The following is a 1,153,433-nucleotide window of genomic DNA, read 5'->3' as shown; positions in this document are numbered from 1 at the left end:
AATCCTATAGAGGTTACATACTTTTCTTTACAGGGTGATTCCGTGATAATGTTACAAACTTTATGGGATGATGGAGAAAGGCTAATGTCTCAATCTGAGGTAAGACGCCCTGGCCGGGAGACGACCGAATCAAAAGTTATAAGCGAAAACCGTTCTGATACCTCTGGAGGAGGAATATATGTTTCGGTACTGTTGTTGCTAAGACTATAAGGTGGGCAACTTTCGGAGGTGCTAGTGCGGACAAAAACAAGACAAAAATGATGTAGTAAACTTGGGCTCTGAAATACATACCGTAAGAGCTATGAGCACTTGTGCATCTTCGATACCGTGAAACTCATCTCTTCCACTATAAGATCTTTGGCTTCAGTGTTTTCGGAGGAGTAAATATAGGCTGTAAAATGTATGCATGATAATCTATGAGCACTTTTTGTCTTCGCCGCTATGAAACAGATCTTCTTTTGAACAAGTACGCATAGCTGTTAGGGTACGCATTTTAGCCCATATTTACTAGACTTTCTTCTTGTTTTTGCCCATACTACCACCCACTACGTGTTGCCTACCCTACAATCTTAGCAAAAACAGTGCCGGCACATGTATTCCTCTGTGAGAGGTATCAGAATGTTTTTCTCTTACAACTTTTGACCCGGTCTTTTCCAGAACAGGGTCATTTACCCCAAATTCATACATTTACCCTTCGCCATCCCCCCTGAAAGTCTGAAAATTTCTTGATGCCTTATGATGTATCGTATCAACCTATCCTTTCAGTTAGTCAAGTTGTGCCAGAATTATTTTTTTTTTCTAATTCGGTTTAGTAGCTCCTCACTCGCCATTCGATCTACCCATCTAATCTTCAGAATTCTTCGACAGGACCACACTTCAAAATCTTCTGTTCTCTTATTGTCTACACTCTTTATGGTTCACCGTTTAAGGCTCACATCAGGTAGATGCCTTCAGAAAGAATCCTTCAGTTGTATCGCATGTCAACTAATGTCTCTCTTTCAGAAATGCTTTTCTTGTTATTGCCAATCTGCATGTTATATCTTCTCTACTTTGGCACACATCATTTATATTTTCTGCCCAAATAGCTAAAATGATCAACTACTTTCAGTTTCTCATCTTCTAACTTAATTCACTTAGCAAAGCCCGGTACGATTCGATTAAATTCAGGTAGCATTGTTTTGCTTTCGTTAATGTTGATCTTATACAACCTCTTTTGTAGACACTATCCATTCCTATACTACCTCCGACAAAGTCATCGGCAAACTGCAAAGTTTTTCTTTCTTCTCCCTGAACTTTAATTCCCTTTACAAATTTATCCTTGGTTTCCTGCATAGCTTACTCAATGTACAGGTTGAATAATACCAGGCTGAGGCTACAACTTTGGGTTTCTCTTGTCTCAGTTGTTGCTTCCTTTTTATGTCTTTCGAATTTTGTAACTGCAGTCTGTTTTCTGTACATGTAAATAACATTTCGGTACCTGTATTTTAGCTCAGCTACCTTAAAAATTTCATTGAACGTAATCAAGTCAACATGGTCACAAGTTTTCTCTAAATCTGGTGATAAACGTAGCTTGCCTTTCTTCAACCTGTCCTCTAAGAAAAGATGAAGGGTCAGTATTGCCTCGCATGTTATTACATTTCACCGGAATCCAAACTTATCTTCCCCGTGGTTGGCTTCTACTAGTGTTTCCATTCTTCTGTAAATAATTGCAGTCGTTATTTCTCAACCATGACTTAGAAACTGTTGGTTCTATAGTGTTTCTGTCCGTACTTGTCTTCTTTGGAACTAGAATTATTACGTTCTTCTGGATATCTTGAGCATATTTCACCTGTCTCACATACAGAGCACACCAGGTTGAATACGTGTTATGGCTGGCTTTTTCAAGGATCTCAGCAGTTCTGAGGGAATGTCGTCTGCTCCCTGGACCTTATTTCATGTCTCCCATCTCATCTTCACCTATTTCCTCTTCTCTTTCTGTAATATTGTCCTCAAGTTTGTTTCCCTTACATGGCCCTCTATATATTCCTTTCACCTTTCAACTTTGCCTTCTTTGTTAAATACTGGCTTGCCAACTGAGGTCTTTATGTTCTTGCAGCTGCTTCTCTTCTCTCCAAGGGACCCTTTGATATTCCTGTAGGCGACATCTATCTTTCGTCTAGTTATACCTTGCATTTCACCTCTAGCCATTCAATCTTAGCCACTTTACACTTCCTGCCAGTGTCACCTGTAGACCTCTGTATTCCCTTTGGCCTGCTTCATTTGTCCTTTTTTATATTTTCTCCTTTCTTATTGAAATTCAGCACCTCCTATACTATTCAAGAATTTGTACTTGGCCTTCCAGTATAACGTACTGGATTCTAATGAAGAAAAACTGTTCAAGCCAGTCACGTTCTTGTGAAGATACTCCAAATGATTGCAAGAACTATATGGGTGGTTCGTACAAGACGCTTACGGATGACCAAGTCCTCTATACTAAGATTCAGAGAGGAAATTCCAGGGCACCAAGCGGAATAAAAGGCTGTTACGCCATTGTTTGCAGACGACACGGTGTGCTGTTAACTAAGGGAGGCCTTAAATTGTTTAACACTAGAGCGCTATCTTAGTGTTATTCACGGAACCATTTAGCAGTGCTATAGCGAACGATAATAACGTACCGCGCTGGGACAATCACACAGTTGTTTCCTGCTTCTTTATGAAGGTTGGTGTTTCTCATTTAACTCACATTCATAATGAGTTCTCGATAAAAAACTGAAATTATGCTTTTTTTCTTTTGGTAAACTGAAAGGAACGCGTCTAATGCAATCGTTATCAGTGGCTTTGTCGTTTATCTTTGATCTAACTTAACGGCGGCAATTTGATGATTTGCCGTCCTTTTGAGGCATGAATTCGTGTTTATATACTTATCGGCAGAGCTTGCAACACCAGGCTTTCATAAAAAAATAATTAATGCTCACGGATTTGCATACACTATATGAGGGCCTGTAATTCTCTGAAACGTAACAATATACATTCAGTTTACTTCAGCCTACTGTCGTCTTCTCTTAGTCCTTCCATTACTGTAACTTCTTACAGCTGTGTTAATTCCTGCATGATTTATTTGCTGTGTTAAGTTTGAACTGTAATCGCAAAGACTTCATCGCCTGCTGTTGCGTATACACAAAAATCGTGCGCCATGAGTTGGAGTAGGAAGAAACCCAGCTAAGGAAACAAAGCATTACAACAGGACGAATGCTGTAGACAAGCGAACCCTCCCAGGAAAAATGCTTTTTTTCCCAAAAGTTAGAGTGTAATGGGAAAATGTCTCCCCATAAATTCCACAGTAGGTTTTTCTCCGACTATTCATTAGCTGTCAGATTGACCAGCGCAATGTCTAGTTTTGCAAAAGAAGTTTATTTGCTTCAAATTAATCAAGGTAATTAGGAAAAACTTAGTTATTTGAAAAAAAAATTGACTGCGCTGTCATTGCCAAATGAAGAGTTGGAAATGGTCAAATTGAGGTATCAAATTGACCAGCTAAAGGTCTAGTTATTTAATTGTTGTTGTTGTGGTCTTCAGTCCAGAGACTGGTTTGATGCAGCTCTCCATGCTACTCTATCCTGTGCAAGCTTCTTCATCTCAAAGTACTTACTGCAACCTACATCATTCTGAATCTGCTTAGTGTATTCATCTCTTGGTCTCCCTCTACGATTTTTACCCTCCACGCTGCCCTCCAATGCTAAATTTGTGATCCCTTGATGCCTCAAAACATGTCCTACCAACCGGTCCCTTCTTTTTGTCAAGTTGTGCCACAAACTCCTCTTCTCCCCAATTCTATTCAACACCTCCTCATTAGTTATGTGATCTACCCATCTAATCTTCAGTATTCTTCTCTAGCACCACATTTCGAAAGCTTCTATTCTCTTCTTGTCTAAACTATTTATCGTCCATGTTTCACTTCCATACATGGCTACACTCCATACAAATACTTTCAGAAACGACTTCCTGACACTGAAATCTATACTCGATGTTAACAAATTTTTCTTCTTCAGAAACGCTTTCCTTCCCATTGCCAGTCTACATTTTATATCCTCTCTACTTATACCATCATCAGTTATTTTACTTCCTAAATAGCAAAACTCCTTTACTACTTTAAGTGTCTCATTTCCTAATCTAATTCCCTCAGCATCACCCGATTTAATTTGACTACATTCCATTATACTCGTTTTGCTTTTGTTGATGTTCATCTTATATCCTCCTTTCAAGACACTGTCCATTCCGTTCAACTGCTCTTCCAAGTCCTTTGCTGTCTCTGACAGAATTACAATGTCATCGGCGAACCTCAAAGTTTTTATTTCTTCTCCATGAATTTTAATACCTACTCCGAATTTTCCTTTTGTTTCCTTTACTGCTTGCTCAATATACAGATTGAATAACATCGGGGAGAGGCTACAACCCTGTCTCACTCCCTTCCCAACCACTGCTTCCCTTTCATGCCCCTCGACTCTTATAACTGCCATCTGGTTTCTGTACAAATTGTAAATAGCCTGCCGCTCCCTGTAATTTACCCCTGCCACCTTCAGAATTTGAAAGAGAGTATTCCACTCAACACTGTCAAAAGCTTTCTCTAAGTCTACAAATGCTAGAAACGTAGGTTTGCCTTTTCTTAATCTTTCTTCTAAGATAAGTCGTAAGGTCAGTATTGCCTCACGTGTTCCAACATTTCTACGGAATCCAAACTGATCTTCCCCGAGGTCCGCTTCTACCAGTTTTTCCATTCGTCTCTAAAGAATTCGCGTTAGTATTTTGCAGCTGTGACTTATTAAACTGATAGTTCGGTAATTTTCACATCTGTCAACACTTGCTTTCTTTGGGATTGGAATTATTACATTCTTCTTGAAGTCTGAGGGTATTTCGCCTTTCTCATACATCTTGCTCACCAAATGGTAGAGTTTTGTCAGGACTGGCTCTCCCAAGGCTGTCAGTAGTTCTAATGGAATGTTGTCTACTCCCGGGGCCTTGTTTCAACTCAGGTCTTTCAGTGCTCTGTCAAACTCTTCACGCAGTATCCTATCTCCCATTTCGTCTTCATCTACATCCTCTTCCATTTCCATAATATTGTCCTCAAGTACATCGCCCTTGTATAAACCCTCTATATACTCCTTCCACCTTTCTGCCTTCCCTTCTTTGCTTAGAACTGGGTTGCCATCTGAGCCCTTGATATTCATACAAGTGGTTCTCTTCTCTCCAAAGGTCTCTTTAATTTTTCTGTAGGCTGTATCTATCTTACCCCTCGTGCGATAAGCCTCTACATCCTTACATTTGTCTTCTAGCCATCCCTGCTTAGCCATTTTGCACTTCCTGTCGATCTCATTTTTGAGACGTTTGTATTCATTTTTGCCTGCTTCATTTACTGCATTTTTATATTTTCTCCTTTCATCAATTAAATTCAATATTTCTTCTGTTACCCAAGGATTTCTATTAGCCCTCGTCTTTTTACCTACTTGATCGTCTGCTGCCTTCACTACTTCATCCCTCAGAGCTACCCATTCTTGTTCTACTGTATTTCTTTCCCCCATTCCTGTCAATTGTTCCCTTATGCTCTCCCTCAAACTCTGTACAACCTCTGGTTTAGTCAGTTTATCCAGGTCCCATCTCCTTAAATTAGCACCTTTTTGTAGTTTCTTCAGTTTTAATCTACAGTTCATAACCAATAGATTGTGGTCAGAGTCCACATCTGCCCCTGGAAATGTCTTACAATTTAAAACCTGGTTCCTAAATCTCTGTCTTACCATTATATAATCTATCTGATACCTTTTAGTATCTCCAGGATTCTTCCATGTATACAACCTTCTTTTATGATTCTTGAACCAAGTGTTAGCTATGATTAAGATATGCTCTGCCCAAAATTCTACCAGACGGCTTCCTCTTTCATTTCTTCCCCCCAATCCATATTCACCTATTATGTTTCCTTCTCTCCCTTTTCCTACTGATGAATTCCAGTCACCCATGACTATTAAATTTTCGTCTCCCTTCACTACCTGAATAATTTCTTTTATCTCATCATACATTTCATCTATTTCTTCATCATCTGCAGAGCTAGTTGGCATATAAACTTGTACTACTGTAGTAGGCGTGGGCTTTGTGTCTATCTTGGCCACAATAATGCGTTCACTATGCTGTTTGTAGTAGCTTACCCGCACTCCTATTTTTTTTATTCATTATTAAAGCTACTGCATTACCCCTATTTGATTTTGTATTTATAACCCTGTATTCACCTGACCACAAGTCTTGTTCCTCCTGCCACCGAACTTCACTAATTCCCACTATATCTAACTTTAACCTATCCATTTCCCATTTTAAATTTTCTGACCTACCTGCCCGATTAAGGGATCTGACATTCCACGCTCCGATCCATAGAACGTCAGTTTTTTTTCTCCTGATAACGACGTCCTCTTGAGTAGTCCCCGCCCGGAGATCCGAATGGGGGACTATTTTACCTCCGGAATATTTTACCCAAGAGGACGTCATCATCATTTAATCCTACAGTAAAGCTGCATGCCCTCGGGAAAAATTACGGCTGTAGTTTCCCCTTGCTTTCAGCCGTTCGCAGTACCAGCACAGCAAGGCCGTTTTGGTTAATGTTACAAGTCAATCATCCAGACTGTTGCCCCTGCAACTACTGAAAAGGCTGCTGCCCCTCTTCAGGAACCACACGTTTGTCTGGCCTCTCAACAGATACCCCTCCGTTGTGGTTGTACCTACGGTACGGCCATCTGTATCGTTGAGGCACGCAAGCTCCCCACCAACGGCAAGGTCCTTGGTTCATGGGGGGAAGAGTTTTTTAATTGCTTGGAAATAATTCCGTCAACTTGAAACGTCCCCTTTTTTGAACAATTATACAGGACTGTGCTTAAACTGACGCACAATATTTTTAGCGGAACGCAATCTGACTTTCAATAATCTCTACAAGAGAATGGCCCTGACTAACATTAACCTGTACTTTTCACAAATCACTTACCTCACAAAAATCTTGGTTACTCCCACTACTGCAATACAGCCAGCGCCACTACTGCCAGCTAAATAAAAGATTCAAACTATGGAAGGCACTAACTACTGATAGGGATAGGTAGCAAATGAAAGATATTAATAGAGAACAAACACTGTATTTACCTTAATAGTCATAATATATATAGCAGTTCATGACAAATTACAAAACTCCGCCATCTCTCTCCCCACATTCACCACTGCTGGCGGCTCACCTCCAACTGAGCAACGCTACACGCTGTTCACAGCCAGCTGCCTAACACTACAATGGCGAGTATTACAACAATGCAAAGCAGCCACAGACTGCACACAGCACAGCCAGTGATTTTCATACAGAGGTGGCGTTACCAATAAAAAAACCTAAACAGCCTACTTACATAGCCCCCATGCTCCACACAAAAAATTTTACAAATTGTGTTGGACAGTGGCCAATACAGATTTGAAGAAATTTTTCATAATTACAATAACAAAGAAATCAAATGCACACACTTATTGATACAATGTTGGTCAAAAGCTAAAATTTTATCACAGTCCATAAAGACAGTCCAGATTGCTGAATTGCAGTGGTTTTTCTCAAAGACTGAGCAGTAAAAGAAAATGTACACAGAAGTAGTGGATTTCCATACAGTCTTGAAGAAGTAGTGTTGTCCTTCCAACGGAAAGACAGTGCTGATTCTCGACATGCAGACAGGTCATGGGCCACAACAGAGCAAACCCACAGCGGAGTCAATCGAAGTTTTGAAGAATATCGTTTGGTAGGTCATCACCGAGCAGACCCACTGTAGTCCTGGTAGAGATTACGGTATTGGTGGGCCACCAGAGGCGCAGACCCACTGCAGTCCTTGCAGAAATAATGGTACTTGTGAGTCATCAAAGATGCAGACCCACTGTAGTCCTTGTAGAGATAATGGTACTGGTGGGCCACCAGAGGTGCAGACCCACTGCTGTCCTTGTAGAGATGGCCAGCAGCCATCTGTTGTGACTGTGCAGGTGCACAATCACCATTGAAGAGTCTTGCGGATAATAGAGGAAGTCCATAACCACCACTTGTGCACTCACAAAGTTTTTGAATTGTCCTGAGAACCAGCAATGCTGTTATCCAGTCCCTTGCTGAATTATTAACACACGTGCAAACACTAACAGTCCCTACTTCTCACATATTGTCCATATACTATGACCAATAGAAATGTGTGCAGTGAAATGAATGCTTACAAGTTACTTAGTTTGATAAACTGGTGTCAATTACAATTTTATAACATGAGAATACAATTACATAGGTACAAAATACATCATTAAAAACCTAATAATACAGATAACATTTGTAGTACAGGCTTTACAAAAGAATCAAAATAACATATACATCAGTGTTACAGGAATTATGACATAAGTAAACACATAAAGATCAGAAGAACTTTTGAAACATCACTTTCACATGTGAGAAACAAACCAGAATAAATAATGTCTATAAACATTTTTACAAAGAAAATAACATATTATTAATGCAAATTATATTTGAGGATAACAGTATTCCTCATCATAGTGAATGTAGCTTAGTACTAGAACAGAAAAAAATTTCTATGAAACAGTACACAGAGACAGGAAGAAAAGAAATACACAAGGGTACACAAATACATAGCATAATAACACAGGGGGAAAGGACAGGGTTTGTTTTCAATATAACATTTGGTACTGCAGTATTTGGCGAACAAAACCTTTTTTGTTCTTGGAGATCTCCCTTCATTCATCATTATTCCCAAAAAGTCCTATCTATACCTCCTTTTTGTATTCCAACCATATTTCTTTCAAAATAATTATGGCTCATTGTACAATACTCATTTTGGCCCAAAACGTTTTCATATACCTTGTCAATGCATTGCTTCCAATACATCATAGTTAGTTTCTTATATAGTCTACCCCCTCTTAAGCTAACTTAAATCTACTGAGCTCAGATGCTAAACTAAGGGACGAGGCAATGCAGCAGCACAAAACAATTAACACAAACAGCAATGATCAAAAATGGAAATTTGCAAAGCAACCTACAGTAAATCTAAATTACCAAGCAATTCAACATTACAACTAATATGAGCCAATGTGCAGCAACAAGAAAAATAAATCAGTAGTAAAACTGGCTTAAAAGAATAAGACAAAGTGAAATTTAGTAGCACTATGCATGGCAAACAGCAGCAGCAAAAAAAAAAAAAACTTATCTCTAAACATGACATAGCTCAAGCAGAAAAAATATTACACTAAAAATGGCCATGTCTAATACCTATGTCACATCTTAACACTAGAGTGATGCATCACAATTTATTCTACAGAAGAAATTAACAAGTACTTGAAAAGAAAACTATGATTGCAGTTCCTGTGAAGGTAAATGTGTTTTTGTGCTCCCTCATTTTTTTTTGAAAAAATTATTATTTACTCGATCTGTAGACGGAAAATATTTATATTAGTACATCTATAAAATTTTATTTTAACCAATGCTGCAGTGCAGCTAGAAACTAGATATCAAATGAAATAAGCAATTACGCAAACCAAAGCATAAAAATATCATTCAATAGTCATGTGACATTTCATAAGTTAGTAGACATTCTCTTAACTATCGTAGAAAGACGCTTGTCATAATCAGGTGTGCAGATGTAAAAATATTTCTCGTCATTTCATTAGGCATTTCTGTTAATATCATAAATTAAGAGCTCCACAGTGTCAACATATGTTTTCAAGTTCGACCGTGTCGTTTTTGCGATGCTCTCTACAAAGGAACGTCAATAGCGAGGATAATGGCCTCCCTCTTTTTTTTTTCTACCTGTGCCGCTGAAAAGGGCTCGCAATAAGGCTTTTTCTCCAGGCGCCTGACACACCTGGCCGCTCACAACGAATTACTTCACGGTCACTTACCTTTCTTAACGAAATATTTACGACAGCAGTTTTCGCTACAGCGACAGTCTCATATAAAAAGGTCAAGAATTTGCGTTACAAATCTGTAGAAACAAAATCGTATGAATATAACAGTGTCCAAAAAATTTTTTGCCGGCATTATGATAAATTCACGCATTTACACACATTTCATAACTCTTAAAGTACGATTCTTGGTTTCCAACATCCTTTTCCACAAGTCAAGAGTCCCTAACCGCTACTCATTACTCCTTACCTTATTACACATATATATACTCGTCGACACTTCTTTAATATTTCATCATATGAAATACGTAGCATAATCAAATTCCTCATATAGCATCAGCTTCTTGACCATAAACATACCTCAGCAGCATAATACACATCGTCATCGTAAAAATAACATCATAACACCTCAGTCAACTCTCAAAATCGTCGTAGCTTCCTCCAATAGTTTCAAAACCTAAAAAAATTCTCTGCTCATTTCAATAGTGTCATCAACATCAAACGTACTTTAAAAATCATGATCCCATACCAAATACATCATTCAAAGCTCTCATAATATCACAATGGTTCTGAAAAAATATGAAGAGTTCACAAAGTACATACAAAATACAATTTCATAAGTGTGAAGTTATCCAACTGTGTAATTACATAAACATCTGTCACTGATGTAGTAAAAAAATGTTTCTTTCTCTGTTAAATAATCAGATAGCTGTGTAATTTATGTGTTAGAGAAATATGGTACCGATGTGTAAAGTTGTATAAGCAAATACCAAATTAGCTAGGGCTCCTTGTGCTTGCTAAACACATGGTACACAAAGTAAGCGTGTACCCCCCTTAGGATTAATGTAATTATACCCTCAGGTGTTATAGATTATTGCAATGGATTGAAATGTATCACGGAAAACCTCCTTTGCAATTCAAAAATCTTGAAAAATAAATGGCTTAAGTACAAAATTAATCTCTCAAATGCGTGTCCTGTAGCGCTAAATGTGCGTCTTGCTGTAAGATAATTCTGTGGAAGTGTCATAGTTATCGTCCTCCGAAAGCTAAGTTCTGCAGAAGTCAATGTACTTACCTCATGATAAACAAAAGTGAAATGCTTTGTGTATAGATATCGTAGTTATTACGCTTATTGGCGTGATGAGAGGAAAGTACTGTGCTGTAACGTATTGTTGTGCCACGAAAAAGGCTGTCTCATTGTTGCTATACCACAAAAGTTACTACTAAAACATGTTTTTCTTTCCAGAAGAATTCAGAAAACTGTGCAGACATAAAACAGATACACCGCAAAAGCAACATTGTAAATTGTCACTCATTAGTAGCGTCGTGATAAAAATCGTGTAGCTGTCACATAAACTAACCTCTGTGTCATCTGGTATCTCTCAGAAAGCACTTTAAATTCAGAATGTATTTTCAAATAAACCAAAATGTTGCATTAAAATCTCATTAGCAGTACTGGTAAATGTTCTAAGTATGTGAGCCTTATAGTCGTTACGTAATCGTGCAACTAACAAGCAAGAATGTACAAATACAACACTGTGTCGTCTGTTCACTATAACAATGCATTCGTAATTTCTGTTTAAAAATGTTCCCTAGGTTCTAGACTGGATATTTAACTTCAAACATTGTTGCATGTTAACAGTTTCTTAAGTCTGACAAAGCATACTAGAAATGTGAAGTGAAAAGTTTTATGGCAAAGACAAAGTTAAAAAGCAGATTATCTTTCAATAAACGGTTTTACATGTGAAATGTGGTGTAAACCTTTACTCTTCCTAGTGCACAGAGTTTCAACTTCAAAGCAATTGTCACGTTTTATACGTCGGTAAGGAATGCTAAATCTTTTCTCAAGGTTAGCGTCTTATGTTATTTTTCTCGGAGCCAGCGGGCGCACGCGGCTGCCTGCTGTGCGAGTCATTGTCTGTCTCTTTGTTGGCGCGCACCGTTATTGGGATTAGGAGACCTAACTTCTACAAATTCACGTTGTCGAGAAGGCCCTGCCCTGTTTAAATCCCGCCAGTTCTGATGCAATTCAGGTCTGTCGTTACGATCATATCGTCTGTCGTCATGTCGGTAGATGCCATAGTTTCTTTCTTGTCGGTCACGTGGTGGAGAATTTCTTCCTGAATCGTAACTGCGCGCTGAACTGTTGCGTCTGAAGTTATTCTGTCTCCCTTGGTAATAATTATCTTGGTTCCCATATTGTCTGTTTCTATGGTTATCTCTGTCATATTCGTTACTACGGAAATGCGATCTTTCTCTGTAACTACTATTCTGCCAACGGTTGGCGTACGGGTGATGTCTGTTTTGGTCACGATTTGCGTTGTAAGAATAGACTTGTCGTGTCCAGTTATTGTTTCTGTCGTCACGGAATTGTGACGGATGTGACCTGTAGTGATTGTTTTCCTGTTTTCGCATCCGGCGACTGTCTGTGTCAATTTCTAATTCTTGTAGGAGTCCCTGAAAAGCTTCAATGTCGTCTTTGCAACGTCCTGCTAAAATAATATGTCGTAAATGTTCAGGTAATTTGATTAAGCAAATGCGGATGAGTTCTGAGGGGCTGTATGGGTTTGGCAGGTACTGATTCTTGTGCAACATGTCTTCAAAATATTTCACAAGACTGGAGAATTCAGATTGTTCGAAATGTTTCATCATTATGATGCCATGTTTTACTCGGTCTTGTGTGGCTTGAGACCAATATGCTGAGAGGAAGGCATGATAAAATTCTCCTTCACTGTGACAATCGTGAATGACCGATCGCATTCTTACAGCTGGTTCATTCTCTAAGTAGCCACACATAAATTCTAATCTGTGTTCTAACGACCAGTTGGGAGGAAAACAATGAAAGAATTGATGGAGCCATGCTTGTGGATGAATGTCGTTGCCGGAATTCTTAAATGTTTTGAATTTACGTGTAGTAATGAACAGCTTATAGTCAAAATCATGTCGGCGAGTCGCATGTCGGTCATTGTTACGTCGTTTCAGCGGTTCCATCTCAATCGGTGTACCTTGCCAATTTCTTTCATAATTTCCGAAGTGCCCTGTGTTGTTATTTTGTGTCTGTTCCGTATTTCTATGTCCCTCTTCCCGTACTGGAGCGCGAGTGTCCTCTGAAATACACTCCTGGAAACTGAAATAAGAACACCGTGAATTCATTGTCCCAGGAAGGGGAAACTTTATTGACACATTCCTGGGGTCAGATACATCACATGATCACACTGACAGAACCACAGGCACATAGACACAGGCAACAGAGCATGCACAATGTCGGCACTAGTACAGTGTATATCCACCTTTCGCAGCAATGCAGGCAGCTATTCTCCCATGGAGACGATCGTAGAGATGCTGGATGTAGTCCTGTGGAACGGCTTGCCATGCCATTTCCACCTGGCGCCTCAGTTGGACCAGCGTTCGTGCTGGACGTGCAGACCGCGTGAGACGACGCTTCATCCAGTCCCAAACATGCTCAATGGGGGACAGATCCGGAGATCTTGCTGGCCAGGGTAGTTGACTTACACCTTCTAGAGCACGTTGGGTGGCACGGGATACATGCGGACGTGCATTGTCCTGTTGGAACAGCAAGTTCCCTTGCCGGTCTAGGAATGGTAGAACGATGGGTTCGATGACGGTTTGGATGTACCGTGCACTATTCAGTGTCCCCTCGACGATCACCAGTGGTGTACGGCCAGTGTAGGAGATCGCTCCCCACACCATGATGCCGGGTGTTGGCCCTGTGTGCCTCGGTCGTATGCAGTCCTGATTGTGGCGCTCACCTGCACGGCGCCAAACACGCATACGACCATCATTGGCACCAAGGCAGAAGCGACTCTCATCGCTGAAGACGACACGTCTCCATTCGTCCCTCCATTCACGCCTGTCGCGACACCACTGGAGGCGGGCTGCACGATGTTGGGGCGTGAGCGGAAGACGGCCTAACGGTGTGCGGGACCGTAGCCCAGCTTCATGGAGACGGTTGCGAATGGTCCTCGCCGATACCCCAGGAGCAACAGTGTCCCTAATTTGCTGGGAAGTGGCGGTGCGGTCCCCTACGGCACTGCGTAGGATCCTACGGTCTTGGCGTGCATCCGTGCGTCGCTGCGGTCCGGTCCCAGGTCGACGGGCACGTGCACCTTCCGCCGACCACTGGCGACAACATCGATGTACTGTGGAGACCTTACGCCCCACGTGTTGAGCAATTCGGCGGTACGTCCACCCGGCCTCCCGCATGCCCACTATACGCCCTCGCTCAAAGTCCGTCGACTGCACATACGGTTCACGTCCACGCTGTCGCGGCATGCTACCAGTGTTAAAGACTGCGATGGAGCTCCGTATGCCACGGCAAACTGGCTGACACTGACGGCGGCGGTGCACAAATGCTGCGCAGCTAGCGCCATTCGATGGCCACCACCGCGGTTCCTGGTGTGTCCGCTGTGCCGTGCGTGTGATCATTGCTTGTACAGCCCTCTCGCAGTGTCCGGAGCAAGTATGGTGGGTCTGACACACCGGTGTCAATGTGTTCTTTTTTCCATTTCCAGGAGTGTATGTAATTCTTGTATTACTTGTGCCAAATGATCTTGTACTTCCCGGATTTCTCTTTTGTACTGTATATTGATTTGATTTTGATTTTGTTTGAATTTTCTAATTTGTTCATACTCTTCTGTGTCAGTGAAGGCTACAGGTCTTGTGTCATTCAGATCATCATCTACCTTTGTAGATAAGTTAGTGACCTGATCCGAAAGTTCGGCTACTTTCTCCGATAGTGAACACATTTCCTCAGCGTGTTTTTCTGAACCAAGTTTCAGAGTGTCCATTTGTGTTAAAATCGAATCTACTGTGTCCTTTAAGTTTTCCTGAGTTTTTGCAAGTTGCGTAACCGAATCGGTAGATGCAGGAGTCAATTTTAGCCCACAAGGTCTCATGATGTTCATGAACAATGGTTTGCAGTTCTTTTATGGCTGCTTCGTGATTCTGTAATGCATTTTCATGCCGCGAAAAAATAGGTTGAAAATGCTCACAAATTTGTGTTTTTACGTCATTACAGACTTTTTGACATTTCGATTCAATGTTATGTAACTCAGTAGTTAAATCTTCACGTGTTTGTTCAAGCGTGGTGTGAAGATTTTGTTCCATTGCGTCTAACTGTTGCTGTGTTTGTCTCTGGTATTGTTCCATTGAATCTAACTGTTGCTGTGTTTGTCTCTGGTATTGTTCCATTGTGTCTAACTTTTGAAGATTTTGTTCCACTGTGTCTAACTTTTTAAGATTTTGTTCCACTGTGTCTAACTTTTTAAGATTTTGTCCCATTTGTCTCTGATTTTGTTCCATTTGTTGCATTAATTGCAATAATAATGTATTAGTGTCTGGAATCTGTTTCTCTATGCTTTTTGGCAGTGCATTTTCACCGGCAACATTCACATTTTGACAAGCAGAAAATGTGTCTTGACTCATTTGAAAAAACGGTGATGACCCAGAACCTGAATCTACAGTATTTGCGAAATTGTGTCCTGTCATTTCGGATTCCTGAGGCGAGCTGTTGCCGACCGACCGATCGATAATGCTTCCCTGCTCACTAATTGTTTCACTGTCTACGCCATTGTTTGCCGCCCGCTCCATTTCCCTATGCACAATTACCAAATTATTACTTTGAACATCAGTTAATTCATTACACAGCGGTGCTGATAAGCTACGCTCGTCGTCACTATTATTTCTCAGTTTACTTTGGAGCCTAGTGTTACGTTTTTCACACGCCATTATTGTCACAGTATTTCACACGACAACACAGAAAAACACAATGTGAAGAGCAAAAATAGGGGAACACATTAACATAGCACTGAAAATAATATCTAGTTAATTGCAGCTGCGAAATACTTGGTGCAAATCTACATGCGTGCCACACCTGTTTTACTGTACAACAATGAAAGACTGCAACTACAAAGGAGATTCTCTCTACAATTACGCGCTAGCAATAAACAAAATCTACACTAATTACACAAACTACAAGAAAAAATCAGAAGATTCCAGTGAGGTATCCTAGGCTAAGGGTCGACATATGAAACGTCCCCTTTTTTGAACAATTATACAGGACTGTGCTTAAACTGACGCACAATATTTTTAGCGCAACGCAATCTGACTTTCAATAATCTCTACAAGAGAATGGCCCTGACTAACATTAACCTGTACTTTTCACAAATCACTTACCTCACAAAAATCTTGGTTACTCCCACTACTGCAATACAGCCAGCGCCACTACTGCCAGCTAAATAAAAGATTCAAACTATGGAAGGCACTAACTACTGATAGGGATAGTTAGCAAATGAAAGATGTTAATAGAGAACAAACACTGTATTTACCTTAATAGTCATAATATATATAGCAGTTCATGACAAATTACAAAACTCCGCCATCTCTCTCCCCACATCCACCACTGCTGGCGGCTCACCTCCAACTGAGCAACGCTACGCGCTGTTCACAGCCAGCTGCCTAACACTACAATGGCGAGTATTACAACAATGCAAAGCAGCCACAGACTGCACACAGCACAGCCAGTGATTTTCATACAGAGGTGGCGTTACCAATAAAAAAACCTAAACAGCCTACTTACAAACTTAACGAGAGATTTGAGAAATAATTACACTCTGGATTAGCGCCCAAATTTTCATAGCCAATCCTAGAATGGGAAAGCATCAAATGGGGGTATCAACTTGAGCAGCAGGGTAATTAAGGGAAACTTAGAGATTTGGGGGAAAACTGAACTATTTCACGAATAGCTGCTGCTACGCAAGTAAATGAAGTGTCAAAAAGTTCGTCTCTTTAGGGCTAGCTGTTTCGCGTTTAAAAATCTGCTTTGGTGTGACTGTCAAATGGGTTCCTTTGAACTCAGTATTAAGTTAGGGATATTTCTAGAACAAAAGACACTAAGAAAGCGTTTTTGTAAACGTGTCTGTGGAAACGGCTCAGTGTTGTCACAGTTCTGAAAATAACTATTGCTTCTGTTGCAGTCGTAAGTGGTCAAAATAACCATAACTTCGTTGTTTGCATGGTTATAAGTGTACTACATGTTCATGGTGGTTACAGATATAAATTGGTAACACAGCCAGTCACTTCTTGGGAGCAAGTGCATAGCAGCTAGCGTCAGACTAGTCTGTGTGCTTAGAACAGGCGTTTTGTTCTTGTTCTGCTTGAGATGTATGGGTACAGTGTGGTAGGCTTCGTGACTATAACGTATTGTTTTCAATTGCTGACATCCGTAGTGGCCTTAGTTATATTACAAAATATTTTATTTAATCATATTCCTTCAAAAAATGGTTCAAATGGCTCTGAGCACTATGGGACTTAACTTCTGATGTCATCAGTCCCCTAGAACTTAGAACTACTTAAACCTAACTAACCTAAGGACATCACACACATCCATGCCCGAGGCAGGATTCGAACCTGCGACCGTAGCGGTCGCGCGGTTCCAAACTGTAGCGCCTAGTACCGCTCGGCCACCCCGGCCGGCAATCATATTCCTTACTACTCATAAGTACCATATATGAAAATAAACGTTGCTGTAACGTACTTTCGAAAAACGTTAAATCCGTGTCTCATTTGTACCGTAGAAGGTGATCGGTTATTTTGGGTAGGCGTTGGGAGCTGTGTACGCAGCGTCCGTCCGAAGGTCGATTTCTGACCGAAGCCGAAGGTTTAATAGCCCCAAGAAATTCTGTTCAAGATTGGCAAAATGTGGATAAAATAATGAATTTTTAAAAATATAATCAATTTAATCAGATGTTTAAAATTATCTTGCAATCTGTCAGAAATGACAACAATTTGAAATAAAGTAAATTATAATATTTATTTACTTAAAAAAGTACTTGAACAGTTACAATTGGAAAAACACATAATGAAAGCGTAATCAATCTTAAATTTCCATTAGCGTTTTGATATCTGTCAATGAAAAAGCATTAATAATAAAAATTAAACAGTCTTATGTTGTAAGCTAAAAATAATAATTTGTCCACATTTTCGCCAGTGAAGTTACAGCACCTGTTCGCATATATCTGTCCCACTCCGCCGAACAGTTGTTCACTAGGAATACTAGTAGGAGGAGCAGGTCAATGTTTAAGTGCAGTTGAGCATATATAAGTATGTGGACTAGAGGCACAGTATTCATAAATGTCAGCATGACACAGAAGCGCAGGTTCTTTTAAAAACACGTTAGATGTCTTCAAAAGGAGGATAGTGATGTTCCAAATCCAACTCGTTACCACTTCTGAAAGGTAATGCAAGTTTCTCGTGTGAATCACATAAATCATTATGGTTTTTTGAGGATACATTTGCGATACCTGCATCTGATGTTGAACAGAAAGGTCCAAACAAGCTGTTTGACTTGTCCGAGACTCATTCAATCGTAAAAATTATAATGTTTCAATCTTCGTGTATTCCGTTTTATCGCTAGTCAAATGCTTCGTTTTAAAATGGGGACCTATTAGAGTTGCAATCAATAAATGCGGAGTATTTCTTGCGTAGGAAAATCTGTTTACAGGTTCGCCGGCCGGGGTGGCCGAGCGGTTCTAGGCGCTACAGTCTGGAACCGCGCGACCGCTACGGTCGCAGCTACGGGCGCAGGTTCGAATCCTGTCTCGGGCATGGATGTGTGTGATGTCCTTAGGTTAGTTAGGTTTAAGTAGTTCTAAGTTCTAGGGGGCTGATAACCTCTGAAGCTAAGTCCCATAGTGCTCAGAGCCATTCAACCATTTGTTCACAGGTTCGCACGACTGGGTCGTGAGCAGTTTTACATTTTCAGGCTTCACCTTTTGAGGTCAAGTTTTAATTAAGTTTGACGATCAATGGTATTATTGAGGATACTGATTAAATGTTGCTTGGTGAAAGCACCTTAAGTACTGATGTACTGTAACTTATTTCTACCCATTCTTCTGTGCTTGGGATTATTATCCCACCGCGTTCTGCCGTGTGTAAATTGATAGCGGTTTTTTTTTCAACGAGTCTTTCCAACGTCACGTAACTGCTGTTTCAGTGAGTTTGGACATCAAGAATTGCAAACTTTTTGGGTGAGTCACATGTTTCTTGAAACTTGTTTAAATATGGAGAAGCTTGTTCACTTCTTTTTATTATATCCATTACAGAAGCGTCTTTGAATATGACATCATCAATAAGTAGCCGCAGCGTATGAATTACGCATTCAATATAAGAAAAGTTACGACAACACATGGCTGCTTGCATATTAAAAGCATTGTCGCAGATACCCATGTTGATTTTATTTGTAAAATTAAATTCGGCAATAATTTGGTTAGGTTTCTCTGAAATATGATGCCCTGTGTGATCTTCTTCCAAGACAGTGGCTGCCAGTATAACTTTTTCCCTTTTTGGGCCTTTTTTGAAGTGGGTTGTGCAACTTATCAATGATTATGTCTTTGCTGGAAGACCGCTACGGTCGCAGGTTCGAATCCTGCCTCGGGCATGGATGTTTGTGATGTCCTTAGGTTAGTTAGGTTTAACTAGTTCTAAGTTATAGGGGACTAATGACCTCAGCAGTTGAGTCCCATAGTGCTCAGAGCCATTTGAACCATTTTTTTCTTTGCTGGATTATTCCATATACCAGTAGTAAAGCTGTCCCATTCAGCCTTTTCTAAAAGAAGTACGACTTTTTCTTTTACATTTTCGTACGTCGTTTGCATTAAAGTCGTTCTAAATTATTTGTCAGACTTTTTCCTGTATCCGGATGGAGAGTCATGGTCAGTCAAATTGAGCCTGCGAAATGCATCTCATTCAACAACGTTGTATAGGAGCATGCGGATAATAATGAGATCCATAATACTTTTATCGATTCGCAACGATATAGGATGATTATCAGGACACAGCGAGCTACTGTTTTCTTAGTTACATCCGGTAAAATACATTTTTTGACTGCCGTATTCTCCTGCAACGAGTTAAATGTCTGTGGCTCGTCTGGTGTTTTTTATTTGTCTTACAATAAGCTGCCCATTCCCTTTTATGAAGTTTTGACAAATTATTTTTAATATTTATAATGGTCTATGTTTTTGTTAAGGTACTACCAATAGACAATTATTTAGTAAACACTTTACAAGTTGCTTTATCATTGTTCTTCCAGAAATATTCCCAAATTGGATTTAGTCTCACAGAAGCCATTATGTACCTGAAAGAAAAGATAACAAACAAATAAATCTTTCAACAATCACACAAACCATCTCTAGCCCTAAACTAAGCCGAAGCTTGTACTATGGCGACCAGACAGTGTAATAAACATAAATACATAGAAAAATCCATGCTTTTTGTATAAATGGTCTTGCTCATCACACCCTCATTTACCCACGGGATTCGAACCCTCAGCTCCTCGGCTTAGTTGTTCGGAATGCGAACCACTAGACTAGAGAGACCGCGAATATGAACTTCTGATTAATTAAAAAAATAATCCATGCACGTATAAGGGTTATAGGGTACGGTCACAGTGCAACCGACATCGGCCGTCAAATTATTTTCGACGACATCTATCCATATCGTCGGCTGATTGGGTGGTCACAGTGCTTCCGCCCTATTGGTCGATTACACGGGTTTCCGTATGTTCGCTTCGCATCGGTGAATTGGTTGGTTGATTTGTGGGGAGGTCCATATCAGTGAGTGGCCCAAGAAATGAATATTCCACAACTTTTTTATGAAGTTTTACACTAAAATACAGAGTAATAAAGGCAAGGCAATTCGCAACGATCAAGTTGTTCGTACTAGAACAAAAAGCAGGAAATCTTGTGCTCTCTTTCGACTTCTCTAAAATTACAAATTTCTTGGGGATTTGAAAAGTTAATTTATTGTTATTACTAATATCATTTTTTGTTATTATTACTTTTTAGGACTGCCCATTGTGCCACGAGGTGCCTGCACGTCTTGCGAATTTATTGTTATCTTAAAATTCTCACATATAGCAGCCAACGATGTTGAAACAAAATGCAAGACTTTTTTTTTTCAAAAGGAAAATATGTGAGGCGAACGAATATAAAAGTATGTAAAGATGATATAAAACAGAATTTCGTATTTGGCTTCTTTAAGGATGTAGAGCAATAAAATAGGCAACACGACACGTATTTGTCAGATCCAAGCCCTCTGCTAATCAAATACATGCTCTTTGGTTTAAAATTAACAATTTTTTTTCGTTAGTTTGCGGAGGACTTGTCGTATTATGACTTAAAACTCTTCATTCCTAAAGAGAACAGTGACTGAAGATCCCAACGTTCCAATACATAAAATGTAAAGGGTCACAAGAAGACTATTTTGAACAGCCTGCACATAAAAACGTATTTATTTTCAGAAATTAAGTAAAATATAATGCCTACTGATGAATGTAGAACAGTGATGAACGTATGGCGCAGTAAATTGAATATTATAGTTCCAAAAAGATAGCCAACAGCAAGACATAGAAAGACAACTAACTAAGGAATTGGAAATGAAAATATGTATTTGTGGAATTCCTGTGCGTCAGTGCCCCTCTGTGTGCAATCTATACCGAAGACATGAGAATATCGAATTCGAACAACGAGAGCCGGCCACGCGAAAAGTCGTAGTATTTAGAATACTGATCAGTATTCTTCCTGGTAGAGATTAGACATAGTCCTTTTTGAGATCAGTTTCATTGAAAAGTTAAAAAAAAAGTCGCAATCTAAACTTATCCCGGCGCGAGTAATGAGCTCCGGCCATGTGAAAAATCGGAATAGTATAAATACTAATATGTATTTTTTCTGGTAAACTGTTTGAGATTTGTTTTTAAAAAATTCCGAAAAGAAGGCGCACACAGTCTTTCAAAAATTGTTCTTTCTTTGCCACTGTTGTCGGCGGTAAGAAGCGAATATGATGCGAGTTCAAATGGCTCTGAGCACTATGGGACTCAACTGCTGTGGTTATCAGTCCCCTAGAACTTAGAACTACTTAAACCTAACTAACCTAAGGACATCACACACATCCATGCCCGAAGCAGGATTCGAACCTGCGACCGTAGCAGTCGCAAGGTTCCGGACTGCGCGCCTAGAACCGCGAGACCACCGCGGCCGGCTGATGCGAGTTGAAACAATCGAAATGCACATGTCCAACTCCGAGATATATCGCATGCATATAAAGCTAACGAATATTCTTCGTAAAGTTTTCCCTGAACTGAGGGGAATGCGCGTCCAGGGATAGCGAAAAGAAAAAAGACCGCTGCGTAACAAGAGAATGGCTTCCTCCCCGTATTGACAACACGCGCGCCGTTTGCGATTCGAAGTCCTCGCTTGCTGTGTTGTACACAACACGAAAGCACTTTTTTTTAAAAAAGGTTCGCGTAAGCGTTAACCATATATTTATATCAATGAATATGAAATATACACTCCTGGAAATGGAAAAAAGAACACATTGACACCGGTGTATCAGACCCACCATACTTGCTCCGGACACTGCGAGAGAGCTGTACAAGCAATGATCACACGCACGGCACAGCGGACACACCAGGAACCGCGGTGTTGGGCGTCGAATGGCGCTAGCTGCGCAGCATTTGTGCACCGCCGCCGTCAGTGTCAGCCAGTTTGCCGTGGCATACGGAGCTCCATCGCAGTCTTTAACACTGGTAGCATGCCGCGACAGCGTGGACGTGAACCGTATGTGCAGTTGACGGACTTTGAGCGAGGGCGTATAGTGGGCATGCGGGAGGCCGGGTGGACGTACCGCCGAATTGCTCAACACGTGGGGCGTGAGGTCTCCACAGTACATCGATGTTGTCGCCAGTGGTCGGCGGAAGGTGCACGTGCCCGTCGACCTGGGACCGGACCGCAGCGACGCACGGATGCACGCCAAGACCGTAGGATCCTACGCAGTGCCGTAGGGGACCGCACCGCCACTTCCCAGCAAATTAGGGACACTGTTGCTCCTGGGGTATCGGCGAGGACCATTCGCAACCGTCTCCATGAAGCTGGGCTACGGTCCCGCACACCGTTAGGCCGTCTTCCGCTCACGCCCCAACATCGTGCAGCCCGCCTCCAGTGGTGTCGCGACAGGCGTGAATGGAGGGACGAATGGAGACGTGTCGTCTTCAGCGATGAGAGTCGCTTCTGCCTTGGTGCCATTGATGGTCGTATGCGTGTTTGGCGCCGTGCAGGTGAGCGCCACAATCAGGACTGCATACGACCGAGGCACACAGGGCCAACACCCGGCATCATGGTGTGGGGAGCGATCTCCTACACTGGCCGTACACCACTGGTGATCGTCGAGGGGACACTGAATAGTGCACGGTACATCCAAACCGTCATCGAACCCATCGTTCTACCATTCCTAGACCGGCAAGGGAACTTGCTGTTCCAACAGGACAATGCACGTCCGCATGTATCCCGTGCCACCCAACGTGCTCTAGAAGGTGTAAGTCAACTACCCTGGCCAGCAAGATCTCCGGATCTGTCCCCCATTGAGCATGTTTGGGACTGGATGAAGCGTCGTCTCACGCGGTCTGCACGTCCAGCACGAACGCTGGTCCAACTGAGGCGCCAGGTGGAAATGGCATGGCAAGCCGTTCCACAGGACTACATCCAGCATCTCTACGATCGTCTGCATGGGAGAATAGCAGCCTGCATTGCTGCGAAAGGTGGATATACACTGTACTAGTGCCGACATTGTGCATGCTCTGTTGCCTGTGTCTATGTCTATGTGCCTGTGGTTCTGTCAGTGTGATCATGTGATGTATCTGACTCCAGGAATCTGTCAATAAAGTTTCCCCTTCCTGGGACAATGAATTCACGGTGTTCTTATTTCAATTTCCAGGAGTGTAGATAAAAATAAATCCTGCTGAGATACAATTATTCACTGGGTGAGACACTGAAAACCATGTAAAGAATTATTTTAATGCTCAGAACGGACATAAACATCAAGTCAATCACAATCATTACTTGTCCACTGCGCACTGATCATCTGTTCGTTATAGTGTGGCACATAGCAAATGCGCGTTCGTTGGCGGCAGTGCCTAGAGCTACGGAACATTCCGGATTCCGAGAAGAACTAAGGGATCTCAGGGAAACAGAGAAACTTCTCAAGGTATAGTGACACTTGTCTCTAAAACCTCAACATTAATAAGAACAGGTGTTAAATAAAGCCAAGGCTTGAAGTACTATTGAGAACTAAATGACTTAATAAATATTGTAAAAACAATACACACGTTTTTCGGTTTTTAATGTGCTTTTCACAAACTCAATTTTCTCTTCTTCTCGGTCAGATAAAAATTTTCGCAGTCGTATGATAAAACACGAAAGAAGATAATCAAATTCGCGTACGAACTTGTATTTACTGGCGATGGCGGCCGACTGACGCAACACCCTGTACTACAGTCCGCGCCAAGTATGTGAAAGCTTCGCGACTGTTGCAGTTTAATTGTTGGATGTCCGCGGCCCATGCGCAATTCTAACAGCTGAATTTCGGTGCTTGGTAGAAAGCTTCGGCTTCGGTCAAAATATGGGGAAGTGTTGACCGAAGCCGAATGTTCGGTCGGACAGATTGTAGGAGCCACAAACCATTGTTGCGTAGCCTGTTATGATTATCAAGCGTTATTGTCAGTATTACCAGTTTCTGTTCACCTGTAGACAGAATGAAAAACATTTGCGGTTCACTGATTTTCTTGCGATACCAATTGATAAGTACTCAGTCTCGTATTTCCACCATCAATATTAATAAAGGCAATTTATGTCCCAGTGTGGAAAAATGGCTGTTTTAATTAGTTTTAGAATGAGTGAACTTGGAATTGAAGATTCGCAGAAGACTCCCCAAGACAAAAAACCGAAATCTGAACACACTCAAGTGTATCTGAAGATTTGGGAAAATATATTCTGTTGGACAAAACCGGGACCGAACGAATATAGGGCGTTTTGTGTTTTATGCAGAAAGGATTTTAGTATTTCGTACGGCAGACAAAACGACTTGCTCAACACTAGAAGGTAAGGCACACGCATTGAAACAAAAAGTTGTTTTGAAACCGCGGAACTATTTTGTTCGTAAAGAGAATACAACGGAACACCATAATGTCGCTTCAAGTGAACTGGACTTAGTGTATCGTGCAGTGAAACACAGTCACCGTTCCTCCAGTTTGGACTGCGGAAATACGCTCGTTTCACACGCGTCCGAAGATTCTGCTACAGCTTCTAAGCTTTCTTGTGGACGAACAAAAGCGGAAATATTGTGAAGAACGTGCTGGTTCCTTAAAGTGTGAACAACTTTTTAGACGTTTTAAGAGGCACGGAAATACCTCAGTTTCTTTTCATTGGCAATACACGCAACAAATACGGGCAACAGAAAGTTGTTCCCTGTTTGCATTGACTATTTTGACCCACTGAAAGGAGTATAAAACAAATGGTGATGAAACCCCTTCCGGAGTGACTTATTTGCTGTTGCGAAGTTTAGATATCCACAATTTGAATGTAAATAAGGTTTCTTCAAACAGTGCTGATAATGCAAACGTTAATTTTGACACGAATAAATCAGTTTTGCAGTCAGTACTCAATAAGAATAAAAACATTGTAAAGGCAAATTACACTAATCATATACTTCACAATGCAATTAAGAATGCGATTGATAAATCAGATATCGACGGGGAAAGCATATTCTAAAAATTTATAATCATTTCACGGTTTGCCGGCCGGCGTGGCCGAGCGGTTCTAGGCGCTACAGTCTGGAACCGAGCGACCGCTACGGTCGCAGGTTCGAATCCTGCCTCGGGCATGTATGTGTGTGATGTCCTTAGGTTAGGTTTAAGTAGTTCTAAGTTCTAGGGGACTGATGACCTCAGAAGTTAAGTCCGATAGTGCTCAGAGCCATTTGAACCATTTCACGGTTTCTGCAGAAAGACGATATGAACTGAAACCTCTTTCCAGTTCGCGGAACTCGAATGGACAGAGATACTGAGACATATTTCCACAAGACGGCTTTCTTTGACTAGAGCTGTAAACAGAATTCTTTTGAACTGGGATGCCATACAGAGGTATTTCAAAGTACAGGTGAGTGTCCAAAATGTCTGAGATAAGTTTTTCTGATTGAAAACCCTGAGCAGCAAATCATGCCAGAAATATAGCTCCATTTTGTGAGCAATGTCGGAAACCCTGTTGGATAGCCGGCCGAAGTGGCCGTGCGGTTAAAGGCGCTGCAGTCTGGAACCGCAAGACCGCTACGGTCGCAGGTTCGAATCCTGCCTCGGGCATGGATGTTTGTGATGTCCTTAGGTTAGTTAGGTTTAACTAGTTCTAAGTTCTAGGGGACTAATAACCTCAGCAGTTGAGTCCCATAGTGCTCAGAGCCATTTGAACCATTTGAACCTGTTGGATACAATTAACAGAACTTTCGAAGGCTGTGATTTTATCGTCTTGGAGACCCATAAACATATGCGTCTTCCATCTGATAAGCTTAAACAGAGGCAGAAGGATGGTTTTTATGGCTGCAAGCCAAAAGAACTCTTGGTGGCTTATCTCCGTACTTACAAAAAAAGTTTCAGAAGATTTCAATGGCTCTTACTGTATTTCACTCAGTACCTGGAAAAAAGACACGATATTACCGCCAGTAACCGATATAAGTGGATAGCTGGTTTTCCCTTAGAGAATGAAATTGAATTTAGAGACTTTAAACTGCAATGGAAATTCTTAACCTGAGAGATCACGTTTTATTGTTAGCTGGTGTGAACAATTCTCTGAATTCAAGACTAACGTACGTGAAAGTGTGATGTATCGAAGTGGTTACGTTTCTTTTTCAGCAGTACCAGAACGTAGTGTGCCAAATATTTATAAGATGGAGGGATTCTTGTTCAGTACATCGGGGTCTAATGGTTTTGTGGAAAGAGTGTTCTCATTAACGATTAACAAATGTAATGAGACAAGAAAAACATGTAGTATAGAACTGATCGTGACAGAGCTCCAGAAAAGTTGTGATGAATTTAATCAGTCATGTACAGAATTTTTTGAATATGTAAAAAAATATCTTACGTTATTGAAAAATGCTTAAACATCCTCACAATATCAGTAAAAGTTAGATGAATTTGTGAAAATGTTTTTTTCTATTTGTAAATAAATCTCATTATTATAATGAGTGGAAACATTAATACGTACTCATTTTTATCTCTAAAAAAATCTAGAAAATTCGAAAGCACTCCGGTTTTTTTCTACAGAAACGGAGTAGCTTCGAAAGTGCTTCATTTTCCCATTAAAAAATCTGACCCGTCGCCTCAAGAAGTTAATTGGCTGGAAAGGTTATGGTCATCTTGTTCTTTGATTACTGGGATCCATTGGTTATTGATTTCAATGAACCTGGTGTCTCCATCACTGACGAACGGTACCCATGCGATTATCAAGCCTTTGGTCCCTTAAAAACGGCCTTGAGGGTTCGACAATTCCTGTCCGATGAGTATATGCAGAATGCGCTTACATACTTCTTCAAGCAGTAGGACACAGTGTTTACCAAATCGGTGTCTGAAATCTGGTGCGTCGGTGGAATGGCTCTGAGCACTATGGGACTTAACATCTGTGGTCAGCAGTCGTCGGTGGAATGATTGCCTCAATGCTCACGGCGATTTTGCCTGATTGGCGTACTGATTCTAGACTGCATGGCCTTCGAACGTAGACTCTTGGATCGTCCCTTATGTTTATAAAAGTTTACACATTAATAACTTACGAAAGTAACTAGCTTATAACAAACGACCATGGCAGCTAAGGATAATTATAGGTTCACCTACTTCTGGCTGATGTTCCAAACAGTTTAAGGAGAGTCAGATTAACCAATACTAACAACTATGACAGAAATGTTAAGAAAAGGAAAGGATAATTAGAGAATATTGGAAAAGTGTGCATGTATCTGTCTTCAGATTTAAGAAGAACTGTCGTGCAATCGTAGGCGTTAGCAGTATGTGGTCATATGTGCAAGCTTCCATCTTGATGTGCTATAGCGGTGGGGATTGTAAGCTAAGAATTTAATATGACATTGTACCCACCAGGAAAGTTGCAAGAACAGTTGACCGTTTAAGTTACAACAGAACTGTTCGTACTTCCTGAAAGAGCTGCCTTTCAAAAGTAGAGAAGATCGTTCTGAAGACACTTTCTCGTCCAGTAAAGCTGCAGTTGACGCTCACTTTTGAGAAAAATTGTAAACATAAGTGCTCATGTAAATTGTTTATTTATTAAACCAGCACCACAGATTAGTCTTTATCAAAAACGGTTCAAATGGCTCTGAGCACTATGGGACTTAACTTCTGAGGTCATCAGTCCTCTAGAACGTAGAACTACTTAAACCTAACTAACCGAAGTACATTACATGCATCCATGCCCGAGGCAGGATTCGAACCTGCGACCGTAGTGGTCGCGCGGTTTCATTCTGTAGCGCCTAGAACCGCTCGGCCACTCCGGCCGGCTAGTCACTATCAGTAGTCCATAATGCTGTTTGGCCGATGCCTGTGTGACAACAAGCTTGTAATCATCATTTCCATGGTGCTCCTACAAGAGGTTTCTAGTCAGAGTCTCATGGACGAGATGTCATCAGTATGCTCTGATGCAGCTATCGCACAGAAATATTAAGGGAACAGTGTGAATCACACACCAACCAGTTGCACGTCAAAAGTTTATTCAGATGATTACCTAAGTGTCGACAGATATAAAGCCGTCTTCTTCAAAAGAAGTAATAACACCTGTTTTTAAAATTTTAAAAGAAACGTCCATGTACTTGGAAGCAGCCTTAGGTACCTGGACTTTAAAATCTGGAACGCGGCGGCAGTCGACAACTGTAGAATTGTGGACTGCTGCCGCGATTAAAGATTTTAAAGTTTGTACGTACCTAGGTATACAAGGCTGCTGCCAAGTACATGGGCATTTCTTTCAAAATTTTAAAAACAGTTGTTATTACTTCTTCTGAGGAAGACAGGGATATATCTGTCGAAGCCTAGGTCTTTTGACATGCAACTGGGTGGATGTATGACTCTCTTCCTATCCGCAATTGTACAATTGCTGACTGCTGCCATGTTCCATATTTTGAAGTATTAAGGGCTAGTGCTAATAGCTAGTGAGTCAGTATTGGTTTATCCATTAAGTAGTTTATGTGAATAGTAATTGGAATAAACTTCGTAGTTGAAAGTAAAGTGTTTACTTTTGCTTTGTGCTAGTAACTCGGCAAATTTGAACATACTTCCTAAGCAGATATTTACGGCTTAATACTAAGTATCAAAGGGCAATGTTAAGAATAGATGTAAAATATTTATTGAACACTAGTTTTATGGCACGCGTCTCGCATTGGGTTGTATCCGAGGCGGTCGCTTCGCAGCGTCGTTCCACCGTAGCATCCTGCGGCACTGGCATTCGCGCACGCACACACGCACCCTGACGGAGTCCCTCATTTACAGTCGTGACATATTGATCGCGGGCTGTCGCGGCATAAGAAACAAGCACGGAACTGGGACGCGGCGTCGCCGTCCGAACCTAGTTACGGGGGCCGCTCCAGCTAACGCGGTTACGGAGTTCTCACAGCGGGGCCTCGCCGCCGGAAATTGCTCGTTCTCTGTTGTTCACCAAAGCAGTTCCGGTTACCGTTCGCCGGCTGGCAAAAATTCCCCACCGCACACTAGGCAACTAGAGACTCTAGGACTCGAAGGACGGAGGCAGAAGCCCTCCACGCTCGCCGTGGAGCAGTCGGAGGGGAACCGGCGTCCAGGAGTGAGCGCTTAGTCCCACTTCGCTCTTACCTTCTTCAATTTATTTCTAGTGTTATAATGTTTTGGCAGTGCTGGCCAATTCCTCTCGGTCCTGGCAGCAGAAATCGCAGATATTAAAAGCTGACACTTCTTCATTTTTCTTTTGTGTTTCTATCTTTCGGAGTCACATCTTATGAAGACAAGATTTGGGAAAACAGTCGACATGTAACTCATCCTCTATGTTTGTTCTTCCTAGCCGCCCGTTGTGGTCGAGCGGTTCTGGGCGCTTCAGTACGGAACCGCGCTGTTGCTACGGTCGCAGGTTCGAATCCTTCCTCGGGCATGGATGTGTGTGATGTCCTTAGTTAGGTTTAAGTAGTTCTAAGTCTAGGGGACTGATTACCTCAGATGTTAAGTCCCATAGTGCTCAGAGCCATTTGAACCATTTTCTAAAGCAACAAATGGTTCAAATGGCGCTGAGCACTATGGAACTTAACATCTGTGGTCAACTTAAACCTAACTAACCTAAGGACATCACACACATCCATTCCCGAGGCAGGATTCGAACCTGCGAACGTAGCGGTCACGCGGTTCCAGACTGAAGCGCATAGAACCGCACGGCCACAGCGGCCGGCACTAAAGCAACCATATATAAGTTTCAGTGGAGTAATAGCCCTGCCAACCGGTTGCATATAATTGTTTAACACATTTACCTAGGTTTCGACACATTTAAGGATGTCTGCATCAGAATGGAAATGTAATAAAAGTCCTCTAAAATAACACACAGACAAACAATTTTGAGAGGAACGTTAACGAAGATGAAAAATGTCATAACATAGAGTGTTTATTTACCGAAGGTTACATGGCGAGAATGCAATAGTCAAAATCTGTAGCTCACATGCTCAAGTCAAACCTTAAAAATTAAAAACGTTTCCGCCTGTGGTACGTAGTACGTACACCTTGCAAGGAACATCACCAGACTGAGCGGCCCAATGGCTTACATTGCTGCTACGAAAACAAGACACAAGTTGCGTCGCCTATCGGACGCGGACGCTGACAGATGTCCATTTGAGACATGATAACAGAATTAATCGGATCAAACATCAGTTAATTATTAAAAAAAGGAAAATCAAAGGGTGAGAGCTTTTATTTTTAAAAATACAAAGTAGTCAAGTAAATGAAGTACATCTGAGAGCTATCTGTTAGGCTTTACTGAAGTACCTATTACGTAAAGTACAGAACATTCTAGAGGATTTACACAAACAGGTGCACAGTCGAAAAACATCTGCATGAAAGAAACTTTAATAGTACACATCTATATAGGATTTGAAGAAAAAGATGTTTCGGAACAAGAGGCAGGGAAACATAGTACAAAATAAAGGAATCAAAAATACGCAGTTACTGGATTAAAGCCATTGAAAAAATTTTTGTTACTTAATTGTAACTGTTCGTTGAGGATGAGGCCATCGTTCTTAGAAATATGCTTGAAAATCTACAGCTCTTCGAATACGTGGAGCATTTGGCCTTTCTTTCCCCTGGGTAAAATAGAAATTTCTACAACACTTTCCGATTTGTGACTGGAAATTAACAGATGATAAGCAAAAGTGGAATTGTTCAGACGAGAGCGTTAAGATCGAGGAGAGATATGAGGAGCAGTGTTCATTCATAAGATGTTAGAGAAACAAGAGATATGGAAATCTCTGCGCTCGTCTGCACCCAGTGAGGATAGCTGTGCATATGATGGTAAGACTTGGTCAAAGAGTCGAACATCACAGATACAACGAACACGGGCATTCATGACCAGTTCCAGGCGCCATGAGCTTTCCTTGCAAGCATTATAATGTCAGTCAAAACATGTCTCAAGCATCTCTTGCACTCATGTTTTTCTTCTGATGACCATCATCATGATGTTGGGCTGACGGTCAGCCTGGCCTCTGTGCCTGGCAGGTACTTATGTCACCGAGCCACACGCTTAATCGATGTACAGCCATTATTCATACCTCCAATCAAAACCGAGCAGTGCCTGCACTCGTATCGATACCTACCGATCACTAAATGTCTCAGGTCTTCGTTCCTTTGCGACAGGTTTCCTGGCGATCCGCGAGGGGGCGCCCTTACAGTTCTCTGAAGGGATTGAATCGCAAGTCAGTTTCCCTGCAAAGTATTGTCGTGCTGGCTATTCGTGATAGCAACTGGGATCGCCTGCCGAGGAGGGACGCCTGGTCTCCATGTTGTGGCAGGCGATCGTACACCGTAAAGAGCTTGGCTACGCCATTTGAAGAATTCCTTCCCTCTGCCTTCATGATCGCGGGTTTGCATCTTCGGAGTCGGTACGTTTCTCATTTCTGGTGTCTTGGTTGTGGAATAAATATTATTAAAAGTTTCTTTAAAAATTTGGCTCTGTATCTTACCACTCCCAGATTCAAGCTCAAGTTCTTTTTTCTTTCCATCAGTCCTCTGACTGCTTTGATGCGGCCCACCACTAATTCCTCTCCTGTGCCTACCTCTTCATCTCAGAGTAGCATTTACAACCCACGTCCTCGGTTATTTGCTGCATATATTCCAATCTCTGTCTTCCTCCACAGTTATAACTCTCTACAGCTCCCACCAGTACCATGGATGTCGTTCCCTGATGTCTTAACAGATGTCCTATTATCCTCTCCTTTCTCCTTATCAGTGTCTTCCAAATATTCCTTTCCTCTCCAATTCTGCCAGAACATCCTCATTCCTTACCTTATCTATCCATTTAATTTTCAACGGTAGTCTGTAGTAGCACGTCTCAAATGCTTCGATTCGCTTCTGTTCCGGTTTTCCCAAAGTCTATGTTTGACTACCACACAATGCTGTGCTCCAAAGGTACATTCTCAGAAGTTTCTTTCTCAAATAAAGGCGTATGTTTGATACTAGTAGACCATATTTCTCGCTGTTCTCATTTCTGCTACTTCTTATTATTTTCGTCTTTCTTCGATTTACTCTCAATCCATAATCAGTATTGTTTATTACCCGCCTCTCCCAATAGCTTACCCCCATTTTTCTCAGAATTTCGAACATTTTGCACCATTTTACATTGTCGAACGCTTTTTCCAGGTCGACATATCCTATGAACTTGTCTCGATTTTTATTTACTCTTACTTCCGGTATCAACCACTACGTCAGAATTGCCTCTCTCGTGCCCTTACCTTTACTAAAGTCAAACGGATCGTCGCCTAACACATCTTCAGTTTTCCTTTCCTTTCTCCTCTATATTATTCTTGTCAAAAACTTGGATGCATGAGCTGTTACGCCGATATTACGATAATTCTCGCACTTGTAGGCTCTTGCAGTTCTCGGAATTGTGTGGATGATATTTTTCCGAAAGTTAGATAGTTTGTCGCCAGACTCATACACTATACACAGCAACGTGAATAGTCGTTTTGTTGCCACTTTCCCCCAATGATTTAAAAAATTCTGATGGAATGTTATCTATCCCTTCTGCCTTCTTTCAGACAAATCTTTCCCCTCATAGAGGCCTTCAGTGTAGTCCTTCCACCTACCTGCTCTCTCCTCTGCATTTAACAGTGCAATTCCCGTTGCTTTTAATGCTACCCAAGGTTGTTTTGACTTTCCTGTATGCTGCTGAGTCAGTCCTTCCGACAGTGATTTCTTTTTTGATTTCTTCACATTTTTCATACAGCAATTTCGTCTTAGCTTCCCTGCACTTCCTGTTTATTTATTTCCTCAGTAACCTGTATTTCAGTATTGCTGAATTTCCCAGAACATTTTTGTATTTCCTTCTTTCATCGATCAGCTGAAGTATTTATTCTGTTACTGATGGTCTCTTCGCAGTTACCTTCACTGTACCCATGTTTTTCTGTCCAGCTTCTATGATTGCCCATTACTCTTCAACTGTACTGCGTACTGAGCTATTCCTTATTGCTATATATATAACCTTAGAGAACTTCCAAGCGCAGCTCGTCTTGTCATTCCTTAGTATTTCTCTATCCCACCTCTAATGCGTATTGATTTTTTCTGACTAATCTCCTAAACTTCAGGCTACTCTTCATCACCACTACTCTGTGATCTGAGTCCATATCTGCTCCTGGGTACACTTTACAAATCAGTATCTGATTTTGAAATCTCTGTCTGACCATGATGTAATCTAACTGAAATCTTCCCGTATCATCCGGCCTTTTCCAAGTATACCTCTTCCTCTTGTGATTCTTGAACAGGATATTCGCTATTACTAGCTGAAATTTATTTCTGAACTCAAGTAGTCTTTCTCCTCTCTCATTTCTTGTCCCAAGCCCATATTTCTTATATAACCATTTCTTCTGCTCCTTCCCCTGCATCTGTATTGCATTCCCCCCTGACTATTAGATTTTCATCTTCCTTTGCGTACTGCATTATCCTTTCAGTATCCACATATACTTTCACCATCTCTTCATCTTCAGCTTGCGACGTCGGCCTGTATACCTGAATTATCGTCGTCGATGTTGGTTTGATGTCGATTCTGATAAGAACAGACCTGCCACTGAATTGTTCACAGTAACACATTCTCTGCCCTACCTTCCTATTCATAACGAATCCTACTCCCTTTATACCATTTTCTGCTGCTGTTTACTCATCTGACCCATGAAGAGATCATCATGACACTTTTTCAATCACAAGCCACATGTCCTGTGGATACACGTTATGCGTCTTTAATGCAATGATTTCCATTGCCTTCTGCATCCTCATGCCGTTGATCATTGCTGATTCTTCCGCCTTTAGGGACAGTTTCCCACCCAAGGACAAGAGATTGCCCTGAATCTCTCTCCGCTTTGACAAGGCCGTTGGCAGAATGAGGGTGACTTCTTATGCCGGAAATCTTCGGGCTGCTAATGCTGATTATTAATCATAGTTTAAGCGGTGGCGGGTTTCGAACCCGGTGCCGAGGACATATTGATTACTAATCGGAGACTCTACCTCTAACCTCCAAGCTCCCTACCACCTCATAAAGGATTCTAAGTATTCACTACTTTATTCATGCGAAGATGTACTCCGTGATCAATTGGAGACCGGGAACCTGTGCCAGAAGATTCGTACAACAGCATGAGTACCATTAATCCACCAGAATATATGAGCAAAGACTTCCATGGCCAAGGAGAGTTTCAATCAAAATCTTCTGGTTTTGTGGCTGCGTCCATAGTATGAAGTACTGCAATGTTCAAGTCACTAATGCAGATACAAAGAACTGGTTCATCCGATAGCACATTCAGAAGGAATTTTAGTAAAGAAAATGTGCCTTGCAGCCGAATTTAATTTCCTTTCCTCACAGACTACGCTGTACTGGCTATGACCGCGAATTTTCTCTCTCGTCACGTAGAGGGAAGGTATCTTATCACTGACTACCAAACGTAGCCTAGACGAAACCTGGTGATACTTGTCCTTGGCCGAGAACTATAATCTGCGAGTAACCTTTCGGCAAGACGACAAATCTCCATGCCAGTATCCACAATCCGGTAGCCACCCAGACGAAGGGTACATAGAGTACCAGTTGACTTCCCATACCCCTCCCCGTGCCTTCGCTTCCCTCACCCCCGCTCCGTCCCCACTCTATCCCACCCCACCCGTTCCTAATGGCAATTACGAATGGTACATGGGAAGAAAGATTCCCAGTACGCCTCTGATAACGCGAGCTATTCGTTGGAGGAAGTAATAAGTTATTCGACTCATTTTGGATTGCGAGCCCTCTGCATATAGCACACAGTCTCTCTTGTAACGTCACCCGTGTGAAGTTGTTGAGCCTTCCCGTGACACTCTCGTGCTGATAAACGAACCCGTGATGAAGCGTGTAGCTTCTTTTTTTTTTTTTTTGACATCATCCGATAATCAAACGTGGCAAAGGGCCCATAACAATGTAAAATAGCGAAGAAGTGCTCGAAAAAAGTTTCTATAAGCGATCTCTTTCGCCCGTGAATTTCAGTTCGTTATAATTCAGTCAGTAAATCTTAGTCTGTCGTCATCCTTTACCACGGCTAGATATTTGTGGCCGTATCACCTAGAATCATCCTGGACAGGACTGCTATATTCTTGAAGCTGTCACTGATTCCAGTGACTGGTTCCCGATCATGTTGTCAAATGATATACGGTCCTTTCGCCAATTTACAGGCATTACATATATTTATGTTACGCATCAGCTGCCAGTCGTCGTACAATTTAACATAACTACTCGAAATGGGTGCACTTCAGCACGCGTTTCTTTTACGTGTTTGCTGTATCAGTTTGAAGTTCCATACGAGTTCACTTTGGGCCAGCTTTTCAACAGTCGCAGGACGTCTTCGGTTACGCCAACAATGGAGAACGAGGTCACCTGTACGAACATGGAGCCTATGGCTTTCAGGCAAACCGTGTCTCAGTGCACATTTCCATTTGGGATGGTAACTCACTTTCTGGACCTTAACGAGTCTCGGTGTTTCTCCCTCCTGCCGGTTACTGCCGCTGCTTCGCTTCCGCGCCAGACGAGGTTACCGGCCCGGCGGCTATCTTTCATACCACGTCCCTCATAATCCTCGCTTAAGGGCTGTTTCCATCTATCTCGATCAGCACCGACAATAATAGGACGTGCCGGCGAACGGGCTGAAATATGTGAGTTTCGAACTAAATAACCGAAGCGAGGTCCACGCTGGAAAAATCGCACATAATTTCGTTTGCGTCGTGGACGGCGCGCCCCAGGACCTGCCCCCCACCCCCCCCTCTCCCCCCCGGTATCGGCCACTGCTCCCCCAAAACCCCATCTCGCCGCTGTCACTGTTTTATTAAAGAACGCGCCGGTCACGCTTCGGTCTCGCTGCGGAATTATTTTATATTTCTAGTTTTCCTATAGGTCCTCCTCCCCTCCCCCCTTTTTTTGCACTCCCTCCGGTGCTACGCACACTCGCTCTCTGCGCAGTGTTTCCCCATTACTTCATCGGAGGCTGTCGGGGTGGCACGGGAGAATACTGTGATGACGCTCTCTCGCCAGAGGTATAGGGGGTGAGCGGTAGAAGGCTTTTCCACGCGGCAAATGGCAACGGCTGCCCTCACGTGCGCGTAACTTTCAGTAATAAAATATGCGCAAAGGTTTTGTGCGCGTCCGCGCGAGAGCGAGGGAGGGGGAGGGGGGGGGGGCCGTGGCGCTGGTGGGTTCCGAGGCCCGGCGCAAGCCGCGCTCGTAAATCAAACTTCGTTCGGTCTTTTGAAGGCGAGTCGCGGGCAGTAATTGCGAAGCGTCGTATTATTTATACGTCTCGAGCAGTCCTAATAATACTTTTTTAATGTTATCCCGCGGTGGTTAGATCCGATGCTATCTGCGAAGCCTCCCCTGCCCATAAAGTGATGGCGGCCGTCCAGAAGTAATAATAACAACAACAGTGGCGGCAGCGGCGGCGACGACGTAGGCACGGAGCAGGCGGCAGGCAGCCAGCGAGTGGGACTGGAGCGGAGTCGGGGCTCGCCCGCTCGCGCGCCTAATTCCATTTTGTTGCGGCCGACCAGGTCGCCAGTCGGCGCGTAATTATAGTTATCAGTCGCGCTATAATTTCGGAAAAAAATATATAATGTAAATATTATTTAGCCGGCGGTATTACGTTGAAAATTGCGTTCTTTTGTTGCTCCTTAATAATGTGAAATTACTCTTTGTAATAATATGTGCGAGTATACATTTACGGTCGGTACTGCATTACGAGGCGGCGCGAGTGATTATGGCCGCGTAACGAGTTTTCCGCAGATGCCCGCCCCGGCCGCTGTCTCTGTCTCTGTCCGTCTCTGCGGCACTCGAGCGCCAGCGCTGCGCTGCGCTTCACACGCCCCGCTCTGCCCTTCTCTTCTGCCCCTCTCCTCTCCACTCCTCTCCTGTGTGCGATTGGGCAGCGTCCGCCCTACGTTACTACGCTCACGTTCAGCTACGTTTTAATTCGAGATGTCGTGGTAGTTCAAACACCGTCTTCCGGGCGGCATTCATATCTTATTTCGTAACGCACTTCTGCAACGCTGCTTCAGAGGAAGCATTAGAATTTCATTGCTGCCTCATACCTTGCTAACAAGCCCTTAACGAGAGTTATAATACGAAAAAGAGTCGCAACGTTCACTACGAGGGGCGTTCAATAAGCAAGACAACATATTTTTTTCTCGGCCATTTCGGTTGAAAAGATACGGATTTTTTCTGTGGGACATGGTGGAATGTAGCCCATATACTTTCATAAGTTCCGGTTGGTGCTGACGTTATACGTAACCTTGAAAATGGCGTCTTAAAGGACGTGCGTTCCAGGCAGAGAGCTGCCATTGAGGTTCTTATGGCGGAAAACCAGAGCATTGCAGATATTCATAGGCGCTTGCAGGATGTCCACTGGGACCTGGCAGCGAACAAAAGCGTGTCGAGTCGTTGGACGAGACGTCCCTCATCATTTCATCGAGGTCGCGCAAACCTGAGAAATATCGTGCGTGCCGGCCAGCCGTACACGGCTGACACTCCATTGGTGTTTGTGTTGTCCTCGTCATTTCACCATCATTCCAGAAAGTGGCGAGTTTGGACTGAGCAAAGGTTGGGAATTTGTACGGGCGCTCATAACCGCGCAGTTGAGCGCCCCACAAACCAATCATCATCATCATCCTTTAGTGTTGCAACGTGCGGACACTCTCATTCGAGGTGATCGACAGATCACAAACACGTCGCTGGTCATTTGTACATCTCAGCTGGTAGCGCTGACACACTCGTCCACCAGTTGGGGTACTAAAAAGTGTGTGCACCTCAGCTCCTCGCCGTCTGACAGAAGACCACAAAGAACAACGAAGGACCATCTGTACGGAATTTCTTTCGCGTTGCGAGGCTGATGGAGACAATTTTTTATTGAACATCGTCGTCGGCGATGGAGTGGCGTCACACCACCTCTCTTTCGAGGGAAAAGTTCAAAGCCGCATACTCAGCCTGTAAAGTCATGGCGACGGTCTCCTAGGACTCAGAAGGAGATATTCTGTTTCATGTACTCCGTCATGGTGCAACGGTCAACTCGGAAATGTATTTTGCTAGCCTCAGGAGACTGGACGAACGGCTTCAACGTGTCCGTCGTCACAAAAATTTAAACGAACTCCTCCATGACAACGCAAGGCCTCACACAAGTCTGCGCACCCGAGAGGAGCTCACAGAACTTCATTGGACAGTTCTCCTCGTCCACCGTACAGCTCGGATCTCGCACTTTCTGACTTCCATCTGTTTGGCCCAAGGAAGGGCACACTCTGCTGGAAGCAGTACTTGCATGATGGCGAGATTATTGATGCAACAAGACGTTGGCCTCGACATGGATCAGAGGAGTGGTGTCATGCGGGCATGCAGGCGCAAGGCATTCACATTGAACGGAGATTATGTTTAAAAACAAGGCTTTGTAGCCAAAAGAGTGGGGAATAATACGGTGTTTTCGAATCCTCAATAAAAGCATCTTGCTTTCAGAATAGAAGTGTTGCTTTATTTATTGAGCGTCTCCCGTACGTATAGGATGTCCATTTATATTGACCATACCAAACAGCGTTTTCTCCGAGAGAAAGATAAAAAAAGTAAGTGTCGTTTAGCTGCCAGAGAGGGACATTAACCAGCATGACTGCCTTTCTTATAACGCTTTGATTGAAGATACGAACAGTAGTATGTCTCTTTTAAATAGCACCCTATATATTCTTTCGGTAATTTCATCCCTCTCCGTAAGACCTGTTCGAAAACGTATCACAGTGTACCATTTTCGTCAACTATACGCTATTAAAAAAGTGACATAATTGACTGTGACTCCCCTGTATTAGCGCAAGTAGTAACGTTTCTCGTCCACTCTCCGCAGTTAGCAGTAAACTAGTGGAAATACGGGGGAATGGGAGCCTTCCGTATGTATGTTTTCTATGATTTTCTGAATCAGCTAAGAACACCACAAAGTTTCTTTCTTTCGCGTCCTGGCCTGTCGGAGCTTTTGTTCCGTCTCTGCTCACCACATCGTCGATGTAATGCCAGTGATACAAATTAAGGTGGATTACACACTAGGACAACGAAAGTCAAAGAACGACAACCAACTGTTTCGTTGGCGGATTTTTCCTTCCTGGGTATGGGCAGCAAATCGTAACCAACGAAACGGTTGGCCTTGGTTTGCGATTCGGACTGCCAGCGGTAACATTAAAGCGTTTGCAGTGCATTGGCCTTGGGATGCTTCTCCTAATGTGGACGCCGGAGCGAATGTTCGTTGGTTCAGTAGCGATTTGCTGTGTCTGTTGAACGGGTGTGTATTTCTTGCGTTTATAAACACTGGACTCTGGAACGGAATACGGAGACAGCGTTAAAGCTGATGGCGACAAGTCGCCCTAGCCAACAGTGATCCCAAGTGGACGGATCCCTTGGCACCAACCCCTTGGATTGGTGAGAATGAGAGTGCTATGGCGACCAACTTTCAGCTGAATTATTCACTGGCTGTCGTTCGTTGGCCTAGTGAGTACGTGCCTTTAGGAGAGATAATTAGGTGAGGAAGTGGATTACCGAATGAAAAAAATGGGTTGATGTTTAAACAAGATGCGCTGCTGTTCGCATCTTCTTAACGAACAAAGTTACAAGAAAGCCAATCACGCTCGTTAACATTCGCCAGATAAAGTGTTTTTTTTTTTTTTCAATAAAAGTGATCTTCCACGGTCAAGATAAATGAGACATTCTGTATACGGAATGAGGCGTAACTCCTCTTCGGTTCGAGGTTTTCGGCAAGTGATAGGCATAGGGGCACGTTAATTTCCTTGTACGGGTAATAATCTTAACTGTTGTATCACTCGAGATATTGAACTGAGTACATTTTTAATTCAGCAGTGTACTTCGTAACGGCGTTCGAAGGACATGCGAAACACGAGTACAGTGCTATAATGTTGGCGTTGAAACGATTCGCAAAAGTAGGTAAGACATGTGCTGAAGTTTGCGATTCGAAACGGCTACTACGGTCCAAACTTCGTCAATTGAGGTTTTCGTGCCAAGTTCAGTAATACGTGCAGCAAGAAGGTAGGCCTACGCTGCCAGTATAAAACTATTTCCTGTTGCCCTTCCTTTATATGACATGGATACAGGATCAGTTACCAATGTTGTAAATGGAACTGTATGCCAACTTCTAGTGTATCAGAAGGGGCTTAGGAAAATTATTTCAGATGAGCGCACGTGTTCTTGTTTAACTGCACCGCTTTTGTGGAAGCGACTAAACACTCGAAAAGCTCAATAGAACGTTAGAGCCTGACATCCTGTGAGAGGAAAATTACGCAAATTTTTAAAAGATTCTTCAGTGTAATAGTACTCGGGCGATGGGTATTTATCACAGTCACTTAGTACGTGAACAGTGACTTTTTCAGTGAGGCAGGACTCGCAGTTTAATTTTAACGATTGCGTTTACCTATTTCTCTCTTTTTCTCTCCCTTCTCTTTCCATCTTCTCTCTGCTTGGTGACACTCCGTGCCGCAAACGACCTATGACAAATCGGTTGAGGCGTTCGCTTGTGCTTTAATGGTGGTCTCAGTCCTGTTCCTCCTGTGTTCATTAGTTCATAACATTTCTTTCTTCCCTATCGTCCTACATGTCTGATCGCTTATCCCTCCCATCAGTCTTTTCATGTCCGTACTTTTCACTGTACTTATAAGTATCTCCTTTTTCACCGCATTTCGCGGCGTTCTTTGCTACCTGTCTTTCTTCGCCCATGAAACTCATAATGAGCAGCTTTAATGGATATTCCATATATATTTCCTTCTGTAACGCAACAGCACGGGCTGCAGACTTGATCTCGTGTTCCGAAGTAAAAATAAGTTGTCGTCATACTAGTTTTTTTCATCTCGAATGTAACTAGTTGAATTGCGTGCTGGATTTCTACTTCGAATAATATAGGATCTGAATGATGGCATTCTGTCACTTTATGACGCCGTGTGGTAATGTACGATTAATAACAATAAAGTAATATAAGGTATGTTACGACATACAGCGGTCTTAAAGTAAGCCCAGAATGGGACCATTAAAGTAATGAGCAATCCACGGAATATCACCAAAGAAACAAACAGACTACGTCACTGCATTCTCTCCTGCCCTCCCCTTCCACTCCTTAATCCTCCCCTCCGTCCTCACAAAATTCCTCTCCCGTTCCCTACAATATAATCCGTGTGTTATGATATGCGACGATGGCTGCAGAAATTCCAGAAACCCCTACACCGTTAATTTATATCGACCTTCCGGTTACTAGAGTTTTGTGTTGGTGACCTGTAGTTTTAATGACGGATGACTATAGTCTGTGCGTAATTCGCAGTTTACCGTTGTACCGAACTTCAGCAACTGCCCCCAATTGCTCTCAGCCGTTGGGAGAGCTCTCGCACAATTCAACACTCACGGAACGAGAAACCCGCGCTCCATTTTCCGTTATTAGACTGGGCGCGCCAAATACGACATAATCTTTCCGGCAGATCTTCAGCGGTGTTAATGCATTTAAAGCTATGATAAAATATGCGCTGCGTCCACCCCCTCTCCACCCCCATTCCCGCAGCCCCGCCCTCCGCGCCTCGCGCTCGGTTCGTTAGCTGTAAGTGTTCATTTACTTTGTAATAACCTTGTACGTAACGATGATCGATAGTTACGACCTCTGTGCATCTACCCTAATGAGGACGATGACGATAATAGTATCCGACGTCGGAATGGCGTTCACACCCAGCAACCTGCGTCGGCCATCGCTCTCAGTCTGCCGCACGCACTGCTGTTGCACGATGCTGTCTTCCGATGTTTTAGACAGCTCTGTAGTGTACTGTACCGTCCAGAGTAGAGAGCTAACGGAGCTGGCGGAACGGGAACCGAAATCGCAGTCGGAGGCTGCGCGGTTGTTTTGTCAGAATCGAAGACGATCTAGGAGGCAGACATTATTTTTAAGTTATTCCCATTTCTGAATAAAAACAATAATGTGTTAAATGGTCAGTTTATTTATTAACTGAACAACAGAAATTTTACCGTAAATTACTTACGGTTTCGACTATTATAAGATAAATATGTATTTGTGGTTGTTGTTCATGTTGTTGTTGTTAGCTTAAGTCCGAAGACTGATTTGATGCAGCTCGCTATGCTGCTCTATCCTGTGCAAGTCTCTTCATCTCTGCATAACTGCCGAAACGTACGTTCATTTGAATCTTCTTACTGTACTCAAGCCTCGGTCTTCCTCAGCAATTTACTCCACAAAATTCTCCCCCCCCCCCCCCCCAATTAATTAACTGGCGATTTCTTGATACCTCTCTATGTGTCCTGTCAACTGATCCTTTCTTCTAGTCAAGTATGACGTAAATACATTTTTTCTCCATTTGGATTCAGTAACAATTGTTCTACAGAAGAATGCTGAAGATTAGATGGATAGATCACATAACTAATGAGGAAGTATTGAATAGGATTGGAGAGAAGTTTAAGGCACAACTTGACTAGAAGAAGCGATCGGTTGGTAGGACATGTTCTGAGGCATCAAGGGATCATCAATTTACTTTGGAGGGCAGCGTGGAGGGTAAAAATCGTAGAGGGAGACCAAGAGATGAATACACTAAGCAGATTCAGAAGGATGTAGGTTGCAGTAGGTACTGGGAGATGAAGAACCTTGCACAGGATAGAGTAGCATGCAGAGTTGCATCAAACCAGTCTCACGACTGAAGATTCTGCAATTTTTGCTCTCGGGTACGAGTTGGAACCACTAAGGACCGTTCAAAACCATTCAACAAAATTTGAACGTGATCCGATGCAACAAAGGGTACTTACGCTTTTTCAGCCCTCCTCTTTCCCGCCCTCCAATGGAGTGATCACGCACGAGTGAAACATTTACACGTGCGTGAATGAAAGTACAGAGGGTCCCTGCAAGACCCACCGTCGTTACCACCCACGGTACTTTGTTGAGCTCGTTACAAATGTACCTGGTCAAAAACTTCGACACCAAATCAACCTGGCGGCTCCTCTAGCGCCTGAGGCTTAGGCAACCTCTTCGACACCCCTTACTTCCCGTGAGACGCTAGAGCAGCCGTCAGGTTGATTTGGTGTCGAAGTTTTTGACTAGGTACATTTGTAACGAACTCAACAAAGTAGCGTGGGTGGCATTGAGGCTGTTGCCAAAGTGTGTTATTCACGCATAGGTTAATGCTGCACTCCCACGTGCTCACTCCGAAGTAGGACGGAAAACAGTATGGCTGAAAAAGTATAAGCACCCTTCGCTGCTTCGGATCAAGTTCAAATTTCATCGAATAATTTTAAACGGCCCGCCGTGGTGGCCGAGCGGTTCTAGGCGCTTCAGTCCGGAACCGCCGACTGCTGCGGTCGCAGGTTCGAATCCTGCCTCGGGCATGTATGTGTGTGATGTCCTTAGGTTAGTTAGGTTTAAGTAGTTCTAAGTTCTAGGGGACTGATGACCACATATGTTAAGTCCCATAGTGCTCAGAGCCATTTCAACCATTTTGAATTTTAAACGGTCCGTGTTGTACACGAGAGCAAGAACTGCAGCACACTTCTCTCCAAAGGAGGGCGATATCTTTCAATGGGGATTCAGCTACATAGTGTCCTTAGTAAACGGTTGAAACGACCGCGGAGTCAGCATTGTCAAAGGTTGTCAAGAACGTCGTCCTGTTGCTGATCACACTGCGAACTGCCCTTTTCAACCGCGAAGTGGGTGGCACTCTACAGCCCAGGAAAACGGCAGGTTCATTGACTCCTTTATGCCACTCCACAAGGCTTTTTCCTGTCGACTCTGAGCAGCGTTGTGTCTGAAACGTTTTCCTCAGCCACCCATAAGAAAACTGCGTTATTTCAATGCTGGTTGTCACGGTTCTGACATCCATCGCAGATACATCAAAAGATGTGAAATGTGGGTTCTTGTCATCGTGTGACACATCCACTGAGCTGTTGGGCAGACCTGTGGTGAAATTTGCTGTCACTGGCACTCTTATAAAAAACTTTTGTTGCTAAATATGTGTAATAACGATAACAAGGACTTCAAAATCGACCTATAGTATCATTGTTCCCATGTGTGCAGGGCGCTAGATAATATTCAGCCAAATAAGAATACTGTTGATCTGGCGTCTTCAACGCTTTAGTAGGTGGCGTGCTCAAACTTCGTGCTCGCATCTTTGCTCAAAAAAGCACATTCTACATGACACTTTAGAACTACATGTACATTAAATCTTGATTGCTGGATGCTGCTAGATGATGATCTAGTCTCATGAAGACTGTTTGCTGGACAAATGTTTGAAACTACTGTTTTGTAACGTGTTGACGTTCGATACAGCATTTTTCATCTGGAGGTAATGTGAATAAAAACTGCTTTTTTGAACATTCTTAAACGGACAGTGGGTAAATAAATTAGTGAACTTCCAGTTTTGCTGAGATAATTTTGGTATGATGAATTTTATGTAGTTACCATTAAGCTTTAATTACTGAAGTAGTAACGGATAGAGGGGGATGTGGTGTCCACTAAGCGTGTCTTTGTGATGTGATGTTGAAGTGTTATCCAATTTTTCTGGTTTAAAACTCCCAGTGCAACGGTTAAGGAAAGTGATGACAATGTTTGGTTTGTCGGGCGCTCAACTGCGCGGTCGTCAGCGCCCGTACAAAGTCCCAATTTTGACACAGTCCAATTTTGACACAGTCCAGTTTTGACACAGTCCAGTTTTGACACAGTCCAATCTAGCCACTGTAACGAATGATGATGATAATGATAAGGATGATGATGAAATGATGAGGACAACACAAACACCGAGTCCCCGGGCAGAGAAAATCCCCATCCCGACCGGGAATCGAACCCGGGACCCCTGAACCAGAGGCAGCAACTGTAGCCACTAGACCACGCGCTGAGGACGGTAAGGAAAGTGACTCCGACAAGGTGGAGCTAAAATCCACAAGAGAAGGGCTGCTTTCAAAGTGGCTGTAAAACTGGTTTCTCTAAGAGTAAATGCACTTGTGGCTATTTTGCTTGACCCCTGTAACCATCAAATTTGTCTTTTTATGATTGCTCTGTGCTGTGTTGGATCAGCCTTTGTTGTGGCCGCCCCATGAAAATCTGATCGGATGTAACCAAAGCGCACAGTGTCTCTTTGGTAACATGTTTCACTCTTTTAATAAACATTGGTCCAAATCAGTTTTCGCACCATTATTGTTTTGCTCAATGACTGAACTTTGTAAATCACCAACCGATAACAGTGTATATTTCGCACGGCTCACATATGGCTGTGGCAAGTGTGACAAGTTGTTAGAGCTCTGCATCACCTAACTAGCTTGTTCGGTACGGTTCTCTGCAGCATTCTTTTTTCAATGTTTGATGACCTCGGTCGTTAAAGATAAGTTTTTCACCCATAGTGCGTTGTTCCTTTCGACAAACTAAACACATTGATGTCGTCCAGTGAAGTGGTCGTATTAACTCTGCTCCGGCAATGTAGTTATCTTGAGAATCATACATGTGTGTAAGTTTGCGTCACCTTTACCAGTTTCAATACACAGATGAGAAAACAGTACAGCGCGTAGCACGCTGGAAAGTGTCGTCATTGAATGCAATTAAAAAAGCAGTGCCAGCGCACTTATTGGGTTAAAACTTCACAAAGATAACGTAACATGTTTTCTTTTTTCAATATTTTGTTACCTGTGTTTCAGTACCGAACGCATAATACAACACATCCATGCTGTTTGATTGCTTAGCAGCTTAAATATTACAATAAATTCATTGTTGTGTTGATTCAGAGAGGTGTAATACGAGAAATTAGCGTCGTTTGCAACAGTGAGCCTTTACAAGTAGCAAATGTTTTCTTTATTTGATACGGTGCGTGGAGTGATATCCTTGTCGTTCATTCAAACATTAAGGAATGCATTGAGAATTACTAACTACTTGAAACCATTTCTGTAGCCATGAGCTTACTTATTCTCTCAGCTGCTCCACTGTCTGCTTGTTATTACTAGCGCTTGATTGCATCCCACGAATGCGAAGAACTCTCTTACCGGGATGTCGTCATTTTTATGTATTCTGATGTTTGTTCATAGAGCATTAGTTGTGTCTTCTATTTGTTACCTGCACGACCCAGTGGAGGGATCTCTGTGAATCCTAAAGGCGTGTACCGTCGAACTGTAAGCTAAAGTTGTAATGAAGTGTTGTTAGTGGAATGAATATTTCAGGCTGCGGCAGTTTGTACGTTGTTGTGGAACTGCCTGACGGATTAAAAACTGTTTGTCCGTCCGGAACCAGACCGCGGTCATTGACTTTCATGCGCAAAGCTCTTACCTAATGAGCTATTTACGCGTGACCAACGATCCGCCTCACAGCTTCAATCTGCAGTATCTCTCTCCTATTTTCCAAACTCATTTCAGACCGTTATTACGTTGTGTCAAAGTGTACAGGCGATTTTAATGTCCAAATCTTGACGCAAGTTGATTGTGAGAATTCGAAATATCTCGGTCGCTCCTGGGATTCTTAGTACATCGTCTCAGATAGAAGCTTCAACTAAAAAAGATGATATTCAGAGATAGAGAGAGAAAAGAGGGATCACATCTTTATAGCTCGTTTATCGGTGTGAAATAAATTCTGTAATAAAGAAACGAGGTCCTTATACTAAAGATAACTGTAAGAAGAATTTGAGAAGTAATGTTGACGTCTTTCTGAACTGTTGATACCTTCGTTGTAGCAACTCTTCTTCTCAAGTTTGTAGGCTTTCGCGATCAGAGTTAATTTCCATGAAATTTTCTGTGTTGTAGACTGCGTCACGTTATAAAATAATGCTTCATCGCCCCGGCGATTATACTAAGTGGACTTGCTCATTGTCGGTACATCACTTTACTACATGACACAGTCTACAACACAGAAAAATTTTGTGAAATAAAACTCTTAGTCTGTTCGTACAGAATGACTGTAAACAGATTTCGCTGTTCTTTGAGCTAAAGGATGGTAGTCCAGTTTCGGCATTTTGTGAGGAGACACTTACAGTCTTCTGCTTGTAGGTTTTTTATGTTTGTATATAGTAACCCAAATGAAAAAAAACCTTCCTCGTTAAAATACTCAGAACAGGCGTATCGGCTTTTGCTAAAGTAAAGTTTTTCCTGTTCACCGTAAGACAGCCATACTCTCTCATTTTTTACCTGTGTCTATCCTTGTATCTTCCCGAAGAAGAGCAATTTTTTATGTGTCCTTTATTAGGGCGTTGAGTTGCAAATTAGTTGTTCCGGACCCGACGTCCCTTTCACAGGTAATGCACTTTATGTGGAGCCTTCGACCTACGGGCTGAATGAAAGTTTCAACATACTACTTGTTTTTCCTCGTTCCTTCCAGACGAGGATCTCCTGTCACGAATGATCACTCTGCTACAGAAACGACACTGAGATGAGGTGGTAAAGTCGTCCTACGTATTCTTCCTCACTAGCTTGCTATTTGCGCAGCATCATACTTGCAATCTTTGTGAAGCTAAGGAGCAATAGGAAGCGATGTAGTCGCTAGTTTAAGCACTGTAACAGTTCATAAGACGTTTAAGGGTACCCAAAGGAAAGAGAGCTTCTCGCGAGATATGTACGTGCGTAATATAAGCTTTTGGCAAATATTCGGAGAGCTATCGTGAACGTTCAGACAACTCTGCTATAGATATTATTTCGTGCTTGGAGTATACATTCGCACAACCCATCTGGAACGTACGATGCTTGAGTTGCTATACTGTACAGATTTTCCTAGGTTATCAGTGTGGGGGATGGTGGGTATGGAAGGTCTATCTTCCCCTGATGGTCTGTTCCGGAGGGACAGCCTTCCATGTTCTCCTATACAATTACACATTATAGACGTCCTCTAAAAGAATGGTAACATGTGTCTACATCGACGAGACAACGCCGCAAATATCAGCACAGTAGGATTGTTAGTGAAGAATGACGTTATTCGTTTCACTTAATGAGTACATTCATATTCCACAGGGGCTCTCATAAATCGTTATAATCATCATGAGCACATCATGACCACCATCACCGTTCATACACAGGGTGTTTTGTCAGCAACTTCGTCAATATTTTCTGTTTTATAAATTATAGTTTGTACTACTTACATCCTCGTTGCATGTAGATATCATTGATTTGTCGTGCATGTGTGCACTTTAGAAAAGATAAATAATTGAAATCTATAGGAAATTACTTTCACATGAATTCCTAACTACAGACAGTTACAGGTACTGGATGGTTATAATGAAATTGCAGCTACTCACGGTGTGCTGTAATCATCCTATGGCAGCGAAACTTGGTACGTTTGCTACGCGTTCGTGCGGAATCGATTTTGCGCCGGGAGAAAAATCAGTTGCAAGTTTGGCCGCCAGCTGCAAATCTGGCGCTGAACAGCATCTCATCGACGCCCCCGATGCTAATACTGAGCATATCGTATAAGCTGTGGTTAACAATGAAATCAATATCATGCATATGTGTCGTGTTTGACCTTTTCTTCCCACGTCCCATCCCTAATCCATCACGTATGGAAATGTTTCTATACGTCTTTCTTACATTCACAGCCAGTAGTTTGCACAGTCTTCCGAAATGACTTCGCAAAAGAAGACAAAGTAAATATTCCAGAATTCGAATCGAGAACAGCTGGCAACATGAGTAGCGTAGAAGTAAATATCCTCGGAGTAGTGAAGCAACTTAACTCACTTAATAAAAGCAAGTCTTCTGGTCCAGACTGTATACCAATTAGGCTCCTATCGGAGTATGCTGATGCATTAGCTCCATACTTAACAATCATATACAACCGTTCGCTCGACGAAAGATCCGTACCCAAAGACTGGGAAGTTGCACATGTCACACCAATATTCAAGAAAGGTAATAGGAGTAATCCACTAAATTACAGGCCCATATAGTTAACGTCGATATGCAGCAGGATTTTAGAACATATATTGTGTTCGAACATTATGAATTACCTCGAAGGAAACGGTCTATTGACACACAGTCAACATGGGTTTAGAAAACATCGTTCCTGTGAAACACAACTAGATCTTTATTCACATGAAGTGCTGAGTGCTATTGACAAGGGATTTCAGATCGATTCCGTATTTCTGGATTTCCGGAAGGCTTTTGACTCTGTACCACAGAAGCGGCTCGTAGTAAAATTGCGTGCTTATGGAATATCGTCTCAGTTATGTGACTGGATCTGTGATTTCCTGTCAGAGAGGTCACAGTTCGTAGTAATTGACGGAAAGTCGCTGAGTAAAACAGAAGTGATTTCTGGCGTTCCCCAAGGTAGTGTTATAGGCCCTTTGCTGTTCCTTATCGATATAAACGATTTGGGAGACAATCTGAGCAGCCGTCTTCGGTTGTTTGCAGATGACGCCGTCGTTTATCGACTAATAAAGTCATCAGAAGATCAAAACAAACTGCAAAACAATTTAGAAAAAGTATCTGAATGGTGCGAAAAGTGGTATTTGACCCTAAATAACGCCGGCCGCGGTGGTCTCGCGGTTCTAGGCGCGCAGTCCGGAACCGTGGGACTGCTACGGTCGCAGGTTCGAATCCTGCTTCGGGCATGGATGTGTGTGATGCCCTTAGGTTAGTTAGGTTTAAGTAGTTCTAAGTTCTAGGGGACTGATAACCACAGCAGTTGAGTCCCATCGTGCTCAGAGCCATTTGAACCATTTTTGAACCCTAAATAACGAAAAGTGGGAGGTCATCCACATGAGTGCTAAAAGGAACTCGTTAAACTTCGGTTACACGATGAATCAGTCTATTCTAAAAGCCGTAAATTCAACTAAATACCTAGGTATTACAATTACGAACAATCTAAATTGGAAGGAACACATAGAAAATGTTTTGGGGAAGGCTAACTAAAGAGTGCGTTTTATTGGCGGGACACTCAGAAAATGTAACAGACCTACTAAGGAGACTGCCTACACTACGCTTGTCCGTCCTCTTTTAGAATACTGCTGCGTGGTGTGGGACCCTTACCAGGTAGGACTGACGAAAAAGTTCAAAGAAAGGCAGCACGTTTTGTATTATCGGGAAATATGGGAGAGAGTGTCACTGAAATGATACAGGATTTGGGCTGGACATCATTAAAAGGAATGCGTTTTTCGTTGCGACGGAATTTTCTCACAAAATTCAAATCACTAACTTTCTCCTCCGAAAGCGAAAACGTTTTGTTGACACCGACCAACATAGGGAGGAACGATCAGCACAATAAAATAAGGGAAATCAGAGCTCGTACTGAAAGATAATAGGTGTTCATTCTTTGCGCGCGTTATACGAGATTGGAATAATAGAAAATAGTGAAGGTGGTTCGATGAACCCTCTGCCAGGTACTTAAATGTGATTTGCAGAGTATCCATGTAGATTTAGAATTGGCACTAATTTTTTCAGCGTAATTCGGTTACGCATTAACGCATTAGAATATCTACCAAGTTTCGCTACCATACAATAATTAAAATGTGCTCTCGACGTCCGAGAGGGTCTGCACTTTAATTATAACCACCTGATACTTATTCTGTTTTCATAAACTGTGCTTGCTTCCTTGGTATACAGGAATATCTCTGACCTGCCCTTTACATTTTGCAGCGCCCCTCTCATTTCTGTGAGTCTTTCTTAGTAATATCTTTATTTTGGTCGATATCGAGAGAAAACATTCTTACTGTTGCAGTTTATTTCGTCAAGTGCTTAGTTTATTCTGAAATTGAAAATATTTTTACCGAGCGAGGTGGCGCAGTGGTGTAGCACACTGGACTCGCATTCGGGAGGACGATGGTTCAAGTCCGCGTCCAGCCGTCCTGATTTAGGTTTTCCGCGGTTTCCCTAAACCACTTCAGGCAAATACCGGGATGGTTCCTTTGAAAGGGCACGGCCAACTTCCTTCCCCATCCTTCCCTAATCCGATGGGACCGATGACCTCGCTGTTTGGTCCCCTCCCTCGAATCAACTTACCAACCTGAAAATGTTTTGCAGTTTTAGGTAATAATTGCCATTTAGACAATGAATATGTCGTCTCAAATGAAAAACTTGTACCACACCAGGGTTCAGACACTGATCTGCTGGTCGTCTTGACTTTGTAGCTGTCTGAGCACGCCTCCAGACGTGACTCATATTATCATTGTCACTCGTGTTTTCTCCTCTTTCTTCCGAGTGTTGCAACCTGATGTGGTCGTTCTGAGAGTCTGGAAATGGCGCCACTGCAGGAACGTATTTGTGGATTTAATTGTATTGAAAATCATGCAGTACAATATAATTTTGTCGAAACTGTCTTTAACGGTTTGCTTGACACAATTATGAGGACGATTCTTAATAATTTTTTTAGTGTCACGTGAGTTTGATTTGCGGTACAACTCTTGTGACGTCGACAGTACTTGGTCAGACAGCGAGATGTGAGAAGACGGCGATGTGATGTGGTGCTGGGGCGCGGCGGATTTCGGCTCCCGGCTATACGCGCCGCGGACGGCCCCGCCGGCTGCGCTTCCTCCGCTGAAGGTTTGCATATTTGTAACAGCCGCGCCACCGTACGACCGGAGCGAATTTCTAAACAAAATACGAAGGAAAACAAACGGACGACCAGAAACTCTGCCATAATATTTTTACATATTAAACAGGAAAAATAATACTAAGCCGGGGAAGCGAAAAACCGATCCCGAGCCACGTGTGTTAGTTCATCTCTCTAGCGGGCCACCGAACAGATTTTATTTACAGATTTCGTTAGAAAACTGAAACGCTCCGGCGTTGCTCCCCTGTCATAGCTTTTGCTTCAGTCATCGTTAGAACCGTCAGAATTTTTAAAACTAGTAAAAAGAAGCGCTTAATCAAACATTTTAACTATGCTGATTCTTGTACGTGGCATCTCCTCCTGCCTTCGCCCTCCCCCTCATCCTTGCCATATACGACCTCGTAAACAATTCATCTACTTTTCTGTTTCGTCAGGTTTGATTTTCCGTTTGTTAGCAGTGAGGATCATATAATTTGGTTGAAATGGTTCAAATGGCTCTGAGCACTATCCGACTTAACTTCTCAGGTCATCAGTCGCCTAGAACTTAGAACTAATTAAACCTAACTAACCTAAGGACATAACACACATCCACGCCCGAGGCAGGATTCGAACCTGCGATCGTAGCGGTCGCTCGGTTCCAGACTGTAGCGCCTAGAACCGCACGGCCACTCCGGCCGGCTCTTATAATTTCATAAAACTAAAACGATGTTAATATTCTCGTCGTTTGGATCACTCGCGTATACACAGGGTGCGGCGCTTAAATAAGAACCAGTTTCAATTTGAATTTCCCGTCAGTTATTAAATCTGTATGTTGAGCAAGCAATAAAAAAAACAAAAGAAAAATTCGGAGTAGGTGTTAAAGTCCATAGAGAAGAAATAAAAACTTTGAAGGTCCGCCGATGACATTGTAATTCTGTCAGAGACAGCAAAGGACTTGGAAGAGCAGCTGAACGGAATGGACAGTGTCTTGAAGGAGGATATAAGATGAACATCAACCAAAGCAAAACGAGGATAATGGAATGTAGTCGAGTTAACTCGGGTGATGCTGAGGTAATTAGATTAGGGAATGAGGCACTTAAAGTAGTGAAGGAGTTTTGCTATTTGGGGAGCAAAATAACTGATGATGGTCGAAGTAGAAGGATATTAAATGTAGACTGGCAATGGCAAGGAAAGCGTTTCTGAAGAAGAGAAATTTGTTAACATCGAGTATAGATTTAAGTGTCAGGAAGTCGTTTCTGAAAGTATTTGTATAAAGTGTAGCCATGTATGGAAGTCAAACATGGACGATAAATAGTTTGGACAAGAAAAGAATAGAAGCTTTCGAAATGTGGTGCTACAGAAGAATGCTGAAGATAAGATGGGTAGATCACATAACTAATGAGGAGGTATTGAATAGAATTGGGGAGAAGAGGAGCTTGTGGCACAACTTGACTAGAAGAAGGGATCGGTTGGTAGGACATATTCTGAGGCACGAAGGGATCACCAATTTAGTATTGGAGGGCAGTGTGGAGGGTCAAAATAGTAGAGGGAGACCAAGAGATGAATACACTAAGCAGATTCAGAAGGATGTAGGTTGCAGTAGGTACTGGGAGATGAAGAGGCTTGCACAGGATAGAGTAGCATGGAGAGCTGCATCAAACCAGTCTCAGGACTGAAGACCACAACAACGACAACATCGTAGTTCCACCGGAGATCGCGATTGAAAGCCATAGGCATGCAGTAAACAATCAGAACCCCAAAATGGCCGAGATGTTACGGGCAAGTGCGGAGTTCAACCGAAGAGCGGTGAGTATCGAAAGTCTTCGCGCTGAGCGTTCGCTCACTGGAATAGTTCGATTCTTCGGGTGCCCGAGATCAACTGTTTATGATATTTTGACCTAGTGTAACGCTCAGGAGAAGTTTGGGGAATGCTCCCCTAATCCGGTGAGGAAACCTCATTCGAGGAAACGCGCTTCACGAACTGAGGCAATCATCGAAAAGTCTCAGACGCTGATTTCTCTCGGATAACGGTGACATGTTCTGGTCAAAGGAGTTCTGGCGGGCAAAGAGCCCGGATTTGAACCCCCTCGACTACTATCTTTGAAGCGCAGTCGAAAAGGTTACCAGTAGGACGAGGCACTCTAATGTCGCATCTCTACGCACCGCTAACGAAGCAGCATTCGCGAATACGGACAGCGCTGTTTTAAAGAGTGCGTGCGATCGCTTTAGGACACGATTGGAGGCGGTCATTGCAGCTGAATAGGGTTACATCTAGTAATGTTACTCTTGGAAGATACCACTACGTATATGGAAAAGGATTTTCATTTGTATTTTGCTGTGATAAACTTGCTTTTAAAAAAGTTTCATTTTTCCGGATCTAAGCGCTGCACCCTGTACATTACGCAGATAAACGTCTCAAACGGCTTTTGAATCACCGATACCCGAATCTTACTCCGGGAATGTAAACAGAAAGACGGAGCTGTCGCCCTGTATAGCAGACACTTCTATTAAATAGAGCTGATGTATGTCCTGCTCCTTCTGCTCGATGCAAGACTTCGTTTCGGTTTTCCTCTAATTAACGTATTCGAAGAAAATTGTGTTTTCGTGTAACTAATATCTCGTGCCGTCGCTCGCTGACATTAAGCCCACTCAAGCTGATTTCTCCGAAAAATGACAATTAAAGAAAGAACTGTTACAGTCATTACTTTCCGATTTCCTATGCTACTCCTCCATTTCTGACAAACTGAGTGGGTTGTCTCTGCTTTTATGTCCTCAGTTTTAAAATGGAAACATACATCTTTCTCAGTTCTGATGATGCAGCTTGTTGCGCTAGTTAAAATGCAGTTAACTCTGTCCTCAGAGATTGTATCAGATACCCCCTGCTGCGCCTCTGATTAAAGACGCGTTGGTCGGAAGCAGTTGATGTGCAACTGCGCTGATCAGCTGAAGTGGACGTTAATGTATGGCAGCCTCTGCGTAACGTTTAGCCTTCTTATTTAAGAATTTGTTTCGCAATAACTAGTCACCGTGTGTCTAGTGTATTATCGTGTATTGTCTTGTACGTTTTCTGTTGTGTCTATGGGAGCAAGATTTCCATTTTTTTCAGCGAGGATTTTCTTTGTGACTATAAAGTAAGTTCTTTTGTTGAATATGATGAGCTCACGTGTCGGATTGGATTGAGTTGATGTACATTTTACCGAACCTACACGTAAACACGACTTGGAAACGAATACTTTTTTTGTGATGAATGACGATACTATTTTCATGCCGAAGATTGTTGGACATTCCACCGATCAGTTCCCAACAGTTGACTCTTTTTTTAAGTATTCAGTCAGTAATGTACCCTACAAGATCATTCGAGCAGAAGAATAGTGTTTGTTAAGGATCCGTTTTTAATTTCACCGTTTGAAACATCATGTATTATTATTACTATTATTATTATTATTTATTACCAAATTATAGATATGTTAATCTGATGTTTTAAAACAGGTGTACATCTTGCAGTGTGTAATACGCATTGGTATAATTGAAAAAGATTTAGGAAGGTTTCCAATATTTCCTTTTTTAACTTATCTTCGGGCTTTATTTTTCGTTAATGGATTTCAAGGCCACAAAATTCAGGGAATGAAATTGCGGAAAATGTCTTCGCGGAAGGTCATGGAGAGTAGAATGAACACTGTTGGCCTATCTGTTTGTCCAAGAACGGTTTACGGAATCCTGGGGTGATTATGGTTCTTAATGTGTGATTCACATCTTTAAATGACAGATGCTACAGATCGTGAGAGTATTACGCTACCAAATAGTACTTCATAAATTAGTTCTCTACCTGTTCTTGTTAATGAGCCTGGGGATATAACACTAACCACCTAGCAGCTATTATTGTCACCAGCATTGCACGCCGTTCTCACCCCCCTCTCTCTCTCTCTCTCTCTCTCTCTCTCTCTCTCTCTCTTTATCCAGTGGAACATATTTTTTTCATGAAACGTTCGTGAGTAGGAAAAACATTTGGAATTCAAAGTAAGAGATAAAGTGTATTGCTTAAGACTAAAACACGTTCCTTAATCGTGATGGAGTCCTTCATCTCGGTTGCTGTTAATGATGTCCAAAAGTAGTTTAAAAACTTAATGACACGACATGACCTAGTTTCATCGTGACGAGATTATGCGGGTTCGTGCCACGATATTCATCTGCTATACCGCTCTCAATATACCAGAAAAGTTACACAGATATGTACTTTGATTGAGAAAGTGTGAATATATCAATGATCCAAGCCTTGTACAGTCAACGAGACGGCTATCAACCTACGTGGGAAATCAGCAAAATTAACTGACAGATCCATAGTTTTGAATCCAAGCGGACCCGGAAAACCTGTATTGTGAAGGGCATTTATTTATTCGTGTGTTCGTGGCCTAGTGTAAACCTATTCTGTTTGACATCACCTGGGCAGTTTGCATGTAGGGTGTCTTACGAGACGATGACTATGATTAGTGCGTAATGTACAGTCGTATTTGTTGAGTTGTTAATGATGGAAAAGAGGGTAGATGGGATGAAGGCGTTGCACACACAAGGCCTATTCACTTCAGAAAGAAAGAATTATCAACAGTCTCGCATGCGAAGAGGTTTAGAACTTAATCCTGGACACTAGTCCAAAGTCTGATGATCAGAAATTTTGTGGGCACCACCAGGGGATACACTGTGACATAATCCCGCTATGAGAACAAATATCTCGTGGCCTTGGAACGATAAAAAGTTTGAGTGACGGATAACGAGCTGTGGCTGTTTGAAACTCACGTAGTTATACTATATCTCTAAATGTTCTCTTACTGGACGAAGTAATATTTGCGTCATCTGTGAGCCATCGATCCATCTGCTAATAGTGCTCAAGGACGCGCAGCGCATATGATCTGTAACCATTTACCTTAACATGTTTTGGAGTTCAGAGGAGCTGGCGGATACTGCCTGATCAAACGTCCATTTTAGAGGAGTACCATCAGAGTTCCGAAACTTTTTGCAGCAACAAGTGGCTCAGTGAGCAAGTGACAAGCTGTGAATTAAAAGGTCCAGGCTTCAGTCCTATAGTTAACTACGGTTTTTTTTTTTTTTTGTAAGAGTTGCCGCTTCTTTCAGCTTTGATAATGATTTGCGGTCTGAAAACTTGCTAGCTGCACCGTGGTTCGGAGAAACTAAAGGTCGCCCCCCTCCCCAAGTTACTGGCTGGCAAGTAAGTTCAGAGGTTGGAGGAAGGCAAGAACATACCATCCTACAGTAGGACTATACCTGTATAGCACTGCTGCGTTCATACCAACCTTGGGCTTCATAACAGCTTTATCTTTACCTTCCGAATTTTTTCATAGTAGTCGTCGCGTATTTTTTTTTATCTCAACACATTTACTGAACAAATTGATATCTTTTCTCTCATTGCCATGGTTTATTAAAAACGTATTTTAAAATAATATTATGCAAATTTTAGCGTAGCGCAGCTTTACGATAATTAGATTTTTGTTGAGAGAGAACGGTTTCTACTTCAGCGTACTGTTTGTTTACTCAGTGTTGTACGTTTACGTAGTTTAACTTAATTTGTTTTCAGAATTTTATGTTTATATATTTTTATATTTGTTGTAAACATTGAATGAGCAATAATTCTGAAAAATGAATAATTAAAAAACAGTAAGATCATGGCAAAGCGATTTCAATTGGTGTGACACACGTGGAAAAACATGATGTGGAAGATTTAATTGGACGCGATTCAACACAGCAAGAGTATTAATACACGATTTCTGTGAGCCTGGGGAACTAGTGATAAAACTCGTTCCTGGAAACCGTAAAGTCACGGGATCCAGTCCCTATCGGATCACGGACACTTCCAGTCCGCCTTTGATGTAGCCTTCAGATTTAAACGATGTAAGGGTCACCAGGAAAGACACGTAGTTCGAATTACACGTTAAACTGTCTGTCTGTTGCCCTTGGTTGGGTAACTGGCCTAGATTAGGGGACACACAAGTCACCGAATTGGCGTCCAATACAAAAACTAGCACCCAGCTACTGAGCCACACAGACATGTTTGATTATAGTTGAATGCGATACTACAAAACCAGCAAAACTCATTATTGAACTTCACGAAAAAGGATATAATAGATAATTTCTTTTAACTGTTTTTATGTTAATGTCATTGTATGGTAGATAGAATTGTATCATTAACCTAGAATTGTGTTAGCAAATCGCAATATAGGTAGGAAACGAATTCTGTTACCTATTTAGTGACTAACAAGAAACGCATCTCAGGCAACCGACGCACAGTTTCATACACTCTTACTTCCAGAAACTTCCCTAATTAAAGCGTTCTTAAGTAAAGGAGCCGAAAATTTCTAGTTTTCTGCAGGTAGCAAGTTATTTGCATGTTTCGTGGTTCGTATGTGCAAATTTGCATGATATGGAACATGTCATTAGGTTAACAAATAAGATAAATTTCCTCTGTGGAAACATAGCTACATGCTATGTTTTCAGTAACTGAATTTTTACTTTAATTTTACTTTGCAGTGAAATATGATAAACATGACCTAAATAAATGCTAATGTCGATTGAGAATTTCATTTATGGGGTAGGAGAAGTTGTTGAGAATATAAATGATTTCAGTTTCATTTTAAAATTTTCGTTTCGTGCCAGCATTTTTAATTCAGGAAGGAGGTCGTCAAATAATTTATAGCTGCGTATTTGGCGTTTTTCTGCAAGAGGTAGGTAGAGTTGTGAGTAATGGAGGTCTTTTTTTTTCCTGGTACAGTATTTGCGAGTGTCAATATTAATTTCCAGCTATGTCTTGTTCTTCAGATTTAACTTGTATTATAACTTGCTATGTCTGTTCTTTAAAAGGTTTGTTGGGTGTAATTTGAGGCTGAACATCAGATGCTATTCTTACAAAACGTTTCTTCAATTAATAGTTCATGTATGGCATTGGTACAGGATATTGCTGAATTTCATATAATGTTAATGAACACCAGTATTTAATGTAACTAAATTTTTGGTTATTTCGTCACAAAAAATCAGTCATTACACATAGGGCAAATGTCGCCAATCTCAAGCGTTTGTGATGGTCTAGAAAATGTCTTTGCCAGTCAAGTTAATTAATGAAGCACTTACATAATTAGCAACTTAATTTCGGGGGTGATTAACTGATAAACCTGTTAGGCGTGATTGCGACTTAAAATAGTGGGCTTCATGTGTACACAAGTAAACATTGACAGTATAAATAAAAATTTAGAAACATCCAGCAAAATTAACGAAAAGAAATTTCAAACATGAATGTCCAGGTTTCGCAGCCATTCAGTTACTTTGCAAGCAGCCTGTTATAGTTCTTTCAGGGACCTAGTGAAAGCGGGAAGGGGATAGTCCAGTACTACATGTAGCACAGTCTTTGGTGACATCGTAAAGTGTCTCAGCATCCACAGCTGTGGGAGAGTAGTGGCTGTGTTTCCTGTCGTACATCTGATGTGGTCGGGTTTGCATTAAGTTGCGCACAGGAGGGTGAAACTCCGATTTTTGTCTCACAGACTGGCTTTTAATCTGTGTGAGATTACCACACTAAGGCGCCCATAGGATTTGAAGCAGTGGCTAACAGGCTCACGGTGGTGCTGCAGGTTGGTTGAGGTGATTTTAGTCGAATTACAGAACTTTGCTGAATTACATCGTGTGTGGTGAGAGAGACCGGTTCTCTTGCATTCTCTTCCATTACGCAGCTAGAGATTGCTGTCTTCTTACGCAAGATAGAGCGGTGGTGATCAACATATAAAAGTAGCTTCGACTGTACCCCAGGACATTGTTATACGACTATTATTGTTCGCAGTATGTGTAAAGGACATAGTAGAGAACTTCGGAAGCGTCAGGAGGAAAGCAGGAAGACTCTCCGAATATCGACGCTTGGTGCGGAGTATGCCTACATAAACATATATAACATGGTGCGAATAAATAAAGACCTATTAGTGTTTGAATACACGACAGCAGAACAATCCATGAAACAGCCACAGCCATTACACATCTTCGAATATGCGCGTACGGAATGATTTAAAGTAAAACCACCATAACAAACTGATCGTAGGAAAGACATATACAAGACTTAAAATTCATTGGAAAAGTCCTCTGGAAGTGTAGACCACCCACAAAGGGGGTAGCTTACGAACACCTCGTTTGACCGATACGTGAACAATGCCCATCAGTATCGTCAGTATGGGACCTTTACCGAATAGGACTGAAAGAGGAAATAGAGTAGATCCAAACAAGAGCAGGGCATTTCAACACAGATTCGTCCAGTTAGTGCACAAACGTCGCAGTGACGCTCATCGAAGTCACTGCCAGACGCTGCAAGAGAGGCGTTGTGCATCTCTGCCTTTTTTTATTGTTATAGTTCTGAGGGCGTACGTTCCTAGAAAAGTCACCCGATACATTGCTTCCTCCTACGTAATCTCACAAAAAGATCATGAAAGTGAGATTAGAGAGATTCAAGCTGACATGCTGGGTTACCAAGAATCGATCTTGCCACGCTTCGTTCTTAAATGGAACCGGAAAGGGGGAGGGGGTGACAGTGGGGAGATATGTAACTTCCATTGCACATCGCAACGCGGCTTGCGGATTGTAGAGGAAGACGTAGAACACAGGGAGTCGCTGAATAGGAGTAGATAGAAGCGTCAAAACTAAAGGAGCAGCCTCTACATGATGATCCTCTACTGCTGAAATCTATAGCTGAACAGTACTCCGCTGATGAACAAACCCAGGCTAATGCTGTCATTCCCAGTGTGTTCGCGTCGCCTCCCGGCGAAGTTCCAGTTAGCTGTTGCAATAAATTATCGCCTTGTTGTTTAAATAGTTCCCTGAATAAGGTATTAAACTATAGTCCGATTAAAATTGATGGTTGACACTTCACGCATTTTAGCTGGTTTCCTGCAGTCAGAGTGCTCAACATCACTCTCGAACCGTTCGCCGTTGTCAATCTGCCCCAACAATTAGTTGAATTCCAATTCTTTGTGCATCTTTGTTTCTTGATGTGTTTGGATCGCAAGTCGTGGGTCTGGCCGTTTTATTTCGTATTTCATCACACTTGATAACTACACGAATAACAACACATACGACGATGCTAACGGAATACACACGTTTCACACAGTGCACTTACCAAACACTACTGGATTGTTCGGAGTCATTTATACAGTTATTATAAGTATAGATCGTCTTACATTGGATAAGCTTCACACGGCAGTGCGTGAAGCCGAATTTTTGAAGGCTGTGAGTTAGTCTTGACGACTTAGCTATCAAAGTAATAAATACAACAGCCTGTTGTAGTGGCAGGGTATAGCGTAATGGTTAGCGCATAAGCTTGACGTTTACAAAGCCAATGGTTCGAATCTCGCCAAATGTAGCGAATTTTTTATTATTCAAAAGTTAATCAAAAGACTATCATTTTTATTCAGTTAATTGCTTTAAATGTAAGTTTTTTGTTTCTAATAATTTGCCGCAACATTTTCATCATCAGGACCTTTTTAGTTGCTTTTTTTTTCTTCCTGTCATTCATTCTTCGTCTGGAATCTACTTGGGTCGCCTGTAATCTGCAACCAAGTACCAAACAGGACTACTGATCGATTAGAACGCGATATTCTATGTAGCCAGTGTGAGGATAGTTTCAGGTAATCAGTGACAACGAGACATCGCAGTTTTACGTTTACCACTAAAACTGAAATTTGGCTGCGGAAGATGACTATACAAACAAAAAATGGCTCTGAGCACTATGGGACTTAACTTCTGAGGTCATCAGTCCCCTAGAACTTAGAAATACTTAAACCTAACTAATCTAAGGACGTCACACACATCCATGCCCGAGGCAGGATTCGAACCTGCGACCGTAGCGATCGCGCAGTTCCAGACTGCAGCGCCTAGAACCGCTCGGTCACTTCGGCCGGCGATGCAAACACACATACCGGGTGATCAAAAAGTCAGTATAAATTTGAAAACTGAATAAATCACGGAATAATGTAGATAGAGTGGTACAAATTGACACACATGCTTGGAATGACATGGGGTTTTATTAGAACCAAAAAAATACAAACGTTCAAAAAATGTCCGACAGATGGCGCTTCATCTGATCAGAATAGCAATAATTAGCATTACAAAGTAAGACAAAGGAAAGATGATGTTCTTTACAGGAAATGCTCAATATGTCCACCATCATTCCTCAACAATAGCTGTAGTCGAGGAATAATGTTGTGAACAGCACTGTAAAGCATGTCCGGAGTTATGGTGAGGCATTGGCGTCGGATGTTGTCTTTCAGATTCCCTAGAGATGTCGGTCGATCACGATACACTTGCAACTTCAGGTAACCCCAAAGCCACTAATCGCACGGACTGAGGTCTGGGGACCTTGGAGGCCAAGCATGACGAAAGTGGCGGCTGAGCACACGATCATCACCAAACGACGCGCGCAAGAGATCTTTCACGCGTCTAGCTATATATATTTTTTTTGGTTCTAATAAAACCCCATGTCATTCCAAGTATGTGTGTAAATTTTTACCTCTCTATCTACATTACTCCGTGGTTTATTAAGTTTTCAAATTTATACTGACTTTTTGATCACCCGGTATTATGAAATTTTTCTGACTTGCATTTGCTCGTAGAGGTTAGCCTTAAACGCCACAGGTATCGTGGTTCTAGTTCTGCTGCAGATTGCTGATCGCCGTTTTCTCAGATACATTGCACATCACGAGATCGTAGTTAGGTTAGGACGTGAGTGTAAATTGAGGGCTAGAAAATCCGTCGTCTTCCACACTTCGGTCATTGGTCAGTTACAATCAGCTGTCAACAGAGCCGCTTCCAGCATTGCTCCGAGTTACAGCATTTGTGAAATGACCCGCCGTGTTTGTGTGTCGCCCGTAACCGAGCGGCAGCCGGCAGCGGCAAGTGACGGCCGTCAACTGTCAAGTAGTGGTGAACGGACTGTAGTGATGTGGCGCTCGTGCAGTGCGAACGTCCCTTCTGCATAGAGAACCTTGCCGTTGGCCCAGCTGTAGGCCCGCGGACAGCTCTGAGGAGTAAGTGCTGTGGACAGCGAACTGCAGCCTGATGGATGGCTGCCGTCAACTGAGCAGCGCGCCAAGTAGACGCGACGACCGGGCGGGACGCGCGGCGCGGCGAAACACGAGACGGCCCGGCCAGGCCCGCCTCGCCAGCCATCGGCTGGCGTCGCATGCCGCGTCGTGACGCGACGCGACGCGACGTGCCGTGCCGTGCCGCGCGGCCATTCGTCGCGTTAATAAGTTGGCTTACTTAAAGAAATTGTTTGCCGCGATAATGCGCCTGTTGACACGCCCAGCGCAAACAGCCCGCCCGCGCGCTCGCTCTGTATCGCGGCTGTGCCATCAATAACGACCTCCCGCTATTTATTCTGCGTGTGCACGCGCCGCCGGAAGTCGCACCTTGCTGAGCCGCGTCGCCGTTGCGAGATGGAAGTGACACGTCAGGACGACACGGGGTCGTTGTCGGTGAGTAGCCAGTTGCGAGCATTGTCACACCGCGACAGAAGCACGCAAGAGCTACGACTCGCAAAAAGTGAGAATGGAAGGGTGGCATCACTCTCCAGAGGAGCCTACATATTCTGTGAACAGGAGTCCGTCAACTGTCTCTAATTTTTCTGTTTCCCGTAAAAGTTTTTCGAAGCAAAAACTTAATCTTCTCAGGACTTACAATTTGCAATCGAGGCTTCTCTTGCAACTGACGGATGTTTGAAGAAATTGTAAAGCGGCGTGAAAAACAAATTACAGCGCTAAAAAACGGCTGAATGTTGGTAAAATGTACTTTATTGTTATTCGGTGGTGAAATTTCTATACGTCTTCTGTTGTCACCACATACACATATCGCTACAACACACCCACTACGAAACATTGCTCTAGAGCAGTGACGCACAGAACGTGGCCTACGGGTCGCATGCGGTCCGTCATTGCTCTCATGGCGTCCCGCTGCTCGCCGTTCGTTCTTGTAATTTATTTTATTTTCTTTGTTTTTTGTACTAGCGCCTCAGTGGACTGCACATTAGTGTGACCAACTATCGAGAGCATGAATAACCACTTTTTGCAGTATGACACATCCACGAGGGAGGATACTGACAGGGACGTGGATCCACGCCGACTCTCGTGCCGGGGGCAGCTGCGACAGGTTTCTCGGTTGAGGATCCGTGGCGCGAATAGCGCGATTGAGGTGAGCCCATGGATTCTAGACTGGGGCTAAATCCGGGAAGTTTGATGGCCAAGGGAGCGTAGTAGATTCATTCTGGTGCTGTTCTAGGCACGCGTATACACTGCCAGCTGTGTCACACGTTCCATTGTCCTGTTGGTAGACGCTGTCGTGCCGTGCAAAACAAACTGCATCTATGAGTGGACATGGTCACCAAGGAGAAAAGCATACTTGTGTTGATCCACTCTGCCTTCCAAAATGACGAGATGATCCAGGGAATGCCGCGAAGACATTACCCCCGTACCATAACGCTCCCTCGTGGTTGGACGGTGTTCGTTTTCAGGCGTTTCACGCCGTACAAGTCAACGGCCACATGTGCGATGGAGCATAAAGGAATATCGGAACGGATAACATTCAACTGAGCTGTTATTATGCAGTCCGTGCCTCGTATCTTGTCTCTGTTTTTTACTCTCGTTGCGTCCTAGACGGAGAATGTCCCTTGCCGCCATCTCTGATGTGTGATTTCTTGCAAGTACAGTTTAGTGTGTAAAATGAAAGACACTGAAAGATACATACTTGGGAGGGAATTAGTCGGGACGGTGCGTTGAGGAGAGAAAGAAGAAACATTTCACACATTTATATTTTACTGATTCAAAACTGTTTCTGTTTTGCACCACACATTCGTGGTGTTTTGCTGTGGAAGGATTTTGTTGATGCAAATCATCGTAACCAAAGGATATTGCTTGATTTCTATCGGAAAGTGGCGGCGCCGGAAGTCGGTATCTGTTGTTATGCAAAACAGTGACGCTGCTAGATGACGATAAGAGAGAGAGTAACGGCACAGTTCTTTTGTTTGGAAAATTTACCGGGAAATTGGGAAGTTTATCTAGATGTCGCCTGTCAGTTTCGTTCCGGCTGCAGTAGATGCTGAAGCATTCCCTCACGCTCCACAACAGCTCATCCATTCTCAACGTCTTTCGTATTTGTCATATTCACTTTAGCCCCTTTTTACCAAAACCGGCCGTTGCAATCGCTTCTGACGGCGCTCATCGTGCCTTCCGTTCTCCGCAGTCACAGATTCTGCCTTATTATTGGACACTGGAAATTGAAGAAATCCATTAGATCTAGTGTGCTCCACAGCGCAATTATTCTCAACCGGATGATGATTTGTAGGAGCAGAACTATGCCACTGTGGTGACGATACGTAGTGATCATGTGTAGAGGCTTCTGGAAAAGACTGGGAAAATGATAATGCGTAGTATTTACGTATATAATACTGGAATAAAGATGGTGCAAAAATTTTGTAATTTAGAGTATTACTGTCTGTTGGTAACTTTAGACACAACAAATGATTATTCTTCCCGGAAATAGCGAAATGCGACGATGATCACAAAACGTAGAACAAATTTCAGGAAGTGTGGTCGATCGTAGGTGCTTTCCTCTACGTGTGGCTAATTTTCTGTAATATCAGTGCTGTGAAATGTGGTATTCTTGGTACGCAATCACTTGTTAACGTACATGTAAAAAAGTGACGAAAGAAATTATATTTCGTCAGAAATGGTCTTTTCATCTTTCGTCGCTTGTGAGAAGAGCTTTATAGAAGAATCTTAGACTGTGAATAAAGTTTGACTATGGGGAGTGATTGAACTACGCGAAATAGTTGTACAACACGCTATTCTCTCCATTTCAAAGGGAATGTTCGCATTATAAGAAAAGTAAAGCAGATTAAATCGAACATTTCGTCCACTATTCGACCACAGAGCACACCATTAGAAATGATGTCTTAATTTCATTTCTCTAGCCAGTTGTGTTATATTTCAACATGATAGTGTGCTGTGCTCCATTGCGTAGCATACTCGACACAGATTGAAATCTCCGACGTTGATTGTGGTTTGTCTGGTTTTTTGAGTTCACCCGCACATATTCTGTTTTTTGTAATTCGATTCTTAAAATGGTGAGTTCCAGTAAATAACGTAAAGAATGTTTTTATTTGCTTTCTCGTATTGCTTTCAAAGTTTTGTAAAAGTACAAAAGTACACTGTTCCAGAACGGAGTTTAGCAAAAATATCTCTTGCCGGGCTAACGGGCTTTTCATAGGTACAGCAGAGAGCAACCATGTATTGCGTAATGATAATTCAAACATAAGCTCTTAAGTTCAAGTCTGCCAGTGGGCTTCTGTGTGGATTTCATTCTCGTCATTGCGTAAAAAAGCAGCTTGTACAAGTAAGTCTAACCTTCGACGTGATCGTAGCTGCAGACTTGTAAAGCCGTGAAAATATATATTAAAGAAACTGAACTCTTCGACTCTAATTTTGCTATGAATGTAATCCCGCAAAAGACTCACAGTAGGTTTAAACGTTCTAGCTGTAGCCGAGTTTCCACACTGTCAACATAACCCGAAAATCGGAGAAACTGCGCAACCTTTTCCGAGCTGAAAAGCAGTATGGTAACTGGATCTACCTGCAGATTGATTCGTTGAGTGCTCCTCCTGAAAACAAAAATGTATTTTCATAATGAAAATTATTGAGACGTTTATTTCTGTGCTACCATGTGATGAATACTTTCTTCAGTCATATCGGGCTGCTCGCTGCTCGTCTTCCAAGCTGGCATAATCCTTTGCGTAGAGTCTATTGTAATGTTTCTGTAAACTGAACTTTTTCGCTGCCTTCAAAGTTCTGAAGCTCATTTATAAAACAAGACACCAATGCAGACAGTAAACCTATAGACTAGCAATCTTGCACTGATACGTTGATGTTGATGTGTCTGACCGCTTTGAAGTTCGTAACCCAAGCATCGTGCTTCATCCTCTTAAAAATAGCTACCCTCCATTTTAAGGGGAGACTCTACCCGTAAACTGCCTTTTTCTTTTTTTTCCAAATTTGGCAAAAACTCAAATTAGGAAAAACAAGTTACAAGATTTCCAGGAAAACTAAAGCGAAACAGTTAACAGTCAGTCGTTCTTTGACTGTTGATTGTGTAAATACATATTTAGAGAATACACTGAACTTCTGTTCAGCACAATCAGCAAGCTCCAAGGAAGTTGGCGTTGGCTTACAATGAGATATCCCTACCACTGCGCCTCCTCAAGAAGACTGTGAGTAGATTTTCAATCAGAAATTTCAAGAAAAAGGATACTCTGATCTTGCAGTTACCAAGAGGAGGCATCATTTAAGCAGGAAGGGAAAACATCATGTCGCCGGTGAATTTTAATAGGTATGTGTCTTGTAGTAACATACATTGTTTTGGTATCATGGTAAAATCCATTTTACCATAAGTTTGCTTTTATAAGCTTAGTGCCAAGATTTTTATCATAAATATTAACGAATCTGAAGTAAATTTTTGCTAGAAGTAGTCTTGATGTTTTCGCATACTTCTATGCTTTAATATTATCTAAAATATTTTTTATTTTATCATTACGTTTATGTACTGGTAATTAATGAAAATTTAAGCCTAAATTTGAAATAAAAACTGAAACAAATTATTAATTTCTCATAAAATGAATGCGCAGAACCGTTGAACTGCCTCTTGTGAATTTACCCACAACATCTGGTATGTGAAAATTGTAGTGCGAATACCAAAATTTGTTTTTCGAGAATGCCATTAAAATCATATTAAAAATTCAGAACTCGAAAACCAGTGAAGTTATGGACTTCAAGATTTGGCTTTACATAATAGACACAATTTTAAAATTCTGTTGCCATCGACAAAGTAGAAGAACAGTTACATTTTTGGGTGGAGTCTCCCTGTAAGGACTGCTGCCGCACACTGACGAGCCAAAACATTACGATTGCCTGCTCAATAGCTTGTTTGCCAGTCTCTGAAACGAAATACTTCACTGATTGTGCGTATCAGGGATCAGATAGTTTGTTGGTAGGTTTATAGAGGTATGCGGCATTGAATGTGCACGCACAGGTCATGTAATTCCCGTAAATAACGGGACTCTGATTTGCTATTATTAATTATATTAAACTACATTTCAGTATTTACAAATCTTTCAGTGATTCTGACTTTTCTTCGTGATTGTAACTTCTGGGCATAGGCCACACAAGTCAGGAATGCTTTTAAGTTCCCATCAGTTTCTTTAAAGCCTTTGCAATCATTTCGTCAGTCTTCATTGCTGACTTTTTCTTCTTTTCCCATCAAAGTTCAAAATTGGTCGGTCTGACTGGTGGCCGTGGTACTCTGTGTCTTCGCGAAGATTTTTCTCTGATGAGTAAACATTCGGATGCACTTTCGATGTTAACGCATTTATTCTTCGATTCCATCCTCCTTATTTGTGCGATGACGTCTTCCACTGCAATTCCACAATTCTCCATGTGTCTTCGCGTATGTTCGTTATCGTGCCACTGGTCCACAAAATAGTCAAAAGTCCTGGCCGGCCGCTGTGACCGAGCAGTTCTTGGCGCTTCAGTCCGGAACCGCGCTGATGCTACGGTCGCAGGTTCGAATCCTGCCTCGGGCATGGATGTGTGTGATGTCCTTAGGTTAGTTTTGCATCTGCATCTACGTCTACATCATACTCCGCAAACCACCTAATGGTGCGTGGCGGAGGGTGCTTTCGGTACCACTATCTAATCCCTCCAACCCTGTTCCACTCGCGAATAGTGTGTGGGAAGAATGACTGTAGGTAAGCCTCTGTATTGGCTCTAATTTCTCGAATTTTCTACTCGTGGTCAGTACGCGAGATGTATGTGGGGGGAAGTACTATGTTGCCTGACTTCTCCTGAAAAGCGCTGTGCCGAAATTTCAATAGTAAATCTCTCTGTGATGCATAACGCCTCTCTTGTAACGTCTGCAGTGAAGTTTGTTTAGCTTCTCCGTAACGCTCTCTCGCCAGCTAAACGATCCCGTGACGAAACACGCCACTCTTCGTTGGATCTTCTCTATCTTCTCTATTAGCCCTACCTGATAGGGATCCCAGATAGATGAACAATACTCAAGAATCGGGCGAACAAGAGCCTTATAAGCCACTTCTTTCGTGGGCGAGTTACATTTCCTTAAGATTCTTCCAATGAATCTGAGTCTGGTGTCTGCTTCTCCCACTATCTGTTTTATGTGGTCATTCTATTTTAGGTCGCTCTGGATAGTTACGCCTAGATATTTTACAGCAACGCTGTCTCCAAGTATTTGTCATCAATAGTGTAGATTTACAGCAGTGGATTTCTTTTCCTATGTATGCGCAATATATTACATGTATTTACGTTCAGGGTCAACTGCCTGAGTCTGCACCATTCATCATTTCTCTGCGGGTTGTTCTGCAAATTCTTACTATCTTCTGGCGTTGAAATTCTTACTATCTTCTGGCGTTGCTACTTTGGTATAGACAACTGCATCACCTGCGAATAGCCTTAAAGAGCTTCCGACGCTTTCTACTAAATCATTTATATATACTGAAAACAGTAACGGTCCTGTCACACTTTCCTGTGGCACTACGGATATTATCTTTACATCTGTCGATTTAGTTCAGTTTAAATTGTGGTCTTGCGGTTCGATTCGCGGCGGGGTCAGAGATTTTTCTTGCCTCGAGATGACTGGGTGTTGTGTCGTCATCATCATCATCATCATCATCATCATCATCATCATCATTCATCCCCATTACGATCGGAGGGAGGCAATAGCAAACCACCTCCACTAGGGCCTTGCCTAGTACAGCGGTGCGGGTCTCCCGCATCGTCCCCTACGCTCCTCGGAGTATGGGACCTCATCTCAAGATCGTGTTGTTGAGTTCTGCAAGAAAGTCTTGAATCCAATCGCAGGTCTCCTCTAATAAGCTCGTATTTTTCATTAAACGGCAGTCTAGGACAGTGTCAAATGCCTTACTGAAATCAAGGAACACGGCATCAACCTGAGCGCCGTTGTCTACTTCGAGATGGACCTCATGGATCATTTCGTAGGATCTCTGCAGAATTCACGTTGATTTTCATAGAGAAGATGTACATTTTCCAAAGAGGTCATAATTCTTGAGCGTATAAAATGTTCCATAACTGTACAACAGAGGGATGTAAACTCTGCAAGCCACCTTACGGCGTCTGGCAGAGGATACGTTGTGTACCACTGTCACAACCCTCAAACCCCCACCCCCACACCCCACCCCCATTTCTTGTTCTCGTCGCGAATAGTTCGCAGGAAGAACGATTGCTGGTATGCCTCACTGTAAGCTCGAATCTCAGATCTTACGTTCATGGTCTTTTCGTGGAATACACATAAGTGGAAACACTATATCATCCTGGGATGTACGCTGTCTAAATTTTAACAGTAAACCACACTATGATGGACAACGCCTCAGAAGTAGCATCTGCTGCTGGTGTTGGATGAGCACCTCCCAGACGCTTTCAAGCTATTTACTAAATATATATTTTTTAAAATCTGTATCGCGCCCCAAAAAGTGAGAATCTGTTTTTCATCATGTGACTTGTAAGTAAGTGATTCTGACCTCGCAAGAACCCTGAGGTGAGACGCTACCAGAAGCGTGTTTTATTCCGATAGTAGTATGTACAGATTTTTGATCGTGCATAACAGTATGTACATGTTGATCTGAACACACCGTATTTGAAAATGGATGTTCGCATGTGTGACGGAAGAAAGGACATTTGTTGAGAAATTTCACGACTGTTGTTGGAAGATGAACCGGTAGAAATCATAATGAAATAAGTTATCGTTTGTTCCGAATTGGCGACGATCGCTGAAAGTCTGCAGAGAAATCCTGTCGAGCAAGAGGCGCGCCGAACGAATATGGCGAGTGTGAGTGCGCCGGGAGGAAGGGGGCGGGTGACGCTGCGCGGCAAACATTTGGCAACATATTTCTAATTAATTAAGCATCGAACCGGCTCATACCGAGCGGCGCCGTTCAGAATGGACCGACATATGTTAATATTTCCAATTTATCGTGAATTAAGTTTGTAACACACTCAATTAGAACGGTCGCGATTGTCAAAATTATTTTAGTCAGAACAGGAAATTGCTTTTCATGTCACAGTAATTGTGCGTCGCACCCATGGGAGGTTACGTGGACAATGGCCGAACAGATGCATTTTTACGGGTTTTATTCTAGGAGAGACGGGGCGCTCTGCTGCCGGGCCTCGTCTGTATCCAGCGATGACGCGAAGAGTGGCACGCCCACAGGCTTCAACAAGGGTCATCCGATCGACTGTCTCCAAGTGACGACTGTAATGACAGAGCGTATCAATAAGGATTTTTAGTTTAACCTCTTTAATTCATTTTCGTGAGTCTTTGTACTCCCCCCCCCCCCCCCCCCCCCCGTGTCTATTGTAGTGAGGGATGTTTGAGTACAGTTTCACTCCACAGTCACATTTAGTGAATCACTCTACTCACTGGTTTCAGACCTAGTTAAGGTGTTAAGATTGTCGTATATTGTCTAAGTTGACTACGGAATTTTTTCTTGGTGTTACTTTTATCGTTGGTTCCGAAAGTGATATTGTGAATAAAGAAGGTTCATTGAAAGTGGCTGTGGAAAGAAAGTTCAATCGAATTTCCTATTAAAAAATATTGAGGCTTGTTACATTTCCTGTATACAGAAATATCTCCCCCCCCCCCCTCCGCCTCCACACGCCCCCACCCATAAATTTGAAATACCGACCGTGTTGCTGGCTAATCGCATAATGAAAGATTCTGATTTTATGTAGGTTTACACAGTGGCGAGAATTTATTTTAAAATACACACATTATGCAACTTCTTAAATACGCTATGTGAACACAAGTATCCGGACACCCCCAAAAACATACGGTTTTCATATTAGGTGCATTGTGCTGCCACCTACTGCCATCTACTCCATATCAGTGACCTCAGTAGTCATTAGCCATCGTGAGAGAGCAGAATGGGGCGCTCCGCGGAACTTACGGACTTCGAATGTGGTCAGGCGATTGGGTGTCACTTGTATCATAGGTCTGTACGCGAGATTTCCACACTCCTAAACATCCCTAGGTCCACTGTTTGTGATGTGATAGTGAAGCGTACAAGCCGACCTCGTCTGTTCACTGACAGAGACCGCCGACAGTTGAAGAGGGTCGTAATGTGCAATAAGCAGACCATCACACAGGAATTCCAAATGCATCAGGATCCACTGCAAGTACTACGAGAGTTAGGCGGGTGGCGAGAAAACTTGGATTTCATGGTCGAGTGGCTGCTCATAAGCCACACATCACGCCGGTAAATGCCAAACGACACATCTTGGTCTAAGGAGCGTAAACATTGGACAATTGAACAGTGGAAAAACGTCGTGGGGCGGTGGTGTCATGGTGTGGTCGTGTTTTTCATGGAAGGGGCTTGCACCACTTGTTCTTTTACGTGGCACTACCGCAGCACAGCCCTATATTGATGTTTTAAGCACCTTGTTGCTTCCCACTGTTGAACAATTCGGATAAGGCATTTGTATCTTTCAACACGATCGAGCACCTGTTAATAATGCACGGCCTGTGGCGGAGTGGTTACACGACAATAAAATCCCTGTAACGGATTGGCCTGCACGGAGTCCTGAGCTGAATCCTATAGAACATCTTTGGTATGTTTTGGAACGGCGACTTCGTGCCAGTCCTCACCCTCCGACATCGATACCTCTCCTCAGTTGTGCACTCCGTGAAGAATGGGCTGCCATTCCCCAGGAAACCTTCGAGCACCTGATTGAAAGTATGCCTGCGAGAGTGGAAGCTGTCATCAAGGCCAACACCATATTGAATTCCAGCATTATCGATGGAGGGCGCCACGAACTTGTAAGTCATTTTCAGTCAGGTGTCCGGATAGTTTTTATAACAGTTTAATTCAGTTCAGAAACTTATGCATTTTTTGTCACCAGCCTTCTGACTCGTTTGATACAATCTGCCATGACTTCATCTCCTATGATAACACTTTATCTCATATTAACTCCTGCGCTCAACCTTCTTGATTATTTGTTGTACGTATTCCAGTATCTGTCTTCCGCTATAATTTTTGCCCTTTGCGGCTCCTTCTAGTATTAGTAGACCACAGTATTACCGCACCTGGGAGTGAGGGCGCGTCGAGAGTTTTTATCACTGTATTTCATGGGAACTCTCTGGAGCACTTGTAGGTATATGCACGATGAGTTTTCCTCGGTCACCACTGTACTTGTTTACTGGAACGTCACCGCGTGCCTCCGATAACAGCCACGCGAGGCCGAGTCCAGTAATATCGTGGTCAAGCAGTACCGTGTAAATTGTTTCCTGTTGTCTTAACATGTGTCCATTCCGTTACTTGGGATTCTGTGGAGATTCTCCTCATTTCTTATCGTTCGGGAGCAGTTAATTTCGAGTATCCGTTCGCAACCCTACATCGATTCCTTTCCCTGCTGTTGTTTTATGTTATTATATTCTTATATTCTGCGATAGCTCGTCTTGTGGAAGGAAAATTTCGTTCCACCAAAGTGTGCGGTGGGTTGGTATGCGGAACTCGTCCACAATAATCTTCAAGCAATCGTAAAGTGTAATGTAGTCTACCCATTGTACCAAACTGCATAATCTTGGGATATTTGCAGTAAGTGGTCACAGTTCAGAGGGAATAATTGTGCACCTACGTAAAATACCAAAAAAAGAAACTTCAGTTACTCCTTCACAGCTGTCTTTAGATCAGAGGGAAATGAATGCTGCAGCCATCAAAATTTTTGCCCTGATCCGGTGGTATACGGTTCCTTAATATGAGAAAGCTTAGTTCGAAAACATGGTAAAAAGAAATATCTTTGAGCCACTCCTTCTCTTGTACTTACAAAAGAATTGCATTCTTAACACTGTTGCTAGGCAAAATATGTTTACCTACTTAATATCACGTGTATAATCATATGTGAACCAGCAGATACAGTGTTTAAATACGCACTGTGCTAAGCAGTCTGCAAACTAACTCGTTCCAAGTCATTGCAATATATAAAACAAACAAACAAACAACTGCACGCATAACCAGCCAAACGAGTCTAACCTGTTTGTTCTCCAGTTAGAGTTATCTGTTGCCAAGGCATGTGAATTTATAGGAGTTATATACGGTCTAAGTCATTCATTATCGTCAAGGTCAAACCTCTCTTCCTGCATCCAGACTTTTATATGCGTTATAGCTTCATTTTGTATCAAGGTACATGCAGATAAGAAAGCCTGATCGCCTTAGTAATCGATAAGGCAAATACTTTCGTGTACTATTTGTCATATGTGGAAATGCCATGTTTTTGCTGATTCTGGTTTTATTTGAGTCTCACAAAACATTGGGCTCTAGCTGTCGTTTCGTCTGTTTTATAGATCTGTTTACTATATTTTCACGTCCTGTTGCGTAATCTTTCCCCTTTCAGTTCGTTGTGTGCGACATCTAGCTTCATGATTTTGCCTGCGACTTCTGTTGTTGGGATTTCTTTGCCTGTTAGTTTCAGGTTTTTTTTATATTTATTTTTTTCGATACGACTGATGAGTATTAATTGTTTGTATTGTTATGTTCTGTCGTGCAAGTAGCGGTTACAGTAATAGGCTCTCATTTTGAACATCATTTGAAAAATCTTGACTTCCTAACTGAGTTTTTAGTTTTCCTGCATTTTGTTTCCGCCTGTGGAGTGGTGTTAAGCGTGTAACCTACCAACAAACTATCTGATCCCTGGAGCTTGCTTCTTTGCCCCCTTACTCCATACCGACAACCCAACTTAACTGTGTATGCTTGCATTTGTGGGTTGAGCTATATCGCCGTTCGATCTTCTAACATCTATCGGTACTTTGATACGTTTTGTTAGTTTACACACATTTTTTTGTGTCAGTATTTCTGTCGGGTTGAAGAGAACGTGTAACTGAGGAAAGGAGATGTTTTACTTCTTCTTCTTTCTACTGGTAATAATATTAAAAATTTTGTGTGGCTCAGTGGCCTGTAGCAGATCTTTCTATTGGTCGCCACTTCGGCAACTCGCGTGTCCCTGACCTATCCCGGTTATCCAGACAGGGAAAGGGGACGTACTGTTCAAAGTGGAATCGAACCACGTGTCGTTTCTGGTGAATCTGATCCTATTGAGAGGTTAATGTTAGGTTGAAAATCCGTGGTCCTACTGGGATTCGATCCCACGATCTTTCTGTTTCCGGGCACACACTTTACCGCTAGACCACCAGGCGCGACCTTTCAGCTGCAGCAGTGACATTCTGTTATCCTTCCACTATAGTTAATTTTCGTAATAGCCCCGAGGTGCGGCTACAAGTTCAGTTGAGAAAATATGCTGGCGGGGTACTTGACTTTGTCCGTTCAGTGTACAGTTCATCTTCAATCTTGTCTTAACAGAAGTCTGCTGTGGGTGATGCACTCATGTTTTTTTTCTCGTTTGTTATATGCACAGCAGGCTACTCAACATTTCACATTAGAAAGTGTTAATAAGGAAGACCAGTCGTCTTTATTGCAATCTCAACTTTTTTTATTATAGTATGTGAATGTGGAGCATTAAAAGTAATACTGTTAGCTTTGTATTGCATATATGTGGATATGCAAATCAACCCTTAAATAGCAGTCTAATAAAACGCTTCAACCTGCATATGTGCAACTGTCTCGTACTCTATGTCTATTGAACTGTTCCAATGGCGAATAATTTACGGATATGAGGGAAGCAGGTCCTTGTAAAGTAGTTACAGAACAGCTGTCGCGTGCGGGAGGGTACTTTTCATTTAAAAGCTTCGACAGTATTCCAGTATATTAATTATTACATCGTTAGCGATCATCGGGAGTTTTTTACGTGCTGCTATTTTTGGGCTTACACCAGTACAGTAAGTAGGACTATTGTATTAAATAAACGAAACTCCTTTGTAGACTTATTTCACAAACTTATTATTACTGTACGGCCCAGTTTCGGGGTTGTAAGCCCAACTTCTAGTGCGTAACTGACTCCAAAGATGAGAAATAAGGAAAGATAAACATGTCAGCTTTGTAATCTATCGATTGACTTAAACTGTAAAAGTTATCGCTGTTGACGGTTTTGACAAAATTACCTATGGATTTGCAAAATTCGTTAGGACAGCATTTACAATAACTATGACTAATCATACACTGGACTAGACCTGTGCAGAGGAATGAAATTTTTTTGTTATGTGAATGTAGGCACCAATGTTCTTCTATATAGGGGTCGCAAAATTGTCTAAAAGAGGCCAATAATTGAATTGAGTTTTTTTATTCAGTAATAAATGTTGGGATATAGACGCCTGTTTCTTAATTTCTAAAATTTCTCACTGAGTCAGCTTTGCACCCTTTCCCTCTACTTGTAGGACTTATATGCGAAGGATTAATATGGCTTCTTTAATCTTCAACTTCCATGGTGTTCTGTGAGCCTTTTGCAGATTGACCTCCCAGTCTGTGCAACAAAGCAACGCGAACACTCTTGGCAGATTATCTTACAAATCCGACTTTTCGTGACTTCTGGTTTTTATCTTATGAACTGAACAGACATGTACATACTGTTTAGGGACATTAAAAAGCACAGAAGAACTCTTTTGCTTATAAAGTGTTGATAATAAATGAAAAGCACCAGTTTGCTTTTGTTCTACAATATTATTTTTATTGCTAACCGGTTTTCGGCTTACAAGGCCATCTTCAGACATTTACTGAGTATTATCACCAAAGAAGTTAAATGTTAGCAGGCAACATTGGAAGAGAAGTAACACATCTAGAGTGAAGTAGAAACATACAGTGAGTAACATCTTTGCAATGAAATAGTAAAAACTGAACAGTACATAAATAACAATGGAGTTTACAGGAAAACCTTTAGCACAAAATAGGAATAGCATGCCTACATAAGTTTCTATTAATAAACAAAACTAATGTTTCATACCTCTTGATGCAGCCTTGTCTAGTACTAATTTTATCTTATTTCATTAGTTTTGTTTATTAATAGAAACTTATGTAGGCATGCTATTCCTATTTTGTGCTAAGGTTTTCCTGTCAACTCCATTGTTATTTATGTACTGTTCAGTTTTTACTATTTCATTGCAAAGATGTTACTCACTGTATGTTTCTACTTCACTCTAGATGTGTTACTTCTCTTCCAATGTTGTCTGCTAACATTTAACTTCTTTGGTGATAATACTCAGTAAATGTCTGAAGATGGCCTTTTAAGCCGAAAACCGGTTAGCAATAAAAATAATATTGTAGAACAAAAGCAAACTGGTGCTTTTCATTTATTATTATAATGTTGTTCTACCAAGAACCGACGGAAGATTCTGTTAAGATTATAAAGTGTTACTTATCCTATTTGAATTTTTTCCTATAAAAGGTAAACTGCACCGTTTCCTTCTCGGTCTGTGCATGGTATTCCCAGGGGGGATCTGGCTTACTACTTTAGTTTTTTATTGAAAATTGTGTCAATGTTGGAATCAAATTCGTTATTTATGGCTATCTTTTATAGTACTGAGATCCTGGTCATTATCTTCTGTAGACATGGTGATAGAAAGGATGTGGTGGATTATGTGGAGGTATTCTGCATGTTTGTAGGATTTTTAAAGGAAGGAGTCTTTTCGGTACATTTATGGTTGCAATTTTGTATCTATAAGCTGATGTTTAGGAAACAAATGTTGGAACCCCGTAACTTCAAACTGACCTTTGTGCTAGTTTGCTGTTGATTCATATTTTCTATGAACTTGTGGAGTTACATAGTGAAACCTTTCTACACGCAGAGAATATGATCGACATACCTGTACCAATACGCTTGTGTTGTCAGTGGTTCAATCTTGAGAAAATCAGTCTCTCACTTCCTTATGAACATTTTTGCTAGCAGTTTTAGAAATTAAGAATCAGATTTGTTTGTCCCTACATTTATTACTGAACGAAAAAACTATATACCTATTGTCGACAATATTGCAACCCGTACGCCTTCATTCACATAACAAACGAATACTATTCCAGTGCGTAGCCCTACTCTAGTGTATGTTTCGTCATAGTTATTTTAAATGCTGTAATGCTGTTCTAATAAATTTTTTAAATTCTTACCTAATTTTATTAAAATTGTCAACAGAGATAAAGTATACAGTTTAAGTCAATACTCGGTTGATTAAAAAGTTAGCATGTATATCTTCGCTTGGTTCTGATCTTTGGGACCAGTTGTGTGCTAGAAATGTAGGTCGTACAGTAATAATAAAGTTCGTGAAACAAGGCTAAAAAAGTATTTCGTTTAGTTAGTACAATATACGATGTTTCACCAAGAACCGACGACGATTGAATCATTTAAAATGGGCTATGTTTGGCGAATGAATCACGTAGACGATTACGCTATAAATTCTTTTGTGAGCAGCTGTTGTCTCGAAATATGTCATCAGTCTGCAATTATACACTTAAGTGTCGGTTGTTTTGAAAGTACGTGCCCACACTTGTGTGCACAGGGCTGCTTTCATTGCGCTAGCGCACGTGGCTCGGCCGCGGGCTGTGTCGCTGGTGTGTGCCGCTGGGCGCTCGTTTTCCGCGGAATCAGGCTATTTGCTGTAAACATTTACACGGACAATTGTTTAAAATGCCGCGGTACGTCACCTGTGCAGTATCGGATGTCGCTGATTTATCGAGACCGGTGACTCGATGGCGGCATTTTAATTCATAACAGCAGCCACAAATAATGTGACCGGAGTACGGAAACGGCGCTAGGCGAGCGGCTGCCCTTGTGTAGTATACGCCGGCCAGCGTCGAGGTAACGCGCCATTCCGCTCGTTTGTGATTTTTTATGCCGCGCGTGGCTGTATGTGCAGTGTTTTTAAGAGGTATAGTCCACTGGCGTTGCCTGTTTCTCGGGGGAGGCACTGCGAGATTTTTTTCTGTTGTCGTAATTTGAACTTTCATTTCATGGCAAGAGATGTTTTTTCTTCTGTTTGCTGTCGTCACACACACACACACACACACACACACACACACATATATATATCGTGACCGGGCCAAATATCTCACGAAATAAGCGTCAAACAAAAAAAAAAAAAACTACTAAGAACGAAACTTGCCTAGCTTGAAGGGGGAAACCAGATGGTGCTATGGTTGGCCCGCTAGATGGCGCTGCCATAGGTCAAACGGATTGAACCGTGGATTTACTTTCAAAACCTTTTAAGAATTTACTTTATTTACTAGCGATATATATATATATATATATATATATATTTGCAGTATGAGCTTTCGGGCTGAGAACCTTGCCGCTCCCTTTTAACGCGGCCGTAGTCACGACCGCTCACAACAGCCTCTGAAAGACTACACTGGTGCAAATCTGCAACACACCAGATTACTTTAAACTAAAAATTTTAACAACTCACACAAACTATGCACCTCGTAGGAGGGATGGAAATGGTACGAAACACTCACATTAAAAATTATTTGCCACTGGAAGTGGAACTTGTTTTTAAAAAGAAAACTCTTACGTTGGTAGGGTGTCAACTTTATATACTAAAATGACCATTTAAATAAAAACCCATGAAATGCAGTCTTACATAAAATGTACAAACATGCTCGACATCACACATATACCGCCTCTCAAGATGATAGGCAAGATAAAAACATATTTCAGGAATTCGGCCTTTACACCTTAAGCAATAAATTCGTTAACACCGAATCCGACAAACATGACAGAGGCAGCTATTAACGTATGGCAGACCGACCGACCGACAGACAGACACTAACTGCCTAGCAAATGCGGACGAGAGACAGACGAGCAAGCTGGGGGACGAGAGACTGACCAAGAAAACAAGTAGAATTTAACAAGTAAATGAAACAACATATCTCCAATCACTTAACTTCTAATAAACTGCGATTTCTGGCGAAGACCTGGGGCAGCACCCCCAAAACGCTCTCCCGAACCGTCCGCTGCCAGCCGCTTCAACGGACGCAAGAAGGCGCGCCGATCTCCCGTCTCACGGCGTCGCAGCTCGCCCCGGCCAGACAGATGTCGTGGGTTGACTCCTGATGCTCTCGTGTCGGCCCCAAAGCCACTACCCCTCTCTATACGGTGCGGCCCACTGGACTGACGTGGCGACCTCACATGCCTCGACGCTCAAGACGAACAAGTCATCTTGTGTCCCACTGCGCGACCGACCAACCGATCCTCGATTCAACCGCCAATGACCGTTGGCTGAACAAACTCGAGCAGACTGGCAGACTCAGATGCAGGAACTCAGCCCCGACCGGGCGACCACTAGCTGAGTTCTGTTACTGGCGGAGTGGCAAGACTCTCATTTTGCCGGCTTTAAAGTTTGATCCAAACGAAAGACATACTAGGACTCAGGACGACAGACAGACACTCTGCCCCACACTGACCCGGCTGACCAACTGAGTAGACTCGCTCCGTCTGACCAGCTGCCCCTGGCGAACTTATAGCGCCCCTTAAATGCACGTGAACAGGCAACCTTTCCCCTTTTCCACCAGAGGGAGACTCCAAAGCTGCGATTGCCACAGCAGCGCCACCGCCAGAAACGGAGGGCGACTGCTTCACACTACGCGCTGCGGCGCGCTCTTCAAACAGCAAATTTTACCACGGCTCACGGATATCAACTGCGTTTTTTTAAATAGAAACCCCAATTTTTTATTACATATTCGTGTAGTACTTAAAGAAATATAAATGTTTTAGTTGGACCACTTTTTTCGCTTTGTGATAGATGGTGCTCTAATAGTCACAAACATATGGCTCACAAATTTGGATGAACAGTTGGTAACAGGTAGGTTTTGTTAAATTAAAATACTGAACGTAGGTACGTTTGAACATTTTATTTCGGTTGTTCCAATGTGATACATGTACGTTTGTGAACTTGAGAACGCATGCTACTACAGCGTGATTACCTGTATATACCACATTGATGCAATAAATGCTCAAAATGATGTCTGTCAACCTCATTCCTCTCAACAGCGAGTAGTTCGCCTTCCGTAATGTTCGCACATGCATGACAATGCGCTGACGCATGTTGTCAGGCGTTGTCGGTGGATGACGATAGCAAATATCCTTCAACTTTCCCCACAGAAAGAAACCCGGGGACGTCATATCTGGTGAACGTGCTGGCCTTGGTATGGTGCTTCGACGACCAGTCCACCTGTCATAAAACATACTATTCAATACCGCTTCAACCGCACGCGAGCTATGTGCTGGACATCCATCATGTTGGAAGTACATCGCCATTCTGTCATGCAGTGAAACATCTTATAGTATCATCGGTAGAACATTACGTAGGAAATTAGCACACATTGCACCATTTAGATTGCCATCGATAAAATGGGAGCCAATTATCCTTCCTCCCATAATGCCGCACCATACATTAACCCGCCGAGATCGCTGATGTTCCACTTGTCGCAGTCATCGTGGATTTTACGTTGCCCAATAGTGCATATTATGCCGGTTTACGTTACCGCTGTTGGTGAATGACGCTTCGTCGCTCAATAGAACGCGTGCAAAAAAACTGTCATCGTACCTTAATTTCTCTTGTGTCCAGTGGCAGAACTGTACGCGACGTTCGAAGTCGTCGCCATGCAGTTCCTGGTGCATAGAAATATGGTACGGGTGCAATCGATGTTGATATAGCATTATCAACACCGACGTTTTTGAGATTCCCGATCCTCGCGCAATTTGTCTGCTACTGATGTGCGGATTAGCGGCGACAGCAGCTAAAACACCTACTAAGGCATCATCATTTGTTGCAGGTCGTGGTTGACGTTTCACATGTGATTTTACACTTCCTGTTTCCTTAAGTATCAGGCGAACGGTCCGGACACTTGGATGATGTCGTCCAGGATACCGAGCAGCATACATAGCACACGTCCGTTGGGCATTTTGATCACAATAGCCTTCATCAACACGATATCGACCTTTTCCGCAATTGGTAAACGGTCCATTTTAACACGGGTAATGTATCACGAAGCAAATACCGTCCGCACTGGCGGAATGTTACGTGATGCCACGTACTTACACGTTTGTGACTATTACAGCGCCATCTATCTCAAAGCGAAAAAAGTGGCCCAACTAACATATTCTTATTTCTTTACGTACTACACGAATATGTAATAAAAAATGGGGGTTCCTATTTTTAAAAAAACGCAGTTGATATCCGTTTGACCTATGGCAGCGACATGTAGCGGGCCAACCATAGCGCCACCTGGTTTCCCCCTTTAAGCTAGACGAGTTTCGTTCGGGTCAACAGAAACATCCGATCTCACGCGTCGGCTTTGACCCGTGACGTAAGGGTGTTGTGTGTGACGTCATTACGGCGCGGAGTTTGGTTTGTGAGTGTGGCGTGTTTGTAGATGTTGCCTCGTTGACGTTACCTTAGTAGGAGTTTTAGGGCCTGTAATATATAGTTTACCTTTTTACTGTACTTTTTGTTTTAACGTCGTCTATGAGGCTTTTATCAGTTTGCCATTAGATTGTTCAATCTTTATGGTCTATATGTTTTGTCGCTACTCGTTATGTCTAATGAATCAATATTGTTTTATTCTTTTTTTTTGTTTCTTTTTTTTATCTTTTGATTGACCTACACATTGATCTGTAGCGTAGCCCTGAATACGAGGTTAGGTTGGGAGTTTTTTTTGGCGGGGGGGGGGGTCATGGGGGGGGGCGCAGCCCCCCCCTGCCTGGCCTTGAGTACCACTTGTTTATTATTATCTTTGTTTGCTATCAATGTTAGCAGATTGTTCTTGTGAAACCTTTGTGTGTGTTGTTTTTCTATGTGTTTTCGTCTTTGTGATACATATGCAACGTTTCTATATCCGCCATATTGGAATTGTCGTTTCCGCTATATTTGTGACGTCATGGGTCAAAGCCGACGGGTTAGATCGGACGCTTCCGTATTTCCTTTCGTTCTATGTAGTTTTTTCGTTTGATGCTTATTTCGTGAGATATTTGGCCCTGTCACTATCAATGGACCACCCTGTGATATATATATACTGTCTTGTGCAGGTAAGGGAAGCAAGTTATTGGCATCCTCATGAGTGAAATTAATGTTTAATAGGAGGAGACTGTACTCAAAGATTTGTTGGATATTCGGCTGGATGAGTCCAGTAGCACCCAGCAGGTATAACCGTGCTTATCGGCACAGCTGCTTTGTTCCTTCGCTTCCGGAAACGATTTTATACAGTTCCGCACTGTTGTTTAGCGAACAAATACTAGATTATCAAGTGTTAGGCCAGACTTCTAAATGGATTCAGGCATTACTAGTAGACAGAACTCGACACGTCGTTCTTAGGTGAAAGAAATAGGCAGATATATAAGTAATTTCTGGAGTACTTCGGGTATGTGTTACACGGTAGTTACTATTTACAATCTGTAAAAGTGACCAAGTGGATAAGTTCCGAAACTCCATGAGGCTGTTCACGGTGTTGCCGTTGCCTATGGGAACGTCATATTACCGGAAGACTGTAGCGAAATGCAAAAGGACGTGCAGAGGATCGAGATTGGCGCATGGACTAGCGATTGTAAATAAATTTTACGCATTACAAAAAATGGTTCAAATGGCTCTGAGCACTATGGGACTTAACATCTGTGGTCATCAGTCCCCTAGAACTTAGAACTACTTAAACCTAACTAACCTAAGGACATCACACACATCCATGCCCGAGGCAGGATTCGAACCTGCGACCGTAGCAGTCGCGCGGTTCCGGACTGCGCGCCTAGAACCGCTAGATCACCGCGGCCGGCTTACGCATTACACATAAAGAGGCGAAGAGATTCGCTATTGTTCGATTATGCTGTTGGTGATGAGTCACTGTAAACAACAACTGTAAAACACGTAGGAGTTACCTCTGGAGTGATCTAAAGTGGTACTATTTGTAGGAAAAGCAGATACCAAGCTGAGACGCATTGGAACAATCTGAAGGAAATGTAATTCATCCACGAAAGACCCGGCTTACAACGCACTTCTTCGGCCGATTCTTGAATATCGATAATCAGTCTGTGACGCATATCAGTTTGGATTAATAGGAGAGAGAGAGAGAGAGAGAGAGAGAGAGAGAGAGAGAGAGAGAGTGAGGGGGGGGGGTTATAGCGAAGAGCGGCGCGTTTCGTCACGGGACCTTTTACTAGATCCGATAGCGTTGCGGTGATCTTCGAGAAATTCCAGTGGCAGACGCTGCAGGAGAGGCGTTTAGCAGCGTCTGGAAGAATAGGGTAATATATTACTTCTTCTCACACATGTCTTGCGAAATGACAATGAGAAAGTCGAAGAAATTGCACCTCATACTGAGTCTTATTATTCACTGTCGATCTTCCCAGGTACCATTCGCGAATAGGAATGCAAAGAGAGGGAAATGACAGTGGTACAGGAGGTACTCTTCAAAATGCATCTATATAGTATAGATGGAGATGCTGAATATAAGCATCTGCAACTAACAGGCGCGGACATTCCTGCTCAGTTTCTGGCTTTATAACACATGCGTATTCCTTCCAAACTGTAAGAGCCGACCTCATTCTTACGTAAGTTACATCTTAATTTTTTATACTTCCTCCAACGTCATGTTGAAGTTGGTAATAGCTGTATATCTGACATAATTTTGATATCTAGATTAATTTACAGTTTCGAATATAGCGTTTCCATCACACTGCACCAACATACAGATTGTACCATAATTAATAAGTAAACGGTTGCGTAAAAAGTGCACGATAGTAGACGCAAAAAAGCCCTTAGTGAACTTCGGCTCTAAAACGCATACCTTACGAGCTATCAGTAGTTGTTTTGTGCAAGAGATGTGTTTCACAATAACGAAGATGAACAAGTCCTCATAGGTCTTAAGGTATGCACTTTGGAGCCCATGTTGACTGGACTTTTTCTCTTTGTTTTAATCCATACTATTGCTTCTCAAAATATGGAAAGCAGAGATAGTGCAGTGGAAGAGATTAATTTCACTGTATCAAAGATGAAGAAGTGATCATAGCTCTAAGCTATGCATTTTTGATCCCACGTTTACAGAGACTTCTTTGCTTTTAGTATCATGTACTTCCAACTGTGTGCGGTTACGTCATCAATTATAATACACACTGTAAACGTCTAGCTGAAATGACTACACGTTACATAATTTTATAGTCGTAGAAATTTATCTAAAGTCTGTCATTGGCGGGGGGGGGGGGGGCTAGTTGTTGTTGTTGTGTTGTTGTGGTCTTCAGTCCTGAGACTGGTTTGATGCAGCTCTCCATGCTACTCTATCCTGTGCAAGCTTCTTCTTCTTCTTCCAGTACCTACTGCAGCCTACATCCTTCTGAATCTGCTTAGTGTATTCATCTCTTGGTCTCCCTCTACGATTTTTACCTTCCACGCTGCCCTCTAATACTAAATTGGTGATCCCTCGATGTCTCAGAACATGTCCTACCAACCGATCCCTTCTTCTAGTCAAGTTGTGCCACAAGCTCCTCTTCTCCCCAATTCTATTCAATACCTCCTCATTAGTTATGTGATCTACCCATCTAATCTTCAGCATTCTTCTGTAGCACCACATTTCGAAAGCTTCTATTCTCTTCTTGTCTAAACTATTTATCGTCCACGTTTCACTTCCATACATGGCTACACTCCGCAGAAATACTTTCAGAAACGACTTCCTGACACTTAAATCTATACTCGATGTTAACAAATTTCTCTTCTTCAGAAACGCTTTCCCTGCCATTGCCAGTCTACATTTTATATCCTCTCTACTTCGACCATCATCAGTAATTTTGCTCCCCAAATAGCAAAACTCATTTACTACTTTAAGCATCTCATTTCCTAATCTAATTCCCGCGCAGCATCACCCGATTTAATTCGACTGCATTCCATTATCCTCGTTTTGCTTTTGTTGATGTTCATCTTGTACCCTCCTTTCAAGACACTGTCCATTCCGTTCAGCTGCTCTTCCAAGTCCTTTGCTGTCTCTGACAGAATTACAATGTCATCAGCGAACCTCAAGTTTTTATTTCTTCTCCATGGATTTTAATACCTACTCCGAACTTTTCTTTTATTCCTTGCTCAATATACAGATTGAATAACATTGGGGATAGGCTACAACCCTGTCTCACTCCCTTCCCAACCACTGCTTCCCTTTCATACCCCTCGACTCTTATAACTGCCATCTGCTTTCTGTACAAATTGTAAATAGCCTTTCGCTCCCTGTATTTTACCCTTGCCACCTTCAGAATTTGAAAGAGAGTATTCCAATCAACAATTTCAAAAGCTTTCTCTAAGTCTACAAATGCTAGAAACGTAGGTTTGCCTTTCCTTAATCTTTCTTCTAATATAAGTCGTAGGGTCAGTATTGCCTCACGTGTTCCAGTGTTTCTACGGAATCCAAACTGATCTTCCCCGAGGTCGGCTTCTATCAGTTTTTCCATTCGTCTGTAAAGAATTCCCGTTAATATTTTGCAGCTGTGACTTATTAAACTGATAGTTCGGTAGTTTTCACACCTGTCAATACATGTTTTTTTTTTTTTTTTTTGGATTGCAATTATTATATTCTTCTTGAAGTCTGAGGGTATTTCGCCTGTCTCATACATCTTGCTCACCAGATGGTAGAGTTTTGTTAGGACTGGCTCTCCCAAGCCTGTCAGTAGTTCTAATGGAATGTTGTCTACTCCTGGGGCCTTGTTTCGACTCAGGTCTTTCAGTGCTCTGTCAAACTCTTTACGCAGTATCATATCTCCCATTTCATCTTCATCTACATCCTCTTCCATTTCCATAATATTGTCCTCCAGCACGTCGCCCTTGTATAGACCCTCTATATACTCCATCCACCTTTCCCTTCTTTGCTTAGAACTGGGTTTCCATCAAAGCTCTTGATATTCATGCAAGTGGTTCTCCTTTCTCTAAAGCTCTCTTTAATTTTCGTGTAAGCAGTGTCTATCTCACCCCTAGTGAGACAATCCTCTACATCCTTACATTTGTCCTCTAGCCATCCCTGCTTACCCATTTTGCGCTTCCTGTCGATCTCATTTTTGAGACCTTTGTATTCCTTTTTGCCTGCTTCATTTACTGCAGTTTTATATTTTCTCCTTTCATCAATTAAATTCAATATTTCTTCTGTTATCCAAGGGTTTCTACTAGCCCTCGTCTTTTTACCTACTTGCTCCTCTGCTGCCTTCACTACTTCATCCCTCAGAGCTACCCATTCGTCTTCTACTGTATTTCTGTCCCCCATTCCTGTCAATTGTTCCCTTATGCTGTCCCTGAAATTCTGTACAACCTCTGGTTTAGTCAGTTTATCCAGGTCCCATCTCTTTAAATTGCCACCCTTTTGCAATTTCTTCAGTTTTAATCTACAGTTCATAACCAATAGATTGTGGTCAGAGTCCACATCTGCCCCTGGAAATGTCCTACAATTTAAAACCTGGTTCCTAAATCTCTGTCTTACCGTTATATAATCTATCTGATATCTTTTAGTATCTCCAGGATTCTTCTAGGTATACAACCTTCTTTTATGATTGTTGAACCAAGTGTTAGCTATGATTAAGTTATGCTCTGTCCAAAATTCTAACAGACGGCTTCCTCTTTCATTTCTAACCCCAATCCATATTCACCTACTATGTTTCCTTCTCTCCCATTTCCTACTGTCGAATTCCAGTCACCCATGACTATTAAATTTTCGTCTCCCTTCACTACCTGAATAATTTCTTTTATCTCATCATACATTTCTTCAATTTCTTCGTCATCTGCAGAGCTAGTTGGCATATAAACTTGTACTACTGTAGTAGGCGTGGGACTCTTGTCTATCTTGGCCACTATAATACGTTCACTATGCTGTTTGTAGTCGCTTACCCGCACTCTTATTTTTTTTATTCATTATTAAACCTACTCCTGCATTACCCCTATTTGATTTTGTATTTATAACCCTGTATTCACCTGACCAAAAGTCTTGTTCCTCCTGCCACCGAACTTCACTAATTCCCACTATATCTAACTTTAATCTATCCATTTCCCTTTTTAAATTTTCTAACCTACCTGCCCGATTAAGGGATCTGACATTCCACGCTCCGATCCGTAGAATGCCAGTTTTCTTTCTCCTGATAACGGCGTCCTCTTGAGTAGTCCCCGCCCGGAGATCCGAATGGGGGACTATTTTACCTCCGGAATATTTTACCCAAGAGGACGTCATCATCATTTAACCATACAGTAAAGTTACATGCCCTCGGGAAAAATTACGGCTGTAGTTTCCCCTTGCTTTCAGCCGTTCGCAGTACCAGAACAGCAAGGCCATTTTGGTTAGTGTTACAAGGCCAGATCAGTCAATCATCCAGACTGTTGCCCCTGCAACTACTGAAAAGGCTGCTGCCCCTCTTCAGGAACCACACGTTTGTCTGGCCTCTCAACAGATACCCCTCCGTTGTGGTTGCACCGACGGTACGGCTATCTGTATCGTTGAGGCACGCAAGCCTCCCCACCAACGGCAAGGTCCATGGTTCATGGGCGGGGGGGGGTACCTAGTAAATGTCCGAATAAAATGTTCGGGATCGATCTTCGGTACCTCCTAAGATTTTTCTGCCAGTTAGTGGCCTGAAGAGCTCTGGCGATGTTTGTGTGTGTGAAAACAGCTTTTCTTGCGATTTCCTGTAACTGCTCGAATGCACCGCTTCTCAGGTCGGAGGAAAACAGTTGCTTACCGCCTCCAATTTGGCCATGTGTGTTAAAGCATCGTATAGTTGCATCCAACCTCTTGGTTGATGACAGGTTCACACGACATCAGGAATCACTATCATCGCTCATAAGATACTGCAAGCATTTTTTGTCACAAAATACTGTTTTTGGTTATTTGTTTTGAATATATTGCATACTTTGCCGTCAAGAGACCAGTGTACGTTCATTTCCGATGAAGAACATAACTGTCGTGTCCTTTCCTCCCCACCCCTTGTTTTTTCAATCATCTCTCTAATGACCATGTAGTCACAACTCCAGTGAATTTCCGTCAGGTCATTTTACACGTCCTTGATGAAGACATCGCCCAGTGCGGACTATTGAAGAACAATCTCTTAACACATTTTTTCTTTATATCTTTATTTCTGTCCTTACTTCTTCATCCACTCTCCTACTCCCTATTTGCCTTTCAGCATCTTCTCTTTGGAGATAAGAGAATTTTCTTCAGGACAACAATTTAAAATATTTATTCAGTCGTATTCAACTTTTCCCGGCACCTAGAAATGAAACCTTCTTTGTTTCTTTTTAAATAACGCACAGTATCTCACCTGGACAATCTCTTCGATTTAGTTGTATCCATGCCTTAAATCTTCACCAACCCATACACGGAAATACTGGTCTGCTTTGTACCTGATCACTAACGAGGAGAACGCGGCAAGTGGCAAAACCCGGTTTCTCAGAAACTTCGCTTAGTGGTAGAGGGGTCAAGTGAACACATGTCTCGGCTTATCCGGAGATACTTAACTACACTCCTGGAAATTGAAATAAGAACACCGTGAATTCATTGTCCCAGGAAGGGGAAACTTTATTGACACATTCCTGGGGTCAGATACATCACATGATCACACTGACAGAACCACAGGCACATAGACACAGGCAACAGAGCATGCACAATGTCGGCACTAGTACAGTGTATATCCACCTTTCGCAGCAATGCAGGCTGCTATTCTCCCATGCAGACGATCGTAGAGATGCTGGATGTAGTCCTGTGGAACGGCTTGCCATGCCATTTCCACCTGGCGCCTCAGTTGGACCAGCGTTCGTGCTGGACGTGCAGACCGCGTGAGACGACGCTTCATCCAGTCCCAAACATGCTCAATGGGGGACAGATCCGGAGATCTTGCTGGCCAGGGTAGTTGACTTACACCTTCTAGAGCACGTTGGGTGGCACGGGATACATGCGGACGTGCATTGTCCTGTTGGAACAGCAAGTTCCCTTGCCGGTCTAGGAATGGTAGAACGATGGGTTCGATGACGGTTTGGATGTACCGTGCACTATTCAGTGTCCCCTCGACGATCACCAGTGGTGTACGGCCAGTGTAGGAGATCGCTCCCCACACCATGATGCCGGGTGTTGGCCCTGTGTGCCTCGGTCGTATGCAGTCCTGATTGTGGCGCTCACCAGCACGGCGCCAAACACGCATACGACCATCATTGGCACCAAGGCAGAAGCGACTCTCATCGCTGAAGACGACACGTCTCCATTCGTCCCTCCATTCACGCCTGTCGCGACACCACTGGAGGCGGGCTGCACGATGTTGGGGCGTGCGCGGAAGACGGCCTAACGGTGTGCGGGACCGTAGCCCAGCTTCATGGAGACGGTTGCGAATGGTCCTCGCCGATACCCCAGGAGCAACAGTGTCCCTAATTTGCTGGGAAGTGGCGGTGCGGTCCCCTACGGCACTGCGTAGGATCCTACGGTCTTGGCGTGCATCCGTGCGTCGCTGCGGTCCGGTCCCAGGTCGACGGGCACGTGCACCTTCCGCCGACCACTGGCGACAACATCGATGTACTGTGGAGACCTCACGCCCCACGTGTTGAGCAATTCGGCGGTACGTCCACCCGGCCTCCGCATGCCCACTATACGCCCTCGCTCAAAGTCCGTCAACTGCACATACGGTTCACGTCCACGCTGTCGCGGCATGCTACCAGTGTTAAAGACTGCGATGGAGCTCCGTATGCCACGGCAAACTGGCTGACACTGACGGCGGCGGTGCACAAATGCTGCGCAGCTAGCGCCATTCGACGGCCAACACCGCGGTTCCTGGTGTGTCCGCTGTGCCGTGCGTGTGATCATTGCTTGTACAGCCCTCTCGCAGTGTCCGGAGCAAGTATGGTAGGTCTGATACACCGGTGTCAATGTGTTCTTTTTTCCATTTCCAGGAGTGTATTTCCGAGAAAACTGCGGTCAAAATTTTCGCGGTACCTAATGTACCTTTTAGCGAGTAGGTAGTTCAACTGAAGCGGTGCCAAGCTGGCTAGCGTGGCGTCTTTTGACACTTCTGCGCTCGCATGTTCGACACCCAATTATAATTTTTATTTTTGTTTTTCATTTATCTGCCGATGTCCGTAGAAGATCAATACACAAATGTTTTCCAATTTATACTGAAATAATGGTGGACTTATTCATCTACTAATTGTATGTCTGGTGAATAAAATTAAAAAATAAATGAATGACAAAATTATTTGAAATTGTTTACGGTGAAATTCTTACAGTGTATCTTGATTCATGATCAGTTGCAAGCGCCAGTTGTCGCTGAAGTGATCGGTTATGGGTATTTTGTCGCGAAATTATTGCCAACACGCTAAATCTTCATTGGTGTTGTGTATGTGTGTGTGTGTGTGTGTGAAATCTTATGGGACTTAACTGCTAAGGTCATCAGTCCCTAAGCTTACACACCACTTAACCTAAATTATCCTAAGGACAAACACACACACCCATGCCCGAGGGAGGACTCGAACCTCCGCCGGGACCAGCCGCACAGTCCATGACTGCAGCGCCTGAGACCGCTCGGCTAATCCCGCGCGACTCAGTGGTGTTAACGACGTTTTTTACTCCGAGTGAGATTCATACGAAGAAATGTCACTGTGGCCAGCCGGTTTTCGCGCAATGCTCGTGGTGTTCGGAATTTCCATGTTTCGAATGTTCCTACGATCGGTATCACCCAAGGGAATGCACCAACTCTTTCTCTACCATAAACATCAGAATAAAATATAACAATTACTGTAAGGTTTGATATAAGAATGAAGTATAAGAACATTTGAAAAGATTGTAACACATGAAAAAATCATACACACATTTATTATGTAAGAAATGTGCGACACTTATTGTGAAACGCAATTGTAATTTTGCAGTTAAAATGACGCCTTTATATCCGCTAACGTGATAAGAAACATTCGTGTAGTAACCTTCTTCGAACATGGGTAGATGAATGAATAAAATAAAACAAAAACAATCTAACATGTGGCGCAAAAAAATGAGAGGTTATGACGCTAGCCACTCCGCCACCACTTCGGCAGAGAGTAACGTGTACTAAAAGGCATCCAAATTGCGTCGAAAACTTTGACCGTCGTTTTCTCAGAAACTTTCAATTATGTACGGATAAGCCATGACACGTGTTCGTTTATTTTGACTCCTGTTCCACTGATCGAAGTTCGTGGGAAATCGAGTTATGGCGCTTGCTGTGTTTTTCTCGTAAGTAAATGATCAACATCTAGCACGACGGCTTTTACGACGAAAATTGAACAATTTTAATTTATTTATTTATTTCTTCTCTAGACTCCGCATGTGTGTCCAAGTCATGAAAACAGACAGATGGATTACGTGAAAGAGATAGCGCATGAGTTTCCCAGCCTCGGTGACTAAATGCACATATCAAAAAAAATTTGCATCACCTCGGTTCCGAGAGTTCCGGAACCTGTACAGAAAATTGGAATAGAGATCAACATAAACATCATTTCCGCCCTTTTTATTGCTCATGAAAACCTCACATTTCATGTTGTACCACGATACAGAAAGACCTTCAGAGGTGGTGGTCCAGATTGCTGTACACACCGGTACCTCTAATAACCAGTATCACGTCCTCTTGAACTGATGCATGCCTGTCTTCATCGTGGCATACTATCCACAAGTTCATCAAGACACTCTTGGTCCAGATTGTCCCATTTCTCAATGGATATTCGGCGTAGAGCCCTCAGAGTGGTTGGTGGGTCACGTCGTCCATAAACGACCCTTTTCAATCTATCCCAGGCATGTTCGATATTGTTCATGTCTGGAGAATATGCTGGCCACTCTAGTCGTTATCCTGAAGGAAGTCATTCACAAGTTGTGCACGATGAGGGCGCGAATTGTCGTCGGTGAAGACGAATGCCTCGCCAACATGCTGCCGATATGGTTGCACTATCGGTCGGAGGATGGCATTCACGTATCGTACAGCCTTTACGGGGCCTTCCATGGCCACCAGCGGCCCCACATAATGCCATCTCAAAACAGCAGGGAGCCTCCACCTTGCTGCACTCGTTGGACAATGTGTTTAAGGCGTTCAGCCTGACCAGGTTGCCTCCAAAGACGTTTCCGACGATTGTCTGGTTGAAGGCATACGAGGCACTCATCGGTGCAGAGAACGTGACGCCAATCCTGAGCGGTCCATTCGGCATATTGTTGGGCCCATCTGTACCGCGCTGCATGGTGTCGTGGTTGCAAAGATGGACTTTGCCATAGACGTCGGGAGTGAAGTTGCGCATCGTGCAGCCTATTGCGTACAGTTTGAGTCGTAACACGACGTCCTGTGGCTGCACGAAAAGCATTTTCAACATGGTGGGGTTGCTGTCGGGGCTCCTCCGAGCCATAATCCGTAGGTAGAGGTCATCCACTGCAGTAGTAGTCTTTGGGCGGCCTGAGCGAGGCATGTCATCGACAGTTCCTGTCTCTCTGTATCTCCAGTATATCCGAACAACATCGCTTTGGTTCAATCCGAGATGCCTGGACACTTCCCTTGTTGAGAGTCCTTCCTGGCTCAACGTAATGGTGCGGATGCGATGGAACCGCGGTATTGACCGTCTAGGCATGATTGAACTACTGACAACACGAGCCGTTTACCTTCTTTCTGGTGGAATGACTTTAGCTGATCGGCTGTCGGGCCCCCTCCGTCTAATAGGCACTGCTCACGCGTGGTTGTCTACATCTCTGGGCCAGTCAAAGAGACTGTGTCTGTGATACAGTATCCACAGTCAGTGTGTATCTTCAGGAGTTCTGGGAACCGGGGTGATGTAAAACTTTTTTTTATGTGTGTAGCTTGATGTTTTTTTTTGTTGCTCGATGTGAGCGTACTGGGCCACGAAAACCGAGGACTCGTGACTCTTCAGTAAGAATACAACGTTCCCCTCAACTTGAACAGGTCACTTTGATTGTTCAGAGGCGCCATGTCACTGATTGTGCGGCCCCTCCCGCCGGAGGTTCGCGTGCTCCCTTGGGCATGGGTGTGTTTGTGTGTGTTGTCCTTAGCATAAGTTAGTTTAATTAGTGTGTAAGTCTAGGGACCGATGACCTCAGAATTCTGGTCCCTTAGTAGTTCACACACATTTGAACATTGTTTGATTGTTCAGAGCCTATTTCCAAGCCCTTGAAGCATGAAAAATTAAAAAAAAAAGACGATGAGTGCATGAGTAACGACAGAATTTTTCGAAGACAACACAGCAAATACCCCATTTTACGGACTATATGACGCACCTTAGTTTTTAAGATTTTTTTAAATAACGTTTTTACCATTTTTATTATTAGATTGCAAAGCCAGACTAAAAAATATTCTTAATTTATGAAACCGAACTGACTTTTAAAATCCCTGAAAATCATCATCTGAACTTTCTTCTTCCTCCTCTTCTTCGTCATCGTCGTCCTCTTCATAAATAAGATGGTCTTCACTGCCATCGACAGCATTACGTACGACGCACTTCTGGAAAGATTTAACAATAATCTCTTCTCTCACTCTAGACCACGACTGTTTTTAAAGCTCGCTTCGGCGTGAATTCGTGTTGGGCTTCATCCATCATTTGTTCCATTCCCCTCTCATATACACTTTAAATAGCTTATTTATTGAGAGATCAAGAGGTTGCTATGATGAAGCAATTCCTCCCGAAATAACAGCAAGCTCTCTGTTTCCTTGTCTCAATTTCTCTTTCACAGAATTTTTCAGATGACTGCTAGACTTATCTAGCACAAGAAGAGAATTCTTCTTCAATAAAGCACCTTTCCTTCCATCCCACGCTCTGTTAGTCCATAATTTCATACCAGCCTCTTTCATCCAACCCTTGTCTACGTGGACAATAACAGCTGGCGGAATTTCAGGTTTTGTCTTTGTTTTGCGCTAGAAAAGGATAATTGGATTAAGTGTAGTACCGACAGCACGACATGAAAGGACAACATTGTAGCGCATTTTGTCGTGTCCACTTGTTTTTATAGTTACAGTTTTAGCACATTTCATGGCAACAGTTCTGTTACTCGGCACATCAAATGTCAGAGGAGTTTCATCCATATTCGCCATTGGCTTGGTTCCACGCTGATTTTCTTTCGGTGTTGACTAATAAAGCGGTGGAAAGACAATGTTTTCTCTTTATACTCTTGTGACATTGTCTCAGATATTGAGCTTTTGGTTCGCATGCGAAGCCCATGACGGTTCATAAACCTGTAGCACCAACGAACTCCACCCTTAAAGTCTGTTAAGTTCCACTGTAGCGCTAGCTTACGAGTGTGTATTTCAATCATTTTTGTTTTTATTCGAAATGCCATTTTGACGGTGTCCTTGAATCCATTTCAATACGTCAGCTTCTAGTTTTGGCCGTTTTGCGTTCAGTTCTCTATTTGCACATCTAATCTTCCTCATATTTTTTTTTTCAATTCTTCTTTACTAGCCTGCTAGTCGGGAATGGATTTTTCTGTTGATGGAGGGGCGAAATGCCTCTCAGCTGCTCTGTTTCCCTGTTCTTTTGAATATGCCATTACTTTCAATTTATAGCCCGCATCGCATGAATACCCTTTATTTTTTCCATACGAAAGCAGTTACTAAAAAAATATGGTACTGTTACGTGTAGCACAAATCACTTTCAATTCAAGTTCACTGGCACCGTAAACTTCAATGAGAAACGTAGGCTAGAAAGTGTTGGTTTGCGATGGTGAGGCGAGAGGGAGAAATTGTTATGAAGTTCGTGACTCCTGTCAATTTATGTTTGTCGCATCGGTGCACTACTGCTGCCAGTTGAATCCATTGTTGCCAGATAGAGATAGGTTTTCCGCGGCATTGAATGTATGGCCATTTTTAAGACTGGCGGGGATTTAAATCAAACACTGATCATTTTTATATTAATTTCGAGTATAAGACGCACCAGAATTTTCGAGGCAATTTTTCGAAGAAAAAAGAGCGTCTTGTAGGCCGTATAATACGATATAATAAGGTATAAACGTCTTCCCAGCTCAACTCAGATACTACTGCATCAACTTTCAACGTTTTGCAGATAGTACCATCTAGCACAGCCTCTGTGAAAGTAGTACACGAATTAAAACTGGCACGCGGTCCACCTATAGTATCAAGGAAATTGTTTCAGGTGGCTTCTCGGTAACCCTGTTGTTGGTTCAATGTGACGCTCATGTTTGAACGGTGGTGATATGATTTTATGCAACAGCCAATGAATAGTACATCGGCCGGCAGCCCAAATGCAGCTGCTATTAAACCGTGTATAAATAAACGCAAAACGGAATTTTAGAGCAGTTGTTAAAGGTTTTATGCACCGAGGCACTATTTTTTTCCAAAATAATGTAGTTCGTTTGTCAGCTGAAATTCGCGTATTCCCGCGTGCGCTGACATGCAAATTCATAATGCGTGGACGCTGCACATTACGAAGGTAACCTGCCGACACACGTCTGTGTTGCGCAAGAGACGCCGCATCCCCTAATAAAATTACACGAAATTTACGTTTTCCTACGTCGGCGAAATAATTTCAGACTTTGGCAGAATGATTTGCGATCTTCGATTAACGACTGTTTTACGGCATATTTTTCGATTAAAAGCTGCCTGTAAAATTATTCCTCCAGTCTGCGATATACGAGTAATTGAAAGTTCCCGCGAAAGTTGGGCGTTGATTATTCGAGGTAACGAACAGCAGATTGTTCGAGAGACAACGGAATCCGAAATTATATTAAAAATCCATCCCGCGGAAAATTTTTGAATTGCGCTGACTTTTAATACACGGCCAGGTAAATGATTTGTGCGTGCGTGTCACGGCTTAATGGAACTCTGGATCTGCAATTTTGTAGCGCTCGGATTACTTTTTCACTGGGGATCACGAAGATACGCGACGCGATTTTCTCTCAATTACCAGTAATTCGTTTTTACTCGTCCGCGCGGCATTAAAGCTTTGCGTTCCTGCCACCCTTTCCCCGCACCGGACCTCGTTCGTTAACACCTTACTTGCTCGCAGGAGAGGGGGCGAGGTAGTGGTCTGCTCAGGAGCAACGTACTCCAGGAAAAAAGCACAGCGCACGCAAAGTCTCCAGTGGTCTGTGCTGCTTCTGTGGCTGCCGCCAAGTAAGCACTTGTTAAACGATTGACAGGAGACCATTCCTTTCCGTAAATTACTCGCGGGGATGTCGAGACATTCTTTTCGCGGTTTCGTGTAAGTGTTGGGGAAGCGGCTGGGGCGGGAGGGAGGGAGGAATCTCGTGAAAGTTTCAGACAGTGCGAAAGTCCTTCATTTTTCAAAATGCCCTGAATGCTCACATAGAGACCATTTCTGATGAACAGTCCAATTATTGTTTTTAGTTTTGAGTTTTGGCGGTGGGGGAGGGTAGAGGGTGGCTTCATCAATCTGCCGCCTTGCCGCCATGATTTCCGCTCCTGTGCCAACTCGTTCATCTCACAAGGAGAACACGGCAGATGTCATAATCAATTTCCCAGAAACTTCACTCAGTGGAAGAGGAGCCAAAATAAGCGGGCACGTGTATCGACTTGTCCGTAGACACTTGACCGTTCTTCAGTGTCACGTTCACACAACACACACTTTATGTCTGTGTTATTACCTAGCGGATGAGGTTTTTCGGCTTTCCCTGTGTGTGGTATAAATCTTCGAAACGGTGCCTCTTGAAAGACCAATCACTTCGCCTGACCTGGTTACGGAAGCACCCACCATATGAGCACCAACAGGTTGCCCACGTTCGAATTCACTTGGCTCTTACCTAATGCATTCACAACTACACAGAACACTGCTCTGACTACGGCTGACACTTGCGCAACGTACTGAGGACGTACCATTCTTACTCAGATGCAACAGCGAAACCTGCAGGCTCGGCTAGCATCTGTTAAAACCACGATTGGGCGACAAGCAGTTGGACGTCCTTACCTCAACACAGAACACAGGGAACGGAGGCTTACCCGCTCTCTAAGGCTAGATAGGCGGCGATCTGCGCCAGAGCTGACGATAGAGTACAGTGCTGGCGCAAGCACAAGTGTTTTGGAGCACACCGTTCAGCGCACGGTGTTGAACATGACGTTCAGCAGCAAAGGACCCCTACGTGTTCCCAAGTTGACTCAGCGACATCGTCAGTTATGATTACAGTGGACACGGGACCATCGAGATTGGACCCCACATCAGTGGAATCGTGTCGCCTGGTCGGATGAATCCCGTTTATTGTTAAACCAGGTCGTCGGTCGTGCCCAGGTACGCCGTCATCCAGGCTAATGGATGCTTGAACTATGCAGCGCGCCACGGGGCGAGGCCGGTGGAAGCAGTTTTATGTTATGGGGGTCATCACCCTGGGCGTCCATGGGACCTGCGGTTGTAATCGCAGGCGCCACGACAGCTGTGAATTACGTGAACATAGTTAGGAACCACTCTTAACCCCTCGTCGTTGATGTCTTCCTCAACAGCGATGGCTTCTTCCAGTAGGATAACGTCCGTGTCACAAGGACAGAATTGTGGTACAGTGGTTTGAGGAGAATGGTAGTGAGTTCACGTTGATGTCTTGACCATGAAATTCGGCTTATCTGAATCCTATGCAACCCGATCGGGACGTTATGGCGCGCCAGCTCCGCACCCACAAACCAGCCGTCCTCGAGTGAATCTTTGTAGAGTATGAAGATTTGCCGAGAAGATGATAATCTATGCAGTTGGGTGCAGTCGGAACTTGAGTTATTACGGCATAAACAGTTGCCGTTCACATTCTAAATTCAGAATCCTGAGATTTTTGGATAGGGTGAAGCATCTTAGTTACAGAAGTTCCTGCTGCACCTCGGTGTTGGAGAGCCGTTCTTTTGTTTACATGAGACCCCCGTCATTAAAACGTGTGCAGCACGACAGTGCATCACGACAGTCACAATTAATCTGTCTTAATTAAAATTTATTAGGAAACCTATTAAGAGCAATTGTGGAGTTCACAAGGAATTTTTATTTGAATTATGATAGTAGCTATCTGGAATTGAGTCTCATGGTCAACGAGTTAGCTGCTCTGTCGGGTGGCAGTGTATTTTCTGTCGTATTAAAGTTCCCTGCGATCTGTGGCCTCTTTCCGGTGCTTTTCTATTATTTAGTAGTAAAAGTTACGTGTTCTGCAAACTCAGTAACAAACTTGCTGTAATGCGTTTGTTTCTATGTCCTACTGTTTACGACGTCATGTTAAGCGGCAATAATTATCGACGCAAACTTGCAAGGAAAGTAGAACAGTCCCGCCGTATTAAAAAATCGCAATTTCAAGTATATGTCCTCTAAGTAATGTGCTCGGCATTTGTGTATCAAAGGAAACATATGTTACGATTTAACTTAGCTTTTGAGCTCCTAATAAATGTTTACCTCAGTCATAAGGCACGGTAGAAATATTGAATACCCACTTTTCGGTTCCGCACATTGCGACGAATGGCTTTAGCGTCCGTTAGAACACGTATGTTACAGAGTGTAGTTACTCTTTGGCCAAATTTCACTTTTCGTCTTCGAATCGAAATGAAAATCGTAATCTGTATCCGTAGCGTCGAATCATAACAGTGAAGAATTGCGTCATCTAAATATGAACCACGCGATGCTCGAGTAATACTGCACAATCTGAGAGGTAGTTCATCTTCTGCGATTAATCCACTCTTTAATTTACCACCAACAAAGCAATCTGATATTGGCTTCTGTCTCTCGCCCGTGCGACATCAGACGGAGGGAGTTTACAGCGTGGAATTATGTTGCACGGATTTGCTCCCCTTTAAAATAAGATAATAAGTAAGGTAGAACTCACAAACATACGAAGAATGCTAATCACTTTAAGGTGTTCCTGTCATGGTATTTTTCCATGACAGTTTCACATAATTTAAAACAGGATTTCATCCATTATTTTAGTTGCAGTGGGCTCCGCAAAGCGTGTGAATGGTAACATTCTGCCGTACTGGCTGCCATTAGATGGAGTAAAATATCCCTTTAGTAATAAAGAGCTATTTTAATGCATCCAGTGGTAGCTAGCGTGGCATAATGTAATAATGTACAGTTTTCTCTTTGCTCGTTTTTGGACGCTCTTATGCTTGACGTTTTTCACTCACAGAATCGTCATGTTTGCGATTTCGGCCCTCAAATTGACGCGTCTTTCCACCAAACTTTAGTACCGGTAACCACATTTGTATAACTCACATGACGCAGCATGCTTGCGCTCAGTAATGATGCTGTTTCCTTCTGATAAGGTTCAGTTTCCAAGCATAAATCATCTGTATTAAATTCCGATGCCCATGCATGTGTTACTGTTTATGCATGATTGAGAACAGATAACAACGACTGCTGCTCTCTCGTTATTCATATGATGGCTCTAGCTTTGTAACGCCGATGTATCACAAGAAAGCAACACTTCGTGTGACGAAACTTACAGAGGTTATTAGCCTATATAGTGTCGCCTTGAAGCAATATTCACTTCTGTTCACTTCTCCTCAGTATTAGAGTACAAACTTGCCGACACGTTGTTTCAAGGCGTTGCAACTATTCGGCTGATAATCGGAGAAGATTCAGCCAGTTTATACCAGTGATACCGCAATATGGAGTGTTGTGCATGTCAAATGCCTGTTGGATGTTTACCATATATAATTTATTAAGTCTGAGGTAAAACACCACAAACGGCTATAAATAAAATACTTTAAGTTAGTACTACGCGAGAAGATGCGTAACAGATTACTTTTTGCACGTTACATTGCCAATAAATTTCAAGAAAAACCTTAAATTCTATCTAATGTCAAGTCAGTATGTACTTACGTGAAAACTGTCAGATGTTTCGTAATTGAGACTAATCAGTTTCTAGCATAAACAAGAGTAATATACAAATTACTGAAGGAAACTTATAAAAAAAAAGTGACAGAGGAGTAATAAAAAAGCCACCGTTCTGACCGTTGTGCTATTTTTTTAAGCGTGCACTGCATAGCTTTTCTGTTGTGCTCGGAGTGAGTTATCTGAAGTACTGTAATACCGTTCTGCGAGAATCGCCACATTTCTTCAGGAGTTCTCTATCAATGAAGAATAGATAAACGCAGTGATAAAGGTACTGGACTCGTATTCGGCAGACCGGAGTTCATGTCCCTGTCTGCACACCTCTTTCCTCTTCCTGTAAATGTCGGTGTGGTTCGCCAACTACCAGCCCTTCGTTTTGTCGCCATTCTTCTCCAGTTGTGCTGCTGATCCGTCTCTAATGATACCGACGAGACTCTTAAGGGGCTCCGGAAAGGCTCAAAATCATGAAAAGTTCAATTTTTACTTTTTTGCGTTTTCTGAATCTGCAAACTATTACCTTTTAATAGATATATAATTTATTCAATTCCGAAGACTACAACTATTTTTAAATTTTTTTTGAAATGTGTTCTACATGGGCGTGACCCACTGTGGCGCTGTTAAACTGCTGTCAAATGGTGTTATTATTAACGTCCGTGTTCATCGGGTACATTTTAGTGATGTGAGATAAAGTATGTGTTGTGGCTAACCTGTGATGGTTCAATATATATCGCTGGTGTGATTGTCGATTGTTTCATGTTTATTTACTCTGTCGTTATCTCGAAAATATTCGTAATTAATTCTGTTTCTTGAGTCTCTGTTTTGTTGAAGTATAATAATGAGTAAAAGTAAAGTTATTAGAAATCCTCTGAAGGCTTTTAAGAAAAGGAGAAATGTTGGAAAGCCAAAGGTATGTGTTATTACTGTAAACAATAAAGACGATGAAAATCCCCAACATAGCTTGTGTCCCAAAGAAGAAGACAGTTGGTGTAAATATAACAAAGGATTGCTAACTGGTGAAGTGTACACTCATAAGCATAGTCTGCCTCATGCAATAATGGAGGTGATAAAACCTATTTTCAGAGACTTAGCAGCACCTGAACTGTTGAAAAAGTGTATTCACGGAAAAACTCAAAACCCCAATGAAAGTGTAAATAGTGTTATATGGTCGAGAATCCCCAAGACTGTATTTGTTGGAATAGAAACACTTCACTTTTGTGTGTATGATGCTGTTGCGACTTTCAATGATGGCAACATTGTAAGGTGCAAGGTATTTAGAAATATGGGAATGAAGATAGGTTCTAACATGGTACGAGCGATGCTTGCTTTAGACAAGGAACGCCTTCGGGCTGCAGACAGGGCTGTAAAGAGTCTAGAAATACAAGCAAGAGTAAACAGGAGGTGGAACAAGAGGAAGCTGGAGGAGGAGTTTGCAGAGGATGAAGATAATCCATCCTATGGACCTGGAATGCACTAAAAAGTTAATCCAATCTTTGTCGCTCGATTCCCAAAACTTTTATTTTCTCATACTAATTACATGTTTTCTAAGGATCTTCCAAACATATTTGTTTCAAACTTTCAGTAAATGTTACACAGTACCTTCTGCATAATTTAACACAGCCTTTTTCCAAAAAACTATATATTTTTGAATATATAAATAAAAAATTGCAAAAAAATGTTGTGAATTTTCATTACAATTGAAAAAAATCATCTTTAATAACTGAACTAAAATTTTGTAAAATCCCTGTGTTAAGTTGTAGCCCATATTCCAATGAATAATCTGTAAAAAGTTCAACTTCCTACCTCAAATACTTTTGTGAGGAAAGATGTAATTTATAAGCGTTATTTTAACATTGCAAGTATAGGGCGTTCCGGAGCCCCTTAATACAACCATCCCTACTCTTCATCTCTGGCGACAGACTTCTTAAAGAGTATGGTGATGATGGGATCTGATTCTACCATTTGTGTAATAACGGATGGCTTTGCCTTGGCGGGCACATCTAGTTGTTGCATCAAGATGGGGTTGACCTTTCGTAAGTCTGTGCGCCGCAGAAAGCCATTCGATATGATGGTCAGGAGACGTGAAGCAATATTCTTAACAGAATCTGTTCGTGAAGGTGCTTCGCGTCTTTGTCGCTTACTGACAAGAATAAAATTTGTGTGTGAAAGGTTCCAGGTACCGCAGACACAGGACGCCGTCGTTTACGGAAGGAGGCGATATCTGACGATCGCCGCCTTTCACCGGCTGACTAAGAATTACACAGTTGGCTGACCTGTAAGGGTTCCCACCTCCGCCGTGAAGGACGCCACTCTTCTTCGCCGTCGATGCCAGCCAAGCGGCCGGCGGCAAGAGTTATTACAGCGAGCGCGGAGGTTGGGCGGTAGCCACTTTGGCGCGGTCATCGCTATTTACACAGTGCGGCCGCAGAGTCGACCGCCTCCTTCGATCGATACATCGATAGCCACGTGCAAAAAGTGAAAAGAGCAGGAATAAACGAGGTAGGAATAACAGCTACCGACGGTAGTAGCGGTGAAAGGTGATGGCGGAGGGAAAGGAAATCGAGCTCAAACATGCGCTACTCCCCCTTCTCCTCTCCCTCACCTCCCCGTTTTTTGTTATATAGCTTCCTTGTTTTACAAGTTCGGGGGGAGACGGCCGGAGAGGAGGGCGTTCAACATTAATCGAGTAACGAACGGACGAGAAAGCGACTTGTTAATACTAACTGCGCCGAAAAGGAAAGAAAACAACAGCGGGGCGGAATTTAGTAAAAACGCAATCCTGTTCGGCGTTATTGTTCGAAGGGGCAGGAGGGATAAACCGGCGACGGCGGGGCGCTGGCCACGATCGCCTACAGATTGAAAGACACTTGGCGCGCGCGAGTCAGGGCACACCACAAAAGCGGCCGGCCCATTGGGGGCCAGAATAAATCACCTGTTTTTGTCGCGGAATTTGCGAGAGCGGCCTTGAGAATCTTGCCGCCGGCTGTCGGTATTTATAAAAACGGGTCGGCTCTCCATATAATAAAGTGCATTTATTTTTCAATTAAGGAGTGCAGCAGTGAGGAACTGCGAGCGGCATTCCAGGAAGATGTGCCGCTTTCAAAAGGGGGTAATCACTTTGGCAGTTGGCGGCCGCCGGTGCGATTGTTTCTTTTTTTTATTTTGCCTTAATATGGAAAAATATCTCGTATTTAATCGAAGCTTACAGATTACTCGCAGTTTAGCTTAATATTTTGCTTTTTCTCGCAAATTAAAATCTGATATCAAGTATGCAAGAGGAATCAAAGGAGTATATTTAATTTGTTGGAACTGGATTCCATTGAAAACTCTACTTGTGGGGATGTATCATTACGAGTGCAGTCTACGTTGTTACCAGATTTCCACTGACATCACTGATCAAATCATGCGTTGTTGGCACATTCCCCAACTCCATTCAAATAACTGCAGGAAAATCAAGATAGTCAACCTGTCCTAAGTATTGAATTCAAGGTGACGGACCTGAGCGCATCTCTCTTATGTGACAGTACAGTTGTACTAAGTGTAAAATTGCGAAAATACAAAAATCCAAGAAAGGCAGTTCTCCTACTTGTGGGAAATTAAAAAGTCGCAGATAGCGAACATGGGCAGAGGCTGCATGGTTGCCAGGCCTCTTGTGCTGTTTACAGAATCCAAGATGATGGACCTGGACGTATTACCGTGAGTCGCACATAGCATTTGAGGCAGAGACCTGAGGTCGGTAGACAGGCTAGCATTACAGAGCAATCTATTGAAGGTTCCTTGAGAGACTCTGATAGATGGAATGTAGCAGTGGTCACCGTAAAGACTAAAGAATTCGTCCACGGAGAGATCAGTGTGAACTGGCATTCCATCGTTGTCACCAGCCATAAATGCGGTCATGGCACACAGATTTGCTGCGACCTGCTTGCCGGCAGGTGACACGCAGATGTGAAATAGTGCCTACAATAGCAGTGCTGTGGGCGTGAATGCGCGTGCGGCTGTCGGAAAGATTTGCGCCTCCCTGTTCGGTTGCTGTCCAGGATATGTACTAACACACAAGTCAGGGCTGGTCGGTGATGAACTTGTCAGCATGTGAGCTGGCTGCAGAGGATGACTTCTGATGCTTAGCCACCTGCAGGACATGGATACGTGACTGATTGCTCTTTTGTAGGCACACGGCTGGAAACACAGCACTCCTTCCCTCTAGGGAAGAGATGGCGGAGCCACCTTGGTGTAGAGTGATGGTCCAGCCTCTTTCCTCACCCTGTAAAACGATGGGGGCGCCACTGGGAGCGGTCGTAGTGACTGTGTCCATAGGCTGTGATCTGGGACCCATCCTGAGACTAGCATTGGGAGAAACAAACATACCAGTAGATGTGCTGCCTCCGGAGGCCTGATAGTGGTGTGAGAGCACCTGAGAAGTACTCGTAGAATGCCTGAAGGGTGGAAAATGGTGCGAGAGCACACTGCAAAGAACATGGTACTAAAATTGCACCCAGTGGGCATATATGTGTGTGAGAGAGCAATGGAACAGAAAGGGTGTTGGGCCCGAAGGCTTATAGGAGTGCGGGAGCACTTTAGAAACAGTATCTTTCAGCCAGAGGGTATATATGAGTCCGAGATCACCTGGAAAGCAGTAACATTTCGCCCAGGGGGTGTATTTGAGTGTGGGAGGGCTTAAGAAGTAGGAATGTTGCGCCCGGAGTGCAAAGACGCGTGCAAGAGCACCTTATAACTATTTGGGTGTGCAGACGCCGCGTGGGTGTGCAAAAGCGCCTGGGATAGGGAATGTGAAAAGTAGGAAGAAGTAGCAAGCAGTGGTGGCTCTTCGGTAGAAATGCCTCAAGTGACTGAATGTGGGGCTGAGTCAGTGAAAGTGCAAAAAAGAGGCATGGGTTTGAACCGTGGGAAAATGAAGTTTTGACTGCTGAGTTCATTCGACGACGTAACGTCGTGCAGCATCGATGACAGCAGTCCGTTGGTAGGTGTCACTGTAAGGTCCACGCAAGCTGAAGTGTAGGTCCAGGCTCAGAGATGAAGAGTTTCTACGAAGATTGTACTGAACCAGAAGAGACAGTTCCATGAACTGTGGAGGCACATCGGGGAAGGCGCCTGCTTCTCTTGAAGCTGCAGTGACGTCGAAAATCATCTCTAACCACCTTGCTTGTTGAACTGTGACACTGAGTCTGCAGCATGTTGTGGAGCAGCGGTAGAACATGAGGAGTCACGCCGGAGTCAATAATGAACATTCTGCAAAGAAATCAGAAAGTCAATACCTAAAATTGAGAGAGAAGTAGCTGACAGGTCAAGTTCAGAAGAAGTTCACAGAAATCCTCGTCACCAGTTGAAGTGAGACGAGACACTTGGAAACGATCGCCGAAGAAAGGAGCGAAGCAATGAAATACATGAAGGTGTAGGCAGTTGTGGGATGAAACTGAAAGTCCTTGAAGCTATCTCCAACGGTGGTATAAAACTTGAAAGCCGTCGCTAATTGATATGAGATGAAAAATGTTAAAGCTGACATCAGAAACTGCGTCGAAAGTGGAAGCCGTTGCCAGTGGAGGGACGTAAAAAGTTGTAGCCGTCTCCAGGAACTGGAATAAAACTGGAAAACATCATGCGCTGGAGTCAGTGGTGGAGCTGTAGCCGATGAAAATTGATTATGCTTGTAGCCAGTTGTTGCAGTCCGATGTCGGGTTCGGCGAGGGCAATAGATGTCTATGTAGACTGTGAATGAAAAGTTCATTGATGAAAACATAAATTCCTCTCTTCTCCTCGTTTGCAGCTTATTTAACAAACGCAAGAAGTAGTGCTGAATCAGCTCTTTGTGTTGAAGTGGATGATAGTCTGGCGGACTGTCAGCCAAGGAAGAGTGAATCACAATTATTGGAGTTACAGTTAATGTCTTACACGGTGCACTAATTATCTCCGATGGCATGAACAGTAGAAAGGGCCATAATACCAAAGTCCTGCAGGTCCACTGTGGTAGAGGCCACTGAAGGTTTCAGGAGAGAGTCTGAGAGATGGATCATGGCAGTGGTCGGCGTAAAGCCCAGAGAACTCGCCCGTGAAGAGGTCTATGTGAACTGGTGTGGGGAGCACAGTCATAAATACGAGGAGCATTCAATAAATAATGCAACATATCTGCTCCTCGGACAGTTTCATCTGAAAAAAATGCAGAATTTGTTGTGAGACATCATGTAATATTCTCGCTTCAGTTCCTATAGTTTCATGGAGCTCCGAAAAAATGGCGGTGCTATACGTAGCCTTCAAAATGGCGTCTGTAACGGAGGTACATTCCAAGCAGAGAACTGTCATTGAGTCTAGTTTGGCGGAAAACTAGAGCGTCTCAGATATTTATACACCTTGCAGAATGTCACGGAGACCTGGCATTGAACAAAAGCACGGTGAGTCGTTGGGCGAGGCGTATCTCATCATCGCAACAAGGTCGTGCAGACAATCTCCCGCGTGCCAGCCGGCCGCAGACAGCTGTGAGTCCTGCAGTGTTGGAACGCGCGGACATTCCCGTTCGAGGTAGTCGACGAATCACAATCAGTCACCTCGCTGCAGCCTGGACCTCTCTGTTGGTAGTGCTGACACGCCCGTCCACCAGTTGGGGTACTCAAAGGTGTGTGCCCGCTGGTTTCCTCGCCGCTCAGCAGAAGATAGTAAAGAACAGCTTCCATATGTTTGGTTCAACGAAAAATGCACTCCACAGGAAGCAGTACATGGATGATGGGGAGGTTATTGGCGCAACAAAACACTGGCCCGACGTCGACCAGTAGAGTAGTGCCATGAGGGCGTACAGGCCCTCCCAGTAACGTGGTGTAAGGCTGTCACATTGAACGGAAATGATGTTGAAAAATATGGTTTTTTGGCCAAAAGAGTGGAGAATAACATGGTGTATTTGAATCCTTAGTTATTGAACATCCCTCGTATGATCGTGGCGCACGGATACGGTGCGTTCTATTTGCAGCACGTGAAACGCAGAGGAGAAATAGTGCCCGCCACAGCAGCGCTGTGGTCGTAGATGAACGTGTTACCGTCGTCAAGCCCGGCGCCTCTCATCGCGGCTGCTGAAGATTCTGTGAAGAACAGACCAATCTCTTTAGCTGCTGTCGGAGATTTTTACTAAGACGCAGGTCAAGCCCTAGTTTTTGATGCGCTTGCTTCCGTGTAAACTGGTTGCAGAGGACGACGCCCCACGCCTTGCCACCCGCGGGATGTGAGTTTGCGACCCATAAACACAGGCACAGCAGTCCATACTTCAGGAATGAACATATAAAACTGTTCGTCTCACTGGCCCGCGTGTAAAAGCTATAGTAATTTCCTTCAACTCTGCTTATTGTTGCACAGCTACTGTGTTGACAGATACACCCAATTTTGAACACACAGCAAGTACCACAATCTTGGGTAGTAGCTGCCTCACATGCAAATAATCCTGCCTAGAATCCAAGATTTCCTAATAGAGCAGTATCCAATTTCCGGAATGGTACTGGTTAGCACTGGGTGCATTAATTGACACATCATAACTTTAGAACAGGTAACCAGTTTGAACACGGAACGACAGACGGAGCTAGACTCAAAGCACATATACTTTCTAAAAGTTGTTTGGAACTTCTTCATTCTTTGGTCTACTGCGGTACGTACGTGACAGTGGAGCATCAACTCCACCGCTCATTATAGTATTGGCGTTTTCCATAATAGCAGTGACCCTTCTTATATGTAGCTGAGATCACACTCAACTTTTCTGGGGCGCATATCGCACAGTTTCAATGGGTAGTTTTGTGACCTAGAGATCCCCAGACAAGAACTCAGTCGAACGTTTTTTGAATACGATGGAACAAACTGAGATAATATATCCTGCTTCTAACGTCAGTGCCTATACAATACGTGCCAGCGCTTCATGATCATTAAAATGAGTGAGTAATGTCGTATGAGCTTTTAGACCCTCTGTCTCTCTCGACTGAACAATGTGAAAAGAACAAACACAGGAGACTTGGAACCGAACGTCGGTAACACTGCTGTCTGAAAGTAACTCGCGGGACGTTCAGAATCAGATGGTGGCGAATAGGGAAGAGGCGCGCCTGTCGTTTCCTTCTTGCGTATCACCACGTGGCATCGCTATCGAGCGGACAGAAGGCAGAAATACAACAAAGATAACGCACGTGACGTATGTCCGAGGTGTCCAGTAGCACCCGCCCATGTCGTTAGGCAGTATCGATCGGTGGACTGCCGACTCCCGTGATCTATGACTCACTCCTATTCATTATTTACGGGCCAACGTCCGCGAACATATTAATATAAGCGACCTGCCAACACGTCCGTAGAGCGCACCATGCGTCTTTTCTTACTGCCACTGCTTCTATATTGCTTTTCTTTTTTCCTTTTATGTCTTGTGTTGTGGTTCTCTTGTGTTTGTCCCTCCCCACTCGGCCTTTCGTGCTGCTCAGCTGAAGCAACCCCCGCGTGTTATTGTTGCGTGAATATCATCTTAGTTAGGACCTCACTTTGGCGTACAATTTTTCACTTGTTTTCGGCGTAAGACGATCTCAAGTAAAGATGAACTACAGTTTTTGTAGTTAGTGGGTCTGCGACGTATAAGGCAGCTGCCTGATAACGGCGAGTTAGTGGACTAACGATTACAGTCTTCTCGGCGAGTTAATACGAGTCATTTTTCAGCATAAGATGTGTGCAGAATCGTGTGGCCCAGCAGCGTAATGCTTGGTATTATTAACAAAACCCCTACTTTCCTTTGATGAAAAAGATACATGCATCAGTAAATACTGCATATCGCGAGGACATCACAAAAACACTGTGGTTCTTCGTCGTCCATCAGAGACTGAACGACTGCTCCTTCAGTTTTTGTGTATTCAAGAAATGGTTCATATTTGTGAAGTAGAAGTTGGAAAAACTCATTAATTATCAAAAGCAAAAAGAACGCAACGGCTGTTTATCGTAGTTCTTCGTTATTAACGTTGTCGCAAGCAGTCTCATGCCGTGAACTACTTTCCCTTTCATCTGTTATGTCTTGACGCCGGGCAACGGCAGTCTGCGTATGCCTTTGAGCTGTACCAAATACATTACATCACTCTCATTCTGCGTGTTCTGAGCTCCTCTATTCGCGATGTTACGGTGAACTGGAAAAGCCTGGGGATTGTTAAACTCAATAATTCTCGGGTATTCAATATTCAGGGACGGGGAAGGAAGTCGGCCGTGCCCTTTCGAAGGAACCATCCCGGCATTTGCCTGGAGCGATTTAGGGAAATCACGGAAAACCTAAATCAGGATTGAATAAAAGAACTTAAAATAAATGTAGCATCTATGTAATATTACGATGTATCACAGCATCATAGCGAAATCGTGTGATGCTCTTGAGCAGTCCACGTGAATGTTTTTTTTTCCTTCTTCTTCTTCTGCCGAAGTGATCCTGTGCTTCTGGCAGAACTGCCAAAGACCTCTTCTCCACCCCCCACCCCCTAAAACTACGATTCTGCGATCTTTTCTACACAGATTTAGCAATTTTTTTAAATTTTTTAAATAGGTAGAATGAACCCGTAACACCGCGACAGGCATAACCTAAACCTTGCTTGTCCTGAGTAGACATGGCCTTAACGGAACACTGACCATTGTTAGGCGTCATACTAGAAAATAATTAGTAACTTTCTTTCGGATCATCTTCGAGACGTGTCATATACACACATGAAAAAAAGTTTTGCATCACACCTGTTCCCTAAACTCCTGAAGATAGACGTTGACTGTGGATATTGTATCACAGACACAGTCCCTTTGACTGTTCAGAGATGTCACTAAACCCTCCCAAATATGCAAAAACCATGCATGAGCAGCGCCTATTGGACAGAGGGGGTCCTACAGCCGACCCGTTCCAGGCATTCCACCAGGAAGGAGGTACAGGGCTCGTGTTGTCTTTAGTTCAACCATGCCTAGACGGTCAATACCACGGTTCGATCGCGTCCGCATTATTACTTTGTGCCAGGTAGGGCTCTCAACAAGGGAAGTGTCCAGGCGTCTCGGAGTGAACCAAAGCGATGTTGTTCGGACATGGAGAAGATACAGAGAGACAGGAACTGTCGATGACATGTACTAGCGTAAAAGGTGTTTCGGTTGCATAAGTGAATATATGATCTTTTTCCAAACATGTAGCATCTATGTAATATTACGATGTATCATAGCATCTTTGACACACATATGTTTGTAAACACTATGTATCGATCGAAACATGCGGTTCATGTTAGAAGTCAGTTCTGTGACTAAGCTGAAGTGCTCAGTGATGCAAATTTACATATTGAACTATAGAAATATGGTGTAAATACAATCAGTGACAAATCTGAAGCGCTCAATTATGCAAGTTTACGTGTGCAATTATGTCAATGCGGCGAAAACTACAGACGTTGTCTGCTGGACGAAAACTATGAAAACAAGTACTACAAACCGACATTTCACATGAGTCACATCCCAATGCAAATCTGTAGCTCAACCATTTATTATTATTTATATTTTAGGATAACTAATCAGTAACAAAAACGCATCTCATGTTGTAATGAAAGCTTGAAAGCCATCTAACGATTAATCGTAATGATTCGAAACCGGTAACGGTACCTTTTGAATAAAGGAACTTAAAATAAATTTCTGGCTGGTTGCTGTCTCAACACCACCATTTGTCTTCAAATAACAGCCACGGCCTCCAACCATGTCAGCATATGACAAAATCGCCTTTTCTTCTGTTACGGCAGAATTTCTGTGTATGCCCGACTCGTCGCTCATATAACATCAAAGTGATACTGGAGTTCTATCCATGTATGGTCAGCGTTGCCGCATAAACAATTCTCATAGCTTCATTAATTCGATGACAGTGCCATGGAATGGTGCTGTGTACACAGGTTCCTTGACTTGACTCGATCAATGCATCTCTCAGGAAATGTCATTCAGCACATCCCGCAGCTTCAAACTCTAGTGTGGTGGATGATCCATCATGCTGGAAGGTGGTAGACTATTGCAGCTCTTCGATCTGTGGTAGCAGCAACGGTTGGAGCATGTCCAAGTAAATATTTCCCAGTACAGTTTTCTCTGTAAGCAAAAATGCGCTTATCAGCCTATCGTATATTAGACATAAATTTTCGGGCTATCAAATATGTCTGCACGCGTGTTGTGTGGCTTTTCGGCAGCACACATCCTAATGTTGTGGCGATTCACATGCCCATATACTCTGAGATGACAAAAGCCTTGAGATAGCGATATGCACACACACAGATGGCGGTAGTGTCGCATATAAAAGGTACAAAGGGGCAGTGCATTGGCAGAGCTGTCATTTGTGCTCGGGTGATCCATGTGAAAAGATTTCCGACGTGATTATGGCAGCACAATGGGAATTAACAGACTTCGAACGCGGAATGGTAGTTGGAACTAGCATGGGACTCAATATTGCTAAATCCACAGTGTCAAAAGTGTGTGCCGAGAATGCTATACCCCTCACCACGGACGACACAGTGGCCGACGGCATTCACTTAACGACCGAGAGCAGCGGCGTTTGCGTAAAGTTGTCAGTGCTAACAGACAAGCATCACTGCGTGAAATAAGACGAACGTATCCGTTAGAACAATGCGGCCGGCTGGTGTGGCCGAGCGGTTCTAGGCGCTTCAGTCTGGAACTGCGCGACCGCTACGGTCGCAGATTCGAATCCTGCCTTCGGCATGGATGTGTGTGATGTCCTTAGGTTAGTTAGGCTTAAGTAGTTGTAAGTTCTAGGGGACTGAAGACCTCAGATGTTAAGTCCCATAGTGCTCAGCGCCATTTGAACCATTTTTGGAACAGTGCGGCGAAATGTGGCGTTAATGGGCTATGGCAGCAGACGACCGACACGAGTGCCGTTGCTAATAGCATGACATAGCCTGTAGCACCTCTCCTGGGCTCGTACCATATCGATTGCACCTAGAGGACTGAAAAACTGTGGCCTGGTCAGATGAGTTCCGATTTCTGTGGTAAGAACTGATGTTAGGGTTCTAGTGTGGTGCGGACACCACGCAGCCGTGGACTCAAGTTGTCAGCAAGGTACAGTACAAGCTGGTGATAGCTTCATAATGGTGTGAGCTGTGATAACATGGAATCGACTGGATCCTCTGCTCCAACTGAACCGAACGTTGACTGAAAATGGTTGTCTTCGGCCATTTGGAGACCATTTGCAGCCATTCATGAACTTCATCTTCCCAAAGTACAATGGAATTTTTGTGGATTACAATGCACCTTGCCACTGGGCTACATTTGTTCACGACTGGTTTGAAGAACATTCTGGTCAGTTCGAGCGAATGAGTTGGCCACCCAGATCGCCCGACATGGATCCCATCGAACTTTTGTGAGGCATAATCGAAAGGGCAGCTCGTGCACAGTATCCTGCACCGGCAACACTTTTCGCAATTACGGATGGCTATAGGAGCAGAATGGCTCAGTATTTCTGCAGGGAACTTCCAGCGATTTCTCTGCTCAATGCCACACTACAGTGCATGTGGAACATAGCTTCATCTGAGAACAATTATTTCTTCAGTTAATCATTGTCAGCATCTGTGGGGGCGTCTCCGTGGAAAACGCGAATGTGTACCACAGAGGACGATAATTTGGCTGCAGTGGTTGGACCCGTTGCACTTCGTACACAAAATGGCGTAACCGCTTATGTAGCACTGTATGGGGAGTTGATCTTGCTTCCTGAAATTCGTGTGATACAAGACGAATTGACATGTGGGGGCTGTGTTGAAATGCAGCTTGCTGTCTGTCAACACGTTCTTGAAACACAGGGGGACATTCAGTTCGAGGAAGAGATTTTGAACCACCTCATTATGGCTGTTTTTGTCTACGTTAGCCATCCGTATTGGCGTCGTTAATTCCTCAGTGCCGTCGTTACAGATTTGGATTCTGCATACCAGGTGACACATTCCGAATTCCCTTGGTCTCTTGCCATATTGATTCACTCGAAGTCAAATTTGCGACAAAGGACGAAGGGGGAAAAACTTGGAAAACTGCTAAACGTTTTACAACAAACCACTATTCTCTATTTCTAATAGTTTCCAAGTTTTTTTTTAATTGTAGCGTAACTTTTATGGACACCATTTAAACGAAGAGAGTATAAATGTCGATAGCCAAGACGGTGACTAATTTTCGCAATATTATTAATTATCTACAGAAGGCTTATTCTTGTTTTTTTTATTATTATTTATTTTTTTATTTACACAGCAGATCGTACCAAGTGAAATTTGAGAGCTGTGAAAGTACTAGTTCCAATCTTCATTCAACAGAAAGAAGTAAAAAATCGGAAGCTTTCGGTCAGAAAACATGTTTAATACAGCACCCTCGTTCGCTGACCTTTGAGATTCTAAAACACCATAGCGAAGCAGCAGCATGAACTCCGTTGTTGAGTATGAGCGAGCTGTGTAGGCGGCAGTTGTGTGGGTCAACATAAACCGTGTTAGTGGTAGGCGTCTGTTCTGAGGTAGTGGTTCCCTTATTATGCTACTGGAAGGAAAGACTGCAGAAATCACTCAGTGACTACAGCGTGCTTTTGTAGCCGTGGGCCAAAGGAGCAGTTTCATCTCGTAGATAGAAAAGAGCAACACCAGAGAAGGAGAACTCATTTATTTTTCCCGGTTAATTCTTAAACGTCTGTCTTACTTCCTTCCGTCTGTTTCTGCGCTACCTCTGTCTCTGCGCCCTTGACGGGGGCCTTTGTCGCCACTGCTCGGTACGGCCCTGGGTGGGGGCATCTGACCATTAGTCTTGGTCAATGGAAAATTGAATAAAAATGCTTAGGAAAAAGTTTTTTCCAATTTCATAATATCCACTCTGCGTCTAGCAGCAATTAGAAACAGGACTCTGCTGTATCAGCATGACAGTCCTGCCCACAAAGCGAATACCATTGCGTCGTTATATGAAGAAAGATTGGTGGATCCGCTGACGTGCTTGCTCAAAGCTCTTTCCTGTACTCCGTCAAACAAGTCTGGGATGAGTTAGGGCTTTGGTTGTATGCCAAATCAATTCTCCTTTCTAAACCGTTATCATCACCTCACCATGATTAAGGAGGATGGTCAAAGATACATAGTTAAATTGGAAGTGTGAAACAGTTTATCCGTTGCAGTCCCGAAGATCAGGATTAGGATTCGTTATAGTTGAAAAGGAGGTTGGTTCTACATGCCGTCAGTCGTCTATCTGGGTGGCATTTTTGGCTGGACGGGTTTCTACTGTCTGCCAACCGAGTACAGAATCATGTTAAGAGTTTCGATAGTCATTATAGAGTCATGCTGCTGATGTGACCAATCGTCTCCTCTACGTATGCCACAAGTTATTCGGGACAACTGAAACGAAAGAAACCTTCTCTCTTGCAGCAGCGCACAGGAAAATCTAGTGCAGCCCCAGATAACCTGCTGTCTCATTTTACCTTCGCATCTATTTTTATGTGACTTTTGGATCTTGACAAGCAACATCTGATTCACTTGGTTTACATTTCAGTCACATTGCTGATTTGAGCAACCGGCTCCTCGGCTATGCCGCAAATTGTTCGGAACAACTGGAACGAAAGAAACCTTTTCCCTTGTAGCAGCCAACAGGAACATCTAGTGCAGCCCCAGATAACCTGTTGTAACATTTTGTCTTTCCATCTATTTTTAAATGATTTTTGGATCTTGTCACGTAACATGTGATTCACTTCGTTTACATTTCAGTATTTTTGCCACACTCATTATTCTCGGTAGAAAATACTCATATATTGGTATAATACGACGAGCGCTTATCGATGGACGGTGTTTACGTGGTTTCAGTGTAGCGGGCGATATTTGAGCGCGTATTTTCACGGATTTATAGTTTTTGAAATGGCAGAAATCTTTTTCATGTTTGCGTCTATCCGCGATTTGTAGGTATTGCTGTTAACCGTGTCAGTGAGAATTAGCGCCGTTCCGAATTCCTGAATAATGTTACGACCGCCTGTTTTCCATCACGCGATCAAACTATCGATTTCCGTCAGCAACGTCCTGCAGCTTTTGGTACACTGAATCACGGTGACAGAGAAAGCGCCTGTATTCGAGAAATGTGAAACAGAAAAGGCTACGCTTCACGATGAATGCTGTAGACTAACAAAAGCCACAACTAATGTAGCCACTGGCATGCCGTTATTTGTCGTTTTATAAAATGCTTGTGGGTATTCATGTGTTCGCTGTTCGCATCCCCAATTTCAGGTTATTAATCTTTTCGTATAGCTACTTGATATGAACAGCTGTTAATCAGCTTTCAGCTAATTGTTCGTATGAAGAATTTATTATTATAACCTGCGTGACTATTCTACATACTAATGCATTGCAGCAGTTTCTCTCTCTCTCTGTCTGTCTCTCTCTCTCTCTCTCTTAATTTCCGTAGGAGGCAATCAGTAGCACGTCGAACATTACTGTAGATATAATGTAGCTGGATCTTCGACGAAACACAACTTGTAAGGACCTACAATATTAGTGACGAATATGCATATTGTTAATATTGTTCGAAACGCCAATTAAAAATATATGTACACTAGTGCAAACAGTTAACAGGGCTAGTTAAACTACAAATAGATGCCACTTCGTTACTAGTGAAGTTTTAGATATGTTGGTTTTGGGGGAAAGTGTAGCATGTTCAGGCGTTTGCAGTACGGTAGGTGGTCAATCACAGCCTGAGGTATTACGATGGCGTTTAATTTCACGATTGCGAACTCGCTATCAGCAGATACTAGGAATCCCAAAATATCCAGGACAGGGTCTCCACGCGTCGCTATCACCAAAGACGGCAGCTGCATCTTCCTCTCAGCTGTTTGAAACAGGTAGCAGAAAACAAATCAAAAAGCTTCAGAACATCAGTAAGAGTCCAAGCAGCGAATACGTATAACAGCACTGCTCGCAGCGTGTGAAGAAGGCGGCCACGTGAGATCGGTCGTCCAAATATTGTACGGAGAAGTGGAATCAAGAACTCTGCTGAACCCGTGAGAGCAGGCCGTGAATCTTCACATCGAGAAAAACTGAGAGGTTACAACATGCAGAATATCGACAGAGATTACCGAAAGTCGTCTTTGTGAGGGTGACCACAAAGAACATAGGCACATGACACATCTCCTTTCAACAAGCGAACATTTAATAGATGTTGGTCAAATGCTGGCCAACTTAGATTTCCCACATTTATGACCCGCTATTTAAGAAACCATTGATGTCAACTTTGAAATCATCAGTTACATTGAAATTTCTATTTCTAAATATATTTGTTCTTGTGCTGATTTTAGATTTGATTTATGAGCAACATGCGAAAGTACGTATGAGATATGATTGACATTTAATCTGCCTTCAGGCGAACACTCATCAGAAAGAAAATATTTCACATCATTGTAGACTACGCGGTTCCGGAGATATGACTCCAGCTGTTTGGAAGTAAAAACAATTTCTGGTCATGACTTGGTGAAACGGTTCTAAAAGTGTATGTTTCTTTCTTTCTTTTTTTTTTTAATGAACGATGACATCGAAAAGATGAGAATAAGAAGCATTATATGGAATAGAAAACAAAGAAGTCAGTTTTCTTTGAGTTTTACTTACGATCTTCCCTTCACCAGAAACCGTTAGTCACAACAAGACTAATAGAATCATTTTTCCTGTTCGGTTAATCTCGATTGAGAATCGACTTAACAACAGACACGTTGCCATCGGAGAAAGTTGAACGCGGCAACAGACCTTTATTATTGGACGTTAATCCGGTTATTGTGGTGTCCGAATAGTATTGCCGACAATAATGAGCTTTACTCGGCGTGCGACCTATGCGTCGTCTGAAAGAATTATCTAATGATCGTAGGCAATGGAGAAATAATGTCTTAACCTTTAGTTCTATATGTTTGCTTGTCTGCAAAGTGATCAGTTCCACGTCGTTAGGAAGTCACTCTTTTTTAATATCTGTCCTGCTTTTTGAAGTTAAGTGAGAAATGATCATACATTACCTAGAGTCCAAATTTTAGCTCTGCTTTATGTCCTTTAATTAAATCGAAAGTGAGGTTGGTGGTAGAATGTGTTTGGCCGATTTCCTTTCACGTTCTCTCGTGCTGGGACTGATGATGCATCTTTAATAACACCTAGGGATGGGAGAAAGCCACAGCTTAAACCGACACCTGTATTTTAGTTCTTAATGACGGGTATCTTTCTGTATTGGGTTGATCTCGATTGTAACAGTTTTTTGTCATATTTTACTGAAAACCCGGTAAAAAAATCCGGCATATAAATTTGCCATTTGCGGTAGTGATAAAATTTTTGGTTTTAAATGAAACTTCTTTTTTTTAAAAAAGAAACGTTGTGTTTATTCGTAAAAGTTTCATCACTTATTACAGTATATGGGAAAATCGATCAGAGCTATTTCAATAACAATGCCCACAGTTGGAAAATAGCAACAAACACATGACATAAGAATAGTACGGCATAGCAGAGACGAGAGCAGGTACGTTATAGCGCCTGTTGCTGTGTGATGTTGGCATATTTGTCTGTGCATGAGAGTTGGTCCCACCTGGTTTTATGCAGTAGTTTCTCGCTGCCTTCTTCAGACGTTATTTCTATTCCATAGTAGTGCAGTACCTAACGTAGAAGTATTTTACAAATTGCGATAGCAGTGAAGTACGATGCGGGGCACAACAGACTCACGACATCATATATGTAGAAAACATCCCCAAAGTTCCTTGGAAGAGAAGGTAAATTTGATGGATATACCTATAAGTGTATTGATGAGCTATATAAACTTGGGACAATAACTGAACGCTTGATTTTTTGCTTGTCTTAGGGCGAAAAATGAATACCATCCCAAAGTGAAGATGCAGGGAAGCCATCAGCTGGCGACCTTACGCTCTCACTGTCGCCACACCCGTCTCCTTCACCTTCGCAGTCTTTGCTGGAGACAGTGATCCCGATTTATGCCGCAGCCACAACCCCCTACCGTTCGTGATCTGCTACTCCTTAGGCTTCATTAGGATCTTTCAGCCTTCGCTCGAAATCTACATTTATTACTGGAAGTAATTGCAATAAAAAACCTAAAATCGGTTATTTATGAAACCGATTATTCTGAGTGGTTTTAATATAACCGGAAACCGGTTGGTTCAGTCATAACCGACATCCCTGATAATACTCTTGCTGACGGGAGGTGACACGCTAACCATCCTTCAGTGTTCATTATTAGTCTGACAGAAAACTTATCTAGCTTCTTTGGTTCCTCTATTTCCACATTTTCGTTAAGATCTCAAAGACACTTTCTACGTTATTTTCGATAGTGCTCTTATTTTTCATTGACACTGCAGTGTAGATTGTGGTTCATATTTTTCGGTCACCTCATGATTAACTTATTGTTATTTATGTAGAGTCTATAATTCCACATCATCAGAAATATGTAAAATTGCAACAAGACCGCCATATTTGTCATTTTACTTTTATGAGTTGTTAAGCCAAAGGATTTTGCGAACACGGATGTTACAGCAAAAGTTCATGACAAGATACAATTAAAGTAATTGTTGTCGATATATTCTGCGTAACAGTTTCCTTTCTTGTTCATAATACTGCGTAGAATTATCATATTAATATTCATGCAACTAGTATGCTAATTTGTCTAGTTAGAAAACTTTATAACAGCGGGCTTACATAAAGAATTCATTCTAGTTCCTTTGGAGACACTGTTTTCCGCGATTTTCGGTTTTAATTCTGTGTGGAGCAGTTGCGGCCAGGTGCACACCAGACCGACAGGAGAATACAGAAAACAAATAAACTCGGTGAAGGAATCGAACGACAACTGAATTACTTTCAGGTTAGTTTATACAAACATTTGTTCTTATAATTTTTGTTTTGCGTAGAAATATTAAGCGTAAATGAATACAGAATCCAATTTACAGACGTCACCTCAAGAACGAGATACAGGTGCTTCACGTTTATATCGTTTGTTACTGTGTGGCTATCTGAAAAAGAACCCTTTTTACTCAGTTGTCACATTTTGTGATGCTCGTTGTGAAAAAGTATCTCAGTGCTCGGTAATGAAGCGGAGGAAACACTATCGGACCTAGAGACAGGAATTATAGTTGGAAGGGCCTGCTGCATTTAGACGTTTAACATCTAGAGGAATGTTCATTATTTTAAATGCTCGCAAGACAATGTGTTCAGGAACTTTTAATTTTTTTTCCACATTGGCTGTTATTAAACAGATGAAAATTTCTTGCACTTTTATTTCCCTTTCCGGGGTTGAACTGTTCCGGGCCCGGAGCTACCTTCAGATGTGGACCTAGAAATACAGCGTAACACGATAAAAACATGAGCAAGCTCTACTTGTATTCTCAAAAACAGTTAGAGAGGCGTCACTGCGTTTAAATATACGTGAAAGAACGCCATTAATTGATTGTATATGACAAGTTTCAGCCGTGTGCAGCTTCTGTATTCGAACTAGGATCCGTATTAACGGACAGCGTACTTCCCATTAAGGCAACCAAGCATGAACGATGGACTTAATGCGTCCAAATGCTTCTAGCTCTATATTTTCCAAATGTTCTCCACCAAAGACAACCACAGTCTCTGGCGCGTTATTGAGATGAGTCTAAGTCGACTCGGTACATCTTCTCCCTCGTAGGTGCTCCTCAAACAGTGTTAAGGAAGGGAACGAGAGAAGTCAGCGAAAAGTTGAAGGTTTGACGGAGAGGTACACTATTTGATCAAATGTATCGGGACGCCCCTATGTATTGCGAAATTGGCCTCTAGATGTCACGAGTGGAGGACATGTTAGTATAAAAGGATTGTGCTGCCAGTAGATACAGTAGATAAGCAGCAACAGCAGAATGGGTCCGTCAGGAGAGCTCACTGACTTCGAACGTGGACTAGTCGTTGGACGTCACCTGAGTAACAGATCCATCAGGGACACTTCAGCCGTTCCAAAGCTGAGCAAGTCGACTGTTGACGATATAACTGAGAAGTGGAAACGCGAAGGAACAGCGATCGATAATCCAAGGCCAGGCAGACTCGTGCACTGACGGACGAGCATTGCGGAGGGTGGTTGTAAAAGATCAGCGGAAGGAATCACGTGTGAGTTCCAGAGTGCTATCAGCAGTCCAGCTAGCACAGTGACTGCGCGTAGGGAACTTAAAAAAAAAGTAGGGCACGATGGTCGAGCAGCTCCTCATAAGGCACACATTTGTGTTGCCAGTGCTAAGGGGCTCTTGAGGTGGTGTAAAGGGCGACGTCGCTGGACGCTGAATGGATCGAAACTGTCTGTGGAAATCCTATGGAAGGGAGATTGTTACCAGCCATGTCTAGTTGCGACACTGAAGTACGGCGCAATGGTGCAATGGTATGGGGGTGTTTCTCGCGTGCTTAGGGTGTTGTCCCCAAATTGCGTTTAAGAAATTGCCAAATGCGAAAGGATCTGAACACGTTTCACAGGATTGTGTACTGCGTACAGTAGAAGTATAGTTCGGAGACGATGATTAATTCTATCAACATGACAAGACACCCTGTCATAAAAGAGCATCTGCCAGGAAAAAGTTTGTGGGCTGTAACATTCTTGAAATGGAATTGCCTGCCCGAGTCCGAATCTGAACCAAATGGAACGTCTTCGGGTCATGTCGATAGCACTCCAAACCCCGGCGTCCAACACCACGCCACAGATATTTAGATACCTCACTCAAAGTTTCTCCAGTGGAATTCAAGCCTTCATGAAGGTCAATGGTGGAGAGACAGCATTTTAAAGTGTAATAATTGGCACTGTGTTGCTTTTGAGCACATAGTGAATGCGCGGATGGAAGTCCAACCTTATGCGAATATCCGCGATAATTATTACATTTTCGAATTGAAGGTATAGTGCAGGTTTTAAGATTTATCTCCAATTTGGGTAGCGTAGAATCGACGATGAACATAATAATTTCTGTAGTTTTAAGTCCCTATTATCACTGTTCGGGACAGAGTGCTACCATGTTAATTGGAACGCACAGTGTTTCGGAGATACTAGATGCGTTAAAAGGGCCAAAGGTGCGTCATGTTCTTCTGCTGGAGTTCTGAAACTACGGTAATGTAAGACTATCATAAGTGAGCGGAAGCCACAGTAGTTTTTGTCAGTTATGGTCTTATCCTGTTACCTGGACGTTAGGTGTGTTATGTACGTATCGAGGCTTACTTCATAACGATCGCTTTCTTTACATATGCGATCAGCGTCTTATTAGATTCCCTAAAACCTGGAAGCGTCTAAAAATTGACTGAAGATATATAAAGGGCTGAGTAACCCACGGAACACTTTCCTTCTGCACAGTTAGCCTCTTGTCCGTTATTTAAAAATAGACAATATTTATTGCAAAGTGGAACTTGTCAATGATTAATTCAGATTTTATTCGTGAACTATTGATTTGTAACGTGAAACGGAGGGATGTTGTAGTAAAAATAAAGACAACAATATAGATTTATCATATAGCGCTAGAAAACGCAATTTCCGCAACAAAAAGATAAAATAAAAAACTGCAAAACGAAACTATATCAAACGTCGCTTCAGTACTTCATTGAAATTATGTACAATATGTTTCTATTATAAACAGCTTCCGCGTTTGTAAATAATAAGAAGAAACTCTTGCCTATGATCATGATAAGAACGTTCTGTTGAGTTCAAAATAACAATAGTTATTTATGTTTTTTTACGGTTTTGTATTTAAACTGTACTTGCATCAAAAAGAATTGCTTTGGTTGGATGTAAACGAAGAAGTTAAACGCGATCAACCTATTTTATTACTTATAAAATGCAATTATATTCTGTAAGGATATAAAATATACAATAGATTAACACTCAGTGGTATGAGGTTCTAATTATGTGTCGAGAGAGAGAGAGGAGAGAGAGAGAGAGAGAGATGGTTCAAATGGCTCTGAGCACTATGGGACTTAACATCTGAGGTCATCAGTCCCCTAGAACTTAGAACTACTTAAACCAAACTAAACTAAGGACAACACACACATCCATGCCCGAGGCAGGATTCGAACCTGCGACCGTAGCAGCAGCGTGGTTCCGGACTGAAGCGCCTAGAACCGCTTGGCAAAGGCAGCCGGCTGAGAGAGAGAGAGAGAGAGAGAGAGAGAGAGAGAGAGAGAGAGAGAAGTTGTCGGATCAGAGTTTCTCTCTTGTATCATTCATGTTTCTTTCCCTATAAATGCTGCCAATACTACTGGTAATACTACGTCATTTATGCAGTGTACGTTGCGATAGTTTTAGCAGAGCGCAACCCTAGTTTCTTCACTATTACACGTATGTCCCATTTTTGTCGTACCAGTAGCTGCCGTATGCCTGAGTCATTGCTTTTTCGTTTACGTTAACAGGTGGCACTTCTGCGATTACCAAAAGCAGCCCCAAAGCGACATGAAGACTGTACACTAGGTCACTTCTTTGTCAGGAACCTTCATCCACGTTCTGATTCATGTTTGTGTTTCAAATGCAAATGTAAATAATGAATCATGTAAAATATATTTACATCTTCAAATTACAATTTTCATTGCTTATAGAACATAACATGTTAATAAGATTTAATATTACAATGAATTAACGTATTTCTGATAAACTACATTACAAACATTTTACAGTATGCAGTATGTGACAACTGGTAACGACTTCATTTACTTCCCAGTGTTGTGGATATAATTGTAAAAAAAAAAAATCACCAAATCAGTTTCAACAGTTATAACAGAAAACTGTTCTTCTATGACGGGCTATCTAGAATGTTATTTACGACGTCCTACCTCAGCAAATGAAAGCTTAGACTTCGGACGTACCGAACAGGTTAGAGCGGCTTACAAAATTTTAATGCACCGAAGTGTGGATAAAAGACTTGCGGGTGGAGATATGGGACTTTAGGATGCGGATAGCATTTCTCTTATCCGAAAAAACCTCAACACTGAGAGCCGGCCGCAGTGGCCGAGCGGTTCTAGGCGCTTCAGTCTGGATCGGGCTACCGCTACGGTCGCAGGTTCGAATTCTGCCTCGGGCATGCACGTGTGTGCTGTCTTTAGGTTACGTTGGTTTAAGTAGTTCTAAGTTCTAGGGGACTGATGACCTCAGATATTCAAGTCTCATAGTGCTCAGAGCCATTTGAAGCCATCAACACTGAGGCGTGAAGGGCACTTCTTTTTCTTTCGGGCCGTCCCGATTCAGCTGTCTCACTAGTGTTATGTCAGTTATGAAGATACGACCGTAAGGACAACACAAAACCTAGTCCCCGAGCGGGGAAAATCTCCGGAATCGAATGCGGGCCATTTTGCGTAGCAGTCCGCCGCGCTAACCGCGCAGATACCAAGGCGACCTTTGTGGAGGGTACTTCGATGGCGTAGTGGAGAGACAATCGTCCGAGCGAGTCCCGCAGCGGCACACAGTTTAAAATTGTCTGATATTGTCGACGCTGCGTATGCCCTCATAAAATAACAGAATTCGCTCGCAGTGAGATTAATTGATGAAATACCTATAGTTTAGATAAGTTACATGCTAGTTAGGACACTGTCTTAAACGTATGTAATTGTCTCCTCAAGCACTACAGTAGCAATTTCTTGTCTGTTGACTTGTGATAAGGCCTCTCTTTGAATGAGGAGTAACTGTTTACTGAGAAAGAATAGGTTGTGCAGTGCGGCAGGAGAAGGCGGCTCGGGGTGCGCTCCAGTGGGCGGAGGAAGCGTGCCGACGACAGAGCGCCATCATCTGTCTGCGGCGGCCGGGACGCCCGCAGCGGTCGTGAAATACGCGCGCCCAATAAAAACTATTGGGATAAAAATTGCCTCGCACTCGTAAATAAATAAGCGAGGGGGAGCTTTCGACGTTGTGTCCTTCGTATGTAAATATCGGTGTCATCGGAGCCGGCAAACCCACTAAAGCTTTTCGTTCAGATTTGTTTATTGCTTCGTGGGCAAATAAATGATAAACCTGGCCTGAAATATGCGGCGCCGCCATCGCCGCCGCTGCGGCACGCGGCATAAGCAAACACGTTTAATACTGAAATGATTGCAATGAACGAAATAAGCTTATTAATAAACAATTAAGGTATCTCAGATTTACAAATACACGGCCATTCAGAGCTGTGTACAGAGAGCGAGTACAAAGCTCTCGGTCGCTGAATGTGTCCAATAATTGGCTTATTTGTATACAGTGCGGTTTGTTTTCAAACAAGAACTTTGTACAACTCGGCTCGATTGCAGAATTTACGCTGCAAAATATATTCGTTTAATATTTAGTTTATCGTGGCAAATTGACAAACACGCGCGCCGTGTTGTGCACACAAGTGACAATGTTCGGCGCTGCGCAAAAAGCTAATGATGGCACTTGTTCGCGATCGTCGGCATTATCCCGGCCGGGATAAACAAACAGCAGGCTAGGTGCGCCGCGATAAACTGGTTATGTCTTTCTGGCTTAGCGGAACCTTACCCCCCGGATTGTAGCCTCCGAAAGGCACAACGGCGCCAATTACGCGAACGCTGCTTACGGTTCTGTATTAGCACCGAGTAGACGAAACACGGGTAGAAACTGCGAGGTGAGTAATGCTAATTTCGGCTTCCGTTGCACCTCACCGCGTAGTTTTTTGTTACTCGACAAAATGCACCCGAATAACCTTCATCGTCCCAATATTCGCTGGCTGTCGTGCAAATGTGAGTCCCATGGGGGAATTTTTGTATTGTTATCATAATTGCGAGGGACAGTTAACTAAATTTTAACTATCAACTTGAAAAAAATTAGTCTGCGACCAGTAAACGTAGTGATGATATTAGTCCATCCGTACATAATCACCCTTCATTTTCTTCCCAACGATGGATGATTTGGGGAAGACAGTGGTTGAAGAAGTGCTTATCTTTTGGTGCTCAGGAGATTTTCCACTTCGAAAATCACCTTCTCGGCATTTCAGAAACGTCTGCCTCGCAATCGTTGCCTCATCCGAGGGCAGAGGAAGAAGTCATTGGTTGCCATGTGGGATAATGTGGACGTGTGGAAAATTTTGACAGCCGAGAGAAAGAGCATTTCTGTATCCTGTGTAGAAGAATTTGGGCTCCCATGATATCGCCAGGAGAATGAGGTAGGATTCTGCTGTGGCGCTTTGTTCCTTACGAACATTGTGTGTTTAGCAACGCACCGTGGCAGTCTCAAAAGTCACTCCGCATCGCCTTGCTCTAAGATTGTTGGGTCATCGCCTTTTTCGACCTTGGTGAAGCCATATAATTAATTTCACTTCTTGCTTTTGTGCTTTGTCTAGTGGTCATACTAAAAACAAAACTTTCGTCTACGGCTGTTAGACGTTTAATGAAGTCATCTGGACTGGCCTGATGCTGGTTAACATTTCCCTGCCCCCGCGCGTCGGTGGGCTTTTTAACGGGGTGTGAGGAGTCGAAGCCGATGATGTTTGTGATATTCGAAATGTCGGGAAAGATGTGGAAATCAGATCCACATCTCGTCTGGCCTATCTCATTTTTAATGGTTTTACAATAAACAGTGGTCAGATACTAAATTTTATCGTAACTCTAAATTATTCTGAGAGAATCCATTGCGCACGAAAAAAGGAGAACTGTAGTTCCAAGTCCGATTTTTAACTTTTTTATTTGTACATCAGCAATGCCTTACTCGTCCTCTGTGCCAAATAGACGAGTAGTTAAACTCGTTCAACTTGCGCTCTCTCTCTCTCTCTCTCTCTCTCTCTCTCTCTCTCTCTCTCTCTCTCTCTCTCTGTCTTCTTGAAGAAATGAGGTGTCGTCCGAGCAAACAAGTAACGACATTATGTTGTAAGGGCGTAAAGATGAAACAGGAAAATACAGACCATCGTTTTGTGCCTTAATTTCATCCGAGTTTGGCAATAACCGAAATTTTTTTTGACGTAATATAAGACTTAGTTCCTCGGTTCTGTGATATGCTTTTGACTTCATTTCTCACCGAGCGAAATGTTGCTGCGGTTGAAGACACTGCACTCCAATTTGGAATGACGGTGGGTCAGAACCTTGGACCGCCGACTAGGCGGAGATTTTCCATGGTACCGTAAAATGATTAAGGCGAATGCGGAATTGGTTCTTTGAAAGGACATCGCCGATTTTCTTCGTCATACTTCCCCATGTAGTGATACTGCTGTATCACTGATGACGTTGTCGTCAACGGGACTTTACACGCCAGTCTTTCTTCTCACTTCACGGCACTTAGAAATAGAACAGCACTGGGAGGCAAAACCTGGCTGTGATTCAGATCCGGTAAACTTCGAAAACTGTCTCGGTGTTTTGGTTATCAAAGTTACAGCTTTTTTCGAGATACAGGAGGATATGCACAGTAGGTCCACTGATCCGTTCACAATCTTTGTATTTGATCCAACAGTTAAAGGTGGCGACGACAATGGTGACAGTAATACCATACCAAAGTGAGCGTCGGATCTGGTTACAGACGCTTACAAACCATCGTCAGTTTTCCTAAGACAAAAATCAGTATTATCATATGTGATTGCGTACTTTACTTTCTTTGGACGCTCGTGCATTTGGATTTCTATACAGGGAATTGAACATCGCCGATATTTTATAAATTGTGTAACATCTCTCCTCTCGCTAATCACAGCATCACACTATCAAAGGTTACGTGCTAGTAGATCATACATGCTGCTAATAAAGGTTTATGACCGTGCGCCTATACGCATCCACGTGATGTGTACACTGTCTTTACTATCACCTGGAGCTAAAAGTAGGAATAGTGACAGAAAATGTCGCTGAATGAAGACGTTCATCGGTAATATCACTCTTATTTCCTCTAAACACATACGTGCACTTCCTTTCAGGTGTGTTGTCACTCATACTACAGTTCCATTGCACTCATCACTGCACACTGTGAAGCCAGCCATTGCATTTGGCACGAACTCGTGTAAGTGAGAGAATAATAAATTAATCACACTCGCCTATGTAGAAATGTTGATAGTAAATTGCACTTGCAAAACGGCGTCCATACCGCGTGGCACACCGGAATACCCGTTTGTGGCGTTGCTCACTGCAGACCCGGCTGCAAGCGTTTCCCGCCCTGACTTAACACACTAGACACTATCAGCTGCCCACGGTTCTCTCGGCCAGCCGAGTTCATACACTGAAGAGCCAAAGAAACTGGTACACGTGCCTAATATCGTACAGAGTCCCCGCGAGCACGCAGTAACTAGGAAACAGCGCTCCAAACCAGTGTCCCGCACTCAGAAAAAGAGATCCCACTCAGTGGGCAGCATAATAGCTCCTGTGGCACACGTCTCTCTCTGTTATTATTTTTGAAAAACCAAATTTCTGGGCAAACTTTTGAACACATGTCTCCAGGAGAAGCTATATGAGGCTAAAAACGAAACGTTCAGCAGTGGGTCTGAAAAATAGGTAAACGAAATCTGTCGTGAAAGAATTACAGGAGCGGAAGAATCAGCGTGCTTCAGAAGTTGATGACGATGAAAAAAGCAGTAGAAAAAACTGTCAGAGTTGTTTATTTTTAAGGTGCCGCACCCAAAAATTGTAGGTATAGAAATAAGTTCACTGTCAGTAAGGACGACGTCGTGCCACATGGGAAACAAACGGTGTGCTAGCTGATGCAAGGGGCTATCGACTCTCCTTTCCTGTGCAGTCAGCGACTGTAGAATAGGTCCATTTCCTTGTGCAGCGCTCCGTGCAGGCAGGTCACGCCAATTTTGTGACACTCGGCGGGTAGTGACACTTGTGCGAAAATGGTACGTTGGCATTTATGCGGAGCCAAGGATGCTTTAGGTAGTGGGCCTCGGAACAGGCTGTCGCAGAAGTACGATGCAGCGGCCTGTCCGCCGCAACCTGCGACGTGCTTCTGGGAAAGGTGACCTTCTGAACTAAGAATCGTCTTCGCGCATCAGTTCATTGTCAGACAGCTGTGGTATGTGGCTTTCTCCCAGAATTAAGTACTGCAGCTGGTCTCTGACTGGCAAGTAGTGTTCGTTATTCTAACTACTAAGAAAACTACCTAGACCACCAAAGCGAAGCCTTTATTGATTTACAACGGGCATCAATATATAGGTGACTGTAGCAACAAAGATGTAACTTACTGGCGTTGTGAAACCGTTATAAAGAATAGATGCAAAGGAAGACCATCCACTAAAAACAACACAATTTTAGGCAATGGCAGGTATGTTTGTATTCCAGATGATGCAGCAAATGAACTGTGGAAACGTTTTGTGCTGTGTACGTCTTCGTACACAACGGTAAGTAAACAAGGAAAAGGCTCTCGGAACTAAAGCACGAACGCTGGTGTCGGAGTCACGACTAGGCGGCGTCTGCGTAGCATCATGCAACGAAGTGGCGCCGAGCGCAAATGGGCTGTGTGGTTGAGTTGCCGGCCGTCCTGTGTCGCGGCGACGACAAAGGGCGCTCAACGGGCGCGCACCATCGAGACCGCCAGTTTCCGCGCAACCGCTGTCGGTGTCTGACGAAAACTTGAGTTGCCGTTGCCAACTTACTGACGCCCATGGGGAAGGGGGGGGGGGGGGGGGATCGACAAATATCACATTTTGTTATGTGCAAAAAAGCGTGCAAAAGAAACTAGTAATACAATTTCGTCAGTTTATGTTGAAGAAGTAAGACAGCTCTTCAGTCGATGCTACGAATTACCATCACATAGAAGTGCAAAACAATCGCGTCGCTTTAGATGAAAATGTGGAAACTACACAAAACCCGATCGATTCTGGAGGAATTTGCTGCTAAATGATGAGAGCAGTTTTTATACATGTAGATGTCAGCAATATTGGTGTTTGTCAGCGAAAACGGAAAATTATGTTTATCAAGCTGTGGCTTTGTGGACAGAATATTCAAGAGTTGCAGTAAGCGGTTCGGACAGTTGTTTATATTTCACGATGATCTTATCATTTCTTGGGAGGAAAGAAGCAATATTCATGCTGTATAAGCCTTCCTACCTAGTAAAAAAGCGAGGACATGTGATCGTTTTTGTAAAGTTTTTTTAAGACCAACTAGTCTGGACTGAATACTGAATGTTTTAAGATAGGCTTCGAAATTACGATCGTCCAGTCAGCTGGAAGTTTATTTCCTGACACAGAGAATATGAGTTGCAATTATGATTTTAATCAGTATTTGAGGAGAAAAGTTCTTTTGCGACCCAGTTTCTGCCTGTAACGAAAACGAAGAAACACGCTGTCACGTAAGAATGGGTTCAGCTTTGGCACTTCTTCCCCTGGTAATGTTGGATGATGTTTGGCTGCTTATTCAGGAGAGCACGCTTAAAAACCAAAAGCTTCAGGACTTCTGCTACTATAAGTATTTCGTGGACCGGTAGCTCGATAACGAGAAGGAGATACGTGGAATTGCGTTGGAAGCCGCCATCGCACTGACAAAGTCGCTAAAGGATGGAACCAATGGAGAAATACATTAATATCAGAAATTCATCCAAATGTTTGCTGATTAGTATCAACTCTTCGATAAAACGCGGAGTATGACGGCCACCAGTTCGACAAATTCATTTTAAATTTTGATGGGAAAAGAAGGAATAAGTCTGCAATTAAGACTAGGGCGACTATTGCAGAGTCTTTGAAGAGACTCGAGACTGCAGTAGCTTCCAATCATTTTTAACTTGTGTGGGCCCGCGTAGAAATTATAGTCAATCCATTAGTAATTTGTAAATACTGAAATGTGGTTTATTGCCAGTCGTTCTTACTGCCATTCATGTAAATATCGTAAACAAGTTGAATGGGGTATCTGCAAAAAGCGATAATCTCCTCATGGCGATCTGTGGAAACGACGCAAAGTCTCTTGCTATTTTTAAAATACACTGATCAGCCAGAACATTATGACCACCGCCCTACTATCGATATATACCCGTCCAGACAACAGCAGCGTCACACGGAGAGGGGACACACGTACGGTGCTTGTAGTACGAGTGAGCGTGCTGCCCATTTGTAGAATGGGGAAGGCGCGCGATCTATCTGAGTTTGACCTAGGGCAGATTGTGACTCGGCACGAGCAGTTCGGAAACTGCACGACTTGTCGGGTGTTCGAGGAGAGCTGAGACGAGTGTATTCAAGACATAGCGAAACAAAGGTGAACCCACGTCCAGACGTCGTGGGATTTGGGCGTCATAGGCTGGGCAGACTGTTAAAAGAGGACACGCAGCGAACTGTGACAAAAATAACATCAAACTTTAATGCTGGGCAGAGTGTAAGTGTGTCTGAACACACAGTGCACCGAACAGCCCTAACGATAGGGCCTCGCCACCGACGATCCATGCATGTGTTAACCCCTCGACATCAGCAACTACTGAGATGGGCACCTGACGATCAGCGCCGGCCGCGGTGGTCTCGCGGTTAAGGCGCTCAGTCCGGAACCGCGCGACTGCTACGGTCGCAGGTTCGAATCCTGCCTTGGGCATGGATGTGTGTGATGTCCTTAGGTTAGTTAGGTTTAACTAGTTCTAAGTTCTAGGGGACTGATGACCACAGATGTTAAGTCCCATGGTCCTCAGAGCCATTTGAACCATTTGACGATCAGCACTGGACGTTGGCGCAGTAACAGAGCGTTTGCATGATCTGGTGAATCCCGGTACCTTTTTCATTATGCCGATAGGAAGGCGCGATTCCGTCGTCTTTCGAGGGAACAGCTCCTTGACACCTGTATGCGGGACGGAGACAAGCTGGCGGCGGCTCCTTTATGCTCTGGAGAACAATCACGTGGGTATCGATGGGTCCATTGGACCTCGTATAAGGCACCATGACCACCAAGGAGTATCGTACACTGATTGCAGACCATGTACACCATGACGATCATGTTACCTGACGGCAGTGGCATTTTCCACCTAGATAATGCGCCATTTCACAAGGCCAGGAGTGTAATGGAATGGTTGGAGGAACACAGTGGCGAGATCCAGTTGATGTTCTGGCTTTCCAACTCGCCAGATGTGAACCCGATCGAACACATCTGGGATGTGATTGAACGTAGCGTCAGAGTTCATCGCCCCCCTCCCCGGAATTTACAGGTGACCTGTGTGTGCAAATGTGGTGCCAGCGACCTACCAAGAGGCCCACTGCTTCCATGTCACGACGCGTCGCCGCGTTTATCCGCGGCAACGTTGGACACACCGGATATTAGGCAGGTTGTTCTGGCGTAACAGTGTATAAGGCCATGCCTCTTCTAGGAAGTCCTGACTGTATTTCCCTTAAGAGATGCTTAAAAATCAGAATCTGTATAGGTGGACACGGAATACAAAATCGTTGCAGGGGTAACGAATTTAAGTGACATGCAGCTACATCCATTCTTTCTCTCTCCGTCTGAAGACGGGCGCACTAGCGTGAAACTGGTAAAGGAAAATAAATTATCATAAAAAGTGGCTGGTCGCAGTTTTCTCAACCTTTCAACACATGTTAAATCTAATACGTAGTAACACGTGTCGGAGAGGGCAGCACGCTGTGCTACAGTGATGCTTCTTAGTGTGCCCGTACCTTCAAACACCTGCTTATCCCAGCAAGAGCGGCAGCCTCCACAGAAATGTCCCTCCGCATACGTGCCACTTCGCACAGGTGTTCCTACCGCGTTCGCGCCGCTTCACCACCAACCGGCCGACCTTTCTGCCGGTAGATCCGTAATTACTGGCGACTGCTCCGCCCTCAGATGGACGTGCCCCAGTGTTCCACCCGCCCCGCGCCGCGTTTCCACTCTTTGTCTCTCGCTAAATGCGCACACAACGAGCCACCGAAACTCGATTTCACGCGAGCTGGCGCTCTAATATTAGAAATTACATTTCCCGTCCGTCGTCGCGTAATCTGTATTTCAATTCATCAATGGCTCGTCCCAAATTAAATTTTCGCCGGTGCGAGCGGGCGCCCCGCGTCGGCGGAAGCGTCCCGGGCCTTGCCAGCGCGTCTCGTTGTCGCCGTCGCCGTCGACGACGCCGACATCTCCGCCGTCCCGCGAACCGTGATAAGTCATCGCCGACCGTAAAGTACGGTCGTTCCGCTTATCTCGCGGCTACCCAATACTTCCGAAATTAAAAACTCTGAGAGGAATAAACGTTTCTCATCCGCGTAATTAACATTATGGGGCCTAAGGCGCCGGAAGAGAGCTGGGGCGAGGCTGTTAATTAGCGCTATCGATCGATAGATAGCGTCTATCGATAGACGTTTACGAGCCGCGAGGGTGCCGGTGTCCGGTATCTTGACCCGGCCGCCATCTGCAGTCACCATCGCGGCGCAACGTAATCCGTCCGTCCATCGTTACACGTAAACGCACTCGGCTAACGAAGCGGCCGGCAGGCACTTATCGCGATCTGCGAGGCTGCAGTAGCTACCGGCATGATGCCGCTGGCGTGGCGGCTTGCGTCCATCCTCCACTTGTCCCATCCCTTCGTTCCAGCGTCGCCCTGGTTTCAGTGCTTCCTGTTGTAAACGGGAAGGGTCATAGAAGGAAAGCGAGGGATCCTTTCGTTCGACGACTTTATTCCTTTTTGTACTGTCAAATGCACGAAACTAAAACATAAACCCACATGAGGGTGGGCGTTGACGATACATTTTGGTTCCCTGTAGGCGTGCTCGTTCTGGTCAGACAAGGGGAGAAACATCTAAAAATAAAAATTAATGCTCCTGCAAGAATCTAGCAACCCAGTATTTCTCGGCCTCTGCTCTCGGAAGAAAATGATTTCGTATTGGTTTGAGCCTAGGCTGTTATATATATTTAATGCTCAGCTAGCTGCAAAGGCGGTCCAATTTCAAACATTTTTTAAGAGGAATTATTATGTTACGGAGTTTCACACTGCGACTGTTAGTGAGTTCATGTACATGTTACCAGTGTTAGCTTCTTAAAAGCCACCTTATGACCTATGAACAATACAAAAAAGCCAAAGTAACCTGCTGTTTTACTGTTATACACATTTGTTTGGGATATTTAAAATTGTATCTATACAGATTGGTTACAAATAACATGTCACAAGAGTCTACGCTTCATCTTTAAAATACGGTACGTGTAAGTGTTCAGCAGACTACGTGTATAGGATCAATCTAAAAGGTGAAGAGTAGGAAGCGGAGGGGTGGGGCGAGGAGGGGAGTTGGTAGTCACCTAACAGTTCACGGTAGGCCAGAATACATTACGTCAAAAGCAAGATATGTACGTGTAGAATGGACACAATGTAAAGTTAGAATCAATAAGAAAAAAAAGGAAGTTCACAGAAGTAGAAGCTGAAGCCAAAGCGAGAAGTTGTGGGAAGTGTTGTGGTCAAGCCGCCGGCAGGAAGACGGGTCGTACTAGCTACATATTAATGATTGATAAATGCTGACAGTAGATTACTAGTAAATACTTGCAGTTGCAGCTGATAATAAAACAAGTGTGGTCCTATCGTCGTGGGAATCCACCACGTCTGCTCAATATCACATGTAGTAATACTCACCTACCGGCTCAGTAACAGGTCCTAGAAAATTAACGCCCCCTTTGAAATCATCGAGCTAGGTGGCACACAGGTAAGACTCTGGACTCGTATTCCCGAGGACAGCTGTTCAAATTAACGTATGGCCAACTAGATGTAGATTTTCCGTGCGCTTTTGGTTCAAATGGCTCTGAGCACTATGTGACTCAACTTCTGAGGTCATTAGTCCCATAAAACTTAGAACTAGTTAAACCTAACTAACCTAAGGACATCACACACATCCATGCCCGAGGCAGGATTCGAACCTGCGACCGTAGCGGTCTCGCGGTTCCAGACTGCAACGCCTAGAACCGCACGACCACTTCGGCCGGCCCGTGCGCTTTTCCTAAATGGCTTAAGGCAAGTGCCGAGGTGGTACCTATAAAATAGACATGACCGATTTCCTTCGCCAAACTAAGCCGAGCTTTTGCTCCGTCTGTGATGTTCTTGTTTCCTACGGGGCGAAAATCTTAATCCTACTTCCTACCTTTTCCATCGAAATTCTTGCAGGGACTCCTTGAACAACAAAATGAAGCCGATATTCTTAGATTACACATCATTAGTTGTAAACGTTTGGAATTTTCTAGATTATTTAAATACCCGGAAACGATGTACGAAATGATGTGAAGAAACGATGTACGTTATCAAATGAACGAAAAGATGTACAATCAGGTGTGGAGACGGTGAGTGGAAAACATAAATATGTTACTGTGTGGGGGAGTCGGAGGAGGCGGGGATGAATAGTAAGAAAATGGAGGAAATGCAGTACAAATGTTAAAGAAAAGGCATACAGGACCTTAGCGTGATCTACAGCAGGAGCTCTTATTATATGGAGTCGAATGAAATCATAAAGGAAGGAAGACTAGTGGTTAACTTCCCATTGACGCAGCACAAGCTTGAAAGACACAAGAATAGCATAGGAATTCACCTTTATTCTTTCCGTAGGAACCCTCCTGGAATTCGCCTTAATTGAGTCGGAGAAATAACAGAAACCTCTCAATTGCCACTACTCTCGGTAAGGAATTCACCCACTGCAAGTGTAGCAACAGGTCGATATAACCATACGAAAGTCTGCGGTAAGTGTTCAGGGAAATGAAATGAGAACCAGAGAAAAGACGTCATTAGACTCCAATGTGGCCAGCGGCGGCGATCTCGTGGTGGTTGTGGTTGTGGCGTGTGACCACTCGCCGTCCGGCAGTCTCTAAGCGGGCTGCAGAATTCTGATGCGGCTCATTCTGTGACGGCAGTGGACTGTTCGTGCACTTCAGTACGCTGTTCTGGAGGCGGGCGTCGGGCGACGGTGCAGAATGATGCCGTCCTAACAGCCGCGAGTGTCTCGTGTGAAGAGCAAGTCTGGCTTTGGTGTCAGTTGTTTCACAATACTGGGTTCTGGAGCCTGCTGATTTCGTGAATGTGCTCGAGGCTACTGGTTGTCGGTCCATCGACATCACAGCAGGTTTTGGTGTCTGGGAACAGCATCGGCTAGTAACGTTAAAACAAGATTGCCTGACGAACGCATGCATCGGGAGTACCGTCGCCTGGGGTCAAGCCCAGCGGACGCCAAATTAGGGCGTCACGGATGTACCAGCTCTGTCTGGTGTATATGTGAAATTTCGCAGAGCAGACATAGTAGAGTCCGGGACAGCAGGACGTGAGGATGTACTGCAGGTCTCATTTAGTTAATGACATGTTACCCTCAGAAAACATAGTCACAACAACGTTATTTATTATTAATTTTGTTTTAATAGCATGATTAACAGCTCTCCTGTGCCGTTTCATTGCTGTTGTATCGACGGTTCCGTTGAAGTTTTATTTTGTTTCGATTGCGAAACTTAGTAAGTCTCACAGAAGTGAATTGTAACCTATTATTATCACTTGCATTTTCAGAGGAGGGGCCTTCGTGGACAAACGCTGCGACCAGATATTATCCTCCTTCTTCCAAATACGTGTCCATCGCCTTAAATGTGACACTGCATCGTTAGATTCATTGTTTTATTCCTGTCGTCGTCATTGGGACGTTAAATCCTAATCTTCCTTCTCTCCCTCTTAACTTCAGTGTGCGGTTTATTTAGGTTTATTCTTACGTCCCGACGACAGCTGCAAATTTCTAGAGTAGTTTTGTTCTTCGGTGCCCAGATTTATTCTTCATAATCGCCGACTGCTGCGCCATTTTGTTAGCTGATAATTTTCGTTCTCTAAATTTGGAATCAAAAATTCCCCGAATGATATTTCCACTGTGCAGCGAAGTCTCTGCTGATATGAAACTTTCTGGCAGATTAAAACTGTGTGCCAGGCCGAGACTCGAACATCCACTATCTGAAACCTATAATGCGGAAACACGATGCCGGGTAATTTATAGCTCATAATCTCTACATAATTTCAGTTGGAACAGCAAGCAACACAACCAAGAAAAAAAGTATTTGCTTTAGTCTGTAGGTATACATTTATATTATACAACTACTCGGGAAGCAGACTCGACGACTGCGCAACAGATGATGAACTGATGATGGTACTTGGCAGTCATTAACTCATTCGTCGCCGTATTGTAAGCCACCACAGTATGAAAAGTAGCGTCTGTGAATTTGTAAAGAAGGTGAGAGCTACTGGTGTGTATATTTTTTTACTGCTTCCTGAAGTATTCATGGATACCTAAACGGCTTACAACGTTGTCCAGGTATGGCAAAGATGCGGCAGGGACTCTCAGTTTGGCACAATTTCAGTTCGTCAAGGAATATCAGCCCTGCTTATGTTGTGCAGCTAATTACGCATTGTGGAAAGAGCAAATGTTCGGTCGTGATGTTGGAAGAATTTTTAAGCGTCTCACTGACTTCAACTAGACCTTCTCGGGGTGCCACTTCCTTGAGGCTTTTTTGGAAGTTGAGTACCATTGATTTCCATACCCACATAACGCAACTAAAACATTCACCATTCTAACTTTGTCAGGCTGGGGTATTCAGTTGCATTCATCCATTTCTCATTTCGCGTTCCCTTGCTTCACGGGAGCGATGTGCCCATGAGCATCTAGGATTGAGTAAAGACTATTTCACTGTCGGCTATCGCAACAAAATCCTGGAAAAGTTCTTAGTGAACTTAGTTAATTTCCCGCGAAAGGAAAAGGTCCTGAGTTCGAGTCTCAGTCCGGTACACAGTTTTAATCTGCCAGGAAGTTCCATTTATGTAAATCTTCGTGACAACTAATTTCTTTTTGTCTATTCTGAACACTGAATGAAGTTAAGTGTCTATCACACTATTTTTCCAAATCTTTATTTCCTTCTGCTGTTATTGCTCTAACGTTTAGTTGGCTGCATATACTTCAATCTACATGTAGCGTTTCATGTGGCCTCCTTTTTTTTCCACTCTCGGTTGAGTGATTTGTGACTGTGACAAAAAAGGTAAGATTTCTTTATTTGAAACTATTTTCTCTAATTCTACGTTTATCTTTATTGCCTAGTGTTATTATTAGCGTTGCAGCACCGAGTATCATTACTGCAATAACAAGCGATACAACTATTAGGAGTATAAAGAGTCTCTGTTAGTACCACCACCACCACCTTGACTTTTCTACAGCAGCCAATACTACTACTACTACTACTACTACTACTGAAAATTGTATTAGTAATACTTCTACTATGACTACTTGTGATAATGTAGGGTTCACTGACACTCAGAGAATAGTTAGATAGTATATTGTCTAATTTCGCTAGGGCCGTATACAGGCCTTAAGCCACAGGAGTCTGCCGTCTATAACTGCACCTTGGTTTTTGTCAGACAGCATTAGTCGGAAGGTTTAGGGTATCAAAATCCCGTTTCACTCTGTATCGTAAACAGTTTTTCATCATAAAGTCCTCGCTGTATAGGATGTGATCCGGTGCACCCATTTCGCCACAATCACAGGTAGTCGTTGTCCTGTTACCATTTCTATTCAGACATGTACGATGTTGGGCAAGGGTGCATCAGTCCCTTACGGGGTTCGAAATTGGTTATCTGAAGCCTTTGTGGCACAGCTAACATCCAAAACTGACACGGATGAAAGATTGCCGGGAGTGGAAGCAAAAGCGTTCCAGTAAACATGGATCTGAAAACTAGCTGTTTGTGAGATAATTGCAAATATTTGGTTACGTGCCACCATTTAGTTCGGCATGAATTATTTTCTAGTTAGCAAAAACATATTTTAACTGGGCTCAAATTTCATCCGTGGTTATCTTGCCAAGAAATACATTACTTCAGCACATTACACGCTACAGTTTACTTGTACACTAGTAACTGTTAAAGGAGTTGTTTCTCGTGTCGTGTCGCATTTGGTGATAACACAGCACCTATCCTTGCAAATGAGCTAGTGTTTCTTTCATACAACGACGGATCATCTCGTAAAGTTTGACGAGACTGTACAGTTCGCTGCTTCAGAATTTCAACCTTATCAACTGGAGTACCGTACAATTCACTTTTGAGATGATCCCTATCAGAAAAAAAAATCCAGTGGCTTGAGGTCAGGTGAGATTAGAGGCCAAGGTACAGACCTTGATCGCCCTGTTCATCCATGACGTAACTGGTGAGTTAGATGTCGTCTTACAGCAGGAGCACAGTGCGCTGGTGCCCCGTAGTGCATGAACCGTATGTTGCGCAAGGAGAACATTCTCAAGAAATCTGGGAATTATGTGGAATTTGAGACCAATTAGGTGGGGACTTAGTGAATAAAGTTTACATGCCAAGGATTGGGGCGGGGGGAGGGTGGGTGATAAATTCTTGGCGCTTTTCCGTAAGTTTAATAAAGACAATAGATGCAAAAAACAGAGACCTTAGTCTTCAGTAATACATTCTCCTTCACTGTTTATAACAGTCTGTCAACAGTGGGGTAACTTTTCAGTTCCGAGACTAGAAATCACGTGGTTTTGAGGCGAATGACTCCTCGAGCCATATATGGAGCGCATTTTCATACGGAAAGAAAGTTTCTTAATGTTCGATAGAGAGCAGAAAATGTTAAAATCTGAGGGTGCAAGATCAGGTGAATAAGGTGGTTGCGGAATGACCTCCCAACCCTATCTCTGTATAGTCTTTTTCCTCAGTCTTACTGAATGCGGGCGGGCGCTATCGTGGAATAGCATCGCTTGACGCAGTCTTCCTCGTTGTTCTTGGACTGCGTCGGCAAGACGTCTCAGTTGTTGACAATAAATGTCAGCAGTGACGGTTACACTCCCGGGTGGGGGGGGGTGGGGGGGGGAGGGGGGAGGGCTGATTCGTATAACACCACACCATCGCTGCTTAACATTATTTTTATTGAAGTGTGCAGGCCTTTGTGTGGGGGGTTACTGCTTTGTTTGGACTCAACCATTCCTTTCTTTTCCTTATGTTAGCATAAAGACACAATTTCTCGTCACCAGCAACGATAAAGGATATGAATGGTCGGTGTTGTTCACGAGCCAATTGATGACGAGCAAGCAGAGATACATATATGCTCACCCGCTGATTTTTGTGATTTTGGCTTTAGCATGCGGTTTTGAACCTTCCCATTTGCTTGCAAATGTCGCACCATTGTGGAATGATCACAGTTACATTTGCCAGTTCTCGAGTACACGGACGTGGATCATTTTGGATTAATGTGTTTAAACGACTTGCATCAAAACCCGAAAGTCTCCCTGAACGTGGAGAACCACTAACGTCAAAACGATCCTTCTTAAAACGAAAAACCAATTTCTTGCTGTGGTCTGTCCCATACATGGTGCAAATGTTTCTGACTGCCTCGGCTGCTTTCAACCCTCCATTTAATTCAAACACAAGGTTACGTCGGAAATGTTCGAATTTCTCCACTCGGCACTCCATTTTCTAGCGTCCGCAAGTCTTCTCACTATCTCCAAATGGCAAAGCTCGACTCACTATCTCCAGATGACTAAATGTCACTATGTAAACTCAGATAGCAACCGTGAACTAGAAATAAATAAATGACAGTCGATAAATAAACCCACAGTAATCGGAGTAACTGCATGCAAAACAAAAACGCTACGAACTTATGCAACAACCCAACGGTATTGTACTAACGAGGACAGTGTTTCATTCTGAATTCAGTGACAGCCCGTAATAACAAGTTCTAAGGGATTATGCCAAGTGTTCGTTTGCAGACCTATGTTTCCTGGACTGTTTTTGCTTCCATTATCATATGCTTTCATCGATGTCGCTTTCGCTATTAATTACGGTACACCCCGTAGAAACGAAGTAAATAATGTCGGTATTGTGTTGTATCTCTCTTAGCGCACGAATGTCGTCGAACGCCATATCGTTATCTCACAGGCCAAAGCTGTCATCCGCTATCGGTATGTCCAGCCCTCCCCTAAAGCGTATGACTTACACACCTTGCATGGTTTCAGCTTTTAGTAAAAGAGTGTATGTCTGAAACAGTCAGCGTCGGCAGAATTCAGTGAGTAGTTCGTAATTAACGACTAACTGAACTGTCACAGTATGGCTCGTTGTATTTTCCGTGACGACGCTCATCGTAAGGCGAGACGAACGCTCTCAAAGACAGCAAGGGAAGAAATTTGCTGAGGGGATAGTTGCTGCTGCACTAAAGTGGCCTTTCTTCAGTACCATCCAGAGTCTTGGAAGCCCGTGGGAGCAGAGAGTGGCGCGACAGCGCGCATCGGGGCAGCGGGTGTTCGCTACCTGCTGGCGGCTGCTGCGGAACGCACGTCACGTGGTGCACCTAGAATGAGATTTTATTGGTGTTGGCAGCATAGATCACGGAGCTTGTTAACCGGATCCACGGCGGCGGAAAATGCGCGGCTGCCCTGATCAAACAATTGGAAGCGATTGTCGGTGTTGTCGTGCGGCGCGCCCGCCGAGTTAATCTCGTGAATGGGCGGTTGGATTACATAATCTCATTTTTGAAATTCTGTTAAAGCCGTTGTAAATTGTATATTTCACTTGTTGGGCTTATTGATCCGGCGCGCCGCGGGTGCAGAAAATAAAGTATGCACCGGGCGCGCACTAAAAAATGGAACGTGCGCGCTGTGGTCCTTACGTGCGTGCGTGCCCCCGTCCAAGGTAGCCGCCGCCTCCTGACCGCCGCCAAACTGCCGCCCCCGCCCCCGCCCTCGCCTCCTCCCCCACGAATACGAAGAATTAGTATTTAATGGCCAGCGCCGCGGCGCCGGCTCTGATGGCGCATAAATAAAATTCGCTTCAGAATAGGAAATGTTGCCTATAAAAAAACACGGCTCCTCTGCGCGCGCGATACCGCCGCCCGCCGGCCGTAGGATCTGATCGAAGGAAGCGGTTTTATATGGCCGGTCATTAAAACACATACATATGCATGCCAGTAAAAACTCGAGCTCAGGAAATATGAAAGTAATTTGGGAATGTATTCAGAGTGTGCTTTGGCCGGAACGGCGTACTCGGTAAAGACAGCCTCGAAGGAACTGCGACGTTGGACTTCTTTCGTCTTTCCTTTGCTGTATCGTGATTTACACTCAGCGCGGCCGTTAGGTTGATGCGTAATACGTAGCTTTTTTTTGTAGCGTGTTATGAGATGGTCGGCACAGCAGTGTCCTGCTTGTTGCTGGTTTCCCTATGTACCGGGACAGTCATGAAATAACTGGTATTATATTAGTATTTTTGTAATAGTTTCTAGAGCAATTGAAAAAAGATAGTTGATGTAGCTCGTAAAAATCATCACGGATCTTCCACGACTTTCTTAGCATTTGTAAACGTCGACACTGCAAATTTTGTTTCAAAGGTTAGTGAAAATTGGGTTCGTAGAAGGAAAGATGAAAGGAAGAAACAAAGATCAGGCTTTAACATCCCCTTGATGATGATGTCATTTGGAGCGGTGCACAAGTTGAATATTTCGGGAAGACTGGAGAAGGAACTCCACGTGTCATTTTCAAAGAAACCATTACTGCATTTGCCTTCCACAGCTTACAGAAAGCATGGAAATCGTAAGTCTGGATGGGTTCCGAAGGGAATTTGATTTGCCTTTTGCCGCATGTGAGTCCAGTGTGCCAACTGCGTCAAATCACTCGGTTACTTAGTAAATGACTCAACACCGTTAACATCCTGTAGTTGAAGTCATCTAGCTTATTCTTAGTACGTGCTGCTATATGAGAGCATGCTTCGTTGTAGAGTAGCTTCTCTGTTTTGTGAAAGAAGGCCTCGTGTATTATTTCCCTCATTTTTGTGTGTAACCACAACAAAGCTGCCAAAGTCGTCATAGTTGTGCAGCTGGTTTTGAGAGTATTTTAAAATTCTAGCAGATGATGGCAGACGTTAGAATTTTAAAACGCTGTACATCACATACCTATAAGTTTGAAATATGTTTTATACCGTATCTGTTTTATGCTGTGAAGGTAGGCACTGAGTATCTACCCTAGAACAAAACTCAAATCATAGATAGCGGGCTAGACGCAGTCGCACCGTACTCAAGACCCACTAAAGTGATATATAAAACATTTTTGAGGTTATTAACACATGATGTACACCATTTTTTAAATTCTAACGTCTGCCTGATGATGACATACTGTCGAAACTAGTGCAGAGTAATAACGATTTTGGCAGATTGTGATTATACTTAAAACTAAATTTCTAAAAACTTTGGAGCACAACGTGCTGAACTTCTTATCAAGCTTAATATGATTACAAACATGTCACTGTAGCGGGCAGTGGCCCTGCCTCCTGGGAATATCTCACAAAAGAGCCCTTGGCACCGCGAAAGATCGTCAGTCAGACTTTCCCTGTACATTATTATTATTATTATTATTATTATTATTACCATTGCGCGTGGCTCAATGACCAAGTGCAAGTTTTCTAAGACTTCGGTGACAATTATCCAACCGAAGAGAGGTGACGTACAGTTTAACGTGGAACCCGAACCACGCGTCATTCCTGGTGACTCCTTACATCATTGAAAGACGAACCCTAGATTAAAGACAGATTGAAAATTTCAGAGGTCTAACCAGTATTCGAGCTCATGACCTTACAGTTTCGAGGCACGCACTTTACTAGTAGACACCTAGTCCAAATTCCTGTAGATGCTAGTGCCCCGATTTTATTTTGTATTTGTTGAAGATGATTTCTGTTTCGATTGCATCTATCGTCTCTTTCTTAATAATGTATAGATGACTCTTCGCCTCCCACCGTTTCATCCAGAAAAGCGTCTGCTCCACACTCATACCTAAATACTCGTTCAAACATTGTCTGTCAATCATTGTCTGTCACTTTTACTTCTGGTAAACGGATTGTCGGCATGGCATCCATCTGGTACACCCCTTCCTGTAGTCAAGCTTATTATGGATTTTACTCTATGTAGATCCGTGACTCTCACTGAATACAGTTGTGATTTCGTCAGCATTGACCAGCTTCTTGTCACAGACTCGCTGTTGGATCTGCCGTTTCACGGTCTCATTACACATGCACACACGTCTCAGTCTAGACTGTTCGCCGCTCATTGTGTTTCTCCTGTTTCTGAATCTTTCCTTCCTTTTGACCTTTTATACTAGATTCCTGACTGTTTCACTCCCACCGATCACAAAAATAACTATTTTTCGTTAAGCAAAGTCGCTGAAATCTCACAAATCATTGTTGCCATCCCTGTTCACGCGCCTACGGAGAGCGTTCGCATAGTATACTGCCCATCATGAATTAAAAAATTAACGTGCGTAGCTCACAAAATTAGCATTTAAATTATTCAAATGTTGTGATAGATATAAAGAAATAAAAAACTTAAGTCACTTAATAAAGGTAAGTCTTCCGATCCGGATTGTATATCAGTTTTTCACACGGTGGTGATGAAATACCTGCATTTCTATAAATCATATACAACCAATCGCTCGACAGAAAACCCTTACCTATATTGGAAAGTTGCACAAATGATACGAAGGCACAATAAAGGAAATCGGAGGAAATCGCTGAATTGTAGACCCTTTTTACTGACATCGATTTCTAACAGGATTTTTGAACATATGTTCTGCTCCAAAATTATGAAATACTGTACCTCGAAGAAAGCGATCTGTTGAAACATAACCAGCACGGATTCGTAAAATGTCGCGCTCTGGGGATCTCAAGTTGATTCCATATTTATAGATATCCAGAAGGCTTTAGACACTGCTCCTCGCAAGCGACTTCTGATCAAATTGCGCCTGTCTGAATTGTGTCAGTTGTGCTATTGAATTCGTGATTTCCTGTGACAAAGATCACATTTCATAATGATTGCCAGGTTTTAGATGCAGCAAAATACCAAGGAACTACAATTACAAACGCCATAAATTGGAACCATCGCATAGAAAATATCGTGGAGAAAGCAAACCCGAGACTGCGTTTTATTGACAGAATGCTTAGCAGATGCAGCAAATCTATTGAAGAGACCGCTTACACGGCGCTTGTCGTCCTCTTCTGAAGCAGTACTGAGTGGTTGGGTTCCTTACCTGATTTGATAGTCGTAGGTCATCGAAAAAATTACCAGAAAAAGGGAAGCTCTTCGGTGTTATGTGAAATAGGGGAGAAAATATGACATATATGGTAAGCGAGCTGGGATTGCAATAATTAAAACAAAGGACTTCTCCGTTGCAGTGTAATCATTACGCGAAATTTCAGTCACTAGCTCTCCCCTCCAAGTGCAAAAACTTCCATCGACCTAACGGGAAATGACGATCGTAATAAATGAAGAGAAATCAGAGGTCGCACAGAAAGATTCAGGTATTCATTTTTATAACGTGCTATTTGTGTGTAGACTAGTAGAGAAATAGTTCGAAAGTTGTTCTGTGAACCCTCTACCAAACACTTAAGTGTAAATTGCAGAGTAATCATGTATATGTAATGCTCAAAATGTGACTGACATTCTACTTATACACAATTATTTGGTAAGGCTCTCACCAGAATGTTCTACTGTAAAGTAGCATTGTGTTCTTTTGTGTAAGTATAGGATGACTAAAATCTTTATTTTTACCTCTATATGCGGGCTGAATATGATGCAGAGTGGTTACAAGAAAAATAAAAGCTTTGTACTCCTTGCTTCTTCAGACTGTTCCTTAGATGAGTTATTTTGTGGCAGCTATATTTGTAATGGATGTATTTTTTAGTTCTATTTCTTCAAGTCTCTTGAATGGAAATGTAAAAGTATAAGTGACTGCTTCTTATGTAGCAAAATAGCTCTTGCAGCTTTAGTTTACCCTACACCCTTGGTAGATTTGAGTCTTCAAGATATGGGCGAGAAGAGCGCTGTGGACGTAGCTCACGGAATGAGTGTTGTCTGGTCGCGGCTCGGGCGAAATAGCGAGCGGCCGGTCTCCGTCTGTGGCGGACTAGACAGGGCATTTCTCTGGCTGCATTAAATAGTGTGATCACGCCAAACCGCAAGTCTAGCCTCTCAGTACAGATGGCTGTATCATAAAAGTGTGAAAATTCCGGAAAGTTATCTATATTCATTATATCTGGAGAGCAATTTCCATCCCTTGTATGAATTCTGTCGTGATAAAAACGATACCAACCAGCTCTCGATTGAGGGCACAGTATTCTGGTGCATTTGCCTTCCTGAACACTGCTTTCTACCGATATTGTGCTCCTCTAGTTATTAGTTACTTGTTAGAGGACCTCTTTTTGGTGGGGATTAACGTCTTTGATCATTTTTACCTACTCCTTGTTCAGCAAACCATGAAACATTAGTAGCAACAGTTTCATTCTAGAAACTGAGAGCAGTGATACATATTGTAGAACTGTGCGCCTCCAACAAGCAAAGTACCTCTCCAGACAATCTCTGTTGCATCTCACCATTGATCAGTTTGAGTGATGTTTGGTGGATGGCAACAGGTCTTTGCTTTCGTTTGGATTACTACAAATTTCGTTTTCTTTGTAGACGTAGTAGTGACCCATCTGTCAAGATCCTGAGTGTCATATCAGTATGACTCGTTTCGGAGCGAATACTGAGCTAAGTGGCGTTTTGGGTAAGAGCCTGGACGAGCGACATTTTAAGGCCTTGTGTATGTCGAGATTAAGATTCTCTTGGGTTTCTCAGGATGACTTGAAAGAGTGTTGAAATGATTCCTTTCGAATGGCCTTGGTCTATTCCCTGCTCCTGTCCGTGTCCTTTCATGAAATTTCAGTCACGAACTTTCTCATCTGAATACGAAAATATTTTATTTTCGCCAACATACGAGGGCTATCCACAAAGTACATTACGTTTTGGAATTAAAAATAAATAAAGTATTTGAATTTTTTAAAATTATATACAGATGAAAGCCACACTTAAATACTACTTTTCTACATAGTTGCCATTTACATTAAGGCACTTATCGTAGCGATGGACGAGCCTGGAAATTCCTTCGTCGTAAAATTCGGCCGCCTGCGCCTTCAACCATGTGGTTACCTCTTTTGGGACAGAAAAGGTGTGATTTTTGTGGATTTCCTGGAAAGAGGCACTACAATAAACTCTCAAAGGTATTGCCAAACCCTGCACAACCTCAGAAGAGCAATACAAAACAAGCGCAGGGGAAAGTTGGGCTTGATCTTGCTGATTCACGACAACGCCCAGGCCCACACGGCAAATGCCACTCGTGAAGTTCTCGAATCTTTTAAGTGGGAGTTGTTTCCTCATCCGTCGTACAGTCCCGACCTGGCACCGAGCGACTTCCATTTATTCCCAGCAATGAAGAAGAGGTTGGCTATGCAGCATTTTGATGACGACGCACAGCTTCAAGAAGAGGTAACCACGTGGTTGAAGGCGCAGGAGGCCGAATTTTACCACGAAGGAATTTCCAAGCTCGTCCATCGCTACGATAAGTGCCTTAATTTAAATGGCAACTATGTATAAAAGTAGTATTTAAGTGTGGCTTTCATCTGTATATAATAAAAAAAAATTCCAATACTTTATTTATTTTTAATTCCAAAAATGGTTCAAATGGCTCTGAGCACTATGGGACTCAACTGCTGTGGTCATAAGTCCCCTAGAACTTAGAACTACCTAAACCGAACTAACCTAAGGACAGCACACAACACCCAGCCATCACGAGGCTATTTTTAATTCCAAAACGTAATGTACTTTGTGGATAGCCCTCGTACATGGGGAAAATGATCTTCGAAATCAAATAAGATAAATGAGAGCTCGTATGGAATTATTTAAGTATTCATTTTTCTCACAATCTGTTAGAGTGTGCAACGATGTAGTGATTCGATGAAGCCTCTGAAAGGCACGTAAGTGTGAATTGCTGAGTACTCACCTAGATGTAGATCGATCTCTGATTAATTCATCATCTATGGAATGTTAAATCGTATTCCTCCTTACTCCATTCTACAGCATACAGACTAGCGAACTGGTGGACTTAGATCGATGTCTGACAACCACACCATTGTCACGCAGTCCGTTTCGTTCCTCCAACACTCAATCAGAATTACCAGATTGAGAAAGCAGTTCGAAACGTCACTGTTAATTATTTTTCGGTTTCGTCAAAACAGGGTTTGCAAGTTAAGTGGGGTACCTCAAAAGAGATCCACGTTGAAGACCTTATGATCAATGCTGTATCATTGTTTCTCCTATTCCCGTTTTTAAGAATTACTGCGTAAGTGCTGGATGACTACAGATAAAGAACTTGTTGCTTTTCACGTATGCCCTAACACAGATAAAAGACATAAGCAGTGACTGTTGGGCATTCTAAACCAATAGTTACTGGCAAAATTTCACAAACATATTCATAAAAAGTGTGTATATGTATTCCAAAATGTTGATTCTTCTATTTTGTTACTGAGCTCAAGGCAAACATTTTTCCTATCGACCTTCCATTAGGAAGTGGTATAGATCTACATCTAGATCATACTCCGCAAGCCACCCAATGGTGCTTAAGGGAGGATACTTCTGGTACCTCTAACTCATCCCTCTTCCCTGTTCCACTCGCGGATGGCGCGTGGGAAGAATGACTGTCGATAATCTCCTGTATTAGTTGTAATTTCTCCAATTTTCCCGTCGAGTTAATTTCACGAGATGTATATGGAAGGAGCTACTATGTTGTCCAACTCTTCCGGAAGTGATCTCTCCAAATTTTAATAGTAAACCTCTATTATTGACAACGCCTGTCTTACGGCGTCTGCCAGTGGAGTTTGTTGAGCATCTGTGTATCGCTCTCGCAATGACAAAACGATCCCGTGATGAGATGCTGCTTACAACAAGAAATCTATTAAATAATTTCCTTTGGCCACTTTCCGACATTTTGTTATATTCACATTCAAAATTCGTACGTGGATACCTTATCTCCCGTCTCTTCTTACTCTTATTCCTGTTCGTTCTCGCTATATCCAACACGAGTCATTCCATTGTCAGTTACACAACTAAATTTTTCGGATGGTTTGCACAGTTAAAATATTATTGAAATGATAAACGTGGGAGGGGGGGGAAAAGAAAGACATAAATAATTTGAAGCAAGCCCGACGGCACGCAGAAGTTATTACTACCTTTGAGTTACAGGTATTACATTAATTGTGAGTGTGTTTAAATTACGTTATAGACAGTCGGGGACGGTAAGAGTTTGGCTATATGTGGTACAGGAGTTGGAAATGGAACTGGTGGCGTGTGTTTTGCTTAGTCTTTTTCCAGGCTGGAAAGGCCGCTTACTGAAGTAGTACGATTACTTTATGTTGGGGGCTATTATTATGATTCACCGTTACTCAATTAGGCTTCCTCAAGCACCGCGTGTCATTACCAGAGCAGTTTTGTTCTGCATCAGTTGGCAGATACCACGCTAATGTACGGCGACACAATGTATGAGGCACGTTGATTATTATTTAAACACAGCTGGAATTACACTTAATGTCTGTAGTTGTGTGTCAGTAAATAAGTAGAAAATCATGCCGGTTTATTATGTGAAAGCTAAGCAGGGAAGCAGCGGCCGCGACGAGGCCGACAGCGACTTGCACGGAACACAAGTGGGGCTGTGATTAAGCAGCGAGACTGCACAGAGTTCGCCTCTGAACACGCCTTGTGCGCTGTGTGAAGAGGAGCTGGCAACAGCGGCGTTTGCTGCACTGAGAGATGTCACAAGAACTCAACATCGCCTACAGCGTGAGTTACCGAGTGTCCCAAACAGATGATAGAGCATCCTAACCTGAATAATTAGAGGTAAGGAACTAATTGGTCGAAAGAGAATATTTCAAAGGATACGAGATCTTGAATGAGTGACGCATCTTCAGGCTCGCATTTGTAAAATGCTTATGCTTCACTTTAAAGTACTGCCTGGCACTTGCGCTACCTTGAAAACTGTTCTGAGTCGCCTGTGATGAGCCGTAGGCGTGGTTTGGAGTTCATGACTGGTTGTCGAAGATCTGGAACTGGAAGTGGATCAGAAAGTCGAACGAATGTACAGAGATAAGTTTCGAATCAGGCACCACCCTGACTGCTGACTGTATTATCACTCTTGGATAATAAGATGCGAGTAACTGGTTCGTTCAAACCACAGAAAGCCGGCCAAGGTTTTCTATAAAGAATTGTTCGTAAACTGGAATGGGCGTGTGAGATCTTGTTGGAAAAGAATCCGTCAACTTTCCAGAGAAATCCACATTTCGAAGTGTAGTGTGGACAGTACTGATTCAGTACAGATAAAGTGCATAAGCAGAGTGCAAACGATTTTGAACCCAAAGTTCAATTCTGTCAATGAATTATGTCCAAATGCTCGTCTCTTAGAATAGTTTTCATGTACACGCGACTGTTAACCTTCAACACTTGAGCTACTTAAACCCGAACATAACTCCCTTAATGACTTTTTACTGCTTCCTTTACCTCTGAATAATTTATTGTCATATTTTCATCAAATTTCCATTTCTTGGCTGTTGTAGACACTTAATTCACTTTTGATATTGAATATGAAGTGTCTCACTCCAGATTCTGTCCATCTCCGTTTGCGACGCGACTTACTGGTTCACTCATCGACACTCGACTACTGCTGAATACACATGCGCTCAAATCGTAAAGCTCACATTGTCAGCACGACAGCGTTCAAAGAATGTTCTTCTCACAACGAATTCGGCCCCCCTCGGTATATATGCTACGTTTACCCTGTGGGATTAAGAGCACCATAGAACTTCAGTTTTGATAGGGAAGGTGTTTAGTGAAATTATACCAAATCCTTTGTTTGGGTCGCACGAAACAACCGACACCTAGTTCTCAGTCGCGATTAGTTATGTAAACAATAGTTTCAGAGATCTTTCTGTTCCCTGGAAAAGTTCTGGTCCTCATACACGCCATTTTGTTGAAACTAGCTGTACGTTAGTTATGGATCCATGACGTTACCTTTTCAAAGTAATTGTAAGACTGGCGGTTAGGCCGCATCGTATGCCTCTTTTAACATTCTGAAATACCCGATCGTTACATTCCTGCGCTGAGTCTTCTACATGATTGCTCGGATTTCCGCCGGTGGGGACAGTCCTGAAGAAGGGATCGAAACATCGAGTATTTTGACTCAGCGGAGCTCGGTAGCGCAGTAGTTAGCACACTGGACACCAAACTCGCACTGTGGACAGCGGTTCAAGCCAGCGTCCGGCCATTCAGATTTAGATTTTCTATGATTTCCATAAATCGCTCTAGACAAATGCTGGGATGGCTCCTTTGAAAAGGCACGACCGTATTCCTTCTCTTTCGTTGAAACATGCTCCATTACTAATGATTCCGGTATCGACGGAATGTTAAACCGTAATCTTCCTTCTTGCTTTCGCCCTACCCCTCCCTCTCTTCGCATCCGGTCACGTACAAACGTTATCGAAATCAGGACGAATCTCAGCAAGAGTGACGTGAGCACATAGTTCAATGTGCCGCTCGCAGAACCAGGGACAGAATCACACAATTTATGCTGTTTTTTCCTATTAGTCATTCTAAATATACCGGGTGATCAAAAAGTCAGTATAAATTTGAAAACTGAATAAATCACGGAATAATGTAGACAGAGAGGTACAAATTGACACACATGCTTGGAATGACATGAGTTTTTATTAGAACCAAAAAAATACAAACGTTCAAAAAATGTCCGACAGATGGCGCTTCATCTGATAAGAATAGCAATAATTAGCATTACAAAGTAAGACAAAGGAAAGATGATGTTCTTTACAGGAAATGCCCAATATGTCCACCATCATTCCTCAACAATAGCTGTAGTCGAGGAATAATGTTGTGAACAGCACTGTAAAGCATGTCCGGAGTTATGGTGAGGCACTGGGGTCGGATGTTGTCTTTCAGCATCCCTAGAGATGTCGGTCGATCACGATACACTTGCAACTTCAGGTAACCCCAAAGCCAATAATCGCACGGACTGAGATCTGGCGACCTGGGAGGCCAAGCATGACGAAAGTGGCGGCTGAGGACACGATCATCACCAAACGACTCGCGCAAGAGATCTTTCACGGGCCTAGCAATATGGGGTGTTTTTTTTTGTTCTAATAAAACCCCATGTCATTCCAAGCATGTGTGTCAATTTTTACCTATCTATCTACATTATTCCGTTGTTTATTAAGTTTTCAAATTTATACAGACTTTTTGATCACTCGGTATATTCCACAAGCCACCTTATGGTGTTTGGCGGAGGGTACTTTGTGGAAGACTGTTACTTCCCCCGCTTTCCTGTTGCACCAGCGAATGAGCCGCGGGAAGAAAGACTGTTAGTAAGCTTCAGTGTCAGATCGAATCTATCTAATGTTACCCTCAGCATCTTTTTGCGAGATGTATATGGGCGGTAGCAATATGTTGGTTGGCTCTTCAAGGAACATACGCTCTCGGAACTCTTATTAGAAAACTGCGTAGTGAGGTATACGACGCCTCTGTTGTGACGTCTGCCGCTGGAGTTGGGTGAACATCACCATGACGATTTCTCGCACACTAAATGAAATTATAACTCGTTGCTCTTCTTCGGATTTTCTCTTTTTCCTCTGCCAGTCGTACGTGGTACGGATCCCAGACTGAGAATCTAAGTATTTATGGAACGGGAGTTTTTTGACTTTTCTGCAGACTAGAAATCTACTCTGTAGGAATCAGCATGAGTTTCGAAAAAGACGGTCGTGTGAAACCCAGCTCGCGCTATTCGTCCACGAGACTCAGAGGGCCATAGACACGGGTTCACAGGTAGATGCCGCGTTTCTTGACTTCCGCAAGGCGTTCGATACAGTTCCCCACAGTCGTTTAATGAACAAAGTAAGAGTATATGGACTATCAGACCAATTGTGTGATTGGATTGAGGAGTTCCTAGATAACAGAACGCAGCATGTCATTCTCAATGGAGAGAAGTCTTCCGAAGTAAGAGTGATTTCAGGTGTGCTGCAGGAGAGTGTAGTACGACCGTTGCTACTCACAATATATATAAGTGACCTTATGGATAACATCGGAAGTTCACTGACGGTTTTTGCGGATGATGCTGTAGTATATCGAGAGGTTGTAACAATGGAAAATTGTACTGAAACGCAGGAGGATCTGCAGCGAATTGACGCATGGTGCAGGGAATGGCAATTGAATCTCAATGTAGACAAGTGAAATGTGCTGCGAATACATAGAAAGATAGATCCCTTATCATTTAGCTACAAAATAGCAGGTCAGCAACTGGAAGCCGTTAATTCCATAAATTATCTGGGAGTACGCATTAGGAGTGATTTAAAATGGAATGATCGTATAAAGTTGATCGTCGGTAAAGCAGATGCCATACTGAGATTCATTGGAAGAATCCTAAGGAAATGCAATCCGAAAACAAAGGAAGTAGGTTACAGTACGCTTGTTCGCCCACTGCTTGAATACTGCTCAGCAGTGTGGGATCCGTACCAGATAGGGTTGATAGAAGAGATAGAGAAGATCCAACGGAGAGCAGCGCGCTTCGTTACAGGATCATTTAGTAATCGCGAAAGCGTTACGGAGATTGATAGATAAACTCCAGCGGAAGACTCTGCAGGAGAGACGCTTAGTAGCTCGGTACGGGCTTTTGTTAAAGTTTCGAGAACATACTTTCACCCAAGAGTCAAGCAGTATATTGCTCCCTCCTACGTATATCTCGCGAAGAGACCATGAGGATAAAATCAGAGAGATTAGAGCCCACACAGAAGCATACCGACAATCCTTCTTTCCACGAACAATAGGAGACTGGAATAGAAGGGAGAACCGATAGAGGTACTCAGGGTACCCTCCGCCACACACCGTCAGGTGGCTTGCGCAGTATGGATGTAGATGTAGATGTAGATTACAGTTCCTTCTCACAGAAGGTTGAGCGAAACGGAAACAGTTTTTTCGTTCTGAATGCCCATTATGATGCCGTATGCTGTGGTGTATCTGGGACGCGTCTACCCAGCAACAGATCCGTGACGGTCTTTCCTTCAGATTTCATCGCGTGCCCTATTACGTCCCAGTAGTGTGGCACCGTCCAAGAACCGTGTGTCGTGTGACGCTGGTGCTTGTATGCAGAGCACGTTGCGTAGACGTCATTGTTCCCCGATCGCGTATCGGCTCGGTAACAATATAGTTTAGCGGGCGGCTGCGGCGCCTACTGTACTCCCGGGCGGGCCCGCGTGTTGGCTCTTATTGATTAGAAATTCTAATGTAGTTACGAGGCGGCGTTGTTGCCGGCTCCTGGGCGCGCGGGTGCAAATAGCAATCGCAAACTTAGTTTGGCGCGCTGCGTATTAGCGGGCAGAGAGGAGCGGAGAGGTGCGGCGCGCGCAGCCCGACCGAGCCGCGCCGGCCCTCTGTGTGCAGCGCCGCGATTTCCAGCGATGCTAATTCGCTGTTTGCGCCCGGGCCGCGATGCATTATTGTCTGCGAATTGCAGCGCAGTGTCATCAGCAGCATCGGCGCCGCCGTGTGATTCCACCCCGCCCCCTATCGGCCCGCGCTGTTTGCGCCTGTCTGTCCGTTTCACTCAGCTCCCGCCTACGTCATCGCGGCCGGTCTTGGCAGATGCGCTTCCAGTCGGACACGCCCCTGGACGGCACACAGGCAAGCGGCCGGGCGCTCGTCCGTGTGCTGCAGCTGATTTTGAGCCAGCATCCGTTTTTGTGCTCAACGCGTAGGCCGTATCGAGTTTTAACTTCCGAGAGTTTTCCAGTCGCCTCAGCTCATTCACTGTATACCTGTACTGGACTGGTCTCTAATCACACTACCGGAGCGTCACTGTTCAAAGAATTCGTTCTCTGGATGGCCATAAAACCGCCGATGGATTTATTTTTATTTTTGTGTAGTCGTTCCTGAACGCACTGAAACTTAATCCACGTAATTTACACACATAGGAAAGCAACGTCGATTAATTTCGATACGTGAAATGTAATCGCAGTTGCGAATACGAAGAACCATCAGTTTTATAAGGGAATGACGACAGTGAAGAAAGTTTGTGCCGCACCGGGACTCGAACCTAGATTTCTCCTTATACGCGAGCAGTCGCCCTAACCACCTTGCCTATCCGTCCACGACTCACCGCCAGACGCGAACTTCCATATGTTGTTCCTGCGTCGCAACCTGTACTCGACACACATTATGTAATTCCCGTACAGGGGAGAACATTTTAATTGAATGTTGCTGTCTGGTATCGGCACATAAATACGCTGTTGCAGTACCTGTGTTAAGAAGAACTGTGCCGTGTTTCTTCGGACATCGATTTTCACTGTCGACATTCGATTGGACAGCTGATGGTTGTCCGTATTCGCGAATTCGAATCCATTCCATGTATTTCATAATAATTTCATAATAACAGCTGTAGTCGCCACAGTGCCTGTTCCTTCGGACATGCGTACACGTCCGTAGGAACATTGCATCGTTTTTCGTAACAACGCAGGCAATGCAATATCGATAATTTTTAATGTTGTGTGGCTGTCGGCTCCACTCTTCTTCCTGCACCAGAGTTTGTCATAATGACTTCTCCTTTCTTTCGCGGAAGTGTTACCATAAATTTATTTTTCCCGACCGTATTCAGTACCTCTTCATTTCTGCGTAACTACTGCATTCTCCACCGATATGGAACTACGTTTTATCTTGATCTTCAATGTTTTTCTCTCTCCTTCCCCCCACAAGTACTTCCTTGCGTTACCAAACTGACGATCCAGTGGTGTCTCAGGATGTGCGCTATCAACAAATTCCCTCTTTTAATCAGTTTGTTCAATAAATTTCTTTTATTCTCCATTTGATTCATTGCCTTCTCATTAGTCATTCGATCTTTCCATTTAATTTTCACCACTATTCTGTAGCACAACATTTCACATGCTTCTACTCAATTCTGTTCATGTCTGTATTTTTATTGTCCACATTTTTTGAGAAGAACTGATTTACAACCTTCAGGTATTTAGCAGTTTCTGTCGAGCGATTTAAGGTGTGTCGATCACTTATATCTAACCCTGGGGAACACGTACGGCGGACTCACGTTTACGATATTTCAGTGACTGTGTTGTTAAAAAACAATGCAATGTTCCTTCGGACATGCATGCATGCCCAAAAGAATAGGCACTGTGGTGAGTACAGACGTTATTAAATGCATGAAATGTATTCGCAGTTGCGAATGTGGACAACCATCTGTTGTATAATGGAATGATGACGATGAAAGTCGGTGTTCGAAGAAACACTGCACTTCTTTTCAACACAGCTACTGCAATAACGTGTTTATCCGTCGAGACCAGACAGCGACTTTCATTTAAAATGTTCTGCCCTGTACGGGTATTACATTTAAAGGCAAGTTCATCGAAATGTAAATCTTATCTAATGGTACGAAAACTGAAAGTAGTTCTACATCCTGGATTATAAAATAGTAGTCAATCAAAAACTATCATAACAGCACATGACTCATCGACAGTGAAATAAAATGATTGTATCTCCAACTAGACTAACTTAACTTTCCACAGCCACTGTCAAAACGTAACAGGAGTTATTGGTTTGCAAGCTACATGCTGAATTTAAATCATATAAAAACCTTTATTTGGAAAGTACTGCAGTGTGATGAATAAGGGTTAATGTAGAAAAAAAGAATGATAATGTGTTTATGATAATGATTTATTTTCCACAGTTCATAAAGTAACAGTGTATAAAAGTTGTATCAGGATATGAATATAATATTTTTACAAATTGCAATAGGTTTTATTCCATCATACATATATCCCATGAGACTTCACAATTCTTCCTTTTGAGACAGTCTTTGTAGTTCATACATTTACAATGTCAGGAAGGCTTTGCAGTCCAGTTATTGCTATGTCGAAAAGACTTAGCAGATTTTACATGAGATGAAAGTTAACAGACAAAATGGCTCTGAGCACTGTGGGACTTAACATCTGAGGTCATCAGTCCCTTAGAACTTACAACTACTTAAACCTAACTAACCTAAGGACATCACACACATCCATGCTCGAGGCAGGATTCGAACCTGCGACCGTAGCGGTTGCGCGGTTCCAGACTGAAGCGCCTAGAACCGCTTGGCCACATCAGCCGGCTAACAGTCCAACTGTTGTAATGTTGGAAAGAGATTTAACAGTTCATACATTTTCAGTCGTTGTTGTTAGAAACCCAGCAGTTCCTGCATTTTAAGCTGTTGTTGGACTTAGCGGTTTATTATTCGAAGAGGCAAAGTGTCTGCAGAAAGTGGTTACCCTAAAACTGAAGTATATACAGATGAAATATGCAGAATGTGATGTTTAAAGCTTTCCCGGGGTACTGATTGTTCCATAAAAACACGGGAGTACTGCCGTGTTTTTATGGAACAACATGCAGAATGTTTGTCAAAGGGAGGGACGGCACCCCTTTGCGAGTACCAACGTTACGGTAGATAGTACCACCCAATACCCACGTAGAATAGCATGATTTGGTGCTGTCCACAGACATAATGCCGAGACTAATGTACATGGTAGTATGACAAGGTATCCAGTGCACTACTCAGATTATACAATGTGCTGTGCTGTACTCCAGATAAAATATCAAGTCTATATAGCATGCTGCACAAAGTAGTAGTCACAGTACCCGAACTATTCAACGCACGGTGTCGTACCTGTATGCGACACCCGTATGGTTTGGAAAAGGTCGACACTCACGAGAGGAGGTGGCTCCTGTCCTCTCACAATCATCTTGCATTGTTCACCTGTGCAGACTTTAATTTTTATTTATTTATTTAACCTGATCAGATTAGGGCCATCAGGCCCTCTCTTACGTCGGACCAGTGTTTCACACATGCGGCATTTCACGCATTAGTTACATCATGGCAATAGTTTAAATAAGAAAATTAGATTACTCTAGTCACAATATGAATAAAGAGTAAGGACTAACACCTAATAAAGTAAGTACTGACAGTATTTTTACAACAGGTGCTATACATACAAATTATGATAAAAGCAATAATAGTAACAGTAAAAAAATCAAATAATAATGATAAACATGAGAAAAATTGGCAATAGTAATGAAGATTTGTGCAGATGTACATTAATATCTTGGTGTGTAAAGTAGATGACTACTAGTATAACGCCGGCCTGAGTGGCCGTGCGGTTCTGGGCGCTACAGTCTGGAACCGACTAGGCGACTCATGACCTCAGAAGTTAAGTCGCATAGTGCTCAGAGCCATTTGAACCATTTTTTTGAACTAGTGTAGCGAGTTTTGGGGAAGGGAGATTTAAGGAGGGAAATAGAGGGAAGTAATGAGGTGAAGTGCATTCATGTACAGAGGAAGGCATTACTGTTGCTTAAGTAGATACGTCATTAACTGTTTTTTGAAGCCGGACATGTTTTTAAGTTCTCTAACATAACGAGGGAGGTTATTCCAGAGTCTGGTCCCCGCTACTGTAAAGGACTTGGAGAAGGTGACTGAGCGATGCATTGCAGAGAGGATTTTATTATGATGGGAACGTGTGTTTCTGTCATGTTCTTCCAACATAAGCGTTAAGGACGAGGAGAGATATGAGGGCCAGTGTACATTTATAAGGCAGTAGATGAGACAGAGTGTATGGAAATCTCTGCGTTTGTCTGCACGCAGCCAGGACAATTTTGCATATGCTGGTGAAATGTGATCAAAAAGTCGAACGTCACAGATATATCGGACGCAGGCAGTCATGACCAGTTCCAGACGTTGCGAGTTTTCCTGAGAGAGGCCTTGTAGGATAATATCGCTGTAGTCAATGATTGGGAGTGTAAGCATTTGTACTAATTTCTTTTTCAGATCGAAAGGGAAGAGCTTTTTATATTTTTGTAGGACATGAAGGGATGCTGATGCTTTTTTGCACACTGCAGTTACGTGCTCTCTCCAATTTAGACTTTCATCTATTATTACTCCCAAACTCTTTGCTGAGGGAGAGAAGTTAATATTTGTTCCATTTAGGATAAAAGATGTTTTGGGCTAATGAGGTTAGAGTGACCAATAAGTACCGCTTGGTTTTTAGATGGGTTTAGTTTTAGCCCTATGTCCTGTGCCCATTTTGATAGTGCATCGAGATCAGTATTGAAATTTTCAATAGCTTTCTTAAGATTGCTTGGTTTCGCACTTAGATACAACTGAAGGTCATCAGCATACATATGATATTTGCAATAAGTCAGAACCGATGACACATCATGACATACAGAGAGAAGAGTATGGGACCTAGTACTGAGACTTGGGGAACGCCTGACACTACCTGCCGCCATTGTGATTTTATATTCCCGGACAGGACGCGTTGCTGACGAGACGTCATGTATGAGCGAAACCATTGCACTGCACTTGGTGAGAAATTTAGATCGCTAAGTTTGGCTAGTAAGATGTCGAAGTCGACAGTATCAAATGCTTTGCTGAAATCTAAGAAGCAAATGATAGTCGCTTCTTGTCTGTCCATGGCAAGTTTCAGGTCATATGGCACCTTTATCAGTGCGGATGTTGTGCTTCGATGTTTACGGAAACCTGATTGGTCTTCGTCTAGTAGGTTGTTAGTAGTTAGGTAGTTGGTGAGCTGGTCATGGAGTATATATTCTGAGGCCTTTGATAGTGCAGGAAGAAGGCAGATGGAGCGGTAGTCAGAGGGTGCTGTGGCGATGTCCTTTTTAGGCAGTGGCTTAATTTGTCCCAGTTTCCAGGCCTCAGGGAAAACACTTGTGATTAATGAATCGTTGAAAATGTCTGTTATAGAGGGCAGTAGTTGATCAATAATAAGTTTTATCATCTGGATAGTGATGCCATCATGTCCAGTAGATGCTGATCTAATCCGCGTTATGGCTTTGATAGTATTGCAAGTGACGTGCCGTAGATAGAATTTTTCTTTGCTACAGTCGTTCATCCCCATGAAGTAATCAATGATTCTCTGTTTTTTTCTTTGCGGTTCAATTGTGGTTGCAGGTAATGTGAAGAATCGGTTTAGTTCTTCAGCTGGGACCATGGGATTTTCTGCAACTTTTATATTGCCTAAACCGAAACTACGGAGATTTTTCCACAGGATAGCTGGTCTACATCTATTGTCAGCTAATGTACGGGCATGCCTGAGCTTAGCGTTTCTCACCGCTTGACTGACTTTGTTTCGCTTCATCTTGTATACAGTGTGATTTTCAGGTGTAGGGTGTATCTTGTATGCTCGATGTGCAGCGTCTCTGAGATTCATGAGCTGTCAGCCAAGGTGCAGGTTTCCTTTTTACTTTTATGGTCTTTATTGGAGCGTATTTGTCATATAGTTGAGTAATTTTGTTAGTGAAATCTTGGAGTTTGTCCATGAGGGGAGTAGATTATATTACGTGTATATCAGTAGTCTGAAATATATATTTGAACTCGTCTAAGTGAGCTGGCAGAGATTGGACATTTGCATGTGCAATATGCAGCTTGGTGCGTTCGGGTGTTGATTGCCCGAGGAGACTGCCGACAGATGTTTGCGGGTCGTGGTTAGCGGTGACAAGAGGGTCTGGCATGAGGAATGCTGAAGGTGCGTGAAGGAGAGGGGGTGAGGGAATGTCCTCCAGTTCTGTGCAGTGAAAGCGGCCGGTAGGGGGAGGGGGTGGGTCCCCGGGGAGGCAACGGGATCTGCAGCCAAGGTCAGCGAGGTCTGCAACGCTTCTGGAAGTAGCCGTTGGCTGGCAGGGGAAGGCATTTCGCTAAACACAACGGGAGTAATCTGCACGTAACGGTAGAGCGTGATATTAATTGCACTTATGAGGATAACAACTAAAGTATGATGGTGGGTTGCTAATTAAAGATGGAAGTGAAACTACCTTATATAATAATTAACAAAATTGCATGAGAAAACAATTGTTGTTGTTGTTGTGGTCTTCAGTCCTGAAGCTGGTTTGATGCAGCTCTCCATGCTAATCTATCCTGTGCAAGCTCCTTCATCTCCCAGTTCCTACTGCAACCTACATCCTTGTGAATCTGCTTAGTGTATTCATCTCTTGGCCTCCCTCTACGATTTTTACCCTCCACGCTGCCCTCCAATGCTAAATTTGTGATGCCTTGATGCCTCAGGACATGTCCTACCAACCGATCCCTTCTTCTAGTCAAGTTGTGCCACAAACTTCTCCCCAATCCTATTCAATAACTCCTCATTAGTTATGTGATCTACCCACCTAATCTTCAGCATTCTTCTGTAGCACCACATTTCGAAAGCTTCTATTCTCTTCTTGTCCAAACTATTTATTGTCCATGTTTCACTTCCATACATGGCTACACTCCATACAAATACTTTCAGAAACGACTTCCTGGCACTTAAATCTATACTCGATGTTAACAAATTTCTCTTCTTCAGAAACGCTTTCCTTGCCATTGCCAGTCTACATTTTATATCCTCTCTGCTTCGACCATCATCAGTTATTTTGCTCCCCAAATAGCAAAACTCCTTTACTACTTTAAGTCTCTCATTTCCTAATCTAATACACTCAGCATCTCCCGACTTAGTTCGACTACATTCCATTTATCCTCGTTTTGCTTTTGTTGCTGTTCATCTTATATCCTCCTTTCAAGACACTGTCCATTCCGTTCAACTCCTCTTCCAAGTCCTTTGCTGTCTCTGACACAATTACAATGTCATCGGCGAACCTCAAAGTTTTTATTTCTTCTCCCTGGCACCCTCCATTGCCGGTGGTGAACTGGAGCCGAGCTCGCGGGCGCAGGCTATATGTACCTGGCGCGCCAACGTCCGAGGGCTTCTCCGCGGTCATTTCCGGTGCGGTTCACATCTGTCAACACTTGCTTTCTTTGGGATTGGAATTATTACATTCTTCTTGAAGTCTGAGGGTATTTCGCCTGTCTCGTACATCTTGCTCACCAGATGGTAGTTTTGTCATGACTGGCTCTCCCAAGGCCGTCAGTAGTTCTAATGGAATGTTGTCTACTCCCGGGGCCTTGTTTCGACTCAGGTCTTTCAGTGCTCTGTCAAACTCTTCACGCAGTATCGTATCTCCCATTTCATCTTCATCTACATCCTCTTCCATTTCCATAATACACTCCTGGAAATTGAAATAAGAACACCGTGAATTCATTGTCCCAGGAAGGGGAAACTTTATTGACACATTCCTGGGGTCAGATACATCAAATGATCACACTGACAGAACCACAGGCACATAGACACAGGCAACAGAGCATGCACAATGTCGGCACTAGTACAGTGTATATCCACCTTTCGCAGCAATGCAGGCTACTATTCTCCCATGGAGACGATCGTAGAGATGCTGGATGTAGTCCTGTGGAACGGCTTGCCATGCCATTTCCACCTGGCGCCTCAGTTGGACCAGCGTTCGTGCTGGACGTGCAGACCGCGTGAGACGACGCTTCATCCAGTCCCAAACATGCTCAATGGGGGACAGATCCGGAGATCTTGCTGGCCAGGGTAGTTGACTTACACCTTCTAGAGCACGTTGGGTGGCACGGGATACATGCGGACGTGCATTGTCCTGTTGGAACAGCAAGTTCCCTTGCCGGTCTAGGAATGGTAGAACGATGGGTTCGATGACGGTTTGGATGTACCGTGCACTATTCAGTGTCCCCTCGACGATCACCAGTGGTGTACGGCCAGTGTAGGAGATCGCTCCCCACACCATGATGCCGGGTGTTGGCCCTGTGTGCCTTGGTCGTATGCAGTCCTGATTGTGGCGCTCACCTGCACGGCGCCAAACACGCATACGACCATCATTGGCACCAAGGCAGAAGCGACTCTCATCGCTGAAGACGACACGTCTCCATTCGTCCCTCCATTCACGCCTGTCGCGACACCACTGGAGGCGGGCTGCACGATGTTGGGGCGAGAGCGGAAGACGGCCTAACGGTGTGCGGGACCGTAGCCCAGCTTCATGGAGACGGTTGCGAATGGTCCTCGCCGATACCCCAGGAGCAACAGTGTCCCTAATTTGCTGGGAAGTGGCGGTGCGGTCCCCTACGGCACTGCGTAGGATCCTACGGTCTTGGCGTGCATCCGTGCGTCGCTGCGGTCCGGTCCCAGGTCGACGGGCACGTGCACCTTCCGCCGACCACTGGCGACAACATCGATGTACTGTGGAGACCTCACGCCCCACGTGTTGAGCAATTCGGCGGTACGTCCACCCGGCCTCCCGCATGCCCACTATACGCCCTCGCTCAAAGTCCGTCAACTGCACATACGGTTCACGTCCACGCTGTCGCGGCATGCTACCAGTGTTAAAGACTGCGATGGAGCTCCGTATGCCACGGCAAACTGGCTGACACTGACGGCGGCGGTGCACAAATGCTGCGCAGCTAGCGCCATTCGACGGCCAACACCGCGGTTCCTGGTGTGTCCGCTGTGCCGTGCGTGTGATCATTGCTTGTACAGCCCTCTCGCAGTGTCCGGAGCAAGTATGGTGGGTCTGACACACCGGTGTCAATGTGTTCTTTTTTCCATTTCCAGGAGTGTATTGTCCTCAAGTACATCGCCCTTGTATAGACCCTCTATATACTCCTTCCACATTTCTGTTTTCCCCTCTTTGCTTAGAACTGGGTTTCCATCTGAGCTCTTGATATTCATACAAGTGGCTCTCTTTTCTCCAAAGGTCTCTTTAATTTTCCTGTAGGCTGTATCTATCTTACCCCTAGTGAGATAAGCCTCTACATCCTTACATTTGTCCCCTAGCCATGCCTCCTTAGCCATTTTGCACTTCCTGTCGATCTCATTTTTGAGATGTTTGTATTCCATTTTGCCCGCTCCATTTACTGCATTTTTATATTTTCTCCTTTCATCAATTAAATTCAATATTTCGACTGTTACCCAAGGATTTCTACTAGCCCTCGTCTTTTTACCTACTTGCTCCTCTGCTGCCTTCACTACTTCATCCCTCAAAGCTACCCATTCTTCTTCTACTGTATTTCTTTCCCCCATCCTGTCAATTGTTCCCTTATGCTCTCCCTGAAACTCTGTACAACCTCTGGTTTACTCAGTTTATCCTGGTCCCATCTCTTTAAATTGCCACCCTTTTGCAATTTCTTCAGTTTTAATCTGCAGTTCATAACCAATAGATTGTGGTCAGAGTCCACATCTGCCCCTGGAAATGTCCTACAATTTAAAACCTGGTTCCTAAATCTCTGTCTTACCGTTATATAATCTATCTGATATCTTTTAGTATCTCCAGGATTCTTCTAGGTATACAACCTTCTTTTATGATTGTTGAACCAAGTGTTAGCTATGATTAAGTTATGCTCTGTCCAAAATTCTAACAGACGGCTTCCTCTTTCATTTCTTAGCCCCAATCCATATTCACTTACTATGTTTCCTTCTCTCCCATTTGCTACTGTCGAATTCCAGTCACCCATGACTATTAAATTTTCGTCTCCCTTCACTACCTGAATAATTTCTTTTATCTCATCATACATTTCTTCAATTTCTTCGTCATCTGCAGAGCTAGTTGGCATATAAACTTGTACTACTGTAGTATGCGTGGGACTCTTGTCTATCTTGGCCACTATAATACGTTCACTATGCTGTTTGTAGTAGCTTACCCGCACTCTTATTTTTTTATTCATTATTAAACCTACTCCTGCATTACCCCTATTTGATTTTGTATTTATAACCCTGTATTCACCTGACCAGAAGTCTTGTTCCTCCTGCCACCGAACTTCACTAATTCCCACTATATCTAACTTTAATCTATCCATTTCCCTTTTTAAATTTTCTAACCTACCTGCCCGATTAAGGGATCTGACATTCCACGCTCCGATCCGTAGAATGCCAGTTTTCTTTCTCCTGATAACGACGTCCTCTTGAGTAGTCCCCGCCCGGAGATCCGAATGGGGGACTATTTTACCTCCGGAATATTTTACCCAAGAGGACGTCATCATCATTTAACCATACAGTAAAGCTACATGCCCTCGGGAAAAATTACGGCTGTAGTTTCCCCTTGTTTTCAGCCGTTCGCAGTACCAAAAACAGCAAGGCCGTTTTGGTTAATGTTACAAGGCCAGATCAGTCAATCATCCAGACTGTCGCCCCTGCATCTACTGAAAAGGCTGCTGCCCCTCTTCAGGAACCACACGTTTGTCTGGCCTCTCAACAGATACCCCTCCGTTGTGGTTGCACCGACGGTACGGCTATCTGTATCGTTAAGGCACGCAAGCCTCCCCACCAACGGCAAGGTCCATGGTTCATGGGGGGGAGGAGAAAACAATTACATATGAAAATATTTATGTGGAGAAACGAAAACTTGAAAATACATATAATAACAAAATTACATTAGAAAACAATTAGAGATAAAAAATTATGTGGAGGAACGAAAAATTTGATAATGCATTAGTTACGTTATGGTTGACAGTGTAAACAATATAAACATACAGGTTAGTGGGAGCAAGATTAGACACTATTTAGCTTCTAAAGCACAGGCTTTCGAGTTCATTAACACTGCAAACTGTTCTCTTTTTTCGTTTTCGGTGTTAACCATTGTCCTGCCGCCATTTGTCCATACGTTCTGTAGCCCAAATTTCGAAATTGCTCTTTTCAAAATGTTTAGTCTTTCAGATGTCAGATCCTCGCGTACTGTCAGACCCGACTTCGCGAGATTCTTCTTTGCTCTGAAGATTTCAGATCTTTTCCTATAGGACACAAATTTCACTATTATAGGTCTTGGTTTTGTAGAACCTGGCGACCTACGACCCGCTCTATGACTCTATGTCACTCAGAGTCACCTGCACGCCTAGCTTTTCTTGGACAAGGTTTATCACAAGTTCATCTGTGTTCTGTCTGCTGCTCTCTGGAATTCCGAACAGTCTGAGATTATTGCGTCTCTGATATTGTTCGAGTTCGTCCGTCTTCTCGATCAATATCTGTTCGAGCAGTCGTGCTTTCTCCTCACTTGCTTTTAACGATGTGTCCAGTGCACGGATCTCGCTCGCATTCGCCTCCAGAGTTTTCTGTATTTTATCCGTCACTGCTGCAGTGACAGCATCAGTGATGGTTTGAACAACGAGCCCGAGCGTCTCCTTAGCCCGCAGCGCGGCACTCACCTCAGCCTTCACGAGTGCGGCGATGTCAGCGATGCCGGGCGGAGCGGCCGCAGCTCCCGGTGTAGACTCCACGCCTGCGCTGCCTCCGGCCTGGCCGTTGGCTGCACTGCGCGTTGTTCGGCGATTTTCCAGTTTAAGTGCGATTCCGTGTAATTGGTGCTCAGTATGTGATGTAAAATACGACACTTGGCAGTAGAAGATATACGGCTTTAGTATATGTAGACTAGCCTAACTGCTTAAAACACCTCCAGATTTCACGTAAACTTGCGAGCTAAGCTAACGCACGTCACTCACTCGCCGCCATGTTTTGATCCAGAAGTGGGAGAAAACGCAAGTAGTTTTGAATTTTCCACCATTTTATGCGTAGAACAATTGGCCATTTGACGTGTGTCAGAGGGGTTGGGGAGGGTGGAGGATCTCGCAACAGTGCATGGTGTTGCTAATGACAACAATGTAGAGTATACCAGAACTGTTACGGTCATACTGGTGGAGTTTACATAATCCTCAGCTTTGGCAGCTTCTAGCTCTCTGAATCAAATGACTTTTGGTTTGTCCTATGCTGCCCATGTTGTTATTGAGACGAGTCTGTTAATATCACGACATGCAAATGAATAACATCTAGAGGTTACTTTAGTTGTTCACTGTATTTGTTAGTTGACATGTTTATAGTTTCAGATATTACGTTATATAGTGCTAATATGGCAATATGTTAGAGGCAAGTATTATAATAATCGTAACTAGCAAAGTAGATTGAATATCACAAGAAAAGTGATCCGACCCCTAATAATGCTATATGTTCGTGATAAAACACTGGCACACGCACTGATACATCACGAATATGTAAGAGTTAGAGTTCAGATAAAACTAAAGACGAAATACACGTAAATACTTTAGCACTTACAGAAATCGCATCCAGCTTGAAAGTCGACACGTGGGTCGATATGAATTTCAATTTAAGTCTGGTAAACTAACATTTTCGTATGATCATTGATGGAAATCTGTCGGCGCAAGATGTGATGATGGGCATAGCAGCATACAAGATCATTATGATCAGTCCATACTTAAGCAACGTGCTCTTCAAGCTGCATATGATGTTTGGCGGTCACTTGTGCTAAAAAAAATACTTGTCTTCTGTTTTCGTGGAAAGTTTGTCGGGCAGTTTTGGTAGAACATTTTATACGCGGTTATTTGTAGTATTCGTTACTTTTGTCGAAACTCTCAGCTAACATCCTTCAACATCCTTGTAGTTAAATTTATTTCATCCTAGATATTGTCGTTTACAGTGATGTTTGAATCCCTAGCGTATTGTCATGTTCATATATCGCTGTGTGTGCAAACATATTTCTTTAGCCTACCAAACTGAAGTGGAAAAACGTAAAAAATGTATTGCTTGATAGATGTAATTAAGTTCTCGTTCCTCAGTTTCAATTTTCCGTTTAAATACAGCAGAGTGACAAAGACCAACACGCACGTCTCTTATACCCTGTTCATTCCGAAGTTCCTCTGCTGTAAACGCAACCAACCGAATTTACGTGCTAAGAAAGCGAAATGGGGTCGGCAGTCACGTTTCTTAGTTTAATCAGATTTTATAAACCGCTCCACATGAATAAATCAGTGTTGCTAAAAATTGGTCACCGTTGTGGTAATGTGGATACTGAACTTAATGATGCATGCATCCATCGATTGTTTGTCTCATGCCAACAAAATCGGACCAGCAAGTTTTGTTTTGGATTTGAAAAGAGTCTGGAGCAGATGAGTTACTCTGTTAATTCGCTGATAGGAATCTATATGTCTTGGCAGGATTTAATAGTTAGTTCCCAATCTTTTCGCAGGTTCTGTGTCCACAGGCGCATAAAGCCAATTTGCGTTTCAACTTTATTTATTTCGTTTCGGGATATTTTCTCGCCAGTTGCCCCTGAAATTTGTGTGGAAACGATAGGAGGCTTAATTGCACTTCTAAGACGTTTCCAACGGAGCGAGGTGACGCAGTGGTTAGCACACTGGACTCGCATCCGGGAGGACGCGGCCCAGTCCCGCGTCCGGCCATCCTGATTTAGGTTTTTTGTGATTTCCCTAAATCGCTCCAGGCAAATGCCGGTATGGTTCCTTTGAAAGGGCACGGCCGACTTCCTTCCCCATTCTACCCGAATCCGATGAGACCGATGACCTCGCAGTTTGGTCTCCCCCCCAACCATAACACGTTTCCGGTGTGTACGGCTAATAAAACAATGGCTCTGAGCCCTATGGGACTTAACTTCTGAGGTCATCAGTCCCCTAGAATTTAGAACTACTTAAACATAACTAACCTAAGGACATGACACACATCCATGCCCGAGGCAGGATTCGAACCTGCGACCGTAGCGGTCGCGCGGTTCCAGACTGTAGCGCCTAGAACCGCTCGGCCACTGCGGCCGGCGTACGGCTAACACAGCAAGAGTACTCTCATACAGCGGCGGAGGTATGTGCAGTAGATGTATTGCAATAAATATAGACGAATAGATTCCTGGTATATAAATTCATGCTAGGGAAGCATAACATGGATAATTAAATTTCGTAACACATTTAACTCTGCGCCGCTCCGAGACTAAATCCCAGAACCTTGCCATTCACGGTTCAAATACCCGTCAGGATATCTACATTTAGGTTGTACCTGTTTTTCGTCAATAGCTGTGTCATCCGCTAGCAAGGATAAAATTCGTCAGACTAAAACGAAGTACAAAGCTCTCGATTGTGTAGTATAAAAGATTGATTTCCGACGACCTAGTAGCAAATTTGAGTTCTTCCATGAACATGTGTGTGGATTTTAAATGATTCTTTATGATGTGTCTGTCCTCATAAATTATTTTAAAAAATTATGTACTTTTAATGAATTCGTCTTTATACAAGGAAATTTGCCGGCTGAGTTAAGAAAGAGAATGAGGTAGAAAAATAAACGAGAGAAAACCGGGAAAGGATTTTTCCTCAATAGCAGCTTATCTCGTATTAAAAACTGGTGCATTTTCTAATAGATTGTAGTAGAAACCACAACCCATCTTTGTGCCAGTAACAACGGTGTAGCTTAGACTAATTTTGTAAGCAAAATATAAGACATATCAGCCAGAAACGCTCCTAGTACTACCCACAATTTCATGATAACATGTATTTGTTGCTGGGTATAGCATTAATTTATTCCTTTCGTTTTCCTTCCTTCATTTACGTGCTACGTTATTACTGACAACGTTGTTCGTGTCCGCTGTTGACTCAAACCGCTTTCCACGGTATTAATTTGTAACCACAACTCATAGTTACTTGTGTGTGAAAGGAACTCATCGCCGGGTGCCCACATGTAGATGTGGATTATTTGTAAGGGTATCACGATATGTTACGAAATACGTACCGAAGCGTTGCACCTGCACGATCCCATCTTCTTCACTGGAGTTCGTGTGTCGTCTTAGGCTGACTCTTCCGACCAGTCTTTAAATTTACTCTGTATCTTCCGTAATCCTGCAACAAACATTACATATCTTATTAAATTGTAGCTCCCATATTTTCCCTCCTTCAGTGAAAAAGGATTTAATCATGAAATGCCATTGGTTTCTAGCTGAAACAGAATAAAATGCCGATAAAAAATCGTGAAAATAAAATTGGGTCGTTCCAAACATCATGAAAACTAAGCGGCATAAGAGTTTTCTAATGTAGGAGACTTTACTTGAGTGGCTTGCTGTTATGTGGTAGATGGGTCTCGAAATTCTCACATGTATCTACTCTGTTCGAAAAGGCTCGTGATGAGAGTTAGTGTATTTTACGTCCAACAAAAACTGATATAGATCCAGGATGTGATTACAGGAGAACTTGGTTACTTAAAGGGATGCAATTTGGGTATTCCATGACATGAACTTGAGAGAAGACTTAAATACTTCTTTGATGGAATTGGGCTCTGGTCAAGCTGGTGGGAGTTTCATCATTGTTACAATATGTAAACTGAGTGAAGAGGTTTATCGGTAAAACTGTGATTGAATGAACCAAAGCTGTACGTAACATACCACCATTGTTTAGACTGCCTCCACCTTACTAAATTGTTGAAAGAATTGATGTGCTGCCAGACTGAAAAGGACTTTGTGTTAATGTTGATAGAATTCTAATCGAGTGTGCGGATTTATAAGTTTCTGTAGATGTTAAGATAAGGAGGTAATGGAACACACTCTCTCGGGGCTAATGAAGCAGCCGTGACTGAACATTTGTTAGTGATCGACCAGAGGTTGAGTAATAGGCTACATGCCCACTGAACCGTGAAGGGCCATCGACCAGAGTCAAAAAGATTTGCGAAGCTAGGAATTACACTCAGTATTTTTTTTTCTGAAACTGCCTGTCAGTAATGTACGAATCATGGGAAAGAAGGAAGAGAGTAGCGTTTAACGTCCCGTTAAGACGAGGTCGTTGGAGTCGACGCAGAAACCCGAACTAAAGAAGCATTAGGGAAGGTAATCGGCCGTGTCTTTCTTAAAGGAACCGTCCCAGCGACTGCCTTTTGCGATTTTCCCAGAAGTACCACCCGTTTCCCCCCGAGTGCGGCTTCAGTGTCTTGCCATTGCGCCACCCTGCTGGCATGAGAGTCCACTTGGCGGAGTATACGCCGCAACAGCCGATTCCGGCCGCCTTGCCTTTCAATTTAAGCACTTTTAGGGTTCCGTACCTCAATCTGTAAATACGGAACCTTTATATATACTAAGATGGTATCTGTTCTTTCGGACATGTCCGAAAGGACAGATACCATCTTCATATAGTTAAGGCTAACCGGCCATTGACCTCCTCCTTCTGTGCGGATGCACAAACAGTGCCCGAACTCTTACGGGAATCGGCAACGCGCCGCGAGTAATGAGTATAATGGGCGGGGGCACTACGAATGTAGTGCGGGACAATACGTTGAGAATGTGGGTTTCGCGGGAGGCGTGCCAGACATAAATCCCCGCAGTCGCGCTATCCTCTGTGTCCTCGGTGGCTCATATGGATGGAGCGTCTGCCATGTAAGCAGAAGATCCCGGGTTCGAGTCCCGGTCGGGGCACACATTTTCATCTGTCCCCGTTGACGTATGTCAACGCCTGTAAGCAGCTAAGGGTGTTCATTTCATTGTAATTTCACGGAACCTTTATAGGATTGATTGTTTGTCCGTGTGTGTGTGTGTGTGTCTGTCTGACTGACTAATTGACTGTTAAGAACCCTTTTTATCAGGAACGGGTTGAAGTATCAAGTTCAAATTCATGTCACGTCTTAAGATGTATTGTTCCTCGTCAAAACCCGTAGTGTACGTCCCGTCGACGTAGAAACCTGAAATTTGGCAAGAAGCAGGGTTTCACAGTACAAGTAAATGCAACTAACCGAAAATTATTAACTTGTGGTTATATAATAAAAAAATATTTATCACTTTTTATCCCTCTGTCTATTAGTCTGCCCGTCTGTTAAGACACTTTTTCTCTTGAACAGTGTAGAGTATAAAATTCTAATTTGTGTAAAGTACTAAGGTCTATGGTCCGTTGGCGGTGTAAAACTTGTAGGCTTCCAAGTCAGTTCAATCAAAAGATACGGCCATTTATGGTATATATTTTGGTATTTGAAAACTCATTCATCAAAACCTATTAAGGTACTTCCCATTGACGTAGAGTCATGAGACATAGATTCTTGAAATTTGGCAAGAAGCTAGGTTTCACAGTACAAGTAAAGTTAAAAATAGTCCGAAAGTTATTAAATTCAAATTATATCACATAATTTTTTGTCATTAGAACCTGCATTGCATTCATCATCTGTCGATAGCATAGTAGACAAACAGATCTGCATGCAAACAGAAAAATGTAAGTTGTCGTCGTGTTTTAACAAGTAAATAAAAGTGTTTTGTTAAAGCTTCTCTCTCTGCGTCAGGACCGGCCACAGAGTGCCAAACTTCACGCATGCAGCTTACGCGTGCTTGTCAGTCGGCTTCGGTCGGTCCTTCTCGAAAGCACCCGGAAAAAGCGTGACATTTTTTTTACCATTGCGGTGCGGCATTTTGCGGTTGGCACAACTCTCCGAGTTTGGCAGAATCGTAGTGTCAGCGCTGTTTACCCCTGGCTATTTGTTCGTGGTATGAGGGATGTGCACAGGCCCAGTGGCTGATTGCACAAAAAGACGCAATCTGGCGATCCACCGTCACATTCCTGTAAATTGAATGATTGAGAAGTCTCAATTCGTGTAAGCCACTGGTACTGCTTATTTGCTACGGAACGACATTATAGTATCATGTAGAAAGAATTTGAACGTTTAGATGATAGTGAAAGAACAAAACATTACAACGATCGACAGACGGGATTCATTGTTCTGTACATCAGAAAGCACTTTGTGCTGAATTTGCAGGCATGGAGCACTTGAAGAAATTGATGGTACGAATAGTAAAATTTCTGAAGTCGCACCCATTATTCCATTTTCAGTTGCAGCCGCTTTTAGTAGAAATGAATGAAGAGTATGGAGACATCATATATTATTGCAAAGTGTGCTGGTTAAGTCAAGGAGCGTGCCTGCAATGATTTTTCGATTTAAAAGTCGCTATTGTGGAATTTATAAAGAAGAAAGGAGTGCAGGAACGAAAATTAGAACATCCGGAATGGATTACAGACTTAACATTTTAATTGGACTTGATTGCACTCTGCCCACAGTAAGACATTGCAAGGTAACTTCTTTCTGATTTGATGAGGATGCATTTAAAAAGAAAATCGCGTCGTAGAAGGGACACGTTGTGACAAAGACAACCCAGTTCCCTGAGGTAACTGGCATTAAAGAAGGCGCGAGGTTTGAAGAATTAATTGTGGCCTTGCAAGAATTACAACGATAGTTTTATAAAGGCTTTTAGGACACTACCAATCGTACATCTCTTTTCGAACTGTTTTTGAGACCGTTTGCCGTTTCAATTGAAAGCGCCCCCCTGTACATCTGCAGACGTAATTGAGTGACGTGCAAGGTAATTTCAGTGTTAATTACAAATCTGTTTACGTTAAAACTGTCCAATACGTCTACATTTGCTTTCCTCAGGTATGTTTTTCCAAGTCTCCTTAATGAGGTTGCTACTATATTTCGATCGATGTATTTGTGTGAAAGACCTTTTTTCGACTATGAAACTAAATAAGTCATGATTACGTGGTAACTTGAGGGCGAAACTCTATGAAATTATCCGTGTCAGTCTGATGCCGCCAGTTTGTACCAGATAAAAATTATGTCTTCAGCGAACCAAAAATAATTAATTAATGCCGAAAACTTGTATTGTTTGTGATCTGTGTTGAGAAACGTGAAATATAAAACCAAGTCATATGCAGTACGACTGTACTGCCATTTAAATGCGGCGCGTCCGCTGTATTCCCCTCTATCCCCTCCCCGCACTCAGCGCAGCGTGGCGATAGGGAAACGTGAAGCGAGTCTGAGCACTTCGGCACTCGGGCCCGGGCATGACCCGCTAACCGAAATCTTGGCTACCCCTCCTTGCTTCTTTTTGTATTTCCGGGCCAGTTTGACGAAATAGTTTAGAGATTTTGATACCGTCTTCGAATTCCTAGGACCGATATCTTATCAATATCTACATCGAAAACAGGCTCGTTCGGAACCCTCTGTGCGCGATTCTCACTCACAATTGACAAATATCAATATTTTTTTATGTATTTTTGCGGAAGGTTTCAGCGCCATTATTAACAAGCGTTACATCACTACACTCGTCTTTTCAAGAGCTTTCATTTGCCTTTACGGATGTCTGTCTTTCCGTTAAAAAATATTCTTGCGTCAATATTTAGGTTGATACAAAACTGAAATGGATTGCATGCGTAACAAAATTACGTGATTCTACCATTTACTGAACACCAGGCGGATGTTTCGTCGTACGCTACTGTCCCTGTATGAATCAGCGTAACAATCATGCACTCTGTGATCGAGGATCGGGTAGGAACACAGGTGTGTAAGCGATTGACTTGCTTCGTTGTCTGACGATGGTTTTAATTAGGCTGTTGTAGTTATGGACGTTCCTCTTGGCACCACGATGGTGTAACGGGGCCTAAGTGGGGAAGGAATCTGACAGACGCGGTCGCGCCGCCGGAATTCGGGAGCGCCGCCGGTGTCACCGAAAAAGCCGTCTGGCGGCACCAGCCCCAGCTGTGGGGTGGGGTGGGGTGGGGTGGGGTGGTTGTGTCAACAGGTGGCGGGGGTGTCGCCCGGGCTGCCGGCGCGCCGCGGCTCGGCGCGATAACCTCCCCTCACCCCGCCCTTATCTGCCGGGTCTCGCCCGGCCATGCCCTGCCCTGCTCTCCTCTCCTCTCGCCTCGCCGCGCTTGCACTGCCCTTCCAGACTGCAGGCAGCGTGGGCCGCGTGCTTGTGTTTTGCCGCGTCTCGCAGCCTTTTAATATCGGAGGAGAAGGATCAGTGGCAGCGGTCCGGTCACGATTCATACGGGACGTACGAAACGAGGTAGCGCAATGGCTAAGACGTTGGACACTCATTCGGGAGGAATGGGATTAGAACTCCTTGCTGCCGCCCATGTACAGGTCTTCTGTGAGATCCGTATGTCAATCAATACGAATGATGGGTTGTTTCTTTTTAAAACGACATGATCTGTTTCCTTTTCGACTCTTATCGTATCCACGCTAGTGGTCCATGTCCAATGACCTCGGCGTCTACGGGACGTTAAACGAAAAAACACTTTCCATCCGTCAATTGTACATCAGCACATAAAGTTCCGTGAGAAGGTCAAGGTGAAATGGTGCTACGAAATTCACTCACCATTTGGCTCTGCAGACGTGATTCGGCTGCTCGCCGTGTGTAGAATGGGGACGGCGCGCGAACTATCTGAGTTAGACCGAGGGAAGAGAGTGATAGTCCGGAGGGTCAGCACCAGCATTTCGGAACTGCACGACTTACCGGGTATTCGAGGAGTGCTTTGGTGAGCATCTTCAAGAGGTGGTGAAGCCACATCCAGACGTCGTGGGATTGGACGGCCATCCGTCATTACAGGTGTCGGACGTCGTAGGAGGGGCAGGCTGGTGAAGCAGGACAAGAGGCCAACTGTGGCGGAACTAAAGTCAGGCTTTAATGCTAGGCAGAGTAAAAGTGTGTCTGAACACACAGTGAACCGAACACTCCTAACGATGGGCCTCCGCAATTGACAAACCATGCATGTGTCAATGTTAACACCACGACACCGGCAATTACGACTGAAATGGGCACGTGACTGTCTGCACTGAACCTCGGCACAGTGTCAGAGCGCTGCATACTCCGATAAATCCCGATACCTTCTTCATCTTGGCGATGGGAGAGCGTGAATCCGTCGTCTTCCATGGGAACAGCTCCTAGACACCTGTCCTGCGGGACGAAGACAAGCTGGCGCAGGCTCCTTTATGCTCTGGGGAACATTCGCGTGGGCATCCGTGGGTCCAGTGGAGCTCGTGCAAGGCACGCGACAGTCAAGGAGTATCGTACTTTGGCTGCGGACTACGTTCACCCATTCGTGACGATCATGTTTCCCGACGACAGTGGCATTTTTCAGCAAGATAATGTGCCATGCCACAAGGCCGGGAGTGTGATGGAATGGTTCGAGGAACACAGTGGCGAGTTCCAATTGATGTGCTGACCCCTCCCGCACCCCCACGACCCCAGCTCGTCAGATATGAACCCGATCGAACGCATCTGAGACGTGATTGAAAGTGGCGTGGCGTCAGAGCTGATCTTCTCCCCCCCTCCGGAATTTCCTGGAATTAGGTGACTTGTGTGTGCAGATGTTGTTCCATGGCCCTCCAACGACTTACGAAGGCCTCATTGCTTCCAAACCATGCCATGTCACCGCTGTTATCCGTGCCAGAAGTGGACATACCGTCTATAAGGTAGGTGGTCATAATGTTCTGGCTGATCAGTGTATGTGCATACCGCTAACCCATGACTTTTCTCATATCAGTGTACTGAGTAAAAGTGTGATCGAAAGTACGACTGCGTGAGAGACCGAAGGAAGAAGGCTGCTAGAACGGCGCCGGCGTCTCGTTGCGGGAAAACTGCAGTCGATGACCATTTGCTGATTCGCTGTTGAGGATTCGGAACGCAGTTACGCGTATGATGCCTTCGAGTATTACTGTGAGCAAGCAAGATGTAAAGAAACATTCAAAAGAGAGAAAGGACACACACACACACACACACACACACACACACACACACACACACACAGAGAGAGAGAGACAAAACCGCACATATTCTGCCAGTGTTCAGAAATAAAAGTCAATGGGAGTCAATAGGTAACGACTGTCCGTAATAAAAATGCAACTATTATTTAAAAAAATTCATTTGTGTGGCCATATTCTCTGTGGTCGCGTTGTGATTCGTGAGGGTATTCAAAATCCGTCTGTAGAACTAGCCTACAAGAAAGTGCGCCTTATTGTCGCCAACCGCGTTTCTTTTTGTTGACATAAAAAATAGATTCTGTAATGAAACATATTTACAATTTGGCTTGATTCGTAGACGTAAAAACAGTTCGTTACAAAAAAAAAGTTGATTTCACTACTTTTTACTGTTCGTTCTGAATTCCGAAAATTGGTTGTAATCAGCTCACCACGTTAGTCTATATTGTGCAAGTCTCTTCATCTCCGGAAAACTGCTGCAACCTACATCCATTTGAACCTGCTTATTGTATTCGTTCCAAAATTTCCCTGTAGAAGTCTTGCCATTTAGACTTCCCTCCAGCACCGTGTACTGACACTTCTTCGTTGTCAAAGAATGTGCTGTATCAGCCAATCCCTTGTTTTACTCAGGTTTTGCCATTAATTTCTTTTTTCCTCATTTAGATTCAGTACCTCCACATTTATTACTGTACACAAAACACTTTTTTTGCTCTCTGCATGAAAATAGGTGGTTATGACTAGTTTTCGTTTGCTGAATGCAGATTTAATTTTAACTTTTCTCCATACTCGAGTTTCTCTGGATATCCATTTTTTCTCTGTTACAGAATATTCTTTAATTTCACTGAAGTAAGTTTCATTTCACTTGCAACAGAAAAATATCTTTTCTGTGTGAATTTTGATGTCCGAGCTAACTAATAATAGATAGACAAATAGTAACAGAACTTAACGATTCTACCTTGTGCTGGCACCTGCTGAATTTTCATGCAATTTCGAAGAAAGAGAGCGGATGCTACACTGCAACGGCAGTTTCATACTAGTGTACCGTGTGTTGAGATTATGTAAAGTTTTTGATATACGATTGTATTCTCTCAGAAACATCTTTACAAAGTTTCTAGACATGGTGTAAATAACACCCATATGTTTTGTTTCATGTGTGGGGCAAGTACAGTGAAAAACCAATAACATAATCTGACACCTGTATTTAAGAAGGCATACGAGTTGTATTTTGGTTCCAGAGCTGGGAAACGAACTAAGCCCTTTGCTCAATACCTTTGTTGTGGCAAAAAAAAAAAAAAAAAAAAAAAACTTGCGTAAATGACTTCTAGGTCTCGAGCATCAGTGCCATTTACGGTACCAATAATGGGACACGAAAACAAAAACAAAATTCGAGCCACTGTCTTCAATTTTTGCTTGACCAAAGTGAAAGGGCATCCTGCAAAATCAAAACATGCTGTCCAGTATCCAAACTTTCCATGAGCCGTGCGGTCAGTTCCTCATGATGATGATTCTCCACCTCCTAACACACCATGTGATTGGACCGTTGTTCAACAACGTGTAGAGATGCTATCCGACAGCAGTGGGAACGGAACAGCAGCAGCAATCAGCACAGCACGTGTTGGTCCGGATCCGGAGTATTTGCCACCGCAATCAACATCACCTTATTGCATTAAGCAGGGAGACCTTAACGACCTCTGTAGGGACTTGAATCAGTCACATGCACAATCTGAGTTACTGGCTTCGCGACTGCAAGGATGGAATTTGCTCGCTCAGGATGTTGAAGTAACTTCATGTAGGAGGCGCCAGAGCGAATTTGAAGCCTTTCTCTCTTCTTGCAACGAGGTTATGTAGTGTAGTGACATTAATGGTTTGTTTGGATCACTGCATCGTGTTCACGATGCCGAGGAACGGAGACTCTTTATTGATTCCTCGAAATCAGGTTTAAAGATAGTCCTCCCTCATAATGGTTTTATATGAGCGGATGAGCGGTTCTAGGCGCTACAGTCTGGAACCGCGCGACCGCTACGGTCGCAAGTTCGAATCCTGCTTCGGGCATGGATGTGTGTGATGTCCTTAGGTTAGTTAGGTTTAAGTAGTTCTAAGTTCTAGGGGAGTGATGACCTCAGAAGTTAAGTCCCATAGTGCTCAGAGCCATTTGAACCTTTTTTTTGTGCAGATCTGAAAGTTAAGGGGCTGTGCTATTGGCCCTTATGCAATCAGGTTATACGAAGTACTGCTGCTTTCTGTGTGAGTATTACAGTCATAAGAAAAGGAAGAACATTGTGTACGTAAAGAGTGGCCTAAGCAAAACGCCTACATTTCAGGTAAAATGAATGTGTCGTATGAGTTACTAACCCGTGAGGATATATCCACTCCCTGCGTATTACAATGGGGTTACTGAAGATATCGTTAAAAGGGCTGGTCAGAGAAGGGAACGCTTTTGCCCACTTCTAAGCAAAGATCCTCAATATCAGCGGTGCAAATATTGAAGAGGTAGTGTTTATTGGCCCCAAATACGACAGATTATGCGAGATACAGATTTCATCAACTCGTTAAGTGAAATTGAAAAAGATGCGTGGAATGCCTTCAAGTCAGTGTGTACCAAAAAAAATGGTTCAAATGGCTCTGAGCACTATGGGACTCAACTGCTGTGGTCATAAGTCCCCTAGAACTTAGAACTACTTAAACCTAACTAACCTAAGGACAGCACGCACATCCATGCCCGAGGCAGGATTCGAACCTGCGACCGTAGCAGGCGCACGGTTCCGGACTGCGCGCCTAGAACCGCGAGACCACCGCGGCCGGCTCAGTGTGTACCCACTCTGTTGGTTATAATATATCTGATTACTATAAAGAGACTGTGAATAATGTAACGTGCTTCTAACGTACAAAGTGTTATATGTAACTAAAGTTACATTTCCTTGATTGGCCACCATGACTTGTTCCCTCAGAACCTTGGAGATTCAAGTGGTGAACACTTGGAACGTTTTCACTAAGACACTCTGGTAATGGAGGAGCGGTTTGTGTTGTGGTGGAACTGCAGCATTTTAGCAGAATATAGTTGATCGTTGGTTACATGCACTGCAGAAGGCTCTGAGCACTATGGGACTTAACATCTATGGTCATCAGTCCCCTAAAACTTAGAACTACTTAAACCTAACTAACCTAAGGACAGCACACAACACCCAGCCATCACGAGGCAGAGAAAATCCCTGACCCCGCCGGGAATCGAACCCGGGAACCCGACTGCAGAAGGAAGTGTTATCACCCCATCTAACTTGGACTGAAGTGAGAACTACTGTTCCGTCGGACATGCTAACCACACAAGTTGTAGTTGGTGGAAGGTTGTATGTAGAGGAATATGTCGAACAATTTGTGAGGGAGAGTTCTAGCAGTTTTCATCTTATGCTTCCCTAGATCGTCAGTAGGAGGACAGCTTACCTCATTTCTTCTAAAGCTGTCTCGATGTCCAGAAAGGATGTCTTTTCCATTGGGTGCACCGCGTAATATGCGATCAGTATATAGTAAATTTTGGAGTGGCTTTTGGGATTACTACTGTGACGTTACAATGAACTTTCAGAATAAGGGAGGCCACTTCCTTTTCTAATTCAAACTAAAATGAGGAAAACCCGCTTTCATAATCGGCGCTGTCTGAAAGCCAGTCTGAAAGCGTTGACTCAAGAAGTATCACCGCATCTAATGTAGCTTATCAAGTACCGTGATACAATACACTACAGAACATCTGTTTTCAGACAATCTTGACGGAAGCATGAGACTGCACTTCCGACGACAAAATTAAACATTACCTCACTTTAATTAAGCGAAATAACCGCTCACAGAACGCACGTGTTGCCTGCCTGAAGACAATTCATAGACGGAGTACTAACGTTTCACGAGGCAAAGTTAAACTTCAGCTCACTTTTGATTAAACAAGACAAGGATTTGTAGATCACACATGGCGCTGCTTGAAAGCTAGTCGGAGGCTGCTGCTGGGCTGTTCTCATTCTTTCGCACCTGCTCGCTCTAGCGATTTCGTGATTGGTCGGTTACGCCATTGAATCATTTATAACGTTAACCTAATTCTTTAATTTATTAATCTTCGCAAGTGAATTCTATATAATTGAAATTGTAATTAGGTATTTGTCATTGTGGATGAGGTCTTCAGTATTTAGAATAGCGCATAAAAATTTAAAAATAAATATCAATGCCGAATACCAAATCGGACACAGGATTCTATACTTTCTGATGGAAATGTAGCAAAATACGATATATTCTGATACCATTCCCAGTCTTCCTGGCCACGTATTATTTGAGAATAAGCATTTAGATGCAGTATAATAAATCATGACCCGAAATTTGGTATAAACGACACATATCCCTTAACCAAACAGTTTTTTAACGTTTTCTGTTTTATAAAAGATTGAAAATTTAAAACTGAGGTAATCTTCAACTCTACTTGGGCTGTCACACCGTTACGGTGGAAGTGCATGTACTATTTTGATTCAGAAAATTTCAAATTTAAATTTGTTATTAAAAATACAAAGATGCTTGCCCCTACCGTTAGGAAAGCATTTACAAATAACATGTATTATTAGTATTGATCGTATGTCTCTTCTGTATTTTTGTTCGATGATTGCAATCGAAAATGATTTAACAATTATAATATTACTTCATAGTTACATTATACGTATGGCTTCATATAGATAGACATGGTGTCGATTCTGTGTGATTTCGCTCACAAAATTGCCACTTCTGTGATCCACAGTATAATTTCCATGTATCTGTGCTTTTGTTGCATATGCAGAATCAACCAGTTATCCACAGGCCCGTCATCACATTCAGATGTGGCATCCCCTATTTGTTCCTCCCAGATACAGTAATAAATGAGCCTTTTTTTTAAATTGACACACATTAGGTATCTCTTATAACATTACCTTCTTGAAAATAAAGTTTTCAGATCAATATTATTTACAGTAATATTTCAATCATCGAAGCAGACATATTCCAGTATGTTATAATATTACTAACTTTCTTAATCTGTGAGCGAATAGTCGTCTTCCGTAGAGATAACCCAAACATGAAACCACATGCCAGAAGGTGACGTGCTGCCTGTTCTTGTTGTAGCGGCCACTAATGCGTTCTTGAGTGCAATAGCTGATCGCTCCAAGTGCCACTAGCCATTAACACATACCACAGTCCCCGACTGTGCGCTCAGCTGTTTGGACAGTTCTCGCTCTAAGTCGTGGCACAACACCTTCTGTTTTTCCTGTTATTAAGCCTAAATAAAAAAAAAAAAACAAGTGCCGTACAACATTCGCATAGCATTTTAATACATGAATTAATTTTACCACAAATACAGTTCATATATTTACGTATCCAATAGTGCGAACAAGTACTTAATGTTATTATTTATGGCTTCCCGTGCTACTAAAACCGTGACATAATGCTACATTACAAAGGGCTATCCTCTTTTTGCCTCGTATTGGTAAACACAGTCCTTCTGAACAAGTCATTAACAAAAATGTTTCTGATAAGTTTCCTCAATACTTTTTTTTCATCATGTCTGTTTTCTGACATTTTATCATTAATTACTTCATCAATATTCATATTTGACGCAAACAAGTTATACTGTAGTTCTCAAATTTTAAGTTCAGCATTCTGGTTTGTGTTGTCACAAAAAGTATTATTTTTCTCACAGATTGGTTCATTTAAGTGTTCCTTGTCTACTTTATCTGTACTTTCCATTATTCCGTTCGCAATCCCATCTATATAGCAATTAAATTTTTCCTCCCATACTACAGTGTTAACATTACTGTGTTTACTTCTTATAACCACTTTTTCTACATTCACAACTATTTCGCTTTCATTCGTCTTTATTCCTGTACTTCCATCTACACCTCTTTATGTGAATTTAATTCGTAACTCCGAACGTCATCTTCTCCAGTTTATCATCTTAGTCCTGTAATTTATTTTTATAACAAATAATCTTGCCTAACGTCTCATTTTCATTATTTTCTATCACTTTACTGATATGGTGATTTTCAGTATGTTTTTTTTATTTATTATACTTTTCATTCCTGTACATTAATGGTTTATTTCGACTAATTCATACATAATTTCCTTATGTGAGTTTCAAACGATTTGATTTACGTATCAAATCGCTTATTAGTTGCATTGCTTTTTGTTCCGTCTTCCTACTCAAATCTTTTCATAGGTCGTCTTAAAGTTGTGTATTAGTTTGTTGGTCTAATCGGTAATCTGTTTATTGGTTTGTTTCAACTCCCTCTGAAATTATTTTGATAAATCTTCCGTAAGTTGTTTACTAGTTTGTTAAACAGTTTGTTTTAAACTACATGACATTAGCGTCAGCTCACGTAATATTTCTCTGTATTCAGACTCCATCAATGTACTAACATTACGTTTCTTCTTATTATTACCTACTAATAGTGTTTTACTCAATTCAATATTACATTCTGTTTCCTAGTCACCCTAACTTTAACATCATCCTTCTACTTCTGAGATTCACCAACTTCAAACATATCATACAGTTATTATTAACTGAAACGTTAATATTGTTCTCATTATTACCATCATTTTCTTGATTGGTATTCTCTTTACACGTATTCCATTATTAGATCTCCTCTTGCCTTATTTACTGTAACAACTACTCACTATGTACATAAATCACAAATCGAAAATTGCAACGTGGATTCTCATAAAACTACAACAAAAATCCTTTTCTTAAACAATGTTGTGTTACAGTAACCGTTGCAAAGCCGTGTACCGCCCCAATGCTGCGACCACACCGAAATTTTTACGTCAAGGGGTTCAACTGGCCAGATGTCAGCCAACTGTCGGTATCATGTCTCCGATGACCGTTGCACCCAGAGGCGGTTGTGCCATCTAATGTGTACGCCGCTGTACTATTAGCTGACTCGAAGCCACAAGCGCCAAGTCAATGTGCTGGCCAGACCACTGCCGACTGTCAGTACATCATCTCCAGTCACTGCACTCAGTTCTGTTTGTTTGCTTCCCAGTGTATATGACACTCACTGTTTTCCAATTCCATATATATCCCTTTACCACATCACCAACATGATAATTTGACATGCATGCACATTTAGCAATAAGTCCTGGTGTTTCATAAATACTGCTTGAAGACGTTTGTTGTCTATAAGACTGAGATGTCAACTCACATAACGTGCATATGATATCGCACTAAAGTCCGTGCACTGCTTTCCAAAGTAGTATATATATTTATCATTCATAGTAATTTTCACAGTCACTGTTCTACATGCAGTACTTACTGTTCAAAATGATTTCTACCATACCAAATAATCACTGGCTAAAGACAGTCTCCTCACAAGGGTGCCAAGTATAGCTGTCGCCCATTCTAACATGAACTGAAGCAAGAACTACTGTTCCTGCTGAGAATTCACCGCGCTGGACTTGATAACCGTGCAAGTTGTAGTCTATATAAGCTTACATGTAGTGGGTGTGTTGAACAGTGTAGGAGGAGCTCAGATGGTAGAGCACTTGCCCGCGAAAGGCAAAGGTCCCGAGTTCGTGTCTCGGTCGGGCAAACAGTTTTAATCTGCCAGGAAGTTTCAATGTAGGAGATTTCTAGCAATTTCAATCTGATGCTTCCCTAGGTAATCAGGAGGAGGACTGCTTGTTTCATCTCTTCTACAGCTGTCACGATGTCCCCAATGCTAATATAAGATCAATAGACTGTGGATTTTGGAGTTATTTTGGACTGCTGTATTACTACAGTAAAGTTTAAAAATATGGGATGCGTCTTCATTTGTTAATTCAAATCAAAGTGAGGAAATTGTTCTTTCACAATCGATCATACTTAACAGACAGTCTGAAAGCGTTCACTCCTGAAACAATCACAGCGTCTAGTACAGCCTGTCAAGTACTACCATATTCACAATACAGTACCCAATATCTACCTCCAGATAATGTTGATGGTAGTATGACACTACATATAAAAACTTTCAAAAGCAAAGCTAAACATTAACTCAGTTTAATTAAACGAAATAAACACGTGCAGAACACATGTGTTGCCTGCCTGAAAACTAGTCATAGACTGAGTACTAACGTTTCCCGAGGCAAAGTTAAATTTCAGTTCACTTTTAATTAAACAAAACAAGGGCTTTCAAACCACACATACTACCTACATGAAAGCTAATCGGAGGCTGCTACTGGTCTCTTCCGCACCCGCTTGTTCAGGGCACTTTTATGATTGCTCAGCAGTTCAGCAGTCATCTGTAACACTAAGTCTTTAATTAATCTTTACAAGTAAATTTTGTATTATCGAACTTATAAATAGAACAAATAGTGCAAAATACAGGATAGAATGTAACAATATAATGAAAAGGATAGTTGTTGCTCGCCATAGAGCGTAGATGCTGAGTCGCAGAGAGACACAACAAAAATACTATCGAAAGTTGGCCGAAAGCTAACGTTCCAACAGTCTTTTTGATGTGCCTTTCTGCGACTGAGCATCTCCGCTGTGGGTAGCAACGTTTCGTTATATTGTCGAATTTATATATATATCAGCAGTGACCCACCACGAACAGGACCACAGCAATTTGGTAGAAACATCGGCAATTTAGTTGTTTCAGTAATTAACAATGACGTGGCCCAATACCCAACCTTATTTTACTCAAGATATATATGAAAGGCTTATTTCAATAGTGGTACAAGCCTATTTTTGTTCATTCTGAGATACAGAGTCTTAAAGTTAAATGAGCGCTGAAATATCTGCAGTTGAGATACCAGAAATATTCAAGAATATGGGTTCTTGCTAGGGATGAACCTTTGTTTCTGTTTGTTTGGCTCATTAGTTTCAGAAGCATGATAGGCAGAAAAGTGGAGGTAATGGACTTGTACCACTATTGAAGTAAGCCCCTCATATATCGGTGTGGACGTGATCTTATGTATTGATAGTTTCGAAACATTTAAGCACGAATTATTAATATTAAAAATTATTCATCTTTGCGGCAAATCAAACATAGAAGCTCGTGCTCACTTTAAATGCTTCAGCACAACATGACATATTCTCTTACCTTACGCACGCTCCTTGGCCACCTCTTACTTATTGAGTGGGTAATGTCCGCTTCTACCTGTTTTCAAAGTTATAGCACTGTAAGCACCAACACGCATGGTAATAACACATAGCCTGAAATGTGGCATAAAATTCACTAAAGGAGAGCTAAAATGCAGAAATTGAAAGTGAGTGAGAGAGAGAGAGAGAGAGAGAGAGAGAGGGAGAGAGAGAGAGAGAGGGGGGGACAGGGGGAGGGAGTTTTTTGTGTGATTTGTTTAATAGTCTTGTCTAGTGTCCGGTTTCCAACTTTTGTCTGGTTGTTAAGTACCTTTTCATTGTGTTGGTTATTTGTGTTGTAGGTTTTTTACGTATTTTTATAGTGCTCATATCTTTTGTTTTCGTTCTCTCTCTCTCTCTCTCTCTCTCTCTCTCTCTCTCTCTCTCACACACACACACACACACACACACACACACACACCTATCTATCGCTCCTTCCCACATTTTCTCCAGCTCATAAACAACTCACTCTCCCTTCCTCTACTTTACATTCACTTTTCACTACGTTTGCTCATCTTTGCCTCAAATCCCCCCCCCCCTCCCTCCCCTCGTCACAGTGACTCACCATTTAAATCTTCAACAACTTCATCACTATTTTTTAATTGACTTACGCAATAAATACACGCAGGGTAACATAATTAAACGGCATAATACGCACACAGCAATCTTAGGTTTAAGGGGACATTTTTAGATCAAGGAAAAAATCAAAACTAGCGGTTAAGTTGACAAAAACAGTCCGTTCAGCCAAAAGTCTGCAAACAAACAGTAGTTGAACCGTCGTGATCCACATCAAGACGTGTGTAGTGCTAAACAGCAGTTTGTGAGTAGCCAGATAACAACAATGCCAACGAGGGAATATCTCAAAAATGTGTGAGCAAGCTACTCTTCCTGATGTGAGTGAAAATCAGACATTAAATGCCCTAAGAAAGGTCAACATGTTTCATATGGAACTGTGCTTAGATCTAGAAATAAAGCGAAATTGTAAATACGTTTCATTACAGAACAACGATGGTGATATATGCTAGTAAAACGATACACATTTGGTGCTAAAAATACACACTTTCTTAAGGTTGCACAGACGAATTTAAAATATCAAAAAATTGTAATTAACGATCGAGGTAAGTTGCTAAGCGTAAAGGATGCGCTAACGTAACACACCTTGTGTTCTTAGTGTGCTGCTGTATAGCGTATTTGTATTATCTCTCTTCGATGTATAGAGTGCGTTATGTGTGTCCCAAATCTTCTTTCTACAACATTAATCTCTTAGTCGACGGAGGTTTAGGAGAGTGGAATACTTCCTTCTCCTGGTACTGTCTCATTGACTAGAAGGCGTCTCTCGGTGCCTACAGTGTCGTCCTTTTTCTTATACTGTTGCCGCTGGCGCGTTGTTTTTTTTTTTTTCGCGAGACAATAGTCTTTTATCGCCCCATGTGATGGAATAACATTTAAGTGTGATAGTTATTTTAAAGAAGTCAGTTTATCTTAGATAAATGTAAAATGAAAACCGTATACCTAATGTGTTCAGTGATAGGCACTCCTCTTGTCCATCGAAAGTGAAGTAAATGAAGACAAAACACTACGTTTGCTTTGGGGAAAAAAAATTGGTTTCAGCATTTAGAAGGAAACATCCCATCATAGTGCTACAGAAAATTGATAGGCTGAGCTTCGAACCACGCCGTTCGCTAATTTGGAAACGCCATTTTCTTGCCTAACGTCGTAGTGTTATGCTCCAACCTTTCACCGCTGAGCATAGCGTAGGACAGGCTTTCTCAAACGGTGTGGCGTTGTGTGATGGTGTGATTCGCAAAATGTTGCGCTATTCAGACGTCTAAACTGTTGGAATTTTAAACTTTATATTAAAACATTTTACTTTTTATCGTGAGTTGTAATCTATGCTCATCGTCGACTCAACGGCAATAACCAGCCATTTCTGCTTGCCGGTGTTCAAAGCGATGGTGGAAACGCGGAACATCGGTTCCCTCATCCCCGCCAATCAGTGAAAAGAAGAGAAAGAACATCCTTGTGACTTTTAGTATCTATACAGACAGCCTAAGAAGGCAGTGGTTCACAATTGTTATTTTAATTTTATGGTGTAAAGGCTTACTATGGGCGTGCGTACATTAGTGAATGAAATAAAATTTCGTTAGACATTATCTTCATATTTGGTAAGGAATTAAAATAATACATCAGTACATAATACTGAATAGCGGCCCGCCTAATTCTTCAGGGCTACGGGACCCGCTAAACCTTAAACCCTCCCTGCCAGACACAGCAGAAACATTTTAGATTTCGCCACTGAAATCGGTCAAGATATGTATCGGTCACGATATGTATGACGCAGCTCTCCTCCACTTCCAGGCCAAAGACGGGTAATAGAAACTGCTTATACCGTCAGTATTCGGACCGGTTGGTTTCGGATTGAGCGCAACCTCTCTGGCTTAAGTTAAGAGATCTCGGGTGTGTAGCCAAATTCGAAGCACAGCTTTGAAGGAAAAAAAAAATCGTTTCTCAGCACTAAATGAATGTTCTTGGTACCTGTGTCGACAACCAGAGCCGTATCTGTAATTTATTCTTAGGAGTTGGTTACTCACAAGACTGACAGCGCAGAGTGACTGTTTACTAAACAATTGACTGAAGCTTTTTATCCGTGAATTGACTCTGGTGAGAAGACGGCGACTGCTCACACTAATGCAGAGTAAGCACTGTTAGTTCAGCCGCTTTGACTACGAGCAGGTGACGTACAGCTGCGGGACGCTTGACGAGCATGCCAGCGGCCGGCGGAGCGTACGCCGTGTGCCTCCCGCCCCGTCCCACGCACGGCCGCTCCTGAATGCATCCTCTCTTCCCGCGGAGCCGGCTGCAGTTGGCTGCATTGCCGCTGCGCCGCGCCGCGCCGCGCCGCGCCGCTTTGTCTCGTTCCGCTGCCAGCCAGGCCCGCAAACCGCATCTTCGTCTCGCCTCGTCTCTCTTGTCCTTTCGGCTGCACTCTCGTGCTGCCACGGCGGGGGCCACTAGCGATGGAAACTATTTTTTTATATATCAGTCCTGTGTCCTGTGTCACATAACCAACCACTGAGTGAACGATCAGCTAGACAGCATCTCGTTTGTTTACCTGCTCTATATACTAGCCACTAAAAGTACACTCTTCCTCTTTTTTCTTCTCCTTCAACTCCGCGTGGCTTTTCGCCAATTTGCAGGACAGATGTAGTACGTAAACTGGACCAAATTGTCGTTCATTCGTCGTGTATCGCTAGAGAACTATCGGAATTCCGGTGTATGTAAACGTTCAAAAACTGTGCAAAAAGTTTCTGTTTGTTTGCACGTATAAGATGTAAATTGTAGCTTATTTTCATGTTTCCCTTTATTTGATTTCATGAAACGCTTAAGAAAAGGCTATTCTCCATTTCGAATACAAGACCGAACGCTCAGCAGTTCATCTGTACATGCAACGTTTGTCTTCTTTACGGCCTAATCGACAGTGTAGAAACTGCAACGATAATCTACAGATTCGAACCCTTCGTTATAGGGCAATACTGGAAATACATTGTGACCTATCTGTTCAAGTATCGTACATAAATCTAACCGTATTACAGACTTCGAAAAATTTTAAAGAATATTTAAAATCGTACAAGGCGGCAGTGTGGTTCCGATTATGGACTCGCATGCTGAAGGAGCGAGGTTCAGTTCCCCATTCGACCATTCAGACTCAAGTGTTTCTTCGTTTTATATAATCGCGTAAGGCGATTGATTGCTTTGATAACGTCATCTCCGATGTGCTTCCCCAGTCGGAGCTTGTACTCGGACAACGATTTCGTCGTCGGTGGGAAGTTAGATCCTAATGTCATGCAAATCTCAGCCCTTCTTTTGACGCCCCTACGATGGAGGTCACACCGCGATTCCCACCATTGAAATCACGTGGTTTTCTTATGGGTGAGTTGGGTTTGCCCACTCGTCACATGTAGGGTGCCTAAAGGATGCTACGTTCTCGGAATGCTATACAACAATTCAAGCAAATAACATTAATGGTTTAATTTTTATAAAGCAGATTTGACAATGCTTAACATGAATGTACAAAATGTTGTCGCTAACGATGGGCGACATGCAATATAATTCGGAGTCCTTGGTTTTATGCAATGTTCTTGCAAGTTTGACACACATCACTAATAACTGATCCGCGAGTGCCGGTCTACAGCTGTGCCTATACTGTCCCCTAAAGTCCGCCGAGGCTGGCAGGAGCGGCGCTTATATTTACTTGTTGCAGAGGTCGCTCCTGGCGCGGAGCGGTCCTAATCTGCGTACCATTGGCCAAAGTCGTTTCACAGCCTTCTCTGGTCTTGCGTTCTTCGTCTTCGTTCCGGCGCTTGTCGTTACGCCAGATCAGGATGGCCGAGGAAAACATCCCAGGCACACCGCCGCTCAGAATCGAAACCAAACGGCCTGAAGAGATGGCATAAAAAGCGGCAGTGAAAGTGGTCGAAAACGACTGTCTGCAGTGTGATGTGCACCAGAACGACTTTCTCGACAGTCATTGACACTGCTGACACCCCCGGACGATTCACATCTCTCCTAAGGACAAAGGGCATTGTGGAGGTGCAACCGCGTTAAACGTGATCTGAGTGTTATAGTGTGCAGCGTGATCGCAATTTTTGCCCGGGTATATAGGTTGGAACCACTAGTGTCCATTCAAAACAACTGGACAAAATTCGATCGTGGTCCAAAGCAGCAAAGGGTGTGCATGCTTTTTCAGCCCTGCTGTGGCATGATCACGGAATGGGAGGATGGCTGGGGGGTGGGGGGAGGGGGGCTCGGAGTTTCTAAATTGAAACAAGTGTGAATGAAAGAGCAAAGGGTCTGTCGAAGACCCTCCAGTTCGGCAAAATCCTCCATGCCACCGGTGCATCTTTGTTGAGCACTGTAACTATGTACCTCTACAGAGATAGTCTTTGACCGATTCCTAGGTGCCGGCAGGAAAGCAGTCCCGTCGAATGCTACAGATGAGTGACGCTACACTGCTATTCTTGCGCCTGATCGCGCGTGCGCGCGCACACACACACACACACACACACACACACACACACACACTCACACACACACACACACACAATCGCGCGCGCGAGCGCGCGGCAAAAATGTGAGGTACTCCTTATCGTGGAAGCTCTCATTTGGCAGAGTGGGGATTTTATTTTCAGACCCTAATAATGCCGTGGTTTTAAACTGGGCATCTACTTCCAACTATAGTACATACACCGAGCGAGGTGGCGTAGTTGTTAGCACACTGGAGTCGCATTCGGGAGGACGACGGTTCAAACCCGCGTCAGGCGATCCTGATTTCGTTTTTCCGTGATTTCTCGAAATGGATTCAGGCAGCTGCCGGGATGGTTTCTTTGAAAGGGCACGGCCGACTTCCTTCCCCATCCTTCCCTAATCTGATGGGACCGATGACCTCACTGTTTTGTCCCCCCCCCCCCCCCCCCCCAAATCTACCAAAATCTACCAAACAACTACAGCACATAATCAATGAACTCTCAAGGACTTAGTTAGCCTTCCCGTTATGTAGTTTCGTTTCTGTAATACAATGAGTTCAGGAATATGATTTAGGGACTTTTCTCCTTAATAATGTTTTCGTTAAAACGATCATGTTCGTCCTGTAGTTTTGTTAAGGTGGATCAGTCGTCGGAAAGGAAAAGTAAAATAAAAAACGAAATCGTGTTATAAATTTCGTACGGCTAATACGTCGGTGAGTGGAAAGATAATGAAATTTTATCGACTTGTATGTGGTAGTTTGTATTAGATTTACCGTTCGTCCTGAATTGTGTGAGTGTAGGAAGAGCACGTGTGCTTTTGTTTCGCGTTAGATGGCCTGTTGTATTGCTTGTGACCTGCGGAAGGCAGGAAGCTGTAAATCAGTGGGTGTTTCAGAGAAGTCAAAATCGCGTCCCTGGTGATGCAGCGGATAACAGCCTTGGCGTCAGACCCCAGGGAGATAACAGCCGGCAGGCTGCAATTGAAAATAGGAACCAGTCTGACTGTACTCTTCCGTTGTCGCCGTCGGTAAATCAGTCAACTCAGAGCCTAGCGGTTCTCGTATTCCGTATATGCCTAATGGCAATCTCACTTTCCTTTATAGCTAAGCAAAGGCTGCTTGTGAAGCGACTTTTTACAGTTCTGTTGTATCTATTTGTAAGATTTTCTAAACAACCAGTTTTAAAAATTCATATTCCGCGAAATGACGAGGCGTAATCTTTTAAAAATTCATATTCCGCGAAATGACGAGGCGTAATCTTCTGCAACTACTTATTCGTGTGTGTAATTACTGAAAAGATGAGACACAACTTGCGAATTTGAATCGCGTGTTCTTTCCTTGTGAAACATTTACCCGGCAGATATCTGCAGTCGAGATGACGATCATATTTGATAGCAGATTGTTTGCAGTATGCACCTGACTATTTTTTTCTCTAAGAGTTCTTGATACGTTACAGAAAAGATATTCATCTCGAAATATCACGAAAGATAACACTAGTGCAAAGGCACAGTACACCAAGTCTTCAGTATGAGGGCGGCTGCGGCTGCTGTAGTCTGTCTTTAAACTGAAGAGCCAGCAGCGCTCGTGGTAATGAAAGCGACCTTTTCCGCAAAAGCGCTGTTAACTGCCGTACAGAGATACCAAGAACCAGTTTCCCGTCGAGCAATATAGTGCAGTGTGCGGTAGTTTACGTTGATCCTGTGCGTGCTGTGTTTCTTGTGTTAGTTATATTACTTAATGATTTCTTTATTCCGTTCAGTATTCACGCATTTAGTGCAAAAATAAACACCAACCGTGCGAGTTCGAGTGCTGCACCGTCACTGGTATAAAAGGCGCGCTGCGTGCGGAGTAGCCGGTACATCTGTGACGAGAATGGGCAGAAACAGTGATTACTCGCCTGCTCGCTATTCACTTCCCGGACAAACTGTACGTCTGCTCTAAGATGTTCACTTTTCATTTGCCACTTGAGGGAAGGAGGGAGAGGGTGCTTGATCTGGCACAGTGCGCTGTCTCTCGTATCCTTCGCTGGCACTTTTGTACCAACGATTAAGTGTAGCGACACTCTAGGAGATTAAATGATGAACACCACTGACTTTCTGGAAATGTGGATCCGGTATGCAGCACGAGAACCTCGCGTGACTGCGCCCCAGTACCCGTGCTCCAGTCATACGTAAACTACCTTCCCGTTGCATTTCAGGTCATTATGTACAAGCCAAGATAATTTGAAAACCATGATGAGTAACAAACTTAATGTAATGTTAAACTAAAACGAAGCAGCCGTTTGGCGCCTTGATAGATTGGAGTTTTCATTGATTTGTTGAAGGGCGTTAAGCCTTGCCTCGACTTGTGCTGGTACCTTCTTGATAATGTTTACGGTTTGACGTGTATCTTTGGTTCCCACGTAGTTGTTTTAAACTGATCTGTAATATTCCGAATTATTATTTCCAGCAGTATGCTCTTTGCTTCATATTTTAGTTTTTTTTTCGGAGACGCGAATGATGGAGTGAAGTACATAATTCCCGCTTCTATAAGCATCACACTACAAAAGTGTCACAAGGGACAGACTGTTTTCCAACTCCTCTCGCCTTATCTATTATAACATCAAGCAAAGTTAAGCTTTCGTCTGGGTTAAAACCTGAGTACTTCATAAGTTACACTCCAAATATGGAAAGTGACAGGTAAAGTAGACGAAGTTTTCTTCTTGCACTTAGAAGCAGCCATTACGCCACCACGGCTGTTCCTCACGGTCTCTCCTCAGATGTGTCACCTAATTAATCTTCCTACTAGTAATGACAGTGTTCGTGCAGCAATGTAACACTTCAGTTGTTCTGTTGAAAAAAAGTTAAATTTGGCGAATAGCGTTAAAGAAAGGGGAAGAAACCGGTTTCCTCCAAAATGACTCGAGTACAAAATCTGTCGTACGTGATGCTAGAATAACTTAAACAAAATTTGTAATTTCAGACTGTTCCCAGAATTTATCGACCAGTGCTCTGACCTGTACTAGAATAATCATTAACAGAGGCAGACAAGTTCCCACCATGGCTCTGGGATACTGTATTATGACAAGTTTTTAGATGTAAACAGACTATTCACCACGCCACTGCCATATGTAAATCTTTCCCGTCGTCTGAACGCTCTACCAATGAAAAGCCACATGTTCTGCTCTGATTGGTTGAAGCTAACTGGCTTAATGGCGGACACTTTACGGCGGGCGTATTTTACTAACATTTCCCTTAAATATTGTGTAACCCACTGCAGAATGTTTCCAAACATACAAAAGAAAGGGCAACATTCACGTGCTGTTAATACCAATTTACATATAATAAGACAAAAAGTAGTATATTTTATATTGCTGTACGAAGTAAGAGGTCTGTAATGCATGCAATTAAGATTTACATTATTACTTTGCTGTAAACACATTACCCAGTGGATTCAATTTTAGTGCAGTCCTTGCAATTACTTAAATAATTATTTAAATGAATTCGCTACTAAGTTATGTGAAATGGACAGCAATTGAGAAGCCATCCATATGAATTCAGCAAAGCAAAGCTGGTCCACATGAATTCAGCAAGGTAAAGTTGATTTTTAGCAAAGCAGATTTGCTTTTATTTGACAAATCATTTCAAAAACCATCGAGAGCCATTAGTTCCGTAACAGTTACTGTGTTCGACGAAAGAAACTTATGTGTGAGAAACGTCCAGTCGTTGTCCCCCGCCCGCGGTTCACAATAATTGTGACCCATGTTATGTAATGCCGCTTTACGTTTCTTCTTGGACGTCATCGTTGGTATGAAGTATCGACAAAAGATGAGAACAATGCGTACGTCTCATTGATATTTAAAGCCTACGTGGTAAACGATGAAGAACAGATGTAATATACATTAAACGACATAATATTTTTGCACACCACTGTTTTTGTATATGGTACACAGTTGGGCGTATGAGCTCAATATTGAAATCTGTTCACTGGGTAAACCTGTCTTTTTCCAGTCACTGCTTTCATATTCCTCCACGATAAAGGCACATCGACGCTGGTACACAGTTCGGAGTACGTCCTCAATATTAAAGTCAGTTCACTTGGTAAACCTTTCTTTCTGCAGTACTGTTGTACTGTTATTCCACGATACATGGGTTTACGGTATGAGGCACTGCGGAATTTTAACCTGGCAGTCCGCGTAGTTTCGAAGAGAATCGCTTTGACAGACGTATCTCTACGCTATTCGAATGTAGCAGTTTTTTTAATATTGCGTGCAACATTAATTTAAATAAACTTTGTTCATTATTTCTACGGCCCACAATACACCTAAAACAGTATATGTCCGCAGTTATCACATCGTAATCCCTGCTCCTCCTTCGGCCAACAATCGATCTTCCGTAATTGCCATCTTCCCATTGTTACAACAAAACTCGCTACTTACCGGAACACATCTAAACTCTAACTCTCTCTGAGAACTATCACAACTAAATTTCTTTATAGGTTTTCAGTTTAGAAATGTACAAATTTTTTAAAATTAACAAAAAATATTAAATAAAAATAGTAAATGCAGCAAAATGAGATCCATTTAGCCTGTGACGGTCATAGAGGATAGCCAATGTTTGATGTATTAAATTATAGAGAAATGTTAGTATACGAATCAAACATAGACATAATGATACAGATTCATAGTGTTATCACTTGATGGAACGTTATCATGCGTAGCTACGTAGAAAATCACAGATCACTAATAATGGCTGCAAACTCTTTTTGATTCGATTGGTACACACTTTGGCTTGTCGCCTTCGATAATTCTATGCGGCCTCAGAGCTCTTTCCTTTAAATTTGCTGGATATCCGTGAAGCTTGTTCTTGATATGCTTTGCAGATCATTTTTGTACTTAAAAATTGACAGAGACTGCTCCTGAACCAATATGCAACAAAAACAAATTCTGACATCGGTTACGGAAAATACATATTTCAGGATTTAACTCTGTGTGAATAGTTTTGTTTCGTTTTATACCACAAGGTGCCTCGTGAATATAGTCTTTCAAGTTTTAATTCACACTCTTTATGGAAATCATATACTCGACTTCGTGTTCTTCTCTGCCTGGGCAATTATTGAGAAAGAATTTATGCATGGCGCCATTGTAGCTATCCGATCAATAGTTTCGTCTTACAACATTCTCTCCCTTCTCCTCGATGTGCTCGTGCCCTAGGAAGTATTTCACATAACACGAGCCATAAACGAACTCCAGGACTTCTTATGACTGACACTGTGTACCTGTCGTTAACTTGATTTCCTTAACTGAAGAGTCACTATTTTGTACTGTATCCCATCGTCACAATCAGTGACAGTGATAAGAAAAGAGTGCAAATGGGAATATTATCTCGTTTCTCTGAGAGTAAGCCAGTATGTGTATTCCATGGGACGCATCCCGCACAATATTTCTTAGAGGAACACGGAGTGAAGGTAGGAAAGTGTGCGCTTCTTCAAGACGGAGCTTCTTCATGGCTGAAGTTAATCTGATTCTAGATTTTTCTCTGCCTCGTGATGACTGGGTGTTGTGTGATGTCCTTAGGTTGGTTAGGTTTAAGTAGTTCTAAGTTCTAGGGGACTGATGACCATAGATGTTAAGTCCCATAGTTCTCAGAGCCATTTGAACCATTTGATTCTAGATTTGCACTCCGCTAGCTATTGCAGTATTCCATGAGGGTACGGAACAAATGAAAAATGATTGTTTTTCTGCTTTCGTACGCACTATGCAGTAGTCTAATCGTCTGTATGTCAGATGTTCCGTAGTAATAGTAGTAGGATTGTTGTACGGTCTTAATCAAATGCCGATTCGCTATGTTTACTTTTCACGAGAATCATGTTGGCCTTCTGTTGTAGCGCTTGAATTGGGTTTGGACTGGGGGTTCTACGAGCATGAGGTTTATTTCAAATAGCTCATTATTTGCAATTATGTATTACAACATGAAAGCGCATACAGAAATAACCATTGCTCTTGATCATAAAAATATCTTCATACTGGTAATATCAGTAGTAAACAGTATTCCGCCCAGACACAGGTACAGCAAAATTGCCGGCCGGTGTGGCCAAGCGGTTCTAGGCGCTTCAGTCTGGAACCGCGCGACCGCTACGGTCGCAGGTTCGAATCCTGCCTCGGGCATGGTTGTGTGTCATGTCCTTAGGTTAGTTAGGTTTAAGTAGTTCTAAGTTCTAGGGCACTGATGACCTCAGAAGTTAAGTCCCATAGTGCTCAGAGCCATTTGAACAGCAAAATTCTTACTTAAAATTGGCACTAATGTAGTAGTAAAAACCCCTATTCTAAAAAGAAAAAAAATCCGAATATTTCTGTGACAGTGATCTAACTCAGGTCAGGTAACTTTAAAACTGGGCACCAACAAAATAGAATCAGAACCAGTCCGTAATAACATTACGAACTCTCACAGAGAATCGTACTGAATAACAGACAAGTAACTGTCACTGAAAGATCTATCCTGTACTACCATCGACCTTCACCGTCTGCCAAAAAAAAGAAAGAAATGCTCACGGATAGCACATTAACAGACAGCTAACTTACAAATAAACAAAGCAATGTAGCACAATACAAAATAATTTATAGCTCTTATACAGTGTTGAAATGTCAGTATCTCCGTAAGCATTATGACCATAACACAATAAAATGTAACATTCTTATGCACTGGAACCCCACCGTGCGATACCGTAATTCACTTGACACAGTTCGTAACAGCTTCCTTCCAGGCTCAAAACCACGCCAACATCAACTCTTGGCGCACATTGTATCACTCTAGTTTGCCAACAAGTATCAATTTCAGACTAACGGAGTAGGCGACAAAAGCACAACACTTGGTGCTCCGCACGATTCTGTAGTAACTAAGCTCTCCATCGTTCGTTGTCTCTGGTTGTGAGCTGCCGTCCTCTTCTGGACACTGCCCGCTCTGCAAGTAGACGATGCCCCCTACATCTGACCGCGCGCTACGTTGAGATGCGATCCTGCGTACCGTTCTGCCCCGCTCCACGGCGCCGTTCCTTCCAGTGTCTCTTGCTTGCTGGCCGTCAACGAACTCTCACTCGCCCCGGCACGTCTCCAAATGTCGGCCAGAGAGGCACCAACGTCGATACCCCACGTACAGCAGGTGACCTGTCGAAGACTGTATCACCAGAAACCGCAAGAAAATTTGGCACGGACGGCGGAAGTACAAATGTGCGCAATACACGGCACACTATCAAAGATCTCCAATTAAGTTTATAGTGCATCTCAGCTAGAGTTTCGTATTGTTTGTGTGTCCATGTTACAATCCAAGTGGCGTGTCTCCTAACTTCTGATATTTATCTTTTCAGATATATTTGCTGAGATCTCGAAATACTGAAACGGTACTCTACAGATGCCCGCACAAATAATTAGTTTCAAGTATCCCCTCTACATGTTCTTACTTTTCCCAGAATCTAATGAACGAATCTTAATCATCCAGTCGCCTTTTCTTTCTCTTCATTGTGGGTAACACATGGCATTTATCCACACTTTAGGAGAAAAGGGCGTGCTGAAAAGTAATACCTCCGAATTTATTATGCGAAAACTTCTTTAAAGATTTTTAAATAAAACAAACGTTATTAATATTCTGCGTATATTTGTTGCCCTCTGCAGCTAGACGGCTCGGAATTGTAGCGTGTAACATGGCGGTGTGTAACCTGATTAAGTCGGTGCGTGAGAAACGGTGTGCTGTAATCGATTTTCGAGTTCAGTGAGTTCACCCAGACATGGAGAACCCTCCCGTCAGTATGACAATATCGGACCACACATAAGCGCTGCGACATCTGCAACAATCCTATGCCTTGGGTTCACTGTCATCGACCATCCTCCATACAGTCCCGACTTGGCCCCATCCGATTTTCATCTGTCCCCAAAAATTAAAAAAACGCCTTCGAGGACTTCACTTTGATAGCGACGAAGCAGTACAAGCAGAGGTGAGTTTGTGGCACCATCAACGAAGTCAGACATTCTAGAGTAACGGTATCAACAAATCCGTCTCTCGTTGGGGGAAATTTTTTCGTCGTCAGGGTGACTATGTTGAGCAATAAATATATAGGAGTGAAGAATAAAGATGTAGGATGTTGATAAAGTTTGTTTTGTATAAAAAGCTTCAAAAGTTTTCACATTAAAAAAATTTGGGGCATTACTTTTCAGCACGCCCTCGTAGTTACCAAACAATACGGCAAGTCGTTCAGATTTCGTTATAATTACTCAGTGACGAGAGACAAAATCTTCGTCAGCTTTGAACGTATTTGATAAATCATTTATGCGTATTGAGGGCATAAGCGGCCCTACTACTTTTTGTTGGGCCGCACGCATTGCTTACATTCGCCCTCCAGTGTAACTTGCTACTTTGTACCGGTAGCGTAAGGCCTATGCATTTCCCGTTAAGAAGAAACGTAGGAAAAGAAAAGGTACTGTGAAATGGAGTAGAAGGTAATTGGAGAAAGAGAACTAGTAGGTGGATACTTCTCAGGCATGAAGTCCAGAAACAAGTCGGAGCAACCCACACGCACAAACAATTCTCTTACGCTATCTCGGTATGAGATCAGAACGGAAAAACGGTCCACAACACGCGCACTCGCAAGTTACCACAACTGTTGTCAGAGTTTCAGGTCTCCAAGGGCTTGGCTCGTCTCTGAAAGCCGCGTGAGAGACGAGTTAGTTGGCGCAGATATTTTTCTTGCGTTACCGTGGGGATCTCCCGTATGTGTTTGTGGTGGCGGCGAGGCGGCAGCAGCTTCTTCCAGCAGTTAGCGCGCGCGCCAAGACGCACAACGCCGCGTGGCGCCTCTGCCCCTACCTCCCACCACTGCCGCCGCCCCCGCGTGGACCATCAGCCCCGCTCGCTGTCGCTCTCCTTCGGTCTCTCCTTTCTGCTGCCGCCTCCCGCCCCGCGGCCGGCTTCCCCCCTCGTGGTAACCCCTTCTTTTCTCTCTCTTCTTCGTCGGTCGTCGCCCCTCCTCTCAAACTTCACCGTACGGGCTTTTATAAATATTACAATAATTAAATATACAGCAGAACTCGTTAAAATTGCATGGGCCGGTTCCATTCTCCGGCAAGGGCGGGTCGAGCGCGGCATAGCGCGGGGCTCGCAAATGAAATTTCCAGCACGATTTCGTCCCGAGCCCCCCTATCCCTTTACGACTGCGTACTTTCGAGCGCGTAATTTCACCATACGTTATTACCGCTGCTTTATGGTCATGTTGTCATTTTTATTTTTAAAAAAGTAAAATAAAGTAAGTTTGCACAGCTGGAATAATTAATGCCCGGCAACTACTTTAATGGCCTAGTTTGCTGTTAATGAAGCTGCTGATTTTCTCTCTCTCTCTCTCTCTCTCTCTCTTTCTCTCTTACCAGTGGGCCGTCTGCGACGACATTCAACGGGTTTATTGGTTTTCTTTTTCATTCTAGTTAGCACATACCTGCCTGTTTGTCTCACTCCGGCATAGAACGGTATGGAAAATCTAGTGAGAAAAAATGACTCTTATTCGGGAGTATCTTGTTTGAAATTTCCATCAAGCCATCGTGACGTCCTTGGCCATCAGGGACACGTTTTTTTGCGAATTATATTTGACAAACGCTGCAAGTCCAGAAATATCCACCTGGACATTAATCAAAATAAATAGTGAAACTTCCTGGCAGATTAAAACCGTATGCCGGACCGAGACTCGAACTCGGGGTTCTTTGCCTTTCGCGGGCAAGTGCTCTACTGGCAGAAGTAAAGCTGTGAGAACGGGGCGTGAGTCGTGCTTGGGTAGCTCAGTTGGTAGAGCACTTGCCCGCGAAAGGCAAAGGTCCCGAGTTCGAGTCTCGGTCCAGCACACGGTTTTAATCTGTCAGGAAGTTTCATATTAGCGCACACTCCGCTGCAGAGTGAAAATCTCATTCGGGAAAATAAAGTGTTTCATAAGGATTATACGTATTATAAACTGTTATCTTATCAAAACTATTGTTCGCGTCGGCACGGTCGGTTATTGGTAGAACAAATACATTGTCAAGTTTATAACCATTGCCGCTAAATGTCGGTTGTCTTCTGTTTGGTCGGTTACTGTCACATGTTGCAAAATGGCTACTTCGCAGCAGAAATCGTTTTACGTTCTCGGGTCTGCGAAGCGTAATTGCGGGTTTACATGCAGAGACGTTTCAGGTTGAGAAACCAAGCTGATCGTCCGAATTGGTGGAACATTCGCAGATGCTATCAACCGGTAGCCTACACAGGATGTGTCCGTAGAGCAACAAAATCATCTCGTCGTGCCAGTCGGCATTTAAACAACAATTTGCAGTGTTTTGAGAAGTTGGTTGGTTACAGAGCCGTACAAGTTACAACAGTTCCACATCGTGACGACAAACGCAAACGTGTGGCATTTCCTGACGAGCTTCACAATGCTATTGACAGTGATAACACTTTGGCACAGCCCATCGTGTTCAGTAATGAAGCGACTTTCCACCTTAGTGGGAAAGAAAACAGACACAGTGTTCGAATTTGGCGCCTACATAACCCACATGCACACATTAAATATGTACGAGACTCACCCAAAATCAAGGTGTATTATGCGATATCTCACTCATCTGTTTACTACCCATTCTTCTTTGTTGCAAACACGGTTAACGGTCAGCAGTATCTTGCTTCGTTACAAAACCGCTTGTTTCCGTGACTGAACGAGGACAAGTTCACTTTTGAAAAAGACAGGGGCATCCCCCTCCCTGGAGTCGCAAGTTCACGAATATGTGAATGAAACTCTACCGAGCGGCTGCATTGGTCGTCAAACAGCTGGCGACTTAGCACTTCTCAACGGTCACCGTATTGGACGTCCTGTGACTTCTTCTCGTGTGGTTTCATTACGGACAAAGTTTATGCACCAGCAATACCACAGGACACAGAAGAATTGAAGAACCGGATCCGTACAGGCATCAATGACGACATGCTTACCAGATTATTGGAAGAATTCTGATATCGATGCGATACTGTTCGTGTCGCTGGTGGAGGACATACTCAACACGTGTAATGTAAACTTAACGAGATCCGTAAATGTGTGTCCCAAGTTTCATAGTTGTATGTTTTACAGTTTAATAAATATATGCTTTCGAAATATATATATTCTTTTTTAAACGCCCTGTACTTGTCATGCTGTCAATAGTATGACTCATTGTTAAAAGTCCTCATAGCTATTGTTGGTGAATTACTTGTTAGTTTAATGCTAAATCTCTTTACAGATACATTGTCAACTTCTTTCATGTTTATTTCGTGAGAAAACCAATAAACAATGCACTAGCAGTAGAAGACAGCATGGCTAACATTTCGACAACCTAAGTTACTAAGAAGAACCATCTAGCAGACGGCTTTTGGTGACTTATGTCTGGTTTATTCGAGGGCTCAGCAACAACTTTCTTCTGGAGCTGGTCGGTTCGAAGAAAGCGCCATCTACGTGGTCAGTCATGAATAAAAGTCATTTAACTCCCATTATTGTTGACAGACACATACCGTTTTGATCCAGCAGCCACTATGAATTAAGACACAAACGAATTACAGACATTGGCTGCTTGTGGGCATTGATCAATGGGGAAAGTTGAAAATAGCGCCAGGCTGGGATTCGAACCAGGATCTCTTGCTTACTAGGCAGTTGCTCTGACCACTAAGCCTTCCGGACACAGTGGGCATCGCAACTGCACAGGCTACCCTAGCACGCATCCCGTCAGACCCAAATTGTCACCTTATCCACACACTACTAATACAGTGCACCTTGCCCATTATCGTAATTACTCGCGGCATTCTCCGATTTCCGTAAAAGAGTTCGAGCCTGGTGTCCATCCACACTGAAGATATCATTGGCCGTACTCACCTTAATTACGTATATGTCGTTGCTGTTCTGTCCGAAAGAACATATTACTCCACAGCCTACTAGTTCACGAGAAGTCACATCGACACATTGGAATCTCAATCTGGCCGTCGCATTGCGCCTTGAAGACGGTCCCTTTAATAAACTTGTTTCTGCGTTAGTCCAGTGTTGCAGCTTTCGTAATATTGCGTAGAAAATTAATCTAGCACGAGCGACATTGAAATGCACTTTTTATATTATTGTCACAGTTCACAACACCGCAAACAACTGTCTACATGTGTGCAATTACAAATTTGCCTTCCATACTTGATCACTGGCCAACAACCATCCAACCCATAACAATCGTCCTCCCGTTGTTATCCCAAAAACTCGCTACTTATCGATACACAGCTAAGCTCTCACAATCGCATAATATTATCACAAATTAAATGAAACGATCGTATGACATTGATGGCTGGGAGTCCCCACCTGGGGAAGTTGCCGAGAAGGTCGACGCCACACTGGACGACTTGTGTCTCGATGATGATGAAATAACGATGAGGACAAGACAATACCTTGTCCCCGAGCGGAGGAAATCTCCGACCCGGTCGGGAATCGAACCCCGGACCACTGTATATAAGTCAGACGTTCTGGCCACTCAGCTAAAGGAATGGACATATTATCACAATTAAATGTAGTTAAACGTTTCCAGTTTACACATGTGAAAATGATTTTAAGAGTAACAAGAGATATTAAATAAAAACAGTGAATGCAGCATGTTTAAAAAATCCCTTCAGTCTCCATTGGTCACAGAGGATAGACAAGCTGTGATGTATTACATTTCAGACAAACATTAACACGCTGGTTATATGTACAAGTTTTTCGAAGTCTTTCAAAAAAATGGTTCAAATGGCTCTGAGCACTATGGGACTCAACTGCTGAGGTCATTAGTCCCCTAGAACTTAGAACTAGTTAAACCTAACTAACCGAAGGACATCACAAACATCCATGCCCGAGGCAGGATTCGAACCTGCGACCGTAGTGGTCTTGCGGTTCCAGACTGCAGCGCCTTTAACCGCACGGCCACTTCGGCCGGCGAAGTCTTTCAATCAAAACTCTTGGAGTGATAGACCATTTCACGGGGAACGACTTTCGTTATTGACAAAATGTTCGCTGATGCTTCTTGGTATCAGCGACATTCGTATGCGGTATGTATTGCCTATAATACAGTCATATGCTCTGCATGAAAGGAGGTAGGCTGAACTTACGAAATATCTTTCTCCGCTTGTAGGAACTCGTTGTCAAGGTTTCCTTGTTGAAAATCACTCTGTCAGTTTATTGTTGTAGGTAGTATACAGATGCAGCACACCTGGTTAGCAGAGCCTGCTACTTCCGTGAAATCTCGTCGTCCCAAGGCCAGGGATTTCACTAAAAAGATGCCTACCGTCGCTGGCACGCGCCAGGGAACATTTTGTCTCCATTAAAAAGCTGTTCTCCATAACGTGACCTACCAGACCTAGACATCAGATGCAAAGATTTTGAAACACTGAGTTTATATAGCTCTATCTTCGCAAGATGAAGCTGAGAGCAACTTTTTCATGTGACTGTGTCCTGATTATGACACCCATTTGTGCAGTCATTTATCACGAATAAGAAAAGTCATTGTAGGCTGAAACTCAGTAAATGATATTATTTGCCAGGCGAACTGATCTGCAGTCATACCATCTTAAATGTCAACTCAACTGACCCACTGATGAGGGGGTTGGGGTTGGGTTGTTTGGGGAAGGAGACCAGACAGCGAGGTCATCGGTCTCATCGGATTAGGGAAGGACGGGGAAGGAAGTCGGCCGTGCCCTTTGAAAGGAACCATCCCGGCATTTGCCTGGAGCGATTTAGCGAAATCACGGAAAACCTAAATCAGGATGGCCAGACGCGGGATTGAACCGTCGTCCTCCCGAATGCGAGTCCAGTGTCTAACCGCTGCGCCAACTCGCTGGGTACCCACTGATGAGGTAGAGTGCTGAAGACACTGGGCTTTTACCTGGGTGTAGCAGAACTGCAGTCTTGGTCCAGCGAACATGATTTAGGGTTGCATAAATCAGTACAGGAATAATTTTTTTTTTCTTTTCCGTTTTTATTCTTCTTTTTGCTGAATCTCTGTGTCAGTGCTGTGTGATCAAAGAATATGTCGCGACATATCATCAGCATTTTTAAAATAAAAACTCGTAAATATGAAAGTGTCGAAATATCAAATAAAGAAATTGAAATAACAAAAATAATAACAAGGAATTTACTTAATTTTACCCTGAATTTCACGCAGTATACACTAATTTCGGTGTCGTCTTTAGGCTATACCACGTTTTTGACCTAGGCTAGGTTACTATTCTTCTGATTCTGAAGCCCTTTTTTGCCTACCCTCACTCACCAATAAATAAAGTGCGATTGTCAAAAAGAGTAGAGTTATATCATTTTCAGAGATAATCGACACCACCACAGCCAAATATTTATAACATTACAAGTAAGAACAGTTGTACAGTGCATCACTTGTGTCTGACATTAGCAGGATTTCGCATTTGTCGTTTCGAAATTAGTGAAATCTTCCAGTTTAGAGGTTAGTGCACTGTGTGATATCTGTGTGATTCATTAACCATGAAAGTCAAAATTTTCTATCTTCTATCACTGTCTAATTATGGTTATCATTATGCCACCTTATTATTCCCACCTTCCCATGGCATCTCGATCTTCTGGCACTCCTATACCTCCCCATACCTTTGTCTCCTTCTCAACTCTCCTCACAGTCTGCTTCACATATGTCCTTTGATGCGTGCCTCTCTTCGCCTCCCTCCTAATTGTTTATCATCCATTCCACTGCTGTCCATCTACTAGCTATAATCTGTTCCCCCCATTTTCTCCCTATCTCCTCCCTTGTCTCCTCTTTTGCCACTATCCCCCTTGCAACTCCTACCCTCCTGCATCTCCAACTCCTTCCCTCCTATCTCCCCCAACTCCCCCCCTCCCCATCTCTGCTTAACTCCCTCCTTCCTATTTCCCTGATTGCTTTCCCCCAACTCCATAATTTCTCCTCACAATTCCCTCTCTTATCTCTCCACCCAATTGCCTCCCTTCGCCCCCCCCCCCCAAACAGCCTCTTCCCTATATTCACCCCCAACTCCCTCCTTCCAATCTCCTCCGCAGTTTTTCCTGTCCTGTGTCACCTGTCTCCTTCCCATCTCCAACCACAACAGTCTATTTCCCACTATCTCCCTTCCATATCCCTCTCACTATCTCTTTGCCATCTTCCCTTCACTAACTTGCTCCTCTACATCCTTCTCTCTCTCTCTCTCTCTCTCTCTCTCTCTCTCTCTCTCCCCTTTCATTCTCTCCAGTTCCCCTCATCTGTCTCATTCTCCCCACCTGTGAATATCTGGTGGCAGCATGGCTACTATGGGAGAATGGATGAAGATGTTTACATATTCCTGCAGGTAATTTCTCTTACATACTTCAGTGTTGGGGTTTGAGCTCATGATGAACAAGTATCATATGACTTTAATCTCTTCTGTTTTTCGATACAATTTTTTGTGTCACATAAGAAGACCTATCAAGAAAATTACAACCATAGCACGGTATATTTGCAGTAACTAGATGCACGTTCCTTGAAACCGTACGTAATCGTTGCTGATGTCCACGTATTTCCGAATTCAGTTACGCAGTCTTTTTTTCATTTAATTTAACTTTATAGAAGTGCTTGCTTTGCTTTCTCAGAAGTGTTTCCACACAGTTATTCCATCGGCTTTGGAAACGAGAAACAACTATTTAATGTGTGATCTCAAACTATACGTCAGACATGCAGAACTTTGTCATCTGAAAAACTTGTTCACTGCCCAGATATCACCTGTATTGAGCTATGGGGAAATGAGTGTCTGTGTGCCACTAGATAACGTCTCCTAGTCACACCTTTTTACCTAGGCCCACTCAGTCAAAAGTCTGATGACAGTTAACGTAATTCGTTATCAGGGATACAAAAATATGACGAGAATTATTCCTTTTTTTGTGTGAAGAACTATTGTCATGCTTCTTATTAGCAGCATTTGAACTCAGTTTTTGGAGCACAGTCGTGTCGCAGCATAGAAACAACTCGGGACGAAGGCAGTGTCTGTCTTCGCAGCATTGCCTGTCCACTTCTGTGATCAGTACCGCAACAGCAGTGACATCCAGGAAGCTTTTACGCGTTTCTATGGTGCACATATACTCAAAGTCTGGGAAATACTGACTATATTGAACAAAGTGTTCATTAACTAGACATTTTGATTCCGGTGAAGCTGACCATCATAGACGAAATTTACAGAACGTTCAGTAATATGTTAATGCCATAAATATTGGTTAACTTGTTGTTGTACTTCATCCAGTATTACTGTTACTGTTGCTTTTAACATTGTCTTCTCTGTACAGGTGTAGTCTGACATCTCCATGTTATTGTTTTCCACAGGAAGGGGTTGTTGGTAGCAAACAACATGAGACACTAGCTGACCTGGGCAGCGGTTATCGTTACCCGTAGCCGCTAGGGGACACGTCGACAAGATGTTCGCGGGTGAATATCAAGTGCTGTTATGTTTATCGATTCACTGTACTAAATGCCTGCCAAGTAATACGCTACGCTACTGTGCTATAATTGACTTTGCCTTATCCCTTAAACTTACATCCATCGGAACTAAAATCAATTTAATTTAATTTTCCAAATAATTGAGAATGAGTGTTCATAAGCAGCCACCTGTTTTCCGTAACAGAGAATTAGAAAGTGCCGATAAAACTCCTCCTTTGTCTCTTTGTTACTTTTTACTACAAGTAGATGATTAGTGGTGACATTTTCTAAACCTTGTGACGTACATTCTACCTGTTAGTTTCTTTCTCACGGGCAGTTGAGCACATTTGCGTGATATAATGCTAGTATTGTTTTGTTTTCAGGTATTTGAAATAACAAAACAAGGCTTGTTAATTTGATCTCATATAGGTAGCATTTCTATTAGATTTTTTGCTGCATTTCTGTTTCTCTTTCGATTCAATAGAAGTTGATGGGCCACTTCGATGGGTGTCACCTCAGCAGGCTGTCTGGAGCCTTTCGGATCACTTCTGAACTTCTTGATAAGACTCCCGGCTATTTTGCTGCTGTGTGTCATGTCCATCCTCTACAACGTCTCGAACCATGTATTTTGCCTCGCTTCACCAAGCATTTCCATCGGTGCTGTACCGCATGTTTTAAGTTATTCACTGTTATGGTTTTAGCTCAAGCAAGGAGAGGTCCCCAGCGGTGTGATCGATTTTTTGAAACCAAGTATACGGCGATGTAAATTAAGATCCCAGGTATCACACCCTGCAGCCATTCACCCTGGTGGGCTCTAGTTTACGAGTAACTGACGAAAAAAATTTCGGAATTTTGCGTTCCTCTCAGTAGCGTTAAAAAACATGTAACACGTAGAGTGGTTGTTTGGTGTAACGGAAGGGTGAGGGCATCACATGCAAAAGATTGTAGATTCGAATTTTCGTCAAGTAAATTAATTTTTTTATTTTTACAGTATTTATCGGAATGACTTTGATCATCATTTTTATTCAATTAATTGGTTTAAATTTAATTTTTATTTGTATTCCTTTGGCACATAATTTTAATCACCGTATGATCTTTTTCATTTTTTGAATGTTAATTTAATTATATTTACCTATTATGATATTCAGTTATTTGAAAATTCCGATCTATCAGTTAAAAACAAAAGAAGAAATAATCTATTTATATTGACTGTGCAATGGTGTGAAAATGTATTTTTCGTTACAAGATGTGCAGAGTTTTTTTTGCATGATAAATATTTGAAACATAGCTTAAATTACTTTTGCACTATGGACAAAATAACGCAGATTAAGATTTAAATTAAAGGAAGATTTATAAGTAAAACTAAATTCGAGCAAAATGAAGAATAGATATAAAGAATTCAGTAACTTGAACGAAAAAATACGACAATAAAACAAAATAAATTAAAGCGGAATTGGTACATAAATTCAATTAAAAACACACGATCAAAGATATCATATGGAAAATGGCTGCTAGAAAAAATGAGAACATATGAAGTAGTTGGTATTATAATTAAAATTGTGTGACTAAGGAATGGAAATAAAAAAATTGCATTTAAATCGATTAACTGTTTAAACATGATGATCAAAATCCTTTCGATAAAGAATACAAAATAAAAAGTTGCATACACCTGACGAGATCCGAATCCACGACCTACTGCATGTGATGCCCTGACCCTATCCATTACACCACACAATCAGTTCATGTTAACTTTTTTTTAAGACTATTCAGTCTCACGTAAAATTCTGAAGTTTCTTTTCGTCAATTACTCTTAAATGAGGGACCACCAGTGTGAATGGCTGCAGAGTGTGATACCTGGGATCTTAACCTACATAACCATTTACACGGTTTCACAAAGTCGATCCCACTGCAGGGAACATTTGCTTGTAAGATGATGATCTTCACCAAAGGCCATAACTTTTGATTTATTTGTGCATTTTGTTCTATTATATTGTTTACCATTATATGTGACAGCCATACAGCACGTTGAAGATTGTCTTACATATCTGCGTTTATAACCTTGTCATCTGCAAAAAGTAGTGAGCTAAATACTGTACATCTTGGTGCGTAGGAATTATCAGTTTTCTTTTACCATTTATTGAAAGTATCATTCATATATATGTTAAATAGTGTGGGCGATAAACGACAACCGTGTCTTACTCCTTGTGTGATTCTTCTCCCTGCTATACTATAGGTTGATTCGAAGTATATCTTGACACTGTTCTCAGCATACAAACTCTGAATTGACATTATTAACTGCTGATGGTTGCCTTACTCTCCCAAACTTTCCCATAACTTAGGTCCCACCTTCCAATCGAAAACCTTTTCATCATCCACAAAAGCTATATGCACCATAAAGCAACAGCAAAACGACGCACCACGAAGGAATTGTCCCAATGGAACAGAAATCGTTAGATGTGATGTAGATGTACTTACACACAAATTATTACAGTTTCAAAAAAACTGGATGATTTATTCAAGAGAAAGGGCTTCACAATTTGGGCAAGTCAGGAACGCGTTGTTGGTCCACCTTTGGCTCATATGCAAGCAGTTACTCGCTTGGACAGTGATTGACGGAGGAGTTGCATATCGTCCTGAGGCGTATCGTGCCAAATTATGTCCAGTTGGGGCGTTAGATTGTCAAAATCCCGAGCTGGTTGTGGAGAACCCAGCCCGTAATGCTCCAAGCCTTCTCAATTGGGGAGATATCTAGCGACTTGGTGGCCAAGATACGGTTTGGCAAGCACGAAGACAAGCTGCAGAAACTCTCGCATTATCTTGCTGAAATGTAAGCCGTCGGACCGTTTGGTGACAGACAGTCAGGTTTGTATCCCACTGCTGTATGATGCTCCGTAGACACGTCTTCGCTGCTCATCGCAGCTCAGTTCAAAGCAGGACTCGTCACTGAAGATAATTCTGCTCCAGTAAATGAGATTCCAGGCCGAAGACTGTGTCTGAAGACATCCCGGACAGTGGGAGGATACCAGCCTGCCTATCGCCCACCATATGGCCCGACAACCAGGAGTGATCGTATGGGTGCCTGTTATATATTGTCATCCGCGGCACCATTACAGCACAAGTGTTTGTCGACGATATTCGACGCCCCGTTTTGTTGCCCTTCATGGCAAGGCATCCCGGGCTTACATTTCAGCAAGGTAATGCCAAACCGCACACGGCTACAGTTTCTGCTGCTTGTATTAATGCTTGCCAAGCAATACCTTGCCAGCGAGGTTTCCAAATCTCTCTCCCCATTAGGAACGTTTGGAGCATTACGGGCAGGGCCATCCAACTAGCTCTTGATTTTGACGATCTAACGCGGCAGCTAGACAGAATTTGGCACGGTATCTTTCAGGAGGACATCCATCAACACTGTCAATCAATGCAAAGCAGAATATCTGCTTGAATAAGGGCCAGAGGTGGGCCAACGTGTTACTGACTTGCTCTGTTTGTGAATCTCTTTTTTCCTAAATAAATTAGCCAATGTTTCTGAAATTGTAATCATTTCTTTGTATGTGAATTGTGAATGTTCATCACATCTACCGATTTCAGTCGTGGTGCGTCCCCCCTTTTTTTTGTTTCTTCGTGTGTGTGTGTGTGTGTGTGTGTGTGTGTGTGTGTGTTTGTGTGTGCGTGCGCGCGCGCGTTTGTGCGTGTGTTAGGATATTAAATTCTCAAAGCTGTCCTGTTATCTGTATCATCCCGGCCTAGAACCGTCTTGTTCTTTTATCAGAAAAGTCCCTGTTACAGCATTAAATGTTTTGGAAAGTACCTTGGCATATATGTGATACTTATAGCTCAGTAGGTTTATACACCTGTGGTTATTACAGATATTACGGATGAGAGGGCGGCAGTGGGGAGGGGGGATGAGAGGAAAGCACTGTGGGTAGTGAAGATGGAAGGGAGAAAGTGGTGAGTGGTGGCGATCTGAATTTATTTTGTCTTCTCCTAGTCACTTTCTATTTCTCGTGAATCCTTTTGCATCTTCCAGTTCTTCTATCTAGTTTCCTGTCTGACAGAACTGTTACAATATTTTCTTCTTTCCCTGTCCATAGGTTTTGTAAGTGGTCTAGGCATGTTCCATCGAAGATATTCTTCCACTATAAGGTATCCGTCTCCTTTTTGTGGAAAGCTTTTATTATTTTATAAGCTCTTTTCTGTTTTCCATGGATATGGTACACTGAATTTCCGAGGAATGCCTCCCAGCTCTTATCTTTTCACTCTCCTCGTTGCCCTTTTAACTAACGATATTAGTTTTTTTATATTCATTGTGATCTTGTACACATTTGTGTTGAGATATTTTAAATGAACATCTTCTTTCTTCTAATAATCTATGCTAGGTATTCATTCCAGGCAGGGAGCCTTCTTTTGTTCGTATCTTTCTTCCTCTTTCCTATAGCCTTTTCAAGTTATTTATTATTATATCACAGATAGATTTCCATTTTTCATTTATTTATTGATTTACTATTGAATCTTTTAACTCTTCATCCATTCTCCGTCGATACAAATGTGCCACAGTGGAATCTTACAAAAGAAGTATTTTGAAGAGTTCCTCTCCCGTGAATAATTTTTAAAATCAACACTATGTCGTGGTATTTATAATTTTAGAACCACCAGGAAGTGGTCCGAATGTACGTTGTATCCTCGTATTCTAGTATCTTGTAATAAGGTGTGGTTTTGTAATTTGTGAGGCTATAATCAGTGATTGACCTGCTTCCCCTTGCATACCAGGTGAATGTATGTATATTTTTATGTCGGTGAAAGTAACTTGTTATCCACAGATTTTTCGAAGTCTCTTAAACGTTTCTCATTCCAATTCTTACTGTCTTCTCCATTAGACCCAGCTATCCGTTTTGAGGTCTTATTTCCTACTGTTCCGTTAAATTATGTTATGCTCATGACATACTCTTTCCAGTCAGTGGATCCTCTTTGTTTCTTTTTTGTTTCGGTTATTACGGCTACATCAATTTTAGCTGTCAGTAGTTCCTGATAAAGTTCTTGTTCTTTGCTGTATAGGCCCCTTACATTCGATGTGGCTATCTTCAGTAATATATTGCTCCTTTCGATATTCCTGGTCGTCATCTTATCATTAGTCCTGTTTTTATTTGTTTAGTTTTGAAGAGTAAATGATTAATTAAACGTTACCAATCTGTAGCCAGTGTAGCTAGTTGGTGAAATTTCACACTGCTTTGAATCTAGTAAGAATGAACATTTTAGTCTTTTGGTACTACTTGTGCAGGTAGTGATTCACTTAGCTTTAGCATTCCTTCAGTATTATTTTTTAGCTACTTTTGCTACCAGTCGTTAATTAGAAATTTGCCGCTCGAACAAGAGTAGCTGTCGAGAGCAAATGATAGTAAGCTAAATTTAAAAATTGCTTTGCTATCTGTCAGACATTTTCTGTTATTGGAGATATGATCAAATACTTTTGTGGCTGCGGAGAACTCGTTTATGAGGCTCTGATAGGTTTCGTAATTGGAAAATAAAGGCCCGTTTTTCTTGTGCTGTTGCTGTGGACATCAATATTCTTCTCAGATCGTTGTATATTATTTATGACGAACTTATTAGCGAAAACAAGTATTTGTGAATAGGCGATTAAAATTCATCGAACAGGTGACTACAAGATGATGTTCGCTTTTGTACCTTCTTTCTAAGTGATGAGTTACCCAAGAAATTTGAGCCATTAAATAATAATTCCCCCCTGCGCATGCTTTCATCAATTTGTCAACACAAAACTTTAGAACATATTTCCTAACTCATTTTCGTTTGCTACACAAATTGTTGGCGTTATTCAATTTTTTGCTTGGTGGAGAACGAAATACACTTTGTCTCAGTGTTAAAGGAAAGTCTGTTACAGATTCATAATAATTTGAAAACATTTTGATTAATTTCTCTGTTTGCTGCCTCTAGTAATATCATTACTTATAAGGCTAGAGTCGTTTACAGAAGTACTAACTCAGCAAGATGTATGTTATATTGTAGTTAATTCACTTATATATGCCAGTGTAATAGGGCGCTTTGGGATTAAAGTGATTTCTTCACATTCGCTAACATTCTTTCCATTCAGCAATATCGGAGTTATTCAGCGCAGCATTAAAATTTACGTTCAAGATATCCAAATATATAGTTCATTCTGCAGCATCAAAATTTACCTCTTTGTAGAATTTTCGATCGTTCGTGCTAACATTATATCAATAATTTTTTGTATGTCAGGGAGAATTCTGCCCATCTTTTCCATTTTTTCCTTATCTAAATAATGCAATGCAAAGATGAATCTGTGTAGATCATATACGAGGGACATTTCAAAAATAATACGGAAGTTGGTATTACTGTGAACTGTTTGATGCAAGAACAATGAAAATTATGTCAGAAGTGGTCGGGAGCTTGAGGAAGAACCACTTTTGTTTGTTTGTTCGCTGTGTGCTGTAACATAAAATTAGCGACAGGTAGGAATGGACCCTGCGAGGGTCTCGGGTATTGTGACTGTTGAAGACCAGAGGTCGTACATCAAGATCCAAACTTTGCACGGCAAAAACCCGACAGAATTCCATAGTGCGTTAAGTGAAATTTGTTACAATGAACCGTAGTACAGTTTCACGCTGGGTTAATCGTTTCCGTGGTGGTCGTATGAGCATAGACGAAAATCAAAGGTCCGGGAGGCCAAAATCGTCAACAGGTGAACGAAATGTGAAACTTGTGCCAGATGCTCTTGAAGAAGATAGCACTGAGACTTGTGAGGAATTCTCTGAAGCCACGGGAATTCCCCCAACATCAGTATTCCGTATTCTGATAAACAATTTGAAAATAGAGAAATTCCTACGAGATGGTTCCCACGCTGTTTGACTGCTGAAGAGCAGCGGAAACGACTGGACATTGCAACCTTGCTCAAAGGTTACAGGTTCTTGTGTCGAGTTGTCGCTGTTGATGAAACGTGTTTTAGAGACTCGGAACCTTAGTTGAAATCACAGTCCAGTGATTGGAGAACTTCAGATTCTCCACGTCGAAAAAACTTCTGTCGCGCTCAATCAAAGCTCAAGCAAATGATGATTTTTGCTTATGATCACCAAGAAATCGTCATGACACACGAAGCCCGATGTGGAACAAGTCTCACAGCACTGAATCATCGTAACTTCACGCAAAACCTGCGAAGAAAAATGCACTAAACCCGACCTCAGTTGGGCTACTCTATCTCCACGACAGTACTCGCTCTCATATCGGCAACGTTGTAACCCAAAAACTGCGCGAATACGGATGGGAAATGTTGCTGCATCCTCGCTACGTCCAGGACATGAATCCACCAGACTTCAACTTGTTCCAGAAGTTGAAAAAACCAACGGGTGGACGTTGTTATCTTTCTCTGGAAGAGCTTTCTACCACCGTTACAAGAGTCTCTCGATAGGAGAACAGACGTTGTGTCCTGGATGGAATAATAGAGATCCCGAGGCGTTGGAATTCAGTCATAGAGAAGCAGGGAGATAACATTGAAGGACTTTAAAGAGATGTTAAGAAAATTAGCGTGCAAGTAAAAAAAAATAGTATGCATTATTTATGAAGTGTCCCTCGTACTTGGCTTCTAACAAGTTGTAAAATATTTCGGTGTACTGTATCTTGATACTGTTTAGAACTTAAAGTAATATCGTACATGTGCTATTCCATGACTAATTTTTCGTACGTCCTTCTTATTGTCACGAAGCCAGAACTTGGCGTAACAAATATTTTTTAATAAAAGAAGAAACTTTATACATATGTTGCTGATCCACCTATGCATACTTATTTAATACTCCTTCCTTCAGGGACAGTGTTTGTTGCCAGAGAGCATGCTTCATTTACTTTACTCGGCGAGATTAAGGCATTCAGATCTTGTGTTACTTCTAACCAGACATAGCACACCCGCCACACTGGACTGGTGCTAAAAAGAATGGCAAAATTTCAGAAAGAGAGGGCATCGAGATACCAAATGGACAAGCCATCCAGTGCCACCAGCCAGAGGTCTCTACAAATACCAGGCATTTTGCCGCGACATGTAAACAGTATGGTGTGCAAAGAGTACACACAAAGTACCAGAAAAATTTTTGAAAGCAAACTGAATGGCGGCAGTACCATCAAAGGCATTCAGTGTCCTTGCCATACCTGTCATCAGATATAATGCCGGCGTTTTGAACTGAACAAAAGAAGAGCTATATAATCGGGACAGAAAAGCAAAAAACGGACGACAATTCACCACGCGCTTCATCGTGTGAGCGTTGTTCGACAAACCGTAATGGGCCAATAAAGAAGGCGTGAAGGACAATGAAACTGGTGCTGGATTGTGTGGTCTTATCTGGACTGTAGATATTTTAATATGTGGTTCTCTAGGGCTGTGACGTAGTCGTGTGTGCAGATGTCTACGTAAATCGTGCGCAGTGTGCAGGAGTATGCTAGCTCTTATATTGTTTTATTTGCATAAAACGGCGACGAAGCTTCAATTCAGCTATTATACTCTGGCCAAGTATGAGAACACAGATTACGAACCAACACCGCGCTTCATGAAAACACAGCTCGTTTAAATTTAGTTTAAATAGTTTATAGTAATGGCGTGCGATACTAATGGACTGCTTATTACACAGGCTACAGAACTGGCTGTGTCCCGTAATTATCAGGCCTGCGCTACTGATTCTGTTTTTTAATTATTGTTGTCTTTCCTGTTTTCGTTTTTCTTTAGGTAGGCCAAAACATATTCATTAACAAGATATCAAAAACTTCTAGCTATCGCAAGCTTTACGTCCGATCAGAGATTCTAACAGTCTGCAGTACTGAAATTTATACTAACACTTGAGGATCGATATCGATACTATTAACTTCTGCAAATGTTCACTATAAAACGCAGTTAATTTCGTCTCTTACTTTTCACTTAATTCCATTTAACGTAAAATATCACAAACCATCAGCTCTAAGCAGCAAAGAATCTGTCTTTCTTTATCTTCAAATAAAGTCGAGTCTCTGAAACTCTATATTTGGATGATGAAAATTACGCCGACTTGACGCGGGTAATACTTTTGTAAAATGATCGGTGCGCTTTTTAAAATAACTTCGTATATTTTCAGTACTTCACTTTACACAACACGCAATATTAGCAATCGCAACAACAGTAATTACAGCAGTCACAGGACAGGAGTCGGAACTGGGATCGGTATAGTAATCGAAACATAATGAACTGACAATGATGGTTACGTGCATATGTAGGCCAAAACAAACGGTATTACAGGTTTGTTGCCGTATAACTCCATGTTCTTAGTCATTTTATTTCCAGTTTATTAAAATTTTTACTTAAATATTTCAAATAATGCTAATTAAAAATTACTATGAAAGAAATAAACATTGAAATATTTTCCTAGCACTGATGGAAATACAGGAGTGATTACATGAGACACACAGTGGAAGAAGAAAAGCATGCGTTGGCAGACTGTGTGAAAGGTGGCCAAGAATCAGCTCTGATTCAAGTCCACAACCGAAAGCTTCTGAAAGTAGAGCAAACCAAGAATCAACACCGGAAAACGGTGCTCCAATGCAAGGCTTAACAGCCTGCGCAATAAAGCATTGCAGGGACATGTTTTTGACGATATTAAAAGCAAACTAGATAAAGAAACGATCTGGTCTTGCCTGACCAACGGAAGCTTAAAGAAGGAAACTGAAGAACTGATTTTTGCTGCACGGTAACAAGGTAACAGAACCAACGCTATCCAAGCCACAATCGAGAAATCAACAGAAGACCCTATGTGCATATTCTACAAAGAAGCTGAGAAAACAATTGACCTATCTTGCAAAAATATTGCAAAAATTTCGCTCAGACTGATGACAGACAGGGGCATAATGATACGACACAAACTATTCTTTGGAATTTATGCCAAAATTACTATCTGCCGGTGTCAAGCAACTGATGAGACAACAAGCCAGAAAAAATTGTAGAATACGAGCTTGTGACTGCCGTGGGAATTCAGAAAGATCGAATACTGGAATATAATGAACAAGACATCACAATTGTGGAGAAAAATAAAGTGTGTGTCATTGACGTTGCTATCCCAGATGACAGCAGAGTCGACGAGAAACAACTTGGAAACTTGCCAGACTTAAAAATCGAACTACTGTGGCTCTGGCGTAAACCAGCGAAAGTGGTTCTCGTCACATTGGGAGCAATACCAAATGATCTCGTGGACACTTGAAAGCCTTTGCCATTGACAAAAGATCCGTCTGCTAACTACATAAAGCCTTTTTAGTGAGATTTGCGCGAAATATACACTGTGCTTGCGCTTGAGAAGCGCCAACTAGTGATAAAACGAAATCCAGCATAGTGAACTCATTGGCTTTAATAATAAACATAAGTATCACTATAATGTCCGTTATTAAAATTGTGTTAAATAATTTTCTCAAAAGAATAATTATCATGTTGAATGGGAGTAACGAACTAACATGACATGTTTATTACTACCTTCTGTATTCCCGAAGTTGGCAGTTATTTCTATGGCAAAAAAAAGTAGCCGAACGTAAACGTTTTAAGAGATCTACTACATGGTTTTTCTAGTTTATGTTTTCATCAGTAGGCAGAACTAAGACTGTTGGACTTTCTACACTTTTTATTATTTCTTATTGGTGTACTAGGTTAATAGGAGGTGGGATATTTTTGGCGTCCAAAACTGCATAAGCTGTGCTTTTTCAAAGATTAAAAATAGCCCACTCGTAAAGACCCAAAACAGGAACTTTCACACAAACATCGTCTATTATTTTCTCTGGTAATGCTGCTTTGCTGGGCATCACGAGAATGCTTGTATCATCTGCAAACAGGACTATTTCTGCTTTCAGATTCAAATAATCTTTTACATCATAAACACAAAGCAAAACAGTAGTTAGCAAATGACTGAACTCTGTGCCTCCCCGCTGCTCCGCATTCTAATTTCTGCCCATGCAGATGCTGTTTAGATTAGATTAGATTAGTACTTGTTCCATAGATCATGAATACGACACTTCGTAATGATGTGGAACGTGTCAGGTACCTCGCGCCTTTCTATTTTGTATTACTCGTACAGCCTGCACCTGTTTCTTGAATAACAACTGAACCAGACATGTGCTGAACTACGAGTATGTATCTACAAAAAGTTAAATTCTCTAATAAGAGTGACTGACACAATCAGATGCCTTCGATGAATCACAAAAGATCCCATCTGTTGATAATTAGATTTTGTTATGTGCTCAGTAAATGTATGAATAGCTGCCTCAGTAAAGGAGTGCTTTTGAAATAGAAACCGTGACTCGCACAGTACCGCATCCGACGACAGTCCTAGAGTACGTCATCTTCTTAAAACTCTTTGAAGCTATAGAAATATATGGGACACGTACTAAATAACTGACTAAATGTAAGGCAGCACTACAGGAGGAATGAAATCTGTAGGAGGAGTTGGCTAGTAGGAAGGAGAGAGAAAAATGATAGGGCTGAGTTTACTAGGCAGGAGGAGGACAACAGGCCGTGCTGAGGGTTGAATTACGCCAGTGATAGTTAAAGGTTTAATCTCCTGTTTTTGGATAACACACAGGTTACTGGATACTTCGTTCTAGAACAGTATGAATGAATGGCGAAGGAGACGGAAATTTTCCGTATTATGCTCGGGTACAGTCAAAAGTCTGGGCGTATATTGCATTGCCGTTTATGAAATGACGATGGGTATCTGACGTGCTAGCAGAGCTTCAGAGGGCACCAGTGGGTAAGAAACGATGAACAAAACGAACTTCGAAATTCACGTCACCAATCCCATCGCTTCTACTGAGTCTACTTAAGTATTATTCGTCGGTATGGGATCCGCACCAGACAGAATTGATAGAGGAAATAGAGAAGATCCAAATAATAGTGCGTCCATTGTAGTTTTATTTAGTAAGCGCGAAAGCGACATGGATACGATCAACCAACTGCAGTTTCAAACGCTGCAAGAGAGGCGTTCCGCAACACGTGCGGTTTACTGTTAAAGCTTCGAGAGCATACGTTCCTAGAGGAGTCAACAAATGTATTGTCTCCTCCTACGTATATCTCGCGAAAAGACAATGCAAGTAAAATTAGAGAGATTCCTGTCCAAGCCGTACAGAGAGAGTATAAAACTTGAGTTGCGCTGTACAGAAACAAAATCCACATGATAAAAATTGTGGCTCACAACAAGAAACTGACTAATTTTCGGATGCCTTTAGTGAAATAATAATAAAATTACCTTCAAAATCCAACTGCACAAGGGTAATATTATTAATTTCTTAGAGTTTTCCTTTACTTTGAATAATCATACCGTACATCTTTCGCCGACATCACTGTTCCTGAAGCACCATACCATCCACCTCAATACAGAAAGGCCTTCTGTCGTTCTGCAATAAATAATGAAGTAGAAGTGGAACTTAACTGGTTAGTAACTACAGCTCGGAATAACGATTATCACAGCATGATTGTTGATGAAACATATAATTTCACGAAGTCTAAAAGGAATCAATTGACACAAATCGAGATAATGTATAAAAGCAATTTTTATCACTTCCTTTATGTGCCGGTATGTCGTACAGACCCTGTAACCTTTTACTTGGGAAAAAGCTTTCACTATCCAAAATCACATAAATTAGTCTTTGTTGTTGACAACTGGTTTCGACGGTTGTAGCTGTCATCTTCAGGTCTTCAAAAAAAGTTTGTTGGAACACGTGATGGTTGAAATACGGCACCTGCGTATAATGTGTTGCAACTCAGTATAACTGGCAGCAAACAACAGAAGAATATGTTTATGAAGAAAATTACTCATTTTCAGTAATGTTAGTTAAGTCATTTACAAAACTCAGTTTTTGCTGGAGACGTAATTTGTTTGTAAAAGTTCGCTTTCTGCGTAAGTTGTGGACAACTTCATCTTATTGTGTCACTAGATTTTGTAATAAGGACAATTCACTGAAGATATCAGGAGCACTGAAGTACAAGATAAATTTGTAATCACTTGGCTGTGCCTATGACATCATTAAATCTTTCTTCAGCTCCTTCACCTTATTCGTGAACAAACTACCCAGCAATGGTCGTTTTATCCAAATCAATCCCGCATAGAAGAGGAAAATAAAGCTTCAACTTTTACCGTAGTTATTCCCTCGGCACACCCGAGCTGTTTTTCTTCTGTTCAACAGTTAACTGATATCTCAGCCACATCGTTAACACTATCCATGCTTTGCTCGTGGCCCTGTTTTATCTTTTTTTTCTTTTATCCTCTTGCATTTCATACGCTGACTTTGACATATTATATCTTATTCTTGCCCGGATCAGACAAGTTTTTTCCCAACCCTTGGTTTCTTGTGTACTGCTGCCAGGTGTTTGCATTAGGAGGACATTACTCCTGTTACTGGAGACGGTGTTATTAAACGTGACATTATTATACATTTATTCTTGACAATTATTATACCTGTTATTATAATTGTAGTTATTATTTATAGCTTTCTTACTATGCAAATTGTAGCATTAACTCTCTAATGAAGTGCGCTGCTATTATTTCTTTCATGTCTTAAACTTTGACTGCACCGCTGAGTATTATAGTTTGATGGGCTCTCCGAATGTTAATATAGTACGTTATTGGAGCTGTGCCAAACATTCTCTTTTTAAATCTGTCGTTAGATAACGAATATCAATTCATCCATATCAGAGACTTAATTTCCCTTGTCCTGTAATGCAGTTTCTGCATGTGTTCAAGAGCTGGTGAGTCTCTTAACGCATACGACAAAGTCACGAATACATATAATTTGTCTCTTATTGTTCTCCGGATTTACGCAGACTAGGCGACTGCCTAAGGAGAACCACTCTACCACTTTGTAAGGAAGTCATTTATTGCATTTTACAGGCTCACGTTGCATCTATAATTTCAATACCGATTTCGCGTTATTACCAAGTCAGCAGACAATTTTAATACATCGCGTAATAACTCGTCAAATCATCTGAAGACTTGCTAAGAGGTCGAAACCGCTAGAAATTGTTTGTGTACCCCGATGGGGGCTGTAAAATGCAATAAAATGATTTTATTTTACGAATTCCTTTAGCTTTTCGTATGTCGATAGAGAAAATAATTTGGGAAGCGAGGCACTATTTAAACATTAGATTGGGTACTGATTGGGCACAGATCTTAAAACTTTTCCTCAAAAGCTAACGCAGAGCCACAAAGACAGAGAGTAAATTAGTGGGAGCAATATTTTGTAAGACGAGCAAAAGTTGAGTTTGCACGCGCACTCCAGTTCGCACTCGGTAGCCGTGCCCTGCTTGACACCACCGCTGCCGCCGCTAGTCCTGCCTTTGCCTCGGTTTCCTTCCTTCATCAATAAATCAATAGGCCCAGAGCATCATCATGCATTATGTATGACAGACATCCTCTCATTTCACACCCCCGTATTACATGTACATTTTATATAAATAAATGATGACGGTGGGGGCGGGAGGCGGTGGCGTCGGCGTAGAGGGGTGGTCGGTAGGGGGCGTGCTGGTCGGTGGCGCCAGGGAAGGGGGGGCTGCCCCGCGCGCCAACGTGGGGCCGGGGGGAGGGGAAGGGGAGCCTCGGGGAGGGGCAAGGAGCGCGGAGCGCGCGAGAATCGACCATGTGTCCGGCCGTGGTGGGGGGCGCGCCACGCAGCGCCGGCAGGCGCGACGCCGCCGCCAGTCCGTACCGCGCGCGCGAACTCGGCGGAGGTGGAGTGGCACGCTCGCCGGCCTGGACTCTTTGGCTCTCGATAAACAGACTCTGCATCGGACTCTGCTCGCACAGCGCATAGTTGTAGCACCAGACTCTGTTCGTGAGCGGCTCGACCGCATCACTGTTGCGCGTGTGCTTGTGTTTTTTTGCCGGTCGGGTGCGGACTGCGCTCGTCGTCGTCATCGTCCCACGCACGCAACCGTCTGACAGAAGCCACGACGATGCAGCAGCCGCCGCAGCAGTTCTGCTTGCGCTGGAATAATTACCAGAGCAACTTGACCAACGTCTTCGACCAGTTGCTGCAAAGCGAATCCTTCGTGGACGTGACGCTGGCCTGCGAGGGACACAGCGTCAAGGCGCACAAGATGGTGTTGTCGGCTTGCAGCCCGTACTTCCAGGCGCTCTTCTTCGACAACCCCTGTCAGCACCCCATCGTCATCCTGAAGGACATCAAGTGGCCCGAACTGAAAGCCGCCGTCGAATTTATGTACAAGGGCGAGATCAACGTGTCGCAAGAGCAGATAGGCCCACTGCTCAAAGTGGCAGAGTCGCTCAAGATCCGCGGCCTGGCGGACGTGGGCAGCGGCGGGGGCGGTGGCGGCGGAGGCGGCGGCGGGGGCGGAGGCAGCTCTGGAAGCTGCGAACCGGAGGCGAACGGCGCGTCGACGCCACCGCATCACCACCACCATCACGGTGGCGGCGGAGGCGGCGACGCGCCGGGCGGCGCCGGTTCGGTATCTCCGTCCTCGACGCCGCAGCCGCCGGCGACGCCGTCGTCGCTGGCGCACGCGGCCGGCTGCAAGAAGCCGTGGGACCTGTCCGCCGAAGGCTGCCTGGCGTCCTCGCCGGGGCAGCGCGGCGCGCACCCGCACCCGACGCAGGCCAAGAAGCGGCGGCGGACGTCGGCCGGCGAGCGCAGCTCCGTGTCCAGCCCCGAGGACAGCCCGTCGACGCCGGCGGTGGTGGCGGCCGCCGAACTTCTAGACGACGTGCCACTCCCCCCGCAGGCGCAGCCGCAGCCGCAGGCACCGGCCCAGCAGCCGCTGGCGCCGCAGCAGCCGCCCCCGCAGCCGCCGCAGCAGCAGCCGCCGCCCCCCGGCCCCACGCTGGGGCCAGAGCCGGGGCTGCCGCTGCCGCCCCCGCCGCCGCCGCCGCAGGCGCAGACCGCTCCGCACCCCGAGGACCTCGAGATCAAGCCCGGCATCGCTGAGATGATACGCGAGGAGGAGCGGGTGAGTCCACGCTTTCTTCACTATCTCTGTTGTCTAACCTGTGTTCACTTCTGTCCGGTCCCTACCGTGCTCACTACATAGACAACTGCGTCGCCATCTTACCAGCGAAGGAGTTTTAGACGCTGCCGTCGACTAGCACTTACCAAACAACACTGTCCTGCACGACACTTCCCTTCCTCTAACGCTTAAACGGCAGAATACTTACGGCATGCGTTGTGAATGTAGAACCGAACCAAACTGCCTAATCCTATGATGACACACTATTATTTGGCACGTTCCTTCAGTAAGGCGTCATTCAAATTTAGCTTCCTGCTCGATTTTTAAATAACTGGACGGTTCGTTTTGTGTCCACCTCATCGGACAGAGTGAAGAGTCCGCGAAAAAGCAATTAATAGTTTGTTAATGATTATCAGTGATTATTTAGTGTTTTTTAATTATTTTATTTAATAATTGAATAATTAATTGAATACGAAGAAGGCTCAGTTGTGTTAGTTACTTCTTTATAAAGGAGCAATAACTGGAAAACGGTTAGCAAATGAAACATCAGAAAAGCTGTTGCGTGTCTGGTGATGTTATGTACGCTCTGGATTTCAAATTCTATGTTGGAATTCGATAATGCGAGAAACAACAGTGTGTACCGATGTAAAATCCTTTTATAGCTGACTGTTGTGAGGCTGTCGTACGTTATCTCCCTCTTCAGTGTCTCCTAACAATATGCAGAATATACCGCTCTTATCAGATCCGTTATCTAATACCGCAACCTCCGTTACGTCGGATATTTATTTTCCTTATGTTCCACTGACAGCCATTACCTCCAAACAATATCCCAATTTAAAAATGGTGCGTATAGTACAATTATTTGAGGGCCAATATTTGTTTAAAGTTTGTAACTATGGACGCTACGTTACGGAAACTCTTCCTTAAGAAGGTCCAGACCTTGTTAGAGTAGTAACAAATGTTTATGCCCTTTTCATCTGCTCCAACAACAGGTAAGACGAAAACGTACACCAGAATCCCGCAAAAATTCGTTGCTTAGTAACAAGGAAAACACTGCAGAGGAATAGATATGACTACTTGTGTGACTGAAGTTAATTGCATCTCTGTTCAAATTCCCACAATAGATATATAATATATGGTAAGGTTTTTTTGCAATTTTACTACGCGTATACCAACGGGTTGATAGTCCCAGTCAATTTTCGTGTACAGCGGTATGGAAAACGAGATGTAAACAATTTTCTAATACTACTGTGGCTAATCATTTGATTAATATTGCCGCAGATACAGTGTATATAACACAATCTCCGCCTAAGATGGGGCTACCTAACATTGGAAAGTGGCACAAAGTTGCAATGGTTTTCGTTAAACTACGAACATTTGTCAGACGCCGTTCATTAATGCCTATTTCTCGTTGGCCATTTCCTTTTTGTTGTAATTAAGCTTTTTCTATTCTCCAGCCATTATAATAAGGGAGGTGTGCTCGTAAGATACTGGAAATCATTGACTGTTAACGTACAACTTAATTGCAGTTTATCGTTTTAGGCATGATAATTCCTAAGAGACTAGAAGTCATTTGAAAACTAATTTTGTTGAATCATAGGAAGTAGAGTGTTTGCTGATTTTCGTACGATATTTTTTCAGTCTCCTCCGTCTTCCAGTTGTTTTCACAGTGGCAGACATTTTCGTTGATCTTCAAGGACAAGGAAGAGTGAGCTATCAATCGCATGTTAATGGTGATCAGTCCCATCGTCTCGTTACATCTCTCTCACCGTTTCTTCCAACGCATGCAGAGCGTTTTCGTATGTCGTATATTTTTCTACGAGAGGCGAAACACGCGTAAACATTGTTTTAAAGTTATCCGTATTCTCATAGATCGCAAAATGTATTTCCCAAATGCAAGATTACATTTCAGATCTGTATCGTGACCATCCTCCAATCGAATCGCTTACCGTTATGAGCGTGCAGACAGAAGGAGGGAATTGAGTGGTGACAGTTCTTCAGATCGTTTCAGTGACTAAGGTATAAGGACGTCTACCAAGTAGCGTGCTACGTGAGTGGAACTGTGAACAGTCCCCGGCGCCGGGGACTCGGCCCCCGCGGCCACGTGTGCGGGGCTTCAAGGCGTCGGCGCGGGGTGCCGCGGCGCGGTGCGGCACGTGTTTTTCGGAGCACGTGTCGGCCGCGGCCAGCCCACCCACCGCCCCGCCACCTGCCGCCTCTGAGCCGCGCGTTTTAAAAAAGCTGCCGCCTCTCCACCGGCGCTCGCTCACCCTACTGCCTTGCCGCTCACAATACATCGCACCACTACAGTCTTCTTATAATCGCAATTTCTTCCCGCTCATTTCGTAATTCTGTTTCCTCTGTGTCGTAACACAGTAACGGCGCCTGTATCATAGTACGCCTTGTTTTTAGTGCTCGTAGTCTTACAGTTGTTATTTATTAATTCCGCATTAAGAAGGCTAAAAGACATTCAGGAGAAATTTGGTGAGGTGTTAAGGTTCGGAGAAGAAATAAGGACTTCAGAGATTTGCCGATGAATTTGTAATTACGTAAATCGACTTGAAGATCGTTAAACCAGAACAAATAGGTTCTTGGCGTGGTTCAAATGGCTCTGAGCACTATGGGACTTAACATCTATGATCATCAGTCCCCTAGAACTTAGAACTACTTAAACCTAACTAACCTAAGGACAGCACACGACACCCAGCCATCACGAGGCAGAGAAAATCCCTGACCCCGCCGGGAATCGAACCCGGGAACCCGGGCGTGGGAAGCGAGAACGCTACCGCACGACCACGAGATGCGGGCAAATAGGTTCTTGAAAAGAGTTTGTAAGACGACAGTCAACAAAAGTAAAACGAGGGTAATCGATTGTAGTCGATTTAAATCAGGTAGTAGTGAAGGAATTAGATTAGGAAATAAGACACGAAGAATAGTCTGGTTAGCCTTTTGCTATTTGGACAGTGGGCATAGCAACGAGAACGTTTGTGAAAAGAGAGAAATTTATTAACATCAATTATTATTTGAAATTCAAGGAAGTCTTCTCTGAGGTAGTGGTCTGGCGTTCATCCCCGTATCGAAGTGAAATTTGAACGGTAAACACCTCAGATTGGAAGAGAATAGAAGCTTTGAAAAATGGTGCAGGTTAATTAGGTTGATCGAATAATTAATGCGAAGGTGCGAAAAAAACATGGCGGTGGCAAGAAATTTATGGCACAACATGACCAAAAGGAGGGATCAGTTGACAAGACACATCCTGACGCATCAAGGAATCGTCAGTGTCGTAATTGAAAAAAATTTGGCGGGGTAAGAATCGTGTAGGAGGGACCGTGGATTCACTGTAGTAAGCAGATTCAAAGGGATATAGATTTAACTAAGCGTCGATGAACGGGCTTGCACGTGATAAGAGTAGCATGGACTGCTGTAACAGACCAGTCTTCGGACTGAAGACCACATCAGCATTTCTACCGAAGATGTAAAAATTTAACTTGTTCGTTCGTCTGACCTCGCTGGACTTGTTGGCCTCGTTACGAATACTACCGTCGTCACCCTAATTTAATAAACATGAAATCTAGTTCTCTTTTCAGCGTCCTTTCTGCTGTCGTTCGAGAGCTTCTTGAAAGTTAGTCCTTCCGCTAATCTCTTGACGTAGCGGGACTCGGAACCTCGAGCCTCCAGGAACTAAACAAATACTCTCCCACAACCTGCTAACGGCAGTTGTATTACTTTGGAACACCCACTCTGCGCCATAAATTGAGGCTTTCTTTTCCTTTCTTCCTCAGGAAAGCGGGTATGAAGTGTCCACCTCGTAGCTGCGCACAAGCGTCGTCTCCTCTAGTATCAGAAATTAACGTGCGTCACACACATTAATATAAAGTGAAAAAAAAGCTACATAAACTAATGGGTTCATTCCACATCAGCAAAGCAGCAGCCCTCTCCTTTTTAGTGACCAATAACTTTATAGAACTTCCTGTAACTATTAATGACAGGAACGATTCTGTCCATCTGCAAGCCTCTCTTTGAGTTTCCGCAACAACCTTCGTGCTACATAGAATAGCTCACATTTCTGTGCCGCATTATCTATCTCCTCTTCCTTGCACGGAGTGAACTAATCAAACCATTCTGAAGCCTCGCGAATAGTGGTGCAGATATTTATTTTGGTATGTGCTCAATATTAATATGAAAGACTGTAACTCTGGAATGCAGAGAGCAATCGTTCATATAAGCATACAACGGTCTGGTTGGATTTCAGGCGCTGTGAGGATGTTAGAAAATTTTGATTATCTGAAATTAGATCTCAATTGTACCAGGACAGGACACAATTTTTCAAACTTTATAAGCGTTTCGAATGTTCCTCTTCTCGAGCAATCCATCGTTTCTTCCTTCTGTAATTTTTGTCCGGGAATATATGCCGCGAAGCTAGTGAACCATAACCTGCTTCCTCTCCCTTTCTTTTAGTCAGCACAAGGCCCTTGCTTTTTATTTCTGCCTAGCGCCATTAGGCCAATCTTGTATTCTCGAAAATCGGTAAGAAGTGAATACGAGGCTGAGAAAGCAAAAACGGAAAGTGGTGCCAAACTGATTGAGAAGCAGTTGAAGAAATATCCGGAAAGAATTGAATGTTTGATGGTGTTAGACGTGAGAGGGAACCACAAGTATGACTATAATTTTAGTAGCACAGATTTTCAGTTTTTGGTCAATATTGATGGATAATTCATCCAGTATTTTACGAATCAGTACATTATAATTCTTCGTAGGTTAATGATTTTATTATTGAACATCGCAGAGTATGGTGAACGACTTTTACGTACAAAACATTCGTGACGTTGCCGCAAAGCAAGGCTTTAGGGCTCCATTGACAAGGAATGTTACTTCTCATTTTTTAATTTTTTTACAATTTTCTTGTACGTTTTTACGTCTTCTGTTGAGAAAATAAATATTTTGTCATCACAAAAATGTACAGCTGCGTTCTCACTTAATTTATATACTCTGAAGTAAGTACGTTGACGTTAGTGTGTGTGTCGCTATCTCAGGATTCATACTGCGGTTGAGCCTTTTCTATTTACTTTTTGCACTGCATTTGTAATCTTGTGAACGTGAAAATTACAGAACAGTACCTTAATTGTGTACCGACTAACACTGAAGAATTCCGTTTCTTGGTGTGTGCTATTCTTTCTTAGATAGCCTACGAGGAGACCAAGAGTAAATCATCTCCAGTAGCATTAACCCTGATTAAGCATTCTGGTTTTGTACTATGTTCTAAATTCCTTCTACAGTTTGTTCCAATGACGTGTGAAGCTCTTAAAAGTATGTAGTACCGTTTATTAATAGCGAACGCCATTGGGAGCGTCACAGGATGCTGTCTTAGAAACACAATTATCTGGATTATTTTAGAGTTAATTGCTCAGATAACATTTTCACCGAAAATTCTTCTGTTGTAGCATTTTAACATCCACTACAATTTCTGCAAGGTAGCGTACATGGGCATCGCACTTCACACTACCAACAAGATGTTCATTGGTTTCGTGTATACACATAAACTCTGGTGTAGACCTTAGGGAAGATGTCTACTAACTGCTGTCTTGGAGTTTGTGATAAACTGGATTTTTTTTTCTGTTAGATACACGAGCAGTTATTCTTTCTTATAAAAGTGTTATTCGTAATCTTCAGTTAAAGTTTCGGAAAAGTTAAAAATGTAGCTTCCCGGGACAATCCGCTGAGCAGGGCATAGCCACTGTAATGCAAGCGAATGGCAAAATAATAAGACCGAGCTTTGTTCATAAATTACAGGTGGCGCTTACAGTCGCGAATAAAACGAGCTGTTAGTTGAGAATGCATTTTGGGACTCAGGCCTCTGTCTCTGTGATACGTGTTACCAGCAGAAAACATTTAATCTAAACAAGGAGTTTCATTTATTATATTTCTGTACTGTTTACGTATGTGTAACGAAACATGTGCACCTTGAGCTGGTAGAATATTTATTCGTAAAATAAATTGTATATTTCGTTTTGGATTATTTTCAGAAATGCAGCAAACCATTTCTGGAACCCTGTTTGGTAAGTTCTGTTAATCAGTTTCCCTCTCTTGTTTGTACACATCTAAAGATTCAGCATTTCGAAACTGGATTGCACAAACCTCTAGTTTCAAGTAAAAAAACACACAAAAAACACAATTAAATGTACGTTGTATGAGGTGCAGCATGAGCTCCAAAATAGACGAAGGAAAGATATTTATGCGTTGTCACTGCAGACGATTGTATCGTAACTACTGTTAGTGTACCTAGCGTTTACATAAAATAAGGTGCAGCATAGTTCCAAAATACACAAAATATTTATGCAGTGTCGTCATTGCAGACTCTTTTATCGTATACTGTTAGTATACCTAGTATATTCAGTGTTTTGCACCAAAAAACCGAAAAATCACATTTGTTACGTACTGAGTGCATGGAGATTAATATTACTGTAATTGTTTTCGTTCGCTTTTAGCGTAAAGTGCACCCAACTGCAGGGCGTACGCTTTTGGTTCAGTTGGACAAAAAATGGTGATTTACTTGGTCCATGTCCGTCGCTAGAAATAGTCTTAAGGAACGTCTTCTTATGTTATATTTTATTAAATACAGATGATATTTTTTATGACGTCATTATTTCCATATTTGCCTGTTTCGGAAGTTTCACACACCGTTACTAGTATTTTTATGAGTTTAGCATACCTCGGAAAATACTTTTAGTGTGCTAACAACGCGATTGCAGTGTTGACATTATGTATTCTGAGAAACAGAGGCTTAAAAATTTAACTTACTGACGACTCACCATGTATAATGTCTTCAAAAATTTTTTTAATGCTGTAAGTCTTAATTACGTATAATATATGGCTTTCTGTCCATCTAGAGTTGTTCAAAAAATGGTTCAAATGGCTCTAAGCACTATGGGACTTAACATCTGAGGTTATCAGTCCCCTAGACTTAGAACTACTTAAACCTACCTAACCTAATGACATCACACACATCCATGCCCGAGGCAGGATTCGAACCTGCGACCGTAGCAGCAGCGCGGTTCTAGAGCTGTTATAAGATCTCGTTGTCGGTATTGTTATGTATCTAACTCATCATACTGAACTCGTACTCTGGGGGAACTTAACAAATCTCGTCCGTTCACCTATATTTAGGTTTCATGCGATATCCGTAAGTCGCTTAAGGCATGTCGAAAGGGCAAGGCCAATTTCCTTCCCCACCCGCCTCCTCCTCTAAGATTATAGACCGACCCTAGTGACATTGCCGTCAACAGGACGCTAATCTCAAATCTTTCTTTCTTTGTAACTCATCATATATGCAGGTATCTGAAGCAAAGTGCTTATAATTTGCATCATTAAGAACACTCTGCAAAGTATTAGGTAGAGTTCTGTATGTGCAACTATGAGGTGCGTACAGTTTGCTCTGAATGATGCACATATTAAGCTACTTACGTGGCCAGTTAAGAGAGATGATGCGACAGAGCTATTGTACATGCATAAGAATGTCAGCGAGATGTAATGAAAAATTCGGACCGATTGTTAATATTTCGTGCGATGAGGGCTTTTATTCACTCTCGTGTCAGAACGTACATAGGTGCACAGTTAATGTCATATAGTTTTTGACCAAAATTTTGCCACATCCAGTCCATTTTCTGTCGCGACAGCGATGAGCGCTGTTACATGCGAAAGATAATTTATATCGGTGCAAGTCTCTCTGTGTAAGGTATCTTTTATCGAATTTGTTGCGTTTACATTAAATTTAACGTTTTGTCGATTCATTTATGTTGATGTGATCACCTTCAGTCTTTGAGTTTTGTTGTTGTATTCAGTCGTGGTATTTACAATGGGGTAATCACGAAAATTTTAAATAGTCACCTCTAGAAAAAATCAAGCTGCGACCACGAAACATGGAGGTCGTACTAGTCTTTCTTTACGTGTTCACCATTCAGTGTGTCACATTTTTCCCAGCGGCGGTTCTAGAAGTCCGCGTTTTGGCTCGTAAAACACCTCCTCTTCATTCAAGAACGTCTTCCACAACCGACAATTGTTAAAGTCAGAATATGGCAGTCCACACGAACGGCATGTGTGACTGTGTCTTGCGCAGAAGCGAAAAGTGAACCCTCGGACAGTTTCCCGCAACGCCTGCTCTTCACAGCCCCCTTAAGTTCGTCAAGAGATTCCGGTAGCGGAGCCCTGCGACAGTTAGTCCCTTATGATGGATAGGCGGCGATGGATCAACATGTTTTCACGTTCCAATGTGATACACCCAGCGCTAGTCTGTTCTCTTTAGGCAGCGAAGGAAATCATCTGGATCAGCATAACACAGCTGCGACGTTTCCGCTCCCGCCGAAAACAATTTCCGACCGGTATTCTACTTTATTAATGCGCTGTTTTATTTTGTTTCACTCTTGCCGTACTGGAGCGCTGTGCTTTTAGTATTTACCGGGATTACAGACAGGTATATGCAAAGAAATAAAGGATTAATTAGGTAAATATATTTTTTGGGGGCAGCAGAGAGATGCGAGCAGATGCTTTGGTGCTGTGGTGCACACGAAGGTGCCGGCAGCTGTTAAGTCTTTTTGTGGCCGGCGCCAGGAAGAGTGTGCCGGAAGCGTCGTGGCGCGCCGTCGGCCGCGGACGGGCGTGGCCCGCGACGCAGACCGCTCTTTGATCGGCCGGGATGGAACATGGCTAATTAGATTAGCCCGCAAACAAAATAGCCCACTGCCGTCGCCGCCGCCGCCGTCGCTGCTAACTCGATTACGACGCAGCCCCTCGGTGCAGCGCGCGCCGCGGCGACTCGCCGGCGCCTCCGCCTTCTCCGCCCCCGCGTCTTTGTCCCTCCGCCCCCGCGTCTTTGTCGTTCCACCCCCGCGACGCGGCCCGGTCGCCTGTTGCGCCTGCTTCCTGCCGCCGGCCCTCTCTGGCTTTCTGCTTCCGGCTGCTCCCAGACCCAGCTGTGTGCGCCGCCGATAACGCGCCGCCAGCCTCTCCGGGACACGCCGGCACATCTGGAAACGACAAAGAGGACGTTTGGGTGGGCCGCGCAGCATGCGTTGCGCCCTAGAGTTTCCTCGGAGAGCTACCTCGGCGAACGATTGATTGCATACTTAGGCCCGTACTAGTTTTTATGTGGTTCGCAAACTGTTGCGACATGTGTCATTGAAGGTCGTATCTTCTAGGCTATTTGGTGGCATCATATTCCTCATCAAATTCCTCCAAACTCGATGTTTTAACACCTCTGTTAGGATCTCTCTTAGTGGTCATCCTAGACTCATGTGTCCACCGATGTTTTTATCGGATAACAAAACTTCTCGCAACGATACCCTTGTACGAGGTGTGATTAAAAAGTAACGTGATTTTTTCAATTTTTTAGGCTTTATACAACCGATTTTCAAATTTTTTTAATCTTGTTGGTTCACATGTTTCTTTCGCACGATTGCATTTTGAGCTGTTTCGAATATTTATATTATTGTTATTGTGTGTGTTTTCGAGTGCGCGGAGCATCTGTACTTTCGAAGAAGATGGCCGGCCGGAGTGGCCGAGCGGTTTTAGGCGCTTCAGTCTGGAACCGGTCGACCGCTACGGTCGCAGGTTCGAATCCTGCCACGGGAAAGGATGTGTGTGATGTCCTTAGGTCAGTTAGGTTTAAGTAGTTCTAAGTTCTAGGGGACTGATCACCTCCGCTGTTAAGTCCCATAGTGCTCAGAGCCATTTGAACCATTTTTGAAGAAGGTGGATCAGACAATTTGTACTAAATTTTACTTGAGAAATGGAATAAAGTGCAGCACTGCATTCGAAATGCTGACCGAAGATTTTGGCGAATCTGCAACGATTGAGACAAGAGCTTAGGAGTGGTATAAACGATCCAAAGAGAGTCGAGAAGACATTGAAATCAATCACTGACGACAATGTGGAAGAAGTAAAGAAAATGGTTCTGGAAGATCGCCGAATCACCATCAGAGCGGTTGCTGATGATGTCAAGTATACTTTGACTTATGCGAAAAAAAATTTTTCGGGTGTTTTGGGCATGAAACGTAACAGCCAAGTTTGTTTCGAAATTTTTAAATTTCGACCGAGAAGACCTCGCGTATACATCGCTCAGGAATTGCTGAATGAAGTCGACTACGATCCAGAACGTGTAAAGAAGATTATAAAAGGTGATGAAACATGATTAAACGTGTATGACATCGAAACTAAGGCTCAATCGCCCCAATGGAAACTGCCTGAAGAAAAATCTGCAAGTTCCATCATATACGAGAGTTGTTCTCACTGTTTTCTTCGAGTACAATCGTATAGTGCATCGTTAGTTCCTATTTTATGGTCGTACGGTCAGTAAGGAATACTATCTCGAAGTTATCCACAGTTTGCGTGAAGCAAACCGAAGAAAGCGGCCAGAATTGTGGTAAAACCACTCGTGGAAATTGCGTCACGGTAGTGCTCCCGCTCACATCATAATGCTTGTTCGTGATTTTTGGACAGAAAACTAAACCGTTATTTTGCCTTAGCCATCGTATTCGCCGGACGTGTTCCCCTGCGACGTCTTTCTATTCTCGAGGCTGAAGAGAACCACGAAAGGGCTCTTTTTTTTTACCACCGTTGATGAGATGAAAACAGAGTCTCTGAAGGAAAACTGAGTTCCAAAAGTGATTCCAAGATTGGAAAAAGCGCTGGCACTAGTGTATTATGTCTCAGGGGGATTACGGTGAAGGGGACAAATTTAATGTTGATCAATAATTAAATGAATATTATTTTAGAAAAACATTTCCGTTACTTTTTGATAACATGTCGTATAAACTGTTCTCGTGAGCTCGGGACGAAGTCCATGGAGGTAACTACTGAAACCTCCAGATTTTCTCGAATTTCACGCGATAAGAGGACAATATTTTATACAAAAATGTCATATCAGTCTTCTTTCCTACGAACCCACATACGCATAATTTCTCTGCAGGCCCTATACACTGTTTCACGATATCTACCTTCTTTTAACTTCTCCATTTGATCGCAGAGTGCGCAAATAAACGTTTTCTATTTGCGTCCATGCGCACTTTAATTTCTCATCACTTTTTCTTATCATCCTTCTACAAGGTATGTGGTGGGTTCAGCGGAATAGTTTTATATTCTGTCTAGGGTCTTGGTTCCTTAAAGTTTTCAAATTGCGTTTCGCGGAAAATAATAAAATGGTTATGAGGAATGTCGCGTAGAATGCCAGAGTATCTTGGTAGCAGTCTGCTACAGACTGAACCCACCAAATACAAATACACCAGCATACTCTAAGTTCCTTCGATCATTTCATGTAAGCAGACGTGGCGAGGGTCAAAAAAATTCAAAGTTATTCTCAAGGTGTTGATGCGCAGTCTCCGTTTGAACCGCGCTAAACTTTGCCAAATTTCTCCCAATAAATGGATGTCTCCCATTGATTGCCTCCTCAGTTGATTGTATGTGTTCTTTCTACTACGTATTGCTAGTTAACGTTATTTCAACGTATTTAATTTTAATGACCGAGCCCAGTGACGCATCTCTAAAACTGTACTCATGTTACCTGGATCTTCTTCCTCGTCATGCGCCTTGTTTTATTACATTTATTTCCATTTAAGACAAACTGCCACTCATGACAGCTATTGGATGTCTTTCAGAAGTTCCTCTGCACTGCCACACTGAGGCCGACCCATCGTTGGTGCTTGTGATATGGAGGTGAAATCCCTCATGGCGTGACTGATAATACGACACTGCTCTTAGCGATATTGGTTGAACCAGTCGGCACAAATTTGTTCTTCTGTGACACCTTGGCAATTCTGCCATGTGTAACTGAACATTAAGTTGTCTCTTATCAAAAAAACAACGACCTAATAGAAGGAAAATCAGATTTTAGCCACAGGATACTTTCGTCATGCCCAAACATTCTCATTCTGGTGTTAGAAAAAAAGAAAGGACAGGACGTAGTAAGTTATTTATTCATAGTTTGCGCTTTGCTACTTTTTTATAAATGATTTTTTTTTCATGAATAAGAGTACATGTGAAACTTTCGAAGCCGTACGCGACTGCATATGAATCTGTTAGAGCCTCAGTTGGAACCACCACCTTAAAATTATTGAAGCATTTGTCCAGGGATGTGCGTATTATGTCTTACTGGTAACAGCAGTGAATTCTCAGAATGGGTGAAATAGTTTTATATCATTTAATATTAAAGAGTTCTGAGGTATTTTTTCCTTAAAAATTCCGGCCCAGTCTGTGATAAATCTGCATTCCTTAGGCTCGACAGTACCGAAACGATGTTTGTTAATTATAGGGGAAAGTTTTATAAGTATACTGTTCTTCCAGGCGATAGTCAAGGTTCTAATTACTTTTAAGAAAAGACTACTTAATCGATAAATGTCTCCAGCTAATCTAATTCAACACCATGAATGTTGCCAAACAAAGTTAACTGAAAATCATCTCGTAGCGATAGTGAAAAAAATATAGATTCACTTTAATAGGTGATAAGAAAGGTTCACGATTTGTTACGAAGTTACTGTTTAAGAATACTGCTATACATCTACTTCTATACTCCACAGGCCATCTTAAGGTGTGTGGCGGAGGGTTCTTGTTGTACCAGCCTCACTTCTGCCTTTTCGTGTACCAGTCGCGAGTAGTTCGCGGAAAGAAAGATTGCTGGTAGCTCTTGAGTGAGCTTTAATAACTACAATTTTACCTTCACCGCCTTTCCGCGAGATATGCTTAACTGGAAGCAATATATTGGCTGACTGTTCTAGGAAAGTACGCTTCGGAATTTTATCAGTGAAACGCATCATGATGCGGAACACTTCTCTTATAGCTTGTGTTCCAATCCATAATAAAGGTTTGGAAAATTTCGTAGCCAATAGCAAAAACACATTTTCAGTGTGAATTGTTGTTTGCTTCTGACAGAAATATTTTCAGTTACTTGTTGTAAATCAAAATTGAGTGAATGCTGCTTTGAATCATAGTGTTTCCTTAATCCAATATAGGCTACCTGTAGCATTCCATAGTGCCAGTTCGTATTAATTTTCAGTGCAGGAGATAAATTTATTACATATTTATGTAGAATAAATTGTATTAGGGAAGAAATTCAGCCTATTATACGCCTGATTGCCCTCCGTAAACTTCGCTTATAATAACCTGCGATTTCAATAAGCCTCCGAAGATATAAAAATATATAGGTATGGTACGAATGGTGGTAGCCGTTTTACGACATAATTGGCACTTACATTTTATATTATTTTTTCCTTGTCGATAAGTCAAAGATGTAGTTTGTAGAGATGTGGGCGTTCTCTGGTGCGAGCCACAAGAAGTTCAGCGCATTTGTCTTCGCGTCACCACCATATCGCAAAGTGCGATTGACATCCGTGGCCAGACTTCGATGTGCACCGAATACCACTTTGCATTACGAACAGGTGGCTTCAGTGACGGGTGATGAAACGATAAAACGTTTATTATCGTAAAACTTTATGGGGCGTCCCTCCCGTCGCCCGCGTTCCCATATAAGTGTCCCGTGACACTCTTACAGCCCACGAGAATCACTAAACGCCACGTCTGGGCTGCGAGTTTTGTGTGCTTTCGGCGACAATAATGACGGATAATGACAGGTGTTTGGAAGTTATTAAAAAACTTGGCTCCCGCCGCCGCCGGCTACTTGGTGAATTTCTGGGCGCCGTAATTTTTGTTTTCGCTTCTAGCCGGCCGGAGTCGCGTCTCATTGTGACCCTGCGTGCGGCTACCGGCGCGGCGGCGGTCGCGGTGCACCAGGGCAGGGCCGGCCGGCCGGCCGGCCGGGGATTCCAAGCGGTGACAAGTGGAGAGTTTTGTCGCGAGTAATTACCGGGCTCGCGCCTAATTTGAAATTAATTATCCAAGTTGTTCCTTGGAAGCTGTCCAATTAGGGGTCCGGCGGAGGTTTCGGCAACTTCTTGCACGGCCGGCCGGCCGGCCGCTACGCGCCACGCGCCCTCGCCGCGTTTTTGTGTGCGGTCCGCGCGCGTGGCAGCCGCTCCCCAACTTTACACGCACCCATCTCTCTGCTTGCACTCTGCTGGCTCCTCCCCACCCCCCCACCCCCACCCCCAATTCCTTCACCGCCGGCTTGTGATGCGTGCCTCAGTACTTCTTTCGGCGTGCAGGTTTTCGGAGGTGATGCATCAGCATCACAAATTGTTACGTTGTCCGCTTTATTCCAGTGTAACAAAAAGCATTTGTCATTTCGTAGCGCGATGCGTGGCTACAGCACATCCTCTCAAAGAATTTGCTTTTCTCAATTATATGTACTTCATAAATCACTATCAGCGGTTCCAGTAATTTTGGAACTGCATTTCATGCTCCTCAGAAATACGGTAGTAAAGCGAACATCTCTCAGACACAACAGGAATTATGTGCCGGACGCGTAGCACAGACTCAGCTGATGTGAATAGTGTGGAGCGGAGATCCGCCGTCTTTTCTCGACCCTCTTCGACCAAATATTGCGACAACTTTTCGAGTCTCTCAACTCAACTTCATTGCTTAAATTTCTGCTTTATGCAAATGTTGAAGACGTGAAAAAACTACGAATGTATCATTATTGGCGGTCTCAGTTACGTTGACAACGTTTATCATTACTCCTCAATACAGGCTGTTAACTTTGTACAGTGTTGCCCTGCTAATAATGCTGTAATTACCAATAATGAGAAAAACTACAGTTTGTGGTGGTCACTTTTGTAGTGTTGGCAGAAGAGCCAACACCGTGTTACTAGAGGAGGCCGAAATGCACGCGTTTTAGCTCACGCAGGCTAGCGTGAGGAGGGAAGAACTATACTGACTTGAGGTCTGGAACATAACAAGGAATTAGAATTCAGAAAGCGGACGTAGCTAGTGTGATACTTAACTTTAATCCATTAATGATGAACGTCGCTCTTGACGGTACATGATTCACAATATTGTCTGTTCAGAATTCATTCTAATTACCGAATATGGCGCCTTGCTAGGTCGTAGCAAACGACGTAGCTGAAGGCTATGCTAAACTGTCGTCTCTGCAAATGAGAGCGTATGTAGTCAGTGAACCATCGCTAGCAAAGTCGGCTGTACAACTGGGACGAGTGCTAGGGAGTGTCTCTAGACTAGACCTGCCGTGTGGCGGCGCTCGGTCTGCAATCACTGATAGTGGCGACACGCGGGTCCGACGTATACTAACAGACCGCGGCCGATTTAAAGGCTACCACCTACCAAGTGTGGTGTCTGGCGGTGACACCGCAACCTTCGTTATGGTTTCTATAAAACACGATTTTTTCTGGTAATAATGCAACTATTTGGATTGTCAGTTACAAATTTTGCTGCCCAGAACTAGGAAAACGTCACTATAAAAACTTCTGAACACTAAAAGAAGCCAGTTCTTGCATCTGGAGATTTCTGTATTCTGCTAATCCATTATTCACGACTCTAATCAACAAAAATACTATCGCCTCTTATGCTGTCATGAATTATTGTCTTTTTTTCCAAAAAAAAAAGAACTGGTTTTATGTGACCAACAATAACTGACAAGATATATGTACATGATACATAATTACTGTAGCATTATTCCATTCGTAAAGCATTTCAGATGCAACACATATCGTGGAGCTGGCTATCTGCCAAATGTCGTCCTTCTCATTCTTTCCTTAAATAATGCGGAGCGCCGTTTGAAATTATCATTTCCAGTGTTTAAGTTAACTACTTAAAAAAAAAAAAAAAAAGAATCCGCGAGAGCCCTGGCGTAAGTAGCTGCCTCTTCTGCTTGCGGCCGGATATGCTGTACTTTTAAATACTCGCCCTATTTGATCGTTTTACAGTACTGTTTTGAGAAGCTATTTAAGTCATCCCTCATGTATCCCTATATTTTATTCCAAGTGAAGTTTTGTTGCAAGAAATGTTTACTATTCCAACACGTTAACGAAGTAGTTTTACGTGTACGAACAATTCTGCAGATACTGAAGTGAAAATTAACACTTCCAGAATGTTCTAGTTCTGAGTAGCGAACTTGTTTTTCGATAATATCCATCTAGTTTCATTTTGCGAAGCTGTAAATAGTGTACGCTAAATCGACTGCACAATAGAGAGCAACTGAATTTCATTAAAACTACCGAAATTGGCGCAAAATATATTTGTTGTGATATAGGGTGGTTTATCTTCCTGTGATCAGTGAAAACAGTTAAATATTGGCTATAGTTAGCGCTGCAGCGATATGGGACCTTACTTTTTGGATTTGACTCCACAAGATGTTTTCTTTCAGTCATCACAAAACCCACAGACACACTGCAGGAGATGAATAAAAAAATTACAGTCGAGTCCTTATTATTTCTTCCCAGGAAATTGTTTTATGCTGTATACGCGTCAGTATCAGACGATAGTGCTACAAAATAAAATTCTGCATCCTCTAGATAGCGTAAGACTTCGTAGAACTGAAGTTCTCACTTAAAGCACCCAGGCCATTAATGGCGACTTTGCTCGGACGTTTTGTAATATTTTTACTGGCACATTGCGTGTTCTTATTTTGGATATCGGTAGTGCAGTGTCACGTGAGTCCTTTAATTCTTTCCCCACACTGCTCCGTTATGAGAAATGCTAAGAAACTTTTAGCTTTATTTTGCAGCAAATAACACGCTGTATAACTGAACTAAGAAATTATGTTACAGCTATTTCCGTATAGTTTACTGTATTTTGAAATAAACATTCTGGGCATATCAGTTTCCTGGCTACATATGAGTCTAAGCTGCTAGTGGCGTTCCAGAAGGAATTTCAGTCAACTACCTGTAAAATCGTTTTTGTTCTCTATTGGAAGTCTTTCAGGGGCGTGAGGGACTCAACAACAACGTCAATACGGGGGACATTACGTAAGGCCATGATGATGATTATTGATGATAAAATTTCAGACGGAATTTGCGACGTGTTTCCCATTTTATTACGCAACGAAATCTGGTGGGCTATCTTCCCGGCAGTGGTTTACGCCGAACTGTTCATAGACCCTTTTTTCTGGAAAACTATTCTCTCGGCTAACACTGTTTTGAAAAACTGTTCCAACCATGTTGAGCCAGTTTTGTAGACGCGAGTACGTTCCATGTTAATTGATGGTTGAAGTTAGCGGTAAATCTGTTGTGCAAATATGTAGAAAGACTGTGACCGTCCTTCCGTAATTTTCTTCAGAGAAATCCCTTTGCTGAATTTGAGTGGATTTATCGACCAGTTGCTACTCGTATTTCTGAAAACGGTTATTTTGTTTGTGTCACTGAAATGACAAAATCCAGTCGTTGCTTTCAGTAGTCTAAATTGTACTTAATACCTCAGTTGAAAATCAGTTACTATAACATGTACATAAAAAGTTGGACAAAACTGAAACGTTTCACAAAAAATATTGCTGAGATATGTTTTCTTATCCAACAACAATATCTGATACATGTCTAGCATTCAGACTGATGGTACTGCTACTAGTGTTTTTTCTTTTAATTGCACTAATATTGATGTGTAAACACAATAGAACTGCAAAGAATTATTGGTGACGATTTTATTATACCACCTTCATCCCTCTAAAGTTGCGAAGTGCATCCCTAGTAAGTGTAATAAGATGATGCGAAACGTATTGTAAAGAAACTAAACGAACATCAGCGCGTTGAACCGAGAGGCCGTCCCGACCTGTTTCATTTTTTTTTTTTTCGAGTCGCATTTGGAATGAAAACCCAGTGATAATAACGCTGAGGAAGTATCTGGTTGCAGCATGCAATAGGTCGTACGGAATAGGGCCACTACAGCGACAAGCATGTTAGTTAGACAAACGTATGTTTCATGAAAAGAGATGTGGTGGGCGACTAGCAGAAATCGTATAGTAAACTGAAAAATCCTGCTGTTAACAGTATTTGGCACTGCGTTCCGCTCGGAACGATACTGTTTTAAGAAAACAGTTGTGAGGCTCTTGCGAATAACCAAAATAATGACATATTTTGATGTTAAGTTTGCGGGGAAGGATTCGAGCAATAGTACGGGTCATAATCCGTGTTCCCCAGGTTTGAAATGACGAATATTGTGAAACTGATCTTAATTTAGAATGTGTACGGCATCCGTACTTCCTATTTACTTTCTGTCTTCAGATTTAGCACAGCATAATCATATCATTCGGTCTGCAGCACTTTTCAAAGAGCTGCTACGAATTAAAAAGTAAAATTAACTTGGTCGATTTGGCTTTTCCGCTCCTGCTGTGAGGTGTCGACTGCGCTTGCTGCGATCTGTCGCAACAAGTATCGCCATTTGATTATGCTGGGATTATTTTGCTGTGCTCAGGTGTCTGTGGGCACCTAAAAGAAGAATTTCGTGAAGTTATAAACAAACGCATCCGTTGCCTTTATTCCTGGTAGTAGTGCAGCGTGACTTGCCGCTGCTTAGTTGCCGTTTCACTGCATCTGTTGTCCTGGCTGCCTATTCGCATCGTCATCAGACGTGTCCAGTTTACAGCACCAAGCGTGGGCCTTGAGTGGACTTCGTATACCTGCAACTTTTTGTTTCTGGATGTTTCGTTTAAGTTATTTTGCAACGTACGTACGAAGTGACTTGACTGTGGCGTAGCATTGCACAACAGTGCAACATTGCCCTCCGTTGTTAATAGACACGCGTAAAAAATAATTGATTGTGGATCCTATTAGACGGCATTCATTCGCAGAGATTTGGATACGCACCGTGCGAACAGAAAAATGATTAGTTCACATTTTCTTTTTCGCAGGCATCAACGTTGTAGTTCTCGCTAAGTACACCGTAAGAATTCTTTCGTCTTCATTTTCCCATACTCTGCTATTTTTGATCCATTATCTATAAAGCGGTAAAATCGCTAGGTAGACACATGATGTCAGCGTCGAACAAGATTGCAAAAATTCATAATTAACTTCAGATTTTTTTAGAACAGGGGTGAGTAATAAGTATTAATTCTGCTTCATAGTGTTTCTGATGATGCTCTATTTGTGAAGCGAAATTTAATAGCTGGCTGAAAACTTCGATCAAACTAGTATTTCTACATCTACATCCATACTCCGCAAGCCACCTGACGGTGTGTGGCGGAGGGTACCCTGAGTACCTCTATCGGTTCTCCCTTCTATTCCAGTCTCCTATTGTTCGTGGAAAGAAGGATTGTCGGTATGCTTCTGTGTGGGCTCTAATCTCTCTGATTTTATCCTCATGGTCTCTTCGCGAGATATGCGTAGTAGGGAGCAATATACTGCTTGACTCTTGGGTGAAGGTATGTTCTCGAAACTTTAACAAAAGCCCGTACCGAGCTACTGAGCGTCTCTCCCGCAGAGTCTTCCACTGGAGTTTATCTATCATCTCCGTAACGCTTTCGCGATTACTAAATGATCCTGTAACGAAGCGCGCTGCTCTCCGTTGGATCTTCTCTATCTCTTCTATCAACCCTATCTGGTACGGATCCCACACTGCTGAGCAGTATTCAAGCAGTGGGCGAACAAGCGTACTGTAACCTACTTCCTTTGTTTTCGGATTGCATTTCCTTAGGATTCTTCCAATGAATCTCAGTCTGGCATCTGCTTTACCGACGATCAACTTTATATGATCATTCCATTTTAAATCACTCCTAATGCGTACTCCCAGATAATTTATGGAATTAACTGCTTCCAGTTGCTGACGTGCTATTTTGTAGCTAAATGGTAAGGGATCTATCTTTCTATGTATTCGCAGCACATTACACTTGTCTACATTGAGATTCAATTGCCATTCCCTGCACCATGCGTCAATTCGCTGCAGATCCTCCTGCATTTCAGTACAATTTTCCATTGTTACAACCTCTCGATACACCACAGCATCATCTGCAAAAAGCCTCAGTGAACTTCCGATGTCATCCACAAGGTCATTTATGTATATTGTGAATAGCAACGGTCCTATGACACTATCCTGCGGCACACGTGAAATCACTCTTACTTCGGAAGACTTCTCTCCATTGAGAATGACATGCTGCGTTCTGTTATCTAGGAACTCTTCAATCCAATCACACAATTGGTCTGATAGTCCATATGCTCTTACTTTGTTCATTAAACGACTGTGGGGAACTGTATCGAACGCCTTGCGGAAGTCAAGAAACGCGGCATCTACCTGTGAACCCGTGTCTATGGCCCTCTGAGTCTCGTGGACGAATAGCGCGAGCTGGGTTTCGCACGACCGTCTTTTTCGAAACTCATGCTGATTCCTACAGAGTAGATTTCTAGTCTCCAGAAAAGTCATTATACTCGAACATAATACGTGTTCCAAAATTCTACAACTGATCGACGTTAGAGATACAGGTCTATAGTTCTGCACATCTGTTCGACGTCCCTTCTTGGAAACGGGATGACCTGTGCCCTTTTCCAATCCTTTGGAACGCTACGCTCTTCTAGAGACCTACGGTACACCGCTGCAAGAAGGGGGGCAAGTTCCTTCGCGTACTCTGTGTAAAATCGAACTGGTATCCCATCAGGTCCAGCGGCTTTTCCTCTTTTGAGCGATTTTAATTGTTTCTCTATCCCTCTTCGTCTATTTCGATATCTACCATTTTGTCATCTGTGCGACAATCTAGAGAAGGAACTACAGTGCACTCTTCCTCTGTGAAACAGCTTTGGAAAAAGACATTTAGTATTTCGGCCTTTAGTCTGTCATCCTCTGTTTCAGTACCATTTTGGTCACAGAGTGTCTGGACATTTTGTTTTGATCCACCTACCGCTTTGACGTAAGACCAAAATTTCTTAGGATTTTCTGCCAAGTCAGTACATAGAACTTTACTTTCGAAGTCATTGAACGCCTCTCGCATAGCCCTTCTCACACTACATTTCGCTTTGCGTAATTTTTGTTTGTCTGCAAGGCTTAGGCTACGTTTATGTTTGCTGTGAAGTTCCCTTTGCTTCCGCAGCAGTTTTCTAACTCGGTTGTTGTACCACGGTGGCTCTTTTCCATCTCTTACGATCTTGCTTGGCACATACTCATCTAAAGCATATTGTACGATGGTTTTGAACTTTGTCCACTGATCCTCAACACTATCTATACTTGAGAAAAAACTTTTGTGTTAAGCCGTCAGGTACTCTGTAACCTGCTTTTTGTCACTTTTGCTAAACAGAAAAATCTTCCTACCTTTTTTAATATTTCTGTTTACGGCTGAAATCATCGATGCCGTAACCGCTTTATGATCGCTGATTCCCTGTTCTGCGTTAACTGTTTCAAATAGTTCGGGTCTGTTTGTCACCAGAAGGTCTAATATGTTATCGCCACGAGTCGGTTCTCTGTTTAACTGCTCAAGGTAGTTTTGAGATAAAGCACTTAAAAAAATTTCACTGGATCCTTTGTCCCTGCCACCCGTTATGAACGTTTGAGCCTCCCAGTCTATATCTGGCAAATTAAAATCTCCACCCAGAACTATAACATGGTGGGGAAATCTACTCGAAATATTTTCCAAATTATCCTTCAGGTGCTCAGCCACAACAGCTGCTGAGCCAGGGGGCCTATAGAGACATCCAATTACCATGTCTGAGCCTGCTTTAACCGTGACCTTCGCCCAACTCATTTCACATTTTGGATCTCCGTCAATTTCCTTCGATACTATTGCACTTCTTATCGCTATTAACACGCCTCCCCCTTCACTGTCCAGCCTGTCTCTGCGGTATACATTCCAATCTGAGTTCAGGATTTCATTACTGTTTACATCTGGTTTCAGCCAACTTTCTGTCCCTAGTACTATATGGACGTTGTGACCGTTTATTAATGAGAGCAGTTCTGGGACCTTTCTATAGACGCTCCTGCAGTTTACTATTAGCACATTAATATTGTTATTCCCTGTTGCATTTTGCCTACTCCTACCTTGCCGCGTCTTAGGAGGCGTCTTGTCGGGCCTAGGGAGGGAATTCTCTAACCTAAAAAACCCCCATGTGCACTCCACACGTACTCCGCTACCCTTGTAGCCGCTTCCGGCGTGTAGTGCACGCCTGATCTATTCAGGGGGAATCTACATTTCTCTTCCGATAGCGGAAACTGATTTCACCAGAAACGATGATAAGAGTGTTGCCAGCTGCAGGCACAATACGTTAAATAAATTTGGTACAAAATCATCATGATTCTCTCTCTCTCTCTCTCTCTCTCTCTCTCTCTCTCTCTCTCTCTCTCTCTCGGTCATTCTTCCGCAGTTGCCATTTGAATGGTGTATATTTTGCCAATAAGAGTAACTATTACTGGCTTTTTGCAGCCAAACGTTACTAGCATAAAATTCAGTTACAAAAAGCCTAATAGCTATTGTTCTTATTTGCGAGACAGAGTTCTGCGTTGAGCGAATTACGTAAGAAATATTCAGTTTCTGTAACGACAACGTACTTCTGACAAAGGCTTAAATATGTCACAGAGTAATTTAGAATTAAGCTAAACTGGAGGCTCCTATCATATTACCTTAATAAATAACAAAAATTATTTATTTTTGTCTATTTGATATGTTAATGTATGAATGTTTAAGAACAGGGTTTCAGAATTATGTAATTTCTGGCAAACAAAATTAAATGTAATATCAAAATTAACTACAACTGCACAAGAGAATAAAGTTTTGCATAAGACATTATAGAGCTGTTAAAGCCTACATGTCGTATTTAGAGAAATTTGCACATCTACTCTTGAGCCTGCTTCCCTAATTCACAATTCGTCCGCAAAAAAGACAGGAGACGAACAAGGTGCCAGCTTAACATTCTTCTGGTTGTAAAGTGCATCAGCGTTTATTGGTATTAGAAGGCGAAGGCATGATGTTACTTTCTGCAAACTGTTTAGGTGTAATAGATAACGCGGAATATGTAATTTCCTAAACGGGGTGCTTTGTTAGTGGTGGAGTACTACGGTTACAACTGAATTTCTGTAGCCGAGAAGTGCCCAAAGTGTATCATTATTTACGCGAACAGTAGCTAGCAAAACTTGATGCATTCATTCACACTGTGGAAAATGTAACATATTTCGACAATCGACATGCTTGATCATCGTCATTAACTGGTTGGAGTCCAAGCAGAATGTACAGATTAGACCATCGGTTGCAGTACTTGTTGAAGACGAGCAGTTTATTCGAAAAACTGTGCACGAAAATTTGAGGTTGATTCCGATTGACACTCGAAAACACACCTTCGGTAAATCGTATACATCTTTCCGAGAACTTAGAATACGGTGTTGGACGCATAGGAATAAGCACAGGATTCATTTTTTGTGATTCCGCTGCACCTGAAATGTAACATTACTTTTATTATAAGTGTATCAGTAAAGTTTTAAATGCGGGCAAAGGTTTGACCATCTATACAAAAATATATTTACAAGTGCAACGTATGCAAGTGGTATCTGGAATGCATAGCCCATTGCCGCCGAAACAGAAGTGAAATATTCTCCACTGCCTTTGCTTTGTAACGAAAAATGTGGTATCTAATTCTCTTTGAAAGTCACCCTGACAGAAATCTGAACATTAAAAATTCATGAATGCTGTATAGAGGCTCTTGCCTTCAACTATTCTTTATTCGTAATGTATGACAAAGAAACAGGAAGCATCTGCCATGATATCCTTCGGTGTTAACCCACGTTCTTTTATCATCAGTAGCCTTTTGTGCGTTGAAGATCAACATCAGATACATTCATGTGACACGATGTATACGGGTAAAGATGGTTGGAAGACTGCTCTGCGCGGCTACATTTTCATGGTACTAAAATAGTTAATGACATTTTGATTCCTCGAGTATTTTATTTATTCCGACAAATACTAGTCAAGGTTAAAAGTGTAGTGCGGTTGTTGTATCGATGTACTGGCAACCAGCAGGATATATGCCACGAAGTAAAGGGTTTCAGTTTTTCTGTCTGTGCCCATCGCTTGAACCACATGAAGTGCACTATCTTATAGTTTATATATTTACTTATTTTTGTCTCTTTGTTTTTACTTTTACAAAATAACGTGGCAGTGCGATAATTGAGAGAGAGAGAGAGAGATACGTATGTCGAGAGCCGTTGCTGTCATTGTTGTGAACTGTCCTAGAGTGCTTTCGGAAAGTAAGACAGTTCTTACGTTTATTACTGCTTCCGCCAACTTTCCAGCCATTCTAGAACAACTTGCTATGGGTCGCATTGAATTGATTGATTTTCCACACCGTATTTCTTTCACAGCACACACAAATCCACCAGGGGAAGAAGAAAATTTCTCGGTCTGACAGTGAATGCCCGTTACGTTGAGACTTGGGTCATTCTTACGTTAATGCAGTTTGACCGGCATTTTTCAAATAAACAGACTCCCATCTCACAGAAGTTCAAATCTTGAATGTCTACAAAATACTCCTATACGGCTGCCATAACTAGTTAATAGAATTCAGAACTTTTTCTTTAGAGTGCGTGGAAGTCAGAATATTCGCAGTTTTGATGTTCAATTATTCGTAGCTAAAATCCCTCAAATTTCTAAGCTTTATGGACAGGTGTATTGTTACGAAGGAAGGTAATAGGAGTCCAGGCTTCCTCTCACGTGTTTTTTTTTTTCATAAAAATTGTCCAGAAGACTTGCTTAGTCTTCTGAAGCTATTGTTTTAAGTTTTGCAGAGTAATAAACATGAAATGTTTCTTAATGCCTTTCCTTACGTAACTACTCTGGTCCTTGTCTATCGGACGGGGTAGAGGAAACGAAGTTGAAACCTGTATTTTGGTTCAGGACCACCAGCTTTCATCTTTCAATTTGCGTATTATTTCGTTTTTGGCGTGAAACGGTGAACCCACTCCTCATCCACTTTGAGCAAGCGGCGCATTAATACGGTCCAAACATTGCTGAAAAATACTTTTCATATTTTCTTTTCGTCAACATCCAAAAAATGCGGCATCCTTCCTGCTAAAACTTCTGCGAGTAAAATACGCGCTACTATTTGTTCTGGTAGACCTGTGGCCTAAGTCCCTGTTTTGTTGTTGCCCTCGTCTTCAGTGCTGGAAGACTGGCATGATGCAGCTCTCCATGCTAGAGAAAGTCTCTTCATATCTGCACAACTGTTGTAATCTACACGCACTTAAATCTGTCTTGTTGTTTTTCTACAATTCTTGCTTCTTCTCCTCTCCCCCTCTTCCCGCTCCCGTATTTCCCTCCATTATCAATTGAGAGTTCCTTGATGCTTCAAGACGTGTCTCGTCAGTCGTCATTCACTCGATATGTGCCACAAATGTTTAGTATACTCGATAGCTTTCCAACAAAGATTTTTTTTGGTACTTCAGTCAGCATTTTCTATTTTTTACTTCTGCCGTTGTCTGTTACATTGCTGTTCATGTAGCAAAACTCGTGTGCCACTTTTAGTGTTTCATTTTCTATTTTAATTCCCTCAGTATCACCAAATTTAATTAGATTGCGTTCAGTTAACATTATTTTACTTCTGTTGATGTTCGTCTTATGACATTATGTGAAGACAATATCCGTTCCGTTCATATTTTATACATACTTAACCGCCGATCGTCCAGCACCACGTCGCCCATTTTCTCAATACAGTACTTTAATTTTGAAATTGGTGCGTACTTCTTGCGACTCATCTTCAACAGAAGTATAGCTAAGTTGGAATCTGACAGTTGCCTTTCCCCCAAACTATTGAATATGCAGCCTATAGCTTTTAAATCTTCGTCAACCTGGGATGAATTTCTGTTCTCGGTATACCCACCAGAATAACGGTTTGAGCTGTGTATTATTTCCGTTCGCCCATTTGAACAAAAGAGGACAACTTCAAAAGGCTGTATATATGAAACTAATCTACAGATGAAGTGGACATTTACTTGTGTACAAACATAACTAAAACTAAGTTTCATTTTGAACAACTTCATCTCTGTATGGCGACGAGAGTTTTCTTCTTACTCCTGGAAGTGTAGAAATATGTCCGCTACTAACTTGGGTCGCGACACCGTGCTACTGCAGCGACAGACGTAAAAAATAGGGCTCGAGGTAAGGCTGGTGCGGGATTGCTGGGAGGCTACGTCACCGCGGGCACCCGCTTCCGCGCTGCCGTGACATTCTGCGTCACGTGCTTGACATTACAGCGGCTACTGTACTGGTTTGAGGCGAGGCGCCCGGCCGCCTGTCGACGCAGATAGGCGCAGCGGGCGGCCACACCACACACACCACACACACCGGGCCGCGGGCAGGTGTTGGCCGTCTCGGCCACATGCGGGCCACGCGCCTCTGGCCGCAGCTGTCGTTCCGCTCCGCTCCGCTCCTTTCCTTTCCGTCGCGCCATTTTCTACCAGCGGGGGTTATCTTCTTTCTCCCCGAGCGCTGGTTCACGCTAGACCACTGGTCCGCCAGCAAGTGACTCAGTAATTGAAAACATGGGCTCTCTATATAAAAGGCAGTGACTCGACTGACCGCTTCACTCATCGCCCAGCCCAAACCACTAACGATAGAAACTTGAAATTTGCCGAGGAGTCGATCTCGAACTGTAGGTGCCGTTTAAGAAGAGATTTCGCGATATTCCTTCCCTAAGTGGGTGAAGTAGGGGACCAAATGCTTTTTGAAAATACATCGCTATTGATGCTATTTTGAAGCCAGAACTACAAAAACTGGTTCTGGCTCCTCGGTCAGAGATGAAGACATACGTGTTTCAGCATTTATGGATATTTAAACCCAATTGGGGTGAAACTGTGAGTAAAAGTTTTTTTTTTTTTGGGGGGGGGGGGGGAAACATTATTAAAGAACTGCTAAAGTCTTTTTAGCGCTACGTCCATTAAAATTTGTATTTGACTTCGCTGTTGGAAACAAAATTACCTGTTTCACTGTTTTTGGAACATTCAACCCCTGAGCGGGTGAAATAGGGGATGCAAAGCTTATTGAAAATATTTCGCTATTAAGACACTTTTGAAGCTGGAACTACGAAAATTGATATTTCATTTCTGTCAGAAAAAAATACGTTTTTCAGCATTTTTGGAAATTCAACCACTAAAGGGGTAAAATACAGAATGGAAATTTTAATGAAAATATTTCGTTATATTAAAAAAATTTAAGGTGAATCTATGAAAATTGGGATTTAGGTTATATATACAGAAATACGTGTTGGGGGTGAAGCTTATACGCAGATACCACCACAAGAACGCCAAAGGCATGATTAAGAAAAACCTCGACTCCAGCAATCAGAATCGCTTTTCGGTCAGAAGGACATTCGGGAAGGACCGTGCGTCTATGCCCTTATTTACCGTGAAAAGTTTAGAAGGTGCTGCAGTTCGTTGAACAACATAGAAATTCGATTAAAGAAAAACAAAAAAATCTGTGCAGACCATGCAGTCTACGTGACCGAAGCAGCGGACGCTAACGTAGTCTGAGGAGATACACTATATTGAAAAGACCAGATCAACATTTGATCTCTAAACTCGGCAAAATCTCCCGAGTAGACAAATTCAAGCTGGCTGTGTTGGAAAAATTACTGAATCGGCGGGGCTAAGACGAGAAGCAAACAAAGAAATGTGATACTATGAAGAACAGATAAACAACAGATAAAACAAACAAAAAATCTACATCCCAAAACTGAAAATTACGACTTCATAATGCGGTTGTTACAACAGAAGCTCTTTAGGCATCCAAAGACGTAGTCACTGTGGCCAATCTCAAATGAAAATAATTGAATAACGAGAAAGGAAGATTATCAAATGAATCTTAGGACCAAAAAGCGAAACTGGAATTTGAATGAAAAAGAGGTCACAGGAGATGCATCAGATTACAGAAAATATCACAGATATCAGAAATCGGTGATTACAGTTTTACGGGTACCGATGTAAAATGGAAACAACAGGCTTACCGATATAATTCTAATTAGCCTTTTCGCTGAAGAACCGCTAACTGACCAACAGAAGTTTACGAAGACCTGAAAGAGACTGGTATTCATGAAGAAATAATACAAGAAGAAATAGTGGAAGGAGAATATGAAAACAAAGTGCAAAATAAGTTCGAACGTGCTGTTTAACTGACCAGTACAAGGAGGGGAAATAATTGCAGCCAATACTGTCACAGTGATTAGTTGGAGAATGCAATGAGAATATCGATATTTTGAGAAGAGGAGATCAAACAAAATACAATCATTTGATTTCGGTAGTCAAAAGATGTATACGATGACAATCCAAGAACATAAAAGGGGAGAAAATGTTACATTGTTACTAAACCATCGTAAATTTACTGGCCCATAATTTGTAGTTTATGCACTAGTTAATTACAATTCTAGGGTTCAGTAATCTAGGGTTAAACTGCATCCATTTGCGGGAAAGTACAACACTGCCACTACTTTTGTTCTACAGATACTGTGCGTCGCTTAGACGACTGTCAGTACGTTGAGTTTTAGGCTGTACTTTTTATAATAGAAACTAGGAGCCTCTTTCCGACGGTCATCGTGTGAAAAAGTGTTGTTTTAGGGCTTCATCTGTGAATCTGTAGGAGGGCGTTGGAAACTCTAAGCAGAGATTTCTCAGAATTTAGTCCCGTACCCCTCTTCTTTCTGTTTCTAAACTCTTCTTCCACTTAGTAAAGATTCGCTCGCTACCACTGTCATACGAAAATTCTTCTAGTGTAATTCTTTAAGTCCCTTCAGGCTTGCGAAGAACAACAAATAAAAGAACGCGAATCGGCAGAATTCTCATTTGATACCAGAAGCGTAAACTAAACTTTAAGCCAACTGACACAGTGTTTTGCTTCATGAAGTTGTAGCGAAATTCAGTGAATGAAACAAAAAGAAAAGGACACAATGGCGCGACACCTACATTTTTCATGACGACTTCTGTTGAACAAATAACTGAAGTCGCATAAAGACGTTTTGGTACTTGCTTATGATTTTCTTCTCCCATCGAAAAGTGACAAAAATGCTTAATAAAGCGAATCTTGCAAATACATTGGTTCCGCAAGTGCCCCATAGGGCATGTTGTACAGATTTATTCATAGAATTTCAGCGTGGAGCTTCGCTTTTAAAACTGTAAATTCAAGTTGTTTGGTCAGTCCAGGCCGCTCCAGTCGTAATTTTTCAAAGGTGGACATCCATACTTCCAAAGTCAACATTTTCATGTCTTCATCTACGGTATCGGTCTTGCTTTGTGTTCCCACCAGCATGTAGACGCCCAAGTGAAACACGATGATCATGAGACGATATGCAGTGTAGGAGACCAGATAGCAGTTCTTTTTTTTTTTTTTTTTACCGGGATAAAGAGGGAAAGAAAAAACTGTAGGTGGTACATCACTTGCTGAATGATGTCTGATCAATTTAGGCATTCAAGACTATAACTTAGCCACTTTGTATCACGTGCTGATGGATCCTGTAAAAGTGTGCATTCGGTATCATATCCCTTTTCCTAAGAGTTCAATGAGTTGAAATTCCACTAGCAGACGCTATTGTTTTTTGAGATCTCTAATTCGGTATCGTCTGTACTTTTTTCCCCTTAACCTGTTCTGTATGACGCATACATTTACTGCTTCTGTTTCACGTGCTTTCTGGAAGTGGTTGTCTCGTCCTGCTTTTTTGAGATCAAACCTAAACTTGCTAAGTAAGTCCAGGCGTATGTGATGTTCGTCTTGTGTCCACACGGCGAATTTTTACGGTATACCTCGGAGGATTTCTTGATGTCGTGCTGGCTTGTTCTGGCTAGAGTTCTTTAAGTAGACAAGCGTTTGGCTACGTCCATTTTATATCTCTTCCAAATCCCATAATTTGTGTTGTGTAGCGACCTAAAAATACCAACATTTTTGTCAGGAGACAAGTTACGGCAATGATTGATTTTAGTCTTCTGTGTCTGTTTTCGTAAGTCCCTGTCGGAAATTAACAGAAGAAAAAAAACTAGCTGTGGAGGATAGAAAGAGAGCTAGTAGGCTAATGCAGTTACCACAACTTGCATTAAGGAATATTGTCACGTTAGTTGCAGAGTGAAGTAAGGAGCATTAGCATTTCAACGTCTCTTCAGTGACGTCTTGGGAGATGGAGCACGAGCTCATATTCCAGAAGTGTCGGACAGGAAACCGCCGCTGCCCTTTTTTGAAGCAATTACCTTGTGGTTTGGCCAAGAGGTTCAGGGAAACCGCGGGGAATCTAACGCCGGATAACTGGACGAGGTTTCCAATTCCGGGTCCTCCCGAATGCAATGCCAGTACCTTAACCATGGTGCCAATTTATTGGCGCTTGTTCCTCTGTTCCCATTGGTGAAGGGACAGAAATAAACAGAAGTTATATGTGTTGGATCTTTTCCTGCAATTTGTTGCAAAAGTGCGTACAAACTTCTGACCGTAAGGTGTGTGTGTGTTTTATATATATATATCTTTCGGCTCTTATAATCTTTTCAATAATCATTGCTTTGCATATTGCTCCAGGTTATAAGTGGTTCACTTTTAGATATCGGAGAATACATTAGCGAAATTAATAATTGAACCCGTCGGAAGAAAATAATGTACCTACTTCTAAATCCTAACAATGTTTCACTTTTTTTAATTCTGAGATTCCGTAGCGCCCCCCCCCCCCCTCCTCTTTTTACCTGGCAGTACGCAGTGGTATCACTGTAGCATCTGGTATACGCGGCCACGAATGTTGCATCTGAATTACCAGATGTAGACTAATTATAATTGACTAATAATATCGCATTTATGCCCATACTAATCAGCCGTCGATTACAATATGAATGCAGCGTTACTGGTTGATTGGTGCTTATTTTAAGTGTTGAATATTTAGATACGACGTGTGCTATTTGCTGGCTGAATAAATATCAGAAAAAAGCTTCGAGTAATTTAATAATGTTTCGCCTAATAATGCAGTGTCCTCTTCTCTACTGTTAGCCATAAGTATCGAATACGTCAGTGTGCATCTTTATAGTCTGGGAGGTGTTTAGTATTTTGTAGTAGACGTTGAGATCTCCTTGTCTGGCTACGAGTAATTGCATCGTAACGTACGGGGCTTCTTGAGCAACCATCTTTTAGTTACAGTTTTAGAGGTAAGTGTATGTGGTACGCTGCCATGCTACGGTTTTGTTGAAGATTCAGATGCCACCATTATCCACAGGACTGGATGAGAGGGGGAAAACAAAACAGAATTTACTTTATAATAATTCTCGCTTCCAATACTACAAATATGAAAGTCATTGTAACAAAATTTAAATGAGAGTTGCTTTCTGAAATTAAGCTCAGTCTTCGCGCCATGATATGAAGTTAATTGTCTGTTACCGGAGAAATAGTTGCGTAATATTATTTACACTTAAGAATTAAGAGGGAATGCCCTTTTAGTTGGGCCGAAGCGATACATCTCTCGCTGTAGAACTGCTGGGCATCTTATTTGAAAGGGCATCGGTTCTACACACACACACACACACACACACACACACCATTTGTGAAGAACCGAGCATAATTAAGTGATGAAGTGATGATAGCATAATTACATACGACCGTGGGAAAGCAGATGTGTTTCGCAATGCTAGCAAAAATTCACGATCATTCACGAGATCAAAAATGCGACGAATTCCACGAAGAAATGATAGTGCGGGAATTTACTTTGCTAGTCGAACACAACCACTGATCATCCGCTGCTTCATGAAATTACTGGATCTGAGATAACGTCTGCTGTAAGTGATAGAAACACAGCCCCGGTGAATGACGGTATAGGAAGAGATCATCTTAAACTGCCCCTACTACAAGGCCTCTCTAACACGTTAAAATCTTCATTCAGAGCGGCCTAAAACAAAAAACGGAAGCTCCCGGTTATACGGAAAATTTTGGGAACAGTTATTAGCTAGAGACTACAACAATTCGCAGAACAAACCAGTACTGCCCCACAAGAACAAACAGAGTTCAGAAGCAGCCATACCACTGTCTACTCTGCTCTAAGGTTAACAAGTAAAGCGACAATAGGATGTGACATGAGAGTTGCAACAGCAGCACCCTTCTTGTACATTGAACGCGCATTCGATAAGGTTTGACATGCTGGATAACTCTTTAAAATACTACGTTTCAACTTCCTAAGCGAAATTGTGCAGTTAATAGTAGATTTTTATCTGTGATACGAGGGTAAAAGTCGGTGTCGATCAACTGTCGACATGTTTCGCACCAAACACGGAGTACTTCGTGGAGCAGTCACATATCCAGTACTATACGTAAACTATATAGCTAATATTCGAAGACCTCAGTGGTGGAATAAAGGAATCAGGAATGACTGTATACGTTGACGATACTGCATACTTTTGTCTTGTGCCAGCATTAACGAACAGGCCCACGACCATATAAACAGAATAGGTCTTAGCTAAGTAAGTGGAGGATAAAACCTAACACAGAAGTTAATATTGTTTCGGCACCGACACCTCACTAATTTACAAGCATAGAAACCACAAAAACGAAAAATTCGTCTCTGGGGACAAAAAAAGTCATCCGACAAAACAACAAATTTAATTAGACGAACTGTCAAACCGTTCTTGACAGAAAAAATAAGAAAAGCTGAAAACAGAATAAACCTAATACAGCTTGGTAAATGTAGAATCCTTGGTGCGGACGCAGCAGTGTAATAGTTCACATCCAAGATGTTCATTCACCCTATACTTGAACATGTAATGCAAGCATGGATAATGTCACATAGTCATACTAAGAAGATGATATATGCTCAGCAAAATACATTACGATGTGTGGCGGAGCCTATTTCGTGTACCACTGTCTCTTTCTCCCGGTTTCCTCTTCGAGTTACGTGTGGATCGCTGGAAGAACGATTGCTGGTAAGCCTCCGGGCGGTCTCGAATCTCTCTAATTCTGCCTTCATGGTCGTTTCGCGAGATCCACGCAGGAGGCCGTAATGTATTTGTTGACGCTTTAGGAACTTAGGCTATCGGAATTTTAACAGTAAGTAGATCATACCGTGATATAGAACGCCTCCTTTGCAGCGTCTCTCGTTGGTATTGGCTGACATGTCAGTGATTCTTTCGCGCTTACTAAATGAAATTAAATGTGCTGCTCTTCATTGGATCTTCTGTATTTTCTCTATCAGTCGTATCTGGTTCGGATCGCAGACTGACGAGCAGTATTAAAGTATTGGTCGAACGAGTGTTTTGTAAGCTACTTCCTTTGTTGATGGACTAAATTTCCTGAGAATTCTTCCAATGAGTCTGTGTAGAATCTGCCTAACCCGCAATTAATTTTATTTTCTTGTTCACTTCAGATCGCTTCATACGGATACTGTTACATATTTGATGGAAGTAACTGCTTCCATTCATGCTTCAGTGATTATTCTGCAATTTTGTAATCGTGAAGTAAAGGCTCTTTCTGTTTAAGTATTCCCGATACGCTACATTTGTTTGTATTGACGAATAATTGGCACTCCCAACACCACGTGGCGGCCCTCTGTAGATCTTCCTGCGATTCGCTGCAGTTTTCTAGCGTCGCGGCTTCCCTGCCTACAACAGCATCATCCGCGACAAGCGTCATGGAATATCGACGTTATTTCCTGGGTCATTTATATATGTTGTGAAAAGTAATGGTCTTACAAAGCTCAGTTGCATCATCATCTGAAAACTTATTTCCGTTCAGAATGATATGCTGTGTTTTGTGTGCTAGAAACTCTTCTGTCACACATTTAGTCTGACACTCCGTACGTTCGTATTTTATTCATTAGGCGGCAGCGCGGAAGTTTAACGGCCGCTTTGCAGAAGTCAAGGAACACCGCTTCTACCTGGCACCTGTGTCTACTGCTTTCAGGGACTCGTCGACGAGCTGAATTGCACGCAGTCGTTTTCGGAACCCGTATTGGTTCTTACTGAGCGGATTATCGGCCTTCAGAAATGTCATGATACGCGATCATAAAACATGTTCCAAAATTCTACAACAGACCGACGTTAGAGATAAAGGCCTGTAGTTTCAGCATCCATGCGACGACCCTTCTTGAAAACGGGAGTGACATGTGCTTTATTTCCAATAGTTGGGAACGCTTCACTCTTCGTGAGACCTGTCATTTTGTCGTTAGTGTGACGATTCAAAGGAGAAACTGCAGTGCGATTTTCGTCTGTGGGACAATTTGGAAAAAAGACGGTATTTCGGCCTTATCTGTGTCGTCCTCTGTTTCGAAGCCGTAATGCTCATGGAGTGCCCGGAGAAACACCTTCGATCCATTTCATGATTTAAAATAAGACCGAAACTTCTTCGGATTTTCTCTCAAGTCGGTAGATAGACTTTGACTTTCGAATTCGTTGAACACTTCACGCGTAGCCCTCAGTCCACTTATTTTGACGTCGTTTAGTTTTTGTTTGTGAGATTTTGGCTAAGTGTGAATTTGCACTGAAGCTCTCTTTGCCTTCGTAGCAGCTTTCTAACATTGTCCTTCACAATTTTACTCGGCACATACATACTACGATGCTATTGAACGTTGCCGGTTGATACTCAACATTTTCAGTGCTGGAGACGAAATTTTCGTATTGACGTGTCAGATAACCTGAAATGTTACGTCTTCCCTACTGCCTCATCGCGACATTTTCTCAGTACAAAGTAAATGCAGAACAGACTCACAAGAGCACAGAACAGACTCAAAGAGCCATGTGGTAGATATGATCTCAGCAGATTAAAGCATGCTGGGTCCACCAAATCGTTCCTTCAGTACAAACCTAGAACCTTCAATTATCCTCACATCAAGTACAGTTACCCCTCGTTCGCGTCATTCTCGAAGCTACATAAGAATTGCACCAGTCACTCGTAAACAATGGAAAATAAACGAGAACCTTCTTGGATCAATTATACAGATTAGAGCATGGAAGTATGTAGCACAAAAAATTGCCCCCTAACAGGCATTATTAACAATACATCAGGCTGTAGAAAGTAAAACGGCACCAAGTCCCACGACACAAGGGGAACAATCACAGTTGAAGTTTTTGTATTGGGAGGAATTTCTCAGCCGTAAGGCGAATGCCGGCATTAAGTGATAAATTTATGAGCATATTCGTTGCTCCAAGCTGAATTTCAGCCCTCGTTACTATCATTATCGTAACCAAATAAGTACCCAAATAAATAGTTCCAAAATAGCATCAAAAATAACTGGCTGAAAAGAGTTTTACCCTACCCCAGCCCGCCATCTCATTCAGATATGGAGTGAAAGATAAGTCTTTGACTATATTTTCCCAGAAGCAAACGAAATTGGTTCCAAACTGCCATTCCGACCAAGGCTTTCGGGAGGTTTCCGTTGTTTTTAAGGCAAATGCTGAAACTGGTAATTCTCTACCATTTCCTCCCAATAGGCAGCTCCTCTGCCCCATACCATCTCGCTTGGTTACTGGCTGAAACGAATCACTACTACATAAGGCACCGGATGCCAAATGGCTTGCCCAACTGTTTGCAGTAGAGAATGAAAAGTATGAAATAAACAGCCAATTGTAATTTCTACCGCGAACTTACAATAGAACATAAACGTTATTGACAATAAAAGTGAAGGGTGATGAGAGTATCCCTTGTTTTTGGCGTAAGTCCCATTTGTGCCGAGAGAACTAACGTTGGTAATCAAATACTAAATACCATACACTGCGTTGCAAAATGACTTCGTGGGAACGGTGGCCGGCCATCGCATGAAATGTAGCTGTGTTGGCGTTGTGACAATAAATTTAACAGTAAGGTGCGTGACGTGGGATGCACGTAAAGCATTAGTTCTCATTAAGCGTTGTACGTGTGTGGGCGGGCTACGCAGCATAGATTGCTGGTATGACGACGTACTCTGCCTTCAGCAGCCATTAGTGTGTTTCTTAATTACGCAAGACAATAAACAGTCAGCAAAGTTCACTGTACCTTACAAGACAAAAACTAGACGTAATACATAATCTACGTCGAAACACGGTTGCAGATCATCAGTGATCTCAACTACATGATGTATGTATGTGATAATAATATCAGGCATTTTAATGCGCGTAACTAATTTCCACAGCATCCACGTTTGTATTTTCCTTTATCTCATTACACTAACATAAAGAAATTGGAAAATACCGTCGGAAATGCTCTTAATTTCGACGGTTTGGTTACCATTGACAGACAAGAAAACTGACAAGAGCCTGTGACTGTCTTTAATCGCTCTGCAATCACCACATGGTAAATTCCAGTTTACGTAAAAAAAAAATAATAATAATTTTCAGATCATGCTTCGCATAATTTAGGATCTAGGCAGATATTTTCAGGCGTTGTCTTCAAATAAGTCCAAACGAGCTTTCTCAAAAGAATTTATATCTCAAGTTTGTTTGCGTGGCCATCATCCGTAGCAAGCACAGAAATATTCGTTATGTAAATAAAAACTGCCTTCTCTTGCTGCAACGTATTTTATTTCTTCCAGACGCGTTTCACCCTTTACATTAAGGCGTCTTTTGTGGTGTGTAAAATGATACAATTTTGTTTTGATATGTGATACTTGTAAATGTTTTCAACTGTTTTATAATCTACAAATATCACATATCAAAACAGTATCATTCTAGATCCCGCTGAAGATGCCTTAAAGTAAAAGACGAAACGCGTATGGATGAGATAAAATACATTGCAACGAGGAAAGGTGGTTTTTATTTACAAAACGAAAATTTTTACCTGTTTAAGTAGATCAGTTTAAAACTTTAAATATTATCAGGTTCAAAAATGCAGGTGTACTGATCCTTGCACTCTTTGAAAAAGCGAAATCTGAAGAAATTCTCGAGCGGATTTGCTGATTCCCAAATGCGTTCATTGTGTCTGTTCACATTTTTACGTAAGTGAAACGCCTACTCATCACTAAAGGTGACACGATCCAGAAAACGGTCGTCATCATGCAGTAACATTTCGTTTGCGAAGTTGGCACTTAAGCCGTAGTGTGTAGGCTTTTAGAGCTTGTAACAGCTGAAGACGATAAAGAAGTAGTTGTACGCGTCGCCTTAAAAGTCTCCATACAGGCGTCACTGGAATTGTTAATTCACTACTATCTTGCCGAAGAGATTTCGTGGGGGCTACTCGTTCAACACGTCCTTCAGTCGCTCTCGGCCATGCCGTATTCTCCCCTTTGCGAAGGTAGCCGGTGTCTTCAAACTGATGGTACCAACGACGGATGTTATCATTTGAAGGATTACAATGGAACGTAATGCCGACTGCACGTTGGATTGTAACAACAGATTCAATCCTTGCCAATTGTAAAACTCAAAGATCTTTCTGCTCACTAGTCGCCATCTTCGCTACTAGCGCTCTCTAACGAAGAGTGCATGCGCACTGGTATACAAACAGAAGTGTTTTATTTCCTCTTTCATTTGATGTGTTATGTATAGTTGAATCAAATAAATGCGTCAAAGCCTTAAAACCCCGATATTCATCTTGAAACATCCGGTATTGGAACTCTCTCTTGAGGTTATTTGTTTGTTTAATTTATTTTTTCATAGGAGTGCTGGAAATGTGTGTGTATGTACAAATTTCTACAGTTTGTTGATGATGAAACGAAGTCTCACTGCTTGTTCGTTTTCTTCAGAAGACACAGTATGGCAGTGCTTCTCTTATAAAATAAATTCTGTTTTTAAATCCTTGATAACTATTATTTTGTACAAATCACTAACCAGCAAGCACAGAATGCAATCACACTATATATGACTATCCATTTTTGATAGTTCCCAGTTTTATAAAGCATTTAAAAGTTTAGATTGAGTAAATATATGTTTTATTGTCCATTAAAAGCAACATAAAAGGGAAAATGTAGAAATAAGAAACGATTCGTTTCTAATCTTATTTGAAAGAAAGGAGCAAGTTTCAGCTTTCGTTGTGGCCATTCAACCGGCGTGGTCTTGTTTGTGTGTGTGAGTGGGGGTGTTAAGTTTCCAATCCACAAAGGGCCGACACCTACTGCGATTTTTGTCCGTACTTGGATTTTACTTGTGGTGATCGCAACAATGGTCTCCCGAGAAAGACCAAGGCCGATTATTCGCCTCTTCCTGTTCTCAGTGAACCAGCGCTCATTCTCTGATGATCGTGATGTCGTTGGGGCGTTAATCGGTGATCTCTGACTGCCTTCGGCTGTTACAATGAGACAGGTCCTACAAGTGGAAAATGCGTCGTATATGTGGATCATTTCTACGGCAATAAATGCAAAGAATCTGAAAATTAACGTTAAGCTTGGATCTAAAATTAAAACCCTCAAACCATTTCACGTCGCATATAACCAGACGAAATTTATTCTCTTTACAGTCACACGAAACTTTGTTGATGGGAGATCATGCGCGACCGCGAGGAAATACCGTTTGTAACAGTAAAAGGAAGAATCGTCAGAGCCAGACATTCATTCCGCCCTTGAGAAGACACATCGTGCGTCTAGTGACAGAACGCGTTACTGGATGAAGTTTCATTCCTCCACTTTCTCAATGATGACTGCATGATGTCCGCTGATTTTGGCCCGTGGTCTGAGAAACACATAGAGAACGATAGCAAATATCTAGTAGCATTGGTAACCTAAACAAGCTAAGCTATATACGTCTCAGTTGTATGGATTTGAAAAAAAAAAAAAAAAAAAGGTTAAGAAATTGCGACCAAAAGAAGGGGCCCTTGGCGAACCTTACATAGTGCAGTCCGAAAGGAGACTTATGCGATCGGGTTATTTTCTTCCGTTGTCAGCAATGTCGTATATGGAGCCATGTTTTTGAGTTTTTCTTATTACTTTGCACTGTCGCACGGCATGAAACATTATTCTGAACCTCCTCCCTCGGGAGTTAACCTCGGAAAGTTCTGTAGGATATCGGAGGCATGTTTTACGCCCATAGTTCTTACTGTACGTACGCGAGCGACAGGGTGCAGCGGTTAGCACACTGGACTCGCTTGCACGAGGACGACGGTGCAATCCACGTCCGACCATCCTGATTAGATTTTCTGTAATTTCCCTGAATCGCTCCAGGTAAATGGCAGGATGGTTCCTTCGAAGGAGCATGTCCGATTTCCTTCCCCATCCCAAGGACGTAGCCAGCCAAGATTTTGTCAAAGGGCAGGGGAGGGGGTTCGTTTTGTTACAGAGACCTTAAGGAGACTAACATTTTTCATTTATCCTTAAAAATTACCAAAAAACGATAAATTATTTTATTCGATAAGAATCTCGGAGTTTTCACGAAACGGGCATATCAAATGGCTCTGAGCACTATGGGACTTAACTGCTGTGGTCATCAGTCCCCTAGAACTTAGAACTACTTAAACCTAACTAACCTAAGGACATCACACACATCCATGCCCGAGGCAGGATTCGAACCTGCGACCGTAGCGGTCGCGCGGCTCCAGACTGTAGCGCCTAGAACCGCTCGGCCACTCCGGCCGGCCACGGGCATATCCTTATCTAGTAGGAGTTCTGCATTTTGGCTATCCACCAACAAGCAGTCACCCTTCGAGATCATTTTAACTCTTCTTCTTTCGGTCTGGATTTGAGCTGAGAAAATGATAGTGACCGGACGAGCGCTAATTTTTTGGGACACCATAATTATTAGCGACAGGCCTTTTTGAATAGAGAGGTCTCTGTTCGACAGAGAAACAAGATTAATTTTGGTAGCGAAAATGCAGAGGGTCCGAAATCATTCACCCTTTCACTTTCCCAAATTTCCTCATTTAAGTATGCATCTACCACTTCTTGCAATGTAAGGAACATCATTTTCTGCATAAAATATAAATGCATGAGCCTATATGAGAGGAATTTGAATTATTGTTTATTTATCATATACCTTTTAGAGCCGGGACTCCGCAAAGAGATGCTCGGCTTGCCTCCGACGCAGCTCTCTTGTATAAGCCAAGGTGTTGCGTCTTTAAGGGAATTGGAACTTTCATGAAAAGAAGGTAGTCGGAAGGAACTGGCTGTGGCCTATAGTAAGGGACCAATCTTGGCATTTGCCCAAATTGAAAACGGGAAACCTCAGAAAATCATTTTCAAGATTGCTGGCGGATGATTCCAAAAACCTCGCCTCCCGACTCCAGGGATGGCTAGCTCAGCGACCCAACACGCAGAGTCACCCCAAGACGGAGGAGAATTTGAAAAAAAACTGGTTGTTGTACTTGTTTTAGAATAAAAGTTATCACAACAAAAGACTGAATTCTGCCACTGCATGTTTTTTTCCTTCAATTGTGCATGTTTAGTCATTTGATAGTGCATGAATACATGCATATTTTAAGATTGAATTAGCCGGCCGCGGTGGTCTAGCGGTTCTAGGCGCTCAGTCAGGAACCGCGCGACTGCTACGGTCGCAGGTTCGAATCCTGCCTCGGGCATGGATGTGTGTGATGTCCTTAGGTTAGTTAGGTTTAAGTAGTTCTAAGTTCTAGGGGACGTATGACCACAGATGTTGAGTCCCATAGTGCTCAGAGCCATTTGAACCACTTATTTTTAAGATTGAATTGTGCATGGAATCACTGGCTTCAGTTGATACAGTATTAAAGTGCGCAGATAGATGTTAGACGAAAGGGGGAGGGAAGGATGCACAGCCCAGTCTTCTCGGACGAATTCAAGCAGCCCTCGGTAATAAGAACGCACAAACGAACTATAGAATGTGCTGCCATCCCGTACCCCTTCCGCTCGCCAAAAGCGTCTCCCCATCGTTCCATACCGGAATGGACTTTTATAGTTGAGTCCCCCCTAGGTGGCCACATTGAGCGATGTTTTACCATTTGGGCTATTAATGATAGAATGTTGAGTAAATTTTTTAAAGAAATGCAACCATATCTGTTTGCACGATATTTTGGTGCTCAACGCGACTTTTGGGCGACACCGACAAATCCAAGTGTTTTTTTATGCACTGATTTTAATTTAATGAATGCCGACAGGGTCAGGAAACACAACAACATAGTGCCCACCGCATTTTGAGAAGTGAAAAGCCGTTCGTAAAAACGAAATTACACAAAGGACATTTATACAGGATATATGTGTGCAGTGACCTCAGAACACGAAACGAGAAGGATCAGTCACAACAAAACATGACATGCTATCAGTGCAGGACACCATAGAGATGGTCCGGCAAAATCATAAAAAAATCCACTGGTGATGGCACAAAGGTGCCGAAACATACTAGGGTAATAAAAACATTTTTTTCCATGAAAGGTGGAACCTATATCCAGTAATTTAACTGCAAGCACGGAAAGAAAAACAAGAGCTGCAGATCCAAAAGACGGATATTTACCGCTCCTCTCGTTGTGAAATACTGAAATATTGCAACCCCAAAATCCTACCAATCTACAAGTAACGAATCCAGTGCTAACATTAGACTGCTGTAGATAGGTAATTAGGCTGTTACAGTGGTGCGTACATATTTTTACCTTATCGTAACGCTAGCGGATGAATCAAAATCGATTTTCCTCTTCTTCCTTACTGCAAACTTATCCACAATCAGAAAGTATCACAATAGCACATGGCACAAAAACAATAAGCGGTAGCACTTACATTAAATTCAACTGCTAGTAACAACCGAATTGATTAACAAAACAACTGAGCCCAGTAGAGAGACCAACAAATGGTCTGTGCTAAAATAAGGATGGGCGATAGCCTATAATACTATGGATGTATAGATAATTTAAATCTTTCGTTGGCCTTGCTGACTATCGATAATAGAGCGTATCGCTTTTTCGTCGTATGATTGACAATCGAAATATCTTTCGATTTCACTACACGGAAACTAAGTTGTGTGTAATTTCATTTAGTATATACGGGGTTCTGGGCCCCCTGCCCGCTCCCACACCACCCCCCGCCCCCGGCTACGGCCTTGCCCATCCTTTCTCGTAACAATCTGACCTTGTGCTCCGTCTCTGATGACCTCGTTGTCGTCTGGACGTTAAGTCCAAATCTACCTTCCTTTTCTTATTTTACGTGTGCGTCACTTCATGTCGTGACACGGCAATGCTACAACTTTACTGTTCACGCTTGTGAACTTTTCGTCTTTTAGAAGTTGGATCTTATCAGGATTTCAGGTGTGCTGCGAATGTCTTCTACCAGAGTATGTTCTGCTCTTGTACCTGGTGTTTCACAGCCAGTGTTCTCTTCCAAAGTCTTAACATTGTAACAGTAACTGTGACACTGTGTGTGTTTCGCCAAACAGAATGTCACTCATCTCTTCATCTCCCGGACAGATGTGAATTGGACATCTGTAACACATGACGTCATTGGAATTTTCTGTGTGTTAGGGTATATTTCACAATGTTTAGACTGTGAGTACCCTCCACAATGTCGCTTAGATTGTCTTCAAGTAATTTCCAAGTAACGGAATTATATAGGCTTATTTTTGTGTATATGTCTGTAAAATATCTTAATTTTTCGGTCCAAAGCATCTGTCGCAGAACATCCTTCTAGTTTTACACTTGGACACTGTGAAACGTCCCCTTTTAACAATTTATACATGACTGTGCTTAAACTGACACACAATATTTTTAGCGCAACGCAATCTATCAAAGATCCCTGCAAAAGAATGGCCCTGAGTAACATTAAACTATACCTTTCACAAATCACTTACCTCACAAAAATCTTCATTACTCGAACTACTGCAATACAGCGAGCGCCACTACTGCCAGTTAAATAAAAGATTCAAACTACGGAAGGCACTAACTACTGATAGGGATAGTTAGTAAATGAAAGATATTAATAGAGAACAAACAATGTATTTACCTTAATATTCATAATATATATAGCAGTTCATGACAAATTACAAAACTCCGCCATCTCTCTCCCCACATCCACCACTGCTGGCGGCTCACCTCCAACTGCGCAACGCTACGCGCTGTTCACAGCCAGCTGCCTAACACTACAATGGCGAGTATTACAATACAAAGCAGCCACAGACTGCACACAGCACAGCCAGTGATTTTCATACAGAGGTGGCGTTACCAATAAAAAAACCTAAACAGCCTACTTACAACTGTATAGAAATTGTACAAGAGAATCCACTTGTTCGCTAGCGGAATCTAGTTCACAAACCAAATAATAATCATAGGACGTCGTGTCTTATTGTAAAGAAAACGTGGTAACAAGAGCTTATGACGAAAATTTACTTCTGATGTTTCTTGACACGTTCAAATCTTTACCGCTGGCATATTCATTTGTTTCTGGTGGATCTGTAGACTGATTTTTAGCAATAGTGTATCTTTGATTAGCTGCTGATCTCTGCAATAGTAAATGATAGCTGAAACACTATAAAACATTTTTTTTTAATCTCAAGAGAGAATCTCGGCGCTCTTGCACCATAGTGATGGAATCAGGTAAGTTTTATGAATTATTTACATCATGTCTGTTTTCCACGTTCATTTATAGACTCAGAATACTAAGACGTTAGTAAAAACAAAATATTTTCAAAGTTCTCATCAAAGACACCTCGAGTTGCGTTCCTGTTCGCTAATCATGTAAGTGTTCTACCGTTTACTCATAATGTATGTATTTCTGAACTGTGTATTCACCGTTCATCCGTAGAGGTAATGGCACTGTATGGGTTAACATATGTAACGTTCTTCAGTGTCTTCATGATGAGACACTGGAAAATGAATATATTCCCTGAAATAAATTTGTTACTCTTGTAAACTGTGCTTGAAGACGATTACGATTATGCACTGTATTTTGTTTATCAAACACATTCATAATAATATTTAGCTTGAAATTTGTAAATGATAAAGTGTAAATGATGTTAAAGGAAGAACCTTTTTACTTTGTCAGTACTGTAAAATACATTCTATGGCAGTGTGATTCGGTGTTGCAATTTCCAAAGAAGACTTAGTGGAAAAACTGAAACTCCAGCGTTTTTAAAAAAAGAAGAAAAATCAGTCGTCTACATATGTAACCGGGGACGCTAATGGAATCAATCGCGTCGGTGCAGTACTGTATTTCGGTAGTTTTAATTTCTGAAGGAGTCTATTAATTTGTTAACCTTTTGAGAGCTGATGTTCCTTTTGTTGCGTATGGTCTACTCCACACGCTCGCCGGGCTTTCGTTGCGCTCGCATTATTTTATTTTATATTAGCTAGACAGGTGTAACTCTAATGAATGTAGCTGGCAGCATGAGATTGTACCTTGTCAACACTTTGCGTTCTGGTTTAGCCTTCCAGTTTATTCCGGTCACTATGTCGCTTGTGTTTTCTGTAATTGTTTTCGTCGCTGGATCTAAATCTTTTACTGCTTAATGTAGTTTTTTTTACTGTCTCCTTGGGACGTGTTGCTGCCAACGTTACATGTCTGCTGATACCTAAATTAGTAGTGGCTTCACATTTATCCCTTCTGTTATTGGACGTCGTTATTTGCGTGGCAGTATAAATGATGTCTTCTCACGATCCTTCAGAATTACGCTGTTGGTGCATGAATGCTCATCAGCTTCAGAACCATACATAAATACGGCAACTGTCGTAGTTTTATAAAAATTTAAATGCCATGTCCTTCGATATATATTTGATTGACCTGGTATCAAACCTTCTTAGTTGTCCACTGTTGAGTCTTACTTCGTAGCTTGTACTACATCCCAAACATTCTGAAGTTTGAGTCTTCTTAAAGTGGCTTATTATTTTGGATAAACTCCGATATTAATTTTTTGCCCATAAGATTGCTATTTTTAATATTTGCTGTTCGATGTTCCGCTTGTAACTGGAGCGTGGTTAGTGAGTTAAGCTGCAGCTCATTCCACGTTTTTCTTCAGCTTTCGGTAGAAGTACTTTCACTTCTATTTCATTTTGTGAGACAAATTTTGGCTCAGACGCTTCTGTCTTTCAGGCATTATTGCATTATTTCGCGCACCAAAATTTCTGACAATATTAAGAAGTGCTTTTACCTAGTTATGAATAAGGATTGTGTCTGTAAATTAACTGGAATTTTTTCTCATTCACTAACGTTAAAACGAAAACATCGTCTGCAGTGGAACCGCTTCGTGTAAAACCCCTCTGGTGTTCCAGAAGTCTTCCCTTGACGATTTTACTGCCCATTTCGTAAGCAGTTCGTCATGTAGAGAAACGCATTTGACACTAGGAAATATATCTTAACCGCACCACATTGACACTAAATGGAAAAATTACTGGCAGTGTCTCTTCGTTATTTTGTTCTGCACCGAAGACGTTGCATAACTGAAGCGACAAAAAGTGTAAGAAAAGTGCACATTGCCACAAGGGAAATCGCCAGTGGAGCTCCCGTAAACATTGGCATGTAGGCTGCCTGAAAATGATTTTCCGCTCAGGGGTTAAAAGATAGCGTGTGAGACACTATACCACGCGCGGAAACGTTGAACAATGCTTTTCTCACGCCCACTCAGTGAATGAAACGGAAACGCCTTGTAGCCGCTACTGGCGTTGTAATTTGTACCCTCTGCCGGGTATTACGGCGTTGTGTGTAGCGCATGCACGGGTGTATCCGGAATTTCACCCAAGTTGTCAAGCAGTGCGTAGACAGGACAGCAGAAATTTCTTTGTTTTGCCAGCCCTTTTGCTGTCCTACTTCGTCCCCTTTTATCTGAATCGTGTTTTAATTGAATCTCAATCCAGACTTTAAAATTCACATCGCCACCTTTCTTTACCCTCGAAGGCCATGTTTAGTAGCATGCTGGTTGAACGACGGAAGTGAGCAATTTGAAGAGCCACTCGTCTTTCCATCTCATATTCTTTGGTGAAAAGTCGCTGTATACGAGACCGTATCCTCGCATAAAAAACATTTGCAGCAGGTTGTGTCACAGAATTCAACATTTGTATAATCTGTTACTTGTACTATTCATTTTGAACTTATTGCAGACATCGTTATGATGCTAAACGAAATCTTTTTCATTACAGTGTCTGTCTTCAAATCAGTCACCGTGTATCTGCAATATTTCGTTCAGCTCCTTTGGGACCTTTGTTTGCACCCAAATCTCCGCGGAATCGCAGCACTGTTTTTTCTGTTCTCTTTGCGGGTGTTGTTACTTGGCGCCTCGTAGCCTCCATGAAGCCTCCGCTGATCGTGGTGAAGGACTGGCTGCAGTTTTTCCGGACATAGTAATTTTGCAAAACTTTCTCATATTCCGTTATGGAAACATTTTTAGGCGTCTAATTGTTCGATTCGAACATTTACACCGTTCAGTATTCGATTATTGAAGATACCTTGGCTTCGGGTATTTCTGGTACTCGTATTTATTTATCAAAATGCCTCACTTTTACACGTATTTCATCTAGTCATTTTATTCTCAAACCGAGCGAGGTGGCACAATGGTTTGCACACTGCACTTGCATTCGAAAGGACGACGGTTCAAACCCGCGTCCGGCCATCCAGATTTAGGTTTTCCGTAATTTCTCTAAATTGGTCCAGAAAAATGCCGGGATGGATCGTTCGAGAGGGCACGTCCGATTTCCTTTTCCATCCTTGACACTATCCGAACTTATGCTCCGTCTCTAATGACCTCGATGTCAGTGGGACGTTGAACCCAGTCTTCATTTTCATTCTCAGGTTATGTTCTTCGATAGACAGGCAGTTTGGTACAATGAGCACTATGACATTGAACATGTTTGGGACGGTGCTTGTATTTATTGACCCTACCATTCTTACTAAGTTCGAATTTTTTTTAGTTCTGAGGGAGTACATTTTGCGATCATATTTCGTACTGTATCCACTCATACGCCCTACATTATCTCTTAGAGCGGCTCTAAAGTCGTTGGTACCATTAAGTCAAATGGCTATTTATTTTGTCACTCTCAATAGACATCGTGGGGTATTATAGCCTAAGGAGGACGCTGTTTGCGCTACCCAACTGTCAATTGTACAGATATTATTCTTTGTCTTTCATTTTCTACTATATGTTTATTGTATGTGTGACGCTCTTCTTTGTCCACATGAATGTTGAAATTGACAACTCTTGTTTGCTTGTGTGATCCGATGCATGGATCCTCCCTGTCTCGCAGCTTCATCGTGCTATGCCTTAAGCTATATCAGCAACTTTCCAAGCTGGTATAACGTAAAGCCTTGGCGCCGATCGTTCTTTTCAGACAAATAACAGTATTGGTAATTTCCTCCCGAATACACGCAACTGGAAAGCTTTTTGCACGACTCCCATGGCACTGGGAGCTACCTGAAAAAATATCCTAAAAATAAAATATAGAAAATAAAAAACCTTCATTTCTTCGAAGACGACCTTGTCCATTTGGGCAAATAATCAAGCACAAAAAAAAAGCATAAGAGGTTCAGCCGGGAGGATGATTACCAGAAGCACACGATTTATATTCAGATAAGAAGATTCAGATCGTTGTGCGCCGATCATTAGTAAGTATACATATACGACCAGAGCTTTTGCCGAAAGACAGAAATCGTTTCCAGTTGCAAGGGGGTTTAATCAACCTCAACAAGATTACTTTTTCCAAGACAGAATGTGTAATATACCATCGACACGAAGTTATTAGAGACTGACACTTTTGTGACAGGACAATGACAAGGACGGGTAAGGAAATAGAATACGTTCTTTTGAAAGGGACTATCCTCGATTTACGACGCAAATCCTGAATTCGAATGGCCGGTCAGGTATTTGATCCCTACCCCATCCGAGTGAGAGTCCAGTATCGTAAGTGCCACCTTGCTCGGTAGCACGTACTGTAGAATATCAACTGCATTAATTTCCTTGATTAATTATATAATTACGTACATTATATATGTTGTTAAAAATCGAAACCACTGAAAATGTTTGTTTAGTGTTGCAAAGCCTACTGTGTACGCAAAAAATACGTACAGGACAATTTTTCTACACCACTTCAGATGACTCATTCTTTGCAGTGCCTTGTTAAAGTGCGTTGTGCTAAGTTGTCCGGCGCCTGTGTTCTGTGGTGCTTTTTATTACATTGTACTCACTTGACAAAGAGCTACAATGGAGACATTTGATTCATTGTGTGGCGTGATCGCACAGTTACATTTTTAAGTTTTCCATCCCTTCCATCGTAGAAGTACCTGTACCATTATCACACGAAGTTGTTGTTGTGGTCTTCAGTCCGAAGACGCTTTGGTGCAGCTGTCCATGCTACTCTAAACTATGCGAGCCTCTTTACCTCCTAATAACTACTGCAACCTACATCCTTCTGAATCTGTTCACTGCATTCATCTCTTGGTCTCCCTCTACGATTTTTACCCCCCACACTTCCCTCCAATACTAAACTGGTGACCCCTTGATGAATCAGAATGTGACGTATGAATTGATTCCTTCTTTCAAGTTGTGCCAAAAATTTCTTGTCTCACCAATCCTATTCAGTAAACTCCTCCTTAGTTATGTGATATACCCGTCTAATCTTCAACATTCTTCTGTAGCCTATGTTTCGAAAGGTTATATTTTTTTGTTTAAACTGTTTGTCGTCCATGTTTCACTTCCATACATGGCAACACTCCAGACAAATACCTTCAGAAAAGACTTCCTAATATTTAATTCTATATTTGATGTTACCAAATTATGTAGAAGACACCGACTTAATGACACATAGTCAGCACGGTTTCAGAAAACATCGTACTTGTGAAACACAACTAGCTCTTTATACTCATGAGGTAATGAGTGCTATCTACAGGGGATGTCAGATTGATTCCATATTTTTAGATTTCCAGAAGCCTTCCGACACCGTTCCTCACAAGCGTCTTCTAACCAGACTACGTGCCTATGGAATATCGCCTCAGTTGTGCGACTTCATTCGTGATTTTCCATCAAAAAGGTCACAGTTCGTAGTAACAGACGGAAAGTCATCGAGTAAAACAGAAGTAATGTCCGGCGTTCCCCAAGGAAGCGTTGTAGGCCCTCTGTTGTTCCTGATCGATATTAACGACCTAGGAGACAATCTGACTAGTCCTATTAGATTGTTTGCAGATAGTGCTGTCATTTACCGTCCTGTAAAGTCATCAGATGACCAAAACGAATTGCAAAATGATTTAGGTAAGATACCTGTATGGTGCGAAAAGTGGCAGTTGACCCTGAATAAAGAAAAGTGTGAAGTTATTCACATGAGTACTAAAAGACATCCGCAAAATTTCGATTACGCAGTAAGTCACACAAACCTTAAGGCTGTAAATTCAGCTAAATACTTAGGGATTACAATTACAAATAACCTAAATTGGAAAGATTACTTAGATAATGTTGTGGGTAGAGCAAACCAAAGACAGAACACTTACAAGGTGCAACAGGTCTACTAAAGAGACTGCTTACACCACGCTTGTCCGACCTATTCTGGAGTGTTGCTGTGCGGTGTGGGATTCGCATCAGGTTGGACTGACGGATGACATCGAAAAAGTTCAAAGAAGGGCGGCTCGTTTTGTATTATCACGAAATAGGGCAGATAGTGCCACAGACATGATACGTGGAGTAGCAATCATTAAAACGAAGGCGTTTTTCGTTGCGACAGGATCTTCTCATGAAATTTCAATCACCAATTTTCTCCTGCGATTGCGAAAACATTCTGTTGGCACCCACAAACATAGGAAGGAATGATCATCAGGATAAAAATAAGAGAAATCAGGGCTCGCACAGAAAAAAAATTTAAGTTCTCGTTTTTCCCGCGCGCCGTTCGAGAGTGGAACGGTAGAGAGACAAGTTAAATGTAATCACGCAGATGTAGATTTAGACGTAGATGTAGAAAACCACTACTATAACTATGCAGAAGTCATGTCACGTTGGGTATATCATGGCCGTGCGGTTAAAGGCGCTGCAGTCTGAAACCGCAAGACCGCTACGGTCGCAGGTTCGAATCCTGCCTCGGGCATGGATGTTTGTGATGTCCTTAGGTTAGTTAGGTTCAACTAGTTCTAAGTTCTAGGGGACTAATGACCTCAGCAGTTGAGTCCCATAGTGCTCAGAGCCATTTGAACCAATTTTTTTTTTTTTGGGTATATCATTATGTCGTTAAAGAAATAAACTACTTTCCTCTTTTACCGAACTTACAAAATTTATTAGGTACCAGTCCGAATTATTTCAGGTGGAGGACGGGTAAGCAAGCTGATGAACCGTCCTTGCAGTTTGAGAAAGTGGTGTGTGTGCACTGCTGAGGAATGGTATCTGCCGGGTGTGAAATTTGCAAGGGCAGGTACAGTAATGTAACGCATGGCACTATAGGAAACACAAAATCAGGTAATTCGGAAACTACCCGCCACTATTCGGCATACCATTTCGTGTCACTAGTAACGTTATCAGACGCCTGTTACCTAGGTGCGTGGAGCCACAGCTGTATCCTTAGAGCCACTTGTGTATAACTGCGTAGAACACCCACGCTTGACGTCTCAGACGGACGTAGGGTCGAAACCGTTACTGTTTCAGTTACGAGTCTGCCGTGACTCGAAGACACGCACAAGAACGCAGCTTGCACAAGCATTCCCTTCTTTCGACGTTTACGTATGCGTTCTGTAACTCGCATTGACTGGGCTAAGACGGTGACCTAATTAAACTTCAGAAATCAGCGGACTCATTCCTCTGCCTCGACTCTAGGCCACCAAGAAGTTTTCTCACAGGTATTAGTTTGCATAATACCTCTATCGTTGATTCGCTTTTCAAAGGAAAACTATCCGCCAAGAAAGATCGTTTTTGTGTACCACATCGGTATTGATCTCAGAACCCGTATATTAGTCAAATGCTCTATGATAGCTCGTCCCGCATTTTGTCACGCCCTCCCTGCCTCCCCCCCCTCCTCTCTCTCTCTCTCCCCCTCACCCCCTCCCTGCCGCATCTCCCACCCCCCCTGCCTAACACGCACACGCTGTCTTCTTTCACTTAACTCTAGTCTCAGTTCATAAATCGTACATTCCAATAAGGTGTATTTGTGGTGATGTTCGAATCATAATGTGTATTTTCTTTTAATCCAAGGAACACACATTTCCTCATCTTTTTATGGTTAAGCATCTTGTAATTAATGATGTCAGAATAAGGAACTAAAAATGTCTTCGCCTGTGTTAGGTTAGTCTGTCTAGAAGACATATTGGAAGTAGTAGACTGTCACAGACTAATGTAGGTTTCTGAATAAACTGTCCTAACCAATCACAGATTTTTCGGCGCTACGAATCACCGTAATTTGCACTTTGTAGCGTGCTGCGACACAGCTCGATTATCCTCCAAATAAATTATTTCCAGTTTTGAAATACAATTTAATGTTTTTTTTTATGTTACCATACATACATTGCGTGTAGACATATCCATTTCCGTTCGTGATGCACCTTCCAATTTTAAATACTCACTATTGGGAGAGTTTATAATGTCCTGTATATTATCGTGAATGGTCTCGTATCATTCTTTTAAAAATACAGTCTGGTTTTGTGTCTCCTTAGCACCAAGAAAATACTTTTTCGTCACCGCCAGGCGAGGAAACGTGGCTACTTCTGCGCCGTGTATCCAGCGCAGTTCTCTCAGGGAGAAGATTCTTGTATTTCCAGACAGACCCCGGCGCCCCAGACTGGGTGTCGCAAGCGAGACGGTGTTGGCTGTAATTAGCTAAAAGCGCACCTCTCGTAATCGCTAGATGATAGTGGGCTTAAGTCGGCGAGAAGTGCTCCCGCACGAGCCGCGAGACGCAGTTGGCAGTACTGGCGCGGCCGGCGAGCCTCAGCTGAAACATATATTGCAATGAGGTCAGCGGATGACGCCATTACTGCTCGTTGTGTTTGCGAGTTTTAATTTATATGGCCAATTGCTGGCAAGGATGTCAAGTATTTATCTATTTTAATGGCTCTGGCTCAGTAGAGGCTGCTCTTCGCGCAGCCTTCCAGCGAGCTCGTTTTTCTGACGCTACCAAAGTCGGCACTTCGTGGAACCAGACAGGCCAAAAAACCTAAAATGGGGCACCTGCGTGGGATAAACTCTCCGGAAAAGCTGTTTATCGTTTACTGGTCTGTCTACTGCCGATGTAAAAATCGCAGTTGTACCCGTAAGTAGAAAAGGAAACCGCAGTGCATGTGTGAAATGACTAAGAAGCACTTCGCAGAGTTAAAGGAAGATAAGCGTGTATATCATATGTCATATTTGTCGCATGTGTGTCACCAAGTACATGAATTGAAGATATGTAGCAGGTGTATGTGTGATCATCGTCTTAATAAAATAAAAGCGCAACACAAAATGCAAAGTAAGGCGACATTGTAGACCATCGACACGAAGAAGAGCCAAGATGTTATGTGTATCCCTTCACTCTGGAAGCCCGAAAGTAATGTTGCACATTAATTGTGAATCATTAGACAATTGAAATTTTTTTTTCCTTTTATTTTCAGTCATTGATCGCTAACAGTATTCATCGATTTCGGTCGGCAATGACAATCATCATATCTTCTTGCATTATGAAGTTAAGAAGTGAACCGATCGCTGTGATAGTCATCGTGATGATGTCGAAACTCGTAAAATTTGGATAGGCATAAAATTTATAAAATATTTCTGGTTTTTGTGTAGTTACCAACACGGTAATTAAAACTTCGAAGCTATACCACTGTGCTTTGCTTCGGGGTCCGCAGCTCGTGGTCGTGCGGTAGCGTTCTCGCTTCCCACGCCCGGGTTCCCGGGTTCGAGCCGGCCGCGGTGGTCTCGCGGTTCTAGGCGCTCAGTCCGGAACCGCGCGACTGCTACGGTCGCAGGTTCGAATCCTGCCTCGGGCATGGCTGTGTGTGATGTCCTTAGGTTAGTTAGGTTTAAGTAGTTCTAAGTTCTAGGGGACTGATGACGATAGATGTTAAGTCCCACAGCGCTCAGAGCCATTTGAACCATTTTGCTTCGGGTTCGCCACAATGGTTTTTATCGTTGCAGCTACTTTCGATCCTGACAACAAAGTTCCTCAAGAAAGCTTTCACCATAGAATCAGATAGAAATCTAGCGAACTTTGACGTCAATGTTCGATTAATATTTCAATTCAAATTTTATTTCAACTATTACTAATACGTTGAATGATGAAGTGCATGGAACTAGCGGAAACCAATGATTTCTTTTCACGATTACGTTGGGCAAGTCACCATTCTGATACGTATGAACAGAAAGTATTTAATGAATAGCGAAATTATACTATCCGCCTGTAAAATGAAGTTCTCATTCATGACATGAGCTAAAGAAATTGAATTCTGTGACTGTGTCATCTCTATACATAAAAGACTACGTCCTGACTCACTGAATCACTCATTGTCTCATCATCGCCCAGCCCAAACCACTAAGAATAGAAACTTGAAGTTCGTTGAGGGTATTGATCTTATACTGTAGGCGTCGTTTAAGAAGGGATTTTTCGATATTCCACCTCTAAGGGGGTGAAATAGAGAATGAAAGGTTTTTTAAAAAAATAAGTCATTATTAAAGAACTACTAAAGCATTTTTAAAGCTACACGTATGAAAAATTGGTATTTGACTTCTCTATTACAAACAAAAGAGTGCGTGTCTCACTATTTTGGGGAATTAAGCCCCTTAGGGGTGATACAGGGGATGAAATTTTTAAAGAAAATAATCCACAGTATATAAAGTTGTTAAAGCTAAATTTATGGAAATTGGCATTTCGCTTCTCTGTTAGATATAAGGAAATGTGTGTTAGGGGATGAAAGTTTCTGCGGAAATATGACCATAGAAACGCAAAAGACAAGATTAACAAAAACCTTGGACTCCAGCTACCAGAATCGCTTTTTGGTAAGAAGTGCGTTCTGAAAAGACCGTGCTTCCATGGCCTTAAGTAGCTTGAATACTTTAGAAGGTGTTGCGATTTGTGAACAATATAAAAATTTGATTAAGGAAAAAGAAAAAATTCCTGCAGACCGTACAGTCTACGCGAGCGATCAGCAAGCGCTAAGCTAGTCACTGATAAATTACAAAGAAAGTGAGCTGCTTTTTTCCCCAATTAAAATCTCTATTCTGTGTCCCTCTGTCACTGTTTTCCTTCTGTACTCACAACCTCGATATAGGGATGAAAGCTAAATGCAGCAGACTTTTCACTAAAAAAGTTACGGTTCTTCACTGCTCATAATTAATCTAGAACTTACTTTCTTCCTCAGTAAAGCGTATCCGCAGATTTTTTCCTAAGAGATAAATGTTAAGTAAGTGACTGTTGCGAAGCTCGCCACTAAGTGAGGAACAACGTACTTTCCTTAAGACGAGAGTAATCCAGAAAGCATTGTGTTAATTGGTTTGTAGCCTCCTTAAAATATTTAGTTTCTTGTAATATGGACCTTCTTATAGAAATCGATCCAGTTGCCTTTTTTAAACTTCAAAGTATGTCTCTACGAGCACGATAGCTGCATTGTTTTAAAACTACTCCGGATGGATTGAACCTTAACTCATCATGTAAACCTGTCGGGAAAAAAGAAAAACGTTTAGCCTGTATTTTTCACTATGTGTGATGACCGAAGTGTTACTGTTCATCTGCTCTGGTGCAATACCAGGCTCCCGTTGCTTAACTGTGAGTCTCAGTAGTTTCCGGCGTCGTATTGGAGCGTGGGGGGGATATAAACTGTAGAGTGAGACGAAAGTATGAATATAGTTAGCAGGTTCAAATGATGTCGGTTGCATTAGTTATTCAGAGATGAAGAGAGTTGCCCATGGTAGACTAACTTGGGCAGCTATATCAAACCAGTCTGCACAAAAAACAACACCAGCAAAACTACGCACAAATAACTGTCCGTGAGGGGAATAAAAACATATTCCGTGTCTCACTGTTTCCCCTATACTAAACGCCATTTTCTTGCCGTGCTTCAGCAGTCGTTTCTTGGGACGACGAACTGCAGAATGCCTTGGTTTGTAGCCTCCTTAAAATATTTAGTTTCTTGTAATATGGACCTTCTTATAGAAATCGATCCAGTTGCCTTTTTTAAACTTCAAAGTATGTCTCTACGAGCACGATAGCTGCATTGTTTTAAAACTACTCCGGATGGATTGAACCTTAACTCATCATGTAAACCTGTCGGGAAAAAAGAAAAACGTTTAGCCTGTATTTTTCACTATGTGTGATGACCGAAGTGTTACTGTTCATCTGCTCTGGTGCAATACCAGGCTCCCGTTGCTTAACTGTGAGTCTCAGTAGTTTCCGGCGTCGTATTGGAGCGTGGGGGGGGATATAAACTGTAGAGTGAGACGAAAGTATGAATATAGTTAGCAGGTTCAAATGATGTCGGTTGCATTAGTTATTCAGAGATGAAGAGAGTTGCCCATGGTAGACTAACTTGGGCAGCTATATCAAACCAGTCTGCACAAAAAACAACACCAGCAAAACTACGCACAAATAACTGTCCGTGAGGGGAATAAAAACATATTCCGTGTCTCACTGTTTCCCCTATACTAAACGCCATTTTCTTGCCGTGCTTCAGCAGTCGTTTCTTGGGACGACGAACTGCAGAATGCCTTGACTGAAGACACGTGCCAATGTCCTACTGTCATGGATGCCATACGTTTTGCTTCTGCAAACACAAGGCAACGGCATTCGGACAATAAGAGTCTCACGATCATGTGCTTGCCTTTCGTCATACACAATGGAAGCAAGAATCTCTCTGATCGCCACGTTAGACAATTCTCAAGTTGCATTCCGACACGCGCCTCTCGGTTGATTTACATGCCGAGGTTTGCTACGAATGCAGGTAATTCCTTCAGTAGTGGTGTTGGCGAAGTAATGTGCACATATAGGAAAAGATTTTGTCGCTAGCACCGAAGAATGCAGGAACGAGTACTGTTCAGTAACGTCGGAAAAAAAAACGGTCATAGTAGAGAGAAGTCAGTACGATGATCGGTTGTGTACAACAGTAAATTGTATTTACGGATTGTCTTTCGATTCGCCTGCCTAGAGAGTAAGGAACGAATTATAATAAAAACACCTGGACATAACAATAGGATGGACACAGAAATGAATTGTTTTACGGAAAAAGTCACTCCACATAGACAGGTTTCTAAATTTATTTCTTCTGAGTGTATCATAGTGTGGGTGACAATTCTACTGCTAAACGTTCATCGTGTAAAATATAGCACTACTCATTTGTTGTGCTTATGACGGGACGTGGTGGCACAGTGTTTAAGACGCTTCACTCATGTTCAGCAGTAGCTGGGCTCCAGTCCCCGTTCATACTTCTGCATCTGTATTTTCATGATTTAATTTCATCGGGAAACTCGTGTGTTCTGGTAATGATTAATGATGCTGTCGGTTTCTTTCACCACAGGTGTCCTATGTCCTATCCGAGCTTATGTTCCGTCACTAATGACGTCGTCGTTGACTGAGCACCAGGCCAGGATTCTCATCTTCTCGTCCTTAACCTGCGTTTCATGACGACTAAAATTAAATGTTGTGGCTCTTCTTCAACTTCAGAATAGCTGGGCTTCTAAATAGTTTCGAATATGTTCTGCACTGTAGTTTTATTCCTGTGTCCGTGAAATTTAATGTGTCGTGAAGTAATATGATAGGTTTTCATACAGTATTGAATATTATTAAGATTCACATCTGCGTTTGTTTTAAACACGACTAACTTCCGCTCGTAGGGTCAGATACAACGCAATTAAATATGGCGGGTGGTGACAAGGGAAAGAGCTAACAGAACTCACAAAATCTTGGCTTACCTGCCGTACGTAAAAGTACTTAGAATGGCATCAGATAATGCCACACACAACGTTATTCGTAGGTATTTTGCTGTAGGTATTTTGCTGTCGCTGTTGAGAGTAACTTTTTTAAGAATTTCCTTTTTCTTCGCTGATGACAGATTTACAAACTGACTTATCTCTGGCGTTTTACTCTAAAATTTTACGTGCTTAATGAAGTCGTGAATAATATAAATAATAGTAACTGGTGTTGAACTGCACCACATCGTTCATGAATCAATCTGACACTTAGCAGAAAAGCTTTTTTCCTTTGTCCGCATCTGCTGTAATCTCTCTCTCTCTCTCTCTCTCTCTCTCTCTCTCTCTCTCTCTCTCTCTTGCCTTCGTATTAACTCATTAAGCGAGAATAACGCGACACGGCGAAAACATTGTGGAACGATATTATGTACTGCAATCAAATTTACTGAAAGCGTCTTATGGGACGAGGTGCACACTTCCTTCCACCATCTAGGGTACTGCATGTCACGTTTCCACAGTACGTCCACGTCGCCTCGATAAGCCAAACATATTAATTTCCTCCTCTTAAATGTTGACTTGTATGAGAGTATTATGAAAAGTTTTTGTGGCTATCATGATTACACCCTGTGTTCCCAGTGGAACTGGTAGTCTATGTGCAATTTTTTTAAATGAACACACCGCCATTTGATTGTATTGTTGTTTATTTAATTACGGCCCAGGTTTCGGCCTTTTATGCCATTTTCAAGTGATTGAGTTTATGTCGTTAACATACATTGCAGGACATCAAGCTCAAAATTGGCCATAAACTAAGAAAAATATTGGCTCCCCACGAAATGCCAGATGTAAAATCAGCATCTTGTAAAAAGATTAGTAAATAATAATGGGATTACGTCAAATATGACGTGCTCCCACTACAAGACGGTGAATTTACATCTGGCATTTCGTGGGGAGTCAATATTCTTCTTAATTTATTGCCAATTTTGAGCTTGATGTCCTGCAATATAGGTTAATGACATAAACTCAATTACTTGAAAATGGCATAAGAGGCCGAAACCCGGATCGTAATCAAACAAACAATAATAAAGTCAGATGGCGGTGTGTTATTTAAAAATTATTGCATGACTGTTGCTCAGCAACATCAGAAACTGTTTCCTATCTGCAATACTTGTAGTTCCGCATTGCTCCATATTATGTCCTTCCGCGTTGACATTTCAAGGCGTTCTGTGTTTTATTTCATACATATTCCGACACAATTCACATATTTTAATGGGAGCCGAGGTGGTGCTGTGACCATGAGCTAAAGGAAAGAAAGATTAGTGGTTAACGTCCCGTCGACAGCACTATCACGAGACACGGAGCAGAACCTCTGATTAGGGGATCAAATCGGCCGTGCTCTATCAAAGGAACTATCTCCGCATTTGTCTTAAGCGAATTAAGGCAGATATGGAAAATGTATATCTAGGTGGTTGGATAGAAATCTGAACCGTCGTCCTCTCGAGTCACCATGATAGCGCGGCCATCTTGGCTTAAGTAGTCATAAACCAATTCTCATGAACGCAGTGGTAATTCCATTCATCCTTTAGGTATATGTAAACTGCAATCTGAACGTCGATAACGCTCACATCATTTCCATAGTGTATTATCATTATCTGATATAACCTTTCATGCGCAACTATATCATGCAGTCGCTTTGGGTAGTAATTTCGTTGTGCCCTGTAATATTCTTTCACTAAGCCAAGTTCCTCTCTGTCTTTTTAATTACATCTATATTCAGCAAGCCACCCTACCCTTTGTGGAGTGGAGACCACGACGTTGACTACCGGAAGTCTTTTCTGAAAGTTATTGTCCAAATTGTAGCTTTGTACGGAAGTGAAAAAATGGTTCAAATGGCTCTGAGCACTATGCGACTTAACTTCTGAGGTTATCAGTCGCCTAGAACTTAGAACCAATTAAACCTAACTAACCTAAGAACATCACACACATCCATGCCCGAGGTAGGATTCGAACATGCGACCGTAGCGGTCGCTCGGCTCCAGACTGTAGCGCCTAGAACCGCACGGCCACTCCGGCCGGCTACGGAAGTGAAACTTCGATGATCAAGAGTACAGACGAGAAGTGATTTGACGTTTTAAGAATATGGAGCTACAGAAGAATGCTGAAGATTAGATGGGTAGAGATACTGAATCGAATCGGGGAGAAATTGATGGCCCGATTTGACCAAAAGAAATCAGTTGATACGTTAAATCCTGAAGCATCGATCCATAGGAAATATGGAGGAGGAAAACTGAGGGAAACTAAAGCTTGACAACAGTGAGGAGGATCACGTGGATGTATATTGCAGGAGATATGCATAGATAGAGAGGCTTGCAGCGTCGTAGAATAGGGTGAACAGCTGCATCAAAGAAATTCGGACTGCCAAGTACTAAAACAACAACAACAGCTGCAGAGTCTGTATTACGACCACTGTCGTTCCGACGGTGCATACTTGTCGTTCGTTTTTCGGCCAATTACTCGACGGAGGCAAATCCTTGGAGACTCTCCCTTTAGAAATGATGGCTTGAATACACTTTCCTGGAAGGAGCGCACCCAGATGTTATTAGAGTTGTGGGCGAAATTCAAATATTTGCAGCTACGTAGATGATGTATACTGAGCAACCACAACGTTAATTTGTTATTTCAAAAATGGTTCAGGTGGCTCTGAGCACTATGGGACTTAACTTCTGAGGTCACTAGTCCCCTAGAAGTTAGAACTACTTAAACCTAACTAACCTAAGGACATCACGCACATCCATGCCCGAGGCAGGATTCGAACCTGCGACTGTAGCGGTCGCGCGGTTCCAGACTGTAGCGCCTAGAACCGCTCGGCCACCCCGACCGGCAATTTGTTATTTCCTTTTTGTGCTAGCGCTGTATAGGTTGTTGATTTTCATTCGCACTAAACTAGGTAGTATCATGATGAGGGTCTTCTGTCGCGGGCTTTACGCGTTGTTGCCACCGGGTGACAAAAGTTCACGGTCAAAGTTCAACGCTGAAGGCAGATGCGAGATCCCCGCGTTGTCGTCCTGACCAAGGTTCTAGTGGAAGGGTTTGCCGTTGTCTTCGTTTTACTTCTCAGGAACTGTCAAGTGTATGTAACTGTGTCGTGTAGCCGGCAGTGATGAATGCTTGCACAGTGTAGTGCTGTGGTTCCCAACGTTTCTTAGACCATTACCCCTGAGTGCAATTAGACTTTAGCTAGCACCACCACTGCTTTCCCCTCCCCCCACCCAAGCCCCGTCCCCTGCCGTCTGCCCCCCCCCCCCCCAACTTTAGCACCTAACAAAACTGTAGAATGAAAGACTTTTCTTGGAACACTTTTATTTTTAAAATGATGAAAGATGAATGATATTTAGTTTGTGTGTGCGTTAGAGTGAATGGCGAAGGAATTTGAGGAGCATCGCAAGTGCTACCCACAACTCTTTCTCAGATAAGAAAGCTAACTATTCTCAGTGAGGGTAGACACTGGTTACAAAGAATACTAATCCTTTATTACTCCTTTCCATTGCTGCACTTGCTTGACCTGCACACTGCACGCCCATTTAAAATCAAACAAGTTCAGATGAGCGCACTAGGCTGATGTTCGTAAATCACTTGATTGCTGGACTCCTTACATTTGAAATGGCAGAAATTGGACGACTTCAGACTGTTAATACTTTGTGTCTAACCACTCCAATAGTATAATAATAATAATAATAATAATAATAATAATAATAATAATAATACTGTGTACACCACGAATGCTGAAGATTAGATGAATAGATCACATAACTAATGAGGAGGTATTGAATAGAATTGGGGAGAAGAGGAGTTTGTGGCACAACTTGACTAGAAGAAGGGATCGGTTGGTAGGACATGTTCTGAGGCATTAAGGGATCACCAATTTAGTACTGGAGGGCAGTGTGGAGGGTAAAAATCGTAGAGGGAGACCAAGAGATGAATACTCTAAACAGATTCAGAAGGATGTAGGCTGCAGTAGGTACTGGGAGATGAAGAAGCTTGAACAGGATAGAGTAGCATGGAGAGCTGCATCAAACCAGTCTCAGGACTGAAGACCACAACAACAACAACAACAGCACTATAGCACTTCTTATGTAGTTACTGCTGTGTCGTGCTGTCAATTAATTCATCTATCTGTTTCGAAGCGAGTAATGAAGCAGTTTCTGGACTACTGCAGGCGCTATCTACAACTTTGAAAACACGTTTTCTTGAGATATTGTTACGTAACTTATGTCTCAGTTTTGTCATCAGCGTGTAGGGGACAGAGCATAACAGATGTGTGTAGTGGTGGACTACGTGAGGAACCTGTAACCTCCACCGCATTAATGCTACTAAGTGAGAAAAGGTAATTATTGATAACTTATTTAATCAGTATAAGAGTATCACAAAATAGTGTTAATAGTAATGATTTTTGAAAATAATTTAGTTTCGTGACAGGATCGAATTGTGTAGTTTTTACCCCTCACTGGTTTAATGTGCCCGTGTGTTACGAATGAAGAGCAAGGAAAGGGGGAAACCCGGTGCCGGCTGCTAGATTACTTCCTTCGGATAGCATAAGAGGACCGCAGAACTAAGATGTCATCCGACGAACAAATCAACGTAAAGTGTACTTGTACTCAACCCATGAAAGACTGCGCTGTGTTTTGGAATCAAATTCGAGTTGTTGGCGCAAAGTCTGGAAATCAGAAACTTGGCATTACCTGTCTCCTCTTCGCCGGCCAAATACTAGCGGTGAAAGTTTCTTCGACAACAAGGATTCGAACAGGATACATTAGAGTCGAGTTCCTCCGGACGTGCGATCCAGGCTGCGGATGCGGGCAGTATATCACTTGCACGAAGTATACACAGCCACAACTGCGGCATAGGTGCTGGAAAGTAGACTTAGCAAGCATGGCTACCAATAGCGGAATCCAGTGTTTCTTTTACACGTATTATCTTGTTCGGTTACTATGCTAGATATTATACCTGACTTCGGAAACTGATACATAACAAAGACTCACGCGCTCTGGCACGGAGCTGCTGTTCGTCGATGCGTACATAAATTGTTCCAATCTAGTGCTGATTGTACTAAAGCTCTGTAGAGACAGAGTTAAGACAGGGTGTTTGTACCACTTTAATACTGTAGGCCAGTTAAGTGAATTTCCTTAAACTTTGTGTGAAGGAAATACGTAGCAGCAGAATAAATATGCGGCAGTAATAGTTCTTTCATAGTGAGACGTATCCATGATTCGCTTTTTGCTTATTTTAACAAAGCATTGCAGTGTGTGCTACCTCGTATATGCTGAAGAAATGATTTGCTACGTAATGCAGCCGTTTTATTGACGCTGCTAAACAATTTAACAAGCCACTTCTCCTCTCTTTCGCTGTTCGTTCAATTAGATAGTTTCCCTCTCCAAATATCTGCTTGGTTTTTTAAATTGTGCTACTACCTGAATACCTGCGCTGAACGGTAATTGGAAATAAACGAATTTCTTGTTTTATCACTTTAAATTAACGCGATGGGATGTTTTGTTTGCTCCGTGTAATGGGTATTATTTTAATAAAAAACCGCTAAATATTTGTCGGTGCTAATTTCCGCAACGTGAAATTTAAAATGCAAACTAAGGATTAATTTTAATTTTCATTCCGTGTGAAATAGGACCTGGGCCTTGTACGCCGTTATAAATAACCGACAATATTTTGTATGTGTAATTACTTGCGTTTTTATCAGAGGCATCCAGATTCAATTACGAAAATATCGACAAGAAATAATATTTTCGTAATCGCCGAATGAAATCGAAGCTGTCGACGCGGCGACGTGGATGCGAGGGAAATTGAAAAATCGAGCTCTGTTTTTTAAAATGTTTTTATGTAATTCGTTAACTGCTTTCGAGCTTTCGCTGTTGAACTGCCTTGGGAATTAGTTGACAGCGTGTTCGTGTTTTATTGCCAATAGGGGTGATCCGATTCTGATGTATAACAAAATTTAAGCGATCTCAGAATCTGTTGGCGTTGTATTCTCATGCATAGCAACCTAAATAATTCCTTGCTGATGGAAACCTCACTTGTATTAGACATCGCACGCTCCAAACTCTGTACCGTTCCTTGTGTTTTGAATCGTGTTTGTTTCTCATTTGTAAGTACAGAACCACCTCTGAATCTGACACAGCTGCCTGTTAATAATATTTTGTAATCATTGCATTTCGTAAAACTTAATGCATTAACTTGTTATGATTGGTGGCCCTTGCAAACTGGAGAAGCATTAGGTTTGCTGTCATACTACCTGTACATGAACGAGTACATTTCATCTTTTTAAGTAGGCTAACCGACCCTCTAATCGAAGGATGACTTAACCCATAGTACTGTGCTAGCCGCTATGCTTTATAAGCCACTTCCTTCCTGTTTCCTCTTGATTTGCTCACTCAGCCAGTTGGTTCGGTGCGAAGCAAAATTTTACTTTGAATATTAAGTACACTGTAATGGAAAATAACCAGAAATGAAATACACTGTCAGAGATACTCAGGAACTCAAATATCTGCTGTGAATCAGTTGAAACTTTGATTCTTGTTCAGATAAGTTTGAAGGCCCTCGAATGTCTGCAATTAGTACAAAACTAACGACGATGGTTCTAAGATGGTGGTCGTTGTTAAGATTCTGCGACGTAACTATTTTTACGTTGATCCCTTATTGCGTTCTTGCGCTTTTAATTTAATGTAAGTTACTAATAAATATATAAAATTATTGTTCCACTGCATGCTTTATCGACCTTTCAGAACCATAAATTAATTTAAATATTACGTCATGGCAATGTTCTAAAAATAACGGGCTCCTACTTTAATTCAAGATTATATTTGTAGTGTACCTAGCAACTGTAATTTCCCGAGAAAACTAGGAATCTGATCCAAAAGCATTCATTTGGAGGCCGTAGTCTGCTTTATAATAAACGATACAAAAAGATATCAGTACAGCTGACACATCTATATTTGTTTACTGTATTTGTTGAATGTCGAACTCTTTATGACCCCAAGTTATCTAGATAACCCTACTTAACGCGCTGTTTGTGACATCGTGCTGAGCACTCTAGAGTAAGTAAATATAAGCACGTTGTGTCGACTTCATCAAGGCGTTTTGTATCAGAATGAAACAACATAGCAAACTGAGAAAGTTCCAGTAGGTCATGATAGCCCGCATTCAGATTTTCAGCTAGTTCCTCAGGGATTTCACGGGAGGCGCATTTGCCCAGATAGGCTGTTAGCAGTACCTTGGTGAAGCATTAAGTCAGAGGAATCACTAAACACAGCCTTCGCACGAGTTAAGTATAAGAAATCGTCTGAAGAGGACTTCCGACCCTAAGGTGTGCTGAATGAACTTATCGTCAAACATTCGTGACACTTACGGCAGCGTCGGTTACAAAACAGTACTCAGAGAATTGGTAGAGCTGAGTTTGCATGATCGTGTTGCAACCTCGAAGACTGTGATCACAAGCACTAACATCTTAAGAGTGGTGTAAGCATGGCATCATTATTTTACGGAGAATTCGGGGAAGGTTACTATTTTGCCCGCAGATGAACTCGTGTCGACCTGGAGGAGGCCTGGCGGATTTGAGTATCTTGTGGCAACAGTGAAGTGGGTGTACACTACTGATCTTCCTCTGTTTGTCGTGGTTCAACCTCGGACCATTAGTTCTGGTCGATAGCGTAGTGAGTTTTGGTCGATGGCGTAGTGAGAACATTTGGCATTAAAAAATGTTTTACGCCGTATCATGCTACGGAGATTGTGAAAAAAGTTTGGATTTGGTCCGTCCCTGTGTGAGTATAATGTTGTTGATATTCACAATATAGAAACTATTATCTCGTGGTAAGGACTGAACGGATAAATTTAAAGGCCTGGTAGTTGTAGAAAGCCACTATCTAGATTCCATCGAAAACGTTCGAAAAAAAAAAACAGAGAGAGTCGGTTCTTTGCGGGATGTATTAATCCAAATGCACACACGTCATGCTTATGACAGAATGCGAATAAGTTCTACCTTTAATGTATCAGTACTTAGCACGCAGCCTTACCTGAAAATGAATCGCTCAAAAAGCAGCTTAAGGAGATTATAAATGGTATTCATTAAACTGATGGCGTCTTCGGATTAGGAGGATCAACCAGTTTTCTCGACTTTTGGCCACGTGAGTAGACATGAGATATATATTTGGATATAATGCACACGATGAATTTCAAACTGAAGTGGTTCCTTTGCCAACCGGCGAAATTGAAGTATAGTAAAAGGCTGCAGTACATTTATTTTTTTATGAACTCATTTAAGTATTAATTTACAAAACTTTGAGTACATGTGATGATCGTGCCTACGTCTTCCAACAGAATTTGCCTTTAAAACAAAACAAAAAAAGCTCAAAAGCGGCAGAACTACACTCCCTGGCAGAATTCCGAAGTCATGAAATGTTAGTACAAGTCGGAACCTCAAAAACGTGGCTACCAAAAGCGCATGTTTACACCAGCTCTGGAAGCAAATATTCAGACCCAAATATAACAGAAGTACAATCAGTCACTGACTGATCAGAGATGATTTATCATAAGAAACAATATGATTGGAATTAAAAATCACAAGCTTGAGATGTGATGCAAGCAACTTGAAGAACAGGAAAGAACATACACTGAATAACCAGAACGTTTTTTAAACTACGGGCTGAATACGAGAAAAACTGAAGAAGCTTTGGAGATTGTAAAGTAACAAACAGCTGCGATAGCCAGGAATATCTAAGGATACGAAGCCAGGGCCATCTATTACAGGCAAAATCCATCGTTCCAATTCAGTTGAAGGAAGTTATAACAACGCGTGAATCATCAAGCCGACATAAAAGTTGAAAAAGAGGAAATAATCCAGTTCTGTAAAGGTCTCTGGAAAACTGAAAAAAGACGGCAACAAAATTGTTGGGTGACTGAGGGACTGTGAAAATGAATTTTCTTATAATATAATACAACAGCTGGAGAACCTGAAATGGTTGAGAAAAGATTGGAGAAAGTCGACAGCTGGACATCTTCCGGCAACGATCAACTGCAACCCTTGTGAGTCAAATACCTCAACAGTCGGCATGTGAAAATGGCCGAACTGGTGAAAGCAATTTTTCAGACAGGAAACACCAATGAATGCCTAACAACTGCAAAAACGGATTTAATGCAGAAGGACCAATCTAAAAGGGCAATACCTGAATGTTATAGGCCAATAAAATATTTTCCCATCGTGCTCAGGCTACTGAGAGGCATCATAGCCGAGAGAATTCAGGACTTTCTGGAAGAACACATCGTAGCAGCAAAACAAAAAGGCTACAAGCGAAGAAGTATGGGCACCGAAGACTAGCACCTAATCGGCCGGGTAACAAATCTGTATATGACTTGGACTGACCACAAAAGCCTTTGACTCACTACCACACAGTTTGATCATGAAGTGCCTGGAAACCATCGGGTCAGCAAAAATACCAGGAAATTCACCGAAAACGCAAAGGAACACTGAAAAACAGAAGTGTTTTTTGGAAGAGAAAGCTGCGAATCAGTCAGGATCAAGAGAGGCATTTTCCAGGGGGACACATTGTACCCGCTGCTGTTCATCACTTAATTCCCCTGTCAACCATATTACAGAAAACAACCGTGGACTATCAGACTGGAAGATATTCTCAGAGAATATACCGCCTGCTGAATATACCGCCTGCTGTACTTGGACGACCTGACGTTCTGTGGGAAATCAGAAATTAAAATCCGTCTCTGACGAATACAGACCGAATCTCCAGCAATAATATCAGCCTCGAATTTGGCTTATTGCGCCACACTGGCACTAAATAAGAGGATATCTCAGAAAGTAAAGACGAACCATCAAATACGACTAGCCAGAAGCCTGCAAATATCTAGGCTTTTTGCAGTGGGACAACATCGAGCAAGAGCATGAAAGATCACACCGAAGAGCGTACCAAAAGGATCAAGCAGATTTTGAAAAGCAAACTGAATTGCGGCAGTAGTATCAAGACTTTCAATACCTGGGCCATACCCATTATCAGATAACTGCTGACCTCGTGAACCGGACAGAAGCAGAGTTGGAAAATCTCAACAGGAAAACAAGAAAACTCAAGGCAATTCGCCATTCACACCACACACTGGATGACGTCGACAGGTTGTGGAAGAACAGAAGCAGGCGTTGACAGAATGTGTGAAAGATACCAAAGAATCAGTCCTGATTGAAGTACAGCAAACAAAGAATCAATGCCAGAACGCTGCACTCCAGTGCCAGACTAACAGCCTGCACAACAAAGCATGGCACTGGCAGATTTTTGAGGATATTAAAAGCAAAGTAGGTAAAGAATAAAAACCTGGTCTTCGGTAACCAGCTGAACCCTAAAGAACGAAACTGATTGTTGCTGCACAGGAACAAGCCATGATAACTAACGTCATCAAATCCTCAATCGAGAAATCAGCAAAAGACCAAAAGTGCAGACTCTGCAAAGAAGCTGGTGAAAATTTGATATCTTGTGCCGTTGCAAAAAGGTCACTCAGACTGATTGCAAGCAAGCAGAGGCACAACGATATAGCACGCACGAATGGTTCACTGGAACTTAGGCAGAAACTACGACGATATGTTGAAAAGTAACATCTTCATATTTCTTATTCCATTCTCAATATCGGTTGACGTATCACTTGTCATGCATGGTGCTCAGTCGACTTTACCGCTTCGCTGACGCAAGTTGCAACCCTCCAATACTAGTGGACTCCGAAGTGTAGCGCATTAACATGCCGGTGTATAACGTAACTGTGTTGGCACGTGAGAAACAGCGTGCTGTAATCCAGTTTCTAACCGAAGAGTTCGTCCACACACAGAGCACTCTCTCCTTCAGCATGACATGTCAGACCACAGTGTCATGGATCATCCTCCGTATTGTTCAAACTTCAGCCCATCAGATTTTCTTCTGTTTGCAAAACGTTAACAACACCTTCGAGGACTTCAAGCCGCGCGGGATTAGCCGAGCGGTCTGAAGCGCTGCAGTCATGGACTGTGCGGCTGATTCCGGCGGAGGTTCGAGTCCTCCTCGGGCATGGGTGTGTGTGTTTGTCCTTAGGATAATTTAGGTTAAGTAGTGTGTAAGCTTAGGGACTGATGACCTTAGCAGTTAAGTCCCATAAGATTTCACACTCATTTGAACACATTTTTGAGGACTTCAATTGGAGAGTGAAGAAACGGTGCACGCAGATGTGAGGTTGTGGCTCCGTCAACAAAGTCAAATATTCTACAATGACGGTATCAACAAACTGGTCTCTCGTTGGGAGAAATGTGTTCGTCGGCAGGTTGACTTTGTCGAGGAATAAATACGTAGACATGAAGAATAAAGATGCAGAATATTAGTAACGTTTGTTTTATTTAAGAAGCTTTAAGAGTTTTCACACAAAGAATATTGGGAGGCATTACTTTGTAGCACGCCCTCGTACCATTTGTCCACGGCAAGTAACTGCTGTAGTAAAAGCCAGAAAAAGTTGTCGAAAACGAACAAGCCAAATTACTGTGGGACTTCGTACTTCAGGCAGATCGAATGCTGGAACAGAAAACACCAGACAACACTGTTGTGGAGAAAAGGGAAGTGTGGGTCATTGACATTGCCATCCTACGTCTTAGCAAACTCGACGAGACAGATGTGCAAAAACTTCCAAGATACGAGGAATTAAAAATCTAACTATTGCGACTCTGGACTTAACCAGTGAAAATGGCCCTAGCGATTCTCGGCACACTGGGGGAAGAGCCAAAATATCTTAGTGGGTACTTGAAAACCATTACTGTTGACAAAATGTCTATCTGCCAACTTCCAAAAGCCACTTTAGTGGGACCTGCAGAAATTAGATGCCGATACGTCACGCAGTCCTAGGGGCTTTGGAAGTGTCTGACTAGTGATAAAATACAAAATCCAGCATAGTGAACGCATTTGCTGTGTCTACTATTATAAAAATGTGTATATATCTATGTAATAACAGCGTAGTTCTGTAATATGATTGCCGGCCGCTGTGTGAGCGGTTCTAGGCGCTTCAGTTCGGAACCGCGCTGCAGCTACGGTCGAAGGTTCGAATCCTGCCTCGGCCATGGATGTGTGTGATGTCCTTAGGTTAGTTAGGTTTAAGTAGTTCTAAGTTCTAGGGAACTGATGACCTCAGATGTTAACTCCCGTAGTGCTTAGAGCGATTTGAACCATTTTGTAATGTGATTCCTTCTTCTTTCTTCTTCTTCTTCTTCTTATTATTATTATTATTGTTATTTCGTGTACAAGGAATCAGATTACAGAACCATAGCATAACTCAGGGAAGGATATATGCGTACAACACCTACAAATGAGGAAAAATACAAAAAACGATCGAATATACTAGCAAAACGTACCAGGTACTCAAATTATACAAAGATGGGGATGAGCGACTCCAAAATTGTGCAGTGTTAATGCCTTATTAATTGACTTTGTAGCAGATGGTCCGTTGTAGAAGATCCACTACAGCTTTTTGTTGACAAGGAGGCGTAGTGCTTTTCGCAGTTCCACACTGCTCCAGATTCTACTCACACCACAAGACTCGAGTTCTTTTTCTGGTCAATGTCTTCCACAAATTGATGAATCCTGTCGTCTTATTTCTTGCATCACAGCTTGCCACTCATTTTTGCTACTATTGAAAATGACAGCCTAGGACTATAGAACTACATAGTTCTAGTTATTCTTTCGAGAGCTGAGCTCGTTTCCTTTTCTCTTGTGTTGTTGATGTACACTGTTTATGTGGTTTAATTTCTGATGATAGAGCAATACGTTCATTAATTTCTCTAAAATAATTATCGTGTGGCAAAAGATCGATCAGTGTCTTTCCGAATGTCTGTCCCGTCATACACTCCGTAAGAAAAGCGTTGTGACTTAGGTGAATTTAAAGTAATAAACTATCGTAGCATCAAGTGAAATACTCTAAATAGGGCTGTTTGGTATTTTAATCACAGTGACGTGGTTTAGTTGAGTGAGGCTCTGAGTAAGAAGTTAAAAAATATTTGTTATCCTTACCTCTGTGTCAATTCCTTCAGTGTTTCTTGTCTTTCGATACCAGTGAAATAGTGACACTAGGCACATGGCTCAAACAGTCCTTATAGCAGTAGAAGTATCGGAAAAGTACGACTTGTTTGAGCGTCGAAAAAGGAAAGACAACAAGAATTTCCGACAGCGATGCGGCAGGCGAGTATGAGAGAGGACAAGAGAGGGAGGAGGAGAAGTGGGAGAAAGAGACATGGCTGCTCGTACATAGTTCTATAGTGTAAGAAGCGTGCATTGCATTCGTAACTGCCAATAAAATTTATAGTTGCCGAATAAGTGCTGAAAGGAGCGAAGCAGACCGCTGCCGCATTTTCTGCGCATATTAAACGCCGTGCCGTGCCAAGTCTTGCTGCTGCGGAATATCTATAATAAAAAATCGCCGTGTAGAACTTAAACATAAAAGACAATAATAGCCTCGCCGTATCGCGCAATATCGCGACCGCACAAAAGGGCATTAAAATACGAAATAAAATTCCCGCCGTTAACGATAAAAACTTCTCCCCGCCCTGTCGTGGTGCAAACGAACAGGCTAGTATTGCAAAACACACACAATTGCAATCGGCTGTTATTTTTATCATATGCTATAACTTGAAATGGCGTACAAAAGAGAAGAGGACCCACGGAAAAAAAGTACCAACATCCAGATAAATAATATGACCGCCGGCTTTATCAGTAATAATTCTGTATAATATTACAGACGCCGTATATCCCGTGGCGCACCCTCGTATAAAGGCCTACATAATATTTTTAGCCCTTTCTTTTTATTCTGGCCTATGCGGAAAATCTGCAGCGAGTTGGGAGCACGGAGCCGCGCGCCGAAATCACGGCATTGTTCATGCATACATGACCGTAGTTATTACTTGGGACGCGGCGCGGCGCGGGGGCCCTGCTTATTGCCGTCGGATTAATGACAATAATATACATACATAGCGCTGAATAGTGAATGGGAAGGGATGAGAGCGCGCACCGACACACCGGCGCGAGCCCGGCTATCTGGTACAATGTATACAACGGAATATGACCCGGATTGAAACATTTCGCCGAATGAGTGTATATATCGAGTTTTGGCGGACGGACAACGGTGGCGCGGCGGTGACAACCATTTTATATGCGCGCCTAGGGGGGATAAAATAGAATACCCCCATTGATTCGAAATCCGCCGCTGGTTTTAGCGGCGCTTATGATGAGCAACAGTGTATAGCAGTATAATAACTGCCCCATCAAAAGTCCGCGTGTCATTATGTTTTAGCGGCGGCCGGCGCCGCGCACATACGGATTTATTCGCCGGCCCATGTCACGGCCGTAACGCCGCTGCCACCTGTACAACAAAAACATCGCCTGCGGGTCCTGGCGACGTCCCACACCCCCGCGTCGCCGCCGCTTTGTGCTTGGCCATCACCCCGGCCGCGCTGCCCATTGTGACAACGGGCGGCTGGCGTGCGGCGCGGCGCGGCGTTCGAATCCTCTGGGCGCAAACAGTGCGCCACAAAGATATCCGACTTTATTGCCGCGCCGCCACTATTAAAACGGGCCGCGGGGACGGCCTCGCCGCGCCGCGCCTCTCTGCGCTGGCCACTCCGGCCGAACACGGCCGGCCGCCTTAAAAAATAAAAACAAAGGGCGGGGCGACGCGAATCCCTGCAGATTACTCTCCCCCCCTCACCCCACCCCCCTTTTTTGTTGAGAGGCAGCTCGTAAAATAATAAAAACTCCCCGTAATTATTTAGCTTCTCAGTTATATATTTTAATAACTTTTTGCCGGAATTACAGAAGCAAGGGGGAGAATGTTTTATAACTTTCGCTCCGAACCGTGGGTGGGAATTCATAAAAAGAATTTAAGTTATTCTCTGCGCATTACGTGTACGTAAATATATATTTTTTAATAATATTACGTTTTTTTGCGTGCATCCGGTATTTTCTTAATGGTAATCGTTTCGCGTTTCGCTTGTAAATTCTCGTTCTCTTCTGTTTATTATTCAGGGTGCTTATTAAAATATGTTAATTTTACTTCCTCGTTGCGAAATTTTAGACAGCGAAAACAACTTCTAATTATTTTTCTCGGTGGCATGTATTCCGTTAACTGCGAGACGATTTTACGCAGCATATTTGCGCCTTTGCCGCCCTAGATTCGCGTAACTCCGACCTGTACGAAAGAACAACTATAGTTCTGAACTTTCGACTACTACCTCTTAACGACTAACGTGATCAGTTACGTCGTGCAGAGGACCTTACTCTGCTTACTATTTCTGCCAACGAAATTTCTTGATGCGGGGATGCTAAGTAGGTGTCAGCGTGCAGATCCAAAGATCTGACATTCAGTTGTCAGTTGCTCAAGGAATATTTTGTTCCACTTGTTCCTTCTTTCGCCTCTATCTTCTTAAAAGTGAGAAATTCAAATTCTCATCGGGGTTCGGAGCCCAAGTTACACTGTAGGTTCCTCTGCAACTGGCTCGATAAGTCAGTCTAAGGACTGAAACAGCGTCCATTGGTATGTTTAAAACAGGTTTAGACGTGTGACGAGGGCCTCCCGTCGGGTAGACCGCTCGCCTGGTGCAAGTCTTTAGATTTGACGCCACTTCGGCGACTTGCGCGTCGATGGGGATGAAATGATGATGATTAGGACAACACAACACCCAGTCCCTGAGCGGAGAAAATCTCCGACCCAGCCGGGAATCTAAACCGGGCCGTTAGGATTGACAGTCCTCGTGCTTACCACTCAGCTACCGAGGACGGACTTTTAAGACAGGTACACAAGTGCTTTGATTTCGAAAAGCCAATGTTAGCGAATAGGATAGCGGTGTGGCGGCCACAGTCCGATGCAATATTGTTGTCGAAGGATTCAGTGCAGCAGGGATCAGTCAGCATGGAGACGAAATCAGTTTGTTTCCCTCAGTCCATCTGTCATTCTTCGTGATTGGAGAAAAAAAATTTCTAGTGCCGGAAATTGATAACGATGACTATTGTTCATCATTTAAGGCGTCACGCCGGCCGCGGTGGTCTAGCGGTTCTAGGCGCTCAGTCAGGAACCGCGCGACTGCTACGGTCGCAGGTTCGAATCCTGCTTCGGGCATGGATGTGTGTGATGTCCTTAGGTTAGTTAGGTTTAAGTAGTTCTAAGTTCTCGGGGACTGATGACCTCAGATGTTAAGTCCCATAGTGCTCAAAGACCACTGCCAACTGACTACTTGTCACTTATTTCAAGTTTAGTAACATGTTTGTAACGGGTATCTCGTGTGGACGCATCTTCGCACATAGTGGTGCAGTTTTTCCTTTTTGTGTAACTGCAAGCACTTAAACCATTATTTATACTTATTATTCTGTGGTTCATTGCCAGCGTTCTCCGACCAAATAACACCAAACAGGACTGCATATGCATAACAAGCCGGTTGTCCCACGCAAACGTTCTTACTGTTTCGCTGTTGAGGAGGAGCAACTCCTTACAAGGAGAGAGTAAGTGAGAGCCATACGTAATGGTGATTAAATGTGATACGTCGTACATCCATCGTGTTCACTCCTTAGCCTAACGTGTTCTCTACAGTTGATTACTAGTCACCGTAATATGGTGTAAGTGTCGAAATATACGTAGGCTACATACAGGGCGTCCCATGAGGATTGGTCAATATCCAGGAATATAACCGGAAATATCTTTCGAAGCGAAAAAGTCTCGTAAACATTCGCTTTAGAATGCATACCTTAGAGCTGTGAGTGCTTCTTCACCTTCGATACCGTGAAACAAATCTCTGTATTTTGGGACGAACAAGTATGGACGCAAAAAAATTTCCGGTAAATATGGGCTCTAAAATGCATACCTTAAAAGCTATGAGCACTTGTTCAGTAGAGGAGACGTGTTTCACAGAAGCCAAGATGAACAAGTGCTTGTAGCTCTAAGGTATGCCCTTTAAAGCCCATGTCTACTTGACTTTTTTCTTGTTTTTGTCGGTACTAGCACCTCCCAAAACAAATAGAAGTCATCTGTTCCACAGTACCGAAGATGAAGTGCTTGCAGCTCTTAAGATAGGCATTTACGAGCCCATATTTACTTGACTTTTTTCTTTAGAATGATCGTAACCTGTCATATCCGTGGATACTGAGTTGGGTTGCTTTGGGGAAGAGACCAAACAGCGAGGTCATCGGTTTCATCGGATTAGGGAAGGAAGGGGAAGGAAGTCGGCCGTGCCCTTTCAGAGGAACCATCCCGGCATTTGCCTGGAGCGATTTAGGGAAATCACGGAAAACCTGAATCAAGTTCCACGCGAGTCCAGTGTGCTAACCACTGCGCCACCTCGCTCGGTGTGAATACTGACCATTCCTCCTTGGACACAATGTACGTACTGTCATTATCGAATTTACTAGTGGTTAATGAAAACACTACATGAAACGTACACGGAAATTGTCATAAAATTAGTTTAAAGAAGACAGACACTTGCCAATACCAAGGAAAAGATTAGTACGACACCATTATAAATTAACCTTGCGTACTTCCCGTACAGTCCGCAGCTCGTGGTCGTGCGGTAGCGTCCTCGCTTCTCGCTTCCCGCGCCCGGGTTCCCGGGTTCGATTCCCGGCGGGGTCAGGGATTTTCTCTGCCTCGTGATGACTGGGTGTTGTGTGATGTCCTTAGCTTAGTTAGGTTTAAGTAGTTCTAAGTTCTAGGGTACTGATGACCATAGCTGTTAAGTCCCATAGTGCTCAGAGCCATTTTTTTGAACTTCCCGTACACAGTTACCAGACATACGGCGTAGAGTATAGAGCTTCCACAACAGTCCGTGTCATTCTAGGTAAGCAGTCACAGTTATCATTGCACGACGATCCCCTCGTATTCAGATCGAATCGGAAGAATTGCAGGTCTTTCGGATAGCGACGGCCTGTGTTTCGCGATGGTCGGTGCGAGGCAAAATAGGAATCCGTGGCGAACGGTCCGTAAAAGAATCAGCGGAGCGACGAACGCAGCGGCCGTATGTTCCCCTCGTAGCAGCAGCAGCCGCCTTCAAATCTTGGCACGGAGGGCGCGTTCCCGGCGGTGTTTTTCTGCGAGAAGCGCGCGCGCGCGTGCTGTCCTTGCCGGGCCGCGATGTATGCAACATTCATAAATGTGTGATGACCCAGGTGAAACTGCTTTCCCGCCAACGGAATAAAAGATGAGTTTCGGCGGAGGAGCAGTCGCAGGAGGCGGAGGTCGAGGAGGGCTGCCCGAGCCGCACGCTTGAGCAAGACGTTCGTGTGCCGTGGCGCGGCCGCAGGTGGGAGCGAACAGGGCCGATCCGCTGGAATTCCGCCGCCTGCTGCTCACTCCCCTCACCTGCCGAGGACTTCTGTTGTCGAGAAAGCTGGGATACTTCCTTAAAGGTCCACTATCTTTGCAACGGTTGCCCAGCTGCACTACTACTCCGGTTACTACTTCGATGTTGCCCAGATCACTCCAACATCATTTCTACCGCAGGAACCCAACTACCTTTCACTCTGTCGTAGGGCGCCATTGCTGTGTCAAAATTACTTGCATAAAAAATTGTTACTTACAGTGAGCAGGACATAGTGCCGCCTCATTGAAACATTACGAATTTTTTTGGCCACTGCCCCCGCATTTGACATAGAGAACCCAACAAAGGAGATTCTGTTTTCGTGCTCCACGCCCCCCCCCCCCCCCCCCCCCCGTCGTCAGTTTTTGAGCAGGTGAGAGAAGTTGCTGTTAGATTGGTTTAATGGGATTCTGTATTCAAAAACAACTATTAGGTTTAATAATTCACTCCTTACCTTGGCTGGTATTACACTAACTTTATAGAAATTTGTATACAGCTACGAAATGTATTAAGGAATACTACTCTCGTATATGAGTAACTTTCTGAAACAATTATCCAAGGCGGAAATTGTAAACGGAAAACTGCATTACATAATACTGGACCTTGCTTTTCTCAGATGTAGTGCTGTACTTAATTTTACTTAGCTACATGTCCGACTATCTGCTGAAAGACAATAACTTTTTATCGGCGTTCTTGTTGTTTTTAAAACGTGCGTGTGCCATTCATTAGCAGTAGGAAGGATGAGTAATTTTAACATACCGAGCGCGGAGAATCAAAAATTATACTGACGGAATGGTATAGTGACGAGAAGTTTCCACCATACAATTTTAGCTCTGTGTGTTAATCCTATTTTTCGTTCCTGTGCGTCATTTTCCAGGTTAGGCCCCTCGGTACGCGCAGAGTGATAGATGGCTTACACATGAAGTTTGTTGCTCAGAAGCCAGGAAATTACAGATGTCCTGCACACATGCTGTCTGCGATGGAGACACTAACCGGATGACCATCATGACCACCCCGTTTTTAAGTGTTCTGTTGCTTTCCAAGATTACATAAAACCGATATGGACACTCCAAGAGATACAGGGCCGATTCCTTACCACATCCTTATCCGAGCAGAGTGGTACGGTCTCTGCGACGCTCAAGGGGGGGGGGGGGGGGGAGAGGGGAGGCGTCAAGGAGGTACACAACCGCCGCACCATCCCTCAGCCCCCCCCCCCCTCCCCCGAACAAAATTTTATTTTAAGTGCTTGTATTTTCAAGTTTTATCAGCTTCCAAATTTCTCGGCTAAACTTCGGCAAGAGTAACCTAGCATGAGAACCAAGAGTCTCGAAAATGGTACGCATTCTAGAAAATTGTTAGCTACTTTCCACTTGACTGCCGAGGGTATCTTCACTTGGATGGGCTTATAGCTTGGTCAAAGACCGACCATAGCAGATGGAAACAGCAAACACGGCACGCTTCATGATTCCACAGGTAGAACGGGAAAACCGTAGAAAGCCGAGGCAAAACAGAAAGATGTCCAGTATGAAATAAGTGACAGAGATTGTGTTTGACAAATATAGGCAGAAAGAACTGGAGGGAACAGCATTTTCTTCATTTACACGCTCGCTTATGCATAGTCTGCAGACCTGTTCAAAAACAGTTCAAATGGCTCTAAGCACTATGGGACTTATCATCTGAGGTCATCAGTCCCCTAGACTTAGAACTACTTAAACCTAACTAACCTAAGGATATCACACACATCCATGCCCGAGGCAGGATTCAGGATTCGAACCTGCGACCGTAGCAGCAGCGCGGTTCCGGACTGAAGCGCCTAGAACCGCTCGGCCACAGCGGCCGGCTGTAGACCTGTGTTCACTGTCATAGTGCTTGGTGAAACACTGATGATGGTGAATGCACACTTAGATTTCACATTTTGTAAAATACGGCATAATCAAAATTTTGAATTCGTTGCTAACATAGCTGTAAAATCAGTTGTGATCCATCTGTTTATAAATTTTTCAGATTAATGTTTTTCAGGTCATTTATTTCTCTGCAGTTTTTGGAATTATGTTAAGGCATCTTACTAAGCAGTGATGTAAACAAATTATCATTCTATTAAATGGATTGTCTATATTAACTGTTACCATTATTAAAATCAGATATATCGGCCAGCCTGGATGTGGTTTTTAGGCGATTTTTCACATCCCGATTGGTGAATACCGCCCTGGTACCCTAGACTCCGCCTCACACGATTCGCAAACATTCAGAAAACGTTCGCTTGCTTGCAAAGAAATAAAACTATACGCAGACAGCGAGAAAAAGAAGAAGATTATTTAAAAAAATAGCATCTGTGGCACGCTAGAAGTAAACAAGGCGATGGATATGCGTCTGAGGCTGGATAATTAAAGTCTGAACATATCTTCTTAAACAAAACTCCTTTTAGTGCAGCACTATTCCTCAGATATTTTTAGGCGTGGTCTGCGACGAGGGACAGAAGCAGAGTAAAGCAGTGCTCCGTTGCGAAAACAAGTGCTGATAGGCGTTTCCTTGCAGATAAAAGCGAAACAGGCATCGGATGAGGATCCACGTTCCAAGCGGCCAGCCGAAAGATGATACACACGCCCCTCGTGGCGCCGCCCAGCCATATGCCAAGCGAGCTTGCCTGAGTATTTCAATCAGGCGAGCCTGTTTACGGCTCTTGTAAATATTTAAGCGACCTGCTTTTCAACAAACAAGGCGGGCCTCCGTGAACCAGTTTCTTCATTTGCTGCTCGCCAGAGAGGCGGCTGGACTGGCCGCCCATGCAGCACGTGGTGTCTCGTTCTTTGTAATACGAACTGCGGTTTCATGCTATCCATACCTACCTACCTAACTCTCTCTCTCTCTCTCTCTCTCTCCCTCCCTCCCCCTCCCCCTCCCCCTCCCTCCCTCCCTCCTCCTCCCCCCTCTCCCTCCCCCCTCCTTATTCTCAACTTTCTATGCCTATATTGTGTATCACAATAGTAAATATTTGAGTTACTGATATGAATGGGGATGTTTGGTGTTTTCTTTGAACTTAAGGAAGCACACATTTGGCATTAGAACGTGGAAACAAAATTTTCTTCGCTCCTTCCGATTTGGTTCAGTGGTTACGACACTCACCGTAGGGAGGGGTGCCTCTTACCACTGATTTGTTTTGTGTTTTGCGTCAGTTTCCAAAAATAACTTTTACCCGCCGCTGAGACGATTTCTTAACACGAGTACCACAGCAAATTTCTTCCTTATTTCTGCTCAAATTAGCTAATAATCTCTCTACTGTTTTCGTCGGCGATGGAGCGAATCAATTTCGCCGTTGAACTGTCCTCCTTGTCTCTCCTTTCCTCTCTTCTGTCCATCCTTCTGTCTTTCCGTCGTCCTTCCGTCCTTCTTTCCTTCCATTTTATTTCCATTTACTTACGCTTCTTCTTCCACAGAACACGGAATGCAATTATTTGGAAGGCATGCGATCTATTACAAGCGGGACATTCAGGACGTAGTCAAAAGAAGTGCGTTTTTATGGGCCTAGAAGATTATTAAACTAAGAATGTTGACAATAGTAGCAACTAAAGTATGTGTTCAAGAACGTCTACTAGCAAAACGATGTGAAACACTTTCGCTATATTCTGTTGCCCGAATTCCGTACCGCGTGCAGTGAAATCTCCGTACGATCAAATTTCGGATCTGCCTGTTCAGACATGGCTACCACATCTATATCGCTCACAGGTCCATTCAGACTCGTATTGTATGAGGAACGAAGAACTGACCAGTAATTAGCCAATCTGACGGTCTGTTCAACATCGTAAGCTTATGGGTGCACTTACTCTTCCGGTGCTCCTGAAATATTCGGGATTTTCCTACTCTCTTCAAGTGATGATATTAAAACCGGCTGGTCTATTTCCTGAAGAAGAATGAAGCAGTTCAAGCTAAACATAAACAGTCGAACCATTCCCCCAACGCCGCCGCCCCCCCCCCCCCAGCACCTTCTTTCTCTCGCTGTACGTACTCTCTCTCCTAACATAAAAATGGTGCATTGAAACTTTGTCCTCACAGTAGGAAAGAGGTCCAATAAAATAGGGGTATAAACCGGAGGCTTACACGTTCTAAGCTCTAGGGGACTGATGACCTCAGTAGTTAAGTCCCATAGTGCTCAGAGCCATTTGAACCATTTTGTTAACCACAAAGTGTCACCGAAAGGATTGCAAACGTACCGTAGCGACCGTCATTCAGGTCAGTATAGGCGGCGTGCTTAAGCAGTTTCAACGGGATTGGACAGAAGATTTACTGTGACGTGTAGCTAACCACGCTGGAACAAATGCTCTATGACACTGATAAATCTAAGCCATTGATACGTAGTGAGATCGGGATTTCGTCTTCGTTTTCCATTATAAACCACCGTATGCATTCTGCCCTGGAAGTCGACTTCTCCCGACTGAGAGTAGAGTATCTCGCAGCTCTTACCTGTTAAATAAGGCATCAGGCACAGGAAAATGGTATTCATTCCAGGTGAATGGAATGTCGGTTACTTGCAGTTGGCTTCTTCGCTTCGATTTTTAAATATTCTTCCATAATTTTTACCTATTACGTTGAAAGATGATGTGGCACATACGATAGCACATTTATTTTTACTGAAAACCCGTCATACCTCAGTTTGTTGATGGGCCAGTCACTAGTAGTTAGTATATAAACTGCCAACTCGGTATAGTGAAATCTTGCTGTTTGTTGCCGGTATCGGTCTATAAAATTTCCTGTGGATCAGTTTGCGTTTACTTCCGATACACAAAGCTGAGCCATTCCTGAATAAAATCCTCACACCTTGTCAGCGGAGGCAGCTCTGGCACTCCAACAAGGCAGACTGTTTTTGTTAAATAGATTTGTTTAATGTAAACGTGATCCATCCCGTACCGCTGTGCGGCGTCACGGATGCAGCCACAAACTCTGTGGTAATTAATGTCACTTCCAGATTCATATTAAAGTTCAGGTTTTTCGCCAAAGCCAATAATTAACCCTAATTTGTATCCATATATATGCATTTCAGGCTAATAAGATACTCTGAATGATTTATTTTGATCTGATATTGTTTCCGTGACGGATGTGAATTAGCTTACGCTCTTCTTGCGTATATGTGTTCTTATAATTTTGCTTGACCTCTGTTTAGAGAATTTTCGTACTGTTTTGTAATGCATGTTTTTGTCTTTCAGGTAAGTTGCTGTCAGTGTGTTCCCTATTCATTTGTAAGACGGCTGGTGTCTTGCTACTCAATATCCATATAGCAGCTATGGGCGTAAGTATATGACTTTACTTTATTATAAAGTATGGGTGATAATACTGCCGTCATTATGAATGTCTTTTTGTATTTAGGTTATGTATAGAGACCCACACACGGTCACTGTTCCTTAGCTGTATACGCAAATAGAAAACTACAGGAATTAGGAAAAATCCGTTTCGGATATCATTCTCGGTACAATATGCTTCCAAGTAAGCGTGAAGTATAGAACAATACTGAGCAAATCAGTGTAAGATATGTGGCAGAAATTACACAGATCGTATCTTACATTAAAGTTCCTTCCTTTTCCATTCACGGACGTTGCACGGAGCAAGTGGCTGTTTTTATAAAGTGATAAAGTTTTGTGAGAGCTCTTTTTGACTTCACCTCGTCTTCATGGTCTCTACGTATCTCATTCGTTGAAATCATGAGAAGAATTGTAGGTTCAGTCCGAGGAACGCCATTTTGAATTTTGTAAGTAGATTTTCGCTAGGTGTTCGGGTTATCTCCTTTTACCGTTTACCAGTTGGTGATATTTTTCACCTCTCGCTTACCCTCTTCCGAAGAGGAAAACAAGTCTTTAACCGTTCGCGTTGCCTTTTTTTGTTTTTTATTCCATCTAGATGTACCCTGGTAGAGCAAACTGATTTGAGTTACACATAGTTGAACGGTATATAAGCGTGGGAGTGTCTTGGAAGGTATATCTCTGCCAGTAAAAGTGCTGTTTATTGAAATCCTAGCAATGATTGAAGTGTGTCATTTGCTATGTGATTGTTCTGCATCGTATGGACACTCGTGATTATTTCCATGTGTTTCAATCTGACTCCAACGGTTATTCATTAATAATATTGTGAAAGATTACTATATTTGCACGTTTTTTCTCTAGATTAAGAGCTGGCAGCACTGTGCGCCTGAAGCCCGCGTTAGGTGACAAACGGATCAGTGTAGACGGTATCATTGTAGTTTACTGACTGTTAAGTTGGTGCATAGACATTCTTTGAAGAGTCTGCATTCCTACTCGACAGTTTTCTCGCCACGAATAATGCTCCGAAATAATCTAAACTATTGTCAAATCGTTCGTTCGTTACCTAATAAGTGGTAAAGACCTACGTGAATTCGAAGGAATGCCCATGAAAAGTATAAGTCAATAAATAAACACAATTTTTTTTTTGTCCCATAGTTCGACAGCGCTGCCTCAAAAATACTTTGACCTTTCTGTTGTACATATGCTTCAATTGTGTTCGTACAGTGAATTGTTCTATTCGTGTTAATTCCACATTATTTAGTAATACGTTTCCCCCGTTTTTTATGCACCAAGGAAGAAATCAGGGAAGTGAGAGAGCTAAAAATGGCAGAGATTATTCGCTGAACGCTTCTACAGGATGGTGACAGCTATCTTACTGTCCGTTGCGAAGAGCTGTTGGGTAGACGATCCACTTCGAAAAGAGACAGGAACATCTAGAAAGCTAAGCGAACGATTCGTGATGATCTTCGTGCCGGAATTGACGATATTGCTCACGTGCTGATCATTTGCCTCGTATCAGTATTTGTCACTGGCCGTATACGTACTTCGTACAGTTTGCACTCGTTGGTTATCATTCAGCTGACAGACGAACACAAACATGTACTTGTGGAAGTATTAAAACCACGTTTAAGACGTTTTGAAAAGGAAGGAGAAGGTCTTCTAAGTCCATAGTAACCTTTGATGACAATAGGGTCAGTCACTGCAAAGCAGACAGTAAGTGGTAGAGCAGGGTGTGGAAATATCCGTCTTTTTCTAGAGTAAAATTTCAAAAACAAAACTTCTGCAGTAAAGTGTTTTGGGAAACGATGTCCACTGCGGATTCATTACACTCAAACACTGAGATGACAGAAGTCTCGGGACAGTGATATGCACATGTAGACATGGCGGTACTGCAGATCGCGTACACAAGCTATAAAAGAGCAATGCATTGGCGGAGCTGTCATTCGTACTTAGGTGATTCATGTGAAAATATGTCCGACGTGATTACGGCCGCACGACGGGAATTAACAGACTTTGAACGCGGAAAGATAGCTGGAGTTAGAGACATGGGACATTCCAATTCGGAAATCGTTAGGGGGTTCAATATTCCGCGAACCACAGTGTCAAGAATGTGGCGCGAATACGAAATATCTGGCATTACCTCCCACCACGGATAACGTAGTGGCCGACGACCTTCACAAAACGTCCGAGAGCAGCGGCGTATGCGTAGAGTTGGCACTGCTAAGAGACAAAGAACAGTGCATGAAATAACCGCAGAAATTAATGTGGGACGTGCGATGAAATTATCCGTTAGTACAGTACGGCGAAATCTGGTGTTAACGGGCTATGGCACTAGACGACGGATGCCAACAGCGTGGCATCGCTTGGAGCACCTCTCCTGCGATCGTGACCGTATAGGTCGGAACCTGGCCGAATGGAAAATCGTGACCTTGTCAGATAAGTCCCGATTTCAGTTGGTAAGAGCTGACGGTAATGTTTGACTGTGGCGTAAACCCCACAAAGCAATGAACCCAAGTCGTCAGTCGTCATCAAGACAGTGTGCAAACTGGTGGTAAATCTATAACCGTGTGCCCTGTGTTTACATGGAATGGATAGGGTTCTCTGATCCACCTGAACCAATCACTGACTGGAAATTGTTATGTTCAGCTACGTGGAGACAGTTTGCTGCCATTCATGAAATGTCTCCGGGCTACAATAGTTCGCAATTGGTTTGAAGAACTTTCTGGCCAGTTCGAACGAATGATTTGGCCACCCAGATCGCCCGACACGAACCTCATCGAACATTTATGGGATATAATCGAGAAGTCACTTCGTGCTCAACATCCGCCACTGGCAACACTGATGCAATTATGGACAGCTATAGAGGCAGTGTGGCTCATTATTTCTGCAGAGGACTTTTAACGCCGTGTCGAGTCCACGTAACGTCGAGTTGCTAGACTACGTCGGGCAGAAGGTGGTCCGACACGATTTTAGGACGTATCCTATGACTTTTGTAAGGGTCAAACAGTGAGCAGTGGCAACTACTGTGTGGTTACTGCGGTCTCTGACCAGAATGAAGAAGCCAGAAAAGTTTTTAAAATGTGTGATTTTTGCTTCACAATAATGCTCGCTGACATATGGCTGGGAAAAGCAACTGGTGCATTCAGAATCTTGGTTGGAGATGCTGGAGCACTCTGTGTACAGTCTTGACCTATCTTCAACTGCTTTTAACCTTGATGGTTCGATGAAGGTGCACCTGCGTGAATCCAAATGTTTTTCGGATGACTAGGTTGTAGAGACGCTGTAAGGGAGTACGTGTACAATGCCACAGAACGTCTTCCGGGACGGAATTAGGAAGCTTGCCAAGGGGCTTAGAGGTTGAGGGGTATTATGTAGAGAAATGACGTTACTTGCAACGATGTTCCCTCAGTAAAAAGTAATTCTTTTATTACCATTACTTTTTGACATGCCCTCGTAGTAGCCCGTACAGCAAGCACTACGGCACCCAGCCGTGACGCGCTTACTCATTGTCAGTGCGAAATTTAAGGTACATCTCGGTACGCGGGCACGTACGTACAGGAGAGCAATCGCGGGCGGTGGGCGCTGCAGCAGCGGTAGCGTCGGCCATCGGCAGCGCGGAATCGGTCGGCGTGGCGGCGAGATTACAGCGACGTAATAGGTCGCAGCGGCAGCGATTGCCGCTATTCGCGGCCGCTGCGCCGGGGGGATAAGTCATTTGACAGCGGCCACCGGCCGGCTCCCCAGAATGACGTTCTAGGCGCCCACCCGTTTATATACAGTTCCCTCGCACCCCTCACACTCACAACATTTTTATTCTTTTTGCCCCCTCGTGTACCTCCCACCTTCCCTGCCAGTTTCGAAGCAGTCATTACTCGCGCCGCGAGAGTACAGGCGGTTAATGTCTTCATATTTCGCGCGTTTTACTGTAGCGTCGGTTCGGGAACTGCGACCATCGTGTTTTACAGCCAATCATTAGGCTGCCGCGGCCGCCGATGCGAGATGACAATCTGCGCGCCGCGCTGGGATTGTTCGGCTGTCCGCGACCGGCCGCCGCTTTATATCTGGCGGAGCGCGGCCGCGCCGCTGCCGAATGCAACTTTATGTGCGTTCATTAAACCTCGCCGGCCCGACCCCCTCGCCTGCACTCCGACCGCTGCGCGTCGGTCTGCCGCCTGATGGACGCGGGATATGTTTATTATTTATTCAATATTTGTATCGGCGCGCATCTGCCGGCTAGCGCACTAACCGCCTTGGTGTTTTGATTAAGGGTTCAAGCGTCGCACTTAAATTTTTTATGCGCGCACGAACACAGCGCCGGGGATTGGCCGTCCGCTGAGATCTTTCGCTGTCGTCCGACCTTTTAATCTTGATATTGACGGAGCAAGTGCTAGCGGATCTTGTCCGTAGGTAAAGTCATTTTCTGATCGCAAGTTTTTCGTCTTTCTCGCTGACATTTCCTATTCTGTGAGCTGTCCATTGTTATTGTCGCCCATGTAGTACAGCCCAGTCCCTACTTGGTGGCGCAGATGGGAATGTACGAATGGACGAAAGGAGTTGAAATCCACGTTACGACATCTCGATCGAGGCGCACGAGAAAGACAGGTCGTGGCGCGTACGTCACAGCACGTGACACTGTAGGTCTTAAATGTGCCAGCAGCCGTCTCCGACGGGGAGCGAGTAACTATTTCAGACGAGTTTACAAATTTTTGACTGCGTGTTTCAAATCATGCAAGTTCTCGATAGCACATGACAAAATTAAGACCTTTATTAGGTACCTTTTCAATTAAATATTGGTTTCTCCTGGGCCCTGCACGGAGCCGACCGTTCGCGAAATGCGGCGGCCAAACCGACATGTGTGATGACACACGCCTCGTTGGCCCCGATCTCGATCTTGGTTCAGAGTGACTTCTCTCTCACATTCACTCCAGGGAATACTGATATATTTCCATCAGCACGTCAACAGCCTTGCTGCAGTGGCAATATGGGTTCCCGTCGGATCACTGAAGTTAAGCGCTGTCAGGCTTGGCTATCAGTTGGATGGGTGACCGCTCGGGTCGGCACTCAGCCCTTGTGAGGCCAGTTCAGAAGCTACTTGTTTCAGAAGTAGCAGCTCGGGTGACGAAAGCTGACAACAGCCGGGAGAGCGCTATGCTGACCACATGCCCCTCCAAATCCGCACCCAATGACGCCTATCGTCTAAGGATGAGAGGGCGATTGCTTGGTACCGTTGGGCCTTCAGAGACCTGTTAGGACAAAGTTTTTTTTTTTTTTGGAGTTTTTCCAAGGGTAAATTATTGATCGGCGTTCGTCGTTTGTCTGAGCTATTCCTCCCTTCAGTAAACTCGACATCGATGCTGTTTAATATTGTCAGCAAAAGATATTCAAATCTAACCTTCGCGTGAAGTGAGATTTTGGCGGCAGACTCGGCCTCTTGATTTTTCTTTCTGTCTGAACATCGACATCTATATTACTTTCTTCGAATGCTTTCAATGATGCCATTTATACTCATAGCGTTTTTGAACAAAATATTGCTAATTAAAGACCGTTCTCTGGATTTTCCAAATTAAATGACGTACAATGAGTAAGGCCCCTTATCGGACCTCCTCGCCCCCCTCCTTCTCGTTTCATACATTTAGCCGTATACCATCGTACAGGAAGCATCTTAGTTGCCCACAATGTTCATGTATTTCATTAATTTGTGCTGAATTTATTTCGTGTCCTAATATACCTTCTCAGGCCGTATAACGCTCATAAATTTATGGAGTGACATGCTTGTACTCCTAAGACTTTCGACGTCGGTACAGAAAAAAATGTTCAAATGTGTGTGAAATCTTATGGGACTTAACTGCAAAGGTCATCAGTCCCTAAGCTTAGACACTACTTAACCTAAATTATCCTAAGGACAAACACACACACACACACACACACACACACACACACACACACACACCCATGCCCGAGGGAGGACTGGAACCTCCGCCGGGACCAGCCGCACAGTCCATGACTGCAGCGCCTTTAGACCGCTGGGCTAATCCCGCGCGGCGTCGGTTCAGAGTTTATGCCAAAAGGCCACTAACTCGTAAGGCTAGTCCTTATATCACTAAGCGCACCCCTTTTCAGTGCAATTTCTATGGTCAGTTCATATGCGTTTCTTCGATTCGTTCGTTAAATATTTATTTTTAAAAAAGCAATTATACAGCGTCAGGAAAAGATCTTGGTAGCAACTTCCAATCTCATATCAGATGTGAGCTGTCTTGTAAGGTTCCTGATAACGGAAGGATGCTTCCTAAATCCACGCTACGCAAGTCTCTGGCAATACCACCAGTTCGAGAATAGTTCTCGGGTTGATAATGAGAATTTTGACGTGATGACACAAACATTTTTTTTTAATTTGTTGGCCCATGCTACTGTCCGTGGGAAAGGGAATTTTAAAACAGAGCATTTCTGTTTTCGAAAGCAAGAAATGAAATGCAGGAAGAAGTAAACACAGTAGCCAGAAAGACGCCAGCTATGAAAAAATATCACCAAGTGTTCCTAGAATCAATACGGGGAGAGACGTCGCAAGAACGTTGCATATAAACAACTTTTGTATATTCTGTGGGCAAGTGAACAAAGTAAATGAAATGCGTGGTAAGACAGTAACGAGTAACAAACAGACCGACGTTGTTTTCCTTTTCGTCGAGTGCAGTCACTCTTGAGAAGTGAAGGTGAAACACGTGGCGTGACTCGATGGAAATAAAGTTAGCGCCCAACTACCAGAAGGGAGGCCACGGTTTGGGAACAGGGAACGTTATATCACAAGGAGACAATTCGAGGCAGCGTGGAGAAGAGAATGTGTGTGAAGGGATTTAGCGATCGCTAGATACACAAGGCCATTTAGTCTGAGCCGTTGTCTCAATTATGACCGTAATTGTAGTGGTCTCGGACTTCGGACACGGCTTATATACCCGTAAGATACCACTATTGGTTCTCAATGTATACTCTGCAACACGGGCGTGTAGACCTTTAGAACTGAGCTACATACAACGTGTCCTTAACGTGTACAATAGATTTCCTCACTTCTGTTCTTTTCATTTGCTGTAGTTACTTCATTCTTCGTACCTTACTTTCGTCTCAGATTTATAGTTCCTGTACTCACTTAGGTAAACTGAGATACGCCGAAAAGCCGCGTTTTCACGTTTCTTCATGATACATCTCTTACTCTCTGCGTATAATACATCGTGTAACGTAAATGTTGCTTTCTTTCTCTCAGTGTCACATATAAACTTGAGGTTGTTTTCCTGTGCACACGTTTTCTCCGAATGATCTCTTCACTCCTTCCTTTGACAGCACTGTCGTCGTTTAATACCTGAAACTTTTAAGAACGTGGATCGCGGTATTTCAGAAGTGTCTTTTTCATGTATTCTGTATATATGCACTTAACAGTCAGTTGTAGACAGAGGAGGATTTAGCAGCGGGAAGGGAAATTTTCAGTTGGCACGGTTTTTCCTCGAACCGATAGGTGGTGGTCACATGGTTTCAGATAGAGACGCAGAAGCAGCCCGGTGCTGTCGTGCCTGGTACTCCTATTGCAGCATTAAGTCGCTGTAACTGACACGTGGAGCTGAAAGAACCTAGCCCTCCCGTGTTGTCTCCTTGAAATTTGTTTCGTAAACGTCTCTCTCGTTCCCGCGAGAGTTCCTATAAACTCTTCCCATCAGTACACACAGTTTTCTATGACTAGGACACTGAGGAAATAATCCATATGATATTAGGACAGAACAAAGAAATACTTCGCACGGTTATAAATATTGTTCCAATGATTAACTCGTATGTGGCGAACAACTGTAGAGGGCCGTATTAGAACAGTGCTTGCCATCAGAAGTAAGCCCAGTGATCTGAGTTAACAAGCCAACACTAAATTGCCCGTGTAATTTTTGAAGATTATCCAGCGTGGTAGGTCATTGATATGTTTTTCACCTGTTGTTGTTGTGGTCTTCAGTCCTGAGACTGGTTTGATGCAGCTCTCCATGCTACTCTATCCTGTGCAAGCTTCTTCATCTCCCAGTACCTACTGCAACCTACATCCTTCTGAATCTGCTTAGTGTATTGATCTCTTGGTCTCCCTCTACGATTTTTACCCTCCACGCTGCCCTCCAATGCTAAATTTGTGATCCCTTGATGCCTCAAAACATGTCCTACCAACCGATCCCTTCTTCTAGTCAAGTTGTGCCACAAACTTCTCTTCTCCCAAATCCTATTCAATACCTCCTCATTAGTTACGTGATCTACCCACCTTATCTTCAGCATTCTTCTGTAGCACCACATTTCGAAAGCTTCTATTCTCTTCTTGTCCAAACTGGTTATCGTCCATGTTTCACTTCCATACATGGCTACACTCCATACAAATACTTTCAGAAACGACTTCCTGACACTTAAATCTATACCCGATGTTAACAAATTTCTCTTCTTCAGAAATGATTTCCTTGCCATTGCCAGTCTACATTTTATATCCTCTCTACTTCGACCATCATCAGTTATTTTACTCCCTAAATAGCAAAACTCCTTTACTACTTTAAGTGTCTCATTTCCTAATCTAATCCCCTCAGCATCACCCGATTTAATTTGACCACATTCCATTATCCTCGTTTTGCTTTGGTTGATGTTCATCTTATATCCTCCTTTCAAGACACTGTCCATTCCGTTCAACTGCTCTTCCAAGTCCTTTGCTGTCTCTGACAGAATTACAATGTCATCGGCGAACCTCAAAGTTTTTACTTCTTCTCCATGAATTTTAATACCTACTCCGAATTTTTCTTTTGTTTCCTTTACTGCTTCCTCAATATACAGATTGAATAACATCGGGGAGAGGCTACAACCCTGTCTCACTCCTTTCCCAACCACTGCTTCCCTTTCATGCCCCTCGACTCTTATAACTGCCATCTGGTTTCTGTACAAATTGTAAATAGCCTTTCGCTCCCTGTATTTTACCCCTGCCACCTTCAGAATTTGAAAGAGAGTATTCCAGTTAACGTTGTCAAAAGCTTTCTCTCAGTCTACAAATGCTAGAAACGTAGGTTTGCCTTTTCTTAATCTTTCTTCTAAGATAAGTCGTAAGGTTAGTATTGCCTCACGTGTTCCAACATTTCTACGGAATCCAAACTGATCTTCCCCGAGGTCCGCTTCTACCAGTTTTTCCATTCGTCTGTAAAGCATTCGCGTTAATATTTTGCAGCTGTGACTCATTAAACTGATAGTTCGGTAATTTTCACATCTGTCAACACCTGCTTTCTTTGGTATTGGAATTATTATATTCTTCTTGAAGTCTGTGGGTATTTCGCCTGTCTCATACATCTTGCTCACCAGATGGTAGAGTTTTGTCATGACTGGCTCTCCCAAGGCCATCAGTAGTTCTAATGGAATATTGTCTACTCCCGGGGCCTTGTTTCGACTCAGGTCTTTCAGTGCTCTGTCAAACTCTTCACGCAGTATCTTATCTCCCATTTCGTCTTCATCTACATCCTCTTCCATTTCCATAATATTGTCCTCAAGTACATCGCCCTTGTATAAACCCTCTATATACTCCTTCCACCTTTCTGCCTTCCCTTCTTTGCGTAGAACTGGGTTGCCATCTGAGCTCTTGATATTCATACAAGTGGTTCTCTTCTCTCCAAAGGTCTCTTTAATTTTCCTGTAGGCAGTATCTATCTTACCCCTAGTGAGACAAGCCTCTACATCCTTACATTTGTTCTCTAGCCATCCCTGCTTAGCCATTTTGCACTTTCTGTCGATCTCATTTTTGAGACGTTTGTATTCCCTTTTGCCTGCTTCATTTACTGCATTTTTATATTTTCTCCTTTCATCAATTAAATTCAATATTTCTTCTGTTACCCAAGGATTTCTATTAGCCCTCGTCTTTTTACCTACTTGATCGTCTGCTGCCTTCACTACTTCATCCCTCAGAGCTACCCATTCTTCTTCTACTGTATTTCTTTCCCCCATTCCTGTCAATTGTTCCCTTATGCTCTCCCTGAAACTCTCTACAACCTCTGGTTCTTTCAGTTTATCCAGGTCCCATCTCCTTAAATTCCCACCTTTTTGCAGTTTCTTCAGTTTCAATCTGCAGTTCATAACCAATAGATTGTGGTCAGATTCCACATCTGCCCCTGGAAATGTTTTACAATTTAAAACCTGGTTCCTAAATCTCTGTCTTACCATTATATAATCTATCTGATACCTGTTAGTATCTCCAGGATTCTTCCACGTATACAGCCTTCTTTTATGATTCTTGAGCCAAGTGTTAGCTATGATTAAGTTATGCTCTGTGCAAAATTCTACAAGGCGGCTTCCTCTTTCATTTCTTCCCCCCAATCCATATTCACCTACTATGTTTCCTTCTCTCCCTTTTCCTACTGACGAATTCCAGTCACCCATGACTATTAAATTTTCGTCTCCCTTCACTACCTGAATAATTTCTTTTATCTCGTCATACATTTCATCAATTTCTTCATCATCTGCAGAGCTAGTTGGCATATAAACTTGTACTACTGTAGTAGGCATGGGCTTTGTGTCTATCTTGGCCACAATAATGCGTTCACTATGCTGTTTGTAGTAGCTAACCCGCACTCCTATTTTTTTATTCATTATTAAACCTACTCCTGCATTACCCCTATTTGATTTTGTATTTATAACCCTGTAATCATCTGACCAAAAGTCTTGTTCCTCCTGCCACCGAACTTCACTAATTCCCACTATATCTAACTTTAACCTATCCATTTCCCTTTTTAAATTTTCTAACCTACCTGCCCGATTAAGGGATCTGACATTCCACGCTCCGATCCGTAGAATGCCAGTTTTCTTTCTCCTGATAACGGCGTCCTCTTGAGTAGTCCCCGCCCGGAGATCCGAATGGGGGACTATTTTACCTCCGGAATATTTTACCCAAGAGGACGCCATCATCATTTAATCATACAGTAAAGCTGCATGTCCTCGGGAAAAATTACGGCTGTAGTTTCCCCTTGCTTTCAGCCGTTCGCAGTACCAGCACAGCAAGGCCGTTTTGGTTAATGTTACAAGGCCAGATCAGTCAATCATCCAGACTGTTGCCCCTGCAACTACTGAAAAGGCTGCTGCCCCTCTTCAGGAATCACATGTTTGTCTGGCCTCTCAACAGATACCCCTCCGTTGTGGTTGCACCTACGGTACGGCTATCTGTATCGCTGAGGCTCGCAAGCCTCCCCACCAACGGCAAGGTCCATGGTTTTTCACCTGTCAATCTGTTTTATCGACTGCGTTTTTGTTCACAATATTTCTACGACTGGATCAGTCGTCGAAATATTGTAAAGAAACGATGGAACGTATATCCTGGTCAGCGGCTGAAAAGATAACGTCCCGTCCCGATGAGCCATTCTGTGCAAGGGCCGAAGTAGAAGCTTCGACGAAACTAAGCACGCCTGGCAAGGAGGATGAAGGCGGCGACATCGCAGCGGGATATGTAACAGCGTATCGCAGTTCTCGTCCTCTGCAGCGGGAGCCGGCTCCGTTTCAGCTCCCGTTCTGCTCACATTTCACTAACTTCTCACTGTAGCCACAAGGGATCAACAAACTTAGTTTCTAGCGGATCTATGTTGTTTCGCCCAACGTCAAAAATATCGCCTCTTATTTTTGGAAACTGCGTGGTGACTGTTGCTTTGGTCAGTGCCGCGTACAGGTGTTGGACAAAAATGCATGCTTGAACATAAATGCAGATGCTACCTAAGCTTCCAGATGGGATGGTGTACTTGGCCGTGACCGGCGACTGTGCGATGTCCTCAGTATGTTGCAAGTGTCTGTCGAGGTCAGAACAGTGTTCTGCGTAGTCGTGAACGCGTTATGTCGGAGCTGAGTGAACTCGAACGTAGCCAAATTGCTGTTGCTCGTGCAGTGGGTGATTCCGTAACCAAGAGATCCGAACTGACTGGTTTTTCGCGAGGCACCACATCGAAGATTATACCGCATGCAGAGAAATCTGAAGAACTTCATCTGCTAAGTCACAACGTTACGAACGGTCATTGAAGAGGAGTGTGAGGAAAAACAAGAGGACGACAGCTGCAAAAGTCACTGCAGAATTTATTGATTGGTTGGTTGCTTGGTTTAGGGAGAGGGGACAAACAGCGAGGCCATCGGACCCATCGGATTAGCCAAGGATGGGAGAGGAAGTCAGCCATGCCCTTTCAAAGGAACCATCCCGGCATTTGCGTGGAGTGATTTAGGGAAATCACGGAAAACCTAAATCAGGATGGCCGGACGCGGGTTTGAACCGCCCCCTTCCCGAATGAGAGTCCAGTGTGCCAACCACTGCGCCACCTCTCTAGGTTGCAGAATTGAATGTCGCATTCGCCAATCTGACGAGAGCCGAAACATCACGAAGTGAGCTTCATAATCAGTGAATCGTATGGCGAGTTGGAATTCCTAAAACACTCATCAGTGATGCTAATACCCTTAAGGGGGGTAGGACGTCAAACGGGCCGACTTGGAGCAGGAGAGGCACCACAGGACATTTTAATTTCCACTGTCTATACTTTTACAAATAAATTCATAATTCACAACGCATAGCAGTGGAAGTTCGAAAACATAATGAAGTAATTTGTTTTTTACATGTGAAATTTCATCATATTTTTCACTTACTAATGGCAGCATTTGTTGCTATAGGTACACTTTTCTTCATAAGTAAGTTAAAGGTGTATGAAACTCTAGAATTTTCCAAATCTATGAAAAACTGTGGTAAAAATTGAGGTAATTAACTACAAAATTTGTGTTTTTTCTAAACATGAAGTTTAAAATACAACAAATCATTCGTTTTTTCATAAATTAAATAAATTCTAGAGTTTCATACACCTGTAAGTAAGGTATGTATGCTGTGCAAAATTAATCGAAGAATCTCTCTAACTTATGAAGAAAAGTGTACCTATAGCAACAAATGCAGCCATTAGTAAGTGAAAAAAATGATGAAATTTCAAACGTAAAAAAATTTATTTTGTTATGTTTTTCGAACTTCCACTGCAATGAGTGTGAATCCTGAATCCTTCCTGGTGATGCTGACATAGTTTTATGAATTTACTTGTAAAAGTATAGACAGTGGAATTTAAAATGTCCTGTGATGCCTCTCCTGCTCCAAGTCGGCCCGTTTGACGTCCTACCCCCCTTAACGGGAAAACGTGGTGCCGAACCCATAAAAACCTGGTCTGTGGAGCATTGGAAGAAAGTCATTTGGTTGTGGTAAGTTCCAATGGGACCAAAGAGCTGAGGTCATTGGTCCCTAGGCTTACACGCTACTTAATATAACTCTTACTCTAAGGACATCACACCCACCCATGCCAGAGGGAGGACTCGAACCTCCGCTGGGGGAGCCGCGCGAACCGTGGCAAGGCGCCTCGGACCACGCTTCCTTTTTTGAGTCTTGTTTTACACTGTTTCCAATTGGCCACAGAATTTACGTACCAAACGTGAAACGTAGAGGCTGTTGGGAGATGATACGGGCAGTCATATCGTGGTATTCCATGGACCCCATTGTTACTCTACAAAGTCGCGTTGCTGCGAAATAATATGTAACCATTTTGGCTGCCCAGGTCCATCTCGTGGTAAAATGTTTGTTCCCCAACGGTGATGCTGCGTTCCAAGACGACAGAGCTCCTGTTTACACAGCGCTCATCGTCCAGGACTGGTTTTGTGAGCCCGAGGATGAACTGTCGCATCTGCCCTGGTCACCAGTCATCAGATTTCAGTATTATGGAACCTTTGTGGTTTACTTTGTAGACAAGTGTGCGTGATCGCTGTCCATTATGCAGGACGTGTATTTATCCATTCCGAGACGCCTGGAAGTTGTTCCGAATGTCAGCAGGTGTTCTACACCGTATTAGGCACGGTAACATGTTGTTTTTTGCGGTTTCAATATTGTTGTCAGCCTCCTGTGTCTGTAGCAAACACTTTACAGTGGTTCTTCCCGTTTTTACTTTTTGTGTAACGTAGTATTTTTTCTTCAGTATTGCACTCCCTGTTCACGCTTGTCGTTTGCACTCTAGTATTTTAGCGTCGCCATCAGCTGAAGTCTAGATTTACATTTTTTTTTACTTAGGAACAACCAGAGAATGTTTCTGTTGCTGGCTTATTTTGCTTTGGCTTAGGCCGTTTATCATATATTGCTGGAGCCAAGTATCATTATCAGGACCAGACTATTCGTGATGTGTACATTCATAGCGGTTATGAATTTTCTCTTCCAGATACACATATGCACAAAAAAAAAAAATAGCAAAACGGAGATTCCCTCTAATCTGACTCATGAAAAATTATGTAGATTGTGACTGATGATAATTTCGTGTCGTTTTGTTTATTGGTACAGATAGCTTTGCATGTAGAGTAAATAAGGAAGGTGGTTACGAGTTTAGTATATAAGAGTATAATATTAATTCATGGATGTGGCTCATATGCTGATACATTACTGAAATCACTATATGTTGGCACTACGTGAAGGAGTTCAAAGCCACCCATATTCTCTAAAGGCCCGCATCTCGTGGTCGTGCGGTAGCGTTCTCGCTTCCCCCGCCCGGGTTCCCGGGTTCGATTCCCGGCGGGGTCAGGGATTTTCTCTGCCTCGTGATGGCTGGGTGTTGTGTGCTGTCCTTAGGTTAGTTAGGTTTAAGTAGTTCTAAGTTCTAGGGGACTTATGACCACAGCAGTTGAGTCCCATAGTGCTCAGAGCCATATTCTCTAAAATATTGCTTTCTTCACTATGTTCAAGCTTATTAAGTGAATGTAATTTTCTGTTACATCTTGTCGATGACAGTAGCAGGTATTCACTGTGTTCCAGCAGATTACTTTCTCGACACTAGCATCACAGTGCGTACATAGACGAATCATGGCAGTTTTGTGCTCTGGGGTTTTTCATATGGACTTCAAGGGGGTGTGGCTCTTATGATAGACACCATGAAAGTGCGGGCTACATCAGTAGGAATAGTTAACTACTTGCATCTCTTCATGGCTCTTGTCTTCCTCTCAGGATTTGCTGTTCTTGAGTAAGACAATTTCCAATGCTACATGGGACGATCCAGGGTAAAGTACTTTGTGTATTATAGTGACGAATTTCGTCATATCGAACACACCTGGAACGTCACTTAGCGGTGACCCATAATTTATGATTCGTGTCACCTAAGCTACAGGAATTATGTGACCTTTGCGTGGGCGTTTGGCGCCGTCCATAGCCAACCACGACAAAAGGGCCATATAATCAATTCCACGATACACTGTGAGGTGGGAGGCTGATAAGTTTACAATAAAAATCGCGTTTTACAACCTATTTTGCCCGCTTTGTAAGATGTCGATAGCTGCTGCTACTACTGCGTTCAGCATTATTCTTTATCATTGAAATTATTATTATGACGATTACACAAAATTGGCGAACTTTGTCCGAACTCCCCGTTCGTCGTAAGTGTGTTATCGGGATATTAAACAGTTACTACTGGGAAATTTTATTCTTAAAAGATTGATAGTAAGACCCGCCAAAGTTGTAAATATATTTGGTACGATAAAGAAAAGTACTACCCGGTTTCAGAATATACGTTCCATCTTCACGAGCATCTTCAAAATTTTAAATGAATAGTAATACCTATCCTCATAGTTAGTTAAAGATAAACAGAACCAACAGAATTCTTAGAAAAAAAAAACCCTAAACGTACATTAAAGTGTGAGTCCCCAACGGATGCATAACTAAGGTCAAAACAGATTAAAATATGTTAAAGTAGTGCATCCCTGGTACACGGCATGCAAGAAAATTTTCTCGTCCATCCGGCGTCTCACAGAGGAGGACAACGGCCAATGCTTAGGGGCGCGCCAAACATGCATCCTCATGAAGACAGATAGGCCGTCTGCATCGTCCAAAAATTGTAATGTTATTTTAACTATGTGTATAGGCATTATTATTCATAGAAAATTCTGCAGATGCACCTGAAGATGAGGCATGTGTCATGAAAGCGGGTAGTGCTTTTCTTTTTGGACATAAGTAAATTTTACAATTGTAACGAATATTGTCATTGACGATGAATAACAGTTGTGGATGTGCCATCAAGAGAAACGTATGCAGATAAAGAGTTCGAATGCACCTGTTATTTGGTTTACTCAACTTACAAGTTATGTTACCATGTTTTCGCCCGCATCTCGTGGTCGTGCGGTAGCGTTCTCGCTTCCCACGCCCGGGTTCCCGGGTTCGATTCCCGGCGGGGTCAGGGATTTTCTCTGCCTCGTGATGGCTGGGTGTTGTGTGCTGTCCTTAGGTTAGTTAGGTTTAAGTAGTTCTAAGTTCAAGGGGACTTATGACCACAGCAGTTGAGTCCCATAGTGCTCAGAGCCATTTGAACCATTTATCATGTTTTCGTAGCTAGGTAGTAGTTCTTTCTTAGCACTTGACGTCGTTCGTTGTCATGAAACCCTGGAAAATGTGCTCATCGTGACAGACACGAGCAGATGGCAAAGGGCGCCTGTTTTGTTTCTTGACAGCTCACATTTATAGATTACCGTGAGCAAAAAGCCTTCATGAAAGCACAGCTCATGGTGTCTTTGTCATTCGTGCGTAATTTCGCGCGTTGATGTCCAGTAATGAAACAATTTCATGGCTTAAGTCTAGAGCAGAATGTTCGCTGTGTTCACTCCCTGCGGTCCACATCAGATTATGCGGTGACGCAACACTGGCTCCTCTGTCCATACAGCTGCGTTCTCTCAGAAAGAGCAGACGAGTGTATTAAGTTTAATTAGGCCTCGTTTAGCTCAGCTAACTGATGATCTTATGTGGCCATTATTCGACGTAATTTGCAGACCAGAGGCGCTCCGCTGCGTCTGTGGTTGTTTCTGTCTTGGAGATCCTTGTACAAGCTGCTGTGAGCGCACGTACAGATTTACACCCAGTCCTGTGTTACGGTAAATGTAACACTGCTTGTCTTCCAGTTACTGTTCTTCGCAACAGTCTGTGAAGTAATCCTATAGAACTGAAATTCTAAAAAAAAAAAAAAAGTTTCCGTAACAGGAATTTAATTTTCGCAGACTGCAATAGTCCTCCTTTCGCTGCAAATGTTTTGGAAGGTGTATGCATTACTCCATAAACACAAGAATTCTTTGCAAACCCCTTCTAAATGTCGTACTGTGTTTCTTGAAGTCCGCCTCCCAGATGTTAGTGTTATCGTTCCATTCCACTCCTGATAGAAAATGGTTCAAATGGCTCTGAGCACTATGGGACTTAACTTCTGAGGTCATCACTTCTGATAGAACTCGTTACAAAATTTTGTGTTACTTTTTCGTTATTCCTGGTGGGCAGATTTCTCAAACCAACACATTAAAGAAAAAAAAAGCGGTTACATGAAATAATGCCGTGTTCTGGAAAAGTCAAATAAAATGTAATATTTTTGCCAGAAAATGTAGAGACGCTAACCGTGAAACAGACAACAGTTACCCAGAACAAAATACTTAATCTTAAGAAACTAAGATTGGGAGCACCAGCAGTTACTGTAAAATCATAGTAATAATCGTACAGACTGAGAAAGATTCGTTTTCATCTTTAAACTTTTCCTTTTATACCATTGATTCACATCGAGACTGAAATATTGGTTGAAGAATATGTTTTGATTTTTCGTGCTTTCAGAAACTCCGACGAAAAGGAAATAATTTAATAATGGGCGAAAAAGTCGTTAACCGCTTCGTGAACAAAGAGAAAAATGTTGCAAAAATATGAATAAATACTATATTCCCTAACAACTAGAACCAACGTGAGAATTGTAAGTACTAGAGTTCATTTTAGATAAGACCTGAAGACTAATGGAAAATTAGGTGCATGAATATTTGGCTTATCGGTCGGTCCTTTCCATTAAGACGCACATATACATGTCAGTGATGGACTGCTAATTATAAGAAAGCTATTACAGAAATTACAGGTCGCCTGTGGTTATGAGACAATCCGTATTATTATGTCTTTTACTACAGTGTGTTGTCCAGCGAAAGGCGCGAAAACAGACTGTAATTGAAGACCTTATAATGAATCAGCTCTCAGGCTTTCTCCACTTGACAGTATATTAAGCTTTCGTAAAAGACAGTAAGATCATATCCGTAATCGAGCAACAGGAGCAGCAGGAAGTCGCCTTAAGTAGAAGTTTGTGGTGAACCATCAATGTTAGCTCTTCAGAAGAATACTTTCTCTTGTCCTAGAAAGTTCAAAAATGGTTCAAATGGCTCTGAGCTCTTTGGGACTTAACATCTGACGTCATCAGTCCCCTAGAACTTAGAACTAGTTGAACCTAACTAACCTAAGGACATCACACACATCCATGCCCGAGGCAGGATTCGAACCTGCGACCGTAGCGGTCGCGCGGTTCCCGACTCTAGCGCCTAGAACCACGCGGCCACAGAAAGTATTGGAAGTGAAGTAGAAAAATGAGATCGGAGTTCTAACGGATAGTGAAACACCAAGGTAAACTTAGTGGAACTGATGTAATATAATTCACTTCCCTGGTTAATATAGTGAATCCATTACAAGGACCGTGAACAGCCGACTTTTGTAATTATTTAGGAGGTTGGTCCCCCGGGACAATATTTCTCGTAATACCAGTCGAAATAATATTTTTCAGTAATAGGTTCGGTGGCTTACTGGGTAAATACCGAACTAAAAGCCCACACAGTCAGGATTCGATACCCAGTGGTTCCTAGACATTTTCTGTTAGGTACCGAATGTATCACCTATAACAGTGATTTGTTAATGAGAAAAATGTGATTCAGAGTTAACGTTAAAATGTTGGTCCCCTGTAACGGGCTTATTCTGTTTATGTTGTTGTATTGTACACCTACTACGAATACTAATACTACTATTAATACTTTAAAATTGTGTAAAACATTAATGGAGTCAGTATGTGTTTTTTTTTTTTTTGTTTGCTTTTTTTTCTCTTTTCTCTGTCAACTTTGCTTATGTTGGGTTGTAATGATTTTGTGTTTACAGGTGTAACTTAATGTATTACGCAGAATCAGTATTGTTTTTATTGTGTAATATTAGTTCTATGTATGTATGTATGTAATTTCTTTGTAATTTTAGCGTATTCGGCCTGTTGGGAAAATCAATATCTGTGCATAATGTTAGAAACAGACAGTTGAAGAGCGATGTCGAGCTATGTTGCATTGAAAGTACGTGTCAAGCTGAATATTAGAAGTGGAACGGACTGTCTTCGTCCGGCCCAGTGTGCTGTCTCTTGTCGTCTTTGGTATGCTCCAAACTAATTGGAATCTGTGGTAGGGCCGAGTTCCTGAACGGTTTAATTGTGGTGAAGTGAAAAATAAACGGGCGGACTGCTCGTAGGGGTTGCTGCTCGACCGTCCGTCTGCTGTTGTTTCTGAAAATCTGCGTGCTTGGTATTGAATTAACTCGATTGGCCTTGCCCCGTTGTGCTTTCGGACCAGTGAAGGTTTATACTCGGGGCTATTCTGACGGACCGGCGATCGGCGAGACAGTGGAGCGTCGGTACCAGAGATCTTGCTGCACTCGTCTCAGGTAGGAAGCTGCCGAACGCATATCTCTGCAATCACACTGTCGACTGTCAGCCGACATTTCATTGCTGCGAAGCATCAATACAGCTAAACTTCTGTAGACACGTATAATGTGTTACTTAAGTTCAAGTCAGTTTTCAATTTACCTTGCCGGCTGCGGTGGCCGTGTGGTTCTAGGCGCTCCAGTCCGGAGCCGCGCTGCTGCTACGGTCGCAGGTTCGAATCCTGCCTCGGGCATGGATGTGTGTGATGTCCTTAGGTTAGTTAGGTTTAAGTAGTTCTAAGTTCTAGGGGACTGATAACCACAGCAGTTGAGTCCCATACTGCTCAGAGCCACTTGAACCATTTGAATCAATTTACCTTTTAACAGTTGTCCTTCAGTAACACCTCAAATTAAAATTGCATTTGTGCTGCTAAGAGCACTTTCAGTGTCAGAATTTTACGCAATTTTCACATAACAATTATATTTAACCAACGATATTTTGAAGACACTAGGGATAAAGATGAACAGTTTTGTTCTGTTGATGCTGTGAACTCACATCGTTAAAGATAATGCTCGTGAATAATCAGTTAACAACAACTTGTAGTCGGAAACTGTTTGCAGGTTTATTATTTCAAGCCAGGTCATCACTCATTCTTCAGTGGTATCATTAATTTCATTCCAGCCAGGAATCATTTACTTGTTCATTGAGTGCATTAAGTTTCCCACCAAGGACATTCTGAATTCTAACATCAAAATTTCTGTCAATAATAAGCCACTGCTCATAACATTTAATACTTTTGTCAAAGACGTTTTCGTATAGCGAAGTTGCACTGCTCACCCATATACTCATCTTCAGTGGTACACAGTAATCCAGAGTTATTTATTGTTACAGCAGCTCTCGCTAAATAATATTTGTAGATATTTTGTCTGTTTGTGTGACACTTATATGCATTTATTTTGTGTGTAACTGAAGTGTGCCCGTGTTCCGTATCAGCTATCTCAGTCAAAATTTGTTAGAGATAGACAGAGCATGACTACTTCTGCACGGGTATCTTCAGAACTGAATGCACTTGGTGAGAGAGGCCCTCCTTTCCCATCTCGTCGCACTATTGTTCCTGCGATAGATCTACCAGATAATATCGGGAACATATTAATTCAGGATAGAAACAGACTGCCTAGGGGCTGGATTAAGTGGATAGGTACGAGATGGTGCATTAATCCCAACAGTCACGAGGTGTTATGGCGAATGTGTTGCTACAAAAGTATTACAAGCTATTTGACAGGGTGAGGGAATGTATCACCTGCGTATGTACTTGTATGATTCTGTGAAAATCATTACAGAACACGTCTATGAACTTTTTAAGAAACAGTCTTAACTGAACAGTCAGTGAAAGTAAACAAGTAGTTTTGATTCTTGAGTTTCTCCCGGCGTATTTGATAATCAAAGTATCCACGGGTGTACTGCCGGTCTACAGTGTCCAACGGGCACAATATTTCGGCGATCATACATGTCGCCATCATCAGGTGAACTGACGGACTGAGCTCCTGTGAACGGGCCGGCACGGAGATCCGTACGCTATGGCGGCTCAGAGGGAACTGGGTTCGGTCGCGGCGGCCGCGGCCGCGACCGAACCCAGTTCCCTCTGAGCCGCCATAGCGTACGGATCTCCGTGCCGGCACGTTCACAGGAGCTCAGTCCGTCAGTTCACCTGATGATGGCGACATGTATGATCGCCGAAATATTGTGCCCGTTGGACACTGTAGACCGGCAGTACACCCGTGGATGTTTTGATTAAGAAGTAGTTTGGTCTGTTTTGCCCTGATAATTAACTGGTAGGATAAGTTAGTTCAAAAGTAGGAGAAAGGCAAGACCATATCAGCTCCAATAGGACCATGCCTTAAAAAGAAACTGCAATGTTCAACCAGCCTTCGGTTTAAGGACAGTTTAACCTTAGGCTATATCTGCAGGAGATGGCACTCTTAGATAAAGGTCTTTTTTTTTCTCATCTCCCAATTTTCATTTTTCACTATCGTAGAAGAATATGTCGATCGTGGACGTCCGAAGAAGCATCGCCAAGAAATCGTTCCTCGACGCGTGCTTTAAACGAGCGGTACTACTGCTGCCACGAGTATCTTCAAAAGTGAATGCACTCAGTGAGAGAGGCCCTCCTTCGGCATCGACTCGTCGCAGCATTGTTCCCGCGATGGGCGTGCTGCTTAATAGCAGACAGTGTGTTATGTGCCAGAGGAGACGCGGCGTCTAACTGGGGCGCCGGAAGACAGCTGCTGGCGCGCTACTTTCTCTCAATACATCCTTGATAGACGCCGCGGAACTCCACAGCTAAGCGTCGCTGTACCCCGTTCTTTTTCTCCGCGCTATCCTTGACGGTCTTCAGATGCTCATTGTGTTGTGTGCGCGTGAATTACAACTCTCTCTACCCCCGTTCCAGTTCTTACTTAAATTCTTTTACTAGCGACATGAGAATTCGATCGGGAAGTAGCAGTATCTCGTCGTCATATTTGAAAAAATTGTGTAGCCATCAGATAGTTAGGCGATCTGTCACTGTGACTAAAAATCAAGGGGAGGTTCAAGATTATTAGCTGTGTGGAGAAGAAGGTTCTACCTCCACGTCTACCTGTGCACTCCGCAGGCCGCAGTACATAACATGGCGGAGAGAGCTTTTCCCCGATATTTGCGACGTTGTATCCTATTCCGTTAGACACATCTAACTTCTCTTACTACACCCTCACGTTTCCCACGCGGAGCGTTTGACGGTGGCAGCAAAACTGTAACACAACCGTCCTCGAATACCGGTTGATTAGATTTACCTAATAGGATATCGCGAGAGCAGCATCATCTCTCTTCCAAAGAAAGTCCATTCAGTTCGCAGAGCATCTGCGTTGTACTTTCCTATAAGCTACACTGAAATTTTACGATCCTAGCAACGCGTATTTGATTTGTTTTTGCGTTTGGCTGTATTCCTACTTCATTCGGACATAAAACAATATCTAGAATTGATCACACTAGCGTCTTGTGTGCTATTTCTTTTACAGATGCAGTGCACTCATAGCCTTTCCAACAGAGCTAAGTAATCCATTTACATTCTCTGCTACATATTTTGCTTGTTGGTTCAATTTCACGTCGTATATGTTCCCCACCAATCTCGGTTATGGATACTGGCGGTTGCTATCTCTATGTTATTGGCATTATCTTGCATTTATCGACATTTAAGGATATCTGCCATCGATTATGACAGTAGGTAATCTTGTGCAAGTCTTTCTGCATTTACTTGCAATCTTCCTACCACAACACACTCGTGCAAAACAACATCGTCAGCGAGCAACATGACGGTGCTGCTCATCCTATCTGACAAGTGGTCCACGTGCACTGAGAATAGTAGAGGTCCTGCAAAGCTTCCTCGAAGCACGCCCAATGTTACTTTCGTTTCTATTCCTGTTATGTTCTCAACTTTTCGTCGCCTCTCCACAATCGGCCGAGATGGTTCAGTGGGCAGGGCAGTGGACTCGCATTCTGGTGCAGTGGGATTCACAACTCCGTCCAGACACTTTCATTTAATGTTTTTGTCGTTTTTCTGATTGGTGTCCGACTAAGCCAAGATGTTACCTTCTATAAGACCACGGTCGTTACGTTTTCCAGTCAGAGACCAAACTGCACTACTGCACCGCCTATACAGACTTCGTCCTCGCCAACTCTTTAAACTCTAAGCTTCTTTCTTTCTTTACGCCTCTGCGTTTCTTGCGTTTCGGTGCAAAGTGTCTAAGCTATCCGAGGCGGCCTAGTGCCCCGATCAGTCACTCACCACCAGTGCTAATTAGCATTTAAAAATAATTAACGCGCAGAAAATCCAGATTTCTTCTTCAATTTGGTTTTCTGCAAAACTAAGTTTCGCTGTCTACTTAGTTCCTCATAACCTAAAATTCTAATTTTTTTGTGCTTCCCTAGACACTATAAAGATGGCAGATCTATGCTTTGATTCCAGTCTCTATATACAGAAGGAAATGTCCTGTCTGACTGACTCATCATCGCCCAGGCCGAACCGCTAAGGATAGAAACATATAATTTGGAGAGGACATTGATCTTATACTGTAGGGATCGTTAAAGAGGTGATTTTTCGAAATTCCATCCCTAAAGAGGATTTTTGAAAATATGTCGTTACTAAAGTAACTTTGAAGCTAGAACTACGAAAATTGGTATTTGCTTTCTCGGGCAGAAATAAAGAAATGTGTGTTTCAGCAGTTTTGGAAACTGAACCCCTATGGGTGTGAAATAGTGGGTGAAAGTTTATTAAAGAACGACTAAAGTGATTTTGAAGGTACATATATGAAAACTGATACTTGATTTCGTGGTTAGAAATAGAAAAATACATGTTTCAGTGTTTTTTGGAAATTCGACCCCAAAGGGGAGGTAGAGGATGAAAAATTTTATGAAAATATTTCATTAAGAAAGCATTTTTATCAAAGATAACTCTATGAAAACTTGTCTTTGGCGCTTTTTCTTTCTTTCTTTCTTTCTTTCTTTCTTTCTTTCTAATTCATCCCCTACGAGAATGAAATAGTGGATGAAAATTTTTATGAAAATATTTCATTGTGTTAAAACATCTTCAAAGCTACATCTATGGAAATTGATATGAGGCTTCTAAAGATACATGTGTTAGGGGATTAAAGTTTCTATGGAAATATTACCATAAGAACTCAAAAGGCAGGATTAACAAAGACTTCAGACGTACTTTTGGAAAACACCATGCTTCTATGGCCTTGACTAATGTTTGAAACTTAGATGATGTTACAGTTTGTGAACAACATAAAAATGCAATTAAACGTAAGATCTGCGCAGAACATTCAGTCTACGCCAGCGAAGCAGGGGGGCGCTAAGTTAGTATTTTGTATACTGTATAGCCAGCCGAGTGCACTCCGCTGTTGTTCCTCAATTATTTTTTCCATCAGTTCTGCGTATAAACTTTATATGGTGGTCTAGCTATCTTGAATGGACTCCTCCGAATTAATTCAGCTACAGTAGCGACTTTCACCCATCCATAAGAGGCGTACTTTGAAAAAAACAGCACTGCTGTAGATATCTGAAATCGGTATTTTTACATGATAGGCCACGTTAGAAATGAGATTTGATATTCTCTTAACTGATTCCACATATTGTACTGAAAACGCGTAAGCTTAATGGCAATAAAGACTCGCTTAGTATATTAGCGAACTTTTGAAACCATTTTCGGGGAGAATCATTTTCTTCTCCCACTCGTTATGTGCATCGACACTGCATACCGACGTACACGTAGTTGGCCCTGGTTTCCCGCCTTATGGATCTGTCTGTTATGCCTTTACGTTATACATTCACTCTGAAATTGCTTGGCGCGTTCGTAACAATGTTACAAGCCACGACCGACCAGCTCCCGTGCACGGGAGTTAACTGTTTAGCCATAATCTCTCACACCAGACGTGCCGGTAATGGCCTCTCAGCTTCCGCAACGACGTTCCTTGTGTACTGTACTGTGCGGTACTCTGAGGGTCTGTTCCATGTTCAGCCAACCACGTCACTTCACATCGTAGCATCAAATGAATTTTTAACAGACCAAGAAACTGGGTAAGACGAAAAATGTTCGTTGCGATAACCAGTATAAAATCCTGTTAGTGAAAAGAAAACTTCGTTGAACACCATTTCCATTGTCACTAATACCACGAGCGGGTAGCTTTGTTGTGCAGACTATACAGAAATTGATTGTATGTGGTGTTAATCATATTTCTTAGATTAGTTAGGTTTTCCATCAGTGCTTGGCAGAACATGATAACAGTATTGAATAGGAAAATGATTCATGTACGGTGTTTATTCCTTTAGAGCATTCGAAACTGGCAGGTTCGTTTAGTTGTTACCTACGTCCGTGATCGGTTATTTTGGAGGCTGTAAACGCACAGACTGTCGAAGTTACATGCCCAAATGTTGATTAATTCGTTTCCGAAAAAGAGAAAAAGAAACAGATGTAGAACTATTCAGTGTCACGTAGTGATAACTTCCACCTTCCTCCATTTGGCTGTAATCTTAAACTGCTGCAGATGCAATTTATGTCCAATTTGTAGACGCATCGTGTTTCAGTGGATAGAATGGCAAATGAATGGTTAGAGAAAATTAGTAACTCCGAGTTCCATATATCCTACATACATTCCCTCAAAATAAAGGAATCACTATTTCTTCTTTTTTTCCCTTTTGCATCAGCGAAAATACGACTATCAACATCACTGATCATGCAATCCGTCTCCCCATAGTGGTCTTTCGTATGCTCTTTGTTCTGTTTCCACAGATCCAAATGTAAGATTTTGTTGTAACGCGATCTTCTTTATTTACGTAATGTTGACTGTTTTTAGTGCATGGGCGCTCTATACCTCTGACAGGAGGCTCCACCGAATACTGTGTGTTGAATTTTTTTTCAGGTCTGTAAAACGTTGGAAGGAGCAGCTTTATCGGCATACACTGAAACGGCATTTCTCGCACGGTGCAGACACTGAATGCGGAGGAGGAAGCGCCAGCGTGCACTTGATTTGACGAAGTATCAGGATGCAGGTGTAGGCCTGTGAGATGAAAGGTGTTCCCGGTGAAAAGGAGCGCTCCTCTCGGGAAGGGGTCATTCGCGGCGGGAAGGCGCGGCGCCTGGGCTGGGCTACCCTCCTCTTCCAGCCTGGCTCATTTATCGCGGGTCCGACGCCGCAACCCCTTTTTAATCCTTCCGCCTTCCGTTAAAGTTGAAAGGCCGAAGCGGGCATTTCGCACCTGCAGATTACGGGCGGCTAGCAGGTAGCATCTGAAAGCTGAGGGGTCCTCACGAGAGCAATTCCGCGCAATTAGCTACTGGAGGAAGCTTTCGAGCAGACGCCGACGGTCAGTCCTTTCTAGCTCATTAAGGAGTGGAGACGTTTCCCAGGCAGTACTGGCATGTGTACCGGGCAACCATCTCCCACCGCAGCGGCACAACTAAACTATGGATTATTGTTCAGACTGATAGTTTCACGTTCCCTCAGAAGTACACGATTCGTGTACCAGTGTTCTTGGTCTGATCAGACAGACTCGCTGTACTTTTCAGAAAGACTTCACAGTATTTGTTCGTAATTAAGGTGAGTGAGAAGGAAATGGAGAACGACGCAGAGATCACACTGGCTATAGCTCGCTTATTTATTGACTTGTGGATGCAATGTGTTATACACAGGCGTTTCATTTACGAACATATCTTTTTAAATGACTTAGTGCGTGCAACAAATATATTGACAGTTTGAAGTCACTTTAATTCGCTTGAAGTTTGCAAACACGAACCTCATCCGACGCATCGTTCTCTTGGAAGAGTTTGTGGAGTTTGCACACAGATGTTAGTAATCATCGTGTTCATAAAACTCGTTCGTATCCAGGCTTGCCCCTGTTGTCGTGGCGGACCGCAGAGGTTTTGTCTTTGAGTACTAGAAACCTTTATAGCTATTAATGAATGTGTGATACGTTTTGTTTTGCAGCAGTGTTGCTACTATCGTCGGTGGTCATATTATCCTTTTCCGTTCAAGATTAGGCTTGCATCCTCTTCCGGTAACATGGGTCACATTATTACTGCTTTATTTATTATAATTGCACATGCAGTATTCTAATTCACAATAGAAAGTAGTACACGAAGTGTTGAAAGCCAAGGCCCGTTTTTTCTCTTTTAGTGTTCCATGACTTTACTTGCTATTCTTGTGTTTGCAGATACTCGTACGTCTACCACGGCTTTCTGGATCAACCTCCAGAGCTTTGCTGGCATACGCAGTGGAGTGTTAGGTGTCAAATCATCCCTGTAGTGCTTCTATCATTTTACCATATTAACTTCTCATGTACGTTACATGTAGGTTGTTACTGGAGACTGTGATGTCAGTGTGACATGTCCTGTAGCTAGACTTACCCAGCAACGCTGTATTAGACGAGTCGTTAATTGATACAGTTCTTCAATTCTAATCATTTGGCGCTCCTCATTTTTCTGTCACGTTTTGAAGTTCGCACTAGAAATAAGAGGGTTCATCACCTGAAATAATGCGATATTTTAACGCAGAATAATTATGTCTGCTCTTATATACCTTGTCGTACTTCTTTCTTTCAAAAAATAATGCGTAACTTGTTCCTCCCGTAGTATGATCACATATAATGATGGGTCGAATGGCTTGCAAATTTATGTTAGTTCATTTCTTACCTTGTATACAACCACGTAGAGCTTGCTTTGTAACTCTTCTTTTTATATTACGGTGTGCAGTTTGTACAGCTTAGTTTTTGTGCCACATCGTACGTTTATATTGAGATATATGGAGTATTATTTACGTTTTTGTGCAAGTAGTTTCTGAAATAGTTACTGAAAATTTGGCAGATCCTAAAATTGCAAGTAAAAGATATCATTCCATACAACATAATTATTGCTGTTGCATGAATGTATACCGCCTGTCACAGGAAAGAGAACATCTTTGGTGAAAAGTGAAATATAGATCGCATATTAAACTTCGTATTGCTCTTACGTGATTACTGGAGGATTTTAATTTTCAGTTGTTTCTTCTTTTAGTTTGTTGGAGCAACACCGACAGTGAAAAAGTGGATAGATTTAAATTTTGGCAAAACAGTACATTAACATACGAAAATAAAAGCTATGTATGAAGTAATGAAAGAGTAATTTTGGAAGGGAGACGAGACATTGTAGGTTAATGCAACATATGATCACCTGTGAAATGTGCACGTGGAAATACAACTGATTTCTGATGCCTTCGGGGGAAATTTACATTTGCGTTTTTCTCGAGCCTAATAAGAAAAATTAAAATTCTTAGCAGTCTGCACAGACACGTTAAATGGCATACCTCTTACTCTCGGTTATTCCATCTCATTGTCCAGACTTTCCATGAGTTACAGTAATTATGTAAATGCTGGTTGGTCCTAATATTGCCGTTGTCTGTCTGTTATCGATCATCCTCACCTTAAAGTAGTAAAACCCCACGAACGTTCTTAAGCGTTATGTGAAGACGGTGAACTGTTTTAGTTCGATGAATATTGATTATCAGATTTTACGTTGAGCTGCTTCACTGTTGATATTGTTTCTGTTCCGTAATTAATACCCGATTAAGACTGTGGTATTAAGGTGTGTAGCTTGGTGGCTCAGTAGTAAAGTGACACACCAAAATTCTGAAGGCCTCCGGCTTGATCCCGGCCAGTCTGAGGATTTTTCTGTGTCCACAGTCTCACCTCTTCCACTTTCGGCAATCTTCGTTAATGTGGAAAATTTTGAGTTTCACAAGATTCGGTAATTCATATTAAACTGTAGATTTCCCTATGACTGAGTAGGAAGGCAATGGCGTATCATTTCCAGGAGGTCCACGCCTAGTAAAGCATTGTGATGTTTAGTCCAACTTTCGGGCTGATGACATCTTGCGTTCGTGTAACAAAAAAAGAGAAAAGTTGCAACTAGCGATATTATTCTTTTCGTCAAAGAGTACGTTAGTACTTTGAAGCAGCGATTGCGGAAGTCGCAGAAAGTGAACTCTGTTAACCTTATTCGAGAGAGAGAGAAGAGATTCTGTTTTCACATATCTGGAAAGATATTAACAGGAGGGCTCTTAGAAAATGTGTTTCTCGACAGAATTTTCGCTTTGTCAGCAACGAGCTCCGGGGTGCCATATGGGCACTGAGCGCGAGGTTGCGGCGATTGGATGCCATGTTTTTATGAGCGAGTGGTAGCAGCCCCCATCGCCCCTCCGCGGTTCCCTGCTCACCAATTATTCTCGTATGACGTGCGGTTTGAGTCAGTTATATTTATATAAGATGAATTGCAAGCGCCCCGGCCCGGTCTGGATACGCGGGCTCATATATTATTGAATTACAGCGCAGTGCTCTCGCAGATGAGTAATGTGGTGACGTCAGAGCGTCCCCCGGCCCCCCGGCACTTGTGAGTGCATCCTTTGTCGCGGACGCGCGCCGCCGCCCCCGTCGCCGCCACCACCATCCTTTGTGCGTCCGCGGCGGCTGACCGAACAGGTGGCCACGTGGCTGTCTCTCCAGACGCACCCACACTCTACTTGTCTTTCCGGAAACAATGAGGTCAGCCTGCTCTTGCTAACGCACCAGATTATACGATTACTCGCTGAGATGCTGTTGTCCACGGGGAAGTTTAGTGACTGGACGATCGGAGGGAAATGCAAAACTGTTTTGACAATATATCCTCTTCGTGCAATCTGTGACATCTCCCTTTAAATGCGGAACAGCGGAAGTTAATGCTTATAACAAACAGACAGAGAGAGAGAGAGAGAGAACACGGCACTATCTGTTTACAAGGGAGCCGGCCGGAGTGGCCGTGCGGTTCTGGGCGCTACAGTCTGGAACCGAGCGACCGCTACGGTCGCAGGTTCGAATCCTGCCTCGGGCATAGATGTGTGTGATGTCCTTAGGTTAGTTAGGTTTAATTAGTTCTAAGTTCTAGGCGACTGATGACCTCAGAAGTTGAGTCGCATAGTGCTCAGAGCCTTTTGAACCATTTTTGATTACAAGGATAGTCGTGAATATCTTAAGTACCCAGCGCTTAGAAATATTTAAGAGCATTACTAAAAAGCGATGTGAAATGGGACGGCTACGGAAGGCGAATGGAAAACCTGGATTTGTTGGAAAAGTTCTCGATAAGTGCATTGCCCCTGTAAAGGAAATCACAAACAAAACGATGTTACGATAAGTTCATCTACATCTACTTGATTACTCTGCAGGTCATACTTACGTGACTGGCAGAGTAGTTAAGTGAGAATCATTGTGAAAAAGATGGCCAAGTTCTCACGAAACCTTGTTGGATAAATTTGGAGAACTCTTATGTCATAACGTCTGTGCGGGCATTATGCTACCGCCATCATATATCTCGCGTACGTTAGTGAGAATAAGACAAGAGTGACTAGGGCTCTTACAGAGGGATATAGACAATGATTTGTCCCTTACTTGATACTGGAATAGAATAGAACAGAAAATTAGTAATGTTGGTGCAATGCACCTTCCTTCATGAACGACACAGTCTCTTGCTGAATATGTATGCAGATGTAGATTTTCGTACTATAGTAGTAGACACATCAGCGACTCCGTGTGAATTCGTTACGGTCAGTATCCCGCCTCACTTCTACTTTAGATACTCAAGTTTTCCCGACTGAAGAAACATGCCAAATATGAATATGACAGCCAATTCATTGGCAGGACGCTGCCTGCTCGGTTCACCCGCGTGCTCTAGGACTGCGGTTCATTCCCAGTCTGTAAATCTTGATTTATGTTTTCCATCATTTCGCTAAATCGCTTGAGGGAAATGGCGGGACGGTCCGTTTGAAAGGGCACGGCCGCTTTCCTTCCCCGTTCCTCCCCACTTCAAGCTTGTGTTCCTTCTGTAATGATCACGTCGATACAGGAACATAAAATTATGATTCTTTCTTCGTTTCTTCCCTTCTTCTACGAGTGACCTATGTTTGTGACCAACGCACCACGAAATCTGTGACCTGTTGTTCATTCGGTCATCAGCACAGACCAGTTCCCTCATTTTTAACGTTTGCTAGCCAATCTCATTCTTTCGGCTCAACTAAAGCATACAGCTCAAGAAACTGTACTCATATCTAAGCGTGCACCTGCAATTTTTTCCTTCTGTCATCGCTTCAGCTTAAGTTTTCAGCAACGATTCATTCGTGCTGCGTCATCCTCTCTTACTTTGGTTATATTCTTCGTCGGACATTTATTTCCCATGACTCTGCACGAGTATTTACTTCTCACTCTATCAGTCCATTTGCCCTTCACCAGACTTGTGTAACACCATATTTCAAAGGCTACCATTCTTTTTCCTGTGGATTCACTGTATCGCTTAAGACAGTTCTGCTTCACCGATGATGAAGATAGCGAAAAAGCTAGTGTCAGCACACTAGTTGATGATCGTGATGAAGTTGTTTGAGAATTATAATTATTTTCAGTTCATGGTGTGACCTCCAAATTTGTCAATAATCAAAATAAACGCGTCTTTCATATCGATATAAGGTACTGCACTGTGCGGAAATAGTGCCGAACATTGCATCATGACCGTGGCGTGTATTTGTGTATCTTTCTCGTAACAATATCCGCCTCTGGTAGGTTTCGACTGTATCTTCAACGATTACAAAGCCTTACCTGTCCGCTGCGACTGTGGCGTGGAGGACACTTGCCACGTCATGCTCTCTGCAATGAGAAGAAGTAATGCTTTTATTGTGAAGTATGCACAACAGTTACCCTCGTATGAAGACTTTGCAAGTAACGAATGATATGGGGATATACAACCATATGTTCAACTTTTCAGCCGCTTTGCGAGTAATGATGCGATGTGTTTGAAAAGTTGTGTAAGAGGTTCCGGATGATTCATGTATATTGGATGATGGCAGAATGGGTGTCTAGACGCCGACATTAATTTAAAAGACTACTAATTTTTTATTTTAAGAAATACAACGACCGATTTTTTTATGTAATTTTACTTATGCCAGTATGCGTTTCGGTCTTTCACCAATCATCATATTCAGTTAATACATCGTTGTAAATATCGACTGCAATTTCGTTGCTACAGATGGCCTGTGCAAAAAAAAACTATTTTTTAAGTACTCTAGTTCGCGAGTTGTATATTTACTATACATTTCTCGTTAGATATGCTTACGTTTTACTTGGCTTGTCGTTGATCAGATTTTCGCATTTTTAGTCGTGGCACGAACGCTTCTACATTTGTATGTTGCACAAAAAAGCGCAGTGTCCGCCATATTGCCGCTGACGTAATTCTTTACTTCGTAAAATTGTATCTGTGGTGAAAGTTACAGTTTACTTAGAGGTTCTGAAACTACTATTTCTAGTTTTAACTTCTGTACGACAAAACAATTGGAATTGCTTGGCATGAATATAGTGAGTGCTATGTATGTTTATTTATTAAGTGCAGTATTGACATGTTAACTACACTATATTGAATATTACAAAAATAATGCAGTATATTTTATATAAAACAATTAATATTACATATTTTACTCACATTTAGAGTGACATTTACAAAGAATATATCAGGAACAACTCACCTAAGTTTATTTATAGCTGCTGTATGCATTGGGCTCACATTGGATATGACAACAGAAATATATGGTCTTTTGTTTAGTATTAGATATTTTTGGTTATATAAGCAAATTATGGAACTATCTTAGAAAAATTTTGTTGGGTAACACTGTTATATCACGTAGATTGTGAGTTGAGGATGCACATTTGCGACATATGTTTCAATTTCTTCAAGTAAGTTCATTCTTTTTCCTTTGGTGGCCAGCTGGAGTATTTGTATGTTGTGTGCTCTCTCTACCGCTTGACGTCATCTTCATCTACGTGTAAGGCAAATGTGGATTTGCTCTAGTTTTTTAAATAAAGAGCATCTGTGTGTTCCTGGAAAAGTTTATTGAAATTTCTTCCTGTTCAAACATGAATAACAATTAATTTTGTACATTTCTGATCAATTGTAAGGCTTGTTGTTATTTTTAATACTTTGTCCTTTATTTTGTTCGTTCAATAAAAGCTGATTCTCTTATTTGTTCCATAGAAAAGTTTGCTACTTCATATGATAGTAATCCTAAAAATGTCATGCCCACAAATTTTTCTGCTATCTGTGAAGTCATGTTATTTAGTGTTGGTTTGCATTTGTGGTTGTTTATGTGGAAATTTGTTTTACTGATTAGCTCATCTGTTAATTTTGGTCTATAGCCATTATTCCAAGCAATTGCTTTAATGGTATTCAGTTTATCAGTTTTGTCTACTATTACTAATGGGATTTTTTGTGCATTCTGTTGAGCATTGCTCTACATAAAGCCATTTTGTGCTTATCTTGCAAGCATGATGTTTTATTAATTGCAGCACCTGTGTACATTCATTTCATGTCTACTTGATATTAATGTCTGTTGTTGGAGCTATTTATGGATGGATCCAAAAAATTTAAACCATTGATTGTCAGGTGTTCAACAGTGAAGATGATATTCTGAGGCATTTTATTTGTTTCTGTTCCACAGTTATCAATTTCTTCTGTTGCATCATCAAATAAGATGATTATGTTATCACCAACATATCTTCCGTAATATATTACTTTCTTAAGTATCTGGGTTTTTTCTTTAAATAATTTAGATTATAATTTTTTGATGAAGTAAGCTACTCAGGCAGCTGCCCATAGATAGGCCATCTTTCTGGAGATCTATTTTTTTATCAAAGGAAAAATAGTTAGGTGAAAGCACTAGTGTTAACAAGCCAATGAATTCGTGTATTTCTGGTAAAGTCAAGTTTCTGTACTTACGGAAAAAGCAATTTTTATTTCCATTGTTTCCTTGACAGGTATGTTTGTGTAGAGGTTAGGGATGTCAAATGATGCAAACTTAAGATGTCTTAGGAATCTGAATGTGCTTCATACAATTAATAGTTCATAACTATTCTGTCTGAGTACATCTCTTCAAATTAGAATGTGTTCCCAAGAAGCTCATTCAGCTTCTCACTGATTTTGTAAACCAGGCTGCATTGAGAATTTACAATAGGTATATCACCCACTTGTGCCCTAGCTTTGTTGAAGGAGGATTCCTGACAGTGCAGTCACTTATATTTTTTTGCAGTTAAAATGAAGTTACTTTCTTCATCAGATTTTTTAGTTTATTCTGTAATTTACAAGTGTGATCTGACTGAATTTCTATTAAATCATCATTTTTGAAGTATTCAAAGGCTTTACTGATATATGCACTACCATATATTACAACATCAGAGGTACCTGTGTCTGCTTTTACTACTAAAGTGTTATTGTCACTCAGTTTCTTATTAGTGTTTTTATGTGTTGTATAGTCATTGTCTTTCATGTTACTGTTAATTCCTTTCTCTGTTTGTCTGGTAATAAAATTGTTTGCTTCATGGCCTATGCCAGTCCAGCTATACTGGCATAGTTTAGCTTTGTCACAGACTATTTTAATGTCTACAATTAAGTGTATTTGTTCAGTTTGAAGCCCTTGATTCAACAAGTTTACTTCTTTCTATTTGAAAATAATGTTAGTTGAATTCACCACACTTTTAAAGAAATTATGTTTGGTAGAAGGCATTCCATCTTTTACCTCTGGAATATGTGACATATATTTTTTCAACTTTTTGTTATGTCTACACTTGATCTTGTGCTGCTCTTTCACAACTACCATATTGACAAAATCTAAAACATACTTTAACTGTGTGGATGTAAGCTGATGACTTAGTTCCAGACGTAAACTATACAACTGTTTGTTTAGAAACTCTTTTTGTGTATTTTTGTTTTTGATTTAAGACTGGAGCCGTATAATCTTGCTTCTTACTTTAGTGATTTTTGATGCATGATGCATTTAGGAGTCACATTTGCACTTGAACAAAATTTTATGAAACTTGCTGGTAAGAACTGTTCTTTGCAACTTAACACTGCAATTTCTGAAAGTATGTAAAGTTTTTAATATCTGGCTAGGTAGTGTTAACAAAAATTTATCCATGTTTTTGGCTGTTGATTTTTGTGGCTTTGGTTTATATTGTTTTAAGAACTACAGCAACCAGACATTTTTATGTATTTGTATCAGTATGCATGGGTGGTTGCTGTATTTCTTAATATAATCCACAACCAAGGAGTTCAACAATCAATAAAATGGATAAAATATTGTTAATATCTACAAACGGTTTCTAGTATGTTACCAAATGCCAGCTCAGAGCTCTGATGCTACCTACCTCTGGCAATGTACAAGGGTAGTTTGATATGTCTGGGAAATTTCCATGGAAGAATGGAACGTATTTGTTGCACCTTCATGGTTGGTAAGTTTGATTATTCCAAGGATTGTATAAAAAATTTCGACATGTACGGCGTATCATTTGTTACTGACAGTGGTCTCAGTTGGTCATTGTGTTGACTGCAAATGGAAATGGAGAAAACAGAGTTTTGTGCTGTTATAAAACATTTTCATTTGAAGGGCAGCGCAGCCACACAAATCAAAACTGAACTGGATGAAGTTCACGTGGACTCTCCACTATCACTGAAGACCATTTACTTTTTGATTTTTCTGGCTGTCCAGTTGAGGTCACCACAAGAAAACCATTGACAAAATCCATCATGTGGTAATGGAAGACCGCGAAACAAAAAATCTTGAGATTTCTGCGAGTGTAGGCAACTCAGCAGAGTGCGTAATATCCTGCACAGAGAACTGCCTATGGAGAAGCTGTGTGCGAGGCAGGTGCCACTATTTCTCAACAGTCGAGCAAAAGTGCATCCGGCACAGCATTGCAGCACAATGTCTGGCCATGCTTAATCGCAATACCAAAAGACACTTTTTATGAAATCTGGACCCATCATTACCGATGATAGTGAAAACGGCAGTCAAAACGATGGATAAAGGATGGTGAATACGCACCAAAGAAGGCAAGACCATTTTGTCAGCTGGTAAGGTGATGGCCACTGCTTTTTGGGATTCCCAAGGACTAATCCTCATAGATTACTTTAAAAAAGGCAGAATCGTTACTGGACCCTATAATGCTTCGCTGTTGGAGGATTTGTAACTTCTTGTAGTCAAAAAATATTTTGCAGAGTCCGACAGAACCAGTTTTTCCGATGGGATGAAAGATCTGGAGGATCGGTGGATCAGGTGGATCAGGTGTATATCTCTCAAAGGGGACTATGTCAAGAAGTAAGATTTGTGGAACAACATTTTTTAGTGGGCATTTACAAGAATTAGCAGCCATACGGACTTTAGAAATGGCTTTTCGTCTTAGGCCTTCCATCAGCCTTGATTTTGCCTCGATGTACAAAAGCAATAACATTTTGGTTCTAAATTTTTCTTTAATGCCGCACATATCACGAGAACCCGGATTTCTTAGGAGGAACCATCGAGTGTGCTCCGCTGGCTATGTGAGGTGGCTGACACTGACAGCGCCTTTTGAAGTCCACATCCTTCCCGTTATTAGTACGAAATATTTTGTATTCACTGTTGGTGATTTTCGCAGTATGTTTATTACCTTGACATCCGAATGCTGCTCTAGCAACTTCTTGTTGCATCCGGCGCATCGCCCGTTGGCAACTTTCATGGTACAGTTTCTCGGCAAACAGTGATGTGTAACGCACTACCCACTCGACGCGCTGAATTTTAAAACTTGCAAACTACATTTTTGAACGCAGGTTTGTAAAGCTGTCGATCATAATGGCGAACTTTGAACAAAGCACTTCGCCTCAATTTTTGTAAAATGTTATTCATTGTATGCACCATGAAAATGTATTGAGCGAAATTGTTATAATGTGAAAAAATTAAGTATTCGACAGCAGCAGTTTAATACGGTGTTCTGTATGAATACTGTACTCATAATTACTGCCTGATTATGTTGATGGATTCGTATAAATGTAAATTTTGTTTTACGGCATTGCAGAATGCGATTTTCTTCACGCGGGCGTAAGAGGTTCCATTTCGGTTACACGTTTTCCGCGCCACTTTCCAGTCCTACATGTAGCGACCATTTTAAAATTTTATCACTCCATAAATCGGAATGAAAATTTCGCCACTTTGAGTGTGCTGTAGGTAATAATAATAATACTATTATTGTATTCTTTTTTACAGCGGGCAATTAACTAGGTGAGGGTTTTAATGCACGCCGTATTGCCTTTATAGCGTATTGACCTGTCATTTGGTATATAAAACTGTATGGCACTCGCTGGCGATAATTTCAGCGGACAGTTGAATTCCGGCAGAAATTTTCAAAATTATGGTCTGTTTTAAAGGTATCGTTTATTTTACAGTTTTACAGTGATGGCAGTCTGTGTTCCGCTGATACTTCGCATTAATCTGAAAATTGTTTCTGCTTTTCGGAATGGATACGCTGTTTTAGTTACACTGCCAGAGAGGATCTAGTTGTATACCATATGTTGTGGATGTAATGCGAATCTACTCCATAACGTCATTGCAGAGTTTCATGTTACTGAAAAAGCTGACTCGCTAGCTTGTTAATGTATTTATGTATTCTCAGATGAAATAGAGCACGGGAAAATTACCAGTGTGTCACTGGTACGAGTGAAGGAAGAACGCTAAGAATCGTAGTTAACTTTCTGGATCTATATTTCATGTGTATCAAAGGAAACGGCGGCGTCTCATATTTTAATGTGGTCTGGGCCATTATTTCAAATGTCAAGAGTGTCGAATGCCTGGAACGATGAGTAATGGGAAAGAGATATTTTGTTTCTAACGGCCGAGCATTAATCTGGTAAGGAATATATAACGTGATAGACAGGTCAGCTGTAGCAGTAGATTCGCCTCTCTGGCTCATTATTTAGAGCATTGGTGCTGTTTGGAAACGCAGGTGACGCTAATGTGAGCTATGCCTTTCTCCACGTATCGCTCTGCCGTCCTTGCGCGCTCCGTTCTCTGGCCCTCATAAAACTTAATTATTATGAATATGTGGCCCGGCGCGGCGTCTGGGGGGAAAGCTCAATGAAGACTGATTTTTATGTGCGCTGTTTGGAGCTGGGAAAATATTCTGTTTATTTGCGTCTGTACCTTTGCCTCACACTTCACATGATCATCTTTTCACTTCACACACAGCTTTGTGCTGGTCATCCTAGCGACGCGACCATGCGACAGATGAGGGCGAGCTGATTGGAAAATGGAGTGTTATTTTGGGAGGGGGGGATGGGGGGGAGAATCTTTGACACTTCGTGGGACCATGGGATTGTCGTCCCAGTAGGTGGTGCTATTTTTTTACCACTCATTACTTGTGGTTATTCGAAATGCAAGCAACAGTTCAGTTGTATCCAAAAAAGAGAGGGACGTCTCAGATTTATTGGTACTGAAGTCACTTCTCAGTTTTAGCTCGGGATAATTACTGCCGGAGTCGTCAGCGAGCGGAGGTCGTGAATTACACTACTCCCCGAAGGTCATTTAATTTCGTAATTCAGTAATAATCGCAGCGTAACATAATAATCATCGCGTAACATACTCCAGTGTCCATTTGGCTCAAGTATCTCTACTGACCATGAACAAAATATTGTGTGCTGTTGTTGATATCTCGAGAAATATTAGCGTTACAGAAGTCATCAATTCCAACATAGTATACCAGTCCTATGTGACGATTTTCGTGTCAGTCAGTGACAGTTCATGTCGCAACACTTCACCATGATTGTCGTCGTCGTTGTCGTCCTCGTCGTCGTTGTTGTTGTTGTTGTTGTTGGTGGTGGTGGTGGTGGTGGTGGTGGTGGTTCTTGCTCAAGATATGTCAACTAGCAAATTTATCTCCGCGACATTTTATTTAGATTAACTTAGCGGCTTCAATTAATTGACTTGCGACTATGTTCACTGTATATGCAATGGTTTTCGGTAATCAGATTATCTCTTCCTTATTGTAGGTAACAAACAACGCTTTGATTGCCCTTTGGTCGTGAATTGTGGTCCCCGTTTCCTTTAGCACGTGCAGAGAACAGCAGCTAACGGCGTTGTGTCTCTTTGTGCTGGTTAATCGTGAGACAGATGTCCAAAGAAAATACTAATTTCTGGATTGGATATCTCTGTTAACACGGTTTTAACGCAGAAGTCAGAGTTTCAGTTAAATTATTTTGATATCAAACGTCTAGTGTATCTCTGTACTAGAGCGTATGCACTAATGGTTGCCTTAATGACTTACCAGCAAATAATCATTGAAATGCAAATATCATAGATTAACGACTAAAATAACATTTTTTTGGGTAAATGCCTCAGGCGACTTAGTCCCATTCTAGGTCAGATCACTTTGTCCAGCTTTTTTTCCAGTGGGACGAAATATGATTCCTGGAGGTTTGCAAAATACTTTTCCACTACTGCCACAACCTCTTCATTGGGCGCAAAATATCTTCCAGCAGCAAGTGCACTGGGTGACAAAAAGTGTGAAGCAGTCAGAAGGCTTGGTCAAAGTAATTTCGTACATATACATGCCATCAGTCGGTATGTAAATGATTAGAGGTAAAAGGTAGAACGGCCAGCAGAGTGCAGTAGTAGTGTTAGTCTTCAGCATTGACTTCAGACCTGGTAGCGTCAGATGTTGTGATGCCTGTGAACGACCCGGAGATGGTGCATACTTTTGTGAGATAATGGTATTAATAACTGACGGAATTTGAAAGGGACTTCAGTGTGGGTTTCCATTTGGCCGACTGATCGACTCACACATTACCCAGATTTGTGGGGTATTCAGATGTGACAGTGACCCGATGTCTGACTGAATGGGAACTAGAGGGCAGGAATACTGGTCGTCAAGGTTACTCGACCACGTTTGACCACAAGGGAGGACCGCTATATTGTGCACCAAGCACATAGAAACCTCTTCACATCTGCGCATGCCATCCGAGAACAAGTAATGAACTCTCTGCAGCATTGTGTCATTCCGCAATATTTGTCGGAGTCTAGCAGCAGCCAGATTAGGGAAATACCGTGTAGTGCGTAGGCCGTCCTGCGTCTGAGTGGTGCCGTGATCGGTCAGCACTGACTGCTGATAAATAGCCTCGCATGTCTTCAGCGATTATTCCACTCTTCCAGATGACGATTGTCGGCGAGTGTATTGGCGACCTGGGAAGAGGTCCCATACTCCCAATGTTTTGGAGAGGCACCGCGGTGTTATTCCCGCAGTGATGGTGTGAGGAGCCGTCGGGTATGACTTAAGATCATGACCGGTAGTGACAGGGGGAACGACAATACGTCACCGACATCCTGCGTACGTGTGTGCTACACCTCATGCGATAATATGGTGATGCCATTTCTCAACAGGACAATGCTCTTCCACAAATGCCACGTACCTCTGTGAACTGTGTGGGTTGTGTTGAGGTACTCCCGCAGCCATCAAGATCCCCAGATCTGTTTCCAGTAGACCACGTGTGACACCAACACCGTCCCATTGTCAGTATCCAGGACATCAAAGACCAGTTGCAACAGTTCTGAACCAGCTTGCCTCAGGAGAGGATGCAACGGCTTATGTCGCCCTTCCCAACGAATCAGTGAATGCATCATATTGACAAGTGGTCTTGACTGCCGAGTTCTTAGTAAACTTGACTCGATTTTGTAATGACTGAAATAACATCACACACCTTCTGAAATTGTGAATCTTCATTTTGTTTCCCCCTCCTCTTCTTTTGGATGCTTCACTTTTTTGTCAGGTAGTGTATTTTAAGATATTAGAATATTAAGTCTGACAAAAAAGTGGTGCATTACAATGGAAGCAGTTGCAGTGGCGTGTTAGCACATGACTGTTTTTAGACGTTGAACTACGTCTTGAAACTAAGAAAAGTTTCGTCCACGTATATTACCTCAGTTCATTCCACTGCACTGGACGAACATTCCAATAGTTGACGTGCTTTGGGTTTCGGCGAAATGCAAGATCGGCGAATCTCCTGTGCTGCCTCATGGGCTTGACATACAGAAATGTTTTGAGTTGTGGAGGGAAATAGTACAGGGCTGCGTGAACTCAGCTGGTTTCTACTTTGAAGGTGACATTTGCGGATTGAACAGATTCGGCAGATATAAAAATTTGCAGGATTAACCTTGTTTCTTTGTAGTAAGACCGCGTACAAGACGTTTTCTGGCGGGTCTGTAGGAAATTGCTCCTCCAGCGCGCTACTGAAATGATCGATTTTGATGTAATTTTTTACTACGCGAAGACGCAGTTGCAGGTCGAGAAACAGTCACCAACCAGTAAACAACGATGGATAGTTTCTTAATAATCCATTAGATTTTAGCCATGCAAGAACAGAAAAAGATGGCCGATCAATATACGGCTGAAATATCAATTGAAGTAATAGTTTGTGCGACAGCACTCCAGAAATTTGATAGATGAGTCAGTACACCACGAAAATATGAAGAGAGACGGCTCTTCAGTAATGCGAACATCCTGGTTTTATTTTTGTCGGTCCTTGAACCCCTTGGTTTTCTCATTGGCGATGCGCCTTTGTGAATAGCTGCATTGCATTGACGAAAGGTGGTTGGTTTCTTCTGCAACCCACACCGTCTCTTCAGTATTTTTTTCATGCAGACTTCCTTAGAATTCACTGCTTTTTGTTTTCTTGTATGCAAGATAGTCAATAACACGAATAAATTTTGCGTTCCAGAATACATGGACATAACATTTTCGGAAGATCTAGTTGATTTCATCTTTTGTGTTAAGGCCTCGAGTTCAGACTCGCTCCTTTAAATTCTATTCGTTTTGTGGATCGATGAGGCCCACGTCTCATCCACAGTAACAAATTGGCGCAAAATGCTCTTTTGATTACTTCTTGAAATGTCCGAAACATTACTGAAAACTTTTTGATCAACATTCATAAAATGCAGCGAACATAAAGCCTGAAGCTTTCTCATAGTTATTTCTTTATGAAAAAATGGGTCGCATTCTTTCTTTTGGTATGGCTACGCCATCAGCGCTTTCATTCATCATTAGTCGATCTCGTTTCAGTATCACATTATGCACTTTTTCTTTATTTCAACCCGTGGTTACCTTTCCAGAATTCCGATCTTCAAGTGAAGTACAGGAATCAATGTAGCTGCCCATTTCCTAGGCCTCGAAAATGTACCGGCAGCTTTCTTATAAACGTCTACCGGCTATGAATTTCCTTTGTCGATAAAGCTCACAAAGTAAAGAATTTTATCCAGTGTATACATTTAAATGTAAAATGGCGGGTAAACAGAGTGACTGTGCAGATTTCGTGAGATTACGACATTGCAGGCGGGTGATAGGAACTGCTTGCTTCAGTATTTTGGCTATACACCGTCAGCCAGCTTTAGGCGAGTTTTGCGACTAAGCCGTTGCATGGTATTCTGCCGAAATAGTGCTTAGGCATCATACGGCAGCAATCCCGCTATTCCATGGAATACTCGCAACGGCTTGAAAACTTCAACCTGTTGTGCACATGTTGACACCTATTTTATTACGATACATACATCGATAAAACAAAGACAACATTTCCTTTATATCGACAACATCTCTGTGTCCAGCCGAGAAATTTTCTTCGCATTCTCGTAAGGAATGCGTCGCCTTCGGGTTGTCCCGGCAGAATCAAGCTCGCCACCATCTTGCGCGGGCTTTATCGGAGAGGTGACATCCCTCGCGGCGACTGGGGCGCGCGCCCTCCGTCTCACCCAATGATGTTAAAGACGGGGCGACAGCCGGCGGGGTCAGTAAGTGAAAGATGATTTTCGCACCCAACCAGAAATATTCTCGGCAGATCGGCCCCCCTGCAGCGGGGCGCCAGCTTGCTCGCGATTGGTCGGCGCTGTCAATGACGCAAAAGCGACTGGAAATGAAATTTAGCGAGCGGCGGGGAGATGAGTTTCTGGAGGCGCTGCGGCGCTAATTCTCGCGCCCAATTACCTGCAGTCGCCATCTTCCCGCCGGGGGTTCCCCGCAGCACCGCCAGGCTCGTAGAAGTAAACACTTCTTACCAACTGGCAAGAGTGAGTTTTCTTCCGGTGGGAGCCTCACTGTTCAGATTTGTTGTTTATTGTATTCCTACGGGTGCTGTGATTGCGTCTCTTACTTGACGTGCACCTTTCTGTGTGCTCCGCTCTCAAACGCAGACGGACAGGTCCGGAGATACATTTGTGCACATCAACATTTCACTTGTAACAAATGATAGAATGGGTTCCTTGCGTGATATACTGTATCCCTTACAATTATCCTCTTTCCATGGGACGCTCCTGCATGCGCGAGTACTGCTATAGAAGTGCGATTTTTCGAAGATGCCTGCCAGGCGTTAGACACTTACTAGGGCAATTCTGTGCATTAAGACAGTCATAACAATGTTTGGTAGCAGTTCGCGAACTTCGTGCAGACAGCTTTTCAGGCACTTCGAAATTCTGCTAAACTACTCTTCCACAGGGCATTTGTTAAAAAGGAACTGCCACAGTCACTTTGTGTGCTTGGAAAACACTTGTTTAAACCTTTTCCCGAAAGGCGTGCAATGTTCTACTGTTTTCATTGAAAGACTTCAAGTGGAACTGAAACTTTTTGGGTGAACGAGAATTCCTCACGGTACTTGAAGCGTTGCACTGTTACGTTTCTTTTGCTGGAAAATATTCATTATAATTAGTATTGTTATTATGATTAATAATAATAATAATAATAATAATAATAATAATAATAATAATAATAATATTTCCTTTGGCTGTATGTAGAGCACGTAGAAGCATTAATCAGCTTTAGTCTTATTGGTCTTGTTATCGTCCCAAAACTTTATCACTCTGCACTTTGGGCTGTCGTCTTTCTGGTTCCCATGTGTTTTCTTGGTGTAACTGCTTTCTGTTAGTCTTTTGAACGTGAACTTGAGTGTCTAACTCTCAGTATGTCGTCCGGGTACTTATCAGTGGGCCATTAGCTATTTTCTTTGGTTTTGGATAGCCGTCTTTCTGCGGATTTTCAGGACCAATTTGTGATCTGGAATATTTTCTTAGTTAATTGTTATTCCATTCGTGTTGTATGTTCCATAAAATTGTAGTAGTCTTTCTCTGGGCAGTGGAATTACATCGTTAGGTCAGGTAATACAGTTATTCTTACGTACTTTTGCGCACCCAGACACTATCTTGAATTACAGACGCGAAAATTTTCCTCATTGTCTATCGTTCTATTTTCTCGATGATATGGGTAGTTAACAATCGTGTATCAGCTTTGGAGATCAACTTTTCGGCTTTGGTGTAAGGGGATTTGTTGTTACATATATGCGAGGGCTTCAGGCAATTGTTCTGGACGGCTTTTTATGTTCACTGTATCATTGAGAGTTCCCGATTTTTCGCCCAATTATTTGGGGTGTTGAACCTGAGTACTATTGCTAGGTCTCTTAATGACGAATTCCACATCTGCTTCTTTGGAGTACGTATTCTTTGGAGTACGTATACTGTGTCAGCTCAGAAAAGATTTGGATACCAGTTTTGACAGCGATCTCATAAGCTTTTCTAGGCTTCGGTGATCGATCTGGTAATTATTGCAAGTGCATAAGGAAAAGCAGTTTCATGTCTTTCGTTTTAATTTTTTAAATATGTAGTATTTTTAATTTTTAAATTTTCAATTTTCTTGTCATCTTTCTTTCATTTACGTAGTTGACCTACATGGTCTCACAGAATTTGATGGAAATATGCTATTCAGTCATTCTGCGCTCTCGTACCTCCATGATATGTACCAGTGTGTCACACTGAATGTGTAAAATTCCGTTTAAAACGGTGTAGGCAACCTGTTGGAATTCAAAGCACCTCTAGTCATCTCTGAATGGGTAGATACGGGTCCTGCATGTTTTTCAGGGGAATCTTATACCATTCTTCGAGCGTGTTAGTGGCAAATGTAGGTAACGATAACGAAAGTGGATACTGATCACGCCGCACTTCCCTCCAAAGTAAACCACAAACGCTTAATAGCACTGAGAGTTGGGGAGTGTGGTGGCCAGAGATAACAGACAATTCATCTTCGTGCTCACACAACCAGTCCTGGACGAAGCTAGCATGTGAACAGGGGCCGTGTCGTCTTGGAACACAGAATCACCATTGGGGAACGAACGTTCTGCAATGGGATGGACCTTATCAGTCAAAATGATCATATAATCCTTGGCCACAATGTGACCTTGCAAAGTATCCAGGGGGCCAATGGAATACCTCTGTACGACTGCCCAAATCATAGCCGAAGCCCCGCCGTGTTTCACTTTAGGGACGAAAAATCGGCCAGTAGTTGGGAAAAGTGTGAAACAGGGCTCCGTAGTCCAGGTTTTATGGCTCCGGCAGCACGTTTTCCGGTTGTGGACATATGCTTCACTGACGAGTGGTTTTGGAATTCCAGCTCCTCTTGCAATACCCTGCCATCTGTCTCCCTTCACGTTGTTTTGGTGCTGGCAAAGGTCGCGACATTTAGTTCTGCAGTGACTTTTGTTGCTGTAGTCCTCTTATTTTTCCTCACAATCTTTTTCAATGACTGTCTGTCACAATCACTCGACATACAATTTCGTCTGCCATGTGACTTAGCGTATAACGTTTCTCCCCTGTCCCTGTACGTGGTGCCTAGTAAAACATCTACTATTTCTGGTACCTAGGCTACGAAAGGACCGACCGACCATAGAGCGCTAAATATTTTCTCACGTTCGAATTCACTTAGTACCGACATGAAGCACCCACAACTACACAGAACACTGTTCTGACCATTTCGTGGTCAAATACAACAGCGCAACCTGCAGGCTTGGCTTGCATCGACATTTATGTTCAAGCATGCGTTTCTCGCATTGTTTCCATATTTTTGTTCAACCCGATGCATCTACATGTACACTCCGCAGACTACCTTACTGTGTGTGCTGGAGGGTGTTTCGTGTTCGTATTGAGCACTACTCGATCCGCTTGTGGAGACTGCTGTAACGTCATCGTCTGTAGATTCAGATGAGTTAGGTTGAATAGCTCTGCTGTGAAAGAATATTTTCATTGTAAGTCAGAATGTGTTTTGCGATCGACATTGACCTAATGCCGTTTGAGAGCATTTCAGTTTCATTCCAGTTAGGTTAGTTTTGCTTTACAGGTAGTCGCCAATCTGCGACTGTCTTGCCTCCGCATATTTCCAGCAAACTTGTTTGTCTTCTCGTTGGAATGATTTCAATGAAATATTTAAACGTACTTACTTATAACGGAAGTCGAGGAACTTTCACTGTATGACTGATAACTCGACGAGTTTTGGATTGCCGCTTGAGGATCGACAGTTCAAGGACTAAATATTTCGTGCTTTCAGTGCCCATCTGCGGTGTTCATTGTTAGAGATAAGTTTCAAAATCAGTGTGTTCCGTCTCCAACCATAGTTACTGATAAACGAAGCCGGCAGGAAGATTTGATATCACCTAAAAAATTCCGAGCAGTCATAGATGAAATTTTCAGATCCTTGAATTGGATAAACAACGAAGGAATACGTTTTAGTGAAACAAAGTTCTGCTTTAGACATTGAACTGTTTCCTTCTAGTGCAGATAAATTTCAACAACGAACGTAAGAACATATTTCAAATTAAGCTTTAAAATCGTTGAGTATAAAACTCTGTAACCAACCCATCGAAAAGAAAGTAGCACAATCCTACAATGAAATCAGAGAGACAGTTGTTGAGTCGTGATATTTAGGGCCATTAAAGACTATGATCGGATGGAGAGAAAAAGAAATACCACAATAAAGATGAGCCGGAGTGGCTTAGCGAAACTAAATAGTTTCCACAAGAAAGCTTCCTAAGTTTTTCTGAAGAGAGAAGTGTGTATTGGTAGTATAGACCATTGACTATTCAGAAACTGAGGATTACTTATCGAGTAACGGAGAGGCGCATGTAGAGAATTATTATGACAGACAGGTTCAAAAATGGGTCAAATGGCTCTGAGCACTATGGGACTTAACATCTGAGGTCATCAGTCCCCTAGAACTTAGAACTACTTAAACCTAACTAACCTAAGGACATCACATACATCTATGCCCGAGGCAGGATTCGAACCTGCGACCGTAGCGGTCGCGCGGTTCCAGACTGTAGCGCCTAGAACCGCTCGGCCACTCCGGTCGACTGACAGACAGGAAAGGAAACAAAAGTATAAAAGGCGCAGACTGATCAGGAAGACATATTATCTCCGCAATGAAAGCGATGTGGAGGTATGTAGGACGTGTAGCCAGTCGGATGGATAGTAGGTGGTCCGAGGCAGTCCAACAGATAAGAAAACTCTGAGACGACGACCCATTGTAAGGCCGGTAGTGGAAGTTCACGAAAGATCTAGAAGCACATGGATGCTTCTTGTTGAAGACAGCATTGCATGGAAGAGTCTGGAGGTGGTCTTTATTCGACTGTGAATAGGGGATAGCCCGCATCTCGTGGTCGTGCGGTAGCGTTCTCGCTTCCCACGCCCGGGTTCCCGGGTTCGATTCCCGGCGGGGTCAGGGATTTTCTCTGCCTCGTGATGGCTGGGTGTTGTGTGCTGTCCTTAGGTTAGTTAGGTTTAAGTAGTTCTAAGTTCTAGGGGACTTATGACCACAGCAGTTGAGTCCCATAGTGCTCAGAGCCATTTGAACCATTTTTGAATATGGGATTGTTGTCGTTGATGATGATGATGATTGTTAACAAGATTAGATTTTCTATAAAAGTTTTATTGGCAGGTGTTACCGAGCATGGGCGACCTGCTTCCTTCGCGTGTACATGGAACTCGGCGTCTTTTTTCTTGCCCTCCAGCTATTCTTAAACGATCGTTGAACTTGACGGCGACTTCGGCACGGCTGTTTTCAAATGGCGGTCGCGTTGCAATTGTAGGGACTTCTTTTTGGCTGCGAGCTGTTGCGACACGGCGCACCCCTGCGTGCCTGCGCATTCGCCGCGTTCCGAATGTTGTTTTGTAAGGTGCGCACCAGCCGCAGTCAATTTAGTTCCGAGGGCCGGCCTAATGATATAGGTGTTTTACCGGAACATCTGCGGGTCGTTGTTCATTTCTCGTAATGGCCGGCGCGCCGGCCAGAGGAGCCGCTCTGTTATTAGGAACAATCCGGCCGCGGCGTGGCCCAGGCGTCTGGCCCTCTGCGCCGTGACACCGCCTCTGTCGCCGCTACAGCTGAAGTCTCAACACCGCACACTCCACGTTTCTTTCCCGTACTTCGGTTGCAGTGCACCTCACTGTCACCAAAAGGTGTGAACGTGATATTACAGTGGATTTACCAGTCAGCAGATTCTGAGGGCAGAGGGAGGAGGAGGAGGGGGGGGGGGTTGTTGACGTGGGTATTTATAGTTACATTATATTACAACTGCGCGAGGACTTGGTATTTTATCGTCAGATTAAAGCATACAGCGAACACTATTTTTTAAAAAACTGTGTTTATTATTCGCCTCCAAACATTTATTATTTAGCTCTAAAATGATCCAATCTAACAGTAATTTATTCCAATGGACCGTAGCTTTACCTAGCAATTTCAACATTACTGCTATGGCAGTCCAAAATTAAGACTTTCCTGATACAACACGTGGTTTGGTGACTAAGAGAGCGTCAGGCTACAGATACAAAGCTTTGGGATGCAATCCTCATTCGGTCCTAGGATTTCATCAGTCACTTTTCGTTGGTTTTTTTTTTTCATTTCTGACAATGATTTGCATACGTTTTACCCCTTTATCTCCAACAGTTTTATTCAAATTTAAAATATGTTTTCTGAACTCTACATCACGGAGATGTTGTTGTTGTTGTTGTTGTTGTTGTTGTTGTTGTGGTCTTCAGTCCTGAGACTGGTTTGATGCAGCTCTCCATGCTACTCTATCCTGTGCAAGCTTCTTCATCTCCCAGTAACTACTGCAACCTACATCCTTCTGAATCTGCTTAGTGTATTGATCTCTTGGTCTCCCGCTACGATTTTTACCCTCCACGCTGCCCTCCAATGCTAAATTTGTGATCCCTTGATGCCTCAAAACATGTCCTACCAACCGATCCCTTCTTCTGGTCAAGTTGTGCCACAAACTCCTCTTCTCCCCAATCCTATTCAGTACCTCCTCATTAGTTATGTGATCTACCCATCTAATCTTCAGCATTCTTCTGTAGCACCACATTTCGAAAGCTTCTATTCTCTTCTTGTCCAAACTATTTATCGTCCATGTTTCACTTCCATAAATGGCTACACTCCATACAAATACTTTCAGAAACGACTTCCTGACACTTAAATCTATACTCGATGTTAACAAATTTCTCTTCTTCAGAAACGATTTCCTTGCCATTGCCAGTCTACATTTTACATCCTCTCTACTTCGACCATCATCAGCTATTTTTTGTGCCCAAATAGCAAAACTCCTTTACTACTTTAAGTGTCTCATTTCCTAATCTAATCCCCTCAGCATCGCCCGATTTAATTTGACTACATTCCATTATCCTCGTTTTGCTTTTGTTGATGTTCATCTTATATCCTCCTTTCAAGACACTGTCCATTCCGTTCAACTGCTCTTCCAAGTCCTTTGCTGTCTCTGACAGAATTACAATGTCATCGGCGAACCTCAAAGTTTTTACTTCTTCTCCATGAATTTTAATAGCTACTCCGAATTTTTCTTTTGTTTCCTTTACTGCTTCCTCAATATACAGATTGAATAACATCGGGGAGAGGCTACAACCCTGTCTCACTCCTTTCCCAACCACTGCTTCCCTTTCATGCCCCTCGACTCTTATAACTGCCATCTGGTTTCTGTACAAATTGTAAATAGCCTTTCGCTCCCTGTATTTTACCCCTGCCACCTTCAGAATTTGAAAGAGTTTTCCAATCAACATTGTCAAAAGCTTTCTCTAAGTCTACAAATGCTAGAAACGTAGGTTTGCCTTTCCTTAATCTATTTTCTAAGATAAGTCGTAAGGTTAGTATTGCCTCACGTGTTCCAACATTTCTACGGAATCCAAACTGATCTTCCCCGAGGTCCGCTTCTACCAGTTTTTCCATTCATCTGTAAAGAATTCGCGTTAGTATTTTGCAGCTGCACGGAGATAAAGGAAGTATTAGATCCAATATTTTATATTTTGGCTACTAAATTGAGAAAAATAAGTGGACTTACGCATTATTACACAAATATATGCATCATACTCTGTAGTACAGCAGACACAGGTAAGAGCACATTTCCTTTATTGTATTTTGCGAGCCTCCAGCCACACAAGTGGTATCATAGTCGGTTTCGACTTCTTACAAAGGTATCATCAGATGATTGGAATGCTTTACATAGTAACTTGTTAAAGACCGGATTTATCGCGTCTTGAAAACTTTATCTAATCTACGGAGAAAGTATTTTATTATCAAAGTGCTGAGGAGTGAAAATCTGAAAAAAATTGCATCCCATATGTGCCAAATGTGTTCTTGTTATGAAACGATACTTAAAACAAATTTACCAAACTCGTAAAGAAAAAAAATTGTACACCGGCAATCGTTGGAATAAAACAGACATTTTCAGAGCTAGCATGAGACAGCTCGAATAATAAGACAGATGCACAACTGTACTGAAGTTTGCCGACCGCTGTGGCCGAGCAGTACTAGGCGCTTCAGTCTGCAACCGCGCGACCGCTACGGTCGCAGGTTCGAATCCTGCCTGGGACATGGCTCTGAGCACTATGGGACTTAACGTCTATGGTCATCAGTCCCCTAGAACCTAGAACTACTTAAACCTAACTAACCTAAGGATATCACATAACACCCAGTCATCACGAGGCAGAGAAAATCCCTGACCCCGCCGGGAATCGAACCCGGGCGCGGGAAGCGAGAACGCTACCGCACGACCACGAGCTGCGGACGCCTGGGACATGGATGTGTGTCATGTCCTTAGGTTAGTTAGGTTTAAGTAATTCTAAGTCTAGTGGACTGATGACCTCAGATGTCAAGTCCCACAGTGCTCAGAGCCAGTTTTTTGTACTGCATTGTACTCTCGAAAATTCAATTTTGGCTTGTTCAGTGAGGCATTTTCTCTAAATTTATCCAACAGGGTTTCGTCAGAACAGCATCACATTTCTTCCAGAGATTACCATGTCATATCCTATTGCGTCATCGTTATACTTTGATATGGACTATATCAGCTTGTTAACGACACTAGCATCGCGTCTCAGCATTCGTTCGACGTCCGCTGCCGTGCCTACTTGATAAGACCTCAAACGCTGGAGCTGTATTCTAGGTTGCATTAATATAACCCTACCAACCATTTTGGTATTCACGCGAAGTTCGCAGCGACTTTCTGCCTTGGTGAGCTACGTTTTAGACTCACCGACTGGTGAGGGCTCCTCGGTCAACAACTTCAAACAGGAAGCGGATGTCAGCGCGTTTGCCTGCTAAGGTAGCTGATATTTGGGAAATCAGTGTGTTGCGTTGTCTGGCGCTTCCACGGCACATACGGGCGAGCGGCAGGTGCGAGAGGCCTGCAGCTGCCACCCCGCACAGCTGAAGCACGACTACATGCGCCTACTCGTAGCCGCCTCTCCGTAATTACACTCCAGTATCCGGTGACCAAAAAAGCCACGCAAGTGTGCCACATCCAACACTTGACACAGGAAAAATCATTTTGAGATTTTCTACTACGCCACGTACTACTTGTCGGCAGCTGTTATCGTTAAATGACCAACAGCTTTTCTTCCTGTGTTACCTGGGTACGAAACATAACGGCAATAAAAGTCACGTCCGTCAAGATTGCATTTTGCCGTCATTGACGTCAACTACTGCGTCTAGGTCACACACGTTTATTTATTCTATCATGAAAATGTTTGTAAATGGCAATTTCGTTGATCGGTCTAGAATATTAGACTTCTTATCTTTTACGTTTTCGTGTTTCTTCTTTATTAGTAAGGTTTACGTGCATTACGTAATTATATTACCTGATATTAAAAGAACAGTGACTGATTATTGCAGTAGTGTCTGACACGTGAAAGAATTCTTATTGTGTGAGGTTATTTCTGCCCAGTAGTGACGGTTGTTCTGAAGTCTGGATTCATTGTCAAGCAAGTTTGCCTGCCGTATTTTCTTTCTGTAATACATGCAGCGCTGAAATTAAAAGTCGTTGACATCATCGAACTTGTAAATCGTTGATTTCTTTCTAATTCGTACTTTTTCACATAACTTTCCTGAGATGGATGTATGACTCGTTGTTTATAATTACACATATATCCAGGCATCGTAAACACGTCACGTCCCACAAGTCAAGAACCTCAAGTTTTTCTGTAGTCGCAGGTACCTCACAATACGCATTGATACTCTAAAAAGTGGATCTGTTAGTGACTGCGTCTCATGGCACTACCGAGAATTCTCCGGCAAAAATATATCTCTTGCTGGAAGTTGTGTATTCGCACGATAGTGACAATGAAGTTCATACAAGATTATAATATATGAGCTGAAGAAGCTCGTATTATTACCCGTCTTCTCAAGACATATCAACAGTTTTCGCGTTGTCCAATCATATTAGCAGTTGTCTATTTGAGAAAATATTTCTTCAGTTGCACCGGCTGTCTTTGTAGGTGCTACAAGCGCTGATATTTGGCGGAGCGTGAGCGTATAGAAATGAAATGAAATGAAATGATCGTATGGCATTGTTGGCCGGGAGGCCCCGTTCGGGGAGTTCGGCCGCCGTATTGCAAGGACATTTTAGTTGACGCCACTTCGGCGACTTGCGAGTCAATGATGATGAAAATTATGATGGAGGACACACAACACCCAGTCCCCTGCCGGGAATCTAACCCGGGCCCCTTGCGTGGTAGGCGATAACACTACCGCTACGCTACTGAGGCGGACAGCATATAGAAAATCGTTGTTTGTCACGCGTAGGTATAAGGACCGGGGCAACCTTAGTAGTATAGTAACTTAAAAAAAAAAAAAAACCAGTGGTGCTGGGAAAACTTCGAAGATCACTGTACTTATTCTCCAGAAATTTTCAAATACCTTTCTGGTATGCTTTAATGGGTTTGTCTGGTTGTCTAACACATTGAATACATACGAATTTCAGACGGAATAACGAACACGTAAATTGCCGTTTTTTTTTCAGCTATTTGAAATTCCAACATAAAGCGATTGGAAGAACCTAATGTTGATGCTGTTAGTAAACAGCTCCACTCGAAGAGAGTACAAAACATCCGGTGTACTAGTATGAGACATCACTGCCTTTTTATGATACTTAATTTTTACCTAACTGTGTGTTTTGGTGTACATACAGGGTAACACACCCGGTGAGCAAATTTCGTACTATTTTGAACATACATTCGTTAAGTTCCACTTTTGGCACGTGTTCAAACTTGACTAGACTTGGTGTGTTGTGGATGTGTTTGAAGCGTATGATGATGTCCGTTGGGCTTGAAGCTTCCCTCCTTTGGTAAAGGCCAAGCTAGTCGTCGTGTTCTTAACTGCGAACGCTCGGATATGACGTATCTCCCACGTTTCGTGAGCGGGCGGAAATGGAAGGAAATGAGAGGTGGCCGGGGGCACGAGGAGTGCTCCAATTGCTGGAGAATTGGCAGCGGCGCCCTAGCTGCACGCTCTGCGCTAGTAAACACTCTCTCTCTCATTCACGGTTCCCCTCGTTTGTCGCTTGTTTCTGCTCTGCATCGCTTACACTGGTACGGCTGAATACTTGCTTTCTTTCCTTTCTTTGGAACAGTAGGTTAAATCTTTGCACACTATACTCACAAAATTTGCTGCGTTTAACGTATGTAGTTATAGTTGAAGTGCCGTGGAATCTTACCGTATCAACTTTTAACTGATGTATTCTTTTCCTTTCGTTTTCGACTCAGGATGACATAGCAAATATATAAGGTTGCATTTCGTACATTTTGACTGAAAAACTTTCCAATAAAAGCAATATAATAATAATACAAACAGAAACAGGAATTTATGTGTGAAGAAACAAAACGAGATCTAAAATTCTAATAAATAATTTATTACTGGAACCAAGAACCCGTTTTCAGTATTTCGGCTGTGACGTATGACGGTATTTAGAAAATGAAATTGACAACTAGATTCTAAAATCTAACGCACTCTGTGGTACAATTAGAAATACGCTGAAGAAAAAGACAGCGGAAAACAGACGAAATTTTACAAAACCATGGCAGTACCTACTGTGCTCTGTGGATTTGAAACCTAGATTCCCACGCAAAAGAATATGGGCAGGATCCAAGCTGCGGAAAGGAGATTTGTCCGTATTGTTAATGGGTGCACCAGAGAAGATCGCTTCCCAAAGGAAGACATTAGGAGTGAATTACAAATTGATTCAATACACAAGAAAATATATCTAAATAGAAACAGATGGTGGGAATATTTCGATAAAATGCTTGAAAAAAGACCTAAAAATATTCTCAACTACAAATCTAGAGGGAAAAGATAGGGGCCAAGAGACATGAGGGATGGCTCGTCGTTGATCGGAACGAGTGAAATCACCTAAGCCATGAAGGGACGGGAAGAAGAAGAAGAAGAACAGCAACAACAACAATGTAATTTGTGAGTAGCGCAGTACACAGTTAAAAGCGAAACATTTCGTGAAACAAAATATAAATATCCAAAACGAATTTTCACTGTGCAGCGGAGTTTGCGCATATTTGTATCTCCCTGGCAGATTAAAGCTGTTTGCCGGTCCAGGACTTGAACCTGGGTCCTGTACCCAGTTCGAGTTGCGATCCGGCACACAGTTATTATCTAGTAGGAAGTTTCAGATCAGCACGCAATCGGCTGCTGAGTGAAAATTCATTCCGGAAACACGCCACAGGCTGTGGCTAAGCCATGTCGGTACAATATCCTGCCCTGGCGGCGGGTCCTGAGCCGTGTTTGGATAGCTCAGTTGGTAGAGCACTTGTTCTCAGGTTAGAGTGCCGGTCAGACACAATGTTATAACCTGCCAGAAGTTTCAAATTAAGAATGTATTCTACCGAGTCGTATTACAGTCAGGGTGAATACGTTAATGAATTATAGGTTAAACAGCAAAAGTGCACTCACGTTTCTCTCATGCGTCTTTGTAAGTACAATAATGAAACTCAGTATCGAAGCTAGATAAAGAAACTAATGATCCATAAAATTTCGAGCGTGCAGCCGCATAAATATGACGTTTTCTTGTAATATTTCGACTGAATACCGCACAGCCATCTTCAGAGTGAGCCGAGGCGACTGACGCTCCAGCACTTGCTCCGTTCTTTTAAAGCCGTGAAGAGTAGCGAGCATGGGGGAAATGGACAGAGACTGAGGATAGGTGGCGATCGGTGGGAGTGTGGATCGGCCGTGAGGCGTGCCGATATAGTGTGCGCAGTTGCGGTAACGCTGTGTCCCGGATGGCGCAGTGGTTAATGCACCTGCCTAGTAAGTTGGGTTCGAATCTCTGTCCGGTATGCATTTTCACTCGTCGGCGCTGATTCTGCGTAATGTCCCGAAGCAGCTGACATCAGTAATCCGTTTCCTTTCTCCCCACCTCCACCTTCAATTTATATATAATGTTCCTATTTGGTCCAGAATCGAAGGAGCTGTGATTTCTACTCCTTAATTATTTTCCAGTAGCGTCGCCTTACCTTAGTAATATTTACTTACTCATACACTTAGTTTTCTTACATTTATTTTATCAGTTCCAAAACTGTGCATAAAAAATTCCCTCATCATATTTGTATATTTAGTCATCATTTCTACAAAAATTAACAGCTCAGCGTCTGCTAAAGATTTTTTTGTCAGTCGAAAGGCTCACAAAACCTGAAAGCAACATATTCTGTTTAGCAACAAGAATGTAGGTAAATGAACTCTTTGATGTGGAGGTGGAAAGCCACTTCTCTCTTCTGTTTTTAATTTTGCCTTGAGGTGTACTTTTGGCTGTGTAATTAGTCATAAACTACACAAATGATAAATAACTGCACGCTTTATAAGAGGTCTGATTTTACCGGATGACCATTTTCTTGTCGTGACTGCGTATTTGTTGTAAAATAGGCGCAGATTGCCTTTCTACTGACAAAAAAATCTTTAGCAGACGCTGAGCTGTTAATCTTTGTAGAAATGATGACTAAATATTCAGATATGATGAGGGAATTTTTTATGCACAGTTTTGGAACTGATAAAATAAATGGAATAAAACGCAGTGTATAAGTGAGTAAATATTAGTGAGGTAAGGCGACGCTACTGGAAAGTAATTAAGGAGTAGGAATCACAGCTCTTTCGATTCTGCACCAAACAGGAACATTATATATAAATTGAAGGTGGAGGTGGGGAGAAAGGAAACGGATTACTGATGTCAGCTACATCGGGACGTTACGCGGAATCATCGGCGACGAGTGAAAATGCATACCGGACAGATGGTTCAAATGGCTCTGAGCACTATGGGACTCAACTGCTGTGGTCATTAGTCCCCTAGAACTTAGAACTACTTAAACCTAACTAACCTAAGGACATCACAAAAATCCATGCCCGAGGCAGGATTCGAACCTGCGACCGTAGCAGTCGCACGGTTCCGGACTGCGCGCCTAGAACCGCGAGACCACCGCGGCCGGCATACCGGACAGAGATTCGAACCCAACTTACTAGGCAGGTCCATTAACCACTGCGCCATCCGGGACATAGCGTTACCGCAACTGCGCGAACTGTTTCAGCGCGCCTCACTGACGATCCACATTCCCACCTAGCGCCGCCTATCCAGTGTCTGCCCACTTCCTCCATGCTCGCTACTGACAGATTCCCGCAGGAGGCCGGACGTACTTGTCCATCCGCATGAACATAGATCGACTGATCGACTGCCCATCTAGGCGAATTAATTTTATTAATGCATGGTGTCTGTTCTTTCGGACCACGCATTCATATAATAAACACGAACATTTTCGCCCATTGCCAATAGTGGGTATGTTCCATTATGTGTATCTGCTCTCCAGAGAACAGGAGCAATCCTTGGAACGGAACTAATGTTTTGTGTGCGATGGAGCTGCTGATGTGTGGTGTATTGTCCGTGGTTGGACGAGCTTCTGTGTAAGTTACGCTTTTAAGAACGCAGCATGCAAACTACGCCTGCCCAGTGATCGGTTAGTGGAGCCATCTTGTAGTAACATTTCCTGGAATGGAGTCGCCGGTAATCACTTTACGGCGCCCCTTCGACACGCCGCAGCTTCTGAAGGGCGGGCGTGTTCAGCGGGAGGCAGTAGCAGGGTTGCTTATTTCCTGCACCCCCGCCGCCTCTCGCTGATGACTTGCGTGTGCCTCTTCCAGCAATCGCACAAGCGGATAATGACAACATGGCGCGTGCGGCGTTCAGTTCTTCACGGCCCCTCCGATTTGGTAGCATCCGCCAGAAGCACGATGGGCGACTTCTGCCGCCTGGGGATAGTTCTTGACGCTAAATGTAACACGCCGACCTCTGTACGGTCTCTGCAGCGACGTCTTACCAATTCTACGAAGCTTCCGTAGATTATACCAGATAAATAGACTACATAGTATAGGGAGAAGATGCCACAACTTATCCGAGAGGTCCTCTGACGGAACACAAAGAAAATGGAGGAGAGGGATCGCTTGTTTGCTTCTTAACACGCGTCAACCGTTGTTAGCTACCAGTAGATGCTGAATTTGGTTATAATAGTAGCACATGGTAAAACAAGTAATCGCAGATTCATATAGACAAATCTAGACTGCTCTCCTCCATACGTCCATGTTTGGTTGGTTCACTGACGTGCACGATCCTTGTGCATCGCAGCGGCAGTCTCTGTGTAGTCGTAGTAAACTGCTTTACGCCTTGCGTTTCGTACAAACCTCTTAGGAGAATTTCGTTTTCAGGATCTCCTACGGGTGTCATCAGTGAGCTTAGTAGGATTAGCCAGTAATGGCGTTGTGGAATTAGTTGCTCATGCACTAGCCAAGGCATGTGTCACCCTCTCGTTTCACACGTCGTCCCATCTTCAGGCTTCACTTGAACACGTGCTCCATGTTTGTTTCTCCAATTTTGCGCACCAGAGTGACGGTTCGTCTCAGTGGCTAACATAGCCTTTAATAAATATTAATCTGTGGTGGCCCTCCTATATTTCAAAGTGACAGCGTCGTTCCTAAGTGTGCCGATCTTCTCATAATGAAAAGACGCGATGCAGTGCCGTAAGGGCTCATGACGCAACGTCCATGATGTGTGGTCAGTGTTACGTGAGTGGTAATGCAACTGGTCACAGTATACTAATGTTTCCGCTTATATAAAGTGTGTTTGTTACCCTCCTGTCGATATTCCCCTTAAGACAGACGTCGACAGGCTCTGGCCCTTCAGTCGATTCTAGACGTGTAACGAATTCTAGCTTTTGGATAAGGCTATTTATGAATATATGTAAGTCTGTTCCCATCGCCGGTTAATGAAGGGGCGTTTCCGGCAATTTATATTCACCAGCCGCGCGCTTGTCGCAATCACTGGAAATGTATAATGATTGGAATTGTTAAATGACGCGTCCTTTTTCCGAGTGTTGAATTTTTAAACAGGCCGGACCGCGCTGGCCGTCCGCTGGCGCTCGTACGCCAAGTCTCCCGCGGTCTTTTTCACTGCGCTCGTCAGTTTTTGCGAACGGTATGTATAATGGAGTACGGTTAATATTCCGGGGTAGGGGCAGCCACTGATTACTGCCCAAAGAGTGCGGCGACACGCCAGTTACACCGCTTGCGCCGGCGTCCTCTCTCGCCAGCGCAAGAAATTAACGCCCTTTGTTTTTGGCGACTGGTCCCCTTGAACGTTTCACGCTTAAATATTTACATACTTCGTTCCGCGGATGTTGCTTGACCGTCTGCATATGTAGTGAATCTCATTGCTGTTGGCGTCATCGCAGCTACCACTTTTCTTTTAATGGTGGATTTTTTAACGTAGCGTTTTCATTCCTACCTAATCTTTACGACGGCATCTCCATCTACTGAAAATATCTTGCATTGATGCTTTTAGCTTTGAATGACTGGTAAAACACGTGTACTAATATACTGAGTTTCCAGTTGTCAGTCTCTCCGACAAGTAACGCATGATCTGGAGTATGCAGGAATTAGTCACTTCTTGTGTAGATATTTCCCTAAAGAAAAGTTTCCATGAAATGTCTGCCACACTTATATTCTTACATCCATAATAGTAATTCAATTTTATGCGTGTATCCAATGGAAAATTAGACATGTTCAGTTTTATTTGATTCATACGTGTACCCACAGTGCTACCACATATTCGTGCACGACGTATTTCCGTGACTGGAGTAAGTTTAAGTGATCATGGAGATGCCGTAATTAGAAGAAAAAGGTGAAGATCCTAAGCCTGAGAATAAGTAAATTTGGTACTAAAGGACCTCAAAATGTAAGGTATTATGGCAGACCAAGGACCTTAGATTGAGAGCTGCACTGCACTTCAAAGTGATACAGACACATGCCACTAGTTTTCGTACGTAGTCATCAAATCTTTGTAAACAACGGTCGGAACGTTCTACCAACCGTTCAATTTCTCGACGGTAGAAATCAGCTCCTTGACGACGACGGAGTCATTCGTGGGCCTCTGTGTGAACGTACTCATAGTCGGAAAACGTGCGGTTACTGAGACTGAGTTCCTCGACATTGCATTATGTGGTCAGTACCGACGGCGTGTCTTCACGACCATCACCACGACTGCGCAGCCTTGGTCAAATTGCTGGCACCATTTTAGTACGGCTTGAAGCGACATTGCATTTGACCCTTACGCCACCAGAATTTCAGGTGAATCTGTGTGCAATTTAGACGTTTTGCCCCCAAGAATCGTACCGCCCCGCGTACTTCAACCCAGTAGTATATTTCAAGTTGCCGCACCATTTCCCTCTCACATCATGATGCACCTGTTATCCGTACAGCAGCATAACTGTGTTTGCAGGAAACCTAGAACATGTGCTCTCTTACGAAAATCCGCCACTCTCGTTGCTGAACGTTTTAGCGTGAGATGATATGTGTAACTTACTTTTTGAAGTTTCCTCATAATAAACAGCTAGCAGCAGGTCTTAGCGTATCTAGGACAACTAGCCGTATAATTGTAATCAGATTTTTGGCAATCACCCTTTCTTCAGGTGCCATGCGAGGTTAACAGCTCTACGATAGCTTCTGCAGCATCCGTCCTAACATTCCGGTGTGTTTTGGACATAGTCCGTCCTCACTCTAGATAATGTTACACCAAATGAACATACTGATCCTTTTCATATTTCACGGCATCTAGTACAAAGTACGTTAGACTTTATCCTCTACAATAAATGTGCATCGTCGAACAACAGGAACATGCTCCATCGTCCCAAAGCTGTTATACACCGCTCCACGTCACCTATTTGGAAAAACAAACGATCATTTTTGCAGTTCTTACTGAGTGTAATATCTTGTTCAGTTGATGACTGATGACCTCAGATATTAAGTCCCATAGTACTCAGAGCCATTTTTCAGTTGATGACTCCCGGCAAGTACGTCGTAGCAATATACTAACCACTAAGGGCTGTCCGAAGTCACCTTGGGACGAAAGTTAAACGGCGTGTTTCGCAGGGTAGCATCTGCTGTTCTTGCATTACTTATCAAACAACAGTGTTGATAATATCCAGTCCACGTCAAATCGATCTAGTTCTTAGTAATAGCTCTTCGACCACGCAGTCAAACACTGTGCATTCAAAGATAGAGATTTTTCTTATAACTAATTTATCGGGATGTGTTCGTAATTGTCTTGCATTTATTCGTCTAATAATTCTGGATGACTTCTACTAGGTATCTGTACTTGTTGCTGTATGACACTTTCGATTTTTGCTTCTAGTTTGTCATGATCTCTATTAAGGAGTAACTTTCGTCAGAAAGTGTGCTTAAGGTTCTGCTTCCTATTCAGACAAGATGTCACGCGCCGAAGAAATCACGAGGTTGTAGACGCAATATTCCAACGCGACGCTTACAAAAGAAAGCCGTAATCCCTATGGGACAGCTCCGCTATTAAAGCGCTTTTCATTTGACTGATGCCGCCATTGTGTGAAATCTCTAAAGATTCAGCTTCCGTATTCGTGGTCATACAGTCTCCCGGAAAGATGCCGCCTGCGATGTTCGCTGCGGCCGGTTATATATTGTCAGCGTAGCGGCCGGTTCGTTGACATGTCTTTGTTGGTGTCCCCGTTGTGAGAGTACGGTATATTGGGAGCCGTTAACGGTTCGCCGTGACTCGAGAATGAGCGCCGCGCTGCCGTGCCGCGGGTGACAATGTGGCGCTTCTGTCTGCCCGCTGGAATCTTTCTTACTGCGCATAACCCTTTGTTCCTAGCCAGATTGCTGAGCGCTGCAATGACGTCACGAACCTCTGAGTCGTCAAATGCTCTTGGGTTGTTGACCTTCAGCGCGGAATACTTTCCTCTTACCAGTGCTTTCACGGAAAAGGAGATCTGATGATATATGTCACCTTAATCGTAGCTAACATGATAGTAAAGTTGAACATTAGCGTGGAGATGGTGCATCACTAAATAATTGTGTAACACGAGACCTGAACATGACTTGCGTACCGCATGTGCCTTATATAATTTTTCCTCAATTGAACCTGCCAATACCATCCGTGAAGTCGTCAAAATGGGGAGCAGAAACCACTCATCGAAATCCAGTACGTGTAAAATACACGCTAAAGCGAGACTTTCAATTATTCTTTTAACTTAACCTAGATTTCAGGCTAAGCTACAGATCAGTGGCCACTATAAACTCTCATTCTTGGCGTTTATACTGTCGTACGGAGTCCGCTGCTATTTGCCAAATTTATGTTATTTTATGTTTGTAATCTGTCCCCACAGTTGGCAGTTAATCTAAGGCGGAGAAGTCTTGAGCACCATCTGTCTCTGAATGTTGTATACTGTATTCTGTTCATTATCGTAATTTAACTGTTTGTGTATCAGATTTTCTGGAGGCAGAGATTGGGGAAAAATCACAAAATTTTCTTAAACGAACCTGGAAAACAGCTCAAAAATATACTCAGCGTGACCTATGTACCAAACTAACGGCTGTTTGTCTACCGCGCTGAGTCGATCCTGGTCTGGCAAATCTCCCTGTCACGAAAACTACAGCGCTGCATGTCAATATATACAACCAGATAGGTCCACCACCACAACCTGCTTTTGAAAAAAATGATACAGAAGCAGATGAGATATTGTCAGTGTTCTATTGTACCTCTGTTTATGAACTTATGACTCACACGCCGCAATCTGATTACGTCACGGTGTCAGAGCCGACTTCCGGTGTCGGTAAGTACAACTCATCCATACTTTGTCATTATTACTGTTATTGCACTTTCGGGCGCCTCGAGGATTAATTTTTTCTTTGCAGTGGAATGTAAGCTGATTGGAAACTTTGTGGCTGGTTAAAACTGTGCGCCGGACTGGGACTTGAGCCCGAAACCATTGTCTTCTACGGACAATTGCTTTACCGTCTTGGTTATCAGTGCATCACTCACGACCCGCACCCCCATCTTTACTTCCCGCAGTTCAACTACCTTCCAAACTTCACAAGGTTCTCCTGCATATATGCGTTCTTAAGTATATCGAAAGTAGGAGAGAGGTACGTGCTGAAGTAAAGCTGTTAGGGCTGTTCGCAAGTCATTCCTGAATATCTCAGGTGGTTGAGCAATTGCCTTCGGAAGCAAGGTTCCGCGTTCGAGTCCCGTGACGGCCCACAATTTCAATATGCCAGGAAGTTTTCTGTATTTGACTGACATACGTCTTTAACTGTTCCAACACCACCGTCATAACACAGTTGAATATTTGCTTGTTTTTCAACGCGAGTTTCACATCCTAACGTGACGGGGTAGTATTTCATTATAGTTCACTTTTCTGTATCCTTCGAAGATGATAACCGCGCGCCGGCCGAAGTGGCCGTGCTGTTAAAGGCGCTGCAGTCTGGAACCGCAAGACCGCTACGGTCGCAGGTTCGAATCCTGCCTCGGGCATGGATGTTTGTGATGTCCTTAGGTTAGTTAGGTTTAACTAGTTCTAAGTTCTAGGGGACTAATGACCTCGGCAGTTGAGTCCCATAGTGCTCAGAGCCATTTGAACCATTTTTGATAACCGCGCAAATGAATAATAGAGGTATTCGGCTTCAGCTTCTAGATTCTAAATTTTCGATCAGCTGTAAATATTCAATAGTGAACAAAAAGTCTGTGTCTTGCTAACCTAAACTGCACGCGGTAACTGAGGGAGCTACAAGCAGTGACGTTTACATTAATTGAAACGGTTAAAAGATGATCACGAGTCCAGACATACGGATGCGTGTGCGTCGGTGTAGATACGGGAGCTCATTGTTTTTCTAAAATTTTGGGGAAAAGAGGATTAGTAACGCGAATATGGTGAGGTGAGGGGTCCCCCCGCTCAGCCGACAGTAGGTAGGCCTGCCCACAGCGGCCGCTGCCGGCGCCGCCTCCGCCTTGGACTTGGAGGAAGTGCAGCACGGCGAGACGCCGCCGCCGCCACCGCCGCCCTTATATAATGCAGCGGCCAGAGAAAGCGGCGCTGAAATAATTATGCGCCACTCGAGGCGTCCGCCCCCGCACACCGCGCACGACGAGCGCCGTTCAATATTTCACATGTTACTATTAATATTTGAGCAAATGAGTTTTTTATTGTCCGTGTACACCCTGCCCCCCACGTAGCCCCCGTGTGCCGCTATTCAGCACGGAGCCGCCGCCGCCGCCGCCGCTGCTGTATGAAATTCGGTTGGGTCAGGCTGCTGGCCAGAGGCGGGCGGCCGGCCCCGCGAGCCAATCTATAGTTTGAAACGAGTTCGGCTCCGCGCCGCGACCATTGGCTGTCTACACTTCTCTGCCGTTACGCTTGTAATCAATCAAGTTAATAATTTGATTCTACAGGCTGCCAGTACTGTATATAGATGAATGTTTACTACGAAATATAATCGAGCTCATTTATTAACTTGCAAATTTCCAGCATTTGTTTCCAATCAAATTAAAACTACCAGCCATAATAGAGGTTCCTCTCTTTTATTTTTTTTTTAATTTTTCGCAATGGGAGCAGAATTGCGCCAGAACAAAAAATCGTTCCCAAATGCCGGTCTTTAATTAGGTCTCACCCTTCAGTAAGGGCACTGATCACATCACATGCCTACCAAGTGAAACTTGTGCCTGGAAAGAGCACAATGTGTTTTAAACCTTCTTGAGACGAGTTACATCTGGTCATCTGTATCCCCTATTCCCCCTCCTCCAAGAACAAATATTGAAATCTGTCAAAGAACTAATTGTTTCAGTTGTTATTTTCTCATTGCCTCATTACCATCACACACCTCAACAGGTAACTCGATTTGTCTTAACCCTAGCAATACCAAGGCATCAACGCATACTCCTTAACATGTACTACCAACAATGGGAAATACTTTATGCCAACCACAAAAATTAAAAAATAAACGAATTTCATTAATTACTGTTAATTTTTTTGAATAACGTGCGTTTTAAGTAGTAACTGATGTATAAGTAGTGTCCGGAACCTGAAAATGTCTTTCAGTACTATCTTAGCACCATCAATGCATTTTTCCTAACGTGTACTACCAAGGGGAGTTACTGTCTGACCACCACAAAAAGTTTAAAGAAGTTCATATTTCTTTAGTTGTCCTTGACTTTTATTCATAAGATACTTTTTAAAGATATGTTAATGTGTAAGAAGGGTCGTGAACCTGAAAAAGTGAATGACATTCGTTGTGACAAGTTATACCCACTACTGAAACTTAAATTTTTGGGTTAAGTTTTATTGAAAAATTTAAAACTATTACGGAATCAGGTAGAAGAACTAATTAAAAACAATATTTTTTTCAAAATTTTGAAATGTGAAGAAAATGACTAGATTAGAATATTCAAAAACGGGCATAAACTACCACCGCCTCCTCCCTTGCTATTTTGAGGGTTAATATGGGACCCTGGGACCTGCATGCGCAGTCGTGAATAAGTCTTTCGTAACGCAGTCTACCACGTATGGCGAAAAGCCCACTATGCTACTGTTTCTTCTGAAAATAAAATTGATGGGAATAGATTTTAACGACATTTTTCACATTACTACCTGCCTCATCACTCCAGAAAGTTGTCTGAATAAACTGAAGTAGACACCTGCGAGCAGAAGATATTTATTTGGTTGTTATATATCTGACTTACATTTCTTCAGCTAACGAACAATATCGCTTGTATGCTAAATCAGGCCGGCCGGAGTGGCCGAGCGGTTAAAGGCGCTACAGTCTGGAACCGCACGACCGCTACGGTCGCAGGTTCGAATCCTGCCTCGGGCATGGATGTGTGTGATGTCCTTAGGTTAGTTAGGTTTAAGTAGTTCTAATTTCTAGGGGACTTATGACCACAGCAGTTGAGTCCCATAGTGCTCAGAGCCATTTGAACCATTTTTTTTGCTAAATCAGTATTTTGTATTTGCTGCTATTGAAAGTGTACATACTCAAAAAAGTATAAGTCTCTGTTAATATATCCAACAATGAAAGACATTCTCTGTGGTCACACTTTCACTAGTCATGTCACTATTGCATTAGTGATTTTCCGTTGGTCAAACCAGACTCCTAAACAAGTGTTCGCAGCGACTATTGAATCATGACGTCGACGTTGTTAAAAATGTGTACGACTGCAGGGAGTTTACATTGAGAAGTAACACAAGTTCAATATTTTTTGTATGATTAGTTTGTTAGAAAAAAGTGGCAGGTGTTATAACTTGAATGCACCTCGTGCCACAACAGTTTTCTTGCGGCTGATCCTTAGATCCTTGTTTCTGCACCAGATTTGCATAATGTTCAATGTGCATTGTGCCATTGTTCTAGCGGTACTACCAAATTTTCAGAGCATTATTGTGACTAAATCATCTGTGTATCCTTGGCAAATGTCACGTCACCTCAAGTATTTCGCTCTTCGATGAGTTCGTCTATTCATCGTACTGTTAATCCAACTACATAAGGTGGTCTTAATGTCATGTGCTTCTGCAGGTGTAATCTTGGATTCGAAGGTCGTATCGCTAAAAATCACTTAGCACAGGATGTTGCAGAGAGCAGTTTCCTGAAAGTGTAGAGATTTTTTCTACTTTTTCAAGGATACATCCAGCATCTCGCGCGCTACCCTTGTATACTCAGCATTCTCATTCCTTTGAGTGCCTACTGGTTTGGTTGGTATTCTACTAAGGATTTTATGAAGTCTGGTGCATATAGCTGTACCTTCCACCTCATCACAGAATACCTTCCATAATAGTTTCGCTTGCTTAATCGCAATGCTGTATCTGGCAAGGGCCTCCCGATCTATTACTCAGTACCCCTTCCTTCTTGCAATGTTGAACAGTCTTCTCACCTGCTTCCTTTGCAATTCAGAGTTGTTCCATCAAGGTAGATTCCTGTTTGTGCACTTCTTGGTGATTCTAAGTACGAGCCCATAATGGGAGACGTCACTTCATCTGCCATTTCCTCTAAATCTACTGAGTTTGGCTCTTTCTTATATTATTTCCTGTCCCCTGTCTTTTTTCCCAAGGTTTCCTATAGGCCATCATCTGTTTAACACCCTTTTCAACCACAAACTTGACACATGTATGTGGTCAGATAAGAATGGACCCAAAAGCTTTGTCAGTTAAGACTTCTCTTCTTGTATTCCTAAAGGTAGGTTCCTTACCTCCACTCAAGTTCTCGAAATTACTCTTCAATAGGTATTCCAATAGGCGCTCGCCTCTGCTGTTGGTGCAGCTGTTCTCCCGCACAGGGCTGTGGGCATTGGTATCAGAACCAACCAACAGTTGTTCTTTAAGCTGTGAACAGCTGTGTACCAGTCTCCTCATTTCGTGGGAAGGAGAGAACTGTTCGTAAGGAAGGTATGCTGAGACCAGTACGAATTTCCTTGTATTCCCTTCCTCATGCTGTTTCATCATGAAGTTCACTGAGTCCCTAGGACAGAAGTTCGCCACCACTATGAATGAAACCCCAATCTTAACAAAAAATGCATGTTCTGTGGGTTTTTATATTTCTAGAATTTAGCTTACCTCCAGATCCTCCGAGGCTTGAAACACCCCCTTCATATAAATAGGGTTCCTGGCTCAGGGCCATGTCCGCCTCCTATCTTTCCAGAAGATGACTCAGGGCGCCAGTTGCCTCCTTATTGTGTTTATCCGCAACACTTGAAGCTGCCAACTTGGCGCCATGATGCATTCCGATGTCTGTGATTATCCTGACAGTAACCTGCGAGTATTCTAAGTACAGTTTCAGGTCCTATTCTCGCTTTGCCCTTAGAGATTTTTCACCATCTTCACTGCGTCGGTTTGGCCTTCCGATACAACCATTTAATTGATTACCCTACTGTCATGTGTTGAGACTTTCTGGTTCTGATTCTATTATTTGTTGACCAGGATCTTTTGAGGTACATCCTTACGTAATTTAGGTGCTCGGATTGATATCTTCGCTGTCTTGAATAGTCCCTGTGCTGCCATGATCAGCAGCTTCGCCTCTTCCTACTGAGATATCTTGGGCACCATCTCCTTAAGACTATCCACTGTTCCCATCACCTCACAGACGAAGACGAGAACACCTTTGTCCAGATAGACCCTCCTGAAAGTGGGACCTGGACTTGAGTCCCTACCCCCCCCCCCCCACCCCCTCCAATTTTGTCAAGGGGAGCCATCTGAACAAGCCACACCTGCCATATCTCATCCCTCGGCTTTTCCTCGTGCTATCAACCTTAGAAGAGGGAGTGTTGGACTCCTCTCTTGTTCTCTCGTTCCTTATCTTGCAGGTAGAACGGGTCTGTTTGCCTCCTTCAGTTGAGAAAAACTTCTTTTGGATGTTTTAGGTTCAAGACCTTTTTATTCCCTACATTTCTTCTTAGCAAGCCATTCTCTGTGCCCCAGAAAAAGATTTGATCGTGATCTGGTTCAAATTCTCAGTGACGATTTCCACTTCTTAGACTGATATATTGCCCAATTCCGTTGCGGAAACAGCTTCCATCGGTTGCAACCCCAATGCTTGAATTCTTGAGGTCTCGTACAATCCTTCAGTTTTTGTTTTGTTCTGTTTTCTCCAATTTGGTTCCACGAGAATTACGGATATGTTAGGTCGATACCACGGAGCCCCACGCGGTGCAAAACTAATTACTGAGGGAGATCGCTTGGTATCCCCGAGGCTCCGTTCAGGCACATCTCTCCACGTGCCACATCTCGCTCGGCAAGTATCGCATCACACCTTGAGTTGGGTACCTCGGTAATTGGGGAATGACTGTGGGAATCGATGAGATGTGATGTTGTTGGACACTATTTGTCCGTTTCATCCACTAAGGCCTGTTCGGCATGGGAGACCGTGCCAGTAGCTGCACTACAACCGGCATAGTCCTCAGCTTCACACGAACGCACAAGTCTCGCCCGCATCGTTAGTGTTTCGACAAGGCGATTTTCCCGGAGAGGTACCTATTAATATTACAACAATGCTCCGACGATCGTGTCCAGAGGCTACGTCATCCTAGTTAGATTATTGGAAGAAGCAAATACCCGAGATACTAAATAATAAGTGTTTTTGTTTACAATATTTCCACGACCAACCCAGTCGCTTTTCAGGTGCTGAGAGTTTCGTTATATGTACTCGCTGTCTGGACTCAAACCACACTGAACTTTCTCACAAGGCGTCGAGATGAACAAGTTCTGTCTACGTTCATCAAAATCAAACAACGTATTAACACACCATCGTCCAGTAGGGTAACATGCTTTGCAAGCCTGGCACTAGTACGAGAGAGAATTCGTGACACCGGTCGAACTCTGGACGTCACTTCGAAAGAGCTTTCTCATCTTAGTCTTTACATGTTGGCTACACACTGTGCAGATTCTTGGAAATTGGTTGACAATTGGACAAGATCGGAAGCGGAATCGATGCACTTGAAAACGTGTGCGCAACAGAAAGCAAAACTCGATTGTTGCGCAAAAATCCAAGACAAGATGGATGGAGTTGTAAATAATCTCACTGACAAACATCTGAGTGAGGATATTGTGACGATACTTGCTAAAGGGCCAAATTTTGCGCCCACTCCAAAGGTGTTACCAATAGCAGATTCTCGCAGCTATCTGTAACATGTTACAGCTTCGCTCCAGCCGGAAGGGCAGAGGACTTTGTCCGCGAGAACTGTAGAGCACTTTTCAAGGCACCAATGACTCGGATGTACACCCCTAAGCACAGCATTACTCAGTCAAGCCGACGAAATTTGAAAAATACTCATTACTAAATAATATTTCGGCCATAGGAAGGGCATCCGGCCTCAAAATTAAAAGAAAAGTTAAATTGTTTTTTATTGAGTACAGCGGATTCCGTACTACACGGCATTAACGCGAAGAAGAAGAAGAAGAAGAAGAAGAAGAAGATGATGATGATGATGATGATGATGATGATGATGATGATGATGATGATGAGGAAGAAGAAGAAGAAGAAGAAGGTGCAGCGGATTCCGCGCTACACGGGATTAACGCTGAGAAGAAGGAGAAAAGAGGAACATGATGATAATGAATAAAATTTGATACGAATTAAACTCTCCGTCCTGTTATTGCTCATACTGCCGGAACTAGAAGAAACGACGAACAGCTTGTAACTAGCGCAACCATTGTAATATTTTTTGTTAATAAATGCAGTTGTTCTAAGTCGAGGCATGACTTTGAAGTAACTTGTGTTGTCGGCTAATTAATTGTTTCGTGCTTCACCCAGACTATGAGAAGACACGTGCATTTTTCTCACCTAGGAAACATTCAGAGATTGGATAACACTAGCCTTAAAAACATGTCAGTAGAATTTCGTAGAAAGATACTGTGTGCGCCTATCGTCTTCTGTGAATGCTGAAATTAACGTCGGCCTGCCTTCTCCGTGTCGCGAGCTTCGCTAGTGTGCGTATGGGCGCGACCAGCTCTAACAGTTTACGGTGGAGGCACACTCGTTCGTGAGCCGCGTTTCGTGGAACGGGATAGGGGATAACTGTGTTACTGTAGTCTATACCACGGCCGCGCTAAAGTTAGCGCGGCCGCTCGGAAGGCTGGCGGGTCACCTTGCTGGTGGAGTCAACGCCGCGTTCTCCAAGAGAGAAGCAATCTGTGGGAAATGGTCCAAAGTAAGTTCGGGGCGTAGACAACTAAGAGAAGAAACAAAGTAGAACAGTATATCGCACATAGGAAGTTGCCGCGAAGTGACCAAACGCCAATTGTGATGAAAAGTATCCGGACACTACCAAAACATACGTTTTTCATATTAGGTGCATTGTGCTGCCACCTACTGCCAGGTACTCCATATCAGTGACCTCAGTAGTCATTAGACATCGTGAGAGAGCAGAATGGGGCACTCGCGCGGAACTCACGAACTTCGAACGTGGTCAGGTGATTGGATGTCACTTGTGTCATACGTCTGTACGCGAGATTTGGACACTCCTAAACATCCTAGGTCCACTGTTTCCGATGTGATAGTGAAGTGGAAACATGAAGGGAAACGTACAACACAAAACGTGTAGGCTGACCTCGTCTATTGACGGACAGAGACCATCGACAGTTGAAGAGGATCGTAATGTGTAATAGGCAGACAGCTATCCAGACCATCACACAGGAATTCCAAACTGTATCAGGATCCACTGCAAGTACTATGACAGTTAGGCGGGAGATGAGAAAACTTGGATTTCATGGTCGAGCGGGTGCTCATAAGCCACACATCACGCCTGTAAATGCAAAACGACGCCTCGCTTGGTGTAAGGAGCGTAACCATTGGACGACTGACCAGTGTAAAAACGTTGTGTGGAGTCACGAATCACGGTACACAATGTGGTGATCCGATGCCACAGTGTGGGTGTGGCGAATGCCCGATGAACGTCATCTGCCACCGTGTGTGGTGCCAACAGTAAAATTCAGAGGCAGTAGTGTTATGGTGTAGTTATGTTTTTCATGGAGGGGGGAGGGGTGCAGCCCTTGTTGTTTTGCGGGACACTATCACTGCACAGGCCTACATTGATGTTTTAAGCACCTTCTTGCTTCCCACTGTTGAAGAGAAATTCGGGGAGCGCGATTGCATCTTTCAACATGATCCACCTGTTCATAATGCACGGCCTGTGGTGGAGTGGTTACACAATAACATCCCTATAATGGGCTGGCCTGCACAAAGTCCTGACCTGAATCCTATAGAACACTTTTGGGATGTTTTGGAACGCCGGCTTTGTTCTGGCCTCACCGACCAACATGATACCTCTCCTCAGTGCAGCACTTCGTGAAGAATGGGCTGCAATTCCCGAAGAAACCATCCAGCACCTGATTGAACGTATGCGAAGTTATGGGCCAACACCATATTGAATTCCAGCATTATCGATGGAGGGCGCCATTTTCAGCCAGGTGTCTGGATAATTTTGATCACATAGTGTAACCAGCCTCTGTGTTCCGCCCCAGATGGGCCAGTCTGGACGGACCGACAGACCGTCGTGTCATCCTCTGCCAGTGGCCTCATTCGAATGCTGTATGAGGGGCGTGGGGTCAGAACACCGCTCTCCAGACTGTTATCGGCTTTCTTTACCTTGGAGCTGCTGCTTCTCACTCAAGTAGTTCCTGAGATATAATGACGAGGCTGAACGCTCCCAGTCCTCCCACCAAGGAAAACTCCCTGTCACTATCGGGAATCGAACCCGAGTCCTCTGCCTAGCTGCCATATAAGCTGACCAGTGAGCTATGGGGGTGAACGCTGTTTTGTATGCACGCTAATAAAACTAAGAAAATGTAGACTACCGTACCATTATTGTTGCAGAGAGTGAACGTAAATTGTTCTGTTGTTGAGCAACGTTCATAAGCACCAGAAGTATTTATTTTTTATGACACAACCACTTGAGGATTTCACAATACCGTAACCGGTTCCGACGAGCCAGTCGTCATCTTCAGACCAAAAGCACCTGCTTCAAGCGGTGACGTAACATTCCCTTTGCTTTGTCAACAACACTAAAGGTAATAAATACGCAGAAGTAGAGATTTTATAGGCGATGGGAAATCCTCTCTTTGTCTATTCATACATGTTTTTAGACGCGAAAGCGATAGCTACCTCGACTACTTTTTACAGTATTAAAAAATAGCGTTTAATTTTATAATGCTGTGAGAAGAAGCCGTAGTAGCTATTCCTTCGATCTTTGTTTCAGTTAAATGTTTGTTTCTCATGTAAGAAGCTGGATTTCTTTCAGGCATGTGTGCTGGAAATAATGGATAATATGAAAAATTATCCCTTGAATAAAGCCAGAATTTCAGGCAAAATATTTTCATTGCAAATTTGTTTGACACGACTTGAGCTGAAGATCGTGTTAGATAACTTTTGAAGAAGATTCCTCTTGGTTTTACGTAAAGCATTTGTCATGTGTTATAATGTGCTGCTGGCGGTTACATCTATAGCTCTTTGTTTCGTCCCAGTCATTGCTCGCTCTACAGTCTTAACGGTAAAGAAAGAAGTGACTAGAAGCGGCGCTGTTCAGTGACTTCCACGTTGTTTAGTGTAAACATGAGGTCAGCTTCACTCGTATCAAATCGCCCCGGCGCGGTTGCAGGCTGGTTTATGGTGCTTACCTACGGTGTGCGCGCGAGTGACGACGTTACATTAGCATATACCGGTAGATGTTGCTTTTTCATGTAGACATTCTTCTGCCTGTCCGATGCAGAGAAACACTTTTACACACTGATTTAACTCTGCTGATTCAATTTTTCATACGGACCTACGAACATGCTGGAATTCGAATTCTTCCTCGTAATGAATCTTTTTTCAAGCACCATCTCGCGTCATCTGAAGGGGCTATTCGGTTTCTTTCTTTGAACGAAGTAATCATTTTCTGTGAGATTTGTTTTCCACTGTGTGACAACGGACGAGAATTTCTGAATCTGTACATTATTGATTCTTCGCTTTCCCTCTATTTGTTTTCCCCGGGACTTCAATATCTGCGGAGCATGGTAATGAGGGGAAGACGTGTTTCTATTAGGTGTTGATACAAGAGCCTCCGTTGTTTGCGTAGCGCCTTGCACAATATTTAGACAAAGTATAAAAGTGCGGCGATATTTGTTTTCCGCGGACGGTGCGGGTCCGTCGGCGACATAGCAAAAAACAAAAATAATTGCGGAAAGAATGCATAATAAACCTTGCGGCACATGGCCTCTGACAAAAATTGTGGGCGTGAATTCTTTATCCGGCTGGCGGGATCCTCCGCGCGTCGGAGATTACAATTGGCGGAGCTCTGCATGTGACAAAACGTGTCCGCGAGCGCCGAGGGGAGGGGTGGGGGCGGGGCACGAAAAAAGTCCGCCGGCGTGACACGCGAGGCGCATGAATAGCCGCTCCCCTAAATGTACAAGTAATGAAGCACGGTGCATAATTTAAACGTTCATTTCGTATGTTAAACACGATATGCGTACATATAGAGACAAAGGGAAAGGACCAAATTGGATGTATGTATTTTGAAACATGCTCATCTCTGTCGCCATAGCCTTATGCACTTCACAAACAGCGCACTTTCGTAATGCATCATTTATTGTTTGGTTAGACACTGTAAATATAGAAGGCGTGTTGATGATGCATGTAATCAAGCCGGACCCTTCCAGTAGCAATAGAAAAAAAAGACAAGTCTGGGAGCTACCTCCTCCTCTCTCTCCCCCCCCCCCACCCCCCACCCCCCCACCCCCCAAGATTTCCATCCAAAATAATTTATGCTAATTCAATTCCGAGCCGTTTGCCTTATTCACGTGCATTGTTTGTTCGTAACAGTGGTCTGCTATTACAGAGCGTATAATTTCCTTAAAAACGGTTAATGCTTTGTGTAAGACACATCAAGAAAGATAACGCGGCCAGCGGAGCGTAAATATGGCTTTCGAGTTGTGGCTGATATCGACGGAACTGTAAAATTAGAAGTGCTTTTGTTAACGAGTCACGGACCACGCTGTTTCTAGTGTCTACAGTAAGGTCTTGTTTGAATGTCGGCTAATAGTCGCCGAGCGAGCTGGAGGCAACTGACAAGCAGTAGAGTCTCCATATTACAGCAGTTGATTTTGTTGGACTGAATGACGTTTCACCTGAAGGATTTAAGACGTGCTTTGTCTTTCCGAAAGCCGCCAAGTGGATGTTTGGGGAGACAAGTAGGTCTACGAACGGCAAGGAAACCAAAAACGAGATTTCTTCATCTTTATGTAGGATTCAGCCCTGACATGAACTTGACAGTTAGAATATTCAAAACGTCATCGCTAATTCGTTCTTCCGATGAACCAAATCTCACTGTCAGACTCGTGTAGCAAACTATACTAAAAGGATATTTCTCTTGATATAGTGTTTCTACCAGACGTTCAACCTCTGTATACAATACTTTACCATAGGTTTTCCAAGAAGAAAGCCGCATTGCGAGTACAGACCGCAGACATCGGATTTCTTAACCGCTTGGTATTGCGTTGCTATAATGTTCATTTTTCGTAGAAGATTCTGATTCTGGAAACGACGAGAACTGAGAAGGCGATAAAATAAATTTAAAAACCTTGCTACAAACACTTGCGTCGCCAAGTATGTTACTTGATTGTATGTATATATAAAACACTGACTCTGCTCACGATATTTGAGAGATAATGACACGTTGTGTAGAAACTGGTATCTTTGGCTTTACAACAGCTAAATTTTCAGTGTTTTCGTGCTTATGTTTCCCAAAGAGCATCTGCACCAAGGAGTGTACATGCGCTTATACAGGAACTGGACGGAAATATGGAAAGACCGCCTAGAAATGCTTGCTTGAGCATAAAAATCAGTTGCTAACCTGCAGGTTGCGCTGTCGAATTTGACCACGACCGGCACCTGTATAATGTCGTCAATAGGCCTACGTTCCGAGTGTCAGTCTTGGTCAGAAGAGTGTTCCGTGTAGTTGAGTGTGCGTTATTTGGAGCTGAGTCAGTTCGAACGCGGGCAACTTGTTGGTGCTCGTATGGTGGGTACTTCCGTAACCAACGGAGCCCAAGTGCACGGTGTTTCAAGAGGCACCACGTCGAAGACATGTACCACATATAGGGAAAGCGGAGGAACCTCATCGGCTAAGTCACAACGCGGACGAAATTGTGTGTTGAGTGATCGTGGCAGACAGTTATTGAAGAGGATTGTGACAGATGCAAAAGTCACTGCTGTACTGAATGTCGCACTCGCGAGCTCTGTCAGTACGAAAACAACACGGAGAGGACTCCGTAAGCAGGGAACTGCAGAGCGAGCTGGAATTCCAAAAGCAGTCAGTGGATCATGGCGGGGATTTGGTGATGATTTACGCGGCCATATCGTAGCATTCAACGTGCCCCATGCTTACTTTGCAGTGCATTGCTGTCAAGGAGTGTGTGACGATTGTGGCCGATCAGGTCCCTTCCAAGGTATAATGTTTGTTCCCCAATCGTGATGCTGCGTTCGAAGACAATAGGTCTCCTGTTAACAGAGCCCTAATCGTCCAGGACTGGTTTTGTAAGCACGATGATCAGTAATTGTCTCAGCTCCCCTGGCCACCACAGTCATCAGATGTCAATATTGTTGAGCGTTTGTGGTCTACTTTGGAGAGAAGGGTGCGTCATCTGTATCCACCTCCATCATTGTTATCCAGAGGACCCACAGCTAACCATCTAGAGACGACTGGAAGCCGTTTCGAATGTCAACAGTTTTCCTAAAGCGTATTACTCATGGTAATTTGTTTTTTAAAGTTCCCAAATTTTGTGCTTCCCCTGTGTATTCTACAGGTCACTGTACTCTGTTTGGCGGAAGGTACTTCGTTCCAATATTCGCTCTTTTATGCCCTATCCCAAGTGCATATGGAACGAAGGAAAAGTGACTATTTATCTCGGTACACGTCCTAACCCGTCTGTCTTACATTCGCCATCTCTATTCGAGATATGCAATGGAACGGAAAGTAAGTGCTGTACTGATTTTGTCGACTATCGGTTCTCAAAATTTATTCAACAGTTTTTGTGGGAAATACGTCGCATTTTTATGAGGGTCCCCACTTGAGTTCTGTGAGCATCTTTACTGGAATCTCATCTAGGGCACATAGGCCTTTTCATTGCTAGCAGCGCGTCATTGTCTTTTGTTACGCCTATTTGATAAGGACTCCTAAAACTGGAGCAGTGTTATACAATTTGTCGCATTGGCGGTTTCCTTTACACCAAGACAGTTTCTTTGAAGCCTTTCAGCAAATCGAGATCAACTAGCCCTCCCGGTTGGCGGTCTTACGTGTTCGTCCCATTTCGTTTCGCTTTAGTTTTTTTGTGATAACCTTGGATTCGGATATTGTCAAATATTTCCCTTTGTTATGGGCATTGTCAGTTGTCCGCATTTAAAGAGGGCTGTAGTTCATTACACGAAGTGAAATAGTTCCATTCGCTCTACATTTCGTTGAGATAATCCAACGACGGTAGACGATGTTTTCCTGTAGACAACAGTATTCTCAGCGAACAATCAGAGTTGCTGCTTGACCCTGTCTGATGAAACGTTTCGGATTGGCGGCCCTGTTGCGCTTCCTTGGGACACACTCGATGTCAGCTGTCGATTTACGTTCTGATTTGCTGTTGGTCAAAAATTAAAGCTTGTCAGTTATTTGTGGAGATATTCGTTACAGTTGCATCATGCCCTGTGCTTGGCGATATAGCCGTTGGAAAGCAGAAATAGACACTACCAGTGACGACCTCCGAGTTGCTAATCAATGCAAGTTACTACATTAACTGCAATTTGTCGCACTATATCGTTTTAGATGGGTCCTCGTCACGTACGACAGGAACGAGCATTGGCATAACCATTGCCCTCACCACACGCTATTACTGAGTACAGTAATTCAGTTTTACGTTTCTCCTATGCGAAACAGTAGTATGTTGACATCAGATAACAGCTCGATTAGGTATCGCACAGCCACGATCTGTTCCTCATACACTAAAAAATTGAACGTTCACTGTACGTGGAGTACGTTGAACCAAATAGCATTTTCTTCCTGTGAGGAACTATTGTAAATTACGACGGAGTCTAATGATTCGTGAAAGAAAGAAAAAGTTGATGAATGTTACATAGTGTCGCTCATGTTCGGGATAGGAATAATTTACCGTTGGATATAGTTTTGTTGTTCTTACGCTGACAGAGAGGACAGAGATGGCCTTCTGCAAGAGTTTCTGCTTGCTCGTTTGTTAAATATTGACCAAGCGGAGGCGCTCCCGCCCACAGAGATCTGCGCGGCTCGCTGTGGGACACAGCCGCCTTGGCGCGTTTGTCCGCTCGCACCCTTTTGTTCTCTGCAGCCAAATACACGCTCCAGAGCGTCCACCGTTCTTTGTTTGCAGCGCTTATAGAATGAAGGCGGAGATCAAACCGCCAAATAGTTCCCCAGTTAGCACTGGTCAAGATGGCGCCGTAATCAAGTGACACCTATGGACATGTAGCGAAGCTACCTCGGCCCTTGAGAACAATCGCTCAATATCTGAAAACCTAATCCATCGTTCTTCTCCAGTTTCTGGTCAGTAAAACGGAGGCATGCAGCTCGAAGCGTCGTAGCAACAGCAGTCTTCTTCTAGCTGCGATAGTCAGCGCAATGCTATCGTATCGCTAGTATCTAAAATAGAGTTCTAAACAAAGTATCTCTCTGTTGTCTTTACGGGCACGAGAATTAAAGTTTTTAGAGACGAATCTTTCACTCTACTAACAAAACATGGTATCCAAAGCTAATATAGTGTTACATATTGGAGACTCCAATAATCGCGCTGAACGAAAAACGCATTTTTCAGAATTTTCCCACGCCATCAGAGAAAGACAGATATACCCACTTGCACAAAAGTCGCCATTTGTCTGTTGCAGTCGCCAAGCACGCGTGCATTTCACAAAAGAAATTATTTCGAGAAAGATTAGTTAATGACTAATTGTTTTCGTAGTGTCAAAAATGAAACTCTACTGAGCTTAATTCTGATTTACGTTTTCCGTGATTTCCCTAAATTGCTCCAGGCAATTGCCGATGGTTCCTTTGAAGCGACATGGCCGACTTCTTTCTCCATGCTTCCCTAATCCAATGAAACCAAGGACCTCGCTTGTTTGGTCTCCTCCCCAGCAACCCAACCTTCTTAAACAGCATTCCATACGAGCAGACTTCTTGCGTCTTTACGTGCGGTTACTCGTACATTAGGCACTAGGGGGCTGTGCACGGCTCCGTTTAAAAAATAATAGCCCCTTGTAGTCATAGTGTGGAGCGCGCACCTCTGCTTTCATGCATCGCAGCTAATTCGCTGCAGATAATAACTTGTAGCTGTGACCTTGCAGTCAAACGGCTTGTGTATTGGCTAGAATTGCGAGTTAATAAAATACACAGAAATACAAAATAAAATTCGAATGAATAATTTAATAACAACGTTCTATTCTAACGTCTGTAAGTGATGTAGACGACAGAGTTTTTTTTTTTAGTAATGTTTATTCAAGAAACGAGATCTCAGGTAAACGGGAACTGGTCCCAAGATATTCAGATAAAATACAGAAAACACTTTACGAAATGACAAGCTACGTTGAGAGCGTTGCGAGATGGTAGCACCATCCCCAAACTAAATTATAATCAGAAATATGCGAATACTGAGTCAATTTCGTGATCACAATTCATTAAAGTCTCACTAGCTCAAAACAGTTCAGATTACAACATGCTGTTTCGCAAATTGACACATGCGATACGAAGAATAGTAATTCATAAGTTCTGTAACACAAGCGAAAAACTTAAGAATATTACTCTGGATCACAGTTAAACTTCGCGAATTAATATGAAGTCCCTTGAGAATTGAAGTATGGTAGCGACCATTCACTGCCCAGAATCTGTCACTTTCCATCAAAAACCACACAGTACCATATGCAGGCCTAAACGAACACTCAAGTATGTAGTACTGCTCCCTTGAGCTCTTCACTAAAGTATGTCCGAGTCTCTACTCCCATAGTATTCAGCTGCTGTCTGCTCTTCAATTGGCTGAAGGCTGTCCTCACCAAAAATTAATCGTCCTTAAGCTCTGCAGACATGATTTGGCGCACTTTACCACTTCCCAGACTAGTGGAAAGTATTACAAAAACCGAGCGAGGTGGCGCAGTGGTTAGACACTGGACTCGCATTCGGGAGGACGACGGTTCAATCCCGCGTCCGGCCATCCTGACTTAGGTTTTCCATGATTTCCCTAAATCGCTCCAGGCAAATGCTGGGATGGTTCCTTTCAAAGGGCACGGCCGATTTCCTTCCCCGTCCTTCCCTAATCCGATGAGACCGATGACCTCGTTGTCTGGTCTCCTTCCCCAAAAACCACCACCACCAGTATTACAAAAATATTTCAGTAACGAAATGCCATAAACATTCGGTTGCAGTCAGATGATTTGCAGTAAATATAAGTAATAGGTGGTCCATAAATAAATGAGCCAGCATTCTTGCACAAGTGTGGCACGTTAAATGGCAACGAATTGTCGTTAAATATTGTTTAAACACTTATTTATGCCTTCTTTACAGTAGCGCCTTTTGGCTCTATTTTCAACTGTGGCGTCCACAAACACGTGCTATTGGCCAGTTTTAATTAGCACAGTTTTTTAATAGCAGTTGCGATCAACATTTAAATAAAGTTGCTGACGAAATAGTAAACCGTTCATTAAAAAACTACACTAGTATGACAGTATGTGAGGTTTTCATACTGTAATCATTTGCTATGTAATTATGGAGAATACGATTATCTGACAAACCTTTGCGTAACAAAAAGGATTTAAATTACGTCTTAAGTCAGTTAATGAAATAGATACAGATGAGTAGCTTTGTGGGATATAGCTACCGTGCAGTGCTATCATCTGAGATATCGTTAGTTTAGTGATGCATTTAAAAGTTGTTAATTCAGAGGTTCGTTGTGAAAATGTTTAGTCACTGTGAAATATTAACCTCTGTAGTTTTAAAGATATTGAAAATATTGTTGTCATTGAATGCGCCACATATTTCTGAGATTGCAAATGTATTCAGATTTGCACTGATATTTTCCTTTGAATTATTATACTCGTAGATTCTCAAAGAACTGTAACGTAGCCATCTTGAAGATTCTCTGACACTCCGCCATTTTTGGTGTATCTCCTGCACAGAGGCCATGCATGCAACAGCTATTAAAATTCCCACCTTTGGGTTTTACCCATTTCTCGTCTTTTATAACTGGACTCTACAGGGGCGCCTGCGTGATATTCTCATCCTGCCGACTCGAACCCAGCCAGTCAAGTAAATTCAGCTCTATTCAGTAACGGCTCTAGGTGGACGAATAACTCGCCCACATAGTGGTAACGTTACAAGTCCCTGCAGAAATTGACGTTTCACAGCCGAACTTGCAACAAAATAATATTTCAAAGAAGAAATGCGACTAATGACGAATCGCACAGTTTTGTGACTCTCCGTTATTCCAGCTTGGCAAGGGTATCATACTGGCGAACAGTACTTAGCGGTGGCTAGGATGAGGGTGTCGCGAGAGACGATCCCGTAACGTACAGTCCGACATTCGGCTACCCATAACTATATTTATGCTGATGTCCCGCTTTAAATCTCTCCAGACTCACACTCCCAGTTAGCTGACATTTGTGGCTGATTTCATCGGGTTGTTATCGACTGTGCAACAAATGATATCGGTGTTTCGTATTTTATCCGGAGCTCTGGGTGGAAAGTAGATGGGGACTGAAGACCAGTACTAAAAATTTGAGATAAGCCACAGCAAATAACTCGAAGTGTGAATGGCATGGCTCAGATTGCAGCCGTATCTGAAACGAGAAGTTTTCCCCCGGGACACTGCCAGGGCGACACGACGGTTTGTGTGGTGCACGCCGGTCGCTGATCTGGCTACGAGCGGCCTGCTTGCCCGCGCCGGCCACCATGTTTTATCCAAGAATTCGCCGCGGGCAGTTTGTTCCGGTCTAAAACCTCCGCGAATTTCAGGCGGCAGCGCCGTCGGTCGGCGCGCATTTAAAATGTAAGCTATTACGGTTTTTGACCGATTAACTTTGCTAACGCTCTGCACGGCTTTGTGTTTTTTTCAGCGCCGTACCTGGGAGCCGGTCGCGTTCCGCCTCCGCGATGTATTGGATATTGTGTAATAATATTGCGTTTCCGTTTCCGATCCCTCAGGGATATGTATTGATTAATGCCCTTTATATGGGTTATTATTTACGTGTTTCGATTGCCCATGGGGGCGGGGAGGTCGGGAGAAGGGATTGGCGGCCGGTCAGGATAAAAAAAGACTCCCTTCCCATTCGATTTTTTTAACTTACACGCGAGCGAATATTCTGGGTAATTTAGAAGCGTTCTTTGCGCAGGGCGAGGGTCCCATGTCGATCCGGCCCGCCAACTTATGTGTGTACACAGCCGCCGCTCTGGCCGCTCTCGAATATTTAATGCTCCTGCCAAATAGAACGGAATATTGGTTCGTTAAAAGCTTTGGGCATTTCTGATTTGATTCGGGTATTGGGAATTCGCGGTGACCTCAAACTAGCGGCGCGACCGCTGGTCCGCCCGCCAATCAGCGCGCCGCTCCTTGCTTCCACCCCCGCGACCCGACTCGCCTTCTCCGCTCCACCACTCTCGCCCCCCCCCCTCCCCCCCAATCCAGCCACCCACACAGGCTGCAGCGACATACGAGGTAGTAGTCGCCACCTACATTATCATCTCGTGACGTACGGTGATCTTCGGCTGCGTCACTGCCACTCCCACCCCCATCCCCACCAGTCAGTTCGTGATACTCAGCATGATAACTGCTGTGATAATCTTGTAGATTACGTCGTCCGACTATGGACTCCCAAAACACGGGTCTCTGCTTTCCTGTACCGCCGTAACCTCTGGACTCTCACTTCAGTTAACAATCGGGACTTGCACACGCATCCGTGATGGCTGGGTGTTGTGTGCTGTCCTTAGGTTAGTTAGGTTTAAGTAGTTCTAAGTTCTAGGGGACTTATGACCACAGCAGTTGAGTCCCATAGTGCTCAGAGCCATTTGAACCATTTTGCACACGCATCTTTCGCTTCGTCGTTGCGATGTAGGCGACAGCTATCAGTCATGTTCTTAAGCCAGAAGACTCCTAACAGACCGTTCATTTCATAATGTTTAGTTTTAACGATATACTCATTTTACACTTCCTTTAAGGTTTAGGTGTCCAGTAACTATCACTTAAATTCTCCATAGTATCTTCCCGCCTTTAAGGGCCTCTGAAATAAAATTTTACAGTAACCTGTCAAGTCAGTCTGTTATTACCTGTAGTAATTCTGCAATATCATACCATCACCACGTCGCAATAGACTATAGGCCTTGCAGTTCGCTTCAGTTAAGCTTCGCCTTTTGACTTCGTGCATATATTTCTCTGTGACTTTCCCGTTGGATATTGTCACAAATATTGTCATTATTCTGTTTAAGAAATAATAGAATTGTATAGCCCGGCAAAACTGAGACAATAAAGTAATCTCTTACATCTATCCACTAATTCTATATATTATTTCGATTTTTACCACGACGAATTTTGGTACAGAGACACTGGGTAGCTGATAAAACGGACCCCGCCTTTTACTTTTGGTTGTCTTAATGTATTCCCAAACTGAAAAGATTACAGTTAACCTTACGTCAAGCGTATTAGATTGTTCCCACTCGTAATTTGTCTAACGAATTGTAATTTTTGAGAACATTTGTCGTGGAGGACAGCGGTGTGGCAAAAAGTACTTTAAAAATAGACACATGCAGTCTCCACTGCAGGAAGATTTATGTTGATGCTAACCGGTTTCGGTCAGTTTTTGACCATTCTGGGACACTCGTACCGTGGTGGTAGGAAGTGGTGGTGAATGGAGCGGATGTTCTAATTGCACGAACATCGGCTCCTCAGTTGTGGTCGAGACTGAGTCCATTTTTAAAGTCTAATGACCTACCTATAAAGGATTCTTCAGGTTACTTTCCAATCTTACACGACTATACATTGTGGAGCACTGCCTAGTGGTATGCACCTCGGAATTACGGTTGTTACGTCCTCAATAGTTATCTATCGGGGCGTTGTACAACAAATTGAATACTACATTCCAAGTTTTATGATACCACTGTTTTGAATACGAGGTGTGTTCAAAAAATTTCGTAACATATGTTATTTCCCGCCAATGGTATGTTGGGGGGAAAAGCGGTTGGTATCCCTGCACAAGACTGTGTTTAATGTGTAACTGCCGGAAGTCTCATTGCTGTATGTCAGTTATTGCTCAGTGCTGTATTGAGTAGAACGTTGTGTCGTACGGTTGCGAATTTCGAGACGGCAGGGTTAGAGGAGCAGGAAAGCGTCTGCATTAAATTTTGCGTGAAACTAAAGAAAACCTTTACAGAGGTACACCAAATGATGCAGGAAGCATACGGTGATGAGTGCTTAAGCCGTACTCGGCGTTACGAATAGTTCACGCGGTTTAAAAATGGCCGGACGGAAGTTAATGATGATCCAGGTCGCCCTTCGTCGGTAGACGTCTCTTATGTCAGGAAAGTCAACGAAATTGTGCGTGTCAATCGAAGACTGACTGTCCGAGAGGTTGCAGAAGACTGTAACATGTTAGTTGGATCAGATCATGAAATCCTGACGCAGCACCATGGAATGCATCGTGTTGCAGACAAACTCTTCCCACGGCTCATGAGTCAAGACCAGGAAGACCTTCGCCTCCCAGTCTGTGAAGAGCTTTTGGATCGCGCAAATGGGAACGAGATGTTCCTTAAGAGAATCGTAATTGCCGATGAGACGTGGGTCTATGTTATGATGTTGAGACCAAGGTTCAATCTCCACAATGGATCGGGAAAGTTTCTCTAATACCAAAAAAAGCTCATCAGGCCAGTCAAAGTTCAAATGGCTGTGAGCACTATGGGACTTAATATCTGAGGTCATCAGTCCCCTAGAACTTAGAACTACTTAAACCTAACTAACCTAAGGACATCACACACTCCATTCCCGAGGCAGGATTCGAACCTGCGACCGTAGTGGTCGCGCGGTTCCAGACAGAAGCGCCTAGAACCGCTCGGCCACTCCGGCCGGCCTAGTCAGTCATGCTGATAATTTTCTTTGGCTTTGAAGGATTAGTTCATCATGAATTCGTGCCATAGGAAAAACTGTTAATTGACGGACTATAGGGTCGTGTTGGAACCTCTGCGAGATAATGTGAGAAGGGAACGGCCTGAAAATTGACGAGACAACTCATGGGTCGTGCACCGGCACATTCACTCCTGTTCGTGCGTGGCTGTTGCACAAAAAACGAAATCACTGTTTTGCCTCATCCTCCATACTCGTCACACCTGGTCCCTACGGACTGTATTTCCAAAGGTGAAAACTCCGTTGAAAGGACGAAGACCTGCAACGACAAACGTAATAAAAGAAAATTCGCGCTATACAGTAAGAGGCCTATCAGGACTTCTTCGAGAAGTGGAAATGGGGGTGGGAGCGGTGGTATCAATTATGGAGGAGAGTGTTCCGAAGGAGACCATGCACAGTAGGTAAAAGATAAGCGTAGAAATATTTTGTAGACAAAGTTCTGGAATTTTTTTAACATACCTCATATAACGCTCGTCACCGTATAGGGGTTGGACAGAATATGAAAATATGGAAAGACCAAAAATGCAACAGATTATCACGTCTAATATGGTGTAGGAAATCGTTGGCATTCAAAACGGGGTTCCAGTCGTCTCAGAATGGAAGAAGTACAGTCCTTGTATGGTTCTCAAAGGAATCTTGTACCGTTTTTCCTACAAAATAGTGTCAAGTTGAGGTAACTGTGACGGATGTGTAAAGCGATTACGCAACCTCCTCTTTAAAGTAGACTACAGAGACCCAATAATACTGTGGTGGGCAGGAGAGATACGACAATTCATTCCCGTGCTCAAAAAATTAGTCCTGTTGTGTTGGTAAACAGCATCACCGTTGAGGAGCATACATTGTACCATGGGACGAACCTGATCAGCCAAACTGGTCACACGGCCCTTGACAGTAATGCGATGTTGCAGAGTAAGCATGGGACACATGGAATGCCACGATACGGTTTCGTAAATCATCCCCGGACCCCTGCCATGTTTCACCTGTGGGACGTGAATTCGGCCGAAAGTTGAAAAGTGTGAAACAAAACTCACCAGACCAAATGGCATTTTTCCGTTGCTCCGTAGTCCAGCTTTTATGACTTCGGCACCAAGTTTTCCAGTTACGGGCATTTTCATCACTGATTAATGGTTTTAAAATTCCACCTTCCACCGCGATTCCTTGCTTGTGGAGCTCCCTTCGTGTTGTTTTGGTGCAGATAGAGTTCGCAAGTGCTGCAATTAGTTCTGAAGTGACTTTTGCAGTCGTTGCCCTCTTACCTTTCGTCACAATCTTCTTCAATGACGTCAGTCACGCTCACTCAACACAAACTTTCGTCCGTGTTGTCACATAGAGGATAATGTTTCTCCGCTTTCCGTCTATCGGATAATTTTCGATGTGGTGCCTCTTGAAACACAGAATGCTTGGGCTTCCTCGGTTACTGAAGCGCCACTTTCGCATTCACTTAGCTTCGACATAATTCACTCAAAAGTTCCACGGAACGGTGTACTGACCACGACAGGCACTTGCAACACATTGAGCACTTTGCACAGGTGGCGATCGTGGACAAATACAATAGCGCAACCTGCAGGCTGGGCTAGCTTCTGCATTTATGTTCACGTACGCATTTCTCACGGTGTGTTCTTAATTTTCTCCAGTCCCTGTACAAGAATTTAGCAGAGTTCGAAATATACAGCCTGCATGCAGCAGCACTTACGCATATTCCGTGTGTTGTTGTAAGTAGTTGAGAGTTTGCTTATTAAGCTTCTGAGTAAGGAAAAAAAAAATACTCTCATTAAATCAAACTCGAATAGGATTCGGTCGTAAATGATTAATACAGTATATGAACTAACCCATCGACATGCAGATGACATAGTCCTATCCTATTCATGCAAGCCCACTGATTTCGCCCTTTTGATAACGTATCGATCACATCGCTTTCGCTAAATATTTTATATTGCTCAATTACAAGGGAAGTGTCCCAGCTCCAACGGCTGAAAACAAATAATACTGATTTTAAAATATGGAGATTTCTCTGACTATCACACATCCTGTAAAAATCTGCAAAGATTTATGTTGGCTAACGAACCTTATGATTACGGAATCAAAACTAATTGAAGAAACAATACCGTGTACTATAGACCAACAGAATCGCAAGAATTTTGAAAGAGGCATTATTTGGCAAACAGCTACCAAACATTTGGTTGAAACAATATACTCAATTTGATCAAAAGTATCCGGACACGTATTAGCGAATATTGTGGCTGGTCCACTCTTCGCCTGTATGACGGCTGGAGGTCTGCTGGGAACACCTTCAGTGAGATGTTTGTAGATCGGTGGAGAAATGACAGCCCATTTTTTCTACAAGAGCCGAAAGCAGAGAATGAAATGATGATTAAATCAAGGTCCTACGCTGCCGACAGGCGTCGATATACATCAACGGGGACAGTTGAAAATGTGTGCCCCGGCCGGGACTCGAACCCGGGATCTCCTGCTTACATAGCAGACGCTCTATCCATCTGAGCCACCGAGGGCACAGAGGATAGTGCGACTGCAGGGACTTATCCATTGCACGTTCCCCGTGAGACCCACATTCCCAACTTAATGTCCACACATTCCATTCGTAGTGCCGCTGCCCATTACATTCATTACGTGGCAGGCAATCTTACCGAGTCCCGTAAGAGTTCGGGCAATGCGCGTGCATGCGCACAGAGGAAGATGATCAATGGCAGATTAGCCTTAACTATATGAAGATGTACCTTCTTCATATAGAAAGTAGAGAAGGTTGTCATGTTGGACACTGCTGTCTGGAGCGAAGTCGACATCCTAAGTCATCCCAAAGGTATTCCATTGAGTTCAGCTCGGGCCTCTGCTCAGACTATTCAATTTGAAAAATGTTATTGCCCACAGACACGGTCTCTGAGTTGTCGCTTTACGATCTGCTACATTGTTATGCTGATACAAATAACCGTTTCTGAGCTGTTCCTCTACTTTAGGTAGCAAACTCAATTCCAAGCGTCGCTTAGCATTTGACTGCAGAAATGCGTGGCTCACGAGGAGCTGCTCTACCATTTTAACATACTTCGCACAGTCATCGGGTTTCCGCTCGAGCTGCTGCATCTTTGTAATCTAACCTTATTAGATTTCTTGCCAAAAGCTTGTATTTCAATACACTAAACAGATTATCGCGAGGTAGCCTTCGTGTTATAGTCATTGCCAGTGTAGATTTGGCAGCTTCCCTGTGGCTATCGTCAATCATTTAACAGCGCAAATTGTCACAGATTTATTTAAGCTCTATTTAATTGTATGTAGACTGCGATTTGCTATGCCAAAGCTGAATCAAGGTCATCGTTCCAAGTAGGATTCCCCTGCGACACTAATTTCACTAGAAGTGACACGTTAATTCGTACTAAATAGACCACTGAGTTCTTTACCGCAGGTGAAGTTGACAACTCTTGAAACTTCCTGGCAGATTAAAACTGTGTGCCCGACCGAGACTCGAACTCGGGACCTTTGCCTTTCGCGGGCAAGTGCTCTACCAACTGAGCTACCGAAGCACGACTCACGCCCGGTATTCACAGCTTTACTTCTGCCAGTACCTCGTCTCCTCAGTTGGTAGAGCACTTGCCCGCGAAAGGCAAAGGTCCCGAGTTCGAGTCTCGGTCGGGCACACAGTTTTAATCTGCCAGGAAGTTTCATATCAGCGCACACTCCGCTGCAGAGTGAAAATCTCATTCTGGAAACATCCCCCAGGCTGTGGCTAAGCCATGTCTCCGCAATATCCTTTCTTTCAGGAGTGCTAGTTCTGCAAGGTTCGCAGGAGAGCTTCTGTAAAGTTTGGAAGGTAGGAGACGAGGTACTGGCAGAAGTAAAGCTGTGAGTACCGGGCGTGAGTCGTGCTTCGATAGCTCAGTTGGTAGAGCACTTGCCCGCGAAAGGCAAAGGTCTCGAGTTCGAGTCTCGGTCGGGCACACAGTTTTAATCTGCCAGGAAGTTTCATATCAGCGCACACTCCGCTGCAGAGTGAAAATCTCATTCTGTTGACAACTCTTCTTTCCTTTACTTTTCGAGTTTTACGCTTTGTTGAGATCTGACAATGTATATCTGCAAAAAACCAGGTGCCAACCAGTACTAATACCATAACACGCTCAGTAGTTCTGCTAGATTTCTGATCTTCTTTCGCATTTACTGCTGTGTTTGTTGCTAACTGAGGATTCAGCGTTTGGAAATCTCATGATCACGAGTCCCGAGTCGTAGGACGTGTAACTATGACAAATCAGACGCTTTTATTATTGTGTGATAAATGAGGGGCAGTGCATTTCGGTTCCTGCACTGCACCCAGGTGTGCGTGAAGCCAGTGCCACCGCTGCTGCGAGGAGAGAGCGCCTGCGACAAGTGCCAGGTACGCAGTAAATATCCACCCGTTGACGATCGCCATTTCTGTCCGTGAGCAGTTATTTGCAGCGTTTTCCATTGATTTTTATTCGAGAGCTGCCAATAAGTGCGGACATTTAGTTTTTAATATAATCTCGTCTGCAGTTAAAAGTCTATTTTATGTTACGCGATTACGTCTCCGTCAAAGATACGGTGTTTAGATAACGTAAAAATTTCACGTTTTCATTTTCGCTCTGGAGCGTAAACGTATCGTAAATAAAATGGACGGACCGACATGAACTGATTTACGACATAGGTAGGAAGTGTTAATTCTTTTGTGTTTCTGTGAAAATATAGAATTAACTGCACTTTATGTTCTGCTTTTACTGCCGTGAGAATTTTGTTAAAAATTTCTCTCTGAGCCAAGAGCAATCAAGTACGTTCATCGCGGGTCGCACTGTTTGAAATTATTGTCGTTGGGGAGCTTCTAACTTTCTCGTTAACGTAAGATCTGACTTACTGAAACCTGTAGTTTGTTTTAATTGAACTTCAATTTACTGCTGGACGACAACTAACACCTCTGGTTCTTGTGTAGGTAATAAAGAGAATTCCAGTGAAGACATATAATTTTCTCGCCCGTAGCTGTCGCCATAATATTTACGTGTTTGTTTCTCCGTTAAATAATTGACTATACTTACAGTAGTTAGCAACGTAGTGTTGGCGTAAGTGGCAACATAGTGAAAATGGGACGAACGTATGGGCTGTTTCAGATTTATCGTGGAAGTTTAATAACGCTATTGAAATTCGTGTACAACTGACATAAATGCACTGATTGACTATTTATGCACTATTTGATGAGAGAGAGAGAGAGAGAGAGAGAGAGAGAGAGATCCTAGGTCGTTTTAGTTGCCTACTTTCAACTTTCTATAACCTTCGTTGTTGATGAAACTAATGGTCATTCAGGCGCGAGGAAACTTTTTACTTCGCTCACGTTTTCGTACCCTTTCGCGGCAAATACTACATATCATATGGACATATTCGTATCACATATAGATTAGCCGCTCTGCTGCCCTCTGACTGTACAGAGATGGTAATGCAAGCACGTACAAGCAGTTGATTCTCTGATATTTCATTCAACAACTAACCTGGCTGGCTTGCATATTCCTATTTAGTTCTGCACACTTCGCCGTGAGACGGAGAAAATAACGCAATGGTGCCACTCTGGCCTGTTACTTGGGACAGTCGTGGATCGAATCCCGATGGTACTAGTTCCATTCGTTGTTCTCTTGTAGCCCTGAATATCGGGACCCCTGCAAATGTATCAGTGTTCTTAACGTGTCCGTCGTCAGTAGACAAGGAAACATTGAAATATTTCCAGGAAGGCATACGAAGTTGTTGCACTCCTACTACAAAAGTTTTTCCTATTCGATCAGAGACGGAGAAGGAGTACTTTCGAGCTCGGGGGGCTTCGTCCGACCATCTGTGGAACATCGACGCGCAGCTGTTTGTGGCAGTGCTAGCTCCACTGATTGCCAAATAACTATGGATCGGGCTGATGGAACACATGTAACATACGTAATGTATCTCGAATTAGGCAAATATTTGCGCTTGACGGACAAAGTTTGCAAGGGACAGTCCAGTGCAGGGGTTCATAGTTAGTGCTCCAATAACCAAGTGAGTTTTCTCCAAAGTTGTTTGTACGTCTTCGTCTTTCTTTCGCGACTCCTGTTTGATGGCAGATAAAAACACATTGTTCTTATCTTGTAACCAGAAACTAGTTTTGTTGAACTTTCTTTCCGTGTAACAGGCTGTCACCTTGATCACTACGGTGTGCGACGCGCCTGCTCTTCAGATTATTGAACCTCGAGAGTAATCCACAGCTGTCTTTCAGGAAAGTGTCACAGGAGTTCTATATGCAAGATTGATTTATTTCGAATGATCAAAAATGTTTCAGTTCTTCGTATGTCATGTACTTTATTGTCCTACTTTTCTTTGTAATAGTTTTCGTAGCAAGTTGCCACGTATTGAAGACTTTTATTCTTTCATCGAAGATAACTTAGTTGTGTCTGTGAAAAAACTTTTATTCCAGCACCCCACAGTAGTTACACAGCTACCGCCGTATTTCACCTTAGGCACAACACGTCGCGTTAGAGGCTACACAGGAACGTTAGCTGAAACTTCGGAAATGACGTCACAATGTTGTGTTGAGACACTATCATCTCTTGTCGGAGAACGTTTGAAGGCGCTTCTGGAGCTGTATTCTGTAAAATGGTGCATTCTCGCCCGCGCCACGCTTTGGTCCATTAAAGGTTACTGCCTGAACCTAGTCTTTAAGTACGGTCTTGCGAAAAGAGCAAAGAAGCAAACACGTACTCGTGCACGAGACGCCGTTATTATTTAAATTTTTACGATACCTTCGGATACACAGTGAATTCATTATGTTGATAGTTTCGCTCTGAGCTTGAAACAGTTTACAGCGCTATTAATCTTTTAACGTTTTTCTTATCAATGACAGTAAAATTCTTTGTTCGCTTTTTATAACTCAGATAACGATTTATTTAAATTTTAAATGTCAATATATCCCTGGCGCTTTATCTGGCGCGAATGACTTTCTTTTCATCCTGGAACCGAAGAATGGCGAGTTTTACGAACGGCGGCCATTTGAAGCCATTGTACGTTACCCGCAGCGCTTTTATGAAAGCAGGTGCATAAGGAGTAGCATCAAAAAAATCGGGGAAGCGGGTCGCATAATCGCCTTCTGCTTACGCCCTGGCCATCGCTGCTCTGAAAGTATAAAAAGGAAAGTCAGCGTCCGCTGGAAGCGCACCCATACCGAATTGATTGGCTACGGAGGACAGAAACAAATGTGTCCGTCACACGGGAGGGCACGCACAATAGCTAATAACGGACACTGCTCCCCCGGCTTAAGGGCTGCGTGCGCTTCCCTCATACTCGTAGCCACCGAATCGAAGTACCTAACACAAATCGTATAAAAGTAAACTCCCGTAGAGATCCGATACCAGGGGGTTGAATAAAACCTGCAACCTCCCTTGGAACAGTACGTGAGGGGTTGAGGCGGCGTGTTAGGGAAAAGTAATACAGAAGCTTTGTGAAACAGTTACTGCATCTTATATTTGTTGTTTTTATTATGCGTGGGTGTTTTTTTCTTAAATTAGTGTTGGTGTGTTCAGAATGATGTCTTTAGTTATCGACTTGGGATCAGTTGGACAAGGATAGGTAAGAGAGTTAATAATGGTCATTCTTGAATCATTCGCTCGAAGCTTGTATACAGGGTGTTCCAAGAGGAGTAATGAGTAACCGGGGAGATGATAGGCCACGATCATTCGAAGCAAAAAGGTCTAGTAAACTGGGCTCTAAAATGCATTCCTTCAGAGCTAAGAGCACTTGTACAGTAGAACTGTGTTTCACAGTAGCGAAAATGAAAAAGTGCTCATACCTCTTAAGATGTACATTTTAGAGTCCACGTTTACCACATGTTTTTTGCTTCTAATGACTGTTTCTTTTGTCATATGGATGAATACTGACCATTCCTCCTGGACACCTACTAGAGATATGAATGGCAGGATTCGACTTGCTAACGCCACGCTTGATGTCGGTTATTTCCTGAAGATGACTCGTTTTACCGCAGCCGTTTTCTTCCTGCACAGTACGGTACTAGTGAATCTGTGTAGGACCTGTCCACCCCTGAGGAGCGCGTGTGGTACAGTAAAACAGAAACGAGAAGTTCACTTCGTTCTTCCACGCGGGGCTGAAACCAAACGGGCGGCATCACCTGCTGACAGGGTGTACGTAAGCACTCTCGAGGTACTCGTAAGCCACATCGTTTTTCATATGGAGAACATACATGACTATTACACGAATTGCATGACAGAAATGCGTGCAAAAGCGCTTCAGGTTTCTTTTGATGGTCCATGATGCTACCTAACCTTAACCTAAAAATGTAACGGATGATTAATATCTTACACATAAATGCAAAACTAAGAATAGGACTATTAGCACTGAATTCATTCTTCTTCCTCCTCTTCTTCTTTTTCTTCTATTTCTTCTTCTTCTTCCCTATCGTGTGTCCCACATTGATGCAGGATACGATTGCTTGGTTGCTTTCCGCCGTAACATTCTTCTGAGCAGATTCTCGGGTCTCTAGGACTTCCATTTGTGTGTTTCCCTTGACTTCGTCTGACTGCCGCTGGTTGGAACGGGAACGTGGTCGATTCCTCCTGTGTCGTAGTGGAGGGGAGTTTTTGCAACTGAGCCGCCATCGCTTCTGGGTAAGTGGTTCAAATGGCTCTGAGCACTATGGGACTCAACTGCTGTGGTCATCAGTCCCCTGGAACTTAGAACTACTTAAACCTAACTAACCTAAGGACATCACACACGTCCATGCCCGAGGCATTATTCGAACCTGCAACCGTAGCAGTCGCACGGTTCCGGACTGCGCGCCTAGAACCGCGAGACCACCGCGGCCGGCTTCTGGGTAAGTTCAACGGCCTGTATTGCGCAATTTGTTGGTTATTGCAGTCACTCCCAGTCGTTTCCTTACTTTTTTTCCTCGTATAGTCCAGCTTTAAGACACCCATGGATCAGCACAACATTTTCGTATCCAGCTTATTACAGGGTTTGTATGTATTTCGTTGTTGTTGCCCAACACTCTGAATTGTATACATCTGTTGCGCGGAGGTCGGATTTGCAACTCTTCCCTTAAAATGGAAGGGTGCTTTATCACTTGGCATGCTAGTGACTGGACGCCAGGAAAAATAAAATTGTGATCGGGGCGTCTGCGATTGTCTCGCCGTATGAAATTAGGAGAGAAAGAAGGATTATTAGGGGTTTAATGTCCCCTAGATATCGAGGCCATCAGAGATGGAGCAAAATTTCGCATTGTTTCAAGGGCAGGGAAGGAAATCAGCCGTGCCAGTTCAAATGAATCACCCCGACATTCTCCTGTAGCGTTTTAGGGAAATCACGGAAGACCTAAATCTGGATGGCCGGACGCGGATTTGAATCGTCGTTCTCCCGAATGCGAGCCCATTGCTCTAACTACTACGCTACTTCGCTCGGTTGTTTTGAGAGAACGAGAGTATTTAAAAATTGTAATTTCTCTTAATGATTGGCTGTCTATGACACCGGTATTGTTAAACTGGAATCTAAATACTATTCTTCATGCTTGACATCAAGTCGTTATTGCTTAAAAGATTTTTCCAGCTCAGAGCGAGATTTTGGAGATCATGGCAGGTTCGAACGGCAACGGCGGGAAACACATTATAAGTGTATAGCATCAACCTAGCGTGGGTTGTCTCTTGTGGTTATGAGTATACAAAGAGTGAAAAGGTGCGTTGAAAGCGCATAAACTTGTTGCTCCCTAACGTTGATAGAAAAGATAAAATTCAGCTAGCTGAAAAAAGCACTTCTAATGTTAAAGTAGAGGGTGTGGATGGATAGCACATAGGATTTTGCAGTAATGTGGTCTGGAAATGACACAAAGAAAATACATACGGACTGCAGCTGAGCGAGAGAAACAGGAACAAATTCAGAACATGGTTTTCTTTACCAGGAGTACTGCAGCTGTTAGTGGTGGAAATCCTTTAGTGTATATCAGTTATTATGTTTTTTTCGAGTTTTATTTGCAAATTGCTTGGGTGTTCCGGCCGGCCGGAGTGGCCGAGCGGTTCTAGGTGCTACAGGTAGTCTGGAACCGCGCGACCACTGCGGTCGCAGGTTCGAATCCTGCCTCGGGTATGGATGTATGTGATGTCCTTAGGTTAGTTAGGTTTAAGTAATTCTAAGTTCTAGGGGACTGATGACCTCAGAAGTTAAGTCCGAAAGTGCTCAGAGCCATTTGAACCATTTTTTTAGGTGTTCCTGCGGTGCTACAAATTGACATAGGCGTAATACGGAATTCAGAAGATTGCCCTTTACAACTACACGTTTTGTACGGCGTCTGCGAAACGTATGTACTTCATCGAGCCATCCGCACAGCGAGGCGAGCGCCACACCCTGGCGGTTTTTACTGGAGCGGCGAGTGGCGGCCGCTTCTTGCGGGGGCCAGCTGTGTTTTGCCCGCCGGTTGTAGCCGTCGGCCGCTGCCCGGACCCGAGGCGCGTTCTTGCTGCCCGCGTCGCCCGTTATAAATATTGTAACTGTGACATATTGGAGCCGTCCCCACGTGGCCATCTGGCGCTGTTGCTGAATAATTAATAACGCCGTGTATATTACGTTTGTGGAAATCTATTATGTATATTTATAAACGAATGGCGGTTGGCGAAACGTCGGAGCAGCGATCGCGGGTGGCGGCGAGGGAGCCGGTGGTCGGGCCGTTGTGTGGAGGGAGGCGAGTGGAGAACAGAGCGTTGCAAGGGAAAAAATGAAGGGCGGCCGAGTTCGACGGGGGAGGGTGGGGGAATATTGTTTTTTGTTTGTGATATTGGAACCGAGCGCAGTGGGCGCGCATGTCGTGAGAGCTGCCGCTACCGCTGCCGCGCCGGGGTTGGGGTCCGTGCGTGTGCGTGAGGCGCGGGAGGGGCGGGTAAGCAGTGCGGGTATGTTCCGAGGAAATGCACACGAGATGTGGAGAGGCGGAAAAAAAGAAGAGGGGTGCCGAGCAAAAAATCGATAGTTGCGTAAATAACGGCGGCTTGTCGGCGGCGCCCTCGTCGTTCCGCGCGCCTGCTCCGCCGAGAGGCGGCACATGCTCGCGGTCCGCCCCGCCCCGGCTGCGAGTCGAGGACCCCGGGACCCGGGCCCGAACCGCGCCAGCGCCAGCACCCTACCAATATGATCGATTTTCTGATCTATTCCATTCGAATACTGAGTCAGGGGAAAACGACTTTCTACGTTCTACATCTATAGTCAGTGAGCCACATCTCGGTGTGTGATAGGGGGACTTCCAGTACGACTACCCTCCCCCCCCCACCCCCTCCCCCTCCCTGTTCTGTTCGTCAACAAGAGTAATTGCCCGTATACCTCCGTGTTAGCTTCAATTGCTTGGATTTTCTCTTTGTAGTAATTTCGCTAGACGTATGTGGGAAGAAATAATATGTTGCTCAACTCTTCACGGAACATATTATCTTGCAATTTCAGTAGTAAATATCGCCGAATTCCACGAGGCCTCTCCTGTACCGTGTGCCACTGCAGTTTGTCGGGCATCTCCGTAGTGCTCTCACTCTGGCTAAACCATCCCTTGACGAAACGCGCAGATCTTCGTTGGATCCTGCGATCTCGTCTGTTGATCCAGTATAACGAGCAATACCCATAAATCGATCGAACAAGAGTTTTGTAAGCCACTTCTTTCTTTTATTAAATATATTAGAAAACTAGAAACCCGCCTCGATTGCGTAAAAAGCACCTAGTGTTAACCTAGGTTTCGGCGTAGATAACTACACCTTCTTCAGAACAATAAAACCCACAAGTGCCTAAGAAGACCTTTGTCAATGATTAAAAGAACACCACAGCTATACATTCATAAACGAATAAAAGGGAAGAACACAAACAGTAAATGCGTACAAAGTCTGAACCACTACTTAACTTAATGGTCTAACCTCCACGTCACACCGGCCTATGTTCGATGGGCCATGACCCGCCCATATTAACTAACGATTGCTGACGCGCTGCGATGTTGAAGGTTCTTAACTTCTTTCTTTATTTTGCGCGTCTAATTCCGTGCGACCAAATTAAGGAGCAAATCTCCGTGATCACGCAACGAGCCAGTGTACGAAACTAACATCATGAAAGATATAATAGATGGAATAAAATTTACACGACCCTATGCGAGAAACATGCTACTGAATATATATTAGCATAATCTACAATATAACACTGAAATTAGCATAATTTTTTTCCAGGCTCTCTTCGACAGAATAGAAAGAGTGATCGATTTGGAAGTTCTTCAGTTTCGACTTGAAAGTGCGAGGATTACTGCTGATTTTTTTTTTTTAAATTGTTGTGGTAGCTATTGAAAATGGGATATTGCATGCCTTTCTTCACAGGAGACAAGTTGGTGTGATCCAAATGCAGATCGGGCTTCTGGCTAGTAATAACTGAGTGAAAGCTTCTAACACTTGTGACTAAGCACATATTGTTAACAACAAGCGACATTGCAGAAAATACGTATTGAAAGACCAATGTTAGTAACCCGACTCCTGAACAGGCATCGACAAGAGTTTCGCGAAATTACGTGTCCTATTTCTCGAACTGCCAGTTCCTGAACCTGGACTTTCATGACAGTTTATCTTCTAACGGGGCACTTAGGAATTACAATTTTTCAGACTCACTGATCATATGCCCATACTGTGTAATCAAAATGTAAGTTTTAGTTGAATTGTGTGTTAGAAACTGTAAAACTGAGTGTTACTGTGATTTAGCAACAATTTATTTTCTGCAGGCTATGAGCCTATGTCTTGAACTGCACAATTTGGCGCTTTGCCTATGTTACACTCAACGTCCTTCATCTGCAGACAGAAATGTTTTAGAATGTTTTAGAATCATACTTCATATTAGAAGGCGTGTGATTTATGTATACAAAAAAGAGTAATGGTTCCAGCATTGACCACAGACATAACCCTTCTCCGGCGAGAGGGCCCTCTAGTATGTGGCGCTTGAGGCGTAAAGTTTAGTAAAACTGTAGTAAACTTTTTTAATAGTCAGACAAGAGAGCAGCAGCTCACTTGCCGACAGGTTTGCCATCTGTTTTAACTTACGATCAATGAATGTGGTGCGACTTGTAAGATTTTGTGAAATGCCTCACCTGTTCCCTAAAATTTTAGGGGGAAGTTCTTAATATATTGGTTGCCTCATCCTTGTTTTTGTAAATAATTAGCCAGTCGCATTTCCCTTTGTCATTATTTTGGTTTTCCTTTTGTGTCATCTGTGTTTTAATTGCTAGATTAAGAATATCTGACCAATTTTACGCTTCTTAAATATATATAAGATAGTATGATTGTACCTCTCCCTGTGATTGTCGCTTAAGAGTGAATTAGTGTAAGCTTGTCGGACTTAAATCTTCTTTGCTTTATGACATTTTAACCACATTCGTTACTACTAACTTTCGTACGGGCGCTTATAATCCGACCATTGATCGCTTACAAACAGCAACACCCCCCCCCCCCCCCAACGCACATACAAACTTAACCGTGCACCAGTCAGTCATCATCTCATAGAATAGCCGCTCTCGTTGTTCTGTGAAGAACGACCTTTGTATGGGAGGAACCAATTGTAAGCTGCTGTTTCTCTTACGTCATAATGGTCCGACTTCTGCAGTAATATTTTGCGATCAGAACAATCAGGCACGTTAGTTAAATCAAAGAAAACGCATAGCCTTTGCTTATTTTTATATAATCTGTCCAGTGCCGCGGAAAAGAGAGTACAGAATATTCTAAAACCGCAGTACACGTTGACAGCAAATTTTGTGAACTAAAGTTATCAGTTACCCAATATAAAACACCTATGACATACAAATACACTCCTGGAAATTGAAATAAGAACACCGTGAATTCATTGTCCCAGGAAGGGGAAACTTTATTGACACATTCCTGGGGTCAGATACATCACATGATCACACTGACAGAACCACAGGCACATAGACACAGGCAACAGAGCATGCACAATGTCGGCACTAGTACAGTGTATATCCACCTTTCGCAGCAATGCAGGCTGCTATTCTCCCATGGAGACGATCGTAGAGATGCTGGATGTAGTCCTGTGGAACGGCTTGCCATGCCATTTCCACCTGGCGCCTCAGTTGGACCAGCGTTCGTGCTGGACGTGCAGACCGCGTGAGACGACGCTTCATCCAGTCCCAAACATGCTCAATGGGGGACAGATCCGGCGATCTTGCTGGCCAGGGTAGTTGACTTACACCTTCTAGAGCACGTTGGGTGGCACGGGATACATGCGGACGTGCATTGTCCTGTTGGAACAACAAGTTTCCTTGCCGGTCTAGGAATGGTAGAACGATGGGTTCGATGACGGTTTGGATGTACCGTGCACTATTCAGTGTCCCCTCGACGATCACCAGTGGTGTACGGCCAGTGTAGGAGATCGCTCCCCACACCATGATGCCGGGTGTTGGCCCTGTGTGCCTCGGTCGTATGCATTCCTGATTGTGGCGCTCACCTGCACGGCGCCAAACACGCATACGACCATCATTGGCACCAAGGCAGAAGCGACTCTCATCGCTGAAGACGACACGTCTCCATTCGTCCCTCCATTCACGCCTGTCGCGACACCACTGGAGGCGGGCTGCACGATGTTGGGGCGTGAGCGGAAGACGGCCTAACGGTGTGCGGGACCGTAGCCCAGCTCCATGGAGACGGTTGCGAATGGTCCTCGCCGATACCCCAGGAGCAACCGTGTCCCTAATTTGCTGGGAAGTGGCGGTGCGGTCCCCTACGGCACTGCGTAGGATCCTACGGTCTTGGCGTGCATCCGTGCGTCGGTGCGGTCCGGTCCCAGGTCGACGGGCACGTGCACCTTCCGCCGACCACTGGCGACAACATCGATGTACTGTGGAGACCTCACGCCCCACGTGTTGAGCAATTCGGCGGTACGTCCACCCGGCCTCCCGCATGCCCACTATACGCCCTCGCTCAAAGTCCGTCAACTGCACATACGGTTCACGTCCACGCTGTCGCGGCATGCTACCAGTGTTAAAGACTGCGATGGAGCTCCGTATGCCACGGCAAACTGGCTGACACTGACGGCGGCGGTGCACAAATGCTGCGCAGCTAGCGCCATTCGACGGCCAACACCGCGGTTCCTGGTGTGTCCGCTGTGCCGTGCGTGTGATCATTGCTTGTACAGCCCTCTCGCAGTGTCCGGAGCAAGTATGGTGGGTCTGACACACCGGTGTCAATGTGTTCTTTTTTCCATTTCCAGGAGTGTAGATTTGTCTGCAGCTCGTGGTCTCGCGGTCGCGTTCTCGCTTCCCAAGCACGGGGTCCCGGGTTCGATTCCCGGTGGGGTCAGGGAATTTCATGACTGTGCGTTTGTGTTGTCCTCATAATTTCATCATCACTCATGAAAGGGGCGTGATTGGACTGAACAAAGGTTGGGAACTTGTTCGGGCGCTGATAACCGCGCGGTTGAGCGCCCCACAAACCAAACTTCATCATCTCATACAAATAGATTTAAAATTGTGTACGTAACCCTTTTCTCCCTTTTGATAAAGCGGTTTAACTATTCAACTCATTAGTCGTTCAGGAAAGTTACCACTTCTCAAGTAAAACTATAAATGTGAGTAAGTATGAGCTAACATACGCAGCACAATGCTTTAGTATCCTGCTGTGGCTCCCATCATATCTATGAGAGTCCTTAGTCTGCAGCGATTTAAGTGTTGAATAAATCTTCCCCCTTGTCAGTATCATGGAGGTGTATTCAGATAGCGGTCTTGGAAAGCAATTTTCTAAGAGAGTTGTGTGATTCCTTGTAGGAACTAAGTTTTTATTTTATTGACCTGTTACGATTTGTCGCTGTACATATCTTGACATGGCTTGTATCAATAAACCTACACTGAGCATTACCTCCGTAGGACCTCGCTTCGTTTTCGAATTTTTTATGACATATTCCAGAGCCAGATCATTACCAATTGCGACTCCTTAGCAAGTCATCAACAGATAACGTGAATACGTTGCATAGTTAGCTGCCAAAGTACAACTGAAGAGGACAGGAGAGGCGCTCACGTCCCGTCGACGTCGAGGTTATTAGAGATGTAGCACGAGCTCGGATTGGGGAAAGACGGCAAGAAATTTTGCTGTGTGTTTTTGAAATGAAGAGTCCCAACATTCACCTTAATCGATTTAGAGAAACCATAGACGACCTAAATGTGCATGGCCAGTCTTGGATATGCACCGCCGTCCTCCCGAATACGTCTCCTGTTTTTAAGCACAGTTTGGTCATCGCATTTGTGGAAGGGGCTACGCTTTCTTCATATTTTCTTTTTGCACTTCGTCGTTCTTTACATGTATTTACAAAAGCTTTTGTGAGAAACTTATGTGATTTCAGTGCGCGTAGATGGTCTTTAAACTCCGAGGCCGCGGTGGTCTCGCGGTTCTAGGCGCGCAGTCCGGAACCGTGGGACTGCTACGGTCGCAGGTTCGAATCCTGCCTCGGGCATGGATGTGTGTGATGTCCTTAGGTTAGTTAGGTTTACGTAGTTCTAAGTTCTAGGGGACTGATAACCACAGCAGTTGAGTCCCATAGTGCTCAGAGCCATTTAAACTCCGGTGGTAATTCTGTGCTACTTTCTTCCTATTTAGTATTGCAGAATTATATCGGTATAAGAGAATGGGGCACTTGTGAAATTTTATTAACTGCAAAGCCAGTTCATACATATGGTTCACATAGGCCCGCGCTTGCCTTATAATTTAAGTAATAACATTAGAATAATTTCGCCCAGATCGCTGTTGTTTTTATGAGCTTCCTTGTAACTTGGAGTGTGGTCATCTATGACAGCTTCATGTGTCTCACATGTCCGTAATTATATAGTATGTACGTCATTCATCAGTAAGCGTAAGTGCGGTATGTTTGGCGGAAAAGTAGGTCGAAAATTGGCCTAGTTTTGTTAAATCTGATTTGTGTTTCGATGGATGAAGTAAACATAGGATTCCATAAACTGACGGATTTTTCATCAAAGGTAGCTCATTACTCTTAAAACAGTTAATAAAAATAACCTTGGTATGGAAGGATTGCAAGAACGTTAATTTTTGTATTCATTTGGGAGGTCAAAACAAATGATGGCTTTGCTAACCTCACCACAGACGCTACTAGAAAAGAAGGTGAACGGCGACCTCTTCTTTTCCGCGAGAGGCGGGATGTTGTGCTGGAGATAAGCGATGGATTCCGCTGGGTGCCTAGAGCCGCACGCAAAGCGGCCTCAAGATAGCGGGGGCCGTGACTGCGGCCGGGGCGCGCTGTTTGCTCTGGTGCTCTCGCCGGCTCCGAATTTGGGGGACGCTGGCAGCCGACCCGCAGGTAAACTGCGGCCGAGCTGTTTACCGCTCGCAGTTTCCTATTAACGATATATATCTAGCTTTGGCCGAGGCCCGCTCCGCGCCTCGCTCCCTATTGCGCCGAGCCTTCATTTGTTGCTGTGCTAAACTGGGTACACAAACGCTGCTCGTAGGCTCCACCCCTGTTCGGTTTGTACATAATTGTACGGTCGCGGGCAGGACGTCGCGGCTATTTGTCTAGTGTAATGGCTGTGTGCTCTGCAGACGTACGGGCACGCCGCGCCGGTTTGCTCTATGACTGTGTGCTCCAGAGCTGCGCAACCCCGCTCCTATCCATACATCGAGCTTCGAACCGGCGGTCGTTCGATACAAGGCTACTTGACGGCGCACCTCTCACACATCTCCTAGCGGCCCGCTGGGGCTTCGCCTGATTGCCCAGTCTCTTCCTATTGTTCAATTTGCGCCATGTGTCCTTTCAGGTTTTAAACGTGGATGCCGTTGTGCTCCATGGTGACTTACTCCAAGTGCCGCATTCCTTTGTTGAACTTACACGCTGATCAGCCGTAGCATTATGACCATCTACCTAATATCCGGTATTTCCACCTTCGGCACGGGTAATAGCGGCGACGCGTCGTGGCATGGAAGCACTTTGTAGGTCGTTGGAGGGTGGTGGCATCACATCTGCACTCATACGTCACCTAATCCCGTAAATTCCGGGAAGAGGGTGATGAACTCTGACGCCACATCCAATCACATCCCAGATGTGTTCGATCGTGTTCAGATGAGGCGATTTGGGGGACCAGCACATGAATTGGAACTCGTCAATGTGTTCCTCGAACCACTCCGTGACACCCTTGGCCTTGTGGCGTGGCGCATTATCTTGTTGAAAAATGCCACTGTCGTCGGGAAACATGATCGTCATGAAGGGGTGTACGTGGTCTGCAACCAAGGTACAATACTCTTTGGCCGTCATGGTGCTTAGCACGAGCTCCATTGGGTCCGTGGATGCACACGTGAATGTTCCCCAGAGCGACATGGAGCAGCCGCCAGCTTGCCTCCGTCCCACAGTACAGGTGTCAAGGAGCTGTTCCCCTGGAAGACGCCGGATTCGCACCCTCCTATCGATACGATGAAGAAAGTATCGGGATTCATCAGACCATGCAACGCTGTGCCACTGCGCCAACGTCTAGTGCCGATGTTGTGGTGTTTACAATGGGACCTGCATGGGTCGTCGGCTGCGGAGGCCCATCTTTAGGAGTGTTCGGTGCACTGTGTTTAGACACACTTGTACTCTGCCCAGCATTAAAGTCTGATGTTAGTTCGGTCACAGACCGGCGCCTGCCCTGTTTTACCAGGCTGCCCAGCCTACAACGTCCGGTATCTGTAATGAGGGGTGGCGCCCAACCTCACGACGTCTGGACGTGGTTTCACCTTGGTTTCGCCACTTGTTGAAGACACTCATCACAACACTCCTCGAACATCTGAAAAGTCGTGCAGTTTCCGAAATGTTCGTGCCGAGACTTCGGGCCATCACAATCTGCCCGCTGTCAAACTCAGACAGATCACACACCTTCCCCATTCTACGCAGGTTAAGCAGGCTCAGTAATGTTACATGTACCGTGCGTGTGTGAGTAGCAGTCATTCGTCGCCAGATGACGCTGCTATCGCTTGGACGGGTTTATATCGATTGTAGGTCGGGGGTCATAATGTTCTGGCTGATCCACATGCATTTGCGTTTCCTACAATTTCAGCAATTTTCTGTGCCTCGCAATAAAACGTTCTCACGCACCCGGAACCTGTCAATAGCCTATCATACCGGTAAAACAAGCGTTGTATCCGCGGCACGTATAGTATTGGGCGAAATCTGCATTTCTGCATAACGCTTAGCAGGTGGTATCTTGTACCCTTTCTTCACCCTATGTCTCTACGATTTCGGCCGCGTAATAACTTAGTAACATCATTACATCGTCTATGTGGGAATGTGGATTGCAAACTTCGACTATTTATGATATAAAATACAAGTTAAAACAATTGTCCATTCCAGTCGCTTTTATCTCCTCCCCAGACGCCGCTTGTCGAGGGCTTACACTCTCATCTTCAGGTGGACCAGTGGATTACATTAGAATTTCATTTTTTGGCTGTAGCTAGTTGTCGGTCTTATCTTTCATTTCGAAGATGTTCCACCATAAAACATCTCAAGTGTCGTAATAAGTACGCATTTGCATAGCTGAATATGAGACAAACCCAAGGACATTTCGTGTTTGTGTGTTGTTCAGTGAAGCAGATGTGTGTTTGTAATTGCATTCCAATTTGCTGGAACATATTGGAAGTGAAGGAAACTTCAGCAAACTGGCTGTATCCAGGAAATAAATTTCTAAAGTAAGCCCTGGTCCACCTGAAAATGAGTGCGTAAGCACTCGAAGTACTTTGCGGTAGAAAATAAAAGTAATTGACAGATATAATTGCTTTAGTTAATCATCTATAAAACAGCTCTCGCTAATAAAATGCGTGCCAGTCGAATTTTACTGTCTGACTACTTTCCATGTTTGTATCAAATAGGAGAGAGAAGAGCACGACGTTGCTGCCTGTGGAAGTAGAATGGTGAGTGAGAATAGATATCCGTCAACTTGAGGTTACCATCATAGTACGCAGCGGGAGGAAAGAAACTGGACACTTCCGATTTTCACACCCCTTTCATTGCTTGACTGCATTAGAGAGATGTATTTCGAATGTTCATCGTTCTCCTTGCCTTACACTCACTTCATCGGCGACTTTTTAAGCTTAGTTTGACTCACTTAGTTCGTCATTTTAGCGTTTTCTGCGTGCAGAAACAAGACACCGCTGTACAGATGGGTTTTTCCGTGACGCCGTTTTAATTTGCTTCATTCGATATTTCAGCAGTTTAATTTCCATGTAGGTTTTGAAATGAAACTCGCAATCAGCGATCACAAAGACCCCGTGACGTTTTGTTTAAACAGAGGTCTGGCTACCCTGTGCTGGGCACAATAAAAAGATTTTTGTTAAAATCGCGGAAAGTGAGTCACTTAACATGGAAAAAATAAATAAATGCTTTTTTTTTTTGTTGTTAGCTGTCAACGTGCCGTGAGAAAATTGTGTGGGATTGTTATTAGATTTCCTTAACGCAACGGACAATTTTCATACATGCATACGTTCAATCGACATTACTTGGTGACATGGATTGTAAGCTACTCAAATTACTTTATAGGATATGGTTCCGCCTTTTTGCAAGCATTCTTTTTTTTTCTCTTTTTACCCAGGCATGTTTCAGCACCTCTTTGCCATCATCAGCGGGTTTTTGTTTCTTGAAAAGTGTAAAAAGTGAATGTATTTTAGGTTATAGCTGATTTAACAAAGTGACGTCTAAAGAAAGTTTTTGTTCTTTTTGCTTCTTAGCGTGAATTTACATTATAGGCTTTTCAGGGCCAACTGAATGGTGTCCTGCACTGATACCTTGCCATCTGCAAACCAAACGATTTAAATGTAAATTTGATCGGCTAGTTAATACATCTCTTGATGTTTAAAAAACGTGATTTTGGCGTTTTGCATTTATAATTGCTACTACTCACGTTTTGTTGTGACTGATCCTTCTTCTTTTAGGTCCCAAAGTCACTCCACACACATATTAATGTACTTCGTGTAGTTACTTCTTTACAAACGCCTTTTTACTTCGCAAAAGGCGGCGAGCACTATGTTGTTTGTGTTTCCTAACCTCGTCGGCGTTCATTTGCTCCCGAGAGAGTTCGGCGCCTAATTTAAATTTTGTTTACCTCTCTCTCTCTCTCTCTCTCTCTCTCTCTCTCTCTCTGTCCCTCTCTCTCTCTCTCTCTCTCTCTGTGTGTGTGTGTGTGTGTGTGTGTGTGTGTGTGTGTAAGCTCCTTTAACTGTTGGTGTTGCCTCTTCTGTAAAGCTCCTTTAGGCCGGTATTACACTATCATATTTCTTTGTCAAAGTTGATATGTCAAATATTTATTTCAAAGAAATGTGATGGTGTAATAGGGAACTTTGTGAAATGTCGCCTGTCGTCAAATAAATATGATCAAATCGACGACCTCGTTGTAGATTTGATCATAAAAGTCGCTTATCTTCTGTTCACTGCAATGTGGAATGTTACCACTTGGTGCGCTAGCATCGCTACAGCGTTCTATCACCTGTAGTGTGTTTGTAAACATGGTTGAGAAGTTTAATTCGTGTGTGCCGTCAACTACAAAATTAATAGAAATGTATGAAGCTGATGAGTCGCTTTACAATGTGAGGTACCCTGAGTATAAAAACAGATTAAGAAGACTGGAGAGCTACAAAAAATTTGCGGAGATATGGCCCGGGTGCACGGCTGACGACATAAAAAAGAAAGTTAATGGCCTCCGCTCAAGCTACTCTCACGAGAAAGCAGAAGTACGTTTCGACATACTTGTTACATTATATATATATATATATATATATATATATATATATATATATATATATATATATATATAACCAAGAATTCCACACCTTGGCTAGATGAAATTCGAAAGGACCTAACTAATGCAAACATAAGACCAACCGAAATTCTAGAAAGGAACACCTTCAGACACTAAGTAGACAAATGGGAAGTTAGATCAGAGCAACCAAAAGAATAACGGTACAGACCAAGTGGTCGGATGAGTGTAAACAAACCTTTTCGGAAAGAATGAAAACCTACTGGAAGAACAAGAACAACTCAAAGAAAAATTGATCGAGTTATTTGCTTAACGTCTTCCATTTCTCGGGAGAATTTGCCAATAATAATAGCAATATATTATACATACAACATATATATATAAATTTTCTGAGCTCTCCAGTCTTCTTAATCTATTTTTGTACTGAGGATACCTCACATTGTAAAGAGCCTGATCAGCTTCATACAGTTCTATTAATTTTGTAGTTGTGGGACACAAAATGTAATTATTACTTTGATCTACAATAAAAATAGTTCTTAATGCACTTAAAGTATATTGAACATTAATTACTTTCAGATATTCGTCCTTTAATGCTTTATAAATTGCTTCACACGTTTCAGGTATTATTTTAGTTAATGTGCACTGTGGTATTCGACTGCTGTACTGTAAGCTAGAGTAACTCCCTCCTTTAGCAAGAAATCAGGGTTTTTCTGTGTGCCTGTCTTCTATAGATACAGCAGTTCTTAAGTGAGTAGTGGGCTTTGTGATATGAGGACACACTTAACTGAGCAAATACTGAAATGTGTGCTCATCCATTCTTAAGTAATTAATGTACGACTTGACGTCCACCCGTAGAAGCTCGCGTAACAAATTTTGTTGAATGCTTTTATCGTCTTGTCGTAAAACCCACGGCTTCACCCAGGTAGTTTCCTTTTTTTTTCTCCCGCTTCTCTTCCAAATGCGCACACAGTGCAATGGTGATACATGCAATTGTGACGAAAAATATGATGACAGTTTAATACCCCTTTTTAGCGCCACGTCATATATCTTTGTCAAACAAATTTGACGAATATTTGCTCATACCTTTGATAAAATCTTTATCAAAAAAATATGATAGTGTAATACCGGCCTGAATGTGTTAAATAATGTGCCTTTACAATGTGTAGTGTTTTCATTTAGAACTTGTTTGCCGTGTGCTATTGCCTCTGCATGTGGAAGTTCTCTTGTATTGTCAGTTTGTGGTAGGTTTTGTGACTGAATTTCCATATTTATAAATCTGTTGCTATTGTTGTTGTGTGGTAGTTACGGGCTATTAGGTGGTCAGCAAATGTGTTATGTTTGCTGTTACTTTTTAGTGCACATACACAGAAAGATAGAGAAAAGTAAACAAAATTCAAATTCGGCGCCATACTCTCTCGGGAACAAATGAACGTCGACGAGGTTAAGAAACAGCAACATAGTGCTCGCCGCGTTTTGCGAAGTGAAGAGGCTTTTATAAAGGAAGTAACTACACAAAGTACATTAATATGTGTATGCAGCGTCCACGGGACTTAAAAGAAGGAGGATCAGTCACAACAAAATGTGAGTAATAACAATTGTATACGAAAACATTTTGACACGCCAAAATCACCCTTTTTAAACATCAAGTGATGTAATGACTGGACGATGAATTTTACATTTACATCGTTTGGTTTGCAGATGACACGATATCAGTGCAGAACACCATACAGTTGGTCCTGCAAAACCATATAATGTAAAAGCACGGTAAGAAGCAAAACGATCAAAAACTCTCTTTAGGCCTCTCTTTGTTAAATTGTTAAATCAGCTATAACCTAAAATAAATTCACTTTTTACACTTTTCAATAAAAAAAACCACTGATGATGGCGCAGGGGTGCTGAAACACGTTTGGGTAAAAAGAAAAAAAATCTGTTTGCAAAAAGGCGAAACCCATTTCCTTTAATGTACTGCAAATGCGGAAAGAAGAGACAAGAGTTGCAGATTCAAAAAATGATTACTCAGAGCACATTACGCAAAAATTCCACTTTATGCAGCTACTCACTGATTCTGGCATCTTGTGACAGACTGGACGATCCAAAAACATCTTCCCTGTTTTTGTGACTTAAAGCTTCGTTGGCGCTTGTATTCCTACTGTAAATGGGGAAGCCATTCTTTCCACGGGCGTAATCATCAGGAGGAAAACTTAACAACCATATGAAAATCGGACTTTCAAATGGAATTAGGCTTCCACCTGGGTAATTTGTCACTCTTACAGGGCTGAATAAACTCAGCTACAGTTTTGTACACTTGGGTTGTCGAAAAACTTAAGTGACATACACTGCTGGCCACCGTAAATGCAGCACCAAGAAAGACAAGAGGTAGCACAAAAAAATTTATTTTGTAGATAACATGTTGACCAAGTATCAAATGATTACGTTTACAGACGTCTGTGACATGTGGTTCCTGCCAGAATCAGTAGCCAAAGTAGCCGCCATTGTTGGAGATCACCGCTGCCACACGTCTCGGCATTGAGTCAAGGAGACGTTGGATGTGTTCCTGGGGTACAGCAGCCCAAGCAGCTTCCACACGTTGCCAAAGATCATCTGGTGTGGCAGCTGGGGATGTAATCTGGGTCACTCGTTGAGCAACCATGGACCACATGTTTTCTATCGGCGAAAGATCCGGAGAGCAAGCCGGCCAGGGAAGCAATTCAATCTGGTTATTGACGAAGAACCTTTGGAAAATGCGTGCCACGTGTGGTCGCGCATTATCCTGTTGAAATATGGCTGTGGCCGAGCCCTGAAGGTAAGGAAGGACAACTGGCTCCAGCACCTCGGATATGTAGCGCCGGCTATTTAAAGTACCGGCAATGCGTACTAGAGGCGTGCGAGAGTAATATCCAATACCGCCCCATACCATAATACCCGGTGCAAGACCAGCGTGGCGGTGCATAATGCAGCTGTCAAGCATCCTCTCTCCACGGTGTCTCCACACTCGAATCCGACCATCGTGGTGCTGCAGACAGAAGCGTGCCTCGTCAGTAAAGACAACGTCATTCCATTCTGCCGTCCACATCCGTCTGTCATCACACCATTGGCGACGGAGACGTCTGTGGTTCTACGTCAATGGTAGACGAAGCAATGGACGTCTTGCGGACAGACCCCTCTGCTGTAAACGGCGTCGAATGGTACGCGCAGACACTGGATGATGCGTTACAGACGCAATGTGCTGTGCTATGGTTCGGGATGTCACTGAGCGAACCGTCACTGCCATGCGCACAATTTTCCTATCAGCACGTGCAGTGGTGCACCGAGGTGAATGCGATCGACCACGTCGGTCCGTCGTACCCTCCTGCATCCAACGGTCACATATCCGCATTACAGTTGTTTGGTTTCGTCCAACACGACTAGCGATTTCTCTGTATGATAATCCACAATCTCGGTAACCCACTATCCTTCCTCTGTCGAACTCGGATACTTGATCAAACGATGTTCGCTGTTGTCTACGAGGCATAACTGATCGTCTTGTGAAACAACCACAAGGTAAACACACGTGCCGAACGTACACTCGTCGAAATCGCCAAGCCTTAAATGGCGCTGTGAGGTGGCGCCACAGGCGCGCGTGATGTGCGTCTGCGCTGAAATTCTAACCAGTTGCATACATCATCGCTGCAAACCCATGGTGTAAATTTCACTTGATTCGGATGCTTCCTTCAGGGTGTTGCATTTACGGTGGCCAGCAGTGTAGAAATGCTCTTGTATTTTTAATATGATATTTTAGAACCTGAGGTCCCGCACATTTCTGTCAGTAATCAAACACACAAATGTTATATTTGACGAAACATGAGACATGTTCATGCCGGTTTCGTTGTTTATCTAGAGGTCTCCACGTCAGTAGCCATTGATACAACTTACGCTCCTGCTTTTCATGCACGTTGGCTATTCAAAAAGCGTACCTCGAGTTTGTCCGCAAAAACTGCATGGGTACGAAGCTTAGCGGCAAGCACCACTTTTTTTTTTTTTTAAGTGTCAAGTTACTCGTTGCAATGTTATTTGCGACTCCAGACTGGCCAACAGTATAATATTTACAATCGACAGGAACTTGCATGTTCTCTTGTGGATGATGTGTCGCTAAACGAGAAGAATCTTAAGTTTCACGAGATAATAAAGAACTCATTTTCTCGCTAATAGTGTCAGGCATTAGTTGCGGAAATTTTAAAGTATAATTTTTATGTGAATATGGTTTATGGTTAGGCACATCCGGATTCTTGATTGTTTCATGTTACTGCGTGCAACGTGTAGATGGGGTCCCAATCCCTAGAAGCGGACGCGATGTTGAGGGCGTTTGGTTTAGTTCATTGTTTCTTACGTTCATAAAAACATAGCGCAGTTTTGATAGATTCAATAAGATGCTAATTATCTTCAGTAATCTTTAAATTGTGTACTACGGCTTTCTCACCTCAGTGACAAACTTTATGGCTAGTATTACTGAATATTCAGTGCCACAAATGTAGCCTGACCTTATCAGTGCTAGGAGGATGCGCATTTCTCTCAGCAAAAGTAAACCGAGTTTAACTTCGTTGCCGGTCACCTGGTATCTATTACAGACAGCAGTTTGTAAATGTCTTTGTGATCAGTGACACTTGAATGAGTGTTTATTGAAACCATATGTTGAAGATAGCTGTATGTGCTGAGAAATATATCTCTGGGGAATGATGTCATCGCTATGCGTATACGCGTACGCGTGCACGTGTTGTGTTTTTTGCTGTCACCTATTCCGAGATGTAATTCGTTAAATGAACGCATTTCATGCCGCGTCAAATCTGTTACGGAAATAGACTTCGTCACTACAGGGACGATCAAAAAGTTATCGTTCGAGGGCGTTGCTGCAGCTTAATGCAACGCGGCGCAACTTCGTTGCGGGTATATAAGTACCGACAAGTAAGCAAGGGATTAGTGTGGCACTCCTGTCTTTCCGACGTGCATGCCATGAATATGGACACGTGAACTGTTGTGAGGCTTTTTACCAAATGCGTCCAAATAGGACCAACGTGCAGTTGTTCTTTTCTCTGCTGCCAAGAGACAAAAACCGGTAGACATCCACCGGCGGACGAAGAATGTGTAAAGGGTAGCATGCCTGTCGGAAACCATCGTCGTGGAATTGTGCGCCAAGTTCCGCGCTGGTCGCGATTCGACACAAGATGCCTGTCGATCTGGGAGCTTCATACGTGACAGACAAGTTGAAAACAATCGAACATCTGCCCTGTAGCCTTGATCTCTCCCCTTGCGATTGTCAAGCGTTCGGTCGGACTTGAAGTGTCGACGATGCACAGCAGGCAGATACGGACTTCTTCACGCCGCAGGACACCAAGTTTTATCAAACAGGCATCACCAACCTGGAGCGTCGGCGGGATGATTGCCTCAATGCTCACGGCGGCATTACCCGATTTTCATACTGTTAGGAACAGTACGCGCCTTCGAACGGAAGCTTTTTGATCGCCTCCTTATAACTTTAGTTATACATCAGTTCTGCTAAGCATTGTACTGTTACAAAAGTCTTGATTGCTGACCATTTTAAAACCGCTACATTTCTACTGTAAACGTAAATGCTGTATTACGTACTTAAGAGGGAGATGGAGTAAAAAGAGGAGTGTAAGATGAGCCTTGCTGATCTCAGTATAGTAATCATTCAAAGATTCAGTGGAAGACTGAGATACAATAGGATTATTAGCTGAGAAATGCTAAATGCTACCTCCGTGTTTTTCGAAGTATACTACAATAGCTAAAGATTTGAGGTCTTTAGTGTATAGAGCTGCACCAGTGTTTTGGTCACTGTTTATTAACTAGTATGTCTGTGGTTTGCATTCGGTGCAGAAGTCAGATCTCTGTTCAGCAGACATAATTCAGGTTTTCCCTTATTTACCTAAATCACTTCCAATTATTTGAGGGTAAGAAATAATGTTTCCTTCTGTTACTTGTCCAGCTTATTCTTGTGCTCCGTCTCTTAATGCCGCCAGTAGAATTCTTGAAGCTCTAATCTGTTTTGTGGAACTCCTGTAGCGTTTTATCACAACCACCGGGGCTAGAAATGGTGTTGATAAACGATGGCGGGCATAAAAAGGACAGAAAAAGGAAATTACAGTAGTCTTTGCGACGGAAAGTGTTTAGAGCCACCAGTTTAGGGTGTTAAGATGGGCAAGGTTGAATGCTGCATTTGAAATTTGATCAATGGAAAGAACTGGCGCTTGTAATAGAGCGAGGAAAGCGGGAGTAGGGATGAAGTAATCATTTCTGGTACTGATATGCAAAGCGGATAGGTGTTTGTCTCCGAGGTGCAAATTGTTTCTAAATAGATGTATCCATCGAGCATGAGAAGCAAGTTTCATTGCGATGGTGCTGTTACGTAGCATACATTTGGTGTATTGTGTTCATTTTCTGCGTGCGGAAATATTGCTACCGAAATCACTAGTGTTTCACCAATTAATGCTTCAGGAAATATGTATGGTGGACCTTGTTCTGTTTAAAATGTTCAGAAGAACGTATAGACTATTAGATTTTGATTTTCGTTTAATAAGTCCGTTCATTGTGAAATAGCTTCGTTCCTTTCAGATACCGGTGCACTAAGCAGTCACGTAGGTCTGCTTCTGTGGCTGGTGGATAATCGTATTTTCATATTTGCATACCTATGTTGAAAGTTGCACTGCGCGTTAACTCTGCATGCCAGTAGTTGTGCATTTTTTGTTTCGAAAGTCGCAGTAATACAGATTTAGCTCCAGAAATACTTCTCGTTGCCAAATTGAAAGTGTTACCCTATGTCAGTGTCTAAAGAGATATCAAATTACTGTTGTGGTTATATTTTTATTGCTTGAGAGTTCGGTACGAGGTGCCAAAGCTGATTAGGACACATTTCTTTGCAGGTTACTGTCAACAGCCGTTAAGTAATGCTTATTTGGACCACCACCTGTTTTTATTTTACATCCAAACATCTACCTGTATCGGTCTTGGACCATCTTCACGGATGAAGGGTTAAAATAGTTAAGCCACCATACTGCATTAGTCATTACTTAAAACTTGTAGTGCAAGCCATTAATGTAAATATGACACAGGACTTGAAATCAAACGTACGAATAGTAAATGTATGCAGAGCAGTGCTCAGAGTACACATTTTAAGTAACGACTAAATGCAATATGGTGGCTTAAACCATCTTAACCCTTCATCAGTGAAGATGGTCGAAGACCGAAACCGGCAAAAGTTTGGGTGTAAAATAAAAGCAGCTGTTGGTTCAAATATGCATTTTATACATGATTAGGATACAGTGGGAATCATACAGCCAACCAGTTGCACCGTTGGTTTCGTTGTGCCCATAATTCGGCAGTTGTTTACTGCTGCCATTTTCAAGATTTTAAAGGTGATTAGGACCGGTGATCATTTTACATTTACCACAATTTATTGCGTCGGAAGAATACTGTTTTTCTGATACGTTACAGGAGAATACAAACATTACGAATTTTAGCAAACCGCAAAGAAAATGGTAACATATTCCCGATGACTTTCCCTCTCACAGGATCTGTGCTCAGATTCTGCTAATAGTTCAATAGGACTTCTGAGATTACTACAGAACCTATCCACAAACAGATTAGTATCATTTACACCAATAGTTGTCTTTCTCGCAGCAGCAAGAACTATCGGACGTAACTATATTCAACGACCCACTGAAACATACGAAATGCAACTGCTTATAGAGTAAGTTTTGCTGTGAATTTTTCAACCGCGTTGTTTCCTCATTAATTTAAAGGTCATCAAGCCGGCTTCAAAACCTATGCTCCTCGCTGGAAGTCGACGTGTTGGAGGTAGTATACCTGGGACTGCTTGCGACTTATCTGACGCAACCAGTCAATTATGGGGGAACTACAGGATCAATTCCAGACTGCGGTGCAGTTTGGCATTTGCGCATGCCCAGTGTACAGCCGGCGGTGAAAGTCATCGAGCGCAAAAACGAAACAAATAGCAATGTGTGCAAGCGGGCATTGAACCTCGACTCCGTAAGATTTGATGCAGGGCACAGAATGTGGCGGTCGTCTTGCAGGCCTAGACCGCGCCTAGTCGCGGCTCCTGCGCCGGTGTCCCCGACGCGGCGCCGTGCTGCCGGCTGAGTTACTGCTCGCCGGCTGAGTAATGGGCGACAGCAGCGGCCGGCTACCGCCGTATAAATCCGCGCTCTGCTTTCAATCACCCACTTGACAACCCGAATGGAACATATAGGTTGATAATTAAAAAACATATTTTTCCCCTGATTTACAATGTTGTACCTGACACATATCAATTTAAAGTTATTGTAAAAGATAGAGATTTATGACAGTTTTGCGCGCGCATACCCATCAGTTTTAATAGAACGTTTCTTTTTGTTCCATTTAGTAAATTGATATGTTCTTTTTTTTTCACTTCCCGCCTTTCTCTGGACGTTATTAATACGGGTATCCATGTGGGCGCTGCGATCGAGCATTAGTAGGCTTATCAAGCACGGCTCAAAGAACCGATCGCGTTGTCGGGATTTGAAATTGTTTCTGTTTGTGATCGCAGTCCGCCAGGCAGGCCTTTTGTCGAACTGGCATCGAATTAAATTTCGCCGCGGGCTCCGCCCGGGCCCGGCCGAGCGGGATTGTAGTCGGCACCGCTTCTCCTCTCCCCTCCCCCCACTCTGTCACTCGCTCCGACACCAGGAGGCTGCACCACACTGGCCGTGCGCGCCTCACAAGCCAGCCGACAGCTGTTATCGCGTGCTTGCCGTTACCGGTCACTCTCCAGTACGTTCTTAAGCCTGTCTGTTGCCACGATGTTGCTTACCGTTAACTGTTCAAAGGTGCATTAGATTTTACAAACATCTGCGGGTTATATTAATAATATTCAGCTTTTCCCACATTTATTTACCATTTCCAACGGGGTATTATGATAATTAAAACTAAGATTGCCAATTCGAATAGGGGATACGATAAACAGTACGTAGCGGGCTACCCCTGTTCTATAAGGGACTCGAATTTACGCCCCTTCGGTGGCTCCCTGATAGTCTTAACGAACTTACAAGGGTGTCCTGGGCTACAGGAATATAAAAACATTTGTTTGCATTTCATTATCAATTTAGGTTTATAACTTTGTGTCAGACGTTGGATACAGGAGCTCAAACGTTGGTAGAGTTCAGTGTGGGCATCGCATCTAGCTCGACAGATATCGAAACGGTACTCCACTTCTCCCCTCACGTCCGTAGTGTGACAGGTGTTTAGTGCGGCGTGGATCCGTTGTCTCAAATCTACCAGATTACGAACCTTTGTTTTGTAAACAATATCCTTGATGAATCCCCGTGCACTGATATCCAGCGGAGCCTCATCGGGTGGCCGAGGGGGTCAGGCGGTGGGAACCTACTTCTTCCTGTTCAGACACTCAGGAAATGTCTCATGCAGAATATATGGTAACATCCGTTTGGGCTTCTAGCGATTGCCTCGCTTACACATTCCACGATCTCTTCAATCACATAAATTTCAGAATGTTTTCCAGCATTTGAAATCAAACTTCCCTTTCTCAGCCCCACTGACAGTAGTATTTACGTGTGAGAGGATCCATTCTCTACTGCACGCCGCCACAGATGTTAACTCTGCTAACCGTAGCACACACTGCAACTTTCGTTGTGGCGTCCACATGTTGACTGTCACAAGTATGTCTGCTTGCTGCACACTAAACATTGGTGCTCATGCGCGTCGTACGATTCAGCGCTGTTCATGAAATAGTGACGATCACATCTTGGAGGTGTGTTATCGATTGCGTGTTCAATCTGCAACATAAAACGTCGAGTTCCTTCGTTACATGCATTTGTTGCGTATACATCTAGCCCACACACCCTGTATACAGGGCGTCCCAGGAGGAATTGTCAATATTCGGGGAAATATTAGGAACGATCATTCGATGCAAAAAAAGTCCAGTTAAAATGGGGTCTAAAATAATGCGTACCTTAAGAGCCATAAGCACTTCTTTGTCTTAGATACTGTGAAACAAATCTCTTCTACTGCATGATCTTTGCTATCCATATTTAGAGAGAATGTGGTATGGATCAAAACAAGAAAACATATGCAGTAAACATGGGCTGTTAAGTGCTTACCTTAAGAGCTATGAGCATTCGTTCAGTAGAAGAGATGTATTTCACTATAGGGAAGGTGTGCAAGTGCTCATAGTTCTTAAGATAAGCAGCTTAGAGCCCATTTTGTCCGTGTTTTGGTCCATAATACCATCTCTCAAAATGTGGAAAGCAAACTGTTTGCATTCGAAGAGATTCGTTTCACATTATCGAAGATATAGTGCACATAGTCCGTAAGATATGCATTTTAGAGCGCATGTTTTCTAGACGATTTTGCTTCGAATGATCGTGCTCTCATATCTCCGAATATTGTCCACCCTCCAGAGACACCCTATATATGATTTTTATCGTCGCTGCTGCGGCATCGCTCCCAGAATTTCTTCCATAGTGCAGTGCACTGTGGTAATCAGTCGTACGAAACAGAAGTAGGGTTTTTATTTTATTTACAGCAAGCCGAAGTCTGTCCACGTATACGGGATAAGACGACTTGCATTACTGGATTCCGTTATATGCATGCCAAATCAGCCGGCCGAAGTGGCCGTGCGGTTAAAGGCGCTGCAGTCTGGAACCGCAAGACCGCTACGGTCGCAGGTTCGAATCCTGCCTCGGGCATGGATGTTTGTGATGTCCTTAGGTTAGTTAGGTTTAACTAGTTCTAAGTTCTAGGGGACTAATGACCTCAGCAGTTGAGTCCCATAGTGCTCAGAGCCATTTGAACCATGCCAAATCGCTGTATCGCCCATGGCGACGGGTTCATGATGTTCCTCTCTATTTCCTTCCTCGGACGCCAAACTTTAGACATTATTGCATTTTACGCTTTTGTGTGCGCTCTGATTTCTTGAATTGCTTCAGTGTGGCCATAATATTAGTGACTATTTCTACATAAACTGGTCCATCTTTTAAAGGTGAGATGGTGACTGCCTGTGGAAGCCAGAGAATAGGAAATAAAAAGATGATCAACCTCTACTTTTTCAAATTAATTTATCCACTGCCCAGCACACTTAGGAAAACTGGCTGTTATCATAAGATGCTTACTCAAATGTACTAATTGATGTTAACGTCGAAGCCAACTCATATGTTTCATTATGTTAACTATTTCCAAAACATGTTCTGATATGAATAAATTCAAGTGGCAGAAGTTAATCATATTGTTATTGCTTATGTATTTAAGAAAATTCATATCAGCAAAATGTTTTCTCTAAAAACAGTGTGCCTCAAAATATTATGTTAAGCCTTTTTCTGAAGATAATTTATTTATAGTTTGTTAATTACCTCAGTAATGACTTCGTGTCCTTTAATTAAGAGTATCTGGAATCTTAGCGTTCTTATTTGAAACTTGTCCACGTCTTGAGTCATTTCGACGTGACGGAGGTGCCAGACACTAGCGTTACCTCCATGTTCGGCTTGTGAGAGGTATCTTTCAGTTGTTAACTACATCTTAGCGGTTTTCTTTCTGCACTACATGTTTTTCCTGTTTATTCTTCTTTTTAATTCCTATTAGGTTATGCTTAAACTCAGTTTACATTTTTCTGGACGGCACACTATTTCTTTTTATTTTGATTTCAGTTTCATTAAAAGATGTATGTGGGAAAACGAAAATGCCGTATTTTATCAACCTTAACGACTTATTAATACTTCCTTCAGAAATATCACTTAAACATATAAACGCCCTATCACGGACTGTCATAGAACGTTGTATGACTACCCGACTTTGGGGTAGGTACGGGAAACATGCAGCTCCGTTCAGTTTGAGAAAGGACGCAAATCTAAGTGTATACTGCAGCGATATTTTTTCTTGATGCTCATTTCTTCGTCGATCTGAGAATTAATTATGTACTCATCGGTGTCTATACGCTTTCACGACTGATTTCAGCTTCATAATTTTTTATGAGTTGTTAATGCGCAGTATGTTATTACTTGTTATCACGAAAATGATAGCAACATTAACCTACAAAATAGTGCCCAACCTATTACTGCAGTATTTAAAACATGTACTTCGATTTATACAGGTATGTTAGATCTCTAGAATGTAGTAATAACACACGATATGTAGTCACTCAATAAAGTGTGGGAACTCCATAGAAAGTAATATAAATGTGACAATATCTTCGCGTATTCCTGTGAAGTGCTTTTTAAGGGTTAGCAAACTACAACGCGTTCACGATAGTGAATCGACAAGCAGTTGTCTGCATCTTTACTTTTCTTTCCTTTAACATAGCTTTGCGATTTTATACGGTGTACGTGCTTTGTTTGCTTTGATTAGTTGCACGTATTGTTGTTAACCACGAGGAATACTTGTTAGTAGTTCATCCACGTATTCAGGTAGTTATGGATCGCCTGTCTCAACTAATTTATTTATTTTCTCTGTTTCGTGTCTGATATTTTTGTCTCTCTTGTCCATCCGTCAAACGACGTAACGTTTAAAACTTGGTGACCAATGAAAGCTGCGTTCTGGACCGCTTATTGCCTTTCGCTGTTAATATTCTCAACAACTGAGGTATGCAGGTACACCTTGCGAGCCTTCTCAAAACGTTTAAAAAATACTACAGAAATACTGACACTGTTAAAACCCGAAAAAGGCTTCTCTGCAGTCTTCGTTGGGCTAGCACCCCGTACTCCAACCTATGCTCATGTTACGTTTGTTACCTTGTCTACTGCTTGTGGATCTTTCGTTTCGTGTTTCTTTGGGAAATCTGGCAGAAATTTAAGATTGTGAGCTTGTGTTGGTTATAGTATTTTGTAGAACTGTAAATGCCCAGTCGCACCTGTACGAATGTGAAAGTGGAGGTATCATACCCCCTGTGTAAGCATACACACACGAAGAAAGGTACTCGTTTCGCTGTGGTGAGCGTGTGACAGCTTGAACCAGCACGAAGAATATATATCCGCGTTGTCTCATGGGCCGGCACATTGCAGCAACCGACGCCGGCTCCAACCGCTGCGGACACGCGCCGGCTGGCTACCCGAAAAGACCGAAACATTCTTTCCCCGCTTCAGCGCGGCAGCTGGTCGAAGCACTACACTACGGGGTGGCCGGCCGTTGTGGCCGTGCGGTTCTAGGCGCTTTAGTCGGGAACTGCGTGACCGCTACGGTCGCAGGTTCGAATCTTGCCTCGGGCATGGATGTATGTGATGTCCTTAGGTTAGTTAGGTTAAATAGTTCTAAGTCCCATTGTGCTCAGAGCCATTTGAACCATTTTGAACTACGGGATGAACAGCGTGGGCACGCAATCTTTCTCACACGATTTTTAAGAGACCGTTCGGCAAAAACACTCACGTCTCATAGCCCTGTTCGTCAACTATATAATTAAGTGCTATCATTTCATTAATGGTCATACATACTGCGTGAAATTCGAATAGATTGCAGTGCAAAACAGGAGTTTACGTTTATTGCATGTCAGGTCATTCATACATACATACATACGTACATACGTACATACATACATAACATTGTATGAAATCTAGCTAACTCATTTAATTTTCCTTTAGTCCTGGAAGGAGATCTATATTTTTCCCCAACCTTGATAAAATGCATTGTATGTAGCGTGTTTGCTTTCGCTCGAACACACTAACGATACAGTGTGAATGAAATATCCATAATATTCATTGTATCTCCTAAACAGTACGACGTATAGAACGAGCTTTTGGCAGATGATAGCATGGAAAGAGGAGAGTATTTTGCCATGTGGTTAACATACAGATCTCCCTTATCTACTGAGATACAAGTATCTACAGACTTTTTCACTGGAATAACGCATTTTTTAGGGCTATTGATAGCTAGTGCTAGAAGAATTAGTGTGTCTTTTCAACAACATAACTTAAGAAATTACACCTTCTTCATAAGCTATTGGCCTGACTTGCCATAAGTTCCTCGCTTTACAAACAGCTCTTTAAGGATTATGTCGCAGTTGCAACTGCGCTAGCATGTTAGTAAGGTTACGTGTGAATTCAACCGTGTTTTGGCGAAAGAAGCAAAGCTGAACGTAGCAACAAGAAAAATGTAGGTATTACTCAAAATTTGCCGCTGACGACGTTTCTCTGAAAGTAAAAGCAGTTCAAAAAATCGGATGAAAATAAATTGCTCCTTCTGTTGCAATTTCAGCGGAATCCTGTCACCCAGGGCGTTTTTAATAATAAACAGTTGGTACTGAAGCGTAGTAAAGTATTTTCTTCCTACACCTCAATGATCTGAGAAATATGAAACAAATTCACACCAAACAATATACCATCTGTTTGATTCCATGGTTAAAATGACTAAACTTATTCATCTCAAGTATCTTTTAGTCCGTCAGAGATACTGATAAAATGTTCCACACTCATCAAAGGGAAAATATGTTATTTCCCCTCTGTTATGAATTTAATTTTATGCTAATCGTAATAAAATCTGCATAATCTACACTTTGCGGATTAATTATTTCTGACTATTCATACATTGGTTTACATGGAGAGAGAATAAAAGCCAAAACCTCTGCCCTCCAACGTAAAGAGAACAAGTTGCCTGGCACAGCAAGTGGATTACTGACAGGGGTGCATGACTAAGTACAACACATACCTGCCATCTTACCTCGAGTCCTCGAAGCCGAGCCGCACATACTCCACCTGTTAACCTTACTTTTCCTGCAGTTGTTCATATGCTGCGCCCATGTATGTGAAACCTAATTAAGTTTTGCAATACACAACTGTCTGTGAGGGTTAGGTTGGCCATAAAATAAATAACAAGCTAATCTGATAAAATTTTTATATATTGTTTGAGGACCTACGCCCTCCAGGGGTTGGTATAATTAATTAAAACACTTGCACAAAGCTACACGTGGCGTTCATTAGAATGCACGGAGCTTACGCGAACAAAAACCACGCGGAGTTAGATACGAAGTGCCAAGATAATTGTAGTTTCGATCTCCTGACAGTAAGAAACACTGTATTCTTCAAGAGACAAAATAATTCAACTTCTCAGTCGCGACCAGAAGATCATCAGCGATGAGCTGTTTAACAACACTGAGGCAATATACAATTAGATAATCAACATCGTCCAACTTAGCGACAGTAAGGTTCAGTGACGGCGTATTACGCGACATAAGCTTTGATCATTACACCATCTTCATCTAAGGCGGAAAATATTGTCAAGATCACATTATACTTTAACAATACCAATTAAAAAAACTTGTATTCAGATTTTGTCAGCAAAAAGTGAACAAATACATAACTTATTCCGCAATTGAGGTGGAACTGCCATTTAACACAGGTTCTACTTTATCAGCACCCTCACCAGACGCTTGCTTTTTTACTTTTTAGACGATGGTCTTTTACCCCATTGATAAGTGACTTCAGACAGTCCATTTTACTACTAATATCCCTTTTTACAATATAGTGTCTTGCATCGGTTCCTCCAGTGGAGATTCTTAAGGAACACTACGTGAAATAATTTCTCCTTTATGCTAACTCTTAAAAGACGTAATTTTGGGATGGACTTTTTTTTTATTTCCTGGCCTGCAACGGTCCACCTGTTTGTTTCTAAGGGGTGTCTATCCCGGAAAACTGCGTCTAACTTTTAGTTCTTGCCCGTCGTATTCTTGCATCAGCCTCCTCTCGCTTGTCTCCCGTAAGAAACTTCCCGATGCCGCGCTCTGAACCCCCGCCGTGATGACTTGGCATTTCTCACAAGGGAACCTCCCCATCGCACCCACCTCAGATTTAATTATAAGTTGGCTCAGTGGATAGGCCTTGAAAAACTGAACACAGATCAATCGAGAAAACAAGAAGAAGTTGTGTGGAACTATGAAAAAATAAGCAAAATATACAAACTGAGTAGTCCATGCAAAAGATATGTAACATCAAGGACAGTGTGAGCTCAGGGTCGCAGTGGTCCCGTGGTTAGCGTGAGCAGCTGTGGAAGGAGAGGTACGTGGTTCAAGTCTTCCTTCGAGTGAAAAGTTTAATTTTTTTATTTTCAGTTTATGTGACAAACTCTTACGTTTTCATCACTTTTTTGGGAGTGGTTATCATATCCACAAGAAAACCTAAATCGGGCAGGGTAGAAGATCTTTTTACCCATCCGCCAAGTGTATAAGTTAGGTGGGTCGACAAAATATTCCTGTCATGTGACGCACATGCCGTCACCAGTGTCGTATAGAATATATCAGACGTGTTTTCCTGTGGAGGAATCGGTTGACCTATGACCTTGCGATCAAGTGTTTTCGGTTCCCATTGGAGAGGCACGCCCTTTCGTCTACTAATCGCACGGTTTTGCGGTGCGGCCGCAAAACAGAGACACTAAACTTATTACAGTGAACAGTAAACTAATTACAATGAACAGAGACGTCAATGAACGAACGGACAGATCATAACTATGCGAAAATAAAAAAAAGTAAAATTTTCACTTGAGGAAGGACTTGAACCAAGGACCTCCCCTTACGCAGCTACTGACGCTAACCACGAGACCACGGCGCTCCTGCAGTAACATTCTCCTTGATGTTGGATATCTTGAGCATGGACTACTCAGTTTGTATATTTTGCTTATTTTTTTCATAGTTTCACACAACTTCTTCCTGTTTTCTCGATTGATATGTGTTCAGTTTTTCAAGGCCTATCCACTGTGCCAACTTATAACTAAATCTGAGGGGGGTGCGATGGGGAGGTTCCCTTGTCAGGTGCTCAGCCGTCCCGTCGTGCGACAGTGGATGCGTTCGGCCGTCGCGTCCTACAGCAAATTCTGATACAAGTTCTCGATCACAATTTAAATATCTCCTGATGCATAGCTTGGATCATGATGCGGTTTGTGCCAATCGATCCTAAATAAAAGACAGCACACATGCATGATATGTTCCAACCCTCTGTCTTATGTTAATCAACTATCGTGATTGCAGAACTTAAAGAGCTCGGATGTGAGCGAGATCAGTGAGATTACCTATCACTACCATGTCTGAACCAATTGACAGTATACTACAGGCCATCAGAGTAATCACAGCTTCAGAGCTGTGAAAATATTTTCTCAACAAGAACTACTATTCCGGAGTCAAAAAGGGGCATAGTTCTGTTCATTAAAACATAGTTTCTTTTATAAGCCGCTTGCAGTGACTCATCAAGATAAAAACACATTATATATGTAGTAGATCAAAAGATACTCGGCGAGAAACAGTTAAGGAATTCAGTTTGAATGCTGATAGGAACCAAAAAGAAAGAAAAACGGGGCGCACTTAGTGTAGTGAATTATTTTTCATTTCTCAGATCATTGTGGTACAGAAATAAAATCTTTTAGGAAGCTTCAGTCCCCTCTGTTCATTATTAAAAATATACTGGGTTAGAGGAGTCTGCTGAAATTACAATAGAAGGAACGATTTAATTGTTCCAGACTCTTACCCATCTTCTTCAGAAAAGCTTCATCAGTGGCGACTTTTAATTAACATCTGCCTTTCTTTGCTGTCAGTTCAGATTTGCTTCTTTCGCCACAACACAGCGTAGTTGACACGATGTCACCTCACTCTCACTAACGTGCTACTGCAGTAGCAATTGTGACGGAATTCTGAAACAGCATTTCATTAAATGAGGAACTGAGGACAACTCGGGTTAGTAGCTTATGAAAAAACACATTCTCTGTTAAAAAATAAATGTCTTAGATCTTCACTTATGTTTTAGCAAAGTCACACTAATTATTACTTCAACACCTGTTGATCACATAAAAAATAACATTATTCCATAGAAAAAATCTGTAGTATTGGTATATCGTGATAAGGAAGTTCTGCATGTTAACCAAATGGCAAAATACTCTCATCTTTGCATAGTATCATTTGCAAAGAAACTGGTTTCGATATCTCGAACCGTTTTGGATATAAGATGATAATGAATATGTCATTCTGACTGTATTGTTAGGCCGGCCGAAGTGGCCGTGCGGTTAAAGGCGCTGCAGTCTGGAACCGCAGGACCGCTACGGTCGCAGGTTCGAATCCTGCCTCGGGCATGGATGTTTGTGATGTCCTTAGGTTAGTTAGGTTTAACTAGTTCTAAGTTCTAGGGGACTAATGACCTCAGCAGTTGAGTCCCATAGTGCTCAGAGCCATTTGAACCATTTTTTTGTATTGTTAGTGTGTGCAAGCAGAAGTGATTGTACTACATGTAACTCATTTTCTCGAGATTGGAGGTGGATGTACATTTCTTCCCAAGTTTAAAGAAATATTTAGTATGTTAGCTTCATTCCACATGCAGCGATGTTTGACCTAACGTACACCAAACATAAACTTACAGTGACTCCTAATTTTGATTGCAATATATTGGAAATTTGTTTCTTAACTGCAAAATATCACAGTCACTATGACAGTTAACGGAATGAAAGGCAGTTCATTGTGAAATTGGCGATCGACACTGTAAGATGCGAGTGAATTATTTTTACCGAATTGTTTCTTTAAAATTATACATGAGAAACTGTAGTAAGTGCACAACAATTCTACTCGTAGTGGCACTGCAGCATCTTGACTAGTGGGCTAGCCTTCATTATCTGTTTGCACCTTCAGACGCTTAACTGCGCTAGTCAGCGCGACGAGTCAGCACGCAGACTGCAATGTTTGAGCAGTTCGTTGATCTGTAGCTTCACAAGTGACTGACGGACACCTCTGCAGGAAATACGCGCCTTTGTAGTACGGTGAGGCTGGCTACCAACGATGCTTACACCACTCAACAACTGCCCTGATACAGCGAACGTTAGCTGCTGACGGTGCCGCATGTTGGAGGTATTACTGTTGCAGTGTCACTCGTGTATCTCAGTTTTGAACTGAAATCAGTTTCTAGCCTGTTTTTAGGTTTCGTATCATCCACTGACTTTTGAATTTGATAGACAGTACTTACGACGTATTCTGAGCCACTAGGTACATCGTAGAATAAACACGCTGTGTTGTCGATTCCAGTTGTACGTTGCTTTTTCTGTCACTACCGTCCCATCTTCTACAATTCTTCTTTCTCGTTACTTTTAGCCTTGGAATGCACTCACTCAGTTTTTCTTTTTTTCAAAATTTTTTCATGTATTTCATAAGCTGACTTGAGAATCGGTGTGTCAAACACCAGGACAAGCCGTATTTGACGGTGTCTTATTTTGAGAACTTCGTTTTACATACCGAACTACTTCCGGAAGCCCACCGTTTCTTTGCTTTCATTTTCATCTTTAGCATTTCTGTGTATCAGAAAAATGTGGTCAAATGTCAGCCATGAGTTCGTACATTGCTCTACCTCTCAAGTACGCGATTTATGGCAGAACAAGTTTTGGCCGAGCCGCTATATCGCTCGGTTACATATGTATCTGGCGCGGTACTGATTGCCGCACAACTCAATTGCGTAACCCGCCTAACGGATTTTTCGCCGCCCCTGGCACCCTCTGCTTTCCGCTTCAGACAAGCGCGGCACTACCCTCCCCCCACCCCGGTTCTTCGCTGTCTCGACACTGCATTTATCGTTAGCCAATTTGTCCTCTCCCGCGCGCCGGGCACACTCGGGCTGGCGCGCGTTTGCGTGTTTTTATTCGAAACAGCGCCCGCCGCAGATGCGGTATCTATAAAATTAGCTGTGTGCGTCCGCGAGAGAGGAAAGTTTGAAAATCCCCCGCGGAGTCGAGCCTGCCATAACTTGGCCAACGCGTAATATAAAGCTATGCGGTTACCGTAATCAATCGCTACAATACCTTGCTGTCACACCAAGCAATGAGAGACCATTTCATTTAGCAGATTAATCCCTACACTGTTACAATAACATGTGTATATGCGAGCGCATATTGTTTATGCTCGCTTGATACATGGGACCCGTCCAAGTCGGTTTTGATGTTTGCGGTGCATTGTGGGAATAGTGATAGCGAAATGTCATCATCGCAGTGATGATCGTCATCATTCGGGAGCGCTCATCAGCGTAATCCGAGTCCTCCCCCTCCGCACATTCTCCTGTTCGACGCCCGCTCCGTGAAAGCATCCCCCTCCCGTTTCCCTTCCGCCCACCCACATCCCCACCCCTCCCGCGACTAACGCTTCTCCTCACCCTCCTCTCGCACGGACGCGCGCTCCACGCATTTCGCCGCCTCTGTCTCCCGTGCCCCCTCTTTCTCCACCCATTTCTCCCTCCCTCTCTCACACGCTGCTGCCTCTCTCGTTCGGTATTTGTCGCTCGTCCATCCATCTCGCTCTCGCGTGTGGCGCATCCTCTACCGCCCCCACCTTGTCCCCCGGCACCCACACGTCGCGTCTCACTCCTGTTGCCAACTGATGTATGGATTATACGCTGATATGTGTAAATACATAGTGGTTTGGGTAGGGGGTGATAATAATTGTCATCATGTTTGACTGTCAATCAGAATTGCTGGCGTATTAGAGCGCGGCGCGCTGGCGGCCGCCGGCCGAGGTATGTTTTGCAAACACTGTCGGGCGGTGACGCGGGCTGCATTATTAATAACATTCCACGGCGCGGACTCCGCCCGCTGCCAGCCCGCATAATGAGTTTCTTAATCAGTGCCAACGCTCCGGCTAGTCTTCCCAGCTCCTATTACACCCTCGTACCTCCCTTTTTTCAAACTCTTACTAACGATACATGCTGAACGCCTTTTCTGTTTTTTTTTGTTTTTTTGTTTTTTTTATAGTATTGGTGATTAAATCTGCGACACTCTTTAGTGACACCTGTAATCACAGATTTTTATCATTGACAAGTGTCGTTGGCAGCGGTTCGGATAACTTAAGAGAAACCATCTAAAGAAAAAACTCACTTTTAATAAAAAAAATCCTACAATCCTTTGGTGAGCTTCTCTCCAAGAACGTGATTTTTTTATATTATTATTAACTGTGGTCATAGGCAACGTCATCGCAGAATGTACCAACTATTCTGGACGAATTTAGAATTTATTACTTGGTGGACGCAAAAGGAGTGTATGATAACCACCCATCACATGCATTGGAAGTGGAACTGCAATCACCTACAAACCTTTACGGTTTGTAAGACCAGCGTGTCCTGCATAACCGAAAAATGAAATGAATAATATAATATCGGCGTAATTTTGTTGATCAGTAAACTCTGATAGTCTAGTCAGTTAAACGTGGAGTGACGAGAGATAACTCTAATGTTCTCATTAGTAATACTCTATTCATATTAGTGCGTCACTGTTTTTTCAGATTCGAACTGCATACTTATTCTCTGCCGGAAAACGTTATAAATGAAGGTTGACACGCAAGAAACGAGACTGATTCTAAGTAATTCAAGCGGTGGCCATTGCTTTTGAAGGCGGAACCAGTTGGCTACATATACGCATATACGTCTGCATTTATCTTTCCAGTGCTCAAGACACTTGCGTGTTGTTTTCCATGAGTCTGCGCAATTGCTCCGTCATTTTTTGCCTCCTGGCGTAGCGAACGCTCACGTCTGTGGCAAGCTGTTTGTCCACTACCACTAAGTTGGTCTGTTTTAACGAAACGGCACAACGTAAGGCCGAAAAAGAGTTGTTGAACCTTATGCCACGACTAATCATTTCTTAGTAATGCGAGGAGATTCGTTTTCCTTTTTCGATATACGTATGTGCAGCAGATACCGATAAAACTTATTTTGCCGTCTGTAACCTGTTTTGGTTTTGGGTGATTTTTGGCATGCCTGCTCTCTCGAATCGTGTCGTTAGCGTGAGTTCCCTTTGAAGTTCAGCAACTTCCGCGAAGACTCGGCGTTCTTCTGTTAAAACTAGTTTTACACAATAACTGAAGTATTCCCGTTCCCTCTGTAGACTACACGACGATAGTTAATCAAAACTCGCATCCTGTCTGGTGCTTCCCGAGTAAATCGTGAATGTCGTCATGAGACGAGTGGATTATTTCGTTTTGAAAAATAACTCTTTGCTGAACGCAGCCGTATACGACGATATTGTCTTGCGATTACTTTACATTATGTTGCGCAATATCCGCTGTTATACTTACATAATTTACACGCTGACCTTATTCTTTTGAAAGTGCGGTGATTTTGAGCCCCTCGAATGCACTTCAACCTTCTGTACAGTACGAATGCGTTTTTACTCACATTTCGTATGTAAATTCGCGCATGTAAGTATCGTGCAAAGATTTGCGTGCTTGTATGCAGGGCGTTTACGAGCTGTGTGCGCGTCTGAGTTCTGTGATATACGGCGTTGCAGCTGATTGTAATCATCACAGGCCACGCACATTTTCAAATGCCGGCCCGCCGAGTTTATGCGAACGGGCGAGCTGGCTCGGCAGCTAGAGGTGCGAAGCAAGACCGCAGGGGAAGATAATGAAACGGCTTGTCGCTCGCGCACCGTTACCGTCTCAGACATATCGCAGTCATCTCCAGATGCCCGGGTATCAAATCAGTGAAGGAATAATGTTGTCTGCCGGCCGAAGTGGCCGCGCGGTTCTGGCGCTGCAGTCTGGAACCGCGAGACCGCTACGGTCGCAGGTTCGAATCCTGCCTCGGGCATGGATGTGTGTGATGTCCTTAGTTTAGTTAGGTTTAACTAGTTCTAAGTTCTAGGGGACTAATGACCTCAGCAGTTGAGTCCCATAGTGCTCAGAGCCATTTGAACCAATAATGTTGTCTGTAACGACTCCAATAACATAGTTACGGATTTAGTAACAGTAGTAGTTCAATCGATCCACGTAGGTACTTAGCACGGAGGTTGGTTGGTTGGTTGTTTGGGGGAAGAGACCAAACAGCAAGGTTATCGGTCTCATAGGGTTAGGGAAGGATGGGGAAGGAAGTCGGCCGTGCCCTGTCAAAGGAACCATCCCGGCATTTGCCTGGAGCGATTTCGGGAAATCACGGAAAACCTAAATCAGGATGGTCGTCCTTCCGAATGCGAGTTAGCACGGAGGCCAACAGCGTTTTAAAGAACAGCACAGCCGAGCTTTCACACTCCCCATTCCCTGGAAATGGACCTTCTTTTCCTTCTCTTCTTCTTCCTGTCCTCCTTTTTCTTCAGATTCTTACATTTCATGTTTATGGTAAGATAAGCCTGTTCCGATGTCACTGCCTTGGCCTCCGTCTGCCCATTGTTGTTCTTCCCACGTGGTTACAACGTACGGCCTGCTTTGCGATCCCGATCTTCAACATATGTAGAACTTATTCCTTGTTTTCATTACTATTCTCTGCTCTATGTTTTAGTTATTGCATCGATTCTCTCTTTATGCAGACTTCCCTGGTTTCATCTTCTCTGTACCTACCTTTTACAGATCTGAGGAACTTTAATCCAGTGTTTTCAACATTCTGCTGAGTGCAAGAAGCTGGGAACTCCCATTACCTTATAAATCTTATTTGCGTCTTTTTGCCCAGTTGTCATTGAGAGGTCTTGAAATCGTCCCAGATATTCTGTGATAGGTGTTGATTTAATTTGTATCATTTGCCTCCTCGGGTGTTATCTTGTAGCCGAGGTGCCGGAAATTAATCCTTTTTCTAATGTTTTAACACCGATGCATATTGTTGATCTCACTGATTTCTTTCGGAGGACACCAATACCTTCGTTTTAGCTTCCTGAATTATAAATTATTTGCAGGTTTTAAGAGGTGTTATATACTGCCCTCTACAGTTCGTGTTCACTTTCTTGATTAGTTATGTGAGTATCAGTACAGATTAAGGTGTTAATATTTTTATGGATTTCTCTTGATTTTTCCTGGAGCTGTGTGGTTTTTCCAGATTCCCATCTAGTCATATAAGGCAGACGTTAATTCTTTATGCCAGGGAACATTCATTGATGAGCAAAATACCCTGCCCTTCCAGCGTCCTAGTACGACGATCCATGAGACGTATTCGGCTAGATTAGAAATCAGTTCTTGATGCAGCCATTCTGGTTTGGGTTTACAGTGCTTCATGACAAGTGTTTCAGGTGAGTTCTGGATGGATTACTTGCGGTGGACTAAGGACGCACAGTTACTTATTCGGTGCTTCTCAGACTGAACTGTTCCAGCATTTCTAAGGATCTACTTCTAGACGGGTGGTTAAACCGTAACAGAAAGTCCTCGTCCTCCACGAATAATCTCCATTTTGCTTGTTAAGAGCGCCACACGGGGTAGCCGCGCGGTCTAGGGGCGCCTTGCCACAGTTCGCGCGGCTCCCCTGTCGGAGGTTCGAGTCCTCCCTCGGGCATGGGTGTGTGTTGTCCTTAGCGTAAGTTAGATTAAGTAGTGTGTAAGCCTAGGGACCGATGACCTTAGCAGTTTGGTCCCATAGGAATTTACCACCACCACCTTGCAAAAAGCCAAGACCATTGTACGCTGTTTACTGCAAGAGCTGAAGACAGAAAACTGCAACACGTAAATGAAATAATGCCCTTCAAACGATCGTGTTTGTCTGCCTATTCTCAGTGTTCACTGTCTTCCATACATAAAGCTTTATCAAAAGCGCTAGGTGTATTGGCTAAGAAACGACTTACATCAACTTTGAGGCATAACTAATTCAGTGTTTTTTTGTCTGTGACGGGATTACAAAAATAAAAATGTGACTGGTGTAAACGTTCGTTTGGAAAAAGTTTTGCTTTGAAGTGAAAGCAGAATAACGAGTGACGCGTTAGCCACAGCACATGGCGATTACATCACTGAAGGATACGGCTTCTTTTAGTGTTTCGGCAGTACTGAAAGCTCGTTTTATAAACTAATACGCAGCTGAATGAGAGATTTTATTCACAAGTACTACAGTATTTTTAGTGCTGGAGTGATTAAAACACATCCGTTCTCCACGGTCTCATTCCGACGACTGGGGTAATGTTTCTATCACCTTGTAAGATGGGCTCTGGAGGTGAAGCACAGCTAAACAAGTGTAGTATTGCCTCGCATCAGGAGGAAGAAGTGTGCCCTATGGCGTAATGAAGTTAGGGGACGTGCACGACTGTGGGCCAACGCGGTGGTAATGAGAGGCATCGACGGGCTGCGACGCGGCCGCGACCGCGGGCGTGAGCGCGCATCCGACCGGCGCGAGCCTGTTTCACAGAGATTGCACGCGCGCTAATCTGGCCACCGCTATTTCGCGCTTTATAATCTGCGATCCAGTTATCTGCATCAATCCCGAACAACATTTAGTTAGCTGTGATGATAGTGGCACACAGAAACAATAATGCGCGCCTGCGGCTGCGCGCGCGCCCGCCTGGCGCTGGCCCTGCTACCGTCGCCTGCACTCGGCCACACCCTCTGACTCTATTCTGCGTCTCCTAATGTTCGCGACCTGCGTCGCAGTCGCTATCCGTCCGGTCCGTTGCCGCGATCGCCTAGCCGAGAACGCACTCCCAACCAGCACAGACCGCCGCTCGAGTCGATAACTGGCAGATGCTTAAAAACTGACTAAAGCGAAATAATAAGCTCCGATAGCTCAGTCGGTGAGAGGACAGCCAATAAAAGGCAAGATTCCGGGTTCGAAATCTAGCCCATCACACATATTTTAATCCATCACGAAGTGTCGGAGGAGGGAGGCAAGTTGAAGCTACGAACAGATCTGTGGAAAATGCTGAATAGCTCAGTTCGTAACGCTTTCTCTGCGAAAGGTTGGTGTCCGCAAATGAGTTCTGGTTTAAAAGACATTTTTAACTTACATATCCGAGGAAACCGAGAAAAACATTTCATGGCCTGTGCAGTCTTCAGCGAAAAATATCGTTCTCGTGGCTCAGCCCGCTTTGTTTCACAAGGCAAATTGTCATAATGTGGACTGCAGCAGTTACGCTGAAATGAAGAGGGTACCTAGCAGGCGACGGGAATGGAGACCTGCATGGAACCAACTTCAGGGTTGATGACCAAAACAGCAGCCGCTTAGTTTCAACTTTCTTCCGGCTGATAGACTCCTTTCCTGAAATGACATTCTAGAAGGTCTGCCGAATTCGCGCCCCATCCTCACGCGCTATAATCACTTCGTTGAACTCGAAACGGTTTCACTTCAATTCTTTCTTTTTTTTACGTGGGAATAGTTCAAAGTCAGAGTGTGCCACCACTGGTGAGTAGTGAAGACATTACAACAATATTGACTTCAAGTAGTTTAGTTTCCCCGCTGCCGAACTGATGTTTAGGGAAAGTGCACTGTCCTGGAGGGTGATGTTATTTCTATCGCAACCAGGTCTCCTTTAACTTTTCGTGGCCCATTTGGTTCAAAAGACTTAAAAGTAGTATTGATGGGTTAATGTTTAACCATTTATAAGATTATAAGAATAATTCCGGGCCTGGTATCGTGTGATTGGCGAGTTGAAGTGGGCGCGGCGATCGCGCCACAAAACGTTACCGTACACAGTGCGTGACTGAGCACCATTGAAGTCGCTGGCGATGGCACGGCTGCATAAGCATGGCCGCGGCATCCACACGACAGTCAAACCGCATGACTAAGGCAGGCGAGATCTCTGCCGAAAGCTCGTGGGCAGTTAACCACTTGACGCGTCTTGAAACCCGAAATTGTTTTATTAATGGATATCGCGTGAGCATGCATTCGTATATAAGAATAATCCCCTTTCCACCCGAAAAACAGTGGGTGCAACCTTTTCTGCAGATTAAGTCGCCTGTTTTAGAGCAAACAGACACGCTGCTTTGAGTACTTTTTCGTTTCTGGGGTGAAGTAGTGGAGAAAAGTCTGATATACATTAGTAAATCGGTCGACAATAGTCACATTCTGTATGAATCCGCTTATATATTGCTGACAAATTCATACTTACATTTGTATTTGGCTATTGTTTCAGCAAATACAGCAACACTCTTGCACGTAGTTTTCTTATAGCTAAGTAGCCGTGAAAAATATAATGTAGTCTTCGATATGCCTTTCGTCAGGTATGTCATTCGGCTTTGGTCAATAACCGTTCAGTACGGAGTAGCGCAGTTTTCTGTGTTTTTATCTATGGCTGCATAATCCTCAAGAGCAGTATCCAAAATTTGAATTCAGCCGCCCATATTTGAAGTGTTGAAAATGAAAGATGGAATCCCTGGAAACTTTCACCAACTATAAATGAATATCCGATATCAACAAACCGTCCAAAACAGTTCTGTAGTGACACTGTTTCACTGTCCTTTTGAACGAAACAAACATAACTCCACTAAGCGTACGCCACTAATTTGAGAAGCTGAACATAGAAAACTGTTCCGCCGATCAGGTTGACAGTTGCCTTACCTTAATGCACAATAGGAGGCAAACATAACAAAATGTCATTGACATTATTAATAGCTCTCTGGAAAGTGGTAAAAATATGTAACCTTGCCTTAATGTAGTCAAAACTGCCGAAGGTAAAAGTTACATCCGTCCACAACCCAAATGTTAATTTGAATATCACGGTGGTATACTGGAAGTGGTTCCATTCCAAACTGTGTGACGGCGTCTTCCTCCGGTCTTAGAATTAGAGGCCCAGACACTTTTGGGACATATAATTCATCGTGGGCTCCGAACTGCGGTGTAGTTTGGCATTTATCTCGTATACTCATTGTCAAGTGCGATAGAAGCGACAGATAAGATCCCAGGACCGACAGATGATCGAACTCCAGACCTTAGTAGTAGTAGTAGTAGTAGTAGTAGTAGTAGTCTGTGATCTTTATCCATTTATCTACCGAGCCACATCAAAAGAATGAATACTCCACCAGAGAGTTCACCTTTATGTATACATTGCATGACGGAAAATCTTCTAACACATCATGCGGCATCGTTTGCACCTATTATAAATTTCATGGAAATCTAAATGTAACTCGAAAATAGATAACTAATTACATGAACGGAAAATACTGCGAGAAGTACTTAATAACAATTTTCTCGGGTATTACAAATAACTGAGTGTAAAAAATTAATAAGAACAATTCCGGAGAGAGTAATCTATTTAGGGTTTTTAACTGAACAACCAGGAAAACTCGAACGTAGATGCGTATGTCACTAACAACAGTAATACTGAAAAAGGAACCTGTAAGATCTGGAGTGAAATAAGCGCCATGTCACTCTTTAGAAGAGACAGCTCTTAGCAGCCGGATGGGGAAAATGATACACGAACTGGTCTCAGCGAAACATCATCGTTCTTTGTAACTGAAATGTATTTGTTCCAACCCTTTTCAAATAATTAATATCCACACTACTGCTGATGCTGAAAAGGAATTGAAACTTTTGTAGTGGTCACGAGTGTACGGTTTCCGATACATTTCAGCTCTAAAGGAAATTCTCGCTTCGCGTGTGTGTAAAAGAAAATGAAGTGATATCTAACAAATAAAAAGTATCTTTGTAGTTGATTATATAACGGCATGAGACATATTTGATCCTGCGATAAAATGTTCTCAGTTTTTTACGCATGTAACAGCGAACTACAGTTGCGCCGTTTCTCGAAGCGCAATTCTCACGTCACATCACTTGTCACCTCCTGTCGTCTTTAAACCTGCTGTCTGACGCACCACGTTGGATATTATACATTTTTTTACATCATAAAAAGACGCAGGTTAGAAGTTGATGACAAGAAAGCCACATTTGCATCCGCATTAGAAAAAGAAGCACAGTGACATTATCTATTTCTGTTATAAGAAACAAAACATTTTAGATAATAAATGAAGAACAGTGAATTCTAATGTAAATTCGTTTATGGCCCTTAAGTAAGTCACGAAATTTGAATATGAATGCCTCCAGCAAGGGAGAGAATCGCTTTCGGCGAGATTTGGGGCTCGCTAACACCGCGCACGAGGGCAGGGGTTCGTGTACCGCGCGCCTCGCTCTCCCCTTTTGCATGATAATTATTCTTGCCGTCATACGGAATGCTATTTGCAATTGAAATTGGCGATACCCCCAATAGCCTTGTGTATTCTGCACCGTCGTATTTCTGCTTGCTTGATGGACCCGACGCGACATATAAACATAAATGTAGCAAAGAATCCCTCTGTCCCTTCACCCGTCCCACTCCAAATATTCCTGTATATCTCTTGGGAAACTTGTTAAAGGAATTGGTATTTCAGACGTAAATTACGCAGATATGTCTTTTGATATTGAGACGCTCCAGTGGTACAGACATTTTGTAGAAAAAAAAAAAACAACACCAGCAAACGTCATCATGGCTTCGAAGACCTCACACGTATATCAGGATGCTGCCTATAAGAAACTGGTGACAGCTGAACAGAATCCGATGTGGACATGAAAGAACTGAGCCCTCCGTATCCAAAAGGGGACTCTCAGACACCCTACTGCCCACATTGTAGTGCAGTGTCCCACAAGATATTTCAGTGGAGACCGTAAAGACATCATTAGTGCCTCTCTCTTGACATCACTCTGTAAGGTCAATTGAGACCATAGCTCTTGTATCTTCTTTTCGTACTTCATTTTGTAAATATTTCTGTGAACTGTGTATATTCATATAAATAACAATAAATTGCGTGGTGCAGAGAAACCGCGCAAAAGACAGAAGGAATACCTGAAGTGCGCCGTTGCAATTGTTTACCTTCTGTATAGAACATTCTGTCGTGGTATTTCTGCTTAAGCTGCCCCTGTTCTTTTATATTATGGAACATTACTAACATGCTGCTCAGTGACATAGATGAGCATCCCCGACACGAAGTCAACCGTCTGCTGCAGTGGTGGCAACGGCCGTCGTGACGATTGGCAGTTGGTGTGGTATTAATGTTATGCTACACGAGCTGCTTGTGTTCACTTGCGCATTATTCAGCTGTCTGTTAGCTTACCTTATCCTGAGGTTTCCATTGGAGTTCCCCTACGAAAATACTGTCGGAGTTGGGTTTTCCTGTCACCTTCCACACCGTACTACTTCCTATTTTAGAGGGCATTTTTCATCTTTTGACCTCTTAGTAAACATGTCCACAAAAACACTGCGACACTGCGAATCTCCATGTATTAGACACTGAAGTCCACTTACGATACGCATACGAAACGTTAACGAACACCCGTATCATGAAGTATCTCAGTAGAGGTGTCTCACGAACTAGTTAGAAAATTTTCTAAGAGATTCATACAGAACAAAAAAAGAAGATACACATCGTGTGATACACATGCCGATCATATTCTTCCTCGTCAGTTGTTTCAACCATATGGTCCCATTTGCTTGTCGGTACTATTTGGATTACTGCTTGACACCCAACAGGCCAGTAGACCAGTCTAAGATTAGGGCGCTTCATGTGCTAGAAAATCGGCACCAATAATTATTTTGGAAACCATCAGCCGGTAATGGCAAATAAAAAAAAATGATTAGGTGAAAGACAAGAATAGTGTGACGGACAATCAAGCCTGCAAAGAAAACGTTTATCAGAACCTATTAAACTCATTAGGCTACTCACGCGACAGATGTACGTAAGGTGGATACAGTGACGAGTCGGTGAGGAAACAGCTGTATGGCCGATCACTGTCGTTGATAAGAGTAGCTGTAGGGACTCACAGTATCAGCTAATAAGATGATGATATTGAAAAATGTCGTCGCGACTGAGGAGATGGAGTGTTCGTGAGTTACACTGAAGGGGGGGGGGGGGAGAATTCCCCGGTTTATGCATTGAATACAGCACTTGCTCGTAGTGAACGAATGCCTCATAAAATATGTATGGGACGGTAGTTGTATTTTCTGTCCTCCACATATCGCGCGCCTCCATAGCCACGTTCTTGACTCTGTGTGTGTGTGTGTGTGTGTGTGTGTGTGTGTGTGTGTGTGTGTTTGTGTGAGCGGGCGGGCGCGGTTACCCCTACGCGGCAATATTGGGGATCCTCGGGCCAATCAGGCGAGACGGTGTACGTCATAGCTTCCCCTGCCACCCCGGAACCCTCGCTCCACCCCTTTTGCACGTGCACGTTCGCTTGCGCAGCGCGCTGTAATTACCTGAGTTTATGGCGAGCTCTTAATTTTTAAACCGGCCCGCTCAGAAACTATACAATAGTGTCCATCAGATGTATTAAGCCGGAACAAGCGCGCCCCGTTTGCCGTTTAATTATAATGTCCGGCCGAGCTCCGCCGATCGGACCGTCGCCTGCCTCGCCAGGCGCACCCCGCCCCACCCCCAGCTCCTGCCCTCTCGCCGCCATCCACTCTACGTCGCTGCTATCGATTGATAGCTACGATAGTTTGCTCGGTGCATAATTTAAATCGTACACGTAATTGCACGGGCGAACATTGTACACAAAGGTGACCTACATGCTTGCCGTGGCGCCAGCTTTAAAAGCAACAGGCAACCTTGTCAATGTTTCAGCGCCAAGAACCGTTTGTGATTCCGTTATACGCCTTGCGACCCGGTATGAAGCGGCGGACATTATTTACCGGCGACGTTTCTGTGCGCGCGGGCCAAGTTGGATTGGCGAGTCGGCCGGGCGGAACTGCAGCGGCGCGGATACAGGGGAGGGGAGGGGGGGCGGCTCGATTTTTCGTCAGTGTCGGTTCAGCGGCACGTACTTGCGTAGGAATTTCTAATAGCTCCCTTTGAAAACGACGCGGTGCACATAATTATATCAGATTCGCCGGGCACTCTGCGCGGCCGTGTGTTCCCGAGCACCTGAAAAATGAACGCCTTCCCTTCCCCCCACTCGCGCGCACAGCGAAAGACCGAGAAGCGAGGGTGGCTTCGGCCAGCGTTCAGTTTGTCGTACGACCTGTGTCGTCTCCAAGGCTGCGCCAAAACGAAATATTTACGTTGACATTTAAAACATTATTTTGAAGCCAGTTAAAAACCCTTCCAGTCAATTATTTCTCCTGTACAATTTCTAATAATCACATGCTTCTTTCTAATCCTCTCCGATATGATCTTAATCACGTATGATCAGAGCCATGAGTTTATTGAAATCTGATCTTTCCAATTCTTTCAGTGCGCCGCCATTAATTTGATCGTATACTGATAAAGGTTTACTGCTTGACAGGTTAACTGCAGTCATGGGATAAGAACAGTTGTTCTTTATCGTCTGTGAACCACAAAAATGGTGCATTAGAATGTGCAGCTTATTATAATGCTACGAGGAGACTGTGCAAAGCATTGGAAAATTCTCTCTCTCTCTCTCTCTCTCTCTCTCTCTCTCTCTCTCCCCTCTAGTTTCTTTTTTTTACTTGAAGTACAACTTCTTACAGTATTTTAGTTGTGAGTATAGTCAAAGAGAATAAATATAAATTACTGATTTGAGTCTCGTTGTCACTTCCCTCAGAATTTATCATCTTGTTTGTCGTTTCCGTTATTGACGATTTCTAATCAGTACGTCACTAGAGCGATAATAAAAGATGAGATATTAGAACGGAGGTTGCGTCGGACCGATGCAATTGTTTTCACTGATTAATATAGAAGTAACCATCTGCTGGTTATTATTCTTTGTGTACGCAATTGCAAAGGCCTCGTGGCTACCGCTGAGGATAGATTTTTTCGTGAAAGCGTTGATGTATCAGATGACTACAGTGTATACAAGAGTTTCTTTTGTAAGTTTAGTCGGAAAAAAGGACTGTTTTGAAAGTAACCATTTTCTTGTCAAAGTGCATTTGTTGTGAAACTCTCCATAAAAGTGCTGTCTCTGTTTATGGACAGACAATTATCTGTAATGACGCGGTTACGATTTTTTGTGAAATGCCTGGGGCTGCCATTTGACCATCGATCATTAAAAAACTGGAAAAATTAACTGTGCTGTATCTAGGACATTGTGATTCGGGGAAGCGCGTAACTGGAGAGCAATCGCATGGTGTTGTAGACGCCGGGACTATGTTTTGGTTTTATCTCTTATTTTGTACCCCGTTCCAGTTTGCGTGCCCTTTACGTCGGACAGCTGCTTCTGTGGCCAGATTATGTCGGTGATTGGTTCGTTCTTTTTCTTCTCTGGGGGTACATAGAAATGTTAGTAAATCTTTTCCCAGTAACTGGTACTCAGAGTGTTTTACTTGCCGTTACAATATACGTACTATTTATTTAAATTTAGCTTAAGCATAATGTAATGATTTCTGAAATCATTTTGATGATCAGCAAGCAATTTGTTTGTATCTTCTTTGATATCATACCGAGATATTGGTAACGTAATGCACATATATTGTCAATAAATGAGTGAGTGATATTTTACGGGAAAGATACTTGGGATAGTTGGAAAAGGGATTGCTGCTTCATACCGACAAGTTTTCACCACTCCGAAAACTGGTTTGAACACCTTCGTGCTTACTGAAAAAGTGCTGTGTTGGATACTGTTGCGTTTACCTTTACCGTTATCCGGTCTCAGAACCAGCGTCGTAGGGAGCACAATAGTTAGACGTTATAGTCACAGTACGGCGCCTTCATGTTATTTTCACATTTCCGCAAATATATCACGCTAAATATCATTAAAAATTATGGAAGAAATCAAGAATTGGACTCCTATTTTCTTTGATTTCTCTTGTGACTGTTGAACATTTGATTTACGTCAACCACACCCTTTCAGTTCACTCATAAGAAACAAAATTATAGTCAAAGTTTGCAAAACATGAAATCGCTTTCTGCGTTAGATAACTCTGCCTCTCCATCTTTCTTTCTCTCTTGACCATTTTTATCATAACTAATTTGTGGTTTCACTTTCTTTGTCATTATTTACCTACTCTTTTTTTTTCCTTTCAACGTTCCTTGCAAGCATCTGTTAATGAGTATTATTTCCTTAGGCAGTCGACTAGCCGTTACAGCAAATGTTGAAAAGCAATTTTTTTTACAGCACGTTCTTGTTAATAGTACAGGGACGTATTCGTTTCTTTGTAGCGGCCGTAGTCCATAGCTTAGCCCATTTGAACAACCGTAGCTGTAATTCCCTTAACTAGGATTAATATCTGTACTTAGTTTTATTCGAGACCGAGTAATTACGCGTATGATTCGCTATACCACATTTTAAATGTCGACAACGATGTCATTAGAGACGGAAGACAGGTATTGGAAATATCTTGGGCGGGGGGGGGGGGGGGGGGACGGATGGGCCGTAGCCTCCTTAAGGAATCGTTCTAACATATACCGAAAGTAATTTACGGAAGACCTTGGGACACCTGGAAGCCCTCTACTCTCAAATTCTAGGAGGTGGAAGAGATTAGTGTTTAACGTCCCGTCGCAGCGAGGTCATCAGAGACGGATCACAAGATCGGATTAGGGTAGGACGGGGAAGGAATGCAGACGTGTTCTTTCGAAGGAATCACCCCACCATTTGCCTTAAGCGATTTAGGGAAATCACGGAAAACCTAAATCAGGATGGCCGGGCGCGGGTTTGAACAGTCGTATGCGAGTCCAGTGTGCTAACCACTGCGCTCGGTCTCTTAGAGTCGAGGCTAGTGCCTCTCTTTGTCTGGAATGGTCGGGTTATACTCAGAGTTACATTTAGAATTGCTGTACTTCCGTAAAGAAGCTAAAGATAACAGAAGTAATAAGAGTAATTATGCTTGACACACCACGTGTCGTCTATGAAGGAAGGTATCAGTGTATCATGCATGGACTGTTATCCTGGACCAAAGGTAGTGTTTGGCGAGAAAGGTTACGTACAGCGAATCATTTGATCAGAAGTTACCTACATGTCTGTCTTCGCCGCCTCCACGACTTCGAGCGATATAAGAGTAGCGTTGGGGGGGTCAGTCGTGTGGCGCGGGTGACTAGTCCCCGGCGCAGAGCAGCACCTGTGCAGAGCTCCTGTTTACTGGAGATAAGGATCCGCCGCGAGTGATAAAAGGCTGGGGCACAACTGAACCTGGGGGCGCCTCTGGGTTTCACTTTGCCCGGCTCCTTTCGCCTTGTTTTATTTTCATGCAAATTGAACGAGAGGGTCGTTCGCCGCATCGTAGCTGTCGATTCGACCATACATCCCACATTCATTTGTTGCTCTACGCGTCATCGTCCAGTGCGGATTTAAAACCGCCATTCAGCGGAAATGCCGTCTGCTGGTCGCGATATCTCCTCCACTGCAGTAAGATGGCGTTTGAGCCATCTACCGAAGTAAGAAATTACTCCTGGTGTCACTACTTCATGGGACCGTATAGTACTTCCCAAAGGCACTGCCCCCGTTAAATGTTGAATGGATTGTGTGAATATGTTTCGAGTCTTTATCGTGCCGAAAATAGATTCTGCATTGTTCATTGCGTGGTTTTCCCGAATCAAAATAAATTTGTTCCGCATAACATCCAGATATATTTTACACGAACATCAATAGACTTCATACGTACAGCGGTCGTCTTGCGAAAATTACTGCATCTCTATGCTCTGGTACTGACAAGGAAATCGATCCGTTATTGATGATAGTGAGAAGCAAAGCCTGTACATCTGGATTCTAACCCACTCCCTTTTTTTATTATGTTGCAATAGACATAACGCCCTCCCAAAAATCTGTGTATTGTTATGACACATGAAATAAATTGTAGAGGGTCAAGGAAAAATTATCAACGTGCGTGCCTACGCAGTTTGACGGTATATATTTGGTCCTTGGCAGTATTTTCTTTTAGAGAATGATGAAAAAGCAACACCCTGTTGTACATCACTTGGTTGACATTTTCGGAGACACCCTCCTTGGAAACGGATTTCGATGCCTCACATCTTTACGATAACGCATCGTCATAGTTTGTAGCCACGCACGCTGATAAATTTCTCCCATTGCTCATAACAAAATTTACTTTATTTAAAGTAATACATAGGTTTCACGATAGCTTTTATTCTCTTGACAGTGAGTAATGAAATTCAAAACAACGCGCACAGGGTTGGTTGTGATCAGAACGCAAGCGTTACGCTACATACCACGGTCCAAGTACTGCACGCTCTCCTGCTCACCTAACATCTGTAGCGTATCGTAGTCATAAAATCTTCGGCTTCTCGGAAACTGTTCGTTTGTGGGCCTGATGTATACAAAAACAATTCCCTTATTTTAGAACATTCTAACGATTCCACCTCGTCCTACAAGCTGCGTCATTATCTCCGATTTCGGCTTATGTAGAAAACTGAACCTTAGTGAACTAAATCCTTTTACAAGAAATACGTTAAGTGTCCGCAGATTAGTGTGCGAAGCTATCGAAGTCAGAGGGTCGCATGGTCTGCCCAATACTTGTGAGGTTGAAATTATTCCAGATTTCAGTGATTTAATCCATGAGGAATCTGCACTATTTCCATACTAAATAAAGCGACGGATATCTTTCTGAGAATGTTTCCAAGTACAGCCCAAAGCTTTGACAATTGGTGGGCTTTATAAACTTTGAGAATCGACGGCGACGTCAAGTCGGTCGATGTTGCGTGACAGCTGTCCACGGCGGTAATGCTGATTATTTAATCCGTTTTACGATTCAGATTCATACATTATAAATGTTGGTGGAATCATTCAAATTAATCATGAAATTATGATGGTACAAATTAAAAGCAGTATTCAGTCATCAATGAAATACACACTTTCTTTTGAGAACACTTTAACTGTAACGACAGGAAACTGCCAGTGTTATCCTAAATCAGAATTGTGTTATTTATTTAAGTTTGATCTCAGTACAGAAAGAACCGTCCGTGTCATTACGCCGTGACATAATCAACAACTGGTGTACGACTCTTCGGCGAATCCAGATATAACAGTGCATTCTAAAACATTCAGTATTACTGGATGGATGCTGTTTGTATGAGATGGGAGTGCCGAATTGAGGAAGGATTTTTTTAGCACTTGTTCTAAGGCTGATGTTCGCATGAGAAACTTAATGGTTGTGCAAATAATTTAACACGTACTGCACTGCCTGCGTACTTTGAACGACGAGGCTGATGCCAGGCTGTAGAGTACATTGTTGTAACGCACAATAACCGCGCATCTGTGCTGCACACGGAAAGTATCTGCCTCCCTCGAAGAAGGTAAATGTGCAGTAAATGGAGATATTTCGTGAAGGATACATCGTGAATCATACGTTGGTTTAAGGAGAAGAGCGTTCATTGAAGAGAATTTTTTGACTCTAATATAGCCGCCAGGGAGACAGTGATGAGCCTCATGAGCTAGAGCTTTCTACAGTGTGTCGAAGCCAGACCACGTCTAGTTATAAACTGTGCCAAAACGGTTCACCCGTCACGCTTCATAGTAATGCCCGTGTTTTCCTTAGATGACCTTTTCATTACTGTTTCAAATATACAAGAGTTAGAAGACAGTAGAACTAACTTTGGCAACTGTCATGTCGGCTACGAATCTTTCATCATAAACGTGGCGCAAAAATCTAAAGGACTTACTTTTGTCACTGGTTTCGTTAGATGTTCGCGCAAAGATGATTTACACAATGGTATCTTCTTAATACAAAGTGAGAAATAATAAAAAGTGAATTATGTCATACATACGATCATATGTTTACAAACAGCTTTACCTAATAAAGGATTTGTATGTTGCCTTCAGTGATTCTTTATAGTTTAATGTATAATTTCAAAAAATACTTGTACATTATTTATGTACATTGGTTCCCTTCTGACCACCGTTTATTCATCTCTCTCCCTCCTGCACGCTCTGTTCGCAACACCATATACATTACACTCATCTAGAAATCATACTAATAATAGTGTCAATAGGCCTATTGATTTTCATTGTTTTCTTTTAACCACGACGTGCTTTTTGTATAGGTAACTTTTGTTTCACTCTTTGTCGGATGAAACGAGATGGCGCATTGGTTAAGACGGTGCGGTAGGATGAATGTTCGAGTACCAATCCGCCATAGAGGTTTATAATCACCGTGGTTTCCTAAATTTCTTGTGGCAAACGGCAGCATGTTTCCTTCGAAAAGGACCCGTTACATTTCCTTTCCATCCTTGCCGAATCAGAGACTGTCCAGTCCGTTATAACCTCGACGGCGATAGGAAGTGTTAAACCTGTCTTTCACACTTGTCGTTTCTAAAGTTCTAGCAGTAGCTTCTGCGTCAAACCCAAAATTTAATTTCGTTCGATACAGAGACGAAGCCTGAAATAATGGACCTGCTCTCATTTGAACGAAATTCTTCAGTAACACAACAAAGTATGCTGGAAAAATGCTTAAAGTTTCTTGCATTAAAGCGTGTAATGTTAATCAGAGAATTATCGATGTCCTTGTGTGTTACAGCTGAAAAGAAAGAGCTGTCCTTGGGCACCGTTTTTCAGTTGCTGAGCAATCGGGCATCGATCGTATCGTATCCCTTGTCATGTTTGGCCTCTGTCGCTTTTGTCTTTCGTTTTTCAGCTCCCGTCGTCGCAGCGAATTGCTAGTATCGGCTGGCGTAAGACACCGATGCGCCCTAAAAGAGTATTTACTCAGACTCTCCTGCTTTCTGATGGTGACTGCCAGTAATCTCTCACCGAGCGCAATCGATGACAGCCATGAATTTTTTCAGCAAGATGTATAGAGTCAGCTCTGGTGGCCTGCTGTTATTACAGATCAATAGAACTGCACCGTAAGTGGCGCCGTCATGCAGTTATTGTGAATGTTCCAACAAGTCACAGCGAAAGTTAAAAAAAAAATTGCATGTTGTGGTTTTTTAACTTCTCGTTTTATCCCCTTCTCGCCTCCCACTTTGATCTGCTGTTCACAATGTTATCGTCATAATATTTTGTTTTCTCGTTCTCTTATCTGCCGACACACATGCTTTTTGTTGGTTCATCGGTGAAATTTTGAAACTGTAATTTGCTACCCTCTTGAAAGGAAGTTACTCAGTATATGTTACGGCGATGTAGACATTGATTCTGATTGTTGACATAGTTACAGGATATTCAATAGCTTTCTTGGAACACGTACTCCGGCATTTCGTGTGATACTGTAAGGGGAGCAAAAAAATGGCTCTGAGCACTATGGGACTCAACTGCTGAGGTCATTAGTCCCCTAGAACTTAGAACTAGTTAAACCTAACTAACCTAAGGACATCACAAACATCCATGCCCGAGGCAGGATTCGAACCTGCGACCGTAGCAGTCTTGCGGTTCCAGGCTGCAGCGCCTTTAACCGCACGGCCGCTTCGGCCGGCGTAAGGGGAGCATACCAGATTCTTCTAAATATTAAGGTAGAGCACCCATTTAAGTTTCATATGCGTAGCACAAAACATTCGGGAATTTATTCCCATTTTCATGTAGTGTGAGAGTTTACATTAATTTGGATGTCTGCGCGTAGTGTTTGGTTCTCCTTTTCTTTCGTCGTAGTCGTGTTTTCGTAGTATTACTGCTGTAGGAAAGCCGGGAAGATTTAGATCTTGGAATTTTAGTACCTACAAGAGAGGCAAAAACAAACACACACACACACACACACACACACACACACACACACACACACACACATTGACACCCAGTAATAATGTAAGCTCGTACAGCACTTCGGACTAAAAATCCACTCCTGAAGCACCTCTTCCTACACATCAAAATCATAACTGGTGTGATTGTTTTATTTAAATCGTTACTGACACAGTTGAAGGTTTTTCTAAAAACATCTTTTAAGATAGATGAAATAAAAAACTGAAAAATTGTTTCCAGTAATGCTCTTGATTTCAAACGAAAGTAACTGATAGCGAAAATGTTACATACCCAAAGATACCACGTAGGAGATCATTCCGACAAGATTAAACATCCCAGTTTTCTGATGCCACACACTCGTCTCATGCACCTTCTTTTCGTCATTGGTACACCAAGAATGTGTTCGTAAAATAGTAAGACTGCAAGCGGGTCGTTGCAATTACATTCTTCGGTTACTCGTATTGTCCGGTAGTCTTTTTCGTAGCTTTCAGGTTTGACTTGAGAACTTCCCCGTCCGTTGGTAGCCTCATCTTCTGTGCGCAGCGCTATGACTCGGGATAACTTTTGCTGCTACACTGTTGGATGACGTAATTGTTCTTTGGAAATCAGTTGAAAGTGTAATTGAATTCAGTCTGCGCCGCTGATGAGCGAGTGCGTAATAATAGGTTCCGCTAGCGAGTGCGCAGAATATTAACAATGTTGATTGCAGCAACGAGCAGAAATAATCGACAAGTACAAGTCTTGGTGAAAGCTGCGCGGAGGGACCCCTTTTTTTTTTTTGCCGCGGGCCAGTGTTATGGCTGTATGTGCAACCGCCAGCCGTAATTTGGTGTTAATGGAGCGTCCGTCGCTGGCGCCTGCCCCCGTGCCCAATTCCCTGTGTCGCTCTTTGCTGAAGTCGCGCCCGTAAACAACCCCCTTTGCCAATATTGCAGTTTTTAATTGAAACAACGCGCGACAGTGGCGGCGGCAGTATTTTTAATTGTTATTTTCATTACGAATTATCAATGTCATTTAACGCGTCGAGGTGTAGGTAGCGGGAGGCGCGGAGTGGGGCCGGCAGACGTAGCTGATGGAAACAGAGTGCCATTGCAGGTGGGGGACGGGGCAAAAACACTACGAAACTAATTAGTACGCAATTTGGGACCAAATTTTGATTAATTGCCATCAAAATTCGACATTGGTGGGAGCAGTTCATTAGGTCGTTGGCGCTACTTAAAGGTAATTGAATGCGGTAATTGATTACTTGGACGCGTCACTAACAAGTGGGCGTCGGCGCCGCGACGGCTGCCTCCGCCTTTGACGTCGACCGGCCATCCGTCGGGGACAGCATGGGACGCGGGGGCGATGTGGGTGTATGCACGTGCGTGTGTGTGTGCGCGCGCGCGCGCGCAAGGTCGAGCGAGAGCGCGCGCGAACGCAGTCGGCGCGTCTTTGTCGGCGGCCGCTAACGCAATCAGCCGACTTTTTGTAAGCCAATGAAACGGCCGAATTACTCATCTGTTACCTGGTGCTGATTAGCGCTTTGATCCGTTAACTGTCTTTGTCCCTCGGTCTGCCGTGCACACGCGTCTTTGTGTGTGTGTGTGTGTGTGTGTGTGTGTGTGTGTGTGTGTGTTGCGAGGGGCTGGGGCAGCGCGTGTGCTTGGTGCTTGGCCAGCATCTAGTTAAGAGATCCCCTTCGCCCTTCCCCCGCTCGCGTTTCTCGTTCTCCTACTCTTTTTTTTTCCCTTCCCTCTGTGCCTGCTTTTTGCGCTAGTGTGCGCTGTATTCTTGATTGGTCGCTACTGTCAGCACGGCGGTTCTACGTCCCGTGTCCGCGGTTTACTCTATGTATCGCGTAGATTGGCCAAGTTCTACCTATATGTTGGTGCCGGATATTTTTCCCGTAGTGCAGGTTTTGAAGCCTTCTCAAGCATTCGCTACGCCTCTTACTCTGAAATATCGCTTCCGTAAAAAATTCTACCTATTGCACAGAATAGTACACACGAGGGTTTCTGACTCTGTTGGTATTCGGTAGGAGCAATGTAAGGTTTTGGCAGTTCAAACATTATAGTTTTACAGTAATTGATTTTTCCTAACACTTTTGTCTTCTTCGTTAGTTAACATATTTCTATTAATTTATATAGTGGGGTGGGTTTCTAATGTAGGAAACAGAAATTTCTTCGTGGAGGATTACAATACTTAAAGTGACAACGCTCTTCTTCCCGCTAACCATCTTTGCAACATCTTTGTAAAATGTAGCTATACTTCTCACCTGCTATGAATAGGCTCGTATGTCGCAGTGTATATAGACTTTCAACCTAATCTTTAGAAATCCTCAAATTGTTTTTGCCTTATTAGTAATGCAAAACATTTTTCCACTTCATTAAGCATCTAAAAAGCATTTCTTGAGAATGAAAATATTAGTTGCACAACAGAAGCACTCTGTAGTTTGTTGTCTAAATGTTTTTGTTTCCTGTAAGACGGCAGCTGACACTTACTGCCCAGATTCGTATTATAACAATAATTTGCCGGCCGTGGTGGCCGAGCGGTTCTAGGCGCTTCAGTCCGAAACCGCGCGACTGCTACGGTCGCAGGTTCGAATCCTGCCTCGGGCATTGATGTGTGTGATGTCCTTAGGTTAGTTAGGTTTAAGTAATTCTAAGTTCTTGGGGACTGATGACCTCAGATATTAAGTCCCATAGTGCTCAGAGCCATTTGAACCATTTTGAAGAATAATAATTTGCTTTTAATGTTCAAGTTTTAAATTAATTCTCTATATTCACAAAACACATGTGTCAGATTCGAGGTATCCGGTTCTTGGGAATGATTGCTTTCTTTCTCTACGTACCGTTTAAACTGACCTTCGCTTTCAGAATAGCAAAAGCTGTGTCCTCTTCCTCTAATAGTAACAAGACGGCGTACAGCCTGAATAAAGCAGCAACGGCATTATTTGCTCATATAAAATCAGATGGTTTGATGTGAGGACCTAATAACTGCTAGACGCTACATACATGCTACTAGGGTCACTTATTTTTGCTTGCTGATCGTTACGTACAGGTGCTTTTCTGTATCGTTCATCTTGTATTAGCGTAGGGAGTACTCCGTCGTAACTGGTTCGCCATTAATACCACATGATTAATATCTTTAAGAGCTCTTATAACAATTGTAAAAAAAAGCCCCTTGACAGTTGTTGAGGGAGCTAAGTGGGAGACTGCTCCCCAGCCAGTACGGTGGCAGCAGTAAAGTTCAGTCTGTGGTTTTACCCTGTAGCAGAGTCTCGTGTGACGCCGTTATCTATATATGTGTCGTAACACCTCGAACGAAGTTCATTCCAGAAGACGTTAAGGTGCGATTTGCTCCAGTAGTAATGTACCCCGCGACGCTAGCACAGCCCAAGCTTTAACCAGCTGCGTAAAACTGCTGCTGTAATTCCGCTCGGCCTTAATGTAAACCTGGGCTCGACAGCGCAGCGTTGCGACACAGTAAAGCATCAAGCGCGGCTGAAGTCACTGGTAGCAAGCCATTTAATAACGCTGCTAGTAAGGTACAATATGTGGCCATTAGAGTTCCTCCGGGGTGTCATGTATTAAGCAAAGCCCCGAGTTCTGGCCCTGATAGGCCGGTCGGGACCGACTGAACGCCGTGTCATCCTGTGTAGTGGCATCGTTGCATGCGGAATAGAGAGGCATAGGGTCACCACACCGCTCTCCTGGCTGCTGTCAGTTTTCGTGACCTGGAGCCGCTACTCGTCGGTCAACTAGGCCCGCAGTTTGCATCACGTGACTGAGTGGACCTTGTTCCAGTCCTCCTGCCAAAGATAAAATCATTGGCAGTACCGGGAATCGAACCTGGGTCCTCGATATAGCGGCCAGACACGTTGACCACTGAGCTACGGAGGCGGACATTGTCATATGTTAGGTTAATCGAATTTTCAGAACTCTGCGTTTTTCAACATTTTCGCGCTGAGTATGTGTCGCTCACGTTGAGGCGCGCTAAACATGTTCACGGAAGGGGGGTGGGGGCTGGGGGTGGAGCCTCGTTTGTTTTTTTGGTGCTGTTGTGGGTTAATTGCCCGGCAGCCGTGCACCCTTCCTTTTCCTACAACCGTGACTGTTTACGCTGTCCTCGACACGACAAAGACTGTAATCCTGTAGGTACACACACACTGTAACTCTCTCTCAATATATATCAGACTTCCATGTGAACGTGGAAGCTTCTGATGGTTGTTGAGAAAAGCGCCCAAGTGTCGATAGGAGGGACTGCAGTCACAGCCCACGCAGCAAAACAAACACAGGTACTGGTTGGGTATTCTCAGATTACCTCGGCCATTTGACGACATATTAACCCGTGCGTGCATTTCGCGTTTTTCAGTTGTCTGCAGTAATTTTCAATATGTTTCACCGAAAATATAATTAACGATTTACACACAAACGTTTTATTTCTGACAGTATCCGTTGCGAATAAGATGTGTGCTGAAAGCTGCAGTTCCTTTCGCTTCAAAATGTCATTCATACACAGGGTGTAATGGGTATAAGTGCAGATCTTTCTGCTGGTGACGAAGGACGGTGTATTGAACAACATTACATCAGTATTTACGTCATTTGCAGACTAATAATTACAGCCATTAAAAGTGGTATATTTTTAGATAGGTTAGTGTCTCCAAGTATGTTTGGCAAGAGCAAACTATTAATGCTTATTTTTCCGTGGACAGCAGTTCAGGTGTGTGGACGCAAAACCGTTTGTCTGTACTGAAAGGCGTAGTCTACTTCGTGGTGAAGTTCCAGCTGTGTGTTCGACGTAGAGAAAAAAAACCAACACACTGATGTATAAGGTACCACATATGGAAATATCGGCACTTACACGCGTTACTTCCTGTATACTGCACATAATAATAGGAACTGCCGAAATAACTCCTCACCACTCTCCTGTACGTTCACAGAGGAATGCAAGAGCTTGACGCCTCCTATGTGAAGTAAAAGTTTATGGTGTTTAGGTAACTGTAGGGCACGGGGTCGGGTGTTCCTTTATTGTCGGGGCACAAAGTTTCCAATACCGGCTCCATGGCCATTGTTCGGTCTTCACAGCTGAGCTCTTTGCCCTCTACCAGGCTGTTCTGTACATCTGCCGCCACCGACATTCTGCTTATGTCATCTGCTCAGATTCCCTGAGCGCCATCCAGAGCCTCAGTGCTCCGTACCCGGTTCACCCTTTCGTACACCGGATCCAACGCTCTCTTCAGCAGCTGGTGGACGTCGGTACGCCGGTTAGCTTTATGTGGGTTCCTGGCCATGTCGGTATCCCTGGGAACGAAGCTGCAGATGCCGCGGCCAAGGCTGCGGTCCTCCAGCCTCGGACAGCTTCTTGTTGTGTCCCTTCGTCCGATTTTAGCAGGGTCATTTGTCGGCGCGTTGTGTCGCTGTGGCATGCCGATTGGGCTGCACTTACCGACAACAAGCTTCGGGCCTTAAAACCTCTTCCCGTGGCTTGGACGTCCTCCTCACGCCCTTCTCGGCGGGAGGAGGTCGTTTTAGCAAGGTTAAGAATTGGACACTGCCGGTTCAGCCATCGCCATCTGCTGACGGCTGCGCCGGCGCCGTTCTGCCCATGTGGGCACTTGCTGACAGTTCGTCACATTTTAATGTCTTGTCCCGATCTTAAAACACTGCGCCTCGATCTTAACCTGCCTACTACTTTAGATGCCATTTTAGCGGATGACCCACGAGCAGCTGCTCGTGTTCTTTGTTTTATCAATTTGACAAACCTCGCTAAGGACATTTGATGATGTTTTTTAATCCTATGCCTGTCAGTCTGTCTTTTATTGTGTTTTCCCTTTTAGTTGTTGTTGTCAACTTGTGCCTCGCGGTGCATTCTTAGAGTAGTCAGGGCGCTAATGACCATTGAAGTTGTGCGCCCGAAAACCACAAAAAAAAAAAAAAAAAAAAAAACTGTAGGGCTGAAGATTGGTTAAAAAGTGGTTTTCAGATGAGTTGACATAAACTTTACTTCTGTATGTTTTGTATGGAATTGGCCGCTACTAATATTGGTCATCACAGCGTTTTCTCATTTTTTTCGTAGGTGCTAATCACTGTATTCGGGTTAGAAATTATATATTTCTTTTACAGATCACTGGTAGAAAAACGGAGAAAGCCGCCCATTCATTGAGACGTTCGCCAGTTTACAGTTGAGTCGTGTATTTGAAATTATTGTCTGAAATGTTGGCTTGCGATAGCCTTCTTTTTCTTAATTTCTAGATAGTTGTTAAGTAGTTCTTATTTGCTAAATATGAAGCTTGTACTTTTAAACAAGGAGTATGTAATTGTCCCTATTCGCATAATTCTTAGGCAGGTTGTCAGCTGGTTTTTTTGTATACTGCAGTCTTTACATATTGTTCGGTACTTACTGACGTGTATTAACAACAAAATTCAGAAACTCGGAGCACTAACTTACAAAATTGCAACACAAGTTGTTCAAGGCCAAAAATCTTGGTTCGCAAGGAACCCGTTGAGTAAGAGGTCGCAAGAGACCAATGACGTTTACGGTATTCGACGCTCACATACTGTCTACCACACAATCATTTTATTGACTGCTAACGGCAACAGGGGACGGGACTGGAGGTGTAGAATGGTGAGCAAAGCATAAGGCTTCGGAGAGTAGTTGAATTGCTTAGTCGGCGAGTAATTCCCAACAGTGCTACTGTCGTTGTGGTGTTCACACAAAGCAGAGCAGTGGCAAGAATAAACAAAACCAAACTTTGCATTACGTCTACAATATCAGTTGCCAAAGTTGACATTTCTTGGGAAAGAAACCCAAGGAATTTCGCAAAGTGATAAAGAAGTAGCTGATGAAATAGTAACGTTGCTGCAAGATGGGTCTGGGGAATGCGTGGTGTATACGCTTGACTGTGTGGACAACGAACACGCGGAGTACAATGATGTCGATACACGTGCGTAACAAGTGAAAGTGATACTGAAACAGTTGTCGAGCGATGTAGTTCATCATCTTTGTCGGACAGGAAGCCGCAAATCCCGTCTCCAGTGAAACTTAGTAAAGGACAGGCATTGTCTAAAGAGCGAGTGTTAAATATAATTACGCACATGGAAGATCATCCGCAGCATTGTAAAAAGCCAATTATGAACATAGTTCGAATAATTTCGTAGCAATATGACCGTGTGGTGCATAAGAAGAACTACGAATATTCTTACAGAAACCGGAGTTTGAACTTTTCAGGGAAACTCGATACAATTTGAGGATGTGCATGATATTGGCCTACTACATTAAGCACATCAAATTCCGACATAGATTACAGTGTTTTCACGGAAAACCGTGGATGGTTGCATGGCTTCAAACTGTAATACGCAATTCAAAGAAGTAAGATAACGAAATTTCAAACAAAACGTCACCTTGACGATGCACAGAAAACTGCGGAATCGGCCGGCAAATTTGTAGATTAGATAAACTAACTTACCCTTCGTTCAGCAAGGAATTTGTTTTCAGCTCCGACCAATCGGAATTTGAAAAGGAAATGCATACGAAAGGAACCCTGGAAATTAGAAGTACCAAGAGAGCTGAATCAAGATAAGTTAACACAATCGTATACAATTATGCCACCTGTTAATTTGGATGGTACATTCGCTTGGAAGTTATTTATTGTACTGCGAGACGTTGGGGGTGATCTGCCGCCTACGATTCCTTCTTGTGTGCGTGATCTTGCTAGGGCAATAGGGAATATTTACGTTACAGCAAGCAAGAGTGGGAAATGGGCCTAAGAGAACTATAACTATGGTACGGACACTGCTTCTGGCCAGCAGCTGGCCAAAATTACTTGCTTTTGCTCGATTCCTGGTCTGAGTGTAAAAATCACACTCCTATAGAGCAAATTATCCCTCCTGAAGAGTGAGTGACATTGCAGTTCATACCACCTGGAAGCACTAGACAAATTCAGCCTCTGGATGTCTGTTTTTTCCGTACCTATGAAACATTTATCGCACTATCTGCAGCTACGTCTTATAGGAGAGCCAGTTTCACGATAACCTCCACGAAAGAGGTGTTTCGCATTCAGTTGCATGCCAAAGTTCCGTCAGTTCTTATCACCTCATTACACCAATTTGACTCTATGTGCGTTCTTTCAGAGTGGATACCCAGCTGAACGCCTTGCACGGTTTGTAACTCCCAGGAAGTTCGCCTTCGATCTTGATGGTGCGAACCTTTGTGATCACTGTGGCACTCGTTTTTTCTTACGGTGTTCATGATAGAAGTTAATGACTTGGTTTGAACATTTCTTCACTGTCGAAGATGTCCACTTTGTGAAGTGTAATACACACATACATACATACATGCCATCCTACAGGAGGTTGATCTCTGCACTTCCAGGACACTCATTTTGTTCAAAATTTGTTCAAATGTGCGTGAAATCTTATGGGACTTAACTGCTAAGAACATCAGTCCCTAAGCTTACACACTACTTAACCTAAATTATACTAAGGACAAACACACACACCCATGCCCGAGGGAGGACTCGAACCTCCGTCGGGACCACCTGCACAGTCCATGACTGCAGCGCCTAAGACCGCTCGGCTAATCCCGCGCGGCACTCATTCTGTGTCGCCCTCCTGATGCACATGGTGAGGAGTTAGCAGCTAATATTTTTCCTGTCATAATTTTTAACACAACACTTTCAAATGCACCTTACTGAAGACTGAATTTGTGACTTCGCACTCGGGGGTTCCTTGACAGTTCTTGTGTCACGGCCACCAATGGCTGAACAGTTGTGATAGAGGCTTTGTCCTAAAATTTACTGGGCATATAGGTGCGTAGGTTGCGTCTGCCATTTTGCAGTCTTTTCATAAGCGCGCCTCGGTGCTTTCCTAGTTTAGCACGGTGGCGAGCTCCTTACGTGCGTCACGTGAGGATCGCAGCAGGAGCAGTGGCGTGATTTACCCGCACGTAATTCGTGTGTTGCGGCGCCCCTCATTTGCAGTGATTATGGGGCAGTTTTATCTGGCTGGGAGCGCCCCCGGCAATTAACAGCGGGAGCGCCGCAGTGGGCACGGCCGCGCCGCACGCACCGGGTCTTCACGTCAGCCCGCCGCGCCCGCGCGCTACAAATTGCGCAGTTAGGACCGCGCGGCGTGGCGCCCTCCTGCCGCGAGCTGCTTCATGTCTGCTGGAGTTTCCTACTTCCGCGGAGAACGGGACGCAACGGCTTATTAATGAGACATGGGTGCGCTGCGCCGTCCAAGGAAGGTGCTAAAGCCTACCGTGTTGCTGTCTTGTATGTGATCGTGATGAATTGCCATCTTAAAATATAACCGTGCTAAGAGTCGTACATTTCCCGCAGCTACTCAGCGACCATAAGTAATGCAACACTTTATTTTTGTTCCAGAAAGCAAATCGGTTTTATTCAGGATTCCAGTACACTATATTATTCTCCGCTCATTTGGCTACAAAGCAGTATTTTTCAACATAGTCTCCGTTCATTCAGATGGTCGAACGCCACTTCACTGGGAGCGCCTGTGTGTCCGCTTGGTACCACTCTGTTGGTCGACGTCAGAGCCAAATTCTCGCTGCACCAATAACCTCCACATCACCCACGTACTGCTTCCCGCCGAATGTATTCCGGATACAGATGGCATTCGTTGCTCTTTATGGTCTCCTGTCATGCTACTCTTCTTTGACTTTGTTAGCAATACCCACAGAGACGTCCAGGTGTACAGCGAGGTGTTTGTGATCCGTCGATTACTTCGAATGAGAGTGCCCGCTCGTTTCAACACGACAGGAATCACTGCGGTGTGCGGCCGGCTGGCACGCGGGAGATGTCTCAGGTTTGCGCGACCTTGTTACGAGGATGACAACAGCCCCGTGCATTCTGCAAGCGCCTACGAATATCTTCAATGCTCCGGTTTTCCGCTAAAAAAAAAAAACCAGTGACAGATCTCTGTTTGGAACGCACCTCCTTTACAGACGCCATTTTCAAAGCTACGTATAGCGCTGCCACCTATCGGAACTTCATACAACGATAGGGGCTCAAACTGGAATATTCTACGATGTCCCAGAAGAAGTTCCACATTTTTTTCAGTCGAAATTTGCCGCTGAAGAGGTGTTGAATTATTTATTGAACGTCCTCGCAGTAGTTCAAAATGTTCAATTGTGTGTGAAATCTTATGGGACGTAACTGCTAAGGTCATCAGTCCCTACGTTTAGACACTACTTAACCTAAATTATCCTAAGTACGAACACACACACTCATGCCCGAGGGAGGACTCGAACCTCTGCCGGGACCAGCCGCACAGTCCATGACTGCAGCGCCTAAGACCGCTCGGCTAATCCCGCGCGGCCTTCGTAGTAGTTCACGGATTTTGCTGTCATCATGGGAACCAGGCCAGATTCACGAAAGCAAAGTGCGGAAATTGCGCATAATAGCCGGTGGAACTTCAACACATGTGCAGAGCAGAGTATGCGTACAGCACGTTGGGAGATGCCATCGCCAGTGCTTATCAAGGAGTGCTGGTTACAATAGGAGCTGGCTGTTTCAGCTTGTCAATACACTGAACTGCCTGCATCCGGTAGATGCACAATTACTAATAATGTGTTATCAGTCCAATATCCCGGATCCCACATTAACTGGGAGTCTCTTCAGGTGATTCACCAACCGACGTAAAGTAACAGTAATAGCAGGAGGCGGAAGCAGCAGAAATATCACGTATTGCGAACTTGGTTGGTGTTTGGTATGTCACTTTTGTTATTAATCCTCCAATATAAGTAAACGTGGAAAAATATTCCGGCGACTGCATATTTCTTTTCACAGAGAGTCAAAAAACTGTCGTGTTACAAATGAATCATTGCAGCTCTGATTTGCATCGTTCATACTTGCAAGATTGCACAAAAATTTATCTAATTGCACAATGTAATAAATCACATAAAAAACTCTGGAGCATATGTTGCCGATGATTACAGTGTTTATAAGAGGAAAGAGACTGGAACAATTAAGAATGTTTCGTGAATTCCCTACAACGTACGCTACTTGGGCAATGGCCTCTCTCTCTCTCTCTCTCTCTCTCTCTCTCTCTCTCCCTCTCTCTCTCTCTCCCCCTCTCGACTCTCTTCACATTTCGCATTTTTAAGAAATTCAATTCCTTTGCCATTGATTGAGATAAGAGTATGATAAAAATCACTGTTGTGTTTGCAGCTGAATCTATGACACTGCACACTACATTTTCGCCCTTTTATGACTTGTCGTGTATAGGCTTCAGCACATAGTCGTGAACAGTCCTAGAATACGACTCATTTTGTGCAGAAACTATGATAGAATCGCCCTCCTCTTCGCACTAGGAATTCAGCGATCTGTGGTGTAAACGTCTCAGAGTTTAGTTTACTTTCTCTCCACACAAACTCGTAAATGATTTTGTCCAAAAGATTGTAATAGTACTACTATTTAGATGCTAACGATCGTTGTCACAGCCTCAGCACCCTTTTTATTCCGCCATAAAGGGTTCTCTCGAACGGAAATTCTGAATTATAACTGTATTGTTCGACGTGTAATTGCATTTCTCGTTGGATGACATCACTCTTAGCGTGGCCGTTTGAGCTGCCTTACTTCTGCGTAGCACTAGCACCGAGCAAAGATATAGCTATATTCAAAGCTCCCGATGCTCGGTCAGATGTTCGTTCAGTGTCGAAGTCGTTATGGACTTTTTTGTTGTATTTTTTCCAGGAACCTCAGTCTCTATAAGCCAGTGACCGTCAAACTGCGACCCGAATGACATATTCGTTCCGCCCGCGGTTCTCAGCCGTATTTTATAATAATATGCACCTAGTAACGAACAGTTGAATCCAGAAACTTGAACTAACATCAATAGGTTCGTAAGAGTGTAGTTTTCCTTCTCAGTAACAAACAAAAATACATACACAGTAATATCTTAAGATGTGCTTAATTTTAATTGCCGCTTTTTAATTCGGCCCTGAGCGAAGTAAAGTTGGTCGATTACCTCAGGGGCAGTGAGGTAAGAAGCGCGGCCATTGCGGGGTTAGAGGATGTGAGAGAGGAAACGTTTTATTATTTGTCTTCCGGAACTAACAGAGGAAGTCATTTACCTTGAAAAATGGGCTCACCCAAGGGTCCGTCCTAGCACCCCTACTTTTCAATCTGTACACCAATGACATTCTAAACACTACTAGAGCAAAGTTTTGCTATGCCAACGACCTTGCCATAGCCGTACAAACCAGCACACTTGAAGGAGAATTTATGTTATCTAGAAACTTAGAAACTCTCAACACATACTACAAAGCATGGAGACTCCATCCAAATGCAGCAAAGACAGAAGTCTGCGCATTCCATCTAAATAACAGAATTGTAAATCAGCAGTTGAATGTGAGCTTCTGCCAACAAAAGCTTAGATATAATTTCCAACCTAAATACCTTGGTGCCACACTAGATCAGTCTCTGATGTATAAAAACACCTGGAAAAACAAGCCGAGAACTAAAGACCCGAAACAACATCGTAAAGAAAGTAACTGGTACAACATGGGGTGCCGACGCATCGACTCTACGTACTACAGTACTTACGTTGGTGTACCCAGTTGCCGAATACTTTGCTCCATTGTGGCAACATAGTGCCCACACGAGGAAACTGGACGTACACCTGAACGAGTCAATGAGGATTATTACGGGCACATTAAAATCCACCCCGATCCCCTAGCTGCACACCATCAGCAGCATCCCACCGCCTGAATTACGACGCCAAGAAGCAATCGATCGAGAATGGAGGAAACTACACCACTCTGACTACCCACAAGACCTCCCAATTCGTACAGTCTTAAACAACCCTCCCCCAGGCAGCTTAAAATCTCGCAATCCACTGTGGCATCATGGAAGGAACGATAAGAAGTTCGACATTAAAGAAGAGTGGCGCAAGAGGTAGAATGCTGCAACAATAGCACATCGAGGTATCCAAGACCCAACTGCCAGCCTACCAGTATTTCATCTGCAGAGAAGTGAGTGGACAAGGCTGAACAGAATAAGAACTGGCCACGCCAGGCGCGACGCTGTGATGCACTCAGAGATTCTCCAGCCTGCGATTGTGGGGCCCAAGAACAAACTGTCCAACATATTGTTAGAGACTGTCCTCAGAGGAAGTATCCTGGACTATATAGTGACTTTATTAATATTACTCCCTCTGCTGTTAGTTGGCTTCAATCATTAAATATTGGACTATCATTAAATGTATCTGTCTTTTTTAACTTGCAATTATATCAGTCAAAGTAGTCAGTAATATTAAGTTAGTAATTTTCACAATTTAAAAATGTGTATAAAATTTGTGCCAAAAAGTAAAACTAAAGTAAATGTAAATGCTTAACTAGATATACATTTAAAATTAAACTTGTCAATGTTTGCAGTTGTTGCTGTACGATAAATAAATAAACGGAACTGACAGCTCACGGGCGTCCGCAAATCGTACCGATCAGCGGCTGTGGTATAAGTTTTCGTACAGAAGTAACAATGATTGGTAAAGGAGCATTATAGAGACGGTCATCTTCAAACGCGGTACAAATTTGTAGCAGGAATAAGAAATTAAAGCAATCCGATTGTAATACAACGCAATGAATGGAAGAAAAATGACATTCAAAATATTTAGTTACCATTTTTGATCGTGTCTCATGTTGAATAATGCAAAAATGGTTCAAATGGCTCTGAGCACTATGGGACTCAACTGCTGAGGTCATCAGTCCCCTAGAACTTAGAACTAGTTAAACCTAACTAACCTAAGGACATCACAAACATCCATGCCCGAGGCAGGATTCGAACCTGCGACCGTAGCGTGAATAATGCATTTCAATATAAATACAATTATTGTTATTAATTAAGCAATCATCTGCTCACACAGACAGCGAAACAGCTCGTCAGGTACTTACAGTGTCTCAACTTTGATGTTGCTGCGGGTGGCAGCCATCGGCTACAGAGTACAGTCGACAAAAAATGTTCCGAATGATGCCGACCTTTAACGATCAGTACGTACTTGGAGATCGGTGACAAACTTACGGCATCGTAACTATAGCTAGCTCATAACACACTAATTTATTTTCGTTACTAATTAACAATGGTATCGGTACATACGCGGCTCTTCAGCAAAAAAGGTTGACAACGACTGCTCCAAAGGGGGAAGGGGGGGTTAAAGCGAAAATATGTAGCCAACTACAAGCAAAAGACAAATTATTTATAGCCTTGGAAGGTACATCACTTGCTGGCTCGGTGGGTAAATTTACGACTACAAAGATATCACGGCTAAGACTCGTTTTCCTATCACTTATCTCTCCTTCACTTCTGCCAGTGAATTGACAATGTGATAAATGCTGAGTTGCACCGTGGCTCAGAGTCCATGTTCATTTGTAGGTCCGTCTATAAGTGGCTGGCTGGCTAAATCAGTACCAGAGTAGGAGAATCGGACCAAGGGAAGCTGTAAACGTGTCCAAAGTAAATTTTTATCCTACGTGCCCGAGGTCGAAATTCTCAAAAGAACAACTTAGAAATATAATTTAATGTAAAACTCGAAAGTTAAATGAGAGACAGTAACTGAGTTCGTTATGGAAACTCGTGTAACAGTTAAAGGAAACTTCTAAAATAACGTGTCACAGTTATTCGGTAAATGAGGAAAAATAGTAGGGTTTTACACGGCACAACTATGCGCTGTAGGACATCTTGGCCTTGCCAGCTGGTGAGACGTTGTGAAGAAGCTTGGCGTTGTGAGGCGTAGCACTGGCGGCTGCAGGAGCCGCTTGCTGGCTGCCCCGCGGCGCTAACCTCGTTCCAGCCCGTCTGCGGGCCGCGGGGGGTCGGCCCTGCCTGCTGCTACCGGCGGGGACATCCAGTAGCCCAGGCTACACGTATTTTCGTTTCAGACTCAACAACGCATGTGGCGTACGGCGTACGCTTCGTTCGCCTTATGCCGCTTATGAAGTCTACAGTATCAACGTTTGTGGTTGATGCCAGTAAGGATTGTAATCATACTCTCAGATTCTCTCTCTACGTCTCGCACATTCCCCGTGGACAGAATTTGGTTTCTCTTCACAAAATGGAATGTTAAATGGATTCTCTTAATTGTTTTCCGCTTTAAAATCATATTCGTTTTTGTTTTGCGGTACACGTAGTATCGATTTCTTTAATTTCCGGATAATAGATCCTAGCCACGTACATCCACGAATTATCACTGAAATATAAAATAGTGTTCAGTATAGAGTATTACGGGAATAAAAGTACGATCGTTTCCAAAAATCAGCGAGAGAGTATCAGCGATATTACAATTTGGATCTATATGAGCATATCGTTTGAACAGTCACTTGCCATTCGTGTAACACTCTTATCGGTACAAGTTCGACTGACGGCGCAGGTTATTGCGGGCAAGTGGGTACTCCGCCATCTTGCGGGGTGACCGTCGGTCGTGGTAGTGCGTACGCGGTCTGCGAGAGGGCGAAGCAGCCAGCGACAGAGAGGAGCAGCCGCGGCACACTAATGGACGAGGCCTCTAGAAATGAGGTAATCACATTAGCGGCCATAATTACAAACCCCTTTGAGAACGGAAATGCATCCATATCCTGTGCATCAGGACTTTTCCCCCCTCCCCGTTGCTGCGCTCAGTGTCCGCCTCCCCCTCCTTCTCTCTCTGACTCCCCCCTTCCGTTCCTCCCTAACACACACACACACACACACACACACACACACACACACACACACACACACACACGTGTGACCAGAGCACCGCTAGGCCACTTTCTCCCCACCCGTTACGTCACACGCAGCAGCTCCACTTCTCTGTACGTCGCCATCTCCTGCCGCACACAGTTGCCTCATTCTCTCTCTCTCTCTCTCTCTCTCTCTCTCCGCCAGCGACCACCACCGCCGCGCCACTGCCACTGTGGACAGCACACCACTGGTGCTCTCCGTGCAGCTTCGTGCATTTCCGTGTTTAATGTAATTCGATTAATTTATTTCAAATTGCCCGAATGCGCTGTTTGGCGCGGCCTGCGGAAAATGGTGCGGCGCGGCCGCGTCGCTGAGGTGCGAAAAGGGCCTAAATAATAAACAGCCACTCCCTCGCCGCGAAGGGGAGTCGCAAAAAAAATGTACATACACGCATATATGGATACGCGCGTAGCACGACCAGAGCCAGCGGCCGAGAGTGGGTGGGGGGGGGGGGAGAGTCATTACGCTTGGGCGGGGGGGGGGGGGAGAGAAGGAGAGAGAGAGACAGAGAGAGAGAGAACCAAGCTGGAAGACGCTCGCCAGAGAAACAGAGGATGCTCGTCGGTATTTGACAGCCGCCGGAGAGTAGAAGAATTACATTGACCCACAGTCACTACATCTATTAACCTTTTCTTGTTCAGCATTCTGTCGAAACCTCTCTCTATCTACACAAGTATTTCACGCAGCTCCTTCTTTGTCTCATATTTCTGTTACGTTAGGAATAGCTGGTCGTCGTCATCTTTGCTTATACCTGGCGTGGAATTTTCATATTCGATTGAAATTACTTTGTAAGTACTGCGGAAGCCCTTCCCACAGCCACGATGTACTATCCGATTATCGTTTAGATTTAAACGGCCAAGTCACATTAGTGTGACCACTGCCTATATTCAGCCTTATCGTGCAGTAACCACTCATACTAGGCAGGTGGCGCATTAACAGTGGAATGTACATAAAGCTTGTTGCGAGACGCGGAAAAACGTGAAGCTGTTGTAATGCGGCAACAGGGCGTTTTACCTGACGTCCGAAAGGGTATGATCATTGGCTTTCGGGTCAAGGGTGGAAGCATTTTCGATACGGCTAAACCTGTAAAGTGTTCGTGTGCTGCATTAGTTAAAGTATAACATGGATGGCAAAATGGCGCTGTCGAAAACCTGCGCTGAGGCAATTATGTTGCCCCACGGGCCATAGATGACATACGTTAACATCGAATGTGGAGACGTTTACTGTCGAATAGACGTGCAAATGTTGAGCAGCTCACCGTCCAGATCTACATCGAGCCACCAAGAGGTGTTTGGCTGAGGGCAATATTCGCGTCAAAGTCATGTCCCCCCCCCCTCTCTTTCTCTCTCTCTCTGTTCCACTCTCGCATCACGCGAGGGAAAAAAGACTGTCTGAACGCCTCAGTATCAGCTCTAATTTCCCTTATCGTTGAATGGTGATCATTGTGCGATTTGAAAGTTGGTGGTAATAATATGTGCTCTACATCCTCGGCGAAGATGGGATTTTGGAATTTAGTGAGCAGTCCCTTCCGTTTAGCGCGTCGTCTGTCTGCAAGTGCGTCCCACTTCAAACTTTCTATTAGATTTGTAACGCTTTCGCGATGGCTAAATGTACCAGTCACAAATCTTGCCGCTTTACTTTGGACCTTGTCAATCTCTTGAATCAGACCCAACTGGTAAGGGTCCCACACAGACGAACAGTACTCTTAAGACTGGGCGAACTAACGTATTGTAAGCTATTTCCTTTGTTGAAGGACTGCATCGCTTCAGGATTCTACCAATTATCCGCAATATAGAGTTCGCCTTGCCCGTTACTTGTGTAATCTTATCATTCCATTTGAGATCATTTCGAATAGTCACACCCAGATACTTGACGGATGTTACCGCTTCCAAAGACTGGGCATTTATTTTGTACTCGTACATTAATGGGGATTTTCGCCTTGTTATACGCAGTAGGTTACACTTATTAATATTGAGAGATAACTGACAGTCATTACACCACACATTTATTTTCAGCAAATCCTCATTGATTTGTGCACAACTTCCGTGTGATACTATTTTCCTGTAGACTACAGCATCATCGGCAAACAGTCTAATGCCGCTGTCAATACCATCAACCAGATCGTTCACGTAAACCGTAAAAAGCAGCGGACCTATTACGCTGCCCTGGGGCACACCTGATGTTACGCTTGTTCTGTTCAAGTCTCCTCATTCAGGACGACATACTGCTCTCTGTCTGTTAGAAAAATTTCTATCAACCGCATATGTCATGGGATAGACAGTAAGCGCGGATTTTTTTTGAGCAAGCGACAGTGCGGGACTGAATGGAACGCCCTTCGAAAGTCGAGGAATATGGCATCAACCTTGGAGCCGGTATTTAGAGCCTGCACAAGAATTTCGTTGACTCTTCCTGCACGTCTCGCAGCGCTCCGCGATGCAAAAGGTGGTTATTCAGGTTTTTGACAGGGCGTCACGTTAATGTGACTGGACTGTGTATTTTAGTTGCGCAGAAGTAACGGAATTGAAACTGATTTTAATCTGTGGAGTTTCTGCAGAATTATCCATCTGGACGGTCTTAGATATTAACTTAAAACGGTGGAGGAAGGTTTAAGACCCCTTCAACATCTAGGATATTATGAACGTAGTACGTTCTCTGATTGATCAAAGGTGGGGAACGAAATCGACCACGATTATTTTCAGGGAACGATCCAGGATTTCGGCAGAAGTGTTTCAGGGAAAGCACGGAAAATTTAAACTAGGTTGGCCGGATTAGCATTTAAAACCTGTCTTTCCTGAATGAAAACCCAGTGTCTTGTTTTAGATTAAACAAACCCCACTGATGATGGTGATATTTGTCGCCGAAATTAGTTTGGAAGAATAAAGAAATAAACGAGTAACAAGGTGTTTTGCGTCAAGGCGGACTAAATTTCTGATATTACTGTTTTTCTATGCAAACACGAACCAAATGGAAGAATTCCAAGATAAAATTACAGTGTCTTTACCATTGCGCCACCCCTCGTGGTACGATTACTTTAAAGGTCGGACTGTGAATTATTAATGACGTTATATTTGTCTCCAACTTCTCTACATGCGCAAGAGTAATCATTTTATTGGTGCTGTGGAAGCTTTTTTCCACACACTATCAACGTGCATTATTGCCTCGCAGTTATTTAGTTATACTAGTAGTAAAATTAATTGTTGGTGTGCTGTTCAAGTTGATGAGATTTTCTGTCATATAGGCGATCTAAGCTATTTTACTTTAATAAAACATATTCGTTTTCCTTTAATATAGATTACGATTTCATACCACTGCTTGAATTGTGTTACATACGTCGATGAATACTCACGCTAGACCTCTATAGCGGATGTTCCAACCATCGAAAACATAGGTTGTGGCTATGCAGAGTCCAACGTTCGTATTACTTAACTTACTGTATTGATACCAGCATTAATGCAGCAAGCTTTCCAAGTATTCAGAGACTTTCTGTGTACAACCTGGCTTTGTTATGTAGATTGTGCGCAAGTTAAAAGGAGAATGCCGTTATTTGTAAAGAAATTGTAATAACAGTATTGTAATTACAGGTCACGTGGAACAGTATAGTTACACGTAATTTCTATTGATACACCGATCCCTGCTCGTAGCAAGGGTTGATGGCTTCAGTGTAGAAACTTCTGGGTTACTGACGGATCCATTTCTCCGCAGTGTCGTGCAGTTTGTCACAGGTGAACGACTGACCTTTTCAGAGACTGTTTTAAGGCGCCGAAGATTTGCGAGTCACACTGAGAGATATCGGGGCCGTAAGGAGGATTTCCAGTACCTCTCATCGAAATTTTTGAAGGAGCTCGAGGGTCTTTTTGGATACACGTGGCCTAGCGTTGCCCTGGAAAAGCACTATCCCATTCTAAAGCTTGCCCCCCCCCCCCCCCCCCCCTGCCCTCGTCTTGACGGCCTGTTTCACTCTCCGCAACGTGTTACAATACTGCTGTGAAAACCCCGTAGCACCCCGTGATAGTCAGTCGATGAGTAGAGGTCGTTCTTCATCGAAAAAGAGGGGAACATTTTTGGACGAGGAGAGCCGGGGTGCTGCCACTCCGTGCTTATTCTTTTGGTGACAGGGTCGAAGTGGTAACACCACGTTTCATCATGTACCACAATCTGAGCAATGAAATCCTTTCCTTGCTCCGCGTATCTCGCCACATAGATTAGCCAGACACGCATTTCTCCGTCTTGTGATTCTCTGATAGATGCGCGGGCACCCACTGTGCACAAACTTTTCCGCAAAGAAGGTTCTCGTGGTCATGCACACAAACTTTGCAACAACGTAGGTTCTCGTGGATTATGAGATGCACAGTTTCTTTGCTTATCGGTAGTGCAATAGCAGTGTGGTGACCCGACGTTTGGTCCGTATGAGCTGCTCTACAGTCGAAATCGTGGCATTAGTCCTCGATGTTTACACGTCCTGCATTAGAACGCTGATACCATAGGAATATTGTGCACCGTGCGAAGTACTCTTCTCTGTAGACCTCTTGCATCCTGCGAGGTTTTCCGTGATTTCCCTAAATCGCTCAAGGCAAATGCCAGGATGGTTCCTTTCAAAGGGCACGGCCAACTTCCTTCCCCATCCTTCCCTAATCCGATGAGGCCGATGACCTCGCTGTCTGGTCTCTTCCCCCAAAACAGCTCAGCCATCCTGCGAAAAATTTGTGATGCATGCCCCTCTTCTGCGTGAAGAAATTGGAATATCGCTCTTGTGATCGGAAGGAATTCATCATGCAACGAACTGCGGAAACAACTCTCCAGAAATAAGGAAATTGCTGCGAAGCCGTTAACTCCACTTGTGCAGCTGGGCATACTACTGGCCGGCCGTAGTGACCGAGCGGTTCTACGCGTAACAGTCGGGAACCGCGCAATCGATACGGTCGCAGATTCGAATACTGCCTCGGGCATGGATGTGTGTGATGTCCTTAGGTTAGTTAGGTTTAAGTAGTTCTAACTTCTAGGGGACTAGTGACCTCAGAAGTTAAGTCCCATAGTGCTCAGAGCCATTTGAACCATTTGGGCATACTACTACGCCATTTCTCGGCAGACAAATTCGCCCTCAAGCATTACATACAAAACCGCTACAGCGAAGGTCTCCTTTTTAGTTGGGCGTACCATACGTATCTCTTTGCGTACAGTAATGCCTTTTTATTTTTGTTACGGAGAACTTAATCCAAGTTTGTGCATTTTCAGTTATTTTTGCGAAATTCCACTTCCATTTCTTTACTGAATCCGTACAGCGCGTGTCAACCGTCTCTTTCCAAGGAACTGTGTTCTTCAGTCAGGTGGCGCAGCTATTTCCGACAGAATAAACGTTATACAGTGAGTATGAATAAATAAGTGTCCGGCACGGTGTTCAATCCTTTGCTGTCCTTTCACCGGCAACGTGCCTTCCCCTTAATAAACAACGCCAACACAATGGACTGCGCTGATTTAGATTTACAGATATACATTTTATATGAAGCAGCTGGAATTGGGGTCATTTCTGCTCGTTAGGAATCGAACTAACCTCAGACTTGAATATTCACAAATACCTTTAGTACAACTTATTAAAGCCGTTTCACTTTCACTTGAAAGCGGAATCTGAAAGCTGTTCTCTACTGCTGAAACAGAATTATTTAATAAAATGTCGCGTTGTCGCTTTTGTAGATTTGTACAGCAAAACAGATACTGTTGCTGCTTTGCCAACAATTGTTGTCTGTGTCTTTAACAAACTGATTTCGTTCATGTTTATGAAATCAGCACTCGATAATGGTACAAAGTAAGTGTTATTGAAAAATATTTTCTTTCCGGTAAAAAAGTATTATTAGTCTACCTGGCTTCACAAATTTTTTAAGAAACTTTCGTATACCAGTATGACCTTAGAAATAGCTATAAAGATAACTTTCGGAGATAAAAAAAATGGTTCAAATGGCTCTGAGCACTATGGGACTCAACTGCTGTGGTTATCAGTCCCCTAAAACTTAGAACTACGTAAACCTAACTAACCTAAGGACATCACACACATCCATGCCCGAGGCAGGATTCGAACCTGCGACCGTAGCAGTCGCACGGTTCCGGACTGCGCGCCTAGAACCGCGAGACCACAGCGGCCGGCTTTCGGAGATATGTCGTGGAGAGTGGATTTAGTATAGTTGCTTCATTCGGAGTGAAAGTGGTAAAGACGCAGCTTTTGTAAGTGAAAGAAATTCTTTTTAGAAAATGCATACTCCCCGACACATTTGTAGCCCATGTAATTAGATTTCTGTTTTTTAATTCCCCAACATCTATACACACAGGTTGCTTTCTAGCTTCCTCTGGTACACCTATATTTCAGTGAAATGTCAAATAATTAACATGACGGTAATAGCTTCTCGAGCGTTCTCGCTTCTCGAGCCCGGGGTCAGAGATTTTCACCTGCCCCGAGATGACTGTGTGTTGTTGTGTCGTCTTCTTCATCATCATCATCATTCATCCCCATTACGGTCGGAGGAAGGCAACGGCAAACCACCTCCATTAGGACCTTGCCTAGTCGGTGCGGGTTTCCCGCATCGTTCCCCTACGCTCTGTCAAGAAGCAAGGGACTTCAATTCAATAGCAGTTTAGATACACAACAGCAGCCGTTTTACCGAACCTTTCGTAGTCAACACTGGTCGAAAGAATTAGGCCGCAAATAAAGATATTCTGTTTCTGAAGTGTACGAAATTTTGTTTTTAGAAGCAGCTAGAAGTACAATCGTTCGATATCGCTACACACACACACACACACACACACACACACACACACACACACACACACACACACAGGAAAACTACTTCAGCTAGCCACAGGATGACAAGCAGCACCTTCTTAAGGTACTGGAATTCCCAGAGTTCTGATTAAGTTGGAGAAGTATCTCAACAACTGGCTTTATGGGAATCTGTGGTATGGCGGATAACTGCTAGTGCAGTTGACCAATCACAGCTTCGATCAAGCTATGCTATAGAATTCTTCACTTGCGAGAAATTCACCCACCAGAGCAGCTCAATGCGGATGGGCACAATCGTTCTCGAAAAGGAACCCAGAACCAACTGTGTCCCTTGACGTTAACAGTATTGTTCGGACCATTAACGAAGATACGAACCTACTTGCGAAGATTCACAATGCTGCCTCCCTATAATCAATACTGTACCATCACCAAACCGTCTCGTTTAAACACGTTCGTATGTATCGCCACCCACTTTTCTCCTGTTCAAATGTGGCGCGAAATTCATTCTGTCGACTGAAGCTAAGTGCAGTAAGGTAGAACACAATCCTGGTTTGTTCTTTAGATCACTGGCTCAAACAAAAAACTTGTCTGCGAACAGGAGGAAATACCAAATGCATTGCATAGAGACCAAGCTCTGAACCTCAGAGACAGTTTCTTGTGAAACTGTAACACATTGGTGGATTTTGTCGTTTAGTTAAGACCTTGTTTGGCGGAACTTCATCTTGGTCGACTTGTACTACTACGAATATTTCATCCGTCCCGAAAGAACATTTCATCGTCCCGAAACACTTTATGGTCCATTCAGCAGTACTGAGGTGGTGGTCTGTCTCTTTCACTTCTAGGCGTTGGGAGATTTTACCCAGCGATAAAACTACCGTCTGTGCAGCGGAACTTTATAAGCTTTTCAACTTTTATTTACAACGGGAGTGCAAAAGTAACTGAGTCATTATGGGTCTATTGCACTGATTTTAGTTATCCATGAATGAAGTGGTTATTTGATGCAGAGGGTACTCATTTCTCTATTTGGAAGTTGTTAGACAGGTGCAACAAATATCCTGGTATCTTGTCATGGACAGGAATTATAGGCTGACATCAGTACAGTCTACTATACTCAGCTGTATGTGAAAATACATCCTTTGTTTGATATCCGAGTGAATTGAAAGCATATCTTCATCTTGCAGTTGATATAACGTTTCATCCCCTCAAACATCACCCGTATTATTTGGGAATTGTGCGTGTGGAATGTCAGATCATTTCAGAAGTCCCGTAGTTAAAACCAGTGTTCGGTGTTTGTACCAGGATTTTTATTAATGGTTCTTGACGTTACTTGTGGAAGCGCCCTGCATTCACACGAAATTTTAGTATCCCTATTCCTGGCCGTTGAACTGCTTTTAAGATCATCGAAAGGGAAGCACCTCCGCATAGAAAAGAAACGTTTATAGTCAGCCATTGTGGTGTTCAAACTAACGGTCGACTGACCATTGCTGCTGTTCTAAATAACGTGCGGTTTAAAACATTGCGTGATAATTAAGTGGTACGATGTGAAATTCTGTACCTGTGTGTGAAGTTTCAGTAAAGTGCCGCTATCGCAGTCCACACTGTGGTTTTGGTAAAGCTCCTCCACGAAATGCTGTGGAGACGGCAACGGATTCCTCGCCAGAAATTGAGCAGCTGTTTGGTCTCCAGTGAATTTGTCCGCAGGGCTCAAAGGAAAGCGGGAAGTTTAAGCCAGTGGGGCAGTTGGCAGCCCTTTGGCCCTGGCATCCGGCGCTCGCAGGAATCCCGGCGCGCATTGTCCGGCCCGCCAGTATCTGCCACTTGACTGGAATGCGCCACCTTTTGTTCGGGTAATTGCCTCTGCTGCGCCCTTCATAAACAGCATCGGCGCGCCAGGCGATAACCCGCCTCCTTCAGCCTGCCGCACCTCAAACAAAATTTCGGGCCGTGGGTGTTCGTACCTGCTCGCTTGGCGTGCCTCCTATCACCCACAGTGGACAGTGCTTTGTCCCTGTGTCTAGCTTCTGTTGCGGACTCTTTGATCGGCTTGTGTTTCAATATATTGTAGAGTTTCTGGTGTTCGTACGACACATGTTGTGAATAGCGGTGATGATTCTTCTATTCTCAAGCAACCTTACATTTTTGGTTGACTGTCAATGCAAATGCATCACAATCGGAAACTGGACACAAGGAAAATAAAAACAAGTTACGTTGGTAAAGCATTTGTTATACTACCAGAAGAATACTTGGCGTCACGAAATGGAAAACAAAAAAGTGAAGTGCATTCTTAAACCTACTGTTATACCAGAGATGACATTATAAGTCACAGTGTTGGAGTTTTTTTAAACCACCAGGCGGATTGATACTCTGTTGCAGGGCGGGTTCGAACGCGGTTCACGCTCGCGAAATAATCTGTCAGAGCACGGATTGCAATCCTCAGTAGAGCGTGACACTGCTGATGGAATTATTCTGTGCTGTCTTTCCAACACACAGTCTGGTTAACTTGGTTGGTAACACAGTTGCATGCTAATGACAAAGCTTTGGGTGAGAGAAAAGGATTGTTAACATTCAACATCACGCTGACATCGTGATCATTACAGACGTAGCAGTAGCTCAGACTATCGAGCAGTGGGAAGGATATTAGCAAGAACTGACTTTGGGAAGTCATGGAAATTGTAATGGCTAGATAGTTATTTTCGCTACATTCTTCTTTCGGAATAGAAGACTAATTTCTTGGCGACTGCACCAACTTGCTTGCCGTCTGCGCTGGAGTTCTCCACCTTCACCGGCCGGTGTGGCCGAGCGTTCGAGGCGCTTCAGTCCGGAACCGAGCTGCTGCTACGGTCGCAGGTTCGAATCCTGCCTCGGGCATGCCTGTTTGTGATGTTCTTAGGTTAGTTAGGTTTAAGTAGTTCTAAGTCTAGGGGACTGATGACCTCAGATGTTAACTCCCATAGTGCTTCTATCTATCGAGAACCGCGCAGTCAAACTTTCACGAGTGAGTTGTTTTTGTTAATATCGTAAGTAAGTAAAGAAATGCGTAATCATCAGTGAAACACAAAATGTTTCTGGGTATTAGAAACGAAAGTTAATGAAAGAATGAGAAATTCGTATGGTTGCTGTAGTGACGTGCCTTAAGACGACGGGTGGTGGAAGGTGAAGTTCAGTGGCAAGCAGCAGTGTACCACGTGACGTTCTAGCCAACAGCACCAGTCAGTTGTGTTTGTAACGTGCGTTTCGGGGTGCTCATAGAACATGTAGAGGTGGTTTTTCATGTTAGGTTAGAAGTAGTGAGGATACTTAGCCACTATAGTATTAATTTGGGTGGCATATAAAGCAAACGGTGATGCCTTAAAAAACGACGACAATAGTTTTGTAAGCATATAAATTGTTCAGAGGAGATTCAGAACAGAAATAGTGGCCCGGTGTGCCGTGTACCCCAACGTGGCCAGTTACCAGGGTTACAGCGGCTGTAGCGTGTGGCGTGGGACAGACACAGAACTCAGTGGCGACGCCTCAGAGTAGCACCAACCCACTCTGCGCAGCAGAACGCGCGACGCAGCCGCCTGTTCAGTTGCAGGCACTCGAGAGGGAAATGCTACAACTCTATCGGCTAAAACAGGTCATTTACCTGTGAAACTTTGCATTTGTGTGCAGTCATTGTTTGAACCAATATAAAGAGCACAAAAGCAGAAGTCACTGAGGTAACAATACTGGCAGAGCAAAATAAAAGAAGCTGTGTTGTACCCTCTTTCGTTATTAGTAATTAAGTTTTAATGAGGTTATTAGAATAGACAGTGGAATGAGAGAGCTCGTGGCAAAGATCTTGAAAATGAATTAACTGTTTGTTTCAATATGAGACTTCTGCCGTGTGATACACCGAAAAGGATGTATGTCCACATGATTCTCTTGTAAAGTGTGCGCTCTGTACTGTTCGTGTAGTTTTACACTCAGGTGATGAAACTCTTGGAAAAGCGATACGCACATATACAGATGGCGGTAGTATCGCGTACACAAGGTATGAAAGGGCAGTACATTAACAGAGCAGTCGTTTGTAATCAGGTGATTCATGTAAAAAGGTTTCCGATGTGATTATGGTTGCGAGTCTGGAATTAACAGACCTTGAACACTGAATGATAGTTGGAGCTAGACGCACGGAACATTCTATTTCGGAAGTCGTTAGGGAATGCAATATTCCCATAATCACTGTGACAAGAGTGCTTCGAGAATACCAAATTTCAGGAGTTACCCCTCATCACGGACAACTCAATGGGCGCGGTCTTTACTTAACGACGTAGAGCAGCGTCAAATGTTTCAAATGGCTCTGAGCACAATGGGATTTGACATCTGAGGTCATCAGTCCCCTAGAACTTAGAACTACTTAAACCTAACTAAACTAAGGACATCACACATATCCATGCCCGAGGCAGGATTCGAACCTGCGACCGTAGCGGTCTAGGGCAGCGTCGTTTGCGTAGTTGTCGGTACTAGCAGACAAACAACAGTGCTTGAGGTAACCGCAGAAATCGTTGTGGGACGTGCGACGAGCGTATCCGTTTGGACAGTGTGTAAGTAGGCTGTTTATGTTTTCTTATTGGCAACGTTACGTAGCGCACTGTATGAAAATCACTGGCTGTGCTGTGTGCAGTCGGTGGCTAGTTTGCATTGTTGTCTGCCATTGTAGTGTTGGGCAGCGGCAGCTGGATGTGAACAGCGCGTAGCGTTGCGCAGTTGGAGGTGAGCCGCCAGCAGTGGTGGATGTGGGGAGAGAGATGGCGGAGTTTTGAAATTTGTCATGAACTGCTATATATATTATGACTATTGAGGTAAATACATTGGCTGTTCTCTATCAAAATCTTTCATTTGGCAACTATGCCTATCAGTAGTTAGTGCCTTCAGTACTTTGAATCTTTTATTTAGCTGGCAGTAGTGGCGCTGGCTGTATTGCAGTAGCTTGAGTAGCGAAGATTTTTGTGGGGTAAGTGATTTGTGAAAGGTATAGTTTAATGTTAGTCAGGGCCTATTCTTTTGTAGGGATTATTGAAAGTCAGATTGCGTTGCGCTAACAAAATATTGTGTGTCTGGTTAAGCACAGTCGTATATAATTGTTCTAAGGGGACGTTTCAAGTGCGGCGGAATTTAGCGTTAATGGACTGTGGCAATAGCGACCGACGCGAGTGGCTTTGCTAATAGCAGGACACTGCCTCCGGCGCCTCTCCTAGGCTCTTGACCGCATCGGCTGGACCCGTGATTTGCTCAGATGAGTCCCGATTTCAGATGGTAAGAGCTAATGGTAGGGTTCTAGTGTGACGCAGACCCTGCGACGCCAAGGACCCAAGTTGTCAACAAGGCACTGTGCAAGCTGGCTGTGGCTCCATAATGGCTGTGCTTACAGGGAATGCACTGGGTCATCTGGTCCAACTCAGCGGATCATTGGCAGGAAATGGTTATGTCCGGTTACTTGGACTTCGGGCCACAGTTCTTTGCGATTGGTCGAAGAACATTCTGGACTATTCGAGCGAATGATTTCGCCACCCAGATCGCCCAACATGGATCCTGTCGATCAATTGTGGGACATAATTGAGAGATCAATTCGTGCACAAACACTTGCACAGGCAACACTTTCGCGCTTATGGACGACTATAGAGACAACATGGCTCAGTATTTTGCAGAGGACTACCGACGACTTGTTGAGTGCATGCCACGTCGAGTCGCTGCACTGCGCCGAGGAATAGGGGGTCCTTCACGATATCATGAGGTATCCCATGACTTTCGTCACCTCATTGTACGTCCACTAGTTTCCCTGTAAAGTTTCCGTAGTGTACTTTTCCTGTGGTTTTAATCACTTCACTGTAACTCTGCAGCAGCACGTCGATGACGACTAAGGGTAAAATGTACGGCAAAACAGCAACTTCTGTTTTTGGAAATTTGGCTCGGTGTTGTTTCTTGAGTCTCTGTCTTTATGTTCGGTAGCCGTAGAAAATTGCGGAAGTTTGCAGATACTCAGAGAAGTATCCCAGCCCAGCGTTGGCGTGTCGAGTGTTCGTACCGTGACACTGTGCTAGCATGTGGCGTCGTATCACGAAAAGGCGGCGCAGATGTGAGTTAGTGGGGGTTTTGTGTGTGTGTGGAGGCACAGTTTGGCCGCGGCGGCGGACACCCGGAGCGCGTGCCTGGCCCCTGTAGCTGGAGCGTCTGCTGCCCTGATTTAGGCCGGCGGCGCACGCGAGCCGGCGCGGCGCGACGTGCCGTCTTCGCCGCAGCCACCACCGCCTCGGTTATTCGATTAGTTGCAGCCGCGCGTACCCACGATTTTGTTACAACTCGGGAAATTCGATTAGTTTTACTAGCCTATTCACAAACTGTCGCTGCGATGTAAAAAGTAATCGGTGGAATTCTATCAGTGGATTAATTGTTAATTATTCGATATGAAATCGCGTTACGCTGCAGTCATTATCGGAGGTGCGTCTGTCGCCTGTAGTTAGACATTCTGCCCTCGCTGTGCGAGACACGCACAGCCTTGTCCGATAGCGTATCGGCAATTATTTCTTTAGTAGCGTTTGTGTCGCAACGAAATTAGGCGTAATATCTCCCACCAGTGTGTCGGAAAGCAATCTACAGTTGTAAATAAATTGTTACGTGTTTCGTAGGACATCGAATAGCGAAATGAAGATACAATAAAGGTCGAAAATAGACGACTAGGCGCAGCGGGATCGTTACTCGGGAGAAGGCACGCCAGTTGTGAGACGCAGCCAACGAGCGCTTTAATTATTCCGTCGGAGGCTCGCGCACGCACACATTAGGCGCTATTTGCGCGCTGTGCCCCTCGCTCGCCATCGATCCAGATGGCAGGGGAGGAGCCGTAGTTTCGCCCGCAGAGTAAATAATATCGAGCACGGCGGGCCGCTGTTTTTCGCGGGCGCTAATGCCGCCGCCACGCCGGCCCAAAAACTGTCGCCTCGGGGTCATTAGGGCCGGCAGTCGGCGCGCCGTCTCTTCTTGCCGCCGCCTGTCACGCGACGCCACGCCGCCGCACCTGGCCTCGCCCGACTCCACTACAACTTTCTCTGTCAGCACCCAGCAGTCACGTTTCGTCGTCTCCGGCACGTCATTCTGTCCTTCTAAGACTCACTTTGTGCGTAAGACCTGCGTTGTTTTTGGTCGGAGTAAAATTTCTGAAAGTCTCCCAAATATACTTCTACAACTGGTATAATGTCTTCAGTTGGTTCCACCGCAAATTTCTTTTAAATGCGGAAATGAGGGACAGTCCGAGGGTGCAATACACGTTGAAATACTGTGAATTTTCCAGCAGTTTGCACTTCCTAGAATCCTTCTGTGTTCTCATTGGAAAAACAAAACTATGTGCAGGTGTTGTTCTGGCGACAAGCTGTGTATTTCTTTTTTTTTATTTTTTGCAACCCAGACCTCTCGCCGATTATATTTCCACAATATTAGCGTAGTATTTCGCAGTTTATACTTTTCTTCTTTACAAGGCCTAGTCCAGAAAATAAGAAAATCCCCACAGAAGGCTGTCCATAATCTCTCCAGTCACTTCGTCTCGTTTGAAGAAGGTCCACTGGTAACTTCCACTCACATGCTTTGAGTGCTGTTTACGTTTATGGGGCGAGGTGTTGGTCACCCGCCTCACCCATATTAGGAAATAGGCACCTAAAATCTGTTAGACTTTTTCTAAAGCTACAGTTATCTTCTTTAGCCCATAGTGCTCTCTTACAGCCGACACACGTAAATTAATAAGAAGAGCCGAAACACGCGTGCAGTGTGTAAGCCTTTGTAAGCATGTGTCACTTCTTCTCTTCCTCACCCCCCCCCCCCTCCTCTTCCGCCCGTCATCAACCAATGATCTCTTATTAATCTCAACGTTTCGAAAGTTGCTATTCCGGAAAAGCAGAAGTGTTTGATTTAAAAATCGTAAAAACTCTGATGCTTCGAAAGAGGAAGTAGGAAACTGACTTATTCTCCACAATACTGCTGGTAGAGTGTATATAGACCTTGGAATACTCTAAGCACAAGAGAAAACGGGAGAATAAGCATGCAGAGAAAATGGACCAGATGCCGGAAAGGTAGCTGAACCTCAGGCCAGACGCAATTTAACATTGAGAAATTCCGACGAAACTCTGGATGGAAATCGTTGACAAGGAAGTGAAAGTCTTGAGGACGTGCCCAGTTGATGCAATGAACGAATAAAATTGAGTGTACTCTACAGAATGTCGGTTGCTGTCCGCAGTGTTAACGTGAAGGGGAAAAAAGAGAGTTCTTAAGAAGCTAAGCTGGCGAGTAAAAACAAACGCGAATACGAAAAAACAAAGAAATTATGTACTAGAAAGATTACTTTAACTGTGCCACTCGGGCAACTCAACTTGCGTCTTTGGCATTCGCGGACAGCGATTATGACTCTAGCCGGCCGTTGTGGTCGAGCGGTTCTAGGCGCTTCAGTCTGGAACCACGCGGCTGCTACGGACGCAGTTTCGAATCCTCCCTCGGGGCATTGCCTCGGGCATGGATGTGTGTGATGTTTAAGTAGTTCTAAGTTCTAGGTGACTGATGACCTCAGATGTTAAGCCCCATAGTGCTTAGAACCATTTGAACCAGTTGATTATGAATCTTAGCAGCAATGACGAAACGAAGTCCGTTGCTCAAAGGTGCGTCGCCTTGCTTATTGCAGCCACGTTGTGTTAAAGGTATAGTTACACACAAGAAAGCTATTTTATTAACATTGCTGCAAAAAAGTAAGGGTAGGTAGAAAAGCGAACATTAGCTCTGTGTTTTGTTTATTGTTTAGACTATTGTTTTACGAACATCGGAGGAAATGTGAAATCACATTACTGTTCGATGTACGTCGTACAGCTCTCACGTACCACAGATGGTTCATTTCACTGTTTAGTCTGGTCAGAATACTAAATGTGTTCCCCATACGTTAGACAATACCACTCACGTAACGCTGGTGTCTTCCATGCTCAGTGTGCTGCATGTTTGTGGGGAGGATTTAATGCTTTCTCTCGTAGTTTTATCAATATGAAATTTGCGTTCTGGAGAGATGATACGCAGTAGGCTACTTAAGTATCTCTTGCGACTGGTCGCAAGGTGCAACTAATAGGAATACTGCTGAACAGAAGATAGTAACGGCTGTGAGTTGCAACTTATTCGAGACTTACTTCGACAAGAAAAAGGACCATTATATACATTGGTTTCTCTGCTTTCACGCAAACGGGCATTGCAAGATTTCATCGTCTCCACCTCCATAAAATATTTAATACAGTTGGGGATAGTAATAATGTATAACAGGTTGCCAAGATTCATGACAGAAAATTACACTTCCCAGTAGAGATACGGAAATGATGAGGTGGCTGTTTTCCGTGGACGGCTTCACTTGCTATGCATATCGTCTGCATCACGTTAGTGTGGTTCCTTGAAATACGCCGTCCGCTGGAAGCGCCGAAATATCCCTAGGCGATTGTCTTAAGACAACAAAACAAACACCTTATCGTGCTTCGCCGGCAGTGCAGATCTGATCGGCCGCCATTTCCACAGTACCACTTCCTGAAAACTAATTATTGCCTTACAATACTCTGAGACGACTTCTAAGCGTTATGTACTTTCTTAGGTGCTTCTACACCAACCTTCTTATTTACGTAAAGGCCCGTACGTATCATCCCGGTAAGCACGTAACAGGTTACTGTAACTTGCAGCGCTTTAAAATTCTGTGTAGTGTGATTTCTCATATTAGCTTCGTATCCGACGATGATACAACTAACTCAGTAAAATCTGAATCAGTTTTCTTACAGTGGGTAAGGTTGGATGTAGCTCTCAACTGTGATGGAATTGGAAACCATGTTGCTCTTCGTTTTGAAAATGGAGTACCTTGTACGAAATGGAGTGGTGGTAATTGGGCGAGTGCGCATACGGAAGCAGCGCGAAGAAAGGCGAGCGAATTTGTCGAAGCTGGAACAATTAGGCTTGCCGTCTGTGCGGGCACAGCGCCGCCGGCCAGCCGGCCGTACATATTTCACACGGCCGACATCTGTTGCAGCCGAGCAACAGTTTCCATAGTAATTATGTATCAGTGGCAAACAGTGAAAACTTGGCCTTGCGCGGACTGGCAGTGGTATTTCTTGCGTGCGTTGTGTTTGTCAACCGGTCTCAGTGGCCACGCGATGTTGAGCGCAGCTCGTTTATGAAACGCTTATGCAGCGGGTCCTGCTGAAATGTTAACCACCCAGCGGGACGCGACGCACTCCAGGAAATCAGTCTGGGATCGCCGGTGCTCATGCATACAACAGTGTAAGGTGCGTATGCCTTCATCCGTGGTTTACAGGGGAGCTCACAGGCTACCTATCCATTGAGTTCATTACGCGTTTACAGCTCACATTTTTTCATACTTACTCGAAATTCGTTAAGCGTTCCAAATTTCACGAAGTGCTTAAAATATTCAAATAACACTTCCGTATACGTGGTACCAAACGAAGACGTATTTAATTCCCTATATCCTCTACGATAAAGAGCGGAGTGCGAATTACGTGGTGCGCAAAGCTTTCTTTGCCCTCCTTCTGCAACGTTATTGTCGTATAATTATCATTGTTACTTACAAGGAGGCGTCCCCAGTGGTACGATCACCCTTTTGAAACCAAATATATGGTGATGTAGGTTAAGATCCCAGGTATGACACCCTGCAGCCATTCACCCTGGTGGGCCCCCGTTTTCGAATAGTTGATGAAAAAAATTCTGAATTTTGCGGAATGCTCATTAAAGTTAAAAAAGTGGAGTTAAATAGTCTGATTGCGTGGTGTAATGAATAGGACAACAGCTTCACGTGCAAGAGGTTGTCGCTTCGAATCTTGTCAGATGCAGTAAATTTCTTCTTAAATCTTTATCGAAATGACTGGTCATTATTTTTGTTCAGTTAATTGATTTAAATGTACTTTTTTTATGTCTGTTCCTTTGTCACATTATTTTATCATCGTATGGACTTTTTCGTTTTTTCATTTTTTCTTTATATCATTCTTTTTCCAGTCGGAATTTTTATAAATATGAATTTAATTATAATTATTCTGTTATAATGCCAACGGCCTTGCCGCAGAGGTAACACCGGTTTCTGTCAGATAACAGAAGTTAAGCGCTGTCGGGCTGGGCTAGCACTTCGATGGGTGACCATCCGGTCTGCCGAGAGCTGTTGGCAAGCGGGGTACACTCAGCCCTTGTGAGGCAAACTGAGGACCTACTTGATTGAGAAGTAGCGGCTCCGGTCTCGGAAACTGACATACGGCCGGGAGGGCGGTTTGCTGACCCCATGTCCCTCCACATCCGCATCCAGCGACGCTTGTGGGCTGAGCTCACAACCTTCTGGATGAGAAGCTACCTTCCTATCCATTACAGCACGCAACCAAACTATTTTATGTAAACTTTTAACGCTATTGAGTGTCACACAAAATTCCGAAATATTTTTTCGTCAGGTACTTGCAAATGAGGATCCACCAGGGTGAACGGCTGCAGTATGTAATAGCTGTTATCCTAACCTACATGATCATACAAATGGTTTCAAAAAAGTCGAGCCCACTGCTAGGGACCTCTCCTTGTTAGTTTGGAAACACTGTTATCTTTCGCGTTTCGCCTACACCTATAGGCTGAGAGTTAACATGGTTTAACCGTGTCTGTATATGTCATCGAATGAAAAATTTACCATAACCAGTTACTATTCTTTTACATCCAAAACGTGTTTTGAAGGTTCTGTCTAGTAGACAGAGCCACAAGTTACTACAAAGCCGTTACACAGCACATACAAGCTATATTAATCCAGATAAATCCACCTGATGATGCAGGTTTAAACTTTCGAAAAGCGTTGTGAAGCTAAATAAATAGTAACTTGTAACAGTAAATTTGTTGTTTCATTCGGTAACAGAACTTAACGTTGGGAACACTTCAGCGTGACGGATGTTAATGATGCTTCTTCTCTCTCACGGAGATGGTAAACGAAAGAGTGGTTGTCAGCAGCGTCATACAGGTGCTTGGTACTGCGGAGAACTACCATGGGAATCACTGTCATTCATCAATTGCACGTGGGTCCTGAAAGCCTTGCGTTAAAACCCTCATGACAACATCCACGCCGTCGTTCGCGAGTAATGCAGCTTATTTTTATTACGATACGTAAATTTAGATTTATTATATTATGAAGAAATGAAATAAGTATTAAATACTAATGAAATAAAAAGAAAATGTTGTTAATATTCGGGTTTAACCGAATAAAAAATGTTTATCAACATTGAAATGCTGTTAAATCTGTGGAAAAACATATTTCACACGAGAAAATTTTTTTTTCGTTTGTTGGATGCAGAACTGAACCCGAATCCCCTAATCCGGAGTATGAGCTATCGCCGCCTATAGGACGATACTACTGAGTATCGTGCTAATTTCCAATAGCACAACATCTTGGCGAAATTTAACCCAAAACCGTAACGTGCAATTGCTGGTCTTGATCTTGAAACAAATTAGACAGCACTCAGTGAATTGTTGTTGTACTTTAGACGGTGGTGTGTGTATGAAATGGTTTTAATTCAGAACGAACGATACTAACTAACGACTGACATGAGCCACCTCATATAAAAAGATTTTCCATTTGAAGGTATACAAGCAAATATCAGTTACACGCAAGAGACGTGCTTAACAAGACAGCTCTAGATATAATTCTACGTGAATACCGAACTTTATCTTCATTCCCTTCTCAGCTCTGTTTTCTTCTGTTCCTCATCCACATTTGATACGCCTCTCCAACAAGAGTCTGGTGGAATAGGAGACGTTGACACAACGCTTGTCATGTGTGTTCTCGAACGGCGCGGGAACATGACAGCCGCCATTGCTATATAACACCATATAAGATAGCAGGTTATCTAGGGTGGTCTTCCGCTTCTTACTCTGGCTGTGAACAGATCCGAGTGACAAGACACGTTTACTTTCTGTTCAAATATAGAAAATGGTCTGTTGTGTCAGGAACAGCCGTGGCGGGACTGATGGCCAAGGCCGGCTCCGCGCGTTCCACGGAGGTACCGCCCAGTCCAACGGTTCATCAGCTGTAATAAGCTGGGCCAAATCCCTCACGCTTTTTAAGCATACTGAAGTTGTCTGTCAACGTGAACTGGTGTGTGACAGGTTTAGTGTTTTCTTGTAAGTTGGGTTTGTGGTTTAACTGGTGTGGCAGCGCAGATCCTTGTCAGAAAGACAGCAGGGCTCAATGTTATCTCTTTTGTTACCTATTGTTTTCATTCGAATTTGGGTAGTACGATGGACAGGGAGTGTGCATGCTGTGCGCAGACGCGTGAGGAGCTGGCCGCAGTTCACGACAATTTCTCACAGATTTCCGTGTTAGTGACTGAAATAAGAATGTATTGTAGAGCACATTATTATTTATAAAATGAGTTTACTTTCTGTTATGTACTGTTAAACGATGTTGTTACGTGAAACTGTTAAATGCTAAATAAATTTCTTGAAAAAAAAGGAAATGGCAGTTTACTACCTCGGGGTGTAGCGGCGACAGAGACATCTCGCGCGTCTTTTATTTTGCCCACGGGCTCTGTTGCCGAGGCACCTTCCAGTGTATCCGTCGCGGAGGAGCCGCGTGCATCGCAGAGTGGCAGGTTGCAGTGTGTCCGCGTCGCTCGGGCCGGGGGGGGATTGACCGTCTGGCATTGCCCTTCGAGCGAAGAAATGGCTGGTCCTTCAGTAGGATCCGAGTGGGCACGCGAGGGACGGGGGCTGCTAGCTATCGGGAGCTCCAGTTGGAGCCCCTTAGGGAAGCAGAGAGTCCAGGGCTGGGAAGAAGTCCAGTGTGCAGTCGGTACGTCTGCCAGGGGCCCTCATCCGAGATCTGGAGGAGGCCGTGCCTGCTGCTATTACGGATGCAGGGCGTAGTCATCTTCCAGTTGTGGCTCAAGTTGGCACTGATGCCATCCTCAGTCCGTACGGGTGCTGGTGGAAGTGGCAAAGATTACTGGCCTCGCTCGCGTGGTGCAAGTAGAGCTTACAGTTTGTAGTATCTTACCCAGTATTGGTTTGTAGTCAGGTGGAGTCTTTCAACCAGCGACTCCGTCGATTCTGTGAGGGTGTAAGTAAAAATATCAATCAGTATACTATGACGCAAACTTGTCTTCAGTTATTTATTTTGCAATCTGTGCAGCTCTATATGTAGCGCTGTTAATGCAAAATAAGAACACTGAAGGAAATGCTAATGGAAACAGCGAACTCTTTCGTCGTTAGCGAAAGTTACGTTATTGGATGGATTGGTTGGTCATTACAAGAAGTCCTTGAAGGATAACTGCGAAGTGGAAAACAAATGACACAGGACGTAATACAGTAGTATTTTTTTTTTCTTTTCTCCTATCCCTTCTTCTCCTATCCCTTCTTCTGTTAACGAACAGTGTTGACTTTTTACTGTAGGACTAAGGAGGCAGTCAGTTCAGGAGCTTTGGCCTTGAAATCAACGACTATTGTCGCGGCGTACTGTTGCTATGAATCTTTCTACTTGTGTTTCACGTTGGTCTAGGCAGGACAGCGTATACAGTCTGATAAATTCTTCTTTTTCGTTAGTTCTACAAACGCCTAGCTGCATTGATTGCTTGAAATTGAAATATCGAAGCAGTAGTTACTTGTGCGCCCTTGCGGCGACGACGTCATGAAAGTGTACAGATAGAGCAGCGTCGAATTTTGAACAAAACAACCAGTGCATCGCGGTGAGCATTGTCTTCTGTTTCTTTGCGTAACAGATACCGGCAGTTACTCGGGTCTGAGGGGTGATAGTGTTGTGCAGTTCCCTGGGACGCCGCGGCGTCGGCGAGTGGCGCGGTCCAGTGACGTCGGTCGTTAGCCCGATTAGGCGGCCGTCCGCGAGCAGTTAGCGGCCGTCTTTCCGCGCGCGAGGGGCAACGCTCGCTGCCGGCCGGCTCTCTCGCTTACACCGTGTCCACCAGCGTAACGAACGCCGCTTTTAGCTGTCCCTGTTGTCTTCATTCTCCATACTGTAATGCAAATCATTCTGTCTTGAAACTGGAGTAATGTCTGTCGCCGCAGCACCGTACTAAGCCCGACGTACTTCCTGTTCTGTAATAGGCTAGGAAGTCAAATTATGGAAGAAATCTGTAAAAGCGTGCTGTGTTTCATTACTTTAAATATTCCAGATTGTGATTTTCTTTGTTATAGGTTCAGTTGTTTGGCTGGAAAGATTTTCTTTCGTTCGTAATGTTTAAATGGGAACTTGACAGAGAGACTTCATAAGTAATCTGGAAAAATGAGTTCCAGTACGATTAAAATAATGTATAATCAGTTCGTCGGTATCGAGCTACTGTTACTTTGTAAGAGTCGCGGACGAGAGGAAGAATATTCTGTGATGGATACACGCAAGCAATTTAGTACTGCGTAGTTTTGTAAGCAACCACCTGCTCATCATCCTGTCATTTGCGACATACAGTAAACGTCCACTGATACGGTTTTTGGATTTGCTTTTTATGTACAGTATAGTTACAGATAACAGATTCATTTATAATGTATCGGTTATTACGATTTGTATATTTGGAAGCAATTTGGTGACATTGTTCTTGATTAGGAGGTGAGGACTGAAGCGTGGCGAACATTCTTTTACCTCGAGACATTCGTAAATGAAACTGAGTTACGCTCTTCCTCCGCCTTCGCCAGTTCGTCGATGGGCGCCGACTACTGTCTGCCGTCTGTGGTGTCGGGCTGCGTGCCGTTCCTTACGTAAGGAAGCGCCTGGGATTAGCGTGCTCCAGTCGAGTCCGTCTGCTTCTAGAAGCGGCTTAATGGAAGAACCTGGTAGAGGCCCGGCCTGTCGCTCCTCACAGCGCCGGAGACGTCGTGCGCAGTTGACGGGTCTCGTGCTTTACACGCTACCAGAAAAAGTCCACAACCGTGTGAAGCATAATTCAGCGCGATACGAAAGACATATCGACAAGGTTGGCACAATATTGCTTTCACTGCATGTTCTATCGGCGTAGTGTTGTGATTGTTGTACCTACCTCCGGTACGTTAACTATATATACGTCTTGTAGCAACAGACTGCCAGCAGCTCAACCTTTATATATGTAACAACAAACTGCCAACATCTCAACCTTTTTATAGCGTTCTCTGTTCAGTTGTAGCAAAAATGCAGTAGTTATAAAGAAAATAGTGTGATCATACCTCCACTGTATAATGTTGTTGAATATTTTTCTTTGAGCTCGCATATTGTGTTTTGGGAGACGCTAACTTCTTCCTTATTTTCGAGTTTACTAGCGACCTTGAATCTAAAACAAATCGATCCACGGTAAACGAGTTACACACCTTTCTTAAAAAATTGTTCGTAAGGTTGATAGTGCTCAACGAAGTACACTAGCATAAATTAAAAATCTGTATTGTGGTGTTAGTTGGAGCAAAAGCTGTCTTCAAACGAAGCGACATTGCAGTGCCTATGTTGTTCAGAATTACGATGCGGCTACTTCAACCGTTCCGAAATACGTGAAATGTATTCGCAGTTGCGAATGTCGACAACCATCACCCATATAATGAAATGACGACAATGAAAATTCGTGCCGGATCGGGACTCGAACCCGAATTTCTCGTTTATTGCGTCTCTTGAAACATCCTGATAGGTTAAAACTGTGTGGCTGACCGGAACTCAAACCTGGAATCTTGCCTTCTGGGGGCAGTGCTCTTACCGAGTGAGCTGCTTCTACATACAAATACTGAGTAACGCACTACTGAGTAGGAGTTCTTTCCAGTATGAATCTTTCGCTCTGCAGCCTGATGTTCTCCGTTTTGAAACTTAGTGTGCGTTCAGCAGGTAAGAGCATTGCCCGCGAAAGGCGATGTTCCGGTTTCGAGTCCCTGTCCGGCAGGAAGTCTCAAACAGCTTACGCTACACTGGCATCAAAGATTTAATTCTGCAACAACATTTTACTTATTCAGACATGCGTCAATTTTCTTATAACGAATACATCCAGCTGGAAAAGAATATCGAAAGTGCATCACTGACATGTACGTACCGACTCTTCAAGCCACTACACAGTAGGTAGTGGGGGGTAACACTTACTGATGTTAGCGATTTTCAGCACCATTTCACTCGCGTAGATGCGAGAGACAATTGACTATCACTGTGCCTCTGCGTCAGATCATATCGGACTTAGCTACGCAGCTAAAGCTCGGACTGAACGAAGAGGTGGCAGAACTTAGTAAACAGCCTTCTCAAAGGGCATATTCAGACTGATAAAGAGAGACGACGAAATTCCTCAAACAGGATAGCCGGAAGTTGATTTCACCATGCATCTTCCGAATACGAGTGCGTTGACCGCTGCGGCACCACGCTTTCAACATTTGACTTCAGTTCTGCAAATACGGTGATTATATTTTAGAGCAGTAGAGTACATTCCTGGAGAGACAAGAGAGACAAATCTTGGGACAGACTGCGATGAAAGCAGTAATTACTAGCAGCGGGCACGAGCGTCTGTTTCGTGTAAACAATACACGAAGTTCTAGGCTACCTTTCTGTGCCACACACTCAGATGAAATTCAAATTGACATTGCGGAATTAATTATACCGTGAACAATGCGGTATAGCGTGTGGTAGCGCCAGCCAAATAGTAATTTTACAACTAATTATTGGCACTACAAATGGTACTGAACAATATTTAATCGTTCCATCAGTATGTGATGGACGGCATTTCCTACAAAGTATTGCTCCATAAAACCGTTGGAAAAATACATGAAATCTGATCTGTTGAAAGATCGTGAACGTCGTGTATACCCAGTTTCCGATAACAGTAGCGTTCTGTGCTTAAGTTCAAATGGCTCTGAGCACTATGGGACTTAACATCTGAGGTCATCGGTCTCCTAGAACTTAGAACTACTTAAACCTAACTAACCTAAGGACATCACACACATCCATGCCCAAGGCAGGATTCGAACCTGCGACCGTAAAGGTCGCGCGGTTCCAGACTGAAGCTCCTAGAACCGCTCGGCCACACCGCCGGCTGTGCTTAAGTGTGCTGCCGCTTAGTTCCAAGAGGCCCTTAGAAAAGCTTCTTCAGTGCAAGGATGGTGGACCCTGTGGCAGATGTTGAAGCTGGAAGTATCTAGTCTTAATGGAATCGTTCGTATTCGGGAGGATTGTGGTTCAGATATCCTTCCGGCCATCCAGATTTAGCTTCGCCCAATATAAAATTGTGCTTAGACTTCAACAACCTTGGTGTCTATGGACATAAGTCTCATACCTCCTTCCCTCCGCCCTTCCTTTGACGATATAGTCCATACACAGAGCGTTGAAAAAGTATTCCGTATTTTAAGAGGTGGTAGAATGGACTAAAACAAGACAAAAAATGTCGGGTAAACGTGGGCTCTAAAATTCATACGTTAAGAGCTGTGAGCATTTGTTCATCTTTGCAACTGTGCGACACATCTCACCAGTTTCAAGCTCTTTGCTGCTACGAACGGCCTACAGAACGTCGTAAACAATTGAGGAAACGGCAGAGCTTCTAATGCGATCTGCTTGCTATTACATATGACTTACACTGGTGAGCCATCGCTAAAGGAGGTGCTTAGTATGGTGTCCATTCATAGGCTGGTTTGACGCGTGACGGGATTGTCAGTTTTCATACCCGTTATGTGAGGGCTGATGCAGATCAGCACGCAGTTGAAGGAAGGCATCAGCACCGTTTTTCAGTTATTGTGTGGGCAGGATTTTTTTGGGGCTAAGCTAATACGTGCTTACTTACTATTAAACAAGTTGACTTGTGCAAGGTATCTTCAATTTCTAGCGAACGACTTGCCTGCCATGCTGTAGATGTGGTTCATGCGTGACGGAGCGTCAGCTCGTTTTCTCCGAAACGTCCGAGAACATCTCAGACATGAACGGGCAGTGGATTGAGCGGGGAGGTCCGGTACTTTGACCAGCTGTCCCCTCGGTCTTAATAATTAGAATTTTTGTTTGTGTGGACACACTAAATCTTCGGTGTACGCAAGCCCCATTAATGATGTATAAACACTAGGAAAGCATCATCACTGCTTACCATCGCATTTGTGATCAACCTGGAGGTTTTCAGAGAGCGTGTTATTACCTAAGACGTCGGAACAAGTATGCCTTACCCTATGGACACTGAGAAGAGATGATGAACAAGTGATCATAGCTCTTAAGGGCCACATTTTGGAGTCCATGTTTACTGGACTTTTTTTGTTGTTTTTGGACCAAAATATGTAACACTTTTTTTACACGCAGTATTCCCTTGGATATTGATGCTGATACCACACCCTCCCATGAATGGATTTAATAAATATTTGTCTAAACACGACATCGTGTTCATGGTTTTGAGCTTGCTTAATCTGGACTTACTTTCTCGCGACAACTATGGAGGAGAAATCTTTGTGCAGGTCTCATGTTAGTAATGAAATAACCCCTATTGATCACATTTTGATACAAACTTTACCCACAGTTCCGTTTCTTATTAACCGTTACGCGGTCTCCTTTCTCATAGTGATACTAGCAGACGATTCTGTATAGTGTCTGCGTTGTCGATTACGTTTCATTATTATTATGCGCAATCATACATACGAAATGTGAGACAATAGTCTCATCCTGCATCTTTTATGACCGTTTTTTCTATGTTCAGGCCAGTTATTCTTTGAACATCTTATTGCTATATGTTTCAACAGATGTGCATGGAATGATAGTAAATATGGGTACATGTAGGACCTGCTTTATAATGTTCACATTTTATTGTTCATACATTTCGGTTACTTTCATATACTTGAGAAGAATAACTACCTTCCTGCTCCTGTACGAACTGTGAACGGTGTTGTTTCCTTTTCCAGTATGTGAGCTATACAAAGAATCTTCTGGATTTCATGACTGCCTCTGTCCGCTAAACTGTGTAATTCGTAAACGAAAGATTTATTTTTGTTTTTGCTAAACAGCGTCTGAAAATTAATCCAAAACAGCATGCGGAAGACAAGCAAGCCATTTTTGCTGTACCTTGAGTCCATCTTATTTCGATTTTTTTTCTGTTATTAAGTGAAACTGCAAAGAAAGGGAGGATTTCCATTGCTCCGTTTTCATTTGTAGGTAGTTTGATATCTTGTTCTTAAAATACAGTTGTGTACTGAAGACGACGCAGAAAACGCGGAAAGTCTAGTACTGAGCCAATGTGTAATCCAACTACTCGTGTGTCTACGATCCGTGTCACAGTAACGCCGGAACGCCAAGATAGCCAGTAGTGAGTTTAGTGGTGCTGCGAAACAAACTACAATTATTAGTTAAGTTAAAGTTTTCAGCTGGTCGGATAGAGTTAGTAATTCTAGTGAGCAGTGACTAATTTCTTGGCATGACGTAATATAAGAAAATTTTTCCAGAGTTGTGCGGCCGTTTCTCATTATACTCCAGTAATGCGTTCTCCGTGCTGCCCGTTAATATTCCTCGCTGCTGCATTACTGTGCGCTGTTGCCGAGCCACTTGCGATGCAAAGTCCCCGGCTTAATGAGTTATTCATAAAGTAAATACACGGCCGAGAATAACAAGCCATTCACATCAGTGCCTCTCTGAAGGTCAGCCATAACAATATATATTTATAATAAGGACGCGGGACAATGCTGCTGTACTGTAATTATGCGCAAACAATGACGGCGGCGAAACTATAGCTGCGTCATTCGGAGAGATATAACACTCGTACCTGGATCACTCGGTTCGTTGGTTTCTCTTCGCGGCTACGGCCTGAGTGCAAGCGGCACGGTTGCCGATAAATGCCACCAGATGGTGCAGCACTTCTCATCTGCATACCGAGAACGTACGGATGTATGTCTGCCGTTCTCTCGTAAGTGAAGACAAATAAAATATTTTACCCTCTAAAGAGTAACTGCTCTTATTCTGAATTATGTTACATTGTGAAAAGCACTTGCGAAGTGTGTTTACTCTTATAAAGCGTGTTGAAATTTGTGATGTTTGCTGTGCGAGATTTCACAACAGTACTGACTTCGGATAAGTGTCCGTTGGGATGGGAATGAAACCCTCGTTCAGGCAAAGTAGTTTAGGTACATCGCAGTTTACTTAAATCACTGCAGGCAAATACACTGATCTTATCATTACTTCTATCCAGACACATTAGATTCCTTCTCCAACTAGTAACCTCAGTGTGAAAAGTTGTTACTTAGTAAGGATTGCACTACGCGGACAGAAAAAAAACTATTAAAACCATAATGGAATTATTTCGTTTGACAAAGTCCCTCTGTCCTCACTTCGAATTGCTGCTGAAAACATGCTAAATCATTACCTTATCTTCGGTTTTTATTCCTCTTTTGGTCTACTTGTAGATTCCGTTGCCCAAGATGAGAGTTTTTACCATTTACTTTTTGGGAGCCAGTGAGCTAAATGTGCTGCGACTGAAGATTGCTGAACGGAAAAATTTAGAAATTTCCAGTGGTAGCCGAATATGTGTTGTTGCTTTATGACGTTTCGAATTATCACACTGAATATCTCACGTAAACCAAACTTGTGCTGCTAGTGAGAATAAGAGTTTCTCGAGAAGAAGTTGGTGAACAACACATCGTTTGTACTGTTAACACAGAATTTACAAGACTACATTGCTGTACCTGCCAGTACATTGCAGGAACCGACCATCTCGCAGTAGGTACCAGCGTAAATTTTCGCAGTAAGAAACACAGCTTTTGAGGAGTCGTTGCATGACCACATGTTTCGTGATGTGGGCGTAATTCGGGGGTTTTCTTAGAATTCTTTTCTACGGTAAGATGATGTCTCGCAGATAAAATCCGAGAGGACCACTATGAAGGGTGATTCCGTAGTGATGTTACAAACTTTCAGGGATTATAGAGAAGTGCAAATGTATCGATTTGGATCGGAAACGACCGAGTCGAGTTTTAAGCGAAAATTGTTCCGATACCTGTTAAGGTGGGCTACATGTACATGTATTTTTGTTGCCATGACTATAGGTAAGGCAACTTTCACAGGTGCTAGTGTGGACCAAACATGGGCTCTGAAATGCATACCTCAAGAGCTATGTGCACTTCTTCACCTTCGATACTCTGAAACATATCTCTTCTACTGCAAGCTCTTTGGTTTCCACATTTTTGGAAGGGTTAGTATGGACCAAAACAAGGAAAAAATGACCAGTAAATATGGGCTCTAAAATGCATACATTAAGAGGTACGGGTACTTGTTCAGTAGAAGAGACGTGTTTCCAAGTAGTGAAGGTCAACAAGTGCTCAAAGCTCTTAAATTATGCTTTTTAGAGCCCATGTTTCCTGGATATTTTTTCTTGTTTTGGTCCATATTACACTTCACAAAGTTGCCTACCCTACAAACTTATTAACAGCACTACCAATACATGTATTCCACTGTGAGAAGTATCAGAATGATTTTCGCTTATAACTTCCGACAGGCTAATTACAGCTTTAGCCGAAGTCCAATGATGTGTTTCACCTCGTTGTTTCATTGACGTATACTTCAGTATTAATGTGTGTTACGCGCCTGAGATAGTAGTTACGGTATTGATTAGTAAGTAGGCTTAGTGCGTTCGTACACTGAATGTGATGATGTCGTGGATGATGTCATGCATTCTTGCCAGATGTCTGACTAAGGCCAATTGCGCTTTTATAAAACGTCGAGAAATTAAAATTTTGGTGTGAAATTCAAAAAATAGCCGAACTGTGCTAGTGGGTGTCCTCCCACCCCCACCCCCTCCACACGCCTGTGATACCACTATTGGGATGTAGAGCTGTTGCCCTAAATATAAATTGGATTTTCGTGCAGAATAGGTCACCTATGACATCGGAAATCTGGCAACAGTGCACTCCAAGCTTGAAGACTCTCAGCTTACCTGCTCTTTGTCAACATGGAGATCAGTTCTTCAATGATGGATTTGGGACTAGAAGTGTGCAAAAATTAATTGCAGGCGAGAAGAAATGAGGAGGCAGGGAGGGTGACACAAACTGCTCAGGTAAAATGTGGGATGAGATTTTGAAGATACATACGAAATGGTGAAACGTGTCTTTCTTTTTCAGAAATAGGGCACACCATAATAAGGAAGATCGCAGCGGATTGTTTTACCATAACATGCAACACAATTGAAATGCAGTGGTGATGAATACTTGTTGCTACACGAATACAACAGGTACCGACCGATCTGTGCAAATGTAGGGTGCTAGAGTGCAACTTCACGTTAAACACACTAGATTATGGGACAGGAAGCTAAGACAGATCCGGATGGAGTCCGTTATCCGGCGTATTGACCGTTGTCATCGAGTATAATTTTTATGCCGTTCTTCACGCTCGTTTTGGCAAATACTGGGCTCGTCCCTAATCTCCGACTCGGGAAACGCAAGCAGTTAAAATATGGTAACACACAGAGGGAAGTTCTCATTATTCATAGACAGATGATGTACACGACTTATGTTAAACTGACAGCTGCGGCGAGGAGGAGTTAAATTAAAAATAAATGCCAGATCACACAATATAAACAGATTCCCTGACCACGATCCAGCGCTAAGAAGAATAAGAAAAGAATTTGGCTTACGAATGTGTTCGCTCGTAAGGGAGCACTGTTGCAAGGTTGAGTATGTGAATTTTGTACGATTCCTCGTATGGATAAGCAAGTGTGATCGAGAGGGGGGAGGGGGGGGGGTCTTCGAGCGGCGGCGGCCATGGTCGTCTCTGTCAGGTAGCCGCGTCGTGGCGTGACAGCCGCCCGCTCCAAGGCCGGCGCTTTGTTCACCTCAGCCCCGGCTCATCGTTAGTGTTTCGCAGGCTGGCGCGCTCCTGTTATTGGAGACACTGTCCTAGAAACGAGTAAACATTGCTAACTTGTTCACTACGTCATGGTTCCTAACCAGAACGTACTTTATCGATGAATTCGACAAAGCTTTATCTGCACTTGGCCAAAAAGTTGTTAGTGTCGTAAAGCGGAAGAAGCAAGTAGATAGAGGCGCGTTGCGGAATGTTGGTTTATTGAACTTCGGCAGTGGTGGAACTGTTCTCTGGGAATTCTTACCTGGCGACATTCTACACAGTTGATTACTAACAAATCCGTTAATACCAAATCTCACTCTCGGTTGCAAATACATACACGGAACGGTAAAACAGGAATACAGTGCAGCGAGGTCTACAAGATATCTAGTCTCGAATTCGAGGCCATCTCCGGGAAACATTTTTTGTTAGTCACGATGATTCAAATGTGTGTGTAGCCCTGGCGAGATGCCATGTAAATACGAACATCAGGGAACTCGGACGACTCTGTAAAAAAACAAACGGTTGTGGTAGTTCATGCTTGTCTTCACTGCCGGAAACGCCACGCATTGTAATTCAACCACTTTAGTTTCTGCTGCCTCGTATCGACGAGGAGGAGCCAGCTGTCTATAAACTCCAAAACGACCAGCTGTGATAATAGAAATTACTTAGGAAGAACATGCTGTAGCATTAATTTTTACTTTTTACTTTGTAGGAAATTTCCGCCTTTTTACTGTTAACTATTGACTTACTTTACACAAACATGATATCGGCTTTGTAGCCATCCTCACGTGCATGTTGAAATGTTAAAAGATGTCTGACCTGAAACTTTATGGCTGAATAAAAGTGTGCCGTATCGAGACTCGAACTCGGGACCGCCTTTCGCGGGAAAGTGTTCTAGAGCACTTCGCTGCAGAATGAGAGTCTAATTCTATATCTGACCCGCCTGTGACATGCCATGGTCGAAAAAACATAATTCTGGTCTTATAGACAAGTTGTCGTATTAAGGATACGAGTACTATCGTAGATACATAATATGGTTGACAGTGTGCACAGTGAGAAACCATTAACATACAGTGTGGCGTATTTAACAGCTAACATATTCCCGTGACCTGCACTCATCACTTCTGTTCGTCAACAGGAATATATTAGCTGTTGAATACGCCGTGCTGTGTGTTAATGGTTTCTCATTGTGCACATTGTCAGCAATATTATGTTCTTCGATAGGTACTCGTACCCTGTGAGACAACTGGTCGACGATGGCATTTCACAGGCAGGCCAGACTCTCAATATTTCAACTTGCAATTGAGAATGTCACAGAACCGAAATCGTGATTCTGTAAAATAAACGAAGAATTAAGTCAGATGGCGGAACTTTCTTTCAAAAAATTTTGATGACTGTGGTTACCCACGAAGGAAAGATCATTAATTTTTCCAGTTTTCACTTTCTCGTAACGCAACAAGATTTCATTTATTACTCAGCTGAAAGACGGACAGCATGTCGAAGAAAATATCCGTAAAAAAGCTTCCACTTGAATCTCTCCGATTATCTCTGACTTGGTACTCACTCACACGGGAACGGATTCCGCTTATTTCTTGTACGTGGCTGTGCTCTTGCTCGTCCGCCGCCTCGAATGTGGCTGCAGAAACGTACAGACATCTCGTGAAATTTGTGGAAGGCAAAAGTGTGTACTCCGATGGATGAAAATTCTTGTTTCACGTCGTTGGGTTTCTCCTCCAGCTCAGCTGAGCTGCGTCGGCGAGTCGGACGCCGCGGTTAATCCTGTTGCATAAAAGAGCCGTAGTGTCAGCAGACGCGCAACAGATGGAAAAACATTTCTTCTGGCTGCGGCGCGCGCCGGCCTTTGCATATGCAACAGTCTGGCCGGCGGCGAATGCCGGCCGCCGCTGTCCCAAGCGGTCGGTAGCAGAACCGCCAAGAGGATGGCTGCGGCCAGGTGACACCGGCAACAGGCACAGCCAGTGTGATATAATAGTTTTCTATGTACTCGTATGACGCCGATGTTGCCTGCCCATTAGACAGGCCCATCACTGCAGCTTCAGCGTTCACCAGTCCTACAAGTTTTCGCCATCCTTTTCGTAACTGTATATGATCCTTTCGTCTTGATACCACCAGTTAGCTGGGGTCTTCTTCTTACTCTCGTCCTCTTTCGGGTCGCCATTGCTTCTAGTAATTCCTTTATTATTGCGGTTTTGTCCCATTCACAGTCCATGCCAGTTTCTTTTCCTCCTCTTGTTTCCAATATTTGTCTTCTCATTCACCCTTGTAACACAACCACTTGCTTGTTTTCTTTGTGAATTTCACACCTTCAATTTTTTTCCAGTCTACACCTTAATATCCTCTAAGCGTATCTTTTCTCTCATATAAGGTGTCCATGCTTCGGCTCCATATGGGGCAATACTCTGTACATAACATTTAACTTACCTTTTCACTAATTGTCTATTTAATGTAACGCAATAAATAGTCCGCCTTATGTATGATAAAACATTTCTTTTGTGGTAGTATCATTGTTTTTATTTCTTTATTGTCATCTTACTGATAATTTTGCATCCTGCGCACCTGAAGTATCAACTTGTTCCACTAACTCATTATAAATTAATTTTTTTATTTATTTTGATTGCCACGTAAAAACTGTTGCCATAGACTTTAATTCCGTGCCGGCCGTTGTGGCCGAGCGGTTCTAGGCGCTTCAGTCTGGAACCGCGCGACCGCTAAGGTGGCAGGTTCGAATCCTGCCTCGGGCATGGATGTATGTGATGTCCTTTGGTTAGTTAGGTTTAAGTAGTTGTAAGTTCTAGGGGACTGATGACCTCAGATGTTAAGTCCTATAGTGCTCAGAGCCATTTGAACCATTAATTCCGTACTCCATGTAAGTAGTGTACCGTCTTTCAATCTATTGTTAATTTTCTCATTTTAGATTTCATAATTTTCATAAACTGTATTTTTTTTAACCACAAGACATTTCTGATATGAGCAGGAAAAGGTTATTCTGTTCTGATGGCAGAGTTGTCGTGCGCATTAGTTATTCATGTTTCCTTAATTTTCAACTCGAACATGGCTTTGCAGCAGTTTTCTTCAGCCTTAGTCCATCTCAGGTGGCAGTGTAGCATGATTGAAGTTGCTCGTTATTTGACGCTTGAGGCCTTGCAACTTTGTTCCTCCAGAGCCCTCAACATGACACGTGAACTCGCCGCCATTGCCAGAGCGGCACAACAAAGCATCGCTTCACCTCACAGTGTTAACCCTTTGAACGGAACATCGGTCTGAGATACCGCCATAGTTGACATTAACAATGCTAACGGCGCTGCATTGTTCGTGAGGGTGGGGAGAAGCCCAGTAATCTTCAGTCGGGTCCCGAACCGCAGCTGGCCAACAACGTATTGTCGGCGCATGCATTGTTTTCAAGTAAGTAGAATTTTTGTTACGTATTGTCGGTCTGTGAGACCGTGTTCCGAAAAAATGCATTCCCCTCCCGGTCTGACAGACCGGGTGTTCCTAAAAGTGTCAAATTTTTGCCGGTCTCCCAGACCGGTGTTCCTAAAAGTATCACGCATTTGTCGGTCTGTATGACCGATGTTCCACTCTTTGAACTCTTCTGTTTTCTGTGTAGCAACATTTCATCTATTTGATTGAAATTTTTGCCACCACACGATGCTTAATACTTTTGTGTTCATAGAAGAACGAGAAAAAAGTGTAACAACTCGTATTTAACGTTTTAATTTTTCCTCTTTCCGTTTTTCACACACATTCTCCAATTTACCGCGCAAACTTATTACAGCGATAGAATTATCCCCATTAAATTTCGTTAAAACTCATTTTTCCCTTTTTCCTTGCAGGTTTACAATGGAAGGTCCGAAATATGTTTCAAATCGGTCGAAAAGAATTGTAGCCCTTGCACGCTCTCAAAATTACCTTGAAGAATCAGACTCGGAAGTGGATTCAGATGAATCATGCATTCCAGATGAGGACCTTACTATCCAAGATCCTCGCAATGAAACAGATAATGACGATGACTCTCCCAATGATGATGATCGCGATGATGAAACTATTCGAGAAATATTTGAAGTCGAAAATACCGCAGTTCGCGAAGAAACTGGAGAGCAACCACAGTCTGACATAACTTCTGGTGGAAGCAGACTAATCACTCCACAGAAGCCTGCTGATGTTGCTAGCTCATCTACGCGTTCTGATGACACTCTAGATGAGAGTCGTCTTCCAGTTTCTTACTACGGAAGAAACAAGTGTTTCACATGGTCATCAACTCCTGTTCGCTCTAAGACGCGAACAGCAGCATCCAATATAATAAAGGTACGGCTATCAAAGATACAAGGGCCTGCTCTTACCGTGGGGAAAAACCCACTCCCAGGTGAAGTGTGGCGCCTTTTGTTTACTGACGACATGATTGAGACGATTGTAAAGCATACTAATGAAAAGTTGGCCAAAATTCGTTCTGTTATTGAACTAAAAGAAAGTGTAGCTTACAGAGACACTACTGTGCAGGAAGTGAACGCTGTGATTGGAGTCACAGTTCTTTGCAGCATATTCAAATCTGCGAGGGAGCCTATGACCTCGCTGTTTTCCACTTCGGTCTTGGGGAGGCCAATTTTTCGATCAATAATAACAGAAAAGCGATTAGGAATATTGCTTAGGGCATTTAGATTCGATGACTCGAGCACGAGGGAACAGAGGGAAAAATATGACCCAGCTGCTGCCATTACAGACATATTTAATAAGTTTATTTGGAACTGCCAACAAATTTATAGCCCTGGAGCGCATTTGACAGTTGATGAAACTTTGGTGCCTTTCAGAGGGAGGGTTAAATTTCGTATATATATGCCGAATAAACCGGCTAAATATGGCATTAAGGTCATGGGTCTGGCAGATGCACACAATGCATATATTTACAATGCCTACATCTACTCCGGCAAAGGCTGTGATGGAGCCACACTTTCTACAGCAGAAAAGAAAAAGAGCATTCCCACGCAGTCTGTAATCCGCCTATCTAAAGGGCTGTATGGCACAAACAGAAATATTAGTTGCGACAATTGGTTTTGTTCTGTGGAACTTGCCCAGGAGCTACTAGCTCACAATTTGACATTAGTTGGGACACTAAAAAGAAACAGACCCCAGATACCAGCAGAATTTCAAGCAAGAAGCGATCGTGAAATTGGGTCCAGCCTTTATGGCTTTACGAAAGAAATGACTCTGCTTTCTTATGTCCCAAAAAGGAATAAGGCAGTCCTACTTCTTTCGTCAATGCATCATTCCAATTACACTGACGTTTCAAATGATAAACCTGAAATCATATCTTTTTATAACGCCACAAAAAGTGGAATAGACACGCTAGATATGAAGTGCAGTGTTTATTCTACTAATCGCAAAACAAGAAGGTGGCCGTTGGCTATTTTTTACCACATGGTGGCCATGGCTGGATCAAACGCAAGTATACTTTATGGACTTTTTGGAGAGAAGAAAACCGTATCACGTTTTGATTTCCTGAAAAGAGTTTCTCTATATTTGGTCTACGATTTCGTAAAATCCCGACTGGCAATCTCCAATCTGCCTCAAGAGCTACAAAGTATTATTTCATCTTTAGAAGAAGAGGCAGCAAAAGAAAAGCAAATCGTTAGCCAACGGAATAAATTTGTTGTTCGAGTTGATGAGTGTCCGACGGACACACTTGGTAAAAGAAAAACCTGTCGATTTTGTCCATATCAAAAAAAGAGGAAAACTGCCTACAAGTGTATTTCTTGCGAAGAACCAACGTGCTTGGAGTGTTCACGAAAAGTGTGCAAGACTTGTGCAATTAAAAATAAAAGTTAAATTTTTTCTTTGCATTACATTTTAGTATTCATTTTCTTTGTGTTGTAACTATAATAATGTAAAAAAAAAGTATTTCTAAAGGAGTAATGTGTAAACAACAAAACACTGCAAATTAAAGTTTTTCCTAGTAATAAACTTGAATTTACTGGTATTTTAACAAATATTATGGTTCAAAAACCTATTATTATGTTTAATTACACCTTAAAGAGAGAGAGAAGCAACGTAGAAGTGCGGAAAAGTCATAAAAATAGAGAAAAATACACTTTAAATGTCCTAGCGGTCTAGCAGACCGATGTTCCATCTTACCGCCGAGTAAAAGATGTTCCGGTTAGAGGGTTAAGAATACGGAGACAGCGTTTTGAAGGACAACTACAAGCTGCTGTTGCGATGTGACATAACTGTTGTTTTAAAATTTTTAGTTCGTTATGTTTCAAACAAATAGGCCGAGTAGTTTGTTTAAAGTGAGCGTTTAACGGAACTGAATTGTGAAAAAAAGGAAATTTCACTCAAAGGTTTTCGTTGGATGATATTCTATAAAGTTTCCTAAAGGCCAAACTTGACAACAGCGCCGCGACACACTTCGTTCAATTGATGGTTGTCCTTGTAACGCCATATGAACTAATATTTAAAGAATATGAATTTTTCTTCATGCCGGCGTACTTATTTCAAATTGAGGTACTAGAGGAATACCTTGGCAAGTTTTCGCACGGAACCCCTGATTGTCGTTTGGCCCACCATCTCCGCCACAGATGTGCACGGAACAGGTTTCTCGGATTGCAGCTAGGTGGCCTGTTTTCTCAGGTGATGCCCCCAAGTCTCACCTTCCGAAGCCACCTGCAGTGCCTGGCAACGAGTTGTGCAATTTGATACTCGCTCCCAGGAAAAGTGAGACTTAGAGCTGTAGTTGGCCTACGAGGTACCAAAGGAGAGATGTTCGCCACAGCTGGTACAGTCAGTCCTGATTTATTGTTTCACGTATACTTTCACTTCGTTCTTGCGACCCCCCCAGGGGGTCCACAACTCTTTTGTGGATACGTGCGTGGCGAGCACGGGGCCCCGAGCCATTGCAGCCTTCTTTCTCTCCAGGGCTGCATTTCCTTTCCCTTCCCCTCCTTTCCCCTCCTTGCTCCTTTCCCCTCGCCCTCTCCTCTCCCTCTCTTGGTGTCCTTGCTTATGTTGGCCCCCGCTATCCTCCTGGTTCTGTTTGTTTTCCAATTCGGCTTTGTTGCATAATCATCTCCTCCTTTTGGCATTCCTTGGTCTCCCTCTGGGGTTTGACGTCCATTACAAAATGTCTCCTCCGTAGTGTGAGCCATTTGGGGAAGAGCACCTTACCTAGTGTCACCGACGTGCGCCCTCCTAGTACATTCCACCTTTTCTTTCCCGTCGTTGTCTGATACTAGGGTGCATAGCCAGCACGGTAGCCAGCCCGTGTGGTGGGGTCGCTATGTACCCTTTTGGTTGAGCCCCCTGAACACACAGGGATCACACTTCTGATACCTGAGCTGTGACCTCCTCATGCATGCCTTGGAGTGGTTGCTCGTCATCCTGGAGCATCGGAACTCCCGGCAATGGCCGCCGTGCCAGACGGCCCTTGCCGTGGCCGGGTGGCGCCCGTGAGGAGAGCCCCTGATCGGAGTGGGTGGTATCAGGGCGGACGCTATGCAAATGAAACGCATACGGGTCCAGAACTCTGGCCGTTCTTCTGCGGCCGTCTCTCTGCGTGGAACTGATTCCTCAAGTGCTGCTTCTCTTGCCCCTTCGGCCTTCCCTTCCATGGCTACCCCCTGGGAAGAGGGTCAGGCCCGTCGGCTAGGGGCAAAACCTTTCCCCCGTTATCTAGTTTGCACCAGGACTGATGGAGATACTTTCACCAATACCAAACCTTTATTCTTTGTGGAACACATTGAAGACAAGTTTGGCGAAGTGGACTCCCTGAGCAAGATGCGGTCGGGTTCGTTGCTGATAAAAACTGCTTCAGCTGCCCAATCTGCGGCCCTTCGTGCCTGTACCCATCTTGGCACAATTCCTGTGTCCATTACCCCCCCACCAGTCTCGAAATATGGTACAAGGTGTGATTTTTCACAGGGACCTCATCCTTCAAACTGATGAGGAACTTCGGGACAATCTCGGACGGCGGGGTGTTCACTTTGTTCGGCGTGTTCAGAAGGGTCCTAAAGACAATCGTATTGATACTGGTGCCTTTATCCTGGCCTTTGAAGGGGATACCCTCCCTGAGAAAGTTAAGATTATGGTCTATCGCTGTGATGTGAAGCCGTACATCCCACCTCCTATGAGGTGTTTTAAGTGCTTGTGTTTTGGACACATGTCTTCCCGCTGTTCACAGGCCCCTCTCTGTGGTGACTGTGGACGTCCACTCCATGAGGGGAGTCCCTGTGTTCCCCCTCCTGTGTGTGTAAATTGACATGGTAGTCATTCTCCACGTTCACCAGGTTGCCCAGTATATAAGAAGGAAAAAAAGATACAGGAGTATAAGTCCCTCGATCGTTTAACCTACACAGAGGCCCGTAAGAAATATACACGACTTCACCCTGTGTCCATGACATCTAGTTACGCCTTGGTTACATCTACACCCCTTCCTCCCCCTTCCTTACCCCATCCCGGACCCCTCTCCTCCCCCCCTCCCCTGCGGCTCCCACACCTTCTCCTCTGGGCGCTGCTCCCCCTCCCCAGCCGGAGAAGTGTCCCACTCCTTCGGCGTCTGCCGGTCAAGGGCGCCTCTCCCGGGATGCCCCTTCCCGGCACCTTCCAGGCCAAAGGTCTGCTGCCGCGCGACGACCGCGAGAGCCGCGGTCTGTCGGCCCCCAGGTCGCCCGGTCTCTTTCTGTTCCTGATCTTGCTGCAGCTGGCTCCTTTATGCCACACAGCCCTCCTCGATCTCAGCCTGAAAAGAAGAAGAAACGTAAGTCCCGGGACAAAGAGCCTCTGGTGTCACCGGAGGTCCCTTCCCCGACTTCACAACCGGATTCTGACCTGTCGTTCATGGATGTCGCCCCCTCCTTGTCTGTGACGGGTGGGGACCCGGCGGTATGACTGGATTTAGCGTGTTCAGTCCCCATTTAAACCATCGTTCTGTGGTTCTCCAATGGAATTGTAATGGATACTATCGTCACCTTCCGGACTTGAAATCCCTTCTTTCGTCCTACTCTGCAGCTTGTGTGGTTCTCCAGGAATCTCATTTTACTGATGCTCACTCACCGACCCTCCGTGGGTTCCGTGTTTTCTGTCGAAATCGGGTCGGACCCCTGCGGGCTTCTGGTGGCGTTTGTACGTTGGTCCGTACAGACATTGCTAGCACGTGGATTCCTCTTCAAACTACATTGGAAGCGGTTGCTGTTAGGGTCCACTTAGACTCTGCGTTCACAGTTTGCAATCTTTATCTCCCTCCTGACAGGACTCTTACACCTGCTGCCTTAACTGCCCTTCTTCAGCAACTTCCTCCTCCCTTCCTCCTGCTTGGGGATTTTAATGCTCATCGTCCCTTGTGGGGCAGTGCCTTTCCATCTAGACGAGGTCTTCTTATAGACCAATTTATTGCAGACCACGACCTGTGCAATACCCGTGATGGCTCCCCTACTCATTTCAGTGCCGGTCATGGTACCTTTTCTGTCATTGATCTTTCTCTTTCTTCTCCCTGTCTCCTCCCTTCATTGCACTGGTCGCCACACGACGACCTTTGTGATAGTGACCATTTCCCGTTGATTATCACGCAGGTTCGAATCCTGCCTAGGGCATGGGTGTGTGTGATGTCCTTAGGTTAGTTAGGTTTAAGTAGTTCTAAGTTCTAGGGGACTTATGACCTACGATGTTGAGTCCCATAGTGCTCAGAGCCATTTGAACCATTTGAACCATTATCACGCTCCCTTCCCGCTCCCCGATGGACAGGTTACCTCGTTGGTCTTTCCAACGCGCCGATTGGCCTCTATACACTGCACAGGTGTTTTCTCCCTCTTTGTCGGGTTATATTGATGACGTCCTACGTGACGTGTCTGACGCGATTGTTCGCGCTGCTAGCCTTGCTGTCCCGCGCTCATCTGGACCATTTCGTCGCCGGCAAGTCCCATGGTGGAGTACGGCCATTGCCATTGCCATCCGTGATCGCCGTCGAGCTTTGCAACACTTTAAGAGGCACCCATCCGTAGCCAGCCTTACTACCTTTAAACGCCTCCGCGCTAAAGCCCGTTATTTAATCAAACAGAGCAAGCGGATATGTTGGGAACGATTCGTTTCTTCCCTTGGTTCTACTGTCCCTCTGTCACGGGTATGGGCTACACTTCGCTCTCTCCAAGCTTGCCATCGGCAGTCCACCCTCCCAGGCCTTCACCTCCCAGATGGCATTTGTACGGACCCATTAGTTCTTGCAGAACATCTTGCGACCCATTTTGCAGTGGCATCAGCGTCAGCCTCCTATCCAGCTGCTTTCCTTCACCAAAAACAGCGGGCTAAAGCTTCCACCTTATGTTTCACCCCTTGTGAGTCAGAATCTTACAACGAACCTTTTACTGAATGGGAATTTCTTTCTGCTCTATCTTCTTCTCATGATACGGCCCCTGGCCCAGATTCCATTCATAACCAACTGCTTCAACATCTCAGTGCTCCACAACGGCAACATCTTCTTCGGGTTTTTAACCGTATCTGGCTTCAGGGTGACTTCCTTTCTCAGTGGAGGGATAGCATTGTGGTTCCTGTCCTTAAGCCTGGTAAGAACCCCCTATCTGTTGACAGCTATCGGCCAATTAGTTTGACCAATGTTGTTTGTTTGAACGGATGGTAGCCCGTCGGCTCAATTGGGTCCTCGAATCTCGGGATCTATTGTCCCCTTACCAGTGTGGCTTTCGAAAGGGACGGTCTCCAATCGATCATTTACTTCGCTTGGAATCCGCAGTTCGGCAGGCTTTTTCCCAGCGCCGCCATTTGGTTGCAGTGTTTTTTGACCTTCGCAAGGCCTATGACACGGCCTGGCGCCATCACATCTTACTTACCCTTCATCAGTGGGGTCTTCGGGGCCCACTCCCGATTTTTATCCGCCAGTTCCTGATCCATCGGTCATTCAGAGTTCGAGTTGGTACTGCTTTTAGTTCTCCACGGACCCAGGAGACGGGCATCCCACAGGTTTCTGTCTTGAGTGTCCTTCTTTTCCTCATTGCTATCGATGGACTTGTGGCCTCTGTCGGTCCCTTGGTCGCCCCTGCCCTGTATGTGGATGATTTCTGCATTTGGGTTAGTTCCTCCTCGATGGCATCTGCAGAACGGCAGCTCCAGGTAGCTATACGGCGTGCTTCTGCATGGACCCTCTCACACGGGTTTCAGTTCTCTCCTTTAAAATCGCGGGTGGACCACTTCTTTCGCCGTACTACGATCCACCCTGATCCAGAGCTCTATCTTGCTGCACTACGATTGCCTGTGGTCCCACAGTTTCGTTTCCTGGGTGTTCTTTTCGACAATAAGCTCACTTGGCTGCCCCATATCAGACTCCTGAAGGTAGGATGTTTCCGTAAACTCAATGTCCTTCGCTTCCTTGCCCACTCCTCTTGGGGTGCGGACCGTTCCCTCCTTCTCCGTCTTTATCGTGCTCTAGTTCTGTCTCGTTTGGACTATGGTTGTCAAGTTTATGGTTCAGCTGCTCCTTCCACACTGCACGTGCTGGATCCAGTCCACCACCGTGGTATCCGTTTGGCCACCGGTGCCTTCCCTACTAGCCCTGTTGATAGTCTCCTGGTTGAAGCTGGGATTCCCCCCCCCCCCTCCCCTTTCTGTTCGGCGGTCCCAGCTTCTGGTGTCTTATGCACTCACTATCCGTTCCTCTCCCACTCATCCTTCCTATTCTATCCTGTTCCCAGACCATGGACGTCGCCCACCCGACTCCCGCCCTCGGGCGGGTTTACCGGTTGGGCTCCGCCTTGCGTCTCTTTGCCGTGATTTTCAGCTTCCTTCTTTGTCCTGTCTTCCTCGCTCCCTCCCCTCCACCCCTCCTTGGTTAGTTCCTCGGCCTCAAATTCGGATGGATCTCCGCCGAGGTCCGAAAGATTCCATCCCCCCCGGTGGTGTTCCGTTCCATTTTCCGCCAAATTTTATGGGAGTTTCGGGATGCTGTTGTTTTTTACACTGATGGCTCTAAATCTGCTGATCATGTTGGGTATGCCTTCACGTCCTCTGTTGGAGCGGAAAATCATCTGCTGCCACGTACATGTGGGGTGTTTACTGCGGAATTGGTGGCAATTTCCCAGGCCCTTACCTTTATTAAACAGTCCCAACGCAACCGCATTTTGTTATGTACGGACTCGATGAGTGGCCTTCTTGCTATTGACCGGTGTTTTTCGCGCCATCCCTTGGTCTCTGCCATCCATGACCATCTCGCTGATATTCACCGTGCTGCTTGTTCCATTGACTTCCTTTGGGTCCCTGGCCATGTGGGTATCCCGGGTAATGAGCTCGCTGATCGTTTGGCTGGGGGAGCAGTCACTTACCCCCCATTTTCTGTAACCCCTCCTGCAGCGGATTTACGGCTTCACATCAAATCCCACTTCGCACAATCATGGGCCAATTCTTGGGAGGCTACTCCCCTGTCTAATAAACTTCGAGCGATTAAGGTGACACCAGGCCCGTGGCGTTCTTCCTTTCCCCTCTCCCGAAAGGACTCGACCACACTGTGTCGTCTCCGCATTGGCCATACCAGGCTGACCCATGGTTTTCTTTTGCGTGATGAGCAAAGTGGTGGATGTGGTTGTGGAGCCTTCCAGTCAGTAGCCCACACTTTGGTTGAATGCCCCCTTCTTTTGGCTCTGCGTGCTAAGTACAGACTCCCCCACACTTTACCTTTGATGTTGGCTGACGATTCCCGGATGGTCTCTCTGGTTCTCGGTTTCCTCCGGGAAAGTGGTTTTTATTCTCAGTTTTAAGGTTTTTAATCTCTCTCTGGTGTTGGGGCAGGGCAGGGCGGTGAGTGTTTGGGTGTCTCCCATTGTATGCTGTGTTTGGAGATTCCTGACCGAGATCCTCTTTTCTTCCCCTTTTACTCTGTTTTTACCTTTTGTTAAAGGACTGGTTAGTCTTCTTTTCCCATACGTATTTCTACATTCTAGCGGTTGCACCTTTTAAGTCACAGGTGGTCTTGCCTATGCTGCTTCAGCATAGCGTTGGGTTCGTTCTCTTGCCGACTTCCCTCATTTTGTTTTTACCAATCACAACATGACTGCCCTTTTACGTTTTTTACCTTTTTCCGTTTTATTGTTCTGACTTTCCTCAGATGTCGCATTAGCGGAATTGAGCATATTTGAAACAAGGGACTGATGACCTTGCTGTTTGGTCCCTTAAACCTCAAACAACCCCAACCCAACCCTCGTTCTTGCGAGGTGAACACTGCAAGTATCATAACCCGATTTCCCAGAAACTTGGCTCAGTTGAAGCGTGGGTGAAATAAGCGAAAACGTGTCTCGGCTTACCCACAGATACTCGGTATTTTCTAGAAAAACGACTGTCAAAATTTAAGAGGCATTTTCGAGGTACTGTATGTGCCTTTCACCACGCGATAGCTTCGGACGAAATGGTTACCCAATGGTTAGCTTCGCGGTTCCTTAATTTTGCGCCCCATGTTCGAAATCCGATTATTACTTTTGTTTTTCATTCATATACCCATGTCTGTAGAAGATTACCATACGAATGTTTCCAATGTATATTGATATAACGTTGTCCCCATTCATCTAATAACTGTAAATCATATGAATGTATTTTTAAAATATGTGAAAATTGTTTGAAATTGTTTTTGGTGAAATTCCTTTGATTGAAATCAACTGCAAGCAAAAGTTTTCGGAAAGTGATCCGTTAGGCATGGTTTGTCGCGACATTATTCCCAATGCGTGAAATCTTCAGCAGTGTTAACGACGTTCCTTTCCCGAGTGAGATTCATACGGAGAAAACAGTAAAATAAAGTAAATAAAACCAAGTATCGGGTTTCGAACACGTGGCGCAAAATAAAGAAGCCACCATTTCATGTGAGGATATCCCGCGGTAAAAGTCACATAAGGTACCTCGAAAATACCTCGAAAACTTTGACTGTTTTTTTTTTTTTTTTTTTTTTTTCTTTCCAGAAACGGTTGAGTATCCACGGATAAGCTGAGACACGTGTTCGCTTATTCTGAGTCTTCTTCTTCTGAGTGAAGTTTCTGGGACATCGGCTGATGGCACTTGTTCTCCTCGTTAGTTAGGTTACGTGTACTGAATATTGCACAGGCAGTCTGGTGTATTATGGAGCATACATTTTGTACCTATCTTCTTCAGAGTGCTGAATAGTAAGAGGAGTGAATGACGCCTGTAATAAACCTGCTTATCAGCGAGATTGCTTGTGACCATCGTGGATTCGCCGCCAAACTTCACAGATGCCAGCTGAGCGTTCTGATTTAAGGAACCGCAGGGTCTGTAGCTACTTTTTTTTAAATAAACTCTTTCCTTTACGTTTTATGTTCTACGTGTAAATTAGTTTATATTCCGAACTTAATTACTTTCGCGCGTATGTTTTCAACATGATTGAGCTCTCTTTTCACGCGGCGGTGGAAAATTATTTGATACCGAGTTGTGGCAGAAAAAAGAGGTGGTATTTGTGGTACTATTTCGTCCACTGTTGCTTATCACATATTACTTGGGTAGACTTAAGTTAACGAAATCTTACGAAGAGGAAATTTAGAAACTGTAGCCGACACTACGCGTGATCTAGTTTCAAGGATTGACAGAGCCGCTGAAAATGTCAGTCTTCATAAATGCTAAATCAAGTTTGAGAGTCAGTGGTAACCTTGTGGTTAATTAAAGGTTGTCAGTGTTTCGCATACCTGTTTTGACGATGCAGGCCATGTTGAGCTGCAGAGTGCAAAACAGTACAGTTATTTCCTGTCTGCCGTTTTATGGTTCAGTGGCTTTCCTTGCGTGCACGATTCCACTTAGTCCATCACTGCACTGTTTGTCTTGTGTGTGCCACCAGCTCGTCAGCTGCCGTGGACAAAATAGTATGGGCCTGCTAACCGTCGCCCCTCCCAGCACTCCTTTTTTATTGTCACGAAGTTGGACATTCAAGCGGAATAACTTGTTAATTTACCCTATATGGTCTGGTCTGATCGCAAGAGTGGGACGCTTGGCAGTGGAACCTACTGTAATTCGCTGGCAGCGGTGGTGCTATAGTGACGCAACACAAACTAGTCGCTTTGCTGTTGAGAACCTTAGATAAGCAAGTGTATTGACAGTTAGTATCGCAAATACACTGTTTATCCTTCGTTCCTGTCGATCTTAATGTTTACCCGCATATTCCAGTAGTGCAGCGGATTGGGATTATTTTAGATGTTCCTTTAAAGTATTTCCTAATATGTAAACTGTAGAGACAGCTGCAATTTTCATTCAGTGTCTGGTGAAAATTATTAAGGTACCGCAGATGTCTTTGTTACTGGCTGTTAAACAAATTACACTGATTGTGATGAGACAACAGCCACGTGTCTACAGTAGTATTTACGAGGATCTAATTTAATCTGAAAGCATCCTGATGTAGATTTTTGCTGCTTCTGCAGTATATTTTGTGGAACCAACCTGTATGTATTACGAGTAAATCACGTCTGAGAAATGCCTCTTGGCTGACCTCCGAATTGTGTTCGCAAAGGGTTCCTGAAAACGCTGACTCCGTCTGTGTTCGGTGAAGCGTAGCTTTGCAACCGGTTCCTCGCTGGCGGCTTATGAATACTTTTTTGCCTGTGAGGTTAACCGAATATGTAACCCGTTTCTGTGTAGTGCCATATGTGTCAGAATCTGTATAGCGGTTTTAATTGGATGCAGTTGACTTACTTCACAGTTTATTATACACTTCGTTCACATTGGACTTCGTATTAAGTCTATACAGACGAAAAAGTCGCCGATTTTGTAGTGTTTTGTCAAACAGGTTTCAAGTACGCGAAAGGTGAATGAAACATTCTAACTAGAGAGATATTTCAAAAGGACTGAGTATCAGCACTACACCAAAGCCGTAGACGATAGTAAAATAGAGCGATATTTAGTTCATCTAGCAGTACTTCAGTTTTCCACTTACTATCAAGGAACTAAATGTTAAGTTCTAAAAAATAAGAAGAAACTCTGCTATCTATATGCTCGGAATGGTTGTTAAATGAGTTGGATGTGATAAGCAGAAACTGAGAGGCCGCTTAAAAAATGGAGAAGCATGTGACAGCTGCCACTGTACATACGTTTTGGTTGGAACTTGAGAAACACGTAATGGAAACAAGTATTGCTTGAAGTCTGTCTTTTCATAAAGTGTCAGTCGATAAGCAGCAAAAAATGATGTATGAAACATCATCCGGCTTGGTATTAAATATGTGATATGTAACAAAATACTTCATTTGACATTATTATGAGGACAGACTGCTACTAACTGTATAGTGAAGATATTGATTAGCAGACAGGCATAACAAAAATGCTGCTAGTAAATAAAACTTTCGGCCCAAAGGCCTTCTGCATTAGACAGAACAAACACACAAACACACACACACACACACACACACACACACACACACACACACACACACACGACCACTGTCATTGGCAGCCGATATAGATATATATATATATATATATATATATATATATATATATATATATATATATATATATATATATATATATATATATATATATATATATATATGTGTGTGTGTTGTCTAATGCACGAAAAGGTCTTTTGGCCGAAAGCTTTACTTGTTAGCGGTCTTTTGTTGTGCGTGTCCGCGAATCAGCATCTCCACTATGTGGTGAGCAACAATCTATACTTTTCATAATATTGTCAAAATACATCGCTTAGTATCTGCCTATTTCTTTGTATATCTGAGGCAGCGTGCGATTACCTCTGTGACTGTAAATGAGGAACCAATATAAAAATCGTAGATTGCAGAAGGCAGAAGCAGACGGCGTACTCGACCTTCCGTTGCGGTAGAAAACCAGTTGCGACGCGGAGCAGTGTTGCGGGCAGCCAGACAGCTGGGCTGAGCCGTCGGTAGCTCACAGGGCGTGGCCGAAGACCTTGAGCACGGTCGGCACCGCTGGAGGCAGGCCAGCTCCTGCTGCGCCGGCCCCCGGCCGCCCATTGACCTCTCCAGTCTGCTCACATTCGGCGCCGTCCACGCCTCAGCGCCTTGTTCTACAATCTTAGATTATCTTCTGGGGTCTCACCAACTTGGTCCACTTTAGATTTCAAAAGCGACTATCTCGACTTCTCAGACTCGATTTCCTCGTAACTTTCGATTGTCAGGACATCTCTTGCGTCGGAGAGACGTTGGTCAACCAGCCCCTCCTCCTCAATTTGTACTACTCTCTCCCTCTTTGGGTGGGGGGAGGGGGGGGGGAAATTGCTGACTTGTGTAACGAAATTGACCGATTCGCTTTGTCTGTTTAGACAGTTAGAAATTATTCCCTCGAAGACGAAGTGTCAACTCTTTTTCAGGTATAATTTTTAGGCTGAAAATTACGGGTACATTAACATCACCGAATAACTGCAGATATATCATTTCCAGCTTTCATGCCACTGCTCTCGTTGCCGGTTACAGAACTTTAGCTTGTTGTTGTTGTTTTACGTTAATGGTTTAGGGCTAGCGTCATCTTTCTGTCGATTGGAATTATAAAAAAAGTAGCGACGTGAATAAAAATGAGATATGTAGCATTTTGTGTAGCAGTAAGGGTAAATATTTAATGAGAGTTGCGCTAGTCAAAGATGCGTATTTGCTGATACTTGAGTTGGCATTGTCACTTATTCAATTCGTCGACAATATGATATACTCTGTTTCTGTGTTAAAATGATGGATACGTTCGAAAAAAAGTCTCCAGTAGTCCGTTTCAACAGAAACACAATGTCGCGTCCAAAACGCGAGTGTTGCTTAGGACTGGGCGTCATGGTTCGGGAAGAAGAGAAATAGTCGGTTGGCGTAAGTGAGAGGGAGTGTTGGCCTGACTGTGTTGTTAAGTCTCTTACTGCAAAAGGTAAGGCTTGGAGTCAGTACTGAAATGACGAACACTATGAGTGTTTTACAACTTCTGACTCGAAGAGACGAAGTCCTTACACGCAGTGACTAATTAGCACCTTTCCGTCTACTTGAAATGGAACTGTCAGTACTATCTGAGCACACACCCACGCCACGCCACACAGGAGTCCACAGCCGAACGACTAGGGTTCCATCGGCTGCGCCACAACTACTTCCGATAATTCTGCTTAGTCCTGTGTGGCTACTTCCATCGGCCGCCCCTGTCGATACAGCCACCGACTCCCCAATCTGACTGCAGTAGACCCCTCGGAGCGTCCTGTTTCCGAGTTACATTGAATTCCCCACTTGGCTCCTGCCAGTCCCTGACATGGCATCTTGTCCGAGGGCGCTCACCATCTCATTGGCTCTAATTGTGGGCTATTCTTCGGAGGCTGAGTAGAGGGAGGCAGGCAGGCATCCGTCGTTAAATGATGGTTTAGGCCAGCTATGTAGCCTCTTCATAACGTGTAGGTGCCCTTTTGAAAGACTGTCTCCCTTAACCCTTGTCGTACCCTCATTCCTTGTCTGCAATTATATCACTCCGGTTTATACAGCTTATAATATTTTCGCTGTACGCGTCTGTCTCTACTCTGCCACCTCTGGTCACTATTTCCCCCCCGACGCGTTGACGAGCCTCTGACGTTTTATGTCACCGTCCTCAAAGATCTGGCTGTTGTTTCGTAGCTTTCCGTTTGTTATGTTTCGAACTAACAAGCTTAACTGTTTTGGGTACTACAGTAATTGCTCTCCATGGTTTCAAGTGCTGCCTACGAAATATATTACTGAAAGTAATAGCAAGGAAGAATACCGGTTGTTTGTAAGCTGACAACATAATCCTTTGTTTACAGAAAGACGCCTTTAGGAATGATCGTGTTGAGTATTTTTCGATTTGCTTGTCTTCTCTTACTACTAATTCAGATATCTTGATTTACCGTTACTTACTGTGTTGTTTCGTCAGTCGCGGCGGACACGTATTTTCATAACGCTCTGTCTTCGCTGTTTGTTTCTTATTTTATTTTCGTCCAGCGCAGTGTGTCAATCGTTGTCCATTAACGCTATGGACTCGTTTGATTTGCTTCACAGACTGTCAGTTGCTGAATTTTAGTAGTCATCGCGATGTAGCAAAAGGATTGTATGCAACCTTCTATAGTACCATCAGTTCTTAGAGATCGGTGGCTTTTTAAATGTTTCATCACTTAAATATTTCGAGAAATCCGCTGCGATGAAACTCGTGTATCATCGGAAATGATTTCAATTCCTTTACCTACTCCATTTCAGTCGTTAAGATAAAGAAGTAATATTAATGAAATAGTCATTCGTTGCTTCCGACCTGTCCTCGCACACAACGATTGGCTTCCGTACCGCTCGTTACCTCTGTGTGGCACGTAGGAAGAACAGGACTTACTGCAAAATGTTACGGGTATTCCGTGTTCTGCCTTGCTGCCGACATTTGATGGAGCTCGCGTGTAATTATTATTCACGTTGGTGTAAAAACTTGAGCTCGGTTTTTGCCACAGCGGGTGATACATCGAAAGTCGTAAAGACTTGCGTCTCCGTTTTATGTGCTAAAGGCAATTGGTTTACATGAGCAGGCAGCAGAGGCGATGACTATCATTGTTTGCTGCCAGTAAGGTCTTGCTCTTTGTTTGCCGAAAGCCACTGTTTGATGTTTGTGAAGACATCTTAACGGCAACTTAACAGTGGGCGGTTACGAAGTGGGGCATTTCCAGCTCATCAAAAAATAAACACTAAAACTTAACACAAAACGTATACTGGATATCCGCTCTAAGCCAGGAACACTGAAACAGTATTTCGTCCGTCTTTTTACTGTTCAGTTGCACTGTTAAAATGGAGCACACACATCTGATCAATAGAAATGAAGTAAATTGTAGTACTGCGTTTGTCTTTAGACTTTTTTTCATACTTGACAGCTGATTTTGACACATTTTCCAGACTAGACGAAGGTTAAAAATCTCTCTGTACAGAAAAGTAAGTTAAACTTTAAATGAGCTGTAGCTTACAGTAAGAAATTCACGTGGCTCCGAATGAAGTGTGTGATAAAATCATGAAAAAATTTTCGTAACTTACGTACATGTAGTGTATCTTTTGCAAAGCAAAACTTCCGAAGTTAATTTCTCTGTAATGAGAACCTGCCACATTCTGTTGAATTCGTGTCTGCTTCCGTTGTTCACTTTATATTTCTTACAAAATTCTATCTTCTGCTGATTATGGCGTCATATCTCCAACACTATTTCTTTTTTCCGACGTTTTCCTCCAAACTGATCTAGCTTTCTTAGCCTAGATGATTTTTAGGACTCTTATGATGTTCTGTAACTGCTGTAACATCATAACTGTTAAATATTTTTAAATGTTTTGATATATGTCTTGATCGTTTGCAGTAGAAGTTCCATTTCCGTTGAACACATTTATTTGAACTAGTAGGTTACTGTCCGCTGAAATAGATATTTCCCTCACGGACACCGAAAATAGAGTAGCATACTTGCTTCCCCGTAGCCTTTCTCGCACTTACTGCACGTTAGATTCGCCGCCATACAGAGGGTGCGTTCACTGCACGATTGCAGTTAGCTTTTCTGTTAATGTCAGTAAGATACAGCGTGGCAACCATGTGGGATACTCTTCCTCCATGACCTAGGAGAACTGTTGTCAAAATTGAACGTAAGAAAGATTGTAGCGAAATTTGTGCTACGACTGCATCAAGATGATCAGAAGTAGTATGGTGTGGAAGTCTGCATGGAGCAGCTGCAAGACGATCCACACTTTTCTTTGAAAGGTTACCGCTGGTGGCGGGGTTGGGTTATTATTGTGACCCTGAAGCTAATCAGCAATCGTAGCAACGGAAGACTCGTTCTACACCTCTGTGAAAAGAACGCTCGATAACTCAAGACTAACATTTAGTTCGTATTGATACGTTTTCATAATTGAATGGATTGTTCATAGAGTGTTCGTCCCTCATGGCAGGACTCTCAGTAACGAGTTGTGTCGCAATGCTTTTAAGACATAAGGAAGGAAGTGAGGAGAAAACTTTCACACAAGTGGCATACGAACAACTGGTTTAAACTACTATGAAATTTTTGACTAAAAACAAGATGACATTTGTTCTCCACACGCCCTTCTCACCAGACTTAGATCAGTTTGACAGTTTCCTCTCCCGCAAGACGAAAGTAAAGTTCAAAGGAGGAAGATTGGATACAGTGGAAGAGATTTGAGCGGAATCTGGGAACGTATTAGATGGTTCAAATGGCTCTGAGCACTATGGGACTTAACTGCTGAGGTCATCAGTCCCCTAGAACTTAAAACTTCTTAAACCTAACTAACCTAAGGACGACACACACGTCCATGCCCGAGGCAGAATTCGAACCTGCGACCGTAGCGATCGCTCGGTTGCAGACTGTAGCGCCTAGAACCGTTCGGCCACCCCGGCCGGCCGAACGTATTAAACATCCTAACAAAGATTACAAAGGTCACTTCAAAAGCGGTAGAAACTGTGGATTCGGTGTATTCGCTTTGGTGTAATGATGCAGAATGAGATCTAGATACAACGTAAGAATGTAATTACTATGTTTGGGAAACGTCTGTACAACACGTCGTAGAACTGAATCCAGTCGCCGCCCCTTTGGGAGGCTAACTTGGAATGGAGACACGCCAACCGAACATTTGTTAGTGCTAAAGCTACGTGTGTGTGGAGAGTGAGGAAGCGGCGAGCGGAGAGATGGCCGTATCGCCGTCGGCAGCAGCTGTGAAAATACAGCGGCGCGGCGTCTCGCATCTGCGCGCCGGGCGCCATATGTGAGCGGGCCGGGCTTGTATCGAGCGCTTCTTTGTGCGGTGTTTGCCCCCCTCCCTCTCCGGCTACTTAGGCCGCACTTGAAGCTCCCCCGCGAGGGCCGCCGCCCGCCGCTGCAAATTGCCAGTAAGCGATTGCCGCAGCGCGCTTTCATCTGCAGCCCGCACACGCCCCGTCTTTCAGCTTTGCTGCCTCTCTCTCCTGGGTATTAAACACCTGCGCTCTCGCACAAACCAGTCCACAGGAAACCACCACGGCTGTATTAGGGGATGCCTGCGATCGACTGCACGCTCCCGAAAGATTTGCGTTTCGTGCAACTTCCCCAGTCTCTCATCGCAGCTTCTTACGTAACCCCTGGTAGGAAGGGAATAAGGAAGGTTGAAAACGACTTACGTTCGTATATGGTAAGTCCTACACAATTTTATATACTGTCCGATACAGTTACACTCAAAGAAGACTGCAAGCAATAAATTTTGCTCATGGTATGACGATTAATACATATTTACAGTATCACCTACTACTAGCATGTTTAGTCGTATGGTTATGTAATAGCCACTCTACATCACACTGTAACTCGTAATTTCATACTTGATGATGCGTGTTATAAATGTTGGTTACACTTGAAATGAAGAAGAACACAAATACAGAAGCAAAAGAATTCATGTATATAACACAGTTCAGACTAATCGTTCCTAAGCTGAGTGTTGCAAGGTTTCTTCCGCCAGTCCTTCAGGTCTTATTTTCGATTTATAGAATCTGAAAGTATTTTAACTTCTTGACGTTTAGCATATGCGTAGAAATGGTTGTGAAGCCGTCCATGACACCTCAGTAATAAATAAGAGGTTGAAGTATCGTTGGTGCGTGACTGATTGATTAAACGGTATGGTTAATGTTTAAGTTACGCTTTACTTGTTTTAGAAGGTCGACAAGGTAGTTAGTTTTCCAAAATCTCTCTCTCTCTCTCTCTCTCTCTTACACACACACACACACACACACACACACACACACACACACACACACACATCAGAGAACAGCTGCCTCTATCAGCCTGCTACTCTCTTTTTCTGATTACATGTAACAAAGAGGCGACAAAGTGTTTTCCTTGAAAGATTAACGTGATACCATTTTGTATTCTTCGTAGTAATGGAGGTACTGTAAACGTTATTATGTTGTAATTAATTGACAACACAAAATAACACTCATCCGTGAGGATTACCTTTTAGAATTTGCGACTCACGAGTACTCTCATATCAACTGGGATTAGAAGCATGTTACCGCTATTATCTGCAATAGTGTACAGTTTTAAAAACGTCTGCTTCGAACAATGTGATTTTTATGGTACAAGAGTTATTGACAGCTATAGGAGGATGGTCTGTTATGCTGATTTGCAATATTGTTCATGTCGGAGTAAAGAATGGTTATTTTTGCTGACACTGTGCTTCTGTCTCGGTTTCGCCTTTGTTTACAATCCTGGTGTTCTGATTTAGTAACTTTTCACTTGCATAGTCACTGGTGACTCCTTCGGCTGTAGCTAACTGTTACTTGGCGTGCGGTAATAACCTTTTCTGAAGGGCAACATGGCCGATTTTTTATACAGTTGAAAGCAGTAGTCGAAACCTTTGGCATTAGATTTATTTATTTATCGTATGGCGATACATATCCCAAGTTTACAAAAGTACTGCATGTCAACATATAAACACAGCTATATGCTGATATCGAGGTCTTTTATGTATTGTATCACATCACTCGTCGCTGTCAGGAACTTCGAGTGGACCCTTGTAGGCACGTGCGTGACGTGTTGATACAACATGAGCAACTGTCAGTCGTTCGACACAACAGTCACACGATGGTGATGAAGATTTGCCCCACTTCTAGACAGTGTCTGCACATCTTCCATGGTCCTTTCGTATGCGGTTCAGGGTAATTCAAATTACCCGGGGTTGGTCGAATCCATGGGGTTTCTTCTGAATGCAAGGCAGTTTCAGGCATTCTGGAGGACAGTTTTGTTGCCAACAGCGTTTCTATTTTCATGATATTGAATTCAGTTTCTGTGAGAGTCCTAGCTATAACGAGAGTGGGATGTCTTGATCTTAGTCTTTTTCGCTCCACAGGCAATACATCTTTAAATATTGGGAGGTCGATGTTACCGGCAATCTTCTGGTATTCAGGCAATAGCGCGCTCTTCCGTCTGATATCGGGAGGTGAAATGTGGCTCAAGAGAGGTGACCAGTATGTGGGAGTTGATCGTATTGACCCACTGACAATGCGTATGGCCTCATTAAGTTGTACGTCTACCGTTTTTACCTGTGGGCTGTTAAGCCAGACAGGCGCATAGTACTCTACTGCTGAGCGTACCAGTCCAAGTTCTGATTCCCGAAGTCTGTCTGCTGACGATCCCCAACAAGTGCCACAGAGTTTATGGAGAATATTGTTTCTGCTTTTGAGTTTAGCAGATGTTCGTGTTAAGTTCTCCTTAAAAGGAAGTACCCTAATTAACGTCATCCCATAGTATTTTGGATGCTTGTTATGATGAAGTTTGTCTCCTTCAAAATAGACATCGAGGACTGTGTTTGCTGCTCTCCTGGATAGATGAAAAGATGATACTTGTGTTTTATTTGAGTTTGATTTTAATCTGCTTTTACGGAAATATTGGCTTAAGGTGTCTGTATCAGAAGATTTTTTCAGTCGTTTCAATGTTTTGCGTTGGGTAGGTATTGTCCAATCATCCGCATAGCCAAAATTTCTGGACTGTGTTGGAGGAATATCAAATGCATGTAAATTAAACAAGAGAGGAGCAAGGATGGATCCCTGTGGCAAGTCATTATTCAGTACTTTTGGACAGCTAATGTCTTTTCTTGTAGTTACTGTAAAATTGGTTCTAGATAAAGTGCTTCTTATGCAATAAAGCAGACTAACCAGTAGTTAATTTTAGGTTGTAGATGGTAAATTCATGTATGTAATCACGTGAGAATGGGACGCGATTCCCAAAACTCAAACTGTAACCAATATGAATTAAAATCATACTTGTACTGCTGTGCAGACACTTCGAAACAGCATATTGTTATGTCAGCTACTTCGCTCATTGGTTACTTGTTTCTCTACTATCCAGTGTAAACAGTGTGGGATATCCTAACTAATTCCATTTACTACTTTCTCGTGGGCATTCCTGTAGGTTTAATCTATCACACAGAGAAATTATACATATTACAGCGTTTTGATTTCGAAGTACTTGTTGATCTTAGTGTGTTTTGCTATAAGTTATTTCAAACCGGATACTGTGACATATGTTAATGTTTTTTCTCTTGTTGCAGGTGAGTACCCCTTGGATGAGGATCGTGTTGTGCGCGAGTTGAGTGAGTAGCAGCACTTAGCGCGGCTCTGTACCCTGGTTGCGCCAATTTGGAGGTGGGTCCGGCTGTAGGCAGGCAGAGGGTTGCTGCCTGACGGCCAGGTTTCGCCCCATCAGTCGCGGCTGGTTTCATTCCAAAGGGCGGCCGCCGTGCGCCGCTTCATTTGCTGTCGCTGTTGCCGTAACAAGATTGCCGTATTATTGAGACCAATTAGGGTCAACGCCGCGCCGCGCCCGTGCGGTCCAGACGACAGCCGCACCCCCGCACTATCTCTGCGGGAATCGCCCGCGCTCGCGGTGGAATATGTTTTATCGCCGCAGTAATGTCCCATTTCCAAAGCCATATTTCACGTTTCTTTCTTCCTTTCGGCCGTTCTTTCGCGGCGGCGTACGGACGGCCAAGTCGGCATTCGACTTTTATTATTTCGTGCGGCGGTTAAATTATAGATGTAATCTTTTGTATCGTGCCGGCGGCCGCGGCCGGACGGCGTGTGTTATTACGCGGAGGTTCACGTGTTAGTCAAATTTTAATGGCAGACGTATTGCAGACGGCGCGCCGTTGCACAATGATTGCGTCCGCTGCGCCGCCGTCTCCATTCCCGTCCATTAGGCTATCTGGCGCGCTCCGTTAACATTAGCCTCGCGGAATTTGTGTAATTGTCATTTAACCGTCAGGGCCTCCTTCAATTAGCTCCCGTGCACAGTTCTCGGAAACGAATGCTGTGCTCCTTTAATAAACAGTCCTCTACGCCCAGTCCAAAAGAAAAATCTGTAGGGCGTACCGCTTTATGGCCGTACAACATATTACACTACAGCAAGAGGCCCACGTGTGTTGGAAGTTCTTAAATATGTCGAGTTAGCCATTGCATAGATAGCAGTGCTTATTGTGTAGCAGTTTTAGCTGTTAGCGTCAGGCACGTAAGGATTAACGTGTAAGGCTCATAAGAAGTAATGATGACACCGCATTACAGGAATCCTGTATCTGGAGGCTATTAGCTATTAACCGTAATGATCTCAAATTCCTTTCTGATTTCGTTTCGCACTGAAACGTTTCTAGAAGTAACCTTTGCCACTAGTACACCTCTGCATCTACATCCACATACATGCTCCGCAAGTCACCAGAGGGTGCGTGGCGAAGGGTACCTTGTACCATTACTTGTCACTCCCTTTCTATTCACAAATAGAGCGAGGAAAAACCTATCCCTAAATTCTCTTATCCTGTCTTCTCTGTCCTTGCGCGAAATGTTCGTTGATGGCAGTAGATTCGTTCTGCAGTCAGCCATAAATGCCGGTCCTCTAAATATTTTCAGTAGCGCTGTGTGGCGGCGTACTTATTCATGAGCACGGGATTTTCACGTAACGAAGAAAACGCTGACATGCCGTAGAACGAAGAGAGCAGAAATGAGTTTTTACTTAAAGGGAATAACCATTTATGAACAACGTGTCTGCTTTCTTCAAAGCTCATGAAGCTCGCTACATTACGGGATTGGCCTCCGCCTCTTTCGCAAAGCAGAAATTTTATTACGTAACTTTCGTTGCCCAAACATGTTTCAGCTCATATGTACATGATTATTTGGTTCTTTGTTTACTGAAATGTGCAACTACAATATGTTTTTTGATAACAGCCCCAAAAGCTAGTTTGGCGGAGAGAACGGCACGATGCCTATCGAGCGCTGCTCTCTCATCGTTAGATGACAGCATTGAACGGGCACCTGTCAGCACGCAATCTCTTTGAGTTGTTAGTATCAGCTGTAAGAACTGGAAATGTTCCCCTCCCTTAAAAAGCCGCTCAGTCGATCATAAGTGTGTTGACCAACTCCATTCATTTCTTCACCAAGGAAGAGTTTTTGCAAATACCGAGGATTTAACCAGTCCTCTCCGGGTGGCCATCAGACGCAGAGCGCTGAGATAGGCAGTAGCAAGTGGACAAAGACAAAGCATTTTTGTGAAACACATATTCAGCGTTGTTGTTGTAGTTGTAGTACCATGAATCCGAAGGCGGATCCCTTCATGCTACAGTGTCTACGAGGGCTATTCGAAAAGTAAATCCGATAGGTCACGAAAAGGAAACAACTGTGAAAATCCGAAGTCGCTTTGCACAAATTGTTGGACAGTGTCTCTAGTATGCCAGTCGATCGCCTAACGTCGCTCTTTTCAGCTTTGAGCACACAGTGAACACTTAAAGATGCCTAGAACAATAGTGCCAATAGTGGGTGCCGGCTTAGTGGTTTCCCCCTATTTCTTACAACCCCACCTACCACAGCTGTCACGCATTTTCTTCTTGTTGACGATGAGGATGAGGACGTTCCTGCAGCGTTTTCGATGGGAAGTGTTTATCACCCTCCATAAAGCCCAGGCTTGGTTCCTTCTGATGTTCTTCTCTGCTCACATGAACCGCTGATTATGAATACAACATTTAGCCACAGATAGCGAACCGCAGGCCAGTGTAGAGAATTTGAGGGAAGCGCAGGCCACTGCCTTCTGTGACCACAGTATTGGAAAGTTGATACAACGGTACGACAAATTTTCAAGTCGGTACGGCGACTATTTGTAGAAGTAGCTGGAAGGTGTAGCGAACTGTAGCAAATAAAACATTTTCGATTTTCACTGTGGTTTCCCGATTGCATCTTACTTCCCAAATAGCCCGCGTAGTACGAGTATTGTCATATCTGTAGCCGGCCGCTGTGGCCGAGCGGTTCTTGGCGCTTCAGTCTGGAACCGCGCTGCTGCTACGGTCGCAGGTTCGAATCCTGCCTCGGGCATGGATGTGTGTGATGTCCTTAGGTTAGTTGGCTTTAAGTAGTTCTAAGTTCTAGGGGACTGATGACCTCAGATGTTAAGTCCCATAGTGCTCAGAGCCATATCTGTATCTGCATAGCTGCTGGAACCTACATCCATTTGAACCTGCTTGTTCTGTTGGAGTATTGTTCTTCTTCCACAATTTTTACCTCTCTCACTTCCCTCGGATTATCACATCGACATTTTAATGATACATGAGGATGTGTGCTATCATCCAGTCCCATCTTCTATTCAAGTTGTGCCATAAATCTGTTTTCTACCCCCATTCGATTCGGTACCTCTTCATTAGTTACTCGATCTACCATTTAATCTTGAACATTTATTTGTGGCATCAAATTTTAAAAACTTTTATTCTTTACCAGTCTGTACTGTTTATCGGGCACGCTTCTCTTCCGATACGACTCGACTGCTCTCTATGGAAATCGATTTTCAGAGAAGACTTCGTAACGCTTTTAATTTATATTCGATGTTAACAGCTAGTTAGCTGCGTGTTCCATAAATCATTTGAACAGAATTTTATGTCAGATTTTATGCTATTAGGCAAATGTTTGAAGAGTTTTGTTGCTGCATATTGAACTCCTATCTGAGTCGCTGACAACTTTAACAATGTGTAGTAAAGGTCATTTTCCCCTCTTGTGTCACTGTCCTTCTCAAATCGTGATGGGTTTTTATGATGAATTTCGCTAGCGAAAATATGTATTGTGAAGACACAGTTAAAATGCCTAGCTCCCTCCTGAGACGTCCGTGGGTGAATGCTACCTATTATTCTTACTGCTCGCTTTTGTGCAATCAGTAATTTCCTTCTAAGCGAAGATTTACCCCAGAAAATTATTCAGTACATTACTGAGTGGAAACACACAAAATAGTGAGGAGGTTCACGCATTTGTTTCCATGATTAGCAATTATACAAAGAGCAAAAGTAGCTGAACTCAATTGTTTGAAAAGTTCAGTAACAGGCTTCTTCCTGTTCAAGTTTTCGTCAATATGTACACCCAAAAATATGGAGTATTCAGCCCTGCTTACTGACTCCTGCTCACGTGCTACATCAATTGTTGGTGTAATTGTTGTACAGAAATGAATGTAATGTGTTTTTGCAAAATTTAGAGAGAGTCCGTTTTCTGAGAACCACTTAATAATTGTTTGGAAAATATCTTTTGCCATTTCTTCTGCTGCTTTCTTTATTATTCGATTTGTTATAACACTAGTATCATCTACAAAAAGTACTGATTTTGGTTGTTGAATGTTAATTGGAAGGTTATTCACGTTTATAAGAAATAGGGGTGGACTCAAAATTGAAACCTCTGGGACTCCCTTTGTGATTTTACCCCAGTCATTAAAATTTCCTACCTTTCCGACATTCTCTGAATTATTCAGCACAACCTTTTGCATTCTGTTTTTCAAGCATGATTCAGACCAGCTGTGTGTAAAGCCATCAATTCCATAAAACTTTCATTTTTCTAAGAGAGCATCATGATTATACAATCGAAGGCCTTGGAGAGATCACAAAAAACACCAACATATTTCTCTTCTTAAGGAATGGTATTCATCATTCAACATAACTAATCTGTTTCAGCTGTTCGTAAATAGCGACAGTGAGTACAATTTAGCATGCTATCCGACATGAAATAGACGAGTGAAAAGATGTCATTATAGGCTTATGGGACAGAAGGGTGGATAAGTGTGCCCCTCGGGTTGGAGCACCGTAGTTTTGTGAAATCTGTGGTTCTGCTCGTAGAATGCGTTAGGACCTGCGTCGCATAGATTTGCCGTCAGCGGGAAAGCTTGGAGATATGGAAAAACCATGAAGGCCAGAAGTCTTAAGTCCTTCGTGGCACTCAGTAAGAACATTTGAGAGGAGCAAGTGTCCAGTGTGGAAGTTTCTGGGCTCACGAAACGGTATTTGAGGCGGAGATCTGGCGAGCTGCTCGCCCGGGTGTGGCGGCGGCGGGGGCGGCGGCGGCAGCGGCAGCGGCGCTGTCCGGCGACCGCAGGCAGCCAGGTGCGCCGCCTCTCACGCCGCTGCGCTGCGGTTTTGTCGCGCTAATTGCCCGTCCAACGAGTCTAGCCAGCTGATGGACTGCAGGGGACCGTGCTCCCTCCTCTTACAGAACCCAAATGACCAACCGAAAGTGTGGCAGTCGCGAGCTTATTCTGCTGCCTACCAACTCGACCATCAGACAGTCTACCCTCAGCGGTTAAAATGTTACTGCTTTCTTTGGAGCGGTATAGATTGTGTATAACTGCTAGCGGGCATTAAGACATGGCATTGAATGTCGTGTGAATGTGCCAGCCGGTTGCGTGGAGTCAGCGTAGTAACGTGGGTCGACATCGAGATGCGACAGAAAAGCAGAAACGTGCTACCGTGTTTGAACGTGTCCACGACCACACCGTGAATTAAGTTGCCCTATTTATTGGCGTGTCTACACCGTTTGCCTAATGTGGACCTCTCGCAGGCACGTAACAATGTCTAAAACCGGTTGTTGTAAAAAGACCGGGACAGGGTTGTCACCCCTCGTCAGTGACAATCAACTTCAAACCCGACCGAAATTGCACTTGTCGGTGAGGGCAGTGAACTTTAGGAGACTGCTACCTTGCAAGAGGTGGTACACCAAGCAGCAAGCCTTGAATAGGCCCAGAAACTGAACAACAGCTGACTGGAGCCGTGTACTTACGATTTCTTCAGTCGCCTGGATAGGCGTGAGAGGTGCAACATCTCCGCTGCCACCGAAAACTAATTATCACTTTGCTTTTGCTCCTCTAGCGGCGCACTAGAGTACTGTGCCGAAGGCATTTGAAAAAACCCAGGGCTACAGACGTGTACTAGCAACAAACAAAATTTTATCTACGTAACTGTATTTTTTCGAGCTGATGATTAAAACTTTGAATACCCATCGTATTCAAATATTGTGCTTGTTGACATTCAAGACAAGCTACCATTCACTATAACAAACATAAATTTCTTTAAACCCGCCCCGAATTCCTCCATAGGTTCCTAACGTCGATAAATTCCAGTTCATAGCTCCCGAATGTGTTGTTGACACTGTACCGCACATCGCCTTATGAGCGGAACTGTCACACTTCCTGATAGGGCTCTCAACATAATCTTTTTGTTTATGACAAACTCCCAACTTACATGTCGTTTATTGAATTTTAACTGTGTATATTTGTCAGCCCACAGTTTAATACGATTTTAAACGTCTTTGGGAAGTACACGTAGGTTGGATCGAATAGAATGTCATTCTTACAATTGTCGATGAAATCAGGTGGTTTTCGATACTTTTTAGTATAACGTCTAATTATTATTGCTTTATTATATTCCGAGAAAATTTACTAAAATGCTAAAAATTAGTGATTTTGACACGTCACGTGAATAATACCATTCCTGTACATGAAACCACATAACGCCGTTTAAAGACTCACTAAAGTGAGTTTCGAACGAAACAACAAGTTTACTGTTAACATTAACTTCTTATTCTAATAAAAGTGACTGGTAACAGTAAATTTGTTATTTAATTCGATATCGATAACAGTGACGTTAAAACCTAACCTACAATGTTCACATTTAAAGTTAAAATGAGTTTAATTAAACAAATCACAAGACACGCAAATGTAACAGCACTGTGCGTCGAAAGTGGCTTGTTCCTTGAAATTAATTCCGAGCTCATATTAGTATCACAGGAAGTGAAGTAAAGTAAGTCACAGCTGCCCATGAGCTGCAAAGATACTCCGTGAAAAGATGGTGTCTAAATATTCTACTGCTTTCTCTTCAGTTAGTTATTCTACTGATAACCACGTGTTCTGCGGGGTGGACAGGATTCACCGACGGCAAGCAGACGCTATCTCTCTGTGAGCAAGGAGTGTATTTTTATCTTCTGGCAAGGCAGTTTGCTGGGTATCTTCACTGAAACTGCGTGATTGCATTAGAGAGGCGTATCGTGTGTCGGTAGGGTATAGTTACTGACAAATACAACTCTTATATTCTGCAAAGCGCTATCAAGCCCTTGTCAGAGAGTACTTGTGATGGTAGCAGTATTGAATCACACTAGTATTTCGACAGCCTCCACATTCCATTTTGCATGTGAGCTTCCCATTATTAGAGGCGTCCTGGGGGTTGGTGTACAGTAGGGAGGTGTAGAGGACAGCCGGAAAGACGCGGCCGGCGGCCCGTGTGTCTGTCGCTCGGTCGCCCCGCGCCGCTCCGCACCGCTCCTCCGGTATAATTTCCCGCACAGGAATGACAATGGCATGGTAATGACAGTGTATTACCATGCAGCGACCCTGAATTGCCGGCGGCACGTGGCTTGTCGAGCGAGTCTGGCGGCCGCCGCCGGCGTCTGAGACTCGCTCGTGGCCGATTCCTTCCACCGTGTACCACCAGGCCACGCTTCGAAATTCGCCTGAAGTATATTGCCCTCGAGCGTAATCTCATTGAAAATCTCAAAAGATTCTGTGTTTGTGCTGAATGTTATACTACACCAACGTTCCCACCGTGAATCGTGATTGAAACCGTGTGTGATTCACGTGTATTCGGAACCATCTCGCTCAAATTGTGAAAAAAAAGATGGAAATAAAACACAGGGCTCGTAGGTGCTTCTTCCACTGTTTTTGTTGGTTATATTTTTCCTCGTATCATCAACCTTTGTGGCTTCGTAACTGCTTTGCTTGCGTCTTGCCCCAGCAAGCAACCGTACAATGTTTGTGGCGGTAAGTACAGAGCGTAGCAGTGTAGTTTTTACACCTTCCTAATCCGTTCGCGAGAAAAAAAAAAAAATGGTTGAAATGGCTCTGAGCACTGCATTCGGGAGGACGACGGTTCAATCCCGTCTCCGGCCATCCTGATTCAGGTTTTCCGTGATTTCCCTAAATCTTTTCAGGCAAATGCCGGGATGGTTCCTTTGAAAGGGCACGGCCGATTTCCTTCCCAATCCTTCCCTAACCCGAGCTTGCGCTCCGTCTCTAATGACCTCGTTGTCGACGGGACGTTAAACACTAACCACCACCACCACCTCTGAGCACTATGCGACTTAACTTCTGAGGTCATCAGTCGCCTAGAACTTAGAACTAATTAAACCTAACTAACCTAAGGATATCACACACAGCCAAGCCCGAGGCAGGATTCGAACCTGTGACCGTAGCGGTCGCTGGGTTCCAGACTGCATCGCCTAGAACCGCACGGCCACTCGGCCGGCTCGTTCGCGAGAAGATACGCTGTGTGTGCATGAGCCAGAATTTCTTTAATTTTAGTGTCGTGGTTATTATGGAAGACATAAGTGAAACGTTGATAGCGAGGACCCTGGAGGGGGAGCTAGCAGGCCAAGAAAATGTTTATTTCAAAAAAATACAAGTTACTTTATGTGTACAAGCCGGTACTGAGACAACAGAATAAAAACTATTTCGGTTAATTGTCTAGATATTTACAATAAGACAGCGAAATAAACTTCGCGCCAAACACACACTTCGGAAATTTAAAGCAGCTTGAGCTCAGGCAGTAGAACCAAGAGCCGGTCTCTGTCACCAGAAATGAACTCGCACCCGCCTGGCTTATTCGATAAGTTCATGCAGTAACTGGCAGAACTATAACATTGAAAGCAAACTTACTAAAAATTAGAAATAACGAGCTTCCACAGTATAATGTATGAAAGTAGCTAATTTCATAAATATTTAAACCTCAACAGTATCGTAGCTCTGGCTCTATTCTCATTAAGTTTCAAAATGTTAGCAATGCTATTATCCTTCAAAAATTCGAGCATAAATTAACAAAATTAAAAGAAAACTATCAGTCTTTGGAAAATACAGAAGCGAAATTAACGGAATTAAAGAGGCTTGAAAACACCCTTGAGGCCTTAATCAGTTCCGTTACGATAGGCCGTTACCATAACCACAAACAAACGCAGAGGCAGTGCCTCGGAGTTTTATAAAAATATTGGAAACAGTACCAGAACTGCATCGCACTGCCCTGTCGTTACAGAAGCTGATGAAGCTTGGCAGCCAAATCTAGCCAAGTCCCATCAGAACACCAGCCACAGTTCGCAAAACACCAAAATGCTGAAGACGAATGTTCGAAAAGCATCTCACCCATTCAACTTTCCTCGGTGATCGCTGTCGGCGGACGCAGATAGTCACGAACGGCAAGTTTTTTAGCCCTGCCGACGCCTGTCTGACACTAGCCGGAACTTCAGAGCTGTAACACGTTTCTCCGCGCGTCGCTTTCAATTTACTACTTTCCACAGAGGGCGGCGCTCAGCAAGCACCACCCTTGCACTTCTTAGCTGCAACAGGGCAGAATGAGCATGAGTCTGCGCGGTGAGCCATCTAAAAGCCGGCAAGCGGACAGGTCGCGCACTTGGGACCATTTGTTTGGTTACCACCACAGACGTATCGACATGAGCTAACAACACAATTCAACAAGCTGGAACATAAGTATTCGTTTTGGAAAGTGTGCTCGTGGTGGAATTTTGTGAGTAAGGTTCTCTACAGTGCACAAAGTCTTTGTTGCAACGGCTCGCATCGCAGTTTGTTGAGCAAATGTGACACTCCCCTGCTGAATAAATTAACCTGTGACGAGTCTTGTGCCCTTTTTGCTTAACCTTTAGTGTTCGTTCATTTATCCGCCTTGCAAAGTTCACACACCGACGAATAATACTAAATGATAGGCCGAAAAATGGTTTTGTAAGTGACCTCTTTTGTGTATGAACTACATTTCCTTAGGATTCTTACAGTGATCCTGAGTTATGCGTCTGGATTCCCTGTGGCTATGTTTATGTCGTCATTCCACCTTAAATCACTTCGGATAGAAACTAACTACTAGAACATTGTGACACTCCAGTGATTGATCGCCTATCGCATAGTCAATAGAGATCGCATCCTTCCTCCATTTACGCGTAAAACACTATATTTATTTATATTGAGCGCCAGCTGGCATTCCTTCCATCAGGCACAGATAATTTGAAAGTCTCTACTTTCTGTAATACATTTCTAACGAAGTCTTCTCACTGTGCACAACTGTGATGTCTATAGACAGCCTCCTCAGACTTCTGATTTTATCCGAGAGGTCACTTACTGGTATGATGGCCAATGCGGCCTTATCTTGACGTACACCAGACGCTTCCTTTGCTTCTGACGATGTCTCTCAACCTAGAATTATAAAGGCCCTACTCCGGTCTGTTCGCAAGAAAGACTTCGATCCGGTAGCATATCTGTTCGGTTTGTGGGTAGCAGCCGTTACTACGAAAACGAATTAGTTGATTAAATCTTTTAAGATAAAAAACTATAACGTCGAAATTATTTATGCATTTTCTGCATAACTCGTATTCGTCCACCGACAATGTTAAGGGAAAAAAACCGGCTTTTGTAGACTTTTGTATTTGGTAGTTACACCACGAGGTTTTGCATCTGCGGTTGCGTTTAGGGTAGCAGTAACATGAATCACTGTAAATAGATCAGTTACATCAGCTCCAAAGTTTTTGCAGGCTGCAATTATGTGGGTCACACCCGTAAATGAATTCTCCGTTACGGTAACGTACAAATGTTAATGCAGGGAAACTCTCCACTGCGAAGTGTGTTGAATGAGTCTCTGCTGGTCAGAGAGTTGTGGTACCTACCGTTGGCAAGTTTTTTATGTTCCTGTACCCTTAAGCCGACTATGAGTAGACTTCACTTAAGTTTCCCCTTCACGTGACTGATAGAAGTTATATTTCCAGATGTCCAGCAGTTTTTCTGCGTAATTGGTCGATTAACGTTGCTAGTAAAGGTTAACCGAAGTTGCAGTCCAAACTGCGAGCGTGCCCAAGACGGTTGCAGCAGCATCTGACGAAGACCGGTAGGTCGTCGACATATTTTGTCGAAAAAATGGAGTTCCGAATATGCTTGCACACGCGGAGCTATATCAGCTAGTGAACAGAATTATAGTGCTCAACAAGGATTTCTCATGAGAAACTGATTGATTTATTTTGTGTAACTAGATACAATGGGAAACAGATTTTTCCTTCATCTAGGAGATATGCAGCTCTCAGAGCTGTTTATTGCCGCTCAGACTGCAAAGTTTGTCGGTACCAGTTTATTTGCTGTTTTCTCCGAAACCTGAAGCACAGCAGGGTATAGTATTCTCATAAAAATCATAGTAACTGCATTATTGACTCTATTTACAGCTGTCATGCCATACAGAGGTCTTCACAGAAACATAACAAAGTAATCCAGTCACACGTTCGCAGAAACTTGTGCCTATGGCCAGAGGATCTAACGATCCTTTGTTCCTACGAACGATGATTACTAGCGTAAGAGTCAGGCAGTACCTAAGATCTATCTGCACTAGCACGTCGGAGAGTCGAGTCTGAGCTTTTATGTTTTCGGTTGACTGAGGGAATGAAGTATTACTGTCTTTGTTTCCGAATTTCTTCCTTGCTGGACTCTTACTTTCCTGTCATCATATAATCATGGTACATATCTGAAGAAAGATGGTATAGGAGCCAGGACACATTCTGAAGTGTCGGCGAATGGAAGGAACCGCCTGGGTTAAAAATTGTAGCAGGAGAAGAAAGGTTGACTGCTTAAACTGGTTGAAGAGGATGTAGTGTTTGGGAGTTGCGCAGAAGTGAAGAAGTTTAGACGGGATAGATAAGCATTTAGAGCTGCATCAAACTAGTCCTCGGACTGAAGGCAACAACAACTGCCCGCGCCGTAAGATTCGCGTCGTCGGTACATACACAGTAGTCATTATGATTTATACCGATTCTATCCAGTCAAAGAGCCGATAGCATATAAAATTGTTGATAAAATGTATGTGTCATTGGCTGAACCTCACGCTCCTCTCCATAACCTCAGTGATAGGACATAAATGGGAAAACAGCGACAAGAAACGAGAATACTGTGTACGCTAATATCGGAAAAAATAGCACCGTGTCACGTAGCGACCGCAGTGTCTGTTTAGCATTTATCTTGTATCGAGGTGAAACGCGCCCAATTTTTATTTTCGACGCTGTATCCATTTTAACAAATGGGCGCATGGAAATATGTGACAGGCAGCCATAGTTCTCTTCACTGTGCCATGCGAGAAATTACGTGCAACTTGTTTGTGCCCGTTTATTTTAAATGCTGATGTAAATTTACTGGACAGAATAAATTCTGTTACAGTCTCGTCAATAGTATTTGTTGCAGGGGACGGGAAACATCATGAGTCGCAATATTTATACATCTCACAGCCTCCCCTACTGGGGCGAGGCTGCCGTCACCGAAAAAATGTATGGTCTCGCATGTGTTGTTTCATTCCAGATTCCAACTTTTCTACCTGATTGATTCGTAGTTCAATTTTAATTTGAGAGCCATAAATTAGTGCCAGTCTTTTTTTCCTGCAGCGCAACGTGAACTCCGGCTCGGATTCGCATTGTTTTCCGCCGTCCTCTCGCGATTTATATTTTTTTTATCCGTCTGCCGACAAAAAAGTGTGCGTTGTATGGTAATCGTCGCCTAACGCCACCCTGAATTGGCCCTACAGAAAAGTGGCCATCTGAGCGCAGGCCAGCCTGCGCATATTTTATTCAGGCAGTTATTGCCATAGCGAGAGCGCTTTGTTTACAAAGCTGTTTAAGTAATTCGGGCCAGCCGACGGAGCGTGCAGCGCCCCCAATAAGGCTGTACAAATCCCACGCTGAAAAGAGCCCCCCCCCCCCCCCCCTCCCACCACCAATCTCTCTCACCATTCCCCATTCCCGAACACGCGCCGTTGTTCCGAAAGCCAAATGCGTCAGCGTTGCTGTAGGCACCACCACCACCACCACCACCATCGGCCGCCGGCAGCATATTTGATTTTTTGAAAGGTTAACGAATTTCATCTCTTAAATTAAGCGCTTTTGATATTGGATTCAGTGAATAGATGATGAAACACTGTCATTGACACCGTCACCAATGGGACGCGAGTGAAAACAAATGACTCGCGATTGCCTGATACGTATAAATCGTCCTAAACAAGTTATAGTTGTGACAGGCTAATATTATCGTTCGTATGCATAATGTTGATCCTATTATTCTGAATCTAGTGTAAAATATAAAACAGCTTTTGAAAGCCGAAATCCCCGCGCGCCGCTTGGCTGGAGTTTATGTACAATATATTTGCGCTCGGCGCGCAGCCGGTCTGGGGGGTGGGGGGGGTGGGGCAATGTCGCGCGCGCTACATTGTACACGGCGGGCGTCATTGTGCGCGCCTCTCTCTATCTCTCTGTTAGGCAGCTTTTACCTTGCCAATTGTCTACGGTCGCCGCCTCTGCTCTCGTCCAGTCCGCTAACCACCGCCCCCCGCCCCTCTTTTTTTTTCCGCGCCGTCGTCCTTTTTCGGTTTGGCTTTCACCAGGTAATAACTCGAATGGCTATTATCACCGGAACAAATAAGATTTTTATTTATTGCAGCGTCGCACACACTGCATTTGGCGTCCCAGTCGGAAAACGAAATAAGCGGCTGCTTGCCCTGTTCGAGGGCCGCTCGGACGCGTTGCACTCCCTCGGAGCTTTCCGATGCACGACTCTCATTCGCCGCCCGTCGGATTAATTTACCAGTTTCAGTTCGCAAGTGACTTTCATGACTGGCACGTGTCTAGCAACGTGTTACCTTTCTTCTGTATCGAAACGCTGTGAGTCTTAGCATTAAAATTTCCCGGTTTTGCAATCGAGAGAGACGGGCTGTGGACTGCCGCTCGGGAGAAGCAGTCGACGGTAGGGACGGCGGTTATCCCTGAAACAACCTGTTTTCGGTCATATCGTTTTTTCCACGCCAGTTTAACCTCACTTTTGGAACACCGCTCAAAATAACTGATATCTAAAATAACCGATTATCACTTTTTTATTTCTACGAGGGTAATCACAAAAGTAAGGTCTCCTATTTTTATAAGTACATAGACCTGTTTATTTCTACGATGGTTTACATCAGTTTACAGCTTGAACATTTAGCTCGTATTATTTCCTGTAATAAACGTAGAAGTCAAACGAAGAGTGAAAAATTTTGGTTCCCTCAGTTTCAAGATACATAGAATCAAAATATTAAATAGGCAAATAAAAGAAAACTTTGTTCGTCCAACGTTGGTAACTTTTCTCGAAACGTTGTATGTGGTTGAATGCTACAGAAAGTCTCCAGTACTGTCCTATTGACTAATTTTTTGAATCTCTGCTCAAAAATCATATTGGAACGGGAATCATACGACTGTTAGAGCAATACGAATGGTCACTGCGAAAGGGTGAAAGCTGCGATTGAAGAACTCTGTTTTTCGTGTTAATTAGTCCGTTTTCAATGGCTACAAGCTGATAAAGGCATATTATGTAGACACAGGCGGCGGATAAGCTACTTCCTATTTTTATTGTGAACGGATTACTGTTAAGTTTTCAGTTTATTACTGCCTTTCTCTTTTATTATTTCATAGAAATAGAAGACAAATGTTTATTCCTTTAAGGCAAATGAAGTGAAGCATTGTGCTTCGTTGCTCTGTCACTTTCGTAAATATTTCCAGATTAGGGTTGGTGCCATTCTGATAAACAACGGATGTCCGACGACGACAGTGAGAAACTGCCATACAGACGAGAAGGGGCAAGTCTTGCGTACTGAATGTACACGCGCGCCATCTAAAAGGTAACACCACATGGTAACAGGTAGATTATTGCCTCAGCAATGCTGTACCAGTTTTACGCCAAGTGTTTGTGCTCGTTTCTCTCGGCTTTGTTATTAAAACAACATTAACGACTTTTCTCATTTGTTAGAAAAACCCAATATTTCAAAGCAATGCAGATTTTACGAATACAAGTTACTCATTTCTTAAAAAAAGTTTTTTTAAAAAACAAAAAAAATTACCACTGCTGCTTTGGCTGAATGATATTTGTTTTTTTTTTTACTCGGTTGTTAGTAAAACAAAAAAAAATACTTGTTATAACCGAGACCAAACAAATAGAGAAACTTACAGATTATTAGGAAATAAAGTACCGGTGTCGGTTTTAAATAGTCGGTTTTTCCATTCCTAGTTGACGGTGCGCTAAATTCCAACTTTCTGTCGTGTTGTCCGCCTCCGCAGCTAATTCCTCACAAGGGATCCACACACCCAATGGGTCACCTATTTTGCTCATATTTGGCACGCTTGTATTACGCACTTACGTGTGCTAATGCGATTGTCAAGCGTTTTCGAGAAACGGTAGTTGAAAGTATTTCGTGCCAGTTGAATATCGTACGAGAGCGCCAGCCGCCGAGCAGCAGGCGTTAGCGCAACGAGCTGACGCGGCACCCAGAAGTTAGCACCTACTGCACCCGAGTCATCTAATTTTCTTTGTTTTTATTTTCCACCAAACACTCCTGGCGCTACTAAAGATCTGTTTTCTAGAGTGTAATAATAATAATAATAATAATAATAATAGTAATAATAATAATAATAATAATCACGTTTGGACCCTCTTTACGTCGCAGTGCTTAAAAATGGCATTTTCAGGGTTTTAGCTTTTGCCCATATTACTATCATTCACTCGGACTGGGCTCTTTTTTTCCACTTGTCAGGCCGTTCTGTTCCGGTTTCTTGAATATTTCTGCAGATCAGCACTCTAGTCATGTTATTCCTGGTCCCTTAAGTTCTTATTTTATTACCGATACATTTTATTGTTTCAATTGTAGCCTTGCCGCAAGTTTCGCTGAATTCCACGATCTGTCTCGTAAATAATTTCTATTATAGATATTTTCCGAAAAAACATGATTCCCAGTAGTGTTCCTCTACATCGATCTGATGAAATATTACAAAAAAAAGAAGAGACTCGAAAACAATGCAGGTGCACTTCTAGGCTTCCGTGTCCTTTTACCATGCACTAAAGATTCTTCTCCTTCCATTTACGATGCGCTGTGGCCGCAGTTGCGCTCTCTCTCTCTCTCTCTCTCTCTCTCTCTCTCTCTCTCTCTCTGTGTGTGTGTGTGTGTGTGTGTGTGTGTGAGAGAGAGAGAGAGAGAGAGAGAGAGAGAGAGAGAGAGAGTTCTGAAAAATGGTTGTGCGAGTTTCGTGGTTCAAATTACTCTAAGCTCTATGGGACTTAATATCTGAGGTCATCAGTCCCCTAGAATTTGAACTACTTAAACCTAACTAACCTATGGACATCACATACATCCATGCCCGAGGCAGGATTCGAACCTGCAGCCGCGTGATTCTGGACTAAAGCGTCTAGAACCATTCGAACACAGCGGCCGGCGCGAATTTCGTGTGCAAGCTTTATATAAATAGCAAAGCGTGTTTCTTCGAATGTTTGGCAGTGCAGATTTTGCACCATTCCTTTCCATCTGTCAAACAACCCTGTAACCAGTCGTACAGCTGTTCTTTTCTGTACGCCATCAGATGCAATCCTATGATCCCACATACTTGGTAACTATTGTACTACCTTCGTAAACGGCCCTCATCGTACAGAAATCACTGAGACTCAGTAGTAGTAGTAGTAGTAGTAGTAGTAGTAGTAGCAGCAGCAGCAGCAATAATTGCTGAACACCGTCCTCGTCCAAATAACTAGGCAACTAGAATGAAAGGAAACCCTGATTGCAACGTTATTTAATACATAACTTGTAATATGCTCTTGCAGCTGATATGCTTCAAACACACTGACATGCAACTAATAATTTCTGAAGTGTTCAGATCGAGCTCCATTAGAGTATCACTGAGGTCGAACATCGAAAAATAATTCATAAGACTATATCCACCAGGTATCTGTGGTTGCTTTGATGCAGGTTTTCCGTGTCTACCCGAAGTTAATTTACCTTAATTTCTGTTGGGTCCTTCACAAAGATCAGACCCAGTTATTTCCGATGTGTTTCGTTATTTCAGCTAGTAATAATAATAATAATAATAATAATAATATCATGTGCAAGAAAAGTCAAACGGGGAGACATGCTGAAATATCGTCACAAACCTTAGAGCGGAAAGATTCTAAATGGGTAGAATTAAGAACTCGTATAAACTAATTCACGTGCCTGAGTTGTTTTAACCTCTAGAGTCTAGATCCTAGATACAGTAAGGCACCAGATTTGTTTCTGAGTATACTCTCTCGTGTATCTAAGCAGTACACTACAGCCCAGTTATAAATACAATTTTGCTTGGTTACTGTTTGCAGCAAAATAGCTACCTGGATGACACAATTTGTCGTTCTCATGTGATTTCCATCCACCTACCACTCTAGAAATACTTCTTAGCTTCTTAATATTATCAGTGAGCTTACTTAGTCGTATGCTGGAGCTGAGAGGCGAGATGAAAGCGGGGGTAGAGAATAAGGAAGGGCAGTAAATAAAAGTCACTTGGTCAGTTCCAGCAGTGAAAGTTACTTACTTACTCCTTGGCGCTACAGCCCGTGTAGGGCCTGGTCTTCTGGACAGTCTCCGCCTACTCTTCCTCTGCTGGCCGCCTTGGCTCTCCATCTTCTCTCATTCTTCTCAAGACCTTCTCCACGTTTTCTAGCCATCTGGTCCTCGGTCTGCCCCTTACACCGTGTCCACCTGGTTTTCTTTGGAAAACTTTCTTCACTGTGCTGTTCTCCACCATTCTTTCTACATGTCCCAACCAACGTAGTCTATTACTCTTTAATCTGTCACGATATCTGGTTTGTCATAAAACACTCTAATCTCCTTATTATTGCTGATTTGCCAAAACCCCCTATTAGTACCTTGCCTGTAGATTTTCCTAAGTGTCTTTCTTTCACACCTCTGCAACAGCTCCTTATCATTTTGCATCATTGTCCAAATCTCCGAACCATACACCACCACAGGTTTTACTGCTGCGTATTCCTACTACGACTTCTTGCTTTAAACACTTTAATCAGTGCAAAGTAGCTCCTGTTACCTTCTGCAATCCTTGCATGTATTTCTTCTCTCATATCGTTATTCTCAATTACCAATGGCCCAAGCTATTTAAAGCTCTCACGGCGTTCATATCCCAGAGAAAGTTACTCAAACTTTAAATATCTATTCATAGCTGGCTACACTGCAAGCGAATTTTCTGTGATGTTTACTCGGTAAAGCTTTATCATTGAATCGACTACGCTAAAAGCACCATAAGGCTGTTAATTTGTGCAGTTAATAAGCTGTGCTGCACGAACAACGCCGCAGTAAAGTAGTCGACATGTAATTGCAATGATGAAAGATGCGATGTTACTATTAACGAAATCTAAAAGCTGCGTGTTTTAATTCTTATTAATGTAGAGAGAGAACGTGAATAAACTTTTATTCTAACACGTACAGTGGAGCGTTACGAACACAGCATAACACAACGGTATCTTACAAGGAATCCCGTGAGTGCAAGGTCGCAAGTTCAATCTTTAGTAAAGCTCATTTGAAAGTGTTGTTTTAACAGCTACGACAGGAAAATACAGGGTGTCCGAAAAGGCTTTCCCTGATTACATAAATTGATAACTCAGGCTAGAAGTAAGATATAAATATGAAACTGGTGTCTAATTGTTTACAAACTACCAAAGTTTTTTTCACACATCAGTAAACTTCAACATGAGCACCCTTGGTAGCACGTAGCACATCTAGGCGATATTCAATTTCCGTCCACACATTAGCTAACATCACTGGAGGGATTGATTCAACGACTGTGGTTATCCGTTGCCGCAGGGTTTCAAGATCTGGTACACGTGTTCGGTAGACCTAGTCCTCGACATAACCCCATAAAAAGAAGTCTAATGGGGTTATGTCAGGAGAGCGTGGAGGCCAAACCGTTGGCCCATCACGACCAATCCATCGCCCAGGAAAGGTCATATCGAGATAGGCACGGACGTCCAAACCCCAATCAGGCGGTGCACCGTCTTGCTGAAACAAGACATCGGGGGTGATACTGAAGCAGCTGAGGAACAGCACACAGCTGCAACATGTCCAGATACACTGCAGATGTGATGGTAGTCTCAGCGAAGAAGGGCCCGATAATTCGATCATGCAATAGCGTGCACCAAACATTCACCTTTGGACTGCCTCTGGTGCACTCCATGACCTCGCCAGGGGGTTGTGAACCCCAAATGCGCACATTATGGCGATTCACTACTCCACTGACAAAAAAGGTCGCTTCGTCGGAAAAGGCAATTCGTCTGAGATAACCATCATTGTCCTCAATACGTGATAGCATTTCGACCGCAAAGTCATATCGACGTGTACTGTCATTGGGCAACAAGGCCTGAACGATTTGCACTTTGTATGCACGAAACAATAAACGTTTGTGTAAAATGTCATGGAGAGAGCTTTTTGGCATCTGTAATTCACGTGAGGCCCTGCGCACCGATATCTTCGGACTTCGCAGGAAAGACTGACCTACAGCTTCCACTCTTACTGCTGGGGTTCTTGGTCGACCAGACCTCGGAAGGTCAGCAACCGATCCTGTGTTCTTGAACTTCTCATACCAGGCTTTAATGTTCTTGACATCAAGTGGATTCCTTACAAATGTTGTCTGGAAGTGTGTCTGCACTGTGGTTGGTGATCGTGTCTCATGGTACCACAGGACACACCGTGCCTTCTCCTGATTGGTTAACATAGCTTCTTGGGCACTGCACCTCATCCACTACTTAGGTACTGCGAACCTAAAACAGAAAAAACTTTGATAGTTGTAAACAAAAAAAAATGGCTCTGAGCACTATGGGACTCAACTGCTGAGGTCATTAGTCCCCTAGAACTTAAAACTAGTTAAACCTAACTAACCTAAGGACATCACAAACAACCATGCCCGAGGCAGGATTCGAACCTGCGACCGTAGCGGTCTTGCGGTTCCAGACTGCAGCGCCTTTAACCGCACGGCCACTTCGGCCGGCAGTTGTAAACAATTCGACACAAGTTTCATATTTGTATCTTACTTCTAGCCTGAGTTATCAATATATGTAATCAGGGAAAGACTTTATGGACAACCTGTATTGACTGCAAATGACTCACCGTGTGTATCAGGATGGCGACAGGAAATGAGTGTCTGGGAGGTGCAGAGATAACCTTCTATGGGATGTTTGTATTACACTTCACGACATGGACATAGTCGATGTTCAATAAAGGTTTGAAACAAACCAGTAACTTGCATCATGAACACCGAATGAAAAATGGCGTGCCACAGTGATCACAAAGGTTCGCACCATCAGGACAGAAAGCGAACTCCTTCTGAGTTACGAACTGTGCGGGACGTTCAGCTGTATCCAGTCTGGAGGGAATCATGTCGGTGTAACGGAGTGATGAGAACCGATGGAATGTTATGGCATTCAGTCGAATGCGAAACAGTCTGTTATGTTTTTCGTGAAACTGGCTATCCTTTAAGACGTAGCTGCAGATAGTGCGATAAAATGTTTTATGGGTATGGAGAAAACATACATCCAGAGGCTGAATTGTCCAATGGTACCTGGTGGTATGAAGTGCAATGTCATACACTTTTCAGGAAGGATAATTTGCTCTAAATGAGTATTCTTTTCACCCCCAGACCAGGAATCAAGAAAAAAAAGGAAGTTATTTTGACCAGCAATTGGCCAAAATCTGTACTCATAGCATAGTTGTAGTTCTCTTAGCTCATTTTGCCACTCTTGCGTGCAGTGACATAAATATTCCCAACCGCTCTTGCAAGATCACACACACAAGAAAGAATCTTAGACGGCAGAGCACTGCCAACATCTCGCAACACAATAAATAACTACCCAGCCAATTTACCATCCAGATTAACAGTCAGCATAACTGTATACGAATGCATTAACGCATTAATGTTCGTTGATCATGATACCAATATCACTCTTTTGGTATCTCTAATTTCCATGGTTCCTTTCATATGCATTTCGTTTTCAAATCCCAGGTGGTCGGAGTTGAAAACAAAATTCATTGCTGAATTTTATCTTATCTACAAATTTGGGGGCACTTTGCTGTGCATCGTCAAGTTGACGTTTTGTTTGAGATTTCGTTACCTTACTTCTTCGAATTATATAGCACAGTTTGAAGTCAAGCAACCATCCACGGCTTCCCGCGAAATCACTGTAATCTATGTCGCAAGCAATTTGATGTGCATAATGCCTTTCTGTGCTGATACTACGAACGGCTGAAAGCAAGGGGAAACTACAGCCGTAATTTTTCCCGAGGGCGTACAGCTTTACTGTATGATGATGGCGTCCTCTTGGGTAAAATATTCCGGAGGTAAAATAGTCTCCCATTCGGATCTCCGGGCGAGGACTACTCAGGAGGACGTCGTATTCAGGAGAAAGAAAACTGTCGTTCTACGGATCGGAGCGTGGAATGTCAGATCCCTTAATCAGGCAGATAGGTTAGAAAATGTAAAAAGGGAAATGGATAGGTTAAGGTTAGATGTAGTGGGAATTAGCGAAGTTCGGTGGCAGGAGGAACAAGACTTTTGGTCAGGTGAATACAGGGTTATAAATACAAAATCAAATAGGGCTAATGCAGGAGTAGGTTTAATAATGAATAAAAAAAATCAGAGCGCGGGTCAGCTACTACGAACAGCATAGTGAACGCATTATTGTAGCCAAGATAGACACGAAGCCCACGCCTACTGCAGTAGTACTAGTTTATATGCCAACTAGCTCCGCAGATGACGAAAAGATTGAAGAAATGTATGATGAGATAAAAGCAACTATTCAAATAGAGAAGGGAGACGAAAATTTAATAGTCGTGGGAGACTGGAATCGGTAGTAGGAAAAGGATGAGAAGGAAAAATAGTAGGTGAATATGGAATGGGGGTAAGGAATGAAAGAGGAAGCCGTCTGGTAGAATTTTGCACAGAGCATAACTTAATCATAGCTAACACTTGGTTTAAGAATCATGATAGAAGGTTGTACACGTGGAAGAGGCGTGGAGACACTAGTAAGGTTTCATATAAATTATATAATGGTAAGACAGAGATTTAGGAACCAGGTTTTAAATTGTAAGACATTTCCAGGGGCAGTTGTGGACTCTGACCATAATCTATTCGTTGTGAACTGTAGATTAAAACTGAAGAAACTTCAAAAAGGTATGAATTTAAGGCGATGGGACCTGGATAAACTGCAAGGACCACAGGTTGTAGAGAGTTTCAGAGAGAGCATTAGGGTATGATTGACAGGAACAGGGGAAATAAATACAGTAGAAGAAGAATGGGTAGCATTGGGAGATGAAATAGTAAAGGCAGCTGAGGATCAAATAGGTAAAAAGACGAGGCCTAGTAGAAATACTTGGGTTACACAAGAGATATTGAATGTAATGATGAAAGAAAATATAAAAATGCAGTTAATGAAGCAGGCAAAAAGGAATACAAACGTCTCAAAAATGAGATCGACAGGAAGTGCAAAATGGCTAAACAGGGATAACTAGAGGACAAATATAAGGATGTTGAGGAATATATCACTACGGGTAAGATAGATACTGCCTATAGGAAAATTAAAGAGATCGTTGTAGAAAGGAAAACCACTTGTAAGAATATCAAGAGCTCAGATGAAAAACCATTTCTAAGCAAAGAAGGGAAAGCAGAAAGATGGAAGGAGTACATGGAGGGTCTATACAAGGGCGATGTATTTCAGGGCAATATTATGGAAATGGAAGGGGACGTAGGTGAAGATGAAATGGGAGTTATGATACTGCGTGAAGAGTTCGACAGAGCACTGAAAGACCTAAGTCGAAACAAGTCCCCGGGAGTAGACAATATTCCATTTGAACTACTGATAGCCTTGGGAGAGCCGGCCTTGACAAAACTCAATGGTAAGCAAGATGTATGAGACAAGCGAAATACCGTCAGACTTCAAGAAGAACATAATAACTGCAATCCCAAAGAAAGCAGGTGTTGACAGGTGTGAAAATTACCGAACTATCAGTTTAATAAGTCACGGCTGCAAAATACTAACACGAATCCTTTACAGACGAATGGAAAAACTGGTAGAAGCCGACCTCGGGGGAGATCAGTTTGGATTCCGTAGAAATGTTGGAACACGTGAAGCAATACTGATCCTACTACTTATCTTAGAAGATAGATTAAGGAGAGGCAAACCTACGTTTCTAGCATTTGTAGACTTAGAGAAAGCTTTTGACAATGTTGACTGGAATACTCTCTTTCAAATTCTGAAGGTGGCAGGGATAAAATACAGGGAGCGAAAGGCAAGTTACAATTTGTCCAGAAACCAGATGGCAGTTATAAGAGTCGAGGGGCATGAAAGGGAAGCAGTGGTTGGGAAAGGAGTGAGACAGGATTGTAGCCTCTCCCCGATGTTATTCAATCTGTATATTGAGCAAGCAGTAAAGGAAACAAAAGAAAAATTCGGAGTAGGTATTAAAATTCATGGAGAAGAAGTAAAAACTTTGAGGTTCGCCGATGACATTGTAATTCTGTCAGAGACAGCAAAGGACTTGGAAGAGCAGTTGATCAGAATGGACAGTGTCTTGAAAGGAGGATATAAGATAAATATCAACAAAAGCAAAACAAGGATAATGGAATGTAGTCGAATTAAATCAGGTGATGCTGAAGGAATTAGATTACCGCATGAGACACTTAAATTAGTAAATGAGTTGCTATTTGCTATTTGGGGAGCAAAATAACTAATGATGGTCGAAGTAGAGAGGATATAAAATGTAGACTGGCAATGGCAGGAAAGCGTTTCTGAAGAGAAATTTGTTAACATCGGGTATAGATTTAAGTGTCAGGAAGTCTTTTGTAAAAGTATTTGTATGGAGTGTAGCCATGTATGGAAGTGAAACGTGGACGTTAAATTGTTTAGACAGGAAGAGAATATAAGCTTTCGAAATGTGGTGCTGCATAAGAATGTTGAAGATTAGATGGATAGATCATATAACTAATGAGGAGGTACTGAATAGAATTGTGGAGAAGAGAAATTTGTGGCACAACTTGACTAGAAGAAGGGATCGGTTGGTAGGACACGTTCTGAGGCATCAAGGGATCACCAATGTAGTATTGGAGGGCAGCGTTGAGGGCAAAAATCGTAGAGGGAGACCAAGAGGTGAATACACTTAGCAGATTCAGAAGGACGTAGCTTGCAGTAGAGACTGGGAAATGAAAAAGCTTGCATAGGATAGAGTAGCATGGAGAGCTGCATCAAACCAGTCTCTGGACAGAAGACCACAACAACAACAACAACAACAACAACAACAACAATGTTGTAGGTCACTGTGATGGACATCCTATACATGGTATCGAGCATCATTGAAACGCGCAAACACCAGTTTTTGTAAGACGCACGCCTTGTCCTCGTAAATTTTCTTATGCACTGCACGGTCACATTGCTGCGTACTTATTCTACATCAGTTAATAATTGTTATTTTTTTTACAATGCTGCGGATTATCTTGTATGTACGTAATTATGATTAGTATCCGCACCTTGGACAACGATTGTCCTGTACTAAATTTCACTGAAGACAAGATTTGTGGCTTCCTGCAGACAAAGATGATGAATTACATGGCTCGACAACTGTTTCAATATCACTTTCACTTTTTAAGCACTGTCGTTATCATTGTACTCCTCTTGTTCATTTTTCGCACAGTCAAGCGGATACGACACCACACATTCCCCTCATTTTGTAGGCGCTACTGTTTCATCTGCTGCTTATTTCTGAATCTGCGAAATTCTTTCTCAAGAAATGTCAACTTTGGCAACTGAAGTTGTGGGTGCAATGCAATGTATGTTTTGTTTATTGTTGGCATTGCTCTGTCGGGGTATCAACACCACTAAGAACTTTAGCACTGCTGTGAGTCTCTCGTCGACTAAGCAGTTCAACTACCTTTACGCTTTGCTAAAAATTCTATATCTCCAGTCCCATCCCATGCTGCCGTTAGCAGCCAATATAATTGTTGCATGGCAGACACTATGTGGGCGTCGAATGCTGTAAACAACATTGGCCTTTTATGACCTCGCACTCAAGGGGTTCGCCGGCCGCGGTGGTCTCGCGGTTCTAGGCGCGCAGTCCGGAACCGTGCGACTGCTGCGGTCGCAGGTTCGAATCCTGCCTCGGGCATGGATGTGTGTGTGATGTCCTTAGGTTAGTTAGATTTAAGTAGTTCTAAGTTCTAGGGGACTGATAACCACAGCAGTTGAGTCCCATAGTGCTCAGAGCCATTGAGCCACTCAAGGGGTTCCTTGTTAGTGGGTCAAAGAAGAGCGCGCTCGTCGCTGATTGGCTGTCGGTTCATATGCGACCTGCGGTTACTTGGAAAATTTTGCTCGATTCGGTGCCCCCTCTCCTGCTGTGACATTGTTACCAGGTCGCAGGCGTGCGCCCTGTAGATGTGGTGCAGAGTGCGCAATAGACTGCAGACTGGGTCGGGCGGCGCCGGTAGCGAAGAAGGCGGCCCAGACGGCGCCCAGGGCGGCCGCCCCCCGGGCGGGTGGCCGCCGGCGCGCCGCCTGCCTAATTGATCCCCCAGCGGAGTGCCTAATGCACCGCTGCCATTAGCCTGCTACATAAACTACAAGCCGGCCGGCCGCCTGCATCATGCACGCCGACGCCGGCGCCCGCGCTTCCCAAGGAGCCCGCCACGCGTCCCGCCTATTGCTTCTCAGCCCTCTCACTTGCATTTTCTGCAGCTGTCCGCTGCCCACACTCAGATCCTGAGCTTGATAAACGTTGTCGCAGGAAATCTGCTGAATTCTTTCAGCTTAGTTTAGTGTAAATGACGCTTGACCCTTATTAGCAGTTCACTCACCTACACTGACGTGATGGACGTTATGGGATACCTCCTAATATCGTGTCGGCCCGCCGCTTGCACGTGGACGAACTCGACGTGGCATGGGCTCGACAAGTCGTTGGAAGTCCACTGCAGAAAGAGTGAACCGTGCTGCCTCTGTAGCCGTCAATAATAGCGAAAGTTTTCCAAGTTATGATTTTGAGCACGAACTACCCTTTCCACTGTGTCTCATAAATGTTCGTTCTGGGTGGCCAAATCAGTCGCTCGAGTTGTCCGGAATGTCCAGTCGCGAACAACTGCGGCCCGGCGACATGTTTGGGAATATGAAATTCACAAATGGCTGCAGATGGTCTTCAAGTAGCTGAACGTAACCATTTCCAGTCAATCATCTGTTCAGCTGGACGAGAGGACTCAGTCCAGGACATAGCCTACACCATTAAGGAACGACCATGAGCGTGCAGAGTGCCTTGTTGACATGTTGGGTCAATGGCTTCGCGGGGGCCGCGCCAAACTGTAACCCTACCCTCAGCTCTTACCAACTGAAATCGTGAATCATCTGACAAGGCGTCGGTTTTTCAGTCGTCTAGCGTCCATACTATATGGTCAAGAGCCCAGGAGAGGCATTGGAGGCGATGTCGTGCTGTTAAAAAGAGGTTCTCACGTCGGTCGTCCGCTGCCATATCCCGTTAACGCCAGATTTCACCGCACTGTCCAAACGAATACGTTTGTAGTACATCCCACCCTAGATCACGTTCTGTGATCTGTGGTCCCACACTGATTCCTGCAGTTATTTTCTGTTAGCGCTGACAACGGTACGCAAACGCCACTACTCTCGGTCGTTAAGTGAAGGCTGTAGGCCACTGCGTTGCCCGTGGCGGGAGGTAATGCCTGAAATGGGGTATTCTCGGAACTCTCTTGACATTATGGATCGTGGAAGATGGAAGTCCCTAACAATTTCCGTAATAGATTGTTGCACGCATCTAGCTCTAACTACAATTCCGCTTTCAGAGTCTCTTAATACCCGTCGTGCGGCCATAATAACGTTGGAAACCATTTCACATGAATCACCTTTGTACAAAACTACACCATCCGTATATCGCTATCCCATGACTTCTGTCATCTCATTGTATGCTGAGTATGTCTAGTATGTAGTGACATGGTTGCTGGTAATGATGACAGAAACAAGGGTGAGGGTGCAGTTCGATGCTGTCATGTACTCTTCTCCTCTCAAATAGCACCGAAGGGCCACCGGACGTAGCTTTGAATTTGTCTAAGGACACTGACACTAATCGTGGGGACCAGGAGCAATACTAGCAACATCTTCCGAGTACCAACCATTGGGGCGCCGATGTTAAAGTATTACTAACTGGATCCGAATCACGGCCTCCAGATACCATTGTCAGCTGAGCTATGCATGAGTGTTTCAATGAAACTAGCATCTAAAGTCAAAGGGCTTTTATCGTAAGATCTGTTATCCGTTCATTTCCGTGAAAACAAATTATACACAGTAACATTATTTGACAGGTGATGATTTAGTTATACGATATTGTTTCCACAGTTTTCTCTCTCCTCTCTCTCTCTCTCTCTCTCTCTCTCTCTCTCTCTCTCTTCCTCTTCCTCCTCCTCCTCCTCCTCCTCCTCCTGCTCCTCCTCCTCCTCCCCCCCCCCCCCCGACGCTGCATCTTTATGCATTCTAAAGAAAGTACCTCTTTGATGCTGCTTCATTTTATAATGAGAGGAGCACTGAACGGGTTCGGTGCAATAGTGTGTCACCTTGTGATATCCAGTAGCATTGATATTCCATAAATAGCGACTTCCATTCCCCTTTTTCGAATAGGCTTTTTTCACAGAAAATATTTGTAACAGGTTTCATCTCGTTAGCAAACAAGAGGAAGAAAAAAGTCATGTGATCTCTCTTCGATATGTGGTGGCAGTCAACGTTCCCAAGATGTAGAAAAATGATTAGTTAGCCTGTAAGTTTCCACAAGGTGGCTGATTTTGAGAGAACTCATCACTTTTTAAAATGTCACATAGCTTTATCTCGCCTATACTTTTGAGACTTTCCGACTCCAGTGAACTCCGATTTGGAAAATCTTAGTTTTGCCATTCAGGGGATATTTTATCGAAGATTTGTGTGGTAAGTACGTTATTCGTTTCGTTAAGGACCTTTTTCTTCAATGTTAACCGTTACGTTCGTGGAACACTATTCTTTGCTGATGTGTCATTGAACGGAATGGTCCTTTGTACTTTCGTAGAAACGTAGACTGGTCGTAGATTGTTGTTAAGAGGTACCTGCGCTCAAGGCTGATGCGTCACTTACAATGGGGTATAGGCTTCCCGGCGTATCCGCAGTTGGGAAGACGAAGGCTACTTAGGGCGTTTGCAAGTGACAGTTAAATTGAGCTCCCACGGCGGAATTGCGAGGTAGATGTCGGGAGGCCGTGAATAGGGAACTGTCGGCGGCGTGCTTGGTCGTTTTGCATACGCCGGCGGCTGCGTAATTACTGGTCCTTCCTATCACGACGCTGGCAACCGCTCCGCAGCCGATGCTATCGTCCGCTGCCCTCTGTCAACTATTTTTGACGTATTGGCTGGATTTCAGTAGTTCTATTTATACAAGCGCCTAGACACTTCGTTTATTCTTTTACTTTCTGGACTGGGTAACTCCATTGTTTCCTGAAAAATTATAACGACGTACCTCGGACCTAGCTACCTAAGATGAAGAAAATCAACTCATCGTTGGAAATAGCGCATCTTACTTTTGCCAAACTCGACACGTAATTGTGTAAAGGTTATCAGTTATGTACAGACAGAAATTTCAGGTGGTTTATTTGTCAGTTTACATTGACACTTAGTGAACTGTGTCTTGCAGGACATTAATGGCGATAAGACAAGTCTTCTGTAACAGAGAGGAGAGCGCGCGCGGCCAGCTGCCGAGGGTGTTGAACCCTTTGTCGGCCCGGCGTATCTAACTCATTTCATTTTATTGCTCGCCAGTTGTATTCTATCTGCCGCGGGACATCTGGACGTGTGCTTTATGGGGTCGCCTACCTCTGAGACCGCCATCTGCGTGTGTATTAATGTGATACACAGGAAAGCGAACAGAGATTCGAAGCACGATTAAACTTGCGACTGCCTGCGAGGCCTAACGAACCTAAGAAAGCGTCGTCAAGCTGAAATGAGCAAACTGATAACGCCCGACGGAAGAAATGTCGACTCAGTGCATTGCGCTTTCTTTGCACGGCGCAACGGCTGCAGTTTTTGTCTTCGCTTACTCGGCAGTGCACATAAGCAGCGAGATGTTTGTGCAATGCACCATCACCAGCAAATGCTATTTCCTCATTTACTAAGCACAATTCAGTTGAAAAATAGTAAGACTTTTTTCCGATTGACTGCCTAGCAGTCTATAATGTTCACTGTACAAAAGTTCAAATGTTTATAACATTACATGTTTCAGTTCAAGAAAATTTCGCCTGTGTGGAGTAAGATATGATAAAATGGGCAAGTGCTAAAATCTGGCGCACAGCCTCCTGTGAACATGAAGCCTTCCTGTTTAGTTAGCTACTCTGGCGATGTTCAATTTAGATACGTTCTAAATCGCTGTGTGCGTGTTACTTTTAGAAAGTAGTAACTCGCTTCGCACATCAGCTTATTCTCACGGTGCACGGATGATTACTGGACTGGTTTTTCGTTCCTCCCGAATTAGAGACTAATATCTCAACCACCTGGCTTCAGTATTACCATAGTTGCGATCTTGTAGATGACTTTGGGAAAAGGGGGGTTGGGTGGGCAGATAGATCCTATTAGAATCAACGAGACTAGTTAAGGAAAAATGCTGCAGTCATATTCAGTGTTGTCGTTGGTGGTCTTCTACACTTCTACACTTGCTGAAGATCAAAGCCAACCTAAGACGGCTTCCCCCATCGGAGACCCGAGTCCTCTCTCGGAAATGGGTGTGTGTATCGTCCTTACCGTAAGTTAGTTCAAGTAAGAAGATTAAGAAGTGTGCAAACCTAGGGACCGATGACCTCAGCAGTTTGGTCCCATAGGAACTTACCACCACCAACCTAGGAGGGCTATTGGGAAAGTAAGGTCCGATGTTCACTATCCCTCCCAGCTACTTCTGTGCGTAGTCGCCGCTGTGACTTAGATATGTGTCATAGTTGAACCAACTTTCGAATACTCTCTCCGTAGAAGGCAGCCGCCTGTGGCCTGTACTTTCCGCCACTTCTCTACGCTGGTCTGCAGTTCGTTGTCTGTGTCAAAATGTTGTCTTCATAGCTAGTGTTTCATGTGAGCAGAGATGAACATCAGAGGGACCCAAGTCTTGGCTGTATAATGAGGGATGAAACACTTCCCAACGAAAACGTTTCTGGGACGTCCTCATTGTCCCTGCAGCGAGCGGCCAAGAATTGTCATACAGAAGGAAATACATTATACTATAGGCACATTATGTGGGGTGGCATGAAATCAGGCGCAGCCTCACAGCGGGCACCGTGCTTGACGGGAGAAACTATTGTTCTAGGCATGGTCAGTGTGTGCTCAGAACTGAAAAGAGCGGCGGGACGGTATCGACAGACACACCAGACATGTCGAACAAACCTGTGCAAAACTTCATCGGATTTTGACCGTCATTACCCCTTTCGCGACCTGTCGGACCTAACTTTCTGGCCGGCCGCGGTGGTCTAGCGGTTCTAGGCGCTCAGTCCGGAGCCGCGCGACTGCTACGGTCGCAGGTTCGAATCCTGCCTCGGGCATGGATGTGTGTGATGTCCTTAGGTTAGTTAGGTTTAAGTAGTTCTAAGTTCTAGGGGACTTATGACCTCAGCAGTTGAGTCCCATAGTGCTCAGAGCCATTTGAACCAACCTAACTTTCTGAACATTTCTCCTACTGCAAAAACGAAAGTTGCGTAAGCAAGTGGAACACGAAGCCAAAAAGAGTTGGTCTACAATTATTTCCTCGCATCTTAAAAGTGCTATAATTGAAGAGATTTTGATCTCGTACGTGCCGTCTTAGGTGCTTGGCAAGGTGGCAGAGAAACCTATAAACCAGTTTCTCTACAGCTGACAGTCGAACAAAATAGGAAACGAGACCTAGTGCTGAGAACAAAGCGATGAAAAGAGGCGCAGTACTTTACCGACCGCAGCTTCAACTTCGTACCCGCCACTCCCCGTTACAGCGGTTCCCGTGACAGCAGCCCCGTAATGAAGGACGAGACTGGACGGACGTAAATAAAACGGCTCGGCTGGCGCGACGTCAATCAGACCCCAGAGCGCGGGCGGCGCAAATCTCGCCGCTATCTCGCCGAATACATTATATCCCGACCCGGGGAAAACAAGGAATAAAACGGGAGCAGCCGGAGCCAAATAAAATAAATAATTTCTTATCTCGCCGGCGGTGCCAGCGCTGCAATATCGCCGCAATCGGGCAGCGCGGCCGGCGTACAGTAAAGTTTATCTGCAGCGCTGTTATTTTCTTGGCGGACGCGCGGACTCGCACGGCCGTGGGAATAGGCGGCCGGGCCCCGGCGCCCCGCCCACCACCCACGCCGGCAGCGGCGCGGCGGCTCGTCGCATTGTATCTGTCATGTTACACATGTCCGCTCACTCGGCCTGCCTACCTCACCCCCACAGCGGCGGCGGCGGCGGCCTGGGCTCCCGCAACCAGTCAATTCGGAATTGATGCGCCCGACATTAACCGAGCAGCCCCATATGAATCCCGGCCATTAATCAAAGTCTGGCGCTTGACGAATTGAACACCGGGGACCCGGACGCGCGACTAGGCGCGCCCCGTGATCGATGTCCCCCGCGATGCACCGCGGCCGCTGCCGCTGCCGGCGACGAACGCTGTGTGCGCCGCCTGCGCCCGCGCCGCGCCGCGCCGAGCGTGTCGCCTTTTTTGTGAGCACGCGCTCCCTGTTTGCGTGTGAACCGCTGTCAAGGTTTACACCGAATAAACTGGGGATGAGTTGTGCCCGTCCATCCATACGCGCCGGCGCGTCCCTCGGGCCTCCAGATTGCTCGCCGCACACCTGCCCTGCTGTCTGCAGCCCTCGCTCCCCCGTCGACGACGCTTTGCGTACCTCGTCCGCTTATAGCACATAATTTTCCTTACCTGTTCCCGGGATGTACCGTTGCTGGTGTCGTAATAGTGGCAGTTCTCCGTGTAATACAGCGTCACAATTTCCCTGGTCCGTATCCCTAGTGTGTAACAACACCGACGCCAGAGCATCTCTGATCGACATCGGCGCACGGCAGGCTGTTTGTAAAGGAGTGATCCGATTTCACTAGAACGTGTCTTCTACACGAATGTATGTATAAACCTGAGGTAGAATATAACTTACCCATCGGAACTAAAAGTTTACCTTGGCGCCAGTTAGAAGATTCTCGATCACATGGCTGCCGGCTGCTGCAGTTACTCGTCCTGATCCAATGTCCTTCGAGTCCGAGTCGGATGGCGAGAAAGCAGCAGTAAAAGGCATTTGCACTCTAAATGTCAGAAGGTGCAATTCATTTACACCTATGGGGCGTTGCCTCAACGATGGATGGGGCATAAGGGTGCACCGTCGCGCAAACCTGCGTGGGGGGGGGGGGGGGGGGGGCAGCGAATGCGAAAAACTGCGTCTCCCATTGCAGCAACACTGGACGAACTGGAGCGCCTCATGACAACTACAGCTGAACGTAGTAACTCGGAACGCGTTCGACTAGCGTCTTAACGATCATCCACTGGAGGACAAGTCGGACATTTGTGAAAGGTAAATGAAAACTTCGACGCTAAACGAGAGTTCAAAAACTACCAAAGGTTGTGTGTTCTTGGATGTAAAAGATGTAGCCTTGTTGTTCTCTGGTAATGTCCCTCATCTTTCTGTCTTCATGCATGTAGTAGATATATAATGGCTCTTAGCACTATGGGACTTAACATCTGAGGTCATCAGTCCCCTAGAACTTAGAACTACTTAAACCTTACTAACCTAAGGACATCACACACATCCATGCCCGAGGCAGGATTCGAATCTGCGACCGTAGCGGTCGCGCGGTTCCAGACTGAAACGCCTAGAACCGTTCGGCCACTCCAGACGGCAGATATATAATCGTGTGAAATTGGATAAATCTTTTAGTAACAGCCTGTACGTTACTACTTAGTCTAGATGTTCAGCGTGTGTCACGTAAACGGCACGCCGCGGCCATTGTCAGTAGTTATTGCCCGCTTCCATACGGTTACTACTGCTGGTACTTGATGAAAATCATACGTAGATGCTACTGCTCAAAATTGTAATAAACTGACTGGAATGCATATGACTTGAATAAAATGCAGTGTAGGCGTAATTACTTTTAAGTGATCCAGTGGGGACCTTGTTAATGAGTCAGAATAGTGCCAAAACATATCTAGAGAACGTAGAATAAGACAAAGGGGCCAGACAGACTCTCATCAGCGGTAGGGGGTTGGTGTTTGTGTAGCTAGTTCACGATTACCTGGCATTTTATTACTGTTCACAAGGAAGGCGAGAACCAATCACCTTTTAGTACTTGTTTCAGATATTATGTAATACAGAGTACTTTACAAAAAGTAATATACGTATTATCTCTCAGTTAACGGTGGAAGTTTTTCAAGTAAGCATCGTCATTAAATCCAATCACAAAGATATAACATACAACAAGAATATCGATAGATTGAGCGACTAGTATAAATTAATGCATAGCACGCTAGTTTGTGTAGCATGAAGGTCAGCCAGACTCGAAAATATAACAATTCACAGAAAGAAACTTAAACTATTCACAGATGACGCGCGCTTCTCCCCTTCCTGAAGTTACATTACGACTGTGGCATCAGGAAGAACATCTGGCTACGAAGTTAAATCTAATATAGTTTCCGAACCATGAAAAACAGCGTACCCTGTACGACAACACATGTGCTAGGAAGACGAATGTGTGTGGAGTGACCTGTCAGATAAACAGAGCAGGCACTCTGTCGCCACCATGCGTTGTGACTGTCTGCTACTTAACTGTGTAAACGAAATGTTCTTCCTTCCAGGTGTTTCGATTTGCACCCGTAGCAGCAATAATTATTGACCATTGCTATAACCAATAGATAAATGTGTAACAACATGATACATACGTGTAATATTAAACTTTCTGTCTTTTGCGCAAAATATGAATATTAGCCTTATACTGAAGTCACGTGACATTTACCGTGTGATGTTGCGACATGTACAGAATGCTTTCCTTACCCAGCACATTTACGGTAAATTGAAAGGATATCATATAACTGGTGTAGGTAGTACTCGTACAACCCAGCAGGAGGAGGAGGAAGCAACCTACTGGGCTGCAAACAGAAGTTTCTGTATCACACTAATGGAGCAGCGCTAGAACCGGAGGTAGCCGATTCAGAACCCTTCGCAACAGAACGTTTGACTTGGTAGGGGAGTATATGTGGAGGCGAGTGCTTGCTGCCCATACCTGTGTCAGATGTCGAGCTGCTCCACCGTGTTTTACATTAAGCGTTTAGTTTCCCCAGGCATATGTCGTGGGCAAACTAAGTGTAAGTACCGCATTCGTCGTCTCTCTCTCTCTCTCTCTCTCTCTCTCTCTCTCTCTCTCTCTCTCTCTTCTCCACGGCACGTATATATCCTGACAGTTTCCGTTAACCAGTTGTTTGCTATAAACTGTTACATTTATTTCACTTCTCTTGCAGAGAAGGTGCGATTGTGCGCGAATGGAGGAAAACTATTTTAATGAATTCCACCAAGGGACACTAGAATCTATGGTATTCAATGTAGGATCTACTGAACGGAAACGACGTCAAAAATACCACTTAATTCTACTCGTATCTCTAACACATGTATTCTAGATAAATAAGTTTGCATTTATCTCTAGTCATTAAATATTTTTGTCAGTCGTTGGATTGTACGTTTTCTGTCAGCGGTAAGAGACTGAAAGCATGGACTTGAAAAGAAATTTTCTATACATGCTGTTACAATCTAGAGACATACAGTGAAGTGTGATGGGGAGAACTCCTTTTAGGTGAGGTATCTCGCCATCTAGTCGAGATGATGATAGCTGTATATGAATCCAGTATATTAAGCTACGTTTCATGAACAAATCTGCTTAAGAAATTAGCCCGACACTCACCTGAAACGCAGCGGGGAAGAAAAGAAACGGTCCAGTTAATGTTGTAGCTCATTTTGGTTTCTGTGTCTGCAAAGAAAAGATAGCGTGAAAAGTCGGCAGTTTTTGTTCTTCCTCTTTTTCTGCTTTTGTGTCTATATGAGGTCTACGAATTACCGAGATCATGATAGGATTCTAGCGGCGGAATTTGTATCCCGCTGCTTTGGAATATAAGTTCGATGTTAAAATCGGTGCGCCAACACGCCCCATGTAAGTATTTGCAAAAGAACACGAGAGAGCCTCATTAGCCTGTTGAATGCTGACGCGAGAGTCATTCACTGGTCGTTGTTAGTTCTCCAGTACACACGTAGCGCGCCGTCTGAACTTTGGTAAATTAATATCCCACGCGTTACCTAATACTGTAATGGTCTACATCCCGCCAGTCGGCGCACAACTAGTGTTGTTGCGACACAGCGGCGCGGAATCTTCCGCCTCCAACACGTGTGCCTTGCCTCCCCACCCAGCCGGCCCCCTGGTATACTAGCAGTTGGCTGGCCGGAGCACAGAATTTGGAAAAATCAGTAAAACTAACGTCTCTAAAAGGATGGGGATAACGTCAGCATCAGAAACGTCGATTTAGAAAAGGCTAGCACCCAGCAACGCTCGGATACACTTGTAAACTTCTGAAAGTAAACTTATCACTATTTGCATACGTTATTAATCACCAAAGCAGTACTGTTGAGTTATTTTAATCGCACACAATGTCGTGTGACCGTGTTAAATTACGTATTTGTCGTGGAACTGTTTGCAGGCGCTTATTTCAGAAGCAACGCACGCGTCTTGTAGCACGTACAGTGTGGGTGAACTAATTTGGCGGAATGCATTCAGATGTACGAGCCATGCGCTGCGATGCACATTTGCGTCGTCCCTAGTGAATAAAGTTATCCCATCATGTCACCCCGAGAGGAGTGTGCGGCTGAAACAAGAATTGCATGGCGTCACCTGTAGAAATATAAAAATTACAGGGAAACAAGCTTCATGTGTAATAATGTTTGCCTGATCGTCTCAGAAGACGATGTGAATGCTTGGTGATCTCTTTCTGCAGTGTCAGGTTGAGTTATATTTCTCTCTGCAAATTCTGCCTTATCTTGAACATCCTGTCCGAATAGTAGGTCCGTAAAAGTACCGCTCCAAAGTCGAGACGCGGCGGTTTGGTTTTTCAGCTTAATAACGCTAGACGCAGAACTTTGCTGTTGAAAAGGCAAGTCGAATGTGAACAACTCTCAAATACATTCAGAAAAATTTCTTGAGGGAGTTCGTATATCGAAGAGATAATTATATTCAAGAGAAAACATAGGAAACGTCACTAAAAAATTTCAGTAGTAGCATTTACAAAGCAATGCATTTCGCACGTCCCACTTTATGGATGTAGTATGTATAAGCGTCGGCGTTAAATGTCGTCAAGATGTGAGAAACGAACTAAGTAACAAATGTGCATCTTGACTGAGCTGTGCAGCATGCTGCGTCCAGATGGCTGCCTTCTTTTTTGTATGAAACTAAGAAAGTGTAGGATCGTGCGACCATGTAGAGCTCTTTGTTCTGAGAGTGGAAAAATTCCACTTCAACAGGATACTGTATTTGAGAATAGAAGAGAGAGCATGCTCTGAGGATAATACGGTGTACAATGCTAATGTATTGGTCCGACGCATTTTTGAAGTCAGTCGACGGACAAAGTTTTTAATGGCATGTGCGCCACTAATCCCTCGAGGCAGTTTATGAGCACTATAGTACTGTCCCATGTATTTCATATAGTGGAACAACAACAACAACTACTACTACTACTACTACTACTACTACTACTACTACTACTACCACCACAACTACCAACAGCAGCTGCAGCAGAGCCATCATCATTGTAAACAAGAACTACAAAAGTAACATCCAAAGGTTGGAAAGAGGACCACAGTGCTTTACTAGATAGTGTTTCGTTGGAGACAATACACCATTTCCGTACTACTGTCTCGGGATGGATTCAACTAGCCATATAGAAGTCTTCTGACCCACGGTGGAATTTTATATTTTCACACGCCGAAGCACTACAAAAATTATGTTAGTTGCCAGGAAGAAAAGCATGGACGGAGAGAGTTCTATCAATGGGCCTTCGATTTGTTCCCTGTCACTCAATTGCGGAGACACAATGCTACACACTAGTTGTCTATGAAGTCTGATTTCATGTCATTCTATGATTTAAGGTACTTCTTAATAACTGCTTTCTCCAGTCTTAATAACGTTTGTATTACTAAGTTACTACGCCATTAAGCGGTAATATCGTATGAGCTGTATTTTCTGTTTTTTATGTGTATGCGTGGTGTGAAAATATTTCCTATGGTTATGCTGATTTCTTATTAGAGACGCCGTTACTTACAGTTATTTCCACACAGCTGTGTGGATAATGACGTGCTGTACATACAGGAGTAACGATCATTCGAAGCACAGAAGTCTAGTTAACATGGACCCTAAAAAAATGGTTCAAATGGCTCTGAGCACTATGGGACTCAACTTCTGAGGTAATTAGTCCCCTAGAACTTAGAACTAGTTAAACCTAACTAACCTAAGGACATCACACACATCCATGCCCGAGGCAGGATTCGAACCTGCGACCGTAGCGGTCTCGCGGTTCCAGTCTGCAGCGCCTAGAACCGCACGACCACTTCGGCCGGCATGGACCCTAAAATGCATACCTTAAAAGTTATGAGCACTTGTTCATCCTCCCTACTGTGTAACACATCTCTTAGCTCTTAAGATATGAGTTTGATAGCCCATGTTTACCACACATTTTTGCTTCGAATGATCGTTTCCGTCATGTCCCTGAATATTCACCATACCTCCTGGGACATCCTGTTTAGAACGTCACCTCTGCAAAAGTAAAAAATGATATAATTTGTTTAATATTATATTTCTGTTGAAACGCTACATGTGCATGGGTATACAAATGGTTGGACACATTACCCAATCGCCCCAAATGGCGAGCTGTAGGCGCAGAGGAAAAAAAAGTGAAAGCGCATGGCAGTCTAAAAGCGTGTGATGTTGCTCGACATTTATAAGACTGTCTTGACGTCTACCGTACCCAGCAATCATACTAACTGATATCTAAAACATTCGTACTAGCTTATACGTATTAAATCTGATGTCACAGCAACCAGTACAGTATTTAAATGCGATGCAATTTGGTTAATAACGTTGTTTTGTCATGTTTCAATTCATGTTTGTGAAATACCTCGTAAAAACTAAAGTGGAACAGTCCGTTTTGAGTTTCATAACCACCAGAAACGAAAAATAATATTGCAGCGTATAAAAGAGAAAGCTGTGTTGCTAATACGACATCCTTAGTGTCTAAAAGACACCATGGCAAGGCACATGACAGAACAGCTAGAATTTTGTCCCAACGGTCTTTTTATAAATTGATTAGTTCCCAGCAGACGCTATTGGAAGCTGTCGAGCGTCTGCGGAATTATCTTCCTTAGGATGGGAAAAATGGGCGACTAGGTCAGGCATTTGTGTGAACGTAACTTATTCATAGTCGTTACGAGACAAAGCTTTGCAATAGAGAAATATTTACATAATATTCTACCTCCTAGTATCTACGGTAATTTTGGCTTTGGCAGCGGTGCCATAAAGCGTTTTACGATATTTTTTTGTCCTGTTTCACTAGAGGCTTTAACTTACTATTATAAGTTGTTCTGCGTAGGGATGTATTTGACTGTGTGCTGCTCTTCAGTCCTTAAGGGATGAGAGACCCGTGCGTAGGTGATTTACTGTTATAGAATAAAGACTACAGTATTAGACACGTTTATGTAGCGATAGGTTTTCGTATGTAGTGATAGGGAGGAAAGAAATACTGTGTATCACCAAAAACGTAACTACCTCCAGCCCTTCCGATATGCCTCTGTTGGTAATTGGTATAGACAAAGTCATTTTTATCTTTGGTTTGACATAATGCCAATAAATATGGCCGGTCTTCTGCTGACATCACCACATAGAAATTAGTGCCGAAATCCGGGAAATTTCCACGGTTGCTACTGTGAAATCATGACTTTTGAAGCACTTCACGCGCCAGTATCAGGAGAACTCGTTGTAATGATTTATTACAGCAGACAAGCTATTCTGACGACGACCGACTTCATAGACAGCTGAGTCGAACTCCATATTTACGCTACATTTTTGGTAATTCCATTAGTAAAGTCGATTTCATTATTGTGTACTACACCGCCATTGTAGCTATTCTGTTGGAGCCTTAAGGGATTATCATATCTTTGTTTGTTTATGACTGGTGCTGCCATCTTTTAGTTTGTTGATGAAATAAACAGTTCCTACGCACACTCAGACAACTGCAAATCGCCACACAATAAGCCCATAGCAACTTGGGTTGCCACCTTCTTCTGAGCAAATAAAGTACAATGGTTCTTAAAAGTAGGAAAAAAGTGCATTAATCAAGAAAGTATTAATTATTTTACTTTGTTAATGTATTTAAAATATATTTATTGTTGCTTTAAAGACTATTTAACAAATAATTGTCACTGCTAAACAACTTTACAGAACCTTCGCTGTCTATGTTTGAGACAAATAATTCATTTTTTATTAAATTCAGAGACACTTTCTTTCGTCCCGCCACTTAACACAAGGCGTATCAAAAGGTATGTTACAATGCATAGTGGTCGGTATATGAGTACCAATTGAGCATATTTTACTACTAATATGTTCGAAAATGCTTAGTTTGCGTGCTAGCGTCTCTGAAATGTGAAATGTGGAGGATACCGAAGGCCGTTTGGACCTCACAGGCTAGGCAAGGAGTAAAAGACACAGTGTATATTATTGTCAGTAAACACCAGTTTAATTAACTTACAGGAAGTGCTCAATATGGTCACCATATGAATGGTAACTTTGGCAGTAGATGGATTTGATGTGGAGGTTCAGTAGTTTGGCGCCCTCGGTCACTGCAGTTGACACCATGTGATTTTGATTTCTGGGTTACATGAAAACCGTGGTGTACACAAAACCTTGTGGCACAAAAACAAAAAACAGATGGAGTCATCAGTGATATGCCGTGAATCTTTCCAGGGCTTCTGGAAGCCATCATCCGGCGGTACATAAAATGTATCGAAGTTGGTGACGTTCATATTGAGCACTTCCTGTGAGTGAGTTAAACTGATGTTTGCTGACAGTAATGCGCACTGTCTCCTTGCCTAGCCTGTGTGGTCCAAGTTGCGCAGTTCTCTTCCACTTTCGGAGACGGATAGACAGTGGCACGCAAACGAAATATTTTCGAACATAAGTTTACTAGCAAAATTAGGTCACATGGTACCCATATACCAACCACCACCCCTTCTAATATACGTACATTTTTATACGCCCTGTATTTATCACAGACAAAAATAAGGAATGCCTTGACGGAATCGGCAATAGAAATTAAATTAATTTGTACAAAAAAATGGTTCAAATGGCTCTGAGCACTATGGGACTCAACTGCTGAGGTCATTAGTCCCCTAGAACTTAGAACTAGTTAAACCTAACTAACCTAAGGACATCACAAACATCCATGCCCGAGGCAGGATTCGAACCTGCGACCGTAGCGGTCTTGCGGTTCCAGACTGCAGCGCCTTTAACCGCACGGCCACTTCGGCCGGCTAATTTGTACAAATTCGTGAAATTGTCATTTGTCTTATTAAAAATTTGTTGCCATTTTTGTGTCGTGGATAATTCTGCAAAAACGTCGAATTACATATTTGGTCATATAATTTGTTTAATAAGGTAATTTCCTCGTAAAAATCATCAATATTTGAATTGTGTTTTTTGCAGCTTCAGATTTTCAATTTCGTTTCAACGTTGATTTTTAAATTTATTGATAATATTGAAATTTGAGAAGAGGTTGCGTTCAGAAACTAGTACTCAGTTCATGCTTCATTTGCTCAGCCGATCCTTTATACGCAAAATTGCGACAACCTTTGTGGTCTTTTTAGGATTTACGTGAAAAGAATCCTAGAAAAAGTCAAACTATGTGAAATTAAGTACTTTCACATAGATATTTGTTTCGCAAATACAAATTGCCTTTTCTTGCTTCACTGTATTTTATTTCTCCCAAATCCGGTTTGCCTTTTTCATTTTAAGGCATCATCAGGGGGATCTAGAATGATACAGTTTTGTTTTGATATGTATTATTTGTAGATTACAAAACAGTTCACGTCAAGTTTTCTTATATAAATGATTACTTATCGTTCTTCGTGGTTTTGGTTAGCGAACACGAAGAACGGTAAGTAATCTCTTATTTACATACAAAAACGAGACGCGAACTGTTTTGTAATCTACAAATAACACACATAAAAAAGTATATCATTCTAGTTCGCACTGATGATGCATTAAAGTGAAAAAGCGAAACGTGTCGGGGGGGGGGGGGGGGGGGATAAAATAGTGTAGCGAGAAAAGGCGGTTTTCATTTACAAAACAAATATCTCTCTGCTTGCTACGGAGGATGGCCACGCAGCAATCTAGCTATTTTCTCGTAAATGGTAGATGACAGTTCCCCGAAATAACGTACAATATTTTATTAAAAAGTATAGGTAGCAACCCTAATAGCAGCAGTCAGTTACAGGGCCTGAAAAGGGTACGCGCTAGAGCAAGATCTAATATTTCACGCATTTTGAATTAGGTTCGCCACTTTGATGACGTACCTGCCATTTAAGTTCCGAAGTTTGACTGCGGAAAATATTGTCTACTTTAACAGACATTGGTGATAAAATCAACGACGCTGCTGACGCTCCCAAATGTGACGAATATATAGACGCAGCCAAGTGCACTATTTTCTGCACGTCACGGGGAATAGAAGGGAAAATGCTGACTTCCATGGCTCAGACTACAATTAGTGGTAAACAATCTGCTACAGCCGTCCCTTCAGTTGTTCCACCAGCTAAGTTTAGATTACCCACTGTAAAAGTCGAGACGTTTTCTGGAGATATCGAGACCTAGTCTCGTTTTTGGAAACAGTTCCAGTAATCGAATGATCAGTATTCCACGATATCCAGCATTCATAAACACTTATTTTATGTGGCCGCTTAGAAGGGGAGCCAAAGCATTGAGTTGCGGGTATCGCTGTGTTGCCTGAGACGCTTGACGAGACTGAGTGATTTCTCACAGCACGCTGTGGCGATGAAAACAGTATTACACAAGCTCACGTGGATTACTTGGAATCTATTAGGCCCATACATTTTCTAAATCCACATATATCGATTGCATTCGCCGCATCCTAGTATTGGGCGCACTCGGCGAAACCGTAAATTGTTATGGTTGTGTACTAGTACCAAAAAAATCTCATAACTTTTCTTGATATGTGCCCACGCTGTCTTATTCATGTCAGGCAAACCGGTCTTTCATAAGGAGAGACGTATTTCATTTAATGGAAGTTATAGGTACAGAAATAGACTTAGCAACTTACTTCGCAAAAGACCCACTGTGACAATAAAACGTCGACTTAACGCTTTCCAAGGCAGCAGCCCTTCATGAGCGTGCTGATCAAAAACGAACTTTACCTAAAAGCCATAAAAATTATTGTCCATTTGGTGTCGTTTGCGAAGAACGTGGCTCCCTGCATGGCCCACAGGAAACTAACATGTTAATGGAAAGCTATCCACCAAAGGACTTAACTTTATCCTGTGCTATCGAGAGCTCGCATACATTTAAATGCGCATTTAGAATTTTTAAATTCGTCTGAAGTAGGTACTCGCTCCGTGCCGTAGACGGCTGCTGGTACTCGTAAGATATGCAGTGTCACGTGCTCTGACGTATGCGCTGCGGCCTATCTTTCTCGTGGACCTCGATGAAAAAAGAAACTGAGAGGTAATAACGTGTGTTTTCTGTGCCTAAACAGAGGAAATAAAGCGTCAAATTGTGGGAAGAAGATTAGGACATTTTGTTTTTACTGTAAGAAACCTCATCACAAGTCGGTATGTGCCCAAGGTACGACGTGTAAGATCTCAGCAGTCAAGAGTAACGTCACTTCTGTTAGTCAGTTGGACACGACTACGCCAACATTCTTGCAAACAGCTTAGGTGCGCATGGTAAGACCTAAAGGACTAAGTAAATTTATTCGATTTGTGCTAGACAGCTGAAGCTAAGCATCCTTCATAGCAAAGTCCTTAATAGAAGATTTGAACCTGCATTCCTCAGACCAACGGCAACTTATTGTTTTCACGTTCGAATCTCATACCAGCTCCTCGCGACTGCGCAACCTCGTCAGTTTCGAAATCAGAAGTGTATAGACAAATTCTCCGACTTCCATCAGTGTATGTGAAAGTGATCACTGCTTCACGTCTCAGATTTCCACAAGATATAAAGAACGTGGCACGTGATCGCACGCACCATTTAGATGTCCCACGGACAGTTTCCGAAGAAGACATACTCATCGGTCTTTTACTTAGTACTGATCATTATTGGACGATTCTCACCGATTGTGTACCGATCCGTATTTTTAAATCTACTGCTCTCTTTACCACCATATTCGATTAGATCCTCAATGGGAGAAGATCTGCTGTCTGCGCCAATTTAGCTGCTGTTAATATTGTGCATAACTCACGTGCCCACAAACGTCGAATTGAGACCATTATGGGACCTAGAGAAAATTACGACAACTGCGCATCATAATCAAGTAATGATCAATACAGATTCTGTCGTCTTGTGCATGATAATCGAAGGGTCGTTCTTCTTAATAAGAACAAAATATTATCCTATATTCTGCTTCCGACTGAACGCAGAAAGCAGACTTCGTATTTTACATCTAAAACTTCTTAGCAAAGACTGACTCCTCGAAGAAGTTCTGCCGCCGAACTAAGTTAGACTGCATCGGAAAGAACGATGTAGAACTCGCCTCTCCTGAAGATCCAAGTGATACTACGTTTCACCTTCTGCAGCAGGCAGTTAAAAAAGTGGAGAATTACTTACGGTGATCTTATCGTGAGATTAACGCGCACTCTCTCAGCAACGCATTAGTGGCGGGACCAAACGTAGTGTCAGAAATACTTGCTGTTCAATTACGATTTCTGTTACACACTTTGCCTATTATTAGCTATATTAAGCAAGCATTTCTACAACTCATCCTGCACGAAGATGATAGGGGTTTGACAAGATTTCTAAGGCACAACGTTTTCGAGGTAGCCACGGAAAGTACCGTAGCACGAACAAAGTAACGACTTACCGTTTCACTAGACTTTCGTTCGACCCGACATGCATTCCACTCTCGCTTTCGACAACGTCGAACGAACAGGTCTTCTAGGCTTGATACAGTATTTTTCGTCGTCGCACAACTACTAACCAACAATGCTTTTATGGATGACTTCGCATTTGGCGCACATAAAGACAGTGAATCTAACACTATGTATTATGGACCAACAGCCCTCTTGAAACTATTGAACTTCCAGTTGGCGAAATGGGCCACTACTTCAGACGAGTGGTAAGATATTTGGAGAGCCGAAGAGTGAGAGATTAATACAGATTCAAGTGTTAGGCGTGTCTTGAAATACGGTGCATCACGGATGATGTTACAGAGAAAATTATCTGATGGACTTACTACCAAAACGAAACTGTAAAGACCATAGGTAGATTTTACGACCCACTAAGTCTGTTTTCTCCTATGTCAGTCAAAGCGAAACTGTTCTTCCAAGAAACGTGATATAGGGAAATTTGACTGGAATCAGTTGCTACCCAACGATCTGGCAGCTGGATGGAACACTTGGGTGTCCATTTGACTTTCATTGTCTTCCATTTGTAACCTACGGTGGAGATCACCTGCTAAAAATTACGACGTTCGGAGTCACTTATTTTGTGTTGCCGCGGAACTAGCAGCTCTTTATAATCGCAGGGACTTACGTTGCAGTGTCCTACACGACAGCCGGCCGCTGTGGCCGAGGGGTTCTAGGCGCTTCAGTCCGGAACCGCGCGACTGCTATGGTCGCAGGTTCGAATCCTGCCTCGGGCATGGATGTGTGTGATGTCCTTAGGTTAGTTAGGTTTAAGTAGTTCTAAGTTCTAGGGGACTGATGACCTCAGAAGTTAAGTCACATAGTGCTCAGAGCCATTTGAACCGTCCTGCACGACAACACAGTGATGCGCTTAGCCTTTCGATGTGTTAGACGTGCACCTGTCAAAAAGATACCACTACCACTTCTCGAACGTCTAAGAACAGTTGTGGGAGCACGATTACAAACATATTTCTGCACTGCCACGAGGTACGAAATTATTCACGCAGTTTTTATGGACGGATCCTACAGTGACCTTAGGTTGGATACGCAGTAAAGCTAATCGATGGAAGACTCACTTGTAATAGTGTGACGTCCGTATATGATAATCCAGCGGATCACTTAAAACGGGAATTTCTTGGCAATCAAATTCAATTTACGCATGTTTGCTGGAAAGAACCGCTATGGCTTGCACGCCGAGAAGAATGTCAGACGTCCTGTACTTCATATTCCCATTATGATCTCCCAAAAGAGAAAAGAAACATAAAACATATGATGACACTTACTCTACCTCCCAGTTCCATACCATAGAGATTTCCAAATTCAGTTTATAATTCGTACAATCTGCTGCATCCTTCACTTTACGCTTAATACACGTCACGAAGATAAACTTGCTGGAGAGTTGGCTGCAATCGAGCTCGCACACTAACGTACTTACTGGATCAGAACAGTCCAATGACAGTGTTTCACCCGGGATATTCACGCACTTGAGAATGGCAAACCGATTCATCAAGACTCTAAAATTGCACGTTTTCATCCATTCATTGCAAACCTAAACAATGATGAACCACGTCCAGTACTCCTTGATGGCTGACATAACTTTGCCAGACGCGTCATCTTTTAAAAACACATTGCTCTTCATCATACTGGTGTCCGAAATGCGTTATCCGAATTTTGGAAACTTAAAAATCATCAGACCATTAAAAAGATCCTGCGTACATATTGACCATGAATGATCGTGAAGACTCCAAGAGGGCAACCAACTGAAGCTTCTCCACCAGGAGATGGTTGCAGAAAGTGTTGGGACGATCGAGATTAACAGCGAACTACTCTACACCACCTTTCACAACATCGAAGCTGTAGTGAACTCGAGGCCTCTCTCTCTCTCTCTCTCTCTCTCTCTCTCTCTCTCTCTCTCCCCTGCAGATAACATAGAACCTCTAACACTAGCACTTTTTCTGATCGCTGAAGGACTACTAAATGGCACTCCGGACCCAAACCTACTGTCACACACAATCTGACCGAAGAATTCAAAACTACGGCAGAAGCTAGCAGACGACTTCTGGGTAAGATACACGCTGCAGCAATTCATGGAGCTTACGTGCCGTCCCGAAGTTAAGGGGTACGTCTGCAAGATGTATCGACTTCCGACGTGGTGACCCGGCTTTGATTCAAGAGGAAAAGTGTGGGGGAAAGGGAAAATAGGAAGGTGTATTGAGGGAAGAGGTAGTAAAATAAAGACGATAACACTGCATGCGTAAGAAGGACAACATATGGCACGTCAGGTTCAAGTGATCACTCCCGTGGGTGTTGAATAGGATGGGAGGATTTTGGGGATTGATATAGACAAAGACAGTTATATCGTTTTTTTGATGTAATGCTGCTACCTATAATCTGGCTTATTGTAAACTCCTGTGATTATAAATTAAGAGTTAAGTTATGCTGGGATTGCTGCTTACTACTGACACCACGACAGCATCGCCAGCTGTTTGTTATAGGTACGCAATTATTTGTTGAGAATACTGACACAGAATAACAATGTCAGTGAAGGGGGAATTACAGTCTGTTTCTCAGGAGTGAGCATGTGATACCGACGTGTGACGTTGCCATGCAAGTTGTAGTTGCTGTCAGTGTCGCGATACGATTACGTGCGTGTAGAGTCGGAAAGTTTAGTTGATAAATTGCCATCCAATTAAAGGGTAAGGCTACGTTATATTAAAGGTTGGAACTTGCTGAGGCTGAGTCTTCGTCAGATACTTACGTAAGGCGTATAGTATTCTATTGAGAAGCTTAACAAACACTTCGGACGTATTGAAATGAAGTAACAAGTCGGTGTGCGACAGACTTCAGCTGACAAGCTGTAGCAGTCAATGCGGGACAACCAAGTGTAACCTTCACGCGTTCCTCGCGTCGCCGTAGTGAGACGTGTTGTAGATTTAAATTCCGTCGAAGCCGCTGGGAATGAGGGAATGATAAGGCAGACAACAACCAAATCTTTCACCGTTTAGACGCGCCGATTCCACGTAAACGTGGCCTTTTTTGCTGCAGTAGTAAGTTTTTGTTCACCCAGTTGAGCTTTATTTCGTTAAAATTTTTAGGTGCTGATACTAGAGAATTTTCTACTTTGCTCTGTAGCCTGCTTTTATGTAAAATCGCATAGAGGTGACATAAGAATAGTAAACACCTAAGCACTGCGTTTACCCGGACTGCTGGACAGTCCCCCGAATTACTCACTTGAGGCTTTACTGGCCCAGCGTCGGCAATAATTGTTGCAACAGGATGGCGCAGCGTCCAGAGCAGCACTAATAATTCTTGCAGTTTGTGCAATGTCAGAGGACGGCACGTGCAGTATTCAAAGCGCCGGCACGTTTCACGGTGACTGCCGGCGTAACAACTGCGTGGCCGTGCCGTTATGGCGGAGTTCGGGGCCACGAGCCACGAGGCAGCCGGCCGTGGTAAGTGACATGTACGAGCGCTCGCTCGCCAGATTGCAGGTGCGGGAGGCCGGCCGCAATGCACCTCCATTATGTAGGTGCACCTGCTGCAACAGCTGAACCGCCGCCAAAAACTCAGTCACTCGCAGTCCTGCGCCAAGTCGAACACCTCATTTATTACTCCATTAACACCTGATCATCCGCGTGTCCCACACAGCTTGAGAAGAATAAAGTGGCAGTAAACTGTTGACATCAAGAAAACGCCGAAACAGTCAGATTTTGGAAATGCCCTATTCAGAAATTCCTCACGTACCGAACGCAGTAGCGCAATGATTAGGCCTAAGACATCGGATCTGAATTCTGGAGGGACAGGGTATTAAGCCCCGTCCTGTCACCATGATACAGATTTTTCCGTTGTTTCCTTCGATCGATTTAAGTGAATGCCTAGGTGATTCCCCGGTAAACAACATAGCCGATGTTTTTCGCGATCTTGGTCCTTCCGAGCTTGTGCTCAGTCATTCCCACAGCCAAAGTCCAGGTGACCACGCTAACAGTCGCCGGGCGAAGAATTCAATATGCCAAGCATGCAGACTGCGACAGTACTTTTGTTTACAAGTATTGTAAATCCTATGTCGAAGCAGGATATTGACATGCAGGTTTCTTGAGGAAGTTCCAAGTTTGGGTCCGATAATGGCAATAGCTGAAACAGGCCATACGAAAAAATGTAATAAGGAATAAATCATTAAGCAATCTTGACAACATTATTCTTAAATTTCGTGATAATTACCAACTCAGACTAGGAATTAATGTCGTTCACTAGCAAATGCAAATTTTAAGGACGATCCAGTACAGTTCAAAGCGATAGACGCTTGGTGTACGTGAGTTTGCATTATGCGCGTAGAATTTGCTTTTGTAGAAAATTTAGTGCGGAATATTTTCACATCTCGCTAGTAATCAGAGTGTCCTGGCATCGTCATACTTTCTTTACTTTTCGGAAGCGATCCATGAATGTACTATACGAATTGTTGGCAACGTTTGATCATGGAATGAACATTTATGGAAAACATAGTTTTTGAAGAACAATCAAATTTTAGAAAGGAGATCAATTATTGACAATACTACAAGAAGTCGTACAAAAGAGACAAGAATTCAGTGGGGAAATCTGTCTTGCTTTTATTGCTTCCTAAAAGGCATATGAAATGTAGTAACTGAGTGAGGTTATCCGTCTCATCCCATAAATGCCGTTAAGAGTCTATACACAAAAACCGAAATTAATCATATATACGGAAAGATAACCACCAAGCCAATGAAAATAAGCGAAGGGTTAAGGCAAGGAATCTGATTTTCTCGGTTTCTCTTCAATATATACGTAGATGAAGTGATCAGTACATGGGAAACACCGATTAAAAAATGAGTATTTTCGGATCGCGACACCAGACAAAATGCAGTTTTATATGCATTGACCTAACTCTGATTACAGGGAATGAAGGTGACCTTCAAATTGGGGTCTATAAGTCGCAGCAATTAGCCTCAGGCTACAATCTAAAATTGTCTGTAGAAAACGAAAGTGATGGTGTTTCAGGCCATAAAACCAGTAAGATCAAAAATAGTAGTGAATAATAGAATTTTAAGGTAAGTTAAAATTTTGAATATCAAGGATCTTATCACATATGAATATAACCATGACTTGGATCAAAAATTAAATAAATTTCCTACCGTATGTGAAACGACGGTAAAAGTTTGCAGAATAAAGTCTGGGAAGAAACCCAAAAGAAGTTCTACAGAAGCTTAGCAGCACCAACCGTCACTTATCGAAGTGAAGCAAAGGTGACAATTATACACCATGGCAGTAGAATACAGAGTCAAGAAATGAAGTTTCAAAGAAAAGAGTGGAAGGATGTAAACGAGAAGCTCGTGAAAGAATTGAGAATATAAGGGAAGATTTAGCAATATACAACGTAAACGAAAAAAATAAAGGAAAATTGGAGAAAATGCAAGAAACATGCAGATGGTATGGGTGGAGAAAGACTCCCAGTAAAGGTTCTTAGTTGTGAGAGAAGAAAGTGGAGTGACCATACAAGAGAGAAGAGTACCGTAACAGGCAGTTTGTCTAATACACGAAGTGAAGAAGCAGAAGATAAACACGGATGGGAATGGAAGAGTTTACTCACTCACAACAGTGCTACTCATTTCATCCTCACAGCTAGGCTCGAAACTAATTGTATAGTCCTCCGAGGCACAGATTCCTTTTCCTTTTGCTAGCGTTGCTGCCTCTGGTTCACGACGTTCCTGGTTCGATACCCGGCCGGGTTGGGGATTTTCTCCGCCCGGGGACTGGTTGTTTGTGTTGTCCTCATCATTTCATCATCATTCATGAAAGTGGCGAGATTGGACTCAGCAAATGTTGGGAATTTGTACGGGCGCTGATAACCGCGCAGTTGAGCGTCCGACACACCAAACATCATTCTCATCATCTTTTCCTTTTATTATTTTGGTATTTTTTCATATATGCAACGGTCCTCAGACAGAAGCACGTGACAAACTACCATTTCACTCATTTTTGTAGAAAGCATTTGGTAAATTGTACGCAAGTCTGTATCCCGCTTTGTGAACATGATGTGCACAAAAATGTTAACTTAATAGAAATTCTGCTAAAACTGATAGTGATGACTCCGTTTCACTTTCATACATTGGGTAGTATGATAACCACAAATAGTTCTTCTTCGTTATTTTAGGCACGAGTCCTGACAACCACTGCCGCCTTCACACTTTTAAATGAGAGATATTGTAGGGTCTCACATTTTACTGATCGGAAATTTCATAAACTTAGACCTCTTCTGAATACATTTTTTTGTCAGTTCACTTAATTTCTTGGTCAGTGCCATTTTACCACTTTCAAATATCCCTACTGGTATTCACAAAAGCATTTAAATGTATCCTACAGAAAGAATGTTTATAGAAGTGAGGAAATACTCCGGTTAATGATGGCGTTAAAGTGGTGACACACGGAATACAAGAGTAGGAATCACCGTAGACAACATTATGACGTAAACAGCGAAGCTCAATGACACAATGAAATAATTTTGTGAAAGATTGTTTGGTTAATGTTTTTTAACGTCCCGTCGACAACGAGGTCATTAGAGACGGAGCGCAAGCGCGGGTTAGGGAAGGATGGGGAAGGAAATCGGCCGTGCCCTTTCAAAGGAACCATCCCGGCATTTGCCTGAAACGATTTAGGGAAATCACGGAAAAGCTAAATCAGGATGGCTGGAGACGGGATTGAACCGTCGTCCTCACGAATGCGAGTCCAGTGTGCTAACCACTGCACCACCTTGCCCGGTAATTTTGTGAAAGAAATTAGTTTACTGCATACGCTGTTTCTTATATCTACTTTATTTGTACGGAACAACTAAGGCAAAAAACGGTTCAAATGGCTCTGAGAACTATGGGACTTAACATCTATGGTCATCAGTCCCCTAGAGCTTAGAACTACTTAAACCTAACTAACCTAAGGACATCACACCACCCAGTCATCACGAGGCAGAGAAAATCTCTGACACCGCCGAACTAAGGCAAGAAACTAATTTCCTCCGAGAAGTTTATCGTGACTGCAGACGCTGTTGCAGCTAAAAGAATGAAACAAATTGATGGGGTGAAATATTGATACGCGTACCAGCAGTCTAGTTTGCAGCTGCAGCACTTAAAATCGATTAGCATCGACGTGACGTCAACGTCACATTATGGAATTGCGAAATTTTTACAAGCGTCATAGGGCACACCTCATTTATTGTGTTTTCCCACAATAGAGTTTTAAGATGCTTCGTACTTTCTTTTTTAATCAATCCGAGTGTTTGCCGCCGCGGACCCGAGCTTACGTTGGCGTGCGTATAAAAGTGGCTGTCGGTGGCGAATAACGATGGCCTGTTTTTGTCAGACGACCGACTGACTAGTGGTTCCGTGTAGCGTCCTCTCACCTCCTTACCTCGTGCCCTGGCCGGATGTGGGGCCTCGGCGCGAGCGCGATTGCGATAAAAAACATTAAAGCGCGCGTTAAAAACACAAATAAGAGGGCGGCGCGGCGCTGCGTGGCGTGGCGCCGGATTACTGGAATTGTCCCTCACACCACAGCGCGGGCGGCTGCGCGGCGGGCCACGCCGGCCGAGCGCATTTGTTCCCGTTTTAGCTTTCATTTAAAGCGTGACGTGGTATGTGTTTAATTAGCTTTTAAAAACCGCGAATATTTGTTTACCTGGTGTTGGCGCGATATGGGGGTCGGTCCTTTATATTAGCGGTCGCGGCGGCGCCCGTGCGGCTGCGTAATGCGCTCGCACTCAAACCCGCACCGCGCCACGGCGTACAGCCCGTTCCTTCACACCTCCGCGCTGTTCCCGCGTCGCGCGGAACATCTCTGCGCGGTTCTGTGGGGTTACTAATTCCGCGTGTTTTACTTTTGTCGCAAATGTCTGCAACCGATGTTCTCCGAATGTCTGGGGCTACAGCCCTGAAACATCGATTACAGCGGGTCGCATTTCCGTTGAGGTTGTGGATTATTTCAGGTAATATAATTTTTCCCCACTAATGGCCGAGTTCAGCCTGACTGTCATTTTCAAGTATACACGTTAGGAGGTCAAAAATGAAAGTAAATTGCCGAGGTACATCACAAATCCACGTCACTTTATTCGATTGAAAATGACTGACTCTAAGTTGTATTTAAAATGTGTCTCGGCGTTTTGTTCATTTTCTACTTCATTTACGATATATTATGAATAAAAAATCTTGCTGAATAACATAAATTCCTAAATATACAAAATAAATAAAAATAATAGTTCTTCGAGGAAGAACCTCACCTCGTCTTCCCTCAGGGCATTTCAGTAATTCTCTCATGATATCTACATACCGTTTGTCTGCCACGTACCTCGCATATGTTCTTCATTTCCGTCAGCTCGTTGTCGAGTTAGTTATAAAGTTCTCAAACACCATTCTCTCTTACAGTAACTAGTTCCAACGATAGTCATTTCACATGTATGGTCCCCTAAATTTCCTCACTTGATAGACATGTACGGATCTGTTCATAACATTTTCTCTAGCTCAATTCTGTAGGCGTCACACACACACACACACACACACACACACACACACACACACACACATACACACACACACTTCAGATTACGGTCCACACTGTATGTGTGGAAATGGCGATGGATGGGCGGTTGTAGTTTTATCGCACTTAATAAGCCTTGTACAGCTCAGGGATACATTTCTTAATGCTGTTTATATTTTGTCTTACGGATTGCGTTAACAAACAATGTGACTGATCCGAACTACATCTCTTATTCAACCTTTACTTAACAGTCTCCGTGGTGGCGCGTATATTATACAAGTTTTCCTTTAATCGACTCTGTAGGAACCTGTAGGCAGTAGTACTACACAAATGTGAATCCGATATATCGTAATCCCTACCTTCTTTTTCACTAAGGCAGTGCATATTCACTTCAAATGATAGATGACGCACAATGCTGGATGCGACGTTTCTAGCCATTGGGCTAGAATTTTTGTTGCGTATGAGCGCCATACTTCAGAAAACGAATCAAGATACGTTCATAAAAAATCATCAATCTCGGGATATCAAGTTTGTGAATTAGCAATGAACCTGACTGTTTCCCGAAAGGGTACGTCTGCTCCTTCCCTCTCCACCTCCTTCCCTCTCTCAATCCGTACCATCCCTGCTCTCCATACACTGATGTCTTACAGTGAAATGAACATTTTGATTCGTTGCCATACAGCCGGACGTATGCTGATGAGGCAACATTATATAGTTATAGCTAAATTCTTTAGAGTAATTCCGCAGTCAAGGTGTAAATACCTGAATTTGCATGTGCATACACATTAGTATTTAATTAAATATGCATGGCCCATAGTTTTCATATAGTCAGTGACGGGAGCGACCGAGACAACAGAGGAGTAGGACGCAAAGAATCTTGCAGCACAAAGATAGAGCATGGCGGATACGGTCGACACACGGTCCCTGGTCGCTCTCTAGGAGTATTTTGTTTCAGTGGTAGTCTCTTAGGACAGGAAATGACGGTGCAGCGAATAAGACAAAGGTTGTTACTAACAGGTCTTGTGTAGAAATTTATCTTACCAGGAAACCAAAAAGAGACAAGTTTTTCTGTCGTTTCTGCCTTAGAGCGGCGGAGCAGCATTCCTCCAGAGAACATCTGGGTTGACAACACGAGGAAAATCTGTGAAACTAACCATCGAAAACTAGGCCGACTGTTTTTGGTCGTGATTGCTGAATAGTGAACAGTAGAGTACAGACATCTCCGTGGAGGTCGAAATTCTCTTCAAAGTAATCGCGACTTCAGATGCTTAGTAATTGTGGTTCAGTTGTATTTCCATTACGATTCGTTAAAATTCCACACACGCTTTTTGGCATTCCGAGAACTTCCCCGCTACTCCCGACGCATTTGCGCGCGCACCACTGAGGTCTCCGCCGCTGAGGGCTATGGGTAATAGGCTCGACGGACATAATGGCTATTTTTTAATGTCATCTGCTTAGTATTGTGACGGTGAATTGTTACCACAACTCATCAGATTAACTGATTTAGTATTGACAATGATACCTTATCAAATAGCACTCCATTTGGTTCACAGCAGTAATACACTGAAGAGCCAAAGAAACTGGTACACCAGCGTAATATTGTGTAGGGCCCCCGCGAGCACACAGAAGTGCCGCAACCTGACGTGGCATGGACTCGACTAATGTCCGAAGTAGTGCTGGAGGGACTTGACACCACGAATCCTGCAGGGCTGTCCATAAATCCGTAAAGTACGAGGGGGGTGGAAATCTCGTCTGAACAGCACGTTGCAAGGCATCCCACATATGCCCAATAAGGTACATGTCGAGGGAGTCTGCTGGCCAGCGGAAGTGTTTAAACTAAGGCTGTAGCCACTCTGTAGCAATTCTGGACGTGTGGAGTGGCTCATTGTCCTGCAGGAATTGTCCAAGTCCGTCGGAATGCACAATGGACATTAATGGATGTAGGTGATCCGATAGGATGCTTACGTACGTGTCACCTGTCATGGTCGTATCTAGATGTATTAGGGGTCCGTATCACTCCAACTGCACACGCCCCACGCCATTACATAGCCTCCATCAGTTTAACATTCCTCTGCTGACATGCAGGTTCCACGGACTCATGAGGGTGTTTCCATACCCTTACACGTCCATGATGATGATGATGATGATGATGATGATGAGATCCCATACTCCGAGGAGCGTAGGGGACGATGCGAGAGACCCGCACCGCCTACTAGGGAAGGTCCGGCGGAGGTGGTTTGCCATTGCCTTCCTTCCATACGCCGATACAATTTGAAATGAGTCTTATCCGACCAGGCAACATGTTTCCAGTCATTAGCAGTCCATTGTCGGTATTAACAGGCCCAGACAAGGCTTAAAGCTTAGTGGCGTGCAGCCATCAAGGGTACACGAGTGGACCTTCGGCTCCGAAAGCCCATATCGATGATGTTTCGTTGAATGGTTCGCACAGTGACACTTGTTGATGGCCCAACACTGAAATTTGCTGCAATTTGCGCAAGGGTTGCACTTCTGTGACGTTGAACGATTCTCTTCAGTCGTCTTTGGTCCCATTCTTGCAGGATCTTTTCTCGGTCGCTGCGATGTCGGAGACTGGATGTTTTACCGGATTCCTGACATTCACGGTACACTCGTGAAAGATCGTACGAGAATTTCCACACTTCATCGCTACCTCGGAGATGCTGTGTCCCCATCGCTCTTGCACCGACTGTAACACCATGTTCAGACTCACTTAAATCTTGATAACCTGCCATTGTAACAGCAGTAACCGATCTAACAACTGCGCCAGACACTTGTCTTATACAGGCGTTGCCAATCGCAGCGCCGTGTTCTACCTGTTTACATATCTCTGTATTTGAATACGCCTGCCCAGACCAGTTTCTTTGGCGCTTCAGTGTATAACTGTTAATGTAAGCGGTTACTCTTGCTGAGGAATGGTCGAGTAACATTTATTTGGCGACCGTATGTTATAGGTTTATTTCAACGAGCCACACAGACACGGTCGGTCAGATCATTTAATGAAGAACGTACTACTATTTAATGTCATGGTGAGACCCAGCTTCATGAGGGCACTACAGAAGTGTTACTGATGAACTGTGTTGTTTCTGGTGGCGCATAGCACTCGCACACACATTCTGATTCGCGACAAGATAAGAAAGAAACTCGTCAGACTTTAAAAGGTTTCGCTTTTTCATTTTTCCATCCATAACTAAGATAGGAAGCAAACCAGTGAAATAGCGCCTGACATCCTCCTCGTGTGTCAAAGAGTAATTGTGGAAAACGAATGCAGGCGTAGGCGCAGATATAAACGGGTGACAAGGAATTTGCCTCACTGATGGCGAGCGCACTGGAGGCAGGGATTAACATGCAGAGCGGCACGTGCGGCCAAGGACGCGGGCTTCGAACCGCTGACCCTGGCACTTGGCATTCATCAGCGCAATTACGGGGACGCACTTGTCTCGGCTACGACACACCCCTTCTATGTAACGGCAGCCGGTGGCCTCTGCCTGCGCTCGTTTTGGTGTCTATCGCGTACACGCTAAGCGCAAATTCATTCTCTCTCTCTCTCTCTCTCTCTCTCTCTCTCTCTCTCTCTCTCTCTCTTTCTCTCTCTGTGTGTGTGTGTGTGTGTGTGAGAGAGAGAGAGAGAGAGAGAGAGAGAGAGAGAGACAGAGAGAGGGGGGGGGGGGGCAGGTATCAAATTGATGCCTCTGCAAGGGTGACCTCTCTTTCTCGCGAGTAATACACCGTAATAATTAGAGCACGTCACTGTGTACAATCTGTGGCGTGATAACATAATAACGAATGCAAGATGGCGTTTTTTCCGTTAGGGTGTGCACAGTCATCGGAATATCGGTGGAATACTGTTAGATATAGTAAGCATTACGTATGTGAATTTTTGATATTTGAGCGTCGTCGTAAAATCTGTCGTATGAGCTTGTTATATAAATATGTTCTTCAAGGAAGATTAAATAACTTAAGTGCCACATACAGTTAATTCTGTAATTGAGTCTTGAAATTATTCTGTAGGAGAATGTTCTGTGGTTTAGAAACATCGGGAGGTCGTAAAAAACCTGGCCTCAGTTGCCATCCAAACTGTTAAAGGTGATACATATTTTTTTCATATAATATTTAAATAAAGTAACGGAAGTGAATGAGCAAGTAGAAACAGAACTGCTTTCCTTTCACTTCGGCTGTGTGTTCTTTTAGATGGAGCCATCAAAGAGCGTTTCATGTCGTTATTTAGCATAAGCTACTATTTTTATTTTAGATAACTGCATTAAGAAACATCTCGTTTGCATCTTGTCGCCCTTAATTGAATTCGTGATAAAAATTAATCAATAGTAATGCATTTCGTAGAAAGCGAAATAAAGAGCGAAGAACATAAATAAATAACACACATGAGACTTTTATTGGAGCGATATTTCACGTTAGTATTGATTTTGTCCTGGACGCTGTATCTGTTTGCCGATGTTTCTTCACGATTTCTGTTAACTGGTACTTTCATATTCCACAGGTTGTACCATTGAGGAGTTGCACTGTCTTAGAAACTGCCTGTCCACTCTAGGTTTTCTCTTTACATGACACGTTATTCGACTCACAGTTATTCTGTGAGTGTACCGTCTGAGTTTCATGTCTCGCGTTGCTTAGAATGGACGAGAGTATTCTGTCAGAATATGCCATTGTTCGCAAAATTCTGGCTGAATGCTGCTTCTAGACTTAATTTCTTGCCATTCACGTTCCGGTGACTGGTCGTCAGTATGAGCCGCACGCAGCAAACCACCACATTATGTCACGAGGCGCGATTGACTGGATACCGCGCTCGTCTGTCACACAAGGGACAAATACCAAGGACCTGGACCTTCGGGAATGCAGGAAGAAACTGAGGAGCTAACTGTAATATCAGTGGTCTAATTTTTAGGTTTTCTTTCTCTCTGTCCAGTGGCAGAAATCTGACGATGTGTTGTCACATGTTGCTTGCTGGATGTGATAATTACGAAATCATTCTTTGCAAATGCACGAGCATCAACTGCTGCTGTTAAGCTGCAGATGTCAAATCACATAGAATAATGCGGATAGTGGCAATGCGTTTAAACGCCTCTCCAAACGCGAAATTGTGACGCCAGCGTTAAATGTGCGGAATACAGCATCAAGTGGTGTGGCTTGCGGCGCAGTGCATTAATTCCGTTACGCGCCTGTGAAAAAAAGTATAAAATAATCGTTCGGAACTGCACGACAAAAACCGTATTAAACTAAATAAAGGTCTGAAATGTTCGGTCAGTATTTAAGCCTGCTTTTCTAGGCATTTCGTAATCGTTTATGATGTTGAGCATTTTATTACAATGCTTGACTGGACGTGTACTTTCACATCTGCGTGTACAGTGAGCAGTGCACTGCGCAGCGCATTGATGAGGATACTGCCTGCCATTATTAGTCAGTCTGTCACCAAATATTCATATATGAAGCATCCGTAAGTGCCCTGTCTCCTATTTTGTTCGTAGCGTTATGGGTCTCAAGCGAGCTTTACAGCGAAAAGATCGAATCAGATTTTTAGTGTGTCTGAAACACCGACACCTAACAACTAATTAGCGAGAACAGTTTATTTCTTCCGACGACCGTAGTTCTTTGAGAACCTCAGCAGCACTATCTTTACCGACCGAACCGGCCGTTTACAATCTTTACCGTATTTGGCAATTTACCCGACAAAAAACAAACGGTACTCAAGAATACTTGTGTGCGATTCTCCTTTGCAGATGCTCTACACTTTTCCAGAGTACAGTTAACAGTTCCAAGTCTTTGCTATACTCTCCCTGTAGCTGATGTGTGCTTGTCCAGATGGTGTAATTTTTTCAAGTGGTATGACACTGACGCTGTGTCGAATAGCACCAAAAAAAAATTTCTCACACATTCGTATGCACTACCTCGCATTTATCCTTAGTTTGTACGAGCTGCCTTTCGAGACACCGAGAAGTTTTTTTTAACTGTTATTCAATTTTCCAACAGTTACTCACTAATGTCTCCCTGCGAGCACTGTATCAGCAGAGGATACGAGAGTGTTTCCTGTCGAATCGTTGATATATGTAATTATTGCGAAATGAGCAGTTTTAGCAGACTTCTTGCGTCGTACCGTTGTTTCTGATGAAAGCAGTGTCAAAGCTATTAGATTCATACATCGCACGCACGTATGTTTGTCAGTATCTAGACTGTAGAACGTTCAGAAATCTGAGAATATGATATTCACATGTTAATAAAGTGTCGTGTGTGTGAAGAAAGCTAGGTGTGTATCATTCAAACGGTGCTTCCTAAATCTGTCAGACTTTCCGAGCGAAGTTTTTCTTTCTCGGTTTAGAAAAGTTTATATAGTTGAGCTTAAAATATTTTCTAGTACGTTGCGGAAGCACGTTAGGAAAATTGGTGTATAATTTTCCCCGACTGCACTTTTTTGGAGTGTTTGATGCGCGAGAGATTCAGGATAAATGTAAACTGAGAAAGACACTAACCAACTACTCATCGTTCTCAATACACAAATAAATGTAAATTTTGTCAGACGCCAGAGATCGTATTTAATTTAGATTTTTAACCATAGGCTTCGTTCTTTTATGTCAACCATTTGAGATTGTGTGACGGTGAAACGATGGTAGCATAGTACGAAGACCTTAATGAATAATGTGAAACTTAATATTGTACCTTTGCTCCGTATCTTCTGTTTCACCTCCAGAGAGATCAGTGAGTGGCTTGATCTTAGCTTTCTATCCGCTAAGTGATTTTACGTATTTCTGGAAATGACTTTTCGTTTTGGCTCTGCGCAGATCTTGTGGATCGTGTACAAATATAACTTCTTATGGATCCAAGAGTCACTGTTTATCGTTGTTTAACAGCATGTGTACATTCTGTTTTGAACCAGAGCTCAGTTAACTTTTGTTGTTGCTGTTAAACAAGTTGTCCCTTCCTTTCTTGCATTACTTTACTCGGCACATGTTTTTTTGGGCAAAATAAATTTTAAACCTCTAGTTATCGACTTCGACCAGGTGGGCAAACATGAAAAAATTACTTAGCCATATATTTATTGGCTTTTGTTCCTGTAGTGACATCAGAACCATTACTCTGTCCTGTAGCTAAATAAGTCCGCAGTCTGGTTTGGTTTGTACCCAGGAAATGTAACATACCTTCTTCGCTTAAGGATTGTCTCAATACTTTCCAAAGAAAGCGGTTTAGTACTCCTTCACGAAACTGATTTTTGTCTACAAGTATTGTACTGTGTTTGGTACCATGCAATCGATGTCTGTGTTTTGCGCAGAAAATCGCAACAAAATGTATCAGCGTTCGTCAATTTGGCAGATAATAAGTTAGAAATATGGAGATCGTAAATTTTACTGAGAAAGTTTAAAAGACAACGTCAAGTGTTGTGCCAGACACCTCCTGCCAAAGTAGCTGGAGTCAGTAGCAGTTTCATTATTACTTTTTATCATGAGTATGCATTACTGTTCACTGTGTCAAGGAAAATATTGCGTTATTAAGAACATACGCTCTCTGATTAAAAGTACCCAGACACGTACTAATGGATGTTAATATGGGGTACTCCTTACATCTCTGACGGCTTGAACTCTGCTGAGGATGCTTTCGATGAGGATCTGAGTGTCTGCGGAGGAATGGCAGCCCATTCTTCCTTAAGGGGCTCCGGAACGCCCTATACTTGCAATGTTAAAATAACGCTTATAAATTACATCTTTCCTCACAAAGTATTTGAGGTAGGAAGTTGAACTTTTTACAGATTATTTATTGGAATATGGGCTACAACTTAACACAGGGATTTTACAAAATTTTAGTTCAGTTATTAAAGATGATTTTTTTCAATTGTAATGAAAATTCACATCATTTTTTGCAATTTTTTATTTATATATTCAAAAATATACAGTATTATGCAGAAGGTACTGTGTAACATTTACTGAAAGTTTGAAACAAATATGTTTGGAAGATCCTTAGAAAACATGTAATTAGTATGAGAAAATAAAAGTTTTGGGAATCGAGCGACAAAGATTGGATTAACTTTTTAGTGCATTCCAGGTCCATAGGATGGATTATCTTCATCCTCTGCAAACTCCTCCTCCAGCTTCCTCTTGTTCCTCCTCCTGTTTACTCTTGCTTGTATTTATAGACTCTTTACAGCCCTGTCTGCAGCCCGAAGGCGTTCCTTGTCTAACGCAAGCATCGCTCGTACCATGTTAGAATCTATCTTCATTCCCATATTTCTAAATACCTTGCACCTTACAATGTTGCCATCATTGAAAGTCTCAACAGAATCATACACACCAAAGTGAAGTGTTTCTATTCCAACAAATACAGTCTTGGGGATTCTCGACCATATAACACAATTTACACTTGCATTGGGGTTTTGAGTTTTTCCGTGAATACACTTTTTCAACAGTTCAGGTGCTGCTAAGTCTCTGAAAATAGGTTTTATCACCTCCATTATTGCATGAGGCAGACTATGCTTATGAGTGTATACTTCACCAGTTAGCAATCCTTTGTTATATTTACACCAACTGTCTTCTTCTTTGGGACACAAGCTATGTTGGGGATTTTCATCGGTTGAAGAAGTATGAAAAAAAAGAGCCCAAACAGCCTTCTTCATTTCGTCGACACTTTGTGTATTTTGCCTAATAGCCATTCCATAATAGTTCTGCATTTTGTCAATTACACTGTCAGTTAACCTTCCCTTCCCATCCAACCCTTTACCATCACTGAGTTTTTGTTTTTTGTACGAAGCTTTCAGTCGCCGAAGTCTTGTTCCCATTCGCTTCTGTACGTGTCCAATACACTCAAATTTCTGCACTACAACATCATCACCATAGGGCTTCAGTCCTTGAACATGTTTGAAACTTTTAGAATCACCGTCACCAAGGTAATTAACATATCGCACTTTATCACACGCCTCAGAACACTGGAATATACTGGCAACACCAGCCACTTCCATTCCTCCACTACTGCCACTATAGTTAGCTTTGCAATTATTTTCATGTGTACCTTTATATTTTTGTGGACATCTACAATACTTTGATATTACTGCTACATCTAAAACTTTCCCTGTATACATACTGGTGGCAGATACTACACCATGAAGAGATGTGTGTCCCCGTTTATGCCAGGTACCATCGAACGCTGCAGTCAAATCTCTGTTATCATTATTTTCCATTACTGCCTCTTCCACAGCGTTCTTCATAGATTCTATACAGACATCTTCTACTTGGAAGATTCATGATGCCACAGAAAATTGCACCTGCAGTAGCACCCTTACCAACTGAACGCAAGGAATAAACAAATCTAATGTTGTGTTCGTAGATTTTGCTACCATTTTCTTCAGTTGCAGTTACTGCAACACTGTTCCAAAAGGTGGTCATGTATGAACACTTACCACATTTCAGTTGTATTTCACTAGCAAGTCCTACGTGTTTTATTATGGAGAGTTCCAGACCAACTTCACTACAATGAATACATCTTACACAGTTTGAAAAAATTCCTTTGAGAACCGACATATCAAATATTTCATTCACATCCGGTTCGCCCATAAAACATTCATAGTTTTCACTCATTGAACCAAGCTTCTTCTGTGAAGTATTTTCTTTCCCACTTTGACTGCTATGGGCAGGTGTACTTGAGAGGTTAGGTTCACTCACTTGGTTATCGTCTTTATTGTTTACAGTAATAACACATACTTTTACTCATTATTATACTTCAACAAAACAGAGACTCAAGAAACAGAATTAATTATGAATATTTTCGAGATAACGACAGAGTAAATAAACATGAAACAATCGACAATCACACCAGCGATATATATTGAACAATCACAGGTTAGCCACAACACATACTTTATCTCACATCACTAAAATGTATCTGATGAACACGGACGTTAATAATAACACCATTTGACAGCAGTTTAACAGCGCCACTGTGGGTCACGCCCATGTAGAACACATTTAAAAAAAATTTAAAAATAGTTGTAGTCTTCGGAATTGAATAAATTATATATCTATTAAAAGGTAATAGTCTGCAGATTCAGAAAACGCAAAAAAGTAAAAATTGAACTTTTCATGATTTTGAGCCTTTCCGGAGCCCCTTAAGAGCCGAAACCAGAAAAGGTAGTGGTGGTCTACGCAGGGTGCTGGAGCGAAATCGGCGTTATAATTAATCCAAAAGGTATTCAGGTCGGGAACCTGGGCAGGTCAGTTGATTTCAGAAATGTTAGTGTGCACCATTGCCTCACAGTAGAGAAACAGGTCGGAGACGCTGACTCATTGTACAGTATGTGCATGACAGTGCACTTTTGTCAAGAAGCAGTGAGTGTGAGGCAGTGGTTTGTGGACAGTAACATTTTCGAAATGTACGCAGTGCTGTAAAATGTGTTGATGGCTTTCCGTGTTTAGCGTTTTCTTAACAGCAGTACGGGGCCACACCTTAACAACGAAAACTATCACGATGCTGTAACAACGTCTCCTCCGTACTTTACTTGGCAGCACACATCCTGCCGGGTGATGTTCTCCAGGCATTCGCGAAGTCCAAACCCTCCCATCTGATTGCCACAGGGTATAGCGTGATTCTTCAGTTTGAATGGCTCGTTTCCAGTCATCCACTGTCCAGTGGAGCCACACTTCACACCACCTCAAACGTCGCGTAGCACTGACTACAGGAATCTATGGCTTACGCCGGCCGGCCGAAGTGGCCGTGCGGTTAAAGGCGCTGCAGTCTGGAACCGCAAGACCGCTACGGTCGCAGGTTCGAATCCTGCCTCGGGCATGGATGTGTGTGATGTCCTTAGGTTAGTTAGGTTTAACTAGTTCTAAGTTCTAGGGGACTAATGACCTCAGCAGTTGAGTCCCATAGTGCTCAGAGCCATTTGAACCATTTTTTTGCTTACGCCGTAGCTGTGCGACCACTGTACCCCATTATTTATAAATCCCTACGCTCAGCGATTGTGCTAGCTGGACTCCTGGTAGAACTTTGGAACTCAGCCTGATTCCGTCCTGATTTCATGTGATTTTTTACAACCACCCCTCGTAATGCTCAGCGGTCCCTGTCCGTCAGTACATGAGGTCCGCTTGGTCTCGATATAGCTGTGGTAGTTCCTTCACAGTCGTATCACCAATAGTCGGTATGGGCAGCTTCAGAAGGTTTGAAATGTCTACGATTAATTTTTTACTCAGGTGACGTGCAGTGACAAGCCCACGTTCGAAGTCAAAAATGGTTCAAATGGCTCTGAGCACTATGGGACTGAACTGCTGAGGTCATAAGTCCCCTAGAACTTAGAACTACTTAAACCTAACTAACCTAAGGACAACACACACATCCATGCCCGAGGCAGGATTCGAACCTGCGACCGTAGCGGTCGCGCGGTTCCAAACTGTAGCGCCAGAACCGCTCGGCCACCAGCGGCCGGCCGTTCGAAGTCCCTGAGCTGTTGACCGATACGTTTTGCTGTTATTACCCCTCTACTGGCAACAAAATACTCCTCGGCTCCTTTTGTGCTGGCGGGCCCGCCTCTAGTAACAGAAGCAGTGAATTTCGCATTACAGTGGTTGTTCGCATACTTCTGATTAGATAGTGTAATTTTCGGAACATGCGACTTGCTGTTATCTGTGATCGCCTCGATCAGTGGCGTGTAGCTTCTTTTGAAGATCTTTATGGCAAGTGAATAGCGGATGTGCACCAGTTGCCTTAAACAGAACGTCATCAAACACATGTGTACTTTCACACGTACGTGGAAAGAGATAGGGAGGGGGAATAGCGCTTGCAGAAGGGCTTCGTCCTTCTCATGACAACTGTTACTTGCAAGTTCTGTAAATTTTTGTGGAGCTATAAAAGCACGCTTCGTGTAATGATCGGTTAACGGATGATTCTTTCCTTTGTTGCGTTTTAGGGGATTAGCGTGATACTTGTATAGTGTTCATGGCGAAAGCGTTCTGCACTTCATTGTCAAAGCTCTTTAAAAGAGAGTGTCTGTGATGATGTAATTGAATCGGGGTTAAGACATAGCTCGAAATAAAACAATTTATATTTGTGGAAATGTGATTCTGGCCTTGGAGGAACGTGAGGATTTGATTTAACGATTCACGTTGGAAGTGTTCGTGATCTGCCGAAAGACGTCTCGAAATGTTCTGACAAACCGGTCTACTTCCGGCTGAAGAAAGACGACTACAGTTGCTGGAAGTTCATCAGCATGGACGACGGTGCGAAAACTACGCTCGATATTCGTCGCGGGAGGCGATAGCTGTACGCTTGACCAAAACATTTCCATTTCTCTCGTAAGTGCTCGGCGCGTTTCTTTTGGCCGCGCGCTGAGCCCCGGGGGGCATTTGCATTGAATGGCGGGCGGTAGGGCAGGAGCTGGTTTGGGCGTTACCTGGACCGCCGGCGCGATAGAGCCATCAGCAGGCTACCGCGGCATCCATCAAGGGCAGGCGGCGGGCGGCACGCGCGAGGTGCCAGGCCGGCTGAGCCGCGCCGCGCTGCTCTGGCAATTACGCCGCCCCAAAAGGAGCAGGGCGCCCGTCGCGTCTCGCGTGACCCCGGCCGATGCTAATCTGCGGCTTGCGGCCCGCCGCTGCCTCACGCCGTTCCTTCCTCTGGCGGTGATCAACCGGAAATATCGATAATTTTCTAGATATCGAATCGATATTTATACGGTCCTGCGCTATAGCGATGAGCTTACGCGATATAACTGCCTCTGGTAATGTTGTTTCCTGTGTACTTCGAGGGGTAGTGGACGTAAGTAATCTTTATTCTTCACACATCCTGTCAAATTCTTCATTTCTGTGGCCGTTATATCCATAGTTGCTTTACATTTACTAAAAAGTATTTCAAGTCTTCGGCTTATGCGTACTTACTTTACCATACGCGATTCACTTTGCTCGTTCAAAATGTCGTCAGGTTCAGAAGATATTTAACTGTCATTACATACGGAAGTAATGAAGCAAACCAAAATCGTAAATAAAACGCAACGCGCACGGTAAAACAAATATCAATTTTTAGTAGGTGCAAAGGTGGATTGGAAATGTCATTTAATGTTGGCAAATTTAGCCCTTTTAGGGTTCGATGCCTCAACCTGTAAAAATGGAACCGTTATGGATCGCTTTGTTGTAGGTCTGTCTGTCCATCCGTCCGTCCGACTGTCTACAACCCTTTTTCTCAGGAACGGGTAGACGTTTCAGGTTCAAGTTTATATTAAGGTCTACGGTCCTTGGTAGAGTAAAAATTTCAAGTTTCTAAGTCAATTAAATCAAAAGATATCACATATTTTGATACTCGAAAACTCACTCAACCCCACCTCTAGGGTACTTCCCGCTGACCTAGAATCATAAAATTCGGCAGAAGTAATGTTTCGCAGTACAAGTAAAGGAAAACATCCAAAAATTGTGAATCTGTAAATCTTATCACACGAAAAAAATATGGGTTTTGTCATTTGTTATCCGACGTGAAACTTCAAATTAAAACGTTCTCGAAAGTCTTGGATTCCCTAGGACCGATATGTTGCCAGTATCCATGCCGAAAACAAGCAAAATTGGAAGACATTCTCGATTCCCTGCCTGTATGAACTATTTTTTTTTTTTTTCATCTGAAGACTGTTTGCTGCAGCTGTCAATACTCCATGCAGTCTCTTCATCTCTGCATAACCACTCAACCTACGTCCACTTGAAACGGCTTACTTTATTCAAGTCTTGGCCGCCCTTAGCAATTTTTATTCCCTTCCCCAACTTCTCTGCATTCCGAAAGTAAACACTTCTCGAAGTCGAAGGAGCCGGCCGTTGTGGCCGACCGGTTCTAGGCGCTTCAGTCCGGAACCGCGCTGCTGCTACGGTCGCAGGTTCGAATCCTGCCTCGGGCATGGATGTGTGTGATGACCTGAGGTTAGTTAGGTTTAAGTAGTTCTAAGTCTAGGGACTGATGACCTCAGATGTTAAGTCCCATAGTACTTGGAGCCATTTGAACCATTTGATTTGAACTAGCTCTCTAAATTCTCTTTAATTTAAAGGCAGTGCAAATATTAACTTTTTTATAGAAGTTCTACAAATTTCTTGCCAAAGCTTCAATATAAATCAGCATACAACGGATATAAATAACTACTATTTAGTTATTAGCCCGTAACATTTTTTTTCCACATTCAAATCCGTCTTTTTACGTATCAAAAACCAAATTTATCGAAAATCTCGATTTTTAAGCCAATATATCTTCAATATTGATGTCACTTCAGCTAATCAATTAGTCGAAAGAATCTAAACTCAAAAGCCGCCATCTCAACGTGCAACTAGCATCGTCTAAGGTTATTCAAAGCGTCACTAAAATTCCTTACTCCGTACGAGTTCGGCGATTTCATTCCTTATTATAGCAGTTTCATTTCTCAACTGGAGCAGATCCCATGGACTCTGTACGCACTCATACTGATACGGAGAGTATGGATCGAGATGAAGAGCAGATTTTCTGCCGCGTCTGCTGACGCCCTGTTATACACCGTCGTTCGTCTACTTCAGTCCTGTATTAGCATTCTGGACTCGCATTCGGCAGGACGACGATTCAAACTCGCGTCCGGCCATCGAGATACACGTTTTCCGTGATTACCCTAAATCGCTAAAGCAAATACCGGGATGGTTCCTTTGAAAGAGCACGTCCGATTGACTTCCCTAATTCGAGCTTGTTCTCCATCTCTAGTGACCACGTTGTCGACGGGACTTTAAATCCAAACATCCTTCCTTCAGTCGTGTAACTGACTTTCAGTGGAAGTCGAGAACTATTGATTGCACATACGCTTTCCGCTCGTTGCTCCATGTTCAAAAAATGCCCATTTGGTGGGCATAGGAGAAAAATATATTACAGAAACACACATGAGACATGCGCACGATATAACATGCATGAAAACTGTCGAAAACTTGTTTCCAAAAACTTACGGATAAATGAAAAACATTTGTAGAGGTACTTGTTCGTGCTGTGTATTTGAGTAGAAAGGAGACAGAAAGTGTGAAATGGAGTGTGCGGTTAAAGAAATCTGCAGCCATCATCGACCATTATCGGCAATAAGACTAAAACAGCTATAATTTTCTTTTAGAATGTCACCCTTTTTCATGGGATCAAATTTGTCCTACAGTTATCAATGGATTGGCTCATTATAATCGCTTAAATCCTTTTTGCTCCTTTGTTTCCCTGCAACTGTCTCAGAATACGCGTTAGAGGAGAAAAATTACAAAAAGATAAATGTTTAAGTGGAGCAGTACGAATTCCTTTTTGAAAAGTTTGCCATTAGAACGGGCGCTGAATTGGGGGCCAGTATTTTCTTTGCCAGCGCAGTGTTAGGTGAGAAGCGGTGAGCGGTGGACCGGAGCGCCTGCTAAGCAGCAGCGGAAGCCGGCGTGTTTAATTTTCTTGCGTCGGTCTATTTGAGATGGCTCGGTGCGGCGCGGCGCCCACAAATAAACTTGCCACTTCTGTAATTTGCTGAATGATAGCTCTCGGCGATGTACGCTGAAATTAGTGAACGGTCAGCAGCGGCGGCGGCTGCTGCTGCTGCTGCTGCCACCGCAAAGAGAGAGAGCGCGCGCGCGCGCGCCCCACTGTCCCTTTGTCGGCGCTGATTAGTCGCCAGATTGCCGCCGCCGGAGGCGCTGCAAGTTGATAACCCTGGTAGCCGCTGTGAGCTGCGCTGCTTTCGGGCGCCTCTCGTCTGGAATAACTGATGCTCGACTCGCGGGCTAAAGCGCTGGACACAGTTGCACGTACCCTGTTCAGGTTCTGTGCGCTAACCGGGAAGGCCATTGCGGCAGCAGTGGTCACGTCACGAAACACTGTCGCACACATCGTCGGTCCTCCTACTTCGATTCGTTTTATTTTATACCACCTACAATGCAAATTTCTCCCTCTAGCTGTAGCAACCAATTTATTTTGAGGGTCTTTTCGTGTATAAACTATCTCAGTACCACACAGAAGTCTTGGAATACCTCCTAGTATCATGTCGGACCTCTTTTCGCCTGGCATGCTGCAGCAACTCGACGTGCCATGGACTCAACTAGTCATTGGAAGTCTCCTGCGGAAATATTAAACCATGCTGCCTCTGTAACCGTCCATAATTCGGAAAGTGTTGCCGGTGCATGATGTTGTGCACGAAGTGACCTCTCGATTGTATCCAATAAATATTCAGTGGGACCCATGTCGGGCGACCTGGGTGGCCAACTTAATCGCTCGAATTGCACAGAATGTTCTTCAAACCAATCGCGAACAACTGTCGCCCGACGATATGGCGCAATGCCATCCGTTAAAGTCGTTGTTCGGAAACATAAAGTCTATGAACGGCTGCAAATGAGCTCCAAGTAGCGTAACATAACCATTTCCAGTCAATGATCGGTTCACTTGGGCCAAAGGACCCACTCCATTCCATGTAAACGCAACCCACAAAATAGGAGCCTCAACTACCTTGCACAGTGCCTCGTTGACAGGTTGGGTCCATCGCTTCGTGGGGTCTGTGCCACATCGAACCCTATCATCAGCTCTCACCAACTGAAATCGGGACTCATCTGATCAGGCCACCGTTTTTCAGTCGTGTACGGTCCAACCGATGTGGTCACGAGCTTAAGAGAGGCTGCAGGTGATGTCACGCTGTTAGCAATGGCACTCGCGTCTGTCATCTGCTTCCATAGCCCATTAACGACAAATTTCGACCGAGCGAGGTCGCGCGGTGGTTAGCACACTGGACTCGCAATCGGGAGGATGACGGTTCAAACCCGCGCCCGATCATCTCGATTTAAGTTTTCCGTGATTTCCCTAAATCGCTTCAGGCAAATGCCGGGATGGTTCCTTTGAAATGGCACGGCCGACTTCCTTCCCGATCTACATCTACATCATACTCCGCAAGCCACCTGACGGTGTGATGACCTCGATGTTTGGTCCCCTCCCCCAAACCAACCAACCAACAGATTTCGCCGCACCGTTCTAACGAATACGTTCCATATTGATATTTGCGTTTATTTCAGACGATGCTACTCGTCTGTCAGCGCTGACAACTCCTCGCAAAGGCCGCTGCTCTCGGTCGTTAAGTATAGGCCGTCGGCCACTAGGTTATCCGTGGTGAGAGGTAATTCCTGAAATACGATATTCTTGGCACCCTCTTGACACTGTTAATCTCGGAATATTGAATTCCCTAACGATTTCCGAAGTACAATGTCCCATGCGTCAATATCCGACTAGCATTCTGCGTTCAGAGTCCGTTAATTCCCTTCACGTGATCATAATCACGTCGGAAGCCTTTCTCACATGATTCACCTGAGTATAAGGTTTTGTTGTTTGGGGGAGGAGACCAGACAGCGAAGTCATCGGTCTCATCGGATTAGGGAAGGACGGGGAAGGAAGTCTGCCGTGCCCTTTCAAAGGAACGATCCCGGCGTTTGTCTGGAGCGGTTTGGAGAAATCACGGAAAACCTAAATCAGGATGGCCGGACGCGGGAATGAGTAAAAGTGACAGCTCCGCCAATCACTGCCCTTTTATACCTTGTGTACACGATAGTACTGCTATCTGTGTACATGGATAACGCTATGCAATGACGTATGTTACGTCACTGTACGTCGCTATTAGATGAATATCAAGAAAGCTAAACGAGAGTAGCTGAGTAGTCGGATTAAATCAGGCTATGATGATGGAGTAAGATACTAGGAAATGAGACACTAGAAGTAGTAGACTGTTTTTGCTATTTGGGTATTAAATTATCTGACGATGGCCGAAGTAGAGAATATATAATATTCAGATTTGCGATAGATTTTTACCATGTAATGTAAATTGTGTTAGGAAGTCTTTTCTGGAGATGTGCGCCTGGAGTGCAACTTTATATGGAACAGAAACGTGGAGTACCAACAGTTCAGAAGCTTTTGAAATGTAGTTCTACAGAACAGTACTGAAAATTACGTTGGTAAATCGGGTAACTAATGACAAGTTACTGAATCGAACTGGGGAGTTATTTATGGCACAACTACACTAAGAAAAGGAATCAGGCGACAGGACAAATAAAAGTTGTTACTTTGGTGCAGGAGGACGCCGTAAGGAAACGTGTCGAATTCAGATTTCACATCCTGCTGCTGTGGGTCGATATGCTTGTTTGAAAGTTGTGTGTGACACTGAATTCTAGCTTTGGGCGATTTTCTTGCAATGCCGTCACATTGTAGACGAAAGCTCGTGGCGTTAATGGCACTCGGTAGCTGACGTTGTTTGGTACCTTATGATGAGACTTTAGTCTTGAAATAGATTATGCATGTGATGAACGTCAAAATTAATTGCGATACAGCCTATGGAAGATTTGACATTGTTACTGAAATAAATCGAACGGCCGTATGGATGCCCTATCCGCAATGGAGTATGCGAAAAAAATTTTTTGCTTTGGTTCGGAATAGTGACTTCACATGATGACATGTTGGAAACAAACTTTAAAAGTTTTGTAACTCTGTTTGCAAAAATGCAAATTTATCATCTTTTTCAGTTTACTACTAGAAGGAAAAAGGGCAGGTACATTTATAAAGGTATTCGTTAAACGAACAAAAGCTTTAGTGTTTTCTCAGTATCGACTTTATTAAAGACGGAGCACAGACTCGTTTCGACAAAGATGAGGCATATCCTCGGCCACGTCCTGCCAAAGGAAGGCTTTCACCGTAAGAAATTACAGGCAACCAATTCTAGACGATTAAAAGTTAATTGGAAACCCACTACTCGCAAATAAGAGGCTAATGGATAAATACTGTCCCATCTTATTCGACAGATGCATACTTCAAGTGATGCTCTAAGTCAATTCATTTATGTAATTGTATCTTCACTCCTAATTTCTCCATCGAGACTTAAATATTTCCCCAACGTTCTTCCGCTTCCTGTGTCCAGTATCAACTCACGAATTAATGAGTTTCATCTGACTCAACCCCATTTCATTGAGTCAGTGTACGATTTTCCAAAACAAGCTAGTGCGGGGTTGCGGCCCCTCCTTATGAGCAACTCATATGATACTTTTTTATCTAAATACTTCCTTCCATTTAATTTTATCTATTTTTTTCCTCACATACCTGCTCAATCTTAGCTTGTGCTTCTTCTTCAGTTACTTCACCGTCGACGTGTAGCACCTCAAATATCGATACCTTACCGTAAATAGTCGTGTCATTTATTAATCAGGAATAATTTAAGAAAGGTAGTCAAGTAATTTAACTTTTGATGTATTAATTAGTTTAGATTCGTTAAAATTTTTTGTTGAATTTTGTATGTTTAACTCTGTTGGATTGAGTAAGGAGAGCTATCAATAACTTCCCCAGATACAGGAGTCATTGTACCGCAAGTGTCACCCTGATACCATTAGCCGTTAATTATTTATTTAAAATCTAAAAGATGGCAGCAAATGAGAAGTAGCCGTTGCGAAGTTTCGACGCAGCTACTTCGTTAAATGCTGTCGTCCACCACGCACAGTGGGTGCCAACTGAATGCCTTTACAGCGGCGCTTCCTGGGTGCAGTGGGTGGCAATAGCGTGTTGGTACCGTGCAAACTTAGGCAGTCTTCTTTTTTTCTAGGAAGCAGTGCTGATATATCTGTGAGCATTTATCAATACTTTGGCTTTTGGGTATCAGTCTTAAACTTCGTTAACGTGTGTTCTTCAAGTCGGTGGTAGACTAGGGACGAAAGAAATGTTTGTGCTCATTGTCTTGCTTATAATGGGGACAGACCATGTTTTAAATTGTAGATTAAAATTTCTGTGAACAATTCCCATGAATCATCTGCTGTGAAATTGTTACAACCACAGTAATATTCTGGAACAAAACACCCATGCCTGCTCGTAAGTGATGGATTCGGTTGCAATAGCCAGCAGTTTTAGCAGATGACCATAGCAGCCAGCGAACTTACCACGTAGGTAACTGTATCGTCAGTCGCAGTGACCAGTTCAACAAACGGAACATCAAAATCGAACCTTGCAAGTTTCAAAAAATTGTAATGCAGGCCTTCGGTGAATGTTTATCGTAGTTAACTGTAGCCGCGAAAAAAGTGGACTCATTGAAGACAGCCTAGACACGGCTTGCATAAACAAACACCAGAGTAACGTTCTAAATAAAACAGTAGTATAGTAGTGAAAGGGCGACACCGGGAGAAGTGTTATTTTGACGCATCTCAAGTCGTTTTTGTTGTAGTAAAGCTGCTATGCTTGTGCTCTGGAAACTTAAATGTGCTATCCGTATTGACATACGCAAAATAACGTGACGTTTGCAACTTCTTTTTCGGTTAACTTCATCCCGCACGAATATTATTCTTCAGTCGTCATTGTGAATCTTCATTTATTTCCCCCTCGAACTTTGACAGTGTTCTCGAATTTTTTTTTTTTTTTTTTTCAGAATATTTTGCGAGTTTCAATGAAGTGAGATGTGTGAACATCAGCAATTCGTTCTCGAATTTTTGTGGCCAGCGGTACGCTTTTATAATATGTTCCTTCGAAAGACAACCCAGTCCTTACTTCTGGGAGGAAGAAATAAGTGGATAATGTATTCCTTTCCAGCTACAAAGCGATGCGTCGCCGCCCCGAAGAGTGCGCGATGTGCCGGACCCGTCGCAATAACGAGGCTGCATTCAGGACGGCCGACGCTGAGTGGGCCCGCTGGGCCTTTCGTGTCTTCAGGAAATTTCCAATTGCTGTGGTCTCCTGCCTGCCGGGCCCGTTTTTATCGCATTAGCGCCGGTCGCGCCAGCGAACATTTACATGCCGGCCAGAATTTCGCGTACTTTGTCGCTGCACCCCCTTCCTTACGCGGTCGCAGAATTGTCGCCCCAGCGGTCGTCCATTTGCACCCGGTCCGGTCCGTCTCGCCCGATGCGGCACTGCAGAGTTCTGGGAATTGTCAGACAGTGCGAAGCAAAACTCGACCAAAAAAAAAAAAATTCCACTGGACGTACGCCTGTTGCTGGACTCTAGCACCTTATTTGACCTAGCCACCTCTTGAGAAAATGCACTTTGATATTCCTCTCTAAGCGATCTTCGGTACCTGTTTGATGTGGTCAGGAACACGTGTTAAGTCTACCTGCCTTTGCCGCATTACATTCAAATATTGAAACTGCAGCAGCTGCTAAACATTCTTGACGAAATTTTACTTAACAGGGAACAGCGCATTTAACTGTTTTAACTTTTATTTAATTTTATTTGCTATTTTCTTCTAGTCTCTTATATAGATAAAAGAATAGACCGAATGTTGGTCTTGGATTCGCTTAATGTAGCACATAAGAGCTTACCATAATTTCAAGTGTGTTAGTAATAACTAAGAATCACACTGCTTAAGAGAGTAAAAAATCTACATATAATATCTCCATAAAAGACAAATAACCAAAAAAGAAAAAAGAAACTTAAAAATGTCTGCGTTCTGCCATGTGGCCAACTGGCGCACAGACATCTATTAATACGGAATCCGGAATGCACATGCTACTGGTCTATTGTACTATTCTGGACTACAGTACTACATACCACAGCACTACACTACACAACACTATACTACCCTACGATATACTACTGTACTTGGTATCAGAACCAGGATGGATTTCTCGTTTTTCTCGATGGTTAGCCCCTCCGGCTCGGTGAGATGCAACACAGGATTGATAGAGGCTGCTCTGCTCTTCCACGCAAATAGCGGAGATTGGGAGATGGCTTCAGGCTCTCAAGAAATCCTTTCTGGTCCACCCCCAGGTTTATCTCCTCACTGCTTTCGGAAGGTCTTTGTAGGTGCATATTTTCGGCCGTGGAGCGTCTCTTTATCATGCTGTATGGTCTCTTCTAGATTGTATCTCAGCCATGTAGACTGATATTTTAGCTGTCAGCGACTTCAGTTTATGCCACTGTTCCTCATTGCTTATTGTATTATAGACTGTTCCATTTCCAAATGCGTTCCTGACCTGGTCTGTGACATCTTTTCTGATGACACATTCCCAGACGAAGTGATCCGAGATGCCGATTGCTCCACATTCACAAGTGTCTGTGGAGCGCTGTTGTAAAATAGTAAGTAGCTGGGATACGGTCCATATCCCGACAGGTGGTGTATAGCTGGCTTGATCGGAAGGAAGCATCTCATTATTGTTCTTTCTTTTATGTTAGGAAGGAACTGGTAGGTTCTCCTCCCAGTTTCTGCCCCGTCCCAGATTTCTTGCCGTTCTCTATAAATGCATGTCGGCCGCTGGTGGCCGAGCGGTTCTGGCGCTACAGTCTGGAACCGCGCGACCGCTACGGTCGCAGGTTCGAATCCTGCCTAGGGCATGGATGTGTGTGTTGTCCTTAGGTTAGTTAGGTTTAAGTAGTTCTAAGTTCTAGGGGACTTATGACCTCAGCAGTTGAGTCCCATAGTGCTCAGAGCCATTTTTTTTATAAATGCATGCTTTTATTTCCTTATTTGATACGCCTCTTGTGCCCAGTATCACCTGTGCCTTATCATATTCGCGTTTTTTGCGCTAATATTGTGCATCTCTGTTTCTTACTGCTAGGTCCAGAGCTAGCTTGCCTAATATCACCAGCAGCGCCTCAGTCGGTGTTCTATACGCGCCTATCAAACGCAGGAGTACAATGTGCTCGCCGTAGAGCCTGTGCTGTCCCTACCTTTCTGGCTCTATGAGCCCAAACGCTCGACCCGTAGCCCACAGTAGCAACTAAGATTGTGTTGTGGTGCGTCCTTATTGCACTTAGCGGCAGCTGAAAACTTATTTGGCGAATTGTTATTATTTTATCTAGGATAATAATGCCTCTGTGCCAGACGATTTCTACATGTGCATGAAAGTTTTGCTTTGGTTTGCGTCTATGTTAATTCCAAGGTGCCTGTATAATGCTTTTCTTTTCGCAGGTTGGTCATTTATTCTGATAGTGGGATTTCTCGTTCTAGATAATGTTCCTTTTAGTAATATGTAAACTGTTTTGTGCGCTCCTATCGTTAGTTTGTTTTCTACGCACCAGTTATTTAGTCTTTCAGGAAGTACCCTATAATTTCCCTCTAATTTTGCCCTTGTGTTATCAGATACTATAATTAGCAGATCGACTGCATATGCGACGCAGCCGCTAGTGTTTGTTATACTTCGAAGCTCGTCCAGTAATGACTCTATACCAACATCCCAGAACTCTGGACAACATACAGAGCACTGTGGGCATTTGATGTCTTGCACAATTCTCTTTCCAGGACATTCTAATTGCAACTGCCTGTCTGTCCAACAATCTCTTAGACACACCAGGGACAGTCCATCTGTTTTAGTCTCTATCAAACGCCCCAACTTTATCGGCCATTAAGCCTATAACATACTTGTCGTGTGAAGAGTCAACAGTATTCATTGCGTGATTTGTCGCATCCTCGGTGGATTCCCCTTTCCGAAACCCGTACTGCATGGGGCTCATGCCTACTACCTGTCAAAGGTCCCTTAGGCGGCGACACAAAAGATTTTTCTGTCTTTGGCAAGAGTATTTACCAAACAAATCGGCCTATAAGATTTCGGTTCTATTGGATCTTTGTCTTCACTAGGATGATACTAGAGATTTTCCAAAATCTGGACAACCAACCCTGCAGAAGACATTCGTTGACTAACATTGTTATGTACGGCACAGTTCGGTTCACTAGCTGATGCAACACTTCCGCCAGTTTTCTATCGGGTCCTTGTGCTTTCTTCTTCTTTAATTTCATTATTGCCAGTGTCACTTTCTCCTGGGCAAAAAGAAACACAAACCGTTACTCACATGCTGCTCCAGTAGTTCAAAGCGAAGATGCTGATGGTGCTCTGTGTCTTCCAAGGTTGTTTCGTCCGGCAACGGAGTTCTGGGTAGGTACTGCAATGATGTTTGCCAGTCTGTCGTCATCGTACCAGGGAATTTTCTCGGGGTTGGGTGAGTATTAATCGAACCTTGTATGTTGCAAATTTGTAGGGTTCAAATCAAATGGCTCTAAGCACTATGGGACTTAACATCTGAGGTCATCAGTCCCCTAGGCTTAGAACTACTCAAACCTAACTAACCTAAGGACATCACACACATCCATGCCCGAGGTAGGATTCGAACCTGCGACCGTAGCAGCAGCGCGGTTCCGGACTGAAGCGCCTAGAACCGTTCGGTCACAGCGGCCGGCAAAATTTGTAGGGAAATCCCGAAACATATGTTACCATTTGGGCCTTAAGATACGCTTCCCATTTTTTAATCTCTTGTTTGCTGTAGTAGTTCTTCATATTGTTGTTTGATTGTTTGATAGAAACTCAGGCTTCTTTGTCAATCTGTTTCCCATAAGGATCTTCGGTAGTGTCTCCTCACCTGCCTTGTCTCTGCGCCTTAAGGACTGTGGGGCGGGACTCACGGGAATTTTAAACCTTTTTGGCTTTCTACCAAATATTATGATCGCCTTGTCTTGCGCCGTCTGCAACTCTCGCACCAATTCGTTCACTTTGTCGTCAACATCAAATGTGCTTCCTTGCTTTATTGTATGTTGAATTCTGCCTTTAAAACTTCTCAATCCCTTGGGTACATTTTATAGTTATATATTTTAACTTGTGAAATGTCCTTCAATCACTTTTTATTGCTTCATCATTCAGTATAAAGGAAGGGTTTATTGGCAATCGAATAACTGTCTCGCCGATAAATGGTTGCGCCACATTCATCATCAGGAGTGCTTGTAATTATGACTCCAAAATCCACAGGGTGAATTCTCTGGATTTCGGGAAAACCTTTAAGCCACGTCAGATCTGCGAAAGCTTAGTGAGTAATTTGTTCGTTAATAGAACCCACAGAACATAGCTATTCCCTATAAAACAGCAAACTTCAACCCAAAGCTCTTGTATCACCTAAACCCGATAACTGCATGACAAATAAGGTACGTTATTTATGTTATTGAATTAGGCGTACCTTTTAAATATGATTATCTGTGATGAAAAGTGAACGGCAGTTGAGACTGACTTAAACGAGGAGCAGTGAAAGTTTGTTGTTTGCGTAACTAGAAACGGTTTACCTCCGTGGCACGCTAAGCGCGTTTTTCGTTTTTCTCTAGAGGCGCGCTCTGTGAAAATCCAGAGGAGTCTCTGCGCCTTTTTCCCAAGTTAAGCTTTTAATATTATATCTAGTGATAGGGATCCAATGCATTTATGTAGCGTCAGGAAGAACACAGACTGGTACTGTATCTGCACACGAAAGTTGGTTTTTGAAATTAGTATATCTTTCTGTTAGATTATACCTCTGTTTATAACAGTTACTGAGGATCAAGCATGTAATCAGCATTTAAGTGCAACACTGTAGAGTTTACACTCCTCGGCTGCCAGCAGTTGGCTGTGCGCGCCTGCCGCGCCGCCTTTCTGTTGGCGAATGCGCATTCTGCCGCTGCGGCGCGTCTTCCACGAAGTCGTTGACTGCGTAGAGATTACAGTGGCGTCCCAAGCTCGTGCTGCCGACGCACTGTGGAGTCGAGTTCGGGGACTCGGAGTTATTTGCGTCTGTGTCGGGCTGTGAACGGAGCGAGGTGGACCAATGGGTCAGCCACTGGACGGTTCTTGCCATCGTCCGACCATCCAATTTAAGTTTTCCGCTGTTTGCCTAAATCGTTCAAAGCTAATCCCGGAAAGATTCCTGTAAAAAGAACAGTCGGTTTCCCTCACGTTCCTCCTTTCCGAGCTTGCGTAAAGACTGATGATCCCGTGGTCGGTGAGATGTAGAACTCTAATTCACCACATTTCCTTCCAAGCTGGGACGGTCTCACAGTGTAAACAAGCCCCGCTAAAGCTCTCTTAATTGTTCACTTTCTTACTTAAGCTCAGCGTATGTACCCATTATATTACACTTCCGCCGTAATTCTTCAGCAACGGTTTTATAATTCTACTGATAATCTTACAAAATAAATTAACATTAAAAAATAGGGTACCAGCACAGAATGGAAATAGAAAGGGGGAAAGACTGCTATCCTTAATCTTACCTATGAAATACACCATAAAATGACGTTCTCAGAGATATTAGAATTATAAGATGAAACATTTTTTTGCCATCGTCGTCAACAGTAGTATCTTACTCGCACTATGAGATACGTGAGTGACTAATCAGTTTTACCCTCAAGAATAAGGTTTCGTAGACAATTAAGAGATCGTCAACGTATGCATGTGTAGTGAGAGGTGTAAATCTATAAATCAGTGTCCATATTGTGGATGAGAAGATTTAATATAAGAAAAGTTCTTCTGGATATTGCAATATATCGTTTCAGTGATAAAACAAAATATGTAAACTCATTGGCACTGGCGTGCGGACTGGCAACTGCTTCATCTTTGTCTCATGCGTCAGTGGACGCTAATATTTGAGAGGCTTTCTTTTAAATTGTTTGTCTTTCGAGATATTCCCATAAAGCCAGTTCAATATTGAAATGCCAGTTATGACGATACATACGCAAGGACAACGTAACTTTCAGTCTCCGAGCGAAGAAAACCTCCGACCCGACCGGCAATCGAACCCGGTCCCCTTCGGTTGGCAGTTCGCCGCGGTGATCGCGCAGCTCCCGAGGCGGACTGAAAGACATTTGATTATCGTTATGTCGAGAGTTCTGTCCTGTCGCGTTTGAGAACTTGATCCATTGCTACTTCCAAATCGCGTAGCTCTTGACAGCCCTCAGATTGCTGGAGCCCAGTCTAGTCCTACAAATTCCATAGCGTTACCGGGGGTAGAGCGAGGGCCCATCGTGTAGCAGTCGACAACTCTGTCGCTCACTCGTATAGGTGATTAATGGTCCATGTCTGTGTGCTGTATTTATACGCTATTGTACACTCCATACTTTCCTCAGTCGCTAGAGCACGTGGCAAAACGTTAGAGTTCAGACAACAGACAAACTTTGTGCACGCATCGAATTCTGTCTTGAGAACCCTAATTCAAGATTTTTGATGGTAGTGCTTTGAGCGAGGCATTGGGCGGTTCATCAGATTTGCCAGTTTATTCTGAGAGAGGCACTGTAATTCGGTTCTTCTCTGAAGTGAAAGGTACGTCCGCGCGTAAGATAAGCCAGTAGGCCACGAAGTGTAATGGCACTTTTTCACTCTACGTGCCGGTGCCCCTCGATTAAAAACCGCGCAATTTATTTAAAGCCGCGAGTAATACTTTAAAAGTTTCCATTGGAAAATTAAAATTTTAATCGGGACATTTTTCAGGCGCCTGGGGACGGATGTTAGCAGGGTTTTATCGACACGGCGTGGAGCGGCGCAGCGGCCACGTCGGGACATTACACGCGGCTCGCGTCCTATAAATAACGAATACGCAAAACCTTCAGCATTAGCCATTCATGAATCGGCCGCGATGCGCTTTTACAGCTGCGGGTCACCGTAACGGCGCGCCGCCCGCCGCCCGCTTCTGCCACGTGGACTCGGGCGTCTGCGGCGGCCGATGTCTCGCCACATTTCATCCTCTGGATTATCACGGAAGGACGCAGACGACGTGCGATTTCTGATCCTTACCGACCTGAGCAATACTGCTTGGAGAAAGGTCTGGAGAGTTTGCGTGCACAATGTCAATAACTCCCTGAGACTTAGAGCACAACCGGCTTGAATACTGACAAGGAGAGATCCCCAACGTTGAGATCGACGTTTTGAAATCATCTGTACGGTAATGTTCATCCTGGTGGGCCATCATTTGCGAGTAATCGACGAAAAAATATTACGGAATTTTGAGTTGTAATCTACAGCTTTTAAAATAATAATTGTTATTGGACTATTGCGGTAGTGTATTGGTAATCATGGGATCCTCATATGCGCAAGGTTTTGTGTTCGAATCTCGTCAGGTGCTTGGAAGCTTATTATTTTTTATGTTTATCGAAATCATCCTGATTGTTACTCTTATTTAATTAAATGGTTTAAATGTAACTTTTTATCTTTATTCCAGTATCACATTAGTTTAATCGGCGTAGAAACTGTTTCAATTGCTCTCATTTCTCCTTCCTAACGTTCTTGGAATTTTTATGCGTATGAATTTCGTTATTTTTAACTATCTATCATAATATTTAAACATTTGAAAATGGCGCTTTTGGGTTAAAAAAAACAAAAGACGAAATAATCTATTCGTTTCATAATAACACATCACATCAGTATAATCCAGCACTGTGTTCATGATAACCGAAGATTAAATATAAGAAGGTTAGTCGCCATATCCACAGTGTAGATTTAGCTTTCACATGCAATGTAAAAATGCAAGTCTACAGGAATAATATAAACGGGAAAACAACAGCACATTACATACCTTTAAAAAATACGACACTGGAGCTCATCTGTAACACAAGTATGTAGCCGCCACCATCTCATCTGACCCACTTCTCAATCAGTGTATAATGAGCTGACATCCATCCTACAGCGCTTTAATTGGCGACAGATAATTTAAATTTCCACGAACTTTTCTTCAGATGTGTATTTATGTATTGGAGAACTGAAACGGTTAGTTAAATGGGAGGATCACGCAATTTGCGAAAACGATCACTTCATGTGCCTCGTTCTTGAAATGAATAGCAAAGCGGACGACTGTTAATACAGGCAATTAGATAACTATCGTACGCCGCACTCAATGACGTAACGACAACAGTATGCAGAAACTAACGCAGCATCGTTAGAAGGAAACTTACGAAGAACTGCAAGGAAAGAGAAGTCATTAAAAATATTCTGAGTTTGATTAGACTCGGACCTTGGAGTTAGGCTTCTTCCAAAGGTGCATAGTCAGCTACCTCTCTCCCAAAAGGTCACCATTAGACGTCCTGTGGAAGACTTCAGTTTTTTTTTTTAGCAACAAATTATTTGATACCACATATAAGGCATCGAGAAACCACATATTCATATCGTGACACTGCTACGGGTTCCATGTAATATTTTTCCCTCTCCATCGTCACGGATAGTTTGCTCCATCTCTGGCTGTCTCCGCGCCGAGCATCCTGTTATCACTACCTACGATATCGGCATCGTGTGTGTCATTTATTACACTGCGTCACTCTCCTTCTCCTAGTATTCCTTATATAAAGTCACGGCGGTATTATATAAGAAAACTGATCATCATACTAGAAGTACGGTATCCATTAAATGGACTTTTAAACCTGTTTGATAATTTTACGAAGCTTAACCTCAAGAAATTACTCTCAAAGGGTCGTTAACCTCTTGACATGTTTTGAGCTTTTTTGCTATCGGATTTTCAGCAGATGCAAGATGGAATTTATAGTTCTTATGTTGTCATGCTCCTTGATATTGGTTCCCATCTCAGTAGCGATAAAAAAAATAAAAAGAAGAGAATTGACGGTTCTTTGTGAAATACCGACTGAACGTTTCACCTTCAATAAAGGGCAATAACCTCGAAAATGTTGCTACAGGCCTTATTACTCATCCTGTATATATTGTTATTAACCAAAAGTGGACGGAGAAGTCACGAGGCTACGAAAACTCCAATCTGCTCGCCAAAGCAATTTGCCCGCGGCCGTTGACCTTGCGTGAGTAGCGGTGACGCCGCGGCTTTTGTCTCGGTAAGGTTGGGCGTAATAATAAATTAATAGACGAAGCAGCCTGTGGGAGGGACCGCCGCATGGGTGGGGCACCCATTATTTCTGCCATAATCACGCTGCCGCGCGCCGCCATCTTGGATGTTTGCCCCGTGAAGTCACGTGCTGCGGTATTGTTCACCGCGTGCGAATCATCATCTTATTCTTCTTTCTCTTCCTCTTTTTCCTCGCATTCTCGTCCGCTCCTTGCTTGCCCCTCCGCCACAATGTGCGTCGCATGATAGACTTGCGCCTTGTGCCGTATGGAGTTTACCGGCGTCCTTTTATCTTTTTTCTCCACTTTTATTGCCTTCATTGTGCGAACGTCATTATTACCTGCATTGTGTTTGAAAGTACTGCCTTGGGAATGCCTTTGCGATTCCAGTCATGCGATACCCCTGGCAGGTATGTCGCCGGGGACGTGCTCCGGCGGCACTGCCTCTGCGTGCACCTGTGAGCGGATTCCGCGGCTCGGCTGCATCTTTTGTCGTCTGAGCACTCGCGCTGCGGCCGTGCATGCCGCGACAGATGCCGCAGAACGTCGGCCATGGGGAAAGGCGCGCTCTCCTATCTAATGACTTGTTTATTTACGTATTATTTTGATTGTAATAATAATTATTATAATTAATGATAGCCAAGAAGGATTCAGGAAATATCGATCGTGCGCAGAACGGGAATGGAAACTGAATGCAATGTTAAGAATCCTGCGATGTACAAGCACAATTGTCACCTTTTTGCTATCGATAAACAGTTTTTGGGACTCTAGAACACTCAGAGTGGAGAAGAAGATCAGAGACTCACTTGCCAAAGTCTCACAAACACAACAGCAAAAGTAAAATTCCTTGGTGAAATCTATCGGTCTTTTGAGACAAATCAGTAGTTCAACAAGGAGACGCATCTCCCCCATGCTGTTTCACTCACAAGGGAATATTAAAATCCAGTATGTTAAAGCCTGCCACCGAAAAAATGCACTGTCAACATTTTGGCTGCTAGGGCCGCAAGTATTTATGAGTTTTTGAAAATTATGAAAGTCATTGCGCGACAGGTGGCTGGGAGCGCGCGGGCGCGCGGGCGCGCGTCCACACACACACACACACACACACACACACACACACACACACACACACACCTCTAATGGAGCCCGTCAGTGCCACCTGCAAACGGAGATGCCCGGCCATTTGCTATGCATTAGAATTGCTTAGAAAGCTTGATAGATCAACGCCGAAGCTTAATAATTCTGTAAGGATATACTGACAGCAGGAAAATTTGACAAAAATATAGAAACTTGTGAAATGTGATGTTATGGAAGTAAGTTACAAACCAGTATGACCGACATATGAGGTGTAATATTGAAAATTTGGGGAGAGATTCACTAGTAAATGCCAATTAATCCACAAGGAAGGAAGACTGCGATGTACTATTGATATCTTATTTATACTAACGTCAGAGACGGAGAGACGATCATAACTTAAGAAGAAATGAAAGATATGTTAAATTAGGTGGGAGGCTTTTTGAATTGAAAAAGAACGAAATATTCGACGTGAGGATTTCAGTACTCTGTGCCGAAACAATGGCAGTTAATGTCTCATCAAGACTGCGCGCTTAGCATACATCGAAGAATGTAGCTCTTACCATTGTGTATCTATGGTACAATGTTTAAATAGTACTACATCACTGAAATTAGAAGATTACAGATGTTCACGGAGATTTACTAGTGTGTGTGTGTGTGTGTGTGTGTGTGTGTGTGTGTGTGTGTGTGTGTGTGTAGAAGTACTGAGTCAAATATTGATGAATCCTAACTTCGATTTACGAACCTCATTTCACGTTTAAAAATAGTTGCCCACCTCCTGGAGTGCTAGGCTTAGCACTAGAGGTGATTTTCTGTCGGGGTTTGCTCCCTTAATTTTCGACAGTTCCCTGCCTTACTTGAAAGGCAGCAGATCGCCCTCACATGGTTCAGCCGGTGGACGAACTCCACGAGGGCGGCAGTTATCGCTGAAACAACCGGTTTTCGGTTGTATCAGTTCATTTTTCAACAACAGTTTAACCAAGTGTTGAAACCGCTGAAAATAACGGGTTTTTGAAGTAACCGATTTTCGGTTTTTATTTCTGTTATTCCGTGTGATAAACGTAGAAATCGAACAAAGACTGGAAATTTTTGACTCCCTCCGTTTCAAGAAACACAGCAACAAATTATTAAATTAAAAGTATGAATGAAAGAAAACTTAGTCCGTCCACCGTTCGTTGCTTTCCTTGCCAGTATTCTCTCACTGATTCAAATTTTTTGAAACTCTGGTAAAAAATCATGTTGCAATCGAAGATCGTACCACTGTGTGGGCATCACGAACAGTCAGTGCTAAAGAGTGAAAACCTAGGTTGGAGGATGTGTTTTTCATTTTTGTGCGTTTTCAAGGGCTACAAGTAGATATAGGCACATTATGTAAACACAGGCAACAGATCAGCTACTTTCTATTTTTATCGTGAACTGTGAATGAATTGTTAAGTTTTAAAATTTTCTTAAGTATGATGTCGCCAGTTTGTTGTGGCTCCTCCCGCTTATCTTTTGTAACAAATGGAGCAATGTACTTCATTGATACCGCACTTTGTAAAATACGACTATTTCCAGAGTAGATGTGGTGTCATTCTGTAATACAACTAATGTCCGGCGGAGACAACGAGATTATATAGAGCAATAGGGCAAGTCTCGCGCACTGCCTGTACTGTGTACCATCCGACAGGCCGCGCCACATGGTAACAGGTACAGTATTATCTCAGCAACGCTGTACCAATTCTGCCACGTGTTTGTTGCTCTTTTCTGTCTGCGTTGTTATTAAAATGGCTCTGATCGCTTTTCTCATTTTCTATAATAATGCAATATTTCATACCAATGGATATTTTAAGACTTGTAAATAATAGATTTCAGCTATCTGTCGTCCTTTTGAAATTTTATTGGCAGATCTAGATTTTAGCTAGAAACTAGCCATTCTCAATGCACTATCATTTTTGATCAATGCATGTAATACCTGTTGGTCGGGCTTCATCCACAGTTCATTGAGTACTTCAATATCCAATGAACTGTGGATGAAGCCCGACCGACAGGCATTACATGCATTGATCAAAAATGACAGTGCATTGAGAATGGCTGGTTTATAGCTGAAATCTAGATCTGTCAATAAAATTTCAAAAGGACGCCTGAGAGCTGAAATCTATTATTTACAAGTCAATATAACAGTCGCTGCCTGCAACAGCCTTCTAGATGGAAGGTAACCTGATGAATTTTAAGACTGTAAAATACTCGTTTTTTGAAAGAGCTTTATTTAAAAAAAACAAATTTTGACTCTGCTGCTACGTCTAATCGATATTTTGGCTTTTTCCCGGTTATTATTAAAAAATAAAAATACCTGTTGTAACCGAGCCAAACAAATACTGAAAAATAGCGGTTATTCAGAACTAAAATACCGATATCGGTTCTAATTTGTCGGTTTTTCCCATCCCTACAAACTCCATTGCCCGGGTGACAGCTTTTACAGCTGACAAGTGCGAGTTGGGTGGCTCGTGTAGACCAGTCTGCACTACACCTTTTGCTCAAAAAGTACTACAACTTCCACACACCACATATGATGCCTGGCCGAGATGGAAGAAGTATACTAGGATAGACAAAGTTGGCAAGTGCTCTTATATCACACTCTAACGATTTGATGTCGTTAATAGATGATGATGATGATTTTAATTTAAACATCGGTGTTGCCGAAGATATTCAGGTTGCAGAATCGGCAGTCTGTCACATGAATCGATTCTGAGTAGGCATTCGAACTGGTCAGAATGAAATTGCTGTATTGAATACACCGAATGGAGTGAAACTCAGTACGGATACCGTTGAGGACAGTTTAGAGAAGTCTGAGGAAATATACTGTATGTAATCTATTCTTACACGTTAGACGAATTTAGTAGCTTGGAAGATGTGATCAAGTGAAGAGACGAAAAGTTCTGTAGGATGCAGAATGCGATAAGAGTCAAAAATGTGGCTGGGATGCTGTTGGAGGGTGTCAGAAAGCTGTGTAGAGCTGCAGACGGCAGCGGAAGAGCGGCAGCGCGGCCGGGCCCATTATCTGGCGCGGCTTAAAGATATGTGTAAATACTTGTCGTTCGGGCGGGCGCACTGCGATGAAGGACGCCTCGTATTTGCATATGAATGCGCAGTGCTGCCAACCGGCGCAGCGCGACGCGGCGGCGACCGGTCGGGAGGCCGCGCTGGTGGCAGGCGTGGCGGAGGCACCGGGTTCACACCCCGGCTCCACTCGGCCGCGAGAGAGGCGGCCGCTCGGACGGACTTATTGATTATGCCCCGCTGGCGGCACGACCTCTGGCGTCCAGCCATGTCGCGCCCTTCTGCCGGCGCAGCATAGCCAAATTAGCTGCGCGTCAAGGTTAAGCCTCGAGTACGGGGACAACGATCAGGCTATGGTGAACGGTGATCGAGGGAGATATGGAGCAGAATGAAATATAAATTCACTTTCCACTTCAGGAATAGTCCAGGATGTGTGACTACCTCCGATTCGTATGTTGGTGACAAGTACGTCAACATCTATGATTCTCCATGGAAGAACTCCAATTTCTGCAGTTCTGGTTCTGCCACTTAATACTCTCCGGTCAGCTTCACCAACATACCACTAATGTAGTGCAGCGTGCTCTTTCATGATGCACTGTAACCTTCGGTATTTATTTGATTAGGAAATTCTTTAGTTTTTGGAAGCATTATTGCCACATGGTCTGTACCACAGTTGCATGCAGCTGCAGCTCGCTGCCTTGAAAGCAGAATACTCACTAAAATGAAGAGTACAAGACACCTGAAAGACTGCCCAGTTTTAGTTATCTGACTGAAATTAAGGTACGAATATGAATTAATGATTGTTTGACAAACAATTTTCTGATAGGTAGAGATAAATGATGAAGTTGCCTCTGTATGATTTATTACATTGTGATATTGCTGCTTTACTTTTAGATTGTACTGAGTAAATAGATGGAAATAGCGTTCAACGTCTCAGTTGCTAGGTAACATATAATTCGGAATGCTTCCTTTGAAAAACAACAATTGTTTGTTACATAACGTAAGGTAATGATAAGATTGTAATATGTTTTTCTTTCGAGAGACCCTGATTATGTGCATTGAACTCGTTTATATAACTATTGTACCATTTGTCATCACATTTAGACAGTATATAATAGCCTATTATTATCTTAATTGAGAAGTTGATGGGTTTGGGCTTCTTTGGTTTTTCATAAATCTCTCTTCTTTTTCTCCATCTCCTCATCATCCACCAGCCCCACTACCACGACATGATATTGCTTCTCCTCCTCCTACTCCTCATTCTTCTTCTCGTTCTTCTTCGTGTTCACATTCCTCAAACCTTTAAGTTGAATTTGATACGGGCTCAGTTCCCTAATTAAACTGCGAAATGTGTGAATCTGAATCCTGCTAATGGCGAACGGTCACAGTAGTCAATGAATAGTCATATCTCAAAATAAACAGTACGCTTCATTCAAAACTACAACTTGACAGTGGCATCTATTTATTTACAACTTTTGCAAAGTAGAGATATGTTTCAAAGTTTTACTGTTCTTCAGAGTAGTTACCAGCGTTTTGTTTAACCCATTGCCAGCAATGTCGAAGTCGCAGGACAACTTCAGCAGCCCCAGTTGTGTTTAGTAGTTCGAACGGAGCGCTGTTGCCCGACGAATCTGTATTACAGTTCTGAAGCGAATATCATGAAATGCTTCCTTCAGTTGAGGGATCAAATTTAAGTCACAAGATCTTAAGTACCGGGAGCGTGGTGGGTGGCACTGCACTGCCAACCCCCATCGATGAAACAAATGTCGGAACGTGCGCGCGAGCATTGATCTGGAAAATATGGACGGGTCGTGTAGAAAGTGTGGCCGTTTCTCGCGCTTCTCTCTACAAGCTGTTCTTCGGAACACAGCTGGCGACCAGCTTAGAAAAAGAAGCGTTGACACCTTCTGCAGGACCCGCCCATCATTTTGCTGGACGAACCGGGGGGCGCATATGGCGCAGGTTGTGACGTATTTGTTCGATCTCCCCGAACTTAAGCCCTCGTGACTCCAGCTTGATTCCTAAATAGGAGGAAGCATTTCATGACATTCGCTTCAGTACTCGTACAGAGATTCGTAGGACAATAGAACACCCCACTCGAACTGTCCAGCTAAGGGCGTCGTACGACTTCTACAACGGATTATACACAGTACTGGTGACTGCTTTGATGAACACTAAAATTTTCAAACATGTGTCTATTTGTATAAGATAAAAATAAAAAGTCGTCACCTGTTGAATATTTATATAATACACACACACACACACACACACACACACACACACCACCACCACCACCAACAACAACAACAACAACCTCAGCCATGTTTATTATATAATAACGTAACATTTTTCATAAATTTAAAAGTTTTGTATGTCTATGGTTAACAACTCAGTTTTGAACAAACCGTATTTGCTTGTTCTGAGAGACACAGAATGTGTTTATTGACTGCTTTGACGGTTCATTTATTGTAGTCACCATTAAAGGGTTTGAGATTCACAAATTCCTCAGTTAAACAAGGGACTTGGCCTAAATCAAATTTCACTTAAATATTTCTCTTTCTTCGATTACCTGTATGTTTCTCATAGTTTCTATGGGAACTGGACGTTAGAAGTATTTGTACTTGCTGATGTCCTCCCCCGGTAGCTAAGTGGTCAGCGCGACAGAATGTCAATCCCAAGGGCCCGGGTTCGATTCCCGGCTGGGTCGGAGATTTTCTCCGCTCAGGGACTGAGTGTTGTGTTGTCCTATTCATCATCATTTAATCTCCATCGACGCGCAAGTCGCCGAAGTGGCGTCAAATCGAAAGACTTGCACCAAGCGAACGGTCTACCCGACGGGAGGCCATAGTCAAACGACACTTGCTGATGTTAATTCTATACATTTACAAGCATAAGAGAACACACTGACAGTCCCAGTGGCCACACAATGCTCCATGTGGGCTTCTATAGTCAGCCAAGCCTCATATCGCGTCGATATGGACTCAACCGTGACTTGTCCACCATCTTTATCTCCTGTGCGAATAACATTCACTGTCAGTTTTTCAGTCTGAGATCTCTTTGCGTACTGAGAGTATGGAATGCTATAATTTTAGTGCATTATTTGTGCACCGAGACTTGTTAGAATTATGTAGGACGTTTATTCCCCATTTGAATTCATAATATGAACAAATCTGAAGCATACCTCTTTAAAAATTGACTTGTGCGTTAGTGTAGAATTTTGTGCTACATATGCTTCATTGGTGTTACTAGTGGGCTATACGGATTTTAGGTACAGTTTTTAATTTTGTTTGTTAGCAACAAAATAAAAACGTATTTGTCGTATTTCCTCTAACCATTTCATTCGCAATACAAAATGTGATGTGGTTTTGGCTAAACCGTTTAAAACAAATGCTGCAATGGTTCCTCTGAAAAGGACAGTACCAGTTTCATTCCATAATCCACGCCGTTCCCGACTGATTGCACTGTAATATTCCTTACGTTAAATTGCGAAGATGGGACAGTTTCTTGCTTTTTCCTTCGTAGTTTTTGTTTGTGATTGCGTAACTCGATATTACTGCGTGGTTAGTAGTCGCGAAGGGGTACTAATCGAGTGCTGAGCCGCAAGCCATGACTGCACGTTCTCTCTGCGTGTTCTGCCGCTTAACATTTCCTGCAAAATTACATGAACAGTGACGCAAGAATATGGCAAGCTCCATAAAGGTCAGTTCGCATCAAATTTTAACAATAAAGGTAACAGAGATGGTAGGAAGGTTCTGGGGACTATTTAGCGACCCTATCCCACGTACTTGAATTCTCAGTTTACAAAACGTTATCACTAACATCGAAATTAGTTACGAAACGCAGGACATGTGGCGTCTGAGGGTGTCGACCTAAACACTGAGTAGCTCGTATTATCACGAGGATGGAAATAAGCTGCAGAAGACGACGTGACGTTTTAAGATATTGATTATGTAAGTCTCTTCTTTTTAGTTTGCTGCAGATTTGACAGGAGGATTCCTAGATAAAGTATCAGGAGAAATCGAATCCTTTAATTGAAATCAAGTGAGGGGAAAGCTCCCTAAATTATTCCAGAATGTCTGGAAAGAAGGGAGTGCTGTCACGATTGGTTCAAAGCATCAGCTTGTGAGCCGAAGAACGTCGTGCAATATCGATGTAGATCACTTGCAAGTGTGCTCGATTTTGTTGCCCGCAACGAAGAGCCCTTTCGATATCGCGTTTGTTGGGCTGCGCGTACTTCAATCGCAGCGCTGACACTACTTTATTTTCAGGCGCCGCCTGTTATATTAATTAGCATTCCAAACTTATCTTTTAATTAACTTGTATTTAAAGTTATTCCGTATCTCCGCCGGAATCTAATTACTGTCCGCCAGACGAAAGTTATATTCGTCGTTGCCATCGCGGCTCCGAGATGCGGCGGCCCGATAGCGCGTCATTCGTGCGAGCCAGCGCCGACCCAGACGTAAAATACAATAATAATATTCCGTCTCGCCTTGCCGTTCCTTCTAGTGTCCGCGTCGTAATTAAATTTACAAAAAATGATGCGCCAATACACTGGGGGATAATTAAGTTGTAATAACTCACTCGATTAGCTGGTGCGCCTAATTACTCGGGCCGCGCGACGGCTCTGTTTAATTAAGTCCAGTCCACAGTGGCGCGGTGCGGCGCGCGCAGTTCTTCGGCTGGCAGCGCCCTGGCCCAGTTCACACGTGCCCTGCTTCCACGCGTGCTGTTCCAGACCTGCGGATTGTTTGACCCTGCACCGGACGTCCCTAGCTCCGTTTTCCCATCGCTCGTCTCGAACGAGCCTATTTACACGAGTCCTTCGGCAGCTGCTGACCGTGGCAGTCTTGTTACGTCGTCACTGTAATTTTTCCGGACTGATCTGAAGAAGTCAAAAGATATGTATATTCAAGCTTCCAGTCGGTGGTGAGGCTGTGGGGGACGTAGCCGTATGATTGATTAGGAACAAGGAAATAGTCTAAGACTGCAGTTAAATGCTGGCATGGTCTCAAAATCGATAATTCCATAATAAAATGAAGAGCATTACAGAACGAATTATCGTACTGCATCGGTGTGTGTGCTGATCTGAAACTTCCTGGCGGATTAAAACAATGTGCTGGTCCGGTACTCGTTGCAGAAACCTTTGCGTCTCACAGGCAAATGTTCTACCGACCGAGTTGCCCAAGTACGAAGACCTGTCCTCACAGTTTTACTTCCGCCAGTACCTGCCACCTGCGTCCCAAACTTCAAAGTTTTCCTTTGTACGTCACGGGATTAGCAGTCCGGCAAGAAAGGATATTGCGGAGAAATAGCATAGGCTAGGGTATTGTTTCTAGAATGAATTTTCACTCGGCAGTGGAGTGAAGTGTTGGAGGTGTAGGAGATTGGCGCAAGTAAAGCTGTGAGAGCGCAGTCTGTAGAGCACGAGACCGCGGAAGGCGCAGGTCCCAGGGTCGATTCCCGGTCCGGCACACAGTTTTAAAGCACCGGGAAGTTTCATACCGGCACACACTCCGCTGCAGAGTGAAAATTTGTTCCGAAATGCTCTTCATTTTATTATATCGTTGTCGATTTTGAGACATCTAGCCTCATTGTTGGATGCACCTGTTCGCAGTAAAGACATACTATAAATCAACGCAGTTACAATACATATTGTGTACGCTTAGTATTTACCTGTTCCAATACTGAGATTAACCAACAGCCCTTACATTAAAAACAAGAATGTAGATAAATTACAAATGCGTATAACAACCGACAAGTCTTATGTATACAGTGAACTCGCCTAACGTGTGTATTTGATAGCATCACTAGAAGGCTGTTCTCACGACCCAAATACATCAATAAATTTGTTTGCGTGTACACAATTGGAACGCAATTCTATTACGTATTGATTGTTTCATGGTATCTCTCTATTGTGACCTTGTATAGCTGACGGTGAGGCTAGACGCCCGGACATCAACTATGCATGTTAAAATGAAGAGCATTTAGTTGTAGTCGGAAACAATTTCCTTTCGTTCCTTATCAAGCGGTATGTATGTATTAAACAGGGGACCTAGAAACGACGGAGAGGCTTCGTCCCGCCGTAGCCCTCAGTGGTTCAGAACCCAACAACAGGCCACAGCAGACCACCCACCCCACCGCCGCCCCGCACGGAACCCAGGGTTAGAGCTATATGTAGTTTAGGATAGAGAATTGATTGGGAGTTTGAGATCCAGTGCTTCATTTTTAGGTTACACCCTATCTGACCAAAAATACTCCAAAACAAATTAGTGGACATTACTATGTGGTGAACCCACCCTTCGTCTATATGACGATTTAAAGTCTGCTGGGGACACTTTCAATGAGATGTCTGAATGTGGAGGAATGGCAGACTATTCTTCCTCAAGAGCCGACATTAGAGAAGTTACTCACGTTGAATGCGAGGGACTGGAGCGATGTTAACGTTCTAACTCATTCCATAGGTGTTCCATTGGTTTCAAGTCGGGACTCAGGGCAGGCCAGACCGTTTCAGGAATGTTAATGTCTACAGGCAGTTGTCCTATACGTAATGCTTTATGACAGGATGCAAATAACCATCGTCTCCGAATTTTTCTCTTACTGTGCACAGTACATAATGCTGTAAAGTGTGTCCACATCCTTCCGCATTTAGCGTTTTCTTAAGCGCAATTTGAGTACCACACCAAAACCACGAAAACCACCACCGTGCCGTAACACCCTTCCTCCGTACTTCAGTGTTGGCTCTGCACGTGATGGCAGGTAAGGTTCTCGAGGCATTCGCCAAACCCAAACCCGTCCATCGGATTGCCACAAGATACAGCATGATTCATCACTAAATCACTCATTGTCAGTCATCCACTTTCCAGGGGCGTCGTTCTTTACGCCGCCTCAAGCGTCACTTCAGTACTAATCTGACGATATAGCGCCGGGGAATATTTCTGCTACTTTAGTGATTCTCAGCCAAGCTGAATAATTTCGTCATGGGTAACTTTAACAACATGTTGAAATGCATAACAACATTTCTGCTAGTGCAGAATTGAATTTTGACCATCCGTCTTTTTGCAGCAGTAATGTGTGGCTTATGAGGAGCTGCTAGACCTTCGTCCCCCATTCTTTTTAACTCCATGCGCACAGTTGTGGACTGCTGGTAGCACTTTGAAACTCAGGAGTGGTTCCGTCAGTTGATTTAATGCGACTTGCTACAGCGGCCACACTCCACAATGCTTACTTACCCGTCAGTAGGTGAGGTACTCCTCGTCTCGATTTAGTTGTCGTTGTTCCTTCGCATTTCCACTTTACGGTCATATCACCAGCAGCTTTCGAAGGGCTGAAATGTCCCTGACGCATATGTTACTCGAGTGGCATCCAGTGACTAGTCACGGAGCTCTCCTGACGGATCTATTCTGCTGTTGATGCTCCTCTACTGACAGCACCGTACTTGCCCCTCTTCCTTTTATACCGGCGGGTTTTCCCTTTTGTGACATCTCGTGGTCAATTCTACATCAGGGAGGTGTGTCCGAACGGTTTTGATCAGGTGGCGTACGCACCGTTCTTACAAACTGCACATCCACGAGATATTAAAATTCCAGCCGTTCGTTCTTTTCTTGTCGTTCTTGTCGTCTGGAATGATAACATCGTGACTAAGTTTACCGTGTTCAAGTTTTATTAACTATTGTACTGACAGATATACATCTGACAAACATAAGACATTTCTCGAAGAGACGGTTGGTTGAATGAAAGCTGCGCAGTTCGTCACGGATTTGTTTTCTCGAAGATAGTGTATTACGGCTTTGGTCAACGAATTCCTGTCGGAGACTAAAAAATACGCTGTGCATTGTAAAAGACGATTGCTCTTAAAATCCAGGTACCCATCTGCCGAAAATAATCAAGGAACATTTTAAGTTTCTGTTACCCATGTGCATATTGCACAGTGACCACGACTCGAATAGACACGTATAGGCAGTTTCTCCATTCACTGTCTATCACCGTCACCTGATGCGTATAGTGATAGTGATTCGCTAAATTCTCGTCATCGCACGCACTACGGTGGCAGGTGTAAGAATACTGAAACGCTAAAAGGAATGGTTCAAATGGCTCTAAGCACTATAGGACTTAACATCTGAGGTCATTAGCCCCCTAGACTTAGAACTACTTAAAGCTAACTAACCTAAGGATATCACACACATCCATGCCTGAGGCAGGATTCGAACCTGAAACGCTAATCTGACGATATAGGGCCGGGGAATATTTCTGCTACTGTAGTGATTCTCAGCCAAGCTGAATAATTTCGTCATGGGTGACTTTAACAACATGCTGAAATGCATAATAACATTTCTGCTAGTGCAGGATTGAATTTAGATCATCCGTCTTTTTGCAGCAGTTCGCAATATGTGTTCATCTGGAAATCGCTGTAAAGTGTATGGTGCCACAACTTAAGATTTATTTCCATTCCAGGCGCGTATGAAACGTGTGTGATACATTCAGAAAACTGTCATTCTGATAACACAGCAAACAGCACAAACAGTCACCCATGTATTCGTATGAGTCGCTTTCGTATCATCTGCAGCCTTTATATTAACCGTGTATTTAAACACGGCATCGTCAGCTTTGACTTGTTGAATGTTTCGTCCAGTTACATGTTTGATCATGGAAAAGAACTTTCAGTTGATCAAAACAAGATTCGCAGTGGTTGTAAACCATATGATTCCAGGTAATGTGGGACTTAACTGAGTTCCTGGTGCAAACGAAAACAGTGTTTGCTTTTGGCACTAAACGTCAGTGTCTACACTCACGGATACTTTCAGTTGACTTTCTGCGTCATCTCAACTCACAAAGTGACTCTTACAAGGGAACCTCCCCATCGCACCCCCCTCAGATTTAGTTATAAGTTGGCACAGTGAATAGGCCTTGAAAAACTGAACACAGACCAATCGAGAAAACAGGAAGAAGTTGTGTGGAACTATGAAAAAAATAAGCAAAATGTGCAAACTAAGTAGTTCATGAGAAAGCAATATCAAGGACACGGGAGTTTAGGAGCGCCATGGTCTTGTGGTTAGCGTGAGCAGCTGCGGAACAAGAGGTCCTTGGTTCAAGTCTTCCCTCAAGCGAATAATTTAATTTTTTATTTTCAGACAATTATTATCTGTCCGTCCGTCCGATGCGAGGTAACTGCGCCGTAGTATGGGGACGCTACACCTAAACAAACATCGAAACACACGACGTCAGTCGACTACAGCGCACGGAAGAGAGAGTATTCCTGTCGTGTGACGCATATGCCGTCACTAGTGTCGTATAGAATATATCAGACGTGTTTTCCTGTGGAGGAATCGGTTGACCTATGACCTAGCGATCAAATTTTTTCGGTTCCCATTGGAGAGGCACGTCCTTTCGTCTACTAATCGCACGGTTTTGCGGTGCGGTCGCAAAACACACACACTAAACTCATTACAGTGAACAGAGACGTCAATGAACGAACGGACAGATCATAACTTTGGGAAAATAAAGAAAGTAAACTTTTCATTCAAGGGAAGACTTGAACCAAGGACCTCTCGTTCCGCAGCTGCTCACGCCAACCACGGAACCACGGCGCGCCTGAGCTCAGAGACTTCTTGATGCTGCCTATCTTGCGCATCGACTACACAGTTTGTATATTTTGCTTATTTTTTTCATAGTTCCACACAACTTCTTCCTGTTTTTTCGACTGATCTGTGTTCAGTTTTTCAAGGCCTATTCACTGTGCTAACTCATAAGTAAATCTGAGGGGGTTGCGATGGGGAGGTTCCCTTGTTAGTACATATACATCCAGTCACTAGTACGAATCTTTTGTTAGTCCATAAACGTATTTTACGGAGCTATCATTTTAATTTACTAGACGTGCTTTTTGTGGAGGGCCGTTCTAAAGCAGAGATGCGTACGCCAGAGTAGGGCAGCATTATTTTGTCATTTTCCTCTGCTTTTTTTACAATTCTCTGTCCCTCTGTTTCCGATAAATCGACTTTTGCTATAAAAATTTTGTGATTGACTCGCAAAGCTTTCTTTTTGTTTTCTAATGGCGCGTTTTCTTTCGTGACGAATAACGTGGCGTTTATTTTACCCCGTAGCTAAATATCGCCTGAGTGGCCAACGAAGCAAATCGCATGCGAATGAAGGATCACAGGCTTAAATATTGCGCACATCTCACTGTAGGCCATGGTTTGTATGTTTCGAGCTTTTCCGAACAGCACTGCCAACTGTACAAATAATTTGTGATTACTTTTTTAGACGTCCAGGAAATTCACGTCTACTTTGTATTAAGGAACTGGGTTCGTTGGCACACAGAAGTGTAGACTAGGTATTTCCATCCTAAAAAGGAATAGTCGTTACTCTGAAGAGAAACTAAATTATTTGTAAATTCTTGAGCAGATGTGTGTTAACAAATAATACCTAATGTAAAAATCGTTAGAATGTTTGAATTAGTGGCAACGTACTTCTATTATAAGCCGTCAATCGTTGTTAGGCTCAGTATTCTGAAGAGCTACGTATTTTCCCTGACTGACGACATCTCCCATCTTACATTACTCTCAGAATGATCTGAGGTCAGAGTCTCTACATAGACTTCATCTCCATCTAAACCAGTAACGGACTTCGAATCAAGGGTAATGTCTGCTGTCACTCTTGAGTAAAAACAGGATACGCGTCGCATTGATTAATTAACAACAGAAGCAGCGAGCGTAATAGTAGGAGAGGGAATGTCTCAGGTTTCCCTTTCTTTTAAAAATCCTCAAACATAGGGAAATGGCTAACGAAGCTGTTTATATCAGATCGTTTTATTCAGAACTTTGATGAAATGCAGAAACTAAACTATCGCAGAATAAATAAAAATAAACACAAAAGCAATTCCGAGCATAGTTAGATGTCTTCCCAGGAACAACCAAGGAGAAACGATGTAAATGGCTCCACAACAGAAACTAACCTCAGACATAAATGCACAGTTACGAAAGGGCATTCGTCGTGGCTGAATTTCTTCACACCAGGGAAATCAAACATGTCTTACGATGATCGTTGTGGAAGATCAACGTTACAGAATCCCAAAGAGGTTGTTCTCGACCATCACATAGCCGTAAAATTCGCAGCTTCTGGGCTACCTATTTGGAATTGTCACTGAATATGCGCGCTGGTTGCTCTGTTAGCGGCAGTGGGCAGCTGAAATTTTCCGAGGTTGAAAAGGTATTATAGCTGTTGTTTCTAATTTGGGAAATCTCTGCGTTACGGTGTAGACGGTGCGCGCTTAGGTCATACGTTCCATCCAGTCAATGTAGTACAGCAAGCTGTTTGAACTCTAGTAATGTATCACGATACAATAGAACAAAGCGTAAAATAACTAACAACTTACTTAAATGTCGATGTTTTATATCGTTGTTTCTGATGCTGCTTTCTAGTTAGTTGATTAGTTACATTTTCCGTGGATCATCTGCACGGGTTTTATTGAAATGAAGTGGGAAGAGTGAGAATTATGGTCTGTATACATTGATGTGTACATGGATGTATCTGTAGCTTCATGGTGGCCGTTTACGGAATACTAAACAGCACAGTGGCTTAACTTTAATAAAAGTGAACCTTCGTCACCGCTCGTGCTACAAGTGCGCACAGATTTAACGACAAATTGAACTCATTTTTCTACTGTATTACGCATGCTACCGGAGATTCATTAAATTTTCGTCTATACCTGGAACTGGAATTTTACAAAGTAATGATTCCATATTATGTTTAAATTTTGTTTTGCTACCTTACGGTGTTATGCAATAAAAAATTTTCTTCCTAAGTCATGAATTGTCCCTGAAAATTATGTCATAAAACATTAACGAGCGGAAAAACCAATAATATGTTAATTTGTAGATATTTCGGTTGAAAGACTAGCAATTTTACGGCGGAGAAAAACTTCAATCACGCAGCTGTTTTGAGAAGCCTAACAACAAGTTTCTTCCAGAACAATCATTCATTAATATGTAGCCTGAGCCAAAAAATTTGAGGATTTCTAGCGTATTCAGTGATTGTTTCCATATTGTGTATTAATTGCTGGTGTCGTCTTATTTCTTTAACGGAAATGAATGTACTGTGTTTGTTCGAAATTGAGGGAGGGTTCATTTACTGGGAATCTTTAAACAATTCTTTGACAAACATTACAAACACATTCTTCTATTGGTTCCTTTAAGATAGTTCAAATTCTGCCTTGCAACTACTAAAAATTCTTATTTTAGTAGTTGCGTAGACTAGGGGTGGGCAACTAGCGGCCTGTGGGCACATGCGACCTGCTGAACGTTTTTGTGTGGCCCGCGAAGATGGTCCTAAAAATCAGCCGCGACCCAACATTTCCTTACCGTGCACGACCGAGGATTTCCACTAGGACGGCCACGTCAATACGCATGTGCACTGCGCTGTGCAGATACTAACTGCACAAACATCAGTCGCTTATGGGAGCGACCATAAAGGCATTTTCCATTTACTGATTGGTATGCTTTCAGATCGCACGCGAAAAACATATTTAATGCTGTAACATTATTTGACTTTCAGAATATACATGAAGAAATTTGCTGCGAAGATGTTCTCTATAATTGGATCTACATGCATTTGTGAGCAAACTTTTTCTTGCTCGAAGAACAGCAAGAGTAAATGTAGGCCCCTGATGCTCTTTGACATATATTAATTTGCATGCTGTAATGATCTCAACAAGCAATCTCACTGCTGAATTTAAAAAAAAATGTAGAAAATGGTTATGGGATACATTGGTCTCATTAAATTGTTACTAAAATAGAATTTGCTTGCAGCTATAGATTATGTGAAATTAGCGCAACAAATAAATTTATTAAAACTGTCCATATTTTATCGTTTTGTATATATATTGATTTTTATGGTAGAATTCATACATTTTCTGAAATTCACTGTCAACTAATGAATGCAATCATTTTAGAAGATGCGGCCCTCCGCTAACCTCCGCTTCCACACTGTCGCCCCCCGAGCCAAAACTGTTGTCCGCCCCCTGGCGTAAACGGATTTGGAATACCGTAAGCAAGCATACAGCAACCAAGGACGTCATTGCTACAGAAGTGATTGCTTTTCTCAGTGCGTATCACTAACGAAACTTGTGTCAACTTGCGAGAAGGAGAGATAAGACTTAGGAAAGCGACATTTGATGGTGGAGGTCGTGTCTGTGCGTTACCCGCCGACGAGTGAGACTGCTGCAAGGTGTGCCAGTGCAGCTGGCCGCCACCTGGCAAGCGGGCAACCCGCACCTGCCGCCGCTACGGATTGCTTCTGCCGCCAGCGCTCACGGGAGCTCGGCAGCAACTCGCTGCCTAATCAGTATATGGAACATAATTTGATGTCCTACTGAAGTATAGTTAAGGGAGTCTGTCGACATACAACAGCGTCACCCACCACCACAGCCATCAGCATGGTCGACGCTCAAAGGGGGAGGCCACAACACTTGCCTTAGAATTTACTACCTTCCCATTTGCATATAACCGATGTAGTATGTCTAAGTAATTAGTTATCATAAGAAATCAAACAAAATATTTGCTTCGTTTAGCAAGTCTGGCAAAATGCCCATCCTATACCCATTTAATTTCGTTTCATCCTCTATGACGTCCTCAGTTCCTGTCAACCTTAAGGAAGCTAATATATTCTGACTAAATATCAGATCTAGAGAACTACGAAATTGAAGGATACAGGCAGCAGGAACTTCGGACTTGTGAAAGCTGAGAAGCGTAATACATAAAGAACTCACATGTCATTTATCAATCAGTGGCAAAAAAGGGTTGTTGTGGCTATTGTTATTGATGAAGATGATGATAAACTATAATACATCGTTTTCGTCATCAAGTATTGTCAGAATAGTAATACAGCAGTTATGTTGAATCACTCTTTGCTGACGAATGTTCGGTGAGTCAGTGCTCACGAAATTCATTCCACATAAAAGACAATTTCGCAACAGTTCTGTTTATGATTATAGTGGGTTTCACGTAATAAATTTCACACTGTTTTCGTATTTGCATTCCCCTCATCCCCATACACACATCAGTTATGCTATTATCTTCGTGCATCGTCCCATAAATTCTGAGGCGAAACGATTTGGTGTTACTTTCTCTCGATATGTTCACCTTCTCTACAGGCTTCCCTACATCTACATCATACCCCAGAAGCCACCTAAAGGTCTGCGACGAAGGGTACTTCTGGTACCACTAACTTATCCCCCCTACCGCGTTCCACTCGCGAATAGTGCGTGGAAAGAATGACTGTCGGTAAGCCTCTGTATTGGCTCTAATATCACAGACTTTCTCATCATGGTCATTACGCGAGATGTATGTGGGAGGAAGTATATATTGTGCGATTCTCTCCAGAAAGTGCTCTCTCGAAATTTCAGTAGTAGACCTCAGCGTGATGAATAAAGCATCTCTTGTAACTTCTGCCAATGGAGTTTGTTGTAACGCTCTTCCACCGACTAAACGATTCCGTGACGAAACGCGCCGCTGTTCGTTGGATTTTGTCTATCTCTTCTATGAGTCCTACCTGGTAAGTGCCGCATATTCATGAACAGTACTTAAGAAGAATCGGTCGAACAAGCGCCTTATAAGCCATTTACTTCGTGGATGAGTTACACTTCCTTAAGATTCTTCCTATGAATTTCAGTCTGTCATCTGCTTGTCCTACTGTTCGTGTCGTGTAGTCGTTCCAATTAAGGTCGCTGTGGATGGTTAATACTAGACACTTCACGGTATATACTTTTTCCAGCAGTTTCTGATTAATAATTTAGTCGTAAAGGGGAGGAAGAAAGATGGGGTTTAACGTCACGTCGTGATCGAGGTCATAAGAGACGCACCATAAGCTCGGATTGTGTGAAGGATGGGATGGGGAAGGAAATCGGCCGCGCCCTTTGAGAGGAACCATCCCGGCACTTGCCTGTTGCGCGACTGCTACGGTCGCAGGTTCGAATCCTGCCTCGGGCATGGATGTGTGTGATGTCCTTATGTTAGTTAGGTTTAAGTAGTTCTAAGTTCTAGGGGACTGATGACCTCAGATGTTAAGTCCCATAGTGCTTAGAGCCATTTGAACGATTTCGTTCAGGGTGAACCTGTCAGAGCCCGCACCATTCATCAATCCTCTGCGGGTCGTTCTGCAAATCGATGCTGTCTCCTGGCGTTGCTACTTTGTTATAGAGAACCGCACCATCTGCGAAATGCTGTAAGAGCATCCTACGCTGTCTACTAATCATTTATATACATCTTAAACAGTAACGGTCGTATCACCCTTCAGCGGTGTACTTCGAAAATTACCTGCATATCTGTTGAGTTTGTTCCTTTAAGACGTGTTGATTTCTATCTGCAAGGAAGTCTTGAATCTAGCCGCAAATCTGATCCGATATGCGATAAGCTCTCTTTTTTTCACTAAACGGTAGTGCAGGAAGGTGTCAAATGCCTTCCTGAAGTCAATGAACAGTGCATCAACCTAAGCGCCGTTGTATGTAGAGCTATGGATATCGTGGAGGAACAGAGTGAGCTGAGTTTCACAAGATCTCTAATTGCGGAATCCATCTTGTTTTTATATAGGAGGTCTTCGTTCTCCAAAAACGTCATAATTCTTGAGTGTATAACTGTTTCATAGTTCTGTAACAGATTGACGTCGACTTTTTAATCTGATTTCCTTGAAGACTAATTGCTATTGCGGTCGTTTTAGCATTTTGGTTGTCACAGATAAAGTCACCTGCAGTCCTTTCTTTCACCCACTGGCTTACTTAAAACTTCAAAGAATTTTTATGCTGTTGGAAATGATTATGCTCTGTACTTGTAGACAGACAATGTTAATTACATGAGTGTAAATATTTGAAAGGTAAAGTCTTTTAAGAGACCTACACTGTTTCGAGACAATGAAGTCGTACGCCGAGGAAGCGATGATTGATAAGTATTGCGCAGTTTTTTGGCCTAAGATGTGATGTACGCACTTACCTTGCGTTATATTATAATTTTGAAAGATAAACCACAGAGGACTAAGTTTAAACAGCGAGTTAGTGGAAGAAGGTTGGACATTTGTGAATTGTATTTACCTTTTTATTTCGTACGAAACTGCAGCGAGATAAATATAATGAAAATTGTCGCATTGGCGAATTTTGGTGTTTCCGACTTCTCTTGTTACCTGTATTTTGTTTAGTCAGCAGAGCTGCGGAGATGAGTAGGATGCTTAGCGCAGACTGAAACTCAGCGTGCTTATCCATTGTGGGGACGATGCGAGAGGAGCGACGGCAACGTGTCGTATAGCGTAAAGTAGTGGGAAAAGCCCACGCTCATCCTCGCTGGCAGAGCTACGTAGGTTACAGTACCAGAGGGGCTGTGTAATCGCTTAATGAGCCGCGCAGACGAAATTCCATTGCTTTCAGTTTTAATTGTGGTGAAAGGCGCGGCGCGAGGAGCGGCGCGCGCGGGCGCGGCGGCAGCAGCCGGGGTACGGCAGCAGTATAGCGCCCGCTGTCCGATTAACGGGGCTCGGCTGGCGGCTTCTCCGGCTGAATAAAACATGGCGGGCCGCGGCTAATCTGCGCGTGCGCAAGATGCGGCGCCTAATTCGCAGTGGACCCTTTGTGACCGCCGCTAATGCCGCGCTAATGCCAAGGAGCCCGCGCGAGGCGAGGCGTGGACACGCCAGGGCATTACCGCGGCCCCGACACCCGCCACCCGGCTCACATACTTCACGCCCTCTGCCGGGGGCTGACGCTGCGCGAGGGAAGCCTAGGGGCCTGTTGTCTCTCCTACTGCCGCCACTCTACATGGCAGAGGTCCATGCGCTCCTGAAATTTCTACAAGCTTCCACGTTGCTAATAAGTGTCCTGCCGTCCCCCAGTGCTGTCTGCTGTTACTAAAATGGCACCCACCTTTCAAAATGGCTCTGAGCACTATGGGACTTAACTTCTGAGGTCATCAGTCCCCTAGAACTTAGAACTACTTAAACCTAACTAACCTAAGGACATCACACACTTCCATGCCCGAGGCAGGATTCGAACCTGCGACCGTAGCGGTCGCGCGGTTCCAGGCTGTAGCGCCTAGAACCGTTCTGCCACCCCGGCCGGCCACCCACCTTTCAGCTTCCTGCCCTGGTCCTGAACCAGGCACCAGCTATTTCACATACTCTCAGGCGTAATTAACCTTTAGTTGTAGGCGAATCATTCTGCTTTCGACCACGCTACTAACAGAAATTAAAGACAGCTAATGAGCTACAAAGCCACCAAATAAGAGTCGTAGACTGATCAAAAAAAAAAATATACACTGAGGTGACGAAAGTCATGGGATATATGCACGTATACAGATGGCGGTGGTATAGCGTACACAATGTACAAAACGGCAGGGCATTAATGGAGCTGTCATTTGTACTCAACTGATTCATGAGAAATGATTTTCGACGTGTTTATGGTCGCACGAGGGGAATAAACAGACTTTGAACGCGGAGTAATAATTGGAGCTAGACACATGGGACGTTCCATTTGTGAAATCGTTAGGGGATTCAATATTCCGAAATCCACATTGTCAAGAATGTGCAGAGAACATCAAATCTCAGGCATTGCCTCTGACCACGGACAACGCAATAGCCGACAGCCTTCACTTAACCACCGAGAGCAACGGCGTTTGTATAAAATTCTCAGTGCTAACAGGCACCGAACACTGCGTGAAGTAACCGCAGAAATTAATATGGGACGTACGACGAATCTGTCAGGACAGTGCGGCGAAATCTGGCATTAGTGGGCCATGGCAGCAGACGACCTACGCGAGTGGCTTTGCTAACAGCAGAAATCGCCTGCAACGCTTCTCCTGGGCTCGTGACCATATCGCTTTGGATTCTGGACGACAGGAAATCCGTGACCTGGTGTGATGAGTCCCGACTTCAGTTGGTAAGAGCTAATGGTAGGGTTAGTGTGTGGCGCAGACTCCACAAAGCCGTGGACCCAAGTTGTCAACAAGGCACTGTGCAAGCTGCTGGTGGCTCCATGATGGTGTGACCTCTGTTTACATCGAATGGCCTGGGTCCTCTGGTCCAACTGAACTGATCATTAACTGGAAATGGTTATTTTCGGCTTCTAGGAGACAATTTGCAGCCGTTCACGGACTTCATGTTCCCAAACAACAAAGTCACCGGGGCGCAACTGTTCGCGATTGGTTTGAAGAACATTCTAGACATTTCGAGCGAATGTTTTGGCCGCCCAGCTTGCCCGATGTACGAATCCCATTGAACATTTATGGGACATATCGAGAGGTCAGTTTGTGTACAAAACCCTGCATCGGTTAATAGTTTCGCAACTATGGACGATTGTAGAGGCAGTATGGCCCAACATTTCTGCAGGTGACTTCCAACGACTTTTTGAGTCCATGCCACGTCGAGCTGCTACACTGCGCCGGACAAAAGGACGTCCGTCACGATGTTAGGACGTATCCCATGACTTTTGTCACCTCAGTGTATGTTGTATATAACTCCTCAGATACAATACAAGGAGCTCACGTAACTGATATGATAGCACCTAAATGAGCGGCAAAGCACTTTCACCCGTTCACCTTGTGCGGGTTATTAAACGGGCAGTCACTGCTCGGTGAATAGCACAAAACCACACACGATAAAAGCATATACATTCGATAAAATGAAGACGAAAGACAGAGAGAGAGAGAGAGAGATTTTGCGAAATGATGATACGGCGCCAGTTGACGTTTAGCCTCACCTGAGTGTCAGCATGGATGACTCAGAGGTTCGGCTGAGATCGTAATTTCGAGCTGTAACGACAACATTTGTTAACTTATTGCGACGAATGGGGAATAAGATGCTTAAACCGACGTTCGTCTAAAACTGGCAGCCATCCCCTTCTTCTCAGATTTCAACATGGCGCTTAAATTATTGATGCGTGTGCCCCGGTGACTGAATGTATCTATCGCAGAAACGCGTGTTCACTTATTCACGGATATCCAAAATGTGAGTTAGGGATGGAAACTACTCGCTTTTGCTGCTGTGTAAAACATCGTCTCTTAAAGAAAACAGTTGACAAAAGCGGTACTACTTTTTGTGGCCGCCCTGTGTTTATAACCAATCTGGAAGCGTAAGGCGATAGGCGCTGGCGTCTCCTAATGGCCTACTTCAACTTGCCAATACATCCCTCCGCGAGAAACAGTTAATTCCCGTTTCAATAAAGAGTTTGTGGGAACTTGCCATCTTGACGATAGTAAGTAACTTATTATGGCTTCTAGATAACGACTCATTAGAAACCAGAGAAAAATAGCGTCATTCCTACGTATCACTATTATCTACTTGCCAGCTTTCGACCAACCTCGCATCACACACAAAACTTATAAGTAAATTACTTTACTCATTAATTATTATAGTTTATGAATTAATTTTAGCCTCAAATGCTTCATTTTCTTTAGCTTAATTGTTTCTAATATTGTGTCTCCGTCCCGTGAGGATGTGACTCCACAAAGTGTACCCATGTGGTTACACTTTCGTGAATTTGCGCGACAGCATACTTGAAAGAGTCAGCAAAATCAAATACGTAAGTTTCGGGCTAACAGAAAACAACTGATATAAAAGAACAGTGCCGAACGAATTAATATTAATATGGTGTGTAATAACCAACGCCTACCGTAACTAATATTCCGCAATGCATTTCGGTCCCGTCGAGTCCATCACCAAATTCATCATGGGATTCTAATATCAGTTCCCTTGCGTTTGAGTGAGGAAATGTCGTAGAGATATCTCTTCACGTTAGAAGATTGGGTGTTGACTTTCGAAAATCGCGAAACCAAGAAAACGGAAAAAATAGTATATGAACAACATGGAGAAAACATAAATTCACGAATTTAAACGCTAACCCAAGAATAAGTTCCTGGCCGCTAACTTGGGGTACATGAAACGATCATCTAGCCGGCTAAATAGAAAGAAGTAATACGGACAATAACTGATTGGAACATATAAAATTAAATTAATATTTTGCTTATCCTGGCGTAAATACAGATATAGAAATTAGTACGGGAATGTCATCTTCAACAGTTGGGTGTGTAACCAGTTGAATGGAATAAACAAGTTTGACACTTATCATTCCATTTAAAATGTCCGAGGATTTTAAAATAGCAGATTCAAATTTTCTACAAACAGTTTTGTTCTAGGGCCATGATCGTATTAATTTGAAGGTTTAGGGAACAAACGTTGACAAAATCAATCTTCAGTTTAGACTATAGCAGATTTTCCGATACCTCACAGAAATAAGAAGCTGGAGCGAAAGGTGTGGGTGGGGGGGGGGGGGGCGAATAGGCGTACAGATCCGTAATTCTTCTATTCCTTCGTAATTACTTACCGCCTTGATAACTGCATCGCGATTAACATGCTGCTGAAAACCGTTAGTGTCCTTATTTCACTAATCTTTATGCTGTCCAGCGAAATCTGTTAAGCCTGATTTTTGTATGCGTGCATTGGCAGTGTGTTTCGAAGTCTTACGGCTCCAGCAATGTAACATTTCTCATTCCGATGAATATCCGTCATCGTCCTTTCGAAGAAACGGAAGCCGGCCGAAGTGGCCGTGCGATTAAAGGCGCTGCAGTCTGGAACCGCAAGACCGCTACGGTCGCAGGTTCGAATCCTGCCTCGGGCATGGATGTTTGTGATGTCCTTAGGTTAGTTAGGTTTAACTAGTTCTAAGTTCTAGGGGACTAATGACCTCAGCAGTTGAGTCCCATAGTGCTCAGAGCCATTTGAACCATTTTTGAAGAAACGGAGTTATCCATAATATGTCTAAGACGATCTGTACCCTTGATAATCGTTTTATGAAATACGACGACTGTTTGTGAATATCTGCCATCTTTCCTGACAAAGTTGGCAGCAATTAAATCCCCTCTCACAGCGCAAGCAAGTCGATGTTACACCCACACAAGTGAGCAGGTATTTAATACCCCTGTAGAGGCCAACAGTTATCTTCGAATTGTTGCTTTCCTTACTCCCTGCAGTATGCCATTCTGCGTAAACGCGACTATTAGTTCTCCGTCATTCAAACACTTCTGCTTAAATAGTCGCGCTCCATTTCTCCTACGTAATATATCATTTCCTTGGAACACTCCACAGAAATTAGCGGCGCCCATGTCCTATAAAACTGTGTGTTGGCTCCATGGTCATAGTTGTTAAAAATCGACAGCCTCACTGCATTAAAGAGCAAAGTAGGAGGATTCATTGTGGATGGAAGGAGGAGTATCCGTCATTAGTTTGTGGCCGAAGAGAATACGAGAGGTGACGGTACAGTGCCGCCTATCACCCTTTTGTGCATCGAGATACTACATCCCAAGTCTCTTCTATAACTCGTACAGAGCAACTATCATTTCGTCCGATGGGAACGTAGGACTCGAACGCTTCTTAGTGTTCGGCGGTAGGAGTGTAATGTGGGCCCACATTTAGCTTCCTTATTTATCCATAATAATATGCAAGGAGCATATGATTTAACACGCGTCTGACACATGATGCACAGAGGTCGGTAAACAACGCATTCCAGTACCTCCTGGAGAACACCGCTATAGTCATATCGCAAGTCGTCAGCAAATCCACAACTAACTCTATCTTCCTAGGTATCCTTTGTGTTTCCTCTTTCTCTCTCTCTCTCTCTGTCCGAAATTGAAAAGATCAAACAAGGCGGAACATCAGTACAGACCCACATGTAGTGCTCGCTGGTATATGTTCGAAAGCTTGCTTTTGATGTTTTAAACCATGAAACACTGCACCCGAGACTTCCTACCGTCAAACATAATATAACTGTTAGCTGCGGTCTGTACGCATTACGGACGGTCACGACCTTTCAGTGGTTCGCACCCCACACTGAAAGAAATGATATGAAGGTCTTTCTTCATATTTTTTTCTGCAAGTATATATTAAGAGGCGTATACTTCCTAATATCCTAATATTCGAGAAAAATACTCAAATGAAGTGGAAGTCGTTTCCTAGAATTTAGAGTATTCTATCAAGTGCTTTCATTACGATACGACATTCGTGAGCATCATCAGACGCCAATAAGGTTTAAATGAAGAGTGTTCCGTGCCCCCCTCCTGAATAGAACACAAAATGATTGCTCTGAAAGGTCAGAAACTAGACTCGTAGAAATTTTTAACGGACGTCTGCCTTGTAAGTGGAATTTAATGTTGGAAACTTCCTATTCTTTTGTTTTCACTCGTGAGTTGCAGTCATCCTTCGTTCATTCTGCCTCGCTAGAGTGGCCCACTAAGATACGGCCATGAGCCTACAAAGCTACTGCAGGAAAGGCAATCTCTCATTAGTGAATATACACTGATCAACCAGAACATTACTATCGACTTAAACCCGTCCAGGTTATAACAGCGTCACCTGTCGAGGAATGACTGCTAGTTAGACACACGCACGGTGCCTGTAATATCAGTGAGCGTGCTGCCTTTGTGCAGAATGTCTGAGTTTGAACGAGGACAGAGTGTGATGGCCCGGAGGCTCGGCACCGAGCATTTCGGAAACTGCACGACTTGTCGGGTTTTCGAGGAGTGCCGTAGTGTCTTCAACATGTGGCGAAATCAATGTGAAAGCACGCCCAGACGTCGTGGTGTTGGGCGGGCACCCCTCATTACAGATGTCGGAAGTCGTAGGCTGGCTAGATTGATGAAACAGGACAGGCGGCGAACTGTGGCGGAACTAACATCAAACTTTAATGATGGGCACAGTAAAAGTGTGTGTGAACACACAGTGTACCGAACATTCCTAAAGATGGGCCTCCGCAGCCAACGATTCATGCACGTGCCAATATTAACACCACGACATCGGCACAGGACGCTGGCACAGCGGCAGAGCGTTGCACAGTCTGATGAATCCCGATACCTTCTTCATAGTGCCGATGTGAGGGCCCGAATTTCTTGTTTTCCAGGGGAACAGCTCCTTGACACATGTACTGCTGGATAGAGACAAGCTAGCGGCGGCTCCATCGTGCTGTGGTGGTATACTCACGTGGGTGTCCATGGAGGCAGCAGAGCTCGTAAAAGGCACAACGACGACCATGGAGTATTGTACACTGCTTGCAGACCATGTACGCCCCTGCGTCATGTATCCTGGTGGAGATGGCATTTTTCAACAAGATAATGCGCCATGTCACAAGGTCAGGAGTGTGATGGAGTGGTTCGTGGAACACAGTGGCGAGTTCCAGTTGATGTGCTTGCCCCTCAACTCGCCAGATCTGAACCCGATCGAACACACCTGGGATGTGATTGAACGTGGAATCGGAGCTCTTCGTCCCGTCCACGGAATTTACGGGAATTACGTGACTTGTGTGTGCAGATGTGGTGCCTAGTCGCTCCTGCGACCTACCAAGGCCTCTTTGCTTCCATCCCACGAAGCGTCGTCGCTGTTACACGTGCCAAAGGTGGAAATACCGGGTGTTTGGTAGGTGGTCATAATGTTCTGGCTGATCATTCTATACGGCATCACATCTCTGATCCGTGATGTGCAAGAATACTCGAACAACTCTGGGCTTCCATTTATGGTCACAGACTCTAATGATGATCTTTGTAATACCAAATTTCTCGTCAAGAAATTTTCACCGGTTACTAAAATACGTTGTCTAATAAATACGAGTCTCTGGATTCCGCCTAACATAGCTTTCGACGACAGCGAAATTCTTCAAAATTCGATCAACAAAAAAATCGTTGGTAAAAATGCCGAATATAAGCGAATGGAGAATTTAGACGTAAAAACCGGTGAACTGTTAGCTTACAAATCAAAAAGAAACATAAAATGCAAAATGGAAAAGTGTGCCGCTAAATTTCACGAACGAAGCTGAGACCAAGAGAGAAACGAGAGATCACAATTTATGTACAAGCCGAATGAGTTTCTGTTCGTTGTAGAACCTATCAATAAATCTAAAAAACTTGATGTGACACGAGCTAGTTAGTTGACGAAGTCGACATTTTGCTGCTGCGATTTCTTTGTATGACAGCGAGAGGAATTTGTTGATGCCGTATTCCTCCGGTACAAGCCTTATGGAAGTTGTACTTCAGTGCCACGGTGCAGTCAAAAGGGGGGCGAGATGTATCGAATGAAGAGAGGAATGTGTGTGCAGCGATCAGTGGTGGGCTCAGTTGAAGGTGGCGAGGCAGCGGCTGGTGACACTGTTGCTGCAAGCAGGATGGCCCTCCGCCTGCGGCCATCGGACAGTTGCCCAAGCGTCGCTGAGAAGCCGTATCGCCGGCCGCGGTGGTCTCGCGGTTCTAGGCGCGCAGTCCGGAACCGTGTGACTGCTACGGTCGCAGGTTCGAATCCTGCCTCGGGCATGGATGTTTGTGATGTCCTTAGGTTAGTTAGGTTTAAGTAGTTCTAAGTTCTAGGGGACTTATGACCACAGCAGTTGAGTCCCATAGTGCTCAGAGCCATTTGAACCATTTTTGAGAAGCCGTATCGATCACACCCTGGAGGTTTCTGCCGGCAAAAGAGACGCTGCCAGCCAGCGCACCACACCAGCTACACGGATCGTTCAGTGCGGCATAACTGTGGCGTGGGCGTTTCAACAATAATGTGAAAAACCAGTTCGTTTGCCTATGAATTAAGAAATAGTTGTTATACTCCCTGTTTAGTTGTTTATGAAGGTCCAAATATTTGTACCTGTGTCCTTCTGATCGCACAGGCCGGTTTGTAGCTGTCATCACACAGAACAAGAGCATAACTTGCTACTAATCTGTGCAGTGTAATTTTCATATATCTTTGTACTGAATAAGTTGCTGGTTCTTCTTTGTGTCTACGCTCCAGAGTATCTGATAGTTTCTAATTTCCATGTTTCTTTTGTTGCAGGTAAGTTACAACGTAATCTTCGACAACAAGACAAGAAATAAGGGCCAGGAGACTGGTAGAGGTTTGATAGCTCAATAATATAAATATCTATTAAATATGCTACAGTAGCAGCAAAATTACATGTAACAGTTACTTTATTCGTGTCATCTTGTTTGTTTATGGTGCATCTTCTCAACAACATGTGACAAGGTTACCTGCAGGTGTGTACAAGTTTCGTGCGCATATACACATCACACGATGTTTCACGAAGTTCTGTCGCCACCCCTCGTCCCCCCTCTTTTTTTATTTTTTAAGCGAACATATTAATAACTGTAAATGTTCTGCGTTGAAATTGCTCCGAATGTATCCGAAAGCTTCCGGTATTCACAGTGAGGCCATGAACTTTATCCATGCTTCTGACTGGAGCACTATTCACTTTTTACACTATTTTTTGATACTTTCGAATTGTAAAAAAAACATTGCCCTTCATTTAGTGGAAAACTGAAATTGCAGCTCATTTCTAGGATGTCACAAATAAGGCGTAAAACGTGACTTTCTTTCCTCCTGTTACGTTTTGGAAGTACCAGCTAAATAGAAAATAAGGTTATGTATTTTATGGGTACTGTATGTACGTATCTTTGGTAGGAATAAGAATGACATAGTATTAAGTGGAGTATTTTGTACTGTCTCAGTCGGTTGTTCTAATCATAGTGGATACATATGATATCAGGAGAAAGAAAACTGGCGTTCTACGGATCGGAGCGTGGAATGTCAGATCACTTAATCGGGCAGGTAGGTTAGAAAATTTAAAAAGGGAAATGGATAGGTTAAAGTTAGATATAGTGGGAATTAGTGAAGTTCGGTGGCAGGAGGAACAAGACTTTTGGTCAGGTGATTACAGGGTTATAAATACAAAATCAAATAGGGGTAATGCAGGAGTAGGTTTAATAATGAATAAAAAAAATAGGAGTGCGGGTTAGCTACTACAAACAGCATAGTGAACGCATTATTGTGGCCAAGATAGACACAAAGCCCATGCCTACTACATTAGTACAAGTTTATATGCCAACTAGCTCTGCAGATGATGAAGAAATAGATTAAATGTATGACTATTCAGGTAGTGAAGGGAGACGAAAATTTAATAGTCATGGGTGACTGGAATTCGTCAGTAGGAAAAGGGAGAGAAGGAAACATAGTAGGTGAATATGGATTGGGGGGAAGGAGTGAAAGAGGAAGCCGCCTTGTAGAATTTTGCACAGAGCATAACTTAATCATAGCTAACACTTGGTTCAAGAATCATTAAAGGAGGCTGTATACATGGAAGAAGCCAGGAGATACTGACAGGTTTCAGATAGATTATATAATGGTAAGACAGAGATTTAGGAACCAGGTTTTAAATTGTAAGACATTTCCTGGGGCAGATGTGGATTCTGACCACAATCTATTGGTTATGAACTGTAGATTGAAACTGAAGAAACTGCAAAAAGGTGGGAATTTAAGGAGATGGGACCTGGATAAACTGAAAGAACCAGAGGTTGTAGAGAGTTTCAGGGAGAGCATAAGGGAACAATTAACAGGAATGGGGGAAAGAAATACAGTAGAAGAAGAATGGGTAGCTCTGAGGGATGAAGTAGTGAAGGCAGCAGACGATCAAGTAGGTAAAAAGACGAGGGCTAATAGAAATCCTTGGGTAACAGAAGAAATATTGAATTTAATTGATGAAAGGAGAAAATATAAAAATGCAGTAAATGAAGCAGGCAAAAAGGAATACAAACGTCTCAAAAATGAGATCGACAGGAAGTGCAAAATGGCTAAGCAGGGATGGCTAGAGGACAAATGTAAGGATGTAGAGGCTTGTCTCACTAGGGGTAAGATAGATACTGCCTACAGGAAAATTAAAGAGACCTTTGGAGAGAAGAGAACCACTTGTATGAATATCAAGAGCTCAGATGGAAACCCAGTTCTAAGCAAAGAAGGGAAGGTAGAAAGGTAGAAAGGTGGAAGGAGTATATAGAGGGTCTATACAAGGGCGATGTACTTGAGGACAATATTACGGAAATGGAAGAGGATGTAGATGAAGATGAAATGGGAGATACGATACTGCGTGAAGAGTTTGACAGAGCACTGAAAGACCTGAGTCGAAACAAGGCCCCGGGAGTAGACAACATTCCACTAGAACTACTGATGGCCTCGGGAGAGCCAGTCATGACAAAACTCTACCATCTGGTGAGCACGATGTATGAGACAGGCGAAATACCCTCAGACTTCAAGAAGAATATAATAATTCCAATCCCAAAGAAAGCAGGTGTTGACAGATGTGAAAATTACCGAACTATCAGTTTAATAAGTCACAGCTGCAAAATACTAACGCGAATTCTTTACAGACGAATGGAAAAACTGGTAGAAGCTGACCTCGGGGAAGATCAGTTTGGATTCCGTAGGAATGTTGGAACACGTGAGGCAATACTGACCTTACGACTTATCTTGGAAGAAAGATTAAGAAAAGGCAAACCTACGTTTCTAGCATTTGTAGACTTAGAGAAAGCTTTTGACAATGTTGACTGGAATACTCTCTTTCAAATTCTGAAGGTGGCAGGGGTAAAATACAGGGAGCGAAAGGCTATTTACAATTTGTACAGAAACCAGATGGCAGTTATAAGAGTCGAGGGGCATGAAAGGGAAGCAGTGGTTGGGAAAGGAGTGAGACAGGGTTGTAGCCTCTCCCCGATGTTATTCAATCTGTATATTGAGCAAGCAGTAAAGGAAACAAAAGAAAAATTCGGAGTAGCTATTAAAATTCATGGAGAAGAAGTAAAAACTTTGAGGTTCGCCGATGACATTGTAATTCTGTCAGAGACAGCAAAGGACTTGGAAGAGCAGTTGAACGGAATGGACAGTGTCTTGAAAGGAGGATATAAGATGAACATCAACAAAAGCAAAACGAGGATAATGGAATGTAGTCAAATTAAGTCGGGTGATGCTGAGGGAATTAGATTAGGAAATGAGACACTTAAAGTAGTAAAGGAGTTTTGCTATTTAGGGAGTAAAATAACCGATGATGGTCGAAGTAGAGAGGATATAAAATGTAGACTGGCAATGGCAAGGAAAGCGTTTCTCAAGAAGAGAAATTTGTTAACATCGAGTATAGATTTAGGTGTCAGGAAGTCGTTTCTGAAAGTATTTGTATGGAGTGTAGCCATGTATGGAAGTGAGACATGGACGATAACTAGTTTGGACAAGAAGAGAATAGAAGCTTTCGAAATGTGGTGCTACAGAAGAATGCTGAAGATAAGGTGGGTAGATCACGTAACTAATGAGGAGGTATTGAATAGGATTGGGGAGAAGAGAAGTTTGTGGCACAACTTGACTAGAAGAAGGGATCGGTTGGTAGGACATGTTTTGAGGCATCAAGGGATCACAAATTTAGCATTGGAGGGCAGCGTGGAGGGTAAAAATCGTAGAGGGAGACCAAGAGATCAATACACTAAGCAGATTCAGAAGGATGTAGGTTGCAGTAGGTACTGGGAGATGAAGAAGCTTGCACAGGATAGAGTAGCATGGAGAGCTGCATCAAACCAGTCTCAGGACTGAAGACCACAACAACATATGATATTCGCATCGATATATGCATTAGCCCTCGTAATCGTGGATAGGAGCGAACGTACAGTAATGGCAGCGTCAGAACCAGCAGGACGAATAATGACCATTAAATCCTTATCTTAATCCAGTTGGTGAATCGTACAATAAATCAGCTTTGATTTATTGCTGGACTGCGAGTTATTGTTTACTGGCTATTTCGATATGATTCTGGACAAATGAAATTTACATCGTAGTAAATACCGCCAAAGATAACATTCTTAGGCAATACTGCGATATTTCTTAATGATGTCACAGTTTTGAGTAAAAGTTGTAGATGCCTGACGATCTGTTCTCACTTTAAACAAGAACCGTAACCTTTCCCAATCGATAGCCGAGAAAACACAGAAATAGGATTACCAGTTAATCAAAGAAAATATGGTCAGAAATATATTCATTATAACAGAATTGACTGCCCTGATAACAAATAGTATATTTGTTAAAACAAGTAATTAAAGATTATAACTGTGACTCGCCCTTAATTCGATTGACATAAACCAAATATTTTTTTCAAACTAGCCTAAGAAAGGACAGTAGAAACTTAAAGCTGTCCTGGAAACTGGTCATACAGAGTAACAGAGATGAAAAATTACTACTTTTTGGCTTGACTCAATGAAATTAGGAGACCGAACCGTGGATTCGTTTCCTCAACTATTAAAATTCTAAAGAAATCTCAGCAGAGTTGAGAAATTCCTCTGGATTCGTATGTTTCGGTAAATGCCAAAAATCAAGATCCTTGTATTCGTCGGATCTACGTTTCTGAAAATCTCGATTTGTGATGTAGCTGACAGCATTTCCAACAATTCCTTAATTGCCTTTTTCATTATGTATTTCTTTATTTTAGTTCTTGCTTGCAGAAAAACGCAAATAAGTCAATCTTAGAACCACGAGAACTCTGTTCTTATAAACCATAAATGATAGACCCATTGCTGCGTTTACATTTTGGTATACAATCTTTCAAATTCACAAAATGTTGCTAACACGCCGCCAGTCGCTTCGTTCAAAATGGACGTCGCAGTTTCTTTTCGTTTTCGGTTGAACATAATATAGTAATTATTGGCGCTCTATTTAAATGATGGTTCAAATGGCTCTGAGCACTATGGGACTTAACTGCTGATTTCATCAGTCCCCTAGAACTTAGAACTACTTAAGCCTAACGAACCTAAGGACATCACACACATCCATGCCCGAGGCAGGATTCGAGCCTACGACCGTAGCGGTCGCGCGGCTCCAGATTGTAGCGCCTAGAACCGCTCGGCCACTCCGGCCGGCTATCTAAATAATGTCAGAGTTTCTCCGAGTACTATTATATAGGGGTTTCGGCACTGGTTTTCTTATGAAAACGATTGAAGTCGTGTACGAAAATTATGGAAGTTTAAGTTATAGGGTTGGATGGCCGAGTTTTGCGCGTAAGTGGAAAAGTACCACCTAGTGTCCGTACAGATAGATAAGCATTACGATCGGTGCAGCTTTTACGGTGACACATTTGTGTTAGGAAAACTTTCTGGTACTGTTATAGAAGTCAGTCCTAATTTCTTAACCGCAACAGACGTGAAATATACGTCTGCTGCCGACGCAGGGTTCGATACAAAAGTGTGTGTCTCATGACTGATGAGAGGAAACAGCCAATCGGTTTCAGTTTCCGGACAACTGCGGCTTCCTGACTCTGAATAAACTGACATCCATCGTATTGTGGCAACAGCGGGAACGCACTGGACGCTTATATTGCGGGAGTTGAATTTCCATACGAGACAATGAGAGTGTAACTGTATTCTCTGCAGCGAGTTCCGCAGAAAGCGGCCCGGCGTGTCCGCCTCGCGTTTCATCGCGCCGTCAGCGGGGCAGCGTTGCCGTCCCTCTAGCTGGCGACACCGCCAGATACCGTACTCAGGTGCCATTGTTCCCTTCCCGGTTCCCAGCTGCGCAGCGCGCTCTACTTTCTCCGCCGCGCCAGGAACACTGTCATTCAAGGAAATGTTAATTGTGGCTGGAGGGGCAGTGTTTGCCTAAGTACGTGGACTTCCCGGAACGAGGCCGATCGCGGCCGCGGCCGTAGCCGCAGGCTTTGCCTGTGGGGGTAATTGAACGTCCGCCGAGCGCACCACGTGGCGGGCGCCGGCGATTCTTCATCGTCAGCCACCGAGACTAATGCCCGTTATTAATATTTATAGCGATGTCGACGGGCACGGGAAAGATTGTATTCATTTATGCGCTGGAGCCTCTTTCTTCGACTATGCCAGCTGGCTGTTTGTTTTACAAGATTTGCCTGATGCATAGTCAATCGCGAGCGATCCGAGCGGTAGCAAGTTCACGGCCGCTGTCGCCGCCGCCGCGGCGGCGGCTGGCCCATTACCGGCCAGCCGGACGACTGGCGCGAGCCCGGCTGGGGACGTGGGCTACCAGTGCCTCCGGCCCACAGCTCACAGCTCGAGTGGCAAGGACGCCGCCGCGGCCTCAGAAAACTGGATGCTGGCACCGAATCTTGTCCCCTGTCATGCTGCCTTCAGCTGCAGATGACTCAGAAAGACGTGCCGTTTCTGACAATACTCCGCAAGCCACCGTATGGTGTGTGGCGGGGAGTACACAGTATGGTATCCTAAGTGGGTACTTCCCCCACCTCCTCCTCCCGCTGCCTCTTGTTGTTCCATTCAGGGATAGTACACGGAAAGAAGAATAGTCAATACCCAGTGAGACGACTACGGTGTTGCAGTCGGGTGCGTGCCCTGGGCGCAGTTATGCAACGGGCCACAAGATGAGGAAGAGTGAAAGAAAAGAGAAAGACGGAGGGCAAGTAGTAGGCGGTAAAAGAAGTACAATAGGCGTTTAGTTAGTAATGAACACAATTTTTTTCTGAAAGCAGGGTAGTTTTATTCGGCATTCCAATACACCATATTATTCCGAACTCTATTGGCTAGAAAACCCCATTTTTCAACATAATCTCCGTTCAGTGTGACGGCCTTACTCCGCCTTGCTGGGAGGGCCTCCGAGCACACAGGGTATCACTTGTCGACGTCAGAGCCAACGTCTTGCTGTATCGATAATCTCCCCATCTTTCACGTACTGCTTTCCGCGGAGTGCATCTTCGTTGGGCCAAACAGATGAAAGTTGAGAGATACGAAATCCTGGCCGTAAGGTGGATGAGGAGAACAGTCCAACGAAGTTTGTGAGTTCCTCTCGGGTGAGAGGCCTTGCGAGGCTTGTGCGAGCCTTTGCGTTGTCATGGAGAAGGAGAAGTTCGTTTTCATCCGTCGATCGTCTGGAGTGAGAGTGTCCGCACGTTTCAACGTTGCAGGAGTCACAGCTGGGTGCGGCCGGATTGCACATGCGAGATCGGACAGGTTTGTGCGACCGTGTACCGATGATGATGACAAAAGCCTCGCCCAATGACTCACCATGCTTTTGTTCGCTGCCACGTCTTCATAGACATTCTGCAAGCGCCTATGAGTATCGTTGATACTCTGGTTTTCTGGTAACTCAATGACAGCTCTCTCCCTTAATGCACCTCCTTTACAGGCACCATTTGGAAGGCTACGTGCAGAGCCGCCACTTATCGGAACTTTATGAAACTATAGGAACTGAAGCGGGAATATTTCACTACGTCCCACAACAAATTCCGCGATTTTTCAACCGAAATTGGCCGAAGAAAAAATATGTTGCATTCTAACAGAACTCTTCCTTCGTAGAAGTCGGAGGAAAAGAAGAAGAAGAGAAAAGAAGAGTGTGTATTGGGGGACACTAAAATGAGAAGGAGCGGAGGTGTAAGAAAAAGGGGCTGTGTTCAGCAATAGTTGCAAAAGACCTCTCGCACCCTGGCACGGAGACGTTGTTTCTTGTATTCGGCAACCAAATCGAGCAGCTCTCGTTGAGCCAAGTGAACTAATCCAACCTGTTTTCTTTTGTTTCTTATGGTTTTTCCTTGATCGGTAATGAAATAATGAAAAAGTAGTCGGGTTGTTGCTGAAAACACTGCGACTTCTGACTCTTCATCTGCATCTTCATCTACATGGCTACTCTGAAAAATCACACATCAGTACCTGGCAGAAGGTACATCGAACCACCTTCAAAATAATTCTCTACTATTCCATTCTCGAACAGCGCGCAGAAAAAACGAACATCTATATTGTTCCGTGCGAGCTCTGATTTCCCCTATTGCTTTATTATGATAGTTTCTCCCTATGTAGATTAGCGTCAATAAAATATTTTCACATTCGGATGAGAAACTTGACGATTGAAATTTCGTGAGAAGATTCCACCGCAACGAGAAACGCCATTGTTTTAAAGATTTCACCCCAAATCTTGTATCATGTCCGTGACACTCTCTCCCCGATTTCTCGATAATAGAAAATGTGCTGCCCTTCTTTGAACTTTCTCGGTGTACTCCGTTAACCCTAACTGGTAAGGACCCCACACCACACAGCATTACACCAAAAAAGGACGGACAAGCGTAGTTTAGGCAGTCTCTTTAGTAGGTGTGTTGCATCTTCTAAGACCTAAGTTTTCTGCCAATAAAACGCAGTCTTTGGATCGCCTTCCCCACAACATTTGTTGTGTGTTCTTTCCAATTTAAGTTGTTCGTAATTGTAATTCCTGGGTATTTAATTGAATTACGACTTTTAGATTCGACTGGTTTATCGCCTAACAAAGTTTCACGGATTCCTTTTAACACTTATGTAGATGATCTCACACTTTTCATTATATAGGGCCAATTGCCAATTTTCGCACCATACATATATCTTTTCTAAATCGTTTTGCAATTTGTTTTGATGTTCTGATGACTTTGGTTAAAGATAAACGACAGTATCATCTGCAAACAACCTAAGACGGCTGCTCAGATTGTCTCCTAAATCATTTATATAGATAAGAAATAGCAGAGGGCCTATAACACTACCTTGGGGAAAGCCAGAAATCACCTCTGTTTTACTCAGTGATTTTCCGTTAGTTACTACGACATAAAATCTTCAATCCTGTCGCATAACTGAGACGCAGTTTGATGACATCGCTTGTGAGATACTGTGTCAAATGCCTTCTGGAAATCTAGAAATACGGAATGAGTTTGAAATCCCTAGTCGATAGCACCCAACACCTCGTGTGAGTAAAGAACAGTGTTTTCTAAATGCATGTTGACTGTTTGTCAATAGACTGTTCTCTTCGAAGTAATTCTTAATAGTGATTAAAATGCTTCTCAGTATTATGCCGCGTCATTGCTAAAAACTAACAGCAATAAGTTATTATTGTTGTTAGTTTTTAGCAATGACGCGACATAATACTCAGAAGGATTTTAATCACTATGACACCGGCCGCGGAAGCCTACGTTCTTATATCAGTAATTCTTAATGTTCGAACACAATATATGATCCAAAATCCTGCTGCATATCGACGTTAATGATATATCCCTGTAATTTCGTGCCGGTCGGGGTGGCCGAACGGTTCTAGGCGCTACAATCTGGAACCGGGCGACCGCTACGGTCGCAGGTTCGAATCCTGCCTCGGGCATGGGTGTGTATGATGTCCTTAGGTTAGTTAGGTTTAAGTAGTTCTAAGTTCTAGGTGACTGATGACCTCAGAAGTTAAGTCCCATAGTGCCCAGAGCCATTTTTGTAATTTTGTGGATATTCATATTGCCTTTCTTGAATATAGCTATGACTTGTGCAACTTTCCAGTCTTTGGGTGCGGATGTTTCGTGAGCGAGCAGTTGTGTATAATTGTTAAGTATGGAGCTATTGCATCAGTATACTTTGAAAGAACCTAATTGGTATACAGTCTGGACAGGAAGACTACCTTTCGTTAAGTGATTTAAGTGCCTTCACTATTCCAAAGATATCTACTTCTAAGTTACTCATGATGACAGCTGTTCTTGATTCAAATTCTGGAATATTTACTTCGACTTCTTTGGCGAAGGAATTTTAGAAGACTGTGTTTAGTAACTCGATGGTATTTCCATTGCTATTGCGCATAGAAGGCATTGATTGTGCCTTGCCGCTAGCATACTTTACGTACGACCAGAATCTCTTTGGATTTTCTGCCAGGTTTCTAGACAAAGTTTTCTTACGGAAGCTGTTATAAGCATCTCGCAGTGAAGTCTGCGCTAAATTTCGAGCTTCTATTAAACATAGCCAGGCTTGGATATTTTGCTTTCGTTGAAATTTGGCGTGCTTTCTTCGTTGTTTCTGTAGCAATGTACCGGCCAGTTTTGTGTACCATGGAGGATCAGTTCCGTCGTTTGTTAATTTATTTGGTATAGGTCTCTCCGTTTCTGTCGATACCGGTATTTTGAATTCAAGCCACATTTAGTCTACACTTACATTGTTAATTTGTATGGATTGGAGGTTGTCTCCCAGGGAGGCGTCAAGCGAATTTTTATCTGCTTTTTTGAATAGGTACATTTTTCGTTTATTTTTTGGAGGATTTGGGGGTTACTATATTATATCTCGCTACAACTGTCACACCAATCCCTGTATCCATTTAGATGCTCGTTATTAGCTCAGGATTATTATTTCGGGAAGAGGTCAAGTGTGTTTTCTCAACCGTTTACTATTCGAGTGGGCCCGTGAATTAATTGCTCGAATATATTTTCAGAGAATGCGTGTAGCACAATTTCGGATGATGTTTTATGCGTACCTCCGGATTTAAACAAGTATTTTCCCCATCATATCTAGAGTAAATTGAAGTCACCACAAACTACAATTGTATGACTCCATGTTGCCCTGTGTTCAAAATTGTTGCATACAGCAAAGAATTACTGAAAAATGTATCTTTTACTTCATTGTAAAGTCATGCTAATCTCAATAAACGAATCAACAGAGTAAGTAGTGACGAAGATTAACAAAAATTGGGTAGATGTCAAGACCTCATTTGTCCATGATTCCGGGGACTTCTCCCAACAAATCTGACACTGGCATCCGCCGTCCCCACTGCTGAATTAATGTCGGCGTTTCACAACATCATTAACTGTATTGGAGCCGGGCGGAGTGGCCGTGCGGTTCCAGGCGCTACAGTCTGGAACCGAGCGACCGCTACGGTCGCAGGTTCGAATCATGCCTCGGGCATGGATGTGTGTGATGTCCTTAGGTTAGTTAGGTTTAATTAGTTCTAAGTTCTAAGCGACTGATGACCTCAGAAGTTAAGTCGCATAGTGCTCAGAGCCATTTGAACCATTTTTAAAAACTGTATTCGAGATTTACGTTTTTCATGGTATTTCTTAATCGATTTAGACGAATACTGTGGTGTATCCTTCGAAAACGACGATGCCGATTTTCCCATCCGTGTCCTTTCCAACTTTGCGCCTGTCTCTATCGACCTCATCGTCGACAGAACGTTATATTCTAAGCTTCCTTTCTTTTAGAACAGTTAATTAAGAAGAGCAAAGTACATGCGTAGAAGAGACACCTGGCTGCGATGCGCGTAAAAATGAGCGAGTGTTTTACGTGGACGTTAGACTAATCCAGGAGTAATGAATTCTGACCCTTCCACTTGGGATAGTCTTGGCGCCATACGATGGTCAGGCTGCAGTTATGCAAACATCCATCAGTTTTTTTCCCAAATCAAACTGTATAAAATCGATATTCTTCCGTAACCAAATGTACCGTCAGTTCTTCCTTATCAAGCAATTTCTGAGGCAGGGGATTCGCATTGAGAATCAGCGAAATCAGGTTTCTGTCAGGGCATTGGAATTTAGGTTTTCCGCGCTTTTCTTGAATCAGTTATGCTGAATTCGGTATATATTTAAAAAGCCTCCACCAGTTGTGTTGCCGGCCGGTGTGGCCGAGCGGTTCTAGGCGCTTCAGTCTGGAACCGCGCGACCGCTACGGTCGCAGGTTCGAATCCTGCCTCGGGCATTGATGTGTGTGATGTCCTTAGGTTAGTTAGGTTTAATTAGTTCTAAGTTCTAGGGGACTGATGACCTCAGATGTTAAGTCCCATAGTGCTCAGAGCCATTTGAACAAGCCATTTGTGTTAACAGTTCTTGTCCGTCTCCAAGTTGTGTTGCATTTCTGATAGCCTCTGTGTCTATGGGAACTTGCACCGTATTCCCCCTCCTCCTTTCCTTCTTTCCTAGGCTGATGGCATGCACTAGAAATAACAGCAGTGCAGGTAAGTCTTTACGTTGGACTCTACCTTGTTACGTTTTCCAGTGTGATCTCCAAGTAACAGTTCGCTTCTCAATTGGCGAACAACCTAGAAAGTTACTATGGTATGGACTACTTTTTCATAGCCCGACTATGGCATAAATTTTCTCTGCTGTAAGATAATACTTAGTATATTCTTGGGAAGGAGACAGGCTGTCATTTATGAGCTGTATCAGTACCTGTATTTGAGAATGCCTTGCAGATTCGCCCACTTCATTTCGACCATCTCCAATGGTCTCATTGAAAGCATACGACACTGGAGCTCCAACGGTAATACCTCTCCTGTTCAAGTATCTTGCTTGTGCCATTGATTTGTTGGTATAATTTTCATTTGTGTAACGAAACGGTAACTTAGTGTGTCACAGTTATTTCCACGTACGGAGTACGTGCGCAGGACACAAACGGATGATTACTTTGACATTGCTTAGCGTCGCAGAGGCTGTCTTGGAAACAGGGTAATATGTGGGCAATACCTTCTGTCTGACTAATATCACTGGAGTTCTGGTACGTTTCGAAGAAGATGAGTAGACTTATTAAACTCGTGGCTAACATCGAGATGATTCATACGAAATTCAGTAGTTCACATTTACATGCACCTCTCCCTCACGATGAAAGATGTATGATCTGAGTTTAAGATACGGGAGATACTCAAGTTTCACTGCTCTTTTCCTTTTGGTCCACTTTTGGATATTACAATTGTTACATTATGCAACAGGTGTGGAAACGAGCTGGAGGACGCACAAGAAGGGAAAAAAGATCAACGATAGTAAAGAGACCTGTATGGCGCATCCTGCCGCTTCTTAATACAGGGACCCTGCTAGATACCTACTATAGTGGCTGGTGTCTCCTCATATTTATACAGAATGACAGTGCGTGACAGATATGAACAGCGAGCATTGTCGCCTTTTGAGGCTGCATAGCAAACTGGGCGATTTCGGTGATACAGCACAGAAAAGTTTTCCACATTACAAACGGCTTTAATTCATTTAGTTCTTCTTGTCAGAGACATTCTATTATCAGACTCATTAAACCTGTTATTGACAATATACTTGAACATAAATCCCAATCTTCTCTTTATGAACGTAAAATAGGTGCTACAAACAGTTAAAAAATCCTGTCTAAAATTAGGCCGCATCGAATGAAGTAAGATTTTAATCTATTACGGCTTCGCCGTCAATGGGGCGTTAAACCAAGTTCAGTTAGGAACGGCCAATGTTGGAGAAGAATTGGTAATTTTCTTTTCAGGAGAGACATCCTAACTTTTACCTTAATCGGAAAACCTGAATCGGGATTGCCTGATTGGATTTTGAAACAGTTCGTGAGTTCAGTAAATGCACCAGTGCGTTACCTCACATGGTTGGCTAGCTCGGGGGCATATCTTTATATAAAAAGTTCTCCACTGCTTACAAGTGAACAGAGGCGACTCCCAAAAGGGTGGATATGTTTCTGAGCTATTGCTTTATTTTACAACTCAGGATTACAACCCTTTAAGCGACTTCTGTGTGATCCAGTGCTCCTACTGTGAGGTTTTCAGATGGTTTTTCCTGCCAGTGAAATGGGATATTCTCTGCTTCAAATGGCTCTGAGCACTATGCGACTTAACTTCTCAGGTCATCAGTCGCCTAGAACGTAGAACTAATTAAACCTAACTACCCTAAAGACATCACACACATCCATGCCCGAGGCAAGATTCGAACCTGCGAGCGTAGCGGTCGCTCGGTTCCAGACTGCAGCGCCTAGAACCGCATGGCCACTCCGGCCGGCTTCTCTGCTTCCACGAAGTTATCCTTGACCTTATTGAATGGATCGGCCAGATCTGTAAAGCACAGGATTTTTTTCCCTCATTTCAGCCGCTGCACGGCTGGTCGTTGATATATAACGGGTGACAGGTGTAGACGGATTCATTGAGCGGCGGAGGTTCGAGTCCTCCCTCGGACATGGGTGTGTGTGTTTGTCCTTAGGATAAGTTAGGTTAAGTAGTGTGTAAGCTTAGGGACTGATGACCTTAGCAGTTAGTCCCATAAGATTTCACACACATTTGAACATTTTTGATTCATTGAGAGCTGTCACCCCTATTTGATTAAACAACTGATTGCTGCCTGTAAGGCAGCAAAGTTTTTGGCCAAGCAGTAAAGTTTTTGGGGCGCTTTGCCCTGTAAACGCCCTATTATAAATTGAAACAATTAATTTAATGTTACGAGTACCTGTTTCGAAAATCACGAATTTGACTATAAACCGGAACAGCAGAGTGTCTAGGGCACTGGTTAATGGCATAGAAGGTTGAATTTCCCGATTGGTACTGGACAGTTTACGAAGAATATTCGCTCTTGTGCAAATCGTAAATATCGCATTTCTGTATTTCTTTAGTAGGTGAAAATCATATCCAGTGTTCCACCTAAATACTTTCCCAACGACGAGTAATCTAATACGATGTGTCTGAAGATCATATAAAACCTTCTAGGCGAGTTGCTTTTTTGAACAAATCGAGGCATATACACTTATTTTGGAAGGAATCTCTTTCCGACGATATTTACGTGTACGTTGGTCTAGAGCTGCAGACAAAGGTTAGTAATTCTGCGGTCCGAAATTCGTCGCTCTTTGTAGCTGAAGTATGGTTATTATCATAGATTAAGCTTTTGTTACCTTCTTGAAGAGGCTAGACGATGGTGTTGATGCTCAAGACAACTAGCGGTGCCTTGGGGGAACAACACTGGTTTTTACAGCGACTGTGTTACCGCTGGATATTTACATAAATCCGGCTGTTCTGTCCTAGCCTTCTTAGAATGTACCGTGTTTCGAATTCATATGCATCTAAACTATATGCAAGGAGTCTTTTTAGTCGCTATTAGTAGCTTATGCTTCCAGCAATCTCTCTCTAATCTCTGCTCTCAGTGCTACGGGGCCGGCCGCGGTGGTCTAGCGGTTCTAGGCGCTCAGTCCGGAACCGCGCGACTGCTACGGTCGCAGGTTCGAATCCTGCCTCGGGCATGGATGTGTGTGATGTCCTTAGGTTAGTTAGGTTTAAGTAGTTCTAAGTTCTAGGGGACTGATGACCACAGATGTTAAGTCCCATAGCGCTCAGAGCCATTTGAACCATTTTTTTTGAACCAGTGCTACGGGAAGAAATTGACTGTAACCCTTCTCTGCTGAGAAGTTACTCAAATATAGTAAAAAAAGAACTTCCGTTAATGACTTTATTGGCAGCAGGTGACAGCCACTTAGGAAAAATATTTTGGCTGTGCGTAAGGCGCCCCTGAAACAATAGCTACACCTAAAGACTAAACATTCGCGTGAATTGATGTTAGTGTGTTAGCGTGGGGATGACATAATTACTATTACTCCCTTAAAAGTGCAGTTTTAGTGGTCCAAGGTGGGAGAGTAGATACGTCGGTGGCACATCGAAAGTGCTCCAGTTTTTCTCTGCACGGTAAGTTACAAAGTTGCTGGTGTATCTTTAGAAACAGATGTAGTAAGCTGTTGTAATACACTAATGGCAATAGTCACGGTAAAAAGCTCTTCATGTTTTGACAATATGCTTTGCGAATTGTGTGTGAGAGCACAATGAACCGCATATCTGTGGTTAACACGTGTTATTTAATCGATATGATTCGCTGCATCGTTCTCGGTGATTAGCGAAACGAGAAATAATAGCCGAATTGAGAACGAGGAAGAGGGTTTTAGAAGTGGAAGAGAATAATACTGATGACGAACTATTGAAGTGTGACTGTGAACATGCCTGTAAAACTGTCCACCCATAATGACGCAAGATATAAAACAAGAGTTAAAGAAAATTTCATAGGTTACAAATGAATTATGTCAGCTGGTGGTACAGTCTAACGCTGTAGTAGACGCTGAAATAAGCAGACGGCCAAAATTGTGGTTGTTGCTTTCTTCGAACTTTGTAGAAATTCTCGTTGACGGACGTAAGAAAGCGACGCGAGGAAGACTGTGAGGAGTAGCGATTGTAACACAGATAGTTGACCGCCGCCTGTCGAGTGCGCTAAGCCCGAAACCTTTAGCAACTTCTTATGGAATGTTAGTGATGAACCTGTACTGGAGGTGTAGTTACCGGAGTGTTAACTACTTTTCAAGAGGAAAGGGAATTAAAGCCTATCGACACCAGCTTCTTCAGTAACGGAAGACTAACTCAACTGTAGAAGACAGGACGAGGAAGAGAGATGGGGAGGGAGGAATGGAGGTAGGCGTATTGGATGGACCAATATTGATGTGAAGTGAATCTCTGACATTTCTGGTGTAAGTTTATCGAGATTCAGATTTGGCGAATACGTATTCAGTTGCTTACAAAATATCTCCATTCTCTCGTTGACAGTTTAGAAAATTGGAAACTGCTGAGGTCATCGGTTCCTAAGCTTACACACTACTTAATCTAACTTAAACTAACCTACGCTAAGGACGACACACACACTCATGCCCTGCCCGAGGAAGGACTCGAACCTCCGACGGGGGAAGCCGCGCGGTCCGTGACAAGACGCCCCAGACCGCTTGGCTATTGCGCGCGGCGTTGGCGGTTTCTAAATAACGGTAAATGAAGGGAGTGAAACATGAATAGCATAGTGTGCGGTCGAAGTAAGTTAGACAAGAATGGGGAAGTAAATGGAACGAGTCCCGTTCGAGGGAACTATGTCTGCATTCGCCTAAAGTTGGTTTCATGAAGTCGAAGAAAACCTGAGTGGGCAGGCAGGGCTGTGAATCCCGTATTACCGGAAAGTGAATCTGGTGTCTTACCCACTGCAGCAATGCACTCGGTATTTTCGATACACGTGGTCTGCGTACCAGTTCCGGATGCTCCCGTCTCCATTCCATCACTAGACATAAATGTATCTCCACCTTGAGTGCCACTCGTCTCAGTACTGAGAATGAATAAATAATTTCGTCTGGAAACTTTGCCAGTTTCTTGTGAATAACATCGCAGACTAAAAAGCTTATAAAAATGGACTTGATAAATACGTCTTGTTAAGTATATTGCTGAAGGTAACGGAAGGACTCTAATGATACGAAGGCATGCTGAAAAGTAATGCCTTCGAATTTTTTACGTGAAAACTGTTAAAGTTTTTTAAATATGACTTTATTAATATAAGGGTAGGCTTCCGCGGCATTTGTCACTGTCAATAAGTATATGACCGCAATGTTAATATATAAAATTCGTCGAGCTTTCGGCCACTGTTGCAAATGGGCTTCCTCAGGATGCTTTGCTTACGCCTTGGGGAGGGCCATTTGTAACTGTGGCCGCGACGTCGCAGAAATTTATATATTGACAGTGCGGTCACATACCATGAAAAGTTTTGTAGACACAAGCTTTATTAACATTCTACATCTTTATCTTTCATGTCTATATATTTATTAAATTGAAGTCCGAGAAGGAGTTCTGTAAAGACTTCAAACTCTGTCACACACGTTGAAGTTAGCACCACCTCTTCTTTCCTTACGAGCACGGACAACCCAACGTCGCACATTACTGATGGCGGTGAAATCATCGCCGTACCCAGCTTTCAGTCTTCTAGGGATTTCAGTAGCGGTTACAAACTCGATTACAGCATGCTGTTTCTCACGCACCGTCATGGTTTCGTTGCACACTGCCGTGTTACACATTACAACTCCGAGCCATTTATCGACAAAGGGTTGTAACTTGCGTCAGCGAAGCGAGAAAATCCTCGACCGATATTGAGAACAGAATAAAAAATTTGGAGACAATACTTCTCAGCGTGCCATCGGATAAATGTTGGCCGTAAGAAAATGAAGGGTCTTCTTTGGTTAGCGATTCTTCAATGTTTTTTTAATTTTATTGTAGCGCTGCCAAGTGGTGTGTCCCATGGGAAAAATTATCTTAGTTTATTGAGCCAGTGATGTATGTTAATGTATGAATAATGAAAGAATTCAAAACGAAGTTCAGTGGCGCCTTCTTACGAGCGATATTGCAGGCAACTAACTACTGTCTTGAGTTTTCTCTTACTGTTTAGTTTCGGTTACACTACGTGACACCGCTATTGCCCGCGTGCTGTTTTGTTGCCGCTTCTTCGCAGTGAAGCCAAATTTTATCGAAACAGTTCCCCAGATTTATTTCGTATTTAGTTTCCTGTCGAAACTGTAACGACTTCTCTCTTCCCTCCGTTTTCAACTCGCAATCGTAATTAATTTTACCGAAATGCAAATCTAAAAACAAAAAAAGGGAAAAATGTAACTGTCCTCGTGTGGGAGACATTTGCGAGTTGAATTGTAGCCGAGCTACTAGTGGCAAAGTTTGAAAAATTCCCGCTCGCTTTTTATTGGCGGGCGTAAATCAAAGCCGTGTGCAGGCGCGGCGCCGCGACGCCGGCGCTCGCCGCCCGCCGCCCCCGCCGCCCGCCGTGTACTCGGCTTCCCTGTCCTTCGCCTGGAGACCCCCGTCGCTGGAACCGGCACGAGTGGCTATTCACGCCGTCCTGCGACTGACAACGACGTGCGGGCTCGTCACTTTTATTTCTTATTTTTCCTGGTACCGCACCCAGGACAAAGCCCAGCATTTTTTATTAATCTTGCGAACATACGTCTGTAATGTGCCTGTGAAAGAACACCGCAACCACTCACCGTATATATTCTTTACTTGTTGTTTCATTCCCGTAGTTAAGTTGATCTCGCTCATTTTTAACGTTTCCGACGGATATAGCGTTTAGCTCCAGGGCAGAGGTGATGTCGACCCACAGCCCACAAGGTTGTAAGATGTTTCTTCGCTGTTAATGCACTTTTACTAAAGCTATCAGAAATATTTTTGGATAGATATAAAATGTGCAGTGGCTTTTATTTATTTTCATTTTCTAATATGTTGCTTCCTACGAAGCCATGTATCTTCACATTTCTTAAATAGCTTAATCATCTGAAGATGACCCACATCTCCTTGAAATCAGTTACGGGATCATAAATAAAGACCCATAAAGTGACTGGTTACGAATCATACAATAAACAAATAATCGCGGAGCTCTAGCACGTTAAAATAAAAAACATATATTGGTGTCGTTGTTTGTATCAAAAACTAGCGTAATTGAGTTGTAAATTATGTGTTAAGAGGGAAGTGTGTCTGAGGTATGATCAGAAAAATATATATTAAAAATTAATATTTTTTATTGAGAATGTTTTTCGGTTGCCGCGACCACATAAAATCAAAAAATGGCTCTGAGCACTATGGGACTTAACATCTGTGGTCATCAGTCCCCTAGAACTTAGAACTACTTAAACCTAACTAACCTAAGGACGTCACACACATCCATGCCCAAGGCAGGATTCGAACCTGCGACCGTAGCAGTCGCGCGGTTCCGGACTGAGCGCCTTAACCGCGAGACCACCGCGGCCGGCACATAAAATCAGTTGATTACTTAATTTCGACTTTATGCCTCTTCATCACACTACAATGGCAGTTCAAAAACACTTAACACAAGTGCACATATATATTAAAGTTTGTACAGTCATGGTACTTGCTGCGCTCATACTGTGGAGAAAGAAGATGATAACCTAATAAGAGGCGATGTCACTTCGACTGTTGATCTGCTGTTGACATAAACTTTTTTAAAAAAATAGTCACTCGCTTTGTTTTTGTGGCGTGGCAGTCTTCTTATGATGTGTTGAGATTCCTCTATTTCTATGGCTCTTTTGGACTTTCTAGCCATCATTCACAAACTTCTAAAGGTAACTTAAAACAAGGGATGACAAACAAATGGACAGTGTGGCAAGCCACAAGAACAAAGTGAATGATTATTCAAAAAAATTTCATGTGATCAGCAGACCTACATACAAAGTGACATCGCCTCGTATTAGGTTTTCCTTCTCTTTCTCCACAGTATGACCGCAGCACGTACCATTACTATGCAAAGATACTTTAACACATATGTGCACCTGAATTAAATGTTTCTTTTACTGCCACTGTAGCCTGATAATGAGGTCTGCCCTCCAAACGTGTTGCTAACTAAATAAATTAAGCAATCTACACGTTTTGTGACTTGCAGCAGTATTTGTAAAACTTTTCCGTATTTGTGAAACAGTCGTGGTCTATTAACAACTGAAGTGAAGTGACGGTTGTGAATAGTTGTATTTCATAGAAATACCGTCACTCTGCCCCCCCCCCCCTCTCTCTCTTTTTCTTTTTTTCTCTCACAGAGCGCGCGCGCGCGTGTGAGTGAGTGAGAGAGAGAGAGAGAAATACTTAAAGATTTTTCCTTCGTGAAATTTACATTATAATACACGACACCCGTATGACAATTGGAACAGTTGAGTTGAGAGGCTTGAGTGAATCTAAACTCGGGAGAGTGTATAGAGAAGAATGTCAAGAATAATGCGAAGAAAAGGCGTACACCTACGCTCAGACTATGGAGATCCATCGAACGAAGTGGAAACAAGAAAACTGTTGCTAGTATGCAAAATGGACGACAGAAGGCACAGTATTGCTATGTATCTTCGAACTGGGAAGAGTGACAGTCGTCCTGGAAGTGGATTGGTCATTCCGTGCCATGTCTGCCGATCGGGGCGTGCTACAGCAGCAGTGAGGGGTATGTGTAACCACGAATAGAACAGGCTCGTGATGAGTAGGAACTGAACTCCGTAATGTGGCCGCACCACGGGGAAACCTCGGACCCTAATATTTCGTTCATCGTTCTCGCTCGGAAGTTGTGAACATTTTAGCGAGTTATTGGCGACAGGTATGCCACTGCGTGTTATCCAGAAGCCCCCATCTTCAAACTGCATCAGCACACGTATGCCGTTACTAGCATGATGACATTATTTAGAATTTTTGGAGTACACTTCAGCCTCTGCTTTAACGAAGGCTGCATACGGTTTAACCGCTATCGTAAAAAGAGTGGTTCACCTGTAAAGGAGATCGCATATAGGACGCTGATGCAACCTATTCTTGAGTACTGCTCGAGTGCTTGGGATCCGTATCACGTGGGATCGAAGGAAAGTGTAAGCAATTCAGAAGCAGACTGCTAGATTTGTTACCAGGGGATCCCTGGAGGGAAGGCGACGTCCTTTTAGAGAAACACTCTTGAGAGTGATGCTGTGCTGATTATATGTTTTGACGATGCCATTATGGCCTTATCACTTTAGGACATGGGGTAAAAAAGATCTCAGGATGGTCATTACGGACTGAAACCGGCCATCGTCTAAAGAATTCATATTGTTATCAAAGACTGGAATAATAAAAAACATTTAACACTTCAGAAAATTTAGAGAACCAGCATTTGAAGTTAATTGCCAAACGATTCTACTGCTGCCAACGTACATTAATATACGTACGCGTAAGGACAGCGAAGATAAGGCTCGAGAAATTAGGCCTCATACGGAGACACACAGACAGTCGTTCCTCCCCTGCTGTGTTTCAGAGTGGAACAGGAAAGAAACTAGTATTGGTACAGGGTACTCTCCGCCACGCACCATACGGCGGCTTTCGGATTATATGTGTAGATGTAAATGTAGATGTGACAGCAGTCTGGTAGCCCGAGTCTAGTAGTATGGTGTGTCGGAGGGTATACCATTCAGCCCCGGACCCTACTTATCAGCAGCTGCTTCTTCTGCTGCTGCTGTTGCTGCTGCTGCTGCTCCTCCAGGCAGTGACCTGTTACATATGAGTGCGAAAATGTGCACGCTGTCATCACCGCCTTTCTGGCCTTCACTCTCGTGTCATGTGTCATCCATCGAGCATTTGGGTTGTATGGTTGGGCTGCGTTCTCTCTTCCATGCAACTTCATTTCGGGTCTCTAATTGCAATGCATGTAGTTGTCGCGCCTTACTACATTCAGTAGTAAGTTTCTATAATCCTGTTTATTTTCGTGTTGCCATATGCATGACCAGTGACATAAATCTCATTTCAGCTGCGTGTATCTTTCACGGTGTTGCTATTCTCTCAAACACGAGTCTAGTTGTGTTTCAAAGATACTCATTATTCACTTCTCACGTTTCTTACATACACATCTAAAATATTCTCATGTATTAATATAGAAATATTTTTCAAGGCGCTAAAAATGGGTTATGCATGACATACCAATACCAACCAGATGGTTACATTAGATTCTTTGTTCCATTTTTGTTCTTAAATGGTTTTTTTTTACTGTGATCTGTTTCCTTATTTAATTTGTCTGTAGCTACGGTCGATTATAAACAGGACAGTTACATGCTGGTTCCATGGAACATCGCAATGGAAACAATAATACATTTTGCAACCATGCAACTCGTCAGCTGTTACCTGGTCCTGTGCTTTCACTTGAAGGAACATGGGATGTATGGTGAAAGTGCATATATTGCAGCCATTTGTTGTTATATAGAAATGACGTCGTTTTTCTAAGAGAGTGTCTTTCAGAGAGGATTCGGACGTACGTTCCCAACGAAACCATGGTGAGGCCTATTGTTTCAACTGGTGTCCTAAAGGTTGCGCTGTGGGTACACAAGGTATTCTCTAAAAACTTGGGTACGTCAGAATGTGGTGCATTTTTAGGTGACCATAACACGTAGTATCGTAGTCTCCCAGTCCTTTCTGCTGCCGACAGAATACCGAAACGACGCTGGTATGTGAACCGTGCTAATGCTTCTGAATCAATTACAGGATTAATTTGATTAAAACTATTAGGATCTCTTCATATTGCTCGTGACATAAGTATTCTCAACGAAGAAATATTTGGCAAAACGGATCTGAACAATTTTTCTGCCGGAGTGTCACATGAGCTCATTGCCGCCATCATTTGGGCGGATCACAAAGTCTCTAGTGATAAACGCTCTCACTCCCCTTGTTGTCATATAGGATCCTGGCCTTTGCATTATTTGCCAATCAGATTCCAGTTACCCAATTTCTTCAAAAATGGCTCTGAGCACTATGGGACTTAACATCTATGGTCATCAGTCCCCTAGAACTTAGAACTACTTAAACCTAACTAACCTAAGGACAGCACACAACACCCAGTCATCACGAGGCAGAGAAAATCGCTGACCCCGCCGGGAATCGAACCCGGGAACCCGGGCGTGGGAAGCGAGAACGCTACCGCACGACCACGAGCTGCGGACCCCAATTTCTTCGACTAGTAATATTTTCATTATTGCTAATTGGCGATTTCGAGAAAAAAGTATACTGAGATAGAATGATGAAACATGATCACTGTAAATTTAAAATGACAAATACAGCCAGATACTTGCTCAGAGGATTGGACTAAAAACATTTTGCTACAAAGGTGCAGACAGTCTAATTTCCAGTCCCACAATAACATAATTTAAGTGTCGCTGTGTTGCCTCGCCTGTAATGTAGCTATATTTGTCGTTTTCTTCGTGGACGATGAGAGATAGAAGATTTTTGGATCTGTGTCGCGCTGTGGACATAGCTATGCGAATAATCAATCTACCGGGTAATTGAGTTGGATAATAATGTATTCCTTATTCCCACGTCAGTCTGTTGGCAACTTTTTTGTGGTGGAGCTGTTGGTACAAGGTACAACGCGGAGTGGTTAATCCGAAGATCCGATTTACACCGACTCCCTGTGGTCTTTCGCGAATGCAGGTAGACGGACTGGCGAAGAGGACGTGGAATAAATGAATGTGGTGGGCGACGAGTGAGTGGCAGCGGGGTGCCGGCTGAAATAGCCGCGTCACGCCGCCGATCGTGCGTAGCTGCGTGATAATAACGGAGCGCGATATTTGCCTGCGGGAAATGAGCTCAATGTTCGCGCTAATTTAGATTATTAACACTTTTTTGCCGTTTGGAGGCGCGGCTGGCATATTTGCTGCGATGCACCGAAAAATGGCCAGCGCCGTTAATAGTTTAATTATCTAGTAATTTTCAGTTGGAAAATTTGGTGATTGCAACGCAGTTTGCAAGAAAATAAACATGTAAATTGTCTTGCTCCCTGTGCTGTGATGTGGCGCGGACGGGTGTTGATTGCCAGGCGCCTCGGTGCATTCCGTTCTCCCCTGCCGCTGCAGTTGCCGCTAATGCTCACTTCTGCCGCCGTTGGTTTATCGCGCGACATGCGACTCGGGAAAGTCGCATTTTCATTCCTGACCTACAGGAACACTTCTGCCGTCGGATCAAACGTGTTTGCATCAGTGATACACCGAAGAGAAGACGCAGCAAGACTGAAACGTCCCCTTTGAACAATTTTACAGGACTGTGCTTAACCTGACACACAATATTTTTTTAGCGCAACGCGATCTGACTTTCAACACACAATATTTTGTTAGCGCAACGCAATCTGACTTTCAATAATCTCTACAAGAGAATGGCCCTGACTAACATTAAACTATACCTTTCGCAAATCACTCACCTCACAAAAATCTTCGCTGCTCAAGCTACTGCAATACAGCGAGCGCCACTACTGCCAGCTAAATAAAAGATTCAAACTATGGAAGGCACTAACTACTGATAGGGATAGTTAGCAAATGAAAGATATTAATAGAGAACAAAGAATGTATTTACCTTTATATCATCATATATATATATATATATATATATATATATATATATATATATATATATATATATATATATATATATAGAGCAGTTCATAACAACTTCCAAAACTCTGCCATCTCTCTCCCCACATCCACCACTGCTGGCGGCTCACCTCCAACTGCGCAACGTTACGCGCTGTTCACAGCCAGCTGCCTAACACTACAATGGTTGAGTATTACAACAATGCAAAGCAGCCACAGACTGCACACGGCACAGCCGGTGATTTTCATACTGAGGTGGCGTTACCAATAAAAAAACCTAAACAGCCTACTTACATAGCCCCCATGCTCCCCACAAAAAATTTTACAAATTTTGTTGGGCACTGGCCAATACATATTTGTTAAAATTTTTCATAATCGTAATTACAATAACAAAGAAATCAAATGCACACACTTATTGATACAATGTTGGTCAAAAGCTAAAATTTTCTCACAGTCCATAAAGACAGTCCTGATCATTCATCACATTGCAGTGTTTTTCTCAAAGTCTGAGCAGTAAAAGAAAATGCACACGTAAGTAGTGGATTTCCATGCAGTCTTGAAGAAGTAGTGTTGCCCTTCCAACGGAAAGACAGTGCTGACTCTTGACATGCTGACAGGTAATGGGCCACAACAGAGCAAACCCACAGCGGAGTCAATCGAAGTTTTGAAGAGTATTGGTGGGTAGGTCATCACAGAGCAGACCCACTGTAGTCCTGGTAGAAATGACGGTACTGGTGGGCCACCAGAGGTGCAGACCCACTGTAGTCCTTGTAGAGATGGCCAGCAGCCATCTGTTGTGACTGTGCAGGTGCACAATCACCATTGAAGAGTCTTGCGGATAATTTAGCAAGTCCATAACCACCACTTGTGCACTCACAAAGTTTTTGGAATAGTCCTCAGAACCAGCAATGCTGTTATCCAGTCCCTTGCTGAATCATTAAAACATGTGCAAACACTATCACTCCCTACTTCTCACATATTGTGCATATGCTATGACCAACAGAAACGAGTGCAGTCAAAATATACTTAATTTGAAGACCTGGTGTCAATTACAATATTATAACATGAGAATACAATTACAAAGGTACAAAATACATTAGTAAAGAACATAACAATACAGATAACATTTGTAGTAAAACAGGCTTTACAAAAGAATAGAAATAAACATATACATTAGTGTTACAAAAATAATGACATAAGTACATACATAAAAGATCAGAATAGCTTTTGAAACATCAACTTTACACATGAGCATTAAAATAGAACAGAATTACTAATGTCTAACATCTTTACAAAGTAAATAACATATTATCAATGCAAATTATATTTGAGGATAACAGTATTCCTCATCATAGTGAATGTAGCTTAGTATTAGAAAAATTATACAACATAAGTCTTATCAGATATACATATAAATACAGGAAAAACATAAATACACAAGGGAACACAAACACATAGGGGGATAACACAATGGAAAGTACAGGGTTCGTTTTCAGTGTAACTTTTGGTACTGCAGTATTTTGCGAACAAAACCTTTTGTTTGTTCTTGGAGATCTCCCTTCGTTCGTCATTATTCCCAAAAAGTCCTATCTGTACCTCTTTTCTGTATTTTTTTCGTATAACTTCTAAATGCATTTCTTCCAATTCATCACAACGCAGTCTCTTATATAGTCTACCCCCTCTTAAGCTAACTTAAATCTACTGAGCTCAGACATTAAACTAAGGGACGAGGCAATGCAGCAACACATAAAACAATAAACGCAAACAGCAATGACAAAAATTGCAGATTTGCAAAGGAAGCAGCATTTTAGAAATTAGCAAAGCAATTGTAATATTACAACTAATCTAAGGTAATGTGCAACAAATAATAACAAGAAATCATTAGTAAAACTGGCTTAACAGAATAATACAAAGTCAAATTCAATAACACTATGCCTGGCAAACAGCAGCAACTTATACCTAAACATGACATAGCTCAAGCAGAAAAAATAGTAGACTAAAGATAACAATGCAGATAAGGGAAATGTATAATCACATCTTAATGTCTAAGTAATTAAAGTGGTGCACCACAACAACATATTGTAAAAAAAATATTACCATATACTTGAAAAGAAAATTATGTGTGCAGTTACTGTTACTAGTCCCTTCTTATTGTTCTTTCCTTTCCAAGTGCTCCCTTTTTTTTTTTTTTTTTTTTAGAATGTGGATTACAAAATTATTATTTAATAGATCTGTAGACAGAAAATATTTAAATTAGTACATCTATAAAATTTTATTTTAACCAGTGCTGCAGTGCAGCTAGAAACTAGATATTAAACAAAATGGGCAAAGCAAGGCGTGAAACGTCATTCACTAGCCATATGGCATTTCTCTCAATTAACACGACAATAGCCGTGAAATGTTTCTCATCGTTTTCAAGTTCGACCGTGTCGTTTTTGCGATGCTTTCTACAAAGGAACGTCAATAGCGATTATAATGGCCTCCCCTAATGGCTTTTTCTTCTACCTGTGCCACTGGAAGGCTAATGGCCCCCTTTTTTTTTTTGTTCGGGCGGCTGTCGCCCAGGTGGGTGCCCGCGACGCATTACCTGCAGGTGGTCACTTAACTTTCGTACGGAAATATTTACGACAGCAGTTTCCACTACAATGGCAGTCTTAAATATTTCACAGGTCAAGAATTAGCGTTGCAAATCTGTAAAAACAAAATCCTATGAATATAACAGTGTCCAAAAAATTTTCGTCGGCATTGTGATACATTCACGCATTTACACACATTTCATAATTCTAAAAGTACGATTCTCGGTTTCCAACATACGTCTTCACAAGGCAGAGTTCCTAACCGTTACTCATTACTCCTTACCTTATTATACATATATATATTCGTCGACGCTTCTTTAATATTTCATTACATGAAATACGTAGCATAATCAAATTCCTCATATAGCATCAGCTTCTTGACCATAAACATACCTCAGCAGCACAAAACACATCGTCGTCGTCAAAATAACATCATAACACCTCAGTCAAATCTCAAAAACGTCGTAGCTTTCTGCAATAATTTCAAAACCTAAAAAAATTCTCTGCTCATGTCAGTAGTGTCATTTACCTCAAACGTACTTTAAAAATCATGATCCCTTACCAAATACATCATTCAAAGCTCTCATAGTATCACAATGGTTCTGAAAAAAATATGAAGAGTTCATAAGGTACATACAAAATACAATTTCGTAAGAGTGAAGTTATCCAACTGTGTAATTACGTAAACATCTGTCACTGATGTAGTAAAAAAAATGTTTATCTCTCAGTTACATGATCAGATAGCTGTGTAATTTATGTGTTGGAGAAATATGGTACCGATGTGTAAAATTGTATAAGCAAATACCATATTAGCTAGGGCTCCTAGTGCTTGCCACACACATGGTACACAAAGTAAGCGTGTACCCCCTGAGGATAAATGTAATTATACCCTCAGGTGTTACAAATTACAGCAATGGAATGAAATGTATCTCGGAAAACTTTCTTTGTAATTCAAAAATCTTTAAAAATAAATGTTTTAAGTACAAAATTAATCACTGAAATACGTGTCCTGTAGCGCTAAACTGTGCGTCATGTTGTAAGATAATCTCTGTGGAAGTCTTGTAGTTATCGTCCTCCGAAAGCTAAGTTCTGCAGAAGTCAATGTACTTACCTGATGATACACAAAAGTGAAATGCTTTGCGTATAGATATCTTAGTTATTACGCTTATTGTTGTGATGAAGAAAGTACTGTGCTGTAACGTATTGTTGTGCTACGGAAAAGGCTGCCTCATTGTTGCTATACCACAAAAGTTACTACTAAAACATGTTTTACTTTCCAGAAGAATTCAGAAAAACTGTGCAGATATAAAGCAGATACAGCACAAAAGCAACAATGTAAATTGTGTCACACATTAGTAGTGTCGTGATATAATTGTGTAGCTGTCAAAGAAACCAAGTGCTAAGTCATCTTTAATCCCACAGAAAGTACTTCAAATAAAGAATGTCTTTTCAAGTAAACCAAAATGTTGCATGAAAATCTCATTAGCAGTGCCAGTATATGTTCTAAGTATGTGAGCCTGATAGTTGTTACGTAATCGTGCAACTAATAAGCAAGAATGTACAAATACAACACTGTGTTGTCTGTTCACTATAACAATGCAATCGTAATTTCTGTTTAAAAATGTTCCCTAGGTTCTAGACTGGATATTTAACTTCAAACATTGTTGCATGTTAACAGTTTCTTAAGTCTGACAAAGCATACTAGAAATGTGAAGTGAAAAGTTTTATGGCAAAGACAAAGTTAAACAGCAGATTATCATTCAATAAACGGTTTTACATGTGAAATGTGGTGTAAACCTTTACTCTTCCTAGTACGCAGACTTTCAGCTGAAAAGCAATTGTCATGTTTTATGCGTCGGTAAGGAATGCTAAATCTTTTCTCAATGTTAGCGTCTGTGTTATTTTTTTCTGAGCCAGCCGGCGCAGGTGGCTGCCTGCGGTGCGAGTCATTGTCTGTTCCTTTATTGGCGCGCGTCGTTATTGGGATTAGGAGACCTAGCTTCTACAAATTCACGTTGTCGAAAGTGCCCTGCTCTGTTTGAATCCCGCCAGTTCTGATGAAATTCAGGTCTGTCGTTATGTCGGTAGTTTACATAGTTTCTTGTTTGTCGGTCATGTGGTGGAGAATTTCTCCCGGAATCGTAACTGCGCGCTGAACTGTTGCGTCTGAAAGTATTCTGTCTCCCTTGATAGTAATAGTTCTGGTTACCATATTGTCTGTTTCTAAGGTAATCTCTGTGATAGTCATTACCGCGGAAAGGTGATCTTTCCCTGTAATTATTACTACTCTGCCAACGGTTGTCATACGGGTGGTGTCTGTTTTGGTCACGATTTGTGTTGTGAGAATAGCCTTGTCGCGTCCAGTTATTATTTCTTTCATCGCGGAATTGCGACGGATGTGACCTGTAATTGTTGTGTTCCTGTTTTCGCGTTCTGCGATTGTCAGTGTCAATTTCTAATTCTTGTAAGAGTCCCTGAAAAGCTTCAATGTCGTCTTTGCAACGTCCTGCCAAAATAATATGTCGCAAATGTTCAGGCAGTTTGATTAAGCAAATGCGGATGAGTTCTGAGGGGCTGTATGGGTTTGACAGGTACTGATTCTTGTGCAACATGTCTTCAAAATATTTCACAAGACTGGAGAATTCAGATTGTTCGAAATGTTTCATCATTATGATGCCATGTTTTACTCGGTCTTGTGTGGCTTGAGACCAATATGCTGAGAGGAAGGCATGGTAAAATTCTCCTTCACTATGACAATCGTGAATGACCGAACGCATTCTTACAGCTGGTTCATTCTCTAAATAGCCACACATAAATTCTAATCTGTGTTCTAATGACCAGTTGGGGGGAAAACAATGAGAGAATTGATGGAGCCACGCTTGTGGATGAATGTCGTTGGCAGAATTTTTAAACGTTTTGAATTTACGTGTGGTAATGAACAGCTTATAGTCAAAGTCATCATGTCGGCGAGTCGCATATCGGTCATTGTTACGTCGTATCGGCGGTTCCATCTCAAAATTCGGTGTGCCTTGCCAATTTCTTTTATAATTTCCGAAGTGTCCTGTGTTATTATTTTGTGGTTGTTCCGTATTTCTATGTCCCTCTTCCCGTATTGGGGCGCGAGTGTCCTCTGAAATACGTAATTCTTGTATTACCTGTGTCAGCTGATCTTGTACTTCGCGGATTTCTCTTTTGTACTGTGTATTGATTTGATTTTGATTTTGTTTGAATTTTCTAATTTCTTCATACTCTTCTGTGTCATTAAAGACTACCGGTTTTGTGTCGTTCAGATTATCATCTACCTTCGTAGATAAGTTAGTGAACTGATCCGAAAGTTCGGCTACTTTCTCCGATAGTGAACACATTTCCTCAGTGTGTTTTTCTGAACCAAGTTTCAGAGTGTCCATTTGTGTTGAAATCGAATCTACTGTGTCCTTTAAGTTTTCTTGAGTTTTTGCAAGTTGCGTAACCGAATCGGTAGATGCAACTGAGTCAATTTTAGCCGACAAGGTCTCATGATTTTCATGAACAATGGTTTGCAGTTCTTTTATGGCTGCTTCGTGATTCTGTAATGCATTTTCATGCCGCGAAAAAATAGGTTGAAAATGCTCACAAATTTGTGTTTTTACATCATTACAGACTTTTTGACATTTCGATTCAATATTATGTAACTCGGTAGTTAAATCTTCACGTGTTTGTTCAAGCTTATTTTCCACTGAGTCTAACTTTTGAAGCTTTTGTTCCATTGCGTCTAACTGTTGCTGTGTTTGACTCTGATTTTGTTCAAGCGTTGTGTCTAACTTTTGAAGATTTTGTTCCATTGTGTCTAATTTTTCAAGCTTTTGTCCCATTTGTTGCATTAATTGTAATAACAATGCACTGGTGTCTGAAACACGTTCCTCAGTGCTTTTCGGCAGTGAAGTTGCACCGGCAACATTCACATTTTGACAAGCAGAAAATGTGTCTTGACTTATTTGAGAAAACGGTGAGGACCCAAAACCTGAATCTACAGTATTTGTGAGATCGTCTCGTGTCATTTCGGATTCCTGAGCCGAGCTATTGCCGACCGATCGATCGATAATGCTTCCCTGTTCTCTAATTGTTTCGCTGTCTACACCATTGTTTGCCGCCCGCTCCATTTCCGTATGCACAATTACCAAATTATTACTTTGAACATCAGTTAATTCATTACTCGGTGGCGCTAACACACTGCTTTCGTCTTCGCTGTCATTTCTCAATTTACTTTGGAGCCTAGTATTACGTTTTTCACACGCCATTATTGTCACAGTATTTCACACGACAACACAGAAAAGCACAATTTGAAGATCAAAAATAAGAGAACACATTAACATAACACTGAAAATAATATCTAGTTAATTGCAGCTGCGAAATACTTGGTGCAAATCTACATGCATGCCACACCTGTTTTACTGTACAACAATGAAAAACTACAACTACAATGGAAATTCTCTCTACAATTACGCGCTAGCAATAAACAAAATCTACACTAATTGCACAAACTACAAGAAAAAATCAGAAGATTCCAGTGAGGTATCCTCGGCTAAGGGTCGACATATGAAACGTCCCCTTTTGACAATTATACACAACTGTGCTTAACCTGACACACAATATTTTTTTAGCGCAACGCGATCTGACTTTCAACACACAATATTTTGTTAGCGCAACGCAATCTGACTTTCAATAATCTCTACAAGAGAATGGCCCTGACTAACATTAAACTATACCTTTCGCAAATCACTCACCTCACAAAAATCTTCGCTGCTCAAGCTACTGCAATACAGCGAGCGCCACTACTGCCAGCTAAATAAAAGATTCAAACTATGGAAGGCACTAACTACTGATAGGGATAGTTAGCAAATGAAAGATATTAATAGAGAACAAAGAATGTATTTACCTTTATATCATATATATATATATATATATATATATATATATATATATATATATATAGAGCAGTTCATAACAACTTCCAAAACTCTGCCATCTCTCTCCCCACATCCACCACTGCTGGCGGCTCACCTCCAACTGCGCAACGTTACGCGCTGTTCACAGCCAGCTGCCTAACACTACAATGGTTGAGTATTACAACAATGCAAAGCAGCCACAGACTGCACACGGCACAGCCGGTGATTTTCATACTGAGGTGGCGTTACCAATAAAAAAACCTAAACAGCCTACTTACAAGACGTTCAAAGCCTATTTGCGTAGTCTCTGCAGTGGGTCGTGAACTGTGAACTCTGTTTTTGACGTCAGTAATGTCAACTTGCCTCCTCACAGGAAGACGTCCAGACTCCTCTGCACTGTCACTTTTTGACGATTTGGCCGATATATCTAATTTTGACAGCTCCACAATAGCAAAACCAAGCAATACGTCGTGACAATTCAAAGTCTGCGCCAAACCACAACTCGAACTTCCTGCTATTCGCGAGTATAGTATTTTATCGCTTTTGGCTAATGTACTATTTGCTTTGTTTCAAATGGCTCTAAGCGCTATGGCACTTGACATCTTAAGTCATCAGTCCCCTAGAACTGAGAACTACTTAAACCTAATCAAAATATCCACGGGTGTACTGCCGGTCTACAGTGTCCAATGGGCACAATATTTCGGCGATCATACATGTCGCCATCATCAGGTGAACTGCGTCAGAGAGTCTACCCCAGGAATTGGAACATCTGAGAACTGTATTTCGAAAAAATGGGTACTCAGAGTGGCAGATTCAACGTGCTCTCCGCCCAACCACTACAGCACAACCTGTGGATATGGATGAAATCACGAGGGAGGAGGTAGGCACTGCGTTTATCCCATATACAGGCGCACTCTCGGGAAAGATCGCCCGCATTTTGAAGAAACACCGGGTCGGAACGGTGTTTTGTCCTCCGAATAAAACTCGTGCACTCGTGGGGAGCGCCAAAGATGACCTCGGTTTGAGGAAGGCCGGCGTGTACCAGATTCCGTGTCAATGTGGCAAGTCGTATATTGGTCAGACGATGCGTACCGTCGAGGATTGATGCCGTGAACACCAGAGGCACACTCGACTGATGTATCCGAGCAAGTCGGCGGTCGCTGAACATTGTTTGTCGGAAAATCACGCTATGGAGTATGAACGCACGAGGATTCTGGTACAGACGTCGAGATACTGCGACAGCGTTGTTAGAGAGGCCATCGAAATTCGCACCAATGACGACCTCATAAATCGTGACTGTGGCTATAATCTTAGCAAGGCTTGGGAACCAGCGATTGGGTTAATCAAGAGTAAATCGAGCAAATGTATAGTTGTGACGACCACGGCGGACGGAGCCATCACACCGACGTCAGCTCAGACGCCGTCGCAATCTGTTCCACCGCGCGACCGTGGCGCGGGGCGCGGACGGCGGAGTGAGCGCGCCGCGGGCGGAGGGTATTTAAATCCGCCGCCGCCGCGACCGAACCCAGTTCCACCTGAGCAGCCATAGTGTACGGATCTCCGTGCCGGCACGTTCACAGGAGCTCAGTCCGTCAGTTCACCTGATGATGGCGACATGTATGATCGCCGAAATATTGTGCCCGTTGGACACTGTAGACCGGCAGTACACCCGTGGATATTTTGATTATCAAATACGCCGGGAGAAACTCAAGAATTACTTAAACCTAACTAACCTAAGGACATCACACACATCCATTCCCCAGGCAGAATTCGAACCTGCGACCGTAGCAGCAGCGCGGTTCCGGACTAAAGCGCCTAGAACCGCTCGGTCACAGCGGCCGGCACTTTGTTTCATTTTTGTGCGTTGAAATCATTTCACATACGTCCCTTATGGCAGGGTAAGGCACTGTCCTCCACCGATTCCGTTCTCCCAGTAGTGCGATTTTCCCATACTACGTGAAAGGACCTCTGGTCTCGCTGTTGGGAAATCGTAAGTGGAAATATCGTATCAGGAACAGTAAAAGCCAAAGTCTAACCTAAATGGCTGCTCGGATAACCTAGTGATCAAGACGATTGCTCGTGAAAAGCTGGAAATCTAGTTAGAATCCCGGTGAGGCATAAGTTTTCATCTGCCCCTACATATTCATTACATTGCAGCTACAGCATTTCTGACCTGTTTGCACTCATTTAGTTTCATGTCACTGCATCTTCATGCATATAATCTCGATCGATCCACATTTTTAACTTCAGTGCATTTAATTCATGAAATTGAACAAAATATGCTTCACAGACGTTGTGGGGAACTAAGTTCATTTATACGAAATCTCTATAGTAACACCTTGGAAAATATTGTACCAGTACTACTGAAACTTAAGCGAACACCCATTACAGAAACGCTAACAGAAGCAGCAGACAAATACGGAAAACTGTTTCAAAACACATCTTACTTGCGGAGCACCAATGTATCGCTAGTAGGGCCTATATCATACGAGCAGCAGTCAGCCAAATAGGTACATAACAGGCTAAGCAGGGCGTAAGAGTTCACATAAGCTGCGTACTTCAGTCAAAAGAGTAACAAACGATAAAAAAATTACCATAAGACACGATGGTCCTTGTTACAGAGGTGGCAGACAGTGGCAGCAGAACACAGAAGTTTTTGTCTTGCTGTTTCAAGGTTGTCTACTAGCGCCAGTGTACCCGAACATAATTTGTATTGCCCAAACTCACAGCCTCCACAGGAGGAGAAAGTAGTGTGGTCGAGTTGAAAGTGCAACAAACAATCCTACTTGCTCCTATTTCACAACACAACGATGAATTCGGTTCATATACTGGGACGTACCAAGAAATGTTGCGTTAGCAAAAAGAGTTGAATTTGTTGTGAATATAAACTCCTCAGAAATTACTCGGTACCCAATCGATTCAGATTTGCTATTGTTCTAACAGATTGCTTGCTCAAGCGAGGATATTGCCAACGTGCCCGTAAAACTTTTCCAGTCGTGATACAGTTTTCTAGATGATTTCGCGCTGGATGAACATTAGTCCATCTGCACGATGACCAGCGTTGCAAATTTGTAGGCACTTTCCCACATTACTCTAGGCAAATGCCCTACTTGTTCCTTATTTTCACTGAAAAACGCTACTTACATATATTTAAATGTAAATACACGTAACCAATTTAACAATATTCGAAGACGGGAACCTTTTTTTCCGTTCTTGGATTCAATGTCGGTTTGGCGACAGAAACATTACCTGTTAAACTTAGGGTGCGCGAAAGTTCATACACTGAAGCGCCAAAGAAACTGGTATAGGCATGCGTATTCAGAAACAGAGATACTTAAGCAGGTAGAATACTGCGCTGCGGTCGGCAACTTATATATAAAACAAGTGTCTGGCGCATTGTTAGATCGGTTACTGCTGCTGAAATGGCAGGATATCAAGATTTAAATGAGTTTGAACATGGCGTTATAGTTGGCGCACGAGCGATGGGACTGGGCATCTGCGAGGTAGCGATGAAGTGGGGATTTTCCCGTACGACCATTACACGAGTGTACCGTGAATATCAGGAATTCGGTAAAACATCGAATCTCCGAAATCACTGCTGCCGGAGAAAGATCCTGCAAGAACGGGACCAACGAAGACTGAAGAGAATCGTTCACCGTGACAGAAGTGCATCCCTTCCGCAAATTGCTGCAGATTCCAATGCTGCGCCATCAACACGTGTCAGCGTGCGAACTTTTCCACTAAACACATCATCGATATGGGCTTTCGGATCCGAAGGCCCACGCGTATACCCTTGATGACTGCAGGACACAAAACTTGATGACTGCACGACACAAGGCTTTACGCCTCGCCTGGGCTCGTCAGCACCGAAATTGGGCTGTTGATGACTGGAAACATGTTGCCTGGTCGGACGAGTCTCGTTTCAAATTGTATCGAGCGGATGGACGTGTACGGGTATGGAGACAACCTTGTGAATCTATGGGCCCTGCATGTCAGCAGGGGATTGTTCAGGCTGGTGGAGGCTCTGTAATGGTGTGGGGCGTGTGCAGTTTTTGAAGGCTATGGGACCTTGGTACGACTAGATAAGACTCTGACAGGTGACACGTACTTAAGCATCCTGTCAGATCACCTGCAGCCATTCATGTGCAGTGTGCATTCGAAAGGGCTTGGGCATTTCCAGCAGGACAATGATACACCTCACGCGTCCAGAATTGCTACAGAGTGGCTCCAGGAACACTTTTCTGATTTTAAACACTTCCGCTGGCCACCAGACTCCCCAGACATTAACATTATTGAGCATATCTGTGATGCCTTGCAACGTGCTTTTCAGAAGAGGTCTCCACCCCTTTGTACTCTTAAGGATTTATGGACAGCCGTGCAGGGTTCATGGTGTCATTCCCCTCCAGCTCTACTTCAGACATTAGTTGAGTCCACGCCACGTTGTGTTGCGGCACTTCTGCGTGCTCGCGATGGCTCTACACGATACTAGGCAGGTGTACCAGTTTCTTTGGCTTTTCAGTGTATATAGACACGGAAAGCTTTCCAGTAGGGGTAGAAAGCTCACGATCAGAGAATGGGTCGCAATCACAAGAATGCGGGCGTTAACATCGTCAAAGTACCTACATTTTACGCTGATTGTCTTGTTTTAGGACTGACGGTGAAATTATCTGTGGAAATATTCGTATTATTAGATGATTTTTACCCGGACAGAATTCCGCGGACACGTCTAACCCTCCAAACGCTGCGAAAGGCTTAGAGCTACGAATTTTCCAGATTGTCGCATCCTTGACAAGAAGACGAACGGACTAATGAGAAGAAGCTTTCCTTCCGTGCATCTGAGTGGCTTACGTTGGGGGAGGGGGATACGAAGGAAGTGACGAAAACCCGCTTGTTGCGCGTCGCATACATGACTTCAGTGTGGCGTGTCACTCATTGTGGCCTCCGACTCCTATCCTCCGCATGCTTCCCGGTTCAGGATTAGCGGCGGCCAGGACACGGGCCAGAATAGAGAATGTACAGAACGGAAACACGGCTACAATCCATCCGTCAAAATTTTGTGCGCGTAAGTGAAGTCTGCCATTTTCAAGCCGAGTAAAGAACTGTGTTTGAGGCCAAAGCTGAACGCATACGTTTTGTTTACTTTATTAATTGCGCATTTTAGCTGCTGGGCTCACCTACATGTAAACAGTTGTGTAACGAACTGTTAAAGTTAGAAATACATAATGAGCAGTAGCAAGGAAAGTTAACGAGCGGTTTCCACTAAGCAGTTGACAGTAGCATTTCATAAGAAATATTAGTTTTCCGATTTTCTTACTGTAAACAGTAAAAGTTCATTAAACTGTAAAAAATATTGTATGTAAATGAAGCAAAGCTACACCAGCTTCTGGAGTTAGTTTGTCGGTAGAGGTTCTGCTTTTCCTGTAAAAAATTACTTGGGTCGCATTTGGCTATCTTCTTCACTACTGTATGTAATCCTAATATCACAGCTCGATGAAGAAGCGTCTATTTTTTCGATACTGGTCGTTCTTACTGTGATACTTAATTTATTAGTACTCTGCACCATATATTTCGAAAAGTTTACAATGAAAAATGCGGTCGCTTGCTACTTTACGTTTGGATTATTTCAGGTTATGCGTTGCTGTATACTGAATGTAGCTCAAATATCGAAATTGCTTTTATAGTTGCTAGGAGAGTAACATCTGTCTAAAATATGAAGGAAACTGAAGTTAAAGTATTTTATTTGACCGCGCTGCCAAGCAGCGCACGTGCAAGTAATCTGCAGCTCTGTCGTGAACACTTCGTGCAAGTGAACAAAAGTCTCCCAAATTAGTGACAGCAATTTATTGTTGTACTTACAGCCGGAAGAATATGATAAAGGAGACATTCCACACAAACAGTTACGTAATCAAAAAGCTGGAACACGTCCCCTATTTAGGACAAAGCTTGACGGAAATTTGTTGGCGAGACTTACCAACGTCGTTTGGTAAACGAATATGAGTTTTATTCCATAATATTTTGGAGTGAATTTATAGGCCTGGGTCTAATTCAGAACATTTGTGTATATAAAATTTTAAGGCCACCTAGTGTGTTAATTTAAATTAATACCCACGTTAACGCTGAATAAATTCAATGACTGCGAATGCCTTGGCATCAGCTGTATCAGGTGTAGATATACTATCTGTTAGTGACATTTGAAAATTTTTGCCGTACCGGAAATCGAACCCAGGTTTCCCGCCTTAATCACTTCGGCTATCCGCGCACGACAATTTATTTCGAATTAATTTCGGACGGCTGTCAAACGCCATTAATGACGGTTCATCCAGACGTTAAAGTAACTAATATCCATGTGTAACTTTCAGGCGAACGAAAATTCAAGCATTGATACGAACACTGAAACTCTTGCAGTGTGGCCTATAACAGCTTTTTCTGTTAAAGGTGAAGCTGATTTATCAGCAGAAAGTCCCAGAAAAGAAGAACTAAGAAGTAAAAAATTAAATTGCTGCAAGGAAAAAAACCGATATTTACAAAATAAAGTAGCTTCATTGTCATATGAAGCTGAAGGCAGTGGCAGGTAATAACTTGCGGAAACCTTATGTGATGTGTTTTTATGTAAAGATTTAGCAGAGCTTGTTTCATTAGCGTTTCTTTTCCTTTTTTTTTTTTTTTTTTTTTTCCTCTCTCGTTTGGTTGGTTAGATTACTTCCGTTTCGTAAGAATGTCCATTTAGAGCGGTAGTAAGGAACCATCGTTTCGCGTGTATTCCGTTTGAATGTGGCGCCGAGCGCAACGCTGAACTTGATACATATCAAAGGAGCCGTATCCTGCTTTCCGTTTTGTATACCGTTTAGTGTGTGCCACGGGTATGTGCAAGCGCTGCGCACCTCCGCCACCGCCTCCAGAAATAGTGGCCGATCTTCTTTTCTAAAAAAAGTGAAATAATCTCCGGCGCTGCGGTCGGCGGTCGCAATGCCGTGATTAGCGTCCACGCGAAGAAAGACACAGTGGCCGGGGAAATGGCTCGCTCGGGCTGCTGTCACGGCTGCGTACCGCCCGGTTCCATCCGCTGGCGCAACGCTGAATAGATCCAGGTGGATTCATTCATGGTTGATGCTGCTGCGTGTTTCTGTGCTGTCAAGAATTACATTCTCTGGAAGAAAGGCAGAGTGAATTACATTATCCGAGATAGCTGAATAGATGCCACGGAAAGAAAGGAAAAAAAAAAAATGGTGCTCAAACTACTTACGAATTCCGCTGCTAATGTGAGAGATGTCCTAAATTCGTGTTACAGAGACAGGAAAAAAAACTTTGTTCCTCGCGGTATCTTATTGTGAATTTCTCACAGTACTGGAATAATAGTCTGGTATGTGCGGAATAACAACCCCGACATTCCAGCACACCTGCCAACGGAAGCTACTACGGAACCTTAAGCAGCGCTATGCTGGAGGCAGAAACTGTGGTTTGCAGAAAATTGGAGATAGCTAGCACAACCATAAGATGTTCGCTGTGTAACGTTGAAGTCAGGCAGTTTTGATCATTATTGCTTCGAAAACTGTTCCCGTTCTCCTTAAAAATAAACACTTTCTTTATACGACAAAAATGTCACAGATGCACCGTTTGCCCGTAGGGGTCCATGAAGGTTTTGATGTGATATTCAGAGACTGTGTTAAGTCTGCCATGTGAGAATTATTATTTTGAGGTGTTATGGAAAATGTCCGTTTAAATTAAGGGGAGTTGGAACGTCCTATGTCGACAATGTTAAATTTTGTTACTTGGCTTCCTTGCATTTCAGAAACCAGTGTAGGGATGGAATGAAACATTCGCAGGACATTACTCATTATGTTCTTGGCGTACTACTAAAATATCGCATTTCAGCCACAGCAAGTTTTAAATCACGAAAAATTATTTAATATATGTTCCTCTTGATCACTTCCTCCTGGACGCCTTATTGGTCACTTCTGCCGCATACTATGCTCTGTCGATGCGAACTTCGTCAACCAGCTGATGTTCTTTGATGCAGTTTACTTTAGAAATAATTCTCATGTTTTGTCGTCCGTCCAACCTATCATTGTTGGCATAATTAAAAACAATAACAGCATCAGAGACCCACATTTTAGTACCTTCTTCCCAACAGACACTTCTGTTGGTATGTGAGTCCGTATGAGAGTGTCGAAACACTCATTTGGGTTCCGGGTCTGCCCCCGTAGACACTTCTTCAACAAGTCAGGATCTGCCAGGCGTCTGTAAATGGTCTTCATGAATTCCATGACTGCTGCTGGGATGGAATGTCTCTGACTGTATGCAGTGTTCTGAGTATTGTGTGTTGCATTACTTGCACCATGTACCTGGTCTGTTAGGGCAAAGTTGATGTATCGGCTTGTCATCTGTTGCACCTGTGACATTTTTTTCACATGACAAAAGTGTTCCCTTTTATCTTCTGTGATAACTCTACAGATATTATAGGACTTTTTTACACCCTGCATATATTTTCGCGCTACGTTATACAGTATATTGTGCCCAGTGTTGCAAATGTTTTCCCTTTTTGTAATAATGTGGGAAGATATTTTCTTTCGTATTTTCTTACCTCCTTCATGTTTATTTTTTGAAATACGAGGTTTCTTCAAACTTTCCGTAAAACTCTAGCGTTTCAGATTTTCGATATTTTGTTTTGCTTCCGAATTATTGTTATGTGTGTGGAAGATGGTATAATGTTCATTGAGATTTTGGAAAGTCTCATTTCCGGAAGATCAATACAACATAAAATTTTGCATGAACGTGGGATAAACGTTTACGGGAAAATGAAATCATGAAGATAATGCTCTTGTTCGAACACATGATGTTAGAGTGGTTTCTTGATCCACAACTCCAACCTCCAATAATAGCGCAGAATTACAGAAAATGAAGAATGTAGCGTGTGCCAACTACTTGTAAGAGAACATCTAGAGGACGCTGGCATTTGAATTGGCTCGTTTTGAAAAGAGTGAGCGCAAAATATCGCGAAAAAGGGACTGCAGTTGTGGTAAGACAGCTCCTGATTCCGTCAGTAAAACAACGCACCTGCAAACGGACCGCTGTCAGTTTGCTTGGATTGTTAAAGAAATGGCCGAGCGGTTCTAGGCGCTTCAGTCTGGAGCCGCGCGACAGCTACGATCGCAGGTTCGAATCCTGCCTCGGGCATGGATGTGTGTGATGTTTAAGTAGTTCTAAGTTCTAGGGGACTGATGACCTCAGATGTTAAGTCCCATAGTGCTCAGGGCCATTTGAACCATTTGTTAAAGAAATGAGATGCCTGTCCTTCTCCGGTCACTCAATTCGTAGAAATTTCTCAATTGCATTTTTTGATGGACACTGGAGGATATTCGAAAAGAAACTGTGAGAGTACATGGTGAAGTGGAAGCTACGCTGCATTTATGTGTAAATAGAAGAGCGAACTGATTTGGAGGTGACGAGCACTATACTTCTGTAAAATATAATATTTAAAAAAGTTCTCCCATTAAGACTACACACGCTAAAATTTTCTGGGAAATGTAAGACGCGATCATTTCCTATTTGAGTTCTGGTCACGTATCGTAATCGTTCTCTGATCGAAAACTACAGAGTTTGTGCTGCGGGTAACCTGACAGTCGAAGATCGTGGGTTCAAATGGTTCAGATGGCTCTGACCACTATGAGACTTAACATCTGTGGTCATTAGTCCCCTAGAACTTAGAACTACTTAAACCTAACTAACCTAAGGACATCACACACATCCATGCCCGAGGCAGGATTCGAACCTGCGACCGTAGCAGTCGCGCGGTTCCGGACTGCGCACCTAGAACCGCTAGACCACCGCGGCCGGCGAAGATCGTGGGATTTTTGCCACTTGATGAACAGTTTTTCAATTATTTTTATCTCATGTGATCCACCAGTGTTAGCAAAATTTGTGACGAGAAGCTTCCTTGATCCAAAAGTCAACGATTCATGTGTTAGGTACTAAACAACTCAGAGTAAGTAACAGCAGAAATCTTGCGAAGATACGAGTACTTTGCTTACAAAAATGTGGTCATATTACATAATCAATCGTTTTTCGCTAATGGAACAATAACCACCTCCCTTTTTTCAGCAGTTGAGAAGCACGCACGGACCTCAGTACGGACGTTCTCAGTCCAGACGAAACTAAAGTTCGATGAGGAAGCTACTGCACGCTGCCACGTTTGATGTCGTCGTTTGACATTATTTCTTCGTCTCCGTTGTTACTCGAACTCGCGACACGCATACGACAGTAATGGCATAACAAGTAGGCAGTTGTCGGGTTCTGGACGACGCGATCCACAGTGCTCCGGCGTGTCGCCTGGTTCGGGTTCCCGTATTACGGGTCGCGGACATAATTTACCGGCAGCTACTCAGTCGCCGCAGTACGCGGAAGTAGCGTATTAATTATGAGGCAGGCCGTGAGTGAGTGGCTGAGTTAGGGTGGTATAAGTAGCCCTGCAATATGGATGGCGTCCCGCGCGCACTTGTACTGTATTCCGATTGGACGCGAGTAGCCCAGCAATTATACATAACGGCGGCTGATCAACGCGCAGCTCGCGGGGCCGCGCGGCGTGCCCGGCGCCGCCCACTTGGGAGTCCGTGGCTCGTGCCTCATCCGGAGCTAAGTGGCCTTCCCTATGCACGCTGCACGTCGCCTCCCAGTCATCACCGCAGCCCAATTAACCACCGAAGACTGCAGCGGCAGCATGACGTCTGCCGAAACAGCGATGATATCTTCTGCGAAAGTATGTGAATAACAGTTAAACCTATCTTTTTCGTGAAGCTTTATCCTTCTGCTTTACGTCACAGAATTCGATAACATTCTGACTTAGGAACCATTCTAGATACGTTCTCAGTCCGTTCGAACACATCGAAAATTATCTGCACATAACATCTTTGTTGAAAATGGCGATATTCTTCCCGGTTTACTACCGTTGTATTAGGTTGAGCGTAAGATGGCAGCGGTTTTGTTTTGCATGTTGGTATTCCGGTTGCTGTATGTTTATTTGTCGGTTGTCATTTTTTACTTTTAGTTCACTGTTGCTACGTGAGTCTACACGTTGTTATTTTGTCTTCTGGAGACAGTGAGTGGAGCTGTGGACGCCAGAAAATGGAATGCCAAGTGGAGAAATCGGAATATTTCCGACATTTTCTTCTGTTTGATTTCGACATAGGGATGGCAGCAGCGGAGGCAACCAGAAACATTTGCGCCGTGTATGGTGATAATTGTTAGGGATATATGAGCAAACATTTTCCAGCGTGCATAGTGACGCGCAAGATATGATGTGCAGAGTGCATTAGATTCTGTGGAATAAACATGTTCCGTGTTTGATGATGAGCAACATAATAGATCTGCGTAGCCAAATGTATTAATATGTATTGTGCGAATAAAGCAAAAGTTTATTTTGTCCCTTAAATAGTTGTTACTTGTCATTTAGCGGCCTTAATCTGCATAAACTACGACAATGTCACTGGACAAAACACGGCAAGAAAATGGTTTCTTAGTTTTGCGGAGGATCGTTTTGACGTTACGGACCCCCCCCCCCCCCTCCCCCTACGTTCAGGAAGACCTTCAAGGTTCGATGAAGATCTTTGAAAAGCATTAATCCACAATGACCAACGAAAGAGTACTGGAGAACTGGCAGTTGTGATGAAGTGTGACCATTCCACCATCGTGCGACGTCTGCATGCAATGGGGAATGTTCAAAAGTCGGGTATACGGGTACCGCATGCTCTAAGCCAAAATCACAAAAACCAGCGGGTGGCCATATGTCTATCTCTGCTTGCTCGTATCAGTCGGCTTGTGAGCAACAGCGACCATGCCTATCCTGTACCGTTACTGGTGACGAGAAATGGGGTCTTTATGCTAAGACAATATAAAATATAAGGGAAAATAAAGGAGTGGTTGAGCCCAAACAAAGCACCAACTCCCCGTATAAAGATACGCGTACATCCACAAAAGATAATGTTGTGCATATGGTGGAATGCCGATGGTGTGGTATTCCTTCCCCGAGATGTAACCCAGCTGACACTTTGTGTCAGCAACTGAGTTGCCTTCAAGACGCAATTCAAGAAAAACGACCAGGAAGGCTGCGTGAAGTGATGCTACACCATGATAACGCTCGGCCGTATTCTTTTAGACTGACAAAAAACGCTATAGAGGATTTGGTTTGAGGAGTCATTCCGCACCCACCTTATTCACCTGATCTTGCGCCCCTCGGATTTTCACTTCTTTTCACTTTTATAGAACAGTCTTCAAGAAACTTCCTTTCCTCAGTCGACAATAACACTGTAGCTATCGGAGTACACGTCACTATACACTGCACACCCTACATACCCGCAGTAAACACTTCAAACATTACTAACTTGCACTTGTTGCTCGTATTAACTTTAGAAAGAATCGTCTTGCCAGATCGCTATTCAAATGGGAACTGCACGGTTCTTCCGCGTGGCGCTCCTTAAATAGTTCCAACCCCTTATTATTGGAAAAGTGTGGTATTTTCTCTAATTGTGGCACTAGATCTAGACGGTGCTTGTATCGTCGATAGAGGATACGCAACATGCAACGCTATCAAAAAAAAAAATGGCTCTGAGCACTATGGGACTCAACTGCTGCGGTCATAAGTCCCCTAGAACTTAGAACTACTTAAACCTAACTAACCTAAGGACAGCACACAACACCCAGCCATCACGAGGCAGAGAAAATCCCTGACCCCGCCGGGAATCGAACCCGGGAACCCGGGCGTGGGAAGCGAGAACGCTACCGCACGACCACGAGATGCGGGCACAACGCTATCTGTGAGACGACTTTGTCAATATAAACTTATTGACATAAATGAAACTAACTGACCCTGCATTTACATTTTGCGGTAACAGATGGCGTTACTTCAGTACTTGAGCCAAGCTCGTAACTCTATTTTGCAAAATCGGGACAAAACTGGGTCTTGTCGGGATGTCGGGACAAGAATGTCCATAACGGTGACATGATATATCGGGGCAGTTGACAACCCTATATTATCAGCGGTTTACCTCTGTAACTACACGCGAATACTGGGCCGATTCCTAAAAAAAGGCCACAGCCAGTTTCCTTCCCCATCATTGTCCAGTCCTAGTTGATGATCCGTCTTTGATGATTGTCGACGAGACAATAAAGCCTTAGCGTGCCGTTCTTTCCATGTAGGAATATTTTATCAAGCCTTCCTTAAATGAAGTTCATCTTTTTCCTAGGGTGGCGTTTGTGACACGTATCTTGGTAAGCATTCGTACAGCTACGCTCGGTTTTTATTCAGGAGGCGCAGACTCAGCAGCGGGAACGGTTGTCCGACCTTTTTTATTTACATTTGCCACAAGAGCCGGCGGTATAAAGAGCTTAACAATAGAATGGAGCGGAGTTCAAGGTTTCGCTGTTCGCAGCAGTACGTGCCAGAAGGTGCCTTTCCAGCGGAAGTGTTGCGACGCGACGCTCGTTGTATATAAATTCCCAACTTTATGTTAGACACTGGTTCATGTTTCTCGAAGGCGTCCTGTTCCACTGCAGCACCAGCGACATTGTTTGTCCGATAATCAGTTCGAGGTGTTTGTTCTCCGAACTCGGTTATTAAGGTAGAATGGTACATTCAAATAGTAGTGTTAGCGTCGCTTACTGGTAGGCCTATAACGAGGAGCACCAACAAACCATTCCCCATTGCCAATGATTGTCCCTGACAGTTCTGGGACAGCATGGCTAGTCTTGGAAGTGGCTCCTGTGCTCCCTTTGGACCAGCTAATATAATTCCTATAAAAACAATGATTTCTACTGCGGAATACGACCAGAAGACTTGAAAGAACTTGTCGTGTCTTCAGAACAAGAGAACATTTGTATTTCTTAACAACTTCTTCTATTACTTGTTCTGCTTCTATGGCTGCTACTGGTTGTGGGTTTTTCTTCCAGCTGTATAACTCAGTAGTTGTGTATTTCGTCAACACTTTTTTGATACCTGCATGAAAAAGAGATTGAAAAGTTAGCAATGTATCATGTATGTCATTTTCTTTTCTCTTTTAATGCAAATAGTGAAAGGAAGGTTGGAACCAATTCAAATTTTACCGATATGAATACGAGAAACGCGTAGAAAGTGTCCTCGAAGTACACAAGATGTGGCAAATCTCAAAGCAGTCACACATGCTGAACGTGTCTCTCAAAACACACACACAACACTCAGTTCGATATGTTTATGGCCTCCGATTTGACAGCTGATCATGATTTAATGGGAACGTTAATTGTGCCTTCCCTAAGAACTAGTGTTGTCATTTGGTCTCAGTTTCGCCAACTGAGCCGCAACTGAGATTTGTGGAATTTTCAAGACTATTAAATGTGTGTATGTAGTCTCAGTAATGAAACTGTGTCTATGTGACGCCGAGTAGTACTTCTTACCCAACGATTAAATTGCTGAAGAGACACTTAAATGGAAGGTTTAAATCAACGCTGGAGAACAATGTAGATTCGTTGTTGTCTTGGATAGAGGGATACCTAATAAAGTAGCAGGAAGAGGAAGAAGAAGAAAAATCAGAGACGGATTAGAAAGTATACCCGGTTGGAAACAGCTGCGGAATGTCAAAATACACACACCAAAAAAAGTTTTGCATCACCCCATATCCCAGAACTCCTGAAGACAGACATTGACCGTGGATATTGTGTCACAGACACAGTCCCTTACACTATTCAGAGATGTCACTAAACCCAGCCAAAGATGTAAACCATGCATTAGCAGCACCCATTAGACGGAGGCGGTCCAACAGCCGATCAGTTCCTGTCATTCCACCAGGAAGGAGATACACGGCTCGTGTTGTCTGTAGTTCAATCATGCCTAGACGGTCAATACCACGGTTCGGTCGCGTCCGCGTTGTTACTTTGTGCCAGGAAGGGCTGTCAAGAAGGGGAAGTGTCCAGGCGTCTCGGAGTGAACCAAAGCGATGTTGTTCGGACGTGGATACAGAGAGACAGGAACTGTCGATGACATGCTTCGCTCAGGCCACCCAAGGGCTACTACTGCAATGGATGACCGGTACCTACGGATTATGGCTCGGAGGAACCCTGACAGCAACGCCACCATGTTGAATAATGCTTTTCGTGCAGCCACAGGACATCGTGTTACGACTCAAACTGTGCGCAATAGGCTGCATGATGCGCAACTTCACTCCCGACGTCCATGGCGAGGTCCATCTTTGCAACCACGACACCATGCAGCACGGTACAGATGGGCCCAAAACATGCCGAAAGGACCGCTCAGGATTGGCATCACGTTCTCTTCACCGATGAATGTCGCATATGCCTTCAACCAGAGAATCGTCGGAGACGTGTTTGGAGGCAACCCGGTTAGGCTGAACGCCTTAGACACACTGTCCAGCGAGTGCAGCAAGGTGGAGGTTCCCTGCTGTTTTGGGGTGGCATTATGTGAGGCCGACGTACGCCGCTGGTGGTCATGGAAGGCGCCGTAGCGGCTGTACAATACGTGAATGCCACCCTTCGACCGTTAGTGCAACCATATCGGCAGCATATTGCCGAGGCATTCGTCTTCATGGAAGTCAGTTCGCGCCCCCATCGTGCACATCTTATGAATCCACATGAGTGCTAAAAGGAACTCGTTAAACTTCGGTTACACCATAAATCAGTCTAATCTAAAAGCCGTAAATTCAGCTAAATACCTAGGTATTACTATTACGAACAACTTAAATTGGAAAGAACACATAGAAAATGTTGTGGGGGAAGACTAACCAAAGACTGCGTTCTATTGGCAGGACACTTAGAAAATGTAACAGATCTACTAAGGAGACTGCCTACGCTACGCTTGTCCATCCTCTTATAGAACACTGCTGCGCGGTGTGGGATCCGTACCAGATAGGACTTTAGTACATCGAAAAAGATCAAAGAAAGGCAGCACGTTTTCTGCTGTCGCGAAATATAGGAGAGATTGTCACAGAAATGATACAGGATTTGGGCTGGAAATCATTAAAAGAAAGGCTGTTCGCTCCCCATAATTTGTTTTACGCCATTGCTTCGGAAAAGTAGCGTAATAGCTCTACACACAAATTCGTGATGACTTTAGGTGATTGCAGTTCTGATTCCTCCCATTGCGTAATCTGATCTACTGTTGATTATTTTCTGGGAAGGGAAAGTAATTGCTTACACTACAGATCTGCGGGCGACATGTTTTGTAACATTCACTGTACCATGCCCTGTATAACATGAGAGTATAACCGTCGAAACTGACCAGAAGTACTGATGGCTTCAGTAATACCAGAAATATATTCGGAAATATTCGCTCTTCACGCTATATGTCATCATCTTAATTTTTAGTTAGTGTTGCAACCATCTGTATACGCCGCCTACAGTGTTGAAAATTTTTACATTTTTCGTAATGGCATTTTTATTTTTTTTTATAGAAAGCATTGTCGGTGCTACTTTACTCTCGATTAGCCCGTGTCAGAGAGTGTGGTAACTGAAGCACTGTTCAGTAAAATGGAAAAGGAGTTGTTGCGGGAAGACACAAGTAGCTTCGGCTGTCCCGGTCGCGGGCGCCGTGGGCGTCGCCCCCGCCCCGCCCCTCCCGCGGCGACGCGCCACCTTGTCGCTAGCAGCCAGCAGCCACGTGGCAGTAGCGTCTGCAGCCGCTTATCGACTTGGCCATCCTCGTTATTACGTTGCGCATTTATCAAACCGCACCCTCGCGCGCTGCTGCCTGCTGGTCAATAACTCTGAGAGCTCTGGACGGCGTCTACCACAGCTGAGAGCAGTTCAGAGGCATTATCTGCCACGTCTCGAGCACACTAGACGGCCATCAAAATTGTAGCTCATCTGTACTTCTTATTTCGTAATTATTACAGGCGAGCTAGGGAGAACAATGTTCTAGTTCGTTACTTGGATTGATTCGTGGTTCACTTGGAGCAGTATTCAATCTCAGCTCTGCCGTTTCTCTCTGCATTGCCCCCGGTAGGGGGGGGGGGGGGGGAAGGCGGTGTCGTCTTATCACGTGGTACTCCTGGAACCTCTCAGTTAGCGAACAGCAACTGACGGAAGAATTCTTTTCTTTTCTTTCAGAAATGCTCTCTTTCTGCGACCTCCTAACAACATAAAGATGAAATCATTGAATTTTGAAGTATTTCTAAACTCGCCGTTTATTTATGCAAACGAAAATATGAGGACGTCTCTCTTTGCTCCTTTGAAATTCAGCGTACACCAGGAGTGGCTGATGACATCTCCGTATGCATTCTTCGTTTCTTTTAAAACATCTGAAAATGAGACGGCAGCAGGGATAAAATTACTCGAGTCTAAGCGATAATAAAGGATACCATCCGAGGAAAATAAAGCTGTATGAAACCACGAAATTGCACAGGAAGAGTTGTGTCACAGCGGGGTAGGTGCGAAATATTAGCACTCTCTTCTGGCTCAGAATACTTCTGAAAATACACGATCTTGGATGTTATAAACTGGTTTCCCTAATTCGAACATATCTAACCACGTTGTCTTTCTCTTTCCATTTCGTAGCAAATGAAAAGTTATTTTTTTATGCCGATAGATTCATCCTTGAGTGCACCCATTAACGGTCAGTCGTCTTTTTACGATCTTCTCCGATAATTTTTCCATGTTGCTGTACCGCGTCTGGTTACCACTTCTCTTTTTCTGTCCCTGCTCTTTGTCCCGGAAATTTTCCCAAACATCTTTTGGTGCGAGATTGTCTTTCTGCCCGTTTCCGTTCAAGATTAAACATTCTGAGACACAGGATTTCTGGAGAGGTGTTCGCAAAGTAGTTCTAACCTGTAGTGTCTGGGGCCTGACAATTCTTATTGTACATGTTCCTGCTTATTTCGTTTCAGTACACAGGGTGTTACACAATTTCTATATTTCAGGCTTCTGGGGCTTCTAGAAGGGACAAGATAAAATTTTGATGAGGGATCCATGTTCGGAAATGGATAGCGTCAAATATTGTAAGTTCACCAGAAAAGCGGTGGCATACTTGAAACGGCCTGCGAAATGTGTTTACGTAGTTTCATAGAGTGTTTTCAAAGAGCGAATATCTCAATGCTAGAGTGAGGTAAACAGTCCCGCAGATCTGAAAGTATTGCTTCTGACTCGTAGCTGAAATTTCAGCATCTCTATTTCCGTCGTCTCAAACCGTCCCAGCATGTACGTGACATCGTATGATTTAAAGTAACTAAACATACAATCCCCCAACTTAAGCTGCATCAGTAGTCACTCGCTTCTGCTAGATTAAGGCGTAGTTTATGAGGACTGCTGTGATACTACACATACTCATAGTATTAAACAATCACCAAACAGAACTGAAACCTGAAACAAGGGCACAGAGGGAGAAAGGAAGGATGAGGGAGAGTTAATGAGTATTATAAGGGCAGAAAAAAAAGAAGTGTTGGGCATGTTCAGTCGCTGATTATCAGTTGTGTACCAATTTTCTAATTGCGTCTCAACCGTCTTGAGAGTTTTTTATATGAGGGAGTTATTGTGATCCGTATAAAGGATGGAACTGTTAAGCTGAAGAGCCTGCTTCGAACTTCAAAATGAAATAGGAAATGTACAAGCGATAATTCGCTCAAATGAAACTCTGTGGTGGATGAAAATTGTGTGTCACAGTTTGTAAGTACTGAACATCAGAAAGACAGAGACATATTTGAAACGGTCTGAGAGAAGTATTTACGTAGTTCACAGTTGACAGAGAGCTACACGCGGATGACATGCAGGTGTATTCAGTTGCCCCATTTATTGGAAGTCCGCTATAAAGAGGAAGATTATTGGGGTACTACCCCCCGCAATCGTATTCGTCTCGTAATTCTGTTTCCATAGAACGTAATGCATCGAAGAAGGCTACAATAGCATATTTTGATTTAGGTGCTCTCATAACTTTTTTCGTGTTTCGCTGTGTGGAGTTCCTAGTCCAACATGTAGTTTTAATCCGTAAGGAAGTTGAACTCCACCGTACTCGCTCCTCAAGAGTGAAACTATCGCGATTCTTTGTGTTTTTGTTTTAGAATGCGAGCCCAATATTTTGCATGTGTTCCGTTGCTTGTTTAATTACGTCCTAGGAACATTATTTTATTCGTTTTTCATCATTTAATGACAACGCTGCTTTTTTTGTGAGAATTTGTGTTGGTATGACCAAACTGCGAAGCAGTCATGTTTCTTTGTTGGAAGAAATAACGGATCAAATCTCGTTTTTGACTTATTATTGGAAATGAGTCTGCTCGTCTCATGTCCACGATGTGAGTGGAACATTAACTTATATGTGATTATAACCGTCAGTTGAGACACAACCATTTGTAAAAACGGTTGAAATTTGTTGCTCTAAATCTTAAAATGCCGTGTAGTGTTCTGCGGCAATGACAGCCCTATATGTTTACGTAATGGAATAACGTGTTTCCCTGCCGTGTCCCACTCTAGTAGTGTTTTCGCATTAGCCTTCGTGATAACGTTATTCTTAAACAGTTACAGCATTATTTCACTTTTTTTAGAAAAGAAGATCGGAGCTTGTCACTCAATATTTTTGTTCTTAGCATGATGAAGAGAATCTGCCGTTAGGTGGGAAAATGTGAATCAAATAATTGAATCAGCTCTGGTACCTCTATTGTTTTCCCCCTTCTCTGCTCTATTTGCAAATAGTGAATAGGGAAAACGACTAGAGGGAAACCTTAGTATGAGCTCTCATTTCTATGATTTTCTCGTCGCGGTCGTTTCAGGAGAGGCATGTGGGACGAACGCACGCTCTCGGAATTTCAACAGTAAACCTCTCCGTGATGCAGAACGCCTCTCCTGTAGCGTCTGCCACTGGATGTTGTTGAGCTTGTTGCTGAGCATCTCAGCAACGCTCTAGCGCTTGCTAAATGAAACCGTCGATTTTCTCTCTTTTCTAGTATTTTTTCGCAGCAAACATTTTCTGACAAGTTTTTCGAAGTAAACATCTCCTGATGGGTTGATTCCACTGCCCGTTGCGTTGACTTATCTGTAGAATGTGATGTGAACAATGGCACGAATTATCGGATGTCACGCACAGGACGGGAAAAACCGAAAGAGTAATTTCAATGAATTACTGTTCAGTTTCGATTCAGGAATCCACACTGGATTTTTGTGACGTCCCTGAACCGTTTCTGTCGTCAGGAGCAAGACCACTGGAGGCAAGCCTATGGCTGGTTTTGTCTTCCATCAGGATTTTTTTTAAAGGACTTCGTGCAACAGCAGTACTGTTAACTGATCGTTAATATCTTTTGATAAAGAGAGAGGGGCTGAATGCGGTGCGAATGATAATGGTGCCTTAGCTGGAGCAGAGCAGGCGGGGACGGCCGAGTGACGCACGGGAGCGCTCTCCGAGACTCGCGGCGAATGTAAACATCCCCCGCGTTATGATGTATCCGTCTGGAGCTATTCTGGACGCGGCGCTGCCAGCTCGGCGCCTGGCCGCCGCCTCCGCCGCTGCCTGGCCCCTTATCTGCCGCCACCTCAAGTGTACAGCAGTTGAGCCTGCACGCTGCCGTCTCTGGTCGCACTGCTGCAGCCTGTGTTTACCTATTAGCGCTACAAATCACACATCATGTAGCCGCGTGAACAAACGCTAGACGTACACACATCCAGGTTTTATGAAGTAACAGACAGTACGAACTTATAAAACCGGTTATGGCAAGTGCGAGCTTCAGACTCTAGTCAACAGCTCAATATTTTGGAAATATATAGAGAAACTGGCATACAAAGCACTGGGGCAACTGATTTAATGAAATGAAATGAATGAAATGATCGTATGACATTGTTGGCTGGGAGGCCCCATTCGGGGGAGTTCGGCCGCCGTATTGCAAGTCCTTTTTAGGTGACGCCACATCGGCGACTTGCGAGTCAGTGATAATGAAAATGATGATGAAGGACACACAAAACCCATTCCCTGCCGGGAATCGAACCCGGGCCCCTTGCGTGGTAGGCGGTAACGCTACAGCTAGGCTACGGAGGCGGACACATGTTCGTAAATACTGCGACGATATTACATTTGATTCGATTTGAAGGATTTGTTACACATTCATATTCGCGGTGCTAGATCTGGACCTACCAGTCTGTGCAGTACATAAGCCACAGAGGGGTGGGTTTACTGTGGAGGAGAGCTGTGCACAAAGTTTCTGGAATCACAGCTTTGAAAGAGACTCTAAAATGTTTGTTATTTTCGAATTATCTTTAGCCTAAGACTGGCTGTGACGGTCTAGCGCTAGACTCCGGCCGTGGAGGTCCGAGGTTCGATCCCAGATAGTGGAGGGGATTTTTCCTCGTTCCAGTCCTCCAGGACGGACCGAGGTCCACTTAGCCTGCTATCGAATGAGTGCGAGGGAGGTCTCCCGCTTGTAAACGGCGGTCGCGGCAATGGGCCCGCTGTCATCCCTCTCTCAATGCAGCGGCGAAAAAACGCTGTACGGTGCCTGCACTCATGCCAATAGAACGGTCAGGAGTTTACGCCACAGACGAACTTATAACAAGAAAATAATACTACCGAAACAGCTACAGAATATGTATTGTTTACTTAAGTACAGCAGCAGTTGTAGAGACAGCAGTGCTTGGCATCTACAGAACACCGTCGTTTCTGATTGTTATTATTCGTGACCCCACGCCGTCCAAGCAAGTGATGCAGCTAACTCACACTATGACTGATAACACATCAAAATGATATCCACTAGTACAGTTCTTAGTAGGGCCATACGAAATTTGTTCGGAGCCTCGAGTCATAGTTTGTGGATGTTTCATGAATTATAAGTTGCGGACGTCTGGAAGTGGGTTAGTCTATTCCGAAGCTGTCGATGAAATGTATCCGATTCAAAATATTCGCAGCAGCCTCTCTGCTTCTCGTAGCTTCAACAGAATACTGCCTCTGGTAGAAGAAACAGCTGAAATTCGAAATAGTGTAGTCATACAGTTTAATATTATGAATAGAGAAATCTACTGACAGGTAAAGGATAGAACAAACGTGAGTTGTAATAAGTATCCCAAACCTTAGTAGTAAAGTTACATAAATCGTAGAGTGTGCTAAACTAAAATACTTTGCGATAAGGCGGTACGAGATCTTGAACGAGTAAGTAACGTGTCAGGCGTAAGTAACAGGGCCTTATACGCTGCCACCTCTTTCGTGGTGTACTTGTCTTCATGAAAGATGTTTTGAGAACTGGACCTTTAGTTGTCCGGGAGAGTGTGTGGTTTCAAGTCGACGGCGCACCATCTCGTGTCAATACTAGTGACTATTAGAACAACAGACACCCCTGTTATTGGATCGGAAGACAGAGAACAGTGGTATTTGGGAGAGCAACAAAACTGTATGCGCCGCTGTAGTGGTAGCATTCACACTGGCGATCATCATTTTGAACAATTCCTACAAGCTCACATTGTTGCTAGAATGTGTAAACTGTTTATGTCTAAAGATACTTAGTATTCATTTCCAACGGTTAGCTCCTTGTCGTGTCGTATTTATTTTATCAGCCTTTACCTTTTGTATAATTTTGACTCTTGTAGATTGGGAGAACCTATATTGATAGTACAGCCAACGTTAATTCCAGTGAACTGTTGCAGCTTTTGAAAAGATTCGTCGTAATAGGCGTTATTTCGTATAATAAAAGAAGTCATACAGTTTCTTCGAAATTCCATTTCGTAAATATGCGATGTCAGTGCAGTAAAAGAGGTGGAACTGTGGTGCAAATAAGCACTTGCGTCAAACTATTACGTGGAAAATCGATACTTTCGTTTGTTTGTGAATGATGTAATTAACATCATTAAAAATCGGAATTTTTTCTGGCGGTATACCCACGATCTGACCAAAGGTTGGGGTGGGGGGGGGGGGGATGGGAGGGAGGGGGAGCAATTTGCATTAGTTTCTCTAGGCGATGACTGGCTATTAAATAGTTTTGAGATTTCATGACAAATTGTTCTTGGTACACTTAGTACTTACTGGTATCGCTTTTCTTCAGACTGATATTTCCACGTGTGTGTAGCGAAGCAGGATGTGGTTTCGGTTTGTGGAGATCAATCTTTGTTACCCTTCGTCCCCATACCCACTGGGCGGAGCATGTGCAGAACGATTTTTCGTCCGTTTCCGAGAAGCAGTTCACGCCAGTGGGAGCGACGCACTCGCCGTATAAAGCTCTCTGCAGACTCGTTTAGCAACGCTTCAACCTCCAGTTGTGCCCAGATTTGCGGCTGTCATCGCCATCCGTGTCGTTAGCCCCAGATGTTGCAGGGCTGCGACTGAAGATTCTATCAAATACTGAGTTGTTACCGCAAAGTCAATAGCATGTACAGAGGTATCTATCACTCAGTGTTAATAATTGTGGGCACTGCAAATAGGAACGGGGTCAGTGTGGTCGTGCAGAGCCGAGATAAATACGCGCGGTATTGTGTAGGGCGTAATAACGGAAAGGAAGCGCGTTTCTGGGGCGGGGCCGGCAGCTGCTCGGACACGTTCCCTTTGTCTGATTAACAATGGCGGTCGGCGACAGCCGTGTATTACGTGCATAGCGACGCGGACGCGGCCGCGGCCGGCGCCAGCAGGTCAGGTGTGAGTGATGGCTGCCTTAATTAAGAAGCGGGGATATGTTTGTCCGTTACGGAATGATTTATAAGCCATTCTTTGTGAGCACGCCATCTTTTAATTAAGTGACGCAACAACAGTTCGTAAAAATAAAACCTCCCTGCCACGAGACCATATCGTTGATTTGTAGGCGACGGAATTTCGCCACCATTATTCCGCGTACAAGGAATTCATTTTGAGAGTGCTCCCGGCGTCATTAGCATACGCGTTAAAACGAAAGTTGACTTCATGCTGAGCATTCTCGCGACTAGTTGTGCAGCAGGCGCAAGTCGTGTAGGTGGAATAGCGGACACACAAAAGAATGACTTGTCTCCCCATCCTCTTGATAGCGCGTGCTCAAATATCTAAAATGTCAGTTAATTAAAGTTGTGTGAATAAATGGTGTCTCCTTTATGATAGTATCTATGGAGTAACACAACCGAACTCGTTACGTGGCTGACACGTGGCAGCTGTGTTCGTGTGACGTCACAGACGATACCTGCATGTGCCCTCGATGTGGCACATATCGCCGATGCAGCGACCAGGAACGCGAAGAAGCCACCATTTACTTTGGCTATTCGCTTGTTAACGTGGGCTGCACCTACAAGCCACCGCTCCGGCGTCCAGAGTCGATATCGGGAACGCGACAAGTTATAAGCGAAGCTAAAACTACACATATCCTTCATGGTTCAAAAATGGCTCTAAGGTCATCAGTCCGCTAGAATTTAGAACTACTTAAACATAACTAACCTAAGAACATCACACACATCCATGTGCGACGCAGGATTCGAACCTGCGACCGTAGCGGTCGCGCGGTTCCAGACAAGCGCCTAGAACCGCTCGGTCACACCTGTCGGCATATCCTTCATGTTTATTAATCTCTCTATATATTCTGTTGGCGAATATAAGTGACTAATAGCTCCATGAATTCTTCGAAAAATTGTGTGCGTGTTTCTGATTTTTAATTAGAGTTGAAAAGCTGCTATTTTCCTCTGCACACTGCGTCTTCGCTGCTTTATTCTGTCTCGTCGCTCGGATCGAAGCGCAATGTTCTCTTGCGATCACACCGCAGTGTTCTATTGCGAAGTTCAGTCGTTTTATCGATAGCGTCGGTTCTTACTATAATATTTATGTTTCAGATGTCGCATTCAACTGTCGATGAAAGTACAGGTGTTGGACAAACATATGGAAACACCGCGACAAATGCCTACTTGAACACAAATGCAGGTGCCAGCCAAGCCTACAGGTTGCGCTGTTGTATCTCACCACGAACGGCACCTGTGCAGTGACCTGCATACGTTGCGGCTGGTCCTGGCGGAGGTTCGAGTCCTCCCTTGGGCATGGGTGTGTGTGTTTGTCCTTGGGATAATTTAGGTTAAGTAGTGTGTAAGCTTAGGGACTTATGACCTTAGGAGTTAAGTCCCATAAGATTTCACACACATTTGAACATTTTCCATACGTTGCAAGTATCAGTCGTGGTCAGAACAGTGTTCTTTGTAATTATGAGTGCACTATGTCGGAGCTATATGAATTCGAACTGGAGCAAATGGTTGGTGCTCGTATGCTGGGTGCTTCCGTAACCAAGTGAACCCAAGCGTAACAGTGTTTCAAGAGGCTCCGTATCGAAGATTTATACTTCATGCAGGAAAGTGGGGAAAAAAAAACCGTCGGATAAGACAACGCGGACGAAAGCGTATGTTGAGTGATCGTCACAGACGGTCATTGATGCGGATTGTGACGAAAAATAAGAGAACGACAGCTGCAAAAGTCCCTGAGAACTAAAAGTCGCACTCACGAACCCCCGTCAGCACCAAAACAACACGAAGGGAGCTCCAGAAGCAGAGAATTTCCGGCCGGGCGATCTGTAATTTCAAAAGCACTCATCAGTGATGCAAATCCCCGTAACAGGAAAACGTGGTGCCGAAGCCATAAAACCTGGACTGCATGGTAATGGAAGAAAGTTATTTCGTCGGATGAGTCTTGTTTCACACTGTTTCCAACATCTTGTCGAGCGATTTGGCCCCCATTGCTACTCTGCAAGGTCGCATTGCTGCCAAGGATTATGTGATAATTGTGGCTGATCAGGTCCATCCTACGGTACAGTGTTTTTTCCCCAGTGGTGATGCTGTGTCCCCTGTTCACACCATTCGCATCGTCCAGGGCTGGTTTTGTGAGCACGAGGGTGAACTGACGGTGTCCGCTAGCCACCACAGTCACCAATACCTCAATATTAGTGATCTTTTGTGGTCCATAGACAAGAGGAGTCACTGCTATCCACCTCCACCATCGTTACCTGAGCTTGGCACTATTTTGCAGATGTAATGGTGTAAGATTCTCTTGGAAGCCATGTAGAACTTGCATTTATCCATCTGAATGGCAATAAGTTCCCTATAGCGTATTAGGCATGGTAATGTAGTGTTCGTGATGTTTCCACATTATTGTCGAAACCCTGTGTATATTAAGTTTTCCTGCGTGTTATTGAAAATGAGTGTAGCCAGTAGGCTTCTTAAAGGATCGTACTGATGCGTGGATCGGCATTGGTATGCGTTAGACGTCTCTATAATGTCTAACTATGTTATTTATACGTAGGCGAATGGGACCCTAAGATCGGTACCAAGGAGTGGCTGTTTCTTCAAATGAAATGTTCAAAGTGAATCAAACTCCAATGTGTGACTAGACAATCATATAACTGTCTACGAAAACCGCTAATAGTAGTAGTAATGCAGCAGTAGTAAATTTTAAGCTGGCATCGAATTTAATGGATTCTAACCTCACTGTGTATGCAGCTTGTAAACACAGAACTGCGTGATACACGCAAAATGCATGTTATTTGTGTTGGGATACCTACCACTGCCTTCATTCTCACTGTGAAGGCGCAACGACGTCAGCGTGACATACTTAACTTCACCAAAAAGAGAAAAAAAATGGGCAAAACCCTCTGATAATCGGAGATCGATCAAGTTAATGACTTAGCATCAGACCTCTTACCCTATTGACAGCCGTAATTCTCTTTTCATTTATGGACGTATTACTGGGCAGAGAAGCGCTGGTAAATAAAACGTACCATATTCAAAAATAACTGTTTTGGAGTAAGGTTGCAATACAAAGAGCGGTGTATTGACAAAGATTGTACTGCATAGTTTCATGAACTCTTAATTAATCATAAAGATATCATAGTTTGATTTTTAGAAAAAAAGAACAAAACATTTAAAAAACCGGAACACAAAACAACTGCAATCAAGAGACTGCATCTTCCACCATACGTGAACTTAAAAGGGTGGAATCTTCAAAGTACTGACGTCCATGCTGCCTACGGACTAGTGTAAGGAAGGAATTGTTAATAAATAGAGAGACAGATGAACTTACTGCTAAGCGCATTCGCACCTGAGTTTGATTGACGTGTTGCTGGTCGATCTGTTCCGAACGGAATACATTTGCCTTTTTCTCGAAAACGTGTTTAATTACGCAAAATCGAAAGCTGTTCGTGCAACAATACCAAAAGAAATAAAGCTTCTTTTGATTGCGTGTCTAAGACCACGAATTGAGACGAGCGTAAGGCAGTGACGTGACTACTACTTAAATGCCTTTACCAAAATTCATTTACGTCGGTGTTGACAGCATCAGACGAAGAACGAATGAGACGAGACCGGGGAGGGGGGGGGGGGGGGGAGGGCAGAAAGCGTTAGTTAAGTCTCTACGAGCTGTAGGGAAACAGTACTATCTGGAAAATGTACTGTTTCCGGTGACCAACCCGACATGGTTGTAACTAACGAGAAACGCTCCTTCTAGGCCCAAAAGTTTTTTAAACAAAGAGAAGTGAAAATTTGTCACTCTGCCGTCAAAAATCTCCGGGCGTTGTGTATCCAAGTGTTCAAGTGGGATAGCACGACAGACAGACATCGGTTTAACGGCTTCCATCTTAATTAAAATAATAAAATTACAAACCGAAATTAATATCGCGAAACCAATTATGTGGAACAATAACCCATTAAATGGGAATTTATCTTTCGGTTCTGCGTTTTAACGGGAAGACAGCAATACTGCGTTTTCAGAATTAAGAAATTCTTGGCAACTGATTTGATTGAAAATTTATCGTAGACAAATAGTGCAGTTTTACGCTGAACAAGGATATGTACATCAGTCATTTGTCAGCTCACATGGCAGTTAGTAGTGTTGTGTGATAGATTTATAGTTCAGCCGTTGTTGAAGTATATTTTTGAGTCAAGCCTCTTAATTTTAAGTATTTCCTAATTGTATCAACGCGAATGACATTGCAGCTCTATCAAGCGAACTTATACACATAGTAACGAAAAAAGGAACAACTATCTTCTTGGCTTTCCACACCTCGCATGAATTTTGTGATGTTGACAGCATCTCATTACCGGTATTAGCAGATCCAAACTTTGGTTGAGTTGGAACTTATTAAAAGAAAGAATAAAAACATGTTTTGTTTACTTCTGAGTTACACGCTGTAGTGTACTAACGAGGAAAACTTCCGCTCAGCGATTTGGGACTACGAAGAAGACAGAAACTACTGATCCTGTTTTACTTTAACTTTCGTATGAATCAAAATGGCTCTGAGCACTATGGGACTTAACTGCTGAGGTCATCAGTCCCCTAGAACTCAGAACTACTTAAACCTAACTAACCCAAGGACATCACACACATCCATGCCCGAGGCAGGATTCGAACCTGCAACCGTAGTGGTCGCGCAGTTCCAGATTGTAGCGCCTAGAACCGCTCGTCCACTCAGGCCGGCTCGTATGAATCATCGTTAGTTATGTGTAGTTGTTTGTATATATAGTCCACGAAGACAGAATGACGTTCGATTTTCATTACCTCTTTACAGCTGTACTTAAGATGTATAAGTGTACGAAAACTACTTCGTGCCTGCTTTTCCTTTCCTACAGGTAGCGAAATTCTTCTTACAGATCTACAAAGGCTGCGTTCGTTTACCTGATTCTGTTGTCGTACTTTGTCTCTTCTAATCGCTACTTGGTGTTCAAGGGGAGTTGCCTTTTTTCTGTCTTTTGATTTTATATTGTAAGTTGCGGATGTCTGATTACCTGATGATAATTTCACTAGATCAGTGCCACACTTTCTGGTTCACACACACACACACACACACACACACACACACACAGAGAGAGAGAGAGAGAGAGAGAGAGAGAGAGAGATGGAAATTGAGGATGAGGGAGAGGTTGATCAAGGGTACTCTACGACACTGGCGGCTTACTTAACTTTCATTAGTTGTGAATCTCTTGCCCGGTGCTAAGTCCCAAGCGACTGAGAAAAAGCGCAGGTGGCTCCTGTATTTAACAAGGTTGAAAGAACGGAACCGCAAAATTGCAGTCCACATCCTTAACATCGGCTTGTTACAGAATTCTCGAATATAATCTCAGTTCGAATGTAATAAATTTTTTGGAGGCTGAAAAGCTTCTGTGTACGAATCAGCACGGGTTTATAAAGCATTATGCGTTCGAAATTCAGCCTGCCCTTTTGTCACATGATATGCTGCGAACTATGGATGACGGAGAACAGACGGTTCCATACTTGTATATTTTCGAAAAGCGTTTGACACGGTGCCCCACTGCAGTGTGTCAGCGAAGTGACGAGCATGCGGAACAGGTTCCCAGATATGTGAGTGGCTCGGATACTTCTTAAGTAACAGAAACCAGTACTTTGTCTTCGGCAGCGAGTATTTATCAGAGACAAGGGTGTCGTCAGCAGTGCCCCAGCCAAGTGTGATAGGACTGCTGTTTTTTCTGTATATATAAATGATGTGGTGGACAGGGTGAGCAGCAGTCTGTGACTTTTTGCTGACGATTCTGTGGTGTTAGGGAAGCTGTTGTCGTTGAGTGACTGTGAAAGGAAACGAGGTGACTTACACAAAGTTTCTGGTTGCTTTGATGAGTGACAGCTAGCTCTGTGTGTGGAAAAAATGCAAGTAATGCTGATGAATAGGAAAGTCAAAACCGTAATGTTTGAATACGGCACTAGTAGTTTCCTGTTCGACATAGTCGATTAAATATCTAGGCATTAAGTTTCAAAGCGATGTGAAATGGAACGATTGTAGTGGGGGAGGCGAAAGGTCGACTTTGGATTATTGAGAGAGTCTTAGGAAAGTGTGGTTCACCTGTAAAGGAGACGGCATATAGGACGCTGGTGCGACCTATTATTGAGTACTGCTCCAGTGTTTGGGATCCGCACCTGACTGGAATGAAGGAAGCCGTCGAAGCAATTCAGAAGCGAGTTGCTAGATTTGTTACCAGTAGGTACGCACAGCACGCACATACTACGGTGATGCTTCGGATTCAAATGGGAATCCCTGGAGGGAAAGTGCATTTGAAGAAGACTGCAGTACGATTCTACTGCCGCCAGCATACATTTCGCGTAAGGACCATGAAGATCAGATACGAGAAATAAGATCCCATATGGAATATAGACAGTAATTTTTTCTCTCGCTCTGTTTGCTAGTGAAAGAAGAAGGGAAATAACTGGTAGTGGTACAGGGTACCCTTGGCCATTCACGCTTCAGTGGTATTCGAAGTAAGTAGATTTAGATGTGGAAGGGTTCCTAGGCGTTGTCCAGAGTACGGTAATAAAATCAGTATGTAAAGGTGCCCTCAACCCGAACGTTGGTTTAAGCACCATAGTAGTTCACTGTGTTGGCATGGCCCTATTGTATGTGACATATCCTTACCTTTCCCCGACCTTTTAAATGGCTTACCAAGCCTTAGAAGGATTTGCAGATTAACTTGAAATTTAAACCAATGTGTGCTGCTCGGAATATTTCAATTAACAAATAATTACGAAAGATGAAAGGATATATACGACAGAAAGAAATTATGGGACGGGCTGGTTAACGCGCGAATGCGAACGGACTTGAATACGGACGGACGTCCAGTAAAGGATGTCTCAAGCGTCCGAGAATATACATAGATGTCTGTGGCTGCGCCACGAGCACCACTTGGGAGTAGGGCCAGGAGTGGTATGGTGTGGTGTGGTGCCGTGTTTGCCAGAGGAGCCGTAGAAACGCGACGGCCGCAGTCGATGGCAGCGGCCGCGGGGCACGCTGGGTGGAGCTGAGCAGAGCTTAGCTGCAGCCGCCTCCGCCGCCGCGCCGCGCCAGCCCTCATCTGGATTAACAATTTAATTCCGCGCCAAGTTGCGATTTCAATTTAAAACAAATGAAATTATTAGAGACGTGATTTGATAATGGAAGCTAGGAAACTATTTAGGAGGCGTGGAATTGAGTCCGCGTCGCGCCCGCTCGCTCGCTCGCCGGCTCGCTCGCTCGCCGGCTCGCTCGCTGCGGCCCGGTATTCATTTCTCCTGTTTAATTTACCGTTGTTTTCCCCCTCGGTTTCAAATATGGTCGGCGCCGCCACTTCCGCCTCCGACGGCGTATTTTGTTATTGCAGGCGTATTTCAATTTACTTTAATTCTGCAGAATGAAGAAAAAGTATTTCCTTGTTGCGGCTGCAGGCTGCGTCGAGCGCGCTCCTTGCCCGCTTCTTTCCCCCTTTCCTTCTTTCTCCGCATTTTTGATTTAATTTAATCAGCGGTGGAGAAGAAATATTAGCCGGCGCGTGCGTACGGCGACTCGCGCTGCCTGCAGCCGCGCACGCGGATCTGAGGCTGAGGAGGGCGGCTACAGCCTAGCGACAGACCTGCCGCCACCGGCACGCCCTACACACTGTGCTGTTTCCCACATGATGATACCCCAAAAGTGTGCACAGTGATGATACTACTTGAGCGAGTGTTCTGTACACGTTTCTGGTCACGTTCCCTTCGCCCCTACCTTGGCCCGTGGAAAATATTACACTCGGTCAGAGGTATTCATAGCTTACAGAGTTGAAAGGAAGCGGAACTCAGAGGGATTACTCTTGTTAAATCGACGCGTTGCGAAATAACTGTGTAGCTGTACAAATACGTGGCAATATACGACGTAAGAAGTTACGATTGCTGAAAGAATAAGTATAGCGTACAGCTTAATTCCAAACAGAAATTGTTAGCAAGTCAAATATGATTTAGAGACTGCATTATAATAACTGATTTTGTGTGTTGGATCGCCAATAATACCTTCAAGATGAAGTTTTTAAGCTACAATAAACAAGTGACTCTGCACTTCCCTCCATTCACTGCAAAAAAATGGTTCAAACGGCTCTGAACACTATGGGACTCAACTTCTGAGGTCATTAGTCCCCTAGAACTTAGAACTACTTAAACCTAACTAACCTAAGGACATCACACACATCCATGCCCGAGGCAGGATTCGAACCTGCGACCGTAGCAGTCGCGCGGTTCCGGACTGAGCGCCTAGAACCGCTAGACCACCGCGGCCGGCCATTCACTGCACCCGCAATTCGATGGGACTAGTAAAACTAAATGTCGCGTGGAAGAAATGGACCGTGCTGTAATTTCGACGAAATGATGCAATTAGAAACGGTATTTATTTAGAGAGAACTGTCATCTTTTCTACATGTTCCGTAAATGTCCTGTGTGAAGAAAGGTGTGCATGAAGTGACACCATACGATGTCAACTTTTGGTATTTCCATTTCACGTACAGTTTCGTAGCCCGAACCTTTGAATATACAGCTTTGATAGGAAATGAATTCTTATTTCTCATGTACACTTTAGAAGAAGGAATTTTATGAAATGCGTAAGTTCACCGAAACGACTTGCTTAATTCGCTAGCAAAAAGAGAGAACAACAATACAGGTACAGTTTTTTTACATGCAGTCCAGCAGACCATGTTATTTGATAGGATCTGCAGCTTCTCTTTCACGGGAAATTTTGATTCGATGCTGTACGACTGTTGCAGCAGAAACATGCTATGCTTGTTAATAGATTGTAAAACTACATTTATATTTTATATTACAGAATTCGTTGTATCGAATGATAGCTCCTTATATTTTTACTCACTATTTCTGTGGCTTAAGCAAGTATTTCTGTTAAGTTATTTTTGTTACTTCGCTTCGTGGACGTTCTATATCTAAAACTGTACCATACTAATAGTTACCAAGTACTGCACATGGCATTCAGGTGTACCGAACCAGTTGTAGGGATGCTCTGTGCCTAGTGATAAGAATAAAGCAGCTTATACAGTAATTAATCTTCCTGCATGTGTTCTTTTTTCTAGCCCCATTTAGGAGAAAAAATTTGTTTTTCGCTACACTTATTGGTATGGGATTTAGTTTCTCCCGCAAACGCTATACCTTGCTTGCTAGACGGTACTCGAAACGGTGAAATAAGGTCACACTTGTGAGCATAAGAGAAATTGTGTGTTAAAGTGATATACGAAGCCATAGGCCATAGGGATTCATCTGCGTCACGAGAAGTACTTATTGTGATTCTCTCTCGTTTCATCTGAGGAGTCCATAAATGGCAAACAAACACTGATTCCGAATATGTAGGGCCTCGGCGTCTTTTTACCTTTGCTGTTGACTTGTTCTTTATAATCATCTTGTCATATCTTTTCCGTCCTGTTTCCTGTAACGTTTCTGTCGAAACTCTATGAAGTTCTTCATTCATAATAAATTTCTACCCAATTCTGCGACATAACTGTGCACCTCATTAGGATATGATTAAAAAAAAAAAACCTCTTTCCTGATTTATATTTCGTCAGCAACTGAATCTTGTTCCTGAAGAACACAAAGTTGCCAATAGAAAGTTTGCGGATACGGTAAAATAGTTGATAACTGGAAATCTTGTTATGCTCACAATTCGTTTTGTTGACTTTTTGTGAGGGAAAAAAATCTCAAAATTTTAGTTCACAGCTATTGTGCGCTTTATTACTGTGACAGCTATCAGATAAGGTAATCTAGAAACAAACAATTAATTTGATTTCACGGTTTTCGCAAATACGCTACAGCTTTTATCTCATTTTCACAGCATCGTTACAAAATAGTGGGTGTTTATGAGCTTCCGTTGGTCGTCATACAGAGTTTGTACGTAGCTGTTGCCTGTAAGAAGCGTATTATTTGCGTCAGCATTTGCGTCTGTCGATGTGATGAATGACAGCCCGTAACTTGGCAGACTTATGTACAGTGGGATGCGTTCACAGAAATGTTTGTGAAATGAGTGATGCCTTGGAAAAAGCCAGCTGCCTCTTACATGTTCCACGAAACGGTTCTTGCTGCTCAGTACGATGACGTAACTTGCAGCGCATTTGTATGTCATGTTATTTTCTATTGGTGTCTAGTAATGCGACAAAAAGTGTAAATTACGCGCCTTTTTTGTTTTGTGTTTGTCGGTTTGCAGTCAAATATCATGGATTACGTATTACGTTATGCCTGTGACCGTTGACGTAGAGTCAGCTTCCGATTTCTTGTAGATAATTTGTGAGTATTGTAATGAAATTATTTCACTAAACGGAAACAAAAACTCCGGCTCTGTTGCCGTACGTTTCCGTAAGTTCGAAGAAGAGGGACATAAGGTTTGTGTGTTTTTAGGCTTTTCCAGTCTGTGATGATTTGGAAATGTTAACGGGTATTCAGCCGAGTGAGGTCGTGCAAATGATGAGGTATTTCGGCAATCTGATTTGTTGCCCTGTTTTTTTTGTGCGACCTGAACGTAGCAAAAAGCCATCTTGCCGTAATACAGCATATTTTGGACGACGTCACTCGGCCGAAGACATGAGAACGTTTCAAAATGTATCAGGTTCCCAGAAAAGAAAGCAGGGTGTTTTTTTTTTTTTCGCCGTATTAGCTTCAGGTTGCAAAAATAAATGAATAAGTAAATAAGAATTGGCCTTCAGTGATTAAATAAGAAAAATGTGAAACATCTGTGTACTGCGTTATGTGATGCGCAACGTGACACGATGCCGGCCTACCTGCGTTAGTTGGTAGACGGTGAAACGCCAGTGTGGTGGCAGCACTCGCGCGCGCGCCACCCGCCTATTGCAGCAGAGCGGACGGCGGGCGCTATGACTCTGGGGATGGGGATGTCCCGCGGCAGTTGGACTGTGAATCCCGTAACTCCGGTGGCGGCGGCGTCCCTTGTTAAAACGCGGCGCGTCGATGGCGCCGAACAAGCGGCTCTGCACGGCCGGAGTTGGCTCCATCCGCTGTTTGCCTTCTACACCCCGGGCGTCCCGGCCGTGAATTGTGAACTCCGCCTGTATCCAAGTTCTGCTGCCCGTACAAAGCTTGTCATTAGGTCGCGGCGCTTGTCTGTTCCCCTCTGTTTCCAACATTCGACAGTAGTTAGGTTCACCCACTGGCATCAGCTCTGGCTACGCTTTTGGAACGTCGGAACTATCCGTGCTGTGTATCAGCAATTCCAGGGAAGTAAAGTTTGCGACAGCTGTAACGACAAACATTTCCGTTTCACTGCGCATTCTCTTGGTTAAAACGTGTGTGGGCAGTTAACGCTTTTGTACGCCAACGTCTGGGTGTGTGTGAACAGCAGGAGGTGGAAGTGGCGATGCCAGACATTAAGAGACTGAAAGTACCTCAGTGCACTCTTTATAGGTTCTAATATCGTTGTTTTGCCGTCGGAATGTGTGATTTTACAGTAGATTATATTAAATATACTTTAATTTCATAGGTCCATAGTGGGGAGATCGGCAGGGATGTAAAACGTGTCATAAAACAAGAATACTAAAACATATACCAAAAAAAAGATATTCTAATGTCCCTCCCACGGATCACGTGTGAAATGATACTCGTGTATGTGGAATAAGCCACAAAATCTGAAATATATTTTCATTTAAGAGGAAATAACAAACTAGTCAGAAAACGTGAGAGTATGCCACACATTGAGGCGCGTTTGATAATTCTTAGACCTCGTACTATCAAACAAAAAATCATTTGTCGGATGACTGTACAGATTTTAGGTAAACTCGCGTTACTTGATACTGTTAAAAATATATACATTAATTGATTCTACTAATAAATTCGTCAGTGGAGTACCAATTACTCAATAATAAATCTGAGACTTTTCTTACACTAAACTTTACTTGTAGTTCGACTTGTTATGACTTCTGACAAGTTTTGAAAACGTGTTTTCGTAGGTAATGGACACAGCTAGGGTCCAATCTTAATGACTTAAAATCTTAATGAAGTTAATTCTTGTTTTTAGTATTTATTCCATGAACTGGACTGGATTAAAGGGAGATATATTACTTATAAAAACTGCGTTAAGGAATGTATGCTGAAAAGTGCGAGTTAGTAACTGCAGTACGTTGTTGAATTCGCACCACAGATTATACCTATTAAACAATTTTGGGCCGGGAAAAATATCTCTTGGGTCGATGTGTCACCCTAGAATATGATACCACATGACATTATCGAATGAGTGGGTAACGGTTGAGATGAAACCTATGTACCGAAGAATCTGCACAGATGATGAGAAATTAAACGAAGCTCATGGTGTCACAGGAACTATTGCTTCTTTTTCCAATGTTCCTCCTAGAAAATGAGCATCTAGCAGTATGCCTACGTTAAGGTTATCTCCCAGTGGAACGGTTGTTAAGCGAAATTGGCTTGCCAGAAGTGGGGTATTATATAAGCATTGAGAACGAAGCGTCTCACGATGAAATTCTTGTATAAAAACCCCTCGGTGTTCTTGCCGCAGAGATCAGTATGTGGAGCACTACCTTTAACCGACAGCGACTAAATCTTTATGATGCGTGAAGACTGGATGTCGAGACTTAGGAGAAATTCGCCGAGTTATTTACGTACGAACGGGCGCCACTAGCATCGCAAACGTGGGCGCTATAGTCGGCAGCTTGTCGACAGTCAGCTGTTCCTGACAAAGAGGGTTCTGGGCATTGTCGGAGGCTCGAGCTTTCATTTGAATACCACGAATGTTTTGTTTATGCTACCAATGTCGCATAGAGAAGGAGTATCAGGAACACCTCAAGAAAATTGTTATAATTTGTAGTTTTAGCTCATATTAATTAACTATTTGCACAAGATACAGAGACACAACATCCTACGAAATAAGGAAAAAGCAACTGTTTGAACGCCGGCGGGGCGAGTAACGGCATACTGGGAAATAAAAAAATACTGAAATTACTGCGCTCTTAAGCAATATGCTTCTTATGAGTATTATATACCTGACGTACGCAGCAGTAAAGAGTCAAATTGAGTAAGACGTTCTATTGCTCGATTTGTATAGTACTAAATTCTCTAATGGGAGCTACAGAACACTATTACGTTAATAACTGGTCAGGAAGATTAATGAACAGCACCATCTGTTGCATAAACATATTCAGTAGATTACGCTTTATATATATTGACGTGAAATATCAACTTCCTTATATGCCGTAACAGACTTTAATCAACACATTTGATATGCTTATACACTGAGACAGCTATTTATTTGCAGAATCTGTCGTAATAAGAAATGCAACAAATCACTGGGAGAGGGAAACAGTTTTCAGATGGACACCACTCTAAATTTATGCTAAGAGTCCGGTTGTTATGCTGAAATTACTTATTTGAAACCAAATTCATGCTCGTTTTCGTCTAATTGTATATATTTCAAGTTTTGTGTTTTTTTTTTTTCCTAAAGTTAATCACCGAAGTTGCTCCTCGTTGTCATGCCTGTGATACGCTACTTTTACTGTATTATGCTGCTAATCCCAGGAATATGGAAAATATAAATGGACTGTGCTCTGTTTCAGTCACCATAACAACATTATTAGGGAGTAATTTTAATGAAGATATTGCCGGATTCCAGAGATTAATAGGTACTGGAATTGTCTTTATCTTTGTTGATATGGTAAAAAAGATGGTCTATATAAAACTATTTTTATCTTTTAATCTTTACTTCGTCAGACAGTTTTTAATGCCGGCCGCTGTGACTGAGCGGTTCTAGGCGCTTCAGTCCGGAACCGCGCTGCTGCTACGTCGGAGGTTCGAATCCTGCCTCTGGCATGGATGTGTGGGATGTCCTTAGGTTAGTTAGATTCCAGTAGTTCTAAGTCTAGGGGACTGATTACCTCAGATGTTAAGTCCCATAGTGATTGGAGCCATTTGAACCAGTTTTTAATGTGGTAATTTGAAGACTGCAAACAGACCGCACAATAGATGTTTGAATACGTTCTTTAAATCGGCGCTCGTTCTGTGTTTGGTCCATTCGCGATTTTATATTCTGTAATTAGAAGTTCATACCCCCGCCTCCAGCTCATCGCGAGTAAAACGGCGACGATCTGAGGACGTAGGTCATTTCTTCATATTCATTCGCTTTGTCCTGTCTGTACGATTTGTACGTGCATACGTGCATCGCGTAATACGCATAGCAACCCTTGAGCTTAAAAAGCATTTTATTATTCCATTGCATGCTACGGTGATTTCCCAGTGTACCCTTTATTAACAGAATCTCTTGCATCTACTTTTATAGGGCATTGTCACCTTTCCTTGTTTCATTGACAATCGAATCATATCCGTCGATTAAATCACCATACCTGTTTCAAAAGATGGGTTGAAGCAAGTGTGTAATCTTCTAGGAGACACAATAAATACCGTTACATTCAACGGTAATTTAAAGATAGAAACTTCGTTAGCGAGTTCCTTTTTTAGTTTTATTCTGTCAGGTTGTTAAAGTGACGTTTCTCATACTGCCTTCCAGTTTGCTCCATGCCACTCAAAATTTATGGGTACCTGTCCACTTATGAAGTAAATCGTGTTAATGAATTTAAACCAAAGTTTTAGGAAATCTGCGGTACAACATAAGCTGCAACGTACAAGGTGAACGATTGACGGGAAATATTTCAAAGTTGTACCTCAAGGGACGACTGGATTACGTGCGTAGCGGTTGGGAGCGCCACCCCATCTCCTCCTCCCGTAGGAAAGCTGCGTGCCCCCCCCCCCCCCCCTTGCCACTGTGTGGACAGCCGTCAGTTGTCTGACACCGGCGGCCGTAACTCAGAGCGCGTGTTTTTATCGGCGCTGTCAGCAGCGCAGTAACGACGCACGCGACGCCTTGCGCCGTCCCGTGTCCGCACGCTCGCCACTCACCCGTTCTCCGTAACCTCGTCCTGACCTCTCGGGCTAGCTCGGTTTTCTACCCATCTGTCTTCGGTCTTTCGCAGACCACGCCTCATTGCAACGCTCTGTAGAGATGATTTAGCCACCGGTGATTCAGTGTAGTGTGTCCCGATTCCAGCACCTTTGCACATATTTTTGGCTGCATACAATTAATTTTTGGATTAGTGACAGCTTCATTTTTTGCTACTCTCTTGACATCGCTGGTAACACAGGATGGCAACGACTGCAGGCAGGCGTGCCGTTACTAGTGATACACTGAGACGTGTTACCAATGAAACAAACAATATTTGCAACATGCAAACAATAGTCACATGTGTCGTAACAGGCGTTCGCGTTTGCGCTGTGGCTTACTTGGGACGCGACTGTTCCACTGTCAGGGCCAAAGCGGGATTTATGACGAGTATCAAAGCCGCTCGTAGTTGGTAGTCTGCATTTTCCTGGATGGCTGGTGCTCCTGCGCCTTGGCTGCGGCAATAATTTTTGGCTAACGACGCGTGAAATACGTGACTGCAGCAGGTCTGGATACATAATTTGGACGGGATTGTAAGGTTCTCGGCGAACGTTAGTGGAACTAGTAGTGTAATCGAGGTTGTAGACCCCAACCGCGTTCTTTAGCGAGCGGGCTAACGACCTGGGGGCAGGTAGACGCGGTTGCGCCATCGTGGGCCGCGAATGTGCGCCGGACAACGCGTGAGCTGTAGCTGCGATTCGTGTACACTGCACAACGCAGTGGGCTCGTTTCGATCTGCACCGCTCGAGGACAACTTCCGACACGATACTTGCTTCGAAGTCTAGGTTGGTGTGCGTGACCGTGAAACTTCCGTCAGTTCCGTCCATTTTACTATTTACATGTTACGTGTGGCTTGGTGTCCAAGTATCAAATTAGAAATGCAAAGTTTGGCGATCAATTCCCATTTAGTTACGCGCTTAGGTCTAACATTTCTATCGAAACTTAGTTCAGCTACACTTCAAAGACATTTTATAAGACGTATTGGAAGATGAACGAAAACTTTTGATTTTGCAGTTTTTGTGCACGAGTCAAACAGTTTCAAAATATCCTGACCGTGTTTCTGTACGACGTAGTCCATATTTTAGTTCTACAAGCCTGATTATGATCCTTGTGGCTTGCCTTTGCCATATTATAAACAAGGCGATTTCTTAAACAAAAACGTCAGATTCGCAATGTACTCAGACCTGGGAAGATTCTTCGGTACTGTATCGATATTAAACCTTAAAATACAACCGAAAAAATACGCGAGTGGGTGATGATAGGAAACATTTCAAATTTTGCAACATTTGTGTTGATGGTCTCCCACTGGAGGGTGAGACTTGCGGTATTAACATTAGTTTTGTAGCACATCGAATATCGAGAGCTTCCGGTAAATAACCGTATCCTTTAATTAGTAATAATGAAAGGTAGGTAGTCGTGTGATTTACATTTAGATGTACTGATTGCATTGGATTCATTAAAAGCTTTTGGTCGAATGTCATATGCTTAATTACGTTGGACTGAACAAGGAGAGCTATCAATTACTTCCCCAAGTACAGGAGTACCAAAAATTTCAACTTGATAGCGTTAGTAGTTAATTCTTTCATCACCCAACCGACTAGTGCTTGGTTTTAACGCAGCTACTTCGTTAAAACCTCCCCACCACCTTGCACGGGGGGTGCCAACTGAATGCCGTCCCAACGGTCTTTCCTGGGTCCAGCGGGTTGCTACTGAGTTGGAAACATTCAGACTTAAACCATTTTATATTTTTCCCAAAATGCGCTAGTAAAACTGCGAGTGGACCTCACCTCACTCTGCGTCTGCACTTAATCCGTATCAGATATTCGTGGAGACGTGTCGTTCTGTATAGGACAAAGAAGTGATTTAGTTAGAGCAACAGCTGTTAGCAATGGTATGTTTTTCGTTACAGACACAGCTAGCTAGAGTTGGCGAGCCGAGGGAGTCAAGTAGTCCTCTGTGCATTAAGCCATCCTTTACAGAATATTAATTTCACCAACCGTCGCAATGTTATTAGCTCCACCGTCACCGTAGCTGCAGCGATGTCAGATGCCGCAGCTCCTCTTCAGGTCGCACAGAACCTATATAGGGAGTTCACATCTCAATTAGAGATCTCATTCTTGCCACGCCTTCTCGCTCTTTGGGGCCATTTGTCAATACTTCGTTATTGGATATTAGTTTCACAGTGAGCAAAAGTGTGCTCTTCAAATCAGTAGTGGGCTAGGATCAGAAACAATGATTTCTGTATTCAGTTCCGTGCTTGCAAAAGCGACTTACCCTATTTTAAATTGTTGATTAAAATTTCTATTAAAGATTGCCTTGAATCATTATCAGACAGAACCTGTTTTGTACAGTGAGCAGTACTGTTATTTGTCAGTGATTTCCTTTCTGTGTAAGTCTCATCCTCTATTAATCGATACGACTGTGTTGTTTTCCACATGTCTGGCTTCTCATGATTTTAGTTTGTCGAACCCGCTATCCTGATGCTCCCTTGTTTTTTGCTGTGCAATTAATCCAGCCACGGTCATATTCTGGAATGAAATTCCCATGCCTGCAAGTACATGATGGCTCCGACTGCTAATTTCCAGCAGTTTGAGCAAGTAATCACAGCCGCCAGACAACGTAGCTCATACGTAATAATAGCGTCGTTCATTCAAACAACGCCGATTCAGCGCCGTATATTTCAACGAAACCGTATCCCTCCAGCCGTCGTACCTTTTTTAAGGCAGCAGTGTGCCCGAAGACAGTAAGGTAATGAATACGCTGTTTTCCGTTCGTATTTTGATATTCATTGTTATTGCTTTTAATGGTCTAGCGGGTAGACCCTGAGGTACCGAGTAGGAGCTGGATGTGTTCCTCGTTCCAGTCCCTCCAGGACGGACTCGGGTGCTCTCAACGTGCTGTCATATTGAGTACCGGAGATCTTTCCCGGCGCCACAAGCTCGCCACCCTCCCCATCCTAGTGCCGAGGAGAACGAAAAAGCTAAATTCTTTCCTGCATTGAGGCTAAGGCTCATTCACGGGTTGAGCACCACAGACTTTATCTTTTAGTATTACTTTTAAGAGGTCAATTTCAGGGTCTCTTTATCGTGTCTGCACTTCAGTTTTGTTTCTGGGATCATCAGCTATGGTAAGCGTCTGTGTTTTGATTCATACGTACTCGTAAGGTTATACGTTTCTCCCTAGACATTTAACTGTTCATGGAACTTTATTAAAACGTATTCGCACAAAGTGTTTCTTAGTTTCAAACTCTTGCAGTCCACGTTCGTTATGCTGGGTTGGGTTTAGTTTCCTTACGTGCTGACCATTCAGCACAAGCTTCGTCTGTACCTTTGTTTTGTATGCGATCAGGACACGTAGCACCTTGTGCTTCAGTGTAGTAAACTGTAATGGGCGTATAATAAGTGAGTAGTAAATAGTAAGACATATTGGCTATCATCATCATCATCTTCCTTTCAAGGCTTAGGCTGTTGCCTGTTCCGAATTGACAAACAAAATCATTCCCATCTTTTTCGAGGTCTTCTAATATCTCTTTTCGCATCCGGCTTGTAGTTCTGGATCTGTTGGGGAATTCTGTGATCTGGCCTTCTCATGAGGCGTTGTCCCCAGTCTTCATGATATTTTTGAATTTTTACATCCGTGTTGAAGATATTTAATTCGTTCTAATATCTCCATTTTTGATCACATCTTTTCTTGTGCAGCCCTTCGTCTTTCTTAGGAACCTCATCTCTGCTATTTTATTTCTCTGTGGTGACCCTCGTTTCGCTTCCATGGGAAAACACAAGTGTATTGCTACGAATGCTAACGCCAGATGTTTTTAGTGTTACGCTGAGCATTACGAGTTCATCTTGTTCAGTAGTATATTGATCAAGGTAACTGTTATCTATAGTGCTGCGTGTTGCACACAACATCCTGTTTGTAAATCACATTCATACTGTCGTGTATATAGATGACTGAAATGTTGCATCGCACGGCAGACGCTGGAGAAGCGTTTCCTGGTGGCGTCCCGTTTGCTGCCGAGCCTGTGTGTGTGTGTGTGTGTGTGTGTGTGTGTGTGTGTGTGTGTGTGTGTGTGTGTGTTGGGAAGCGGACCAGCCAAGAGGCAGTGGCGCGCGCCGCGCAAGTGGTCCAGACGAGAAGGCGCCCGCAACCTGTTCTGCGGCCGTGAGTCACAGCCGCGGCGCGCCTGAGTTACTGCTTGGCCGCGTGCCGCCCAACCTAGGCCACGGGCCCGGGACCGAGACCGGGACCGGGACCAGGGCCGGGCCGACACCCCGACGGATTTACAGCCAGTTCGCGCGTCACTCTCGGCCACTGACGCCTGCCGCGCGGCAGCAGCAGTGCCGAAGAGAACTAACGTTCTGTCCCCAGCGGTAGAAGGTACCGATCACGTTCAGCAAGCAGCTCTGCTCGGTAAATGCTGCCTCACAGATTTTGGCGCGTGACGCGGTAAGGAAAGTTATTAAACGGAGCAGACACGAATGGGGAATTACCGTCTCGAGGATACGGGATGCAAATGGGGAAATCCACTGACGTGAGGGACGATGACAAAGGACAGATTGTTACGGCCCGGGGGCTGGGAACGAGCGCCTAGGGAAAGGCGAAGCTGGTTTGCTGCGCGCGTGCTACTGCCGTGAGCATCTTTGGAAAGTACTTGAAGGACGGGTGAAAACACGAGTAGGCGACACGGTGTTGGACGGCCACGTGTCATTACAGAATATTGAAGTCAGCAGCCAGCCTGCCTCATAAAATAGAAGTGGCAGCGATATGTGGGAGATAGGACGACAGAGTACGAAGCTGGTGCAGAGATGTTTCGGAGCACTTTTTTCAGCGATCACTGCTCTGCAGCAGGCGACCCCCGCGTGTTCCCATATAGAGCCATCGACATCGTCTATTACGACTGCAGTAGAAACGGGATCATCGAGATTACACTGTGGATCAATGGAAACGTGTCGCCTTGTTGGATGAATCATCTTTTTTTTCCCCCACCGCGCCACGAACGCAGCCCAGTAGGGGCAGTACTGTGCTGTGCGGAAAGTCCGATGGCACCCGTCGTAGTAATCAAAATCACCCTGGCAGCTGCGGACTACGTGAGCATTATTGCAAACCACCTGCATCCCTCCGTGCTTCTTCAGCGACGGCGTTGGCATCTTCTAACCCAGCGGGATAAGTGTCTTTAAGACGAGGTCAGAATCGTGCTACAGTTGTGGTTTGGGAAGCATGATAGTGAACTCATATTGACATCTTTACCATAAAGTTCACCTCATGTGAGCCCGACGGGACACATCCGGGACGCTAACGACTGCCAGCTCCGCGCCCACAGACGACCGGCCCCTATTTTACGGGAATTGAGTAACCAGTGCAAGGACATTTGATGGTGCATACCTCCAGAAAGTTACGTAGGACATGTCGAATCCACACCATTCAGAATCGGTACTGTATTGCGTTCCGAAGCCGGACCAACACGTTATTAAGATGATCGTAATGCTTTGGCTCAAATAATGGCTCTGAGCGCTATGGGACTTAACTGGTAAGGTCATCAGTCCCCTAGAACTTAGAACTACTTAAACCTAACCAACCTAAGGACATCACACACATCCATGTCCGAGGAAGGATTCGAACCTGCGACCGTAGCGTTCGCGCGGTTCCAGACTGTAGCGCCTAGAACCGCTCGGCCACCGCGGCCGGCTGTTTTGGCTCATCAGAGTACTTCGGAAGACATAGTGCTCCTCACATGATATCGAAATGTTCTGGTCATATGACCCTAAAGGATAGTTCATCCATAAAAGGCACAAATATGCTCCTGTAGCAACATAGGAGCAACAGTCACGGCTTGAGTGAGACACAATATAGTTATTTCCCGAGCTGTCCAAGGTAGCGAAACAAGGTCTTTCCGGTAAATAATGGTAAGCAAAGAAGTACACAGTTTTGCTTTACATTCTCAATGTGGTGTGTCGTTCAAAGAGCGAGGTGCCAAAGCAGGTTCGGTACCTCGCAACTCTACCACAAGAGAAGATGGTCACTGTGAACCGCATCGACGAATGAGTGACATCGGCCTCAAGCGTTTCGCTGCGCCACCGCAACCGCTCTTCTACTTACGTCCAAGCGCAGGACCGCTCAGCCCAGCTAGCGATCATCGACAAAGACCAAAGCATCGTCTTCTTGCAGACCAGCTGGGCGACAAATGTATTAGGCAGAACTCTACGTGAAAGTTACCGTTAAAGAACTCTGAGTGGGACAATTCTAGTTTGTCTGTATCAACTGATACGTTAATGTTCAGAGACAGTTGTAAATACTCATGACATTCCCGTGGAAGTGGACCGCACCGAGTTAAGTAATTCTTCTTATCTGTGGTATAATAAAGTGTACTTATATTTCATGTGTCGTAGTATCCACACGATCTCCTCTCGGATCCAAGTAAAGAACCCGCCATTGTAACGACGAGTAGATTCTAATCCGGTAAAACACTTAGTGCTTTATTAGGGAAGGAAACTTGGAAGGAAGAGCCGGCTTCAACATTCCATCGATGACGAGGCCTTTGCAACCGGAGAACAATATCGAATTGAGTAAGGCTAGAGATAGAAATGGGCCGTGCCCTTTCAAAGAAATCAACTGGCAGTTCCGTTAAGCGAGATAGGAAAATCACGGAAAACTTAAAATCTCGATGGTCAGGCGGGGATATGAATAACCGTCCTCCCGAATACGAGTCCAGTCTGTTATAGCAGCTCCACATCACTCGCTCTCTTGTAACAATTGAGATACTGAAGCAAGTAATTTTGTAATGAAATAGTATGCACATTAACAGCATTCGAACGGGTACTGTGGTATAATGATTGTTAATGTTGGCTTCTAAACTTTAGGGAAAGGTGTGTGAGAAGTGTGCTGACGTCGAGGGGTAAGCCGCTGGAATAGCTGTTGAGGTGTAGACAGCATGCAGCGTGTACTAAACATCGTGACGCCCATATGTTCCACATAGTTCTCCTATTGTCATTCCCTTATGCTAAAAGTTAAAATAGGACGCTTATTAGTTTCGTAGAAAGTGGGGGAGGTGGAATGAAATTAGTTACAAAATTATACTCGGAACCATAGCGAAACTGTTTAATCACGAAACATACTAATGGTAGGACCTACCTACAATGTACTTAACTGGTCTGGTATAATTTGTACTTTGTTCACAGCCAGTTAAAATTCATATGCATCCGAATACTTTGTAATTCACATTTTAGTATTTGTGAAATTGGCAACTAATACAAGAAAAAACATCACAAACTGAAAGTACAACACAATAGCAAGGTTATAAAATCCAGAGCCATATGCCATCTTCAGTTTCGAGGGAAAAAAGCATGGAACGGCGTCAGAGCTGTATAGAATTCATGACAGTGCTTCTACTACAGGGAAATGTCCATCACATATACTGTATTTCTTCAAACTCGTTGTAAGATGATCCGTCTAGACTTGTGGCATGCCCGAAAGGGAATTCGTTTTGCGAAGATATTAATAAATTTTTGTAGGAGATGGGGCGGTGTCCTCCTTTTCCCCTGGCTGTAACTGGCTTATCTGTAACAACAAAATTACAGTAAACTGCAGCCATCACTGTTTTTGTACCGAACACGTCTCAGAATGGTTGCTCCAGTTACCTTGCAAAACAACACATGCTATTATCATTCATATCTTTCTCCTCCCCCCCCCCCCCAAATAACTAATCAGGTGATCAGCGTCCCTTGTAGTCATGTCTGGTATGCATTGAACGGGGCAAAATTTTCAAAATCACACATTTTTTTAAAACATGAATTGTTTATTTGAATAGCTGTGTTGATCAATATTAAAGTCTGCCTTTATAGTCTTGTAGAGAAAACCAGCGTAATTTTGCATTCGATTACAGCGGTCAGACGTTTGATAGCGGCAGCGAGCTTGCATACATTTGAATTCTTCTCATCCTCTCCAACCGCGAAGTAAAATAGAAATTTTGTGGCGCTGGCTCTTTGCCGACGGTTAGTTTGGTTGACTTGTAGAACGGAGATGGCGGAGCCGCGGTGGCGAGGTCGGGCTGCTGAGCTGCGTCGATACGCCTGGATGTAGGTCGTCTCCTTTATGAATGTTTATATATAAATTATGCAAAGCGGGACAGCCATTATATAAGCCAGACAGGGAGAGGGGGAGGGGGGCGGTGCGGCGCGGCGGAGCGAGTTTTTCCTCCGAGACGTTTTCCTATATTCCGCCCGTCCGCTTTGTTTCCTCGGGCTCCGCCTCGCTCGCTTCTGCCCAGCCTCCACGCGTCCTCCCAGAATATGCAAATTCTCGTTCGAATTTGTTTAGCTCCTTTCTTTTATTATTTATGTTGTAACACAAAGGAATATATAAGATATTCATAAAATAAGTTAGTACGCCGCCGACTTAGACTTTATAATTTATCGGGGAGAAGAAAGGCTCGGCGGGGACCGCATTCTGGCGCGACGCGGCCGGGGCAGAAACTAGCGGAACTGCCGGCGAGTACGAAAATAGGAGTCCGGCCGGCGGCTGGGGTGGCTGGGTCGATGTAATTGCAGGCATCGGGAGCAGGGCGGAAGCGGCGCGCCGGGACAAGTCAGCGGACGCGGCTAATCGCAGGGGCGCATTTATTATAAAGGCCCGCGGCCCGCGGGCCACGGGACACAATGAGCTGTTTGTCGGCGCCCAGAGCTTCGCCGCGTCTCCAGACACTTGTTGTCCGCGCCGCCTCTTTTAAAGAGGATGGCGCGCTCTCTTCTGGCGGCCGGCCGCTCCCCACGCAGCTACGGCGGAGTTCCGGGCTCGTCACGTCGCTCAGCAGGCACCACATTGCTACGTTTTAAACCGTTACGGCAAAAAGATGCGACAACGCAGTTTTGCAACTAGTATGGCTTTGGACCTGCTTCCGTATCCAAAATGTCCTTCGACCCTCACTGCTACATCTACATACACTGCTGGCCACCGTAAATGCAACAACAAGAAAGACAAGAGGTAGCACTACAAGATTTATTTTGTAGATAACATGTTGACCAAGTATCAAATGATTACGTTTACAGACGTCTGTGACATGTGGTTCCTGCCAGAATCAGTAGCCCGAGTAGCCGCCATTGTTGGAGATCACCGCTGCCACACGTCTCGGCATTGAGTCAAGGAGACGTTGGATGTGTTCCTGGGGTACAGCAGCCCAAGCAGCTTCCACACGTTGCCAAAGATCATCTGGTGTGGCAGCTGGGGATGCAATCTGGGCCACTCGTTGAGCAACCATGGACCACATGTTTTCTATCGGCGAAAGATCCGGAGAGCGAGCCGGCCAGGGAAGCAATTCAATCTGGTTATTGACGAAGAACCTTTGGACAATGCGTGCCACGTGTGGTCGCGCATTATCCTGTTGAAATATGGCTGTGGCCGAGCCCTGAAGGTACAACTGGCTCCAGCACCTCGGATATGTAGCGCCGGCTATTTAAAGTACCGGCAATGCGTACTAGAGGCGTGCGAGAGTACTATCCAATACCGCCCCATACCATAATACCCGGTGCAAGACCAGCGTGGCGGTGCATAATGCAGCTGTCAAGCATCCTCTCTCCACGGTGTCTCCACACTCAGCTGTCAAGCATCCTCTCTCCACGGTGTCTCCACACTCGAATCCGACCATCGTGGTGCTGCAGACAGAAGCGTGCCTCGTCAGTAAAGACAACGTCATTCCATTCTGCCGTCCACATCCGTCTGTCATCACACCATTGGCGACGGAGACGTCTGTGGTTCTGCGTCAATGGTAGACGAAGCAATGGACGTCTTGCGGACAGACCACTCTGCTGTAAACGGCGTCGAATGGTACGCGCAGACACTGGATGATGCGTTACAGACGCAATGTGCTGTGCTATGGTTCGGGATGTCACTGAGCGATCCGTCACTGCCATGCGCACAATTTGCCTATCAGCACGTGCAGTGGTGCACCAAGGTGAATGCGATCGACCACGTCGGTCCGTCGTACCCTCCTGCATCCAACGGTCACATATCCGCATTACAGTTGTTTGGTTTCGTCCAACACGACTAGCGATTTCTCTGTATGATAATCCACAATCTCGGTAAGCCACTATCCTTCCTCTGTCGAACTCGGATACTTGATCAAAAGATGCTCGCTGTTCTCTACGAGGCATAACTGATCGTCTTGTGAAACAACCACAAGGTAAACACACGTGCAGAACGTACACTCGTCGAAATCGCCAAGCCTTAAATGGCGCTATGAGGTGGCGCCACAGGCGCGCGTGATGTGCGTCTGCGCTGAAATTCTAATCAGTTGCATATCTCATCGCTGCAAACCCATGATGTAATTTTCACTTGATTCGGATGCTTCCTTCAGGGTGTTGCATTTACGGTGGCCAGCAGTGTATATTGTACGGTCGGAACTACAACGTAGCAGTATTATTGACTAACTGTGCTATTCCATTAGTGTGTCGAGCGAAGGAAATACTGTCCGTATGCCACTGTACGTGCCCTAATCTCTCTTACCTTGCACGGTACGGATCGATGTTCGCAGAAGTCAGCACACGACTACCATTCGGGAGGACGACAGTTCAAATACCCGACCAGCTCTCCATATTTACGCTGAGGTGACAAAAGTCATGAGATTCCACATAAGATAGTGTCGGACCTCCTTTCCCCGGGCGTAAAGCAGCAACTCGACGCGGCATGGACTCAGCGAGTCTTTGGAAGCCCCATGCAGAAATATTGACCATTGCCGCTTTAGCCGTCCACAATTGCGACAGTGTCGCTGATGCACGATTTTTTCACGAACAGGCCTCCCGGTTATGACCCATATATGTTCGATGGGTTTCATGACAGGTGATTTGGATGCCCAAATCATTCGCGAACAACTGTGGCTCAGTAGCTTGTTAGGGTACATGAAGTGCGTGAATGGCTGCAAATGGTCTCAGGTAGCCGAAAATAACAATATCCACTGAATGATCGGTTCGGTTTGACCAGAGGACCCTTTCCATTCCTTGTAAACATAATCTACACCATTATGGAGCCACCACCAGTTCGCACAGTGCCTTGTTGACAACTCGAGTCCACGGCTTCGTGGGGTATGCGCCATGTTCGAAACCTATCATCAGCTCTTACCAACTGAAATCGGGACTCATCTGACCAGGCCACGGTTTTCCAGTGGTCTAGAGTCCAAGCGATATGGTCACGAGCCCAGGAGAGGCGCTGCGGATAATGTCGTGCTGTCAGCTATGGCACTCGCGTCGATCATCTGCTGTCATAGCCCATCGACACGAAATTTCGCCGAATTGTCATCACTCGTAAGTTCGTCTTACTTCGCACGTTGATTTCTGCGGTTATTTCACGCAACGTTGTATGTCTGTTAGTACTGACAACACTACGTAAGCGCCGCTGCCCTCGGTCGTTAAGTGAAGGTCGTCGGCCACTGCGTAGTTCGTGCTGAGAGGTAATGCCTGAATTCAGGTATTCTCGGCCACTCATGACACAGTGGATCCCGGAATATTGGATGCGCTAACGATTTTCGAAATGGAATTTCTCATACTTTTAGCTGCAACTACATTCCGCGTTCAGAATATGTTAATTCCCATCGTGCGGCCATAATAGGTTTTCCGTGATTTCCCTGAATCTCTTAAGGCGAATGCCGGGATGGTTCCTTTAAAAGAGCACGACCGATTTCCTTCCCCATGCTTCCGCCATATGCGCTTGTCTTCCGTCTCCAATGGCCACGCTGTCGACGCGACGGTAGTCTGTAATCTTCCTTTCGTATGGTACATGATCCCTACGCAACATACACATTGTTGGCAGCATCTTCGAATGCAGGTTCTCTAAATTTACCACACACAATTTTCCGAGAACTACGTCGTCTTTCTTCCAAACTTTCCGATTTATGTTCACCGATCAGGCGCGTAATGGGGCCCCTTAGGGAAATGGCAGCAAGAGAGGGGAAGAAAACCAATGTGCACTCCGTGTGCATACCGGGGGGAGCCATTCCAGATGTGGAAAGGGTCCTTCCGGATGCCATGAAGGGTACAGGGTGCACCCATCTGCAGGTGGTCGCTCATGTCGGCATCAATGATGTGTGTCGCTATGGATCGGAGGAAATCCTCTCTGGCTTCCGGCGGCTATCTGATTTGGTGAAGACTGCCAGTCTCGCTAGCGGGATGAAAGCAGAGCTCACCATCTGCAGCATCGTCGACAGGACTGACTGCGGACCTTTGGTGCAGAGCCGAGTGGAGGGTCTGAATCAGAGGCTCGGACGGTTCTGCAACCATGTGGGCTGCAGATTCCTCGACTTGCGCCATAGGGTGGTGGGGTTTCGGGTTCCTCTGGATAGGTCAGGAGTCCACTACACGCAACAAGCGGCTACACGGGTAGCAGGGGTAGTGTGGCGTGGGCTGGGCGGTTTTTTAGGTTAGATGGCCCTGGGCAAGTACAGAAAGCCTTAACGGGTGCGGGGCAAAGTCAGGACATGCGGGGACCAAGCAGCAATCGGTATTGTAATTGTCAACTGTCGAAGCTGCGTTGGTAAAGTACCGGAACTTCAAGCGCTGATAGAAAGCACCGAAGCTGAAATCGTTATAGGTACAGAAAGCTGGCTGAAACCAGAGATAAATTCTGCCGAAATTTTTACAAAGGTACAGACGGCGTTTAGAAAGGATAGATTGCATGCAATCGGTGGTGGAGTGTTCGTCGCTGTTAGTAGTAGTTTATCCTCTAGTGAAGTAGAAGTGGATAGTTCCTGTGAATTATTATGGGTGGAGGTTACACTCAACAACCGAGCTAGGTTAATAATTCGCTCCTTTTACCGACCTCCCGACTCAGCAGCATTAGTGGCAGAACAACTGAGAGAAAATTTGGAATACATTTCACATAAATTTTCTCAGCATGTTATAGTCTTATCTGGAGATTTCAATTTACCAGATATAGACTGGGACACTCAGATGTTTAAGACGGGTGGTAGGGATAGAGCATCGAGTGACATTATACTGAGTGCACTATCCGAAAATTACCTCGAGCAATTAAACAGAGAACCGACTGGTGGAGATAACATCTTGGACCTACTGATAACAAACAGACCCGAACTTTTCGACTCTGTATGTGCAGAACAGGGAATCAGTGATCATAAGGCCGTTGCAGCATCCCTGAATATGGAAATTAATAGGAATATAAAAAAAGGGAGGAAGGTTTATCTGTTTAGCAGGAGTAATAGAAGGCAGATTTCAGACTACCTAACAGATCAAAACGAAAATTTCTGTTCCGCCACTGACAATGTTGAGTGTTTATGGAAAAAGTTCAAGGCAATCGTAAAATGCATTTTAGACAGGTACGTGCCGAGTAAAACTGTGAGGGACGGGAAAAACCCACCGTGGTACAACAACAAAGTTAGGAAACTACTGCAAAAGCAAAGAGAGCTTCACTCCAATTTTAAACGCAGCCAAAACCTCTCAGACAAACAGAAGCTAAACGATGTCAAAGTTAGCGTAAGGAGGGCTATGCGTGAAGCGTTCAGTGAATTCGAAAGTAAAATTCTATGTACCGACTTGACAGAAAATCCTAGGAAGTTCTGGTCTTACGTTAAATCAGTAAGTGGCTCGAAACAGCATATCCAGACACTCCGGGATGATGATGGCATTGAAACAGAGGATGACACGCGTAAAGCTGAAATACTAAACACCTTTTTCCAAAGCTGTTTCACAGAGGAAGACCACACTGCAGTTCCTTCTCTAAATCCTCGCACAAACGAAAAAATGGCTGACATCGAAATAAGTGTCCAAGGAATAGAAAAGCAACTGGAATCACTCAACAGAGGAAAGTCCACTGGACCTGACGGGATACCAACTTGCCCCCCTTCTAACAGCCGTGTACCGCAAGTCTCTAGAGGAACGGAAGGTTCCAAATGATTGGAAAAGAGCACAGGTAGTCCCAGTCTTCAAGAAGGGTCGTCGAGCAGATGCGCAAAACTATAGACCTATATCTCTGACGTCGATCTGTTGTAGAATTTTAGAACATGTTTTTTGCTCGAGTATCATGTCGTTTTTGGAAACCCAGAATCTACTATGTAGGAATCAACATGGATTCCGGAAACAGCGATCGTGTGAGACCCAACTCGCTTTATTTGTTCATGAGACCCAGAAAATATTAGATACAGGCTCCCAGGTAGATGCTATTTTTCTTGACTTCCGGAAGGCGTTCGATACAGTTCCGCAATGTCGCCTGATAAACAAAGTAAGAGCCTACGGAATATCAGACCAGCTGTGTGGCTGGATTGAAGAGTTTTTAGCAAACAGAACACAGCATGTTGTTATCAATGGAGAGACGTCTACAGACGTTAAAGTAACCTCTGGCGTGCCACAGGGGAGTGTTATGGGACCATTGCTTTTCACAATATATGTAAATGACCTAGTAGATAGTGTCTGAAGTTCCATGCGGCTTTTCGCGGATGATGCTGTAGTATACAGAGAAGTTGCAGCATTAGAAAATTGTAGCGAAATGCAGGAAGATCTGCAGCGGATAGGCACTTGGTGCAGGGAGTGGCAACTGTCCCTTAACATAGACAAATGTAATGTGTTGCGAATACATAGAAAGAAGGATCCTTTATTGTATGATTATATGATAGCGGAACAAACACTGGTAGCAGTTACTTCTGTAAAATATCTGGGAGTATGCGTGCGGAACGATTTGAAGTGGAATGATCATATAAAATTAATTATTGGTAAGGCGGGTACCAGGTTGAGATTCATTGGGAGAGTGCTTAGAAAATGTAGTCCATCAACAAAGGAGGTGGCTTACAAAACACTCGTTCGACCTATACTTGAGTATTGCTCATCAGTGTGGGATCCGTACCAGATCGGGTTGACGGAGGAGATAGAGAAGATCCAAAGAAGAGCGGCACGTTTCATCACAGGTTTATTTGGTAAGCGTGATAGCGTTACGGAGATGTTTAATACACTCAAGTGGCAGACTCTGCAAGAGAGGCGCTCTGCATCGCGGTGTAGCTTGCTCGCCAGGTTTCGAGAGGGTGCGTTTCTGGATGAGGTATCGAATATATTGCTTCCCCCTACTTATACCTCCCGAGGAGATCACGAATGTAAAATTAGAGAGATTAGAGCGCGCACGGAGGCTTTCAGGCAGTCGTTCTTCCCGCGAACCATACGCGACTGGAACAGGAAAGGGAGGTAATGACAGTGGCACGTAAAGTGCCCTCCGCCACACACCGTTGGGTGGCTTGCGGAGTATAAATGTAGATGTAGATCATTTGTGTTACACTACGCTATGGGCTATACTAATTTGTTACGACATTAGCAACGCATCTCTGAAGTTGTACGATGTCTGTTGTCGAGCCTACGTGACAATGATTCCAAACACTGGAACAATGCTCTAGAATTGGTCCAGTTAGCGTCTCGTGTGCGATTTTCTTTACACATACATTGATTTTATCAGAACGCTTGCAACAGGTCTATCATTCACCTTTCGTAGTTCTCATTTTACTTCATCGTCCAATGTTACACATTTTTTTATATATATATTAATCTTGTGTCGCGTTCCGTCACTTTGTTATAGTCTTATCGTACATTTATTTTTATGTTATCACAAAATAGGGGACAGTGCGTCTCGGATATAATACGCGAGGTGGGAGTGGCAATAATTAAAACAAAGGCGTTTTTCGTTGCTGCGAGACGTTTCCAGGAAATGTCAATCACCAACTTTCTCCTCTTACTGCTAAGATATTTTGTTGGTTCCCACCTATATAGGAAGAAATGACTGTCGTGATAAAATAACGAAAATTCAAACTCACACCGAAAGAGCTGGGGTGTTTATTTATTCCAGCGTTCATTTATTCGAGAGTGAAACGTTAGCGAAACAGCTTTCTCCGCCAAATACAATAAGTGAACTGCAGAATAATCACTTAAGGGAACATACCCAAGTGTCAATAAACGATCTCGATGAAATTTGGCGGATGTGTAGAGGGATCAAAATTGTGCAAAACGTGTTTTTTGCTTTTGTTTATGTCCATTTCACTTTTAAGGGGTAAAACACACTCGAAAAAGTAGTATGGCATTTTAGGTTTAGATGCCATATCTTCGAAACGATTATATACAAGAAATGTTTTTCATATAAAAGTTTACATGTAATTAATGTTCTTGAAAATTGTATAATCAACTGTTGTAATACTTCGAAATTTTGCAAAAAAGTTCTCCACCATTAATTAATTTTTGAAAAATGAAAACTTTTGTTACAATGTTAATTAAAGAAGCTTTCAAGCTACATACATCCCTGTGTAATAAAGCTGGTCTCTGAAATACCATTTTTGGAAAATAAGCAGTACACAACGTGCTGTTGGAGTATTTTCAACATACTTAATTAAAATATCTAAATTTTCATTACAGTTGATATTGGTTTTATGTTTTAAATTGTCATTTTAAGTCCTACATTCATGGGTTTTTGTTTAGTTTACTGTTTACATATGTGTATTTTGTTAATTGAAAATAATAAGTGACTCTTTATTATTCCACAGCTGTTCCTAAACTTCCTCCAGGTTTCATCAAGGTCGTTTGAGATTGTCCCCATGGTAGATGTGTATGTAGATCTACATTTCAGATAGCAGCCATTCGTTAATGATAATCTGTAAAGAAATGCGTAAAACACAACTTTTTTTTTACACCACGCACGTAATATATACACGACGGAGAAGACAATATAAATCATAATTCAGCAAAATTTCAAATTGTCACGAGTGATCCTCTAAACATCCTGATTTGTATGAGGCATATTTCAGTACACTGGCAAGCCTTGGCGAAGATAACTGATTATGTAATATAGTCCGATCCACGGACGACGGCGGTGCGCAGGTAGAGACAAAGACGCAATTGCATTGTTGCCGTCTCTAAGCTACAGTTGCAGTACGCGCATACACCTGCTTTGCGCTTGGTGAAAGCGTATATCTGCAAATTATGCCTCTTTCTTGCTTAGGTAGAAATTGTTGTTTATCGCGACCATCTCTCATGGCAATTTGCAACAAATGGAATAAAATTGACTAAATAACTCGCGACAGTCACGTTTAACGCTGACGTTAGCCGAAGACATTCATAGCACACTCAGAAGACCACTGAACGCTCACTTGGCTGTCGGAGAATGCGTACGTAGGTGCGCAGACTAAGCCTAAACACGACCGCCATCGTTCCTGACTCCAACTTTGGTGACTGCAGTTTGATTGTATTGTTTCTCAAGTGGAAATTGACATCGTAGTCATTCAACAGAACTAGATCTGAAAGTCTTCTCACGAAGTTCTTCCAACATCGAAAGCGTTGTACGTTCCACGGCTGTTTCTAAACACCCGTCATGTTTCATCAACATCATTTATTGACACCGGAGAATGTTCCTTGTTAGGTGTGGATGAAGATCTAAATTTACAGACAGCAGTCATTTATTACACCATTACGTAAATCCTGGGTATTTGATAAAGGACTTTGAGAGTATTGGAGTAGGTGAATGAGTCCTTAATTGTTTATCTGATACAAACCAGAACAATCCATTATATTATGTTTTACTCATCAAGAAACTTTTGTTGATTCCGCCTGTGTGGATGGACCATTTCGAGGGCGCTTCACTAAATTCCCATGTTACGAATGCAAACACCATTTTTTTTTTTTCTTCGGAGAAGTTGTAATAGCATAGCCCGTTTTAGGAATGCACTCCAACTCGAATTGTCGAGCCCACCAAAATACGTACACCACTGTCGCGACGATCACTTCCTCATTTGAGCAGAACCCATTTCTTCGGGTTTAGGATCAAGAAGAAATCAAAGGCAGTCAGGTCGGGCGAATATATGGGGTGTAGCAGCAGTTGTTAACTGTATTCATTCAGTTTTGCGGCACTTTGTCGTGATGAAACAGCACTCCCTTTTTCGCAAAATGGAACCACGTGTCTTTCAATTTCTTGTCTAAGCGGTCACTGCAGTATTGTACAGTGACTATTTTTCATTTTTCTAAGTCGTCTATAAGTCTGAAGCCTTCGCATCCCAGATAGTCATTGTAACGCATCCAGCCAAAGGGACTGTCTTCGCGTTCTTTGGAGCAGATTCAGAGGAAGCAACTGATTGTTTTGATTGTTGCTTGATTTCCAAGATACAATAATGAAACCAAATTTCAGTTGATATTCTTATCAGCACTGAGTACACAGTCCTCTTTTAGACACAACGCCTGCGCCTTCGGATGAACGTGTTACGTTAAAACGCTGTCATAGATGTTACCAGCTCACTTTGCTTTCAGTATAATTCACTTCCCGTCTCCTCCCCTACCCTTTCCTCCCCTTTTTACTACTATATCTGATCTCCTAAACCATTACTGATTCTCCGTAACGCTTTTGCAGCTGGAAAGAGCCACTGTGGATTATATACTTGTATGATGAACACTTCATGAGATAGGGAACAGTGTAAAGTTGTTCTTGTGGGGTCACATTACACATTTCCACTGGCAATCCAGGTTTTGTGCACTGTGCTATTCGTAATGGATACAACAGTCTTCTCTGATGATCCCCTGTAGCTTTATTCACTCACAGTTGCGGTCAGCAGATGCCGTTTATCCACGAATTTTGTTGGCGATCTCCTTTGCAGTAGGTACGGTAGCTCTAGATACTTGTGACACATACCTAGAGAGGTGAAATAATAGTTACGGCACTGGACTCGCATTTTGGAGGAGTGGAATTCAAATTCTGATACGGCCATCCAGATTTAGCCAAATGCCATGATTTTTCCTTTTCGCTTTTGCTATGGCACTAACGACGTCGTCGTCAACAGCACGTTGATCCTTAAACTTCCTTCCTTCTTATTTTCGTATTTCTTTTACGACTGTCGTCACAGTTTTACCAAGAAATCGGGCACCAACATTTTGTCGTGTGTGTAAGTCTGTCGCTAAATCAACATCACAACTGAATGGCCGCAAGCGAAGTCATCACCGCTAGTACTTACGTCTTGTAGTAGTATGGGAACTCCTGTCTTAGTGACTGCCAACTTAATCAAATGTGTTTTCAGTTTGTTATCAAAGCGGACAGAAAGAAGCAATCTGTAGCCAAGATATGACAGTTGTTCAGTACAAAATGCATTATGAAAACACGCATTACGAGAGAGAAATAGTTTGTCTTACCCCATGGATATGCAAGTTCAAGTGCATGAATCTGCTCTTGAAGACCGAGTTATGGGGTATGGATCGGAATACTGTCTGGAGCTGTTTCGTTCTGTGTGAGTTGGTGTACACTGTGAGCATCTTTAGTTTTCTCTGAGGTAATTGACTTTTGTGTACTGCATATAGCGACTGTCCCGATAGGAGCCCGTTTGAATTGTCTAACGGCGTCCTGTAGAACGTAGCTCTAGTTTAGATGTGGACTAAAATCGGTGCGCTACCATAGTTCGCATTATTTCGACGAATAGTTAGGGACGAAAATAACAGTGGAAGACTCCGCTAGAACTCTTTGCGCAGCACTAAAGCTTGCAGGTGTCTGGTCTTCGGACGTTAGTCACACTTATATTTAAATGTAGACGCTTTTGTGCGAGCTCTGAGCAAAAGAAAACGCTGGCAAGGACATCTCTGTCGCTTTAAAGCGCCCAACATTAAACATATGTTGTTCACTGCAAATCGATCATGTGTAATTTATCGCTTTGCATTTGGCTGTGTCGTGTGTTCTTATTATATCTTTTTGGCACGAAATAAGTCATGTTTCGAAAAGAGATGCAACTACGTCAGTGTAATACCTTCCTGGTTCTTGTGTGCAAAACCTAATTCAGTGCAAGAGAAAATGAAACTTTTTGAGATTATCAAGAAAACCTTCTCTCTCTCTCTCTCTCTCTCTCTCTCTCTCTCACTCACTCATAAATCTTAAATTGTTGGCGAAGCCATTAATGTAGATTTGGTTTCGAATGAAAAAAGGAGCAAGGTAATAAAAAATAATATACAGAACAGAGAGCTCAAAATGTATTTGAAACTGGTATTTTGTATTCGTCAACGACTGTAGTGAGATTATCTTTGCCAACAGAATTTCTCACTGAAAACTAGTGGTTGACGTGTCTCCGACGTCGTTGCCCTTGAAATGGTTCAAATGGCTCTGAGCACTATGGGACTTAACATCTGTGGTCATCAGTCCCCTAGAACTTAGAACTACTTAAACCTAACTAACCTAAGGACGTCACACACATCCATGCCCGAGGCAGGATTCGAACCTGCGACCGTAGCGGTCACGCGGTTCCAGACTGAAGCGCCTAGAACCGCGTTGCCCTTGAAGATACAGTATTTATTTACTTGAGTCACAAGCCGTACAAAACCCTTCATTTTTACAGTGACCGTTTCTCTAATTGAAAGGAATAGCCACCAGGAAACGTTCTGTCTGAGGCACTAACTTGAAATGGTTTAGCCGAACTACGATAAAGCTAAGTCTTGACAGCCGGACGGGGGGGGGGGGGGGGAGTACTCTCCGCTTGTTTAGGATAAGAGTCCGGTGCCTCAGACAATGCGCAACCTCGCTCGGTTTTCTCAGGAGGTAGCAGCTGCAGCAGTAGAATTTGAAACTCAGTGCTACTCGTGCAGGAAGTCCTTCAGCGGTACTTAACAGCAATGTGCTTCGAACGTTTGCTTAATTGATGTTAAGTTGTGGTAGCCGCATTACGTTATTGTAGCAGAGGCGGCGGCAGGAAACAAGTATCTCGCTGCGCATCTGACCTCACGCTGACGTTTGCAACTGATTTAACCTGAAACTCGATGACGTTCGGGCAATTTTTGTCTAGGTTAGCTTAACACGCGTCGTCTGCCAAGTCTTTTGTATCGTCTTTAATGAAACACTGCTTTTCGTAGTAAGGTCACTCTCACTCTGGAACGTTATTACACGCAGGAATATTCTTTCTCTTCTCAGGGTTTTATTTAACTCTAGCAAAACATAATTAAGTCTCCCGCAAACTTCTTAGCTTCACCTTCCTTGTTCTTCTCAGTTTGTGGCTAATTCATGGGGCTGATTCCTCGTGGAATTTGGTTGAACTGTTGCAAGTATGCTACCATGTGAAACTTTTTGCCCTGTTTCCCTGTTCTGTTTTGACAGAATGCAAACTTCCGTAATACGTAATATACTGTATGACTTTCCTGTATCATAGTAGGAGGCCATGCTTCATATGTAAACTCTAGTTAAATAAAAAAAAACATGATTCTGGGACAAATAATCATAATTTATATATCTTAATGTGATATTGTGGTTCTTCGAAAGTACATTACAACACGCTACAAATGTCAAATGTGTAGTTCTCTGTTGTGGCACTGTCTTGTCATACCGAAAAACGAAGTTAACTATGTTTGTCCTGTGTGTGTTAGCATGACCATCTTCCACAGGAGCTATTACTCAGTTATTATTGGTTTTTCCATCTTAAGCTTTCTGGAACTGATTCACTAGTATTTTTCGCCAGGAGCATCGCCTTCACTGCCACGTGAAGTGTGCGAAATGATGACCTAGGAATCCTGCTTATTGTACAGGGTGATCCGTTTGAGACGTCAGAAAAGTACAGCGTTATATATATGAAGTTGGTTTATGTATCTGTGAGTCATTTTCCAGAAAAGTACAACGTTATATATATTAAGTTGATGTATATATCTGTGAGTCATTTTCTGTAACGTATGTGAAAATTATGGCAGTTAATAGTGCCAACAGCGCATACTTCAAAGCGCAAACACCAGACGTCAGGAACGTATTGTGAAGATTGAAATAATAATGGAGCAGTATGTGGTCCCACAGTTCCAGCGAGATGGGATACTGGACACCGACACCATTACCTATCAACAGGACGGCGCTCCACAGCATTGTGTTCTCGCAGAGCAGGAACAATTCAACCAGTTATTCAACGATCTCTGGTACAGCCGTGGTGGACGTATTCCACGGCCTGCTGATAGCCCCGACCTAACGCCACAGATTTTTTTGTGTGGGTCTACGTCAAGTCAGCAGCGTATGCACAAAGGACAGAGAACGTGGCCCGCCTACAGAGGCAGATTACAGCGCCCTTTCACCAAATCGCTCCATAGATACGGTGCGCCACGTGGCGCAAAATGGACGCGAGGTATGTATGATGTGCGCTACATTCGCAATGGCGGACATCTCGAGTGCTGATGTGCTGTGACGCAAAACTTCATACACAAAGTCCAGACTCTCCTGCACATGTATGTACCGTTACAAGCAATGAATTTGCAATTTTTCTTGTAGATAGTGTTATACTTTCTTGCCATCTCAAACGGGTCACCCTGTATAGTCATCTACTTCACAAGAGGCTATACTGTTCTGCAGTGCCGCTATTATGTCTCTGACAGTTTTTACATTATAATCCCCATAGCACAAATTTTTGTCGTCACTATAGATTTAGAAAACAGTGATGGAAAAATTTGTGGCACAGTACCGGGAATGGTATTACGTGCATTCAGATCTTTCGTTGGTTATACGAATCTCTGTTCCCTGTGGAGTTATTCATTTCACCCGAAATTTCAACTTTCGATGCTACTAATTGGATTTCACATTTCATTTGTCTGAAGTACTAGCTCATTGATCGAGACCACCCAGAAAATATTATTATTATTGTTGTTATTATGTGTACAATAATTCGTGCAGTAAGAAAATGTCAAGATTGTATTAAAATTATTATACTTGTTTTTGGAGAGACCAATGTTTATAGGAAATATGCCGCAAAGAATGTCTAAGTAGCTCATTTCGAAATGCGTGAGACTCGTCTTTTGTAGTTCGTAGTACTTAAAGCGCATGCTACATGCGACTTTAATACAATTTTGCGGTAATAATCTTAAGATATGCAGACAGCTTTGTGTTACTAGTTATTTGTAAATCACAAATAGCGGTCGCAGGAAAGAATGAACTATTGGCAAGGGGGCCTTAGGGCGTTTTGTAAGAAGGATTAACATCGAATGTAGGCTGCAACAAGTTCAGAAGTACGCCACCCCTTCACTGAACACGAACAGAAATAGTTTAACTCTGCAGAAATAGTTTAACTCTGTACCATGAGGGCCGTCAGGTGTTAGTTTATTACACTGATAAAAGTGTAAGGCGTCGAGGTAGTGGACACGGTAGTTGCTACCTGCAGCAGAGAGGTCCGTTTCCGCAGGGGAGCCTGCGCAGTGCGCCGCGCAGCGCACACTCTGAGACGGGGTAGAATTTTTGTTATTGAATTCCTGGACGGAGTTACGACGTCCATAAGTTGGCGCTGTAAATATTTCGGCCGGGCCGTGAGGGCGCCGCCTCCGCTCCCGTCAGGAGAGTGATAGTGTTTACGCGCAGAACTAAGTTGCGAGCGGAGCGGGGCCACCGTTGAATTATAATTTCGCCGTCTTTGGGCGTGAGAAATGTGCGCGCATATTAGGTGGCGCGGAGCGGCGACGCCACGGCCGCCGGCATTAATAAGGCGCGGCGAGCGCTAGGAATAGAAAAGGAGCGACGCCGCCGCTTATTTTAAACCTTCCCTTCCCTTCCCTGCCCGCTGCCTGCCTGCCTTTTAATTACCGGTTGGCGGATTACTCACGGCCCCCGGATTTGGTGGCTGCTCGTACGCGAGAATTGTTCCGGCCGTCCTTTTGGCAGTCCGGGCAGAGCCGGCTGCTGTCGAATTCTCGTAGATGCGTACGCGGCTGGGTCCTCCGTCACTCATTTCTTAGCGGAGGTCGTGCGTGGCGTCCTCGCCGGAGGGAAGTCATTTACTTCGTCAGTGAAACCCCAGATGAGTTGCCGGCTCCTCTCTTACAGCGCCGGCGAAGAATCGTCTCGGTGACGTAAGGGAACGGGGGTGTTACATTCTTCCGGATACCGATACCGCATTGTTTGAGCGTGGGCTTGACTCATTACTAACGAAGTCACACCGTCCAACGACTTTTCGGAATGATGGTCACGGGAGGAAAGAATTAGAGAAAACGTGACGGTGCGGACTTGTAGAAGTCCCCCCTCCCCCCCCCCCCCAAAAAAAGAAAAAAAACAACTTCACTATATGCAAGTGTATCCTTTCACATTTAATTTCAACATGGCCACATCTAGAATTTTTTTCTTTTATAATCCTTGAACGCGATCTTCGGATAAACATCTCAGTTCTGACTGCCTCTAGGAAGACAATGGCTTTTCTGTACGCCGTCCAAAAATTTCGAAACTGATTCCCATACAGAGCGAATCAGTAATTTTACGCGGTCACACACGTTCAGTCGTAGGGTACAATAGGAACCAATGAATTATTGCAACGTTAGCCTCGTCCGACCATGTCATGTTTCATACCTGTATTTAAAGTGCGACCCACAAAAACTCTCTTCACCGATTTCTCAACGTGGGCATCCAGTAGTATCTCATGGTACATGTCAGAAATCTGTCACCTCATAAAAATCGGAATCCAAGGTTCACCCTGTCGTTGTACATCCATGTAACAATAACACAAAGTTTCTACTCAGTTGCTGCAGGCCTCCTCTGGAATGAAGTATTTCGAAAAATCCGCCGTCGTGTTGCATTTAAGAAAAAGTGGACCACTTCCTTTTCTCGTCGTACTAATTTCCCTCTCAAAAATTAACGTAAAAGGCAGTTCTCATAATCACCAATGAAGCAGCCTTTTTTGATGTCTCTTTCCTTTCTTCAGTCAAGTGACCTTCGTTTTTCTTCTCCCTTCGTTACTTTAATTTTACTGGTTCATCTCTCTCCCTCTCTCTCTCTCTCTCTCTCTCTCTCTCTGTCTCTGTCTCCCTCCCTCCCTCCCCTTCTTCTTCTTCTTCTCCTCCTCCTCCTCCTCCTCCTCCTTCTTCTTCTTCTTCTTCTTCTTCTTCTTCTTCGCCTTCCCTTTTTACAGCCTATTGCTACTATAGGCGACAGTGGAAATCTCCCTACATAAAGAACTCTCTGTAACTCTTCTCAAATAAATGTGAACTGTCGTTATTTCTGATGTAGTTTTATTGTTATTTACCTCTATTTCTGCCTTCATCTCTTTTCATATCAATTCTAAATGTTAAATTCCTTTTTAACTACATATAAATCCTGTTATTACACGCGTCCTAATGAATGTACTGGTGAAATACGAGGAGTGCGCGGTGAGATGTAACAGTTATCCGACCCTAATACTGCAGCGATGAGTAATCCATGAATAAAATAAACGATATTGATATTATTATGCTGAAATTTTGGCTCTGCTAAGTTTGCGGTTTTCTCGAAAAACAGAACAATGTATAAGCTTGTATATTTTACAAAAAAAAAAAACTTCAATCGTATATACCCGTCGCTCTTTTACAAAATTCTGAGGAGCTGCACTTTTTTCCCCACTATTAGTGGAAGTAATAAGAAAAGTGAAATAAAAAAAACAAACATGTGAAATGAACGGAATAAATTTGCTGTTGGCGGCAGCAACGCACAAATGCTGCTTCTTCCCAAAATACGTGCGGTGAGGGCGATGTAAACGCTTGATCAAAATTATCGTTTTGTGTCGCGATTAATATCAGCCGATTTTAATTTCCGTTCTTTTATCGAATATGGCGTCCCGTCATTAACCTCTGTGCATAGGCGACCGGTACACTGAAATATCATTTCATTTCACGAGGAGAAAGGGGAAGAGGAACGAATACAGCTCAGTGCTGTTAATAGGTATTTATGTAACACGGCCCTGGCGAAGTAGTCTGTTATTTTGAAATGCCTGTATGTTTATAGTTATATAGGGCTTAACAACATGTCTCTCTGCGACTGTAATTAAGGTACCGAGTCACGTGTCCCTGGACAGAACAGTTAAATTGTACATTGTTGTCTTATTCTGACCTGCAGTGGAGAAAGTCTCCAAATTTTAAGGAAAACATGACTGATCACTTGTATCTGGAGAAACGAGATCGTGGGAAGAGATTTTCCAACATCATTTTCTAAGAAGCACATCTTGCGTCTTGAATGGTCTGCTTGTCAGCCCTTAGGTAATAGTTACTACTAAGGGCCAAATTGCGTGCTCGAAAATGAAAATGGCAATGTGCAAAGAACAGCGTATTCGAGACTAAAACTGTTCTTCGGTATTTTGGTAACTAAAATCTTGTGAACACTTGATAACTAAATCACTGACGCCAATGAAAGTATGGTCACTAAAACCTCACGTCATGGTGACTGTGTTTATTTTTTAGTGACAAAAAGTAGTAGGTAGGCGCTAACTATTTTCTGCAAAGAAATATGTGGTAATAGTTCAGAAACTTGAAAAAGTTATGACTTGGGTGTTTCGTATCGCTCAGCTGTACTTTGTGCAGAAGAAGAAGAAAGAAAAGAGTATCCGCGTTTGGTCCTATACTGAACACTTTCGTTGACTGTAGCTTCCCGCAAGTTCTCCTTAGAATTAAAATGTGATGTAGCTAGTGGCCTGTGAAACCGGACAGCATATGTTAGTGCAGTGTAGCGGTTTACTGAAACATCACGATCAACTGGAATTAAACATGGCGACAGCCGAAGGCCTACTATTACGGCCCGTGTTTACGGTGCACTGATTGGCGCACTGTGTTTGCATTGCGTTTACCGCTTTTAGCGGCGATCGTATTTTACATTGGCCGCACCATTCGTCTGAATTACTATTGTCGAAGCCGGTCGCCGCTGAAACGCGATTATTACTGAAGCTAGCTGTCTGTGCCTTGTGAAATCGCCGTTCTCCGCACGGTCCGTTTTAATCAGCAGAGAACCGCAGAAGTGGGCTTTGTGCGTGACCGAGAATAATAGGCACTCGGCCGCGTATGCAGGGCTGCAAGTTGCTGCGGGCTTTGTGCGCGTCACAGCGACGCCCGCGTGCTCTGACGCCCTCGGTCGCTCGCGCATGTTGCCTCCCCAAACACAGCTGTCGTCCGCGCAAGGAAACTTAGGCGCTTGTCGTCTATCCTACTAAAAGTGTTTCAACAGCGATAGACTTTTTCATCAGGGAGGACGGAATTTGTTTTCAGCCTACACGGACTACTGATATGTCAGTATAGATAATACATAAAGGAATTTTACGAATCTATTGAAAAAGGGCTGTATCAAGTCAACGAGTCGTTCTGTTTAGTCAAAGAACACTAAGTTCCTAGTTTTGTGATACAGCAACTTTTCTCGACTCTGTAGTAGCAAAGTTTCCTAAACGAGCTCTTTCTTGAAGAGAAGCTCCATTTCTATCCTCCCAGAAAAAAAAAAAAAAACAAAAAAAAAAAAAAACGAAATGATAAAAATCTACCTGTGAGCCATGTGAACCAGATGAACCACATGATACTAGATCGTTTTTACCACCTGACGTCCATTCGCTGTCCTTGACGAGATTTTCTGTCAAAATCTCTGTACGTAAACTACCAGAATTCTGGTCACAATAACTGGAAGATGAATCAAATATGTGGATAACTCTCCTACCACGCAGCACACAGCTTTCTCTTCATGTCAGAGCTTATCGAGCCACTGTCCCGTATCATGGATACTCTGCAAATCACATTTATGTGCCTGGCAGAGAGGGTTCATCGAACTACCTTCACAATTCTCTTTTTTTTCCAATCTCGTATAGCGCGCAGAAAGAACGAACACCTATATCTTTCCGTATGATCTCTGATTTCCCTTACTTTATTGTGGTGATCGTTTCTCCCTATGTAGGTCTACGTCAACAAAATATTTTTGCATTCGGAGGAGAACGTTGGTAACTGGAATTCCTTGAGAATATTCCGTCGCAACGAAAAAAGCCCTTCTTTTAATGATGTCCACAAATCCTGTATCATTTCTGTGACACTCCATCCCATTTTTCGCGATAATACAAAACGTGCTGTTCTTCTTTCAACTTTTCCTATGTACTCCGTCAGTTCTATCCGGTAAGGATCCCACACGGCGCAGCAGTGTTCTAAAAGAGGACGGACAAGTGTAGTGTTGACAGTCTCCTTAGTAGATCTGTTACATTTTCTAAGTGTCCTGCCAATAGAACGCAGTCTTTGGTTAGCCTTCCCCCACAACATTTTCTGTGTGTTCCTTCCAATTTAAGTTGTTCGTAATTGTAATACCTTGGTATTAAGTTGAATTTGCGGCTTTTAGGTTAGACTGATTTATCGTGTAACCGAAGGTCAACGAATTCCTTTTAGCACTCATGTGGATGATCTCATAATTTTGGCCGGCCGCGGTGGTCTCGCGGTTCTAGGCGCGCAGCCCGGAACCGTGCGACTGCTACGGTCGCAGGTTCGAATCCTGCCTCGGGCATGGCTGTGTGTGATGTCCTTAGGTTAGTTAGGTTTAAGTAGTTCTAAGTTCTAGGGGACTGATGACCACAGCAGTTGAGTCCCATAGTGCTCAGAGCCATTTGAACCATTTGATCTCATAATTTTCCTTATTTAGGGTCAACTGCCAATTTTTCCACCATTCCGATATCTTTTCTAAATTGGTTTGCAATTTGTTTTGATCTTCTGATGAATTATTTAGTCGATAAACGACAGCGTCATCTGCAAACAACGTAAGACGGCTGCTCAGATTGTATCCCAAATCGTTTATATATATAAGGAACAGCAAAGGGTCTATAACACTACTACTATCTGTTCATCTTCTACTCACCTCCAGTACTGTCGATGTAACTAACCTGGGTTTGCTGACAGATCGCATCTACATCAACATGACTACTCTGCCATTCACACTAGAGTGCCTGACACAGAGGCGTTTGACACCACCGTTAATTTGGTCAAAAGATCAGGTTCATTCAAAACTGAAATCTTCGCCCTGTCCTCTACATTTTCCGCAGTTTTCGTAAATCACTTCCGCCGATTGCAAAAATTTCTTCAAGGCCATGCCCATTTCCTTCTTCCATCTCTGTTCATTCGGAGTTAGTGCTCTGCCTCTAGTGGCTTAGATATCGGGAGGCCGTTACACATCAAGGAAAGCTACACAACTGCCTTGATCTCATTTCTTCCCGTAGCCTTACAACTATGAGTGCAAGCAGATCGTTTAATCGTGTGGAATTATCTAATGTAAGGAAGAACCTTCACGTATGCCGTTTTATATGCTTTTTATAACTATTTTCACTTTGACAAAGAGTGCATCTTCTGATGGTTTTCACCGTATGGCACGCAACACGTCGAAAGTTCAGAGCTATAAGTAAATGTGTGTGTGTGTGTGTGTGTGTGTGTGTGTGTGTGTGTGTGCGTCGAGAGAGAGAGAGAGAGAGAGAGAGAGAGAGACTGGACCTGGCGTATGTTCATTATTACATCGTCTTGTACGGCACAGGTTCTCAAACCTTTCCTCGGACGAAGCGCTTTGAGAATCCTGGTACTTTGTTGGAACACCTTTTTCTGTTTTGGACGTCAATAAAATATTGCAAAATGAGAAAAATTTGCTTTATTTAGTGATTACTTCAATTTTGCATAATTAATAGCTCAGAAATCGTAATAAAGTTAGAGAAAATAATAATTAGTTTCGTCAAAACGTAGAAAAAAGAAAACCGCTGTGATAGTTTTTCGCAGAACACTTATTCACTTCCCACGGAACAACCGTTTTCCGAGAAACATATTTGGCGAAACACTGGTTTACGGGACTGTACCGCTATATGTCACAAGAAAAAACTTTGGTTCTCGTGTCTCACTCTTGTTTCCCTTTTCTCTATCTGTTGAGATATCATCGTCATCATCAAAGGCTAGTTCTTCCATGGTAACTATCCATGCTCTCCTGTCTTCTATCATCTATTCCCTTCTGCTTATGTCGTCTATCATCTTGTATCTCCTCCTTCCTCCCAGTCTTTTCCCACAAACTAGCCCTCCCAAAGCTTCTGTTAGCATGCACTCCCCTATCGACGAATGTCCCATCCAGTTCTCTTATAACCTGCAGCAACCTTCTATACCGACCAGCTCTTTCCAAGCCTCTTCTTCAGGCCTTTGTCTAATCTGCCACAAAGTAAACTCTTTCTATCGAATGCCTACTTCGTTATAGCAGTGGGAGTTTTCAGCTACTGATGACGTCTCAGTTCTCCACTGATCGAACTTCCAACATATTTAAATGCTCTTACTTGCCTAGTAATAACATGTCTGTCTTAATATTTACGTATCCTTCCTGTGCTGATCACCTTATTCCACACAAGCTTCGTTCAAATATTTCAGCATTTTATTTACAGTTCGATCACTTTCTGCCACTAATACCATATCGTCAGGAAGTCCTATACATTATATTCTCTTCGCATCAATATACACTGTAGCGCCAAAGAAACTAGTACAGGCATGCGGATTCCAATACAGAGATATGTAAACGGGCAGAATACGGCGCTGCGGTCTGCAACGCCTATATAAGACAACAAGCCTCTGGCGCAATTAGATCGGTTACTGCTGCTACAATAGCAGGTTATCGAGATTTAATTGAGTTTGAACGTGGTGTTATAGTCGGCGCACGAGCGATGGCACACAGCATCTCCGAGGTAGCGATGAAGTGGGGATTTTCCCGTACGACCATTTCACAACTGTACCGTGAAAATCACGAATCCTATAAAACGTCAACTCTCGGAAATAACTGCAGCCTGAAAAAGATCCTGCAACAATGGGACCAACGACGACTGAAGAGAATCGTTCAACGTGACAAGTGAAACCCTTACGCAAATTTGTGCAGATTTCAATACTGGGCCATCAACAAGTGTCAGCGTGCCAACCATTCAACGAAACATCATCGATATGGGCTTTCGGAGCCGATGACCCACTCGTGTACCTTTGATGACTGCACGACACAAAGCTTTACGCCTCACCTGGGTCCGTCAACACCGACATTGGGCTTTTGTTGACTGGAAACATGCTGCCTGGTAGGACGAGTCTCGTTTCGAATTGTATCGAGCGGTGAATTCATGGACCCTGCATGTCAGTAGGGGACCGTTCAGACTGGTGGAGGCTGTGTAATGGTGTGGGGCGTGAGCAGTTGGAGTGAAATGAGACCCCTGATACATCTAATACAACTCTGAAAGGTGACACATTGGTAAGCATCCTGTCAGATCATCTGCATCCATTCATGTCCATTGTGCATTCCGACGGACGTGGGAAATTCCAGCAGGAAAATGTGACGCCCCACACGTCCAGAATTGCTACAAAGTGGCTCCAGGAACACTCTTCTGACTTGAATCACCGCTGGCCACCAAACTCCCCAGACATGAACATTGTTGACCATATCTGGGATGGCTTGCAACGTACTCTTCAGAAGAGATCTCCACCCGCTCGTATTCTTACGGATTTATCGACAGCCCTGCAGTATTCACGGTGTCAATTCCATCCAGCACTATAGACATTAGTCGAGGCTATGCCACGTCTTGTTGCGGCACTTCTTGGTGCTTGTGGGGGCCCTACACGATATTAGGAAGGTTTATCAGTTTTTTTGGCTCTTCAGTGTAATTTCTCTTTTTCCATCTAAGCCTTTCGCAATAATCTCTTACAGTTACAAGTTGATCAACAAAGGAGAGCAGAAAAATCTTTTTATAACGTTCCTTCCAGTGCTGCTTCCTCGCGACATTTCATTTCCAGTCATTCTTAATTCCTGTGGTAAACATAGATTCTGTATCTGTTGTATATCCTTCGTATATTCTTCCAGTCTACTTCCTTCGTCTTCAAAATATCTATCAACTTGTTCCATCATTCCGTCGAAAACATCCTCCAAATTATTGAAAATAGCATTAATTTCTTTATCTTTCTCATTATATATTTCCCTTATGATTTTTAGGACAATAGCATCTCTTGTTTCTTTTGCTCTTCTAAATCCGATCTGTTCCTATTCAGCACTGTTAACAATACTTCAGATGCATGAGAAATTAGAAGGATAGTCATGTGGTTTTCGCATTTTCGGTATTTCTGTTTTTCTTATTGCTGTGTTACCGTTGCAAGGAAGTCATCAGGCCGTTCCTCCTTTTTTTATGTGTCTCATTAGAAAAGTAGACAGTTTCCTTCCTTCGCCTTTTTCCTAAACTCTTGAGGTATGCTGGCGAATTCTTCGATGATGCACAAATTAGATAGATACGTTTTCGTTTTATTCGTTCTGACATCGTACAAGACCACGGTTTCGATGTTTTTTTCAGTAAGACACACCACACACACAAACTCAAGTACATTAACGTAGAATCTTCATTGAAATAGAAAAACTGGCTTTGGAAACTTGTGTACTTACCAAAAATATTCATTTGGTGGGAGTCTCCTTCAAAGTAGGCTCCTTTGTAATGCCACCAAAGTTTGCATTCTTTCTTACCTCCAGTCAAATCAGTAGTGCGTATGGTTTTTGTCTTCAGATCTGTAGTAGATTGTTCATCCACAGTCACTGAGTTGGCTGGTTTTGTTGAAACCTGTCGCAGTGTAACGCCATTGCGCAAGTTCAAAAAAATGGTGGCGTTGTAATGTGCCGCAAGTATCTCCATAGTATTGCAGCAGTCAAGTTTCTTTTGTGTCAAGGTAACACTCTCGAACTTGCAGATACGACTGTGTCTCGATTACATACAAAATTTTCTTCGGCGTTTTTTTGGATCTAGAACGCTTACGCGAAAGTCGTTCGCAAATATAGGAAATTTCCAGGAATTGCAACTTCTGGAGTATTAGTATAACGAACGTGTAATGCTGTGGGAAGTTGCTCGCATAATATCGTAACTCGATTGCAGAAATCGGTGATCCTACAGTTGGAGTTACCAGATACTTGTTTATTCCTCCTGGACGGGATGATCCACGGATGTTACGTAAGACAAAGCTGCGGCCTGAACAGGCTGTATGTTTATGAGCAGCATCGGCTGCTCGCTTTGGCTGTTGAATTAACCGCGCTGCGCCTGTTGGGAGCTGGGCTGAGCTGCGCGGCGCGCGGTGTAAATATTATTGCCGCTTTGCTGTGTGTCCTTTGTGCGCGACGCTGAATAATCTGTCGGCTTGTTTTGCCACCCCCGTTACGCAACTGGCGCGGCGCGTGGGAGCCGCGCGGGGGTGGCCGTTGCGTTCGCGGGGAGCAAGTGCCCGCAGGGGCAAAGACCTCGGAGGCGGGGCAGCCGCCACACTGTACCTCAGTAAACACTATAGTGTAAGGAACAATGCATCCTTCTGACTCGCGGTTCTGTTCTCGTGCTGTGTTAGAATTGCGTCTTCGTAAGTTCGCGATATGGCAGGCGTGACAAACTCTACAACTTCTACATTTGTTCAGTCAAGTCAATGTTAAGAACTTCGGACTTTCGTTAGAAAACACGAACATTTGAGTACAGTATCGATCACAACAAGCGAAACACCTCCAGACTTCCAGCGGAAGGTTGTTGTTGTGGTCTTCATTCCGAAGTTTGGTTTGATGCAACTCTGTACTGTGCCAGCTTCCTCACCTTCGAATAACTGCTGCAATCCATATTCATTTGACATTCTTACTGTACTCATATCTTGGCCTCCCTCTGCAACTGCTACCTCTCACTCTTTCCTCTAGTACCAAAATGACGGTTCCTTAGCCGGCCGAAGTGGCCGCGCGGTTCTGGCGCTGCAGTCTGGAACCGCGAGACCGCTACGGTCGCAGGTTCGAATCCTGCCTCGGGCATGGATGTGTGTGATGTCCTTAGGTTAGTTAGGTTTAACTAGTTCTAAGTTCTAGGGGACTAATGACCTCAGCAGTTGAGTCCCATAGTGCTCAGAGCCATTTGAACCATTTTTTTGACGGTTCCTTGATGTCTCAGAAGGTGTCTTATCACCCTATTCCTTTTAGTCAAGTTTTACCATAAATTTTCTTTTTTTCTGCAGTTTTAATCGGCACTTCCTCGTTAGTTACACGATCTATCCCTCTGATCTTCAACATATTGCTGCAGCACCACATTTGAGTAATTTCTCATCTTGTCTAAACTGCTTGTCGTCGACGTTTCGCTTCCATAAAATACTGCACTGTAAATAAATACCACCAGAAAAGACTTCGTGACACTTAAATTTATACAAGATTGATCAAATTCCTCCTTTTTCGGAAATGCTTTTTGTACTGTAACTAGTCTGCATTTTATGTCCTCTGTGCTGCGACCATTATCATTATTTTGCTGCCCAAACAGTGAAACTCATCTACTAGTTTCAGTGTCTCATTTCCTCATGTAATTCACTCAGCATCGCCTAATTTCTTTCGACTACATTTCGTTGTACTTGTTTTACTTTTCTTCACTTAAAAGTGAAGACAATACTGGCCGTGAAAGCCTACATTGCATGTTTTATTTTTGTTGATCCAAAATTGAAAGCAGGCGGTGCATATTGATGTGACTGTCAGCAAACCATCTGTTGAATATTTTTGTTTGCACGTTTTTAAGACGAATTATCTACAGGTGGATGGAAAGACTGATAGAAGCCGACTTGTAGGAAGATCAGTTTCTGTGCCGAAGACTTGAAGGAAATCGCGAGGCTGGCTTATCATAGACGATAAATGAAAAAAATAATCAAGTGTATATTTAAAGCACTTGTAGATTTAGAGAAGGCCATAGACAACATCGAGTGGAATATACTCTTTGGAATTCTGAAGGTGTCAAGAATAAAATACAGGGAACGAAAGGTTATCTACTACTTGTATTGAGGTGAGTTTTATGAACAGGATGAAATAAACAGAAAACTATATTAGCAATCAGTAAGTAGTTTGTACAGCAGCTGAACTGAGCTGCTCAGTGCGAGGCTGGCGGAAGTAAGGGCTGATATGTAAAGCCTCACACTTGCACGCATCCAACAATGTCAGTGAAAATTAATACACGTATGACTGACTGACTGGGAAAAGTTCTGTGGGTGTAGGATACCCTCAGCGCTACTAGGGTGACAGTAGTGGTAGGGGCGGGGAGGGGGGAGGGATGACATATAACCATGACGTTGTAACTCGTGGGTAAGCTGCAACGGAACGTGATGTACTATGAGAGGAAAAATACGATGAAAGTAACACACCTCCAAGAGCGCTTAAAGTGCGGTTGGGGGTGAGGAGGAAGTGACATGTAACGGAAATCGTCGTCGTCATCTTAAACAGTTTTCAGCCTCAGGCTGGGCCTGTTTGAAACATAAGCCTCGACATCTGGTCTTCTTTTCCCACCATCTTTCTGTGTTCGCTCGGGTCCAGTCCTCGCCTCTTTTTTTCAACACACTCCTCCACACCTTTCAGCCCTGTATCACTTGGTCCTTTCCTTCGTTTATCCGTTTCATGTATCTTACTGGGAATCCTCTTGTTTTCCATTCTCTGTAAGTGCTCACACCATCGTAGCCTTGATGTTTCTATCCTGCTCTGCAAAGGATTCCTCTTTCGTTCATGTCGTTACCCTTTCGTTCCTCATCCTCTGTCTCCTAGTTACGCCTGTCCTACTTCTGAGGAACTTCATATCACATGCCTGTAATCTGCTTATATGTCTCTTCTTCATTGCCCATGTTTCAGACGCAAAGGTAAGTATTGTGATGTAGCAACTTCTGTGTTTTACACCTCTGCTTTATTGTGGCACGTCTTTGTTCCAAACTAGGCTCCTAACGCTTCAGAGGAGCTTCTGCCTGTCTGCCATGTTCACTGATGTCTTTCTCATTTCTTCCATTTTCCTCGGTCACACTTACAAAGTACCTGACACTTTCTATCTTCTTAAATTGTTCACCTCCAGCCCTTCCAAGTATGCTGCTGTTCTGGAATCACCTCCTTCCTGATTCCCCAGATTATTAAGTTATCCGCGAACACCATTGCTTTCGTCTTGTCTTCTCCAGTTTTTTTCTGCCGCTTTAGTCATTATCTCATCCAAAAGCAGAGGCTATAATGCAGAGCCCTGTTTCACGCCACTTGTATGCTGGAACCCATCCGTCCTTTCATTTCCCACTTACGCCCAACTCAGACTTCCATAGAACATCTCCTTCACTCTACTCGTCGCCTCTTTTCCCCCTCCCATCTTTTCTAGTGCTTCCCGGAACTTTCTCTACAGAGGCTGTCAAACGCCTTTTCTCTATTGAGAAAAAGACCACCACAGGTTCTTCTCCAAATTCCTAGTGGCGCTCCTGGAGCTGCCTGACTGCAGATATGAGGTCAACAGTCTCTCTCTATTTGTTCTCGACCTTTGTTCGGATTATGTTGTCCAGAATCTTTTCGTATGCCGGCCGTTGTGGCCGAGCGGTTCTAGGCGCTACAGTGTGGAACCGCGCGACTGCTACGGTCGCAGGTTCGAATCCTGCCTCGGGCCTGGATGTGTTTGATGTCCTTAGGTTAGTTAGGTTTAAGTAGTTCTAAGTTCTAGGGGACTGATGACCTCAGAAGTTAAGTCCCATAGTGCTCAGAGCCATTTGAACCATTTTTTTTCTTTTCGTATACTTTGGTACAGTGTGACTCCGTTATAGTTTCCGCAATCCTTCCTACTCCGTCTTGAATACAAGGACAATTACTGCCCTCTTCTGATCTTCTGGAGTCGTCTTCTCGTTCCAAATTACCCGATACAGCCATTGTTTCCCATCCTCCCCCGCTGCCACACCATTTCCATACTTACTTCGCCCATACATGGTGCCTTTCCTCCTATCATCTTATCCAGTGCCATTTCCATTTTTTTACGTCTTGGGTCCTTCACACACACACACACACACACACACACACACACCACCTCCCGCAAGAGTTCTCTTCTACCTCCTTTAGTCTGTTATCATTTCCGTGACCGTTCGGGTTTAGCAAGTGCTCAAAGTACTTCTTGCACACTATCTTCGATGCCTGTTTTTTATTAACCCCTTTCTCATTTTTATCCATCATTTTGCATCGTCTTTCAAACCTCTCGTCTTGCTTTTAACAGTTCTTTAGTACTTCTTGTTTACTTTGCTATCTTGCTCCATCATCTTTGTCCATTCTTCCGTCCACGACCAATATTGGTGCTAAACCGATTATTTTATCTCTTGCTAGGCTGATGGGTGAAATGTATATGTACATTTTAGTAAGAGCACGACGGCTCCTTGACGTTACTTTCAGTGCGGATTTACAGACATCGTCCGACCTCCTACGGGAATCAATAATTTGCGAGTAGGCGTTAATGGACGTACGACACTGCTTTGCAGCGTACGATGACATAGAAATGTGAGTCAGTCAGGGATCGCGTCCAGATGCTGAAGCGGTTAAGGCAACAGCTAATGGGAAGCCGTAAATACGGATCGAGTCCCGGTCCCATCTACATCTACATGGATACTCTGCAAATCGCATTTGAGTGTCGGGGTTCATTGAACCACCTTCACAATTCTCTATTATTCCAATATGGTATAGCGCCCGGAAAAAACTAACACGTGTATCTTTCCGTACGAGGTCTGATTTACCTTTATTTTATTATGGTTATCGTTTCTCCCTATGAAGGTCGGCGTCAACAAAATATTTTCGCAATCGGAGGAGAAAGTTGGCGATTGAAATTTCGTGAGAAGATTCCGCCGCTACGAAAAACGGCTTTGTTTTCATGATGTCCACCCCAAATCTTGTATCATTTCAGTGACACAATACAAAACGTGCTACCCTTCTTTGAACGTTTTTGATGTACTCCGTCAATTCTATCTAGTAAGGATGCCAAAGCGCGTAGCAGTATTCTAAAAGAGGACGGACAAGCCTAATGTAGGCAGTCTCTTCAGTAGATCTGTTACATATTCTGTGTTCTGCCAATAAAACGCAGTCCTTGGTTAGTCTTCCCCACAACATTTTCTGTGTGTCCTTTCCAATTTAGGTTGTTCTTAATTGCATTTCCTCAGTATTCAGTTGAATTCACGGCCTTTAGATTATACTGATTTATAGTGTAACCGAAGTGTAACGGGTTCCTTTTAGGACTCATGTGGATGACCTCACATATTTCGTTATTTAGGGTCAAATGCCAATTTTCGCACCATACAGATATCTTTTCTAAATCGTTTTGAAATTTCTTTTTAATCTTCTGATGACTTTACTAGTCGATAAACGACACCGTCATGTGCAAACAAAGTAAGACGGCTGCTCAGATTGTCTCCCAAATCGTTTATATAGATAAGGAACAGCAGAGGACCTATAATACTGTCTTGGGGAACGCCAGAAACCACTTATGTTTTACTCGATGACTTCCCGTCAGTTACTACCAACTGTGACCTCTCTGACAGAAAATCACTTTCAAATAGCTCTGAGCACTATGGACAGGAAATCACGAATCCAGTCACATAAATGAAACGATATTCCATAAGTATGCAGTTTCACTGCAAGCCGCATGTGTGGTACAGTGTCATAAGCCCTGCGGAAATCCAAGGAATCAATTTGAAATCGCTTGTCAATTGCACTCAACACTTGTGCGAGTAAAGAGCTAGTTGTTCTAGGCGCTTCAGTCTGGAACCGCGCGACCGCTACGGTCGCAGGTTCGAATCCTGCCTCGGGCATGGATGTGTGTGATGTCCTTAGGTTTAAGTAGTTCTAAGTTCTAGGGGACTGATGACCTCAGATGTTAAGTCCCATAGTGCTCGGAGCCATTTGAACCATTTTTGAAAGAGCTAGTTGTCTTTCACAAGAACGATGTTTACTAAATCCGTGTTGACCGTGTGTCAGCAGACCGTTTCCTTCGAGGTAATTCATAATGTTCGAACTCAATATTCGTTCCAAATCCTGCTGCATATCGACGTTAATGATATGGGCCTGTAATGTAGTGGATTACTCCTACTACCTTTTTTAGTATTGTGTGACCTGTGCAACTTTCCAGTCTTTGGGTACGGATCTTTCTGTGAGCGAGCAGTTCTATATGATGGAGCTGTCGCATCAGCATACTCTGGAAGAAACTTATTGGTATACATTCTAGACCGGATGACTTGCTTTTGTTGAGTGATTTAAGTTGCTTCGTTACTCCGAGGATATCTACTTCTACGTTAGCCATGGTGGCAAATGTTCTTGATTCGAATCCTGCAATATTTACTTCGTCTTCTTTGGTGAAGAAATTTCGGACGGCTTTGGCAACACTGTGTTCGATAGTGTCTCCATTGCTATCGGGCAGAGATTACAAATTTTCAACTTTCGCCATTGCATTACTATAGTGCCATGTACAGTGGGCAGTCACGAATTCCTACCCATCTCTTTCATTTCTTTCCCCATTCTCTAGCTCATATAATTGGTTGGTGACAGTCCTGATGACGTTTCACTGCTGGGAATGTAAGTATGGACGGAAAGGCAGTGATAATAAAATAATCTAAAATAACAAATATTACTAATCAAATACACAGTTTTCGGGGTTGGTAGGCTGATGGGTGACGTTTCACCTATATACAAGATTGAGATTAATATCTAACCTCGCAATGTTGCTGTAAGCGAATTTTAAGTCGTAGAAATACGGGGTAAGACCGAGACTTCTTCGGTTTGCCTTAGAAAACAGAATATAACGGAAATAAATTTGTGGACAAGTTGATAAAGCATATGCATTAGAGAACCGTGAGAGTTGGAGCAGGGCGAGTCGTGGGCCCTGTGACAGCAGCGGCTGCTTTGTCGGCCCGTGAATGCAGGCCTCCACTGTGTGCGCCGTCGGAAAAGAAACGCAGTGCCCGCCAGCGAGCCGCACAGAGGCAGAGGCCAGTGGCCAGTGTGCGCGCGCTGCTGCGGCTGCGGCCGGCAAAGTGTCGCTGGCGGCGCCGCGCCGCGGCCCGCCTGTGCGGTTTTCATCAAGTGTGAAATTGCTTGCTCGTATTTATAGATAGATCAGCGGCCGCGCGGCCGTGGGATGGGACGGCGCGAGGCGATAATGCCGGTCGCTCTCCAATGATGCAGAATCTGCGTCACCGTGATTTCCCCTCTCGCTCCCTGTGTGCGCGCGCGTGTTTATGCCGCCCTCTCTTTCTGACAGGAGTCGCTGTGAGCGAGCGGCGTGCCCGCTCTGTCACCTCCGCCGCCGCGCGCGCGCGCGGGTGTGTGTGTGCGGACGCGCACTTGTATGTGTTGTTTCCATCAGAATATAAACCGCACGCTGCAATCGATATAATGGAATCAGCAATGTTAATTATAAAATAGTGTTGCGACCACCGGGTGTTTGATTTCCAGCATTTTTTTTATTCCACCTTTCCGGTTATGTATATTGATGGTTTTCACTGCACGCTGTAATTACCGCGCCGGTATTGTGGGCAAGCCCCCGACATGTGAAAATGTGATTGTAAGTGTTGTGTGTGAGTGAGTGGGCGAGCGACGAGCGTTAACGCGCGCGCATGCGTGCCTGTGTGTGTGTGTGTGTGTGTGTGTGTGTGTGTGTGTGTGTGTGTGTGTGTGTTGGGATGTCAACGCGCAGTCGCCATCGTACACGTGAGCGCCTGTCTATATATGTGTGCGTGTGACACAATCTCGATACATACATGCATGCCTTCATAATAACGTACAGGCCACTTTGATTGCCAATCAAGTTCCGATTTTAATACCCATCGATCCGGGGGAAGCGAGTGTACGGACAAATTACATCACCTGGCTCCTGCCACTTTTATTACGCGATCCGAGAGATGAGTCTTTAGCGCGGCCGTCGTCCTATTCCCTGCCCTCGCCTCCGCCGAGCGCCGTTACGCTTCCTCGCTCGTTTTTTGCCTTTTTCCCGTCGCTCGGACGATGGCGGTCTCCAGCGGAGGCGGCTGATGGGCTGACGGATGAAGCGCCTATCTGAGGCGCAATCATGCGAGGCCTGGCCGTGGGCCGTGGGCTGCGAGCGGCGCCGAACGCGGGCGCGGCCGGATGCGCCCGCACTGCCGCCGCCACACGCCGCGCCGAGCCGCGCAAACCTAATATTTGACGTCAAAATTAGTGTTACGGCCTGCCCGTCGGCCCGCCCTGTATTTGCATATGATGCGCGCTAATGTGTATCAACCTAATTAACTTAATATCTAAATAACGCCGCGCGTTTGCCGCTACCAGCTGGCGTCCAGTTTGGCTAGGCTCCTGGTACGCTGTCTGGCACAGCAAAATACGTGGCGTTCACATCCCGTCGTCGTGTGCTGCTCTCTGTTTCTTATTTTGTACTAAGCCCCGCTATTACAAATCCCTGCATATTCTGCAGCGTGCCGACTTGTCGAGGATTCTCTGGGAAATGTAATTTACTGAAAAAGTCAGGGAAGTCTAAAGGAAATCTGAGACTCTAGCGAAGGTTGAACTGTTAGTTGATAGGAAGAAATGTGCAAAGTAATTTTGTTGCAAATCACTCTTGGGATCCTACGTCGCTAAATATCGATTGTGGAGTCCCGTAAGAAAGGGTGAGTAACTGTTGTGCATTGTTGTTAAGTTTGTCACTCCATAGTGGCTGCCTCCGGGGTGCTCGACGCCCCTCGAATCTTCATTATTTCCTGTGTGTTGTCAGACGTCGTACACTTTTTCCACTACACCATTTTCAGTGCGTCAATGTGTAACGTGTATGAGGTAGTACTTGTTAATTCACAATTCGCAGCCGGTCGAAGTGGCCGTGCGGTTCTAGGCGCTACAGTCTGGAGCCGAGCGACCGCTACGGTCGCAGGTTCGAATCCTGCCTCGGGCATGGAAGTGTGTGATGTCCTTAGGTTAGTTAGGTTTAATTAGTTCTAAGTTCTAGGCGACTGATGACCTCAGAAGTTAAGTCACATAGTGCTCAGAGCCATTTAAACCATTCATCATTCGCACAAAAGTAAAGGTTGGCTTTTGAATATTGTAAAAACCGTATCACTAATGACTTTCCAGGCTTCCGTTACCTTTTTTAATACTAAGTTCAAAGCAAAGTAGTACTTTGCTAACCTCGAAGTGTCATATCTTCTAATAACCAATCGACATTAGTGTGAAGAGCGTCCGGTTTGAAATGTGAAGCATCGTTGCTACCAAAGATGGCTCTGAGCACTATGGGACTCAACTTCTCAGGCCATCAGTCCCCTAGAACTTAGAACTACTTAAACCTAACTAACCTAAGGACATCACACACATCCACGCCCGAGGCAGGATTCGAACCTGCGACCGTAGTGGTCGCGCGGTTCCAGACTGTAGCGCCTAAAACGGCTCGACCACACCGACCGGCTACTACCAAACTGCATTGATATCACGAGGCAACTTCGAGAAGTAACGTAGGCAGTATTATCGCAGTCCAAGTAACAGTTGTTGAATGGTGCGCTACACTTCGACTGACCTAGATACATGGCTGTTTTTCAACATAATCACCAAGTCTCTGTAAAAATCGGCGAGAACTTCCACCAGTCGTTGAATTCGTCGACCATAGAAACCTTCTCCTTGTCACGGAGCCTTTCGAGAACAGTTGTGCGAACGTCTTATTTGTTGTCGATTGCTGCGAATCAGCTCCTCGATTCTTTGGACATTTTCGTCTGTTGTCGACATCGATGGCCTGCCAGCGTCACCAATGCCTGTACGCCCTTGGTCAAACTGTTGATACCATTCCACTTCGGCTGATCGCGAACATTTCGCCCACATACCGGCAGAATTTCGCGGTGGATGTGTGCACAGTTTCGACGTTTTGCATACAAGAATCGTGAAGTCCGGCGTACTTCAACTTTGGAGTACGTGTTTAGTTGCCGCGCCATTTCACTCCCACACTGTAATGCGCCTGTTACCCTTACCGCAGCAGAACTGTGCATGCAGGAAACCCTACCCAGAACATATATTCTCTTCTTACAATGCCCCACTCTTGTTTCGCAGTGCGCGAGACGACATCTGTAACTTGCGTAAAAGGTACTCGCAATTGCGAACATGGACAACCACCAGCTGTAGAATGGAATGACGACAGTGAAAATTTGCGCCGGACCGGGACTCGAACCCGAATTTCCAGTTTAATGCGAGCGTTCGCCTTACCATTTGGCTGTCCGTGCACGACTCACGGCCAGGCCCAAACTTCCATATGTCGTCAACCATGTGTCGACGACCTGTACTCGTACATCCATTATGTATATTCCCGTACAGGAGAGACACTGTACTTTGAACTCCCTTGCCCGGTGTCGGCTGATAAATACGATATTGCAGTGCCTGTTTTGTCCATCCCTCTTAAAAGTCCACATTTGTATCTCTTCCCCTGTACTCTGTTCGTATCCTTCATGCTCCTTTCTTTGAATACAGTAGTCGAGCAGGCGAAACATTTCACTGCTATCAGAAAGCCGGCTGGAGTGACCGAGCGGTTCTAGGCGCGACAATCTGGAACCGCGCGACCGCTACGGTCGCAGGTCCGAATCTTCCTTCGGGCATGGATGTGTGTGATGTCCTTAGGTTAGTTAGGTTTAAGTAGTTCTAAGTTCTAGGGGACTGATGACCTCAGATGTTCAAGTCTCATAGTGCTTAGAGCCATTTGCACCATTTTTTTTGAAATCGACCGCAGTTATATCAAGAGTATCAGACTTCTCACTTGTTGTAGTGTATGACTCCTAAATGACCTCCTTCCTCAAAACTGTCTTATTTCTGTCACTTCGTAGGTACCAATCAAAAACGTGAGAGTTGGGACGAGACAAGCAGAGGTGCGCACAGCCTTCGAGGAGATGTTTTGTGTCGCACGTGAGGTGAAGTGGATGAACGTGTTTAGGGACTAAGGAACTGTCTTGGGTATGGAATAATAATATATTTCATGCGCGCCTGTGCAGAAGTGTGCTTCGGTGAGTGAGTAGAGCGGCTGCGGCTGCTGCCGCCACGAAGTGCGATAAGGACGGGCGTGCGGCTTCTTCTGAGAACGCCGTGTGAGGCGCAACACGGCAGGGCACAGCACAGCAGAGCACAGGCTGCCGTTCTCGGCGCGCGCTGGCCGTGGCCGAAGCACAACGGCGCTGTTTGTCGGCGCACGGGACGGACCGGCCGGCTGCGGGCAAACGCGAAGCTCGCCGTGGCGGACCCTACCAGCACCCCCTGAGGGGGTGCTGACCCTACACGTCCACTGGACCCTGATAGGACTTACGGTCGTGCGAACATTCTTTCGTGCTTGCGCTGACAGTCACTTCTCACAGTATTGTCAATCTGAGAAGAAATGTTGATGCGTCATTGCTTTGGTTCTACGTTTAACTGTGCAGTAAATCGCTCTGTAAATGGCGGGATTAGGCAGGTCACGGATCGGAGGATGGCGTAGGCTTTATCACCTCCAACAGCTGCATCTAGTGTAAAGCGCTGTAATGCGTTAACTAAAGTAGAGATCAGTGATTGCTCAGTTGTATTCGTACCTAATACAGCTGACAGTGGCTGTCGTCACCTCTGCTAAAAGATTCAAAGGATGTAAAAGGAGGGCAGTGACTGAGAACGAAGTGACACGACGTTGTTGTTTTTGTGCGGGTGCTCAACGGCGTCGGTATTAGCGCTGACAGTTATTAAAAGAAACGAATATGGTTAAAATGGCTAAAAAAGTTGGCAGACTCACACACACGCGTTGATCCACAAAGCGTTCCATATCACATGCCGTCATAGCATCGTAGCGCAATTCGATGTTATACGGTCTGCACATCGAGGAAGTATCAAACGAGACTAAGGAGGAATCTGGAATGGGAATTAAAATTCAGCGAGGAAGAATAATAAGTATAACGTTTGGCCAGGCCATTGTAATTCTGTCAGGGACGGAAAAAGAACTTGGACGATCAGTTAAACGAATGTTAATAAATCAGTATCAATAAACGCTCAGAAGACTGGCAACTTTCTTATAATGCAGGACTGCGTTTGCCCAGAGACCGCACTGTCAGAGTCTGTGACTGCTCTCTCCATTAGCTGTTCCTCTACACCGACGTAACTGCAGAAACCACGGAAAACTTCGTGGCTGCATTTTGTTGCTCATGTGAGGGGTCTACTACGAACGAGGTTCGTTCCAAATGAAGTGTTTCTTAATGTTATTTTAACACACGATGAAGTTCAGATGCCGGCCGGTGTGGCCGTGCGGTTCTAGGCGCTTCAGTTTGCAACCGCGTGACCGCTACGGTCGCAGGTTCGAATCCTGCCTCGGGCATGGATGTGTGTGATGTCCTTAGGTTAGTTAGGTTTAAGTAGTTCTAAGTTCTAGGGGACTGATGACCTCAGATGTTGAGTCCCATAGTGCTCAGAGCCATTTGAACCATTTTTTGAAGTTCAGATGTTAGAGGAGCTCACGTGTTTAAAATGTTGATATGATACTACGCTGTGAAAATGAAAGGAGGATGCTTATGGATGGGCTGAAATTTGTGTTAGGGAGGCACTGGACTTTGGTAGTCCGTCCAGCTTTGTTACCCATACTGCTACAGCAGGAGAGCTGGATTCAAATCCCGGCCGTGGCACGAATTTTAATTCATTTCTTCGGCTTATATCGTTATAAAAGATGAAGTTATTTGAGATGAAGCACAGGCTCGTTTTAGACAAGAATGGGTATGGAAATCGACTGTATCATTTCTAAAGGAACTGTCTGTGCATTGCCTTTAACCGATATGAAAACCTAGATTGGGATGGCTGCCTGTCTCCAACGGAATCAGGTGGCTAGCCGCTGAACAACTACTTTAGTGTTACGATGCAATGTAAACAGTAAAACCTGAAAATCGCCTGATTAGTCGACTAGGCTACAAAGGAGAGGAAGGGGAAACATTTAGTGCCTTATCCTTGCTACAGTGAGCTTCAGCTGACTGCGTAATATTGTGGCCTTGCGCGGGCGATCGCCTGTCCGAGTGCCTCGAGGTCAGCCGTCATGCCTGCAGTCTGAACAGTTGCCACGATCGTTATTGTTACTGTACATTGGGGAGCCGTATTTGTATTGCAGTTAATTAGTTATATGTATATATTGTGGGCGAATTTGCATCAATGCGGTCGGATGAAAAACAGGCGAGTGTTTGCGCTGTGGGGCGGCGCGGCGCGGCTTCTGTTTTTCGGGCGCAGCGCGCGCGTCTTTCTGCGCCGTTCTCACAGCGGGAACAGTGGCGGGCCTTCAGCACGCGACAGGCGCGACTTAACCGTAGCCGCGCTAACACTGGGGCAACTGTCCGTACTTCCACTGCGCCACGGGTGACTCACAAAAGGCGATAATGTCTTGTCGAAGTAGTCTAATTGCGACCACTATTTCCCACCTACGTCCGCGAAGCATAAATAAATATGTATTTTTGTACACAGGATCCCGCCCTTTGTGAGATGATGGCAGTGTTGCGCGTGTGAACTAGTGTCTGCTACATACACACCTTGAGCACTTTAACGGAGCTTCATTTGTAGATGTTGGCAGAAAGTCTCTGTTCCTTTTCTTCTGTTGGCATGCACATATGTGAGGACCTGGCCAATGGTGCACAGTCTCATCAGTCTTAGGGGTCTCCAAAGTGCCGTCTAGAAAGATAGTAAACACATTTGACCTTGCGGCGTACAAAATCACATTCTGCGACGGCAAGTCAGCGTGCACCACTTTCTCACTGTTGTGATAAATTAAGTGACCGTTTATGCTGTTAATGAAGGCGCAAAGCATTTCTGTACCACACGAGAGTTCATTATCATAACCGGTCAGTAAAATCAGCTGTGTAATTAGCGTCTCACAAATTAAGCGATTGAATCATATACCTTTCTTCTGAACTGAGACGCAATACTAGCAGACCTTTAGTAATGTTGTTACGTATCTGAAACGTCAGAAGGTTAAACACAGCAATCTGTTCGCCAAACGCGGACACTAACAGATCACGGCGGATGAATTTTGAAATACGTTGTACGACTATATCTTCATAGAGCACTGTCAGCCATCACAGACCGTTCAAATCTAGGCTCAGGTGCAGGAATAACAGAGGATCTGTTAAATGTTCAAATGTGTGTGAAATCTTATGGGACTTAACTGCTAAGGTCATCAGTCCCTAAGCTTACACACTACTTAACCTAAATTATCCTAAGGACAAACACACACACTCTTGCCCGAGGAAGGACTCGAACCTCCGCTGGGACCAGCCGCACAGTCCATGACTGCTGCGCCATAGACCGCTCGGCTAATCCCGCGCGGCGGAGGAACTATTACCAGAGAACGAACGTTTCTTGAGTTCCCAAAGAGGTAGTGAGGCAAGCGATAGTTCCTGATGCTAAGGATACTGCCTTTTCTGTTGTGATCAGTTTCCAAAAGCGACAATCAGGACATTAGCTTTGATATCAACCTGTGTAGATCTGCTGAAGGCAATTTTCCAGAGTGAAATTTTTTTCCAGTTGTGAATAACACACATACGACTGTTTCTCATCGCGTATTTGGTTTATTAAACTGAAAAAGAAGCTGTATTTCGCAAATGTGCGGATTTAATTTCATGTTGTAGACAGTAACATGAGTGGTCCATCGTAATAAATATTAAAAATAAGCATTTACCGTTATCGCAATGACAGTGGTCTTTACACTGAAATACCGAGCGAGCTGGCGCAGTGGTTAGCATACTCGACTCGCAATCGGGAGTACAACCGTTCAAATCCCAGTCAGGGCAACCATATTTGGATTTTCCGTGATTTCCTTTACTCACTTAAGGCAGATGATTCAAATGGCTCTGTGCACTATGCGACTTAACTTCTGAGGTCATCAGTCGCCTAGAACTTAGAATTAATTAAACCTAACTAACCTAAGGACATCACATACATCCATGCCCGAGGCAGGATTCGAACCTGCGACCGTAGCGGTCGCTCGGTTCCAGACTGTAGCGCCTAGAACCGCACGGCCACTCCGGCCGGCTTTAAGGCAGATGCTGGGATGGTTCCCTTCAAAGGATAGGGCCTATTTCCTTCGCCGACCTTGAAATAATCCGAGCTTGTCTTTCATCTCGTTGTCGACGGAACGTTAAACTCTTAATCTTCAGTCTTTGACATGAAGTGTCCGCTTCATCCTAATATGAGAAAAATAAGAAACACAGACGTAATTGTCCTGTTTACATTTATAACGTACTACAACCAGCTGCCTATTTTTAGGAATTGTTGATATCCCACACCCAATGAAGCAACCAACTTCGCACAAGCTGTGGATCTACAGCTACAGTAACATTTGTTCTTAAGCCAACTTACTGTGTGCGGCGGCGCTGTCTTACCCCCCCCCCCCCCCCCCCCCCCCGCCCTGACATAAATGATAAGGAGTAATTTGTTGCGTGAATTCTTGAAACGTACTCTCTCGGAATTGCAATAGTGATGCACGGAGGCTCTCTTATAGCATCTGCCGCTGGAGTTTGATGGGATTCTCCCTGTGCCTCTCACACTATCTAGGGGCACTCGTGACGAAACACGCTGCTGACCTTTGGATCTTTTCTGTTAATGCTACCTGGTAAGATTCGTAGACTGACGAGAGCTATATGCCTATTCGAGAATCCTTTTTGTAAACTGCTTTGTTCGCGAGTGAATAACATTTCCTTAGGATTATTCCAGTGAACCTAGGTCTAAAATTGTCGTTTCCCAGAAATTAAATTTTATCTGGTTGTTCCAGTATATATCGCTCTGGAAAGGTAGTACTAAATATTTGTAGCTGTTACTGGCTACAGTGATTGTTTGCCTTTCGTGTAACCTAACAGGAGCTTTCCGCCTATTTGTGCACAATAGATAACACTTACGGTGAGATGTAACCGTCAGGCGCTTCACCAGTCTTCATACCCCCTGCAGGTCTTCCTAAATGTAACAAGTATTTAGGAGAAAAAAAATCTTTCTCGAAGATATAGACTATTGCAAAAACTTAGTTTAATCGATGAAGACCCCATCTTTCAGGTGTAAATGAAAACATAGAAGTATTTCCTTTGGCCGTGAACAACGGGTACACAAGGAAGATAGATGGGACCACAACTGTGGTTTGTGTGACAGCCATTTGGATTCGTATTGCTCATCACAGCTGAAAAATCATTTGTTTGTCAATTGTCTGTGGCATTTCTATCAGCGGTGTATGGGGCCTTGGACGATACCGCGGTGCTCAGAAAGGCGTCAGCGGTGTACTGCGAGCTCATTGCCATGCCACGGATGCTCTCGCTGATCGCCGGACGAGCGAACAGGACTTTTTTGTGGTTGACGCCAGTTCTCGGTGGAAGGGGAAAAAAAGTGCAGGCGCGAAAATTTCGACACGCGGCCGTTGATTGCGCCGCTGCCTGACAAAGAGATGAATTACACGCGCGCGGCGGCCGACAGCGTCCAATTTTATCGCCGGCCTATTGTCACGTGTTATGGACTGCCAGCGATTTCTGCAGTCCTTACTTTGGTGCTGCTTCTGCTGCCTTAGCCAGCCAAAGTTAGATGTACCAGTCCAGGGCAAAATACTGATGTCAGAGGTTTTTCAGTCGAAAAAATGTCCCAGCTTAGTTCGAACGGCTTAAGTGCAGCTTACCGATGTATCTCTGGGATCGACTGTTGGTAGTATCCTATATTTGCAATTGCCATTTGCTTCTTCTTTTTGGCTCCCCTGAGTCCAAGTAAGCGAGCGTATTCTCGTTTTAGTGCGCGATTCAAAAGTTAGCCTCAGCGGCGCCAAGTAGTTAAACATTAATCGCTTCTCGCTGCTTGTTGTGCCACAAGAAATGCCCAAAATGACGTATCGCGGGAGGTGTACGTTTTCTTAATTAGAGATACAAGCTTGTACGAGAAGTAGGTTTAATGTTTCATGTAGAGCGTAACACGTTTGTTGTTTACTTCTGTGAGAGACGGAAGAGAGACTGTAATCAGGGCCATAATTGTTGTGACAATTTTTAGAATGGGGTAAGCAAAGATTCACGCTACTCCAAAGTTTAAAATAAAATATGTATCAAGGTTGATATCTTAATCTCCTACGCATGATAGAAATAGACAAATTAAAAATATTTTAAAAGAATTAGAGATTAATTCAGATTTTGATAAGCAACGAAAGAACTGCCAAAAGAAGCTGACTGAACCTATTAAAATAAAATCCATTGATATCTTCGATAACTTTCTCTGGCTCAAGTAAACGAGTCGCCAATTATGTAGGTATATGTGTTATATACAAGTGCATCTGAGAGTGCTTCTCATGAGCCACATACTTGTCCTGAGAACTTCCCAGACAGATTGTTTTTGTAGCGGAGGTTCCACTTTGTTATGAGCTCCACTCGAAACTCATTGCGGTAAGAAAATAAACTGCAGCTATTGTGTCTTAGTACAAATCCCTGTTGTAGTACCATATTGTATGATTGAAATGTTTTAATTTTATGAAACGTACAGTATGTAATGTGGAACCGAAGGCCACATCTTGACTGAGATGGTAATAGCAAAATACATTCACTGGAAAAACGAAAGAGAAGGAGGGAAAAAAACAATATCATGCGTAGCACAACAGTGGCTGTTCTACGTCTACATACATACTCCGCAATCCACCATAAGGTGCGTGGCGGAGGGTACCTCGTACCACAACTAGCATCTTCTCTCCCTGTTCCACTCCTAAACAGAACGAGGGAAAAATGACTGCCCATAAGCCTCTGTACGAGCCCTAATCTCTCTTATCTGTTTACCTCCCACCGTGTTTCAAATGGAACAGGTAACAAGACACAGAAGAAGAACAGTGGGGTGTTAGGTATCGCCGCTCGAAATGGACAAGGGTGGAGTAGGGAACCAACCCTGTGTATTTCGAAGAAATTGTCTCGGCATTTGCCTTGACCGGCGTAGGTGAATCACTGAAATACTGATAACGGCCAAGATAGAAAAGAATGAATCATACGAAACGGTAAAAAAATAATAGCTTGTAAAACTAATGACATGTGCTGGCATTTTGTATTACTGATTTGAAGTAACATTTTAATAAGTTACCTGCGTCGTATTGTAGAACTTAACAGCTGTTGGAAGCTGTTGAAGTCAGCCTGCTTTGCAATTCATACCGAAAACCTCGTCAAGAAGGAAGAACGAAATTCTGACTGTAAATTACAAACTTCCAGAGCATCTCAGGAGAATATTTTGCCGCTGAAATCGCACCATATGTAATTACAGCTAATTTTATAAAGTAAATAATAAGGAAACCAAATTATAAAGAAAATAAGAAGGAAGGAGACTCTTATCTTTAATGATAGAAATCTGTGATTATCAGAGGGAAGTCAAAGACACTAGGAAAATCTATGGACTTCGAAAACTATACAGGACGATTCACTTTTTTATAAGCAGGAGCATCAGAAGTTTGTAAGTATAGTTTGAAGAGCAGTTTTCAATCGCAAATCAACTGGTAAACGTGTTAGTGGGTTTAAACACGAACCGCTGCAAATCAGAATAGCATATTTCAAGACTCTTCTTACAAATCAAAATCGCATTTTTCAACGCTCCTCTTGCTTGCAGACCACTTATAACTTTTATTATGTAATATTTACATTTCGCGCAACAAGTGGGATACCAAAATCAGTGTGTTCTGAAGTAATTACGGCAGATGACTAAATTTGTCGGTGGTCTTTCTCAAAGAGATAATCTTTAAGTCGCTGCAAATTTTTGTTTGGATTTAGATAAAGTTTGCATATATGATTAACAGTACGAACAGAATGGTTCAGCAACTAACATTAGGTTCCCTACACGTCAGTGGACATTCAATGAGAAATGGCGCTACGTGATCTCTGCCGAAAACGTGATGAATTCGTAAGAGTTCTAGCTGTCACGTAGTGCATTCGTCCATTACAGCTAGCGAAAACAGTTTTCAAATAACTTGGCGACATTATTACACAGTGTGACTGAAATCTGACCTCCCGCAGTAAGACATAAACATCAAATCAACAATGTTCCTATTTGCACGTGCGATGTTTGAAATCGTAGCTGTATTAGCATCTGCTTCAAATATTCGATCGCGAAGGTCAGTGCGGTCCTACTTTATTGACGCCAGCCTCGGTAGCTTGCTATCTATAGGGACCCGGGTTCGATTCGCGGTCAGGTCGGAGATTTTCTCTGCTCGGGCACTGGGTGTTGTGTTGTCCTTGCGTCCGCATCGTCGTAATTGACATTCCACCGGTGAGATGACTGTATGAGCACGACCCGAATGCCATTAAATAAAAAAAATACCTTATTCACAGCCCGCCTGTACTGCATCAAGGCATCTTTCTTGGGACTGTTCTTACATCATACTTAGGCTGATTCACCGGGCTCGAAGAGCAAGGGTATGAAAATTGTTGCAAAGTTTCCAGACTTAACAAAACTGTATGAAACTTCAGTTTAATGATAAACCTGCTTCAGTTACTAAATGGACCCGTGTTACGAGATAATGAACCCCATTTAATATTTATTACTCTCTAGAGATACAGCTTTTTATAGTAAGTAAATAAAATAAACTTATGATACAATTTTCACATTTTACATAACGAAACCAGCCATCCTCCTGCTCACATACAACATTTTTAGTATTTTCCCGAGTCCTTGTTATATTTCTAAAGTCCATGTTTTTTTCTTGAACAAACCATCATCACTCATTTATAAAATTTCGTTGAGCCCATCATGTTTCTATACAAAATCGGAAAATTCTCTTCCAAAATAATGTTGTCTGTTCAGCTGCTGTTCTCTTCTGGCAATTACAATTAACTTATCTCGCCCAGTTTCATTACTTTGCTCATAGAGCGCACTTCCCTCGTTTAGTAAAAGCATCTTTCGACAATCCACGCTCAAGCAGTAACATGTTAAAGAAAGAAAGAAAAATAAAATGTTTTTAGAGTCTGACTAACAAAATTTTACGATATTCATTCATAACGCATTCTCATTACGTTACAAAATACGCCACAAGAAAGGAAAAAAAAGAAGAAAATGACATTGGGTCTAGTTATGTTAGGACAAAGTATGCCCTGACGGCGCCCATCTGGTGTAATATTAATTTCTTTTCATGTTAAGAGTGATGTATGTATTAAGGGGCGTGTGTTTTGTCAGTTTGATTCGAATGCAGCGTTGTACCTTACAGGATTTTAAGCATAATGGAAACTCCGTGTGTAACAAGCTGTAGTTAGTAAAAAATGCAGAGGTGTAAGACGAAGGGCAGAGATACAGCTTCGCCACTATTATCGGTGACAGTAATCAGAATATGGTTTGTATCCGACAAGTAATTCTACAGTATATTAAAGTACAAACTTTAGGTGTTTGTTTTTAATTAAGAAGCTAAGAGACAGAAGATATGAAAGGAATGATTTCCGTGATTATTGTACATATAAGTAAACGTAACCGTAGTGCCCAGCTCTGTTGGCATTCAAACAAATATAAAGCCAGATTGTGTTACATCATATAATCAATACAGAACGTGTAAAATTCGCAGTAGTGAGCGTTATTGAAGAACCTTTAAATGCACTGATGAAAAAAAATCGCAACATTAAAAATAATTAATGTAGAGTAATCAAATTTCGGGAATACGTTTTTGTTGTAACACAGTTACGTGATTAAAGTTGCAAGATCGTAGCGCGACATAATCCATTGGAAATGTGAAATGCTGGTACATTAATAGCCGATGTAACCGCCAGAATGTTGAATGCAAGCATGCAAACTTGCATGCATATTGTTGTACAGATTCAGGACGTCAGTTTGTGGGATGGAGTTTAATGCATGTTGCACTTGGTCGGTCAATACAGGGATGGTTAATGCTGTTTGTGGATGAGGTTGGAGGTGTCACCCGATGATGTCCCATATGCGCTCGATTGGAGACTGATTTGGTGACCGAGCAGGCCGAGGCAACATGTCGACACTCTGTAGCGCATGTTGTATGGGCACGCGTTATCCTGTTCCAAAACGCCGCCTAGTATGGCAGGCCGAATCACCAAACTGACGTACAATTTTCTGTTGGGGTGAGTGGGATAACCAGAGAGTGCTTCTGCTGTCATACGAAATCGCACCTCGGACCGTAACTCTAGATGTAGGTTCAGTGAGTCTAGCACGCAAACAGGTCGGTTGCAGGCCCTCGTCTAGCCTCCTTCTAACCAACACATGGCCGTCATTGGCACCGAAGCAGAACCAACTGTCATCAGAAAACACAAGCGAGCTCCACCCTGCTCTCCAGTGAGCCCTCGCCAGACACCATTGAAGTCGAAAATGGCGGTGGTTTGGCGTCAGTGGAATGCACGCTACAGGGCCTCTGTGTCGGAGCTGTCCTCGAAGTAACTGATCTGTAGCACTTTGTTGTGTCACTGTGATGCTAACTGCTGCTCAAGTTACTGCTAGAGATGTAGTACGATGTGCCATCCTCCGAACACGGTGGTCTTTCCACTCGGTAGTGCTACGTCGTCGTTCGGAGTGCGTTCTTCTTCTTCTTCTTCTTCTCACCACCTCTGCTAGCAATCATGTACAGTGGCTACATGCCTGGTAAGTCTTTCTGCAATATCAGAGAAGGAACATCAAACGTCTCGTAGTCCTATTACATGACCACGTTCAAACTCAGTGTGAGGTGTTTATAATGGCGTATTTGTCGCCGTAAAGACATTAAACTTGTTTTGTTGATTGATATATAAACATTATTGGAGAAATCAGTGATCACAAGTGCATGCACAGCCATATCCATCACTATGGGTGTGTCTATGTTTTGTAATTTTGTAGCTAATTTTATGTATTACATTACAGTTGTAGGCCTCAAGATGATCATGTGATGATCGAAACCGGTCACCTTTTAATAAGGGTGCCTTGCGATTACATAGTTATAATTAATTTCAAACTTAACCGTAATACCAGTAACGGCTATCGCCAAGATGAAAATTTCCCTTGAAACCAAGTCTTTGCAGGAATCTGAGCGCTTTAACGGGCAGGGATCCACCTGAAGCTTGAAGTAGTCCGTTAGGAAGACGCCGATGCCCGACAGATTAAGCATTCCAGAGTGGACCTTCCAGAAGGGCTGCAAAAGTCAGCTAGGTTGACCATGAAAAGTAGCGACACATTCGTCTGTTAACGGTTGTCTATGGTAGCCAAAGCGGACAGTGGGGCCTCAGTTTTTGAACCGCCATGACGAAGTCAGCGGGCGGTTTCTGCCACACGGACAAACAGTTCAGGCAGCATGTTGTAGCAGTATCCCTTTATACTGAAGGCTCCGAACTTCAAGCAAGGCTGTTGATTGTCAACGAACAAAGTCTTCAAGCATCTTGTTGCTCTTTCGTCGCGACAAGTGATTTAATAAATATCTACCTCTTAGGAAGGCATAGCACAACTGCATCAGGATATCGATGGTGGGCAATGAAAACTCATAATTCCAACACCATGTAACTCTTATCAAAGAGAGATTTGAAAGTGCATGGATTTCTCTAATCTGTCAGTAACTACGCTACTACTATATAGTTACACATGTAGCAACATTATCTGTATCGCTTAATGTATTATTTTGAGAAAGTGTTTTTTTCTCCTCCTGAAAAATTTATCAAAATGTAGTTACGAGGTTTTCGTTGCTTACGTCGATATGTATGTCAGTTAGTACCTGAAATAATGCGAAGTAATGATTTATTTTTTCTTCTTCTTTAAAGATCTTTATAATGGGATCAAGTCTTTTCGAAAGGTGTTATGTTTTGAATTAAGAAAAACGCCCATTTAGACAACTAGTGCGTCACAATTCTATACTGCTAATAAATGTTACGATGATAGCTGGAAAGTACGACCGCAACTAAGCCTTGGAGCCATCCACAATGCCGCTCATGTCACGCTAAAACTTGTGCTGCATACGTAGCATAATTTGACAGAATCTCTTTCTTTTGGCCGCCTTCATTTTCACGTGTATTGCTGCACGTATTGAATGTTGGTCAAATGTTTGAGCGAAGCGAAAACAAGACTCCCTGCAATTTAGTCAGTGGATAAAGGAAGAGGGATAATGGAGAAATAAGGTATGAAATTGATCAGTGTAAGGTCTAGTTTTAAAGAAGACGACATTTAATTTCATGAAAGTAATCCAGGTAATTAAGGCAAACATAATAAGTGATTTGAGGGAAAATTGAAATATTTCACTCACAGCTGCTACTACCTGTGTCAGTGAAGTGTCAAAAACCTCATCTCTTCAAAGTCTAGTTAGTTTGCACATAGAAAAGTTATATTGTGTGATATTTAACTGTCAAAATGGTTTCCTTCAAATCAAGTATTAAATTCAGGAAAATGAAGTGCCAATAAAATCACGCTTTCATAACAAACTTGAAAAAAAAAATGAAAAGAAGTTGGCCAAATATTTTGTGAAATGATTTTTCGAAGAATAAAAAATAAAATAGACAAACGTGTGACGCGCCTTTGAATGCTCGAAATCAGGTGCGTAAAATGTTTCTGTAACCCCTAACAGTTAATAATTTTTTTTCACTTTTAAAAATTTTTTCCTGTTGAGCAAGCCCTGTATGCAGAACAGTTGAGCAGTTTAAGCACACTTCACGACCACTTCCAATGTTACCACATGAATTAAGCGAGCTTCTCGTGTCTCTACTACTTATAAGCTCGTACTTCGCAACGGAAGTTGAAGATCAGCCTTTGTGTACCGTAACTTTTTTAGGGCTTCGTCGGTAAAGAGGGAACCCTAGTAGGATCACTTTCTCAATAAATTCGTTTATCGTAACCAAGAAGTCAAATAGAAACCAAACCTGTCGAAAGAAGCAAGGCAATTTCGTTAAGTTTTTTTGTACACAAAGTGAAATAAGGCAACGGCCTTGCATCAGTGGATACACCGGTTCCCGTGAGATCACCGAAGTTAAGCACTGTCGGGCGTGGTCGGCACTTGGATGGGTGACCATCCGGGCCGCCATGCGTTGTTGCCCTTTTTCGGGGTGCACTCAGCCTCGTTATGCCAATTGAGGAGCTACTCGACCGAATAGTAGCGGCTTCGGTCAAGAATACCGTCATAACGACCGGGAGAGCGGTGTGCTGACTCCACGCCCCTCCTATCCGCAACCTCCACTGAGGATCACCCGGCGGTCGGATGGTTCCGGTAGACCACTGGTGGCCTGAAGACGGAGTGCAAAGTGAAATAAGTAAACCCGTATATCCTAATCAAATAAATTCTGTGTTTGTTTGTATTTGTAAAGAAAGATATCGGCGCACAATTATGTCACTGACGTAAACGAAGGAAAATACATCTGTCGCTGAAGTGAGAAAACTAGCAGCGACGTCTATTGATTTTCTGGTGTACTAATTCCTCAGTAAGGTAAATATGCGACTACTAAGCTGAGCAGACTGTTAAAACTTTAGCCGGCCAGTGTGGCCGAGCGGTTCTAGGCGCTTCAGTCTGGAACCGCGCGACCGCTACGGTCGTAGGTTCGAATCCTGCCTCGGGCATGGATGTGTGTGATGTCCTTAGGTTAGTTAGGTTTAAGTAGTTCTAAGTCTAGGGGACTGATGACCTCAGAAGTTAAGTCCCATAGTGCTCAGAGCCATTTGAACCATTTGTTAAAACTTTAAATTACGATATCTTTTTTCTATCATCCGATTTCGATGAAATGAAGCCTGTACAGTCGCCTCAAACACCCATGAAAATTGGTCTGTTTGAGGCCGTCTGCCGCTCTTATTTACGTAGCTTTATAATTTTTCCAGCTGTCGCAGTTTCTGTTAGTAGTTCTATCAGAGCCACAGTGATTAAGCTAGAGGTCAAGGTCAATTACGCCTGCAAGTAGGTGAGGAAGCTGTGTGGGTCGCGGTCGGCACACGAGCTGTAAGGCAGGTGGCCAGTTTAGCGAAAGCAGACAGCACCAGGGGAGGCTGTTACTACAAAAGCTAAGGAATGGCCTGATACTCCTGAGCGAGCCTTTAACACAACAGTTGACGTGGCGCCTGTGACAGGGGTGTAAGACGCGGTGGGGGTGGGTGGGGGAGAGCAGCGGGATTTGTGGTGTGAGGCGAGCCTTTTGAGCGCTGGTGGCTAATTGCCGGTGGTGGCGCGCGCGGGGGCCACTTTTTGCGCCGGCCGGGCGGGCCGGGGGCGTGCAGGGGGAGGTGTGAAAATATCGACAGGCGGCGGTGGCTGGCGGCCGGCGCGCCCACCGCGCTGCGCTAATTGATCCTCTCCTCTCTCCTTGCCCACCTCGCCGCTGCCGCCACCATTATATTTTTAAACGGTTTAGCGCGCCAATTGGACGCTAAATGCCGCGCGGCCGCAGCGGTCAGCTCGTCAGCGCAAATCCAGCCCCCTATCACTGCCATCTCCTCTCCCGTCTTCCGTAGCGAGCCCCCGCAACGGCCGCAAGACTGTGTAATCGAGTGTGTCCGCCGTAATGTGAAGAATTCCTCTCGCAGAAATAGTCTCGTGTTCGATTTATGTATTTGTGTTCCACCGATTGAAGTCGGAACACCAAAATGTCTGAGAGTGTCCACTTCCACGGTGTATTTGTAGAGTATAGATATCTATGGAGTGAGCATTTTTATGCGTAGAACGAGAATTCTGCCCGCAGCATCTGCTGCAGCTCAAGTCACGTGATTTTGGAACCTTGCAGTTAAGACCGTATAGCGCTTAGCGTATTTTGTTCTTACGTCACTGCTACAGCGAGATCACCTACAAAAGCACCGTGAAATTCTGTTTACGTGTTTTACAGACATCTTAACAATATGATACCTGGAACTGAAGTTGTCTTAAAGACGGGAAGAGTAATGGTATTGTGCTCTTTCGCCTCAGTATCATAGCTCAGATTCCACTTTATTTATGTTTTTTCCATAACGGGATAAGAAGTGACTGCCAACGATAGTTTTTTTACGTTTTTTATTCTAGTCATTCATATTGTCGTATCTTTTTCGAATCAATTGCGTTACAATGACTGTGTCACGGAAGAAAAACGCGTTCGAAGTATGAAACTCTTACAGTAAATACTGTAAAGGGATTTGTACTATCTGCTTCTCCATTATTTTTTACAATTTTCCTTGATTTACTCTCCTGCTTTTTGCAGACAAGTGAAATATCTACAACATATTTTCGCCATCTCATCAGAAAAGTAAAACCAAACACTATGCACAAAAAAAATACAACATCAATGCTGCAATTTGGACGTAATAAAGCATAACTTCGAGGAAATTAATCAGACTGTCATCTATAAATTTTATCGGCATATAAGCATAGCACCAATTTGTAGACAATGACTAGCAGTTTACACTAACACGCTTGCAGATTTATCTAGCACTTGTTCCGCAAACACATGGCCATAAAATATGTCTCGAATATTTTTCAACACACTTGTACAAAGCGCCCCATATCAGTATGACATTTAAATTATACAGTAGTTGTACGTACCTGTGAAAAGTTCATTTATTTATTTTTACATCCGTATCAAGGACAGTACTGCACCATACCTGTTCCTAAAGGAAAAACGTGCAGAAACGTATTTGAAACAAGGCGAATACATGTAATCCTGAAGTTTCGCAAATTGGAGACAAACAGCGTCGTCCTAAAATCGCATGAATAGCCCTATTTGATGTTCAGAACACGCGCAGTACGCTGTGCTCACTCCGTAAACATATATACTCTATACTAGCTGACTGCTGCTGACATCAGTTGGTTAGTTGCTGACCTGAAGAAGAATCGCTTCGTAGGCGTTACAGGTGCCGGGTGTGTGTGACATCCTCGAGCTACACATTTTACATCAGAACGTTACATTTTTATTGCAATCTTTATTTGTAAATGAAGCTCTTTTGCTTTCCCAGGTAACTGGGAAAAATTTCTCAGGAAATTTTACCTTATGCGACAGACAATTATTTATATTTGCTTTGTCTACATGCGTTTTATTATTTTTGCAAAAGATGTATCTTTCGTAGCAAATTAGAACAGTGTTCAGAATCCTTCTTGATTCTTAGTGGATAGATAGTTTAATTTGTTCCGAGAAACTGTCTCATTAAACTAATAACCACTTAACATTTACTATGTTACTTTGTTCTGTTGTCGGTGTCTTATATTCCGCTATGTTCACATGGCTCATTGTTTTAAGTGCGACTGAGCTATGTTGTATTTTTAAGGCATTCTCAGTGGCTCTAGACACACACAAACCTACAGTTCAGTTGCTTTTTCATGCAGCTGTTCAACGATAGACATTTCTTTTGCGTGAGCTACGTGTATTGCTTCATATGTGTATAAGACGAGGAGAGTTGAATCCTAGCAGACAAGTGATCTTAAGCAATGTTGATGATGTTGACGATGATGATGCTAATGATAAATGATATGTCTTTGATTCGGCGTTAGTAAAAAATAAGGAAATGAGATTTTGGAACCAGTGAATTACACTGACAAGATGTTTTCGACCGCCACCTTCGTAGCTGAGTAACCAGTAACTGTTGGGCAGAGGAACTGTGTGTCAGTTCGGGAAGATTCGTTCAGAAGTATCACACGAGGAGAAGTAAGCCGCTGTTAGGAGGACAATTCGCGCGTCCAGTTTCGTACGCTGACGTTCACTGTAGTGTCTATGATCTGCCTTTCGAAAACTGTCATCCAGTGAGGTGTTACTGCTTAGGGCAGTACTGGCCCAGAATTGCTCTCCAGGAGCGTTCTTGCGCTCCACGAACGCAGCCGTCTGTTTATCGCTCCATTAAGCATTCAATGATGTGGCTTCTCCAGCTTCTATTATTATTATTATTATTATTATTATTAATTTTTTTTGGGACAAGTGTATAGACGCCATGGTACTCCTAACGCAGAATGTAAATCTAATTCAACACAGTTGGTATTGCTAGAGAATTGTGAGAAGCCGACTGCCTCGCTGTACCGGCATCCGGCTGCGGCCTATTCCTGTTCCTCGAGCTGACTCGTCGCGGCGCTAGGGAGGAGTGCGGTCGGAGTGCCCTAGCTAGGACAGAGCCGAGGTCGATCGGACTCCCGCAGTCCGCTCGTTTTGATAGCTCAAAGGTTTTTAAGGGATGTCACAGAGATGTACGAAAATACCGCATACTTCTTAATGAAACGATAGTACGCATTTGCGTTTCCTGCGGATACCTGAATATAAGGGTACGATCAGTAAGGGGAGCTGAAAAGTGCAAGGCTAGACAGCGCCTGTGTGAAACAGGAAATTCTGCAAGCAAAGTGGGGAAACATACAGGAAGTAGATAAAGAGTACCTGCTACTCTAGTTGCGGATAAAACAGGAAAACAAAATAAAATTTCTAATCGTATTACCGACATTGAACTGCATGGTGCTAGTGTAGCCGGGTTTTAGTGAATGACTGAGGCAATTCCGTACCCTTATTGTTCGCTATCTACTATGCGGCACGTCGGAACGGAGCAATGGCATAAAAGCCCTGTCACGAACTCCTTTCGCCACCATTTGCGTAAATTGCAAATACTTAAAAACTCATTATTTAAGGTAGTCGCATTGAAGAATACCTGCAACACTGGATTCTGCGCTGGTTTCTCTATCAGACTGTGCTCCGCGTTTTCATTTAGAAGCACAGTTTACAATTTAGGTGCACTCTATCCGAGCCTGAGCAGAAGTAGGTTACACCGGTGTTTTGTGAACTGATAGGCTACATTTTCCCAGGGAAGCTCACTGTTTTCGCTTTTATTTACTTTCTTTTTTCCTTTTTGTGTTTGCCTTTTGCGCTCGGTCCGTGTATTATCGTGGATGAAACCGCAGTGCATCGCTGCACGCATTTTTGGTGGCGCGGGCGCTCAAACGGCGGTCATTTGGGAGTGTCCCCGCGGGCCGGGCCTGCCCTGTAATCGAGTGCCGGCGACAGGACGCGCGAATCCCGCGCGGTCTCGGCTAAGCCACGGCGCTGTAAACAAGGCCGCTTTGTAGCGCCACGTCTGCATTTGTCACGGCCGGGCCGCCGCCGCCCCCGGCGTCTTTTCCCGCAAAGCCACCAGCCACCGCTCGCGCTACAGTTGAAAGCGTCACCGGAACAAAGATCTCTTCTGCCTCTCGGGGCCGCCCTCTGTGATCGGTGCACCATTTAACGCTTTCTCTCCTTGTACTCGAGCACGTGAAACGTTGTAAAGCCGTCAGTTCTTTCACAGATTCGGCCTGCGTACTTGTAACAGGTGTTCGATAGTAATGCTACCGTGCAATATTTAATATAAAGCGTAGTATCAGAATCAGTAAATGACATTTATTTAGCTCCCGCCCAAAGTAGCTACATTCGCTGCATCTCTTCAGTGTATCTTCTGGTATTTGAATACTGGTCCCACGCTTTCGGGAATCCATCCGCACTCATAAGGCAAAGCCACTTAGGGACTGCTGAAGATCACAGTAAAACCCCTGTAGCTAAATACTTGGTACACAGTTTTGCCTGATGGCACGGAACTTTACAAGAACCAACAGTCGACTTGCGATCTCAGAGATTCGTAGTTTTAAGTCACTGTATGCTTACCATTTATTACTATTTGTCTAGGACGATTAATCTACAGTCGTTTAAACAGTTTATCTGCGGAAAATAACCAATTGGGACATTGTATATTCGTCGGAGCAGACCTGACACAATAATCTCTAAAAACCCAAGTCTTTCTTCGTTACTTGTTTGAAAGGTAGTATTAGTTATTGTGCGGGGTCTCTCTTTCTATTGTTAACTCCCTGCACAGAAAAATTGTGTGAAGTGGGAAGGTATTTGCAGGAGACCAACAAAGTGTACCAGGGCGCGATCTCTGAATAATTTCACGAGACGCAAATACAGAATTTTTTCCAGGAGGGGCGGGGGGGGGGGGGGGAAGTGGCAGAAAGGTGAACGTGGCCTTATAGACTTCGTAACACTAATTTTGAAATAAAGTCTTTAAAGTATATATATATATATATATATATATATATATATATATATATATATATATATATATATATATATTTGTGTGTGTGTGTGTGTGTGAAAGAAAGCGAGTTGTACTGGGTGGGTGTCAGGTCAAAGGAAAGCTGTAGCACACAGAACGCCATTTCCTATAGGAAAATGCCGAGTAGTGTACTGAACTGAAACTAACTACCAATTTCATAACTGATTTACTGTGCTTTAATTATTTCCGACGATGAAAAGATACTAACCCCACGAGCAGTAGTTGATCGCCGGCCGCGGTGGCCGTGCGGTTCTGGCACTGCAGTCCGGAACCGCGGGGCTGCTACGGTCGCAGGTTCGAATCCTGCCTCGGGCATGGGTGTGTGTGATGTCCTTAGGTTAGTTAGGTTTAAGTAGTTCTAAGTTCTAGGGGACTTATGACCTACGATGTTGAGTCCCATAGTGCTCAGAGCCATTTTTGAGTAGTTGATCTTATCTCCGTATTTTGCCAGTCTTTTTCCCGCGTCTGTGTACAAGAAAACCGGAGTTGTTGGTAGCCGTTATGTTTTCTCAACAGATTCGTGGAATGTCTCATCACAGCCACGTGGAATATACAAATTAGAAATGCAAGTCATTGTAACCCACGTCGAACTTAATGACTGGGGCAAATTCTGCCTGAGATGTGAAGAGTAACAACTAACGGCAGCGCAGTGCTAATATATGTTCTAGTCTCTAGATAAATTATTAGTGCTTTACTTTGGCGATGGGTACGTGAAAAGACTGATAGCAAACATTATCTCAGTTCGAAAGTCGAGTTGCGTCTTTTGCAGGCGGATTAATGTTATCGGTGTTGAGGTCCAAATTGAGGCACATCACGATTTACCTTCTCCCTGTCGCTTGCCCTTCATTGATACCAAACAATGGTTTGCCAATGCTGACAGACGTTCGCCATAGACGTTGACATACACCTTACAATGCTGCAGAAGAATTACAGCTATAACCGTGCGATTCAGAAAGATGACTTCTATTACAGCGACCTGTGTATGATAATTCAGAGCGACATTGAGTCGTGATGGTAACCGGAGCGGCTGTTTCCGTGGTGTAGTCCGGCGCGCTGTGGAGTAATGCCGTCGTCGGCGGCCGCGGAGGCCGCCGTCAATCACTGAGTCGCGGTGCGCCGGGTGGGGGCAGCACCGTTTGTCGCCAGGCGGCTGGGACGCCGACGCCGCGAGTGCCTGCCCGCCGTCTCACCTCGTCAACGAGGCCGCGTGGCGCGCTGTGGACAGCTTCTTGTCTGAAGAACCGCAGCACCAAACAATAATTAATGTAGAGTATTAAATTTCGGAAATACGTTTGTCTAGGTAACATATTTACGTGATTAACATCGCAGTATCACAGGTTAATGTAAGCGCGAGATAAGCCATTGCAAATGTGAAATACTGGTACATTAATAACTGGCGTAACCGCCAGAATGTTAAATAGAGGCATGGAAATGTGCATGCGTAGTGTTGTACACGTTCCGGATGTCAGTTTGTCGCCGGCCGCGGTGGTCTAGCGGTTCTGGCGCTGCAGTCCGGAACCGCGGGACTGCTGCGGTCGCAGGTTCGAATCCTGCCTCGGGCATGGGTGTGTGTGATGTCCTTAGGTTAGTTAGGTTTAAGTAGTTCTAAGTTCTAGGGGACTTATGACCTAAGATGTTGAGTCCCATAGTGCTCAGAGCCATTTGAACCATTTTGTCAGTTTGTCGGAAGGAGTTCCATGCCTCTTCCACTTGGTCGCTCAATAAAGGGGCGGGTAACGCTGTTCGTGGATGACGCTGGAGGTGTCGTCCGATGATGTCCCATATGTGCTCGACGGCAGACAGATCTGGTGATCGAGCAGGCAAAGCCACTGTGTTGACACTCCGTAGAGCAAGTTGGGTTACAACAGCGGTATGTGGGCTAGCGTTGTCCTGTTGTAAAACAACCCCTGGAATGATGTTCATGAATGGCAGCACAACAGATCGAATCACCGGACTCCGGTACAAATTTGCAGTCAGGGTGGGTGGGATGACCACGAGAGTGCTCCTGCTGTCATACGAAATCGCACCCCGAACCGTAACTCCAGATGTGGGACCAGTATGTCTAGCACGCAGAATGGTTGATTGCAGGCCCTCAACTAGCCTCCTCCTAACCAACACACCACCATCATTGGCACCGAAGCAGAACCAGCTGTTATCAGAAAACCCAACAGAGCTCCACCGTACCCTCCATTCAGCCCTCGCTTGACACCACCAAAGTCGCAAATGGCGGTGGTTTGGGGTCAGTGCTACAGGACGTCTGGCTCGGAGCTGTCCTTGAAGTAATCGATTTGTAACAGTTCGTTGTGTCACTGGGTTGTCAAATGTTGCTCAGATTGCTGCTGCAGATGCAGTGCAGTACGATGCGCCAGAGCCATACGCCAAATATGATGGTCTTCCCTTTCCGTAGCGCCACGTTGCCGTCCAGAGTCCGGCCTTCTTACGACCGCACCTTCTTGTGATTACGTCTGTCAGCAGTTATGTACAGTGGCTGCGTTCCTGCCGTGTCTTTCTGCAAAACCGCACAAGGAACATGCAGCTTCTCGTAGCCCCATTACACGACCTCGTTTAAACTCAGTGAGCTGTTGATAAAGGCCTCTTTGTCGCCTTAAAGGCATTCTTGGCTAACATCAGTTCACCACGTTCAGTCTCAAAGGTAACTAACGCACACGACCGTTACTGCACGTATTTAAAGTAAATCTGTTTTGCATCCTCGTAGTGGCGCTGCTAGCGCTGCTCTCATGCGACTGGCGCGAAATGTAAGTAGACATCTTTCAGATGTAGAAACTGCCAACTTCCGTCGATATCGCATTACTCCTTCTTGGTGTTGCGATTTCTTTTCCATCAGTGTACAAATACCTTGCAAATACGCTGTAAGCTCACACGTAACAGTCAACGAAGCTTGACTCCTCTCGAGGACTGATGCATAATATTCAAGAATGGTGATCAGTGGGGCGATGTTATGAAGCCAAGGGATGGCGATAAAACTTCAGAATTAATTAGACTAAACAAAATGAAGCATTTGACCCTAGAAATTAAGCCAGGAACTTCAGGAATTAAGGAGTGGAAAATTTGCACATCAATTTTGTTTATTGGAGGGCAACCGAGAGATGATGAAATAATTATGATAATACATAAGTATGAAGGCATTCTCCCTAATTTTAGCGAGTCGGTACCAAGTTGTATTAGAAGGTTACTAATTACCACCAAACTTCCGATTTCCGTTGAAGCCAGGAATTTGTAGAATCTCCAATACTTTCACGCGCAGGGATACGCCTGCAAGATGAAGTTAGCCGTTAGCAGATACCATTGCCTGGCAGCTCAGTATTCCAGAACTGCTGCAAAATAAACTGGTTGGCAATAAAAAGTAGTGCCACTTTCGTCAATCGACAGTTTTCTTTAGGAGGCGAGATTTTATGTAGCACCCAAATGTAGCACACTTGCTCACTCTTTAGAACCCCGTGAAGAAATCAACGCGTGTTTCAGCTGTTAGAAGAGTAGACCTCCGGGTCACTTGGACCAAGTTTGGGCGCATGTTTTAGCAGTATATTGGTACCTAAGTGCTGAAGTCTAAGAAGGTTAGGGAATGTTTCATGTTTTCAATGAGCAAAGTGTTTTAGCATCTTGTTCCTCATTCGTCCCAACAACTTGATTAACACATAGCATGATTATAACTCAAAAGTACGATCACAGCCGAACCTCAGAGTCACCCATGCTCAAAAAATGGTTCAAATGGCTCTAACAAGGGAACCTCCCCATCGCACCCCCCTCAGATTTAGTTATAAGTTGGCACAGTAGATAGGCCTCGAGAAACTGAACACAGATCAATCGAGAAAACAGGAAGAAGTTGTGTGGTACTATGAAAAAAATAAGCAAAATATACAAACTGAGGAGTCCATGTTGCAGATATGCAACATCAAAGAGGGTGTGAGCTGAGCAGCGCCGTGGTCCCGTGGTTAGCGTTAGCAGCTGCGGGACGAGAGGTCCTTGGTTCAAGCCTTCCCTCGAGCGAAAATTTTAATTTTTTGTTTTCAGACAATTATTATCTGTCCGTCCGATGCGAGGTAACACCGCCGTAGTATGGGGACGCTACACCTAAACAAATATCGAAACACACGACGTCAGTCGACTACAGCGCAAAAACGTTAAAAACATGTGTTTTGACAGAGCACAGGGAAAACTGTGAAACTGTTGCATTCATTTGTTGCAGTTCATGTGACAAATTATTATGTTTTCATCACTTTATTGGGAGTGGTTATCACATCCACAAGAAAACCTAAATCGGGCAAGGTAGAAGAATCTTTATACCCATTCGCCAAGTGTACAAGTTAGGTGGGTCGACAGCATATTCCTGTCATGTGACGCACATGCCGTCACGAGTGTCGTGCAGAATATATCAGACGTGTTTTCCTGTGGAGGAATCGGTTGACCTATGACCTTGCGATCAAATGTTTTCGGTTCCCATTGGAGAGACACGTCCTTTCGTCTACTAATCGCACGGTTTTGCGGTGCGGTCGCAAAACACAGACACTAAACTAATTACAGTGAACAAGGACGTCAATGATCGAACGGACAGATCATAACTTTGCGAAAATAAAGAAAGTAAACTTCTCGCGCAGGGGAAGATTTGAACCAAGGACCTCTCGTTCCGCAGCTGCTCACGATAACCACGGGACCACGGCGCTCGTGAGCTGACGCTAACCTTGATGTTGCCTATCTTCTGCATGGACTACTCAGTTTGTATATTTTGCTTATTTTTTTCATATTTCCACACAACTTCTTCCTGTTTTCTCGATTGATCTGTGTTCAGTTTTTCAAGGCCTATCCACTGTGCCAACTTATAACTAAATCTCAGGGGGGTGCGATGGGGAGGTTCCCTTGTAAGCACTATGGGACTTAACATCTGAGGTCAGCTGTCCCCTAGACTTCGAACTACTTTAACCTAACTAACCTAAGGACATCACACACATCCATGCCTGAGGCAGGATTCGAACATGCGACCATAGCAGTAGCGCAGTTAGCCGGCCGGAGTGGCCGAGCGGTTAAAGGCGCTACAGTCTGGAACCGCACGACCGCTACGGTCGCAGGTTCGAATCGTGCCTCGGGCATGGATGTGTGTGATGTCCTTAGGTTAGTTAGGTTTACGTAGTTCTAAGTTCTAGGGGACTTATGACCACAGCAGTTGAGTCCCATAGTGCTCAGAGCCATTTGAACCAGTAGCGCAGTTCCGGACTGAAGCGCCTAGAACCGCTCGGCTACAGCGGCCGGCTCACCCAAGCCGTTGCTCAGGCAACTGTGCATAACTTCTAGTGTCGCCATAACATTATTTGTCAATCATTGGAGTGCTGTCACGTCAGTTGATTCAATGGGCTGCTTTTACTTATACCTGAGGGCTGCATCCAGTATCTCTCTGCCTTCTCTCTCTCTCTCTGCCTGTCTTTCTCTCTGTCTGAAACTATTATTTATATAAGTGTATTATGTCCACACCTGTCCTTAATTTCTCTTAGCAGGTTGATAATAATCACAGTGATTAAGCTAGAGACGATGGGCAAGCTGACGCGTGAATCACAGTCAGGACTGAAAGTTGTAAGGCGGCGTCCGTACCAGCAAGAGCAGAGGGCAGCAGGCGAGGCCATTGAGGCCATTACAGTGTTACAGATATTGCAATGAAACTTGCAGAAATTTGAGAGTTTGGAGAACGGTGAATATCATTTGATTAATTTTACTACGCAGGCTGCATTGACTCAGGAATATTCCTATGCACTGATTGTGGAGACAAGAGGAGACGTAATATTGCAACCTCAGGCTCAGTGAACGTATCTCGGGGTATATCTGTCCAGTTGTGCCCCTTTCTAGGGGCAATACATCTTACATTAGGAGACAACGTAGAAGTATATTCGGCTATTGAGCCACGTTACATATATCTGTCGGTCGGTAGTCCTGATTCTGGGGTCAGTGAAGCGTGTAGTTTGTGTTCTCCTGCTTACAAGAGGTTTTTGATTTCAACTTTGAATGTTTAGTTTGTATAGTATGTGTTACACTGTATCTGTCTGCCTCAGCCTGAATACAATCCTCATTGAGAGAAAGCAAGATGTTATTTTTCGGCTGAAATATTTTAAATTATTTCAATACCGTATCGACAGAATACTGTTGCGTGTGCTAACAACACTCCGCGTCTTTTAGAATTTATTAGCACTAGGCGTTTTTATAGTTCACTATATTTCAAATCAGATACGTGCGAGCTGAGTACGGTACCATTCTGGATAATCGAAAGCGAAGTCGACATGAGAGCCGCACAATAATCACGCGCTGGTTACATTGCCCATGCCCACTGTCAGCGATTCGCGGCCGCCGATTTGAGCCGCTCCACCCGCGTTGCCTCTCCCAGACTGCCCCTCCCCCTCGCAACCCTCTCGATTCTTATTGCGCCATCGATCCAGCGACCAACAAGCCGCGAGTGATCGCCAGTATCGACCTGGCGGGCCGACCGGCCAGCCCGCCTAATACCCGACGCCGCCGAAATGACAGTGACGAATTAAACTTTGCCGAGCGCTGATCGGATTGCTGGCCGGCCCGTCGAATGAGGATTTATTGTACGGTTTCCTTGGGCGCGCAACTGGCCCCTGCGAGGGAATCATTATATTTTTAAACGGTTTAAGCCGCGCCGCGCCGGCCGGCCGGCCGGCCGACCGACCGACCGACCGCCGGCGCCCACGCGGGACGTAAATCATCCTCTGTGGCCGGATGAAAGTATATCACGACCGCGGCTGCACAGCTCGACCCATGGATTCCAGCCTGCCGCTCACTCTCCAGCTCTGGCCAAGGTTCGCACGCTGCACTGAAGCTATTAACCCCACAGGTAGTGTGGCCTACGCCAGGGACCATCCTACTTAGCTGGTCCTATCTTTCTGACTTGGCCACTTAGCAGTAGTTGTTCGATGCTGTGGGAGAACATAGAATCTCAACTGTATTCACCTGAGAACCACTGGCGGAAACTTACGTGTCTGTCTTCGCCGTGTAATCATTAATTTCTATCGATTTTGTAATTGCTCAGTCTGAGCGACTGCGAACATGAATACCATAGAGATAGTTTTCTTTTTTTATTGCTTTCCGTCAGGGAAATTGAAGAAGGAAGCTCCATTTAGCTTGTTGCAATAGACAGGTAAAAATGTGATACTCATCCTCAGCGTGTTTATCGAAATATCAGGGTTGTGTTAGTAGGCTCTAATGCCCATACCAGTACTATAGTTGCGGAAACGAGACGACGTTCACCATTGGCAGGTGAAATCGAAATTTTCATATCCTTGAGCATACAGTTTAATTTGGAGACTCAATACAGTTAAGTAACAGGGTTTATATGGTTTCTGAATTTTTATACTTTCTGAACTTTTACGCTTTTCGAATTTTTTGTGGTTTTCGAATTTTTTGTGGTTTTCGAATTTTTTGTGGTTTTCGAATTTTTCCGTTTTTTATTGTTTCCTTAATTTCTCCAAAACATTGAACGTATTTCTTATTTCCTTACTGCTTACTCAGACGTGTTTCTGCACCTATTGCGGTTTTCAGTGAATGTACTTTATTTCTTTATGCAGAGAATGTAAATTATAACTAAATCGAAATAATCCTCAACCAGTTGCATAAAAGAAATTTATTTTCTTTGCCAGTTTCAGGCACTTAGCGCCCTTCTTCAGGAGGAACTATCGCATTAGTTGTGTGTGTCAACAATGTGAGAGATGCAGGATATTGCTGAGGTGATATAGTTCATAGTGCCTGTACAGAAGTGGTGTAAAGAAGCCGAACAGGCTTGTACAGACACCACGAACTACATGACCACAGCATTATGCTGCACGCATGTTAATGTTGACACTCGCTAATAATACGATGGTTGTAACCTTTTGAAGAAGGGCACGAAGTGCCTGAAACCGGTTTAGGAAATAATACTTTTCTTATGCAACTGGTTCTCAAATTTTTCGATGTATAGAACTACAGTTGCTAAAGATGGACAAAATACTAAACCATAACTGTTTAGAATGAACCACAGTGGCGTAAGGCAAGTAGAGACGAACAGTTTTATACAGGGCACTTGCGGACTATCCAACCGGCAAGCAGTCTCAACCTGGTCTACAGAAGCTATCTAAGCTACTGCGCATGCGCCTCGCGCAATATTTTATCTAAAATGGCCCTTTAATATTAAAAATCCCTTGTTCTTACATTTAAAAAATATAAAATTGACGTTCGCGCAAAAAGAAGAACGAATATTGGGTTTAACGTCCCGTCGACATCGAGGTCGTTAGAGACGGAGCACAACCTCGGATGGTGTCAAGGATGGGGAAGCAAATCGGACGTGTCCTTTCAAAGGAACCATCCGGTCATTTTCCTGGAGCGATGTAGGCGAATCACGGAAACCTATATCCGAACAGTCGGACACGGGTCTGAACCTTCGTCCTCAAGAATACGAGTCCAGTGTGCTAACTACTGGGCAACCACGAACGTTGCCTTTGGGTAAATTTTACCTCAAAATATTGTGAATTTTAACAGCATAAAATTAAGAATTAAACCTCTTTGTTTATCTGGCCTCATTACGATACTGCTTTGCTTGTAAGGGTTAAGTTTCTAATTGTTTACGTAATTGATGTTTGCATAACGATTACAGAAGTCTTCTTTCTTTCATTACTGTCATAGGAAAATTTAAGTTAATAGTGTTAACGAAACAGCCGACTAAGCTGGTGGCGTAAGAGAGGGAGAAAATATTGAAAATCGCGCGCGATTCGCCTACGCTGTAGCTTAAGCAGTTTATGTAGGCTAATTTGATGTTTTTTCTCGGGTTAATGGACCGCAAGTGTCCTGTATAAAATTGTTCGTCTCGACTCCCCTAGACGACTATGCTACGTTCTAAATAGTTGTCGCATTCGCTGTGTATTCACTTTTAAATTTACATAGACTACGCATAAACTACCTTAGAGAAACGCGGTGGTCGTCTTGTAAATTTTTTAAATCAAATATTTCAGGCCCCTGTCATTCAAGCCGATTTCGACCAAGACACCATCAGGTGCGCTGCTAAAAAGGAAAGAAAAAATCACATAGTAAAATATAGGAAACTAAATTACAAATCTAACTAACTTCTATGTATAACTACACGTACTTTGATACGTAACGTAGCAACTGGTCATCTTTATATTGTTACGTAATTAACTGTACCCCTTAGTTCCAGTAACTAGGGCACAACTATGTTTTCATTGTAGTCGCCTCGCCTGACCTGTTCAGTTGATATAAGCAACGATGATACATCTCCAAGTACATGTATTTGAGTATTGAAGCCACTTTGATTTGTAATTTGAATTCCAAGTATTCTATGTAATCCTCATTCTCTGTTTTTAAATCGGTCGTCCGATGATAACTTCATAATAAGTCGAAACCAGTGAATGATCTGAGGCTGCCAAATAAGACAGGCGCTTGGTGGTTTTAGATTTGTAATAGTAATCGAAACTGTTGAAAATTTTATATAGAGGTAAAGGTGGATAAATGGGCCCCCACTCCGTTTTTTTTCTTATATAACACCTTTTATTTTTAGTATAATCACCTGAAATTAACATAAAACATTTCTCTAGTATGTCCTGCAATAGTTACGACATGTTTTGGTCCAACTTTTTAATATTTAGAACAAAATTTTATTTTTTTTCTGATACTCTGCATTTTGTTGCGTCAAGAATTTGTGCTGGTAATACGGCCCCAAGGTAGTTTGAAATAAAAAGAAACAAAAATTTGAAAAATATAATTTTATTTAATTTTTCTGTGCAATGAAAGAAAGATTCACTCTGAAAATTGTTAATTAGTCTACTACTGGGATGGATTTCACATCCTACGCCTAGCCTATTTACAATAGTCACACACATAAACATCTTTTTTGCATCCAGCGCATTCGTTTTGAGTCCACATCTCGCAGGCTATACACTGGGCCCAAAGTTCACCTTTTGTGTCCTTTGAAAAAATCCCTTCACGAAATAGACATACAGCGTCGTCAACATCAGGGACAGAAACACCAACTTTTTATTTCTTGTGCAAAGCTGGTAGGCCATGCGCCTGACGTCATTTCTGGTAAGGCCGTAGAATTTGGATTCCATAATGAGAAGATATTTAACCAGTTCGTCCTCAAGTCCCTGTGGTAAAACCGGTGGAGCGTAGAACGAGGGACAGAGTACACTTTAACCGCTGTTTTCAACCCCATTTTTTTCTCTTTAATAGCTACAATAGCATTTGCCATATTTGCTTTGTCCCACGATTGCCGTTTCGATTTTTTTGGGGGTACAAGATGTGTTCGAGGCATCTGAAACATAAAGAGTAGCAATAGCTGATTGATTTTACGGGGCCCATAATACCAGCAGCAAAAGGGGTCCATATATCCACCCTCGTCATCTTGGAAAAAACGATCTTGCCTACGGTTAGTTTGGTTCGCAACCGACGTTAATTAACGTAAAACGGTATCCCAACAGCAAGCCAAATACGTACCTTACCTTAGTTATACTAATAACATGTTAGAAATGTGAGTTTTATTCAAGTAAAAACTAACCTTTCAAACTTTTGATGACAGCGAAAAAATTCACAGCACAACTACTCACAAACCATGACAGCTACTATGTCTGCGCACTGTACAGTGAAGTTTGGCAACTAGTTCTAGTAGTTCATGTGCTCTCCGCTACAATTCGTGGCCTGTACTTCCAAATATGTAGGGGGCCCATAATACCAGCAGGGGCCCATTTTTCCACCTTTGCCTCTACTGTATGTCGCAGAAACGAAGCGAGACATGCAGATGATGATATATAACATTTTGAAACATGCATGTTTGATTAAAAGAAAAAACTTACACTGAAGCGCCAAAGAAACTGGTATACGCATGTGTATTCAAATACAGAGATACGTAAACGGTCAGAATACGGCGCTTCAGTCGGCAACGCCTATGTAAGACAACAAGTGTCTAGCGCAGTTGTTAGATCGATAACTGCTGCTACAATGGCAGGGTATCAAGATTTAAGTGATTTGAATGTGGTGTTATAGTCGGCGCACGAGCGATGGGACAATCTCCGAGATAGCGATGAAATGGAGATTTTCCCGTACGGCCATTTCTTGAGTGTCCCGTGGATATCAGGAATCCGGTAAAACATCAAATCTCCTCGTTACTGCGGCCGGAAAAAGATTCTACAAGAACGGGACCAACGACGACTGAAGAGAATCGTCCAACGTGACAAAAGTGCAACCCTTCCGCAAATTGCTGCAGATTTCAGTGCTGGGCCATCAACAAGTGTCAGCGGGCGATCCATTCAACGAAACATCATCGATATGTGCTTTCGGATTCGAAGGCCAACTCTTGTACCCTTGATGACTGGACGACAAAAAGCTTTACCCCTCGCCTGGGCCCGTCAACACCGACATTGGACTGTTGACTGGAAACATGTTGCCTGGTCGGTCGAGTCTCGTTTCAAATTGTATCGAGCGGATGGACGTATACGGTTATGGAGACAACCTCATGAATCCATGGACCCTGCATGTCAGGAGGCGATTGTTGAAGCTGGTGGAGGCTGTATAATGGTATGAGTCGTGTGTAGTTGGAGTGGTATGGGACCCCTGATGCTTCTAGATTCGACTCCTACAGGTGAAACGTACGTAAGCACCCTATCTGATTACTTGCATACATTCATGTCCATTGTGCATTCCGACAGAATTGGTCAATTCCAGAAGGGCAATGCGACACCCCACATGTCCAGAATTGGTACAGAGTGGCTCTAGGAACACTTCTGAGTTTAAACACTTACACTCGGCACCAAACTCCCCAGAAATGAACATTATTGAGCAAATCTAGCATGTTTTGCGACGTACTGTTCAGAAGAGATCTCCATCCCCTGATACTGTTACGTATTTCTGGACAGCCCTACAGTATTCGTGGTGTCAGTTCCCCCCAGCACTATTTCAGACATTAGTCGAGTCCATGTCACTTCCTGTTGCGGCACTTTTGCGTGCTCGTGGGGGCCCCTACACGATACTGGCCAGGTGTACCAGTGTCTTTGGTTCATCACACTAATATAACTAATTATAAAATTAGATGCATTTCCTGAAGGTCCTTCTCCTAATGTTATGAGGAAAGTTGTATGTTTGTAACAGTTGTCTTAGTAGTCACCGCTTCCTGTTTTGTATATAAATGAGAGTGATGTTGTTTGATACAGTACTTGTGTATATGTTGCAGGTAAGTGCGGATGATGATACCGAGGACTCGAAGTACGGAGCGCCGGAGGACTTCGTGAGTAGCGCAGCTGTCGCCTGGCCCAGCTCGCGCCGCAGCCCGCTCGCCACGAGACGGCTGCCTCCCAGCAGAAGGGCGAGCCTTGCCCTGCTGTCGTAGCTTTTGTCTTTAAACTGGCAAGAAACCGCTTGCAAGATAAGTGGTTGCTATTCCTACATAACTCTACTCAGCTCACCGGGTAAAATAGTAGTGTATGAAGTCATTCAGTGCGGTATTAAAGCCCACTATACTTGACAGTGACGAAATGTCGAAACTTCAATCACAATAGATATGTTTAACAACCACGCACCGAATAACTGCAGTCAGTAATTATACTGTCGACCCAGTCTTCATCAAAATTCTAAAAATATTAATCGCTTCTTAAAATAGCACACGGGTCCCTTTGTAATGCTGAACTGGTATTAGATGCTCATGAGACCCTCAGGCGCAGTTAAATGGTGTGTATGTACCAGTCAATTGTATGGAGTCAGCTAATTCTAAGGTGGGTCAAAGTGGGGACGTAACAAAATGACAAAAGGAGCTAACGTGTCCATGACCACACCGTAAATGAAGTTGGCCATTTTATGGTTATCAATGCGGACTTTCCAACTTGTCCACGAGAAATGTTGTACCACTTGTCGCCATGTAACACGGAGTAAGAACAATGGTCCTAGAAAGACTCTAACTGAAAGAGAGGGGAGATGATTGTCGTGCCTTTTCAATGGCAATCCACTTGAAACCCTACACGGACAGCTGCTGTCAGCGGATGTAGCTCTCAGGCTATCGCGGGCATCAACCGTGATGTTTAATTCAGTATTCTCGCTGACCAAGTGTTGCCCTTTCTTCCACATCTTCATTAGGAATATGCTGTGGACATTGCTTTCTTCCAAGATGACAACACTGATGTTCAGGCACAATGAGTGCTCAGTGGAGCAAATGTCAGAGTATTGAATACTGTATACTCTACCGTCATGCTGATCACGAACAGAAATCATTGACCAAGCTACCGATAGGATCTTTGGTTCGACGAACACTAAGACGTCTTGTTGAACCTAGACTGGCCCGCTAAACAGCTTAGTAATCAATATCCCCATCATTTGGTAACTCTATAGGATCTAATAACTAATAATGGCATCAGCTGAATATGGCATACGTGAAGAAACTTGCATTGCCTCCCTCCCCGATCTGGGGTGTTACATGTTACTAGCGCAGTTCCTCGTGGGGATGACTGATTTTTTTATCCGGTATATGTAAAATGATTCTAAAAGAATACCTTCTTAGACTTTTTCAAGATAAGTTTCGCGTCGTATCGCTGTGGAAGCTTCGCGACAATACTGATTATTCAGATGTTATCTGGTGTTCGCTGCCAGTGAAGGAGGACACAAGAATTATTTCGGTGGAGAAGTTTGGTCGACACTCAGTGCGATTAGGATAGTCGGTCAGCGAAGAAATCTCCTTTCCTCGTTTCGCAACAGTACTTTAACTGGCCAGTTACGCCTTCGTGGTTCTTCCGTGCGTGTGGTCCTTTGTATACATCTCCTCTCTAAATTTGGCACTTTGTGTGAAATGAAGATTTCCTTGGCCAAATGGAGTGCAAAATGGCACGTTTGTCAGTTTTATACGATCATGCTTCGAAGTTCTTTTAAAAGTGGTATAAGACGAAACGTAAGTTTTCGCTGCTTGCTGCTGACACTCATAAATAGTTGCACGAAGAGTGTAGAGGTGTTTCGCATACTTCACAAAAGATAAATTGTTGCCCTCTGTAGCAAACAGTTTCTATTCTGTTGCTACACAATGAATTTTGCTATGGTTTTCAATCTGCGCAGTGTTATAGTTAATTTTTAACTTCTGCTCAAGAGAAACCACCGTCTGCATCTTTAATGTGGCTCGTTGTTAAGGGAGGCAGGCAGATCTGGCGAGCTGCATACAATAAGTGGCGGCGCCTCTTCACAAATTTTGTAGTTCCCAGGTACAGTTGTGCCTACTTTCTAGAACATCGGTTCCCATGTGTGTGTGTGTGTGTGTGTGTGTGTGTGTGTGTGTGTGTGTGTGCGTGCGTGCGTGCGTGCCTGCGTGCGCGCGCGTCCGTGTCTTGGAGCTTTTCTTACATAGGAGCAAAATATATTAATATTAATGGTGAAGTAGGAAACTCAAGGGATTTTGAAACTGCAGTGTCGCAAGTGGCTAAGTAGATTATAGTAGCGCGACATTGTGCGCGTTACCACTCTTAAAAAATCACTTCTGCCATGCCGTATCATACACAGAAAAATGATATGTTACGTTGCTTACTGACATTTATTGTTACTGAGGAGTGCTTTCTCAATATAAAAAAAGTACAAAAGAAGCGTAATTCTTGTTTGCGTTTCGTGGTGCACCCTGTTGAGCTAACAGCGCCTGAGACAGTGCAGGATTTGTAGTATATATCGATAAAGAACACGTTTGTTTGTGTTAGTGTACGTTCTGGCGACGTTTTGCAATCTTCAGTGAGGTTTTGTTTCTGAATATATACACTCCTGGAAATTGAAATAAGAACACCGTGAATTCATTGTCCCAGGAAGGGGAAACTTTATTGACACATTCCTGGGGCCAGATACATCACATGATCACACTGACAGAACCACAGGCACATAGACACAGGCAACAGAGCATGCACAATGTCGGCACTAGTACAGTGTATATCCACCTTTCGCAGCAATGCAGGCTGCTATTCTCCCATGGAGACGATCGTAGAGATGCTGGATGTAGTCCTGTGGAACGGCTTGCCATGCCATTTCCACCTGGCGCCTCAGTTGGACCAGCGTTCGTGCTGGACGTGCAGACCGCGTGAGACGACGCTTCATCCAGTCCCAAACATGCTCAATGGGGGACAGATCCGGAGATCTTGCTGGCCAGGGTAGTTGCCTTACACCTTCTAGAGCACGTTGGGTGGCACGGGATACATGCGGACGTGCATTGTCCTGTTGGAACAGCAAGTTCCCTTGCCGGTCTAGGAATGGTAGAACGATGGGTTCGATGACGGTTTGGATGTACCGTGCACTATTCAATGTCCCCTCGACGATCACCAGTGGTGTACGGCCAGTGTAGGAGATCGCTCCCCACACCATGATGCCGGGTGTTGGCCCTGTGTGCCTCGGTCGTATGCAGTCCTGATTGTGGCGCTCACCTGCACGGCGCCAAACACGCATACGACCATCATTGGCACCAAGGCAGAGGCGACTCTCATCGCTGAAGACGACACGTCTCCATTCGTCCCTCCATTCACGCCTGTCGCGACACCACTGGAGGCGGGCTGCACGATGTTGGGGCGTGAGCGGAAGACGGCCTAACGGTGTGCGGGACCGTAGCCCAGCTTCATGGAGACGGTTGCGAATGGTCCTCGCCGATACCCCAGGAGCAACAGTGTCCCTAATTTGCTGGGAAGTGGCGGTGCGGTCCCCTACGGCACTGCGTAGGATCCTACGGTCTTGGCGTGCATCCGTGCGTCGCTGCGGTCCGGTCCCAGGTCGACGGGCACGTGCACCTTCCGCCGACCACTGGCGACAACATCGATGTACTGTGGAGACCTCACGCCCCACGTGTTGAGCAATTCGGCGGTACGTCCACCCGGCCTCCCGCATGCCCACTATACGCCCTCGCTCAAAGTCCGTCAACTGCACATACGGTTCACGTCCACGCTGTCGCGGCATGCTACCAAGACTGCGATGGAGCTCCGTATGCCACGGCAAACTGGCTGACACTGACGGCGGCGGTGCACAAATGCTGCGCAGCTAGCGCCATTCGACGGCCAACACCGCGGTTCCTGGTGTGTCCGCTGTGCCGTGCGTGTGATCATTGCTTGTACAGCCCTCTCGCAGTGTCCGGAGCAAGTATGGTGGGTCTGACACACCGGTGTCAATGTGTTCTTTTTTCCATTTCCAGGAGTGTAGAAAATGAAGGTGTTGTACACTGAGATTATAGTTAGTCTTGGAAGCAAGGACGGACGGGAGGGGGACGAAGGAAGCAATTTTCCGCAACCTATTATTGTTTATCTATAAAAACCCAAAATTTTATCCCCCCTATATACTCTCTCTCTCTCTCTCTCTCTCACACACACACACACACACACACACACACACACACACACACATACATTCTGTCACATCACACACTACCGCTGTGGAACAGAGTTTACCGTAATGACGTGTTAGGACACACATCATCATAGTTAACGTTGATCAACAAATTGGCAATGTGAATTTATCGATCTGTATTAACATTGTGTCGTAGTGACATAAACAGGGTCGAGCTTATGACTTACAGCTGTTAGTACATTAAACGTATTCGTGAACGGTAAACATGCTTACTGTACACATAATTTTCCACGGAAGTAACATGTGGTTCTCATTTCGAGTAGGTCATTACCACGGTATGTCAGAGAGAGAGAGAGAGAGAGAGAGAGAGGGAGAGGGAGGGAGGAAAAGAATAGTTGTTTCTGCAGCTAAGGTTCCCATTGTTTGCGAATATGACAACACGGGCAACAGATCGTATCTACGTAATACGTCTTGCTGTATTGTAATGCGCACTTGCGAAGCACCTTACAAACGTAATTGAAAACCAGTCAGTATTCGTAGTTAACATCCACGGTCGTATTAAGCACCATGCTGAACTTGGTCAGTTGTTAACATCCAAGTGAGTTACCGACTGAGGTTCAATTTCCCGTACAGCCATCCACATTTACATTCTCGATTGAATTTCCTAAATCGTTTACGGGACAGGCTTAGATGGTTTCTGTGGCAGGGCCAAGCCCTTCCCCCAAAGTTCATGCTTCGTCGCTAATTACCTCATAGTCGCCGGGACGAGGTAATGTATTACAAAAGAAGAGGCAAGAAATATTTGTACGTGTTGTTAGCAGTTGGGGACTGTTCAAAAATTCGTATTCTCGCTATACGTCTTATGTATTTTTCGGTATTTTCAAAAATAAAGAAACATTGATTGTAGTAAACCTTCGCCAGGTGCTACGTTAAGACCAATAAGGCGAAAGCAGGTAAAAATGTTACCTATATAAAAATACGTTATAGTTTTCATTAGGCTAATGATTCACATAGCAGTCACAAAGCCTTTCAAAATAGCAAGTTCGTTAACATTATGAAAGTCTTCTTCGATGTCACCTCAGCCATGGTATCACATATTTTTTTAATTTTTTTAAGTATTCTATGGAACTAAATCTTCTCTTTCTTCTGTCATTGTAGATTTTTGCCCTTAATTAAGTTATTCTCACCGCTTTTGCATTGTTCAGAAGAATCAGTGTTTAAAACAGTTGCTTACAATTATTGTTTGGGATGAAAGCGTGCAAATGAGCGAAGGAAGAATTGGGAACCGATGCTCTAGAAACGGGACTGTGATAGCATGCAGCTAACAGTATCAAGTACACCTAAACCACGTAGTGTTGCTTTAAGGACAGACTTTTCATGAAATCCAGTAGTTACTCAGCGCAGTCAAAAGTGAACTGCAAATTACTGCTTAGTTGCCGACTGTCAGCTATACCTGGGAAGTTCTTAATTTTGAATTGTTTTGTTATACGAAGCTGTTTTTATTGCCAACTTCCGTGTGTTTGTTTTAGCATTGCAAGGTTTCCAGCCTAGTAAGCAGGTACTGTGTGTCTTAAATTTAGTCCTATAAATATATAGTTTTAATGTGTGCAGATACCTCATCCCGAGAAACGAGAAGCCATTATTAAATTTTTAAATTATCATTACGGTGCATGATCTTTGTAACACAAAGTTTGTAAATAAGGGTACTCATGCATTGGTGAAGAAGCAATCTTGTAACAGATGATCATTTATATTCTAGTAGAGACATGACGTAATAAAAAGTACTTTCCACTAAAAGAATTTGGTTTGTTTTCACCACTGGACTACGTATGAAAATCTGTGACCATATGACGTAAACTACAAAAATGGATGTTCTTAAGAGTTTAAATTTTGCGTGATAACAGGCTAATTTTTTGCTTGTATTGTTAGTACGAAGAAGTAAAGGAAATATGATTGAAGGAATTCTATTAATTGAACTTTCCAAACTATCCCGATACGTATTCTGCATTCCGAAACTATTAGAAACACAGAGAGAGCTGAAAATCGGAGGCTTTGTCTTCGCACACGCGTGTGACTTCCCCGGAAGTCCTGCTGGGGGACGTACTATAAATTTTAATGCGGCAATTGTCATTAATGAGTCGGCTAATGAAGATGATTGTCACGTTCCTGTCATTGTTATCTAGTATTGATGCGCAAGGATTCGCAGATCTATTGGAATATTCTGAGCCTGTAATCCCGTACGGCAAGCTCTCCGACTCCAGAAACTTACTGCCTCACTTGTCATTACTCTAAATTCTGACACCACCAACAACTTCCAACTAAATGTGCTGCATTTGGAGAAGCAGTACACAAACTCTGCAAATGATGTATACAAAGTATACTAAGAATCATATGGAGAACGCATATTTTCTGAAACTAATTTTCTTTCTTTACTTTTTCGTTTCCTGCTATCAAAGACCTGAGGCAGCAAAATGTGCTTGTTCTGCGTTATGCCAATTCGATTGAATTTAGGTATGATGCTTAAGTTTGTTCCAACATTTAGAAGATATATTCTCCATTTAGACAATACTTCCCAGCAGTAGCTGCCATAACACCTCTCTCAAGGAGCTATAATTTTTTTGCGACTGATATATAGTGAGTCTGGTGCGATGACTGTGTTGATACGTACAAGACTATGGAAAGGTCTCGGATCTCCGGTCAGCCCTAGGATTTTTATCTGTCGCTTATCACGTCTTTCACTTTAGGCTGTATTTGGTTAAGTGTAAAATGCCGAGTCGTATCATGGCTCGGAGCCCACGTTAAACTGTACAAACTTCCCCCCCTCCCCCCCGCCCCCACCCCACCCCACCCCCCACCCCCCTCCCTGTAGCTGACTTAGCAAGTTAGTTCAAAGATGGGAGGAAGGCAAGGGCAATACTCCTCCAACGCGACCATCCCCAGTAAAGTGATGTGGCTTTGAAACCAACCGTTGGTTGATGATAACTTTACGCTGTTTAGTTCTGCATATCATTATGTACAGCAGTCTGTTTGTGAGAGAATTTCAAAGTCGAAGGTATTCGATAAACCCTCTGCCAGGCAGTTAAGTGTGATTTGCAGAGAATCCACGTAGATGTAGATTTGACAGATGCGTAGGTCAGTTTCGACCTTTACAGAGTATGCCACCCCAACACCGCTCCCACCTCACCCCTTCACCACCATCCTTCCCGTCTCCTCGGTCTTCCCGAAAAACAGCTGTTCTCTCTGAAAGTGGAAAAGAAACACGCAGGTGGATACTTCGTCAAGCCAGTATACGGGAACGTTATTACTGTAACTTTTGTTTTGAGGATCTCCATTTTTAATACATTTTTACAGGTGTTGGCCACTCATCAAAAATTTCAGACGCCGCAACTACCATTAATGTAATTTGTTATAGCGACGTCCTTTGCTGCCTTGCTTTGTGTAAAATGGATGTCTCGCAAGTCTGCTTCTACGTCTGCACGAGGAGTAAAACTTAGCTCGCTCGGTTTCGTGAAATAACGCCATAAAAGCTGAAGGCTGCTCGTAATAACCACAAATAGAGCGGTCTGCCATGCATGTCCTTAGTAAATATGTCTCCAGTTATTGATGCGCGTCCATATTCCCTGGAATTGTTATTCGCATTCGAAAAACACGCAATGTATTGCGCTCCAGCTGCAGTTGTGCGCTGTATGTTCCCGCTGGCGCCCTCGGCGTTGCGCAGGAAATGTTTTTAATCTGATGAAAGCAGCAGATTACAGTTCGCTTGTAAAGCGTCGAGTGCTGCGTTAATTCCTAAATTGCGCGAACTTTGGCGTAATTACGCTGGCGACTAATTTAACTATTTCGTCGTGCCTTCTAGTAGCCATAGTACATGAAAGCTTCTACCATTCCCCGCGCTGATTCTTTTCCTCAGTTTACTGTGCGCGGCAAATTCGAAACACAGCGAGATTTGCTGCAACAATGGTGTGCAAAAGTTTACACTGTGCTGGTGAGACGTTTCTACTCCTTGACTAAGATGCTGGCGCGGTTTTCGGATACTGGACCACTATTTAAGTTGAACAGAGTTCACGTACCCTTCGAACGTGCTGATGTTTTCCTCAAATTAAAGTCCTGTATGGTGATCCCGTTTCGTCACCCAAAATCACGATCGCTATGTCTCCATGACCTTAGTTTGGACATGACATCGTCAATTTGCACTATTTTCTTTTCGATGCGCTTATTAAATATTATTTGTATCTTACTGTAATTCATTTTCGAGTCTACTTTCGAACTTACTGTCTTTAGCACTCTCATTAGTTTGTGAGGTTTGTACGTACTGGGGGCAAAAGTATGTCAGCATCAAAACGGAGATGTATCATTAATACATATTTATTCTTTGTTTTCTCAGTTTAGGTATGTGAAAACTTCCCCTACTATAGCTCAGAATAATTTTGGTGAAAGCCAATACCTCTGCCTGGCGTCTCTTTGAATTCCGAATCTCTTACTGTCCTGGTTAAGTCATTGAGACTTCATCAGATAACAAGAATTTGTATATCTATACTAATATTCAGAGTGATTCCGCAGTGGTTTTACAGACTTTCAGGAAATGTGAAGAAGGGTAAATGTATCAATTTGAGATAATGGATCCTTCTCCAGAAACGACCGAGTCGAAATGAAAGCGAAAATTGTTCTGATACCTCTGGTACTGGACTTCTTCTAATATAAGCTCTTCTCTTTCCGTAATTTGAGAGTTGGCAGTATGGACCAAAAGAAGAAAAGATGACCGGTAAATATGTGCTCTCTAAAATGCATATCTTAAGAGCTATGAGCACTTACTTGTTCATTTTCGCTACTGTGAAAACATTTATTCTACAAAACACGTACTCATAGCCCTTAAGGTATGCAACCTAGAGGTTACATTTACCGGTCATTTTTTTTCTTATTTTTCTCCGTGCTCCCCTTCTCAAAGTATGGAGAGAAAGAAGCTTACAGTAAAAAGAGATCTAGTATCTGAGATATACTATGTGATCAAAAGTATCTGGACAACTGGCTGAAAATGACTTACAAGTTTGTGGCGCCCTCCATCGACAATGCTGGAATTCATTATGGTGTTGGCTCACCCTTAGCCTTGATGACAGCTTCCATTCTCGCTGGCATACGTTCAATCACGTGCTGGAAGGTTTCTTAGGGAATGGCAGCCCATTCTTCACGGAGTGCTGCACTGAGGAGAGGTATCGATGTCGCTCGGTGAGGCCTGGCACGAAGTCGGCGCTCCAAAACATCCCAAAGGTGTTCTATAGGATTCAGGTCAGGACTCTGTGCAGACTACTCTATTACAGGAATGTTACTGCCGTGTAACCACTCCGCCACAGGCCGTGCATTACGAACAGATGCTCGATCGTGTTGAAACCACCATCCCCGAATTGCTCCTTAACAGAGGGAAGCAAGAAGGCGCTTAAAATGTCAATGTAGGCCTGTGCTGTGATAGTGCCACGCAAAACAACAAGGGGTGCAAGTCCCCTCCATGAAAAACACGACCACACCGTATCACCACCGCCTCGAATTTTACTGTTGGCACTACAAAACGCTGGCAGATAACATTCACCGGGCATTCGCCATACCAACACCCTGCCATCGGATCGCCACATTGGGTACCGTGATTCGTCACTCCACACAACGTTTTTCCACTGTACAGTCGTCCAATGTTTGCGCTCCCTACAGCAGGAGAGGCGTCGTTTGGCATTTACCGGTGTGGCTTATGAGCAGACGCTCGACCATGAAATCCAATTTTCCCCACCTCCCGCCTAACTGTCATAGTACTTGGTGGATCCTGATGCAGTTTGGAATTCCTGTGTGATGGTCTGGATAGATGTCTGCCTATTACACATTACGACCCTCTTCAACTGTCGGCACCGAGCGAGGTGGCGCAGTGGTAAGACACTGGACTCGCATTCGGGAGGACGACGGTTCAATCCCGCGTCCGGCCATCCTGATTTAGGTTTTCCGTGATTTCCCTAAATCACTCCAGGCAAATGCCGGGATGGTTTCCCTGAAAGGGCACGGCCGACTTCCTTCCCCATCCTTCCCTAATCCGATGAGACCGATGACCACGCTGTCTGGTCTCCTTCCCCAAAACCAACCAACCAACCATCAACTGTCGGCGGTCTCTGCCAGTCAACAGACGTGGTCGTCCTGTACGCTTTTGTGTTGTACGTGCCCCTTCACGTTTCCACTTCACTATCACACCGGAAACAGTGGAACTAGGGATGGTTAGGAGTGGTGAAATCTCGCGTAAGACGTATGAAACAAGTGACACCCAATCACCTGGCGACGTTCTAAGTCCGTGATGGTCGCTGATATGGAGTACTTGGCAGTAGGTGGCAGCACAATGCACCTAATTCGAAAAAGTATGTTTTTGGGGGTGTCCGGACACTGTTGATCACATAGTATATCAGAATGATCTTCGTTTACGATTTTCGACAAGGTCTTTTCAGGTCCAGGGTGCCTTACCTCAAACAGATACATTTACCCTTCGTCAGGGGAAGTGTACGGAGCGGTATAAAGAGCACAATACGGTATTAATGAAGGATAAGGAAAGGTGTGGCGAGAGACAGCATGTTGGCACCTTCACGCATCATACCGATGTATTCCTGTAATATACCCGCGCCGCTCAAACTTTGCACTTGATAGAATCTGATGGATAGCGTTTCGTTAGCTTCACTGTGGAGGCTATACAACAGCTGAGAGTTTTCCCTCACCACTGGAAAGTTCGGATTCGCTTAGTAACGCCTATATTTACAACTTGCTGTGATTAGTCTTTTTTGACAAATACGACGCTGCTTTATAAGCACCAAAAGTTTTAATTCTGTTCCGATTCGCTAACACAATAGAACCATTTCTGCATAAATCGCCACAAAAGCAAGTTGTTTATATACTCGGAAGGCAGCAACACAGTAATTGTGACGCCATTGCCAACTGATTTTGTTGTGCTGTATTAATTGTGGTTCAGATGGTGTTGGGGTTCGCGTTCGTTTTTCACTTGTTAGTCTGCTATTGCACAAATTCCCAAATGAAAACTATGGGCGCGGAAGTAACAATGTTTTGAAAAATCGCATTATGGAGACATCTATGTTCAAATATGTTGCTTATTTGTAATAATGAATAAGAAAATATATTAAGCCTGTTGTAACACAATTATTCAATGATTTGTTACGGTTGGCAGTGTCCGTAAACAGAACACAAAGGACATGACGGCTTCAGATTCCTTGGACAAGGGGGTGACAAGGAGCGGTGGCGGAAAGGGGAGGAGTGAAACTGTTAAAAGTTACGCCGACTTGACTTACACCGACATGTACCGATCACACGAATGAAACGAAACTCAACTTGGCATTGACGGGTTAAAGAAAGAAACATTTTGAAAGATGTTAGTTACATGTGCATAGATTCTACGTTGTGATGACCTGCAGTCACCTTTAATAAGGGTGAACTACTATTTCATCTATAATAAAGTGGCAAGTCGATGGCAGTACGCATTCATTCGCGTTGCTTTTCCACGTGTCCGTTGTAACATTAAAAAAATTACATCTTGTAAGGACTTTCTCTAATTTATTTTTTATGTCTTCCTATAGTTTTGAGATCGTAAACATTTAAATGTGGTTTTATCTGCAACTCATATCTGGTGTCTAAGGCATAAACAAATTTTTTCAAACCTTGATGGTGGGAAATTTTGTACGGCAGCATATTGATAGCAATCATTTGTGCATAAAGAGAATCAGAGGTTTACTTTCCAGCTGGCATTGTAAACTGACTTTTGTTAAAATAATTTTTTATAGAGCTTCTCGATTCTTCTGTTTGCCCCTTTTGCACTTGATCTAGCTCACAAATTGATCTCTCACCTTTCAGTTCTATTAGTAATTCGTGGTTCCTAGTTTTTCACCATGCTTTCTTTTTAGTGGTCTCTTAAATTAGTCGTATTCCGTGATCATGTTTAAAATCTTTAATGCAGATGGTAAACTTTACAAACTGACTATTATCCCCCAATTTCTTGAAAAAATTCCACGGAGAAGATTGATTTTTACGGTTCATTTTCAAAACAGTAACAAAAAACTCTATTTACCCACCTCCTACATAAACAAAATAATCTTGGAAGCGAGGAATTTCCTCAGCCAACAGAGACTATCGGTGGTGTGCGAATAGTACTGGTTCAAATGGCACTGAGCACTATGGAACTTAACATCTGAGGTCATCAGTCCCCTAGAACCTAGAACTACTTAAACCCAACTAACCTAAGGACATCACATACACCCATGCCCGAGGCAGGATTCGAACCTGCGACCGTAGCAGTCGCGCGGTTCCGCACTGAAGCGCCTAGAACCGCTCGGCCACCGCGGCCGGCGCGAAAAGTACTGATCGTTTCACATCGGCGCCATTCAGAACACTTCTACGCTACCGTGCTCTTTGTCTCACTGCTGCCACTGACAGCGATTCAACAGCTGTGGCACTATAGTTGCGTGATGTGTAATCCTGTTGTGTGGCGCTTAAGTAACGAAATGAGTGACGAAGAAGACATCGTGGGCACATTGAGATAGAAGTTTTAGAGGCTGAATTCTTCGTCATGACGCTCGAAACATTGTTAATCAGGTTGCAAAATGATGTAAACTCGAAAAAATGAAGAAAATAATGGTGAGCTTATTCACCCGCTTCACAACTTTCAAACAAGAGGTTTCAGCAGTAATGGGCAAGAGCTTAAGAAATATCTACAGGATTTGGAGTTTTTCAAAAACTTTCCTGGACATGCATAGTTAACTCTTGGCAAGAAGTGATTAGTTTTGTCTCACACAGACTGAAACATTCACATTTCGTCCAAATTACTTATCAATTTGCACTGCAATGCTATGAAAGCAGAAAACTTGTAAATACGGCTGTATATTTTAATGATTATGTCCAGCCACCATACTAATAAAAAAACTTGACACTCGACAGGTTCTGCTTTTACTACATTCAGTTTTGCGGGAGCTGGTGTATTCTTGAAGGAACAAAATCCGCTAATCTACCACAACATGGGAAACCAACATATGAATGACATTTGTGCTTCTGCATCAGCAGAAGTGACGCAGGGGCATTTGGATTGCGTCAGTGTTTTCTGTTTTCGAATTACCTTGCACATTAACGTGTACAACTGAAAACACTTGTAAGTACAATGAGGACTCAGAAACAGAAGAGGACAATAGCAGGTATGTTTAATTAATAACGACAATAATTGTGTTTATTTTAAAATGCGTTATACACTACAATCAGAAACACTTAACAAATCTTTAAAATGTCATTTTTTTCCTTGATAACTGTTTTATATTACAACAGCCTTATTTGCATTTGTATTCTTTGTTACAAGTCAGTAAGCTCACACATTTGAAGATGAAAATCAGTATAATGCCCACAATGAATCCATGTTATTTACGTGTGTAGTTTCTACCATAAGCATCTGATAGGTACGAGATGCGCACGACCGTGAGTTGTCACCACTAGAAGTCAAACAAGAAAATTCCCTCTTTCACGACCCCTCCCCCACAGCGACCAATCTGTTAACAACATAGTTTATCAGCAACTCAGATTATCTAAGGCGCCACCATATTTGTTGTTGATTAAATACCTCCACACAATCTACTTTCCCTCTGCGCTAAAAACGCCATGGAGGTAATAGGAACCGACAATTTTTCAGGCGCCAATTCCAAAAGAATAACATTTTCACCGTTAGAGCTATCGATAGTTAAACGAGACGACCGTTAGTGATATAGTGCAAATACTATCGATTAATCGATAGTTTATCGATGTTTATGTAACACTAGGATGTAGCTAGGTGCTTGACATCACTATCATTTCTGGGTCTGCACACACACACACACACACACACACACACACAAAGTTTTTATAAATCATTTCTTTGTACCGTTCTTCGTACGAAAAGTGCTGAAGTAATTCCAATCGCACCCGCAGACATCTCGCAGAAGTTGGATTACAAGTGAGACAAACGATTCTCCCTTGATTACACTGCTTTGCGATGCATCTGTTACCTCCTGTATTGGGCTGTGGAAATTTTGAAAGGCTGCTCACGTAAACTGTACGTTGAAAATTTAGCGCGCCTGTACGAACTCGTGTGTTTCAATTCTTGCGGAAGAAGTATTAATTGTTGAACAGTGCCGCCGCACTGGGGGACCAAAGTTTCCGCGTTTCGCTCGTCCGGCCCTCCTCCCCTCCCTCCCTCCCTCCTCTCCCGCCACTGCTGCGGGTGGCCACCATGTAAGATATGACGTCGGCGCACCCAGCGACTGAGGTCGCCTGAAATAGCATTAGCTTTCTCTGCCTTTACGCAGCCAGGCCGCTAATCTGATTTGTAGCACACTCCCCAGAATGAAATTAAGCGTAAATTGAGGAAATGCAATTATATCTATTTCAGATAGAAGTAGGTCAGGACGTAATGATTCCGTAAGTGGGTGGGGCCTGGCGGCTCCACAACCCGACGCGATCGATTTCTCGGACGCGATACGGAGATAGGCGACACGATCCTCTGCGGGCGTCGCGCCGCCCCAGATACCGGCGCGCTATCGCTTACAGCGCGACTGCGAGCACCGCGGAAGGGTAGTCGCCTGCCCAAAAAGGCTCTTCCTGTTCCATCCTGTACGTAAACTTTCTGTATCTTCATCAAAGACTATTTCGGTTGCAGTCTTCTCGTGGTTTCTGAAATTAAGTCGTCTAAAGGTAGGACTATCATAAAGAGCGTAGAAGCTGCATAACTGGAGAAGCTAAAGTTTGTCAATATCAATAATGCTGGCGCACAGTAAGATTAGAAGCAAAGAGACAATGCTGTCGCTTTTTCATCCACAAGCTACAGTCAAACGGTCAGTAAAGGCGTATGGTTTCAATACGTATCTGCACATACTATTTTCTGACTGTGTTAACGGTTTCTCCCGTTGGCGCGAAGCTCTGCGTTGTCGTGAATTCTTAGTGTGCGTACAGAGATTCTAACCGCGATGACTTTCACGTCTTGCATTTGACACACCGGTATACATTCCTCGCCGTTAAATGGCTCATATGAGACAATGCATTATTCGATATCCTGCAAATCCAAATAGAAGAGAAATCTACATGATCTTACTCTCCCCAGTCTTTCGTTTCTGGTCAGCTGTCAGTGAATGTCATTTGGTCACCTGTCAGTGAATATGACGAAAAGTAAGTCTTGGGACTGATAATTTCAGTCAGTAGTTGACTCTGATAACGTAACTTGTTTCAGTGTTGATTACAGTGACACGCTCGTCTTTGTCGGCCATAATGGAATTGTCGTCGTACAGACACCACACGTTTGTGATGATCGTGCCATCGTGAGGAACAGGTGAGAATCGTGAGCACTAAAATCATTGCTATGGGTTCTCATGAACTGCTTGTTGTCCAGTCAGTAGTCCCCTTAAAAGTCCTGCTACACAAAAATACAAAAATTAAATTTGTAGTCTGTAGTCTACAATATTTACTTAGTTGTACGCTTGAGGCACAACAGTCAATAGAATAAATTCAGAAGAAATCTGAAATAGTCCCCTGTAAATAATGACAATTTTTACTACGGCTTAAATTACCTTACTACCTTCTTCGCCTCATGGATGGTTTGGAGTGTTTGAAAACGACTCCTGAACCAAGACTGCTCCGCAAATAGCTGCGTCCCGGTCCATGTACGGTAATCCACAATATCTGTAATGGAATATTTAGCTTTTGTTCAGAGCAGCGCTTATACTCGTCGATGGAATCGCTGACAGTAGTCATGACATAGGAGCCATCGCCGCACGCATGAATGTATATTAGCGTGGTAAGTGTGATTGTAATCCAAATAGTGCTCTGCAGGAGCACGAGAATCTGCTAGTCTGGCTCCACTAGTTGACAGTAGCAGTATCGGGCGATGTAGATTACATTTTTAAAATATCTCTCGACATATCTTCTTGTTAAAATTTTGAAAATCCGTCTAGCGTGCAAATACTTTGTGTGTTGACTGAAACAAAGGAAAATTAGAATGCAGTACCAAGTAAATACTGTAGATGCGCAGCGAGTTCCTCCAGATCACTTACCATAGTTGCGACCAGAGGTATTGTATGCAGAACAGAGGCCTCCTTGTCATCAGGTTAGACGATTTATAGCTTGCAACTCCATCGCAAGCTGCGCTTATGAAAGGTGCCAACTGTTACAAACAAGGGGGCACTCTGAAAGGTGCGGCGCGGCAACTGCTCTATCTGGCGGCGAGCACCAGCACTGAGCGCTCCAGTCTACACTTCTCTTGTAACTGCTGCGAATTTCAACATCAGGAAGCATTTTATGTATTTAACAGGTCACCATCCATTGTTTCGTATTCATTATCATGAACAATCTCGGTCTATTTACTGCCCTCCTCAGAGTGTCAGGGGACTGTTGTTATTTTAACATGACGATGGCCACCCAAAAAATGAAATTGTACTGGCGAAATGGAAATGGCATTAACAAGCACTATTTTGGACTAGTAGTCTGTGAATAATTGGTTCTTGAAGATGTAATGAAATTACTCTATATCGGAGGAGCAGCAGAAAAAATTATGTGGACGATTACAGATTTCATTACCTCTCTAGTTATATCATCTATATTTCCACAGCATTCGGATAACCTCGTGTGTTATAAGAATGAAAGTCGTACACTGCGAGAAAAATCTAACACTGCTTTTTGCACAGTATTCGAATACGAAGAAAATACGTAAGCATTGCGAATCTCATTGTCGACAGTGGAGTTCGTATGAATTGTGGTAAAATTACACCCGAATAATGAAAAGACCATCCAAACATCCACTCTTAACGGTTAGAGTATTGTCTACCCAGATGGAGCCGTCGTGGTTTACGACAGAAACAGCCAAAGAGGAAACCAGAAGCGCTAGCAGCGGAGCTGAAGGCAACGGTTATGTTTCCCGATGGACATCTGATGGCCACGCCGAGGTTTGCAGTAACACATTTTTATCAGGGCTGTTGTAAGCACGTGGTTGCTATCTCACCTTTGTGCGAATTAATAGCTCAGCATGTCTCCTATGCTTGGGAACGCTGAGCGTAGGCGTCGAGCACGGAGGCTCCCACTCCAGCAGGGGAGAAGCAGCAGCACTCAGGCGGCACAACAAAGCGCCCTATAGTCGACAATCGGTATTATTTATACCAAAAAAGGTGAGGAACCCTCGCCGGACGGTGTGGCCGAACGGTTCTAAGCGCTTCAGTCTGGAACCGCGCGACCGCTACAGTCGCAGGTTCGTATCCTGCCTCGGGCATGGTTGTGTGTGATGTCCTTAGGTTAGTTAGGTTTAAGTTGTTCTAAGTTATAGGGGACTGATGATCTCAGATGTTAAGTCCCATAGTGCTCAGAGCCATTTGAACCATTTGAGGAACCCTCCCTCGCGGCCACACACGAAGGAAGAGGAGCACCCTTCGGATGGTTCTGCGATGCTCTCATAAATCTGTCTCGTGAGATTGGCCGACTGTCCCCACCACATGGGAAGATGGAGAACAGAGATCCTAGCCTATGAAACCCTTATGTTTTTTTTCAACAGGGACTGCACTCGTTACCAGTCACTCGTTCGCCGGACCTGTGACAGTCGAGTTCCGACCAGCGATGTAGAAATTTGAATTTTGCTGTCTCGCGTCCGCGCAGTTAGTGCTGGTAGCCCAGTACCTCTTGTAGGACTTGAGTCTTCTGCGCAGTCCGCCTGTACCACCTGTGAGTTCGTGTATCGTTCCTCAAGGACTGAATATAAATAGCTATTGAAGTTCAGTGTTGGTTCGTTGGGATTCCCTTTCTCCGAAAATTCCCTTAATAGCTGAGTCCAATATGGAACACACAGAGGTCTGAATTTCTGTTGTTAACCTTAACAGCAGAGGGCGCTGACCGCTCACAAAGCCTGCAGTTGACGCGCAGATCGCTTGATTACAACTCAGCTTCCGATCGGTCTTCATCTGGACGAGAAAACTCTTTGTAGATTGTTCGTGGGTGGTCGCTTGAAAATTGCTTGAGCTCGGACCTGAATCCTTATAATTAACGGCTTTTTATCTTAAATTAAGAACTTTTCGTGTGGCGTGGTCTGTCATTTGCCAAGTATCAGACTTCAGTTTCCGTTTCTGGTCGGTCTTGGGGTGTACTGTTGCTTTTTTTTCCACCTGGAGCTTTACATGAATTGCCCCAGTGGCAGTTTCTGTGTATGTGAAAAAGAACTAGTTCCAGTTTAATGTGGAACTCAAAATACGCTGCATTTCCTTGTACAACTGCGTGCGGGATTACCTGTTGTGTCCGCAGCTCGTGGTCGCGCGGTAGCGTTCTCGCTTCCCGCGCTCGGGTTCCCGGGTTCGATTCCCGGCGGGGTCAGGGATTTTCTCTGCCTCGTGATGACTGGGTGTTGTGTGATGTCCTTAGGTTAGTTAGTTTTAAGTAGTTCTAAGTTCTAGGGGACTGATGACCATAGATGTTAAGTCCCATTGTGCTCAGAGCCATTTGAACCATTACCTGTGGTGCACAAGTAGCCTTCGGGTGGATGACGGCTTTATTTAAGAACGATAAATGCTATCTCTGGTTGTCATATGACTGACCTTTTACTGTAAGAAAGGCAACGGGAAACTTCTCTACAACAAAAACCTTCTTTTTAGAAATCGCGAAGGACCGGGTAGGGATTGCAGTGAAGTGGGTGACTTAACCGTGTTGATTTTCCATTGTTTCTCTAGCGAAAGAAATATTTCTGTGTACTGCCTAACATCGGGGTCGATGTATTAGCTTTCACGTTTTAAGTAGTAGTGTTCATTAGTTCTCTCGGCGTAATCACCGTGTGATCTCAAAGCAGTCGCGTTCGGGAAGAGCGTCGTTCAGTCACTAGGTGTACGTGGTTTTCTTAAATCAATTAAGGCGAATGCCGGTATGGTTCTTTTGGGAAGGCGCCGGCTTACTACCTATCAATTATTGTCCGATCCCAACACATGTAGCCGGCCGAAGTGGCCGCGCGGTTCTGGCGCTGCAGTCTGGAACCGCGAGACCGCTACGGTCGCAGGTTCGAATCCTGCCTCGGGCATGGATGTGTGTGATGTCCTTAGGTTAGTTAGGTTTAACTAGTTCTAAGTTCTAGGGGACTAATGACCTCAGCAGTTGAGTCCCATAGTGCTCAGAGCCATTTGAACCATTTTTGAACCAACACATGTTCCTAGGCTTAATGACCTCTTTCTTGTTGGGTTGATAACTTCTAATCTTTGTCGCTTTTCTTTTCCATGCGCTGACAAAATTAGAAGCGCTCAACGTCCACCTTTGGTATCCAGCGAATTGTGGTCCGTGAAGCGCGCGTTTGGCGTGTGTCAAGAAGCACCCACTAGTTCCCTCCTCGTGGCGGCCATCCGCTTTTTACGTCGTGCCGTAGAACGCACATGGCCGTTCGCCGAGCGGATCGATGCCGTTATCTTCTATAAATAAAGCCGTAACTGACCCCGTTACCTCACGTACGGATGAAATGTGGTAAATCCACTGCTGGCGGCGTCGAATAAACCTTTTCTCTTTTGCACCGTCTCCATACTTCCATGGGTTGCAGGCGCACTTCGCTCCCGGCATACCAATATTTTAGTAGAGATTTGTGGACACATTGTTTACTTAGTGGGCGTATCCTAATTAACAGCGAAAACTGGCACGGGTGATAGTATACGAAGCAAAATCGTTCGAGTGAACACGGTTCCGCAAACGAGCCGTTTGTGAGATAATTGTGAAAGCGTGGTTTCCAGCCGTCGCTGTCTTCACTATCAAGTAATGTCCTGCTTAGTACGAATCACGCGCTGAGAACCATAAGGGCATAAAAGCACACCGTCGTCGCATTTGAGATTTTACCATGCTGATGATGAACCAGCTTTATCAGTGCTGTACCCCTACAATGTTCATATGAAATCTGTGAAAAGCTGCCTCACCGATTTCTCCCATTTTCGCTTCTGTACGGGCCCAGACCATAACTTTTCACCAAGCGAGGTGGCGCAGTGGTTACCACACTGGACCCGCGCTCTGGAAGATGACCGCTCAAACCCAGGTCCGACCATCTATTTATAGTAGGTTTTCCGTGATTTCCCATAATCGCTTCAGGCAAATGCCGGGATGGTTCCTTTGAAAGGGCACAGCGGACTTCCTTCCCAATCCTTCCCTAATTCGATGGAACTGATGACCTCGCTGTTTCGTCTCCTCCTCCCAGATCAACCAACCAACCATAACTTTTCATTGCTGTTGTCCGGCCCCGGTAGCTGAGCGGTCAGCGCGACAGAATGTCAATCCTAAGGGCCCGGGTTCGATTCCCGGCTGGGTAGGCGATTTTCTCCGCTCTGGGACTGGGTGTTTTGTTGTCCTAATCATCATCATTTCATCCCCATCGACGCACAAGTCGCCGAAGTGGCGTCAACTCGAAAGACTTGCACCCGGCGAATGGTCCACCCGACGGGAGGCCCTAGTCACAGGACATTCATTCTCTCTCGTTCCTGTTGGAACGCTCGCTGGATACAATGACGTCCATTTTTTCATGGAAGTGGGAAGCTCTTGACAGAGTGCCTCACCAGAACCTCACATTCCATGGTTTCAGCGTTTCAGTCTGTATAATGAACGCTGAGGATTTCAGAATATTAAGAGTTTTATCGACATCACTACCGAAACAAAAGTTTATGTATGTGGTTACAACGCACATTTCAGAAATTTTACAATGATGGAGTTTTCAACAGGTTGCTGGGTTTTACCGACCTCACTATCGAAGCGAAAGTTGATGAATGCGGTTACAATGCACATTTCAGAAATTGTACAGTGATGAAGTTTTCAACAGGTTGTTACGAGCTGCTGTTTAAAGTAACATATTCTTCATTGGAGTCGTGGGAGGCCATAATTGTCTTTAGTGGAAGGCAAATGTCAACCTTGAAACACAAAGACTTAACAAAACTACTAGATTTCATGCCTGAAGGGAACATACAGTTTTATCTGAACTTCAAGCTAGAGGATATTCTTAATTAAAATGATGATAACGAGGACCATGAAGTTTTAACATAGGTCTTATTTGTATATGTGGTACATTTAGCATCTGTTTTTTATGTTCTGATTCTAGTTTCACATTGATTACAAACCACACAACAGTCAGCAAGACACTATTGCCACAAGCCTAAATATGAAAATATTGTGGCTTGACATTAATAATAATAATAAAAATTCGAAATATTAATTTAAATTTCATAACGTGACGTGGGTACATGATTTTCTTATAGGAAATATAGGATTTTGAGACATAGTTAAAAAAAATCAAACCTGTGTGACTGATGCACTGCCTACAAATTTGATTTACACGAACATCATTTTTTCTCAAAAAATTTTCTCTCTGCTTTGGGTGCTTATGATTGCCAGTACCTCAAATATGTTTCAAACGTAAACTTTCTCGTTTAGGCCTCCGTGTAATAATGTAAACTTTTTTGATTAAACCTCCATGTAAAATTCGGTTCAAATTTCGCAATGGCCTACCTTAATAAGTGCAGTACTACCTCAGCGCCTTACATCTAATGCAAATTCGTACCTTTTTAAGGAGGTGTCCCAGATGTCCTCCTAGCATATGTGTGCAGTACTGCAGTGAAGTACTAATTCTTTCACACACACACTCGGATCACCGTGTAAATCTTGAAAATACTAAAAGTCGTTTCTCCATCGACGAGAGTGCTGTGTACTTCGCTTTTGAGGTGCCCTAGACAGCAAAATGCAAAGGACTGAGATCAAATGATCTTGGAGGTCAAGGTACGGGCCCTGGTACTGACGCATTAGATGCAGCAAGCTGTCCCGCTGGCCCGTCATGCATAGGCCGTGGGTGAAGTCTGAACCCAATCACATGGGGACTTCGTCGAAAAGTTTAATTCTAAATAATTTTGTAGTAACTAGTGGAGTTGTTCCTTCCGTATAAACCGATTAATTTTCCAGGTTATAAGGTATCATGAATTCACAAACAAAAAGATCCACTCCAAAGGCAAAAAAAGGGATGTGCAACTATTCTCATTTGTAATTGAAGTTACTGTAAGTGTTGATTGTGTTTACATAAAATGAAACTATACTCATTCACTTTAATAGACTAAATGAAAATTAGCTTCAGGCAGAAGGGTCATTTTTGGTTAATGGCACACTTGGTGACGAGTGACCGTGTAAGTAGTTAATGTTCATACAAAAGAAGTTGTTTTGTTAAAAAAAATAATCCAGCTTCGAATTAAGATGTGGGCTCGACTTTTTAGAACGTTTGTGGCGCTCGATCGTTGCGTCACCAAGCCAGCTGCTTCCAACTTAATTTGAACGGCCGAAAATTAATTGTCTGATTTAATTAAAACAGTAGAACTGCGAGGGTTGTCGTTTTACAGAATAAAACAGGTTTAAAATGCAACATTTTAGTTAACATTGGCAAAAAGATACATCTAGGGCAACTGAAGTCCGTATTGTGTGGTGCCAGAACAAGAACAAGAAGAAGACAATCTGGTGTCGCACATTACCAAGATAGAACAGGTAACTATCAAGGAACGAATATTGGTATAACGTCAGTGTGCTAAAGATATTGATTTTTACGATACTTTGTTTTTACACGAGTGCAACCAAAGAAACAGTTTTTTGCTGTTATTTCAGTTGAATTCACATAAACTCACAAACATTTTAACTGAAATATTATTAGTCGCTGTTATATCACTTGACATTGTTACTATCGTGTCCATTCAGGATTATTTAATTATGCCTCTTTATCAAAAGATATGTTATACTAGGACAACATTTCATTCTGAAGTCAGTAGCGGTCAGTAACCAAACATCCGCCATTATCTCGCAAACGGTCTTTTGCGGAGCAATGTTTACTAGAACGCTTGCGCCTTTTTATCGTATACCTTCACCCGTATCAGTTTTCGTTATTAGCCGGCCGCTGTGACCGAGCGGTTCTAGGTGCTTCAGTCCGAAACCGCGCTGCTGCTACGGTCGCAGGTTCGAATCCTGCCTCGGGCATGGATGTGTGTTGTGTCCTTAGGTTAGTTAGGTGTAAGTCTTTCTAAGTTCTAGGGGACTGATGACCTCAGATGTTAAGTCCCATAGTGCTTATAGCCATTTGAACCATTTTTGTTATTAACTTTCATACGCCCTGTAGACAGATCGATCACTTGAACTGAGCAGACGTACATCAGAATATCGCAGTGGAACGTTAGGTTTTGGGCCAACGGCCTTGCCGCTGTAGTGACACCGGTTCCCTTCAGATCAAGAACTTAAGCACTTTCGGGCTTGGTTAGTACTTGGATGGGTGACCGTCTGGGTCTGTCGAGCGCTGTTGGCAAGTGGGGTGCACTCAGTCCTCGTGAGGCCAGTTCAGGAGCTACTTCATTGAGAAGTAACGGTTCGTCATGAAAACTGCCAACGGCTGAGAAAACGTTGTGCTGACCTCGGGTCCATCCATATCCGCATCAAGTGACACCTGTCGGGTGAGGATGACACGGCGGTCGGCCGATACCGTCGGTCCTTCCGGGACCTTTGGACGGAGTTTAGTTTAGTTCGGTTTAGTTAAGGATTTTGACCGTACAACAGCCACTGTGACCATAACACTGTCATTACCCAAACTGTTGTTCTTGAAGTGTAATTGTGTGCTTCAAACACCCAAAAACAACACACATGCAAAGCTAGCGTGGCTATTTTAGTCTTACAAGACACCTGATACACTCTCCACTCCGCTAAGCAAAGCCTTCGGCCTTCTTGAAAGTCTTACGTCTGTACCAAGTACATTTGTTTCGAATAAATGCCTGTAATAAAAGGCTTATCTACGACCCCAAAACGAAATGTGAGCAGGCGTTGTGGAACCACGTAGCATAGACACGAAGTGTCGTTATCGTTACACAAATATCTCAGAAGTTATATAAGCGAGTTCTGACGTCATGAACAGATGCATGCGGATAATAAGTACGGTAGCAAATCTAGCCCTGTTACCCTGCAGTTTAAAACCATCTATGTACCATTCAGAGGTAGAACTTACATTATCTATCTGGAAAAGAGAATTTGGCTGTTCCCTGTGCGAGGAGACTCATCCTGACTGTACATTACTTTTCATGTGTGTACGTTATTTTCTCATCGTTCCAAAGTACGCGTTTCGCAGAGATATGAACATCGTTTCTGTCGATTGTCAAAGATCCTCGCTGTGTCCACGGAAAAAAAGTAGCAAATCATTACTACAGGCATTCAGCCGCGACCCTACCGCTTTGGGAATGCTACACGCACTATTTCTGCGTACTGCGTAAGAGAACTCTCTGATATTGCCGACCGAATTCAAAATTACACCCTAAAGTATAGTACGGACACGGAGCATTACCGGAAAAAGAGAAAAAAAAACACACACAGAGTGAGTTCCGCTGAAATATTGCCAACTCCCTGACGTATAATTACAATTTTTTCCATGTGTCCGTAAGCGAAAGCAATTATTGAGTTTTATAGGCCGGATGGGTTCATCGACGGCCAGAAAACGTAATACGGTTTTCGGAACATTTTCGTGCCGGCTTTCATAATTCGTATAGGGACTCGTTAGAGGTGCGCGCCTGAGCACCCCTTGTTTTGCCCGCCCTTCCCTTCCCTCGCAGTTTTTGTCGCCTCCAAATATTTATGTAATAGGCGACGCCGGCGCGCGTCGCGTCGCAGGTAATTCCGGGTGTCGAGGTTGCTGCCGCTGTCCGGATTTACCTCGTTTGTTTCGGCTGCTGCGTCCAGTAATTGTCGACATGCGCGACCGTAAAATTTTTATAATTTTATTTACTGACGTTTCCTGTTGAATTAAAATGTATAGCGGCGTGCCAAATATTGCATTATATTTCTGCGAGCGAAAAATTGTGAGCACTAATAAAGTATTTATGTTTTGGGCAAACGTCATTTGGATTCATGAATTTGATATACTGGCGAGCGCATCAAAAATAGACTTGCGGAGCATTTGCATGCTGCGCACGCCGCACACCCACTCCCGGCGGCCCCGTGGCCTTGCCTGCCTACTGTACTCCGTTCTACCTCGCACCTTCTGCGCTGCCGCTAATTCTCCTGATGGGCCTCCTCGTTCATGCACGTTCAGAAAAACACCTGCTGCTGTGAAAATGACAGCATTTTTAATTTAGAACAACAAAGTAATCGAAGCCCTAACCATCCCAATGGGTACACATAATTAGTCTTGAGTCACTGATGCGTTATTCACTGTGGTTCAGTGTGTGGGTATCGGACTCCGAAACGTTCGCATTTCAATCCCCAATCCTTCGAAGGATTTCTTTCCGTCCTTTAGCGAATCTTTCACCTCTGACAAGAGTACCAAGTTGCACCCAAGTTAGGAGTCCACGTTCAACGCTGTACGTTCCCCTTTAGCTAGCTCCTTAAGAGACCGATTCACACTGGACGTCACTGGAACGGCACGTCACCGTCAAATTGTGATGTGTTCACACTATTCGGAACATCATCATGACGTTACTTCGTTTGTAGCCCAGTAACAGACGGTGAAAATGAAGTCATGTTGTACAAAAAATCGGGATATTAGTATCAGATCTAAGGAACTAGCAATGATTAAGTATATTAATGTCAAAAACAAACTTCGTATCGGATGTCTTGACTCAGTTTTTTATGGAAAACTGCGGAGAAGCGAAACAATAGGAAAAGTGTCGTCCAGACGTTTCAGAGCATCTACGATTATTTGCTAGAGGAAATACCAGTAAACCCCCGTCCCCCAATTCTTTAAAGAATCGAACTCCTACGTATAAAACATCGTAGCTTCCGAGCTGTGTCATACAATGATTTAATTTTGCAAGTACAGTCAGTGGTATATGTGGATACTGCCTGCAAAATGTGTTGTGAATGAGGTGCTGGTAAAGAAGTAATAAATGAAAAGGTCATGAGAGATGATGCAGTTTTACAGTATGGACAGCGAGGATGTAGAGTTGTGGTGGTGTCAGCGAGAAAAGATTGCGTAAAACTTTGAATTTCTGTGTAAAATTTGTTGAAAGTTGCTAAGTGTTCTCTTTCTCAAATTCTGAATGAATATAGGCTAGGTAAGTTGCGCGCCGTGAACCTCAAGACATGTACACAGTTTCTGACTGTAGTACTTCTTATATTTTGTTAAACCTTTAACATAAGATTATACGTAGCTGTTAACGTGCGGAGAGTGACAATATTTTAAAATTTTAAATTCGGTCAATGACTGTGTGAAATATTGAAAATCAAATTTTTGTTGCCCCCTGCCTCTTCAGAACTGTACTCCCAACAGCTTGCCGTGTCTTAGAGATACATAATGGCGTCCGTAGTGGAAGGCCGATTAGTAACACAGAATACTGCCTCATATCCTGTGCTGCATACCGTCATTGCGTGAGTTCCGCAAAAACGAACTGTCTATGCTTGTCGATATAAGGTGCGACTGTGCTCGTCAAGTGAACGTTAATTTATGCCTTTTCAAGGGATGCGAAATACACGTTAAAGTTTAGTCTGCATCTAGAGACGTCTGTATTTATCCCCCTTGTTCCAAACCTTCTTCAGACGTCTCTAATACTAGCTACAACATCACGTTCTGGCTGTCATTCGCTCTTTACACACACACACACACACACGTAAACCGAACTGCCTGCTTTGATTTAGACTCGAGACGCCGTAGGCTATCTTTTATTCAGTACTCTGTGCCTATGTCCAAATGGCTTAACTTATTCTCCTGTCCTTCCTGTCACCTATCCATTTCCACGCTGTTGTTAACCATACATAAAAATTCTTTGGTAAACCAAGACATAGTAATTAATGTTTTCCAAATGATGTTTTTTTTTTTCGCCTTTGGCTGTGTAAAATTCCTATCGGCCTTATACCATATTACAGCAAATTAACTAATGTGAATAGCTGTCGTTCACAATTTGAGACATACCTGTTAGCGTTGGGCTACTCTTACTTTCGTATGTGTGTGAGTGTGAAGTCGATTGCAAAGTTGTGGTCCAGTTTACGGTACTCGTTTAATCTACGTACGAAAGAAAGCAGGTGCTAATCCCCAGGGCTTATCATTCTAGTGTGAAAGTCTCAGTAGCTGATACGGTTATAACTTGTGTCTTTCATCCGAATGCGGTCGAGTATTACTTTAGAGGGAGAGTGATTACAACTTTATGAATGGCATCCAGACATTTTCCATTAATCGCTTATAACCGAATCCGGAATAATAATTTAAAAGCAGGATCAGTTAACGCGTAGTCAGTTGGCAGCAAGTAAAACATTTTTTGTGGCGCTGTAAGTTGAGAAAAATGCATACCTGGAAACTCGCCAGCTACACCTAATCATAAATAAGTTAGTGGCCGTGAAATGCGCAACAGATAATTGCCGAGAACTGCAGTAGGATAAGAGATAACACGAGAGAGAATTTCTCGTTTTGGTTGTTACTGTTACACGCTTCTCTAACTTTCGAAAGTTCTTACAAGAAAATGTGATACCTTGAAAAAGAAGTCCTAGAGTGGTTCCTAGTATTTTACTAGACACCATTCTCTTTCATTTTAAATAGCACGTCCGGTGGTGACTTATTTAGAAATCGAAACCGGTTATGAATGATGTTACACTCATTGCATTAACGCAGTACACTACGTAGTCTGTTCACCCCCAATGAACTATGGACCCTTCTGTCGGTGGGGTGGCTTGCGTGCCTTAACGATACAGATAGCCGTACTGTAGGTGCAACCACAACGGAGGGGTATCTGTTGAGAGGCCAGACAAACGTGTGGTTCCTGAAGAGGGCAGCAGCCTTTTCAGTAGTTGCAGGGCCAACAGTCTGGATGTTTGACTGATCTGGCCTTTTAACATCAACCAGAACGGCTTTGCTGTGCTGGAACTGTGAAAGGCTGAAAGGAGGGGGAAACTACAGCCGTAAATGATCACGAGGGCGTGCATCTCTACTGTGTGGTTAAATGACGATGGCGTCCACTTGGGTAAAATATTCCGGCGATAAAATAGTCTCCCATTCGGATCTCCGGGCAGGGGCTTCTCATGAGGATGTCGTCATCAGGAGAAACAAAACTGGCGTTTCACGGGTCGAAGCGTGGAATGTCAGATCCCTTAGTCGTGCAAGTAGGTTAGAAAATTTTAAAAGCGAAATAATGAATAAAAAACAGGAATGCCGGTAAGTTATTATGAATAGCATAGCGATCACATTATCGTAGCCAAGATAGACACGAAACCCACACCTACCACAGTAGTACAATTTTATTTGCCAACCAGCTCCGCAGATGTTGAAGAGATTGAACCAATATTTGATGAGATAAAAGAAATTATTCAGGTAGTTACGGCAGACGGAAATTAGGTTGTGATGGGGGACTGGAATTTGATAATAGGAAAAAGGAAGACGAGAAAAAATAGTTTGTGGAAATGGACTGGGGGAAAGGAATGAAAGAAGAAGCCACCTGGTAGAATTTTGCACAGAGAATAGTAACATAGGCTGTGTAAGAAATAATAGTTTTAGTGCGTGCTTCGTTGACGAATTCAGATGGCTCTTATTAAAACGTGGCTGTATTCTTGCTACTATCCCCGCTGCCTGGTGTGTTTTTTGACGCTAAGATGTAATCAGTGCGTGTGCCAGCTGCCGTGGTTTACATAGTCCGGAGCGCGGCGACGACCCCGCCTAATACGGCAGGTGTGTGACCCGCCACCCACGCCGGCCCGTCTTGCGCTGCACGCGGGGACAGCGACGCTGAATTTTTCATGGCCGGTACAGCCTGGCGAGAAAATACCGCGACCGCTGTGGCCCGGATTACAGCCACTGCGTCTGCGTACAAGGAGGGCGGCGTTGCTGCTGCTGCCGTGTTCTGTCCTCTCTCTCTCTCTTTCTCTCCTCCTCCTCCTTCCTCTTCATCCCCCCTCTCGCCTGCATTTCCTCTCCACACGCTGCTTAGTCAGTGGCGGAGAGTATCATATGCTAATGATGACGGATAGTATATGCATCTGTATGCGCCGGAATTTCTTTTAAATGTACCGTCCTGGCATTCGGCCGTTACTAGAATTTTCTTGACGCCTCCTTTAACGTGGATTCTCAGAATGTTAAAGAACGTTATTTATCTTATTGCTGTCCTTTGTTTTAGCGACTTCCTGACATGAACTCGTATCTGACAATCGTTCTGGCTAGAGGGCACACACACACACACACACACACACACACACACACACACAGAGAGAGAGAGAGAGAGAGAGAGAGAGAGAGAGAGAGAGAGGGGGGGGGGGTCTTGGCGTTGCTGAAGTCGCATGTGATTGGCCAATCACCTGTGACGCCTTGTTATGTGAGTGAGTCTCTTTCAATTCTCGTTGTTCGCATGCTTTCCGTTGCTGGGATATTATTTGAGGGTTGTTGGGAACAATTACAATGTCTTTGAGCGATTTTCGTTTTTGTTATGTGATCTGTATGTGTTCACACTTTGATCGGAAGATTTTTGTATAGATTTTACACCTGTGAGTTTAAATATGAACTTTTATCTGAGAACCCTCTTTCCGAAGTTCAAATTCATACCACCAAGTATTGTAGTCCGCCTTTAAATCTGTACATTGCTTTTCTTTAGAATTTCGTGCATACGACCACGAGCTTTTATGTAGTCCTTATCTTCCTATCCTTGCTGATAACTTTAAGTTTCGGCAGTTTCTTTGGCGTGGTTGCCCGAAAATTTTACACTCTGTTTTATTCCGACCCAAAATACTTGGCTTTGTTTTGATTTCGGCATTGCTGCATTCCTCTTGGGCGCATAAATTGTCAGCACACCTTTTTTCGTATTTGTAATTGGTTATTGTTAAAACACCTTTCACTCACAATAAGCGCCCACTTGAAGATTGTTTTGCTGTATTGGTCGCCTCGGATAACCATTTCAGTATCGTGACATCTCACATCTGCAGATTTATTGCCTAAATTGAAACGTTTAACTCTATTGCGGTTCAGAGACAGTTTTCTTCTTATATTTGTCCATTCATTTGGTTATTACGAGATCTGAGAAGTGCTTCTTATTCGTCACGCCATTCGGTTTGCATCTGTGAATGAGTGATTATGAACACTTTCCGTTACATCTAGGAACACTTGTGAGTGGCAGAAACGGACGACTGCTTACGATTTTATTTTATCCGACGTAATCTACGTTCATTGGTATATTTGCGCAGTTAAATTTCTAGTATAAGTTCATGTTAGTGAAGTGGAACGTCCCCTGAACAAACTTCAAAGCAGAAATATTTAAGAGATGATGTTTATATTGTTTGTAAAAATACAATGACCCTTAACGCAAACAACATTAGACATGTGTCAAGTAATGACCCAATAGCCCAAATGGCGTTTAATAGCTTTTTTACCCAATTTCATCTTACGTTAAGTATCAGCAAACTTTACATTCGGCTATTGCCCGTTCGTATGTTCCTGTGCAGTGTGGAGGAAATGTGGCCGCCGTAGCGGCGTTGCGCCTCCCCCCCCCCCCCCCTCTCTGTCTCTCTCTCTGCTGTGGACGAGCGGTTGGTTCTAGGCGTTTCAGTCTGGAACCGCGCTGCTGCTACGGTCGCAGGTTCGAATCCTGCCTCGGGCATGGATGTGTGTGATGTCCTTGGGTTGGTTAGGTTTAAGTAGTTTAGGGGACTGATGACCTCAGATGTTAAGTCCCATAGTGCTTAGAGCCATTTGAACCATCTCTCTCTCTCTCTCTGTACAAAAGCTGTCTAGCTCTAGCTACAACACAAATCACACAACTTGTCAACTTGTCTTCCAATTTTATCTACACCTTCTACAAACCTTGTTAGATGGAGATGCTGGGCAGTGGAAAAATTCCAAAAAATGAATAACACTAGCGTTTCGAAGTCATCTTCTTACATGATATTTTCTGTCAAGTTTCATAGTGGCCCTAATCTCAGCTCTAGTTTTCTCGTGAGATTTATGCGAACTTTCCCTTTTCAGCTCGCTCTGTTCGCCAGTCCTACTTATTTCACTGTTTAATCTCCGTTATCGCCCATCATGTAGCCAATTAATGCACGATATTTTCGTTCACTTAAGCGTTATACACTCCCGGAATTCGCAACACCTGCTTTCATATATGTTACACGCGGCACCGTATGTCTCTATAATAGTTGGAACACCTGGAATTGGGCGTAGACTTCGTTTCGTCTTGGTTACCCGGCTTTTGACAAGCGCTGTAAAAGGCGAAACCGCTTTGTCATTTCAGCTCTACGGATTACAGCTACGGGCAGAAAACAGAAAGCAAGCCCGTCGGCCTTGCTCTTGATTGTCCTGCGTTCACCAAGTAGGATGTGTGACTGACTGGAAGGGACTTTGTGTTGTGATGATCTAGAAAACTTCAGCTCTGACGCCATTAGTTAACAAATTCATAGTGGCGCGAATTTATTGTTAGAGACTGATCATAGTATCCAGCCGTGTCGTCTGCCTAGCTGTTGTTCTGTTAAAACTATTCATTTTCTTGTGTAACTAATTGTCACTGGCCTTATTACTTAGCTGCTGTGCATAGGAAGCCTTATATTGCCTTAAAAAAGAAATAAAGTGTAGAGAGAATTACCTTTCGTGATGTTATGTCTATATTAACAGTTTAGTTTAAATATTTGGAACTGTAGTTGGAAAGAACTGTCGTCTTGCGGATACAAGAAATTCAGTAAATAATGTACATGGTAAGCGTTATTACTGCGGTTGAGATGATATCAGCATCCTGAAGTAGTAATTGAAAACAATAAGCCAATACTGTGCCGTTTAACTTCGGTCAGTGTTGTTGTATTTTACCATGACCTCAATCGTGACGGGCTGGTATTTACCAATGCATACTGTCGATGTTGTAAAACTTAATATACTTATTTTATGCCTAAAGTGGTTGTTAAATTATAGCCCTTTGATACGTCGGTCTTTCATTCTGAGTCTTACATCAGCAAGCTTTACGACAGATATCGTTTTCGATGGTACGGTCGACTACTCCACCGGAAATAGGTATTCGATAATGAGAAACACGTTTATATACTGGCGTCGATTCTATAACTCCGAAGCAAGGACTATTTATGACGTTAGTGGTGGCTTTAGATTTCTTTGCTTGTGTTTTTTCTTGAGCATCTGTTTCATTATGCAGTTATTTTATTGGGTGTGTTTGTCACACTGGCACAGCTCTTCTGAAAGGGACGAGATTATGAAACCGCTGTGTTTGTGCAGCTATTGGTTTGGTTCCTACTGACCAATTTTCCCCTTTACATAAAGGAGGGGCTTTCACTGAGGAAATACGATATGTAATGCAATACTCTATGCGACTCGTGATATGCCACGGAACCACCCACATTGGGCGAGCACATAGAAAAGTAGTTGAAGCGACTGAATTGGTTCACACCGGGACGACAGTAATAAGACACCAGCATGTATCTGTATCACATTGCCCAGCAGAACAGTGTGTGCTGCTCGCCCTATGCAATTTTGTCGTAAAATACAAATTTCGAGTCATCAGATGAGCCTCGAAAAGCGTTGTTTTATGTAAATGAAGCAAAGCTGGATCTGGCCCTCCAGTTAGCTTCTTACAAGGGAACCTCCCCATCGCACCCCCCTCAGATTTAGTTATAAGTTGGCACAGGGATAGGCCATGAAAAACTGAACACAGATCAATCGAGAAAACAGGAAGAAGTTGTATGGAACTATGAAAAAAATAAGCAAAATATACAAACTGAGTAGTCCGTGTGCAAGATAAGCCACATCAAGGTACGTGTACAATGAGGAGCACCGTGGTCACGTGGTTACCGTGAGCAGCTGCGGAACGGAAGGTCCCTGGTTCAATCCTCCCTCGAGTGAAAAGTTTTAATTTTTTATTTTCAGACAATTATCAAAGTTCACGCACTCAGACATGATCAACTTCGCTCTCCAAAATTCCAGGACATGTTCAGATTTGCTTGGACACGTGCAGGATTGACGGTCTACACACGGAAAAACTTGAAAACGTTAAAAACGTATGTTTTGACAGAGCACAGGGAAAAATGTGCGACTGTGAAACTGTTGCATTCATTTTTTGCCATTTATGTGACAAACTCTTATGTTTTCATCACTTTTTTGTGAGTGATTATCACATCCACAAGAAAACCTAAATCGGGCAAGGTAGAAGAATCTTTTTACCCATTCGCCAAGTGTGCAAGTTAGGTGGGTCGACAACATATTCCTGTAATGTGACGCACATGCCGTCACCAGTGTCGTACAGAATATTTCAGACGTGTTTTCCTGTGGAGGAATCGGTTGACCTATGAATTTGCGATCAAATGTTTTCGGTTCCTATTGGAGAGGCATGTCCTTTCGTCTACTAACCGCACGGTTTTGCGGTGCGGTCGCAAAACACAGACACTAAACTTATTACAGTGAACAGAGACGTCAATGAATGAACGGTCAGATCGTAACTTTGCGAAAATAAAGTAAGTAAAATTTTTGTTTGAAGGAAGACTCGAACCAAGTACCTCTCGTTCCGCAGTTGATCACTCTAACTAACCACGGGACCACGGCGCTCTTCAGCTTACATAGTCCTTGATGTTGCATATCTTACACTTGGACTACTCAGTTTGTATATTTTGCTTATTTTTTCATAGTTCCACACAACTTCTTCCTGTTTTCTCGATTGATCTGTGTTCAGTTTTTCAAGGCCTATCCACTGTGTCAATTTATAACTAAATCTGAGGGGGGTGCGATGGGGAGGTTCCCTTGTTAGTGAAGATTTTCACTCTTCGCATAAAAAATTAAGAACACCGATTTTTACATTCGCATGTGTTCTCCACTATGCAATCGTTTTCATTCTATTCTAAGGAAACCGTTTGGTAAAGAAAATGATTATTTCTGCGTCTTACAGTCCCATGTCGCAGCCTGATAATGAACTGGTTTTCCTTTCGATTTGAAAAGTTAGCAGTGAAGAAAGCTGTCACTGTCCAGTTTACATTTGGTGCGTTTTAGGTTATACATTGTTTAAAACGAAATTATTTCCAACGGTGGAAGGAGAGGCATCTCTTTCCACTCCCGAGAAAGTCCGTGAGATATATTAGTTTGTCTGTGACGAGGCCTCTGCAGAGGAGGCTATTGCCGCCTGCTATGCAGAGTTCGCAGCTGTCTCATGTTTCTCTTTTTCCTATGCTCCCCATACAATCCGAAGATGGAAATGAAAAAACTTTCTGAAACTCAACGACAGCAGGAGTCGTTAGCTGATGCTGAGTGGATATTTCTTCAAAGGCTCTGAGCACTATGGGACTCAACTGCTTTCTTCAATCTGGAACCCCTGATTTTAAGAAATTTCCTGACAAGCGTAAAAGAGATTTGAAACCTAAAATCCTACTACTTCTGAATGAGCAGCCGGATGAAGCTGAGAAGGATGCGTTGGGATTTTTCATTATCATCGTGGGCTTCTTACATTTTTCAAACACATTGTCTACCCCTGCACAGAATTCACCACCCACCGCGACACCATCGATAGTAAGAAATCTCACTTCAGATCCAGCAACGTTTCTCCTCAAGCTGAATCATTCACTACTTGGCGAAATTCAACAGTTGTAAAAATATTATCATAGCTTAGTTAATTTGCAATCATTATTTGTATACGCACCACATTGGGTGAAGTGCTGTACTAGATATTCCTCTAAGAATAAACTTTTGATAGTGGCATTTTTAACGTCACTCAAACACTTGCACCAGCTTACTTTATCCTAATGAGTAGCTTCTCAGCACGAGAAATTTGTCCTGGATTGTCATATTAGTTAACAATAGCTGCTTCAAAAATTGGAAAATGTCTGGACTCATTCGGCAGAATTAGTGCAATTTGTGTGTGTGTCGGGAGAGATCACGAGAAACCACATCCGAAGTATGTTTGATATTTTTTATAGCTTTGTACGGGTGTACCCAATACTTCAGTTTCTTTTTCACTTTTCTGAGCTTTAAGTAATTGATAACACACAATAACGCCGTCTTCAGAAGAGAGCTAACGATTGCAACTGAGGCAAAAGCACGGCGGGTGCTGTCTTGCTGGTTGTCGTATCGCGAGTCGCCCCTACAGGAACAAGAGTGTCGCGCCATTAAGCGTCGCATCGCAGGACCTCTACTGCAACGTTTCGTATCACATATCGTATCGTCTCAGTGTAAACCGCGCTTAGCTGCCCTACATGCCGCGTAATTCATTTATGGATGGTCCAGTATTGGTGCAGCTGAAATGTGTATACTGTAAGAAGTTATCGTACACTTCTGAATGGAGGACGTGTGTCTTACAGTCTGCGTCCAAGTGATATGTCACACTTGATACAAAATTTTCAAACGTGTCTCGAGCAACATTACACTGAACTGCTAACGAGAAACTCATCTGTTGAAAACTATTTGGAAGATAGGCACGAAAAATGTTGACAGGTGCGATTCGGATATTCTCAAAACTCCGTTATGACTGAGGTCTCGCACTCGGTGACCATACCTCCTCTTATATGCCGGCCGGGGTTCTAGTAGGCGCTACAGTCTGGAACCGCGCGACCGCTAGGGTCGCAGGTTCGAATCCTGCCTCGGGCATGGATGTGTGTGATGTCCTTAGGTTAGTTAGGTTTAAGTAGTTATAAGTTCTAAGGAACTGATGACCTCAGAAGTTTAGTCCCATAGTGCTCAGAGCCATTTGAACCATTTTCCTCTTATATCTGAAAAATGGCGTCTACATCTACATATGCTCAAGCCACGTTACGGTGCGTGGGGAGAGTACGTCTTGTAACACTGTTTTTCTGCTCCATTAGCGAATGGTGTCTGTGAAGAAAGACTATCGGTATTCCTCCGTATGAACTCTAACCTCTCTGATTTTTATCATCGTGATCATTGGTCATTTCGCGAGGAGACAGTATGCTAGTAAATTCCTTTGTGATACACACACCTTGCTTCTCAACATTCTGAAAGTAATTAAGTGCTGACAGCTTCAGATGAATGATCGGTTGGGTAACGTTGAAAGGGGTGAAATAATAGTGATAGGTGAAATAATAGTGATACCAGATGTACGATCCGCTACTCACAACACGAACTACATTGATAAAATTTCGACGATTGTTCACGGATAGTTTCTGAGTATTTTGGTATCAGAGACTCATGGTCTTCGGTTGCCCGTTACAGAGTGATAATGTAATTAAGATTTGTTTCGTTGATTACCCCAGATTGCCTTTGTCTCTGTTAAAATACGTTGTAATATGGCATTACCGAAACGTACAACACAAAACACAGAGTAGCGCATCAACCCTCAGATTCAAGAGATATTGATGTTGCCGTTGTTGCAAGAACAGCTCAACATAGCACCGTAGTGGCGCTCTTCCGCTGGTACATGTCTTATTTCGTTCTTAGTTTCCATTTACGTTCCACGTCATGGACGGGTCCGTAGATCTCTCGAAGTATCTTCATCTCGAAGGCACAGATTGCTTCTTCAATTGATGCTGATGTCGTCCAGGTATCAGAACCTTATGGAAGTACTGGCCGTACTGGTGTCATATTCAACCATTATTCGGCTTGGTATTAGATGTGACTTGAATAAATTGTTCAAATTGAAGAACATGCCATTAGCTTTTACTGTTCGCTGATGCACTTCTTTCGTAACTTCACTTTTATTAATTAGTATGAATCACAGGTACTTGAACCATTGAACTCGTTCAGAGCTATGCCCGTCAACAACAGTGGAGGGAAGGAGAGGTTGGCGGTATGATACAACGAGGTATTTTATTTTATCATTATGAACAAATTCCTCTTTTTTGGAAATGCTTTTCTTCCTGTTGCTAGTCTGTGTTTTATATCCTCTCTAATTCGGCCTATAGCTGCCCAAATAGCAAAACTCATGTACTACATAGCGTCTTATTTTCTAATCTAATTCCCTCTGCATTACATTATTTAATTCGACTACATTCAATCATTCGTGTTTTAATTTTGTTGATGCTCATCTTATATCTGTTTTCAAGCTACTAGCCATTCCATTCAACTGATTTTCTAAGTCATTTGCTGCTTCTGACAGAATAACAATGTCACTGGCAGACGTCAAAATTTTTATTTGTTCTCCGTGAACTTTAATTCCTTATCAAATTTCCCCTAGATTTCCTTTGCTGCTTGCTCAGTGTATAGTTTGAATACTATCGCGGACAGGTTACATCGACTCCTATGACGAAATCTGCAATAAATACAGGGTGATTCTAATTAACCTTTAAAAACCCCCAAAGTGGCGTAGGTGACTCTGACACAAGCAATTTATTATGAGACATATGGGGCCGCAAATGTAAGGAAATACCCCAAAATTGGATGACAAATGTTGAACATGTGACGTCATCAGATGACTACTTCGCAGCACGTGCTACGGTGGAGAGTATCGATCAGTCGCTCCTGATCTTCCCAATCCAATCAAGTATTGACGTCGGTGTCCCTCCGGACCTACTTGCGTGACTTTAGCGCGTGGGACACAGGGTTCGTGTCTTGCTTCTGACAGGCAATATTTTTTTGTTTTATCTTTTTTGCATTGAGTAAGGAACTTACGTGTTTACATTGAGGTAGTATTAATTACTTTATTTGCCGGTCTCGCTGTCTCCGCTGGTTAACTGCAAAGTACAGTACAACGAAAAGCTACTATATTGTGTACCAAGTAAATTAATAGAACCTTCCGAATTGCATCGCTACCAATGAATGACCCACGTGTTCTTTACTAAATAAATCCTGTAAACAAAAAAAGAAGGGACAAAGGAAAGAAACACAAAAAGAACAGCTTTTACTTTGTTAGGGCGAGAACAATAATTTTGTAACTTATACGTTTACAGCAGATGAGATTTACGAAAGATATCCGAGGTCAGAGTAGCGTACGAGAGTGATGTGTAGCACTGCCTTTACCGGCGAGTGTGTGATCGACAAGGGCAACCTCCGCACGTGCGGCGAGGTACATCATCTGGTGACGTCTCATGTTCAATATTTGTCGTCCACTTTTGGCATATTTCCCGACATTTGCGGCCCCATGTGTCTCATATTAAATTACCTGTCTTGGGGTTATGTATGGCTTTTTTTAAACGTTAATAAGAATCACGCTGAATACAAAAGGCTAATGAGGATAACATACCAAACGAATGCAGTTACTCTGTAACGAACCACTGGAGACCGCGTATTCCATGTGCCAAAATAGAAAAAATCTCTAAACAAGCTCCGAAATGTCGGTAGAGCTCGAGTTGAAGCGGTATAATGGAATGGTTGCCAGGCCTGTAGAAGTAGATGTTAATGTAGGTCTGGATTTGATGTATATTAGGCGACGGATTAATTGTGAGCGTTCAGAGAAAAAAATGCTTCTTTGTAAAAATAATGAGCAGAAACTTTTGTGTGTGTGTGTGTGTGTGTGTGTGTGTGTGTGTGTTTGTGTGTCGCACGCGCACCTTGGGGACGCGGAAGTGTGTGTCCGGTGTGCAGTGTGGGGAGGGGGAGGAGTAAGGGCGCGGCCTTTCAGACGCACGCCGGCGTGGCAGGCACGTGCTGGCTGCAGTTGCCTAGCAGCTAGCTGGCCTAGCGCCTACTCTACTCCTGCGGCGGTATTGATCCAGGGTCCGGCCGGCGGGGTCCGGGGTTCGCTTCCACCCCAGGCTAATCAGGCCGCGAGGCGAGGGGTTGCGAGGCGCGCGCTGCTTCTTTCAGCGGTCGGCGGCGCCGCGCCCCGCTATTGTGCCCTCCTCCCCCGCTCGCCATCCCCCCTCTCTCCCCACTCCCCCGCTCCCCCGTTCACTGTTCCCTGTAACTGTTATTGCGCTGCCGCTGCCTCTGCTTCTGCTGCTGCCCCTGCGCCGCACCGCTGCTGCCGCTGTTATTATTATTATTATTATTATTACGAAACCAGCGGGACGGCGTACGCCCGTAGCGGTGAAAATCCTCTCCTCTAATGTAATAAACGACCTTACTTTCACGAAAATCTCGGAGGGAGCGGTCCTGCTTGCTCTGCTGAAATTCCATTCGCAGAATAACAAAAACATATCTGTAGGGAGTATTATGCCGGCTTGCTCCCGTTTCGCCTTTACTCTAGCCTGACGTCTTACAGAATAGAAACCGTTAATTCTGAAATTTTAAAGTAAGGCATTAGCCCTTATAAGGACCAGGGAGTTGTTATAAGGATGTGTTCTTTATTGCTGAGAGTAGTTTAGATCAAAGATCTCCAGTCGGTGAAAGTTCTCTTTACAGTTACATTGAGGTGCAATGCCCACAGGTCGTCGACGGCGGCGGCCTATATGAACGCTGCCCAGGGTGCGTTATCGGCGCGTTTCTTAGAGCCGACCGGTGTGCTGGCGAAGGCGTACGCCAGCACAACCCCCTTGCCTTTTACTGGCGATCTTCTTACTGACCGAGGAATGAGTCACGACTAAGCGTCATAGCTTGACATCTGCCAAATATGCTCTACTATTTCCGAAACTTCACAGAATTTCTCACACTTTTCTAGTGGGCACAGAAGTTTAACCTGCCGTCCAAAAAATTCCGAGATTGATTTTATTCCTGGCGTATATGCGACATCAGCGCAGTAAGTACAGTGTCTGTTTGAACCAAGAACTGTAAGGAACAGATGTTCATTCGAGTAGTCAGTTGTGAGTAGATGGTGTTAAATAGTGGAAGTGCGGCAGCATTGTATCAACATTATTGTGTCACAAATCGCTATGGAGCAACAGCTCCAAATCATGTGTTCACGACATTCTCCAAAAACTCACGACCAAAAACAACGAAGAGTGGACTCTTGCCACGACTTGACTGAAGTGCAAAACGTGGACAGTTCTTTTCTGCAAAACGAGACTTGGTTATGAACCTACCACAAAACGACGAAGTGCAAAAATTCACGTGAATAATTAACGCTTTGACGACGTAGCCGACATTCAAGCGAACATGTCGCGGCAGTTGATCATCATCCCCAAGTATGACTTTCCTGATAGCTTTACGTGGTTGCGGAGTATTCAATATATGCAGTATTAAACACCATCTTAACTGTTCTCTGTTCTTTATTAATACAAACAAGAAACTTTTTGGACTGATGGGACAGAGTCGCAGCGAACACACATGGCAAGGTACTGTATTATGTTAACGAGAGTATTTCTTTTATCTTTTTAACTCCAGTGAACTTTTCCTTCATGCATTCGCTTTGACGCTATCTTTAGTCAATTAAAGATAATCTTTCGGTGGAAATAAATCTCAACAGAAAAAAATATTTAATTGTTGCAGGTTTTTGACTGATGAAGACGTTCTTCTAATATTTTGTAGCTGTGAAACACTTAGTAAAGGAAGTATTTTAACAAGATGTTGCTGTTAGTTGCACACTGAAAGATTCATTGAGGACATTAAGTCCACACTGTAATCACATAATGTCTATTGAAGCGAGAGAGAAAATGACATACAGTTTATTTGGTATGAGGATTGCCATCGGAAGACACGATTTGGTGTTAAGCTCTGGTCAGAGACCAATTTAATTCTGGACGAGTTTCCTTGGTCTTAATGCTTTTTTTTCTTCAAAAAAGTTCTAGCTGTGTATCGCAACGGATCGTAATATTTCATCTTGAGGCAGACATATGTCTACACCGTAAGCCACCGTATAGTGCGAGATGGAGGGTGCATGGTGTATCTGCGTCATATTGCCTTTTGTGCTCCATTTCCTGGTGTTGAAGGAGTCCTCTGTAAACTTCTGAATTTATCTCGTGTAACTCTCGTGACAGTTACGCATGGTAGAAGCTGAGGAAAAAGTAATACGACAAAGTTAGCACAATTGGCAAAGCACTGTCTGGGAAGATCGGTTCGCGATATAATCAATAGTAGATGCAATTTGCCTTTAAGAGATTTTTTTAACTAGGATGTAGTTAAAAACACTTTGTCGAATACGGAATGTGGATAAGAGTAAACTAAAGATAGTATTAAGGAGCAGTTAGCTTGAGATTAGCGAGAAACTTTACATCAAAATTGAGTATCACGTACTAGACGAAGCGAAAGTCTTACATTACTTCAAGCAAAATAATGCTTGGCGGCGAAGCAAGGACCAAGTAAGAAGCTGAACAGCAGAGACGAAGAGAACATTTTTCACCAAAAGAAGCCTAGTAGTCTCAACCGTAGGTGTACATTTGAGAGATAAATTTCTTAGGATGATCTTCTGGAGCGCAGAACTGTATGGAGGTGAGTCATGGACTGTGGGAAAAACGGAACATAAGAGGATCGGTGCATTTGAAATGTAGTGTTCCAGGGACGCTGAAAATTGAATGGACTGGTGTCCTGCTCAGAGAGGAAAGGGACTGGTACGCGTTACGAAGTCGCGGAAAGCGGCATCAATCAGAGAGAGAGAGAGAGAGAGAGAGAGAGAGAGAGAGAGAGAGACTAACTGACATCGCAGTACACACTGAAGTGACAGAAGTCATGGGATATCTCCTACTCGTGTCGAACCACCTTTTGCCCGGCGTAACGCAGCAACTCAACATGGTATCGACTCAACAAGTCGTTGCAAGTTCCTTGCAGAAATGTTGAGCTCTGCTGCCTCTGTACCCGTCCAGAATTGCAAAAGTGTTCCAGGTGCAGGATTTTGTGCACGAATTGACCTCTCGATTATGTCACATAAATGTGCAGTGGGGTTCATGTCGGGCGATGTGGTTGGCCAAATCATTCGATCGAACTGTCCAAAATGTTCTTGAAATCGGTCGCGTCATCCATAACAGTTCCATCGTCCTTTGGGAACATGAAGCCCTGAATAGCTGCAAATGGTCTCCAAATAGCCGAACATGTTGCGCTGCGTTCACTTGGACAAGAAGACCCAGTCCATCCCATGTAAACACCAGCCGAAACCATTATGGAGCCACCACCAGCTTGCACAGTGCCTTGTTGGCAATTGTGATTAATGGCTTGGTGGGGTCTGCGCCAGACTGGAATCCTACCATCAGTTCTTACCAACTGAAATTGGGATTAACAGGACCAGGCTGCGGTTTCCCAGTCGTCTGGGGTCCAACCGATGTGGTCACGAGCCCCGGAGATGTGCTGCAGGCGATGTCGTGCTATTAGCAAAGGCACTCGTGTCGGTAGTCCGCTGCTATAGCCCGTTAACGCCAGATTTCTCGGCACTGTCCTAATTGCTACGTTTGTCGTACGTCTTACATTGACTCCTGTGGTTATTTCACGCAATTTTGCTTGCCTGTTAGCACTGAAAACTCTACGCAAACGCCGCTGCTGTCGGTCGTTAAGTAGAGGCCGTCAGCCACTGCGTTGTCTGTGGTGAGAGATAATGCCTGAAATTTGATATTCTCGGCACGCTCTTGACACTGTGAATCTCGAAATATTGAATTCCCTAATGATTTCCGAAACTGAATGTTCCATGCGTTTAGCTCCAACTATCGTCTCACGTTCAAGGTCTGTTAATTCCCATCGTGCGGCCGTAATCACGTCGGAAACTTTTTCACATGAATCACCTGAGTACAAATGCCAGCTCCGCCAATGCACCGGTCTTTTGTTCCTTGTGTATGCTATACTACCATCTGTAGATGAGCATATCGCTGTCCCGTGACTCTTGTTACCTGAGTGTACGTTGTATAGGAGGACACGCAGGGGCGGCCTAAGATGTGTTTGTCGAGAGTGGAAGGTGCACATCTACGCACACACAGCATTTTGAGAACTGCGACGGGAGATGGATTGATGGATTGGTGGGGACGTCTCGACGTCACTTCCCGGAAAGCGAATAGTAGGAAATGATAGTTAGGTGCGTATTTCAGTTCTCGAGGAACAGTAAAACTGGAGGCAGTGGAACGGGACGTGTCTGAGCAGCCGTCGTCCGGCCGCGTGCGTCACTCGGCCTGTAAACACTGGCCACAATGCGCGCCTTATGCAATAAACTAATATCCTGCGTCACGCCGCGCCGCGCCGTTAAAAATAGGAAGCAGCGGCCCGCCCCACCTGCAGCGCCGCTGCTCCCACACCAACCCGTTTCTCTTCCTCCTCCACCACAACCCTCACCGTCAGCAACTACTCATATTTTTCTAATAACGCTTTTGCATCTTCCATAGTAAACGCTTCATCGGTGTTCCATATTCACGCCAATTAGCCGGCCGGAGTGGCCGCGCGGTTCTAGGCGCTACAGTCTGGAACCGCGTGACCGCTACGGTCGCAGGTTCGAATCCTGCCTCGGGCATGGATGTGTGTGATATCCTTAGGTTAGTTAGGTTTAAGTAGTTCCAAGTTCTAGGGGACTGATGACCACAGCAATTAAGTCCCATAGTGCTCAGAACCATTTGAACCATTTTTTTCACGCCAATTCAGCGGCACGCGTCTTCTTTCGACGTACGTATCGTCTCCTACCCTCTGTTTTCTCATTCCATCGATTATTCAGCTGTCACATTTTGAATTTTGGGCATTCATCTATCCGCATACCACTCTTCAAGAAATATTACGTCGCCTCTGCTGCATTTCCATATGTTGGGTACACTAGTTTTGGATGGAACACTTCAAGTTCTCTCAATATCTCCTCTAATGCACACGAAAACCTGTCCTTTTTTGCTATATTTCGTAAATTTCTTTCCAGATTCTCTTTATCGTATTTGTTGTTTTTCTCCCTGACTTTTTGGATACCTGGATAATTTTCCTCCGTCTCGTTTGGAGGCTGAAACATGAATCATTCACTGACTTTACGTATTTCCTCTGTGAAGTTTCACTAAATATTACGTTCTTTTGGTCTCTCTCCATATAGCCCTACTCATAATGGACGAGGACTTTTTTCGTTAAAAAATCCTGCTGCAGAAAATCTTCGATTGAAGGAGCATTTACAAGTATACGTGGTGTAAGTCATATTACGTCCTTTGTGAAAAGAGAGCGCTATCTCTTGCAGTTTATTTGTTAACAATTTTTTCATAAGGTAAAGAAGTCATTTTTTCGGGCGTCACATCACACACATACACACTCATTTAATGAAGAATAATGGACAATATTACCGCAGAAGTATATTAAATATTAAACTAATCCCCCAGTTCCAACCAAGCTATTTTTTTTTTGGGGGGGGGGGAGGTTGGGGGGCTGTGGCTTTCTTTGGTTGTTAGACATACACTATGTCATTAAAAGTATCCGGACACCTGGCTGAAAATGACTTATAAGTTCGTGGCGCCCTCCATCGGTAATGCTGGAATCAATGTGGTGTTGGCCCGCCCTTAGCCTTGATGACAGCTTCCACTCTCGCAGGCATACGTTCAGTCAGGTTGGAAGGTTTCTTGGAGAATGACAGCCCATTCATTACGGAGTGCTGCAGTGAGGAGAGGTATCGATGTCGGTCGGTGAGGCCTGGCATATCCCAAAGATGTTCTGTAGGATTCAGGTCAGGACTCTGTGCAGGCCAGTCCATTACAGGGATGTTATTGTCGTGTAACCACTCCGCCGCAGGCCGTGCATTATGAACAGGTGCTCGATCGTGTTGAAAGATGCAGTGGATCCTGATGTATCCTGTCTGATGGTCTGGATAGATGTTGCCTACTATACATTACGACCCTCTTGAACTGTTGGTGGTCTCTGTCAGTCAACAGACAAGGTCGGCCTGTACGCTTTTGTGCTGTACGTGTCCCTTCACGTTTGCACTTCACTGTTACATCGGAATCAGTGGACCTAGAGATGGTTATGAGTGTGGAGATCTCGCGTACAGACATATGACACAAGTGACACCAAAATACCTGACCACGTTCGATGTCGTGAGTTCCGCGGAGCGCCCCAATTCTGCTCTCTCACGATGTCTAATGACTAGTGAGGTCGCTGATATGGAGTATCTGGCAGTAAGTGGCAGCACAATGCACGTAATATGAAAAACGTGTGTTTTTTGGGGGTGTCCGGACACTTTTGATCACATAGTGTATTCCGGAACTGATAACCTCGCTGTCACGTATTACAAACTGCGGACCCCTCTGCCGCCGTATCACCTCACCTGGTATGGCTGAAAAGAACTGTGACTCTGCCGTGGGCCGGATCTGAAACAGCCCGCTACATTCCGTCAAGCAGAGAACGGAATGTACAAGTTGGCGCGAAACAGTCTCCACCTCTCCTCCTTTTTTTGCTTGGGAATTTTAAATCTCTCAGTGGATGATCACTGGAGTAACATACAAAGTGAGGCAATTGCAGTTCATAAATTCCGCTATTTCTGTCAATTTCACCAGTGGGTGGATGTTTGTAGACTGCGCGTTATAGGAACACCATGTATACAGCCGTGTGTTTAGCGAAATCAGAACGAACCATTATTAGACATTTCAACAACTTTTTTGAGCTATACACTGCTATTAAGCATTGGAATGCCGAGATGAGCATCTTGTACTGAAATGCTTCGTCCCAGAAAATAGCTACGTGTGTAGCATTGCTTTAAAGAAAGTCTTATATTAACGTGCAAATATTTTAAGCAGAACATAAAATAGCTACGATATATGAACTGACAGTTGTGATTCACACGTACTCTTTCCGTCTCTTGTATGTTATTAACCATCCACAAACAGACTGTACTGTTGTAACTTCTGTTTAAAGCCAGCTCTCAATATATTCTGTGTTAAACTTGAAGCAGCTGTGTTTCTCGCAGTTATTTCTTTTTGTTCGTTTCTGGTAGAAATTATGTGGTTCAACTTCCGTACCGCGCTCGTCGTCCAAGGTTTTTAAGTTATGTTTATTTTTCAGTCGTCCCGAGAAAGGTACAGCCCGCACTCGGCTGGCAGCGTCGTGGAATGCTGCGAGTACAGAGAGCTGGAAGAGCGACACGGTGCGGCAGTTGCGCTGCGCGCGGCTGTACCTCTCAGTCTGAATTATATATCCTACATATAAAATATATACAGCCTTTGTACAGCGCGTCTGTCCTAGGAATTATTCATGTTACTTATTTTTTATTTATTTATTCGTTTATTTACTTTATTTCGAGCGGTCATGCATTTATTCATTTCTCCCCGCCATATCCTTGCATTAATGTACAAGCTTCTTTCGTCCTCAGCCTTCGTCGTGCTGCTCCCACCGTCTGCTCCCCCGCAGGCCTCCTCCGACGTTACGTAAGAGTGCTCCGCGTTATGTTAGTGTCTTCTGCTTAAATATTGCTCTTGTCTCGAGACCCGCAGTTGGTTGATGTCCCCGGTGATGTTTTATGTAATAACTTCTGTCATTAAAGCGAACTTGCGTAACGCCGCCGCAAGTTGGCCGCCGTTAGTTGCGCAAGTAAGTGATTTCCATCGCGAAACTCGGGAATAAACCCTGTTTGACTACGCAGCTCGCTTTTCGAGAGCTTCGCGTAAGAATTTGTATTTGGAGCCGGGTCGAGAGATTTCGTCGTAATTTCGCATATTATATTGTTATACGTGCGCCGCTTAATTGATTTCGAATTTCGGTTTTATGTTTGTGCGCCGCAGCGTAGCAGTTGTTACGTGCCCTGAGTATTATTATTGTAGCAATATTATTATTTTAATGCGCGCCTGCATGTGTGTGTTTGTGTGTGAGTGTGTGTGTATGTGCGCGCGCGCGCCTATGCGTGTTTAATGCAGGCCATTCGGCATGCCGCCCTCCGAACGCGGCAGTTTATGTTTAATTTCGGGAGCGCGCATTATATAGTAACGTGGGGCACACCTCCCTTGCACACAGCTGTCAGCCACGTGCGAGGACACGCCGTCGGCTGTTCGTCGGCATCCCGCCCCTCGCCGCCAAAACATTGCACGCGAATCCGTTTCCGACTGTGCTTCTTAGGGCAGGCGTAATTACGATATGTTATTCTGTGGCGCTTAGCAGCAAACTGCCGATTATTGTAATCGACCAAGTATTCTCCCTCCAGAGAGATGGTTCTGCCGCAAGCTGACAGCCTGATTATGCAAGTAGGACAAAGAAAATCCAAAAACTGCAACCACAGTTTCTTACCTACTCAGCACTACACTCTGAACAATGTCCGGTTGTTGTAATAGTTTACGTGGCTGAAACCGGGTATAAACATCAAAAATAGTCCGCTTGTTGTTGTTGATTGTCCTCGGCCGAATTTCCGTGAACTGTTAGAAACGTTACTGGGCCGTAAACGGTTTACAGTTTCCAATATAGTCAGATGACTAATGTAGCTCGTCCATGTAGGTATTCGATATTTGGAAGCAGCTGACTACAGTCGTTACGATGTCAGTGCGTACACTCCACCAGTGGCTCTCTTATTTCTCAGTCATCTCTACCTCTACATACACACTCCTCAAGTCACCGTACGGTTCATGGCGGAAGTCACCCTGTAACACTACTAGTCATTTCCTTCATAGAGCGATGGAAAAATGTCTTGTCTATAAACCTCCACGGGAGCCATAATTTCTCTCACCTTATCCTCTTTCATCTGGTCCTTAACGCGAAGTGTTCGTTGGTTGTAGCAGAATCGTTCTGCAGTCGGTCTCAAATGCCGGCTCTCTAAATTTTCCCAACAGCGCTCCTCGAAATTAACGTCGCATTCCCTCCAGTGATTCCCATGTCAGTTTACGAAGCTTCTCCATAACACTTGCGTGCTGATCGAACACACCGGTAACAAATTTAGCAGCGCGCCTCTGAATTCCTTCGGTGTCTTCCTCTAATCTGACTTGGAGAGGATCGCAAACAATCAAGCAGTATTCAAGAAGGTGTTGCACTAGCGCTCATACGCCGTTTTCGCATTTCCTACTACCAACCATACGTGCTTATTCCATTTCATGTCGCTTTACAACGTTACGCATGAATATTTAATCGATGTGAATGTGTCAAGCAGTACACAACTAATGTCGTATTCGAACCTTGCAGGATTGTTTTTCTCGCTCATCCGCATTGACTTTTCCACATTTGGAGCAAGCTGCCATTTATCGTACCTTGCCGTACACCACAGCGTCATCAGCAGACAGCCGTAAATTGCTACTCATCCTATCCGTCACATGACGAACCGTAATTGTATCGCTTTCTGTGAATGAAATTGGTTAGAGTTCTCATTATTATTATTATTATGGCGAGTTTGAAGTCTTTCATGGTACATTCTGGTGAAAAATATTGCTCTCCTGCACTTGTATACATATTAGCGAAACAGAATTACGAGAACGTAATTTATTAATGACTGAAATCTACTGGAAGCGTTTGTCTCATGAGACTTGCAAATCATCTTCTCATGCTTTGTTTAATTTCAGGATTGTCACTGTCTTTTTTATTGGAAGATACTACACAAACCTTCTCATTTTCCTAGCGAATTGCTCTGCGAACTTTTTTTTACGAAACCTTTAATTATTTTTAATAACATCGTCTTCATATATACGATTTCTTGGATTCTTAATGGTATCCCCGTGCTGTGATTCTTTCTGCAGTGTCTAACGTTAAGATTTCTGCTGTACATGTCGCTTACATGGCAGACGTCGTCTTTTATTTATTCTTTTGAAGGGTTTACAAGCGTTTCGTTTTTCATTTTTTCTCCGAACAACTCTTATTTTCAGATGCGTTTATTTTAGCCTGTATTCTTCACAACAATAAGAAGCTGTAGATTAGAAGTACTGTACGCGTAGTTGGAAAATTACTTCTCCTCCCCGCTACCAGAGTCCATCGTTGTACAAATTATGACGATTGGCGAAATTTGCACATGCAAAATTTGATCTGGTTTAGAAGCTGAGTCTTCACGAGAAATGGTTTTGACAGCTTTCATGCTTGAATGAGTGCTTGTCAAATGTAGAAGTGCTTGAGAAAATTTTTCGATAGATGTTCACAGTTTGTTTAATTGTCACAGGTGAATCTAAATCACACGGTGTTAAAGTTATCGATTCGTGAAGTGCAAGAGCTAAGCTCACAGCGCTCGGCCCGTAGTCTACCGGCAACGCAGTACGCCGCGAGGCAAAGCGGCATGTGCTGACACAGTCGCTTTGCTGCTGAGCGGAACGCATTCTTCGGCAGGCGCTGAGCCGGCGGTGCACCTCCCCCCCCCCCTCTCTCTCTCTCTCTGCGCTTACGCAACAGCTATTCTATTGTTAATATAAAATTTACATAACGTCTTTCGACAGCGGTAAGACGTAGCCGAGCGGAAGTTATAAATACGCATTTCGAAATAACAATAAGTCTCGACCTTTAATTATCCGCCCGCTCGTCTCGCTAACAATAGTGAGACTGGCCGCGGAGCCAGCAGTTTTGCGAAGCGCTCGTCCAAGTCGAAAGTTGTATTTTAATTTTCCGGCTTGTTTAACTGCGAAAATATATATTAGAGAGTTTCGCTCGGCTTGCGGGCTTGTTTTCTTTTTTGGCCGGCCGGCTGGCTGGCTGGCTGGCTCCCAGGCGCAGCCGCAGCCGCGTCCTCCTCCGGCTCGCCTCCGCCTCCTCTTGACCGCTCCCTCCTAAGCCTTCCGCCCCTGCACGGCCCCGCCGCCCTTTGCAGCTTGTGTAAATAGTTGGCGGCGGGGTCGGCGGCGTCCCGCGGAGACTTGCGTTTGTCCGATACGACGACGCGTCGCGCGCAAAGTATTCCGCCGGGAGCCCGGCGTACCGCTGAAATATGTCGCGGGGCCTTTCTTCCTTTGACGTGGAGGCGTTTTTCGCGTCCGTGCTCCCGTGCCGAGTATTGTGTGTCTGCGGAAGGCACGCTACGGCGGCGCCGCCGCCGCTACTGACTGTCTTCCCCCGTTCACTCGCTTTGCGCTCCGCAACCCCCTCAGGGTCTCGCTGTGTTTTCCGGCAGCTCTTACAAACTCGCGACCCGCCCTCGCCTGAAACCTGTCTGTCCCATCCCCTCTCTAAGTCACCGTATCGCTGCAAACGTACAAGTTTTTAAAGACGATCTCGTACTTCGGTGTTACAGAAAACTGGCGCAGTTCGCTCTGTTAGCTCGCACACTGTAGTAATCGACAGAGTAGGCTAACGGGAAATATCCTCCATAATGATTCTGGTGTATTAGATTCTATAACAGCCATGTGAGATTGCAATAAAAACCTAATCTTTTATGTAGTCAGGGTTTTTCGCCAGACCGTAGCCGAGTCTCGGTAAGTTTATAGAAACGGATTCATGTGATTTGACTAAAGAAATATTCGGCAGCGCACTTTAAATTACAAAATATAAGCATATGGAATATATTTTTTGTGCCGGCCGGTGTGGCCGTGCGGTTCTAGGCGCTTCAGTCTGGAACCGCGTGACCGCTACGGTCGCAGGTTAGAATCCTGCCTCGGGCATGGATGTGTGTGATGTCCTTAGGTTAGTTAGGTTTAAGTAGTTCTAAGTTCTAGGGGACTGATGACCACAGATGTTAAGTCCCATAGTGCTCAGAGCCAATATATATTTTGTATGAACGTACAGAGACTGACAGTTGACCCTCAATTTAAAAATAAATATGTATTGCACATAATTGGAGTAAAGATCCGCTATGATATGATTACACGATTTCCCAGTAATAATTGGAAATAGCTATATCCGTTAAACATCTCGGAGAGTGTTTACGGAGGAATTTAAAGGGGGACGACGACATAAAATTAATCGAAGGAAAGGCAGATGGGCTCTCCAGTCTGGGGCTAGATAGAGTTCAGATAAGAATTAGAGAAGATGCGAAGAAGAGCAGCGCGGTTCTAAAATTTATTTACCAAACGCGAAACCGTCATGGAGATGTTGACCCAACTCCAGTTGCAATACGATCTGATTTGACGTTAAAATTCTCAGAGCATACGCTTCTCCTCCTGTGTATATTTCAGGGAAACAGGTGAGCGTAAAAGTAGTGAGATTTGAGCTCACCCGGAGCGTTACGAACAATCGTTCTTCCTATGCATCATACCGAGCGAGGTGGCGCAGTGGTTAACACACTGGACTCGCATTCGGGAGGACGACGGTTCAATCCCGCGTCCGGCCATCTTGATTTAGGTTTTCCGTGATTTCCCTAAATCGCTCCAGGCAAATGCCGGGATGGTTCCTTTGAAAGGGCACGGCCGACTTCCTTCCCCGTCCTTCCCTAATCCGATGAGACCGATGACCTCGCTGTTTGGTCTCTTTCCCCAAACAACCCAACCCAACCCAACCTATGCATCATTGGCGACTGGGACAGGGACAGGGAAAACTGACATTTGCCCAGGAAACAGCCTCCGTCACACGCCATAAGATGGCCTGCGGAGTACAGATATAGATGTAGGCGCAGATGCAGATGGAGATATGCCGTGTTATAAACGTTGACGTCTCAGTTTTACCATTACATTCGTTTGACGGGATGTTAAAATGACATACCTTTTTTCCGTTTACTTACTAAAGACGTAACCGTGTTTCACCAGCTCGAAATTACGGTATGTTTGGTAACAGCACTGCCAAATGAAGCACGTGAGTTCAGTACCCCTCACTGACAGACTTTTCTCTGATGGGATTATCGGAAAGGTGTGCACTTGTCATTATGAGGATAAAAAAAGGACAGCTTGAAGAAGAAATGACGACCACGCTAAGAAAAGCCGACATAAACAATCGGGATACCTCTCTTCCAGTCACGTGTATCTCCGTTTGATGTCCCCTGACGCCACAGGCGGAGTTCGACATCGTCTTTGGAATCTTGTGGCCCACTTTACGCGTTTCTTCTGTTCAGTTAATTTGTGTTGAAAACAAGTGAAGTATTGCAGAATTACGTTCAACAGAGAGTTTTCGGACTCAGAATATATTGTAATAGGTGTAAGACTCGCCTGCTCTTTTAGTGTCTGGGCTCGGTTTTGCATCACGTAGTATGACTGCCAGCATCATGAACATATTAGCTCCAATATTTAGCCGCTTTGTTTCCATGTCTAGTGGCACCAGACTGCTTCGACAGTTTTGTAATGTCAAATCAACTGCATCAGCAGCGCAGTTTGACACCATGATCTTCTCAGAATTGGTTTCTGTGCGTTGCAAGGAGGAGCGCGACCGCTCGCATAGTGTAAGGTGATCCACATAACTTAGAGACGGACAAGATAAAGCCTTAGGCAGCCATACTGATTCAGGTACGTCCATATCTCATATACACTACGCGAGCCATTGTGCGGTGCAGGGGAAAATGATTGCTTATATGCCTCTGCACTTGTAAAAACTGCTTCATACTTTGTTATCCTTACTGTGCTGACGCGAGATAAATGTTACAGTACTTAGAATTGTTAGACAGTGTGTGTCACAAATGTCGGTTCTCTATGCTTTCGCAATAGCGTTTTGTGAAAGGATCTTCTTTCTGTCTCCAGCAATACCGGCGAAAGTTCGCAGAGCATTTCCGTAACACACAGTGTTTTGCGTGAGTGATGCTGTGTTTTCCTTTGACAGTTGGCTGAGTCTTGCTTATATGGTCGTCCATCTGTCGTTCGCTCCGTCTCTTACGACCTTAATATTCATGAAACATACATCATAAGAAGAAAATACATTGATGAAAGAAGACTGGGTGAGTGTATGGATGAGTCCTATAATTCTCGTAAAAACAGCATGTTTTGTCAGAGGAACAGGTCTGTCGAAAACTAACCTGCATAATGAAAGAAAAACAATCGAAATGTTTTTAAGGCATGCAAACACGTCACGGACTCGTATCGTGTAATACTAATCTCGGTTACTTCGAAGGCAATTGAATACTGTGTCAAATAAAAGCTTAACTTGTAAAGCAGTGTGTTGTTATAATTAGCCTTCGGGCTGATGGATTATTTGATGTACAGCAGAGCGTAACGCATATTAAAAGTGTGGAAGTGCAGCGCACGTGTGAAGTGGTTGCAGGCAGAACGCTAATGCGGCCCATTCTTGGAGACTGATCGAATATTTGGGGTTACAGATACGCATCGAAGAGATTCAGAGGAGTGCTCCTAGATTTCTTAGCTGTGGGTTAACTAAGTTCGCGAATTTTACGGAAATATTTTATGAGCTTAGCTGTGAATCCTTGGGGCCAAGAAGACGATCTTTTTACGAAATGCTGCTGAAGAGCTGTAGAGAAACAGCGCTTGCGACGGACCGCAATACGATTCTACGCCTTCAGTGCTCGTAGTGTAAAGACTGCAAGGCCAAAATAAGAGACTAGGACTAGTACAGAAGCCTGCATGCAATCATTTTCTGTAAGAAGGTGGTGCCCCACAGTTGTGTCCTACTTTTATTTCCAATAACGAATTATGGATTTATTATTGACGCCATTGATTTTATATCGCCGTCTATGCTGTTGTAAATTTTTATGTCAGGTTTTGACGCCTTATTATGCGAAGTTTTTGTAAACATGTACACCGGTGAGCACTATATTGACAGTTCAATTTCTGATACTTTTCTCGCGTTAATTATGGATTTATTATTGACGCCATTGATTTTATATCGCCGTCAATGCTGTTGTAAATTTTTATGTCACGTTTTGACGTCTTATTATGCGAAGTTTTTGTAAACATGTACACCGGTTAGCACTATAGTGACAGTTCAATTTCTGATACTTTTCTCGCGTTCTTTCGGCTAGCGTACAGGTGCCTGGTGATCGTCTGTGGACCGAAACTGGCTGTACAATAAAAAGAATTATCACCAGCTCTTGGCGAAGAATAATGGTTTATTTTTTCAATAATTTTTCGCTCGCCACATATGCGAGTGAAACAGGGAAGGGGATGAATCAGCGGTGTTACAAAGCACCCTCCTTCATTTACTGGTGGGCCATCCCGACTCGCAGTCGCGCTCCTCATTCTTTCACTCGTCAGCACAGTATCACGACGGCAGAATATTTAATTCGAACCTGTTGTTAGGCGGGAGGCTGGTGCGGAACACGCACAGTGGAGCGCCTATAGACTTACGGCGCGGCGCCCGCCTCGCCCCGCCCCTCCCCTCCCCCCCCCCCCCCCCCCTCGCAGGCCGGTGTTTGCCTGGGTGCGGGCGCGCGCGGGCGTGCGCGCGGCGCCGCGTTGCCACGTGACCCGCCATGCCGCTCCGCACCGGGACTCGAAGCGCGGGCCCCGCGTACGGCGGCGCTATTGATCGGCAGGCATCCTTGGTGCCCGGCCTAGTGCAGCCGCTGCCGCCTGGCTGCGCCCACGCCGAGCCGCGCTCCTAGGACGCCGCCGCTCGCCGCTCTCGCCACACGCCTCCTCGCCAGTATACCGCAGCCGCTCATTTTACGGCTTCCGAGCTTTCTTTTGGTCGTCGACGTCCAAGGAATAGCTTCGCTACATTGAATTCAGTACACGCTCGTTTGTTATTGTTGTTGCGCTCACAAGGATGTCTCGGCAGTATCAGAGTTGATAGCCATTGTTTCAGTTTCTATCGCTGAAATAGCTTGTTCATGAATCTTGTACTATTATTTTTCCAGTGACAGTGCTGTTAGTAATCCCGTGATACGTAGCCATATGCACGCGTACACAATGCGGTGTTTCCTAATAACTACTTATTTTACATTGAAATACACCAGAAACGACACGTGGAAGATTCCACGGCAAACTGTAAGTCCCCTTTCCAAACAGGATTTTTGGGGTAGGTTAGGGGTAGAAGGTCGCCGGAGTGGCGTCCAGTTGAAAGACTTGCACCTGGCAGCTGAGTGTCGCCCTTCATGTACTCCCAGTAAATCCTAGCCATGCGATTAGTTTTATTTTTCGGGATAGCGGCAGGATGACGTCGACATCTGAAAACCATTCTGCTATCTTCAAGTTAGTTCTACGCTCGACCTGAAGCTGGCCAAAATATCGTGGCATGGTGCCTACATCATCCGGCTGCAATATTAAAGTCTCATGGAATACTCATTAAGCCGGAAAACTTCAAAAAACACTCTTACGTTCTAGTTTTCATATGGTTAAGACTGTGGCTAAGACCGATCTACTGGTTTCCCTAACTGACTCCAGGAGGTCACTGAACTGGTCACTAAGTGAGATGAAGTAATTATGAAGACATTGGTCTTCCATTTGGAGGTGGATAAGAGGCTCGAATCCGCATCCGGCAATCCACGTATGGGTCTTCCGCAGTTTACCTAAATCGCTAAAGTAAGAGACGGGGTGGTTCGGTTCCTTTGAAGATGACATGTCCGATTCCCAGTAGCAATCTGAGTTCCATACATTTTGATTTCGTCTTCAACGTTTAATTTATAAATTACTTTGCTTTTCCTGTTGTATTCTGGAGGACCGTTGTTCAAATGTGCAAAATGGGTGTGGTATCTTACGGGACTTACCTGCTAAGGTCATCAGCCCCTAGGCTTACACACTAATTAACCTAAATTATCCTAAGAATAAACACACACACCCATGCCCGAGGGAGGACTCGATCCTCCGCCGGGACCAGCCGCAGCAGTACGTCCTACTATCCTGTTACTGGTGTTAGTTTCTCTTAAGTAATAGTCGACGAATACAAGCGTGTTTTCTCGGAAAAGGTGACGACCTATTTCTTTCATATTTCGCCAGTCCAAGATTCTGCTTCCATTTGTAATAATGTAGACGTCGACTGTATTTACTGTTGTTCCTTCACGGGTGTTCCTGCCTAAACTCCGAGCTGGTATTCCGTCTCCAATGACGTTGAAGACGACGTGTGTTTCCCTTGTAACTCCCCTTTCTTACCACACCACGTATAAACTAACTCATTTTCCTGCCACACAAGCCGTTTAATTTGTCTCTGAGTGAATCATGAGCTCATTCTGGCCTCCTTGTGGGAACTCAGTAACAATCTGGAACTATCCGACTCTTTTGCAGCGCTATTCGAGAAAAATCTTTCACCTGATCTATGGTCCAAAAAAATGGTTCAAATGGCTCTGAGCACTATGGGACTCAACTGCTGTGGTCATAAGTCCCCTAGAACGTAGAACTACTTAAACCTAACTAACCTAAGGACAGCACACAACACCCAGCCATCACGAGGCAGAGAAAATCCCTGACCCCGCCGGGAATCGAACCCGGGAACCCGGGCGTGGGAAGCGAGAACGCTACCGCACGACCACGAGATGCGGGCAATCTATGGTCCATGTCTCGAAATCAATCACCCGTGGGCGACGATGAAAAGCATACCTCGCACACGGCTCTGTCGCTCCGTGTGCCTGTGAATGCGTGCCGCTTCATTGCAGCGCTATGTAGTCGTCCTCGTTCGTGAATGACAATAAACAGATTTGCTGCAGTACCAAGTTAAATGTCAGGACAACATCTCAGTGCTCCTAACGTCATTATTTCCTACTCCACATGGGTACCGAAGTCAAATATCTAGAGAAAAAAAAAACGGTAAACATGTTAGGGAAGTGCAGTTTTCATAATATGCATAAATTACAGGTGAAACGGAGAAACATGTCTGCAATAATATTAATACCTATTGCTGCGTAATTTAAAGTTCTTAAACATGACCATTCAATGTGATCATTAGAATTAGGTTTGACCAGATCAGGAAGCATTTCAAATTTAACTTTGTACGAGGCAACAACACGATCTGCGTTTTTCAGGGTGCGGAAAATGTTGGAGTGGGATCCCAGATTTTTAGGCTGCTCTAGGATGATTATAGAAGCTATGTTTCACCTATCTGTATCTTGCGTCTATAGTCCGCAAGCCACCTTACAGAGTGTGGCAGAGCTTACTGTATGTAAGATCACTCTCCCCCCTCCCCTTCCCCTTTCCTGTTTTAGGCGCAAATGATTCGCGGGAAGAATGCTTGTTAACAAGCCTCCGCGAAGGCTCGAATCTCTCATTTTAACTCCATGACCTTTTCGCGTTATAAATGTAGGGGGAAGCAATAAATTTGTCGATTTTTCTAGGAACATATACGAATGCATCCTTATTTTAAATCCGAAATCGACGTGCTAGACCCCTGAGAGCAGAAAGGACTAGGGCAGGATATAGCCTCGGGCGGGATATAGCCTCCAACGATGTCGTGAATTGTGAAACTCAGAGGTGCTCCAACATGAAACTGGATGGCTGCTTTACTTTGCTCATTGCTTTTAGCTTTCTTGTATATCTTTTTGTCTTCGAAATCGGTGTCCGTGAAGTAGCCAGTAACTGGACAAAGACATTCCGATGTGGTAATCTAAAATTTCATAAAATTAGCTTAGCTGAGAGGTCCTGTGTCGCGTCGCACGTCGGCTTGCCACAGCCCAAGTGCCAATGCGGAAACTATTCTTGACTTATATGCAGTGTCTTAACTGTAAGTTGGTCGAATTACAAGAATGTTGCGTGAAGCGGAGGAAGCAATCCCAGCCACAGGGTGAGGAGCCGTGAGGAGGGAATAAGCGCCGCCTGCCTCCTTCAGTGCGGTTTTGATGCTTCCGCGGAAACGCAAATCACGCACGAAAGTAAAAATCGCTTAAATGTTATTTGTAATCTAAAGTGAAGTCGTCTTACGTACTGACGTGTTTAATAAAGATTCTAACTGTAACAGTTCCGTCCATTTATCGTAAGGAAAGAAACAGTACGAGATAGAGTGAAATACAAAACAGTATCACAGCAACCAACCGACCATGTTCCGCACATAACACTGTCAGCTTCGCAACGTTGGCCGCAGAGTCACAAATATGTTAACCGGCCGAAGCCTTCTAAAATCAACCGATTCGGGTGTAAGGAGCTATTTGCCCACATGTATGTAACGTAAAGAACGCGCTGATTGCACATGACGCACCACGGTGCTTCCAGGAGATGTGATTTCACTGTCGTTACACTTCCAAACAAAGTTGTTGCGTGTATCTTTCAAATGTAAACGGTTTCCTGCTACTGGATTGGCAAGGATATATTTCAAACAACTGCTGGCAGCACAGATTGTTGACTGTGCTGTGATCACATTTCGGAATGCAATATACTCGGCCCAGTAGGTCCGAAAATGGGGTTAAGATTGCATGGAAAATCATGAGCTTAGTGTTATGAAGCAGAATGAACGAAATGAACCACTGACTGCTTGAACCGAGGACCTGGAGGTCACTGTTACCAGTTCGTATTGCACTCGGATCAAGTACGAGTGTACTCGGCGTTGTTACTAAACTCATAAACATAACGGCGGCGAGAGGACTTAACTGAAAATGCACGATTGTGTTTCTTCATTGTTTTTCCATAATTAACAACGAATGTTTGAAACTCAAGTATTTGTTATATCTGTGTGGATGTGTTTAGTTCTATATGCCACACTGGCATTGGTATTGCGTCCTCACGCCCCATCCGCAGTCGTGGGAGTGACGTCGTCCCTTTCGTAGATTCTGTGAGCAATCCATTAGAAGTTTTGAAACCTCTCGTATATGTACCTTTTGTACGTATATGCAGTACTAGGTCTTGAGGATATTTTATCCGTGATGACTTAAATCACGTTTTTGACTGTTAACGACGTACACCAAGCGATAACCACTGACTGTTAACGACGTACACCAAGCGATAACCACTCTACTTGTCAACTGTTTGATCATCTGCAGTTCTGGGGACTGGATTGCGTCGTAAAGCGCGTCTGTTCAGGAATCTGTGTCTTGATAAACAAGACTTCGTCATTTATTTTTCTCTTCTTCCCACGTGTCGTCCTATACACTTCCTTTAAAGATCGCTATTACACCATTCGCTTCGACACAATCGTGTGCCGTTTCTCACGACAGGAGAGCGGTAAAGTATCACAGCATTGTTCCATTCTTAAAACTATCCAACGCTGCGCGTCGCGATTTCCGTTTGCGCCATTCTGGTTCACAGGGTTATGTGAAACTGATATTAATCAGTGAAAGATGTCCTCGTTCATATTGTATTTCTACGAATGTACAGAAGGGAACACGAGGGTGAAGGTCACGAATCCGCCGCGGGCGAAGATTGCGCGTCTGCGTTGTGTTGGAAAGTGTGTACTTGGTCTAGAAAGAGAGCGGCGCCTCTAATGTTAGTTACTTCTCTGTGCTGTTCGGTGAGTCTTCACGTTACACACCATGCAGCTGTAGGACACTTTTATTTATATTTAGCGCTAGTCTGCATCTAGGGATTGAAAATCTGCGACTTTCGACAGAATGACTGAAGGACAGAAAGCATAACTTCCGTAGAGTAACTAAGGGAAAGAGGTGTTTTGCTGCTCAGGTAGCAGGAATAATGGAATCTAGCACTGTACCAAAATACATTTGCGCAGCATCAGATAGGAGAAAATCAGAAGACGCCTGAAGGTGATTTAGAGAAATGTGTGCGAGGAGACTACGTCGTGTGGAAAAATTTTTATGCGATTGTGCACGACACGAAAGACGCGTGGAATTGCGACACCAACGATGGATCTGCAAAAGCAGAACGTAACGTGAGTAAAAGTTTTCTATTTTACGACGCCAGGAAACCTTGCTGTTGACAGGTACAGACATTTTGCTGAGTTAGAAGAGTGTGCGGGTACAGAATTATTGGCAAGGTGTGTGGCTGCGTCAGCGTGGCGCCCGGTGTTTCAGGAGTTAGTTAGCGGCAAGTGACGTCGGCATAGGTCGTGTGCTATCTTCCTGGCCGTGCTAGATCCATCTCTATGCTCTCATATAAGTGTGGCTGCAGTTCACTCTAGTACGTTCCTCAGGTGTAAATCATTTGGACTGCCTAGTGCTTACCGTACAAAAATTTAATAGAAAAGCTTTTGTTTTAAGGAACCACTTTCGGGTAATCTTCTCAGGAAAAAAAAATTCTACTAGACAGAAGTAAAACAACACAAACACCGCGAAATCATGGCGTAATGATTCTCATTAGATAGGTATCCATCGTTTCTTTTTTTGTTTTTAAATTTTTCAATTATGTTCGCTGTCAGGAATGCTCGGTACAGACACATAGATAGCGATAGCTTGGGAGTTTTAACGTTGAATATAATTACTGCTGCAGGCGAAGTACTATACACAACAAACGAGGTTCAAGTGTATTGTTAAGGAAACTTGGATTTTTGTCCTGGGTTCTTTGGTGTTGTACTGTAGGCAGTGATTCATTGCTGATGGATCTCTGCTGTTAGAAGCATTACGGCTTGATAGTGAAATAGAGCATGGAGTCGAATGCGAGCGAAGTGAGGTTCAAATCTGTCGGGCTGTTCCGAATAGGTTTTCAGTGATGACGAGTATTATCAGGTGGTTCCATAAATCGCTCACATCACATTATTTCGGTAGTCTTTCTCAACAGTGAGTTAATCTTTGTTTCACATTACCGCTGTGTACTAAGAACATCAGATTCTAAATTTACATATTTAAGAAGCGCAAAAAAGTCTATTCCCACATACTTTAATCTGTACCAATTTCAGTCTGCAAGGGACATTCATTTTCTTTGATTTCAGGAATTTTCATTGTTTGCTCATAATATTCAGAGCTGTCATTTCCTTTGAGCTGCACCTGCTACTTTTATCACAGATTTTCGAATCCACACAGAAACTGACAGTTTGGATACTGTGAGGTGTAGTCAGGAAGTTTTAATTATCGTCCTGAAAATTTATTGTGTGTCCTGATACTGGAATCCCCTTGCCGCAATACTGTAGCAAGTCACCGGAGGAACGAAAAATCTGACGTATCCAGCAACTGATAGACTGTGGCGCGGCAATTATTTTCCTGCAGTAGCAGATATGTTGCAACTGTATCAGGCCAATCCAGATGATTTCTGTAGGGGGTCTGGATTTACCTAACACGGATGCAACATATATGCTGTCGCCGAATACAAATTAGCGCACGATACTCCTCTTTGGGCGGCGACATTACGTTTTGGCTCCTCTAGCGACGTGCTTGGCTGCAGTACCGCGTGGATTTCAATGTGTACCTGAAGTGCAGACATATACCCGCACCTGCAACCAAAGAAAAAATTAATTACGTAACTTTATTTTTCCGTGGTGATAATTAAAACTTGATGAGTGCGCCTCGTTTAGGCACTAGCTGTTATGGTGCCTTCGTGAACGGAGCTCTGGCAGTGGGTGCGGCGTGCAGCTGTCGACTGCGAGAAAAATGTGTCGCGTCTGTGGAGCAGCCGCAGCTGCCCCGGAAAGGACAGCGCGGCGCGGCGCGGCGCGGCGGGCTGCGCGCTGTCGGCGCCGTTCGCGCCAAGGACACGGCCGCTCGTACAATAGGAATAAAGCACGGCGCATTGCGTTCCGCTTCCCACATACAACTAACGGCGGATAATAATAGTTATAGTAAAAAATAATAATAAAGGGCCGCGCTGGCTGCGTGCCGCGCGCGCCGCAGCGCCGCGCCCGTCCGCGTCGGCTAACTATAACAATAAACATAAAAATGAAAAGATATAATAACTATAAACATAACAATAGTCGTAACAGGAAAGGACGGTCTGTAATGGCATTCCCCCTCCCACGCCGCGACGGAGCGCAGTCCGCCCCTCCTCCCCTCCCCTTCCCACTCTGTTCTCCTCTGCCGCTTCTCCCCCCCCCCCACCTCCTTCCCACCCCTCCCCCGCATGCTTAGTTGTCTCTCCGTCTCCTCCAGACGGTGTGGGCAAGAGACTCGGAGATACCTTTTGTGCCAGCCGTGGTGAACCCTTGTAATGCTCGTTCTAGTTGCTACTGCATGCGGCGTGAGCCTGTTTCTAGTCGAATATTGTTTCTTGCGGATAGTAGCAGGGCTATGCCCGCATCTCCTTCCGCCATTAGGTACGATTTTGCAAGTTTACGCACTAAGCCTGACACCACTTTAGGAATAACTGAACATTTTCTTAACACTATTTCAAGTTGCTAAATAATAAGAATAAGCATGTTACAAAAACTGTATTCACTCGTTTTGGGTATGGCCCAGCATCAGAATATCAAAAACAAACTTGCTGAAAAGTATGGTGTGCAGAGGTAACGACTGGCATTGAGTACCGAAGTTAGTTGAGCTACCATTTGCCACGATACGTTTATCAGGTTGGCCGTGGAAACGTATCAAAAGCATTTACAACAAGTTGATTCCTGTTATTTGGCTATGTGAAGCACTGTCGAGGGCGTGCTTAGTGAATATCACTTGATAACCCATTTGGTCCTTTCTTAGAGTAACTTAAAAATGCTGTTTACTAAATCCTTATGTGGAATGGCAGTCGAGTCCAAGGTAACTTGCTTTTATCGCTGTGTTAGCTATATACGAAAGTTATTCTGAAAACTTTAACAAGAACGTGGAGCTAGCAGATTGTGGCATCTGCAGGATACGCCATTGCACCATGCAGCGTGTGTAATTTTACCTTTGCCGCCTTAACAACGGCAGATCTTTGAGATCTTGCAAGCAGGTAGTGTCCGATTAATTTGAATTCTGTTAACCCTACGATGGTTCAAAATGATTCAAATGGCTCTGAGCACTATGGAACTTAACATCTGACGTCATCAGTCCCCTAGAACTTAGAACTACTTAAACCTAATCAACCTAAGGACATCACACACATCCATGCCCGAGGCAGGATTCGAACCTGCGACCGTAGCGGTCGCGCGGTTCCAGATTGAAGGGCCTAGAACCGCTCGGGCACAGTGGCCGGCCACTACGGTGGTGGAACAGCGTTCGAGGTTTGTCAACAGTTGCGTGGTATCTTTAATTTCTGGAAGTTAATTTCGATGCGTGGTAATTATATGCCCACGTTTAGTTAACAGTTTTACCACAGATGAAGTGGTAGTCATGCATTTCCCAATGCATCGAAGGCATAAAGAGCAAAAAATGCGAACAGAACAATTATGTGTGCTTTCTTTGTTGTAACTAAACGATTCACCACAATCAAAGGGACGCAGCAGTACCATGGTATATTAGACAGAACATATCTTCAAATAATTTTGAAGAAATCCAGAAACTGCCGAAGTTAGTTGCTCGTGAGATACTGTTACAGGCAGTAACCTAGAACCCAGTCACTACAGAATATACCATACAGCTCAGAACTCTATCCAACGTTATCTCTCTTTTTTTCCATACCAAAAAGAATACCTTTTTCGCATAGAATAGCACAGATATTTGGCAATATTTCGTTTGGCTCTATTTTTGAATAATACTGGCACGACCTGCGGATGTAGCAACTTCGTAGTTCCTCATGTTACTGAGGAGGAAACTCAGACATACTGTGTACCGCATCTGCGAGTTCATCATGTACAGCTGCCGTGAATTTCTCCTTTCACTGTCCTGACAACGATCGTTCACACTGCATTCCCTATTTGACCGTCAAAAGTTTCCTTTTTTCGTTAATATCTACCCGAAAGCCCTATTTTAGAATCTGTACGGTTACCGTCTTCATTCTTTAGACGCCATGTTACTCTTAGACTCAGCACGCTAAAATTAAGTTGAAAGTTTGCTCAGATGTACTCGATAACAACCGTTGACACTTTGTGTCTGGAAGACATGACCTGGACTACACTTTCGCATTAACAATTATTGGTGTTCTACCACAATAAAGCTTCTCAGACTCAGACGAATTAGGACTTATGCGAAGCTACGAGGGTGAGTCCATAAATAAGTCGCAAGCGTCAAAATACCGCATAAATAACTGAGGATGATTTGCCTGTATATTTCTTGAATTTTATTCTTTATCACATTATTAAATATCACTCCGTTTTTACAATTTCCGCTTAATATTCCAGATTACATTGCTAGTGTCGAGCATATAAATACGTCCGTCTCCATCAGAGGCATGCCCACTATTACCAACATTCTGTGGTACCTAACAATATTACAAAGAGTTTAGAAAGCAAAAGAGTTTAGAAAGCAAAAGGGCTATAAACTTTCTTGACAAAAGAAGAATCTTCGCTAAAATATATCAGTATTTTGTAATGGATCCAGAAATAAGTTTAATAATTAGCGTTAGATTGTGCAATTAATAATTTGAATTTTAAGTATGCCAGATATTTTAGTAATTTCAAATAGTTTTAAAAGAAGAATAATTTTAACCGAATATACAGAGTGCAAGATATTAATTTCTTATTATATTTTTTAGTCTGAAACATGACACATTGTATACAAAATCATATAAAGTTCATTCAGTTAAACAGCTGATAAAATGCTCACCTATACAAGAATCAATAGTATAAATGGTATCGGTTATTTCTATAAAAAAGAGGTAATGTTAGAGGAGGGTATCCCATTACAAGGCGTGCTGTGAGTGTTTATCCGACTAGAACAAAGCGATTTTTGTGAGCCGAGGGACTGTCCGCAGGTCACGTCCAGAACGAAATTCGCCCCATATGTGCAACTGGATACAGGAATTCAGCAAAGTCAAAAAAAAAAAAAAAAAAAAAGAAAAGAAAAAGAAAAAAAAAGCTAGCTAGAGCTAGGAGTGTCCTGGCAGCCCTGGTTATCCCCGTCTAGGGGTATTTCGCTACCCCCAGGACACGTCGGCCGTATGGGTTGCAGCACTTTAAGGAACCAAATAAACTTGTTACATGACGAGAGTCGCTCATTCGATGCGAACACTGCCGCAAGAATTGTGTGCAGCACGCTTGTTGAACGATGGGATAAGTGTTGAAGCGTACAGGAGGAGTGTGCAGAAAAAGAAAATAAATTTCAAGCTGGAGCACGCGTCTCTGAGTCTCTGTCGGCCGGCCGGGGTAGCCGAGCGGTTCTAGGCGCTACAGTCTGGAACCGCGCGACCGCTACGGTCGCAGATTCGAATCCTGCCTGTGTCATGGATGTGTGTGATGTGCTTAGGTTAGTTAGGTTTAAGTAGTTCTAAGTTCTAGGGGACTGATGACCACAGAAATTAAGTCCCATAGTGCTAATAGCCATTTGAACCATTTGTCTCTATCGCAGTTTACGACTTATTTATTGACCTACCCTCGTATGTACGGTGAACCAGTCCTCGCTAGGATTTTCCTTCGCACAATCGAGAAAAGTCAACGGTGAAAGGAATAATATCTGTAAAAGGATTCAAGTTTACTGTTTCTCTGTGTATTTACAGATGCAATTTTATTAGATAAAAGTTTAATTATAGCTTGAAACTGACGTTTAATACCACTGGTCACACACACACACACACACACACACACACACACACACAGCTAAAGCGAATAGTGGACGACAATCGTTCCTACACGTAGCACGTTTGTCGGCGTTACTATACTTTCATTTTTGGTTCATTTGCAATAATCGTAATGAGCCCAGACATCGGCTCACATTTTTATCGCCCTCTGCCGTCACGCGTTGCGCGTGCTGGGGGTGACCATTTTTATGACATTCGTGCACTCGCGACAGATGAGAGGGAGATAACAAGTTGTGGCTGTATCACGTTGCGGCGCTTACTGCGTGGTTTTGTAACGGGGCAGCCTGCAGCCGACGTGTCGCTCGCCTTGTAGCGGGGCACGGTTCCCAGCTGTTCACCTGTCGCAGCCGTGCAACTGTCCTTCCTTAGCCCCGATTCGAAAGCTACCACAAATGAACCTTCATTATACTGTTGTGTATTTCCGTAATCAATTGGTACCGTGGCCCAAGAAACACGACTCAGGTCATGTGAGTTGCAATTGCTTCGCTTATAGTCGTGGTAGTGTTTGTTGGATATTTCCAGAAGAGATGTAAATTAAGAGCTGGAAATGTGGACCGTTCTAAAGGGAAAAGATCATGTAAATTAGCAACTCTTTCCGCAATACAGTTGTTCAGAGCTGAAGAACGAAATAGTGGTGGTATACGTCTAGCAAAAATGAGACTAGCCGTAAACTTAACAAAAATGGTTCAAATGGCTCTGGCACTATGGGACTCAACATCTGAGGTCATCAGTCCCCTATAACTTAGAACTACTTAAACCTAACTAACCTAAGGACAGCACACACATCCATGCCCGAGGCAGGATTCGAACCTGCGACCGTAGCAGTAGCGCGGTTCCGGACTGAAGTGCGAACCGCTCGGCCACCGCGGCCGGCTAAACTTAACATCAAAATTGAGTACCACGTAGTGAACGAAGTGAAGGAATTCTGTTATCTTGGAAGCAAAATAGTACGCGAAGGACGAAGTAAGACGAGTAAATAAGCATAGGTATTTAGCCGAAATTATATGAGAATGCACATCTGGAACATAGCATCGTATGGAAGCGAATCAGGGACAGTGGCAAATCCGGAAAAGCAGAGAGGAAAGCTCTTCGATGTAGTGTTACAGAAGATTGCCGAAATCAAGGGAATTTAAAGGTAAGAAATGATGCCTTCCACAGAAGCGGCGAGGAAAGGCATGTGTTGTGAAAACTTTGACTTGAAGAAGAGACAGGATGGTAGGACGTATTTTAAGAGATCATGGAGTCTTCTTTGGCACTAGTAGGAGCCGTAAAAGGCAAAAGCTTTAGGTGAAAACAAAGATTTTAATATATCCAACGAACAATCGCTAATCTGAGATGAAGAAGTTGGCACTGAGGGGAAGTTGGGACGAATCCCATTAAACCAAACTGATAAAAAATTATAAAATAAATAGTGGTTCTGTTTTGGCTTGCTTTCTGATAAAATTAGCTGCGCTATTCGTTCATGTGCATCATGCTGAATATTTGTTGCTGACCAGCCGCTCGATCTGAGGCGTCTTGTCACAGTCCGCGCGACTGCCCCCGTCGGAGGTTCGAGTCCTCCCTCGGGCATGGGTGTGTGTGTTATCCTTAGCGTAAGTTAGTTAAGTTAGGTTAAGTAGCGTGTAAGCTTAGGGACCGATAACTTCAGCAGTTTGGTCCCATAAGCCCTTACCACAAATTTCCAAATTTGTTGCTGACCAGAAAGTGGAAAACTTATTTTGTACAGAATATGTTACTCTCGGAAGAAACACAAAAATTTATGTTGAATAGCTGTGGGCATCCAATCATGTTATGATGACGACGTTAACTCAAACAATACTTGTTCTCTTGTGTCAGGCTCGACTGGAATATTTAGGACTAGTATGCTGCATCCCCTCCACTGTCCGTAGGGTGGCTTCCTAACTGCAGATGCAGGTGTGGCTGAAGAATATTGCTCAGAATATGTTACAAGGGTAAATCAGGAAGGAGAAACAACTAATACACCAAGGAAGGGAAGAAAAGGAACTGTCAATGAAGAAAGTTAAAGCGAATCGTTTGGAAGATGAAGAGGTTAGATGACTTCAGCGTAATGGGTAATGGCAAACCTGAGGATTAACACGTTCACACGAGACCACACCGATCGTTATGTTGTCAGTAGTCTTGAGACAGTTTGATAAACCTTAACACTAATAACTGACTCGAGAATCCGGTCTCTTCATCGTATTACTGCGCTCGCACACGCCCGGCTTAGAAGCCGCGGCTCTGGTCGGCAGTGTCGTAGCACAATTCGGAAGCGCACAATCCACCGCAGCGATGACCCGCGTCGCCGTCGAAGTCTTCATTAGCTCCGGCACGGAAGCTCCGGCGCTCCACGCCATCGACAAAGGACAGACGCGACGCGCAGGTCGGCAGCCCGCTAAACAAGCGGACACGCGACACGAGGATCTGTGTCCCCGCCTTAACGGCAGCGCTGTGGCAATAGTCATAACCGTTACCGCGGGCCGGGGGCCGCATTCACATAACTTGGTGACGCCGAGCAGCCGCTAAGGCGGCCGGGCAGGGCCACGCACGCAATGCCGCACCACACCAAAACCGACGTGATTGGGCGCGCCGGGGCCGTAATTGCTGGCGCCGGATAAGTCTCACCTCTCACTACACGCAAACTCTCTCTCCACGCTATATGCTCCTTCCCAACCGTCTGGCTTAAGATTCACGCCGATAGCTTTGCACCTGCAAACAAGGCTGATCTCTCGGTCTACGAGCATTTGAAAAGTGCCTGAAACTGATCGTTATTCCTCACGAATGCGTTTCAGTAGCACACATGTCCTGTTCTATTTTCTTCTTTCCGTGAAAAAAGAAAAGAACTATTTTTTGTCTCCAAACAGCGTCAGTAAAGACGACTACGACAACGTGCTGCGTTTCCGTAGCTGTTGCCTGACGGGAAGGCTTTGCTGGCCACATTATCAGTTTTGTTGTCAATCTTGCTGCGATTGCTTCACTTTGCTGCGGTCTTTTCTTTGATGACGAGGTGGGCGGCGTTGTGGTTATGGCACTGGAATCGCATTCGAGACAGCGTCGGTTCCAATCTTCGTTCGGCCATTGAGATTTAGGTTTGATTACATCCATCAAGGCAAATACAGGGACCTTTTGTAGGAAAAAAGGACACGGCCTCTTTCCATGCACATTCTTTCGCTAATCAGAGCTTTTCTCCGTCTCTGATAACCCGAATGGTCTTCCTATCTTTATTCTTTGACGATTGGTGCTGTATGGAGCCATGCAAGTGTGTTGCATACTTTCGAAACTTCTTCACTACTGTTGGTTCACGGGAGCGTTAGGCAGAAACTTAACGGATAAGTTCGACGGGTGATGCTGTAGCCCATTTAAGCAAAGGGTTTGCCTGGTCGTAGCTGTAATGCTCTTTTTCGTCTTAAGAGGCGAATACACAGATTTAGTCATATCCTCAGGGCAGTTCGTGTTATTCTATCCTTATGTACAGGAAAGGAGCAAAGATAACCTCCTTGTATTAAAACTGAAATAAAAACTTCCTGGCAGATTAAAACTGTGTGCCCGACCGAGACTTGAACTCGGGACCTTTGCCTTTCGCGGGCAAGTGCTCTACCATCTGAGCTACCGAAGGACGACTCACGCCCGGTCCTCACAGCTTCACTTCTGGCAGTATCTCGTCTCCAACCTTCTAAACTGAAATAGTTCTAAAATGCCATGTTCTCGTTCCACCAACAAACTAGGCGTGGTCAGGCCCTCGGATAAATTTCACTCTCTCACATGTGCGATTTGTTGAGGTGAGTGCTAGGAGCTTTAATCCGAGTAGCGGATGCATTAACCGTTGCTGGGCGACTGAGAATCCCATAAATTTGCAATCATCAGTAAAATCGATGGCGTTGGTCAGGATCTACCGACGACTAGAGCGAGCTTAAGCATTTAGTTGCTCTTCTTCTGACCCGCTGATGCTTCGCATTGAGAGTAGTTTTTCGCACGGTATCGCGCCAAGGTATTTACTTGTTTGCTACATACCACTGAATTTTGTTTGTGTTCAAAAGAAAGCAACGAATAATTATTTGTGTGTGCACGCATAGTTGTTTCCGTACATATTTTATCTCCAAACTTGAGTATATATTCCGGAAAAATATAACCGAAAATGTAAGATTGCTGTACAATCTACAGGAACTTTGGCAGAAAACAAATATTACAACTTACTGTTATGACAGCATGTTTCCTCTCGAGAATGAATTGAGTTACATACGAGATATACATCACTGAACAGAGAGAGACTGGTTCCAAGTCGTACATTTCCGCTCCCGCAGCTACGGTGGGCTGCAGACCAAGAACAGTTGTTGAGAATAACATTTACTAATCGTTCTACTTAGAAATTTCATAGACTTGTAAAATAGTCCTTGTCGAAACATTAGAGTGAACTCTCTGAGAAATTTTGTTAGCTGAATTCGATCTGCGATAATTTCACTACTTCTTCTTGACTGCGGTAAGCCTTCTTAAAATAGACTTAGTGAATACTATAGTTAACCTTCGCACAGCAACGCTGCATTGAAAAGTGGTCACATATTTTTGCCATGCCGATAGTACTTTCAGCTTGATTTCCAATAAAATTATAAAGTATTGATGTACCGAAACTAACCATTAAAAGTCACTATTAATGCATTACGCCCTTCGTTACTTAAGAGCTTGATTTTTTCAGAAAAACTGGCACAGTTAGTTCATTACCTTAGCTTTACTGGTTTTCACATCATTCGATTAACGTTTGCGCAAAAGCTATCTGATAACTCAGCAGTACGACTGTCAAGAGTTTTGAGTGGGCGACATAGTAGTCGATCATGAAAAATATAACTCGTATGTCAAGTTTTAATCGCGTCATTGTAAATTTGTCTTAAATTTAAGGTAACGTACGAGACATCTGCCGATATTATATCTTTTGGAAGCCTTCTGTCACTGAGAGTAATCTTTAAAACAATACCCGACTGAAAATAAAGATAACCTTTATTCTTTTCATAACCGCGTATTATTATGGACCTCCCTATCATCAGAAAAAGATATTTTGCCTTGATCGCTCGTTCCGAACTAGGAAGATGTCAGAATTTGGTCCTTACCACGATCTTGCGTACGAGCTTTCCGCTGGTCTGGGAGGATGCCTAATCCAAGCCGGGACAGAGCGATCAAACGTTAACGGAAGTGCAGCATCGTATCCATAGCTATACTTGCTCATAAAGCAGCAGGGATTGGTTGTTTTTAGGGTCAATCTATGGCTTATTTATAATTTTTATGAAGTCGATCTTTGGTCACCACAGTGCTTCCTGTACGCTGTGCGTCATTGCTCATTTCATACATTTTTGTTAATGATCTCATTCTCTGCAGCGTCTCACCCAGATACGTTCTGAACAAAACTCAGAAAGATATTACGAACTGCAGGCCGAACCGTGGAATTGTCAAGTGAATGCATAGAAACTGACAGTATTATTTAAGCCATTTTCAGATTCTGTTACTTGCATTTGGGACATCGGGAATCGAATCATATATCGCAGTTTACTACAGTACCTGTGCTGCCGATGCAGATCTCCCTGTCGTCACTTCGTTTCGTATACTTATTTCACTCGTGAACGTACACCACACATTGTTGGTAAACCGTATCTCCACAAAGCACCAGCGATTCAAGGTTTCGTTTTCCGTGTAGCACGATTGCCTCTTGTCGCTCGCGCATTTAAATTTTAAAATTGAAGTTTGTATCCGATTTAAAAATAATTTCCATCAGCATTGAGTTTTAATTCTTACTGTGTACACATCTAGGGCAGATATAATTACTCTTCGACTCGTGCAATATTTTGTCACATGTTCGCATGGTATCTCTTCGGATTCCGTCAACAAAACAGTATCACGGTAATGGAATTTCATATAAACATGCAAACAGTTTTTCAATAGCGTACGGTGACGTCTGAAATAAAGTTCAGTTCTGGAATTACTATATAAAACCTGTGCAGGGAGAAGGGGGGGGGGGGCAACACGTGTTAAGTACTTGAACGATTTTACAACTAATTTCCCTCTTCCCATCAGCTCTCTCTCTCTCTCTCTCTCTCTCTCTCTCTCTCTCTCCCCTTCCTGTGCAAAATTGAAGTGCAGCAAGCCGAGGTGGTTCTACGTTCAGAGAAAAACACCAATTTAGACATTTGCGCCTGAATTACGGAAAAGAAGGCAAAATACCTGTCCATTATAAACAACACAACCGTAACTTTTCCGATCAATTGCGACTATCAGAAGTTGTTCCTGCATCTTTGTTTGTGGTCCTATTTATTAGATGGCTGTTTGATGGTTGCGTTTTTTAATCTCGCTTAGTCCCGTGAAGGATTACTTGAAAATCACCAACAAACTGACACTTAAAACATGTGCCGTTGAATGGAATTCCATAATACAGGTACCGCTTCACTCCCAGGTATATGAAACTTACGACACTGGAAATTTCTGTTATTCCTCCCGCTTCCCGTCGGTGCTTGGTGAGCATAAAATGTCGTTAGTTGCTATCTGCTATGAAATAGCTCCTGCTTCGTTTTGCCGCGTCCAAATTTTTTCAGTGTGGTGTCTTAAGACTTTGATAATCTTGGACAACGTGTTGCGTAAATTTCTTGAACCTTTTTTATTTAGAATTATGTTATGTTAACCGGGAACCTAGAAACGACGGAGAGGCTCCGTCCCCGCCTCAGCCGCAGTGGTCCGCAACCCCACGACGACTACCGCATCCCACTTCACCCCTCCGCCGCCCCAAACCGAACCCAGGGTTATTGTGCGGTTCGGCCCCCGATGGACCCCCCAGGGAACGTCTCACACCAGACGAGTGTAACCCCTATGTTTGCGTGGTAGAGTAATAGTGGTGTACGCGTACGTAGAGAACTTGTTTGCGCAGCAATCGCCGACACATAGTGTAGCGGAGGCGGAATAAGGGGAACCAGCCCGCATTTGCCGAGGCAGGTGGAAAACCGCCTAAAAACCACCCACAGCCTGGCCGGCTCACCGGACCTCGACACACATCCGCCGGGCGGATTCGTGCCGGGGACCGGCTCTCCTTCCCGCCCGGAAAGCCGTGAGTTAGACCGCACGGCCAACCGTATTTAGAATTACTTGTGTTTTCCTTCACTATAACTTCTTTTCAGTCTCATTAAGAGCCCACCAAAGTTATGAAAGTATTTTCAGTTTTTGTAATTATTTTCTGCATTGCTGAAGTATTATCAGTGAGTATCTCGCCACCTTCTTTCCACTTGTTCACACATTTTCAGACATGTTTTGCAGATATTTTGGTTCCTATAAATCGCGTGAGGCTGTCGCCGGGATGATTCCTCCTAAATCCACACGTTCAGTTACGTGCCTCATCCTTCGCAAATACGGCTTTATATAGACGGGACATCAAATCCTAAATTTGTTTCTTTCCGTTTTACAGACAGCCCGTTCGATATTGTTAGCCTCCATGTAAGGACCAGTTACTTTGAGTACGTTAATAGAGATTCTTTTTTATCATTATTCATCAGTGTCGTGTAATGTTCAGATGGCAAGTACTGTTATCTACGAACTATTCTGCTCAGTTTATGCGTAGTAGGAGCTGTAGCTAACTCGTCCTCTTCATGTGTTGCAGATGTAGCTCATGTCTCATTGTTCTGGCTTTGTAGTGCGTTTGTATTAAGTAGACGGATGTTTGGTGTACTGATTGTTACACCGTTCCTTGATAATTTAGGCAGTAACAATCCACGTACGTGTAAATTTATCGTTGAAGACATTTGAGATTAGTTCATCCAGTCTATCGATCTATCGCGCAATACCAGTGAGGAAGAGCGTACCACTCCGGCTTAACCGCGCATATACGGGATTTCACGCCGCGGCGGCAGAATTCCACACCAGTTGAATTCCGAACTTGTAAGCCGGCCAACATATGCAGCGCATAGCGATATGCCACGTATTTCTAACCAGCCGGGCTTACAGAAGAACCCGGCCTAACAGTGGCAGTCTTGTGCAGTGCGTACTGCAGCCAAAGCACGCCTTACCAATGCTTTCGCACGCGTTCACTCGTTCTTCACAAGCGACTCTGTAAGGCGTCACGTGCGCTGTTTCTGTGCTTTCTGTAGCAAAATATGTTTCCGCCTGCTTTTGTTCTATTGTGATTGACAGAGGCGCTGTTTACTGGCGGACAGTACGCATTATCTGCATACAGCAGCGCTGTGCAGACACGCGAGACTTCCGCGCTCGTGTCGCTCTCCTGTGTCATCTCGGCTGTCTGAGAGCCGTTCCCACCGCGTCTGCTGCCGGCAGTTATTCGCCCCGCTCCACAGCCTTCGTATTCTATGACTGGGACCACTGTAGCGCCGCCGTCGGGAACTTCATCGGCTGCGGAACATTGCACGAATTGTCGGTACACTGAAGAAACGGTATAACTGTATTTTCGCCAAGATCCTTAGGACGCTAAACGTGTCCTGGTCTCTCGTATTGCAAGCGTTTCAACATACGAACGCTGTTGGAATGCACGGTATGAAAGGGTAATCCGCTTGTTAATTGACAGCTCTCTTATTGCGAAAAATTACCTTCACAAGCATACTATATATGTTGACTTTTTAATTACCTTTAAGCTGCTTCAAATTTATCTGTTAATGTATGTATGTTGTCTGTTGAATGCATCGTGGAGATTAGACCTCAACGACCATTAGGGCAAACGTGATCATTAACGACAGCAGTTTCTACGATAGGACAAGAATGGGGCATGAAATCGACCGTCAGCTTTTTGAGAAAAACCATCGCGACACAGTTTGAGGAAACAACGGAGAACCTAAATCTACGTGACTGGATGGTAGTTCGAACACCGATCCTTCCAAATACGATCATCTAGTGTTTCAACAATTACGCCACATCTACCTGACCGTATCCTTAATATGTCCGTGGTAACCGAAAAGGTGACCGCAGAAGGCAATGCTCTTTTTCACGTGGTATGTAAGAAGGGCAGCAGAGACGCTTCGCGTGTGATTTACGCGGCAGGTAATTGCGATCAATTCTGGCGCGCCGTTCGTGACACCATGTACGGTGCGAAGGCGGCCCTAGCCGTGATCCATCTCTAGAGTTGAGGGTTCCGTCCTGTGCGGAGGGAAAAGTTACCGGGTTGTCTAGGAACTGAAGGATGACAATGGACAACATGTGGACGGAAACATTGCCGATCTATTCCCACGAGCACAGATGGAAAATCAGGCGGCTCATGGCAGTATAATCCACGCAGATGTCGGACAGATTTCAGTGGCGCTTTTGGAGGTGCCGTGCACTGCTGGTTTTCGCGACATCTTCGCAATATTTCCTACGTTCTACAGCGGCTGCCGGGACGTCGGAAGGATGTCACTTACTAAAAGCTGATCCTGATGTGACGCTCTCTGTATTGTCCGTTAAGGACACTCCACTTCCCTCAGTTATAAAACAGGCGCAGTGCGACGACTCGCAGTAGAGTCTGTTTCTTTGTACACGGCCGTTCGAAGTGGCCGAGCGGTTCTAGGCGCTACAGTCTGGAACGGCGCGACCGCTACGGTAGCAGGTTCGAATCCTGCCTCGGGCATGGATGTGTGTAATGTCCTTAGGTTAGTTAGGTTTAAGTAGTTCTAAGTTCTAGGGGACTGATTAAAAATGGTTCAAATGGCTCTGAGCACTATGGGACTCAACTGCTGAGGTTATTAGTCCCCTAGAACTTAGAACTAGTTAAACCTAACTAACCTAAGGACATCACAAACATCCATGCCCGAGGCAGGATTCGAACCTGCGACCGTAGGGGACTGATTACCTCAGAAGTTAAGTCCCATAGTGCTCAGAGCCATTTGAAACATCTTTGTACACGATGTCGTGTTCCGTGCTGAGACAGTGTTCAGCAACTGCAGTTTAAAATAAATAAATAAAAAAAAATGTTCATATGTATGTGAAATCTTATGGGACAACTGCTAAGGTCATCAGTCCATAAGCTTACACACTACTTAACCTAAATTATCATAAGGACAAACAGACACACCCATGCCCGAGGGAGGACTCGAACCTCCGCCGGGATCAGTCGCACAGTCCATGACTGCAGCGCCCTAGACCGCTCGGCTAATCCCACGCGGTTGCAGTTTTCCCTGGCTTCGCCAGACATCGGTAGCTCGATCTTAAGAGATAACACCCTGTGGAAGTTAGCAGTGTTGTATACGTTTAATTGCATCGGACTCATGTATAGATTTAGTAAAACGGGTGTATTTCTATTCATACTGAGAGGTATTTTTTAGTGTTGTGTTTGTAAGCGTTTGGGCCTATGTAGGGTGTCCCAGACCAATCATAGCAACTTTTTTTCTCGAAAAGGATGTGTCCGATCTTGTTCGAAAGATCTGTGTTTCATTCAGACTGAATGTTGCACCTCCTATTACCAAAACTCTGCTAGGAACTAGAAGAAATTTGGTCAGTCTCAAATATAAAGTTGGTCCAAAATGAATATCGTTGGACAGAGCTCTCAAATTGAACATTTTTTGTCTGGAGGGTTTTTTGTCGTTTTCCTCGTTCGATAATACGATCAAAACAGCTTCGTGCCGCTGAGAAGTAGATCTACTTTTAGGAAAGGAAACAGAAGTTTTGTAGGATGACGGCTATGTATAAACGTATGTTGGTAATATTGTAGTGAGGTACAAAACTATTATGTCTACTTTGAATTTTTAACAGCTTAACGAAACAGACTAGTAATTAAATGTAGCACTGTGTAAGACGGCCGAAGTGACCGCGAGTCTAAGAGCAAAGGAAGAAGGAAGCGTAGTAAGCGTTTGATGTGGCATCGCCAACGAGACCATTAAATATCTAGCACAAGCTCGGATTGGCCAAGGATTGTACTGAAAATAGATAGTGGCCTTACGAGATTTAGGGAAAGTCGGGAGCTTCTAATTTGGGCCCACAGTTGTAATTAGATTTGGTTAATTACGTCTGTAATAACCGCCTCTGTGAACTCCTGTATTCGATGAATCTGTAAATTCTTCGGCGGGTAGTGTCGCATGGAAATCGTTTGCTCCACTGCTTTGAACTGAATAATAGTTACCTTTTTATAAACGTAAGAGGGAATTAATGATAACTTCAGGGAAATGCTATGGTTCAAATGGCTCTGAGCACTATGGGACTTAACTTCTGAGGTCATCAGTTCCCTAGAACTTAGAACTACTCAAACCTAACTAACCTAAGGACATCACACACATCCATGCCCGAGGCAGGATTCGAACCTGCGACCGTAGCGGTCGCGCGGTTCCAGACTGAAGCGCCTAGAACCGCTCGGCCACGCCGGCCGGCTTCATGAAAAACTGTAGAGAGATTTAGTATTTAAACCAAGACATTGGCGTAAAGTTTGATAATCAGGAACTTTACTCCGCCATCTCCTCCCCTTGCAGACCAAATATTGGCTGTGGCGGGTGCCAGTGTGTCTCTTAACGTATTTTCCAGAAAGACTGTCCTGTTGCGTTCTGATAAAGCACAGTTTAAAAGCTGCAGAAATGAGACTGAGGAAGAAAGAGGAAATAACAGTAACAACCAAAAACAAGAAACTGGGTTGACTAGGAAAAGAAAAACCAAAAATGTACGAGTGGCAAGTATTACGGCGGGCGAAGTTCTTTGAGAAGAAGAAAAATGAGTGGTGAAGTGGAGGGAGAGTTGGCAAGCAAGTTGTGGGCTCCGGTCGTCGTAGAAAGGTTTGGATACATTTTTTTTTTTAAATTCCGTTAATAAGTACAGGCTTCATAAAATAAAATGATCATATGGCATTTATTGGCCCGGATACCCCGTTCGGTGTTCGGCCGCCGTATTGCAAGTCTTTTTAGTTGACGCCTCTTTTTAGTTGACGCCACTTCGGCGATTTGCGTATCAATGATGATGAAAATGATGATGGACACACAACACCCAGTCCCTTGCCAGGAATCGAATCCGCGCCCCCTTTTGTGATAGACAGGAACGCTACCGCTGCGCTACGGAGACGGACAGTCTTCGTACTGTAAAGCGTTTGGTAGTCACGGCCTGGGGAAGAAGAGAGACATGAACGAGCAGGCGTCAGGCTTAACTTCGGAGCCACGCAACACGTAGCGCTGGCGGCTTGCAAGGAGCGCTCGTGGCGTGCGAGCTGTCGGCTGCGTGCGCACGTGCGTTCGCGCGTGCATATGTACGTGTGCGTGCGAGCGGGAGCAGTTGGCAACTTATTCGCCGCGTATTGATTCGCGGTGGTGGCGGCGGCGGCGGCGGCCTGGGGGTGCAGCGCCTCTGCGCTTCTTGCGACTACACGCCTGCCAGGGTCACACCGCCGGCAGCCAGCTTCCTCACCTGCCGCCAGCACGCCCTCGGCACGGCTGGCGGCCTTGCTGGTCGTTGTCGCCAAGTGACCGCCTCCGTCTTCCACACCCTGGCTGCGCGTCAAATAATGCGTCATCTTTCTTTGTTCGGGCGAGCCAACCGTAGCTATTTTGAGGTGTCGTTTCTGAGCACTGGCAGTGTCGCACAACTACTAACATGATGATGATGATGATGATGAAGACGCTGATATCAAATAAAATTCCGCTTTAGTCAGCAGTCGGAAGCTGAACGATATACTCGTATTTCGATCCCTATAGGCATATCGTCTTTTGCTTTACATCAGTTTTATATTAGCGCAAGTGTCTTAGAATACCTGGGCTTTGGACATAAACTGTGTTACTGAAGGCCTAAACAATTAGCACTAAGTCTATTTTTGTAAAAACGTTATTTCTGATTCTGAAGAGTTTGTGTGATAAGACTGCTGTAACTTACATCAATGAGTTTAGTACTGATTGTTCCAATAGGATTTTCACAATATTTATCGCGTATGTTCCAGAAATGGGAATGTGTAGAAAGGCTTAATGTTCAGACACACCTTAAGTTCTGTGATTTTGTGTGTTCTTGTAGGTTTATGAAGAACGAAAACGGCCACTAGCACAGCGTGTTGAATGATTAATACGACACCAAATCTGACTCCTATGTCAAGCGGAACTTCCGGGCACGTTACGGAAGCACATCACCGTCACGTCCGACAGTGGTGCACGAGGTTCAGTGAATCCTATAGCGTCATGTAGAGGACGAGTTGTGGGCCTCCGAGCACGGGTGATGCAAAAGCGGAACGGGTGCAGTAGGTATTTACGCGGAGTCCAACCAAATCAGTCCGTCATATCACCAACCACGGTGCACCGGTTGCTACGCAAGAGATTAAAGCTTTATACCTGCAACGTGCATCTGTTGCATGCGCTTCAACATCATGACGGGGGGAAAGCGCAAAGCATGTGAGATTCTGAGTCGCGTTTCGTCACACAGGCTCACGTAAAAAATCTCGTACTGTTTTCGATACAAATATCGTCGTCGCTTCGTCGACCGTATTTAGGGCATATGAGTATATTTCAGTTTCAGCAAAGGCACAAATTTCCACCGTTTTGGTTACCTAATAATAGTTCTTACACCCCTTAACTTTCGTGTATTTTAGATTTACGCAAACTGCCTCAAAGTGTACCCCTCCCCCCCTCTCTCTCTCGTAATAACCGCACTGTGGAGTTTTCCACCTGCACGTTAAAATCATCACCATCATCATCATCATCATCATATAATAATAATAAGTTATTATTTGTGTGTGTGTGTGTTTGTGTGTGTGTGCCTGCCTGCCTGCGTGTGCGCAGCTTTAGCTTTAAATTGCCGTAGGCGACGAATCTGTTTAGGTGCAGGGACGCACGCAGGCCATTGGTGGGACTGCTGCTGGTACGTAGTACGGCGTAAGCGCGGCGTTTTTTTGCCAGCGGCGAGCGTCACGGTTGCCACTGAATGGAGCCAGTTGTAGGTGGTGCCGCCAGGGGCGCGCGAGTCGCTGCACGTGACCGGAATGTCGCGTCTTGCTGCGGAAGCAGCTGCACAGTCCGCACCCGACACAGCAGATAGCACTCATTTGTTTTTCGCTCTGGACACATCACAGGAAGTAAATTGGAATAGAAATCCTCTTCTCCTAATAAAATAATCTTTATATGTAGTGTACCAAGTTGACTGTCTGATCATGGTTCTAGCTAGGAGTTTTCAAGGTCTCATCATTTTTAGGTACACAGAGAGGGCACACCTCCCGTCTCTCTTGGTAATTTAACGTTTGGGGGCAAATTGTGCGTTTGAAGTCCATGTACCACAGTTGGTTACAAAGACGCTGATAATAAGCTGAAATGATAACTTATCATGACATCACGTAGCACAAAATGAAGATTCTGAATAAATGGTGCTAATTAAAACCGAGAACTCATTATGCTTCTGAATCCACGAATTATCCCTTCGAACAGACAAACGTTTCCCATGGCGACTTGTTTATGAAGGTGTATTGCTCCTCCTGAAACAGCAATATTTTAACTAAAACTGGCCTCATGATGGCAGTATTTGGTTAAACAGGTCTTTTTAGTTACCATCTCTGTCGCTAATGTTCTTTAATGCTTTCGTGATTTATGAGCATCAAATGGTGTGTGTATACTGATGAGCTGAGACTGGGACGTCGCAAAAGACAACGCTGAGTATGACTTCTGTGTGTAAAATTTCACTTCTAGGGTATCAGAGCGAATGACGTTGTAGGTATTGAGATCCATCATCTTCTGATTCATAACTGTTATGCTCCTTAAATGTCAGAAGAAATTAAACAAGAAGCTTATGTGTTAAATGTTTGCCATTTCGCTTTTTTGCTTCAAGTTTGTCTTCTGCAGAATATTTCATTTTTAGCATAACCGAGTGCGCATTAGGCTGCAACAGCGTAGTTCCACCGACTTTCAGCATACGAAAATTCTCTTTTTTTAAAAGAGTAAGCCGCCATTTGACTGTGTATTACTACGTTTATCTTTTGTTCTATTCGTATTTCGGCTTTTATGCAGTTATCAAGTACAATGCTAAAAGTTGCTAGACCATTATTACGTCATATTTGTTAAGGCAGGCCGGCCGGTGTGGCCGTGCGAGGCGCTTCAGTCTGGAACCGCGTGACCGCTACGGTCGCAGGTTGGAATCCTGCCTCGGGCATGGATGTGTGTGACGTCCTTAGGTTAGTTAGGTTTAAGTAGTTCTAAGTTCTAGAGGACTGATGACCACAGATGTTAAGTCCCATAGTGCTCAGAGCCATTTGAACCATTTTTTGTTAAGGCAGTCCAAAGCAGGTAAACAAGGCTGACCCATGTCTTAAGATATAGCTGTCAAATGTTACTTTTACATCTTAAAGATACGTGTTAGCGTTGTTTACCCGCTTTGGACTGCCTTAACAAACATGACGTAATAATGGTCTAACAACTTTTAGCGTTGTAGTTGATAATGGCATAAAAGCCAAATCTCGATAGTAAAAAAGATATATATATAATAATACACAGTCAAATGGCGTCCTACTGTTTTAAAAAGTATTGCATGGCTGTGGCTCAACGCTATCAAAAGCACTTTTTTAGTTGTTCGCTTTTGTGATATATACGAACGAACTTTAAAACAGCACATTGTTTTCGTTACTTCCTCTGTCACTTCACCATGAGCCCTCTTCCGGACACCGCTAATCTTCCCTCAAGAATTTAATTTGCGTGGCTGTTGATGTGACTTGGTTCATATAAGATGACTGCAGCAGCATCGCTTAGCGATTACGAGAGAGCCACAGCCATTCATGAAGTCATTTATGTGCAAAATAGTTGTTAGTGGTTTACTTGTAACTCATATAGTAAATATAACACAATGTAAGTTTCATGTCCATCGAGACATGGGTAAAGGATGCTCTTGTAAACGACTATGTCCTTCGTCCAAATCAGTAGACAGGAAAATGGTGAGGTACAAACGACGCTTTCGGTGGCTAAAAACGTAGCTATTTAGTGGTACTGCTGTAAACACTTAATACTGCTAATTGCCACGACATTGCTCTTGCGGCATTGTTCATTAGTGTTAAAAATAATTTAAAAAGGATCAAGCGGGCATGCTTGGCAGTCCTAGTCAGCCTGCCCTTCGTGTGTTCCAGTCTCGTACAAACACTCGTATCGCTATAACCGACAATGTTTTTTTCGAAAAGGAACAGCAATAGTAATTGTAATCATTGTGGTATATTTGTGGTAAGATCTAATAATGAACCGTGATGAAATTAACATTTATTTGTCGATACGTTCTTGCTCGAATCGCAAATACAGTGTACGTCATTCAAAGCAGCTATAGCACAGTATGCCATCATTCCTTATCGTATGTTGATTATACTTCACTAGAAAGTGCCAGAATGACTATCATTATAGTTATTGTTCTTTTCCGAAGAAACGTGATAATCAGCAGCAGATCAAAGTGTTTGACGAGTGCTAAGAAAAAAAGGATATAAACGTGACTCGAACGCAGTACCTCCAGGCTTCCAGTTTGTCGCCTCAGCCGGTTACGTTAATGACGCTGCCCATGAAACAGAACCTCGATTTCTCGAAAACTCTTTGAGACGCGGCGTTTATCACACCGTACGAAATTCGATTAAAATCGGTGCCTCGTTGGGTGTGTGCATGCTTCCCTCACGAGAGTTGCTCGGTGCTGCTGGAAGCGCCTTTGCCGGCCGGCGAACTGGGGAAATGGGTCGCGCCAGCAGCCGCTCCTCTTTAAGAAGTCTTCTTCGCTCCCCTCCCCTCCCCCCGCTGCGCTGTGCTGCTCGGGCTCTTGGGCCGCCTCGCCCCGCCACGACCCGTCCACCCCCGCCTCCGCCCCCGCTCCCGCCGCCGGCGTCGTTTCGGCGCGTGGTGACCCGGCGCGGCGCCACGCCGGCTTAAAGAAGCCGCCTTCTTAAAGCCCGTGGCGCACAACTGTTGCTCCGGGCCGTCGCCGCTGCTCTTCAAAACTGGCTGCCTCACTCTGCCTAACCTACCCGAACGGGAAAGCGTCACTCATGGACGGCCGATCACACTGCACCGACTGACAATTGTCACATTGGCATCCCTGCACTATACAGGGTGTTTCAAAATGAATATACGAGTATTAAGCTTTGTAGCACATATTACAATCATCTTACAATTATAAATAATACACCAAATGAAAGAGAAACACAAACAGTTTTCCTTACAATTATTCAGTGTGAACACCGATCACACATCGAGTCGATAGGCGAGTTGTTCCGAAACCTTGATCAATGTGTCAGGAGTAACTATTGAAATACACTGTTTCGAAAGTCGGATTCATCAGTTAGTATCGGAGGGACATACACATGATCGCGTCACATCTTGTGTGAACGTGAGTGGAGTTCATGCATAAAATGCTATGTCAACCAGCCCCTTGCGCCCATTCCACCGGTCGGATACAACGTCGTTCAACCAGTCGCGTACTGAGTTACGTCAGTGAGGCGGTGCACCATCTTGTTACCAAATGAAGATGTGTTGTTCAGCTTCTTCCCATTGAGACACGGGCCATAGCTGTAGCACATATAGATGAGAAACATCAGCTACACTTGATTCACCGAAAAAAGAAAGGCCCATAAACTTTCCGCGGGGATATTTCTTGGGGCTAAGCGTGAATGGCCCGCACTCGTTCAACACGATTTTCAGTCACTCTTTGCCATTCCACACTCGTCTCATTGCGCGAAGGTATACAAACAAAACTGTTTGCCGGCCGGAGTGGCCGAGCGGTTCTAGGCGCTACAGTCTCGAACCGCACGACCGCTACGGTCGCAGGTTCGGATCCTGCCTCGGGCATGGATGTGTGTGTGTAGGTTAGTTAGTTTTAAGTAGTTCTAAGTTCTAGGGGACTGGTGACCTCAGAAGTTAAGTCCCACAGTGCTCAGAGCCATTTGAAACATTTTTTGAGCCAAAACTGTTTGAGTTGCTCTTTCGTTTGATGTATTATTTACAATTGTAAGTTGAACTTAATAAATGCTACAACGCCTTGAAACCGGTATGTTCATTTTGAAACACCCTGTAGTTACTCTCGCTTCTGGTGACTTTATCTTCATGGATAATGGCAGTTCATTAAGCAGTCCCTCGCGATACTTGAAAACGCACACGGACGAGGAGCGAGGCCCACGAGGAAGACCGGCCGTGGCGCGTACGTCACAGCACGTGACACTGCAGGTTTACGAGTGCCAGCAGTCGTCTCCAACGGGGAGCGAGTAACTCTTTCGTTCGAGTTTAATAATACTTGAGTGCTCGTTTAGATATATGCAAGTTCTCGACACCACACGACATAATTACAACATTTATGGGTTCGTTTCAATTACGTATTGATTTTCCGTGGGCCCTGCAAGGAGCCGACCATTCGCGAAGTGTGGCGGATAAGCCGACTAGTGTGACGTCAAAAGTTTGTTCCAGGGCCCGTATTTCTCGTGGGCCCCGACGTGGAGCTTGTGACGTCACAGCGTGGAATTCCACGATCCACTAGAATGCAGAACGCGGAATAAAGAATCTACCGTGTGAGGTTGTTGCCCCGTGGAGAAGATCGTGACCAATGAGATGTGAAATCGTTTTACGTCACGAGCAGAACATAGGAGCCGCCATATTGCATGGCGTTAAACATCTTATTTGATTTATTTTCGTTCTCGTAGAGCACGTGGTATGGATATAATCTGTTCCAAAGCATCTGCAAGTTTCGGACCTCCAGAAAACGAGTCATTTTAGTTACAGTTTCTTATAATAAAATAACAGGAAATGCATATCGGTCGGTAAAGGCTTCGGTGTAGTTGATGTTTTAGAAAGCCGCGAAGGGAAAGAAAGCAAGTTCGCGTTCATCTCCTTGCAGTTTTTTTGTTCAACTTTTCTAAAAGATTACGGGTTTTTATTATTCATTTAATAGAATTATTATCTCAAAAGTCGATGTTATTTATTATAAATAATGTATCTGATGCAATTCTTGTTGCAAAAGCCAACGAATGAATTGTTTCCCCATTGGCCTGAAATCTTATCGTGACTGCCAGTCTCTGTCTGAAGGTAAACGCACACACTGGAAATTTTTGTTGTTATGAAACTTCCTGTAAACTTGAGCCAAAGAAACTGGTACGCCTGCCTAATATCGTGTAGGGCCCCCGCGAGCAAGCAGAAGTGCCACAACACGACGTGGCATGGACTCGACTAATGTCTGAAGTAGTGCTGGAGGGAACTGACACCATGAATCCAGCAAGGATGTCCATAAATGCGTAAAAGTATGAGGAGGCGGATATCTCTTCTGAATAGCACGTTGCAAGGCATCCCAGATATGCTCAATAATGGTCAGTCCTGGGGATTTGCTGGTCAGCGGAAGTGTTTAAACTCAGAAGAGTGTTCCTGGAGCCACTCTGTAGCAATTCTGGACGTGTGGTGTGTCGCGTTGTCCTGCTGGAATTGCCCAAGTCCGTCGCAATGCACAACGGACGTGAATTGATACAGATGACCAGACAGGATGGTTACGTACGTGTCACGTGTCAGAGTTGCATTTAGACGTATCAGGGGTCCCATATCAGTCCAACTGCTCACGCCCCACACCATTACAGAGCCTCCATCAACTTGACCAGTCCCCTGCTGCACGTCCATCCGCTCGATACAATTTGTAACGAGGCTCGTCCGACCAGGCAACATGTTTCCAGTCAACAACAGTCCAAAGATGGTGTTGACGGGCCCAGGCGAGGCGTAAAGCTTTGTGTCGTGCAGTCAAAAATGGTTCAAATGGCTCTGAGCACTATGGGACTCAACTGCTGAGGTCATTAGTCCCCTAGAACTTAGAACTAGTTAAACCTAACTAACCTAAGGACATCACAAACATCGATGCCCGAGGCAGGATTCGAACCTGCGACCGTAGCGGTCTTGCGGTTCCAGACTGCAGCGCCTTTAACCGCACGGCCACTTCGGCCGGCTGTGTCGTGCAGTCATCAAGGGTACACGAAGGCCCATATCGATGATGTTCGTTCAATGTTCCGCACGCTGACACGTGTTGATGGCCCAGTATTGTAATCTGCAGCAATTTGCAGAAGGATTGCACTTCTGTCCGTTGAACGATTCTCTTCAGTTGTCGTTGATCCCTTTTTTGCAGGATCTTTTTCCGGCCGCAGCGGTCAGAGATTTGATGTTTTACCGGATTTCTGATATTCACGGTACACTCGTGAAATTGTCATACGGGAGAATCCCCACTTCATCTCCACCTCGGAGATGCTGTGTTCCATAGCTCGTGCGCCGACTGTAACACCATGTTCAAACTCACTTAAATATTGATAACCTGCCATTGTAGCAACAGTAACCGATCTAACATCTGCGCCAGACACTTGTCGTCTTATTCTACGCCGTATTCTACCTGCTTACAAACAGTATCTCTGTATTTCAATAGGCATGCTTATACCAGTTTCTTTGGCTCAAATGCAGGGTCAATGCAACGTCGAGAATACCGATATTATGCATGCACAAACTGGTATTAGATACACTACCTAAATTGTATTCAAGTTAAGACCGAAAAAATGGGATGAAAATGCAATCGAGTTAACGAATAACTTCCACTATTAGGTATCTCAGATCGCTGAACAGCATTATTTATTGATCCTGTACCAACAATTCGCTGTTCAGACCATCGATGAGTCCAAAATCTTCATCGTGTCTTTCCCCGCCGTTCTTCAATGGCAGTTAACGGGGCTAACGCTGCTATTTACGCCGTCTGTTTTCGTGAAGAAACTGTTTGGAAGCCAAATAAAGCCAACAACGGCGGCTGGAGAACTCTGAGAGCGCAAATTACCGACGGTCCTGTCTTTCGGGAGGGCGGATGTCACATCCGCGTCCACGTCAACGTTAGCTGCCTCGTCCCGTGGGTGGACGGCTTTGTTCGTCCTTCAGTATAGACATTTTTATTATATTGCATCGTATATCGGACGCGTGTCTAGAACAGCAATTTCCGACATTTCTTTTGTTAACCTCGCAGCCACCTTCAAGGCGAGACTGAGTTGTGTGTGTTCAAGTGTGTCCTTTTGTAAGTTGATGTGCAAAAATTGTTATTGAAAGTTATGATGTGGAGTAAAATGTGCAAACAACACACACAATACTGACGAGACAGCAGCGTATCAAAGATTAAGGTTTGGCATGTAAGATGAGAATGTAGCTGGCGATAAGTAAACATTTATTTTGTCCGCTGTGAAAAGATAAAAAATCAGATCAATTTTTTTTATCATAACTATGGTGCTCCGTACTTCTTAACGCTACCCTGAGCCACTTCAGAATTTCGAGAGTTTCACGCGTAGACGCTACTGTCACTTTCGTCTATTGTAAAACGTAATTTTTGCCACTTCGTAAAGCTCGGCAGATACTTACAAACTAGAGGATTACATATGCATTAGTTGAAGCATTCACTAGTCGTTTTGCGCGTAATTAATACTACAGACTTGAAGATGTTCCCAGGACGCATTAGACTGCCAGGTATATATAGTACTGAGAACATCTGTCGTTACAAGATGTATGACGCATCAGACACAGTGTTTAATGATGAAACGCCAATTTCGATTCATTCCAGGGTCTTAGTTTTGATATACTTTACTTGCATACTATACCATGTTCTTGGAATACCCTTTTATGTAATTACACAGTAATTCTCCTTGAACGTCTGACACCTGTAGATTTTTATGGTAAAAAAAAGCAAACTTCCTTCTCCAATCGTTTGAACCTGCCGACACTGCACGTCGACTTTTATCCGTTATGATGACGTAGCGTGTACGTCATAGTGTGGAAACAGAAGCAGAACATCGACAATAATTTTTTATTTTTGTGGAATATTCCGTCGCTTCCTGGAGGAGCTTAGACATATTAAAACTTAAGTGATATGAAACTTTTACGACTATATCGATGCAAAAACTCGACCCAAAGAGGCTCTGAACAATCTTAAGATTTATTTATGCAGAGCCTCTTTGGAATTACATTATGCTTGCGTTTTTGTATCGATATAGTCGTAAAATGTCACGTTCTTTGAAAAAGAATCTTTGTTCAGCTGAACGGGTGTGAGATCTCTGTTTAGTACTAAGTTATCTATAGCCTAGAAAGCCGAAAGACAGTTCATAACCTGCTATTAAATAAATATTAATGTGGAACATTAATACTGCGTATTCAAGTTTTTAAAATGGCTTTTGTTTCTATATCACTCCTCGGAATCTAGGTCGTCGTGACATGCTGATCTGTAACGTTAACCCGAAGTCTACGTTAGTTCGGATGGAGACAGTAATGTTGTGCATTGACAAAACCAACGTATGTGGTGCCATGAAAATGAAAATAGTTCTTCTTATGGCATGTATTTTACGCATATTGGATTCCGGTGAATGCTTTATGACCACCTTATACATATCATGTGGCAGCGCTGGCGAGTGGTATCGCCAAGTTCAGTATTCGAAAAACTCCCTTTTTCTTCTGCGTTTTTGATACTGTTAGTCTCTAACATGTTACTACTCAAGACTACTGCATCTCTTTTGTGAGACAAACTTAAAGATGTCGATTCTCTGCTTGCGAGCGTCATCGTTGTTTTACCAGGCACTTTTCCTCAAACCAAAGTGTGAACAGTGTATCCCTACAATGTCCTGAGTGGGATGTGACCGAGCAAGGCAACATAGTGGTTACAGGACTGAATTTACTTTCGGGCTGAGCGAGGATCAAATCCTGCCACACCATCTACCCTTAGACTTTCCATGGTTTTCCTAAATCGCTTAAAGCGGATGCGAGGATGGTTCATTTGAAAATGACACTGCCAATCCAATCCAAGTCCTTGGGGGTTCGACCGTAATCCCACTTTTCCTCGCTTCCGAGTACAACAACAAATTTTGGTTCTTCGCCCTTGCGATCGGATCGGAAACAATACGCTTTCCATAACTACACACATGATTTTCTGGTACCCAGTTAGAGCTAGGCAGTCATTTTTCAACTGTTGCTAATGCGAAAAGAGTGATGACTAAGTACTTACGGTGACTTGTTCGGCAATTTAGGCAATGCAGTTGAAATAAAGCGTCTTATTTTCCTGATCTCTGTTGCACTGTCCGTGGTTTTTGTATTCCAAAGTATAGCTGGAACAGGAAAGGCTACTTTTGCTAGATTAGCCTTTAATATTGCTCGGAAACGTTAAAAAACTTTGCTTTCAGTTTAGTTTTTAGTCAAGAACTTATTACGTGCGTGCGTAATTTTGTGTATCAAATTATATCAGATGACGGAAATATGTAAAATGTCAACTTAGTTGCTACAGCAGTTGTATGCCTGAGAATCCTTAATATTAAGATTTCAGTTTCGGAAGAGAACAACAAAGAAACACAGACTCCCACAATGGCGGACGGCGCACATACAGTGAAGTGCGAAAATCAAATTATTTGTGCTAAGTGTTTTAGCTGTACGAGTGAGTAAAACCTAAAGTCCAACGCTACACCTGTGAAACTGAGTTGGGAGACCAGTTTTGTTAGTAAACTGCAAGTCTGAGAAAGGTAACTAATTTTTTACCAGTCTAAAACCGTGTTTATTGGTGAACAATCCACAACAGCGTTTCGAACTTTGAAACACCTCCTTGTGACGTTAAAGTGTGAAATATGCCCCGTACTAGAAGCTTCGTGCTAATTCTATCCGATCAACTATTTCAAACAATGGCAAATCCAGGATGGAATAATGACAGATTTATGAAAAGATAGATTGCTACTCTCCATACAGTGGAAATCTTGTGTCGCAGACAAGCCCAGTAAAAATACTGCTAAACATGTACGCTTTCGACTAATAAGCCTCATTCTGAAATACACACACACACACACACACACACACACACACACACACACACACACACACACACACACACACACACACGCGCGCGCGCGCGCAACTCTCACACATGACTATTTCTTTTGCTGCCGAGGCCAGACCCCTCCAATCAACTATTTCGTGGGCTGCTGATGGCTTCAACATAATCGGTCCAGAAGACGTCAAATATCAATTTCAAAATGAGTGAAGACCGTAATACTTGTGCTAATACAATTTTACGACGAATCAGTCCCTTAGATTCGTCTGAGTCTATAGTCGAAATAAAGGCACATCCCGTGTAGACTGGATGTTATTTCGTGACCGGGAAGAGTTTGTTTCCTCGTACCAGCCGCCTTCGCGATTAACAATAATTGCTCTGCCTGCATTTTGTACGAAATACGAAGTAATTTTATTTGCAATGCGACCCGAAGGCCGCTGAGGACGATCCGTAATGCGCAGGGCAGGAAACTACGGTACCTCGACCAGGAGAACTCATAACGGTCCGCGGCACAATCGGCAAGAACAAACGAATAATTCAAGATTTATAAGGAAGTTGGAGTGCGGGCGCCCTTTGAAATCAGACTGCCCATTCGTCGGTGTGTCACGCGCGGCTAAATATTTGACGAGGCGGCCGCCTGGTCGGCATGCATTCATGCATGCGCGCCCCTGGATGGGCCTGTTTTATTCAGGCGCCAAGACGCATTGTGACGTAGAGGGGCCGCGCTCGCGCGTCTTTTGTTCCGTCATTACGCCTCGCGGACCTAGGTGTCTGCACTTGTCGCTCTCTGCGTCGACCCTCCTCCCTCTGTCTCTAGCACTGTGATACAGTGGTAACATAAATGTTGGCCTTATGTCTTAGCACAAAGCCGAACTGGTTTCCGAAAGACGTTGGGCATTATATCTCTCTGATAATATAGAAATAATCCCAGGCAATACTTCCCCAACATTTTATTTGGCACTAAGAATTTTTGACAAGTAGAACATAGACGTAATCGAGAATGAGTGTCCATCAGAAGTAGTTGGTAACATCGGCTGTTGTTCCCTTGCTGGATCTCATTCACACAGATCTGACTAACATTCTTTGCGCACACTTCTTCAGCCCGTTTCCTGATTAACGCCGGCCGAAGTGGCCGTGCGGTTAAAGGCGCTGCAGTCTGGAACCGCAAGACCGCTACGGTCGCAGGTTCGAATCCTGCCTTGGGCATGGATGTTTGTGATGTCCTTAGGTTAGTTAGGTTTAACTAGTTCTAAGTTCTAGGGGACTAATAACCTCAGCAGTTGAGTCCCATAGTGCTCAGAGCCATTTGAACCTGATTAACGATTTCGGATATATGCCGATTATATCACGTAATTATAAATCCCTACAAAAAGTACCTTCAAGCTATCGAAAAAAAAAAAAAACTTGCCAACCATCTGGCGTGTTATAAAGGTTCAAAATGGTTCAAATGACTCTGAGCACTATGGGACTTAACATCTGAGGTCATCAGTCCCCTAGAACTTAGAACTACTTAAACCTAACTAACCTAAGAACATCACACACATCCATGCCCGAGGCAGGATTCGAACCTGCGACCGTAGCAGTCGCGCGGTTCCCGGCTATAAAGGTTCAGTCACACTACTGTGACCACCGTAACTGTCAACGTGCAGTAGCAGCTCACAGACGGAAGATGCCAGCACTAGCAGTGGAGGGTATGAGGGTACATGAACGTGTCGGGGGGGGGGGGGGGGGAGCGGAAAACGTGGTAGTCGTTGTCGTAATACGGAGACGGTGCGATTTATTTGACGTCCAAAAGGGCATAGTCATTTGCTTTCAGACCAAGGGTGGAGGCATTTACGAAACGGCCAAGTCTGTAAACTGGTTGCATGCCGCCGTGGTTAAAGTATGCCGTGTACAGCAAAATGGCGCTATCTAAAACCGGCGCCGAGGCAAGAGTGGCGCACCACGGGCCATTGATGTCAGGGGTGAACGACGGCTGCGGTGATTCGTTGAACAACTGACCACTCGGGTGAATCGAGGGGCTACCAACAGTGTCTCCTTACCGGCAGTTCAGAGAACCTTGCCTCGTATGCGCCTCCGCAGCAGGCGCCTGGTTCACGAACCCACGCTGACTGATGTTCATCGGCAACGAAGGCTGGAATTTGCACGCCGATACAGCACTTCAACGTTCAGTGAGTGGCGTCTGGTGGACTTTTCAGATTAATCACTTTTGATACTCCATCGGCGTGAAATGTTTGAAAGCAAACACCTGCAACGATCGTCGGAAGGGTCCAGGTTGGAGGAGGGAACGTCATGATCAGGGGAACGTTTTCGTGGCATTCCCAAGATATCTCGTCGTTTTAGAAGGCAAAGTGGATTACGTAAATATGCATCTATGCTTCGGGACCATGTCCACCCCCGTATGCAGTTTGTTTGTTTTGTGGCGCGATGGCGTCTACCAGCAGGACAATGTAACGTGTCACGCAGCTCGCTGTGCAAGTCCGTGGTTCGAAGGGCAACAGAATGAGTTTACCGTACTCCGCTGGCCACCAAACTCTCCGGATTTAAACGCAATCGAGAATGTGAGAGACCATCACGATCGGTCTGTTCGCACCACGGATCCTCAACCGAGGAACGTAGCTCAGCTGGGCACGGCACTGGAGTCGGCATGGCTCCAGGTCTGTACCTTCCAGAACCCCATCCACTGTCTTCCTGCCCGTCTCGCAGTGCAAAGGGCGGTTATTCAGGCTTTTGACAGGAGATCACGTTAATGTAAGTGGACTGCGTATTTCCAGGTCCCTGCCTGCCGTACAAGCTGAGAATGTTCTGGCGGCTGCTGCTGCTGTTGGCAGTTCTCTTCAGTAGAGATTTTTGTAAAAGCTTTCGAATGCAGGTGTAAACATAGGGAAACATGAGGTATGTTTCGGAAGTCCTGGCTGATTTAATCAAAACCCTAGTTCCAGAGTAGTGCGTACTATCGAAGTAACTATCAGTCATGATAGTTTTTTTTGACAATGAAAACCTACGGGTTCTACTGCGGTGTTTCACTACTTTGTTGCAAATAAGACTGTATTCCTTTACGTAAATAAAACCACGTTTAAAGTTTAATAGAGCAAGACAAGGAGAGTGTAACAATAACGCTCATCAGTTGACGGAATGTGACCTAAAATTCTAAAGATTGAGGTTTACTTGCGCATTTTTTCTTTTCTTTCTTTCTTTCTTCCTCCCCCTCCCCTCCTCTCTCTCTCTCTCTCTCTCTCTCTCTCTCTCTCTCTCTCTCTCTCTCTCTCTCACTCTCTCTCTATCTTACAATAATGCTTTAATCTACATGTTTTTGTTTTAGACGTTTTGCATTTAAAATTGGTACCAATATAGTTTATTTTTCGTTGTTGTTTGTCAACTACTTAAACTTGGTCTACTAAGGTGCCAAAGCACCCTTTGCTATGTTTCTGTATCCGGTGGTGCAATCATTGCATGAAAGGAAAATTGCTTCTGTTGGGGGCTCAGAACTGGCTCTTACAACTTTACCAGATGATTTCCTGCCAATTTTACCAGATGATTTCCTGCAGTCTACACTCCTTCCCTCCCCCCTCCCCCCTCTCCCCACCCACCCTTTCCCCGCTCCTTCGACCTCTAAAATCGTGGTCAGTTAGCTTTCACACTGAGAAAGGAGACCGTTGGGACACCACAATAAACTATCATATTTTCCTCTGTAAAACATTTCTTATGAAAAAAATTATCTAAGGAACAACTTACAGAGCTCGTAACTTCTTTTTATATTTTTTCCGTTGACAGAGCAGAGATGCAGCAGCTGTGGAAACTAGCGTCAACTGTTCATTCCAGTAGTTAGAGGTTCGACGACTGTTCGGACGGCCTGAAGTATTATGTGTGCCTGAGAAATCACTGCCACAGTTCTCATAATTTTCATTACGTACGAGCTGGGAAATATACTGAAAAAAGCGTAAAAATTTGATGAATTTTTGCAAAAGTTTTGTAATGGTAGACTCGCTCTTGAGATCCGTACACTGTGTAACGTTATCAGCCCATTATAGTCACCGCTGTTTTATGTATTAGGAGATCTTCCTGTTCGTCCCTACACTACATCGTGAAATATTTGCGTTGCTTGTGCAAGATTTAACAGCGCAACGTGTCTGTTTACGTTCAGGAGACGTTTTGGTCCTTTAATTTTTTTATTTTATGCTTTTTGTTGTACGTTATGTTGTATTCATTTTTCATCATTTTAATCTGATGTTAAAGTATAAGGACAGAAAGCAAATACGTGTAGTACGTAATTAATAAATAAAAAGTAGTTTGTGTCTAGACTTAAGTCACTTGGACGCGATCTCGAGGTGGCGGCTGCGCCTTCAGGTGCCTGGCGCTTCGGCCATTATTTATTGTGTGAGTGCACTGGGGCTCCGTATGGGTTAGCGCACAGCGATCTCCTATCAAACTGCACACATCGGCTCTGGGAGGGGGTCCAGTTACGGGTTAACTGGGAAAATGTTAAGATATCATAGATGCTCCGCAGAAAGCGTGTGGTGATTTGGGACGTAGTCTAAAGGTTGAGCATTTTCCAGAAAGGACGCGAAAAATGAAACCGCTGGATTAGATGAGACGCCAGTTAAGTACGTGCGGGGATCTAGTGCTGGAGCTCTTTTTCGCAAGTTTGCTAGAGACGGCTGTACATTCACATTCACGCTAGATAGAACTACCTGATCGCTGTATTTGTCAGAGGGAGAGAGAGAGAGAGAGAGAGAGAGGGAGAGGAAAGGGAGGGGAATGCGAAGAGGAAAGATATGCTGCGCTCTTTTCGTTTCCGCTATAAAATACGCTCGTAAAGTTAGACAGCCGTTGCTCTTAAATTGTGTGTGTTGGCGGCGAAAACTTCAGCACTATATTCTCCGCATACGCATGATAACATTTTCACAGAAAATAACGGTAACATATCGAGAAAAGGGGGAAAAGGTGTAAGCGTGTCACGTGCTCCCATACGAGGGACTACACTGTCGTGCGCCGCGCCGTTCACACGCGGGAGAGGGGGGATGGATGCAATATAACCTGGTATACGCTTCATATACTCCATCATTTCATTTTTTTAACGTGGCGTTTGCAGTAGAATATTGAAAACTGCGGAGAATTTAGAGTGTGCAGTTGGTCGCGGAAGGCCACGAAATATATTTCGGCGTCGGCCGAGTGCTGTGTTTCACACGCGCAACCCCATAAAACGCGCAAACCTGCGACTCGCCTGTTGTATTGGCGGCCTGGCTTGCTGCTCGCCGCGCCTTGACACAAAGTAATTGCAATATCGTTGCTTTCCTCCGCGAGCGCGGCAAATGGATGTTTTCCGCAGAGCTGTTTGTTTTCACTCCAAAAATAGGAATCTTTCTTTCTGTATTGCCTCTTATAACTGCAGTTTTCGTAGTTTCTCTTCTGTTCCAGTCTTATTAATTTTCTAGTCATTTATTCGTGCGGTCCGTCGTTACTCTGCGTTTCTTCTCTTCTTAGCTTTGACATTTCATTGCAGAAATAGCTTCTAACCTTAAATTGAAACGCGGTTCTGTTTATTTTTTTCCGAAGCTGAGTTTCCCAGGCGTTTAAAATGTCTAAGATGCTCCAAGGTAAAGGGAAAACTGTATGGATGATTACATGTTGTCAGTCTGTAAATGATATATATTCTCCGCTGTATCTTCGTAAACGGTTTCCCGTGGCGACGGATGTAGAGCGGGGTTTTCCAAACATCTGTTCCGCGGAACAGTAGTGACTTTTTTCAACATTTTGGCGATAATAATTATTTAAAAATTTTTTTTTATGATTTCTGTGTTAGTAGTTGTGTTTTAAAATTGAAGTAATCACTGAATAAAACAAGTTTTTATCATTTTTTAAAAATTCTGTTAACATTCAAAATAAATGTGTATCATCAAAACACCGGGATTTTCAAAGTCTTCCGTCAGAGGAAAAGTTCAAGAACCCCTAATCTAGAGGATAGTACTTAGATGATGTGAGTATGATTACGTGCTGTATAGAGAAGCGAAGTGCCTAAAGTTCTCCTTGCTTCAGTCATCAATTATGACGTCTTCGTCGTTTCTGGTTGTTATTATTGTATTGTCATGACATGCTTTCTGCACTCACAACTTCATTGCAATCAATTTTTGTGCTATTCTTTCACTTAAGTTTCATAATAATAAGTCGTAAAAAATATCGCAAATTATGGGACACAGCTACATGGGTAGGAAAGGTTCCATTGTCCATGCAGTGTACTAAGCGTCATGCATTACTCTCGGGGGAGTCGTTCCACATGGTTGGTGTAACTAATGTCACCATACTCCTAAATGCGAGGTCATTATCCAGTGTGATCATTCCTCTCTAAAATGCTCGTTTAGTTGCGGGTCATGAAGACACTGACAAAATTGATAGCCATAGGAAACTATTGTTAAATTTTCTGGTATACTGACGTAATTTCTTTCGATTATCAGTAGATCAGTTCGTGATCGCTAATTACCCGATATCCTGCAAATTTTTTCGTCGTCACCTGTTACTGCGATGGATCGCCTCTAATTTCCGACGCTGGCGCCAAGTTTCTACGTTTGAGGTACATCAGCGCAGTGCAGCTCTGTTGTTGCCTCCGATTTGCGAGCAGACAGCTGCGACACAAATTTCGAAAAAGGATGGAGGAATATTAGAGTCAGATGTCCGATCGACAGCGCCGTCATTAGAGACGGAGCGCAAACACGGAATACACCAAAGAATGGAAACGAAAATCGACCGTGTCCTTTCCACTAGGAACCATTTCGGCATTTTCCAGAAAAATCACGGAAACTTAGATCTGGATGTTCGGACCGTGACTTGTACCGGCGTCTTCAGGAATGCGAGTCCAGTGTGCTGACTACTATGCCACCTCTCCCGTTAGGCCGGCGTCTGACAGAGCGGTCGTCGCCTCCAAGTTTCCGCTCCATGAACTTCAGTGTGTATTTCTTCGTTTCTTTCCCTACATCTCTAGCATATCTACGTTGTCTTTTCCAGCTTGCCGTATACATTCCTTTCATAATCACATTTTTTCTGTCATAACCATAGACGGTAGCATGCTTCGGTACAAAAAGTTAGTTTATACTGCTTGTCCGTGACTACACTATCTTCTATTTCCTTTACAGCAGATCGACTATCAATGACTTCCTTCTTCGTGCTGATTTGGTTTTCTTTACATGTTGCTAACAATGGTCACGTTTTAACTTCGTGAATGATTATAATTTTGTATGAGACCGTTTGCTCTGTTGTTTGTTGTCAGCTACTCTGAGAAGACAGCGATATTCTAATATAGCTAGGCAATTTCTACACTTGCATAGTACGTTCTCTTTCATGCGTATGTGAAGTGGTTAAGTTTCAAAATAAAACTGGCAAGATTCCCAATTACTTCTAACGTTTTACTCTGTCTGATAATGTGACTTGTTATGTTTCATAAAATGCCTAGTTGCACCGCAGTAAGAGTTTAATATTCATTCCTCGACACTGGCTGGGTGCGATATATACAAGTGAGAAGGGACAAGTCCACATCACCTCCGATGGTGCAATGTTCACTGAATCATTGTGGTCGTTGGACTAGCCTTCAGTTTGATACCTGATTTACTAACATCTGAGCTAGAAAACAGAATGTTGAAAATGTGTACGAAATCATTTAACATTTTAAATATAGCAGTACATTTATAGTCTCTGGCGGATAAAACGGACATGGAAGCTCGTCTTGTTGCTAAAGATACCAGAGCAGCAAATTCCGTAGAAAAATCATTGTCGATGCGCATCATAAAGATCATGTTCGTTATAAAAGTTGACTTCAGATTGGACCAAATGGCCCTGAGCACTATGGGACTTAACATCTTAGGTCATCAGTCCCCTAGAACTGAGAACTACTTAAACCTAACTAACCTAAGGACACCACACACATCCATGCCCGAGGCAGGATTCGAACCTGCGACTGTAGCAGTCCCGCGGTTCCGGACTGCAGCGCCTAGAACCGCACGGCCACCGCGGCCGGCTTCAGATTGGACCAACTTTGGCTTTATGACTGTTTAAGTACGTCAAAGTGTAAAGGTACATCTGTGCTCAACCTGAAGGTTAGCTTGAAGACAGCATTACATAGGCATGGTATTATTGGAGATTGTATGTTCTTCCCTTCATACGATCTATAACGTAACTTAGTCTACGGGGATTTTATTGTTCCACATGGACTCAGAACCACGGTAAATGTACACATATACACATCTTTGCTAGAAGGAAAATCAGCGGTATGTAACAGAATAAATACGGGTACGATTGTAACCACGCTGCCCAGGAGTATCAAGTAGGAACGGAAGTTACTAGCGCGTAATCCAGTGTTGCTAATGTTTTTTATGTAATATATAACACTGAATATCTGTTTGTTAGTCTTCTTGTGTTCCCATACCATTTATTTGATTATGATGAAATTTTGGTTAGATGATGGTATGCTGGCAAAGGTTCCCGGTAGTGACATAAAAACGTAACTCAGGAACGCCGGGAGCAGTTTCAGTCAAATTGTGTATAGACATGACTAACTTGTCAAAATAATGGAGAGTAATATATCCCAACCACCCCAATGGGTTGGGGTACGAGGACGTGATACCTTAAAATATTCAATAGTGAGCGATATTAATATGAAATCGATATTTTTCGGCATCTCTAGGTTTCTAGGTGACAGTCACGATGACATCTCACCCCTATAGTTGTGGGGCGTGGGACGGGGGTGCAACGGCAGTGACATATCACCGTATCTCTATAAGGTGTAAAGTAATTCCTGTCAAAACTGGCAGACACCTTGCTTTATAGAAAAATTTACTGTGACAGTGACACCCCAACCGCCATTATGATTAATGGTTTAGAGTGAAAATGGGTGAAATAAAAGCATAAATAAAGATCACCTGGAGCAATTTCAACCAAGTTTAGGTACGTGTGACTCATTATTTGTATAAAGAATAACGTGGGAGTAAGATACGCTACTCCTATTATAGCTAGGGGCGATGGTGGTGATGAGATGGCTGACGTGTTGAAACGTCCAAAAACGACCTGTCGGTATTTCTTTCCTGAAAGTAGCACAAGCACAGCGTGAGAAAGAACATTTCAGCGAGCCAGTAATTATTCCAGCGTGTTTCGGGGCCATAAACATATGACGCACAATTCAGTACCACAGATATTTTAATGCTATCTGTGGACTCGCGGGATATAAAAAGAGTAGAGAATCAGACAGTTGCCAGACTTCCTCGAAACGATAATCAGCTATTGGCAGAATTACAAGTTTCCCGAGGATTCACGTGAAATGCAGGGCGAAATTCGCTAGAGATACAAATGAAATATGTTTTTTGTATGTGAAGTAGACAGGATGAACCAGAACACCACCGACAAACTTACGGGGATTGTTGAGGGATACCTTCTGACTATTTTGGCATAAGTGACCCACTGTCCCCAGTGGCTCGTTACAGAGGAATGAAGTAATTATGGTTTATTCGTTTCGTTCTCGCAATCGCTCTTGTTTCTGTGAAAATACCTCCACAACAATGTAGAGGCTTGTAATATGTAATAACGATAGTGTAAAACGCAGAACACAGAGTAGTGCAACAACCCTCTGACAGATGCAGACGTACTGGGACGTGGTTGCCGCCAGTACGGGGAACAGCTGAGCACAGTTGTGCCGATCTTCCATTACATTCGGTGAAATCATACACAAGACACACAGCGCACACCGTCGACATTTTATTCATATTAGGACATTTGCACAGTTGTGCACTATCTTCAGTACAATAGAAATACAAAGCGAATCGATGCAGCAAACCAAACGATGTATATATTATTGTTACAGGGTTCTCTTGTACGAAATTGTATTCAGCTGTCTGGAAAGAAATGGTTTCGTCAAGCTCGTGCAGCGAGCACAGTCTTGGAGTGAATCACACGCTAGGTCTCTCCATAAAGGTTCAGACACTTAATTGACAGCACGTGCTCTCAGGAAACAGGACGGGAAAATAAAAGAACAAGGTAAAGGCTGACTCGCGTGCGAACTTGCGCGCGCTGTATTGTTCGCGAGGACACTGACCAGTGTGGCGCGGTCGAACCCCGGCTTCCCGAGGGGAGAGTGTCTCGTCGCCGGGCCACCCACCCCCTTCTCCACTGGTGTAGCGTGTAGCGCCCCTCGCGGCTTTCAACCCTTCTCACATTCTCCCCCAGCGCCGCGCCGCGCCGCGCTACCCCAACTTTTTGTCGAGTCGATAAGCGCGACGACTCGCCGAAAAAAAGAAGGAAGGATCCTTTCGGAAAGAGGAGAGGCGCGTGCGGCGGCTTGGTTTTGTGGTCTCTCTCTCTCTCTCTCTCTCTCTCTCTCTCTCTCTCTGTGTGTGTGTGTGTGTGTGTGTGTGTGTGTGTGTGTGTGTGTGTGTGTCGCGCGACCTCGTAGACTTCTAGCTGTTTGGGAAGAGTCAGGTGTACGATTTCGGCGGAAAGCGACTTCTACTTCAGCTTTTGATATGTAAAATCCGTTGTACTATATCTTCTACGTCGTTACCTATTTAGCGTACAGTTTTTTTCTAGCATCACAGTAAACGTATTTTATTACGGCGGCCGGCGGTTGTAATTACTAAAGCAATGCAACGGCATCATAGTTTAACGCTTTAAGACTATCTATGGACGGAAGTTATTAAATTTTAGTTCTCCATTGAGCTATATTTACCGACTTTTCATAATGCATAATGTGAATTCCACACAGAAAATGTGTTTTTTATTAAAAGATGGATACTTGCTGTTAATGTGGGACATACCAATACGTGTGCACTGACATGTGACTCGCTGTCCTTACGAGTAGCAAATATTTGTATGACAAAAATTAAATATCCCTGACCGAATGGCGCGAGCAGAGAATGCACAACTTATTCCTGTTAGTAGCCACGGCATCTGTGTGTCAATCGTCTCATAACATCTGTCGCTTCTCTAACAGTATTTAACGTTGTTAACCTCCTTGAATTGTAAACAAGATAGTTAATAACTCTTCAGTGAGATATTGTCTTTATGGCTTTTATTTTTGCTGTGCGATAGAAATTACTCGAGTCCTTGAGACACTTTTAAGAACTCATGCTTAACGTAAATATAAAACTACCGTTGATTGTTAGTGAGGCTGAAAACATGAGGTTTTTTAAACTGTAGATTATAACTGACATATTAAATTATCAACATATGAGCGGATCTCATTTCGCTTAATTTTGTATACTTTATCTATTGATTAAATCTCTCGAGAAAAGAAACTACTAGTATGCTTTCTGCATCTGTCTTATTGTAAGTTTTTAAAGAAAAAACTAAAAGGAAAAAGTTACACTATCCACCAGTTGCAGTCTCTTTACCTGTTAGTAAGAAAGTCTGTCAGGCGACTGAACCGACATAAGAAGCACGTTTGAGTGCAGTCTGTTGAGACCCTGGCTTAACCGCCAAATAGCCTCGCAGTCTGCTAATAAAAAACGTACAGCACCTGTTCTTGTGCAGCTACCGATGTACCGGCAGTGGAATACTTCTCTGTCGTAGTGACTCTAACAGATTAATGAGGAGCATAATATGGTAATCATTGAAACCGACAGTTGAAGCCTGTATGGTTTTTGTTTTGTTGATACGTAAAATCCGTTATACTACATCTTGATGACGTAAAGAGAACGGGAACGTAAAAAACTGTGCTGACGCAGTAACAGAGCAAACGAAATATTGCGAGCCACGTTGCGCATGTCGGACGAGGGTAATGCGATGAAGTGTCGCCAGCGAGACGTTGCTATGGGATTTGTGTGCTCGCGTGCGTCGCCGCGGAGGCGTGGCAGCGGCGCAGCACGTGGTTTGGCCCGCGGCCGCGCGCGGCAGCACCGGCGGCCGCACAGTAGCTGCTCCCCTTGCTCTCACCTCGGCGCTACCCTTTCCTCGCCCCCACCCATCCTTCTGCACGGCGCGCCCGGCTCCGACGGTCTCCGACTCGGTCGATATTACATTGTTAATTATGCACCGTATCGATCACGGGCGCCCCTGCCGCCGGCAGATAATAGAGTTTACTACGGCTCCATTTAATTATCAGTAGCGTAGTAAATAATAATGCCCACCTTGGTGCAGCAACATGGCGCCGCCGTCTTGCTGGCCATATTGATCCCGGGGCGTGTGCATTCAGTATCGTCATGCGGGAGCGGCGGGCGTGAGGCGAGGTGCAGGCCGGCACCCCGCCCCCGCCGGTCCGTCCCGGCTGCCTTCGCCATCGACCTCGTATCGGACTCCCCAGACTGCAACTTTCGGCTTCGTCGCTATAGTTGACGGCTGTAAAAATAGCTTATTGACTCGAGCGACGATTACTCTGCGTCTATCGTGTGATGATCTCCTTTTAATACTTTGCTGCCGATGACGTCTACGCCGCTGTGGCGATAACCCCTTTGCAGCGTGATTGACAGGTTCGCGTTTGACTTGCCGCTCCGCTGTCAGGCATTGGGGGAAAAGAATCTGTTCAGCTGTGTTCTCTGTATGCTATAGGGCTGTATTGTTTGATTGTGTCTATTTTCTGACATATCGATTCTGTTTACTTTTGTAAAATGATGACGGCCCTTGTTACAGACTACCCCCGTCTCAAAATTACGAAAAGTTTGCATGGTTGCTGATTTATTATTCTTACTTCAGAATCATAAAGGTTCCTAGGCCTGTATTAAAGACATCTCGGTTGGCAATTCATTTCGTATTTTTGTGTACTCACAGCCGTTTACCTCTTCCATGTCGTGTGAAGTGACATTTTAGTTCACTGGGGATGCGAATTCGGGGGGTAGTGATGCTCAAGTTCCACCAGGTTTCTTTCACTGTGCTTTCCGCATATCAGTTCATAAGAAAGGTTGGTTGATTTCTATAAGAAAGCAACATTAGATTCCTCCCCCCCATTCTTGTCCATCCATGGGCACCATCTCCGTTCTCATTATCTTGGAGAGCTCAAACTCTAACTTTCGTTCTGCCCCCAGCCCTTCCACTCTTGGCGGAATGTTGAACCATAAGCAAAAAATTCAGTAAGTTGGAATAGGTCGTCGCTCCTTACTGTTACAAAAATCGTAAATTGGCATTGTTTTCCTTACATTTCAGAAAAAAGAAAACAATTGCGTTATTGTAATAAATAGTCACAGCGCACAGTTCGTTATGGCAATTACTTTTGAAATATTCTTCTGTCATAAACCAATAATTATTTCCTTCGAGTCACTACGTTGTAAAGATTTCATGCACTACGGTTTTGATTTTTCTACGAACACTACAGTGAAGTGACAGAAGTCATGGGATAGAGATATGCAGTCATACAGATGGAGATAGTATCGCATAGACGAACTATAAAAGGTCAGTGGATTGGCGGAGCTGTATATTTGTACTCCGGTGATTCATGTCAAAGGTTACCGATGCGTTTATGGCCGCACGACGGAAATTAACAGACTTTGAATGCAGAATGGTAGTTGAAGCTAGACACATTGTACATTTCGTTTAGGAAATCGTTACGGAATTCATTATTCCGAGATTCATAGGGCCAAGAATGGGCCGAGAATACCAAATTTCAGGCATTATCTCTCACCACAGACGATGCAATGGCCGACGGCTTTCACTTACCGACCGAGAGCAGCGCTGTTTGCGAAGTGTTGTCAGTGCTGACAGACAAGCAACACTGCGTGAAATAACCGCAGAAATCAATGTGGGACGTACGACGAACGTATCCGTTAGGACAGTGCGGCGAATATTTGGTGTTAATGGGCTATGGCAGCAGACGGCCTCTGCTAACAGCACGGCATCGCCTGCAGCGCCTCTCCTGGGCACATTACCATATCGGTTGGACCCTAGGCGTCTGGAAAACCATGGCTTGGTCAGATAAGTCCCGATTTCAGTTGGTACGAGCTGATGGGAGGTTACGAGTGCGGCGCAGACGGCACGAAGCCATGCGCCTAAGTTGTCACCAAGGTACGGAGCAAGCTTGGTGGTGGCTACATAATGGTGTGGGCTGTGTTTACATGGAATGGACTGGGTCCTCTGGTCTAACTGAACCGATCATTGACTGGAAATGATTATTTTCGGCTACTTGGAGACCATTTGCAGCCGTTCATGGACTTCATGTTCCCAAACAACAGTGCGCCTTGTCACCGGGGCACAGTCGTTCCCTATTCCTTTGATGAAGATTCTGGACAATTCGAGCGAATGATCTTGTGGAATCCTGCCCGCTCGTGTCTTATAAGGTGCCTAGGAAGCTGTTTTCTCGGATAGCTAGACAACATATAAGCAAATCATAATAACAGAGTTTATTACAGTAATTGAATTGACAATACTTAACTTTTGTTTCTACATGAGGGGTCGCAAGCAATTGGCGACATGCAAATAACCAGTGTCCTTTGATGTATACAATTTCCATGTAAGCATTGAACAACAGATCAGACCACACAAGTTCATAAGTCACTGCTATCGTTAATATCACTGCAGGTCTTCTAGTGCGCGTCTTCTAGTGTCCGGCCGTGGCGTCGCTTTTATTCTCTACGTGTAGAGGCCGCTCCTGTGTTGTGGTGACGTCCTAGTCAGCGGCCTATTGGCTCACACCCCTCTCTGCTGTCTCATTCTTGATCTTCGTGCCGGCGCTTTTCATTACGTCGGAACAGATCCTGGCCATCCAAATAGCTTGACATGAATCCCATCGAACGTTCATGACGTAATCGAAAGGTAGTTCGTGCACAAAATCCCGCACTGGGAACACTTTCGCAGCTGTAGACGGCAGCGTCCCTCACTGTTTCTGCAGTGTACTTAAATTGACTTGTTGAGTCCATGCCACGTCGAGTTGCTGCACTACATCGGGCGAAAGGAGGGACGAATCGATATTAGGAGGGATCCTGTGGCTTTCGTCACCTCAATTTATTTCGCTATCGTAGTATAATTTTTTATTAAAATAATTTGTTTAACTGAATAAATTGATTTTAAATTTGAAATTCTTTTAAAAATTTCGAAAATGACCAAATGAAAACATGTCGAAATAGTATGCCTTGCAAGGGACTCGAACCGTAGAATAATAATAATAATAATAATAATAATAATAATAACACTATTAGTATTATTTCGTATGGCTGAGCCGCCAGGTGCAAGTCTTCCACTTTGACGCCATTTCGGGGCTTGGATGTCCCTAACCAACGCCAGTAAGCCTAGCGGGGAAAGGGGGCGTCAGTTTAACATGGAATCCGAACCACGTGTTGTTACTGACGATCATGGAGAGGTGAAGTATTGATTACAGACAGACTGAAAAGTTGCAGTTTCCAAACACGAACTTTACCGCTAGATCCCCAGGTCCCCCATCAGTAGAATACGTATTCTGTCTATAGAATATTCATCGGGAAAACTGGGATTTCCTAATTTGTGACGCAGAAAACTAGAAGCTTCTAGATTAACGTCAAGTTGAAATGTAGGTTACTAGAAACTAGATCGGTTTAAAAAAGAACTGTGAGAAGAAAAGGCAATATCTTTATTGAAGCAACTGCCTCTAGACAGTCGCCTGAAGTGCTGTATAGAAGTCAGAGAGAGGTTCATTCGTAACGATTGGTCGAGCTTTGAACCATATTCATTCTGAATACGAGACGTCACAGAAAGATTGCAACCGTATGTCAAGTCGACGTGATTATGGAGCTATCCTGTGACATGGAATCCTGTCTCTGGTTGAGATTTTTATAAAAATGGCTCTGAGCACTATGGGACTTAACTTCAGAGGTCATCAGTCCCCTAGAACTTAGAACTACTTAAACCTAACTAACCTAAGGACATCACACACATCCATGCCCGAGGCAGGATTCGATCCTGCGGCCGTAGCGGTCGCGCGGCTCCAGACGCGCCTGGAACCGCTCGGCCACTTCGGCCAGCGAGATTTTTATAAATTCTTACCCTTCCCCCCAGCTTCTTCCTAGGCTATTGTGCCGAGGACTTTGGACACTACTACAATGACGGGGAGCGGTACACAGGGTCGTGATTACATCTGTCTCCACATGACACAGCCCAGCACCTAGACGAGTGGTGTACACTTGAGAGAACAGACCAGCTTTTACACTGTAAGCATGTACCGGTAAGCATACTGATAGGTGCAACTAGTCTCAGCGAGTAAACCTATTTGTCGGGTGCAGTATTAAAAAATAAATATCTGAAGTGTGTTGTATACACGGGTAGTTTCGGAACGGAGCGGAATGATCGCACGGGGTATGCCGAGACGAGGCGGCGGCCGTGCTGATGTACGGGAGACCTAATTCCGGCCGGACCGCACGTGTGTCGCCGCGTTAAACATTGACGGCCGCGGCATTATTCATGTCCCGAGGCCCGATGCCTCCGCCGTCTTCGTCCCGCGCGCCCTCACGAAACGAATTTTCTTCTATCCGCGCCACATTCAACATTTAGCTTAGTACAATTGATGTATTACGACGTTACAAGCATGTGGTGAACCTGGCGTATCGCGTGCGTCGTGAAATCGATAAATGCTTTCTTTATTAATGTAATAATGTTCATACTGCAAAGGTACACTAGGCTGGTCAAATTTCGTAACGGTAGCTTCCAGTGTTGCCGTCAAATTATTCCTCAAAAATGTTCGCAGGCACACAGTGCAACGCCTATTACATACGTAACTGTGGCACGCTAACATGATTTTAACATTATGCTGAATTGAGGTACACCTGGTAAACGAAGTATGTGGCTAATATATAACTGTATGTAGCACGTAAGGACAACTTGTAACACGACTTCGTTTGACTTCCGAATGCTGAAGATTTAATCTGTAGTAACTTTAACGAAATTCATGAATTCGTGACTGCTCGTGGGCGGCTTCTATGTTCTTAGTCTATGAGATGTAAATTATGAACTCCAACTTCAGCAGGCGAAAATTCGGGCCACGCGCAAGCCAACGGTCAGAGCTCCGGCGTACCGTATGTGAGAAACTGGTTTACGGTATTTTAATATCGGAGGGTATGGTTAAGGCACTTACGGTGTAGATAGCGTTTTCTTTATCCTATCACAAGAGCACCTTACGGAATTCACACTTACATTATTTGAAGGTGACTGCCCAAAATTTTCTAGAACAGTGCGATTAAATCGTTAAAACAATTCTAGAAGTGGTCTTTGAAGACTAGAAGCGTTTTCAGTGTTGTTAAGTGTTAATATTTTTAAATTTGTAACGTAGTTGTCGATGGCTGAGTGCACGGCGTAGCAGTCTTACTATCGTAAAGTCGATGGTTAGGTTCCAGTTGGTAGCAAAATTTCTTTTTTACTTTTACTTTAATTACATATTTATTAACAAATAGCAAGTGTAATCAGCAAGTATCGAATCATATTTTTAAATAAAATGATAGCTTTTTATGTGTATTTCCTAATCAGACAAAAATGTCATTATTCAAAATGTTTTTGTTTCTACAGAGTGAACAGTGCTGTTGATGGGTGTATTTTTTTTTTCATTTAGCAATAAGGCGTTTCGTATGTCTCTATCAAATTTCAGTTTATTTTCATATAACAGGTAATTAAAATAAGAAATGTCAATTTTATTAAAAATTATGATTCTGTATCTGTTAATTAAGATATTGATTTGTTCATTAATATGTAATTTAAATATAAATATAAATAGAAAAGGTTGGCTGGAACTGGAAATCGAGCCATCAACTTTACTATAAGAAGACACCTATGCAACGCACTCAGTTATCGAGAACTACGTTAAAAACTTACAAATATTTGATATTTAACAGCTCTCGAAAACTTTGTAATCTACGAAGGGGGTTTCCTCGAGGTAGTTTTTTTAATTTCATTTTTTATTTTTTTCTTAAGAATTGCGTCGTATTGCAGTTGGAGACTCATATGAATTTGAGTAAAATCGAAGACGGCCAGTCCGTAAGATGCCATCGTCAGACCTGCACGTAGGGGGCTTCAGATGTCAGGTTCGTCGTTTAGCCCTGCTGCCTTCCGCTGTTCGGGCCTCGGAGCTTGGCGCGTGCCTTGTGTCTTGCCTTGTGCCGGTGGACTTTGCGCCTTCTGGTGGCGAGCCCGACTTCCGGCAAGCCAAGGAGTGCTCCGCGGCGCGGAAAACGCGGGGTATGCATACTAATTTTCTTTTCGTCCGTAGTGCAATTTTCCTCGTGGCTGGCGGTGGCGGCCGTCCGCCCGTCAGTCTCTTGCCCGCGACCGTCACATCCGGCGCCGCTACACGTGACTTCCGTTTTTTGCTTTCTCCTCTACACTTCATGCATAAATTTCCCTGCTCCCTTTATTGACCGCTGTGTCTGGTTATTCTAGATTGTACTGAAGAACTCTACTAGCGACCACATCTGGGCGATCTTAAGTAGACACGAGACGCTTCGAGAGGTGCTTCCGTCCGTTTCCTGTTGGAAGGCCGGTCTGAGCGGACAGCATGCTTCGATTTCCGTCCGTTCTTAGTCTTCTGTGTACGTCTGCATGTTTAACCTACCAATCGGCCAACAAGTTTCGCTCCTCTGAGAGGCAAATAAGTTATTACGATTTAAAGGGCGTTACGGTTGTTTGGCTATTTGTTTTGCACATGGCCTCATTTGTTCCCAGTGATTTAAAACATTCAAAAGGGTCCACAGACATCGACAAAATGACCACGACAGGTTTACCTACGCGTTTTCCATTTTATACTGTAAATTCTCCGTTTTCTTAGCACATTTACGAAATTTCCATCGTTCCTCAGAGTCTTTTCCTTCGTTTCTCAGAGTCGTCTTTTCTCACATGCTGTGTCATACGGTGCACCTTTCGGTGTACTAGACACCAAACTATTAATCAACATTAATAAACAGAGTAGGCACAGGCTTTCTGAAGATGGTTGAAGCTCTCACTGAACGGCTTTTCCCAGCCCAGTTCTTGGAATCTTACACAGCAGTGAGCTTTTTTTCCTCTCTCTACAAACAACACGCTGGAAACTTCCCTCCATAAGCCTGACTGACCTTTCAAGATATTTTTTAAATGATTACTGTCAGAATATCATTTTAGGATTGCTTGAAAATGGTGTAATGCCGAAATTGAAATTGTAAAATAAAATTCTAACAGCAGAAAGCAAGATACATCGTTTACAGAATTTATAGAATGTGTGGACCTATATTACAAGGAAGTTTCAATATACGGTAGTTTTACTTAGGATCTACGAGTGCGAGCTGAAAGGTATTGCTTCCGAACTTCTTAAGTGAAAACTCTTAAAGCTTTTTAAATAAAACAAACGTTATTAACATTCTCCATCTGTATTCTTCATGTCTACATAATTGCAGCCGTGTGTCCCGAGAGGGCTCCGAATTGTAGCGTGTAACACGGCGGTGTGTAACGGAACTACGTCGGTGCGTGAGGAACAGCGAGCTGTAATCGAGTTTCGAATTCGAAGGGCATGGGGAAGGCCCTCTCCCTCTGCATGACAATGACAGACATCTGCAACAGTCCGACGCCTTGGGTCCTGTCGTCGATCATCCACCATACAGTCCCGACTGGGCCCCATCTCATTTTCATCTGTTTCCAAAACTTAAACAATACCTTCGGCGACTTCTTTTATAGTGATGAAGCAGTGTAAGCAGAGCTGAGGTTGTGGCTCCGTCAACAAAGTCAAACTTTCTACAGTGAAGGGATCGGCAAACTGGTCACTCATTGGGTAGAATGTGTTAATCGCCTGGGTGACTACGTTGAGAAAGAAATATGTAGGCATGGAGAATAGCTTTTATTTTATAAGCTTTAAGAGTTTTGACGTAAAAAATTCGGAGGCATTACTTTTCAGCACGCTTCGAATTTGTCGGTGTGTTAGTGTGCATGAATGTTTCTCGCTCTCGAACTGTGTTGACGTGCGGTATGACACAGACAGTTCTTACGTTCCGCCGGAAGGCTGAAAATATCGGTACTCTGGTACAGTCCCACAGAAAACTACATTCCGAAATGTCTCGAACATTGGAACGAACGGTTGCAGACGTGTGTCAAGTGAAATGGCTCGTTCTTTGAAGGCGACCATAACTCTCTTTCAACGTATGTGGAAATTACACACGGTCTTCTTTCTTATGCCTCACACCTCATAAACGACAAATTTTGCTGAAACGCGATAAAACTTGCTTGCAGAAAATTACTTGTCCATTACCGCCAAGCAGTTCGCTTTTGATGAAACTTCTCATTGCTTGAGAATAGAGTTAAAGCAGCCACCGTTTAAAATACGTCACTATAAGTAGTTTCTTGTATCATCATTTCCTTTTTGTCAATACGTACGTGCATTGCGCAACTTCGGTCGTTCCGCAAAGCAATCGTTCATATATAGTTTATCTGTAATCTCACCTTATTGGTATTCTCACTGTTGCTTTTGTTACCGCTCGGTAAATGTTCAGATACTTTCGTAATGTTCAACGGATTTTCCTGTGCATTTAACTAACGGAAATGGGAATGAGCCCTTTCTGCATTCAGAGGACGACGGAGAGTGGTGTTACATCTTTCCTTCACTTAACTGCGAAATAACGGTTATTTATAATGTAAATATTTATAGATAAAATTCAAGAGGACGGGCTGCAAAATAGCTACCGAAAATATTACATCTTCGATGAAATGCCTTGTTAACAAAATTCCCGTCATGAGGCAGCAAAACATGGGGTCATTATTTGACGTCTTGGAAGATACGAAAGCAGTGATTTTAATTTCCCGGCGGGCCTCCGCGCGAGTACGCTGTCATCAGTGTAAATATTACACTCCCTGCTCCTTTTCCCCCCTCAGCCTCCTTGTTTTTCTGCGGTGGGGTGGGGATGGTTGTTTTATATCAGCCTGTCGTGTGTTATGCGATACCCCAGGCCCGCCCTGCTCTCATTTATTGGTTGTCGTGCTTACTTCCTTTTTTTCTCTCTCATGTGAGACATAAAATCTGTGGATACTGACAGTAGCTACGTTCAGTTGTCGGTTATATGACACACGTGTGGAGTGCCGTCTTATAGATAATTTTTCTTTCTCATTACTGTGTGTGTTTCGGACGTATCTCTGCGTTCCTCACCGAACACGTACTTCGTAACCATTTTCCGCGTCGGCGCTGCGAAGAGGATAGATAGATCATCACACGCTTCACTTTCAACTTTTCTAACGATTTTTGACACAACTCTAATGCTTTCACAGTCATTAATTTCACCCCTTCCTTTTGTTTACCACCTTGTAACGAAGGTTCCGCGCGCAATGGAGCATGTCTGACGTGTCTGTCGTCTGACAATTGAACTTCCAAATATTGCGTCATTACGCAGTCCAATTCTCGCTGTAGATTTATTTCCATATAGGCAGTGTAGAGAAAACCTTGAAGTATTGATCGAGATCTTTCCTGTTTAAGAAAATTTTTGTTTTACTCATACAATTGAAAGTGATCTATTTATTTGCCCACGTAAGTTATACAAGCATAAATCTGCACGTGTGTTTCCTATAGCCGGCCAGTGTGGCCGAGCGGTTCTGGGCGCTTCAGTCTGGAAGCGCGCGACCGCTACGGTCGCAGGTTCGAATCCTGCCTCGGGCATGGATGTGTATGATGTCCTTAGGTTTAACTAGTTCTAAGTTCTAGGGGACTGATGACCTCAGATGTTAAGTCCCATAGTGCTCAGAGCCATTTGAACCATTTTCGTTTCCTATATTTTTTAAATGTGTGTGAAATCTTATGGGACTTATCTGCTAAGGTCATCAGTCCCTAAGCTTACACACTACTTAACCTAAATTATAAAGGACAAACACACACACCCATGCCCGAGGGAGGACTCGAACCTCCGCTGGGACCAGCCTCCTATATTTTTCGCGCTCTGTTGTTCCTGTATGGTCCAAAATTTTTATGTACATTATTTCATAGTCTGAAGGTAGGGGAAGGTTGCTATCAATGGGCCACTTAATGAAAATGTTTAATAATTTTTTTGCATTTCGCTATGGTAGGCACAGAAGTCGTAAATATTCATTGTTAATTAAACATTTGAAAAATAAAAACGAGTTTCATCAGTCCAATCAATGAGACTGGTTTTCTTCAATGAGCCAGGCAGCTTTCGTGAACGGACTATAGTGTAATAGTTGTTAAATACTACATACATATAAATGTCAATACATTTCATGTTTTTTTTTATTTTTAGGAATTTTTTGTTGGCGTCTGAAACCAAATAACCAAGAAGGCCAAAAATAGAAATATCATCTTTGAAGGTAAAAACAAAAAGAGGAAACACATTTGACTGATTACCAAAATACTTACGATTTATGAGGGAACATGTAACGGAAACCATTACTTATATTTCGTTCATAGCAGCCTAATTAGGCCTAAGATGAACAAAATTCCAGGGCGCTCATTCAAGGCAACTCGCACCGCACCGCTTAACACACCTAGACTCTGTCCACAGCACGTAACGTTATATTGTTAATATGACAAAATGCTGTGCATTGCTCGTAGTTTCAACGATGGCTACAGAAATTTAATCACTATTACCGTATCATTACGAAGTTTCAGTCACTAATACTAGTCAATTACAAGAACATTGCGCAAACTCTACCTTTTTTCGCTGTTGCTTTGTGTCTGCGTGGAAGAAGTCACCACTAAGATCGTGAATCTTTGAAAACACGGGGAACACGTAACGATCGCTAGTATGCGCCTGTTGTGAATATCCACAGACAAATAGAACAGATCCGTCGGTGGAGCCAGCTCATCGGTAGCAAGTTTACCCTAAAACATGGAAATCCGCCATGAAGGGGGGGGGAGGGGGGGGGGAGTGAATAGTCGTACTTTCAGCGAGATTTTATTTCCCCACCATTTTACTTATGCACTGCAAGTCGTCCATTTAAGAATGTGATTATTTCCTGCTATCATTACTAATTTAACCGTTTTCACTCTCACCGTAACCCAGACATTGTAGTGTACTACCGTGCAGTGACCATAATATTTTCATTCCTGATACCGGAGCGTGGCTTTATCGACCGGCATCATTTTTCTTCCATGTCCGGAAGTATTTCATTGATTGTGAGTTTAGCCCGTTGTTAGCACAAGTTCAGATCCGTTGTTGCTTTTACACTCTAATCTGCAGATATACAGGGTATCCAAAAAAAAAAAAAAAAAAAAAAAAAAACGTCGACAAGTCTTAGGGATACGTTCATTACACCAAAACAAGAAAATAGTCTAGTATATGGGCTCTAAAATACATACCTTAAGAGCCATGAGCACTTGTTCAGTAGAAAAAAATTGTTGGAGGCTAGCGAAGACGAACTAGCGCTCATTGCTTTTAAAATATACAAATTAGGCGCGATGTTTTCTGGACATTATTTTCTTGTTTGGGTCCATACTACCTCCTCCCGAAACCTGGAAGGCAAAGTCCTTGCAATAGAAGACATCTGTTTCATGGTATCGAAGATGAACAATGCTCATAGGTCTTGAGGTGTGCGTTTTAGAGCCCGTGTTTATCAGACTTTTTTTTTTCTTGTTTTGGTATAAGAAACCTACCCCTAAAGCTTGTCGGTGATTTTTTTGGGTCACCCAGTATACGGATATCAATTACGTGAAGGAAAAAAAATGCATAAAGAGACGGTAAGTGCAGCTCAAGTGTTATCCTCAATCTGCACTGGCATGCAACAAAAATACTATAAATCTTAAGACGAAGAAAATTAAAAATAAACGGTAATAACCTATAATTCAATGCTTAAAACCCATAAATCGTGTTTGCTTTCTGAAATGAGGAAAGTGTATCCTTAATATGTGAAGACACCCAGGGAAGGCTGCTTTCAAAAACAAGCGGAACATTTCTGATTAACGTTCCTCTACTGTAGAGCAACACATAATAATAGCTTACAGTTTGTCACAGAAGACGCCACAGTTTTAAAGAACAAATTGGTAACTCGAAAGGAGGTAGCACAGCACATTTTCAGCAGTTGATTGGCAATCTAGAGGCGTCGTCATCTTCATTATCGTCATCATCAGTAGCAGCAGCGACAGCAGTAGCAAGCAGCTAATAGCAAGTAGCAGATAGAATTTCAGTGCTCGTCTCCTGTTGCCGGGCATAATACTGCGTCAATCATCATACGCTATGAAAGGCGCGCGATGCCCAGAGCCGCGGTGTAAACGGATGCACGTCGGGTAACAAAGGTATGTTGAGAGCAAATTTCCATCCGCTCTCATCATTTATAGCATATCGACGTTGGCAAGAATGGGGAAAACGTTCGGCGTCACAGCCTATCCGGGATTATTATCGGTAGGGAAAAAGAGATTTGACCGGGACAGAATGTTGGCAATGCGTTACTGAATAATGCAGTCGTCTGCAGCGTGGGCAGCGGAGGCTGCTGAACATTGCAGGGGGCGCCGTTACGAGCGGCGTGCAAGAGTGATGAGGCGCGCCGCGGCGCGAGGAAACATTTAAGTAGGCCGGCCGGCCGCCTATTGAGCACCGCCCGCTGCCAAGTCGCCGTTTTGTCCGACACGGCAGCGCCCAGCCCAGGCCGTCCGGCGGGCTCCAATTTGGGGACAGCAGGCAGCGGGCGGAGGCGTGCGTGCCCGCGGGTCCGCGGGTTGGGGCGCCGGCAAATGTCAGTAAATCGTAATGCTGACAGCCGGCCGCGCCGCGCCGCTGCCATTAAAACGGGATGTCCCGCCTTCTAATCCCGGTACACGCACTGCATTTTAACTGCGGCTGAATTATTGAGGAGACACGTTCATACGGGAGCTGGCCGCTTGTCGGCCGCGCCAGACACGGCCGGCGCCCCTCCCGCTGCACGCCGACAGCGCATGCCGCTGCCGGGCTGCCTGCACTCGCCGCGCCGCGCCAGCTGTTTGTCCAAAACGCCTCGCAAGTAACCCGGCACGTCCATTAGTCTAATAATTCTACTCGCAGCGGCGCGCGTTGCCACAGCAGTTGGACAGCGCCGTCGATTTCCGCAGCCCATTTGGTGTACGTTTAGCGCGCGCGTTACTAGCGTGCGAGGGACGGTGAGAAAGTTACATATATCACAGTAAAAGATCCCTGCATAATACAGTCTAGAATCACCCTCTCGGAATAGCCATTCTCCAAAAATTCCCTACTCAGTTACAGGTCTCTTTCTCTGAACGATAAGCTGACAGCAACTAACAAGTAGATCCGCCCAGCCGGCCGAAGTGGCCGTGCGGTTAAAGGCGCTGCAGTCTGGAACCGCAAGACCGCTACGGTCGCAGGTTCGAATCATGCCTTGGGCATGGATGTTTGTGATGTCCTTAGGTTAGTTAGGTTTAACTAGTTCTAAGTTCTAGGGGACTAATGACCTCAGCAGTTAAGTCCCATAGTGCTCAGAGCCATTTGAACCATTTTTAGATCCGCCCAAGGGATACACTTCGATTTTGACCGGCATTAAATATCTTGTTGTGTAGACCGAAATAAGAGTCCCATATTTTTTATACGTGTTCATACGGCTTTTAAGGGTGTGAAATACCCCCTTGAAAAAAAAACTTAGTTTCTTATTCGTGAATGAATGCCGTGAAACGGTAACAGGTACCAAAACAACCCTCAGATAAAAGTTCTATGGGTTTTTGTTTTATTGAACACTTAGTTTTATGTCTGCTACAGTTTCAACGGTACTCATTCAGGACATTAAACTCATTTCTTTTTAATCGGGTGTTTCACACCCTTAATGGCCTAATGGGCATGTATAAAAAAATATGAGCCTGTTATTTGGCTCTACACTACAACATATTCAAAGCCGGTCGAAATCGAAGTCTATCCCTTGGGTAGATTTAGTTCTGAGATAACCCCTTACTTTGAATGTCGAAGACCAGTTCCATTTCCCCGCCGGCCGGTGTGGCCGAGCGGTTCTAGGCGCTTCAGTCTGTAGCCCCGCGACCGCTACGGTCGCAGGCTCCAATCCTGCCTCGGGCATAGTTAGGTTTAAGTAGTTCTAGGGGACTGATGACCTCAGATGTTAAGTCCCATAGTGCTCAGCGCCATTTGAACCATTTTTTTCCATTTCTCCTACCATCTTGTTCTTCTGTTTTACAGCGTCTATCTCTTCACTAGCGATCTGTTTTTTCAAGATTTGGCAAACCGTATTTATTATTAAATTTCGTGATCGAATGTCGTCCTTCACGCCACAGACGCCATTGTAAGATACTGAAGGGAAGTTGTGTTCCTCATCTGCAAATCCATTTTAAGTACGTACCACAATTTTACTGTTGTTTATGCAGATGGATCCCAGAAAGAGAATGTCCTCGGTTCTTCTGCTGTTTTCCCTGATAGGATTTTCAAAGTGCGTTTTCCAGGAAAATTACAAATTATGATGAGGAGTTACACGACTTCTGATGTCACAGGAGAGGATCCACAGACATCACCGTACAAGGTTTATTGTCCGTCCCGCCTCGCTTAGTGTACTAAAAGCGCTTCACCAAACGTGTCCAGTAGACCAGCTGATTCAGCTCATCCATGACTCCTTACAGCGGCTCGACTATCGTGTCAAGGAGGTGATATTTCGCTGGGTACGTGACCACATCGGGATACAAGGAAACGACATGGCCGACAAAACCGCCAAAGAAGCATGTCGGAACGGAGTTGTCCGTCAGTGTCCCATCCTGTTGCACGCCACCATCTCGTTTGCTGACAGACGCCCGTCAGAAGTTAGAGTCCTCAGTCGGTCATGGGTGTGTGTGTCGTCTTAAGTTAGATTAAGTAGTGTGTAAGCTTAGGGGCCGATGACTTCAGCGGTTTTGTCCCATAAGACCTTACCACAAATTTCCAAAAATTTTCTGACAGGCGCATAATGCGTCAGTGGGAGACTGAGTGGTTACAGGTGAGAGAAAGCAAACTGCGGTCGCTCAAATCGACCACACAGGCATGGCGGAAGTCATGTCAGCCTCACCGCTGGAAGGAGGTTCTGCCTACCAGGGTGCTCATCGGACATAGCCCTTTAACACATGGCTTTGTCCTCCGGCGGGAGGATCCACCGCTCTGCGAAGTTTGTAGTATACCGCTTTCAGTTCAGCATATTTTGGCAACACGTGTTCTTCATACTGATATTAGGGCAGCCCTCAGTCTCGACGGAGATCTGCCCACCATCCTCGCCGATACTGATTCCAGTGTTACAAGAGTGGTGAAACTTTGTGAATTGTCAGGCCTCATTCCTAATTGATGGGGAAGGCAGAAGGACTTAAATACAATATAAACTGCTCCGCATGTGGGGGCAGCCTTTGTCCCCCCTAATGAGATCGGCATGCTGACTTTTCGTCAGAGCACTGATGACCAAGATGTTGAGCACCCCTCACATTAAATCATCATCATCATCATCGTCACCCATCTGCAGATCGTGTAAACTTCATGTTATCGTACTTGAGCTGTTAATTTGTCGTATTGTTTGAGGCAAAATTTGGGAACGAGGCTCCAGCACTTGCTTAAACGAGCGGTTGAAATTTCCTAAAAACAGCATGCAGGCTGGCCGGTTCACCAGCCCTCGGTCGTTAACCTGCCACGCCGATTGATCTGGATCTGGCACACCTTGCTGTCTCGCAAACTAACGCTGTACGAGCGTTGTTATCCTGGAAATATTTTTCATTCAGATGGCTGTTAATGCGGTAGAAGACTATGTGCAAGGTCGGATGAGTCTGAGGGATAGAAACCAACTTCGTATCCCCAAATAACGACGTGGGTCGCTGTCGCCCTGTGAAGAGCGTGCAGCAAAGGAATTCTGTTGTGCACGAATTTACGCGACGTTTTCGCTTCAGTGCCTTCTACAATAACTTCTGTTATCTCACAGATTAATTCTAACACAAAAAGTGGAAAGACGTCAGCCAAAGTCATTATTACGAATAAACTGCGTCATAACCGGTTCCACTGTGAACCGATCGGTTCATCCTCAAACGACTGTTCACATTAAAATTACGTACACTGCTCAATAAAATTAAAGGATCACTTTTTAGAAACCCCTTAATTGTCTTCCATTGAAATTTTGCTCAGTGGTGGCTACAACATTCCTCTGTAATGGGCTCGACGACGCTTCAAGCAGCAAGGTGTCGACACATGCGATAAAAAGGCCACAGCTTCTTGTATACTTTAACGTTCGTTGATGCCACCGTGGACGTATCATTCGATGGGGAGGTCGTCACAACCCCTCTTACCCTCACTTCAGCCTTTCCTTTGACACCTCTGTGAATCGCGATACGCAGCGTTGACTCCATGAGGTTTTCTTATCGGTGGCCAAGGAAAACAATTTAGACAAACTGCCACTCAGAATCGACAAGAGCACTTTAAAAATTTACTTGTCAGAAACTTCGGCATCAAATCAGTTTAGGCGGCGGCTCTAGCACCTGAGGGTTAGACAACCCCTTTGACACCCTTAGGCGGAGTTTGCCTATCTTCAGGCGCTACCAGCAGCCGCGAGACTAAAGTGGTGTCGACGTTTCTGTAGGTACAGTTTTAACGTGCTCAAGAAAGGTATGTGGACGGCACCGAGGATGTCGCTTAAGTGGGTGATCTTAGAGCGACGCTTTGCCATTTGATTCACGCATGTATCAATGTCGAACCCTCCCGTCATCATGATACAGGGATAGAAAAGCATTAAAGCACTTTCCTACTTCAAATCACTTTCAAATTTCATCAGATTGTTTTGACGCTTCCAAGTGGTTCCACTCTGTACGGCACAGCAAAAATGACTGTCACATTACACTCCAAAGGGCTGAGATCGTGTTGAATGGAGTTGCAGCTTCGCAGTGTCTATAAGAGTAGGGTCCAAATGCCCAAGGTGTGGCAGCAGTGGCCAGATTTGTCAAAAACGTCGTCCTGCTGCTCGTCAAACTGCGAACGGTTGTTTTCAACCGCGAAATGTGTGGGAATCAACGCACCGAGAGAAGGGACGGTTTCATTGAAGCCCTTTATGCCACACCTGAGGAGTTTTCTTGTGTCGATTCTGAACGGCAGTGTGTGTAAAACGTTTTCCTCAGCAAACCGTGCGATTTCAACGCTGTGTGTCGCTGTTCTGATCTACACCGCAGAGACGTCAAAAGAAGGGGTGAAAGAAGGGTAAGACACGTCTACGTTGGCGTTGAGCAGAATTGTGGTGAATTTTAGTGCCAATGTAGTATCATTAACCTACCTTACAGCTCACGTGAAGTTCTGAGCAGTGACTTTCTTTTGGCACGTGTCGACACCTTGCTGTTTGAAGAGCGTCGCCGAGTCCGAGGGTTACGTCACAGGGCGCCAAGCTTTTGCATAATAACAGGAGGAGGTTGTACGCACCCTAGAGTGACATTTCAAATCCAAGCGTCGCAACAGGTGGGAATTACGGGGTTTCCAAAAAGTGGTCCTTTAATTGTGTTGTGCAGTGAACATTTTATTGCCGTATCCGCGAAGTGTTCTTCTTGTGGTCAAAGCTCCGTGGGATGGTAGCACCTTACAACAAACACAGCCTAAGAAAAAGTACTGTTTTACAGTAATTGCACCTAACAATGAACTAAAAATGACATAAATTTTTTCCAAAAATAAGAACTGAGGTAGTCTTGTGATACTTTCATTGAAAATCGTGCTTCAGTTTATAGTACTGTCGAGTGAACTTTTTCACATTTCGTGGAATAGTAAGCAAGCTTTTTATTTTGAGATAATTATGAAGTGTGTTGTCATGACATGGTTGCTGCTTGATGCCTCATTCGCTTAGCTACACCTCTACGTGTTAGCGTCCGAAAGAGCGCTATCATTGAGGTGAGAGCAAGCTTGACATTCAGCAGTCACAATCGTTAGGTTAATCCGGAACAGCGAATGATACCTACCACAAATCCATTACTAACTAATAGCTGTTGACTCAGTATAAATCTGAAAGTCTTTAAACACTGGGCCTTCCCCTTCATGGTTATGCTGAGAGATTGGTCCAGTTCCCTATTCGTTTGCCCATGTTGAATATGTGTACGCCTCTAAACCACTGCGTCGTCCTTGGGAAGTTGTCTCTGTACACTTCAAACAGTTCACCATGATTTTTCAAACCTTTTTTTCTTTCAAAAACAGAGCATCAACCATCGCTCGAATCTCCATCTTGTCAGAGAAATGCCATTATTATTTTCTAGCGGCTTTCTCCGAAGGAATGGCGCGGTAAAATTTAAGCCGGTAACGGTCCGAACACTTGCAGGGACACGCGATTCCTCAACAGTAACGAGTGTGGAGTTACTCCTCTTTGATGCCTCCGATAATACCTATTTTATGACCACCTCTCGTATAAGTCAAAATTTACGGCGTACATTATCGAGTTGCGTTGCTACGACCGCCTTTAGATATCACGTAGAACAGCGTCCAGCTCGTGCCTATGTCTCACGACGTACTTCGGCGAAGTAACGATATTTGACGTCTGATGGGCTGGCTGTCTGCGCATATTTCACTCACCGTGGCGTTGGCGATGCGAGCAATGTCTCCTATTCGTAATAAAGGTATATTATCGGGTTTCAAGAAAGTGCAGGTTGTATTTCTAAAACGAATAAGTTTGCAGTTGCAGATCTATCAGAATGAGCGAAGAATCGATGACTTCAGAGAGCAACAGCTACACAAAAATTTCGTAGCAGGTAAAATTACAACGTTTTTTGTCGCTGCTGCTTCTGTTGTTGTTGTTGTTACTGTTGCTATTATGATCTTCAGTCTGAAGACTGGTTTGATGCAGCTCCGCATGCTACACTAACCTGTGCAAGCCTCTAAATCTCCGAATAATTGCAGCGACCTACGTCTTTCTGAATCTGCTTACTGCATTCATCTCTTTGTCTCCCTCTACGATTGTTAGCGCCCACACTTCCCTCCAATACTAAACTGGTGATCACTTAATGTTTCAGAATGTAGCCTTTCGACTGATCCCTTCTTTTAGTAAAGTTGTGCCACAAATTTCTTGTTTCCCCAATTCTGTTCAGTACCTCTTCATTAGTACTTCCTCATTAATTATGTTATGCACGCCTCTAATATTCAACATTCTTCTGTAGCACCACATTTCAAAAGCTTCTACTCTCTTCTTGTATAAGCTGTTTAAAGTCCATGTTTCACTTCCATACATGGCTATACTTTCAGAAAAAAACTTCCTAACACTTGAGCCTGTACTGAGTGTTAACAAATTTCACTTCTTCAGAAACGATGCCGCGCGGGATTAGCCGAGCGGTCTGTGGGCGCTGCAGTCATGGACTGTGCGGCTGGTCCCGGCGGAGGTTCGAGTCCTCCCTCGGGCATGGGTGTGTGTGTTTGTCCTTAGGATAATTTAGGTTAAGTAGTGTGTAAGCTTAGGTACTCATGACCTTAGCAGTTAAGTCTCATAAGATTTCACACACATTTGACATTTTTTTTCACAAACGCTTTTCTTTTCATTTTCAGTCTGCAGTCAATATCCTCTCTGTAACTCTTCAGGCTTTCCCGGCGATCTAATGACATCTTGGGTTGTCGGGTGTTCTGCCGGATATCAGCGTCGTACTTGCACGATATTTCGGTCACGTAGCTCGTAACCTTCATCAGGTGCGACCTGAGACTGCTCCTCGAGTGGACCTGGTCCAGTATTTATGCCTATGGCCTACCCCCTCCACCAACGGCTGCAGGCGCTTCCTCTGTGGTCCGCGCCCATTCCCTGCGACCTGCTGGAGCGTTGCTGCTCCGTTTTCCGTCCAGACCGCAGGCCAGCCAGCGGTGAAGGAAGACCTGACGGCGTCGAGATCATCGCCTGCAGAGTCACGGCTCCGAGATAGTCTCACCACCAGCATTATCACTTCCGGTGCTGGGAAAGAAAACAAACGGAAGTATTGTCCTGACAGTGTCGCCTACGGCACTGCTCAAAAGAGGCAAAATTTGTCGTCGACTACCGTAACTGGTAGTCAGCAAAGTGTCGTGCCTTACACACCCAGTGTCGTACGACAGATTAGATCTGTCCCCCCCATTAAATAGGGACTTATCCGTGTCAGGGCCCGCGGCAACGCCCGGATACCCGCGCACGTGTATATAGGGCTGTGGGAACGCGGATACCTTCAGGCGAAGTGGAAGCCAATACGGCGGAAGCAAGCAAGGTGCCAACCAAGCGCGAAAACAGCACTCCCTTGTACGACCACACTACCGACAAAACAAATATGGGCAACCGGAAGAACCATGGCCAACCCCCCCTGCCGCCAGCACCGCCCCTTGACAACGGCGACTCACCAGAATCGCCTGACGGATGCTACAGACCACACTCCCCTTCCAGTACGACCTCGTCGGGACGAAGCAGCCCCAACAATTACTCCGAACCCCTCAGCAACTTCCACGTCACCACGTATGTCATTACGCGGCTTCCGGCGGAATGCACGCAACCAGATCTAGCTTCCCTCTTTCGCAGGTTTCTCAGGCAGGAGATCAAAGACAATATTAAACAGCTTACCGTAACCAGGGACCACAGAACCAAGGGCAACAAGGCCTTCCTAGACGTTAAAATGAAAAATATAGAGACCGAAATACGCAGAAAGATACGCGAGTCAGGCTACCCAGAGGTAGAAGTGCGACCACAAAAACCCCGCGACGGAAGGGGTACAGTCAGACGCAAACCAGAACCATCCCTAAGTGTCGTCCTCAAAAAAATCCCGGTAAACACCAAAGATGATTCAGTCATACAACAACTCCGCGATCAGGGCCTGAAAGTAAAGACTGCGTGGAGAATCACCTCAAAGGCAAATAACGCCCCAACTGAAAAGTACAGGGTCATCACACACGACCCGCAAACAGTGGACAAAATGCTGGCGGAAGGCGCCGTCATAGATTACAAAAGAAGAGCCGCAGAACCCCCACACGACCCCCCTCCACAACCGGCACAGTGCGGGAAGTGCCTCACATTCAGCCACACAACAGCCAAATGCACTGAACAAGTGAAATGCGCGCGATGTGCAGGCGCCCACAGCCTCTCCCAGTGCAAACAAATGGAGAGGCAACAGTGCTCCAACTGCGGCGGAGAACACTCGGCACTGTCCTACAAGTGCCCCCAGCGCCCAAAAAAGGCATCCAGCAGTGAAACCACGGCCCACATCAAAACAATTGATGGCCCAGCGCCCCTCCCAACAGAAGAAATTTTTCCAGAAGAGGTAGTACTGAAGGACGACCTCATCAGACTCCTCACAACGGTCTTGCTGGATTTATTTCAAGACCGCCGTGAAGAAGTTAAAAGATCCATAGACAGAGCCTCCAAGCAAATCCTCCAGAAGGGCATGTTCGCCACACAAGCAAGAAACTCACTCCACATAACAGTAACAGACCGCTGGGACCCAGAACTGCAAAAACAGTGGCACCCACAACACGACCTCACACCACGACCCCACTCACCCTCCCCCACCTCACCGCAAGACCCACGACACCACAACCAACGCGAAACACAAACACACACAAGGAAGTAGGAAAGTACACCGCACCCACCCGCCCATCTTACCCCCCCCCCCCCCTCCCTTAACATGGACGAAGCCAGTGAAGTAAATCACCTGAACCTCCTTTTCGCAAACACGAAAGGAATTAAACCCAAACGCCCCATACTAATGCACATGCTCCACCAAGAAAACATACACGTCGCTGCTTTCGCCGAAACATGGCTCAAAGACGGGACCAAATGCGATGTCCCAAAATATAATACATTCAGGAAAGACAGGCAGGACGGCAGAGGAGGGGTGGCTATCTACGTCAGCAACACTATTGCGGCGAAAGAGGTCACCCTCCCTGCTGCTCTTGACAACACGGAAGCCATCGCGGTTGATATAAAAGACAACAACAGGCGAACACTCAAAATAGGGTGCATGTATAACCCCCCAGGGACTGCGCTACAGGTCCAGTTCATCCAGTACTTTACTTCACTTCCTCGATCTATCTTAGTAGGAGATTTTAATGCCAGACACCACAGACTTGGCGACAGAGTAGACAATGGAAACGGACGCAGACTATTTGAGCTCCTGACCACAGACCCGACCCTTCGACTTCCACTAAATGAACCTACCTTCATAGGACACCAAGGTATCTCAGCCCCAGACCACATCCTACACAGCCCCGACTTACACAACTCACTCCACCTACCCCGAATCGGAGACTCCATTACCAGCGACCACCTACCCATCCTCTTTTCCACATCCGCCAACCTCCCCCCTCCACCCCATCCCCACAGAAGAACAATAAGCCAGTACAATAGAGCAGACTGGGAAAAATACCAGGACACCATCAACTGTGAGCTATCCATTCCCATAACAATCACTGACGAAGACGACTTACATCTGGTCACCAACAAACTTGAAACGGCTATCACCAAAGCGGTCCAGGAAGCAATCCCCACCAAAGTAGTAGAAAACTGGAAACCCACCATCCCAGAAGCAGCACTAGAACTAATACGACAGAAAAAACGACTACAGAGACAGATGAGACGAGACGACAATCCAGACCTAAAAAGACAATGGAACAGAATAAACGCCAGAATTAAAAGACTAATATCTCAACACAGACAACGACAATGGGACGACACATGCAGCAAACTGGACTACAGGAGTGGGGGCAAGTTCTGGAAGAGTTTCAAAACACTCACAGGGCAACGCCAGACACACGCCAACACCTTGACAGTAAACAATGAACCTTCAACAGACCCCCTCGAGCAAGCAGCAGCCTTTAAACAAACACTACAAGACGTATACTCATTCCCGAACGACAACAGATTCGATGACATATTCAGACGACATGTAGACATACAACTAGGAACCCTGATAAACGCCCCAACAACTGAAACCGAAGAACAGCAGGCCCTCACCAAAGACATCACAGACATAGAAATAGAAAACGCAATCTTCTCAGGACGCAACTCCGCCCCTGGACAGAATGAAATTAGACGTATTCACCTACAAAAAGCCCCCCCTCCACGTCATAATTCCCATCCTATCCCTTATCTTTAATTACTGCCTACACAATGAGACAATACCAACAAACTGGAAGACAAGCAAGACTATCATGATACCTAAACCTGACAAACCTAGGACAGACCCAAAATCATACAGACCGATATCCCTACTGGACGTGATAGGGAAAACATACGAACGAATAATAACGGACCGCATAAGGACTTATGTCGAGACGAAAAACCTACTCCCCCTTACACAAGCAGGATTCAGACACAACCACTCGACCAATGACCCCCTCCTTAAACTGACAGACAGCATTACCAAAGGGTTCAACCAGGGACACTGCACACTCGCAGTGTTCCTGGACATAGAACGGGCCTTCGACAAACTATGGCACCAGGGCCTGCTGTTCAAACTAATCAGCATCGGCATCCCATCCAAAGTAGTCAGGATTATCCAATCCTATATCACAAACCGGACCTGCAGGGTTCACGTCGCAAATAAGGTGTCAGAAGCCTTTACCCCACAAGCTGGCGTCCCCCAAGGTGGCATCTTGTCCCCACTACTGTACACACTTTACACTGCTGACATACCTACCGTAACGACTCCCCACGAAGAAATGGGACTATATGCAGACGACACGGCTTACTGGTGTACGGAACTACGCACAACGACACTGCAACGAAAAACGACCACATACCTCCACCGCCTAGAAACCTGGATGGCAAAATGGAGGATACGACCTAACCCAACCAAGACACAGACAGTCCTCTTCAGACACAGACACTTAACAAAAAAGAAACAACAGAACGAAAATGACATCCGACTAACCCTCTGGAACAGCCCCCTACAACTAGACGACACAGCCAGATACCTCGGAGTATACCTAGACAAACATCTCAACTGGAAAACCCACCTGACGTACCTCCTTAACAAAACCCGACTCAGACAAAACCTAATACGACAAGTGCAAGGACGCTTCCATGGCTGCAACACTCAAACGGCACTACATACCTACAAAACCTTCATTCGTCCAGTTCTAGAGTACGCGGCAGCCCCCCTGGGAGGCATACAAGCACCGATTGCAAAAAGACTGTACAGCACAGAACGCAGACTAATACGAAGTATCGCAAGGCTGCCGTATCTGACACCAAGCAATGAAGTATATGAGACAACCAGAATGGAACCACTACAAACCAGATTAGCCAAAATGAGAGCCAGATACGGAAATCATATCCTAAACAAAAGACCGGACATGGAGGACCTAATCACAGTCAACCACAGAACAAAAAGGAAACCCAAATACAAATACACAACACCCACCCACACAATCGCCCACAACACAGCTAAGATGTACCCCGATCTCGCCCCAATCCTAGCACCACTAACAGCAAACACCACCATCCCCCCACACCTAGACGAAAGGACTGAAGCATAAAACAAACACCACCAAACACACAAGAACATGCCCCACAAAGAACCACCAAAATACACCTAACCCAACTCCCCCTACTCCCCCTCCCTCGCTCTGTACACTAAATAAGAAATACAAAACAAATGCATATGTATAGTAGAATAAGCAGTTACCTATATTATAAGATATCTGTAATTATAAACTATTAATGACTAAGAATAAATGAATTGTAAAATAAACTGATGAAAAACGAAAATGTAATGAAATATTAACCAAATTGTTAAAATACCACTGAAATTGCTAAAATATTATTGTAGTTGTCCAAATCTCATTGTATTTGTTAAAATATCACTAAAACTGCTAAAATATCACTGAAATTGTTAAAATCCCACAGTAAATGTTAAAATATGTAAAGATCTTTGTAATTGTTAACGACCAAAAGGAAACTTGCACTATGTAGCAAGACAAATGTAAAAATTGGTTAAAAATAAAATGTACAAACCCATGGCTGAAAAGGGCAAATAGCAAGCCCTAAAACAGCCCGCTCTGTCCCCTCTGGACAGAGAATGAAAAGTGCAAAAAAAAAAAAAAAAAAAAAAAAACAACACTCGAGGAGCAGTCTCAGGTCGCACCTGATGAAGGTTACGAGCTACGTGACCGAAATATCGTGCAAGTACGACGCTGATATCCGGCAGAACACCCGACAACCCAAGATGTCAATATCCTCTCTACTTCGGCCATCAGTTATATTGCTGCCCAAATAGCAGAACTCGTCTACTACTTTGAGCTTCTCGTTTCATAATCTAATTCTCTCAGCATCGCCTGATTTAACTAACTACTTTCCACTGTCCTTGTTTCGAAATGGTTCAAATGGCTCTAAGCAGGCCGGTCACCAGTCCCCTAGACTTAGAACGACTTAAGCCTAATCAACCTAAGGACATCACACACATCCATGCCCGAGGCAGGATTCGAACCTGCGACCGTAGCAGCAGCGCGGTCCCGGACTGAAGCGCCTAGAACCGTTCGGCTACAGCGGCCGGCGTCCTTGTCTCGCTTTTGTTTATGTTTGTCTTATATCCTTCTTTTAAGACGCTGTCCATTCCGTTCAATTGTTCTTCTAAGTCCTTTGCTGTCTTTGATAGAATAACAATGTCATGAGCAAACCTCAAAGCTTTTATTTCTTCTTCCTGAACTTTAATTTTTGCACAAATTTTTTTTCGTTTCCTTTACTGTTTGCTCAGTGTGCAGATTGAATAACGTTGGGAATAGGCTACAACTGTGTCTCACTTCCTGTACGATTAGTAAATAGCCTTTCACTCTCTCTGTTTCACCCCCGCTACCTTAAGAATTTCAAAGAGTATTCCAGTCAGCATCACCAAGAGCTTTCTACAAGTCTACAAATGCTACAAAAGTAGGTTTGCCTTTCCTTAACCTACTTTCTAAGATATGTCGGAGGCCCAGTATTGCCTCACGTTTTCCTATATTTTTCCAAAACCCATACTGATCTTCCCCGAGGTCGGCTTCAGTCAGTTTTTTCCATTCTTCTGTAAAGAGTTCGTGTTATTATTTTGCACCCATGGATTATTATTAAAATGACAGTTCGGTAATTTTCGCACATGTCAGCAAGTGCGGTCTTTAGAATTGGAGATATTATATTCTTCTTGAAGTGTGAGTATATTTCGCCTGTCTCATAAAATCTTGAACTCCAGACAGAAGAGTTTTATCGTTGCTTGTTCTCTCTAGGCTATCAGTAGTGCTCACGGAATGTTGTCTGCTCCCAGGGCCTTGTATCGACTTAGGTCTTTCAGTGCCCTGTGAGATCCTTTTCACAGAATCATATCTCCCGTCTCATCTTCATCTACGTCCTCTTCCGTTTCTATTACATTGCCCTCAAGCATATCTCCCTTGTATAGACGCTCTACATATTCCTTGCACCTTTCAGCTTTCCCTTCTTTGCTTAGGACTGGTTTTCCATCTGAGCGCTTAATGTTCATATAGTTGCTTTTCTTTCCTCCAAAGGCCTCTTTAATGTTCCTGTAGGCGGTATCCATCATTCCCCTAGTGAAATATGCTTCTAAATCCTTACATTTGTTCTTTAGCCGTTCTTGTTTAGCCATTTTGCACTTCTGTCAGTCTCATTTTTTAGATGTTTCTGTTCCGTTTCGCCTCCTTCATTTGCAACCTTTTTTATGTTTCACTAATTTTTTACTAGTGTTATAAATTACCTATAAATTTTAAGTTCCTGCATGAACTGCATTTGTTCATCGGCTCAGGCTGGTAGAACAACATTAGTTGACACCGAGTGACTAGAAGCAGTTTATTATGAAAGCTACAGATGTATTTCCTCGACGGACACGTTATGGTACTTAACACATGAAACTGTACTGGATCTTGAATCTTTCCAGGAGAAAACTAACTCGAGGCAATCATACTCATGCCTACTAAAGCGTGCCAATTTAGAGACGCATTCGTTATTTGCTCTCAGTCGAAAGCTGGTTGTAACGGTCGGCGAGTAAACTAAACAGTGAAATCGTTCAAAAATGTTCAAATGTGTGTGAAATCTTATGGGACTTAACTGCTAAGGTCATCAGTCCCCAAGCTTACACACTACTTAACCTAAATTATCCTAAGGACAAACACACACACACACACCCATGCCCCAGGGAGGACTCGTACCTCCGCCGGGACAAGCCGCACAGTCCGTGACTGCAGCGCCTAGACCGCTCGGCTAATCCCACGCGGCAGTGAAATCGTCGAGTGACGTGAACAACAATAATGTAGCACATAAGTATGTACAGTTGCTTTTGTGCCTTGTGTCTGCGAAGTGAGACCAACACTCATCGTTATGTAAATTGAAGGTGGAGGGGGGGGGGGGGAGAGGAAGGGAAAGGACGGGGCGGGGAAGGAACTAATGATACCAGCTGCAGCGGGGACGAGTGAAAATGGGTGCCGGACGTGGACTCGAACCCGGGATCTCCTGCGTACTAGGCAGTTACGTTAATCACTGCGCCATCCGGACACAGCATTTATCGTAGATGTGCGGACTATCTAGGTGCGCTCCCCAGCCGAGTCACATTCCCGTCACCATGCCCGAAAGAACCGACACGCATTCGCATATAATTAATACTTATTGTGTAGATGCTTCCGTTCCTCAGTAATGACTGTTAGATACTGGTCCCGGAACATTGAGCTATTATCGCTCAATGTCAGTTGTGTTCCACCGATGTCTAAAAGTGAAAACTGGGATTGCAGCCTTTCTGGATCGCCAGTGTGACGACCGCGATTTCGCTCCCGTGTTGCCATCTCTTAGGAAGCGGGTAATTGTACTGGAAAATCACCAGCGCCAGGAACAACAGTGTCGCATTATTTACGTCGTCTGTTGCCAGGGGCGCTTTCAGCTTTGCCGGCAATGTACTTTTTTATTATTATTATTGCCGTTAGCATGCCGTGCGCTAATGACCGACTTGGTCACTAACGTCCAGACTGCGGGCGGCCGTCGCCCGCTAATTGTTGCTAGTGGCACAAGAAACGGCGAGTGGCAGGCGATTAGTGCTCGTTCGATGACGTCCTGGGAGGTGCTGGCGGGCGGCGGGAGGCTCGCTGCAGTAATTATTACTGGCCGTCTTATAAAAATAATACCGCGACCCCGCCAATCAATAAGTAACAAATTCCGGGGGAAGCGTTGCGCTGCCACAGATAATTAAGTGTATTAGCTGTCGCGGGAATGAAGAGGAAGTATAGTAGAGCAAAACGCCAGACCGGTCGATACGACACGCCGGCCATGTCCGTGACTGACCAAGTATTCTGCACTCGGCGCCACCACATCGCAGCCGCTACTGCCGCCTCCCCCGCTTTTCCGCGAGCGCCGCCGTAATTGGGCGGATATCTGGAGAATCGCAACTGCATAATTTATTTCCAGTTTGCTATCAGATTAGATTTGGCCGTGACGTTCGGGCAGGCGGGGAGGGGGGCGAAGCGGACGGCCGAGGAGGCGCCGCCGAAAGAGGAGTGGAGGGAAAAAATTAAAACGCAAATAAATGAAGCGAAAAAAAGGGGGCGAGTTCTGTGGACCGAAATAAAAATAATGGAAGACGGAAGCGATACTGCAGCCGCGCCCACGCTTTCGAGGGAGGATAAAAAATACGGCCTAATCGGATATGTGGCAGTTACGGAAGGTAAGATAACCGATACCTATATATATTTATATATATTTTTTTGCGAGGCGCTCGGGTCGGCACGGGAATGGGGTCGGACGGAGGGAGAGGGAGTTTCCGATAACGAAACGGGAAATCGTATCGATTGATGGGTACTGCCGCTCCAGCGTAATCCGGCCCGCCTCTGATGGTCTGCCGAGGAAGCGCCGAAACAAATGACGGCGCGCGCCGGGTCTTGCATGGGGGTGGTTGCGTCCGCTGCGCGTTGCCATGGAAAGTCCGCGGTACCACACACCGCGCTCGTTTGCCTTCTTTCGTTCGGATGTGATATCTGATGCAGCTTTTTGTTTATTGGACACTGGCCCATGTGCGACAGTGTTATCACAGCGAATTGTATAGTAAACAATGTTTCATTTCTTTTAAGGAAAAATCAACCAGTCTCTTTTGTATTACTTTATTTATGCCAATACTGTTTTCGGACTTCCAGTCTTCTTCAGTTGACGAAATATCTTTATATCTTCGTCATTGCAATGGTTTTCTCGACTGCAATTTGAAATTTGCTACCGCCTATTGTTCTGTAACCTGAATCTCTTTTTTTCTTTTGCCTTTAAATGTTTAGTGCAAATCTTCTGTTTCACTGATGCAGTACAATAAGCCGATCACACGGCGAATGCAGCACTAAATGAGTTCATCAGTGAAACTAAAAGTGTTTGTGCCATGCATGTAGGGTGTCTCAGAAGGAATTATCTATATTCAGGAGTATGAGAGGTACGCTCATTTGAAGTAAAAAAAAAAAAAAAAAAACGTCCTTTGGACATATGCCCATTTCAAATGGTTCCTGAGATAGATCACGTTTAATGTACATATGTTTTTGGGCTAGTGGCGCGCACGTATGTGTCTTACCCTTCCCACCTATTCGATGTTTTACGTTAGCCCAGTCTACCTCACTGCTTTAAACCTCTTTGCTCGGGATATCTTTCTACCATTAAACTAGCTCTTTGAACGCCTAGTGGTCCATGGCGAGTTGTGAATGAAGTAGTGCGACGGATTGAGTGTGTATAAGAGAGAAACATCGGTTAACTGTGTTTGTACACGCGCTGGCTAAAATGCAACACATCTACACCAATTGAGAATAAAGCTGATGTGGTGTCCGTTGACGGCTTCTGTGATGGTAGTGCTTATGCTGATGTCGAAGAATACCATCGGCGCTTTCCGACACGTCGAATTCCTGATCGTAGGGTTTACCAGAGTTTTCAGCACATTGCGTGAAACAGGTATTCTTCTAACTTCCCACTTTCCTTCTGAACGTGGAGTTCAACAACCTTAGCAGGAACAGCAACACATCGTTGAAATGATGCAGCGTAGTCCTACTACCACCACACGGCATCTTTCTCCACGTATCAGTGTGCCACGAGCGCGTGTATAGCGAACGTTGCATGCCGATAACTAGTATTCATTTCACATACAGCGTGTCCACACTGTTTACGTTGGCGTCAATGCTACACGACTTGAATTTTGTCACTGGTTAAATGACAGTCGTCATTTCCTTTCATTAGTAGTACTCAGTGATGTAACCACGTTTACAGGGAATGGAATCAACGACACACGTAATAATCATCGATGGTAGCAGGAAATCCAGATGCCACAGTGAAAAACAATTTCCAAGTTCGTTTTTCCCTCAGTGCCTTCCCTCATTGTTTGCTGCAGCGAGGTCAGTAACATGTTGATAAGTTCAGTTCAGAATGGCTCTGAGCACTGTGGGACTTAACTTCTGAGGTCGTCAGCCCCTAGAACTTAGAACTACTTAAACCTAACTAACCTAAGGACAGCACACTCATCCATGCCCGAGGCAGGATTCGAACCTGCGACCGTAGCGGTCGCGCGGTTCCAGACTGTAGCGCCTAGAACCGCTCGACCACCCCGCCCGGCCGGCATAGGTTCAGTCATTTTAGAAGAACGAACGGCGGACAGAATTACTTGATTTTTTTTTCTTTTGAAAGTTCGTTTCTTGAACGCCTTGAGGACGCTCCGTGGCCGAGCGGATTGCAACATAGTTTAAGCAGACGTGTGAGGGATCGTGTCAACCGCGCTTATCCAAATCGCTGGATTGGTTGTGGCACCACAGTTCACTGGCCACCAAGATCGCCGGATCTTTGCCCATTGGATTTTTGTTCATGGGGTTGTAAGAAGTGTGAGGTATACAAACAAAACGTGAATACGCCAGATGAACTGGTTGCTTACGAACGCTGCTGCTCACATCAGGAACGTGCAGAGACAATCAGACAAGCAACTCATGTTCTCCCAAGAGTGCACAGTTGTATTGAAGTTGGGATATTCGAACATTTGTTCAGAAATGTACAACTGTAATATGACGTGTACGATAGTTAGAGGTGAATGTGTTAAAATTATAAAATTACCTGTTTTTAATTCGTTGTAATTCTTGCTAGTTGTTGTACGTGTTTTACATGTGTAAACCTGACAATGTATTGAATAATACAGAAAATATAGTAAGTAACAAAGTTCTATGTTGGACACTACATGGAATGGCCATATGCCCCCCTGAACTTTTAGCTTCATGTTAAACTTTTAGCTTCATGTTATCCTTCCTCTCATACCTCTGAATACTGACCACTTCTGCTGGGACACCCTGTACAATTCCCCCTGGGAGACCATGTAAAAAAAAAAAAAGAAAAGCTGCAAGTTGCCGAACAAAGGACAACAGCAACGTTCAAAGTGCATTCGATTAAAACATTACACTGACGAACAAGACAAGCAAAGCGAAGCACCGCGAAGGAATTATCCAAATAAGAAGGAAATCGGTAGATGTGATATTCATTTACAGACAGGCAAACAGACGATTACAATTTAAGAAAAACTGGATTATTTCTCCAAGAGAAGGAGCTTCACAAATGAGCAAGTCAATAACGTATTAGTCTGACTCTTAGGCAAACATTGGTTGATGGAGGTGTTGGGTGTCCTCTTAAGATATATCTTGCCAAATTCTGTCCAGTTGGCCACCAGATCGTCAAAATCCCGATCTGCTTGGAGGGTCGTGCCCATAGTGCTCCTAACGTTCTCAACTGGTGAGAGATCCGGCGACCTTGCTGGCCAAGGTAGGGCTTGGCGAGCACGAAGACAAGCACCAGAAACTCTCATCTTGTGCGGACGGGCATTATCTTGCTGAAACATAAGCCCAGGATGGTTTGCCATGAAGGGCAACAAAACGGGACTTAGAAATCGTCGACATAAGAGTGCAGCGGATTACAATCAATGGGTTACTGATATGAAATGAAATGGCACCTCAGACCATCATTCCGGTTGTCGGACCGAATGGCGGGCGACAGTAAGATTGGTATCCCGCTGGTATCAGGGCGTTTCTAGACATGTCTTCGGCCTGAATTCTCACTGACTCTAGTAAACTTGTCTTCAGTGATGACTCCCGCTTCGAATTAGGTTCTAGGCGCTTCAGTTTTGAACCGCGCGACCGCGGAGTTCTAGGGGACTGATGACCTCAGATGTTAAGTCCCATAGTGCTCAGTACCATTTGAACCACTCGAATTAAGCACGGATGATCTTTGAAGGCATATAAGTGCTTTTCATAGCAGGACCCTTTAAAGGCACATTTGCAGGATGGTCGTGGATTCATTGCAAAAACGTAGATATAAGTTCAGAATATAAAGAAAGAATTACTTAAGATATTAATTAGTATAAGCGGTTGTATCAATGGTGGCGTGCAACCGCTGAAACATTAGAATAATTACGCAGTTCAATTGTCTTGCCGAGAAGACGGCACCTTTTTTGTTCTTGAAACGGTCCAAATGGGACGCATATCTGCCTTCTCTGCAGATAATTGTTTGGCACACCGCCATTATTCTATTTTATTGAGACGCAATCTCACTAGACGTACTCATAGTTACACACAACAACAAAATTAATGTAAGTGTCTATGTAATTTAATTTAGTAGAATATTTTGTGAATGCAGTGATATTAGTTAATCTTGTGTTTCATTTATGTTGCAAACTATTGTTCCTATTAAAGGGCGTCTTGGCATTGCTAAAGGTTCCGTGTTACAAACCTTATGAAAAGTCCAGAACGAGCCAAAACTTTGGAATTATTCAATCTACGAAGTCCGATAAAGAAATATTTTCAGAAAAGTCACTCAAACTTACAGTGGACGGACCTTAGCAAAAAGCCATTGTCAAGCGCCCAAAGTTTGTATTACACACCGTTAAAAATTTATACTCTCAACACATACTACTATCATTGCCTATTATGATTTGTCTTTTCTCTGACATTCTCAAACCAGACCGGAAAAGCCGATAAATCGAAACCCCTACTGTTTTCATCTGCGGCACCCTTACGGCACCGCAGTACGTCAACAATATTCTACGCCCCGTTTTTTTTGCCCTTCATGGCAAGCCATCCTGGGTTTACATTTCAGCAAGATAACGCCCTCCCGCACAAAGACTGCTCGCGCAACCTCTTCCCATTTAAGGATGTTTAGAGCATTATGAGCAGGGCCTTCCAACCAGCTCGGGATTCTGACGTTCTGACGCACCAATTGTACAGAATTTGGCACGGGATCCCTCAGGAGGACAACCGACAACTCTGTCAGTCAGTCCGTAGCTGATAACTGCTTGCACAACAACCAGAAGTGGGCCAGTGCGTCACTTTCTCGATTTGTAAAAGTCTTGCTCTTGAATAAATCATACAGGTTTTCTGCAATTGTAATCATATGTTTATTTGTACGCGTACATCACAATTACTGATTTCCGGCCTTCTTGGTGCGTTGCTTTTTTCTCTTTTCTTCCTTAGAATGTGCAATATATTATGTCAGTTGAACAGTAGTGGAACTTCAAACTGCTTCTTGACATAAATAAAGCTATATAAAAAGTGGCTTGTTGCTTTATTCCTTTAAATAACCCAATCGGCAGTCATGGTGCTGAACTATCATTAGAAATGATAGATTAAACCATATTTCGTTCACCAAATGGTCAAACGTGATTTGGAGTTACTTAATTCTGTTTGTTTGCCAACGACTAAATAGAAACAGACTGCTGTCTGACTTTGGTGCGGCTAGGTGGATCAGTACATCATCCTGGAGTGCAGTTCAAATGGCTGTGAGCACCATGGGACTTAACATCTGAGGTCATCAGTCCCATAGACTTAGAACTACTTAAACCTAACTAACCTAAGGACATCACACACGTCCATGCCCGAGGCAGAACATGCCTTGCAGGAGATATCGACCTCGTCGTCGCACAACAGTTTACAAAAATATAGAAAACATCAAACTAACAGCAACATCAGGAGACAAGAAGAATCGCATTCCAGTGAAGAGTGTTGCAGCCCACGCCCTCGTCGATGGACCTTGTGTATTTCATGGATGTTCTCTTAATTTTTGCTTGGATATAAACGACACTTTCTCACATGGAAATGGATGGTTCACCGTTGCCATAGTAAGAGGCGGTAGCGGAGTTCCAAGTGTACCTGGATTAGAAAGTTTTAATAATAGAGATATAATTTCCTATCGTACTTATCATATGTGTGAAATTGCTAATAAAGACTTTGGTAAATCTGCCTACGACTCTACGTCTCCACTTGTATTGTATACACGTAATAAAAGAAAACTCAATGCTGCGACCGTAGCAGCAGCGCTGTTCCGGACTGAGGCGCCTAGAACCGCTCGGCCACAGCGGCCGGCTTGGAGTGCGGTGAAACAGTCATAACCTAGAGGACATTTATCTGCATCAGGATATCTACATCTACATACCTACTATACAAATCAGTGTGTAATGGAGGGCTCATCGTACGAATATTATGGATTTTGTTTCTTATTCCACTCCCATGTCGGTCGAGGCAAAAATGACTTCTGTACGGCTCTCTGCGCGCCCTAATCTCTCTTACCTTGTTCTTCCGGACCCCTACGCCAGATAAACGTTAGTGAGAACCTCGTGATCATGCACTCCTTTTCGTATACAGGTTGTCTATGTTCAGCCCGAAAGGATTTTCCTACAGCTACGTCGCTTTTCTTCCAAGGATTCCCATTTAAAGTGCCACATAATTTTTCTAACGGTTTCGTATGGGCTACACAGAACTGTTACGATATTAGCTGCGCGTCTCTGAATTCGTTCCACGTTTGATGTCGTTCCTACTTGATATGGACTCCAAAGACTGGAATAATACCCTAGTTCCTGTTGCTCTAGCATGTTGTACGCGAGTTCATTTACAGAAAACTTCGTGATTTTTCATCAGTATGATTCGTAAGACCCTGCAGAATACCGTGACAATATTACTGCCTTTTATTTAATACTATCGAACTTTAGAGCCTCATTCTCCTGTAAACAATGCGATCGTGTATATTTCTTATATAAAGGTGCAAGAAATCGCTATATGGTGTAAAATTGCTTACCCCAATGAAGATAAAAATCTCTCTTTGACGATATGCTGAAGAAGCGACAACGAAAAATACTGTGTAGCGTGACAAAATGTTAAAATATTATGAGAAACAAAACACATTGCAGAAATAAAAAAAAAGACTCATAAGTCTTCGTTCGTAATACTAATACTATATGAAAAAGATTACCAAGAAATATTTCAAGTGACTACTAAAAGGAATGTAAGAGACAGTCTTAAGAGAAAGTAATATGATCCACTGCTGATCAAAACCCTCACACCGAGGAGAACAGGCATTCTTAAAATGAAGGCTTTCACGAGTGGATGCCTTAGTTGGTGATGAGTCTTATGCTCTTGGTTCCGCTGAGTCATGCCGACTAACGTCAGACGTCGGAGAGTGAAACACACTCTGTCGAAAACGGGCATCGTGATCGACAGAGAGAAACCGTGTCAGAGGGATCGACACAGGTATACCTTGTCAGAGAGAAGACTTGACTATCGACTGCTGTCAGTCAACGACTGAAACTGTCTATCAACTGTAGCAGCGCACTCTCCTAACTCAGGAAATCAACGAGTATTGTTTTCCGAAACCAAAATTTATCTACAGTGACAGTTACATAAAGAAGTAAACATGGTATTAATTTTAATAGAAAAGAAGGATCTACGAAACTTAGTGATATGTGGACAATGGCTCTAGAGAAAAGATAGATAACAACCACAACGGACAGTTCAGTTTTAACAATGAGAAGATTTATCTCTGCCACCAAGGTGTAATCTTCGGCAAACCTCTTTTTACACGGTATTTATATCTCCCTCCGACGTCGACCTGTCAGTGGAAAGACTCGGCGGAACCGGTTGCACCTCCGAAGACGTCAAGTGCAGCTCTGGACGAAACGTTAGGAAAGGAGCAGTTTCATATACCATGGGCACACACCCGTAAGACTCATCAGCAACCAGAACAGAGATTCTGCTGCAAATAAGAGCTCCAACTGATAGATAGGTGTGATGTTTAGACAATACCGGCACCGTAAGGGGGACGATACTATACGCACGCTGGCCGTTTACGCACAGTGGAGAATGACAATACGCTTATAAGCCAGCCGTCACGAGTAATACGCAACGGGCGCATAGTAACACGGGCCGGCCAGGGCAGAGTCGCCTGGGAATATTTGCTCGTCTTCCACAGGCCGCAGATCCGCAGACTAACCAACAGGAGCATTTGTTCTTCGACGCGCACGGGGGCTTTCCAAAGCCAAACACTTGTATTTTCTCGCCCGTCTCATTTTCCGGTGAACAATTCCGAGCTGACGAGACCTGTATTTGTCAAAGCCAGGAATACGACATATGAATTTCATCTCCTAAAAAGGAGACCATACCGGCATACGATGCAATTTCAGCTGGAGTTTCATGACACGCGTTACTTAAACAATGTGTTGAAACAGCGGGGCAGTCCACTAGCGAGCCCTGAATAGTCCAAACAGGTCTTTCCCTCGCAGTCGACAAGCGCCGGTGGAACAGAAACCTCACCAGAAGCGATAACGCGGAGCACCGGGCTGTCGCTGACGTCCACATCCTAACAGTGTTTTCGCACAGTCGGAAGTAAGCTGAACGTGAAATAACTGCGAACAAGTTCGTAGTAATGTACGCAGAAGTGTGTTGTTTACGCAATAGTTTCTATATACGGTACCGCTTGGCTTCGAGCAATGTCGTCAACCGACAGCACGGGTACGTGGCACAGCTTTGCTCAGCGAGATTCCGTTTCGTCGACGAGTGTCGTCTTTTCAAAAACGAATTCATCAGCTGTGAAACATTTTATGAGAATAAACAAAACACGGGCACCGAGAATGACACATATTTGGTTTTCCTAACCACATTGCCCCCCCCCCCCCCCCCCCCATGAACCATGGACCTTGCCGTTGGTGGGGAGGCTTGCGTGCCTCAGCGATACAGATAGCCGTACCGTAGGTACAACCACAACGGAGGAGTATCTGTTGAGAGGCCAGACAAACGTCTGGTTCCTGAAGAGGGGCAGCAGCCTTTTCAGTAGTTGCAAGGGTAACAGTCTGGATGATTGACTGATCTGGCCTTGTAACAATAACCAAAACGGCCTTGCTGTGCTGGTACTGCGAACGGCTGAAATTAAGGGGAAACTACGGCCGTAATTTTTCCCGAGGGCATGCAGCTTTACTGTATGATTAAATGATGATGGCGTCCTCTTGGGTAAAATATTCCGGAGGTAAAATAGCCCCCCATTCGGATCTCCGGGCGGGGACTACTCAAGAGGATGTCGTTATCAGGAGAAAGAAAACTGGCGTTCTACGGATCGGAGCGTGGAATGTCAGGTCCCTTAATCGGGCAGGTAGGTTAGAAAATTTGAAAAGGGAAATGGATAGGTTAAAGTTAGATATAGTGGGAATTAGTGAAGTTCGGTGGCAGGAGGAACAAGACTTCTGGTCAGGTGACTACAGGGTTATAAACACAAAGTCAAATAGGGGTAATGCAGGAGTAGGTTTAATAATGAATAGGAAAATAGGAAGGCGGGTAAGCTATAACAAACAGCTTAGTGAACGCATTATTGTGGCCAAGATAGATACGAAGCCCTCACCTACTACAGTAGTACAAGTTTATATGCCAACTAGCTCTGCAGATGACGAGGAAATTGAAGAAATGTATGATGAAATAAAAGAAATTATTCAGATAGTGAAGGGAGACGAAAATTTAATAGTCGTGGGTGACTGGAATTCGAGTGTAGGAAAAGGGAGAGAAGGAAACGTAGTAGGTGAATATGGATTGGGGCTAAGAAATGAAAGAGGAAGCCGCCTGGTAGAATTTTGCACAGAGCACAACTTAATCATAGCTAACACTTGGTTTAAGAATCATGATAGAAGGTTGTATACATGGAAGAACCCTGGAGATACTAAAAGGTATCAGATAGATTATATAATGGTAAGGCAGAGATTTAGGAACCAGGTTTTAAATTGTAAGACATTTCCAGGGGCAGATGTGAACTCTGACCACAATCTATTGGTTATGACCTGTAGATTAAAACTGAAGAAACTGCAAATAGGTGGGAATTTAAGGAGATGGGACCTGGATAAACTGAAAGAACCAGAGGTTGTACAAAGTTTCGGGGAGAGCATAAGGGAACAATTGACAGGAATGGGGGAAAGAAATACAGTAGAAGAAGAGTGGGTAGCTTTGAGGGATGAAGTAGTGAAGGCAGCAGAGGATCAAGTAGGTAAAAAGACGAGGGCTAGTAGAAATCATTGGGTAACAGAAGAAATATTGAATTTAATTGATGAAAGGAGAAAATATAAAAATGCACTAAATGAAGCAGGCAAAAAGAAATACAAACGTCTCAAAAATGAGATCGACAGGAAGTGCAAAATAGCTAAGCAGGGATGGCTAGAGGACAAATGTAAGGATGTAGAGGCTTATCTCACTAGGGGTAAGATAGATACTGCCTACAGGAAAATTAAAGAGACCTTTGGAGATAAGAGAACCACTTGTATGAATATCGAGAGCTCAGATGGAAACCCAGTTCTAAGCAAAGAAGGGAAAGCAGAAAGGTGGAAGGAGTATACAGAGGGTCTATACAAGGGCGATGTATTTGAGGACAATATTATGGAAGTGGAAGAGGATGTAGATGAAGATGAAATGGGAGATAAGATACTGCGTGAAGAGTTTGACAGAGCACTGAAAGACCTGAGTCGAAACAAGGCCCCCGGAGTAGACAACATTCCATTGGAACTACTGACGGCCTTGGGAGAGCCAGTCCTGACAAAACTCTACCATCTGGTGAGCAAGATGTATGAAACAGGCGAAATACCCTCAGACTTCAAGAAGAATATAATAATTCCAATCCCAAAGAAAGCAGGTGTTGACAGATGTGAGAATTACCGAACAATCAGTTTAATAAGCCACAGCTGCAAAATACTAACACGAATTCTTTACAGACGAATGGAAAAACTAGTAGAAGCCAACCTCGGGGAAGATCAGTTTGGATTCCGTAGAAATACTGGAACACGTGAGGCAATACTGACCTTACGACTTATCTTAGAAGAAAGATTAAGGAAAGGCAAACCTACGTTTCTAGCATTTGTAGATTTAGAGAAAGCTTTTGACAATGTTGACTGGAATACTCTCTTTCAAATTCTAAAGGTGGCTGGGGTAAAATACAGGGAGCGAAAGGCTATTTACAATTTGTACAGAAACCAGATGGCAGTTATAAGAGTCGAGGGACATGAAAGGGAAGCAGTGATTGGGAAGCGAGTAAGACAGGGTTGTAGCCTCTCCCCGATGTTATTCAATCTGTATATTGAGCAAGCAGTAAAGGAAACAAAAGAAAAATTCGGAATAGGTATTAAAATCCATGGAGAAGAAATAAAAACCTTGAGGTTCGCCGATGACATTGTAATTCTGTCAGAGACAGCAAAGGACTTGGAAGAGCAGTTGAACGGAATGGATGGTGTCTTGAAGGGAGGATATAAGATGAACATCAACAAAAGCAAAACGAGGATAATGGAATGTAGTCGAATTGAGTCGGGTGATGTTGAGGGTATTAGATTAGGAAATGAGACACTTAAAGTAGTGAAGGAGTTTTGCTATTTGGGGAGCAAAATAACTGATGATGGTAGAAGTAGAGAGGGTATAAAATGTAGACTGGCAATGGCAAGGAAAGCGTTTCTGAAGAAGAGAAATTTGTTAACATCGAATATAGATTTAAGTGTCAGGAAGTCGTTTCTGAAAGTATTTGTAGGAGTGTAGCCATGTATGGAAGTGAAACATAGACGGTAAATAGTTTGGAGAAGAAGAGAATAGAAGCTTTCGAAATGTGGTGCTACAGAAGAATGCTGAAGATTAGATGGGTAGATCACATAACTAATGAGGAGGTACTGAATAGGATTGGGGAGAAGAGGAGTTTGTGGCACAACTTGACCAGAAGAAGGGATCGGTTGGTAGGACATGTTCTGGGGCATCAAGGGATCACCAATTTAGTATTTGAGGGCAGCGTGGAGGGTAAAAATCGTAGGGGGAGACCAAGAGATGAATACACTAAGCAGATTCAGAAGGATGTAGGTTGCAGTAGGTACTGGGAGATGAAGAAGCTTGTACAGGATAGAGTAGCATGGAGAGCTGCATCAAACCAGTCTCAGGACTGAAGACCACAACAACAACAACAACAACAACCACAACCACATTGGAAAACCGTGTTCGCTTGAAATGGTCGTAAGTAACGAGGGGAGCATAAGTCGACGAATTAATTGGCACATTCCGCCAGATGGGCCTCCGTCTCTGCCTCGCACCGTGTATTCGACGTTGAGATGAAACACCGAGACACAGATCATTTCCCTATTCCGCAGTTTCAGAATCAATGTTACATTAAGTCGCACAACACAACCGCATTTGGGCAGTAGCACGCCGTAAACTGTGAACTGATACTGGCAAGCAGCAGCAAGTTTAAGTTCTGGGTCGAAGCGCTATAGATGCTTTGGTTGTAAACTTTATAAATAGTGTGTGAAGAAACGTAAGTTTTGTGACATGTGAAAAAATTACAAAGGTCAAAAGAAACGGAGGAGGAGAGCGGAAAAGGAGGAATGAGGAAGGGGAGGGGGGTGCAGATGTATGAATGAAAATCATGAGGTGACAGGTACTACGGAACGTGTTGAGCAACAGTTCCTGGAAACCTACCACTACCTGGTACGGAGATGCTTGTCTCTTGGTTTCGGCTACTAGATGAAGTCACTCTCGATATGCCAAGTGAGTCAGCTCAGGGAAATAGTGTAAAGAGTGTTTTTTATTTTAGTTATTTTCTTTGTTACAGCTTCGGCAACGAAACAACGAAGAAGGAATCCTGCTAGTGTTGCGAGCAATGCGACTTTTCGCAATATACTGTTCCGCGATTTTAATAGTATAAAAAAAAGGATCACAATCTCCGACATTGTCGCGAATAAAACAGTGACCCGTATATACAATAAGTTTCCTTTAATTTACGTCTATGGTCACAAACGTTTTGTTAACAGATTACCGGTTTCGGTTTTTATAAAACAGATATGATGATGGTCATTATAGACCGAAACCGGTAATGTTATCAAAAAGTTTGTGACCATAGACGTAAATTAAAGGAACTCAAACAAAAAGGAATTACTGAAATGCAGATGTTTTTCTTCACTTCTAAGTCGCGTTTATTTCAATTAAAAAAGAAGCAGGCGAAACAACGGTGAATATTAAACAACAAATAGAAAGAGACGCCAACAGGGATTTTTCTGCAGTGTGTGTGTATGTGGGAGGGGGGGGGGGTGTTATAAGTAAAGTGCATCTACTCACAGAGGTCTCCTGTGGGCTGTATTATCGTATGGCAGTGGAACTTGGTAGATATTCTAATGCGTTAATGCGAAACAGGTTTACGCTGGAAAAAAAATATTTGCTATTTTGGCCATCAGGTGCAAATATGGCGCTGTGAATGCAAGAAAGATGTTTATAAATGTTTTCATATATAATGGATTAGGAACGGGATTGGGCAGAAAAGGTCTAAGAAGTAAGAAAGGCATAATATTGATTTTATTATTAACCGCCGTTTACACAGTTTTTTTTTTTTTTTTTTTTTTTTTCAAATCCGAGCACCGGAAACGTCGATGCGATGCTTCATTCGTGAAACGACGTGATCCACAGTTGCTCGCAGCAGTTGTGGTGGAATGTGAGCAACGTGTTCCTGTTTACTGATCCTTCAGATCAGGTAGAGACCGAACGTGTCCCCGGTAAACGCATTCTTTTAGATATCCCCAGATCTAAAAGTCCCGTGATTCAGATCAGACAATCTTGCACCCCATGCGTCTCGAAAATCACTGGAGATAAGTGGTCGCATTAAGCAGATGTTTCACGGGGCGAGCGACATGAGGTGTTGCCCCATATGGCATGAACACAGTGGTTTCCTTGCGCCCTTTCAAAGCAGAAATCACATACTGCACAAGGTGGTCTCGACAACGTGCAGACGTCAGGGTACGCCTCTCGAGTGCTCTCGGTGCATTCTCTTCAAAGAAGAACGCCCCGAGAATAAAGGTGCTTTGCATCCGCATCACACAGTCACATACGGTGGATGCACCAGCTCTTCGTGCTTAAGATGGGGTTTAACAGTACCCAGAATTTGGCAGTTCTATGTACTCATGGCACCCTATAGTATAAGATGTGCCTCGTCACTCCATAGAACATTGCCCGGCCACACTTAACGACTTCGGTCCCCGCCAGGCGACGAGAAAATTCAGAACGTTGCTGCGGATTATGAGGTTTCAGTTCCTGCACCGATTGGATCTCGTACGGGTACTAGTGTAAAATAGACCAATCAGTGTAGAAGAGACCGCAAAACTTGGCCATGGGATGGACAATTCTCGTGTCACCGCACGAGCACTAGCACTGCCCGTGGAAGAGCTGCGTGTTTAGTTACAGTAACAGAAATTTTGCCAATAACTTCCATCGGTATAGGACGCCTTCCGCTTCCAGGCGTCACAGTGAGATCACGCGTGTTTTCAATTTTCTTTATCATCTTCTTTAAGCCATTTAATTACATTGGGCCTCCCCTCAGTCCTTTCAGTCGGCGATCCTCTCTGAATTCAGCACTGTAATTGCTGCCGTCACATGAGTTTCACTAACAGCGTACAGTCTCTCTTCTCGTTAGCCATACTGTTGACTCACGTTATGGCTCGTCAAGTAACAGTGTGGATGTTACACCGTCATACAGTGTACAGCGGCACATCTGCACGTGGTGGCCGCAACTGGAACTAATTTTTTTTTACAACGTACATCGGTTCCGCGTTAACGCATTAGCATAACTACCAAGTTTCCCTACCGTACGATAATTACTGCCCACACTGGACCTCCGCAAGTAGCTGCATTTTAATTATAACCACGCTGTAAATCCCTTTGTGTTCAACAAATGCTCGAAAGGTATATAGGCAAAGAATATCTTGCGATACTTACGGATCGATACTTTCTTTCCGGTAATATCTGGATATCGATACTGTTTTAGGTACTGGTCTCGATAGTACCGAATCTGGCAACGGAAGTTCCGCGTGCAGTCAGCGCAGCCTTTCCCCCGCTATTATAATAGAGCGGGCGAGGGGCAGAGAGGCAGAGGCCACCTGCGTGAATGAACAGCTGCCAGCCGCAGCCGTATGTGCCCGGGTTGCTGACCTCGGCCCCCTGTGGCTCAGCCCCTCCGCTTTCGGCGGCAAAAACCACCGCGGCCGCCCTCCGCCGTCCCAGGCGACCTCACTCTCGTACCAGAATCCACTGGCGCTCGGCCCTCAGCATTCCGTGTTCTCACCCGCGCTTCAATCTGCTAACGCGAGAAAGCCTCTTTGCTGGCGAGGAACGCAGCGCACCCAATTCTTAGCTCATTTCCCCCTCATTTGTACTGACGAGCTGATCGACGTTCAGAAGACAGCAGTCTGACTCATTTCGCACCTGATACCGGTACTGGATGGCATTCAGTACTGCCATCTCCCTCTTAAGGCAGGTTCCACTCGCTTGTTCTGTACCATTGCGCATTTGGTAGCTGTCTAAATTTCTCTAACAGTTAAATCGAGTCTATATGGCATACTTGCGAGCAAAATTACGAACATAAGAAAGGGAAATTCCAAATTCTCTGAAAACGCAGTAATTGTTGCTGGGAATAGAATAGTAGGTGTAAAGATTCTTGGTTAGGACTGGGCATGCGGCATTGGCAGTGGCTGTTTCTTTGACGGCAATACGATATAAACCTTTTTATCCAATAATTTAGTATGGATTGTTCGTCTCAGCACAAGTCACATTCTCGTACATATTTCCATTGATTTCTCTCTCAAATTTCAGTCGATATTTTCGCAGTGACTTGAGTTAATTTTGTCAAGTCATTCTTCATTACAATGCCCCTGTTTCTTCGTTACTCAGTCTGCAACTATCAGTTTAATTATGTATTTCATTACATAGTTTTTATAATCCATGTAAATTTCGTGGCATTCAACACGCTCTGAGAATGTTTCTATCATTCTGGTTATTCACTACAGCTTATTACATCTTTTATACCTCCTTAGATCATTTTCTGAGAAGTCCTTTCTTGTTTGTCTGTTTTTCTCCAGGTAATCTGTTATTCAATTTCTTTGCGGTTTTCCTGGTCTTATCTTTTCTGGTACTTTTCTATCAGATACATAATTATATATGTTTTGTGTATGTTCTACCTCTACCAAACGAATTAAAACGAAGTACATCTATCTTGTTAAGCTCGCACTTCTCTTTCGTACTGTGAGCTTGCGTTTCACTGCCTGAAAGGTTTCTGAAAACTAAACTCCGCCTGAACAGACCATGAGGACTCAACGGTACCGGCCGGCCGGCCGTCGTGTCATCCTCAGCCCACAGACGTCACTGGATGCGGCTGTGGAGGAGCATGTAGTCACCACACCGCTCTCGCGGCCGTATGTCAGTTTACTAGACCGGAGCCGCTACTTCTCAGTCTTACCTTTTCTGGTCCTTTCTACCAGATACATAATTATATATGTTTTGGGTACGCTTGCCAACAGCTCTCAGCAGATCGGATGGTCACCCATCCAAGCGCTAGCCCAGCCCGACAGCGCTTAACAACGGTTATCTGACGGGAACCGGTGTTACCACAGCGGCAAGGCCTTTGGCCGAAAGGTTTCTTAGCGTTTTGAAGTCTGGTGTAACATCAAGGTTCAACTGTACGAACTAACACTCGATAAACATTGAGGAGAGAAATTGTGAAGGTGTAAGGAGTAATATACTAATGGTTTTTCCAGATGGGAAGGATGTGATAATGTACATAATCAAAACAGTGATAAGTCATGCCATTATGCGGAGAAAAACTACGAAACTACATTTCATGCACGACCGGTACTTTTCCGTAAGTAAAACGCCAACACATTTAGAAGTAATGAATATTCAAAGGAAACATATTTTGTTTGTAGCGCTCATATGACGACAGAATACATAAATGTATACCAGCAAAGAAAAACACGCACGCTTTATAACTGCTCCTTTAATAATACGTTGAAGTTCTGAGCTCATTTGGGTCAGCAACTTCTAAGAACAACTAATCGAGGAATTCCCGCCGCACTTTCTTAACGTTATCTCGGAATCTAGGTAATGTTGTAGCAAGATTTATGACTTAAAACTTTATTTCCATTTTAAATATGAAACAGAAGTACGTACCTCCATATCTGCATGAATTCTTTAGAGAACGATGTAATTATGAATGGAAATACGCACAGAAAGCTTAATTAAAAATTTCCTTAATAATGTGGATTCGTAATAAAAGAAGACACAACGAAAATGTGGACACTGTTAAATAAAACAACAGAGGTAACGTAAGTTTCTGCGAAAAAGCATTACCTACGGCCGCAAAGGAGTACCGCGTAAATTCGGGTCACGAAAGTAGTACAATACGTACAGTGCAAAAATAAAGTCAGACTAAAAACTGAACGAGTCTTGAATTCTACTCGTATCATTGCACAACAACGATTCTTCCTCCGTGAATAAGATATCGATCCTTCCGACGCGGAAATTGCGACTAAATTAAGGGCGGAAACAAGTGTCGCATTTTGATAAGTCCGGCTGAAGACACACATGCATATCATGACAGAAACACTTCTTTACAACGACTGCACCAAACAACCATCTTTTCTTGTTTTGGTACTGGCACTAATAATCTGTGACCAATGAAAATTGGTGCAGTGGTAAACCGAAAGGCTGTGTGTAACGTCATCATTGTGCACATGGGCAGTCCAGAAGAAATGAATGCAGTTCAATCTCAGCGGAAACCTCTCGTATACAGGGCGAATCACCTAAAACTTGGCGCTCGGAGTGGCCGCGAGGTTTGAGGTACCATGTCATGGATTGCTCTGCCCCTCCCGCCGGAGGTTCGAGTCCTCCGTATCCACATCCACACACCTAAAACTTGCACCGCAAATATTGCGAAAATGGGAAGTGCTATTGATGTGCGATTTTCAAAGAATGGATTAGTAGTCTGGGGCTCGTATTGTTAGGCAATCGACAGATTGTAATAATGCTTATAAAGGGTATTTTTTGCACAAACACACACTTTTTTAAATGGAACAATGCCTATGGACATTAACAAACTGAAATGTTTGTTGCAGGATTGTAATGCGAGTCGTTACGTATTTTGAAAAGTTTCCACACACACACACTTGTTTGTGCCATTCAGCCTGCGTAGTTGCTAAGAACTATGGTGGTATGTTCGTTTACACTGTGTTTGTATGTTCCTAGCTTGTCAGTTAGTGTGCGACAGTCCAAGCAGTAGGTTGTGAGTGGACGATATAGCTTTACCAATGTAGAAAAAGCCGACATGTTCACCGTGTGTGTAGAGTGTAGGAAGAATGCAATTCGTTCTTGCACGGTGAATACGGTAGGATATCCCAATGCTGCTCGTATGTGTTATTTTCAAAAGTCTGCCAGAAGAAAGAGCGAAGATTTACTTACTGCGTTCCCCAGGACGAAAGCAGTACATACCAGATTTATCTGATTCTAAGTTGTAATTTCAGACACTTACAGCACTCATATTTTCGGGCTATTCTCAACTTTCGCCTTGATGAACGAAGTCACTTTTGCTAGGAACCGCATTCTCCACAGATGTTTCTTCCGACGAGCGCTCTTGTATTACGTACCTCAGTGGTTCGGAACCATGGTCACGTTTCTCTTATAAAATCACCCAAGTCCCACGAAAATTATTCCACAGCGTACGTCTGTCGAACACACATATCAACAGCGAGGTTGATGGTACCATACTGTACGTAAAAATACGTGGAAAGCTGTTTTTTTTACAAATCACGCAAGTTAAATTTTATTAATTCTGCTGGATTCAGTATTTTTCGACTAGACATTATTCATTGCCAGTGGTAGTGCAGCTATATAACCGCTCGTGATTTAAATATTGTGTTTGATGTAAATGCTTAAAACCTAGATTTTTCTTTATCTGGAATGCGCTTTATTTCCGGAACGCCACTGCAGTGGGGATAAAATAGTCACATTATCTTCAGATGCGACAAGGATGCCATTACTTAATACCAAGTACGGAAATGGATGGCCCCTGGTTAACTAATGGGTTGCACGTCAGAGACTCATTTCAGTTGCTACTCTTTTACTTCAGGATACGTTTATTTTTGCAGAAACTGGAAAGCAAGAATACTGCCGATAGAAGCAATTTGGAGACCACATATATCTTTTCTTCATTTAAATCTTACGCCAAATTTTATTACCCGGTTACTGCGGAATATAACCAGTACAAGACAGACAAGCTGAACTCATTGGATTAGAAGTGAAGATGGCGGTGTGGTCTCGTAGTTAGAGGGTTGAGGACGACTGTGGAGAGCTTCGCGGGTTCGACTCCCGGACAGACCCTGAACAGCCGCGCAGCACATCCAGCGGTACCCCCTCGAGTGCTCATTCACTCCGGCCAATGTTATTTTTTCATATCGAATATGTACTGGTTATATGCAATTATTAACATTTGTTTTCCATTTAAATAAAATATTTCGGGCAGCATTTCCCCGTGTTTGCAGAGCGGCGCTGTTTTCGGCTGATGGGAATGCACTGCAATTAGGGGAGGGGGGAGGGGGACAATAATGGCGTTGCACTAACAATTGAAAATGTCAACACGGCTTTGATTAATGGTAGTGACGTGATAGTTGGCGCCGGGCGTCACCGCGCGTGCCGCTTCATTTGTCAGCAGCTGCACCTGTCCCGTGTCCGCCGTTCGTTCCCGCTTCGCGCGTCGCCAGTCACACCGTTGCGCCACCTGAGCCACGTCATCAAACAACGTCACGCCTTCATTTACTGCCATCTAGCAGTGAACTGACGAAAGTTCAGCGAAAAAATTCGCGCAGGTCTTCATAGTTCACTGATTTGGGAAGATACTGTTTCATCCCGCGACGTAATCCAAACTGAAAATTGTTAGTCTGAGGCAAGTTCTTAGCTTCTCAACTTCTTACTTGAAGATTTACTCTTATTAATCTTGGATAATCTTTTCCTTTTAATATATATATATATATATGTGGTTCACGTTCCAAGTCCTTGATTCGTCGATGTGTTCCAAGTCTTCGATTCGTCGATGTGCATCTTTCCGTGCTTGTTCACGCTGTCTCACCGCCCGCAAAATTATCAATTCCAAGATTGCTTGCTGTTTCGCTAATTCAATATGGAGTCGTCAAGGCAGAGAATCATCCAACTGATTTCATAATATGAAGCGGAGGGAGGATCCTGAATTTTGCGAAATAGAAAGTAGGGAAAAAGTGTAGGATTTAACGTCCCTTTGACACGAAGTCATCAGACCAGATCATTTTTTTCTTTCATCTTTGCGGAACGACGTGTACAAAAATTTTCAATTCAAACGTTGCATGTACAACAAACGTGATGGAAAGGAATGTTGAGTAGGTGCTGACACAATACAGGCAACGTAAAAGCATAACGGAAGAGAGAAAGAGTAGGCAGTGCCGCAGAATCCGTTTATCAACTACCCTGCCTTAGGCATGAGTTCCTTGATATTGCTCGTGAACCAGTGGAAAGAAAGAAAGAAAGAATCATAAACCGTAATAGCTCTCCCAGAGTACAGTTGGTTTTGGACATAAAAAATAATTTGGGAACTCGACACTATAACACATTTAATTATTTCTCTTCGAGAACAAAATTGACATCGATTGAAAAATAATATATTCGTAAATTAAGATGTAATTTACATAAATGAGTCGCCTTTACACAACCATTCAATTCTTCAATCGCTCATTCATTTCAAAACCGAAGCAGATCTCTGGTTCACTGGTATTGCTATCCTTGAAATAGTGTAGATTTAAAAAAACTGCATTGTGGACGGGAAAGGCAGTGGTTTGCAGTTGCGAGCCGTGATGCATCATCAGAAGAGGAGATAGAGGAAGTGCGTGTGACCCAGATGGTGTCTGACACCAATCTACTCCAGAAGCTGCCTCGGATCGTAAACGAACTTAAAACGTATTTGCCAAAATTTCAAAAAATGTTCAAATGTGTGTGAAATCTTATGGGACTTAACTGCTAAGGTCATCAGTCCCTAAGCTTACACACTACTTAACCTAAATTATGCTAAGGACAAACACACACACCCATGCCCGAGGGAGGACTCGAACCTCCGCCGGGACCAGCCGCACAGTCTATGACTGCAGCGCCCGGACCGCTCGGCTAATCCCGCGCGGCCGCCAAAATTTCGTATCGTACCATGACACTCTAGTGAAGCTACGGAAAGCGCCGGCGTGGCAAACCGTCTTCTTTAGAGTGTTTCCCCCCACCAACGGGAGTTCTTAACCTTCATTTAGCGTTTTTCTACTGTCGAGTATTGCACTATCAGTGCGGTCTCACGCATGACTAAATCGTCCTAATCGCTAGACAGAAAATAGCAGACCGTGTGATTTTTCCAGCAGAAAAGTTTGTCACCAGTCTAGACACGAAGGACGAACGACTGTAGGATCGGTGTGTGGAAGAGCGCGATCGCGCCTGCGACAGTGCCACGGTGGGTAGCCGAGGTTCCCAGTATTCGGTGCCGGCTGGAAGACAATGCCCTCGCTGGCCGTTCCCCCTCGCCCTGGCGCTGCTCCTCGGCCGTGCTTGCTCGTTACATATCCGCCGTCGCTGTTGTATTATGTATTTTACTGTCGTTTGTAATTACTGGATATTACGGCAATTAGGGGCCCCGCTATTGGCGGCGAGCGGCCCACGTGACGCGGTCCTCGACCTCTGCGCTGCTGTTGCCGGCCGGTGCCCGCCGCCCGCCAGCCTGCTGCTGCTGCCGCCGTCGGCGTCGCCGCCGCCGCAACCGCTTCTCTGCCTCGCCATATTGATTTGTTTACGATCGCGCGCCAGCTGCTCGAGTCAGTTGGTGTCCGACACCATCTGGGCCACACGCACTTCCTCCTCATCTCTTCTTCTGACGACGTCTCGCTGCCGCCCCTGCAAACCACTGGACTCGCCCTTCCACGAGTAGCTCTCAGATTTCCCGCCCATGTCAACTCTTTCGTCGTCCCACTGGCAGCCTTTCAATGTGTCCATACGGACGGCAGAGTGCCCCCGAAGTGGCGTTCGCGTAAACTTCTTCCAAACCGTGTCGTGGCCTGGTGCTTTACTAGAGGAGGCCGATGTTCCGCCTTAATGCCTGTTAAGGAAATCGTTTCGACCAAGACAGCCGGGCAACGTGTTAGCCTTTCACGTTTTTCGTTTCTTCTATGTCAGGGTGTGCTACGGAGTACAGGGACTACGTAGTTTAATTTTATCCATGGTTTTCACTGTTTCTTCCGTAACAGTATTACATTACTAAAATAAGCCGGCCGCGGTGGCCGAGCGGTTCTAGGCGCTTCAGTCCGGAACCGCGCGACAGCTACGGTCGCAGGTTCGAATCCTGCCTCGGGCATGGATGTGTGTGATGTCCTTAGGTTAGTTAGGTTTAACTAGTTCTAAGTTTTAGGGGACTGATGACCTCAGATGTTAAGTCCCATAGTGCTCAGAGCCATTTGAACCATTTTTTGCTAAAATAAAGAACAATCGCCTTCAGTCGCAGTCGTGATTTTATTTCAATACTCGATGCATTCCGCGCCCTGGGGCGTTATCTTCAAGTGCTGTAACATTCTACGTAATTTTTTTCTTTTTCCTTTTTTCTGATTTAGGTTACCACGACCAGAATAAACGTCCTAAATTTGAAAAAAAAGTCAGGGGAAAAAATTAGACTTAAAACACCTGAAGATGAGCCCCCGGGTCTGAAGAAATACATCGTGCATTGAAATAAAATCGCGGTTGTGATTGAAGGCGGTTTTTCTTTATTTTACGACTATGAATTACTATCCTGTTCATCTGGGCACAAACTGATATCTTGACGTAAAACTTTTATTTTTTTACAGTGTGTTCAAATGTGTGTGAAATCTTATGGGACTTAACTGCGAAGGTCATCAGTCCGTAAGCTGACACACTACTTAACCTAAATTATCCTAAGGACAAACACACACACACACACACACACACACACACCCATGCCCGAGGGAGGACTCCAACCTCCGCCGGGATTAGAGTGTGTAAAACCGACGTTTCAGCCTCGATTGTTGTGGTATTCCTCTGTATCCACAGCGAAACGACCGTGACAACCGTGGCCGGAACTTCAGTTTTACGCATTCATTGGTGACAGTTATTTTTCAATGTGACGCCACTCCACAGCAATACACTAAATAAAAAACCTGTGTTGACTGACTCCGCCGCGCAATCGCACACTCTTGTAATACATTTTCTTCTTTTTTGCTTTACCCTCAAACTCTGGCGCTTCAACAGTCTTCTACCTGAAATACAGCATTCAGTTTAAGCTTACGCATTGTGCTGCATCTTTTCATGAACCTTCCTGTAAGAGTACGGTCTTATCGGCTATTTGATCATTTCCATTATAATTCTAAAGGAGAGCATTCGGTATAATTTACTCATAAATTTTCATGACTTCCTTGCTTGCAGCGTAATGGTGATGATTGGTTTGTGGGGCGCTCAACTGCGCGGTCATCAGCGCCCCAATTTTTACACAGTCCAATCAAGCCACTGTCACAAATGATGAGGGCAACACAAACACCCAGAGAAAATCCCCAACCCGGCTGGGAATCGAACCCGGGACGCCGTGATCCAGAGGCGGCAACGCTAGCCACTAGACCACGAGCTGCAGCCTTGCAGCGTAATAAATACATACCAGGACGTAGAGATTTCTGCTCTAGTTCACAGACAGAAGTAAAATTCTACTTCATGGATGCGTTACGTGCCAACTTCTAGCTATACGGCCCAGAAACATTTCACTGTTCGCGACAAAAATTGGTGCAACGCAAATAATACCCGTATGCGGATAGTTAAATAAAAAAAGTATACCGCTGAAAGAAATTTTGTCACTGACTTTGTATTTATGTCCAAGGACGGGGAAGGGGGTGGTTGGGGGGGGGGGGTGTTTGTTAAGCAACTCATTGCAGCTGTTTCTGTAGCAGTACGGTTTTCCTGAGTCCAAGAATTACCTGCAGAAAATTGCGTGCTGTTAATTTAAATAACGAAAATAGGTTGTTCGTAAACGATGCATAATGAACTAGCAGTCATTAAGGTAAGACAGAATACGCACATTGCATGCTCCCTTAGTTGGCGGCGAATTCGTGGGACTGAATTTACGATTCCGGTTGCGTCAGATTTGCATTTTCTGTAACAAATGAAGCGCAGTGATTTTCTTTTTTTCAGATTTATTCCTTTATTCCTCTGGTACAGTTGTAAATCATCTTTGAAACCTCAAGTTCTAATACATATCCCGTATTTAGTTTCTGGGAGGAGTTGCCTTTTTTTAATGTGTGCGAACTTAATACTGAAAATAATTCTGCCGTCAAAAACTTGCGTCATCATTGTGTAAACAGATAATTGTTTCCTGATTTATTGCAATATTAATAGGTAGGTATTTTGTTTAGGAATTCGATATACGATTTTCTCGTCTCTGATGTTATGTAGCGAAATGAATTTTTCCCCTAGTTACATTTTCACAGTTTATGTAAATGTAGGCCTATACGTGGACCATTGATCGTACGATAGTATATTCATTGTAAATTTCATTACAAAATTTTGCGCCACTTTCTGGGATACTGAAGTTTCGTGTTTCATGTTTCTTTTAAATATGATTGCTATTCTCTAGCAGTTTGTAGGTAGTCTGTGAAAGGATGTCCAAATAAATGTCAGTTGTAATTGACTACAGATAATCAAAATACGGTAGTTGTTTCGGTTAGATACTATCCGAGCTTTCCAGTGGACTGGTAGGAAATAAGTACAAGATAACTTTTTGCGAAATATGGTGCAAGTTTTGTATTATGACGCTGTTTAATTTACCGGGCTTCTCATCTTCGGTTGTGTAAAAATTTTTAGTATTTTTGCTGCGCAGAACAGTGTGGCTGCCGATTACGGTCGGTAGGCTTCACCACAGGAAGAACACCATACGTTTTCCTCAGCTGCTGGTCGCTGTTTCCAGTTAGAGACGGACATGGTCGTTATTAATTGACGCAGGTTGCAAAAGACGGAGTGGCACAGCTTTGGAGGAAGTCGGCGTGCGACGTGGCGTGGCTCGTCGGCATCCCATCACCGCCGGAATTAACGCACGTTTGTTTTCCGTCATAACCGGGCTACGCCGCCAGCCAGCACTTCCCCGCCTCTGGTGTTGCCTGCTAAACTCTGCGAGGAGTCAATCATTCTACCATGACGTCATTAGGAACGAGCTTGTGTTTGACTCACATTTATATCGGCTTTTCCAAACAACTCAGCTCCTCACTTGTCCTCACTAGGACGGGTGCATTGTGTACCATCTGCTCGAAACCACGTCCTCTGTATTGCAATCACACAAGCCGTCAACTATGATAAGGAGACAGAAATGCTGAGGCACACACAGTTTTACGGATACGTCACGTTGGTGACTCATAAATTCATAAGATGAACAAGTTATGTCATCAGTCTGCCAAACAGCGTCAGACAAATGCATCGTCCGTGATTCCTTTTTCCGTTTCCCACAGGGCTGTCCGTTTTTCATCACCTATTTACTATTCATGCAGAGAATAGAAATTATGTGGTGTTCTGGAGACTGGCTTCGTTATCGACACTCGTTAGACCCTTAGGTAAAGAATGTTTTACTAAATCTCTACGGTGCACTTTGCTCCACATCCCGAAGTTACGATGGCGTGTTGATTTTCAGTTAAGTGACCACGTCTATTCTGAATATTTTTGCAGTTGTTGGAGAGAGAAAGAGCAAGAGAGCAAAGTACGTCTCTCTCTCTCTCTCTCTCTCTCTCTCTCTCTCTCTCTCTCTGTGTGTGTGTGTGTGTGTGTGTGTGTGTGTGTGTGTGTGTGTGTGTTTTCCACAACAGTATGTTCCCACCGATTAACTCTCAAGGGTCCTGAACAGTGTTCATTGTTACTTTCTGTGAGAGTCACGAATCCTAAGCGTATGTCAACGGCGTTTCGAGATTTCCATGTAGTATTATCATTGTTATTGTAATTGCAAAGTATTCAGCTGTCTGTTAGCAACCAGTCACACCACAGCCATAGAAAGAATCTGTCATACACTGACGAATAGTAGTTGGAGTACATGCGTACAGAACCACCAAACGTCTTAAAATGTGTGCCAGATTGCTTGGTAGCCAATTAGGCTTCGAGTCCACCAAAATGCTAGACGTTTTCCCCTCCGTTGTTTGTACAGAAAACAGACGACCATGATTTTAAATAACCTCTTGCATTTGAGCGATAAACACTGACAATGGGAACGAGTCTCGTGCAAAGTAACTGACTTTAAGCCTCACTAAAGAATTAGGATGCAACAATAATAAAATGATTCTTACGAAGACTATATTAACAGGTATACTGAATATCACTTCATGTTAAAATGTGCAATTAGCTGTCAGATAGCAAGTATAATTACATAATTTGAGAGAACATTTATTCAGTTCATTGTTCTATTACAGTGTTTTTGCTGTTGTTCATCTGAAGGTAGACTTCGCTTTAGCAGTCGAGTGTAAGAAAATGAAGCCGTAGCAGACATTGGTTTTACGTTCTTATTTTGCACGTGTATTGTAACACCGGGACCGTCGACGTAATGCCGCCAGTTAGAAGAATAATGGGAAAAGCAAATAGGTAATTGTCGTGCGCACATTATGTCGCGCGAACCCATCAATCATTCAGGTGGCCGTACCCGAATTGTTGGTCAACCGAAATGTCGTCCAGTGATGGAACATTTATTTTGCCAGCCGCTCCGTGTCGCTATCCCGCCTGCACTAATTATTAATCCGGTGGGAATGTCAGTGGGCGATTTTGCGCCGTAAAAATATTTCCTGTCCTTGGGGATTAGCGAACGAGCGGGTCAAATTGTCTGTGTCACGTTACTTTCGCAGCCGCGTTCCATACTGACAGTCTTGGTCTGTGTCTCGCGGTGTTGGCCGCACGAGAAGCGGGTGTGAAGCGCGGATTGACGACGTCCACCTCTTTTCGGAACCAGTAGAAGACGCAGCGTTTCGCGGGCGTGATCTGGCGGGAAGGCGTGTGTTGTATACGGGGAAATGACACTGTTAGACCAGCAATGGTCTCCCCCGTTTGGTACAGCGGTAACTAGACACCGTTATCGTTTTTCATCTCATCATGAATAATCTACGTCAATAAAAAAATATTTTTACCCGTCAGATAAGGACTATCTTCTTTAACTGTATAGTCTAGGACGCCGCCATCATCGTTTAAATTATGCATTTGTGATCAATCAAGATATTGAAAACCGTTTCCTTCTGATGAAAGCACCAGTTTTAAGCTTCCAGTTCCTGTTATTCAGTAGGTTAGTACCTGGGAGTTAGCGTGGTGAGTGGATATTTATCTTTGGATATACACGGAGGTGACAAATGTCAGGTTCAAATGGTTCAAAGGGCTCTAAGCACTATGGGACTTAACATCTGAGGTCATCATTCCCATAGACTTAAACCTAACTAACCTAAGGAAATCACACACATCCATGCCCGAGGCAGGATTCGAACCTGCGACCGTAGCAGCAGCGCGGTTCCGAACTGAAGCGTCTGGAACCGCTTGGCCAAAGCGACAAATGTCAGGGAATAACGATATGTACATGTACATGGGCGGTAATAACGCATATACTAGGTATAAAACGGCACCGCATTGCCAGAACTGTCAATTGTACTCCGGTGATTCATGTGGAAAGGTTTCCGAGGCGATTATGACTGTGGGAATAAACTAACTTCGAATGCAGAATGGTAGTTGGAGCTAGACGTGTGGGACATTCCATTTCGGAAATCGTTAGGGAATTCAGTATTCCGAGATCCACAGCGTCAAGAACGTGCCGAGAAAATCAAATTTCAGGCATTGCCTCTCAGCACGGACAACGCCGTAGCCGATGGCTTTCTCTTAACGACTGAGAGCAGTGGCGTTAGCGTAGAGCACATCATCTGCAGCGCCTCTCCTAGCCTCGTGACCACATCGGTTGGACCATAGACGACTGGAAAACCGCAGTCTGGTCATATGAAGCCCGATTTCGGGTGCTAATAGCTGATGGTAGGGTTCCAGCATGGCGCAGACCCCACGAAGCTGTGGATCAAAGTTGTCAACAAGGCACTGTGCAAGCTCATGGTGGCTCCATAATGGTGTGGGCTGTGTTTACATGAAATGGCCTGGGTCGTGTGGTCGAACTGAACCGATCATTGACTGGAAATGTGTACGTTCGGCTACTTGGGGACCATTTGCAGCCATTCATGGACTTCATGTTCCTAACCAATGATGGAATTCCTATGAATGACAGTGCGCCATATCACCAGGCCACAGTTGCTAGCGATTAGTTTGAAGAACATTCTAGACATTTGAAGCGAATGTTTTGGCCGCCGAGATCGCCCGACACGAATCCCATCGAACATTTATGGGACATAATCGAGAGGTCAGCTCGTGCACAAAGTCGTACACCGGCAACACTTTCGCAATTATGGACGGGGTATAGAGCCAGCATGGCTCAATATTTCTGCAGGGGACTTCCAACGATTTGTTGAGTCCATACCACATAGAGTTGCTGCACTTCGCCGATTTATCCTATGACTTTTGTTACATCAGTGTATAGTCCCTTTAACTTAGTGTTAACAACTGTTTCTCATACGTAGCTGTCCGAAATAGTCCATTCCGTACGTATCGCATTTTCTTAGCTTTCTCGTGTTTTATCTGCCGTACAAGATGGCACAGTAGTTACGCCATTGACTGGACTTGTATTTGTGGAGGACAATGGTTTCAGCCTCGCTTCTGCCATTGCTGTCACCTTCAATCATTCTAGGCGAACGCCTGGATAGTTCCTTCATAAAGACTGCTTCCCATTTCGTTTCCCATGCTTGTCCAGCTCAACTTGCACTCCGTCTGTTAATGATCACACTGTCGACGAAGCGATCTTCCTTTCTTGTTTCCTTCGAGGCTGAAGCCCACGTCTACACATGTGCTCAAGCCACGACACAGTGCATGGCGTGCGATACTTTTTTCAGTTTTATGTCCTGCTACAATCGCTTTTTGAGCGAGGGGAGAAGCCTCTGTATGCTCACACTTGTCTCTTACTTTCATGATCCCAAGCAGAGATATACAAAGGTGGCAGTCGAATTGTTGCACAGCCTTCTTCCAGTATCGGTATCCTAAATTTACTCACTAGAATCTGGAGAGAACAAGGTCACATCACATTCCCATGTAAGTTCTCCGAGCATCTCTGTTAAGCTTCCGCATGGGCCACACCGACATTTATCGTTTTAGCAGCACGTCTCTTAATTCTTTCGGTGTCTGCTGTCCTGTCTGCTTAGTCATCATCATCATCATCTTGGACAGTTTCCAGCCACTGGCTGGGTCTGTCGGGAACACAAGCCTCTCCATCGTGTTCTGTCTTTCCACCATTCCCCCTCTTCCACCTTCGTCCAGTTCTCTCCTCTTCTCGTCACACATTCTTTCACTCCCTTCACCCATCTATCTCTTGGTCTTCCTCTGGGCCTCTTCCCCTCCAGTTGCAGATCAAACATCCTCTTTGGAATTCTTCCCTCATCCATTCTCTTCATGTGTCCATACCACTGCAGTCTTGATTTTTCTATCCTGTCCTGTACTGGTTCCTCCTTTAGTCTTTCCCTCACATACACATTTCGCAATCTGTCTCGTCTTATTACACTCAACCTGCTCCTCTGGAACTTCATTTCACTGGCCTGTATTCTACTTCTGTCGCTTTTGTGCATTACCCATGTCTCACTTCCGTATGCCAATATGGGGACAAAGTAGGTTCGGTATATAATTCCCTTGGATTTCTGTGGCACCTCCTTGCTCCAAATAAGCCCCCTAATGCATTTGTAGAACTGCCCTGCTTTTCTGCACCTTTCATTTATTTCCATTGCGTTTCCCGCCTTACTTTCAATCATGCTTCCCAGGTACTTGTAGTTTTTCCCCTCCACAAGTTATATCCACATTTGGCCTATTCTTCTTCCTTGTTGTGACAATTATTTCACTTTTCTTTGCAGAGAAATGCATTCCATATTGAGCTGCCGTTGCCTCCCATGCATCTTAACTGCTCTTGCACCTCCTTCTCGCAATTTCCCCATAACATCAGGTCATCGGCAAAAAGCACTGGTTTCATTTTATGATCTCCAATTGCATCTGATACTTGCTGTAGGATTTCATCCATAACAATAATAAACAATAAAGGCGAAAGTGCACTTCCCTGTCGCAGCCCATTTTCCAGCTTGAACCATGCAGTATGTTCCCTCCCCACTTTCACACAACTCTCACTTCCCTCATACATTTTTCTGACTTTTCGTGTTATCTCTTCATCTATCCCTTTTGCGTTCAGCACATCCCACAGCTTGTCCCTACAGATACTGTCATACGCCTTCTCAATATCTAAAAAGGCCATGATTAAGTCCTTCCCGTACTCATAGTGCCTTTCCTGCAGTTGCCTTACCGCAAATATGAGGTCCGTTGTTGATCTTCCCGGTCTGAAACCGTACTGCTCCTCTTGCAGTCTACTTTCAATACTGCTTCTTATTCTCTTCTCCAGGATCTTTTCATAGATTTTTCGACAGTGGCATAGCAGGGTGATTCCTCTGTAGTTCTCACATCTCCTTTTATCCCCTTTCTTCTTTCTTCCAATCCTCAGGAATTCTGTTCTCCTTCTACACCACCCTCAGCACTCTGTATAGCCACTGGGTTCCTACTTCTCCTGCTGCTCGTATCATATCCACTGTTACTTCGTCCCAACCTGGTGCCTTGCCCCCTTTCATCCTCTTTATGGCTTCTTCCACTTCATTCCAAGTTAGATCATCAATTTCCCCACTATTATAATCGTCTGCTGCCTTAGGCTCTCCATCGCTGTTAGTAAGGACTCCAAATGCTGTAACAATATTCTCGAATTGGTCGCACTAGCGGGTTGTTTGAGATTGCCTTTGCAGATGCGCTGCATTTTTTCAGAACTATTTTAACAAATCTGAGTGTTCCTTTCACCTTCAGTATTGCAGACTGGATGTGTTCGTCTCATTTCATATCGCATCTTAGTCGTAACACTTAAAAGCTTAACGGTAATGTGTATTCCAGTGTCCACTACTGTTTTTGTAATTCAACACCATCGAGTTCCTTCGCTTTGCTATGTACTATCTTGCACTAATTGACCGTTAAAGAGAGCTGCTATTCATAACAACAGTGCTAATTTTATCCAAGACTTTCTATATTTCCTTAAAATCGCCCAGCCACAATTCTTTACTGTAAACAGTAGCATCCTTCAAATAATAGTGTGATAGTGCTGCTGACCCTATCTGCGAAGTCGTTTACGTACACTGTGGACAGTAGCGGTTTATTACGTTTCTTTGAGACATAACCAGTGTTGCTTTTAGTTTCTGTTGGACGTTCATCATTGAATAACGTACTTGGTTCTGTGAATCAAAAATTGAGCGAGCCAAGCAAATCTGTGAAGATAGTTAGTGTGACAATGTCGTTTGTTGGTACACTATGTGGTGCAGAAGCAGAAGTTACCTTGCTTGCTTCCTACCATTGTTCTGATTTTTCTTCAACAAATAACTCCGTGGCTCAATGGTTAGGTGTCATACTACAGATTCAAATGTTTGGGGCTCGATCCCCGATCAGGCCCTAGGATCATTTTTTACGAGGGCTGTTCGGAAAGTAAGGTCTGACCGGTCGCGAAATGTAAACCGCATTAAAAATCAAAAGTGTTTTACTTGCAACTGTTCGTTACAACTTCCAGCTACTTATCTACATATTCGTCCTTGCGCCTTAGACATCTGTCGTAGCGTTGTACCAACTTGACGATACCACCGCTATAGAAGGCAGCTGCCTGTGTTTCCGCCAATTCTCTACGCTGGTCTGTAGCTCGTTGTCTGTGCCGAAAGGTTGTCTTCATATCCAGTGGTTCATGTGAGCAGTGATTAACCTCAGGGGGCAGCCAGTTATGAGCTGTATTGTGGGTGATCAAAAACTTCCCATCGTAAACGTTGCAGAAGCATCTTCATTGCCCCTGCAGAGTGCTCCCGGTAGTTGTCATATAGAACGATAGAACGAATTGCATGACATTTATGTTATGTGGGTTGCATAGCTTCTGGCGAAATCTTTCACAAGGGCCTCATACTTGGCGGGAGACACTAGTTTCTAGCCTTCTTTACGTTCTCACTGTGAGCTCAGGACTGAAAAGAGCGACGTGCCGCGATCGGCAGGCTTACTGCAGACACTTCCCAACACATCTGTGCGAAGCTTCACCAGATTTTCACTGTTGTTTCCATTTCACGCCCGATCGGTACCTACTTTCCGAATGCCCTTCGTATTTGTCACTTATCAGTTGTTTGATCACGTGCAGTGTTTGTCAGTATAAGAAATGTCGACGAACCGTGTTGCCAAGCCCACATTATAGTGTATGCGCTGCTAGAACTGGCTGGGTTACTCAGTTCGAATTGGACTGGTGGAAGGCAAGGACGGATTACAACTTTTTCATGTCAGTTATCTTTTGTGTATTTGAAAATACAGTAGATAATCCTAACACTAAATTTACAGGAATATCTCTGAAAAAGAGATGCAGTGGCCTATTTTTCAGACACCTTTAGCTGTCATTATAATTAAGGTCAGGAACTGGACACGAAACCGTTTCGCGAACAACAAACTGCTACCACTGCCACCTTAGCATGTCTCACGAAACGGTCTACAGTATTAATCTAAGGTAACCTCCCTCCTACTTTTCAAACTCCACTCAGCTGTCACAGTGGCTCTAGAACAGCAACTTGCATACGACGTGCCTCTGTGCAAGCGGGCAACGCAGAAGGAAGATATTGACAGATCGGAGCTTTGTGTCTGTCAACGAGGTATACTCGGATAATTCAGATGGTAAAATCTCTTAACAGTGTGATAGCTTCAAGGACGTGTCGGCCAGGTTGTTTCTCAGGAAGGTTCTACTGAACTTTCTTTAGTTTTCTGAAGCTTCTTTAAGATAGGAGAGAGACGACGCACTGAATGGAAACGGAAGCTGTTTTTTTCTGAATCTCTTACTCGCCAGTAGACGCATTGCTGTAGTTGAGGACGAACCGCAAACAGACCTGGTACAGCCGCGATGTGTCGTAGGCTGTTCCGCAGAAAGTACTTCATACACGAATTGTTGATTGTGTAAAGTGGTTTCTGATTTTGTCGTTTTCAAATTGAGAATACACTCGTTAAAAATGAGAGCCTGGCGAGCACCACCAGACGGATAGCAGCCACGGCCTGCACGGCTTACTGTCAGCCCGGCTCGTGGCGACAATCTGAGCCGCGCGTCCCCCAGGATCGATTTAAAATTCCGCGTTATTTTCTTTGTCAGTGCGAGCACATCGCGCCGCCACCGACCACTCCTCGCGCTGACCTCCGGTGACGAAAAATTTCGGAGCACCCGCCTCCCTCCCCCGACTTCCATCCCGCAGCACCGCGGCAATTATTTTTAGCAAAAAATGTTACGCCCGACAGCATTTTTAAAAAAGTCGTCGCCCGGGGGGTTTCCTTTCTCTTTATTTAGGGTGGTTTTTTTTTGCCATCAGAGGGCGCGCTCCTGACACCGGAGGGGCGGCTAGTAGATAGGTAGGTAGGTGCAGCGGCCCGGGCGCGCCAGCGAGTTCGCTGAATAATGCATGCGGCGCACATGTGTGTCGCAGTATGTGTACTTATGTCTTGATAATGATTGGTGAGAACAAGAGTCCCCCGTGTACGCGTGCATAATGGAGGGGCGCGCTGCTCAATGTTTCAGTTACACATAGCTCGCCTCGGACGCGGACGCGCGTCTCTCGCCCGGTCAGCGCAAAGGCTGGGCTGGGCTGGCCGCGGCCGCAGCCGCTTTAGCTGCCTGACACTCCGCCTACCTCAGCGGCAACACTGTTCCCATTCTGTGTTCCGCAGCGCGCGCCATTTTCTGTCAACATTTTTCGCGTTCTCATCTTCGCAACTGACAGCCAGAGTTTGGATGAAAACGAGTCGGGGTCTCTTTAGTTAATTTATAGAATAAAAATCCGCTTCGGTTGCCAGTCACCTTCTTCATTTATTCCACGACCGGTTTCGAAGCTTGAAGCTTCATCTTCGGGTGCCACCAAATAATTATGGGAACATAAATTTGTGGCGGTCGTGCCCGTGAGTCATGGGGAGTCATGGGAGATGACAGCCACGCCGAACAAACGCATGGGAGCGTAGTACTAAGTCACTTCCGTGTCGTGCTGTCCAGGCGGGCGCTGTAGTTACTGGTCCAACGTTCCCCCATTGCCACAATAATTATTTGGTGGCACCTCAAGATGATGCTTTAAGCTTCGAAACCAGTCGTGGAATAATTTAAGAAAATTACTGGCAACTGAATTGGATTTTCATTCTATAAATATATTCCTCAGTTGCCATGTTCACCTGATCACTTAAAAAAATACGACACCGGGAGCCCTTACGAAGAGTAGATGAAAGATTTTCTAACCTTACTTTTTCACGTGCTGGAAGTTATCGTTCTTGGGAACCTATTCATTTATCACTTCTTTTGGCAGATCGTTCCAAAATAACATCTTCCTTTTATTTCTCGGAAACTATAGAACGTAAAAAGCACGGTAATGCTATCTTGTAGAGTAAGATGACAGCCATTTTTAGAATTCCGTGCCTCAGTCGGTAAAAACCGAACCGCTATACGATAGCTTTGTTGTCCGTTCGTCTGTCTGTCTGTTAAAAACCCTTTTTTTCCCAGGAATGGGTGGACGTATCGGCCGGCCTCTGTGGCCGAGCGGTTCAGGGCGCTTCAGTCTGGAACCGCGCTGCTGCTACGGCCGCAGGTTCGAATCCTGCCTCGGGCATGGATGTGTTGTGTGTGATGTCTTTAGGTTAGGTTCAAATTGTTCTGAGCACTATAGGACTTAACTTCTGAGGTCATCAGTCCCCTAGAACGTAGAACTACTTAAACCTAACTAACCTAAAGACATCACACACATCCGTGCCCGAGGCTGGATTCGAACCTGCGCCGTAGCGTCGCGCGGTTCCAGATTGTAGCGCCTAGATCCGCTCGGCCACACCGTCCTTAGGTTAGTTAGGTTTAAGTAGTTCTAAGCCTAGGGGACTGATGACCTCAGATGTTAAGTCCCATAGTGCGTAGAGCCATTTGAACCATTTTTGGACGTATCGATTTGAAATTTAAGTCATATACTTAGTTAAATGGTCCCGTGGCAGCGTAAAAAATTGAAGCTTCTAAGACAGTGCAGTCAAAAGGCACGACCGTTTGTCACATATTTTGATAATCGCAAACTCATTCATCAGAACCTGTAGGTTCGTCTCGTTGATCTACAATGATGAGATTTGGGAAGAAGTAAGGTTTCACAGTACAAATAAAAGAAAAAAGTCCGAAAATTGTTAGTTCGTAATTATATCGCGCTATAAGATATTTATTTTGTCAGTTGTTATCCGGAGTCAAACTTGAAATTAAAACAATCAATAGTTCTGCATTCAGGCTCACTGGGTTGCCATGGTAAAAGCCAAACATCAGCCAAGGAGTAACTACTGCTCATATGACGCGTTTCAGAATTTATCCACCGTCGGCATCCAGGACCGACAGCTGCACGTAGATATAGCGGCTGCGAGTGTTCGTTTCACATACAGTTTGAAACGCCATACCTACGTCCAGCAATCGCTCCTGGTTATCTAATGATGGATAAACTCCGAAAAGCGTCATATGAGCAGCAAAGTCATTCCTTGCCTGATGTTTGACTTTCACCATTACGACCCAGTCTGCCTGAATGGAGAACTACTGATTATTACGGTCGCCTGCCTCCTGCATGACTTTGTCACATTTATGTCTATTTGGAATCCCTGGACCGATACCTTGCCAGTATCAGTAACAGGCAAAAATTGTCGATATTCTCGATTCCCGAACTGGATGAACTGTCTGTATACTTAATTAAGTTTGTACAGAACACTCAGTGCGCGAGTTCTACTCGCAGCTGACCAATTTTTCCACATAGTCGGCCCCATTCGTTATGCGCTTCTGCCAACTATGAGCAGTAACCTCCATATCGTCCTTGCAAAAACCTGAACCAGTTGAGGCTAGCCAGTGTCTTACAGCTTTGACGACAGCATCTGACTGGAAAACATTGAGAGCTTAGTCCACCTTCCGTAGGCTCAAAGATACGGAAACATGAAGTACCATTTGGTGGGCTTCGTAGGACGGTGCAGCCAAATTCGACAAAGAGTTCAGTGGTCGCAGCACTGTTGTTACCGTGTTGCAAACCGAAGATTTTCTTCTCTGCCCTAACTCTGGAAATCTGGCCTTTCAGTCTAGTTAATGTCGTATTGTTATGAACTGAGAGCTACTTTAAGCTCCAAGTAATGTAAATACCATAATCTCAAAACTGCTAATGTTATCATGCAAAATTTCTGTACATGTTATTTGACAGGAAGTAATATCTAGTCGTGTGTTTGTGAGGCTTTGTCCAGTATCCGTTCTCCACGGAGCTAACCTTGGCCCCAATGTATTCCGACACCAGTTTCGATCAGTTTCTTTCGCAAGATCGTGTCTGCTGAGAAAGGCGTGTTAGTCTTAGACATGCCTCATTAAGAAGGTAATGACTTTAACAAACTGTTTCCAACTGGAGCTAATCTAGAAGTGCGGAGCAGAGTATTGAAACGTAGCGTGGCTTCACGACTTTTGCAACGATCCAGTTCCTTACTCTCCCTCCCCCCCCCCCCCCTCCCCAGGGTTCCACAACTCTTTTGTGGATACGAGCGTAGCGAGCACGGGACCCCGAGCTAATGTGGCCCTCCTTCCTATCCGGGCTGCATACCTTCCCTTCCCGCATCCTTCCCCATCCCCCATCTTCGCCCCCCCCCCCTCACCTCTGGCTTTTTCCTTCCCTTTCTCCCCCTCTGGGAGTATGGTTTGTGCCTACGTCCGGAGACGGACGCTCGAATCTGTTACAAATTCTTTGCTTTCTCCGCTTGCAAGTCTTCATCCTTTCTCTGTCCTTCTCTTTTCCTTACCTCTTCTCTTTGCCCTTTTCTCCGCTGCGGCGTTTGAGACCCCTCTTCTTTCCTTTCCCTTTCTCTTTTTTCCTCCCTGTGCGTGTCTGAAGGCCGACCCACGCATTTCCATGCGTAGCCAGTGACGGGGTAACGCGTAATTCCCCGCCCCGGGTATACAGGTAGGACACGTACGTACCCCCTGGTAACGGCCAGGCCCAGAGAGGGGTGATTACCCGAGCTGATACCTTCCAAAAGTGCCGATTGGTCCCTCCGTCCGTTTGTCGGGAGGTGTGACCTGAGGTGTGAACAATCACCTAAGGCGGGAGTGCCCTCAGAGAGGGCCCCCACAAGGGAGGAGCGCGCCAGCGGAGACGCCGGTAATCATGGGGGATTCTTCCGCAATAGTTTCCTCACCTTCCATTATGTCTGCTCACAAGCGTAAGTTCACAGAGTCTCAGCCACAGACAGTTCTTCCATCGTTGCCACAGTTCCTTGTTGTTTCTCGGTCTGACGAAGGTCACGACTTCTCCACGGTCAACCCTTTCATTATTCAGAAAGGTGTCGACGCAATTGCAGGTCCTGTAAAGTCTTGTTCCAGATTACGGAATGGCACCTTGTTGTTAGAAACAGTCAGTGCCCTCCTGGCACAAAAATTGCTGCGTACTTCACTGCTCCACACCTTCCCTGTCTGGGTTGAACCGCACCGCACTTTAAATTCCTCGCGTGGAGTCGTTTATACACGCTCCCTCGATGGATTGTCTGACGAAGAAATTCAGCACTACCTGTCTGATCAGGACGTAACGGCTGTTCATAGAGTTGTGAAAAGGGTTGACACAAACATCATTCCAACCCGTACTGTCTTCTTGACATTTGACAAAGTTCAACTCCCATCGAAAATCGAAGCAGGCTATGAGATAATTTCCGTTTGCCCTTACGTCCCAAACCCTACGCGTTGCTATCGGTGTCAGCGGTTCAATCACACCAGCCAGTCCTGTTCCAATCCGGCCAACTGTGTTACGTGTGGCAAGGATGCCCATGAGGGTGCTTGTCCACCTCCATCCCCTCGCTGCATCAACTGTATGGGTGACCATGCTGCTTCCTCTCGAGATTGCCCCATTTTTAAAGACGAAAAGCTCATCCAGGGAATCAGAGTGAAGGAAAAGGTGTCGACCTTTGCTGCTCGAAAATTATTCGCCATTCGACAGCCCACCGTGCCTCAGACAGGAAAATACAGCACTGTCCTTGCTTCTCCTCGGCCAACAAAGGAGGCGGCCACGCAGACTTGCGACCTCACCTTTAGTACCACGGTCGTCAGATCGGCCAGCGCAAAGATCGCCCGTTCAACCTCACCACTTTCGCCTGCCCACTCTATGGCTCACCCTTCATCGGGTTCTGCTAAATCTCGAGCCCAAAAGTCAGACACCAAGACTTCGAAAAAAGAGCATACTCGTGAAGACTTTTTACGTACCCCAACTTCACAACCATCGGTTCCTCCTCCATCTAAACATCATATTTCCAAGAAAGCTAATAAGAAACCCAGTTCATTTCCTTCTCCGCCAAGGCGTGTCCCATCTACAGCACCACCTGGCGGAAATCGCCCTCGGCCGTCTTCTGTGTCGCCGAGGCGCACTGCTGGTGGCCGATCTACCGGCCGATCGCTGGTGGCAGGAGTTGCTCCTGAACAACCTATGGATCAGGATCTTCTGCCTTCGGCTGAATGCCATTCCATGCTGTTGGTCGCAAGCTCTGAGCAGTCGTTGAGTTGACGGCAACCTTGGTCACATTCCTCCCTTTTCTGTTCACCCTATGTCCGTTATCCACTGGAATATCCGCGGCATTCGAGCCAATCGGGACGAATTGTCGATCCTCTTACGATCCTACTCGCCGGTCATTTTCTGTCTTCAGGAAACAAAGCTGCGTCGCCATGACCGCTTTGTTCTCCCCCATTTTCAGTCCGTCCGATTTGATCTCCCCTCTGTTGAAGGAACTCCAACCCATGGAGGACTCATGATTCTTCTCCATGATACTCTCCATTATCACCCAATCCTCTTCAACACTTCCTTGCAAGCTGTCGCTGTCCATCTTTCCCTTTCTGGATATACCTTTTCTCTTTGTACTTTATACATTCCATCGTCCACACCAATGGCACGAGCTGATCTCCTTCATCTTCTTGGTCAGCTTCCACCCCCCTATTTGCTGGTTGGGGACTTCAATGCCCACCACCCGCTTTAGGGATCTCCACATCCGTGTCCACGTGGCTCACTATTGCTAGACGTCTTCCATCAAGCGGATCTAGTTTGCCTCAACACTGGGGTTCCTACATTTTTGTCTGCCTCCACGACAAATTTCTCTCATTTGGACCTTTCGGTCGGTACCGTTCCGCTAGCTCGGCGCTTCGAATGGTTCGCCCTTGATGATACACACTCGAGTGACCACTTTCCATGTGTCCTTAGACTGCAGCCTCAACTGCCATATATGCGCCCGCGACGCTGGAAGTTTGCCCAAGCCGATTGGACACTTTTTTCGTCTCTAGCGACATTCGATGACCGTCACTTTCCTAGCGTCGACGATGAGGTCACACATCTTACCGACGTTATTCTTACAGCTGTGGAACGTTCAATACCACGCACCTCCGAATTGCCCCGGCGCCCCCCAGTTCCTTGGTGGAACGAGGCATGCCGTGACGCAATACGTGAGCGGCGACGTGCTCTTCGCGTTTTCCGCCACCATCCTACTTTGGCCAACTGTATTCGCTATAAGCAGTTCCGTGTGCGATGCCGTTGCGTCATCCGCGATAGCAAGAAGGCAAGCTGGAAATTCTTTACTAGCTCATTTAACAACTTCACTCCCTCCTCGGAAGTTTGGAGTCGAATTCGACGGTTATCTGGCGCGCCTAGTTTCTCCCCGGTCTCTGGGCTCACTGTCGCGCATGATACGTTAGTGGACCCCGTCGCAGTTTCTAACTCCTTGGGTAAACACTTTGCTGTGATTTCGAGCTCTTCAAATTACCCGCCAGCGTTTCTCCCGAAGAAACGTGCAGCGGAAGTGAAACCTCTTGCTTTCTTCTCCCAAAATCGCGAAAGCTATAATACTGTTTTCTCCATGCGGGAACTCCAACATGCACTCTATTCTTCTCGCTCCTCCGCCCCAGGACCGGATGGTATCCACATCCAAATGTTGCTGCATTTATCAACCCATAGTCTGCGTTACCTCCTTCGCATTTATAATCGAATTTGGACCGACAGTACTTTTCCCAGACGATGGCGGGAAGCTATCGTCGTTCCTGTTCCGAAACCTGGAAAGGACAAACATCTCCCCTCTAGCTATCGCCCCATTTCTCTCACGAGTAGTGTATGTAAGGTTTTGGAGCGTATGGTGAATTGCCGTTTAGCTTGGTGGCTGGAGTCCCGCAGTCTTTTAACACCTGCCCAATGCGGTTTCCGAAAGCATCGTTCTGCAGTTGACCATCTTGTTACTCTCTCCACTTACATCATGAACAATTTTCTCCGGAAACGCCAAACAGTAGCAATATTTATTGATCTGGAGAGAGCATACGATACCTGTTGGGGGATCGGCTGCCCCTTTTTCTTCGCGAATTTATGGCAGAGCGCACATTTCGAGTGCGGGTGAACACTACTCTCTCCCGTACTTTCTCCCAAGAAAACGGGGTACCCCAGGCTCCGTGCTAAGTGTTCTACTGTTTGCCATTGCCATAAATCCAATTATGGATTGTCTCCTTCCTGATGTCTCGGGCTCCCTCTTTGTGGACGATTTTGCGATCTACCACAGCTCTCAACGGACCAGCCTTCTTGAACGACGTCTTCAAGGATGTCTCGATCGCCTCTACTCTTGGAGCATCGAAACCGGCTTCCGTTTTTCTCCCAGTAAGACCGTTTGTGTTAATTTTTGGCGACGTAAGGAGTTTCTTCCACCCTCCTTACATCTAGGACCTGTCAACCTTCCGTTTTCGGACGTCGCTAAATTCTTGGGTCTTATGTTTGACAGAAAACTGTGCTGGTCCTCCCACGTTTCCTATCTTTCGGCTCGCTGTCTGCGATCCCTCAACACCCTCCGTGTCCTGAATGGTACCTCCTGGGGAGCGGACCGAGTGGTCCTTCTCCGCCTCTATCGCGCCTTAGTGCGCTCGAAATTGGACTATGGAAGCATAGTTTACTCCTCTGCTCGGCCGTCTATTCTTCGGCGTCTCGACTCTATCCACCACCGTGGATTACGTTTAGTGTCTGGAGCTTTTTACACCAGCCCTGTGGAAACCTTTCATGCTGAGACTGCTGAACCTCCGCTGTGCAATCGGCGAGCAGCCCTTCTGAGTCGTTATGCTAGCCATCTGTCTTCCATGCCTGCTAATCCGGCCCATGACATTTTTTTCGACGCCTCCTTGGATGTAGGGTATGCAGGCCGCCCTTCCTCCCTACTACCACCGGTAGTCCGCTTCCGTCAACTGCTCCATTCTCTTTCCTTCCGCTTTCCTAAAACCTTCTTGATAACTTGGGGCACAGCACCGCCTTGGTTCCGTCCCCGGTTCAAATGGTGCAAATGGCTCTGAGCACTATGGGACTCAACTGCTGAGGTCATTATTCCCCTAGAACTTAGAACTAGTTAAACCTAACTAACCTAAGGACATCACACACATCCATGCCCGAGGCAGGATTCGAACCTGCGACCGTAGCGGTCTCGCGGTTCCAGACTGCAGCGCCAGAACCGCACGGCCACTTCGGCCGGCTCCGTCCCCGGATCTGCCTGCTCCGTGACCTTTGTCAATTCCCCAAGGATGGTACCCCTTCACTTGTTTATCGTCGGCCATTTGCTGCTCTATGTGCACAAATGAAAGAAGCCACATTTATTTACATTGATGGCTCAAAAACATCGTTAGGTGTAGGGAGTGCCTATATTGTTGGCGACACCCCAAATCAATTTCGGCTTCCCGACCAGTGTTCGGTTTATACTGCGGAGCTTCACGCTGTTCTCCAGGCTGTCCACTACATCCGCCGCCATCAGCGGATACAGTAAGTTATCTGCTCAGATTCTCTCAGCTCTCTCCTCAGTCTCCAAGCTCTTTACCCTGTCCACCCTCTGGTCTACCGGATTCAGGACTGTCTGCGCTTGCTCCACCTGGGGAGCGTCTCGGTGGCGTTCCTCTGGCTCCCAGGACACGTTGGTATCTGTGGAGATGAGGCGGCCGATATAGCGGCCAAGACTGCAGTCTCTCTTCTTCGGCCAGCTATTCAATCGATTCCCTTCACCGATCTACGGAGTGTTTTATGTCGTCTAGTTGTTCTTTTATGGCACGCACATTGGTCGACACTTCCCCATAATAAATTGCGGGACGTGAAAGCTCTTCCTTGTGCTTGGACCTCTTCCTCCCGAACGCGTCGTCGGGAGGAGGTAATTTTAACTAGACTCCGGATAGGGCACTGTCTTTTTAGCCATCGACATCTTTTAAGCGGCGATCCTCCCCCACTCTGTCCCCACTGCTCTCAGCTGTGGACGGTAAGACACCTTTTAATTGAGTGCCCCTATTTTACTCCGTTACGCGCCCGTCTACAGCTGTCGCCTGATATATCATCCATTTTAGCAGATGACACGCGCTCGGCCGATCGCGTTCTCGAGTTTATTAGTGCCAGTGGAATGACGTCAGTCATTTGAAGCTTTTTTGGGGGACAACCAACCCCTTTCTGTAGTGGATTTTTAAGCCTTCCTTCTGCTTTTAGTTTCTCCAATTTTTTGAGTTTCGTTCCCATTTCTGCTGGTTTCCATTTTCGGTTTTTACTGTTTCCTAAGTCACGGACCGGGCGCTAATGACCATAGCAGTTTTGCGCCCTAAAACCAAAACAAAACAAAACATATCTCCCTCCCCCTCCCTTTTCCTACCCCACTTTGCCATACACATTCTACGTGCCCTCAACTTGGCGACAGCGGAAGAGGTCGAAGTCTATTAAATTTACACCGGCATCATCGGCGAGCGCTGCACAGCCCGGAAAGCGCTTTGTAACGACTTTGGTGTCTCTGAATGACCGTCCGAATACGTAATTGCTAGTTGCCTCATCGGCACTGAATTATTTGTAACACATGCGTGACACTTCCTCCCGCCTTCCATTTCGGCGGACGGATTTAACAGTAGAGGGACATACGTGTCTCACAGTTTATCGCGCCTTTCGGGTATACACACGTAAGTTCTCGGCTCTGCCTTCCTTACTTCATCGCAGTTCTTCTCAGTGTGTCCAGTTGAGAATGTCAGCATGATAGGTGCGCATTTAGTTTTAGAGAGGTTTACAAATTTAGATTTCCTTCAGCTTACTCCCAAGCATTGACAGATGACTGTGTTCCCAAAAGGTCATGCGAGAAGAAAAGGTTTTGGCGTTGTCACAAGTGATGGGAAAATGTATAACGACCCACCTATTGCAAAGTCAGCGAATAGGTCTGTGCGATAACGTTTCAAAACGGTACCGTTTTCTTGTCCAGGCGCCACTGTTATTTTTGGTGCTAGTTATGAGGTAAGCATTTTTAATAAGTGATTGAAGCATGTAATTGGCTCACATTACGCTACCTGTCCGAATATTTAAGGGTTCGATACCAGTCTGGTTATGCTTTCTGCTTTTATTTCACTTCTCATTCGTTATATGGTTTTCTCACTTTGCTCTCAGTTCCTAGATGAATCTGAGGACACTGCTCATGATTTTTGTGCTTGTCTTCCGGAACTGCAGCTTTTGGAACTGCAGCTTTTGGAACTGCAGCTTTTGAAAAAAATATATAGGATGGTCAGAAACAACCTGAAAATGTTGTAAGGTCGTTTCAGGGTAAATTGTGCTGAGAAATAATTGTTAAGAAAAAATTCGATACGTTGCCCCGTTTCCGAGTTAATTAACATGCAGGTTAGTCACTCAGGCCGTTGGGCGCGCAGATTCAAGCGGCTTGCGGGAGAGGAGTCGCCAGATGTGTTCTTCGTTTGGTTTGCTAAAACCGAACAAGAGAGTGATACAAAAACTGGACACGGGAAAGTGGGAAGGACCGAACCTGAGCCAAAGGATGAGCAGTCACGTGCGCTATCATCTACCTCAGGGGTCGGCAAAACGCGGCTCGCTGGCCACATGCGGCGCTGTGCCCCCTCGAGTGTGGCCCTTCCGCAAACCACCACTTGTGGGCGCACATGTGCAGCGCGATTGAAACTTCGTGCTCTATTTGCCGCAGTCGGTTTTCGGCCTGGGCGCGTCTGTTTTGAAGCAATGGCGTAAGACGAGGATGGAGATGAAATTGTAGTCTCTCTTGGTACTCAGACCACATGCACTCGATGCCACCCGCACCAAATGTCGGGATGGTTCCTTGAAAGGGCACGGCCGACTTCCTTCCCCATCCTTCCCTGATCCGATGAGACCGATGACCTCGCTGTCTGGTCTCCTCCCCCAAACAACCCAACCCAGCCACCCGCACCGCTTTCGCTGCTTGTAGCAGTGTATTCGACAGTTTTTGTATGTGTGTGGAGGGGGGGAGGGAGGGAGTGTAATGCTTCTAAGTCAGGCGTGTGAGAAATTTTAACGTTTCGACTCCTTGTTAACAGAAATTATAACATTTCTCCTTGAGAAGAACGCCAACTATATAGAACCAATGGACAAAAGAGGAGGAGACAAACGAAACAAGTACAGAAGACGAGTATGTACGGGAGAGTTGGAAGGGGGTGAGCTCAGGAAACGTATGTGCATGAGATTTTGGACGGTTCTAGCAAAGGCCAGCTCGGGGGAACCCTACTTAAGTTAACACCCTGTACCGAACTATACAATCTACGTTTAAAAAAAATTTCCTATCAAAAGAAATTTCAGTCGTTATATTGTTGATAATTGGCTCTGTTGACTAACGAATTTTGCCGGCCACTGATCTACACCATGAGAACAACTGAAGCTAATTGTTTCTAGCGGGTCGCTAGAATTTGCGCTCCCAACGACCTGACTGGCTAACTTCAATGCTAATTCACTCCGAAACGGCGCAACATATCAAATTTTTTTCTTAACGGTTATTTCTCAGCACAACCTAATCCGTCACCCTTGCGAGCTTTTCAGACTGTTTCTGACCAATCTGTATATTGGACCTGAGATGAACATTGCTTGAATGATAAGGCACCGAAAAGAGCGAGCAATTACACTCTCCATCGCCTGCCTCGTCGTATTCTTGTTTCGAAAATACTGTTGTACTGCTTATGCCGAGCGTGGTGTCAATACCTGCTTCAGTCGCTGCCCACATTCTATAAAAAAACATTTAAAACGAATTTTGGGATGATTGTTTTAATACAACCATAGTTGTCCAGTCCGACAACAAACTATCTTGGGTGTTGTTCCTGTTGAAATGACTTAAATTATTTAAAACATTATTGTATCTAGATTCTCTTCTGCTAGGGTTGGGAAGAAAGGAGCAAATTTGGCTGATAAATGGAATGACGAGGAAACAGAAATCTGAAAACAATAATACGAAAGAATGTGAGGCTGTAACAAGCTGGTCGTGGCCACAAGCTCCGCCGTAAGATGATAGAAAGCGTGAACGACGCAACCAGGGGAAAGTCTGCAGGAACTAAGGATGTGATCAATGGAAAGTCACGATTACTGTGGTTTGGGGGACAAAGTAGATAGATTAACATGTCGCCCGGAGAATCAGTTACATCGGTTCTTGCTGCCCACCGTTTGAGACGAAACGTAGCTCTGTGCCTGTACTGTAATAGTGCATATTGGTTAGTAAAGTGTGCTTCAGTGATAAACAGTGTACACCAGGGTTCGATATTGTCGCTTTCTTCCACGGTATCTACATTCTCCCTCGGTGACTTCGTAGAATTAAGAGATGAAGGCGTTTCTGAGGGTCGTTTCGATATTAAACACCAGCTTCGATCGGTTGAGCGCCGAGAATTTCGAGATTGCCGCAACGCAGCTGATAATGAGCGCGTCCTCCGCCTCCCTCGCCCCTACCAGGGGGAGGGGAGGGGGCGTGGCACTTGTTGGGCCGCGGGCCGGCTGCGTTATTTACGTGGCCGACACCGTGCACACAGACGGAATAACCTATTAGCGCACTCGTCAGCCCGTCTTGCCATGCTCTTTGTGCCCCTGTCCGACACGTGTATTTTAATTATGGCTGAAAGAGAGACATCACGGCAATCCGAATTCCTAATGCAGAAACAATTTCACGTCCAATTTAGCGTGGGGCCCCTTGTTTTTAGCGCTCCGCGGCCGGAATCAGGTTTGCGACGGGCGCGTCGCGGGATCCGGTTAGCGTTGCCGGCTGCTAGCGCGCGTTCTGATCAAAAACCGGGCACAAATCAGCTTTCCCTGGTTAGACAAATCCCTTGTAGGACCCTATTTATTTAATGTCAGTTTCGTTCTGTCCTCCCGTTTGACGACAGAGTTAATAATTTTTCGTACAAATCAAATTGTTGTCTTTGCCTCGAGTTCGTCCTACGTAACTTTTGCGTCTATGCTACAGTGCCCAGCACTGATCCGTTTATTTGCAGTTACGTTCTGTGTCCATCGCTGTATCTGTCTGGAGTTATATGTGCCAGTTCTGAGCCACCGCTGTTAAAACATGGAACTTAAAAGTTTTCGTACTGAGTGATGAAATTATAGTCGTATGTACGAATGGAAAGGCGTTAATTTCTAAAAGCAACCGCCACCCATTTACTGCGGAGTTTAATTAACATACACACATAACAATATTTACGGAGACACTTCGCGTTGTGCGAGATACTGTACTGCATGTTCAAAATTTGAGTTCGAGCTTGCGTTGATTTTTTTTCGTTGCTCCAGATTACGCCTCTTTTTAAAAAAAATCTATTATATCTTTTGCGTTTATTTGAGTTCGAGGTTCTTTACCTTTTTAAAAAATAAAAAGTACTTTACCTTAAAAAAAAAAAGAAATGCGACGCTATCTGTCTCCGAGGTAGTAACAGAGCGATGGATGCAGTGTTTTGGTCGTATCCCAAACGTATCTCATTGAAATCGTTTATAAATCGTTCTGTTTGGGTACCACCTCAAACGAGTTACCACTAGCGTAGTGCGTGAGTACAACAAATCTAGAGAAGACGCTTTCGAGGTTGGTTTCAGTCGCTCATTTGTATCGTCCTAAGCAACACACGGCCAAGCGGTGGTTTGGGTTCAGTGGAATGCATCCTGCAGGACGTCTGTCTCGAAGCCGTTCTTGAAGTAACCGATTTATAACAGTTCGTTGTGTCACTGTGGTGCCAACTACTGCCCGAATTGCTGCTGCAGACGTAGTAGGGTGCGCCATAGCCATACGCTGAACACGACGGTAGTGCCATGTGAGCGTCCGGAACCGGTCTTCGTGTGAGCGCACCTTCCCGTGACCACCGCTGCCAACAGTCATGTATAGTGACTACATTCCTGCAAAGTCTTTTTGCAATATCGCAACAGTAAGATCGAACCTCTCGTAGCCCTATTACACGACCTCGTTCAAACTCAGTGAGCTGTTGGTAATGGCGTCTTCGTTGTCTTAAAGCATTCTTGACAAACATCAACTCACTACGTCCGTTCTCAAAGGTAACTAACGCTCATGACGGCTAGAGCGCGTATTTAAAGCAGTGTTTCCATATGGCAAGGTTCAGCAGCAGTAAAGTATTTTATAAATGCATTTTAACCATCAACTGTTTGTTTGTCCCATTAATCATCTGCCGGTTTCGGTTATTAACCAGCATCCAAGATTTCTATCAACATTTAAAAAAAATGAAAATACAATTCATACAAAAATAGCAAAACTCAACAAATGTATGGGTGTAAAATTCCATTTGTATACTTACAGGGTACAGCAGATTAGTTAAAAGCATTTCATATCGAAATTGTCCAGTGAAATTTTACAAACACCTGACATAATATTTCTTAGAATACTGAAAGTCATATCGTATGTCAAACAGACAAACATCACACGAAAAACAAGAGAACAATTACTGGAAGAGGCCCTCAGCAGTCAAATTAAAACGTAGATAGTACATTTGTACCGCATAAGTAACATAACAACATACTTTTGCGTCAGTGGTAAAGTGAAGGCTGTGAGCACTATGAGACTTAACTTCTAAGGTCATCAGTCCCCTAGAACTTAGAACTAGTTAAACCTAACTAACCTAAGGACAACACACACATCCATCCCCGAGGCAGGATTCGAACCTGCGACCGTAGCGGTCGCGCGGTTCCAGACTGTAGCGCCTTTAACCGCTTGGCCACCCCGGCCGGCGGTAAAGTGAAGAAACAGAACATCTTTGACTGAACGTAAACAGAAAGAGAGAACATTAATACTGAAAGTTACAGTAAAAACTGTGCCAAGATAAAAGTGGAACCACATGTCAGTGAAACGAGATATGTTTACAACACGAAATGTGTAGACTTGGTTCAGGCTTCAAAACAAATTACGTAATAAAAGAAAGAATGGTAATCTAAAGTGCAAACATCGAATTTCCAGTGATACTTGCAGCAACATCCTTTATGCAATAATACGTGTGAGACAGTATAAATACAGAAACATCTAGTCACTTTTTAATTTTTTTTACCGTATGACAAATTGTCAGTCTTTTGTGCAATTTCATTGGATAATTTTGATATTGTATAGCTTCAAAGTAGTATGGGACGCGTTCAACTAATTTATTCTACCCTGCAAGAATATGAATGCAATTTTGCAACCATATATTTTTTGAGTCTTGCTATTTTTGTATGCGTTGTACTTTCATAAGTTTTTTTGATGTTGATGTTGATAGACATCATGGATGATGGTTAATAACCGAAACCGGTAGGTGACTAACGGGACAAATAAACAGCTGACTATTAAAATGCGTTTTATGAAATGTCTAAAGCAAACCTGATTTGCATCCTCATTGTGGCACTTTTAGCGGCACACTTACACCTTTCAGATGTGGAAACACGGCTGTCAACTTTCTTTTATCTCGCACAACTCCTTCTCGGTGTTGGGATATCTTTTCCGTCAGTGTACCTCACAATTTGGGGGCTCTTCAGTTCATCATCACGCTTCATGCGACAGCTGGAAAAGGTAAAGAGACGATGATCAAAGCCGCGATGCGTCCTTACAGTCCCGAATGTAAGAAACCGCTCCGTGGCACCCCAAAGACGGGGTAGTAATACTGTGTCCTTAGAGACAGTCGCAGGTTTGTCGTGCACACGCAGCTGGCTAGCGAATTTGGTCGCGTGGGTCGTCTTAGGGCGAATTTGTTATGGATTTCTGCAGGAGGCCTGCGCGAGTCGTAAAAATAATCAGGGCGCGGAGGTGCGCTGTAACAGCCGCAATAAATGGCTTACGGCCGCGCTGAATAAAATAAAATAGACGGCGCGACCTCGGCGCCAGCGGACCTCCAGATATAATTGTTAATAATGACCTGGCTCCACCTCTCCTCTCCTCCTGCAGTCTCTCCTCGTCTGGCCGCTTTTTTACATTTCGTAATAACTCGTCCGTTTCTCTAATTATTGCCAGGCACTATTAAAAAGAATGGAAAAGTACCTCTCCTTATGCATTCATTCTCCCCTCAGAAAAGAACCTATAATAAGTCTTTTGTGACACTCTTTATACAATATTTCAGAGGCGGGCAGGAGGAGTGCCGCCGTCGCTGTAACATATTTTTAATTGCTCTGAATAACCCATGGTACCGCCTCCGCTAGGAACTTTTTCCACTCGGTGCCGAAAGAACGAGCGTCGTTTTTAATTGCTGGGCGGGAACGCCCGCAAAGGATAGGCGTCCGCCGCTGGTCGTGTGGAAAGCGTCTTTTTAAATTTTCGATTGCTGGCGCGGACCTCCCGGGGGTTACTCAATGGCGCGGCGCGGCGCGGCGGCTGCCGATCCAGACTCGGGCCTACAGGGTAGCGCGCGAACTCACCGTAGTTCTCCCTAATTGCAGCCGATCTCGGCTCGGACGTTTTCTCCTCTCGGGGACTGGTTTTTGTGTTGTCATTATCTTCGTACCGTCTTAACTGACACGAAAAGTGCGTGCTTGGCGTCATATGAGAGGTCTACGCCTGTGCAACTTCGTACCAGCCGGCTTGACCTAACGAATATTCTGAATTCTCTAACTAAACTGTCGTGTCTACTTTCCACTGTCGAGATGGCTGTGTAGGCAAGTCCCCAATGCCAGTTTATAATCTTAAAAAAACTACAGCCGACGATCTCTGCTGCGACGCAACACCAGATACTCGTGAAACTCATCCCTAATTGAATGATTTACGATGTACTCCTGTGTTTAAAACACTACACCCTTATTATGGAGGAGCAGAACTGAATTAATCGTGTTGCTGGGGTTGAAATCCTGTCTTATTGTTTTTCCGTGTCTGCGAATTAAATTTGGGTTTCTAACACTTCGCTTTCCGCAGAAAACATGTTCAGTGACTTTGGATGGCTATAATAGAAAACCATCTACAAGTTTTGTATGATTTTAAATAGAGACCCACTGAAGATGATGAGCTTGGCTGAGAGAACACCACAGAAGTTGGGAGTTGAAGACGTTACCTTCATCCTTCGCTGAACATTGCTTAGGTCAGAAACACAAATATGTTGTAGAAGTCCTAAATGCGCATGTAGCGCTATTCCACTGTGTGTTTAGTAATACGAGTAGTAATAGTAAAAGTTGTTGTAAGGAATGTTAAGAGGTTGTAGAATACAGATGTAACTGTTTCGTGATTAAAATATTCAATACATAAAACATTTGTTACTTTAAATATAAAAGCTGAGAAGCGAGAGGTAAAAGAAGCTGACATGTGCTCATCTTTGCTTGGGTACCGTCTTCGGAATCAGTTAAAATCTAGATCGTACGACGATAATGTTTTGTGAAACAAGGCAAAAACATATTTCGTTTTGTTTATAAAAGATTAAAAAAGGTAAAAAATTTGTTTTGCTGAAGACTGAGTCTTGAGAACCCAGAAATGAATCCCTCACTATCCCAAACCTAATTTACTTCCCCATAAACCCAGGTGAGAAACTTGTGTAGAACTTTTCCTAGTTGAGCTATTAGCGCGGCTGTAGTGACCTCGAATGGTTTCCCGTCGACAGTGCACGACCACTTCGTTAAGGCGAAAAGCCTTACACTGTGTCGCCTCCTCCCCCGATGCCCACATCATGTCACTCTCTTAATTGTCCTCCTCCGTTGTTTAGTAACCTCACTGTCAGCAGGATCAGAAGCTGCGTTTAGAACCGGCTAACTGCTAGCATCTTTAATATTTGTGAAACGGTTCGGAGAAGGGCAGCAGATTTTGAAGTTCAGAACATAGAATTTTCGCTACAAGGACTCTTATCTTTGGTGTGAGTGGTCCTTTCTTTTTCGGAGAGATTACGCTTTCTTGTAAACTCATAATTTAAACTTTTATCTCGTCTGAGGCACTTCTTTATACACTGCCTGATAAAATAAAGTGAAGCACTCGGAATAGATGGTCGGATGTGAATGTAACTTGGTTCGCATGCGCAGTATTGACGGCTAAGTAAGTGATTAGAGTTGCAATTCCCTGTGACGCGTAGAACGGCCACCAAAGTGCGTCAGTATTATTAGGTGGCCTGCTAGGGTACACTAAGGGGCGTGAACAGCGTCAGGTGTTGAGTGATCTGCGTGATGGACATGTATTCGCGTGAGAAGGCCTTGCGCCAGGATGAGATACAACGGTTGTATGACACCCTTCCCAACAGAATCTAGGCCGGAAGGGGTTCAACGTCATTCTGATAAGTGGGCTCATAGTGCCAAGTTCTTTGTTAATTAGACCCGATATTGTAATACGACGTAATATCGCATAACCTCTCAACTCGTGAAGCTTCACTTCGTTTCCTTTTTCCCTTTTGGGTGATTCTTTTCTTTTCTTTTTCTTATTTTCCGTCCGCAGCTCGTGGTCGTGCGGTAGCGTTCTCGCTTCCCACGCCCGGGTTCCCGGGTTCGATTCCCGGCGGGGTCAGGGATTTTCTCTGCCTCGTGATGACTGGGTGTTGTGTGATGTCCTTAGGTTAGTTAGGTTTAAGTTCTAGGGGACTGATGACCATAGATGTTAAGTCCCATAGTGCTCAGAGCCATTTTTCTTATTTTCCCTCTTCACAGAGCACACGTTGTCGCTGAGACATATAGTCTAACCGTGTCAGCCGAATAGATCACCATCATGAAAGTTCGTTGAATAAAACTTTGCATTGACTACCACTTTCGATCACGTAGATCACAACCAGGTCCCATTATAACAACAGAAAAGTGTTACAATATTTGATTAATATGCGAACCGTGGTGCCCCTCTAACACAGAAAATCACATGCATAAAGAAAGTGGTTTATAAAAAATAAGTGCTGTGACGTCAGCCATTGTTTTTTTTTATAGTCATCCAGTGCTGAAAGCAAGAAATACAAGCTGTGAAAAAGTAATGCTAAAACTTTTACCATACTGCTACCAAAATCCTTGTGGGTCCCTAACGACGTAGATTATTATTAGTTAGCTGAATATATACTGAGATGATGAAAGTCATGAGACACTTCCTAATATCGTGACCGACCTCCTTTTGTCCGGCGTAGTTCAGCAACTCGACTGATACGGACTCAGCAATGCGTTGGAAGTCCCCTGCAGAAATATTGAGCCAAGCTGCCTCTATAGCCGTCCATAAAGTGGAAGTATTGTCGGTTCAGAATTTTGTGCACCAACCGACCTCTCGACTATGTCCCATAAATGTTCGATGGGGTTGATGTCGGGAGATCTGTGTGGGCAAATGATTCGCTGGAATTGTCCAGTTGACAAGTTGGGTCCATGACTTCGTGGGTCCTCTGCCACACTCGGGCGCTGTCATCAACTATTACCATCTGAAAGCGCACTCATCTGACCAGACCACGGATTTGCAGTCGTCTAGGGTCCAACCGATAACGTCACGAGCCCAAGAGCGGCGCTGCAGGCAGTGTCGTGCTGTTAGCAAAGAAACTCGCGTTGCTAGGCTGCTGCCATAGCCCATTAACGCCAAGTTTCGCCGTAATGTCTTTAAGGTACGCTCGTCGTACGTCCCAAAATGATTACTGTTGTTATTTCATGCAGTGTTGTTTGTGACAAACACGCAAACGCCGCTACTCTCCGTCGTTAAGTGAAGGTCGCCGACCACCGCTTTATACGTGGTGAGATGTAATGCCAGAAGCTCGGTATTCTCGGTACACTCTTGACACTGTGGATCTCGGACTATAGAATTTTCTAGCGATTTCCGAAATGGAATATCCGCTGCGTCTAGCTTGAACAACCATTCGGTGTTCGTTGACCATTAATTCCCGTCGTGCGGCCATAATAGTGTTTCCACATCAATCACGCGAGTACAAATGACAGCTCCGTCAATGCACTGCCGTATTATGCCTTGTGTAAGCGATTCTACTGCTACGTGTATATCGCTGTCGCATTATTTTTGTCACCTCAGTGTCTCACGAAGAAAAGAAAAAGAAACGAAATGACTGAACTGTTTTTTGTAAGACAATACAGCTATATGCCTTTCATTCACAGAGAGCACCAAATAACGTAATATGAAAGAAAGAAATTTTTTATAACATGAATGCGTACTATGGATAATGTGTTCGTTGGTTTTGTTCCTCTTTTCGAGATGGAACTTACCTAGCAAGTATCTAGACAATAATGCAGTAGCGAGGGGGACGCGAGCTGAGATACTGATTCCCGGGAAACGCCTCTCACCTGGCCCTTTTCTGTAAGTAGCGAGCGGTCAGTGTGGACCGGCAGGCATCTTGTGGCGCGCTTTTGCCGGGATTGCACGTGGCCGCTCGGCCGGTATCGGTCGGCTTCCCCGCAGGCATCGATGACGGCCGGCTATTGGCCGCCAGGAGAGAGAATAAACAGCGTATGATTGCGAGCTAATCCCCGGGGCCGAGCCGGGCCGGACACAATGCGATATTGTGGCGCGCTGTCAGTGAAGGAGCAGCAGCGGCAGAGGCAGCTAAATGCCGGCCCAGCGGGAGAGCGAGCGAGAGAGAGGAAGAGATTAGCCGCGCCGGGCTAAGCCCAAAGTTACACCGCCAGCCGCCGGGCCGCGCCGCGCCGCCGCAAGTTTTAAGTAGGCGCGCCTAATACGGCGGCCGCCTCTGACTCTGAGCCGCTCGGTCAATAGCACGCGCAATTACACACCGGCAAGACGTGCCGGCGTCGGGGGAAGTTGCCATCCCCTCGCTGCCTCGTCTTGTCCACTCTCCGTACTCCGAAAGCGGCCGTCTGTTCTGTGGCAGCAGGGGTCTAACTCGTGTCAAAGTTTGCCTCCCTGGCCACAAGCCGTAAATTGTTCTAGCAGGCCAGCTCTTCGATAGCTGTTCTGTTAAAGCACCTGTATGTCGATTTACACCAAATCAACAAAGCGTGGCTTGCTGCCTTCGAGGACTTGATACCAGAAGACCAGTTTCTGATTTGAGATGGGACTTTAAGAAAAGCCGGCCATTGTGGCCGAGCGATTCTAGGCGCTTCAGTCTGGAACCGCGAGCGACTGTTACGGTCGCAGGTTCGAATCCTGCCTCGTGCATGGATATGTGTGATTTCCTTAGGTTAGTTAGGTTTAAGTAGTTCTAAGTCTAGGGGACTGATGGCCTCAGATGCTGAGTCCCATAGTGCTCAGAGCCATCTGAACCATTTAAGAAAAGTTGTTATTGCAACAGTTCGAGAGTCGGCTCTAGAAACGCTTCGTGCTTGTGTGGAAAAAAAAAAGCTCAGTATGTTTCGGACTCCAGTTCACATTTTAAACCTCTTGTTAGGGGCTGTATGAGCCTACACTCAATGCCATAGAATGGCAAGGCCAACCACGTCGAATACGCTCCTGTCTAACAATGCACAGTGGTGGTTCTACACTTCTTACTAGTGGTTGTAAGAGCCTATACTCAACAACGTAGAATGACAAGGGCAACCACATTCAATTTGCTCTAGTTTAATATTCCATTGTGGTGCTTTAAAAACACCTTTGGGTTGATGTCCGTTTTGTACAAAAAAAAGTAAAGCTGTCCACTATCAAAAGGTTAGTTTTGAACACCACCGTCTTTTATTGGACACACGGTGTTAGAAGCGGTATTCCCCAGCCTTCTTCCGAATTAAGACACCCAGCTAGTTATAGAGGGGAGGGGGGGGGGGGTTGCAGATGACTGTATACTCGGAGCCACGAAATAGACTTTTTCACATTAACAAATCGTTGTTACAGTTGAAAGAGGTGATAACTAACAGAAAATAATCCTAGGACCGGCTGAGAGATTGATCTTTGGACCTCTGGATTGGCAGTTTAGCACTAGACCATTGAACCACCGATTACACAATTTTTTTTTTTACATTAGTTGTCCCAAGCAGAGCCTATGAAGTGGGTTCCCCCAACTCGTTTTTTTTACTACTAGCACCATATTCGCTAGGACGCTGAAGATCAGGTGACGAAATGTGGGATATAGTTCGAGAAGAAGCGCAAGTATATCTTGGTGGTTTGTAACGTAGGCGGCGCTCCACATACTCCTCAACATTTTGAGGAATCTGAGGTAGTAAAGTATGTTGACAGACACAAAGCCATTGCTGTGAACGGGTACTCTATCGTGCCGTGGTGGACAGCAAGTAATCAGTAGGAATGTACTTGTGGCGCTCTTCAGTGACATTAAGATGAATACAAGTGCAAGCCTCTTCACAGCATGCTGACTACACTCTATCGCCGACATGTCCAAATTTAATGACGAACTACATAATTATGTAGGTAGATGGCGCTCACCAGGTATTCTGCAAACTCTCTCTCTCTCTCTCTCTCTCTCTCTCTCTCTCTCTCTCTCTCTCTTCTTTCTTTCTTTCTTTCCCGAAGACCAACATCCAGCACTATAGCAAACCTGTTTACATTATTCAGGCTTCAAGTGACATCGTTCGGTTTCCCATATGAAGTGACACATAGCATTTAATGATGTGAATGTTTCGTTCAAGGTAGTTCGCACCATTAGAATTCACTGTGCAGTAGACGCTGAATTGTTATGGCGCTAAGAGTAAATGAAGATGTATTCTGGAATCCCACTGTAATTGCAGCGATGAAGGGATCCTATTTTATCAAAATAGTCTCCTTTGATAGTAGGTGGTATGTAGAGGTGACAGTCCGATGATTTTGTGTAAACTTTCTGGTATCAGTAACAGCTTGCACTGTACGTGCTTGAGGATTGTCCTGCAAAATGATGGCCAGGTGCTGCAGAAAGTGTCATCTCTTCTGTCTCTATGCTGTTCGTTTTTGGAACACAACCTTCGACCAGCTCAGAAACAGAAGTGATGACACTTGATGCAGGACCTGACCATCATTTTGCAGGACAATGCTCAAGCACGTACAGCGCAAGCTGTTACTAATTTGTTTGACTAATGGGGCTGGTACGTACTCTACCACCTACTGCACTCCCCTGACTTAAGCCCTCGTAAGTTAAACTCGATTTCTAAACTGAAGGAAACACTTCACGGCATTCGCTTCAGAACTGCTACAAATTCGCCGGGCAGTAGACCGCGCCACTCGAACTGTCAACACAACTGGCACTGTTTAGAGTATTCTACGACTTTCACATCGCCGGCAACGGGTTATACACAATGCTGGTGACTACTTTGAAGATAAGTAAAACTTTGAAACACGTATCTATTTTGTACGAGCTGTAAATAAATAGTTGCCACAATTAAAGTTCCAATCTTCATATATGGGATAAATGATTTTTTTTTTTTCTACGCCGCCTTGTTGTACATGTTGTAGCCAAACATCAGTCTTTTATTTTCCTCACATCCAAAGTTTTCCCGACTATTTCTTTAATTGGTTTTTGGGTAAGCAGCCATGTTTTACACTCAACATGGGCAAGTATCGAGCAATCTAAGCGAGCATTTGAAATAATGGACACACATTTGAAACGAGTCACGTTCAGATCCCAGTCGATCTATAGTTAGATTTGTTGGTGTATTTTAGTTCTGCGGAATGCCAGTCTGGTTCTTTCAACAAGCTGAAGGTCGATCGTTTCCCTTTCGTTGTCAAATGAGAGTTGATGGTAATATCCCTTTCGTTTTCTCGACACTATGACGCAAAGAGAAAAAAAAAAGGTCCAACCAAGTTCCCTAATGTTCAGCGCCGGTATACGTACTGTTGTCTGCGGAACACTATATTTTCATTAAATGTCACATGCATCACTGTCATAATCTAAGATGACACACTGAAGGAAAACAACGTGTTGGATTGAACAGGTACCGTATCTAAACGCAGAGAGATGTAGCGATGAAAGCAGGTGTTCTTTTGTACAGAAATATATGTGGAACACGTGATGCAGTGTTTTCGAACAATGATTTCGAACTAGTGTCAAGTTTCTTGTTTGACTTTTGAGTATGTGGCACTTTGAGAAATGGCCTTCTGCAAATCTCCATGACATCCAGTACCGTTCGCAATGTTCGCTCGGAAACTGGTTGAGAGATACCTCCATTCACCAACAGCATTAATTCCTGTCGGGTTTGACAGCAGTTGTCATTTACAAGTCGTTGCACTTAAGTTCTTTCTACTGTTCTTACGCCGTGTTACGCGGCAACGAGTGGTACACCATTCCGTATAGAGCAGTTGGACAGTTCGTGTTGATACACCAACAAATCAAGCAGTTTCATTGACAGTGTTGTCATGGACACGACCAAATACGTCAGCTCATTTTTGCCATTCAGTCACGCCTCTAAATCGAAGTGCGTTCGTCCAGCGCAGGCGACTGGCGCATACAAGCTACACAGTGATGACGCGAGTCGGCGTTGATGTGTCACACGACCGCATGATACCAGTTCTACACCATAGGGATGACTAATGTTGTGCCCGATGAACTTAATCCTAAATTCTTAGCATGGCGAAATGTGTTAATCATATGGTAATGAAAAATCTGGCGAAACTGAGAGCAAAGCTATGGTGAAGAGACGCCATCCGCTTCGCTCGCTGTCTGCGAAACGCCGGAAATGGCCAGTTGGAGCTGCAGCTGCCGTATCGAGCGTTAGGACGATTTGGCCCGGCTCCACGGCGGCTTCTTGCCGTCGGTGGCAGCGACTCTGTCCGTCAGGCGCTCTGCTCGTATTTAGTTGTGTGGGCGGAGCATCGCCCGTGTTTACTCGGGTCGCCGCTGTGCGCAGCGCTCCGCCAAAGTTTTTGTTTGCATTTTGGGGAGGGGCTGCGACTCGCAAGTGTTCCCAAACTGCCGCCGCCCGCATCACGCTGCTCTCATGTGGATAACGCCCATCCCTACCCCATCCCCAGCCCTGGATGCCTAACGACTTGCTCCCTGAACGGCGTTCCCATCTCTTTCTATGTCGTTATTTTCTAATATTCTACGTTTAATTGGGACTTCTTAGTTACTGACTCAGTAAGCTTATCAACTGCTGTGGACCCTTTCGTAATGGTTAATGCCCCGTCTCAACGGAAGACTCCTATGAAGAGGCAGTACTTCAAGTCTGTAGTGAATGCAACTCTCGAATGGAAGTTAACCGTCGTCCTTAAAAAAGCTATCGACTCCCGAGGCCGGCCAGCCAGAGTGGCCGAGCGGTTCTAGGCGCTTCAGTCTGGAACCGCGCGACCGCTACGGTTGCAGTTTCGAATCCTGCATCGGGCATGGATGTGTGTGATGTCCTTAGGTTAGTTAGGTTTAAGTAGTTCTAAGTTCTATGGGACTGATGACCTCAGAAGTTAAGTCCCATAGTGCTCAGAGCCATTTGAGGCGCAAAAGAAGATGCACTATGAAAGTCACAGTAGAGCGTGTATAGTTAACTGTATACTCGAACTGGTCTCTCCTTCTGACAAGTTTCCTGTTGCAACCGCTACTGCCGGCAGAACAGTCCTTCTGTCATGTAAAGAAAGGCAGAAAGCATTTGGAACAAAGCTCTCCGTTAATCCTTCAACCGATAGGTCTCGTCTGTTTTATGACAGGATCCGCGATCGATATCTGCCCATATGTCGTTATACATTTCTCTCCTTCAGACTGTGCTTCAGAGTATAACTTGTAATATATCTTTATGGCTATGCACCGAACGTCCAAACTGAACTACGAAGGTGAGAGCATAAGGCCTCCCCGAGACCAAGGTTATGAAAGGATCACCATGTGGAGGAGATTACATATGTCATTTTGTCGAAACCATTTCGGCATTCGAAATCATGTAGCGGAAACGACGGAAAAACTAAAAACCCAAGTCATAATGACCGGGCGGGGTTCTGCCCTCGATCCTCCAGCGTCATTTGCTCAGCACCTAACACGTTGTAACAGCACTCTTATCTGTAATCGGAAACATTTTCACGTTTTAGCTTAGTTCTCTGCGAGCAACGCTTTTTTCGTTCCGAGAGCTGTGTATGATACGGATGGCCTGTGCGTTGCGCCAAGTCATCCTGGTGACTACAGCCCGATGCAGAATTACACAGACGTGCACGCGCGCTCGCGCCAACCCCACAAGGGTTACTCCTCCATCGACCAGCAGCACTTGCGGAACCGAGCATGATGCGAACGCCCCCCCCCCCCCCCCCCCGCTTCCTCCCCCCCCCCCTCCATTCTTCCGCTGTCGCGGAGGGCGCATGAAAAATTCATTAATCCGTTTCGTGTAGCCAGGCCGAGAACAAGGGGCTAATCTGGGGTTGGATCGCGCGTCGCATGCGAGCGCTCGCCAGCGGAGGTGTCAATAGCGCCCGATGACTTGCCGCGGACGCCTACTTGTGGACAGCGCCCCCTGTCCAGCAGCATTCCCCTTCTGTCTTACAAACGTGAGGGCCGTCTGCAGACTGTAATTATATCTGAAGCTGCTGCTAAAACATCCGCATACCGGTTGTGAAATGAAATCACCTACAGACTTCGAGCGTTTGTAAATGTATTCTGACAACCAGGCCGGGGGTAGGAGTCGTGTTTATCGGCATATTTATTTCATATCCGGTTTATACATCGCAAGTAACTGGACAGCGTATGGCGGAAGGGATTTTCAACCAGTATAAGCCTTCTCTGCTCTATTCCACTAGCGTTTGGAGAAATTCTCATGATCTTTGCGGAGATATACACTGAAGGGCCAAAGAAACTGGCACACCTGCCTAATATGGTGAAGGGCCCCAGCGAGCACGCAGAAGTGCCACAACACGACGTGGTATGGACTCGACTAATGTCTGAAATAGTGCTGGAGGGAATTCACACCATGAATCCTGCAGGGTTGTCCATAAATCCGTATGAGTACGACGGGGTGAAGATCTCTTCTGAACAGCACGTTGCAAGGCATCCCAGATATGCTCAATAATGTTCATGTCTGGGGAATTTGGTGGCCAGCGGACGTGTTTAAATTCAGAAGAGTATTCCTAGAGCTACTCTGTAGCAGTTCTGGACGTGTGGAGTGTCGCATTGTCCTGCTGGAAGTGCACAAGTCCGTCGAAATGCACAATGGACATGAGTGGATGCTAGTGATCACACAGGATGCTTATATATGTGTCACCTGTCAAAGTCGTATCTAGTCGTATCAGGGGTCCCGTATGATACCAACTCCACATGCCCCACACCATTACAGGGCCTCCACCAGCTTGAACAGCCGCCTGCAGACATGCAGGGTCCATGGATTCATGAGGTTGTCTCCATACCTGTACACTTCCATCCGCTCGATACAATTTGAAACGAAACTAGTCCGACCAAGCAACATGTTTCCAGTCAACAGCCCAATATCGGCATTGACGGGCCTAGGCGAGGCTTAAAGCTTTGTGTCGTGCAATCATCAATGGTTCACGAGTGGGCCTTCGACTCCGAAAGCCCATATCGATGATGTTTCGTTGAATGGTTCGCGTGCTGACACTTGTTGATGGCCCAGCATTGTAATCTACAACAATTTGTGGAAGGGTTGAACTCCTGTCACATTGAACGATTATCTTCAGTCGTCATTGATCCCGTTCTTGCAGGATCTTTTCCCGGCCGCTGCGATGTCGGAAATTTGATGTTTTACCGGGTTCCCGATAGTCTCAGTACATTCCTGAAATGGTCAAACGGGAAAATCCCCACTTCATCGCTACCTCGGAGACACTGTGTCCCATCGCTCGTGCGCCGACTGTGACACGCCGTTCAAACTCACGTAAATGTTGATAACCTGTCATTGTAACAGCAGTACCCAATCTAACAACTGCGCCAGACACTTGTTTTCTTCTATAGGCGTTGCTGACCGCAGCTCCGTATTCTGCCTGTTTACATATATCTGTAATTGAATACGTATGCCTATACCAGTTTCTTTGGCGCTTCATTGTATAACGAAAGCAGTCGTATGATGCACAGTTAATCTCGAAGCAGGTTCTCACTTTATCCAACAGTGTTTCGGGAGAAAAATCTCTCCTTCCAGCGTTTCCAGTTTTAAGTTATTTGAACATTTGGTATGGGTTTGTCGAGATGTACGTTTCGATTGACGTTAACAGCTACGAGACGATAAATATTTTTCAGGGCCAAAGTTGACGTCATATGGAACTCGCACAAGTTACCCGTATAATGAGACGAAATTTTTATGCAGCTATGAGAGGTGTTTTACTGTTACGAACAGATGACTCAGATATGTGGATATACATTTAAGTTAAACTATTCACAGTCCGAGGCTTGATCTCAATACAGCATTGCTTCACTAGGTGTGTTCTGACCGTTTAATTGGTTTATCCAGTCAGTAAGCGGGGACCTGTATTTTACGTCGTTTTAAATGAGTACCACACCTATCTAGCTGTAATCACGACTGGGTTTAAACAGGGTGATTCCCTTGGCTACTATGCTGTTTGCACTGATCGTGTCCTCAAGATTCGGTTACTCCAATTCTTCACTGTGTTCATGCTGAATTGTGCTCTATCTTGAGAGCACTGGATCAGATAAGACGTGTTGCGACTGCTGAATTCCCCCCTGAGTGCGTTTAATTGAGAATATCCAGGACGTCCTTCTCCGTTTACAAAGACTGGGGCAGGAAGTGTCTTCGCACTGGACACCAGGGCACATAAATGCTAAGGAAACAACGGCAGTTGTAGCAGCCAAGGAGGCATCTCCTAATAATGAGATAGTTCATTGTGCCATCCCCACACATGCTTTCACCTCACTGTTAAGGCACAGAGTTATGCGTAGACGAGGAGGAGAGTGACTGGAAACGGCAGAAAGTAAAACTGCGTCTAATTCAGCCATGTCGTACCTCCTTCCAGCCACGCAGACGGAATGAGGTCCTTCTTATTCGTCTTCGCGTAGGACACAGTCCTATGATGTACGGCTTCTTGCTTCGGCGAGAGGACCCTCCAGTGTGTGGTGCTTCTGATGCACGCATCACAGTGCGCAATCTTTTAGTTGACTGTGTTTTTTATTCAGACAAGAGAGCTGCAGCTAATTTATCTACAGATTTACTGGCTATTGCAACTGACAATGAAATGCATGTGATACGACTTTTAAAGTTCGATAAAATGTCTTATTTGTTCCCCTAAAATTGCTAAAATTGTAGGAAGGAGTTTTTAATGTGTTATGTCAATCGCTCGCTTCGCGTTTTGTGTGCGTGATCAGCCAGCCACATATCACTGTGTAACTATTTTAGTTTTCCTCTTGTCTTACTTGTATTTTAATTATTAATTTAAGATCATCTGGCCATTTTAACGCTATCGTACAGGATCTGAGGCAGTGTGATTACGTGGGTGACCGTGAGTGAGACTCGAAGAGTGGGTGCAATTTTATGCCAGATTGCCTCTTACTTTTATCACATTTTCGACGTTTTAACCATATTCATTTCTACCAATTTTCGCAAAGGCGTCGATTACCTTGCCGTTGAGCGTCCCTAAATCACAACAACGAACTCACACACAGACGCCGCCTATAGAGGGACCTACAGTAAAACGTGGACTGCGAACCACGGCGCGTCTTCCATTCTTTTTCCAATATACAAATCATTGCCAGAGGTGAAAGAAGGAATAAGTGACAGGTAGAGATCATAAGACCAACCGATTTGATCGAGAACCATCCCATCTCCAAAACGTTCGAGAGGACAAGCCAAGCTTAATGTCCAATTCAACGAATGGATCGTTAGAAATATCCCTTTACTCAGTCTCGTAGTAAATCAAAACAGCTGGAGAAATCGAGGTCGAACGTAATGGCGTCTTGCGCGATGAACACAAGGTAGCACACTTAATTTAGTACGTTCACACAGTTTAAACACAGATAATTTTTTGATACTCTGAGATTTAGCAACTGTGGAACGGTTGTGGCGGATCGAAGGCAAGCGGTGACCTGCGCCGAGTTTGCAGTCGCGGGTTCGAACCGAGGCGAGCCGTGGGCGGCGAGTTTGAGCTACACTCGAGAGGGCTGATTGCGGCTACCGGGGGCTGTTTATAATTCCGGCCCGCGGGCCGATCTGGCGGTTGATTAAACCGGCACTGCGCGGCGATGGGCGGGCGTGGCCGCCTCCCCCGCCCCCACCCCCGCCCCCGTCCCCGCTGCTCCGCCCGGCGCCAAGACGGCGCCAGCCTGCCTAGTTAGTTTCACAGAAATTCTCTGACATCGACTTTCAGAGGGATCGCCCATTGCGGCAGTCTTTTAGCGCCTTATTTATGGGAAGAGCTGTAACCCTTGCCCTGCCTTTCGAACTTGTGCATTAGGGCTTGTAGCCCCACCGCAGTAGTTGTTTATTTAACGATGAGAGAGAGAGCGGTTTAAATATTGAGAAATGTGGCTTCAATCATCTTTAAGGGAAATCACAGAAAACCTGAAGCTGGATAGTCGGTTAGGGATTTGAGCCCAATACCCCTGGATAAGAGTTCACTGTGCTAACCTGTGCGCCACGTCTCTCGGTATTCCTACAACAGGGCTATAACTAAGCTTGCGACTACACAGCACCCTCTGTGGTTGTGGCGGAAGCCGGCCACTGTGACCGACCGGTTCTAGGCGCTTCAATCCGGGACCTCGCGACTGCTACGGTCGCAGTTTCGAATCCTGCCTCAGGCATGGATATGTTTGATGTCCTTAGGTTAGTTAGATTTAAGTAGTTCTGTCACGGCGGAGGTTCGAGTCCTCCCTCGGGCATGGGTGTGTGTGTTTGTCCATAGGCTAATTTAGGTTAAGTAGTGTCTAAGCTTAGGGACTGATGACCTTATCAGTTAAGTCCCATAAGATTTCACACACATTTGAACATTTTTTTAGTAGTTCTAAGTTCTAGGGGACTGATGACCTCAGATGTTAAGTTCCATAGTGCTCAGAGCCATTTCAACCTTTTTTTTTTGTGGCGGAGGATGGTTTTTGTCTGTGTACCACTGTCGCTTCCACCTTCTCCTGTGCTAGTCGCGTATGGTGCGCGAGAAGAACGCTTGTTGGTAGGCCTCTGTGTAAGCTCGAATCTCTCTGATTTTACCTTCGTGATATTTTCGTAGGAAAGCAGTATATCGGCTGACTATTGTAGGAACGTACCGCTCTCTTCACGGTAAACCACACTTTGATGCACAACGCCTCCCTCGTAGCGTCTGCCACTAGAGCACGTCCGCAACACGCGCTTACCAAATCAACCTGCCAAGAAACGCGCTGGTCTTTTTTGGATGTTATCTTATCAGTTCTATCTGGTAAGAGTTCCAGACCGAAAAGCAATACTCTTACACCAATTTTGTGAGCTGCCTCCATCGTGGATGGACTGAACTTGCCGAGGATTCTTCTGATGAATCTGTGTTTGGCGTCTGCCTTTCCTACGATTAGTTTTTTTGTGGTCGTTCCGCGTTAAATCGTTCCGTAGAATACTCACAGATATTTAATAAATGTAGATGTTTCCAGTGACAGTGCCGGCAATCGTGTATGCGTACGGTAAAGACTATTTCTGCCTATTTGTTCGCTATACGTTACGTTATTTTATTTTGAGGGTCAACTTCGAAATCTTGCACCAAGCGACGGTCTTCTGCAGTCCAGCAGGGATGGTCATTGTTCAGCAATATGATAGGAACGATCAGTCGAAACAAAAAAGTCTACTTAACATGGCTCTAAAATTCATAACTTACGAGCTTTGAGCACATGTTTATCTTCGCTATTGTGAAACACATCGCTTCCACTGAACATGTGCTCACACCTCTTAAGGTATGCAATTTAGAGGACTCGCATACTGGACTTTTGTTTCTTGTTTTTCTCCACGCTACCACCTACAAAATATGGAAAGCACAGAGCTTGCATTAGAAGAGATTGTTTTCACAGTATCGAAGGTGAACCGTGTTCATAGCTCTTAAGGTATGCATGTTAGAGGGCATGTGTACAGGACTCTGTTACTTCGATGATCGTTCCTATTATATCCCTGAAAACCGGGGCCCACGAGAAATACAGGCCTCGCAACGAACTTGTGACGTCCCACTTCGCGAATGCTCCGGTCTGTGTTTAGGACTTACGGGAGACCAGTGTGTAATTGAAATGGTACCTATGAAATATCTTGCCTTTGTCGTGTCCTATCGAGAACTCGCATGCATTGAAACCCGCAATCAGTAATTATTAAACTCGTGTGAAATAGCTACTCGCTTCGTGCGTGACACGGTGGATATCATGACTTTGACGCCCGCGGCACGGCTTCCTCTCGTGGGCATTGCCCAAGTTCAAATGGTTCCAATGGCTCTGAGCACCATGGGACTTGACATCTGAGACCATCAGTCCCCTAGAACTCAGAACTAATTAAACCCAACCAACCTAAGGACATCACACACATCCATGCCCGAGGCAGGATTCGAACCTGCGACCGTAGCGGTCGCGCGGTTCCAGACTGAAGCGCCTAGAACCACCCGGCCACAGCGGCCGGCCATTGCCCAAGTGGCTGAACCCATGGGGCGAACGTAGCGGTCGCGCGGTTCCAAACTGAAGCGCCTAGAACCACTCGGCCACAGCGGCCGGCCATTGCCCAAGTGGCTGAACCCATGGGGCACACTCCATGCCCGAGACAGGATTCGAACTTCCGACCGTAGCGGTCGCGCAGTTCCAGACTGAAGCGCCTAGAACCACCCGGCTACAGCGGCCGGCCATTGCCCAAGTGGCTGAACCCATGGGGCACACTGTATACAACTCAGCTTTACCCCTACACTTCGGAGGACACATGAATTGGGACGGACCGTATAGAAGGATCTCATCTAAATCACACACTTGCACACCTCGAGGGCGAGTGGAAACGGGCAGCACGTGGAAGACGGTTTAGTTAGGTGTGGGCAGAGCAGAAATTAAAACAGAAGGGCTGCGTCGCAAGGCTGGTGTGACGAGCGGCGGGACGACGTCCGCCCCTGGCCGTCGGCCGGCGTGTTTATTTATTAAACGCGCGAAGCTAGCCAGTTCCAGGGCGCTGCTCACTCGCGCTCGCCGGCACGGGCCGCCCCGCGACGCGTACAATAACAAGAGGGGTAGGGAGGGAGGGAGGGGAGGCCCACGTTTAAAACAACGGCTACCACCGCGCCTGCAATAACACAAACATTAAGAAAACACCAGAGCCGCCTCGCCTCGCCTTGGACGGCGAGCCGACTTCCGAGGGTCAGCACGGCGAACGCTGTCTCTCAGCTCTCCGTCTACGACTCGGGTGCAACGGTACACGTGCGGGAAACGCCTCGCGAGGTACTAGAACTTCGCAGTGATAGCTAAGCGTATGCCATTTTCTATGCTAAAGAAATTCACGTCCCTTGGGAACCACCAATCCTGCTTTCCAAACACTAATTCGAAAATCTTCAAACATTTCGTATCATTCTGTGTTCCGCTTATGGTTGGCGGAGGAAAACCACCTGATGATAACACCAGAGCAGGGTAGGAGACGCCGAATCGGTCGAAACTATTCACAGGCCGCATATACACCACTGTGGATGGTTCAAATGTCTCTGAGCACTATGGGACTTAACATCTGAGGTCATCAACTCCCTAGAACTTAGAACTACTTAAACCTAACTAACCTAAGGACATCACACACATCCATGCCCGAGGCAGGATTCGAACCTGCGAGCGTAGCGGTCGCGCGGTTCCGGACTGAAGCGCCTAGAACCGCTTGGCCACACCGGCCGGCTCCACTCTGGAACATCGGCCATAAAACAACAGCCAGTAAGGGACTAGTCGGATGGGAGTGTGTGCATTTAAAGTTACATTCCCCTGCTAATATTTGCTCTGCTAAAAACTGCTTTTACTGCTTAAATTTGCTAAGATAATGGCTCTGAGCACTATGGGACTTAACTTCTAAGGTCATCAGTCCCCTAGAACTTAGAACTACTTAAACCTAACTAACCTAAGGACATCACACACATCCATGCCCGAGGCAGGATTCGAACCTGCGACCGTAGCGGCCACGCGGTTCCAGACTGTAGCGCCTTTAACCGCTTGGCCACACCGGCCGGCTGCTAAGATAATGATTGCAGCTGAACAGTCTTCGCTAAGTAAACTTCAAATTCCTATCCACAGTTCGCTACGTTAGCTGTTAGTTTTCTGTGACGTTCAGTGGGTAAAGCTTGACCATTAATATAAATGTGGCATTAAGTCAGGCAGGAGGCAGGCGACAAACATTATAATGATCAGTAATTCTGCGTTCAGTCTGACTGGGTTACGGTGGTAAAAGTCAACCATCACGCAAGGAATGACTTTATTGCTCATATGAGGCGTTTCAGAATTTATCGATCATCAGATATTCAGGCGCGATTGCTGTTCCCAGATATAGCATCTGCGAATGTTTGTTTCACATACATCTGGAATCGCTGTACCTACGTGTATCAATCGGTCCTGGATATCCGATGATGGATAAATACCGAAACGCGTCGTATGAGCACGGAAGCCATTCCTTGCTTATGTGTGACGTTTACCTTTGAAACCCCGTCAACCTGAATGCAGAACTACTGATTACTTGATTATTAAATCAGCTACGCTAAAAGTTCTGTAATTCTCTTAATTTCTTAAAGGTATTAACGTAAGTCAACATGTGGTACTGAAAAATACAGTGTGATTACTGGCAAAATCTAAAGGCAAAATGTTTTAATTTTTGCTAATGTACAGAGAGTATGAATGAACCTGATACTGCGACAAGTACAGCGAAGCACGACAACCACAGCACAACAGAGCAGCAGCATTGCCGTGCTAGAGACACCCTCACGCGTTCGCCTACGGCACGGACTCGGAGCACTTGTCTCTGATTGGTTCAAATGGCTCTGAGCACTATGGGACTCAACTGCTGAGGTCATTAGTCCCCTAGAACTTAGAACTAGTTAAACCTAACTAACCTAAGGACAGCACACACATCCATGCCCGAGGCAGGATTCGAATCTGCGACCGTAGCGGTCTCGCGGTTCCAGACTGCAGCGCCAGAACCGCGCGGCCACTTCGGCCGGCTGTCTCTGATTGTCTGTCGTTTTAGTGTTGTAGCTCCACAACGGTTCGTTTCCGACCTATACTTATTTGCTTCGATCTTGTCACGAGGTGATTGTTCTCCACGCTGCAATTCTATCACTTGTCCACCTCAGAAAGTCACGGGGCCTCGGCCTTACGATTAGACGAAGCTGTCGTTCCAACATTCAAATGATTTTAGATACACTGCGAGAAAATTTAATCTGGTAGCTCAGTAGGGCTGTGAACTGCAGTCCGTTGAGGCAGTGTATTTAACAACTATGCCACGTGAATACCAACAACTAAATAAAAATCTTGAGTGTGGCATGCCATGTAAATCGTCGAAGACGTGACGTGGCGGCGCTAATAAAACGCATTGGGATTTAACGTTCCGTGACTGAGAGAGGATGAGAAGGCGCACAAGCTCTGAAATCGACTGGGCACTTTTCACAGGAACAGCCTCCTGTTTGACTTAAGATGTTATGGGAAACCACCGAGTAACTAAATCTCGATAGTCGCCAGGGATTCGAACTACCGTCCTCCCGAATGCGAACACAGTGTGTTACCACTGCACCCCTCCGTCGGTCATATTATACAAGCTACAGTAATACATGGTGTACATAAAGTTCAGGAACACTTTAAATTATTTATTGCACAAGAACCAAACATTGTACAGGTATCATACATGTATCATTTTGAAGAGAAACCCTGAAACTTTCTTTATTATTTTTTTTTTCATGTATGATGTGTCAGCACAGCATGGAATTCAACTTTTACACAACGACACAAGCTCAGCACAACAGGCTGTGGGGTGGTAGGACTGGACCAAGTGACACATCAGGCAATCTCCATCGACAGTTGCACTGAACATTTATTTGGCATATTTAAACAAGACAAATAACAAATAAAACCAACACATTTTTAAAATTACCATTTAGATGACAGCGAGTTACTTCAAGATTTAAACGTTATTAAACCACGGCTCTTCCTGCCGCCTCATACGGCGCCTGTAACTGTCCGCCCGACTTCCCAAACGGGGGGTTACTGCTCGGCGTCCCAAAGCAAATCCTCGCTCCCCGATCGGCCCGGTAGGTGGCGCCACCGCGCGCTCTGCGCACACTATCGGAAGATGACCCATAAGGGCGGCGGGAATATCGCTGTTCGAGCCAAACGGCTCAATGTGTACCGCCAAAGTGTAGTTTGGTAATTTGCTGATAGTCAGCGCTAGTCGCAAACATGTCGAGTTCAGGTGCGGAGCGAGCGTTTTGTGTGTTGTGGAGTTGACAAAAACAAGTGTGCTACAGCTGTTCAATGAATGTTTAAAACCAAGTACGGTAAGAAGCCACCAGCAAGAAGGCCATTTACCACAGGCACAACAAATTCGTTACGACGGGTTGCTTGTGCCCGGCGAAGAGAAGCGGACGTCCCAGTGTGAGTGAGGTGAATGTGGAGCGCGTACGAGACATAAGGAGTCCAAAGAAATCGGTGCTTCGTGCATCCCATGAACTCTAAATGGCTCCAGTGAGAGTGTGGAAAGTCCTGCGACAGAAGCTGTCTATGAAACCATTCAGATTGGAGATAGTGCAGAAGCTCAATGACGACGACGAAGACAAGCGTTTTGAGTTTTCTTCGCAGTTGCAACAACTGAATGAGGATGGGGATGGCATTGTTGATCGCTTAATTTTTAGCGGCTAAGCCACTTTTCACACGAATTGGAAAGTGAACAGGCTTAATTGTCGAATCTGGGATACAAAGCATCCACACGAATGCATTGGATTTGAGTGTTATTCCTCAAACGTAAATGTTTTTTGTGCCTTGTCACGTCGAAAACTATACGGGCCATTCTTCTTCGCCAAGAGTACTGTCACTGGATATTCCTACTCGGACATGTTGCAGCAATGGCTGATGCCTCAAATGCAGTCGGACTCTCCGTTCATCTTTCAACCGGATGAGCCTCTACCCCATTATCATCGTGAAGTTTGTGGGTACCTGAACACGGAGCTGCCGCATCGATGGGCCGGCCGTGCTGCAGAAGGGGACAGCTGTTTCATGAATTGGCCTCCCCAATCACCAGATCTCACTCTGTGCGACTTTTTTCTGTGGAGAGACATTTAAGATCTGGTATATGTACCGCCTCTACGACGTCATGTAGCAGAGTTCCGGGAGAGAATACGGGAAGCGGCTGCCACAGTCGACGATGTTATGCTGGGACGGATTTGTAAAGAATTTGATTACCGTATTGTCGTCTGTCGGGTCACTCATGGTTCGCATATCGAATGTTAATAAAAAAAACCTTTCGGAGTTTCTCTTCAAAATGCAATATGTATGACATCTGTAAACTGTTTATTTATTGTGCAATAAATAATTGAAAGTGTTCCCGGACCTTATGTACACCCAGTAGTCTGTAGTAAGATTAACAGAAGAAAATCCACTTTAATCTACAACATGACAACTGCGTTAGATTACGGGGGAGGATTTGAGTTTAATACGACAATTTAAACCCATTTAAATTGCGCTGTAATGTCAGAAAACAGGAAATGGCCAGCGCGATATGTCATAGACACCGCCATTTTTTTCCGAGAATACTAAAAGAAAGATACATCGCCTTTATACTCGAAATTTCCAGTGTTAAGGCTTAACGATTTGCATTTTTCATTCAGGGATTGTTGATCGTCCTGACATTTATACCCCATTAAAATCTTTAGTATACGTATCTCTCGGAAGAACGCAAAATTATTCACATCATTATTTCATTGTCACATATCAAAATTTCGCTCACTCCTACATAATGCAAGAAATTGAGAAGAACACTGCATGAATGTAGGATTTCTCAACATGGACTAAAGTAGATAATGCCAAGATTCGCCTATTTTCAACAAACTGGTTGCTAGTATAATTTGCCCGTTTTTCGTAGCTCTCTTACGCGCAATATCTCTGCTATGAAGTCGAAGAAGATGAGAGAATATTATCGCGAGATCGATGCGCGAAATGGACTTTCCGTTTATTTTTGAACGTGGATGTGCCACAAAACTTCTGCCTCCTGCCGTAGCTGCTAAACTGCAGAACGCCCTTTCATTTCAAGTTGCTACTGGCCCATAAAAATTTTCAACGACGAGGAGAGATACTCTTCTCAAGTTTTGAGGAGCTAAATATACTAGATGACTGCAAAATAGTCTCAAGTACCTATGAAGGTCTCTAAGCATTCAGTAATATCATTTTCCATTTTCATTTCTTGAGGTTATTACAGCTACATTCGGCTGTGAAATTCAGAAAAGAATATCTAGGCGCTTCGTGAAGTTTCCACAGCTAGAAATTAATCTGTACACACTTTAGGATCACTGGCAGATGTACTGCACAATTACGAGTACGGCATCTCCTTGTCCGAACCTGTGTGAAGCGTTTGGAACATACAGCCGTTTCCATTTTTTAATCGTCAACGTTTTGCCTACCACTCCCGAATATTTTATACTGCAGAGGGGTATTAAGAGCTTCCATATTTCATATGTACTGTAGACTCCAGGTAATCTTTTAATTTCTCAAGCACTTTCGACTGAACAGTTTTATTCAGGATGATTATTCTGGCCGGCATTATTTGGGATACGATAATGGTACTACGTTCTCGATAATCCTTTTTAAATCCCGAGATATTTCTCTGGATAATACTATTTCTCTTAGCTCTCTACTTGAATGAGGGCTATCATCGTTCGAATGCAGAAACAGGCAATCTTTGTGATATATGCGACACTGCCCACTCTATTAAGTCATCCGACCTTCATCACTGCTCACAACTTGTGTTGCTCTTGAATACACGAATAACAGTTCCCTTCGAGAAATACGTCTCAGAGGATACGCCCCACTGTGCCAGTTATTAGGGCCTCTTCCCATTTTATTCACGCATGGACCGCGGGAAGAATGTACGCGCTGTAATTAGTCTAATCTTACCTTCGCCATACCTGCGGGAGCAATTAGTGCAGAGCTGCACCATATTCCAAGGGTTTTGGTTCTTGAAACTCCGGAAGTATGCTTTCGCCGGATAGTTAACGTAACTCTTAAAGAGTCTTCTTGTTCAAGCTTTTCAGCATCTCCGTAACACTCTGCCATGGGTCAAACGAACCTGCGACCATACGTGCTGTCCTCCTTTCTGTGTGTTCAATAACCCCTGGGAGTCCTATTTGGTAGGGGTCTCACGCAATGGGGCAGTATTCTAGGATGGGTACAAGAGTGTTTCGTAAGCAATCTCTTTTGTATACTGATTGCATTTTCACAGTATCCTACCAGTAAATAAAGTTTGAGATTAATTGGTTTCCTTGGAAAGGGCATGGTCGATTTCCCTCCCACCGTAGTCCGATCCTAGATTGTGTTCCGTACCTAATAACTTGTTCTGAATGAGCGTTAATCTCTGATCTTCCATCCTTCCTACTGTAGGAATATATTCATATCTTGACACTCGCTTACTGCGTAATTTGAGGCAAACTGTTCTTCTCCTTGATTACACGTTCAGTCTCAAAACCCAGCCACGCGGGTTAGCCGCGCGGTCCAAGGGCGCCTTGCCACGGTTCGCGCGGCTCCCCCCGTCGGAGGTTCGAGTCCTCCCTCGGGCATGGGTGTGTGTGCTGTCCTTAGCGTAAGTTAGTTTAAGTTAGATTAAGTAGTGTGTAAGCCTAGGGACCGATGACCTCAATTTTTGTGAGGCATATTTGTGTGTGGTAGAAATAAAGTATAAGTGATAAAGTGTTTCAAGCGACGAACAGTTTACAGCAGGCTGTTTATATATTACACGAACTCACTGAATGTTACGAAGTGCTTGGGAAAACACTGAGCTAACTGCTGGCAGGAGTTGGGTTCAGGTCCTCATCTACACTCCTGGAAATGGAAAAAAGAACACATTGACACCGGTGTGTCAGACCCACCATACTTGCTCCGGACACTGCGAGAGGGCTGTACAAGCAATGATCACACGCACGGCACAGCGGACACACCAGGAACCGCGGTGTTGGCCGTCGAATGGCGCTAGCTGCGCAGCATTTGTGCACCGCCGCCGTCAGTGTCAGCCAGTTTGCCGTGGCATACGGAGCTCCATCGCAGTCTTTAACACTGGTAGCATGCCGCGACAGCGTGGACGTGAACCGTATGTGCAGTTGACGGACTTTGAGCGAGGGCGTATAGTGGGCATGCGGGAGGCCGGGTGGACGTACCGCCGAATTGCTCAACACGTGGGGCGTGAGGTCTCCACAGTACATCGATGTTGTCGCCAGTGGTCGGCGGAAGGTGCACGTGCCCGTCGACCTGGGACCGGACCGCAGCGACGCACGGATGCACGCCAAGACCGTAGGATGCTACGCAGTGCCGTAGGGGACCGCACCGCCACTTCCCAGCAAATTAGGGACACTGTTGCTCCTGGGGTATCGGCGAGGACCATTCGCAACCGTCTCCATGAAGCTGGGCTACGGTCCCGCACACCGTTAGGCCGTCTTCCGCTCACGCCCCAACATCGTGCAGCCCGCCTCCAGTGGTGTCGCGACAGGCGTGAATGGAGGGACGAATGGAGACGTGTCGTCTTCAGCGATGAGAGTCGCTTCTGCCTTGGTGCCAATGATGGTCGTATGCGTGTTTGGCGCCGTGCAGGTGAGCGCCACAATCAGGACTGCATACGACCGTGGCACCCACGGCCAACACCCGGGATCATGGTGTGGGGAGCGATCTCCTACACTGGCCGTACACCACTGGTGATCGTCGAGGGGACACTGAATAGTGCACGGTACATCCAAACCGTCATCGAACCCATCGTTCTACCATTCCTAGATCGGCAAGGGAACGTGCTGTTCCAACAGGACAATGCACGTCCGCATGTATCCCGTGCCACCCAACGTGCTCTAGAAGGTGTAAGTCAACTACCCTGGCCAGCAAGATCTCCGGATCTGTCCCCCATTGAGCATGTTTGGGACTGGATGAAGCGTCGTCTCACGCGGTCTGCACGTCCAGCACGAACGCTGGTCCAACTGAGGCGTCAGGTGGAAATGGCATGGCAAGCCGTTCCACAGGACTACATCCAGCATCTCTACGATCGTCTCCATGGGAGAATAGCAGCCTGCATTGCTGCGAAAGGTGGATATACGCTGTACTAGTGCCGACATTGTGCATGCTCTGTTGCCTGTGTCTATGTGCCTGTGGTTCTGTCAGTGTGATCATGTGATGTATCTGACCCCAGGAATGTGTCAATAAAGTTTCCCCTTCCTGGGAAAATGAATTCACGGTGTTCTTATTTCAATTTCCAGGAGTGTATATATCCAGGTTTAAGCTTTCCATAGCTACCGAAAATCAGTTACCGGGATAATTCCTTTGCAAGGGACATGGCATGTTTCTTTTCCATTGCTTGTGAAAAATATGACAATAAGTAATTATTTATCTGATTATGTCGCGCATGAAAACGAGAAGCGCTGTTTTTTTGTGGTACCAGATGGTTATAATTAAAGTCCAGCTACTCACAGGGTTCCTGTGTGGGCTGTAATTATTGTATGGCAGCGAAACTTGGTAGATATTCTAATGCGAAACCGCTTTACGCTGCAAAAAAAGGTTCCTATTTTGGCCGTCAGGTGCAAACCTGCCGCTGTGAATGTAAGAAAGGCATATGAAAATGTTTCCGTATGTGACAGATTAGGAACAGGACGTGGATAGAAACGGTCAAAAAGTGAGAACGGCATAATGCTGATTTTATTATTAACCGCAGCTTATAGCCTACAGCTTGTTCAATATGAGCACCGGATACGCCGACGAGATGCTGTACAGCGCGAGATTTGCATCTGGTGGCCAAAAAAAAAAATTTTTTTTTCGGCGTAAATGCTTTCTGCATTAACGCATTAGAATATCTACCAAGTTTCGCTGCCATTCGATAAGTACAGCACATGTTTGACCTCTGTGAGTAGCTGAACTTTAATTATAAACATCCGGTACCTTACCTTTATAAATGTAACCGTCAGAAACTCATTTTCCTTTGTCGCCGAACCAAGTTACCTTAATCATATTGTGACGTGAAAAGTATGGTAGATCTCCTGATGAAACTGTTGTCACGTGGGGCAGTAGCACCCTTCATCATCACACTGAAGGGGATTTCTGCCTTGAACCACTTTTAGGAACGCCTGGATTTTGCAAACTTATCGCCGGCCGGGGTGGCCGAACGGTTTGGGCGCTACAGTCTGGAACCGCGTGACCGCTACGGTCGCAGGTTCGAATCCTGCCTCCGGCATGGATGTGTGTGATGTCCTTAGGTTAGTTAGGTTTAAGTAGTTCTAAGTTGTAGGGTAATTATGACCTTAGAAGTTAACTCCCATAGAGCTCAGAGCCATTTGAACTTTTTTTTTTTCAAATTTATCGACGTGGCGTTTAACTTGTCCAAGAGGTCGAGAGGACAATATTGTACCTTGCTGTAACTTTCCATAAACAGCTAGAATATTCTGTTAGCCGTCGCATCCCAACTCTTCCCACGCGCACAAAAGCAGTCTTACTGCAGCTCTGTCACTTAACAGAAAATATCGCGCATTTACCGAATGGTCATATGTCGCAGAAGCCTGGTCGTTTCCCCTATGCAACTGTTCGTTAACTAATACTCGTGGTCTCATCTTCCCAGGAAGGTTAGAACATGGTCAGCCACCTGATAGTAGTTTTGTCGATGGGATGGTCAACTGGGCAATGTTGTTTATTTTAAGAAGAGATTAAGTATCTACCATGCAGTTATCTGACAACAGCGCTGTCCGATTATTAAACATTATCCGCTCTACGAAGATAACAGACCCAGTACTTCTCATTTTTAACGTGCCTACCATGAAAATAATTCGCTTCCCGCTGTCTGCTTGTTCTTGCAGTGGTTCAAATGGTTCAAATGGCTCTGAGCACTATGGGACTCAACTGCTGTGGTCATCAGTCCCCTAGAACTTAGAACTACTTAAACCTAACTAACCTAAGGACATCACACACATCCATGCCCGAGGCAGGATTCGAACCTGCGACCGTAGCAGTCGCACGGTTCCTGACTGCGCGCCTAGAACCGCGAGACCACCGCGGCGGACTCCTTGCAGTGGCCTGTACAAACCGTGGCGTTCAAGCGCTGTTTATTAAAATAAGCTCTTGTTCGACGCCTCGCGCCGCCATGTCCCGCTCCCGCGTCTAGTTCCGCGCGGAGAGCTCGAATTGGATCCGGCCACTGAACAACTTCCTCAATTTTTATCTCAATTTATTCAGTCAGTGTAATGTTAGTACTTATGTGTAATTCGGGGTCCGCACGTTACCACACAAAAGGCGCTCTTTCGATAACCACAGGATTTCCGCCCGCTGTACCGCCTGCCGATTTACATATTATAATAATTACTATGTCGCGGACCGGTGCGGTTCCACTAGGACAAACTTGGTCTCCCTATATGTCGAGAATGACGACAATCATAGAGGACGTTAAACGGGTGCTTTCGTTATGGCACAAGATAGATACTGATCTATCACTGCCCTGCAAGTGTTTGTCTCAAAACAGCGCATGAGGAGTTCATGAATTGTGTATCTTCAAGCTGCGGCCATTCGTTATGATAGGAAAGAAGTGCTTCCTGTAATGAACATGTCTCAGTCTTGTAATTTTTGGAAAATTACTCAACTTTTAAAGTAAATATTGAAGAGTTACGCAACCAGTTCAAAGCGTCTTCTCTTCAACAGTCAGGTGAAAAAGGTGCAACTAATAACGCAAACATGCCTGTAAAAGTAGTAGACTAGTTTCTAGTTCAAGAAATTTTGTAGAGTCTACAGTCGGTAATATCAAATTGTTATCTTTTGCACAAATGGAATGGGCATTACACTTTAATGACGAATCAGATCAATACGTTAGAAAAGGAAAGAATGGGGACTTGCTATAACTTGTCCTTAAAGCATAATTTCCAGTTGTTGAAGGATGAGCAAGAAAGTGTGTAGAGTTCTTTGCTAAGAAACGATCCAGTTAATCGAATGAGGGTAACCACGGGAAACTTAACTCTAGATACCTGGATGACGATTTGAACCCAATCCTGCCGAATATAAGACCATTGCAGTAACATCTACAGCACTACCACCGGTTTCTTCTTTGTGCAAAATATATTGGGCTCTATCGTATTGAGTTGCCCATTAAGGAGACAGTCTTGACAGTGGACGAAAGTAAAATTTCATATTTCCTTCAGTATTTGTCCTGAAGTTTCTCAAAAAAAAAAAAAATGTTCAAATGTGTGTCAATTCCTAATGGACCAAACTGCTGAGGTCATCGGTCGCTAGACTTACACTCTACTTAAACTAACTTACCTGAAGTTTCTGTTCTGGTTTTTAGCACGTTTATGTAAATGGTCTTCCCGTATTGAATTCAGATTTGAGCATCGAATTTAAGCCTTAGAGACGTGCATAAAGAGGGTCACACTTTCTTGTGCTTCCATGCAAGAGTCAGTTGTCAGACCAGTTTACTGTATCGTGTGTGTCGTAGTCCTAACTTCTTCAGGCGCGTAGGTTAAGCGCTAGTACTCAATCTCAGGAAGCTTCACAGAAAAAAGTGGCACTCTAGTTAATCATCGTCCTAGCAGATACGTGTGACGTCTAAGTAACCAGTTTATATAAACAACGGCATAGCCGCTATAACTCTTAGCCCTGACCGGTTTACTTTTACAACAAGCGAGCCACCCAAGAGGCTATATTAACTGCCCCACTGTCGCAGTGTCACAAATTTTCCGCCTGCTTGTCTCGAATTTAGAGGAAAAAAAAATTCGTCGAGCGCCACCAGCCAGCTGCGTGTTGCGGATCTCGGATTACGGCGCCGCTGTAATTGGGGAAAAGGGAACACCGGAGGCGAACACGTATCAGTAGGGCCGAGAGCTGAGACTGAAGGGCAGCTCGGGTCGGCCCAATTAACGCGCTTCGAAGCCCGCGGCCGTGAATCAATCTTAGCAGGCGAAAGTAATCCGGTCGGCGCGCAGACGATGAATCAGAATTAGGGGTGATCCCACCAGGCGGCTGCGAGGTGAGGGACCACCTGCTTACGGGAACTGTCGGCACATTCCGCTGCCTCCGGCCTGCCTATCCATTCTCTGCGACCTCGCGTGTGCCGGAGAAGACACTTGTTCTGTCAAACTGTGCTTCCAGTTAATTCCGAATAACGGCGTACGCTCAGTAAAAATTTTCCACGCTTTAACGCGTCAACATATGTATGAAGGAACACCCTTTACTTTTGGAAAGAAGCTTTCGATACAATATATCGTTTTTGACTTCGTGATTTTTGAAATTGAGTATCCTGTCTAAGGGTAACGCACCATGACATTAACTGTTATACCTGAAACATGTCTCAAGAACTCTCTGATGCCATGAAATGGTACCAGTACGTGAAATAAGCAACCATAATTATATGCCACCGACGAATAAAAGATACATGGAGTGATTGCGTTCCTGTGGTGGACACAGCTTGGAACGTAAGGCAAATGTGCGTACCTTTTATTTCAGAACCGACGGTTTCTCTCATCACAGAAGATGGCGCCTAGAGCACCAATAGCATATTGTAATCTGACGCAAGTAATAAGTAAATAATTGGAATGATTTAGAAATTTGCTATGCGTCGCTGTAATGTGTGAAAGAAAAATGTATTAGTTGTTAGTAACGTTGTATTGTAATCTATAATGGAATATTCCAGTCGACTAACTCTGTCGGATAAAACAGCGCGTAGTGTTCATGCAGTTGAGCAGTTTTTCACGCGTTTACAAGAACGCGAAAAAGTGGAAGAAACCGAGAAACGAATTTTCCATAAGCATGTAACACGTAAGCGTACGTAAGCGTACGTAGCCTGTACCGCTCAAGCAGGAACGTTACGTACCTGCAAAGAGTATCGATTGCAGCATTACTTGTCTAATCATAAGATACTGCCCAAAGACGTGCCAAAAAATACACTGAGGTGACAAAAGTCATGGGATACGTGATAATATCGTGTAGGACTTACTTTTGCTCGGCGTAGTGTAGCAACTTGACGTGCATGGATTCAAGTCGGTGGGACTTCCTTGCAGAAACCTCGAGCCTTACTGCCTCTATAGCCGTTCGTAATTGCGAAAGTCTTATCGGTGCACGATGTTGTCCACGAACTGACCTCTGGAATATGTTCCATAAATGGGATTCATGTCGGGCGCCCTGGGTGGCCAAATAAGCCTCTCGAATTGTCCGGAATCTACTTCATCCCAATCGCGAACAGTTGTGGACTAGTGACATGACATCGTTGATTGCGAACATGCAGTCCAAGTAGCCGAAAATAAACATTTCCAGTCAATGATCGGTTCATTTGGACCAGAGGACCCAATCCATTCCATGTAAACACAGCCCACACCATTACTGAGCCACTATCAGCTTGCACAGTGCCCTGTTTACAACTTGGGTTCATGGGTTCGTGGAGTCTACGCCATACTTACCAAGTGAAATCGGGACTCATCTGACCAGGCCACGGTTATCCAGTCGTCTAGGGTCCAACCGATATGGTCATGAGCCGAGGACTCGCGCTGCAGGCAATGTCGTGCTGTTAGCAGAGGTACTCGCGTAGGTTGTCTGCTTCCGTAGCCCCTTGACCCCAAATTTCGTCACGTTGTCCTAATGGATACGTTCTTCGTACGTCCCACATTGATTTCTGCGGTTATTTGACGCAGTGTTGCTCTATTAGCTCTGACAAGTCTGTGGAAACATCACTGCTCTCGGCTGTTAAGTGAAGGGCACGGTCCACTGCGTTGTTCGTGGTGGGAGATAATACCTAATATTTAGTATTCTCCGCACACTCTTCACACTGTGGATCTCGGAATACTGAATTCCCTGACGATTTACGGAATGGAGTGTTCCATGCGTGTAGCCCCAGCTACCATTCCGCGTTCAAAGTCTATTAATTCCCGACGTGCGGCCACAATCATGTCAGAAACCGTTTCACGGGCTCACCAGAGTACAAATGACAGCTCCGCCAGTGCACCGCCCTTTTCTTGTGTACGCAATGCTACCGCCATATGTACCCTTATATGTGCATATCGCTATCACATGGCTTTTGTCACCCGAGTGTACATCCAGTGACGTAAATGTGAAGTAAACAAGACCATATAACCGGATTCTGTATGAGGCTCTCCCGCATTCTCAAGGGTGAAAAATTGTTATACTCTGGAAGCGTAATCTCTGAGCATAACCCATTTTGGCCGATGAATTTTCTGGACGTCCAGTGGGATTATCGCGCTCGGGTCTTTCTGGTGTCTCCGAAACCTACCGAACTTCTCACAGACATCGAGAAGTGGATGTTAGCAAGTTAGAGGTTTGTGTAGGCGCTTGTTTTACTGTGTTCCCTAACTTGTATGTTTTGTGACGCGACTGAGTGAGGTATCTGCACCAGAAGCTGGTGGCGCGCGCGGCACTCGACTAACTGTGTGCTTCTCTGTTGCAGGCGAAGCTGCTGGAGTCTTCTCACGCCTGGCTCGGCGCCTCCACGTCGTCCATTGCCGGTAAGTGGCGTCCGAGGGGTCGCCTCGCCCTCGCCCTCGCCGCTACACGCTCTCCACCTCACCACCCCACCTGCCTCCCAAAGTAGGGCCGCCTCTACCTTCTCCTGCAGACCCCGGTGCGGCGTGCACAGGAATGTGTGTAAACTGCTCCTTTCTGCTACACCATATAATGGTGCTTCAGTCACAGAAGGACAATTTACTTATAGTTCAATGGCTCCTATTACTCGTATTCATTTTTGCATTGTGTATTCAGTCATCATCATAGTAAATATGTATTTTCGGTATTGATTACTTTGTTCTCTTACTTTTTTTCTGTTTACTTCTGATATACTGCCGTTGCTTGAAAGAGCCACATTAAATCTTGTTTCGAAATTCTCGTCTTACTTACCCTTATTTGTTTCTGATTTTCTCTTCGATGTGTTGTGACATTGTTTCTTACCGAGCGTCTTCGTTGTTGGCATTTTCCTTTACGCACTTATGAATGTTGTAGCCTAAATTTTGTGACGCTGATTTGCTGATCTTCTCAGATTGTATTATGCGCACTGTTCCTAAATTTTCTTCCGTAGCTTTCTTGCTGTAATTATATCGAATTTGCGTATGTTCACACCACTAACTCATATCACAAACATGATTATTTATTGATGAAACCATTTACAGACTAGTTATAAAAACATTAATTAATAAAGTAAGCACAGTTGTTAAAATAGAGACAGCGCTCCTTTTTTAAATGATAATTAACCGTTCCAGTGTGTTTCCTTATTTGGGCCGTTTTTCCTTTCTGACGAAGGCTAAAATTCCCCTCAAAACTGAGCCGTCACTATGTCTCGCGTTGATGCTGTACATCTCCAGGCGCTGCAAAATGATTCCTCGTTGCGTTTTATTCTGCATTGTATTTCGGCTGCTTAAACTAACGAAACTTATGTAACAGGTACGTGAGACTAGTCTTACTTCTTATTGTATGTCCCAGAAGTGTACTGCAGTTTGTTTCGAACTTCCGCACGCTTAAAAAAAATCTTCAGTTAGACATTTGCATGCGTGGATCGTGTGTGTGAATGCGCGTGTGTGTAACGCCGTAGTATAATAATACGTTTTGGATGTGACATTTACCGTTTTGCTAATATTCTTTAGTTTTTGTAGCCTAGCTCGAAACTTTTACTGTCTAGTAACCCGCCAACAAATTGCGAAGAACACCGCAGGCAAATTAACGTAGCCATGTGCACGAGCACGCCAGCATGTTGAAGTAGCTATATTTGGTTGGGAGGAAGAACACTGTGGACGTTGTGGGTTCTCGATTTTCATAGGCCGCTCAGTCGCCCGTGAGATACTAGTATGTCTTCTCCTGTCCCGGCGTCGAAAGCGCTGCAGGTGTCGGAACGGCGCCGACTCGAGTGGGCCGCGGCGCAAGCTACTGGTGGGCTCGCCGTTCCGAGAGCAGCTGGCCCGCGATGCTGTGGCGGCGCCTGTAGGCACAGGCACCCGACCTCGTCCCCCCCCCCCCCTCTCACAGATCACGGACGCTTCATCTCTCCCCAGTTGTTCTCCACGGCTTTCTCTTCATGTTGATGCTAATTGTTGTGAGCATAAAAGATATCGAATGTTTCGAGAGGTGGTAAGCTCATTTAAACAAGAAAAGCCAGTCGAATAAACATGGGTTTGCAAACTCTCACTTTCTCAGATCCCAACACTTCTTCATAGGAGGGGCTTACGCTTGATTGTGGATGTGAACCCAATCGTTGCATCGTCACTTCGTCAATTGGGTCAACAGTGTTTTGATGTCTTTCTGTCTCTCAGTACTATAGATACATACTAGTCTGAGCATTAAGTAATCCGAAGTTGTTATGTGGCTCAGGGTGTCTTGTACTATAGCTTTAGTCGTGCGAGTCTTACTGTACAAATAAGTTACCCGCAATTCTTGTGTACGATCGTGCTGTCCTACCCGCCTTGAGAAAAGACTTCACGTTCATGTTTACTGTTAGTGTGCTGTTTGTTTGTAAACGTTTCACTACTGTTTCTTTCAATTATAAGAATAACTGATTCGCCACGATGGGCAATTAATCCAAAATCTTCAGTGCGAATGCACATTTACGTCCGACGTCCAGCGGGAATCTAAAATTAGCGAGCATGGAGGACACAGGCGGCGTTTGCGGATAGGCGGCGCTAGGTGGGAGTTTGGGTCAGCGGGGAAGCGTACCGAGATAGTCCGCGCACTTGCGATGCACTCTGTGTACAGGTGGCGCACTGCTTAACGCAACTGCCTAGTAAGCAGGAGATCCTGAGTTCGAGTGCCGGTCCGGCACACATTTTCACTCGTCACCACTGAATCCGCGTTAAGTCCCGATGCAGCTGACTTCGTAAGTTCCTTCCCTTCCCTTCCCTCCCCCCACCATCCGCCTTCAATCACATACTATTTTTTTCACTTTACCGCCACATGCCAACGATAGAAACCTGCTACGCCACAAGTTATATGCACTGGCTATGGTTTTCGCTGCGGTTTAGGAAATGGAAGTAGGTGAAACATATACACACGCAGTCTCATCAGATAAACTGTTAGGCCTAGCTTCCTGATAGTTAAACTCCGAATGGCCTCGGTTGCTCTGAGATATGTATTACTTTTAGTGGATGAAAATCCGGGAAGCAGCGTTCGACGGTTAGCAGCCTGGAAGGCGGTGTATGTCATCCTGTTGTTTTGGGCGGTACTTCACGAGCAGCTGCTGTACCATCTTCAGCGCATCTAGGTCCTATGAATAGGATCGACCACGAGGCAGACTGAATTTCTGTCAGTAGCTCTTTTCCAAGTGCATTCTAGATCCGTCGTTTGCTTACACGGTTTTATATGAGCTTATGCTTTCACGGTTTAGTCCCTTCATGACTTGGTAAAACTACTGACGTTTCTGTTACTGTTGCAGCCAGCTTTATTAGGAGGACTGAAAAAAATCTAAGATTTTATTTACTGACAAGGCGGGTTCTAGAAGAGTTGGTGTTGTGAATTTTCATAATCAGTGTGTGTGGGCTAATGTAAGGCTGTACGCAATTGGAGGAAGAGGGCATCGGGACCGTTTCTTGTTAAGAGTTTGGGCAGGCAGTCTTGGCGTTAGAGGCATACTGTTACTACAGAGATTAAATGGGGCCAGTATCAAGGTTTTCTCATTAACTTTTTGCCTACCTTTCTGGGTGACGTATTTTGTTAACAAAGACTACAGATGTGATTCACGCACAGTTGCGTGAATAAGTGATCCAGACTCATCAGGATCACGGGATTAGTGCGGTATGCCCCCACTTTCTTGTTATCCTCGATCCCTGGATTAAAATCCCCTAGAATTTCGGTTGTGGAGATTTGAAGGGATTTTTTTACCCAGTCTAGACAGTGATGTGCAGACTCTACAGAATGGCGTCTTCATTGAGAGTCAGCATGTGCAACAACTAAGTCAACTTCAAACAGTGCGCAATACCAGAATGAAATTGTCACTCTGCAGCGGAATGTGCGCTGATACGTATCAGATTATTAAAACTGTGTGGACTGAGACTCGAGCTCGGGACCTTTACCTTTCGCGGGAAAGTGGCGTACCAACTGAGTTACCCAAGCACAACTCCCGACCTTTCCTCGCAGCTTTACCTACGCCATTACCTCATTTGCTAGCTTCCAAATTTCACAGAAGTTCTCCTGCGAAACTGGTGCGGCTAGCACTCCTGAAAGAAAGTTTATTGCGGAGCTTTGGCTTAGCCACAGCCTGGGGGATGTTTCCAGAACGAAGTTTTTTCTCTACAGCGGAGTGTGCGCCGATACGAAACTTCGTAGTAGATTAAAACTGTGTATCGGGCCGAGACTTGAACTCTGAGCCTTTGCCTTTCGCTGGTAAATTCTCTAACACTGTTAGAGCATTTTCCCAAATTTGGGTTCAATGTACGATTTGACACTGCTAGGACACGCTTATTTGCAAACGTGGATGCCTTTGCAGTAAGTTTAGTGCTCACTTATGGCGAATGCTGCTTGAGTTTTTATTTGTGTTTTGTTGTTGATGTTTGTTTGTTGTTGTTTTCTTTTTGTTTTGTTTTGCCCTAGCTAGTAGATTTAGAGATGTGTGTTTTTGTTTTCTGTATTCCTTAGATTGCTCCGCCTACATGAAACTGAAAGCCCCCACCTGGACGCAGGCGCAACTGAAGGAAGCTATTCAGGCGGTAGTGTCGCAGAAGATGCGATTCACCCAGGCGTCATCCCGCTATGGCATTCCCAAAGGGACGCTCTATGATAATATTCTGGGGAAGTCTAAAAGGATGGTGGTGTTGGAGGAGGCCGGCTTGACGGCGGTAGAGGAGAACGCGGTGCTGGAGTTCTGTTGCGAGATCTCCATACAGCCGTACAACCGTAGGACGAAAAAGTCGCTCAAGTCCATTCTAGCGTTCGTAGAGAAGCTGAGGCGCGCCAGGGACCCCGAGTTCAAGTTCACGGGGCTGGCGGGCTTCCGCTGGTGGTGGGCCTTCTGCAAGAAGCACAGCATCGTGTCCCTCTACTTTGACCGCGGCGACGAGTCGTAGCTTCCTAGGTTACCGCACTGCTTGCTCCACCACACTCTTATTTAATAAATACTATTCTCAGGAAAGTAGTGAACCATGTATTTGCATGTCGCTGTTGATATTTTGCCTTAAGTTGCTATTTGTGTTTTGTAGTGGACAATTTGTAAACTTTAATTTTTGCATCTCTGTTTTTTTTTGCATTTAAGCTTTCCAGTTGTTTACATTTTTATTTATGTTTTTCTCGTAATGTATTTTTGCAACTAATGCATTTTGCATTGGCATGTGCCGTGCACCTTTCATAACCGGTAGTAATTATCCTTGACTGACCAGGAGGCACCGACATTTTTTTTTTCCTGAATTAATTTAAAATACTCACGTGTCACAAATATTTGTGCAAATATCTCTGTTATGAATTATATTAAGTCGTTCCACTAAAACTTGCAGCAGTCATACAGTTTGACAGATCTGAAAAGGGGCTGAGATGTTCTACAATCTCTTTATTACTACTCAAACTGATGACAGAGTGAGGAGACGGAATTGTCTGACTGCGAATGGCTGAGCAACTCTGATCTTCGATATTGTGATATGATTGAACCTGATATTATGTAAGGGTAGACAACTAATAGCTGCAGATATATCGTGAAATGTCTTCCAAGTCATGGGCTGTTAAATCAAGTAGTTTGTATAAAGTATACTATGTAGTATATAATTTTTTGACCTTTTACATTGCAGTATTGAATTTAATTACGACTTTTCATTCTAAAACTGTTATCACATTTACTCAAAATTACTTATATTAATTATAAACATGTGAAAGTATGCACATTTCGTCATTTTCACACTTAAAAATTATATTTTGTTAATTAGTAAAAGGCGAGACAATCAGTAGTGTGTGTTTATATGTATCCTACTACATATGCACGATATGTGGCTTCTAAGTTTACAACATCCACATAAGTGTGACAGAACTGTATTTTTTAACATGGATTTGATTGCGACGTTGAAAGAGTTCATACATAATGAAAATGCCCTCCTTACACATCTTCAACTATTTTGTCGAGGTGGGTTTGATTGAATTGTTTTTAATTTCATATGGGCTTTAGTGCATCAACTTCCACCTTGTACCTGTGCCATTTGTGATGTGTATTTTTAGAGAGTTTACTATTAACATGACAAATGTGTTATTTGGAATACATTTTGTTGGGTATTTTCTCATTTTGTTAATTTATAAAAGTTAAGTTCCTAGAATGTAATGTATGTTTTCATAGAAAAGTTATAGATACTCGATATGTATATCGAGTTCATTGTCAGATGAGATGACTGATTGTTAGAGATCATTTTGAATCTCTCTATTCATTTAGATTTAGATTTTGCGAGAGTAGTACCGCAGGTTTCCTTTGTAAATTTGTATTAAGTTTGTAACTGTTGTGAGACTGAAACTAGGATATTGTATTACTATTTAAGTTTAAATACGAAGCAGTGAAATATCAGGGGCTGTTATCTGCATTTTGTGGAAAATTTCGTTGTTGATATTATTTTTCTGAGATAAGACATTTGAATATCAGAAATTTATTGGCTAAATGCAATTTATTAGCTACATGAATAACAGCATATTGTTCCACTAAATGTTAAAAGTAGAGCAATGTTCCTTCGTAAATATAATTTCCCATGACATATTGTTTGTTGTTGATTGTAATTAAAAGAGATCACTGCTTTTAGTTCTGATGAGGCATTTAAAACTTCGTATCATTCCACAATGTGTTATATATTTCGATGACGATTATATGAAGTGAGAAACAGCACTGAAAATAAATATTGTATCTTTTGGAATGACTTGTTTTCTTATCAGACGTTTCACTGGTATGTTAACAGGCGACATAAGACTGGTAGTATACCCGTTTTGTATTGATATTGGCAATATAATTTTGACCCTCTGGTCACATGGCCAATATTGTTTGTGGTCCTTTACTGAGTTGAATCAAACTACTATCCCAAATGTTTGGCTGTTTGGACAACAAGGTTGCTACCCTATCATAAACCGACACAACACTAAATTCACTATTTAAACATATATTAATGTGACCCATTATTCAGGATGGAAAAACGAACGTTACTTGAGAACAGTTCACACGAGTACTTCCCTTACTTCTGTCAACTAACGTTACTGCTACAGGTGAGTTTATGGTATCATTCAAATTATTATCCCTTTACATTATTGCCCTGGATGTAAGTGACATTAATCGATTACCCATTAGATTTTCTATCCCATTTATGTGCATATTTATTCCGCCTGTAACCAAACAGCTGTTTGTAACTTAACACAAGACGTCATGTTTAAACTTTAAACATCCTTCCCGCCTCCATAAATAGAATATATCCTAAAATAATTTGCTCTTGACATATAGTTGGATCTACCCATTTTTGTAATTACACATTGTTAAACTGTATATCTAATTCATGTTTACATCAAAATATACTGCCTGACAAAAAAAAGTGAAGCACCCAGAAGGAGAGGAGGAAACGAAATGAAACTTCATGAAATGAGAGGTATTGTGATGTTATTTCAGAATCGGAATTACAAAGAACTTGGCAGTATTAGCTCACTTCTCACTATGACGTTGCATCCCTCTGGGCTAGATGAATGCACTGATTCCATTGGGAAGGGTGTCATAAGGCTTTCGTATCCTTACCTGAGGCAAGCTACCCGCAACAGTTGTAACTGGTCCTTCATATCTTCGATATAGACACTGAGACGAAATTGATATCCGATCTGGTCCCAAGAATGTTCTACCGGGAAAAGATCTGAAGGTCTTGCTGGTTACGGGGACACCTGGACGTCTCGCAGACGGTTCATAGAGATACGAATCATATGCGGATGAGCATTGTCCTGTCACAAAATGGAACCAAGATACTGTCGCATGAGAGGTAACAGATGAGGACGCAGGATGTCCATCACATACTGTTGTGCGGAGTTCCCTCAGTCACTACCAGCCTTGACCTGAAGTCATACCTGATGACTCCTCACACCATGGCACCAGGGACACCAGGAGTAATACTGCTTTGCCCCTCCAAAACACTGGAAGAATGCGATCTTTCCCCAGATCGCCGACGATGGTCCTCCCGGCGAACCGGACCCTTGATGATGGGTATGCCTGCCCTTGCGTTCCCATCCAATTCAACATCGCGCCACTGTCGCATCCAAATGCCCCATAAATCTGGGCATTGCTCGATTCGACCAGCAGGCCAAATGGAGACCCACAATGAGGCCATTTCCAAACTCTTGTCAAGTGTCGATAACGCCGTTTCACAGGAATACGCAGTATTTCCGTCTCTTTCACAGTGATTACTTAACATCTGACAGGATTCATGCACTTTGTTCACACTCCCATGTCTAGTAACAACACTAAACTCCAACAACTGCAACACAGTCTGGTGGATATTCTGCATGTCACAGATAGTGGCATCTCTAATCATCAACATACCCATCAATGGTGCATAGCTTACGTGTGCGAAGTTACACTGACATATGACCATTTTTCTGCGTGCTTCCTTTTTCTCCCAGGCTGTGTATATAACTAAGAACGTAGAGATTTCTACCATGTAAACAGTTTCCCTTTCATATTATACATTTATGGGTGACGTTATGTTGTTTACTGCACATAACTAAACGAATTGCCATCCCAAAATTTAAAATAAAGTCCATGTGTGCGATGATTTTCCTAGAATGTCATTTACCGCTGTCTCTGTTGAGCTTGGGCTAGTAGCAATACTCGTATCGTCCATAAAAAGGTACTAATAACACCCTCTGTTTCGAATAATATGGTAGGCCATTCGGAAATAATGAGAAACGCAAAAGTCTTGTTTAAAGCCGTCAACTATTTTCACCATTCAAATGATAAGGCGTTCCTTTGTGAGTTTCTTAAACCACGCTTAATTTACAGCGTCATTTTTCTTTGAAGAATAGTAAGTCCATTATTATTTTTAATAATTAATTCCGTATAAACTTTACTGTTGCAAATGATAAGCTTGACACATTGTGTGATGTCCATGTTAGCCGCAGAAGATATTTCAGTATATGATCAACGAAATACTTGTCTCAACAGAGCACTCCTCAAATCTATTCTTTCATGGCTCGGTTCATGCATTTTCTCGTTCTTTAGTTTTCGAAGGAGTCACTCAAGTTTTTGTTCATATTCTGACACAACGCCAACGTAATTTTTTATCACACCGTTCGCAGTGGCCTCACACATTTTATTGTTCTTCCTCCAAGAGCTCTAATCATAACATTTCAATATCGTCATCATTTTTTTCCGTTGCAACTACAACAACTATGCCTGACCTTTCGATACCCTAGGTAAATTTAAAAATTTCCTTCTCCACTCGGATATTGTATTTAGTGGCTGTGATTTCTATCCGTAATTTGTTTTCATCTGGTCATAGATAAGTGCCATGAATGTACTATGGAGCTCAGCGTTTTAGTTATGTCGCGTATTTTGTAATGCACTTACAAATGCTCAGTGTTACAATTTTGTTTGGCCTGCAAGGACTGAGAGGTAACTTTTCCGTTACTTGTTCTTTCCTCGGACAAACGATGTAAGAATAGGATTTATAATGGAAATTAGTCATAACCAAGAACTTGTCGTAATCTTGATTTTCATGTGGCACCTGTATTTTGGCATTAAGTGTCTTTTTAATTTTGTTTGTCTCTTACTTAATTTTTTCCGTGTCCTCGTTTCAAGCCAGTCGTGTAGCTGCTCAGGAAAACCTGTTAGTAGACACAAAGTACGCTTTTGCTGTCTTTGTTCGGAATAAATATCAACTTTCGTACTTACTGTGTCAATTTCTTCCATTCGTTGTTGAAATATGTGCGCTCAAGGCAAACAACGCGGTGTCACAATCTAAAAAAAGCGGTACTAGTATGTTTCAGTACCACCTATTCCTTGTTCTTATCTCAGGTGACGAATCGGAAAGCTTCTTTAGAATAGTTTCGGTGATGTGGCATCTTGTTTCTTGCCTCTCTATTCACTTCTGAATTTGCTGCTATTTGGATGAAGCCTTGTGAAAACTGTTTCATTTGCGTATGTAGTCTTCAGTATACTGAAGTGGGTTAACCCTCGTACTGCGTTATTTCTTTAGGGCTGACAATACAGATTGTGTTGAAACTTTCTCAAATATCTGTGAAACAATTAGTACTAATTGGTCTGCTCTGTAACTTCCTTCATGGCTTCCAAATGGTCCATTGAATTATATCCACTCCGTAAGCCAACTTGTCCCTATGCGTTATTAAAATGCGTTGTTTTTCTGTGTGGCTGTTAACTTTTTTGATGAATATTTTGCACCTGACAGAGAAGAGTCTGACAGGATTGTATTTCGTGTCGTGTTTGTGTCCTTTGTTGGGAAGGAGGATAATTGTAGGATCGTTCCAGTTTTCTTCGTAGGCAAACATTGTGTAAATAATTTTTCAAGTTCCTTGTGAGTTACTTTTATGTAGCTTTAATAACTTCTATTGAGACACCGTCATCTAGTGGTACCGTTAATGCTCATTCAAGCAGCGGCGTTACCCACCTCATATGCCAGTACTTCTGAGTTGTCGTTATTCTCATTGTTTAAGGTCCGTTTTTTTGTTTCATCCCTTGAACTATATGAACATTTAAGAGTCTTCGAATGGCTGCAAAATGTTCTCTCTGCGTTGTGTGCCATCTTAGCTGATGAAATAAGTTGTCTACCGAACAGAAGCTTTTTTTATTCTTAGTACTTTTTCTGTTCTCAGTTGTTTTTATTATGCCTCGTCACATCTCTTCGAAGATATTTCCGGATAGTTTTGTTTAATTCAGGATATTCTATTAAGTATCTGTTATCATTTACTGGCGATAAATATATGCGTCACATTTGCCCTATCTGCCGTGTTAACGCTTCTTCCTCTGATGATGAAAATTAGGTATGCTATCTGTCATTTAATGTATTTAAATTAGTAACATGATATATCATTTTCTGGAGGATTCGCTAGATATTAGTTTGAGGCAGTAAATTTATTTGCTAAAGCTCTTAGGTTATGTACTGAGACTTGTGTCAGTAATACCAAAGGAAATTAATTGTACTGAGACCTCGTTGACGATAGAAATAAATTCAGATGTTGTACCCCAATGATTTAGTGAGAGCGCTGCAGTTGCAAAGAAATGTTCGCATTAAATTACTTACATTAAGCAGAAGTACTCTCCAAGTGCAATCTTAAAATCGATTTGTGGCTTTTTCAGCCGGACTGTTCATGTGTTTATCTGACATTTTGAAGTCATCCCTCTCTATTAACTTAATTTTCTGAAGTAAGTAACATAGACAGCACAACAGGTAAGTACTGTTATTTAATGTGACCTCTACAATACTAATACAGTGTGTTGCTTTTCTGTTACACGACTTCAGTTTTCCTCCGGCAAGAAAGAAGGTATCACTACAGTCCGCATGAGTGTCTGCCACTCAAACAATAGTAGTAAGCAAGAAACGAGTTGAATGAGATTTCTCTACTTTGAGAGGATGGTCTGCGAAAAACTCGCCATATCGTAAATTTCTAGTGTGTATTTTTGCTTCATTGTGCTATCAGTTTAGATAATTGTTTTTGCAGCGTAGCTCGTGCACGTGAAGTATTCATACAGATGTACAAACTTAAGAAATAAATGCCTTTCCTGTCATTAACACCACCTCATACATCTCCCGTATCGTAAGCTATTTCTGAAAAAGTTACTGCGAGACATCAGTAGGAAAGACGATCACATCTTAAATCATAAGAAAGTGCAGTCTCCGGAAAAATCCAGCTGGTTGTGACAGACAAAGCGACATAAATTGTTTGTGACAACAGCCAAATTCCTGAGAGGGCACGAAACAATTTGAGGCGGATCATGTCCAGTCTTTCTATGAGGACGAAAACTGATTTTTCCTCATTTTTATGCTTAACGAAAGTAACTGAATAGATTCATATTACGCCTCAAATGCAATTTCAGAATGAAATTAATAAGACAAAAGTTTAAGAAACATACTTAATCCATTGATCCACCCAAATAAATCTGTGGTTATGTCCAAAAGGGTACAATCACATAAAGTTTACTCCTGTCATGCCATCAGTAAGTCTCAACAAATATCTAGTTTAAACCACAAAGAAGCTTTAGCAGTAAGCCTGTGGCAGCTTTTTTTTCATATTCAAGATGCTGTCGTCATCTGGTACTACATGTATCTACTCCTGAAATCTTGTTTGTATGTAGTATCGTCTCTGTTCATTTGCAACTCTTGTGCTCATTGTACAAGGTGACTACACGTAATTAAAATTTGTTGCTTGTAGTACAAGTTTGTAGAATTACTTGCCCGACAGTGGTACGATGTGTGGCCAGTGTGGGAGTAGTAAGGAATTGAGGATTCTGGATCAGACTGAATTGTTGTCAGATTTATGAGATACAGATGATGTCATACCATGACATCATGCAGTGTTGCCAGATTTCTGTCATTCTGACCCTTATCCCTAACATCACACGAAGTGGCCGTGCGGTTCTAGGCGCTGCAGTCTGGAACCGCGAGACCGCTACGGACGCAGGTTCGAATCCTGCCTCGGGCATGGATGTGTGTGATGTCCTTAGGTTAGTTAGGTTTAAATAGTTCTAAGTTCTAGGGGACTAATGACCTCAGAAGTTGAGTCCCATAGTGCTCAGAGCCATTTGAACCTAACATCACAATCCAAGCATAAATTGGTAGGAAATTAAAAACTCGTGGTTTCCCCCTACTCCTATGACGTCACAGGCAACTTGTGCTAAGTATAGAATCCAAGAGCCCAGTTATCCTAAGAGTATAATGGCGAGATATTTAAAATTGCATTTCCAGTTGTGCTTCGCTCGTATTAAACAATTTCCCCCACCTCAGTTACTGGGTCACGTGGGCTGTTTCAATAACTTCCATCGCCACTTCGACAGGATAGGACAGGAATTGTTTTATTTATTTATGCAACCAAAGACCACTTACGCTTGGAAGGGCCTCCTCCATGCCATGCTGGCAGAGGAGTCATCTGCTGCCTGCTTGCGGCTGGCTGGCACAGCACTGGGGAAGTCGCGCAATTCCGGCCAGCCGGTGAAGCCTGCAGCGGGTCGGCGTCTGCTGCATCGTTCGAAATGTAAGTGCAGGTGGAGCGGGCATTCCAGTGCTGTGGGTTACCACCATCACCGACGCTCCCAGCTGCACCAGATAGTGCTCACCGCAATGGCCACTGTGAGACACACCACACCATTCCTAGCGTGTATCAGTGAGTAGCAGCTCAGGAAAGTTTCCAACACATGCGATGTGTGACACTGTGGTTTCCCATATTTTATTTATACCACACAGATATGCACTTAGTAGTGCACAAAAGTGCTTACTTTACCTCCTTTCCCCTACAAAATCACCCTGCAGGTTGAAACCCTTCGTGTATGTCTAAGGCTGCATCACTGTCCACGATACCTCTCCCCAGTACAGCACTCCGTGATGAATGGGCTGTCATTCCCTAAAAAACCTTCCAGCACGTGATTGAATGTAAACCTGCGAGAGTGGAAGTTTTCATCAAGGCTAAAGATGGGCCAACACCATATTGAATTCCAGCATTACCGATGGAGGGCACCACGAACTTCTAAGTAATTTTCAGCCAGGTGTCCGGATACTTTTGATCACATAGTGTATGATATGCCATTTGTGACCTACTTTATAGCCCCAGGGTTTTTCTATATTGGTATAGATCTCCAAGCCACTGCACACATGCACACAATTGATAAATTTGAGTGCAATTGACGCAAAGCAAGTTGCATACCTTTCCAAATACAAAAAAGTGAATCTATATGCTTCGAAGGTCGCAAACTTTCAGATATTGGTGTAGCTACAGATGTGGTAACAAAAGACTAAGTTGATTCAAAACTTTGGCAGAAATTATTAGTCATTTACAGAAGGAATGGGGTATGCCTTTGGCTACACGTTTTCGACTGCGTTTTCACTATCACCCAACTATCCATCTAGAAATTCTATGCCATATCACCATACATGAACACAAGTAGATTATCGTGATTAGGAGACTTTTCAGGATTTTTCTGTGTAACAAATAAGAAAAATATTCGTCTATAAATCTTTATTAAATTTTGAATATGCAAAAAAATATTTCATGTACAATTTTAAGTTCATGCCTTTGGGAAACACATTGTCATTAAATGGAGGTATTCCACTGGTACCCCAGAGTTCCACTGCTGCTGCGTGTGCAGTAGGATAGAATAGAAACGTTTATTTATTTAAAAAATGTGTCCGTATTTTGTTTGTTTAAACGATAGCGGCATCACAACTGGTGGGGCTTCTGAAGTGCCCAGCTGCAGCCGAGTGTCGGACGCCACACAATGCACCACTAGTGGCTCGCTGACATACCCACCTCACTGATACGAAACTATTAAGGAGGGAGATACGGCTTAATGTCTTCAACAAGTCGGATTTTAAAATTGTATTTTTCTCATGCGCCAGATGTTTTGGACTATTTTGGTGAAAAAATGTTGCAGTATCTGTAATAGTTTTTGAGTTGTCGATAAAACAGTAAAGCAATGCCCTCTGATCTGTATGTCGAGAGCCACCTAATTTTGCGTTTCACAAAATTTCTCATAATGTTGTACTAAATTTCTCATACATTTAGACACCTGCTTGTGATTATTTAACAGGCCGTTTGTTTACTTTACTGTAAGTGTTTTATAAATTATCATGGGTATGGAGAAAGTGTCCTAGAAGACAGAGAAATGTGTTTTCGTGGGAGTTTCTACAAGAATATATATTCAGCCAAACAAATCCGTGAAAATTGCAATGTAAATGCTTCGAAACAAAAAATTTCTTCTGCAGGTGGCAGTTCTTACAAATGTGCTTTAGACATTACTACATTGCTACAGAAAAGATATAAAATGTTTGCCGAAATTAAACGGTGCCTCCGCTGTTTGTGTGGTGGAAATACAAACTTTAATATAAACAGTGTATCAGGGTTAGTTGCAAAATTGTTATAACATGTGTTAACTGTGCAACTGTAGGCTCATTTTATAACTGCGCTATCTCAAGGAAAACGAGAAATGTGCACACTGCTGATAGAAGAGCAGTGTATGCAATGAGGTATTTAGGACAGAGTCTGATAATTCTGATTATTGTATGATATAATGACTATCAGGCTGCCAATTAAGAAAACTATTTATAATCTCATCAGCAGTAAAATTAATATTCAAAGAGTGTGAAATTTATATATTTATTAAAGAAAATATGTACCAGTAATGCTGTAGCAGAAAAATTAGACTGAACAAAAGAACAAGTTACCAGTTTCATGTTATTGTACACGGCTTAAAGTGCGACATTCGTCATTACCTGGAGTATTCATTGTGATAGGAAGTAAATCTGGCGAAGTTTTGGATACAAAATTGCTCACTTCCTAGTGCAAGGTTGGTTCAAATGGCTCAAATGGTTCAAATGGCTCTGAGCACTATGGGACTCAACTGCTGAGGTCATTAGTCCCCTAGAACTTAGAACTAGTTAAACCTAACTAACCTAAGGACATCACACACATCCATGCCCGAGGCAGGATTCGAACCTGCGACCGTAGCGGTCTCGCGGTTCCAGACTGCAGCGCCAGAACCGCGCGGCCACTTCGGCCGGCTCCTAGTGCAAGGGTTATGAAATGTGGAAAGAGATTGGCTTATGCATAATGAATGGGAAGTCATGAACCAAAATGTTTAATGAACCGTAGTGGTACAGCAGGTGCTACGGAAGTTGAAGAAATGAAGAAAATTTTTGTACAGTCGGAGATCAGACATGGTGGACAATACAGGGTGATTCAAAAAGAATACCACAACTTTAGGAATTTAAAACTCTGCAACGACAAAAGGCAGAGCTAAGCACTATCTGTCGGCGAATTAAGGGAGCTATAAAGTTTCATTTAGTTGTACATTTGTTCGCTTGAGGCGCTGTTGACTAGGCGTCAGCGTCAGTTGATGCTAAGATGGCGACCGCTCAACAGAAAGTAACTGGACTACAGTATCTGGAGATGTTAGAGAATTGGCTGTTCCCTCAGCTCGAACAAGAAGCACAACAATTCATATTTCAGCAGGATGGAGCGCCACCACAGTGGCACTTATCTGTCCGTAACTACCTGAACGTCAACTACCCGAGGCGATGGATCGGCTGCCAGGCAGCCCGTGACAGAGCACTTCATCACTGGCCTCCAAGAAGCCCTGATCTTACCCCCTGCGATTTTTTCTTATGGGGGTATGTTAAGGATATGGTGTTTCGGCCACCTCTCCCAGCCACCATTGATGATTTGAAACGAGAAATAACAGCAGCTATCCAAACTGTTACGCCTGATATGCTACAGAGAGTGTGGAACGAGTTGGAGTATCGGGTTGATATGGCTCTAGTGTCTGGAGGGGGCCATATTGAACATCTCTGAACTTGTTTTTGAGTGAAAACAAACCTTTTTAAATACTCTTTGTAATGATGTATAACAGAAGGTTATATTATGTTTCTTTCATTAAATACACATTTTTAAAGTTGTGGTATTCTTTTTGAATCACCCTGTATATTAATTACATTGGTGATGGAGATACCAAATCCTTCAAGACTTTTTCAGAATTAAAGCCATATAGAGCTAATAACCCTATTAATAAAATGGAATGGGTTTGTCATGTCCTAAAGAGGATCGGTGTGCAATTCAGAAAAATGAACTTAGAATACAAGGGTAAAAACTTTACAATGGAAAACATTTATATGGTAAAAAAAGACTGACAGAGACTGCCATAAATACAATACACTCGTATTACAGGAATGCAATTACAGAAAATTCTGATTCTGTTGTTAACATGAGAACAGCTGTATGGGCCATATGGTATCACAAATGCTCTTCTGATTCCAGTGTGATTTTTTAAAATTTTGGTCCCAAGGGGAATGAGCTGTAGTGTCAATATCAGTGTGAAGCATCTGAAGGAACTGTTAATAGTTACAGGCACAAAAATTCTGTACCACCTACAATGATGGAAGCTGTCAATCCTGCATTTAAACATTTAGTAAGCACAGAGCTATTAAAGATACGTGTTGTAGCTAATACACAAAATGTACATGAGTCACTGAACAGCAAAATTAGAAAAGTTTGTCCCAAAACTGGATTTTGTGGGAAAATTCTTATTATAAAAATTGTAGCCAATGGGGCTGTAATTACATTCAGTGAAGGCATGAAAGGTAGACTATTACGGATTTTGGAATTGAGACTGGAAAATTTTGTAAACTTGGATTGGAGCAAGTGGATACAGTACGAATAAAGTCAATAAAGAAAAGAAAGCTAGCAACAACAAAAGAAGCAAGAAAAAGGAAGTTCACATTAGAGAAGACTACCACCAACAACCATTAGAAGCGACAACCTACTCTGCTGGTTGCTTTTGATTTACATTAATACATCAATAAAGGTACAAAAATGCTTTAACAACATTTATCTTTCATTTCCCACATTTCATGTTTCTTAATCTGTGTCCCTCATAACTCAAAAACCAAATAACATAAAGCTATGAAATTTTGTGGGTATAGAATACCAGCAGGATCAAGCAAAATCAGGTCATTCTATTGAATAGCTTCTCAGTTAAAAAGATATTGCAATATTTAAAAAGTTTAAAAAAATCAAATTCATAATTTGAAACATAACTGACGCGTTCCACAACCTGACATGTTCCACATCATTACGAAGTGTCATATTCATTATCTATGGAACAAGTATTAATCTAATCTAATCTAATCTATCATTTATTGGAGCATGTAACTAAAAATTGATAATAAAGGAAATTAAACTGAACATTAAAAATTTTAGAACTACTCCAGATATGAAGTAAGTCCTGTAGTACTACTGTTGAACAGCTGCCATTTTGAAACAGTTTAAAAGTGAGTAAAAATTGTTTCTTTAAGGTAAATTACGTTTTTATCCTGTTTAAGTAGATCAATAGTTTGAGAGTGTCAAATTTTATTCTTGTAAATTTACTATGGTAGTAGAAAACTATTGTTGTTTGTTGTCAAATTTTTGCTGCTTTAAGCTGTATGTGCCTCCCTTAATAGCTGTAATGCTACACTAGCTTTGCCAAGACAGTGAGCCACACCAATGCAGGCCAGATTGTTGTGATAAAATGCAAGCCAACAATGATGTCAAATTGCTGTTAATGAGTAATAATTAGTGTTGGAGTCAGTGTTATCGAATTTCACATAGTTTACAGGTAAGTTTACCACTTTAGGAAATGAGTGTACATTAAGTGTAGTTATTCAGCCAATTTTAAACTCTGTAAATGAGTTTTAAAACACAACACAGCAACTGTTCTATAGTTTTGACCACAAAGTGGCCTCTGACATGGAGTGGATTGTATAAGTATTGTTTATCTGTGCAGGGTCAAACACTTCAGTTACAAATCATAGTTTCCAGTCTAGTGTATAAGCCTTCGACTTCCGTCATGGTAATCAATAAGAAACCATATATTCTTGTACAATTTTGTAAATAACACAGCAACTGTCCCTTAAGTTATGTAATGTTTTGGGAGCTGTTTCTGTGCCTCTGACTAAGCCGAATGTAGTATTCTTATGGCCCCAGTGGATGCACTGGAGAATGCAACACAGCAACTGTTCTATAGTTTACACCACCCTCACAAACATGGAATGCATTGTAAATACTGTTTATCTTTTTAGAGTGGAACACTGTAGTTACAAATAGTAGCTTCCAGTCTGGCAACACCATGATAATTAGTCAGGGACACATATCAGGCCACTTTATTAAATCAGTAAGATGACTATTGACTCATAAACATTGTGATTTCTGCATAGTTTACAGGTAAGTTTACCATTTCAGCAAACTAATGGTCACAAAATGTAATTATTTTAAGCAACCTACCATTTTCCCACCTCACAATATTGGTAAGGCAAGCCACAACCTCTTGATGGTGTGATGGCAACTATCTCCACATTCTAATGGAATAAATCTTTGTTGGCGTCTGGGGTAACAATTTCCTCATAGTTCACAGCTCATAATTAAAACTATGAGCAGACAGCACATAGTTTACAATCCTTTATCAGTTTTCGTTGTCTGGAAGATTTACTTGTGCACCATTCAACTTTCATATATTCTTATTGCTCTGGAAGACAAATTGTGGAACACTATTTAACACAACACAATAGCTTTTCTGAAAGCTACGTGTTTGTTTACATCACATAAGTGCTTGGCCCAGTGTACAGCAGATACATTGTAAATATTGTTTGCTGTCATTCAGTAAATTATATGGTCTTCCATGGGTTCAAACACACCATCCATTCTGTACCTATGAATTGTAGCTTCCAGTCTGGTAGTACCATATTCTGTACCCAAGGAAGATGTAAAAGTTTCCCATCGATGCGTACAAGGGCTGTTTATGAAATAGATAAGATGACCACCCAGTATCCTTGTACAGTCCAGGACTTGTAATTTGATGTAAACTTATGTTATATATCTTCGCAACTCGAGCTCATCCACTTCAAACAGTCCATTCCAAATGTCTCATTGTTGGTTGTTCAGAATGACATTGATGTTTCCTTCATTGGCCCATTGCACAACGAAGTCGTGGTTCGATGTTAGGTTATCACACATCTCCATTTGGTTAAAAATTTCAGCAAAATCTTGCATTATATGCAGTCCATAAGGTAATAGCCGTTTGCACAGTGCTGTTGCAATATTCCAGGCAGTTGGTCCATCAGAACGTCTATTTTGGCACCAGCCAGTTCCAATTTATATGGAGTAGTCATTTATGTCTCCTCGAAATGCTTTCCAGCGCTTACACGTCGATTTTTCCCAGTATTCCTCTTGCAGTCACACTGTCGTTCTTGTGTAAAGAAGATGGTATTTCTGCAGTGACACTTTAATTTTCATAGCTGAGCATGGAGAATTTACTATGTAGACAACCTTTAAATGCACCATTTAACACTACAGATCGTCCAATCTCTGTTTTTTCTCTGACAGTCCACTTGATCACAGATTTTAACCACCCCCACATGAACCATGGACCTTGCCGTTGGTGGGAGGCATGCGTGCCTCAACGATACAGATAGCCGTACCGTAGGTGCAACCACAACGGAGGGGTATCTGTTGAGAGCCCAGACAAACGTGTGGTTCCTGAAGAGGGGCAGCAGCCTTTTCAGTAGTTGCAGGGGCAACAGTCTGGATGATTGACTGATCTGGCCTTGTAACATTAACCAAAACGGCCTTGCTGTTGTGGTACTGCGGACGGCTGAAAGCAAGGGGAAACTACAGCCGTAATTTTTCCCGAGGGCATGCAGCTTTACTGTATGGTTCAATGATGATGGCGCCCTCTTGGGTAAAATATTCCGGAGATAAAATAGTCGCTCATTCGGATCTCCGGGCGGGGACTACTCAGGAGGACGTCGTTATTAGGAGAAAGAAAACGCATTCTACGGATCGGAGCGTGGAATGTCAGAACCCTTAATCGGGCAGGTAGGTTAGAAAATTTAAAAAGGGAAATGGATACGAAACTTCCTGGCAGATTAAAACTGTGTGCCCGACCGAGACTCGAACTCGGGACCTTTGCCTTTCGCGGGCAAGTGCTCTACCAACTGAGCTACCGAAGCACGACTCACGCCCGGTACTCACAGCTTTACTTCTGCCAGTTCCTCGTCTCCTACCTTCCAAACTTTACAGAAGCTCTCCTGCGAATCTTGCAGAACTAGCACTTCTGAAAGAAAGGACATTGCGGAGACATGGCTTAGCCACAGCCTGGGGGATGTTTCCAGAATGAGATTTTCACTCTGCAGCGGAGTGTGCGCTGATACGAAACTTCCTGGCAGATTAAAACTGTGTGCCCGACCGAGACTCGAACTCGGGACCTTTGCCTTTCGCGGGCAAAGGTCCCGAGTTCGAGTCTCGGTCGGGCACACAGTTTTAATCTGCCAGGAAGTTTCGTATCAGCGCACACTCCGCTGCAGAGTGAAAATCTCATTAGGGAAATGGGTAGGTTAAAGTTAGATATAGTGGGAATTAGTGAAGTCCGGTGGCAGAAGGAACAAGACTTCTGGTCAGGTGAATACAGGGTTATAAATACAAAATCAAATAGGGGTAATGCAGGAGTAGGTTTAATAATGAATAAAAAAAATAGGCGTGCGGGTAAGCTACTACAAACAGCATAGTGAACGTATTATAGTGGCCAAGATAGACACGAAGCCCATGCCTACTACAGTAGTAAAAGTTTATATGCCAACTAGCTCTGCAGATGACGAAGGAAGTGAAGAAACGTATGATGAGATAAAGGAAATTATTCAGGTAGTGAAGGGAGAGGAAAATTTAAGTCATGGGTGACTGGAATTCGAAAGCAGGAAAAGGGAGAGAAGGAAATGTAGTAGGTGAATATGGATTGGGGCTAAGAAATGAAAGAGGAAGCCGTCTGTTAGAATTTTCCACAGAGCATAATTTAACCATCTGGTGAGCAAGATGTATGAGACAGGCGAAATACCCTCAGACTTCAAGAAGAATATAATAATCCCAATCCCAAAGAAAGAAGGTGTTGACAGATGTGAAAATTACCGAACTATCAGTTTAATAAGTCATAGCTGCAAAATACTAACACGAATTATTTACAGACGAATGGAAAAACTGGTAGAAGGTGACCTCGGGAAGATCAGTTTGGATTCCGTAGAAATGTTGGAACACGTGAGGCAATACTGACCTTACGACTTATCTTAGAAGAATGATTAAGGAAAGGCAAACCTACGTTTCTAGCATTTGTAGACTTAGAGAAAGCTTTTGACAGTGTTGACTGGAATACTCTCCTTCAAATTCTAAAGGTGGCAGGGGTAAAATACAGGGAGCGAAAGGCTATTTACAATTTGTACAGAAACCAGATGGCAGTTATAAGAGTCGAGGGGCATGAAAGGGAAGCAGTGGTTGGGAAGGGAGTGAGACAGGGTTGTAGCCTCTCCCCGATGTTATTCAATCTGTATATTGAGCAAGCAGTAAAGGAAACAAAAGAAAAATTTGGAGTAGGTATCAAAATCAAGGGAGAAGAAATAAAATTTTTGAGGTTCGCCGATGACATTGTAATTATGTCAGAGACAGCAAAGGACTTGGAAGAGCAGTTGAATGGAATGGACAGTGTCTTGAAAGGGGGATATAAGATGAACATCAACAAAAGCAAAACGAGGATAATGGAATGTAGTCGAATTAAGTCGGGTGATGCTGAGGGAATTAGATTAGGAAATGAGAAACTTAAAGTAGTAAAGGAGTTTTGCTATTTGGGGAGCAAAATAACTGATGATGGTCGAAGTAGAGAGGATATGAAATATAGACTGGCAATGGCAAGGAAAGCGTTTCTGAAGAGGAGAAATTTGTTAACATCGAGTATAGATTTAAGTGTCAAGGAAGTTGTTTCTGAAAGTATTTGTATGGAGTGTAGCCATGTATGGAAGTGAAACATGGACAATAAATACTTTGGACAAGAAGAGAATACAAAGCTTTCGAAATGTGGTGCTACAGAAGAATGTTGAAGATTAGGTGGGTAGATCACGTAACTAATGAGGAGGTATTGAGCAGAATTGGGGTGAAGAGAAGTTTGTGGCACAACGTGACTAGAAGAAGGGACCGGTTGGTAGGACATGTCCTGAGGCATCAAGGGATCACCAATTTAGCATTGGAGGGCAGCGTGGAGGGTAAAAATCGTAGAGGGAGACCAAGAGATGAATACACTAAGCAGATTCAGAAGGATGTAGGTTGCAGTAGGTACTGGGAGATGAAGGAGCTTGCACAGGATAGATTAGCATGGAGAGCTGCATCAAACCAGTCTCAGGACTGAAGACCGCAACAACAACAATATTGTCACAAAACAGTTCTGTAATGGCCCAACCACATTTAATTCTTCTTGCTAAGGAGCATGCAATTTTTGGTGTAATTTATGTTACCAATGTTAGTAATAAGATTGTTCAAATTCTCCAATCATAACCCAAAACCACAGCATTCACTAGTTGGACTCATCCTCCTCACAGGAATATAGATTAATTTATTATTTGAAAAAGTATGCAAATTGCCTTGCATCGACTGCACCCAAACTGATCCATTGTGTGCTTGTTTGAAGCGACTTGAAGCTCTGTAAATAAACGAAAAAACCGTGGCACTAGAAAATAGGTCAGAAATAGAGTAGTGTAAGTGCTTTCTCATATTGGAACATCACATTCTTTGTGATGCATTTTCGTTAATAGAAACAATGCTAAAAGCATGTTTGTGCAATCCCAAGTACTTTCCTGTGTACCATAAATAACAATCACAAATATAGCCACCTTGTCAACTGCATTTTTGTGTCGGAACGTCGCTAGTGGAAGTAGACCAACTATGAATAGCAAGGTCAACTATGAATAGCAACCCTGCTATGTTCGAATATGCTGTGGGTCAGATATATTCTTGAGGGTTTCAACCTGCAGGGTGAGATCGTGGGGAAAAGTAGTTCAAGCAAGCATTTTAGTGCACTACTAAGCACGTTCCTGTGTGATACAAATAGAATAATGGAAAACCTTTGTCACGCATTGTGCATGTTGGAACCTGTCCTTTGGGTTTTGTGGTTCTGTACCTAGCATAAATGACCTAGCAAATGTGCAGGCTGGCTAAGTATCCCCAAATCCACTATCTTGGATTTTGTGCTGAACAGAAATAGCCATCTTGGATTCTGATGAAAGAGGGCTGGGGAAAACTCAGTAGAACAAATGGGTTAGGTCTGCCATCTGGGATCTATACTTAAGATAAGTGGCCTGTGATGTCATAGAAGTGGGGAGGATCCTCGATGTTTGAATTTCTCTCCAATTTATAAGATAATTACACTTGGGGAATTTTCGAATTTTCTGCCATTTTTTAATTCCAACCCTATTATAATTAGGATAATCGGCCTATGTCTGCCATCTTGGACGGTAATGGCAGAGGATTGCGTCTGGGAACATTGCATGGTGTCATCGAGTGATAGAAACCTGACAACAATGCAATCTGCTCTAGAATCCACAGTTCCCTACTACTTATTACCCACTGTTCATCTACAAGTGACCACACACGACCATATGAAGTCCCTGATGTTCAGTGAGGAACTCACTGCAAATATGACGTAAAGATATATATGATTTCTAGATACGGGCCGCTAATTGTTACAGGCAATGACAAGTAATTTTCAACTCTAATAACTTTTTAGTCAGAAATTTAGATATTAACTAAATGATGATTTACTTCTGGTAAAACACTTAAGAGGATGAAAAAGGTGTTTATGTTCGCTGTTGCGTATGTCCCACCTTTTTCATCTCCCCCACCTACCCAAAAAGAAAACCAAATTATTATTAAGCTCTTGACCTGTAAAGCTACAAAATAATATTGGAAAACTATCCAGCATGACTGAATGTAAACAGTGTTCATATACAGCCTGAGTTCACTAAAATTCCTTGAACTATTTTAAAGCCCTCGTGCGATTGTTTAGCAAATTTGTATTAACAAGTGTCCAAGAAAGTGCCATTCAGATAAACGCTCTCTTCCTCTTTCTCCTTTTCTTTTCTTTCCTTTTTTTCGGTCTCTGTTTCTCCTTCTTGTTCTTTCTCTTCTTCTTCTACTAAATTTTAAGTGTCAAGGGCGTTTGCCTTTTGCAATACCCATTTTTCCTCAGCCTTCATTGACCTTCTCCCTTTAGGTTTGAACCTTAAACGATTTAAAAATCTTTTGCTGCTGATCTTGTTAATGTTTTCACTCCACTTCACTCTGCTGTCACTGATTTTATTCCTGATTTACTGATGTTCAACTCATTCGTGACGCCATCATTCTCAACTCTGACTAATGTACTATATCAATATAGCTTTTGAGAAGCATATATCTGACAGTTTTAGGATCACGTGTGTTACGTAGTTAATTTAGGAAATATAACAGCAACAAAATCTCGCAACTTTGACACTGTTAATAGTTTACAGGTATAAAATTTGAAGTTTACTCTCCTTAGTATCTGCATTTTAGTACGTACTGCGATTGTGAACACCAGTCTGCAGAGTATGACTATGTGAGGATGCATATGGGTCTATGCCGTTTCTTTCAGTGGTTTCCGCATACATTTGGGAAGCCAATATTTTTTTCCTTACTGGAGGTTCCTTCCCTTCCCGTCTCCCCTTGCTCAACATCCTGTGGTTCGCCTGCTCTGCCTTTGGGCTCAGGAAGCATATCGTGTTTGTTGTCGACAGGTATGCTCAGCCTGTGAATGTATGCCTTTACCTGGCTGGAAAGTCACCAGCCAGACCGAAGCCTATCCCCGTGGGCAGATCCTCATGCAAGCAACTTGTATATTTCGTGTGGTTGGTGGAGCACAGAATTTCTACAATTCTTTCTAATTTTCAAGACTCTTTGTTTTCATGATACTTCATTCTCTCAAAGTTAGCTGCGAAATTTGAAAACGTGTGCTTAAAAAAACCCACCTACTAAAATCTTCAATCTGTATCCATAAAGCGGTAGTGCGAAAATAGTACTGTAGCCGTACTGCCATCACGATTCTAAATCGAACCAAGTTTACTTCAGGTTTCTCTCCAGACAGTTATCCTCTTTTTCCTAGCGTTTATCCCTTCTAGTATGGGGTCTGCTTTTTCGGATTTGACAAATTTTATTTCATAATTGAACTGCCGGCCGTTGTGGTCGAGCGGTTCTAGGCGCTTCAGTCTGGACCGCAACGGTCGCAGGTTTGAATCCTGCCTCGGGCATGGATGTGTGTGATGTCCTTAGGTTAGTTCAGTTTAAGTAGTTCTAAGTTCTAGGGGACTGATGACCTCAGATGTTAAGCCCCATAGTGCTCAGAGCCATTTGAACCATAATTGAACTTTGTGGCCAGATCCCCTCCTTGACGCCACAGTCGTCAAGGTAACCTGGGGAAGGTGAGTTGTGTGCGCCATCTGTCTGTCAAACGTTTTATTTTGTTCTGTGTTGTATCACGTTTTAATTGTTTGTGAATCGTATTCTTTGAGGCGCAGTTTGAGGACCAAATCATCTGCCTAAACGTGCATGGGAAATCGCCTAAAAATCACACACAGGATGCCTGGCGCATCACAGCATTGGTCGTTAATTCGCCATGCGGATTCGAACCAGGGGCCCTGCTCTGTATCTTTCCACCATTTTGCCTATCGGTTCGGTACGCGAGCGTACCGAACGGTTTTATTTTCGAAACAGAGACCCGACACTATTCACTAAGCATTTCGTAAGCGATGCCGAACGGTACTATCGAATCGAAACGCTGTTGTCAGTTCTCCTCGCGTGCCAACCAATGAAAAGCAATCAGCCTCAGATTCGCGCATGCACACTGCATCGCCACAGCGGTGCGAACTCGAAGCGGCTAGCAGCCGACACAGGCATGCCATTCTTCCCAGTACCGGAAAGTGTGGTTTGAGTACGTAATACTGTTCAAATTCCGCTGACCACAGGCTTCCATGAATGCATGACGACGATAGAATATTGACTGTATTCTGGAAACTGTCGTAAATGTCACATTATGACATTTTATACTCTTTCACATCGACGTCTTGTTTTGGATTTTACGTTTCGGTATATGAGTTAGGAATGGAGTGTAGTACCACTTTGTGTAAATACATCTGTTATAGAAACACCCGAAAAATATGTAATTTTTTCTGTTTTCTGTCGTTCCTTAGTTGCTTCAAAATTCATGGAGGTACATTCCGTCTATGCAACTAATTGAAGGCAGTTTTTTTATTGCCATATGCGTTTCGCTTCCTTTATTCGTGACGATGCTTCACAAATAAAAGAAGCGTAAGGCGTATGGGAGTAAACTGCCTTCAATTAGTTTCATAGACAGAACACGTCTCCGCAAACCCGAAAAATTGTTTAAGAGATTGTCAAAGAATAAGAAGATGCGTAGAATGTGGTTGTAGCTCGCTCCTGGAGATCCAAATGATGAAGTAGCCTACTTCCGTATATGATACATCAACTATTTGGTTCATAAAAACAAAGTTTAAAAAAATCCCCTTTTCGAGAGTGTGTGGCGAGTGCAGCTATAGAAGTTCGTTGTAGTTTATAACATGCATCTGATGAATCAAAATGTTTCATATATGGTAGTATAGTCTGAAAATGGGAACCTTCCATCTCTGTCTACAGTTGTTAAGCTTTCGATTGCAGATAAATACTTGTAACAAGCTACAATATAAAGACGATTGCTGCTGGTTTCATTCGCAGTAATTTACGTTGTGCTCTTAGATTTCTATCTGACCTCCAGACCTTGTAACAAGGCGCACCCACCTTCAGTGTAATCACTGTCTTTGAATAAAAGTATCATTTGTGTTCGTCCCATTGCGCATTTCTTTGAGTTACCTTCTGTACTATTGCTCTAGCAGTTCTTACAGTGTATAGTCCAAGTTTCATCGTGCTACATTATTTGGCTGTGACACATCATGCGAAAGTTATTTTCGCTCTTAAGTTTTGCACACCAGTGTACATCAAAATGACAGTGTACATCAAAATGAGCGCTATTGTGCGCCTTTATAACAGATTTGGAATCTTAATTACTGGTACTAGAGAAATATTTTAAACAAATAGGTTAAAATTTGCAACATTTTCAAATAATACCAGAGAATGTTCCTGCTAATAATTGTTAGCGGGCGTGTAGGGTATCAGTTTTGTGGGAATTGCAACTCTATTTTCATTGGTGTGGCCAAAATAGAACTATTATGCATGCTTAATTAAGAATTACACACTGAAGTCTCTGAATTATTCTTTTTAGAAGAAATTCCAAATTGGTCCATCGTTTTAGTAAAACTATTTTCAAGTGTCGATTGCATCGATGATGCGTATTTGCCAGCAGTTTCAGCCACAAATCTCCTATCCGATGATGTAGTTGAATTTTGTTTGATTCCACAGGTTGCTAGTTTTCTTTCACTGAAATACAAATTTCGGCTTTATGTCGTCGTCTGTGGGTGTTCGACCGAGGCGTCCAACGCCGACGTGTGCTATAGCTATTTAGGGTTGGGTTTTCCAGTGAAGGTCATCGGCGTTCATTTGCTCCCTCTGGAAGGCTACAGGCTGGTTCCTAGACTGTCGGTTTCCCTGAGAGCGCAGTCGCCTGCCAAGGTAACTAGACGCTTGCTACCTGTGGGTCTCACGTCCGTAGGCAAGCCTTCCAAGCGCCCCCTAGACTGAAGAAATGTCAATCCGTCGCCCACCGCCCTAAGACTCAGAAAATATATCTGCGATGGAGGCTCGTTCTTGCGTAACAGATTTAGTCACTATTTTCTAAATAACGACTTTTTCCTCCTGCTTCTTAGTTTTGAGAAATCTGTACAGCCTCCTCGATAAGACCTGTGTAGACGTACTTTCACTCAGTTTGTTTTTCATTTATTCCCAAGCCCTCTGGTAGGGAAATGGAACGCTCTACCACAAGAATTTCATGAAAACCTAGTGGTCAATTGGAGCAAGTTACAGAGCATGGATTACTGTCCGTGGCAATCGCACACGCTATTTGGAGCCACATCGTGCCTAGATTAGGGATTGCCTGTCGTTCGTCGATCCTTACCCTTTACTGTACAGTTCAGTAATGCAGTGAAGCAATTTTGGGATATTCACCGCATCACTTTTCGTGTCAAAACGTAAAAAAAATCTCGACTAGTTTCCACGTCTCTTTTTCGGTAACACTGAACATCTCTGTTCCGGCTATCACCCCTACCATTTTTATTATGAAGAAGTCTACGACAACAAGCTCTTGCCACACCTTAATATAATTTTCGAATACAGGAAGGACCTGGGTTTGATTCCAGACGAAAGTCTACATTTGCTGCTCATAATATCTTGTCGGACCTCCCTTTGCGGGCGTGGTGCAGCAACTCGTCGCGTCATGGACTCAGTAAGTCGTTGCAAGTCCTCTGCAGAAATATTGATCCTTGCAGCCTATATAGCCGTCCACAACTGCGAACGTGTTGGCGGTGCAGGATTTTGTGCACGAACTGGCGTTTCGACTGTGCCACTGCTCGATCGTTAAGTGAATACCGTCGGCTTCGTTGGCCGTAGTGAGACGTACTACCTGAAATTTGCTATTCTCGGCACATTCTTGACACTGTGGATATCGGAATATTGAATTCCCTAACGATTTCCGAAACAGAATGTCCCATGCGTCTAGCTCCAACTACCATTCCGCATTCAAAATCTGTTGATCCCCTTCGTGCGGTCATAATCATGTCGGAAATCTTTTCACGAGAAATCCCTGAGTACAAATGACAGCTGCCCTTTTATACCAAATGTACGCGGGACTCCCGCCGTCCATATATGTGCATATCGCTATCCCATCGCTTTTGCCACCTCAGTGTATGTGATGTATAGAATAATGCAGGAAATAGTTTAAAAAGATATAACTCTGAATGACGGATCAGTAAAAATACTTCCTTAGCACTGCTGCTTTTTCATTTATGGATCGCGACCACTCTAGGACACCAGGTTGTGTAACGGAAACGAAGAATCATTATGTTTTGGCAGCTGGTACTATCACCCATTTTCGGTGGGCGCACTACTGGAGCAATTAAGCCGCTATATTTGCATTATTTTACGCTTGAAATTTATCCTGTAAAGATTGCGTGACATCCGTGGCTAAATATTGTCTCCAAACACTGAAAATTCGTGTGCAAGCTTTTCAGAGAACCAATTGCTGCAACATGACTGAACGGAAATGCAATGTAAAATAATGTAAAGAAGGCTAAAGAGAATCCGTTTCGCTAAGACCACTTGCGAGAGATGCAGAACTGTAGATCAAGAAACTGCAAACAATGATCCGTGATTCACTTATTAAGAAACGACATGGACACACCTGCCTAATACCGTGAAGTGCCTCCCTTAACCTTTAAGAAAGCGGCGTCAATCTATACCATTGTTGCAGAAGACACCGAAATTGTTGGAAAGTCACCTTGATCCATGACCGTTCAACCATCGCTGAAAACTCGGAGGAATTATTTGCAACTGTGTCCACAGCGCAAGTGTCTGGCTAGATTGCGTCACAGAAATACTCAATACGATTTAGATTTTCTGACCTGCGAGCCCGGCAAGCGCTGAGTGTTTCTCAAACCATCCTGACACAATTCGAGTGCGATGGCGAAGTGCGTGGCCTTGCTGAGGATCATACGGTGCAGCAAGCGAGCAAACGGATGTCCTTGATGGGACAGCAGTTTCCTGTACCACATTGTATCATACCTGTAGGTCCTCAACACGCGAATATCTCGATTATTTTCTTGAACGATGTCTTATTGCAAACCAAGTGCCTTTTTTCTTGTTATTTCGACGTACCCATACCCTGATAACGGCGTGAACCGACGTTTCTTCCCAATCATTAGCCCATACAGTGCTTTTCCATTTGTATAGCGTAGGGTGTTGTTGACCCTTCTAAAAATAAATTAAACTCCTTTCGAACAAGCCATGAAGGCCCAATGGTACCGGTCGGCCTCCGTGTCATTCTCAGCCCGCAGACGTCACCGGATGCGGATATGGAGGGGCAAGTGGTCAGCACACCGTCCCGGGCGTACGTCAGTTTATCGAGACCGGAGCCGCCACTTCTCAGTCAAGTAGCTCCTCAGTTTGCCTCACAAGGACTGAGTGCATCCCGCTTGCCAACAGCGCTCGGCAGACCTGATGGTCACCCATCCAAGTGCTAGCCCAGCCCAGCCCAGCCCAGCCCAGCCCAACAGCGCTTAACTTCGGTGATTTGACGGGAACTGGTGTACCAGTGCGGCACGGCCGTTGGCGTTGTTATCCCTTCGGCCTTTCTAATTTCTGTCTCCTCTGATGTGCGTCGTTCGGTAGCACATATGTAGGGCCACGGCTTTCGGAACGGCATAGAGAGGTGGTGGTTTGGAGGTTACAGCTGGCCACCGGTTGTTGCTGTTCTCCAGCATTGACATGGCAAGTTTTTTTCACAGCGACACAGCCATATGCTGCGTCATTGACTATAGAAATGTGTGACTCATAGGACCTGCTCGTCCACTCTTTTTAAGTGTCTATTCGCTATGACTGGACTGCTGGTAACACTTTTGGAACTCATGAGTGATTTCTTCCGCTGATATCGTTCGATTTTTTAGAACCACCCTCCGCGATGCTAGAGGGTCCGTGTCTGCCAGTACCTGAGGTCTGTATAGTCTTGGTTTAGCCGTAGTTGTTCTTTCACGTTTCCACTTCAGTCACATCATGAATAGTAGATGCGGGCAGCTTTATACGGATTAAAATGTCCCAGATGGATTTGTTACTCAGGAGATAATGGAATTCTTAGTCCACGTTCGAAGTCACTGAGCTCTACTGACAACACAACACTCCCTACCTTCTTTTATTCTGGCGTGTCCGTGCCTCGGGACATCCAGTGATCAATTCCGTGCTGCTTATGGTTCTCCGGATACCTTTGATCATATAGTGCCGTTCGGCAGGAACGCTAACGTACTATACGCGCGCAAGGGAAAGTCACCAAAACTTACTACAGCCGGACTACCAGCAATGGACCACTTACCACCCTATGACTAGTCATAATTTTGACAGCAGATATTTGCTCCTAGTACTTAGCCCCAAGATAACGGGCGTATTGTTTCGCGACCATAGATGTAGTAATAACTGAGAGATGAACGGAATATCTTGCTGGAGTGTAGCGCAAGTAATAACGAAGTCGATAAAAGCAGAGCAACTGTCAGCAGAAATACTACAATTTTTTTTAATTTTTAGCGCCCTCATTCCTTACCCCTGAGGATAAACCGAGCTGTTACAGAACTGACCCATCAGAAAGTCATGGATTTTGCAGCCAAATACCGGACAAGCTGTTAATGGGGCTGAGGAAGTCACATCTGGGAATAATTGAGATGGTATTGCCAGTTCCATCATATGCTGCACAACCAAGGGGAACCTCCCTGAAACTACGGTCAGAACCAGGGGATGGGTAAGAGTATGATCCCAGAGAACAACACAAAATTCTAGTGTATGAATAAATGTACACGTTTATGTGTACCAAGACTAAAGTCGATGACTTGCTTCACATTTACAATCTACCTATACCGAAGATTTCGGAGAAATAAGAGCTTATTGCTTTCTTTAAAATAGAACAATGTGTTAGCGGACTGACAGTAGACGGTATAATACTGCAATGTGGTTGCGAGGAATTACGGGATAGTTTGTTGGAGATGGTGTAGAACAGAAAACTCAGCTGTCATTTCAAAAATATCACTTTCTTTTTCTCCTTTTCAATTCTTCAGAAGTCCGGCGGTATTGTCGTTCACTGTGTACAGTCCGATACTTCTGTAACCACTTCTTCTTTAGGGATTCACCCTGTTTTTCTCCATTTTGTACCACTTTTTGCTTCTGGGACTTTATTAGGTTTCTGTGTCTATATTACGTAAAATATATTAATTTGCTTAACTTATTGTATGGTATGCATTTGCCATCAAATTCATTTATTGGCATCAGTACCCCCAAATACAACGCTACGGTTGCAGGTTCGAATCCTGCCTCGGGCATGGATGTGTGTGATGTCCTTAGGTTAGTTAGGTTTAAGTAGTTCTAAGTTCTAGGGCACTGATGACCTCAGAAGTTAAGTCCCATAGTGCTCAGAGCCATTTGAACCATTTTTGAACCCAAATACAACATTTTCATCCTTTTATTTCTCTGTCCCAGGTAACTTCTTTGTTCAATTAGAATGTGATCGTTTATTAAACGCAGAACAACTTCGCGCACCATTTTATTTGTCGTCTTGTTTATATCTTTGATGCCCCTTCATATACCTTCCATGTTTTTCAAGAATCGTGAACTGTACAATACGGTGATGCACTATTCAGCTCACGCTTGTTTTCTTTTCACAACAAATTTTGTTAATATCTTTACTTTTTTCCTTCTAATTTCCCATTAGAACAGTGCCTCTACTTCTTTTCCTTACTTTGTATTAATTAAATATAGCTTTTTCAAACCGTATATTTTATCATAGTCTTGTGACGAATGTTTTACTACATTTATCGACAGCACTTTTCAAACTAGATCTTTCAAATGTTAATTTTATGTCGTTTAATACTGCTGTTGTCACATAATCTGATTCAGACTATTTTGATTGATTGTAGCTGTTTACGAGAAAAGAGTAAACACGGTCGGTAATCTCTGGCGGAAGAGTGACAAAGTCTTATTGTTACATTTTGTGCCTTCTGTCTTATACCAGATTCCTTGAAACTCGGACGTCACACATTCGACTTCCTACCGAAGGAGGTATCGCATAGATTTAGACACCGACGCGAATGCCGGGATGATTCCCTTCAGTGGAGCATGCGCGGATTGAATACATATCTTGTCTAGATGAACTAGTGATTCGTTTCTAATGATTTCGTTGTTTAAAAAGTTAAAGCTAGTTTCCACCCGAAGGTTAATTAAAACAGTGAAGTGCTTTACTAAGCATGGTTCTGCTCGGAGTGGTGTGTTTTTGCTTTCCTCAAACGTTTGGACTGACTTACGCAGTAAGTTACAGGGACTCCGAACCACGGAGCAACTTGGCGTTTCATACGTTGACTGAATACTGTAAGAGGTGAAATAAATGATAAATCTAGAAAAAATTTTGGGATCTACTGAGGACTGAACACTGGACCTAGTCATTTATTACCGAGCAACATACAAAGCGGCGTTTGTGCATTAATCTTCCTTGTAACTTCTTTTTTCAGCTTTCTTTCCTATCTTCCTTCTTTCTTTCCCTGCTTTCCCTTCGTTCTATCTCCCTCCCCGAAACTACTCAAGACTGCTGCCTCTGTTCCTTCTTCCTCTATTTCTATCCCTGTCCCCTTCGTCCCTCCCATCATTCCTTCTTCCCTCCCATAGATCAGGGAGCACTGCAGCAATTTTGTGTCGCTATGGCCCGATCTTTTTCTTTCCTCCCGGCGAATTTTTTTTCCTACACGAATAGCAAAATAAAGTACTGTGTATGTTGTTTTATAACTTATTTTAATGCTTCAGCAAAGATATCTAGATTTTTTTCTTTATTGCCGGCAATTAAAGTAGAGACGGCAGCGATTTATTCCAATATATTCTTCTTAGCTATGTCCAACATTAATTTCAAGTTCGTAATCGTCTGACTGTAATAATTCGAATCCGCCTCTGCTTATTCAACAACCAACCGTTCGATGTGACTTCTCCAGTGTGTGTGAAACTCGCTACATTATAAATTCTCTCTCTTATTCCAGACTGAGTTATTACATGTATATTTGATGACGCACTAATGTATCTGTGGAATATCTCTGGGGTCAGAGTAATAATTTTACTACCGAGAAATAAAACTACACCAAATGTCGACGGTAATCCGCCCGTCGGATGGGTACAGTACGTTAATCTCGCCGGTCCCCTTCGTGCTATTCTAGAGTAGGCGATGTATCAGGATCAGTTTTCTCCCCTCACCCTTTTCTTTCCTTTATTCCAGTATCATTGGTAACAGAACAAACTTCACACTGCACTGCACAAGGTCTCATCAGTTATCCACAAAAGGCCGATACACACCTGACAGTTCATAGCAGGTCTGACGAAGGAGGCGGGATCCCCGCAGTGTCCTGAACGTTAGTTCAGTGCATGGTTATAAAGTAACTAACGCGGTAACTGCGACCAGGCACGCCTCCGTGATATCACAAAACACGAATCTAATAAAACTTTTAGACAAGCAAGCGAAATAATACTACTGCAGTACAGCAAGTAATTTTGTGCACGCATTAGTTTCCATTCCGAAATGAGATAAAATATGTAGAGGTTTATCAAACCTGCTAGTGTGGCCCTATGGTTAAGTGCGAGATCACAACTCCAAATGTCCAGGGATCAAATCTCAGTTGGTTCTAATTCTTTATCTGTCACTTATCGCCTCTTTCACAAATGCAATATCGCATTAACGCGAGAAGCTGCACCATTGTTTGAGGTCGACGTTAAACTTTAAGTCCCCTTCTGAGTGGCTGGGTAAGGCAGTTCAAAGGTCGTACAATAGGACCATGCCTTTTATAGTGAATCATTATTAACTTTTGGAAAAGTTGTCCGAAAATTTGCTGTCCTACATAAGCAGACATTTCACAAATGGAGAATGGTAGACAATCGAATCAAGGCATATCTCATTTCTATTTGCTTTTATTGTTTGCACTTGTTTTTTTAGAGGAATTATTAAATTACTCGCTGCGACTATATTTGTGTGTGTGTGTGTGTGTGTGTGTGCCGTACAGGCATCTGATGGACAAAAAAGACACACACATACCGTACATGTAAGCTCTTTGCTTATGCAGCAGGGTGTGACAGCACTTACCAACAGCATGGAGCAGCGTCACTACGGGGCATCTCAGGTGAGTCACGTGCACGAAGCTGTCATCCTGCGCAAATACATTATCATAACAAGTTTGTTTGCGTGGCCTTCATCCGCAGCAAGCACAGAAATATTCAACTGTAATAAAAATCGCCTTTTATTGGTGCAATTATTTTATTTCATCCAGACGCGTTTTGCATTTTACTTTAAGGCATCTTCAGTGGCATGTAGAATGGCACAGTTTTGTTTTGATATACAATATCTATAGATTATAAAACAGTTGACGTTTTTTTTCGTAAATAAGTGATTACGTACAGTTATTCCACTTTTTTGCTGGCATCTGCGTTTCCTCTCATCCGGTCACACGCTGGAGGTTTCACCATAACTTCACTTTGGAAAAGGTGCGTATGTTTCGTAAGTGAAGTTATAGTGTACCTCCAGCACGTGACCAGATGAGAAGAAACGCCGATGCCAGCCAAAAACGCGAAGAACTGTAAGTAATTACTTATTTACGCAAAAATGTAAGACGTGAACTGTTTTATAATTTACAAATATTGTATATAAAAACAAAACTGTATCATTCTAGATTCCACCAAAGATGCATTAAAATAAAAGGCGAAACGCGTCTGGAAGAAATAAATTACATTGCAGCAAGAAAAGGCAGTTTTTATTTACAAAACCAACATTATTACAAGTTTCAAATTAAATTAACGGAGTCCGTTCAGTTTTCGCTCTTCCTGTCCGTCTTCTTGCACAGAATAGCGTGAAGAGTACTCCATCTCCATTTAACTGAAGCTGTAAAAGGATAAGACTGAAAAAAGAATGAATGTATCATCTGCAAAAAAAATCTAGGTTTAGCTCACACAAAAGCAGTTGTAACCTTGTCATTTATACAGTAAAATAAGAGAATCTTGTATTCTCCAATAGAAGGATGCTGAGAATAATCATGAGTGCAGTTTGGAATAAAGACAAAAGGAAAACTTCGAACGTCATAGAAGGCTACCTGAACTGGAAGAAAATTTTGGATATTCTGGTGAGAACGACGTATAGGATGAATAAAAAGTGATCAATCGAGCCGATATAAACTACATGCGTAGCAAGATGGCGAATATGAAAGCGATTAAATAATGTAACGAAGATCTAAAAAAATCCTAAAACTAAGACACATTTTTTTAGAGAGATGCTCATTTTAGAGCGAAGTACAAAATTTGAAACATTTTCAAGCCGGAGATAGTACTGAAAAATATGGACGAACTTATACAGAACAGATGGAGTGCTGGAGATGGGGGAAGCACCAATATAAAAAAGTGAATGTAAACGGCAAGGCCACCTGGAAAAAAGGGAGGGCGAGAATTTTAAATTTGTTGATGAGGCGTCGATCTATGCTTACCAGAGTAAATGGTCAGAGATGCCCGGGTAAGAGGGGGGTGGTATCTTGTAAGACGAGAACAATGTTAGACAACAGTAGCATATTTTGCACCAGAATTTACTACAAGAATATGTTTGCTTCCAACATTAAATTTTTGCAAAGCAAGTTTGTAATTCGTGTCTTCGCATTTTTCCTGAGACTTAATCGCTAATCTTAGCTCGGTTGTGATTATGATGGAAAACTAAAATTGACAACTTTGTTCTTCAAAGTTTGTTATTGGGTTTTCCAGACATACATGAAACTGTGGAGATGATTTGAACAGACGCAAACCTAGCTCGTCTAGGTTTAGACACTATCTTCACAGAAGTAATGCTCATTTGCTGTAAATATTTATTTCCAGTACTCTCTCTGTAATTTCTTGACATCAGGAAGACGATATTTCTGCCTTTCTTGTCCTTCATTTTTTGTGATCTTGCATGTATTAAGATTTTATGTCTGAGACGTTTGTGTTGTGGTGTGTACATGCGATAGCATGCAAGTCTATTCACAGGGTGCAAATTACAAATATTCCGTGTCAGTGCCAAACAACATTTGTTCGTCTCGTCAGAGGAGCATATCACCGATCCCTTGTCGTCACTACATTTTGATAACTGAACACAGCTACTGTATTGCTTAAGTGAAATGGTAACTGTTAACTCTTCTCTGCATTTCAGACATTGTTTTTGTGCTTGCTCCACTGTCCTTAATTTCAAGTTTTTGGCAATAAAAACTATAAAACTATTTTTTGCATTCCATAATTTGTAGATTGTTTTGCATTTTGCAAACATGTACACTAAGACTCTATATTTCCTTGTCCAAACGAATTTTCTTAATTCCCTCTGTCCACGTCCATAATAAACTCATTCCCTTCTTCAGTGAAAATAAACTTTGTAGCAAAATATCTCTCTCTCTCTCTCTCTCTCTCTCTGTGTGTGTGTGTGTGTGTGTGTGTGTGTGTGTGTGTGTGTGTGTGTATGTATCGTTGTTTTTTACAGGATATTTTCTGACAGACTTCACTGATGTAAATAAATACTCTATAACTAATAGTATGAACTCCTATTTCGGTATATTACAGAACGTATCTCACTGTTTTACTTTCGTAGCAGTTCGCAATTTATATGTCGCTTTCATGAGTTTATGATTTTGAATTTCCTCTGATCTCGTTCTTGATAATCGAGCTATTGTCCTGTGTTCTCTGGCAAATATTTTGTATTGCGCTCTTTAATTCTAATTTTTATATCAAGATTTCACATTAGAATCTAATCCATTTTTCATGTATTTGCCCTAAATTCCTTCCTTTTATTACTGATAAATCAGTTACTGCCAGTATTCAGGATGTAGCCATTTGCGTGTATGATATTCTCCTTACCTAACTTTTGATAGACATTAGTATTGCATTTTGATAGATCTAATTCTTGTAATTAGGTTTTAACTTTCTTTTGTCTCTGTATTAAAAATATTCTCACATTTTTTGTTATTGATAGTAATCCACTCACCAAATACTTTCTACACCTACAGATTTTAAAATTATTCCGATGACATAGCTCATAATCAAGCACCACTTCTATTCCAGAATAGAGAAAAAAAAACTGTCTGCGAGAGATTATTCAATATTAAGTTAATATCTCTCTTATGTATTACACGTAAAGGATGCATAAATAGCTAAACTTTTGTATTTCGATCAACATATAAAATCTGTTCCTTGTAATAGCTTCACTGGTATTCACAGTGAAATCAGTTACTATTTCTTGATCAAGTTATTATGTTGCGAGGGTGGTTTGAAAAGTTCTTGGAATCACCACGAGAGGTCAGCGCTAGCGCAACGAGTTGTGCACGTCAGCGCTCTTGGACGAGAGCTGTGGCGGTGAAGTGGCTCTGTTGTTCCCGGGTAGTGATTTGCAAAGATGGAAAAAATTGAGAGTTCAAAAATGGCTCTGAGCACTATGCGACTTAACTTCTGAGGTCATCAGTCGCCTAGAACTTAGAACTAATTAAACCTAACTAACCTAAGGACATCACACACATCCATGCCCGAGGCAGGATTCGAACCTGCGACCGTAGCGGTCGCTCGGCTCCAGACTGTAGCGCCTAGAACCGCACGGCCACTCCGGCCGGCAAAATTGAGAGTTTAGCAGTGATTAAGTACTTCGCAAAGAAAGGTATGAAAATAAGGACATTCATGCCGATTTCCAGAATACACTGGGGGCTCTGCTCCATCATATTCAGCTGTTGTCAAGTGGACAAATGAATTTAAATTTGATCGGGTGCGCTTAGATGATGATCCACGCAGTGGTCGGCCAAGATGTGTCACTACTCCAGAAATCATTGCAAAATGGTCATGGAAGATCTCCGAATAAAAGTGCGTGAAATTGCTCACGCTTGTCAGATGTCATCTGAAAGGGTATACCACATTTTAACCGAAGAATTAGAAATGAAAAAATTATCTACTACATGGGTGCCGTGACTCTTGATGCTGAATCAAAAACGCGTATGAGTGGACATTCGGAACAATTCTTGGCCCCTTTTTAGGAGAAACGAACAATATTTTTTGCGGCGGTTTGTGACCACAGATGAACCTAAAGTCCAGAGATAAAAACAACAGTCAAAGCAGTGGAAACATGGTGATTCTCCGCCATCAAAGAAAGCAAAGACAATTCCTTCGGCGGGAAAGGTCATGGCATCAGTGTTCTGGGATGCAAAGGGGATTCTGTCTGTAGATTATCTCCCCACTGAGCAAACAATTACTGGAGGATACTATGCTAACCTCCTGGACATTTTGCAAAAGAAGTTACACGAAAAATGGCCAGGTTTAGCGAGGAAGAAAGTCATCTTCCTTCAAGATAATGCGCGCCTGCACACATGTGCCGTCGCCATGGGAAAATTACACGAACTGAGGTATGAATTGTTGCCACACCCAACCTATTTACCTGATATGGCTCCGTCAGACTTCCATCTCTTCCCAAAACTGAATATTTTTCTTTGTGGACGAAGATTCACATCAAACGAAGAATTGGTAGCCAGCGTTGACAACTATTTTACAGGCCTGGAGGAAACTCATTTTCGAGATGGGATCAAAGCACTGGAACATCGTTGGACCAAGTGCATTAATCTGTAAAAAGATTACAATGGGAAATCACTTTTGCAACTATTATGGTTAATCTATTTCTCACAGATATACTATCTTTGGGCAATTTTTAATTTTTTCCGATCACTGAAAATGTCTATAACAATGGTTCCTGCACAATCCAGTGACGTATTTAAAGAACGACAAAAAAAAATTAAAAAACTGTGATTAAGTTTTCGTTTCTAAACTTTAATGTTCATTGACATTATTATTTAGATGAGGTCAGCGACTGGTAATTCCAGTTCCTATTGCTTTTGAATTTGTAGAAATTTCTAATTTTAATGTACTCATAGAGCTGACATTTCATATTCCACAACACAGTGAGATATTCGTATATCTGACTTAAAGAAATAAGCTAAAATGTTGCTCATAAAAATACCTAATGAATCAGTGTAATCGGTATTGAAATTTAATCTTTGGGGAGAAATAACATCTGATCATTAGTGGCAAGAAGAATATACACTAAAGCAAGATGACTGAGTTTCAAACACTAATCCGACACTCCTGAGAAAACTCGTAATTGATTTTATTGAACGCCAGGATGGTTTCCTGCGATTTGTCCCCATTTAGCAAAATCACCCCGTATAATAACTCTTGCTATAGAATACCACAAATTAATAAAACTTATTACACAATCATAGAGAAATGTGGTTTTCAAGTGGACCTGAAAACTTCCATATAAGTAAAAGTATGATTACATTAATGAAACTGATTTAATGTTTAGCTACTATAATATGTTGTTTCATTTTCTTAGAATGTTAAGGAAATTCCCCATATCGAGTCTTTCACACTCGCCATGATAGTTTTACAAAAACCATGATTCGATTCGTTCATTGCAACTGTCATTTCTATGTAATAATGACCACATTGCAATACAGAACAAACATCGACAACGGTTATAGGAGCTTCAGTCTGGAACTGCTTGACCGCCACGGTCGCAGGTTCGAATCCTGCCTCGGGCATAGATGTTTGTGATGTCCTTAGGTTAGTTATGTTTAAGTAGTTCTAAGTTCTAGGGGACTGATGACCTCAGATGTTAAGTCCCATAGTGCTCCGATCCATTTGAAACATTGGTAAGACGTTCTGTCATAAAAAAGAACTCGAATTCAACGGTTTATGCTAGTTAGATCAGGTGACTATCACCCACCATGAGCTACACCCACTTTTCTAATCAAAAGCAATTTCAACTTGTCATTAACTTTCAATTTATTTATTTTATTTTAATGTCTGCTGTACATAAACTGTAAGTTCAATGTCTTACGACATACAGTATTTCCATGCCCTGAAGGTACTAATACATTTTGAGCGAATTCGTTTCTTTTGTTTTCATGTCAAAACCAGCATAAACTGTCACTCAGTCATTCTTCTGAAATATATTGATTTTAATACATCTGCATTATATTTGCATATTACATCAAGATAGAGATAAGTCGACAGTATAACGATTTACTGAAGTTTTTTTACAGTTGCAACTTCATGAGATTTATTAATTGTCTCTTTTATTTAAAAAATAAAATGTAGATTAGATTCGACAGACTACACAAAAATTAAGGAGTGGCAAGCTATGCTGGAAATGCTATAAGACTGGAAGGGCAGTTGAGAGATAAAGACTGATAGGGGCAGCATATTTTGCGCCACTTAGAGTATCCCGTTGTTAAGGGGTGTGGAATATAAGACCTTCAGAGGAGAAAGATGAGAGGGGAGGGAACAAAGCAGCTTGTGTCTCTCCAGGGTCAGACCGAGCGGGGTGCCGTGCTATTCAGAACGCTGGATTCGTATTTGGGAGGACACCAGTTCAAAATTTTCCCAAAGCAGTAGAGGTAAATGTCGGGTTTGTTCCTTTGAATGGGCAAGCCTGATTTCCCTCCCCATCTTTCCAAATACCAGCTTCTGCTCCGTCTAATGACCTCGTCGCCGACGGAACTTTAAGCGTTGCATCATCTCCCAGTACCTACTGCAATCTACATCCTTCTGAATCTGCTTAGTGTATTCATCTCTTGGTCCCCCTCTGCGACTTTTACCCTCCACGTTGCCCTCCAATACTAAATTGGTGATCCCTTCATGCCTCAGAACATGTCCTACCAACTGATCCCTTCTTCTAGTCAAGTTGAGCCACAAATTTCTCTTCTCCCCAACTCTATTCAGTACTTCCTTATTAGGTATGTGATCTACCCATCTAATCTTCAGCATTCTTCTGTAGCACCACATTTGGAAAGCTTCTATTCTCTTCTTGACCAAACTATTTATCGTCCATGTTTCACTTCCGTACATGGCTACATTCCATACAAATACTTTCAGAAACGACTTCTGACACTTAAATCTATACTCGATGTCAACAAATTTCTCTTCTTCAGAAATGCTTTCCTTGCCATTGCCAGTTTACATTTTACATCCTCTCTACTTCGACCATTATCTTATATCCTCCTTTCAAGACACAGTCAATTCCGTTCAACTGCTCTTCCAGGTCCTTTGCTGTCTCTGACAGAATTACAATGTCATTGGCGAACCTCATAGTTTTTATTTCTTCTCCATGGATTTTAATTCCTACTCCGAATTTACGGCTATTGCACCATATTTGATTTTACTGGTCGAAATAATAAGCGAGATGTGTAGTAATTCGCATTCTTGGGGAGAAGGCAACAGTTGTCGGAACATGCATTAGCGAGCGAGCGAGCTCTTGTATGCCTGAGTATTTTGTCTGTCATAAACTATATTTATGTTACACAGTACGAGTATGAGTTGAAACGCGATATGGATGGCTGTACGGAGAAAAGTGTGGAAAATAAAATAGCACATGCAGCTGAACACTGATATTTCTGAGCGACGTAATACATTATTTAAGAGAGTTCTCGCTTCGTAATAAGCAATGGTTCTAAATGCTATGTAGCCTGGTTTTTATGACACACTTACTAGCGATAAATCATCTAAAACAGCTATTCCGCATCGAAAACAATGTTACGCAACGCATCTATTCGCAATGTCCTTGTTAATCACATAAGGCGTCTCGACATCTCAGTTTCATTTATAGTGGAAATACATTTACGATTATTTTCTTTAAAAAGCATTTAACGATACTTTTTGTGAATGGACATAGTGGAAGAGTAAGTTACATATGGAGAACAGTAATTGAAGTTCAGAGTACAGCGGAAAATTAATTAAGTTCGGAGTACAGAGGAAAATAGTATAGAACCACTTGTATAGCGGCAAAGTCATAACGTGCCTGAAGATGCGAGGGAAATACAGTGTGTGTTCTCTTTGTTGAACAGCTGGACCCCAGACTTAGGCCTACCATAGTCGAGGAAGGAACGATCATATAGTTTGGTATCGAAGCCAGCCAAGCTGTCATCTAGCTCATTTATATCCGTAATCTGCGGATATTTCGTCTATACTAAAATCACTCAAATCTCCCTGTATCAACGGGGTAAGATAAACGATGTTCAAAAACTAGCCTTAAAGTGCAGCAAAATTAGTCACGTTAAAATGACCATAAGTGTCTAAAAAATTACAGACCAGTCAACTCTTTACCATCAATTTCGAAAGTCAGTGGACGGGTCATACTTCTTCGGAATCAACGACGAATCATTTCTACCAAATACCGAATTCGGAATTAATCCAAGACATTCAGTTCCACTGCAGCTGATGCGGCTAGTGCAAGCGATCATAAGTGCCTATACTGATGCAAAATTCACGGCAGTCATATACTCCTGAGCATTGCTCAAGATTTTAACACAGCGTGGCATAACGATTTATTGTAAAAATCAATAATATTAAAATTCAGCGGTATATTGTAAGAATAATTACTTGGTATCGTAAAGGCAGTACTTTTAGTGTATTCATTGGTGATACAGCTACACTATGTGATCAAAAGTATCCGGACACCTGTGAAAATGACTTACAAGTTCTTGGCGCCCTCCATCGGCAATGCTGAAATTCAATATGGTGTTGGCCCAACCTTAGCCTTGATGACAGCTTCCACTCTCGCAGGCATACGTTCAATCAGGTGCTGGAAGGTTTCTTGGAGAGTGACAGCCCATTCATCACGGAGTGCTGCACCGGGGAGAGGTATCGATGTCGGTCAGTGAGGCCTGGCACGAAGTCGGCGATCCAAAACATCCCAAAGCTGTTCTGTAGGATTCAGGTTAGGACTATGTGCAGAACAGTCCATTACAGGGTTGTTATTGTCGTGTAACCACTCCGTCACAGTCCGAGCATTACGAACAGGTGCTCGATCGTGTTGAAAGATGCAGTCGCCATCCCCAAATTGCTCTTCAACAGTGGGAAGCAAGAAGGTGTTTAAAACATCAATGTAGGCCTGGGCTGTGATAGTGCCACGCAAAACAAGGGGTGAAAGCCGCCCCCCCCCCTCCCCCCATGAAAAACACGGCCACGTCTGGTAGATGTCTGCTTATTACACATTACGACCCTCTTCAACCGTCGGCGGTCACTGTCAGTCAACAGACGAGGTTGGCCTGTACGCTTTTGTGTTGTACGTGTCCCTTCATGTTTTCACTTCACCATCACATCAGAAACAATGGACCTAGGGATGTTTAGGAGCGTGGAAATCTCGCGTACATACGTATGACACAAGTGACACCCAGTCACCTGACCACATTCGAAGTCCATGAGTTTCGCGGAGCCTCCCATTCTGCTCTCTCACGATGTCTAACGGCTACTGAGGTCGCTGACATGGAGTACCTGGCGGTAGCTGGCAGTACAATGCACTTAAAATGAAAAACGTATTTTTTTTGCGGGTGTCTGGATACTTTTGATCACATAGTGTATATATTACATCGTCAGCAACCTATCGAAAATTCACAGCAAACTCTAACGGGCTCTACTACTGTTTCGAAAATGGTTAACTGAATTCCGGATCAAAGTAAATGTGGGAAAAAGTCAAGCAACCTTTTATCCTAGAAAAGACATGATTTACAAACTCTGCTGCTCTTATTCAATGACAGTATTCCTTGGAGTGAATTCGCTAAATGTCTTGGAGTTCACTTGGACAAAGGCCTTACCTTTAAGAAACATAAACAGACGTAACTAATAAAGCGACGGTTTGTTAGCTGCCTTATGTCCCTTAATACAAAGAAAATCATCTCTAAATGAGAAAAACAGACTCCTACTTTACAAATAAAAAATAAAACCAGGAATGTTGTCTGCCTGACCCACATGAGGCGTCTACGCATATTAACAAACTTCAGGTTTGCCAAAATAAGACACTGAAATTATGAAATGATGACATGGCATTATTAGCTGGGAGACTCATCCAGCCCCATCTGGGGTTGTTCTTTCTATAAGAGGTTGTCAGATGAAAACCGAGCACCTACGACGAAGGGACTACGGAAAGGTTCCGTTCAAAAGTTGTCATTTATCCCACTGGGAGACAAGAGGATCAGTTCCTGTATTGTAGAACGCGGTCGGCCACTGACGGACGCACAACTGACCCACTCTTGCATTTCCTCCTCCGGCTGAAACCGACGTCCATGCATGCCTTTCTTCTGGTCGCCAAAGACGTTGAAAGATCAGGTCTCTATAGGGGATGTTGCATTGTTTCCCAACCAAATCGCTGAAGTGTAGCCGTCATCCGATTAGCACTGTAGTGGGTGTTATTGTGCAAATGGATGATTCCGTCCGACAGCCCGAGGGCAGACGGAAAAACGAACATTGGGGCATCCCACATCTCCCCCACCAAAGAAATCTAAAGTTGTTCATACAAATTCCAGTAAGGTCATGGTGATCTCCTACTTCGGCTGCAGGGGCCCCACAACCAGTGCGCAGCGCTATGGAGAAACTTTGCAGAAACAGCGACGCGCCATACAGTCAAAAACACCCAGGAATGCTGTCGGACGGAATCATTCTCTTGCACGTTGACGCCCGCTCCCACACTGCCAGTCGAACGAAGACTAAGCTTCAGCGATTTGGTTGGGAAACACTGCCGTATCCTCCGTACAGCCCATATCTTTCACAGTGTGATTTTCAAATATCTGCAGACCAGAAGAAAGACAAACATGGACATCGGTTTCAGTCGGACGAGGAACTGCACTAGTGCGTGCGGTTGTCGATGCTTCAACGACCGACCGCGTTTTACGAAACAGAAATTGATCGACCCGTCTCCCAATGGGATAAATGACTTAACGCGGGTGGTGATTACTTTTTAATGGAACCATCCCATGGTCCCGTTGTGGTGGCTGTTCGGTTTTCATTTGACTGCCCGTCATACTTGGCGCCACTTCTCCGACGTGGGTGTCGATGAAGATGAGATGAAATAAGTAAGAGAAACTCCCAGTCGCCCATCCTGCCACCTGCCTCAAAGCGAAGAAAATCTCTGACTTGGCCGAGAATCGAACCCGCGACCCTCAGTCCAGAGGCAGCAAATCCACCCACGAGCTGCGGACAGTAAGGCACTGGGAATAATAAAAATGCTCCATGTCACGTTAGAAACTCGCATTAATTCGTCAGTTATCCACATATGACCTCCATGACCAACACAAACGTGAGCCTCCGTTGTTTGTACTATTCCCAAGTCAATAATACAAAGTGATGCTGATATACAAAACCATAAACTTTGTAATCACATATTCTTGCTCGTATATTACAGGTTCAACATCACTGTAAATAATATTTTGATATTTTTTGTATTAATGATGCATATTGTCCAGTACTTACGTCTAAGGATTCTTGTAAATCTACCATTGTTCAAAATTTAATGATGAACTAGTCATTATAAGCATTGAATATATGTTCATCTAAACTTTATCATGTTGTGGGATTTTTACTACCTCCGTAGTAAATGTTTTGCCCCAGTATTGTGATGTTATGAGAGCTAACAAAAGTTGGGTTAAAGATCCTCAGGTTAGAACCATACAAAATACGATAACTAAAAAAAGCCAGTGGAAGACAGGTAAGCCTAATGCGACTGCTAAAGACGACGTAAATTGCGTCTATCTGCAGTATACAATAATCCTTTCACGGAGATTTTTGATTCTTGTTCGATGCTTGGGCAGTCAATAAATTTAAATCTGTCAGTAAATTTAGAAGAGTTTTTTAACTTCTTATTTTCACGTGTTTGTAATCATTTGACGTTTTTTTCATATCGTCAGGCCCTTAATTCGCAATCGGACTTTCCTTGAAAAACTTCAGATGACTGCAAAGACTGTGTTCCATCAAGGCCAGCCGATGTTTCATATCGCCCTCGTCCAACTTAGTTCCATCACCTACAGTTTCAATACCAACAATCAATCAACACTAGAGTCTTAGCCTCCAAGAGAGTGGTTGAAGTCGATTCCTTGTGCTTCAGTACTAAAGTGTGCGATTCGTCGTGGATTATTTGTGTTCCTCTTGTGTCCTTATTCGTATTTGTCATCACACATACACACTACGGAATCACTGTAGATATACAAGTTAGAAAATCATTACATCGAAGCAGGTGTCATCTGTACAAGAACGAACTATGTAAAACACAGGAAAGGAAAATTCGAAGTGACTTTTCTTATTTATATGGATAATTTAGCGTATTTTTTGCTTAATATTGTAATAAATAAGAGTGCATCAGTGATGGCATCTCCGAAATCGTGTTCGCCAGAGTGTGATTCTAAGTGCCAAGTTTTTCAGCCAATAAATGTTAGTTTGCTTCCAGTAAGATACAGAATATTTAGATTTTGTGCAGTTTTCTCTGCATGGCACGTGCGAATACTGGAATGTATAAAATATTGGAATAAATGAGAATAAAATGTTGAAATGCGTGGCTTTTTAAAATGTATTGAATTAATGAGATTAATTTTTCGGCATGAATGACAAGCACAATAAGCTGAGCTATGCCTGGAAATAAGTTCGTATTAGTTCATATTATTTTGCAGGGGGGGAAGTAGTTTCTTCCTCCGCTGTAGATTTGTGCTTACCCTTCTTTACAATTTGGTCGCCGTGTTCGAAGTCTTGACCGGGTTCCCATTGAACTCATCGGATCTTCGTATTTTCCAAAGTACACAGGTGGGCTTCAGTAGTTGTAATTATCGAACTGTTTGAAATAACAACTTACATGACCTTTGTGTTAATAAAACAATACTCTATTTTTCCGAACGGTGCACATATGAAATACATACTCCTCACTTGTTCATAGCGACCCCAAAATCGCGGTCTACAATTACTCGCTTAAGAATGGCGTGCTTCTCCCTCGTTCACTAGCTGAGTGCGAATCCTTCCTTCCCACTACTGGTACAAGAAAAACTCCTCTGTTTTTTAACAACTGAAAATAAAAAATATCTGACGGAAGGCATAGGTTCTATGACAGGCTACCGCTTCATCTTTTCTCTTTGCCAGTAAAGAAGACGAAAACCTAAAAGAAATGCAAAAGGTTTATCACAAATGTTTCTTGTAACCAGATGCAGTCGATACGTGTCTTTCAGTATTATTTATCTGCGTTTGTGCCCCCTACCCTAATGAGTTTGTCAACAGGATGCTGAAGTTTAAGAAAGAAAAGTTAGATAACATAGGGAAATTAATTTTTGTGCAATACCCTGCTGCCCTCTCCATAGGCGGTGAAATCCTCTTCTAGTTAGCTCTAGAGATTTACTGAACATCAGGTGCCCACCGTATAGCGTCCATGAAAATTACGAAATAATTTGAAAATAGGTTATGTGTTTGTAACTGCTGAGAAGTTAAAATTAATAACCGGTAGCTTTATCCGTTTGAATCCCTGATGTTACGGTTTTTTTTCCTTATGCACTTAATGGAATTTATTTTCCCCATATTTTTCATCTTTCTAATCACAAATTTAAGAGGAAATCATTGTAATGAACAAGACAAGATTTCCTGCGGTTATTTATGAAAAAACCAGCACAAGAAGCGAGTTTACAGGGTAGTCTGTGCTCGCCTATGTCGATTTTCCTCTAAGCGTTGAGATTTCCTTAGAATGGACATTACACACGCAGCAAACAGATGCAGTGCACATAAATGCCGAACAGTGTGGAAGGTTCACGCAGCGCACTTCCAGCCTGCACTGAATGACGTGCACTCCGCATCAACACCGGAACGATTTACAGCCCCTTGCACTGGTTCACCCTCTGATAGCAATTTACTGTCATCCAATACCCAGAAGTTACCTTAGCTACTTCACAGAACAAGCTGGCAAACCATGTCATATTCCCAACGACGTCGGCTGTCGAGAGGCCCTGCCTGGTCACAATTGCAATAAACCGCAGTCAGAGATCTGGTTCAAAAAAATGGCTCTGAGCAGTATGGGACTCAACTGCTGAGGTCATAAGTCCCCTAGAACTTAGAACTACTTAAACCTAACTAACCTAAGGACATCACACACACCCATGCCCGACGTAGGATTCGAACCTGCGACCGTAGTGGTCGCGCTGTTCCGGACTGTAGCGCCTAGAACCGCTTGGCCACTCCGGCCGGCAGTCAGAGATCTTTCGGCAGTTAAAAAAATTAGTATTAAGCAAGTTTCTTCTGAACCGATATTTGTCTGTTATGATCTACCACAGCGGCTCCAAGTAAATCTCGTATAAATTATTCAGATGTGCATACGGCCCTGCTGAATGGCATTTCGCCAACATCATAGAACCCGATTCCCAGAAAGAACAAACTACGTAACTTTGTGACAACGCAGCGGTCGTTTTTGCAGTCAGGGTGGAAGAATCATGACAACACTGTTATCTGTATTATATCCGTCAAAACTGTCTCAGAATTAACCGCTGATGGAATCAAGAGGTTTTTCCATCCAACGAAAGGTTTCAGCACCTGCACAGATTCATGCAGGTACGTGCATATGAGCAATGTAGCTGAATATGTGTCTCGAGTTTCCCACTGGAAGTAAATGAAGCTATCGAGAGTAAACAGAATGCCACATACTGCGCTTATTTCCTTTCCCGTTAAGATTTAGCTTTTTTTCTAAAAAGATCACGTGAGACCAGACACTAGCACAAGTATAGGGGTATATGGAAGGACCCCATTCAAGTTACTTTGTATTCTCCCGAACTGGCTTAGGGAAGTGATAGGAAACCTAAAACTGGATGAGAGGACTCTGATTCGAAAGAGGCTCCTCCTCTTATTACTGGAATCGAAGGTAGGCAAAGCCCATACTTCCTGCCTTCCCACATCCCATCATCCTCTATCATCCCATATCCCGCAACAAAAGGAAAAAGTATCAGACTTACCGAATGCACGCGATGGGTGCATAACTGCCAACGTCAACAGTTCATAGGACAACGCGTAGAAGTTAAGCATTTAATTGAGGACGTTATCATGCAGGCTATAACCATAAACTATACACCCCCGTCTTTATTACGCTACCACTGACATTCCGAACTTAAACTCTGTCCCCCCTAAAGGATTAGAACTGTTTACACCCAGGGCAAATAAGGCTTTGGCAATTAATCCTTATGATTAAATAAAACTCATCCAGGATGAGTTTGAAAGGGAACAAGGGAATACACAAAGCTCTCATCGACTCTTATGATGCTGATGTCACGGCAACTGCAGAAACTGTGAACATGCTTAAATGTGGCTTCATGTCATTTACTAGAGTCGTTTTTAATGTCACATTAGTATTATCGAAGGTTACTTGTTCACAATAATGGAAAAATTATTACATGTAATGTGCCAATGGTCGGTTGTTTTCGCTGCTGTGTTGCTATGGACTACTTATATTGAATATAGCGTTACTTTGTTCATTTTTTTTTCCCGAGAGTCCTCGTCGGAAGCTTGTACGACCCTGAGAGTTCTTCAGCCTTCTTACAGCCAAAAGTCTCTTTTTGAGCTCCTGTGTTTCACTAGGCGAGGTCACTAATAAGTAACTCCCATTAAAAAAGACTGCGAAGTTTGTTGTTCGTTATCTCCAACGCACATTGTTGGATAGTGTCATTGTCTTCTCCGGCAGGAATAAGAACGCTGTACTATCGTATGAATCCCACGTAACTTCTTACTCTAGATACCAGTGCTCCGTGAAATATGGGAACAACCTCTGACTAATCTCGCACGTGTTTGTTTTTCCTCTTTCTAGATTTTAACCTCATTGTTACAGGTGGATGCTAGCTCAATTATGGACTGGAGTGGGTGAAGTAATCGGGTTATGCTAGTTTGCGTATGGCAGATTTAAGCAAACAACGTAAACCCAAAACTAGGATAACTGAAGAGTAAATTGAAGTTAACCCTTCCGAAAAACGATACCATCTTCCCTTGCTAAATCGCATTTCTTAATCCACCAGCCGTGAAAAGCTTATTTGTTAACATTCATTCCAGACAAGAAGATTTTCTTCCTTTTTGTTTCCTCTTGCTTCTGAGGTTCAGCAAAACTTTGCATTCTAGTCTGTTGTGTGGTGTTTACTTTCTTGTTCAATCGGTTACTTGTTGTCGCATCAATAACTTCGTCTACACTGTTCTCAGTATCCCGCATGTATCGTTGATTGTCCTGTTTGACATTTTATTTCTGTTCCACTTCTGAATCATGCAAAATGTTTGTTACACTGATCGTCTACCTGTTTTCGTGCTTACACTGAGAGCGTTCTCTTCGATTTTTGTAATTACACGTTGCTCTTCGTATTTGTCTATCAATTCTCTGTCAGTTTATTTCAGCCGTTGAAAAATATTTGCATGTTGTCAGTTGTATAACAGTGGACATAAATCGATGTATCCTTATTTCTGTTGACAGGTGTTCTTTCGTTTGAATTTTGGTGTCATTTAATTTAAGTAGCTTTAAAAGTGGCAAATATCTCTCTCTTTCAGTTGCACATGTATCTCTATGTAATCGTTCGCAGGACTTTGTTCTTTATTCGCATAACATTTCTCTCAAATCTTGCACAAGGGATCATCTTCTTGAGCTGCTAAGGCAAATTCGTAACGTCATCCTGCTGCATTCGTTCAGATGCAAACCGTCCGAAGCTGTGCTACTAGTCTTTCTCCCTCACTTGAAGTTGGAGATACGAGGTTGACTTTCATTTCCGAATTTCCTGCAGGCACTGCAGCTGGAGGCTTGTTAATTTATTTTATTGTGGCATTCAGAGAATGTATAACAGCGGCGTGTGCAGCTTGTGCCAACGCGGTGCACTTTTCAGTTTTATTTATTCACTTGTTTTCCTTTCTTGCTTTGCAGGATGGTCACGGTCCGGTGGACAGTACTCAGGTTGGTTCTCCGTCAGAAATATATTACGTCTGCCCACGAGGTAGCCATAGATGTAGACATCATTACTTACATAAAATAAAACCATTATATCTGTGAAGTCTTAAACACAGTGTAACGCGCGATGACAGACCTTTAAAATACATAAGAAGCCACAGTCCAGTTTACTGAATCTTACGCTTAAATCCCTACTGTACGAGTCATGCTTTGTTTTCGATACAGCATACATAAGTACAAATAGCAAATATATTGGATAGACAGAAGCCACAAAATATACTAGAAACTTTTCCTCCAAGAATAGATACAAAACATGTTTTTACACATAATTGCTCATTATTCGGTGATGTCTCGAAACTCTCAAGGACTTTCACACATTTCATGGAACTACAGTAGTTACAAATTTTGTCACACTTCAATGATTTTCAGTGAGTGATTTCTCATTTGTATTAAGGAGAGCTCATTTGTATCAAGCAGAGTTCCATGCTGAGATTGTTTGCGAATCCAAACCTATAATTACTCGGATGTCTTTGGAATACACTTCGAATTTTTTTCAGACTGACACAGATTGCCTCTGGATCACGGGGACCCGGGTTCGATTCCCGGCTGGGTTGGGGATTTTCTCTGCTCAGGGACTGGGTGTTTGTGTTGTCCTCATCATTTCATAATCATCATCATCATCGTCATCATCATTCGTAACAGTAGCTAGACTGACTTTGTAAAAATTGGGGCTTTGTACGGGCGCTGATGACGGCGCAGTTGAGCGTCCCACAAACCAAACATTATCATAATCAGACTGAAACAGACATCGGAAACAGGAAGCATGTCGATTCCTAGGCATTTTTTTCGCCACCACGTTACAGCTTAGCAGGTCGTATCGTTTTTTCGTAGCCATGACCCATTCGTCCTAGTCACCAAAATACTGGCGACGCGTTGCTGCTACACAAAGAATAATACGACAAAATATAACACGACAAGATATTCCTGAAGTTACATTTCTCACAGTTCAACCCCTCTCCTGAATCTACAGTGGTGAACTGTAAAAATATACAGAAAATATATTAAATCCGTTAAACATAGGGGATACGTGTAATAATTCTTATAACACTTTGTCAAAGATGCCGGTGCAGTGTTCCGTTGTGATTCCTCACACGGTACTGCGCCACCTTCACCGAGAGTGTTCAGATCTGCATCGGACGTCAACATTTAGGTTTCTTGCGGGTTCCCTAAATCTCTCCAGGCAAATGCACGGATGATTCCTTTGAAAAGGACTCAGCCGATTTCCTTTCCCATCCTTCCCCAATCCAGCACCAAATGACCTCGTTGTCAACGGGACTTAAAATCCTAATCGTCCTCGTGTGCCACCGACCTTACAGCGGCTCGCGCACGATTTTCTAATCATACATAAAGCTGCCAATTTGTAAAACATGCAGAGCGATTTAACTGGCGACGCGTTCCACACTTTGTAGATCGTGGTTTTGCCTAATACGTCAGAAAACAAAAATCTACCTTTGCTGCTACACAAAGAATAATACGAAAAAATATAACACGACAAGATATTTAACGTTTCGTCGTTGACATACCTTAGAGCCATCTGTTCAGGCCCTTTGAACTGTCACATACTGACTGATTCGCGATACACTGAAGGAACACAGAACCACACTTTAGCCGACCGGGGTGGCCGAGCGGTTCCAGGCGCTACAGTCTGGAACCGCGCGACCGCTACGGTCGCAGGTTCTAATCCTGCCTCGGGCATGGATGTATGTGTGTGATGTCCTTAGGTTAGTTAGGTTTAAGCAGTTCTAAGTTGTAGGGGACTGATGGACTGATGACCTCAGAAGTTAAGTCCCATAGTGCTCAGAGAAATTTGAAATTAGAACCACACCTTAATCGAACATAACAACATCGTATCTAGCAACTATGCAGGCTGAAAGGTACAAACAAGTGTCAGTGTGGAAATGTTTCAAAATACGATATCTTGTAAACGGCTCTCACTAGAATCTTGCAACGAACACCACTGACGTTCTCATTTACACTACTTCTAGTTTGTTAACGTCTGCAGACACTGCTCCACTTAAAAACTGTATATTTGTACAAAAATACAATTTATAAGTATTATATCAATCTGTTTATTGGCTTAAAATACGAGTCCCTGACTACCAATCCATTCTGTGAAAACCGCACATCAGTACCACTTTCTGTTTCCTCAACGTTTGTGGTGCAAGTTTTGGGTGATTCACCCTGTATACAATTTTGCACAACTGGTATTTTACCATTCTTATGAGCGAAAGTAACCTGCAGATTTCTCAGTTGTCTGTACTCTTCGCTGTATGTAAAGTTCGCCAGAAATGTAAGCAAAGAAAGGGATTAATTCTGCAGCGTACTCATATTAAAATCTAAAAGGAATTCCGAAGGGCCAGGCACCTTATTCAGCAGTTCCCGTATCTTTTCAGGAATAGACGTAATTTTTTTATCATCTCATTCATTTGACTATTCTACATAAATTCACTTTTAACCGCGAAACTCCCCTTTAAATGCATTCCAGTGACTTATCACCGGCAACATAGTAAAATAATGTGGAATATGCGTCTATTTAATCGCATTATTCCACTTTTTTATGCTTTAGACTAAGGTGCGTGGTGAAAATATTGGAAAGTCTCTGCATGTCTAAACAAATACTTCGTCTAGGAGCTGTCTCTCAGGGCTACATAGGTTATATGCCATATCGTGAATAACAGCAGCCAAGTTCTATTTATCTATTAACTGTCATCCATGAAATAGACAACTTATAGTCAGTCGGCAAAACCGTAATCAGGTAAAATTCGAAGCAGATGACAATCCCCTAACATTAGTAATAAGAGTCGGCCAATCTTCGTGAAAAAGGGTTCGATTCAATACACGGCCATCAGTGACGGGAAATCAGTGTTGACATTTGCTGGCCTTCCACACACACATATACTAGTGACGTGACGTGGCTTGGAATGAAACCATGGGGCGTAAACTAGGCTACGCTTTTGCGCTGCGGTGCCTTTGTTCGTCACCCGACTGCAGGGCTGTGATCCGGCTGCCTCATCGTGGAGTTAGTGGTTCTGTAATTGGAACGCAGTGCCGTGGACAATGGCGAGCCCTCATACTTATTGTTAACCTAGGATGAACTAGCTGCTCACTCCACAGCAGCTTCTGCCCCTCGTCAGCTTTGCGTGTGTACAGTAAAGACCATTTCTGCTTCCAGATATCGGAAGTTTGAACTGCCTGACATTTATCTCCTTTAATAGAAACACGTTTCACAACACGTCTCTCATGCGATGAATTTGATCTCACAACTCTAACAGCGGTGCATGACACTGAAGAAGTGTACTACCAACAAATGCATTTTAATTAAGGGAGCGGCGTCACTGCACTGAAGAGTCGTTACGATTACTGAACTTTATACATACGTATAACTCTAATGTACTTTTGCCAGACAGTGTAACTCATTGGTTAAGACACTGGACTCATATCTCTAACGAGTTCAACATTGTTGAGATGTGCTTAACTTCTTTGCAACGCCATGTTGAAGTATGCGAGCCCCCAGTCGGGATCGGAGATGTACAACAGAGAGTGAACTAGATCTAAACACTTTGCTGCAAGAAATCGCCAGTTTAAAGCTTTATTGCATCCTATTTCAGTACGTTTACCAGAGCAACCAGCAGTTATGCGTTCCCCCCTCCGCTGTGGAACAGTTGGTCAGACGCCAAATTCTTATATGAGACACCATAAACGCTGACAACCGGTACTTTTAGATGTTGTTATGTATAGAACAACTCTGGTTTGAACTGCTTTATACCACACAAATACATTTCGTAAACAAAACCGACTCGTCATCAGAAGTAGACATTGCTTTTCAAAATACGTTTTATCCATACGAGGTGAATGACATTAAGGTCATGTAGGGGTAAAAAACACATCGGTCTCGCACTCAGGCTGACGACAGTTCAAATCCCCGTCCTTCCATCCAGATTTAGGTTTTCCGTGATTTAGACTCGATGACCCAGTGTAAAGTGCCAGACTACAAATCAAAAGATATTGTGTTCTATCCCTGGTCAGTCCTAGGATTTTTATCTGTCACTTATCACTTCTTTCACCTTTGACAATGTTTGTTGATGCGGAAAAGGCCATGTTGCACTGTGGTTCTTAATCCATGTCAGACTGTAGGTCCCCCTATAACTGGCTAGGTAAGCCACTTCAGAGGTTGGAGGAAGACAATGGTATATCACCTCCAATAGCATCATACCTAATAAAGCACTGTTTTGTTCAAAACAATCTTCAGACTGATGACTGATTTTCTTTTCTATACGTCTGTAAATCACTTAAGGTGAATAATGGAACATTTCCTCCCGCAACCCAAGCTTGTGCTCTGTGTCTAATGACTCAGCTATCGACGCATCGTTAAACCCTGATCTTCTTTCCTTTCTTTCGACTGAAATAATTTTGCTAGTAACACCTGAACGAACAAGAGAGGTTGGAGGCAGCCTGTCTTTATTGCTCTATTGGCCTTTCTTCCCAGCATCACCGACATATGTGTTAAACACAGCTCATACTCGCCCTTTTTGTATCCATCTCTTCCTCCCTCTGTCTGTTCACCTCTTCCTCCCTGTGTCTACGATGCAAATAAAGCAGGCCAATATTACTTCCACAACACGCCTGTTGTGCAGGAAAGCCAACGTGTCAGAGTCAGGAAAAAACATTTCTTATCCCTGACATGTAGACTGCCCTGCAAAGCGGGTTGGTTGGCACTCCCTATTCCCATCTGTCAATCACAAATAAAACAGGTTTATATGTATGGATACTTTCCAGTACATTGAGGGAAGTGTGCAGTGTTTACAACTGGACTTGTATTAGAGTTTGCATTTCCCATGAGATGCTCCTGATCTAGTAAGTTTAAGAGAAAATACATCAAGTAGAACCTTAAAAAATGAAATTTGTCTTTTTGGGTGAAAACAATAGGCTAACTACAAAATTAGAGACTTTATAATGAGGCATGTTTAGCTTTATAATATTTTTAGACATGACTAGCTTTTCAAATTTTTTTTAGATATTGCCAGATGTCTCTTTTCCATAGATGGGGGAGAATGCGAGTTTCTATCTTTCCTGTGGAACTTTGAAAATAAGACTAATACGCAGCCGAGGCTGTAGGTTCTAAATCTGCCAAAAACTACTTGTGAGAACTACATACCATGCGTGATACACAAACTTGTGTAAGAGTTAGCCATTCTGCAGAACTTGTAGTCAAAAATGAAGTAACTCGAAATTTGGCATGATCGTTTCTGTAAGTTACATAAAGTTGTCACAAGCCATCAAACAGCAAATCATTTTAGGAAATTGGCGAAAGTGCATTGGATCGGTACTGGTTTCATGAGTATTATTAGTTGTTACACTGTTATTGCCACAAGGAAAGTTTCCTGATTGGACATTCCTTGGTTAATTGTATATTTTAGCATGAATACTTTAATTTATTTGTGTAAGACTGTAACAGATTTGTCCCTATTTATGCTCCTATTAAGAACCTGCAGATAACTGATAATATCAATAATGAACACTACACATTGCATCTATCCCTTTTTCAGTCTGTGAACTAATATTACTTTTTCAAGATAAGCAAATATAGAGTAAAACGACGTCCAAGCTGCTAAAGACACCACTATCCCACGACGGTTAACTGTGCAGTAGAAACTACTATGAAGGTTTTTATAGTCTCTTTTCAGTCTACACAGCAAAGGACTTGAAAGAGCAGTTGAACGGACTTTGTTAACATCGAGTATTGTATTACGTGTCAGGAAGTCCTTTCTGAAAGTATTTGTATTGAGAGTAGCCATGTATGGAAGTGAAACATGGAGAATAAACAATTTAAACAAAAAGAGAATAGACGATTTTGAGATGTGGTGCTACAGAAGGATGCTGAATATTAGATGGGTATATCATGTAACTAATGAGGAGGTACTGAATAGAATTAGGGAGAAGAGAAATTTGTGGTACAACCTGACTAAAAGAAGGGATCGGTTGGGTTGGTAGGACACTTTCTGAGGCGTCAAGAGATCGCGAATTTAGTACTGGAGGAAAGCGTCGGTTAAAATTGTAGAGGGAGACCAAGAGATGAATACAGCAAGCAGATTTAGCAGGATGTAGGTTGCAATAGTTACTCGGAGATGAAGAGGCTTGCACGGGATAGAGTAGCATGGAGAGCTGCATTAAACCAGTCTTTGGACGGAAAACCACAACTTCAGTCTAGATATGTTCATTTCGTTGTTTCGAAAACATATGTAATAATTCTTACTTATTTAAGATGATAAAAAAGTAAATTTGGTGAGTGAAAAGAAAGAATACTTGAAGAGAGAGGTTACATTCACGTGGCAGTCCCTGTTATTCTTACAGAAATACCTTTCCAATTAAGGATCACATCAATATTCTTCATATTTTATGTTTCCCACAATACGAATCGTATGTTCTATGTCCCGAGTTGTCCCTGCCACGAGCTATAGTGTCGGAGGGTTATGCAGCATGATGCTAAATTTCAGTTGTAGGCCTGCCCTCAAAGACATGCCTGGTAGAAACCCTACGGAACATATTTTTCGGTGTCGAATGATAACTTCTACTTATGTGCATACGCACTATTCACGACAGTGGCACAATCGCAGGGACAAGCTACAATTTGTACACAATGTAAACTTCTTGCCAATACCAACAATTTTCTACAGAAATCAACTGCTTCTTCACAACAGTCGTGGAGTTCATCGCCCAGAATTATAATATAAATTCTAGTTGTAAGGTTCAATCACACATACAGTCGTGGCACTCGGCTCATTTTCTTTAGACACTGCGACAGCACGAAGCGGACTGTTGACTAAAATATCTCATGAGTGCGATCAGTATCGTTTGTACTGATTTGTACAAAAGGGAGCGTACGTAGAGCATTATATTGCAATAACAACAAAAAGAAGATTCCAAATCTGACGTTATACACTGAAGCGCTAAAGAAACTGGTATACGCATGCGTATTCAAATACAGAGATATGTAAACAGGCAAAAATGGCCGCTGCGATCGGCAACACCCATATACGACGACAAGTGTCTGGCGCAATTGTTAGATGGGTTGCTGCTGCTGCTACAGTGGCCGGTTATCAAGTTTTGAGCGTGGTGTTATACTCGGCGGCCGAGCGAAGGGACACAGCATCTCCGAGGTAGCGATGAAGTGGGGATTTTCCCGTACAAACATTTACGAGCGTACCGTGAATATCAGAAATCCGATAAAACATCAAATCTCAGACATAGTTGCGGCCGGGAAAAGATCCTGCTACAACGGGACCAACGACGACTGAAGAGAAACGTTCAGAGTGGCAGAAGTGCAACCCTTCCGCAAATTGCTGCAGATTTCAATGCTGGGCCATCAACAGGTGTCAGAGTACGAACCATTCAACGAAACAACATCGATATTAGCTTTAGGAGCCGGAGGCCCACTCGTGTAGCCTTGATGACTGCATGACGCAGGGCTTTAAGCCTCGCCTGCGCCTGTCACCGCCGACATCGGACTGTTGATGACTCGAAACATGTTGCCTGGTCAGCCGTGTCTCGTTTCAAATTGTATCGAGCGGATGGACGTGCAAGGGTATGGAGACAACCTCATGAATCCATGGACCCTGAATGTCAGCAGTGGACTGTTGAAGCTGGTGGAGGCTCTGTAATGGCGTGGGGCGTGTGCAGTTGGAGTGATGTAGGACCTTGATACTTCTAGATATGATTATGACAGGTGACACGTACGTAAGCATCCTGTCTGATGACGTGCATCCATTCATATCGATTGTGCATTCCGACAGACTTGGCAATTCCAGTAGGACAATGCGACACCCCAGACGTCCTGAATTGCTACATAGTGGCTCCAGGAACACTCTTCTGAGTTTAAACACTTCCGCTGGCCACCCAACTCCCCAGACATGAACGTTATTGAGAATATCTGGGATGCCTTGGAACGTGCTGTCCAGAAGAGATTTCGGACCCCTCGTACTCTTACGGGTTTATACAGAGCCCTGCTGAATTCATGGTGTCACTTCCCTCCAGCACTATTTCAGACATTAGTTGAGTCCATGCCATGTCCTGTTGCGGCACTTCTGCTTGTTCGTGGGGGGGGGGGGGGGGGGGGCTACACAATATTAGGCAGGGGTACCAGTTTCTTTGTCTCTTCAGCGTATATGCTTCCTGACCACGACAAGAGTTATGGAACAGCACATCACATGACTGTTTAGTTACATTTTGTTTTAACCTACAGACATTTACTGAAGAATAACGTTTCTTCTTAAGGACAAGAAATAGATAGTAAACAGCAGAAGACGTGATGAATTGCAGAAAGACGTCGTATATCTACATAAATAACGTCATGTTTTGTTCACTACACTTTGAAAGAAACCAGTTTATGAATGCGTAAAATAGAAAACCGATATGGAATGCAGTTCGCACATTACGTAACGCAGCAAGTAAGCTACCATAAACGTAGCTGAAAAAAAAAAACTAGCTTGCAGGTGCGATGATAAAACGACAGTAACAATAAAACTGTTTCTCGTCTCAAAAGCAACTAATTCCGCCGCTGTTGCAACATTAGTGTTTTTCAACAGAGTCATCTTCTTCTAAAGAAGTAATTAAATTAAACAAATATTCATGAATTGGAAAGTTAAGTGCAATAACGAGCAAATGTTTAAAGTTCAGGATAAATGCTCAGCGAAAGCTACAAGCTTAAGAACACTCAGCAACAGAAATACATAAAATCTGATTTAAAATGTCCAGATACCCCGAGCGGGTTAGCGCAGTGGTTAGTACACTGAACTCTCATTCTGGAGGACGACGGTTCAAACCAGCGTCCGGCCATCCAGAATCAGGTTTTCCGTGATTTCCCTAAATCGCTTAAGGCAAATGCCGGGATGGTTCCTTCGAAAGGGCATGGCCGCTTTCCTTCCCTAATCCGAGCTTGTGCTAAATTTCAGTTGTTGGCCTGCCCTTACAGACATGCCTGATAGGAACACTACGGAACACATTTTTCGACATCGAATGATAATTTCTACGTATGTGCTTAGGTACTATTTTCAGCAGTGGCACGATCCCAGCGGCAAGCTACACTTTGTACACAATGTAAACTTCTTGTCAAACTCTAATCTCCTCCTGCTCCCACCACTAGATGTCACTAGAGGCGCCGGCCGCGGTGGTCTAGCGGTTCTAGGCGCTCAGTCCGGAACCGCGCGACTGCTACGGTCGCAGGTTCGAATCCTGCCTCGGGCATGCATGTGTGTGATGTCCTTAGGTTAGTTAGGTTTAAGTAGTTCTAAGTTCTAGGGGACTGATGACCACAGATGTTAAGTCCCATAGTACTCAGAGCCATTTGAACCATTTTTTTTTTTTTTCACTAGAGGCGTGACGGGGAGTGATGTGTTGTCAGTAGAGAAGCCTCACCAACGTCAGAACAGGTCGGTCAGAAAAGCTGACTGACTAGCCGTTGGATGTCACCAGAGTAACAAGACTATCAGGGACATCAAAACCTTCTGAAACTGCCCAAGTGGACTCTCGGTGATGTGACGTGACTGTGAAGTGGAAATGGAAGGAACAACGACAGCTAAACCGAGACCAGGCGGAGTTTAACTTCTAACGGACAGTGACTGTCGAGCACTGTGGAGCGTGGCTGTAACATATCGCACGAAATCAGCGGAAGGGATCTCTCGTGAGTTTCAGAGTGGTACCAGCAGTCCCACATAGCGACTTAAACACAATGGACAGCCCCCCGTAAAGCACACACTTCTAGAGTCCCTGCTACACGACGCCTGCTGTGGTTGTGTCAAGAGCGACACCAGTGGCCAGTAGATGACAGGGAACGAGTGATGAATCACGCTATACCCTATGGCTATCCGATGGGTCTGTTTGGGTCTATCGATTGCCTGGAGGACGTTATTTGATAACAGCGAAGTACAGAGGAGGTGGTGGTGTGGTATGAGGGTCTTTTATGTGGTGAGGATGTGGTCCCCTTTTTTTTGCTTAAGAAAAAGCTACACTACTGACCATTAAAATTGCTACACCACGAAGATAACGTGCTACAGACGCGAAATTTAACCGACAGGAAGAAGATACTGTGATATGCAAATGATTAGCTTTTCAGAGCATTCACACAAGGTTGGCGCTGGTGGCGACACCTACAACGTGCTGACATCGGAAAGTTTCCAACCGATTTCTCACACACAAACAGCAGTTGACCGGAGTTGCCTGGTGAAACGTTGTTGTGATGCTTCGTGTAAGGAGGAGAAATGCGTACCATCACGTTTCCGACTTTGATAAAGGTCGGATTATAGCCTATCACGATTGCGGTTTATCGTATCGCGACATTGCTGCTCGCGTTGGTCGAGATCCAATGACTGTTATCAGAATATGGAATCCGTATCACTAGCAGTCGAGGCGTCTTATCCGCATGGCTGTAACGGATCGTGCAGCCACGTCTCGATCCCTGAGTCACTGATGGGGACGTTTGCAAGACGACAACTATTTTCACGAACAAGTCGACGACGTTTACAGCAGCATGGACTATCAGCTCGGAGACCATGGCTGCGGTTACCCTTGACGCTGCATCACAGACAGGAGCGCCTGCGATGGTGTACTCAACGACGAATTTGGATGAATCCTGGTTCTGTTTACAGCACCATGATGGTCGCATCCGTGTTTGGCGACATCGCGGTGAACGCACATTGGAAGCGTGTATTCATCATCGCCACACTGGCGTATCACCCGGCGTGATGGTATGGGGTGCCATTGGTTAAACGTCTCGGTCACCTCTTGTTCACATTGACGGCACTTTGAACAGTGGACGTTACATTTCAGATGTGTTAAGATCCGTGGCTCTACCCTTCATTCGAACCCTGCGAAACCCTACATTTCAGCAGGATAATGCACGACCGCATGTTGCAGGTCCTGTAGGCCAGCACATTCTCTAGATCTCTCACCAATTGAAAACGCCTGGTCAACGGTGGCCGAGCAACTGGCTCGCCACAATACGCCAGTCACTACTCTTGATGAACTGTGGTATCGTGTTGAAGCTGCATGGGCAGCTGTACCTGTACACGCCATCCAAGCTCCGTTTGACTCAATGGCCAGCCGTATCAAGGCCGTTATTACGGCCAGAGGTGGTTGTTCTGGGTACTGGTTTCTCACGAATTGTGCACCCAAATTCCTTGAAAATGTAATCACCTGTCAGTTCTAGTATAATATATTTGTCCAATGAATACCCGTTTATCATCTGCATTTCTTCTTGGTGTAGCACTTTAATGGCCAGTAGTGTATATGCGGAAGGACATGTACAAATTATGCAGCATTGTGTTACTGTGTGCAGGAGAGAAACGGTTCCGGGACGATGATTGATTGTATCAGCATGTCATAAAGCAGCATCTGTGAGGTAACGGTTTGTAAACAGTTAAGTTCCTGATTTGGACTGGCCTTCCCAGAGTCCCAATCCGAACCCTGCCTGGGATGAGTCAGAACGACGACTTCGCTGCGGGCCCCGGTGTCAGACGTCACTGGCCTCTCTGGCTTCGGCTCTTGAGGAAGTACGGGCTGCCATTCCTCCACACACAGACGTGTTCAGATTCTTAGACTAAACGATTATTTTTGATACTCTTAAGTTATCTGGTGTAAAAATAGGAGACAAAAGTGTAATAATTGATTTGTTTTAATGATTTGCTGATGCCACGAAATTTCCCTTCCAAGCAACTCACAGATCACTAAATTTTTCACATTTGTCATTTTCCCTACAAATAGTGTTGGTGTTAGTTGTCCGAATACAAGTTTTGAAACTGTGTTTACTGTAATGTCTTATATTTCTGTGGTGTACTTCAGCTTGTTATTTATTGTATCAACTTCTTGCTACATTAACGAGACATTATATAGCTTGTGTGTGAACTTGCATGTTTTAGCTATAGGAATAAATCGAGAAGTTTTCAAAGAAAGTGAGGTTATGGGCAACACAAAAGATTTTTCACCTCGGAAAGTTTCGGCTGTGGTAGCACTTCTTGCTGGAAATCATTGTACGCAGCAAGAAATTGCTGACAGAATTAGAGTATCACAGAAAACTGGCAACAGAATCAAAAAGATATAAGCCAAACACGAAAGGAAAATCTGGACATAAAAGAAAAATTAGTCCTAGAATAATGAGAAGACTTACAAACATGGCAACAATGAACTGTGAATTTACTTCTGCTGACATGAACCATCAGCTGTAAGGTTTGGGTGACGAAGTTTCACCTGTGACAGTGAGGAGGAGGCTGTTTGAATGTGGTTTACTGGCATGCCGACCAAGGGAAAAACAGAAAATCACACCTGCCATGAAAACCAAAAGATTGCAGTGGGCTAAACAACTTCAGGAGTGGACAAGTGAGGACTAGGCTATTGTATGTGCAGTCACGTAAATTAAGTGGGTCTGATCACTAAAGTTAGGAGTTTTGGCCTGAAACTGTGATGTTTTATTGATACTGAAGAAATACACATTTGAATTTTGGGACTGTTGAGGTCTCCTGCTATTCCCAACTTTTATAGCTTGCAATTTTGCACACATGCTTCAGGTATGCTTCAGTGATGAATTTGTATTCATTGTGATGGAAGAAAGCAGCCAGTACGTTCGTCGCAGACCTGGAGAACAGTTCAAATCTGTGTGTGTGCAGCAATGTGTGAAGCATCCAACTTCCGTTATGGTGTGGAGTGTGATCTCCGTGAAAGGTCTTGGCAGATTACACCTTGTTGAAGGGACAAAGAGGCAAGAACAACATAAAGAAATGCTTGAAAAGGAACTTTTCCTCCAAATAAATGAGTGGTTTCCTAATAAAGATGCAATTTTTATGTATGATGGAGCACCTTGCCACAAAACCAAAAGAGTTTCCAAGTACTTGGAAGAAAAGCAGCCTAAAGTGTTGCTCTGGCCAGGAAATAGCCCTGATATGAACCTAACTGAAAATTTATGGGCGATTGTGAGACAAAGGACAAGGAAATTTACAAAAACCACAAAGCAAGATCTCACGGAGAAACTATAGGAAATCTGGTACCATGACAATGATATTAAAATGCCATGTGGTAAGTTAATAAAAACTATGCCAAACAGTATAAAATGTTGATAGAACAAAGGCATGACTATGAAGTATTGAATGTACAAATATAATCTGTATGTTGATGTAAATGTGTAATAAATGTAATTTGTAAAAAATGCCTTTAGTCTAATAATTCCAACACGTCTGTACATTGAAAGTGACCCCAGCAGATTTCAGGCCCTCATAAAGGTGAAGAGTGGGCGCATCCCATATTTATGTACACTAACAGGTGTCCGGGTGCTTTCGACCAGATAGTGTATATCTCTGTAGTGTCTCCCCTACATCCCTCCTTCGTCTGCTTCCGTCGCATATAGTAACGCATGTCAAAGTAAGCGTCATAGGAATATCCTACAGCAACGGCTCAACGAGAACTGCCAGGCACAAAGTTTTGTGCAGTGGAAGTGCCAACACAGTGGGAACCGAGACTGTCAGTACAGCTCCCAGCAGTGTATTCACGGCAGCAGTAGTCCAGCCGCTCCCTGTCAAATGCCAACTACTGTAAATTGCAGCACAAATGAACGCACAGTTTCTAAGGTGGAATGCCCTATCCCTCTACCGAGCGAGGTGGCGCAGTGGTTAGACACTGGACTCGCATTCGGGAGGACGACGGTTCAATCCCGCGTTCGGCCATCCTGATTTAGGTTTTCCGTGATTTCCCTAAATCACTCCAGGCAAATGCCGGGATGGTTCCTTTGAAAGGGCACGGCCGACTTCCTTCCCCTTATTTGCGTAATCCAATGAGACCGATGACCTCGCTGTCTGGTCTTCTTCCCCAAACAACCCAACCCCAACCCTATCCCTCTGGCGCCCACTGCTCTGCCGCGTTCACTGTCCTTAATCCTACGCCTTCTTAGGAAGTTCACATCAAATGAAATTTGATCAACGTCATGATTTAGCGCCAAGTGCTGCTGATGAAATTTCCTTGTTGAACCACCGCTTTCTGTCAGGTTAATCTAAAAAAAATGGCTCTGAGCACTATGGGACTCAACTGCTGAGGTCATTAGTCCCCTAGAACTTAGAACTAGTTAAACCTAACTAACCTAAGGACATCACAAACATCCATGCCCGAGGCAGGATTCGAACCTGCGACCGTAGCGGTCTTGCGGTTCCAGACTGCAGCGCCTTTAACCGCACGGCCACTTCGGCCGGCTAGTTAATCTAAAATTTACGTCATTATACTACGAGATATAAAATTGTTGAGGTCAGATAAAAAATACCATGATTGTCCTCAAGTAATAATATAAATTACATCGTCAATCATAAAAAAAAAAAATGTTCCAGACAGGGCACTCATTTATGTTATATTCACAGTTAGCATCAACGTTACGAACAGTCTTTCTACGTTCTTAGTACACTTGTACAGTACCGAAAGCATGGACTTTAGTTTTTGACGCCAGTGATTTTATATCGCCTAACATGATGATATAAATGTTTTATGAACCTGATGATCGTCCGTGGATAGTAACTGGTTGTTCAATAAAGAGATTTTATCACCAGCTTTTGACGGTAAATCATGCCGTCCTTCAGACATTTACGAGCTTTGGGGCAGCACCTACTTAAAGCAAGCTAAATGGTAGGAACGAACATCATGCAATTGTATCCTGTTAAACTTACGTCAATCTTTTCTACAAATAAATACTTGGCAATTCCACGTTAGGGCTCTTGCTACGAGCACGATCGACGAAACAAAGTATCTAAATTTGTTAACCCTATTTTGGCATTACGTTATTGCAAAATCAGACAGATTATTGCTTCATGAAGCGACTGATAATTCAAACAGATCAACTGAAAATCAGACCACGGGAATTAACAGAACAAGAAGTAAAGGAAAAGCAGAAGGCTAGAAGCGGGGGCAGAATTTCATCCACATCATCGTTATGAATCTAAGAATCGGCCATCAGTGTCTGAGATATCTCTACTGCCTGTTAGATGCTGCTGAAAATATAGAAGTTTGCTGCCGTATTATCCGTACAGAAAAGCAGTGGATATGTCAAGAGTCAAGCGAGAGTATGGCGCGTATTTGTAATATCGCATTTACTGCCCATCTGCACGAAAATTTATTCGATAACTAAACGTTGTAACTTCATGTCCTGTCCAAATGATTTAAGTCAAAGCTAGTAAACTCTTTCCGTAAAGAGCACTAAGCGCTTTAGACAATAGGGTTTCAGCGAAAAATACGCTCCTGTAGTTAACATTATGAATGCTCTAAATACCTCAAGGTCTTTATTTGACAAGAATAATGCGCTTGTTTTCGAAGAATATTAGAAACGCTCCACGTGAGAGATTAGCTGGAGCCTTCACCGTATCTGACTAAAAATTGAAAATCAGTTTTGACTGTTTATTGACTCAAAATACGATTCATTTCACGTTGCTCAATACTAATTTTCAATTTTATCGTTTACCTAACAGAATTGTGCTAAGTTCGACGATAACAGCCTCGTGCAGCTTTTCATTCGAGTCCAATCTTGTACTCGTGATGGTCTTTTGCATATTGCAGGAAATATTCCGTAGGTAGTAATATTGATGAATAAAGTCGACGTTACAACGTGGAGAGTGGCTTTCCGTTGAGAGACTTGTTGGGGACAACGCGTTGGATTCTAAGTAGTTCTTTTACGCTTCCTGATATAATTCTTCATTTACTGCCGTACCTGGAAGCACGATTTGTTTGTGAACGTCGCCATACTTACTGAAAAACACGGTGTGACATTTCACACTATCTTGAGCCACACTGTATGTCGGCAGCAATAGTGATGGGTGCCACAAACATGTAAACCGTTCTGATCGACACACTAATATAAATTCATGTGAGGCAGTACAAAATTCACATACATGTATTTCACTCCCATCCCACTTCTAAGGCTCTTATTGATGAAATCAAAGCCCGAGAGCGTAAATTTCACAGGAATTCAGATGTGAAAATGAAAAATATATGATTAAAAGTATTGTCTGGGTAAATTGAAAAATATCTGCATCTATACCAGTGATCGTCACTCCAAGTAATTGTATACGTTGTTCAGTACTCCGCCAACATATTCAGCATAACGATCCTGACAGGGTCGAGAACAAATGTATACTGCTGAAATGCACAAAGATGGGGGAAGGGGGGGGGGGGGGGAATCCAAGTGTCTCGCACTTTATTACATCCACACAACAAAATCGTCAACGTGTAGTTTATCGGAATCTCGAAGTGCAGTGAGAATTCCAACAGGACAAAATCGTCGTTTTAATTTTGAGAGGATTCTTACAAGAGAAACTGTAGTCTCCGCAAAGCCTGCGCATATGTTCATTATACTGCGTAGGCTTGCATTTGCAACAACGTCTTTGATATCAGGAATATGAATGAATTATAGTTTCAAATGAAATTATAGAAAATAGCTTATCAAAATGTTTTCTACTTTCTGTTTAGCTAAATGTATGTGCTGTTATTGCCAAACACGTGATATCAGTTCAAAATGGAGCTAAGTCCACTACATAGCTAAGAGTTTTAAAAAATTCTGAAGATACGATTCGGTAATAAATCTTCTCTTTACGTATGAGTTTTAATATGCAGAACAAAAATATCTCTTTCCCTGTATAAATATCCCGTCGGAACTTCTGTCTTGGGGGTTTATCACAAGATTTGTTACTAATGACTGCAATGAAAATTGTAATTTGCAAAAATGGAGGCTGCATGTGCCGACTGCTACTTAATGGCAAATCAGTGAGACAATAACAAACAATTGTAAGAAAACTTAGTAATGGTTCATCGAAAAAATGCTCGCTTTAAATAAATTATGCGTTTCAAATGGTTCAAATGGCTCTGAGCACTATGGGACTTAACTTCTGAAGTCATCATTCCCCTAGAACTTAGAACTACTTAAACCTAACTAACATAAGGACATCACACAGATCCATGCCCGAGGCAGGATTCGAACCTGCGATGGTACCGGTCGCGCGGTTCCAGATTGTAGCGCCTAGAACCGCTCGGCCACCCCGGCCGGCAATTATGCGTTTCTGAAATGTATTTGCTTTTCGAGAACAAATAAGAAAGTGCCTGGGAGCCGAACTACACACAATAGCCCTGGGTTCGGTGTGGGGCGGCGTTGGGGTGGGCGGACTGCTGTGGCCTGTTGTTGGGTTCTGAACCACTGAGGGCTACGGCGGGACGAAGCCTCTCCGTCGTTTATAGGTTCCCACTTTAATACACAACACTAAGTACTGCGGTGTTGAAACAAGCTTTCTGGTTGAGGATAGTTTCATCTTTAGAGCATAGAGCCATCTTTGGCATCCTTTGACAACCTGTTTCTTCCCCGGACTCTATTTGTATAAATTCTGAATCATAAGTGGGAAATTATAACATTCATTGCAAAAAAATTTCCATTTCATGAAAAAATGCTGGATGAGAGATCTTATTTAATGATGATCAATGGGAAATTATGTCAGTCCTTTCGGGGAAATACGCTGTTTGAGAATAACGAATCGTTATTATTATTATTATTATTATTATTATTATTATTTCTTTCAGTACAGACTGCAGGGGCTCAATTATATTCACATCTGAGAAAATAGTACAATTTCATCTTCGGGTGTCAATCCAGTCCTGAAAATTTCCAGCCATCTGAGTGGGGTACACTATCATTGTAGAAGATTCAATCCGCGTTTGAGAAAAAAATTCAACGAACACAGCCTAAAACGATTTGATAGACCTTCCCATTCAGTGTGACCGTAGCACAAACCGAAAATAACGGTTGTAGAACTTCAACCATTCTTCGCACATGAACAAAGGGGCATGACTGTACACTTCTCCATGTGCTTTTTCAATGAGTAAATATATAGTCTGGTTGGGAAAAGCATGAAAGTAGTCTCACCGTAAAACACTGTAAGAGCTTGTAATCTCCTTTTTGATCAATAACCCTGGTTTTGTGCTCTTTGCATCACCAAAGATTCTGTTTTTGCAATCACCTGGTTCGGCAGCAGCAATTCTACGGTGAACGAACGGTTCATGTAGTTCTAGTCGGAAGGGAGTTTCTCTTCTTATTGACAATCCTCTTCGATGCCCTCTTCTTTCTATAATATAATTTAATTTAGTTTTTCTTCAATTTTTGAGCTTAACAGACGAAATTTTCTTCTCGCAACTAGCAGGTCTATATGTTGTTGTTGTGGTCTTCAGTCCTGAGACTGGTTTGATGCAGCTCTCCATGCTACTCTATCCTGTGCAAGCTTCTTCATCTCCCAGTACCTACTGCAACCTACATCCTTCTGAATCTGCTTAGTGTATTCATCTCTTGGTCTCCCTCTACGATTTTTACCCTCCACGCTGCCCTCCAATGCTAAATTTGTGATCCCTTGATGCCTCAAAACATGTCCTACCAACCGATCCCTTCTTCTAGTCAAGTTGTGCCACAAACTTCTCTTCTCCCCAATCCTATTCAATACCTCCTCATTAGTTACGTGATCTACCCACCTTATCTTCAGCATTCTTCTGTAGCACCACATTTCGAAAGCTTCTATTCTCTTCTTGTCCAAACTAGTTATCGTCCATGTCTCACTTCCATACATGGCTACACTCCATACAAATACTTTCAGAAACGACTTCCTGACACCTAAATCTATACTCGATGTTAACAAATTTCTCTTCTTGAGAAACGCTTTCCTTGCCATTGCCAGTCTACATTTTATATCCTCTCTACTTCGACCATCATCGGTTATTTTACTCCCTAAATAGCAAAACTCCTTTACTACTTTAAGTGTCTCATTTCCTAATCTAATTCCCTCAGCATCACCCGACTTAATTTGACTACATTCCATTATCCTCGTTTTGCTTTTGTTGATGTTCATCTTATATCCTCCTTTCAAGACACTGTCCATTCCGTTCAACTGCTCTTCCAAGTCCTTTGCTGTCTCTGACAGAATTACAATGTCATCGGCGAACCTCAAAGTTTTTACTTCTTCTCCATGAATTTTAATACCTACTCCGAATTTTTCTTTTGTTTCCTTTACTGCTTGCTCAATATACAGATTGAATAACATCGGGGAGAGGCTACAACCCTGTCTCACTCCTTTCCCAACCACTGCTTCCCTTTCATGCCCCTCGACTCTTATAACTGCCATCTGGTTTCTGTACAAATTGTAAATAGCCTTTCGCTCTCTGTATTTTACCCCTGCCACCTTCAGAATTTGAAAGAGAGTATTCCAGTCAACATTGTCAAAAGCTTTCTCTAAGTCTACAAATGCGAGAAACGTAGGTTTGCCTTTTCTTAATCTTTCTTCCAAGATAAGTCGTAAGGTCAGTATTGCCTCACGTGTTCCAACATTCCTACGGAATCCAAACTGATCTTCCCCGAGGTCAGCTTCTACCAGTTTTTCCATTCGTCTGTAAAGAATTCGCGTTAGTATTTTGCAGCTGTGACTTATTAAACTGATAGTTCGGTAATTTTCACATCTGTCAACACCTGCTTTCTTTGGGATTGGAATTATTATATTCTTCTTGAAGTCTGAGGGTATTTCGCCTGTCTCATACATCGTGCTCACCAGATGGTAGAGTTTTGTCATGACTGGCTCTCCCGAGGCCATCAGTAGTTCTAGTGGAATGTTGTCTACTCCCGGGGCCTTGTTTCGACTCAGGTCTTTCAGTGCTCTGTCAAACTCTTCACGCAGTATCTTATCTCCCATTTCGTCTTCATCTACATCCTCTTCCATTTCCATAATATTGTCCTCAAGTACATCTCCCTTGTATAAACCCTCTATATACTCCTTCCACCTTTCTACCTTCCCCTCTTTGCTTAGAACTGGGTTTCCATCTGAGCTCTTGATATTCATACAAGTGGTTCTCTTCTCTCCAAAGGTCTCTTTAATTTTCCTGTAGGCAGTATCTATCTTACCCCTAGTGAGACAAGCCTCTACATCCTTACATTTGTCCTCTAGCCATCCCTGCTTAGCCATTTTGCACTTCCTGTCGATCTCATTTTTGAGACGTTTGTATTCCTTTTTGCCTGCTTCATTTACTGCATTTTTATATTTTGTCCTTTCATCAATTAAATTCAATATTTCTTCTGTTACCCAAGGATTTCTATTATCCCTCGTCTTTTTACCTACTTGATCGTCTGCTGCCTTCACCACTTCATCCCTCAGAGCTACCCATTCTTCTTCTACTGTATTTCTTTCCCCCATTCCTGTCAATTGTTCCCTTATGCTCTTCCTGAAACTCTGTACAACCTCTGGTTCTTTCAGTTTATCCAGGTCCCATCTCCTTAAATTCCCACCTTTTTGCAGTTTCTTCAGTTTCAATCTGCAGTTCATAACCAATAGATTGTGGTCAGAATCCACATCTGCCCCAGGAAATGTCTTACAATTTAAAACCTGGTTCCTAAATCTCTGTCTTACCATTATATAATCTATCTGAAACCTGTCAGTATCTCCTGGCTTCTTCCATGTATACAGCCTCCTTTCATGATTCTTGAACCAAGTGTTAGCTATGATTAAGTTATGCTCTGTGCAAAATTCTACAAGGCGGCTTCCTCTTTCATTCCTTCCCCCCAATCCATATTCACCTACTATGTTTCCTTCTCTCCCTTTTCCTACTGACGAATTCCAGTCACCCATGACTATTAAATTTTCGTCTCCCTTCACTACCTGAATAATTTCTTTTATCTCGTCATACATTTCATCTATTTCTTCATCATCTGCAGAGCTAGTTGGCATATAAACTTGTACTACTGTAGTAGGCATGGGCTTTGTGTCTATCTTGGCCACAATAATGCGTTCACTATGCTGTTTGTAGTAGCTAACCCGCACTCCTATTTTTTTATTCATTATTAAACCTACTCCTGCATTACCCCTATTTGATTTTGTATTTATAACCCTGTAATCACCTGACCAAAAGTCTTGTTCCTCCTGCCACCGAACTTCACTAATTCCCACTATATCTAACTTTAACCTATCCATTTCCCTTTTTAAATTTTCTAACCTACCTGCCCGATTAAGTGATCTGACATTCCACGCTCCGATCCGTAGAACGCCAGTTTTCTTTCTCCTGATAACGACGTCCTCTTGAGTAGTCCCCGCCCGGAGATCCGAATGGGGGACTATTTTACCTCCGGAATATTTTACCCAAGAGGACGCCATCATCATTTAATCATACAGTAGAGCTGCATGTCCTCGGGAAAAATTACGGCTGTAGTTTCCCCTTGCTTTCAGCCGTTCGCAGTACCAGCACAGCAAGGCCGTTTTGGTTAATGTTACAAGGCCAGATCAGTCAATCATCCAGACTGTTGCCCCTGCAACTACTGAAAAGGCTGCTGCCCCTCTTCAGGAACCACATGTTTGTCTGGCCTCTCAACAGATACCCCTCCGTTGTGGTTGCACCTACGGTACGGCCATCTGTATCGCTGAGGCACGCAAGCCTCCCCACCAACGGCAAGGTCCATGGTTCATGGGGGGGCCAGGTCTATATATCTATTGAATATCTGCCAGGTCTATATATCTATTGAATATCTGCGGAATTGGCCAAGCATGAATTAAGCAGACCCAACGCCTTACTGTCGCATGAAATATTTAAGGTCTGCCCTAACTCTAGATCGACAAAGGTATCGCAGGCATATTGCTCATCTGGACACTTGTAGACATGTTGAAATATATAGGAAAAACAGGAGGTAACATCTCTCAAGGCAGTACAGGTAAGTTAGAAAGTTGTTGATTCTAGAACTACTGCGTGAGTGCCATTCTCTTTTAAATTCAAGAGGCCGATTAAATGAAATGATCTCCAATGCAACAAATTGTTCACTCGTAAACGTTCTTTGCCACGAAGTCGGCATGATAACACTTTTATACACAGAAATGAAACCCTTTTAGCACGACACACGGAAAAAAATTATAGCAACGACGTTTTTTTCCATTTTCGTGGAGGAAATCAAGGCTACAAGTAAGCAGTGCTGATCTCATCTGACAGAGCGTCGAGAAGAAGCACCATCAAAATTCTGAGAACCCGGTCTCACAGAGCTTTCTAAGAACACATTACTCTTCCCTACATACGTCTCGCGCAAAAAAAAGTTATGCTGAAATATGAGATATTAAACCATGTGTAGAGCGTACTGGAAGTCATTTCTCTGTGTATCATTTCTAACTAACACACAAGGAGAGCGACGAATAGCGTAGGCACCGTTGTAGACTATACAGTGTCTGATGGGATGTGTGTTTTGTTATTAGAACTACTACATGTAGCTAGGCTAAATTAGCTATATTTTATCCCTCGTTATTTTTACTTATTTATTGAGATTTTCCTCTATACAAAGGTTTTTTTCCAACATAATATATACCCAGAAATTATTACATCTGTTACATAAGATTTTAATTTATCTCCTCAGGACGTCCCTGCAGGTGTTTCGATCTTGTAGATCTACTTCCTTTGCGCCAAGTCTTCTCGTTGTTAAACGTACATTTCGGAGCCAGATGTTCATAGGGCGACCTTTTCTCTTCTTTCCGTCCGATTCCCATTCCAGGATCATTTTCGGTATTCTGGCTTCCTCCATCCTTACATGCCCGTACCATTGTAACTTCCGTGTATCCATAGCGTCATGTATTCTTTCTCTTACTTCCATTCTCTTTATTGTTTCGTTGTTTCTAAGTTTCTCTTTACTAGAAATTCTTGCTGATCTTCTCCAGAAGTCCATTTCTACTGCTCGTTACTTATAAAATTTTCTAGGGAATCACAACGTACAATACCCAGGTAATCGTCAGTTTTAATCTACACCGCTCTGCCGAGGTCCCATACTGACACTGCCAGGTACGGTATCCAGCAAGACACTGAAAGTGGTGTAACTGAGTCTGGCGGTATGCGGCCACATACTTAGGAGAAGAGCATCTGGAGTCAATCACAACTTTCCGTTCAACTGACACAACCATTGCTTCCATTTAACTGGAACTTCACCTGCCAAGTGGCAGCTGCATAGTGAGCATGTGCGCGCCAACCTCAGCACTGTTCGTGAGGGCTCTGCGCCTGTAATCCCAGTTCGTAACACGACGAAAGAAATGTTATTAAAGGAAGGAACCCCTAAAGTCGAATGCGTTGAGTCAGCCTCTAGAAATTCATTTAGCAAAACTTCTGTAGAGTTGACGAGTGCAGAAGATGAGTCAGGCGACCAAGAACTCCTGAATGCCTCACTTGATAAACCTGTGAAATGATTGGTCAGTGTTCGAATGTGTAACTACATGTCTCATTGATGACACGGCGGGATACTGCCGAAAAGTGTTGAGCAATTATATGGTTATTCTATTAGACACATTTTGAACGATATCGAAATGGGAACAATTTGATGTTGGAAAACAATGAGAGCGAGCTGAATTTCTGGCATGGACGTATTATAAGAGCAGACAATGACGCTGCTAAATTATGTCTTTAAACGTTGGCGATCACAGACCATGTGAAACCTAAAAGACGTGGTTAGAAAAAGTCACAGTCACAGGGCTTTCGACGATGTGAATCAGGAGGTCCAATTTGAGGCACCGGGTTCTTATCACTGGAAAGCGCCCTGAGAAAGAAGATATAGCTGTCTCGTCTTCGCCTATTTCGTCGGTCGCAGAAGCAGGTTATCCAACCTTCGAAACCCGACAGGGACCACGTCCCAGTAACGTTGAAACATGGAGCTGACGTTGGCCTAATTATTGCGTGACGGGGAGGTGCGTCGGGCCCGGACTGAGTCCACCTGCCAAATTAACGACGGCGGCCGGTGTGTCGTCCATCCTGGGTGTCGTTTTTAAGCGCTATCCCGCATCCCACCAGGTGAATACTGGGCTAGAACCCAAATCCCAGCTTAGTTACACGATCGCTAACATTCAGAAATCTTTCGCTTTTACAAACATGAATACATCTACATGATTACTCTGCAATTCACATTTAAGTGCTTGGCAGAGGGTTCATCGAACCACAATCATACTATCTCGGTACCATTCCACTCCCGAACAGCGCGCGGGAAAAACGAACACCTAAACCTCTTTGTTCGAGCTCTGATTTCTCTTATTTTATTTTGATGATCATTCCTACCTATGTAGGTTGGGCTCAACAAAATATTTTCGCATTCGGAAGAGAAAGTTGGTGACTGAAATTTCGTAAATAGATCTCGCCGCGACGAAAAACGTCTTTGCTTTAATGACTTCCATCCCAACTCGCGTATCATACCTGCCACACTCGCTCCCCTATTACGTGATAATACAAAACGAGCTGCCCTTTTTTGCACCCTTTCGATGTCCTCCGTCAAGCCCACCTGGTAAGGATCCCACACCGCGCAGCAATATTCTAACAGAGGACGAACGAGTGTAGTGTAAGCTGTCTCTTTAGTGGACTTGTTGCATCTTCTAAGTGTCCTGCCAATGAAACGCGACCTTGGGCTCGCCTTCCCCACAATATTATCTATGTGGTCTTTCCAACTGAAGTTGTTCGTAATTTTAACACCCAGGTACTAAGTTGAATTGACAGCCTTGAGAATTGTACTATTTATCGAATAATCGAATTCCAACGGATTTCTTTTGGAACTCATGTGGATCACCTCACACTTTTCGTTATTTAGCGTCAACTGCCACCTGCCACACCATACAGCAATCTTTTCTAAATTGCTTTGCAACTGATACTGGTCTTTGGATGACCTTACTAGACGGTAAATTACAGCATCATCTGCGAACAACCTAAGAGAACAGCTCAGATTGTCACCCAGGTCATTTATATAGATCAGGAACAGCAGAGGTCCCAGGATGCTTCCCTGGGGAACACCTGATATCACTTCAGTTTTACTCGATGATTTGCCGTCTATTACTACGAACTGCGACTTTCCTGACAGGAAATCACGAATCCAGTCGCACAACTGAGACGATACCCCATAGGCCCGCAGCTTGATTAGAAGTCGCTTGTGAGGAACGGTGTCAAAAGCTTTCCGGAAATCTAGAAATACGGAATCAACTTGAGATCCCCTGTCGATAGCGGCCATTACTTCGTGCGAATAAAGAGCTAGCTGCGTTGCACAAGAACGATGTTTTCTGAAACCATGCTGATTACGTATCAATAGATCGTTTCCTTCGAGATGATTCATAATGTTTGAATACAGTATATGCTCCAAAACCCTACTGTAAACCGACGTCAATGACACTAAACGCAACTAGTTGGGGAACACGAATTCTGTCCCGGGGGTTTACGGAGTTAGGGCAGGAAGGGCATCCGGTCACCCCTTAAATTATCCATGCCAAACCCTCGAAAGATAATGAACGCATAGCTTTTTTAAATGTCACCAGTATTTTGACTGGTTTGACGCAGCCCGCCACGGATTCCTGTCCAGCGCCAACTTCTTCCTTCCAGAGTAGCACTTGACTCTTGACTCAGGATCAGATACGCATCAGAAGGAGATGTCAGAACAATGTTTGACCCGTTTTCAGAGCAACCAACAAGCTTTTTTTTACCACCAACATCGCCAAAGAAAGCAAAGCTAATACGGTCGGTCGGAAAGGTTATGGCCTAAGTTTTCTGGGATGCGAAAGGAATTCTGCTGATAGATTATCTTCCCACCGGTCCAACAAATACGCGACAGTGCTACGCTAACTTCCTGGCCAACTACAGCAAAATATACGCGAAAGAAGGCCAAGTTTAACATGGAAGGAAGTCATTTTACTTTTAACACACAAGTGGCAAAAATACGTGAAATGAGATGCGAATAACTGCCACACCCATCTTGTTCGGCTCCATCTCTTCCCTGATCTCAAAATTTTCCTCGGTAGGCGGATATTCTGTCCAAATGAAGAAGTGAAATCCGAAGTTGACGAGCATTTTGCAGGCCTGGAGGAATAGAATTCTCGAGATGGAATCGAGGCTTTGGAACATCGCTGGACCAAATGTATTATTGTACTGGACGACTACACTGAAAAATAAAGAAACGTTTCACTGTGGTATACACGTTGTATCTTCCTGCCCCATTCCGAGGACTTTTGGTCTAGTGCTTTTCATCCCTTAGTCAGCAAGATCGTCAAACACGGAGGAAGTGGATTCTACAAAGGAAGTAGTAGGTAAGCACACTGGACAAGGAATTAGTCACCCACAGGAGGCAGCACTCTAATACCAGGTAACACCGCCTCTTGTTTTGATAATGACATTTATTCAAGAAGCAAGAGTGTCTACACGTTTCTGCAGAAATGCCATATCCAGTTGGAGCCACTCATTGATGACTACATCCTCCAGACATACTGAATAGCGGGGATGTTGACTGCTCTGTTTCACCTGCTGTTCCAAATAGCCGCAAACTCCTACGGGGTTACGGTCGGGCGACGGAGAACCTGGATGTTCGATAAAACTGGAACATATGCGTGCAGTCCTGTGAATACGGCTGTTGTCATCTTGGAAGATGGGAGGGTTCACAGCTTACTCATCATGAAGATAAAGAAGAAAGAGCAACACATGGTTACCAGGAATATTGAAATAAACAGCAACAATAACAACAAAAACCACGAGTCATGTTCACTATAACCTGAATCAATGGGCTCAAATCATGGTATGAAAAAACACCCCGTAAACATCACTGAACCACTTCCTGACTCTAGCGGTTCTAGGCGCTCAGTCAGGAACCGCGCGACTGCTACGGTCGCAGGTTCGAATCCTGCCTCGGGCATAGATGTGTGTGATGTCCTTAGGTTAGTTAGGTTTAAGTAGTTCTAAGTCCTAGGGGACTTATGACCACAGATGTTGAGTCCCATAGTGCTCAGAGCCATTGAACTTCCTGACTGAACTACACAATCCAAAGACTGCAGGTTAAACGCATCATTGTGTTGTTTGTGCACTCGGCCTCTTGCATCAATTGGAAAAAAAAAGAAAAGAAAAGAAAAAGCCAAAATCACGACTGGTCGGACCACACTACACACCTCCAGTCACGTACGAGGGGCGTTCAATAGGTAATGAAACACATTTTTTTTCCGAAAGCACTTTGGTTTTATTCAATATTCCAATACACCATGTTACTCCCCACTCTTTTGCTACAAAATCCTATCACTTTCCGTTCAGCGCGACAGCCTTACAGTACCTTACTGGAGGTCCTGTGTGCCTACATGATGCCATTGTACTTGTCGACGTCAGAGTCAACGTCTCGCTGCATCAGTAACCTCGTGGAGTGCATCCTTCATTAGGCCATGGTCTTCTTTCAGGTAGCAAGGAACCTAGTGGGCCCATCTTAGAGTCTCCCAACTGATAGACGAGTGTGTCATCACTACCAGCACAAACATCTAATTCAGCGGCGACATGTCTCATTGTGATCCGCGGATCACCTCGAATGAGTGTGTCCGCACGTTCCAGCATTTGCAGGAGTCGTAGCTGTATGCTGCGGGCCGGTACACGGGACATCGTACACGTTTGTGGGACTTTGTTTCGATGATGAGAGATGCCTGTCCCAACATCTCGCAGTGCTTTTGTTCGCTGCCAGGTCTCCGTAGATAGTCGGCAAACGCCTATGAATATCTGAGGTGCTCTGGTTTTCTGCCAAGTGAAACTCAATGAGAGCTCTCTGCTTGGAACGCACCTGCGTTACAGACGCCATATTGAATGCTACGAATAGCACCGCCACGTATCTGAACTTCATGAAACTATAAGAGCTGAAGTGGGAATACTCCACGAGGTCCCACAACAAATTCCGCATTTTTTTCCATAGAAATTGGCTGGCCCCTCATACTGTTCAGTTCTTGCGTTGTTTGGGCCTTTGAAGACGTACAGCTTTGTGTGCCGCTGTGAGAAATGGTCTTCTGCGACGTACTCTACTTCAGATGTCCATTGCCTGCTGTTCCCTTCCTCGGAAACTGGTTGCAACGGGCGTACACTCACTGACAATAATAATTCTTGTCGGATTTGAAACTGACTGCAGCTGACAATGGTCACTTTTACCGGTTGGTTAGAATCTTTTTACGACCACTGCTCTTACGTCATATTACCTGGCTGCAAGTGGTGCACCACTTCTTGCTGTCACGTTAGATGGCCTGCATTCATACACCGACAAACCTGGCAACTTCATTCATGGTGTAGTCTTCACTAAAAGAAAAGCAGTAACATGGCACAATATCGAGTTTTACGCAGAGATGAAGTATACTGCTCTACAAATAAAGTAAACATCATTAAAAAATGACAGTAATAACACGACGTGGAGTGACAGGGTCAGCAGTACTCTTAACCGTTTTATTTTACTGTTCAGTTTTCAGCTAAAACTGCACGACAGCTCCTTTCTGCCATGCTAGGAGTCAAGTCGAGGTACTTCGGGTCAAATCTGCACACACAGCCCATGACAGACGACATTAGCTGACTTGTAGTACAGCGAAGACTCGTCGTGTCCAGTCCAAACATGCAGCTCTCGAAGAGCGACTGTTTTGCTCCGTCGCACTTGCTGTGATCCATTCACTCATCAGAACTGTTGATACATTACCACCGGAGACGGCAGGATTTTGCAAACAAACCAATAAGTAATCCAGAGATCGCCGTGAATCATTTGCGATTGGCAGCCAAGACATGTGACACATCCTTGAAGAATTATGCATCCCGTAGAGGACGGGTTTTGCGTAATGCACAGAGGATCAACTGGTTCCATCGGGAGCTCATACATTTTAACGAAATCATACTGCTGTCTCAAATGCTAAGCTACTTGCGCTTGATGTGTTTAACATTACCTTTTCCAAGGAACGAATTACAACGCAGTAGTAACAGGTTTGAAATATTATCTTTGTTTGAAGAAATGACAAACAGTTTGCGAAAGAGACAGCGTCTTCAGTTTCTTGTATTCATTTTATATTTTTGTAAGAAGAAGAAGAAAAAAGAGGAAGAAGAGAACTTAAGCTAGAGATTGAATGAACTAGAGATGTGAAAACACTTGAACTGGAATGAACACTGCAAAGAAATTTGCATCGCAGTTATAAGTAAATCAGGCAGATCAACGGCGCCGTAGCAGTTCACCCATAATATTATATTTAACGTTCGTGCAGAAGGCCTTACGAGAAGGCAGAAAGAATAAATGAAAAAAAATGATTAATCATAAAAAGAGGAAAGAAGTGACACGCATGTTATCGACCCTAGAGATAGCGTAAATTTCGTATATTTATTACTGTGTATTATTTACTCGTACAATATCAACAAGCAAAAAGAAAATAATGAATTTTACAGGAAGCATCATTAGAAGAAAAACTATCGGGTTATGCAGAGATAAATTATATTGGTTTCTGCCAATAACGTAAACATAAACACAATAGTACAACAGTAACTACTTCTTACTACGGCAGTGTTGCACGAAACTGAAACTTGCATACTAGTTATCCGTTTGCGTGAAACGTACATAAGGAACATTACATAAAGAAACGCAAAGTATATCTGTTTTAAAAAACTGATAAAAACGCTCTTACCGCCTTTTTAAAAGACAGTCTTCACTCCTTCCGATCTGATCATGTTAGCGTAGAAAAGTTGTGGAATGATTTCAAAGAGATAGCATCGACAGCAATTGAGAGATATATACCACATAAATTAGGAAGTGATGGTACTGATCCCCCATCGTACACAAAACGGGTCAGATCGCTATTGCAGAAGCAGCGAAAAAAGTATGACAAATTTAAAAGAACGCAAAATCTTCAAGACTGGCAGAAAACCCAAAGGGATTCTGGTCGTACATAAAGCACACCAGTGGCAAGACGCAATCAATACCTTCACTGCGCGATAACAATGCTGAAGTCACTGATGACAGTGCCACTAAAGCAGAGTTATTAAACACGGTTTTCCGAAACTCCTTCACCAAAGAAGACGAAGTAAATATTCTTGAATTCCAATCAAGAACAACAGCCAAGATGAGAACCATAGAAGTAGATATCCTCGGTGTAACAAGCAATTCATATCACTTAATAAAGCCAAGGCCTCCGGACCAGATTGTATACCGCTCAGGTTGCTCTCAGAGTATGCTGATAAAATAACTCCATGTTTAGCAATTATATACAACCGCTCGCTCACAGAAAGATCCGTACCTAAAGACTGGAAAATTGCTCAAGTCACACCAATATCCAAAAAGGGAAGTAGGAGTAATCCGCTGAATTACAGGCCCATATCACTAACTTCGATATGTGTGTGTGAAAAATGTGTGAAATCTTATGGGACTTAACTGCTAAGGTCATCAGTCCCTAAGCTTACACACTGCTTAAGCTAAATTATCCTAAGGACAAACACACACACCCATCTACATCTACATGATTACTCTGCAATTCACATTTAAGTGCTTGGCAGAGGGTTCATCGAACCACAATCATACTATCTCGCTACCATTCCACTCCCGAACAGCGCGCGGGAAAAACGAACACCTAAACCCTTCTGTTCGAGTTCTGATTTCTCTTATTTTATTTTGATGATCATTCCTACCTATGTAGGTTGGGCTCAACAAAATATTTTCGCATTCGGAAGAGAAAGTTGGTGACTGAAATTTCGTAAATAGATCTCGCCGCGGCGAAAATCGTCTTTGCTTCAATGACTTCCATCCCAACTCGCGTATCATATCTGCCACACTCTCTCCCCTATTACGTGATAATACAAAACGAGGGAGGACTCGAACCTCCTCCGGGACCAGCCGCACAGTCCATGATTACAGCGCCCCAGACCGCTCGGCTAATCCCGCGCGACTAACTTCGATTTGCTGTAGGGTTTTGGAACATATACTGTATTCGAACATAATTAAGTACCTCGAAGAAAACGATTTATTGACACATTGCCGGCCGGTGTGGCCGAGCGGTTCTAGGCGCTTCAGCCTGGAACCGCGCGACAGCTACGGTCGCAGGTTCGAATTCTGCCTCGGGCATGGATGTGTGTGATGTCCTTAGTTTAGTTAGGTTTAAGTGGTTCTTAGTTCTAGGGGACTGATGACCTCAAATGTTAAGTCCCATAGTGCTCAGAGCCATTTGAACCGTTTATTGACACATTTTCAGCAAGGATTCAGTAAATATCGTTCTTGCGAAACACAACTAGCTCTTTACACTCATGAAGTAATGAGTGCTATGGAGTCAGAGGATGTCAAATTGATTTCATATTTTTAGATTACCAGAAGGCTTTCGACACTGTTCCTCACAAACGTCTTCTAACCAAACTGCGTGCCTATGGAATATCCCCTCAATAGTTGTGCGACTGGATTCGTGATTTCCTGTCAGAAAGGTCACAGTTATTAGTAACAGGCGGAAAGTCATCGAGTAAAACAGAAGTAATATCCCGCGTTCCCCAAGGAAGTGTTATAGGCCCTCTATTGTTCCTGATCTTTATTAACGACATAGGAGACAATCTGAGTAGCCGTCTTAGATTGTTTGCAGATGATGCTGTCATTTACAATCTTGTAAAGTCATCAGATGACCAAAACGAATTGCAAAACGATTTAGATAAGATGTCTGTATGGTGCGAAAAGTGGCAATTGACCCTGAACACAGAAAGAAAAGTGTGAAGTTATTCACATGAGTACTAAAAGAAATCCGCTAAATTTCGATTACGCGGTAAGTCCCACAAATCTGAGGGCTGTAAATTCAGCTAAATACTTAGGGATCACAATTACAAATAACCTATATTGGAACGATCACATAGATAATGTTGTGGGTAGAGCAAACCAAAGACTACGATTCATTGGCAGAACACATAGAAGGTGCAACAGGTCTACCTAAAGAGACTGCTTACACTACGCTTGTTCGCCCTATCCTGGAGTATTGCTGTGTAGTGTGGGATCCGCATCGGGTGGGACTGACGGATGACATCAAAAAAGTACAAAGAAAGGCAGCTCGTTTTGTATTATCGCTAAATAGGGGAGACAGTGCCATAGACATGATATGTGAATTGGAGTGGCAATCATTAAAACAACAAAAACAAAAAAAAAAAACAAAAAAAGGCGTTTTTCGTTGCGACGGGACCTCTCATGAAATTTCAGTCACCAGTTTTCTCCTCCGCTTGCGAAAGCACTCTGTTGGCGCCCACCTTCATAGGGAGAAATGATCATCAAATAAGAGAAATCAGGGCTCGCACAGAAAAATTAAGTGCTCGTTTTTTCCGCGCACCGTTCGAGAGTGGAACGGTAGACAGACAGTTGAAGATGGTTCAGTGAACCCTCTGCCAGGCACTTTATTGTGAATTGCGGAGTAATAACGTAGATGTAGATGTAACATGTTTGAGTGTGAGGCGGCAGTTGGTGGTGTGTAGCTCAGAGAAGGCGGTTAAGAAGGCTAACGTGGTAGAATGGTCTTGAGACATTATTTTATTAATAAACTCACACAGAGGTGGGCGGGGGGTTAAATGTTCAACCTTCGATCGTAACTATGGTATATTCTTCCTCCAAGGGCTGAAAAAAAAGTTCAAATGTGTGTGAAATCTTATGGGACTTAACTGCTAAGGTCATCAGTCCCTAAGCTTACACACTACTTAACCTAAATTATCCTAAGGACAAACACACACACACACACACACACACACACACACACACACACACACACACACACACACACACATGCCCGAGGGAGGACTCGAACCTCCGCCAGGACCAGCCGTACAGTACATGACTGCAGCGCCCTCAGACCGCTCGGCTAATCCCGCGCGGCCAATGGCTGAAAGAGTGATGCCGTGCATTGCTGTGTGAATGTAATAACAAGATTTCCAATGTGATGAAATAACATTACAGTTGCGCTAAAAAAACAGTTTTTAAATGAACTAGTGTGATATTTCTTCACATCGGCTTTCTTCAAAAAGAGTTTCTGATGTCTGAGGGAAACGCTGACGTAATCGTCGCTCGACGCTACCAGCAGAAACACAAACTTTAATTTCACCACGCAATTTTGACACTACAACTGGTAGTTCGCTGGCGTTGCAGTACAGGGAAGTCAACATGAAGTGTTCTTGACAAATCCGATATGTGACGAAACCGAACGACGGATCCATCAGACACCTTCTATTGTGCAACTTACATGCCGTTACCGTTGTTAGCAAAGTGGTTACCGCCAAGCGTGAAAGTGCATCGTTTCCCTTTCCGTTCTTTCTCTAAGGTGGATAAGCAGGCTACTAGCTTGTTTATGTACAGTATATCTAATAATAAATCAACTCTTAAAAAAGCCTCTGAGAACGGCAGTATATTTACAATGTGCAGCCGATATTTTTATAGGCCGTAAGTCGGTATTTTCCGTCGTTATACGTATATTTCGATCTGCCGAGTGCCGACAATGATACTTTTCAAAGTTGATATTTTTAAAAATATCAACAATCCTAAACTGTACTATGACTAAATACCAAAGAGACTCTCACGGCCGGCTAGAACCGTAGGGAGATTTTCAGCGCCTCTAGCGAAACAAACGTAAACCATGTACACCTGTCAGACGGATGATCCGTTGTAAGTGTTAACAAGTAGAAGTCCATGGCACACTTAGAAAAATTCTTGTTGGAGTAGCTAGCAAAAACAGATAAAAAACCATTTTATGCAGTTGCGACGATACTCATGCTGTTTGATCTTGAATACTGAATCTTAGGGAAGAGGAATATAGCGTTAAGTGAAACGTAAGTAATGATGTTTATCGCATGAGTGCAAGGATTAATTGGAGACTTAGAAATGAAGAGCACAGACAAAATTGTGGAATTAAAGATACAATCGGTAGTGAAAATTGCCTAATTCGTTGAGAAATACGATTGCTCTTGGACCGTGTAAGTTGCGTAATAACACGACATGAAGCAACAGGAACAGTAATACTCTTAATAGTTTTACTTTACTTTATAGTTTTCATCTAAAATTGAACTGTTCTTTCATTCTTTTGACTGACTGTCTCACATTGGAGAGGTTACGATTAAAATTTTACTGCTATCTCACGCAGGATCCGCCACAACTTACCACAACTTCAGCTTGAGACCCCGTTCGCGCCAACATGGCTCCTTTTGAGACCTTCGCCCATTGTTGTTATGAAAATGGCAACACAGTGGCTAGATTTCACTGCAGTGGCTCCAGGTACAAGGTTCACTGAAGAGCAAAAGTGTTTCGTTATACAAAGGCATTTAATAATATCGTAAAAAGCGAATTCATACAATTCGCATACTCTCCTTGCCCACTAAGACATTTGCTGTGCTTCGACACCAGTTTACGTAGCTCCTGACAAGACAGTGTGGCACCCGGTAATTAAATCGTAATATCTTTCTTGAGAACCGAAGCATTCGCAGGCAATTTATCTGTAAGATGTTTCTTCATCTTTGGAAAGAGATGAAGTTCCGTAGGTGCAAAGTTCAGGTTAGGATTCAGGCATTGGGCGCAGTTCGTTCGTAATCTAGGGTGATTGTCAGCGCCTCTGTTTTTCCATCTGTACGGTACTTTCATTATATATTCGACATTTTTAATATAGTAGTAGATATGATCTATTGGACCTACTCACGTCCCCTTCGTTGCTCTTTGCAAAGCTAGTAACAACTTCATAAATATCTTACAAGGGAACCTCCCCATCCCACCCCCATCAGATTTAGTTACAAGTTGGCACAGGGATAGGCCTTGAAAAACTGAACACAGATCAATCGAGAAAACAGGAAGAAGTTGTGTGGAACTATGAAAAAAATAAGCAAAATATACAAACTGAGTAGTCCATGTGCAAGGTAGGCAACATCTAGGAGAATGTCAGCTGACGAGCGCCGTGGTCCCGTGGTTAGCGTGAGCAACTGCAGAACGAGAGGTCTTTGGTTCAAATCTTCTCTCGAGTGAAAAGTTTAATTTTTTATTTTCAGACAATTATTTAAGTTCAGGCACTCACACATAATCAACTTCGCTCTCCAAAATTCCAGGACATGTTTAGATTTGCTTGGACATATGCAGGATTTGACGGTCTACACACGGAAACATTTGAAAACGTAAAAAACGTATGTTTTGACAGAGCACAGGGAAAACTGTGCGACTGTGAAACTGTTCCATTCATTTGTTGCGGTTTATGTGACAAACTCTTATGTTTTCATCACTTTTTTGGGAGTGATTATCACATCCACAAGAAAACCTAAATCGGGCAAGGTAGAAGAATCTTTTTACCCATTCGCCAAGTGTGCAAGTTAGGTGGGTCGACAACATATTGCTGTCATGTGACGCACATGCCGTCACCAGTGTCGTATAGAATATATCAGACGCGTTTTCCTGTGGAGGTTCAAAAAAAAAAAATGGCTCTGAGCACTATGGGACTCAACATCTATGGTCATCAGTCCCCTAGAACTTAGAACTACTTAAACCTAACTAACCTAAGGACAGCACACAACACCCAGTAATCACGAGGCAGAGAAAATCCCTGACCCCGCCTGGAATCGAACCCGGGAACCCGGGCGTGGGAAGCGAGAACGCTACCGCACGACCACGAGCTGCGGACTGTGGAGGAATCGGTTGACCTATGACCTTGCGATCAAATGTTTTCGGTTCCCATTGGAGAGGCACGTCCTTTCGTCTACTAATCGCACGGTTTTGCGGTGCGGTCGCAAAACACAGACACTAAACTTATTACAGTGAACAGAGACGTCAGTGAAGGAACGGACAGATCGTAACTTTGCGAAAATAAAGAAAGTAAAATTTTCACTCGAGGTAGGACTCGAACCAAGGACCTCTCGTTCTGTATTTGCTCACTCTAACCACGGGACCACGGCGCTCCTCAACCCACATTGTACTTGATGTTGCATATGTTGCACATGGACTATTCAGTTTGTATATTTTGTTCATTTTTTCATAGTTTCACACAACTTCTTCCTGTTTTCTCGATTGATCTGTGTTCAGTTTTTCAAGGCCTATCCACTGCGTCAATTTATAACTAAATCTGAGGGGGGTGCGATGGGGAGGTTCCCTTGTTAGTGTTCTGTTAGGTACGTAATAAAGTAAGACCAGTGAGTTATTCTTCCCCCATGGTTGTTCAAAGCCATGTTGTGAAACAACGAAGGGTTCGGAATGAACGCACTTTTATTGCTGCACTAACTGGTAGTGTGCAGTTTGTGGAAGCGACTTTGTGCAAGGATACAGTTCACTGCCTCACACGCCGAAGATTCAAGAGTTTTAAGACCAGTCTCGTTATGGCACTCCCATCTGGCGTCCTAGTTTGAACTTCTACACTACAAAGCAAACGCATCCAGAAGGTCCTTACAAAATTCTGTCGTTGCTCGCACGTCGATTACTTCTTCTTCACTTCTTCCTTAAACTGAAAAAAAAAAAAAAAGAAAAGGAAACCAGACCTGCAACAGGTAGGGGCCGCAATCTCTCTGTAGGCTGGACCTCAGACAAGCATCTGAGTAGTATCCGTGTTAAACATTTCGGAGGCCCTTGATTTTATTCTACTTTATTCTCCGAAAGGGGGCTGGAAAATTTAGAAACTGATGTGTGTATATATATATATATATATATATATATATATATATATATATATATATATATATATTACAAATGATTTTAGTAAACTTATCTTTACCGAGTGGGATCATAACCCTCTATCACCTTTGGATCAGTATTTGGCCAAATCCGGATCTCTGTTGCCGTGTATTCGAGATGGCGGATAGACACCATGATTTCCCATTGTCATGAACATCTTTTAGTCCATTCTCAAACGCTGAGCACTACTTCATGGTACGTTTACCACAGACTGCAATAACTGTTCAATGGATATTATCTGCACAAACCAAACACCCCCTTGCTCTGCATTCATTGATTCATCGTGATCCCATCAAGAAGGTGAAACTTTGGGGATGTGGAACGAGTCAGATACAGATTAACAAAACACAAGCAAATCATAGAAACTTAATCTGTCATCACTATACTCCCTGAGTTGGAGGTCGTTGTTTTCGCCAAGCCCATTCTCGAAGCTTGTTACACTCACTGCAGAACTGGGCATTGCATGAATGAATGACGCTGTTATCACCCATATGCTGGCGGTTGTGGTTATTGGCTAAGACTGCTGGAAATTAGTAATCTGACCCATCACTTAGTTACAGGCATGGGGGTTTTGTTCCAGTATATGACCGTCGTAGCAATAATTGCACACAGGAAAATAAGATAGCACCAGGAGAGCGGCGTCAACAAACACTAATAAGCCAATATGTGGAAAACAACACTTGTATCGTTCAGTGATCGGTAAGATTTTTACAGAAAGGAAATCACTGACGAATAACAGCACTGTTCACTATACAAAACAGGCACTGCCTCATGATGATTCATGGAAGTCGTTAACAGCATGTTTAATTAATAATTTTAAAAATAGGGTCTGCCCCTATCTCAAGCAAGATAGTGCGCACAACAATCATTGTTTCTGATGCTAGCCTACTACTGGCTTGAATAACACACGATGATACACTGTAAGAATAATAGCCAAGCCCGAAGTATTGTTAAACGGTTGGAAAGAGCAAGAAGATGTAGCAAGGATGAGAACAGAATCCGGAAGTAGGTTCTTTATCTGAATCGGCTGCGAGTTCTGGAGAGAAAGCAGAGAATTAAAAACCAGTACGCTGCTTGACTATTTTGAGCTTATTTCGGCGTGATTGCCATCATCAGCACATCTTCAAGCAATCGTATTTATTTATAATTTACATAATATATAATTAATAATGGTATTTACGTTTGATCTTGTACTCAAGTCCTGAAGTTGCAGGTGGAGATTTGTCAACTTTTAGTAAACCATTATTGCTGTCTGAAGTGGGTGGTTGTAATGTTGTTTTCAGCAGCGTTTTAAAGCTGTTCGATAATTTGCTGTTGCATGTATATTATATGTTTTTTACTGTATGAAGGTTGTAGAAACTTATGACAATAAAACTGCGACGCGGTTAATAAAATTTATATTCTGCAAAACGTGGCTTAATATGCAGAAGAAGACTTCCTTTGCTCGCCGTTATTTGTTAACCATGTCTGCATCGGTAATCTCTATCTCCAGGACGACTTGCCTCCACAAAGGTCTGATCCGGAAGAAGCATAGACACAGAGTGAGGCGAGGTCCACTCTAAGTTTTATCAGCGCCGTTTCCGACAAACAGGAAACTGTGTAAGTTGTGTTAGACTCTCATGCAACAATGGCTCCGGCGCCAATAGCCACCCGGTAGACTTGGGAGGAACCGTTGGAAAGGCATTCAAAAAATGGTTCAAATGGCTCTGAGCACTATGGGACTCAACTGCTGTGGTCATAAGTCCCCTAAAACTTAGAACTACTTAAACCTAACTAACCTAAGGACAGCACACAACACCCAGCCATCACGAGGCAGAGAAAATCCCTGACCCCGCCGGGAATCGAACCCGGGAACCCGGGCGTGGGAAGCGAGAACGCTACCGCACGACCACGAAATGCGGGCCGAAGGCATTCAGTTGGCACACTTTTTGCGAGATGGAGGGGAGCGTTAGCGAAGTAGACGTTCAAACCACCCAAAGACTGCTTCGCTTTAGCCGCCATCTTGGGGATTTTAATTAAACAATTAACAGCTAATGCTGTCGACCTGAAACACTCTGTGCAGTGACTCCTGCACCTGGAGAAGTTATTGATCGCTCTTCTTGCTAAGTACAACGTAATTAAACATTTAAAGTTCAACCATAAAGTTTTTAACGAATCTAAACTAATTAGTATATAAAAATTCTACCTTCCTTTAATTATTACTGATTAAGTGATACAATTGCTTATGGGAAGCTCGTGATATTCCAGGTGCTACATCGCCATGTGAGCGAGACGTCATACTAAATGCACTATCCAAGCATCCATATCTACAGAGGAAATAAAAGTATTGACAAACCATTAACCAGAGTAGCAATAAAGAGCTACACCAATAACAGTATTTTTCCCATTCACATGTACCGGATGTTTAACAGGGTAATTTCAGCCAGTTATTTACTATATTACCCGCAGACAATTTATTTGCTTCTTCATATGGACATTTCCAGTATACAACGGTCATTACTTGTGTAAGATGGCTGCAGTTGCTGTAACGATTATTACATTGCCGGTAATGCCACAGGACAAGCAATCTCTAATTAACCTCAAGTGAAACACATGCTTAATTACTGATGTAAAGCCGTCACCTACGCGGTCTGTTGACTTAACTGCTGTACATTAAAAATGATAATAACTACAGAAAAACTGGTGCGAGAATATCTGGTAAAACTGAAACCGCTTGAAGTAAACAGCCAAGTGAGACTAGCGTGTTAAAGTAGGAACTTAAGAATTAGTTATTTCTGGAAATACAGAAACATCGACATAAGTCATAGTTTTGAAAATAAATACAGTATAGCAAAAGACTTACACGATAATTATTTGCAAACAGAGCATATGAGGAACATTAAAAATGCCCCAAGTTTCACGAATATCGCTTTATCTAAAATTTGCTCTAAATTCCACGAATATCGCTTTACATATAATTATACACCGACGGAAAAATTGCAACAACAAAAAAAATTACGTACAGAAATGAAACTTCGGTAATACGTTTTTCTAGGTAACGTATTTAAGAGATTAACATTGCAGTGTCACAGGTTAATGTAAGCCACTGCAAATGTGGAATGCTGGTACATTAATAACCGGTGTAACCGCTAGAACGTTGAATACAAGCAAGCAAACGTGCATGGATTGTGTTGTACAGGTGCCGGATGTCAGTTTGTGGGATGGAGTTCCATACCTGTTGCACTTGGTCGGTCAGTACAGGAGCTGTTCTGGATGGCGCTGGAGTTGTTATCCGACGATGTCCCATATGCAGACAGAGAGCTGCTGATCGAGCAGGCTAAGGCAACATGTCGACACTCTATAGGGCACACTGTGGGTGAACGTTATCCTGTTGGAAAACATCCCCTGGAATGCTGTTCATGAATGACAGCTGAACTTGTCGAATCATCAGAATGACGTACAAATTTACAGTTAGAGTGCATGGGATAGCCACGGGAGTGCTGGTGCTGTCATACGAAATCGCACCCCAGACCGTAACTCCAGGTGTAGGTGCAGTGTGTCTAGCATGCGCACAGGTTGGTTGCAGACCCTCAGCTGGCACTGGACTCGCATTCGGGAGGACGACGGTTCAATCCCGCGTCCGGCCATCCTGATTTAGGTTTTCCGTGATTTCCCTAAATCGCTTCAGGCAAATGCCGGGATGGTTCCTTTGAAAGGGCAAGGCGGACTTCCTTCCCCGTCCTTCCCTAATCCAAAGAGACCGCTGACCTCGCTGTCTGGTCTCCTTCCCCAAACAACCCAACCCCCCCCCCCCCTCTCAGCTGGCGTCCTTCTAATCAACACACAATCATAACTGGCAGCGAGGCAGAACCAACTGACATCAGAAAACACAACTGACCTCCAATGTACCCTACAATGAGACCGCAATGCCGCGCGGGATTAGCCGAGCGGTCTATGGCGCTACAGTCATGGACTGTGCGGCTGGTCCCGGCGGAGGTTCGAGTCCTCCCTCGGGCATGGGTGTGTGTGTTTGTCCTTAGGATAATTTAAGGTAAGTAGTGTATAAGCTTAGGGACTAATGACCTTAGCAGCTAAGTCCCATAAGATTTCACACACATTTGAACATTTGAGACCTCAATTGACACCTCTGAAGTCGCAGATGTTGGTGGTTTGGAGTCATGGAATGCATGCTACAGAGCTTCTGTCTCGGAGCTGTCCTTGGCGACCGTACCAGCAGACATTAGCAGTGGCTACATTCCTGCCAGGTCCTTCTGCAATATCGCAGAAGTAACATCCAGCTCCTCATACATCTGTTATATGACATCGTTCAAACTCAGTGGGGTGCTGATAATGGCGACTTTGCCGCCTTAAATACATTCTTGACTAACATCAACTCACCACGTCCAGTCTCAAAGGTAACTAATGCCCAAGACCATTACAGCGTGTATTTAAAGCCACTTTTATGCGTCCGGCGCGAAATATGAATAGGCGTCATCCTTCAGATGCAGAAACACGTCTGACAACTTTAGTTTATGTCGCACTACTCCTTAGAGTTGCGATTTTTTTCCATCACTGTATACGTTCTTTCACTGAAATATTTCAGCACAGGGGGACATCAAAATGAGCATATGTACACGGACATAGTAGATATAAATAGCATATCAGGCAGTTACACAAGGATGTACCAAGTACGATATTACAATACTATTCACCATAGGAGAGACAGTGAATTTTAAAATTTTCCCGACGAATTGAATGTTGAAGAAACAAATTTCGGGCTTGCAGCCTTCGATCGCTCACCTGAAGATGACTAGCAGTTGCCCCGTGGAAATATGCAATGAATTCAGCGATGATCGGCTGCAAACCGGAAATTTGTTTGAACATTGGAGAGATTGTTTATAGTAATTTTGTAGCAAGTTGCAGCCGCTCCCGGGAAATAAAAACAAGGCCCACAGACGATTCCTTTGGTTCTGGGGCGAGAAACTTATCACATCGGCACATATGTGGGCCGTTACGTGATACGTAATAACATAGCTTCATTTCACCATCCATTACAATGTTGACTAGCTGTTTGAACCTGTCGAAATTAAACTTGCATTCCAGCCATTGTAGAAGCATTGTCCCATCCTTGTCCTCGGAAAATTGTTACATCCAGATCATCCTGTTCAATAACGTGTGAAATATTTTGCTTTATGCTAACGGCTTTCTTCCACATTTGATGTAAATAACCTAAAGATGACTCATTTACTTCTACTTTTTTGATTTCTATGTGACTGTAATGAATGATTCCACTGACCTATATGCAAGACGTTCGGCGTGCTGTGAAATATGATGCAAAAGTACTTCAAATTTTTTATATAATTTAAAACCTTTTTCTTAACAATTCCGCTCAGAAGCGAAACAAGTTCATTTTATGTGATGGGGAATAAATACCTTATAAATCTTTTGCCCGACTGTGACAGTGGTCTCTAGCTTGATTAAGTGTTCTTTTAGTACAGCATCGTATTTAGATAAGGCTAACAGCTGCAGAAAATTTCCTTTGTTTGCCGTCAGCTTATGCAGTCTGTGGTCGCGGAATGGAAGGTTCTGTTCAGACGAAAACGTAGTGAGTTCTATAAGTCTTTTTAAAATATCTATCCATTTCCTTTTTTCGGTTTCAAATGCTGTCTATCATGATTATAGTTCTGTTCGCAATTAGACTTGCTTTTAAGGTTTTCCATTTTTCGAAGTAAGCCTGATGTTCTTTTGAAGTTTCATGGTTGTAAAGTTTCGGACTAAGTTTCCATCAGGCATAGAGATCAGTTACAAATTTTAAATTCAGATGTATTGTTCAAACTTGAGTCTGTAATAAATATCTTGCAGCGACAATAGTACAAACCATAGTTTATAGTAGAGTTTGCCATCCAGGTTCTCGGAATTTTCTCATCATTTGGTTGACTGATACGCAAACAATCAAATGTCAACTGCCGGTTAGCACCTTTCGTCTTGTTTTATTGCCTTGTCTAATAACGGAAACAAATAGTCCAAATTTGATTTAAAATGCTTCACTTCCTATTTTAATTAAGACTGCCCTTAGAAATCTGGAAGAACAGGGAAAGTCCACTGGCAGATATCGGAAAACAAAATATTACTACTACTTTCAGTGATTTCTTCTTCATTTGCTCCCTCTTAAGTACTATATTGTCTTTGAATCTACTTAAATTTACATTACAACTATCTACAAGATTTTATATATTTTCTTTGGGTTTTAATTGTTTCTTCGTGAATGCCTTCTCTGACTGGTTCTTCACTTTGTTTTTTAATTACCTATAAATTCATTACCGGATTGAGATCATTTTACATCATCTTCTTTCACGTCATTTTTGTCTGGTACTTTTTAAATACTTGATATTGATTTAGAAGGTTTAATAAAGTTCAGCACTGAGCTGGCCATCGACCGGTCTTTCAAAACTGCGGCCCTATTTTCTTCTATGTTCCATTTGGGCGAAGACGTTTCATGTTTGTGTACATACACCGAATCGCCAAAGAAACTTGTATAGGCATGCGTATTCAAATACAGAGATATGTAAACAGGCAGAATACGGCGCTGTGGTCGGCAACGCCTATATAAGGCAACAATTGTCTGGCGCAGTTGTTATATCGCTTACTGTTGCTACAATGGCAGGTTATCAGGATTTAAGTGAATTTGAACATGATGTTATTCCCCGTACGACCATTTCACGAGTGTTCCGTGAATATCAGGAATCGTTTAAAACATCAAATCTCCGACATCGTTGCGGTCGGAAATAGATCCTGCAAGAACGGGGCCAACGACAACTGAAGAGAATCGTTAAACGTGGCAAAAGAGCAACTGAGCACTATGGGACTCAACTGCTGCAAAAGTGCAACTCTTGCAGATTTAAATACTGGGCATCCACAAGTGTCATCGAGCGAACCACTCAAAGAAACATCATCGATATGGGTTTTCGGAGCCGAAGGCCCACTCGTGTACCCTTGATGACTGCACGACACAAAGCCTTACGCCTCGCCTGGGCCCGTCAACACCGACATTGGACTGTTGATGACTGGAAACATGTTGCCTGGTCGGACGAGTCTCGTTTCAGATTATATCGAGCGGATGGACGTGTACGGGCGTGGAGACAACCTCATGAATCCATGGACGCTGCATGTCAGCAGGGGACTGTTCGAGCTGATGGTGGCTCTGTAATGGTGTGGGGAGCTGGAGTGATGTGGGATCCGTGATACGTCTAGATACGACTCTGACAGGTGACACGTACCTAGGCATCCTGTCTGATCATCTGCATCCATTCATGTTCATTCTGCATTCCGACGGACTTGGGCAATTTCAGCGGGACAATGCGACACCCCACACGTCCAGAATTGCTACAGAGTGGCTTCACTCTTCTGAGTTTAAACTCTTTCTCTGGCCACCAGACTCTCCAGACAAGAACATTACAGAGCATATCTGGGATGCCTTGCATCGTTCTGTTCAGAAGAGATCCCCACCTCCTCGTATTCTTACGGATTTATAGACAGACCTGCAGGATTCAAGGTGTCAATTCCCTCCAGCACTACTTCAGACATTAGTGGAGTCCATACCACGTCGTGTTCAGCACTTCTGCGTGCTAGCGGGGGCCCTACACGATATTAGGCAGGTACACCAGTTTCTTTGGCACTTTAGTGTATTTTTAATTATATTTCTGCAGAAAGAAGTAAGTGTTACTTAAAATTTATTTGTTATAGTCAGTAAGAACGACTCTTTCGTGATAAAAACTAAATAGTTATAGAAACTTTAATTTCTTAAATACACACAACATTTACACTGAAATTATTACGTGCAAAATAAGGGAAATTTAATATTGTTTCGGGATTAAAGCACAAATTCGTTCTTTCCGCTCGCTATACGAGATTGGAATTGTGAAGGTGGTTCGATGAACCTCCTGCCAGGCACTTTCTGTGATTTGCAGAGTATCCATGTAGATGTAGAAAACATTTCATAACATTAAAATCTTCACCTCCCTAAAGATTTTGTGCATCTGGTGTTGGAAAGGTCACTGTGAATAATGGCTGTTTTTTTTCCTAATCTGAGCGGTAAAACCAAATGAAACAGCCGTTTAGACAAAGGAGCTCTGCTAAAAAGTACAATATTATTATCACACTTTTTCTTTGAGCTAATGTGACCAAGTGCTCAGATGTGAAGTGTCACGATCCAGTCGTAAAACTGGTCTAGAATAAAACCAGAGCTTTTTTTCGGATTAGCTACCGGTATGGTATGTGATATTGCATAGCATAACAAGACATTGAAAATTATAAGGAAATACAGTACGGACTGATTATTAATAAATCCAATTGTGACGCCAAATTACGTCACTCAGTATGTACATAACCACATGTGCAGCTATGAAATGAAGAAATCTGCATATTGTTTGCTATTCCTGAACTTCTGATCCTTATAGGTAAAGAATTTATGAAGGCTTATACCCTTATAGAGTATCTGACGACTGCTGAGTAACTTATTCCATTTGAGAGCGTTGTTCATTTAAACAGTATTTGCCTAAAAGTTCAAATAAACTTGAAATACTACCTGTGTCCCACTTGCAGAATCTTGATCGACTTGAAGCTGAATTTAGTGGGAATATTACTCAAAAATAAACATGAAATTCTTGCTGAGGTCCTTCCCAAAAAACACAGAGATTTTGAGTTCAGGTTTGTTTGATTTTTTCGGGACAAACGTGTACGGTGTTTTATGTTCCAAGGAAATCTCACTATTTAGTTCTAATATACACAGTGCAAAGTGATGCCAGCATAAATGAAGAAACAGTTGGCTGCAAAAGTAAGAGGAAGAAAAGTCCCTTCCTGCAAGTGCATTCTGAATAAGTGTCGTATACACTTTCTTCAATCTTTTCATGTTCAACTAAGAGAAACATGTCACAGATTAATCATCATCATCATCGTCGTCGTCGTCGTCGTCGTCGTCGCAAAATAACTTCACAAGAATTTTCAGGTATTTTGCATCAAGAAAAAAAGGAAACTCCTTGTCACCTTCCCTACGAGTAAGAGAAGAAAAAGTTATATTCCAATAAGATATTTCCACTCGCGTCAATTGACGCACTATGATACAAGAATACCAAACCTCAAGTCAGGTTGGACCCATAATAATGGCAGTTTGACGTGAAACTATAATACCAACAATGACACCGAGTGCTCTATTCTAAACATGCACACAATAAAAGAAAATACATTGCAGTAGGAAGTTTCAGAATAGGCAAAAGCAAATTCTCTCTGGTAATTTTGAAACCGACACGAGAACGCATATTCTGCTGTCGCAATTCATAATTTAACAAATGTAACAGCTCTGTCTTTGTTATAAGCACATACTGTATTTTATTACTATATATACTACACTATACTACACTTCCTATATTATACTGTATTGTACTACAGAACAGATCTTGAAAGAAACATTTTTTTGAATCCAAGAGACGCCAAGCCTGATATCTCCCTCATCCACAAACTCATTTTTTTTACGATCCCAGTACATTCGCTAATAAAGTATCGTTTTCTTCATTTTATAATCTCAAATCTCTACTTGCTATCAAATAATAACAGCACGAAAACCTTCACAGCACAACCAAATCGTATAAACAGATCAGTGACTGACAGACTACATTAATAATGCCTCCTGTACAAAAAACACACACTCACTCACTCTCTCTCTCTCTCTCTCTCTCTCTCTCTCTCTCTCTCTCTATATATATATATATATATATATATATATATATATATATATATATATATATATATATATATATATATATATATATGTGTGTGTGTGTGTAGGGGTATATGAGTAAAATGGAGATCATTGAATCATTGATACCACTGCCTAAAGTACCTCGTAAGAATAATTTTAGTTAGTGTCGGAAATGAAGAGGAAAAGAAAAAAGAAACTACTACAACTCGTGCCATAGAACCTAGCAAGTTTTGTCATCCCCAGAGCTGATACCGGGTGTGGACCGCAGCCCTCCCCTCTCAACCTCCCCCCCCCCCACCCCCATTCCCCACCCGCCCAGGTATGTCACTGAAATAGTATGATTTGTCTGTAAAATGATCTTTGAATGAAAGCCCTTTGTCTAATCTCTATTACTTTTTACTTCATGTGGTAGGCTAACAGCCAGTTTCATCTTCACTGAAGTCATTAATTTCTCGATCGACTTATATCTCTAATAATAATAATAATAATACCGATGTAAATAAAGAACAGGAAAAAACAATGCAGGAAATCTATAAAACTGCAAATGAAGTTTTAGGAAGGAAGAGAAAGGTCTGATAATATTTGATGCAGATGTAAAACAAGCAGTTGAAGAAAAATGGAAAGCATACAAAGTAAAACAGATATATGCTATGAACTATATATATATATATAAAGAGAAAAGAACAATTGTGAAGAAAATATCCAGAAAGGTTCTCGAGGAAATATGAAAGTAAATTCCTAACTGAGTTGGAGTGTGATGTACAAAGGAAGCAGCTAATTGGATGTAAACTACTTATGCACGTAAATAAATGAGAAAAGATGCAAAAAGATTAAACTTAATAAGTGAACAACAATGGATAAAACATTATAAACAATTATGGTGTAATGAGCAAGTGAATGAACAGATATTAAGTTCCAGAAGTAAGCCATACAACATCACAAGAATTAGATACAGTATTAAAATCTGTAAAAACCCGGATTAGATGGAGTGAATATGGAACTTACTGAATATGATGGTTATTGTTGTTGTGGTCTTCAGTCCTGAGGCTGGTTTGATGCAGCTCTCCATGCTACTCTATCCTGTGCAAGTTTCTTCATCTCCCAGTAACTATTGCAACCTACACCCTTCTGAATCTGCTTAGTGTATTCATCTCTTAGTCTCCCTCTACGATTTTTACCCTCCACGCTGCCCTCAAATACTAAATTGGCGATCGCTTGATGCCTCAGAACATGTCCTACCAATCGATCTCTTCTTCTAGTCAGGTTGTGCCACAAGCTTCTCTTCTCTCCAGTCCTATTCAATACCTCCTCATTAGTTATGTGATCTACCCATCTAATCTTCAGCATTCTTCTGTAGCACCACATTTCAAAAGCTTCTATTCTCTTCTTGTCCAAACTATTTATCGTGCATGTTTCACTTCCATGCATGACTACACTCCATACAAATACCTTCAGAAACGACTTCCTGACACTTAAATCTATACTCGATGTTAACAAATTTCTCTTCTTCAGAAACGCTTTTCTTGCCATTGCCAGTCTACATTTTATATCCTCTCTACTTCGACCATCATCAGTTATCTTGCTCCCCAAATAGCAAAACTCCTTTACTACTTTAAGTGTCTCATTTCCTAATCTAATTCCCTCAGCATCCCCTGACTTAATTCGACTACATTCCATGATCCTCGTTTTTCTTTTGCTGATGTTCATCTTATATCCTCCTTTCAAGACACTATCCATTCCATTCAACTGCTCTTCCAAGTCCTTTGCTGTCTCTGACAGAATTATAATGTCATCGGCGAACCTCAAAGTTTTTATTTCTTGTCCACGGATTTTAATACCTACTCCAAATTTTTCCTTTGTTTCCTTCACTGTTTGCTCAATATACAGATTGAATAACATCGGGGAGAGGCTACAACCCTGTCTCACTCCTTTCCCAACCACTGCTTCCCTTACATGCCCCTCAAAAATGGTTCAAATGGCTCTGAGCACTATGGGACTCTACTGCTGAGGTCATTAGTCCCCTAGAACTTAGAACTAGTTAAACCTAACTAACCTAAGGACATCACAAACATCCATTCCCGAGGCAGGATTCGAGCCTGCGACCGTAGCGGTCTTGCGGTTCCAGACTGCAGCGCCTTTAACCGCACGGCCACTTCGGCCGGCTACATGCCCCTCGACTCTTATAACTGCCATCTGGTTTCTGTATAAATTGTAAATAGCCTTTCGCTCCCTGTATTTTACCCCTGCCACCTTCAGAATTTGAAAGAGTTTTCCAGTCAACATTGTCAAAAGCTTTCTCTAAGTCTACAAATGCTAGAAACGTAGGTTTGCCTTTCCGTAATCTATTTTCTAAGATAAGTCGTAAGGTCAGTATTGCCTCACGTGTTCCAACATTTCTACGGAATCCAAACTGATCTTCCCCGAGGTCCGCTTCTACTAGTTTTTCCATTCGTCTGTAAAGAATTCGCGTTAGTATTTTGCAGCTGTGACTTATTAAACTGATAGTTCGGTAATTTTCACATCCGTCAACACCTGCTTTCTTTGGGATTGGAATTATTATATTCTTCTTGAAGTCTGAGGGTATTTCGCCAGTCTCATATATCTTGCTCACCAGATGGTCGAGTTTTGTCAGGACTGGCTCTCCCAAGGCTGTCAGTAATTCTAATGGAATGTTGTCTACTCCCGGGGCCTGGTTTCGACTCAGGTCTTTCAGTGCTCTGTCAAACTCTTCATGCAGTAACATATCTCCCATTTCATCTTCATCTACGTCCTCTTCCATTTCCGTAATATTCTCCTCAAGTACATGGTGGTATAATATGCAAACTAAGAATTTTCCTTCTACTCAATAAATGCTGGAAAAACTGTCACATATGCATCTCTCTTGGTCAGCAGCCCTAGTTAAAAATTTGTTCAAGAGATACCAAAAATTTAGCAGATTATAGAAGAGTTAGTCTCATGAATACAGGCTATAAAGTTTGTACTTAAGTAATAAATAATAGCTGATTGTCTGCTAGGAGAAGAGCAAAGTGGATTTAGAAAAGGGAGATGGTGCTTCGGTGATGTCTTCATCATTAGAGAAATAGTGACACTAAGACAGGGTAACTCGAATAAAATTGTGGCTAATACTAGAAAATCCACGGCATCTAATTGTGGCAATAAAGATGCTGTACAGAAATAGGCCTACAGATTTTATCATAGGCACAAAAATTAAAAGACGTGAACGGTTTCCTACAATATACAATCTACATCTACATATACAATATACAAAGGTGTAGCTTATGACCCACTCTTAATATAGAGGTTTAATAGGTATAAGTGCAAATATTTCTATTGGTAACTGAGGACGGTGTACTGAACAACATTACATCAGTATTTACGTCTTTTGCAGACTAATAATTGTAGTCATTACACGTATGTTTTTAGGTTGATTAGTAGCTCCAAGTACATGTAGCAAGAGCAAGCCATAAATGCTTATTTTCCACTGGGCAGAAGGTCAGCTGTTGAAGTGTGGACGCGTCGACGCAAAACGGGTTACAGAATCCCATGTATTTTTCAAATAATGTAAAAGATGTACAACTTTGCTTCCGCCGTTTGCCGGTATGTGGCGACAACGGTAAGTAGCGGTCGAAAGAAACTTATCGCAGACGTCAGGCAGTTGGCTTGGACCTCGGTCAACATAACCTCATTCAAACATTAGTAGATTTGTGTCTGCATCATAAAGTTGTTCTTGATTGATTTACGAGCATAATTCTCGTCATTTGCGGGAGGTGTTACTGTTTTGTTTCAATATGAGAAAACAGCGGCTGAGTCTCATCGAATGCTCTGAAGTGCGTATGGTAAGGACGCTATTAGTGAAAGAACGTGTCGTGAGTGGTTTCAACGTTTCAAGAACGGTGATTTTGACGTCGTAGACCGGCATAGTGGTGGAAGAGAGAATGTTTTCGAAGATGCAGAATTGGAGACATTGCTGAGTGAAGACTCGCGTCAAACTCAAGAAGAATTGGCAGCCATTTCAAAACGTCTCAAGGCTATGGGCATGATTCAGAAAGAAGGAACTTGGGTCCCGTGTGAGCTGAAACCAACAGACGTTGAACAGCGTTTGTGTGTTTGTGAACAGTTGCTTCTAAGGCAAAAACGGAAGGGATTTCTGCATCGCATTGTGATCGGGGATGAAAAATGGGTTCATTACGATAACACTAAACGCAAAAAATCATGGGGATATCCCGGCAATGCTTCCATGTCGACTTGCAAACCGAATATTCACGGCTCTAAGATCATGCTCTGCGTTTGGTGGGACCAGCTCGGCGGCGTGTACTATGAGGTGTTAAAACCAAGTGAAACAATCACAGGTAATCGTTATCGAACGCAATTAATGCGTTTGAGCAGAACATTAAAAGACAAACAGCCGCAATACAGCGAGAGGCATGATAAAGTGATTTTGTAGCACGACAATGCTCGACCCCACGTTGCAAAAGAGGTCAAAACGTACTTGGAAACGTTAAAATGGGAAGTCCTACTCCACCCGCCGTATTCTCCAGACATTGCTCACTCTATCACCTTTTTAGATCAAAGGCGCATGGCCTGATTGACCAACACTTCCGATCTCATGAAGAAGTCACAAATTGGATCGATTTGTAGATCGCTTCAAAAGATGAACAATATTTTCGACGCGGGATTCGTGTTGTTGTTGTTGTTGTGGTCTTCAGTCCTGAGACTGGTTTGATGCAGCTCTCCATGCTACTGTATCCTGTGCAAGCTTCTTCATCTCCCAGTACCTACTGCAACCTACATCCTTCTGAACCTGCTTAGTGTATTGATCTCTTGGTCTCCCTCTACGATTTTTACCCTCCACGCTGCCCTCCAATGCTAAATTTGTAATCCCTTGATGCCTCAAAACATGTCCTACCAACCGATCCCTTCTTCTAGTCAAGTTGTGCCACAAACTTCTCTTCTCCCCAACCCTATTCAGTACCTCCTCATTAGTTACGTGATCTACCCACCTTATCTTCAGCATTCTTCTGTAGCACCACATTTCGAAAGCTTCTATTCTCTTCTTGTCCAAACTGGTTATCGTCCATGTTTCACTTCCATACATGGCTACACTCCATACAAATACTTTCAGAAACGACTTCCTGACACTTAAATTTATACTCGATGTTAACAAATTTCTCTTCTTCAGAAACGATTTCCTTGCCATTGCCAGTCTACATTTTATATCCTCTCTACTTCTACCATCATCAGTTATTTTGCTCCCTAAATAGCAAAACTCCTTTACTACTTTAAGTGTTTCATTTCCTAATCTAATCCCCTCAGCATCACCCGATTTAATTTCACTGCATTCCATTATCCTCGTTTTGCTTTTGTTAATGTTCATCTTATATCCTCCTTTCAAGACACTGCCCATTCCGTTCAACTGCTCTTCCAAGTCCTTTGCTGTCTCTGACACAATTACAATGTCATCGGCGAACCTCAAAGTTTTTACTTCTTCTCCATGAATTTTAATACCTACTCCAAATTTTTCTTTTGTTTCCTTTATTGCTTGCTCAATATACAGATTGAATAACGTCGGGGAGAGGCTACAACCCTGTCTCACTCCTTTCCCAACCACTGCTTCCCTTTCATGCCCCTCGACTCTTGTAACTGCCATCTGGTTTCTGTACAAATTGTAAATAGCCTTTCGCTCCCTGTATTTTACCCCTGCCACCTTCAGAATTTGAAAGAGAGTATTCCGGTTAACGTTGTAAAAAGCTTTCTCTAAGTCTACAAATGCTAGAAACGTAGGTTTGCCTTTTCTTAATCTTTCTTCTAAGATAAGTCGTAAGGTTAGTATTGCCTCACGTGTTCCAACATTTCTACGGAATCCAAACTGATCTTCCCCGAGGTCCGCTTCTACCAGTTTTTCCATTCGTCTGTAAAGAATTCGCGTTAGTATTTTGCAGCTGTGATTTATTACTGCCCGAAAGATGGGAGAAAGTAGTGGCCAGCGATGGAAAATACTTTGAATGATACATGTGTAACCAGTTTGTTTAATTAAAGCCTCAAATGTTGGGGAAAAAACGGCGGAAGCAAAGTTATACACATTGTACATAAATCTTAAAACCTTAAAATCTCAGTTAATAAAATAAAAATTGCGGCTTTTAGAGGAAAGGACCCAGTCAGATCAAAGTTTTTGATACAAACGACATGTTAGAAGAAGTACGAATTTTAAATATCTTGGCTAAGACATGTTTTTATAAAAGGAAGGAGTTGAGCAAAAAGACAGCAAATATCAAGTTATGGGTCCTCGGAGTCTTCCGCGACGGCATACATGAATAAAACGTTCTCGGCTTTCAAGCCGCGTCAATTCCAATAAAATCGGACGACGATGGCGGAGATGGTCATCTAAAGCTCGAGGATTTTATTCGAATTGACGCGGCTTGAAAACTGAGAACGATTTATTCAAATGTCAAGTTGTATGTGAGGCCATCCAAAGAACTGTAAAAAAAAGTTAGGAAAGAAATGAAAATGAAATTCTATGAAGTAATGGCTTTACCAGTATTGCTTGATGGCAGCGAAGCCGCGGTGCCGACTAAAAAGCAGCTGAGTAAAAATCAATCGGCGTACGCGAGATTTCCGAGGAGTGGTAAAGGATGTACGAAGATTCATAGGATACGAAATAAAGATGTTAGGATGGAATTAAATGTAGAATCATTAGACAATAAAACATGAAACAATAGACCGGTCAGCCGGCCGAAGTGGCCGTGCGGTTCTAGGCGCTGCAGTCTGGAACCGCAAGACCGCTACGGTCGCAGGTTCGAATCCTGCCTCGGGCATGGATATGTGTGATGTCCTTAGGTTAGTTAGGTTTAACTAGTTCTAAGTTTTAGGGGACTAATGACTTCAGAAGTTGAGTCCTATTGCGCTCAGAGCCATTTGAATAGACCGGTCGCTTATAAAGATTAGAAAATACCAGAATTCGCAAGGCAGCGTCGGATTACAAGCCGAGGGAAAGAAGAGACCGATGACAATCCAGAACACGCTGCAGACAACTATGAAGCTGGAACAGGCAACGATGCGTAATCCACGTAGTGGAGAATGATACTGTTATCAGCCACACACACACACACACACACACACACACACACACACACACACACACACACACACACACGCACGCACACACAACACTGACATCGCTGAAAACACAAGCACATTACACATATTCTTGAAAACTTTGTGTTGATTCATAATAGATTACTTCTTCAACCATTCTGTTTTCCCCATCCTGCTGATATGTTATTTCTATTTTTTACATTTTTGCACTATTTTTCTTTCATTCAGTACACACTAAGTTTTTCTCTTGTAATACTGTTTTTGTCAGGTCCTTTTCAAATGGTTCAAATGGCTCTGAGCACTATGGGACTTAACTTCTGGCCGGCCGAAGTGGCCGTGCGGTTAAAGGCGCTGCAGTCTGGAACCGCAAGACCGCTACGGTCGCAGGTTCGAATCCTGCCTCGGGCATGGATGTTTGTGATGTCCTTAGGTTAGTTAGGTTTAACTAGTTCTAAGTTCTAGGGGACTAATGACCTCAGCAGTTGAGTCCCATAGTGCTCAGAGCCATTTGAACCATTTTTTTTTTAACTTAACTTCTGAGGTCATCAGTCCCCTAGAACTTAGAACTACTTAAACCTAACTAACCTAAGGACATCACACACATCTATGCCCGAGGCAGGATTCGAACCTGCGACCGTAGCGGTCGCGCGGTTCCAGACTGTAGCGCCTAGAACCGCTCGGCCACTCCGGCCGGCCAGGTCCTTTTCCTTCGCCTGGAAATTGCATTTCAGCTGCCCGTATTTTTTGTCATCTTTAGTCAATGTCCAGGATTAACTTAAAGTGTTATTACAAGGGTAGACATTTCCTGGAAAATTTTATTTTTGTATCCTTCCACGTCTTGCCACCTAGTGTTAGCTAATGTGTACCTCATATAGTCCATAATGCATTTTACCGTAATTTGTTTCACTTCTTTGTTGTAGTGCGACATAATGTTTTTTTTTTTTTTTTTTTTTTTTTTGTGAGAGCGTTATAGCTAGGAACAAAGCTGGTATTGCAGGCACTAACGGCTGCGGCGTGTGTGTGTTTTCCAGCAGACAGCTACCAGTACCAGCTGCAGTCGATGTGGCAGAAGTGCTGGAATACGAACCAGAGCCTGGTGCACAACCTGCGCTTCCGCGAGCGCGGGCCGCTCAAGTCGTGGCGACCCGAGACCATGGCCGAGGCCATCTTCTCCGTGCTGCGCGAGGGGCTGTCGCTGTCGCAGGCGGCGCGCAAGTACGACATCCCCTACCCGACGTTCGTGCTCTACGCCAACCGCGTGCACAACATGCTCGGACCTTCCACCGATGGCGGAGCAGGTGAATATCCATTTTCTTTACTCGTCTTGTGCCTTCCGAAAGGCGTCTGACTCGCTTTCACATAAATTTTGGTAGCAAAAGTACTATTGTTGAGGTAGCAAGCAAACTTTGTGACTGAGTTGAGCCTTTCTTGCTAGGGGAGGCATAGCATGTTATCTTGGACGGAGAGTCATCAATACGTTTTGGAAGTAACACCGAGGGAATTAGGTTGGAACCCTTGCTGTTCAAGTTGTACGAGTGGCATTCAATATGTGATGCAACATATTTTTAAATGTTTCTTATTCCAGTCTTTGATCACAATACGAATTCTTTAGACGATGACCGGTTTCAGTCTGTAATGACCATCCTCAGATCTATAATGTACAAATATATACTCCTAGTGAGCAGCGTGTCTTTCAACATAATACAGCAATACGTATCACAATACACTATCATACAGCCAGGGAGATGTACAGAAAATACGGTAAAACGTACCTTTTTTTACACCATGTCCTAAAGCGATAAGGTCATAATGGCATCGTCAGAACGTATAAATAAAATCAGCATAGCATCGTCATATAGATCTAAAGTAAGGTGTAGAATAGGCCGCATCGTCCACACAGTCATTATTGCAACTGGCTACTGAAGTACAATAGCTACCAGAAATCTGTTTGCTTACATCATCCCTAGATGTCGCTACTGTCGCCTTAGATGTAGTCATCATTTACGCAAAAAACATAATCTGAAAAAAACACATTATGTAAAATACACGTAGCAAACTTTTAAAATTGATAACTATCATAGAAACTAAATTGTGATACATTAAAAGACGAATACAGTTACCCATATGAAATTATTAAAAGGAAATGTATGAATAGAATAGGACCGATCCTTTTTATGGTGAATTTACGGTCAACAACTAATATACGTATTACCTTGCCTGTAGCAACCTATAAATTGCCTATGAAAGATAAAATGTCTATATGACAGCCGAAAAAGGACAGGCCAATGATCAGCGCCCTCTGTTGGGTCGGCCGCCAGAATGTTATTTAGGCTTGCACCGATCTTAAGAACTTAATCACTAGAGGGCTTTACGTACAACGTGATATATCTCCCACAGGAAACTTTTAAACAACTATTAACAGTCAATAAATAAAATTATATAGTCTGGTTATACATTCAATGAATAGGTAGGACATAATCCGTTACAGGATTAGTGCGATTAATATATGGAAGTAAGGCAAATGCCTACTGTTCTCGACATAAATCATCAAGTAAGGCTAGGTATAAATACGCGAGGCATTATTTGGTTATCAAACAAAGCAAAGTAGGCGTTGGGTACAAAATCGCTTTGTCCATTGAGCTTCCTAGTGGGTTCATGATTTTTCGCTTTGTAAATCTCTAACTCCTCCAACAAGTCAAGAGCGCGAACCTTCTCTGCCCTGTGTAGAATACGCATACAACTCTCGATGTTGCCTAGGGTGTGGCCGGTTTCTGCCAAATGCATTCCTAATGCAGTTTTGTTATGTACCTGCAAATGTTGTCTGAATCTAATTTTAAAAGAACGGCTAGTTTGACCGATGTAAAATTTGTCATAATTGGTGCAACATATTTTTTTCTGAAAGAAGGTTGGTTTTATTCAGAACTCCAATACACCATATTATTCCCCACTCTTTTGGCTATAAAACCCTATTTTTCAATATAATTTCCATTTAATGCGACGGTGTTACGCCTCCTTACTGGGAAGACCTGTGTGCTCGCATGATACCACTCCACTGGTCAACGTCGCAGCCGATGTCCTGCTGCATCAGTAACTTCTCCGTCATCCACATACTGCTTCCCGCTCTGTGCATCCATCGTTGGGCCAAACAGATGGAAGTCGGAAGGTGTGAGATCCAGGCTGTAGGGTGGATGAGGAAGAACAGTCCAAAGAAGTTTTGTGAGCTCCACTCGGGTGGGCAGATTTGTGTGGGCCCTACGTTGTCGTGGAGGAGAAGTTCGTTTGCATTTGCATGGCGACGAACACGTGGAAGTCGTTTCTTCAATTTCCTCAGAGTAGCACAGTAACACTTCAGAGTTTATCGTTCCACCACGAGGGAGCACTTCAAACAAAATAACCGGCGGAGGGTGTGGCTTTGATCTTCTTCTCGGAAAGAGAGATGGTGTGGCACCATTCCATGGATTGCCATTTGTCTGTAGCTCGCAGTGATGAACCATGTTTTATCGTCTGTGACGATGTTCGACAAAAAATTCTCACGATTGGCCTCCTAACGCGTAAGCAATTTCGGAGAGATGGTCCTTTATTGCTCTTTATGGTCTTCTGTTAGACGGCGACGAACCCAGCGGCCCCAAATGGTAGACAAGTGTGTCAGCACCACCCCCAAAGACGTCCAGTTGTGCAGCGACATGATGATTGTCATCCGTGGATCACCTCGAATGAGAATGTCCGCACGTTTCAACATTGCAGGACCCACAACTGTGTGCGGCCAGCCGGTACGCGAGAGATCGGACAGGTTTGCGCGGCCTTGTTGTGATGATGACAGATGTCTTGCTCAACGACTCACCGTGCTTTTGTTCACTGGCAAGTCTCCGTAGACAATGTGCAAGCGCCTATAAATATCTTCGATGCTCTGGTTTTCCACCCAAAGAAGCTCAATGACAGCTCTCTTTTTAGAATGCACTTTCGTTACGGACACTATTTTGAAGGCTACGTATACCTGCTCCACCTATCGGAACTTCATGAAATTATATCGGCTGAAACGGGATAGTTCCACGATGTGCCACAATACATTCCGCTTTTTTTTTTTTTTCAAACTGGCTGAGAAAAAATGTGTTACATTACTTATTGAACGCACCTCGTGTATTATGACCTGGCCGACAATTTTAATGCACTCATGTTCAGAAAAAAGCAGAACACCTTATGGTCTTCCGTGCTGCATTCAGCTGGTTTCAAAGTTCACCTCTGATGGTTGGCATTGGGTCACAGCGATGCACCCGTCGTTTCACCACATACCACACTTTTCGACTGGCGAAAGTCTGGTGATCTGGCGAGTCAGGGCAAAAGGCTGACGCCCTGTGACACCAAGAAGGCACGTGTTCGTGCAGCAACATGTGGTCGTGTATTGTCTTGCCAAAAAAATGGCGTCTGGAGTGTTGTTCACAAAAGGTATGGCTACGGTCTTAGGATGTCAATCACGTGGGTCACACTGGTCACAGTGCCCGGACACACACCAACTGTGGTTTGTGGTTGTACCCAGTAGCACCCTATATTACAAGGCCTTGGGTTGGCGCTGTTTGTTTGTGCGAATGGAATCGCTGTGATGCGCCCGTCTGCGGCTAACCAAAATGCGGCCATCAGTTTCAAACAAAGAGAACCTGGTTTCTTCCGAAAACACTACCTGACGCCACCCCTGTCCCAAGTATGTCGTTCCATACACCATTGTCGTCTAGCATGCTTCTGCACATTCGTCAAAGGTAGGTGGAAAAGTTGACGACACGCACGTAACCCGTGATGTAATAAACGGCGACACACTGTCACCCCTAATAGTGTGCTGTTTCACTGTTCCACTGTTGCGTCAGAACCGTGGAGGACACAGACTGTCCTGCAATGCGATTCGGATGAGGTGTCGATCTTTTCGGGGAGGGGGGGGGGGGGGGTCTGCCTGGTGCTACCTGACCCATCTCGTTGCGTTCTACGGCCTTCCGTACCATTCTACACACACTCGTCGCACTGCCGAGGCACATCGTCCCAAACGGGCAGCAATTTCCCAGATGGGTGCATCACATTCTCTCATGCCAATAATGCACTCTGTTTGAAACTCACTGATTTGAGGATACGGTTCGCGCATACGGCTGCTCAAACCACACTGATCCGTTATCTTCGGTTTACAGAGACAACCAGAGTGCAGGTACATTTTACCGGTAGGTGGCGTTGCGCCGCGATATCGATATTGACCTTGAACTCGCGGGCCGACATAGTTCAGACACTAATTATTTCTGTAGAACGTACTAATGTACATGTCCTGTGAATATGAAATTCCTATCTCTAGTCGTTCAAGGTGTTCATTTCTTCCTGAACGTGAGCGTAGTTGCAGATGGTGCAGTTATACTCACGACCGGTTTAAGGCTCAAGCGACACAAGCCACGGCTTGGAGCGCCAAGCTTCATAGTGGAGGGGGGCGGGGGCGGGGGCGTCGCCAGAGGCAACACAGTGTGATTTTTTATACAGGACGTATCACGATTAGTAGCAACCACTTATGGCGCAGCCGGTCGGAGTTCGAATCCTGCCTCGGGCATGGATGTGTGTGATGTCCTTAGGTTAGTTAGGTTTAACTAGTTCTAAGTTCTAGGGGACTGATGACCTGACAAGTTAAGTCCCATAGTGCTCAGAGCCATTTGAACCATTTGAACTTATGGCGCCAAGGTGAGAGGGGCGCCCAAGTGCAAAATTTTCCTACACTGCGTATGACAATTAGCAGCGCGTATGACAATTAGCAGCGAAAACTGACACGGATGAAAGATTACCAGGAAAAAGGGGGGAAGTGGGGGGGGGGCGAAGTGGTAAGTCGTTTGTGTGCAAAAGTGATCTCGAACCCCCTCCCGGTAGTAGGTCTGCTCACTATCTCAAAAAAGTTGGAGAGACATCCAGTCAGATCTCAATATGGTTTCAAAGTGGTGCAAAGATTGGTAACTTGCTTTACATGTAGAGAAACTTTAAATTGTGTACTTCACAAAACGCTGCTAATACTACCCTATAATTAAACATTAACGAGTCACAGTTGGACGGCGTCAACTCTTACGCATATCTGGGTGTGACGGTTTGTATGGATATGGAATGAAATGATCGCATGTGCTCCGTCATACGTAAAACATGTACCAAACTAGGAGTCACTGTTAGGGTACTGAGAAAGTATATCTCATTACTACTACTCCTACAAATTATTCAAATCTGTATGTCCTGAGCTGTTATACGCAATATACAGTTTTTACAATGAAGCTTTCTCTACATTCAAAACCATTTTCAGTCTGTCAACACGTGGATAAAAACAAAAGCGGGAGCGAACCGCCGCCCCCTCCCCCCCCATCCCCTTTTTCCGGTTCAAATGGCTCTGAGCACTATGCGACTTAACTTCTGAGGTCATCAGTCGCCTAGAACTTAGAACTAATTAAACCTCACTAACCTAAGGACATCACACACATCCATGCCCGAGGCAGGATTCGAACCTGCGATCGTAGCGGTCGCTCGGTTCCAGACTGTAGCGCCCAGAACAGCACGGCCACTCTGGCCGGCCCCTTTTTCCGGCAGCAACCCAAGACCTCCCTGTGTGACGCGCGGGTCCACAGTTGAATTTCAGGTATTTGTAATTACAAACCTAAATAGTGTTCCTGGAAATCGACATGACTTATTAAGGCAACGGTTGAACGATGAATTATGCAGCTATGAAGACGAAACTGCTGAAAATTTAACGCCTGCTCGTAATCATCAGCCGACCGCAAATTCAGAAAATGAGTTTTCAGAAAATGACTAAGAGTTTGCGATAACGACTGATCGTGACTCAAAATATTGTCTGACACCTAAGAGATTCATCGAGGTGAAGCTGTAGTGAATGATGATACTAATTCCAGGAGATTTTTCTTATGGAGGAATAGGTTCGCAAGGGCTAAAACACAACCTGCCTGGGGCCATAATATTATCAGATCACCTTGAACCGCTTCTCGGTCGAGATAAAGCCTTCGAGATAATATAATGCGATTACGTCTGCCAGCTTAGCTGAGTGGGAACGTGCTCGTCTCCCATGCAAGCGGTCCCGGGTTCGATTCCCGGCCGAGTTGGAGGTATTAAGAATTACACTTGGCGGCCGAACTTCCCAGGTTGGGGCCTCCCGGCCAACGATACCATACGCTCATTTCCATTTCCACAGTGCGGTTATGAAGAATAAAATACTACTTTGGACAAACAAAAAAGCTAACAGAGTTCAGATTGAGGTACAAATCCACGGATCGCGGGCAACTGCGGAAACGCAATCAACAGGAGCTGGGCGCCTTTCTAGGTCTCTTCCTGTACTCTGCTGTAATCAAGTGGAATCATGAAGCCGTAATATCGCTATTTGCAAGAGATGGAAGCTGGCGAGAAATTTTCCGACTGTGTATGGCTTCATCGCGATTTTGTACACTTCTATTATCCTATATGCCTTCGCTTCGATAATCCAGTGTATAGAGGAAAACGAAAAAAAAAAAAAATGATCCAAGTTGGATAACGACAAAAGTTATTGTATCTTCAGAAAGAATTTCGAAGAAAATTACGCAGCCCATGCTAACGTAGCTACTGATAAGATCTTACTTGCTTTTAGAGGGTACTATGCCTTCAAAATGTACGTTCTGAGTACACGCAACAATTACGTTTTGAAAACGTAGTGTCTTGTAGATTCAGAAAGGCACTATGTACTCAATATGTATATGTTCACTGGAAAATTACCGAAGAAGAAAGAAAATATCCAGCACCAGTGGAAGCTTGGCTATTATTATGACAGCCAATTTTCAGCATAAGTCGTAACATCACTACAGGTAACTGGTACACATCGATGAAACTAGTCATTATTATGATCTAAATATCCAAGTCTTTGTCAGGACCGGGAAGGAAAAAAAAAATACTGATATCTTGAAAGAATTCTTGCCGCAGAAGAATAGAACAGTCGGGTTTACAGAAGATACGACAATTATTGAGTTATGTACCAAAGAAGAACAGATCTGTCATTGTTGTGCCTTACATGCATCGCGACTAGGCTGTAGTTGTCTCGACTAACGAACCTGTAATGATTCTTCATTATAACAGCACAAAAGGCTGTGTCGATTCTGTCGACCAAATGTGTTCATTATATTCAAGCAGTCATAAAACGCGTAGTTGGTGACGACTGTTACTGCATACGAGTGCACCGAATGCGTATATCATCCAGCAGAGTCGTGAAAGGACAAGTGAACTGACGAGGATGATGTTTTTGAGAGTGTTTGCAAAGGTTTTGTCTGAACCGTGCATGAATGCGAGATGATACAACCAAAGATTCCTCACACAATTCAGGACGAGCTTGTCACTTTAACTAGCATCACCACAAACTGATCTAAGCGCCCTTAAATGAGAGAGAAATAAAACAAAGAGATGCTCATTTTATCCGTCTAACAGAAGACCAGAGACCATACACCTGTGCAATAAGCACAAGCTGCCAATGAAAATAGGCGGTGGTTCTAAACCGCTGTGCAATTCGTGCATGTAACTTGACTCACTTTGATCACTGTCAAACTTATTATAGAAAGAGATATTAAGTTTTTATTTTGATGTTTGAAGAAGCACATTTTAAAGTTCAAGAAAAAAATAGTTTTTTAGCCTTTCTACGTATTTTTTCCGATGGCATGATGATTTGTGTTAACAAATATCAGAGTAAGAAATGAAAGTTCTTGTCGTTGATTTTGCTAAATACTACAATTCTTTTTCTTTATATTAAAAGTCTAGTAAAATTGTTTGAAAATAAAACATACATTTTTATTATCATTTCAAAACAACTGGGTCCAGCGGACGCATGACTATGAAGCGCCACTGCTTTTCACTATAGTTAAGGGTTCAAATGGCTTAAAGTTTGCATTACAGAACTGAACATTTTCTTTACTCAGTCCAGCGTAGAACTGTCCAGTAAATGATCAGAGTCAGTTTACAGATTCTTTAATTAATTTATATTTAAATGTATCTGCATTTTGATCATTTTCATACAGGTTCACATAACACAATAGAACGGTATAATAACAATACAAATATGTAATATTTTTTACCGTACGAACTATAAAGATCCAATCAAAAATTCTTCTATGAAGTAGAAGCAGCTTCCTGCAAACAACGTTTTTGGCTTACTTTAAAATTTAACATTGCTGTTAGGCTTCTTACATCATTAAGTTCCTCATAGATTGATCAGAACGATTACGCTATACTACAGCAAATTCCTTATATGAGGTCGAATTGATCTGTTATCAACAGAAATTCCTGTAATTTGTGATCAGTTGTAATATGACCAAATTTTCATATGCTAGTTTTAGTCCGATTAAATTAAATTTTGGCGGCGCATGTTGTTCGATTTTGATCCAAATTTTTCCTAAATTGTGAACAATCCAGGAAAAAATGATCATTTTTCTGATAACACACCTGTTGCACACTGACCTATAAGTAAATAGCAATGATTATGAGAGTCTCTAAAGACGGCCACACACGTAACTGCATGCTTGACAAGCACGCTTGTGCACGTGTGCTTGCCCAAACGTGCTTGGGTGTGTGTAGAATATATTTGTGTGAGCTTCAGAACTGTACAAGCAGCTTGATGCTTGATCGATCTTCGAGTTTGCATGCATGTGCAAGCGTTCAAGCGTGTGTACGCTTCAGCCTGTGTACCATGAATAGGGATGCTTGTACAAGCATTTGTCAGCAATCTGATTTGATTTATTTCTTATTTAGTCCTGTTAAATTACGTTCTGTACAGAGATTGTACTACAATATACGTCAGTTCAAAGAACACAGTATTATATGGAGAAAGAGAGAAGAAAATTGCAAGCTAGCCTATGGTGGCGGCAGTTCTCCGTCTGCCAAACGACTAAAAAGTCGTAACCACAACACCCAAGAGGTGCCACGGTTATCGTAACACAAGCAAAAAGGCTGCCAAAACCAGCGTGTCATCGTCTGAACTCGTCATTTTTTGGTAAAGAAACTAATGCCTGTAGAAGCATGCCTGAACCGTGTGGATAGGTCCGGAATTTGTGTATGCTTGCTCAAGCACACTTGCGCAAATGTGCTTGACACGCATACAGTTACGTGTGTGGCCGCCTTAAGGTTTGATGATTGCTTTTCTTACGTTAAAATTAATTATTGTGTGGGAAGCTACGTGCACTGGCTTAAAGCGAGAAACAACTCTAAGAAAGAAATATGCCTTTTATTGTTATCGAATACTGTAGTGTAATATTTGTAATGAGACGTTTCTAATAATGTTTCAGTTATTGTTCTTGACAGATGAGTTCTACTAAAGTTGTAAAGCAATACTTTCCATTTAGTGCTGCACACGTTGCTGTCTTGTAATTGTGTAATTTTACTCCTTGCTGCAGATTTGCGCCCTAAAGGAAGGGGCCGCCCGCAGCGCATACTGCTTGGATCCTGGCCAGAGGAACACATTCATGGCGTCATACGGGCTGTTGTCTTCCGTGACACGCAGCACATCAAAGATGATTCGCACCTTGCGTACCCTCGCCTGGCAGTACGTATCACTTCTACTTTTATGTGAATAGAATGCGTACAGTTACACATGAGGATTTTGTAAGCTCAGCCAGTAACTCTTAATTAGTATTCCGCACAGATATAGAAACAAATTAACTATCTTCCTGATGATTTCCATTGCTCATGCTAGTTACTCGTAAGAATGCACGCTGTAGATCAACAACAAGATAAAATATGCCATTACTCAAGGTTACTTGCAGTGTTACTACTCACTACACCAGTCTTAACCAAGAGCCAAGCAGTCTTGCATGTGTGCTTCTGTTTATAACGCAGGTGGTTAGATGTGCGTTCTCATTTTTTAGCTTATTAGTAAGTAGAAGAGTGGTTTGATGATTCTGGTAAAAACAAATCAACTTACTTATCGTCATAGATTCTTTGAGAGCTATACATTTGTCCAGCGATCATCCAGCTTTCATCCCATCGGAAAAATATAAACATCAAAAAAAGTTTTGCATCACCCCGGTTCCCAGAACTCCTGAAGACAGACATTGACTGTGGATATTGTGTCACAGACACAGTTCCTTACACTATTCAGAGATGTCACTAAAACCGACCAAAAATGGAGACAACCATGCATGAGCAGCATCTATTAGATGGAGGGGGTATGGTAAGAGTTAATTCTGGAAGACATTTTCTCTTCCCACATTGAATGGCAGGTTCCCCCGATGAATAGGAAAACTGGAAATTTGTGGTAAGGTCTTATGGGACCAAACTGCTGAGGTCATCAGTCCCTAAGCTTACACACTACTTAATCTAACTTAAACTAACTTAAGATAAGGACGACACACACACCCATGCCGAGGAATAGGAAATGATTGCACAAACTATTCATTTATAGCATTAGTGATGAACTTGTGAAAGTTTGTGGCCTTGGCTGAATATCTTGAGCTAACATTTGAAAGAAAGCTAAAATTAAGGGAAAGGAATGTTCAGGACAAGTGTGCACATCTTCAAGGATATCGCGTACAAGAATCTTGCATTTCCTATGTTTAGTGTTCTTACTCACGAGCCTGAGGCTTTCATGATGTTGGCCTAAAGATTAAGGTTGGGTGAATTTAGAAATGTGGTATGTAGATGGTGACTAAAATGCTAATCTGTGTGTACAATGAACTGAAATGAGTCATTTCAAGAAAGGAACCTCCTCCGTGTGAAATGTTGTCAGTGAATTTAGAGATTCTAAATTACTGCTAAAGATAACTTCTTTAAAGTAAATGAATTGGATGAAAGGATCACCAGGATACGGCAAAAAAATTTCGATCTGCAGAATTATATAGTCATTTTTTTCCATCACACCATACATGAATGTACCCTGAAAAAGAGTGATTAATTATCATATAAAGTAAGAAAGATAAGAATTTTATGCACGGTCAGTGATGAGGTCATTAGAGAAGGAGCACACTCTCAGATTGGGGATGGATTGAAAAAGGAATTTCCTTGTGTCCGTCTTAAAGGAACCATTTGAGTAGCAGCCTTAAACCAACTTAGGGGAACATCGGAAAACATAAATCAGAATGATAGGATGGGGATTAAAACTACCAACCTTTTGAATGCAACGCTCTTCACTGACGTTCTCATAGTCACCAACATTTAATCCAATAAAGTAAAACCCATCCACTTAAAGCCTATGTCGAATATTTTTCAGAATTCACTTTTGCTTTGTTCTAGAATCAAAAACATTCTTTATTATATGAAAATATGCCTATTGTGCATAATTTCGGTTACAAATCAGAGTTTACATATCACATTTACATATCGAAGGTGTCATGGGATGCTCTTTGTTGCAGATAATCTAACTTTATTTTTCAGTGCTTATGTATGTGTCTGTGTACGTTCTGATGTATTAATTTTGTTGGTTCTGACTTTTTACGTGTGAAATGGCAACTGAGTTAACTTTGTTTGTGTTTTTGTGTACATTACTGTGTGGTATCTCATGAGTTCCTATTTGTCTTATTACTGTTGCAGTCTCACACACAGGCAAGAAGGAGCCCTCTGCCAACAAATCTTGTGTCACGCTATGTTTCGTCACCCCTTGCTGTTGGTGGCTTCTCCCAGCACATAAAAGAGGACCCAGATTTAACCTATTCACACTTAGCAGTAAGTTACATTTGCTTGATTGAGGTATTTTATTTTTATTGTGCATAATTCTAAAACCAAAACATGAACTTTATATTCTTTCACTATGTTGTGCCAATTAAAAAAATCAAATCATGCTAATGTAACAGTACCAGGTCACACAGCTAAATAGGCAAATGAAACTGTTCTATGAGAAGAATGTATCTATGTATCTTCCTATGCTAGGAGCAATAGTAGTGAGCAGAAAAATGCAACTCATTGATGTCGCTCAAGAAAATTTAAATGTGAGAGGAGTGCCTGTGTTCTTGATAAATTCATTAGAGACTGGACTGATGCTCAGGAAGCGGAAGGAATTGTAAGAGGAATCATCTAGACCATAAGTGATTTATTGAAACCTAGCAAAACCTCTGTTGTAAAGTAGGACAGCTAGATGAGGATTTGAACCATGCTCTTTCCAACATGAGCCCAGTTTTCTGTGCGAGTCAAAATAAATCTTAATATTGGTAAGTGAAAGATAAGACATCCTAGGGATGTAGCTCAGAAGAAATATTACAAGCTTTGAAAAGGAATGAAGTTGAGATAGATTATCAGAAGATAGTTAATAAATTGCTGATTAAAATAAATACAAAAACTGTTTTTGCAGCCTTTTAAGCAAAATGTCTACTAGATATCCAACTTCAGACTGCCCTATGGACGCATTAATAACTATTAGATAGAGCAGGCAATAAATTATAGTGTAATAACTTCCTGCAAAAATATGTCTACAGCTGCAATACAGTGTAGTTTCAGTTCAGTTGTCTGTGAGATGTTGATTATTAAAAGCATGCCATACACAATTTTCAGTATGTAGAAGTGTTGTGGAACACTCATTTCTTTGTTGGGCAAGCAGGTTTCTAGAGATTCGTTATCTTCCCCTAATCATACAAGCTGCCATTGAGGAGGAGTTGAATGTGAGGAATGCAGGTTGAGCTGTTACGTACACTGCTAGATAACTGCTAAGAAACAGAGACACTGTTGGACAGGAATAATGACAGGTGATGATGGACAACATGAAACACAGTACGTAAGTAATAGAAGTGGAGTGGTATATTTATTACAGATTTCAACACGTGGGAAAGCAGGGTAAGTGGTAACAGATATAAATAACTTTAATGTTTGACACAGTTCAGACTCCCAACTAAAGTTCGAATTCAGACTCCCATTAAGAAATGTGTCCTCAGGCACCAATGCTCACTTTTCATGTGTTATTCATACTGGCCACCAAACTGTTGAGGAATCCTTGAGGGATATTGTCCCACTCCTCTCTCAACATGGTTTTCAGTTCTTGCCAGTTTGGGGAGGTGGTGTTCATTGAGAAATGTGTGCTGTGTAGCGTTTAGGTCCAGGGAATATGCAGACCATTCTGTACATTCAATATCTTCACTTTCCAGTGTGTCAGTCACCTCAGTGGGCTGGTGATTCTCATCCATAAACAGACAGTCGGGGCCTACCACACCCCAAAATAGAGGGGCATGATCCAGAATAATATCCCTGCAATATCGCTGCGTTGCAGTGGTACCTCACATGAAGATATGCAACAGTGTTTGGCCATTGCACATAATACCTGCCCACACCATAATTTCTAGGCCATACTGATAACTTTCATGAACATTTTGTGGTGTGAAATGTGTTCCACACACTTTCCACACTAACTGGTAGTCAGAATTACTTTCCACAGTGGAGTGGGATTCCTCATAGAACACCACTCTGGACCACTATTGCTGACCCCAACCAACATGCTCCCTGCAACAACAAACCCTTTCTCAATGATGGCATGGTTGAAGTGGGATGCTTCTGAGCATACAAAGCAGCCTGACGTAGGTGTTGAGAATTGGTTCTGGCTGAGACACGTGTACCAGTAGTGATTGTGAGGTCTGTAGCAATCTGTCGAGGAGTGGGGTGTCCTTTCCTTTTCATCACTAGGGCTACGTATTGATCCTCTTGTGGTGTGGTAATCTGTCCACACCCATTGGCATGCTTTCGCATGGCATTTCCGTCTTCAGGTGCCTTTTTTAATCGTGAGATGACACTTTGGACAAATCCATTACTGTGGTAATTGTAGTAACACTTTGACTGGCTTCGAGCTGTCCAGCTGCTCATTTGCAATCACAAGCCACAAATGATGTCTTGCAGACATATTGCTTTACCATACAGAATGTTACATCAATTGGTTCCTCAACAATGATAATGAAACACCATACTACATGAACTGTTGAATGCATACAGAATGTTTGTGGACAGACTTTGCTACAGTTAACACATCTTACCCCGTACATTTCCTTTTGTTATTGTTGGTTGGATGTTTCTTAGAAATTGTCAGTTGTTCTGTAGCAGTTGTCAAGAATCATTGTTCGTGGTGAATTTCAGGAGGAGTAAAGTGTCTCTGAATACATTCTATGACATTGTGAATTCTGTCAAGAATTATGTGATATTTTGTTTTCTCCACTGAGTGTGACTTTTGATGTACCTGTGTCTATCATTATCTGATTTATTGTAATACAAATCCCTCCTGTTTTTAGTTGTATGCCTCCATTTGCAGTGCATTTTCTGTTTGTTTGTTCTGATATTGATTTCTTTGGTTTTTATATGAAATCATTTTTTTGTTCACTATTTCATAAGTTTTCTTGGCACGTAACTTCTTATCCCACAAGAGACTGTGTACCCCATCAAATATAAACAAATAAATGTGGAAATATGTGTTGTTTGAGACATACTAAGAAATATTTATAAACAAGAAACAAGATGAACTGACATTTCAAAGAGATTGTCAGAGTCTATTTTCCATTTCAATTTATTGTCCACTTGAGAGTCAAGATTTTCAGTTGGTGTGGCAGTTTCCAAATCATGAGAAGTATTCTGTTTTTACTGAGGGATGTTTAACGTAGTCCTGACTGCTAAATTCTCTCTGTTCTTAATTTTCATATATCATGTCTTTTTTTAATTACATTTTTGTTGCAAGGTTTTAATAAAACATAATTTCTCAGCAGCAAATGCAGGAGACCCTACAAGGCTATGGTACCGGTACAGAAAGTGGTCCATCTTGCACAAATGGGCCAGAAACAACTATGTCACCCGGTGTAGCAGCGGCCGCAGCTGTGGCCGTGATGGCGCAAGGCCTGCGGCAGCAGATGTGCTCTGTCGGTGCGACAGATGCCACTGTGGCCGGCCTGGCAGGGAGCCTGGGGCTGTGCCTCCCTCCTCCACACACCCACTCACACCCAGCCACTTCCAACGGAGGAGCGAGTCCAGCAGTCTCTGGTTCACCTAGCCCACCTACTGTTCCGTCTCCACTCGCTTCTGTCGGCTTGGGTGGTGGAATGCCATACAAGCCACCACCGAGTTTTGCTTCCCCACGTCCTGAGACCCTCTTCCAGGAGGACATTGAAGAGATAGTGAAGAGTCCCAATGTTGGCAGCTCTCCACAGAATCTTGTCAAAGAAACAAAGGAAACTACTCCAGTGCCTGTCAAGCTTGAATCTTCAGTGGAGGCACAAGATGAGTGAAGCTCTATCAAATTTTTGGACTTGTGGTACCACTGTGTAGAAGGGTAGATCTAGTAAAACATCTAGATTACTGTGTGTATTACAGTTAAAGTTTTTTAAAAGTATAAGACCGTTTTCTAGCCAAAAATGGTGAGGTCCATCAAAGACTATTGTGGTAGCTATAGAATATGGTGACAAAGAAAACACAAACCTTCCAAAAAGTATTTATAGAATATTTAATTTTCAGAGTCCTGGTTTATGGATTAAAGTAGAACAACAATTTGAGTAATATATCTGTAGTAGAAATGTTATATATGACATTAGTTCCCCACCCAACAGTACTTGATAAGCATTTCATATCATTTCACACTACTGTATTGGAACAATTTTATGTTTTCAAGGGTGTTAAATAAATGAATAAAGCTGTATCTGTTTAAAATATTAATCACTGTTTTGTTAGCACTTGACCAGCATTTAGATTGGCAGTCAGCTCGCGTGATGGGTGTAATATTTCCTTCTTACAAGTACATACTGATGCAATAGTACAGTTATGTAGTTACAGGTGTAATCATTGAAATAATATAATATTACTTTCACATATATATCACGTAGTGCTGAAATCCTTAAGTGTCTGTTTAGGATAAGTAACAATAGCTTGACAAATGCACCCAATCACGCGGGGATTGCTTCTGTAATCCCACTTTCTCCTTCAGCACAAAAAAAAAAAAAACTGAGAGGCTTCCATTGTTTCCAGTACAAACGCAACACAGTGTCAGAAGATCCCTTCACGTTTATAGTGTACAGACCAATCAATGTTATGTTCATATTTCTCTCGTTTAGAAAAATACCAAAGTTATAATGATTGTTATGTGTACCAAGTGATTATCTCATGATATTTTGTATCATTATTACATATGAAATCACTGTGGCCAAACATTGCTTACAGTTACACACTTTATCTTGTTTTTGTTTAATGTCATATACAGAACCCTAATCAACAAAAAGAATTATTTATTAATTATTCATGTAACATTAGTTTATATATTTTTAATCAGAGTAAGTGTAGATAGAGAACTGAATAAAGTGTTTTGCCAACATATATTACAGGGAAATGAAAATTGCGGTTGTTGTTGGAGGTTTATTATCAAGAATCTATTACAAAATGTTCTCACAAAGTGAGCTAACAAGATCTTAATTATGACTTCAAGAAAGGATTGATATATAAATATATATAGCATATAGACCTGTTTATATTTTGTGAATATAGGAAGAGTGACAGTGATAAAAGAGTGTATATTATCACCGCTACAAGTGTCGGTGTCTGTTTAGTGTTTGTATCCTCAATGTGTGTATGTTGTGTGTGGGACATCCCCACTTAATCTGAACAATCTGCATTGTGCATCATGTTATTATTGTCTTAATTTTGTCCTTCCTTGTAAATGCCAGTATAGCCTAGTCAGGTGTAGATTAAAATGTATCACAAACACACAAACAAACAAAAAAATACCAATACATACTTATTTTTGTGATTTGTTTGTTTATTGAAGAAAGATATGTACAAAATTTATATTGATAGTAAAAGTAGAAAATTATTTGGAAATACCTTCCTGCCATTGGGGTATGCCAAGATTGAAATAATAAAATTGTTGACACAACCACACAAAAACAAAGTGATAATTGAGAAATTACAAAGAAGTGGCCTTGAAATTCATTTTGCTTATAAAATCAGTTTAAGGAATTAAGAAAATAGCTGTGAAAAGAAAGACACAATGCAGTGAATTTGTAGGCAACCATATTCTTGATAAATGAATTTTTGCAAACATATTTGTATTACTAGTGGACATAAGCAATTTTCATAGCATTCATCAAATCGTGCCTAGCTCATAACAGTGAATGTTCTCGGGAATAGGTTGTACTGCAAAGTTCACAATAACATCATGTAAGTAGCAAAGAATGTCCATTGTTGTTAATACTCTTGGCTTAAATGTGTTCAAAAAGTAGTGAAGTGCCTTCCAGTTTTCTGACTATTTGATTATGTGATGTACCATCAACACATTTTAGTAAATTTTTAGTAAACTGTCAGGAACGCCAAAATTAAATGGCTTTGTTTCAGTAACAGGTATCACCCTAAATGGCATGTTTAGTTAATATCTGTAACCTTCAGTTTTATTTGGGTTAAGGGATATACGGCACTGAACTGTTAAACGTATGACACACATAGAGCTAAATAGTAGAGTAGATACCATGATGCAATAAGTAATATCATGTACAGTATATCAATTAGCATTATGTAGTCAGACACAGAACCAGGACGTGACACACTAAAGCTCTCTGGCTTGGATCCACTTATTGACAGTAAGCTTCATGCACACAGGTCTGACGCAACAGTTTCTTAAGTAATGCTGTTTGTATAGCAGAATTAACTTCCATGATTAGCTGTGACTGTATCATTGTTAATTTAGTGTGTGGTGGCATTAATCTGCTCCTGAGCCAGTTCAAAAATCACTGTGATTCCAAATATGTCACTGTGTGTTGTGTACGGCGAGCAAATATTTTATTTTCATTTAATGGACAATGTAATTGTTATAAATGGGTTATGAAAACATCATTACAACATAAATCAACAATTTTCAAATATTTCTTCTGTGTACTTGAAAAAAGTAACAGATGTTTCTAATGTTATATCATGCCATACTTTACTGTTTTTGATGTTGCTGAAAATTATAAAGATATTGATGTGGTAGTGATAAAAACTTACTTTTCTGTTAGTTACATTTCAGTATGAGTTTCACTTCGTATTGCTTTTTTGTTGATCATTGGCAAGTTTAATGTGTGGGAGTAACATGTTGTTAAGTTAATTATTTTCAGTTTTGTTTCATCCAATGTAAGTTAAACCATATAGACACACATAATCTTGGCTCCACAGTTGTATTTTCTACTGCTATTTGTATGTGAAATGTAATATAGTATATTGTATCAACATACATTTGTACTAAATAGACATTGATGTATTCTGATGTCCTTTTTGGTTTAATATTTTGTTTACATGGTTTTTTGAGTGCCAAAGATAATTTTCTTAACAACTTTATTTAGGCATGTGTGTTTGACTTACATATATGTATGTACAAGAATGAATTTGCTTATCTTTCCTTAGAGAAAATTATGGTAATGCATTCCTTTGCTGAGTAAGCATGAAGATATGTGATCACTGGAGTACATAATTTTATGCTGTTCTCTTTTCTAGTTTCACGTTCCCACAGATGGACAAACAAATGTAAGACTTTAATTCCTTGCACGTAACAAAATGCTGCATATAATGGATGATCCTATCTTATTTAGACACATTATGTTGGCAAAACTGGAGTCAGATTTCTTAACATCTAAATGTGGAACTTACGGACAGTGAATAGTAACAATTGTTCTGCATTTAGAGAGTATAATATGCAGTTTTCCCAGCATGTCAACTTATTTATAAGATATTTACATATTACCTCCCTTTCCCAAGTCTCACCCAGATCAATCACAGTCTAGATATAACATATGTGCTCCTTTAAGTTTGCTAATGTCACAGTGTACTGGTGTATTCAATAAAATAGTTACAAAAATACAAGCATTTTTTGGATCCTTTATTTAACACTGAAGTCCTCTGCTACCTCCTCCAGGTTACCAATGCCTCTACATATAGCAAACTTGTGCAGGTCGATCTATCAGTGGGACGGGCACCCTTCATCTAATTACTCTACACTTTTAATGTAAAGCTGTGAGCAATGTCAAGAACCTAATTGATTTTCCCCACCTTGGAGCTTCAAACAATCCATGTATATGAGACGCATCAATATTGATGCAGAATTCCCTGGGTGCAATACCCAAATAACCTGCATCTCTAATCCAAGTGCAGGATTCCACACCATCAATTATTTAGCTTATCTGAGAAAGATGTTGTTAAAGGTCACATTGTGATTACTAGGGATGTGGTCAACAGTTTGAACTGCAGCCTCATATAAACAACTGAGAATGATATTAAGTACTTCACTGGGGGTGCATCTTACTTTAGTGTGATGATCATACCACTCTTAATAGTATGACAGAGTTTGGATTAGCATACTATGGAATGTCTTAATGGAGACTTTGGACAGTTGCTAAGGGGATAGAGGGAGGAGAGGGTTGAGGGTGTTCACAGACAGAAGTCATTGATGATGCACCAGTTATGCAACTCACTTGTTGCATCACAGGTAGTGCAATCAGCATCTGAATGACTTGGTATGAGGCTGTTTTCACAACTAGAAGTATTTAGTCAAAGAAGTATCCATTCAATCCCACCAACGTCTGGTCTTTTCTAGACAAATTAAAATTATTCCAAAAGTCACAGATGTAGAAAAATATGTACTCATTCCCATAAATTAAGAGATCATAGATATCCATGAAACAATATGATATACAGTGATAATTTGTGCACTAAAAGATGTCCTGACAACTTTGTGATGTGACTTGGTGGTGTGCATTACATGCATCCAAAAACTAGAAGGGGATGGTAAGTACCTGGAGTTGTGCCCCTCTGCCAGTAGTGTACATTATATCTCATGGGTTTAATGCTCTCACATGACAATACTAGATACAGAGGAACGAGGAACTATCCATATTGCAGTTAGGCCATATTAAAAGGCTTTAAACATCCCACTGCTGATCGAGTGTCCTCTAGTGGTGACCAACAATTTGTAGTGGAAGTATGAAAGCTGCAATTGTGTCAGGGGACTGCATCTGGTTGCTGAATGTACAGATCAATTTCTTGAAGTTTGTGATACACTGTTTGGCAGGAGATATGTGACCCACAGGCCACCCCAGATCTTTAGCTGTGACAGGTAGTGTTCTTCTTGGAAGTATTGATGAACTCACAGCAAGATAATGATCCTGACACTGAAATGTAGTAAGCGGTTGACCTTACCTTTGTTAGTGTTGATTAATTTTCTCCATCTTGGAATCTTCTCCACAGCTGTGTAATGACACTACATTCAGCTCGTGATGCACTTAGTACAATCTCTGCCCAACTGTACTGTGCTAATAGTCTGCCAATGGATAATTCAATTCGTAAGTATTTTCTGTGCCATCCTGCTCCACTACATCTTGTCGTCATTGTCATTATTTGATATCCAGTGCTGCACAAAGGTTTAGTCTAGACTTTTGTGTGACTGTCTTCAGTACTAGACATTCATGCTGCTCCTGCATGCTTTCTGATGTCACTCCTCACCTTCCAATGTGCACCATCTTTGGCTTTCCTTAACTCTTAGAATCAAGCAAAGAACTTCTGTGGCCCATCCACCATACATTCTCTTGGCTACATGCCCCATTTATCACCATTTCATTTTCATTGCACACACAGTTACACCTTTCACTTCAGTCTATGCCTCATTCATTTGTTTGTTTTTCAGTCTCTCCTAATAGTTCTCTACAAGTGCCTATCTATTGTTCACTGAGCAATCCCAAGTTTTTGAATAATTTTCACATTATAAGGACATGTCTCCCTGTCAGATAATACACAGTGCTTGTTTAAACTTTTCATTTCAGACATATCAGAAGCTTAGTTTTGAAATAATTGAAATACAGTGTGCTACATGCCTACTCACTTGGATAGCCATGCATGTTAAACTGCTGCTTCCAGGATGGAGAGGTGCGCCAGCCCCAGATTGAATCCACCATCCAGATTAACGATGAGGGTCAGCGTCCAGGCTAGCCTGGATGTGGTTTTTAGGTCTTTTTCCATTTCCCATAGGTGAATATCAGGCTGGTACTCAAGTACTGCTTCAGAAATATTTAGAAAAATTTCACTCACTGTCACACGACTAATAATACATGCAGACAGTTTGGATACACATGTTCTGTCCCTCTGGGGGGGAGGGGGGGCATCGGAGTGATGACAAGAAGGGAATCTGGTCCTTTTCAAGTTAACCATATCAAATCTGAAATTCGTTATTACCACGCCAACTATGTGCAGTTGCGGGACAAAAGCAGAAGAAGATGAAGACAATGTGGTACTTGCACACATAACTCATACATCGGAACCACTATCCCAAGATCTCATCCAACTTGCAGAGACATTAGGTCACATATTTCTTCGCTTTTCCACTGCAGTTTAACACAAAAGTGCCACAATGGCTTTATACCACAGTTTCATGACCACAGGAAATATAATGACTGTAGTTTCTCCTTGCTTTCAGCCATTTGTATCACCAATGTAGCAAAGCTTTGTATGTATTGAGCAGAATCTCTTGGTTCAGAATCAGACTTTTCCTTCATGCTGGAAGGTCAGGTTTCATTCTTTATCTTTATTCCCTCATTGGTTTGATTCCTGTTGCTGAAACTATGGGCCAATGATCTGGTTTGATACTCCCATATTGTTTATTGTTACACCACCACACTAATTGTACACTTAAATATGACAATGGAAAGTTCTTGGTGGAATATAAATAATGGAAGGAGTAGAGGTACAGTTTAGGCACTGTGTAGTTGATAGCCACATAAACAGCTATATTGTCTTCATTGACCACATTATACAAGACAGGAATGCAGGAATTTGTATGTGTTGGGGCAGGTTTATCATTGTGCAGGACCTGTAGCAGTGAAGGTGAACCGTAGGACCCTTTTCAGCAATATTTGTTCTTTAATCATATTATTTCACTTCCATAGTAACGTGAAGGTAGTGGCTAATAAAATTTTATTTCACTAATTTAGGCTCTTATAGATATAATAACATTTATTCATCCTTTCATAAATTTGTAGTACAGTGAGATGGGCATGTACCTTTAGTGATATGCATAATATTAAGATTTACATAATATAACAGGGAAACAAATTTTTGTCTCAATTATATACAACAACAATGAAAATCTTATGTTATAGCTCATATTTTATCACTATTGAGTTATATGTGTGTGCATACATGCACATTCTGCCATCACTGACACAGCTCTACTCGCACCACTTTGCACACATGATTTCACTTACACAATTATTATTGCTGTTTGCCAAGCTCATTTCGACAGCATTATGGACTTTCAACAGCCTGAAACAATTGTAATAGAGAAGCAGCAGCAGAAACATACTTAATATGAAAGACATACATATTTCTGAAAAAAGTGACAGATCTGAGTCTATATAAATTCATTCACTCATTCAGTTCTGTAGATCCCATCAGACTGGTGAACCTTCAGGGATTGGGCACAAGGCAAGGTATACATTAACACGTGACAAAGACAACAAAAAAAAAACTTAATCTATAAACCATATTGACAATAAACTATCACTGTATCACTTCATGCTTTGCCCTTATGCCATCCAAATTTTTTGAGGAGATCAGTAAGAAAGCTGCTACTTTGAAAAAAGCTGCCACCTCTTCAGTTTTATTATGCAGCTGCTGTTCATCTGCTGTTAGTAGCTTAACACATTAACTGGCCTGATCCCCACTTGGGGATTTGTCCCTGCAATGGAAATTTTGTATTTGTAATCATTAGGGTAGTAATTGTTATTATTTTGCATTCTTGACTAGGTGTCTGTTGAGTTTGTGCATTAATTGTCAGTCAGTTCTTGTTAAACAAGTGCGAAGAAGTGAAGTTTTTCAGAGTTACAAGAATTTAACATTTGCAAAGCAGCGTATGTTACGTTATTATCTAAATAACTTCCAGCACCTGTGTACTGATGTGTTCTGTAATTGTTTTAGAAGATGTTTATTGGTTATTTATATCCAAACTTATTTTATTCTCTTATGAGGACACATTGAATTTCAATTCCCATTTGTGGCTCATGGCAGATTGTGCCTACAACAACATTTAATTTTTCTTTTCTCCACAATCACATTGAGAGGCTATAAAGTGTTTTCTATGAAGAAAACTTGCAAAATTGTAAATGACCCCAATTTCATGGCTTCTTCTCATGACAGAAATGAATGAGACCATTGACATTGTTGAGCTTCCTCCAGATTGCTCAGATGAGATGTATGACTCTGACGATATTGACAAAAATATATTAGAAGACACTCTTCAAGCTCATGTGTTAGGTACCATGGAAGTTCACAATAATGAAGAAAGGGAGGAAAAGGAAAGTGAAAGCCCTCACGAGATGAAATTGAAAGCTAGTATCACTTCTAATTGGACTACAGAAGATGTAGCTTACAGTAAAACCTACTCTGAATAGCACAAATGCAACTTGGTAACATAGCTAAAAGGAAAGTCTGCAATTGAGTACTTTGAAGCATTTTTTGAGGAATGAGCACTCAACTTGGTTGCCAGTGAAAGTGTCCAGTATACTACATTGAAGAATAATCACAGCTTTGAGTTATCCAATGACTGCATAAAAAGTTCTTAAATATACTATTCTTCACTGGATACCATTATCTCCCAGTGTAAGGGTATATTGGAACCAAGAAGAGGACTTTGATACAAGATGCATACAGCAGTGTATGAACTGCAATAGGTATCTGGAAATCAAGTGCCACTGTCACTTCGATGATAACACACATCTAAACAGAATCCCAACTGAGAAAAGCAATAAACTTCTCAAAATACTTCCCCTGATGGACTTGCTAAATAAGAATTTAATGAAATTTCAAGTTTTTTCTATTGCACCATATGGTGTTCCCAAAGTGTTTACTTTTATCTTACATCAGTTTATGAAGGTAAATCAAAGGATTAAATTATGATTCAGTTTTGGGACTTGGTGGATCAGCTTATGATTTCTGTTCTGCAATCTTCTGAACTTCACAAAAATTATTTTGACAACTTTTTCAGAGTTTCTGTTTGATGAAACGGAAATGAATGTAAGAGAAACCTGAACTGCCCCAATGAGTAACTGTCCCATGGAAAGAAACAAGGAGGAATATATGACTACAGATTTGACAGGAACATTGAGATAACAGCAGTGATGTGAATTAAATTAGATTAGATGTACTTTTCATTCCAATTGATCCATAGCAAGGAGATCCTCCAGGATGTAGAACATGTCAGAAGAACAAGAATACACAATAAATATTTTCAATGAAAAACAAATAAGAGTATGCTAATGCACCTTCCAGATCCCAAATGGAATCATTGTCATGGATGTGGAATGAGTCAAAACATTTTTAAACATATTTTCATCTGTGAGGTAATGAACTCTGAACATGAGAATCAATTGACAGTACTTATTTACAATGACCGCATTACTGCACTGAATTTGTAAAGAAGTCAGATTGTACTAATAGTTACATTATATTATATTATTAGTAAAACACACACACACACACACACACACACACACACACACACACACATCAGTTGTTTCTACAAAGAAATCCATCAATGGAGTAGATACCAGTAAATCCTTTAGGCTCCTCTTATAAACTGAACTTTATTGGTAGTTTAACTCTTTGGCTGCTGGAGAGTTACTTAAAAAGTGTGTTCCCTGAATAAAGCACATCTTTTTAGACAAAGGTAAGTGACTTTAAATCTTTCTGAAGGCTATTCTTATTTGTAGGATTGATTTCATGAGCTGAGCTGTTGGTTTGAAAAAGAGATATATTTTTAATTATAAATTTCATTAAAATATACAGAAGCAGTAGGTAATATCCCTTGCCCCCCCCCCCCCCCCCCAAACAGGTCTCTGCAGGATGTTCTTGAGTTCACACCACAAATAATTCTTATTACACATTTTTGTACACGGAAGACTTTAGTTTGGCTTGATGAGTTACCTAAAAAATAGTCCTGTATGACATTAAGGGATGAAAGTAAGCACAGTATGTCAGCTTTTTCATTTTTATATCACCTATGTCTGACAACATTCACATTGCAAATAGTGATTTTTTTAGGTGTTTCAGCAATTCTGTGATGTGCTTCTCCCTGTTGAATATATTATCAAGCTGTAATACTAATAATTTAACACTATCCACATCTTCTATCTGCTTGTTATCAAATTTTAGGCATGTACTGGTGGCTAACATCTTACAAGTTCTGAACTGCACGTAGTGTGTTTTTTCAAAGTTTAGTGACAAAGAATTGTCTAGAACACGTTTATTAATGTCGATGAAACTTTCATTAATCAATCTTTCTAAGTCTACACCTGATCTCCTATTTATTGCAATGTTTGTATCATCTGCACATGAAACAGACATGGCATCTGGTAATGTTATTGATGAAAGGTCATTGATGTACACAAGAAAAAGCAAGAGCACTATGATGGAACCTTGTGGGATGCCGTACGTAATTAGTTCCCAGTTGGATGACACTTGATAGCTTAATTCATGTCTCTTTTCTAATGGCACCATTTATTTCCTGTCAGAGACAGAGGAACTGAACCAAAATTTTCTGCAAGGCTGGCAAAACTGAAATTGGACAGCAATTTGATGGCATTTCTTTATCTCCTTTCTTAAACAATGGCATAACTTCAGCATATTTCAACCATTCAGGAAATATTTCACTGATGCAGGAAATATTTCACTGATAAACAACTGGTTACACAGATAGCTTAATATGTTATGATACTAAACTCAGAAGCACAATCTTCAATGAACTTAGCTGATATTTTATCATAACCACTAGAATTTTTTGATTTTAAAGATTTTATTATGGATATTATATACTTCTGCTTGAGTAGTGAGGGTCATAATCATGTTAGTGAAGTTATGTGTACTGTCTGATATGAGGTACGCCATGGCAGCATCTACTGAACCTGATATCCCCATCTTGTCAGTAACAGCTATGAAATGTTTGTTAAAAAGTTTTGCAATACTGCACACATCTGTTAGCAATATATTGTTTACTCTTAATGCTATTTTCCCCTTTCCATGTCTGGAAGTACCAGTCTCCTCCTTCACTATATCCAATAATACCTTTATTTTGTTATCTGATGTGACTATCTTCTTCTGGTAATGTATTTGCTTTGATGTCGATATTACTGTCTTTAATATTTTGCAGTATGTCTTGTAATGTGCTAAAGCAACAACATCAGAGTTGTTTCTGACTGACAGATACAATTCCCTTTTTGTTTTACGTGATATCCTTATTCCTTGAGCAATTTACGGTATCTTTGTAGAATTTGGTTTAAAATAGGATGGAAGTAAGAGTTCTGCTGATTGCTGAAAACTTTTGACTGACAGTTGTTCATGCTGATGCAATGTGTCAGAATTATGTTGTTTGGTTTCTTTCTCAAACTGGGGGTTTGTTTCAATCTTAACCTCTCTTAAAACTTGGTTTCTTTCTGTCATCCCAAACCTAAAAAAGGTGCTTTTCTGAATCCTGTAGCCACTGGTATTTTACCACTCATGGCAGTTCCTGCCCCTCCTTAAATTTTCTGCTGCTAGCCCAGCGAGTTTACCATTCCCTTTCCTGTTGAGATGAAGGCCACGCTTAGTATAATCCCATCTACTGAGAGAATCAACAGGAACCTCACCAATATGTAACTCTGCACCCAGCATAAGCAGCTGTTCCAACACCAAATTAACTCTCCTGGCTCAAGAGCTCAAATAAGGATGGGCATGGCATCTAAGAGCAGATACAAACTCAACATTGGTATGTCACGATGCTGGTGCAGTCTTTGCCGGGTCACACTATATTGTACCAGGATCTCTGACAATGCTATTATCTGGGCCAAACTCTATGACTACTGTGTATTCCTTGGTGAAGTCTTTGAAGAGTGATCCTAAATACTCTGTCACATGCTCCAGACCAGCATTAGGTTTAATAGTAATTGTGACCTGGTATTCAGGTTCTAATTCATCCTGCAGAAGTTGGCCAACACATCTGGCATGAGAACTACCTAACAACAAAACTCTAACCAAACAGTGGAAAATCCAGGATGAAATGTAACAATATTATGAGAAGGAAAGTTGCTACTCACCACATATCAGAGATGCTGAGTCGCAGATAGGCACAACAGAAAGACTCTCACAATGATAGCTTTCAGCTGTTAAGGCCTTCGTCAACAATAGACAGACTTACGTGCATGTACACGCACACGCACACACACACACACACACACACACACACACACACACACTACTGCAGTCTCAGGCAATTGAAACCACACTGCGAGCAGAAGAACCAGTGCGTGATAGGACTGGCAACTGGGTGGGGGTAACAAGGAGACACTGGAGCAGGGAGGAGAAGGGGAAGGATAGAATGGTGGGGGTGGCATACAGTGAAGTGATGCAGATTACACTGAGGGCAGGGGAGATGTGGGGAGGGGGGTTGGAGGAGCGGAAAAGGAGAGAAATAAAATGACTGGGTGTGGTGGTGAAATGATGGCTGTGTAATGCTGGAATGGGAACAGGGAAGGGGCTGGATGGGTGAGAACAGTGACTAACGAAGGCTGAGGCCAGGAGGGTTACGGGAATGTAGGATGTATTGCTGGGAAAGTTCTCACCTGTGCAATTCAGAAAAGCTGGTGTTGGTGGGAAGGATCCATATACACAGGTTGTGAAGCAGTCATTGAAATGAAGGATAACATGTTTGGCAGCATGTTCAGCAACAGGGAGGTCCACTTGTTTCTTGGCCACAGTTTGTCAGTGATCACTCATGCGGACAGACATCTTGTTGGTTGTCATGCCTACATAGTATGCAGCACAGTGGTTGCAGCTTAGCTTGCAGACCACATGACTGATTTCGCAGGTGATCCTGCCTTTGATGGGGTAGGAGATGTTAGTGACTGGACTGGAGTAGGTGGTGGTGGGAGGAAGTAGGGTCAGGTCTTACATCTAGGTCTATTACAGGCGTATGAACTATGAGGTAAGGGATTGGGAGCAAGCATTGTGTAAGGATGGATGAGTATATTGTGTAGGTTCCATCCTTACACAACCCCTTTTGCTGAATTGCGCAGTGGAAACTTTACCTGCAATAAATTCTATGTTCCCATAATCCTCCTGGCCTCAACCTTTGTTAGTCACTGTCCTCACCTATCCAGCCCCTTCCCTGTTCCCATTCCAGCACTACACAGCCATCATTTCACCACCACACCCACTCTTTTTATTTCTCTCCTTTTCTGCTACATCTACATCCATACTCCACAAGCCACCTGACAGTGTGTGGCAGAGGGTACCTTGAGTACCTCTATCAGTTCTCCCTTCTATTCCAGTCTCGTTTTGTTCGTGGAAAGAAAGATTGTTGGTATGCCTCTGTGTGGGCTCTAATCTCTCTGATTTTATCCTCATGGTCTCTTCGCGAGATATATGTAGGAGGGAGCAATATACTGCTTGACTCCTCGGTGAAGGTATGTTCTCAAAACTTCAACAAAAGCCCGTACCGAGCTACTGAGTGTCTCTCTTGCAGAGTCTTCCACTGGAGTTTATCTATCATCTCCGTAATGCTTTTGCGATTACTAAATTGTCCTGTAACGAAGTGCGTTGCTCTCCGTTGGATCTTCTCTATCTCTTCTATCAACCCTATATGGTACGGATCCCACACCGGTGAGCAGTATTCAAACAGTGGGTGAACAAGTGTACTGTATTGATAAGTTCCCTGGAATTAGGCTGGATAATATTGTAAAAACCACACAATATTTAAGCGAGACAACTGCCTGCCATCTTCAGGTGCTACTGTCATGTCGCTGAGAAACTCACCAATTTACATGTTGGCTTTCTAGAACAGCGCAGGCACCAGCGGAGGCATAACGTCATCGGAGACCAATCATAGACGGCATCGAATACCAGAGCCCTCTGCTGGAGAAGTGGATCACGGTCTGCGGAATCGCGCCGCGGCGCAGAAGAATGAGGCCAGGAGCAATGGACCCCGTTCGCGCATGTGAGGTGTTGGCGTGCGATTTAAGCATCTGCGCTAAGGTTTCCCAACTGTGTTGACTCTGTGCAGGTGCTAATCTGCGGCTCACGACTCCTTAGTGCCGCCAAGGCTGGCTCCCAGACTTTGCTCAGGTGAAACCTTGTGTCTCTGTTTATTAGGTCATTGCTTATACGTATTTCGACCGCCTCTTTGATGATGGAGTCCCAGTATGTGGAAGCATACGAGAGGATCTTTTCTTCATAGTTCATGCCGTGTCCCGTGTCAAGGCAGTGTTCAGCAACCACAGATCTCTCTGGCTGACCCAACCTAGTGTGACGTTTATGTTCGTCGTATATGTCTTTAACCGTATGACACGTCTGGCTAATATAAAACTTCCCATAGTGGCACAGGATTTTGTACATTCCTTGTTGCCTCAGGCCGAGGTTGTCTTTAACAGAGCCCAGCATTGTTTGCACTTGTGCTGCAGGCTGTAAAACACATTTAATCTGGTATTTCTTGAAAATTCTGCCCATCTTAAAAGACGTGCCACCGACATATGGTAGAAAAACCAACCCCGTGTTCTCTGCTTTTTCAGGCTGTTCTTGAGGTTTGGAGCGTGCTGGTCGAAATGCATTCCGGATCTGTTTCTCGGAGTACCCGTTCTGGGCAAACACAGAGCGGAGATGGCTAAGCTCTGCCGATAAGCTGTCCTGATCTGAGATGACTCTAGCCCTATGCACTAGCATCCATAATACATCGCTGGGCTGTGAGGAATGATGACAGCTTGTAGCTTGTAAATACAAGTCTGTGTGCGTAGGCTTCCAGAACACACTGTGACCCAAGGAGCCATCTCTTTTTCTAGGAACCAAAACATCCATAAACGGGAACTCACCATCTTTCTCTACCTCCATGTTGAAACACTCAGGTGAAACCCCGTGTCTCTGTTTATTAGGTCATTGCTTATACGTATTTCGACCACCTCTTTGATGATGGAGTCCCAGTATGTGGAAGCATACGACAGGATCTTGGTTTCTTCATAGTTCATGCCGTGTCCCGTGTCAAGGCAGTGTTCAACAACCACAGATTTCTCTGGCTGACCCAACCTCGTGTGAAGTTGTTTATGTTCGTTGCATATGTCTTTAACCATACAACACGTCTGGCCAATATAAGACTTCCCATAGTGGCACGGGATTTTATATATTCCTTGTTGCCTCAGGCCAAGGTTCTCTTTAACAGAGCCCAGCATTGATTGCACTTGTGCTGCAGGCTGGAAAACACATTTAATCTGGTATTTCTTGAAAATTCTGCCCATCTTAAAAGATGTGCCACCGACATATGTCAGAAAAACCAACGCCGTGTTCTCTGCTTCTTCAGGCTATTCTTGAGGTTTGGAGCGTGCTGGTCGAAATGCTTTCTGGATCTGCTTCTTGGAGTACCCGTTCTGGGCAAACACAGAGCAGAGATGGCTAAGCTCTGCCGATAAGCTGACCTGATCTGAGATGGCTAAAAGAGAACCACTTGTATGAATATCAAGAGCTCAGATGGAAACCCAGTTCTAAGCAAAGAAGGGAAAGCAGAAAGGTGGAAGGAATATATAGAGGGTTTATACAAGGGCAATGTACTTGAGGACAATATTATGGAAATGGAAGAGGATGTAGATGAAGACGAAATGGGAGATAAGATACTGCGTGAAGAGTTTGACAGAGCACTGAAAGGCCTGAGTCGAAACAAGGCCCCGGGAGTAGACAACATTCCATTAGAACTACTGATGGCCTTGGGAGAGCCAGTCATGATAAAACTCTACCATCTGGTCAGCAAGATGTATGAGACAGGCGAAATACCCTCAGACTTCAAGAAAAATATAATAATTCCAATCCCAAAGAAAGCAGTTGTTGACAGACGTGAAAATTACCGATCTATCAGTTTAATAAGTCACGGCTGCAAAATACTAACGCAAATTCCTTACAGACAAATGGAAAAACTGGTAGAAGCTGACCTCGGGATAAATCAATTTGGATCCTGTAGAAATATTGGAACACGTGAGGCAATACTGACCCTACGACTTATCTTAGAAGAAAGATTAAGGAAAGGCAAACCTACGTTTCTAGCATTTGTAGACTTAGAGAAAGCTATTGACAATGTTGACTGGAATACTCTCTTTCAAATTCTAAAGGTGGCAGAGGTAAAATACAGGGAGTGAAAGGTTATTTACAATTTGTACAGAAACCAGATGGCAGTTATAAGAGTCGAGGGACATGAAAGGGAAGTGATGGTTGGGAAGGGAGTGAGACAGGGTTGTAGCCTCTTCCTGGTGTTATTCAATCTGTATATTGAGCAAGCAGTAAAGGAAACAAAAGACAAATTCGGATTAGGTATTAAAATCCATGGAGAATAAATAAAAACTTTTAGATTCGCCGATGACATTGTAATTCTGTCTGAGACGGCAAAGGACATGGAAGAGCAGTTGAACAGAATGGACAGTGTCTTGAAAGGAGGATATAAGATGAACATCAACAAAAGCAAAACGAGGATAATGGAATGTAGTCGAATTAAATCAGGTGATGCTGAGGGTATTAGATTACGAGATGAGAAGCTTAAAATGAGTTTTGCTATTTAGGGAGCAAAATAACTGATGATGGTCAAAGTAGAGAGGATATAAAATGTAGACTGGCAACGGCAAGGAAAGCATTTCTGAAGAAGAGAAATTTGTTAATATTGAGTATAGATTTAACCGTCAGGAAGCCATTTCTGAAAGTATTTGTATGGAAGTCAAACATGGACGATAAATAGTTTGGACAAGAAGAGAATAGAAGCTTTCAAAATATGGTGCTACAGAAGAGTGCTGAAGATTAGTTGGGTAGATCACATAAATAATTGAATAGAATTGGGGAGAAGAGGAGTTTGTGCCACAACTTGGCTAGAAGAGGGATCGGTTGGTATGACATGTTCTGAGGCATCAAGGGATCACCAATTTAGTATTGGAGGGCAGCGTGGAGGGTAAAAATCGTAGAGGGAGACCAAGAAATGAATACACTAAGCAGATTCAGAAGGATGTAGGTAGCAGTAAGTACTGGGAGATGAAGAAGCTTGCACAGTATAGAGTAGCACAGAGAGCTGCATCAAACCAGTCTCAGGACTGAAGACCACAACGACAACAACAACAACAAACATGACAACCCTGTGTTCACTAATCCCTGTATCTGTTTTGATGCTCGTTATTAGCTCAGGATTAGTAAGTATTTTGTTCTCTTGAGTGAGCCTGTAATATGGAAGCTATAGAAGTGTAACATGTGAACAAAGGGACACAATTCAGTTATGATGTAGCCCACTAAAGAAACTATTTATGCATATATCCAGTGAAAACATTGTGCGGTAAAGAATGATCAGTTTCTCATGTTCAAAATGTAGTAGAAATTTGTTTGGATGGTTCAGAGTTGTGCTTACATATTGCTCCTTTCACACTGCGTTCCTAAGTTTATCTTACCCCCAATGATTGTTTTTCCAAATAGGAAGCAATGTGATCATGAAGTTGACCAAACTGCCCCCTAGTGCTCACATTATGATTACATTGTGATTAATTGTGACACGGCCTACCTGTATTATGTGTTAAGTCCCTGGACTCATGATGATCAAAGTATCTGACAACAACTGTAAACTAATTTATAGGAATTGTACACATGATGTACACTACACAATTTCCAAGTAACATGGCTTTTCTCATATTTATTACCACCAAGAAACACTGATAAACATATTTGATTGTACATCAAAATGTTTCTGTGCAATTAGAAAGCCTCACTCTCCCATAACACAGTACCACAATGGCATATACGCTGAAGTGCCAAAGAAACTAATATAGGCATGCACATTCAAACACAGAGATACATAAACAGGCAGAATATGGCACTGCGGTCAGCAGACAAGTGCCTGGCACAGCTGTTAGATCGGTTACTGCTGCTACAATAGCATGTTATCAAGATTTAAAACATTGTGTTATAGTCGACACATGAGCGATGGGACGCAGCATCTTCGAGGTGGCGATGAAGTGGGGATTTTCCCATACGACCATTTCACGAGTGTACTGTGAATGTCAGGAATTTGGTAAAATACAAAATCTCCGACATTTCTGTGACTGGAAAAGAATCTTGCAAGAACAGGACTAACGACGACTGAAGAGAATCGTTAAACGCGACAGAAGTTCAACCCTTTTGCAAGTTGCTGCAGATTTCAATACTGGGCCATTAGTAACTGCCAGCGTGCAAACCATTCAACGAAACATCATCAATATGGGCTTTCGGAGGCGAAGGCCCACTCGTGTATCCTTGATGACTGCGTGACACAAGCCTTTACGCCTCACCTGGGCCCGTCAGCACTGACGTTAGACTGTTGATAACTGGTAACATGTTACCTGGTCGGACGAGTCTCGTTTCAAATTGTATCAAATAGAAGGACGTGTGCGGGTATGGAGACAACCTCATGAATCCACAGACGCTGAATGTCAAAAAATGGTTCAAATGGCTCTGAGCACTATGGGACTCAACTGCTGTGGTCATCAGTCCCCTAGAACTTAGAACTACTTAAACCTAATTAACCTAAGGACAACACACACATCCATGCCCGAGGCAGGATTCGAACCTGCGACCGTAGCAGTCGCACAGTTCCGGACTGCGCGCCTAGAACCGCGAGACCACCGCGGCCGGCCGCTGAATGTCAGCAGGGCACTATTCAAGCTGGTAGCGGCTCTGTAATGGTGTGGGGCATATGCAGTTGGAGGTGATGTGGGACCCCTGATACCTGTTAATACAACTCTGACAGGTGATACATACAAAAGCACCCTGTCAGATCACCTGCATCGATTCATGTCCATTGTTCATTCTGGCGGACTTGTGCAATTCCTGCAGGACAATGCGACATCCGACACATCCAGAATTGCTACAGAATGGCTCTAGGAATACTCTTCTGAGTTTAAACACGTTCGCTGGCCACTAGACACTCTAGGCATGAACATTATTGGGAATATCTGGGATGCCTTACAAAGTGCTGTTCAGAAGAGATCTCCACCCCCTAATACTCTTACCAATTTATGGACAGCTCTGCAGGATTCATGGTGTCAATCCCCTCAAGCACTACTTCAGACGTTAGTTGAGTCCATGCCATATCATGTTGCCCCTCTGCTGCGTGCTCACAGTGGGGCCCTACACAATGTTGGGCAGGTGTACCAGTTTCATTGACTCTTCACTGTACAATCAAGTTCTGAAGTTACAGCCCTTTTTAAAGACAATATTTTCAGTACACAGTTTATCAACTAGTATCATGCTTGTATGGAACAAGCACTTACTGACATTCAAATTAGTCAGCAGTTCCGAAACATTCCTTATATGTAACAACATTTATTAATCCTTTTATTAAATAGTTCATGTTTTTCCCATCCTAAATGACAATGTGATCCTACTTGTAGATATTTCATGCAAGATGTTTGTTCAGTCACAGACCCAAATTCGAATATTGTATTGCTTTCAATTGGTGAGTAAATAGAACTAGATGTCAAGTTCCCCATGTGCATTTCCCTGACCTCACCTCCAACTTTTTGCTATGGGAATTCGTAAAGCATATTATGTCAATAAGAATAGTAGTTGGGTTTCTCAAGTGTATGCATGTATCTTTCACAAAGTTATTCTATAGTGCAACACAATACTTTAAGCAACAGCTTTGAGGCGTCACTAATACTTTATTAGGGCTTGATGACATTATTACATTTGTATTTCAATATACTGCAAGCATATGATGACTGATAAGCGCCATTCGCTATTACAAATTGATCATTCTTTGTTGCAAAATATTTTCGCTGGATATATGTTATCAGAAGAATATTATTCCCCTTGTTTAATACAACACTCAGGTCAACTCTCAGCAAGGCACCACTCTTGATTTTTACCTGTAGGATGATCATCTCTCTATATCTGAATGAAGTAAGGAGATGCATAATGTTTATTTAGCACAAATAGAACAGTTGACCAACAGCTTCAAAGCTTATTTATCAAACAAAAATTGACTTTCACACTCTTTACCAGACTGATCACATTTATTGTACCAATAATTGTACGTACAACAATTACATTACAATATCCATTGTAATAAGACAGATGAATCACAGACTCTGTCCAAAAGTACCAACATTTTTTCATTTCAAATTTTCATAAATACAATTATTACTTTATTTCTAAATGAGACACTGCCTTGCTTCTACTAACTGCATTAATAAAATGTGAAACTGATAGGGGTGGAATATTAACGATATTTCTAACAAGTAATCACCTATCGTTTGATGCAAGGAGCAATTCCAACATAAAATGCTGGTCAGTTTTTTAAAATTACATTAATATTTCATAGTATTAATTAACTTACGTGTTCATACTTGATTGGCTTGGTAACCGTGTTTCAAATAGCATCTGAGCAACTTTGGTTTCGGTTATACAAAACATGTAGATGTACTGCAAACTATAAATTAATACAAATTTTGATATAAGCTATTTTTCTTGGAGAATGCTCGGAATACCTTGTAAGTTGGCTTTTGTTGGAGTGAGAGGAACAAATCTTTACACTACTTCACCCTGGCATTCATCCACATGTTCCTAGGAAAACGTCCCCTTTAAAAAATTGAAAGCAATTCAACTTCTAGAATCTTTCTTGCACCAGATTTACGATGCAATACAATGTCTGCAGGACATCTTCAGGTTAACAGCTATAGTAGGACTACAGTTACAGTAGATTGACAACAGCAGTAGGTTAGTAACAGTAACAAGCTGTTGACAGCCTGGAGATGAAACAGTAGCATGGGTCTGCGTACTCTTCAGGATCTTGTGATGGTGCTCATGATGTACATGCAACAGATCTTACAACATATATTAGTTTCTTGCCACAGTAAACAACAGGTTCCTGCAACATTCATAGACCCATACTTTCAAACTACACTGGTGTAAAAAACAATGACAAAAATAACTTTCGCATGATGTGTCACTGTTGATTAACATAGCTCACTGAACCCGTGCACAGAAATAACTACTTGAATACAGTACAGAAGGTAACCAAAAGAAATATACTGTGTCATAAATAGAAATGATGCTTTCATTCAAAGAAAATACTTATCCCGAAGTCACTTTGATTTATGACTATCCCCTGAACGTTACACAAGGCGGGACACAGTTCTTAATAGGGCGTGTGTGATCACCTTGGATGGCAATGCGTGCTCTATGACATGTTCCACATTGGTCACAAGATGGTGAGTAGTTCTTGTGGTAGGGTGTTCCATTCCTCCACCAGGTTGGTTGAAACAGTTGGATTTTCGTTGCTATATGTGGCCATGCTGCAGCATATCTCCCAAACATTCTCAATGGGATTTAAGCTGGGAGAACGGGCAGGCCAATCCATTCGCTGAATATCCTCAAGTTCCAAGAGCTTCATCTATGGTTTTGAATGTGGACATGCATTGTCATCCATAAAAATGAAGTCTGGGCCAAATGGACCCCTGAAAAACCAAACATCGGGAAAGAGTAGAGTGTCACAACTGGACTACCAAAACTATCCTGTTCTCCCAACATGAGCTCACATGTAATGCACCCAGGAACAATGCAGAACACGATTATTTTGGTGGTCTAGGTGTTGTGGTGTTGGGGACCATACTGTTGCAAGAGCATACTGTCTCCAAATCTTTGAACACAATACTTTTAGATCAACATCATCATTGTGGTACTACTGTTTCCACATGTTTGCCTTTTCAGGACAGCATTTAGCCCCAACTTAATTTTTATGGATTTTGGTTCTTCAGCCTAACAACTACTCCTGCATCAATTTTTTTTCCTTTTTGGCACAGGGGGGGGGGGGGTTCACTGTCCGCATCACTGTGGCTCACAAAAGGGAAACAAAGAAACGTTTACAACACCAAAAATTATAAGCAGTGAAATAAGCCACATGCAGTGAGAGAAACATTTAGAAATACTGTTCTTGCCTTTCTTTTATTTTGTAAAATATGGCTAGAGTGTGATAGTGCTCCCTCATTACCATGTGAAATGTTGGCCGAGTGTCAGAGTGGTCTGTAGTACACTCTCAGATCTAAGTTAGGTTGATAGGTGGCAATTTGGTTACAAGTCTGTGAATGTGACATGACTGAAGGACTGATTTATAACATAGCCTAACTTTGCAATTTACTACCTCAAAGGTACAAACCAATACCAATACAACAAAATATCCTGTAAATGTGTTTTCTTACCTGCCACAGACAAACTACAGTTTTCTCACCATTTCTTTCCTGAGTAAATTTTTCAGATGGCGTCTTGATTCCTGCCATTTCGAGCATGTGTAAGCTTCACACTTTGTGCACGACATTTTAAAAAGGAAACAGGATATGTGGTAAGCATTTTCAAAAAGCAAAGCAATTAATATATTCTTCATATTAATCTTCGTGCATTGTGCACCACAGCTTAACGAAGGAACAGGATACATGGTAAGCATGTTCTTAAAGAAACTGGTACATAAGTTTCGGACAAACATGCACAACCTATACTGAATACTTTCCTTACTGTCCTTATGTAGGCCCATGTTTTTTCATATGTGTTTTGAGAGCCATCACAAATGTAACACTGTTTTTTCTCTACTTTGCTATCACCACACAAAATGCACATAGGTTTCTGTAAGTTATCACTTTGGACGAAGTCTTCCCACAAACATTGCAGAACGCTATCCACATCAAGCGGGTTTTTGTCGGGTTTGAGCACTGGAATGATGGTGCTCTCCCACCATTGCGATGGAAAGACGCCATCGTACCAGGTACGGTTAAAGATGAGAGACGTTTAATCATCTGATTGTGGAACCGATCTGGCCCAGGACCTGTGTTGGGGCAATGTGCAAGGGCACAAAGGAGCTCCCACTCTGTAAATGGGGCGTTATAGGATTCACTGTGGAGTGCAGTGAACAATAGGACTTTCCCTTCCATCCGCCATTTGAGAGTGGTCCTGACTCAGAGGCTCAAGCATAGTACTCAGAGAAGTGCTCGGCAATTGCGTAAGCGTAGGTAGATAACGCACCATTTATATTAACACTGGAAACACCTGTTGGGGTCTGGTACCCAAAAACTCGTTTGATCTTTGCCCAGACTTGGGAAGGTGATGGCACCCAATGGTCGAGACGTATCTCTCCCAACACCTCTGTTTCCGTCTTATGATTAACTGGCGAATGCAGGCATGGAACTGTTTAGAGGCTATGAGGTGCTCCAGGGAAGGGTGCCACTTATGCGAATGTAGAGCTCGCCGCGCTCCTTAATTGCCTCAGCGACTTCTGGCGACCACCAAGGGACTGCCTTTCGCCGGGGGCACCCTAAAGAACGAGGGATCGTGTTTTTCGCCGCAGAAACGATCGTTGTAGTTACCTGCTCAACCACCACATCGATGTTACCATGTGGGGAGATTCAGCTGTGACAGCAGAGGTTAAATCGTCCCTGTCTGCCTTCTTTAAAGCCCGTCTGGGCAGCTGTCCTTGGGCTTGACGCTGGGCAATGACAGGAAGATGGGATTCAAAATGGCTCTAAGCACTATGGAATTTAACATCTGAGGTCATCAGTCCCCTAGACTTAGAACTACTTAAACCTAACTAACCTAAGGACATCACACACATCCATGCCCGAGGCAGGATTCGAGCCTGCGACTGTAGCAGCAGCGCGATTTCGGACTGAAGCGCCTAGAACCGCTCGGTCACAGCGGCCGACTGGAAGATGGGGAAATGGTCACTACCACACACGTCGACATGTGCTCTCCAGTTGATAGATGGGAGAAGGCTTGGACTGCAAACCGAGAGATCAATGGCCGAATATGTGCAATATGCCACACTGAAATGTGTGGGGGCACCTGTATTTAAGAGGCAGAGGTCGAACTGAGACAGTAAATTTTCGACATCTCTGCCTTGGCCAGTAAGCACGGTGCCACCCCACAAGGGGTTATGGGCGTTAAAATGTCCCAAAAGTAGGAAAGGTTTAGGGAGTTGATCAATCAGTGCAGCCAATACATTCAGGGATACTGTACCATCTGGAGGAAGATATATTTGCAGACAGTTATGTCCTGTGTCGTCCTTATTCTGATAGTCACAGCTTCAAGAGGTGTCTGAAGCAGCACAGGTGCACTACATACTGAATTCAGAAAATAGACGCAAACTACACCTGATGCACTATTATAGTCACTACTGTTCCTGTGATATCCCTTAGAGCTGCGGAGGGCAAGGGTCCGCATTGCCAGGAACCAGAATTCCTGAATGGAAATGCAGAAAGCAGGTGTAAAGCTTAAGAGTTGCTGTAGGTCAGCCAGGTGGTGGAAAAAAAACGCTGTAGATCCACTGGAGGATGACGTTATTGTGAGGCTGGGAAGGCAGAAGCACGAAAGGAGGCAGGTTATGCCTCAGGTCACCTGCTGCCTCCGACGAGTATTTGTAGCTATTTCTATGGTGGATGAGGCATCAGTGAGATCCAGGTCCGCAGGGAACGCTAAGATCTCCACTGTATCCTCAGATGCAGAATTGATAGTAAGTGGTGGTGTTGGGGCCACTAGAGGGTCCTGTTTCTTAGCACACTTCTTCTTAGTTTTCTTGCTCTCTCGCTTCTTTTTAGGGGTGTGCTAGGGAGACTTCTCCAAAGCAGCTTCGGGCATGGAGGAAGACTGTGAAGCTCTTCATCCAGCAGCTTTTGGTTCCTTGAGCCACTGGCGAGTGTCCACCGTGGCGTTAGTGGAGACCTTGGGAGAGAGTGCCCCAAGGGATCCCTTCTGCATGAGAGGAGCTGGAGGAGGCTGTTTTTTCTCCGGCAAGGGGGAGGGGACCGATGTCCCCTGCATTTGGGGGAGGCCTTGCTGCTGAAGTAGGTGCTATGGGAGCAACAGAGGAAGATTTGCACACTACCACCAAGGGATCACATGTATTCTGGTCGCCTGGAGAGCCCATTGTTCGTGGCACTGAGTGAGGAACCACTGGCACTTGGGACAGCGCTGGTATCATAGCTGCAGCATATGTCGACGTCAACCGAATGTGGTGTAATCTTTCAAATTTACGTTTAGCCTCTGTTTAAGTCAATCTGTCCAGGGTCTTGTACTCCTTGATTTTCCGCCCCTTTTGGAGCACTGGGGAGTCTGACGAGCAGGGAGAGTGCTGCTCTCCACAGTTGATGCAAGTGGGATGAGACGCACATGGAGTATCTGGATGCAGTGGACGTCCACAGTCTCGACATGTGGCGCTGGAAGTGCAGCGGGAAGACGTGTGCCCGAACTTCCAGCACTTAAAGCACTGCATAGGGGGAGGGACGTATGGTTTAACGTCTCATTGGTAAACCATCACCTTGACCTTTTCAGGCAATGAATCATCCTCTATGGCAAAGACGAGGCACTGGTAGCAACCCTGTTGTCTTTGGGTCCCCTGTAAACGTGCCTGATGAAATAAACGCCCTGCGGTTCTAAATTGGTGCGGAACTCGTCGTCAGACTGCAAGAGGAGATCGCGATGCAAAATGAGCCCCTAGACCATGTTGAGGCTTTTATGGGGAGTGACGGAAACAGGAATATCACCCAGCTTGTCACAGACGAGTATTGCTTGGGGTTGGGCTGGGGATACTGTCTGACTCAAGACTGCGCCGTTTCGCATCTTGGACAGCGCTGTCACTTTTCCAAACTGATCGTCAAAGTTTTCAACGAAAAATTGAGGCTTTGTAGGTAGAAAGGAGTTCCAATCAGTTCTGCTACAGACTAAAAACTTAGGCGAATATGGCTCTCCCTGTTCTGTAGCCCTACGTTCCTCCCATGGTGTAGCGAGGGAGGGAAACGATTTAGGGTCATACCTGTCGGCATTGTATTCGATCTTGCCCTTCTTAGAGACTGCTGGTGCCGTACGGTCACCAGCAAGAGATGACTTAGTCCGCTTCATTGCGGGTCATCCGCCCTGATGCCACCCACTCCGATCAGGGGCTCTCCTCACAGGCGCCACCCAGCCACTGAAAAGGCCAACTGGAATGATGGCCGTTGCTGGGAGTCCTCATGCCCCAGGAAGACAGGCATCTACTCCTTGGCATACGTGGGGAGTTTACAGCTCAGGAATCAGCAGTTCAATCCCTGTGTTGTCAGGAGGCTACCACAAAATGGGTACATGACCGCCCCACCACAGTGGACTGGCTACTGTGCTGGATATTGGCCGCAGAGATATCCAATATTGTCATGGGGTGAAAAAGGACAGGAGACGCCAGAAGAAGATGAAATAGTTTGTAAAGTGTGCTTGGCCAAATAGTTGAGTCGCAGGTGGTGATGCACAGCCATGACAAGAGATTCAGGAGATCGAATCTAAGGGCACTATGGGTAACTCGTGCACAATGTAAGGTGCCCTTCCCAATATGGCCTGCATTTCCGCAGAATTTTAAAAGTGACAGGTCAAACCATAGAATGGGACCTGAACTCATAGGGCCAAAAAGTGAGAGACTCCTTTTAGCCTCCTTTTAAGAGAGACAGGAATACCTCGGGCCTATTCTAACCCTGGGACCTGCAGGGGGGAACATACATTCAGAGGCAAGCATACAGATACTTGTTCTAACCCCACATTGCCAACTGCATACATTCAGAGGCAAGTATACAGATGTTTGTTCTACCCTGCATTGCAGGTTGCATACATTCAGGGTCAAGCATACATTCAGGGGCAAACCTATTGTTATGCAATTTATTTATGATCCCCTTGGAGTTGATGTATGACCACTGGTGATAATCCTGTCCTGCTGAGACACCATCCCACTCCTCCACCTCCCTTTCCACCTCCCTCACCCCTATGGGATACCTCCAAACCTTCCCCATCCCCCTCATTGATACCATCACACTTCCAGGTCTGAGTTAGTCGAATTGAACCCTCCGACTCTGTGAGTTTTATTACCAATTAATTAAATCGATAACCTTTTGTGTGGGATAATTTTCCTTAGTGGATACTGGCCCTTCTGGAAATGTTGATTGATTGGCTATTTGGTGGGTAATAGATTGCAGTATATGGAATATTATTTAACAATTTTTGGTAGAGAAGGCAATGTGTGGAATGTTGTTTATTTAAACAATTTATGGGACACAAGACTCTTTCTCAAGTGGTTATTCCCTGTTTGTGTGTACCAACGTATGCAAACATCATCAGACCAACATGTCCTCTCCACCCCTCCTCCCTTCCATCCCCCTCCCCCTCCCTCCCCACCCCTCATGCAGACATGACGCAGGTAGCCGGTATGTACCTTTGTTCTCACAAATCCGCTGCTATGGAAACCTGTAGCAGACAGAATGAAGACATTCGAGAAGAACAAGGTAGTGTCCATTATGTGCCACACTTACCCTTCCTTTTTCCTGAACAAAGCAGCAGATCCCTTGGAAATCCCCAACCCTTGAGAAAATGCAAGGCTGTTGATGTCTTGGAAATATTCCCTCACCCTATCAGATTGATTGACTAATTAATTAAATTGATATCCTTTGTGTGTGGGCAGTTTTCCCTTGCATTATATTCGTGTATGCTAGGACTGGTACATGTGGCAAGAAATTTCGGGATTCGAGTTGGCATCTGCCGGTTTCCAAACCATACTCTTCCCAATTCCAAAGGTTTTCCTACCTCCTATTGATAGATACTGACACAGCTAGGTCGTTTGGCAGGAAGTCCATTATGATGGAGGTAACTGGGAATTTAAAGTTTCAGCTCAACGGAGCCATGTCCATAAACAGTCTGCGAAGGTGTTAGACAGATGCATTCTCGCAGTCCCATTATCGTAAACAATAAATTGATCAATCAGGAATTTGATACATTGATTAGATTTTTTAAGCACTGTAGAATTCCTAAGTTGTTTCTCTCCACTATATTCGGAAGGAGGAGGAGCAGGAAGTTTCTACTGCGTGATAGGACAGAGACAACAACAAATAGCACTGCAAGACAGAGTCCACTGTGGTGCACTGAGAAGCACTTAACATGACACACTTAAGCCACGATCCATTCCGTAGTGATAGTTGTCTTAGCTAGATGTCGGAGATCGTGGAAACTTCGATAGGCTACTGTTGCGCACTGTTCATGCCAGCAGCTGCATGTTCATCTCCCGGTATTCGCACACCTGCCGTACCAGATGCTCAGGGGCCGGAGACAGTATCAGCATGGATCAATGGATCAATTTACATGAGGGGAAATAATTGTCCATCGCAAACACTCGCCGTATTGAATCTCTCACACAACACACACTGTCGCCACTCTACTAGCATACTGGCTAGTTCACTATTCAGAGGGCTGGCCTGCCACTGGGAAATTTTCTTTGTACATGCCACTTGCGACAGTCTTAAGCCAGAGATGTTCATTCGCTCCAGTCACCAGCTACTTCTGCCACGCACCTATATGGCAGGCAGAGTCATCCTAGGAAAACAGTCACGCATTTATCAATGTAATTACAATTAAGTATTATGAGTGCAGCCCCAATCTGATGACACACGACAATGAGCAAAGTGTCGGAAATACCTCCTCCTTATGGCTGTGGCTCTGGAAATATCAACTGCAAACGTAAATCTATATCCTTTTCATGACTGGACATAATTTTCCCCCACCCAGTGGCACATCTGATAGGCTAATTAATTAAATACTGACATGCGACTCACTTTGCACAGTGAGTAATTGTTTTCCAGCTGTCGCATTACACTCGCTAGCTAGCTAAAATGGGAATCCTTAATGAGAAGATGGTGTTCTTTTCGAGGAACATTATTGAGAACCGACATTTGGAGCTGACTGCAGAATGGTTCTACTGCCACAAGCATGCATTTCGTATAACGACCACGAAGATAAGATACGAGAAATTAGCGCTCATAAGGAGGCATATAGGCTGTCTTTTTCCCTCTCTCTAATTGCGAGTGGAATAGGAAAGGGAATCACTAGTAGTGGTACAAAGTATCCTGCATCACACACCCTAAGATGGCTTGTGAAGTAACCATATACACTCCTGGAAATTGAAATAAGAACACCGTGAATTCATTGTCCCAGGAAGGGGAAACTTTATTGACACATTCCTGGGGTCAGATACATCACATGATCACACTGACAGAACCACAGGCACATAGACACAGGCAACAGAGCATGCACAATGTCGGCACTAGTACAGTGTATATCCACCTTTCGCAGCAATGCAGGCTGCTATTCTCCCATGGAGACGATCGTAGAGATGCTGGATGTAGTCCTGTGGAACGGCTTGCCATGCCATTTCCACCTGGCGCCTCAGTTGGACCAGCGTTCGTGCTGGACGTGCAGACCGCGTGAGACGACGCTTCATCCAGCCCCAAACATGCTCAATGGGGGACAGACCGGAGATCTTGCTGGCCAGGGTAGTTGACTTACACCTTCTAGAGCACGTTGGGTGGCACGGGATACATGCGGACGTGCATTGTCCTGTTGGAACAGCAAGTTCCCTTGCCGGTCTAGGAATGGTAGAACGATGGGTTCGATGACGGTTTGGATGTACCGTGCACTATTCAGTGTCCCCTCGACGATCACCAGTGGTGTACGGCCAGTGTAGGAGATCGCTCCCCACACCATGATGCCGGGTGTTGGCCCTGTGTGCCTCGGTCGTATGCAGTCCTGATTGTGGCGCTCACCTGCACGGCGCCAAACACGCATACGACCATCATTGGCACCAAGGCAGAAGCGACTCTCATCGCTGAAGACGACACGTCTCCATTCGTCCCTCCATTCACGTCTGTCGCGACACCACTGGAGGCGGGCTGCACGATGTTGGGGCGTGAGCGGAAGACGGCCTAACGGTGTGCGGGACCGTAGCCCAGCTTCATGGAGACGGTTGCGAATGGTCCTCGCCGATACCCCAGGAGCAACAGTGTCCCTAATTTGCTGGGAAGTGGCGGTGCGGTCCCCTACGGCACTGCGTAGGATCCTACGGTCTTGGCGTGCATTCGTGCGTCGCTGCGGTCCGGTCCCAGGTCGACGGGCACGTGCACCTTCCGCCGACCACTGGCGACAACATCGATGTACTGTGGAGACCTCACGCCCCACGTGTTGAGCAATTCGGCGGTACGTCCACCCGGCCTCCCGCATGCCCACTATACGCCCTCTCTCAAAGTCCGTCAACTGCACATACGGTTCACGTCCACGCTGTCGCGGCATGCTACCAGTGTTAAAGACTGCGATGGAGCTCCGTATGCCACGGCAAACTGGCTGACACTGACGGCGGCGGTGCACAAATGCTGCACAGCTAGCGCCATTCGACGGCCAACACCGCGGTTCCTGGTGTGTCCGCTGTGCCGTGCGTGTGTTCATTGCTTGTACAGCCCTCTCGCAGTGTCCGGAGCAAGTATGGTGGGTCTGACACACCGGTGTTAATGTGTTCTTTTTTCCATTTCCAGGAGTGTAGATGTAAATGTAAATTTAGTCTACCTATTAAGATGTCATTCCATCCATTTATAAGCACACAAACCTGACAGAAGGATGCTGTTTATTCTCTATCAAGAAAACGAAAGATAGAACTTCTGCTGCTGACTGTCTCTCGGTAAAAACTTTCGTATTAGCTCCTAATTTTCTCACTTCTGTTACTTCGCGAGACATATGTGAGAGGCTGTAATATGTCTGCCCACAACACTTAGAAGAATCAGTATAGAGCTCATCTCTCAACCCAGCAGAGTATCGCTCATCTACCGAATTCTCATGAATCTTCCAGTCTATTTGAATATACATGGTTTCTGCGAGTAAGAGATGTCCCCCACCAAGTCACAGACCCCTGATAATTCCCGCGAAATCCCATCACGTTTTGACTGCTGTGTTCCGTTAGTTATAAGGCTGTCGAGTCCCCCCGTCATTGACTAGGTAGAGAGCTATCGCAACGAGAAAAATAACACACTAACATGCAGGAGGAAATTCACGACCACGCAGAGTATATGTGGGCTGTACAAAGAAATTCAGAAGCATAACATCTACAATTCATTGATATCAAATGACATTCTATAAGTATTCCCATGCACATATCCTAATCTCCTTTATCGTATTCCTATGATTACTGTGTTCGAAATATGACAATGTAATGCTGTCAGAGACTTCGTTGACAGCACAGTCTCTCTCACTCTCTCTCTCTCCTCGTTATTTTTATAACAGCCAACCGAGTAAAACTATGAACAATAAAAACTTCACCAACATCACCTGATAGAGAATTGGATAAGATATTTTCGTGTCCCTCTCTTCTGATATGTAGGAAACAAATTCTGGCTGCGTGTTGACATAGAGCAGATTTGATGATTGTAGTAAATGTACACATACTAGTCCACTGGAGCAGGTGGCCGGTGATCGAAGTCGCTTTCACAGATATGTGTAAAGTTTTGTCACCCTTACTGTAGGAGAACCATATCCCACAGACTATCAGTAACAAGAGAGGGTTCCTGTGTCATTCTTTTATAAACAGTCTGAACAATTGTTTTCTGATGAAACACATCCAAGCAGTTGTATGACTATACCTTTGTTCACCGTCGAGGATTTTGTTTCTCCGTCACGACTTTCATGTCTGTGTCAAGTGCCGAACCTGCACTAACACATTTCGATTCATCGGCTCCCACAGAAAGGTGGAATGTCGCATGTTGTAAGTAAAGCTGCTCCCACAACACACAGGATAGTTGAAATCAAAGGCAGAGGGGGTGCTCCTTATTGACAAAAACGTGGAAGACATTGCAACATATGGAAACTGGAAGAGTTTGCAGCATTGTGGAGCATCCCCAAACAGCTCTCCAAAGGTGACGACCTCCACATTTAAACTCATGTTCCATAGTGATGGCGTGGCAGACATCACGCGATTCCATTTTCGAAGAGACCAAGAGCATTGATATCTCATATTGGGGGGGCATATTGCACCCAGATATACAATCACTATTTCAGAGACCTAGGTGCTGCCAAATCTTTGAACACTGCGTCTTTCATTTTTATGGCGTATAATGTATAACACATGTGCAACAAGGGGGTATTCTGCAGGACTTAAACCCATAGAGCGTGGGTACAATGTACCATCAGTTGTCAATCCCCTTGGTGGAGGACTGGAATGACTCTCGTACAACCAGGCGAGCATATATGTACCAGCATCCCTCCACTTTCTTATTGTATTTCATCAGTTGTACTTATTTTCCATCAGTTTTCGTAATTTTGCAGGTTTTCCCTAATTTAATCACATTTTACTCGATTACTCGAGGTCCAAACCACCACTCTCGACGAGTTGTCGCATCAACAAAATGTCCCTTCGTGTCGACCTCTTGATGCTAAAAGCTAATGCAGCACTGTTCTCAATTTCTGTTTTATTGCTAACCACTCCCTCCACTACTCTGTGAGGGTCATATACATGTAGACATATTGCGAACCCTGTTACACAGCCTAAATCACCTGACACAAATACCGTTTCTTAGTGTAGAAAATAGCCACCAGCAGAGAAGAAGTGCAAAAACTACGTTCCTTAGCCAAAACACTTTACAAATTCGGTAAGATTTTATTACGATTTGCCATCTCCCCCTATCGGGGTGGGAGTCCCAAAATATTCTCACATTCGTAGGATAAAGTCATAGATCCAAAGATCTAACACTCTGTCCTCTATTTCGAAACAAGCTACCCCTTCATTGAACCTATAGGCTAAGGACCCTGAGCGAAACTCTAGATGGCCTTACTCTATGTGTCTCATAACTCTTCCACTGTCTTTAACCAACCCTTCTTGCAACGTTGTCCCTGATTTAGTTTGGAACTGATCAGAAGTAGGAGGGTACTATACCCATTAAATTCGATGTCTCATGAAGGGACAGAACGAGTGGAGTGCCACGTAATCAATACTTTTTCATATTTTGCTAAAGAGTATAACGTGTTATAAACCTGTACTGACCGACACTAGTGATATAACCCGGTATTCTCTTTCCATTATTGTACCTGCCATTCTGCAAAGGCTGATCTAAACTGATCTTATTCACTTCACCCATCCAATTACACATGATATCTCCTGATGCATGCATGCTGAGGAGATTAGCACTACTTATTGGTGTACAGTAGATACGATCCTGATACATTTGAAAGTATTATGGTGATATAATAGACGATTAAGAAGAAGAAGAAATGTATGATTTATGCATAATGGACCTCCAGACGAAAGGAGTTACAAACATGTTACATAAATCACCTACGCTATCAATTCTGTAGAACTGTTAAAGTTTTTGAATTCCATACCAAGAAGGTTCTGGGAACAGAAAAACGATCATTTAACATAAACACACACTTCTAAAGCTGCACACTTCTGCAGTTTAACAGACTTTAATGTTCATCTAGTGCAGGGCTTAACCCTAGGATGCATGGTGCCGAAAACACACATAAATGCGTATGCAGGGCCTCCAAGGCCCTGCTCTAATTTAAAATTTTCCTCTTTTCATATAATCATCCTTTGGAGTTAAATTTATTTCTGTCAAATTTATTGTCATATTGAAAGATTCCTAAGATACAGTAACAGGATCTGGTGGGCCTGATTAACGTTTTATTAATTTAAAAAAAAACTCTAAGAGTGAGTTTTTATTAGTTACATCCATTTACATACAACATACACAAATAATTTTATTAATTCACTTATAAGTTGCAGTTTACATTTTATAACATTTATTACAACCAATTTCTTCAGTTAAAACATACTCATTATTCACAATATCATGTATATAGGCAATATTTTGACAAAAAGTTATTATTCATTGTGCACATAAAATTGCATTTTTCTTAGTTTTCAACATGTGACAAACAAGAAGCACAAAGAACACCACTATTTTCCTTACAAATGTTGGTTTTACACTTAATGTATGTCATAGCACTTTTTCTTTGTTTATTATATGGACAATAATTGCATCTTCTTTTTTTTCCTGAAACAGGTAGTTAGTTCGGCAATATGGCATCTTTTTGAACACCACATCTTTGCATGGCATCAATCATTTTCTTTGGAAGGTTAGGGATCTGAATACGAAGTTCCATTAGTGGTCTTACCATTTCCTCTGCTAAATCTCTTAGGAACAAACCCCTTTTATCACTCCTTCCACTATGGTATGTCAGATGTTGGGCGGAAAATAAAATTTCAGTGTTCATTGCTGCGACGTCCATCATATTCATCCATAATGCAAATGGCCATCTTCTTGTTTGTCTCTTGCAAGTGTAATAACGAATTTTCTGGTCCATTTGAACTACTCCACCTTTCGTAGAGTTATAGAACTTTATTATATCTGGTTTCTTTTTTGCATGAGTTTCATCAATGTTTCTGTCGTGATGCATTGTGCTAATGAGAACTGCAGACTTCTTCTTTTTGGGAACATAACTCACCATTGTAATGTCACCTCTAAATGCAAACAAAGAGGAATGAATCTCTCTTGAGGCAGATGGTTTCATCTCATTAGGGATTTCTGGTTTATTTTGTTTGATTGTTCCCACCACTGTAATTTGCATCTGAAGCATCTCTTCTGCCAGCTGCACACTAGTAAAGAAGTTGTCAACAGTAATATTTTTTTATGATCCTTCAATGCTTTTAGCAAGATCTTTCACCACGTTCAATCCAAGATTTTTCTGAATAGGTTCATGGGGCTTCCTTCCCGTGTAAACAATTCCATCTAAAGCATATGCAGATGTAGCATCACATAACCAAAATATTTTTATGCCATACTTGGTTGGTTTAGAGGGCATATACTGGGTGAATCTGCATCTTCCACGGAATGGGACTACCTGTTCGTCAACTGTGAGCGAATCATTGGGAATCATTCTATTTCTACACTTGTCGAGAAATAGTTCCCATACATAGTGAACAGCTACAAGTTTGTCATCTGCAGATGGAGCTTCACGGGTACACCTGTCATCAAGTCTAATCATTCTCCTTATATCCTCATATCTATTTACTGACATGGTGGCCTTATATGTAGGATTTTCCTTTTTATCCAAGAATAATTCTCTAATAAGGACATCCCAATCCTTCTCAACACCATAAAGCAGGAAAAGACCAAGAAAGCCGTCTATTTCAGCAAGATACACATTTTTCCACGTTTTACCACGTAAAGCGGCCACTCTTCTGTCTTCAATATTTGTGCAGTTGATGATTTCCTCTAGTATTTCCTTGGAGATGAAATAGTCCGAGGCATCCTTAGGTTTACAGGTTTCCAAACCACGGGCTGGACCAGGTGCCTTCTTTACGATAGTATGGACAGGCATACGAAAAGTTGCAGGAGGATCTAATTTCCAAATCGTTCCATTCCGACTAATGTATGTGTGGCCTTCTATACCTTTTTGTGGTGGTTCTTCATTTTCAGACTCTGATGAAGTAATATCATCGGAAGGAGTGTCATCTGCCTCAATATTCACATCTGCAGGTTCATTGGCTGATTCTTCACTACTTGCATCTTCAAAAATACTTCCTTCCTCGCAAGAATCATCTTCTTCAAACTACTGAGCCTAACACTTACAAAATTAGCTGCATTTGCACGTACTGACTCTCTTGCTTTGCGTGTCGAAGCCACAGCAAAAGGCGTGTCTCTCGAGCAGCAGCTTGTGCAGCACTAAACGAGTCATACTCTTAACATTATGGGCTTTGCAGCAACAAACAAACTATAGTAACAATGAGGATGACAAGAGCAGCACAGGATAACAATACTATGCAATAATAAAACATTTGATAGCAAAAATATTAATAACACACCGACATCGCCAGTATGTGAAAGTAGTGTGTATTACTTTTTAGTTATACTATTACTACTACAGCTACTGCTGCTGTTGGCACTCCTGTTGCTGGAAATACCACTACAGTTATTGTTGAATTAATAACTGCTCCCAAACAAATGTTGAAGACAATATAGGCTGTTGTTGTTGTTGTGGTCTTCAGTCCTGAGACTGGTTTGATGCAGCTCTCCATGCTACTCTATCCTGTGCAAGCTTCTTCATCTCCCAGTACCTACTGCAACCTACATCCTTCTGAATCTGCTTAGTGTCGTGCTGATGATCTGCTCTTGGTCTCCCTCTACGATTTTTACCCTCCACACTGCCCTCCAATGCTAAATTTGTGATCCCTTGATGCCTCAAAACATGTCCTACCAACCGATCCCTTCTTCTAGTCAAGTTGTGCCACAAACTTCTCTTCTCCCCAATCCTATTCAATACCTCCTCATTAGTTACGTGATCTACCTACCTTATCTTCAGCATTCTTCTGTAGCACCACATTTATAAATGTGTGAGGGCCTATGAAGCCCTGCTTATGCATTCATGGTGTGTGGGTAAACATATTCAATTACACAAAAAACTTAAAAAGGTATCTCGTTCAGACTTGATAGGAGGAATGTCACAGTGTTAGTGAAAGAGTACTGGAAAGCAGTTTGAAATCAAACAAAAAATTACAGAATTTTTTTTTAAATGAAGACACACAATGGCCTCAGAGGCCCTGTATATGCATCCTAGGGTTAACAACTGGCCGGTTTTGAGCGCGAGTACTCGCGTCTGCTCAGGCACGTGCTCGCGAGCATGTGCAAGGTCACGGAGTAGGGTGGGAGGGGAGGGAGGGGAAATGCGCGCGCACGTTTGTATAGGGCCGCAGCGTGCCTATTGAATTCGTGCCGACTGTGTAACGTTTAAAGTACTACGATCAGTTCTAACAGTCACTTCGCTGGTTAAGAATCATGTCAAGTCGCCGTTGTGTAACCCCAACCATGCTTTCGCAGTTCAACCCCCATTGGGAGGAATTGTATCTGTTTACAGAAAAAGATGGTGTTGCAAAATATTTAGTATGTAACAAAACGCTGAATTCTTATAGGAAATTTAATTTGCAGCGACATTATGTGTCGTACCACGCGAAAGACTATGGAAGTGGAAAATGTGATGGACCAGATCGTGCACAGGAAGTTATTAAACTTAAAAGGAAGCTATCTGAAGATCTGAACGACGAAGAAAAATCAACTGAGGCAGCTCTCATAGTGAGTTACAAAATTGCTGTGCTTTTAGCAAAATCCCTGCGCCCCTTCACTGATGGCGATTTAATAAAAGAATGTTTGGTAGTTGCATCGGAACATTTGTGTCCATCTCAAGTTGAACAGTTTCGGATTGTGTCATTATTTAACATGAACATTATGCGTCGCATACAGGACATGGCAGACGACGTCCAGAGCAAGCTTGCAAATATCTGTAAAGATTTTATGGCGTATTCTCTAGCTCTGGACGAAAGTGTTGATATCACTGGAACAGTGCAGCTTGTCATATTCATTAGAGGCGTTAATAGAGATCTTCAGGTGAGGGAGGAGCTCCTCGATTTAGTAGCCATGAAGAACACTACAAGTGGAGGTGATATTTTAAGTAGTGTTGAAGAAAGTGTTGAAAATATAGGATTGTCGTGGAATTCTTTAGTTCCAGTGTCTACAGACGGTGCACCAGCGATGACAGGGAAAAAAATCAGGTTTCGTTGCACTGTTGAAGGAGAAAATACAAAAACTGACCGTGCCGAATGAAATAAGGGGCGTTCACTGTGTGATCCACCAGGAAAACTTATGTGCAAAGAGTATCACTCTGAAAAATGTGATGAGTGTTGTTGTTCGTACAACCAATTATATAAGGAAAAATGGGCTACAACACAGGCAATTTATAAGCTTTCTTGGGGATGTAGAAAGCCAGTATCTTAGCCTGCCTTATTACAGCGAGGTCCGCTGGCTTAGTTGTGGCGAATTATTAAATCGATTTTTTTTCCTATTAGATGAGATAAATATGTTCATGGAAATAAATAACACGTGTGTTCCTGAATTGAAAGAGCCTTCATGGAAATGTGATCTCGCGTTCTTAGCAGATTTAACTAGCCATCTGAATGCTTTGAACATTTCACTACAAGGTAAAAATCTGCTAATTACTCATTTCATAGATCGAATACGAGCTTTTAAAATGAAATTGACACTTTGGGTGAATCAGCTGGAAACAGGAAATCTAGCTCATTTTCCTAAATTATCATCCATGCAAGATGTTTACAAGGACTGTGAACGTTATTCACATAGTTTAGTTGCCCTTAAGGAAGAATTTGATCAATGCTTTCAAGATCTGACAGCACTAGACAGTGATTTTGATCTGTTCTCCTCTCCATATTCAGCGTATATTGAAGGGATTCGTCCTGAGCTGCAACTAGAAATTATTGACCTGCAGTGCGACAGAGAATACAGAGACAAATTTCAGAACAAGAAAAACATTTTGGAATTCTACAGACACTTCCCTCAGGAGAGATTTCCTCGTTTGCACAAACTGGTGGCTACAATAATATCAATGTTCGGTTCCACGTTTGTTTGTGAACAACTGTTCTCTGCAATGAAATGTAACAAGACGCACCTGAGAAATGCATTGTCTGATCGAAATTTAAATTGCACGCTGCGCCTACAATGCACAAGAACAATTACTCCGAACATAGACGCAATTGTAAAGGGCAAAAAGTACAAGATAACCGAGAATCCCACACCTCAGTGACACCTTTTATTGTGTAACAGTTCACAAATTAATACGAATGTAGAGGCATATTCTAAGCTAATAAAATTATGTGGCTCGTGTACATTCTCCTTTATTTGTTTCATTTGTCGCAGTAATAATTCGTGAGTGATATCCCTGCAAGTGGCCGCGGATTTACATTGACTGGCGGCAGCTGTTGTGTGCCCCATGTGACTCTCTCCACTCTCCGCTCTGGTCCGGTAGTGGGGGTAGCGTGCTCGCGCTGCTCCGTGCTCGCGCCTTGCTGCTCACAGCTTGCTCCGCGAGCACGTATGTTGTGAAGCCCTGATCTAGTGTGATTTTCGATATATCTGTCGCACTGAATGAAACACTGTTAATAATCCAATGCAGGAAATATACTTCCAACACACGATATACATTCCCCCTTCAAGTTTTCTATCCCACACACTTTGGTGAGAAACCTTAAGATGATAAAACTATACCTTCTACACCAAAGGAAAGAAAATACCATAGACTCTTTGTGATCCATGCACTATATAGCTTCCTGGAGTTATATAGCGCTCACCATTCGCGTCTGATTATGGTTCTGAAATTATGCTACGTTCATATCAATTCTGAAACATCATCTTATGAGAAAATAGACAAACGCACAGCAGCGGTGTTTGACATGTGAAATTACATGCCTTGCTGCTGTAACAAAACGGTTTCTTCCACACATGGCATCTGTCAAGCAAATGTATATAGCAGGGATTGCAGTACCTCACAAAAACGTGCCACTAACTTGGAATCAATGCTGTTATGAAACTGAAGACTTGATTTATTTCAACGTTGTGGCAGGGGAATGAAGTACTTTGCATACATATTTGTTTGTCTAGAGTAGGGTGCTGAAAAAGGTTTTCCATAGGTTGATGGACGTGATTCATCACACGTGCATTGGAAGTCCTCTGCTGACTATAGTATGACGAGGTTTACTGTTAGATAGCAGGTAGATAGCGCCCTAAGTCACACACAGACCATGCAGCTGTGTACAAGTCGAACACAAGTTATACCGCACAAATGATACACCCAGAGAGAACAACGGAAAAAATGGTTAAATATGTAATAAATTACTTCTCTCTAGAATACAACATCAGCCTACTATTAAATCATACCTCATTATAACCCCTCTCAACCGATTACTCCATCTACTTTCTATGATCCTTTAATGCAGATCCATGTCAATTTAGAGGCAGAGAGTTCTCTTTTCCAGGAAAGCGTCAAAGACAGCAATCAACTTGTATGTATACCTATTACCTTAATAGACAACAAGAGAATGTTGTTAAAAACAATGCAGCAACTGTTCTTTAAGGTAATTGTTAGCTGACACCGCGTGGTTGTGATTGGTAGAGAGTACAGAGAAGCACATTGTAAATACTGTTTGTTAGAGTTTAAAACACATAAATAGTCTTGCACATGGTCAAACATGCAATCTGTTCTGTAGATGTATATTGCAACCCCCAAACTGATGATACAATGCTGTTTAGCTAATCACATGTCATAAAAACATATAAGGTGGTCATCGATAACTTTGGGGTCCCACCTGGGTGTGTGGTCTGATAATAAATCCTGTTTGTGAACCTAGCATCCCCTGTTACTACTTAATAGTAATCATTTCACAGGAAAAGTCTAGTGAAAGGCAGGGTCTGTCTGAAATGAGTAAGAAGATCACTTCAAGAAGGAGTGAAACCTCATACACTGAAAGTTAAATTTACTGCTTCCAGCACATTTTCTGCATTCATAGTTCCGATTCCCACAAACATTTTCAATCAGAATAGCTAAAAATTTAAGCAATATTTATGAAAATATTAACAATTTTCATTGTATTCCGTAATAATAATTTCACAGAAAGAAAGCAGCTAGTAACACACCTTCCTAAGATGATGCTCTAAATTTCACACTCGTTTTACAATTTATTACAACACACAGCTCCCTTCATACCAGTGAAAGCTCAAAAATATGCATTACTGGACATTACTTTATTAAGAAAAATGTTTAATATCATGCTCTCTATTATTTCAGAATCTAGTAATAGCTATTACGATACACCATGTATAACGTTCAGCTACAATCAAAATTATTTGGAATGTAGTAAAACAAGAAATAACTGTAAACCATGTATTCAGTTTTGCTGGGGATATATGAACAATAATTTCGTATGCCAATGTGTATGTAGCAAAACTAATACATCTCTATGACTGCTTTGTTTACTCTGTGGTGTTGCCTTAACTATGTACCATAACTGCACTGTTCATGATATGGATGTTAAAATATAACTTGCCTTATTCCTGCATTTTTCGTATTCAGAATTACGTATTTCGTTGCGCTGGTTCCAACAGGTTATGGGCCCAGGCACCAATGAATACGTTCGCAGCAAGTATTCTGACATGTAGAAGGAAATATCGTCGGAATAGTCCTGGAAGTGTGTAATGAAAGCTATCGGTATGAGCCGATTGCGGCGTAGGTTAATATTGTCTTTACTACCAGTAAAAGTAATTGTGATGATGAATGTGGCAGAAATACTGCAAATAAAGACAATTGGTGGTCGAGAGAACTACGTTACATGGAAATTTGCTGCGGAAACATACGTGCACTCGGAAGATTTGTGTGATGTAGTGAATGGTACATTGAAGCCTATTGAGCAGCCGGCCGCAGTGACCGAGCGTTTCTAGGCGCTACAATCTGGAACCGCGCGACCGCTACAGTCGCAGGTTCGAATCCTGCCTGGGGCATGGATATGCGTGATGTCCTTAGGTTAGTTCTAAGTTCTAAGTGATTGATGATCTCAGAAGTTAAGTCCCATAGTGCTCAGAGCCATTTGAACCATTTGAACCTACTGAGCAAAAATACCCAAACAAGGACCGGAAGGCAAGATCAAAGCTGATATGAGTAACTGACTAAGTGAACTATGCACACACAGACAAAGGTATGACAGCAAACGAAATTTGGGACAAGTTACAAAGCGCATTTAAAGATATTGGCCTTACAACAAAAGCCAGATTACTCTGTGAGCTTACAACCACTCGACTGGATAACTGCAAGAACGTGAACTGGTATGTCAACAAGATAACATCCACATCGAATCGATTAATGAATATTGGCTTCGAGATTCCTGATGAATGGGTAGGCACATTATTGCTAGCAGAACTGCTCAAAAAATATGCACCCATGACTATGATGTTAGAAGGCTCAGGCATACCGATTACAGGAGACAGCGAAAAGGGAAAATCCTACAAGACGTGGTAAATGTGTCAGTGTGCCTTACTTCAGAAAAGGAAACAGCTAAAGCACTTTATTCTAAGATGAAAAAGAAGAAACCAGTCAATTAACACATTTGCGAGAAAATGCATCACAATGCCGCCAAAGGCCAAGTACAAAGGAAAAAAGATGTGATGCAAGTAGTCCAGAGAGGAGGACTGCTGATCAAGCTAAGGCACACTGCATTTATAATTCTTTTGGAGGGAGGAGTAATAGAGAACCAGAATGGATAGTACATTCAGGAGAATCAGTGCGTATTATTAGAGACAAAACAGCACTTTATGATGCTACTAATGAAACAAATATGGGTATATCCACAGTGGATAGGTCCAAGATACAGTGTGAGTTTGCTGGGAAAATTGATCTTGAGACAACTGTACTGACGAAGAAGAAAATATTACAGCATGTAATGTTTACTATTGAAACGTCCCCTTAGAAAACTCAATGAATTACTATGCAGATAAACCTCTTACATTATTTGATTTTCAAACAGCTGAGCAGAACTGAATGTACTCAGACATTTCTCTCTTTACTTATTCTGATCAACACTAAACTGAAACACAATATTTTTGGCACAACGCAATCTGACTTTCAAAAATCACTGCAAAAGAATGGCCCTGACTAACATTAACCTATACGTTTCACAAATCACTTACCTCACAAAAATCTTCGTTACTTGAAATACTGCAATACAGCGAGTGCTAATACTGCCAGCTAAATAAAAGATTCAAACTACTGAAGGCACTAACTACTGATAGGCATAGTTAGCAAATGAAAGATTTTGATAGAGAACAAAAATGTATTTACCTTAATAGTGTTCAAAAGTCATAATATATATAGCAGTTCATGACATCCAGTCTTACAAATTTACTGTCTCTGATGGACACACGTCCAGATCATCCGCTCTCAAAACTCCGCCATCTCTCTCCCCACATCCACCACTGCTGGCGACTCACCTCTAACTGTGCAACGCTACACGCTGTTAACAGCCAACTGCCCAACACTACAATAGCATATTCCAACAATGCCACCCAGCCACAGACTGCACACAGCACAGCCAGTGATTTTCATACAGAGCGCTATGTGGCGGTGGCGTTAATAATATAGGAACCTAAACAGCCTACTTACATAGCCCCCATGCTCCCCACAAAACATTTTACAAATTGTTTTGGGCACTGGCCAATACATATTTGAAAAAAAAATTCATATTAATGCAAACAAATACATCAAATGCACACACTTATCGATACAATGTTGGTCAAAAGCTAAAATTTTCTCACAGTCCATAAATACAGTCCTGATCATTCATCACAGTAAAATTGCAGTGTTTTTTTTTCTCAAAGTCTGAGCAGTAAAAGAAAATGCACACGGAAGTAGTGGATTTCCATGCAGTCTTGAAGAAGTAGTGTTGTCCTTCCAATGGAAAGACAATGCTGACTCCTAACATGCAGACAGGTAATGGGTCACAACAGAGAAAACCCACAGCAGAGTCAGTCGAAGTTTTGAAGAATATTGGTAGGTAGGTCATCACAGAGCAGACCCACTGTAGTCCTGGTAGAGATTATGGTATTGGTGGGCCACCAGAGGTGCAGACCCACTGCAGTCCTTGTAGAAATAATGGTATTGGTGGGCCATTAAAGATTCAGACCCACTTTAGTCCTTGTAGAAATAATGGTATTGGTGGGCCATCAAAGATTCAGACCCACTGTAGTCCTTGTAGAGACAGCCAGCAGCCATCTGTTGCGACTGTGCAGGTGCACAATCACCATCGAAGAGTCTTGCGGACAATATAGCAAGTCCATAAACCACCACTTGTGCACTCAGAAAGTTTTTGGATTTGTCCTTAGAACCAGCAATGCTGTTAATCAGTCCCTTGCTGAAATATTAACACACATGCAAACACTAATAGTCCCAACTTCTCATCTATTGTGCATATACTATGACCAACAGAAACAGTGTGCAGTGAAATGTAACTTAATTTGATGAACTGGTGTCTATACAATTATAAATTTACAACATAAGAATCCAGTTACAAAGGTACAAAATACATCATTAAGGAACATAACAGTACAGATAACATTTGTAGTAATACAGGCTTTACACAAGAATAGAAAGAAACATATACATCAGTGTTACAGGAATTATGACATAAATAAATAAAACAATGAGAATAGTTTTCAAAACATTAATTTCACGTATGAGCATTGAAACAGAACAGAATTAATAATGTCCAAACATCTTTACAAAGTAAATAACATATTATTAATGCAAATTATATTTGAGGATAACAGTATTCCTCATCATAGTGAATGTAGCTGAGTATTAGAAAAAATCTACAACATAAATCGTATCAGAGAAACACATAAAGACAGGAAGAACACAAATACACAAGGGTACACAAACATATAGCAGAATAATACAAAAGGAAAGGACAGTGTTTGTTTTACTGGAATATTTTGCAAACAAACCTTTCTTTACTTCTTGGAGATCTCCCTTCATTCATCATTATTCCCAAAAAGTCCTATCTATACCTCCTTTCTGTAGTCTATTCATATTTATTTCAAAATAATTATTTCTCATTGTACAACACTCATTTTGGCCCAAATCTTTTTCATATAACTTCTCAATGCATTCTTTCCCTATACTCCATAGTCAGTTTCTTATATAGTCTACCTTCTCTTAAGCTAACTTAAATCTACTGAGCTCAGATATATATACTAAGGGACGAGGCAATGCAGCAGTACAAAACAATTAACACAAACAGCAATGACAAAAAAATGCAAATTGGCAAAGCAAGCAGCAATATATATAAATTAGCAAAGAAAATGCAACATTATCACTAATCTGAGCCAATGTGCAGCAAAAAGAAAAATAAATCAGTAGTAAAACTGGGTTAACAGAGTAATACAAAGTGAAATTTAGTAGCACTATGCCTGGCAAACAGCAGCAGTAAATGCTATAACTTAAATCTAAACACACAAAGTTCAAGCAAAAAAATATTACAGTAAAGATAGGAAATGTCTAATACGTATGACATATCTTAACACTAGAGTGATGCATCACTATAACTTACTCTAGCAGACAAGTTACCAAGTCACTGACAAAAATTATGTATGCAATTCCTGAGGGGAAATGTCTTTTTGTGCTCCCTCGTTTTTTTAAGTAGATTATAAAGTTATTATTTACTGGATCTGTAGGCATAAAATATCTATATTAGTACATCTATAAAATTTTATTTTAACCAATGCTGCAGTGCAGCTAGAAACTAGATATTAAAGAAAATGAGCAAATAAATACATAAGGCAAGGCGTGAAACGTCATTCACTAGGCAAATGGCGTCTCCAAAGGCAGTAAAAAATCTCTCAACTAGAAAGACAATAGATATAAAATGTTTCTCATCATTTCATTAAGCATTTTGGTAAATATCATAAATTAGGAGCTCCACAATGTAATCATACGTTTTCAAGTTTGAGTGTGTAGTATTTGCGATGCTTTCCACAAAGAAATGTCAATAGCGAGGTTAATGATCTCTTTTTTTCTCCACCTAATGGCTTTCTTTTTTCAGGCAGCTGGCACAGCTGGCCGCTCACAATGCATTATGTCAAGGTCACTTGGCTTTCTTACCAAAATATTTACGACAGCAGTTTGCACTACAGTGACAGTCTCATATAAAAAATTTCACAGGTCGAGAATTTGCGTTACAAATGTGTAGAAACATAATCCTATAAATACAACAGTGTCCAAAAAATTTTCGGTGGCATTGTGATACATTCACACATGTACACACATTTCATAATTCTTAAAGTACGATTCTTGGTTCCCAACATCCTTTTCCACAAATCAGAGTCCCTAACCGCTACTCATTACTCCTTACCTTATTACACATATACACATTCGTCGACACTTCTTCAATATTTCATCATAATAAATATGTAGCATAATCAAATTCCTCATATAGCATCAGCTTATTGATCATAAATATACCTCAACAGCATAATACACATCGTCGTTGTAATAATAACATCATAACACCTCAGTCAAATCTCAAAAACGTCGTAGCTTTCTGCAATAATTTCAAAACCTAAAGAAAAATCTCTGCTCATTTCAGTAGTGTCATCTACCTCAAATGTACTTTAAAATAATGATCCCATACCAAACACATCATTCAAAGCTCTCATAGTATCACAAAGTTCCGAAAAATATATGAACAGTTCACAAAGTACATACAAAATACAATTTCATAAGTGTGAAGTTATTCAACTGTGTAATTACGTAAACATCTGTCACTGATGTAGTAAAATAAATGTTTGTCTCTCTCAGTTAAGTGATCAGATAGCTGTGTAATTTATGTGTTAGTGAAATATGGTACCGATGTGTAAAGTTGTATAAGCAAATACCATATTAGCTAGGGTTCCTTGTGCTTGCCAGACACATGGTACACAAAGTAAACGTTTACCCCCCTGAGGATTAATGTAATTATACCTTCAGGTGTTACAGATTACAGCAATGGAATGAAATGTATCATGGAAAACCTTTGTATCTTTGTGATTCAAAAATCTTTATAAATAAAATTAATCACTCAAATACTTTTCCTTTAGCGCTAAACTGTGCGTCTTGTTGTAAGATAATCTCTGTCATTACTTAACGGTAAAAATGTGCCAAGTGCCGTAATTATCGTCGTCCATAAGCGACATTCTGTAGAAGTCAATGTACTTACCTCGTAATAAACAAAAGCGAAATGCTATGCGTATAAATATCTTAGTTATTACGCTTACTGCCGTGATGAAGAAAGTACTGTAATGTAATGTATTGTTGTGCTACGGAAGAGGCGGTCTCATTGTAGCTGTGCCACAAAAGTTACTACAAAAACATGTTTTACTTTCCAGAATAATACAGAAAATCTGTGGAGATATAAAACAGAGACACTGCAAAAGCAACAGTGTAAATTGTGTAACACATTAGTAGCGTCGTGATATAATCTGGAAGCTGTCAAAGAAACCAAGTGCTAAGTCACCTTTAATCTCACAGAAAGTACTTCAAATAAAGAATGTCTTTTCAAGTAAACCAAAATGTTGCATTAAAATCTCATTAGCAGTATATGTTCTAAGTATGTAAACCTTATAGTCGTTACGTAATCATGCAACTAACAAGCAAGAACGCACACACACAATCAACACTGTGTCGTCTGTTCACTATAACAATGCATTCGTAATTACTGTCTAAATATGTTCCCTAGGTTCTAGACGGGATGGTTAGCTTCAAAACACTGTTGCATGTTAACAGTTTCTAAGTGTGACAAAGAGTACTAGTAACGTGAAGTGAAAAGTTTTATGGCAAAGACAAAGTTAAAAAGCAGATTATCTTTCAATAAAAGGTTTTACATGTGAAATGTGGTGCAAGCCTTTACTCTTCCTACTATGCAGAGCTCCAGCTTCAACGGAATTATCATGTGGTATATGGTACACCGGTAAAGAATGCTCAAATTTTTCTCAAGGTTAGAGTCTATGTTATTTTCCTCTGAGCCAGCCGGCACACGTGGCTGCCTGCGGTGCGAGTCATTGTCTGCTATCTCTTTGTTGGCGTGCGTCGTTATTGGGATTAGGAGACCTAACTTCTACAAATTCACCTTGCCGAGAGGGCCCAGCCCTGTTTAAATCCCGCCAGTTCTGATGAAATTCAGATCTGTCGTTATGATTATATCGTCTGTCGTCATGTCGGTAGTTCCTGTAGTTTCTTTCTTATCGGTTTGGTGGAGAATTTCTCCCTGAATTATCACTGCACGGTGGACCGTTGCGTCTGAAGTTATTTTGTCTCCCGTGATAATAACAGTTCTGGTTGCCATATTGTCTGTTTCTATGATTGTCTCTGTCATATTCATTACTACGAAAATGCGATCTTTCTCTGTAACTATTACTCTGCCAGTTGTAGTGTTGTCATATGGGTGGTGTCTGTTTTGTTCACGATTTGCGTTATAAGAATAGCCTTGTCGTGTCCAGTTATTATTTCTTTCATCGCGGAATTGTGACGGATGTGACCTGTAGTTGTTGTGTTCCCGTTTTCGCGTCCCGCGGTTGTCAGTGTCAATTTCCAATTCTTGTAAGAGTCCCTGAATAGCTTCAATGTCGTCTTTGCAACGTCCTGCCAAAATAATATGTCGTAGATGTTCAGGCAATTTGATTAAGCAAATGTGAATGAGTTCTGAGGGGCTGTATGGGTTTGACAGGTACTGATTCTTGTGCAACATGTCTTCAAAGTATTTCACAAGACTGGAAAATTCAGATTGTTCGAAATGTTTCATCATTATGATGCTATGTTTTACTCAGTCTTGTGTAGCTTGATACCAATATGCTGCGAGGAAGGCATGATAAAATTCTCCTTCACTGTGACAATCGTGAATGACCGATCGCATTCTTACAGCTGGTTCACTCTCTAAATACCCACACATAAATTCTAATCTGAGCTCTAATGACCAGTTGGGAGGAAAACAATGAGAGAATTGATGAAGCCATGCTTGTGGATGAATGTCGTTGCCGGAATTCTTAAATGTTTTGAATTTACGTGTAGTAATAAACAGCTTATAGACAAAATCATCATGTCGGCGAGTCGCATGTCGGTCATTGTTACGTCGTTTCGGCGGTTCCATCTCAAAATTCGGTGTACCTTGCCAATTTCTTGCATAATTTCCTTAGTGCCCTGTGTTATTATTTTGTGGCTGTTCTGTATTTCTGTGTCCCTCTTCCCGTAGTGGAGTGCGAGTGCCCTGTGAAATATGTAATTCTTGTATTACCTGTGTCAACTGATCTTGTGCTTCCTGGATTTCTCTTTGGTGTTCTGTATTAATTTGATTCTGATTTTCTTTGAATTTCCTAATTTGTTCGTACTCTTCTGTATCATTAAAGACCACCGGTCTTGTGTCATTCAGATTATCATCTACCTTCGTAGATAAATTATGTAGCTGACCCGAAAGTTCGACTACTTTCTCTGATAATGAGCTAATTTTCTCCATGTCTCTTTCTGAATCAATTTTCAGAGTATCTACTGTGACATTTAAGTTTTCCTGAGTTTTTGCAAGTAGCGTAACCGAATCGATAGATGCAACTGAGTCAATTTTAGCCCACAAGGTCTCGTGATTTTCATGAACAATAGTTTGCAGTTCTTTATGGCTGCTTCGTGATTCTGTAATGCATTTTCATGCCGCGAAAAAATAGGTTGAAAATGCTCACAAATTTGTGTTTTTACGTCATTACAGACTTTTTGACATTTCGATTCGATTTTATGTAACTCAGTAGTTAAATCTTCACGTGTTTGTTCCATTGCGTCTAACTGTTGCTGTGTTTGTCTCTAGTGTTGTTCCATTGTGTCTAACTTTTGAAGATTTTGTTCCATTGTGTCTAACTTTTGAAGATTTGGTCCCATTTGTTTCTGATTTTGTTCAAGCGTTGTGTCTAACTTTTGTAGCCTTTGTCCCATTTGTTGCACTAACTGTAATAACAATGCACTGGTGTCTGAAAC

At 43.3% G+C, this 1,153,433-nt stretch overlaps 2 protein-coding genes, 2 non-coding genes and 1 pseudogene across 4 annotated transcripts; 3 read left to right on the top strand and 2 right to left on the bottom strand.

Annotated features, from left to right (window-relative positions):
• Nucleotides 1-221,000: 221,000 nt before the first annotated feature.
• On the top strand, nt 221,001-221,644 carry LOC126260100 (protein bric-a-brac 2-like; the record flags this gene model as incomplete). Its single annotated transcript, XM_049957333.1, has 1 exon — nt 221,001-221,644. A coding segment is annotated over exon 1 (408 nt), but the record flags the coding sequence as incomplete, so codon positions are not given.
• A 495-nt stretch (nt 221,645-222,139) lies between these two features.
• Nucleotides 222,140-1,107,982, top strand: LOC126259243 (protein bric-a-brac 1-like). Its single transcript, XM_049955867.1, has 8 exons — nt 222,140-222,247; nt 774,295-774,348; nt 983,335-983,392; nt 1,034,854-1,034,883; nt 1,089,254-1,089,520; nt 1,098,632-1,098,780; nt 1,100,763-1,100,894; nt 1,103,900-1,107,982. The coding sequence occupies exons 1-8, from the start codon at nt 222,227-222,229 to the stop codon at nt 1,104,413-1,104,415; spliced, it is 1,227 nt and encodes a 408-aa protein (XP_049811824.1). The 5' UTR covers nt 222,140-222,226; the 3' UTR covers nt 1,104,416-1,107,982.
• On the bottom strand, nt 388,803-388,877 carry Trnat-ugu (transfer RNA threonine (anticodon UGU)). The gene has a single exon. It is a non-coding gene; the product is annotated as a tRNA-Thr (tRNA).
• On the bottom strand, nt 569,110-569,182 carry Trnaa-cgc (transfer RNA alanine (anticodon CGC)). The gene has a single exon. It is a non-coding gene; the product is annotated as a tRNA-Ala (tRNA).
• On the top strand, nt 755,983-756,100 carry LOC126261203 (5S ribosomal RNA; annotated as a pseudogene).
• Nucleotides 1,107,983-1,153,433: the final 45,451 nt, after the last annotated feature.

This window comes from Schistocerca nitens, chromosome 5 (assembly GCF_023898315.1).
Source record: "Schistocerca nitens isolate TAMUIC-IGC-003100 chromosome 5, iqSchNite1.1, whole genome shotgun sequence".
Lineage (NCBI taxonomy): Eukaryota > Metazoa > Arthropoda > Insecta > Orthoptera > Acrididae > Schistocerca > Schistocerca nitens.
This window is presented reverse-complemented; position numbering and strand designations above follow the sequence as displayed.

What these genes read in the sequence shown, in the direction of transcription:
- LOC126259243 (XM_049955867.1), top strand. Translation starts at nt 222,227, where the DNA reads ATGATACGCGAGGAGGAGCGG. An exon ending in TGATACGCGAGGAGGAGCGG is followed by an intron (nt 222,248 to 774,294) that starts GTGAGTCCACGC and finishes TATATGTTGCAG; the next exon opens with GTAAGTGCGGATGATGATAC. An exon ending in TTGCGTACCCTCGCCTGGCA is followed by an intron (nt 1,098,781 to 1,100,762) that starts GTACGTATCACT and finishes TTACTGTTGCAG; the next exon opens with TCTCACACACAGGCAAGAAG.